The sequence below is a fragment of the Lissotriton helveticus genome, chromosome 12, assembly GCF_964261635.1.
Source record: "Lissotriton helveticus chromosome 12, aLisHel1.1, whole genome shotgun sequence".
Lineage (NCBI taxonomy): Eukaryota > Metazoa > Chordata > Amphibia > Caudata > Salamandridae > Lissotriton > Lissotriton helveticus.
The window spans coordinates 784269008-785422440 of NC_136073.1; the positions used below are offsets into that span (position 1 = coordinate 784269008).

The window sequence follows — 1153433 nt, forward strand, 5'->3', positions numbered from 1 at the left end:
GATACCAAACCGTCTCGAGATGCGTACCTGTTAATAGTAGAGAGTACCAGAAAAGGAGTGGTTGGATAGCCTCCAATAGACTGATAGGAGACCCTGGTGGGGGACGCGAACATTGGCCTCTTAGTGTACACTCCCCTCCTCATCAGTGTATCCCGAGGTGTCTTCCTTGTCTCACCTCACCCAGCCTATCCTGTCTGTCTGATCCCACCGCTGCGTCTCTCCGGATGCTCCCAGGCCTCCAGCCTCCGTCCACAGCCCCGCGATTGGACGTCTCTGCGCTCCCAGAGTCTCTTCCTCTAACAGAGCCCTTTCCTGCGCCCCAGCTCACATGTTGACATCTTTCACTCAGGTCCCCATAACTAGTCCCAATGCGTACTTCAAGACCATTGCTACAGTCTCCTAGCCAGAGCCAAATCCAGGAATATAGATCCCAACTTCCGCAGCAGACTCCTAGGGAGCAACTCTATGAGAATGACCTCCAAGGTGCAAGCAAGGGTGCGACCCAGTGTAGTATTCAGGGTGCATAACGCAATGTTCCAGAACTGTAGATGGGGGCAAGTCCAGGTCACGTAGCAGAAGTCCGCATCCAGAAGCTGATGTCCAGGGCAGCCACGTGGCTCTCCTCCATAGATGACCTGGAGTCTGTGGGTTGTCTTGTAGGTCATGTGTACATAATTGAATATGTTTCAGCCTCATTCCTAGACACTTTTAGAATATGCTGGAACCCTGGGCCCCTCTGGGTCTCTAAGGTCATGCCCCAGTACCCCTCCCCATCTGTGCCGAAGTGCTAACAAAGGTTTCCGATTAATCTCGTTCAGTGCCCTATAGAACCACGTCACCAAATGCTGCGCAGGACCCATGGACATGAAGTACTGCGTGTGTTGCTGGTTCCTCATGGCTCTTGGCCCACAAGTTCCTGACTGTCCGTGTCAATGCCTCATAAGCCAGATACTGGCCTGGGGGCAAGACATACTGGGTCATCAACTCCAGAGGGATCAGGGAGCCCCATTGATAGTCACCAGCCTGGCATCCGTCCAGGCAGACCATTACAAGGCTGTGAAAGTGTCCCCATGCGGGAGTCCCACTCGCACACAGTGCCTCCAGCATTTCAAGTCCACCAGCAACAATACACCAGGGCGGGGAATCATCACACACGGGTGAAGCAACTTCGCCGACAGCACTCCCTGGTATTGTGCCATCCCAACTGGGCCCAGTTCCTCCTGGCGAGCCTAGTCAAGCCATTGAGTGACCCACTGGGGTTGTGTGGCCAGGAAATACAATTGTAAGTCTGGGACACCCAGGCACAACTCGTCAGGTGTTTGTCAGCGGCCTCAAGGACCACTATGGCAGCCCTATCCCAAATCCGTCCTCTAAGCAGAGAGCCCACCTGTCGGAACTAAGGGGTTGGCACCTCAATCGAGAGATTATGAAGTATAGGAACCTCGGGAGCATAACCATTTTGGATACAGAGATCCAGGCCATAATTGACAGTTTAAAAGTTCTCCAAAAGGGGACAATGAATTTAAGAGATCTAAAGGCCTTCCCTAGATTATCCTCTTGCAGGTCCTCTAATAAATGGAACACCTGGGTACCCATGTACCAAAAGGTTGTGGAGAACCAAATCCAGTTCAGAGGAAAATCAAGACTGCTGCTGGATCCCCGTTGACACAGGGAACAAGCAGGTCTTGGTTTTATTCACCCACAGGCCAGAGAGGGTCCCGAACTCCTTCAGAAGGTGCACTGTAGCCGTGGCACCTGTTCATCCGCCAAGTAGAACAGGAAATTGTCCGCACAATGTGGTCCCAGGCTTCCATCACTATGCTGGTGCCCACGCCCTCCCGGCAAAAATGTTTGACCAGCGGCTTCCTGGCCAATGTGAAGAGAAAGAGGGGGATAAGCGGCAAACCTGCCTCTGTATATATTTTATTGTTGTGAGATAGTGATGCCAGTTTTGACCTACGCAGTCAGAGTACAGCACTTTAACCCAGTTTTATTCAATGCTTCCCCAGTCCCATCCGTCACATGATCTCAAACAAGAAGTCCCAGCACACTGTGTCGAAAACCTTTTCAAGGTCCACTGACATGCGTGTGGCTCTGGGTCAAGCCTGCAACTCCAGGTGGTAAAGGACATGATATAACCACCTACAGTTGAATAAAGTACTACAAGCTGGAATGAAACAGTTTTGGTCACTGCATCAGTGCGCCTATATGGGTAGTAGTTAGAGGGCTGGGACCTTGCTAATGATTTTGAAGTCCATGTTGGGCATGGACAGGTAACTGAACACAGAGCTATGATCTCTCTGAACCTTGGTCTTTGGAAGTGGGACCACAATTGCGTCTCATGTGAACGCAGGCAGCGCACCCAGTTTCTGAATTCTGAATCTGCATAGAGTGCTTCCAACTTCAGGGCCTGGGTCCTCACAAACTCAGACTAAAACTCCACAGGTAGGCCATCCGTGGCTGGGATTTTACCTATAGCCATTTCCTTGATGGCAAACCGAAGCTCTTGGACAGGCACCGGGTCCCTCGGATCATCCCTAGCTTCTTGAGCAAGCTCCCGAAGCGGTAGTTGTTACAAGAAGGTGCTTGGGATCCCTGACTGGAGGGGCACCGGACTCTGTACAGTGTTTTGTAGTATTTCCTAAAGGAGGTGTTGATTGTTCCTGGGAAATAGTGGTGTCATCCCCTTTTGGATTTGAGTGATGGGGGCCCCTTGGTATTTAGGCCTAATGAACCAAGCCAGGATCCTACCTGGCTTCCCCTCTTCCTCGTTTGCTCTAGCAATAGTTTTTTGTAATGTTGGTATTGTAGGCATTCCATGGTGGAATTATAATGTTCCCAGGCCTCCTTAAGTCCTGGTAACGCAGCCCCGTCAGTGCCCAGGTCATATCTAACCTGTATAATGTGTCATCCAGGGACCGTAAAACCCTGTCCAACACCCTCCGGACTCTGAGTGACCCAAACAATGACCATGAACCACCACTTTAAATGCTTCCCATATGATCAGGCCAGAGGACGCTGAACCCTGATTAAGGTTGAAGCACCTCATGACAGTCTCCACCAGGGAGCTTCTAAAGTAGGCCTCTCCAAGGGATGCTGGTTTGAGCTGCCACATATGGATCCCCAGGCACTCCTCCACAGATCAAAAGCCCAGCAACTGTGGACCGAGATTGTGCGACCCAAATACGTACTGGCTGAGCCTGTTTACGCATACAAATGTGATTAATCTAGTGTGTAACTGGTAAATGTGAGAATAATAGGAGTAATCCTGCATCACCCCATGCTGGGTTCTTCAGGTATCGGACAGCTCCCAATGTTCCGGAGACCCTTGCAGTCCTGTGTGGTAGTGCTCCGGGAAAAAGGGTGAATGGAGCAGTCTATTGTGACATCGGCCACACAAAGTCCCCACCCAATAGATCGTCCATCCGTCAAACTCTCACAGCAGCATGTATCGCAACCCATGACAGTCACCTCAACCTTGAACTCCACATCCCAAGAGCAGCCCTGGTCCCTTTTCGTGCTTGCAGCTCTCTTGCCCCCTCAACAATGTGCGCCGGGTGCCGATGTCCGCCACAATCCCTAGGATTAGGACCTCCAGTTTGGCCGCTACTCTTGATTTTGCTTGTAGTGCTTGATTAATTAGCAACCTATGTACATAATGTGAATATTTATATGTACTGCTTTCTGATTTCTAAATACGTTTGAGTATTATGCCTAAAGCTCTCTACAACCACCATGACAAAATATTGGACTGAGACAATATTAAATTGGATAAGATAAATACTCAATTTTTTGATGTTCTCTTCTCTCTTTGTTTGACATTTATAATGTTCCCCAATTGATGAAGCAATCTTCGTTGTAGGATATTTAGTACTGGCCATTTAGCTAAATCCAAATTGCATACTTTTGAAGTTTAATTTTTAGAGTGTCGGGGTACAACCAATCTCTAGACGTTCAATAACAGGTATTCCATACCTGTTGACCTGGCATCCTTGGTAGTGGGATGCCTCTAACCTTGAATGGCACCGTAATCTATATATATTGAAATACTGGAAACGGATAATGCTTAGTTACTTATAGAATTTGATGTGCGACTGTTTAAACCATTACTACCGTCCTATGATATTGTTCCCCCGCAAAACAGTTGATAAATTCCCCACGCGGGCCCTTTTCCCGCCACACCACTCTACTGTTCCAAGATGGACTGTTTGTGGACGAAATTGGGTGAGCCCACAGGGGGAGGCCAGCAACCCGGCAGGCACAAGGCTGCAATAGTGTTCTCTATGCAGGCCCCCAACAACTGCTCATCACCGCAGGTCACTGCTTAAGGGGGGGAGGCAGGGAGCCATCCACACATCAGGGTACGGTGTTGCAGCAGCGGAGGTGAGTGTCCCTGTGGGCCCCCATGCTTTTTGTAGGACCTGTGCCAGCCTGACCAACCAGGAGGAACCCCCAGACCCGCTGTCCACTCCGCAAGCGGTGCATCACCTCTGGGGCAGCCAGGCAGGCACAGTCCTCTGTGTGGGACGATCCAGTTTTCGGTCTCCGCCAGCCCTGCATCGACGGCTCCTAGTCATGCCCCATGGCTGCCACCAATCAAGATAAAGTAGTCTATCAGCCTCTGGGACACTGCCATGACTAGATATCTGATGGTGTGGCCAGCAGTGTCCCTAGACGGTGGATGGCGCAGGATATTATGAGGGCCGGCTTGGAGCGATGAACTCATGCGACCGCCATCTTAGGCTTGCAAGCCACACCCGAAGGGACCGGTTTGTTTTTACTACTTTGACTCATTGAATCTGTACAGGCTGCAGACACACAAGTGAGTGTCCTCGTAGTGTTGCATGGTGGTCTTGTGAACCAGTTACTCTATCCAAATGCTGCTAAAATAGCGGTATGGGAGATCAACGTGGCTTTGAAGTAACATCACTGACTATTCTTCAAATCATTGCTGATGTATGGGCCTCGTGTTTCTGTAGTAGGGGATCTCTGTGTATAGCCATAATCTAGTGAATAGTCCCGCCCATGTGCGTGGACCCCGGAGCAATCAAAAATAATCTCTTACAGTGTCAAAAAATGCAGAAAAGCATAGACACTTAAGAGAGAATTTAAAGACCGATAATGCAGCCTAAAAGGCTACACTGTCCAGTACTTCAACTAGAAATTCCACCATAAAATCCACAAAACAGCAAAAGCCTGTACAGATTTCCATTGCTTTAACAGCAAACTCCCTCAGGAATGATAGAGAGAAGAACCTGGACAGACAAGCCCCATAGGCTGCCATTATGTGGCTCAGAACAGGATACTGTGCCTTTAAGAGAATCTTCCAGAACCTTCTCCCAGTATCCCAGAATGCATAGCAGGTCCAACTTACTTTCAGTTCTTTTTTCCGGCTCCTGCAAGCAGGACCCTGGAGCATTGAGCTCTCCCTTTCAAGGGTTTTGTTGGTGTTTTTTCACTAAATTCGATTTTGTGTACTTTTAAAGTACTCTGGTGACTTTCTTCTTGGTTTTCTGCACCCTTTTGTTGTCCATAATGCCTGCATTATTTGACAAATGCCCGGAGGGCTCCAGGAAGAAGGCCAAGTCAGATCCCCATGAGTTGTGTATCCTCTGCCTTCCCTCTTCACACATCCCAGAGGAGTGTGAGGTCTGTAAAGGCTTCTCTGGCAGGACCCTGAAGGACAGGAGGAAGATCAGGCTTCAGGGCCTTGAAGAGAGAAGACTGAAGGCTCAAGGTGGGTCTGGAGGGGCTTCTACTGCCCATGCTGAGGCCTCTGGGGGGCTCCCCAGGGGCAGGATGTCCAGCAAACGCCCACTGTCTCCGTCTGGGTCGGTTGCACTGACCACGACGTCGAGAGGAAGGTCCACAGCCAGTTTCCGGTCTCCCCAGGGCTCTGGGTCGAGAAAACGTCGCCCGTCGACGTAGAGGGACTTACACAGGCCGCCGTCGAACCCAGTGTCTATCTCTTCGTCGTCGGCGTCGAGTGGACGGCATCGAAGGACCCGGCGTCGGCGCTCGCCGTCGAGGCGACTTCGCCGTCAAGGGCGAGGACATAGTCGTCGTCGAGGGGATCCTCGTCGTCGAGGCCGCCGTCGAGGCGGAAGAGGTCTCCGGCGCAGAAGAAGTCGACGTCGAGGCGATCGAGGTTGACGTCGAGGCGATCGAAGAGGTTGCCGTCGAGGTCGCCGTCGAGGCGTAAGCGCTCGCCGTCGAGGTATAGAGGATCGTCCATCTGGTCAGGATCGACGTCGAGGCATAGAAGCCGGTCGACGCCGAGGCGTGTGAAACGGTCGACGCCGAAGGGCCGCTCGACGTCGAGGGGACCATGTTCGACGTCTGGACACCGGTCTTCGACGTCGGGGGGTCGTAAGGACAGGCCAAGGACTGTGGGGGGCTCCCCTCAGTCAGGAAAGGATGGTGGGTCGCCGGGAACGGTGTACTCAGAGGTGTATACCCCGAAGAAGACTATTACACCTCCCCCTCCTCCTCCTTTGCCTAGAGGTCCTCCTCCGAGGGCTCCAACCCCTCCTCCATTGCCTCCTCTACCTGCTCTTCCGTCAGGACCACAGGCCCCTGTGCCTGGTGCTCCTCCTCCGGTTCCACCGAGATCGGTGTCGATGCCCAGACTTCCGACACCTCCGAAGAAGACTCCTAAGTCGAAGGTTCCTCCTAAGCCCAAGACGTCCGTCCCGGGGAGGCCGGCGGAGCGTCCCAGACCCAGGAGATCGAGGTCGCGCTCAGGGAAGAGAGACAGATCTAGGAGTAGACACGGATCCTCCTCTAGATCCAGACATCGCCATAGGAGGCATAGGTCCAGGTCCCGTTCGACCTCTAGGACCCGTTCCTATTCACCTACATTGTCGGATTCACCGGAGACGAGGGTGTCTCCGATAGATGACATTGGCACATTCCAGGAGGTTCTCCTGAGGGGGGTGGCGAAGTTGGGGATCAAGGTGACGGCCCCTACGCCGACGACTTCTGTGATCTTCGAGACTTTGCACACGAAGCACCTGTCTCGCCCCCTACTGCCTTTGGTGCCAGGACTGGTTGAGCCTGCTGAACAGCTCTTCCTTACGCCGGCCGTGGTGAAAGCCGCTCCCTCCAGGCTTGTCAAGAAGTACAGGGCGCCAGAGTCGGACCCGGCCTTCTTACGGATGGACCCAGTGCCTGATTCGGTTATTGTGACGGCGGCTAGGAAACTACATGCTACCTCCCCGTCCTCCACTGTGCCTCCGGATAAGGAGAGCCGCTGGATTGACTCAGCTGGAAGGAAGGCGCGTGGGACGTCTTCCACGACGATGAAGGCCTCCAGCGACTCGGCGTTGCTGGGGCGGTACGACCGTGCGCTGTGGGATTCCATGGAACAGTTTGCGGACCTTGTCCCGCGGGACAGGAAAGAGGACTTCATGGAGATCGTCCAGGAAGGGATGCTGGTTTTGAACCAAGCCATCAGCGCCGCGGCGGATATCTCCCTGTTGGCCGCACATGGATACTGCCACGGTATCAATCAGAGACGCCATGCTTGGCTCCGGCTGACGTCGCTCAAGCCTGAAGCGCAACAGCGAGTGGCAAATCTGCAGTTTTCCGGCGACACCCTCTTCGGGAAACATGCAGATGACGAGATGGCCAGGATGAAGGCCGAGGCTGAAACCCTGACGGCCGTGGGTTTGGAGAAGCCCAAAGACAAGAAACCCTACCGCCAGTTCCAACGACGGTTCGGGTCGCAGGGTAGAGGAAGGGGACAGTCTTCTGGGCAACAGCAGCAGCAGCAACAACAGCAGCAATACAGAAGACCCTTCCAGAAACGTCAGAGGGGTAGAGGTGGACAGCAGTCCTCTACCGCGAACAAGGGCCCGGCTGGGTCTCGACCCTGAGCGGTTACTTCCCCTTTGTCCGTTACCCGCTCCGGTGGGGGGAAGCGTTCAATTTTTTCTGGCAGAGTGGAGAAAATTACTCAGGACAAGTGGGTGCTGAATATTGTTTGCAATGGATACAGTCTTCGGTTCATCAGCCCTCCTCCATCGATTCCTCCGGTCAGCTCGCAGTATCAACTGCGCGAGCTCCAGGCAGAGGCCGACATCCTTCTAAGGAAAAGGGCGATAGAAGATGTACCTCTGTCTCAAAGAAGAAGAGGTCTGTACTCCCGGTTCTTTCTGGTCCGCAAGAAGGACAAGAACGAGTTCAGGCCCATTCTGGACTTGCGACAGGCAAACAAATGGATTCGCAGAGAAAAGTTTCGCATGCTGTCGTTGCATCAGATTTATCCTCAGCTGCAGCGAGGAGACTGGCTTTGCGCCATAGACCTACAGGATGCGTACTTCCATGTGCCCATTGCACACAAACACAGGAAGTTCCTGCGATTTCAAGTCGGCACCAATCACTATCAGTACACGGTACTTCCGTTTGGGCTGAAGTCTGCGCCCCGGACGTTCTCGAAGTGCATGGCAGTGGTAGCGGCACACCTGAGGAAGAACAAGGTGTTTGTCTACCCGTACCTGGACGATTGGTTGATCAAGGCCTCCTTCTCGGAAGCTCAAGCACACTTCCAGAAGACGTGCGTTCTCTTGAACAAGCTGGGGTTGCACATCAACATGTCCAAGTCTGTCCCGACTCCGGTCCAGTGCATCCAGTACTTGGGAGCCTCCATCGATACGCTGTCAGCAAGCGTGTCTCCTTCGGAAGAGCGACGTTTATCACTCCTTCGGAAGGCTCAGGCTCTCATGTCCACTCCATCCACGACAGTGAGGACGGTGTCTTCTCTGCTGGGATCGATGGCCTCTTGCATCTTCCTGACACCTCATGCGCGGCTGCACATGAGACCGCTGCAGAAGTGCTTGGAAGATCAGTGGGACCAGAGGAGAGGATCTTGGGACGACAAGATACGATTGTCTCTACATGCTCTTCAGTCTCTGAAGTGGTGGTGTTCAGCGGAGAATCTCCTCAGAGGGGTTCCCTTCCACAAGGACATTCCCACTCAGACTATCGTGACGGATGCTTCTCTCCTGGGATGGGGAGCGCACTCCGGAGACCTGCAGATTCAAGGGACGTGGTCCCCGTCGGAGTCCACGTACCACATCAATTTCCTGGAACTCAGGGCTGTTCACTTGGCGCTGAAGGCTTTTCAACCGTCCTTCCGGACCAACTCTCTGCTTGTACAGACGGACAATACGACCACGATGTATTACCTCAACAAGCAGGGGGGCTCGAGATCACGCACTCTGTCTCAGGAGGCGCAGGCGATCTGGCATTGGCTTCTGGCTCGAGGACTCTCGATAACGGCCACTCATCTGCCAGGTGTGCAGAATGTTCAGGCAGACGAGCTGAGCAGACTGATTCAGGAAAACCACGAATGGGTCATAAACGACGACGTATTAGGAGAAGTCTTCGCAAGGTGGGGCACTCCAGACATAGATCTGTTCGCCACCGCCGAAAACAGCAAATGCCGAGACTTCGCCTCCAGGTACTACCAGCCGGGGACGCTGGGGAACGCGTTATGGATCAACTGGTCGAACAGCTTTCTGTACGCTTTTCCACCCATTCCCCTGATTCCAACGGTTCTCATCAAGCTCTCCCAATCCAGGGCGAAGAGGATTCTGATTGCCCCGGAATGGCTCAGACAGTGGTGGTTCACGGACCTGCTTCACCGGTCTCTCCTTCCTCACATGAAGCTGCCGTGCAGGCCGGACCTTCTCACGAAGTTCGGGGGGCGGATGGTGCACCCCAACCTCTCGTCTTTGAGTTTGGCGCCATGGCTCCTGAAATAGTGCAATATGGCCATTTGAATCTCCCAGAGGATTGTATGGACATACTGAAGGAGGCTAAGCGCCCTTCCACTCGGACTTCTTATGCTTACAAGTGGAAGAGGTTTTGCATCTGGTGCAAGTCTAAGAACTATGACCCTACGACATGCAAGGAAGACGTCATCCTTACATATCTGCTACATCTGGCGCAGTCTGGCCTTAATGTCCATTCCATTAAGGTTCATCTGGCTGCTTTGACTGCCTACAGGAAATGCCCTTCACAGACTTCCTTCTTCCAGATCCCTGTGATCAAGGATTTTCTAGAAGGCTTGAAGAAAGTATTCCCTCCTGTCAGGCTTCCTTCGCCTTCATGGGACTTGAATGTGGTGCTGTCCAGATTGATGAAGGAGCCTTTTGAACCTATTCATAAGGCTTCGTTGCAGCACCTGTCCTGGAAGGCGGCGTTCCTCGTGGCCATTACATCGGCCCGCAGGGTGAGTGAAATTCAGGCGTTGTGTTCCAAGAACCTTATACTGTATTTCATGCTGCTAAGGTTGTTATGCGTACTCACCCTAAGTTTCTTCCCAAGGTTGTTTCTGATTTTCATATCAACCAGACTATATCTTTGCCTACGTTCTTTCAGAATCCTTCATCTCCAGCGGAAAGGTCTTTGCATTCCCTGGATGTTAGGAGGGTGCTGAACTTTTATCTGGATAAAACCAAGGATATTCGTAGGTCAGACCAATTGTTCATCAATTATGGATCAGTCAGGATGGGTCTTGCTACCTCTAAACAGTCCATCTCGCGGTGGATTGTGTCCTGCATACAATTGTGTTACCAAAAAGCTAATAAGACCTTAGGAGGTAAGCCTAAGGCTCATTCCACCAGGGGCAAGGCTGCCACGACAGCATTGCTTCGTAATGTTCCGATTGCAGAAATCTGCAAGGCGGCCACTTGGAAGTCGGTTCATATCTTTGCTAAGCATTACTGCCTGGACACTGATGCTAGGGCAGATGCTCAGGTTGGACAGGCTTCACTGCGAAATCTGTTTGCAAAATAGTGGTGTTGATTCTCTTTTCTCCACCGCCGCTTTGGTGTGGGGATGGGCTTGCCATTCTATTCACTAGATTATGACTATACACAGAGATCCCCTACTACAGAAGGAGTAGTTTCTGTCCTGTAACTCCTGTTCTGTAGTAGGGGTATCTCTGTTATAGTCATAAGCGCCGCCCTCCTCCCCGGTGGAGAGAGATATTCATGTACGGAATGCTACAGGTCTGGCGTGTTACGCCTTCAAAAAGAACTGAAAGTAAGTTGGACCTGCTATGCATTCTGGGAGAAGGTTCTGGAAGATTCTCTTAAAGGCACAGTATCCTGTTCTGAGCCACATAATGGCAGCCTATGGGGCTTGTCTGTCCAGGTTCTTCTCTCTATCATTCCTGAGGGAGTTTGCTGTTAAAGCAATGGAAATCTGTACAGGCTTTTGCTGTTTTGTGGATTTTATGGTGGAATTTCTAGTTGAAGTACTGGACAGTGTAGCCTTTTAGGCTGCATTATCTGTCTTTAAATTCTCTCTTAAGTGTCTATGCTTTTCTGCATTTTTTGACACTGTAAGAGCTTATTTTTGATTGCTCCGGGGTCCACGCACATGGGCGGGACTATTCACTAGATTATGACTATAACAGAGATACCCCTACTACAGAACTGAAGTTACAGGACAGAAACTACTCCATCCTTGTTTAATGAGCTGGTGGGACTGTGGGCATTGGTATTGTGGCAGGGATCAAACCTGTGCTTCTCGCCGCCTTCCCAGTAATTGCCAGGGCTTTGGGGTTGGCTGCAATCTCAGTAATGGGGCAGCCGGATATGGCCCTCCCTTGGGATTTTCCTTCCTGTGAACTGTTCTAATGAAAGTGACTCGTAGTCTGAACACAGCTGCAGTTATTAAGACTATCAATCTAAATGCATCTTAATGCTTTGGGATTTTTCCAGCACAATATTGACTGGCATGCTTTTCAGTTTTGAGGTTCTGACCACACATTTCTCAGATTAACAGCCACCTCTATTTAAATGCCTGTCCTTTTAGGTCTCTGTGTAGCGAATAAACCTACTTTGCAGGCACACAGATTTTTAAAGCGTGGCATTACAAGGGCGATATGTAGCTTATTCAAATATTTGATCTTTAAGCATTGGAACATGTTAATCACGGTTACTATACTCGAACCTGAGTCGTCCCTTTTATTGAACTTGTGGAATCCTGTCCTGGCAGGGGGGCTGGTGCACCCTTGAAACTCCTAGATGGTCTCTAACAAATTTGAAGCCTAAGGGGCCGGTTCTGATACGGCCTGTAAATGTGGCCGCGTTGTAATGGGCCGGTAGGTTTCCTTTCAGACTGCCTCATTACGATGGAGATCCCATCTGAGAGTCCGAATCTGGCTTGTAATCTCAATGGAGGGTCTTCCTGCCCTTGACATTAAGATCACAGTTTCCAACATGGTTTTCATGCCAGTCTGTCCGACATGGAAACTATGTTGTAAAGCATGTTAGGGGGTCGTCAGCTGGGCCTCCTTTGGTGCACGGCCTCCGGTTGGAGGCCGATGGCGATGAGGCACCTATGGTGCCCTCCTGTTGATCCCTACATGTGTGCCACGGGATGCAGGGATGTACCGCACCTCCCATTTTACTATGGGAGCATGCATAACGGCAGGTTTATGGTGAAGAGTAGCGGGTTGTGATCCATGGAAGCAGAGCATCAATTTAACCACCCAAGCCCAGAAGCACCCCAGACCACCCACCACACTCAAGAGACTTATGTTATGTTATCCGTTTTGTAAAGCGCACAGCTGCCCCAGCAAAGGGGCCTCCCGGCGCTGCCACGGGAGGACACGACAACTATGAAGACCAACCTAACAGAAAAACAGAAAAAGCAACCTGGAGATAAGCTAGGGTGAAGGAAACAAAAGAGTCTTGATGGCCTTCCTAAAAGAAGACAGACAATCGATGGCACGGATATGTACGGGGAGGGAGTTCCAGAGCTTGGGCGCAAGGTACCGGAAAGCCCGACCGCTGGTCCTAGAGAGCCTAATTCTGGGCACCGTCGCCAGACGTAGTTCTGCCGAACGGAGAGGGCGAGATGGAACATAATGGGAGATCAGATTGCTCAACGGGGCAGGACTTGAGCATTTCAGAATTTTAAAAGAAAGACAAAGTGTCTTGAAGTGGATGCGTCTATCAATGGGAAGCCAATGCAGCGTACGAATGGTGCTGGAGGCCGAGCAAAAATTCGGCAAGCCCACCAAAGCTCTAGCAGCAGCATTTTGAATGCACTGCATTCTCATTATTTCTGCCTTATTCGCCCCCAGAAGGAGGGAGCTCGAAGAGTCAAGGCGTGAGAGGATGGTGGCTTGCACGATGAGTTGGCGCACCGAGGGGGCAAAGTATTTTAGGATGGGTCTCAGGCCTCGCAAGGTGCCAAAACATGAGGCGGCTAACTGCTTGGTATGGGCCTGAAAGGAACGGGAAGAGTCCATCATAACCCCAAGATTTTTTTACTACATTTTTGGGGGAAGGATTTGCTCCTAAGGCTGACGTCCACCACTGCTCATTCCACAGGTTGGCGTTCTTACCCACCAACAGAACCTCCATTTTCCCGGCGTTTAACTGTAGACAATTGGCTGCCATCCAATCGGCCACTGCCGTCATGCCGTCCTTGAATTTGGAGGCTGAGGGGGAAGAACCGTCCGCCAAGGTGACCACTAGCTGCGTGTCGTCAGCATAAGAGACTATCGTAAGGTCCCACAGCTTGGCGACCGCAGCTAGAGGCTGGACGTATAAGTTGAAGAGCAGTGGGCTCAATGCCGAGCCCTGAGGCACCCCCTGATCAATGGCATGGATCTGAGAGGAATAGGGGGGTACCGAGACTCGAAAGGATCTATTAGTCAGGAATGAGCGAAGCCAATCTAAGGCTAAGCCCTCTATCCCTGCTTCCTCGAGCCTCCGAAGTAGAATCTCATGGGACACCGTATCAAAGGCGGCGCTGAGGTCTAACAAAATCAGCGCCGCACTTTGACCTTTGTCCATGAGAGATCGCAATTGCTCGGTAGTGGCCAGGAGGGTGGTTTCCGTGCTATGGCCCGGTCTGAACCCATTCTGGGAGGGATCTTAAATGTTGTTATTCACGAAATGAGTTAGTACGTTGTTAACGTGAGCTTCAGCGATTTTTGCCACCCAAGGCAGGAGGGATATTGGTTGGAAATTCTCTGGTTTATTGGGGTCTGCGTTGGGTTTTTTCAGAATGGGAGACACCCAGGCATGCTTCCAGGGGGCCGGGACAGTCCTGGATAAGAAGGAGCTGTTCATTATATTGCAAAGGGGCTCCCAAAAGATGGAAAGGGAATCCTTAAATTGTGATGGCTGCAGGGGGTCCAGAGGGGAACCCAACCTAATTTTGCCACTAAGTCGAGTAAATTCAGCCTCCGAAAGGGGTGGGATACACATCAAGGAGACCATAGGTTCTGCACTAGGTCTGACATGGGCCGGAGGGGTGTAGGAATCGGGAAAGGATAAATAGATGGTACGCACTTTGTCGACGAAGAAGGTTGCTAATTCGTCACATAAAAGCGTGGATGGTACAACCGGAGTATTCACTTTCCTGGTCCTGAGGTCTTTAAGGATTTTAAAAATACATTTAGTGGGGTTGTGGCTGGAGCTAATCTCCATGGCATAGAAAGATGCGCGTGTTTTACAGATCGCCCTGTGATAGAGTTTAATCTTCGCCAGGTAGTACCTTTATTGCATGATCGGAGGAGTATCATGGACGCCGGTCTCCTCCAAACTCTGCTCACCACTGTGCTGCAGACGCGCGCCCTGGCCAGCCAAAGCGCAGCTCCAGAGAGAGTGGATTAGACTGATTGCCGGGTCACTGAGCCTCAGGGGGGAGCTGTACCTAAAAGCGGTATTTCGCTGGGATGATTTGTCATTTTAAGAAGCCACCGTGGAACTTCTGCTAGCATGGCCTTACCTGATGTTGCCTCATATGAATGGGGAATAACTACCATCTTTAGAGAAGGGAGTTTAACTAGGGGACTTATCCTGACAACACTAGAGTGCTAACCTTGTGAAAACCTTGTGTATTATATCGTGTGTCATATTTCACTTTGTGTTCGAATGTAAATGCTCCTTTTTTCATAAAAGCAAGTATATGGCTGGACTTTCATTTATTGGGGTCACTGAGCGTGTTTTTTTTTTTTTAACAAAAACCTTTATTGTATCTTCAATTTACACAGCGTAATGCCTACATCCCAGTGGGCTGGCCGCTATATCAGTTTGTAGTACACAGTAAATCCGTGCCCAAGTAATGGAGCATTTTGACTATTCACATACTATGTTCGTTGGCAAGAGGCAGAAAATAGCCCCGTGAGTATTGGTTTTTGGTTTTATAATCCCCCCCCCCTCCCCCCTCCGTAAACAACAAAGAACTTAAAAGAACAGTCAGGAATATGAACGTGGCCATGAAAATAAAATTGCCGTTACATCACGCCCCCCTCATCTAAATGTGTCTATCCGGATTTCCCTCTCATGTCCGCCCGTTGCCCCCGGCTACGAAGCTTGTGTTCGAGTATGTATCCTTACTAGGCTATGAGTTAGTGATTCCCCTTGCCTACTCCCTACGATTTAGTGTGGTGGTGTGCCCTTTCTCCATTCCTCCCTCCCTCACCAGGCCCCTAGGCTTTCAACTCTCCTCTTCCTCTTCATCTGATTCTGCTAGATCGTCTTCTGGCAAAGGGTCACAGATCTCCCCCCTGTATACATTCCATTTGGTCCAAATTTTATTCCATTTCCCCGGGCAGGCTCGGTTGGAGTACACCGCCCTTTCAGTGATCATTACTTTATCCATGTTTAGACACCAGGCCGCCTTGGTTGGTACTTCTGCTACCCCCCACCGTTGTGCAATATCACGTTTCGCTATACTTATACCCACTGTGGCCCAAAGTTGCCCCTGTCTATTAATATCTGTGGGAGCCCATACGTTCAGTAGGCACCTCCTCGGTTCCGGTAACAGGGATACTTCTAGTGTTTGCGAGATAGTTCTCATTATTTGCCTCCAATATTCCTGGATCCGGGGGCAGTCCCATATGGTGTGGAAGAACGTTCCCTCCTCCCCACATCCCCGAAGGCAGTAGGGGTGCTGTGCCCGTGAAATGCGGTGCAGCATTTTCCTCGTATAGTATACCCTATGCAGTATTTTTAATTGTATTAATCTCAGCCTCGCCGAGATGCCTACTTCTTTAGGTGAGGCTAGTGCTTCATTCCACTCATGTTCATCCATCTCCTCAGTGTCCCCCTCCCACTTCTCCTTCAGGGAAAGCATTGGGTCAGGCAGATTGTTAAGCAATTTGCGATATATGAAAGATGTTGCTCGTTCCACCATAAAGTCAGTAAGGAGGCGGTCCTCGAGCGGGGAAGACTCTGGCAGGTCTGTGTCTGTGGGTATGGCTGTTTGCAGTGCGTGTTGGATCTGAATGTATCTGTAGTGTTCCCTGCCACTGAGTTCGTATAGCTCCTGCAATCTATTGAAGGGTATCACTCCTCCTTTCTCCCAAAGATCTCCCACGGTGGACAACCCTATTATGTCCCAGTGCGAGAAGCCTTTGCTATTTCTCAAGTTACCAAGGACTCTTGAGTCCCACAACGGGGTTAGTTTGGTGATCCTCCCCTTCCAGCCCAGGGCCGCCGTCGCTGCATGCCATACTGTTACCGTCAGTCTAGTGGGGCCCACTAATGTGCGGGTTTTACGTTGGTCATATAGCGGGGCCAATAGGGTATCAGCGCCCAGTTGCGTCCTGTCTGCCTGGAGAGCTGGCTCAGTCTGCGGAGCGTGGATCCATTGGTTAATGGGCTTAAGTTGTGCCGCCCAGTAGTACAGTTTTAGATTTGGTAGGGCAATACCGCCGTCGAACCATCCCCAATGCTGTTTGGATTGGGCAATGTGGGCCGGGAGGGCTCCCCACAGTAGGGTAGATATCAACGCTGCAACCTTTTGGAAGAACCTTGGGGCCACCGGGAAGGGTGTGTTTTCAAGAACATATAAGAATCTCGGCAGAGCCATCATTTTATTAAGCGCGGCCCTCCACAAGAGTCTCAACGGGAGTCCCGACCAGAACTGAACGTCACGTTTGAGCCTGTCTAAGTGGGGCCTCAGATTTTTGTCCATAAATTCCACTGGGTCAGCGGTTACTTGAATGCCCAGGTATCTAAACGAGGTATCCGCTATCCGCAAGGGACAGTCTGCTGCAAGAACTGGGGTCTGTCCCTTCAGGACGTACATTTCTGATTTGCCCCAATTCAGCGCGTATCCTGATATCTTTCCATAGTCATCGCAAAGGCGTAAGAGTGCAGGGATCCCGCTGTCAGGGTCGGTTAGGTAGATCAGCATGTCATCTGCATATAGAGACAGCCGGTCCTCCCACCCCTCCTTCCAGCATATACCCCGGAGTTGGGGCGACGTTCTAATTAACGTGGCCTGGGGTTCCAGCGAGATTGCGAACAGCAATGGCGACAGGGGGCAGCCCTGTCTCGTGCCCCTGCCCAGAGGGAATTCTCGTGATATATGCCCATTAGCCACCACCCTAGCTACCGGGTCAGTATACAGCAGTCGCACCCATGCAATAAAGCGGGGACCGAATCCCAGGCGTGACAGCGTCTCAAACAGATAGGCCCACTCCACAAGATCAAAGGCCATCCTAGCATCTAGTGCCAAGATGACTGCCCGAGAAGGGATCGAGTCTGCCCGGGCCAGCACCCCATACAATCTACGTAGGTTTAGTGCAGTGTTGCGACGAGGCATGAAACCGGACTGATCCGGATGTATAAGCGTCGGCAAGTGGGGCAGCAGTCTTGTCGCCAGGAGCTTGGCCAGGATTTTGGCCTCTGCATTAAGCAGTGATATGGGACGGTAGGAAGAGCACTCTTCGGGAGGTTTACCCTGCTTGGAGATGGCAACTATTGTCGCCGCCCTTTGATCTGGTGGAAGTGTACCCTTCCCCAGGCATTCGCTATACATTCCCAATAGATGAGTACTGAGGGTCTCTAGCATCGCCTGGTACCATTCCACTGGTATTCCATTGGGTCCCGTCGCCTTTCCCGGATTCAAGGCGTTGATCGCCTGTTGTATTTCTTCAGCGGTGATGTCCGCTTCCAACTCTGTTGACATTTCCGGGGTTAGCGTTGTTACCTCGATTGGGGCTAGCAACTCTCTGGCCATCTCAGGTGTCACTGTGTGCTCAGGGGTGTATACCCTTTCGAAGTGGTCTGCGAGCAGTTCCACGATGTGTCCCGGGTTGGTGTGAACCTTTCCCAAGTCATCCTTCAGTCTTTGGATTCCCCTTGAATTCCCTTCTCGTTTGTCGAGCCACGCCAACATTCTCCCCGCCTTGTCTCCCACCTCATATATTCTGTTCTGGGTATCTGTGATGCTGGTCTTGACGTGTACTCTTAGGTGGTCTGTATACAGTTGTTGTTGTAAGGTAAGTGCGTGTAGTGTGAACGGAGTGGGATGCTGTTCATGAGAGTTAGTCAAGTCCTGCAGTGTTAGCTCCAGGTCAGCCAGTTCCCGAGACCGTTCTCTTCTGTACCCCGTGATGGTGTTTATGGCTTGCCCTCGGAGAACGGTTTTATGCGCCTCCCAAAGGACCCCTGCAGAGCCCACCGAGTGGATATTCTCAGTGTAGTATTGTGTCGTCGTTTTTTTAAGAGCCTTACGAATCTGAGGCAGTTTAAGGTATGCAGCTCGTATGGGGTATATACGTTTACGTGTCGGTGCTTGGGAGGAAAGTGTGAGAGTCAGCGGAGAGTGATCTGAAATCCCCCGGGGGTGAATCGCCACCGTATCCACATATTGGAGTCCCTCCCCTAGGGTCAGGAAGTGATCGATTCTGGACAGACTTCCATGCACCGCTGAGTGGAAAGTGTATTTCTGATCTGTGGGGTGGAGGTGCCTCCAAATATCTACCAGACCCATGGCTGTCAGGAATTGTTGAAGACGGGGGTTCCCTCCCCGGGGAACCTGTGTCGGGAACCTGTCGAGTTGTGCATCAAGGATTGCATTAAAATCCCCCCCGAGGATGACCTCCCCTTCCGGGAGAGATAGGATAAAGTCCCCCAGTTTAGGGAGTTGTATCGCGTGAAGTGCCGGTGGGATGTATACCGAAACCAGACTAATGGATCTCCCCTCCCACTGCCCCTGTAATGCTGCGAAGCAGCCTTGATCATCAGTTTTGGTGTGTAGGGGGATGAACCGTGCGTTCTTTTGTATCAGGATTCCGGTCCCCCTGGAGCCGGATGTGAATGCAGAGTGGATCATCATTTTGTAGCCTCTCCTATCCAAGGCTTTGATAGCCCCCCCCCTGTTAAGTGAGTTTCTTGCAAGAGTACTATGGTGGGTTTTTGCCTCTTAATCGCGGTTAGGACTAGTCCCCGTTTCACCTTGTCTCCCAGCCCTCTCATGTTCCACGTCATTAGAGTCAGGGAGGGACGTTGTCTCTCAGTGTCAGTCATCCCCCCGCCAATTATTGTGAAGTTAGCCATTCGGGATTATGGGTATTATGGGATGATAGGACGATTGTCCTCAATTCAACCTGGGCAATGGGTACCAAGGCATGTCGGAAGCCAAGTATGACATGAGTGCTGCATGTATAGTCATGTAGGAAGTTGCAAAGGGACCGCATGTAGGCTGCCAATCCTCGCGCCCCTATCCCTCTCGGGATTGACTCATGTGGAGGCCTAGGTTTTGCAATTGACCATCTAAGTGTATTCCTAACTACAAAAAAACATCCCCAACCCCAATCCCCCCTCCCTGCACCCCTGCCTAACGGACCTTCAACTGCCCGCCCCCCCAACTGAGCAGAGTGCTTAATCCCTCCCACAACCAATGTACTTGCGTGTAGAGGGGAGAGCGTCTCCCCGAGCAGGCGGCATCCCTGCGTGGTCCCGGAGCAGTCACGCCAGAGTCCATCCGTAGCATCTGAAAATGTGCGTCAATGGTCGGCGACTGCCACTAATACAAGTCCCGGAATGCGGGTCATTCCTCTCCACCGGCTCCTGCGAATCCATGGGAGGGAGAGCCCTCCGCTCCTTCTCGTCCAGACGTTTGTGAGCCGTTTCTGCTCTCTCTTCCGCGGTCGTGGTTTGATCTGTGGGGTCTGCGCTGGCGATCAACAGTGCGCCATCCCTCAAGCCAGTCCCGGGCGGCGTCCGGGGAATCGAAGAACCACACCTTCTTATCTGCTACCACTCTCAGTCGGGCCGGAAACAGCATTGAATATGGCAGTCCCTTCTCCCTCAGTGTTTTTTTAACCTCCAGAAACGTCCTCCTCCTCTTGGAAACCTCAGCCGTATAGTCCGGGAAAAAGCCAATCCTTTAGTTCTGGACCTGAAGGGGCGGCGCAACTCTTGCGGCTTGTAGGATGGCGTCGCGGTCCCTGAAGTTGAACAGCCTTGCCAGTATTGGCCGAGGTGGACCCCCAGATTTAGGCTTCCCCCCCCCCGGTACTCTATGGGCTCTTTCTACTGAAAAAAAGTTCGAGAGTCCCTTAGGCTGGAGTCTGGTTTTGATCATGTCCTCCACGTAGAGGTCCATTGCCCCGTGTCTTCCGATTCTGGCACACCTAAAATTCGGACGTTGTTACGCCGGGAGCGTCCTTCTTGGTCGTCCAGTTTGTCTCTGAGCAATTTATTGTCAGTTTGGAGACGCTCCATCGCCGTTTGGAGTTCGGACACGTCTTCGACTAAGGATTTGGTGACCACCTCAACCTGCTTGACCCGTTCGTTCATTTTCTGGAGGTCCGCTCGTATCAAGGTGACCTCCGTGGCCGTCGCTCCCACCGTCGCTTGCACCTGAGCCAATGCTGCCAGCACATCTTTGATTGTGGCCTTTTTCGCGCCCTCGGCCTCCGCCGTGTTCCCCGTGTTTTTTCGCTGTTCCTGGGGAGGAGTCTGCTTCTCATAGGCGAATTTTTCCAGCCGGACCCGAGCAGTGTTGTGTTTAGGGCCTCTGTTAGACATGGCGTAGCGTTTGCTGGTGTCGCAACTCGCCGCTGAGCGTTGGTATTCGGGTCAAGGAGTGCCCGCCTCCCAGTATACGTCCGTGTGGCGGTAGCGCCGTAACAGCTATCGTAGGGGAGTGCCTCGTCCCCTTGTAGGCCTCCCGTCAGCCGAGTGTCACACCAACGTGAAGCCGGGTGAAATTCAATGTGGCACCCCTCTCACGAATGCCACAACACCATCGATTCGTCGAGCCAGCACGTGTGTAGTGTGGACGTTAGTAGGGCTGGCGAGGTGTAGTGGGGTCGTTGCCAGCACTAGGACGCGACTCTGTGTTCCACTGATCCTTATTGCCCCCCAGTAGGCTTGCCGGCAGCGCCGCAGCAGCTCTTTCCAGTATTGTGCCAGGAGGGGGGGGGGTCCAACCCACCGGCCCCACAGCTGTCGAGTGTCCTGCCGCCGATGGTCATAAAAGCGGGCCCGCAATTTCAGCGGACCTCCGTGCTCACACCCGGGAGGCCGCGCGAGGTGCCGCTCAGCTGCGAGTGAGACGCGCAGCAAGCGCGAAAGGTGGTAGCTTCGAGTCGTTTGTCCGAGGCGCTTCCCTCACCTCGGGGCCGGACCCCGCGGCTGCGGCTGCAGCTGTTGGAGTTATCGGGGCTCTGCTTGCGTTGTTAGGTCGCCGGAGGGCGCTCCGTGGATTTTTAGGCGATACGTCCAGGGGGCCGGCACTTCCTGCCGCTCACCGCCGGTATGGCGCTACTTCCGGCTGGACTTAATCTGTACGCCACTCCGCTGCTACCAGGCAGACAACAGGCCACTTTCCTCCCCGTACACTGTTAGGCTTCTCGGAGTGCAGGCATGTCGCCGTCGCCTCCAACGTCGCTGCGCTCGATGCCACAAGGACTCCGGGTCCGGTCCACCCCTCGGACCACCAATAGAAAAGGATAACTGTCACAGATTGCAGTGGGAAGCCGCCTCGTCCCGGGAGCCTCCCTAAGCTGCGGCCGCCATCGTTGGCTGCTAGCCACGCCCCCGAGCGTGTTTTTTTTGTTTGTGAGCCTGGGTACACCTTGCAAAGGGCCTGCTTGTCCAGTGGCACTGGGGTTCTGACACCTTGTTTGGCATGCTGTGAAAAATGGGGTATTAATAGAGAAGGATGTGATTACTGCACAAGTAATAAGTCTGCAGTTACCTTGGGAACTATGTACTTCATTGTAACACATGACTCTCTGTGTAGCGAAGCAAAACCATTCAAAACCTACCCGGGGGCTTGGTGTGGGCAAGTAATCTCAATTCGCTGGCACTCGCCAACAGAACACACATTACTAAATATTATGCATTAAATTACAAATATATACATCCGCAAGATGGAAAATTACTTTGGTGACACCCTCATATCACATTTCATACCTTGTGGATCCCGAACCCCGTAATCTCAATGCTTTCCCATATACATATAATATATAACCATTAGGAACCAAATTGAATCTGGAACAGAAGCTGAATCTTTTAGTGGAAGAAGGGCTTCGAACACTGAGACCGAGGCAAGAAAACAACAAACGAAGAAGGGAAAGGAGAAAAAGATGCAACCGAAGGACAAAAGAAAAAGAAGAAAACCATGTGGCAACGTAAGAAGTAGATTTGGATAAATCTATCATTAATCTTTCATCTGTAGAACTATCGTTGGCCGAAAAACCACTTTTGTCCTTGGGGTTGAACTTCTGTCCAGGCCAGCCTTTCAATTATGCCTCAACCAAAATTGACATTTTTCGCTTTGTCAGGAAACTGAAGTAAAAAAAGTATTTTGTTCCCAAAAAAAGATAAGGAAAAGAACAGCAGCGAACACAATGGAGATAGTGGTGAGCAAGACCCGAGGTTAACAGCTGCAGATAGATATTCCCACATTGTTAACAATGCATGATCTAAATGCAACTGAATCTCAAAATACAGATTCTGACATCGACGAACCCACACAGTCCAGATTAAGGAGAATAAAGCTACGACAGAAGGGGGCTGGGGTAGCCCCTTTAAGAGTAAATCAAGCTTCATTCCTATGATGCCCAAGGATGCAGTGGACATTTTTCACGATTGTGTCATTGAAGACATCAAAAAATTACACTTACAAGTAAAATCTATAAACACCAAAAAAAAGAAACATATACAGCAAAAAAAGCGTGAATATGCCAACCTTATGAAAAAGTTGGGAGATAACGAGATTATAATTAAAAAATCTGATAAGGGAGGTAACCTAGTTATCTGGCCTAAAGAGGACTACATCAGAGAAGCCAAAAGACAATTGAACGACGCTGTTTGTTATGAAAAAACAACTCATAAAGATTATATGAAGGCAATCGAGATCTTGAAAAAACAGTTAGTGCAATGGCGTAGGGAAGGACTCATCTCTCAAGATGAATTTAAGTTTATGAACAATGAGAGTCCAGTTCTACCAGTATTGTATTTAATACCTAAAGTGCCCAAAGCTGTTTCTCCCATACCTGGAAGACCTATCATTTCTGCCATTAAAAGCGTGGTAGAAAAAGTTGGCCAATATATAGATTTTTTTTTGCAAGAGCTGGTCAAAACTTTACCAAGGTACATTAAAGACACAGGGGATTTCTTGTCCAAAACTAAGAATCTTCCATGGTCAGAAGATATGCTATTAATAGCATTAGATAAGAGTCGCTTTACACGAGTATTGATCATAGTGCAGGCCTAGCGGCAGTCAAATATTTTTTAGATCAAAGACCTAACGAATTCTACCAACACAATAAGGCAATTGTTAGCCTAATTGAGTGGTGTCTGAACAACAATTTCTTCCATTTCGGTAAGGATTTGTTCATACAACTTAGAGGCGTGGCAATGGTAGCCTGTTTCTCCCCCAGCTACGCGTGCTTGCACGTGGGCTGGTGGGAGGAACAGGTACTGAAAAAAGAACACAAAGCACATTTTGACAAAAACATAATGTGTTTCCTTCGGTACATTGACAACATTTTTAGTTTGTGGAAGGGAAGTGAGATAGAAGCACTCAATTTTATTGAAGCTATTAATAACAATCATCTCAACTTCCATTTTACATCCCACATTGACAATAACAGCATAGAATTTTTAGATGTCAGAATGTATGTCAGACAGAACAAAGTGGAAACAACTCTTTTCAGGAAGCCTACGGCTGGTAATATGACACTCCATGCCTTCAGCACTCATCCTAAACATCTTATCGCGAGCATCCCTTATGGGGAGTTGCTGCGAGTGAAAAGAATTTGCAGTGTAGAAGCAGACTTTGAAAGATGTGCAACAGAATTAATGTTAAGACTCAAAGTGCGTGGATATTCTGATAAAATGCTCAAAGATGCTTTATCCAAAGCCAAATTGATATCTAGAAATAGTTTGTTGCCGAACATCTCTTTGGACAGTGCAGAACGCCCAGTCAGAGTGCCCCAGAAGTAGAGCCAGTAGAAAATCAGGGCCCTAGACGTATAACTGCCTATAGTGAGAATGAACGGAAGATCAGATCTATAGTGAAAAAGAATTGGGCAATTGTACTCAATGATCCAGTACTGCGTATTAGCTTACCATTAACTCCTACCATTACATTCAGTAGAGAAAGAAACATGGGTTCAATTTTAGATCAAGCCAGTCCTGAAACCAGACAAAATTCTACTTGGCTGAAACCTACCCCAGGCTTCCATAATGCTCGTCATGTAGAGCGTGTAAATTCGGCGTTAACAAGAACGAATACTATACGCCTTTCAGCTCTAGGGGAACCAAGATAGTGGGAAGTTTCAATTGCAGGACTGAATTTGCAGTATATGTCCTCACGTGCTCCTGCGGTCTGAATTATATCGGCAGAACGAAGCTGCAGGTGCACGTGAGGATTTTGCAGCATCTTCGCCCGATTTTGCACAGTGACCCTACATACCCAGTAGCTCAACACTTCAAACAAGTACACAATAACGATGTGAATTGTTTGCAATATTTTGTAGTTGCATCCGTACCAAAACAGCGCAGAGGAGGAAACGGAGAATTGCTGCTAAGACAACTAGAAACCAGGCTAATACTTGAATTTGACAGCAAGTGCCCGAATGGGCTTAACAACTCCGAAGATATGTATACCTTTCTCTAGCCATCCCCTCTAAATATTGAAAAGTCTGTGCTGAGGTGCTCTTGTAGGGTTATAAATTGTGTTCAAGTTTGGACACATATAGGCAACTGCATATTAGTGTATAGTGAGAAAAAAACTGGATATGCTATGAATATCTCTGCACTAATGCAATTACGATATCACACTAACTATTTTAATGCATTTGTCTAAACATTTGGACACAAACAAACATTCGCACTATGATACAATGTAATTCCTCGTCAGTTTTATAACAAAACTTTGCTATGGTTTTATAACACTATTGCACTATGTCTTTAGTATGGATGAATTGTTTTATATAAGATTTTAACAAATATGAAATTTTATATTTCCATTGTTTTATCTATTTTTATACATTCATATTGACACATACTAAAGCACTTTATTCTCTAATTTAGAGATTATATTAGCACTGTTTTGCACAAATTATCTTTCGCTGCTATGCACTGTTTTGCACATTCCTAAAAAGCCAGTTTTTTTAAAATTCTTCTATGTTTACAGTCAAATATAATGCAACTGAGTACACTGAAACCACATGAGTAGATAGAGAAGGACTTGCATAATACTTGGATTTAACCTGGAATAAAATGCTTATACACTATAAGCTATTACAAGCTATAATATTGGGATTCTGGATTTTATATGCCGTAGTTGTTAGTTCATGAATTTGTTTTTCCTTTCATTAATCTCAATCGAATTACAATGAACTGTTGATATATTGTGTATTTAAATGCAATTAAGCAGCAAGTTTGGTATATTGCAATATACAACTAATTACAGTGGTTTTTCATTTGCCTTATAATAGTGTCATATATAACAAATTATATATGCATATGATGATTTTATCTGAATGCAGCAGCCACACAAAAAAACTCTTAACTAAGATTATGTCTAAAGTTTGTTTTCATGCTTCATTATCATGTGACTGTATCATGTGATCTGGGCGGGTATGTAGCAGCTTTTAAAATAACCAGTAAACATATCAACTATGTGATCATTCTGAGCCCGAAACGCGTCATCAGATGTAGCTGAAGCTGGATGTGAAGGTTTAAATAAAACATCTTGCCTGGATAAAGTGGTCCGTTTCTCCTTCTTCGCCGCTGCAGTGGAAGTAGCAGGAGTTGCTGTTTGTGATGTATATATATATATATACTCATACCAGATGACACATCACGTATGGCGAGCCTCCTGGGTTTCTCAAGGAGTTACCAAATGTGTAAAAAAAAATATATATATATATCAGGCCTAGTGGCGTTGCCAGGAGGGTCACCACATAAAAAACAATAACCACATTTATACTTTAGAAATATACCGCCATGATATCACTGTTAAGACCATTGGCAGCAATAATCCTAATAACATTAAAATGCAGTTATTTTAGAAATATATGCATTGCAGTGTTTGTCCGTATACGTATAAAGCATTAGTACTCAAAACAATCAAATATCTGTTCCCATATTTATGTTAAAAGTGGTGCATTGTATACTATTAACATGTGCTAATCGCAGTTGTACTTTGTCTGAATGCTGTGTGACTGAACATTTTTCAATAAAATGTTTAATGAGAAAAAAAACAATCACAAGCATATGTGTCCTAGTCTTTACTCGTTTCAAGCCACATAATGCAACCATAGGACCAACCACTAATGTGCCTTGCACTCCTAGCCCAGGTGCAAAAGGTCTAGCTCTAGGAGTAATTTGAAAATAATAAACACCTTCTCCCAAGGGGAAACGACTGTAACGCCGGCTGAACCACACATGCCATTTCCCCGCAAGCCGAACCACGCTTGCCTTAAGCACGCATGTAGGAAGCTGGCTTTGTATATCCTATACCAAAGTAAGGTTTAGTGTGCACATGGTCCAGTGGATCCCCAAAGGCTTACAGAGGTAAAAAGATAATACCATACTCTCTATTTGTGGTAGTGTGGGCGAGCAGTAAGGCTTTATCAGATGGTAGTGTTAAGCATTTATTGTGCACACTCAAAGACAGAACTCGGGCCAATTTGTGTCAAAAATATTTCTTTGTTTTTTATTTTAAGAAACCAAGCAGGACTTGGTACAGGTAAATAGAAATGTACTTTTCCAGACAGATTGATCAACAAGCAAGCTCCATGAGAATGACTTTTGGTACAGGTTTGTGCAAAGAAAATTCAATTTCGTTGAAATTACTTTTGGAGTACTTTTGATTACTTTTCAGAGGTTTTTTTTTAAGATAACTTTTTCTACTCTGATATGCCTCGATATTACACTGGGAGATTTCCTTGATAAAAGGTAAGTAAAACAGTTTTTCATTAAAACACAGTTGCTTAGGTTTCCTTACAAACACAGCTTAACACTTTTTCAGAGGAAAACATTGCTATCCTATGAAGAAAAAAGAGGTTATTTGTTTGCAGGTAAGCAATCGGTCTTTGGGGTTGAGTTTCTGGGGTTAGAACAGGGGTCCCCCAGGGTCAAGGATGCACTCAAAAAGCACCCTCAGCGGCACTAGGGCGGTCGGTTAAAAAGTGCTGAGGCCCAATGCTAGCCCATTGGGCTAGGGGGGAGTGGGTTGGTGGCTGCTCTTGGGCAGGCCACAAAGTTGAGGGAGCAAAGCTCCTAGGGTTAAGCTCAGGGCAAAGAGGGGTCAGAGTTAGCACACAAGGTGCATCCGCAGCGGCACAGGGGCGGCCGGGTGCAAAGTGCTGATCTGGTGCCCAGTTCTATGGGATTTGCAGGTTTTGGATTTTGGCTGCAGGCTCGGTCTAGGAAGTATTCCAGGATGAACCAACAGCTGGGCAGTTAAGTTGGAGGACTCAGAGATGTAAGTGCACCTCCGGTCCTCCTCTCTGGGTGCATGGCGGCTGGATGCAGGGGTGTCTTATGAGGTCAGATTTCACCTTACTGGGCCACTCTTGGTGGGTGGGGGTGTCTCCATGCAGAGGCTGCAGGCGACATCGCGGAGTCCTGGAGGGGTCAACCCATGGTAGACTTGGACTCTGGATCGCTGGGGGACCTCGCTGCGACTGGTAGGCCACTCGGGCCGCAGGCGACTAGTGCAGTGGTGGTTCTAGGCGTCTGGTTTCTTTGTCTGCAGCAGGCTCTGAGTCATCCCCCGCCAATTATTGTGAAGTTAGCCATTCGGGATTATGGGTATTATGGGATGATAGGACGATTGTCCTCAATTCAACCTGGGCAATGGGTACCAAGGCATGTCGGAAGCCAAGTATGACATGAGTGCTGCATGTATAGTCATGTAGGAAGTTGCAAAGGGACCGCATGTAGGCTGCCAATCCTCGCGCCCCTATCCTTCTCGGGATTGACTCATGTGGAGGCCTAGGTTTTGCAATTGACCATCTAAGTGTATTCCTAACTACAAAAAAACATCCTCAACCCCAATCCCCCCTCCCTGCACCCCTGCCTAACGGACCTTCAACTGCCCGCCCCCCCAACTGAGCAGAGTGCTTAATCCCTCCCACAACCAATGTACTTGCGTGTAGAGGGGAGAGCGTCTCCCCGAGCAGGCGGCATCCCTGCGTGGTCCCGGAGCAGTCACGCCAGAGTCCATCCGTAGCATCTGAAAATGTGCGTCAATGGTCGGCGACTGCCACTAATACAAGTCCCGGAATGCGGGTCATTCCTCTCCACCGGCTCCTGCGAATCCATGGGAGGGAGAGCCCTCCGCTCCTTCTTCTCGTCCAGACGTTTGTGAGCCGTTTCTGCTGTCTCTTCCGCGGTCGTGGTTTGATCTGTGGGGTCTGCGCTGGCGATCAACAGTGCGCCATCCCTCAAGCCAGTCCCGGGCGGCGTCCGGGGAATCGAAGAACCACACCTTCTTATCTGCTACCACTCTCAGTCGGGCCGGAAACAGCATTGAATATGGCAGTCCCTTCTCCCTCAGTGTTTTTTTAACCTCCAGAAACGTCCTCCTCCTCTTGGAAAACCTCAGCCGTATAGTTCGGGAAAAAGCCAATCCTTGAGTTCTGGACCTGAAGGGGCGGCGCAACTCTTGCGGCTTGTAGGATGGCGTCGCGGTCCCTGAAGTTGAACAGCCTTGCCAGTATTGGCCGAGGTGGACCCCCAGATTTAGGCTTCCCCCCCCGGTACTCTATGGGCTCTTTCTACTGAAAAAAAATTCGAGAGTCCCTTAGGCTGGAGTCTGGTTTTGATCATGTCCTCCACGTAGAGGTCCATTGCCCCGTGTCTTCCGATTCTGGCACACCTAAAATTCGGACGTTGTTACGCCGGGAGCGTCCTTCTTGGTCGTCCAGTTTGTCTCTGAGCAATTTATTGTCAGTTTGGAGACGCTCCATCGCCGTTTGGAGTTCGGACACGTCTTCGACTAAGGATTTGGTGACCACCTCAACCTGCTTGACCCGTTCGTTCATTTTCTGGAGGTCCGCTCGTATCAAGGTGACCTCCGTGGCCGTCGCTCCCACCGTCGCTTGCACCTGAGCCAATGCTGCCAGCACATCTTTGATTGTGGCCTTTTTCGCGCCCTCGGCCTCCGCCGTGTTCCCCGTGTTTTTTCGCTGTTCCTGGGGAGGAGTCTGCTTCTCATAGGCGAATTTTTCCAGCCGGACCCGAGCAGTGTTGTGTTTAGGGCCTCTGTTAGACATGGCGTAGCGTTTGCTGGTGTCGCAACTCGCCGCTGAGCGTTGGTATTCGGGTCAAGGAGTGCCCGCCTCCCAGTATACGTCCGTGTGGCGGTAGCGCCGTAACAGCTATCGTAGGGGAGTGCCTCGTCCCCTTGTAGGCCTCCCGTCAGCCGAGTGTCACCCCAACACCAACGTGAAGCCGGGTGAAATTCAATGTGGCACCCCTCTCACGAATGTGGAATAGTGAGACTAGACAGAGTCTGGAATCATCCCCTGTGGGCACACATTAAATTGTCTTCTAAGTAAGGAAGACTTCCTTAGCAGTTTTTCTCAAGTGTTCATTTTATTTAAAGTTATCTTTCAAATCATATTGGTAGTTTTTTATTTTTTTCCAGACAATTTGATAACATCAGGCAATGTCCATTTCAAAATCACCAATGCATTTCGGGCATTAGATTCATGCCCTTCATCAGGGAGACGACACTATAAAAAATATATGGTGAATGACCGTTAGTGAGCGTTAAAAAACGGATGAACAAACAATTAAAGCAACATGAATGAACTCATTAACGTTAGGAATAACATGATGTACTGGTCGGTTAATGATTTGATTATATCAAGAACAAATTATCACAACCATAATGACACTCATATGCAAAACAGTATACATGATGGACAAAATCGGTGTCACTTACATGCCTTTCCAAGTATAGGGTTCAAAATCTGTAACAAAGGAGAGTGCAGAAACTGGTTTACTATTTGTTCGGTGTGTAGGGTCTGAAAGCGTGGTGGTGTGCGAGAAAAAACGCGGGAGTGAAACTAACCTGAGATTGTTGAATTCAAGGTGTAAATAATCCAATGTTCGTTTCAGTAAATGCGGCACGAAGGAGTCGGTCGCGCTACTAAATTCAAAGGGAAAGATCTCCGATCATGTGGGCGATCACATGACTAAGAGGGTAGAAAAAAGACTCAACAAGAATGTTTGACTCCACTCGCAAGAGCGAGGATAAAATTCAGAATTGGGTGCCTTCACCTAAACGGTTAAAGCAGATGATCGCAGGATCTTAAATTGCCGGCTAGAATTGTAATGTGCAATGTACGGGGAAAAAATAAAAATAGAATACAAAAGGAAGGTAAAAATGGGAGGTCAGGGTAACGTGGCAGTGTGGGGACTCGATCCACAGTCTGTTGCTTGGAAAGAATGTGAGACTAAGGGATTAATGTGTTGCGCCACCGCGATGGTGGGTGACATCAACGAGTTTGTGACCCTAAGACTAGTGATAGTGTGGGATGTGTATGGTGATAAGTGTCAAATGTATAATATACAAACGCTGTAGGCACAATAAATGATCATAAGAGCAATTGGTTACAGGTAACATGCAAGTTCAATTCTTTCATTCAAGCCCGTTGGCTTCTGGGTTGAAAGTTTCTGAATCCACTGGTTTTCTCTGCGGAGAAGGTAGCTGGAGTTGTCACGACCTTCAATTTTAGGAACGATTTCCAAAACAATGAATTTGATCTGTGAAACATTGTGTTTCTCTTCCGTGAAGTGAGATGATAAAGCTGATTTGATGTTTTTTAGTCTGATGTTTGACTTGTGTTCTGTTAGGCGCACTTTTATACGCCGCTCTGTCTTGCCCACGTACATCTTGCCGCACGGGCAACGTATCCCATATCTCTTCATCGTTTGGACCAACACGGAGGAAAATCTCATCAAGGCCTTGATGAAGTTCAATGATATCGACCAACGGATCCAACTGACATGGGTTACATCCAACACTGAAGTCAACTTTCTGGATGTGAAAGTGATAAGAACCCCCACAGGATTCACAACGGATCTGTACGTGAAACCCACGGATAGAAACAACATGCTGCTACACTCAAGTTTCCATGAACCAAACCTAATTAAGAACTTACCATTTTCGCAAATGGCTAGAGTAAAGAGAATTGCATCGGATGAAACAACTCTGGAGGTACGACTAGAAGAAATGACCAGTAAGTTTCTAGTAAGAGGATACCCGCCAATAGTAGTGAATCAAGCTAGACAGAGAATCGACAATATCGATAGAACTACCTTGCTTACGTACAAACCAAAAAAGGATCAGTCACGCATAGTGGCAGTATCTAAATTTTCTACTGCTAGTAAAAGATACAAACAAATCATCCGTAAGCACTGGTCAATTCTAAATCTTGAACCTGATTTCAATCAATCGTTTAGCCAACCACCTCTTTTTGCTTTCAACAGAGCTAAAAACTTGGGAGAAATTCTACAAAATCCTATGACAGATGAGACCACTTACTCAGGCACGAGACCATGCCTCAACTGCGGCCACTGTAATAGTATTATCAGAGGTAGTAGCATAAACCATCCATCTAAAGGTCACCGAATCAAACTCAAGGTGAATGCAACCTGTGAATCAAGCAACCTAATATATGGGATACGTTGCCCGTGCGGCAAGATGTACGTGGGCAAGACAGAGCGGCGTATAAAAGTGCGCCTAACAGAACACAAGTCAAACATCAGACTAAAAAACATCAAATCAGCTTTATCATCTCACTTCACGGAAGAGAAACACAATGTTTCACAGATCAAATTCATTGTTTTGGAAATCGTTCCTAAAATTGAAGGTCGTGACAACTCCAGCTACCTTCTCCGCAGAGAAAACCAGTGGATTCAGAAACTTTCAACCCAGAAGCCAACGGGCTTGAATGAAAGAATTGAACTTGCATGTTACCTGTAACCAATTGCTCTTATGATCATTTATTGTGCCTACAGCGTTTGTATATTATACATTTGACACTTATCACCATACACATCCCACACTATCACTAGTCTTAGGGTCACAAACTCGTTGATGTCACCCACCATCGCGGTGGCGCAACACATTAATCCCTTAGTCTCACATTCTTTCCAAGCAACAGACTGTGGATCGAGTCCCCACACTGCCACGTTACCCTGACCTCCCATTTTTACCTTCCTTTTGTATTCTATTTTTATTTTTTCCCCGTACATTGCACATTACAATTCTAGCCGGCAATTTAAGATCCTGCGATCATCTGCTTTAACCGTTTAGGTGAAGGCACCCAATTCTGAATTTTATCCTCGCTCTTGCGAGTGGAGTCAAACATTCTTGTTGAGTCTTTTTTCTACCCTCTTAGTCATGTGATCGCCCACATGATCGGAGATCTTTCCCTTTGAATTTAGTAGCGCGACCGACTCCTTCGTGCCGCATTTACTGAAACGAACATTGGATTATTTACACCTTGAATTCAACAATCTCAGGTTAGTTTCACTCCCGCGTTTTTTCTCGCACACCACCACGCTTTCAGACCCTACACACCGAACAAATAGTAAACCAGTTTCTGCACTCTCCTTTGTTACAGATTTTGAACCCTATACTTGGAAAGGCATGTAAGTGACACCGATTTTGTCCATCATGTATACTGTTTTGCATATGAGTGTCATTATGGTTGTGATAATTTGTTCTTGATATAATCAAATCATTAACCGACCAGTACATCATGTTATTCCTAACGTTAATGAGTTCATTCATGTTGCTTTAATTGTTTGTTCATCCGTTTTTTAACGCTCACTAACGGTCATTCACCATATATTTTTTATAGTGTCGTCTCCCTGATGAAGGGCATGAATCTAATGCCCGAAATGCATTGGTGATTTTGAAATGGACATTGCCTGATGTTATCAAATTGTCTGGAAAAAGATAAAAAACTACCAATATGATTTGAAAGATAACTTTAAATAAAATGAACACTTGAGAAAAACTGCTAAGGAAGTCTTCCTTACTTAGAAGACAATTTAATGTGTGCCCACAGGGGATGATTCCAGACTCTGTCTAGTCTCACTATTCCACTATTGTATTGACGTCGTGGGACCCTCGACGTCACCATTCTGGTGCACCAGAACCCCTTTTAAAATTTGTTGAGACATTGAACCAACCCTTGAGCTGTGCATCCATCCAATACCAATTGATTATTACCCCTCTCACGAATGCCACAACACCATCGATTCGTCGAGCCAGCACGTGTGTAGTGTGGACGTTAGTAGGGCTGGCGAGGTGTAGTGGGGTCGTTGCCAGCACTAGGACGCGACTCTGTGTTCCACTGATCCTTATTGCCCCCCAGTAGGCTTGCCGGCAGCGCCGCAGCAGCTCTTTCCAGTATTGTGCCAGGAGGGGGGGGGGGTCCAACCCACCGGCCCCACAGCTGTCGAGTGTCCTGCCACCACCCGCCGATGGTCATAAAAGCGGGCCCGCAATTTCAGCGGACCTCCGTGCTCACACCCGGGAGGCCGCGCGAGGTGCCGCTCAGCTGCGAGTGAGACGCGCAGCAAGCGCGAAAGGTGGTAGCTTCGAGTCGTTTGTCCGAGGCGCTTCCCTCACCTCAGGGCCGGACCCCGCGGCTGCGGCTGCAGCTGTTGGAGTTATCGGGGCTCTGCTTGCGTTGTTAGGTCGCCGGAGGGCGCTCCGTGGATTTTTAGGCGATACGTCCAGGGGGCCGGCACTTCCTGCCGCTCACCGCCGGTATGGCGCTACTTCCGGCTGGACTTAATCTGTACGCCACTCCGCTGCTACCAGGCAGACAACAGGCCACTTTCCTCCCCGTACACTGTTAGGCTTCTCGGAGTGCAGGCATGTCGCCGTCGCCTCCAACGTCGCTGCGCTCGATGCCACAAGGACTCCGGGTCCGGTCCACCCCTCGGACCACCAATAGAAAAGGATAACTGTCACAGATTGCAGTGGGAAGCCGCCTCGTCCCGGGAGCCTCCCTAAGCTGCGGCCGCCATCGTTGGCTGCTAGCCACGCCCCCGAGCGTGTTTTTTTTGTTTGTGAGCCTGGGTACACCTTGCAAAGGGCCTGCTTGTCGAGTGGCACTGGGGTTCTGACACCTTGTTTGGCATGCTGTGAAAAATGGGGTATTAATAGAGAAGGATGTGATTACTGCACAAGTAATAAGTCTGCAGTTACCTTGGGAACTATGTACTTCATTGTAACACATGACTCTCTGTGTAGCGAAGCAAAACCATTCAAAACCTACCCGGGGGCTTGGTGTGGGCAAGTAATCTCAATTCGCTGGCACTCGCCAACAGAACACACATTACTAAATATTATGCATTAAATTACAAATATATACATCCGCAAGATGGAAAATTACTTTGGTGACACCCTCATATCACATTTCATACCTTGTGGATCCCGAACCCCGTAATCTCAATGCTTTCCCATATACATATAATATATAACCATTAGGAACCAAATTGAATCTGGAACAGAAGCTGAATCTTTTAGTGGAAGAAGGGCTTCGAACACTGAGACCGAGGCAAGAAAACAACAAACGAAGAAGGGAAAGGAGAAAAAGATGCAACCGAAGGACAAAAGAAAAAGAAGAAAACCATGTGGCAACGTAAGAAGTAGATTTGGATAAATCTATCATTAATCTTTCATCTGTAGAACTATCGTTGGCCGAAAAACCACTTTTGTCCTTGGGGTTGAACTTCTGTCCAGGCCAGCCTTTCAATTATGCCTCAACCAAAATTGACATTTTTCGCTTTGTCAGGAAACTGAAGTAAAAAAAGTATTTTGTTCCCAAAAAAAGATAAGGAAAAGAACAGCAGCGAACACAATGGAGATAGTGGTGAGCAAGACCCGAGGTTAACAGCTGCAGATAGATATTCCCACATTGTTAACAATGCATGATCTAAATGCAACTGAATCTCAAAATACAGATTCTGACATCGACGAACCCACACAGTCCAGATTAAGGAGAATAAATCTACGACAGAAGGGGGCTGGGGTAGCCCCTTTAAGAGTAAATCAAGCTTCATTCCTATGATGCCCAAGGATGCAGTGGACATTTTTCACGATTGTGTCATTGAAGACATCAAAAAATTACACTTACAAGTAAAATCTATAAACACCAAAAAAAGAAACATATACAGCAAAAAAAGCGTGAATATGCCAACCTTATGAAAAAGTTGGGAGATAACGAGATTATAATTAAAAAAATCTGATAAGGGAGGTAACCTAGTTATCTGGCCTAAAGAGGACTACATCAGAGAAGCCAAAAGACAATTGAACGACGCTGTTTGTTATGAAAAAACAACTCATAAAGATTATATGAAGGCAATCGAGATCTTGAAAAAACAGTTAGTGCAATGGCGTAGGGAAGGACTCATCTCTCAAGATGAATTTAAGTTTATGAACAATGAGAGTCCAGTTCTACCAGTATTGTATTTAATACCTAAAGTGCCCAAAGCTGTTTCTCCCATACCTGGAAGACCTATCATTTCTGCCATTAAAAGCGTGGTAGAACAAGTTGGCCAATATATAGATTTTTTCTTGCAAGAGCTGGTCAAAACTTTACCAAGGTACATTAAAGACACAGGGGATTTCTTGTCCAAAACTAAGAATCTTCAATGGTCAGAAGATATGCTATTAATAGCATTAGATAAGAGTCGCTTTACACGAGTATTGATCATAGTGCAGGCCTAGCGGCAGTCAAATATTTTTTAGATCAAAGACCTAACGAATTCTACCAACACAATAAGGCAATTGTTAGCCTAATTGAGTGGTGTCTGAACAACAATTTCTTCCATTTCGGTAAGGATTTGTTCATACAACTTAGAGGCGTGGCAATGGTAGCCTGTTTCTCCCCCAGCTACGCGTGCTTGCACGTGGGCTGGTGGGAGGAACAGGTACTGAAAAAAGAACACAAAGCACATTTTGACAAAAACATAATGTGTTTCCTTCGGTACATTGACAACATTTTTAGTTTGTGGAAGGGAAGTGAGATAGAAGCACTCAATTTTATTGAAGCTATTAATAACAATCATCTCAACTTCCATTTTACATCCCACATTGACAATAACAGCATAGAATTTTTAGATGTCAGAATGTATGTCAGACAGAACAAAGTGGAAACAACTCTTTTCAGGAAGCCTACGGCTGGTAATATGACACTCCATGCCTTCAGCACTCATCCTAAACATCTTATCGCGAGCATCCCTTATGGGGAGTTGCTGCGAGTGAAAAGAATTTGCAGTGTAGAAGCAGACTTTGAAAGATGTGCAACAGAATTAATGTTAAGACTCAAAGTGCGTGGATATTCTGATAAAATGCTCAAAGATGCTTTATCCAAAGCCAAATTGATATCTAGAAATAGTTTGTTGCCGAACATCTCTTTGGACAGTGCAGAACGCCCAGTCAGAGTGCCCCAGAAGTAGAGCCAGTAGAAAATCAGGGCCCTAGACGTATAACTGCCTATAGTGAGAATGAACAGAAGATCAGATCTATAGTGAAAAAGAATTGGGCAATTGTACTCAATGATCCAGTACTGCGTATTAGCTTACCATTAACTCCTACCATTACATTCAGTAGAGAAAGAAACATGGGTTCAATTTTAGATCAAGCCAGTCCTGAAACCAGACAAAATTCTACTTGGCTGAAACCTACCCCAGGCTTCCATAATGCTCGTCATGTAGAGCGTGTAAATTCGGCGTTAACAAGAACGAATACTATACGCCTTTCAGCTCTAGGGGAACCAAGATAGTGGGAAGTTTCAATTGCAGGACTGAATTTGCAGTATATGTCCTCACGTGCTCCTGCGGTCTGAATTATATCGGCTGAACGAAGCTGCAGGTGCACGTGAGGATTTTGCAGCATCTTCGCCCGATTTTGCACAGTGACCCTACATACCCAGTAGCTCAACACTTCAAACAAGTACACAATAACGATGTGAATTGTTTGCAATATTTTGTAGTTGCATCCGTACCAAAACAGCGCAGAGGAGGAAACGGAGAATTGCTGCTAAGACAACTAGAAACCAGGCTAATACTTGAATTTGACAGCAAGTGCCCGAATGGGCTTAACAACTCCGAAGATATGTATACCTTTCTCTAGCCATCCCCTCTAAATATTGAAAAGTCTGTGCTGAGGTGCTCTTGTAGGGTTATAAATTGTGTTCAAGTTTGGACACATATAGGCAACTGCATATTAGTGTATAGTGAGAAAAAAACTGGATATGCTATGAATATCTCTGCACTAATGCAATTACGATATCACACTAACTATTTCAATGCATTTGTCTAAACATTTGGACACAAACAAACATTCGCACTATGATACAATGTAATTCCTCGTCAGTTTTATAACAAAACTTTGCTATGGTTTTATAACACTATTGCACTATGTCTTTAGTATGGATGAATTGTTTTATATAAGATTTTAACAAATATGAAATTTTATATTTCCATTGTTTTATCTATTTTTATACATTCATATTGACACATACTAAAGCACTTTATTCTCTAATTTAGAGATTATATTAGCACTGTTTTGCACAAATTATCTTTCGCTGCTATGCACTGTTTTGCACATTCCTAAAAAGCCAGTTTTTTTAAAATTCTTCTATGTTTACAGTCAAATATAATGCAACTGAGTACACTGAAACCACATGAGTAGATAGAGAAGGACTTGCATAATACTTGGATTTAACCTGGAATAAAATGCTTATACACTATAAGCTATTACAAGCTATAATATTGGGATTCTGGATTTTATATGCCGTAGTTGTTAGTTCATGAATTTGTTTTTCCTTTCATTAATCTCAATCGAATTACAATGAACTGTTGATATATTGTGTATTTAAATGCAATTAAGCAGCAAGTTTGGTATATTGCAATATACAACTAATTACAGTGGTTTTTCATTTGCCTTATAATAGTGTCATATATAACAAATTATATATGCATATGATGATTTTATCTGAATGCAGCAGACACACAAAAAAACTCTTAACTAAGATTATGTCTAAAGTTTGTTTTCATGCTTCATTATCATGTGACTGTATCATGTGATCTGGGCGGGTATGTAGCAGCTTTTAAAATAACCAGTAAACATATCAACTATGTGATCGTTTCTGAGCCCGAAACGCGTCATCAGATGTAGCTGAAGCTGGATGTGAAGGTTTAAATAAAACATCTTGCCTGGATAAAGTGGTCCGTTTCTCCTTCTTCGCCGCTGCAGTGGAAGTAGCAGGAGTTGCTGTTTGTGATGTATATATATATATACTCATACCAGATGACACATCACGTATGGCGAGCCTCCTGGGTTTCTCAAGGAGTTACCAAATGTGTAAAAAAAAATATATATATATATCAGGCCTAGTGGCGTTGCCAGGAGGGTCACCACATAAAAAACAATAACCACATTTATACTTTAGAAATATACCGCCATGATATCACTGTTAAGACCATTGGCAGCAATAATCCTAATAACATTAAAATGCAGTTATTTTAGAAATATATGCATTGCAGTGTTTGTCCGTATACGTATAAAGCATTAGTACTCAAAACAATCAAATATCTGTTCCCATATTTATGTTAAAAGTGGTGCATTGTATACTATTAACATGTGCTAATCGCAGTTGTACTTTGTCTGAATGCTGTGTGACTGAACATTTTTCAATAAAATGTTTAATGAGAAAAAAAACAATCACAAGCATATGTGTCCTAGTCTTTACTCGTTTCAAGCCACATAATGCAACCATAGGACCAACCACTAATGTGCCTTGCACTCCTAGCCCAGGTGCAAAAGGTCTAGCTCTAGGAGTAATTTGAAAATAATAAACACCTTCTCCCAAGGGGAAACGACCGTAACGCCGGCTGAACCACACATGCCATTTCCCCGCAAGCCGAACCACGCTTGCCTTAAGCACGCATGTAGGAAGCTGGCTTTGTATATCCTATACCAAAGTAAGGTTTAGTGTGCACAGGGTCCAGTGGATCCCCAAAGGCTTACAGAGGTAAAAAGATAATACCATACTCTCTATTTGTGGTAGTGTGGGCGAGCAGTAAGGCTTTATCAGATGGTAGTGTTAAGCATTTATTGTGCACACTCAAAGACAGAACTCGGGCCAATTTGTGTCAAAAATATTTCTTTGTTTTTTATTTTAAGAAACCAAGCAGGACTTGGTACAGGTAAATAGAAATGTACTTTTCCAGACAGATTGATCAACAAGCAAGCTCCATGAGAATGACTTTTGGTACAGGTTTGTGCAAAGAAAATTCAATTACAGTTGAAATTACTTTTGGAGTACTTTTGATTACTTTTCAGAGGTTTTTTTTTAAGATAACTTTTTCTACTCTGATATGCCTCGATATTACACTGGGAGATTTCCTTGATAAAAGGTAAGTAAAACAGTTTTTCATTAAAACACAGTTGCTTAGGTTTCCTTACAAACACAGCTTAACACTTTTTCAGAGGAAAACATTGCTATCCTATGAAGAAAAAAGAGGTTATTTGTTTGCAGGTAAGCAATCGGTCTTTGGGGTTGAGTTTCTGGGGTTAGAACAGGGGTCCCCCAGGGTCAAGGATGCACTCAAAAAGCACCCTCAGCGGCACTAGGGCGGTCGGTTAAAAAGTGCTGAGGCCCAATGCTAGCCCATTGGGCTAGGGGGGAGTGGGTTGGTGGCTGCTCTTGGGCAGGCCACAAAGTTGAGGGAGCAAAGCTCCTAGGGTTAAGCTCAGGGCAAAGAGGGGTCAGAGTTAGCACACAAGGTGCATCCGCAGCGGCACAGGGGCGGCCGGGTGCAAAGTGCTGATCTGGTGCCCAGTTCTATGGGATTTGCAGGTTTTGGATTTTGGCTGCAGGCTCGGTCTAGGAAGTATTCCAGGATGAACCAACAGCTGGGCAGTTAAGTTGGAGGACTCAGAGATGTAAGTGCACCTCCGGTCCTCCTCTCTGGGTGCATGGCGGCTGGATGCAGGGGTGTCTTATGAGGTCAGATTTCACCTTACTGGGCCACTCTTGGTGGGTGGGGGTGTCTCCATGCAGAGGCTGCAGGCGACATCGCGGAGTCCTGGAGGGGTCAACCCATGGTAGACTTGGACTCTGGATCGCTGGGGGACCTCGCTGCGACTGGTAGGCCACTCGGGCCGCAGGCGACTGGTGCAGTGGTGGTTCTAGGCGTCTGGTTTCTTTGTCTGCAGCAGGCTCTGAGTCTTTCTTTGGAGATTTATTTGAACAGAGATGCTGTTCACAAGAGAGCCGGTCTTTGTTGAAGGCAGTCAGTCCTCCCAGGCGTTCTGGAGGTCGCTGGCGGCAGGACAAGGTGACTTTTGGCGCAGGATCTCTGGGAACTGCAGACAGGCCAGAAGGGCTGGGGCCAATCCAGGTCTTCTCTGCAGTCTCCTCTGCTGTGCATCTTTCATACCTCTTCATAGGTTGCGGGAACCTGCCTTTCCCGGTTGAGGGCTGCCCCTTAAATACTGGATTCATGGGAGTTTTAGGGGTCTCGAGGACAGTAGCCAATGGGCTACTGATCTTAGGGTGACTACACCCTTGGTGTGCTCACCCCACGTGGGGAAGTTGATTGGAGAGTGCCTGCCATCTGCAAGATGGCCGGCACTGAAGAGTGGGCTTCACCTTGGTTCCCCCACCTGAGGGGTGGGGTTGGCAAAGGTGGGAACACCTTCTGGGCTGTTCTAAGTTTTTTCTATCTGTCTTCCCGAAAAAAAGGAGGTGAGACAGGAAGGGGGGCAGCTCATGATAGCATGAGAGGCTGGGGGTCGCATTTCAACAGTGGCAAGGCCTTTGAAGCTCCCCTGCCATCTCTTCCTGACATGGGGGAGGTGTGAACACCTCTGCCCAGGAAAGGCTTTGTTTTTGGACCCAGGTAGCGAAGGCTCCCACGCCAGGGGTCCAGAAACATGTCTTGTGGTGCCAGGCTGGTCTTTACCTGTCAGGGATCCCACCAGAGGCTGGTCGTTTTTCAGTGTGCATTGTATAATAAATCCCGCACTGGCATCAGTGTGGGTGTATTATGCTGAGATGCTTGCTACCAAACTTCCCGGAACTCAGTAAAGCCATTGTGGTGCTGTGGAGTTCGTAATGACAAAGTCTCAGACCATTTATTCTTGTATGGCTTTATTGCACCTACAATGTCTCAGAATGAACTATGACACTGTAGGGGTACAGTTCTCGGGCAACTGTACCCTCACCAGTGTTAAAGTGAACCCAGCTAGAGGGGTGTCTTACCTATACCCTAGTAAATGGGTTGCAGACATGGCACATAGGTATGTGTGCCATGTGTCGACTCACTTTTCTCTGCACCAAAACACGCAGCCTGCAATGGCAGTGTGCGTGTGGGTGTGTTAAGGTACAGGACCTCTAAGGTTGGCACAATAGGTTCTGCAACCCTTAGAGGCCTTTCCTGGTCACAGTGCCCTTGGTACCCATTTTCTCTTTTTAAACCGATTTTATAAAAAAAATTCATAACATGCTCATATGCCTCATACATGTAATCGTACAGTATACAGTAAACTTGCAAGACCCAGCCGACAATTGTGATCACAGCATGATGTTGCCTTGCCTAGCATTAGCTTGTCTAGCCCGCCGGCCTTATCAGCGGGAGGAGTGCGGCCTGTCCTGGATCAAGAGTCATATCTCAGCTGTCACGTGGCACAGCCCTGCGGGGCTCAATCGAATTGCTCCTCGCTTAAGCAAGCACTGTCGGCATCTATTCATCAGATCAGATAACCAAGAACACAACCCCCCCCCCCCCAAACTCGATCCGTGCCCTTGGTACCCATAGTACCTTTTACAAGGGACTTACGTGTGGCTAGAGGTGCCAATTGGGGGTACAAGGGTACAGTTTTGGGTAAGAACACAGGCCCTGGTAAACTGATTGGGGGAGGGCTCCTGCACTCCATGCAACCCCTTCTTCACAACATTTGAATCACTTGGTGGTGCCCTTGCCCCTCCTTGGGACACCACAAGAAAGACCAGAAGCAATTCCTGGCATTACAGTTGCACAATGAGCCGCCAAGTCGCTCCATGTGGTTTACTTTAGCTGATTTGCCCTACAACCTTTTGTTTTTGATTTTGTTTTTATTGAGGCTGTTCCAGATCCACCCAGCTGGATTATTTTGTCTTCGTAGCCATGAGAAGGGCAAGGACCCGCCACCCAGACAGTTCCCTTCACGCTTTCATCTGTAGCAATGGGAGTAGGCATCCTACTTTTTAGAGCCCTTTTTGTCAGGAGCCACTCTTTCCTTGCTCTACCATCCATGTTGTGTGGCTGGGGTGGTGTACAAGGGTGCCTCCTGGCCTCTCGTCTCCGTCCTTTTGTCTGACCCAGGGAGGAATAGGGTCTCCCGGTACTCCTACGATGCTCTGGTCCTCGGGATGAAGTCCTCTGGGCCAAAAGAGTCTCTGGGAAGGAGGCCCCACACGTCTTTTCACGAAGGGCTCTGCCATTTCCAGGGTACTTTCAGAAGATCTGATGCTTGATTTTCTTTTTTTTTTTTAACCAAGCTCAATTTTGAAGTGGCATAGCTCTGGCTTTGTTGGTCCTGTTGTCTTCAATTTTGGCTCGTTTTGCTCCTGGTGGCCAGGCCTAGCAACCAGGAGCAATTTAAGAGGCCTTCATGCCTCAAGATGGCACTTTGTTCTGGGAGTTGGATTTTCTGGATCCCTGTGACAGCAGTCTCTTCCTATTCTCCTTGTACAACCGCTCTGCCACCAGCCAGCACACCACCCTCCTGCCCGCACTCCACAGGTCCTGAGCCTCCTGACTATCTAGCAAAGCAACTGTGAGGGCCACTGGCCCTGGAGAGAAACATCCTAGTCCTGGTGGTCAGCTTATCTTTACAGGGTATAAAGTGTCTTCTCTTGCCAGCAGTGTTGGGAAATGAGGGTCTTTAATTAGCAGATTGGTACCCTGCCAAGTAGGGACCCTTCTTCCAAGTCAGGATAATGGAGTTACGCTTCTGAAATAACCCCTGCTCACCCCCTTGGTAGCTTGGCCTGAGCAGACCGGCTTATCTCAGAGACAATGTTTAAAGCATTTGCACATAACACACAGTAATGCAGTAAAAACAGTACAAAAGGACACCGCACCAGTTGTAGAAAAGTAGCCAATATTAATCTGTGTAAAACAAGACGAAAACAATAAAAATCCAACATACAGTTATCAAGATAAGACTAATGCAAAAATAGACTTTAAATACAGTTCTTGAAGTCGATAGCTCCGCCCAGGGCTATTACGGCATTGCGAACAACCAAATCCAATGGTTCAGGCCGGCGTTGGCGTTGCGGACCAGCTATGGTGTCGGGAAGACACGGAAAACAATACCTTTAGAAATGCAGGGCATCTGGGACCTCGCGATAAGCTCCGGAGAGCCGGCATCGGCATGTGTCTGTTCTGGAGGTCAAAGCGGGAGTCGTCATGGCCCTTGAAGTCACACACGTGCCGGTCAAACTCCGCGAAGTTGAAGTCAGGAGCGCCGGCAGGCTTAGAGACTGCAGTGTGAAGTGAAACAGTTTGGCAAGCGGTGACCTCAGGTCATGGTGCAGTTAGCGGATCAGTGACTGTTGTCTAGTGGCGTCAGTGAGATCAGAGCTGAGGTGTGAATTGGGACGATGCTGGCAGGTAATGGTGCAAGCAGCGCCATCGTCGTTGCTGAAGCGCTTTCGTTGGTAGACCCATGGCTGTGGTGCGAGATGGATTAATGCAGTATGCATGCCCCACAGGTCACGGTGCAAGCAGGATTAGATGGTACTGGTGTTGATGGGCCCAGACTGCAGTGCGGGGCGGTGCAGTGCGTTGTGAAACTTAAGAGCGGTGCCCCCGCACCATAGTGCAGGAAGTGGCATCAATGTCATCTTGCAGCGGCCCTGTCGGTGAGACCACAGAGGCAGTGCGGAGTGCGTTGCCTGTGGGTTGTGGTGCAAGCAGCAGCTCTGTTGCGGCGTTGGACGGCTTCATCAATGAGACCAGGGTTGCGATGCGAAGTGGGCAGTGCCTTCAGGTCACGGAGCTTGCAGCAGTGTTGTTGACTGCGTCAGTTTGCTTTTTCCAGCTGTGGCAGTTGAAACACACAGTTCCAGATGCAGGTACACAGGAAAGTGAAGTCTTTTCTGTTTCTGAGACTTCTTGAACAGATGCAAGCTCTACCTCAAGTCCTTGGAGATACTCAAAAAAAGAAGGCCAACACAGCATAGCAAACAGCAAAGTGGTAGTCTCTCCTCACAGCTTTTCCATCTCTTCTACTTGGCAGGTTCCTTCATTCCAAAGAGTACTAAATTGCTGGGGTCAGGACCCCAATATTTATACCACATTTCACTTTGAAGTTGACACAAAGTTCCACCGGCATACATAATCAAGTTCTGCCTGACTTAGGCTAGGTTCACTCCAGGAGCTTTGTGAGACGCAACCCCAGTCCATTCAGGTGCAAGCAACAACTTCTCCCACTACTCTAAATGCAGCCAGGTCTATTCAGCCTTTCGTGGCCACGGAAGGGGATTCCAGTCGCATTTATACCCTCCCAGCCGCCACGGCACGCATGCTTCCCCGCCTCTGTGTGGCTGAGGAGGCGGTATCCACAGACCTCGTTGGTCGGGTAACCAGAGGTCTAGTCAGTACACCACTTACCCCAGCAGCCTCCAAGCCCTTATAGTGTGCCCTCTTACCATCATAGGCACTCAGTGGTAGGCAGTATATGCCATCACCTGCCCCACTGGAGATCTACAAGAGCTGACCAATGGGTTCTTCAAATTGTCTGAAGGGGCTACTCCCTCCCCTTTGTGACTGCCCCCTCCCCTTCGTGATAAACCCTCCACCCATGCCACCTGCTTGCGACAGGCTGATGGAGGATCATCTTACCTTGCTCCACCAGGAAGTGATAGCTCTCTTGGCCAAGGGAGCCATAGAGAGGGTGCCAACGGCAGAAGTTGGTCATGGGTGCTATTTCAGCTACTTTCTGGTGGCCAAGAAGGAGGAAGGCCTTCGTCCTATCCTAGACCTGCTCCATCTCGATTTCTTCCTCAAAAAGGAGAAGTTCAAAATGATCAAGCTTTCTCAAGTCCTGCCTGCCCTGGACCCTGGAGACTGGATGCAGCGCTGTACTTGCAGGACGCATAGTTCCACATTCCTGCCCTGCCTGCCCACAGGTGTTAACTGTGGTTCACGTTGGGCCATGAGCACTTTCAGTTTGCCCTGCTACCTTTTAGCCTTACTAGCACCCCTTGGGTGTTTACCAAGGGATGCGGGTGGTCGCAGCTCATCTGTAGAGATCAGAGGTGCCAGTCTTTCCCTATCTTGATGACTGGCTGTTGATGGCGGGCTCACCCCAGTCTGTTGTCTCCCTCGAGACTACGGGGGCCCTCCTGCATTTGCTGGGGTTCACTATCAACTTGCCGAAGTCACACCTGCCACCCTCTCAGACGCTCCCTTCCATCAGAGCTGTTCTAGACGTGGCGCAGATTCGGGCCTATCCTCCCGAACAGCAAGTACAGAATATTCAAGCTACGATACCTAGGTTTCAGCCTCTATCCTGGATTTCAGTATGACTGTTTGCTGGAACTCATGGCCTCGTGCATCCTACTGGTGACACATTCCCGCTGGCATATGCTGGCTCTGCAGTGGTACCTGAAGTTTCAGTGGGCGCAGCATCCAGTAAATCTCTCTGACATGGTCCAGATCTCGGAGATAATTGTAAAAGCTCTGTAGTGGTGGTTAACGAATAGTGATTGGATCTGCGCCAGACCAATTTCCCTTTCCCAACCAGATCTCACAGTGGTGATAGATGCATAATTTTTGGGATAGAACGGCCATTTGGAAAAAGTGGAGATCAGAGACTTTGTTCTCTGGCAGAATCCAGACACCACATCAACCTTCTGGAGCTCCATTTGATCTGGCTAATATTAAAAGCCTTTCTCCTCTGTTAAGAGGAGGCTAGTATTGTGTTCATGGACAATTCCACTGCCATGTGGTACTGCAACAAGCAGGCTGGGGTGGGGTCTTGAACACTTTGCCAAGAGGCCATGCGTCTCTGGACATGACTGGACCAGCTAGGTATATCGCTGGTGGTTAAACATCTGGTGGGCTTTGGCTGGATAAACTCAGCCAGAGATGCCTAGCGGATCATGAATGGTGTCTCCATTTGGAGGTGGTGCAAGGTCTCTTTCTGCAGTGGGGAGAGCCATGGTTAAATCTGGTCGCCACTGCAAAGAACTCGTAATGTCAGCAGTTCTGTGTACTGGCATATCCAAGGCAGATCTCGTTCAGAGACTCTACATCGCGAGTGAAGGTCAGGCCTAGTGTACACCTCCTGTACACCGTTCCGCCCACACCACTCCCAGGTTTGTGGGATTTGATAAAATAACTACTTGTGCATGGGGCAGGTTGCTTCATAAATCTACTTGTCCTATAAAAAAAAACGTGTCCCTTTAGTGCCAAGTAGTGCAGCGACAAATAATGGCAGCAGTCTTCTTTTATAGTAGCTCTGGTATTAGCCTTTCTGATTATGCTAGGGCTCATACTAAACCAGGATTTGAATTCTAGCAATTTACCACCTTTCCACAGATCTACATACTGGAGTTGAAGGTAGCGTTAAACAATAGTTCCAGGGTTGGAATGCCTTTTTGAGTCCGTCCAAACCTAATAAACTGGATGTTTTATTTGTTTTCACCAGCTCTTTTTTTAAACTATTTACTACACTGAAAAAGGTTGGAAATATACTCCTGCCAATAGAAGAAGTAAAACTTCTTCTAGTGTTGGGAAAAAAGTGGTTGGAGGGAAAGCGAACTTTTAAACACAACAGATGTTTGCATAAACAAATCTACAACTGGATATTTGCGTGTGCTAAAAAACAGTTCACAGAAATGTTCTTGTGAATACGATTTCTTGGGCTACTTCTGTAAAATTGTTGTGAATTCATGCAAGTCATAATCTGCTCTAATGCGAGGACATATACCTTGGGTGCAATTTTGTGACTTTCTTCACGAATTGGTCCCCTGATTAGGTCTGGAGTTAACTAAGACGTTTTGTTTTTATTAAAATTCTAACTCAATTGACTGGTTTCAACTCTTTCACAAGGATCATATCTGCACACAAAGTAGTTTTTTGCAGTGTGGCAATGTGTGCTTTTTGAAACCAACATTTTTAAGAAATCACTATTTGGTAATCGCAAAATGCAATGCACCAATAAAGGGCGCAAATAGCGATTCTCTAATTGTGAGTCCATAAGAATCGCAATCACAATTAGGGAATTGCTATTGCGACTCCATTCTTTCCTATGGTCATGCATTGCCTAAATTGCAGGTAGCAATACTGCCTGGAGGACCAAGAATGAGGAATTACCATTGGGACCAGAGAAGCAGCTGCAGCACTGTCTAGAGGACTTCTAATGAGGAATAGTCACAGGGGCCAGAGAAGTAGTTGCAGCACTGTCTAGAGGACTAAGAATGTGGATTTACCACTGGGACCAGAGAAGCAGCTAGCAGCCCTGACTAGAGGAATAAGAATGAGGAATTGGTGGAGGAGTGTGGCTCACTGATTAGAGCGGCAGACCCTGATGCAGAGGTCTGGCCCGGGACCAGGGTTCAATTCCCGACGCGGCAGGGTCCTGAGCCCAAAAATGTCCACGGACTTGATAATTCTTGCCTCGGTGCCTATTCTAATCATGGGGTCCCACGCTGCAACTTTGGGCAATAGTTGCTTAATCTCCACTACGGCGGCCCACCCCGCTGCGGGATGCCTGGCTTTCACCCTGGGGATACCCAGTAGGGGTTATCTCACAGGGAAAAGCCAGGACGGGTTCCCAAGGCAAGCCCCTTGATGCCTTCGGGTGATACGTGCGCTATATAAGTCGCAATACATACATACATACCACTGGAAACAGACACAGCTGCAGCACTGCCTAGAATACTTAGAATGAGTAATTACTACCGGGACCAGAGAAGCAGCTAAAGTACTGTCTAGCGGACTAAAGGGGCATTACCACTTGTACCAGAGAAGCAGCTAGCAGCACTGGTAACAATAACAATGAGAAATTACCACTGATTTGATTTGATTTATGGATTTGTAAAGCGCAACGAATGCCCATGGGTGTCTTGGCGCTAAAGGAACAGACACGCAGCTGCAGCACTTCGTAGAGGATTTAGAATGAGGAATTTCTAATGGGGCCAGAGTAACATTTAGCAGTGCTGCCTAGAGGACTTAGAATGAGGAATTACCAACAGGACAAGAGAAGCAGCTAGCAACACTGCCTAGAGGACTGAGAATGTGGAACTACCACTGGGACAAGAGAAGCAGCTGCAGTGCTGCCTAGAGGACTTAGAATGAGGAATTACCACCAGCACCAGAGAAGCAGCTGACGATTTTCTAGAAGACTAACAATGAGAAATTACCACTGGGAACGGAGACGCAGCGGCAGAACTTCCTAGAGGATTTAGAATGAGGAATTACCGACTGGACCAGAGAAGCAGCTAACAAGACTGCCTAGAGGACTAGGAATGTGGAATTACCACTGGGCAAGACAAGTAGCTGCAGCACGGTCTAGAGGACTTAGAATGAGGAATTAACTCTGGGACTAGAGAAGCAGATAGCAGCACTGACTGGAGACCTAAGATTGAAGATTTACCATTGGGAAAATAGATGGAGCTGCAGCACTGCCTAGGGGGTTTAGAATGAGGAATGTCTAATGGGGCCAGAGTAACATTTAGCAGCGCTGCCTAGAGGACTTAGAATGAGGAATTACAGGACAAGAGAAGCAGCTAGCAACACTGCCTAGAGAACTGAGAATGTGGAATTACAATTGGGGCCAGATAAGCAGCTGCAGCACTATCTAGAGGACTTAGAATGAGGAATAGTCACCGGGGCCAGAAAAGCAGCTGCAGCACTGTCTAGAGGACTGAGAATGGGGATTTACCACTGGGACCAGAGCAACAGCTAGCAGCACTGGCTAGTTGAATAATTATGAGGAATTACCACTGGAAACAGCTGCAGCACTGCCTAGAATACTTAGAATGAGGAATTACCAACAGGATCAGAGTAGCAGCTAGCAGCACTGCCTAGAGGACTTGGAATGCAGAATTACCAATGGGACAGAAAAAATCAGCTAGCAGCATTGTCTTGAGGACTTGGATAAAGGAAGTAATGACTGAACCATAGAAGTAGCTAGCAGCACTGCTTAGAATATTAAGAATGAGGAATTACTACTGGGACCAGAGCAACACCTAAAGCACTGTCTAGAGGACGAAGAAAGAGGAATTAACACTGGTACCAGAGAAGCACCTAACAGCACTGGTAGGAAGACTATCAATGAGAAAGTATCACTGTGACCAGAGGCACCGCTGCACCACTGCCTAGGGGATTTAGAATGAGGAATTTCTAATGGGACCAGGGTAACTTTTTGCAGCTCTGCTTAGAGGATTTAGAATGAGGAATTACCAACAGGACAAGAGAAGCAGCTAGCAAAACTGCCTAGAGGGCTGAGAATGTGGAACTACCACTGGGACAAGAGAAGCGGCTGTATCGCTGTCTACAGAACTTAGAATGAGGATTTACTACCAGTACCAGAGAAGCAGCCGCCGATTTCTAGAGGAGTAAGAATAAGGAATTACCACTGGGACCATAGAAGCAACTGGCAGCACTGACAAGAAGACTAACAATGAGAAATTACCACTGGGACAGAGACGCAGTGGCAGAACTTCCTAGAGGACGTAGAATGAGGAATTTCCACTGGACAAGACGAGCAGCTACAGCACTGCCTAGAGGACTTAGAATGAGGAATTGCCAATAGGACCAAAAAGCAGCTGCAGCACTTTCTAGAGGAGTAAGAATGTGGAATAACCACTGGGAGCAGAGAAGGTGCTTCAGAACGGTTTAGAGGACTAAGAATGAGGAATCACAAGCGGGACCACAGAAGCAGCTTGTTTCACTGGCAATAGGACCAAGAATTAGGTATTAACACAGGGAACAGAGAAGCAGCTGCAACATCGCCTAGAGGACTAAGAATCTGGCATTATCACTGGCAATTGAGACACACCTGCAGCACTGTCTAGACTCTAGAGGATGTAGAATAAAGAAATTACTGACCGGACCAGAAAAGCAGCTTCAGCACTGTCTAGAGGACTCAGAATGAGGAATTACCACAGGGACCAGAGGAACAGCTAGTAGCACTGCCTAGAGGGTGTGGAATGAAGAAAGTACTTACAGGACCAAAGAAGCAGCTGCAGCACTGTGTAGAGGATTAAGAATGAGTAATTACGGATGAAACCAGAGAAGCAGCTAGCAGCGCTGTCTAGAGGACCTGGGATGAGGAATTGCCACTGGGAACAGACACAGCTGCAGCACTGCCTAGAGAACTTAGAATCAAGAATTTCCGATTTAGCCAGAGAAGCAGCTAGCAGCACTGCCTAGAGTTCTAAGAGTAGGGAATTGCCACTTGGACCAGAGAAGCAGCTTTAGGATTGTCTATAGGACTAAGAATGAGGAATTACCACTGGGAACAGACACAGCTGCAGCATTGCCTGGAGGACTTAGAAGGAGAACTTAAAGATGGTACCAGAGTAGCAGCACTGACTGGAGGACTTAGAATGAGGAATTACCAACAGGACCAGAGAAGCAGCTAGCAGCACTGTCTAGAAGCCTTAGAATGTGGAGGTACTGACGGGACCAGAGAAGCAGCTAGCAATACTGCCTGGAGGACCAGAATGAGGAACTATCATGGGGAGCAGAGAAGAAGCTGCAGCACTGCCTAGAGGACTAAGAATGAGGATTTGCCACTGGGACCAGAGAAGCAGCTGCAGCATTGCCTAGAAGACTTAGAATGAGGAATTACTGATGGGGCCGGAGTAGCAACTAGCAGCACTGCCAATAGGACTTAGAATGAGGAATTGCCGCTGGGAACAAAGAGACAGCTGCAGCATTGCCTAGAGGACTTAGAATGAGGAATTACCACTGGGAATAGAGACGCAGCTGCAGCACTGCCTAGAGGACTAAGAATGAGGAATTACCACTGGGAACAGAGATGCAGCACTGCATAGATGACTTAGAATGAGGAATTATCACTGTGACCAGAGACAGAGCTGCAACACTGCCTAGAAGACTTAGAATGAGGAATTGCCAATGGCATCAGAGTATCAGCTAACCACACTGCATAAAGGACTTAGAATGAGGAATTGCTGACAGGATCAGAAGAGTAGCTAACAGCACTGCCTAGAGGACCAAAAAGGAGCAATTACCACTTGGACGAGAGAAGGAGCTGCAGCACTATCTAGAGGGTGTAGAATGAGGAATTACCACTGGGACCACAGAAGCAGCTGCAACACTGTGTAGAGGACTTAGAGTGAGGAACTACAGATGAGACCAGAGACACTGCTAGCAACACTGTCTAGAGGACTTAGAATGAGGAATTGTCGCTCGCAACAGAGGCAGAGCTGCAGCACTGCCTAGAGGACTTGGAATGAGGAATTACCGACAGGACCAGAGAAGCAGCTAGTAGCATTGTCTAGAGGACGCAGAATGAGGATTTACTGATGGGACCAGAGAAACAGATAGCATTCTAACTATGTGACTGCTCAAATTCATCTTCACTGACCCACACTCTGTAGATCATGCGTGAAAGCTAAGGTGCGACGAGGGGGAGGAACACACGGTGAAACGGTGGGTGGAAAGGGAAAGCAGTCACACTTGTTAGCTGCTCATATTTGCAACGCCAGAACACGAGGCAGGCAATCGAAAAAAATAGCGCTTGAAACAAACTGAAATGGACAAAAGTGAAATGAGCCCTGTAACGGGGCCAGTCTCTGTGGGAGGGAACGACAAACCGAAAGGAGGGACAAATGGGCACGATTTACAATTCAAAAGTAAGAAATTTAGAATGGCATCCGGAACAACCAATGACAAGTGATGGGCCGGCTTGAAGCTGATGTACTGAATTCACCATGCATCGCAGAGCAGTGCACATGCACTGCTAGGTTCGACCTAAAAAATGTCTGGTCAGATTGCTACACATTGCAAAGAATGTAATAAACATATAATCCTGAGCCGGGATCGGGCTCCTGCTTAATTGGTCAAGAGTCCAATGACACAGGCTACGTGCTACCCGAAGCCTTGTTAAACAGACATAAACACGCGTATAGCAGGATCTTATGCTCCTACCTGTGCTTTTCAGTAGAAAGCTTTCAAAACTTGCTTGGTTAAAAGGGTAGCAAGAGTCTTGAATCTTCTTGTGGCGCTTAGTTGCGTCCTAATACAGTATGGATAACTGTAAAAATCCATATTGGTGCTTCATTACCATGAATGAACAGAATTACGCGCAAAGACCTGAAACTATCGAGCGAAACTGATCACTTTCATCTTACCCAGTGCTGCCCATGCAGGTAAAAGCGGTGGGGCAGGGTGGGGGGGAGGATTTCAACATACGACCGCGAGGGAAAATTCAATAAATAATGAATTTTCCCTTGTGGTCGTCTGTCGAAATCCACCTTACCTATTGTGTTCCAGAGGTAAAGTGGTAATAGGATGATGGCTCTTTCATTGGTAAATACCTTGGGTGTATCTAGCTGTGCAACTGTAGCAGTAAGTAAAGTAAAAAATTTTATTGCACAATTATTTAAAATCATTGCAATATACACATACAGAAAATGACATTTTAAGTAAAAAAGAAGTATTCAAGTCTCTTAAAAAAGTCAATGAAGTTAATGGATTGGGTAGAAGGAAGGTAAAGCAGAAAAAGCCAAGGAAATGTCACTTAGGGGGGTTAAAATTCAAGCTTGCTCAGATGATAGAGTCGAGGAATTAATTTCTGTGATGAATTTTACAAAACGAGTCACCAATTGTGGCGAGTCCTCCCTCATACATGCCTCGAGCGCATCTTGACAAGTCTTGAAACCTAGAGAAAGCCAAATTGGTCTCAGCCAAAATATTCTTTGCGCCCGGAGGTGATGACAAATGCAAAGAATGTGGATTAGGCCTTCCTCTCCCTGGTTACAGAAACGGCACTGAGAGGAGGCTTCTTTCTTGTATCCTTGGCCAAACTTGTATGCCTTCAATGGAATTAAGCTGAAATGAAATCTCATTAATTGATGTTTAATATACAGTGAAACTGTAGCGATAACAAGAATAAGTGCTTCGTTGTGGTTACATGAGCAATAAAAACACCAAACCAAAGGGGCATATTAGCAAGAACCTCTAAAATTATTGGTGTTTTAGCGGCAGGAAACTGTCGCTAAAACAGCGATAATGTGCTTGCTAATATGCGTAATAGAATTCCAATAGAAGCTCAGGTTAGATGTGCAGGACATCTAACCTGGGCTTCTATTGGAATTCTGTAACGCATATTAGCAAACACATTATCACCGTTTTAGCATCAGTTTCCTGCCGCTCAAACTGCGATAATTTTTACGAGGTTCTTGCTAATATGCCCCACAGTTCCATATAGTTCACTATCTTCCCTCGTAATAGGAGAAAACATTTAAACCAGAGATACCGTTCTCATTACCTAGTCATGCTCACACACTATTGCAGTTTCCAACTGCAAAGGTCAAGAAAGATAAACAAGCATTTACAATGCAATGGTTTCGCCTTTGGAAAAGTTACAGCTATTGGCATTGTAAATGACAAAATTTGTATTTATGAGTTAGTTTAGAAAACAGATAAATAAATGTCATTTACATTGCCATTAGCTACATCTCTCGCAAATGTGAGACCTATTGCATTTGTAGAGCGAGTTAGCAATAGAATGGAGCCAACAAAAGAAGACAACAAAAAAAAAAGAATAAATGGGTAAAGGAGAGCTGGAGAGAGAAGAGGGACCAGAGAGATAAATTATGGGAAATCAAATAATCTGGAGTGAGATAATGAGGATCATGAAGAGAAAGAAGCATGTGGCGTATCAGGGAGATAGAGTTGCAGGTGCCCACGGGAGGAACCAATAAAGGAGGACCGTGAATTTGAAGAGGATACTAGTTAAGGAGAGTAGATAAGTTGGAGAGAAAAGTATGAAAGGGAACTAAGATGGAGTTAGGAAAAAGAAAACAATGCAAGAAGGAAAAAGAAAACAATACAAGAGGGAAAAAGAAAACAATGTAAGAGGGCAAAAGAAACTTGAGGCACAAAGTGAACAAGTTGGAAACTGAAGAATGGTACCTGGAGCAGCGAAATGTAAATTAAATGAGTGTGATAGAGAGTAAGAACTATAACTCGAACGGGGCAAGATGACCCATGAAATGGCCTGTTGTCCCTGGCACTGCAGTGGTACGGGGATAGTCCGATTTACGGTTGGGTGGATCGGTGGAAGTTACGCAATCCATGGGATGCAGGGTGGTTTAGTAGGAGTTGGGGTAATTGGCGAAGAGGCAGGCACTCGCCTCTTATGTCCCTTGTGGTCTGGATCTAGGTGCGGGTACTTCTGAAGGGGCCTTCGCCTCAACCAGTCTATGTTCGATGTTGGGGTCTTATAACGCGGAAGAAGGGCATTGGGAAAGAGGGTGGTTCCTTCCAACTGTGGCCCATGTAGGCTCAGTACGGCTTGGCGTAAGCAAGGTCCAGTCTCTGGTTATTGTTGTGGGGGTCCGCGGAGGAGGCTGTAGCATTCCCAATGCCTGAGCCTCTTCCGCTCTGTGATCGCAGTGTGGGGGCGGTCTTGTCTTAGCCGGAGCCACATTTAGGCTCTGAACTTAGCAGGGGAGGATTAGTAGGGCTCCATGGTGTGGTTGGGGCGGGTCATGGGGGTAATAAGCATGCCAATGGACATGCTGCTTACCCATGTTCAGGTTGATGTTGGGATGTAGTATGAGTGGGGGAGCCAGCACTCCGCAGGCCTGCGATCTCGCTACGCTTTAAACTGTTGAGGACAGTAGTACGGTAGAGGACTTGCACAGAGGAATAAGCACTTATTTGACATGCCGGTCACCCAAGATTTAGGGGGTGTTCGGCAGGGGGGTTCTGTAGGCAAAGTGCAAGTGGGGCGTCGGAGGAAGAAGGGCGAGGTTGGATGACTCAGTATGGGTCTGGGATTGGAGCGTGCCCCTGCGAGAGGGGTGCACAATGGAGTAAGGACCAGGGTGATAGTTGGGAATGAGTATTAGAGGGTGAAGTTGGTGGTGACGGTTGGAGGGTACAGTTGAGGGAACCAAATGAGGACTAGAGAGTACAGTAAGGAGAGTCTACTGAGGACAGGAAGGTGCAGTAAGGGACTTGAGGGTGGGAGGGGGATCGGGGTTGAAGAGGGCACCAGGGAGTCACCCCGGGGTAATCACTCACTTGGCTTGCGCCTCGTCCAGGCTCTGGTCCGTGATAGTCATGATTTGCTGCAGAATGTCCCCGATGTCTTGCTTCCGTGGAGGCTCCCCGTTATCCTGGTGGGGGTTCATTCCTTGCAGGCCCGGGGGCCCCTGGTGCGGGGGGTGCCCTGGCAGGCCCACCCCCCGGCCCTGCATCAGCCGGCCCTGCTCGTCCATGCTGCTTCCCGGCGGTGGGGGGCGCCCTTCCCCCCCGCCCGGCACAAATAAAGACTCTCCTTCGCTTCTCCGGTGGCGGAAGCTGAAAGGGGCTGAAAACCTTCCGAGTGAATCCACGGGCCTCGCTCGGTCCCCTACCTCCCACGGCGCGGGCCCTGGGCCTTCTCCCCCTCCGCAGCACCGGGGTCTAGTCTCGGGCCTGGCGCCGCTCCCCCTCGGCTCTAATTCCGAGCCTGCTCCCCCGCGGGCGGCCCTCGGGCAGGCGCTGGCTGAAGTAAGATGGGGGACGAGGAGGTAGTGGTGTGCTGTGTGCGGGAGGAGGGCGTATGGTGGGGGAGGGCTTGGAAACTCATGGCTTCCCCCTCCGCTCCATGCTGATCCTGGAGGAGGCGAGGCCTGGGAGGGCCCTGCGCCCTCCTCCGCCGCCTCCCCCTCCCGCTGAGGCGAAGGAGAACAACAAGCACCTACGAGGACACAGGGGGCGGGAGGGGGGCGGGAGAGGACACGAACGGCGGGAGGGGGCGGGAGAGGACACGGACGGCGGGAGGGGGGCGGGAGAGGAAGGAGGGGGGCGGGAGAGGACACGGACGGCGGGAGGGGGGCGGGAGAGGACACGGACGGCGGGAGGGGGGCGGGAGAGGAAGGAGGGGGGCGGGAGAGGACACGGACGGCGGGAGGGGGGCAGGAGAGGAAGGAGGGGGGCGGGAGAGGACACGGACGGCGGGAGGGGGGCGGGAGAGGACACGAGAAACTCCGCCCAGGGAAAAAATCTCGGGAACGCCCCCGAATCTGGTCCGGCCTTGACGGACAGATCCGGCACCCAATGGCTAGCCTCCATTTATGGAGCTAGACAATGAGAGCTGGGGGACGTTCCCGAAGTCCTTATGGTCAACATAGGATTTCACCTGCGCCGAAAAGCTGCGCAGAGCGCAGCCTTCGGCAGGCGAAACCCAAAAAGGAGCACCTTGGTCTATAAGTAAACAACTCCCATTCTCTTGATCTGTTTTTCGTAAACAGTTTGTCACTGGATACCCTTTTTGCTAGCTATTCATGCTGTCACACTATAATCAAATGTAAATGTAATAAATACATAGACACACACACAGCCCTGGGGATGGGGTTCTCAGGGCCTAATGAGGCTCGGGAGGGGGCCACATGGCCTCCCTCATCTTTAAAATATATACTGCCTGGGGCATGGGGTACACAGGGCTTAATAAGGCTCAAGGTGGCGGGGCCATGTGGCTCCTCTCCCCATTTATTTAAATTTCTGCCCCTGGGGTTGGGCATCCCGGTGCTTTAATAGGCTTGGAGAGGGGGAGCCTCATGGCACCCCCTATTATGTACATTTTGGCCCCTGGGGATGAGTTCCTTGAGGTCATAATAGGTTCAGTGAAGGTGGGGCTCCATCCCCTTTAAATTAAAAAAAGTGTTTCTGCCATTTTCCATTCTGATGGACAGCTCAACTTACCAAAGGGACCCAAGGGTGTTTCCTGCCGATTTTGATGGCGAGTTCTTGAAGCAGAGGAATATGAGGACATCTCCACCAAACAAAGAAGCACTTACCTAATATAATTCAGAGGAAGTATCCTTGTTTGGTGGAGATTCAACTCTGTCTGTAGTCTCATTGTCTTCTCTATTTGTGGATTGATTTTGATAGGAAGACGTTTGAGGAAGAATAACATTGCCAAAATTACATGTACACAAGTTCAATGGAGACATTACCTCATGGTCCTTTATGCATTTATAGTGTAGAGAATGCACTAAACAAAACCAAATGTTAAAGTAACGTTATAGTTAGGTGTGATAAAAAGATATGTTTCTTTTTAAAAGAAGCCTTAAAAATAGACTGGGAAAACAAAAGTTAAAGTCAGCGACCAGTTCCTCCGCTAAGGCGGAGGAGCGCCACCCCACTTCTCTTTGAGCAGTGCAGAAAGGACAAATAAAATAATAACAACACAATGTTATTATCATTTATTTTTCTGTATTGAGGCAGTTTTGTTTACCTTATGGGGCAGGGATGGGCTGTTGTCACAGCCAATATGGGGAGGAGGGGTGGGTGCACTTAAGTGCACATGATCATTTGGCCAGCTGTCGTGGGCCAGCCAAACAAACATGAGCACTTACCATAGCTCCACCCGGTTGTATTGCACAGCCGAGTTGAGAACATGCACAGGCTCCCACTCCCTGTATGAGTGCCGAACCAGGCTGCTCAGACCAATCACACCACTGCTGGCAAGCTGGTGACAGCAGCGTTGGGATTGGCTTAGAAGAGTCTGGAAGGAGCCTGTGTGCGTTCATGCATCAACAGAAGAGGATGGAGGAAAGGTGGTGGCTGCATTCAGATAGGTGACATTTTTATTTTTTGCCCCCAGCCGTACTATTCCGTGGCCGCCTCCACTGGTTAACGTGATGTTATAGTCAGGGCCACTGGGATTATGCAATTGTGCAGTTGCAGCATTTTTCGCACAATTATAAATTTGCTACATTATCCACCGTCTGCTGCATAATCTCTGCAGATTTTAACAAAGACATTTTTTGTTTCTCGCTCAACTGTTCAAAAGTTACCAAAAACGAAGCTGCACATGTTGCTGTGCAGAGGAAGGCTTTTTGCATTGCTGGACTGGTCACTTTTCTGTTGCTTATTGCTATATTTGGGTGTTAAACTAGTACTAATTTTGTACAACCAGTACCCAGACAATGTTAACAAGTGTAAAAATGACAAAATAATGAAATAATTCTATCACAAAATGTGGTACATATTGCCACATAATTTGGCTTTTCTTGCCACATAATTTAGCCCTCCACTGCCACATAATTTCATTGACCCCGGTGATAGTTAGATGAATATGTCAGTGATAACATTAACATTTTGGTCTAAAACAAAACACAGATATTCACCATTTAAAATTAGCCGAGTTAACTATAACTTGAGCCCCCGCCATGCACTGCTTATGACCTCGCACATTGCATCACTCGACATGTTCTATAACATCATTTATGACATCACTGATGACATAATCGATGACATCATCCAAACTTTTTTTTTGTACACATTACTCTATACAATAATATGCTGTTGGAGGCTTGAAAGTAAGTACAACATATCTCAGAATAATATGAAGCATCATTAATGCCATCACAGACACAACTCTCTTGGGTGTAGCAAGTGTGTGTTATGTGCAACATCGAGCCTATACCACACACTAATTTCAGCTGCCTAGAGCCAACGCAGGCTTCCTTGCACCATTGTGCACGGGTGCCCGCCCTGTGGGGAATGATTGTTCATGTGCAAGAAGGTGTCCCTTCCTGCACACAAACCAGCTTAAATGGGGATTTGTAACTTCTATGTGTGATGCTTTGTGCAGCACACATAGAAGTTGCAACTTGTCAGTTTTAAAATGATTGTCTATGTGCAGAAAGGGACAACTTCCTGCACATAAACAATCATGCGTGGCGTTTTGCTGTTTTTGTGTGTGCTGCACAATGCAGCGCACATAAAAACAGCAAAAACAAGAAGAAATAAAGCATTTCTCCTTGTTGCGCCCTTTTAATATCAGATTTTCCCTGGTCTTAATTTTGCGCTGCCCCATATTTACGCCACCCTTTTAAATATGGGACAGCATCAAAATGAATGGGTGTTGCGGCGAAGTGCCCACCGCAACACCCACTGCCCACTCCTTTCAAGCTAAGTATAGCGTTAATGGGTGCATTATTTACAAGGCAGCGTTAAACCATGTTAAGTGGCTTAACACTCTCATCAAATAAGGTGAAGCCCGCATCACCACAGGAACATCGAAAGAATTACGGTCCTGTGGCGATAGGGGCTTATAAATAAGCCCCTCATGCCTGTTCCAAAATTAATGCCCTACTACAGACAGCTTTTACCTGAATCAAACCCCTCACACTGCCCAAACCTACATTGGGAAATGAAGTTCATATGAGCAGAAAAGTGGGTACTTTATGGAGAGAGTTTACTCGTTACAACACTGTTTATGGACAGTGAAACACATGAAATATACACCACAGAGTAGTGAGTTGTTTAGGGTACCATGGAACCATCATCCTTTGAAAATGCTGACCTGTTTCTACCCTCTTTTGGAGGCCAAATAACTGATATGGGGCATTCCTCAGGGGAAAAAGAACCCTCACTCTAATTCTTTGAGGGTCTGTTAGTATATATATATATATATATATATATATATATATATATATATATATATATATATATAAAAAACTGCAATTTCCTATCTCTCCTTACTTAAATGTCAATACCTAGGTTACAAAAGGTCATAAGTTTAGACAGTACGATGCCATCCATGCTGCAATGGTGATTTGTGGAAAAACCCTTCAATGGCACAGCACGTGCTAGGGTGGTACTGTAAATCACACGCACCCCTGCCACACCACAAGTAAAGAGTAATGCTAAATAAGGTAATCAAAGACACACTCGCATGCATTTTGACTGTCACAGAGCTGCACGTACGATAAGCATATTGTGTTTGTGCATGATTTACAGTCCCACCCCATCAAGCGAGGTCTCATTCACATTACACGGGTGAGACCAACTCATCCAAGGGTCCAAAACCTGGGGACAAGGAGATAGGACTTATGCATTCGGTCAATAGATGTACTGCACTCATTGTGATTTATAATGTGTCTCAGGAGGAGGTGCAGTGTCTACATCCAGCCTTTCTCTCAATGTGATATGATGTCTTGTATTTTTACCATAAATATATTAGATCATTGGATACTTCGAACATGGAAACTTTTAATTGTTTCTTTCAGTGCTGCCCTTTCCTGTTGTTTCTAACCTACAATCAGGGCCGCTGGCATTATACAGCAGAGGAAGACTAAATTGTACTGCAAGGAAAGGCAAATTATGCGGCATAATGCAGCACATTCTGTGATGGTATTACTTCATTATTTTGCCATTTTTAAAACTGTTAGCAGTGTCTGAGAAAGAGCTCATTACCCAAATACCCAAATACAACAATTATTGGCAACTAAAAGACTACCTGTCATCCTTTTTAAAAAAACTTCTGCTGCATGGGAACCCGAGTAGCCATATTATTTGTAACTTTTGATCCGTTAGGGCTAGAAACAAAAAATGCTTTGTTAAAATCTTCAGATTATACGGCAGATTGTGGTATATGTGGTAAATGTGAAAAAATCTCTAATGATGCGAAAATCGCCTCGGCCGCAGAACCGCATAATTCCAGTAGCCCTGCCTACAAAATTGAACGATTTTATGGCGCTTTGCTGCCAGCCACCCATACTGCAGTACACAGTATGTAGCTGCAGGTGGCAGCGTTGCACTATCTTAGTACGACAGACCGGGCGAACTTGACAGCTGCGGAATGTGTTTAAAGATTTAGTGGGCAAATATTGACTTGTTGTAATGATGTGTCATCCTCAGCCTTCGAAATGCCAAAAATCACACAGTGACATGGGCTGTGTTGTGGCGCAGGTGGGGGAGTGCAGGGTGAGGAAAGTTCACTCCGCGCGCGAGCTTCCATTGCAGCTGTCTCTGAGAATGTCAGACAGCGGCCACCCTTGACCCATCTGTGAAAAAAGCTTCACTTCGGCGGGGTTTTATTGCAGCAATGCTTAGTGAAGGCATAAAGCCATCCCAAGGCAGAAGTGACGGAGGAAACAGTAAATGAGTATAAAAATGACAGGACAGGTATCGACAAGAGCCTCTGACGTAAGGCGGCAAATCACTTAGTACCAACAACGCAGGGCCCTCAAGTGAACCAGTTGCGTGGTAAATGCCACATCCAGTCAAGTTTTTTTAGGCCTGGGCGGTAAATTCTGTTCCGCTCGCGGACTTTGGGTAATTTCGCGTTCCACAGAGAACGCTGAATTGCCCAAAATTCCTTGATCCACTGCTTCGCTGAATTTTTTCCTTGTTTACGCTTTCAAAATGCGTGTTTGCAAGATATTTCTCCCCAACACGCAAGCACCGTTCACGAACAGGAAAAAAGCATCGCGAACGGGTGGAACAAGCAATTCCGCGTGTTCGGGGAACTTTTGCGTGCTTGCAGAGATTTTTTACCGTTTCATGGAGTTTTGAATAGCGCGACTATGCAAATTCCGCCCAGGTTGCATTCTGGTGAGATTGTAGTAATGTTTAGTGCATCAAAAAATTCAGAACTACAAATACCAGAATGCAAAGTAATGACTGGGACCAGATTAGCCACTCGCTCATCAAATCAATGGACTGACAACTCTGTCAGTGGGTGTAATATGGGAATTATTATTTTTTGGCCAGTTTTATGTAGCGCGAACTCGACCCGAAGGGGTCGGGCGCTTTACATGAGCACCAGTTGCATGGCAGGACGCACACATTCATTTTAGGCATGGGGAGATTAAGTGACTTGCCCAAAATCACATACTTGAGCCTCCGGCCGGACTAGAACCTGGTTCCCCAACGCCAAAGTGGGCTGCTCTCGCTGTTAAGCCACATCCGCTCCTTTCACGTTCTAGATTAATTTTGACTTGAAGGTCATGTATGTTCTCAAATGTGGGTTTCCGCCCAGCTGAGCGATTACTGAGACCTCTCCCAGGTCATGTCTCGAGTGCAGCAGCTTATGCGGTTGTATTGCTTTCTTTGCTTTCAAGCACTGGTAGTTTATCGTTTGTCATTACAAACACTGTTTTAAATGCGGTAGAACACATGCCAGAATGCAATACAAACACGTCTCCATGGGACAACATGATCGCTTGTGATCTACTCTCCACACTAACACATTTTCACACTTTGAGATAAATGTCAATTGTGTTTACATTCCCACAAGTAGCATGGGGTTTCTGGTTTGACTTACCTTCACAACGGTCATAGATTTTGTGATATAATTTTGTATTGACATTTTGAGAAAATTGCATCATAAGTACAATAAAGTTAATAATAACTCACAAATTGAATGATATGAATAAATATACGGAATATATGGGCAAAAAAATGCATATATGATAATTACTATGCACCAATAATTTACACTTACAACTATAAAGATAAATAGTAAGGTATACAGTTGAAAAAATATGGTGTGAAAGACATTAAATATTTAAATAATGCAAGCAGCATACATAAGAAATATAAAAGTCTTAAAAAATGAATCATATGTTAACTCAACAGATATATCAATTGAGTATATAAATTAAACATTATATATAACTACAAATATAGAAAATAGTAAAAAATAGGGGCATAGATTGTGCACGTCGCCTACTTGCCAAGTGAGAAACGCTCAACATGGCTGCCACCTGAGGTCCGACACTAGAACGGTGGAGCACCACTCATCCTCCTGGGATTGTCCCTATGCCCACCTATCTGCTATTGGTCAGTTTCCTGTATTGGCCCCAAGTCCGAGGCAGCAGGGCGCCGGATGAACAAGACAGAGGTCAAGATGGCTGCCTCATGGACTTCACGTGCCTGCTCCAGGAGCTGAGGTTTCTCCAGTGTACCATGCTGCTACTTCCACATTTTGGTTATGCATTTGATAGGAACATATACGCCTTTAGTTCTAGATAACCTCAAGGAGACACAAAGAGCCACACAACAGGACAAACTTAGATATACACGAATTACCACTTTCAACAGAGTAATACACAGCAAATTTTTAGACATGAATAACCACTCTCAACAGGATAACACACGGCAAAATTAAAAACATGAATGACCATTCTCAACAGGATAACACCCGGCAAAATTAGAGGCATGAATAACCACTCTCAACAGGATGATAGACGGCAAAACTAGGGGCATGAATAACCACTCTCAAAAGGATAACACACAGCAAAATTATAGGCATGAAGAACCACTCTCAGCAGGATGACACACGGCAAAACTAGAGGCATGAATAACCACTCTCAACAGGAAAATACACGGCAATATTAGAGGCATGAATAACCACTCTCAACAGGATGACACACGGCAACATTAGAGGCATGAATAACCACTCTCAACAGGATGACACACGGCAACATTAGAGGCATGAATAACCACTCTCAACAGGATGACACACGGCAACATTAGAGGCATGAATAACCACTCTCAACAGGATGACACACGGCAAAACTAGAGGCATGAATAAACACTCTCAACAGGATAATACAAGGCAACATTAGAGGCATGAATAACCACTCTCAACAGGATAATACACGGCAACATTAGAGGCATGAATAACCACTCTCAACAGGATAATACACGGCAACATTAGAGGCATGAAGAACCACTCTCAACAGGATAACACACGGCAACATTAGAGGCATGAAGAACCACTCTCAACAGGATAACACACGGCAAAATTAGAGGCATGAATAACTAATCTCAACAGGATAATACACGGCAACATTAGAGGCATGAATAACCACTCTCAACAGGATAATACACGGCAACATTAGAGGCATGAATAACCACTCTCAACAGGATAATACACGGCAACATTAGAGGCATGAAGAACCACTCTCAACAGGATAACACACGGCAAAATTAGAGGCATGAATAACCACTCTCAACAGGATAATACACGGCAACATTAGAGGCATGAATAACCACTCTCAACAGGATAATACACGGCAACATTAGAGGCATGAAGAACCACTCTCAACAGATAACACACGGCAAAATTAGAGGCATGAATAACTAATCTCAACAGGATAATACACGGCAACATTAGAGGCATGAATAACCACTCTCAACAGGATAATACAGGGCAACATTAGAGGCATGAAGAACCACTCTCAACAGGATAACACACGGCAAAATTAGAGGCATGAATAACCACTCTCAACAGGATAATACACGGCAACATTAGAGGCATGAATAACCACTCTCAACAGGATAATACACGGCAACATTAGAGGCATGAATAACCACTCTCAACAGGATAACACACGGCAAAATTATAGGCATGAAGAACCACTCTCGAACGGATTAGACACGGGGCAAAATTAGCATGAATAACCTTTCTTATCATGTTACACATAACACAGTTGAAGAGGCATACATAGCCCCTCTCTACAGGGTAACTTTAATCATTAACCATAAAAAGACACAAGGACCCACACCCAACATGGCAGACACTTAACACAACATGAATTGAATATTTATTCTCAACCGGGTACAGACATTAAGTGTCACACAATAGTGACATTAATCAAGCATTGAGTACCATAGGCAACATGGTGATCGTAAAGACCAATGAAAAGTAACACTCAACATGGCCATTTTAATCAGTCATGAAGAACCACATTCATCAAAGGGACCTTTAAGAAACTTGAAGGTTCCAAACATGTGGACTAGCGATACTCAAAGTATTGCGCAGGGCCCGCATGCAGCCGTCCTGAACTTTATGTGCGGTCTCTTAGTCAACAGCTGTTTACTCGACACAGCACTAACATTAAAAACATGTTAAATACATGGGTATACATTCATTTGAATGTTAATTGCAGTTAAGGAGAGGAAGTCACTAGGGTGTGCTGCACTGCTTAACTTTAGGAACGCCATTTATAAAGATGTCGTGCAGCAGTTTCTTCAAAAGTGTATTTCATTAAAATGCAGAAACCTTTCACCTTAGTGAATCAGATTATATCAGTGCATTGAGAAGTATTTTTTTTAAAGTGATAGTTTTCAAACATGAATTGCGAAACTTCCCCCCCCACCCCCAATCCTGGCTACAGTGCCTATATTGTACTAAGACGCAAGTCAATTGTTTGGGTGCAAGTACACCTGTACAACATTATAGTCCAATCAAACACAGGAGAAGGTTTTGTACAGCGCACATCCTGAAATCATGTCTTTTGATATGATTATGAAGGAATAGAAGTATAGATACATTTAACCAATTGTGAAGGATCACACAATTTGGTAAAGCAGGGAAGCTGGGATTGAGCCCATGTTTTCTGGCTCCACATTGGGCAATTCAGTTCAGCCAGTGCTGTACATGGGGAAACATCCTTTACAACGGAGCCGCTACAACGCGGTACCGTTACGACGCAGTTTTAACAACGAAAGTCGTTACAACGACTTTCGCTGGAGGGCGCTCTAGGATAGGGGATAGTTTAATTTACTATCCAACACCTTCCCTACTATCCAAGGGGACTGGTGTTGGAATAGTAAATTAAACTATTCACTATCAGCGCCCCCCCAACGCAAGTCGTTGTAACGACTTGCGTTGTTAAAACTGCATCGTAAAGGGACGCGTTGTAACAGTACGCGTTGTACCGTCATACATCCCTGTACATGTGTCTCTTCCTCTACACCCACCTTACCCACCCCCTGACTACCCTCTACTGGTATCCGTGTGGCCCTAGGTCACACCACTGAGCAAACTTTTGGTCCCCTGGGAAAATGTTCACGAGTACCCATGATATAGACCTAGACCATCCATACCCAACATAGCATCGACCCTATATAGTAACGGAGAAGCCCGCTGCTCTTTGAACATCCTGAGTTAAAGCTCCCACCATAGCAACCCTAACCAGTCATAAAGAAATACACTTCATTGATAGCCTCTGATAAAGAAAGACAGGAGCTCCAATACAGTGACTGCATGAAGCTGTGGAAAGGGGTGATAGGTGATTTCTTCTCACGGTGGTACCACAGTGCCTTTCTCATTTTAACTTTTGCCTTTCTCTGTTCTTACCACTGGCTTGTTGCTAAAAAAAACCAATGGCACCCAGGCAAGGATGTACGTTGTTACAACAAATGCTTTTACTACGCATGCCTTTACAACGCAGGATTTACAACGCAAGTCGTTACAACGACTTGCGTTGGGGGATGCTGGATAGTGAATAGTTTAATTTACTATTCCAACTCCAGTCCCCGTGGATAGTAGGGAAGGTGTTGGATAGTAAATTAAACTATTACCTATCCTAGAGCACCCCCCAGCGCAATTTGTTGTAATGACTTGCGTTGTAAATCCTGCGTTGTTAAGGCACTGCGTGGTAAAAGTTGCGTCGTAAAGGATGTTTCCCCCCAGGCAATGGTCCTTTCTTGCCTTGACTGTACCCTATGACCATTCTCCATCCATTATCCCACCACTTCTGCTTCCATTGGTTCTACCTGGCCCCATCCCGACCAAATGACGAACTCTAATAGCACAATGAAGGATTCCTTCCTCTGCGTTTTCATTGGCCGGTCTACAGGTGTGACAGGGCCGCCTTTACTTTCAGCACCCCTAGCCGCTCTTGCATCCACGCTGCTTTGCATGCATGCATCTTTTGCAACTGGAACTACACGACAATTGGATCGCTGTTCCGCTTGTGTTTGACGAGGGTTTCCAAAATACGGAATATATTGATGAACGTCCCGAGTGACTTTGGAGAAGAGTAGACATTTGGCATATTGACGATGTATTTGTGGATTTGAAACTCCTCGCCAAATATTGGATTACTCTCCAATAGAGACGAAATGCTAAGAACCATTTAGAATATTGAATACATGGAGACAGATTACTCGTTCACAGGATTTTGCAACAAAGTATTGTTTATTTAGCCCTGAGGAAGCCCTTTGTGGGTGAAACGCGTTGGCTGTGTGTATCAAGATACAAGATTAAAGAAGATTTCTCCACACTCAAGTCTCCCAAAAAATCGTCATCATTTGATTGCATATTTTATGCTGTCTAATGTGTGCCTCTCTTTGCTACACAGCCCCAGCCCCCTCTTCACCGCTTCCTCCCACCTAAGACTCCCTCCTCTCACTGTGGACAGTGCTAACTAATGAGCGTATCTGTCTTTTCCTTCCCAGACTAGCCATTAATGTTTTAATTTCATTCTAGGAAATCGAACGTATAATTTCCATGGTGATCCAGTTCTTTTCCCTGGAGCCCTGGTATAATTGGGGTCCAGGCTAGAAGGGAAGCTGAGAGCCTAGCACATTCTTTCAAGTTACCCCAGCCCAAAATACACACAGCATTCCCAAAAGGGCCCGACCGCTGGAATTATGCGGGGAGGGAAGACCCAAAACTAACGCCGGATAAAGTACGCTGCAGGGAAAGGCAAATTACGCTGCATAATATGGCACAGTCTGAGGCATTCTTTTTTCATTTTAAGACATTAATAACGTCTTAACACTTGAATACAGAAACCATTAACTGAAAGGTGGTCAGCTGGCCTTTCCAGAGGATAAAGGGGTCTACCGCTGAGCATATCCGAATGCGGCCCTACAAATAGGGGGGGCAGATTTACAAGCCCCTTGTGCCTCTTTTACGCTTCTGTTGCATCACTTTTGTGATGCAGCGGCGGCGCAAAGCCATCGCCATGCTGGGAGTATTTACAACGTGACGCATCTGACGCGTCACGTTGTAAAGCCCTGCGGCACATGTAGGCGTTCCAGCACAGGGCGGGGGGGCGTTCCGGCGCAGGAACGCCTCCTAAAAGTGGCAGAGTGAAATCTACAAGATTTCACTCCGTCACTTTTAACCCCTCCAATGCGCCCGCGATTTTGCGGAAGTGCGGCACTTCCGCAAAACGGGCGGGGCCGCGTCGGCCATTGGCCGACGGCAGCACCAGCGAGGTAGCGTTGCCGGCGGACGATGGCCGACGGCAGCATGGAAGGGGTTAAGGCCATGCTGCGTCAAAACCGTACCCCTGCTTGAAGCAGGCGTAAGGATTGACGCAGCATGTTAGGGATAGGGCACCCCGAGCCTTGCTGGAGCTGCGTAGCACTTGCGACGCAGCTCCAGCAATGCGCCGCCTTTCCGACGGAGGATGCGACATGCATCTGCCCATCCGTGCGTCACGGTGCGCTGCATTGTAAATCCGGCGCATCAGTGGTGGCGCATGGGTGGGTAGATGCATCGCAACTCTTCTGGCGCATCCCTGCTGATTAGCAGCGATGTGCCAGAAGTAGTACATCTGCCCTGTAGTATTAATGTATCTGTTTGAGCCACAAACCATTTTTTTTAAATGTGCCCATCATGCAGCATGTGGGGCATTATGTGGTATATTTAATTTTACTATTTTAAAATAAGGAGATGTCTGATGTATGTGTATTTATGTTTTTTGGGGCTGGTGTGTATATACAGGGCACTGGCAATTTTCAAAAGACTTTTAAAGATGTGTGCACGTTTGCAATTAAAGTTTTATAACGCAGATTTAATTTGTGCGAAGCTGAGGATGTGGCCTGACGGCTAGAGCGGCTGACCTCGATGCTAGGGACTCCTAACATCCTGTGATTCTGAGCAGATCACTTAATCTCCCGGTGCCTAACAAAAATTCATCTGTAATGCAACTGGTGCTCATGTAAAGCGCTCTGATACCTTCAGATCGAGTTGGCGCTATATTAAACAAAAAAAAAACAGTAAATCAATCATCATGCCAAAAACAGAGCAGCTGCAGAATCATAATTTCAGGGGCTTTGGAATCTGCCTATCCTCCCCACCTCTTTCGGTCCCAAGTGAAGAACATAACTGGCTGAACATAGGATCCCACAAAGGCATGAAATGACGTCACTAAATCAGCATGTCTATTGGTGGCGATGGGCGGCGCTGTCTCCCTTCTTCAGCCTTACTTTTATATCATATTAGGCTTGAAGTGTAGTGCAAGAATGAACATTCTATCCTGATTTTGAAAAATAGGCCCCAGACACTTAGAATAGGGAGATAATTTCTTATGCTTCTTTTAAAGTGTATTATGCTGTCTCTAGCTTCAAAGCTCAGCTTTTCTCCTGCTGGAAAACCCTGTTTTGAAAAAAAAGTATCTTGATTTACCCCTATGTGCTCCAGAGCTGGAATAGTCAGCCACCCAACTCGTCCTCACATCTCTACCCACTTTTGAACCAGAACCTACAGGATTTCCCCTTCATCAGAACTTCCCTCCACGCTCTTTAAAATCTCTGGATTTTGACCTGTCTAGTTTTGTCAATATCTTGTGGAATCTGAACTACAAATAAAGTTATATTTGATTTTTTTCTGTGAATTGTACGTAATTGTTTGACTGGGTTTTTTAATCCACTTTTGCTTTGTAAATGCTCCTGGAGTATGCCTGTTTTACCACTGTATACATTATCCTGCATGGTACAGGGTCGCTACACCACAGTGAAGCATTCTACTGCTCTAGGGTCTTGTATGCGCTATATATAAAAACACTCTAATAAATAAAAATGTCAGCAACATCTGTCAATTCTCAGAGTCTATTTATTTAGGAATTTGGTTAAGTGCACACCAGGTCCATTGGGAGCCAGAAGAGTGGAAAATACTCTAAAGGTACAGAATAAAACGCATTTACAGCCTTGATAGTACTGGAATATGCAATGACTGGGGAGCTAGCATCATTGTATGTATGGGATGTATATACATCTATTCGAGGTTGTATCATATTAGAAGTACAAAATCACAGTTAAAAAGATGCCTTTAAACAGCCGAAAGGATGGGTGACCAAACATTCAGAGGTTCCACGAAGGACTGAACTCCATTGGGTTGGGTGAGAAATGTGTCAAAGATCACACAGGCCGACTGGAGTGACTTGTACTGTTAAGTATGGTCTCTGAGGTGTCTAGAGAATGGAGGAGTGTGCTCCCAGCACACAGCAAGAGGTGACATCTCCATTCGTCTGGAGCCCAGTGCATTGTGTGTCTATGTGGGTACACATGAGTGCATGCATGTTTCTGCCTGCCTGCCTGTCAGTCCCGGTCCTTCCCGGTACTTGTAGTGCTGGGAGTACAGTCTACATCAGGATGAATGAGATGGGACAGCAATGGCCACACTGATTCAGTGGAATGGCTCCCACACTGAAGAATATGGCTTTTTCGCGCCAATTGCAGGTTGCAGGGGACAACATCAATTTGTGTCGATGCAATACAGCTGTATCTCAATGACTGGAAATTGTGATTTTCCATAAGAATGTGGCGCATAGCCATGTGTTTTAGGGATGGCCGATGCAAGAGTCGTTCATAGTTGGCAAAGCTCGGGGCTGCAGATCCATTTGACCCATGGCATCCGCCATACCCGTAGTAGCTTTCTCCTTATTTATCCAGACTGGTGATGGGCACTGGCGCTCATTTTTGGGACTGGTACTTGCTTTTCACCATCATACTTGGACCCAGAGCAAGAGAGAGAAAATGCAAAACAGGGGGAAAGGAGAAAGAGATTGTTAAAAAAATAGAGAGAAAGAAAGAAACCAGGGTTAAAAAAAAAGAAACCCACAAAAGTGATATAAAGGGTCAAGAAGGGGTAATATGGTGGGGGAAAGTGGAATGAGGTGGAATCAAGGCTTCGCAACATAGGCATTTGTTAACTCTAGCATTTGGCAGTGTTGGGAGGAGGCGTCTATGGAAAACGTTGGGCCAGTGCACTTTTGTTATTATTATAACCAGTGGCGGCTCGCACATGCAAGAGTGGGGGGCTGGGGAGCCGGGCGGGATCGGGGTGGTGGTGAAAGTCGACAGACGATGGGATAAGTAATATTTAATAAATAAATAAATAAATAAATAAATAAATAAATAAATAAATAAAATACACTTACTTTGCGCTCGCTCTGAAATTCAACCTTTGATCACCCTCAGGAGATAAAAAACTATCTGGGATTCTCTGTTGCCCTTTGCAGGGACAGAGCACCAAATAAATCACTGTCTCTGGGTGCTAGCAGCAGCCGAAACCACCAAAGATGAAAATGATTCTTACCCTGGCCTGAGGCGTCCATGACTTTTAAAGGAACACTAGAACCTAGACTGGCTTCAAAGAAATGGTCATCTCCACGGGTCCTTCTTCTAGTTCTTTTTTTGTGCTGGTCTGCATTCTTTGCAGGACTTCTCACAGTCCTCTCCATTATTAAATAAAATCCGCTACTCAAAATGTCAAAAGTGTTTTGTGTTACGCAGGTGTCCATAAAAAGGGAGGTCTTGAGTTATGGTCAGTCGTGGGAAGGTTCATTCACATGGGCGAAAATAGTCATTCCTTAGAAAATCTTCTGTAATTTGTCTATGACTGATCATTAAAGCTCATTTCAAGTCTGGTAAAAATGAGTCTTCCTCCAGGCATTCACTGTTTGAAACCATTGGCCCAGTACTATCCTTCTAAATAGGCCAGTGTGAAATTTAAATTGCACTGGCCTAGTTTGTGTAATATCGTGAATTACACATTGATTCTTGCTCCTGTGAAAGTCCCTAAATTACTCTGCAGTTCAAAGCAACATTATAGCTGAGGAGTGTTGGAACAACGCAAACAACAAGAACGCGAGCGGTTGTCGTTTGAAGAAAATGTTTCTTATTCAATTTTTTATAGAGCGATATATCTACTTGCTTAAAGAATTGATGCAAGAATGCATTTTCTTATTAAATATGGCGCCAAGTGACGGATTGAATTTCATATAATTGCGCATAATTTTGCATAATTTCCCCACAATTTTACTTAATAATGCCAAGCTAATTTCACACACCTCTACTTTTAAAGTCCCTTTCCTTAAGTATATTCATGGCATGCTGAGGAACCATTCCACCGTAATGTCGGCACCAGTATATCATGGACATAATATTGAGGACCAGGATGATTCTGTTGTCGATATCTCGACACAACCACTGACGGCTTCTCAGAAGCTGCCTTCACAGTGGAAGGCTGATGGAGTTTATTTTCAACTTGGCTCCTGGTAACCACAAACCTTCAGGTTGGTAAAATATAATTGCCAAGAACACAGGTATAATAGGCGTGCCATGGTTCAGATGCTCCCTTTTTGAGTGTTAAAGCATGTGAGGTCTCCTTCTTATAAAGATATTTCCCCTCGTTATGCCTCCCTTACGCCTCCCCTGAGGAGGCGTACGTTTTGGGCCCTGCCTCAGATTTACGATTTCTCGTAAATCTGGGGCAGTGTCAGAAAGAAATGGATGTTGCTGGGAACGCCCCCAGCGACACCCATTGCACGCCCCTTTAACGCAGAAAACTGCGTTAAATGGAACAATATTTACGAGGTAGCATTAAGCCCAAAAAAGAGGCTTAGTGCTGCCTGCTAAATGTGGAGCAGGCTCCTGTGCCACAGAACGTCACACAAAATACGCACCAGTGGTGCAACGGGCCTCATAAATGAGGCCCTGAGAGCTTTTTTGTGAAGCAGGGGAAGCCTGAAGGAGTACCCATACGATCTCAGGAATTGCTCTGATGTTCTTGGCACCCAATCCAAGCTTCATGCCCTCTTTTGACGGTTGATCAAGCATGATGGCGGCTGCACTCCCCCGACACGGTATAGAGCGGTGAAGGGAGTCTAAAATGGCCGCCGTGTAATCTGAGTGGCTAAAAGGAATAGAATGGCTAAGTCGGCGCCTCAATCAAGAGCGCCATTTTGAGACTGGAATGTCCACACTGAAGCCTCCTTCAAATGATAGCAAACCCCCTGTGATCAGTCAAGCCCGCCCGTCATCAGTAGTGAAAACACTGACTTGGTTTGAGATGCTGGTGGGCAAATGACTGTCGTGGATTGAGAACAGCACCGGAGAATGGCAAGCGGTGTATACTGACCTCAACAAGGTAAGTATGAAAACTTTTTTACTGACAATAAGCAGTATAGATTCGACAGAGCAGCATCTCTTGAATCAGAACATCTGGACCCGTAACCTGACATATAGAATTCTGGAATCGGTGCATTCCAAAGTGGGATGATCCATTGTAGAAACTGCACCTAGCTAGCCTGTCACTGTAATCCACACAACAAAAGTTATCAAACTAAAGTTTCAAAAACAGAAAGTAAATTGCAAAAATTCTAGCAATGGGTTAATAAAATATCAGTGTTTTTGGAACAATGACTTAAGGCCCGATTACGAAGTGGGCAGGAGGGCTCCGACCATCGGTCGGAGCCCTCCTGCCCGCATCGTAATCATCGAATCGGATTCCCTTCTGACCGAGCCATTTCGATGGGCTAAAGCAGACGGGAATCTGAATCAGTCTTCCGACTGGCTTACGACGGGCCCAGAGAGCAGGTCTGCCATTCAGAAGGCCCACAGTAATCCCCCGGCCGGCTCTTTCCGGCCGAGGGATTACAATGACAGGTTTCCACTGCCTTTTTGTGCCGGCCTTTCTGGGACATAAAGGGATTGGGAAACAGCTTTGGGGGCCTCCTAGCAGGGCCCCATGGGTGCAAGGCCGCCAAATGGTGGCCTAAGGGTTACCTATGGTGCCCCTCAGTTGATACCTGCACCTGGAATGCATGCTCTCATAGCAAAGTATAGGATTGCGACCGAACCCTGGGCTGGAACTGATGACTGGTGGTCGTTCGGTTCGAGTTCCAGAACGATGCCAGACGGACTCTAGCCCACCAAGCATCGTAATCGTCCCCTAAGTCTTGAAAGTGGAACATTTGGGAGGATCTGGGAAACAACACACACAGTAAGAGTTGTTAAATTGGCTGCAAAAACAAAAATGAAGGACTTCAGAAATGTCCCACTGCTTATAGGGATCGGAGGAGGAATCTTCAAGGCAAGCCGGTTCACAGCTGTTGTTTTTCTTCCTGGTCTTGAACTCTGCTGGATTGCAGAAGAGTTTGTGGTTTGATGAGCACTTTTCAACTTGGAGTATATGCCAACTTCTCTCTGCCTTTATATGCTGACTTGTGGTTTTTTGGAAAGACTCAAAAAGACAAATATCTTGGCGCGGTGTCATCAAGGGAAAGAACAAGATTTATTGGCTAATGGAAAGAAAGCACCGCCTCTCTTCTCATCAAGAGAAATGTTGATTATTGGACTTGCAAAATCTCTCCTTCCTACTCCTTTTATGTCAGCCCAATGCCAGCCTTTCACCACAGTTATCCTTTTTCCCCTTTGGCGTGTCACCAGTTTCACCATAAGATTATTACCGCATAAATGAACACAATTGTATATTTGTATCTTGTTCGATAGCAGATTAGTTACAGGGACTTTTCTCTGGTTAACCATTCCTGAAAAATAATCTCTCCTGAGTAGCTGTATTTTCTCGTGCCCCTCCATTACACAAGGAAGCCATTTTCCAGAGAAGCAGTCTTGCCTAGATGAATTTTATTAGGCGTCGAAGCCATTTTCCATCACTGTAGAGAGATGCTAGGTCTCCAATAGATATAGAGTTAATCGTATAGATTTGAGCGGTGTATAGAACCATCAGGAGGGCGATGGCTGGTTAATGAACTCGACAAGTATACCACTAATAGTAGAATGACGAAGAATATTCATAGTCCTTGGCACAGAGGTGCAGGTTGCTTAATAAAAGATTTGGGCTCTGTGGTGCCCAGTGAGGGACACAAGGGTTGTACGCATCCCGAGGTATGAAGATACTGGGGCTTATTTGTGAGCCCCTCGCGACAGTTTTGCACCGCCGTTGCGTCACTTATAGTGGCACAGCGGTAGAGTAAATAATGAGCCATGTTGCGCCATATTTACGAAATGACGCATCTAGGCATATGCATCACTTCGTAAGCTCCTGCGCTACATTATACCTGTGTCAGGTATAATGTATGCAGTGTGGGCGTTCCCCCGCAAGAAAAGTTCGTAGGAGTGGGGAAGCGAAATCTATGAGATTTCGCTGCGCTACTTCTAGGACGCCAATGCGTCACAAACTAACGCCTGCCTCATGCAGGCGTAAGGGTGATGCAGGCCCTTTCACATGAGGCTTGCCCCATGTGAAAGAACATTGCTGGAGTTGCATCGGACTTCCAACATAACTCCAGCAATGCGCCACTTTTTGCGCTGACAGATATGTCAGTTATACTGACGTATCTGTCCTCCCTTGTGACATGATGCGTCATATTGTAAATATGACGCATCATTGGTGTTGCACTGAGAAGTGGCGCATCGCGGATTTCACGCAGCGATCCGCCACTTCTCGTAAATGAGGCCCTGGCTATATACGTTATGTATACATCCCAAGGTATGCCAATACTGGTTGCATGCGTTTGGTTGCTTTGAGGATTCTATATAGGTTTTTGGAGATGCATTAGTGTTCTATGAAGGCCATACTGAAAGGTTGACACTGTAGACAGCCAACAGTATAGGGATGTAGGGTGTATAAAGCCTGAGTTAAAGGGGCAATGGCGTATAGAGCCAGATACAAAGGTAAGGGTGTAAGGGTTCTTCGAAGAGTTGTAGGGGGAAGCATTCTATGAGGTCCAGGGTAGAGGAAGGACATTGATGCCTTTGAGGATGGCTATGGGTCGTACACAGCCCAAGGTTAGCCAGAAGGCTCACATATTAGTTGTTGAGATGGATGTATGACATTACAACGCATGCTTTTACATCGCATGCTTTTACAACGCTGTTTTTACAACGCATACCATTACAACGCATAGTGCTTTTAGCCGCTGGATAGTGAATTGTTTAATTTACTATTCCAACTCCAGTCCCCGTGGATAGTAGGGAAGGTGTTGGATAGTACATTAAACACATTCCCTATCCTAGAGCGCCCCCCAGCGCAATTCGTTGTAATGGTTTGCGTTGTAAAAGTTGCGTCGTAAAGGCACTGCGTGGTAAAAGTTGCGTTGTAAAGGATGTTTCCCGTTGAGATAAGTGTTATCTTTTGGAATAGGTATGGGAATTTCAGACAGCTTGTGACCCCGATTCAAGCACTCCGCGAAACGAGTAATTGGCCGTACGTACTCGGCGTCCATCGAGTCGGGTAATTCCTGGTGGATTTCTGCACTCTAACAACATGCCTTTGCACTTCAACGTTGCTGAACCCAAGCTTCCCCCTCCTGGTTACATTTGCAGCTTTACAAAATCATGATTCATTTATCCCAGTCCCTGTAGGATATGAACCCACTGAAAGGGCGGCTATTTCATCTGCTATTAGGTCGGCCTCAGACCGCCTGCGAAATCCCTTTTAAATGCATTATAGAGCACCTGACCTCGAATCAAACCCTGAGATATTCCACTTTTCAGTTCCATTTCCCAGAATCCACCGGGAATTAACCGACCAGACTTGAAACACTGGGGCGTATTTACAACGCCCCTGCGGTACTTTTATGCTGCCTGTGGCGCTCCAGAGGCGCAGTGTGCCGGCCCATATTCACAAGGCCACTTAAAGCCACTACAGCATGCCTTTTCATGACCTTGTAAATATCTGTGTGGAAGGGGCGTTCCATGGGTGTTGCGATGGGTGTTCCCACGCAACACCCAATTCATTTTGACACTGCCCCAGATTTACAGCGTAGCGTAAATCTGGAGCAGTGCCAAAACTAACACCAGGGTTTTCCGTGGGATGAAAAAATTGGAGGGTCTCAAAGGGGCATGTCCGATGTAATCAAGGGCACGGCTTAATAACACATAAACTAAAAATCTGTGCTTAGCATAGTGTACCACCCAACTGGTATATTGCTTTTTTCTGTCATTGCATCCAGATATATAATATAATCCAACAAGTAATATTACACCTACAACAAGCCAGGAAAATTGGCTTTGTCAAAGGGTGTTAGTTGCATAAGATACATAAGCAACAACTATGGCTTCGTTGCGGGGAACATCCTTTACAACGCAACTTTTACTCCGCACTACCATTACGACCCAGCTATTACAACGCAAGTCGTTACAACGACTTGCGCTGGAGGGCGCTGTAGGAAAGGGAATAGTTTAATTTTCTATCCAACACCTTCCCTACTGTCCACGGGGACTGGAGTTGGAATAGGAAATTAAACTATTCCACTATCCAGCGCCCCCCAATGCAAGTCGTTGTAACGACTTGCGTTGTAAAAACTGCTTTGTAAAGGCATGCGGAGTACAAGCATGCGTTGGGATGTCATACATCCCTTTGTTGCATAGAATAATGAAAATGCTTCAGTTCTGAAATGATGAGACTGTAAAGAACTATCAGCCTGATTCATGTACGGGCCGTTTTGCGTGGCCCTAATAGCGAATCATAGCGACTCGCTATTGAGGACACGCAAAACGGTATTCATGTAGGAATTGCTAAATAAATAGCGATTCCTACATGTTCTCTATTTGCGAGTAGAAATTTCCTACTCGCAAAAAAAGGAATAACTCCCCATTCATTCCTATGGGCCAAAAGGCCCATAGGAATGAATGGGGAGTATCCCTTATTTGCGAGTAGCAATTTACTACTCGCAAATAAGATAGCGATTTTAAGGGTGCCAGGGGTGTCCAAAGGACACCCTGTAGCACCCCTAAAATGCACATTTGAACAGGTGTTGCGCACACACATGTCCAAAGGACATGTGTGTGTGCAACATGCAACTTAGAAAAATGCTTTTAAAAGCATTTTTCTAAGTTTTTGCTATTTACCGAGAGGTCTGACCTCTCGGTAAATAGCGGCCCAAATTTTCAAAATCGCATTGTTGAAAGTGTCATGAATAGCATTTAAGGAATCTCTAATAGAGATTCCTTAAATGCTAATCCTCGCATATTAGCTAATTCTTCATTAGCGATTTTTGCATTTGGGATTGTGAATCCCAAATGCCAAAATTGCACTCGCAAAAGGCAAGATTCTGAGAATCTTGCCCTTTGCGAGTGCAATTTAGCTTCATGAATCAGGCTGTATATATAGTGAGGCTCTTTGAGGTTACATCAAAGGCAGTCAAGGGTGGCACTGCTGCTGAGTAAAGATTTTTTTTCCACCAAGGATGAGGGCAAAAATGGGGAGCCTGATAGGGACCCGTCTCAGCACCTGATTTTTAAAACTGCCAGTGCTGAGCACCGCCAGGATCCGGCCCACCTAAAGCCCTAACGCCTTCCAAAAGCACACGCAATAAGGAGAAATGTTTACATTTCTCGTTGTTTTTCCTCTTTCCACATGTGCTGCATTCTGCAGCATAGAACGAGGAAAACGCCGCCTTGGATTGTTTTTGTGCAGGAGGGTGTCCCTTCCTGCACAAAAAAAATAATGCTAACAACACAGACACCCTTGCACCATGGGGCAAAGTGGCCTGGGTTCGCTGCAGTTTGTGCGCCAACAGAAACTACAGGAACGCGCCACATCTTGTAGATACGGCGCATTCCTGCCCCTTTTTGTTTGACGTAGGGCAGCACAGCCGGAAGGCTTGCGGCACAGCCCTACTCCAAAATATTGTAAATATGCTCCACTGTGTGCAGCCTGTTACTCTGCTAGTCTAACCCATTTTTCCAACATAGCGCTTTGTAATGATATGCATAGTTTTCATTCCGCAAGCATAGTCTTGCAGAATTCCTGATTATTCCCGTACTTTGTATTATTTTACATTTTCCTATGTCTGGGGTCTTTGATCGTTTTTTTTTTCTTTCAGTTGTGTTAGTTGAGGCCAGCAATTCTTTAGCATTTAGTAAACAAATGTATACCTTCTGTAGCTTTTTCTCGCAATTGACTCAACACACGTTTTGCTTTTTGAAAAGACTTGAAAAGTTCCGATTTCTAGGCTAAAGCTATTTTTTCACGGAAATTCGCGACTTTCACCGATTTTTCGTAGACTTCTGTAAGAAATGCTCAACGTTCGAGGGAAAAAAGTGCAAATTCTCAAACACCCCTGCTGACGTTGCACTCCCAGGCCAACGCGCTCTACACCCTAGGACCAAGATGGCAGTAGTGTGGCCAGTATGTCATGGGCCCCCTTGGCTTCTGTTTGAATTATAAAATACAGCAATAATCAGGGTTCAGTATGCACCGGCTGCACCTTTAGAAGCTACGCCCCTGTACGTTGAGTAGAGTGGTTGCACTCACTGGGTGCGCCTTATGCCAGTCTACAAAGGGCGCAGCGCGTCAAGAGGGTGCTAAGGTATATTCTTGCCAGCTACCCTCTAACACCTCGATGGCACTGCCACTCCTGCCTGCCTATTATGAAGCTCGCTTCCATCTTCATCTCGTCTTAAAGAATCATATTCCACTTTCCTAACCCACTTTGTCAAGGTAAAAGAAATATATTGAGTATTTATGGTAGTGCTTATTAATTAGGTGAGAGGAGTTGGCCTAACGGCTAGGGTGGTCGACCTCGAATCTGGGGAACCGGGTTCGAATCTCGGCAATGATGCTGAACATCCTGTGATTCTGGGCATATCACTTAATCTCCCTGTGCCTAACAAAAATGAATGTGTCCTTGTGTAACGCAACTGGTGCTCATGTAAAGCGCTCTGATACCTGATACCTTCCGGTCAAGTTCGTGCTATATAAAACTCCATAAGAAAAAAAAGAAAGGCCATAGTTTACCCCTTACCTATCTCTGTAACCCCCAAAACAGCAATTATTAACCTGGGGTCTGGGGACCCAACTGGTCCACAAAGTCCATGGCTGAGTACATAATTAAATCATATTAGCAGAATAATAATTAAATGTACACAAAAAGTAAAATTTGTGAAGCGCAATACAGCAAATGAAATCTGGTACGGATGGTTTGTGGCTTCAACTGAAGCACTTACACCACACAAAGAGATATGTGTTAGTAGGAAAAAAGAGAAAGTGATATGCTTTTAAAAAAACTATCCAGCATCAGTCCACAAGAACGAGATCTGTGTCTTATGCTCAGGATGACCACAGATTGCTTCCGTTTGTATGAATATCTTATTTTGAAACCGCAAACCTAGCCTACATGCACCAGAGCACTGTCCCAGGTCTACAACAAGCATAATCTTAATGACTCATTCAAGAGGGTTTAGAGGGTGTTTGGTGTGACACTACTAAGTAAGTTGAGTCTGTTGAATCCACCTGGGTGGTTTTGTTGGTTTGGTTGTCTTTCTGTGTGAAGCAATATTGATACCCTTTTATGCAGGGATTATTAGGTGTAAGTTTGTTCTTTTACATTAGATGTATAAATGTGCAACTACATCGTCCTGATGATGGTCCTGTGGATCTTGTAGACCAACGGGGGACCGAAACGCCGACGCCCAGCACCGTTTTGCTTATTTGTTTATTTCTGACTATGCATCTGATAAAATGCTATGTTTGATTTTGATTTTCATCTAATATGGTATTTCAATTGTCCATAAATTCAGCAAAAGGTGTTTTTTACACTACTGTAAACAAGTTTATATTTTTCAGTATTGTGTCCGTTGCCAAATATCAAAAGATACATTTAAAAAGAATGTATATGGAAATAATAAATACCATGTTTTGATATACTTGGGTATATGTATATGTTTATATACTTCTTTCCTGCAGGTGTTGAATTTTTGATCACGAATGTGGCATACATTTGAATAATAAGGGGATTGAAATGGTTCCTCGAGGGGCAACTATATCTTGTCATTCAAGAAGTAGCTGGGTTGTGGGCAGTTAATGCGTTGTGATGTAGTGTTTTTTTAAAGAGGTGAGTCTTCAAGTCTTTCTGCATATGGGCAGACCAGTACTGGGTCTGGTGGCTTAGTGGACTAATGTGTCCACTGCAGGGGCCTGTGTTCAACCTCATGGTCACGGGTTTAAATTCGGTGGGTCCACTCAGTCTTTCATCCTTCTGAGGTCAATACAAAGAGTACCATTGAGTTGGGTAAGAATAAACATCTGTTATTTAGTGCCTAGAGGCCCATGGGTGAAGGTGCGCTTTACACGTACACATCTTATGTTATGAAGGCTTTGGGGGTGTTGTTGCGTTTCCTGGATGCATAGATGACAGAAAGGCCTGCTCTCTTGTGTTCTTTTTTACGCAGCTCAGTTTTCAGTCTGACAGTATCCTTGCGGTGGTTGTGTCGAGAGCCACCAGGGATGGTGAGCTTGCCTGCAAGGTACGCAGGGATGCTGGTCCTGATGGTGTTGTAAATAATGCAGCAGGTTTGTGCAGACTGTGCATTTAGTTTAACTGTATGTAGATTTATTACCGAAGAGATTTATGCTCTCCGGGTTCCATTTAGAGTAATTGTATGTAGATTTATTGTAGCTGACCATGCACCATTTAGGTTAATTAGATGTAAATATATCCTAAGTGGCTACCTGGCATGGATCAGGGCCTTGTGGACTAATACTGGGCACCTCCCCTTGAGGGTATCACAGTAAATGAGGGAACTGTGGGACACGAAGAGAAGGGTGGGAATGCTGGCTTATCCCAATAATTCTGACAAAACCCTCTTTTTGTTACAGTTTTATATAGCACAAACTCAACCCGAAGGTACTGGAGCGCTTTACATGAGCACCACTTACGTTACACAAGGACACATTAATTTTTGGTAGGCACGGGGAGATTACGTGATTTGCCCAGAATCAAAGGATGCTGAGCCGACACCGAGACTCGAACCTGGTTCCCCAGCTCCAAGGTCAGCAGCTCTGGCCGTTAGGCCACATGCGCTCCCTTCTTGAGCAAAGGAGGAGCCCAGTGCCCGACGCCGCATAGAGCCACCACAGAGGGCTGCTTGCAACACTTGCGCACTTAACCAGGCACTATCTCGGGTCATCTGTGCTAAGACCCATCAGATCGAAGCTTGCCCGCATCTGCATGTGCCCCTAGCCCCATGCACAGCACCTACTTGTAGAGAACCTGCCGGGATTTGAACCTGTGACCATAAGATCGAACACAGGCCCCTGCAGTGGGCGTATTAGTCCACTGAGCCACCAGACCCGGTAAGAAACAGCTCCAAGAATTTCCTCTTCCCAGCATGCCTGCACAAGATACATGGCAGCAAATTAGACTGCTATTTATTTAAAAATCACATTGCAATTCTAACTACCTCAAGGGCTAAAACATGTTGACGCTTCATAGCTATTTTCAGCTGAACTTCTCACTGCAGCCACTTCTGTGCCAGTGGGCATACCTGTCTGGCAGAAATGGAACAGGAATATAATGATGAGATTGCTTCAAGGAGCTTTGCACTTTTAATGGTGCTATCCCTAATATTTCCAACTCATCGCCTGATCTTAGAAGTACATCAAAAAGAATGTGGGGCATATGATGTTTGCGATCATTTTATTTTTGTTAGTAGTCTGAAGCAGTCTCCAGACTCCTTGCCTGATATATGGAAGCTAGTAATGTAAAAATAATATTAAACACATTAACATTCAAAGGCTATTTTCATGTAATTTTTTACCAGTTATAGCTAACATGCAATTAATGAAAGAAATAGGTTGGCTTTTCAAGACAAAGTGCAAGTTATGTTTTAAACTTGTGCGTTTCACTGTCGCTGAGCAATTAAAATGCGCTGCATGTACTTTTAACAAGCATTTGCAATGCAATAAGTCTCGCATTTGCGAGAGTTTAAGCTATTGGCATTGCAAATGACAATGCCTTTTATGTGTGTATTTTTAAAAGCAACACGCATATAAAATGCATTGTTATTTATAATGCCAATAACTCAAACTCTCGCAAATGCAAGACCACTTTAATGGTGGCTGCGCCCCATTCTTTAGACGCAGCTCACCATATTCATGTTGCCGTGAGCTGCGTCTAAAGAAAGGGGCGCGGAAAACATTAAAGTGAAAGAGTGTTATGAGGAGCTTTCCCCCAAAAAGAAAAAAGAAAGAATGAAAAGTTCTGTAGGGCGGCCACTAAACTGAAAGCGTACCGCGCTGAAAATTAAAAAAATATTTGCGGGCGCTATAGTGAATGCGTACCGCGCTGTAAATTAAATAAATAAATAGGCGCGGCAACTATAGTTAAAGCGGACTGTGCTGTAAATTAAATAAATAAATAAGTGCGGCCGCTATAGTGAAAGCAGACCCCGTTGTAAATTAAATAAATAAATAGGCGCGGCCGCTATAGTTAAAGTGGACTGTTCTGTAAATTAAGTAAATAAATAAGCGGCAAGCATGGCCGCTATAGTTAAAGCGGACCGCTCTGTAAATTAAAGAAAAACCTTACTGTTGAAAATATAAAAGAGGGCAGTGTGCTGCCTTGTAGGAAAGCATGTCGTGGGTGGATTAGGGTTAGATCCTTAAAGAAAATAGTGTTCACGGCTTCGATAAAGCAGACAAGTAAAAAGTCGAGTCCTCATGGGAGGTTACAAATGCAGACAAGGCGGTACCAAGGAGGGACTACTAAGCCTATTTATCGATCAAAAGCAACGATATCGAAAGGACAGCAACAGGAGCCAATTGAAAAGATGGGCGGGAAATGGGCGGTGGTTGTATTCCATATCTGAATACAGCATGCCTCGCAGAGTTGTGCACGCGCTGCCCAGGCTCAGCTTAAAAATAAAGTGATGGTCTTGTGTGTTAAGAGTGTGGGGTGGCTACGGGTTTCACACTTTTACATACTCTATGAGAAACTGACATCCTGGCTTTAAAGCGGGGATAGAATTATCTCTTTCGAGAAAGAATTTTGCAGCCTCTTGTCTCGTGACGCCCCAGGAAAAGTTCTGGGTGTGATTGGTGACTAGAGCAGCAGATTAATGATGGGAAAGGCACTCCTTGATGTAAATAACAATACTCAATATTAGCTTATTCTAAATGAACAAAATCTATCATGCGTGCTACAGAAGGAGATGCTCTGTCCAAGCTGCATCAAAGAAATAAACAAACACTGAAATCAAGCGTGACCGCTTGCCCTCTGTGCACTGTTGCAAGTCCACAATGGGAACTTCTTCACTGCGGTTCTCAAATGTTAACTCAAATTATATCAAAAAAACACTACGAATTTTTCTTCTGTTTTCATCTTCATATTTTTACTGACAAGTCATAATAATCATCATGGCACACACTTCATATGCAAAAACCATTAATGCATAAATTAAATCAATCCAAGCAGCAATATTTCAACATGAACGTTTGTGTTACAACAAAAAACTGGTCATTTTTCTTGCCCAATGCATTTCGGGCCACCCGGCCCTTCGTCAGGGGCGGTACCTAAAAAACAAGAGAATGATTTCTGTCACTGAACTGAATGTGGTTCTTCAAGATGCATAGTTCATAGCAAGTCACTGTGTGCATTGTGGGTGCTGTAAGATGTTTCTAACCAATCTGTAAGTAATTCAACTCCCTGTTCTGTTGAATCATACTCACTTTAAGCCCAGCAAATAATGTGAATGAATGGACGTGTTCAAATGTGCCAGTGTAGGAAACTTCATCCACCGCTCTGTGAGAAGAAAGGATACGCCTAAGTCATGTTTCTAGCAAAGTCCTTGCAGAGACAAAAAAACGCGTCATTTTTCCCTCGCTACTTACTCACGAAATATGTGCACCAATGGGGATACGGATTCTATCAAGGACTACTGGTCTAGCTGTACAATAACGTGAAGCCCGAGAACTGCTTGATGTTTCACTCTGACCGGAGTGTGGAATCGGGGAAACCCATCTAGAAAGCAAGAACAAGATAATCGTATGCTGTAAACTCCGTGTTCCCTCAAGCAGGGACCTTTCCAATAAAGCGCTCGTTCTTGAGTATCCAGGAGGGAACCCAAGTCTGTTACACTATTTACATAAAACAACGAAACGCACCTCTTAAATTGCTGCTGCGGGCAACAACGATTCACAAAATTGCGGCGTAACTCTGCTAAACCAGGTGGCGAGGTCAACTGCAAAATACAAGCAATACGTAAGCAAAGCTAAACGTCGCGGGTCAAAGCACTATCTGGGTTATCCCGGTTCAGGCAATATCTACCTTTCTCTGCCCTGCCGCAGGCTTCAAAATTCGCGGGTCGACCCTCTCGTCTTCCTCGTGATCCCCGGTGCTCGGTGAACAACAATGTCAGAACGCCGCCTCTAATACTGCTGGTCGAGGTGGTGACGTAGTTACTGCGCGCAACGACACTGAAAATAACCGACGGACTTTGGGGCAAGACATGTCATGCATGTGTACGTCCTGAATACGCCATATTGGTGTGGTGCAAAATGCAAGCATAGACATTACAGAAGTGATTAAGAAATGACCACAATGCTATAAAGAGCTGAAATAATTCAAAATAACCTTCATCAAAAAACTTTGACAAATGTAAAATGCGCCTCGAGCGTTCTCATTTGTGCTAATATCAAAGAAAACAAATAAGATCTACTCGATCATTGATCCCTTTGGGATCTTGTGTCTGTAACTTCCTGATCCAAAAAATTTCTCTCTGCAATAATGTCTTAGTAAGACTTTTTCCGGGTGTTGGGGTAACCATTTCGAGTATCTGGAATTTTAGCTGGGCAATAGTGTGTCTGTTTTTGTCCCAATGTACTGCCAGGCTGCTGTTTGCATTCTTATTGCGAATAGTGCTCTTGTGTTCTGAGATCCGTATTTTTACCTTTCTCTCCGTTTTTCCCACATATAATAGTCCGCAGGGACATTTGATGGCATATATTACATTCGTAGAGTTACAATCCGCATTAATCCTAATGGGGATGGTTTCGCCAGTGTGTGGGTGTTTTACAGAATCAGTAACAATCACATTATTACAATGAATGCAATTTTGGCATTTTCTCATTCCTCTCAAGTTTCCTGCATTTTTCCCAGTTTTAGCCTTCAATAATTCCTTGATGTTGCGTGACCTTTTGTAGGCAAAAATGGGTTTTTGTGTGAACAGCCCTTTAAAATCAGTCTCATTACTTAGCAGTTCCCAATGAGAATTGATACTTCTCTTAATTTCTTGTGAACTGGTTGAAAACTTGGAAACAAAAACCTGGCGGTGTAATTGATCTCTGGTTTTTTTGAGCAACAGTGTCTCCCTTGGTAATTTATCAACCTTTTCCTTGGCTGTCTGCAATACAGTAACCGGGTACTTTTTGGAAACATATTTACTGTGGATGGTATTTATATTCGTCTGCAAGGTCTCCTCTTGGGAACAAATTCTTTTTGCTCTTAACATCAAAGAAAATGGCAAGTTGTCTATCAAATTCTTGGAGTGGAAGCTGTTATATGCAAGAGCAGTATTTTTGTCTGTGGCCATGTGGTATACCTCAGTTTCCAAAGTGTCATCACCCAATTTCACTAACACATCCAAATATGGAATGGCCTTTTTGTCAATATTGTACGTGAATTGGATGTTCTCGTCATATGAATTCAACTCAGTTATTTTCTGTTCCAACAATGTTGTGGAGTTCTGCCAAATCAAAAATATATCGTCTATGTAACGACAGTACAGGACTGTGTTGTCAGTCCAGTCTCTGTCGGTCATTAGAAATTGGTCCTCAAATCTTGCCATGTAGGTATTCGCGTAGGCTGGGGCCCCCGAAAATGTTAAGAGTGTGGGGTGGCTACGGGTTTCACACTTTTACATACTCTATGAGAAACTGACATCCTGGCTTTAAAGCGGGGATAGAATTATCTCTTTTGAGAAAGAATTTTGCAGCCTCTTGTCTCGTGACGCCCCAGGAAAAGTTCTGGGTGTGATTGGTGACTAGAGCAGACCTGGCTGCTTCTCTGTACAGCTTTAGGCTTTTTCCTTCTCCAATTTCCGAACACCCGTCAAAACCTATACAGTACCTTCCTGTAGATTTAAAGGTGCTCCCTGTGTCAGACCTCATTTGGGTGCCTCTGGGCCACTGAGCCTCGACTGTGGTGTTTACGTTGTGTGTCCCTGATGTCCTTGGTCCATCCTACAATGGCTCTGAAATCTGTGCCAAGTAAAGCGCCCCCTGCATTTGACATCAGGGAGTTACTGTGGCGGTGTGCAGGGGCGCGGAACTCAACAATCAGCTGATATAATAACTTCAGCATCCAGCCCAGGGCTTACCTTTAAATAAAATAAAATACTTTTAACCACACACCTCACTAAATGCTCCACTTTTCAATTTAAATAACTAATTTCGCTGCTGTGCTTTCTGATTCTCCCTTCTGTGCTAAACCCATCGCGGATGACCATCTAATGGTTGATCCCACCTAGTAGTGAAGGCAATGGCGTGGACCATGCATAGGTGCAGTCTATAATGTCTCCCACAACTCAGTCCACTGTGTTCCATCTTCTCACCCCGGGTGGTCTGGTGGGTCTACAGCGGTTCATGGTGCTCCTCTAGAGCGTATCCAGCAGTTTGGAGCTTGTTCTGAATGTGAGCTGCCGTGAGCGAGTGCAACCTTGGAGGACACCACGTGAGAAGCCTCTCTAAAACACTGTGGCCTGGCGCAGTCCTGGCTTGCTATCAGCAGTCCGCTTCCCTTGGATGGGCCAGAGCCCCCGGGATATATTATTATTATTATTATTTTGAGTTTTATATAGCGCTAGCAAGACCCGAAGATATCAGAGCACTTTACATGTTATGTGATAACATTTACAAGAGGTACATGATGGGATTCATAAGTCACAGTTGAACAATACAGCATTAACCGAGAAGAGTACTCCAGCAACATCAATGATTACCAAGTGATTCTTGCACTACTAGTTATTGCCACTCATTCCTCTAGATTCTCTGGGTGCCTGATCTAGTAAGGACCAAGGTCGAGAGCGTATTTTAGCAGAGCACAAAGAGTTAATTTAAAAGTCTAGGTCTGTGGACCACACACCTCCAAATCGAACTAGGTGGTTAGAGAGCGAATTGTTGAAAGGAAAGAAAAAGTTTCTTATCTGGGCTTCTTCTCCAACACAGCATCTCCTCCTACAGGGCCAGCGAGACTTTCCAGTCTCTCAGCAGACAGGCTGTCTTCTACAGATGCAGACCACACTCAGCTCCTCTGGTAGAAATAGCAGACTTCAGATGATGTCCTCTCACCCCTGGGAGACTGACTGTCTGGCACACACCACCCCTGTTCACACATCAGTCCATCAAATACTCATGGAAGGGATCCCTTCCTTGGTCCTGAAGGTCTTGGAGCTGAACCGGAGAAGGGTGGTTTGGGCCCCACATAAATACACATATTCTAGAAATAGGTGTGGATCCAGGGTCTCAAACTTCGGAGTTTACTTCTCAAGGTGCTCTCCAAATACAACCTTTGTGTAGAATGATGGTTCTCGCAGCAGGGAGCCCTGCGGGTGTCTCCAAACTGGAACACAGGCACAACGAAGAGTGAGGTTTCGGCACCTTGCAGTCATGAGCCCAACAGACGCAGTAATCGGAGATACGCAAAGGGGGGAAGGCCTGATCTAGAAAGCACCTACCATTGTACCTCAGAAACTGAACCCACCCCTAACATCAACCAATTGGGAGTGGTCAGGAAGAACTAATCAGCATCCTTTGGCTAACAAAACTCTTCTGGTATTTAATGGTTGCCCTGGCTCCAGCCTCCTCACGTCAATGTCTGGGTCTCCACCCTCCAGTCAAGGAACTGCCGACAATTTACTCTCACTGCCTAGGGAAGCTGTCCATATCCTCCATCTTGTGCTGTGTCATGCCAAGGGTATCCAAAATGGATGCCGCTGGCTTCATCACGAAACCTCACTCACACACATAGCCCTACCACTGCACATGTGCTAGACGCACTTCACAAGTGCACGTACTCAACATATACACAGAACACCAGCACAATGTTCTGGGCATACGCATAACAGCTGAACTTTACACAAGAGGGGCCGACAGGCCTCACTCATAGCGACACGGGTGAAAAAAGGTCTAGTCACACTACTAGTGTTCCAAAACACAGCATGCTTCCACTATTGCTTTATTCGCTTTACTCGCTATATCCAGGATCTGACAGTAGTCCCCTGTCGCAAAGACGGCATGCTTGGTGCACCCCTCCAGGTCATAGCTCAGTTCCCTGATCTCGCATAGTCAGGGAGAGGCCTAGGCTTGGATTATCAGGACGCCATAGCCAAATTAATAGTCATGCTCCTATATGTGAATGCAGTCAGGTGCTCACGAAGGGGGAACATGCCCTTATAACAAGCGGGGATATTCCTGTCCAACGCCCTGTGTATTTTTTCACACAAATTTCCCACCTCACCGTCTGTGGCTGTCTAGTGGGCCCATGTAGTATAGTTTCTCCTCATTGTCCATGGATCTGTAGGACGAAGTAGGCAAGGTGGTAATGGTAAGGACTGTCAGGGAAGCTACATATCCCAATATCTAGTCGTAGTTGGAATAATGATTTCACCAGCACACCGCTAGATTTGAAGTTTCACCACTTGGGGATCCTTTGTGGAAGAAATAACTGACTAACATATCCACCACTCAAATTACTTTCATATTTCACTATACTAATTCGCCACAAACACTGTGTGGGTTCCAGAGTAGCGTGCTACTCACCGAAAAAGCACTTCAACACCCCATCAGGGGTAGCCAGCGCTATATAAATGCAAGCCTTTCTCCCTTATTTATCCTTTCACTATCCTTCTCAATCCAAATAATCTGACTAACATGTCCACCACTCAAATTACTTTCATACTTTCACTATACTAATTCACCACTAATCCTTTTATAGGTTCCGAAGTAGCGTGCAACTCACCGAAAAAGCGCTTCAATACTCCATCAAGGGTAGCAAGCGCTATATAAATGCAAACCTTTTTCCCTTCTCTATTCTTCCACTATCCTTCTCAATCCAAATAACTGACTAACATATCCACCACTCAAATTACTTTCATACTGTCACTATACTAATTCACCACTAATCCTTTATGGGTTCCAAAGTAGCGTACTACCTACAGAAAAAGCACTTCAACAACCCCATCAGGGGTAGCAAGCGCTATATAAATGCAAACCTTTTTCCCTTCTCTATCGCTCCTCTATCCTTCTCAATCCAAATAACTGACTAACATATCCACCACTCAAATTACTTTCATATTTTCACTATACTAATTCACCACTAATCCATTATGCGTTCTAGAGTAGCGTGCTACTCGCCGAAAAAGCGCTTCGAAACCTTGTCAGGGGTAGTAAGCGCTATATAAATGCAATTACAATACAATACAATACAATATTAGGGGTCACAGGGTAAAGGAACCTGGAGCAAGTAAAAGAGCCAACATGTCTGCCTGGCTCGTGCTGCCTCTCATATGGCGCGATAAGCTCAGCACAGAATATTATTATCACCTTCCATGCTCAGGACGGCTCCTGGCCGTCATGAGTCACAGTAGGCGTGTGCTCATGACGGCCGGGAGCCGTCCAAACGTTGCCGCTCCGCCCACGCGCGATTAATTCCCCGCCTGTGCGGGAGAATTAATCAGTGGGCGGAGTTCGGACAGCTCCCGGCCGTCATGAGCTCACACCTATTTTGACTCATGACGGCCGGGAGCCGTCCTGGGTACCCGAGCGCCATGCCCAGCTCCGCCCCCCCCTCGCACCGCAGTGGAATTTTCCGCACAGCGAAGGGGTTATTATAACTATCATTGCTGTTATTGTAAATTAAATTAAACTACTACCAGCACCACCAATAACATTATAAGTAGTAATAATAATTTTCCTAATAATTATTCATATAGAGAACTTCAGGTGTTCTCCACCACAGCTGCACCTCAGCTCCAGGGCCAAAAGAAGGTAGCAGAGGAGGCCAGCGGGGGAGCTGGGGTAGAGGATGTGCGTCTCCCTTCGGGATAAGTAGGTTTGGTCAGTATTGGGAGTTAGCCTGCTAGGCAAGGTCCTTACCCCAGGGATGTCCACTTGCACTTTAGTTGTACTTGCTGGTAATTTTTCCTAGACCGCTGGGTCTGCTTTTTTCACAGTGCTTGGCCCTTGTCAAACAGCACCCTTGATTTCTGGATTATGGGCAGGCAGCCCTGCACTGCCGCTGGACTCCTGAGTTGTGGCGGCTTCTTTCACCATCCACGGCTCTTCATCAGGACGTCAGGCAAACTGTTTTCGGTGGGGGAAAGTCTTCCTTATTTGTCTCCAGCAGGTATCAGATGGGCAACACAGAGCTCCAAGTGCTGAGGTCGCACGGACCCCCCATGGCTTAAGTTAGCTCCTTGTCCCGCTTCTTTGTCAAAGAGGGGCAGCACGTGTTCAGGTTTCTGTGGGGAGCTAGACAGGCTGCAGCTCCAATCTGTGAGTGTCTTCCGGGCAGGGCTTTAAATGGGCCGACTCCTGCCAGTGCTCAGCAACGGCAGTTCTTAAAAGCAGGTGCTGAGACGGGTCCCTATCAGTCTCTCCATATTTGCCATCCCCATCAGGATGGAAAAGAAAATCTTACCTCTGCAGCAGTGCCACCCTTCACACACTTTGAGGTAACTTCAAAGAGACTCGTTATCGTTCTTTCACAGTCACATCATTTCAGAACTGAAGCATTTTCCATATTATATACAACAAAACCATAGTCGTTGCTTATTTATTTTATGCAACTAACAACCATTGGTAAAGCCAATTGCACTGACTGGTTGCATTTGTAATGTTACTTGTTGTATTATATATCTGGATGCAATCATGGCCGGACTGGGAACTGAAACCAGCCCTGGCAATCAGCTCGACCGGCCCCCAAGGGGCGGGGGAGGATGGTGCGAGTGGGAAGCACCACTCCCGCTGCTGCTTTTGTTATAGGTGGGCGATAGTTCAGTACTGCTGCAAAACCGTCCACCTGTAATAAAACTGGCCCCCAGGGGTCCAAAATCGTCCCCCACCCTTCCGGCTCACCGGGGAAACACCCGGTGCCTGCCACCGCCAGTCCGGCCCTGGATGCAATGACAGAAGCAGAAGAATACCAGTCGGCGGCACACTGTGCTAAGCACAGATTTTTAGATTATGTGTTTTTAAGCCACACCCTAAATTACATCGGCCATGCCCCTTTGAGAGACCCCAGCCCCAGTTTTTTCATCCCACTTAAAGCCTTGCTTCCGGATGAAAGTTCAAGTGTCAGCCTATCAGGCTGCGTTCATTAGCTTTCTCTCCGCATTTCCACACAACAGAACTTCCATCTAAAGATGGAGACTGGTTCCAAGCAGGGGCCACGGAGGTGCACAACAGCCTCTTCTTGTGACGGGATGGACAGGAAGCACTTAGGGGAACCAGGAAGAACAGCAGCCCTTCCGGTAATGTTAGGATCCTTCCTGGAGAAACAGCCCAACACAGGAAGACACACAGAGTAGAGAGAAGGCGGCCTGGTCTCACGAAAGAATAGGGGGGCATATTATCAAGTCAGGCGATAAAATTATCGCCGCTAAAATGGCGATAATGGGCTTGATAATATGCTCTATGCCATAGAGTCTATGGTATTCCAATTGAAGCTCAGGTTAAATGTCCTTCACATCTAACATGCGCTTCAATTGGAATTCCATAGAACATATTATCAAGCCCATTATCGCTGTTTTAGCGGAAGTTTTCTACCACTAAAGCGGCGATAATTGTATCGCCTGTCTTGATAATATGCCCCAGGGTTTTAAGACATGAGTTGACACGGCTTTACGTACACAAATATTGCTATAGGGGCAAAGGTTGTAATCAAGCTGTCCAGATCGCACCGTCACCAACCAGTCAGCCACCCTTCATTTCTGAAGGATATTACGCCCTGCTGGATGAAAGGAGGAGCACTTTGGTTGCTCCCCGATCAGTCTAATAATGCTGTCAACATTTCTGGCATACAGCCAGTGGTGTCTGAAAATAGACCACCAAGTGAACAAGCATTACCAAAGCCAATAGGTCTGGCATTGGCAGCCAGCCTTTTTGCTTTGCCAATTTTTGTCATGGCTTTTTTTAAAGCTTTATTGTTGGGGAAGCTGCTTATCAATTTATTTTTTAAAACCTTGGCTAAAAGCAAAAAAATGATTCGTCTTAAAAGCACCCAATGGCCAGAAAAAAGATCTCTGCTAAAATGCCTCATCATGGGTGCCGATCGGGTATTGCAGTACCGATCCGACGAGGAGCAGACCCAATGATGAAGCAAGACACCTAGCTAATTGGGTGTGTGAGGGTCTTTTTCCGAAAGGAGGATATCTTTCTCCTGCCTGAGTGAGCACACCACAAGTGCTCTCCTCATATACACTCACCTGTACCATACAGTAGGAAGGGCATACCACTTTGTATTCTGTCGTCTTAAAAGCACACATTTCCACAGAATGGGACTATTTTGTATGTGGATGTGCTGCTTGTGAAAGGGAAGAGTGCTGTCACTCAAAGTGAAGTTAGCCAATGGTTGAAGTGGGCTGACCCATTACCCCATGGTGTATGCTGCAGTGGGTGGGAGAAATGTGTGAATGGCTCAACAACAGGCCAATGGATGACATGGGCTGGCTGAAAGCCCCTATCGGTGAGTGTATTGTACATATCAGTTTCGGTAAAAGCAGGGCACAAGTCGGGTTACACACGGGTACACGGCGTACACCCATTATTTTCACAGGGTGCGCCGTCCACCGTGCAGAAGTGGGCCCACTGAAATATGCTGAACTTGTCCCAGTGTAATTTTCAGGCACCGGAATACTTTCAGAGCAGCAACCTGCAGGCGGTACAGGGGCTATCGTATTTCAGACTCCAGCCGGGCTCATATTAAAGGCCGAATATAAGGGCCATCAGGCCTCCGTTTGGTCCCCTATCCTAGGTGGGAGCAATCTGAGAATCACACCTAGATGCAAGGGAGAGGAAACAAAGGCAAACAGCATATTACCTTTTCACAAATACTTATGAGAGACATGCGTTTCACTTTGTTTAATCCCTGTATTTAAGAGCTATGCATGCACTGCAAGAACTTCAAATGTGCTGGTCTGTCCTAGTGTTTACACAAATAACATTTGTGTAAATACCATTATTTTATTTTTTATAGGTTATAGGCACTAACCATCCCATGCAGGGTGTCACAGAGCTTACATCACAGATTATACATTGACAATAAATTGCATACATTTGTAAATCAATGTACATGATTTGTTACATAAGACAGTTAGGGTTACGAGGCGTAGGAGTCACATGTCCTTTATAGCTCGCTGTGCTATATTAGAAGTATTACAATCTATGAAGTGCAAGGAACAAAATGATCTCTGTGTTAAAAACAGTAATCCACTTACCTAGCTACATAAAATAACAGTCTGTCATCTGCAAGTTAAATGATGTGCTTCGCAGGAGACGCATTAACCCGCAATGCTACTTTGATTCAAAACTGGGACTAGAGAAAACACATATCTGTCCAGCAAATGCATTACCCTCCAAAATTGCCCTACTGTTATTATTGTTCCTTGGGATTTCCTGGGTACACAAAGATCCCTGCAGCAGGTGCCTTAACCCCATAAGGTATTTAATAATTCAGACTTTGCAGCCAATTAAACAGAATATATTTACTGCCACATGTCTCCTTGTTGTCAATTTCTTTGTGGCAGAGTTTGTACAAAATAAATGTGTAAATTGAGGCCCACATTTTGCATCGGGGGATGCTTCACTTTTTTGGCACAACCCCGACACAAACTCTCATTTGTTAAATCTCGTAATGCACTCAAATGTACTCATGAGAGACCTGTGAAACATATGTGTGATGTGTTAAGATCTGATGTCACTCCTGGGGATGCCACATCCTGTGAGGTTATGGGTTGTGATGCCACTTCCTGTGATGCAGCTCTGTGATGTCATGCGCCATGATGTCACTTGCATACTGCCTAACTTGGTTAGACCCCCCACTTCTTTTTTTTAGGTCTTGTGCCCTGAGTAAAAGCCAAGTCTTAACTAATGTCAGACCTAAAAAAATGTGGGGAAGGTAACTTTTGGTAGGGCTTTAAGTGGGCCGGGTTTCACCGGTGTTGAGCACCGGCAGTTCTATAAAGCAGGTGCTGAGACGGGTTTGTATCGGGCTCTCCATTTTTCCCTCACTCTCCGGGTGGAAAAAAAATCTTAACTCTGCATCAGTGCCACCCTTCACTGCCTTTGGGGTAACTTCAAAGAGACTGTTATCGTTCTCTCACAGTCTCATCATTTTAGAACTAAAGGATTGTCATATAATATTTAACAAAGCCATAGTTGTTGCTTATACAACTAACAACCATTTACAAAGCCAATACTGCCGGCTTGTTGTAGGTGTAATGTTACTTGTTGTATCATATATCTGGAAGCAATGACAGAAGCAGCAAAATACTAGTTGGGCGGCTTACTATGCTAAGCACAGATTTTTCGCATATGGGTTTTAAGCCCCGCCCTTAATTACATTGGCCCTGCCCCTTTGAGAGACCCCTTCCCCCCAGTTTTTGCATCCCTCTTAAAGCCCTGGCCTGGGCGTAGGGGACCCAACGCAGAAAGACAGAGCTGTTAAAAGGAGCTCTGGTCTCCCGCCCTGACATTGGCCATAGAGCTAATAGGGAAATACAAGGTGAACTGAGAACCAATAACAACGTGGCAGGGTGTGCAATAACACACTCAGGGGTATATGTACAAGCCCCTATCGCCACCACAACGTCACTTTTATCGACGTTGTGGTGGCGATAGGAGCTTAGCCTTATTTACTAGACAGTGATAAGTCACTTAATGGGGCTTAACGCTGCCTTGTAAATAAGGCCCCCTTTCACACTATGGTTAGCGTGAAAAGGGTGGGCAGTGGGTGTTCAACCGCAACACCCATTGATTTTGACGCTGCCCCCTATGTACAAGGGCATTGTACATAGGAGGCAGCGCCAAAATGAAGACCAGGGAAAACCTGGTCTTAAGCTGGCGAAACGAGGAGAAATGCTTTATTTCTCCTCGTTTTTGCTAAATGCCATGGATTTTTCATGTTCAGGAAGGTCCCCCTCCCTGTACATAAACAATTTTTTTTTTAAATGCCATATTGTGACTTTCATGTGTGTTGCATGAAGCAGCACACATGAAAGTGACAGAATGGCATTTTAGGTTTGTTTATGTCCAGGAAGGTGTCCCTTCCTGGACATAAACAATCATTCCCCGCAAGGCTGGCTTTCTTGCACTCTGGTGCAAGGGTGCCGCTGTGGCGTCAGCGCATGGGGAAACACAAGGCTGCACCATATCCTTGTAAATATGGTGCAGCCTTGCGTTTCAGAAGTGACGGCTAACGCCTGACTCCGCCACTTCCTTGTACATATCCCCCTCAGAGCGTCTTCTACTGGCAAAAATCTCAGCGTCTGTGCTCCAGTTAAAAGATTTAACAGAAACCTAAGGTGTTTTCACGCAAACCCGAAGGATCTGAAATACATTGAAGTGTTTTTCGTAAAAACTCCTACAAAACGACAACCCCACCCGGAAGCAGCATGCGCAGACCAAGGTGCGAAAGTGTCGGACGCCGATAGCGCTACGAGACCTTACAAACGACAACACAGCGCCATTGCCCTGTAACGTGTAGCATTACAACCTTTTTCGAACGGAAAACGCAAAAAAATATTAACAGGAGCCCGCCCACCCACAAAAATATCTCCATGTATGTGACGGCGCCAACCTTTGGATTCTAGAAACTGGACGAGACAGCTGAGCAGGTTTAGGCGCCTGCTGCTGAAATCTGGTGCGTTCACATTAAACTGGTTATAACCAAGACCTGGGTGACTTAACCTTTCAGCTATTCGGGTCAGTAAAAATGTATCCGTGAGTTATACGCTTCGAAGCTGCTGGAGGCGAAAGCAAACATATAGAAATGTAAATGGTGATTAGCGCAGAACGGCTTTTCCGGTGGGAGCGCAAACATCGCCCAGAGTCAGACCCCTTCCAAGAACAAAACAGGGCACAAATCTCAGGGGACCTGGGGTGAGGAAAGGGGCAGCGACGCCGCAGCTTTTAGAAACTTCAACTTGATAAAGCATCTAAACACAAGAATGCAACGTGATGTGGGGGGTGATTAATCACCAGCCGCAATCTGCCAGGGAACTTTTTCCCCTCTCCAATAAATACATTTATTTTGGGCTATTCTGCTGATCTAACATCGTATTGCCAGGGCGCCGGGAAAATCTTAGAGCCCAAACGCGTAATTCGCATTTTTTTCGCCTTGTTTCCGTTATTTTTGTCTTTGTTTACAGCAGGTGTTTTTTTTTCCTCAAGCGGAGGCGAGCGCGTTTTTTTCTCCCCTTCTCTTTCCCGATCGAGGGAGGGGAAAGGGTTAAGCAGCCGCGTCTATGATAGCAGCTCTGGTTTGTCACTGAATCGGGGAAGGAAACGGCTTCGCCTGCCTGCTCAGATAATCGCAATCTGCCTCTCCCAGTCACTTCCAGCGCTGGGAAGCGGACGGAGCGCTCTCGGAGCCCGGCGTGCGAGCCCTCCCCCGGGCGACTTCACACCCCGTTACCGGCAGGAGGTGGCGACTCCGGCAGGTCCTGGTCGGAGACGACATTGGATACCCCGAGGGGCTTGAGACACAACTTGCCAGGGGAGTCAACCTTCCAAGGCTTGTTGGCTCGGGTGGTCCCTAATTTTAGGAGGACACAAACCATCAAAAGTTAGTTGTGTCTTCAGGAAGCGTCAAGAACCCATAAGGGACGATGGAGTGGAAAAGCTCGCACTAGGAGGATTTAGAAGACACAGGAGCGTTGGATTTGGATTTTTTGGTGTTCAGGGGTGAACGTTGGACAACTGGTACCCTCTGGAAATTGGCACACTTTTGGAAAAGCTGGCTTGGTAATTGTTGAAGGCTGCGAAAGGGCGGCTTTGGGATCCTATAAGGAAGTCGTCGAAGTGTGGTCGACTGCCAACGATGAAAGTTGCCCAACTGGATGGTTGACTTGGGTAGGACGCGATGAGGCTGCTGCGAGTCGTCTGGGTTGTCGTTGGCTTGGTGGCTTGCTCCTTGGTCGGTTGCGAGGTTAGAGTGGAGAACCTCACTTTGGCCGTAGTGTTGCCGAAGCAAAATCTTGTCTACCCATGGGCATGGCCGCGGGTGGGGCCGGCTATCTTGCTGGCCATCGACAAGATTAACCAGGATCCTGAGCTACTGGCCGGTCTTCACGTCCAGTCCGTGTTTGGCAACAGCGAGGACAAGAATGGCAACTGCTCCGACTCGGCAGCGCCCTTCACAGCCGTTGACCTGAAGTTCGCCTACAAGCCCAACGCCTTCATCGGGCCAGGATGTGTCTACACCTCGGCGCCCGTGGCTCGCTTCACCGGCCACTGGAAAATGCCACTCATTACTGCTGGGGCAGCGGCCTTCGGCATCGACGACAAGAGTATGTACCCGCTGACCACCAGGACGGGGCCAAGCCACACCAAGCTGGGCGAGTTTGTGAGCCTAATCCACCAGCAGTTCAACTGGACCACCCGCGCTATGATCATCTACATGGACGGGAAGATGGACGACCGGCCGTGTTATTTTACCGTTGAGGGGCTCTACGTGGAGCTGCCAAAATTTAAAAACTTAACCGTGGTGGACATGCAGTTCAAGGAGAAGGATATGGCCAACTACACGTCGGTCATCCAAGACATCAAGCAGAAAGGCAGAAGTGAGTATGCCGGTGGCAGTGCCATCACACCCATTGGGGTATATTGTATTGTATTGTAATTGCATTAAAATAGCGCTTACTGCCCCTGACGAGGCATCAAAGTGCTTTTTCTGCGAGTTGCATGCTACTCTGGAACCCATAAAGGATTAGTGGTGAATTAGTATAGTGAAATATGAAAGTGATTTGAGTGCCAGAGAGGGCGTCGAAGCCGCATATGACATGAGCCATGTCGGGTTCTGCACACCACTCTAGATTTATTTCTGTCAGTTTCATTCGAGAGTGTTAAATCACTTTTGGCCATTCTGGTGGCTCAAAAGCACTCCCACAAGGTGTGGCACCAGAATGTTGGTATCAGAAGAGCATAGAAATATTGTGTCGCAATTATCTTTTACAAAAACATGACCATATGTGAGTTAATAATAGAAAATCTACACCCAATGGGAAGCTCATTTTGCTAACGATGTTTAGGACAACCTATTTATGTCAACCAATATTGGTATTTACAATAATTTTTACATATAGCTCTTTCAAACCTGTTCATACAGCAGTTGTTTGCTGAGTGCAGGGAGTTCCTTTATTGCAAAAGATGACAGTGTTTGTGAGCAATAAATTAGGACTGTAAACCCATAATCTCAAACTTCCTCACCAGCTCGCACCCACCATTCTCACGTGTTGTATAGTGGGGATTATATTGTGTTGTTTCTATTTGCATTCCTGATTTCCTTGTGCACTCCACACCCTTGCACACTTTTTCACCACCTTCCCCTTACAAATCCCTAAATGGGGAAAGGCTATAATAGGGTGTCCCAGGTGCCCGAGGCATGCATTATTCACCTCTGTGTATCTTAATGAAAGCTAGAATTTTGCCGCCATGCTAGGGAAATTTCAATTTCCATCTGTTTGAGACCCAGCCTTTGCAAACTGGAGATTCTACTGTTTGTAGGGAGACACATTACTTGGATGGGGGGGTTACGAGAAGTGGCCCCTCTACTGTCGTCAATCTTCCACTAAGACACACAACTTCTGTGGTCGTTCTCCCGGGGATGCCGGGGACTGTGCTGCTGTGATCAAGCCTCCAAGAGGGATCTTACTCCTAAATAAATGTAAATCCGTATTTGTAAAGCGCGAACTACTCACCCTTGCGGGTCTCAAGGCACTGGGGGCCGTCGTGGAAATTAAGTGAGCTATTGCCCAGAGTCACATGGTGCTGAGCTGAGCTGCCGCCGGAGCCGGAGATCGAACCATGAACCCTGTGCTCTGAAGTCAGCTGCCCTGGCCGCTGCACCATACCATTCCTATGGTCAGTCGTCCAAGTGCTCTGCTATACATTGGTCAGTTCATCAAATAGAGGCCACGCACCTGGGGCCAATCATTGAATAGGGGCAGCTGTTGCCAGTTATTGACCGGGAGGTGGTCAGTTTCTGAAAAGGGTCTTACCTTGGTGTTTGGGGATCCAAGAAGAGGCTGTTTCTGGGATTGATCAACTAAGGAGATGAGGGGTTTGAATTTCATAGTGAACCTTCAAGGGTGATCTGTGATCCTGTAATCAAACACCGAAGAGAGATCTCAACTTCTATGGCCAATCTCTGAGAGGTGCCCCTGACTTCTGCGATGGACTGTCGATGGTTCCAGATGTATCCCTCACTCTCATGGTCAGTCATTCACAAGGGTTCCATTTCTCCTGTGGTCAGACGGCAAAAAACTGCCCCAAACAACTGCAAGAGATAAATCTATGTCCCAGCTGGGTCCTGAATCCTACGGTCAGTGGTTCAAGCGGTGCTCCTTCCACCTCTGGCCAACAGCCCCAGTGGTGTCCCTTACTCCTATGGTCACTGCCCAAGAGGGGTCCCTTCCTTCTGGCGATGATCATTCAGGCTGTGCCTCTTGCTTCTGTAGCCAATAATCCAACGAATGGTCACCGAAAGAGCGCGCCCTTACTAGGGATCCAGGAAGAGGTCCATCTACAGTGCATGTTCACCCAAGAGAAGACCGTCTCCTACGGTCCAACACCCTAGAGGGATTCCTTATTTCTGTCGTCAATCATCCGAGATGGGGCACTAATCCTGTAGTCCGCTGCCCATCAGGGTTCTCTTACGTCTGTGTTCTATCGTCCAGGAGCTCCTGTTATGAGTTGTCCAGGGCTGGTCCCTTGTCCTGTGGTCAGTCATCCAAGAAGGGTCATTTACTTCTATGGTTGATCAACCTAGTGGGGGCTTTACTCCAATGGCCTGTCCTCCAAGAGGTGCCCCTTACACTTATATTTGCTCATCCAGGAGGTGTCCTTTACTCCTCGAGGGTTCCTTTACTGCTATGGTTTATCCTCTTAAAGGGGTTCTTCATTCCTATGCTTGATCATGCTGCAGGGGTCCTTTAATTCTGTGGTTACCATCAAAGAGGGTTCCTTTACTCCTGGCGGGCTCCTTTATTGCTATGGTTGATCGTCCTAAAGGGGTCATTTACTCCTATGGTCAACCATCAAATAGGGGTCCTTTACTCCTGGAGGGCTCCTTTACTCCTGGAGGGGACCTTTACTCCTGGCGGGCTCCTATACTGCTGTGGGTGACCGTCCTAAAGGAGTAATTTACTCCTATGGTCAACCATCAAATAGGGGTCCTTTACTCCTGGAGGGCTCCTTTACTCCTGGTGGGGACCTTTACTCCTGGCGGGCTCCTATACTGCTGTGGGTGACCGTCCTAAAGGAGTAATTTACTCCTATGGTCAACCATCAAATAGTGGTCCTTCACTCCTGTGGGGCTCCTTTACTCCTGGAGGGGCCCTTTACTCCTGGCAGACTCCTTTACTGCTATGGTTGATCGTCCTAAATGGGTCATTTACTCCTATGGTCAACCATCAAAGAGGGTTCCTTTACTCCTAGAGGGCACCTTTACTGCTGTGGTTTATCATCCACAAGGGGTTCTTTACTCCTATGCTTGATCATGCTACAGGGGTCCTTTACTTATGTGGTTACCATCAAAGGGGCCTTTACTCCTAGAGGGCTCCTTTACTGCTATGGTTGATCGTCCTAAAGGGGTCATTTACTCCTATGGTCAACCATCAAATAGGGGTCCTTTACTCGTGTGGGGCTCCTTTACTCCCGGAGGGGCCATTCACTCCTGGTGGGTTCCTTTACTGCTGTGTTTGATCATCCTAAAAGGGTCCTTTACTCCTGGAGGGGTCATTTATTCGTGGACGGACCCTTTACTCCTGGTGGGCTCCTTTACTGCTATGGTTGGTCGTCCTAAAGGGGTCCTTTACTCCGGTGGTCAACCATCAAAGAGGGTTCCTTTACTCCGATGCCTGCCCATTTAAGAAGGGTCATTGACCTCTGTAACGGCTCATCCACAAGGGGCCCTTTACTCCTATGGTTGCTCATGCTACAGGGGTCCTTTATTCCAATGGCCAATCATCCAGGAGGGGCCCTTTCTTCATGTGCTTTATCATCCAAGACGGGTCATTTACTCCTATGATTGATCATCCAAGAGGGGTCATTTACTCCTATGATTGATCATCCAAGAGGGGTCATTTACTCCTATGATTGATCATCCAAGAGGGGTCATTTACTCCTATGATTGATCATCCAAGAGGGGTCCTTTACTCCTGTAATTGATCATTGAATTGGACCCTGATTCCTGTGATGAATGTTGAAGGAGAGACCCTTGCTTCTGTGTTTGATCCTCCATGGCGGTGTCTATCTCCTGTGGTTGATCGTCACTCATCTAAGCAGCTCCCTCATTCTTGTGGTCAGTCACCCAAAAGGAGTTCCTTCTTCCTGCAGTTGCCTGTCCCTTTCATCTGCAGTTGCTCATCCAAGCAGATTCCATCTCTCCTCTGATGTGTCTTCCAGAGGGGTCATTCTCTTGTGATCAGTTCTCTCAGCCAGTGCCACGTCTGCGGCTGGTCACATCACAGAGAATTCTTCTCCTATAGTCATTCTTGTGTAAGTGGTCCCTTACTTCTGTGGTTTGTCATCCATGAGGGGTCCTAAACTTCTGTGGTCATTCTTCCAGCAGAAGTCCCTTCCCCTGTGGTCATTCATACAATATGTAATATATGTAATATATATTACTCCTGTGTTTATCATCCATGTGTGGTCAGTTACACCGGTGGTCATTCATTCAGACGTGGCCTTTACTCCTGTGGTCATGAATCCTGAAGTGGTCACTTCCTTCTGCGTTTATCATCCAGGGGTGGCCACTTACTTCTGTAGTCGTTCATCAAGAAATGCTACCGTACTCCTTTGGGCATTCTTCTAGGAGTGGTCCCTTACTCCTGTGTCTAACAACGTTGATGGGTCCCTTGCACCTATGGTCTATCATCCATGAGGGGTTCCTTACCGCTGTGGTCATTTTTCCCTGGAGAGGTCCTTTACTCCTGGGAACATTCGCCCAGGATTGGTTTGTTTACTTCTGTGTTTATACCAATGAGGGGTCCTTTACTCCTGTAGTTGATCATTTAAGAGGTGCCCCTCAGCCTATGATTGGTCTTCTGAGAGAACAGCCTACCCGTGTGTGATCACCTAAGAGTTGACCCTACGTGTAAGCACCAAAAGTGGACTCTACTTCAACAGGTGACACAGTCAATAGATCTGGGTTTAATCCATCACCGTTCTTCAGCCCACTCCGCCACCCCAGTTCAGACATGGCCATATGCAAATCAGTCTGACCCTGTGCCTCATGGGAACAGTCCAGCCCGAACTGCCAAGCCATGCCTTCCCTGGACCGGAAACAAACTTCCTAGGACCGGTTTCTGACATTACAGCTGTCTTCAGCCCGGCTTGCTTGAATCCAGTGGCAAAGTGAGCAAGGGACTCACGTCTGAGCATACCCTGCCAACTTATGGCGAACACAGTGGTACAAAAGGGGGTGGTGATGGACGGAGCATCTGAACCAATAAAACACAGGGTCAGACTGATTTGCATATGGCTATGTCTGAACTTGGGTGGCAGAGTAGGCTAAAGAACGGTGATGGATTAAACCCAGACCTGTTGACTGGGTGTGAGTGTTTGATTGGTTCAGATGCTCCGTCCATCACCACCCCCTTTTGTACCGCTTTGTTCGCCATAAGTTGGCAGGGTATGCTCAGACGTGAGTCCCTTGCTCATTTTTCCACTGTGTTCAAGCAAAAAGGGCTGGAGACGGCTGAAATGCCAGAAACCGGTCCTAGAAAGTTTGTTTCCGGTCCAGGGAAGGCATGGCTTGGCAGTTCGGGCTGGACTGTTCCCATGAGGCACAGGGTCAGACTGATTTGCATATGGCCATGTCTGAACTGGGGTGGCAGAGTGAGCTAAAGAACGGTGATGGATTAAACCCAGATCTGTTGACTGGGTGTGAGTGTTTGATTGGTTCAGATGCTCCGTCTATCACCACCCCCTTTTGTACCGCCTACTGCTAAGATCAGTTCTTCAAGAGGTGACCCTAGTCCTGTGGTTTGTTGTCTGAAAGGACGACCACACTACTTACTGTACTCATTGCCTAAGTGAAGCACTACTTAACTTCTGTCAGAAAGGAGTTGGCCTATCGGCTAGGGCAGTGGACGTTGAAACTGGGGAACCGGGTTCGAGTCTCGGCAACGACGCTGAACACCTTGTGATTCTGGACAAATCAATTCATCTCCCCGTGCCTAACAAAGAATGAATGTCTTATGTAATGCAACTGGTGCGATGTGTAGCGCTCTGATACCCGATTCGGGTCGGGTCAAGTTCGCACTATAAAAAACTCTGTATTAAAAAAAAAAGAGGACCTCCGAAGTGAGGACCCGCTGCAGTAGGGTTGTGGCCGGGGCGGGCATCCGAGAGGAGACCTAAGTCCCAGGTAGAGCCCCCCCCCCCCCCACCATACATCACCTGAGGGCGACCGCGCAATGGGAGAAGGCGCCTTCTTTGCCCGCCAGGCGGCGCTAGACTCGCCCGAGACCAGGCGCTGAAGCGGGAATCGTTCGCCTTCCGCCGGCCCAAGAGATATTACTCTACGCGGAACCAAAAGCAAACGGTGCCCAGGGACTATTTTTATATCCTATAGAAACGAAAAAGGTTTCACTCTCAAAACCCGCGTCCTCGAAGGACCGCGCCTTTTAGCGGATACGCGACTTGTGTTTTACACAGCAGCTTTTATTTGGGTTTTTCGGAGCTCCTAAAGCAGCACTAAGTCATTGCCTGACTGACCCATGGCACTGTTCAGACGAAAAGGGGCCGCCTGAATAAAAGCCGAGCCCGCCTGGAGAAACCACCCAGAGAAACACACAGGTCACAACAGGTGTGTGAGGGGGGGGGGGGGCAGGAGGGTTCACAGTTAAGCAAGGCGTCTAGGCACTCGTGCAAGGAGTGGGCATCTCGGGCAATGTGGTTCAAGTTGTCAAGACCACGCGGGTACTCCCGTGGGCACCCGAGTACCACAACACCCTGGCATCTTTCTGTGCTCGCCCGGGAGACAACGGCTCGAATATTGACAGAAAGCACCTTAAACAAATATATATGAAGAAAAATGGATGGATGGATGGACGGGCGGGCGGGCGAACGGACGGACGTACGTACGTTAGTGTACAAGGAGGACCTGGAAAGACCGATGTTTAAAGCAAACAAGTGTCAACCCGTCTAGCGCCTAGAAGGCTCCGTGAATTATCGGTTGCCTCTGACACCTGGTGGTGATGCGCAGCCCACGAATTCGGACTAAATTCGGACTCAAGCCGGTCAGTGCCGGCTTCCATCCTTTCTTGGTCGATGGCCTGAAGGCTATTGCATTACGTGAGAGTAACACCTGTTGTGTTTAGCGCCTCGAAATGACAGACCACTCTATAAAATACACGCCATTGTTTTCCTTGAGAAGAAAATGTGGTGCAATGGCTAAAACACGTTATGAAGCTTAAATTGTCAACATTCGCGGATCCTTCGCCAGAACAAATGTGGCGTTGGTACAAACCGCGAAGCGTTCAGGCAGTACGCGTGCTGATGAAAAATGCTGCGATCTTTAGGCCACGTCTTTAAATCAGTGTAAGGCAGACTGGACTCTTCATCCTCCCCGGGTCGGTAATCTAGCGCTACACACTGGGTGACAGCTGCACCTGCACAGAACTTAGACAGATGTGAAGTATGAGGCGATGTAGAAAATTAATGCTATTTCTGTGCGTAAGGCTCTTATGCAACTGCGTGTTTTATGGTGTGATCTTGGGCAAATCACTTGTTGCCTCTTTCTCATAGTCCTTATTTCCAAAAAATGACAGATCTTAGACACAGCGATAACACCACTTTTACGCGCGACACAAAATCGTCGTTGACAGCCCGCCAGTGGCGTAAGTACAAGGAACCCCAGCCAGATTTACAAGCCCCTTGCGCCACTTTTGCGTCATTTTTAACATGGGAAAAATGACGGAAGGGTGGCGCAAGGGGCTTGTGAATAAGCCCCCAGCTTGAAATGAGAGGCGCCCCTTAGGGGCCACGGGGGACCCCAGACACGATCTGGAAATTCATATTGTTGGAATCTTTTCATCACCTCATTTTCGGGTCAGTGGTTGCGCGCTCATTCGCAGTGTTGTGACTTTTGGGAGTGACGCTGTGAATCAGCATCGGGAAACAACAGCTACACAGAGACCCCCTCCCCCCGCCACAAAAAAAGAAGGCCCCTCCTGCTGCAAGGGATAACAGTTTGGGGGCCTGGGCGTCTATTCTCTCGAGCACAGGTGATGCCGGGGTGATTTTAAGAGCCCCACTGTGGGTAATTCCAGTAATTGTCTTCTGCCCAGAAAGGGCCCCAGGGCACCGGAAGCCCCGGTAATGAGGCGCTTATAGGAAGCCACGGGGAGGAAGTGACGAGGGAGCTGAAAGAAACATAGCGTTTCGGCGTCTCTGGAGCCACTCAGCAAGCTTCCGTTTTACACTAAAAACATATCGGCCCTACTGCGATAGTATATATGGACAGTGTATATAGTATGTATAGACAGTATATGTATATGTATTTATATATATAAGTATTAATGTGTGTGTGTGTATATATATATATATATATATATATATATATATATATATATATATATATATATATATATATATATGTATAAGTATATGTATAGACATTGTATAGTATGTATAGACAGTATATGTATATGTATATATGTATATATAAGTATATATATATATGTATATGTATATGTATAGACAGTGTATAGTATGTATAGACAGTGGTGGAGGCCAGAACTCGTTTTTTAAACCACCCCTGTATTTAAAATATAACGTGTTTGCATTTGATGAATTTATATCATTGGTAAAGACTCCTTCAAAGGAGTTTGCGTTCTATAACCTTTTTTAATTCTTTCCTTTTTTTCAAATGTAATACTTGTTGATGATGTGTTTTGTAAATTGTTGGTGCCTTACCTCTTTGTTAATATTGTTGGTCTCAGTGAGATCTAAATCAATAGAGTATTATTAAGTAATCTTAACCGCCTCTAGGCGCTTTGAGCGAAGGAGGGGTTTGGCGTGAATTGGTGGGAATCAACATTGCCAGACGTATTATACTTAAGTGCCAACTTCACAAAGTTCCTTTCTGGGTCTGATTATTGTTGACTGCTTTTAAAACTGCCCCCGGCGCCAGTTTCTCATCCTGACAACAGCTCTGTGTCTGCACCTCACACTGCCACCCAGTGCCAGCTTCTCGAACAGCCCGCCAATGCCAGGGACTGTTCCTCAAACTGATCACCAGTGCCAGCTTCTCACACTGGCTTCTGATGCCAGGGCCTCAGACTGCCCACCAGTGCCAGCTTCTCACACTGGCTTCTGATGCCAGGGCCTCAGACTGCCCACCAGTGCCAGCTTCTCACACTGGCTTCTGATGCCAGGGCCTCAGACTGCCCACCAGTGCCAGCTTCTGACACTGGCTTCTGTTGCCAGTTCCCCACGCTGCTCACCAGTGCCAGCTTCTCACACTGGCTTCTGTTGCCAGTGCCCCACGCTGCTCACCAGTGCCAGCTTCTCACACTGGCTTCTGTCGCAAGTGCCTCACACGCTGCTCACCAGTGCCAGCACCTCACACTCCATCAGTGGCAGTTCCTCACACTGACCGCCAGCTGTCACACTGCCCATCAATGTCCTTACCTCACCCTGCGCACCAGTGCCAGATGTTCACACTGCCCAACCCCAGTTTTTCACGTTACCCAACAGTGTCACATTCTAACACTGTCCACCCGTGTGACTTTACCATTCCGAACCCCACAGCCTGTTTTTCACATTGTTCATTGTGGTACCTTCTTAAACTGCCCATCATTTGCAACTACACCCCCCCACCCCCCCAACTACCCGTTCTTCATACTGCCCACTTGGGGAGATCCTCAAATGCCCCAAATTGGCAGTCCCTACTTTCTATCAGGGGCATCATCCCGCACTGCCCGACAGCGCCCAACTGCCCGCCAGTTCCATCTTCCAGGAACCCTTTCAGTGGTGGCATCGGTCTCACACTACCCGACAGGGTCAGTTCGTCGTCACATTGTTTTTGTATGCCAGTGGCTGACAATGCCCATCAGTGTGCATTGAAGCAGATGATATCAGACTCCATGCCCATTCAGTGCTAGGACTCTTTGCTGTGACTAGTAACGGCTGCACCATGTTAGTGCCAGCTGCGCACGAGTGAAGTGGGCCGCCTCACCGAGTCCCTCATGCGCCATTGGCACGGGTTCTCCGCCCCTCACCCCTCCCCGGGCTCCGCGTCCTCAGCGTGTCCTGGCCTCTCACAGCGCACACAGTACTGAGCAGGTAGGGCGAGGCGCAGTAGAGGGCGCAGCGCCCCTGGATGCTGCTGGCGGTGCCCGCTCCACTGCCCCTGCTGGAAGCAACGACTCCTCTGTACTCTCTACCCTTCCCGTACCCCGCCTCTCGCCCCTTCCCCGTACTCTCTCTCTACCCTCAACCGTACCCAGCCTCACTTCTTTCTCCGTACCCTGTAACCCTGCTCTCTCTCACTTCCGTCATCGGTCTCTCGTCCATCTCATGGTCTTTGCTCTCTGATCTCACCTGTACCTTGTTCTGAGCCTGCACTCTCTTTTCTACTCGCTGCTCATGCCTGCGCTGCGCTCTCTCCCGGTGTCATGTGTCCTCCGGGCTCTCTCCGCTGCTGTCACTCGTCCTCTCCGCGCCTGTCTAACCCCTCCCGGTGCATGTTCTCACCTCTCCTCCTTGGACTCGTTTCTTGCCTCTGAGCTCACACTCCCGCCCGCACCCGTCTCATTTCTACCCTCTGGGGTCACTCGTTCCATATTCCATGGATCCCTCGGCCCCGCACTGTGTCCCCTCTCTTCTCTCTCCTCGCGTCTCTATCGTGTTTTGCCACAGTCCACTCTCCTCTTCCCTGCACTCTCTTCTCTTCTCTTCTCTCTTCTCTCTCCTTCTCTTCTCTTCTCTTCTCTTCTCTCTCTCTCCTTCTCTTCTTTTCTCTTCTCTTCCCTCTCTCTCCTTCTCTTCTCTTCTCTCTCTCCTTCTCTTCTCTTCTCTTCTCTTCTCTCTCTCCTTCTCTTCTCTTCTCTTCTCTTCTCTTCTCTTCTCTTCTCTTCTCTTCTCTTCTCTCTCTCCTTCTCTTCTCTTCTCTTCTCTTCTCGTCTCTCTCTCCTTCTCTTCTCTTCTCTTCTCTTCTCTTCTCTTCTCTTCTCTCTCTCCTTCTCTTCTCTTCTCTTCTCTTCTCTTCTCTCCTTCTCTTCTCTTCTCTTCTCTTCTCTTCTCTTCTCTTCTCTTCTCTTCTCTTCTCTTCTCTTCTCTTCTCTTCTCTTCTCTTCTCTTCTCTTCTCTTCCCTTCCCTTCTCTTCTCTTCCACTCTGGTCTCCTATCTCTCATTCCTTCCTCTTGTCTCTACTGTCTACTGGTCCCCGTCCACTCTCCTCTTCCCTGCACTCTCTTCTCTTCTCTTCTCTTCTCTTCTCTTCTCTTCTCTTCTCTTCTCTTCTCTTCTCTCTTCTCTCTTCTCTCTCCTTCTCTTCTCTTCTCTTCTCTTCTCTTCTCTCTCTCCTTCTCTTCTCTTCTCTTCTCTTCTCTTCTCTTCTCTTCTCTTCTCTTCTCTTCTTTTCTCTTCCCTTCCCTTCTCTTCCACTCTGGTCTCCTATCTCTCATTCCTTCTTCTTGTCTCTACTGTCAATTGGTGCCCGTCCACTCTCCTCTACCCTGCACTCTCTTCTCTTCTCTTCTCTTCTCTTCTCTTCTCTTCTCTTCTCTTCTCTTCTCTTCTCTTCTCTCTTCTCTCTCCTTCTCTTCTCTTCTCTTCTCTTCTCTTCTCTTCTCTTCTCTCTCCTTCTCTTCTCTTCTCTTCTCTTCTCTTCTCTTCTCTCTCCTTCTCTTCTCTCCTCTCTCTCCTTCTCTTCTCTTCTCTTCTCTTCTCTTCTCTTCTCTTCTCTTCTCTTCCTCCTTCTCTTCTCTTCTCTTCTCTTCTCTTCTCTTCTCTTCTCTTCTCGTCTCTACTCTTCTCTTCTCTTCTCTTCTCTTCTCTTCTCTTCTCTTCTCGTCTCTACTCTTCTCTTCTCTCTCTCTTCTCTTCTCTTCTCTTCTCTTCTCTTCTCTTCTCTTCTCTTCTCGTCTCTACTCTTCTCTTCTCTTCCCTTCTCTTCTCTTCTCTTCTCTTCTCTTCTCTTCTCTTCTCTCTCACTCTGGTCTCTTATCTCTCATTCCTTCCTCTTGTCTCTCTGTCAATTGGTGCCCGTCCACTCTCCTCTTACCTGCACTCTCTCCTCTTGTCTATCCCGTCTCTCCTGTCTGCTGGCACCCGTTGTACACTGTTCTCCCCTTGGTACTCTTTTCTCTTTTCTCTAGCGGCTGCTGTTACTGCCTTTCTGTTCTCTCCCCGCTCCTGTCTCTCCCCAGGATGTTATCCGTTCACTCTTCTCCCCCTGTACTCGCTTGTCTCTCCCCTCTTCTCTTTCTGTTGTCTCTCCTCTGTTCTCCTCGCCTCTCCTCCCCTGTACTCTGTATTCTGCGGCCTCCCCCGCCCCCCTTCACGTGCTGCCCCCACTCTTGTGTTTCCCACCCCCCCTTGCATCCTCAGTACAAAGTGCCTTTGTCGTTGGGCAGTTTTTGTTGCCATTTCACTGATTTTCTCCTAAGTGCCGAGGAGGAGAAAGAAACCTTTTGTTTTATTAGTTATATTTGGCTCTTGTTTGAGGGAAAAGAAGATAGTCGGTGCCAGGGATTGGGAAACAAACTCCGGGAGCTTCCTCTCTTTACTGTGCTTGTAAGATCTGCCTGGACGCGCCTGTCCTACTCCGCTTGACTGCTCCGGCCTGATGGACCTGCTGTGCCAGTGTCTGTGCTTCACCTTGTTCATTGTGTCAGTGCCTGTCTCTATGGAGCGTGTGTTCTTCTCCTGGTTTACTGTGCCTGTCTCCATGGAAGTGCCTGCGCTTCTCCCTCTTACCTCTGCCTGTCTCCTTGGAAGTGCCTGTACTTCCCCCTCTTACTATGCCTGTTTCTATGGAAGTGCCTGTGCTTCCCCCTCTAACTGTGTCGGTCTCTATGGAAGTGCCTGTACTTCCGCCTCTTACTGTGCCGCTCTCTATGAAAGTGCATGTACTTCACCCTCTTACTGTACTGGTCTCTATGAAGTGCCTGTACTTCCCCCTCTAACTGTGCCGCTCTCTATGAAAGTGCATGTACTTCACCCTCTTACTGTGTGGGTCTCTATGGAAGTGCATGTACTTCACCCTCTTACTGTACTGGTCTCTATGAAGTGCCTGTACTTCCCCCTCTAACTGTGCCGGTCTCTATGGAAGTGCCTGTACTTCCCCCTCTTACTGTGCCGCTCTCTATGAAAGTACATGTACTTCACCCTCTTACTGTGTGGGTCTCTATGGAAGTGCACGTACTTCACCCTCTTACTGTACTGGTCTCTATGAAGTGCCTGTACTTCCCCCTCTAACTGTGCCGCTCTCTATGAAAGTGCATGTACTTCACCCTCTTACTGTGTGGGTCTCTATGGAAGTGCATGTACTTCACCCTCTTACTGTACTGGTCTCTATGAAGTGCCTGTACTTCCCCCTCTAACTGTGCCGGTCTCTATGGAAGTGCCTGTACTTCCCCCTCTTACTGTGCCGCTCTCTATGAAAGTGCATGTACTTCACCCTCTTACTGTACTGGTCTCTATGAAGTGCCTGTACTTCCCCCTCTAACTGTGCCGGTCTCTATGGAAGTGCATGTACTTCACCCTCTTACTGTACTGGTCTCTATGAAGTGCCTGTACTTCCCCCTCTAACTGTGCCAGTCTCTATGGAAGTGCCTGTACTTCCCCCTCTTACTGTGCCGCTCTCTATGAAAGTGCATGTACTTCACCCTCTTACTGTGTGGGTCTCTATGGAAGTGCATGTACTTCACCCTCTTACTGTGTGGGTCTCTATGGAAGTGCATGTACTTCCCCCTCTTACTGTACCGGTCTCTATCGAAGGGCCTGTACTTCACCCTCTTACAGTACTGGTCTCTATGAAGTGCCTGTACTTCACCCTCTTACTACGCCTGTCTCTATGAAGTGCCTGTACTTCCCCCTCTAACTGTGCCGGTCTCTATGAAAGTGCATGTACTTCACCCTCTTACTGTGTGGGTCTCTATGGAAGTGCATGTACTTCACCCTCTTACTGTACTGGTCTCTATGAAGTGCCTGTACTTCCCCCTCTAACTGTGCCGGTCTCTATGGAAGTGCCTGTACTCCCCCCTCTTACTGTGCCGCTCTCTATGAAAGTGCATGTACTTCACCCTCTTACTGTACTGGTCTCTATGAAGTGCCTGTACTTCCCCCTCTAACTGTGCCGGTCTCTATGAAAGTGCATGTACTTCATCCTCTTACTGTGTGGGTCTCTATGGAAGTTCATGTACTTCACCCTCTTACTGTACTGGTCTCTATGAAGTGCCTGTACTTCCCCCTCTAACTGTGCCGGTCTCTATGGAAGTGCCTGTACTTCCCCCTCTTACTGTGCCGCTCTCTATGAAAGTGCATGTACTTCACCCTCTTACTGTGTGGGTCTCTATGGAAGTGCATGTACTTCACCCTCTTACTGTGTGGGTCTCTATGGAAGTGCATGTACTTCACCCTCTTACTGTACTGGTCTCTATGAAGTGCCTGTACTTCCCCCTCTAACTGTGCCAGTCTCTATGGAAGTGCCTGTACTTCCCCCTCTTACTGTGCCGCTCTCTATGAAAGTGCATGTACTTCACCCTCTTACTGTGTGGGTCTCTATGGAAGTGCATGTACTTCACCCTCTTACTGTGTGGGTCTCTATGGAAGTGCATGTACTTCCCCCTCTTACTGTACCGGTCTCTATCGAAGGGCCTGTACTTCACCCTCTTACAGTACTGGTCTCTATGAAGTGCCTGTACTTCACCCTCTTACTACGCCTGTCTCTATGGAAGTGCCTGTACTTCCCCCTCTTACTGTGCCGCTCTCTATGAAAGTGCATGTACGTCACCCTCTTACTGTGTGGGTCTCTATGGAAGTGCATGCACTTCACCCTCTTACTGTGTGGGTCTCTATGGAAGTGCATGTACTTCACCCTCTTACTGTACTGGTCTCTATGAAGTGCCTGTACTTCCCCCTCTAACTGTGCCGGTCTCTATGGAAGTGCCTGTACTTCCCCCTCTTACTGTGCCGCTCTCTATGAAAGTGCATGTACTTCACCCTCTTACTGTGTGGGTCTCTATGGAAGTGCATGTACTTCACCCTCTTACTGTACTGGTCTCTATGAAGTGCCTGTACTTCCCCCTCTTACTGTGCCGCTCTCTATGAAACTGCATGTACTTCACCCTCTTACTGTGTGGGTCTCTATGGAAGTGCCTGTACTTCCCCCTCTTACTGTACCGGTCTCTATCGAAGGGCCTGTGCCTTCACCCTCTTACAGTACTGGTCTCTATGAAGTGCCTGTACTTCACCCTCTTACTACGCCTGTCTCTATGGAAGTGCCTGTACTTCCCCCTCTTACTACGCCTGTCTCTATGGAAGTGCCTGTGCTTCCCCCTCTTACTGAGCCTGTCACTATGGAAGTGTCTGTGCTTCCCCCTCTTACTGTGTCAGTCTCTAAGGAAGTGCCTGTACGTCCCCCTCTCACTATGCCTGTCTCTATGGAAGTGCCCGTGCTTCCCCCTCATACTGTGCTGGTCTCTATGGAAGTGCCTGTATGTCCCCCTCTCACTATGCCTGTTTCCATGGAAGTGCCTGCGCTTCTCCCTTTTTTACTAGGCCTGTCTCCATGGAAGTGCCTGTGCTTCCCCCTCATACTGTGCGGGTTTCCATGGAAGTGCCTGTACGTCCCCCTCTCACTATGCCTGTCTCCATGGAAGTGCATGTACTTCACCCTCTTACTGTACTGGTCTCTATGGAAGTGCCTGTACTTCACCCTCTCACTATGCCTGTCTCCATGGAAGTGCCTGCGCTTCTCCCTTTTTACTAGGCCTGTCTCCATGGAAGTGCCTGTACTTCACCCTCTTACTATGCCTGTCTCTATGGAAGTGCCGGTGCTTCCCCCTCATACGGTGCTGGTCTCCATGGAAGTGCCTGTACTTCCCCCTCTTACTCTGCCTGCCTCTATGGAAGTGCCTGTGCTTCCCCCTCATACTGTGCTGGTCTCCATGGAAGTGCCTGTACTTCCCCCTCTTACTCTGCCTGCCTCTATGGAAGTGCCTGTGCTTCCCCCTCATACTGTGCTGGTCTCCATGTAAGTGCCTGTACTTCCCCCTCTTACTCTGCCTGCCTCTATGGAAGTGCCTGTGCTTCCCCCTCATACTCTGCCTGCCTCTATGGAAGTGCCTGTGCTTCCCCCTCATACTGTGCCGGTCTCCATGGAAGTGCCTGTACTTCCCCCTCTTACTCTGCCTGCCTCTATGGAAGTGCCCGTGCTTCCCCCTCATACTGTGCTGGTCTCTATGGAAGTGCCTGTATGTCCCCCTCTCACTATGCCTGTTTCCATGGAAGTGCCTGCGCTTCTCCCTTTTTTACTAGGCCTGTCTCCATGGAAGTGCCTGTGCTTCCCCCTCATACTGTGCGGGTTTCCATGGAAGTGCCTGTACGTCCCCCTCTCACTATGCCTGTCTCCATGGAAGTGCCTGTACTTCACCCTCTCACTATGCCTGTCTCCATGGAAGTGCCTGCGCTTCTCCCTTTTTACTAGGCCTGTCTCCATGGAAGTGCCTGTACTTCACCCTCTCACTATGCCTGTCTCTATGGAAGTGCCGGTGCTTCCCCCTCATACTGTGCTGGTCTCCATGGAAGTGCCTGTACTTCCCCCTCTTACTCTGCCTGCCTCTATGGAAGTGCCTGTGCTTCCCCCTCATACTGTGCTGGTCTCCATGGAAGTGCCTGTACTTCCCCCTCTTACTCTGCCTGCCTCTATGGAAGTGCCCGTGCTTCCCCCTCATACTGTGCTGGTCTCTATGGAAGTGCCTGTATGTCCCCCTCTCACTATGCCTGTTTCCATGGAAGTGCCTGCGCTTCTCCCTTTTTTACTAGGCCTGTCTCCATGGAAGTGCCTGTGCTTCCCCCTCATACTGTGCGGGTTTCCATGGAAGTGCTTGTACGTCCCCCTCTCACTATGCCTGTCTCCATGGAAGTGCCTGTACTTCACCCTCTCACTATGCCTGTCTCCATGGAAGTGCCTGCGCTTCTCCCTTTTTACTAGGCCTGTCTCCATGGAAGTGCCTGTACTTCACCCTCTCACTATGCCTGTCTCTATGGAAGTGCCGGTGCTTCCCCCTCATACTGTGCTGGTCTCCATGGAAGTGCCTGTACTTCCCCCTCTTACTCTGCCTGCCTCTATGGAAGTGCCTGTGCTTCCCCCTCATACTGTGCTGGTCTCCATGGAAGTGCCTGTACTTCCCCCTCTTACTCTGCCTGCCTCTATGGAAGTGCCTGTGCTTACCCCTCATACTGTGCTGGTCTCCATGTAAGTGCCTGTACTTCCCCCTCTTACTCTGCCTGCCTCTATGGAAGTGCCTGTGCTTCCCCCTCATACTCTGCCTGCCTCTATGGAAGTGCCTGTGCTTCCCCCTCTTACTCTGCCTGCCTCTATGGAAGTGCCTGTGCTTCCCCCTCATACTCTGCCTGCCTCTATGGAAGTGCCTGTGCTTCCCCCTCATACTGTGCTGGTCTCCATGGAAGTGCCTGTACTTCCCCCTCTTACTCTGCCTGCCTCTATGGAAGTGCCTGTGCTTCCCCCTCATACTGTGCTGGTCTCCATGGAAGTGCCTGTACTTCCCCCTCTTACTCTGCCTGCCTCTATGGAAGTGCCTGTGCTTCCCCCTCATACTGTGCTGGTCTCCATGTAAGTGCCTGTACTTCCCCCTCTTACTCTGCCTGCCTCTATGGAAGTGCCTGTGCTTCCCCCTCATACTCTGCCTGCCTCTATGGAAGTGCCTGTGCTTCCCCCTCTTACTCTGCCTGCCTCTATGGAAGTGCCTGTGCTTCCCCCTCATACTCTGCCTGCCTCTATGGAAGTGCCTGTGCTTCCCCCTCTTACTCTGCTTGCCTCTATGGAAGTGCCTGTGCTTCCCCCTCATACTGTGCTGGTCTCCATGGAAGTGCCTGTACTTCCCCCTCTTACTCTGCCTGCCTCTATGGAAGTGCCTGTGCTTCCCCCTCATACTGTGCTGGTCTCCATGTAAGTGCCTGTACTTCCCCCTCTTACTCTGCCTGCCTCTATGGAAGTGCCTGTGCTTCCCCCTCATACTCTGCCTGCCTCTATGGAAGTGCCTGTGCTTCCCCCTCTTACTCTGCCTGCCTCTATGGAAGTGCCTGTGCTTCCCCCTCTTACTCTGCTTGCCTCTATGGAAGTGCCTGTGCTTCTCCTTTTTTACTAGGCCTGTCACTTTTTCCCCATGCAAAAAGGTGACGCAACGGCGGGGCAAGGGGCTTGTAAATAAGCCCCTTTGTTGTCTCACTGTGCCGTCAGCCCTATAACAAATGATGTGTACTTACCATGTGTGCCGTGAAGTTTGTACAAATTACTATGAGGCATATTATCAAGAACGGCATTAAAATGATCGCCGGTTTAGTGGCAGGAAACTGCCGCTAAAGCGGCGATAATCGGCTTGATAATATGCCCTTGAGAATTCCAATAGAAGCCCATGTTCACCCCAGAACATGGACTTCAATTGGAATTCTCCAGGGCATATTATCAAGCCCATTATCGGCGCTTTAGCTATAGTTTTCTGCCGCTAAACCAGCGATAATGTTTAACGCCGTTCTTGATAATATGCCCCCAGATGCGCTAAAACACTGGCAGAGTGCGTCATTGTGGTGGGGACTGCCGATTTATTTTGGTGACCACCTTTCTTTTGCTTGTTCCCGTGGATTTATTTACTAGATAGCGAAACACTTACGGGCTTATTTACAAGCCCCTTGTGCCGCCGGTGCATCTCTTTTAAAATGTGAAAAAGTGACGTACCGGCGGCGCAAGTGGCTTGTAAATAAGCCCCTTGACACCTTGCTCCTTGAATGAACCACATGCATCCTAGGGTAGATTTACAAGCCCCCTGCGCCACCAGTACGTATCTTATTGCTCCATATTTACAAGGACAGGAAAAGCCATCCTTTCCTTGTAAATACGGCCCCTTTACACGCAGCACTTTGAGTGACAGGGGCGTTCCATGGGTGTGGCTGTGGTTGTTTCCACGCAACACCCATGGAACTAGACACATTTCCAGATTGACGAGAAATCGTAATCTGAAATGCGTGTGAATGCTACGCCTCCCCAGGGGAGGCGTAGGGAGGCGCAACAAGGAGAAATTGGCTTTATTTCTCCTTGTTTTTTCCTCTTTCAATGCGTGCTGCATTCTACAGCACGCATTAAAAGAGGAAAATGCCTGTAGTGATTGTTTTTGTGCCAGAAGGTTTCATTGCAGTTTGGTATTTGGGTTTAATTAATATTTTATGGATTAGCTTGGACTGCTCTGTATGTTAAATACAGGATAATGTAGAAATTGTGAATGTTTTATTTATTTTTCCAGTTACCCCTGAAGAAGGGCTTGTTTAAGCCGAAATGCATTGGGTTCAAAATAAAGGATACTGCTTTCAGATGAATCATGCGTTTATCGTGTTCTTGATGGAGGTCTGGATGGGCACATCTTGGGCATTAGAAGCTTTGAAACAGCCTGACAACCTACATGTGGATTAAATAAGTGGACCAGTAAAAATTGGAATTAATAAATGGAGTACAATGGGCTTTACAATTGGAGTATGAGAATATTTACTCTTGCGGCTGTGCGACTGGGTTGGAGGTGAAGTGTCGCCCCACACCTATTTGTTGATTATCTTAGTGCCATTTGGGCAAGGCACTTACCCAGTAAGCATGGGTTGTGGTTGCTGGTTGGCTGGGTTTGGTTGGGGGTGGTTAGTGGAGCTATATACGTTGAGTGTCGTTTAGTCATGTTTCATTAATTGGTTGACTTTATCGAGCCAGGCATATTTTTTCCTAGACATCTCCTGTAAATAGAAAGCTGTGCCTGTGGGTGTACTATGTTTACGCTAAGGCGTATATTTGTGTGGCGGGGGGGGGGATTGCTGCTGAGTTGGTAGCACTTTGTCAACTGAATGGCTGTGGTGCCATGTGCATTGGGTGTCAGATGGTTTGGCTGCTGAGTTCTGTTTCATAAAGGTGCATTGTAAGTGTAATGGGGAAGTTGGGGTAGTTACTGTTGTTGGCAGGATGGGCTTTTGGGTGTTTGTTTCTGGCACATTGTAAGTGTAATAGAGAAGTTTTAGTACTGTTGTTGGCTGGATTTTGAGTGTTCGTTTCTGGCACTTTGTAAGTGTAATAGAGAAGTTGGGAGTGACTGTTATTGGCTGAGTGGGCTTCTGGGTATATGTTTCTGGCACATTGTAAGTGTAATAGAGAAGTTGGTAGTGACTGTTGTTGGCTGAGTGGGCTTCTGGGAGTTTGTTTCTGGTGCATTGTAAGTGTAATAGAGAAGTTGGTAGTGACTGTTGTTGGCTGAGTGGGCTTCTGGGTGTTTGTTTCTGGTGCATTGTAAGTGTAATAGAGAAGTTGGCAGTGACTGTGGTTGGCTGGATGGGCTTTTGGTTGTTTGTTTCTGGCACATTGGGAGTGTAATGGGGGAGTTGTGGTAGTGACTATTGTTGGCTGGATGGGCTTTTGGGTGTTTGCTTCTGGCACATTGTAAGTGTAATGGGCAAGTTTGGGCAGTGACTGTTGGCTGTATGGGTTTTTGGGTGTTTGTTTCTGGCACATTGTAAGTGTAATGGGAAGTTGGTAGTGACTGTTGTTGGCTGGATGGGTTTTTGGGTGTTTGTTTCTGGCGCATTGTAAGTGTAATAGCGAAGTCGTAGTGACTGTTGGCTGGATGGGCTTTTGGGTGTATGTTTGTGGCACACTGTAAGTGTAATAGAGAAGTTGGTAGTGACTGTTGTTGGCTGGATGGGCTTTTGAGTGTATGTTTGTGGCACATTGTAAGTGTAATGGGGAAGCTGGGGTAGTAACTACATTTGGATGGGTGGGCTTTTGGGTGTTTGTTTCTGGCACATTGTAAGTGTAATGGGGAAGTTGGGGTAGTGACTACAGTTGGCTGGATGGGTTTTTGGGTTTTTGTTTCTGGCACATTGGAAGTGTAATAGGCAGGTGGGGTAGTGACTACTGTTGGTTGTGAAGACATATAAACCTCCTAAGGGGTTCACTGATACACCTGGTCCTTTTAACCAACAGAGAAGAAATTGGCACCGAAACTGTAATTTAAAAATACAATTTTTAATAACATCACATGAGGGAGACTGCATCATACGGTACCCCCAGGCCACTGTAGGAGCCAGTCTAAGGCGTACAGAAAACAGGGGCCTTATATAGGCATAGGTTACATTAGTCAGCATAAGACCAAGGGGAGGTCCTGGCACATACCAGCATGCAAATTGACTAATATGGGTATATAAAATTTGCTTGCTCAATAAAGTGGGAAGAGATATATTTCTCCTTACATCAGCAAGAATAGCCTGACAGTTCTACACTAGGAGCAGGTGCATTCTATCAGCTAGGCCTTTCTGAGCATGTGCAAGGCTCTGGAAGAGGGACAAAGCACATGGCAAGCACATGGCTAACTAAGATGGCTGCCAAGTACAAAATGGCTTTTAGTTCATGCTAACAGCGATTCTTGTAGTCTTTAACAGCTGGATGGGCTTTTGGGTGTTTGTTTCTGGCACATTGTAAGTGTAATGTAGAAGTTGGGGTTTTGACTACAGTTGGCTGGATGGGCTTTTGGGTGTTTGTTTCTGGTATATTGGAAGTGTAATGGAGAAGTTGGTAGGGACTGTTGTTGGCTGGATGGGCTTTTGGGTGTTTGTTTCTGGCACATTGTAAGTGTAATGTAGAAGTTGGGGTTTTGACTACAGTTGGCTGGATGGGCTTTTGGGTGTTTGTTTCTGGCACATGTAAGTGTAATGGGGAAGTTGGGGTAGTGACTACTGTTGGCTGGATGGGTGTTTTGGTGTTTGTTTATGGCAGATTGGAAGTCTGTTGGCTAAGTGCGCTTAGGTTTTTCTACAGTTCAGTGATGCCTGTGTGGTGTGTGGTGTCCATTCCATTTGGGTGGTGCTTGTAGCATACTGATAGCAGGCTGTACTCTAGATTCTAGGCACTGGTTGGCTGGACTAGGTGGGTACTGTAAAAACATAAGGTAGGTGTAGGTTGGGCGGTAGAATAAAAAAGAGAGAAAGAGCAGGAAATGTTATCAGGATGTGCCTGAGTGCCTCAGTGAGGATGTGTCTGTTGACAGAAACGGCCTCTCAGGATTAAACATTAAAGGTAGCTTTCATGAGATACTGGGCCCAGGAGGATCCCACGAGAGTAGGAAAAGCAAACACCTCCCGCCCCTACTAGTGTCATAACTCACAGACAAGCCAGCTGGTTCACCCTGATTCAAGCAATCAAGATTTTTAAAGCGTGGCTAATCACTCGATAGGGTATCCAGTCGCTTGCAGGCCCTGGAGGCTTATTTGATCAGCCAGGTCTTGAGGGCCATGCGGAATTCGGAAAGTGAGGTGATGGTCCGGAGGTGCGTGGGGAGGCTGTTCCAGGTCTTTGCTAAGATGTGGGAGAAGGTTTAATACATTTACCTGATGACCCAGAGGCTGAAAAGGAAACTGGCTTCAGCTTGGGCTGATAGTAACACCATCCTCCATTACATCCTTGCTCTGGTTTCTTGCTGGACAGAGGGGTCGGGGTTTGAAGAGGAGACCCCCCCACCCCACTGGCTGCTGAGGGTCTTGCTGCGGTACTCACAGAGCTTAGGAGGCCTATGCTAGGCTACTAGCGTGTGGGACCTCACCCTGGGTTGACTAGATGGATGCTCCAGTGAAACCCTTATGCTCTTTGTCCTAGAACGACCCAGACTTGTAGTTGGGATGCACGGAAGAGGACAGGGTAAAATGTAAATGTAGTGCTTATATAGCACACGAATCACCCCCGAAGGGGTCTCAAGGCACTGTACACATACCGCTGTGGAACCCTTCCTGGCCTTTCCCTGTGAAGTGCCCACTCCTGGGCACCCCCAAGGAGAAGCCAGGCATCCTAGCGCTGTTGGGGCCGTTGTGGAGATTAAGCAAGCTATTGCCCAGAGTTGCAGAGTGGGGCCCATGATTAGAATAGGCACCGAGGCGAGAATTATCAGGTCCGAGGAAATTGAGCCCAAGACCCGCTGAGGCAGGAATTGAACCCTGGTCCCGGGTCAGACCTCTGCATCAGGGTCTGCCGCTCTAACCATTGAGCCACACTTCTCCACAGACAGGGTACAGACCCCTGCACAATTAGCTCTGGGATTTTAACATCTTTGACTACAAGGAAAGAGAGTAAGCAAAGTGCAGTGCGTATATGGGGTGTGCAGCACAGTAGGGGAACATTTGAAAGTTTGAATGAGTGAGTGAATGAATGCACACAGGGCCAGGATGTATAGACAGGAGTGCCTAGACGAGGGATCAGCAAGGAGCATTTCAAGTTAAAAAACATCACCCTAGCTCTATTCCCCATCTCCCCAATTCCAAATAAGGGTAAGCTATCCTAAAGGCACCTCTGAAGCCACAGAAATTGGTTGATCAGTTCAAAATGGGAATCATATACAGATAATTCTTTTCTGTAGATGGCATTTTATGCTTGCATGCAAAAGGTACCCTTTTCTACCAAAGGGACTTCTTTTTGCAGAAAGTATCCAGCTCTGTAGAAGGTGCTGCATCAGGGTCGGGTTGACCTATAGGGTAATCCAGCAGTGCCTGATCGGCTGGTCAGTCAGGTCTGCCTGTTTGTTGGCCTGTTTTATGATCTGCTGGGCCGGTTTTTGCTGTTGATTTCCCTGATATTAAAATGAATATTGCATGTAACAACTGCATATCCATGTATGACCCGCAAAACACTTATACAGCGTGTCTTTACAAGTTCAAAACTGCTCCAGGTTACAAACATGGCCACTTTTTAGGCTATATAATTCGCTAAAGGTGGCCACTTTTATTTTGGTGGTCGGGCTTGTTTCCTGTCCCAGTCCGACCCTGTATTCTATTCTCCAGTGTTTTTTTTAGATCCAGAAAGTGCTTCCTTCTGCAAATAGTACTTGTTTCTGAAGAAGGTGCTCTTTTCTATAGATGGACCTCGACACGTCTTGTTGGATGTGCTATCAGGGGGATGTGATAACCAGCTATAGCCATAAATGCCTGCATTGAGTGCATATGGAGTGTTCTGTCTAATGCATTCTGTTGAGTGTTTATGTGTGACGTTAACTCACATACATATTGAGAGACATCATAGATAGCTTTTAGCACTTATGTGAAATGGTCTGCCTAATGTATTCTGTTATAAATTGGTTCGCTATATGGTAACAATCAGACCAAGCAGACTTTGTCAGGGTGATGCATTAAGATGAAGCATCCAATTAGTGCTTCAAAATACAGAACGTCTGTGAAAGAAAACCAATTTGCAGGAGATATATATTTATTTAAACATTTATTTTTATTTCCATCGCATGAAATGTGCATGTGTATACAGTGGCGTAGCTAGTCCTTCAGCGTCATGTAAGAGTGGGGAGGGGCGATTCCCACACGTCGGCCTCCCCACGACGGCCGCAAGTACGAGTGGAGGGGTGGGGGGAGGCCACCACCCCAAATCTAGTCACCCGGAGCGGTCCGCTCCCCGCCCTTGAAACGCCACTATGTGTATGCATGTACACATATATCTGTGTTTGTGTATGTGTCTATTGTGGCTTTGTTCTTATCTGTGGATATTCACGGGGTGAACATTTCATGTGATGGCTGGATTGTTGGAGTGCAGAGAGGGGCAACTACCAGAGGTCATGTTTTTCTTCAGACTGACAGTGTGTTTCAAGATTGAATTGATGGTCCGGCAGCCTGTTTCAAGATTGAATTGATGGTCCGGCAGCCTGTTTCAAGATTGAATTGATGGTCCGACAGCCTGTTTCAAGACTGAATTGATGGTCCGACAGCCTGTTTCAAGATTGAATTGATGGTCCGACAGCCTGTTTCAAGATTGAATTAATGGTCCGGCAGCCTATTTCAAGATTGAATTGATGGTCCGGCAGCCTGTTTCAAGACTGAATTGATGGTCCGACAGCCTGTTTCAAGTTTGAATTGATGGGCCGGCAGCCTTTCTCAAGATTGATTTAATGGTGTGGCAGCCTGTTTCAAGACTGAATTGATGGTCCGACAGCCTGTTTCAAGATTGAATTGATGGTCCGACAGCCTGTTTCAAGATTGAATTGATGGTCCGACAGCCTGTTTCAAGATTGAATTGATGGTCCGACAGCCTGTTTCAAGATTGAATTGATGGTCCGACAGCCTGTTTCAAGATTGAATTGATGATCCGACAGTCTGTTTCAAGTTTGAATTGATGGTCCGGCAGCTTGTTTCAAGATTGATTTAATGGTCCGGCAGCCTGTTTCAAGATTGAATTGATGGTCCAGCAGCATGTTTCAAGATTGAATTGATGGTCCGACAGCCTGTTTCAAGATTGAATTGATGGTCCAACAGCCTGTTTCAAGATTGAATTGATGGTCCGGCAGCCTGTTTCAAGATTGAATTAATGGTCCGGCAGCCTATTTCAAGATTGAATTGATGGTCCGGCAGCCTGTTTCAAGACTGAATTGATGGTCCGACAGCCTGTTTCAAGTTTGAATTGATGGGCCGGCAGCCTTTTTCAAGATTGATTTAATGGTGTGGCAGCCTGTTTCAAGACTGAATTGATGGTCCGACAGCCTGTTTCAAGATTGAATTGATGGTCCGACAGCCTGCTTCAAGATTGAATTGATGGTCCGACAGCCTGTTTCAAGATTGAATTGAATTGATGGTCCGACAGCCTGTTTCAAGATTGAATTGATGATCCGACAGCCTGTTTCAAGTTTGAATTGATGGTCCGGCAGCTTGTTTCAAGATTGATTTAATGGTCCGGCAGCCTGTTTCAAGATTGAATTGATGGTCCGGCAGCCTGTTTCAAGATTGAATTAATGGTCTGGCAGCCTGTTTCAAGATTGAATTGATGGTCCGGCAGCCTGTTTCAAGATTGAATTGATGGTCCGACAGCCTGTTTCAAGATTGAATTGATGGTCCAACAGCCTGTTTCAAGATTGAATTGATGGTCCGGCAGCCTGTTTCAAGATTGAATAATGGTCCGGCAGCCTATTTCAAGATTGAATTGATGGTCCGGCAGCCTGTTTCAAGACTGAATTGATGGTCCGACAGCCTGTTTCAAGTTTGAATTGATGGGCCGGCAGCCTTTTTCAAGATTGATTTAATGGTGTGGCAGCCTGTTTCAAGACTGCATTGATGGTCCGACAGCCTGTTTCAAGATTGAATTGATGGTCCGACAGCCTGTTTCAAGATTGAATTGAATTGAATTGATGGTCCGACAGCCTGTTTCAAGATTGAATTGATGATCCGACAGCCTGTTTCAAGTTTGAATTGATGGTCCGGCAGCTTGTTTCAAGATTGATTTAATGGTCCGGCAGCCTGTTTCAAGATTGAATTGATGGTCCGGCAGCCTGTTTCAAGATTGAATTAATGGTCTGGCAGCCTGTTTCAAGATTGAATTGATGGTCCGGCAGCCTGTTTCAAGATTGAATTGATGATCCGACAGCCTGTTTCAAGTTTGAATTGATGGTCCGGCAGCTTGTTTCAAGATTGATTTAATGGTCCGGCAGCCTGTTTCAAGATTGAATTGATGGTCCGGCAGCCTGTTTCAAGATTGAATTAATGGTCCGGCAGCCTGTTTCAAGATTGAATTGATGGTCCGACAGCCTGTTTCAAGATTGAATTGATGGTCTGGCAGCCTGTTTCAAGATTGAATTGAAGGTCCGGCCGCTTGTTTCAAGATTGAATTGATGGTCTGGCAGCCTGTTTCAAGATTGAATTGACGGTCCGGCAGCCTGTTTCAAGATTGAGATGATAGTCCAGCATGGTGTAAAAGGGGTTAAAGAAGAAAAAGATATAGCCTGCTTTTCAGGATCATAGTTATCCTTAGTGCATCAGCTGCAGCTGCACTGGGGCCCAGGAGTGCAAGGAGCTCACAGCACCCCAATTATGCGGAGTAGTGTTTTTGGTCAGTTCTGGTTTTGATTGATGCGTTTGGTTTTTTATAACTCTTACATTAAGTGTGGATTATGAGCTAAAGAAAATACCGCTCTGAAATGATCAGCTATGTCTCTCCCACTTCCACAGTCTTTAGCCATAAAGTTTTGGAGGGGAGGAGGTCTCTGACTTCAAAACATTTTGCATAGAGGGTGCCCAGTGCAAAGAAGTTTGAAGACCTCTTTTCTAGGTCATTAGGACTGATACTTCTAGTGTCATCCCCTTTGAGAAATTGTTGTGAAATTTGTAATAAACCCGTAAACATTTCTGTGTGTGTGATGTGTTCTAAAATGGTTAATTAGAACAATTTGGCAACAAGGGCCAAAGGCAGGACAGGCAAAACAGCTACCAACTCCTCAAAATGACTTCTTCTGATCCAGAGAAGTCCTCAGAATTATTCAGCCTGGATTGAAGATCTGTTGACCAATCTTGTGATTTTACACTGTCACCTTAGTTGCTGTTACAATTTCTGATATTAACAATGCTTGCGCCTCTCCCTGCCAGGTCCTCTAGCCCATGCAGTGTGACATGAATCGCAAATGGTTAGAATCAGGCCATGATTGTGGCGTGGCTTTCTCGAGCTTTGTACAGGTACACATCATCATATCATGGAATGCATCACTGAGTCTTCATGTCTGATGTGTCAGCTAGCAGCAACACGTACCCTTATGGGAAGTTTTCTACAGAGCAACAGAAGACTGAAATTAAGGGTCAGGTCTTTTTTAGTCCTGGTGGAATATTATCCAAATCCATCTGTGATTTTGCCAGTTTTCACCTACTCATAGGGTTTTGATCAAGGAAGGAGCTACATTCTCTTACTTTGCAGAATTAAAAATGAGATTGGTTAAATTCCTACATTGGGGCACTTTGATGTCACAAGGAAGACCGCCTTAACCACAGATGCCAGCCCGAAAATGCATGGGTGAGGTATTATCTGAATGCGTTGATGGTGGCGAACGATTTAGGCTTTTGCCACACATTTCCTAAGGGTGCAGAGGAATGTTACTCTTTGACTGACCACAAGGCACTTTCATGTTCACAATAAGTTCTTTTTTGGGGCCTTTCCATTTGTGGCGAGGACAGACCATAGGCCTCTCATCCACGTGTTCACCTTCAAGGGTGCTGAGATGGCCACCCCAATATTTAGAAGGTATGTTGAGGAGTTAGAGGAGTTCAACTTCCATCTGGAATATCTGCAGCTGATTATATTGCCTTCCAAGGGAGAATGTGTGATGATGGAGGAAGAACCATTGGTCATGTGGGTGACAACATCTATTTTACACGAGGAGGAGGGAGTCTGGGCTGCATCTAGTGGGCCACCAGGTCAAGAAGTATGTGAGTGAAGGCTGGCCTAACTTTGCTATGTTGACCATGACTTTTAAGGATTTTTCGAATGTACGAAGCAAATTGTGCGTCACTGGAGAAGAACTGTATGGTGGTGAGGGGCTTAAACCCCCACGTGGGTTGGAAAGCAAGATCATGAACTTGGCACATGAGGGGTATCTTGGGTGGACTCTCATGAACGCAAAAGTCAGGGAGAGATATTGGTAACCTAGGGTTGAGATTGCATTCTCTATGCTGAGATTGATAAATGCAGAGTGGTCAGAACACCCACTCTTTCGCCTGCTGAGATCCTAGTGGAGTCTAGCACATAATATGGCCTGGACTTTATGGGTCCATTTGACTTGTTGTCATCTGCAGGGAGATTTGCGTTGGTCCTATGGACTAGACTGCCAAATGGGTTACAGAAAGTTGTGTGAGTTCTACCACCACAAAGAGTGTTTTGGAATACCTGAGGGATGTGTTCGCCTGTGAAGGCATACCCCAGACTATAATTATGGACAGTTACACCCAGCCTGATTTCCACTAGATGAAAGGATTTATGAGTGATCTGTCCATTGCTCATCACTGGACAGAGCTCTGTGATCCCACCCGTAAGGAAACAAATACAATTAGAAATGTGGTGAATCAATTTACAGATGAGGTTACATATCACCTTACCCTAACTACTTTGACAGATTACCTTGAATGTAGTGTAATTTGCTAGTTTGAGGATTGGGCATTGTTTAATTACTTTTGGCTGTTGCTATACATTGCTTTATGTACTGTGACGTCATTAGCATTGCATTGGAAGTGCAAGTTAATGTTTGCATAGCTGTTGTGCGAGTTATAGATTGTGGTCCTAACCAGAACTTGCAAATTTCAGAGGTTTTTCCGTTTTAATTTGTACTCATGAAATGCATAAGGGAACTTCTAAGGTTTTTAAAAAAAAAAAAGTCATACAACCAAATATATCCTTAACTTCAATTTAACCTTTGTTTTTTCAGTGATTTTTGGGGGTTTATGGTCATATATCTCATGCAAGACTACCATCAACCAACCAACTACCAGAAACCAGCCCCTCCTGTGCATGGTTTGAGCGTGCACTGTGGGCGTTGGCTACAGGGACTGCTGCCATACCCTGCGCCCAACACTCTATGGGTGGTAAACCCCAACTGCCCACAGCCTTTGTACTTTGGCCAACACTCTGAAGGAGGCCAACACCCCCTGCATGTGACCATTGGATGTTGGCTACAGGTGGCAAGGCCCGGCATCTACCTTGTGGTGTGTGGCCAGCACCCACCGCACAATGCCTTTGGATGTCTCCAGCAAGGGTTGGCAACTAGGTCTATTGTGCTCGTGGCAGCTATCTCCTGCCATGGCTGGTAGCAAGAACTGGACTGCGGCGAGGGCCCGCTCCCAACCCTCTGTATGGCCAATGCCCTCATATGCCTAGTGGCCAAGTGGAACAGCAGTATACTAAATACTTTTATACAGGATTCATGAATCTTATGCTGGATTTGTGAATCCTAGACCTGCCTGGGTACTGCAAACCTGCAGAGAGTTTAGGGTTTGTGAATCCAGCATAGGATTTGGGAATCTCATGATAGAATTTATTTTATATATCATTTATTGCTGTAGTGGGTCCCTGTTGGCCCTCTCATATGATAGTTTCGCCCTGCACCCTTATGCCATTTTTCTTTTTCTCAACACAGTGCTCGGTTCATGTGCTGGGTAATGACAGCAGCAACAGATCTTTTTCTGTGATGGCCAGCTAGTAACAGCACAGCGGATTTGTGAATCGATAGCAGATTCACAAATCCACAGCAGAGTCAGAAATCTGCCTTGCATGTTGGGAGAAAAAAATCAACAAATTGTTCAGTGGGGTTGCATTCTCCCATTCACAGAAACCCCACTGCCATGCCACCATGCTCAGACTGGATGATGGAGGACCACCTCTCCCTGCTGTGTCAGGAAGTGCCCAAAGGAGCCATCGAGAGGATGCCGACATCAAAAGTTGATAATCTTTGCTATTCTAGCTACTTTTTGATGCCGAAAAAAAGACAGAGGCCTCTACCCTCTACTAGACCTGTGCCCTCTCAATTGTTTCCTTAAAATAGAGAAATTCAAAATGCTCATGTTGACTCAGGTCGTATCTTCCCAGGAAGCTGGAGACTGGATGGTAGCATTGGACCTGCAGGGCACCTATATGCACATTCCCATCCTGCTGGCCCACAGGCATTAACCACTGTTCATGATGGCCACAAGCACTTTCAGGTTGCTGTGCTCCATTTTGTCCTCACCAGTGCCGCTCGGTGTTACCAAAGATGATGGTGGTCGTTGCAGCCCATCTGCAGAGGTCAGGGGTCCCAGTCTTCCCCTATTTCGACGACTGGCTGTTGAAGGCGGGCTCCCCCAGACAGTGATCGCCCACCTCCAGACTACGGTGGACCTTCTGCACTTGCTGGGGATAACTATCAATTTGCCAAATTCACGCCTGGCTCCTTCTCAGATGCTTCCTTTCACCTGAGCTATTCTGGGCACAGTGGGCATGTCCTCTGGAGCGACGAGTTCAAGGATATTCGGGCTATGATTCCGATGTTTCAGCCCTATCCTGGATTTCAGTGAGATTGACTCTGATGCTGCTGGGCCTACTGGCATTGTGCATCTTGGTGGTGCAACATGTCCGCTGGCATATGCCGGCTCTGCAGTGGGACCTGAAGTCCTAGTGGGAGCAGCACCAGGTGAATCTCTCCGACATGGTCCAAATATCGGAGGAAACTGCAAAGATCTGCAGAGGTAGTTGACAAACTGCAATTGGGTCAGTAGCAGACCACTCTCCCTTCCCTATCCACAGCTGACTATGGTGACAGCTGCGTCACTTCTTCTTGTTGGTAGGGGCATCTGGGAGAGGTGGAGATCAGAGGCCTCTGGTCTACGGCAGATCCTCATCTCCTCATAAACCTGTTAGAGTTGAGAGCGATTCACCTTGCATTGGAAGGTTTTCTTCCTTCCATCAAGGGAAGGCTGATTCAGTTATTCACAGAAAACACCACTGCCATGTATGATTGCAACAAGCAGGAATAGGTGGAGTCACAGACCCTATATCAAGAGGCCATACGTCTCTGGACATGACTGGAATGTCAGGAAATAATTCTGACGTCCATCAATTGGCAGGCTCACTGAACACCAGAGCGGACAAACTCAGCTGTTGATGTCTCGTGGTCATGTGTGCATCTAGAAGTGGTGCAAAGTCTCTTTCACAAATGGAGAGAATCTTGCTTGGATCTAATCATCCCTGCTGAGAACACACAATGTCAGCACTTCTGCATCCTGGAGTTATCAAGGCGACTCTCGCTCGGAGATGCATTTTGTCTCAAGTGCACTTCAGGCCTCCTGTTCGCCTTAGCGCTGATACCACTCCTTCCCAGAGTTCTCAAGAAGATCAGGAATGACCGGGCTCAGGTCACTCTTGTGGCTCTGATTGAGCCATGAGCATTGCTATAGGGGGCTACATAGACACCCGATGATGCTCTTTCCCCTGTAAAATACAGAAAATGTCAGAACATAATGATGTCACATTTGGCCAGTGTATCGTGTTTGGGTTGTATTTGGTGCCCTTTAGATCTGTTTTCATTTTTGTTCTGCAGTCGGTCAAAAAAGGAGGGAAATGTCACTCTTAAATACACTGTTGTGGGTTACAGATGTGTCCCTTACTCAGTCCTTGAAGATGAGGTAAATCACAAGGAAATGAAACAAGCCTTTGATTATCAGACTTTTTCTAATACTCGCACAAAGATAAAAAATGATTTGCTTTCAAAAAAGTCACTTAATTGGCTAGAAAAATAATTTCTGAGGGAAGCCATCATTTTCCCTTGCATTTGATCTTAAACATGAAAGTGTCCGCATTCAATGGTGGGAGGCAGGCAAAACTCAGGGGCATATTTACAAGGCTCTATCGCCACCACAACGTCACTCTTAGTGGCGCTAGGGGTTTCACCTTATTTACAAGGAAGTGTTAAGGCACTTAACGTGACTTAACGCTGCCTTGTAAATAAAGCACCCTTTCACACTATACTTTGCGTGAAAGGGGAGGGCAATGGGTGATGTGGTGGGCGTTCCACCGCAACACACATTGATTTTGACGCTGACCCCTATGTACAAGGGTGGCGTAAATAGTTGGCAGCGCCAAAATTAAGACCAGGAAAAACCTGGTCTTAAACAGGTGAAACGAGGAGAAATGCTTTATTTCTCCTCATTTTTGTTTTTTCTATGTGTGCAGCATTGAGCGCAGCACACATAGAAACAGCAAAACGTCATTGGTTGTTTAAGTGCAGGAAGGTCTCCCTTCCTGCCCATCATTTATTTTTTTAAATGACGCTTTGCAACTTCTATGTGTGCTGCATTAAGCAGCACACATTAAAGTTACAAAACACCATTTAAAGATTGTTTATGTGCAGGAAGAGAGGCCTTCCTGCACATAAACAATCTTCCCACCAACGTAGGCACCCTTGCACTATGGTGCAAGCGTGCCTACGTTGGCACTAGGCTGCTAAATTTAGCACTAGCGCAGGGGGGAACACAGGGATGCACCATATTGTAGTAAATATGGTGCAGACCTGCGTTTCTGATTTGGTGGAGTGTGGCGTTAAGCCAAGGAGGCTAACGCTGTGCTCCGCCACTTCATTGTAAATATGCCCCTCAGTTTTTTCCTCGAACGGTCCGCTTGACACAGAAAGCTTCTCTTGTGTTTGCAAAGGTCGAGAGAAGTGAAAAATAAACATTCCGCACAGTGGTTTCGGCTGCTGCATAATGTAAAAGTAGACGTTCTATTTGGCCTGGCCACCTTGGCTTATCCTATCCTTTGACATGCGGTGGCCGGCAGGTAGAGCTGTACCCAAACAAGCATTGGTAAAGCTAATTAGTCTGGTGTCACCTGCCAGCCTTTTGCCTTTATTAATGCTTCAGGGTGTTTTTTTTTTTTGCTCTTTCATAGAGCGGGAACTCCACCTGAAGGTATTGGAGCACTTTACATGAGCACCAGTTGCGTTATAGACTAACACATTCATTTTTGTTTGGCGCGGGGAGATTAAGGGATTTGCCCAGAATCACAGAATGGTGAGCCGAGGCCTGAACCTGGTTCCCCAGCTCCAAAGTCAGCAGCTCTGGCTGTTACACCAATATAATTTTTTTTTGTGGCTATAGCAAAAATATTTTTTTAGACTCAAAGCATAAATTGCCAAATTAGTCCCTAGTCAAGTCAAGTCAGAAGATTTATATAGCGCGCTACATACCCGGAGGGTCTCAAGGCGCTTGAAGAAGGGTGGGGAGTTACTTGTCGAATATCCAAGTTTTAAGTTGCTTTCTGAATGCAAGATGGTTGTGAGTGAGACGAAGGTGAGTGGGGAGTGAGTTCCAGGTTTTAGCTGCGAGGTAGGAGAAGGATCTGCCTCCCATGGTGGTTTTATTGATGCGAGGTACGGTAGCAAGGGCTTGGTTGGACGATCGTAGCTGGCGGGAGGGGGTGTAGAAGGAAAGTCGTGTGTTGAGGCATTCGGGTCCAAGTTCGTAAAGTGCTTTGTGTGCGTGGGTTAGGAGGCGGAAAGTAATCCTCTTATTGACGGGGAGCCAGTGGAGGTTTTTCAGGTGACTAGAGATGTGGTCTTTACGCGGGATGTCTAGTATGAGTCTGGCTGATGCGTTCTGGATGCGTTGTAGTTTTTTCTGGAGTTTTGTGGTGATACCGGCGTATAGGGTGTTTCCGTAGTCCAGTCGGCTTGTGACCAGTGCATGGGTGACCGTTTTTCTGGTTTCGGTGGGGATCCAGCTAAATGTTTTTTGAGCATGCGAAGAATGTTGAAGCAAGATGATGAAACGGCGTTGACTTGTCTGTTCATAGAGAGTGAGGAGTCCAGGATGACGCCCAGGTTCCGTGCGTGGTCCGTCGGGATGGGTGCTTTTCCAAGGGCCTCTGGCCACCAAGAGTCATCCCATGCGGAGGGGGAGGTACCTAAGATAAGGACTTCTGTTTTGTCTGAATTCAGTTTCAGACGGCTGTGCTTCATCCACTCGGCTACTTCTTTCATTCCTTCATGTAGGTTGGTTTTGGCGGTGTTAGGGTCTTTGGTGAGTGATAGGATCAGTTGAGTGTCATCCGCGTAGGAGATGATGTTGAGGTTGTGTTGGCGTGCGATGGCCGCGAGGGGGCTCATGTATACGTTGAAGAGGGTGGGACTGAGTGAGGACCCTTGGGGTACGCCGCAGATGACTTCAGTGGGCTCTGAGTTGAATGGTGGGAGGCGGACTCTCTGGGTTCTTCCGGTGAGGAACGAGGTGATCCATTCCAGTGCTTTTCCTTGGATTCCGATGTTTCTGAGGCGCTGTAGAAGGGTGCTATGGCAGACTGTGTCGAAGGCTGCGGAGAGGTCGAGGAGGATGAGGGCGACTGTGTCTCCATTGTCCAGTAGGGTTCGAATGTCGTCTGTTGCTGCGATGAGTGCGGTCTCAGTGCTGTGTTTGGCTCGGAAGCCGGACTGTGAGGAGTCGAGGGATTTGTTGGTTTCGAGGAAGGCGGCGAGCTGGTTGTTGACGGCCTTTTCGATGACTTTGGCCGGGAATGGAAGGAGCGAGATGGGGCGGTAGTTTTTGAGTTCGGTGGGGTCCGCTGTGGGTTTTTTCAGAAGGGCGCTAAGTTCTGCGTGTTTCCAGCTTTCCGGGAGGGTGGCGGAGTTGAGGGAGCAGTTGATGACGTCTCGGAGGTGTGGTGCTATGATGGAGTCTGCTTTGTTGAAGATGTGGTGAGGGTAGGGGTCTGTGGGGGATCCTGAGTGGATGGAGTTCATCAGGCGGATGGTGTCCTCAGTGGAGATTGGGTTCCAGTCATTAAGGATGTTCAAGGGGGGTGAAGGTCCTGCAGAAGGTTGGGTGGGTTGGTCTCCGGGTCGGTTGTCGAAGCTGTTGTGGATGTCTGCGATCTTGTTGTGGAAGAACGAAGCTAGGGAGTCGCAGAGGGCTTGAGAGGGGGTAATGTCGTTGGAGTTGGCTGAGGGGTTGGTAAATTCTTTGACGATGTTGAATAATTCCTTGCTGTTCTGGGCGTTGTTGTCTAGTCGGTCTTTGAATGCGGCTTTCTTGGCAGATCGGATTAGTTGGTGGTGTATGCGGGTGGCGTTTTTGAAGGCGTCCCTGGTGCTGGTGTTTGGGTCTTTTTTCCAGGCTTTCTCGAGGGAGCGACAGAGTTTCTTCGATTTCTTAAGATCATCGTTGAACCAGGAGGCGTTTTTGCTGCCTAGTTTGATTTGACGTTTTTTCAGCGGTGCTAGGATGTCGGCGCTGTTGGATAGCCATTGGGTGAGGTTAATGGCTGCTTGGTCGGGGTTTGAGGAGTTGGCAGGGGGGTTTTGAAGAAGCGATGAGGAGATCTGGTCGATGGTGATTTTGTTCCAGTTTCTTCGCAGAGTAGGTTGAGGATGGTTGTGAGTTGTGGTCTTATTGTAGATAAAGTGTACGCAGCTGTGGTCCGTCCAGTGGAGAGTAGTGGTGTGACTGAAGGAGACATGTTTGCTGGAGGTGAAGATAGGGTCGAGTGTGTGACCTGCGATGTGGGTGGGCGTAGTGACAAGTTGTTTGAGTTCGAGGTTGGCGAGATTGTCCAGAAGGGAGGTGGCGTTGCTGTCATTGCTCTTTTCCAGGTGAAAGTTGAGGTCTCCCAGCAGAATGTATTCCTCGGAGGGGAGGGCGTGTGGTGTGATAAAGTCAGTGATAACGTCGCTGAATTGTGCACGGGGTCCTGGAGGTCGGTAGAGGAGTGTGCCTCTGAGTGTGGTCTTGGGGTCGGTGTGGATCTGGAAGTGAAGGTGTTCGGCGCTGGTAAGGTTGACGTCTAAGCTGGTTGAGATGCGGATGGAATTCTTATGGACGATAGCGATGCCTCCTCCTGTTTGGTCGGTGCGATCCTTACGGATGATCTTGTATCCTTCCGGGATGGCAATGGTGATGTCTGGGGCAGATGAGGCGTTCATCCATGTTTCTGTTAGGAAGGCGACGTCGGGAGAAATGGTGTCTAGTAGGTTCCAGAGGTCGATGGCGTGTCTGTGGACTGAGCGGGTGTTGAGCAGGATGCATTTAAGGTGGTTGGAGTCAGATATCTGTTGTGTGATCGTGGATGAGGAGTTTTTCTTGGTGCCGTCGAACTTGCAGGAGATGCATGTGAAGGGTCCATGGGTGTGTCCAGGAGCGGCTTGGGCGCAGTTGGAGAGTTGGCCGGCGTTAAGGGCTAGGAGGGTGGAGGCGTCGTATGTAATGCGGCAGGGCTGGGCATTGCCTGGACCAGGGGGTCTGGCGCTAGGCGCGGTCCTGGCGCGGACGGGCGTAGACGGGCTTACCTTTGGCGCACCTTTGGCGCGACTGGGGCGCGACCGCTGCGCGTGAACGCTGCGCGTTGGGTCATCTGTCATAAATGGGTAGTGGAGGGGGCGGAGCGTGGGAGGGGCAGCAGCTGGGAGGCGGTAGCGGGGAGGAGGGGCGGGCCAGGAAACTGCAACAAACAAAATGGAGGGTCAAAGGGAAAGTGAGGCAGGGGCAGCAAATGGACCAAAGCGCCTACTGTCCAGTCAAAGCGCCAGCAAGCACAGAGAGCCACAGCAACTGTCGCGCTGCAATGCAGAGCGGAGCGAGCGGCGCCAAAGGCAATTCCAGGTCAGTTTCAGAGCTCTCGAAAAACGAGCTGCGATGCAGGCAAACACAGCGCAATACAGGAGACACGCAGCGCTAGTAACGATACCCAAGTGCGACCAGCAGCACCCACAGTGCGTGAGACCAGGGGGTGAGGGAGGGAGCGACCGTTCAGGAACAAGTCCGGGCGGTCACAGTGGGTCAGAGGAGGTGGAGAGCCCTCTATTCGTGGGTGGGAGGGGCAGCAGCTGGGAGGCGGTAGCGGGGAGGAGGGGCGGGCCAGGGAACTGCAACAAACAAAATGGAGGGTCAAAGGGAAAGTGAGGCAGGGGCAGCAAATGGACCAAAGCGCCTACTGTCCAGTCAAAGCGCCAGCAAGCACAGAGAGCCACAGCAACTGTCGCGCTGCAATGCAGAGCGGAGCGAGCGGCGCCAAAGGCAATTCCAGGTCAGTTTCAGAGCTCTCGAAAAACGAGCTGCGATGCAGGCAAACACAGCGCAATACAGGAGACACGCAGCGCTAGTAACGATACCCAAGTGCGACCAGCAGCACCCACAGTGCGTGAGACCAGGGGGTGAGGGAGGGAGCGACCGTTCAGGAACAAGTCCGGGCGGTCCCTCACACTAAAGTAAACTACTCTTTGCGTAGATGTGCTTCTTGTGAAAGAGCAGAATACTGTTACTCACAGTGAGGGTGGAGTGGCTGATCCATTGTCCACAATATATGCTGTTGGGGGCAGAAGGAAGATGTGACTGACACAGCAACTGACCAATAGATGAAGAAGATTGGCTGACGTAATTTATGAATAAGTATGTTGCAAATATATAATGTTAGTAAAACCAAAAGGTCTTGACTATCACCAGGTCAACAAAAAAGTCCCACTGGCTTGCCCAGGATGAAGGGGAGTTAAAAAGACACCTTGGCCCAAGGTCTTGGATGCAGTACCATGAAACCACTGGCCCTGCACAAGGACTGTGGAAGAGTATTATGCAGTCTTGTCCTTAGCCCTCCAAATGTTGTCTGTGCGTTGTTAGCCCTTCTTTCCTGTTGTTTGCTTATGCCTTCGGTAGGGTGACCAGGCGTCCCAGATTTGCCCGGACGGTCCCGGTTTTTCAACAGTTGCCCCGGTATATTTCGGTAAAAGTGGCTCATGTCTCAGATTTTTGAGAGGTTAAACTGAAAACAGTGAGAGACACTTTTTTAGGTGTTCCACAGCAGGGCTAGTAAGCAGCTGTTATGAGTTAACAATTTAATTAACAGGTATGATGCTGGGTTTAAAAATTACATTTTCTTTATTTTCTTAGTGCCTCTTCTGTGCTTCTATGGGGATGAGGGCTGTCATTCTTTGCCACTTTATTGACGTAAATTTGTAGTCCTTCCTCTATTTTTGTGAAATGTCCCAGTTTTTGGGTCCCACGATCTGGTCACTCTAGCCTTCGGTAATGATGTAATATGTGATGTCACCACTGATGTCATTGATGATGTAATCGATTACCTACCAGCTAGAGGTCAGTGCAAGCACAAACTAGGAGCAGGGGCGGGTATGCAAGTGCTGAATGAGTACAAATACCAGTCATTCCTGCTTTAGTGTCTCCTCGTGGCCAAGGGTTGCTTTCTATTTTTTGAAAATATTACAGCCTCAGGCAGTTATCGTCCGAAATATTGCCTTACTTTTAGGAGTTATGAGAAGTTGGGTGACATGACAGGCCCGGACTAGTACAACAAATCTCAATAGTTCAGACAAGTTTCTGATGAGTATTAATGACAGGACATTAGAAGGAGCCACCTGAAATAGACACAGGAAACTGTTAAGGGAGGGGTGAGATTATTATATCAGGCTTACTTAGATAGTTGGGCATTAGCTCAGCTGTTTATGCCGAGGCTCAGATAGTTACATCACATCTCAGCTGGTTTAGCTAGGGCTCAGATGTTAGTTCAGGTCTTAGCTAGATACCTCAGGGCTCTGATGAGTCAGGAAGAGCTCAGAGAGTCAAGCCAGAGCTCAAACGGTTATAGCCGTGCTCAGATAATTACGCCAGGGCTCGGATAGTTACATCACATCTCAGCTGGTTACGCCAGGACTTAGATGCTACTGCAGGTCTTAGATAGATACTTCGGGACCCTGATGAGTTGGGAAGAGCTCAGAGAGTCAAGCCAGAGCTCAAACGGATACTACACGGCTCAGATGATTATACCAGGGCTCGGATAGTTACATTGTAGTAAATTACTTCTCTACTGTTCTCCACTAAATAGAATGTACCATGACATCATAGAATGCCTGGGTGTCTCTCTGGCTCACAGTGTCAGTTGGTGAACTCAGGCTGAGCTGCTTGGTGGGGTTACATCTGTACTTCCTATCGTCTCCTACTCATCTATCCTAGAAGAGAGCTACAATAAAGGATTATCTAACTATACAGCTGGACTCTGTATCTTCCTTTACCACATACATCATAGATCAGATAGTTATAATAGGGCTCAGATGTTACATTATGTCTTAGATAGTTACCCCAGGGCTCTGATGGGTAGATTTCGGATAGTTATGCCAGTGCCCAGGTATATAAATGGTTACTGCAGTGCTCCAGGGCTCGGATAGTTACACCATAGCTCAGATAGGTATAGTAGGGCTCAGATGTTACATTACGTCTTAGATAGTTACCCCAGGGCTCTGATGGGCAGAGCTCGGATAGTTACGCCAGAGCTCAGAGATGTAAGCCACAGCTCAAACGGTTACTCCAGCGCTCAGATGGTTACACCAAGGCGCAGAGGTTTACATGGGGGTTCAGGCACTTGAGCCTGAGCTCAAAAACTTGCCTCATGGCTCAAATGATGACATAAGAAATCTTATAGTACTTCAAGTCTAAGATAGCTGCATTAGACCTCAGGAAAATAAGTCGGAGCCCTGATAGTTTCATCAAGGCACCAATAGTAGTGTCAAGGCTCAGACACTTACGGCAGCGCCCTGCGGGTTCCAACAAGCGGAGAGGGTTATGCCAGGGCATGGTGGGCAATAACTGGACTCAGATATAGCATGGCAGCGCATGGCAGGGTTCACCATTTTCAAATACACTGAAGCAAAACTGGATCCAGGGCCAGTTTTAGGGTAGTGCGACTGGTGTAGCCGCACTGGGCGCTGACCTGGGGAGGGCGCGCTGACCTCAGCGGTCTGTGGCTAAAAAGGGTTAGTTTGGGTAGATGTACATTCTTATTAGTAAATCCAGCCTTTACCAGCGCTTTAAAACAAATTAAATATATGTGGGAGGGGGGTGATGGATAGATAAGGGGCACTCTTGCCAAGAGGTAGTCATTGGGGGGGCACCAAAACTGATTGTCACACAGGGTGCAACCAGCGCTAAAGCCGGCCTTGACTGGATCCTTAGAAAGAATCAAATAAGGAGTGTTTCCAAAGAGTTCCTAAATCTTTTAGCCTCTCTATTGGCCAAATGCACAAGGCTTCTAGGAGAAACCAGCATGGGATGCTAAAGATTGGCGGCCAGCTTGTGCTCGGTAGGACCAGGGTATCGCATAGACCACCAAGGCCTGGCTAGATTTTAGATTTGAAACTTGAGATGGGTTAGAGCGCTTGTAAACACTGCCTTATGAGCCAGGCACAACCCTTGATGTCATTCTGGCATGGATGTGCAACCAGTGCAGTCTACTGAGAATGGAAGTGGAGGAGATGGCTTCTTGCAGGAAGATTAGACGTGCCCTAGAAACATCATTCTGAAGAACCCGAGGCTTATGAAAGGGATTCCTTGGCACGGCAATAAGGAGACACTTCCAGCAGCAACTATTCATAGCAGTAATATCTGTTGCAAGGGTTTCTGTCTGCTTTTCGGCTAGAAACTAAGGGCACGATGTAGGTAATCTCAATTTACCGATTCTTAAATAGCAAATTTTACCGATTCGGTATTTAGGAATCAGTAAATATGATTAAGGGAAAAACTCTGTAAAATTTACCGATTCTGTAATATTCCTTATTACCGATTCGGTAATAAGGAATACCTTCGCATTCATTCCTATGGGCCTGGTGGCCCATAGGAATGAATGGGAAGCCATTCACTTTTACTGGAGCATATTGAAGGGTGGCAGGGTGTCACATTGACATCCTGTTGTACCCCTGAATCGTGCATTTGTGCACATGTGGCACACATACATGCCCTAAGGGCATGTATGTCTGCCACATGGCACTTTGAAAAAATGCAAATAATTGCTCTTTTAAAGGTATTCGGTATCTACCACCAACTTGTAGTTGGTGGTAAATAACGGATCCTTAAAGCAAAAATGCACTCACTTAAGTGCTACCTACATAGGTTTTAAGGATTCGGAAATGTACCGATTCCTTAAAATATGGAATCGGTAAATTACCGAAACCTTATTTACAGCCTCCTACATTAGGAAGGGCTAAATACCGGTCGGTAACAGGAAATTCACCGATTTTCGGCCGTTACCGACCAGTATTTAGCTACCTACATCTGGCCCTAAGATGCTTAAGATAAGGATTTGAGGAGGCTACCACTGAGTGTGGCTCTCAATGGACACATTTGTAACAAGGCAAGGGGTGAAGAGGTCTGACCCAAACCCCCTTTCTTTGTGCTGTGTTGTGCATGTTTTATTTGAGTACTGTGTTGACACGAGGTTTGCTAATAGATGATGCTGTCTGTGGCTAGATCAGAGAGGCATTACTCCCTCCTGGGGTGCGATTAAAGTGTCAGTCAGTCTAATTTGCTGATAGATAGTATTGAATTTTATAAATGTTATCGGAACAGCTCAGGCACGACGCTTATCCTCAGCTAGATGTGAGAAAGTACAGTCATTAATAGGGTACAGATCGTATATGTGTGGTAGGGGTCACACAGCTGTCTCAGAGGTGAAACGTGTAAGGCAGGGATCTGAAATACTAGGGTAGTAAGGGTGGTATGGGTTCTTGTACAAAAAAGGTAAAATCGGCCCGGGGTGGGTAGTTAGAGATGGTTAAAATGTGGTTTCAATGGGCATCTTGGTTGGAAGCCACTGTGCCTGCTGCAGTGGTGACCCCTTCTGCTCTGCTCAGATTGTCACCCCAGGGCTCACATCAGGACTCAGATAGTTAAGACAGGGCTCATAAGCTACCACAGGACCCAACTTGTGACAGGGATAAGATGGCGCTCAGATGAACAGAACACGGCTCCGACAGGGCTGAGATGGATTTGATAGGGCTCAAATGGGTTCAACAGAACTCAGATGGAGGTGCATGAGCTCAGATGGTCCCAAGGACTCATGATAGGGCATTATGGTTACAAAAGGCCTCACAACAGAACCCCGCCTTGATTAAGATGAGACTCGGCAGGTTACAGCAGGCCTAGGAACAGCCCAACGGATTGTTGCAGGGCTCAGATGGTCAGAAAAGGGTTCAGGTCATAATAGGGCTCACCCCATGACTCTGATGGTGACAAGACTGGGTTGGCCGCCTCAGTCCTCGGAAACCCAGGAAGAGGCTCAGTCGGTTACAGCAGGGCTCTTATGGTTACAAAAGGTCCAGGTGGCTATATTAGGGTTCACATGGTAACGACAGGGTTCGTAGTTACCGCAGAGCCTAGATGGTTACAGCAGGGCATAGAAGCCTTCAAGCTTGTTAATGGTTCCAACAGCGTTCACACAGGGCTCAGATGGTTGCAACAGGGCTCACAAATTTACGACAGGGGCTTGGATAGTTAAAGCAGTGTTCGTATGTTTAAGACAGAGCCCCGATGGATACGACAGGGCTCAGATGAGGTGGTTACTACAGGGCTCGGATAGTTATGGCGGGGGCTAGCAGGGTTCTGATACATAAGACCGATTTATTTTAACAAATCCTATGCACACACAATAGAGTACAAAAAATAGTAAAACACTGTTCTTGAAGTTCACAAATGAAGAAGACGTAGTCCTTAACCAGGTGTGGTTAATTTTTAATGCAGTGTTCCTGCGCAAAACCAGCCAACACGTGTTTCGTCCGTGGGTGGTAAGACCCTTGACTTCTTCAGGGCTGGAGGACAACATGGAAAGTGAATCATGTTATCAAATTGTCTGTTACGACAGTGATTGTACAGACAAAAAAACACACAACACACCCTTATAAAGAGTTATAGTACCAGGTGTGCTCAAACATAAGACCGAGCACGGATGGTTACAACACAGCTCTGATGGTTGACTATGCTATGGTTACAGCAAGATTGAGATGGTTGCGACCGGGTACAGTAGTTACAACGGTCCTTACAACCAGGTTTAGATGGTTACAACAGAGCGCAGCTATGACAATGGCGCGGAAAGGCAAAAAAGTGTTTGAATATTTAAGAGAGAGCTGAGATGGTTACAACAAGATTCAACTGGTTAGTTGGACCAGCGCTCAGATGGTTAGAGCATGGCTTAGATAGTTACAACCTGGTTATTGGTTAAAACAGGGCTCTCAGCGGGGTTCAGAGGTGGGCACCCAGTGGCTTGGCCCAGGTGCTGCCCAGTGGGCATCCTGTAAGACAGTGCAGCTGCTTAGAACATGTATACATCCTAGAGAGAGTCAAGAGATTGTGGCCAAGCACCATTGATCCCACCCCATAAAACAGATCCTTGCACTGAAGACCGCTTGTAATTATGTAATTAAAGACTGTATTTAAAATAACACAGTGTTCCAAAATACTTTGACTCTTGCTCAACGATTTCCTGCTGCTTCAGTGTTCACAAATAGCAAAATTAGTCCTTGGTTAAGATTTATGAGCTGGGCCTTGGTATGTGATGTGGGCTGCAAGCAGTCAGAAAGGCTCCCAGCACACAAATACCAAACTTCTGCTAATCTGGGCAAGTTTTGTAGGGTTATTTTTAGAAGCCTTGCCAACAGAATGATATGATGGGCTGTGGTCCAAGCTAAAATGCGAACCCTCAACCCACCAGAAGGTTCTGACCACTCCATGTTTTTGGAAAAAGTTTTGAGTTGTGTTTTTTATACAAACATATTAATCAGATACAGATATCAACCTATGGCATTAACATGACTTGAACATATGTCCAGAAATCTACAGATTTTTATAGAAGATTAAGCTTCGAACATTTCCAAATAAATCATACAAAACTGTCAAGAAATATTGAAAATCAACTGCGTCAAAAACTAACTTGTGCCTGATTGCCCATACTGCCCATAGACAAGTGGCGGCCAGCGTGACTCGAGGGTGGCAGGGCGGGTGTGGGTGTGGGAGGGCGTTGCCGTGAGGTAGCACAATAAAAAACAAAGACTTTTTTTTATTTACACACTTACCTTGCCGCCGGTTCCGCCGCCACGTCTCTACTCCTTGCTCCTGCTCTCCTCGTGGGACAGGAAGCCAAACACCCCTGACCAATCACAACGCTGCAATGCAGTGTTGTGATTGGTTCTAATCATCCTGGTTCAACACTCAACCAGGGAATGGGGGCCTGGGCTTGTTCTCCACGCAGGCTGTAATGCAGCCTGAATGGAAAATGGGGAAAGTGCGCATGACTGGTTTGTGCAGTCCGAGAGAACCGACCAAAGTGTCACTGCGCACTTAGGAGTGGGCAAACAACTCCTCTCCAGCCCTGCTCCGAGAACAGAACAGCCCCGCCCACCTGCCCCGCAAAGGAAGGACACATAAAATGATAATAACTAAATGTTATTATAATTTTATATTTCCCTTCCTTTAAACTGCTCCAAGCAGTGTGGCGGCGCTCCTCTGCCATAGTGGAGGAGCCGCCACTGCCATAAACGCCATTTGTGAGACAATCTTGGGCAACCATGACTTGTAGATGCACTCGCCCAGGCCAATTTCTACTTAACCTTGTGCACAGTAGGAGTTGCAGCCAGGTCTAATATTTTCAAGGGAGGTGTGTCGTGGTCATACAGGCAAGGTGTGGCTGTATCACTTACAGGGACACCATCTCTAGAAAGATGTGATTGGCGGGCACGATGGAGACCCGTTAGAACTAAAACTTTAGGTCCAAATTTATTTAAAAGTCACGCAATGCAGCAAAACAACTTGCCTCATTGCGTGACAGGGCGAGAGCAGGAATGCGCCATAATGCAGCACACACAGAAGGAGGAAGTAACGAGGAGAGATAACAATATTTCTCCTTTGTATGCCTCAACTAGGAAGGCATAGTGTTTTGATGCATTCTCATGTTTACTAGTGCTAGTAAATCTGAGAATGCGCCAAAAAGCCATGGATGAATGCATGAGAACAACCAATCACTCTCCACCCATAACCTTCCCAGTGCAGAGTGACGCAAGGCACCGACTTGCATTGCCCTGAGTTGCTCCAGATTTACTACGCTATGCAATGTGGCTCTGAATTGCTCAGTAAATCTGACTTAAGCCCTTGCAGGATACAATGGCAATGCAAAGGCTTAGTAAACCTGGCCCTTAGTATACAAAGTTCCACCCTTTATGGCCTTTCATAGGGATCAGTGTACTAAGAAGTCAACCTGTTTCCTGTAAGGCAAATTTATTTTGGCCTCACCAAAGAAGGTGGGTACCCAGTCCCTTTGGGCGAGAAAGCGAAAGACACACAAATGATGGACGAAATGCAGAACAAATCAAAACATTCACCTGCAGTCAAGAGATCTGGGTTAAATCCATTCATTGTTCTTTTGCTCACCACGCCACCCCAGTTTAGACCTGGGCCTATGCAAAATAGTCTTGACCCTGTGCCTCATGGGAACAGTCCAGCCCGAACTGCCAAGCCAGGTCCTCCTTAAACCAGAAACAAGCATCCTCTGACCGGTTTTGGGGTTTCACCCCTCATCAGCCAGGCTAGCTTGAATCCAGAGGCACAGTGAGCCTGGGGCCCACGTCTGAGCATACCCAGTGCACTTAGGGCGAGAAAGCAAAAGACACACAAATGATGGACGGCTTAGCCTTCTGTCTCCTAGAAAGTGCTGCCGTTAGAGTGCACGAGAGACTATTTTACATCTGAAAAGTACACTCAATCATAACACTTTTTTATTACCGTCAATTCCTTGCCTCATACATGCACTGTATCTAATAAGCAAGCTTTTTGTTATTTTGTTTAATTGCAGGGTACATTGGCTCACTTTACAACAGAACTAATACATTGGTAGACACCCCTAAGACTCATCCTTCTAATGGGTGCCAAGGGCCCTTTGGCACCTCTGCATCCATATTCAGCAGATGGGCTACTGGTAGCATATGGCATGTCCTGAAATACAAATTCAGTGCTGCCAGCTACTCTGGCAAGACAATAGCTTATATGTGAAAATGCAAGCAATATCTACAGACCTTGCCAGTGCTGCTCCCTCCTTGCAGGCTGTTCCATGTGGCCCCCTTTGAGTCCTGCCAGTTCTCTACCATTTTTTATGTCCACCTTGAGTTGGTGCAAAGGAATAAGGGCAGCCAAATAACCCCTTGAGAGCTTGGGTATATATTATATAGAATAAAGAGACATCATGGGCAACATTTAGACAAAAACTTCAATCTATCCTGATCTTATAACAACTGTATATGAATGTTATTATCACCATGTAAACATATCGCCCGAAAACAGCTCACTGAGTCTTAAAATTAGTTCTCATACGTTTAAGTGATATTTACATTGCATTTAAGAGAATTTCCGAAGGTTACAAATTACACAACTTGGGATGTGTGTGTATATATATATATATATATATATATATATATATATATATATATCACAGCACCAAAGTTCCGGTTCGAACCAGTCACGTTCGCGGGTGGGTCGGCGTAGGGTTACCGGTCACCCAATATATCCAAACAGCAACTTCATTCGTCAGAATAAAACGTCACCGACACTCAGGAAAATGCTGTGCACGAAAATTTAATGGCAGGAAAACAACGTGTTTCGCTTTGCAGCTTGATCACGTTTACACCCAGATGCCAAACAATTGTCCTTTTACTCTTTTCAGTGATATCGAAAACGGACAACAAACACCTAATATTGTGATGGAATAACAAACCACTGTGGCGGCCATCTTTTAAGGAGCAATAATTGAGATGTGCATTATTATTATTTGTGTCAAAACCCACAGACAATGCATCAACATCAAGACAATACTCCATTTTTAAATTAATAATGTTCAAAATACATTTCATAAATCGTATTTGAAGTTTGATGGTAAAATAATTTGTGGGATTTTGATATAACAGTTGGTCGAAATTGCGTCATGTGGCTTATACATTTCAAATGAAAGGTGTAGCGGAATAACCTATCAGTCTTTGAATTACAATCCAAAGGAACACATGTTATATACAATTGGAGTTTCAGGTGTTCTAGGATAGAGTCAAAATGAATATATCGATTCAACTTGGCTGATGGTCTTGCCCCAGTGGGCGTACGATGTACAATAATTTATCCAAAAAGGTCAACGGAAAGTCCATGCCCAAGTGGGCAGAATTGTCTTGTTTAGCCACATATAGGTATGTATTCCCAAACTGCTACAAGTAATATGCTATGCTCCTTGTTCTTAATCACACCAATTCCACAGGTACCTAAATAAAATAAAAGTAAAAATTATAAAATAAACCTATAAGGAAATACTACAGATAACATTTCAGATACATTTCTTTCATTTTATCAATTATTGTTCAACAAGGTGTATAGCCAATTCTTCATGTAAATTTAGTCCGTTTGGAGTCATGCTTTCAAAATCAATAATATAACGTGACTCCAGTTGGCGTAATGCCAGTTTCTTATTACCTCCACGTGCACTCAGCACAACCTTATCAATGACAACCATCCTCAGCAGATTTTCATTTTGAAAATGGTGACTGGAAAAATGACGAGCTACCGGGTATTGCAAATTGAGGTTTTTGATAGCTCTCAAGTGTTGCAAGATCCTTTCTTTAGCTTTCAAAATTGTACTGCCGACATACCATCTGTTGCAGGGACAGATGAGAACGTAGACGCAGTACATAGTGTTACACGATAAATATTTATTAATCGTGAACACTTTTCCTGAAGTGGGGACTATCAGTTCTTTACAATTTGTACTATTCCTGCACGCTTTGTAGGACCCACAGCATTTGTAGCCAGGATTGTCTTTTACTTCAGCTTTGCTCATGACCATATTTTTACTCAAGTCATCTTTGAGCGATCTACATTTTCTGAAGGTAATTTGGGGGTTGCTGTTAAGGTAAGGTTTCAGATGATGATCAGTCAAGAGAACATTCCAGTGTTTATTGAATGTTTTTCTGATGTCCTGTGCCTGTCCAGAGTATGTGGTGACAAATCTAACTTTGTCATCCACTTCTTTGATTTTGTTGGGATTCAATAGTTCATTCCTGATTGTAGCATCCGCCCTATTGCAAGCTTGTACAATAGTTTTATTTTTGTACCCTCGTTCACGGAAACGGTCACACATAAGTTCTTTCTCCAATTGGTATGCTGTTTCAGTACTACAGTTCCTTTTGGCCCGTAGTAGTTCCCCATAAGGGATGCTATCTACCAGGCTTTGAGGATGAGCACTTCTGGCATTTAACAGACTGTTGCCTGACGTGGGCTTGCGAAATAGACTAGTCGTGATGGTATCTCCTTGAATCACAACACGAACATCCAGAAAGTCAATGGTGTCTTTTTGGATGTTTGCCGTGAATGTAAGATTCAAAGTGTTGTTGTTCAGTACATTAACAAAATCTCTAGCTGTCTCAATACTCCCATTCCAAATCATAAAAATATCATCGATGTACCTAAGCCACAGGACAACCTCGGTGTTAAATTCTGCTAGATGGTTGGACACCTGCTCCTCCCACCAGCCCATGAAGAGGTTGGCATAGCTGGGGGCGAAGCAGGTGCCCATCGCAGTGCCCTGTGACTGTCGGTACATCAAATCATCAAAAATAAAGAAATTGTTTGTTAAACAAAATTCAATAAGTTTGATGAGCATTGCGGAATGGCCTGAATATGAGATTGATCTGGACTTTAAGAAATGCTTTATCGCTGTCAATCCTAGATCGTGTCTGATACAAGTATACAGGCTACTTACATCTAAAGTTACCAAGATGAAAGAGGATTCCCAATGTATACCTTCAATGATTTTTAAGAAATGTGTAGTATCTTTGAGATATGCAGGTAGAGATATAACAAAAGGCCGTAAGTAGTGGTCAATGTATTGGGAGGTGTTTTCCAACAGAGAACCCATTGAAGACACAATGGGCCTTCCAGGGGGATCGGTAGCATCTTTATGCAGTTTTGGGAGAAGGTACAAAATGGGAATTTTAGGGTATTCACATTCCAAAAAATTGTATTCATCCCATTCCAATAATCCTCTGTCTTTAAAATCAGATAAAAGTTCATCAAAGAGTTTCTTCGATGTTCTGATATCCGATTGGGTACAAGATTGGTAGCACGTTGTGTCTCCCAATTGTCTGAGACCTTCCGCCAAATATTTGGTTTTATCAAGAACTACAACGTTTCCTCCTTTATCCGCATTACGGATCACTATTCGATTGTCTGCCTTCAAATTTTCAATGGCCTGTTTGTATTCAAAAGAAAGATTCTTTCTATTGTTAGGTATTCTGGTTGTTCTTAACTTTTTGATATCATTTAAAACACATTTTTCAAAAACTTCTACTGCTTCACAAGAAATTTGAGGAAGGAATCTAGATTTCACCTTAAAATGACTCCCCGGATTTACATTAGTATTAGTGTCAGCATCAGCTAGAAACTCATCTGCCACAACATTTACAGAAGAAATAACTTCCAACAATTCCACATCAATAGAGTCAATATCAATCGGAATAACAGTCTCATTCTCAGAAGGTGGTCTAGTAGGATGCATTTCAAACCATTTCTTGAGTTTTAGCTTTCTCGAGAAGAAAAATAAGTCTATCCTAGTTTGTGCATAATTGAAGTTCATGGTGGGGCAAAAGGAAAGTCCTAATGACAGTACATCATTTTCATGCATGGTTAAAGGTCTTTGAGAAAGGTTAATTGCCGTCATACTTTTGCTTTGCTGCCCCTTGTCATTACTCCCATGGGCGATCTTTCTGCGTTTTTGTCGGATTTTGGCTGGTTTGTTCCTCTCGGTCTTCCTCTATTTCCTCTGCCTCTTCCCCGTTGATTTCCTTGGTCCTGTTGTGAATCTGTCCGTCCCTGATTTAGGACTTGGAACTGTAATAAAAAATTGTTCTTCTTCTTTTGTTGGTCCTCAGAAATTCTTTGGTTCAACGCTGACGGGGAGATGTCTGGGAGACTTCCATCAGATGCATCACTTTCCACCACCGATTGTGATGGTGTCACAGGGACTCCGGGTTTAGATGAATTAGTTTTTTCAAAAAGATGGTAATATTTACGATGAAATGTTAAAGTGCGACCCGATTGGTAGTCTTTATAATCACGCAAACATTTTTGTTGTTTCTTCATGGTAATTTCTTCTTCCAGTTTAAGCATTTTAGTTTCCAGCTGTTTTAAATGAGTGTCCAATGCTTCCTTAGATAACAGAGTACTTATTACACTTATCACTTGATCAATTTCTTGTAATAATTTACTTCTGTCCTTTAAGGCATATTTGACTAGGATCCGCATCATTGTGTTAGAGCAAGATGAGGAATTATTCGACCACTCTTCCAGCATCTCAGGATCCAGATCTTCGAAGGTGGGATAGTGAAAATCATTAGGCCACAGGGTACCCTACCAACTTCAATATAACGTTGGAGAGACTCCGCCTCCCACCACTTGGAGAGCTCCTTTTTCTGTAGTTTTTCTAATTTACTGAGTAGGGTTTGTAACTGGACTTCATCGCTTATATTGTTCGATGCTTGGACATTAGGATTAGATAGGCTGCCACCCTGCATAAAGAACAGTTTATCTGCAGTTGCCTTTCGTTTAGCATCTAAGGCTGCCATTGTTTCGTGCTTGGTATTCTAAACAGCAAATTCCGCCGATCTTGGAGGACGTCTCCTTCCGGGTAAAAATCGGCACCCCAACCCTTAGCAGGTACGAACCTCAAGCCTTCTTACGCGTCGTCCTCTCCACCAAAAACCTTCGAGTCGAAGCGCACTTCTGCGCTGCTCCTCTCAGCTATGTCGGTCGGGACGGCGACTCAAGTACACTACGAGGTCCACAATTCTTTGCGCCTTGTCGCTGGTGCAGTAAATCAAGCTGTACACAAAATAAATCCAAACGGTATAGCGAGTTCGTTCATCAACTCGCTCTTCAGGGCTGACAGGCTAAACTGCATAAAGGGGAGCGGACTGGCATATCAAATCTCACAGCACCAAAGTTCCGGTTCGAACCAGTCACATTCGCGGGTGGGTCGGCGTAGGGTTACCGGTCACCCAATATATCCAAACAGCAACTTCATTCGTCAGAATAAAACGTCACCGACACTCAGGAAAATGCTGTGCACGAAAATTTAATGGCAGGAAAACAACGCGTTTCGCTTTGCAGCTTGATCAAGTTTACACCCAGATGCCAAACAATTGTCCTTTTACTCTTTTCAGTGATATCGAAAACGGACAACAAACACCTAATAGTGTGACGGAATAACAAACCACTGTGGCGGCCATCTTTTAAGGAGCAATAATTGAGATGTGCATTATTATTATTTGTGTCAATACCCACAGACAATGCATCAACATCAAGACAATAATCCATTTTTAAATTAATAATGTTCAAAATACATTTCATAAATCGTATTTGAAGTTTGATGGTAAAATAATTTGTGGGATTTTGATATAACAGTTGGTCGAAATTGCGTCATGTGGCTTATGCATTTCAAATGAAAGGTGTAGCGGAATAACCTATCAGTCTTTGAATTACAATCCAAAGGAACACATGTTATATACAATTAGGGTTTCAGGTGTTCTAGGATAGAGTCAAAATGAATATATCGATTCAACTTGGCTGATGGTCTTGCCCCAGTGGGCGTACGATGTACAATAATTTATCCAAAAAGGTCAAAAGAAAGTCCATGCCCAAGTGGGCAGAATTGTCTTGTTTAGCCACATATAGGTATGTATTCCCAAACTGCTACAAGTAATATGCTATGCTCCTTGTTCTTAATCACACCAATTCCACAGGTACCTAAATAAAATAAAAGTTTAAATTATAAAATAAACCTATAAGGAAATACTACAGATAACATTTCAGATACATTTCTTTCATTTTTATCAATTATTGTTCAACAAGGTGTATAGCCAATTCTTCATGTAAATTTAGTCCGTTTGGAGTCATGCTTTCAAAATCAATAATATAACGTGACTCCAGTTGGCGTAATGCCAGTTTCTTATTACCTCCACGTGCACTCAGCACAACCTTATCAATGACAACCATCCTCAGCAGATTTTCATTTTGAAAATGGTGACTGGAAAAATGACGAGCTACTGGGTATTGCAAATTGAGGTTTTTGATAGCTCTCAAGTGTTGCAAGACCCTTTCTTTAGCTTTCAAAATTGTACTGCCGACATACCATCTGTTGCAGGGACAGATGAGTACGTAGACGCAGTACATAGTGTTACACGATAAAGATTTATTAATCGTGAACACTTTTCCTGAAGTGGGGACTATCAGTTCTTTACAATTTGTACTATTCCTGCACGCTTTGCAGGACCCACAGCAATACATATATGTATATATATATATCGAATCAGTCCAAATCTTTAACATTAAAGAAGGCGCTGACTCCGTGGATAAGTAACCAAAGAAAGATTTCTTTATTCCTCAAGACCTTGACGCGTTTCGGCGGCGGACCGCCTTGCTCACTACATCAGGCATCTCACAGTGTTGTATTATATACTAAAGTAAATGACAGGTATTGACTGGCTGGTTGTCACAGCAACCATCTGCAAGCAATGGACATAGAAGAAATTAGCTGTATTGGCATGACTGTGCAAAACATACAGGTAGAAAGGTTTAAGATGTTACACAATTGTTAAAAAATGTACAATTGCAAAATTAGAAACTTGCGATTGCTTGAGGAAATAACAGTGAACATTATAAAACAAGCTGTGACATATGAAATATATATATATATACATATACCTACATACATACATACATACATACATACATACATAGTCTGGCATACAGCACCACATATTCGATGTAAGAAAGAATTTCAATATTCTTCATCAAGAACAGAAATGCAAGTGCTGGTCCACTATTGCACATACAGTTTGTTTGGTCACTATTCCAATTCAGAGTATGTGAGATTGTAAATCAGAAGACGTGTGTTTGTGAAGTAACAGAGTCATGTCGAATTTTCTGTCTCGCCGTTACTTCGTGTACTTTTTCCTCCGGCTTCCTGTACCAAGTACGTAGGATGCCTCATTGAGACTAAGTCCAACATTGAAAACTCTAATTACTGCACAACCAATGAAGTTATTTCCTTGGCAGCATATTCGTCTTTAGTAGACATTGTCTGTCATCAGGTAATCACTGCAGACTATTCCTAATGAAACGGGGTCATTAATAACTGCTCTGAGCATTTCTGTCCTGAAGAAGATCTCATTTGTTAATGAACTAATAGACTAAAACGTTTCTTTGAGGTCTGAAGCTTTTCGTTAAATGATTCCGTTGGTGGCTTTTCTTCTAAACACCTTGAGTAGGTGGATGCCTTTTCTGATTCCTTGGCTTTCAGCTTCTTTTATATGTATGTCTAAGATGCCAAACTTCTAATTCATCTTCCTGGTGACCTGGATGCTGCCGACAACAGATCCCGACATTGAGAGAAGTCCTATCACGACATTAAGAGAGGTCAAGAACTGGGTAGGCAACCACAGCCTTAACTTACTTCAGACAAAAAGCATCCAGAAATTGTGCTACTTTGGTAGAGCACAGACCTCTAGACCTCCATGCTCATGGCCTTGTAAAAGGAGTCTTTGACCCTCTCAGGTCAGAGATGTTCATAGGCTAGCCTTCAGAACCCATAGCAACCACAACCACCCAGTCCAGATAAATGTTGTGACTAGCCCTTGCTTTTAACCATAGCAAATACCTCTTCAGTGTCTAGAAAGACATTTTGTTAGAACAGGTGTCGGGGAAAAGTCATGGGTTTGACACTTGAGAATTGGCGAAAGGAGTAAAAATGTCTGCAGGCGCGAAAACATTAAAAAAAACAGTTTTGCATACTCAGTGCAGGATGAGAGAAAGAAATAGAGAATTGATGATAACCTTTACTCTTCAGATGTAAAATAGTCTCCTATGCATTCTAGTTCAAGTTCAGGAATTTGTATAGCGCACTACTCACCCAGAGGGTCTCAAGGCGAAATGTGGTTCTGTGTAAGGCGGAGGTGAGTGGGGAGAGAATTCCAGGTCTTGGCCGCCAAGTAGGAGAAGGATCTTCCTCCCATGGTGGATCTGTGGATGCGCGGGACTGCGGCGAGGGCTTGATTGGAGGATCTTAGTTGGCGGGTGGGTGTGTAGAAGGACAGTCGTGTGTTGAGGCATTCGGGTCCTAGTTTGTAAAGTGCCTTGTGTGCGTGGGTGAGGAGACGGAACGTTATTCTCTTGTTGATGGGAAGCCAGTGCAGGTCTTTCAGGTGACCGGTAATGTGGGCTTGGCGAGGGAGGTCCAATATGAGTCTGGCTGATGCGTTTTGGATGCGTTGGAGTTTTATCTGTAATTTGGCTGTGGTTCCGGCGTAGAGGGTGTTTCCATAGTCCAGTCGGCTAGTGATCAGTGCGTGGGTGACAGTCTTTCTTGTTTCGGTGGGGATCCAACGAAAGATTTTCTTGAGCATACGAAGTACGTTGAAGCAAGAGGATGAGACTGCGTTGACTTGTCTGGTCATCGAGAGGGAGGAATCTAGGATGAAGCCTAGGTTACGTGCGTGGTCTGTGGGTATGGGTGCCATGCCCAGGGCCGAAGGCCACCATGAGTCGTCCCAGGCAGAGGGGGATGATCCTAGGATGAGGACTTCCGTTTTGTCTGAGTTAAGATTTAGGTGGCTGATTTTCATCCATTCGGCTACTTCTTTCATGCCTTCGTGAAGATTCGTTTTGGCGGTGTTAGGGTCTTTGGTGAGGGAAAGGATCAGCTGGGTGTCGTCAGCGTAAGAGATGATGTTAAGGTTATGTTGTCGTGCGATGGATGCGAGGGGGCTCATGTAAACGTTGAAGAGGGTGGGACTGAGTGATGATCCTTGTGGTACTCCGCAGATGACTTCGGTGGCCTCTGATTTGAATGGGGGGAGTCGGACTTTCTGGGTTCTCCCGGCGAGGAATGAGATGATCCAGTCCAAGGCTTTTCCTTGTATGCCGATGTTGCTGAGGCGTTGTATGAGGGTGCTATGGCAGACTGTGTCGAAGGCGGCGGAGAGGTCAAGTAGGATGAGGGCAACTGTTTCTCCGTTGTCCAGAAGCGTTCGGATGTCGTCTGACGCTGCAATGAGGGCGGTTTCGGTGCTGTGTTTGGCTCGGAAGCCGGACTGTGAGGTGTCGAGGGAGTTGTTGGATTCAAGGAAGGCGGCGAGCTGGCTATTGACGGCTTTCTCAATGACTTTGGCAGGGAATGGGAGGAGGGAGATGGGGCGGTAGTTCTTAAGTTCAGAGGGGTCTGCTGTGGGTTTCTTCAGGAGGGCGCTGAGTTCGGCGTGTTTCCAGCTTTCTGGGAAGGTAGCGGAGTCGAAGGAGCAGTTGATGACATCACGGAGATGGGGTGCAATGATGGAGTCTGCTTTGTTGAAGATGTGGTGGGGACAGGGGTCGGTTGGCGAACCTGAATGGATGGAGTTCATTAGGCGGATGGTGTCTTCAGTGGTGATTGGGTTCCAGGCGCTAAGGTTGTTAGATGGCGGTTTAGGTTCGGAGGTGGGTGGAGTGGACTGTTCATTGGAAATGTTCTCAAAGCTGTTATGTATGTCGGCTATTTTGTTGTAGAAGAAAGAGGATAACGAATTGCAGAGGTCTTGGGAGGGAGTAATGTCGTTTGAGGCTGCGGTGGGGTTGGTAAATTCTTTGACGATGTTGAATAGTTCCTTGCTGTTATGGGCGTTGTTGTCGAGTCGATCCTTGAATGCTGATTTCTTGGTGGATCGGATCAATTGGTGGTGTTTGCGGGTGGCTGTCTTGAAGGTGGTCAGATTGCCAGTGGTTGGGTTTTATCTCCATGTTTTCTCGAGAGTACGGCATAGTTTCTTGGATTTCTTAAGGTCATCGTTGAACCAGGGGGCCTTTTTGCTACCCTGTTTGGTTTGGTGGTTTTTCAAGGGTGCTAATTCGTCAATGCTGTGAGTGATCCATTGTTTGAGTTTGGTGGCAGCTTGGTTTGGGTCCAATGAGAGGGCGGGAGGGTTTTGTTTGAGCGATGTGAGCAGTTGGTCGGTGGTGATTTTGTTCCAGTTTCTTCGCGGAATAGGTTGTGGGGGGTTGTGGGTCGAGGTAGTTTTGTAGCTGAAGTGAACACAGCTGTGGTCCGTCCAATGGAGAGCTGTGGTGTGATCGAAGGAGATGTGCTTGCTGGAGGTGAAGATTGGGTCGAGCGTATGTCCAGCTACATGGGTGGGGGTGTCAACAAGTTGTTTGAGTCCGAGATTGGCCAGGTTGTCCAGAAGGGTGGTGGTGTTGCTGTCGTTTTTCTTTTCCAGGTGGAAGTTGAGGTCTCCCAGTAGAATGTAGTTCTCGGAGGTGATGGCGTGTGGGCTGATGAAGTCAGTGATGTCTTCGCTGAATTGTGTGCGGGTTCCTGGTGGTCTGTAGATGAGGGTGCCTCTAAGTGTGGTCCTGGGGTCGGTGTGGATCTGGAAGTGGAGGTGTTCGGCGGTTGCAAGGTTATCGTCGAAGCTGGTCGTGATTCTGATGGTGTTCTTATGGACGATGGCGATGCCTCCTCCTGTTTGGTTGGTGCGGTCTTTTCGGATGATCTTGTAAGCGTCTGGGATGGCTATGGCGATGTCGGGTGCTGATGATGCGTTCATCCAGGTTTCTGTAAAGAAGGCGATGTCCGGTGAAGCAGTGTCGAGTAGGTCCCAGAGATCAGTGGCGTGTCTGTGGACCGAGCAGGTGTTCAGCAGGATGCACTTCAGGTGGTTAGAGTCAGAGCTGTATTTGGAGATAGTGGATTTGGTGTGGGTCTTCATGCAGGCGAACTTGCAGGAGTGGCAGGTGAAGAGACCGTGGGTATGTCCTGGGGCAGCTTCGTAGCATTGTGGTGTGCGTCCGGGGTTAAGGGCTAGGAGGGTGGCGGCGTCATACGTTATGCGGGAGGAGGTCGGTTTGCGGGGGCCAGGGGGTCTGGCGCTCGGCGCGGTCCAGGCGCGGACGGGCGTAGACGGGCTTACCTTTGGCGCACCTTCGGCGCGACCGCTGCGCGTGGACGCTGCACGTTGGTTCATCTGTCTTAAATGGAGAGTGGAGGGGGGCGGAGCATGGGAGGGTCAGCTGGGAGGCGGGAGCGGGGAGGAGACACGGGCCACAAGTAAACACCACAACAAAATGGCTGCCCGGGACCGAAAACAAAACAGGGGCACAGCCGGAGTGCGAGCAGAGGTACAGTTACAAAGAAATCACAAAAACACTTTACAGGCTGTTTTAAAATGGCCGCAAATGCAAGGCCAATGCGCCTAAATAAAATGAAATGCTAACGATACCAGGCGCTATGTGCAATTCAATGCGTTCTGAGTTGCAGGTGATGTGGATAGCCAGGCGCTGTATCAGGGCAGGCAGCGCTGTATCAGGGCAGGCAGGTGAAGTGGTCAGCAAGGAGCAGAGCGTTGGTGGGTCAGGCAGTGAGCGAGGGGAGCGACCGCTATGGAGCAAGTCCAGACGGTCACCACGGTCTAGCACAAATGGAAGGATCCACCAAAGTAGCCAACAGAAAAAGATTACACAAATACTGCAGTGGATCCAAGGTGTCATTTACAGTGTCTCATGCCAATGGCTGAAGGTTCCATAGGCAAAGAAGCCAATGGCTGAAGGCGGCTGAACCAAAGCCCTTAGAGATTCTAAAGACCACAATTTATTCGCCATGAATGGTGAAAGCGCCAGTGCACATCAAACTTAAAAATGAGTACCTACCAGTGGCAGCGTCGGCAAGGGAAGGGGGCCACCAAATGTGACCTCTGAATCTGAGCAAGTAAAGGATGTTATTAAGGGCTCCCAAAGTTCCTTCATATGTGCAGTAAGAGGATTCATTCTTCTGGAAAATCAGAAGCTATGGAAAGAAATGTATGGACTTTCTTCATGTTTGACAATCCCTGCCACGCTGCCCATTTTTCCATCCCCAATAATTTTTTGTCGCATGGAAAGTGTCAGTGAGAAGCGGGCTGGTTTAAGATGGAGTCAAGGTCAGTACCTCTTAGAACTTAATAGGGACTTCCTGTGTAGAAAGGAAGGGTGTTAGCAAAGAGGGACTATGGAGGGAGGAGAGAACACAACTGATAGCATGAGAAAAGAGCCTTGTGAGTGGAGGGATCTGGCCTAAAATACAGGTATCTGACTGAGCCGAGCACCTAAGAAATGTAAGCCAGACCTATTTGCTTTGTCTATGGTTGTTTGTTATATATATAAAAAATGCACACCATCCTCCCTCAGAGTTACAGTGACATTTACAGAAATAAACCTCTCTTCAATCACCCTGACTCTCAAACCCAATGAATAATAATTTTGCAGAGAGAGAAAAAAATCACAGCTCTTGTCACTGTTGGCGAAGTTGCCTGAAGTGGCTTCTTAAAGGTCTTCCCAATGCCTGAAAAAGCAAAATCAGTGTCTCTGAGGTTCTTCCCAAACAAATCCAAACCTGTCATTCCTGTGTGTCTTACCTAGATATTGAGCCAGAAAAATATATTAGGAGTTTCGCCCTCCTCTGTGATGTGTGTGTATACACAAGCATGTGCTATTTGTTTGGCACAGGTCTGGGTGAAAGGTAATGGAATCATGGACTAGGTCACAGGCAAAGATGCTGTCTAAGAGTGTTTGGAGGGGAAGCTGAGTCCTGCGAGAGGAAGTGGACTGTCCAGTGCTTAATTTGAGCCAGTGGTTTCTGGTGCTCGGCACCGGCACTTAATTGTCAACACTGCAATTATGACAGTCTGCCACATGGTGGCGCTACTCATCTAATTTAGAGATGAGCAGAACAACGGGTGTTTATGATTACAATATACATTAAAAATAAATGCCCTGGCACACATTATTTTACAAATTAAGCATTGGGACTGTCACTTTGTGGGCTTCTCACGGTTTGAAGTTCATGGGTTCGAAACTCACATGCAAAGTCTGAGGAGCTTATTTATGAGCCCCTGTGTCTCTTTTGCGTCACCGGTGCATCACTTTTTTTGATGCACTACTGGCGTACAAAATGAGCCATGATGCACCATATTTATGAAGTGACGCATCTAGGTAGATGCGTCACTTCGTAAACCCCTGCGCTGCATCATACCTGCGCCAGGTATAATGTATGCAGGGTGGGCATTCCCCTGCAAGAAAGGGTCGTAGGAGTGGTGCAATGAAATCTATGAGATTTCACTGCGACACTTCTAGGACGCCAATGCGTCAAAACCTTACGTCTGCCTCATGGCAGGTGTGAGTGAGGGCAGGGTGACCAACCGTCCGTAAATTTCACGGACAGTCCGTAATTTTGGCCGTCTGTCCGTTGTCCGCGAAGGATTCTTTAACGGACGCCATTTGTCCGTCATTTTAGCCGGGCCCTGGTCGCCCCACCATAAAGCCGGCACAGCTTGCACCCACCTCCCTTCTTGACTCCGATGCAGTAGCAAAGCTCCTCAGATACCCCGCAGCACTGGAGAGGCACAGCGGGATGGCAGCTCTGACACCTCCAGCCCTTGATGACCTGTTAAGAGGTGCTCAAAGGTGACTGACAGGGAGGGGCTGCAGCTTCAGGAGCAGGGGCATCTATTCGGATGCAAACAGCCCTGAATGACTCATGTCTCGGCAATATAGAGGGGGGCTCACACATTCCATTTCTACCCAGGGCCCTAAACTTCCTAGACTCCACTCAGCCAGATTACACGGAGGCAGCACGTGGTTCTCTTCACAGAGCTTAATTACTGTGACTAAATTGTAAGCAAACCTCGGTTCTTTGAACATGCAGTCTATAATGTAATACAATAAAGAAAAGGCACAATCTCACCCACACTGATTAACAAAGTTGGGAGGACAATCAGTGCAATCAGTTCTCTTAGAGTATCTCCTGTAAGTACTGTACACCACAGTGGGGGATGGCATTTTGGACAGAGAGCCTCTTGTGCAGGAGGGGGCGAGGAGCCCACGATAATACTAGAATACTGCATGCCACCCCTGTGCCCACCCTGGTGGATCCTGTTCCCCCTCCTGTGATGGCTCTTGTCCCCCCTGTGGTGGATCATGTCTCTGCCCTGGGTGGCTTCTGTCCCAGTCGTGAAGTTCTTGATGGGCCTCTTCTCAAAAGGGATCAGCTCAAAATTAATATGGAAAGGTGGGCGAGTAAGTAAGTGAAGGGATGGGTGGGTGGCTGGATGATGAGGGGAAGGATGGATGATGAGGGGAAGGAAGGATGGATGATGAGGGGAAGGAAGGATGGATGATGAGGGGAAGGATGGAGGGGAAGGAAGGATGGATGGATGGATGGATGGGTGGGTGGGTGAAAGGATGGATGGATGATGAGGGGAAGGATGGATGGATGGATGGAGGGGAAGGATGAATGGATGAGGGGATGGATAGAGGGGAAGGATGGATGGATGGATGGAGGGGATGGATGAATGATGAGGGGATGGATGGATGATGAGGGGAAGGAAGGATGGATGGTGAGGGGAAGGATGGATGGATGAGTGGGTGGGTGGGTAAAAGGATGGATGGATGGATGAGTGGAAGGATGGATGGATGAGGGGAAGGATAAATAGATGGGGAAAATGGATGGATGGATGAGGGGAAGGATGGATGATGGATGAAAGGAAGGATGGATGAGGGGAAGGATGGATGGATGGATGAGGGGAAGGAAGGATGGATGAGGGGAAGGATGGATGGATGAGGGGAAGGATGGATGGATGAGTGGGTGGGTGGGTAAAAGGATGGATGGATGAGTGGAAGGATGGATGGATGAGGGGAAGGATAAATAGATGGGGAAAGTGGATGGATGGATGAGGGGAAGGATGGATGATGGATGAAAGGAAGGATGGATGAGGGGAAGGATGGATGGATGGATGAGGGGAAGGAAGGATGGATGAGGGGAAGGATGGATGGATGAGGGGAAGGATGGATGGATGAGGGGAAGGATGGATGGATGAGGGGAAGGAAGGATGAATGAGGGGAAGGAAGGAAGGATGGATAGATGGATGATGGGTGGGTGAAAGGATAGATGGGTGGATGATGAGTGGGTGGGTGAAAGGATGGTGGATGGATGAGTGGGTGGGTGGATGGTGGGTGGGTGAAAGGATGGATGAGTGGGTGGGTGGATGGTTGGGTGGATGATGGGTGGATGAGTGAAAGGATGGATGGATTGATAAGTGCAAGGGTGAATGAATGGACGTATGAGTGAAAGGGTGGATGTAAGGATGGATGAGTGAGTGAAAGGGAGGGTAGATGGACAAAAGGATGAATAGATGTGTGAAGGAATGAAATGATAGATGGATGAGTGATAGGGTCAATGGATGGATTCATGAGTGGATGAGTGGATGGTTGGGTGGATGGATGGATGGAAGGAAGGAAGGTAGGCTAAGTGAAAAGGTCGATGGAGAGAGAAAGGGAGGATGGATGGATGACTAAAAGAGTGGATGGGTGGAAGGATTAGTAAGTGAAAGGATGGCTGGATTGGTGAAAGGGTAAATGGCTGGATGGATGAGTGAATGGATGGATGGGATGAAGAGTGGATGGATAAGTGTACAGATGGATAGGGTGAAAGGGTGGATGGATGGATAATGGATGGATGAGTGAAAGGATGGATGAAGGGATGGATGAGTGAAATGATAGATGGAAGGATACATGATGGATAGGTTTGCAAATGGTTGAATATGTTTGGAAATGGCTGGGCTTACTTATATAGTATTGCGCGACCTCTGAGGTGTCTGTAAAACTTAACTATTGTCCTGAAGTTTTGTCCTGAATTTTGACCTCCTGTCCTGAATTTGTGTCCTGAATTTTGACCCTTTGTCCTGAATTTTTACACTCACTGTCCTGAATTTGCACCAATGCCAGTTGGTCACCCTAAGTGAGGGTGACGCAGGCCCTTTCACAAGGGGCTTGCCCCATGTGAAAGGAACATTGCTCGAGTTGCGTCAGGCTTCTGACACATCTCCAGCAATGCGCCACTGTTTATGCTGACAGATACGTCAGTATCTGTCCTTCCTTGCGACATGATGCGTCATATTGTAAATATGACGCATCATTGGTGTCGCAAGGAGGGCACACTGAAAATGAGGCCCTAAATCCTTTGGTAAATTGTATTGTGTTAAATACTAAGCTATTTTTTACACCATGGTGTCTCGGAGTAAAAAGCGCAGTGCTTTTTGGGAGATTCTTGCATTGGAGAAGCTGAAATATTGCCCCATCGCCATCTTTTGATCAGGGATCCAACCCGGCATGGGACAACAAGCAGTGCCGTGGTGTGCGCATGCGCAAACGGGTCCAGGACGCGCGGCCAGCCTTCAGGCATGCGCGTGAAGCAAGGCGGTGTCCCGGGTGCTTCTGGGATACCGAATACTAAAAGAGCGATCAGAGGCGGCTGCCGTTCGATATCCCGGCAGCCTCTGCGCTTCTCACTGCTCCCGCTGGTGTTGGGCAGGCGGAGGGAGCCTTTGCTGGAGGGGGATCCGGCAGAATGACAGAGAGCAGGCTCGGCCGGGCCGCTCTCTCACTTTTAACAGAGAGATCACCCGGCGGCTCCCTGCTGCTGCCAAACGTGTGCGAGTCTTCTTAGGAGCCTGGACACCGAGCCAAGCACAACAGCAATGTGGAAAACAGCACAACCGACGTCTGCGCACGCGCGCGCCTGAGGGCCTGTCGAGCAGGCTTTACCCCTCTGAAACAATGGATAGAGGCTCGTAAGCAGGGATGGGACCGGCCCAGATATTGCTGGTGTTCCTGACAGCAAAAGTGCATAGTGAGCGATGTTGGGGGGAGGGGGTGGGTATTGTGTGATAGGACTTTTTTTTTCTTCAGTTTTATATAGTGTGAACTCAACTCGAAGGTATCAAAGCGCTTTACATGAGCACCAGTTGCATTACAGACAGACACATTCATTTTTAGGCACAGGGAGATGAAGTGTTTTGCCCAGAATCACAGGATGTTTGAGTCTCCACCAGACGCGGACCTGGTTCCCCAGCTTTAAGGTCGACTGCTCTAGTCATTAAGCCACATTCTTTCCCTTGCCTGGGGCATGTGCTGGGTTAGTGTTAGATACCACTTTCTGGACTCCAGGATGGGAGGGGGGTGGGGGCAGGTACCCAAATGCTACGTCATGCTGGCAAGAGTCCTGCTGAAGTGGGGAGAGAGGGCACTCACAGCTGCGATGTCTTGCTGTGCCTCACTCAACAGAGCAGGGGGTGACTGTGACCTGCCGAAAGTCCCCAGTGTATTGGCAGAAAGTGTCAATGTCCACAAAATGCCGTCGGCAGATAGCAGTGTGATGGACACGTGTCGGGCTATTGACTGAAAGGGATTCATCCAAACAAGCCAGCTATTGAAGGATGCTCAGCTAAAGCCCTTTACTGGGTGCAGGGGCGGATTGGCAACGTGGGCATTCGGGCATCGGCCGAAGGGCCGGTGTCTCAGTGCCCTCTGTGGGCCGTTTTTTTCCCCCCTTTCCCAGTCCACTGAGAGTGGACTGGAAAAGGGGAGTAAAAAACCTGCCCACAGAGGGCACGGAGACAGAGACAGAGAAATGAAAGCAGCCTCTCTGTGCGGCCGTACAGCGATTATCAGCTGTGGCCTCTCCTTCATCCCTGCCCTGCCAAGCAATCACGCTGAGGGTGGGGTGGGGAGGGGTGATTGTTTGCAAGAATCGGCCTCCCTGTGGCCAGGTGTTACTCTGGCCTTAGAGCCATTTTCACCTCGGCCCCCCTGCGGCCCACGCAGCCCAGACACAGTGTTAGTCTTAACACCTCGCCCACAACCCTTCACATTCAGGGCATAGTGGGTGAGGAAGAATGGGTCTCCCTGTGGGGCCAGGTGATGTTTGGAACTCGCATCATCTTCACCTCAGCCTCCCCCTGGCTACCTGGCTACCATGGATGACCCAGCAGCTGTGTTTTGTGCTCCCCTGCCACGACATTGCCCTGAGGCCTGGAGGGCTGGGGAGGGCTGATTAATTTACTAATTGCAGGGGCCTTACCTCTGTTCATGTGCTCCTCAGCTGAAGGTCTGGGGAGGGCTAAGTAGGTTAGTAATAGCAGAGGCTTCGCTGCTTTTCAGGTGCTCCTGCGCTGGAGGGCTCGAATAATTTTGCGACAGAAAGGGGTCTTGCTGTTTTTTTTAGTTGCTCAGCATGTAGGCCATTGTCACCTTGGCCCTGTGTCCTGCACAAGAACAGTATCCTCTTACTTTCAATCCTTGTCTGTGCAAATAGTGTTTGATTTTTCTTATGCAACTAACAACCATTGACAAAGCCAATAGTCCTGGCTGCTTGTAGGTGTAATGTTACTTATTTTATATATCTGGATGCAATGACAGAAGCACCGTAATACCAGTCGGGAGCAGGGGCTCCCTACTGGTATTACGAAAGGGCACGCCCTTTAAACGTGGGCCACGCCCTTTAAACGTGGGCCACGCCCCTTAAATGTGAGCCAAGCCCCTTAAATGTGGGCCACTTTTTTCGTCAGTGCCCGGGCCAAGTTGTGATCCCAGTCTGACTCTGACTGGGTGTATGTTTTGTTGTGTGCTGTACTGACATGAGGTCACTGATTAAAGCTTCCTGTGCCATATCTAATAAGAGAGCAGTAGTTGGAAGAAGATGGAGAAAGAAAGCATGAGTAGGAGTTGGGTGTGGCTGTAGTTGACAATACGGCCCCGGAGCATGACTGAGAGAACTCATGGTCAGACTGCATGTTAAAATTATTTGGCGGAGTATCTCGCCATGTTAGAGGTTGCTTACCAAGGCATGATCAAAGACAAACATACAGTTGGCCCTTGGAGGTGAAGCTCAGTACTGAGCGTGGAGGTGGACCATTACTTCCTCATGATGTAGTATTCTTTAAAGAGGTGAGTAGCTCTTTCCTAAATTTGAGCAGGATGATGGATACACAGATGTTGTTCCAGATCCATGGTGCATAGCAGGAAAAGGCCTGTTGCCTTGTTTTTCTTGTTTTTTAGACTTCCGTGTCTGGTCATAACAGCTTAGTAGATGACATGCTGGAGGGCTGGGGAAGAGTCCTGCATAGCTCAGACACATGCCTCTGACATGGTGAAGGCCTGGGGTGCACTGCTTCCTGTGTCGGACTAGTGCTTTTGATGTAGTGGAGGGTTGGAGAAGAGCCCATCCTAAGTAAGTCTGATGCCTCTGATGTGGGAAACATCCATTACATTGCAGTCATTACATCGCATTGCTTTTACAACGCAACTGTTACAACACAACTGCCTTTACATTGCATGCCATTACAATGCATGGCATTTCAATGCATTTCACTACAAAGCATGCCATTACAACGCATACTATTACAACGCATGCCATTAAAAACCAATTATAAAGTAAGTAAGGGAGATTTTTTAGTTTTAGGGTGGGTATGGGTTTTGGGGTAGATGGGAATATTAATTTTTACCCCTACACTATCCAACACTTACCCTACTGTTACCCTAAAAGTAGTAAGCGTTGTAATGGTATTCATTGTAATGGTATGCGTTGTAATGGAATATGTTGTAATGGCAGTTTTTAAAAATGCGTTGTAATGGCATGCATTGTAAAATCATATGATGTAATGGTAGTTGCGATGTGAAAACCACGTTGTAAAAGCATGCATTGTAATTGTTTGCGTTGTAACGTCATATATTACTCTGATGTACTCTTAACTTGGAGAAGAGTCTTTTCTGTATCTGACTAGTTCCTCCAGTAAGCTGGAGTGTAGGGGAAGAGTCGATCCTAATTCAGGCTGGTGCCTCTGATGACCTAGTAGCCTAGCAAGAGTCCTTTCTAGTTCAGACTGATGCCTCTGACCTGTGGAGGGGTGAGGCAGAGTCTCTCACAGGCTAGTTTGTTTGTCTTAATACTTAATACTTTTAGAGTCTTGTGTGAGACAAAAAGTGGATTCCTTTACTCCAACACTGTTTGCAGTGATAACATCAGCAGTATTTATGCATGTCCAGCGATCCAAGACATTAGGGGGAGAGTGGAGTGCAAGGGGATGGTAGAGCCTCCTCGATCCTGTTCAGAATAGTTATTGTGCCAGGTTTTAGAGGTCACTGCTGGAAAGAAGGGCATTTATAATACAAGGAGCAAAGATATAGGTGACTCAAAAGAAAAGTTAATAGGGAGTTTTTGTTACTTTCTAGCCCTAAAATCCCTTTAGAAAATGAGGAGCAAGAATGTTTTTTTTTAAAATGTTCGGTGAGCGGTAAAATGTGAATAAGCACGATAACCAATGTCCAAGCAATCTAATTAAAAAACATGAAAGATTAGTTCAAATCATTTGTGTTTAATGTTAGTGTTAGGGATTATGGTGAGGAAACTTAAAAACAATGAAATTCAAACAATCTGTACATTTCTTATGTGAACTGTGTGCAAGGAGAACTTTTGATCAGAACAAAATTCATTTTGTAGGAAATTAAAAAAATGTACATGGTGTATCCACTAATTTTTATCTTTACTGTTTTACTTGCTGTAGACCTCTGTGTACTTTACCTATACTAATCAGTGGTAAAGTGCCTCTGCTCCCCCTTTCAACATGATGAAATTGGCCTTCAATTTAAATGCCACCAGTGGACTGCAATATCTATTGTACCATCCCCTCAGTATCAGTGCAAACATGGCTTCAGCCCTACCAGCATAGCCTCACTGTAGCAGTGTAAAAACTGCAATTCAACCTATCAAAATTAACCACCTTGAAAGGCCAAACCACCCTTTTCAATATTATTAAGTTACCCTATATAGGCCTTGCCACCCACAAGGAAGGGTGCATGGTAATTTAAAAGTAGGCCATGTAGAAGTTGAATGTTAACATGTTCTTATGGTGATTAGTATCCAAAATCCTGTGGCAGGCCTAGCTGTGGCAGGCCTAGCTATCCTCTGTAGAACACCACAGTACATATTAAAAATCCTTATACTGTAGGTTCGGGAATGAGAATAGCTAGAAAAATAATTAAGCAGCTATTTTTAATAGTTATTTAATATCCAACTCTATGGTGGAGTCGGATTTTTAATAAATATTAAGGAAAAGTAACTTTTAAAAAGTTACCTTTTCCTGCCTGAAGTTGCTGGAGGCTAATTTTGCATGTTTACTTATTTCTGCCAGCTAGTAATCAGCTTCTGAAGAGGTGTGAAAACTGCTGCCAGCTCAGAGAACAAAGACATGCGTGTTGGGAGGTTCTCGTGACAGGATGACCAGTGGGTTTGGGCACTGGAACTGGGTTAACTTCAAAGAGGCCTGCCCTGTCAAAGGCCAATGCTAGCTGACACTTGGGCTGGGTCCTTCCTTTGTCTCGCCACAGGATATTCCTAAAACTCCTCACTAAATAGTGGACAATGTTAAAGTCTGGCACTTGCAGGGAAAACTTGCAGCTGGACTATAGAAGTGCTGCTTTTCAGGTGGATATGGTGTACAACACAATGAGAAAATGACGATGTGGGTTCAGTCAGGAGGGAAATATTAATTGAACTACAATACCAAAAGCACAGTTGGGTGGAAATGTGCAGGCTACAGCATTGTACACTATTGAGAGGGAAATTTGAAGAATACTCTTATGATTTGTTTTATGCATCTGAAGAGTTAAGAAGCCCTGTGGAAGTCCTAGTGGAGGATGAAACGCATTGGCTTGGCTGATGCACTGATTTTAAAAGAAGTAATGCATTCTTAAGAAAGAACGTTTTGAATTAATTTTGGAGTGCCAATGGTTCCCCTAAAATGTTTTTAGGATTTAAAATCTGTCTATATTGTTTTAAAAAAATATGCAACTCAGTTTCGATGGGATCAGATACAAACTTTGAAAATTATTAAAATATTAGCTATTGATGATTGATTCAACTGCTGTTTCTGGTATTTCAATATTATCAGTTTAATATAGTGTGTGTCTCCTTTAAGATTTTTTCATATACGTTGAAAATTGGGTGTTTTTGAGTACCTTGACTTATATTTCATCATTAGAATTTAACCCAGTGCAAGAGATACAAAAACAGAAAACTGAGATGAAAGAAATATGATAAAGATGTCAAAACAATGACAAAATTAGCAGAAATATTTTCTGAGTATAAACTGTTTGAATAAGGAGATTAAAATGTTGGGATTAGGGTGACCACCTGTCTCAGAGGCAAATTGGGGGCAGTGAGTGTAAAAATTGTGGACAAAAGTTTTAAAAAATTGGTACACAAATTCAGGACAAACATTTGGTACCTGATAAAGACTTTGAGCCTCAGATTCTTACCTTTTGAATTAGCTACAGATCTGGATTTTTTTCTCGAGCAGTACCTCTGCACACCAGTAGGTGATGTAGTTCAGCGCCGCATGGCGTCGTCTGCGCCAGAAGTGACATTCACTATGCCTATATAGGTGCCACCCCAGCGCGCTGACGTCAGTTCTTTTCTTTCCGCGCCAGTCAGTTCTGATCTGGAGTAAAATACCCCTTAATCGAATTTTGACTAACTTTTTGTTGACTTTTTGGCAAGTGTTTTTGAGGTTATCCTCCAGGTGTTGCAGTGATGTCCTCTTGGAAGCCGGCTTCAAACACTCCGGTGCCTGTCACCGCTCAATGTCGATGTCGTACCCACATAGTGTATACCTTTGGGACTACTCTCCTCAATGCCACTCCATTTCACTCTACATCACTATACTCCACTCTATTCTATGCCACTCTACTCTACGCCACTTCACGCTGTACCACTCCATTCTACAGCACCCTACGCTACTCCACTCTACTCCATACCACTCTACTCTACGCCACTCCACTCTATGCCACTCCATTCTACACTACCCTGCGCTACTCCACTCTACTCCATACCACTCTACTCCACCAGACTATATACCACTCTACTCTGTGCCACTCCACTCTACACCACTCTACTCTGCACCACTCCACACAATATCACTTTTACACCACTCTACTCCTTGGCACTCTGCTCTCTGCCAGTCCACGCCACTCAATTCTACTCTGTGCCACAACACGTTATGCCACTCTACTCCACATTGCCGAATGCCACTCTGTGCCATCCCACTATATGCCACTCTACACCACCCTATTCTATGCCATTCTTTGTTACTCTACACCACTCATCTCTATGCAACTCCACGGTACTTTACGCCTCTCCGCTCCACACAATGCTGCTTTACTCTAAGCCACTCTATGGCAGCTCTACGCCACTCAACATCACTCCACTCTACTCCACTCAACATCTCTCTGTGCCCTCTCTTCTACTCCCACATTGCGCCACTCTACTCTATACCACTCTACTCTATGCCACTCTACGCCACTCCACGCTACGCCAATCCTATCTACTCGCCACTCTGCACTACTCCACTCTGATCCACTCTCCTCTACGCCATACCACAAACTTTCAGCCATGCTGAACAACATGGCTAAAATACACTGTCAAAGCAATAGCTCTCATAGGTCTCTATAGGTGAGACCTTTTGGCGTTGCCAATGCTTTTACCCATTGCCTGTGCCACCCACGAGGCCAGGGGTCGCAAAGTCAGGGCCAGGGGTCACCAGAAACAAGCCTGGGATCTCAGCTGCGGCCTCTAAATGATTTTGGTAGGCACTGGGAGTTTAAGCGATTTGCCCAGAATCACAGGATGTTGAGCCGACGCCGAGACTCGAACCTGGGAGCATATTATCAAAAACGTCGATAAAATTATCGCCGCTTTAATGACGTAGCGGCGATAATTTTAATGACGTTCATGATAATATACCCCCTGATTTCCCAGCTCCGAAATAGGCAGCTCTGGCCGTTACGCCATATCCATGTATTATTTCACTCTAAACAGTCTCGTCCCCTTGCAAGTATTTCTTTCACAAGCAGAGTCCCCTCTGAGGAGCGCCTCCCCCTGGTTTTCCCGCCCTTGCATTCCTGTCATTGCCAAGCTGTGGGGTGAAGCGGCTTCTTCCCCGGGAGTGACGCTCCTTCCAGATGGGCCACCTGTCCCTGTGACGGCCATCTCCTACAAAAGGCTCTTAATGGCGCTCGGCAGCAGGGCCTGTCTCTGAGCAACCTGCATGTCATTATGCATCGACATGCCTGTCATTAGGCACTGCTTTTACCGAGTCACCTCGACACGCTGGAGTGTCAAGTGTGTCAGGAGTCTGGCAGGCGCATCCGCACTGCCGCCCCTCCCCCAGGCTGCTTGTGCTGTCATGCTATGTACAGACAATGCACATGCGTTATGAGTAGGGTGACCAGAATTTTAAAGCCAAACACCGGTTCATGTCACAAAAATAGAAAAGGGACTACAATTTTTACCTCAAGTGAGCGCACAGATTGACAGCGCTCCTCAGCAGAGAATTACAGAAGAGGCAGTAAGAACATACATAAAATGCCATTTTTAAAGCCAGTAGCTTGCCTGTTAATTACATTGTTTTCTTGAAACAACTGCTAACTATCCCCGCTTTATAAAACATTAAAAAGCAATTTACGCCGTTTTCAGTCGACCCTTTTTAAAAACCAGGACATGAACTACATTTCTTGAAATCTGCTGGGACAGTTGGTGAAAACACAGGACTGTCCTGGCAACTCCGGGATGCCTGGTCACCCTAGTTATGAGGCAGAAATTACCAGAGAGAGAGTCAATAAATGCGCTGTTGGGGAACCCGATTCCAATCATGGCAGCTGGCTCAACATCCTATGATTCTGGGCAAATCAGTTGATCTCCCAATGCCTAAAAAATGAATATGTCCATTTGTAATGCAACTAGTGCTCACGTAAAGCGCTCTAATACCTTCGGGTCGAATTCGCGGTATATAAAATCACCCCCCAAAAAAAAAATGAACTCGGCCATTTACGGTCTGACGAGAAGTTCCGGAGAAGCTTTTGATAACATAACAGCTGGTATCCCCAGTCCCCTGGATGGTAATTTGTGGTAAATTAAACCTGCGCTCAGAACCCCTTCTTGCAATATTATGCCCAAACTTGTAGGTAAAGGATACACACAGGGCTTTAAGTGGGATGAAAAAACTGGGGGGTCTCTCAAAGGGGCGTGACCAATATAATTAAGGGTGTGGCTTAAAAACAATATTCTAAAAATCTGTGCTTAGTATAGTTTGCTGCCCGACTTGTATTTTGCTGTTTCTGTCATTGCATCCAGATATATGATACAACAAGTAACAACATACCTACAACAAGTCAGGACTATTGGCTTTGTCAGTGGTTGTTAGTTGCATAAGATAAATAAGCAGCAACAACGGCTTGTTGTATATAATATTGAAAAAGCTTCCACTTAAAGCCCTGGTGACACCACGCAATGTCGCTGCTCCTGGTCTCACGGCTAGACTGCCGACCTTGGAGCTGGGAAACCAGGGTTCGAGCCTCGGGCCGTCTCCAAATCCTGTGACTCTGGGCAATTCACTAAATCTTCCCGTGCCTACCAAAACAAAATATGAATTTGTCCTTGTGTAACGTAACTGGCGCTCATGTAAAGCACTCCAATACCTTTGGGTCGAGTTCGCGCTATTTAAATCCGCAATCAAAAAAAAAAGGGGAATCCAGAGTGAAAATGACTCTCTTTAAAGGATTTCCCTTCCCCTACAACCAGGGCTGGACTGGGAAAGCAAACTGGCCCTGGCAATTAAGTCTGACTGGGGAGGGGTAGGCGGGAGCTGGTGGGAAACACTGCTGCCGCTTTTGGTACAGGGGTACGATATTGCGTCCCCCTGTACCAAAAATAGCCCCCACTCTTCCGGTTCACCGGAAAACGTCCGGTGCCCGCTACGGCCAGTCCAGCCCTGCCTACAACGCTCACCTGGCATGACGTCATACCGTAACTTCTCCACTAGTGAGAAGTGAGCAGTGTGAGCAGCGTACATCGATGTGACTGTGGTCACGGCAGTCCAGAAAGAACAGACCGCCTATGCCAGGGCACAAAACAGAGCCCGATAGAGACCCGTTTCGAGGCCTCCTTAAAAAACTGCTGGTGCTCAGCACCGGTGAGACCCGGCCCACTTAAAGCCCTGGATACACAGAACCCCCAGGATACTATTCCTATCCCATCTGTAGGCTTGTCTGGGTTACCTGCTGGGACTGACCTTTGACCTTAAACCTTTGAACTTTAACATTGTCAGTCATACCTGGGGCACCACCTCCAAAAACTGCGTTTTAATTAGGTCTTGCCTACAGGTCACATTGCTTTCACCCTCCCCTGCTCCACACTGCTTTCTTACCCTTTGACTCTCCCCCTCTCCATGTTGGCCTCACCCATGCCCTGTTCTTACTTCCTTCCCACACGCCCTCTGTTGCTTCCTCCTGCCCACACACCCATGTTGTTTGGGCCGAGCCAGCCTTTGCTTTGATAGCGCCGTGGGAGTGAGCAGAGAGAAATTTGGCGCCCTTGGTGATGGTAGTGGATTAAATGGGGCAGCAGGGGTATCTTTTGTGGCCACTGGTCAGCACCTGGACGAGCAGGGACTGGACCCTGAACACAACCACCCTCGGTCCCCACCCAGCTCACCTACATCACTGACAGCTGAGCTGCCTCAGGCAGATGGTGGTTTTGTTGATGTGTGTTAGCAGGGGTCAGAGGGCGAAGGAAGGGCAAGGAAGGGGGCTATATGATAATGAAGGACTAAAACCACTTCAAACTGGCAAATCAGACAGAAAACAACAGGCAGGGACAAGGGCAAGGCTGGAGCAAGATGAGAAGGGCACTGCTGGTGGCATAACCTTAATGCACACAACTCAGAAACTAGGCGCCCTGGGCCAAGCCTGTCCAGGCTAAAGGCAGTTAGAGCTAGAATACAGAATGATGCAGGACCTCTCAGCTGGGATAGCTAGAATACTGCTGGGCTAGCTAGAATACTGGATGATGCAGGGCCTCTCAGCTGGGATAGCTAGAATACTGGATGATGCAGGGCCTCTCTCAGCTGGGCTAGCTAGAATACTGGATGATGCAGGGCCTCTCTCAGCTGGGCTAGCTAGAATACTGGATGATGCAGGGCCTCTCGGCTGGGCTAGCTAGAATACTGGATGATGCAGGGCCTCTCTCAGCTGGGCTAGCTAGAATACTGGATGATGCAGGGCCTCTCTCAGCTGGGCTAGCTAGAATACTGGATGATGCAGGGCCTCTCTCAGCTGGGCTAGCTAGAATACTGGATGATGCAGGGCCTCTCTCAGCTGGGCTAGCTAGAATACTGGATGATGCAGGGCCTCTCTCAGCTGGGCTAGCTAGAATACTGGATGATGCAGGGCCTCTCTCAGCTGGGCTAGCTAGAATACTGGATGATGCAGGGCCTCTCTCAGCTGGGCTAGCTAGAATACTGGATGATGCAGGGCCTCTCGGCTGGGCTAGCTAGAATACTGGATGATGCAGGGCCTCTCGGCTGGGCTAGCTAGAATACTGGATGATGCAGGGCCTCTCGGCTGGGCTAGCTAGAATACTGGATGATGCAGGGCCTCTCTCAGCTGGGCTAGCTAGAATACTGGATGATGCAGGGCCTCTCAGCTGGGATAGCTAGAATACTGGATGATGCAGGGCCTCTCTCAGCTGGGCTAGCTAGAATACTGGATGATGCAGGGCCTCTCTCAGCTGGGCTAGCTAGAATACTGGATGATGCAGGGCCTCTCGGCTGGGCTAGCTAGAATACTGGATGATGCAGGGCCTCTCTCAGCTGGGCTAGCTAGAATACTGGATGATGCAGGGCCTCTCGGCTGGGCTAGCTAGAATACTGGATGATGCAGGGCCTCTCTCAGCTGGGCTAGCTAGAATACTGGATGATGCAGGGCCTCTCGGCTGGGCTAGCTAGAATACTGGATGATGCAGGGCCTCTCGGCTGGGCTAGCTAGAATACTGGATGATGCAGGGCCTCTCGGCTGGGCTAGCTAGAATACTGGATGATGCAGGGCCTCTCTCAGCTGGGCTAGCTAGAATACTGGATGATGCAGGGCCTCTCGGCTGGGCTAGCTAGAATACTGGATGATGCAGGGCCTCTCGGCTGGGCTAGCTAGAATACTGGATGATGCAGGGCCTCTCTCAGCTGGGATAGCTAGAATACTGGATGATGCAGGGCCTCTCTCAGCTGGGCTAGCTAGAATACTGGATGATGCAGGGTCTCAGCTGGGATAGCTAGAATACTGGATGATGCAGGGCCTCTCTCAGCTGGGATAGCTAGAATACTGAATGATGCAGGGCCTCTCGGCTGGGATAGCTAGAATACTGAATGATGCAGGGCCTCTCGGCTGGGATAGCTAGAATACTGGATGATGCAGGGCCTCTCTCAGCTGGGCTAGCTAGAATACTGGATGATGCAGGGCCTCTCTGAGCTGGGCTAGCTAGAATACTGGATGATGCAGGGTCTCAGCTGGGATAGCTAGAATACTGGATGATGCAGGGCCTCTCTCAGCTGGGCTAGCTAGAATACAGGATGATGCAGGGTCTCAGCTGGGATAGCTAGAATACTGGATGATGCAGGGCCTCTCGGCTGGGATAGCTAGAATACTGGATGATGCAGGGCCTCTCTCAGCTAGCTGGGCTAGCTAGAATACTGGATGATGCAGGGCCTCTCTCAGCTGGGATAGCTAGAATACAGGATGATGCAGGGTCTCAGCTGGGATAGCTAGAATACTGGATGATGCAGGGCCTCTCTCAGCTGGGATAGCTAGAATACTGGATGATGCAGGGCCTCTCTGAGCTAGCTGGGCTAGCTAGAATACTGGATGATGCAGGGCCTCTCTCAGCTGGGATAGCTAGAATACAGGATGATGCAGGGCCTCTCTGAGCTAGCTGGGCTAGCTAGAATACTGGATGATGCAGGGCCTCTCTCAGCTGGGATAGCTAGAATACAGGATGATGCAGGGTCTCAGCTGGGATAGCTAGAATACTGAATGATGCAGGGCCTCCTGGCTGGGATAGCTAGAATACTGAATGATGCAGGGCCCCTCGGCTGGGATAGCTAGAATACTGGATGATGCAGGGTCTCTCTCAGCTGGGCTAGCTAGAATACTGAATGATGCAGGGTCTCAGCTGGGATAGCTAGAATACTGAATGATGCAGAGCCTCTCGGCTGGGATAGCTAGAATACTGAATGATGCAGGGCCCCTCGGCTGGGATAGCTAGAATACTGAATGATGCAGGGCCTCTCGGCTGGGATAGCTAGAATACTGAATGATGCAGGGCCTCTCAGCTGGGATAGCTAGAATACTGGATGATGCAGGGCCTCTCTCAGCTAGCTGGGCTAGCTAGAATACTGGATGATGCAGGGTCTCAGCTGGGCTAGCTAGAATACTGGATGATGCAGGGCCTCTCTCAGCTGGGATAGCTAGAATACTGAATGATGCAGGGCCCCTCGGCTGGGCTAGCTAGCATACTGAATGATGCAGGGCCTCTCGGCTGGGATAGCTAGAATACTGAATGATGCAGGGCCCCTCGGCTGGGATAGCTAGAATACTGGATGATGCAGGGTCTCAGCTGGGATAGCTAGAATACTGGATGATGCAGGGTCTCTCAGCTGGGATAGCTAGAATACTGAATGATGCAGGGCCCCTCGGCTGGGCTAGCTAGAATACTGGATGATGCAGGGCCTCTCGGCTGGGATAGCTAGAATACCGAATGATGCAGGGCCCCTCGGCTGGGATAGCTAGAATACTGAATGATGCAGGGTCTCAGCTGGGCTAGCTAGAATACTGAATGATGCAGGGCCTCTCGGCTGGGATAGCTAGAATACTGAATGATGCAGGGCCTCTCTCAGCTGGGATAGCTAGAATACTGGATGATGCAGGGTCTCAGCTGGGATAGCTAGCATACTGAATGATGCAGGGCCTCTCGGCTGGGATAGCTAGAATACTGAATGATGCAGGGCCCCTCGGCTGGGATAGCTAGAATACTGGATGATGCAGGGTCTCAGCTGGGCTAGCTAGAATACTGGATGATGCAGGGTCTCTCAGCTGGGATAGCTAAAATACTGGATGATGCAGGGTCTCTCGGCTGGGATAGCTAGAATACTGAATGATGCAGGTCCTCTCGGCTGGGATAGCTAGAATACTGAATGATGCAGGGCCCCTCGGCTGGGATAGCTAGAATACTGGATGATGCAGGGTCTCTCAGCTGGGATAGCTAGAATACTGGATGATGCAGGGTCTCAGCTGGGCTAGCTAGAATACTGAATGATGCAGGGCCCCTCTGCTGGGATAGCTAGAATACTGGATGATGCAGGGCCTCTCAGCTGGGATAGATAGAATACTGAATGATGCAGGGCCTCTCTCAGCTGGGATAGCCAGAATACTGAATGATGCAGGGTGTAGGAGGATGGATATTTGACTATGGTTACCCCAGATTTTTTGCCTTGTGTTTAGCTGGTTTTCGACTTAGTTGGCCTGGGATCCTGCTAATCAGGGCCCCAGGCTATCTGCTCTCTCTTTAAATGGACTTCATGTACTATAGGTACATCACCAATCTGATACTGGACACCTTGTCAGCCCCTGTACAGTGCACTATAGGTGCCCAGGGCATAGGTGCATCCAAGGCCTACCAGGGGCTGCAGCATATCTTTTGCCACCCCTGGCTGGTCCTTAAATTGACACAACTGGCTGATCACTCAGCTGGGGCAAGGTGGTGTAATCACCCCTGGCTTAGATATAGTATACCTATATCTAAACCTATATCTGGACACATATATACCTATAAGTCACTCCTATGACAGGCCTTAACAATCCTGGAGGCAGAGTGCTTGGTTTTATGTGAGATGGTGCTCTAGCATGAGCTGAGCCTGTCTGCAGAGGTCGGAACCATTTCCGTGCAGCTGTTCTAGTGATACTGCCATACCATATACTCTTAAGTGCATTATAATCCTCGCGGTTAATGCTAACTTTGGTTTGGCTTTATCAAAACATGTCGTTTTTGGTGTCATAAACTTTGGAATACTACCCCCTCGCCAGTTCTGGCGACGGGGGTAGCATTCCACCCTTCTAGAGGGGGAAGACATGTTACTTTACTGAAAACGCGGTTAATCCTAACCAGAGCCCCAGCATCTCAAAATGGATGCTGCTGCCACAGACACATGTCTGGCCTCCTGCTGCTGACCGAAACTCGGCAGAGGACGCTGGACCAAAGGATCTCCTGTCACAGGGAGGTGTCACACCACCCCAGACAGGAGATAGTGGATTGTAGCAGGGAGGGTTGAAAGAAACTAGACACTGCCTGGGGCACACAAGGTGTCCCTGGGCAGATTCCAGTCAAACCGGTTCTGGGGCCATCCTGCCCCAGTCCTGGCGGCAAACTGGACAAAGGAAAGGGGTGTAACCACCCCCTTCGCAGGTCCCACCCATAGGAGGGACCTAGCAGGTAATCCAGCCCCCAGATTTGGAATATAGGTGGGAGCAGTGCCAATGCACATCAGATTATCCTGACTGAAACTTATGAAACGAAACTCTGGACCCTTCGACATCCTACTCGACGTAGAAGACTGAAGAATCTCCCTTGTGGTCAAGGAGTGACCACCCTGTGCAAACAGGCACCATCCAGCACCTCAACGTTTGCTTTGTTGCAGTTCCCGCCAGAACTCGAGCGACAGAGATCAATAAGACTCAGCGTGCCTGCCTTCTAACAGCCCGATCCACAGTCCCTGCAAAGCTGAGACTCGTGGAGGCGACCTGAAGCGTGGGAGCGGCCATCTTGGAGGAACAACGAAGCGCTGACCGTGCAGCTCCCGAGGCTCCCTCGAAGCTGTGCATTGGAGTTTGAGAAGCTCCAGCCCCGAGCAGCTTTTGCACTGAAGCTCACCCCTCCACACTCGACGAGTGCTGAGTGGGGCCCTTTTGCATTTTCCTGCTTGACGCGTTGGTCCGGTCGCTTGCCCGTTGGCTAGTGGCCCCAGAACCAACGAACCTAAGAATTTACACAGCTGGTCTGGTTGCTCCAGACTGGCCCTCGCTCCCCTGAAAAGGAGCACCCGCTCTGATCTTGCTGGTCCGAGTGTTAAGCCTTCTTCGAATCCTGCGTGGGTTGCCTTTGCCAAGGTTTGTTGACTCCGATCCGGAAGCCGACACTGCCGACAGCGGGAGCCTTTGTGGGACAGCTCGTGATTCACTCCAGGACATCCTCGGTGCCCCAGAGTCCACATGGCAGGGGAGACAAGGCTCCCAACATCAACCTGGTTGCGCCCGACATCGCCTGGTTCCTTCCTGGTTCCTTCCTGGTCACTGGCTAGTGACCCAGACTCTGTCCCCTCTGCTTTCAGGTACCCATCAACTTCGATCCACCCTTGGATCGCACCGGACACTTCTCTTCTGGACGCCTGCAGCATCTTCATCTCCAGGCACCCTAGATCTTCGTGACGAAACCCGACACATCTTCGCACCTGTGCACCCGCTTCCTGTGGGTGAGGTAACTCTTGAACACCAGTGCTCCTGTAGTGGTTAACACCTCTAGTGTCAAAGTCTAAAGTTTTGTCCTTCTAGTCCAGTCGGAAGACTCTTAAAACTGTAACTCGATAACTTTTACGCACTATTGACTTTGCATTGGTGCATGCGTGGGCTTCCTGCACTGCACCCGAATCCCGCGGGCTACTCCCGTCCTAACTGCTGTTAGTCCTGTTTAGTCCAAGCGATTCCCAAGGCCCTAGGCCTTACCACTGATCGATTAGTGATTGTTATACCACTTTATTGATATATGGTTTGAGTGGCCACCGGCCTCATCCATAAACGTGCAACTTGTATATTTTATATTGTGCTTTTGTTTAAACGCTTGTGCTTCATTGCTCATAAAGAGTAGTGGGGATTATTCTGAGAATAAATACATATATTTTTATAAATATATAACTTGTGTGGTGTCCTTTCATTTGATATTACAGGATTGCATATGGTAAAACAGCTGGCTTCACATGTCCTCTTGAGTTAAGCCTTTAGGCTGCTTAGTCCATGCTACCTCTAGGATAGCTTGTCTTTAAGGTTGACTTACAACCACCACCATAAGGGATTGTATACAGGGTGCCCACAGAACTGTGGACATCATACATCAGGCCAACTTCTCATACAGGGCCTCTCGGCTGGGCTAGCTAGAATACTGAATGATGCAGGGCCTCTCAGCTGGGGTAGCTAGAATACTGGTTGATGCAGGGCCTCTCAGCTGAGTGTGAGAGCTAGAATATTGAATGATGCAGGGCCTCTCAGCTGGGATAGCCAGAATACTGAATGATGCAGGGCCTCTCTCAGCTGGGCTAGCTAGAATACTGGATGATGCAGGGCCTCTCGGCTGGGATAGCCAGAATACTGAATGATGCAGGGCCTCTCGGCTGGGATAGCTAGAATACTGAATGATGCAGGGCCTCTCAGCTGGAATAGCTAGAATACTGAATGATGCAGGGCCTCTCGGCTGGGATAGCTAGAATACTGAATGATGCAGGGCCTCTCGGCTGGGATAGCTAGAATACTGAATGATGCAGGGCCTCTCGGCTGGGATAGCTAGAATACTGAATGATGCAGGGCCTCTCAGCTGGAATAGCTAGAATACTGAATGATGCAGGGCCTCTCGGCTGGGATAGCTAGAATACTGAATGATGCAGGGCCTCTCGGCTGGGATAGCTAGAATACTGGACGATGCAGGGCCTCTTGGCTGAGTGTTAAGAGCTAGAATACTGAATGATGCAGGGCCCCTCGGCTGCGCGTTAGAACTAGAATACTAAATGATGCAGGGACTCTCAGCTGAGCGTTAGAGCTAGAATACTGAATGATGCAGGGCCTCTCAGCTGGGATAGCCAGAATACTGAATGATGTAGGGCCCCTCGGCTGGGATAGCTAGAATACTAAATGATGCAGGGCCCCTCGGCTGAGCGTTAGAACTAGAATACTGAATGATGCAGGGACTCTCAGCTGGGATAGCTAGAATATTGAATTATGCAAGGCCTCTCGGCTGGGATAGCTAGAATATTGAATTATGCAGGGCCTCTCGGCTGGGATAGCTAGAATATTGAATTATGCAGGGCCTCTCGGCTGGGATAGCTAGAATATTGAATTATGCAAGGCCTCTCGGCTGGGATAGCTAGAATTCAAAATGATGCAGGGCCTCTGGGCTGACTGTTAGAACTAGAATATTGAGAGATGCGTGGCCTCTCAGCTGAGGGTTAGAGCTAGAATATTGCAGCAGGGTCTCACAGCTGAGAGACCTAGAATATTGCCACAGGGCCTCTCAGCTGAGAGTTAAGCAAGAATATTGAGTGATGTGGGGCCTCTCAGCTGAGGGTTAGAGCTAGAATATTGCAGCAGGGCCTCTCAGATGGGAGACCTAGAATATTGCTGCAGGGCCTCTCAGCTGAGAGTTAAGCAAGAATATTGAGTGATGTGGGGCCTCTCAGCTGAGGGTTAGAGCTAGAATATTGCAGCAGGGCCTCTCAGATGGGAGACCTAGAATATTGCTGCAGGGCCTCTCAGCTGAGAGTTAAGCAAGAATATTGAGTGATGTGGGGCCTCTCAGCTGAGGGTTAGAGCTAGAATATTGCAGCAGGGCCTCTCAGATGGGAGACCTAGAATATTGCTGCAGGGCCTCTCAGCTGGGAGTTAGAGCTAGAATATAGAGTGAAGCAGGGGCCTCTCCGCTGAGGGTTAGAATATTGAGTGATGCGGGACCTCTCAGCTGACGGTTAGAGCTAGAAAATTGCCGCAGGGCCTCTCAGCTGAGAGAGCTAGAATATTGCTGCAGGGCCTCTCAGCTGAGAGTTAGAGCTAGAATATTGAGAGATGCGTGGCCTCTCAGCTGAGGTTTAGAGCTATAATATTGCCGCAGGGCCTCTCAGCTGAGAGAGCTAGAATAATGCGGCAGGGCCTCTCAGTTCAGAGTTAGAATACTGAGTGCTGCAGGGCCTCTCCGCTGAGAGTTAGAATACTGAGTGCTGCAGGGCCTCTCAGCTGAGAGTTAGACTACTGGGTGCTGCAGGGCCTCTCAGCTGAGAGTTAGAGTTAGAATACTGAGTGCTGCAGGGCCTCTCAGCTTGGAGATGCACTTAGCACTTCACGAGTAATGCTGACACTAATAGAAAGCCGCCTTCTCCCAGTAAGTGTCGCGGTGCACTTGAGTAATGAAATGAGGGTGCCGCCAGAGGAGAGCGGGGCCTGGGCTGAGCCTGCCCGGCCTCCCGCCAGGCCTCTCCCCGCTGCTCCCGAAGCAGGCACAGGCAGGAGCGGTTTGAGGGCCCTGGAGTGCCCCAATCACTTAATGTGTTAGCACAAGACATACATTATTTATGCGCACAGTTTAGCCGCCTTCATTTCAACCTCCGTGAATTTGCATTGTTCGCCCGGGCGTGCGGGAAAGGGTGCTCGGCTGATGGGCCTATAATGTGTGCTCCGGCGGGGGGGCCCGGGGGGAGAGCACGGGCTGCGCGGGGAAAGCACAGAGGCGCGCTGTCAGAGCTGCGTGCACTGGCGGAGCTGGGTGCAGCCCGTGGTTCTATGCACTGGCGGAGCAGTGTGCAGCCTATGATCCTATGCACTGGCGGAGCTCTGACAAGACCATTGTCGTATGCACTGGTAGAGCTGCGTGCAGTGCAGTCAAGGGTCCTATGCACTGGCGTATCTGCGTGCAGTCCATCGTCTGATCTATGCACTGGCTGAGCTGTAAGCAGCCCATGGTCCTTTGCACTGGCGGAGCTGTGTGCAGCCTGTCCTCCTATGCATTGGCAGGGCTGTGTGCAGTGCAGCCCATGAGCCTATACACTGGTGGAGCTGTGTGCAGCCCATGGTCCTATGCACTGGCCGAGCTGTGTGCAGTGCAGCCCATGGTCCTTTGCACTGGTGGAGCTGTGTGCAGTCCATGGTCCTATCTATGCACTGGCGGAGCTGAGTGCAGCCCGTGGTCCAAGGCACTGGCGGAGCTGTGTGCAGTTAATGGTCCTATGCACTGGCGGAGCTGCATGCAGCCCATGGTCCTATGCACTGGCGGAGCTGTGTGCAGCCTGTCCTCCTATGCATTGGCAGAGCTGTGTGCAGTGCAGCCCATGAGCCTATACACTGGTGGAGCTGTGTGCAGCCCATGGTCCTATGCACTGGCCGAGCTGTGTGCAGTGCAGCCCATGGTCCTTTGCACTGGTGGAGCTGTGTGCAGTCCATGGTCCTATCTATGCACCGGCGGAGCTGAGTGCAGCCCGTGGTCCAAGGCACTGGCGGAGCTGTGTGCAGTTCATGGTCCTATGCACTGGCGGAGCTGCATGCAGCCCATGGTCCTATGCACGGGCGGAGCTGTGTGCAGCCTGTGCTCCTATGCACAGGCGGAGGTGCGTGCAGCCCATGGTACTATGCACTAGCAGATCTGCGTGCAGTCCGTGCTCCTATGCACTGGTAGAGCTGCTTGCCGCCCATTATCCTATGCACAGGCAGCCATGTGTGCAGTCCATGGTCCTATGCACTGTCGGAGCTACGTGCAGCCTATGGTTTTGTGCACTGTTGGAGCTGCATGCAGCAGTTTTCGTCTTATGCACTGGCAGAGCTGTGTGAGGGAGGAGCTGAGGCTAGAACTATGCGTTAGCAGAGCTGTGTGCACGCACTGCAGGGCTGTAGTACCAGAGAGAGGTGCTTTGACAGCGCTGTGTGCGCTGTGCAAGGCCTGCTGCAGGCCAGGATATGAGGGTGCGTGCATTGCGATGCAGCAGAAGAGAAAGGCGCATTAATGGCGCAGTGTGCGCCAGCCAGGATCCGGCGCAGTGACAGAGCCGCGCGTAGAAAGCGCGGAGCCTGCTGCTTTACTCGATAGAGCTGCATTTTCAGAGCTGTGTGTCAGGGGGAAAGCTTCCTTTACGTCATGATAGAGGTGCGTTGGTGGTTCACTCAGTGACGTCTTAACGCATGGGCACGCTGGGCACTTGCCCGGAGGCCCCACGAGCATAGGGACCCCATGCAGACCAGAAATTGACACTAATTTCCCATTAATCATTTTTATCTCTGTGAGTGGTTGTTTAGGCAGGGCCCAGTGCGCTGCTTTGCCCGGCGGCCTATAATGCTGTTAAGACGGCCCTGTGTACACTATGTACCAAAATACGTACAAGAGCACTGATGGATCTGTGTGTGCCAGCCAGCATTTAGGTGCACTGGCGGAGCTGTGCGTGGCGGTCAGGGTCACCCGCTAGAGTGATGCTAAAGGGGCATTGGCAGCAGTGGCCGAAGTGGGGGGAAAAAGTAGTGGGCTGTGGGCCGAGAATCAGAGGGTAGGAAATAACCTGAGGATTGGGTCGGTGGGCGGAGTCAGAGGTGTGGCCAGAAAGAACAAAGCATCCCAATTTTTAGTATTTTTTTGGCACATCACTGACCTGTTAAAGCTAATTACATAATTTAACTCCTTCACTGCGCTGCGAATTCTGCCGCGGCGCGTGGTGGGCTAGGGGGTGGGCGTGGTGCCCCGGTACTTATGACGGCTCCGCGCTGTAATGAGTCACTGGCGGCGTGTGCTCATGACGGCGTGGAGACGTCATGACCCCGCCCACTCACTGATTCGCCCGTACAGGCGGGGAATTAGTGCTGCGTGGGCGGAGTGGCAGCGGCATGACGGCGCCACGCCGTCATGAGCACATGCCGCCTTTGACTCACGACGGCGTTGAGCTGACTTGAGCACCGAAAGGGTTAATTCAACCAATGGATACACTGTTTTTAAGGTTTAATGTGAGTTATTGCCATTTAAATACATTCACAATGTGGGTTGACCTTTCAAATCACGAGAATGTCCCAAATACTCTTAAAAGTGGAATCAAAAAGCCATTTGTCTCCGAGCCATGCCGTTTCTGTCATCCGCACTCTTCTTTTTCCACAAGAGCAGTTCAATCATCAATGGCAAAATATCCTAGTTTGTAAATGATTTCCACATAATTATGGCTGTGCCATATTTGCCACATAATACATCATCCTCCGCATAATCTTACGATTTTAACGAAACAATTGTTTGTAGCTCAAAAGGATCAAACGTTACTAAAAATGTGAATTGTGTTGCTGCGAAGTGGAGGGCCCTTAGCAAAGGTTAACTTGTCCCCTTTCTCACTGCTGCATTTGTATATTACACTGAAATTAAAACTGTCAAAATAATAAAGTATCAGAAAATATACCGCATTACGCTGCAGCCTTTTTTTTGCTTCATATTTTAGTCAATACTGCCACATAATTTTGTCCTCCATTGCTGCATATTTCCAGTGGCTCCAAAGCAGGCAGCACCTGTTAAAAGTGCTTGTGCATGAAGCAGGGAGACCGTGAAGTTTGTGACCTTAGTATGGAGTGCACGCAAATCCTGCATAGCCGATCCCTGGTGGGTTGCATTTACTACTGCTGAAACAAGGCCAATGGAGGCAACAATGGGTGAGGTGGACTGGCCTCAAGGGGCCTGTGACCTCAGTGACAGGGTCCCTGTCACTCTAGGGTGTGCCGCATCGTAGGAGTGCCCTCAAGACAGGAGGTGAACTTCAGTCTGGATTGTGGTGAACAAGGTTAACCCGCACCTGCCAACGGTAGGGTTCACCTGCTGCTGCTAAGACACCAGGGCTTCAAAGGTCTTGCAGGGCCTTCTAAAGTCTAGCATGGGAATGTGCTCCCTCAGGAGAGTGGTCTGGTGGACTGGTCATGAAGGCTGAACCTGGTTCCCCAGTTCCAAATTCAACAGCTCTGGCCTTAGTGCCACATCCTCTTCCCCAATGAACACCATACTGCCCCACTGAGAGAAACTTACACTACCTTCAGCTACAACCCAATTGTGCTCCGCTATAAACACCTGGGGGCTTATTTTCAAGCCCCTTGCGCCGCCTGTGCGTCACTTTTAAAATGGGAAAAGTGAGGTGCTGGCAGCGCCAGGGGCTTGTAAGCACGCCCCCTGGATGTGACTTAATTCAAATTCTGCATTAGACAAGAGTAATATGCTGCCTAAAAAAAATTAACAACATCCTGGAAAAAGCAAACACTCATAGAAAATGCAAGATTAAGTAAAGCATGTGAAATGTATGCAGAAACTACATGGTTACCTTAATGCTTTTACACTCACTATTCAGAAATCAGTCAGTGCTTTTGCCTGAACAGTTAAGGCCATGACTACAGGGCCCGAAAGGGACCATTTCAATGTCCATTGCTTAAATCCTTACAAAATGTAAGTAGTATGGTTTATCTGCGGCTGCGGTACACATTTAATAAACTAAAATAAGGAAAACAGCTGACAAGGACCACAATAAACGTTTTCCACTCCACGCATCAACCAGGTATTGCAATACCTCCAGGAATGGTGGACTTTTCCACCCGGGGAAAACAATGCTGTTCAAAGAAAGGCGAGAAAACGAAAGTAGCGTTTCACTGGCAAGGCGCCAATGGCGACCACTCTGTCTTGCTGTATTTGGTTATTTATTTATTTTTTATTTATTTTTTGTATTTTTAACCTTTTTCTTCCCTCCATCTCGAGGCTGCACTCTGGAATCGAAAAATGTCCGTAAAAGATGAAATTTCCAGCAAAAGTGTTTCTACTTTTTTGTATCCATTTCACAGGGGAACGAATGAAGGAAAGGAGAGGAAAGAGAGGGTAAGAGCCGTTTCTTGAAGGCACAAGGAGGCGTAAGATAGAGACAGAAAGAGAGGGAATAAGAGGAAGAACGAAAGAGGGGGGCAGCTGATAGTGGCAGAATAGAAGTGGACACTGCGTTCTCTGGGCAAGAAGGAAGAGACAAAATCCGCTTCCTTCCCAGCCCCCCCCGCCCTTCGGCCACAAACTGCAGAGCCTTATCTATAGGCCTTGGCTATTTCTGCCGTCCTGGGACGCATTTTTAAAACAAAAAAGGGAACGGATTCTATTAAATTAAAAAAAGTAGGGGCACACCGTGCCCTGTAGATCCCGCCCACTTCAACCACTGATTGGCAGAAATGGATGTGGAAGTTGCAGGGGTTTCTGCGGTACACAATAGAGGAGCATTTGCAGAGCTGTGTGTCTGGTCGAAAGCTTCCTGTACGTCAAGATAGAGGTTGGTGCGTGGGTCGTTCACTATGTACCAACCAAGATATAGGTGCGACAGTAGAGCTGTGTGTGTCGGCCAGGATGTAGGTGCACTGGCGGAGTTGTGTGTGGCTGTCAGTGTCTCCTGCTAGAGTGATGTCAAGGGTGCATTGGCAGAGCTAGATGTGGAAGTTGTAGGGGTTTCTGCGGTACACAATAGAGATGCATTGCACCCCCTGAGACCAGCCCTCTGGTGGCAGGAAAAACATCCCCTTTAAAAAAGATTTTTACAGATAAATACAGACAGAAAACTATTTATTTTCCTGTCTGTATTTATTTTTAAATGCAGAAAAATACAGAAAATAGGCCTTCTTTGGATGATTTTTTATACTGTTAACCATGAGTGCCAGGTCAGTAGGGGAGATTTAAAAAGACAAAAGATTTCCTTAATTAAGCTTAATTAAGTGCAGATCTACAGTTATATATGCTATTCTACAATGCAAGTGTGGAAAACACAATAGCACTGTTTACTGCTTGAAACCTTTTGGACATTCAAATGCGAGTATACATTTATCAGTTAAATAAATGTTGAACAAACCCCATTGCAGTTTCGTTTATACAGAAAACACAAAATAAAAATGAATAAATACAGAAAAAATTATAAAAAACTAAATATTGTTAAATACGAACGGAAATGGCAAAAAAAGAAATCCCATAAAACCGGGAGCCCTAATCATAATATGGCGCACTTTCCTTCATTGCGCTGGGCGCACATTTTAAAAGGTACTCCCAGCGCAATGAAGGAAAATGTGCCGCAAATGTATAATGCGGCCCCAGGGGTGCAGTTACAACAATTGGAGTCATCTGCCTCTGGCGTCCGCGGGCTTCCTTACTACTGGACTGACACCAAATACCAATCCACGCTTTAGCACTTGACTCCCACTGTAGCAAGACAGGGCAGACTAAGGGCCTAATTACGAGTAAGACGATAATTATTGCATTCAGTAAAAATCCAACACCAAAGCATTCGGAATTCAAAGGATCCTATAATTACAGCCTATTTCGACGTCTTGGAGAATAACATGCAGATTCCGGTGCTTATGTAATTAGACAAAATGCTGTCACTCAAAGTGTAATACATCCACTGACTGAAGGGGGCGGTCCCGCGCGCCCATGCGGCAAGCCGTTATAGGCGGAAGCAAACTGTGAATGACACTAGAAGAGACCAATGGATGAAGAGGCCTCCATTGATGTTTGTGAATATATTGCTTTATATGCAATGGTTACTCTGTCTTATGCACGTGTAGGTCATGTTTGTGAATGAATTTGGCCCATTGAATACTCAAGAAAGGCACACCTTCCAGCTTCATAGAAAGGGCCTGTGCTGTGTGCCGCGCATGATGACACTCCATGGGGAGCAGAGAGGACAGCGAGTGGTCAAAGGCTACTGTATGCAGGAATAGGAAACGTTACAATGCAACCCTTTGCAACGCATGCCTTTACAACGCGGTTTTTACATCATAACAGCCATTACAATGCACGATTCTACAACACATGCCATCACAACGTATTTTAGAAACTACACTTATGCATACCATTACAACGCATACCACTACAACACATACCATTACGACGCATAATACTTTTAGGGCAACAGTAGTGTAAGTGTTGGATAGTGTAGGGGTAAAAATTACTATTCCCACTCCAGTGAGTGCAACAGTAGGGTAAGTGTTGCATAGTGTAGGGGTAAAAATTACTATTCCCACTCCAGTGAGTGCAACAGTAGGGTAAGTGTTGCATAGTGTAGGGGTAAAAATTACTATTCCCACTCCAGTGAGTGCAACAGTAGGGTACGTGTTGGATAGTATAGAGGTAAAAATTACTATTCCCACTCCAGTGAGTGCAACAGTAGGGAAGGAATTGGATAGTGTAGGGGTAAAAATTACTATTCCCACTCCAGTGAGTGCAACAGTAGGGTAAGTGTTGGATTGTGTAGGGGTAAAAATTACTATTTCCCATTACTTAACTTGTGATGGCATGCGTTGTAGTGGCATGCGTTGTAATGGCATGAGTTGTAGTGACATGCGTTGTAATGACTGCGTTGTAAAGGTAGTGTGTTGTATAATGACTGCGTTATAATGGTTGTTTCCTGTATGCAGAGGGGAAGTCGAAAATATTTGACAATTAAATTAACATTATCCAGTTTTAAAAATCTATCAAATTGCATCCATATTATAGGTGGATAAGCCCATTGCATTAGAACCGCATCCCCATATCCATCAGGACCACCGCCACGCTGCTCCAATTTAAGAAGGTGTTAAGACTCATCTCTTTAAAGAACTCTACATCACTATGCATTAACCATCCACAACCCACCTTCCTCTCCCGTTACTCATTGTATGTATGCGTCTACCGCACTCCGCTGCCTTTTGGCTGTGTTTGAGCTACTGAATCACAATATACATATATACATACAAACTACCTGCAGATGTTTTTTCTATGTCCACATTTAAGCAGAACTTTATCAGAAATCCAACATTTTCTCTCTTTGATACTTGGAATTCCTGTAACACTCACATCAGAGCTTGTATTGATTGGAGTCTCTTCTACATCCATGATAGACGATCACAAAAAGATGTTATTTATCTCTGTTGGGATCTTTCGTTCATGTGTGACTCAAGACTGGATCAGTCCAGACCCACCCTCTTTCTCTGCTTGGAGAGGGCGTCTGTTGGCAAGGTATATTTTAGAACGTGCCATCTATAGAACGAAAGGGAGTAAAAGAAGGGCAATAGGAATACAAATTTGGGAACCGGTAGAGCGATGGATGGAGGGGGAAGTGGGGCAGTAGCTTATTTATTTATCTTTTTTGAGTCATTATTTGTTGCCCATTCAGTGTATAATTCTGATTGGAAAACTGTTATTTCTCTTTGTCGTGCAATACTTGTTTTATATTTGAAACTTCCTCTGCTGTTTTTCTTTTCTTTTATGTTGTTTTTCTTCAGTACTAAACTTGTTTGTAACCTGATCAACTTGCAATGAAATACAATAAATTTAAAAAAAAAGAAAAAGAAAAAAAAGGGAAAAACAAACTACCTGCAGAGCCTTCTAATCTATATTACAATTTGGGGCATGTGATCTCGGGTCCGACCAATAATTTTGTGAAAATGGCTGCCATGCAGAGACCACTCAAATAATCCTACCTATGGGGCTTCTCACTAAGGTAAAAATAAACACACCAACATGAAACATTCAGGGACCAACCAGATGCAAATCAGCCTCAAACCAACCTAAATTGGGTCCCTCAAGATCAAACTGCTGGACACATGCATAACTCAAATAAGCCTACAAATGGGGCTCCTAACTGAAGTAAAAATAAAACACCGAAATTAAACATCCTCTTTAATCATAACTTGGAGTGCACTTAAGACATCTCACTCAATTGCACTTAAATCTCAGCATTTTCCTGAATGTATATGGAATTAGGAGAAACAAGGAGCAGCTAATGCTATAAGCCAGAGGGCCCTACCTTTCGCTCATCCTTGTGGACACAGATGTAGTGGTGCTTAAAAATAAATCCACAAATGTTGACGCTAGAACCTTTAGGACTCTCCAGATCGAACTGCTGGACACATGCCCACTATGCAAGCAAGCACATGTTAGCCTACAATGAGACTCATTAGTGTGGTGCAGCTTGAGTTCTGTTGCACAGATAGAATGGGACCCACATCTGAGCCTGTGTGTTGCACCAATCACATCATCAAGAAACACACAAGATAATGGAATGCTTGAGGTATTCTAAATCACTGTTAATTACTCTAGGCTGCATTCCATTCCATTGTTTTTTGTTTATTAACCTCTTCCGTGCTCATGACGAACTGAGCTCGTCTTGAGGCACGGTGGCGCTGTTCTCATGACGAGCTGAGCTCATCATGACCCGCGCGGTGCTCACACGCGGAGCTAATTCCCCTGCTGTGCTGAGCGTTCTAAGAAACGGTCCTGGTCGTGACGAGCTCTGCTCGTCCTGAGCACAGTGCCACCGTGACGAGCTGAGTTCATCACGAGCACCGCGGCGCTGCGCACGCCCCCCCTCCCCCCAACACAGCGGGGAATTAGCCCAGCGGAGAAGGGGTTATACCACTACAAATAGGGACTAACTACACATAAATCAGGCTGTCTTGCATTACCCATTAGGGATAATACAGCCAAAACTAACAGAGAAGCACCCCTCTGTCTTCCTGCGCTACATCCTATTTTCCAGGCTCTTCTGAAAGCCCGCCCGTGCACATTGAGCGGTCTGCACGTGCTGGAGCATGCGCAGTGCTTCCAGGCAGACCCGGGGCAGCTCTGCACCTCTGCCGCACGTCCAAAACCTCGTTCACTAATGGCCTTTTTATTCCAGATAAAATGAATTATTCAGGGAAGCCGTAACTTTCAGTTTATTCCAATGTCTGAAATTCTGTATTTAGAAATGAATCTCTGGCAAACCGTCCCAGCGAACATTTCTGGCAGACATGGGCCTTGGAAGTCTTTGCTTGGCTCAGGAATTTCCAATATTTTGTCAATAAAACTGGTTCTCTTTATCCCACCTTGCCTTTCATGGACTCTGAGCTGCATCTCAGCAATGCCTCCTCCAAGCATCAGCTAAAAATATACTGGAAGACAAGGGAGCACCAGCGTTACTGACCTTTATTTCAGTTCGTGGATAGTTTGCCAGGTAGACAAGTTATGTTATGTTATGTTAAAAGAATTTCTACCGCGCACGGTCACCAGTCGGTTTCATGGCGCTCATAGACAAAAGCAGAGAGGGTGAACAGAGCGGATTATTCATAAGCTAGCTGGAAAAGATGCATTTTGAGAAGTTTACGGAAACTAGTGTAACTGGGACAGAGTCGGATAGTAGTGGGAAGGGAGTTCCAAGTTGTGGGGGCAAGAAAGGAGAAGCACGAGCCTCCGTGCTTTTTGCGTTTGAACCTGGGGACGATTAGGAGGTTATGAGTGGAAGACCGGAGATTCTTTGAGGGGACGTAACGCTTAAGACTTAGGGAGGTGAAAGCTGGCGCAAGGGCAAGGAGTGACTTGAAAACAGTGCAGGCCAGTTTGAAAACGCATCGGGAGGCTACTGGGAGCCAATGCAATCTCCTCAACAGGGGCGAGACATGTTGGTGCTTAGGCTGTTGAAAGACCAGTCTGGCCGCCTGGTTTTGCACCAGCTGAAGCCGATGAAGGTGGTAAGCAGGGATCTCCACGTACAAGGAGTTGGCATAGTCAATACGGGAGGTGACAAGGGCCATAATGACAAGTATGAGGGCCTCGGTGGTAAAAAACCTGCGAATTTTGCAGATCCTGCGCAGATGGTAAAAAGCAGGAAGAAGTGATGGCATTGATTTGAGGCCTCATAGATAGGTCACTAGAGATGATAACGCCAAGGCTCTTCACCGTATTGACAGGACAGGGTGGGGGGCCAAGAGAAGGAGGCCAGAAGCTGGAGCTCCAGGGGTTGGAAGACCCTCCTGTCAGTACCAATTCTGTCTTGCTGGGATTGAGCTTCAGCAAGAGCAAAACAAGTTTATTATCAACATGTGATAGCTCTGAGCAGTAGAAATGGTGCCAACATTATCTTTCAGAGTGTCCACAGAAAGGGATCTCTCACACTTCACCTGATTGCTGGAAGGCAGCAGGTCTGTCCGCAAACTTGGTCAGCGGTCAATATATATATATATCTCTCTCTCTCTCTCTCTCTCTCTCTCTCTCAACGGTCACTGCAAAGAGGAACCCATGAACTGGAACAGATTGAAGTCAGGGGGTTGTATATTTACAGTGGCCTTAGTACCCGACACACTATATTCAGACTATGCTGGGTGGGTTGTATATTTTCGTCAGAGTCTGAGGCTCGCGACACCCAATAGGCTGTATTGAGAACTGTCTGATGGGGAGTAGTGTACTTTCATCTGGCCTTCAACACCCAGCGCAATATTCAGTTTGGGTCCGAAGGATCATATTTTCATTTGCATCCAACTCTGAAAACCCAACTTCATAGATTCACCCTGAGTCCGATCCGATCATCAACACCCAACACATACGATTCACTTTGGGATAGAAGGGTCACACTGCATACCCTGACCCCCAAGGGATAACAAAAGATTCACTTTGGGATAGATGGGTCACGCTGCATAGCCTGACCCTCAAGGCATAACACTTTAGATTCACTTTGGGATAGATGGGTCACGCTGCATAGCCTGACCCCCGAGGCATAACGCGCTAGATTCACTTTGGGATAGATGGGTCACACTGCATACCCTGACCCCCAAGGGATAACAAAAGATTCACTTTGGGATAGATGGGTCACGCTGCATAGCCTGACCCCCGAGGCATAACGCGCTAGATTCACTTTGGGATAGATGGGTCACACTGCATACCCTGACCCCCAAGCCATGACGTGCTAGATTCACTTTGGGATACATGGGTCACACTGCATACCCTGACCCCCAAGCCATGACGTGCTAGATTCACTTTGGGATAGATGGGTCACACTGCATACCCTGACCCCCAAGCCATGACGCGCTAGATTCACTTTGGGATAGATGGGTCAGTCTGCATACCCTGACCCCCAAGCCATGACGTGCTAGATTCACTTTGGGATAGATGGGTCACACTGCATACCCTGACCCCCAAGCCATGACGTGCTAGATTCACTTTGGGATAGATGGGTCACACTGCATAGCCTGACCCTCAAGGCATAACACGTTAGATTCAATTTGGGATAGATGGGTCACGCTGCATAGCCTGACCTCCGAGGCATAACGTGCTAGATTCACTTTGGGATACATGGGTCACACTGCATAGCCTGACCCCCGAGGCATAACGCGCTAGATTCACTTTGGGATAGATGGGTCACGCTGCATAGGCTGACCCCCAAGGCATAGCACGTTAGATTAACTTTGGCATAAATGGGGTACACAGCATAGCCTGGCTCCCACGGCATAACACCCTAGATTCACTTTGGGATAGATGGGTCACACTGCATAGCCTGACCCCCAAGGCATAACACGTTAGATTCACTTTGGCATAAATGGGTCACACTGCATAGCCTGGACCCCAAGGCATAACACGCTAGATTCACTTTGGGTTAGATGGGTCACGCTGCATAGCCTGACCCCCGAGGCATATGCGATAGATTTACTTTGGGATAGATGGGTCACACTGCATAGCCTGACCCCCAGACATAACCCACTAGATTTACTTTGGGATAGATGGGTCACACTGCATACCCTGACCCCCAAGGGATAACAAAAGATTCACTTTGGGATAGATGGGTCACACTGCATAGCCTGACCCCCAAGGCATAACACGCTAGATTCAATTTGAGATAGATGGGTCACACTGCATACCCTGACCCCCAAGGCATAACACCCTAGATTCAGTCTGATCCTGAGGGAGTGTCATCGTATTCACATTGAACCTTCAACACCCAGCACCTTCGATTTAGTTTGAGAACTAGGGGTTGTATTTTATTTACATCTGACCATCAACACCCAACAAACTTGATTCAGTCTGAGCCCAAAAAGTTGTATTGTATTTACTTCTATCCCTCCACTATCCTTTTCAATTCAAATAACAGACTAACATGTCCACAGCTCAAATTGATTTCATATTTCCATACCATTTACCCACTACAAAAGCTGACCCCAGTGGTTTGTGTTTACATCTGCCCCTCAACCCCAAACTCACTGAATTCAATCAGAGCTGAATGTTTTGGGGTTACATCTGACCCTCCAACACCTGAAACACTAGACCCAGAATTTTACGGCCTAGTTACATCTGATTCTCACCTCCAACACCGAATTAAGTAGATTCCGTCTGAGCCGATTGCGTTGTGTTTAAATCTGACTCCCAGCACATGAAACACCAGGCTCAGAATCCAACAAGAGTTAACATCAGATGCGCCCCACAACACCCAGCACACTACATTCAAACTGAGCCCAATTGTTTGTGTTTCTGAGCTGAAACACCCCATTCAAAATCCAAGAGCATGTTTACATCAGAGGCCTTCCCGCCAAAACAACCAACACTCAACACTCTGGATTCAATTGGCGTCTAATTGTTTGTGTTCCCCTGTAAAGACTTAACATCAAACGCAATGAAGCCAATATGAGCCCAGTGGGTTGTGATCCTCACCATTCATAGCATTGGATCCCATCTAACTTCAAAGGGTAGGTTGCTTTTTCGTATACTTCAATACAGAGGGGGACCCCACATCGATCTAAGGCAGGTAGACGGGGAAAGAAACATCCAAAGCAGAACGGGTACCTGCCCTATGGATTTGAACAAAAAGGCCTAGGAGAGGTCCAAATATATTACTACAAAGACACCTAAGCCCAGGCAAATTACACCACACAAACAGGTTTATTCATTTAGTATCAAAATTTATTTTTCAGGAATGAATTTATTTAAGGGATTGCTTTTTTTGCTAATACATAAATATGTTTCGAGAATTAACCTACACCGAAATAAATAGACAATATAATAAAAATAAGTAAATGGTGGTTCAGATTCCGCTCTAGCATATCAACAACATTCATACAGCATTCATTCTCCGATCAAACAGCACCAAGCGATGATGGTTGTAGATAACGTGGGGACCGATGGTTCGAGGTCCGGGTAGGTTCTGAGGGTTCCTAAATAGGAAAGAGCGCCTACGCGCGTTTCGGTGTATGGTCCCGTCCGGGACTACACCTTCATCAGGGCACAGTGGAAGGGCGGAAGGGGAACCACAAACGGGTAAGATTTCTGACTCGGGTATGATGAGGCAGAAGGCGTTCTGGTGCAGGTCGAAGGCGTGGAGACCCAGCGATGGCAGGAGGTTCTCTCCTCAGTCGATTCTCAGGAGGTGTGCCCCCGGGAAAGTGCTCAAGCGGGGCGAAGCAGATGGAATCCTGGGGCGAGTGGGATGCGCAGAGACCCTGGGGTGGCAGGGAATACTCTCCTCGGTGGTTTCTCAGGGAGGAGGGAGCGCGCCGCCGACCGGTACAGGGATGAGTAGAAACCCGAAGTGGGATTCAAGGATGGAAATGAGGACCCTCTGTTGAGTTTTGGACAGATGAGGTCCGTCCTGGCATGTTCTTGGCTGCGGGGATCAGCGGAGACATTAAGGTCGCTTCATGACGGGTGTCCCCTGGTCACCGAGACCAGCCGTTTCTTCTTCTGTGGAGTCCGCCGACCGGGACACCCGTCATGAAGCGACCTTAATGTCTCCGCTGATCCCCGCAGCCAAGAACATGCCAGGACGGACCTCATCTGTCCAAAACTCAACAGAGGGTCCTCATTTCCATCCTTGAATCCCACTTCGGGTTTCTACTCATCCCTGTACCGGTCGGCGGCGCGCTCCCTCCTCCCTGAGAAACCACCGAGGAGAGTATTCCCTGCCACCCCAGGGTCTCTGCGCATCCCACTCGCCCCAGGATTCCATCTGCTTCGCCCCGCTTGAGCACTTTCCCGGGGGCACACCTCCTGAGAATCGACTGAGGAGAGAACCTCCTGCCATCGCTGGGTCTCCACGCCTTCGACCTGCACCAGAACGCCTTCTGCCTCATCATACCCGAGTCAGAAATCTTACCCGTTTGTGGTTCCCCTTCCGCCCTTCCACTGTGCCCTGATGAAGGTGTAGTCCCGGACGGGACCATACACCGAAACGCGCGTAGGCGCTCTTTCCTATTTAGGAACCCTCAGAACCTACCCGGACCTCGAACCATCGGTCCCCACGTTATCTACAACCATCATCGCTTGGTGCTGTTTGATCGGAGAATGAATGCTGTATGAATGTTGTTGATATGCTAGAGCGGAATCTGAACCACCATTTACTTATTTTTATTATATTGTCTATTTATTTCGGTGTAGGTTAATTCTCGAAACATATTTATGTATTAGCAAAAAAAGCAATCCCTTAAATAAATTCATTCCTGAAAAATAAATTTTGATACTAAATGAATAAACCTGTTTGTGTGGTGTAATTTGCCTGGGCTTAGGTGTCTTTGTAGTAATATATTTGGACCTCTCCTAGGCCTTTTTGTTCAAATCCATAGGGCAGGTACCCGTTCTGCTTTGGATGCTTTTTCGTATACGCCAATAGCTAATGCACATTAAATTCTTGTGCGCTCCATTCTTGAAGCGGAGTAGGCTTCTAAGGGGAGCTCCTGGTGGATAGGTGCAACACTTTAGGTGTTGGGGGGGGGGGGTGCGGCAAGGCCACTGGAAATGCGTTGAGATATTTTTTAATTTTGCGGGAGCTTGGGAGCTGCAAAAGCCCGTAAAATTTGACACCTACACCGATTGGTTAGAGGGGCAATAACAGGGTGACGTTGACAGCTGGAGGTGAGAGGTCCGCCAGATTTACGGCTGGGTCACCATTGGAGTTGCCCTTTTTACACTCTTTGGCTGCCCTGCAGCTGCCTGCTGGAATCGTGCACTAGCCATCTATTTCACCCGCCGGCCCACAACTGATGTACCACAATGGTGGTTTGTCGTATTTGTCAGGTTGGACTCATAATTGGTCACGATGGATTCTGGATTTAGCTCATTTTCTACCCCAAGCATGGTCAGTGGACTACAGTGATCATGGATGGTTTAGGGGTGGGTGCTTCTGTGACTGTCTTTAGCCCTTCAATGGCACTCCATAGTACTGCCCTGGTGTGGCGGAGTAGATGGTGCTTGCTCCAGAGGAACAAGTTATGACCCGGTTGCCCAGGCCTATCTCACAAAGGCTGCTCGGGGATGATCTGTCGTTAGGGTTGGATTTTGCATGGTGGTTTTGGGTTCAACTTTCTAGTTGGTCTGGGCTCCTTGTTGTTGGGTAGGAAGGGAAATCTTTTCTGAGTTAAATTCAGTCAGGGGCCCCGGAAATTGGGAAACGGGGCGCCGGAAATTATCAGAAGGTGCCTCATTCAGTTCCCTGGTGCTGGAAGGACCTTCTGGGCGGTCAATTCATGACTCTAGAAGGAGAAGAGGTTAGGAGCTTGATGCCAGGGGATCTGTGCAGGTTTTGAATTACTGCTATCAATTATTGTGTTGTTGATAATTTTATATGCAATGTTTATATTTAGTCTGCCATTTGTAATAAATAGGGCCTGAGAAGTGTTTGTTTGTTTAAATCAGTAAGTTGCCTCCCAGGCTAATTTTGTATGACTTTTGGACTGGGAGTTTTTCCTTGATGGGTCTTGTCCTTGTCTCTCCTCAGCCTCCTCAGCGGGTCCCTCGCCTATTTAATCCTGGTTTGATGATATTGTCAGGATGCCGACCGCAAGGCAAATACTCAACAAAATCTCCCTCCTCAGCAATCTCTGCGCTGCTCTTTCCTCTCTGATAAAATACGAGGCTTAAATGTTGGCGTTTATGAGGGCATTGCTCAGAAAATTATCATAATCGGCAGTGAGTAATAACGTCCTAGGGCTGCAGAACAAATTCACATGTCGTTTGCATCGCAGGCATTTTTGTCTCATGAACATGTCATTTCAGCTGCCTGGGGTTTCAGGGAGGTGTGAATTGATGCTGACTGTGGACAGATGCCCCACCCGGTCAGCCCGAGTCTCTGCATTTCTTGCATTCCCCTAGGTTTACTGTTCTGACAGGTGCCTATGCAGAAAAGCAGCCGGCAGTGACGCTTTGTACTACACCCAGCGTTTACTAGGGGGGGGGAGTAGATGAGCAGCTACGTTGGCAACTGTGCAAGCAGTAAACTTGAATTCCAGTGGCAACAGCTATCAAATTGTGAGATCTTTGGCAAAATGTGTTGTCTCTCTGTGCCTTGGAATCTTTTTCTGCTGAGATGGGTAGTATATTGAACATAGACTGTGCTAATATTAATCACAAAGTAAGCATTTACAAAGCCAACAGACCTGGTGGGACCTACTAGCCCTTGACTATGCCAATGCTTTATTTGAATTTTGTAAAACTGTATTGTTGGGGGGGTTATGTGTGTGTGTGTGAGTGTGTGTGTTCGTGCGCGTGCGTGTCCCATTGCCAAAGTAGTCCCCTGCAATAAAGGGAACAACTTTGTGTCTCTTGATAAAGAGCAGCAGCCATCACCTGCAGTAAAGTTAGCCAGTGGCTGAAGTGGGCTGATCCACCCCGTGCTCCATGGTGCACACTGTCTTGGATGAAAGAAATATGTGACTGACACAACAATCGACCAATCGATGAATAGGGCTGGCTGCAAGCCCCTAAAAGTAAGTGTATATGTGTAGAAAGTTGGCATTCTGTTATCAAAAGAAGGGGATGCCGCCCCTTTCTCCCTTGTTATTGGTAGCTAGCTGCCTTCTCCCGCTCATGTCCTATACCCCTTGTCTGATCATATATTGTTTCTCCTTTTCAACCAACGTTTTCTCTCTAACATCTGCCTCTATTTTCAGCGACTAGAGTGGTTCAAAGTGGGCTTTTTCATTTTAATTTTTATATTGACTTTAAATACCAACTATTTAGCCTGTAAATTGGTTGTACAGTGAGATAGTGACATTTTTTCTGTCTCTTTTTAGGGCTCGCTGCCGGTAGCAGCGCGAAGCGCTGCCGCAGCGAGTATTACAGTCACCGTGCTCACAGCCAAGGGAGTACAGAGCTGTGCACGAGCGGCTATTGGCCTGTGCCCGAGCCGATTGTGCTCTGTGAACGTGCATGTCTCCGGAAGACGTGCTGCGCCCGAGCTGGCTCCAGCTTGGTTTTTTTGGATCCATTTCGCGGCCGACGCAACTAAACGCTGACGTCTTGTTAATCGTTCTCATTGCCCCAACCTGCCACTTAACATCCCCGTGCAGTCCCCTACCCCCACCACCACCTCGTAATGTAGAGCACTGGGATTTATTAAGGCAGTCGCACTGCAGGCCCAATAAGTTCTCACCACCTTCTCCGCATCGGAGAGGACGTGGCACCAGCTAAAGAAACAATAGCATAAACTGGAACGGATTTGGTGGTAGATTTCCACATTGCCTTGTGTGCACCGATCGTAAACATGCAGTAAAAATGCTGTGGTTCATTTTCAGGTCTGTAGCCCTTAAATCTTCTTTAGAGAAATTATCCTGCGCCCCACCCTCCATCACTGCTTGTTATTTTTAATCCTTTGGCGCCCTTTGCCGTCACTTTTAATGAGCATTTTCCTGTCTCAGCTCAATGACCAATTCATCAACAGCGCGCTTTATCTTTCACAAACGCTTGCTCGGTAGCCCTCTCTTACCCCACTTCTCCTCTCTCCTTCCAGGCACCTTGTCCCTCCCTCATTGCCCCCCTCTCCTTTCAGGCTTCTCGTTCCACCCTCGCTGCTCCACTCTCTCTCCAGGTTTCTTGTCCTCTCATGCTGCTCTCTTCCTCCTCTAGGCCTCACGTCCCTTCTCTGCTCCTCTCTCTTCCTCCAGGCCTCTCGTCCCTCCCCCTCTCCCTGAAAGTCTCTCGTCCCTCCCTCGTTGCTCTCCTCTCGATCCAGGCTTCTTGTCGCTCACTCGTTGCTCCCTTCTCCCTCCAGGCTTCTCATCCTCCCCTGCTGCTCTCTTCTCACTCCAGGCCTCTTGTCCCCCCTCTGCAGCTCTCCACTCCCTCCAGGCCTCTCGTCCCTCCCGTCTCCCTCCAAGCCGCTGGTCCCTCTCTTGTTGCTTGTCTCTCCCTCCAGGCTTCTCATCCCTCTCTTGTTGCTCCCCTCTCCCTCCAGGCTTCTTGTCCTCCCATGCTGCTTGTCCTCCCATGCTACTCTCTTCTCCCTCCAGGCCTCTCGTCATTTCCTTCTCCCTCCAGGCTTCTCATCCCTCCCTTGTTGCTCCCCTCCCCCTCTGCTTAATTTGAGCCGGTGGTTGCCGCACCCAGGATAATGTGCAGCATGGATAAATACTAATAAGGTCCCAAAGGCGAGACTGATTGCATTGCAAATGCTTGTGTTTGGGCTGTTCCCATTGTTTGAGTTGCTGCTTTTAAGCTTCTCCCACTGTTGATTAATTGTGGTAGACTGTTGCCTTATTTGTTGTTTTTAGGTCTCGCCTGTCAATGCAGCGAGACTATAGGGCTTTAAACAAAGTTTACCTAACTGCGGCGATTTGGTGCTGTGCCCGTGGCTTTTAGGTCAATGCGCTTGCGCATTGACCTAAAATGCGCGTGCACATCACCAAATCGCCGTCTGTTCCCTCAGCCGCATTCCTCCCACACCTTTTGAAGTGAAGCTTAGCTTCACTTCAAAGGCCCCGGCTGCTTCACACCCACATGCCGCTCTACCCGCTCCGCCCCCTCCCCTGCCCGCCGTGTCGCATTTCTCCTCCCCCCTCCCCTTCTCTGCCTTCTCTCCGTCTTGTTTTTTTTTTTACCCGCTCCGCCCCCTCCCCTGCCCGCCGTGTCGCATTTCTCCTCCCCCTCCCCCCTCCCCACAGCAATGCCCTCCGCCGTCTCTCGTGTTTCTTTTGACTCGTTTTCGTTAGGGTTGGTGCTGTCTTTTCATGCTGCTTCACACCACCTTTTGCAACAATACTTGTGTCTTGATTTGGGATTTTATCTTTTTACACCGAGTTGCAATAGGTTCGTGGTGAATTCACATGTTATATTGTTCAGCAAAGTGGATTATTATTATTCCAATCTGTAAAGTTGCAAAACAACCCCCAGTAAGAAACGTGCAACTGTAACTCGGGTCAAGAACTGCATCTCCGTCATTACCGCATGCGTTCATGCTTCACCGTGTCACTGATTAAGGTAAATCAGCAGTTAGCTGTATCTTTGAATTTGGAGCAAAATGTCATTGGCAAACCTCTATTTTTTTTATTAGACTGCATCATCTAAAGAGCTCCTATGCAGAGCGAATAATCATGTTATGCCGCCTCTCCCGATACTAATTTACTGGAAGTTTCTACTAGACAGCTTTGACTATCTATCCCAGCTGATACAATGTCAATCAGAAAACTGAGCGAGTCACGGATTTTAATCATAACTATTTTTATAACCCTTTTAACAAGACACGGTTTTATGGGCAACTCAACATTTCATATAAAAAAATAGGAGAATTAATTCCTGCTGCTTCACACCCTCATCGTCTACACACACACCTACAAGCATTCCTCCAAGTTGTCTCTCTCTTCAATCATGTGTGTTGTATCCTGCACGAGCGCCGCGTCAGCTGTGACCCCGCTCTGTGCATGTGGACGCTGTGAATGTCCCTGCGTGTGCGCTCCACTCGTGTCTTTCTATGCAGGCTGCCTTCTGCTGTGTGCATGCGTCTGCTGTACTCGCAGACTGTATGGGTGCCTATTTGTGACTATGCCCGCAGGTGTGCGCCATGTTTTGTATACTCTAAGTGTGTGTTCTCTAAAGGAATGCATTTACTGTTGTAGGCACAGTTTGTGTGTACATTCACTTCATCATCTGCTATGTAGGTATACCTTATGCACGCTGTGTGCGTGAGCCTTCTGCGATTGCCGTACGTGCAGCCTCCTGTGTGTGTTTGCGCCGTCTGCTCTGTCTGTCTCACCCTCAACCCCTCACCCTCACTCACCCTCAACCCCTCACCCTCACCCTCACTCACCCTCAACCCCTCACCCTCACTCACCCTCAACCCCTCACCCTCACCCTCACTCACCCTCACCCTCACCCTCCCTCAACCCCTCACCCTCACTCACCCTCACCCTCAACCCCTCACCCTCACTCACCCTCACTCACCCTCACCCTCACTCACCCTCAACCCCTCACCCTCAACCCCTCACCCTCACTCACCCTCAACCCCTCACCCTCACTCACCCTCACCCTCACTCACCCTCACCCTCACTCACCCTCAACCCCTCACCCTCACTCACCCTCACCCTCACTCACCCTCAACCCCTCACCCTCACTCACCCTCACCCTCACTCACCCTCAACCCCTCACCCTCACTCACCCTCACCCTCACTCACCCTCACTCACCCTCACCCTCACTCACCCTCACTCACCCTCAACCCCTCACCCTCACTCACCCTCAACCCCTCACCCTCACTCACCCTCACCCTCACTCACCCTCAACCCCAACCCCTCACCCTCACTCACCCTCACTCACCCTCAACCCCTCACCCTCACTCACCCTCACTCACCCTCACCCTCACTCACCCTCACCCTCACTCACCCTCACTCACCCTCACTCACCCTCACTCACCCTCACTCACTCACCCTCACTCACCCTCACCCACCCTCACTCACCCTCACCCACCCTCACCCACCCTCACTCACCCTCACCCACCCTCACTCACCCTCACTCACCCTCACCCTCACTCACCCTCACCCTCACCCTCACTCACCCTCACCCTCACTCACCCTCACCCTCACTCACCCTCACTCACCCTCAACCCCTCACCCTCACTCACCCTCAACCCCTCACCCTCACTCACCCTCAACCCCTCACCCTCACTCACCCTCACCCTCACTCACCCTCAACCCCAACCCCTCACCCTCACTCACCCTCACTCACCCTCAACCCCTCACCCTCAACCCCTCACCCTCACTCACCCTCACTCACCCTCACTCACCCTCACTCACCCTCACTCACTCACCCTCACTCACCCTCACCCACCCTCACTCACCCTCACCCACCCTCACTCACCCTCACTCACCCTCACCCTCACTCACCCTCAACCCCTCACCCTCACTCACCCTCACTCACCCTCAACCCCTCACCCTCAACCCCTCACCCTCACTCACCCTCACTCACCCTCACCCTCACTCACCCTCACTCACCCTCACTCACCCTCACTCACCCACCCTCACCCACCCTCACTCACCCTCACTCACCCTCACTCACCCTCACTCACCCTCACTCACCCTCAACCCCTCACCCTCACTCACCCTCACCCACCCTCACTCACCCTCACCCTCACTCACCCTCACTCACCCTCAACCCCTCACCCTCACCCTCACTCACCCTCAACCCCTCACCCTCAACCCCTCACCCTCAACCCCTCACCCTCAACCCCTCACCCTCACCCTCACTCACCCTCAACCCCTCACCCTCAACCCCTCACTCACCCTCACTCACCCTCACCCACCCTCACTCACCCTCAACCCCTCACCCTCACTCACCCTCACTCACCCTCACTCACCCTCAACCCCTCACCCTCACTCACCCTCACTCACCCTCAACCCCTCACCCTCACTCACCCTCAACCCCTCACCCTCACTCACCCTCACCCTCACTCACCCTCAACCCCTCACCCTCAACCCCTCACCCTCACTCACCCTCAACCCCTCACCCTCAACCCCTCACCCTCACCCACCCTCACCCTCACTCACCCTCAACCCCTCACCCCCACTCACCCTCAACCCCTCACCCTCACTCACCCTCACTCACCCTCACTCACCCTCACCCTCACTCACCCTCACTCACCCTCACCCTCACTCACCCTCACTCACCCTCACCCACCCTCACCCACCCTCACCCTCACTCACCCTCACCCTCACTCACCCTCACCCTCACTCACCCTCACCCTCACCCTCACCCACCCTCACTCACCCTCACCCTCACTCACCCTCACTCACCCTCACCCACCCTCACCCTCACTCACCCTCACTCACCCTCAACCCCTCACCCTCACCCTCACTCACCCTCACCCTCAACCTCACCCTCACCCTCACCCTCACTCACCCTCAACCCCTCACCCTCACTCACCCTCAACCCCTCACCCTCACTCACCCTCAACCCCCACTCACCCTCAACCCCCACTCACCCTCAACCCCCACTCACCCTCAACCCCTCACTCACCCTCAACCCCTCACTCACCCTCACTCTCACTCACCCTCACTCACCCTCAACCCCTCACCCTCACTCACCCTCACCCTCACTCACCCTCAACCCCTCACCCTCACTCACCCTCAACCCCTCACCCTCACTCACCCTCAACCCCTCGCCCTCACTCACCCTCAACCCCTCGCCCTCACTCACCCTCAACCCCTCACCCTCACCCTCACTCACCCTCAACCCCTCACCCTCACCCTCACTCACCCTCACCCTCACTCACCCTCAACCCCTCACCCTCAACCCCTCACCCTCACTCACCCTCACCCTCACTCACCCTCAACCCCTCACCCTCACTCACCCTCAACCCCTCACCCTCACTCACCCTCACAACACATATTGTGTTACAATAGGTGTCACATTTGCGAAAGATAAAACTATTGCCATTGTAAATAACAAAGCTATTAATTTCGCTATTTTCAAAACAAGCACATAAATAAAAAATGTGTCCTTTACAATACCAATAGCTCAAACTTTCCTAATGCGAGACCTATTGCATTGCTGTGCTTCTCTCCCCTGCTGCACTCTCCTGCTCTCTAGAGATGTGGCCTAACGACCAGAGCTGCCATCTAAGTGACGTAAATACAAAACATGTTGCATTCCAAATGCTATAGGTGTCACATTCGCGAAAGTTATAACTATTGGCATTGTAAATGACAAAGCCATCAATTTAGCAATTTTAAAAACCAACAAATAAATAAAATGTCATTTACAAGACCAATAACTACAACTTTTCTAATGCGAGACCTATTGCATTTCCAATGCTTGTTTTAATATAGTTATTATAAAGTCTTTAAGTGACATCGTAACGTTGTAGCTGCCTGATAGTAAAATCGTCAGTTAGGTGGTGGTGTTTTTCAAGTCTTCTTCACAATTAATAATTATAAAATTCATGACACAGCTGTAAGGCTTGCTATTGTAAAAAAAATAATACTTTTATAACAGCTTTTTCAGTGATTAAAAATATAAAATAATTATTGCAAGCATATAGCAGCCACACTTAGACGCAGGTGTGCTTTCTTTTTTTAATTCTTATTGTAGTGCATGCTTACAATAAAAATAACCATTGCGCAAACTAGCCAAGGGCAGAGCTATTGTCTTTGCCAATGCTTGATTGCAAAGATTTACTTTTCCTTGAAAGGTGGAGGAGAGAATGTGTCTTGAGTCATCCTAGGCAGGGTAGTGTTGGAGTGAGTATCTCTCAATCTCTACTTCCCCCAAGTCACATTATTTGGGTAATTGAGCAGTGGGACATTGTCTTTAAAGGCAGTCAGCTCGAGTTAGGCCCCTCTATACTTTCCATGGGCAAACCTGAGCTTGTGGGTGGGTAGGAGTGTTGGGGGAGGGGGTGTTGCAGAGGCTCAAGCCCCCCAGTCTCTCTCATCCACACTGTGTTCCTTCCATCCTTGCCAGTGCTGTCAGATGGGAAGATTAAATGATATAACTGAATGCAGAGCTTGTCTGCAAGAAGCAATTGTTGACTCACTTGGCCTAACTCACTGCTTTCATCCTCAACCAGCATTTCTTAACTCTGATGAATTCTAGTTTGCTGCCTGGATGACCCCAGGTTGTTTTCCATTGACTGTCAATCTTGTGCCCAGTGGGGCCTTCTTCCAGATGGAGCTAGAGTTAGCCAGGAGGGCACCTGCTGCACAGATGGTGGCTCTGGGCTCCTTCCTCCATGTCTGCTTGTTCATGAGAGGTAAGGGAAGGAAAGTCAATGGAGCAGTACCAGGTACTACTTGTGGCTTTGCCCCTTCACATGGAAAAGCTCAGTTGTGAAGAGTAAGGCTAGTTTAAGCCCAGTGGAGCCTCCTTATAAAGGGGCCGTTCATGCAATGAGAAGTTGTCAGGGGCGGCTACTCCTCAGGAGCAGAGGAGTGTCGCCCCACCTGCTGTGAGCACAGCAGGCAAACACAAATAAAGAAAATGGCATGTCAATGGCATTTTATTTATTTGCCACCACACCGGCTCACGCTGTGTACAGCGCGAAGGTGAGGCTGAATCCTGCAAATGCAGTAATACAGATTTATTCTACAGAGCGCCTGACGGATTGGACGGCTGTCTTTTGACGGCCAACCCAACATGCGCACTGTAGACCAAGCAATCGAAAGGCTGTGCAACAACCTGGGGATTGTTGGCACAGTCCCCCAGCCTCAAAATGATTCTCTGGGTGAGCCTGCTCCCACCAATCAAGTTTGCGCTATATGAAACTTTATAAATAAATAAATAAATCCTAGAGCTGCTTTCACAGCATGAAAGCAGCTCCAGGACTGGTTGGAATTGCGTCCCACTAGCAGGAAGGAAGTCCTTACTTTTCCTGCTCGTGGGCAGTGCTGCACCGGTTGAGCTCCCTAGTGAATGGTGATTTGTGAGCCTTCGCACCTCACCATTTTATTTTTAAGCTAGCCGCCACTGGAAGTTGTAACAGTTAGTTATTAAAGAGTAGATCCCAACTAAGACCAGCTGGCTGTCCACCACAAGAGCAACTATCTCAGATCAGAGCCACCAGAACACTTCATATCGTCTTTGGAAAACACTAGACTGCACATACTGATCCAGCTGCAGAGACAATGGAGGACAAACACCCAAACCTCCTCCGAGGCCTACACCTTTTCAGCTTTCCCCTTAGTTACCTGACCCACAAGGGAATGTAGATCTCTGATTGGGATGTTTGAACAACTCCCAGTTTCTAGGCCAAGTTTATTGTTCAAAAAGGTTCAACAATGTAGGTTGTGTGAAAACACTACAACCTGGTTATTTAATAATCTAACAAAGATCGATAGATTGATGCCGACTGAGATGGCTGGCGGTTTCGAGGGGCCTTCGGACTAAGGAAGGGGCCATTTTAACTTGGATATATACGTGGTGTTATTCAGCAACTCACTTTGAAACGGTTTCCGCGGCGACATTGGGCCTTCGGATTGTCCAATAAGCACACCTGTGAGGTCAGGCTTGGCTTCAGGTTAAGGTTGCAAACATACAGTCCTGATGAAGACTCGCAGCTAAGGTCTGAATCCCTCGAAGCACAGTCGAGTCGAAACGTCGACGCCCTCCTACTAACCAAGACCTGTACCTGCAGTCTTATGGTCATATTATTGGAAAGTGCATTAAGTACACATTTGAAATTTACAGATTACTTGTAAATCCAATTTGGTCAGGCTTGTACTGGCTGGTTTTTGTTACCTGTAATTGTAAAATATCGAACATATTACCTTCATTCTTTGATTCAATCTTTCACCTCCCACCACTACTACCCTCCCTTTTCACCTTTTTTCGCTCGCAACCTTTGCTCATTGAAAAAGTTTCATATTTTTTGATTCATGCAAATAAATACTTGTTATTTAACTATAGAATTCGGCGCTTTTTGCTTGTGTGGTCTATGAACTTTTTGTATATGCATAAATAGGTATGAATTACATGCATAGGATCTTTGTTAGATTATTAAATAACCAGGTTGTAGTGTTTACACACAGCCTACATTGTTAAACCTTTTTGAATTGTGGTCACGGACCATTGTTTTCATTCCCGTATTGCGCCCAGGTCCGCATTGACTTTAAGGGCTACCCCATTGTCTATAATGGCAAGCCTATTGTTGTTTGACTGTAGGGTACCTCGTTGTACCCCATCCCTTGTACAGAATTGACAGTTTTGCTTCTGGGGTTCCAGAAGGTTGTCGCTGCAGGACTTCATCCATGCCAGTTTTGCATGAGTTTATTATTACAAGAAGCACTTCCGGGCCAGTCTGGAAATCCAAAGGATCACAAGGAATGCAGAAGCCAGTGTTCTTTCTCTGCATATGGACTGAGACATCAACGTTTCCATTCTTTTGAGCAATTTTGGAAACGCTCCCAAACCCACCTCTTCCACAGCTTTCCTATCATCTTAGACTGTATCATTTCCATATTTCAGCCGCGGCCTGTGCGGGTAAGGGCAGAGGGGCTGGGTTATGGCAGAGATGGGATATTGACAGATGACAATGAGGGAAAATTATTTATTTATTTAATTTCCCCTCGTGGACGTCTGTCGTATCCCCCCCAACCCGGCCCCACCTCCCCACCGCTCTTACCTGCACGGGCCACGGCTACCATATTCGGCCTCCCGCAACCCACAGTTATGCTTCCTCTCTGGACCCCTTCTGTTATTGTTTTGCTCTTGTCCTCAGTTCACATTGTAAACATACCTGCATCTGCCCACATTGGCTTTGTATGGTGTTGCTATGTACAGGACTCTGCTACCCTTTGGAGCTAGATTTGTGTTCCATAAATAACCCAAATAAAATAACAGTAACAAATAAATACCTCCAGCGGCTATTTGACTTCCCTGGACTATGAACCTGCCTACAGGCAGAGCACACCTGGAGTGGAGTCAGACTCAGGGCAGCTGGCCAGGTGTTCCCGGGTGAGAAGGCATTGTGCCTGTTCTGAGTCATGATACGGAGAGGCGTCACCTGCCAACTGACATTGAGAAGCCATTTACACCACCCAGGGTTGGATTGGTAAGGGGGCAATTGGGCAATGGGCCGGTTTCTGAGTTTCAGCTGTGGGCCGCGTTTTTGGGGCAGCGTGGTGGCCGATTTGGGCTGTGTCTCTGCTGTTCAGATGCCGCCAGCGTCCCAGTGGGGGCCTGAGCGGCCTTTGCGGAGGCAGATGGGCCTCTATTACCTCCCTTTTACCAACGGGCGGAGATGTCATTCCCCTCTCGCTGGACCGGTCCATTAATGTATGCAGATTGAGTAGGGGCAAGGGCTTGAGTAGAACTGACCTCACTTATATTCAGTTATGGTTCAGTAAAGTAAAGTTAAGAAAATATGCCTCTTTTAGAGAACCCCCCCTTCTTCATTTTATACTACTTAAAACACTGAAGCAGTGTTTTGTGAAAATGAGCAATCCGCAAATGTGGGCCATTTTTTTGGGGGGTGCCCAGGCCTAATTTTGATCCACATTCAACCCTGGCACCACCCAAACTCGGCATACAGAGAACCTTAATTTGCCAACTATTGCCCTTTGGGCCTGGAAGGCACAGATTTCTAGAAAAGCCCGTCAATAAGTTGCAGGCATAGAAAAGCTCATGCAATCACTCCTGTGCAATCAATTTAACATCACACAGAAGGAGAGCAAAAAGACATTTCACCATCTCCCCATAAAAGGTTACTTCTGAGGAGCAAAACAATCGGAGACCCCAATGGGGAAATCTTTATCCATAGAGTTTAAGTGCAAAAGTAAGCTTCTTTCTTTTAGAGATTGCCAGAAAGCTAGACTGACTCCAGTAGTGTGCAACCAATCAACCCTTGAGATATGCCCACCTCCACTCAAATATCATGTTCAAGTATTTTGATATATTGTAAGAAAACGGTATACAGTCATGGTAAACTGAGATACATATGTGCCAAAATCGCTAAGTATATGTAAGGAGTTAAATATAGTCACATGACAACCTCCACTCAAATATGTCTTCTATATATACACTTAAGGAACCTCATCCGCCATCTTGACCTTCATGATTGGACCAGTCATCTCTCTCTATGTTTAGATGTAAGACCTGAATTATCATTCAGTGGTAACAGGACTTAAAAACCCTGTGGATGCCTCAGCTGTGCCTTTCTGCACACTATTACAAGGACAGTAGGAGGTGGTACATCCAATGGCTGTGGCAGCTGCAACTCTTTCATTGGGGAAGCTATTAAGTGTTGATGACATTACTGCTATGATGCTGGATTGGTAACTCAAAAATAGACATGCTGGTGTGCCACAATTTTTGGTGGTAGTTGCTGGTCATCATACAGATTACCTTCAGATTGAAACCTTTGTAGGCATGATATATGCATCACTGGAAAAGGAACACACTGAAAACACTTTGCAGCACAAGACAGACAGGGAATAAGACAAAGTGCCATAGAGAGGAGGTGAGCAGAAGTGAGACTTTGAAGCAGGTGACATTTTTCTTCCGTCTAGTTTTAGATATCTGAAATCATAGGGGAAGTATTGTGTGTAGAGCACCCCATACTTCAGGGGCATTGCCTGAGAAGGATAGCCGAGGGTGGCCTTTTTCTTAACCGCATGCGTGCGGGCGGAATTCCGCCCGTACGCTGGGTTTTTTTAAATCGCACTTTACGTGACGAGCTGGGCTCGTCATGAGCGTGCGAGGAGGCTACGCCATGACGAGCCCAGCTCGTCATGAGCGTCGAAGGGGTTAAATCCAGGGTCTTGAGAAGCAATGAGAATTGATTTCAGGATACTGTGATATTTGACTGAAATATTGAGTTTCTGTGGGAGGTGTGTCCTAGTCCTCCTTCACGTCTAGTCCTGATCCTCCAAGTCCTTTAATAAGAAGTCTAATAGGTTGACAATGCAGCTAGGGGTAGTCAGTTGAGTTAGTCAAGAACCCTAGAGATTCTATAGTCTATAGTATAGAGGTTTACAGTACAAATATATGATCATGAATCACCCCTAAGCTGGTATCCATTGTTAAATCTCTTTGGCTCGCAATTGATATTTCCTCACCTTCAAGGCTCATATAAGCAATTTATTGAAAGCTGTAAAATACCACATATACCTTCTAAAGAAAATTAAAAACTGCATCCACTCCGAGGCCTTCAGAGCATTGGTGCGTATTCTTGCACTCTTGCATATAGAAAGCAGTGTTGCTATCTGGGCATGCCTATCTAATTCCAGAAACTCTTCCCTCAAAGCCATCATGCAGATTGTTGCTTGACTGGGGGCAAATATGATGAAATCAAACTACATAATGTTAATCCTTAAAAAACTCTACTATCTGTCCTATAGAAGGTCAATCAATCAATCAATCAATCAGGATTTATAAAGTGCGGCTAATCAACCAATAGGGTATCCAGGCGCTTGCATGCCCCGGAGGCTTATTCGAACAGCCTGGTCTTGAGGGCCATTTGGAATTCCGTAAGTGAGGTGATGGTCCGGAGGTGTGTGGGGAGGCTGTTCCAGGTCTTTGATTTAATGTGGGAGAAGGAGCATCCTCCACTTCTGCTTCGGTAGATGCGGGAGTATAAGCAGGTTAAAGGGAGGCAGAGCATCTTTTCGTTGGTAGATGGAAGTTCAGGCGGTGGTTAATGTAGGCGAGTCCTTGGTTGTATAGAGCCATGTGTGTCTGGGTCTGCACCTTGAGTTGGCGTCTCTTCTGTACGGGGAGCCAGTGGAGTGTCCTTAGGAGGGGTGTGATGTGGGTTCGTCAAGGAAGGCCGGTGTTTGAATCATCTTCAAGACTGTTTACATAACATTCAAAATGTTAAACGCAGGACTTCCAAGATACCTGCAGGTCAAAATACACACTTTTGGGAGCTAACCAGTTACAAGAGGGAAAGAAAGACTAACCTTAGAAATCTCCTCATCAAAAATGAGGAAAACTGTCCCTATGCCTTCTCCTGCCTTGCACCCAAATTCTGAATTCAAATCCCAGAAAGCATAAAAACCATTCATAATCTTTGGACCTTCTGTAACAAAATATCTAAAAACTCACCCGTTCAAATTATATCTTCCATAGTTTGACCCATTGCGCTGAGCCGAGCTGGTTCAGTATAGAGATTTTGTTATATGACCTGATATCTGATGTTTTAACGTATCTGAACCTGTTCGATGTAAAGCACCCTGCAGCCTCTGTGGCTAGCTAGTTGTGCTCTAGAAATGTTACAAGTAAAAAATGTAATACTTAAATACATTACTTGCAAAGAAAACTACTTTCGCGAGGAAGGGAACGTAAAAGAGAAAAATATAAGATACCTTCAATTTTCCTCAAAACTTAATTTATGGGAATTATATGAAGCAATACACACTTTGGGCCTAATTATGAGAATTACTGGACTCCTGCATTGGCATTCCCTCAACGAAAGGGCAACAGATACTAGCAGTATAGAAATTCAAGGATGTTGTATACTAGTCAATTCGAATTATCACCTGGGAAATGATGAATAATACCTAGTGTCTTTGTTTCTACAGAGATTACCAAATGTTATTCCTCAGGCCCGAATCGTTTGTCACTATCACATTTCAAATTTGTTGATCGTGAGGACAGAAAAATTTCTGGAGATCAAATATAAGAGGAGGAAATTCTTATAATATTGGCTCCTTTTCGCATTTAAATTTGAAATGTAAAGATCAAATTTGTAGTGAAAAGGAACCAGGATCCAGAGATCTCCTCGATACGGTCAAAGTGTATAACAAAATACATATGTCTTGCACTAAATGTCATTTCTCGGTCAAAAAGTGAAATAACTTTGAGTTATTCATTTCAGGGAGCTGTGTTAACATTTAGACATCATGGAGAAATTTCCAAAAGCCTTTTCCCGAATTCCAATTTACAGGCAATAGCCAATTTTCTATGACACACATTTTTTAGATCAGACTTAGAATGTGATTCTCATTGCCTCCAATGAAATAATGACTCTCTGCTTGAATCATCTTCCGATTGGCTTTTCTGGAGTTAAGAGGCTACCCCCTTCTTCAGTGATGGTGCGTTCCAAATTTCATACATCTGTGGATAGGGATACCTTTTATAGATCTTGGTTTTAACAACAGAGCTGTCAAACATACCTGTTGCCAACAATATGCATAGAGTGGACTTTGTGTCCGCCCCTTTCAACCATTGGTTTTCTTCAACCACCCCTAGTTACGCCATTTGCTTGAGACCTTGTCAATCATGCCTCAGCTTCCTCTCTCACCCAATGCTACTGGCTGTTTGCGTGTATCCTTCTGCCTCCTCTCCACTACTTGCATTGAACGGTACAAGGGACTTACTTACAACCATTGCCCTCCCTGTCCACTCCTACTGACTCCTTCTCGTGTATCTCACTCTAACATGCCAATGCTGCATATGTATAAGGTTTACTTGTTACCTTTTAGATTTTAGCTTTGTAGTCTATTTTTGGATTTGTAAAATTTATTTTTTAGTTTGAATTTAATGCAGAAGACATTGATTATTATTTCCTCGCTGTATTTGACTGTCATGCTTTTTGAGGGGAAACTTTCCTACAGACCACTGTTTACTTTCTCGGGTCAGGGGCGCGCTCTCACCTTCAGTTGCCTGAAAGGTTGGCGTAGTGCTTCCTGCACCTAGACTGGATTGTTCGACGTTGATCCATTAGGGAGAGTCCCAGGCAATATTTTTTAAATATCCATATGAAATACTTTCATACGTAATTATCCTAAATTGGATTATTATACAAAGTGAGCAGGTACCTTGTAAATCTGACATTGGTCCAGCCCTTGTGATCCAATGTTTGGCACCCACTGGCCTAAACCACCTTCAACCCCTTGGCTGCGTCGAACGTTCAGCTCCAGTGCTGAACATTCAAAAACCGGGTGGGGCAGCGGCGGCCAACGGACGTGCGCAGGACTACCAAGGTAGTGCACGTGACAACCGTTGGCCGACAGCAGCAGGCAACGGGTTAATAATAATAATAGGAAATGATAATAATAATAATGATAATAAGAATGATAATAATGATGATGATAATAATAATAATCGTAATAATAACAACAATAACAACAATAATAATGATGATCATAATAGTAATAGTAATAATAATAACAACAATAATAATAATAATAATAATAATAATAATAATGATAATGATAATTATAGTAATAATACTATTAATATTAATAATGATAATAATGATAATATTATATTGATAATGATATTGAAAATAATAATGATGATTATAATGATAATAATAATGATAACAATGATGATAATAATAATAATCATGATAATAGTAATAATAATAACAACAATAATAATTGTAATGATCATAATAGTAATAATAACATTAATATTAATAGTGATAATGATAATAATGATAGTAATGATAGTAATGATAATAATAATAATAATAGTAATAATAACAATAGTCACAATAATAATAATAATGTTAATAATATTAATAATAATAATAATGATAATAATAACAATAATGCTAATAATAATGATAATCATAATAATAATAATAATGATAATAATAATTATAATAATAGCAATCATATTAATAATAACAATATTAATAATAATAATAACAATAATAATAATAATTATTATTATTATTATTATTATTATTATTATTATTATTATTATTATTAAACCAGCTTTCCACTTAGTGAGTATTGACAAAGAATCTAACATTGCCCCAGTGGCAAGTATCAAGAAAATCTTAGTGTTACTGATGTAGAAGATCATTATGAAGAACTTTGTTGGTAGAACAGATTTTGCCAAAAACACAATACAGAATTTACAGTTGAGTGCAGTGTTATATTTAAGGCTCCCAGTGTTCCGTTTTTATTGATTTTTAGAGATAAATTCAGACAGAAAAACTAAGTGTTTCCTGTCTTTATTTATTCTTAAAAGTTGGAAAAATACAGAAAATTGTGCTTCTTCCGAGTGACTCCCCATGCTGTCTTTCATGAATTCCAGATCAAGAGCTGAATAGATGGACTTCATTTGGAGTAAAAAAACAGGATGAGATTTTTTTAAAATAATGGCATATGCCAATATGTAGTTGTAGTATAAAGCTAATATTTATCTCTTGGTGTAGTGTTTTGTTATATTTGGCTGCTTGTTTTGCTAAAATGTGACAGGCATTAAAGTATGAATGTGTGTTTATCAATTAAATAAATGTGGAAACATACAATATTGCGTCTTCTTTTAATCTCATAATGCAAACTAAATATGGATCAATGCCAATGAGATGGCCCAAAAATAAATATGGATAAATACAGACGGAAATGTTCAAAAAAATAAATACCATAAAACCGGGAGCCCTAGTTATGTCATAGCCTGCTCCAGGTGAGGCTTTCTAGCCCTTATGAAGTCTGGGAGACTTACTTAAAGGTTCTTACGCGCCCTCCATCAATAGAGCGCCATCAATATGTGAGTGGTAGTGAAAGGGATGCCTTGCCGTCTTTGATGGCAGAGTCGGCCTCCATGTCACACTATTAGCTGCTCATCATCAACCGCCTGTTTTGCACACTTTGAGAAGAAAGGCAAAGAGTTTGAACAACAGATGATAAAGAGGACTTATGCAGCCATTGATAATCGCATAAATTGCATTTATATCGCTTACTATCCCTGAGGGGGCACTGCAACGCTTTCATTTTCTTTGGTGCTAATCTTTGCAGGCAGAGAGTTCCATAATTTGGCAGCTGTTCCCTTACTGCTCCCGCCTTCACAACCTCTGAAGTCAGGGGTAGCAAGGACAGAGTAGGCATCAGGTATGAAAACCCCAATAAAATATCTGTGTGTGTGCGGTGAGCCTTAAGGGTGTCTCTGAGTAGGCAGTGGGTTCCCAAGGGCGGTCTCCACTGGTGTGCTGTGTTATCTATGGGTGTCTCTCAGATGTGCTGTGTTACCTCAGGATATCTCTGAGTGTGTGCTGTGAGTTCTCCGGGTGTCTCTGAGTAGGAGATGTGTTCACATTTATCCCTAGGGGTGTCTCTGATTGTTGCTGTGTTACATCAAGGTGGCTTCGACTAAGAGCTATGAATGGGATGAATTAACAAAAGCGAGTAAAAAAAGCGATTCGCAATCGGCCGCAATTGCCGATAGTGAATTCCGCTAAATCGCTGAAAAATCGCAGATTCGCCCGTTGACCATGTAGAAATTGCGAACTCGCAATTACCGAAATCGCGGGAAGTCGCATTTCGAGCCCAATGATGACATCACAACCAGGAAGTAGGCTGTTCCCTCCCTCATTCTGATCACTGAGCCTGAAAGTGGAAGCAGTACTGGCCAGAGCTCCACTACAGACTACCTGCAGCACCACACCAGGACACTAACAACTGTCAAAATGTCCCAGGAAGCAGCAGGGAGCAGTGCCCCAGGAAGAAAGAGGAAGATAAAGTTTTCTGAACAGGAACTGGAGTTCCTCATTGACGGAGTCTCTAAGGACCATGCTCGCCTTTTTGGAAAGGACTCCCGGAGGGTGCCTGAGGCGGACAAGCGCCGCATCTGGCTGCGCATCCGCGCAAAGGTCAATTCAGTCGGGGTGACCCAGCGCTCCATCGAGGATTTAAAAAAGAGCTGGTACGACCTCAGAGGGTGTGCCAAAGAGCGTATCGCTGAGAGGCTCGGGGAGCGACTTGCCACCGGTGGAGGAGAGCCCACGGTTGCACCCAACACTCCACTGGAAGACCTTGTGGAGGACACCCTAAATCCTGAAGCCTGAGTGGGGGTCACCCAGCTGGACTCCTCCTGACCCGCCCAACAATCCCAAGGTAAGTGCCATGCGACTGCGACCCCGTCCCCTAACAATGCCCATGACTCTTGAGCTAGCAATTTGATTACCCCAGTAATGCAGGCCATGCACACCTGAAATGCCCTATTGCATTGTGGGACTTGTAGTGTGACCAAAATTCCCGGATAGCCCCACACAGCCAGACCTGTTAATTGAAAGTAATTCCTAAAGCCAGTCAGGGAATGCAAGCCTGCATGCATGTAGCAACATCTCATGTGCAAGATACATATCATTAATCATGCACCCATTTACATCACAGGTGCGAATGAACAACCCTGCACCGACAGTGAGGCCCTACACATAGAGGAGAACCCAGAGGACACCGAGGGTGAGGGCCATCCTGCACCATGAGCCGGACCATCTCAGCCACCAGCAGCAGTACCACCACCTCCCCATGTGGACAGGGCCACACCTGCAGCCACAGGTGCCCAGCAACCATCCCAAGTGACACCCATGGCAGTGGTACAGGCCACACCACCAGCATCCAGGAGGCAGACAAGGCGCACAGCCACAGTGCGATCCCAGGCCAGCGGACTGACGCGCCCGCAGCGTGACACCTCAACACACGCTGGCAGTGGGGTACATGTACGGGATCCTGGCCTGGCCATAGAACGCCGCATGCTCGCAGTACACCAGAAGCAGGCACGTCACTTGGCAGCCATCCACCTGCAGCTGAATAAGATGGCACGAAATGTGGGCCAGCTCACAGAATGCATGCAGGGCATGACCGCAGCTGTTCGTGAGAACAGCCAGATCCTGGTATCGCAGCAGGATATCACCCGCCGCCGCCACCGCCAGCTGCTGACCCGCCTGTCAGCCTACACCAGGTCCAATCACGTCATTGGAAATGCCACCTCACAGCCTTCGCGCCGCTCCCTTGCGATGCAGGTGCAGATGGTCCAATGTTGCCAGGACGTCGCCAGGGCCCTTGAACAGGTGACAACAGCCGTGCAGAGTCTGCAGGCGTCTGGCCATGGTCAAGCAGGTGGGGGGATGATGCCAGCGAGGGCACTTCCAGTCACAGCAGCATGTCCTTGCCGCTGGTAACGGAACGCCGCCGCAACAGCAGGCCCACAGCAGCATCACGGGCAAACACTGTTGTGGAGGACACGGAGAGGCGACTGGGTGCGTCCGGCCGGAGACGCCAGTGACACAATGAACTCTGCCTGCAGGGCCATGCTGATTCCACAAGCAAGCCCTCTACCCCTTCATGGGGCTGTATGACGGAATACAGTTTGCATGTCATATCAAGGAACATAAAGTACACATTATTGTGAATAAACAATAAGACTTTATGGTCTGACGTAAATCTGACTCATGTCATTATTACATTCGTCATGCATGACGGCAGTGTTGTGTGAGAGGAATGGGTACACCAGAAACAGTTCATTGTGATTTGGTTGCGGCGCCTGTGTCCTTCAGCAGGATTCTCCCCGTGTGCATGATGCACATGTGCAGGTTGGCGGTTGTCCCCTTCCGACTCACTACCAGAGATATCCACAGGTATCCTCCGCTTGGTAGCAATGTTGTGGAGTATTGTACACACGGCCACGATGCGGCAGCAGACCTCAGGCTGGTATTTGAGGGCCCCACCAGTCTTGTGTAGAATGCGGAATCGGCTCTTTAAAAGCCCAAATGTCCGCTCAATGCAATTTCGAGTGCGAATGTGTGCAGCATTGTAACGCCGTTGCTGTGGTGTGGCAGGGTTGAGGTATGGGGTGAGGAGGTACTCACGGAGGCCATATGCACTGTCACCTGAATGAATGGAGCAGAGGGTGAGTGCCTGTCATGCGCAGCTACATGGTCTCGATGTACTGTTTGTTGGCATGTGTACTTACCTAGAAGGTGTCCTTGGCCATAGTCTCCCCTGGCCAGTCGTGTGTGCATGCCGCTGTGCCAGAATATGAAGGAGTCATGCGTGCTCCCTGGGTATTGTGCCACTATGTCGGTGATGATTGTCTTAGCGTCGCACACCATCTGGATGTTCAGTGAGTGGTAGGACTTGCGGTTCCGGTACATGTATTCAGTCTCTGCGGGTGGGCAGATGTGGATGTGGGTACAGTCAATGCATCCAATTACATGGGGGAATTGCGCTATGTTGTAAAATTGTAGCTTGGTTTGATTCAAGTCCTGTTGGGTGGTTGGAATTTTGATGTAATTGTGTAGCCGGGTCAGCATGGCCTCCAGGAAACTCCTTAGGCAGCGGGACATGGTACTCGGGGAGATCCCCCCTGCAACAGCAACTATCCCCTGGAAGCTTCCGGAGGCCAGGAGGTGCAGGCTGCACAAGACCTGGACATGGGTGGGCATGGCATTGGTCCTCCTCGTTGGGTGCTGCATCAGGGGGTCAAGGTCCCGGATGAGCTTTGTAATCATTGCCCCATTCAGCCGGTACTTTGAGTAGAGTTCCACCTCAGTTTGTCCCAGTAGTGTGATCCGCTGGCGGAAAATTCGCTCCTGGATCCTGCGTCTGTTCCTTGCTGCAGCCTGGATCCTGCGCCGCCTTACCACCATGTAGAGTCCTGGCATTTTGAATGTCCTCATGCTCCTACTGTGTCTCCTTAAGTGTGTTTGAACAGCCCCGCACCTGTGGCTAGTTAGGATTTTTTTGTTGGAATTTTTTTTTTAACTTCATGGTTACCACCTGGTTTGACTTCTCCTTAATTTGCGCCTCGCAAAAAGCGATTTTGGGTTTTTTCGCTATTTGCAAATTTTCATGCATTGGGTTTGCGAATAATTTGCAATTTCGCACAGAAAATCGCAGAATCTTGGGGAACTTGCTATTTCCGATTCGCAAAGGGGGTTCCACCTTGATTCTGCGACTTTCTTTGCGAAGTCGCAAATTATGTTTTGCAATTTCACAATTTGGTCTTGTTTTGTTTCATGAATTGCGATTAATGAAATTGTGATCGCAATAGCTATTTCGCAGCTATTGCGATCGCAATTTGGGTTCATGAATCTGGCTGTTAGTTCCCTTGCCAAGGCTCTGTAGGGTTTATGCCCCCTCTCAGTGTGTCTGAGTAGGCGTTATGAGCCCTCGGTTGTCTACGAGTAGGCGTTATGTTCCCTAGGGAAGACTCTGAGTAGGTGCCAAGTTCTATACGATCATCTCTGAGTAGGCACTGTGGGCTACATGTATCAAAAATCCATTTTGCATTCCTTAACCCCTTCCACGCAGGGCTAATTCCCCTGCGGTGCGGGGGGGGGCGCGCGTGGCACCGCGGTGCGCGTGACGAGCCCAGTTCGTCATGCTGTACAGTGAAGCTGTGCTCTTGACGAGCTGAGCTCATCACTACTCCGCCCACTCCCGTGGAACGTCCGCACAGGAGGGGAATTAGCCCCGTGTGGGCGTTCCGCGGCAGTTATGACGAGCTCAGCTCGTCATGGGCACAGTTCCACTATGCCTCATGACGAGCTGAGCTCGTCATAAGCGCCGAAGGGGTTAAATAGCGAATTTTAGGTAATTTGGATTTAAGGATTGTAAAATGGTATATTAGAAAAAAGCGACCACCTAATAGCAATTCCTAAAGATTCTCAATCGCTATTCGGTAATACTATTCCATTTATTCCTATAGGTGCGAATGGTTTTGCATTCGCTAATTTACTAAGACCTAATTTGTAATCGGTAACGCAAAACCAAGGTTGACATTGGGCCTAAGGCCCGTCCCCAAAAATATATGCACAGCTAAAGCGCACACATGGGGACACGTGTGGCATATTTTTGTTAATTTTTCAAAAATTGCACATGGTTTCCATCAACTTAGAGTTGATGGTGATAGTATTTCCTAAATGCATAGTTTGCATGTAGAACATGTTTGGTACATGGGCTTACAGAATTGCAAATTGTGATTCCCTGTTTGCATTTGCAATTTTAAGTAATTGCAAAAAAAATGTGATTACCTAAATTTGCCACTACAAAGCCTTTCATATATCTCGAAAGGCAATTTTGCATTCGCAAACTGTCGAATTTAGCCATTCGCACAGTTTGCAAATGCAAAATGGTTTCACACATGCAGCCCTGTGTTCCCTCATGGGGTGAACGCTTTTCAGTTCTACCTGTCAGAAGCACATTTTGCTTTAATTGTATACAGTTCCGAAGTGACCGAGGAAGGTTCAGACCTTTGGTTTAGCAGCCCCCTAGTGTCCCTCTGTGCACCCCCTCCACCCTACAGGAAAGCAGGGTTGAAGCATATTAGATTGTAGGAAGGTGGGAACTTGAAATATGGCCATCTGACAACAAGCAGTCAGGTGACAACTCTATTAGGGGAAAGGGGGGTTAACCTCCGATCCCCTCCTTCATACTGGAAACGTGTAATGAATGTTACTGGAGGGCTGCCAATGAACGGAGGCAAGGCCAGTTCGGGGCGTTCCTTTAACAGCGTTCTAATGCATTCTGGGAATCGTAGTTTTTGTTAATTTCAGCTGAACAGACGTGACAAGCAGGGCTCGAGTCGGGGTACCACGTGGGTGGAGGGCGTCCCCCAACTTATTTTACCAGGAGCTCGATTACTGGAGCAAATGGAGCCACACATTCACTCTTTGGCCTCTCTGGGGCGAGATCGGAGCTCATTCAGAACGCTGCTCACGCGCTGGCTTCTCTGATGCATTCGCATCTAAAGGGTGAGCGAGGGGAGGCAATGAGTCTGATGGTGCAAGCCACCTTTCGTGACGCACTTCCTTTCGTGACGTCAGCGTCCCCCCACTTCATTTTTTTTAGGACCTGTGCCCTGATGACAAGCACGGCTGAAAACAACGATTTGTAAAAGGAAAGCCCATGACATGAATTTCCTACACCTGTAAGTGACACCCAGGTCTCTGCAGCAGACATTCAACACACTGAGCTATCTTAGCAGCTATTTGAAAGGCTGCACTCGAACCACCCCCTCCATCAAGCACGCCTGTGCAATGAAGGATGCTTTAACTGCGATGAATCCCATTAAGCCGGGACTCTCGAGATGAGACTTGCTGAACACCTGACCTCACTCTGAACTTTAACCTCCTGTCTCTGGGAGATCTATGGGCTTGACATTTTTCCAATAGCTGCAGCTCCTGCTTGCGGGCTTCATTAGCCACTTCTTGTTATTAAAAGGCCGAGGTGTTTACACTGGGATGAATGTCATTGGCTTGGGGGGCGGTGGCCCCTCCCGGCGGCAGGAGGCGCTGTCACGCGGGCACAGTGGCCTTTACTGCTAAGTGGCCCCCAAGTCTCGTCTTCCCTCGTCTCTTCGAGCACTGTATCCCCCCAGGGAACAAGTCCTAAAAAAAGAAGTGGGGGACGCTGACGTCACGATATGAAGTGATGTCATGAAAGGTGGCTTGCCCCATCAGACTCATTGCCTCCCCTCGCTCACCCCTTAGATGCGATTGCATCAGGGAAGCCAGCGCGTGAGCAGCGTTCTGAATGAGCTCCGATCTCGCCCCAGAGAGGCCAAAGAATGAATGTGCGGCTCCATTTGCTCCAGTTATCGAACTCCCGGTAAAAGAAGTCGGGGGACTCGTTCACATTTCTCCTGCACCCCCCACCACCGTCACTTCCGGCACCTGACCCACACAGCACTTCGTCCACATCGGGTGGGGCCCTTCCAAATCTCCCTCAGGATGTCTCCCACATCTCTCCCAGCAGCACCTCATGCATTGCTATGGCGGGCCCCTGGCACCTCGCATGCCGTCCCATGGCTGGTGCATTCCCAGTGCGCACAGGGTCAGCGGAGCTGTTAATTGTTAACCTCCCCCTGAGGGTGGGAATGTGAGGGGGAGACGCGGCTCCTGACGCACCACCTGCCCTTGGGCGCAGCCGAGCATGGCGGGCAATTAAGTCATCAGGGTCCGGCCGCAGCCCTAATGCTCGACCCACATACCAGACTGGTGAGACACCTGTTACCCAGCAGCAGCATCTGTAGCTACCCGAAAACCAATGTGGTGAGACACCTGTTACCCAGCAGCATCAGTAGCTACCAGAAAACCAGGCTGGTGAGACACCTGTTACCCAGCAGCATCAGTAGCTACCCACATACCAGACTGGTGAGACACCTGTTACCCAGCAGCAGCATCTGTAGCTACCTGAAAACCAGGTTGGTGAGACACCTGTTACCCAGCAGCATCAGTAGCTACCAGAAAACCAGGCTGGTGAGACACCTGTTACCCAGCAGCATCAGTAGCTACCCACATACCAGACTGGTGAGACACCTGTTACCCAGCAGCAGCATCTGTAGCTACCTGAAAACCAGGTTGGTGAGACACCTGTTACCCAGCAGCATCAGTAGCTACCAGAAAACCAGGCTGGTGAGACACCTGTTACCCAGCAGCATCAGTAGCTACCAGAAAACCAGGCTGGTGAGACATCTGTTACACAGCAGAATCAGTAGCTACCCAGATACCAGGATGGTGAGACACCTGTTACACAGCAGCATCAGTAGCAACCAGAAAACCAGGCTAGTGTGACACCTGTTAAATAGCAGCATCAGTAGCTACCCAGATACCAGGATGGTGAGACACCTGTTACACAACAGCATCAATAGCAACCAGAAAAACAGGCTGGTGAGACACCTGTTAAACAGCAGCATCAGTAGCTACCCAGATACCAGGTTGGTGAGACACCTGTTACACAGCAGCATCAGTAGCAACCAGAAAACCAGGCTGATGAGACACCTGTTACGCAGCAGCACCAGTAGCTACCAGAAAACCAGGCTGGTGAGACATCTGTTACACAGCAGCATCAGTAGCTACCCAGATACCAGTCCGGTGAGACACCTGTTACACAGCAGCATCAGTAGCAACCAGAAAACCAGGCTGGTGAGACACCTGTTACACAGCAGCATCAGTAGCTACCCAGATACCAGGCTGGTTAGACACCTGTTACACAGCAGCATCAGTAGCTTCCCAGATACCAGGCTGGTGAGACACCTGTTACCCAGCAGCAGCATCTGTAGCTACCCGAAAACCAGGCTGGGGAGACACCTGTTACACAGCAGCATCAGTAGCTACCCACATACCAGGCTGGTGAGACACCTGTTACCCATCAGCATAAGTAGCTACCAGAAAACCAGGCTAGTGAGACACCTGTTACACAGCAGCACCCGCAGCAGAAGTGCTACCCACATACCAGATAGCTCACTCGCCTCTTACACAGCAGAACCCATTCCTGGTGCTACCCACATACCAGGCCGGTGAGACACCTGTTACCCAGCAGCATTAGTAGCTACCCGCATACCAGGCTGGTGAGACACCTGTTACACAGCAGCATCAGTATCTACCCACATACCAGGCTGATAAGACACCTGTTACACAGCAGCATCAGTAGCTTCCCACATACCAGGCTGGTGAGACACTTGTTACACAGCTCCACCTGCAGCAGAAGTGTTACCGACATACCAGGCAGATCATTCGCCTCTTACACAGTAGAACCCCTTCCTGGTACTACCCACATACCAGGCTGGTAAGACACCTGTTACCCAGCAGCATCAGTAGCTACCCGCATATTAGGTTGATGAGACACCTGTTACCCAGCAGCATCAGTAGCTATCCGCATGCCAGGCAGGTGAGACACCTGTTACCCAGCAGCATCAGTAGCTACCCGCATGCCAGGCTGGTGAGACACTTGTTACACAGCAGCATCAGTAGCTACCCACATACCAGGCTGGTGAGGCACCTGTTACCCAGCAGCATAAGTAACTACCCACATACCAGGCTGGCGAGACACCTGTTACACAGCTGCACCTGCAGCAGAAGTGTTACCAACATACCAGGCAGATCATTCGCCTCTTACACAGCATTACTCATTCCTGGTACTACCCACATACCAGGCTGGTGAGACACCTGTTACCCAGCAGCATCAATAGCTACCCACATATCAGGTTGGTGAGACACCTGTTACTCAGCAGAATCAGTAGCTACCAGAAAACCAGGCTGGTGAGACACCTGTTACCCAGCAGCAATAGTAGCAACCAGAAAACCAGGCTGGTGAGACACCTGTTAAACAGCAGCATCAGTAGCTACCTAGATACCAGGTTGGTGAGACACCTGTTACACAGCAGCATCAGTAGCAACCAGAACACCAGGCTGATGAGACACCTGTTACACAGCAGCACCAATAGCTACCAGAAAACCAGGCTGGTGAGACATCTGTTACACAGCAGCATCAGTAGCTACCCAGATACAAGTCCAGTGAGACACCTGTTACACAGCAGCACCAGTAGCTGTCAGAAAACCAGGCTGGTGAGACACCTGTTACCCAGCAGCATCAGTAGCTACCCGCATATCAGGTTGGTGAGACACCTGTTACCCAGCAGCGTCAGTAGCTACCAGAAAACCAGGCTGTTGAGACACCTGTTACCCAGCAGCATCAGTAGCAACCAGAAAACCAGCTGGTGAGACACCTGTTACACAGCAGCATCAGTAGCTACCCAGATACCAGGCTGGTGAGACACCTGTTACACAGCAGCATCAGTAGCTACCCAGATACCAGTCTGGTGAGACACCTGTTACACAGCAGCATCAGTAGCAACCAGAAAACCAGGCTAGTGAGACACCTGTTAAACAGCAGCATCAGTAACTACCCAGATACCAGGTTGGTGAGACACCTGTTACACAGCAGCATCAATAGCAACCAGAAAACCAGGCTGGTGAGAAACCTGTTAAACAGCAGCATCAGTAGCTACCCAGATACCAGGTTGGTGAGACACCTGTTACACAGCAGCATCAGTAGCAACCAGGCTGATGAGACACCTGTTACGCAGCAGCACCAGTAGCTACCAGAAAACCAGGCTGGTGAGACATCTGTTACACAGCAGCATCAGTAGCTACCCAGATACCAGTCCGGTGAGACACCTGTTACACAGCAGCATCAGTAGCAACCAGAAAACCAGGCTGGTGAGACACCTGTTACACAGCAGCATCAGTAGCTACCCAGATACCAGGCTGGTGAGACACCTGTTACACAGCAGCATCAGTAGCTACCCAGATACCAGGCTGGTGAGACACCTGTTACCCAGCAGCAGCCTCTGTAGCTACCCGAAAACCAGGCTGGGGAGACACCTGTTACACAGCAGCATCAGTAGCTACCCACATATCAGGTTGGTGAGACACCTGTTACCCAGCAAAATCAGTAGCTACCAGAAAACCAGGCTGGTGAGACACCTGTTACCCAGCAGCAATAGTAGCAACCAGAAAACCAGGCTGGTGAGACACCTGTTAAACAGCAGCATCAGTAGCTACCTAGATACCAGGTTGGTGAGACACCTGTTACACAGCAGCATCAGTAGCAACCAGAACACCAGGCTGATGAGACACCTGTTACACAGCAGCACCAATAGCTACCAGAAAACCAGGCTGGTGAGACATCTGTTACACAGCAGCATCAGTAGCTACCCAGATACCAGTCCAGTGAGACACCTGTTACACAGCAGCACCAGTAGCTGTCAGAAAACCAGGCTGGTGAGACACCTGTTACCCAGCAGCATCAGTAGCTACCCGCATATCAGGTTGGTGAGACACCTGTTACCCAGCAGCATCAGTAGCTACCAGAAAACCAGGCTGTTGAGACACCTGTTACCCAGCAGCATCAGTAGCAACCAGAAAACCAGCTGGTGAGACACCTGTTACACAGCAGCATCAGTAGCTACCCAGATACCAGGCTGGTGAGACACCTGTTACACAGCAGCATCAGTAGCTACCCAGATACCAGGATGGTGAGACACCTGTTACACAGCAGCATCAGTAGCAACCAGAAAACCAGGCTAGTGAGACACCTGTTAAACAGCAGCATCAGTAACTACCCAGATACCAGGTTGGCGAGACACCTGTTACACAGCAGCATCAATAGCAACCAGAAAACCAGGCTGGTGAGAAACCTGTTAAACAGCAGCATCAGTAGCTACCCAGATACCAGGTTGGTGAGACACCTGTTACACAGCAGCATCAGTAGCAACCATGCTGATGAGACACCTGTTACGCAGCAGCACCAGTAGCTACCAGAAAACCAGGCTGGTGAGACATCTGTTACACAGCAGCATCAGTAGCTACCCAGATACCAGTCCGGTGAGACACCTGTTACACAGCAGCATCAGTAGCAACCAGAAAACCAGGCTGGTGAGACACCTGTTACACAGCAGCATCAGTAGCTACCCAGATACCAGGCTGGTGAGACACCTGTTACACAGCAGCATCAGTAGCTACCCAGATACCAGGCTGGTGAGACACCTGTTACCCAGCGGCAGCATCTGTAGCTACCCGAAAACCAGGCTGGGGAGACACCTGTTACACAGCAGCATCAGTAGCTACCCACATACCAGGCTGGTGAGACACCTGTTACCCAGCAGCATAAGTAGCTACCAGAAAACCAGGCTAGTGAGACACCTGTTACACAGCAGCACCCGCAGCAGAAGTGCTACCCACATACCAGATAGATCACTCGCCTCTTACACAGCAGAACCTATTCCTGGTGCTACCCACATACCAGGCCGGTGAGACACCTGTTACCCAGCAGCATTAGTAGCTACCTGCATACCAGGCTGGTGAGACACCTGTTACACAGCAGCATCAGTAGCTACCCACATACCAGGCTGGTGAGACACCTGTTACACAGCAGCATTAGTAGCTTCCCACATACCAGGCTGGTGAGACACCTGTTACACAGCTGCACCTGCAGCAGAAGTGTTACCGACATACCAGGCAGATCATTCGCCTCTTACACAGTAGAACCCCTTCCTGGTACTACCCACATACCAGGCTGGTAAGACACCTGTTACCCAGCAGCATCAGTAGCTACCCGCATATTAGGTTGATGAGACACCTGTTAACCCAGCAGCATCAGTAGCTATCCGCATGCTAGGCAGGTGAGACACCTGTTACCCAGCAGCATCAGTAGCTACCCGCATGCCAGGCTGGTGAGACACTTGTTACACAGCAGCATCAGTAGCTACCCACATACCAGGCTGGTGAGGCACCTGTTACCCAGCAGCATAAGTAACTACCCACATATCAGGCTGGCGAGACACCTGTTACACAGCTGCACCTGCAGCAGAAGTGTTACCAACATACCAGGCAGATCATTCGCCTCTTACACAGCATTACCCATTCCTGGTACTACCCACATACCAGGCTGGTGAGACACCTGTTACCCAGCAGCATCAATAGCTACCCACATATCAGGTTGGTGAGACACCTGTTACCCAGCAGAATCAGTAGCTACCAGAAAACCAGGCTGGTGAGACACCTGTTACCCACAGCAATAGTAGCAACCAGAAAACCAGGCTGGTGAGACACCTGTTAAACAGCAGCATCAGTAGCTACCTAGATACCAGGTTGGTGAGACACCTGTTACACAGCAGCATCAGTAGCAACCAGAACACCAGGCTGATGAGACACCTGTTACACAGCAACACCAGTAGCTACCAGAAAACCAGGCTGGTTAGACATCTGTTACACAGCAGCATCAGTTGCTACCCAGATACCAGTCCGGTGAGACACCTGTTACACAGCAGCACCTGTAGCTGTCAGAAAACCAGGCTGGTGAGACACCTGTTACACAGCAGCATCAGTAGCAACCAGAAAACCAGGCTGGTGAGACACCTGTTACACAGCAGCATCAGTAGCTACCCAGATACCAGTCTGGTGAGACACCTGTTACACAGCAGCATCCGTAGCAACCAGAAAACCAGCTGGTGAGACACCTGTTACACAGCAGCATCAGTAGCTACCCAGATACCAGGCTGGTGAGACACCTGTTACACAGCAACATCAGTAGCTACCCAGATACCAGGCTGGTGAGACACCTATTACCCAGCAGCAGCATCTGTAGGTACGCGAAAACCAGGCTGGGGAGACACCTGTTACACAGCAGCATCAGTAGCTACCCACATACCAGGCTGGTGAGACACCTGTTATCCAGCAGCATAAGTAGCTATCAGAAAACCAGGCCAGTGAGACACCTGTTACACAGCAGCACCCGCAGCAGAAGTGTTACCCACATACCAGATAGATCACTCGCCTCTTACACAGCAGAACCTATTCCTGGTGCTACCCACATACCAGGCCGGTGAGAAACCTCTTACCCAGCAGTATTAGTAGCTACCCGCATACCAGGCTGGTGAGACACCTGTCACACAGCAGCATCAGTAGCTACCCACATACCAGGCTGGTGAGACACCTGTTACACAGCTGCACCTGCAGCAGAAGTGTTACCGACATACCAGGCAGATCATTCGCCTCTTACACAGTAGAACCCCTTCCTGGTACTACCCACATACCAGGCTGGTAAGACACCTGTTACCCAGCAGCATCAGTAGGTACCCGCATATCAGGTTGGTGAGTCACCTGTTACCCAGCAGCATCAGTAGCTACCCGAATGTCAGGCTTGTGAGACACCTGTTACACAGCAGCATCAGTAGCTACCCGCATGCCAGGCTGGTGAGACACCTGTTACACAGCAGCATCAGAAGCTACCCACATACCAGGCTGGTGAGACACCTGTTACCCAGCAGCGTAAGTAACTACTCACATACCAGGCTGATGAGACACCTGTTACACAGCAGCATCAGTAGCTTCCCACATACCAGGCTGGTGAGACACCTGTTACACAGCTGCACCTGCAGCAGAAGTGTTACCAACATACCAGGCAGATCATTCGCCTCTCACACAGTAGAACCCCTTCCTGGTACTACCCACATACCAGGCTGGTAAGACACCTGTTACCCAGCAGCATCAGTAGGTACCCGCATATCAGGTTGGTGAGTCACCTGTTACCCAGCAGCATCAGTAGCTACCCGAATGTCAGGCTGGTGAGACACCTGTTACACAGCAGCATCAGTAGCTACCCGCATGCCAGGCTGGTGAGACACCTGTTACACAGCAGCATCAGTAGCTACCCACATACCAGGCTGGTGAGACACCTGTTACCCAGCAGCGTAAGTAACTACCCACATACCAGGCTGATGAGACACCTGTTACACAGCAGCATCAGTAGCTTCCCACATACCAGGCTGGTGAGACACCTGTTACACAGCTGCACCTGCAGCAGAAGTGTTACCAACATACCAGGCAGATTATTCGCCTCTTACACAGCAGAACCCATTCCTGGTACTACCCACATACCAGGCTGGTGAGACACCTGTTACCCAGCAGCATCAGTAGGTACCTGCATATCAGGTTGGTGAGTCACCTGTTACCCAGCAGCATCAGTAGCTACCCGCATGCCAGGCTGGTGAGACACCTGTTACACAGCAGCATCAGTGCTACCCGCATGCCAGGCTGGTGAGACACCTGTTACCCAGCAGCATTAGTAGCTACCCAGAAAACCAGGCTGGTGAGACATCTGTTACACAGCAGCATCATTAGCTATCCACATGCCAGGCTGGTGAGACACCTGTTACCCAGCAGCATCAGTAGCTATCCACATGCCAGGCTGGTGAGACACCTGTTACCCGGTAGCATCAATACTACCCGCATACCAGCCTAGTTAGACACCTGTTACCCAGCAGCATCAGAAGCTATCTGCATGCCAGGCTGGTGAGACACCTGCTACCCAGCAGCATCAGAAGCTACCCGCATGCCAGGCTATTACACTGCAGCACCCGCAGCTGAAGTGCTTCCCACATACCAGACTGATCACTCGCCTCTAACAAAGCAGTAACCATTCTTGGTGTTACCCACATACCAGGCTGGTGAGACACCTGTTACACAGCAGAATGAGTTACAGCCGTAATGCTACCCACATGCCTACAGATCACGCACCTCTTCCACTGCAGCGTCTGCTGACAAAGTGCTACCCACATACCAAGCAGATCAGACACCTGTCACAGCAGCTTCCATAGCCCTTAAGGGCTACCCACATACCAGGCAGATCAGACACCTGTTACAGCAGCATTCATAGCCCTTAAGGGCTACCCACATACCAAGCAGATCAGACACCTGTCACAGCAGCACCAATAGCCCTTAAGGGCTACCCACATACCAAGCAGATCAGACACCTGTCACAGCAGCACCCATAGCCCTTAAGGGCTACCCACATACCAAGCAGATCAGACACCTGTCACAGCAGCTTCCATAGCCCTTAAGGGCTACCCACATACCAAGCAGATCACACACGTCTCACAGCAGCACCCATAGCCCTTAAGAGCTACCCACATACCAGGCAGATCACACACGTCTCACAGCAGCACCCATAGCCCTTAAGGGCTACCCACATACCAAGCAGATCAGACACCTGTCACAGCAGCACCCATAGCCCTTAAGGGCTACCCACATACCAAGCAGATCACACACGTCTCACAGCAGCACCCATAGCCCTTAAGGGCTACCCACATACCAAGCAGATCAGACACCTGTCACAGCAGCACCCATAGCCCTTAAGGGCTACCCACATACCAGGCAGATCCCACACCCGTCACAGCAGCATCAGCAGACTTGTGCTAACCACATACAAGCGAGGAAGACAGCTCATCTTCTACACAGCAGCATACATTGCCATATAATGCGCTTCCCATATGCTGCCCCATGACATCACTTCCTCCACTGCCCTTGTGCATCACCCCCAGCATTGACAGGGATCCTTCTTGTACAGCTCTGCCCACAGCTCTACTGCAGCGTAATGCACACCCCATTAGCATAGTTCTACCCACAGCTCTAGTGCCACATAGCTGCATCCACTACCCGCATCTGTTGCACAGCTCCAGGGCAGCCACGATGCCCTGCCCTCGTTGCTACACAGCTCCAACCGTAGTGCTAATGCACCATTCAAGTACCCCACAGAGCGCGAGCCTTGTTACACGGCATTCCCCACAGCCATGGTGCAGCATCCACATGAGCTATCTTCCATAGAATCCCACCCACAGTCCTAGTACACAGCCACGCCCCCAACACGACCTTTGTTCCACGGCTGCACCCACAGCCCCAAGGCACAGCTCACACCCCACCTGTACACAGCTCCATTCACAACTCTAATGCGCCATACACAGCCTCAATAGCGATGCTTGTTAGTAGGGTGATCATCTGGCATGAGTGCAAATTCAGGACGGTGAGTGTTAAAATTCAGGACAAAGGGTCAAAATTCAGGACAAAAATTCAGTACAGGAGATCAAAATTCAGGACCCAAATTCGGGACATAAGGTACGTTTTACAGACACATCAGAGGAGGTCGCGCAATAGTATGTAAGTAAGCCCATCCATATTCAAACATATTTAACCATTAGCAAACCTATCCATCATGTATCCCTCCATCAATCATCTATCCTTCCAACCATCATGTATCCTTCCATCCATCATTTCACTCATCTACCCTTTCACTTATCCATTCATTATCCATCCATTTACCCTTTCACCCATCCATCCATTCACTCATCCATCCAGCCAATTACCCTTTCACCCATACAGCTATCCTTTCACTTACTCATTCATCCACCCAGTCACTCATCCTTCCACCCATTCAGTCATCCATTCATCCTCCCTTCCTCTCTCCATCGACCCTTTCACTTAGCCATACTTCCACCCATCCACCCACCCATCCATCTACTCATCCACTCATGAATCCATCCATTGACCCTATCACTCATCCATCCTTTCACTCATCCATCCATCCTTTCTCTCATCCATCATTTCACTCCATCACTCATCTAGCCATCCTTTTGTCCATCTACCCTCCCTTTCACTCACTCTTCCATCCTTACATCCACCCTTTCACTCGTCTGTTCATCCATTCCCCATTTCACTTATCAATTCATCAATCCATCCATCATGTCACTCATTCACCCACCCATTCACTCGCCCACCATCCACCCTTTCACTCATCCATCTACCCATCCACACATACATACATCTGTCTACCTTATCTCTCTTCCATCCTTCCACTCATTATCCATCCTTTTACCCTTTCATTCATCCACCCTTTCACTAATCCATCGACCCATCCCTTCACTTACTCCCTCGCCCACCTTTTCATATTAATTATGAGATGAGCCTTTGTCTGCAGAGTTGCAGACAGAAGAGGCCCATCAAGAATTTCACCCCTGCAGTAGTTCCTAAAGCCAGGGGTGGGGTGGGGGGAGGATTCACTCTGCTCCTGCACATAGGCAATCTGAAAAAGTGGAAGTCCTGAGTCATGCATAATGCACAGTGCCAGGTCATGAGGTGACTGTGAAATGGTGTTTCCAGGGCTTTAAGTGGGATGAAAAAACTGGAGAGTATCTCCAAAGGGTGTGTTCGATGTAATTAAGGGTGAGGCTTAAAACACCTAAGCTAAAAATCTGTGCTTAGTATAGTGTACAGCCCGACTGGTATTTTGCCTCTTCTGTCATTGTATCCAGATATATAACACAAAAAGTAACGTTACACCTACAACAAGCCAGAACTATTGGCTTTGTCAATGGTTGTTAGTTGCATAAATTAAAAAGGCAGCAACCATGGCTTCGTTGAATATAATATTGAAAATGCATCCGTTCTAAAATGATGAGACTGTGAAAGAACTCTAGCCCTTTCTTTTTAACACCTTCGGTGCTCATGACGGCTCCCGGCCGTCATGAGTCACAGTAGACGTGTGCTCATGACTGCCGGGAGCCGTCAGAACATTGCCGCTCCGCCCACGCGCGGTTAATTCCCTGCCTGTGCGGGAGAATTAATCAGTGGCCGGAGTTATGACGGCTCTCAGCCATCCTGAGCAAACGCCCACCGTGATTTATGACGGCCGGGAGCCGTCAGAAGTACCTGAGCGCCACGCCCAACCCCGCTCCCCCTCGCACCGTGGCGAAATTAGCGCCGCGGCGAAGGGGTTAACTTCTTTCACAACCTTCTGTTTATGAACTGGATTCCGTAGCAGCATTGGCGTGTTTGCACATTTTGTGCATCTGACAGAATGTCCTGCCCTAGACCGAGGATGGAGGAGGCCACTGCAAGCAGTAACAGCCCAGACTGGCCCATTGTCATTCTGTGTGTGGAAATCATCAGCCCCATACAGAATGACAGAGGGCGGGTGGGGCTGCTCTTGTGCTCTAGGAGGAGTGTGAAGCGGCCCCATCAGAGGGCTGAGGCTTCATGCAGGGAACACAGTGCAGTTCTCTGCAAAGCCCAAAATTACGGACAAAAGGCGCCTGTAAACGGGATCATCATGGACAACGGACGTGAGATCCAAATTACGGACGGTCCGTGAAATTTACGGACTGTTGGTCACCCTACTTGTTACACAGCTCTCTCCACAACCCTACCAAACCATCCACGTCCAAATCCCGAGTCCATCTACAGACCTAACAACCAACCACGTCACTGACATCGCCCCTATCGTATTTGAAGCAGGCAATAGGACCCGGATCCCCCAGCATGCTCCCCGCTCCCACCCGATACCTGAGACCCCCATTAAATCATCAACAGAGATTTGCCTGGGTGTAAAACGGCCATGTTTATTCTTTGACACTTCATAAACATGACGATGCATTTCAAATTCATTATTCACAGTTATATCAACATAATTTTATTATTTATCAACATAATTTTATTCTTGTATTTTTCTCTCTTCTTCAGCAAGATTCTCATCCTCCAGCACTAAGGGGCCATCCAGCTCGCATCTTCCCTGCCGAGCATCCACGCAGGTGCATCCACGCACCTGCGCCCATGAGGATTGGGCCCCAAACCTCTGATCCTTGTCCGTTCTCACCAGGGGCCCGCCCTCCGACCACCAGGCTGCCCAGGGACCCAGGAGGCTCGTAACCTGTCGCCCTAGCCTCCCCAGCCGGGGTCATATTTTCCACCGGGGAGCTTACCGTCTCCCCCCCTCAGTGCTGACCTAGGGAGTACGCAAGGCGGACTTCCGTCCATTCCGTCGGTCAATTTTACTGTTACAAGGTCTTTCTACCGTAACACGCCCTCTAACTACTGAGCTGAAGGGACGGGTGGGTGGGAGTTAAATTAGAAAAGGCGGGAAGTGGGAGAGGACGCTTCCGCGACCAGCAACCGGTCCGGTGGAACAGAGGGCTAAGAGACGGAGGACACTGCCCCCGGGCCCTAAATAGGTCCCCTGTCCCCGCCCTCTGTCCCACCGGAAACGCGTCACAGGATGCACCGGAAGGGCTTACGCGGCCGGCCACCCCATTGGGTGGACCAGCCGCCAGGAACTCTAGCCGAGGTAGGAGCGGGGGCCGGGGGGCCGGGTCCTAAGTGCGCGCTCGTTTAGGCTTGCGCTTGTCATAGGACCCGGATCCCCCAGCATGCTCCCCGCTCCCACCCGATACCTGAGACCCCCATTAAATCATCAACAGAGATTTGCCTGGGTGTAAAACGGCCATGTTTATTCTTTGACACTTCATAAACATGACGATGCATTTCAAATTCATTATTCACAGTTATATCAACATAATTTTATTATTTATCAACATAATTTTATTCTTGTATTTTTCTCTCTTCTTCAGCAAGATTCTCATCCTCCAGCACTAAGGGGCCATCCAGCTCGCATCTTCCCTGCCGAGCATCCACGCAGGTGCATCCACGCACCTGCGCCCATGAGGATTGGGCCCCAAACCTCTGATCCTTGTCCGTTCTCACCAGGGGCCCGCCCTCCGACCACCAGGCTGCCCAGGGACCCAGGAGGCTCGTAACCTGTCGCCCTAGCCTCCCCAGCCGGGGTCATATTTTCCACCGGGGAGCTTACCGTCTCCCCCCCTCAGTGCTGACCTAGGGAGTACGCAAGGCGGACTTCCGTCCATTCCGTCGGTCAATTTTACTGTTACAAGGTCTTTCTACCGCCACAAAGGTGACCAGGGCCCACAGGTCCGTCACCTTCCCCACCAGCGCTCCATGAAAGACCTACAGTCTCTAATCCCAGTATCCGTAGCAGTGTGTGCTAACTGTACTCCCTCTTTATGATACATCACCTCACCGTAAACCATTAGGTGTGGAATGTGCCGCGGGCGGCCCTTCACTGAGCACAACCCGGCCCATTCCCCCATTGAGCCGCCTCCCTCGAGACATTCCAGGCTCTTGGCCGCGCTCCGTGCCCTTCCTTGAGATCTCTCAACTCACCAAATTTCATCAATGTGACGCAAGTGGCCCTTCACTGAGCTCGACTTGGCCCATTGCAAGTCGGTCGGTTCACCGAAACCCTCCCGGCTCCTGGCTGCACCTGGGGCCCTCTGCCCTGCGTGGTGTCGCCCGACAGGCATACTCATTCAGCAGCGCCTCATTGGCCGCCAGGCTCTCCAGTGACTCTCCCCTCTCGACAGGGCACACTAATGCACAGGAGAAAAACAGCAAATTCAGACATAGTCATGACGAAATCGTAACCCTTGTGCACCCGTCACTCATGCTCGATATGTGGCAAAACAAACTGACCACCCGCATGCCTAGTAACAACATTGGGGCACCGTATTATCATCCAGCCTCAGGATCCCGCCAGGTACGGTGTGAGAAATACCACCCCCGCGTTCAGCCGGACACAGTATTGTGTTGGACTTATTACCATTATGAGTCATGACCCCCCATGTCCCAACTAAAATTACAGCGGGGTCCGTCAGGTAGTAATGAGATACATGTCTTTAACATGGTAACTATGACCTCACGGGTTCGGGCTGGCCCCGCCCAATCGTCACTACCTGCCAGTAGCATACAAAATGCGACCAGATAGTTCCGGTCAACCCACCAACATTGCACAGGGGCCTACCGACATACGAAATGGCATGCAGTCCTGCGTACATCTTGCTTGCATGGAGCACTGCCGAGCAAAGCCACGCGGTGCACGCACATCTCAGGGGATCTATTTGTAACGCTTTTATTGTGAGACAGGGGCTGTATTATTAAACACGACTCTCCTAACACTGGAATTCCCGGCCGTGCCATTTGTCGTCCCTAGAACCGCGAGTTTTGTTCCCCTATTCAGTTACTAAATACGAATAAGTATTATATTATGTTTGCGCGAAAAAATTCCTCGCGCATACCCAGGAGCTCAGAGAGCTGCTGCCCACTGTATTTAACACCAGTTCGATTTATAATGCCAACCCGGCGCTCTTCGAAGACTGAACACGATTTTATTTTCGAAGTTGTGTTTGTACTAAGGGTATACATGGGCCTATCACGCTACGGGAGTCTTGTTAAGGACTGTACACTGCGGCATTTATCCGTTATTAGTTTTAGGCCTAAAGTGGTGTTCGTACTAAGGATAACGCAAGGGCCTATGACGACTATTCACTGGGTATTTATCCGGTTATCAATCTGGGAGGTGGACGACCATGTCCATGTTACACTTACCCCCCTGAATGTCACTCCCCTAGTTATAATTCTGTCTGAAGATTAAACCGGCCTTTTTCGGTCTGATAAGGATGGGGACTAGGGCCAGTATTGTTCGATTAAGTGGTCTCTGGTATGCCCTTTTGTTTACCATTAAACTTGCACCGGGCACTTTCTAACCGGCAAAAGGCTGTGTAATGGTGTCGTACCCTACCCCTTTTCATTTTTCAAAACAGCTAAGCCTCGCGCCACAGTTCCGGCCTGTTGGCAGAGGCATAAGTTGCCAGCTTTCAAACCTTGCAAGTTCGCAAGTAAGTGAGTAGGGTAAGAGTGCCGAGCCGCCTTCGCCATTGTGCCTGAGTGTAACAGGCACTTCATTATCATTGCATACCAATATCTCATAACATTGGTGCATCGCATCACCAACACTACCTGTATGTACCACGGCCCCCCAACCCCCGAGTAGGCCACCAGTCCATGCTGGTTTAAGGTGCGCCATCAGCAACATCGATTCTGCATCAGCCTCGTGACTGTGCGCTGATGAGAGATTACATTTATTTAAGCCCCCAGAGCTTCAAGGGGCATAAAATGTGTGTATATTTAACTGTGGTTTTTAACACGTTTTAACTGTCTCAGATCACTCGGTTCATATCATAGTGGTGAGAAACGACCTCCTGAACTACATCACTAATGTAAACGCAAAGCCCTTGAGGACGGTCGTGATGTATTAGCTTACAGGTCCACTGTGTGTACGTTTTTTTTTTTTTTCAAACAAGACCGCTGCTTTGAAGGCTGTTGCCTAAGGGGTCCATCATATTCATTCGCATCTACCTAGCTAATGCCTTAAAGTCATTTAGTGAGCTAGGAGCAAGAACAAGTCGTTTGTGATTTGTGGAAGGTACTGCAACCCTACCGGGCTGGGCCCCCAATTAGAAATGTGAGGCTCGTTGTTGTCAGAGATATCTGTCTGAAAAAGGAAAACACTACTGAAGCATGTTTCCTTTAGCACAAGTTTTGTACAACGGGACAAAATCATAAATGCAGACACTTTTCTCTTAACCCAAAACAAATACAGCACCCTGAAAATTGTGTAGTTTGCTCTCCATGCAGGTAAGAGCCTCAGTCTCCCCCAGGGGTAGTTAGCGCTATTGAAATATCTTCATAAAATACAAAAACAACCACAGTACCATACTCTGTAATGAAAGTGCTTAAAACCAATTATTATGAGTGGCAACCAAAGTACGTGTCCCCCTTATTACCAGGTTTGTGCTGTGCTCATCCAACCTTGAAAATACAACCAGTGCCTGACCAGGTGATGCCGAGAAACGTGATTGATTAGGGAATTTCTCCTTAGCATGGATCTAGAAAGTCTATGAACCAATGGTGCCAGGCAGTGACTAGACCGCATCAAGTTGCACTATTGCAGTGTACTTCCCCTTGTGCGCCTCATTTAGACATGTTCTCCGCACTTCCCTCTTCAGATAAAGGAATTCATCCCCGCCCTACTTCTCCTTGTTTGGTAAGAGCCGCCACAGAATGTACACTCAACACACAGGCAGACACGGGGGAAATCGGGACACACAGAGCTTTAACACATTTGTTTTAAAACGCTACAATGGCTTTTTATTCCTGCTCAATGTTAGACTAGCCGACCCTAAAGGTCAACTGACAGCTGGTACCAGGCCCCTACAGATAACGTAAGCATGCGTATACCCCAGCGTACCTTCGGGCTGAACAACAGATGTCTAATCAAATGTAATGTTAAACGGTAAAGGCATGGGACGAAGAGGTAATAATTTTCCAGTGTACACAAGTAGCATTTGCACCGCCTAAATCTCGTCAACAGGCAATGCAAAGCTGTGCAGGGTTAACAGGTTATCTTTCCCTCCATGCATGAAGATAGAGGGAAGTGGCTCAACCAATATCCGGACTAAAAATTACGTACTCATTATTCCATATGAAATAGGACGCATTTTCCGTGTCATAAATTCTAGAGCAGAGGTTAGGTAGCTGCTTTCGGTCGCCTATGACCAACAGTTCACCAAGTGTACACTCGTCACCCAGATGGGCATGTGGGTGTCTTGCCTGTAACACCAGTCTTAATGTATGTGCCCCAAGACACCCTGCGTACACACCACTAACCAGCAACATTCCTCACACATTAAATCAATGTTTAAAAACGTCACGCATAGCAATCTGAAACCCTGGCAGCTATGGTTTTAAATAGCGTGAAGCATGAATCCGAGCGCCTTACCTAGCATAAATTACATTACATAGGGACACCATCATTTGTTGGGAGATTAAATGTTTTGCCCAGACTCACAGGATGGTTAGCGTGGATTCCGAGGCTCGAACCCACATCCCCAGTTCGTATAGCGTGAACATGAATAATGAATCAGAGCGCCTTACATAGCACCAGTTACATTATATAGTAAACGGACCGGATTATCGAAAGTCTGGCTGATATTGACTTTCTTTACTCTGGCCTCAATTAAAAACTTTATACAAACAAAGGGAAGGGGATCCCCGCACCCGGTCCCCACCCCCGACCGTCCACGTCGCCCAGAAAGGAGCCCGTGAGCCCAGGGCCCTGCCGGCAGCCGCAGACCACCGAAGCAACCTAGTCCCCGCACTACCTACAGAAACTCCGCGGCTGCACCCAGGCCCCCGAGCACACCCGACTCCTCACCTGGCGAGATGAACGGCCTCCGACCTCGACGCTCTTTCCCTCATCGTCCCCCGCCATGGAACTGCTGTGCTGACTCGCTGCCACCCGAGGATCTGCCGACCTCCGCCTCGATTCGAATGGGGATTTAAATTAAGTTAAATTAGAAAAGGCGGGAAGTGGGAGAGGACGCTTCCGCGACCAGCAACCGGTCCGGTGGAACAGAGGGCTAAGAGACGGAGGACACTGCCCCCGGGCCCTAAATAGGTCCCCTGTCCCCGCCCTCTGTCCCACCGGAAACGCGTCACAGGATGCACCGGAAGGGCTTACGCGGCCGGCCACCCCATTGGGTGGACCAGCCGCCAGGAACTCTAGCCGAGGTAGGAGCGGGGGCCGGGGGGCCGGGTCCTAAGTGCGCGCTCGTTTAGGCTTGCGCTTGTCAGACTGCGCTGCTCTGTTGAATAGCTCCACGCCTTCCTTAGCAGCATCCTTTGTTACTGTCCTCAGCAGGACAGCACAGCAGCACCCCATTCTCCTATGCAGCTCCACACCACCTTCAGCAGGTTCTCACCCATCAACTGAGCAAAACAGCGCCCTTCTCCTCAGGAACACTGCGCCTCTCTCCTCAGCAGCGCCACACCTGACCCCTCCCAGCAGCACCCCCTCCCCACCCCCGCAGCACTGAGCCCCTCTCCTCAGCAGCGCCCCACCTGACCCCTCCCAGCAGCACCCCTCCCCACCCCGCAGCACTGAGCCCCTCTCCTCAGCAGCGCCCCACCTGACCCCTCCCAGCAGCACCCCCTCCCCACCCCGCAGCACTGAGCCCCTCTCCTAAGCAGCACCACACCTGACCCCCTCCTAGCAGCACCCCCTAAACCCACCCCCGCAGCACTGAGCCCCTCTCCTAAGCAGCGCCCCACCTGACCCCTCCCAGCAGCACCCCCTAAACCCACCCACGCAGCACTGAGCCCCTCTCCTAAGCAGCGCCACACCTGACCCCTCCCAGCAGCACCCCCCAAACCCACCCCCGCAGCACTGCGCCCCTCTCCTCAGCAGCGCCACACCTGACCCCTCCCAGCAGCACTGAGCCCCTCTCCTCAGCAGCGCCACACCTGACCCCTCCCAGCAGCACCCCGTCTCCACCCCGCAGCACAGAGCCCCTCTCCTAAGCAGCGCCACACCTGACCCCTCCCAGCAGCACCCCCAACCCACCGCCGCAGCACTGAGCCCCTCTCCTAAGCAGCGCCACACCTGACCCCTCCCAGCAGCACCCCCCAAACCCACCCCCGCAGCACTGAGCCCCTCTCCTCAGCAGCGCCCCACCTGACCCCTCCCAGCAGCACCCCTCCCCACCCCGCAGCACTGAGCCCCTCTCCTCAGCAGCGCCCCACCTGACCCCTCCCAGCAGCACCCCCTCCCCACCCCGCAGCACTGAGCCCCTCTCCTAAGCAGCACCACACCTGACCCCCTCCTAGCAGCACCCCCTAAACCCACCCCCGCAGCACTGAGCCCCTCTCCTAAGTAGCGCCACACCTGACCCCTCCCAGCAGCACCCCGTCCCCTCCCAGCAGCACTGAGCCCCTCTCCTCAGCAGCGCCACACCTGACCCCTCCCAGCAGCACCGAGCCCCTCTCCTCAGCTGCACCACACCAGACCCCTCCCAGCAGCACCCCCTACCCACCGCCGCAGCACTGCACCCCTCTCCTCAGCTGCACCACACCTGACCCCTCCCAGCAGCACCCCGTCCCCACCCCGCAGCACTGCACCCCTCTCCTAAGCAGCGCCACACCTGACCCCTCCCAGCAGCACTGAGCCCCTCTCCTCAGCTGCACCACACCAGACTCCTCCCAGCAGCGCCTCACCCCCCAGCAGCACTGCTCCCCCTCCTCAGCAAGCACCACACCTGACCCCTCCCAGCGGTGCCACACCTCTCCCAGCAGCACTGTGCCCCTCTCCTAAGCAGCACTACACCTGACCCCTCCAAGCAGCGCCACACCCTTCACAGCAGCACTGCGCCCCCTCCTCAGCAGCACCACACCTGATCCTCCCAGCAGTGCCGCAGACCTTCCAGCAGCACTCCGCCCCTCTCCTTAACAGCACCAACACCTGACCACTCGCAGCAGCAATGTGCCCCTTTCCTCGGCAGCGCCACTCACCCCCAGCAGCACTGCGCCCCCTCCTCAGCAGCGTCACACCTGACCCCTCTCAGCAGCGCCACAACCCCCAGCAGCACTGCGTCCGACCCTCAGCTGTACCACACCTGATCCCTGCAAGAAGAGCACTCCAGCAGCACTGTACCCCTCTCCTTGGCAGTGCCACACACCCCCAGCAGCACAGCACCTCTCTCTGCAGCATCACCACACCTGACCCCTCCGAGCAGCACCACCCTAAGCAGCACTGCGCCCCCTCCGCAGCAGCGCCTTGCCTGACTCCTCCCAGCAGTGCCACACCCCTCCCAGCAGCACTGCACCCCCTCCTCAGCAGCAACACACCTGACCCTCCCAGCAGCAACACCCCCCAGCAGCACTGCGCCCCCTCCTCAGCAGCACCATGCCTGACCCTCCCAGCAGCGCCACACACCCCCAGAAGCACAGCGTCCCTCTGCGCCCCCTCCTCAGCAGCACCAGGCCTGACTCCTCCCAGCAGTGCCACGCCCCTCTCAGCAGCACTGCGCCTCTCTCCTCAGCAGCACCACACCTGACCCCTCCCAGCAGTACCACCCTCCCAGCAGCTCTGCACCCCGTCCTCAGCAGCACCACACCTGACCCCTCCCAGCATTGCTGCACTCCTCCCAGCAGCACTGTGTCCCCTCCTCAGCAGCCTCACACCTGACCTCTCCAAGCAGGGCCACCCTACCCCAGCAGCACAGCGCCACACACACCCAGCAGCACAGCGTCCCTCTCCTCAGCAGAACTGCACCTGAACCCTCTCTGCAGCACCACCCCCAGCAGCACTGCACCCCCTCCGCAGCAGCACCAAGCTTGACGCCTCCCATTAGAGCTGCACGCCTCCCAGCAGCACTGCGCCCCTCTTCTCGGCAGCTCTACACCTGCCCCTCCCAGCAGCACCACACCCCCCAGCAGCACTGCGCCCCCTCCTCAGCAACCACACCTGCCCCTCCCAGCAGCGCCACACCCCCCAGCAGCACCACACCTGCCCCGTCCCAGCAGCGCTACACCCGCAGCAGCACTGCGTCCCCTCAGCAGAGCCACACCTGACCCCTCCCAGCAGCGTCACCCCCCCAGCAGCACTGCGTCCCCTCAGCAGCGCCACACCTGACCCCTCCCAGCAGCGTCACCCCCCCAGCAGCACTGCGTACCCTCAGCAGCCCCACACCTGACCCCTCCCAGCAGCGACACACACCCCCCCAGCAGCATTGCGCCCCTCTCCTCAGCATCGCCGCACCTGACCCCTCCGAGCAGCGCCACACACCCCACCAGCAGCACTGCTTTCCCTCCTTAGCAGCACCACACCTGACCCCTCCCAGCAGCATTGCGCCCCTCCTCAGCAGCACACCTGACCCCTCCCAGCAGTAGTGTGCCCCTCTCCTCAGCAAACTCGCGGGCCCACCCGCAGCGCTGCACTGCACTCAGCAGCAGAGACGTTTCAAGGCACGGGCAAAGAGGGCTCTGGCCCAGGGCCCCCACCCCCCCAGAGCCAGCTCTGTTCTGCAGAGAGCCTCGCCCTCATTACCTTGAATAATTCTCAAACAGATCGTTTTATTTTTAATGTGGTTGAAGTATGAGAGTCTATTACAGACATGTTGCAGAGAAATGTAATTATATTTCATGGAACATGCATAAAAAAAAGTGTATTTTAGATCAAAACAGGTCCTCACATATGAGAAACGGGAGGGCCTTTCGCAGAGAATATTTGCAGTAATATGAGCGCGCTGCTGCTGTGTTATAATATTGTAAACTGGACGCCATCCCTGAATATTAGACGTAAACGCGTGAATTTGGAGGAGTGTGTCTGTGCCAGGTCAGTGACCTGAACAAAGAGGGCACGAAAGAGCTGAAACTGGATCATAAATGTAAAGCTGTTCCGCACAGGGCCCCCCTAAAATACGTGTGGGCCAGGGCCCCTTCAAATGTCCCTGCTCAGCAGCACCGCGTGCCTTCCCCAGCAGCACCGCACGCACACCCGCCCCCTCCCCCGCTGTCCCCGGAGCAGGGCGCGCAGACACCCGCCCCCTCCCCCGTGACATGTCTCTCACTGTCTCTGTTTGTGTTGGTGCAGCGAGAAATGTCTGTCACAATCCCGGGAAATATATCACCACCTCCAGGGATTATTTATAAACAATCGGGCTCCTGCCCCGCCTCTCTCTCCCCTCTCATTCGATCCCTCTCCTTCTCCTTCTTCTACTGCTCTCCCCTCCTCTCCTTTCCCACGCTCTCCTCCTGAAAGTCGTCTTCGTTTTGTCTCACCGCTCTCCCTTTACTTTCCTGCCTCTTTCACCTCTTTCCATTTTTTTCCCTCCAGTTTCCCCCTTTTTAGTTTTATTTATTCCAGTTCGCGTGTCGCCTCTTTCTTCCTTTGCCCATCAAACCTCCGTTTTTGTTCTTCCTTTTTTGTTATATCTCCTGCCCCCTTTCCAGCTCGTGTTCTTCCTTCCCCTCCCTTGTTCCTCCCCTCCTTCCCGCGTGGGCCATGCAGTCCTTCCGCGTCTCACCTCTTCCCCCACATTTCTACCTGCTAATCTTATAACCATCCTCTCCACTTTGCCGTCTCTTTCTCCACGTGGTCTGTCCAATTTCCCTCGTTCTCTGACTGCCTTTGTCCCAGTACCTCCCGAGGCACACCACCACACATGGATGTCACTCTCTTGACCTCTCTGCGCAGTCTCTCGTGCTCCTCCTCTCCTTCCGCTACGCCACACCCCCTCACCATGCCATGCCACTGCACCTACTCCGCTACCCCCCATCTCAGCCTACGTCTCACTTCTGCCACATCATTATTTCCCCAGCCCTCCCTTTGCTCCCTCTCGCCGCCTTTGCGCATCTTCAGGTGCACTCTCTGAAGTGTCCACGCGCCCTTTTCATGCCCTCTCCTCCCTCTCCTCGTGTCCCCTCTAGAGCAGCACTCTCTTTGAATGTTCTCTCATCCACTTTCTTGCCATCACTTCTCTTTGCCCCACATTTCTTACAATATATCCCACCCTGAGCCTCTATCCCTCACTTTCTTTTCTTCCCTTCTTACGCTTCCACATTTCATTCTTTTCTCTCTTCCCTCTGCTTCTCCCAGCCTTCCTCTTCTCCCCTCCACTATTCATTCCCTCGGATGTCTTTTCTCCCCCTTCGCCCCCACCCCACCCTTCATTTCTCCAGCCTCCGTCTCATCCTCTCCTCCTTATCTCATTGTTTTCGTCCCCACCGCCGTCGTCTCATCTGTATCTCGTTATCTTCTCCACTCTCGCCTCCTTTTCTTTATTTTCTCTCCCTCTGCTTATCCGTCCTCCTCTCTCCTGTTATTCTCCCCATCCCTCTATCTCATCTTCCGATGTTCTTTCCTCACCTTGCAGCCTCCTTCATCTCCTCTTCCCGCGTAAAACCTTTCTCTTCTCAACATCTTTTATTCTCTCCCTGCTCGCGTGTTCTTCCAGCTCGTTTTCCGTCCCAACTGCCATATACTCATCTCCTCTCCCCGCTCCATCCTCCCTTCTCAACTCTTTCTGGCCTCACCCGACCTCTCACCTTATTTCCTTCAGGACGGTCTGGGTGCTTCACAGCTCCTCTGGCCTCGCCCCCGCCCCCCTCATCTCTTTCTTACTCCCTCTCCAGCCTCCCTCCCCTCTGGCCTCGCTTCCTTCCCTGCCCTCCACATCTCTTTCTTGCCCCTCTCCTCTAGTCTCATTCCACTCCCATCTCTTTTTAGTTTTTTTCTTCCACCTACATCCTCACCCTTATCTCAGCCACTCTCCCTCTTCTCTCCACCTTACATCCTTTTCTTCTGGTCCTTCTCTCACGCTCTTTATTCTCTCACCTCCCCATCTCTTTCCTGCCCCCCTCCCCATGCTTCTCCATTTCTTCTATTTTCTTTTCTCTCTCCTTCCCCAACTTCTGCTCTTTCTGTACTCTCCCCTCGCGACCCTGCCTCATCTTATCACCTTTTAGGTCTCAACCCTCCATCTTCCACTTTTTCCATCGATGTTCACTCGTCTCCGGCACCCTTCTCTCATCTTTAGATCCAATTTCATCTCCTCTAGTATGCCCCCACTCTCCTTCCCCTTATCTATCCCCCCTCCTAAAAACGACACCTTCCTGCTGCTGTCCTCACTTCACTTACCCCTCACTTTCTCTTCTCTCACATTCTATCCCCACTGAACCTCCTCTTCTCTTCATCTCTCTTTGCCTTCCTGGCACACTTCTCACAAATTTTACATCCCCTTTCCTCTTCTTTCCTCCTTCCCTAACTCTGCCCTCTCCAATCTCCACCTGTGTCTTCTTCTGTTTTATGTTCTCTTTCTCCCTAATCCCTTTCTACAGGCTCTTCCCTCCCCTCCTCCAACTCTCCTTTACTCATCCCAGACCCCAACTTACAACTATGATCTCCCAATTAACATTTCTGGTTTTCTTCCCCTTTCTATCCCTCCATTACTCTATTCAATCCAACGAACAGACTCACATGTCCTCTGCTCAAATGAACTTGTACCTCCATATTCTAATACTATACTCATTCTTCCCTATACTAACCTACCACTAATTCTTTTTGGTTCCAGAGTAGCGTGCTACTCGCCGAAAATCACTTCAATGCCTCGTCAGGGGTAGTAAGCGCTATATAAATACAATTACAAGAGAGGATGTGGTCTAACAGCTACCTCGGTCGACCTGAAGAACCGGGTTCAATCTTAGCAATGACACTCAACATCCTTTGATTCTGGGCAAATCACTTAATATCCCAGTGCCTATCACAAATGAATGTGTCCGTCTGTACCGCAACCGGTGTTCATGTAAAGCGCTCTGATACCTTCAGGTCAAGTTTACCCTATATAAAACTAAGAAAAAACTAACAGACTATATCTAGAGCTCCTATCTCCATTTCTGTTCCCCTGGAGTCTCATCTCTTCTCCCTGCTCCCTATCCCTTAAATGTACCGCCCACGTCCATACACTCCGCTCTCCCTTTCATAGCCCTGCTTTTTTCACCCAATCATGCTATTGGCTTGAGACTTCTTCAAACACGTTTCGGCTCTGCCCAGTGGTGAATTAATCTCTTACTCAATCTTATCAGCTGTTTAGGTGTATCCTTCCACTACCACTTTGCTTTTAACTGCCATGAGGTACTATTTCACATTTATGATCCTTTATTTGAAATAGAAGCAAAAATAGGTAATCATCGAAGACATAGGAGCCTCAATAAAGTGTGCCTTTTATTTCATATTTGTCTTCAATACTCTTAAACTGCATGCATTGGCACATTAAACCCAGAATTCATGTTCTCACCAATAAATCTTATTTACTATAATATAAAGAAGGCCGCCACGTGCCTTATCGGGAAACAACCTTTACAACGCAACTTTTACAACGCATTACCATTACAACGAAACTTTTACAACACAACATCCATTACATTGCATGCCATTACAACACAACCATTACAACGCATGACACTACAACGCATACCACTACAACGCATGTCATTACAACGCAGTCATTACAACGCATACCATTACCATCCAACACTTCCCCTACTGTTGCACCCCCTGGAGTTAGAATAGTAATTTTTACCCCTACACTATCCAACACTTACCCTACTGTTGCACCCCCTGGAGTTAGAATAGTAATTTTTACCCCTACACTATCCAACACTTACCCTACTGTTGCACCCCCTGGAGTTAGAATAGTAATTTTTACCCCTACACTATCCAATACTTACCATACATGCATTGTAATGTTATGCGTTGTAATGGTATGCGTTGTAAAGGTAGTATGCGTTGTAATGGAATGCGTTGTAAAGGTAATTTAAAAAAAATTGTTGTAATGGCATGGGTTGTAATGGAATGCGTTGTAATGGATGTTGCGTTGTAAAAATGCGCTGTAAAGGTATGCGTTGTAAAAGTATGCATCGTAACGTCATACATCCGCCTTATCTGTATCTCTATATCTATATGGGGTGATTGCCAGACTTTTTTCCCTCTAAATGTTTTTGACAAGGTGGCCCTCATATCTATTATTGTCATTAGTCTGCTCCAGATGAATCTCACTTGATGTTTGTCAGGCAGGTTTGCAAGACAACCTCTGGCCTTCTGGCTGGTATTTTTTGTTTATAGATTTGCTTCAACGATTATGACTGCCAAGGGTGTAATCAAACGACAATCTGGAAACTCTTTTCTAGATTTTTCAATCACTGTGATACATGCATCCACAAGGGGGCACATCCCTGTTGTAAGGTTGGATGCCAACTTACTTGCAAAATATTTACAAAAAAGGATTTCATCCTTCTCTGAACAGCATTTGTTTTTAATGTGTTGTACTTCTCTTCCAAGAAAGTTATGTTGTCATATTTCGACTTCTGTGGAGTGAGCTCAGGGAGAAGCAAGCCTGGCATGTACCCCAACCACATTCTGGAAAGATTGTGTCCCACCACGTATATCATTTTGTACCTACCCTGTAACTCTGTAGTTTGCAGATATTCCTTTGCACTATTTTCCATTGGCTTTTTAATCTCCTTATATAGCTGGATACATTTTGTGCAGTGCCTCAGTGCTCACTGCCCACTTGGTCACTTTATCATTGATGGTCCGCTTAACCCTCAGGATGAAGATCTCAAATTCTTGAGATCGAAACGCCGTCGACCCTAATACAACCGGACTCCTTGTTTATTATATAAAAAGGTGCCTATAAGAAGTTTCTTCTTGTTGTCAATTCAGTGCATGATCTGAATGTCTTCTCACTCACCACAGCACGCTTTTTCACTTACCTGTGAGCACTAGATCTATAAACCTCTTAGCAAATTGAAATGAAATATTGTGCAATGAATACATTAATTGCCTGACAATGTTTACATGTGTCCCGTCCCATACATGACTATGATATACTGTCTAAAGTTGTGTCCTATGAGTATATATGACTTACTGTCCCTTTAAAAAAAAAATATCGCTATTGTGATCTATTGGCCTTAAATGAACCACTGTTTCCCGACATGACCTTCTGCAAGGTCATCTCTGCTCCACTGGTGGCTAATAATCAATGGTGCCCTCTTGCTGCTGAGAAGAGAGCAACTTTAGTAATAAATATCTATGCAAGATCACCCTAATTCCTTTTCTTCAGTGGTGAGCCGCGTCCAAAGGATCCACTCAATGGATCTGTTTGCCCCACTATGCCAGGTTTGAACCCTGCCAGGTCAACTCAGCCTCTCATGGTCTAGAGATCAATAAAATGAGTACCATTGAATTGGGTGACAATAAACATTTGTTGTTCTGCAGCCAGATGCCCTCAGTAGAATATACTCTTCCCAAATCTACGTGATGTAAGATTGGGAGGAGGAGTGGATTATTTTTCTGCCGTCAGTGTGACTGACTTTTCTCAAATCACTGACTTGAATGTGCCCCAGTCATTAGCATTACAGTGTGCACTGGTTTAATGGTCTCAGAAAATGCATCTTTTTTTGCTTTCCCAGCTTCATTTTCTGATAGGATCTCTGAGAATATGTTAACCGATTCACAAGGGTAAATACGGTAAACAGCCATTTCAACAATTTTTTGACTTTGCGATACCAATAACCGTTTAACCGCGGTGGCAATTCCACCGCGGTGCGGCGGTTTTATTGAGTGGGCAGGGCTGCGTTGGCCCATGGACGTGCGCAGCACTACGGAGGTTGTGCTCGCGATGGTAGTTGGCCGAACGGCGCATCGAAGGGGTTAACGAGTGCTATTCGGTAAATACATTTGTGTATATTTACTCACATGTAGATCTACACCTAGGTGTACCTCTCCACTTTCTTGCTATTTCACATTTCCGAGTGGCAATTTACTCCTTGTATTTCTCCACCCTCTCTTTTGAGTGGACGAAGCCTCCTACAATCAAATTTACTTGTGCAAAGCTACTACCATTAACTTTTTACCTGCTTGTGATTACCCTATGGGAAAGTACTGGATAATTTAATAAAGTTTATTTAAAAAAAAGATATACTTTTATATGTATAATATAAATAAAAAATAATGTAAAATATTTTTAATTAACCTGAAACTAAAAAAATAAAATGTTGTAGCACATTAACGCGTAAATTGAAATGTATATTAAACAATAAAATCATTTAAATATATTATTTTAACATATAAATATTAACTTTAGGCAATCCTTTTATACAATTACTAGGGCCACTGGAATTATGGGATTGTAGCTGTAGTGTTTTTCTCCTAATTATGGATCTGCTGCATTTGCTATATAATCCACCATCTGAGCATAATCTGCAGATTTGTTTAAAAAAAATTGCTTCTAGCTCTAATAGTTCAAAAGTCACTAAAAATGCATCAACACCTGTTGCAGCACAGTAGAAGTCCCTTTGTAAAGGATAACTAGTCACTTTTCTGTTGCCTATTGATATGTTTGTGTGCCAAACTGTTACTAATGAGGTGCAAACTCTGCCCAGTGTAAATATGTCAAAATAATGAACTAATCCTACAAGAAAATATGCTGCATTATGCCACATAATTTGCCCTTTTTTGCAGCGTAAATTAGTCAGCCCTGCCGCATAATTTGGCCCTCCCCTGCCTCATAATTGCAGTGGCACTGAAAATGACCCACCCATACTGACATCTTATTCTGATTTAATGTTTAGTAAACTTTGTTTAAAAGTTATATTTTCAATTCATTTACATACCTGTTTAACTTTTTTTTTAAAGTAAACATTTATTTCTTAAATTGAATTAAGTTTATTATCACATTTATATAGATTATTCATATATTCCACACAAAGTCGCCAACTTTGACTAGAAGCGGACAAAGCACATTGGGTGCCTGGAAAAGCAGGTGTGCCATGCAGCGTTTTTACAAATCATAGAAATCTACTTGATATATATATATATGGATATCAGTCTCGGCCAATGTAAGAGATATCCACTGGGCAGGTGGACATCTGTACATTCAGAGTATGAGTACTGCATCTAGTTGTCAGAGTATTTTACTCTGTCACTTTGATGGAGTAAAAATCTTCCCCCATAGTCATAATCGGCTCCTACATCTCAAAATTGCAGCTTCTCACAGCTGATTATTACTGCACTTATTTTAGATAATGGCAACAAGTATGGGAGTATTAGAAAGCATATATGTATATCTCTCTATATATATACACACACACACACATATATATTCACTGAAAAAACAACGGCTACAGGATTGTTATAGTTAGGATATAGAATTAAAAAAAACATTAGAAATTCACTTAAAAAACAAAGTTACAGGGACGTTAAAGTTAGGTTCAGACAGATTTTACACACACAAAACCATAGAAATTCAGCAGTTATAGTTATCTCAAGTAACTATAACTCGTGCCCTAAGGTAACTATAACTTGAGCCCCCGCCATGCACAGTTTTCTCATTAATAATTTTCCAGCAAATGTTGCAGTAATAATATCAGTGATGTCATAGAAGATATCATGAGTGATGTAATATGTTGGGTAATAAGCAGTGCAAGGCGGTTGCACAAGTTAGGGAACAAGTTATAGTTACTTGAGATAACTAGAACTGCTGAATTTCAATGGTTTTATCTGTGTAAAATCTGAACCTAAGTATAACGTCCCTATAACCTTTGGTATTTTAGTGAATTTCAAAGTTTTTTATTTCCTAACTATAATGTCCCTGTAACCGTTTGTTATTACAGTGAATTTCTAGTTTTTTTAACATAAACTAATATTTAATCACCATACATTAATCCAACCGCCGCTGCGCACCCGGGGTGTTGGCCCAGGGCTTGGCCGACCCTGCGTCCGTGGCCTGTGACAGACCCTGCCTCCAACCCCCCACAAGCAGCCAATCCCACCTACAGCCTTTAGCCGTGTGCAGGGAGGGTGGTCACAGTGCAATTGGCCCAGGGAGGGGAAGACGTACCCACCTCCCCCACAAAATGTGCCAGGGCCAGTGGCCACCCCCCAAAGGAAGGTAACCCACCTTTGGCTCAGGGGACCCTATCTCCGTGGGCCTGGTGTATTTTTTAGGGGTACCGGGTCCCCTCCCCTGGCCACTTTTGGCCCTAGGGTTCCAATCCCCTGGGGCCCGGCAACACATTGTAGGGGAAGGGGAAACAAAGCTCCCCTTCCCAGCCTGATTTCAGCCATGGGGACCCTGGGGCATATTATCAAGCACTGCGTTAAAATTATCGCCGCTTTAGCGGCAGAAGACTGCCGCTAAAGCGGCGATAATGGGCTTGATAATATGCCCTTGAGAATTCCCATAGAAGCCCATGTTGACACCAGAACACGGGCTTCTACGGGAATTCTCAACGGGATATTATCAAGCCCATTATCGCTGCTTTAGCGGCAGTTTTCTGCCGCTAATGCGGCGATAATTTTAACGCCGTTTCTTGATAATATGCCCCCCTATCCCTTGAGGCCTGGCACTAAGTTTAAGGGGGAGGGGGACACGCAGCCCCTATTCCAGCCCGATTTGGACCATGGGGACCCCATTCCCCTGGCGCTGGCACATTTTGTGGGGGAGGTGGGCACGTCTTCCTCTCCCTGGGCCAATTGTTGCCCCAGGGACCCAATCCCCTGGGGCCCAGTGCCTTTTTTTAGGGAAGGGGTATGTGGCTCTACTCCAAGGGCCCTTTGGGCCCTCGGAAGCCCATCCCCTAAGACCAACACCTATATTTATGGGGGAGGAGGCGTGCAGCCCCCTCTCCTGGACAATTTTGGCACCAGGGACCCCATCTCCCGTGGCCCGGCCATATGGTAAAGGGGAGGGGGGGCGCTCAGCCCCCCCTCTCCTTTCTACTCTTGAGTGTGGAAGGACGTCCCTCAGTGCGTGTTCTCCATCACATGAAGAATGAGGGTGTGGACTATGAGGAGAGGGAGAAAAACAATTGTGCATATATTATGAACATTCCCAGACAGATATGGGCAACAAATCAGATGGGCGCAAATACCATCGTTTCAGTCAAATTGTGTTACAGGGGAATGCCTAATGGTAACATTAGCATATTGGTTAAATGTATACGTTTAGCATATCAAGCAGTTTGAAAAAATATTTTAGGAGGTTATTAAGTATCTCTGTTGACAGTGGATGCTTGATATTCAATTAAACAGCTCACAGCTGTGACTAACACGCTTGACATTTTGTATTTTGGTTGGGATGACATTCTGCTTCACATTCTGCTAATTTGGCTAACAAGGACAGAGTAGTCAGAAGTTTTTTTTTACTTGATATTATAAGACATTTTAAAAACGGTTACAGTATGTAATTGTACTAATTCAATGACGCGGAAATGATGTGGTTCTTCGAGGTTCTATAGTAAGGATTAATGCTCTTTGGAATTTCTTTGGTGACGCAGCCGGCTTTTTCACCTCAGTATAGGAACTTAAGTAGTTTTTTTAGAGAATGTATTTTAATGTCTATTTTTTTTATTAATAGCACGTAGAGTTATTACTACTACCGTTAGTTGGTCAAGTGATGTCACAATAAAACGTGTACAACATTATTTTGATACTGTGCCCCCACACTTCTTGTTTAGGTTAATTCCTGCCAGACAGAGCATCTATCTGGTTGTGAAAGGCTTACTTGTCTTGAGACTTGCGGTAGCTGACCTGGAACGCAACTCCATCCATTGCTCTTTCCAGTGGCTTTTTGTTTTGTCTCTGTTTTTTGCTTGCATTTCATTTGGTGGCTTTACTTCTTTTAGCCCTTCCTTCTTGCCTTTGTTCCTCCCGTGGGGAACAGCTTGCTTGATACCTCTCTGCTTGGCTGCCTTCTATGCTTCCATGCTGTTCATTCCCCGAAAGTATTTTTTTTCCATGAAGCACTCCATGACAATGTATGTATTTTCCAGCTGTCTCCCCTGCATGCTTCTGCACCCACTCCCAGCACTCCACGTTGTTCTATTGCGTGTGTAATGCTTCCCCTAAATAGCCCCAAAGATGTTTTAAGGCATGAGCAAAGTGGACTCTGGCCCAGGGCCTCAGCCCTTCTGGGTGGGCCCCCCTTAGAGATCCTGCTCTGTTCTCCACACAGCCGTGCCCTGATAATCTTGAATGGTTCTTAAAAATAGATTGTTTTGAATACCATTTTCTGTTAATTTATTTTTATTTTTGCAGAGAACTGTTTGTCTTTCAACACCATGCAGCATCTGCAAAAAAAGTTCCTTTTAGATCAAAACAGAACTTCACATACGAGAAATGGGAGTCTGCCTTAGAGATTATGTGCAATAATGTTACTGAGCTACTGTTGTATTACAATATTGAAAACACACGTCACTAACCCTGAAGATTATATGGCAACACATTTAGAATTTGCAGCAGTCTGCCTGTGAAGTATCTGTGACTTGGCCAAAGAGGGCATGAAAGCTGAAGTTGGATCATACATTCAAAGCTTTTCCGAACAGGGGCCTCAAAAAAACGTTTGGCCCAGGGCCACCAAAATCCTTTTTTTTGGTAGAGTTTTTATATAGAGTAAACTAGACCCGAAGATATCGGATATCAGAGCGCTTTACATGAGCACCAGTTTCGTTACAGATGGACACATTCATTTTTGTTAGGCACGGGGAGATTAAGTGATTTGCCCAGAATCACAGGATGTTGAGTGTCGTTGCTGAGACTCGAACCCGGTCTCCCTACTTCGAGGTCGACCGCCACTTTATCCTCCTTAGCTTTGTCCTCTCTCCCCCAACCAAGTGCTCCATCTAGATCTTTCGTGCCCTTCTCTCCCCCATCCAACGCCTACGTTGTCATCTCGTCATGACCTTCTCATCTTCACTCAGCACTATAACTTGTCCTGCTCTCCACTCACCAAGCACTTCACCCTGTCCTCTCTTGCAGACCCAGACTGAGAACACAAATCAGCCCAGCAATTTCAGAACGGTGGGGATTGGTGGTTTAGGGGTTGGCCGTGCAGGCGAGTGAGAGAAAGGGAGTGGGCGAGGGTGCAAGTGTGAAGCACTGCTGCTTCACTAAACCGCCCCCCCCACACTGCCGCTTTTGTTGCTGGGGGAGGCTAGTGCAGCGGAAATGCAAAACCGACCCCCAGTAACAAAACCGGCTCCCACCCTTCCAGTCTCCCAGGGAAATGCCCGGTGCTCGCTACGGCCAGTCCGGCCCTGCTCTCTGCATGATCCATTCTCCCCCGCCCCCCCTCGATGCTTCTTCATCCTGTGCACGCTTCCCGTCCCCAGCCTGCTCCCGAATCATTTTTTTTAAGTACTTCTCTGCAGCCATTTAAACAAAAGAAAATGCTTTTGGCTCTACTTTTTGTTTACCAAGTCCTCTCGGACTGGTAAATAAATGAAAAAATGTTTGAAAATTTGGCGGTGGCAGCATCGTAGGAATTTTTTATTGCTTTTTAGCCATGTTGCACAGCAGTCGTGTTGCTTTGCAGCATTCCTTAATATCATTGATAAAGCCAGTCGTCTCAATGGCAAGACCACGTGGCTTCGCCAGTGCTTGTTATCAGGTCTCTACCTACATTTTCTTTATCACTGAATTCCAATGGAGCATTTCTATGGAAAGCAATTAGCACCCCACGAGTTTTCATTTTTCTCATGTCTGAAATATTTATGAAATTGCGAAGCATTTTGTTTAAACTTTGCTTAATCGCTTTTTCGGGCGAGGGATCTCTCGGTGGTAAACCACATCTGGTGATACAGTGCTGTGTGGTAATGTGCTTAGATTGTTCATCAAGGCCCTAAATGTTTAATAACAATGGGGCACATACATCAAGCATTTTACACGTCGCAAACGGGCCGATTCGCAGAATCGGCCTGTTTGCAACTGGAAAAATGCCTTTTCCGATGCATGTACCTTTTTGCAATCGCAATATAGGTAATTGCAATTTCTTGCGATTTCCTAAAGTGCGATTCCAACCAGGGAATCGCAATTAGCGATTCCCTATTTGCAATGCATGTAGCGTTTCCTAAATGCGACTGTGCGTTTAGGAAATGGTAATTACCATCAACTTCCAGTTGATGGTAATTTGTGCATGCATTGAAAAATGCACAAAAAATAAATATTTCAGTGCGCTATATGCTACACATGTGCATACTTACCTTTTTTGGGGGGGTGCTTCAAGGGGGCCTTAGGCCACTAGGCACCCTTGGATTTGTATTCGCAAATTGCGATTACCAATTTGGCAATCGCAAATTGCTAATGCATTCCCATATATTCCTATGGGCCTGTAGGCCCATAGGAATGGTTGGGAATGAATTCCCTAATAGCGATTCGCAATTTGCAATTCGCTATTAGGGAATGTTAAGGATTCGCAAGATTATATGCAAATTCTTCATACATAGGCATTTCCGATTACCACATAGCGATTCCTTATAATTCGCTATTTGGTAATCGCAAAATGATTACCTTGATGCATGTGCCCCCATATTCTATTTAAGTGTTAGATACAGTAGGCCCTTCTGTATCCTCCATTTATAAATGTGTTTTCCCCATGTGCATTTCTGTGCAGGCATGTGTCGTTTGTCTGTATGCTGTGTTATGGCACGTATTCCAGAATCATAGGGAAATCTGAGACTACTAGACCAAAATTGTGACACCTTGGCCCAGATTCTCAAAGGTTTACTGTCAGGAAGGCTTTACTTATGTAACGCTAAACCAAAGATTATCCCTTTTTGAGATTCACAAACCAACGCAAATTGGTATTTGTGTTGGTTTGTATGGAAAAGTCACACAAAGCAGCGCGAAATGCTGCTTTGCACTACTTTGCATCACGTTGCATCAAGGTGGCTTTACATGGGTGGTACATGGGCATAATGGTGTTACCACCAATGCTTTTTCACGCTAAACCCTATTCTCCAACATAAGTAGAAAGGGTTTAGCGGAAAAAATTAATGCTGCTAAAACGCAGGCATTAAACGGAGAAATGTTTTCCTTTCTGTGCTTTTCCAACTTTGCATGCGTGCTGCATTGTGTAGCACACATACAAAGTAGCAAAAGCTTTTTGACTTGTCTAAGCATAGTATTTTGTGTAGGAAGGACACCCTTCCTGCAGAAAACCTATGCTAGACTCACGTACACACCCTAGCGCTACAGCAGTAAGTTGTGTGCAAGGCACACGACAGCTGAAATCACCGCCTGCATTAAAGAGGGGGAAAAGAGAGCCATTTCTAGGTGAATATGGCGCTCTCCTTCTCTGTTGTATGGCGTTTTAGGATCCGAGCGAAATTTCCAGATTCATGCCCTTATATAGGTACAATTCACATTGCCTTCATATAGGCATAGAAATCATACCCATATTTAGACATAGCCCATGCAGTCCAAATACAGGCATGGCTACTTCCACTCGTATCACAAAGCCACAACGATTTCTTGGAAAATTGGCTTAAGCAGTCAAGGACATCCCCTTGCTTGAATATTGATTTGTCCAAGAACTCATGGAGTTTTCAAAGAACTACCATTCCCTTGGGGTTCTTTGATGATGTTATTATGATCGCCTTTACGTCAAACTCGGCAACTTCAAGGTATAAATATGCCTTCACTTGGTCTAGCAAAGACACAGTGGTTCGGAGCAGCTCGACTATCTACTTGCCCGACGCAGCTCACTACAGCAAGTGACGAAGGAAGCCGACCCTCCAGCTTATGCACTGATCAAGAAGCTGTCCTTTCTCTCGCTGAGAATCCAGCTCCAGTGTTTCTAAGCTTCCCTCGCGGGGTGTTGGGAAATCGAGTCCCACGACAGAGATACCAGACCTCGTTCATTCTAAACTAAGGTATGGAGCTGATTAGACCCTAAAGAGAAATCTTGGATAGATTCTTGCCAAAGAAACTAAACCTATGCTACACCACACTTACTTCTTCCCTCGTACTAGACTTAGGTTAGGTACATTGGGGTAGGCGTATTTTAGAAGCACCAGTTGAGTACTTTTAACCTTTGTTATTTATGTACGTATCTATCTATGGTTTAGAAACCATACAATGCTTTTACAGTATTATTTTATAATACTCTTCACACTGTACGCGTTATACTTTGTACCCTGTATTACGATTGTAGCAGGTCACTTTACTTACATGAGAAAGAAGACTGTTCAATAAATCCTTTTATTGAAAACGCCCGTCTCTCTACTTCTCTGCACCTCTGATGAAACGAAGCATGCACTATTGACTGGGGTAAAATATCTATCTATTGTTTCCACGACTCTGAAGATACGTTTATTCTTGGGGAAACAAAGTTGTCATGTTTATGCGGTTGGCAGAAACTAATCCCTTCTTGTTTATTCAGGAAAGTTTCTGGTGACCTCTGAGCTAGCTGGCACTCACAATTAAGTCTAATATATTCGATAGAGACCTAGTAGACCTCAGTCCTACGTCAAATCTATAGGATAGATTATTCCAATGCACAGAGCCTATTGGGAATATAGGAACTACACTACAGCTCCCTCCCTGTCATGCAGCGCAGCAGCTTAGGAAGCTGCGCTGCATTGTCTGTCAACTGTCAGAATCTGGGCCCTGGAGCCTTATACCTGTTGGGTTCTGGGCTTCCCCGACTGCTGAACCTCAAACTGAACTCCAAATACAACCCTTTAGCACTTGCCCCTCAACGTAGCTAGACAGGGAGGTTCAAGGTTTACACCCAGGAAAGGGGATGTGGGCAGAGGGGTACACTACTACACACACACTCTGGTGCTGCCTTGGGATTCAGCCATTCTGGAAGGGGGTAAGTCACAGGACTTTGGAGGTGCTGGAAATAACACTCAATCTCACGCAGCCGCTGGTGACCTTGGGTATCTGGGGGAGCAATCTCTGAACAGATACACTTTTGTCTGCAATGTCACGCTGATGGTAGTTCGCTGATATTTGATCCACATGTGGAATGGTCCTACACTCCCGACAGGGCAGGAATGTAAATCCATCATGGATTGGTGCATGAGGGCCGAATGACTAGCGCAGGGGTCTCCAACATTTTCTATAATGAAAGCTACTTCTGATCAGTCAAAATCACTGTGAGCTACTGAAGCCTGAGTAACTTGCGCATTGCTACCAGACACCCCCTCACCCAGCTTCATTGACTTTAAACCTAAAGTCATGGAGCCCGGTACTATGGTTTGAACAAAATACTGTGACTAGGGGTACTATGATAGGGCTGCCATGTACGTCAGTGAGTGCATGGTCTGTGGCGATGTATGAACATGTGTGTGAATTAATGGGATATATGTGTATGGCTGACTGAGAGCTTGTGTTGTATGTACTTGTGGCATAGGACATACCTTTCGCCATATGTGACTCCATTACATGTACAACACAAGCATGCAACCATTTTTTTTAAATGGGAGAAATTTAAAGTGCAGAAAATGTTCTGCAAAAATGTTCATAGTAAAGAGAATTTTTCTGCACTTGATGGAACATTTTTCTGTACTTTACATTTCTACCATTTTTAAAAAATGGCTGTATTTTTCAGTTATAAATATGGTCACGTGTCTACCAGCCACTGGGAGCAAGACACCTGCTGTTGGTAAATGCAACACTTTGAAATGGGAGAAAATTCAACTGTAGAGTTAACTTTATGTTAACATGCAGTACATAAAACTCATCATTTTAGCTTTCTCCCATGTCAATGTGTCTTTACAAACAGCAGGCATACTCTAAGTGGCCTGTAAACATGGTGTCATATTTATAACAAGAAAATACAGACATTTGTTTAATTGTTAGGAATTTAAAGTGAAGAAACATGCTTCATAATAAATTAGGATTTACCTGGCGTAATTTAAAGTAGAGAAAAACATTAAGACAGTGTTTAATTGAAAAAAAATTCTTCACTTTAAATTTCTCCCATTTAAATGAAAATGACAGTATTTTTCTGGTTATAAAAATGGCACTGTGTCTAGCAGCCACTGGGAGCAAGATGCCTGCTATTTCTAAACGTGGCACTTTGAAAGGAGAAAATGTAAATGAAGAGTTAACTTAATCATTAAGTTAACCATTCATTTTAATTTTGTCTCATTTAAAAGCATTCAGAAATATAATTTTGTTCACAGACTCCAATATTGAATTGACAGGGACTTTTATTTAAGAGTTAAATACCTCAGTGCTTCAATTCTGAACCTCTGTGACACACATGGGTCATACATCTAAGTGGAGCACTACTCATTAGCAGGCTCTGCTATCTGCAACCTGATAATAATGTAAAATAAACATAGCCTGTCCCTAACTTTATAAGGAAAACATAACACTCATTTCTTGCGGTTCTTAGTTAAAGATTAACTCAAAGCTGGAAGCTACTCTGAAGGCTTCTGCGAGCTACCGGTAGCTCACGATCAGCTGGTTGGAGACACTAGTGTATCTGTCTAGGGGTTCTCCCAGAAAATTTGAGAAAGTTGGGGGGTCCTTGGAGATCAGCTATGGATGGCCAAGGACTGATGAGGCTTACCAGGGACAACAGGCAGAGAGCGGGAGGGATATTGTGAGGGGGAGACGACGGGGGAGGGGGAGCAGAAGTTTTCGTTTGAGATTTCCAGGTATGTGGGATATATGGTATCAAAATCTTCAATAAAATTTCTTTGAAAAAAAAAGGTTTACACTCAGGGTGGCAGCATAGGGTAAAAACTCAGAGCTCAATCAAGCAACTATTAACCATTAATAAATCCTTATCCAGCCCATTCTTTCGCTTAAAAAGAAAAAAATACTTTGATCAATGTACAAAGCTAAATACTACACATGAAATGCAGAAGGCTAAATAATACATATGCTCATAAAGGGTGAAGGGTTGTTGCTGGGGGACAAAGTCAACAGTATAAATCACAACCTTCAACACACATGCAGGTAAAGGCATGGTGTTGGAAAAACTGCCTGAAATACAATAAGCAGCCCTGGGGGCTGGTGGGTCATGGTCTGCTTTCACTTTGTTCTAGCTGGGGATTCAACAGCAATGCCGGTGAAGTAAGGCTGGCTTCTGGATGACTCATAGCTGCCCTGGTGCCAGTTAATGCTAGTGTGGTCCCTGCCAAGTCTTAGTTATGCACTGTACCTTTAAATAGAGGATCACAGGTTTTTTGATTCGGCCCGCCTGTCAGTGATCGTGGTGTGAGGCTTCTGCAAGCGTGCCCTCCTGCAAGTACCATGGAAGTGCGGCAGCCCTGACTCTGCCCTGGCCTAGCCGACTTCAAAGACGGCATGCAGACTCTCTGCTGTGCAGACTCTCACGAGAGGATGCCGTACGAGCAGAAGGAGGGAGGCGAAACTCCTCCATCTTCTGCCAGGGAAAGGAATGCAAGCCTCCCCCGCTCAGGGGAAATCATAAGTACAGATTGTAGGAGTAAATAACCTCTCACACAATGGCGCTCTGCTGTAGGGCCAGAGTTTTAAAGCTTCAATACACAGTCTGGCAGTTCCAGATCAATCCTTTGGCTGCAGTGAGGCAACTTTCAGTTCCACGAGCACAGCTCCTTAAGGCCCTCCACTTCTAGGCAACCTTTCCTTCATGTGGGCATACCTCTAGTACCCCATCTCAGAAGTAGGAGGCTTTCTCCCTTCAAGTTGATTTAAGACAGCTTCTCCCAGCAGGATCAGGACTTCCAAGTTCGAGTTCCCAATCCTGGAATGTTGGCATCCCACTCCCCCATTCATATGAGCTTCGATCAATTCAAAGAACCCAGAAATGTTCCCTAGTTTTCTACAAATTCACATCTTTGTCTGGGAGGCTCATCCTCAACCTCCATCTTGTCAGCTGTACACATGCAGGAGATCTAAAGTGGATTTACACCTGCACACCGTAAAGCATCACATCCAAACTCCTGCCCTCTCTGCTTCATTCACACAGAGCAAATATACCTGCACACTATGGGGCATGTGTATCAAGCACTTTTCTCGTTCGCAAACGGGCCGATTCTCAGAATCGGTCCGTTTGCGAATGGGAAAAGGCCTTTTGGGATGTTTCATCCCAAAAGGGCATAGCAAATTAGAGAATCGCAAAATTTGTGATTCTTTATTTTGCAATTGCATTTAAGGAATCGCTAATGGCGATTCCTTAAATGCAATGTATGAAGCACAGAAAAAGTGTAATTTGGCCTTAAGAAATCGCAAATTACCACCAACTTCAAGTTGGTGGTAATTTGCGATTTCTTTGAAAAATGCACTTTTTTGCAGTTTTCAAAGTGCCATGTGGCGCACATGCATGCCCTTAGGGCATTATGTGCACCACATGTGTACACATACATATTTCAGGGGTGGAACAGGGTGTCCTTTTGACACCGTGGCACCCTTGAAATTGCATTCTCAATTTGCGATTCTCTAATTGCAAATCGTAAATTGAGAATGTCTTCCCATTCATTCCTATAGGCCTCCTAGCCCATAGGAAGGGATTGGAAGGTATTCATTAATTGCGAATCGCGATTCGTAATTAAGGAATATTAAGAAATCACAATTATTATTGCGATTCCTACATACATAGCATTTTGCGATTCCTTAATAGCAATTCACTAAAAATCGCTATTAAGGAATCACAAAAGGGCTTATTCATACATGTGCCCCTATATCCCTTAGGTATGCACACAATATTGATGGTACTAAATATCGAGCACAAAATATTGCAAAATAATAGACAGGTAATTAAGTCTAGATGTTCCATACCTACATAACATATATTTACCTATGCGGAACCTACATCTACAAGGTACATAGATGTGGAGTTAGGAATAGTAAATCTGTACTTCCCTATACGCACATACCTTTCGATATTTTTTCCCTCCATATTCTGTCCTCAGTATTGTACCACAACATTTGTTCACGTCGATGTTCGGTAGTAAAATCATCCCAGATAAATGGAGCGAAGGACCTGGTCCAAAGGGATTGACAGAACTTTGTAAACAGGAGAGGCTGGTAGGCAACTCTCAAACTGAAGGTAACAGGAAAAATACCTAATCCTTCTATTACAATCAGTGGCTGCCACCGCTGCCAGTTCTTCTCAACCAGTAAATATTGAGAGTTGCCAGTCGCAGGAGAAAGGAGTACACTTGGTGTGTGCCTCTAGGACACAGAGCCTTGCTCTGGATCTAATGCCATTTGACAGACATACTCAGTAAACATGCATGATTTTGTGTGCAGAGGCAAATAATCAAAACCTACAGAGATCTGCTTCAAGTGGAACTCTGGGCATGGATGCATTTTTGTCCCATTACTGTGCAATCTGGTTTAGCCTTTGTCTACAATATTGTGAAATTAAATATGTTTTGATAGCAAATGTACAACAAAATCATGCACCAATGCCATGGTGGTTGTTTTTTGGTAACAAGTGGAATGGCATAATGCACAGTTGCCATGTTGGTTGTATCTCATACATTGAGAGAACCTAGAGGCACAAATATCTGTCAGTGGTAATCAGCCTTTCTGCTCCCTGTGTAGAATCTTGATATTTAGCATACTCACATTTACTATTAGCCAGCCTCAGCCCCTCAGGTAAGAGCGGTGGGGCCGGGATGGGGAGAGATTCGACAGACGACCATGAGGGGAAATGAAATAAATAATTTTCTCTCGTCGTCTGTTGAAATCTACCCCCCACCTGCCCAGCGCTACCGCTCTTACCTGCACGGGCCACGGCTGCTATTAGCTATGATGTCCCATTAACATGCCGTCTTCAGCTGTTGTTGAATGAACATTAATAAGGCTTCAATTGAAACGTAACAAAATGCTTGGGCAATGCCTCTGTTGCCTTTTTTGGTAGTAGAAGGCATACAGATAAGACTATATTCCATCTGAGATATGGGTCTGCCTTATTCTTGCCTGCACCCACACTTCCAGCTTTCTAGACACTTTCTTAGCCTGACTTTGCCACTTGATCTTGAATGTCATACATCCGGTTTTTCCCCATCGGAATTTGTAGTCTGAGGGGAAGTGTCCATTGAAATTGGATTTTCTTATCACTGAGCTCCCTGTGATTGCTCCTAAATGCTTTCTCTTTTGAAGTGTGCTTTAAATCAATTCCTAAAATAAATGAATTAATGTAGCATATTGGAGCTTGTTGGTTTTGTACCATGTTTAGTTCTGTTTGATTTGAAAGGGGATATTTTTCAGGGGTATCTCCGGGTCTACCACTCTTACCCACTCTGAGTTCCCTTCCTATTCCCAAGTTTCACACCAGGATTCTCTTAACAATTCCTTGAGCAAAGCCAAGGTAGCCAATTAGATCTTCTTTTCCTACTCCCAATTTCAAGTTCTATATGTGCATGTTCTCTTCTTATCTTTAGACGAAGCTTATTACATGTCTATGGACCAAGAAGTAGAAGTGACTTACTTAGTAGGTCTTATTATACATTGCATTGTTTAGCAGATGATACTTGCACATTAATGAGGATTGTGAGAATAACAGATTATTAAGAGCCTAATTATGACTTAGATGTGGTCTGGCGGACGGAGTGGCTGTGCCTTTGAAAAAAGGCACCACAATGGGAACGTCACACAAGGTTCCTGTATGCATGGACTGTTAAGTCCATGTCTGCATGAACTGGTGTGCATGCACACAGGGGGGCACATGTTGTGCCCTCCTATGTATTGTATTTTAATTGCATTTATATAGCGCTTACTACCACTGACGAGGCGTCAAACCCAAGGATTAGTGTTGAATTAGTATAGTGAAATATGAAAGTAATTTGAGGGGTGGATAGGTTAGTCAGTTTTTCGAATTCAGAAGGATAGCGGAGGGATAGAAGAGGGGAAAGGGTTTGCATTTATATAACGCTTGTTACCTCTGATGGGGTGTTGAAGCGCTTTTTTTGGTGAGTAGCATGCTACTCCGGAACCCATAAAGGATCAGTGGTGAATTAGTATAGTGAAATACGAAAGCAATTTGAGTGGTGATATTAGTCAGTTATTTGGATTGAGAAGGATAGCGGAGGGATAGAAGAGGGGGATGTATGACGTTACAACGCCTGCCTTTACAACGCGGTTTTTACATCGCATACCATTACAACGCATAGCGCTTTTGGGTGTTGGATAGTGAATAGTTTAATTTACTATTCCAACTCCAGTCCCCGTGGACACTAGGGAAGGTTATTGGATAGTAAATTAACCTATTCCCTATCCTAGAGCGCCTCCCAGCGCAATGCGTTGTAATAGTTTGCGTTGTAATGACCGCGTTGTAATGGTAGTGCGTTGTAAAAGTTTCGTTGTAAGTGATGTTTACCGAAGAGGGGGAAAAAGGTTTGCATTTATATGGCGCGTGTTACCCTTAATGGGGTGTTGAAGCACTTTCTTAGTGAGTAGCACGTTACTCCAGAACCCATAAGGATTAGTGGTGAATTAGTTTAGTGAAATATGAAAGTAATTTGAGTGGTGGATATTAATCAGTTATTTGGATTGAGGATAGCGGAGGGATAGAGGGAAAAAGGTTTGCATTGATGTAGCACTTGGCATCCACATGGCGTGAGGCACCAAGGAGCCTTGTAGGGCCCCCTTTGTCTCCTCTCCAGCTTGCTTTTCATTGCGATAGAACTACCATGAAACCGCTGCAGAGAGGAAACTTGTTATATGCTTGGTGGGACTATGGCGGCCCAGCCAACCATATAGCAACCTTAGGACTGCTGCGCCAACTCCAGGTAAGCGGCGGTCCCATGGCAGTCCCACCGCTGGTGTGGAGGTTGCTGGCCCGCCACGCCACCACAAGGCTGGCGGTCCACAGACCGGCAGACTCGTAATTGGGCCCTAAGTTCTCTTCTCGTGTTTTGGGCAATTTTGTGCCATGCCGAAGGACCACCCGATAAGGTGTTTCTGTCCTTCTCATGTTCAGGGAAAGTTTGCTCAATATTTCTGGACACGTGTTGAGAATCCTCTACCACCTCAGGTGTTTTGTCTTTCTTCCAACACTCACTAAAGCTTGTCCACTCTCCACCTATATATGTCATTGGCTTGTGTCATTGTCCTTCATAAATGCTGGCTTCTGATTCATTAATAGGCTTTTTAGTCCCTCCTTAGTACCATCTTGTCTTCATTCGTAACCTCCCATGAGGACTGGCCCTTTTACTTCGGTTGTTACACAGTGAGTGTTTTTCAGTCTGTAAGAACTATTTTCTTTAAATAGTTTCTCCTACTGCAAGCACAACATGCTTTCTTGCAACATTCAGCGCGCCATGTACGTTTTCACTTTCTAAGCAGCCCAGGACAATGGCGGCTGATTCTTTGAATAGGTCTCGCATTTACAAGAGTTGGAGCTATTGGCATTCTACATGACAATTCCTTTTATTTATGTGTTAATTTTCAAAACATATACATGAAAGGCACTGGCATTTACAATGCCAATAGCTTAAACTCTAGCAAATGCGAGACCTATTACATTGCAAATGCTTGTTTATTCAGCTCCTGATTTTCGGGGGAGCTTGTTTTTTGTCTGTAGCTGGGTTGGAGACTGACTGATCCAAGATGTTTGCATTCCTTTTTCAGGCTTAGGTGAAGCTGTCCATGCCTGAAAGCTGGGGTATGTGATTCACTACCCCCTTAATCTGTTTACGTTCTTTTCTCATGCTCATAAAAGCGTGCTCCATGTTTACTGGCAAGAAGTGCCAGCAACTGATCTCCTGAGTTCTTTTGATCCCTTCCCTTGTTCAAGCAAGGCTTGTTGTATAGCTGTGGGCCAAAGGGTCAGTTTGATTGATGTCTAGAAGCAGTATTTTTCTCATTGCCTTTTTAGGTGGACGTGGGTCCTGAATATCGAGTAGGGAATATTGTTATATTATATAGGTAGGTAGAGGTGGGCAAGCCAACAAATTAACTGGGAGAGCTGAGCCCAGGGATAGCTGGGCTCTAACAGCCTGTGCCTTAGAAACAGATGGCATCTAAATCATGCAACAAACATCAAATGAAAAGATGATACTCTCTTTAAAATAAAAAGGAAGGTTTTAACATGAAGAAGCTTTTCGCCTTAATACATCAGAAAATTGTTTTACAGTGTACACCCTGAAAGCACTATTGGAAGGTGCATTCATATGTGACAACGAAGAAAATGGAGTCTCTTAAAAACAAAATATTTGCCTAGGATCACATATTTTGGTCAATTTGAGAAGCCAGATGTAGTCCCAAGACTTCTGATTTCACATTATGCAATTCTCTCACTAGATGGCTACTTCTTTATTTTACTTTTAACTCCAAAGGTGTATGCTTTTTAAAATTCTTGGGGCATGATGGTAATGTTTGTGGCTAGCAGAAACCACATTGCAGTTCGGCTCGTTTTGGGCTCGAGGGTGAAAGAGGACCTTGAGCTGAGCCAGGCCTTTGGCTCGACTCTTAAGTAGCTTACCCACCACTAATCATAGCTATGGTAATGAAATACCAACAGGTAAAAATGTATAGACTTTTTTATACCAAACTGTGTACCTAGGCATTATTTATGTATATATTAATAAATCCTCAAGATACGTAGAATAGGAGTTAATAGTAAATCTATACTTCCCTATGCACACCTCTTTCGATAGTTTTGCCCTTGATATTTTGGCTGTGATATGAAGGTATACCAATATCCTCTACTTGATGTTTTAGACTCTAGCCTTCAGGTAAAGCTTACTGTGGAGCTGTAGAAATGAGAAAGGTTTTGTTATCTGTGAGCCAAGGAGGGGGAAGTGCTGACCTATTAAGAGTGGCCCTTGTCTTCTTCTATTTAGGGGAGTCCTGCTCCATGTCTGTGATTAAGGGTGTGGGAATGGCTAATCTTTTAAGTGTGACTTTTGCTTTCTTCTTCTGTTTGGGGAGGCTTGTTCCATGAGACAGGGAATGTGAATGGATAAATTCCTACATGTTTTCTATTTTCTTTTCATATAAATGGTTTGCTTGTTCCATGCTAGAAGGCTGAGGTGTAAATGTTTGGGTAAGATTCATATTTTGTCATCTTGTTTTGAGATAATGTGCAATGTGATAGGCTGAATGACTACTCTACTGCCAGCAGTTTTCTGCGTTTTTGTAGTCTACTGAGTAGGTCAGTTTGAGACTGTCTGCATACCGAATGCCGTATATGGTTTATACTAAATGCCTATAAACACATGCCTTCCTACCACACAAAGCAGGTGTGGACAAGGACTTGGGTCCCTTCATAAGGCAGGCGGCACTGAATATAAGCTAAAATACTCCTTAGGGATATCCTGTCGTACTAGCAAGCCTCCCATCTGTTGATCCTGAATTAATGGTGGTATGGAGATAGGGGGGACCCGGCTTATGCTCTTGAGCGCTATCTTATGGGAACCGACACTCTGCACACTATTTTATATTCCGTGCGGTTGAGGAGGCGGTTGCCGCAGGCTACCCAGATAGTCTTTCAGGTCTGGAGGCAGGCGTTGCGTCGCATGGGATGGTGGGGTACATTAACGGAGGAGACCCCCCCTATGGCGTAATGGTCGTCTGCCTGCCCTGGCGTCCCTGCAGGGCTTTGGGGGCTGGGACAGCATAGGAATTTCAACACTGGGTAATGTTATGTCTGGCACGGCCCTTAAATCATTTCAAGACCTTAGCGAGGAATATGGCATGCCTCGAACCCAATTCTTCAAATATCTACAGTTCCGCCATGCCATTGCACCTAGTCTGGAGGGACTTGACTCCCTACCTGAATTTAGCCCACTAGAGGCAAAGGTATTTATGGGGGATTTGGAGGATAAGAAAATATCCCGCATATACCAGACTCTAGTTACACATTGTTTCTCCTCCCTACACAAATTGAGGGAATCCTGGGAAAGGGATGTCGGAACGTTGGAAGAGGAAGATTGGCGGGAAGCCCTTGAAGCTCCCCGAGGTGCAGCCATTGCAATACGCTTACGATTCATCTAATTCAAATATCTTCATAGAGCTTATTACACTAGGGAGAGGCTGTGGCGGGCGGGTCTGATTGCGTCTCCAGAATGTTTGAGGTGCGGTCGAGAAGTGGACACTCTACTCCACACGGTATGGAGCTGTAGTGTCTTGGGTGGGTTCTGGAAAGGGTTGTGGGACTGTTTGTCTGTGTTGGGATGGGAACTTCCGCGTACCCCACGATTAGGTCTTTTGCATGTTCTAGAGGGGGTGGGGGGGAACATATATAAAAGGCATCTGCTGCTGTTGGGCCTCACATTCGCCAAAAGGGATGTGGCCCAAGCATGGAAAGATAAACGGGCTCCTCCAGTAGTGGTGTGGAAAAAGGGACTAGATTTTTATATGGGGTGGGAGCGTCCTATTTTTTAGGCCCGGGGCTGCCCTAGGAATCACTACAAAATATGTAAGAGGTGGGCGGAATATAGGGGTCTATGGTTAGAACCACCAACAGAACGTGATGATTGCTCGGGGATAGTAGAAGGGGGCCGAAATTGAGGAACTGTATACACTGTTTTACATGTGAAACTGTTTGAGAATGAGACGGTATCGTGCAGTGGGCTAGGGAGGGATCCGGGTGGGGGGGAGTTGGCAGTGGGGGGGGGGGTGGAGGCAGGGAGGGGGGAGGGGGGAGAGGAAAGCCAAAAGATGTATAGATTGCCCATCATTTGCTGCTGTTGATATGTTTGCAATATTCTCCTGAGTGTGGAGAGCTGCACCTTGTGTGCAATTGATCAATAAAATTTGTTTTGAAAAAAAAAAAAAACTACTCATTAGGAATGCATGTACCACATGTAAACAGATGCACATGCTCCTTACTTTTGTCCCAAGAACCCTAGTGAAGTTAACACAGCCTCTCTTTGTTGATCGGGTACCGGTTTGCTTGATCCACTGAACACACATCCTGGGGGGGGGGGGGAACACAAATGAAAAAAGAAGAGAATGAGTTGTGATATTGAAGATTACTACAATAGATTATGATAGTGTGGTTGTTTTTGCAACGTGAAGCTTGCATTGTAAGCCTTTCTCGGATGAGCTTCTTGAGCTCCTGATTGTAAGGCACCTTGAAGATCGCTTTGGATTGTTCACTGTTATGTTTGGCCTCACCTTGTCTCCTACTTTCTTTTCCTAGTTGTCTATATCTGCTGCACCCCGGACATTTTCCGACAGCTCATGCTGCAAGCCTGGAGAGAGGGGTTGAGCAACGGCGACTATGCCTTCTTCTACATTGACGTCTTTGGTACCAGCCTCCAAGGCTCGCAGTTCCCAGACCCCGAAAGACCCTGGAAACGAAACGATGCAGATGATGCCATCGCCAAGGAGGCTTTTAAGGTAAAACTTGAAGTGCTACTTTACTTGCTTTGGGGTTTGCCTGGTACATTCAGATGTTTCACTGGACTGGTGCCTCTAAATGTGAAAGTGATCTACTTTGCCATAGTCTATTAAAGGTGGGCACACGCAGACAAAGGTTAAGCAAGTTTGTTGGAAAAATAAGTTGACGACAATGGCACTCATTGAGTGTCCGTGTGTCCCAGCTTCCCTGAATACAACACACACATACTCAAAGACCTCACAGGCACCCTCACCAATCCCACATCCACCTATGTCAGCCGCTTTTGGCCTCAATTTACTGGAAACCACATGCCTCTACAAAAAAATGACAAAACCTCTTAGACTATATAGTGTTCAGGATAAGACACATCAATTATTCAAGGTCTTTAAGATAGAACTATGGCTCCCACCTCTTTGGACTATCTGCTGCACCGGCCGATCATGAAATTAATTGTCTGGAACCTTGCTAGTAACTGAATAGTCATTTTTTTTCTCCTCTCCACTTTACCCTCTCCCATAGACTCTAAAAACTTAAACTTAACTAAAAACTAGGCTTTTTACTCTTTATCGGATGTTCACAGGACCTAGGAATTCTTCAGTTTTCTCCTCCATCCTAAGACTTTGGACATTTGCTTACACTCTATGTGTTTTTTTTTCATTTTCTTCATTTCCCTTACAAAGAGAGATCCTCGTTATATTCCATATGCAACCAGCACCAGACCAGACACACAAATTGTAAATCAGCTCAACAGCTTTAAGAAGCTTCAAAGATTTATTTACATTGTTCTCAGTTGCAGCCTAGCATCTCAGTCTTGATCAAGCCACCCACGATAACTGAAATCATCTAACTTGGAGGCTGGTTCGCCAGACAAATCAATCAATCAATCAATCAATCAAAGGCATTTATAGAGCGCACTACTTACCCGTAGGGTCTCAAGGCGCTTGGGGGGGGGGGTGCCGTTACTGCTCGAATTAAATCTACAATCTACAAATTAAATCCACTGCCTCCCTCTAGAGTCTTCTTGAATTTAATCCTGGTACGACTCCTCATTTGCAGCCACTCTCATCACTCTACCCAACCATCTCAGGCACAACGTCATTTATTTTCAAACATTAACACTGAGTGCCTTAAATGAAACGAGACTTGTTACCATAATAAGAAAGCGAGAACTGTCAAACTACTCATTCATTTTTCACAACTTGTTTTTGTGAAAATAATGTGGGTACATGGCGTCTTTCAACTAAGGAGCCGAGCCCAAAGTAGCCAGGTGATCTACATTACTTTTTTAGATCAGAAGTCCTTTAACATGCCTTAATGTATATTGATGGAAGCATGGTGCATTGATCCTTTTTTAATTCAAATCAATTCTCAAAAAACATATTAAGTGTTTTGCTCTGCTATTCCTACAACATAAATATTCTTTTTAGAAACATGGCTCCCTTCATATGCAAATAATTATTAGGCCTGGGCATGAAATTCCGCTCCGCTCGCGGAGTTTGAGCTTTTCCCACATCACGCTCCGCGTAGTGCATGGTGTTCCGAAAAACTCCGCTCCGCGTAGCTGAATTATTTCATTGCTCGCCAACGTTAAGTTGCTGAGCACAAGTGAGGCCATTTGCGCTGATTTTCCAGCATGGGAGAAACACCTGGTGGTAAAAATCAGCGTGAACAGCACGACCTAACGTATTCCGCCACTTGCGGAACTACGCGTAGAGCGAATGAATGTTTGGGTCACAAAGAGGAACTCCGCCCAGGCCTAATAATTATTCTCAAATATGTGCAGCGAAGTGAATTTGTGAAAGTAAAACGCATGTACACAAAACTATGATCAAATTCCCTGCCATATAAATGTGGCTGTTGTTTCGCTTATCTTTTTGCAGTATGTGGATGCTTTTTCATGGAGAGTAGTTTACTGTTTATGGAACTCACAAATGTGTTCCCTCCCTGCCTTTGGTTTTCTGTTCTTTTAGGCCTATGCTTTTATTCTCACGAAAATGTAAAAGTACTGATGATGCAAAATCCATTAAATGCCATGAGGTATTTTTTGCGTACAGGCAGACTGGTAGAAACAAGTGGTTAGTAAGCACTGGTCCAATATCAGTAAAAAAAAAAATAAAAGCGTTAAAATATAAATGTTTATTTCCAATGCAAAAAAAACAGTTTTCATTAATTGCACAGAAGGCCTTTGAAATAATACTAACCCTGGGCAAAGCACTATGCTACGCTCGCGTAGTTTGCGCAACTTCGCACTACGCGAATTGTACGTAGCACAGTGCAAACACGCGTAGCGTAGCGGTCATTTTTTGCTTGCTCGCGGTCCTCAACGTCAAGTTGGCAGCCGCAAGCAAGCAAAATTACATCCCGGCGGGACTTTTTCCTCGTTTGCGATCAGCAACATCAAGTTGCCGATCGCGAGCTTGGAAAATAAACTTCCCGGCGAGATTCTCAACGCAGGGAGGTCAGGATTCTCATTGCGAGTGGTCGCAAATGCTCGCAACGAGAAACTAGCAGTCCGTGTTGAGAAAGCTGCCGCTCGAGTAGAAATCTACTCGAGCAGCAGAAAACGACCGCTTGCACTGTGCACGATGGAGTTTGCAATGACTGCACAGTGCGGACAAGCATCCGGCACTGTACAATCAGTGCGGACAGCATTTTGCACAGTGCACTACGCAGTTCGCGTAGCTATGTTTAGCTCGCGTAGTGCACTTCGAGTAGCTACGCGTAGCGCTACTTCGCAAACTACGCCCAGGCTTAAATAAAACCATATGTAACACATGCACTCGGGAGAAGCACTTAACTCCCCAAATTAGCATTTATAGTTGGGAGCATCAAAATACAGAAACTCAAAAACCCAGCCGCGGCCCATGCAGGTAAGAGCAGTGGGGCCAGGGGGGGCGAGGGGTTCGACAGACGACCACATCGGAAAACTTTGGGAAAATAAAATAAATCATTAATTTTCCCTTGTGGTCGTCTGTCAAAATCCCCAGCCACACCGCTCTTACCTGCACGGACTGCAGCATCAAAAACCAATGCCAAGATAATGCTCTGCCTGCAAAAGAAATGCTGAAGCTTATAGTACAGTTGCTCATGGTGAGGAAGTCTATTCTATTTATTTGTTATCAGTGTGCGCACCAGAGGGCAACACAATATCCCTGATGTTTAAACACAAATTAGGGGAATAGGCCCTAGTGGGGTATGACGTCCTCCGCTAAGCTGATGCCACTGTCCCAGCTACGTTCCTTTCAAACCTTCGACAGGTTCAGTTCAAACATCTGTCTTCGAGCTAGTCTCACTCTACACAGATAAATGGTCTGTCACTGATTAGTAAGCTTTGCTTGTCTCACTTTTGGTTTGAGTTTCTGGATTGACATCTATGTGCCCACTGGGGGCTCCCCATGTATTTTTATGACACCAAATTGGACCGTGGGATCGCCCAAAGTGACCCCACCCATTCATGACAGAAGGTGGCTGTTGTTCTATCACAAATACTAAAGACAGAATGGAGCTGGCAGCAGATGAAATTCTGAGGGGTGGGGATGAGGCCTTTTTGGATGTTTCAGGCGGCCATGGAAACCGAGCTGTATAATCTGAAGAGATATTGCATGCAATGTAAGGTTGGTGATACCTGCAGAAGCCGGTAAGGACTTTCAGGCTTCCCTGACTTTGGAGAAAACATGGAGCTGAATACAAAAACCTGATCTACACCGATCTGGCTGCGGTTGGGATAAAGCTACCTTGTGATGCTCAGGGGGTACTACCTTTCGTACTCAATGAAGGCAATCTGGAACTCACATACTCCAACTCAAGGACTCTACATTGTCTTGTAGGAAAACCCCATCTCTGCGATCAGTTAGTTGGTGCTTGGCTGTACGTGTCCCAGAAACAAATGCTGTAAATATTCTCTCCATCTTGTCTGGATGGTATTAGAATTTTTCAACCTTGCACCCAGTTTGACTTATTGCTGTTGCAGTCTCATGGGATAACCATCATAAAAAGAGGAGGCCCTAAGGCATTTAGCAGATCAGCCTCTTCATCACTTATGTGATCAGTCGGTCAACACTGTCACTGTGGCTCATCATTTTACTATGCTTATGTACAATTACGTTTATGGGAAGCAATGCTCATCGAAGCGGAATCCAAGCACATTGTGCCTTTTGAGTCACCGTGTAAGGCCGAAGCTCAAGTTGCCCCAATCTAAACTGCTGTTTAAGTTTTAGGTTTTTGTACTATTTATATTGTGCGTCATACATTACAAAGTGCTCAGATTATTATTTAATTGCTGGTTCTCTTTCAGATTATATGGTTAGAATGGGGCGTTATGACGTTTTTCCTATGAAAATATAGTCCAGGGTGACTTAGCACATACCCAGTAAGTTACCGAAGGTCATTATTGGGTCTGTGGTCACACAGCTGGCAGGCTGGATAAAAGTATATGATGGGTTTTTTTCAAATCCTTAAGTATGGACTACATAACCTGATTGGGGAAATAAAGAAGAGATAAGCAGAAAGGCAGCGTATAGCGAGAAGGAGCAATTCCATAGAAGTGGGATTTGGTATTTCAGTGGGAGAGCTGAAAGATGGGAGTTAAATGGCTTTGACGGTGCATCCCTGAAGTCCTCCCCTGAAAGTCGGGTGGACTTTATCCCAGCCACCAGCGCCACACTGCCGGTGACACACCACCGCCCGTGGTATGTCGCTCCTTCCATAGCTAAGTTCTCATATTACAGTCCTTCCTCTTGGAGGGTCCCTCCCGGGCAGGACCAGGAAGGACACCGACTCCTCCCGCCTCGGCGTCGCCACACGCGCGAGCCCCCAAGGTGCATCCTAGCGGGCACGGCACGTTCCACCCCCAGCTAGGCCCACTCTTGGCACAAAGGACAGGAAATGCGTCAGCACCGTCGCGCGCCTTCCGGCAGCCTGGCTGGGGCCAGCTGACGCCGCGCGCGACGACGAGCCGCGGCCTACGCACGCACGCAGCCCTTCCGCTCACACCTCTGCGCCTCAGAGATGTCTGCCCAGATAAGGCCCCGAGCGCCCGTTAAACGTGAGTGACTTCACTGTCCAGCACATAGCTGGAGCAGCACCTCACGCATGGGCCGGTTAAAGTTAACTGGGCTGCCAGCCAGGGCCTAACAAACTCCACTCAACTCGAGGCTCTCAAAAGGCGCAAGTTTTCCATAACGACTCTTTTCTTTGCTCCCTGGAGCTACATAGCTGCCAAGGTTTCAGATTGCTTATGTGTGACATGTTCATAATTTTAGTGAAATTATGAGTGACATTTCAATCACTATGAGTGACACTTTCTCACGAGCAAAATCAAGCAGAAAAGCATATAAATATCATAAATCGCACCCACTTGAGCAATGAAAAACTTTAAGATCTTAAAACTGCTGCAATTGACCTATGTCTTTGTTGTTACTCAATATTTGTGACTGCTGTAATTTCTACTTTATTGCTCTTATTCTATCGTAAATGGCCCAAAACCATTTGTAGTATTATTTATATGCCTTATATCATCTATTTAATTTCTAAAGTACTCTAACATCTTTCAATCCCTCTCTCACAAACCGTTCATGTGTTTTACAGGGCTGCCCATGCCAGTGCAGGGTGTCAGAGCTCTTTACATCACACACACAATATACAGACAGAATGACTCATTTGTAGGTAATCCAGACTAGAAATTATATTTGTAGCACATCCCCCCTGACAACAGCTGAAGTGTTGTTATAGGTATTTCATCCATCCAGCAATAGTCTAGGATGAAACTGAAGTGATTTGCAGTGGGCCCAAGCATTCTGCCTGGTGCACTAAGAACTCCAGCAGAAATATGGAATAAGTAACTGGGGGCCAAAGCCATCTAGATATTTGATATTAAAAACATCCTGTAGTGTCACCTTAGAGTACTAACACCTGCAGGCATCGGCTGCAGCTGCCTGGTACAGCACAGGTGCCTCTGAGACGTTATGTTTATGAAGGACAAGGATGGAGTCACTGTGGCTTTCGGTAACTATCCTGTTTTTTTTTAACATTTTTTGTATAAATCGTTCCTATCACATGTTAATGGAAAATGAAAAAAATAGATATTTTAAAAAACATCAAGCAGCACGGGACATAAAAGCCAGACTCATAGTCAACCCTCAAAAAGTGTGCCACTGATGCAAATCTGTAACAAAGATGATGAGCATACATAGCACAATCAATATCAGAACATTATGGACGTTTGTACATAATGCCATGTGCCTTGGTGCACTTTTCTAGATGAAACAAAGGTAGCAACGTCCACAGGCAAGTAGCAAGCTGAGCTCTTGTAGTGAGTAAAATCACTAACCATATCGCAACATTTAGGGGTAAAGGATAAGGTTGAACTGAAATTAACTCTAGGTAAATTCATTTATGCAAAGAAGGTGGCTACGGACAAAATCTCCGTTGTGTAGCATCCAAACTTGTGTGGTCTCCAGGGCATAGATTTTCAGCGTGGGTACAAGAGTAAAGGAGGTATCAAATTGCGATGAAAATTGAGACAGAAAAAGGTTTTAAGTAAACAACACTTTAACACAGGTAAATACACAACGCTCTGTGGATACTTAAGAAGGGATTCGATCATAATTTACATTTTATAAATCCATGATGAATAATCGTTTTCCAAATTGCGGGTACCTGAGATTAATACATAACCCTCTTAGTTGGCATTACGTTCAGGTTAAAGCAGCTGCCTAACCAAAGTACTTACTTCTCTCTTCTGTAGTCTGACTGCCAGGCTGGTAGTCGCGACCTTGCAGCCCACAGAGTCCTATGGCATGACTCTGTCTACTCTGAGTGTTTCCCTGCGCCTGATCCCTGGTGGTCCAGTGGACCTCTGTCTCCTTTCTTTCTTTCTGCTCCTTCACTCGTTTTTCTCCCCTTTCTATCTTTCACCTTTCTGCACCTCTGTTCTTTTGCGCCTTATTTCTGCCCATTTCCCTTTCTCTCCCTCTGCTCCTTCACTCGTTTTCACTCATTTTTTCCCCCTTTCTATCTTTCACCTTTCTGCACCTCTGCTCTTTTGTGCCTTATTTTTGCCCATTTTCCCTTTCTCTCCCTCTGCTCCTTCTCTCGTTTTCACTCGTTTTTTTACCCTTTCTATCTTTCACCTTTCTGCTCTTTTCTGCATCTCTGCTCTTTTGTGCCTTATTTCTGCCTATTTTCCCTTTTTTCTTTATCCCTTCTTTCCTCCCTTTACCTTTCCCCGCCGCTGCTGCCCCCGCGGCCCCTCCCCCCCCAGCACGACCGGCCCAATCCAGCTCCCCTCCCCGCTCCCGCCTCCCAGCTGTCCGTCCAGCCCTCCCCGACCCCTACTTAATGGCGGCCACTACGCGGCCGCTGCGCGGCCGCGGGCTGCGGGCGCGCCGCTGGTGCACCGAAGGCGCATCAAAGGCAAGCACGTCTGCGCCCGTCTGCGACCCGTCCGCGACCAGCACCAGGAACCCTGGACCTCCGCCCCGCCAACGCTACGACCCAGCAGCACTCCACGCACTCAACCCAGGCTGCAACAACAACTGCAAGCTAGCATCACCAGCCGACACCCATGGACCCTTCAGCTGGCACCGCTGCCGGCACACCTGCAGCACCGCCAAGAACACGGATCCAGCACAACCCGCCCACAAGAACACAACCGAACTGAAGACCCTGCAATGCATCCTCCTCAACGTCCGATCCCTCCACAAACACGCCACAGAAATCTGGGACCTCCTCGACAGCACAACCCCAGACGTAGCATTCTTCGCCGAAACCTGGACCAACACCACCTCGGGACCGGACATCGCCATCGCCATCCCCCAAGGATACAAGATCTCCAGGAAGGACCGCCCCATCCACCCAGGAGGAGGAATCGCCATCGTCCACAAATCCAGCCTCCGCCTGAGCACACTCCCTGACGAGTCCACAGAACTGATGGAACACCTTCACTTCAAGATACTGGCCAGCCCCACCGCCGCCCTTCGAGGAACCCTCATCTACCGACCCCCTGGACCCCGCGGACCCTTCGCCAACTCCATCACGGACATTATCTCCCCGCAGGCCATCGCATCCACCAACTACACCCTGCTGGGAGACCTCAACTTCCACCTCGACAATCAACTGGACCCCAACACCACATCCCTCCTGGACAACCTCCACAACATTGGACTCCGCCAGATCGTGACCGAGCCCACGCACTCAGCAGGACACACCCTCGACCCCCTCTTCACTACAGGAAACTCCATCACCTTCAGCCACACCACCGAACTCCCATGGACCGACCATCGTTGCGTCCACTTCACCTTCAGAACACCCACCATCCACAGACACCAGCACCTGCTTCCACAAAGAAACTGGACCAAAATCACCGATGACCAGCTCACCTCCTCACTCAACAACTCCACCCCAACCATTGCGGAAAACGACGACCCCAACACCGCAGCCCGAACCCTGCATAGATGGATCTCGGACAGCACCAACACCATAGCCCCCCTCAAGAAAAACAACAATACACGTGCCAAGAAAGCCAGATGGTTTACCACCGAACTTCGAGAGTCCAGGCGCACATGCCGCCGCCTCGAAAAGGCCTGGAGAAACACCAAATCCACAGAAGCCCACAACAACTTCAGAGCCGCCACCAACGCCCACCATCAACTCATCAGAGAAACGAGGAAAAAAGCGATTGAAGACAGAATCTCCACCCATGCACACAACAGCAAGGAACTCTTCAGCATCATCAAGGAGTTCGCCCAACCCACCAGCGAGTCTACCGACATCCCTCCCTCACAAGACCTCTGCGACAAACTCAGCATCTTTTTCCACCACAAAATCAAGAGCATCTACGACAACTTCGACGAAGACAACCAACACACTGAACCCTCACCAACCACCCCCGACACCCGGAAACCAGCGATTGATGACTGGACAGCCCTCACCACCGAAGACACACTGAAGACAATGAAGTCAATCCACTCAGGGGCCCCCACGGACCCCTGCCCCCACCACATCTTCAACAGAGCCGCCAACACCATCGCACCCATGCTCTGCCAAACCATCAACCGCTCCCTGGCGACCGCCTCATTCCCCGATGACTGGAAACACGCCAAGGTCAACCCCCTCCTAAAGAAACCCTCAGCGGACCCCACCGACCTCAAAAACTACAGACCCATCTCCCTGCTCCCGTTCCCAGCGAAAGTCATTGAGAAAGCCATCAACAGCCAACTCGCCACATTCATTGAAGAACATAACATCCTCGACTCCTCCCAATCCGGCTTCAGAAAAAAACACAGTACGGAAACCGCCCTCCTCGCCGCAACAGACGACATCCGCACCTTACTGGACAAAGGAGAAACAGTAGCCCTCGTCCTCCTCGACCTATCAGCGGCGTTCGACACAGTCTCCCACCGCACCCTAATACGCAGACTCTACGATGCAGGAATCCAGGACAAGGCCCTCGACTGGATCTGCTCCTTCCTCTCCAGCAGGACGCAGCGGGTCAGACTCCCCCCTTTCCTCTCGGACCCCACACCTATCACCTGCGGAGTCCCCCAGGGCTCCTCCCTCAGCCCGACGCTCTTCAACGTCTACATGGCTCCACTTGCCCCCATCGTCAGAACCTACGGACTCAACATCGTGTCATATGCAGACGACACCCAGCTCATCCTCTCCCTATCCAACGAGCCCAACACCGCCAGACGCAACTTTCGAGAAGGCATGGAAGACGTCGCCAAATGGATGAAAAACAGCTGCCTACAACTAAACACCAACAAAACAGAAGTACTCATCATGGGCCCAAACCCCGACGCCTGGAGTGACACCTGGTGGCCCACCGCCCTCGGAAACCCGCCAACCCCCACAGACCACGCACGCAACCTGGGAATCATCCTGGACTCCGAGCTCAAAATGGACCGCCAGATCAACTCTGTCTCATCTTCCTGCTTCCACACCCTCCGCCTCCTTCGTAAGACCTTCAAATGGATCCCCCTCGAACACCGAAAGACAGTCACTCACGCCCTGGTCACCAGCAGACTCGACTACGGCAACGCACTCTACGCCGGAATAAACAAAAACCTCATTCGCAAGCTACAGAACATCCAGAACGCCGCCGCAAGACTGGTCCTCAACCTGCCAAAACACTGCCACATCTCCCAGCACCTGCGCACACTCCACTGGCTCCCCGTCGAGGCGAGAATCACCTTTAAGATGCTCACCCACGCACACAAGGCCCTCCACGGCACCGGACCAGCATACCTGAACAGCCGACTCAAATTCCACGCACCCCAAAGGACCCTACGTTCAGCCCAGCTTTCCTACGCTGTGGTCCCCCGCACCAGAAAGACCAGATCGGGAGGCCGCTCCTTCTCCTTCCTCGCGGCCAAAGCATGGAACGCCCTTCCGCTCCACCTCAGACAGACAACATCGCTCCCCATCTTCGCAAGAAACCTCAAAACCTGGCTCTTCGACAGACCCCCTCCTTGATGGAATGGAACCTGCACCCCCCAACCCCGACCCCACCCCTAGCGCCTTGAGACCCTTACGGGTGAGTAGTCGCGCTTTAACAAACTCCTGATTGATTGATTGTACAGCAAAGTGACACAGTGGCATTTAAATGCGTGACAACGTATTTCAGTGCGGTGATGCGGAACACCACACTGAAATGCGTTAGTGTCACACGTGGAGCGTGACACTTGACAGGCATGGAGCTATCCCGTGCCAAATCTTTGTGTCCTCTATTCCAAGTACCAATCTCTTCTCATCACTTCACTCCTTTTGTCTTCCCTTCCCTCTTGACACAATAAATCCCCAAACAACTGTGCTCTGTTCAACCCACTGAGACACAATCTTTGCGTTTTGGCTTTTTGCTATGTTCTGCATTGTTATTTAACAGTGGGCCAGATATTCCAATCTTACTTCGACAAGTAAGACCAGAGGCGGCCGCCATGCAGGGAACTCATGGATGAAAAGTGCCTCAGAATGGCTGATATTCTTGACAAACCTGTAGGGTTGAAATAGAACTCAATCACTTCCATTCCAAAGGGGTTTGCCTTCGAAAGGCTGGTTGGGCCACCACCTACAATGCTTAATTTGAACTGCTGGTTGCAGGTAGTGCACACGGCACACCAGCACTTATTTTTAGGGACCGACACTTATCTTTTTCATCACTTTAAGCAAGAGGGAAAAAAGAACACAACGATGAAAGCAGGAGGAAGAGAAAGATAGAAATACAATGACAAGGGGAGAAAGCTGGAATGAAAAAGAGCTTGCAAGAGTGAGATACGGCGGTAGCGAGTGTTTGGCGGTAGATAAAAGAGGCATGAGGTTAAGCCAACACTACGCAGCCTTAGTATTCAGCAAATCGTCACTGCAAGCCGTGGACTTCAGAGCAAACCTGTGGGTTCCAGCACTTATTTTTTTACAAATTAAGCACTGGCCCAACGTGTGACTGACCTTGCACCAACTCCACTGTCCATTCAGGGACACGCGTAAATACAGAAATCCCCTCACATTTGTACATTCTCAGTATTCCAATCTATGGAGCAGATTTATCAAGGATTTTCCCCTGTGCAAAGTCAAGTAAAGTAACACAATGCAGCAAAAAGTCCTGGAAGGTATTCTTTCCAGCGCAAAATGCTCCTGTCTCGGAACACATTGAGCTTTGCTCTGCTTTGTGCCACTTTACATAAAGGAGGTATTACTTGGGTGTAACTTGGGCAGATCAGTACAAGCGTCCATAGTTTATGACACAAAGCCCGATATATATTGAGACAGGCACACATAATTTGGAAGAAGATGCTAACTTGGGGAAATGTTTCTACAGACATTCCACACATTGCACTGTACAGCACACTTCAATCTGTCAAATGTTTTACTGTTTGCCTATTCAGAGGATTTTTTTCTGGAAAGCTGTGCTTCCAGTACAAATACTATGCTAGACATCACACACTTACCTCTGCACCATAGTGCAAAGGTGGTTGATGGTGCTGGGCACCCTGTTTGTGCACTGGTGCCAGGAATGAGAGTAGGAGCAGCCCATTACTAATAAAATGGCGTTCTCCCTTTTGTGCAATGCCGCACAGCAACTTTGGTTGCTGCACGACACAAGCACATAATAAATATGCCTTGTGTGTCGCCTAACCAGAAGAACAGTATCCACGGGTTCAGAGAGTTCAGAAAGAGGGTAGCTTCGGAGCTCAGACACTTGAAATTGTTTATGGAGAAGCAGCTGCCATACTCTGATGTACAAGCTATGAGCACAAGAGCCTAGACATCTCGTGCATATCTGATCAAGTGGTTGAGTCACACAGCCGAATACTGAATGTTCCTTGCTGTCCCGACATCTCAAGGGCTCCAGCAAAAAAACATTAACTAGGAGAACCCATCTAAAATGGGCCACCTTTTCTCTCAAGCAATTTCGATCCCCACACCTGAGCAGGAGACCGGTCAACTTGAAACAAATGTCTGTAAATGGAGTGGTTAATTGTAATACAAGTCCGCAACTCCTAAGGGTTATCAGGTTAATTCTTTTAATCTGAGTAATAATGTATTTTTTTTAAAGAACACAGTGGGAAAGAAACTCAGCCACAAATCGGTTGTTTTCACCACAGTCACAACCTTGGCAGAAGCTCTGGGTCTGTACATTTACTTTGAGGAAAGCCCTTTTTTATCTTTAGTTATTCCAGGGAAAGCCCAGAATATTTTCATAAACTCCATCCCACTACAAGATCAGAACAATATGAATAGCCTTATGCCAGCACCAGGCCGGCTACCTGTTCAGTACTGGTCCTTTAATGGTTCCTCTTCCACCACCCACAACAACTCCAAGTGGTTCAAATTGGAAGCACAAGATTCAAGAAACTACTTGTCTCCTGCTCAGTACTCCAGGGCTCCATAAAGTCACCCAGGCCTCTGGGGGGTGGATCCATTGGGCATCTCCGGGCATCCTTTACTGATTTGTGGCAAGTGCATATGGGCATATTCCAGCGTGTGTTCTTTAGGATTAGCAAACACCAAGTCACAGCAGCTTAAAAACACTGGGCTGTTGATTTTGGTCTTTAATGATTGTTTGAAGTAACTTTGCGAAACTCATTCAAAGAACTGAATTAATTTTTTTAACCACTGAAATGCAATGAGGCCCCTCTGGCAATACTCTTAGCTCCTCCCTAGAGTAACATTAGTCATAGGACTCATTGTTAAACCTGACTAGTGCTTAGGTTCTACAGACACTTTTGAGGACAAGGGGCCAGATGTATGACCTTATCAATTTGCGAGTTGCAAATTGCGTTGCACAACAGTGTCTGAGACACTGTTTGCAATTCCCAATGGGGTAGCAAATTGCATACCTCATGCATATTAATGAGGCTGTCGCAGTTTGAGCCCCCATTGGGAATGGCTGGCACTACCAGGGATGGGGACCTGCTGTGGTCAGCAGACCACCATGTCTGGGACTGCTTTTGTATAAAGCAGTTTTTGTAAAATGCAGCCCAATTTCCCTAAAGGAAAACGGGATGTATTAAAAAAATAAAAATGAAACTTTTCAGTTTCATTTTTAAAGGGCAGGCAGTAGTCCCTGGGACCACTACCTGCCATTAAAAAATATTTTGAGAGTCACTCACAAAGGGGAAGGGGTGCCCTGGGGACTCCTTCCTGTTTTTCAGTGGTTTACCACCCTTCATAGAAGGGTGATAAACTGCAACTGTTTTGCGACCGCAATTACGATTGCAAAACAGTCATACATAGCTTCAGTAGTCACTATTAGGAAGGGACGCCCATGGAACGCCCCTTCCTAATAGCGAGTCGCTAATCCTATTTTGCCAGTCGCAAATTGATTTGCGACTCGCAACATAGGATTAGTAAATGGGCCACAGATTTTTTGCGGTCCCAAATGGGCTTAAAATCCATTTGTGCCCACATAAAACGTTAGTACATCTGGCATATAATTCTGTCCCAGAGAATACTAGACACCTCTAATAAACGTTAAGGGCATTATTCCAATGTCGGTGGCGGGCCCACCGACATCCACAGAAGCGGTCCAACTGCTGGATTATGATCCAGTGGTCGCATTGGGCGGAGGGACCTACCAATGCTTTTCTGACGGGCTCAAGGAGCCCATCGGGGCAGCGGTGGGACAGTAATCCCTACAATAGGGGTGGTGCCTGCTCAGGACCCGCCGTAGGGATTATGATGTCCGGTTCTCTCGACCTGTACATAGTGGTACAGGCAGATGGAAAGGGACTTTGGGGGACCTTAGCAGGGCCTCCGCTATGTGACGGGGGGGACACATGTGATGCCCCCAAACATCCATGCACCTAGTGCCTGCCACACTGCATGGGTGTTTCAAAAAATGCCTTTTTCAATCGCAGCTTGTGCTGCGGCCCTTTTTAGGGCCGTAGTACAAGCTGCAATTGGAAAAGGCATATTTCCGACTGCTGTGCTGGCAGTTACACATAATAAAGTCCTTTTTTGCTAACAAGTGGAGAACGTTTTGGACTTCAAAAAGTATGTGTAAACTGTTTCTGAGAGTCGAACCTAGCCCTAATTCCTTGAGTAAGTCTTTGCTGCTTGACCCTTCTATCCTGTGAGAGTTACTTGCTAAAGATGGTTATCCAGATGGCACGCAGAAGTATAGTGGACCCAACATAGCAGATGTATACCGTATTAATTGTTACCTTTACCATCCAGTAGCTTTTTATTGCCCTGAGATTCCAAGAAAAGGCCTCATAAGCACCAAGTTAAACATTGCCAATGGCAACAGAAAGATAAATGGGAGAAATTTCAAGAATTCTTTCAAACAAAATCTTATTAATAAGAGAATAAAGTACAGCTTTAATTCCACTGACACTGTTAGAAGCCCAACTCACTAACGCCAACCAACTCATTAAGAAAGTTTGCATTCATCTCTGAAAATCATTTATATAACACACAAAAAATATGACGCCCATATTCTACTATGATGACTGATGGTAGTCCAGGTAGTAAGTAATGCATTCTGTTTACTCTGCATATCGTAGTGTAGGGTAATCAACCACTCATTGAATGAAGACATATTTTCAGATGCTCCAAAAGTTGGGCAAATCACACCACGACTAACAAAGCCTGAAGCAGACACTAACCGGCTACCATTCTCTACCTTATCTCCCATGCCTGGGGGAAAGCCACTGAACAGTGTATAGTCAACCAGTTGGGGACATTTATTGAAATAGACAATCTCATAAGACTTACCAATTAGGATTCTGAAAAGGTTGCATCATAATAAAGATCTTGCATAACTTTCACCATCTGCTGGAGAATGGCGATGCCGATCTCTTGAGATTTTACCCGCAAGAAGTTGGTTTACCTCCTCGAGACACCATTTCTCTTTATACCCCAGTGCTTCTGTTGCAGGGTTTGGAGCCAGATTATCTCAATCTTGTACAACAAGAAACAGCTTCTCAGTCCTGGGAACATAAGCTCTGACCTTGAATTCATCACATGTTTGATTGTCCAGGAATCTATTATGGTCCCCACTTTATTCAATTTATACTTAGAGCTTCCACAAGCCTTAGCGGAGGAGTCAAGCACCTCAATGCACCAGCATGCTGATGACATCCATGAGGTGCTTAATTTGTGCCAGTGTTTTCTGGTGCTCAGCACTGGCACTTATTTCATAACACTGGCACATATTTAATATAGTTCATCACATGGTGGCGCTGTCAGTCTATTTCTTTGGGGAAAAAAACAGACGAGCAAAGTGTGTATCAATTAAATATACAACTAAAAGTATTAATAGTAGGGTACTTAGTCCATTCTTAACCCCTTGCATGCTGATGACGGCCCCCAGCCGTCATGCACTACAGTGCTCGTGTGCTGATGACGGCCGGGGGCCGTCATGACTGCACCCGCGCTGAAATCTGCAGCACAGGAGCAGAATCGACCCAGCATGGAAGGGGTTAAAGCTTTGGGTTACCTAGTAAAGTTAAAATTATAACTTTTGTAGGACTGTAAAGGCAAGTAGGTGTCGCTGGTGCTGGTATTTGGCAGCGCTGGGTGGAGTCTTAAGTGGGCCAAGAAGCAGTGCCTTCCTGAGAAATATCTCGGGCCCTGGCACTTATTATTTTAAAAATTAAGACCTGCATCCATGTTACATGACAGCAGCTTCTTTAGATAACATTGACACTCGGCCTACCTGCCTGATAAATCTACAAACCTGGTTGATAATAAACTCCATCATGTTAAATCTGCAAACCAGAATTCACCCTACTGTTCTAACATACCAACTGCAAATTATACCGAGCCCGGCTAAATGAATTTCAGAATAGTTTAGTGATTAACATTTGCTGCAGACATATGAAGCATTTTGGATGTCATTCGTTTGAATCCCGGCAAGGCAGACACACTCTTCTATCCACCTGAAACAGGTACCTTGACAAGTGCATGCAGCATTTTGCCATCTGGCTTACATTGAAGACACCATGAGATCACCCAGAGTCTTCCTTCACTTACTAAAAAAGTTTAACTTCTTTATCAACAACCAAACTTTCAGAAAATGCTTAAAGCCCTTATGATCTCTGCAACTAACTACAACGACGCTGCTCTGAGAGGCTTAATAAAGCAGCAATGACACTATTAAACTGAAAGACTCGTCTCTGGGCAAAGAATTTGAAAATATTACCCCCCTGATCATAGAACTAAACTGGTTGCCCATCGAGTCTCAAATTCAATTCAAGCTCGTCTATGACTTTCAAGAATCTGCACCTACAGGTACCCATCTATTGCTGTTGCTTCTTAAATGTCGTAGCTGGCGTGAAAATCAGATGCGCGGTTAGAAATCAAGATACACAAAATGAAAAGGAGCATATGATTGTATTGAATCAGCTTGTAAAGTACAATAAATCTCATCAATCCATCAAAATCCAAATATATTGATCAGGGAGTCTTTGTTCATCTGTTTCAAATTCCACTTTATTGCAGTTTAGATAACATGCATACATCAGCCCAGCCATCGCGTTTCGTCCATCAGGACTTCCTCAGGTTTGGCAATATTCCTCAAAGGAACAGGCACATTTTCCTTTAATCCAAATTTCTATAGGGTGCAAAGTATCCCCATGATGTCCTCATTCCAAGAAGCAAGAGATAAAATACCTTTTGTCGTAATCTGTCGTGTTCCGCGTCGGGTTTAAAATGCTGAGTAGTCTATCTTTGACAGATACGAAACTCTCTGTCAGGCTAACCATGATGTAATAAGTATATATATACCCCAGGGCAGGCAAAACCTTATAACTTTACATTTCAACCAACACCTAATTTGAGTTTTGCTTCAACACCGATGACTTACACTCAAGTTTTCGTGATTTCTCATTGGGGCATTTATGATGGCCTACGCTTGCTTCTGCTTTCAGTTGTCTTCCTTGAGGCAGTATTGATAGCCTGCACTCACTTCTGTTAATGGTTTGACTCTTGGAGGTAGTACTGATTGCCTGGGTTTACTCCTGTTAGAGATTTCTCCCCTTGAAATAGTATTAATACAGTCGTTTCTGTTAGTGGTTTCTTTCACTGTTTCCAGTTTCTTGTTTATGGTTTACTTTGAGATAGTATTAAAAATGTTACTGGTGCTATGTAAAGCGCTTGATACCCAATTCGGGTCAAGTTCACGTTATATAAAACTATAAAAAAAAATCTACACTTATGTCTAGTTCACATTTCTTTCTAGGGGCCTTATCAAATGTCCGTAGTCATCTCTGTGATTTGTCTGTTTCGGGTCTTATTGATGGCCTTGTGGTTACTTTCCTGTTGCCTTTATTTACACTTTTAACCATTTTTTTCATGATTCGTTTCCTTTAAGGCCTTATTGAATAAGTTCATTCACTTCTATTTGAGTTTTTTTTCTTTACTGCCTTATTGATGACCTACATCTGCTTGTGTTTGTGGCATCTTTTGTCTTGGCCTTATTGCTACGCTCATGCCTTATTATGGTTTCTCTTTTCGCTGCCTTATAAATGTTTACACTCACTCTGTATGTGGTTGCTGTCTTCGGGGGCTTATTGATGGGCTGCAAAATCTCTTTTTTGAGGTTTCTATAATTGAGGATGTCTTAATGATGACACTCGCTTCTGTTTGGGATTTCTTTTCCAGGGATGGTATTGGTGGTGACACTTGTTTTAGACTGAGATTTATTTGCTCAAGTTTTACTGCTTGTCTAATTTCTGTTGGCATACACTTGGTTTATTTTTTTCCTCTGGGCCTAACTTCCATTTGTGGTTATATCTTCTAAACCATTCTGTTGCTCTACACTTGTTCTTGTCTGTGTTTTTCCCCTATGGGCCTTATATTACATCTGCATTTACTACTAGGTCTGTTTTCTCTTGCGTGGGTCTTATTGATGTTAACCCTCTCTGCTTCTAGTATTTTCTAACTGGTACCTTACGTGATTTACATCCTTGAGGGACTACTACTATTAACACTTAATTCTGTCTGTTGTTTTTCTGCTTGAGGTGAAGATGATGCCTCATTTTGCAGTCTATCGTAAGATGATAAAAACAGCTTTCACTAATTTTAGTTTGCAATTGTTTTCCCAGAACCTTTGTGAACTACTCCAATCACTTTTATTTGTGGTTCTTGTCCTTTTCAGCCTTATTGTTAGCCTGCCTTTGTTTGTGTTTCTGGTTTGTTTCCTGTGGGCTTTATTGAATGTCTGCACGCTTCTATTTGCAGTTTGTGTTCTAGGGGTTTTTATCGATGGCCTGCATTTGCTTATATTTGCGGTTTCTTTCTTTGAAGCCTTATTAAAGTTAATACTCACCGTGTACAGTTTTTTTTTACTTGTGCTTGTTGGCAATCACATTTGTTTGTGGTTTCAATCCTTGAGGCCCTGTTCAGGGTGACCCTTGCATTTGTTTGTGGTTTCTCTCCTGGAGGGCCTGTTAATGGTGATCCTTGTTTCTGTTTGTGGTTTCTCTCCTTGAGAGTCTGTGCTTTTGTCTGTGGTTTCTCTCCTCGGGGGTCTGTTAATGGTGACCCTTGCTTCCGATTTTGGTTTCTCTCCTTGAGGCATGTTATTGGTGACATTTGCTTCTGTTTGTGGTTTCTCTCCTTGAAGGCCTGTTAATGGTGACCCTTGCTTCTGTTTGTGGTTTCCCTCCTTGAGGGTCTGTAAATGTAAAAAAAATGTAAATTGATACTTGTATAGCACACTACTCACCCGCAAGGGTCTCAAGGCGCTTGTACGAATACCGCTGTGGAACCCATCCTGGCTTTCCCTGTGAGGTGTCCACTCGTGGGCACCCCCAAGGTGGAGGCCAGGCATCCTTAGCGTTGTGGGGGCCGTTGTAGAGATTAAGCAAGCTATTGCCCAGAGTTGCACTCCATGTTTGGAATAGGCACCGAGGCAAGAATTATCAGGTCCGTGAAATTTTTGAGCCCAAGACCCGCCAAGGTGGGAATTGAACCCTGGTCCCGGGCTAGACCTCTGCATCAGGGTCTGCCGCTCTAACCATTGAGCCACACTTCTCCACACTCCACTTCTCTGTGAATGATGACCCTTGTTTCTATTTGCCGTTTCTCTCCTTGATACCTGTTAATAGTGACCCTTGCTTCTGTCTGTGGTTTCCTTTCTTGAAGACATATTAATAGTAGCCCACTCTTCTGTTTGTGCTTTATTTCCTTTGAGTAGAATTAATATCTTGGTTTGGATTTTCTGTTTGGGTTGAATTGACCGCCTGGTGTCCCTTCTATGTATGCTTCTCTCTGGGGCCTCATTGGTGTCCTACTTTTGCTTCTGTATGTGTGTGTTTCTCTCTTGGAGGAGCATCCAAGACTGACAATGAAGGCAGCTTGCTCATGACGGGCACTGCAGCGGCTGATGATGTCTCAGGCCCAGCAATTAGCCAGGTTTGCTGGGGATGGCCAGGAGTCCCCGCGAGACATGTGTGTGCAACCAGGCTCCATTAAGTGTCTAATTTGCCGGCCTGCTGTTTGCAGGCTGTGCTGAATCACTGGGTAATATCGCAGGTGTCGTGTCTTCTCTGGCACTTATGTTCCAGGAGAAGACACGACAGGCTGCATTGATGTATCCTCGCTAATCCCAAATAACGGGCGGTAAGTAATTGGTTCCTTATCTAGCGCTGATTACCAGGGGTGAGAAAGTCTGTCTGTAAGCGTCTGAATCCTTTAAGTCAATCATGGTGTGCATCGGAGAAAGGAAGTCCCTAAGCAAACACTGTCTGGGTTAGACAAGATTTCAGCATCCTCCTGATATTTCTAGATGTTTGTTTCTTCAACAAAACTCAGATCCCTTTCCGTTGTCTGCCAGACTGTTTTCATACACAGACCTCTTCCACCCCAAGAACTGAACTACCCATCTAGGGCTCTCAAACGTGCTAAATTCCGACGAATATATGACGTTACAACACAAACAATTACAACGCATGCCTTTACAACAGGGTTTTAACACTGCAGCATCCATTACAATCAGGGCTCCCGGTTTTATGGTATTTATTTTTTGAACATTTCCATCTGCATTTATCCATATTTTTTTTTTGCCCATCTTATTAGTATTTATCCATATTTATTTTGTGGTTTGTGAAAAAATGCCGTAAAAAATGGTACATTTCCACATTTATTTAACTGATAAACACGAACTCATACTGGGATGCCTGTCACGTTTTAGCAAATTCAGCAGGCCAATATAGCAAAACACTGCAACCACAGGTAAATATTCACAATTTACTACAAATATATTTTAACATATCCAGGTATTTAAAGATATCTTAGCTCGTTTTTAACTCCCCAGGCTGTCTCCCTGCTCATCTATTGTATTGGAATTCACAGCAGACAGCATGGAAAGTCAGTTATTAGAAGCACAATTTTCAAAAAATTTCCGCTTTAAAAAATAAATACTGACAGGAAACATATTGTTTTCTGTCTGTACCTATCTCTAAAAATAAGTGAAAACTGGGAGCCTTAAGTACAATGCATGATTTTACAACGCATGCCATCACAACGTATTTTTAGAAACTACATTTACAACGCATTCCATTACAACGCCTACCATTACAACGCATAATACTTTTAGGGCAAGAGTAGGGGTAAGTGTTGGATAGTGTAGGGGTAATAATTACTATTCCCACTCCAGTGAGTGTAACAGTAGGGTAAGTGTTGGATAGTGTAGGGGTTAAAACTACTATTCCCACTCCAGTGAGTTCAATAGTAGTGTAAGAATTGGATAGTGTAGGGGTAAAATACTATCCCCATATACCCCAAAACCCATTCCCACCCTAAAACTAAAACGTCCCCATTACTTACCTTATAATGCATTGTACTGGCATGCGTTGTAATGGCATGCGATGTAGTGGCATGCGTTGTAATGGCATGCTTTGTAATTGCACGCGATGTAAAGGAAGCTGCGTTGTAATGACTGCGTTGTAAAGGTAATGCGTTGTAATGACTGTGTTGCAATGGTTGTTTCCCAATTCAGACCCCTGTGCAAACGTGGAAGTTGCACAGGGCTCAGAAAAAAAGAGTTGTATGATTATTATTGCAGTTCCCCCCGGATAGATTGTGGCAGGTCAAACCCATGCCTGCCAACTCACACAGGGCCACTGTGCGGCACACCATATCGGATCCCTTTACAAGGTCTCCCGGTGACGATATCACACGATGTAAATAGTGGTTTTCCAGCTCATTTTCGGAGGCTTTGAATTGCTGACATCCATTAAGAGATGTTTAACACCCCCAGGACATCAGCACCAGCCTCAGCAAGCTTTTTTGGTTTTTTGGAAGGAGGGGGATTGGGGGCGAGGTGGGGTTCTAAAGTGCCTCATAGGTACTTCTCGGCATGAGGCCCAGCCCCCTCCTCACACGGTGAGATTGTTCTTCAAGTTGGCAGGTATGCTAACCTCCTGAAACTCTTCAAAGGGTAGGGGAAGAGGTCCATTAAAAAAAGGCAATACATCTGAAAATTGGTTAGTTAAATACTGTTTCTACATGTTAAGTCTTATCTTCAACTCTAAAACTATAAATAAGAGGTATTTAACACAGGTAGCAAAGATCTCACTCTGGGGTAATAGTATCTACCTTGTGAATTAACGTACCTGATACTAATTCAACACTGAGGTGTTTGAAATTGATCAGATGCATTAATTATTCCATATTCTGAGTTTTTTTGTTAATAACTTGTAGATTTCTGTGCTTACTGCACCAAACATCACATGTCTTGGTTACCTACCTCTTTCCCTTGTTAATGCGCAGCACGTTTGGCCTGCTAACATTTACCAAAGGATGCCACATTTAGCGCACCGGGCAATTACTGGGTGCAGTAAACATTGTACCACTTTTGATTGTGATTCCTGCACAAATAATGTCATGGCCACTTGCAGTCAGGCTCCCTGTCCTTCAAGGATATTCTCATCGCCTAGAGTTTATAGGTTGTTGTTTTGAGATATTATGTTAAAAACAGACCTTCATGGTCCAGTCACCACTGTATGGACTAAAAAGAGAATATTTTAGACTGTGATATGCTGGCAGCCAGGTCAGAACCTTTTGGAAAGTGGGGGGCGTATGAGAGAGGGGCTGCTGTGTTCTGCAAGGGTTGGAATATGTGGAAGTATCTGTGGGGAGCAGAGGTGGAGTCAAATGGAGACATTGAAGGAAGGCAGGATAATGACCTGCATCAGAGATGGACGGGCCAATGGGGAGATGGAATGGCTAGAGTGGCTGGCGGCTCGGATATGTAATTTACTCTTTCTCAGCCCCACTCACTCTTCAAAGTCAAGCTTTCCTGAAATCTGACTGGCTGTGCCACACCGATAGTGGCTGGTCAGAGAATCTGGCAAAAACAACAGGTGATGGACAGAATGCAGAACAATGTCATACATTCACCCCAGTACAGAGTTCTGGGCCTAAACCCATCGTTTTTTTGCACTCCACACCACCCAGTTCAGACTTGGCCATATGCAAATCAGCTCTGACCCTGTGCCTCATGGGAACAGTCCAGCCCGAACTGCCGAGCCATGTCTTTCCTGGACCGGAATCAAGCATCCTAGGACCGGTTTCTGGCTATCAGCCGTCTTCAGCCAGGATAGCTTGACTCCAGTGGTGTGGAGAGCATGGGACTCACGTCTGAGCATACCTATCCCAGCCTGTTGTGCACCTATACAATTTGAGATTGGGTTAATGGTCTAACCCCCTGGTGCTTTTCTTTTGGGACCTCCACTTTGTTGTGCACTCCTTTGTAAATCAGGAGGAGGCATTTACTTAAATCAGTGTATATATATTTGTATATATCTGTTGAATTTAGGGTACAGATAAATGGTTTCTTTGAGATTGTATATGTCTTCCATATTTGTACATAATGTATATGTGATAATTTGTATATAGATTGTTGATTGTCGTGCTTCCCTAGATGTACGCTCATATGTGTGTATATGAATTTTCTTACATATGTGTATAATGCTTTATTTGTGTTTTACAAGATAATTAGATGTTTCTTGTTGAAAAATTAAAAAAGGATTAATCCCTTCAGTACCCCCCTTCGTCTACTTTTTCATCCTTGGATGTCTCCTGCTCAGGTACGGGAGGGTTAAGTGGGCAGAACCCCTTACCATTTCTTACTTCATATGCAAATCAGCCTTGACCCTGTGCCTCATGGGAACAGTCCAGCCCGAACTGCCAAGCCATGTCTTCCCTGGACCGGAATCAAGCATCCTAGGACCGGTTTCTGGCTATCAGCCATCTTCAGCCAGGATAGCTTGACTCCAGTGGTGTGGAGAGCATGGGACTCACGTCTGAGCATACCCATCCCACTCTGGGTGACGAAGGCAAAAACAACAGGTGATGGACATAATGCAGAACAATGTCATACATTCACCCCAGTACAGAGATCTGGGCCTAAATCCATCGTTTTTTTGCACTCCACACCACCCCAGTTCAGACTTGGCCATATGCAAATCAGCCTTGACCCTGTGCCTCATGGGAACAGTCCAGCCCGAACTGCCAAGCCATGTCTTCCCTGGACCGGAATCAAGCATCCTAGGACCGGTTTCTGGCTATCAGCCGTCTTCAGCCAGGATAGCTTGACTCCAGTGGTGTGGAGAGCATGGGACTCACGTCTGAGCATACCCATCCCACTCGGGGTGACTAAGGCAAAAACAACAGGTGATGGACAGAATGCAGAACAATGTCATACATTCCCCCCAGTACAGAGATCTGGGCCTAAATCCATCATTGTTTTGCACTCCACACCACCCCAGTTAAGACTTGGCTATATGCAAATCAGCCTTGACCCTGTGCCTTATGGGAACAGTCCAGCCCGAACTGCCAAGCCATGTCTTCCCTGGACCGGAATCAAGCATCCTAGGACCGGTTTCTGGCTATCAGCCGTCTTCAGCCAGGATAGCTTGACTCCAGTGGTGTGGAGAGGATGGGACTCACGTCTGAGCATACCCATCCCACTCGGGGTGACAAAGGCAAATACAACAGGTGATGGACAGAATGCAAAACAATGTCATACATTCACCCCAGTACAGAGATCTGGGCCTAAATCCATTGGTTTTTGCACTCCACACCACCCCAGTTCAGACTTGGCCATATGCAAATCAGCCTTGACCCTGTGCCTCATGGGAACAGTCCAGCCCGAACTGCCAAGCCAAGTCTTCCCTGGACCGGAATCAAGCATCCTAGGACCGGTTTCTGGCTATCAGCCGTCTTCAGCCAGGATAGCTTCTCCAGTGGTGTGGAGAGCATGGGACTCACGTCTGAGCATACCCATCCCACTCGGGGTGATGAAGGCAAAAGCAACAGGTGATGGACATAATGCAGAACAATGTCATACATTCACCCCAGTACAGAGATCTGGGGCTAAATACATAGTTTTTTGCACTCCACACCACCCCAGTTCAGACTTGGCCATATGCAAATCAGCCTTGACCCTGTGCCTCATGGGAACAGTCCAGCCCGAACTGCCAAGCCATGTCTTTCCTGGACCGGAATCAAGCATCCTAGGACCGGTTTCTGGCTATCAGCCGTCTTCAGCCAGGATAGCTTGACTCGAGTGGTGGGGAGAGCATGGGACTCACTCACGTCTGAGCATACCCATCCCACTCGGGGTGACAAAGGCAAAAACAACAGGTGATGGACAGAATGCAGAACAATGTCATACATTCACCCCAGTACAGAGATCTGGGCCTAAATCCATCATTTTTTTGCACTCCACACCACCCCAGTTCAGACTTGGCTATATGCAAATCAGCCTTGACCCTGTGCCTCATGGGAACAGTCCAGCCCGAACTGCCAAGCCATGTCTTCCCTGGACCGGAATCAAGCATCCTAGGACCGGTTTCTGGCTATCAGCCGTCTTCAGCCAGGATAGCTTGACTCCAGTGGTGTGGAGAGCATGGGACTCACGTCTGAGCATACCCATCCCACTTGGGGTAACAAAGGCAAAAACAACAGGTGATGGACAGAATGCTGAACAATGTCATACATTCACCCCAGTACAGAGATCTGGGCCTAAATCCATCGTTTTTTTGCACTCCACACCCCCCCAGTTCAGACTTGGCCATATGCAAATCAGCCTTGGCCCTGTGCCTCATGGGAACAGTCCAGCCCGAACTGCCAAGCCATGTCTTCCCTGGACCGGAATCAAGCATCCTAGGACCGGTTTCTGGCTATCAACCGTCTTCAGCCAGGATAGCCTGACTCCAGTGGTGTGGAGAGCATTGGACTCACGTCGGAGCATACCCATCCCACTCGGGGTGACAAAGGCAAAAACAACAGGTGATGGACAGAATGCAGAGCAATGTCTTACATGCACCCCAGTACAGAGATCTGGGCCTAAATCCATCGTTTTTTTGCACTCCACACCACACCAGTTCAGACTTGGCCATATCTAAATCAGCCTTGACCCTGTGCCTCATGGGAACAGTCCAGCCCGAACTGCCAAGCCATGTCTTCCCTGGACCGGAATCAAGCATCCTAGGACCGGTTTCTGGCTATCAGCCGTCTTCAGCCAGGATAGCTTGAATCCAGTGGTGTGGAGAGCATGGGACTCACGTCTGAGCATACCCATCCCACTCGGGGTGACAAAGGCAAAAACAACAGGTGATGGACAGAATGCAGAACAATGTCATACATTCACCTCAGTACAGAGATCTGGGCCTAAATCCATCATTTTTTTGCACACCACACCACCCCAGTTCAGACTTGGCCATATGCAAATCAGCCTTGACCCTGTGCCTCATGGGAACAGTCCAGCCCGAACTGCCAAGCCATGTCTTCCCTGGACCGGAATCAATTATCCTAGGACCGGTTTCTGGCTATCAGTCGTCTTCAGCCAGGATAGCTTGACTCCAGTGGTGTGGAGAGTATATCTTAACACCCAATTCAACTATATCACCTTGATTTGAGGCAGTAATATGTATTGTTGGTAAGCCTAAAATGTACACGATTTGAAAATATTATATAAACACGTGGGCTCAGGCCACAATGGTGTGTTGCTTCCGCAGAGATGTGTGTCTGTGGCAGATGGATGTATGACGGAACAACACAAGGACATACTCTGCATGCCTTTACCACACATTTTGTACCCCACATTTTTTTAGATTGCATATTCTTTCACAACCTATGTCTGTACCACGCATTGTTTATATACATATTTATATATATGCAACCAAATCCTGCAGCAAAAGTCTGTTGTCCCCTCAGGGCTAGAAGGGCAAAACAGGTACAGACCACAACCAGCTCGTGAAAAATCAAGTGCTGTTTATTTTCACCACGACCTCCACAGCATGACGCGTCTCGACCGGGTCACCCCGGTCTTGTTCATATTTATATATATATAAACAATGTATTTGTGGGGGAGACCCCCTCACCCCTGAACTTACCATAAATACGTGGTAAAGGCATACATAGTAAAAGCATATGTGTTCTAAAAACATGCGTGGTAAAAAATGCGCGGTAAAGGTACAATGTGGTAAAAACCTCCTTGTAAAGGCTGTTTCCCCAGACGGATCCCTCCATCACAAACGTGACAGATGTTCTGCCTGCCATATTTCAAGTGCAGTATAGTCAGTATTAGTAACACAACGAATACAGCAGATGGGGCGTCCACCACGTTTTGGGAGAGTGCCATGGCCCAAATTCTACATGAAGCCAATAGCCCGAAAACCTAAACCCACCACTCACCGTGTGACTTACACTTTGTCGGGGAGCATTAGAAGACAGAGTTCCGCTGAACACAGGTTCAATTCTGGTGCCACACAACCTTCATCTCTAGACACTGTGATGCATGCCATAAAGGTACTTATGGTTTCATGGTATTTCATTACTTTTCCATCTGTATATCGCCATATTTTTTTCTCATCTTATTGCTATATACTCAAATTTATTCTTTTGTGCTTGGAAAAAGATGCATCGAGTTAAGTTCCACATTTATTTATGTGAATGATAAAAGTCCAGTCACACCTTGAAATCTGTGGGGTTTTGGCGCGCTAATTTGTCATGTGCAACTGCATAATACACTTGCCTGAAACCAACAGAACTCTATTTTCGTTTAAAAAAAAATAAAAACACAGGCATTTGTAAAGATGGAAAACCAGGAGGCTACATTTCTAAACATAAAATATTACCAATGCCAAGCCAGTTGTTTCTGGCGTGCTGCTTATGAGCGGTTAGCGTTTATATTAGGGTAGGCAGGTGTGGCTCTGGACTTGGCCACACTCCGCTTCTGCTTGCTGTCCCAGCCCAGCTCCCTGTTCTGGCCTCTTCCTCCTTCCCAGAAGGCCCGGCGTCCGGCTCTGCCCCGGTCGGATGCAGCTGCTTGGAGCTATGGATGAAGGGGAAGCCGGAGGGGCTTCACGTCCCTTCCTCTGTCACAAACATCATTTCCGCAGGCCTCAGTCACAAAAATCCCTCACATCTTCAAGGCACGGAGAATGACGCCCCAGCAGCAGGCATCAAAAGCGAATTGTTAAAACCTTACAAAGCCGACCCTTGTGCCTGTAGACTGCCGCCTTGTCGGGTCCTCACCCCCGGAGGCCCTGCGTCAGGCCAGGCCTGTACTTGCAAACCCTCCCTACTGGTATGTAACGTCCTTACGTCACAGTCGTGACTATCGGGACTCACGCCCAGAGGGGAAGATACATCAACACCCCCCAGGCGATTGAACACATGAGTGTGCCCCGGGGGACCACAGCACACCTACAAACCTGTGAGATGGCCACTGATGTCATTAAAATGGAGTTGCCACAATCAGAGGAATTATGTTGTCCAATGTCAATTTATGTAGTCAGTCCTGTTTTTAGGTCTGTCATAAGCTAAGACATGTTGATGTTATTGAATTTATAAGTATCAAGGTGTAAGGGCTTTCAGCCACCTTTCATCATCCTTTCCTCAGTTACTGTGTCATTCACACTTTTCTTCCTCCCAATACAGTATACCTTATAATGAGTCAGCCCACTTTAGCCATTGGCTAACATCACTTTTGATTGACAGCATAGGAGCACACCCACACACGGTGGTTCGCTTGAGTGCTAGGGACTACTATGGAAATGTGTGCTTTTTGCACCAAAAGTATTTTGACATTTAGCCATTTTTTTATTTTTTAGATTGATGAGGGCCCAATAGCTGCCCCAATGAGAAAGCTTTCCCAGAAAAATGCAAAACAAGCTAAGCATTGACAAAACCAAAAGGCTTGTGGCCAGTAAAAGACCTATTGGCTTTGCCAATGCTTGTTTTCTGGTACTTGTAGTTTTCCTTTTTCCATACAAAGTGAAAGACTGCCTCTCTGAGAAATCTCGACAGGGCGAGGGAGTCTAGATCAGGTGCTTTTGTCTAGCTGAGTCCAACTGAGGATACTTTGCCTTTTTTTTAGTCTGACTGAATATACATGTCTCAGTGTGACTGAGGGCATTATTTTTCATTTGGGCCCCATAAGGATACTGCTGAGGTTACTTGGCTTTCTGAGTGCAGCTGGTGGAGCGTGGCCCTGTGGCCATCTTTATCCTGGCTGCAGAGGGTGCATGTGTAAGATGAGGGAGGGCTCTTGCAATTCACGACTGTGGGTCACTGATCAATGACTGATAATGGTCATAGGGTTTTGCGCAGGGTGTGTAATGCCGCACGACAACTATACTTTATACAAAGAGAAATGCTGGCCCTGCGATTTTTGATAGCTATATTTTGAGCAACAAACCAAATCCTTGTTATGATTTGTATGGTCGAATTTATTTAAACCATTTACTTTTTCATATAAATCTCATTAAGTTAAAGCATTGATTGCATGAGAAAAACACTACGTACATACAATTTATACAAAAACATTTGACAAAGAATTTTAACAAAAATACATAAATACATATGACAAAATGACATCCAATCATTAAGTGTACATAAATATACAAATACGGTCATACGAGAAGCATCAGTCGTTATGTAGTATTAAGCAATGAAGCTATTTGCAGTAAGGAAAAGAAAACAAAATGAATTGTAACAAATACAAATTTTCAATTGTCTGATAAATAAACTTGAATTCTTTCTGCTATTGCCAATTCCTTTCTGCTATTGCCGACGCGTTTCGAACTCGCTCTGGCATTTGGCAAGTTCTCATCAGGGCTTTCTCGTATTATTCTTCTGAAAATTATGTACAAAGAAAATGAGTGAGATTTTGCAATCCTCATTTTCGTCCCCTATATACATTGCCCCCTACCAAGACTTTCTAGAAAACGTGTACCTTTATTTTCAAGTTGGCAGCGGGTTTTCAATTTTCAAGAGATCCTATTCAATCAATGTGGATTCGGTTCTAGAAAATTACAACGAACCAAATTACAATATAGTAATGGTCAGGACAGCCTGCGCCTAGATGGCCAGAGGACAATCTTGGAAAATTACCTTCAAACCAGTAGTCTGCACTTCTGTTTGGTAAATATTTGAAACAGCCGTGCGTGGGACAAAAATCAGCTCCCACCCGCCAGCCGGCGGTGGACACGTCTTATTGCACCTACAAGGAGAGTTTAAAGTCACTCAACTATTCCAATCGGTTTTACAAACAGCGGTTTAGAACGAGTAGAACGGGTAACAGAACCGGGTGCCTACCTTATTGTTGGCGCTTGGGCTGTTTAAATGCAGTTCCCCTGTTTTTCTAACTTCTAGCCGGTTTCAGTTCGTTTTTATGTTCGTTTTTATGTTCTAAAATGACAAACACGAACAGTGTGAGCCCGCTCCTGTGTCATGCGCGGTATCACTAAGCGTTACCTATCTTTGTGCTTACCTAAATGTTGGTGATCTTGAAGAAACACACGCTCCCAAGTGCACTCCAAACCAATCCAGGGAGTCACTCGTTTGACTAAGTCGCCATCTTAAAAAGCAGACATGTGATCGTCAATGCGTGTCACATGACTGTCACATGACTGTCTGGGCTATCCGGGCTTTATGGGAGTTGGAGTCCCATTTTGCATTCTGATATTTTCCTAAGTAAAAGTCTACATAAAAGGTTCCACTTGAGCACTGTATTATATCAAAGCGGATTACAATCGTGAAATCTCAGACATCGAATTTAGTCCAGTTTGTAAACTATTGAAGCGCAGGATTAAATACGCTTCTTTCCTCAATAAGACATCGTCCACATCCTTAATACATTGGGCTCGAGTCACTGTGTACAAAACCGTCCACGTGAAATCTGTTTCAGTGTGTCCAGTGTCAACAAAATGTTGTACCATTGGAGCGGTTAGCACTTTTGTTTTTATTCGTGACCTATGCTGTGTTATTCGGGTATTAACCTGTTGGTTAGTCTTTCCTATATACAATTTTCCGCATCCGCAGACAATTGCATACACGACATTCCGTGTTTTGCAGTTTGAAAACCCTTGGTTCTTCCACCTGACATTTTTGTGTGTGAATTCACTTCCCTCGATTGTTGTGTCACAAGAGACACAGTTGCCGCATCTATGGTGTCCCTCGACCGGCTTGAATCCCCACATTGACAATAAGTCATGTTTAGGTTTTTCAATGGTGACGTCCGCACGCACCAGTTGCTGTCCAATGCTGCGGTTTTTTTTAAAAGCAAAAATCGGTTTGGGAAAGGGGCATTCTAAGCCCTCCAGCAGATGCCAATTTTTAAGTATGGTCTGTCGAATTTTATGGGTATGTGGACCAAATGTTGTTACACAAACCAATTTGTCCATTTCGGGTTTCACTTTACTTTGTAATAGACATTCTCTCGGGGTATAGCGTGCTCGTTTGAAAGCATGTTTCAGCAGCTTCCTAGGGTAGCCCCTGCTTTTCATATCCTCACAAAATCTTCCTCCGTGTAAGTCATAGTCTGTGACATCAGAGCAGTTCCTTCTGATGCGGAGTAGCTGCCCGTAGGGTAAATTTGTTTTTAAATTGCGTGGATGCGCACTCCTATGGTGGAGAATAGTGTTTTTGTCCGTCTTTTTTCTAAAAAGAGATGACTTTAAACGACCGTCAATGCAGCTAACTTCCACATCAAGGAATGTCATTTTCAAATTGCTTTGTTCCATAGAGAATTTAATGTCGCCGTGTTTGTTGTTTAGCCATTGATGACTTACACGGAGGAAGATTTTGTGAGGATATGAAAAGCAGGGGCTACCCTAGGAAGCTGCTGAAACATGCTTTCAAACGAGCACGCTATACCCCGAGAGAATGTCTATTACAAAGTAAAGTGAAACCCGAAATGGACAAATTGGTTTGTGTAACAACATTTGGTCCACATACCCATAAAATTCGACAGACCATACTTAAAAATTGGCATCTGCTGGAGGACTTAGAATGCCCCTTTCCCAAACCGATTTTTGCTTTTAAAAAAACCGCAGCATTGGACAGCAACTGGTGCGTGCGGACGTCACCATTGAAAAACCTAAACATGACTTATTGTCAATGTGGGGATTCAAGCCGGTCGAGGGACACCATAGATGCGGCAACTGTGTCTCTTGTGACACAACAATCGAGGGAAGTGAATTCACACACAAAAATGTCAGGTGGAAGAACCAAGGGTTTTCAAACTGCAAAACACGGAATGTCGTGTATGCAATTGTCTGCGGATGCGGAAAATTGTATATAGGAAAGACTAACCAACAGGTTAATACCCGAATAACACAGCATAGGTCACGAATAAAAACAAAAGTGCTAACCGCTCCAATGGTACAACATTTTGTTGACACTGGACACACTGAAACAGATTTCACGTGGACAGTTTTGTACACAGTGACTCGAGCCCAATGTATTAAGGATGTGGACGATGTCTTATTGAGGAAAGAAGCGTATTTAATCCTGCGCTTCAATAGTTTACAAACTGGACTAAATTCGATGTCTGAGATTTCACGATTGTAATCCGCTTTGATATAATACAGTGCTCAAGTGGAACCTTTTATGTAGACTTTTACTTAGGAAAATATCAGAATGCAAAATGGGACTCCAACTCCCATAAAGCCCGGATAGCCCTGACAGTCATGTGACAGTCATGTGACACGCATTGACGATCACATGTCTGCTTTTTAAGATGGCGACTTAGTCAAACGAGTGACTCCCTGGATTGGTTTGGAGTGCACTTGGGAGCGTGTGTTTCTTCAAGATCACCAACATTTAGGTAAGCACAAAGATAGGTAACGCTTAGTGATACCGCGCATGACACAGGAGCGGGCTCACACTGTCCGTGTTTGTCATTTTAGAACATAAAAACGAACATAAAAACGAACTGAAACCGGCTAGAAGTTAGAAAAACAGGGGAACTGCATTTAAACAGCCCAAGCGCCAACAATAAGGTAGGCACCCGGTTCTGTTACCCGTTCTACTCGTTCTAAACCGCTGTTTGTAAAACCGATTGGAATAGTTGAGTGACTTTAAACTCTCCTTGTAGGTGCAATAAGACGTGTCCACCGCCGGCTGGCGGGTGGGAGCTGATTTTTGTCCCACGCACGGCTGTTTCAAATATTTACCAAACAGAAGTGCAGACTACTGGTTTGAAGGTAATTTTCCAAGATTGTCCTCTGGCCATCTAGGCGCAGGCTGTCCTGACCATTACTATATTGTAATTTGGTTTGTTGTAATTTTCTAGAACCGAATCCACATTGATTGAATAGGATCTCTTGAAAATTGAAAACCCGCTGCCAACTTGAAAATAAAGGTACACGTTTTCTAGAAAGTCTTGGTAGGGGGCAATGTATATAGGGGACGAAAATGAGGATTGCAAAATCTCACTCATTTTCTTTGTACATAATTTTCAGAAGAATAATACGAGAAAGCCCTGATGAGAACTTGCCAAATGCCAGAGCGAGTTCGAAACGCGTCGGCAATAGCAGAAAGGAATTGGCAATAGCAGAAAGAATTCAAGTTTATTTATCAGACAATTGAAAATTTGTATTTGTTACAATTCATTTTGTTTTCTTTTCCTTACTGCAAATAGCTTCATTGCTTAATACTACATAACGACTGATGCTTCTCGTATGACCGTATTTGTATATTTATGTACACTTAATGATTGGATGTCATTTTGTCATATGTATTTATGTATTTTTGTTAAAATTCTTTGTCAAATGTTTTTGTATAAATTGTATGTACGTAGTGTTTTTCTCATGCAATCAATGCTTTAACTTAATGAGATTTATATGAAAAAGTAAATGGTTTAAATAAATTCGACCATACAAATCATAACAAGGATTTGGTTTGTTGCTCAAAATATAGCTATCAAAAATCGCAGGGCCAGCATTTCTCTTTGTATAAATTATTCTATGGTCCAGCTGACCCTGTGTCCCGGGACCTAACTCCTTATTTTCTGACAACTATACAACATAGTCAGTGGCAGCATAAGTTTTCCTCGCACACAAAGAAAAGGGACACCACAGGGCAGGATAACCTTCTATATGGGTCATACAGATCAGAAGACATGGATACGCACAGGAAACAGAGTTCCACTTCCTGTCCAGTGGCGGCTCTTCCGCTAAGGCGGAGGATCACCGCCCACCCAGCTTTAGCTGCAAGCCATAGACAAAAATAAAATAATAATAACTGTAGTTATTATCATTTTGTTTTTTGTATTCAGTTTGCAACTGAAGCCAGGTGGGCGAGCTGGGCTTCCGCGTCACAGGGGGAGGAGTGTTGGCAGCACCTAAAGTGCGCATGACGCTTTGGCCGGCCGTCTTGGGCCGGCCAAAGTGTCATGCGCACTGTGCATGTTCTCCATGCAGGCTGCATAACAGCCTGGGTGGAGAACATGCCCAGCCTGCCAGCCCCTGTCTGAGCGCCGAACCATAGCACTAAGGCAGCGTTGTGATAGGTCAGGGGATTCGGAGAGGCTGTGTGCTTCCTGCCAGGAGGACAACGAAAGAAGAGGTGGTGGCCGGCAGTAAAAAGGTAAGTTCTATTTTTTTATTTTATTATTTCCCACCACCGCCCTCCATCCCTCCTTGCCCGCGCCGCACCACCCCTATCCGGTAGCAGCCGCTACTGTTCCTGTCCTTTACTTCCTTCGATTAAGGCAAGTCTCATTATTCCCTGGTCTGTCTGAAACTAACAGCCTAGGATAAGCCGCAGGGACAGGCTTCCTCGGTGATGGCGCGTGGATGTGTGACACATTGACGCAGGAAGCTCTCGCACTGCCACGAGATAACTGCCGCGTTTTGACGCAAGCAACGTGCGCAGGGGCGGATGTTGTTGTGCCATCATAGTACATAACTTGCACATTTCATGCAGGAAGGGGCGAGACCATTCGGCCTGCCAAAGAACTGGAATAACATGTTTACCCAGGTTTCCCATTTGGACAGAACCCATGAAGGGGGACTGTACATAGAAAGCCAAACGCGGCTTTCAGCACCAGCAGTAGGGCCAGTAGTTGCCTGGTGTCCATCAAAATTCAGAAAAGCTCCTCCATACACGGCAGTAATGTACGCTTCCTGATCCATAACACAACCATGGCAGCGTTAAGTTGTGCGCTTTTTCATTAGACGCACACTTATATACAGACCTGCCAAGTCACCCGGCACCGTCAGGTGTCACACAATATCGGTTCCTTTCACACAGTCATCCGGTGAGGAGCTGATATCACACGGTGCCAGACAATGTGAGTTGAAAACCCCTGCAGAGAGTTTTCCACTTAACATTGTGTGGAGGCTGAGCACAGCTGCTGGCCATGGGGGCTTTTCAACCTCCCCAGGACATCAACAGCAGTTTTGAAGCCTCAGTTTTTGTTTTTTAGGGGTGTTAGGGTGGCTCACAAGCAGAGTACTGCATTAAGCCTCCCCCAATGTCTTTTTAAACCCCTTAGAAGCACTTTCATGGCCAAGGAGGTAATGTGGTCAGGTCCAGACACACTGGGTTCACCTCCTCCGAGGTGTTTAGTTCAAACCTTCTAGACAGTTCACGTACTATCTGTTGCGAGGCACATTGTGGCTTACAAAGTATGCAGAGGGGCTTGGAGCCTGCCCATTGCTTACCATTGTTTGACTTTCCTGTCACTTTCATTTGCCTGCTTCTTAGTATCTCAATATTAGGCATTTATATATGTAGGAGCAGCAACTTGTACATAGAATGGTAGGTATAGAGTCATTTAGAGAAGATAAAAAGATCTGGGAAAGGCAGAGTAGTAATCGGGTAAGAGCAGAGATAAAGTTATCGGCTTGATTTAGGGGACAGTGGTAATATAAATCCCTCCGATTCCCATCAGATTTAGCAAAAAGTTCACTTTGCGGGGTTACTGCTAGTAAAATTGCTGCTGCCACATTACTACATGGCAGTTTTCAATCGACCAACAGTATTGCTATTGATTGGTAAATTTACCACATCCTGACAAAATCATCAGTTTTTATATTACTGCAGATCTCTAAATTAGGCCCTAAACAGAATATAGGGTGTTGCAACAGGCAGAGAAATTGCCAGGACTGGGTGGTTCTGGGGTCTTGACCTGAAGCAATATGGATCCATTGGATGGGTCCAGTGCTTGAAATGGAAAAATAGAAGTGCAGGTACTCTGTACCAGAGATCCTCCTTGTTTCTGAGAAGTGCTGGTACTCTCCAATTAAGAGTATTACATTTCTCTTGAGAAGTGCCGGTACTCTCCCTTTCAAAATAAAAAATTGCTGGACAATACCAGCCCATTTAAAGCACTGGATGGGAATTATAATCTCCACCTGCAAATCGATGATCAGACTGGCAGGACCTGTGAGTTCTGTGTTAGCAGGTGCAATACAGATAAATATATTCCAGATCGGAGTCGCAGGCCAGGGTTAAAGCCATTTAAGGTTTATTCTACTGGGAAGTCCGCTTGCCATAGACGAGAGCCTCGTCAGTCAATGGCGATAACTAGGCAATCAGTATTTCTGTCTTCTTCCCGGAATGGCTGTCGCCTTTTTAATATGTGGCAGGAGATTTGTCTCCATGCAATTTGGATTGTTGAATTTAAGTGACAAATTGACGTGTCATGTCACTCGACACAGCGGCGCAGAGGCAGATGGGATATACGCCACCAGCACAGTGTGCTAGCATCAGTCGTGTCGGCCTTAGGCGACAATGGTACCTGGTAGGAATCCTCAAACAACCCTCTGTCCCTCACCCTTGGCACAAAGAAAGCACCTGATTTGAGAGTACTGCTAGGGTGTGAGTAGAAAGCATATCACCCAGCACTGGTGGAGTGGAGTTCAACACGTTTGCTGTGGGAAATCCCTATAAGAAAAAGGAAGTTATACCTGACAGGTCGGAGTTGAGGTATACCAGTCAATGACATAACAAGGCCCCAAGAACTGCACTGTAAGAAGGTTAAATGTTGTCACTGTCCCGGTGTTGTGTTTATCCATACGTGGCCCGTGCAGGTAAGAGCGGTGGGGCAGGGTGGAGGGGAGTCGACGACAAGGTAAACTTAAATAAAAAAAAATAAAAAAACACTTACCTTGCACTTGCCGCATCACCGATTCGGCGAGCGCAATGGAATTGGTTTTTGTTTTTTTCTTTTAAGTTTCCTGTGTCATCGTCTGTAGACTCCCCCCGCCCCAACACACTTACCTGCCTGTGTTCATCACAATATTATTGGAGTCACACCCGGTAGATCCCCTAAGCACCCGGAAGGACATGCCCCCCTTTCGGAGAAAAGGAGAACTGGCAGGTGTCTCTCACTCTCCTAGCAAATTATGCTCTTGTAGACAGGGAGTGTTGAGTCAAACAAACCTTTTAGAGAACCGTATGTCTACTGGTGATGGTCAAATGGAGACCCACCCTTGTATCCTCAAAACGGTGAATGCACATGCTGTGTGGTATTTCAGTCATATTATTATTTATTGTGCGGTATTGAACTTCAAATCATCTGCATGGGAATGGGCATAATTGTGATAAAGAAACTTACGTACATTAGGGCAAATACTAGATAGGTGCTAATATGGGCCATATTACAGACGTTGCCCCAGGGGCGCAATGGGCGTTTGTACCCCCCAGGGCACTTTGGTAATACAGAAGGGGCTACAGACACTTCTGCAATACTGAAAGTGCTGGAGCACATACAGGCCAACGCTTTCTCAAGAGGGTGTTCCCTCATTTGCATGAGTGTGTGGTCCCATAGAAATGAGGGAATCCCTTTGCCTCTGCGCTGGTGTCATATTACAGATGCAAAGAAGCTTTCAGGAGGCGCTCTGACAGTGCACCACATCAAAGGCGGTGCACTGCCAGCGTGCCCCCTGATTGTAGCCCTCTGGTCACTCACTGCACCAGCCTGCAAGGGGATCCCTAATCCCGTTTAAAAGTGCAGGCGGGTTGCCGCTTGCACTGTGAAACATGGAGCGACTGCTTTAAAGCCGCTTTGTATTTCACTTGAATGCACCGCTCCCAGAGCAGCATGAGTTTGCGACTGCCCTGGGTGCAGCACATTCTATCTAGGGCGCACTTTCCCTGTTTGTGCCTGGCGCACCTGTTTTAAGGTGCGCCGGGCGCAAACAGGGAATGTGCGCCCTATACATAATAGGGCCCATGATTTCCTCAAACATCCTTAACTTATTCTATTCCCTACCTAAAGTGTCAAAAATGTTGACAGATATCCTAGTTATATGCATGTATTAGTTTACAAAGTTCATATTATGCTAAGCCATGTATAATTTCCCCTCATACCTTATCTTAATGTTGGGCACAAGTTGGAGCTCAGTCGTTCAGCACCCCCCCTGAGCAACTGGTCTGTGTGTCTAATCTCCCCCTGCACCAGTACTTTATATACCTTCTTCATTAATGATGTCTTATGGTGTGAGGAGGGGTCATCCATGCCCAGCTCCTGCTGGGCCACAACAATGTGCAGATAGTGCTCCTTTGCAGAAGCATACAGAAGCTAATGCTACTGTTTCCTCCTTCCTTTCAAGATGGTTCTCTGCAAGGTCATCTTTGCCTTGCAGTCGTTTACTCACAGCATGTGCATCGACAATCTAGCACGTTTGTTACCATTACTATTCAAACTGGGTGCTTTTCCAGGCACTCTGCCTATTAATCACAATATTAAATGCATTCTTATTTACCTAAAGTCAAGCCTGTTTTGTATGTGACATGCATCGTTATTATACAAAAGCCCTACCACATATCAATCAATCAACAAAATTTGTAAAGCGCGCTATTCACCCACTAGGGTCTCAAGGCGCTGGGAGGAGGAGGAGACGCTACTGCTTGAACAGCCAGGTCTTGAGTTGCTTCCTGAAGGAGAGATGGTCCTGAGTCAGCCGAAGGTGGGTGGGGAGGGAGTTCCATGTCTTGGCCGCCAGGTAGTAGAAGGATCTTCCTCCGGCGGTGGTTCTGCAGATTCGTGGGATGGAGGCGAGGGCGAGGCTGGCGGATCGAAGCTGGCGGGTGGGTGTGTAGAATGTGAGGCGGCTGTTGAGGTATTTGGGGACCGTGTCGTGGAGAGCCTTGTGTGCGTGGGTAAGGAGCTTTAACGTGATCCTCTTGCTGATGGGGAGCCAGTGCAGGTCTCTCAGATGGGCAGAGATGTGGTCGTGGCGGGGGATGTCCAGGATGAGTCGTGCAGAAGCATTCTGTATGTGCTGGAGTCTTTTCTGGAGTTTGGCTGTGGTTCCCGCATAGAGGGTGTTCCCGTAGTCCAGTCGGCTGGTGACGAGGGCCTGGGTGACCATCTTCCTGGTTTTGGTGGGGATCCACCGGAAGATCTTACGGAGCATGTGCAGGGTGTTGAAACAGGATGATGAGACGGCGTTGACTTGTTTGGTCATTGTGAGCGAGGAGTCCAGGATGAAGCCCAGGTTGCGTGCATGGTCCGTTGGCTTGGGGGCAAAGCCCAGGGCAGGGGGCCACCAGGAGTCGTCCCAGGCAGAGGGGGAAGGTCCCAGGATGAGGACTTCCGTCTTGTCTGAGTTCAGTTTCAGACGGATGAGCTTCATCCATTCCGCGACATCTTTCATTCCTTCCTGGAGGCTGGTTCAGGCGGAGGTGGGGTCGCTGGTGAGGGAGAGTATCAGCTGGGTGTCGTGAGCGTGGGAGATGATGTTGAGGTTGTGTTGGCGTGCGATGGCTGCAAGGGGGCTCATGTAGACGTTGAAGAGGGTGGGGCTGAGCGAGGATCCTTGCGGAACGTCGCAGATGACTTTGGTGGCCGCAGAACGGAACGGGGGGAGGCGGACGCCCTGGGTTCTTCCGGCGAGGAACGAGATGATCCACTCCAAGGCCGTTCCTTGGATTCCGGTGTTGCTGAGGCGCTGTACTAGGGTGCGGTGGCATACAGTGTCGAAGGCTGCAGAGAGGTCTAGGAGGATGAGGGCGGCTGTTTCCCCTTTGTCGAGCAGGGACCTGATGTCGTCGGTGGCTGCGATGAGGGCGGTCTCGGTGCTGTGGTTTGCTCGGAAGCCAGACTGCGAGGGGTCGAGGGATCCGTTTGTCTCGAGGAAGGCGGAGAGTTGTTTGTTGACGGTCTTCTCAATGACTTTGGCAGGAAAAGGGAGGAGCGAGATGGGGTGGAAGTTCTTGAGGTCCGTGGGGTCCGCGGTGGGTATCTTCAGGAGGGCGCTGAGCTCGGCATGTTTCCAGCTCTTCGGGTAGGTGGCGGATGCGAAGGAGCAGTTAATGATGTCCCGGAGATCGGGTGCGATGATGGTGTCTGCTTTGTTGAAGATGTGGTGTGGACAGGGGTCGGTTGGGGAGCCGGTAAAAGACAGCTATAAGGGTGGTGACCATTGAAGACCAATGCCACAGCACCTAGTGATTCCTGAGGTGGAAGCCGGGAGTCAACATAATCATTTGCACTCGCACTCGCGTTGTGTTTTTAAATATCACTTGCATTACTTTTTTAACTGTGTTCTGCCATCATACGCACTCACCAAACAGCCGAGTAGGCGCTTACCGGGGGGGGGGGTAATTTGGCTGCATCGGAAGACTGCTGGTTGAAGTGGTCGCCATCTTGTGGGTAGCAACAGGTAGCGGGCTAGTTCTTTTGCCCTGACTGCAGAAATGTCCGCGACAGCACACACGCACAGCACCTAGTGATTCCTGAGGCGCAAGCCGGGAGTCAACATAATCATTTGCACTCTCACTCGCGTCGTGTTTTTAAATATCACTTGCATTACTTTTTTAAACTGTGTTCTGCCATTTTACGCACTCACCAAACAGCCGAGTAGGCGCTGACCGGGGGGGTAATTTGGCTGCATCGGAAGACTGCCGGTTGAAGTGGCCGCCATCTTGGGGGTAGCAACAGGTAGCGGGCTAGTTCTTTTGCCCTGACTGCATAAATGTCTGCGATAGCGCGCACGCGCAGCATATGCGCGCAGTGGGCACGCGACCGGCGTGCCAAAGGCAAGCCCGTCTGCGCCCGTCCACTCCCGAATGAGCCCAGAGGCAGGAAATGCTGCACAAATCAGGGAATGCGCCTTAGCCACAAATTAATTTATTCAGCCAAAACCCTGCTTAATATTAGAACTAGGGAATCAACCAAACACTCTGCCAACATATGTTGCCCTAGAAAGTTCCCAACTGTCCTGGAAGGGCCGGTAGCATGCAGGACCTGCTTCTTTCAAAGAGATCTGATTTTGACTAGCACATTGCATCATAAAAATGAAATTGATCAAGACATTACTAGTCCCAAGAACATTCTATGTAATGTTAGATCTCTAGCAAAACATCCCATTGAAATATGGGATATGATTACTACACACTCCCCAGAGCACTGTTTTTTTCACTGAAACTTGATTAAATCCCACAAACTACCCATTGATCAACCTAGCCATCCCGGATGGCTATACATTTATTCATCTAGATAGGGATGGGAAAATGGGGGGTGGCATTGCTATAGCCTTCAAAACCCATCTCAAGGTGCAATGGACTTCCACCTTAAGCAATGACAGCTTGGAACTGGGTATCTTTAAAATAACCATGTCTCCCACAGATGGTTGGAATGGAGCGCTGATTTATCGGTCTCCAGGACCTAGAGCTAATTTTTCCAATTATTTGATTGAGCAAATAGCCATGCCAGTCTTTGCATCCAGCAAATTTATTCTGCTGGGGGATTTTAACTTTCATGGCTAAGATTTTTCTAACAACTAATCAGAGAGGAGAATGATCACTTGTCCTGCATAACCAGGGCATGCAGTTTGCGTTCTTACCAGTCCCAATTTTACCCTCATGCACGTGTGTTTGATGGTCGTTCTAGCGGTTTATCGTGATTCTCCGCTGTCCCTCACACGTGTGTGCATAATCATCGGGTTTTTCTTGTTTTATGCACCCTCCACCAGGAGGTTGTACCCTTGGTTAGGATCAGTAGTGATCAGTGATAGGTGTGTGAAATAGTAAAGTGAATAATTCAAATTTAAAAATCTCTCTATTCCAGATTTAAGTATTTATTGGTTCTGGTTAGGAGATGATAAAATTATTTACAAGTGACAGAGAGTGATTATGACTCTCTCACATTAGCAATAGTGGGGTAGGTCGACATGTTTCAGCCCTTAGTTGCCAGGTGGTCAATGGGCTTTCTTCAGGACCGGTGTAAAAAGAGTGAAGAGACCATTGGGCGTCTCTGTGTGTGTGAAGCAATACTGGATTATCCTAGTTTGCTATTGTCTGCTTACGAAGTGTTATTCATAATGACTTCATGAAGGTCTTTATGTACCTGTAATTAAAAAAAAAACATAGAGACTAGACAAGGGTGAGGGGTATGGGTATACATATGACTGGCAACACTGGTTCAATAACCAGGAACGATTAACGCCATTTGGCGTAACAACTAAAAAATAGCAATACTTTATCCGACTGTCGCCACCTCTAGAACAGGTCTAGTCTCTGTTTTATTTTTAAATTACAGGTACATAAAGACCTTCATGAAGTCATTATGAATAACACTTCGTAAGCAGACAATAGCAAACTAGGATAATCCAGTATTCCTTCACACACACAGAGACGCCTAATGGTCTCTTCACTCTTTTTACACCGGTCCTGAAGAAAGCCCATTGACCACCTGGCAACTAAGGGCTGAAACATGTCGACCTACCCCACTATTGCTAATGTGAGAGAGACATAATCACTCTCTGTCACTTGTAAATAATTTTATCATCTCCTAACCCGAACCAATAAATACCTAAATCTGGAATAGAGAGATTTTTAAATTTGAATTATTCACTTCACTATTTCACACACCTATCACTGATCACTACTGATCCTAACCAAGGGTACAACCTCCTGGTGGAGGGTGCATAAAACAAGTAAAACCCGATGATTATGCACACACGTGTGACGGACAGCGGAGAATCAAGATAAACCGCTAGAACGACCATCAAACACACGTGCATGAGGGTAAAATTGGGACTGGTAAGAACGCAAACTGCCTACCCTGGTTATGCAGGACAAGTGATCATTCTCCTCTCTGATTAGTTGATATAAACCTTAGGAAACTGAATGATCACTTATTCTTTCTCCCTACACATTGATTTCTGATAAGATTTTTCTAATCCAGAAGTTAACAAGCTTATAACTAGTCTTAATTTAATTAGATTTTCCCAAAGGGTCACTGGCTCTACACATCGGGCTGGCCACGCTCTGGATTTAATCTTTACTAATATTAATCACCTGACTCTCCTTATCCCCTAATGTGGACTGACTACTCCATAGTCATGTTTTCCATCCAATCTCAGTCCACTACGATCCTAGCAGGGAATGTAAGACAGAAGAAGGAGTTGCGTAGACCTTGGCATAACCTATCCCTGGAAACTTTTAAGGAGGTATTCCGTCCATATACATCGGAGAGTGGCTCAGATGACTCTGACGTCTCTGGGATGTTGGAAGGTTTTAACTCCGCCTTAGTGACAGCACTAGACTCCATAATCCCTCAAAAAAAATACAGCCCAGCTCAGTGGCGGCGATCAGCCCACTGGTACACATCAGAGCTAAAAATTGATAAATCCAAGTGCAAGACATTGGAGAGATGATGGAGAATTAGTTAAGATTCGTTGGACAGACAGGCATATCAACTATCTCTGTCCAGTTATCATCAGAATGTAAAAACTGCTAGGCGAACCTTTAATATGAATCAAATTGACCAGGCCAGTAACTCATCCAAAGTCCTGTTCAACATGGTTAAGGACTTTGTGTCACCCCAAGCTTGTAGACAATCCCCGACGGAATCTCAAGAACTATGCGACTCATTAACAGCCTATGTTCATGAAAAAAATTGCGCACATTTATGCTAACTTTTCAACTACTAAGTCCCATAATCCTGAACCCCCTACTGGACCAGGAGAACTGGGAATACCGACAGCTAGCATCCTCGATCAGTTGGAATCGACTACGTTAGATGAGGTCGCCAATTCATTATCCTCTACTAAATCTGGCTCACTGTGCGACCCCTGCCCCCCCCAAAATAATAGCCCTTCTTTCTACTAGTTGTGCTCCTGAAATGATTTTTTTTTTGAACTGCTCAATTCAATCAGGTATTATCCCCACCCCATGGAAAGAAGCATATGTACGACCTATATTAAAAAAAGACAACCGCAGACCCTCAGGTACTTAGAAATTATCGACCAATATCCTTGTTACCCCTGCTGGGTAAACAATTGGAACCTTCAATAAATAGGCAGTTAAGCTCATATCTCGAGTCTAACAATATTCTGGACTCATCACAATCAGGGTTCCGTCCAGGCTTTAGCACTGAGACCGCTATCCTGGCAGTGACTGACTCCCTTAGGCAGGTAATGGATGCTGGAGGATCGGCAGTCCTGATCCTCCTAGATCTCTCCGTGGCATTTGATACCATTTCAAACTCAAAGCTCCTGGAGAGACTACATTCCTGTGGTATTCAAGGCACAGCCCTAAAATGGCTGCAGAATTTTTTGTCTGATAGACGTCAAACGATTATGCTAGGGCCCTACCTTTCAGAGAAAACCCGCTTAGACAAGAGCGTACCCCAGGGCTCTTGCCTAAGTCCAACATTATTTAATGTTTACATCTGGGCGGATGATTGGTGGCCGTCTCAGCTAGGAGTTGCCCCCACCCCCAAACAATCTGTGGAAAATCTTGGACTAAAACTTGATCAGACATTATATATGAAAGATCACATTGCGGCCATTACTAGCTCCTGTTATTATAGCCTATGTCTCCGACGCAATCATTTTTGCCCTATCTGCTCACCAACCACCGCAGAACCCTGGTCCAGGCTATGGTGATTAGTTGCCTGGACTATGGAAACGCATTGTTGGCTGAAGTAGGCGAGACGTTGCGTGCTAAATTGCAAATGATTCAAAACACCGCAGCAAGAATGATTCTGAATCGCCCAGCAGGTTCCCCCTCAGGCCCCTTGCTGAGAGAGCTTCACTGGTTACCAGTAAGGAAGCGATCCAACTTTAAGATATGCTGCCACACCTACAATGCCTTAAACGACAAAGGCCTCTATTATCTGCAAAATAAATTTACCAAACAGGTATCTGGTCGTAACCTCAGATCTAATTCCTTAGCTCTCCTAAAGGTCCCCCGAATACGTCTCAGTCACACTGGAGGCAAAGCTTTCTCGTACCTTGCCCAACGGTACTGGAACCAATTGCTTATTGCCCTGCGCGAATGTACCTCTTACAGCACCTTCAAACAACAATTAAAAGCCTTTCTGTTTTGAATTCATATATCAATTCGTTTCATCTATCAGCCTCCTATCACTATGTTAGCACCGAGATGCCCCCGGGTGAGTCGTGCACTATAAAAATGCATTTAACATAACATATCATATCATAACAGCACTCGCTGCACTTACGTTAGACAACCCCCTGACAGCAGCAGTTCTTTATGAAGCTGCTGCTTTTAAAAAAACATTTGGCGATCTATGTTGAGTGAAGAGGAGGCAGATTTCAGGAGCTTGGCGTTGAAAATGTCTGCTGATAATGTGCAGGGAGAGTTTTATGTCTTAAACCTCAGGATGTTACAGGATGTTTCTCTATACAGTGATCATGAGGAGTGGATAAAACTATAACAGGAGACATGGCCTAGGGAGCTGGTTGCGTCTTAAAGATGATCTGGAGTAAATCAGGGAGAAGGTGATCTGTGCCGTGTGATAAAGGTTGACTAGCAAAGTCAAAAGAGAAACTACCAGATGAGATTTAAGAAGAAAAGAACCTGGTGAGACTAGAGTAAGAATAGAATAGTGTCTGGTGTCAATCAGCCAGAGGAGTCACCTAGCCAAAGTCTGTGAACTAGTGAGTGTCAGAAAGGAGAGAACCAGAAAGAGGCATAAATATGACCAGACAAGGGTCAGCTAAATGACAGACACGATGAGAGTCAGAAAGGAAGAAACCTTACAAGTCAGGAAGGGATCTAGAGAGTCACAGAAGGGACCTTGTGAGTATCCAAAAAGAAAGGACCTGAGAGAGCCAGAAAAATAATCTGGTCAGAGTTATAGAGCTGACATACCTCAGGAAGAAAGAGACCTAGGAAGTGGCTCACTGAGTCACTATACAAGTGACCAAGTGGGATCCATACATTTGACCTGGTCTGATCCCAAAAGGAAAGGGTGTGGTGAGAGTGAGAAGGGAAAGGACTTGAAAAGGTGACTTGACATGAGTCAGAAAGAACCTGGCAAGAATGATGGCATTGATCTGGCGGATATTGTACAGCAAAGGTCAGAACGGAGGGGTCATATCGAAGGCAAGACATGATACTGGAAGAGTTATGAATGGAATTTAGCAAGAGTCAGAAAGGTCACCTGGTTGTTGCATTTTTAAATTGGTTCCATGTAGGGAAAGAGGTGACTCCGCTGAGGTGGACCTCAAACCCAACTTCTGCTAATACCTATTTCCTACAAACATGCTGGTGATGCAGTATTTCTGAATTTTAATTCCAAAATCACTGGTGTACCGTGTTGGTGTAGAACATGCCAAAGTAGCTGTAAATCTACTGAAATTAAATTGAAGCCCAACTTCAACTAGCACCTGTTTTCTGTGGGTGCTTTGCTTAGACAGAGTTCCTCAATTTTGCTGCTGAAATTTGTTAAGTGCTGTAGAAGTGTTCTGATGTAAAGTAAACACCAAGGATGTCTATGTTATGTATTTATTTATTAAATAAATATTTCCACAGAAATCTTTAACATCCACGCAACAAGATAAAAACCAAGTAATAAAATACAACTGCAATTTGAGAAAAGATTTAGAACTTTTGTATTTATTTATTTATTTATAAAGTTTTATATAGCGCAAACACAACTTACGAGGGTATCGGAGTGCTTTACAATATCCAGTTATTAAACCGTAGATGGTTAAGGTAGTATACATACATTCGGTATTCACCATTCAGTACAATAGAGATAGATAGTAATATATGGATAGCATAGGTGACTGGTAATCAATAGCGAATGATCCACACACCGCTTTAAACATTAGGAGGTTGAGGTAGTATATCTACATTCGGTAATTGTCAATCAATACAAAAGAGGTAGGCAGGATTTTGTACAATCGATTGAAGATATAACAGACTTGTGGTAATATAAAAGTGGCAGTGCTTCAGAAAAAGGATTGACATTATACTTTATAAAAACTGGTTGAAAAAAACATTTTGGGTTAACCTGTAAACTAGGTCAAAAAGAGTACATGGTTTAGGTCTTGTACGCAGAATTGCAATAATTACATGCTGGGTGGCTAGGACCGTTGCTATCAGAAAGTCGGATGTTGTTTCCTAGCAGGAGGTTCCCTAATTTAAAATTCACAAGCATTCTTCTTACTTCAGGTTCTCTCTTAAGTAAAAGTGAGGTTTACCCATTTTCACAAAGGAGAAATTAAAGTATAGTTTATTTTTTTAGCAGTGAGCAGGATCCGCATCAGAACTTTTATTCCTATATATTGTTTCTCCCCAAAAAGTCATGCTAGCCCTGAATGGCTGAGATAAAACCTCCTTTTTAGGCCGAGCATTCGAGACCTCTTGTATATACTTTAGTATATACTTTAGTATATTTACTTTAGTATATACTTATAGGGGAGAGGAGTTTGCCTAACGGCCAGGGCGGTCGTTCTCGAATCTGGGGAACTGGGTTTGAGTCTCGACAACAACGCTGAACATCCTGTGATTCTGGGCAAATCACTTAATCTCCTCGTGCCTAACAAAAAGGAAATGAATGGGCCCTCATGTAATGCAACTGGTGCTATGTAAAGCGCTCTGATACCCGATTTTACTCTGTTAAAAAAAATACGTGTATGTACTTTGTGGGCTCTGGAGATCAGCCCTAGGACTTGTCTGCTTCCGCTTAGGGACTTTTTTTTCTGTTCAACTGCCTCAATTTAACTGTCTTGATAGAAAACAACCAGCAGAGGTCAGTAAAATACCAGAATTGATTCCTGCTGCGGTACTTTCTTTTTTTCATTTTTCTGGAACCTGCACCTGTTTAACTTTCTTGATAGAAAACGTTCAGCAGCGGTCAGAAAAATACCAGAATCACTTTTGCATTCTCTACATTCCAGTCCATAGTAATTGTCTTCCACAAGCACCCGTAGACAATAATATGTTTTTCAAATCTTGTATTTTCAGTGATATGACCACCAAAGGCCCTGTTTTTATATTAAAACAGAGCTTTGGACTATATCATTTCCCGCTGAAAGGCAATATTTCTCTCTGTGTTCCCATACCTGGAGTGTCACGCAGTTTAGTGTTTACTTTCCCTCCATGTTAAAGAACAGTAGATGTTTCAGCACCCAGGCTAATGTGCTGCATAGCTTAATACATATAAGGTCCCAAAGGCGAGACCGATTGCATTGCAAATGCTTGTTTGTTATCCCCAAGGCTTTCAATGAGCAAGAGAATAATTTATAAAAAATATTTAAGTCCTACATCACTTAATAGCTCATTCCAAAGAAGCCTTTTTAACACTGAAGGTAGGTCTTTGGTGAAATTAAAAAAAATAATTGTCCTCCTGGTAATATGCCCAATTGTTTAGCTAAATTAGACCAAGCTCTAATCTAAGGTTGCAAACCTATTGGACCGTCTGAAACCAAAATATGTCATCCAAAGTTGATCGTAGCATTTTAATGATGCAAGTTAGAACTTGTGTCTCAATTGCATATTAAGTGATGGCAGAAATTTTTGAGATTTACCCCCAGATTCATCATACTCAAATTCTGCGATTTCTAAATTGCGAGAAATAGCGAATCGCAATTTAGAAATCGCAGAATGGGATTCAAGAAAAATTGCGAGAAAAAAAGGCGAATCGCAATCAGCCGCAGTCACCGATTGCAATTTTCCGAAAATCGCGTAAAATTCACAGAATCGGCCGATACCCTTGTTGAAATTGCGATCTCGCAATTACCGAAATCGCAAATAGCGATCTCGCTAATTGCGAGATCGCAAAAACGGGAAGTCGCATTTTGAGCACAGTGATGACATCACAACCAGGAAGTAGGCAGGTTCCACCCTCATTCTGCATTGTGAGCCTGAAGTGGAAGCAGCATTGCTCAGAGCTCCACTCCAGAGTACCTCCAGCTGAAACCCAGGAGACACCCCACTGCAGAACATGTCACAGGAAGCTGCAGGGGAAACTTCCTCAGGAAGGAAAAGGAAAATAAAGTTCTCAGAACAAGAACTTGAATATCTAATAGAGGGAGTGTGCAAGGACCACGACCGCCTCTTTGATAAGGACTCCAGAAGGGTGCCTGAGGCCGACAAAAGGAGGATTTGGGTGCGCATCCGCGCGAAAGTGAATTCTGTGGGAGTGACCCAGCGCTCTGTGAACGATTTGAAAAAACGGTGGTACGATCTCAGAGGGCGGGCCAAGGAGAGGATCGCAGAGAGGCTGGGGGAGCACGTCGCAACAGGAGGAGGAGAGCCCCCTGTCCCACCCAACACCCCACTTGAGGACCGAGTAAAGGACACCCTGCATCCCCAGGCATGCGTGGGGGTAACCCAGCTGGACTCCTCCCGACCCACCCAAGATTCACAAGGTAAGTGCCATGCGACTGCGACCCTGTCCCCTAACAATGGCCATGACCCCAGATCATCCCAATAGAAACCCCAGTCATGCAGCCAACGCACACCACAAAAGCCCTATTGCATTGTGGGACATATAGTCTGACCACAATTACCATCTAGCCCCATACACCCAGACCTGTTCAGTGCGAGTCAATCCTGCAGTGAGTCAGGGAATGGTAGCCTGCATGCATGTAGCAACCTTCAATGTGTAAGATACATGTCATTAATCAACGTCCACTTTACATAACAGGTGGGGCTGAAGTACCCAGTACAGATAGTGATGCCCTACAAATTGAAGACATTACTGAGGACACAGAGGGAGATGGCCATCCATCCACAGAACCAGGACCATCAGGGCAAGCTTCCGCACCAGCTGTAGTACCACCACCTGCCCCTGTGGCCAGTACCACCTCAACGCCAACAGCCGCATCACAACCAGAGCGTTTGACTCACACGCCAGTGGGGCCGACAACAACGGCTGCAGCGCGAAAACAAACCCACCGCACTGCCGCTGTGAGGAGCCAGTCCAGCGGACTGGTGAGAGATCCGCGCAATACCACACCACGCGCTGGCACATGGGACATATGACTCAATATGGCTCTCATGTCACTGTGTGAGAAATTCAACATTTATTGTGCAAAAAACAATAACAAAAATACTGTTCAAGTTAATCTGACTCATGTCATTATTTCTATTGTCGTGCATGAGTGAAGTGTTGGGTGAGGGGTGTGGGTGGACTAGAAACAGTTATTTGTGATTTGGTTGCGGCGTCTGTGTCCTTCAGCTGGATTTTCCTCACGTGCATGACGCGCATGTGCAGGTGGGCGGTTGTCCCTTTCCGACTCACTGCCAGATATCTCAACAGGTATCCTGCACTTGGTAGCAATGTTGTGGAGTATTGCACACACGGCAACAATGCGGCAGCAGACCTCAGGCTCGTATTTGAGGGCCCCACCATTCTTATGCAGTATGCGGAAGTGCTCTTCAAAAGCCCAAATATCCTCTCAATGCAATTCCTAGTGCGGATGTGTGCTGCATTGTAACGCCGTTGCTGTGGTGTTGCAGGGTTGAGGTAAGGGGTGAGGAGGTACTCACGGAGACCGTAGGCGCTGTCACCTGAATGAAAGGAGCAGAGGGTGAGTGCATGTTCTGCGCAGCTACATGATCACAGTGTACTATATGGGGGCATGTGTACTTACCTAGTAGGTGTCCTTCGCCAAAGTCTCCCCTGGCCAGTCGTGTGTGAATGCCGCTGTGCCGGAATATGAAGGAGTCATGTGTGCTCCCCGGGTATTGTCCCACTATGTCCGTGATGTAAGTCCTAGCGTTGCACACCATCTGGATATTGAGGGAGTGGTAGGACTTGCGGTTGTGGTACATGTATTCCGTTTGTGCTGGTGGGCAGATGTGGATGTGGGTACAGTCAATGCATCCGATTACATGTGGGAATTGCGCAACGTTGTAGAAATGTAGCTTGGTCTCAGTCAAGTCCTGTTGGGTGGCGGGGAATGAGATGTAGTGGTGTAGCCGGGTCAGCATTGCCTCCAGGAAACTCCTTAGGGAGCGGGACATGGTGCTCTGGGATATCCCCCCTGCAACAGCGACTATCCCCTGGAAGCTTCTGGAAGCCAGTAGGTGCAGGCAGCACAAGACCTGGACATGGGTGGGCACGGCATTGGTCCTCCTTGTTGGGTGCTGCATCAGGGGGTCTAGGTCCCGGATCAGCTTGATGATCATTGGCCCATTCAGGCGGTACTTAGAGTAAATTTGCTCCGCTGTTTGGCCCAGCAGGGTGGCCCGCAGGCGGAATATTCGCTCCTGGATTCTGCGTCTGTTCCGTGCTGCAGCCTGGAGCCTTCGCCGCCTGACCACCATGTAGAGTCCTGGCATTGTGAGAGTCCTCATGCTACTACTGTGTTTCCTTAAGTGTGTTTGTTCAGGACTGCACCTGTGGCATGTTAGGTTTTTTTTTCCTTTTTTTTTCCTTAATGGTTACCACCTGCTTTTGGTTCTCCTTAAATTGCACCTCGCAAATAGCGATTTTGAGCTTTTTCACTATTTTGCGAGTTGTCATGAATTGCGTTTGCGATTATTTAGCAAATTCGCAAAACAAATCGCAGAATCCATGGATTCTCGCTATTTCCGATTCGCTATAGGGGTTCCTCCTAAATTCTGTGATTTATTTTGCGATTTCGCAATTTTATTTTTGCGAATTCGCAATGTCTGTGTTTTTGACATGATGAATTGCTTTTCTGTTAATTGCGATTGCAATAGCTAATTCGCAGTTATTGCAATCGCAATTTTGCTTCATAAATCTGGCTGTCAAACATTTAATAATGAAATGACATCTTTCTTGACTAATGCTTTGAAAAAATGTAATAATCTCAGGCCAACAGAATTAGCATTAATTGATTGCATTTTAATCTGAGTTAAGCATGATAAAATATTTGAAGCAGTAACTCCCAAATAGTTGTGATATTTAATAACTTAAAGTTCACTGCAGTTAATTGACCACTGTCGTGGGGTGGCTATCCCTCGAGCACCCATTTTTATAACTTTTCGTTTTTTTTCATTTACAACAAAATGATCAGTGTTTGAAGGAAATGGCATTGCATCAAGTTGTCCCTGCAGGCCTGTTAGAATGTGGTCAGTTCATATCAGGTTATCAGTGTACATACAAATAGCTCTGTCAACCCAAATTTGGGAGAGAAGGGAATAAATATTTTTGCGTAGTTTTTGGAAATTGGCAAAGAAATAGAAAATATTAAGGGGGCTAACACAACCCCATTTCAAGCCATTCACTGCTGGGATTTTAGCAGTAAGTTCAGAGTAGGTTCCACATATGACCCATAGTCAAGTATCATCTTTGAAATTTATTATAGCGTATAATAGCAATATTCAGAGCTTTTAACATTTGCCATGATTTAGTGTGGTCAACCCTATCAAATACACATATGAAGTCAACAAATGCATTCTATAATTTCATATACTAATTGCACACACCTCTCACTCAAAAGTTGTAGACATAAAATATTTTCGATTGTAGAGAAAGAGACATGAAAGTCTACCTGTTAAATTGGCAACAAGTTGTTTTCTAGAACATAAGACTCTGGATGGTTTAAAATACCTATTTCAAATATTTCCCCTGTTGCATCTAAAAGGGCAGAGTGCCGATAATTTAAAAGGTTTGGCCTCTCTCCCTTTTATATATCATAATAAGGTTACTATCTTGCCACGAGTCAGGAGTCCGATTATTAATAATAGAATGTTTAAAAAGAAGTTGTAGCAAATCAGGTCACAGTAATGGTGCTGATTTAAGAACTGTAGTAGGGACACCAACTGTTACCTGGGTATGAGCATTATCATACCTTGAATGATTGAGGCAATTGGTTATAGATTAAGAACTGTAAGAGAAATTCTGGAGGAGTCCAAATTTAGAAAAGAAGAAAGACTACGTGCCTCCCCATAAAAATTGATAAAATGAGAGTGGCACCATCTCTAGAAATAGGATCTTTGAGAATTTCTCTGCCCAAAGATCTAGCTACAATAGACCAATAGTTGTGTCTGCAACATTTTGTTAAAGTAATTCAAATTGAAAGCCACCACCTACGTTTTATTTTTTCCTTCTCCAATTTTGAGCTTTCTTTGTGGTAGTACTTTTTGGTAAGATTTTAGGTTGTAAATAACTTTTGATGATTTACTTTTTGGAGAAGAGGAAAGAGAAATAAATTCACTCTCTAGCCCATAAACACTGAAAAGTTTCAGTATTTTTCAATAATTCACTCAAAAATATGGAGGTCATTATATCCTGCTCATAGCTCAGACACCGGAGTGCTCAATAGTCTATGACAATTGCATCAATTGTGTTGGGGTAACTAGGGCTTGTTAGGAAATGAATTGGTTGATTTTATTTAGAGTATTAAGACAATTGGCTTCAAGAACAATGTACTAGTCAAACACTGCCTTTTGAGTGACATGTATAGTGTATTTTAAAAATGCACTTAAAACTAGAGGTATCCCAAAGCCAGATATGTTAAAATATGTCATAGAAACAATGTATACTAATAGAAGATCGGACTTGTTGTAAGGAGTGGTTAGCAATCCATCTTACTGGGACGGATTACGGCATTGGGAAAAGGTTTTCAGTGGTAGTTGCAAATGTTAACCCCCCCCTGAAGAGCAAGCCTAAGATTGTAATTGAACCTATTGAGAGAAGATTAAATTGCTTTAATGGTAAATCAAATATGATGTGAGTTCATAGAGAGATGTGGTACTGTAGACATGAGGGAAACCTGGGCTTTACAGCCTTTGGTGTCAAGCTTTTCATGTACAAGCAGGGCAGGTGGGTCATGGTACAAACACCAGGGTTAACGATTTGGATATCATTCAACCTGAATTGTACTATCTTAGGTATGGATCATAACAATACAAAGGTAAAGCAGATACCTGTGGATAAGGGGATAGTATCAGAGTGATATATTATTAACCGCTTACTTTGGTTCTGGATTTTGTAAATGTCAAATTCTCTGGAGAATATATAGACACCTGGTTATTGCCCCATGCTTGAGTTTGTATCAAGTGTAAAGAGAATAGATGAAACTGATGGATGATAAATCTCAGAATGAGAATTGTCAGAGACAGATTTCTGTGAGCGATCGGCTGGGAGATACTCGCTATACACATTAAGGATTTCGAAGTTAAGAAGTGAGAATGATTATGAGCCATTGGCCTTCACCTTTTCTGATTTTGCAGAACTCTTATTCTAGTACTCATATGGTTGAACGTAGTTCAATTTATTTATACCTTAGATGTCAACAAGTTGATCCTGCATCTGTTCTCACAACTTAGATAAAGGCCACATTTTCTGCTGTCAGGGAATGTTGAACTGCTGATACACAATCCAACTTGTCTCTAAATCGGTTGAGGATTTTGTTGCACAAATCAGGAAGGAACGCCAATCCCATTAGGATTTTCAGAAAATGGAACATGGCTGGTGGTACTCATTGTCTAGAAACAGTGTCACTCGCTGTCTGAAAAAGGAATTAAAGAGCTCAATAAAATTCTGTAGCCCAAAGATTGCAACACATGAATGTGAATATAACAAGAGCAAAGTACAAGAGGATTGTATAAGCCAGGAAACAAGATTTCCTGCAGAATACAGTGCAAGAGGTTCAGTCCACCAATAGTGCAGCAGATCTATCTTTTTTTCAAAACTGGCTTATTGTACAGGTAGTATTTCAAAGGGAGGTCGAGAGGCCAATTTCCTTAGTCATGTTTGGGTCAGACATCTTTTACTTTATGCAGATAATTAGAGGTTGGCTCTGAGTTCACTCCTTCCCAATTATTTATTTCTACAATAATATGTTAACATAGTTAGAGTCTAGGACTAAATGGAGTTCCAATTAACATATATTATTGTAAATCAGACCTTCGAGACCCACTGGTGACCAGTGTAGTTAAGCGTGTAATTCTGCAAGTCGGTGATCATTCCTATTTCCCAAAGAGGACATAGAAGTGATCCGCCTGTTACTGCCGTACATCCATCCATGAAACACACACTTGGAACTAATGGGCTAGATTATCCTCTTCCAGTTAAGGAAGATGCTGGTGTCCTCTTGGATATTCAATGTAGCTTTACCCTCAGCTTGAGAATGGTAGAACAATGTCTGAATTTTTGTTTTTAAGTAGCTAAAGTATGTCATAACAAAAAAAGGGAATGCTTATTTGTCTTTCATGGATTTACAGTCTGCATTTGATAGTATAGATTGTGATAAATTGTGGTATAATGTGGCTCAAAATGATCTTGACATTCACCTTATAATATTGTAGGAAAGTACAACCAGATAAACAAAAGCTACTGTTAGATATGGAGGCAGAGGGAATTCACGTAGTTCCTCCAAGTCTCCAAAGGTGTCCGACGGGTATATGCTTGCCCCTCTTCTATTTCACCTGTACCTCAAATCATTTGGAGTCACATCTCATTTGGGCATGCTTTGCGCTATTGACTTCACAGACTCTTAGGTGTCTTCAGAAACGAGTTAAGGCGTATATATATCAAAAGTTATACGCATTCAGACGGAGTATGTTCTTTGACATTAGAGATATAAATGGAGAGCCCTATTCATTAGAGCAAGTTACATCGTCATTCTCATACTATAAAATGGCAAACCTGAGAGGCAGCAAGGCGGAAACACATGGATGAGTCTGAAGGTACTCGGACGGCCTTTGCCCACACATGGATATAGACAAATCAATAAATAAATGAATGTGCAAAACTTCCTAGGCAATCAAAAAATATATATGGGAACTAATGCAAGGGAGGACAAAAAACTAAGTAAATGCACGTACATTCATATATTATTTATTTACCAAACATATTTTTGTATACATATAATAAAAGGCTGTAATTAATACAACACAATAATACGCACAATTAGAAAAAAAGTTAAAATGATGATACAATCACCAACATTCAAAGGGAAAAACAACAATTAATAATTAAAAGCAAAAAACGTGGCAGTTTATTATTTTTCGACGCGCGTTTCGGCGTTAAGAACAACGCCTTCTTCAGGAGCCACAAAGATTTCTGCAATATAACAGAAAAGTATACAGTTATATCAACACCTAGTTAATTATTTTTAAAAAAACAACAATTCGTGCATTTACAATATTATAAAAAGGCAAATATGTCCTCCATATGATAGCTATTAGACCCTAATGATACAAGCACAGATTCATATACGAAAAAGACAAGGATAATAGCGACATATGTGAATTTTTGGAAAAACATGATCGATCCAACACTAGAAATATAAACAATTTCCATAGCTTATAAAGCATTATACGCCATTATTATAAAATAGACACTGTCAACAATTCAACATATTTACTAAGGCATTATATTAGAATTTCTATGTCCATTTATGTCAGGCTCAAACATCACATGAGTTTCAAAAAAACAGTTATATATGACATTCTACTTAAATTCCTATGTCCATTTTATGTCAACAAGACAGTCCCCAAGAGTAGAAAAGGAACAGATAAGGAACGGATATATGGTAGATGAAGGGATTGACTTACTAAAAGACAGAATTAAGATATATCTGTAAGCCTTCACTGGATATGGCTACACTTTTTATGGTAAACTGCAGGATTCTTGAGCGGACCACGGCAGCCCTGACATCAATAATATATTCACCTAATTAATAGAAGGTAGAAAATGTCAATAAGAATATGATTTGACAACCTGATTTTCCTTATGGTTGATACTACACTAACTAAACGAAAATAGGAATTCTCACCTTTTCGTTAAAAGAATAATTTTCTTATTTCAACAATCTCACGTTTAAGGCGTCTTAACCAGTACGGTACGGCACAGGAGGACACAATCAGTTCGTGTCACAACATGTATTGCGTTGGTACCTCTATATAGAAAGAACAAAAGGAAACTGCTTTTAGAGTTTAACCGACTAAAATCCTTAATTTTAAGGCACATGTTACGCTTTACGGGGGCACTGTCTTCCTAACGCTCCCACTTACCAATAAAGCAGAGACGACACTGTTATCAAAGAGTTATTTGATGCTTAGAAAGCCGGGGCCGCGTTTCCCAATGCCCTTTCTATTTAGGCATATAACAGAGTCGGCTTCCTGGCGTTTCTTCACGTTTATGTACTGCTCCGACCAGGATATTGTCGAGCGTCTACAAAACAGAAATAAGAAGCCGAACAACCCATGAGTTAAAAGAACGTGGGGGAAAGAAAACGGCTTATCTTGGTATAATTCCACCAAGTGTTGCCGTCAGTTACGAGGCGGTAAACGGTCATTAGAGCGTAAATCATCGCAGCACTTACCGCCAACGAGTGAAGAGTCTGCTACCGTCTAGCGTACGGTCAGGTGATAGCTAACCCTCACTTCACCGGGAAGCAGTTAAAATAGCTTCCGGCATTCATCACGTGCACATAGGGTTCAGGAGTTTTAAAGGTGTAGTGTCTACTTTTATGTCAATTTGGTAGTGCAAAGTACAGCCGTGTTTAGAAACTAATCACCAGCTCGATGTACGTTATTCATTCAGAAAGCTACATACCATGTATATATTCCTCTGTCATATTGTATATATCAACTTAGCAATGCGAAGTTCGGCTGTATTAAATTAATAATAAACAGCTAAACATACGTTTTTTAATTCAAAACAAAACACATACCACATATGCATTTTTATTTCATATGACAACAAGGACATCTAGGTAGGCCATCTAGGTAGGCAGTTAAAGCACTACCTCGAACGTCCAAAAGGCCATATACTGCCACTAATCACAGTAAAATTAAGTCGTATATCAAAGATACCGGCCATATGATTTCTAGAATTGAACACCTAGACTTCATACATGACAGAGATTTCCTAGTCACCATGGACATTGAGTCCTTGTATAGTAACATCCCTCTTAAAGAGGCCATTATGGCAACAGATTGGTTTATTGACAAACACAATATAAACTGCCCAAAAAAATTTCTCATTGATTGTCTGTACATTGTACTCACTGAGAATATTTTTGAGTTTGGAGATTCGCTCTATCGTCAAATTCGAGGAGTAAGTATGGGGGCATCGGTAGCCCCATCGATCGCTAACATTTATATGTCAGCATTTGAGGACAGATTTATTGATAACGAAATCGCACCATTCTTTGAGTCTATTTCCCATTGGTCCAGATATATTGACGACATCTTTTTTATCTGGACCAATGGGAAAGACTCATTGTTGGAATTCCTTGAATGGATCAATATGGCAGATGCCAACCTCAAATTTACTGCCAAGTACGATAATGACCAGGTGGAATTTTTAGATCTTTTGATTAAAAATGAAAATAATAAACTAATAGTAGATTTGTTTGTAAAGCCCACTGCTCGAAATACATTGCTTGACTTTACTAGTTTTCACCCTAAGAGTCAACGCGATAGTATTCCGTTTTCTCAATTCCTGCGAGTCCGCAGGAATTGTACTAATCTTCGTGATTTCGATATTCAGGCATCTGAGATGAGAAAAAATTTTTTAGAAAGAGGCTATCCTCACAGACTAGTAAGAAGCTCCTATAAACGAGCTAGGTTTTACGACCGTGATGCCCTGTTAGCGACCAGGAAGGTGAAGAAAACAGACCAACTTGTCTGTGTCATTAAACACTCCACCATGAATGACCGTGTCAAACAAATCATCAACAGTAATTGGCACATTTTAAACTGTAATCCGACATCTAAAAATACCTTAGCCAAACCCCTATTTGCGCATAAAAGAAACAAGAACATTAAAGATCTAATTGTTCATTCAAGATTTGGCAATAGTCCAAACAACGGTGGGCCTGTGCAACGGTCTTTGTTAAATAATTTACCTGTTCGAGGCACGGTACCCTGTTCTTCCTGTAAATCTTGCACCAATATTCTGAGAGGTGAAGACTATGTGCATAATGGTTTTGCAACAAAAGCATGTGACATATGGAACTGTAAGACCACCAATGTCATATACTTTATTTTATGCCCATGTGGGTTGGGCTACGTCGGCGAAACCTCGAGATCAGCTCAGGTCCGATTGACGGAACACAGATCTGCCATTAAAACTGGTAAGGTCTTGGCTCCGTTGGTAAAACATTACCTGGAGCATAAACATAAACCTGATGAGTTCCATTGGCGGATCCTGGAAAAAATTAGAGTCTCTGACAACAAAGGTGGTTGTGCCATTCGCAAAAAGCGTGAAGTATACTGGATTTTCGTTTTTAATACTTTCTCTAAGGGATTAAACTCTGAAATCCCTTGGGAAAATGCGATCTTTTAAGGAATATTATTTCTGAGGTTATGCTGTTTTAAATATTGCGACCTAGTGGTTGTCTATTTCCCTCAGTATAACCGCTCTGCAATGCCTGTGATTAGTGGCAGTATATGGCCTTTTGGACGTTCGAGGTAGTGCTTTAACTGCCTACCTAGATGGCCTACCTAGATGTCCTTGTTGTCATATGAAATAAAAATGCATATGTGGTATGTGTTTTGTTTTGAATTAAAAAACGTATGTTTAGCTGTTTATTATTAATTTAATACAGCCGAACTTCGCATTGCTAAGTTGATATATACAATATGACAGAGGAATATATACATGGTATGTAGCTTTCTGAATGAATAACGTACATCGAGCTGGTGATTAGTTTCTAAACACGGCTGTACTTTGCACTACCAAATTGACATAAAAGTAGACACTACACCTTTAAAACTCCTGAACCCTATGTGCACGTGATGAATGCCGGAAGCTATTTTAACTGCTTCCCGGTGAAGTGAGGGTTAGCTATCACCTGACCGTACGCTAGACGGTAGCAGACTCTTCACTCGTTGGCGGTAAGTGCTGCGATGATTTACGCTCTAATGACCGTTTACCGCCTCGTAACTGACGGCAACACTTGGTGGAATTATACCAAGATAAGCCGTTTTCTTTCCCCCACGTTCTTTTAACTCATGGGTTGTTCGGCTTCTTATTTCTGTTTTGTAGACGCTCGACAATATCCTGGTCGGAGCAGTACATAAACGTGAAGAAACGCCAGGAAGCCGACTCTGTTATATGCCTAAATAGAAAGGGCATTGGGAAACGCGGCCCCGGCTTTCTAAGCATCAAATAACTCTTTGATAACAGTGTCGTCTCTGCTTTATTGGTAAGTGGGAGCGTTAGGAAGACAGTGCCCCCGTAAAGCGTAACATGTGCCTTAAAATTAAGGATTTTAGTCGGTTAAACTCTAAAAGCAGTTTCCTTTTGTTCTTTCTATATAGAGGTACCAACGCAATACATGTTGTGACACGAACTGATTGTGTCCTCCTGTGCCGTACCGTACTGGTTAAGACGCCTTAAACGTGAGATTGTTGAAATAAGAAAATTATTCTTTTAACGAAAAGGTGAGAATTCCTATTTTCGTTTAGTTAGTGTAGTATCAACCATAAGGAAAATCAGGTTGTCAAATCATATTCTTATTGACATTTTCTACCTTCTATTAATTAGGTGAATATATTATTGATGTCAGGGCTGCCGTGGTCCGCTCAAGAATCCTGCAGTTTACCATAAAAAGTGTAGCCATATCCAGTGAAGGCTTACAGATATATCTTAATTCTGTCTTTTAGTAAGTCAATCCCTTCATCTACCATATATCCGTTCCTTATCTGTTCCTTTTCTACTCTTGGGGACTGTCTTGTTGACATAAAATGGACATAGGAATTTAAGTAGAATGTCATATATAACTGTTTTTTTGAAACTCATGTGATGTTTGAGCCTGACATAAATGGACATAGAAATTCTAATATAATGCCTTAGTAAATATGTTGAATTGTTGACAGTGTCTATTTTATAATAATGGCGTATAATGCTTTATAAGCTATGGAAATTGTTTATATTTCTAGTGTTGGATCGATCATGTTTTTCCAAAAATTCACATATGTCGCTATTATCCTTGTCTTTTTCGTATATGAATCTGTGCTTGTATCATTAGGGTCTAATAGCTATCATATGGAGGACATATTTGCCTTTTTATAATATTGTAAATGCACGAATTGTTGTTTTTTTAAAAATAATTAACTAGGTGTTGATATAACTGTATACTTTTCTGTTATATTGCAGAAATCTTTGTGGCTCCTGAAGAAGGCGTTGTTCTTAACGCCGAAACGCGCGTCGAAAAATAATAAACTGCCACGTTTTTTGCTTTTAATTATTAATTGTTGTTTTTCCCTTTGAATGTTGGTGATTGTATCATCATTTTAACTTTTTTTCTAATTGTGCGTATTATTGTGTTGTATTAATTACAGCCTTTTATTATATGTATACAAAAATATGTTTGGTAAATAAATAATATATGAATGTACGTGCATTTACTTAGTTTTTTGTCCTCCCTTGCATTAGTTCCCATATATATTTTTTGATTGCCTAGGAAGTTTTGCACATTTGTTTATTTCCCTGTCCTAGGAATTTTGACCTTTATTCAGGGGGCCCTTGTTTTTCACATATATAGACAAATCAATTTCATGCTTATAAAGATGAATATGTTCCCACTAACGTACATGAAGTGGAGTATTAAACACTGACCTTAAGGCATATGATGTAACTGAATAAAGTCTGTTTGCAAAAAAACAAGCATTGGAAATGCAATAGGTCTCGGATTTATTTGAGTTAGAGCTAATGGCATTGTAAATGGCAATGTCTTTTAGCCATGTGTTATGGAGTGTATGCATGTGGTGTGTAATAGAATTATGTGGTTTGGATTGGAATTGTTGACCCTGCACACTCGCAAACTGTTCACCTTGCACGCTCACACACTGTTCACCCTGCACGCTCGCACACTGTTCACCCTGCACACTCGCACACTGTTCACCCTACACGCTCACACACTGTTCACCTTGCACGCTCACACACTGTTCACCCTGCACGCTCGCACACTGTTCACCCTGCACACTCGCACACTGTTCACCCTGCAAGCTCGCACACTGTTCACCCTGCACGCTCACACACTGTTCACCCTGCACGCTCACACGCTGTTCACCCTGCACGCTCACACACTGTTCACCCTGCACGCTCACACACTGTTCACCCTGCACGCTCACACACTGTTCACCCTGCACGCTCACTACTCTGCACTCACTACTCTGCACTCACTACTCTGCACACTCACTCTGCACTCACTACTCTGCACTCACCACTCTGCACTCACTACTCTGCACTCACTACTCTGCACTCACTACTCTGCACTCACTAGTCACTACTCTGCACACTCACTCTGCACTCACTACTCACTACTCTGCACTCACTACTCACTACTCTGCACTCACTACTCTGCACTCACTACTCTGCACTCACTACTCACTACTCTGCACTCACTACTCTGCACTCACTACTCACTACTCTGCACACTCACTCTGTACTCACTACTCACTACTCTGCACTCACTACTCACTACTCTGCACTCACTACTCACTACTCTGCACTCACTACTCTGCACTCACTACTCACTACTCTGCACACTCACTCTGCACTCACTACTCACTACTCTGCACTCACTACTTACTACTCTGCACACTCACTCTGCACTCACTACTCACTACTCTGCACTCACTACTCTGCACTCACTACTCTGCACTCACTACTCTGCACTCACTACTCTGCACTCACTACTCTGCACACTCACTCTGCACTCAGTACTCACTACTCTGCACTCACTACTCTGCACTCACTACTCTGCACACTCACTCTGCACTCACTACTCTGCACTCACCACTCTGCACTCACTACTCTGCACTCACTACTCTGCACTCACTACTCTGCACTCACTACTCACTACTCTACACACTCACTCTGCACTCACTACTCACTACTCTGCACTCACTACTCACTACTCTGCACTCACTACTCTGCACTCACTACTCTGCACTCACTACTCACTACTCTGCACTCACTACTCTGCACTCACTACTCACTACTCTGCACACTCACTCTGCACTCACTACTCACTACTCTGCACTCACTACTCAGTACTCTGCACTCACTACTCTGCACTCACTACTCTGCACTCACTACTCACTACTCTGCACTCACTACTCTGCACTCACTACTCACTACTCTGCACACTCACTCTGCACTCACTACTCACTACTCTGCACTCACTACTTACTACTCTGCACACTCACTACTCACTACTCTGCACTCACTACTCTGCACTCACTACTCTGCACTCACTACTCTGCACTCACTACTCTGCACACTCACTCTGCACTCACTACTCACTACTCTGCACTCACTACTTTGCACTCACTACTCTGCACTAACTACTCACTACTCTGCACTCACTACTCTGCACTCACTACTCTGCACTCACTACTCACTACTCTGCACTCACTACTCAGCACTCACTAATCTGCACTCACTACTCTGCACTCACTACTCTGCACTCACTACTCTGCACTCACTACTCACTACTCTGCACTCACTACTCACTACTCTGCACTCACTATTCTGCACTCACTACTCCCTACTCTGCACTCAATACTCTGCACTCACTACTCACTACTCTGCACTCACTACTCACTACTCTGCACTCACTATTCTGCACTCACTACTCACTACTCTGCACTCACTACTCACTACTCTGCACTCACTAGTCTGCACTCACTACTCTGCACTCACTACTCTGCACACTCACTCTGCACTCACTACTCACTACTCTGCACACTCACTCTGCACTCACTACTCACTACTCTGCACTCACTACTCTGCACTCACTACTCTGCACTCACTACTCTGCACTACTCACTACTCTGCACTACTCACTACTCTGCACTCACTACTCACTACTCTGCACTCACTACTCACTACTCTGCACACTCACTCTGCACTCACTACTCTGCACTCACTACTCTGCACTCACTACTCACTACTCTGCACTCACTACTCTGCACTCACTACTCTGCACTCACTACTCAATACTCTGCACTCACTACTCTGCACTCACTACTCTGCACTCACTACTCACTACTCTGCACACTCACTCTGCACTCACTACTCACTACTCTGCACACTCACTCTGCACTCACTACTCACTACTCTGCACACTCACTTTGCACTCAATACTCACTACTCTGCACTAACTACTCACTACTCTGCACACTCACTCTGCACTCACTACTCACTACTCTGCACTCACTACTCTGCACTCACTACTCTGCACTCACTACTCTGCACTCACCACTCTGCACTCACCACTCTGCACTCACCACTCTGCACTCACTACTCTGCACTCACTACTCTGCACTCACTACTCACTACTCTGCACTCACTACTCTGCACTCTGCACTCACTACTCTGCACTCACTACTCTGCACTCACTACTCACTACTCTGCACTCACTACTCTGCACTCACTACTCACTACTCTGCACACTCACTCTGCACTCACTACTCTGCACCCACCACTCTGCACTCACTACTCTGCACTCACTACTCTGCACTCACTACTCTGCACTCACTGCTCACTACTCTGCACACTCACTCTGCACTCACTACTCACTACTCTGCACTCACTACTCACTACTCTGCACTCACTACTCTGCACTCACTACTCTGCACTCACTACTCACTACTCTGCACTCACTACTCACTACTCTGCACACTCACTCTGCACTCACTACTCTGCACTCACTACTCACTACTCTGCACTCACTACTCTGCACTCACTACTCTGCACTCACTACTCTGCACTCACTACTCTGCACTCACTACTCACTACTCGGCACACTCACTCTGCACTCACTACTCACTACTCTGCACTCACTACTTACTACTCTGCACACTCACTCTGCACTCACTACTCACTACTCTGCACTCACTACTCTGCACACTCACTCTGCACTCACTACTCACTACTCTGCACTCACTACTCTGCACTCACTACTCTGCACTCACTACTCTGCACTCACTACTCACTACTCTGCACTCACTACTCACTACTCTGCACTCACTACTCAGCACTCACTACTCTGCACTCACTACTCTGCACTCACTACTCTGCACTCACTACTCACTACTCTGCACTCACTACTCTGCACTCACTACTCACTACTCTGCACTCACTACTCACTACTCTGCACTCAATACTCTGCACTCACTACTCACTACTCTGCACTCACTACTCTGCACTCACTACTCACTACTCTGCACTCAGTACTCTGCACTCACTATTCTGCACTCACTACTCACTACTCTGCACTCACTCTGCACTCACTACTCTGCACTCACTACTCTGCACTCACTACTCTGCACACTCACTCTGTACTCCCTACTCACTACTCTGCACACTTACTCTGCACTCACTACTCACTACTCTGCACTCACTACTCTGCACTCACTACTCTGCATTCACTACTCTGCACTCACTACTCTGCACTACTCACTACTCTGCACTACTCACTACTCTGCACTCACTACTCACTACTCTGCACTCACTACTCTGCACTCACTACTCACTACTCTGCACACTCACTCTGCACTCACTACTCTGCACTCACTACTCTGCACTCACTACTCTGCACTCACTACTCTGCACTCACTACGCTGCACTCACTACTCTGCACTCAATACTCTGCACTCACTACTCTGCACTCACTACTCACTACTCTGCACACTCACTCTGCACTCACTACTCACTACTTTGCACACTCACTCTGCACTCACTACTCACTACTCTGCACACTCGCTTTGCACTCAATACTCACTACTCTGCACTAACTACTCACTACTCTGCACACTCACTCTGCACTCACTACTCACTACTCTGCACTCACTACTCTGCACTCACTACTCTGCACTCACCACTCTGCACTCACCACTCTGCACTCACCACTCTGCACTCACTACTCTGCACTCACTACTCACTACTCTGCACTCACTACTCACTACTCTGCACTCACTACTCTGCACTCTGCACTCACTACTCTGCACTCACTACTCTGCACTCACTACTCTGCACTCACTACTCACTACTCTGCACTCACTACTCACTACTCTGCACACTCATTCTGCACTCACTACTCTGCACTCACTACTCTGCACTCACTACTCTGCACTCACTACTCTGCATTCACTACTCACTACTCTGCACTCACTACTCTGCACTCACTACTCACTACTCTGCACTCACTACTCTGCACTCACTACTCTGCACTCACTACTCTGCACTCACTACTTACTACTCTGCACTCACTACTCTGCGCTCACTACTCACTACTCTGCACTCACTACTCTGCACTCACCACTCTGCACTCACTACTCACTACTCTGCACTCACTACTCTGCACTCACTACTCTGCATTCTGCACTCACTACTCTGCACTCACTACTCTGCGCTCACTACTCACTACTCTGCACTCACTATTCTGCACTCACCACTCTGCACTCACTACTCACTACTCTGCACTCACTACTCTGCACTCTGCACTCACTACTCTGCACTCACTACTCTGCACTCTGCACTCACTACTCTGCACTCACTACTCTGCATTCTGCACTCACTACTCTGCACTCACTACTCTTCACACTCACTCTGCACGCACTACTCTGCACTCACTACTCTGCACTTACTACTCACTACTCTGCACTCACTACTCTGCACTCACTACTCACTACTCTGCACTCACTACTCTGCACTCACTACTCACTACTCTGCACTCACTACTCTGCACTCACTACTCACTACTCTGCACTCACTACTCTGCACTCTGCACTCACTACTCTGTACTCACTACTCTGCACTCACTACTCTGCACTCACTACCCACTACTCTGCACTCACTACTCTGCACTCACTACTCACTACTCTGCACTCACTACTCTGCACTCTGCACTCACTACTCTGCACTCACTACTCTGCATTCTGCACTCACTACTCTGCACTCACTACTCTGCACTCACTACTCTTCACACTCACTCTGCACGCACTACTCTGCACTCACTACTCTGCACTTACTACTCACTACTCTGCACTCACTACTCTGCACTCACTACTCACTACTCTGCACTCACTACTCTGCACTCACTACTCACTACTCTGCACTCACTACTCTGCACTCACTACTCACTACTCTGCACTCACTACTCACTACTCTGCACTCACTACTCTGCACTCACTACTCACTACTCTGCACTCACTACTCACTACCCTGCACTCACTACTCACTACTCTGCACTCACTACTCTGCACTCACTACTCACTACTCTGCACACTCACTCTGCACTCACTACTCACTACTCTGCACACTCACTCTGCACTCACTACTCACTTCTCCGCACACTCACTCTGCACTCACTACTCACTTCTCTGCACTCACTACTCTGCACTCACTACTCTGCACTCACTACTCTGCACTCTGCACTCACTACTCTGCACTCTGGAAACTCACTCTGCACTCACTACTCTGCACTCTGCACTCACTACTCTGCACTCTGCACTCACTACTCTGCACTCTGGAAACTCACTCTGCACTCTGCACTCACTACTCTGCACTCTTACCATTATTGAAATAGTTCACTGCAATAACCTACTTTTCTTAGCCTTTGACATGTACTTTACTAAGAACCGGCATGTTAATAAATATATAAATTCGTGCGACGGCAATAAAGCAGCATTGAAAAACAAGGATTTGCCATTATTGATATAGTTCACTGCAATAACCTACTTTTCTTAGCCTTTGACATGTACTTTACTAAGAACCGGCATGTTAATAAATATATAAATACGTGCGACGGCAATAAAGCAGCATTGAAAATCAAGCATCTGCCTTTAATTACCGGCACCTCTGACAGCTGGTAATTGAGAATTTATGGCATTCTCCTGGACGGGGAGACAGCATGCGCGCACACACAGCTCAAGAAAACTACAGAGTCGTGAATGCGCGAACGGACCCTGACATCTGGTAATTTGGAATTTACGACATTCTCATGCGCGTGTAAGTACGGAAAATGCAGGAAGTCGATAGAGAAAAATTCCTAGGGCCTATTACGTGAACACTTACAAAAACACAGCCGTCAGAGGACCAATGACCATGCAGATGGCACACAACACCACGAAAAATTCCCGCGCACTGAGGAATTTTTCCTTCACGATTCTGAGCCCCTTAACAATACGGCTCGGCGCTCCGCCCCACTTCTGACGAAGTGGTGACGTAGGCCGAGCCCTAAAAATGAAGTGGAGTATTAAAGATATTCAGAAGGAGCAAAATAGATTCCTTCAATGCGTACAGTGTCCACGCTCTAAACTTGAGGATTCAATGCTTCAGTGAGCTCCTGTTCTTGGTTAACTCATGGGAATACAGATTTGTACTACTTTCTAAGAACATGTACAACAAATCTGGAAATGTTTTTTTATTGTATAGTATGAAATGGGGAAATGAGGAGAAGGGATATGAGGAGAGATAGGAAGGAAAGGACTTGAAAAATGGCAACTTGCTTTCTGACATCTGCGAGGGTCCGTCTGTTCTAACTCTCTCTCTCGAGATCAGCTTTCTGACCGGTGGTAGGTTCCTTCATTTCTGTTTCCTGCAAGGTCTTCTTCTTTCTTAGAGCAGGGCAGCTTTCTAGGTCTTATCATTTGCTTCCTTTCAAATGGCTCCAAATCCTTTAAAGTCCAACACTTCATCAGGTCTCCTCCGGTCTTCTGTGTGACCCTCCCCCCCTTTATAACTCCTACCAAATCCTTTAATTCTGAGTGTTGCAAGGGAACTTCCTTTCTAATTTTGCAAAATCCCTTTTTCGGTTGTATGTCTTAAAGAGACGTGCATTTACAACTCATGCCTTTACTACGCATTGCCTTTACAACGCAGGGTAGGTATATATAAGTGAGTGAAATCCCTATATATTTAAAAAAATATATATATATTAATTGAGGAAACTTCCATATTTTTTAATTACCTTTACCACCCTATACCCCTACCCACACCTAAACACCATATATCCATGCTCACCATAAATCCTATAAGCACCTTTACCACTCATTAACCCCACCCATCCCTAAACCCTAAAAACACAATTACCACCCACTACTGTTACCTACCCCAACCCTAAAAGACCCTTACCACCCTATACCCCTACCCACTACTAAATCCTAAAAACAACTTTACCACCCAATACTCGTGCCCACCCCTAAAACACCCTTACCACCCAATAGCTTTACCCACCATCAAATCCTAAAAACACCTGTACCAACCTATATCCCTAACCACCCATAAACCCTAAAGAAAACCCTACCCACCCAATACTGCTATGCACCCCTAAATCCTAAAAGTACCCATACCACCCCATACTCTTACCCATCCCTAACCTCTAAATATACTCAAATGCATATATAATTTGTTGTGACTTAACTGTTGCCATTCCTTTTCCTCAGCTACATCTTCCCTACTGCTCAGCCAGGTTGAGTCCTGGAGTGCTTGGTGATGAATGAAATGCTGAATGATTTGTGATGTCATAGAAAGCATGGGTGCCTGACGATGTGCTGAGTGTCAGTTCGAGTGTGCAGGCAGAGCAGCAGGGAGGCTGCTCCTGGTGGGGCTATCTACTGTCTTCTACGTACTTACCTACTTAACTGGAACTTACCTTGTAACTAAGCTTAAATAACCCATCTATAGAATACATACACCTCGGCTAATGGACTTTGTATTACAACATAATTATATATATCTTTAGTTGGATTGGGGAAACCCCCAAAACTCCCATTTTTTAAATTACCTTTACCACCCCATACTCACCCCTCAACCCTAAAAAGACCCTAACAACCCTATACCCCTAATCACCACTAAACACTAAAACACCCTTACCACCCAATACCCTTACCCGCCCCAAACCCTAAAAGCACCTTTACCACTCTATACCCCTACCCACCACTAAACACTAAAAACACCTTTACCACCCAACACCCCTACCCACACCAGCCCCTAAATAAAGTATATATTACCTACTGGCGGTCGCCAGTAGGTATATATAGTTAGGATTTTTTCTCTATGGGTTTTTTGAAAATTCTATGTCTAATAACTTTGGCGTTTGTGGACGGAATTGGCTGAAATTTTCAGGAAAATGGCACATTTTGTTTCTGAGCAGCCCCTGAAAATTTTGGGGGGGTTCGTCAAGGGGGGGCCGAGAAAAAAGGGGGGTCCCAAAACGCGTTTTTCCCATGTTAATTTCCATAGGGCGGTTGGCCTCACTTTTAGCCCGAACGGCTGAATGGATTTGCACGAAACTTGGCAAAATTGTAGGGACTGGTAGCCCGATGTGCCTTTTGTAGGTCTCAATATATGTGCTGCAGTGGATTTTGAGAAATTAACGTTTAAAAAAAGATATATATCTGTAACAGCGGACTGGGCAGCGGCCCAGGACGCGGACTTTTCGCGCAACGGAGCTTTGTGAAGCGAAGCTGATTGGTTCTCCGGCGTCTGTCAACATTCCAAATAGTCCGTAGCGGCCGCCATCTTGTCTCTTGGTAGGATCGAGAGACAAGAGGAGGCGAAAGCGAAGGGGCAAATGACCATAAGGGGGAATAGTAGATCCTCGCTGACCCCCTAGGTTTGATGTGGAGGTTTTAAAAGGGCCCCGCGGGGCAAAAAAAAAAATAATAATAATAATCGAACGGCTGAATGGATTTGCACGAAACTTGGTAAAATATTAGGGACTGGTAGCCCGATGTGCCTTTGCTAGGTCTCAATATATGTGCTCCAGTGGATTTTGAGAAATTAACGTTCAAAAAAAGATATATATCTGTAACAGCGCTCCGCTTCGCGTACTTTTCGCGTTACGGAGCTTTGCGAAGCTGATTGGTTCTCCGGCGTCTGTCAACATTCCAAACAGTCCGTAGCGGCCGCCATCTTGTCTCTCGGTAGGATTGAGAGACAAGAGGAGGCCAAAGCGAAGGGGGAAATGACCATAAGGGGGCATAGTAGATCCTTCCTGACCTCTTAGGTTTGATGTACCATTTTGCCAAGTTTGGTGTAATTCCGTTCAGCCATTCAGGCTGTAGACGTATGTAAATGTCCTATGGAAAATTGCATGGGGAAAACACATTTGAAAGTGTTGAAATTTAGAACCAATTAAAATGTTACTTTGGTTTTGTATTTGTGTGTGATGAAAGTTAATTGGTTATGTATATATGTCAAATGAGAGGAAACCACAGCCATTTTGTGATACTACTGTCTGAGGTACATTTGTGAGGAATTTTTGGTGGTGAATTTCTGGTGTTTGATTTACACAGTACTAACACTTTTCCTACTTTTGAAAAGGTGAGTTGTTAATTTGTAAGGGGAACTATGTTGTACACTTGAAGATAATTTGAAAAATGTTTTCTGTTATTTATTTGCAGTCCTTCTGTTATACTAAATACTTGATAAAGTTAGTTTTATATTATGTATTACTAAAAACGATAAATGAAAGTGATTATTTTTTTCTGCAATTTACAGCAAGCAATTTCAAAATAAAATGGCTCACAATGAAGAGACCGTGGCAATTTCTTTTGAATTGTCCACTACATTGATTGAAATTGAGAGCACCAATAATGAAACATTGTCACAAGGAGGACATGACTTGTATGATTCCATTAGATTGATTGAAATGGACAGCACCAAGAATGAAATATTGTCACAAGGAGATGACTTGAATGATTCCACTACGTTGATTGAAATTGAGAGCAGCAATAATGAAATATTGTCACAAGGAGGAGATGACTTGTATGATTCCATTAGATTGATTGAAATGGACAGCACCAATAATGAAATATTGTCACAAGGAGGAGATGACTTGAATGATTCCACTACATTGATTGAAATTGAGAGCACCAATAATGAAATATTGTCACGAGGAGATGACTTGAATGATTCCACTACATTGATTGAAATTGACAGCACCAATAATGAAATATTGTCAGAAGGAGGAGATGACTTGAATGATTTTTTTGATCAATCTCTTGATGGCGAATTTATCGAGTGTTTGGAGACGATAGAGTTACAAGAATCATTATTGCAGACTTTTCATGAGGACATTGCTGATGAGGACATGTTACTAGTTCTTTCAAATTTAGAAAATTCTGAAGAATAAATTTATATTTAGAAATCAAAAATTGTTTGAGACATTATTCATTTTTATTTTTAATTTATGAGGTTGTAGCGAAGTGATTGTAGTATAAAATGAGACTTATAGTATAGAGTACAACATTTTTATGTTACATGGTAAGTTTACTCATATTTACTTCCCTTCTGCCACTATATTATCTCCAATGTGTATTTGACATCTCTTCTTCATCTCCGGCCTCCTTTCTCTCACTGTGTGTCTCCGATGCATCTTATCGGTGCTATTTTGTGTAATTACAGAAGAGAGTAAAATAAAATAGTTCGGAACGTGAAAAGGGGGAAAAGTAGAGTACTCCTCACCCCCTAGGCCTTTTTAGGCGGTCCCAAAAGGATCAGTTTCTGCTTTCCTGAGAGATTATGGTATGAGTTCCATATACCACAATAACTTGCATTACAACATGCAAGATATCTATCTCCTATTACCAACTTTTGGAGATATTCGCGCTAAGCGCGAATATCTCCAAAAAGTAACACCTGCCCTGAGCAGTTCTTAGCCATGTTATCCAATGGGAGGTGGATAACATGGCTAAGAGCATTAGCTCGGTAATGTATGAATATCGCTGAGTTTTTAGCGATATTCATGCATTGCGGCCGTTTATTATCGCATTTGTGATAAACCTTGATAATAGCAAGGTTTATCTTTGATAATTTCTGACGATGCTTAGCGGTAAAAAATTCGTTGGTAAGCATCGTTAGCGATAAATATCGCTTAACTTTGGTAATATGCCCCAACGTCTGTTAACGTTCGATTCGAAGGAAATGAGGAAGTGTTGAAAAACATTGTCTGCGCCATCTTGCCTTTTTTGAAATGCCACACTTTTGTCGTGCACGGCAGCCATTTTAGATGTCTTGACCAGACCCACTCTCTGCACGCTGTCGATTCGTAGCATGGCTCCTCACCCTCGCAAGCATCTTCCCCAGGCACTGGTCACCCCCGCTCTCTGTCTTATGCATGGGCAATAAACCTCCCCCCATCTGCGCTGCTCTTCCCTGAGAATCACACTCTGTGCCCGCCCGACACCTCCCTTTCGCCCTATTCACTACCGCACCCTCTGACACTCCTCTTCCTCTGTGTCCGATTGTCCAGGCTATCAGCTAGCCCTGCAGATGTAGTTTATGGCCTCAGCTGTAAAGAATCACCCCTCTTCAAAGGAGTTATAGTAGATCAAGGCCCACACCCGATGAGATCCGTCACACCACACGTGTTCCTACTATCTGAAAACTATCCTGTATTGTGATTGGGGAGGGGATCGAGCCTGAAGCGGAAGATTCCAGGAATGACTCTTTGTACATCAAAGTTTTTACAATTATGTCTCACATTAAAAATATATAGCACTCCAACAAAGTAGTAGGAATATAAAACTTTAATAACATATAAATATATACAACAAAACAAAAACAGTAAAAACATTTAAACAACGAAGAGACCGTGGCAATTTCTTTTGAATTATCCAATAGATTTATTGAAATTGACAGCACCAATAATGAAATATTCTTGTCAGTAGCGGTCTGTTGTGCGAATAGTTCCAAGGCAGCAGAACGCGCTGAAATCTAGATGGCACTAAAGTGATGTCTAGCAAGTTGCCGCCCAGCACATAACGGCGTGGGGCGCCGCAGGGGTGAGTGAGTCCAGTAGGCACCACAGCTATTCTTACCGGCATTGCAGAATTACTGCTGGGGACAATGCCTGTGCTGTAGCAGGGTCACAGCAGAAACAACAAGCATTTGCAATGCAATAGGTCTCGCATTTGCGAGAGTTTAAGCTATTGGCATTGTAAATGACAATGCCCTTTAGTTATGTTTTAAAAACCAACACGCAAATAAAAGGCATTGCCATTTACAATGCCAATAGCTCAAACTCTCACAACTGCGAGACCTATTGCATTGCAAATGATTGTTTTTTTTTAAAATCTCAAACGGATCAAAGGTTACTAAAAATGCAGCAACACCCGTTACCATGCAGTGGAAGGCTCTTTGCATAAGTCAACTGACTATTCCTGCATTTGGCTCTTAAACTGTTTATGATGAAGAAGCTATTTTGCCCAGACAGCTTTCACATGTGAAAGAGACAAAATAAGGCAGTAATACTATAGTCAGATGTGCCGCACGATTGGTCTTTTCTCGCCATGTAATTTAATCAATCCTGCCGCATAATTATCCCAGTCAATCACGTGGGAGGCTTGAGTCCATAAGTGCAGTGAGCTCCTAGGCAGTAAGAGGTTATGTTTGGAAATAGTGATGTTCTGGGGTCAAGCATACATACATAAGTCTTAGACAGATGAACACTCATGTTGTGGGATATACTGGTCGGCGCCAATGGCGCATGATGGACACTGCAATACAGAGGCTGCTAGGCGTGGGAAACCAGAGGTTATACCTGGAAGCAATCTTAAATAGTGCCTGATTAGAATAGTCTTCCAGAGGGACAACGACTACCACAATAAATGAACTGTTCCATAACAGTCAACTGGCTATTTAGAATTGTTCCGAGCAACGAGTGGTTGCAGCACTGTAAAAACAAGCACCCGCCAAAGCCAGAAACGACGACTCGCCACTGTCAACACGGCCCATCCTGTGGCTAGGATTAAAACAGCAAGGTGCTGAGGCCTCCCGGTCCCCTCCACGCCACACAGGGCATCCTAGTCTGGCATTAACCGGGTACCAGGTGGAAAGTCGGTGCCCCGATCTCTGGTGCTCCCCTGCTGGAACTCACCGAGGTGGGCCATGGATGCTGTGCAGGAGGGTGGCTATGTGGGGGAGAGCCTGGGTCTAAGAGCTGGACTGCAAGGGGTTCTTTCCTGGAGTAGACGTTAACCCATCGTGCGCCCATTGTCCCTTACAACTGTGTAAAAATAGAATGCAATGATGCTCATCCTGGTGCATAAAGTGTCCTTAGCAAGGACAGTAAAATGAATCACTTAAACTCCGGCATAAACTGAGCTGGATTAAAAAAGTGTGTGTAATGCCGTGCACAGCACAAAGCACGCAACTGGGCTATACAGGGTAAGCATTGCTAGTAGTAATAAAGACAGCAGCAATAGACCCTTAATAGACTATAATATGCTTCATTCAATAAAGTATAAAAAACTACAGTTACCAATACCCAATTACTTTATTTGATCAATGTAAAACAAATTGCGCTTTCAGTCATAGGTTTTCTAAACTACACTTTTCTGCAAGTGCCAGCGTTGCTTCATTTAGCTCCCCACGTCATGGACCAAAATACCTGTGCTTGGAAGGATAAATCTAACACACCGGGAAGGGGGCTTTGGTTATGATGAAACACAAGCCTTTGCACCAATATATTAGGTGAAGGAAACCTAACCAGGAGTATAAACCAACGAGCGAGGTCTGCTCAGGAACGGCGGCACTCGCACATCTGCTACCGGTGCCCGTTTTGAGGGGGAAGGGCAGAGCAGGTGGTCTCTCTGCTTGTGCAGAGGAGCACACCGCTAGTTCTAGTGAACAAGGGGTGAAGCAAAGCTCGACAAGACGTACCAATCCCCTTGTGTATAAAAACCAACGTTAACATTTGGATTGTAACTAGTGCTCATTTAAAGCGGTTAATTTCGAAGTAAAGAAACCAGCACACAAAAAAGTAAATCCATGACGTCGGGTGTATTTGTTTGTTACTTGCTGAATTGTGCCGTACAGTTGGTTATCAGATTATGAAATCGCCATCCCCAATCCATCAACGAAAACTTCCACCTGGGTGTCACCTAGAGCAGAAGCAAAGACTGAAAACAAACAATTGCAGGAGATGGTGACTGGTCATGCCTTTAAGGAGCAGCAGGACAGTCTAACAGCCGCACGGTTCTCAGAAGAAATGTTTTCAAATGAGTGCCCTTCGTTAGGCCGCATCTGAGATACACAAAAAAACAATATGTTTATTTCTGATGCAAATGAAGCATTGGCCTACCCGTTACATGCCAGCAGGACAAAAAACACCCTGCAACTCCAGCAAACAACTCGCTCAACTTTCACACGCCCATGTGCGAAGAGCTCAGCAGCCCTGATTCGTTTACTTATATTCGGGAATTCAGTGTTTGCTGTAAGACATTAAAAAATACGTCATAAGAAAGCAAGTAAAACAAAAAGGTCTCCATCCGGAACTGTAATTATTGTCATGTTTTGGTTAATCACTCTGCTGTAGCTAACATTCTTTAGCGTTATTTAAAGAACTGCTTTAATGGACACATATCTATAAGACAGTTAAAAGGCATTAAGGCCGAGAAATAAAGAATGCTAAAAAGGACACGTGACATCGTGTAAGCCCATGGGGCCGCTCTAAAGTCAGTGACTCCAATACATTTGAGATAATCCGAGGCATTAAATGACACCAGGACCCCAACGCCTCGGGCCATATAGATAAGGATGGCATGAAGCAACGCTTTGGTGGGTGACAGCCTGGAGGCGGAGTTCGTAGCAAAGCCCGCTCAGCAGGATGTCTGTCTGCAGCACGAGCTTTGCATATCATAAAGGCAATATCTGAACTAGACAAACGGCTGCACGCCTACAAAATAAACAAGCATTACCCTGCTGCCGTTGTCCTCGTGGTAGGCGCCCACGTGGGACGTGCTCGTGGTGCCTTGGCGGGGCTTGCTGGGCTTGCTTGTGTGCTTCCCAGAGAGACAGGAGATTGGGAACGCGAGCGCGCGACCGGCTCCGATCGCCTTCCTGAGCGTGCGCGTGCCATCTCCTGTCTCCTGGGAAGCAGACTCCGCAACTATAGTATCGCGCCTGCGCGATGCATATGGCTACGCCATATGCATCGCAGGCGCGAGACCTAAAAAGGATTCTGTTGAAGATGTTGTTGGTTTTCAATTTGAAAACAGTTCTGGTGTCAACTGCTATGCTAATGTAGTGGTTAATGTTTTGTTTTCTCTAGAAAATGTAAAAGAGGGGGAGGCAGTCCAAAGTTCCGTTAAAAGGGCAAAGGAAAGGAACGGTGGTTTGAACTATCAGTCAAAAAGGGGAGGGGGTGCAACAATTTTTCCTATCGGGTCACACTGTGCTTTTACCGGAAGTGAGGTCTGCAGGATTCTAGTAATTCAAAGTGAGGCTGGCGCCGACGTCCCGCGAATACAGTTTCGTCACTCCACGGGTGATCATGGCAGTCATTCCCCATCGGGGGTCGGAGACTCCCGCGGCTCCTCTAGAATCTTCAAGGTCGTGGAGGACTACGGTGGTGGAGTCAACCAGTGACCGGGCCATTTCTTTATGCTGGGCCCGCTCTTGCCAGGTCGACCGCCATTTTGAGAGTTCGGTAGCTACTGGCGATCGCGGGGTCAAATGAGCGGACGGGCTCCACCCTGCCGGGCGAGACGTTGCAGCATGGCCACAGTGGAAGAACTCTTTTCCGGGCGCCTGGAGCGCTGAGGGTGCAGCTGGGAAGCCTCCACTGGGGAGGCGGGAGAGGCCTGTTCGCACCGTCTCTCCCTCCCAGTGCACCACATGGCGTCTCGCTTGATATTTGTTATGGCCGGACCAGGCGATGAGGACGAGGGGGGGGGGGTCGGAGGCATGTGCAAGACATCCCCCCCCAGGGTTGTTGCAGCAATTATACAAGAAAGAAGAAGTGTCCCGTCCGTCTTCGGGCCGGGCTTCCGGTAGATGTCGGCCGGACGCCCCTGGCTCTGGCCCCATGAACGGGTTTCTTGGTTTATCGGCTGCAGCCGGATCCCGTCGGCCTCGGCCCCCGGACCGTTGGTGGCCGGACCGGAAGAGCATGTGGCGGGACTACCTGCAACTCTCAAGGGCCACCGCGGCCGGACTGGGAGAGAGAGGGGAGGGTCGAGGAGACATTCCCCCCCCCTGCAACTGTTCAGCGTTGTAAAGGCAATCCCCTGGCCGGGTCCCGCTGGTCTCGGCCTCTCCTCCGGCTACACCCTACGTTAGGATCTCCTGGCCGAGGCGTGGCAGCAGGACCTGCCTTATATGGGCTGCTCCCGGCTGGGCGTAGCCGGAACCCTGCTCCACCTTGGAAGTTTCCAGAGTGGGGGCGGATGTTCTACTGACTTGCATTTTCCCATGTCTATCGATTTTTTGGGCGTGGCAGGCGGTGGGACAGCGAGGGGTGATTTGGTTTCTCTTACTGTTTTTCTGGTCTCTCACCAATGGCATATTTTAACGTTTTCTTGTTTCTAGGACATTAACAGGTTTTATCATTACGTTATGTTATCGTTTCTTTGTTCGTTGTTTAATAAAAGTTCATGTTCATCAGTGGCCTACTGATTTTCGTTTTCCTATTCTTTTCTTTCCAGGTTGTTTCATGCTAAAGTTTCTGTTAACAGGATACAGTGATCACTTCGTTATTATTGCATATGTCCTTTTCACTAGGGGTGCTCTCTGGTCGGGCCAGATGACGTATGTCTAGTAAATGGTCCGGGTGAAACAGGTGCATCAATCAGTGGGGAGTAGATAGGCATGACAGATTACAACGGGGGAGAAAGGTCCGCATTACGTACCCTTTCACTACTTGCAAAGATTTTCCTACGTTTATTTGCAAACAGGGAATACCTCCAAAAAGAACTAATTCCCAAACAGTCAAAGTTCGGACAATCAATCAATCAATGAGGAATGAAATAGGTACGACGTGTTAAAGGCTTGCGTTACCTACCCTTCACTATCTGCAAAGGGAGAGAGAATATTCCTATTCTTCCTCGTTTGCAGGCAGAGAAGATCCTTAAGAGAACCAACTTCGAACAATTCAATGCTCGATTCAAACAATCAACAAGGGGTACTGTGAACACAAATGAACGCCGCTTATGTACATACGCATTGCTATTTTCAACAGGTTGTTCCTAATGTTTCTATTTTAGCGAGGTCAAAAAGAGATCCCATTAGTGGCCTACTGATTTTGCTCGATTCCTTTTGTTTTTTTACACGGTTTTTCGCTATCTGCAAAGACTAAACAGAGTATTGCGACTCTGTGCTTGTTTGTAAATAGAGAATGAACCAAAGAGAACAATCAATCAAATGGAGAGAGAAGCAGGCACGACGGATTACAAAGGGGGCAAAGGGCTGCGTTAACTACCCTTCACTATCTGCAAAGAGAGAGTACTCCTAATAGAAATGAGGGGTGGGGGGCAGCATTCAAAGCAGATCAGTGTGCATAAACACGAAAATGTTTTTACTTACCACGTACATGACATTCGACAGCTTATGATATTTGCTATTAAAAAACCATTGAAATTCACTGAAAAAACCATAGGTTATAGACCATATATAGTTAGGAATTAGCATTTACAAAACCTTGAAAATTCACTGAAAAAACCATAGGTTATAGACCATATATAGTTAGGAATTAGCATTTACAAAACCTTGAAAATTCACTGAAAAAACCATAGGTTAGAGACCATATATAGTTAGCTGGACATTTTATTGACATAAAACCAATGAAATTCCATATATAGTTAGTTGCACTAACTATATATCGCGCAACCGCAATCCACTGCTGATGATGTCACATATTACATCATTCATGACATGGTCAGTGACATCACTGATGACATCACTGATGACATCTCAAATGACATCACTGATGACATCACTGATGACATCTCATTTGACATCAATGACCACATCACTGATGATATCATTCATGTGACAATACAATGCATCTCCTCACATTTTAATATAACCTCTGTTTCACCCAGTGTTAAAAAGAGTATAATTTTTGAAACCATTGACACACCAATACTAGTTACTACATACGCACTCACTGATTGCTACGTCTACACACACCTTCACTCATTCACCCATACAATCATTCATACATACAATCACTCATCTTTACAACACTATCATATGCACTCATACACCTATACAGACACTCACAGTCTGCCACTCATCCATGGAGTTACTTACACACCTAGTCAGTCCTGTAAAGAATCAATGAGACTTCCATTTTCTTGTCTATACAGTTAAACATAGAGCACCTTACATTTTCAAACATGTACTAACACATACTTAGTTTCTTATACAATCATTGATACAAGTACAGATTGATCTGCACAGAGTCACACACCTCCCAGCTAGCCACACACACACTCAGTCTCCCATACAAATACTTGGGCAATCAATCAATAACCCATATAGTTACTCATATAGCTACTGATCAACACATGCAGCAGTTTACAGAACAACAGACATAATGATGCACAAATTAAGACAGTTTAGTCACTAACCCATGCACTCAGTGAGACACATTTAATCACTCACTCATACATTCAGTCATGCACCTACTAAATCCTTCGTCCAGACACTTATACATCCACTAATTCTTCAATATGTAAGACATATTTTAACTTTACAGACTTATACAGTCACTGGATGTAGTCATCAGTGATGTCATTTGAGATGTCATCAGTGATGTCATCAGTGATGTCATTTGAGATGTCATCAGTGATGTCATCAGTGATGTCACTGACCATGTCATGAATGATGTAATATGTGACATCATCAGCAGTGGATTGCGGGTGCGCGATATATAGTTAGTGCAACTAACTATATATGGAATTTCATTGGTTTTATGTCAATAAAATGTCCAGCTAACTATATATGGTCTCTAACCTATGGTTTTTTCAGTGAATTTTCAAGGTTTTGTAAATGCTAATTCCTAACTATATATGGCAAAATAGCGTTGGTACATACCACCACTGTTTTTTGTGGCCGCATAAGGGTTGAATACCCTTTTGCGACGGCAAAAACAGTCATACATCTGGCCCTTTGTCCCTTACACTGAAGTTGTTGATGATATATGATTCCATATATCTAGTTTAACACTTACCTTTTTATGTTTTTCCAAGGCTGTGATGATAATAACCTACCGGGAGCCGGAAAATCCTGAATACCGCGAGTTTCTGGAGGAGACGAAAGACTACGCTGAGAGATATTTTAACTACACCATCGAAGACAGCTTGGTGAGTGGAGTATTTATAAGTGTCGGGGAGAGATAATGAATGCATGTTTTTGAATAGGATGAGTCAATTATGCCTTACAAATACCGAATAGGACCCAATCTGGCCAGGCCTTCAAGGGATGAGTTGCCTGGCATGTTACTGACTTGTCCTCCTGGCCGTTCAGAGCCTTCTTAACTGATATGTGAATAGCTAGTGGGTTGACCTAGATACCCGGCCATATTTCCCAAGGGATTGTTTTGACCATGAGACTGTGTTAACACGCTCTCCTGTGGTGATCTGTCCAGCATGTGTGTCCTGTTCTTCTATGCCACCTTTGCTAGCCCAGCTCATTTCCATGACTGTGGCCCATTGATTGTACTTGTTGCATCCTGCTTGTTGCTGAAAGCAGTGGAAATGTATCGAGGGTTCAATCATTAGGTTCAATCTTGTGAACTTTCCATGTTCTAAGCTGACTTTTGAAATCTTGCCGTTTACCGGGAAAAGTTGCGGCTAAGGTGCCTAATAAACAAGCAGCTGACCCTTAGATCCGCATTCTGTGGTTTTTATTGAACTATCAACTGGCGACGAGAAAAGGAAGAATTGTGAAGCTGATTTGGTAGGATATCGGATGGTGAAGGAGGAGTTGGCCATCGATAGTGATGTAGTTGTGCGAGATACGAGACAGATTGAGATCTCTTTGGTGTAAACTTTTGGACCTCACACAAAGGACACCAGTGAATCATTAAGACCAAGTATAGAGTGCAGTGGGATGATTGGTGGCCAGGCATGGATTCCCAGATAGAGTCTTCATAGAATGTGTAGACTCATGTATGAGTGACAAATGAGAACTATCAGGTCACTTCCCTTGATAAACAGGAAACTACCCATCAGTCCATGGGAGCCCTTGGGCCTTGATATAAATTAACCTAAAGATAGCAAGCGTTCATCAATATGTATGTTGGTTTTAGTAGATATTCGTTCTAGCTGGTCTGAGGTGATGGAATATATCTCTTTACAATGCATGCTTTAGATCGAATGCCATTACAACGCGGTCGTTACAACGACTGCGTTGTTACAACGCGAACCATTACATCGCAAGTCGTTAAAACGACTTACTGTAGGGGGCACAATGGACTTATGAATAGTATAATTTACTATTCCTACTCCAGTTTGTGCAACAGCAGGGAAGGCCAACACCTTCTGCCCCCTACAGTAAGTCGTTGTAACGACTTGCGATGTAATGGTTTGCGTTGTAATGGCATGCGATCCTAAGTATATGATGGAAACGCTCTTTCCTGAGGTGAAGATACTGCCCAACATTAAAACCAGCCCTGTCACTGATATTGTGGATAAAGTATTTAGCAGGGAAGGCTTGCCTCCAGTTTTCTAACTGACAGTGGTCTACAATTGATTTCACGAAACATAGTAAGTAGAGTATTTAAAAGCGTTGAACACTTCACAGCAAATGTGCTGTGTACCATCCAGAGGGAAATGGCCTGGTCGAATGGCTAACCGGACAGTAAAAGAAACAATATAACTGTCCAAATCCACACGCAAGATGTGGAGGGAGGACGTATGCAAGTGGTTGGTGGCGGAGAGTATGGCGCCTCATGCCACTACAGGCAAAATCTCTGGTGAAAAGTTGAGAGGGAAAAAAGCGAATTCTTTATTGTCTCCAGATTGTGTGAAGGCTGAAATAGAAAAGTGTGTTTGGTGTGACACCAGCAAGATGACATGTAATGAGAAGTTGAAAAATGTCTTGAAGTGGGAAACATTCTGGTAGTGAAATGGCCTGCTCCAAAAGGAGGTTTAAAATATTTTATGCCCTTGCGGGTAGTCTAGATGTTTAGAAATGCTGTCAAAATTGTGGATGGGTGTATCTAGAGCATGAACCAGGTATCGCTGGTTAAGTGAAACATACCTCTATGCTTAATTCATATGTATCTTTATCTACACATGCATGTTTTCGGGTAGAATCCTGTCAAAGATTCCATCACTAGGCGTTCTTGTGTGTGTTCCATGTTCCAGGCAGTGGCGGCATGCACAGGTAAACGCTGTGGGGTGGTGAAGCGAAGTGGGGACGCGGAAGGGTGTGGTGGGAGTGGAGTTCGACATAAGATGGGAATGTGGAAAGTAAATAAATAAAAACACTTACCTTGCGCTCGCTGCATCGCCGACTCGTTACCTGTGCAAGCCGCCACTGGTTCTATGCTGACTTTTAGATTCACCTAGTTTAACTAGAAAGGCAGTGGATGGGGTGCCTAATCAGGGCTTTAAGTGGGATGAAAAAACTGGGGGTCTCTCAAAAGGGCGTGGCCAATGTAATTAGGGCATGGCTTAAAATCACGTAAACTAAAAATCTGTACTTAGCATAGTGTACCGCCAGTGTTGTATTTTGCTGTTTCTGTCTTTGCATCCAGATATATGATACAAGAAGTAATATCATACCTACAAGAAGTCAGGCCTATTGGCTTTGCCAATGGTTGTTAGTTGAATTAGATAAATAAGCAGTAACTATGGCTTGTATATAATATTGAAGAAGCTTCCACTTAGCCCCTTCCCTGCGGGGGTAATTCCCCCATGGTGCGGGGGGGTGAACGCAGCGGCGATGTGCTCGTGATGAGACTAGCTCGTCATGAGACACAGTAGAGCTGTGCTCATGACGAGCTGGTCTTGTCACGACTCCGCCCACTGATTAATTAGCCCATACAGGCGGGGAATCAATTGCGCGTGGGCGGCGCAGAGCCGTTATGACGAGACCAGCTCGTCATGAGCACAGCTCCACTGTGATTCATGATGAGCTGGTCTCGTCATGAGTACGAAAAGGAATTAAAGCGCTGGTGACACCACAGCGATGTTGCTGCTCCTGAGTTTCAAAAAGAGAAGGGAACTCCAGAGAGAAAATTGCTCTCTGTAAAGGATTTCCCATCCCCTACAACGCTCACTGGCATGACGTCATACCGTAACTTCTCCACTAGTAAGAAGTAGGCAGTGTTAGCACACGAAAAAAACACTACGGTAGGGGGGGACCTAAGGGGAGTTTAAAGACCAAGCTCTGAGTACAATCCCCAAGAACCTATAAACAACAAAAGTATCAGAGGGTCTCAAAAAAAGTGCCCAAAAATAACAACAGGTCAACCACAACCATGAAACCACAGTGATACGCCACAGAAGTTCTCAGCAGAGTGCGAGAAATACCCATCAGTCACCATACGGATCCGCCCTTCATCATTTGGGATTTTATCCGTACCACCCGTCTGAGAAAATCGGTGCCACACACAAAGGTCAACCCGGTGGTAAGGGGGTTCCTAAGTGGATGGTGGCAATGACAGTGAGGTATGCCACTCGATGTTAATGAGCAGCCAAAAACATGGGACTGGGGTGTGCAGTGTTGAAAAAGGTGAAAGGGTGAAAAAACCAAAGAAGGAGTGCGTTAAAATTGGTTTGAAAAGAGGGCACTTAACAAAAGTTTATTCGGTGTGTGCCTGACATACCAACGTTAAAAATCAATGTGACCCAAGGCTGTCTAATTATGTAGACGACCTGAGGTGAAAAATGGTCAACTAGTTTCTGCAAATAAGGGACTCTTGTGTCTTTGCATTCATCAGGACCAACAATGAAATTAAACTACTGCACCAAGTGAAATACATAAAGTGAAGGGAAGCACCGGGAAAACAGAAAAGTGAACATTGTCACCTGAAAGCTCCGGGTGCCCTTACAGTCTGGGTTAATCCCTCGATCTGTAAGGTGGACTGGCCTCACCCCACCTGGCAGCGGCTCAGGGGAAGATGAAGCACCGCTCTATCCGTCGGTACTCCGGGGCCGGCGTCCTGGCCGTCTGGAGGCCACCTCTCCAGACGGCCAGGACGCCGGCCCCGGAGTACCGACGGATAGAGCGGTGCTTCAGGGGTTAACCCAGACTGTAAGGGCACCCGGAGCTTTCAGGTGACAATGTTCACTTTTCTGTTTTCCCGGTGCTTCCCTTCACTTTATGTATTTCACTTGGTGCAGTAGTTTAATTTCATTGTTGGTCCTGATGAATGCAAAGACACAAGAGTCCCTTATTTGCAGAAACTAGTTGACCATTTTTCACCTCAGGTCGTCTACATAATTAGACAGCCTTGGGTCACATTGATTTTTAACGTTGGTATGTCAGGCACACACCGAATAAACTTTTGTTAAGTGCCTTTTTTCAAACCAATTTTAACGCACTCCTTCTTTGGTTTTTTCACCCTTTCACCTTTTTCAACACTGCACACCCCAGTCCCATGTTTTTGGCCGCTCATTAACATCGAATGGCATACCTCACTGTCATTGCCACCATCCACTTAGGAACCCCCTTACCACCGGGTTGACCTTTGTGTGTGGCACCGATTTTCTCAGACGGGTGGTACGGATAAAATCCCAAATGATGAAGGGCGGATCCGTATGGTGACTGATGGGTATTTCTCGCACTCTGCTGAGAACTTCTGTGGCGTATCACTGTGGTTTCATGGTTGTGGTTGACCTGTTGTTATTTTTGGGCACTTTTTTTGAGACCCTCTGATACTTTTGTTGTTTATAGTGTTAGCACACGCACATCGATGTGCCTGCGGTCTGAAAAAAATGGACACAAAACAGAGCCCGATAGAGACCCGTTTTGAGGCCTAAAAAACAGCCGTTGCTCAGCACCGGTGAGACCCGGCTCACTTAAAGCCCTGTGCCTAATACAGAAGTAGCTAAACCTTACGTCTGCAAGCTGTGGATTTCCTCAGCCTTTCAAAGTATCTGATAGCTGGTGAAGCAGTGGCGTAGCTAGGGGATGGGGGGTGTCCGAACTGTTTTGGGGTTGCTGGAGGTGAGAAAGTTCTGTCTGTCGACTACCACCGCCCCCCCATTGCCCGAGAACATGTGGTCCATCGGCTGCCAGAATAATAAGTCGTCTGTCTGACGTCCCCCACGCTGTGGAGCACACATAGGGTTCGCCCCGGGTGGCAGTAGGTGGCATTAGGTCCAGCTACGCCAATGTGGTGAAGTCTGTTTAAACTTCTCTCCGGCTCGGGCCCTGCAAATTGCCTTGACTGGTAGAATAAGTGGCTACCTCTGTTGGCATGAGGGTGGCTGCCCTGCATAAGAGCCGGCAATAATGCCACTAGACCTGGAAGTACACAATCATCTCTGTGAAAACAGGAGCCCAGGCCTGCTTAACATAGTTGATGAGTTAATATGTCTGCCAAATAATCTCTCAGTTTTGCTAATAATAACTTTGGTTGGCGACAGCAGTTGCGATCAGTGCTTAATTTGTTAGGCCATCACTCACTACCTCCAGGCCATCACTCACTACCTCTGAAGTGCGGGAGGGGGCTTGCAAGTCGTCACCAACAACAATTAGGGAGGCAGTAACCAAGGAAATTTCTAAGGGCCAATCTGACCACGGCGGCGCACCGCTGGGTCGGGAAATGCCTACTGCTACTGTTATCCATAGGGGAAATCCTAAAGTACCCAATGAGATACCATTGGTCGAAGGCCAGCAGACAACCAATGTCTCTGTACGTGTGGTACAGACGGGAATTAATGGGATTATTTCGGGGGTGGCACCAGAGGCCCTTTTACCATCTACATTGCAGTTAGTTACCCCAGCAACTTCTGGTAATAATCGATCGTGTGACGACACAGACCCCCCTACTCCCTGGTTGTCTCAGGTAATTGGTTCTAGCCACCCTGACGATGCATCTAGGCATTGTGGGAACCTCAAGATTCTATCCTGGAACCTGGCAGGCATCAAGGCTAAATTATCTTTCCCCGAATGGGGTGTGTTTGTCGATCAATATGATGTCTGCCTGTTCCAGGAGACATGGGCGAGAGAGGATTTTGCATGGGTGGGCTTTGCCATCTTTAATGTTCCCGCCAGTACAGGGGGGAGAGGAACGCCGTCGGGTGGATTATCACTGTGGGTGGCAACTCATGTGGGCTGTAACGCCACCCTCTTGAATACCTGCTCTCCAGATATCCAAGCTGTAGTCCTTACCTTTCCTTCTAATTTGATGAAGCTTGCTATTATCAATATCTACTCCCGCCCTGTATCATTCGCCCAGGAATCTAAAACTCTGGAGGAACTTAACCTCCTCATCCCAAGGGTGCCACCGAGCTCGGTCCTGATAGTTGGTGGAGACTTAAACTGCCACTTTGAGCCACTGATTAGTTCAGTAGAACCTACAACTAACGAGGAGGACTTACAGTGGGCCATACTCGACCCCCAAACGTACCCCCCCAAAGCTTTGTCGCCACTGGTCCTACAAATCAACGCCATTACACTAACCCACTCGTTGAGGGCTTGCAATGGGCGCACTCCTTCAGATAGACCGAGCAGGCCGACATTTAATAGAACTGGCCAGGCCTCCCTTATAGATTATATTCTGGTTGAGTGCAGGTCCGGGTGAAGGACTTTGCGGTCATTGTACGAACGGACAGTGATCATAACGCCCTGTCCTTATTCTTTGGGGTTCCAGACTCAGGAATAGCATCCCCTATTGGGACCTCAGTAGACAAAAGACTTACTCTGTCTAACAACAGAAGGAGGATAAAATGGGGGGGCAGTGAAACAGTCCCCGGAGAAATTATCAGAACTTTATCGAATGATTATTCCCACCCTTCAGGAATTATCCTCGCTTGATGTTGATGGGAATAATTCTTCCCACCAACACTCTGCTGTATCACTTCATAATCAGCTTGTCGTTGCCCTAGCTAATATATTAAATCCGATCAGCCGAACCAGGAGAACTAATGGTCGACTTTACTTGGTATGATGATAAATGTCGCAAAGCAAAAACGGCATTGCTGGAGGCTATTAAAGGGGAAGAAAAATCATTGGTAAAAAGTAGACGGGCTGACTATAAGGAAGCTGTCCTAAGCTCAAAATTAGCCTGGGAGGAAAATAAATGGCAAAATATCACATCTGCCCTATTGACTAGAGATATGAAAACATTTTGGCCATTAATTAGGACAGGGTCCAAGGAAGGCACCACCGCTTGTGAACCTAATCTTCCCGCTGAAGTATGGATTGCGCATTTTTCGACCCTGTACGCAAAGGATTCTGAAAGGGACCCTAGGGGTACGCACCCCCTGGACAACGCAAGTGCAGGAGTCCAATTGTCTGCGTTGAGAACAGAGACAAATGTTAGTCTCAATAGGATCACCATTCGAGAGGTCATCTCTGTGATAGAAAGACTCCCTGCTGGAAAAGCACCGGGGTGGGACAAACGTCCCGGCGACATGTTCCGGGACGAACCCTCAATCTGGGGCCCTGTTAGACCTGACACCTTTTGGCGTGGTTCTTCCCCCATCTTTTTGCCTCTGACTCATGTGTTTTGATGCTGTGCTGGTTTTCGTTTTTGCTGATTTAGATGCTTTGGACACTCTGCCACTGCTGATCAGTGCCAGAGTGTAAGTGCTCCCTCTGTAAATTGTGATATTGATTGGCATATTTGTATCACCACGAAGTCCCTAGTAAAGTGCACTATGTGTGCCAGGGCTGGTGATGACAAATGCTACTAGTGGGCCTGCAGCGCAGATTGCGCCACCCACATGAATAGCTTTAAAATGGACTCAGGCCTGCCAGCGCAGGGCCTGTGTGCAGTCAGTGGACTGCCCTCTTGCTCCATAGAGTAACATGGAGGAGACTGGCCCCATGTGATGCCAGCCTATCTTCCCATAGGAACAAGATGGGACATAAGTGAAGGATATCCCTGAACTCAGAATTTAATGACACATCTTTTAGTGAAGGGTGTTTTTAAATCCTGTGTTGGAGAATAGCACTTTTAGAAAGTGGCTGTTCTCTTGTCTAAACCTATCTGTGTGCCTGGGTTTGTGGAATGCCTGCCTGGTCTGGATGTGACAGGGGGGGCTGCAGAGCCCCGGAGGAGAGGGTCGGAGCCAGCCCGGGGATGAAAGGGCATATCTGCCTGCCTGGGAGGTGGGAGGAAGGAATGCCTGATAAGTACTGGGCTGTGCCGGCCTACCTCCCCCATGCTAGCTCCCTCCTGGTGGTCAACTGACACCTCTGGCCCTGAAGCTGACAGGAAGAAGAAAACCAGAGACATCTCAGTGCTCCGCAACCCCCAGAACTGGTTTAGACTGGACCCAGGGCCTCCATGCACAAAGACTTCAAAGGACTTCAAAGACATTGAGGGGTATAAGGAAAGGACCCCTGACTACAGAAGATTAGATTCTGAAATTCTACAAGCAAGAAGGAACCTCGGCTGGAAGGAGGACGGCTAGAGAACCAAAGGAAGATTGCCTTGCTGTGTGCTCCAAGGGCTGACCTGTTCTACTGTCTACCTGGAAGCTGAGGAGGAGAAAGGGACTTTGCTGTGTGCTGTGACCCTGCCTGCTTGCAACTGCCAAGACTTTGCTGTGTGCTGTGTCTACAATACTGAATCTCCAAGGGCCTGAGAAGAGCTGGCCTCCTGTTGGGAACCCAGGGTTAAAGGTTCCTAAAACTTTGCCAAGGACTGCTGAGAGATCGTGCTGTGGTCCGCTCCAACGTGTGATTATTACTTGCCAGCCGGGAGGATTAATCGCTGTGCTCTTCGGCACAGATTCAGGGGGTGAGGAGGGACCCGGAGTGGTTTTCGGCGTCCTAAGCTCCCCCGGTTGATCCACAGGTGGAGAATCCGGCTGACCGTGATCAGCGGCCCCGAAAACCCCTTTGCCGCCAAATCACCACCGCGGCCCGGGGCCAGCAAACCCCCCGTAACCTGCTTCGAGGTCTGGGAGTTGCCGCGGCGAAGAACGAAGCCGCCGTGCTCCCATTGGTGGAGGGAGCCGAGCCCCCTCACTAACGCCGTGACGGGATTGGCCCGTGCGGCGCAGCGTCATCAGTGGTGGTGGGCCGTGATTGGTTGACGGCCCCGCATCGTCAGAGCCGAGTCCCGGGAGCCGCTCTGCCAGTGGCTGACTCCCGGGTACTGCAGGGGCTCATCTGAAGGGCCGCGACCTGATTGGTCCGCAGCGTGGAGCAGCCTTCAAGCCGCCGAAGAAGCCGTGATCTGGTGACCCCCCAGCGAGGAGCCGACCGCCAGAGCAGCGGCCTGACATGTCCTCGCCGAGGGAGTGAGTCCGCGTGTGTTCCCCACCCCGGGCCGGTCGTCCCCCGAGGTGTGCTGCATCCCCCGCCGCTAGTTGGATTGTCGAGAGCGGGCGGGAGAGCACGAGGGGACCGGCCGGGGCAAGGAGCGAGTGTGCTCTATGGGGCGCGAGGCGCCTGAGACCATCCGGCGCACGTAGCAGCCCCGAACACCAGGAAAGGAGCCCCCCTTCCCCCAGCATCCGGGTGAGACGCGCAGGAAGCGCTTAGAGTCCCTGACACCAGGGGCTCGTTATAGGGGCTTATTTTTCTTTGACGCTGGCATTGTTTACCCTGCTCTTGGGGAGAGCGCTTGATTAGGAATCAGTGGCCATATTTTTAACTACTGATTTAAGGGACTTGAGACTATACATGTTTTTTTTTGCATAAGAACTTCCTATTTACAAGCACCATTATTAAGATTAAGTGCAACCCGTAAAGATAAAATGCAACAGCTTTCTAAAGAAGTGTTTATCATGCAACTGCTTTAATTACTTGCTGAAACTAGATAAAGTTATATATTTTTATAAAATATACTTACCTGTGTGGTCTCAGTTTGTGGTGGATTGGGGATTATTGTTGTGTTAAGTGCAAATGTTATCCACATTGCCTCTGTTTAGCCTAGACTGCTCGCGCCATGCTACCTAGAGGGTGAGCAGGGGTTATCTCAGAGGGTTATTCCTTCGCCCTGACTAGAAGCAAGGGTCCCTACTTGGTCTAAGGTACTTACCTCTGCCAACCAGAGACCCCGGGTTCTAACAGGCCCCATCTCTTAGTTTTGTTCAAGGCCATCATGAACGGAATGACCATCAAACTACTGACCGATCAGTTTGATCGATGTCACCCAAAAACTGTTTGCTCAAGTGTTACTGGATCGAATCCAGTGTTGGTTGGAAGAAAATGACATCATCAGCCCCTATCAAGCAGGATTCAGGAAGAATACCTCCACTCTGGACAAAGTGCTTAGATTTCAGTTAATCACTTGGAAGACAGTATCAATGGAGGGCGCCAGCCTCTATTTGATATTCGTGGACCTGAAAACTGCCTTTGACCTTGTTCCCCGATCCAAACTGTGGGAGGTTTTAAGGGATTTGGGGATACCTCCATACCTGCTTGATATATTGATCAAATTGCATGAGAACAACTATGCCAAAGTTAGGTGTGGAAGGGGGGGAGAATTGACTAACAGGTTCCCCGTTGACAAAAGCGTGAGACAGGGCTGTGTGCTCGCACCGACCCTGTTCTGCCTCTTTGTCAACGCACTGATTCCACTTCTGGCAGAGCTACCAAACAACGATGCCCCAAAGTTAGCGAACTCAAAGGTGGCAGCATTGATGTTTGCTGACGATACACTTCTTTTATCAAAAACATCGATGGGCATCCAGAGGTTGTTGGATAGCTTTGCCTTATTCTGTAACACCAGCGGCCTGACGATTAACACCACAAAAACTAAATTTATGATTGTCAACCCCCCAAAGACAACACGCCCTAACCCACGGTTGAATGGCTCATGCCTGGAAAGGGTGTCTGTTTTTGAATATCTGGGTGTAACCCTGTCCGAAGATATGCAATGGGAGCCCCAAATAGCTAAGGCTAAACTCAAGCTAACACAGATTGCCAGGAGTATAGCCAAATTAGCCAGGGAATCTCCCTTCAAACCAATTGGCCCCGCGCTAGAAATGTATAGGGCTCAAGCGCGCGGTGCCTCTCTCTACGGGGCGGAACTATGGGGGCACTGTTCGTCCTCCACCATCGCCGTAGTCGAGAACAGATCACTAAGACAATTAACGGGCTTACCAATAGGCACCCCGCTAATCCCCTTAAGATTAGATTTGGGGATCTCGCCAATAGAAGACGAGATTGCCCTAAAACCATTAACCTTCTGGCGAAGACTATGGGCAACCCCCGAACTAGCAGCATATCAGGTAGAGACCAAAGACCTTTTATCGCACCCAGGTTTGCTGAAAAGGGTACCCTGGTTTGCTCACGTAAAACACGAGTGCAAAAAGCTCGGCCTACCTTCCTTGTGGAGTACCCCAGACATTACCAGCACTTTAGTCCCCCGAGTCTTTCTACCTAAGACCTACCGCACCCTAAAGGTTGAAGGCATACAGACTAATTCGAAACTTGGTCCTCTAACGACACAGTTTCTCACAGTTAAGGACAACTACAACCTGGAAACCTTTCTGGATGATATCCTCCCTATGGTAGCAAAAAAACTATATTTACAGTTTAGATATAGTACTCTGCCGGTACGTGTGGTGACCAACAAATGGGCTGGGCAGAAAGTGCTAGGCTGCCCAGTTTGCAATACTCAAGACGAAACTGAAATGCATATCCTATTCTTTTGCCCGGGCTACCAACAAGCGAGGCGGTACTGGCTCGTACCGCTCTGCCGTAATTTGGGTTTTGTTAACTGTAGGGAGGTTATTCGGGCTTTAAAATACGATACATCAAACCCTATTGTGTTTGCCGTTTCTAGATACTTAAACACGATATGGCGAAGGAGATGGGCTTTTATCCAAAAGGAAAAATAAGCACAAAAAGTTTTGCAGAAGAAAATTGTATATTTGAATTCTAGAGAATTGCCATACAATTGGTCTTTTACTTTTGTACTACCTTGCACATATTTTTATCTTGATGAATTGGATTTTATTGTAAATATTGCAAATAGTGTACATTTATTTTTTATCTCTTGTACATACAGATTTGGCTTCTATTTCTCTAGATAGCTGCAGGATACTCATGCTTTTTATACATTTTTGTGCTGTGCTCAAACCACCGCCTCTCTGTTATCCCCCCAAATGCCTTTGTCCTAACTGTGGATGGCTCTTTTCTGCATTTATTGTTCTAAGATGTATGTTGTTTTTATTATCTTGTCACTTTTTATGGTCATTGTGACCGAAATAAAAGTTTTCGAAACGAAACGTTAAAAAAAATAAGTGCCAGGGCCCTGTCAGGAGGCCACTGCAGCTTGCACCATCCATTGCCTCCACCAGTGCAGCCAGTACCAGTAACAGCACAACTATTGACCATCACACTCCTACAGGTGTGACTATTCCAGGCTCTAACTGCTATAAGATTGGCTTGGGAGGCATGTATTAGTATTTTTAATGTATATTCAACCACTAAATAACAGTTGTTATGCTCATCTCCAAATTACACAGACAGCACCACCATTTGGCAGGCTGTTATAAGTGCCGGTGCTGACAATTAATTGCAGGTGCTGAGCACTGGAAACCACCGGCTCAAATTTAGCACTAGTTGTGATGGAAGTGGCCTGTGCATGGCTCTGCAGAGCGTGCCTCCCTGCCATATGTTAACCCTTAACCTTTTCACGACCCACTGCACTGTCACTTGGGTGTTTTGTCACCTCAACGAGAGACGCGGCATCCCCCCATTTTGATAAATTCTCAAAATGGCGAAATCAGACTGACGAAACTAAACTTCCTTTGGTGTAAATGTCGAATTGATGAAATACCTTTAGAACAAAAATAGTATGTTTTTAGTGTAAAAAGGTATGATGGGGGTTTAAAATGTCACAGCTTGTGGTAGTATTACTTTTACGTCCACCGCGACCCGGGAATAAAAATAAAAAAAGGAAAAAGAAAACGGACAAGAAGTCTGAGACAAGGGTAAGAAACGAAAAGGTGTGAGGCTAGTGGATGGGGAGCCATAGATAGGTGGGGGTATTGTTTTGAGGATGTGAGGAGGGAAGTAGAGCAGCATACAAGGGAGTTTAAAGGCAGACGGACAGGATTGAGGGGAGGGGTCAAAAGAGTAAGTATTCCTTAAAATAAATAAATATACAGAGTAACTGGGGATTTAAAGGGGAGTCCTTTAAAGGAACAAAAAACACTAAAACAAATTGAAGAAAATAATTTTCGTCAAGAAGAGATTTTACCGGGTTTATTTAATCGACCTGGTGAAACCCATTCTGGCAGGAAGATTTGTCAAGTGAGGTTCTACAAAAAACATGAACTCAAAAACAAGTTGCATGCTTTAGGTATTTATAAAAAATTTATAAAAAGTCTATAGGGATAGTCTATGGGGAGAGGAGTTGGCCTAACAGCTAACTGGGTACAAGTCTCGGCAATGACGCTGAACATCCTGTGAATCTGGGCAAATCACTTAATCTCTCTATGCCTAACAAAAATGAATGTATCCTCATGTAATGCAACTGGTGCTATATAAAGCGCTCTGATACCCAATTCGGGTCAAATTCGCGCTATATAAAACTCTGTAAAAATAAAAAGGTTTTACATGGAAAAGATAAATACATTTTTTCATCTCAATTTCTTCAAGTGAAATCATTTGTTTAATTTGTTTTACGTACAATGCATATCAGAGTTCCTCTCTTCATCAGGGACATTCTCACATAGACCCTCCATGTTCGAAATTCTAAGATATCATTTACGTAGTTCAACAAAACACATTATAGCAAGTTAATACCATTCAGCTGTATCTTTCAATTGTCGAAAACTATATGCAATTGAATACAGAAAAGTGAAAATGCAATCAAAATAAAATGATCACTTTCAATTCTATGTCTTGGTATAGTATTTTCTTACAGTTCTTTCACCTCCTGCCTCATTTGGTTTGGTGCAGCATGAAAGCTACAGTGGTTTCTCTTAGTGTGTATGGCAGTACAAAATAGTGGATCACCTTAGATAAGCCACCAATGTCCTTCAAGCTGCATGCACTCGTCGGCTTAAATGTTACAGAAATTTGGCAATTTACTGCCACGATCCTGCAGGACTTGGGGAACCCAGTGTGAGGGCACTGGAAGCACCTTCAGTTCTCTACCAGCAGTAGACTCCCAAAATCCTGCGCCTCCTTACCCTTCCTCCCATTGTTGGGGACCATCCCTCCAGCTTTGGTGAGATCTTCCACTCCATCTTGAATGGCAACATCTGTTGGACCTGGAAAGAGTCCTTCATGGTCAGCAGGAGTCACGTGAACATTACAAAGGCTTGTTGGTAGTGCGCGACCCGACCCCCAATCTAAGGGCTACAACCGAATGCAGTCTCCCTTGAACTGACTGCAACTGCATAATGTGGCCCCTGACCAACAAGATAATGTGGCCACTGAGCAACAAGGCAACTGTGCACGTGTATGCGCTTTAAAGTTTCAGGGACCAGATTCCCTAAGGCTGTGGCGTTCGCAAGAACCATTTAACAGCCTTCTCTATTTAAAAAAAAAATTGTATTAAAAGCCTGGAATTGACTAACATTGACTCTTAACAGCAGTAAAGAGATTCTAATGTAAACCTCTGGTTAGGAAAGAGCGAGAATGTTATAGTTTTTATTTTGCAACTGAACTTCATGTATAGTATAGCATTTTATGTACTTTACAATGCTTTTCTTTTTAATACATTGATTCAAGAGATAATGATTGTTGAGTGATATTACCTTGTCTTACTGAGCTCTAAGTTTTTAACAGACATCACTTTGTTGATACTTTTTTACCAGAATATTTTTTTCTTTAATGTTTTTGATTTTTCATCAGGTGTAAAAACATTACACATTTACATAACCATAACAACAAATTGCACTTAGACCGTACATATTTGCATAATTTGCTCATACCCGGTAGCCAGCTGATCAACATAGTGTATCGCCAGAGCAGAGTTGCTTTCACCACCCCAATACACCTTAAAAATAACTGCGACCCCATCACATTTCCCTCTCAAAGCTCCCGGGTTCGAGAGACGTCTTTTATTCAGACGTCCCCGTTCCAACATGTTGTGAGTCCCCGGACTCCGGGGTTAGACCATAGTATCTCATCCAACTGCCTCATATTTTTGTGAATTTTCTGAGGCACCCTCCGCTTGTAAATGTCATCCTTTCTGCGGCCATATAAAGATCCATACCCCGCTGCCATTCTGATAGCGAAGGAGTTTCCTGTGCACCCCAATGTCGTGCGATGTCCGGCTTGGCCACCACGAAACCAAGTGTACTAAAAAGTAGTTGAGGTCGGGGGATATCAATGTCGCAGGGGATACCCAGAAGGATGAATTTAGGGTCTAGTGGAAAAGAGGTTCTCAGGATTAGATTTAATTCACCAATTATCGACTGCCATTATGTCACTATATGTGGACAGGCCCATACCATGTGAAGGAAATTGCCTGGAGCAGCCTGGCAGCGCAAACACCGAGGATTTTTTACCAGAATATTGAGGTTTTAATATTGACCTGCTAAAATATTGTAGCCAAAATATTGACGACCGCAGCATATGTAACTTGATGATGTATATCTCTTGCGGTACGTCGATGTGAAGTTAAGAATAGTAAATCTATCATGACTTATATGTACTTACCACCACAATATAGAGTTAGCCGATATTTTGGACGCATTATTTTGGAAGGTCAATACTTTTGTCGTCAATTTTCTGGCCTACAATCCACTTTGTATAAGACCTAGACTGCTCTGCTTAACTATTCCGATAGTCGAGTCTTAAAAGGATGTATTTGATAAATTCTTCCCTGGTTTCATGTCTCAGGGGTGTATTGCAAAATCTCCTGGACAGAAATATCAACATTTTCAAACACTTTTAACTACCATCATTTCATCAAGGTAAGCATCTACAGGAAAGTACAGATTTACTATTCTAACCTCACATCTACTTTACTTGATGATATATTGAAAATTTATATTGTGGAGCCAATATGTGTGTGTGCTGAAATTAAAAACTCAGTGTTGTGACACATCTCCTTCCACTGCAGGCCTGTTTAAATTAAAATCCTAATTGACCATGAAACCAAGGCCATATTTGAAGGACGGGCTGCCTTTGTGTGAATGTGGGTGGTTTGGCAGAGTCTACTTTAAAAAAGAGTGACCCCTTTCAGTATCTCACAACGCTTTTGTGTGTGTCGCAGTGGTGTAAATTGAGCTTTTGCCACTCATGGCGGTCCCTGAGTTTACTGCCTAGCAGGTAAGAGCGGGGTGTGAGTCGACAGACGACAAGAAGAGAAAACGTACCTTGCGACCGCCACTGCCGCCACCCATAAACCGTGCCGCCCAGGGCGAACCACCCGCCGCAGTACAACACTAGGGGTGGGCGGAATTTGCGTAATCGCGTTACGCAAATCTCCGCGAAACTGTAAAAAATCTCTGCGAGCGCGCAGAATTGCTTGTTCGCGATGCTTTTTTCCTGTTTGCAATTGCTGTTTGCGTGCTCGGGGGGTAATATCTCGTGAACACGCATTTTGAGAACGCGAACAAGCAAAGAATTTCGTGAAGTCGCGGAACGCAGAATTTTGGGAAATTTCGGGTTCTCCGCAGAACGAAAAAGTACCCAAATTCCACAAATTTCACGAGCAGAACGGAATTTACCGCCCAGGCCTTTACAACACCCCCTAGCTACGGAACTGGTGTGTGGTGATCAGTGTTATACTTAGGACAAAACAGAGAAGCAATTGGGTGTTGGGGTTAGAGTGAAAAAGACTCATCGTGGTCTATAGTACGCTGGCAAGTACTTGGAAATTACTTAGTAGCAAGCAGAATGCATGTTACAATAACGTTCTGCATGTAAACAACATGTTAGAGTAAAGAGCCCTCTTCAATGTGAATTTACACCACTGCACAAATGTAATCCCTTGAATCCTGATCTAGGTTAAGTATTTGTTTTTAAACGTCTGGTTTTACAGCATAGCTGTCGTAAGTCATTATGTGATCAACCTAAAAAAATTAATTTTCAGGTGTACTATATGGGGCGGTTTTGGAACCACCCACATGTTTGTAACCAGGAGTACCTTTTGATAGGATAGAAACTGTATGCTTCCACAGAAAAAAAAAGTGCTTCCACTCCATGCAGAGGTGATTATTTTGTTTATTTATCCACCTGCCTGTGCCAGCAGCAGTTTGGCTGACTGAGCTAGAAACGTCCATGGGCACACACATGGCATTATATTGCTGTTAAAGTATCTTACATAACTTGATAGTTTACAGTGTTTGTTTTGTTTGGCAGCAGCACAGATGAGAGGAGTGCAGTCATGAGGAATGTATTGTCCCAGCTCCCTCTCATTCCTAACTTTTGACTTCAGAATTAAGTTTTGTGTTTGAGAGTGGCTCAGCATTCCCAGGGATTTAGGTCTGGCCTGACAGTGCACCTGTAAAGAGAGAGGCAGACTTAGGCTCCACTTACATGTTGGTTTCCCAGAGTATAGGATTTGATTGGGCAGAATCTGTGTGCTTCTACGGAAAAGACAACTTTTTTGGATTGCTGCACAGCTTATACTCGATACAGCAGACCTGGGTTTGTTTTGGTGGCAAACCAATGATCAGGGCACTAAGCCTGATCTGTTGACTATAACATGTTTATGCTAGAGGCCCTAGGTATGACACATTTATTGTAGAAAGCATATGTTAATGTTAGTCGGCATTTAAGTGTGGATTGTTTTAACTCTATATTAAAGTATACAGATAGGTATTTTGTTACAGGGAATCTAACAGATTACCATGGAAGCCAATCGTTTTAGTGTTGTTTACCCCACGTGACAACCCAGGGACATAGAGTTTATCTCTAGGAGAATCCTTGTTAGGCCCTTTAAGGAGAGATAGTATTTTGCTTATCCAACTGTAAATTTGTATACTTTTCTGATTTTATGACTGGGTTGCTAATGAGTGCCTTGTAGATAAGCTTACTGTGGTGTCCTCTGCATGAAAGAAAGCTCAGGAACCAGTAAAGTAAGCCAGGAGGTATTTATTAAACCTCATCCACAGGAGACAGTATAGTAACTGCCCAAGAGGGAACACAACCAAGGCAAGGTTCCAGAACCACTACAGTAAAGGTTCTTGGTACATTAAAGATACAGTAACAATAAATAAGCACCTTCACATATCTCCCCCCAACAGAAAAAGAAGAACATTAAGTAAAACAGATAAACAAAATTCAAACGATAATGAAAATGAAAAGGTCATAACTCATAGTCTCTCAAATAGGAGGGTGGTCTACGTATTCTTTGACATCTAGAGGAAAACATGGGTAAGTTAGGATCATTGACAGAATTTGAAAACATATGAAATAAACCTTGTCTATCATAAGAGGAATCAGGTATAGGTATTCTTGACCTAACAACAACAACTCTGCTTTTGTTCCAAATTCTACCATCCTCTGTTTTAATGGCATTCCTGAATATTTTCACAACAGCTTTTACATCAGAGAATTTGGACCAATTTCTACAACCAACAGGAGCTTTGATGCGAACTAGGTCACCAACAAGAACTTTTTGAGCATTTACACACTTTCTCTTATCAAAATAAATCTTTCTCTCATCTTGCTTCCTCTCCTCCCTCCTTCGCCATTCACCTATTCCATTATCAACCAGGCCTTTATTAAGATTCATCCAACCAGGACACAGATAGGTGTTGGGAGCCCTTCCTTTAAACAAAACAAAGGGGGATCTACCAGTAGTTGTGTGGGGAGCATAGCGATAAGCATTTATTCTGTCTTGCAGGACAGATTTCCAATTTAATCCAGATGATCTTGCTAACTGTATAGCCTCCTTCAGGGTTTTATTAACCCTCTCAACAGCACCGTTGGTTTCAGGATGGTATAAAGAACATTTTTTATGTAAAATACCTGATTTTCCCATAAACTCTTCAAAAACCCTTGAACAGAATTGTGGTCCATTATCTGACAGGAGACTATTAGGGAAACTTTCTTTTTTAAAGATGGTATCTAGAAACTTTATTACTTCTTCAGATGTGATCTCCCTTACAGCGCTCACCTCAATCCATCTGGAATAGAGATCCATAAGGACTAAAAGATAAGGTGTATCACTTACACCTGACAACGGACCAACTATATCTATGGCTAGTTCATCCCAAGGATGTCTTGGAAGGGATCGCTTAACCATTGGCATCTGTCTAGTTTTAAGTATTTTATCACTTGCAGAACATTCTGGACAATCCCTCACTAATCTTTCTATCTCCAAATCCATCCCTGGCCACCAAAATTGCATGCGTAGAATTTCTTTGGTTTTTACAATACCAAGATGTCCAGAATGAGCATGAGATAAAAGTTTTTTTCTTATTCCCAGTGGAGGAACCATTTTTGTTCCCCTAGTTAAAAAACCAGAGTGAATAGAAAGCTCATTAGAAACCAAGGTCCACGGTTTCTCTAAGCGAGAGTTATTGCTCAAGGACAGCATAACTCTTTTTATTTCTTCGTCTTTTTCAAGTTCATCTCTCCACTCCTTTTCCTCAATCGCTCCCTCTGTAATCTCACATACATTTATAGATTCATCACAACAACCTACAGCATCATCTTCATCAAAATTCTCTTTACCAACCATTCTCGAGAGACAATCAGCAGACTTGTTTGATACACCTGGGATATAATCAACAGAGAAATCAAACTCTTGTAACGAAACAATCCATTTTCTAATTCTTGAAGAGATTGAATCCAATCCCTTCTTATCAAAAATTTCTTTTAAAGGTTTATGATCTGAAAAGACTAAAATCTTAGTACCCCAAATTAGGTTTTTTAATTTTCTCAGAGCCCAATAGATGGCAAGGGATTCTTTTTCTATGACAGAATAATTTAATTCCGAGCCCTTTAGACATCTTGAGGAGCAGCAAATCAAGTTGTCCTTCCCGTTTCTTTTTTGTATTAGGACAGCACCAAGTCCTTTTTCACTTGCATCAGTGAATAAAATTGTAGGAAGACCTGGTACAAATGCCTGAAGAGAGGGAGCCTTGTTCAATTCAGATTTAATCCCTACAAATTCAGCTTTGCATACATCAGACCACACATACTCCACATTCCTCGATGTCAACCTTCTCATAAACTGTGTTTTGTCTGCAAAATTAGGAATAAACTTCCCATAGAACTCCACCATACCAAGGAAGGAAATTAATTCTTCCTTATTCTCTGGATCTTTTATTTTGTTGATGGTGTCAACTAATTCTTTTTTTGGAAAGATGCCCATGTCAGTTATTCTATGCCCTAAGTAATTTACTTCCTTCACACCAAATTTACATTTGCTTTTTTTAAGTGTCATACCTGCATCTTCCAAACGTTTGAGCACAGAACATACGCGACCAAAATGTTCTTTTGAACTATTTCCATAAATAAGTAAGTCATCTTGGTAACATCTTACACCAGATATTCCCTTTAAAATTCTTGCCATAATCCTTTGAAAAACGGAAGCCGCTGACACAAGGCCAAAGGGCATCCTTTTATACCTATAAGTACCCATGGGGGTGATAAAGGCAGTTAGGTCTTGAGAATATTCATCTAATATAACCTGATGATAGGCTGAGGCAAGATCAAGTGTGGTGAAATATCTGGCACCTTCAAGTGTGCTAACCATTTCATCAATATTCGGAAGGGGAAATTTGTCCACAACTACTTCTTTATTTAATGCTCTTAAATCAACACAGAGCCTAATCTCACCTGTAGGCTTCTTAACTATGACAACGGGAGCCAACCACTCAGTAGCCTCCACTTGTTCAATGACATCATTCTTTAACAATTTGTCTATTTCTTCTTTTACCTTATCCTGTTCCATCAATGGTATTCTTCTAACTTTCGCTATGACAGGGACAGCATTCTCTCTTAATCTAATGTGATGCTTATAACCTTGTAAGCAACCTAAGTTTTCTCTAAATACTTTTGGGAATCTACTAGCTAAACCCTCTCCCAGCTCCTTATCTGACTCATTCCTCTCCACTATCTCTACCTGATGAATTTGTACCTGCGGATCTGCATTGGGATCTAAAGTTACACCAAGTTGACCTTGATGTACCCAGCCTAACAAGATATCACCCTTCTTTGCCACATATATTTTCCCTACAATAATTCTACTCCCAAGTTCAATCTCCGCCATGAAACATCCAACCATTTTAATTGGGTTATCTGAGTATCCAAGAGGCCTAACATCTGATCTCATTAGTTTTACTTTTCCTGCGAAATGCTTATTAAATAATTCTTCATCAATTAAGGTTATACGAGAACATGAGTCGAATTTAAAATCTATCATTACATTTCCTATTTTTACAGGATGAATTGGATGATCTCCTTCCTCACATTTTATCTCAAATGTAACAGTTCTAACTTGTGGTTGGGACTGATTCCAACGTTTTCTATACATGTCAGGTCTAAACATTTTTGATCTGCAACATTTACCATAATGTCCCTTCTTGCCACATACATTGCATATAATTCTTAAAGCAGGAAACAGTGGAGAATTAGCTAGATGGCCTATTTGGCCACATCTAAAACATGTAAATTTATTACTTTGTCCCGGAAAATTGCTTTGAAACCCAGGATTTGTAGAAAAATCATCTTTTCTTGAGGCAGACTGAGTTTCATTCTTGTCTTGTTTCTTGATTTGACATATTACTTCTTCAACTTTTGTGTCTTCTTTCTTTTCAACAATAGATGTTTTATCTTTTTCTTTGTTTAATTCCCCAACGCACTTTGTCATGTGTTCTACTTGTTTAGCTATTGCTAGAACTTCTTCAAGGGGCGGTTCATCTTTTAACCAGAGTTCTTTTCTTATTTCATCATGGACACATCTGAGGACAAATTGATCCCTAATCCTTTCGTCGAGTGTTAAGCCAAAATTGCAAGAGGAAGCTAGTTTCCTCAATGAAGAAACATAGTCCTCTACAGTTTCATCTCTCTTTTGTTCCCTTAAGCCGAAGTGATAGCGTTCCATAATGGTACTAATCCTTGGAAGATAATGTTTATCCAGTTGTGCAATCGCAATTTCGTATTCATTTAAATTACGTTGTTCCCCAGCAGATAGATCAGGGAGATGTTCTAGGACATCTTGTCCTTCTCCTCCTAAACAATGTAAAAGGAGAGCTAGCTTCCTTTCTGCACTCAGGTTAGTTCCACAAACTCTTGCGTAATTGGTAAAAATCTTTTTCCATTTTTTCCACTTTACATTAGGTTCTCCTGGAGTATTTTAAAAAAATGCAGGTTGAGTTACATTTTGCATTTCAAAAGCCCTCTTTTAAAGTTTTAATTATGTTAAATTCTTGTTTTTTTTGTTTGTTTTTTTTTATGAAGAATGTTCACAACAAGAAGGGTTTGTTTTTAGAATCTTCCTTTCTCTTGCTGTGTTCTTTTCCTCTAGGCTAAACAATTGTTGAGTTAACGAAGATCATGGAATCCTTCAACAATGGTTAGATTAGAATGATCTGTCTTTCTTTCTTGCACACGATAAGATTCTTTTGATGACAATACAATGTGAGATGATTGTGCAAGAAAAGAGAAACGTTCTTTTATTTCAGTGCTTTGCGTTTTTTTTTTTTTTAAACGGGACAGCAGAGGGCGCTGTTACATCATAATAGAATGAGCAGAGTAGCGCGAGCAAAAGAATCCATGCGCGTGTAACACTCGTGATGTCTATTTCATATGCGCGAGCAAGGCAATTTAAGCACGAGCGTTGTTCAGCGCGAGCATCGTTCGTTTTATCTCTTTCAGCTAAAGACAGTCTTTTTCTTTTAACAAAAAATATTCTCCTCGAGAAACCTCCCACCTTACTCCTCACCGCTTTTAATTATACCAGCCGCTGGGAAGACTCCGCTTCCTTTTCTTTATATTTAACTGCCGCTGGAGGAGAAGGGGAAATTTTCTTCTTTTCTCAGTCTCTGTGTTGAGGTGGAAAGTGATGTGGATTCACCCGATCGTCGCCATAAAAATGTGGTGTCCTCTGCATGAAAGAAAGCTCAGGAACCAGTAAAGTAAGCCAGGAGGTATTTATTAAACCTCATCCACAGGAGACAGCATAGTAACTGCCCAAGAGGGAACACAACCAAGGCAAGGTTCCAGAACCACTACAGTAAAGGTTCTTGGTACATTAAAGATACAGTAACAATAAATAAGCACCTTCACACTTACAGTCAAAACTGCAGGCCAGAGTTTGGTTATCCTGACAATCTATAGGCTTGATTGCTGCACAGAGAAATGTTATGTCTGATGCCATGGGAATTATCTGCTTATTATCAGTCATTATGGCAAAGGTGCTTGCTTACCTTATTAATTGTGAAAAGCATTTGTTAAAGCCTAAGTATAGTGTTTTGCAAACTGCATTTTTCTACATAATTACAACTTTATAACAATATGCATAATGGTTGCCAGTTTATGTGCACTTGAATAGGCCGGTTTTGGTAAGGTGTAGAGCCAATGGTAAAGGGTGAAGGTTTCTTCGGTTTATTGTTAAAAGCCATCTCAGACGTCATAGGTTTGTTCTGTTTATTATGAAACGTTATGACAAAGTCAACAGTCTTGAGGATGGATTTTTATTACTCTTCAATTTTGTTTAATGGGATTTCACAGATTACCGTAGTAGACAAGGGTTTTGGTGTTGGTGATCGACCCTAACAAACCATAGGGATATGCTCTACAATACTCCTGTTAGGAACAATAGCATTTTGCGTTGGCAACTGCAATTTTGTATTCATTTGACGTTCATGAGTGTATGGCATGTGGCTGCCTTGTAAAAAGCTAACACTCAGCACAGTAGTCTTGAGTTGGTTGTGGTGTCAAACCAAAGATAACGGCTATGGGCCTGATTGCCTATTACGAAAAGGTACGATAAAGGCAGTAGGCCTGGTATTTTGATTTTGAAAAGCATATTTCAAAGTCAACAGGCATTTAAGGGTGGATTGCCATTACTCCAAATTAAGGCCGACAGATACATTGTTTGCTACACGGAATCTCACTGATTACCTTAGACGACAAGGGGCTTGGTGGTAGTTACTTACCCCCACTAACAAGCCATTGATGTTGAAGATATGCACCATGGGAATTCTCGTTAAGCCCTATTAGGAGAGATAATATTTTGCTTTGCCGACTGTAAGACTATAATTCTTTATACATTTCACCAACTGTCATTTTCTACACATATGCACTTTAATGATGGTATGCTGATGGTTGCATTAGGGGAAGCTTACACGCAGGTGAGTCCTCAGCTTTAAGCTTGATTGGGATGCATGGAAATGTTATGTTATGTCCAATGCCACAGGTTTGACCTATTTATTATAAAAAATGATTACAAAGGCAGTTGAGGCCTGGCTAATTTACTGTGAAAAGCATATGGCAAATAAGCTAACCCTGGACGGGTACCTCTGCTCCACCAGCGGAGTTTGCAGAGATTTGCCTACTCCACGCTCCGTGGCAAACCCGGAGATAGGCAAAACTCTGCCTCTGTGGCGGAGCGGAGTTAGCTGCTCCCTCCCCTCTTCCAAATACTTTAAAAATAATAAAAAGAAGGCATTTACCTGTGTTTCTGCCGCCTCCCCTGCCTGACAACTCTCCTTCCTGCTCCTCTCGCGACCTTTTTCATTAATAAACACTACGTTGTACATCTTGCCAGTGAGCATGCGCATGCACAAAACGTACAACGTAGTGTTCTTTTCAACGAAGAAGGACGCGAGGCGGCGAGGAGCAGGAAGGAGAGCGGCCAGGCAGAGGAGGCCTTACAAAAACTGACACCCTTCATATTGTTACACATAGCACTGCGGCCAGGCCCTGCTTTCCTTGCGGAAGGTTGGGTACAGGGTCTAGCTGCAGGGCTGGCCCTGTGTTCAACCCCATGCCACACACAGTGGTGGACATCTGAAGTGATGATAAAATCAGGGTCTCTGGAATTATATGATTTTGTGGCCGCAGTGTTTTTTCCCATAATTATAAATTTACCGCATTTGCCACATAATCTATCATTTAGATCAAAGAGTTCAAAAGTTACTAAGAACCCAGCAACACATGTTGCTGCACATCTTTGCAAAGGTTGACTAGTCACATTTCTGTTTGCTTATTGCAATATTTGGGTGTTAAACTGCTACTAATAATATCTTACAATGAATTTTAAAAATGTCACTGAAAAAAACAAAGGTTAAACAGGCGGTATAGTTAGGTGAAAATGTTAGCAAAAGCATACTGTTTTAAAACAACTGAAATTAACCAGTTATAGTTATCTCAAGTAACTATAACTCGTGCTCTAAAGTACCAATAACTAGTGCCCTCGCTATGTACTTCTAATTACTTTCCATATTACATCACTTGTGACATGTTCTGTGACATCATAGATAACATCACTGCAACATCTGAAATAATGTCAGTGATGAAACTGTGCATGACGAGGGCGCAAGTTATCGTTACTTTAGAATAGGAGTTCTAGTTACTCAAATTTACTATAACTGGTCAATTTCAGTGGTTTTCTTTGTTTAAAACCATATGTTGTAACGGATCACTGAAATAATATCGACTGCCAAAATATCGACTACCCAAAATATCGAGGAAAAAATATCTACAGCCAAAATATCGAGTTTGTATGTACAAACAGGTAAGTACAAAAATATTGAGTACAAAATATCGTTTACAAATATATAGATGTAAAAAATATCGAGTTAATTAAGAACAGTGTTAAATTAAATTAAAATGTAAAATTAATTACTAAAATATACTTACAAAGACTTAAATTAAAATATAATAATTAAATATTTAATTAAAGTTATAAAAAAATTAACAATCATATTTATTAAAACATATATATATATAACATAATATAATTAAATAATATCCAATTTTATTTACGTACAATAGCAAAATGTAAAAAATACTATTCCCGCTCCAGTGGGTGCAACAGTAGGGAAAGCGTTGGATAGCGTAGGGGTAAAAATTACTATTCCCACTCCAGTGGGTGCAACAGTAGGGAAAGCGTTGGATAGCATAGGGGTTAAAATTACTATTCCCACTCCAAAGAGTGCAACAGTAGGGAAAGCGTTGGATAGCGTAGGGGTGAAAATTACTATTCCCACTCCAGTGGGTGCAACAGTAGGGAAAGCGTTTGATAGCGTAGGGGTTTAAATTACTATTCCCACTCCAAAGAGTGCAACAGTAGGGAAAGCGTTGGATAGCGTAGGGGTTTAAATTACTATTCCCACTCCAAAGAGTGCAACAGTAGGGAAAGCATTGGATAGCGTAGAGGTAAAAATTACTATTCCCACTCCAGTGGGTGCAACAGTAGGGAAAGCGTTGGATAGCGTAGGGGTAAAAATTACTATTCCCACTCCAGTGGGTGCAACAGTAGGGAAAGCGTTGGATAGCCTAGGGGTAAAAATTACTATTCCCACTCCAGTGGGTGCAACAATAGGGAAAGCGTTGGATAGCGTAGGGGTAAAAATTACTATTCCCACTCCAGTGAGTGCAACAGTAGGGAAAGTGTTGGATAGCGTAGGGATAAAAATTACTATTCCCCCTCCAAAGAGTGCAACAGTAGGGAAAGCGTTGGATAGCGTAGGGGTTTAAATTACTATTCCCACTCCAAAGAGTGCAGCAGTATGGAAAGCATTGGATAGCGTAGAGGTAAAAATTACTATTCCCACTCCAGTGGGTGCAACAGTAGGGAAAGTGTTGGATAGCGTAGGGGTAAAAATTACTATTCCCACTCCATTGGGTGCAACAGTAGGGAAAGCGATGGATAGCGTAGGGGTTAAAATTACTATTCCCACTCCAGTGAGTGCAACAGTAGGGAAAGTGTTGGATAGCGTAGGGGTAAAAATTACTATTCCCACTCCAAAGAGTGCAACAGTAGGGACAGCGTTGGATAGCGTACGGGTTTAAATTACTATTCCCACTCCAAAGAGTGCAGCAGTAGGGAAAGCATTGGATAGCGTAGAGGTAAAAATTACTATTCCCACTCCAGTGGGTGCAACAGTAGGGAAAGCATTGGATAGCGTAAGGGTAAAAATTACTATTCCCACTCCAGTGGGTGCAACAGTAGGGAAAGCGTTGGATAGCGTAGGGGTAAAAAAATACTATTCCCACTCCAGTGGGTGCAACAGTAGGGAAAGCGTTGGATAGCGTAGGGTAAAAAATTAATTTAAAGTAATTACGAATTTAATATAATATAATAATTAATCAATTAAAATTACATTTAATTAGCTATTCTAATTTAATTAATTATCCATAAAATAAATAATTAACAAATAATTCTACAACAATACCAATAAATATGTTGACATATTTAATTATTTATAAATACATTACTTCCCACCCAATTCCCCTATAAACCCACAACCCACTACAGAAAATAAATTAGAAAAATTAACATAATTAACAATTAATCAATTCAATTCAATTCAAATCTCTTTATTCGGATTTACAAGAAAAATCCATAAAAGTGCAATCTACAAAAACAATTCAGCATATTCAAAATTACAATTATCCAAGTGCAAAGATGTTTATACAATGCATATAAGTACAGATAACAAATCATATATTTCCATTATCTGCGGTACAAAGGGAGAACAATAATCATAAAAAAGTGCAAATAAATCAAGGGTCTACAGACATTTAAAATACTTTTAAAAAAATGCTTGTGCGGAGTAACAGTTTCTAATTTTAGGCGGATGAGATAGGACTGATTCAAAAAGAGTGTTCTGAGCAATTTAGTAATTACAAGACATTAAACTATTGTACGATAGTTTGGGAAAATTGAAAGCCACTGGAGCACTACTACCATTACTTAAATGGGATCCTCTACCCACTTGGTTGTTGACAATGCCCCAGGAACTAGAGGAATGCATGTAGGACATATTAGGGTAAAAATCATGTAGATTCCAGGTAGAGATAGGTCCATCACCATTATGAGATGGCCATGTCTGTATGTATGGTACAATGTGTCTGCTTCTAAATCGAATCAGGATCAAGTCGCCCAAGATGTCTTTTCTTTGGGGTCCAAGCCATCCAACCCTCCGAACACTTATTATATGGCCATCAAGGTGTTTGGGCAGGGGTCTGTTTTTAGTTAACCAAAACTTGACCTTGTTCATAAGTTCGCATTGTCTCTCAACTTTGCCTTTTGTTAGCTCAGGGACACCCGAGAGAACAATTACGAAAGGCGCTGCCTCTGGAGGTAAGTGTATATGGGTGGTGCGCACCTGGTTAGACGGAATGTTACGTGCTGTTGTCAATTTCGGGGGGGGCTTTGGGATTGATAAGGAACGAGGAGGTGGAGGTTGGCAATCGGGTGGGCACCGCTTCATAAGGAATAACCAGAGTAGGTAAATGTGAGAGAGCAGGTGTCGGCGGGCATTGAGTTGTTACGACATGGGTTGAGGATTTCATGAGAGATTCAATGGAGTGCTCCAACCCCGTCAGCTTCTCCTCCAACGTGTTGATTTTGACCATCAGGGGGTGTATTAAAGTTTCGATCAGATTCTCGATCCTAGTCAGAAGGGCCTGATGAAAAGATGGTAATAAATCGTCCAAGATAGCAGCAGGTGGTGAAAGGAAGGACAAATTAATTAGAGATGGTGTAGAAGGTTTATCAGATTTTTGTCTTTTGAGAAGACTCCCGTTTTCTTTGTCTTTGTCCCCATCAATCTTCCTTTGGGCAGGTATGACCGTGGGGGATATTTTATGGGTATCAGGGAGGGATTTCAGCTCCCTTGGGCATGGTAACGTGGGAGAAGGTGCTGTTGGGGCGTACTTAACCCTACACAAGCTATTTAAGTCATTCAGCCACGCATAACTAGGTGAAGAATATGCAAAAATATCATCAGGGATTTTGTCGGACATAACCCCTGTATTGGGTTTAGGCATAGTTAGAGTAAGTACTGATCGGAACTTTACCTCTCGACGTACAAAGGGGGTGGCCCGTCCCCGTCCTCCTCGGTCCGATGAGGGCCGTAGAGGGCCCGCCCTTTGCCCGGGCTTAGCCCGGCGTCCCGCTCGCGTCCCGCGGAGCTGGGGTGATGCCTGCTTTATGCGCCGCCCGGCGCGATGGTGTGGCGTCTGGCCACAGCAGAGGGAGCCTGGGAAGTGTAGTTTGCAGCACCCCCCTCCGCACTGCTGCCGCGCTAGATGACCACTGCGGCGGCTGAAGGGAGGCGAAGAGAGGCGAAGAGTGGTCGTCAGGGGCCGGAAATCCCAGGGTCCAAGGTCCGCCGATAAGGTGAGCTGGAGAAAATGCTCACGCTCCCCTGCAGGCACCCCAATTTAAATTAATTGCCAATTAAATTTCAATTAATTACCAAATAAAATTAATTTACAAATAATTAACAATTTATAACAATAAATAAATGTACATATTTAATTAATTATTATTAAATTACTTCCCACCCAATTCCCCTATAAACCCACAACCCGCTACAGAAAATAAATTAGAAAAATTTACATAATTAACAATTAATCAATTAATTTAAATTAATTGCCAATTAAATTTTTATTAATTACCAAATAAAAATTAATTAACAAATAATTAAAATGTATAACAATAAATAAAGTTACATATTTAATTAATTATTATTAAATTACTTCCTACCCAATTCCCCTATAAACCCACAACCCGCTACAGAAAATAAATTAGAAAAATTAACATAATTAACAATTAATCAATTAATTTAAATTAATTGCCAATTAAATTTTAATTAATTACCAAATAAAATTAATTAACAAATAATTACAAAATTATAACTATAAATTAATTTACATATTTAATTAATTATTATTAAATTACTTCCCACCCTATTCCCCTATAAACCCACAACCCGCTACAGAATTAAATAACGCAAAAATTTAAAAATACAAATGTCATTAATTATTATTATTTATAACATAAATACACACTTTTCACACATATAATAACATAAAACACACTATAAAAAATTCAATATTATTAAAAATTTGATAATTTTAATAACCTATATTATATACTTTAATATTTTAACTGTCTATATTTTTAACAGTCGATATTACTTTACTTACCTTAAAAACAATATTATTGCTGTCTACATTCTGTCCAATCGATATTTTGTCCAGTCGATATTTAAAACTCGATATTATGTCCAGTCGATATTTTGGAGTCGATATTTTGACTGTGCACCGTTGTAACTGACATTTTCACCTAACTATAACATCCCCTTAAACCTGAAAATGAGAATGCTTCAGTATGGCGTTCGGTGGCCAGTCCTTTAGTTGTCATTTTTCCTCATTATATAGTTCCCTTTTCATTTTTTTGCCAGTGCACTGCAGCTCTGCAGGCAGTGCTAAAAGGTTGCCTGCTCGCCACTTATTTAATCTGCAGTACGTCATGTCCAATGTGGCCACTTACTGTAAACCAGGGGACAATTATGGAATCCATTGTGTATCATTGTTTTGCCATTCCAAGATGGCCAACACATTGGTTCTAAATGTTGGGAGTCATGCTGAAACTTAAATACAATGATAAACTATTTACAATGCATCTGCAAGACAGACACCCGCTGCTATGTGTAGTGTTGTTATTGCAAGCATATGCGCACCATGTTTAGACACCAGCATATTTTCTTTTTTCTACATGCATTCAAATTCATCTTGCACATGTTGTTGGCTTTGTGTGTGTGCGTAATTGCAGTTGTGTCAGAGGATGAATGCAAGAATGAATCAGTGTTGAATGAATGAAAGGATGAGTGACAGAGTACATGTACGATGACGTATCGAGTTCCTAAAGTCATCAGTGACACAGAAGGCACTTTCATAAGCAAGACCTATTGGCATTTGCCAATGCTTGTTTTTATTTTTTTGACATAAACAAAGTGACCCTCAGCAATTACTATACAAGCAGCTCGAGATCAAATGTTATGATCCATAGGCCATCACCACTTCTTTAAACTCTTAAACAAGGAATAGGCTGAAAATGGCCCACAATCGCACCCCCCCCCCCCCCCCACAACCTCTGATAAAACTCACATATCTCTCTCCTTGGACCTTTAAGTCCTTGATTATAGTGTAGTATTAGGGCAGCCACAGCTATCCTATAATGTTGAAAATTCAATACATCTTCCATTATACCACCGCTGCCCCACTTGCTTCTCTAATCAGAAAATTGATTTAGAGCTCTGAGTCTGGAACAAGATACATGCAGGGGATCAGTCGAGAGGCAGCAGAAAAGACACCCAAGGTTTTCTTTTTCTGTGTTCTCGTTGGCTAGCGTCCATGGTCGGAACATTTTAAAGCCTTAGGAACGACTGTGCCCTCGATAGTGGATCTTTGCATTTCTAGTTGAAGGCCAGCACCAATTTATCAGCTCTTGTAAGGGTCATATTTGATTTTGATTGTTGCTTAAACATGGGGGAGTGTAGACTTACTACACTTAAGACCATATCAGCTCATGAAAGATGAACACAACACATAAGGGTTTTAACAGCACACCTGTGTGCTGTTAAAACCCTTATTTGTTGTGTTCATTTGGTCACACTCTGTGTGCAGTGAACGCCACTGGGTAGTTGGTGTATGAAGGGTAAATTGAGCACCCAAATTCTGACTTCTTGATAACTATCATTGATACTACACGTATACAAATTTGCTTGTTGAATGTGCGGACGTTTCTCTTGTTTTAGGGAACACTACTACCCAAAGTTTTCTGATATACAGCTCTTGAAAGATATCTGAGGATTTTTTTCATTGCTGCCTAGACTTCAGCCCAGTAGGTCCCTAATAGTCAAGCAGTCCCACCAGACATATAACATAATCATGTTAATACAAAAATACAGTTGAAAAGTAAGAATTGTAATCCCCACCTTGGTTTCCAACGAACTCACCAATGGGACATTAGAGTTACATGCTTTCTCGGCGTCCTACAACGGAGCTTATTATGGACTCCATCAAGTCTCGTGCCTAATTCGGGCTTTTTCTTCGCTTCAGTGACAAGGTTGCGCATTATATTGCCTGCATTAACTACTTTCAACCATTTGAGATACTTGAGGCACTCCTAGACTCTTACGAAGAACAGTTTATCTGGATTGTAAAGCACATCACCATTTGTGGATTACAATCCTTACTTTTCGACTGTATTTTTGTATTAACATGATTATGTTACAAATCAACTGAAACTGTGTTCAACTAATTAAAGTCCACACTGTCTGGACACTGTAAATTCTTTTGGATAGTGCTTTGGTTTTTCCTAATGTGTATATTTCATACGTTATCTTTCAGTAATACATGAATGCACTTTTGGTATTAGGGTGCTTGAACCGGAGTAGCACCTCCACCTGACAACATGCTTGCTTCGCTATGGACTAACTTTCCAAGCAAACGCTTTTTTGGATGTCACATTGTAATACGAGGTGCGCCAATTTTGACCACAACTACCATTATTTGTTTGAGTCCCTCCAGATATGTTGAATTTTCCGCAGTAGAATGCACCCAACGACTCCATTACAAGAAGTCGCTCTCTGGATAGAAGGTTGGTCAGGTACAAGTGCAAGTCAATCATAACTTTGTCGGTGTGCTTCCCTGCCCTGTATGCTAGGGTTATTCTGAACTAGATCTCGCCAAAGAAGACCGCATGAATCATCAGTGATCGCCTGCTCTAACATGCACTACCAGTGTTCCATGTAGGGTGAGCATGGAGCTGACCCGCCTCTATGTATATGTTTGATATGCCACCTTTGAAACCTTCTTCGCCACATTGCACTTTACAAAGGACTTGTTTCCTCTGGTAGATGCTGCCTTGATCACCGGCTGGAAGGCCCATTGCCTCACCTGAGTGCAGTGATATCTTTCTACCTTGCTAAGTGACAATTCCAATTTACAGGTTTTAAATTACTTAATTTGCCTGTTACTAGGCAGACCAATGGCCATGACACCGCCTCCCTTTCGCCATGCCTCATAAGGCTGCATTTGCTCTGGTGAAAATGTTCGAGTAAGGTAATTAGATTGTGCTGCATCCCAGCTGGGGCCTATAATTTAAGGGCTCTGCACATTAGGGGAATAGAAAATCCATTAGGGAACTGATCAGTTCTAGGCTTTCAAGGCAGGTCCTATTATGTGCGTCCTGCCGGTGGCCGCCCCCTGTGTGGCCAAATTTGATCAATTTCCCGGAGGGACTTGTCCACCAGGTCCTTAGATGAGATGCATTGTAGTACATATGTGGAGAAGCGTGGCTCAATGGTTAGAGCGGCAGACCCTGATGCAGAGGTCTGGCCCGGGACCAGGGTTCAATTCCTGCCTCGGCGGTTCTTGGACTCAATTTCCCCGGACCTGATAATTCTAGCCTCGGTGCCTTGTCTAATCATGGGTCCCACTCTGTGTCTCTGGGCAATAGCTTGCTTAATTTCCACAACGGCCCCAGCAGCGCTTGGATGCCTGGCTTCACTTTGGGGGTGCCCAGGAGTGGACATTTCACAGGAAAGCCAGGATGGGTTTCACAGTGGTATGAATACAGCGCTACGAGACCTCTGGGTAGAAGTGTGCTATATAAATTTAAAACACATTTACATTTACACACATATATGTAATTCTGAATCCCATAATCAGTGTCCTAGTGCTAGCATACAGACAGTGGGGCTTGACTTGTGGTCGAAGCAGCCGTGGCCTGTGCCGGTAAGAGCAGTGGGCCAGCTGGGAGGGATTTGGACAGACGATGACGAGGGAAAATTAAATAAATAATTATTTTTTCCTCATCATCATTTGTGGAAATACATCCACACCCCCCCACTCCACACCGGCCCTACCTCTCCTACCTGCACAGGCCGCTACTGGGTTGAAGGCAGATGCACCATTTATTCGGGGCAACATATCCCAGTGTTGTAAAAGGAAATAGGAAAAGGAATGTCTCCCCAACCCGGCATTCTGAGCGGGTGGGCTGATTGTCATCTTGTTATACGCCGTGCATATATCACGACCAGGGCGGTACGGGTACTAACATTTTGTATGCATACAGGGCCTTTATTGGAAAGCGCCTTCAAAACCATGCAGAGGGCTTCTAAGATGGAACTTTGGTAATTGTAGCCAATGAAGACCTCCAAGATGTGCCGAAATGGGGCGATAAGTAACGGGGAATGTTGAGAATAAGCCTTGCAGCTGCGTTTTGGACTACTTGAAGGCGATGAAGTAAAAAGTGCAGGAAGCCAGGATAAGAAAATTTGCAGAAGCCAAGGAAAGCACAGGACAGATTATTATCGAACCTGATGCCCAGATTTTCTATAGAGCTGGCTGGGGTGGGAAGTTGGCAAACTTCAGATAGCCACTAACTTCGAGACAAGAAGACGGGTTGATTACCAAACGGAACAATTTTTGTTATGTCGCTGCTTGATTTGAGACAATTGGCGTTCTTCCATTTGGCCACTGAGGCCATGCAATCGCAGAACTTATTTTGGATGGATGACAAGTTATCTGATACAGGCACAGTAAAATGTGTGTCGTCGGTGTACCATGTCATCTTGAAACCGAAGGAGCAAACTAAAGCAGCTAATAGAAACAAGCATTGGAAATGCAATAGGTCTCAGATTTATTTGAGTTAGAGCTAATGGCATTGTAAATGGCAATGTATTTTACCCATGTGTTATGGAGTGTATGTATGTGGTGTGTAATGGAATTATGTGGTTTGGATTGGAATTGTTCACCCTGCACACTCACAAACTGTTCACCTTGCACACTCACAAACTGTTCACCCTGCACGCTCACACACTGTTCACCCTGCACGCTCACACACTGTTCACCCTACACGCTCACACACTGTTCACCTTGCACGCTCACACACTGTTCACCCTGCACGCTCACACACTGTTCACCCTGCACGCTCACACACTGTTCACCTTGCACGCTCACACACTGTTCACCCTGCACGCTCACACACTGTTCACCCTGCACGCTCACACACTGTTCACCTTGCACGCTCACACACTGTTCACCCTGCACGCTCACACACTGTTCACCCTGCACGCTCACACACTGTTCACCCTGCACACTCACACACTGCTCACCCTACACGCTCACACACTGTTCACCCTGCACGCTCACACACTGTTCACCCTGCACGCTCACACACTGTTCACCCTGCACGCTCACAAACTGCTCACCCTACACGCTCACACACTGTTCACCCTGCACGCTCACACACTGTTCACCCTGCACGCTCACACACTGTTCACCCTGCACGCTCACAAACTGCTCACCCTACACGCTCACACTGTTCACCCTGCACGCTCACACACTGTTCACCCTGCACGCTCACACACTGCTCACCCTACACGCTCACACAATGTTCACCCTGCACGCTCACACACTGCTCACCCTACACGCTCACACAATGTTCACCCTGCACGCTCACACACTGCTCACCCTACACACTCACACACTTCACACTCTGCACTCACACTGTGCACTCACAACTCTGCACTCGCACTCTGCACACTCACTCTGCACACTCACTCTGCACACTCACTCTGCACACTCACTCTGCACACTCACTGCACTCACTACTCTGCCCTCACTACTCTGCCCTCACTACTCACTACTCTGCACTCACTACTCACTACTCTGCACTCACTACTCTGCACTCACTACTCTGCACTCACTACTCACTACTCTGCACTCACCACTCTGCACTCACCACTCTGCACTCACCACTCTGCACTCACCACTCTGCACTCTCCACTCTGCACTCTCCACTCTGCACTCACCACTCAATACTCACCACTCAATACTCACTACTCTGCAGTCACTACTCTGCACTCACTACTCACTACTCACTACTCTGCACTCACCACTCTGCACTCACCACTCTGCACTCACCACTCTGCACTCGCCACTCTGCACTCTCCACTCTCCACTCTGCACTCTCCACTCTGCACTCACTACTCTGCACTCACTACTCTGCACTCACTACTCTGCACTCACTACTCTGCACTCACTACTCTGCACTCACTACTCACTACTCTGCACTCACCACTCTGCACTCTCCACTCTGCACTCTCCACTCTGCACTCTCCACTCTGCACTCACCACTCAATACTCACCACTCAATACTCACTACTCTGCACTCACTACTCTGCACTCACTACTCTGCACTCACTACTCACTACTCACTACTCTGCACTCACCACTCTGCACTCACCACTCTGCACTCACCACTCTGCACTCGCCACTCTGCACTCTCCACTCTGCACTCTCCACTCTGCACTCACTACTCTGCACTCACTACTCTGCACTCACTACTCTGCACTCACTACTCACCACTCTGCACTCACCACTCTGCACTCGCCACTCTGCACTCTCCACTCTGCACTCTCCACTCACTACTCACTACTCTGCACTCACTACTCTGCACTCACTACTCTACACTCACCACTCTGCACTCACCACTCTGCACTCACCACTCTGCACTCACTACTCACTACTCTGCACTCACTACTCACTACCCTGCACTCACTACTCACTACTCTGCACTCACTACTCACTACTCTGCACTCACTACTCACTACTCTGCACTCACTACTCTGCACTCACTACTCTGCACTCACTACTCATTACTCACTACTCATTACTCACTACTCTGCACTCACTACTCACTACTCTGCACTCACTACTCTGCACTCACTACTCACCACTCTGCACTCACTACTCACCACTCTGCACTCACCACCACTCTGCACTCATGACTCTGCACTCACCACTCTGCACTCACCACTCTGCACTCACTACTCACCACTCTGCACTCACCACCACTCTGCACTCATGACTCTGCACTCACCACTCTGCACTCACCACTCTGTACTCACTACTCACTACTCTGCACTCACTACTCACTACTCACTACTCTGCACTCACTACTCACTACTCTGCACTCACTACTCACTACTCACCACTCTGCACTCACTACTCACCACTCTGCACTCACCACTCTGCACTCACCACTCTACACTCACTACTCTGCACTCACTACTCACTACCCTGCACTCACTACTCACTACTCTGCACTCACTACTCACTACTCACTACTCGGCACTCACTACTCCCTACTCTGCACTCACTACTCACTACTCTGCACTCACTACTCACCACTCTGCACTCACTACTCACCACTCTGCACTCACCACTCTGCACTCACCACTCTGCACTCACTACTCACTACTCTGCACTCACTACTCACTACTCTGCACTCACTACTCTGCACTCACTACTCACCACTCTGCACTCACTACTCACCACTCTGCACTCACCACTCTGCACTCACTACTCACTACTCTGCACTCACCACTCTGCACTCACTACTCACTACTCTGCACTCACTACTCACTACTCTGCACTCACTACTCACTACTCACTACTCTGCACTCACTACTCTGCACTCACTACTCTGCACTCACTACTCTGCACTCACTACTCACTACTCTGCACTCACTACTCACCACTCTGCACTCACTACTCACCACTCTGCACTCACCACTCTGCACTCACGACTCTGCACTCACCACTCTGCACTCACTACTCACTACTCTGCACTCACTACTCACTACTCACTACTCACCACTCTGCACTCACCACTCTGCACTCACTACTCACTACTCTGCACTCACTACTCACTACCCTGCACTCACTACTCACTACTCTGCACTCACTACTCACTACTCACTACTCGGCACTCACTACTCCCTACTCTGCACTCACTACTCACTACTCACTACTCTGCACTCACTACTCACCACTCTGCACTCACTACTCACCACTCTGCACTCACCACTCTGCACTCACCACTCTGCACTCACTACTCACTACTCTGCACTCACTACTCACTACTCTGCACTCACTACTCACCACTCTGCACTCACTACTCACCACTCTGCACTCACCACTCTGCACTCACCACTCTGCACTCACCACTCTGCACTCAATACTCACTACTCTGCACTCACTACTCACTACTCACTACTCTGCACTCACTACTCACTACTCTGCACTCACTACTCTGCACTCACTACTCTGCACTCACTACTCACTACTCTGCACTCACTACTCTGCACTCACTACTCTGCACTCACTAGTCACTACTCTGCACTCACTACTCACTACTCTGCACTCACTACTCACCACTCTGCACTCACTACTCACCACTCTGCACTCACCACTCTGCACTCACCACTCTGCACTCACTACTCACTACTCTGCACTCACTACTCACTACTCTGCACTCACTACTCACTACTCTGCACTCACTACTCACTACTCACTACTCACTACTCTGCACTCACTATTCACTACTCACTACTCTGCACTCACTACTCTGCACTCACTACTCCGCACTCACTACTCACTACTCTGCACTCACTACTCTGCACTCACTACTCATTACTCACTACCCTGCACTCACTACTCACTACTCTGCACTCACTACTCACTACTTTGCACTCACTATTCACTACTTTGCACTCACTACTCACTACTCTGCACTCACTACTCACTACTCTGCACTCACTACTCACTACTCTGCACTCACTACTCTGCACTTACTACTCACTACTCTGCACTCACTACTCACTACTCTGCACTCACTACTCACTACTCTGCACTCACTATTCTGCACTCACTACTCACTACTCTGCACTCACTACTCACTACTCACTACTCTGCACTCACTACTCTGCACTCACTACTCTGCACTCACTACTCACTACTCTGCACTCACTACTCACTACTCTGCACTCACTACTCACTACTCACTACTCTGCACTCACTACTCACTACTCTGCACTCACTACTCTGCACTCACTACTCTGCACTCACTACTCACTACTCTGCACTCTCTACTCTGCACTCACTACTCTGCACTCACTACTCACTACTCTGCACTCACTACTCACTACTCACTACTCTGCACTCACTACTCTGCACTCACTACTCACTACTCTGCACTCACTACTCTGCACTCTGCACTCACTACTCTGCACTCACTACTCTGCACTCTGCACTCACTACTCTGCACTCACTACTCTGCACTCACTACTCACTACTCTGCACTCACTACTCTGCACTCACTACTCACTACTCTGCACTCACTACTCTGCACTCACTACTCTGCACTCACTACTCACTACTCTGCACTCACTACTCACTACTCTGCACTCACTACTCACTATGCTGCACTCACTACTCACTACTCTACACTCACTACTCACTACTCTGCACTCACTACTCTGCACTCACTACGCTGCACTCACTACTCTGCACTCACTACTCTGCACTCACTACTCTGCACTCACTACTCATTACTCTGCACTCACTACTCTGCACTCACTACTCTGCACTCACTACTCTGCACTCACTACTCTGCACTTACTACTCACTAGTCTGCACTCACTACTCTGCACTCACTACTCACTACTCACTACTCTGCACTCACTACTCTGCACTCACTACTCTGCACTCACTACTCACTACTCTGCACTCACTACTCACTACTCTGCACTCACTACTCTGCACTCACTACTCTGCACTCACTACTCACTACTCTGCACTCACTACTCTGCACTCACTACTCTGCACTCACTACTCACTACTCACTACTCTGCACTCACTACTCTGCACTCACTACTCTGCACTCACTACTCATTACTCTGCACTCACTACTCTGCACTCACTACTCTGCACTCACTACTCTGCACTCACTACTCACTAGTCTGCACTCACTACTCTGCACTCACTACTCACTACTCACTACTCTGCACTCACTACTCACTACTCTGCACTCACTACTCACTACTCTGCACTCACTACTCTGCACTCACTACTCTGCACTCACTACTCACTACTCTGCACTCACTACTCTGCACTCACTACTCTGCACTCACTACTCTGCACTCACTACTCACTACTCACTACTCTGCACTCACTACTCTGCACTCACTACTCTGCACTCACTACTCTGCACTCACTACTCATTACTCTGCACTCACTACTCTGCACTCACTACTCTGCACTCACTACTCTGCACTCACTACTCACTAGTCTGCACTCACTACTCTGCACTCACTACTCACTACTCACTACTCTGCACTCACTACTCTGCACTCACTACTCACTACTCTGCACTCACTACTCTGCACTCACTACTCTGCACTCACTACTCACTACTCTGCACTCACTACTCTGCACTCACTACTCTGCACTCACTACTCTGCACTCACTACTCACTACTCACTACTCTGCACTCACTACTCTGCACTCACTACTCTGCACTCACTACTCACTACTCTGCACTCACTACTCTGCACTCACTACTCACTACTCTGCACTCACTGCTCTGCACTCACTACTCTGCACTCACTACTCTGCACTCACTACTCTGCACTCACTACTCTGCACTCACTACTCACTACTCTGCACTCACCACTCTGCACTCACCACTCTGCACTCACCACTCTGCATTCACCTCTCTGCACTCACCACTCACTACTCACTACTCTGCACTCACTACTCTGCACTCACTACTCTGCACTCACTACTCACTACTCTGCACTCACTACTCACTACTCTGCTCTCACTACTCACTACTCTGCACTCACTACTCTGCACTCACTACTCAGCACTCACTACTCACTACTCACTACTCACTACTCTGCACTCACTACTCACTACTCACTACTCTGCACTCACTACTCTGCACTCACTACTCTGCACCCACTACTCACTGCTCTGCACTCACTACTTTGCGCTCACTACTCTGCACTCACTACTCTGCACTCACTACTCTGCACTCACTACTCACTACTCTGCACTCACTACTCTGCACTCACTACTCTGCACTCACCACTCACTACTCTGCACTCACCACTCTGCACTCACTACTCACCACTCTGCACTCACCACTCTGCACTCACTACTCTGCACTCACTACTCTGCACTCACTACTCACTAGTCTGCACTCACTACTCTGCACTCACTACTCACTACTCTGCACTCACTACTCACTACTCTGCACTCACTACTCACTACTCTGCACTCACTACTCTGTACTCACTACTCTGCACTCACTACTCACTACTCTGCACTCACTACTCTGCACTCACTACTCTGCACTCACTACTCTGCACTCACTACTCACTACTCACTACTCTGCACTCACTACTCTGCACTCACTACTCTGCACTCACTACTCTGCACTCACTACTCATTACTCTGCACTCACTACTCTGCACTCACTACTCTGCACTCACTACTCTGCACTCACTACTCACTAGTCTGCACTCACTACTCTGCACTCACTACTCACTACTCACTACTCTGCACTCACTACTCTGCACTCACTACTCACTACTCTGCACTCACTACTCTGCACTCACTACTCTGCACTCACTACTCACTACTCTGCACTCACTACTCTGCACTCACTACTCTGCACTCACTACTCTGCACTCACTACTCACTACTCACTACTCTGCACTCACTACTCTGCACTCACTACTCTGCACTCGCTACTCACTACTCTGCACTCACTACTCTGCACTCACTACTCTGCACTCACTACTCACTACTCTGCACTCACTGCTCTGCACTCACTACTCTGCACTCACTACTCTGCACTCACTACTCTGCACTCACTACTCACTACTCTGCACTCACCACTCTGCACTCACCACTCTGCACTCACCACTCTGCATTCACCTCTCTGCACTCACCACTCACTACTCACTACTCTGCACTCACTACTCTGCACTCACTACTCTGCACTCACTACTCACTACTCTGCACTCACTACTCACTACTCTGCTCTCACTACTCACTACTCTGCACTCACTACTCTGCACTCACTACTCAGCACTCACTACTCACTACTCACTACTCACTACTCTGCACTCACTACTCACTACTCACTACTCTGCACTCACTACTCTGCACTCACTACTCTGCACCCACTACTCACTGCTCTGCACTCACTACTTTGCGCTCACTACTCTGCACTCACTACTCTGCACTCACTACTCTGCACTCACTACTCTGCACTCACTACTCACTACTCTGCACTCACTACTCTGCACTCACTACTCTGCACTCACCACTCACTACTCTGCACTCACCACTCTGCACTCACTACTCACTACTCTGCACTCACTACTCTGCACTCACTACTCTGCACTCACTACTCACCACTCTGCACTCACCACTCTGCACTCACTACTCTGCACTCACTACTCACTCTTCTGCACTCACTACTCTCTACTCACTACTCACTACTCTGCACTCACTACTCACCACTCTGCACTCACCACTCTGCACTCACTACTCACTACTCACTACTCTGCACTCACTGCTCACTACTCTGCACTCACTACTCTGCACTCACTACTCTGCACTCACTACTCTGCACTCACTACTCACTACTCTGCACTCACTACTCACTACTCTGCACTCACTACTCTGCACTCACTACTCACTACTCTGCACTCACTACTCTGCACTCACTACTCACCACTCTGCACTCACTACTCACTACTCACTACTCTGCACTCACTACTCACTACTCACTACTCTGCACTCACTACTCTGCACTCACTACTCTGCACTCACTACTCTGCACTCACTACTCACCACTCTGCACTCACCACTCTGCACTCACTACTCACTACTCTGCACTCACTACTCACTACTCACTACTCTGCACTCACTACTCTGCACTCACTACTCTGCACTCACTACTCTCTACTCACCACTCTGCACTCACCACTCTGCACTCACCACTCTACACTCACCACTCACTCAAGTCCATGCAATTAGAGGACATAACATTCTAAACAAGCACCTACCTCTCAGTGCCCTCACTGCCTTGCGAAACTTCTCGATGCCGGCCAGGAGGAGAGCAGTGATCGGCGCGCAGCGGGGACGCTGGCGCCGTGAGCGTGCGCGCGACTGAATCCGCGCGTGGCCAGCACTTGTGGCTCCCTCTCCCATTAGGATTGCTGGGCGCGTGCCCAGCTCTTGTCTCCTTTTGTCGGCTTTGGCGGCTGACATGATCTCAATAGTTCTCTGCCGAGAACGCGCTTCGCGCGTCTCTAGGCCAAGACCTAAAAAGGTATATATTACATAAAGTAGGGCTCGGAAAAAACCTCTCAGGGACATCCCCAGATAGAGGAGCTAGAGAAGAACTGAAAGGAGCCAGGGATACTGATTGTGACCTGTTAGACAAAAAATAACAACCATTTGAGGGCAGATTTACAGACATCCCAGACTGAGGAGACGATTGATAACGATTGCATGAGAAAATGTGTCCAAAAACATTGATAGATTTAATACTATCACAGTGTTCGAGTCGGTCCGATCTAACATGGTACGGAGATTTTGTGTGATGGCTAACAAACCTGTTTCAGTACTGTGTTGGGATCTGCATCCACATTAAGAACCGTCCTGTAACGAGTTAGATTGAATAAACTGAGATAGATGGACATTAAATTTGTTTCTCTAAGATTTTGGTACCGAAAGACAAGAGAAATATTGGCCTATACTTGGATCTAATGTCGTTTTTAGGTTGAGCATTCGAGACCTCGTGTATATACTTTAGTATATACGTTAGTATGCATACTTTAGTATATACTTCAGTATATACTTATTTGTTAATGTACTTTGTGGGCTCTGGAGATCAGCCCTAGGACTTGTCTTCTTTCGCCTCTATTTAACTGTCTTGATAGAAAATGACCAGCAGAGGTCAGTAAAATACCAGAATTGCTTTCTGCCGAGGGACTTTCTTTTAAAAAATTTCTGGCAACTGCCTCTATTTATAACTTTCTTGATAGAAAACGACCAGCAGAGGTCAGTAAAATACCAGAATCACTTTAGCATTCTCTAGATTCCAGTCCATAGAAATTGTCTTCCACAAGCACCAGTAGACAATAATATTTTTTTCAAATCTTGTATTTTCTGTGATATGACCACCGAAGGCCCTGCTTTTATATTAAAAACAGAGCTTTGGACTATACCATTTCCAGCTGAGAGGCAATATATCTTTCCATGTGTTCCTATACATGGCGTGTCACGCAGTTTGGTGCTTACTTTCCCTCCATGTTAAATAACAGTAGATGTTTCAGCACCCAGACTAATGTGCTGCATAGCTAAATACATATAAGGTCCCAAAGGCGAGAACGATTGCATTGCAAATGCTTGTTCACAACAGGGACCACTGTGATGAGTTTCCACAGAGAGAGGACTGTGACTAAATTCATCGAATGATTAATGAGCTTGGTAAGGGCAGAAGAAATGCTTCCAGAAATTAACAATAAGGTAAGAGGTGGTCAGGGGTACAAAGGTGAGTCTGACTTATTCGATGTAAAGGCAAGTTGGATCTCAGTGGCGAAGATGGGCATAAACTCAAAGTAGCAAGCTTGTGAGTCCATTGAAGTAGATCAGGGAAATTGGTGTAGATGTTTGCGATTTTATTGTGGAAGATCAACAGTTGATCACATAGAGTTCGTGCCAGGGAGCAATGCAAGGAAGTATCCAGAAAACTCTAGATATAACACACTTGAACCATACCTTTAATCACCGTGAGGACGGGAAGCGAGCAACCTGGCCTTTCTTAGGAGCGCGCCCTTGGGTCTTTCATCCTCCTACCCCTTCCATCCTTTTATCTGTCCATTCTTTCCACCTTCTCTGTGGTCATATATTCACCTGTCCATCGGTTCACCTTTCCACCGCTATATTTTAGCACAAAATGCATCCTTGTATCCATTTTTGAGCTGACGATGCCTGTTGCAGTGAAAAGATGCCATGAAAAGCATGAGTGGCACGAACAACAGTCGCTCACATTCTGGCAGTTCACATTATTCCCACCACCTAAGTGGCAATAATGTTGCCATGAATGGCACATAGTATATGACGTGTCTTGTGACATCATTTTGGCAATTTCACATAAGTGGCTTAACGTGAATTTCCCAAAACTATTAAAATTACGCCAGCGTAATATACATTTTATCAGAGCCTAATGTGCTTCCATTCTATCAATCATCCACCCATCGGTATATACAAATATCCATCCATCTATACTTTCATTGCTTCCCATATACATCCATCCTTTCATAAATTCACCCATCAAATCTATCCATGTCCTCTTTTTTACACTGGTGTTTTTGGATCTTTTCACAAGTTATCTGTTTTCTAAGGACTTTGAGTTCATAACACACTCTTTTGGCCATTGTGGGGCCATTTCACAATATGGTCTTATGGATTGCGATTCTCACCAACTTTGTTTTTAAATAATCTGTATAAGTGGAAATTCTATTGTAACAAACAAATACAAATATTGGGTATTTATTTTTCCAGCCTTGAGAAAGTCTATGAGTAGACGAAACACGTGTTGGCAAAGGTCAAATTCTATGCTGGAGAAACATAAAGAATAAAACCAAAAAGTGGAACATCAAAACTTTTGACTCTTCTTTTTTACGCGTCTTTCTTTTTTGTAACTTTTTTAAATTTTGGACCAAGCTATCATTGCCCCTTGCTGAAACATTGTTTAAATAATGAATGTGTATTACAACAATAACTTATAATGGTTGAACTTATCCGGTACATTTTGGATGAATAGAATTGTCTAAGGGGAGTGCTGAATGAAGCTCTATGTTTATATAAATCTATCCATGTGTCCATCTATGCTTCCGATCACTCTTCCCCATCTGTCCACTCTTCATCCTTCCATTAATTCACCCTGTCACCTATCAAACCTCGCACTCTGCCATCCATCCTTCCATTCACCCTTCCACCCATTCATTCTTTCACCCATCCATCCTACCTTTCACCTTTTCTTCCTTGTTGTCTTTCATATTTTCTTCTTTTCTTTCACCCTTGCTTTCTGCTGCTGCTTTCCTCTTTTTATCTACCAATATTTTGCTCCTCATTCTTACTTTTTCTTTCTTCCTTTCTATCCCAAGCTCACTTATCTCTTCATCCCTCCCTGCGTACTATTGACTTTTTTCGTTGTTTCATCAGTTCTCTTTCTCTGTTTTCTTTGCATTTTCCACCCCTTGTGTCATAGTATTCCCTAACAGTATTATTTATGAGCATTTTGTCTGCAGTCCTGCTGACATCAGAGACCCATAGCCAGCTGAGGGCCAGTTTACCACCCCATCAAGCCGCATGGCAAAGCCCCGCTTAAGCTCTTTAAGGTTTAGGTTTGCGGTGTAATCGGAGCAATGGTTTGAGTCAAAGCTGGGGAGCAAATTATGGTTTTAAAGATCAAGAGAATTTCTACTGAGCAGTTGGCAGACTTTCACAGCTAATTATGCGGCGCAAACTGAATTGATTTGATGCTGGTAATTTTTATGTGGCTTTGGAGAGCACTTTTGCTTCTGGGTGGTAAGGCGGCCAACATTTGTGCCCTAAAGGCTTACAGTGGCACTTAGCGGCTTCAAGGTTTATCACTGTACCAGAGTGGAGGGGTAATTAGCTGTTAGTAAGTTGAGATTTCAAATGGACCAGAGTGTTAAGTGAGCACATAATCCGGTTGATAAAGGTTTTCAACAGGTGGGGACTCATCATCTGGTGGTGATAAGGGATTTCCTGCAGTGCTTTCGAAAAGGTAGAGGAGGCATCTAGCTTAGGCCAGGCCCGCGAAGGTTGCACTACCGGGAAGATGGTCGATAGAAAAAGGACCAGCAAAGTGGTATGTCCAGACCAAAGGGAGGTGTGATGAGACAGACAAGTTAATTAGGTTGGAAAAATAGGGTGCCGGGTTTGTCCCTCCATATAGGTTGGGAGTGACACCTTTTGAGTTAGTCCAAACGCACGTACAGCCTCAAGAAGGGCTACAGAGTCTGGCAGGGAGTTGTTCTCTGGGTGGTAATTTAGATCTTCAAGGATAGCCTAGTTAGCGAATTTCAGCATATAGAGCACTACCAGGATGACCATCAACTGCTAAAACTAGCTTTCGGGCCGAGGGGTCGCTATACTGAGCCACCTAAGAAAGAGAAAGTGGGTTGCAGTCTGAGGTAGAAAAGTAGGCATTTGCCCTCCGTAAAAGCTCCCTTGTTGATGATGGAGCAAGTAAAAGTAGAGCAATAAATGATAGCAAGGTCTATGCCTAGACGGTAGGGGCAGTCGTCGTTCATCGCACATAGAAATCAGGCAGGCCAAGACCACCATTCCCTGATGGCCTCCAAAAGGTCTTATGTGCAGGTCAGGGCCTGTGCACTGCCATTGCAAATGCAGGGCAACCTCTTGGAGATCTGCAAATAAAGTGAGCTGCATGTCAATTGGAAGGGCCTAGTAGAGGTATAAGTGGTGTGGCATTACATTCATTTTAATGGCATTGATCTGGCCCAATCATGAAATAGAAAGTTGGGACCATTTCTTCAAGTCATTTCATAGAACTCACGTGAGCTTCGGATAATTTGCAATGAAATAATTGGCTACCCCAGGAGATATTTGAATGCCCAAGTAGGTAATCGTATTGGGAGCCTGCATGGAAGGTGTCAGCCGTGTAAGGCTGAATATTTCATATTTATTGAGATTAAGTTTAAAACCTGCCACTCTCTCAAAGGGCTGTAAGTTTGACATCAGATTTGAGAGTGAGACCATAGGGGAGGTCCAGGTTAGAAAGATATCATCCTTAAATAACATGATTTTATAGATGTCTGGGGCTAACGTGACCTCTACGAACGCAGGCTTTTCCCATGTTTGGAGATCCACAAGAAAGCTAGGTTGGTCCAGATGGACCAAGCCAGGCAGAAGTCATCGCCAATATTTTTGTGAAAACGTTTGCATTGGTGTTCCTAAGACGTTTATAAGGGCAATTGGCCTTTATGATGTACAATGTTTACGGTCTTGCCCTGACTTAAATTTGAAGGGTATGTATGGTTCTCCCATGAAGTAAATGATCTAACTACTGAGGCTGGTTCATTGAATAAGATAGCCAACCTCAATGCAAATATGTGAGGGGAGCTCTTATAGAATTGATCCGAGAGGTCGTCCAGCCCAGGTTTCGGCCACCCTTTAAGAGTGTTAATGGCTGCAATCACCTGTCCAACTGTTATGGGGCATTCAGAACCCATCTTTGGGCTCCAGGGATGCAGAACATAGAGGTTATCTTAAGGTAATTATTGTGTATCTCATCAAGGGGAGCCGCTACAGTACACAGAAAGTATAGAAAACCTGACACTATCGTTTTATGTCAACAGGGAACACCTGTCAGATAGAAGAACCTGACCAACGTAGTCATTTAAAAAAATAATTCTGTGCAACCATGCCAATTGCTGACCCACCTTGTTGCCTTGATCAAAGGTTTTATTTATCAAGTGGAGTAGCGACATCTTGGCCTTGTTGATCGCTAGGTCATTGAGTTTACTCCACAGCTTTGTGACCCTATAGAGCAAGAGGGAATGCGCTCTTTGTGATTTGGGGTCCTGAACTCTAAAAATAAGGGATTCCATTGTAACTATACATTTTTCTGATGTCAGTGCCCTGAGGGCTATCCATAAAAGGTTGACCTCCACCTCACCTGTGTTATTAGTGATAAGTAATGCATTATTTGAATGAGCAAGTGAGATCGAAGTGCTTGATCGACCCATCCTGCCTGGGTCTGCCCCCCTCTTCCTATAGTTAGATTCATCGAAAGTGAAATCTGGAGGTGAAGCCACCACAACGTGATCTGTAAATGTCATTGAGTGTATTTTTATCTCCTAAGTGTCCAAATCTAGTCTATTATTCACCATAATGTAATCAATCTCAGATACATAGTTGATCTTCCACCTATGTTGGGCGTCACAGACTTTAAAGGCAGATATGTTGCCGGCCCTAACGGGCTGTCGCTCCTTCCTCCGCTGGTGGACGTCCCTAAGCATTTTGAAGCTCATTCCATAAGACAGAGTCCTGTCAAAAGCAATGGCTTCTCCCATTTGAATCCCTCAAGTTGGTCTACTGCTCTGGGTGCTGCACCTGAAAATGACACTACAGCGTCAAAGGTCACCATCATGATCGATTCCGATCTTCAACTGGCTGCCCAGGTAGCCAAGGTCCCTGGGACCTGCTTTTTGCAAATACAAATTATTAAGAGTGTTACCTTTTATGCAATTGCAACAACAGATTCCCACAGTCAATGCCTTAGTCCAGTCTAGTGTGTATCATGGCCATACTGTTTATCTGGCTGCTGCCATCAAAATGTTGGCACGCTACAAACAGCATATGATGCAGCTGCAGACCTACTTATCGGGGTGCCCAGGCAGATCACATCAATCAAGTGCTTTGCTGATTGCATTACCTGTTGGTGCAAAGTCTGAGCTGTCAAATGCAGTGCCATTAATCTGCCCACTTGCCTTTGGAGTGATAACAGTAGCGGCTGGTATCTGTGCTGAGTGGCGGGGGCGGGTGGACGACAAGGGGGGGGCTAACGACTACAACACAAAAAACAAATTAAAAAAACACTTTCCTGCCTGTCCTACCGCAGTGCCGCTCTTCTCCTCATCAGCACAACCTCCCAGAATCCCCTGCAGCCAATCCTCATGCTTTTCTCATTCGTTGGAGAGAGCGTCCGTGCACATGATGCTTTTGCTGGCCGGAGACAGCCGGCCAAACCATCATGCGTACAGATCACAGTGCCCACCAGTCTCCCTCCATGACTGCCCCCCTTTGCGATGGCCCCGCCCCCAAGACTCGCCCGGGAGAGAAAAATAAAATGATAATAAACCTGGTTTACAGCATTTTATTTTCATTTTTTGTCACTGCTGGTGGGGGGTGATGCTCCTTCGCCATAGCTGAGGAGCCGCCACTGAGCGCTAAGGGGTCGCCAGTTAATCTCTTGCAGCCTAACCCTGACTGTCGGGTCACTGAACATCAGCCTTCCTTCTGCCCCCACAAACCAGGTTGCGGTTCACTCACCAGCACAGTTGGTCCCTCTGCTATGCCACGGTGTCAGGCATCGCTGGCACTCATTTCGAGCCACACCCTCTCTGTCACTAGCCGTGCTCCAACCCATGGACACCACATTTGTGATTCATCCCACTTCTGACACCAACCATGACCAATCCCACTCCCAACGCCAGACATGATATATATCATTGCAGACACCATGCGTGATCCTTCACGTTGCTGACACATGCATGTTCTGTCCAGTTACTGACACTAGCCGTGATAATCCCACTCTAGACACTCTTCAAGATCCACCCCATTGCTGAAACAAAAATAATTAATTCTACTTCTGAGCCTGGCCCATGGCACTGCAGACACCAGCCATGAGGCATCCCACTTCAGGCACCACTCATGAGTCATTTCACTCCTGAGGCCAGTATGTATCATCATACAACTGACACCAGCCATCATCCATCGCACACCAGACACCATTCATGGATTATCCCACTGCTGACATAACCCATAATCTATCTCACTGCAGACACCAGCCATGGTCCGTCCCACTGCTGACATATGCATGGTACGTAATCCATATACTTGTAAAGTGCAAACATGTCACCTCTTGAGGTTTCAAGGCGCTGGGGGCACTCAGGGAGATTAAGTGAGCTATTGCCCAGAGTCACATAAGGCGGAGCTGAGGTGCCCCCCGGCGAGCGAATCACGAGCCCGCGTTTCGGAGTCAGACGCTTTGGCTGCTGCACCATGCCTCTCACCCCTACATCCGAGTGCTGACACCAGCAATGACCCATTCCACTCCAGACACCATTTAAGATCCATCCAGCTGTGACCGTCAGCTATAATCCATTGCATTCACTGACAGTACACAAACGCGTCTCATTAAAAGCTATGAAAAACATATCAATCAATCAATCAACCAATGTAGTTGTAAAGTGCGTACTTACACGTGAGGGTCCCAAGGCGCTGAAGGGAGGGGGGAGTGTGCTGCTACAGCTCGAAGAGCCATGTCTTGAGGAGTCTTCTGAAGGTGAGTAGGTCTTGGGTCTGTCGTATGGGGGTGGGGCGGGTGTTTCAGATCTTGGCGGCGAGGTAGGAGAAGGATCTGCCGCCAGAGGTCGTTCGTTGGATGCGGGAGACAGCGGCGAGGCTGGCGGAGCAGAGCTGGCGGGTGGGGTTGTGGAAGCTGAGTCTGCTGTTCAGGTAGGCTGTTCCGGTGTTGTGGAGTGCTTTGTGTGCGTGGGAGAGGAGCTTGAAGGTGATCCTCTTGTCGACGGGGAGCCAGTGTAGATTTCTCAGGTGGGGGGTGATGTGGCTGCCGCGGGGGATGTTGACGATCAGTCGGGCGGAGGCGTTTTGGATGCGTTGTAGTCGTTGTAGGTGTTTGGCTGGGATTCCTGCGTAAAGTGCGTTTCCGTAGTCCAGTCTGCTGCTGACGAGGGCCTGTGTATCATAGTAACCAAGTTAGAATGGCATCACCATGACGCTCCATTGACTCTCTTGATAAAGCCTTCTTGCAACAGCCCAAAACAAGGTCAGTCTCCTTTGAGACTTAGCTTCTCGGTGGCTGCACTTAGGCAATTGAGCTCTCTCTCCTGTATTCCTCTCAACAGAAACAATTCACCTGAAATTATGTAAAGGTTTGACAACATGGTTTGATAGTGAGCTTTTAGCCCCAGGTTGGGGGAGTCTAGGATTTCTATTTTAGAAAATATAGTTCTTTTATGTCTAATAATGTAACTGTTGTATCACCTCCTAGCTCCAATGTCATGAGTGCTGTAGGAATGAAGCATAACCTAAAATACAACGTGTAAAAGACTGCAGTGAGCTTTTGGTGCCCACCGCCCACCTTAAACTAAATCCCAACAAAACTAAATTCTACTCATCAAAGGTTTTAAACTGCAGCCAGTTATTATAGGTTGGTTAAATGCAATTAACTTAGATGGATTCATCCTATCCCTGTGTGGCGATGATGCATCCCTTGCCACCTACATTGCCGTAACCTTCCACTCTAAGGCAACATTAATAAGAAAAACCATAGAGAGTAACACCTTAAGGGGAATTTATGCAAGATAAAACGTGTTCTCCTGCAGCTGACCTCACAATCGCGCAAGCACATGTCCTGTCATGCCCTCTACCCCCATCGGCAGAGACAAAGACCTCCTCACTGACATCCCAGACTCCTTACTCAGGCCACTGAAAACCAACTTCGATCCATCTGCCTAACTAATCTCTGCAGACAAAGCTTTTACCATATCACGCGCCGAACAGCTGTCCGCTCCTATCTGGCTAGGTTTGTGCTATAGAAATACCACATACATACATACATATATACACACATACATCACCTTGAAACCTCCAGATCCACTGGCAGTCAATACCAGCATCAATCATTTAAAATCATTGTGAATCATCTACAAGACTGTAGACACCAAAAGGCCTATATACCTAGCAGAAAGACTTCCTTTAACGGTCCGTACCATCACGAGCACCCACCACGAACCAGGAAGCACCCAGAACATTTCCTCCTTTGTTCCCTTCCTCTGGAATCTGTAGATTACCACCATATCTCCTGACCAACAAAGAACTTCAGCCATACTCTTCTCAGTGCATTTCGTCCCATCTGATCCTTCTTCACCACACATCCTGTAATGTAAATACTGTAAAATGCGCGATTATTGTGATCTTTATAACTCACGACTTCTTCTCTGTCCTGCATGGAGAGACATGTAATGCTCAGCTCTCAGTAGACTGCTCTTCCATCCCAAAGCCAGGGTTAGGTCTACAATATGGGAATCCACTAGATCGTGGTCAAACAAGTAACACTACAATACAGAAAATACTCCCTCACGACCTAAATAACATCACTGTGGGTTTGTTCTCCACCTGGGAGTGAATAGATTATGACTGTAGAAAACTTGCCTGTACCGGAGAATTTTTGTAAATCATATGAATATGTATTTTTTTATACAAATATTGCAAATGAATTAAGATACATGAACTAAGACATAGTAAAAATAAATACAAAAAGATTAAATTAATATGTTGCAATATGTTATTGTTCTTCTGGTTCAATAGCCCATAGTGAAATGTATTGTGAAATTGGAAGTAATGTTATTTAGGTCGTGAGGGAGGATTTTCTGTATTGCTTGTTATTTCCCCTCTTCTCCCTGGCCTTGGTAAATTAACCTGTGTAGAGGTGGGCCCAAACTTGCTTTGCATTGCAAACAAGTAACACTAACCATGAGGCCTTAGTAAGTGGTGTTCCAGACCCAGGTCTTCGACTCATCTGTTTCGCTGCTCAAACAGTGGTAATAGTCACCATGTCCCTGGCTCCTCTACGCAGTGGGTGGTCCTTGTCCCATCATATCCCCCGCTCAGTCAGTAAGTGAAAGTCCTCACCACGGGACAGATGTAAGATATTTCCTCTCTCAAAAAGTGGTTGCAAATTGTGCACTGACATTTTGGAAATTGAAAATAATTTTGTGAACCGACCTATGTACTAATAGATTGATTGGTTGATTCACAAACTTCCAAATTGTAGTGTGTCGCAGTCCGACCTACCTCATTAGTGTTCATGAGGTTGGGCATAAGTTGTGACTCACTCTGATTGGATGCCGTCATGGGGGTGGTGGCCTGCTGATGTCAGCAGACCAACATATGTGTGTATGGGCATTTAAATAAAGTGACCTTTTTTTAAATGCCACCTGTTTTTCTTAAAGGAAAAAGGGCTGCATTTAAACACTTTTTTTATTGTTTTTGAGGTTTCTTTAGAGTTGGCAGTGGTCCCCAGGAACACTGCCTACTCTCCAATAAACCTTTTTTACATTCACAGTGAGGGTGAGGACCAGGGGGATTCCTTCTCTTTTGCGAATGTGTCCTCACCCCAACTCAGAAGTAAGCGACTCTTCAATGTTTTGGGGCCAGATTTCAGTTGCAAAACATTGATACATACTATAACGAAAAGCTATGCTCTCCTAAAAACTCTCCTTTCCAAAGAGCAATTTGTTATGCCCAGTGCCATTGCTGTATCGCTCAACGTGTTTATGGGCAGAGGGTGTGGCCTAGCGGCTAGAGCGGTCGACCTCGAAGCTGGGGAACAGGGTTCGAGCCTCAGCAGGGGCGCTCAACATTCACTGATTCTCGGCAAATCAATCAATCGCCCCGTGCCCTCCAAAATTAATGTGTCCGGTTGTAACGCAACTGGTGCTCATGTAAAGTGTTCTGATACCTTCGGGTCGAGTTTGCGCTATATAAAACTACCCCCCAAAAAGTACATCTGCGCCTCCACTCACTAAATGTTTGTCCTTTCCACAAGATGAAGTCACCTCCATTCCTTGTCCCAATGATCCTGACCAAAACCGTGGCCCCTCTGCTGAATAAATGTTGATCTATCCTATGCGAGATCATCCTAACCAGGTGCTTCCCGAGCACTTCGAGGCCTTGTCAAGGGTTCGAAGCGCTGTACAAATGCACCAGGCCGCACAATACTCAAAAAGAGTTGATCCCAACTCGAGGGCCTTGGATTCTGCACCCATTAGAGGACCGGCCTGCTGCTAGCGATCAAACTGGATGCCTCTTGTAGCCCTGAGCATTGTCCACCTCGAAGCCCAGCTTACCTGTGAGATCTGAGATGGAGCTGTGTCGAGGGCCTTCTACCACAATATTCAAGTCTTAATATCAGCAGGCACCTATATCAACTTCACAATGTTGAATACTGCACAGTCAAGGTGGGTAGATGTGGAGTTTTTGATCTCATTATGGTGAGTTGCAACCACGCGGAGCAGCCTGGGAGGGAACATGCTTGTCGATGCAGAAAATGGGAGGGAGGAGCTGTGTTGAGGAAGGTGTCCGGCACACCTTGGCTTTCGAACATGTTTACCTTTAGAGGTGCTAAGAAGCAGGAAGGTGAGGTCATGCAGTAGTACCTAAACCACCGATGGGACTTAAAGCCCTCAATGCAGTTGGCTGATGTGGCTTTAGCCATATTGAGTTAATAACCATTCCTCCACCCAGTGCAAAGTCATCAGCAACTAAGGTATGCCCTGAGGATACAACTGCACTCACCTGCCCATGCGCCTGGTCCCTGAGTCTAGTAAATGGAGCTGTATATACCGACATCACCTGTGCCAAGCCTACCTGGGAGAGGCAGGTGTGAAGATACAAGTGTGAGGCTGCAGGCGGGAAGATACAAGCGTGGGAATTTAGGTGCACGAATAAAAGTGTGGAAATACAAGTGTGAGGATGCAGGGATGAAGGTATAGTTGTAAAGATGCAGATGAGACGTTGCAAGCGTGGGGATTCGGCGTGAAGATACAGGCATGGAGATTTAGGCGTAAGAATACAATTGTGAAAATGCAGGTGTGAGGACGCGGGCCTGGCGCTGCAGGTGTGAAGATACAGGTGTTGGAACACAGGTGAAGATGCGGGGTAAAAGCACAGCTGTGAAGATGGATACATGTGTGAGGGCACAGGCGTGAGGCTAGGGGGCTTAAGATACATTTGTGAAGAGCCTGTGATGAAGAAAAGACGCGTGAATATACCGGGGACCCCATGCCATGGCCTGGTCGTGGAGGGCAGCTGCGCCCGCCCCGTATGCAGGGGGTGCGGGTGCACTGCTCGAGCCTGTGCCCGAGAAGGTGCACAGCGCACAGCATCCCTGGAACAGGAGTAAGGTCACCATGGAAACACCAGCCATTAAAAACGGAGAAAAGAAAGTAACCTTCCGGCGCGCGCCCTGGAGACATAAGGCTTTGTTTGCCCTGGCAACGGGAGCGCTGCTCCGTGAGGGCCATTTACTGAGAAGGACCAGTGTGGGGCATATCGGGGGGCTCAGTGGGAACTCGGGGAGCTGTGAACGGGTGTATGGCGTTAGAAACGGGCTCACTGCGCCGCCCAGTGGGCTACGGCGTTACGGGATGTATGATCCCAGAGGCCTCCAAGTGCAGTATTTTGAGGCCTTTACACGTGCACTGTAGGTGCACGTCTATGAGTGCTTCCCAAGCTGCACTGCACCAATGCACCTTAGATGCAGGAAACTAGTGCTTCCGCAGGTTCACTACTATTGTGCTGTACAGTAGTGTGCTCTAGGTTCATTACATTGATGCTCCCTAGATATACTACTGTAGTAGTGCTCATTCAAGTGCAGTATAGTGAGGCCTTTACACATGCACTTCATGTGCACGTCTATGAGTGCTTCCCAAGCTGCACGGCATCAATGCTCCTTAGATGCAGGAAACTAGTGCTTTCAGAGGTTCACTACTATTGTGCTGTACACTAGTGCACTCTACGTTCATTACATTGATGCTCCTTAGATATACTTCTGTAGTAGTGCTTACTCAAGTGCAGTATAGAGAGGCCTTTACACGTGCACTGTATGTGCACTTCTATGAGTGCTTCCCAAGCTGCACTGTACCAATGCACCTTAGATGCAGGAAACTAGTGCTTCCGCAGGTTCACTACTATTGTGCTGTACACTAGTGCAGTCTACATTAATTACACTGATGCTCCCTAGATATACTACTGTAGTAGTGCTTACTCAAGTGCAGTATAGTGAGGCCTTTACAAGTGCACTGTAGGTGCACGTCTATGAGTGCTTCCCAAGCTGCACTGCACCAATGCTCCTTAGATGCAGGAAACTAGTGCTTCCGCAGGTTCACTACTATTGTGCTGTACAGTAGTGCGCTCTAGGTTCATTACATTGATGCTCCCTAGATATACTACTACTGTAGTGCTTACTCAAGTGGAGTATAGTGAGGCCTTTACACGTGAACTGTATGTGCACTTCTATGAGTGCTTCCCAAGCTGCACTGCACCAATGCTCCTTAGATGCAGGAAACTAGTGCTTCCGCAGGTTCACTACTATTGTGCTGTACAGTAGTGCGCTCTAGGTTCATTACATTGATGCTCCCTAGATATACTACTACTGTAGTGCTTACTCAAGTGGAGTATAGTGAGGCCTTTACACGTGAACTGTATGTGCACTTCTATGAGTGCTTCCCAAGCTGCACTGCACCAATGCTCCTTAGATGCAGGAAACTAGTGCTTCCGCAGGTTCACTACTATTGTGCTGTACAGTAGTGCGCTCTAGGTTCATTACATTGATGCTCCCTAGATATACTACTGTAGTAGTGCTCATTCAAGTGCAGTATAGTGAGGCCTTTACACATGCACTTCATGTGCACGTCTATGAGTGCTTCCCAAGCTGCACGGCATCAATGCTCCTTAGATGCAAGACACTAGTGCTTTCAGAGGTTCACTACTATTGTGCTGTACACTAGTGCACTCTACGTTCATTACATTTATGCTCTTTAGATATACTACTGTAGTAGTGCTTACTCAAGTGCAATATAGTGAGGCCTTTACACATGCACTGTATGTGCACGTCTATAAGGGCTTCCCAAGCTGCACTGTACCAATGCTCCTTAGATGCAGGAAACTAGTGCTTCCGCAGGTTCACTACCATTGTGCTGTACACTACTGCACTCTACGTTCATTGCATTGATGCTCCCGAGATATACTACTGGAGTAGGCCTTACTCAAGTGCAGTATAGTGAGGCCTTTACAAGTGCACTGTATGTGCAGTCTATAAGGGCTTCTCAAGCTGCACTGCACCAATGCACCTTAGATGCAGGAAACTAGTGCTTCCGCAGGTTCACTACTATTGTGCTGTACACTAGTGCAGTCTACATTAATTACACTGATGCTCCCTAGATATACTACTGTAGTAGTGCTTACTCAAGTGCAGTATAGTGAGGCCTTTACAAGTGCACTGTAGGTGCACGTCTATGAGTGCTTCCCAAGCTGCACTGCACCAATGCTCCTTAGATGCAGGAAACTAGTGCTTCCGCAGGTTCACTACTATTGTGCTGTACAGTAGTGCGCTCTAGGTTCATTACATTGATGCTCCCTAGATATACTACTGTAGTAGTGCTCATTCAAGTGCAGTATAGTGAGGCCTTTACACATGCACTTCATGTGCACGTCTATGAGTGCTTCCCAAGCTGCACGGCATCAATGCTCCTTAGATGCAGGAAACTAGTGCTTTCAGAGGTTCACTACTATTGTGCTGTACACTAGTGCACTCTACGTTCATTACATTTATGCTCTTTAGATATACTACTGTAATAGTGCTTACTCAAGTGCAATATAGTGAGGCCTTTACACATGCACTGTATGTGCACGTCTATAAGGGCTTCCCAAGCTGCACTGTACCAATGCTCCTTAGATGCAGGAAACTAGTGCTTCCGCAGGTTCACTACCATTGTGCTGTACACTACTGCACTCTACGTTCATTGCATTGATGCTCCCGAGATATACTACTGGAGTAGGCCTTACTCAAGTGCAGTATAGTGAGGCCTTTACAAGTGCACTGTATGTGCAGTCTATAAGGGCTTCTCAAGCTGCACTGCACCAATGCACCTTAGATGCAGGAAACTAGTGCTTCCGCAGGTTCACTACTATTGTGCTGTACACTAGTGCAGTCTACATTAATTACACTGATGCTCCCTAGATATACTACTGTAGTAGTGCTTACTCAAGTGCAGTATAGTGAGGCCTTTACAAGTGCACTGTAGGTGCACGTCTATGAGTGCTTCCCAAGCTGCACTGCACCAATGCTCCTTAGATGCAGGAAACTAGTGCTTCCGCAGGTTCACTACTATTGTGCTGTACAGTAGTGCGCTCTAGGTTCATTACATTGATGCTCCCTAGATATACTACTGTAGTAGTGCTCATTCAAGTGCAGTATAGTGAGGCCTTTACACATGCACTTCATGTGCACGTCTATGAGTGCTTCCCAAGCTGCACGGCATCAATGCTCCTTAGATGCAGGAAACTAGTGCTTTCAGAGGTTCACTACTATTGTGCTGTACACTAGTGCACTCTACGTTCATTACATTTATGCTCTTTAGATATACTACTGTAGTAGTGCTTACTCAAGTGCAATATAGTGAGGCCTTTACACATGCACTGTATGTGCACGTCTATAAGGGCTTCCCAAGCTGCACTGTACCAATGCTCCTTAGATGCAGGAAACTAGTGCTTCCGCAGGTTCACTACCATTGTGCTGTACACTACTGCACTCTACGTTCATTGCATTGATGCTCCCGAGATATACTACTGGAGTAGGCCTTACTCAAGTGCAGTATAGTGAGGCCTTTACAAGTGCACTGTATGTGCAGTCTATAAGGGCTTCTCAAGCTGCACTGCACCAATGCACCTTAGATGCAGGAAACTAGTGCTTCCGCAGGTTCACTACTATTGTGCTGTACACTAGTGCAGTCTACATTAATTACACTGATGCTCCCTAGATATACTACTGTAGTAGTGCTTACTCAAGTGCAGTATAGTGAGGCCTTTACAAGTGCACTGTAGGTGCACGTCTATGAGTGCTTCCCAAGCTGCACTGCACCAATGCACCTTAGATGCAGGAAACTAGTGCTTCCGCAGGTTCACTACTATTGTGCTGTACAGTAGTGCGCTCTAGGTTCATTACATTGATGCTCCCTAGATATACTACTGTAGTAGTGCTCATTCAAGTGCAGTATAGTGAGGCCTTTACACATGCACTTCATGTGCACGTCTATGAGTGCTTCCCAAGCTGCACGGCATCAATGCTCCTTAGATGCAGGAAACTAGTGCTTTCAGAGGTTCACTACTATTGTGCTGTACACTAGTGCACTCTACGTTCATTACATTTATGCTCTTTAGATATACTACTGTAGTAGTGCTTACTCAAGTGCAATATAGTGAGGCCTTTACACATGCACTGTATGTGCACGTCTATAAGGGCTTCCCAAGCTGCACTGTACCAATGCTCCTTAGATGCAGGAAACTAGTGCTTCCGCAGGTTCACTACCATTGTGCTGTACACTACTGCACTCTACGTTCATTGCATTGATGCTCCCGAGATATACTACTGGAGTAGGCCTTACTCAAGTGCAGTATAGTGAGGCCTTTACAAGTGCACTGTATGTGCAGTCTATAAGGGCTTCTCAAGCTGCACTGCACCAATGCACCTTAGATGCAGGAAACTAGTGCTTCCGCAGGTTCACTCCTATTGTGCTGTACACTAGTGCGCTCTACGTTCATTACACTGATGCTCACTAGATATACTACTATAGTAGTGCTTACTCAAGTGCAGTATAGTGAGGCCTTTACACATGCACTGTATGTGCACGTCTATAAGGGCTTCCCAAGCTGCACTGCACCAATGCTTCTTAGATGCAGGAAACTAGTGCTTTAGCAGGTTCACTACTATTGTGCTGTATGCTCTACGTTCATTGCACTGATGCTCACTAGATATACTACTGTAGTAGTGCTTACTCAAGTGCAGCATAGTGAGGCCTTTACACGTGCTCTGTATTTGCACGTCTATAAGGGCTTCCCAAGCTGCACTACACCAGTGTTCCTTAGATGCAGGAAACTCGGGCGTTTGCAGGTTCACTATTATCGTGTTGTACACTAGTGCGTTTTGTTGTTTGTTTTTGTTTTTTGTACTTGTATAGCGCACAGCTACCCGTAGTGGGTTTCCCGGCGCTTGTACGAATACCGCAAGGGAACCCTTCCTGGCTTTCCCTGTGAAGTGTCCACTCCTGGGCACCCCCATGGTGCAGACCAGGCATCCCTCGCGTTGTGGGGGCCGTTGCGGAGACTAAGCAAGCTATTGCCCAGAGTTGCAGCGCGGGACCCATGATCAGAATAGGCACTGAGGCGAGAATATCCGGTCAGGGAAATTAATGAGCCCGAGACCCGCCGAGGTGGGAATCGAACCCTGGTCCCTGGCCAGAGCTCTGCATCGAGGTCTGCCTGCTCTAACCATTGAGCTACACTTCTTCACTGAGCCACACTTCTCCACTACGTTCATTACACTGATGCTCCCTAGATATACTACTGTAGTAGTGCTTACTCAAGTGGAGTATAGTGAGGCCTTTACACGTGAACTGTATGTGCACTTCTATGAGTGCTTCCCAAGATGCACTGTACCAATGCTCCTTAGATGCAGGAAACTAGTGCTTCCGCAGGTTCACTACTATTGTGATTTACACTAGTGCACTCTACATTAATTAGACTGATGCTACCTAGATATACTACTGTAGTAGTGTTTACTCAAGTGCCGTATAGGAAGGCCTTTACACGTGCACTGTAGGTGCACGTCTATGAGTGCTTCCGAAGCTGCATAGCACCAATGCTCCTTAGATGCAGGAAGCTAGTGCTTTTGCAGGTTCACTATTATCGTGTTGTACACTAGTGTGCTCTTCGTTCATTACACTGATGCTCCCTAGATATACTACTACTGTAGTGCTTACTCAAGTGGAGTATAGTGAGGCCTTTACACGTGAACTGTATGTGCACTTCTATGAGTGCTTCCCAAGATGCACTGTACCAATGCTCCTTAGATGCAGGAAACTAGTGCTTCGGCAGGTTCACTACTATTGTGCTTTACACTAGTGCACTCTACATTAATTAGACTGATGCTACCTAGATATACAACTGTAGTAGTGTTTACTCAAGTGCCATATAGGAAGGCTTTACACGTGCACTGTAGGTGCACGTCTATGAGTGCTTCCAAGGCTGCATAGCACCAATGCTCCTTAGATGCAGGAAGCTAGTGCTTTTGCAGGTTCACTATTATCGTGTTGTACACTAGTGTGCTCTTCGTTCATTACACTGATGCTCCCTAGATATACTACTACTGTAGTGCTTACTCAAGTGGAGTATAGTGAGGCCTTTACACGTGAACTGTATTTGCACATCTATGAGTGCTTCCGAAGCTGCATAGCACCAATGCTCCTTAGTTGCAGGAAGCTAGTGCTTTTGCAGGTTCACTATTATCGTGTTGTACACTAGTGTGCTCTTCGTTCATTACACTGATGCTCCCTAGATATACTACTGTAGTAGTGCTTACTCAAGTGGAGTATAGTGAGGCCTTTACACGTGAGCTGTATGTGCACTTCTATGAGTGCTTCCCAAGTTGCACAGCACCAATGCTCCTTAGATGCAGGAAACTAGTGCTTCCGCAGGTTCACTACTATTGTGCTGTACACTAGTGCAGTCTACATTAATTACACTGATGCTCTCTAGATATTCTACTGTAGTAGTGCTTACTTAAGTGCAGTATAGTGAGGCCTTTACATGTGCACTGTATGTGCACTTCTATGAGTGCTTCCCAATCTGCACTGTACCAATGCTCCTTAGATGCAGGATACTAGTGCTTCCGCAGGTTCACTACTATTTTGCTGTACACTAGTGCAGTCTACATTAATTACACTGATGCTCCCTAGATATACTACTGTAGTAGTGCTTACTCAAGTGCAGTATAGTGAGGCCTTTACACGTGCACTGTAGGTGCACGTCTATGAGTGCTTCCCAAGCTGCACTGCACCAATGCTCCTTAGATGCAGGAAACTAGTGCTTCCGCAGGTTCACTACTATTGTGCTGTACAGTAGTGCGCTCTAGGTTCATTACATTGATGCTCCCTAGATATACTACTGTAGTAGTGCTCATTCAAGTGGAGTATAGTGAGACCTTTACACATGCACTGTATGTGCACATCTATGAGTGCTTCCCAAGCTGCACTGTACCAATGCACCTTAGATGCAGGATACTAGTGCTTCCGCAGGTTCACTACTATTGTGCTGTACACTAGTGCAGTCTACATTAATTACACTGATGCTCCCTAGATATACTACTGTAGTAGTGCTTATTTAAGTGCAGTATAGTGAGGCCTTTACATGTGCACTGTATGTGCACTTCTATGAGTGCTTCCCAATCTGCACTGTACCAATGCTCCTTAGATGCAGGATACTAGTACTTCCGCAGGTTCACTACTATTGTGCTGTACACTAGTGCAGTCTACATTAATTACACTGATGCTCCCTAGATATACTACTGTAGTAGTGCTTACTCAAGTGCAGTATAGTGAGGCCTTTACACGTGCACTGTAGGTGCACGTCTATGAGTGCTTCCCAAGCTGCACTGCACCAATGCTCCTTAGATGCAGGAAACTAGTGCTTCCGCAGGTTCACTACTATTGTGCTGTACAGTAGTGCGCTCTAGGTTCATTACATTGATGCTCCCTAGATATACTACTGTAGTAGTGCTTACTCAAGTGCAGTATAGTGAGGCCTTTACACGTGCACTGTAGGTGCACGTCTATGAGTGCTTCCCAAGCTGCACTGTACCAATGCTCCTTAGATGCAGGAAACTAGTGCTTCCGCAGGTTCACTACTATTGTGCTGTACACTAGTGCACTCTACGTTCATTACATTGATGCTCCTTAGATATACTACTGTAGTAGTGCTTACTCAAGTGCAATATAGTGAGGCCTTTACACATGCACTGTATGTGCACGTCTATAAGGGCTTCCCAAGCTGCACTGCACCAATGCTCCTTAGATGCAGGAAACTAGTGCTTCCGCAGGTTCACTACTATTGTGCTGTACAGTAGTGCGCTCTAGGTTCATTACATTGATGCTCCCTAGATATACTACTGTAGTAGTGCTTACTCAAGTGCAGTATAGTGAGGCCTTTACACTTGCACTGTAGGTGCACGTCTATGAGTGCTTCCCAAGCTGCACGGCATCAATGCTCCTTAGATGCAGGAAACTAGTGCTTTCAGAGGTTCACTACTATTGTGCTCTACACTAGCGCACTCTACGTTCATTACATTGATGCTCCTTAGATATACTACTGTAGTAGTGCTTACTCAAGTGCAATATAGTGAGGCCTTTACACATGCACTGTATGTGCACGTCTATAAGGGCTTCCCAAGCTGCACTGCACCAATGCTCCTTGGATGCAGGAAACTAGTGCTTCCGCAGGTTCACTACTATTGTGCTGTACAGTAGTGCGCTCTAGGTTCATTACATTGATGCTCCCGAGTTATACTACTGTAGTAGTGCTCTTTCAAGTGGAGTATAGTGAGGCCTTTACACGTGCACTGTATGTGCCCTTCTATGAGTGCTTCCCAAGATGCACTGTACCAATGCTCCTTAGATGCAGGATACTAGTGCTTCCGCAGGTTCACTACTATTGTGCTGTACACTAGTGCAGTCTACATTAATTACACTGATGCTCCCTAGATATTCTACTGTAGTAGTGCTTACTTAAGTGCAGTATAGTGAGGCCTTTACATGTGCACTGTATGTGCACTTCTATGAGTGCTTCCCAATCTTCACTGTACCAATGCTCCTTAGATGCAGGATACTAGTTCTTCCGCAGGTTCACTACTATTGTGCTGTACACTAGTGCAGTCTACATTAATTACACTGATGCTCCCTAGATATACTACTGTAGTAGTGCTTACTCAAGTGCAGTATAGTGAGGCCTTTACACGTGCACTGTAGGTGCACGTCTATGAGTGCTTCCCAAGCTGCACTGCACCAATGCTCCTTAGATGCAGGAAACTAGTGCTTCCGCAGGTTCACTACTAATGTGCTGTACACTAGTGCGTTCTACGTTCATTACATTGATGCTCCCTAGATATACTACTGTAGTATTTGTTACTCAAGTGCAGTATAGTGAGGCCTTTACACGTGCACTGTATGTGCACGTCTATGAGTGCTTCCCAAGCTGCACAGCATCAATGCTCCTTAGATGCAGGAAACGAGTGCTTTTGCAGGCTCACTACTATGGTGCTGTACAGTAGTGCGATCTGCGTTCATTACACTGGCACTCCCTAGATATACTACTGTAGTAGTGCTTACTCAAGTGCAGTATAGTGAGGCCTTTACACGTGCACTGTATATGCACTTCTATGAGTGCTTTCCAAGCTGCACTGCACCAATGCACTTAGATGCACAAACTAGTGCTTACTCAGGTTCACTACTATTGCGCCTTAGGCACTGTACACTAGTGTGTTCTGCGTTAATTACACTGGTTCTCCCTAGATACACTACTGGAGTAGTATTTACTCAAGTGAACTCCACTAGTACTTCGTAAGTACAGTATGGTAATAGTTCTGCAGATGCACTATGATAGTGCTTACCGAAGTGCAATAGACTAGTGCATCCTTGGTGCAGTACACTATCACTCCCTATGTGCAGTATACTAGTTGTTCAAAGAAGATGGCCCTCTCCGCTCCTTCCCTGAAAGTTTTGGGGGGATTCGTCAAGTGGGAGCTGAGAAAAAAGGGGGGTCCCAAAACGTGTTTTCCCCATGTTATTTTCCATAGGACGATTAGACACGGCTACAGCCCGAACGGCTGAACGGAATTACAAGAAATTTGGCAAAATGGTAGAGTCCGAATCGCAGATCACGCTTTTGCTCAAATGGTGTAAATCCCTCCAGTAGTTCCTGAGAAAATCTAAAATGTAAAAAAAAATATATATCTAGGCACGCGTACTGTACTCTTACCGTACGCGTACGGTAAGAGTACGATAAGAGTACGGTAAGCGTACCTTCCCGTGCACGAGCTGCATGCTGATTGGCTGTCATTTGTCTGTCAACACTCCTAACCAGAAATTGTTGGCAGCCATCTTGTGCCTCGGTAGACTGAGGCACAAGAAAGCAGAAAAATAAACGTTTAGAACTCAAAAAGGGGGCAGGGTAGAAGCACCCTGACCCCCTAGGCCTGCTCAGGTGATCCCACACAGACCCCCAAGGCCCCCAAATTTTTTTCAAAAAACCCGGTCTGCTTTTTTCTAATTACCCCCGGTGGGACCAAATCCCGGGGGCATAGTGAAAAAGAACCCCCCCCCCCACTGCCCCTGGGACCGCGACCCCCCGGGGAAAAGCGACGCAGCGAGGTGTAAAAAGGGGAGTGGCCTCATTACACCTCTCTGCAATGCAGTCCCCTGGCGCATACTGGAAGTTCCTGGTGGGCTAGTTGGCCCCCATGGACCCCCAGTATGCAAGGGAAATTAGTTCCCCCTCTGCAAACACGCCCGGGGGCTTCGTTGCAGAGAGGTGTAAAAAGGGGCGTGGCCTCATTACACCTCTCCGCAACGTAGCCTCCTGGCGTATACTGGAGGCTCCCGGTGGGCTAGTTGGCCCCCAGGGAACCCCAGTATGTAAGGGGACTTAATCCCCCAACTTAGAACACTCTACAGGGCGCGTTAGCACAGTGGTGAAGGTAGGGGGCCGGGCTTGAGGTGATGGTAGTGCAAACATGCCCTGAGGCGCGTTTTAAGTTGGGGAATTAATTCCTGTTCAATCCAGAGGTCCCCTAGGGGGCAACTAGTCCAACAGGTATCTCCAGTAAGCACCACGGAGCTGTGTTGCAGAGTGTTGTAAAAAGGAGGCGTGCCCTTTGAACACCTCTCTGCAACACAGCTGCCTGGCGCATACTGGAGGTACCTGGTGGGCTAGTTGGCTCACAGGGGACCTCAGGATTGAAGAGGAATTAATTCCCCAATCTAGCTCAGTACTATTCCTCAAAAGTAAATTTAACTGTACTTACCAGTAACTTGAATTTCCTTCCATAGAATATCATTGCCTGCTATATAAAATATATATAAATTGAAAAAAGTATTAAATTAAAAAAATATATATTACAATTTAAATATTTTTAAACATTTTTTTTCAATTTATATTAAAAATATGTAATGTAATTTAAAAAATAAAATATCTAAAAATAAATAGTTTAAAATATTGTAGTAAATCGGTATGAAAAATATAACAATTAATACATTTAATAATTATCATTTACAAAACCTTTGAAATTCACTGAAAAAACCATAGGTTTCACACACGTTATAGTTAGGAATTAGCTTTTAAAAAACCTTGCAAATTCACTGAAAAAACCATAGGTTTCAAACACGTTATAGTTAGGAATTAGCATTTAAAAAACCTTGCAAATTCATTGAAAAAACCATAGGTTTCACACATATTATAGTTAGCTGGACATTTCACTCATACAAAACCTTTGAAATTCCCCCGTTATAGTTAGTTCAGCTAACTATAACTCGCGCACCCGCAATGCACTGCTGATGACGTCACATATTACATCACTCATGACATAGTCAGTGACATCACTCATGACATCACTGATGACATCTCAAATGACATCCCTGATGACCTCACTGATGACATCATCCTTGTGAAAGAGTGGCAGACCTCCTATCAGCGTAATATAACCTTTGATACACACATTCAAAAATAGAAACTAAAATTTTCAACAAAATGGAGATACCAATACCAGTTACAACAGCCTATTCAGTAATTCCACCATCTATATACACATCCACTCACTCACTAACAGTTCTATATAGTCACTCATACATGTACTCACTCATCATATGTACTGATACACCTATACATCCTGTTACACACCGACAGTCATCCATAGAGTTACTCACACACATACTCACACATGCAAATAAACTATTACACATCCATTTATTTGCATATACAGCTATACACACACTACCACACTTACTTCTACGGAAACTTACACATACTTACTCTCTTAAACAATCACTTATAGAAACACACACTTATTTAAACAGGAACTCTTCCAATCTCTCACTCTCACATATACTCACTTAAATACATCAATACTCACATATACTAGATTAAAATATATGCAGTTACTCATAAAGATACTATTGAGACAGTCATTCACCCAGTAACACACCCATACACTCACACATCCACCCATACAGTCCTGCACACATGCTGTCTTCAAAACACATACAAACAGTGAGTCAGTCATTCATGTATCTATGTGCTAAGTAATACCCCCACCAAACCATACAGACACTCATACTGATACTCAAAAAAAACAACTAATAACCCATAGACACACTCATGTAGCTACTCACCAACCCATGCAGCCACTTATACACAAAGTGAGACACTGGTACGTATATTTAAATATTTAAACATTACTCGCTAATATATGTATTCACTAAGATACACTTAATGAGTCAGTTAACCAATCAATTTTACAAAAAAAACATCCATTTAGACACTTATTTACCCATTTATTCTTCCATCGACCTTTAGATATACATATATAAAAACTATTTATTTTTCAGAAAGACACACATTCACTGGATGATGTCATCAGTGATGTCATCAGGGATGTCATTTGAGATGTCATCAGTGATGTCATGAGTGATGTCACTGACTATGTCATGAGAGATGCAATATGTGACGTCATCAGCAGTGCATTGCGGGCGCGCAAGTTATAGTTAGCTGAACTAACTATAACGGGGGAATTTCAAAGGTTTTGTATGAGTGAAATGTCCAGCTAACTATAACATGTGTGAAACCTATGGTTTTTTCTATGAATTTGCAAGGTTTTTTAAATGCTAATTCCCAACTATAAGGTGGGTGAAACCTATATTTTTTTCAGTGCATTTGCAAGGTTTTTTAAATGCCAATTCCTAACTATAACGTGGGTAAAACCTATGGTTTTTTCAGTGAATATATATATATATATATATATATATATATATAACCTACTGGCGGTCGCCAGTAGGTAGTTATAGTTAGGATTGTTTTCCATAGGAAATCCGCAACATTCTATTGGGAGTAACTTTGGCGCCGAATGAGGGATCTGCCTGTAATTTTCCTTAACTTTGCCTCGCTGCGCTCCGCTCCTTCCCTGAAAGTTTCGGGGGGATCCTTCAAGCGGGGGCCGAGACAAAAGGGGGGTCCCAAAATGTGTTTTCCCCATGTTAATTTCCATAGGGCGGTTGGACTCACTTTTAGCCCGAACGGCTGAATGGATTTCCACCAAACTTGGCAAAATTGTAGGGACTGGTACCCCGATGTGCCTTTGCGATGTCTCAAGATATATGCTCCAGTGGTTTTTATGAAAATTACCTTTGAAAAATATATATTGGGCTACATTGGGCTATATATATGTTAGAGCCCAAATGTAGCCCAATGTAGCCCAATGTAGCCCAAAGATGGCCACCAGAGACAAAAAAAAACAAATGTAGCCCAAATATCAGCCAGATGTAGCCCAACTATAGCCCAATGACAGAATGTCCCAGAGTGTTCTAAAGAACAACTAGAGCGCTAACAGTCTTACTTATGACAAAAGTATGGTACACCTGAAGTCATCTTGATTGGAATAAAGTGTTAACACTTACAACATTTAATTTGCAAAGGAACAAAATGAGGGGGTTCATTTTGCCATAGAAATTATGATTCGTGCTGAAGAAAGAAAAATTAGGGCACATTTTGAGTGACTTCTCAAATCCTCTTATATTTCATTAAAAAAATTCTGATATGCAGTCTCCCAAGATGGCCAATAGAGACAAAAGAGCCCAAATGTAGCCCAAATATCAGCCAGATGTAGCCCAACTATAGCCCAATGAGAGAATGTCCCAGAGTGTTCTAAAGAACAACTAGAACGCTAACAGTCTTACTTATGACAAAAGTATGGCACACCTGGAGTCATCTTGATTGGAATAAAGTGGTAACACTTACTACATTTAATTTGAAAAGGAACAAAATGAGGGGTTTCATTTTGCCATAGAAATTTTTTATATATATATTCACTGAAAAAACCATAGGTTTCACACCAGTTATAGTTAGGAATTAGCATTTAAAAAACCTATTAAATTCACTGAAAAAAACCATAGGTTTCACACCAGTTATAGTTAGGTGGAAATTTTACTCGCATAAAACCATTGAAATTCCCACGTTATAGTTAGTTGGACTCACTATAACTTGCGCGTGCTATGCACTGCTGATGACGTCACATATTACATCACTCAGGACATGGTCAGTGACATCACTCATGACATCACTGATGACATCTCAAATGACATCACTGATGACATCATCCAGTGAATGTGTATCTTTCTGAAAAATAAATATTTTTTATATATGTATATCTAAAGGTTGATGGAAGAATAAATGGGTAAATAAATGTCTAAATGGATGTTTTTTTGTGTAAAATTGATTGGTTAACTGACTTATTAAATGTATCTTAGTGAATACATATATTAGCGATTAATGTTTAAATATTTAAATATCTGTGTCTCACTTTGTGTATAAGTGGCTGCATGGGTTGGTGAGTAGCTACATGAGTGTGTATATGGGTTATTAGTTGTTTTTTTGAGTATCAGTATTAGTGTCTGTATGGTTCGGTGGGGGATATTACTTAGAGCACAGATGCATGAATGAGTGACTCACTATTTGTATGTATTTTGAAGACAGCATGTGTGCAAGACTGTATGGGTGGATGATTGTGTGTATGGGTGGGTTAGTGAGTATGTGTTTTTATAATTGATTGTTTAAGAGAGTAAATATGTTTCCGTTTCTGTAGAAGTATGTGTAGTGGTGTGTATATAGCAGTATAATCAAGTAAATGTTTTTTGATAGTTTATTTGCATGTGTGAATTTGTGTGTGAGTAACTATATGGATGAGTATTAGTGTGTAACAGGATGTATAGGTGTATGAGTACATATGATGAGTAAGTACATGCATGAGTGACTATATAGAACTGTTGGTGAATGAGTGGATGTGTATGTAGATGTTGGAATTACCTAATAAGTTGTTGTAATTGGTATTGGTTTCTCCTTTTTTAAGAAAATGTTAGTTTCTATTTTTGAATGTGTGTGTCAAAGGTTATTTTATGCTGATAGGAGGTCTGCCACTTTGTCACAAGGATGTTGTCATCAGTGATGTCATTTGAGATGTCATCAGTGATGGCATGAGTGATGTCACTGACCATGTCATGAGTGATGTAATATGTGACGTCATCAGCAGTGCATTGCACGCGCAAGTTATAGTGAGTCCAACTAACTATAACGTGGGAATTTCAATGGTTTTATGCGAGTAAAATTTCCACCTAACTATAACTGGTGTGAATATACAGAATGGGTCGCACTCCGACTCCACCCACCAGCAGGTGTGCCCCAGGAGCATCATGGTAGATGCAGTCTTTGATAGCGTGTGCGCTATATCGAACAGTGTATTGTAGCAAGGTTGCAGCACCAACTCTGGACACCGGTGTTTCGGAATCGTTGTTCCTCGTCAGCAGAGTGTAGGTTATTCGGGGTTAGCTGTGCAGGCTGCCAAGTGTTATCAGGTTGATACCTCTCACGGCGCGGGTGCGGGATCCGAGCTCGTCAGCTCTAGCTCGAGGGAGCCAATTAAATATACAGAATGGGTCGCACTCCGACTCCACCCACCAGCAGGTGTGCCCCAGGAGCATCATGGTAGATGCAGTCTTTGATAGCGTGTGCGCTATATCGAACAGTGTATTGTAGCAAGGTTGCAGCACCAACTCTGGACACCGGTGTTTCGGAATCGTTGTTCCTCGTCAGCAGAGTGTAGGTTATTCGGGGTTAGCTGTGCAGGCTGCCAAGTGTTATCAGGTTGATACCTCTCACGGCGCGGGTGCGGGATCCGAGCTCGTCAGCTCTAGCTCGAGGGAGCCAATTAAATATACAGAATGGGTCGCACTCCGACTCCACCCACCAGCAGGTGTGCCCCAGGAGCATCATGGTAGATGCAGTCTTTGATAGCGTGTGCGCTATATCGAACAGTGTATTGTAGCAAGGTTGCAGCACCAACTCTGGACACCGGTGTTTCGGAATCGTTGTTCCTCGTCAGCAGAGTGTAGGTTATTCGGGGTTAGCTGTGCAGGCTGCCAAGTGTTATCAGGTTGATACCTCTCACGGCGCGGGTGCGGGATCCGAGCTCGTCAGCTCTAGCTCGAGGGAGCCAATTAAATATACAGAATGGGTCGCACTCCGACTCCACCCACCAGCAGGTGTGCCCCAGGAGCATCATGGTAGATGCAGTCTTTGATAGCGTGTGCGCTATATCGAACAGTGTATTGTAGCAAGGTTGCAGCACCAACTCTGGACACCGGTGTTTCGGAATCGTTGTTCCTCGTCAGCAGAGTGTAGGTTATTCGGGGTTAGCTGTGCAGGCTGCCAAGTGTTATCAGGTTGATACCTCTCACGGCGCGGGTGCGGGATCCGAGCTCGTCAGCTCTAGCTCGAGGGAGCCAATTAAATATACAGAATGGGTCGCACTCCGACTCCACCCACCAGCAGGTGTGCCCCAGGAGCATCATGGTAGATGCAGTCTTTGATAGCGTGTGCGCTATATCGAACAGTGTATTGTAGCAAGGTTGCAGCACCAACTCTGGACACCGGTGTTTCGGAATCGTTGTTCCTCGTCAGCAGAGTGTAGGTTATTCGGGGTTAGCTGTGCAGGCTGCCAAGTGTTATCAGGTTGATACCTCTCACGGCGCGGGTGCGGGATCCGAGCTCGTCAGCTCTAGCTCGAGGGAGCCAATTAAATATACAGAATGGGTCGCACTCCGACTCCACCCACCAGCAGGTGTGCCCCAGGAGCATCATGGTAGATGCAGTCTTTGATAGCGTGTGCGCTATATCGAACAGTGTATTGTAGCAAGGTTGCAGCACCAACTCTGGACACCGGTGTTTCGGAATCGTTGTTCCTCGTCAGCAGAGTGTAGGTTATTCGGGGTTAGCTGTGCAGGCTGCCAAGTGTTATCAGGTTGATACCTCTCACGGCGCGGGTGCGGGATCCGAGCTCGTCAGCTCTAGCTCGAGGGAGCCAATTAAATATACAGAATGGGTCGCACTCCGACTCCACCCACCAGCAGGTGTGCCCCAGGAGCATCATGGTAGATGCAGTCTTTGATAGCGTGTGCGCTATATCGAACAGTGTATTGTAGCAAGGTTGCAGCACCAACTCTGGACACCGGTGTTTCGGAATCGTTGTTCCTCGTCAGCAGAGTGTAGGTTATTCGGGGTTAGCTGTGCAGGCTGCCAAGTGTTATCAGGTTGATACCTCTCACGGCGCGGGTGCGGGATCCGAGCTCGTCAGCTCTAGCTCGAGGGAGCCAATTAAATATACAGAATGGGTCGCACTCCGACTCCACCCACCAGCAGGTGTGCCCCAGGAGCATCATGGTAGATGCAGTCTTTGATAGCGTGTGCGCTATATCGAACAGTGTATTGTAGCAAGGTTGCAGCACCAACTCTGGACACCGGTGTTTCGGAATCGTTGTTCCTCGTCAGCAGAGTGTAGGTTATTCGGGGTTAGCTGTGCAGGCTGCCAAGTGTTATCAGGTTGATACCTCTCACGGCGCGGGTGCGGGATCCGAGCTCGTCAGCTCTAGCTCGAGGGAGCCAATTAAATATACAGAATGGGTCGCACTCCGACTCCACCCACCAGCAGGTGTGCCCCAGGAGCATCATGGTAGATGCAGTCTTTGATAGCGTGTGCGCTATATCGAACAGTGTATTGTAGCAAGGTTGCAGCACCAACTCTGGACACCGGTGTTTCGGAATCGTTGTTCCTCGTCAGCAGAGTGTAGGTTATTCGGGGTTAGCTGTGCAGGCTGCCAAGTGTTATCAGGTTGATACCTCTCACGGCGCGGGTGCGGGATCCGAGCTCGTCAGCTCTAGCTCGAGGGAGCCAATTAAATATACAGAATGGGTCGCACTCCGACTCCACCCACCAGCAGGTGTGCCCCAGGAGCATCATGGTAGATGCAGTCTTTGATAGCGTGTGCGCTATATCGAACAGTGTATTGTAGCAAGGTTGCAGCACCAACTCTGGACACCGGTGTTTCGGAATCGTTGTTCCTCGTCAGCAGAGTGTAGGTTATTCGGGGTTAGCTGTGCAGGCTGCCAAGTGTTATCAGGTTGATACCTCTCACGGCGCGGGTGCGGGATCCGAGCTCGTCAGCTCTAGCTCGAGGGAGCCAATTAAATATACAGAATGGGTCGCACTCCGACTCCACCCACCAGCAGGTGTGCCCCAGGAGCATCATGGTAGATGCAGTCTTTGATAGCGTGTGCGCTATATCGAACAGTGTATTGTAGCAAGGTTGCAGCACCAACTCTGGACACCGGTGTTTCGGAATCGTTGTTCCTCGTCAGCAGAGTGTAGGTTATTCGGGGTTAGCTGTGCAGGCTGCCAAGTGTTATCAGGTTGATACCTCTCACGGCGCGGGTGCGGGATCCGAGCTCGTCAGCTCTAGCTCGAGGGAGCCAATTAAATATACAGAATGGGTCGCACTCCGACTCCACCCACCAGCAGGTGTGCCCCAGGAGCATCATGGTAGATGCAGTCTTTGATAGCGTGTGCGCTATATCGAACAGTGTATTGTAGCAAGGTTGCAGCACCAACTCTGGACACCGGTGTTTCGGAATCGTTGTTCCTCGTCAGCAGAGTGTAGGTTATTCGGGGTTAGCTGTGCAGGCTGCCAAGAGAGGCAACAACCTCGAAACACCGGTGTCCAGGGATGGCCAACGCGACTGATTTTTCCTCAAGACCCAGGCAGAGGCGCACCCGCTGATGCTGACTGCAAGGACCACAACGCATCGGGGCTACACGCTGGTAGGATAAGTAGTGAGCGACCCACTGGACTTACTTGTACATTCAGGCTCCCTTGAGCCGGTGGGGCTGACGAGCCCGGGTTGCGCTCCTACGTGCCACGAGCGGTACCAAACCTGAAAATATTTTTGGCAGCCTACGCAGCACCCCTTCACACTTTCCTACTTCCTGCTGACGAGAGGCAACAACCTCGAAACACCGGTGTCCAGGGATGGCCAACGCGACTGATTTTTCCTCAAGACCCAGGCAGAGGCGCACCCGCTGATGCTGACTGCAAGGACCACAACGCATCGGGGCTACACGCTGGTAGGATAAGTAGTGAGCGACCCACTGGACTTACTTGTACATTCAGGCTCCCTTGAGCCGGTGGGGCTGACGAGCCCGGGTTGCGCTCCTACGTGCCACGAGCGGTACCAAACCTGAAAATATTTTTGGCAGCCTACGCAGCACCCCTTCACACTTTCCTACTTCCTGCTGACGAGAGGCAACAACCTCGAAACACCGGTGTCCAGGGATGGCCAACGCGACTGATTTTTCCTCAAGACCCAGGCAGAGGCGCACCCGCTGATGCTGACTGCAAGGACCACAACGCATCGGGGCTACACGCTGGTAGGATAAGTAGTGAGCGACCCACTGGACTTACTTGTACATTCAGGCTCCCTTGAGCCGGTGGGGCTGACGAGCCCGGGTTGCGCTCCTACGTGCCACGAGCGGTACCAAACCTGAAAATATTTTTGGCAGCCTACGCAGCACCCCTTCACACTTTCCTACTTCCTGCTGACGAGAGGCAACAACCTCGAAACACCGGTGTCCAGGGATGGCCAACGCGACTGATTTTTCCTCAAGACCCAGGCAGAGGCGCACCCGCTGATGCTGACTGCAAGGACCACAACGCATCGGGGCTACACGCTGGTAGGATAAGTAGTGAGCGACCCACTGGACTTACTTGTACATTCAGGCTCCCTTGAGCCGGTGGGGCTGACGAGCCCGGGTTGCGCTCCTACGTGCCACGAGCGGTACCAAACCTGAAAATATTTTTGGCAGCCTACGCAGCACCCCTTCACACTTTCCTACTTCCTGCTGACGAGAGGCAACAACCTCGAAACACCGGTGTCCAGGGATGGCCAACGCGACTGATTTTTCCTCAAGACCCAGGCAGAGGCGCACCCGCTGATGCTGACTGCAAGGACCACAACGCATCGGGGCTACACGCTGGTAGGATAAGTAGTGAGCGACCCACTGGACTTACTTGTACATTCAGGCTCCCTTGAGCCGGTGGGGCTGACGAGCCCGGGTTGCGCTCCTACGTGCCACGAGCGGTACCAAACCTGAAAATATTTTTGGCAGCCTACGCAGCACCCCTTCACACTTTCCTACTTCCTGCTGACGAGAGGCAACAACCTCGAAACACCGGTGTCCAGGGATGGCCAACGCGACTGATTTTTCCTCAAGACCCAGGCAGAGGCGCACCCGCTGATGCTGACTGCAAGGACCACAACGCATCGGGGCTACACGCTGGTAGGATAAGTAGTGAGCGACCCACTGGACTTACTTGTACATTCAGGCTCCCTTGAGCCGGTGGGGCTGACGAGCCCGGGTTGCGCTCCTACGTGCCACGAGCGGTACCAAACCTGAAAATATTTTTGGCAGCCTACGCAGCACCCCTTCACACTTTCCTACTTCCTGCTGACGAGAGGCAACAACCTCGAAACACCGGTGTCCAGGGATGGCCAACGCGACTGATTTTTCCTCAAGACCCAGGCAGAGGCGCACCCGCTGATGCTGACTGCAAGGACCACAACGCATCGGGGCTACACGCTGGTAGGATAAGTAGTGAGCGACCCACTGGACTTACTTGTACATTCAGGCTCCCTTGAGCCGGTGGGGCTGACGAGCCCGGGTTGCGCTCCTACGTGCCACGAGCGGTACCAAACCTGAAAATATTTTTGGCAGCCTACGCAGCACCCCTTCACACTTTCCTACTTCCTGCTGACGAGAGGCAACAACCTCGAAACACCGGTGTCCAGGGATGGCCAACGCGACTGATTTTTCCTCAAGACCCAGGCAGAGGCGCACCCGCTGATGCTGACTGCAAGGACCACAACGCATCGGGGCTACACGCTGGTAGGATAAGTAGTGAGCGACCCACTGGACTTACTTGTACATTCAGGCTCCCTTGAGCCGGTGGGGCTGACGAGCCCGGGTTGCGCTCCTACGTGCCACGAGCGGTACCAAACCTGAAAATATTTTTGGCAGCCTACGCAGCACCCCTTCACACTTTCCTACTTCCTGCTGACGAGAGGCAACAACCTCGAAACACCGGTGTCCAGGGATGGCCAACGCGACTGATTTTTCCTCAAGACCCAGGCAGAGGCGCACCCGCTGATGCTGACTGCAAGGACCACAACGCATCGGGGCTACACGCTGGTAGGATAAGTAGTGAGCGACCCACTGGACTTACTTGTACATTCAGGCTCCCTTGAGCCGGTGGGGCTGACGAGCCCGGGTTGCGCTCCTACGTGCCACGAGCGGTACCAAACCTGAAAATATTTTTGGCAGCCTACGCAGCACCCCTTCACACTTTCCTACTTCCTGCTGACGAGAGGCAACAACCTCGAAACACCGGTGTCCAGGGATGGCCAACGCGACTGATTTTTCCTCAAGACCCAGGCAGAGGCGCACCCGCTGATGCTGACTGCAAGGACCACAACGCATCGGGGCTACACGCTGGTAGGATAAGTAGTGAGCGACCCACTGGACTTACTTGTACATTCAGGCTCCCTTGAGCCGGTGGGGCTGACGAGCCCGGGTTGCGCTCCTACGTGCCACGAGCGGTACCAAACCTGAAAATATTTTTGGCAGCCTACGCAGCACCCCTTCACACTTTCCTACTTCCTGCTGACGAGAGGCAACAACCTCGAAACACCGGTGTCCAGGGATGGCCAACGCGACTGATTTTTCCTCAAGACCCAGGCAGAGGCGCACCCGCTGATGCTGACTGCAAGGACCACAACGCATCGGGGCTACATGCTGGTAGGATAAGTAGTGAGCGACCCACTGGACTTACTTATAACTGGTGTGAAACCTATGTTTTTTTCAGTGAATATATATATATATATATATATTTCAACCATATGGCTCCCTTTCCTCTCCCGGTAGGCGCTACTATCGTGGCCGTGTTACTCCTGCGGTTGAGCCCAACCGCTATTGATCCAAACAACAATCCTCTGGCAGAGAAAGCTGGAGTCGCAAAAACAAATGGTCGCAATCCACACAGGAAACTGTTCTTGTTAATTTATTCTTTAATCGATTGGGGTATTATAACAAAGCAGTAAACCAACGCGTTTCGACAGCCTCTGCTGTCTTGATCACGGTTAGTTTGTGACAAGCATGCTCACAACTTATAAAGAATAATAAAGTTTCGTACAAAAGGTCACTCCCCCAAAGGGTGTATCCTGACCTGCAGGTCTTTTCTATTAGCCACACCCACTCATTTGTAAGGATTCTGGGCAATGTAGTCATTACTAGGTATTGTAACATTATCTAAACAAAGTACAATCTTTATAAATTTCTTAAACATTATTTCGAAATTATCAATCCTTTGGAGTCATTTGAAAATGATATCAATTGCTCCTCATTGTATGTATGCTGTTTCGGTGTTTTAAGTTATATGTGTGTGTGTTGTCGCCCTGCAGTGGGCAAACCCATGACAGGCCCAGTGAAGACTATCATGTCTTGTGTATTTCATGTTGTAGTGGGTGGGTGGATGTTGGGGGTGTTCCCAATGTGAGGTGCACAATTGTTACAAAAAGGTGTGGGTTATAAGTGATGGGAAAAATTGAAATCAAAATTGGTAATTAAAATGCATGACATTATATGCAAAACGGATTGTCTATGGGAAGTTCATAGTTTTAGGAATCTCCTCTTATCGTTATAAATGTATGTATAGTTCTTCAGATTGGTTCAGGCCATGGGGGGTCATTGTCCTGAAGTTGAGGATATGCCTGGACTCTTTCTGCCGCAGGAGTTTCTCTTTGGGACCTCCCCTATCTGAGAGGGACATTGTCTCTAATCCCCAATATCGCAGTTGTTTCCAGTCTCCATTGTGGTGGGCCTCCATATGTTTTGCAACAGCGTTGCTTCTGTCTTTTTGTACTGTCGCACGAATGTGTTCTAAAATCCGTTTCTTAAGTTCGCAGATGGTGCTCCCAATGTATCTTAATTTGCAGGGGCATTCGATCATGTACACTGTGTATTGGCTGTTGCATGTTATACATTCTCTAATTTGCCACATTTTTTTGTTTGGCATTATTATTTCTGTAGTTGGTTTCGCAATTTTACATGCTTTACAATTATAACATTTGACGAAGCCCTTCGTTTTTAACCACAATTTTTTCTTTGTTATTTTTTTGAAATGGCTATGGACCAGTTGGTCTTGTAGGTTATTTGCCCTTCTATAGGTAATTACTGGGTGATTGCCCATTTTTTTTGCCAATGACTGGATCCAGTTGTAAGATTTTCCAATTTTTTCTTAGGATTTGATTTATCTTTCTGGATTCCTGACTGTAACTCAGAATTAGTCTGATTGGTTCTTCCTCTGTTGATACTTGATCTTTTTTCTTTTTCATGCAATCTGATCTTGGTGTTTGGTTTGCTCTTTCCCAACATCTTTGTACAACTTTTTGGTTGTATTTTCTCTCTCTCGGGCAAACGTTTATTAACCGGCAAAGAAATTCTTGCGCGTTTATTTAAAATGTTTTTAGACCACCTTACACAATCTGTGACCCACTCATACCCCCTACCGCCACCTGCTAGCATCAGTGCGGCCCTCGGTCACACCACAAACCGTACTTTGTGGCCCCTGGGCAAATGTTTGTGAGTAGCCATGGTCTAAAGAGACACAGAGTAGGGCAGAGCGTTCCCAAGCTTGGCAGGTGCATAACAGAGATTTACCGCCCCATCAGGCACGACAAATTCTAGACACCACAAGTGGCTTTCTGAAAGAAGAGCACATTTCCGTCCTAGGACAATACCAGTGGTAGATGTCTCTAAAACATTTGGGGCCGCAATTATGTAGTGCCTTTTGTGTGAGATAGAGAGTCTTAAACATGATGCATTTCCTAACCGTGAGCCAGTGACGTTTCTTAAGCTCATGAGATTGGGGCGTAAATTTAGGGATGTCCAAAACCATCCTGGCTGCGGCATTCTTCGCTTTTTGTAGCCTGTTCAGCGAGCATTGCTTAGCATTATGATAAAGTGCGTTGCAGTAGTCCAAATGCAAGATCCCAGCAAAAACCACCTCTTTACGGAAGGCGATAGGGATGTTAGTAGAGATCTTCTGTAAAGAGTGGGTAATGTTGAAGCAGGATTGTTTATTTGAGAGTCGAAAGAAAATTACTTTTTTTGTGTTTTATATAGCACGTACTAGACCTGAGACATCAGGTATCAGAGCGCTTTGCATGAGCACCAGTTTTGTTACAGATGGGCACATTCATTTTTTTGTTAGGCACAGGGAGATTAAATGATTTGCCCAGAATCACAGGATGTTGACTGTAGTTGCCGAGACTCGAACCCAGTTCCCCCGCTCTAGCCGTAAGGCTACATCCTCTCCCTAAGGGACACCTTCCTGCACAAAAACAATCCTTAGAGAAATGTTCCTCTTTCTATGTGTGCTATAGAAAGAGGAAACAACGAGGAGAAATAAAGATATTTCTTCTTGTTACGCCTCACCTGGGGAGGCGTAGCATTTTGATGCATTTCCAGGTCTACCACTAATGCTAAATCAAGGAATGCGCCAAAATCCATGGGTGGATGCGTGGGAACACGCATGGAACGCCTCGCTGGAGCAGAGTAACACAAGGCAGCGATTTGCACTGCCTTGCATGACTCCAGATTTATCACGCCATGCAAGGCCCCTCAAGTATTACAACTAAGAGCCTCCACTTGAGAGATGAAAAAAAGGAGGACAAAATGTAACTGTTATGCAAACAGGTACTGTGCACACGTCAAATATACAATTTGGTACAATGGTATTCAGGGACAAACAAAGATGACACTGGGGGTTTCGTGAGTCCAAGAATTTATGCTTTATGTGGTTCTTTTTTGGATATACAAACGCCAGCCGACACGTGTTTCATCAAACAGGACGAAGCATGTGAATCATCAGGGCTGTCAATGGCGTGGTAGGTGTTCGGGATAAGGTGATGTTATCGATAGTGAATCAGGAGGGTGAGCGTCTTAGGAACGAGTGGTGGATAAGGTTTCTGTTAGACAGTAGGGTAGGACTGTAGACGGTAACCTGTAGTAGCGGGTTATAGTGGGGCTCTGTTCGGGATGTGTCTCCGAGCTAAAATGTAACTGTTAGATGTCTCCTCGTTTCTATTAACCAGAGTGGGGAGGTCATGTGGGAAATTAACACCAAACTCAGTATAGATGTCCCCAATTTTTATTTTTTGGAAGAAGATAGCCATCTCATCGCAGGCCGACTGAGACCACTCCATGTTGACTTGGGAGCCTGGACCTGAAAAAGAGTTGACGGGTTTGAAAAGCTCTTTTGACGGGTTCGGCCGTTATTGATGCTCTGGATACAGTACTTAGATTTGGCTTTAAAGATTGCGCTTTTGTACTCAAGAAAAAGAGATGTATATCTTTTTCGGAGGGATTGTAATCTATAAGCGCCATGTCCGCTCTTGCCTGCAACATTTTTGCTTCCACTCTCTAAGGATTCTGAGAACAAGGGAGCAGTGGGCATATATCCAGCAGCGGCCCATGCAAGTGAGAGGGGTGAGGCCGGGCTGGGGGGGGGGGGGGGGGGGGGAGAATTGAACAGAGAAATAAATAATTAATTTCCCCTCATGGTCGTCTTTCGAAATGTCCCCCCCCTCCCGGCCCACCGCTCTTACCCGGACAGGCTGCTGCTGCATATCTCTAACAGAGATTACAGATTTAAAAGGAGCGATGGTGTCAAGAGCATTACTAACCAAAGATTCAAAACTAGACGCTGCCCTATTAGTGTTCTCATAGGGCATGAAAGCGGCTGCTCCTCTGCAATAGTGGAGGAGCATCGCTCCACTGGCTCAGAGCCAGCAGCTGAAAGATAAAGCAATATTTTATAATTGTTTTATTTTTTAGCTGCTGGCTGAACTAGTGTGTGTACGGAGGGGCGGGCCGGGCCATGGGAGGGAGGAGAAACAAGCGGTGTCTGCAGTTTTAAGTGTGCATGTCTGTTTGGCCAGCCGTCTTAATCCGTCCACGAGACATGCGCAGTTAGGTTTCTCCAACCCAGCTGTATTGCACAGCTGGCTTGGAGAAGCAGCACAGACTCCCTGTGCCAGAGCAAGCGTTTAACCAGCCTGCTCAGCTCAATCCCTGCGCTGATCTCATGCTATTGGTCATAGCATGAGAGCAGTGCGGGGATTGCACAGGGAGTCTCTGATGCTGTCCCAGGGTCTACTGGGACCAGGAACCGCAGAACACCAAGACCTTTTTATTTATGTCGTCTGCCATTGGGCATGAGCGAATTAACAAGTGTGCCTTGCTAAACTTACTAGAAGAGTCGTTTTTCTTCGCTGTTTCAGGTTGGAATGGATGATTTTAGGCTGGGTCCTGAGGCCAGCGAGAAGCGTGCTACACCATGATTAGACCAGCTAAGAGGGGGTACATTCTTAACGCAGAGTTGAAAGCTAGTGGATAATATACCATCCAGAGTGTGACCAGACAAATAGGTTGGGGTGCATGCCAATTGCATGGACCCAAAGCTGGCAAAGGTTTTGATAAGCAAAGTGGTGTCCCTACACAAAGATGATTTGAGAGGGTAATTACTATCTCCAAGGATGCTTAAATTAGATTTGGACAAAATAGGTTTTAAATAGGTACCTCAGAGGTAACAAAAGCATCTCTAGGTCCCGGAGTGCAGATCACTAAGAGACCAAAGAAGATGTCGGACTCGTGAAATTTTGGGTTCCTTGAAATGATCACTAGTCCACCTCCCATTTCTCTACAGAGTACGCAGAGTCAATTCATCGGCGCAAAAGCCATCGGACAAGAGGCGCTGTTTGTAAGCTCAAACGCTGGTAGTTTATTTAAACAATGTTGAGAACACTTATCCTTTATATTGAGCCTCAGAAGAAGATTACGAGAATAGCAATTGCTGCAGATTGGATCTGAGACAGAAGAATCAAACCAGGGGTTCTGGCACAAGGCGCAGTTCGGGTGCAGGCGGACTTGCCTTTGGCGCACCAGCGGCGCAGACACAGAGGCCAGTGGATTTAAAAAAACAGCATAGAAGTAGGGCGTGGCTGGGCCGAGACGCAACTCAACAGCTAAATAAACCAGGGGGGGAATAAAATAAAAAATCCAACTGGAATCCGGTAACCAGGGAAGGCTCCTCCATGAGAGCGGAGGAGCGTCGCCCCACTTAAATGCCCCCAGAGAAGCCAGAGACAAAAAATAAAATGGTATTGAAGTTAATTTATTACCAATTTATTTTTGGGGGCGGGTCCAGTGGTGGGCTGGCTGTGCACTGTTCAAAGTGCGCATGTCCCTTTGTCGGCCATCTTGCGACGGCCAACCAAACATGCACATTTTAAACCTCTCTAACCTAGCTGACTTAGACAGTCGGGTTAGACAAAGCGCATGCCTCCAATGCTCTTGAGAGCGCTGAGAGAGGCCGCTCCCTCAAATCCTAGTAAGTAGCTATTTCTTTATTTTTTCAGTCCACACTCATCTTGCAAGAAGGCACCCACCCACCACCCATTTGCCCCCCCCCCGCCCACTCTTTCTAGTTGCCAGTTATCCGCTGCCAGCAACTCCGACTAAGGCTCACAGGCTACCCTATGAGGCCAGACTACTAGGAATAGAAAACAAACTAAATAAAGCGTGTAAAAAGCAAAATACGAACTGATGGATTGAGAAATGTCTTTTATGAGTGTGTGTAATTGTTTCAAAATAGCCAAATATTCCTGCAAAATGTGCTTCATAATTTGCTTTTACTCCCAAAAGATGTATACATAATTAGTTTTTTTTACAGCATACCCAGTCAACATGATTTAATCAATGACACCCGAACCCGCAGCCCCATCTGACTCTACAGATTCTTTCTTGGGTGCACTATACCAGTGCTCCCTTAGTGTAATATGCCAGAGTATTGAATTTCTAAAATAATAAGTGCCAGGGCCCAAGATATTTTTCAGGAAGGTGCTGCTGCTTGTCCCTCTTCAAATTCCAGCCAGCGCTACCAAGTACCAGCGACACCTACTTGCCATTACAGTCCTAAAAATGTTGCAATTTGAACTTTATTAGGTAACCGAAAGCTTTAAGAATTGTCTAAGCACCCTAGCATTATTACTTTTAGTTGTACATTTAATTGCTAAACACTTTGCTCATCTGCTTTTTATAAAAAATAAAAAATAAAAAATAGTCTGAGAGCGCCACCATGTGATGGACTGAATTAGATATGTGACGGTGTTATGAAATAAGTGCCGTGCTGAGCACCGGAAAACAGTGGCACAAGTTAAGCACTGATGCCATCTGTTCTTCGGGTGCAGTAAAAAGGGCACACATTCATAGTACCCCGTTTTCCCCTCAGGAATTGAAATGAAAACAAGTTGATTAAATAAATGTACGTAAACATCAAAATGTTCTGAGTTGGTACTTTTCTGTTTCAGATGAATTACATTGCTGCTGGCTTTCATGATGGGGTCCTTCTGTATGCCCAGGCCATCAATGATACCTTAACCGAGGGGGGGAGCCATCAAGATGGACCCGCCGTCACCCGCCATATGTGGAATCGGACCTTTTACGGTGAGTACAGAGCTACATTTTTACTGGTGCTTGCAGGTGGCGGGTAACTGAACTCATTTTTGTGAAATAAGAGGAAAAGATAACAAAATGAGACAGAAGGAGGACGCTTAAACCATGAAGACTATGGAAAGGGGACAAGAGTAAGATAAAGAGACAGAAAATGTAGGGTGGTGGAGTCACTGGTGTAGCATGGACGTCATGGGCCCTAATGGAAGCATGGAAAATGAGCCTCCTCATCTGCTAGTTTCATAGCAAAACAAAGATCGGCAAAGCCAATAGGTCTCATCTATATAGAGCTATTGGCTTTGCCAATGTGTTTTAGCAATGTTCTACACCAGCGTGGCTGCTGTTCAGCATGGCTAAAGGTTAGTGGCATAGAGTTTGTACGACTTTGTCTAACCTCTATGTTACTCCACTGGGCACTCTAATTAAATCCTATGGCTTTACGCTTGTGTCCTATGCAGATGACACCAACATTGTGGTGTAGGTCGGCAGCAATTCAGAGGCTACTGCCACAAGCTTCTACAATGTTATCTTGCATATAGGGGAATGGATGAGAGCCTAATATTAAATTCCTCCAAAACCAAAGTTTGTTCTTTGGTAGGAATTCTTCCTTTTGGTCTCCAAGATAGTGGCTTCAGGAGCTTGTAACCTTACCAGTTGCAGAGGCTAAGTTAAGTTCAACAGTAAATTTTCTTTCGAGGGCCAGATTAAGTACATCAATTCTGCCTCTTTTTTCTCATTGAAACTGCTCAGGAAAGTACTCCCTTTTATTCCAGTAGAATTGCGGAAAACAGCAGTATCTGCCTTTATAGTAACAAAACTAGATTATTGCAATGTTCTCTTTATGAAGAAGTTACAGATTATTCAAAATGCAGCCGTCTGCACCTTCCCGAAAATTATAGGTGGCGGCTGGCTTGTAATTTACTGATTGAATCGTCTCGATGTATCCAGATGTAGGAGTCCGACCGCAGTGCATGGAGGGCAAATCGACTTGTAGCACTTAATCTCACCGGACAGACTCTGCCGCTTGCTGCCTCTACACTTGTGATTCGTTCTCCTTGCACCGCGGTTGGACTACTACATCTGGATACATTGAGACGACTCGATCAGTACATCACAAGCCAGCCACTACCTATAATTTATGGGAAGGTGCCAATGGCCACTAATTTTTGTACCTGTAATACTAGATAATCACGTAATCCGGGTTTGGCTCCAGCTATTTAGTTTGGCTATTCACCATGTATACTTATGTTTAACAGGCATTCTCTCAGGCATAATTTGTTGTGTCCTAATGATGATCCCTCTATCTTGACAGGGTTTGAAACGACATCTACTTCAGTATCTTGACTTCATTTGTTTGTTCGTTAATTTCGATATAAGCAAAGGTGCTATGTCATTGTGGCTTTTCCATTGTGTATAATGTAGCCACATGCTGCGCCATGCCTGAGTGCTGACAGTCTAATTGACTTCTTCTTTTGTTATATATTTCCCCACTTTTATGTTTCTTTCAATATTTTCCTTCAATTCAAACAAATATGATATTTTAATGTGAATGTAAAACATAGAGATCATTGTATTTCTGTGGTGTACTACTTGATATCTTCTCCTGTAAGGGACCGTTGTTCCTGTAGAACTTACTAGTACGCTGGGTCCCTTCTGACTTCCATGGTTAGGCTGCATAGAGAAAGGACTGAGTTTTTAGGTTGAACAACTTCAGTTTGCTTGGAGAGACATCTCTCGCTTTGGTGAAATGCAAATTAATTTTATGCATGATATCACAACAGAATCAAGTCTGTGCTCGCTTTTGTTGCATTAATTTGCAGTGTTCACAGATGACTTTCCAAGGCTGTAACTCATTGTCTCACTTCTTTCCCCCTCCTGCCTCTGATCAACACCCTCCCCATCATTTTCTTTCTCACCCCATCCAGAGGTCAAAGTAGGCGGGGTCGGGGGGCATGACGTGCCATACTTTTTTGATTTATGATGAACCATTTTCCTACTTTTTGCAAAAAGACACTGTCCTGGTACGGTTAATTCCGATAGTTTAAATGCTTCAGCTGAAGTGTCATTCAGTGAGTCTCCTGTGCTGTGGAACCGAAGCAGGGCAGGCAGCTAAACAAGCCTTCCTGCCAGGGGGCCTGCTTGCCTGGAAGAAATGCAAATGTGTGTAATGAGTTAATCTGCAAATGTAAAGGTTAATCTGCAAATGTAAAGTATGCTTGGAAGCCGATACTGGCTTTAATTGATCGAATCACTCGAAGCTTTGTGATGACAAAGATTTACTCTTTTTGAGTGGTAGTGGAAGAGTCAACAACTGAGCTTTGATGTGCTTTTAATTGTAATTTTATTTATACAGCGCTTACTACCCCAGAGGTGTTGTAGTTAAAGGACAGTAATGTAAAACTGTTGCATTACATTCAGTCTGGGAATTACTAAAATCTACATTTTGGAAACACCATCTAACTTAAAACTTTTTGGACACTTTGTAGCAGTCTATCTTATACTTTGTGTAATGCAAGTTTAAAATAATGTCTCACATATTCACTTTGCTTTCTGTAACAGGCTGTGATCTCGTAGCACTAAAAATACATAAGTCACTATTCTGCAATGCATCAACTAAGATTTAATTCTGTGGTTCTCTGGTTACACACAGGCCTCTGCAGTGCATTAAGTAATAGACGCTTCACAATGTACTATGGTGCATTTCCCACTGAGTCACAACTTTTACATATATTTTACATTTAAGTTGAGTGCTATTTTCTTTGTAGCTACCTGACAGTGAAAGACCAAAAAACGTACAGAATATTGTATTTTTTTAGCCAAACCTTTGATACCGCCCCCATGCTCACTGACCCCGCCCCCTACTGCATGCAGCTTCACAGTTCACATACTTTTTATATGCACTGCGACCGCTGGCCCCATCTACTCCCTCACTCCATCCACTCTCTCACTCCATCCACACTCTCACACCGCTTATCATCATCATTGTCCATAGCATACGTCCTCGCCCCAATCTCCTCTCGCTCAATGTATACTCACTTTCTCACTGTATATAGACGCTCTCAATCAGTTCTTAATTTGATCCAGTGGTTGCAGGTGAGGCCCACTGCACTCTGTTTTTGGGAACCGGAGATTATTTTGAATGATCAGACTTGGACCCAGAAGCAACAGAAAAGTAGCAAAGGGGAAAAGAAAGTGGAAATGAAATTTGGAAAACAGAGGCCAGGGCAGAAAGCAGGGATCAAAGGAACATACTAGAGTGCGAGATAGAAACAGGGACAATATATTGGAGGATGAAAGAGGCAAGACTTGAATTAAAGACTAGGAAACCTTGGTATGTGGTAATCTCGACATTTATCAGCTACGAAGGCAGGCTTCTTAGACAACATAGGCAGACCCTCCAGGATTTCGCAATTTCGCGATCTCGCGGTTTGCCGCAAAATCGGCACTTTTGTAAAAATGCTGCGATTTTTACAAAAGTGCACGCGAAAATCGGCACTTTTGTAAAAATCGCTGCATTTTTACAAAAGTGCCAGCGAAATCCAGATAGTATATAGTTTATTTAAGGGCACATGTCTCTGAATCTTAGTGTAAGAAAGGGAGACGCGGTTGATTCAACACGAATGCTGCTGCCATTATGCCTCGCAGTTCTTGTTCTCTCCCATGACCTTCAAAATTATCAACAGTGCAGTGATAGTATTGTGCGCTGGCTGGCTCAGCATGCTGTACTACATATGAATCAATAAATTATTTTTAATCCACAAAAATGAAAGAGAAGTTCCATGTGGGGCTGTATGTAGATATGACGCAAAGGATTGTGGGGAGTGTGGGTGTTGCTCATGGCCGGGGATGCTGCTGAGCTGCCTTCAGACTGGACTCCGGGTCTCAGGCAAGGCCACGTGATTGGACCCCGGGTGCTGCTGCTGGCTTTTACTGCAGGCCTGGTCATGCATGAGAGGGGAGACTTCCCTGGGTACCAGGCGCGTGGGTTCCTCTCTCCTGGAGCCGCTGCAGAGCAGTGCTTGTCCCGGTTGCCTCCTATGCTTCCCTCCCCAGTTAAATAGTGAGGAAGCAATTTGTTTAAGGTTTTTACCCTCTTCTTTGCAGGGCTGTCACCTCTGCCCGCAGGTTGCGCTGGCTGGGCCACGGTCTGTCTTTTTAGGTTCGAGCCTCGATGCGGCTCCTGTGATCCTGGGCAGATCACGTGCTTGTGGTGAAGGATAAGAATTTCTGAGCATAGCTGCCAAGGTTTCAGATAGCTCTCTGTGACATATTCATATTTTCAATGTAATTATAAGTGACAATTTAACGACTAGGAGTGACAGTTTCTTGCGATGAAAAAAATCAAGCAATGAAGATCAGGGAAACAAAAATATCAGAAACAAGGCCCATTTGAGTAACGAAAAAACTCTAAAAGACTGATGCAAACGAATGTGGTGACATTACAAAACTGTCACATATATCAATCTGAAAAACCTTGGCAGCTATTACAGACCGTGTTTCAATAAGTAGCAGGTTAAAATACAGCTCACAGTAAAGTTCAGAAATGAAAACAAAAGTGGGGCACGCAGCGAATGAATGCAAGAACCAACAATAAATCAGGGCGGGTACACAGAGGAGAAAGGGCAGACGTGGCCTGCACAAAACAGTACATCCAGCAGCCGAAGTCCATGCTCCGTACACTCAAGAAAACGTCAAAAATAAGCATCCATTCCTGATTTTAGACTATTTCATTTCAATATTAAATTGCATCCATTCCTGATTTTGGTGCGTGTTTTTGCTGTGCTAAGTTGTGAGATCTTGATGTCGGTTTTAGAACAAGAGAGGGCGGCGACAATCATTTTGACAGACTAGTGAGTATAAAATCGACTTAATAAACAAAAGTGATGTTGCAATGTTGTTCTCTATTTGTTGATATGCACACAACATTTTTTGTTATTGGCCACCTCTTATCCGTCAGGACCTATTTTAGGTCCTCCTTTAGTAAACTGCATAAACCCACTTTGGTGGATCGGATCACCTGCCAACCAGGTCTCCTGGAAGCAAATTATCTAATTTTCCTAAATCTTTTGCGTGGCAAGCCGCGCCTGAATCTGGTTGGGCCGCATCTGCAACCAGGGACTTTCTCAAATGCTGTGGGGCCTAAGTCATCCGCGCCCAGAACTGCAGCCTCGGCAAACCGCCGCCGGACACCCGGCCTTACTGGAACCACTGTCCGCAGGTGTGAGGGCGATGGCAGAATAGGCCTGATATGGCGGGCTCCATTGTCGGCTAGACACCTGCTGCATGTCATCTCACGACTCAATGGAGCCTGGGAGGGGTGAGCGGTGAACGGCGATGGATAGGCAGCAAGGCACGGGGGCAGGGCGGAGTGAGGTTGGCGTTTTCAGTAGCTTCGGCAGCTCCTGCAGCTCACGTGCATGTAGATCCTCCTCCTAAGCCGTGTGTCTTTCCATCCAGCTGGTAAGGCTTCGGTTTGCAAATCACATAAGTTACTCATTCCATTCCAATTATTATCAACAGGAGCTAGTTCCTCCTTCTGCAGCACAAAGATAATCCCTGATGCATACTCTCAATTCGATGTATGTTTCTCTTTCTTTACAGTGTGCAATGTTTTAGTTGTTTACTTTCACATTCAGAAGTTGCTTTAATATATGAAAGTATGGGTTGTCTCAACGCATCAAGATATATTTTAAATACAGGCACATTGGGCATGGAAGGTGAGGGGGTAACATGGCCAACTAGAGCATGGGCGTTATTTCACTAAAATGCTAGGAGTAGTGGAAGGGACATCACATGAAATGACATCACATCAGGGCCTATTTCAAGGTGGAACACTCTGCTAAAACAGTTTCCATTGTTTTAAAGCTGAAAATGAATGAGTATGAGTAAAATATGGTGCCGCAAAAATGCCGCTAAATTTCCATATTTGTGCCGCTAAATTTCCATATTTGTTCCGCTAAATTTGCTAATCCATGCCGCTATATCCTGGGGGGTCTGCATAGGGCCCTTTTGTTGTATTGCAGAATGTCCTACCTTTCTTTTCATTATAGAATGTGTTCTGCAGCTAACATTCCCTGTAGATGTTCAACCTCTGAGGAATATTCTGCAATAGGCAGTTGTGTAGGACACTCTGCTGTGTTAGAAGTATCTTGTAACTTAAGAAATAAAATATTCTAAAATTCACCCTATGAGTCTGGAACTTTATACTGGTGTAGCAAGGAAGGCTTGGGCCCTAATGCAACCCAGGATAATGGGACATCTCATCTGCCAGTTTCATGATAAAGCTATTGTAAGCTGTTGCCAGTAGAAGGAGACAGATTTCATCTGCAGCTGCTTAAGGAAGAAGAAGAGCTGTAAAATGGACTACAACATTTTAGCGGCGTTCAAGCTGAAGCTGTCATTCATATCGGACAAGGACCACGCGCCAATTAACTTTGCCTGGACATTAGATGACGGAGCGACAGCTCTGGAAGTGTGTCACCACTCCTCACAGGTGATGGATATGGCGAACGCCTGTCAGTATGTCCAACCATTTTTAGGATATTAGATAGGATATCAGCACTGAGTTAACTTTTCCTTGAATTCCGAGAAGATTACGGCCCCAACAGTCAATAAGGGCTACTCAAACGTTTTCAGGAGGAATGGGATCGGTATATCTGTTCACGCGCCTCGGTAGCTACTGGAGAGCTTCCTGTTGTCCCAGCACGCGCCGGTGTTTGAGTGTACGCGGATGCTGCCTGAGGAAGCTGTTGTTTCAGTACTCATCCTAGTGACTTGTGGAGTCTGACGACTTGAAGCTGATGCCGCTGACTCAGCGGTTAATGAAGGAACACAAGACTGCAACTAATCCTACAACATCACACATCAACGCTTCTTCTGGTGTGCGCGTCACCATCTTGGGTGCTGCATCACAAAAAACGAAAGCTCATGCAAATCTGCATTTCAAATTGATAGTCACCGGAACTATTGGAAGATCAGCCGATCTTCAGTTGTAAACAACTGCTGTCCCAGTCCTGCCAAGTTTCACGCATGGGGTGTGACACTAACGCATTTCAGTGTGGTACTCCGCATTACCGCACTGAAATGCATTGTCACGCATATGCTGTGTGGTGGCTGTCATCAAAAGCACGGTATAAAACAGACTTAATAAAACAGTGTCTTGCCCGTGACTTTCGCGCGCTGCTAGAGCAGGCTTGAGGTTCCGAGCTGAGCTAACGCTGCTGGCAGCCTCACTCAAGTGTCCACCTGTGTTTTGCTGTGTGTCTATATTATTTCATAACTTTTCTGCACCCAGTCTGTTCCTCCTTTGCTCATCAAGTTAATCACATATTATTGTTGATCTTAATTCTAGTGTAAATTAATACTTAACACGTATATCAAGGAAGGTACATGTGCCCACACAACAGTTTTAGACACCATGAGAAACTGCGGTAGAGTGGGACCAATGGAAGGAGGGATTAGAGGCATCGAATTGAGGGTGGAGACATTTTATAACCACATGCAAATTAATTTTCCACAAGCACTGTTTGGGAGAAGAAGGGGGGAGAGTATTCAAGCATTTGCAAACTCCAACACAAGAAGACGAAGACCAGGGAGAAAACAACTTAGATGGATTTAAAGTAACCCTGAAAAGATTGGATGACAATTCCAGCAAGAAACTGAATGAGATGGTGGTCAGAATCTCATCCAGAGATGTGGACAACTACCAGGGCAGACCAGTAGGCAAACGTGTAGCAGATTTACAAGTGTTTGCTTCCAGTCTCAGACCTATTGGCTTTGGCAAAAGTTTCTTCATTTGTAGAAACTTGAATTCATAGTTCAAGTTCATGCCAAATAAGACTTTATAAATACATAAATAGCATTATTGCATAATGTATTCTAATTCCACAAAGTATGATAGCTCACAACATGTTTAAGTCAATGAGGAACACAACTTTCTTTGTTATTTAAGGCTTAAAGTTTTACTTCTTAAGGTAACTTAAATACCCCTCCTTCCTGTTCTTCACATCCCAAACCTGAACTGAGAAACATGAAAAAACAGCTTTGTACTAGAAGGGTCTAATTATATTAATACTTCAAATAAGGTATTAGCTAACTATATTGAATGCTCTTTTGTCCGGCAATTACACTTTATCTGCTCAGAACTTGTCCATGAATCAGGTTTTTTAGCACTTTTCAGTTTTTCTTGAGTTGGGCATAAGTCTCAACCCAAACTTGCGGATGTGAGCAAGGATTTCACAGAGCCCCACTGACAGCCCCTGTACTAACAGATTTGCGCAGGTTTATAGTGGAGAAGTGTGGCTCAATGGTTAGAGCGGCAGACCCTGATGCAGAGGTCTGGCCCGGGACCAGGGTTCAATCCCCGTCGCAGCGGGTCTTGGGCTCAATTTCCTCGGACCTGATAATTCTCGTCTCAGTGCCTATTCGAATCATGGGTCCCACTCTGCAACTCTGGGCAATAGCTTGCTTAATCTCCACAATGACCCCAACAGCGCTGGGATGCCTGGCTTCACCTTGGGGGTGCCCAGGAGTGGACATTTCATAGCGAAAAGCCAGGAAGGGTTCCACAGCGGTATGCGTTACAGCGCCAGGACACCACAGTTGGGATATAAGTGCGCTTTACAAGTACAAATTTCATTCATTCACAGGTTTGAAGGTGCCTTGGATTCCAAACCATTGGCAGTCAAGAGCCACACTGCAAGTGTGCATGTGCAGTGGACATATGGGTGAGGTCTGGCAAGGGTGTTGTTAACCTGGGGTCCCTGTTTGCAGGAAGGGATTCATTTTGCAGCAGGGAATTTTTAGATCTTAAATTTGTTTTTTTGTTTTTTTTCTCTTGGTGCCCAAGTAGCACAAAAGTAGTCCATACGAAGTGCTGAAGCACTTTACAGACAACTTTTTGATCAAAACAAAAGCATTTCATTATTGAGATGCTATAAAAACTTTATTTGGCAAGAGGGAGGCTGTTGAGAATGGATTACAAATTCCAGGGTTTGATGACAATGCGGGTGGGAGCATACAATCAGGATAGGACCCTGCAATTTATTTTTACATATTAGAAATAATATAATATACATATTTATAGTTTATATTTATACAGCTGATTGAGCGGAAACATGTACATTATTTAGGGGTCGCAGTTGCGACTCCTCGCTTGCTCCTTGCTACCCCTGGCGCTGCCTTTGCGACCTCTGGCCTCAGAGGTGGTAAAATCAGTGCCAGGAACTCAGGGGTGTCTTCGATTATCAGAGTCAGGGCCTAACTTCATTTTCTGCAAATTTTTATTACATTAATAATGAATAATAGTTTATTAATCACTAATAAAAAGTGGAGCTGCAAGATCTGGACCTTCATAGACAACTTACAGCTAGATGCATCAAGCGAAATACAGTTCGCAAAGGGACAGATTCTCAGAATCTGCCCCTCTGCGACCGGTATTTATGCATTTGGGATGCATCATCAATGCCAAGAGATTAATGACCACTCTTTCTTGAAAATCATATCGTGTTGAAAAATCAGTGGTTCGTTCTTTACAATCAGGCCTGGAGGTGCCATTTTGTTACGCAGGTATTGGGTCATGAATAGCCCATGCAGTGCTGCTTTTATTTGGTTGCGCCTGAGGTTTAGCAGTTCATTCCAATCGTTGGTTTGTGGGCCTGTATCCTGGTTGCACAAGCCCTCAAAAAGGTTGCTGTCCGCTAGAATCCTATCAATCTCGTCCTCAGCAAAGGTGAGGCCATGTTCATCTTCCATTGTGGGTGGACCGCTGGCTTCTTTTCTATACCTGAGTGTGTGTCTTTTTATGTGTGTGTTACAAAGTATGTCAATGGGAAAAAGCTCCCGCAGCTGCGCGCTGCCTATAGACTATACTTAACAACGAAGGGAGGTAGAGTATAAAGTAGGATTCCTACTCCACGGGCACTAATAATTAAACAAGAAGAATCCTACTACCTGTGTAAAAGGGGAAGGGGAGGGGGGGAACACTCAGTGTTGTGTAAAATACCCCTCACACACCAACAGGCCCCTTGGTGTCATGCTTCATCATCGGGGTCTTCGCACCCCGCTGAAGGGATGCGGCACGCTTCGACCTGTGACTACACGGGAGCGTTGACAAATCAGACTATGTGTGGTGTGTGTTGAGTGCAAGTGAAGGGTTTGGATGTGAGTGGGAGGTGTAGTGATGAGTTAAAAAGTACCTGGCTAGTGGGTGAAGTAAATTTTTTTTTATTAAATACCCCTAGCTGGTGCTGTTAAAAGATGTGCAAAGGAACGAGGTTGTTTGTCTTAATTAGGGACAGAACCTCTGGTGTGCGTCGACATGTTTCGGTACGGGTGTACCTTCTTCAGGACGGGGCACAACTCCCAACCCTACTCACGTTTTTCTAAAGAAAATGGGTTTCAATTTATTTTTAAATTTATTTTTAAAAAAAATGATTACACTCATTAAAGGTGGCTATAATGTGCCTACAGCGGTTATCTGGTACATGTATTTACATGTCCTGAAAAAAGAAAAAACCATTAGGTTTGGTTACCATCTAGGGTTGGCTCAGACAGGTGCAGTCACCTGGAGCCCCAAACAGTTCATTAAACCTGTAAAGGAAAAAATGACATACAACACATAACACATACAGACATATAAGACACACTTGGGGTTTTTGTTTTTTTGTTTTGTGAACATACTTGTGGTCTTGGTTGGCTATTACCTCATGAGCAAAACTCTGGCATCAAGGTAGGTAGGTGGATCCACAATCTATAAGAATAGAGGAGTGGATTCAGTGTTGTCGTTTTTACTCACTTTTCAACTCCTACAGAGGCCCGATATTGTTTTAGAGAAATACTCACGAAATCCGCCTATATTGGCCTCCTTCTACCACCTTGTGCTGCTCCGCCGTGAATGGATTGCGGATGAGCTAGGCGGTATAAATAAGGGGTTAAGGCGTGTTATTATTGGTTAATAGGCGGAAACGGTAAATGACCGTGTATGGGCGATACCTGTGCGGCCCTCCCCCTCCACGTATGTGGTCGGGTCACATGTAGCGTGTACACCTCTGTTATTCGTTTATTACCGGGTTCTGGTAAGTCCAAATAAGGACTTTCCGTTCATTATCCACTTACTGGCTGCCCCGTGGCTCGCGCTGATCAGTAGCCCATGTGATGCCTCTGCCGCGTAGTTGTCTTCCCTTCGCGCATGCGCACTGGCCGGTTCTCCGGTGCTCTCTCGCGCATGCACACGAACCGAATGTCGACTGAGTGTGCGCGGTGGAGTTAGGAAATCGGCGCTAGTCACTGAGGAAGATTTGTGTTCATTCAGCCGAAGTATATCCTTACTCCTGGTGCACCTGGTCACTGATTATGGCAAATAATTAAAACATTCGTTTCAGTTAGCAGAAACCGTGTCTGTAAGTGGATAATGAACGGAAAGTCCTTATTTGGACTTACCAGATCTATTCTTATAGATTGTGGATCCACCTACCTACCTTGATGCCAGAGTTTTGCTCATGAGGTAATAGCCAACCAAGACCACAAGTATGTTCACAAAACAAAAAAACAAAAACCCCAAGTGTGTCTTATATGTCTGTATGTGTTATGTGTTGTATGTCATTTTTTCCTTTACAGGTTTAATGAACTGTTTGGGGCTCCAGGTGACTGCACCTGTCTGAGCCAACCCTAGATGGTAACCAAACCTAATGGTTTTTTCTTTTTTCAGGACATGTAAATACATGTACCAGATAACCGCTGTAGGCACATTATAGCCACCTTTAATGAGTGTAATCATTTTTTTTAAAAATAAATTTAAAAATAAATTGAAACCCATTTTCTTTAGAAAAACGTGAGTAGGGTTGGGAGTTGTGCCCCGTCCTGAAGAAGGTACACCCGTACCGAAACATGTCGACGCACACCAGAGGTTCTGTCCCTAATTAAGACAAACAACCTCGTTCCTTTGCACATCTTTTAACAGCACCAGCTAGGGGTATTTAATAAAAAAATTTTTACTTCACCCACTAGCCAGGTACTTTTTAACTCATCACTACACCTCCCACTCACATCCAAACCCTTCACTTGCACTCAACACACACCACACATAGTCTGATTTGTCAACGCTCCCGTGTAGTCACAGGTCGAAGCGTGCCGCATCCCTTCAGCGGGGTGCGAAGACCCCGATGATGAAGCATGACACCAAGGGGCCTGTTGGTGTGTGAGGGGTATTTTACACAACACTGAGTGTTCCCCCCTCCCCTTCCCCTTTTACACAGGTAGTAGGATTCTTCTTGTTTAATTATTAGTGCCCGTGGAGTAGGAATCCTACTTTATACTCTACCTCCCTTCGTTGTTAAGTATAGTCTATAGGCAGCGCGCAGCTGCGGGAGCTTTTTCCCATTGACATACTTTGTAACACACACATAAAAAGACACACACTCAGGTATAGAAAAGAAGCCAGCGGTCCACCCACAATGGAAGATGAACATGGCCTCACCTTTGCTGAGGACGAGATTGATAGGATTCTAGCGGACAGCAACCTTTTTGAGGGCTTGTGCAACCAGGATACAGGCCCACAAACCAACGATTGGAATGAACTGCTAAACCTCAGGCGCAACCAAATAAAAGCAGCACTGCATGGGCTATTCATGACCCAATACCTGCGTAACAAAATGGCACCTCCAGGCCTGATTGTAAAGAACGAACCACTGATTTTTCAACACGATATGATTTTCAAGAAAGAGTGGTCATTAATCTCTTGGCATTGTTCAAGAGATTGGTTAGTCCTTATAATCAAAACAGCTGCCAGGATTACACAGGAACTCAAAATCGAAATAAATAAAATTGAGGTCCAATTGAAAACATATATGTCAACCGAAGACCTAAAAACCAGACTCGAGGAACTTAATCAACAAATGACCGACTTCGAGTTTAACCTAAAACAGAGCAAAACCAACAAATTGACAAAAGATGTGGCGAAGTTCACTCCTGAGAGTGCATATCCTTACACTAAAGCGGATTATGTTCCAAAAAACAACTACAGCGACGCTGACGGCGATACTTCAGACACAGGCTCGTCAGGTTCCAATTCAAGTGGAAACAAAGGCAACAGACAACGTAGAGGAGGATGGCGACAGAGACGCCAACAGTTCCCCAGACAAAGAGGATGGCGGGGATATCAACCACCAAATCATTTCCAACAATTCATGGGTCCACCACAATTCAACCCCTTCCAGTTTGGACCAGTGTGGAACCAGGAATACAATGATGGCTACTATGGGCAACAACAACAGCAACCCTATGGAGGGCAACAGCAGCCTTTTTTAGGGGCACGCCAGAACACACGGGGGAGGAACCGGAAAGGGAACAATGTGATGTGGGAAGACCAGGAGCAGCCCGATGCCCGAACAACTCGGAGCATGACGGGATCACTACCCAATCAACCATCAACCAGCAAGAGGGGGACCTAGTAGTAAACCTCACACCCATCACGTTAACAGTGATGCAGAAGAAAATCCTGAACAAGGGATTGGGGTATGTACCCACTCAGAAACCGGATGTTTTCAGACTCAACGTGGAACTCCAAGACTTTTTTAGGAAACTAAAACTGCAGGCTTTTTTCAAGGACAAACCTTTACCAGAAGAAAAGACAGACACGGGTCTGAGGCTGAAATCTACCTTCACCCCACCAGACTCAGGCATCCCCGTAGAAATACTAACCTTTGAAAAGGCAGTGATCACAGAGGTCAACAAATTGGACACGCAAGGGAGAAAGATCTTCCATAATACCAGTGGAGAAGAACAACAAGCCCTCCGAGATCTAACTGCCAACCGGGAGCTTGTCATCAAACCTGCTGATAAAGGGGGAGCAATAGTATTGCAAACCCTTGAGAAATATGACGAAGAATGCCAACGTCTTCTGTCCGACGAACGGAACTATAAAATTTTGGAAAGTGATCCAACAGAACGACTTCGAGCAAGGATTGGAGGTATGGTGGAGGAAGGACTAGCCCATGACTGGATCAGTAAGAAGGAAGCTGACTTCCTGCAACAACCCACCCCTAGGATACCATACTTTTATTGTATCCCTAAGATACATAAGGACATCGACAACCCACCCGGAAGACCAATAGTGTCTGGGATTGGGTCTATCCTGGAGCCTCTATCGAAATTCTCAGACGCCTTTCTTAGACCGATGGTACAAGCAACAAAAACGTACCTGAAGGACACCAAATCGGTCCTACAACTACTGGAAGCCACAACTTTTGATCCAACCACACAGCTCTTGGTAAGCCTCGACGTGGAGAGCCTATATACAAGCCTGCCCCATGAAGAGACACTAGAGATCATTGAAGAGGTACTCTTCAGCCACACTTGGAAATACCAGACACCAAGAAACCTGGTCCTAGAGTGTATCACCATGGCCCTGAAAGACAATTTTTTTCAGTACAAGGAGACACTATATCTACAATCCCATGGAACAAGTATGGGAAGCACTTTTGCCCCAAGCTTAGCAGGACTATACGTCTACCACTTAGAGGAACAAAAGATCCTACATGAAAGCAACCCTTACCGTTTACAGATTGGCACCTGGAGACGGTACATTGATGACATTTTTATCATCTGGAACGGCGATGTCAACAGCGCCTTGAATTTTGTAACCTGGCTAAATAACCAGAACGAATATCTAAAGTTCACCAGTACCGTCTCAAACACATCGATGGTCTTCCTAGATCTGAACATTTACAGCGAGGACGGGAGGCTGAAAAGCACCACCCACTTCAAACCGACGTCCAGGAATTGCCTGCTACGCTACGATAGTTTCCATCCCAGACACCTAAGGGAGAATCTGCCCTATGGGCAATTCCTGAGACTGCGGAGGAACTGCACAGAACTGAGTGAATTCAACCGACAAGCGAAAGACTTGAGATCTAAACTCATCCAGAGGCAGTATCCCACCAGAACCATCGAGAAAGCGATGAAGCGTGCAAAAAACAATCACAGGGAGGCACTTATACAAGAAAACCCCCATGAAAAAGAAACAAATAAAAGACCAATCTGTGTGACAACCTACTCCACCATATCAAACCAAGTGTCAAAGGTCATCGATAAACATTGGGGTATTTTGAACTGTGGAGGTCTGAGCTTTGAGAAACCGATGCATGCTCATCGGAGGGGCAAAAACATAAAGGACATAGTGGTCCACACTAGACCACAGGAAAACAAGACGGCGAGACACAATGTTACTGGCATACAGGGTCACTTCCCATGTGGCGATTGCAGCTGTTGCCACCAAACCCAGAAGAGTAAAAATCTAACCTTCAGAAATGGCACGAGATGGGAACAACGCCAATTCTCAAACTGCAATACAAAGAACGTGATCTACTTAATAAACTGCCCATGTGGACTAGAGTATGTGGGCATGACCACTCGACCCGTCAAGATAAGGATAGGGGAACACAAAAGTAACATACGCTGTAAGAAAACAACAACCAAGATGGCAGCACATTTCCTGTCGTACCAGCACTGCATCAACGATCTACGGTGGACCGTCATCGAAAGACTACCGTCCGAGACAGGCCTGTTCCAAAAGGAACAACGCTGGGTGTTCCGTCTGGCAACTCATATCACGGGACTCAATGACGACATACCGTGGAGCCAAGTCTCCAAATAACCCCCACAACAAAAGAGGACCAATTAGTGGACGCCTAAGAACCCTCCCCACTGACCGATCAACGTTAAACCGTTGGGCCACCACATGTAGCACTCTCTGTACCGTTATCATATCGTTTAAGTTTGGAATATATATACACAGAATGCTTATAAATTACAAGCAGACACGGTTTCTGCTAACTGAAACGAATGTTTTAATTATTTGCCATAATCAGTGACCAGGTGCACCAGGAGTAAGGATATACTTCGGCTGAATGAACACAAATCTTCCTCAGTGACTAGCGCCGATTTCCTAACTCCACCGCGCACACTCAGTCGACATTCGGTTCGTGCGCATGCGCGAGAGAGCACCGGAGAACCGGCCAGTGCGCATGCGCGAAGGGAAGACAACTACGCGGCAGAGGCATCACATGGGCTACTGATCAGCGCGAGCCACGGGGCAGCCAGTAAGTGGATAATGAACGGAAAGTCCTTATTTGGACTTACCAGAACCCGGTAATAAACGAATAACAGAGGTGTACACGCTACATGTGACCCGACCACATACGTGGAGGGGGAGGGCCGCACAGGTATCGCCCATACACGGTCATTTACCGTTTCCGCCTATTAACCAATAATAACACGCCTTAACCCCTTATTTATACCGCCTAGCTCATCCGCAATCCATTCACGGCGGAGCAGCACAAGGTGGTAGAAGGAGGCCAATATAGGCGGATTTCGTGAGTATTTCTCTAAAACAATATCGGGCCTCTGTAGGAGTTGAAAAGTGAGTAAAAACGACAACACTGAATCCACTCCTCTATTCTTATAGATTGTGGATCCACCTACCTACCTTGATGCCAGAGTTTTGCTCATGAGGTAATAGCCAACCAAGACCACAAGTATGTTCACAAAACAAAAAAACAAAAACCCCAAGTGTGTCTTATATGTCTGTATGTGTTATGTGTTGTATGTCATTTTTTCCTTTACAGGTTTAATGAACTGTTTGGGGCTCCAGGTGACTGCACCTGTCTGAGCCAACCCTAGATGGTAACCAAACCTAATGGTTTTTTCTTTTTTCAGGACATGTAAATACATGTACCAGATAACCGCTGTAGGCACATTATAGCCACCTTTAATGAGTGTAATCATTTTTTTTAAAAATAAATTTAAAAATAAATTGAAACCCATTTTCTTTAGAAAAACGTGAGTAGGGTTGGGAGTTGTGCCCCGTCCTGAAGAAGGTACACCCGTACCGAAACATGTCGACGCACACCAGAGGTTCTGTCCCTAATTAAGACAAACAACCTCGTTCCTTTGCACATCTTTTAACAGCACCAGCTAGGGGTATTTAATAAAAAAAATTTTACTTCACCCACTAGCCAGGTACTTTTTAACTCATCACTACACCTCCCACTCACATCCAAACCCTTCACTTGCACTCAACACACACCACACATAGTCTGATTTGTCAACGCTCCCGTGTAGTCACAGGTCGAAGCGTGCCGCATCCCTTCAGCGGGGTGCGAAGACCCCGATGATGAAGCATGACACCAAGGGGCCTGTTGGTGTGTGAGGGGTATTTTACACAACACTGAGTGTTCCCCCCCCTCCCCTTCCCCTTTTACACAGGTAGTAGGATTCTTCTTGTTTAATTATTAGTGCCCGTGGAGTAGGAATCCTACTTTATACTCTACCTCCCTTCGTTGTTAAGTATAGTCTATAGGCAGCGCGCAGCTGCGGGAGCTTTTTCCCATTGACATACTTTGTAACACACACATAAAAAGACACACACTCAGGTATAGAAAAGAAGCCAGCGGTCCACCCACAATGGAAGATGAACATGGCCTCACCTTTGCTGAGGACGAGATTGATAGGATTCTAGCGGACAGCAACCTTTTTGAGGGCTTGTGCAACCAGGATACAGGCCCACAAACCAACGATTGGAATGAACTGCTAAACCTCAGGCGCAACCAAATAAAAGCAGCACTGCATGGGCTATTCATGACCCAATACCTGCGTAACAAAATGGCACCTCCAGGCCTGATTGTAAAGAACGAACCACTGATTTTTCAACACGATATGATTTTCAAGAAAGAGTGGTCATTAATCTCTTGGCATTGTTCAAGAGATTGGTTAGTCCTTATAATCAAAACAGCTGCCAGGATTACACAGGAACTCAAAATCGAAATAAATAAAATTGAGGTCCAATTGAAAACATATATGTCAACCGAAGACCTAAAAACCAGACTCGAGGAACTTAATCAACAAATGACCGACTTTGAGTTTAACCTAAAACAGAGCAAAACCAACAAATTGACAAAAGATGTGGCGAAGTTCACTCCTGAGAGTGCATATCCTTACACTAAAGCGGATTATGTTCCAAAAAACAACTACAGCGACGCTGACGGCGATACTTCAGACACAGGCTCGTCAGGTTCCAATTCAAGTGGAAACAAAGGCAACAGACAACGTAGAGGAGGATGGCGACAGAGACGCCAACAGTTCCCCAGACAAAGAGGATGGCGGGGATATCAACCACCAAATCATTTCCAACAATTCATGGGTCCACCACAATTCAACCCCTTCCAGTTTGGACCAGTGTGGAACCAGGAATACAATGATGGCTACTATGGGCAACAACAACAGCAACCCTATGGAGGGCAACAGCAGCCGTTTTTAGGGGCACGCCAGAACACACGGGGGAGGAACCGGAAAGGGAACAATGTGATGTGGGAAGACCAGGAGCAGCCCGATGCCCGAACAACTCGGAGCATGACGGGATCACTACCCAATCAACCATCAACCAGCAAGAGGGGGACCTAGTAGTAAACCTCACACCCATCACGTTAACAGTGATGCAGAAGAAAATCCTGAACAAGGGATTGGGGTATGTACCCACTCAGAAACCGGATGTTTTCAGACTCAACGTGGAACTCCAAGACTTTTTTAGGAAACTAAAACTGCAGGCTTTTTTCAAGGACAAACCTTTACCAGAAGAAAAGACAGACACGGGTCTGAGGCTGAAATCTACCTTCACCCCACCAGACTCAGGCATCCCCGTAGAAATACTAACCTTTGAAAAGGCAGTGATCACAGAGGTCAACAAATTGGACACGCAAGGGAGAAAGATCTTCCATAATACCAGTGGAGAAGAACAACAAGCCCTCCGAGATCTAACTGCCAACCGGGAGCTTGTCATCAAACCTGCTGATAAAGGGGGAGCAATAGTATTGCAAACCCTTGAGAAATATGACGAAGAATGCCAACGTCTTCTGTCCGACGAACGGAACTATAAAATTTTGGAAAGTGATCCAACAGAACGACTTCGAGCAAGGATTGGAGGTATGGTGGAGGAAGGACTAGCCCATGACTGGATCAGTAAGAAGGAAGCTGACTTCCTGCAACAACCCACCCCTAGGATACCATACTTTTATTGTATTCCTAAGATACATAAGGACATCGACAATCCACCCGGAAGACCAATAGTGTCTGGGATTGGGTCTATCCTGGAGCCTCTATCGAAATTCTCAGACGCCTTTCTTAGACCGATGGTACAAGCAACAAAAACGTACCTGAAGGACACCAAATCGGTCCTACAACTACTGGAAGCCACAACTTTTGATCCAACCACACAGCTCTTGGTAAGCCTCGACGTGGAGAGCCTATATACAAGCCTGCCCCATGAAGAGACACTAGAGATCATTGAAGAGGTACTCTTCAGCCACACTTGGAAATACCAGACACCAAGAAACCTGGTCCTAGAGTGTATCACCATGGCCCTGAAAGACAATTTTTTTCAGTACAAGGAGACACTATATCTACAATCCCATGGAATAAGTATGGGAAGCACTTTTGCCCCAAGCTTAGCAGGACTATACGTCTACCACTTAGAGGAACAAAAGATCCTACATGAAAGCAACCCTTACCGTTTACAGATTGGCACCTGGAGACGGTACATTGATGACATTTTTATCATCTGGAACGGCGATGTCAACAGCGCCTTGAATTTTGTAACCTGGCTAAATAACCAGAACGAATATCTAAAGTTCACCAGTACCGTCTCAAACACATCGATGGTCTTCCTAGATCTGAACATTTACAGCGAGGACGGGAGGCTGAAAAGCACCACCCACTTCAAACCGACGTCCAGGAATTGCCTGCTACGCTACGATAGTTTCCATCCCAGACACCTAAGGGAGAATCTGCCCTATGGGCAATTCCTGAGACTGCGGCGGAACTGCACAGAACTGAGTGAATTCAACCGACAAGCGAAAGACTTGAGATCTAAACTCATCCAGAGGCAGTATCCCACCAGAACCATCGAGAAAGCGATGAAGCGTGCAAAAAACAATCACAGGGAGGCACTTATACAAGAAAACCCCCATGAAAAAGAAACAAATAAAAGACCAATCTGTGTGACAACCTACTCCACCATATCAAACAAAGTGTCAAAGGTCATCGATAAACATTGGGGTATTTTGAACTGTGGAGGTCTGAGCTTTGAGAAACCGATGCATGCTCATCGGAGGGGCAAAAACATAAAGGACATAGTGGTCCACACTAGACCACAGGAAAACAAGACGGCGAGACACAATGTTACTGGCATACAGGGTCACTTCCCATGTGGCGATTGCAGCTGTTGCCACCAAACCCAGAAGAGTAAAAATCTAACCTTCAGAAATGGCACGAGATGGGAACAACGCCAATTCTCAAACTGCAATACAAAGAACGTGATCTACTTAATAAACTGCCCATGTGGACTAGAGTATGTGGGCATGACCACTCGACCCGTCAAGATAAGGATAGGGGAACACAAAAGTAACATACGCTGTAAGAAAACAACAACCAAGATAGCAGCACATTTCCTGTCGTACCAGCACTGCATCAACGATCTACGGTGGACCGTCATCGAAAGACTACCGTCAGAGACAGGCCTGTTCCAAAAGGAACAACGCTGGGTGTTCCGTCTGGCAACTCATATCACGGGACTCAATGACGACATACCGTGGAGCCAAGTCTCCAAATAACCCCCACAACAAAAGAGGACCAATTAGTGGACGCCTAAGAACCCTCCCCACTGACCGATCAACGTTAAACCGTTGGGCCACCACATGTAGCACTCTCTGTACCGTTATCATATCGTTTAAGTTTGGAATATATATACACAGAATGCTTATAAATTACAAGCAGACACGGTTTCTGCTAACTGAAACGAATGTTTTAATTATTTGCCATAATCAGTGACCAGGTGCACCAGGAGTAAGGATATACTTCGGCTGAATGAACACAAATCTTCCTCAGTGACTAGCGCCGATTTCCTAACTCCACCGCGCACACTCAGTCGACATTCGGTTCGTGCGCATGCGCGAGAGAGCACCGGAGAACCGGCCAGTGCGCATGCGCGAAGGGAAGACAACTACGCGGCAGAGGCATCACATGGGCTACTGATCAGCGCGAGCCACGGGGCAGCCAGTAAGTGGATAATGAACGGAAAGTCCTTATTTGGACTTACCAGAACCCGGTAATAAACGAATAACAGAGGTGTACACGCTACATGTGACCCGACCACATACGTGGAGGGGGAGGGCCGCACAGGTATCGCCCATACACAGTCATTTACCGTTTCCGCCTATTAACCAATAATAACACGCCTTAACCCCTTATTTATACCGCCTAGCTCATCCGCAATCCATTCACGGCGGAGCAGCACAAGGTGGTAGAAGGAGGCCAATATAGGCGGATTTCGTGAGTATTTCTCTAAAACAATATCGGGCCTCTGTAGGAGTTGAAAAGTGAGTAAAAACGACAACACTGAATCCACTCCTCTATTCTTATAGATTGTGGATCCACCTACCTACCTTGATGCCAGAGTTTTGCTCATGAGGTAATAGCCAACCAAGACCACAAGTATGTTCACAAAACAAAAAAACAAAAACCCCAAGTGTGTCTTATATGTCTGTATGTGTTATGTGTTGTATGTCATTTTTTCCTTTACAGGTTTAATGAACTGTTTGGGGCTCCAGGTGACTGCACCTGTCTGAGCCAACCCTAGATGGTAACCAAACCTAATGGTTTTTTCTTTTTTCAGGACATGTAAATACATGTACCAGATAACCGCTGTAGGCACATTATAGCCACCTTTAATGAGTGTAATCATTTTTTTTAAAAATAAATTTAAAAATAAATTGAAACCCATTTTCTTTAGAAAAACGTGAGTAGGGTTGGGAGTTGTGCCCCGTCCTGAAGAAGGTACACCCGTACCGAAACATGTCGACGCACACCAGAGGTTCTGTTCCTAATTAAGACAAACAACCTCGTTCCTTTGCACATCTTTTAACAGCACCAGCTAGGGGTATTTAATAAAAAAATTTTTACTTCACCCACTAGCCAGGTACTTTTTAACTCATCACTACACCTCCCACTCACATCCAAACCCTTCACTTGCACTCAACACACACCACACATAGTCTGATTTGTCAACGCTCCCGTGTAGTCACAGGTCGAAGCGTGCCGCATCCCTTCAGCGGGGTGCGAAGACCCCGATGATGAAGCATGACACCAAGGGGCCTGTTGGTGTGTGAGGGGTATTTTACACAACACTGAGTGTTCCCCCCCCTCCCCTTCCCCTTTTACACAGGTAGTAGGATTCTTCTTGTTTAATTATTAATGAATAAGCCAGCACAGACGTGCAGCAGGTAAAAGTGCTCCGTATGCTGCCCGCTTTTCAATTTCTTTTAAAATAATCAGATTTTAGCATTTTGCTCTGCCTTTTTTGTTTTGAAGGGAGCGGTACAATTCTAACTGTGTGCCACTTGTTTTGTGTGCTGACTTCACCCTCCATTTTGTCTGCAGCAGCTGAGCTGATTGATCTGAAAGGGAGAGGTACTGTGCGAGTCTGCCCCATTTCCTGGTTGAACCACCATTTTGGTAGTTAGCGTTCTAGGGCCTCCTCCGTAGCTGGGTATTTAAAGAACAGGCCAGCACGGACGCGGAGCAGGCAGCAGCGATCCACATCCTGCCTGCTTTTTAATTTCTTTTAAAATACACTGATTTTAGCATTTTGCTCTGGTTTTTGATTGTCTGTTTTGAGGGGAACTGCGCAATTCTAACTGGGTGTAGCTTGTTTTGTGTGCCCCCTTTACCCTCCATTTGATCCACCGCAACTCAGCTTACTGAGCGGAAAGGAAGTGGTACTGTGTGAGTCTGCCTCACTTCCTGGTTGAACCACCATTTTGTAGGTTAGCGTTCTAACACTTTCACCCCAGCTGGTTAATTAATGAACAAGCCAGCATAGACGCGCAGCAGACGTGTGCAGCAGGTGCCGCTGGAGAGCCGAAGGCGTGCCAAAGGCAAGCCTGTCAGTGCCCATCTGCACCTGGGGGACGGCAGGGACCAGGACCCTTGCTGGCTTGGAGTTAATCCCTAGGCACCATTCAAAAAGGGAACTTGTGGATTTTGAGAAGGAACTGCCTAGCACCTGTCAACATGTACTAAACTTAGCCAGGGGCAGAAACACGCTGTCAGAATTGCAGGTTTTTTACTTGGTGACTGGCTTAGCACTGCCAATAAAGTTAAAATATCTCAAACCTCCCAGTACAAGGCCAAACTTTTTGTGATCAGCTGTAAGTCATTAATTAAACAAAAATATCAGATGCATGCCTTTCTGGAGGAGCAGATGCAAGATGCAGTTTTCCCCTGCTACTAGCCATTCCAGGGGGTTTTGCCACTTTGCGAGTCGATAGACGAGTACAAAATGGAGGAGCAATTGCTATAATTTTCAAACAATCTTTGCATTGTGTCTTCTCTGAGCTTGAGACTGAGGGATGCGAAGCAGCAATCTTCTCTCTGGCAATGACCAGTAAGTGTTCAATAAAGGGATGCTTGATCTATTGCCTTCCTGGGCCAGCATCCAGATTTGTGTCAGCATGTGCTTATGGCCTGTCTCCACTGGTACTGGGTTATTCTAATTTCACGGTGGTCGGGGATTTGATTTCACACTTCGAGGAAGTGTGATGTGTGGTAGTCACGCACTGTAACTGCTGACGTATAGGGTAGGCAGCTTTTGCAACATGTTATCGCTTCGACACATAGATTGGGGCATTTGCTGGACCCTATCTTCTCAAATTTAGCTGGTCTAGTGACCGAGTGGCCTATTCCACTTACCTGGTCTCATCCTTTTGCAATCTTGTGTGAGAAGGAGTCTAACAGTCATGCACCTATACAGGTGGCGCAAGCGTGGGGATGGGTCAAAATTACACCAGCAAAATTGTGTGATGCTTTAACGACCAGCCGGCCTATTTTGGACAGTTGTATTGAGCTGCAGATGCACAAGTAAACAAGTGGATCATGGGAGCACTAGATCATATAGCTCCATTAGAGACTCAAACCAACCCCCAGACAAAAAACGTAGGCCGAATGGTTTATCATAAAGGTGTTGATGTTGAAAAAAACGTGCAACCGCCTTGAGAACAGCTGGAGGACATGTGATCCTATTTGTAAAAAAATCTACTTGGTAGCCAAAAAAATCTACCATTGTAGAATTAAGAAACTTGGGCACGATTTTAACACCAATAAATTGCAGACAGCTCAAAACTCCACTTGTGAGCTATTTGCGGCGGTGATGTCACTCTCATCCTTATGGCCAGTCTCAGTCTCGATCACACCTTCAGAGGTGGGATGTAATGTCTTAGCCCAGTTCTTCTTTGACAAAGTGAATAAGCTGTATGATACTTTCCTGGCAAAAGCCAGAGATATTGAATGTATAAGAGCCTGGTTTGATTATTCATCGAATGGTGAACTCTTCTGTAAAGTCAAGATTCACCGCTGGACTCAGCGTCCCCGTCCATTGTGGAGAAAGGCAGGGAAGTGGTTAACCCACTTCTGGTCGAACTGTTAAATTGCTCCCTGTAATCAGGTCAGGTTTCTGGGCGCTAGAAGCATGCAGTGGTAGTTCTACTGTTGAAAAAATCATTATTGGATCCCACCAAACCAGAAAACTACCAGCCTGTTTCGCTATTGCAGGCCTTCTCCAAGATAACAGAGAAATTTGTTAATAATCAGCTCTTGAGTTTCTTGTAGAGCCATAATATGCTGCCTAGGACTCAGTCTGGCTTTTGCCCCTCATATAGTACTGAATCAGCCTTGTTGTTGGTGACAGAGGCTGTCCATCAGGTTCTGGACATGGGCGATTCTACGGTGCTGCTGTTATTGGATCCTAGTGCTACGTTCGATACTGTGTCCCATAAAATCCTGATTGAGAGGCTCTGGGGTTGTGGTGTGGGTCATAAAGCATTGAGTTGGGTCGCTTCGTTTCTGCAAGAACAGACCTTTCAAGTGACACAAAAACCCCATCAGTCAGAAGGGTTTCCTGTGAAACAAGGTGTCAGCAGGAAGAGGTGTGGCGCCGTGGCTAGGGCGACTGACTCCGGAATCTGGGGATCACGGTTCGATCCCCGGCACCGGCGGCAGATTATCCCAGCACCATGTGACTCTGGGCAATAGCTTGCTTAATCTTCCCGATGGCCCCCAGCGCCTAGAGACCCTTGCGGGTGATTGTGCGCTTTACGATTTGCAGGGATCCTCTCTGAGCCCAACTTTTTTAATGTGTACATGCAACCGCTGGAAGATATCATCGAATGCTAGGGATTTACCATAATTTCATATGCAGATGATACGCAGCTCATCATCACACTGTGACAGATTTCGGCTCAGATGGCCTCCCCTCTGTGCTAATGCCTTGCAGAAGTCGCTAGGTGAACTAACTTCAGTTGTCTCAAGCTCAACGCTGAGAAGCAGATTTTTTTTAAAATGCAGCCCGTTTCCCTTAAAGGAAAACGGGATGTATTTAAAAAAGAATAAATGAAATGTTTTCGTTTCACTTTTTAAGGACAGGTAGTGGTCCCTTGGACCACTGCCTGCCCTTAAAAAATATTTCAGAGCCAGCCATCTGCGATTGCATTACTACCCTTTTGAACAGGGTGGTAATTTGCAAGTGTTTTTCGACCGCAATTGGGTCGCAAAACATTGGTACATGGCTTGTGACTCGTTATTAGGATGGGAACAACCCATTCCTTACAGCAAATTACAAAACACTATTTTGCGAGTCGCAAATTATTTGCGAGTCACAAAATAGTGTTTCTACATGGCACTATGAGAATTAGCATGCGCAAACGGGCCAGAAACCCGTTTGCACATGCTAATTCTCGTCGTACATCTGGCCCCTATGATCTGCAGGGGAACTGCTGGCGGCTGTTCGAAAAGTAAAGAAAGTGCGCTCGTGGGAGCTCTTTCAGCTACCTGCCTCCAAAGTTGTGGACACCTTGCCCTTATCAGTTCGTCAGGTGCAATCGGAAGATCTTTTTAGGAAACAACTTTAAACAATTTTTTTAGATCAGGATGTTCGAGTATTTAAAAGAGATAGGCAGGGTGCTGAGTAGGGTGACCAACCGTCCGTAAATTTCACGGACAGTCCGTAATTTCAGTCGTCTGTCCGTTGTCCGTGAAGAATCTTTTAACGGACGCCATTTGTCCGTCATTTTAACCGGTGGCATGATCGGTAGCAACTCCCTGAAGCCGGCGCAGCTTCCACCCACCTCCCTTCTGGACTCCGATGCTGAGGTCGGGTGTAAGACTCTGAGGCAGAACAAAAGCTCACATACCCAGCAGCATTGGAGAGGCACAGCGGGGTTGCAACCCTCACACCTTCAGCCCTTGATGAGGTGTTAAGAGGTGCTCGAAGGTGACTGAGGGGGGGGGGTGGTAGCTTCAGGAGCAGGGGCATGCATTCAGATGCAAACAGCCCTGAATGCGCCATGTCTCCGCAATTTAGAGGGGGGCTCACACATTCCATTTCTGCCCAGGGCCCCAAACATCCTAGAACCGGCCCTGATTACACAGAGGCAGTACGTGGTTCTCTTCACAGAGCGTAATTACTGTCACTAGATTGTAAGCAAACATGGGTTCTTCAAACAAGCAGTCTATAATGTAAGAAAATAAAGAAATGGCACAATCGCACCCACACTGATTAACAAACTATGGAGGACAATCCGTTCTCTTGGAGTATCTCCTTTAAGTACTGTACATCAGTGTGTGGGTGTGGGGGGGGAGGGGGGCAGCAAAACTAACATTTTGGATAGAGAGCCTGTCTTCTCGTTGTCTTGTCCAGGAGGGGGTGAGGAGCCCTACCCACCCTGGAAGAGACCAACATGATACTAGAATAATGCATGCCCACCCCTGTGCCCACCCTGGTGGATCCTGTTCCCCCTCCTGTGATGCTCCTCCCCCCCCAGTGGTGGCTCCTATCCTCCCCCACCCCCACCTGTGATGGCTCTTGTCCCCTCCCTGTGGTGGATCCTGTCTCCGCCCTGGGTGGCTTCTGTGCCAGTCCTGGAATGGCTCCTGCAGCGAGGGTGAAGTTCTCGATGAGCCTCTTCTCAAAAAGGCTCAGCTCAAAATTAATATGAAAAGGTGCCGAGTGAGCAAGTGAAGGGATGGCTGGATGTATTAGTGAAAGGGTGAATGGATGAATGAAAGATTGAATGCATGGATAATGAGAGGATGGGTGGATAGATGAGTGAGTGGAAGAAAGGAAGAGAGAAAAGGTAAATAGCTGGATGTATGGGTGGAAGGGTAGCTGTATGGGTAAAAGGGTGGATGGATGAGTGAAAAGATGGGTGAGTGAAAAGGTGGATGATGAATGAGTGAGTGGGTGGATGCATGAGTGAAATGATGGATGGATTGATGAACTGATAAGTGCAAGGGTGAATGGATGGACAGATGAGCGAAAGGGTGGATGTAAGGATGGATGAGTGAGTGAAAAAGAAGGTAGATGGCCAAAAGGATGAATAGATGAGTGAAGGAGTGAAAGGATAAATGGATGAGAGAAAGGATGGATGAGTGATAGGGTCAATGGATGGATTCATGAGTGGATGAGTAGATGGGTGGGTGGGTGGATGGATGGAAGGAAGGATTGCTAAGTGAAAGGGTCGATGGAGAGAAAGGGAGGATGGATGACTGAAAGGGTGGAAGGATGAGTGACTGGGTGGATGGATAGTAAGTGAAAGGATGGCTGGATGGGTGAAAGGGTAAATAGCTGAATGGATGAGTGAATGAATGAATGGATGGGTAGAAGAGTGGATGCATGAGTGTACAGATGGACAGGCGCGGTGCGTCCATTGGGGCGTAGGGGCGTAGCCCCACTAAGCCCCATGGACCCACCGCGTCGTCACGAAAATACAAATACAACAAATACTGAAATAATCTTGCTCGCTACCTGCCGCCCGGGAATCCGGGAGACACCCGACTTTTCCGTGCGGGGGGCGGATGGGCCTGCTGCATCTGCGCAAGTTGATTTATGGGCAGAATCATGTTCGCAGGCCCGGACTGGCAATTTCGGGCACCGGGCAATCCCCCGGTCGGCTGGATGGGGTGGGGGCCGGTTTTCATGACAGGGGGCCGGTTTTGTTGCTGGGGCCGATTTGGCAGTGTCCGACCGACCGTGAGAACAACCAGCCCTGAGCACAACGATTCTCTCTGCATATATTAATGCTGGTGCTCCGTCCGTGTCCAGGACGTGAGCAGTGACCCTGCAGCTCCCTCCAATTTCAATGTCATTTAGACAGGCTACTATGATCAGGCCTGACTACGATCATTGTAATTTATTTTTTAAAAAAAACACCTGAGCATGACGTAAACACGTGCAGCACGCAAATGTCTTCGCGTCTGCACGCCGAAGTTTTACTGCTAGTTCAGCCTTAGGGGGTGGGGGCGGGCCGCGGGGCCGGGGTCTGCCGCCTGGTGATGCTCATGCGCCAGAGACGAGTAGGAAAGAGAGGCACCTCATGGTTTAATACCTCCTGTCTGCCGCCCGCAAGTGAGTTTATTTACAGTCATTTAAATTGCATGCAATCCTGTTCCGAGGTTCTGATTCATGGGTGGCACAGTCTGGGGGCATTGCGACCGGGCCAGAATTAAAAGCAAATGGGGCCTAAGGACCCAGGCCCTTAGGCCCCTTCTGCTTTTAATTCTGGCCCTTCCACAATGCCCCCAGACAATGCCACCCATGAATCAGATCATCGTGATGATAAAAATCGCCTTTGCAACAAATATGAATGCCACACAAGCGGGCCGCTCTGTTACCCAGCTGGCCTCCGCGCGGCAGAAAGTAGCACTCTACGGTCACAAGTCAAACTACAGAGACAAGACAATCCGTTATTACAGTTGTAAGAACAGGTATGATGGGAGGCGATTAACTCATCTGGTAGCGCCTCGCCACTCTCGTGTTCCCTAGTCATCCTTGCTATGTGCATTTCAGATGTTAGAAGTGGCGCAGAGCAGAGGTCAGGCGATCGCAGTGTCAGTGTACAGTCGCAAACAGGTGGAGGTGACCCCTGTGACCGTGGGCGCTCATTAAGCCACACATATGCTCATCGGTGTCACGTGAGGCCACGGAGTGTGTTCCCAGGGCTCTCTTTTATTTCCCTACAAACAAGCTTTGAGTTTGTTGTTTGACAGACGTGGGTTTAACACAACATTCCGAGAGTTGACCAGTGCTATTTGCAAACGTTTGAGTGTAGCACATGCTTTATTAGACAATACAGCCTACATTAAAAAATAAACCGAAGGCCTGAAAGACATGATTTTATAATACAACATTTTAAAGTAAACATGATTGTTGTTTTGCCAGCTCGTTTCATAATCCTGTTTTCAGTCTTTTGAGATGAGATAAAATTATTTTTGTTTTAATCCTGGCTGAGGCAAATCTACCCAAAATACGTACATCACAAGGGATGGTCCCCTGAGGCAGGCATCTCGTGAACGGACTATCAAGTAGACAGCCTTTCATATCCAAAAACATATCAATGTATTGCACTATCCTAAAAAAAATCGAATGACATGGTTGCTAGGATTATATGACTAGGTGTATTTTTTGGCACGTCCGCCCTTTGTCGAAATGTCCCAATGCCTTAATTAATTATGTACATTGTATATGACGCCATGATTAGTCAATCAGTGTACTGTTGTTTACTCTATACATTTGCTCAATAAAATTTAAAAAAAGGACGCCTTTCAACCTACCCCAGCACAGGCCTTACAAACGGCAAGGTGCTTGGCAACAAGCCATAGTGACAAACAAGGGGGCCCTAGAGCAAACAAGCAAAATGGGCCTCTGACCACTTGTTGGGTAGTAAATTCCAACAATAATCCAGGTTAAGAAGGCCCGCACCTCTCTATCCTCTACACCACTGATAGCTGCGCCTCTGGGTGGCACCAATTCATGCACTGAAAAGCCACCTTTGGGTGTCTGCGCTGCCTTTCTTCGTGATGCCCCTGAATGCAGCTTTGGTATAGATTAGATTTAATGTATATTTTTAAACCGCGGATTATACCCTAAAGTGTCATGGTGCTAGCTCTGCACTTCTTGCCTACTGGAGAAGCGATGATAGGACAATACAAGTGTAGATTACAGGGTTGATGAAAACAGCCAGGTTTTTAGCTGCTTTCTAAAATTGTGAGGTTTGTCTGTGATCTCCGATGGGAAGGCATTTGGTTCCAAATAATGTCAATAGCATAACTAGATCGTTTGTGCATTGCTTTGTAAAACTGAGCCTTCTTCTTAAATTTGCAAGTTTGTATTTCTTCTGACCCAGGAAAGCGCTGCTTTCTAGTACAACTGTCAAACATAGAACCTCTCAGCAGATGTTTAGGAATTGCCAGTTTTATGAATGTTTGTATCCATACAACAGCTGTAAACATAGAGTTTCCAGCACCAGTTTATTATTAGCAATTGCATTTCACAAGGATGCGTACGAATTTTCAAGACTTTGGGCGGTATTTTACAATACGTTTTTCAAATATGAGATTTAAAATGGTTTTTGTTTGTGCTAAATAGAAATGAAAACGGACAGATCAGCAGCTCTTTTCTAAAGACAACTGCGTAATAAGGCAGAGTGATGGGGGGCATAAATGTTTCAATATAGAAGATCACAAGTCAATAAATGCCACATTTCAGATAATTATGCTAACATGTCCTTGTAAAATGGCCTTGCTTAAATGAGAAGATCATAATAATATCTGTCTTATATTACACTCACGGATGACGTCCTCCTGTTTATAGGTGCTGAATACCAGGTGATAATGTTACATTATAAAATGTTACCCATCCTATCAACCTGAGAATAGTGTACGACGAAGGTAGCCCAGCTGGCATTTGCCTCCTTGACTGACAGCTAGACATCGAACTCTGTAGGTGCCGTTTGACCCACTGAGGCATCTTGGCACAAATGAACCCATCAATAATGTAATTTTTTTCAACTCATAAAATGTCACTAATTACATAATAGATGACATCACTGATGACATAATCGGCCACTGACCGGTTCCGCAGCGCAGTGGTATTTGTTGTGAGCAGGGGCGGAGCGAGTTTGTGTCTGGCCTCAGGCTCAGCCTGGCACTAGTCTAGGCCTGGCTATGACTCAAGGTGGGTGGGTACTGCTGGTCAGCTCTGCTGGTCCTCTGAGTGCATCCTTGGGGGCAAACTAAATGAAATTCCATCTGTGACATAGTTCGATGACCTGCTTGCAAAACAGATTATCAGAAATCCATGTCTTAAGGAATGGGTTAACTGATAGACATGACGGGTATCAAAAAAAGAAATACAATGGCATCTGCCTACGCTTTACAAGCAGCTTCGACATGTGGGCTGCGATCAGTACATTTTCACAGCTTTGCGGCTGGTCTTTGTGGTATGGAGAAAGCTGCCTCCCTTTCAAATACATTTGCTGTTAACTAAGTTTTAGCTAGACTGTGTTTTTAATTATGTCTGCAGTCTAACAATAAAAAAAAATAGTTTATAGAACTACATTTACTTAGTAATGTTGGGGAGACGTGTAACTGCAGATATGTTTGCCATTGAATAATAGTGACTGTCCTTGGTGTGAGGTTGTGGTAATGTGCATCAGATACGCTCAAAATATAACGTGACATGAATGCCCCTTCACACATTGAACTTAAAGGCATTTGTTATCTTTTATTCTCAGCTATAAATATTTCTAAATGGTATAGGCTGCAGAACTGGTTCAGGATGGTTCTCCGTTCAAATGTCTTTGCCAGGTTGCAGTTGAGACACCGTCTTTGTGTAAAGGCGACACTCTCAGCAGGTAGCCTCTGGCCTTGAGCACCCACTACAGAGGCACAGAGAGGTGTCAGGTTCAGTGCCCATCTTCTCTGCATAGCTACCCTCACATGCATTTCATTTGTTTTATAGCGCTACTCAAAACAAGTGTAGGTTGTGTGAACACTTTACAATACACATACATTATATATGGAAACAATTAATTATATGTGTGTAAATCAGTCTATAGGAAATAATACATAAGACAATGTGAATTACAGGGTGTAGGAATCACATATTATTCATACTGGTAGGCAGTACATTTTAGGAATGTGTGTTCTGGAGAAGCACAAACTCGGGATTTAAAATGTACCTCAGTAGTTGGGGTTGGCTTTACTATTAAGAATATATTTCTACCCAAACAAACTTTTTTAGCAGCATTTGGATAATGAAAAACTGGGGAAAAAATAATGTTCTAACCTATAGCATGCAGTTTGCCTGCAGCTCTTTTATGGCAGATTATTGGTCATTGCCCTATATTATGATTGTAATTTAGGAACTGCTGGTTACAAATACATCTCTGTAGCAAAAGCAGTAACCCATTGAGCTAATCACATTAAATACAGTTATGTGATTTGCATGGTGCATGTTCCTTGCAGCAGACATATTAACCCTTTGTGCTTCTTTATGATGAGTCAAAACTGTCACTAGGCCAAACTCTGATCTCTCTCCAGCAGGAACATTGACCACCAGAGTTAACGTGGCATTTTTATTGTTGCCTGAAAACTGCTGGACACACAAGGTACTTTGGAGCAGGTGCTATTAAATCCATAAGTTACTTCTTTACACAGTGCACCCCCAGGTCTGCATTAGGTGCGGTTGCACTAGTCAATCTGCCCCTTAATTCCTTAGCGAGAAGAACAAGACCATGTTTCAGCACACACCTGTGTATGTTGTGTTTGTATAGCACAAACCAAGTAGCGCAGCCCTGTACAAGGCCAAGGTCACAGGAAAATCCATGGAGTGCTTGGGGGGGTATCTGGGCTCTGATATGTGCTGTAAAATGCACCATTTTTGTCTGTCTTTTTACAAAATTTTCTTGGGGGAGAAATCCCCCAAACCCCCCTATTAGTGGTCAGACTAACTCGCTGCACTCGCTCGCAACGCGCCAGATGGGGGCTGGTCTGCCAAAGTTTGCCAGGGCTGCTTTCAGTTCCCAGTCCGGCCCTGCATGTTCGCGCATGCGCAGATTGATTCCCTGTGCATTTCCCCTTAGAGAGAGGACCTGGGGGCGGGCCGCAGCCCCCGGGGTTACACAAGGGGACTGGGCGAGGAGTCATGGTGCCCCCCCAGCCAATCCTGACGGTTAGCGCGGCCGACTTTGGTGCTGGGAAACCAGGTTCGAGCCTCTTATTGTAAATAATCGTGAAATGGGAGGAGAATGTATAGATTTGTGTCAGAAGAATTGGCACATATTTAAACTCGAAGTCTTATTGTTTCATCGTGAAAAGTAGCATTCAATGGGATTAAAAATGTGGTCGGCAGTGAACTGCTTCAGAGAGCAAAGCAAGAAAAGAAGTTCAGGTGGAAATCAGACGTATGAATTGAGGCCGGTTATCACTGTCACGCTGTAGTCGGAAGGATGTTCACACTCTTGTCAAAGCCATTTTATTCATTCACCTTGTTACTCGTATTGGACTTTATAAGCAGGAGTCTGCCCGATTTACCAAGACAAATAGGGCTCAGTTTGAGCAAAGATTTACGCTTCAATAAATCACGGAACTTAAAATAAAACAGAAAAAGAATGTGGGTTTCTGAGGAAATAGTAGCATTTACGTCACCCATCTGTATGCATGTAACTACACGCATACAGATGGGTGGATGCATGAATGAATGATGGATGCAGGATGGATGGATGGATGAATGGATGGGTGAATGGATGCAGGAAAGGATGCAGGATGGATGGGTGGATGGATGGATGATGGATGCAGGATGGGTGGATGGGTGGATGCATGAATGAATGGTGGATGATGGATGGGTGGATGGATGCATGAATGAATGATGGATGCAGGATGGATGGATGGGTGAATGGATGCAGGAAAGGATGCAGGATAGATGGATGATGGATGCAGGATGGGTGGATGGGTGGATGCACGAATGAATGGTGGATGATGGATGGGTGGATGCATGAATGAATGATGGATGCAGGATGGATGGATGAATGGATGCAGGAAAGGATGCAGGATGGGTGGATGGGTGGATGCATGAATGAATGGTGGATGATGGATGGGTGGATGGATGGGTGGATGCATGAATGAATGATGGATGCAGGATGGATGGATGGATGGGTGAATGGATGAATGGATGCAGGATGGATGATGGATGGGTGGATGGATGAATGGATGCAGGAATGGATGCAGGATGGATGATGGATGGGTGGATGGATGGATGGATGGGTGGATGAATGAATGATGGATGGGTGGATGGATGGGTGGATGCATGAATGAATGATGGATGCAGGATGGATGGATGGATGAATGGATGGATGCAGGAATGGATGCAGGATGGATGGTGGATGGATGCATGAATGAATGATGGATGCAGGATGGATGGATGGATGAATGGATGGGTGAATGGATGAATGGATGCAGGATGGATGGATGGGTGGATGCATGAATGAATGATGGATGCAGGATGGATGCAGGATGGATGGATGGGTGGATGCATGAATGAATGATGGATGCAGAATTGATGGATGGATGGATGGGTGGATGCATGAATGAATGATGTATGGATGCAGGATGGGTGGGTGGATGGATGGATGGGTGGATGCATGAATGATGTATGGATGGATGGATGCAAGGTGGTTCGGGCTCGATCGCTGCGCTCGCTCGCTGTGCTCGCTCGCTGTGCTCGCTGCGGTGCAATATGCAAATTAGTTTACGCCCCACCACTTTCAAATATCACCAGCCGCCCCTGCAGATGGATAGGGTGGATGGATGGATAATGGATGGATGAGTGAAAGGATGAATGAAGGGATGGATGAGTGAAATGATAGATGGAAGGATACATGATGGATAGGTTTGCAAATGGTTGAATATGTTTGGAAATGGCTGGGCTTACTTATATACTATTGCGCAACCTCTGATGTGGCTGTAAAACTTATCCAATTGTCATGAAGTTTTGTCCTGAATTTTGACCTCCTGTCCTGAATTTGTGTCCTGAATTTTGACCCTTTGTCCTGAATTTTTACACTCACCGTCCTGAATTTGCACCAATGCCAGTTGGTCACCCTAGTGCTGAGATCTGCATTCAGTGCTGGGACACCTCACTTGAGGTAGCCATGCCCTTTATAAATTGTATTATTATTATTATTATTATTATTATTTAGTTGCAGGGAGATTACGTGGCTTGAATCAGATAAGCCCCAGTTCTAAAGGTTAGTACCTGGTTGAAGCTGGCCGGACCCGGTTCCAGTACCAGCAACATAACCATTAGGCACCATCTTCCAAAATAATGGATGAAGTTGCTGGAGGCGAGGAGTTATTTTTCACCAAACAAATAGATGTCCTGCTACAAAGCACCGCCTGCTATTGGGGATATATGAGCTTTACTGCAATGAAGGATTTAACTTGCTGCAGGAAAACAGAGGTTAGCCTGCTACGGAAGAGTTGCACCAGATGAAAGAGTTTAAGATTCTGAGATAACAGGTTTAACCTGCAGCTGGGTTGTAATTTATCTGAAGCAGGGAAGAAGAATCCATTAAAAAAATAAATATCTTTATTGCATTTTTATCATTTTCTTGAGACAAACAAATCAAGCATGGGTACATATTGCACTTTCTCACATGTTATGGGACACAGCATCGCTGCGTCATTGCGTACATAGGTCCAGATGCAGGGAAGAAGAATCCATGCAGCGATAAAGAGATGAACATACAAACGTATTAACCTGCAGTGGGAAGGAGGCTACCATGCAGTTGTAGAGGGGGCACCACCATAGGGCGAGTGGTCACTATATGTCAATTGCCTTCAGCCCTCTCCAGGAGCAGGCCTACAACAGTTGAAAGGGATGAAAACATGGACAGCATTTCATGAGCAGCAGGTAGTCACTACTTGGGCATCGGACAGTCATTACCTGCGCGGCAGTGACCACTGGGTGGGCTGCGGGGCATTAGTTCGTGGGTAGCAGGTGGTGCCACGTGTTCCCTAAGGAACGGGTTATAAATACAGCGATCGTAGACCCCCTTACTAGCTCCAGACATCAGAGGCATGCCTAGCACTAAAGCCCCTTCCTGCTGAGTCTTGTTCTATCTCCAGAGGGCTCACTCCCTCCAACCCTGCTTAAATTTCCATTCACAGTGTGTTCTCTGTGTCTGAGCAAACAGTCTCCTGCTTCTTCTGATCTCTGACAAAGCTGCAGGTTAGCCTGAGTCGTGAAACACAGACCGTTAATCCGCCCGCTTGCCTTTGGAGTGCCATGGAGTCTCCAGCAAATCTCTGGCGGCCCGAGCCCGGATCCTACCCGCGTTTGCTGACATGTCGGCTTCGGATAAGAAGATTATCTGACTCTGAGACTCAGTTCGCTATCAGTGGTGCTTAGGAGGAGGAATTTATGTGGGATTTACAGTCCCTGCTTCTCACAGCACGGAGATGGTGATTGGTGTGACTGCCTGTTCCCTGCATATCAAACCGTGCACTGCTTACCTATAAATCGGAATCCAGGCGGCTGCGATTCACCAACACAGCCTTCACCGCTGCTGTGCCATCGTGTCAGCCATCCCTTGCTTAATCGTGAGCCGCGGCTTCTGTTCCACTTATCACAGTTCATCTCTCCGATGACACGTGTGACCATTCCCAATCACAGTTCCTCTCACCGATGACACGTGTGACCCTTCCCATTTCTCACTCCAGCCAGGATCCATCGAAACGCTGGCATGAGCCATGTTCCATGCCACTGTTGCCACCAGGAGTGGCCATCTTCCTGCTGACTCCAGCCATTACTCCTTCCACCGCTGACACCAGCGATGATTCCTCCCATCGCTAACCCCAGCCAAGATCCATTGATCTGCTGAGACCGGCCATGGTCCATTTTCTACCTCAGCATTTATTTATTCCACATGCGACACCAGCCAAGATAATTCCCTCTCCTGATATATGTACGGTCCATCCCCCTGCGGACACCAGCCAAGAGCCATCCCTCATCTGAAACTCGCGATCCATCTTAGTGCTGACGTGCATATCCAACCCACTGTGGTCATCACTAGTTACCCTTCCCACTGCAGACACCATTCAAGACCAGACCCACTTCTGACACCAAACATGATCCAGTCTACTGCTTCCACCAGCCATGACCCATCCCGCTGCAGACAGCAGTCATAATCCATCCCTTTCCTGACACCGCTTACAATCCATCCCACTGCCGACAGTCGGCATGACCCTTCGCCTTGCTGACAACAGCTATGATATATTCTACTGCAGACACAATCCTTGAGCCGTCCCTTGTCTGAAAAGAACCATTATGCATCCCACTGCTGACACGGTTTATAATCCATCCCACTGCCGACAGTCGGCATGACCCTTCGCCTTGCTAACAACGATGATATATTCTACTGCAGACACAATCCTTGAGCTGTCCCTCGTCTGAAAAGAACCATAATGCATCCCACTGCAGAAACCAGCTATGATGCTTGCCACTTTGAGTACAAGCTGTGATCCATCCCTCCGCCAGTATCACCCATGTTCTATTCCACATCTCCCCCAGCCATGACCCATCCCACCATTGGCAAAAGTCATGGTATATCCTGCTGCAGACAGCAGCCATGATCCATACCCGCCGAAACATTCGCCATCCATTTCAGGCTGACTGAAGCATAATTCATCCCACTACTCACACTAACAATGATGCATCCCTCTGCTCACACCAGCCATCATCTGCTCCACAGGTGACACCAATCCACTCCCACACGTACACCAGCTCTCTTTACTTTCTCTTCTTCTTTCTGTCTAAGTTGTGTCCATTTATAGCTTCTTTTCTCTCAATGTCAATTCTTCTTGCATGAATACCCTTCTCTAATTGCTATGTGCCTTCCCCCCATTGTCATCTGCTCTCTTTCTCCACACATTGAATGTATTTACCTTTCCCTCTCTTTTGTTATCCTTAACTCTTTCTCCATGCCCTGTGGATGTATCGTCTCGCTCTTTGTTTCTCTCCCTAGGATATAGCCCCTTGTTCACTTCCTCTTATCTCACAGTTCACAATGCCTTTCCTCCTGCCTTTCCCATTCTCACCCATTAAAAAAAAAAAATACAACATCACCTCCTAATTTTCCAAATATGTTGCAGACATTTGTGAGTCTGGTAAGAACACTAGTTCTGGGCAAGAGTTATGGCTGGTTGTCGTTTCTTAGGAGCTGTGGTTGAGGGCTGTCTGTTGCCCTCACAGGTGGCTGTTAATCAACTGCACTTTTACCCAGTACTTAGGGTTGAATGTTCAGTACCTAGGACTCCTTTCACCGTGACGTCATAGCTGCCCACCTCATCTCATCCTTCCAAGGATTTTTTTTTAAAACAGATTTTATTGGCATTTAGTATATTAACACTTTACATACAGTTCAGTCCAAGCATTGCTTACATATATCTTAGCGAATGGCTGGTACACTATATTCAAACTTCCCAACTGGTGCCCCCTTCCCTCCCTCCACCCTCCCTCCCTCTTGAGTTGCGTCCGCTAGTTACTCTCTTTCCTCAGATACTTGGCGACTGGTACCTCCCTGAAGTAGGATCTATTGAACATGTGTTTCACATGTCTTTATTAAACCCAGATCTGTGACTGGGGGTGAATGTTTTGCCATTGTGAAACATTCCGTCCATCACCTTGTGTGTTTTGCTGTTCACCCTATGTGGGAAGGGTATGCCCAGACGTGGGTCCCTTGCTCACTAAGCCACTGGAGTCAAGCTATCCTGGCTGAAGACGGCTGATAGCCAGAAACCGGTCCTAGGATGCTTGATTCCGGTCCAGGGAAGACATGGCTTGGCAGTTCGGGCTGGACTGTTCCCATGCGGCACAGGGTCAAGACTGATTTGCATATGGCCATGTCTGAACTGGGGTGGCTTGGTGAGCAAAATAACGATGGATTAAACCCAGATATGTGACTGGGGGTGAATGTTTTGCCATTGTGAAACATTCCGTCCATCATCTTGTGTGTTTTGATGTGGGGGGAGGGGGCCTTCCCAGGGGGGCCCTGTCTCCTCTCTATATGCCCTGTACCTCATCTGCCGCTTGGGTTCGCGGAGGGGCGCCGTCCAGTGTTGGTTGTTCCTACTCCTGTTCAGGTGCTGTCAGGTCATCTACTAACTGTCCCCATGCTCTGGCTGTGCCAATGGTGCCTATGCCTCTTTCTGCCTCTGCCAGTAGTAGTCGCCCTACAGCACTTGCCCATTGTCTAGTTTGTGTCTCCATGCCCCCACTCTCTGTCCCCCTGCTGATTTCCAGTTTCTGGTGATCTCCTGTTTGGCTAGTACTAGGGCCAGGTCTTGGAATTTTGCAGTTGTTTTAGTCTTGGCTGTGTGTGGGAACCATCCCAGAATGCAGTGCCCTGGGATGTGTGGGATTTCCTTGGCCACTATCGTCCCTAATATATGGAGGACCTCGTCTCAGAATGGGTTCAGGGCGGGGCCGTCTTAGAACATGTGCAGAATGTGTGCCTCTCTAAGCCCACATCTAGGGCCAGCCGCCTCCTCGACATGGAAATGCTGCCTGATACGAGCCGGCGTGAGATAAGCCCTTTGTAGGACATAGTAGTTGATTAGTTTAGATCTTGCGTTCCTGGTTCCCTTTAGTGTTCCCTCAACTATACCCTCCCAGGCCTGCTCTGAAAGAGGGATTCCAAAGTTGTTCTCCCACAGCGCTCTCAATCGCTCCAATGGTTGCTGGATATCCTGGCTCATGGCTCTGTAAGGACAAGAGACTGTTTTTATTCTCCCCGCCAACAAGGAGACATATCAGCAACCGTCCAGCGCTTGGGGCTCCACAGTTCCGGTCCCCCAATGCGTTCTCATGCCCATGGTAAGTGCCCGATGTAGTGGGAAGTAGCCCTGGGGCAGATCATATGCAGCCCAAAAGTCCTCAAAGGGGAGCATTTCTGAGTCACAGGATAGGTCTCCAGTTCTCTGCACACCAGTGTCCACCCAGTCATCAACCCCCCCCTCAGTTCCCCATGTGCAGGAGGCCCCTAGGTATCATCAATGGCAGCTCAGGCAAGTATGGAATTTTATGATTTGCGCGGGCACCCTGTGAAGCCTCTGGCACCCTTTGAAGGCTTTTGTCTCCCTCGGGGACCATATCTCTCGTCTCCTACAGGCATCCTGTGAAAGATCTTGCCTCCCTCAGGCACCCTGTGAAGTCTCTTGTCTCCCTCGGGAACCCTGTGAATTCTCTTGTCTCCCTCAGAAACCCTGTGAGGGCTCTCATCGCCCTCAGGCACCCTGTGAAGTCTCTCGCCTCCCTCAGGCACCCTGTGAAGTCTCTCGCCTCCCTCAGGCCCCCTGTGAGGGCTCTCATCTCCCTCAGGAACCCTGTGAAGTCTCTTGTCTCCCTCAGAAACCCTGTGAAGTCTCTTGCATCCCTCAGGCACCCTCTGTAGTCTCTCGCCTCCCACAGACACCCTGTGAAGGCTCTCATCTCCCTCAGTCATCCAGTGAAGTCTCTTGTGTCCCCCAGGAACACTGTGAAGGCTCGCGCCTTCCTCAGGCATCCTGTGAAGGCTCTTGTCTCCCTCAGGAACCCTGTGAAGGCTCTCGCCTCACTCTGGCACCCTGTGAAGGCTCTTGTCTCCCTCAGGCACCCTGTAAAGTCTCTTGTGTCCCCCAGGAACACTGTGAAGGCTCTCGCCTTCCTCAGGCATCCTGTGAAGGCTCTTGTCTCCCTCAGGAACCCTGTGAGGTCTCTTGTCTCCCTCAGGAGCCCTGTGAAGTCTCTTGCCTCCCTCAGGCACCCTGTGAAGTCTATTGCCTCCCTCAGGCACCCTGTGAAGTCTCTCGTCTCCCTGTCACCCTGTGAAGTCTCTTGTCTCCCCCAGGAACTCTGTGAAGTCTCTTTTCTCCCTCAGGTACCATGTGAAGTCACTTGTCTCACTCAGACACTCTGTCTCCCTCATGCACCCTGTGAAGACTCTTGTCCCCCTCAGGCACCCTGTGAAGTCTCTCGTCTCCCTCAGGAACCCTTTAAAGGCTCTCGCCTCCCTCAGGCACCCTTTGAAGTCTCTCGTCTCCCTCAGGAATCCTGTGAAGACTCTCCCCTCCCTCAGTCACCCTGTGAAGACTCTTGTCTCCCTCAGGCACCCTGTAAAGTCTCTTGTGTCCCCCAGGAACACTGTGAAGGCTCTCGCCTTCCTCAGGCATCCTGTGAAGGCTCTCGCCTCCCTCAGTCACCCTGTTAAGACTCTTGTCTCCCTCAGGCACCCTGTAAAGTCTCTTGTGTCCCCCAGGAACACTGTGAAGGCTCTCGCCTTCCTCAGGCATCCTGTGAAGTCTCTGGTCTCCCTCAGGAACCCTTTAAAGGCTCTTGCCTCCCTCAGTCACCCTGTGAAGACTCTTGTCTCCCTCAGGCACCCTGTAAAGTCTCTTGTCTCCCTCAGGAACCCTGTGAAGGCTCTCGCCTCCCTCTGGCACCCTGTGAAGTCTCTTGTCTCCCTCAGGAACCCTTTAAAGGCTCTTGCCTCCCTCAGGAACCCTTTAAAGGCTCTTGCCTACCTCAGTCACCCTGTGAAATCTCTCATCTCCTCCGGGAACCCTGTGAAGTCTCTTTTCTGCCTCAGGTACCATGTGGAGTCACTTGTCTCACTCAGACACTCTGTCTCCCTAATGCACCCTGTGAAGACTCTTGTCTCCCTCGGGCAACCTGTAAAGTCTATTGTCTCCCTCAGGAACCCTGTGAAGGCTCTTGCCTCCCTCAGGTACCCTGTGAAGTCTCTCGCCTCCCTCTGGCACCCTGTGAAGTCTCTTGTCTCCCTCAGGAACCCTTTAAAGGTTCTCGCCTCCCTCAGTCACCCTGTGAAGTCTCTGGTCTCCCTCAGGAACCCTTTAAAGGCTCTTGCCTCCCTCAGTCACCCTGTGAAGTCTCTCACCTCCCTTAGTCACCCTGTGAAGTCTCTTGTCTCCCTCAGGAACCCTTTAAAGGCTCTTGCCGCCCTCAGTCACCCTGTGAAGTCTCTCACCTCCCTCGATCACCCTGTGAAGTCTCTTGTCTCCCTCAGGAACCCTTTAAAGGCTCTTGCCTCCCTCAGTCACCCTGTGAAGTCTCTCACCTCCCTCGATCACCCTGTGAAGTCTCTCACCTCCCTCAGTCACCCTGTGAAGTCTCTCGTCTCCCTCAGGAACCCTTTAAAGGCTCTCGCCTCCCTCAGTCACCCTGTGAAGTCTCTTGTTTCCCTCAGGAACCCTTTAAAGGCTCTTGCCTCCCTCAGTCACCCTGTGAAGTCTCTCACCTCCCTCAGTCACCCTGTGAAGTCTCTCGCCTCCCTCAGTCACCCTGTGAAGTCTCTTGTCTCCCTCAGGAACCCTTTAAAGGCTCTTGCCTCCCTCAGTCACCCTGTGAAGTCTCTCACCTCCCTCAGTCACCCTGTGAAGTCTCTTGTCTCCCTCAGGAACCCTTTAAAGGCTCTTGCCTTCCTCAGTCACCCTGTGAAGTCTCTCACCTCCCTCAGTCACCCTGTGAAGTCTCTCACCTCCCTCAGTCACCCTGTGAAGACTCTTGTCTCCCTCGGGCAACCTGTAAAGTCTACTGTCTCCCTCAGGAACCCTTTAAAGGCTCTTGCCTCCCTCAGTCACCCTGTGAAGTCTCTCACCTCCCTCAGTCACCCTGTGAAGTCTCTTGTTTCCCTCAGGAACCCTTTAAAGGCTCTTGCCTCCCTCAGTCACCCTGTGAAGTCTCTCACCTCCCTCGGTCACCCTGTGAAGTCTCTCACCTCCCTCAGTCACCCTGTGAAGTCTCTTGCCTCCCTCAGTCACCCTGTGAAGTCACTCGTCTCCCTCAGGAACCCTTTAAAGGCTCTTGCCTCCCTCAGTCACCCTGTGAAGTCTCTCACCTCCCTCGATCACCCTGTGAAGTCTCTTGCCTCCCTCAGTCACCCTGTGAAATCTCTTGCCTCCCTCAGTCACCCTGTGAAGTCACTCGTCTCCCTCAGGAACCCTTTAAAGGCTCTTGCCTCCCTCAGTCACCCTGTGAAGTCTCTTGCCTCCCTCGGTCACCCTGTGAAGTCTCTTGCCTCCCTCAGTCACCCTGTGAAGTCACTCGTCTCCCTCAGGAACCCTTTAAAGGCTCTTGCCTCCTTCAGTCACCCTGTGAAGGCTCTCGCCTCCCTCAGGCACCCTTTGAAGACTCTTGTCTCCCTCAGGCACCCTGTGAAGCCACTCGTCTCCCTCTGTCACCCTGTGAAGTCTCTCGTCTCCCCCAGGAACCCTGTGAAGTCTCTTTTTTCCCTCAGGTACCATGTGAAGTCACTTGTCTCACTCAGACTCTCTGTCTCCCTCATGCACCCTGTATAGTCTCTTGTCTCCCTCAGGAACCCTTTAAAGGCTCTCGCCTCCCTCAGGCACCCTGTGAAGTCTCTTGTCTCCCTCAGGAACATTTTGAAGGCTCTCGCCTCCCTCAGGCACCCTGTGAAGTCTCTCGTCTCCCTCAAGAACCCTTTAAAGGCTCTCGCCTCCCTCAGGCACCCTGTGAAGTCTCTTGTCTCCCTCAGGAACATTTTGAAGGCTCTCGCCTCCCTCAGGCACCCTGTGAAGTCTCTTGTCTCCCTCAGGAACCCTTTGAAGGCTCTCGCCTCCCTCAGGCACCCTGTAAAGTCTCTCGCCTTCAATTCTGCAGTTTATTTTTTCACTTTGCAGTTTCATCTTGCCCTGTGCACTGACGACCGGCAGATGAAGAACCATACTACTTTATGAATTATTTATTTTAGCCATGGGCAGTGGGGTATTTGCCCAGAATCACAGGATGTTAAGCCGTGGCTGGGACTCGAACCTGATTCCCCAGTTCTAAGGTGGGCAGTGATAACCGATAAGTCACTTCTTACTTTCGGAAGTTTTGGGCTGCCTCTAAGTTATATGGTTCTTCTTTACTCGCCAATAGCTCTCTCAGCACCACACAACACCCCCCCCCCAATATTTATTTAACACTCATGTATAGCCCAAATCTGACAGATTCCGTTTTTTGTTTCCAGAGCACTCTTTTTTTGTAACTCTGAAGTGTGATGTAATAAATGTTTTAATAGGATGAGAACAAATCAAGACACTTTACTTGGTGATACAGAAATAATGCATATTGACTGAAACCCGTTAACCACGCATTATCAATTCAATTCAAAAAGTCTTTATTGCGATTGTTCATCTTAAAAGACAGGACAGTCAATTAATTACAAATGGTTACAACCGTATATGCACCTTGGTATAACATAAAGTGCCTTTACATAATTCGTTAATAAAATGTATTTAAAAATAAATAAATACCTATGGTTACAATTTAAAACAGTTCTTAAGAGAAGATTAAAAATATCCCACGCACAAGACTTTAAACATATCATTATAAAACCAATACAAAAAATCCAATTCCACGCAGTGTTTACAGTAGCCCAACAAAACTATAACATAACTGTTACAACCCCCCTTTTTTTCTCCCGTAGTACCCATGCCCAACTCAGGAACTTAGCTACTGCTATTACTGTGATATCATTGAAACCAGATTTCAATATCCTCTTGGCGACCATCGCAGAGCTAGTTCCCAATGTCCGGCATACTGGTTTCAGCCACATACTTCTAGGTTGTTGGTAAACCGGACAAACATATAAAAGATGATCAATATTTTCTATATGATCATGGCAAAATGGGCACTTATCACTAGTTCCTGGGTGCCAATTACATGTTAACCTGCTAAGGGGTAGTGTCCCAACTCTAAACTGATGGTAAAGCTTGCGATCTAAGGGCTTCGTTATGAGGTCCCAATAGCTTTCCAGGCGGGGTTCATCTTTTATCTCGAGGAAATCCCTAGACAAAGTAGAGCTAGTAAGGGAGGAGAACCTCCTGATTTTGATTAGCTCCCAATATGCAGCTCTATAAGATTCTTTTGAGGGACATTCCGCCGTCTCTGGGCTGTCCCAGAGATCCCTCATCCCCATATCAGTAAGTAGAGTTTTGATGCCGGTCAACCATGGGATCCTGTGCGAGCAATCTAATCCCCTTACTTCGGACAGTGCCCTGGCAAAAAGGTGGAGCTCGGGAGTAATCCAGAGACGCCTCCAAAAAGTCAGCGGCCTATAACGAGCAGTATCCTCTATTGTATGGCAACCTAGGTCAAGGAGCTGTGGAATACGGGGGGATGATTGTGGCAAACCCACAACCAATCTCATAAATTTATTCTGAGCAGTAGACAGTTGGGTCGGGTTACAAAAACCCCAAATTTCAGCACCATATAGGATAGCAGGAATGCTTTTCGTTGAGTAGATTTTGACAACAGGAGCTATGGGCTTGGTTAGTGATAACCTGTGTTCCTTAATCAATGCTCCAGCTAATTGGGCATGTTTTAGCGCGAGGATCTTAACTTGGGGTTTTCAGCTCAGCTTGACGCATTATCATTTGTGTGCCATATCGTTTTATTAGTAAATCTGTAAGTCCGTGTAATGTAGTGACTATTTCAATGAAAAATATTCTGTCTTTAAATGGCAGTGCGCTCCCACACAGTGATTTAGTTACATTAAAAACGTGCCCGCCGCATGTCCATTGAAGTAGAAGGTAGGTGGGACGCGAAAGTTAGTGGTTGTAATTTGCTTAGAAAGCACTGTTCTAGAGATGCCCTGTCAGTTCCCTGGCCCTTTCCCTGGGGTCTAGGCTAGTTTCTCATCCCCTCTCCCAGCCCTGTGGGATGCTTCTTGGTTCCACAACTGGTCTTTCAGTCCCTCGCCCGCCCTCCAGTTCTCGGTTCTAGAGCTGCTCTCATTGACCTCACTCAGCGAGGCCTAGTTACTGCTGGCTCTAGAGGTTCTTTCAGTTCCCTCACCCTGCCCTTGGGTGAGGATCTGGTTCATAGTTCGAATGTATGACGTTACAACGCATACATTTACAATACATGCCTTTACAACGCAGTTTTTACATCGCAACATCCTTTACATTGCGTTCTTTTACATAGCATGCCATTACATCGCATTTTCAGAAACTACCTTTACAACGCATTCCAGTACATTGCATTATACCTTTACAACACATACCATTATAATGAATACGATTACATTACATTTAAGGTAAGTGTTGGATAGCGTAGGGGTAACAATTACTATTCTAACTCCAGTGAGTGAAACAGTAGGGTAAGTGTTGGATAGTGTAGGGGTAAAAATGACTATTCTAACTCCAGTGATTGCAACAGTAGGGTAAGTGTTGGATAGTGTAGGGGTAAAAATGACTATTCTAACTCCAGTGAGTGAAACAGTAGGGTAAGTGTTGGATAGTGTAGGGGTAATAATTACTAATCTAACTCCAGGGAGTGCAACAGTAGGGTAAGTGTTGGATAGTGTAGGGGTAAAAATGACTATTCTAACTCCAGTGAGTGAAACAGTAGGGTAAGTGTTGGATAGTATAGGGGTAATAATTACTATTCTAACTCCAGTGAGTGAAACAGTAGGGTAAGTGTTGGATAGTGTAGGGGTAATAATTACTATTCTAACTCCAGGGAGTGCAACAGTAGGGTAAGTGTTGGATAGCGTAGGGGTAAAAATGACTATTCTAACTCCAGTGAGTGCAACAGTAGGGTAAGTGTTGGATAGTATAGGGGTAATAATTACTATTCTAACTCCAGTGAGTGCAACAGTAGGGTAAGTGTTGGATAGTATAGGGGTAATAATTACTATTCTAACTCCATGGGGTGCAACAGTAGGGTAAGTGTTGGATAGTGTAGGGATAAAAATGACTATTCTAACTCCAGTGAGTGAAACAGTAGGGTAAGTGTTGGATAGTATAGGGGTAATAATTACTATTCTAACTCCAGTGAGTGCAACAGTAGGGTAAGTGTTGGATAGTGTAGGGGTAATAATTACTATTCTAACTCCATGGGGTGCAACAGTAGGGTAAGTGTTGGATAGTGTAAGGGTACTATGCGTTGTAATGGTATGCGTTGTAATGACTTGCGATGTAATGCCTGCGTTGTAGTGACATGCATTGTAATGTCCACCCCCAAGGGCTTGGACTCCCCTAGCCCTGCAGATAAACGCCCTCACTCTTAATTTTGGTCTTAGGGCATGCAATGGCCGTTGCAAATCGGATATACCTAGTAATCCTACTTACAATAAAGCTGGTAGTGAGTCCAGATTGGATTACATTATGGTTAAAACGTTCATGTGGCCAGCAATAGTTGATTTTAAAGTTTGCCCAAGAACGGATAGTGACCACAACTCTTTGGAATTGATGTATTCACTTCCTGGGAGGGAGGATACATCGCAGGGCAGGGGCAAAGAAAAGACGGGTCTCCTACTTGAAAACAATCGCAGGAAAGTCAAGTGGGAGAAGTTGGCGAATAGCACGGATAGAATACCCCGACTATATGAAAGGTTAATCCCTTTGTTGGAGAATGCCTTTTATCTAGGAACTAAAGATCAAGATGAAGATACTAGAGGAGAGTTAGCACAAACGCATAAAAGCATTATTGCCTCTCTAGAACAGGATCTGTTCATAACCATAGGGAAAAGGAATGCCCATAAGCCTAAAACCTCTTGGTATAATGCCACGTGTAGGGAGGCAAAGGCCCATTTGCTATCTGCTATCAAGGGACACCTTAGTAAGGAAGAAATCCGTGCTAGGAGGAAAAAGTATAAATCGCTTCTGGTGAATGCGAGGGCGGAATGGGACTCCGAGTACTGGGAGAACCTTGTCAAAGCACTGGCATCCAGAGATTCCCGAAAATGTTGGCGCATAGTGGCGAATGGTACGGAGGACCTACCCTCCGCAATAGAGCCAAATATTGCCCCCTCAGTATGGCAGGCCCACTTTGAAGCATTATACGCGGAGGGTGGTTGGGAACTAATCAGCGACGGAGTTCCAACTATACCCAGCCCCTCAGATGTCCCCATCACTGAAAAGGAGGTGAGGGAGGCCATTAAAGGGCTGGCTGCCGGAAAAGCACCGGGGTTGGACGGGGTCCCGGGGGACCTGTTCAAACAAGAACCAGGGATATGGGCACCGTACCTCACATTAATATTCAATGCCATTTGGGGGGGAATGACGGTGCCCGATACTTGGAGGGGAGCAGAGGTAGTCCCAATTTACAAAAAGGGATCCCCCCTGCTCCCTTCCAACTATCGGCCCATTAGTCTGATCGACATATCGCAGAAGCTCTTTGGCAGACTGATCTTGAATCGTTTGCAAGCGTGGATTGAAGAAATGGACATCCTATCTCAGTACCAGGCAGGATTTAGGGAGGGAGTATCCACCACAGATCAAATCTTTAGGTTACACCTTCTCTATTGGAGAACAGCGGTAATCGAGGGCGGCAGTCTATATACCATCTTTGTAGACTTACGTGCCGCCTTCGATTTAGTCCCTAGAGCAAGGTTGTGGAAAGTGATGGGAGAACTGAAAGTCCCTGCGGATATTTTGGCAATCCTGATGAGACTCCATTCCAACAATTATGCCCGCGTGAGGTGTGGCAAAGGTGGCAACCTAACCGAAAGGTTCCCCGTTCGCAGAGGTGTGAGACAGGGGTGTGTGCTTGCACCCACCCTGTTTTGCATCTTTGTGAACGGGGTTGTTGCTCACCTAAACAGGATTGTCAACTCCGATGCCCCAAAGTTGACGGGCAACAGGGTGCCTGCAATTATGTTTGCAGATGACACCCTGTTGCTGTCTAAATCCCCGATGGGGATCCAACGCATCTTGGATGGCTTTTTAGATTTCTGCTCTGATCGGGGATTGGAAATAAACCCTCAAAAAACAAAATTTATGATTTTAAATCCCAAATCTCGAAATCGAACCCCTCCCACGCTAGGCACCGTCCAATTAGAACGAGTGCATAACATTGAATACTTGGGGATCACCATAAATGAACATTTAACATGGACGTCGCATCAGGCCAAAGTAACCATCAAACTGGCTCAGTAGTCGGGTGGAACTTTGCGCCTGGCTAATAAAACACGCTATCGACCATTTACCCCAATTATCCATATATACAAAACACAAGCCCGGGCGGGGGTTACATACGGGGGTGAGTTGTGGGGCCACATCCAACATTCAAAGCTACAGTCCACTGAAAACAAATTCCTGAGACAAGTAGCCGCCCTTCCCCAGAGCACTCCATTACTACCACTTAGATTAGATCTAGGAATTAAACCCATAACAGAGGAGCTAGGACTTAAACCCTTAACATTCTGGAGGCGTTTGTGGAGTAGCCCAGACCTCGTACACTATAGAGAGGAATTACAGGAATTCCTGGAACTACGGAATACAACGAAAATTCCGTGGTTAACATATGTAAAGGGGACGTTCGAGGAATTGGGCTACCCGGAACTATGGACGGACCCTGTGAACACATGTACCAGGATTCCAAAAAAGGAAATTGCGAGTGCTTACTATGCTTTGATGCTCACAAGAGCAACTAATGACACTCGAGAGGGGTCTTTGACAAACATATTTTTGAAAGTGAAAGACTTCTATTCCCTCGAAAATACTCTAGATGAGATCGCTCCTCCACTAACGAGGAAGTTGTTTTTACAGTGGCGCTATGGATGCCTCCCACTAGCTTCATTTACAGCGTCCTGGAAATCCTGCTTCACCGCATCATCCTGCCCAATGTGTGCGTACCCGAAGGAGGATGACGTGCACGCGGTCTTCTTCTGCAAGGGCTACGAGCGGAGCAGGAAATACTGGTTAGTTCCGTTATTGAGGAACCTGGGATTCAGATCTCACCGTACTGCTTACAGAGTTTTAAAATCAGACCTTTCTCCCACTGTGGTTTTTGCAATCTGAAAATTTTTAACGTCACTTTGGTTCATCCGCACCCGAGCTATGAAAAGACTGGTATAATGGGCCCCCACTAAATTGTTTTGTATCTAATGTTTTCATGTACTCAAATTTTATTATCTTAACTACTGGATCACACTGTTTAATAACTTTTTAATTGTACATATTGTAATGTATCTTTTATGATCAGTGATCGAAATAAAGATTTTTGAAATGAAATGTAATGACATGCGTTGTAGTGACATGCAATGTAATGGCTGTGTTGTAATGACATGCGATGTAAAGGTAGTGCGATGTAATGACTGCGTTGTAAAGGTTGTTTCCCCTCTCAGTCCATCGCCCCGCCCTCCAGTTCTCGGTTCTAGAGCAGCTCTCATAGACCCTGGCTCAGTGAGGCCTAGTTACTGCTGGTTCTAGGGGGACTGTCCGCTCCCACGCCCTGTCCATGGGTGTGCATTGCATCTTGATCTCAGTCCCCAATTCCGCCCTGCTCTCTCCCGCCCCGCCCCCACGCTGTCCACGCTCGTGCATAGGCGCGTGCCGGCAGCGTGCTCCCCGGAGCCTGTAATCCCCTTTGTCCCCTTTGGGCGGCTCCAGCCACGCAGGGCCGACCTCATAGACCCGGCCGCACTCTGTACACGACTCCGCCTCGAACAAAGCGCGCTCTTTGCACGGAGGTCCGGGCACAATGGCCTCTGCCTCAGCAAACCTCCTCATTTCAGCCCAGAGCAGCAGGCTCCCCCTGATGAATAATGTAAATGCACATTCACTAGAGGGAAACGTGTCTTTCAGTCATCACCAGGGGTAGGAAGCGCTATACAAAGGCAATTAGTACACAGTATAAGCGCGGGCGTTTGGTGTAAGGGGAACACGTCGCCTCAGGCGGTCTTTAATGTGCTGTGTGTTTCCCGTGCATGCATCATAGCGCTGTAGTGCAAGGTGCGCATACGTCCTTGTGTAATGTAACTGTGCTGGGGCAAAGCGCCCCAATACCTTCGGTTCTAATTCGAGACGGATAAAAAGTGCAACAAAAAATGTCACTTCTAGGATTTGAGTGAGGTGCATTGGTAGAGCTGTATGCGGGGCTTCTCTAAGAGGGCACGGCTGAGGTAACTCGGCGGAGGTTTAATGTGGGTTCACTTCTGGATTCATGATGGCTGAAAGAGGGCTCAGCCGAGGCACCTCGCTGCAGGTAGGGTGACCAACTGGCATTGGTGAAAATTCAGGACAGTGAGTGTAAAAATTCAGGACAAAGGGTCAAAATTCAGGACACAAATTCAGGACAGGAGGTCAAAATTCAGGACACAAATTCAGGGCAATAGGTAAGTTTTACAGACACATCAGAGGTCGCGCAATAGTATATAAGTAAGCCCAGCCATTTCCAAACATATTCAACCATTTGCAAACCTATCCATCATGTATCCTTCCATCTATCATTTCACTCATCCATCCTTTCACTCATCCTCCATTATCCATCCATCCATCCACCCTTTCACCCTATCCATCTGTACACTTATCCATCCACTCTTCATCCCATACATCCATTCACTCATCCATCCAGCCATTTACCCTTTCACCAATCCAGCCATCCTTTCACTTACTAATCCTTCCACCCATCCACTCTTTTAGTCATCCACCCATCCTCCCTTTCGCTCTCCATCGACACTTTCACTTAGCCATCCTTCCTTCCATCCATCCATCCACCCACCCATCCATCCATCTATTCATCCACTCATGAATCCATCCATTGACCCTATCACTCATCCATCTATCATTTCACTCCTTCACACATCTATTCATCCTTTTGTCCATCTACCCTCCCTTTCACTCACTCATCCATCCTTACATCCACCCTTTCACTCATACGTCCATTCATTCACCCTTGCAATTATCAATCCATCCATCATTTCACTCATCCATCATCCACCCATCCATCCACCCACCCATCCATCCATTCTTTCACCCACCTATCCATCCCCTCATCCATCCATCCTTCCCCTCATCCATCCTTCCCCTCATCCATCCTTCCCCTTATCCATCCTTCCCTTCATCCATCCATCCTTCCCCTCATCCATCCTTCCCCTCATCCATTCATCCTTCCATCCATCCTTCCCCTCATCATCCATCCATCCTTCCTCTCATCATCCATCCTTCCCCTCATCCATCCATCCTTCCCCTCATCCATCATTCCCCTCATCCATTCATCCTTCCATCCATCCTTCCCCTCATCATCCATCCATCCTTCCCCTCATCATCCATCCATCCTTTTCCCTCATCATCCATCCATCCATCCTTCTACCCACCCACTCATCATCCATCCTTCTCCTCATCATCCATCCATCCTTACCCTCACCATCCATCCATCCTTTCACCCACCCATCCATCCATTCATTCATCCATCCATCCTTCCCCCTCATCCATCCATCCTTCCCCTCATACATCCATTCTTCCCCTCATCCATCCACCCTTCCCCTCATCCATCCATCCTTCCCCTCATCCATCCTTCCCCTCATCCATCCATCCTTCCCCTCATCCATCCATCCTTCCCCTCATCCAGCCTTCCCCTCATCCATCCTTCCCCTCATCCATCCATCCTTCCCCCTCATCCATCCATCCTTCCCCTCATCCATCCATACTTCCCCTCATCCATCCATCCTTCCCCTCATCCATCCTTCCCCTCATCCATCCATCCTTCCCCTCATCCATCCATCCTTCCCCTCATCCATCCTTCCTTTCATCCATCAATCCTTCCTTTCATCCATCAATCCTTCCCCTCATCCATCTTCCCCTCATCATCCATCCTTTCACCCACCCCCTCATCATCCATCCATCCTTCCCCTCATCATCCATCCATCCTTCCCTCATCATCCATCCATCCATCCTTCCCCTCATCATCCATCCATCCTTTCACCCACCCATCCATCCCCTCATCCATCCATCCATCCCCTCATCCATCCAGCCTTTCCCTCATCCATCCATCATTCCCCTCATCCATCCTTCCTTCCTTCCCCTCATCCATCCTTCCCCTCATGCATCCATCCTTCCCCTCATCCATCCATCCTTCCTCTCATCCATCCATCCTTCCACTCATCCATCCATCCTTCCACTCATCCATCCTTCCTTTCATCCATCCATCCTTTCATTCATCATCCATCCTTCCTTTCATCCATCATCCATCCTTCCCCTCATCCATCCATCCTTCCCCTCATCCATCCATCCTTCCCCTCATCCATCCTTCCTTTCATTCATCATCCATCCTTCCCCTCACCCATCCATCCTTCCCCTCATCCATCTACCCTTCCCCTCATCCATCCTTCCTTTCATCCATCAATCCTTCCCCTCATCATCCATCCTTTCACCCACCCCCTCATCATCCATCCATCCATCCATCCATCCCCTCATCATCCATCCATCCTTCCCCTCATCATCCATCCTTCCCCTCATCATCGATCCATCCATCCTTTCACCCACCCATCCATCCCCTCATCCATCCATCCTTCCCCTCATCCATCCTTCCTCTCATCCATCCATCCTTCCCCTCATCCATCCATCCTTCCCCTGATCCATCCTTCCCCTCATCCATCCTTCCTTTCATCCATCAATCCTTCCCCTCATCCATCTTCCCCTCATCATCCATCCTTTCACCCACCCCCTCATCATCCATCCATCCTTCCCCTCATCATCCATCCATACTTCCCCTCATCATCCATCCATCCATCCTTCCCCTCATCATCCATCCATCCTTTCACCCACCCATCCTTCCCCTCATCCATCCATCCATCCCCTCATCCATCCTTCCTTCCCCTCATCCATCCTTCCCCTCATGCATCCATCCTTCCCCTCATCCATCCATCCTTCCCCTCATCCATCCATCCTTCCTCTCATCCATCCATCCTTCCTCTCATCCATCCATCCTTCCTCTCATCCATCCATCCTTCCTTTCATCCATCCTTCCTTTCATCCATCATCCATCCTTCCTTTCATCCATCATCCATCCTTCCCCTCATCCATCCATCCTTCCCCTCATCCATCCTTCCCCTCATCCATCCATCCTTCCCCTCATCCATCCATCCTTTCATTCATCATCCATCCTTCCCCTCACCTATCCATCCTTCCCCTCATCAATCCACCCTTCCCCTCATCCATCCTTCCTTTCATCCATCAATCCTTCCCCTCATCATCCATCCTTTCACCCACCCCCTCATCATCCATCCATCCATCCATCCCCTCATCATCCATCCATCCTTCCCCTCATCATCCATCCTTCCCCTCATCATCCATCCATCCATCCTTTCACCCTCCCATCCATCCCCTCATCCATCCATCCATCCCCTCATCCATCCAGCCTTCCCCTCATCCATCTATCCTTCCTTCTCCTCATCCATCCATCCTTCCCCTCATCTATCCATCCTTCCTTCCCCTCATCCATCCATCCTTCCTTCCCCTCCATCCATCCTTCCTTCCCCTCATCCATCCATCCTTCCTTCCCCTCATCCATCCACCCATCCCCTCATCCATCCATCCTTCCTTCCCCTCATCCATCCATCCTTCCTTCCCCTCCATCCATCCTTCCTTCCCCTCATCCTTCCATCCTTCCTTCCCCTCATCCATCCACCCATCCCCTCATCCATCCATCCTTCCTTCCCCTCATCCATCCATCCTTCCTTCCCCTCATCCATCCATCCATCCCCTCATCCATCCATCCTTCCCCTCATCCATCCATCCTTCCACTCATCCATCCTTCCTTTCATCCATCATCCATCCTTCCTTTCATCCATCATCCATCCTTCCCCTCATCCATCCATCCTTCCCCTCATCCATCCTTCCTTTCATCCATCATCCATCCTTCCCCTCATCCATCCATCCTTCCCCTCATCCATCCTTCCCCTCACCCATCCATCCATCCTTCCCCTCCATCCATCCATCCTTCTCCTCATCCATCATCCTTCCCCTCATCCATCTTTCCCCTCATCCATCATCCAGCTACCCTTCCACCCATACATCCAGCTATTTACATTTTCTCTCATCCATCCTTCCCCCTCACTCATCAATCCATCCATCCTCTCTCATTATCCATGTATTCAATCTTTCATTCATCCATTCAACCTTTCACTAATTCATCAAGCCCTTCACCCATCCCTTCCTCACTCACCCACCTTTTCATATTAATTTTGAGCTGAGCCCTTTGGAGAAGAGGCCCATCAAGAACTTCACCCTCGCTGCAGGAGCCGTTCCAGGACTGTGACAGAAGCCACCAGGTCGGAGACAGGATCCACCACAGGGGGGGACAAGAGTCATCACAGGCGGGGGGAGGGGGGGGGGGTTGGACTGGAGCCAACACATGGGGGGACAGGAGCCATCACTGAGGGGAGGGCAGGAGAGTGAACAGGATCCACCAGGGTGGGCACAGGGGTGGGCATGCAGTATTCTAGTATCATCTTGGGCTCATCGCCCCCTCCTGCACAAGACAACGAGAAGACAGGCTCTCTGTCCAAAATGCCACCCCCCACTGTGATGTACAGTACTTACAGGAGATACTCCAGGAGAACTGATTTAGGTGATTGTCCTCCACACTTTGTTAATCAGTGTGGGTGCGATTGTGCCATTTCTTTATTTTATAACTTTATAGACTGCTTGAAGAACCAAGGTTTGCTTACAATTTAGTGACAGTAATTAAGCTCTGTGACCGGTGTAATCAGGGCCGGTTCTAGGATGTTTGTGGCCCTGGGTAGAAATGGAATGTGTGAGGCCCCTCTAAATTGCAGAGACCGACGCATTCAGGGCTGTCTGCATCTGAATAGATGCCCCTGCTCCTGAACCTGCTGCCCCTCCCTCTCACAGTCACCTTCGAGCACCTCTTAACAGCTCATCAAGGGCTGGAGGTGTGAGGGTTGCCATCCCGCTGTGACGCTCCAATGCTGCGGGGTATCTGAGGAGCTTTGGTGCAGCATCGGAGTCAAGAAGGGAGGTGGGGGCAAGCTGTGCCGGCGTTAGGGTGGTGGGACCTGTGCCCGGTTAAAATTACGGACAAATGGCGTCCGTTAAAGAATCCTTCACGGACAACGGACAGACGGCCGAAATTACGGACTGTCCGTGAAATTTACGGACGGTTGGTCACCCTAGCTGCAGGTATGTCCTGGGCTCACTCATGAAGTATTGACAGGGATTTAAACTGACAGGTAAGGGAGTAGCCATCAAATTACAATATCCCCCAAATGAAGCACACCGTAATCACACGAGCACATGAAGAGAGCAGACCCAACCTTCATTAGAAGCGTTCCTTTCGTCCCCCTTCCATCAGTCCATACATCCATCCTCTCCGCCTTACATCCACACATCCATCCTCTCAGCCACACCCATCTGTCCATGCCGTCACCTTTCCATCATCCACCTATCCTTCCACCTAACCATCCTTTCAGACTCCCTTCCCCTATCATTTCACCCATCTGCCCATTCTTCCACCCTCCCATTTATTAAACCTTCCACCCGCTGATTCTTTCACCCTTCCATTCATCCTTTCACCCATCCATCTATTCTCCCTCTCGCCATGCCATCCTTCAGTGCACACTTCCTTTCACGCTTCCAACCTCCCGCGTTTTCACCCTTTCCTATCACCCATCCTTTCTCCTCCTGTGATTTCTTTCCTCTTTCTTTCTACCCCTCTTTTTCCTAATGCTCACTTTTTCTCTTTGATATTCTCTGTTTTCTTCATAACTCTTTTTTTAAATTTCCTTAAAAATGCATACCAGCCCACAGCCCTCCGTGGTGATATGTCCCAACATTGTTATTCATGACCGTGTTGCGCACACCTGCAGACAGAAAGAAGAGCAAACACACACAAGATGATGGACGGAATGTTGCACATTGGCAAAACAGTCACCCCCAGTCACAGATCTGGGTTTAATCCATCGTTATTTTGCTCACCAAGCCACCCCAGTTCAGACAAGGAAATATGCAAATCAGTCTTAACCCTGTGCCGCATGGGAACAGTCCAGCCTGAATTGCCAAGCCGGAACCGGACCCAGGATGCTTGTTTCCGGTCCAGGGAAGACATGGCTTGGCAGTTCATTCTGGACTGTTCCCATGAGGCACAGGGTCAGACTGATTTGCATATGGCCATGTCTGAACTGGGGTGGTGGAGGGGGGTAAAGAACGGTGATGGATTAAACCCAGATCTGTTGACTGGGTGTGAGTGTTTGATTTGCTCAAACGCTCCGTCCATCATCCCCTTTGGTACCGACAGAAAGAAGAGGTCCATAAATACTTTGTTTTTAAGTGGGTCCCAGTTCCCCAAGTTAGTGGTCGCCCCTGCAGCGTTTGGGGGTGGTGTTCACGACACCACTGAAGGTGCCACTCTCAGGTGTGCAGTACCTGTACTTCAATTTGCAATGAGAGTACCAAGATTTCTCAGCAGGGTTGCAATACTGTTAATAAGAGAGTACAGGCACTTCTCAGTGGTTAACAATAGTACAGTAGATAGTGAGAACCTACACTTTATCATTTAAATTTTAAAGCACTTGTAAAGGCTGCCACAGGAAATGGCTGAGGTACATTGGCAGATGTGTGTTTCGGGCTCACTCCTGGACAAGCTAGCAGGTGCTGCTATAGGAAACGGCGGAGGTACACTGGCAGATGTGTGTGCCGTGCTCACCTCTGGAATAGCTAGCAGGTGCTGCATAGAGGTACCTTGGCAGCAGTGCTTAATTTGAGCCGGTGCTTTCAGGTGCTCAGCCCCGGCACCTAATTCTCAGACACACTTATCTTGAAGTCACATGATTGCACATAATTTTACCCACATGTTGAACCACGCCGAGACTCGAACCGGGTTCTCCTGCTCCGAAATCGGCGGTTCTACCCATTAGGCCAAGTCCTTTCCAGGTTAATTAGTGGGGGCTCTAGCCAGGAGGCAGTTTGCAGCAGCACATTTCTCCTGTTAGTGCTGCTTCCAGAGGAGAGCCCCGGCACTTTTTATTTTACAAATTAACCTGTGTCAGGCTCCAGTGGTGTAACGCATGGTGATTGGGGCATCCTGCAGAATGGGATGAGGGGCTGCAGAGCCTCCCATATGTTGGGACCCTCAGAGAGACGCAGGGAAAGCATTACCACCCTGCTGGGCTCACCTCTGAATTAGTAAGGGATGCTACAAGGTACAGCTGTGGTAAATTAGCAGAGCTATGCGTTGAGCTCCCTTCTGCAGCAGTAAGGACCGGTACAAGGCCTTTTTGAGGTAAAATAGTGGAGGTTTCTGCTGCTGTCACCTTTAGAATAGCAAGGTCGGTACTGGGTACTACTGCTAAGGTACATCGGCAGGGTGCTGTGCTGGGCTTCCTTCCGGGTTGGTGGGGTATGCTACAAGAAACAGCTGAGGTACATTGGGGGAGGCATGTCACGGGCTCGCTTCTGGACTAGCAAGCAGGGGCTGCTTGTCAGGCTATCACTGGGCTGTAGCCACAAAAGAGAGATAAGTGGTCCCACAGGGGTACCCCAGATTCCTTCAAACCTTGCGGTCCAGTGACTGCATCGTCAGGCCATGTCAAGCCTGTCGGTGTCACCTTTAGCAGCGGAGAAGGGGAGTGGAGCAAGATACAGTTCAAACACAAAGTTTTTATTAAGATTTGTGTACAGGCAGCCATAATCCAGATAGTAGAGCATGGTAGAGGTTGCACACAATAACACATTTACTGTTTACATTGGAACAGTGATCCATAACAAATAAGTAGATGGGTGGGGCGAAAATAAGAACATGGAATGTTCTTTTGGCTGTACGGAAATAGGCGATGATAGAAAACAATGTCGTTTATTGCCCACATTTGTACTAAATACCCAAGCTTCAAGGCAATAGGTGACTTTTCAAGGTACATGAAGCCATGAAGGGGAGCTGTGAATCCTTTCAACAGAAAATACAAGGGTCCACCAGGCTGTGGACAGCATCTTTAGGACTGGGTGATCTTTTCAGGTTTTCGTTTTAGAAGATGCTAAAGAAGGGTAATGTACCATCATTTTTTGGATTCGGTTCCAGATTTGGTGCTCAAACTCCTAGAAGGAGTTGGATTGAGTGGAAATGTTGTTTCTTTAAATTGCTTGCAGTATGATGTTGCAGCTACTCCATATGCGTCTCTGCACGAGGGTATTAACATATATTTCAGACAATTTGAGGTGTTTGGTGTTAGACCTTTGAATATGATGCATGAACTGAAATTATCGGTGTACAACCTTTGCAACGCAACTTTTATCACGCAGTGCCTTCACGACGCAACTTTTACAACGCAAACCATTACAACGCATTGCGCTGGGGGGCGCTCTAGGATGGGGAATATATTTAATTTACTATCCAACACTTTCCCTACTATCCACGGGGACTGGAGTTGGAATAGTAAATTAAATAAATCACTATCCAGCGCCTAAAAGCACTATGCGTTGTAATGGTATTCGTTGTAAATACCGCGTTGTAAAGGCATGCGATGTAAAAGTATGCGTTGTAACGTCATACATCCGAAATTATCTATACCCATTACGATCACATGTGCCAGCTCCCCACTCTGTTCTGCTACAAAGGCCCCTGGGCGCCCAGTGGTTGACCAGTACAAAAAAATTTACTCTCTTTGTGACATTAATGGGAAAACAATGGCCGCCATTCACCAAATCAAGAGAGGTAGGAAACAGAAACCCAACTGAGGGGAAAATAAGTTGTCTGAATTTACACTTTGAATGGAGAAGAGCTGGATTACTGATCACAAACCACATTACTTTCTATACTCTTATCTAATATAGCCTTATAGCCCGCTGCCAAGGACTATATCAGTTGTTATATGCCCTGAGTTATAGGCTTCTGCAATGCAGCTCTCAACATTACATTGTTGTAATAATGTCTAAGCCCCTTTGGATATTAGGGTTCAGAGGTCAACAAGATGCTCATACAAAATCTTATTTTGAGTTTACAGCTTATGGTAAAACATCAAGACCCACATAGCGAAAATGTGATAAACATGGGCTGTTGAGGGTACCAAAGCAAATATTATTGAGACATGTGGCTTTTTAAAAAAATGCTTTTCTTCTAATTTTGATGTTAATATTGTCAATTCTGACTGGATATTTTCCATACAAATATGGACTAAGAAGTGTTTTATAAACATTGACAAATTGGGCTTGTAGAATACATTAGAGAAAATACCCATAAGTAATGGTTCTGGCATGAAAACTACCAAAGTGGTGCAGTTCATCTTCCAGGTAATATGCATCGGATAAACTGAGGTTTGCAGAAGCTTTTAAATGTTAAACGTCAGAAAAGCATGAATCAGGTTTAGTGTCTATCAATATTAATGGCGCGCAGGTATGATGGAAGAGACAGGACATGAACTTGGTTGTGAGTTTGTAGCTGTGATTCCTGAATTCTGTCTGATAAAGTATTGTGAAGTATCATGGCCTTCAAATAATTTGAAAACGACGAATTAATACTTCAACTGTTCATAAGGTATGTTTTTTGACTGTGGTTGGTTCATTTAAAGGTATTACAGATTTCTTTGGCAAGGAGGTACCCCTAATGTTCTTATCATTTTTCCCTAAACAGTGTAGAAGAATAGAATACATTGAGATGCCATAAAAAGTCGACTATCTCGTTTATTTATCTATATCGGTGCGTACCTAAAATGAAGAGAATATATATATATATATATTACCTACTGGCGGTCGCCAGTAGGTATATATAGTTAGGATTGATTTCCATAGGGAAATAGCAACATTCTATTGGGAATAACTTTGGCGCCGGTTGAGGAATCTGCCTGAATTTTTCAGCAACTTTGCCTCGCGGCGCTCCGGTCCTTCCCTGAAAGTTTGGGGGGGATTCGTCAAGCGGGGGCCGAGATAAAAGGGGGGTCCCAAAACGTGTTTTCCCCTTGTTAATTTCCATAGGGCGGTCGGTCGCACTTTTAGCTCGAGCGGCTGAATGGATTTTCACCAAACTTGGCAAAATTGTAGGGACTGGTAGCCCGATGTGCCTTTGCTATGTCTCAAGATATGTGCTCCAGTGGATTTTGAGTAATTTAGGTTCACAAAAATATATATATCTATGGCAGCGCCCCGGGACGCGCACCGAGGAGCGCTCCGGGCACGCCGCGCGACTTGCGCACGAAAAGCTGATTGGCTTTCGGGTGTCTGTAAACATTCGAAACAGTCTGCAGCGGCCGCCATCTTGTGTCTCGGTAGGATCGAGACACAAGATGTGGCAAAAAACAAAGGGGGAAATGACCAAAAGGGGGCAGGGTACACCCCCCTAGGTTTGATGTGGGAGCCATAAAAGGGTCCTGCGGGACAAACATTTTTTTTAATTTTTTTTCGATTTTCGCTGGGGGTGCGCCTGGTACGCACACCGGGGAGCGTACCGGGGAGCGTACGTTGGTGAAAAATAGTGAAAATAATAGTGTAAAATAATCATTTTGAGTGATTACAGGTAGGGTAGCTCTGAAAAGAGCTTTTGGTTCTGTGGCTGTTTTAGGTACCTACAAGTACGTCCCACACACACCCACATGCACACAACCCCACACCTCCACACCCACACACTCCCCACACACACCTCACACACGCACACCTCCACCCACACCCAAACACCCCACACCCCCACACCGACACCTTACACATCCACACCCACACCCACACATCCCACACACACACACTCACACACACACCTCACCCCCCCAACACACACACACGCACACACAGATACCTCACAGACACACCTCACACATCCCACACACACACCTCCCCCCACACACCCACACACACACACACACACACACCTCACAGACACACCCACACATCCCACACATACACACACATCCTACACACATACCCCCCACACCCACACACACCCCACACACACCTCACACCCCCACACCCCCACCTACACCCAAATACCCCACACACCCACACACACACCTTACACACCCACATCCCCACCCACACCCACATACCCCACACACCTACACACACCTATACACCTCATACCCCCTCAGACACACACAAACACCTCACAGACACACCCCACACATCCCCCACACACACCTCACCCCTTCCCCACACACACACACCTCTGACACACACCTCACACACACACACACACACAAACCACACACACCTCACACACACACACCCACACCCACACACACACTCCTCTCACACACACAGCCACACCCCCCCACACACACCCACACACACACCCCACACACACACCCACACATCCTACACACACACCCCACACACATACCCCCCCACACACACACACCCCACACCCACCCCCCCACACACACACACCACACACACACTCATTATTTTTTTTATTTTTTTGAGGGGGTGCCCCACACACATACCCCAACACACACACACACACACACACCCACACACCCCCACCATACCTCATACACCCACACCTCCACCCACACCCAAACACCCCACACACCCACACACACACCATACACCCCCACACCCCCACCTACACCCACACACCCCACACACCCCCACCCACACACAACTCACTCACACTACTCAACTTATCAGGAAATGGAAAAAGCTTGACATGGAAAAGCTTAACTCCTTTCTAGAAGGTCGTCTTCCCTGCACAAAGTTAACTGTACAAGATTTTTCGACAACTGTCCAAAATTGGCTCATGGAAGCCATCGACTCCTCCTTGCCGAAAACAAAATTAAAACAAAATACTCACCGACCTCCCGCCCCTTGGTTTACCGAGGTTCTAAAGCAGGAAAAAAGCAACTGCAAAAATGCGGAACGACAATGGAGGAAGAACTATTCTCCTGATGCCAAATTAGCCTACAAAACTAAATTAACCAATTATCAAAAGCTATGTGGTAGAGCTAAAGCTGAACATGCCTGCACCAAAATTACTGAAGCCCTAGACCAATCCAAAACACTCTTCAAAATAGTGAGAGAATTGGCTGGATCTCTCACAACACAACCTCCGCCTGACCTTAATAAGTCACAATGTGACTCACTAGCGGCCTTCTTCGTTGATAAAGTGGACAAAATACATCAGGACATAGTTCAAGCCACTAATAACTTTGACAAAACCCACCAGACCTTGTCCATTATTCCATATCCTAGCCAAAAAACTAACTCTTCAGATTCCGTTACCTCGGCTGAGGCAGTTTCTCCTTTTGGCCCGGTCCATCTTGATAAAGCACCTTGCGCTATACTCAACAACTGGCCAGAGCTTAGCCTCGATATGGTCCGCAAACTACTAGATACTATTAAATCAGGCTCACCCAAAGACCCACTACCTTGTTCAGTTCTAAAAAAACTCAGTAATGAGGCCTTAGACATAATCGCCAATCTCCTCAATACTTCCTTGCAGGAAGAAACTGTTCCGAGTGAGTGGAAGCACGCAATGATTCATCCGCTGCTAAAAAAAATGGGAGCAGATCCTAATCTGCCCTCTAACTTTAGACCTATCTCTCTGCTGCCCACCTTTGCGAAAATATTAGAAAAACATATTCATAGGTCTCTCACTGACTTCATAGCCACCCATGATTTACTCCCCTCCCATCAATCAGGATTCCGTACGGGTTTTTCCACGGAAACGACCTTGCTAGGCGTAACTGAGAACATCCGTCTAATGCTGGACCGGGGAGAAACCGTAGCTTTGGTGCTGCTTGACCTCAGTGCAGCATTTGACACTGTGTCCCACTCCGTCCTTGCACAAACACTCTATGCCATAGGCATCCGTGGCGCAGCCCGTAACTGGATTAAATCCCTGTTGGAACAGCGTACATTCCAAGTCTTCTCCCGATCCGCCTGCTCTGATATTATGACTTTCAGTCATGGAGTACCGCAGGGCTCTATCCTGAGCCCGCTGCTTTTTAATATTTACATGAGCCCACTGGCCAAAATAGTTGAAGAGACTGGTCTACTCATGTTCTCCTACGCTGATGATTCTCAGCTCATCTTCTCTTTATCATCTTCGCAGTCTGACAACCCCTCGCTATTAAAACTCGGACTAAGCAAGATTGCTGAATGGATGAGAAAAATGTTTCTCAAACTTAACGGTGAGAAGACCGAGCTACTTGTCCTAGGTAAAAACAAAGAGCTTTGGGGACCCCAACATTGGCCAGCGGAAATGGGTACCCCTCCGGCACCAGTTAAATCGGCCCGTAACCTAGGTGTCATCATCGACGAGTCGCTCAATCTTAACCAGCAAGCTGTGAAGACCTCAGCCACTTGCTTTGCAACATTAAAGTGGTTAAAAAAGATTTGCTGGATGCTGCCCAAACACACTCAGAAAACAGTCATTAATGCCCTAATAACTTCTAGATTAGATTATGGCAATGTGTTATACCTGGGGGCAAACAAGGCTACAACCCGCCGATTACAGACAGTGCAAAACTCAGCCGTGAGATTACTGTGTAAAATTCCCATCTCTACACCGACTTCCAAATACATCCGGGAATTACACTGGCTGAAAATCGAGAATCGGGTTAAATTTAAATCTCTATGCTTTATGCATAAGATCTTCACAAACAACGCCCCAAAGTATTTACAAAATCTTGTCCATCCATACCGTCCTTCTCGAATTCTTCGATCAGCCACGGCTAACCACTTTGTGATTCCAAGAATCAGGCTAGCACGAATGGGAGGCAAATCGTTTTCATATCTCGGACCTTCACTCTGGAATAATCTCCCGTCGACATTACGGAATGAAATAAATTACATGAAATTCAGGAAGGCCTTGAAAACCTGGCTATTCAACATCTAAAGACCTGACTCATTCAAATCATTGGATCATTAGCGCCGGGAAACCCTTTGTTGGGTAGCTGTTGCGCTATACAAATGAACTAAATAAATAAATTAAATAAAACTCACTCCCCCCCCACACACACACACACCTCACAGACACACCCCACACATCCCCCACACACACCTCACCCCCCCCACACACACACCTCTGACACCCCCCCCACACACACACACCCCACACACACACCTCACACACACACACCCATACCCACACACACATTCCTCACCCCCACACACACCCACACACACCCCCACACACACACACGCACCCACACACACACCCCACACACACACCCACACATCCTACACACACACACCCCACACACATACCCCCCACACACACACACCACACCCACCCCCCCACACACACACCACTCACACACACCCACACATCCTACACACACACCCCACTCACATACCCCCCACACACACACCCCACACCCACATACCCCACACACCTACACACACCTATACACCTCATACCCCCTCAGACACAAACAAACACCTCACAGACACACCCCACACATCCCCCACACACACCTCACCCCTTCCCCACACACACACACACCTCTAACACACACCTCACACACACACACACACACACACCACACACACCTCACACACACACACACACCCACACACACACTCCTCTCACACACACAGCCACACACCCCACCCACACACACCCACACACACACCCACACATCCTACAAACACACCCCACACACATACCCCCCCACACACACACACCCCACCCCCCCTCACACACACACACACACACCACACACACACACTCATTCTTTCTTTTCTTTTTTTGAGGGGGTGCCCCACACACATACCCCAACACACACCCCCACACCCCCACACACACCCCCACCATACCTCATACACCCACACCTCCACCCACACCCAAACACCCCACACACCCACACACACACCATACACCCCCACACCCCCACCTACACCCACACACCCCACACACCCCCACCCACCCACACCTCACTCCCCCCACACACACACACACACCTCACAGACACACCCCACACATCCCCCACACACACCTCACCCCCCCCCACACACACACACCTCTGACACCCCCCCACACACACACACCCCACACACACACCTCACACACACACACCCATACCCACACACACATTCCTCACCCCCACACACACCCACACACACACCCACACACACACACACACACCCACACACACCCCACACACACACCCACACATCCTACACACACACACCCCACACACATACCCCCCACACACACACCCCACACCCACCTCCCCCCACACACACACCACTCACACACACACTCATTATTTTTTTTTTCTTTTTTTGAGGGGGTGCGCGCCCCGGTACACGTACCGGTACGTACCGGTACGTGTACCCTGGAGAAAAAAAGAAAGACAGAGTTTTTAAAAAATGTAGCATTTTTATATAAATTGGAGGTAGTTCTGAAAAGAACTTTTTTTAATTCTTATTGTTGTTTTATATTTTTTTTATAGTTTTTTTGTACCCCGCGACTTTAAAAAAAAAAATATATTTTTTTTGCCTTGGGGGTCCTTGTGGGACCCCCTGAGCAGGTCTAGGGGGTCAGGGTGTTTCTACTCTGGCCCCTTTGCGAGTTTCACACCTTTGTTTCACTGCTTTCTTGTGCCTTGGTTCGAACAAGGCACAAGATGGCTGCCAGGGACACCCAGTATGCAAGGGGAATTAGTTCCCCCTCTTCAAACATGCACGGGGGCTGCGTTGCAGAGAGGTGTAAAAAAGGGTGTGGCCTCATTACACCTCTATGCAATGCAGCCATCTGGCGCATACTGGAGGCTCCTGGTGGGCTAGTTGGCCCCCAGGGACCCCCATTATGCAAGGGGAATTAGTTCCCCCTCTGCAAACGCGCCAGGCGGGTGCGTTGCAGAGAGGTGTAACAAGGGGCATAGCCTCATTACACCCCTGCAATGCAGCCCCCTGGCGCATACTGGAGGTTCCAGGTGGGCTAGTTGGCCCCCAGGGGCCCCCAGTATGCAGGGGGAATGAGTTCCCCCTCTTCAAACATGCACGGGGGCTGCGTTGCAGAGAGGTGTAAAAAGGGCCGTGGCTTAATTACACCTCTCTGCAATGCAGTCCCCTGGTGCATACTGGAGATTCCTGGTGGGCTTTCAGGTCTTATATAGTTAGGAATTAGCATTAAAAAAAAGTTTGAAATTCACTGAAAAAAACATAGGTTTAAGGCCTTATTTAGTTAGGAATTAGCATTTAAAAAGCCTTTGAAATTCACTGAAAAAACCATAGGTTTCAGGCCTTATATAGTTAGGAACTAGCATTTAAAAAACCTTGCAAATTCAATGAAAAAACCATAGGTTTCAGGCCTTATATAGTTAGGAATTAGCATTTAAAAAACCTTGCACATTCACTGAAAAAAACATAGGTTTCAGGCCTTATATAGTTAGGAATTAGGCACAAGAAAGCAGAAAAACAAACGTGTAGAACACAAAAAGGGGGCAGGGTAGAAACACCCTGACCCCCTAGGGCTGCTCAGGTGGTCCCACTAGGATATTAATATATTTATATTCAACGTCTGTTTTTATTTCACCCCCAAGAGGGAGTACGCATAAAGAAAAGGTGACATGTACACAGCGATAAGCCTACAACCCCCAAGGGGCCGGCCGCGTCAGGAAAAAATGCAATAACATACTGTGTCTATATGGCCTGTGGTCTCATCAATCTTATACACAGTGTTCTGCCTACAACCCAATCGGGCCGGCCCCGTCAAAGAATAGAGATAGCTGTCCACCACGCCTAATGGTCACCACGCATGGTGTCGGGCCCTTAGGGCCGGGCGCCAACCAGAGGCCAGAACCAAGAAAACTATCAGACCATAGCGGTCCAACTTACAACCGGGAGCCTAGAGGAGGGCAACAGAACAACAAGGATAGCGGAAAGAGAGAGTGAAGAAAAGGTCAGAGAAGAGAGAGTCGGGAAAGGGGGAGAGAGAGGACCCAGAGAGGAGCAACGGCAGGGGTACGCGTCACTAAGCACAGCTTGGGTTGTAATATATTTAAACGTTATCCGCTAATAGAATTATCATTTAAAAAACCTTTGAAATTCACTGAAAAAACCATAGGTTTCAGGCCTTATATAGTTAGGAATTAGCATTTAAAAAACCTTTGAAATTCACTGAAAAAACCATAGGTTTCAGACCTTATATAGTTAGGAATTAGCATTTAAAAAAACCTTTGAAATTCACTGAAAAAACCATAGGTTTCAGGCCTTATATAGTTAGGAATTAGCATTTAAAAAAACCTTTGAAATTCACTGAAAAACCATAGGTTTCAGGAGTTATATAGTTAGGAATTAGCTTTTACAAACCCTTTGAAATTCACTCAAAAAACTATAAGTTTTAGTGGTTTTATAGTTAGCTGGACATTTTACTCATACAAAACCATTGAAATTGCTCCTATATAGTTAGTTGTACTAAGTATATATCGCGCACCTGCAATCCACTGCTGATGATGTCACATATTAGATCATTCATGACATGGTCAGTGACATCACTGATGACATCTCAAATTACATCACTGATGACATCATCCACGTGACAATCACATACACCTTTTCATACACTATTACAATTTTTCATCACTGTTTGTAAAATACAGAGTATCATATTTAAATCCATTGTCACAGCAATACAAGTATCTAAAAATCCACTCAGTGATTCATACATGTATACACACATCTAATCCCTTACCTATGGATTCACTCATACATGCTGTCAATGAACAATAGAACACTATCAAAAATACTTATACATCTATATCGACATTAAACAACAGCACGCATCCTATTCACATATGAAGTAATCCTACTCACTTATGCAAACAATAGATCATACTTACATATTTACTTAGCAAAACACTTATACAAACACCACTTCTTCTATTCATTTAGATAGTAAGTCATACTTAGTGAATTATAAAATCATTATTACAAGTATACAGTTATCCATACAGTCACTCACACAATCATTGTGTCTTATGTATACTTATTTATATACAACAACTGACACATACACTGCCTTTTATTTTTCTAGTTTGTTGGACCTGTACCTTTGAGAAATATATTTGCTCATCACCACACCCATAAAGAGATTCCCTCACCCAAACTGTTAGAACATGTAGTTTTAACTTCATATATCTACTGAATAAACTATTCACACATCTTTGGACAGTCACACACCCTCCACCGAACCACACACACTTTCACACTCCCATCAAATACACAGTTAACTAATCAATAACTAATATAGACTTTCACATAGCTAGTAACCAACTGTAGAATCAGTTTACACAACAACTGACAAAGTGATACAGATATTCACACAGTTTAGTCACTATCTACTATATTTAGTGAGACATTATAAATTGGTCAAGTAAACAGTCAATTACACTGCTACTAAATCCTCCATCCAAATATTTATTTATATATCCACTCATTCTTCAATGCAAATTGCTATATATATATAATGCGTATTTAAATAACGAAGCAAACCACATTCACTGGATGATGTCATCAGTGATGTCATTTGAGATGTCATCAGTGATGTCACTGACCATGTCATGAATGATCTAATATGTGACATCATCAGCAGTGGATTGCGGGTGCGCGATATATACTTAGTACAACTAACTATATAGGAGAAATTTCAATGGTTTTGTATGAGTAAAATGTCCAGCTAACTATAACACCACTAAAACTTATAGTTTTTTGAGTGAATTTCAAAGGTTTTGTAAAAGCTAATTCCTAACTATATAACTCCTGAAACCTATGGTTTTTTCAGTGAATTTCAAAGGTTTTTTTAAATGCTAATTCCTAACTATATAAGGCCTGAAACCTATGGTTTTTTCAGTGAATATATATATATATATATATATATATATATATATATATATATATATATATATATATATATAGGGGGGGTAAGGGCAAGATTTTCTTTATTCCGCCGCTTTCAGCAAAAACAAACGCGTTTCGAACGTAAGTACACTGACGAAGGACTTACGTCCGAAACACGTTTGTTTTTGCTGAAAGCGGCGAAATAAAGAAAATCTTGCCCTTACCCCCCTGAGTGCTGCACTTTGTTCATGGATGAAACGGAGTTTCGAGCTTGATATTGAATGCGAGTACCATCGCGTAGGAAGCACCCGCTGATGAGTGACCCGGGATTTATGGTACAGTGGAGCGCGCATATATATATATATATATACACAAAACAGTCTTGCTCCACCAAAGAAGAAGGCATGCACTCAGGGCTGTAGGTATACAGCTTTTTATTTTCTCGGGTCTCCCTCGACCCCGCAGCTGAAGAGACACGTTTCGGCCTTTCTCAATCTGACGAGTGCCATGTCTAAGCACACCTATATAGCCCATCCCCCTAATAGGTATGGAAAACAATCATAAACATAAAAGACAGCTTTGCCGTTCTATAATGTACCTAATTACATATCTCATCCTGCTTGAAGACATGATTCAGCATTAAATTGCAAGGCCGGTATAACATGACGTGGTACAATACTATCGCTGCTCGGATGTTACCCGTCCGGTGAGAAGCATTCAGGTGGCAGTGATAAGGCTACAAGCTTTCAATAGGTATGGCCACAGTTCAACTTCCTATCCATGTAGACAGCTGCTCCATCTTCGCCCGACACGTTTCGTGATTACTTCCTCAAAGGCTGGCGGAAATAGCCACGTGCGTGATCCGGCACTACCTCCCCTTAATATTTGAGATTGCCCGCCCTGAATGGGTGGCTCCAATGAGACAAGGCATTATGGGAGTCGTAGTGTCGGGGCTTATACTCCACAAATGGATGCACTGATTACTGTCAAAAAGTCCGTAAATGAGCCTCAACAAGTGGGCTGTGTCCTCAATCCTTCACTGCTGTCCCACAACTAAGGCTCGGCAAATGCCTGACCTCGTTGTCCCCTCAATACCTACCAGGGCTTTCAGTCTTCATCCAGCAGTCTGCTAATGGTTTGTTAAATTTTATCAAGGGCCCAGCATTGTTTTACAAAAACCATACTAAAATAAAGTAAGCTTTAAGGAAGTCAAAAGGCTGGCAGCTAATACTAGAACTACTGATTTTACCAAGGTCTGTTTTTTTTCTCAAAGTGGTGAGGGCCTGGCAGCTCCCCCAAAAATAAAGTTTCACTAAAACCATTTCAAGACAAAGCAAGCGTCGACTAATCCAAAAGACTGGCAGTCCACGCCAGACTTTGTGGATTTGCCACTGCTTATTTTATTATGAAAGACGTGTGACTAATATTGTGGGCATCACGTACAAGGAGGAAGAATTGATAACTTTATATTAAGGTAGATCTTGTGGACAGATACAATAGTTTTTAAAATTTGATTCCAATCTGACTTTATTTACTTTTACAATATGATGGATATTTTTTCTAAAAAACTGGAGATGATGTATCAAATCCTGTAAATATGATAGTAGTGGCAATGAAAAAAATGTTATGCCAGGTTATCGCACTGGACTAATAATACTCCTACACATCCTCCAGCATTTTTTAATGCTAACAGAGGCCTAGTTATTACAGCTTAAATTACCCTCGGGTACTGGGACCACTGTATAGCTTTTAACTTTCACTTTCACGCCACTACACTGCACACTCAGTAATATACCTGCTCCGCTGTATTCAGGCGTCGAAGCACACCCGGGACACATTCGGTGTCACCGGGTGGGCCCGATGATGAAGCATGCCACCAACCAGGTTGGTGGGTGAGGGCTTCATGAACAAACAAAATAGTTTGCACCATAACATACAGCTTTGAGTCACTCCACAAATAGGCTAGTCCTTATTGATTGAACAAACACAGCGAGCACCCACGGGGCACAGAACGCTCTGCTGGCTCGCGCCACACCTGGGGGTTAATGTCAACACTCACATGTGACCCATTAGCTGCCTGCTTCGTTTACAGGCCACTTACTCGCGCATGTATTGGTGCTTTTTGTCTGCTGGTCCAATTAGAAAAACTGTCTTTGGATTTATGTGGCTACTCCCAACTATACCTCATGTTTTCCTAAATATCATCTGTGTACTGCTCTTTGTCCCCCCTTCACCTCCCCCAGCTCCCCTAAGTTCCACCTGCTCTTTACAGTTGTATGATTCTTTGAAATGCTAATAAAAAAACCGATACCTCATGTTCACACAGTACAGCATGTTGGTGTGTTTTGTGTGCAGAAGCTCCGCCTTGTGCCCAGATCGTCAAACACACAGTTTTCCTGGGGGCTTGTTATTATTTAAACAAGGGAACGGCGAGTATTATCATGTGTTAGGATTTTTCTAATTGGACGGCTAATATTGCACTCTAGTGAGGAAAACAAAACGAATTCCTCGGGAGCTACCGATATGATCTGGAGCTGACGGGGGGAGGGAGGAAGGGAAAATGAAAGCGCCCCATGGGCACGCTGTGTTGAAACGCCAGCCCTCCATGGGGACAGGAGATGTGCACGCTTACGGAGTGCACATCTGCTGTCCATACGCGTGCACATCTCCTGTCCTCCTTCGGCCAAGAAACCGACGACAATAGGTGTCGCCAAGGCGGGCAGCACATGCGCTGCGTCGCTAGGCGAGACATAAAAAGGAATTGACTTCGATTAACCTAGCTAAAAACTACAGCAGGTGGACTTACACAGTTGACACAGGCTAGACAGTGGCGTAACACAGGCCTCTCCAGGCCAGCAGTACAGAGGGGTCCACCACTCTTCAGGGGGCACCAATCATCCTCAGGATTGAGAATGTCTGTGACATATGGGAGTCTCAGGGGCACCTCAACATATTCTGCAGGCGAGCACCATTTTACATTATGCCACTGGGGTTAGCATATAAAAGCATACATGTCAATATACAGAGGCAGCCAAAACAAAGCCATTTCTGGCTTCGAAAATCATGAGTCTTCTGTCTAAATTGGGTCTACTGGCACATATGTACATAGGAAACACTTGTAAATGTGTTGTAAAGCTGTGTCCACTATCCATGACTTATAATTAAAATAAACACAGACAGAAAATTCAAGTGGCAAATGAATACATTTGATTTAATTTAAGGTCCTATTTAGTTCATGTCCGGGTCTTAGCTGACTCTGAAAACAACAACAAATGGCCGTTATTTTTCTCGTGGAAAGGTGGCAACACTACCCACACCCCGGAGAGACAACCCTAAAGACACCTACTCTGTCCAGCAGGTCTCACTGAAATTTATTTTCTGAACGCAAATACAGAGTAAACCAATCACCATTGCAACGCACAACACTCCTCACTATCTTAGGCGTTGTTTGTGCAGCAAATGTCCTAAAAATGACCGTGATGTAGTGAGCCACTAGTTAGGGACCTGTGCCCCGCATGTAGATGCTCACGTCACCCACCAGCCACGAATGGTCAGAGTGTATAAATAAAATGGTCTGAGACTGCACAGGGTCTTCCGACTGCACTAGGAACACTGTGTGCATGCGACACCATTCTCCCGATATTTCCCGCCCAGTCACCTTGCTTACGGTCCAAGGGTCCCTGGCACAATTGGTGTCGAGAGCGGGATCTACCAAGAGCAGCCAATCAGTGCAGCATCGACCGCTGTGGCCCAGACGCCCTACCCCGCAGCTCTGCACAGACAAGAACGAGCACTCACTGCAGCCCGTACTAATCATCAGCGCTTCTGGCCTGCAGGGGCATGTGAGTGCAGGCCGCTGACACCAGGCCCCATCCAACCATCCTGCAGCACCTAGGGCCCAGTGGGCCCTACGACCACACCTGGCCCAAGGAAGGCGAAGGCAGGGAGCTGATACAGGCATTTGGTCCACATAGGGGCCATTTGGAATGGAAACATGAATAAATACATATATAAATAAAAGACCACCAGTAAAAATGAAGAGAGATCAGACAGTCGACCCCACAGCCACAGTCCAGCCACATTAAAAAGGCATGGGTGATGAGGGTACTCCCTGTTAACTAAACTGTATAGAGGCCTCTACACGTTCGGAGGGAGAAAGCCATGGCGGACGATGCCAATGCTGCACGCGGACAAGGCCCACCTCTGTGACCTGCGCCTTAACAACATACACTGTTGGGCGTCCTGCAGCCATTTAGCAAACCTAGACATAGGTGGGACAGCTGAACAACTATTTAATCGCCACCTATGAAACTGATAGTGCCGTTAAGTGCTCCCTGTTACTCCACAATGCGGGGGACGAGATCTATAAAATGTTTTATATGGGTGCCGAGAATGACAATAAAGCGGCGATGAGGACATTCAATGCTTATTTTGACCCGCAAATAAATCCTGATTTTCAGCGCTTTAAACTTTGCCAGCCTCTCAAGTGCGAGGAAGTCTTTTGACACTGTATATGCCCTCCTCCGTGAGCTAGCCAGCATGTGTGTGACAGACATTTCAGCCAAAATAAATATGGGTGCAAATTATCCAAGGGTGCAGGAACAAAAACCCTGAGCGCCTGATACTGCGGCAACCGAATATCAGCCTGGATGACATCTCCAACATGACACGGTCACATGACCTATCTGCTGCAAGAGCTACGGAAGTAGACACAGCGATGTCACAACCGCCTAGTAAGGCACACAATTTGAAAGTGGAACATGCTAACGCCATATCCACCAAGACCAAAGATGACCAGGCACAAGCTGGGCATGCTGATACCATCGGGGTCACATTGAAGGATTTGTGGGTGAGAGGAACACCCTCTGGAGAACTGCCCAGCTCAAGGGAGAACATCCTAAATTGTGGCAAACCAAACCACATTGCCAAGCTGTGCAGGAATGTGAACCAAGGGGCTGCGGAGCCCAGGGACAGAGAACCCTCACAAAAGCCATCCGCCAGATCTTGCTGGAAGAACAACACCACCAGGGAGCAGGGAATCATCACCCGTGGGCAGGTGGCCACCAGGAGGAGTCACCCTCTGAGGAGAAGGAAGTGTTCCTCTTCTCGTTTACAGAACACTGAAAAAGGCACAGGAGGCCACAACCTACCTGCATGGTAAAAATAGCCGGACAGCAGTTAAGGTCCTAATAGACACAAGGGCATCTGTGAATGTAATGGGGGTGCAGCAGTACCAACGTCTCTGCCCAAAGCCTGGCACTATCACACACCAAGATATATACATATGGAGGGGACACGGCGCTGCCGCTTAAGGGGCTCATGAAAGTGCACTTCAGGTTAAACGACCAGGAGGTCACTGTAGCTTTCCATGTCATCGACAAAGTGGCTTACTGGGGTGTCACACGGCAGAGGACTTGTGCCTAGTGTCATTCACCCACAACGTGCAAGCGTGTCAAGTATAGGAGATGGTTGATCAATTCCCTGGACTGTTCAAAGGATTAGGCTGCCTGCCAGCCCTTACAATTCACCTGCACATTGACAAGAATGTCACTCCAATGGCCCTACATCATCGCTGTGTACCATTCCACCTGTGGCCACTGGTGGAACAAGAGATGGACAAACTGGAAAGTTTAGGGGTGATCAAAAAAGTGTACAGCTCAACATCCTGGGTGTCCCCAATGGTGATCAATGAGAAGTCGAAACAGCCTGGCAAGGTGCTCCTGTGCATTGACATGCTCCTCCTGAACAAAGCCATCAAGTGGGATAGGCACATCACTCTGACAATGGATGACATTATAGCGAACCTCAATTGGGCCAAGTGGTTTTCCAAGCTGGATCTCAATACGGGATACAACCAACTACAGCTGGATGAAGGAAGCAGATACATCACCACCTTCTCCACGCACCTGAGGTTGAGGCATTATAAGCAACTCAGTTATGAGATATTGTCGGCCGTAGAAGCCTTTTAAAATGCCATCAGGGAAGTGCTATCAGGCTTGCAAGACATAATGAATATCAGTGATGACATTTTGATATACTGTGAGACAGAGTTAGAACATCATCAGCGCATGAGGTCTACCCTGAAGCAGCTGTGCAAGTATGGGATTACTCTTCACTGGGAGAAATGTTAATTCTTCAAGATGAACATCGAGTTCTTTGGTTATGTGTACACCCAAGACAAGGTACAAGGTGACCCAAGAAAAACACATGCCATCAAACACACTCCAGCGCCATGAAATGCCTCAAAGGTACGCAGGTTCTTGGGAATGGCCACATATGGTGGAAGGTTCATCCCCAGCCCGGCAACCATTTCAGAGCCCATGAGGGCACTGAGAAAAGCATACGCTCGGTGCGTCTGGTGCCCCATAGAAATTGAGGCATTCCAGAGAGTCAAGGCGGCTCCTGAGCAAGGCATCCATAGCATACTTCGACCCCACGGAAAGGCTGGTGGTGTATGCGGGTCTGGTAGGTCTTGGGCGGTGCTCAAGCAGAAATTGAGCCTGGATGATGGCGCCTCTGGTTTTGCAAGCAGAGCACTGACACCAACGGATGCCAGGTACGCACAAATCGAAAGCAAGGCCCTTGCAATAAAGTGGGCCTGAGGACCTTTCCACCTGCACTTGTGTTGGGGCTCATTCTGCTTGATTATGAATCATCAACTACTTGTGCTATTGATCAGCGGCACGGGGGCCTCATCCTCCACCCTAGATTGAGCGATGGGCAATACAATTGAGTAACTACCAATTTAATGTCAGGTACAGACAGGGCTCCAAGAATCTGGCATATTTCTTATTGTGCCACCCACCGCAAGGGGACAGTGAGGTGGCACAGTAAGCTGGAGACATGGAAGGGTACATCCGTCTGGTTGGTCAAGGAGTCTTAAGAAAATCAGTGAGTCGACTGCTGGGGATGAGGTTGTCTTAAAGTTCCTGTAGGCACTACAACAAGGGTTATGGGGTTCATTTCTACATGATGCGAATGACTGGAGGGGTCCGGGCAAGATGTGACTCACACAGTTCTGGAGGATCTGCCACAAACTCAATGGCACACAAGATGACATTGTCCTCCTATGCCACAATTTGGTTATTCTGTACAGCCTGACAAAACAAGTGGCCATGCTTGCCCTAGGAGGGTACCAGAGGACAGCCAAAACTAAATCCCATCTGCGGGAGAAGGTACGGTTCCCATGGCTGGAGGCAGTGGTGGATGAACTGGTAAGGCAGCGTGCAGCATGTGAAATTACCAGCAGACCAGAAGTGCCTGCACCGATCATCACAAAAGAGCCTTTTGATACTGCACGGACGAAAGTTAGCATGGATTTTGGTAGTTTTCTAGATGGACGGATGATGATGGTGCTAGTGGACAGCCACTCAAAGTACCCCATTGTGGAACTTGTAGAGTTGACAGGATTTGCAAAAGTGGCCTCTGTGCTGGAGAAGATATTGGCACTGTTTGGTCTCCCAACAGAAACCAAAACCAACAATGGACCTCCATATCAGGGCAATGAGTTCCAGGACTTGCTGCTCAGACTGGGGAGGTGACATCGCCATATCACACCACAGTGGCCACAACCGAATGGGGAGGTTCAGTGATTCATGCGGATGCTAAATAAGGCCAAGAGGATCACCACATATGAGGGAGTTAACCCAGAGCTCAGCCTGCACAGTTTGCTGAGGGAGTACAAAACCACACCACATTGCACCACAGATTGCCTCCATGGACATTCATGCTGAAAGGTCTCAAGTGCGACGTGATCCCAGTGCACCCCGACAGGCTTCAACTGGAGTATGCTCCAGAAGGCACACACAAAGGAGGGAACACAACAACGTGAGGCAGGCGTGCAACGCCCATAGGGCTCAAAGGGCTTCAGCCCCCCTTCCAAATCCCCCCTCCCTGTTACTTGTGTGTCAGCCCGGGCAGAGACAGCTTTCTGGGCACACACACATACAGTTTTTGAGCTGCTGTAGGCGGGCTGTTCTGGCGTCTGTCTTGTTGCAGCCGCACCCTAGTACTTCACACGTCTTTAAAAGACCATTTACTTGTTAACGAGGCTTTGTTGTTTTTTCACCCCTTCGTAGAGCCCCTTCATCTCCACTCTGCCTATTGCTGGGAGAATTAGCACCCCCCCTCCCCCGAAATGTGACTCTAGTTGTGCCTCTGACGTGAGGTGTCCGGATGAGAGCGGCTGACTGACGATTGAACCGGGAGATCAGGTGCCTTTGAAAGACCGTAGGCCAGGTTGGAAATTCAGAACGCCATTTGAACCTGCTGCATGAGACGTGGTCACAGTATAAGGCACAATAGTGATGATTCAAAAAAGAGAAGAGATAGCAACTCTGAAAATGTCATGGTTCAAGAAAGTCGACACCTCCAACTAAGGGGAGGTGAAGAAGTGGATGCTACGGAGATGGGAGACATCACTGTGACAGTGGGGACCAGAGAAGAACAGAGAGGTGAGGGCCCCTGTGAACGTGACACATCTGACGGACACTGGACAAAGTCATAAAAGGTGAGGTCAAACAGGTCCCATAATCAAAAGGTACAATCTGAGTCCTCATCAGAAGCGGAATGCAACATCCAGGTGAGGGACTCGGAGCAAAGTGGTAAAGGGATGTGGTGAGCCACCTGACCACTATTTGGGGACCTGTGCCCCGGATACAGATGCTCACGTCACCTTCCAACCAGGCGCAGTCGAAAGTTATAAATAAAAGGGTCAAAGACTGCACAGCGCTTTCCGCCCGCACTGGGAACACTGTGTGCGTATCATCATTCTCCCAGTATTGCTAGGCTTGCTCACCTTGCTTAGGGAACCGGCGGCCCTGGCACACGTCCTAGGACAGACATAGTATCATACATGCCAACATTTTAGAAGATGAAAGGGGTAGGTAAAAAAAAAAAAGATAATTAACCGGGAGAGTGCATTTTCGATATTGAAGAAGAGGCGAGTTAAGGCAGCAGACAGCCAAAATAAAACCATTTTTGTTTTACAAGATGGGGACACTCCTGACTGAACCTGGTCTGTCGGCATGTAAGCACAGTGCACAGGAATAGAAATGGAGCGTAATACGTGCGTAGCGCTGCGTAACGTAAGAGAACGTGCGTACGTTCTTCACGTAGCCCACGTGGCTCACTTAGCGCGTGCCAGGTTTTGAGGTGAGGTCTGGTCTTCGTGAGCCGTTTCTCCTCGCTTTCTTCCTCCTCACAGGAAGGGTCTTCGGGTGCCAAGGGAGGCTAATTTTCGGGTGCCAAGGGAGGCTAATTACACCTGCTAATTAGGGGCCTAATTGGATCAGCGATTCCGTTGTGGGAGGCGGCAGGTTGTTTGTGGGCCTCCGCGCTCCAAACCGAGAATGAAGCTCTCTGTGCCCTCACTTCCACGCAGAGCCCCGTGTTTGCCGCTAATGAGGACGAAATGGTCGATTATTTTAATGAGAATTACCTTTCATTTTAGAAGCGCCTTCCTCAAGTGGCTAACAGCCTGATTCATCAAGCTAAATTGCACTTGCAAAGCTGCGAGTGCAATTTTTGCATTTGGGATTCATCATCCCAAATGCAAAATTCGCTATTAAAGAATTCGCACATTTGCGAAGAATTGCATTTAAGGAATCTCTATTTGAGATTCCTTAAATGCAATTCATGAATCATTTTAAAATTGCGAAATTGCAATTTTGGGCCGCTATTTACCGAGAGGTCAGACCTCGTGGTAAATAGCAAAAACGTAGAAAAATGCATTTAAATGCATTTTTCTAAGTTGCATGTTACACACACACATGTCCTTTGGACATGTGTGTGCGCAACACCAATGTAGATTACATTTCAGGGGTGCTACAGGGTGTCCTTTGGACACCCCTGCACCATTGAAATCGCATCCTTATTTGCGATTAGCTAATTGCTAATCGCAAATAAGGAATAACTCCCCATTCATTCCTATGGGCCTGTAGGCCCATAGGAATGCATGGGGAGTTATTCCTTATTTGCGATTAGCAATTTGTTAATCGCAAATAAGGAACATGTAGGAATCGCAATATTTTTTGCAATTCCTACATGAATCCCGTTTTGCAAGTCCTTAATAGCGATTCCTTATGAATCGCTATTAGGGGCTCGCAAAACGGGAGATTGATGAATCAGGCTGATAGACACGTACACAGACACTAACTCCAGATACATACAAACCTCCATGCTCCACGCCTGTCATTTCTGGTCCCCTCCTACGCCTTGTTCCACAGTCGATAGAGCGCCAGAAGCCCAGCAAGGCAGGACCAGTTTGTACTTCTTAGGGATCTTTAATTTATCTTTTTTACTTGGAATAGATTCGGCTGTACACTCTATATGGTGTCGTAAAAACCATATGGTTTTGTTTGAAATATGAATATTTTTATTTAACAGTTCTGATTAAAGTGTCATATTTGTTGCCCTGGAGCAGTGATACTCAAAGTACGGCCTAGGGGGCTGCATGCGACCCTCCTGGCCTTTACATGCGGCCACCTGGGCAGCAGCAGCACTGGGCTGCAGTTTACTTGACTCAGCACTCCCATGAAAAAAAGTTAAATATATAGCAAATACTTAAAGGTTCATTATAGTTAGGGAAAGGAAGTAACTAGGCGGAACACCTTCATTTGTAAAGACAGCCACTAGATACAAATGCTTTGCTTCCCCTACCACCACTTTACACCCCCCGCTGGCATCAGTGCGGTCCCCGGGAAAATGTTTGTGAGTACCCATGCCTGGAGTAAAGCGAAAACAGAATGATGTTTGGTCCTGGACCCGTCCCAGTCCGTGTTCCGCAGCAACCACAGTACCGAAACTGCCCTCATCGCTGCCACCGATGACATCAGGGCCATGCTGGACAACGGCGAAACCGCGGCCCTCATCCCCCTGGACCTATCAGCCACCTTCGATACTGTCTGTCACAGCACCCTACACACATGCCTCCACATTGCAGGTATCCGAGACAAGGCCCTGGAATGGACCACCTCCTTCGTCTCCAGCAGAACCCAGAGCGTCCGCCTCTCCATTTCTGTTCTGAAGCCTCCGAGATCATCTGCGGCGTACCCCAAGGATTATCCCTCAGCCCGACATTGTTCAACGTCTACATGGCACCGCTTGCCCACATCGCCCGACTGGACGACCTCAACATAATATTTTACGCCAATGACATCCAGCTGTTCCTCTCCCTCACCAAGTTCCCCCACACCGCCAAAACCAACCTCCACGAAGGAATGAAGGCCGTTGCCGAGTGGATGAAGAACAGGCGACTGAAGCTGAACTCAGACAAGACGGAGGTCCTCATCCTCGGCTCCACCCCCTCAGCCTGGTATGACTCCTGGTGGCCGACCGCACTGGGAGCAGCACTGACACCCACCGACCACGCACGCAACCTGGGGGTTATCCTTTACTCAACACTCTCCATGACCAAGCAAGTCAACACTGTCTCTTCCTCCTGCTTCAACACCCTCCGCATGCTCCGCAAGATCTACAAGTGGATCCCCACCAAAACAAGAAGAACGGTCACCCAGGCTCTCGTCAGCAGCAGCCTGGACTACGAAAACACCCTCTACGCAGGAGCCTCGGCCAGACTCCTGAAACTACTAAAATGCGCACAGAACGCCTCTACTCACCTGATCCTCAACATCCCTCGCCACAGCCACATCACACCCCACCTGAGAGACCTGCACTGGCTTCCCGTCAACAAGAGGATCACTTTCAAGCTCCTCACCCACACACACAAGGCACTTCACAACACCGGACCGGCATACCTCAACAGACAACTCACTTTCTACACCCGAACCGCCAGCTCCGCTCCGCTGACCTCGCCCTCGCCACCGTCCCCTGCATCCGAAGAGCGACCACCGGCGGCAGATCGTTCTCCCACCTCGTCGCCAAGACCTGGAACACCCTCCCCATCCTCCTACGGCAGACCCAGGACTTACTAACCTTCAGGAGGCTTCTCAAGACCTGGCTATTAGAGCAGTGGCCGCAACCCCCCCCCCCCGCGCGCCTTGAGACCCTCACGGGTGAGTAGGGCACTTTACAAATGCTCTGATTGATTAATTGATTTGTGTGTGTGTATTTTGTGTGCAAGTATAGTATAGTGGTGGTTGGTTGGGTGGTTCTGGTGGTGGCACTTTTTTATTTTAATTTAGAAGTTTCCTGGTTGAGGTAAGATATTTTTTCTGTTGCAGCAGGAATAACTTTTAACCAGTGTTGTAATGAATGCCGAGTTAACAAAAGGAACAACTGATGCTGAACAATGCAAACATTCACCCCCAGTCACAAAGATCTGGGTTGAATCCATCGTTAACAAAAGGAGCTCATTCAATGTTACATTCCCGTATTGAATGATACATTCTGAGATACAAATGTTTTTAAATCAGAATTACGTTAATCCTGTTCTCTAATCTTTTTGCAACAACTTATTACTGTCATATAAACACACAATCCAATAGCAATGCCTCTTAATTAAAAAATGTGCCATGAATAAATACACACATATGTGTATATATTTAACGGTAGCTATAGCCACTATTGAGTTCCATAAAAAAACTCTTTTTTTATATGCCTATATTATTTGACCCTGTGGATGGATGTTCACAGCACTTGGCTATCAAAATAATGAAATAAGTAATCTAAGTTTCAGCATGCCAAGTTTCGTGAAAATCTATCCACTGGAAACAAACTTAAGGGGGGTGTAAAAAAATTGGATATTTCCAATTTAAGTTCCTATGCAAAATTTGGCACATGCTTAATAACCCAAATTGCTGAACATATTTATACCAAATTTTGCATGAAAGTAGAACTTAATTCAACAACATGGTCTTGATGTAAATCAATTAAGCAGTTTTTGACATACTAGCATTTTAAAAAGTGGTAGAGAGGGATTCAGATGGTGTAGCTGGTGATTCTCTTTCTTAATTCAGAAGTCATGATTCACGAATCCTGTCAATAACAGTTTAAATTTTTTAAGAAATGTGATTGGCTGATAATGACTCCTAATTTTGTTTTGGCATTTTGAAACTCATCAGGGGGCATTGACTTGCAAGTTTTGCACTGAGGAAAAACAACTTCCACAGCCCTGGGGGCGGTGCTTAATTTGTATGTGCCAGAGCCCAACATATTTTTTAGGATGCTACAGCAGCTTGCACTACCCACTGCCCCTGCCAGTGTTGCCAAATGTCAGTACCAACACAACTACTAATCAGCACACATCTAACAATTTGGACTATTCCAGCCCACCCAAAGCTGCATGTATTGCCTATATGTGCTAGAGTTATTGATGTTAATTTATATTTAATTCTTAAAAATTCTGGTGAGAAGTTAACCAGAAAAATAGACCAATTGCGCCACTGTGTGATGGACTGCCATAAGTGCTGGTGTTGAGAATTAAGTGTTGGTGCTAAGCCCCAGCAAGCATTGGTACATATTAAGCACTACATGGGGGGCCACCCACAGAGATTGCCTACCCAAGGGCAGCTCAAGGGTACCTGGAAGCATTGATAACTCATGTCCCGCAAGAGAAAAAAAACTGTAAATGCTGCATGACTTGTGAGTGGCCATTTTAGGTGACGGATTAGTCTGACATTTAATGAATGATTCGAGGATAACTTCTGACTCAAGTTTCAGAGAATGTAAAAAAAAGCAGAAGCAAAGGCCCACATGAGTGTCCGAGGTGGTTGAATGCAAGCCTTGCCCTGCCACCAGGCGCTGCGCACAACCCTCACAGTCCACGGCCACAGGCCTCACACAGCAAGGGTTGGATGATGGCATTAGGTAGGGCAGAGCAAACCCCTTCTGCGCCACAAGGCTGATGGCAGGAGATTCAATGCAGGTCCTGTGGACAACCTCCACAATGCATGGCTTTCATCTGCGCGCAGCAGGGGTTGGCCAATGGCAGGAGGTATGGAGCAGGGCCTTGTTACACTCCAGGCCCTGTAGACTATCCCTGCTCAGGGGACAATGGCTGTGGTTAACTCTCTGCACACTGCTGAAGACCCCGCATCACAAGGGTTGCTTGATGTCAGGGCCTGACCTGTGCATTCAACACTCACTGTTGGCAGCAGAACATAGGTTGGCTATTGGCTGGAGATGCAGCCAACCCCTGATGTGCATGATGGGAGAGGGATGAGCAAAGGGCCTTGCTGCAAACCATGCCCTGCACCCAACCACTCTGGACAAAGGCTGTGTGCAGTGGGGGCTGGCTAAGGTTGCATGCAGGGTTGCTCACAAGTCCGCTGTGAATGTTCAAAGGCAGTGCCAAGTGAAGGTTGGCTGCAGCTAGACCTGTGCCTAATTCTTAGAGCACACCACAGAAAACTGTATGCAACAGAGGTTAACTCCCAGTAGTGGGATGAGTGCAGGGCCCTGCTGCAGGCATGGCCATTTGCCCAACTCCAGCCGTGTACAACCTCCATAGCTCACAGCTGGGAGTTGACTGATTGCAGAAGGTTAATCGACTTGCCAGGCCCAGCTCCCAACTCCTGCAGCACATGGGCTTCGGTATGATTGATTGGAGAGTGTTGGGCACAGTTCCTGGTAGCAGGCCAGGCCCTGCACTTAACCCCCCTGTGCATGACCAAAGCTCACGCATAGTTGGGTTGGTAAATTAAGTACATCATAAATGAAACAATAAAATTCACTGAAAAACAGTTTAAAAAACGTAGTTTATAGTTCTGCCTGTAATGTATTGAACCACTGAATTTCGCCTGTTATGTTTTCCACTGCCATGCTCAATACACCAATTCGCAAGCAGCCCAGAAACAAAAGAAGGAACAGAAAAGAGAAAGATGTGGTAGGTGGCACCAGTTAAGGCTTCCGGAGTGTTCATTGGCAATCGTAACTGGCAAATTTCTATGTTTTGTGTGCGAACTAGAACCATAACTCATTTTTAAACTGTATTATTTTCACTGAAGTGTGTCTATGTATATATATATATATATATATATATATTTATAATCCATATACTAATATTATCAAGAGAGAGCCAAAACCTTTGAGGCGGGTAATCTCCGTAACCACAGCACCAATCACAACACCCAATACAGCATTTGAAAGGGCAGTTGCAGCAGAAGGACATAGGCTATGCAGACGGCCACCATTGTTTTGTTTTTTTGCAGAGTTTTATATAGCGCGAACTTGACCCGAACTGAATCAGGTATCAGAGCGCATCACATAGCACCAGTTACGTTACATGAGGACACACATTCATTTTTTTAGGCACGGGGAGATTAAGTGATTTGCCCAGAATCACAGGATGTTTGGCATCTTTACCAAGACTCGAACCCAGATCCCCAGGTCCGAGGTCGAGCGCCTTAGCCGTTAGGCCAACTCCTCTATACATTTAAAAGGTAAAAGAACCATGCCAGCAAAGTAGTCCCTTGTGGGCGTGTCTGCGTTGTGCTGTGAGCGTGGGATGGGGGCGTGACTAACGCTGGGGGTGTGTGGTACGGCCATCACATTGTGGGCGTGTGCTGGGGACGTGGCAAGCGCTGGGGGCGTGTGTCCGCCCTTCATGCCATTTGAGTCGTACATACAAGCGCGAATTACGTTGCTGCGCAGCATCAAGGGGCACGCTGGGGGCATGAGAATCGCTGGGGGCATGTGTCCTGCCTTCATGCCATGTGAACGCAATTGCGATGCATCAAGGGGCACGCTGGGGGCGTGAGAAACGCTGGGGGTGTGTGCTACATTCTGCCCTTCATGCCATGTGGGTCGTACATTAATCAGAAGATCGTCTGCTGTGGCCGTGTGCTGGGGGCGTGACAAATGCGTTCACCTGGAGGCCTGGTAAATAACGTTACTGCAGCCTCTCCTGCGCGCTATTACTGAACTCTCTCATTCAACGAAATTACACGTGCCTGCTACCATCAACCAGGGCTCTAGCCGGGCTCAGGCGGCGGATCAGTACACTAATTACACGTGCCGAATAACATCAACCAGGGCTGCAGCTGGGCCTCAAGCGGGGGAACACGCGCCTGCTAACATCAAACAGGCCTGCATCTGGGCCTCAAGCGGGGGAACACGAAAATGAGCATGTCTGCGGGGACAATTACTGCAGCCTCTCCTACTCGCTGTCACTCAACTCTCTCATTAAACGGATTTTCCCGCGGCTGATAACTCTCTCTTTCAACGACATTACACGCGCCTGCTAACATCAACCAGGGCTGTAGCCGGGCTCAGGTGGCGGACCACAGGACATATGAAATCCGTTATTCAGAGCTCCTGCTTTTCTTATTCAAACTCCCGCCTTGGTGGGCATGTCTGTCCGCCTTCATCAGCGCATGCATGAAATGCATGATGGTCTTAGCAGTCTCTGAATAAAACACAACCCCCAAGTGGGTGGTGTCATAGTCCCGAAATCAAAGTTAATAAAACCACAGTGGGCTGGCAAAAAGTTAAAACACCATCTCTGTTTGCATTTACTTGGCATCTCCAAATAGAACCCACCGCTCCTTATCGGTACCCAGATCTCCAGGCACCAGGATCCGCTGTTACGCGGCGGTTCATCCTCGCGGCTGGGAAAAGCCGCTACAAATCCAACTAACAGGTTACCCCAGTGAGGTTGCCCTCGTGGAAGGCTGACTTCTATTGTGGAGGGCAACAGCAGTTAGGTTCCGGCTTTTCGTCACATCTGAATCACTCAAGGCTCTACGTGTTTCGTATATATATATCACATCTTAAGTTCGTAGTTAAATTTTGCGCTTATTTACCATAGGAAATAGATTTTTTTGATTTGCCAATAACTTTGGTGCTGGTTGATGAAGCTTCTCGAAACTTACAAGAAAAAAAAAGTTCGCCCACCACAGTTTCTTCCTGGAAAGTTTTGTGGTGATCCATCAAGGGGGCGGGCTGGGAAAAAGGGAGGTCACAAAATAATTTTCCAGTGCAATTTCCTGAAAGATGTTTGAACAGCGCTACAGCCAAAATGGTAGAACGAAATGACATTACAATTTGGGGAAAAATAGGCATTTTCCCAGAAAGCATACTTTTTGTGATTTGTTGTTAATCCATTTAGTAGTTTTTCAGAAATTGAATTTCAAAATTTAGATATTTGTATGGTTAGTTATGCAGCACTCCACGGGCACGCAACTTCATATAATAGAGCGATCTGATAGGCTGAGGAGTGTTTTTTCCCGCAAGGGATTCAGTCCCCGTGTCCTGATAATGAAAAAAAATATATAAGGAATGAGGAGGCCAGGAAGGTGTACCCTGAGCCACTGGACCTTATTGATGGGGAAGGGGCTGATGGACCCACCCCCCTTCCCACTGCTCCTAACGGGGCCACATTTAAAAAACAAATTGTGTTGCCACAATCTGGCGGAGCTCTTGCCTCTGCATCAGTGCAGGCAGGGAAACAAAACACAAGTCCACTTCCAGCTGGTGGGAGCACTTTTAAAGCTTTTTTTGTTTTTGCCGTGAGTCTTGCGGGAACTCAGCAAAAACTGCAGATTTTTCTTTTATTTAGACACTCTGCCTCCTTATATTATATTAAAATGTTTTTTAAACTTCAGGACAGGGGATTAAGTCACTGAGTCCTGTATTGGCTATCAGCAACATTTTTTTCATGTTGCTGGCAGCCAATCTGAGCGCTCGCTTCCACCAAAGTCTGACTCCCTCAGGAGCAAGATGACCCAAGGAAAAAAACACTCCCTGGGCCTATCAGAACTCTCTATTTTTAAACTAGTGGCACGTGAGACTATAATGAGCCTCTCGCATACCCAACTGTACAGATTTACAAATAATTTTGTACCTTTATTTTTCAAAAACTACAGAGCGGATATACACCAAATCACAAAAAGTTCAATCTGTTGACCAAGATCTATCTTTCTGCCAAATTTGGTGTAATTCCATTCGGCAGGTTTTGCGGAAGTGCTTCTTAAAAAAGTCCATGGAAAATGCATGGGGGTTTTGCATTTTGGGACACCCCTTTTTTCTTGGGCCCCTCCACTTGAAGGATCACCCCAAAACTTTCTGTGCACAAACTAGGCAAAATAGAGCAAGTTTTGGGAAAGTTTCCTGAAGATTCTTTTGTAGAATTCGCCTTGTAAATCAATGCTCTGATCCTCTGTTGTTGTGTTGCGTTTCTGGGTTTCATTGGTGCCCCATGATAAGGAGATCTCACCTGCTTTAGCTGCCTCCTACTCCCTTCTGGAGTAGGTAAGTTCAACGCTCTTGTAATCAAGCGGCAAAGAAAGGCAAAACTCTCTGTGTGCTCAGGTCCGACGCGTTTCTGGCCAGTAGCCCTTCATCATGGACCAAGAGAAAGGTGACGGCAAGCAAGGCTACTACTTATGAAACCCCGCTTTTATTTTCAATTTCGGCAGTTGAAAATTCAAACAATCATAAATGCATCTTGGGATTAGTAGTTTACAATCAGACCCCAGTGGGTAAACCTGCATGCTGTCACAGTCCTTTAAAATGTTATGAATCGGGAAATAATTGTCCTTCTTTCCGCATGCAATAATCACCAGAGCACCCCTCGTTCCGCCCTCGTCAATGCGCACGAAGACAGACCCGCTATGTGCCAGCACGCACTCTAAGATCTTGCAGCCAAAACCTAATTCAAATCCCCAAAATAAGGAGAGTCCGGTGGGGCGGTAAACCCTTTACCCACCAGGCCCCCAAGCTATGGAACAGTATGCCTATCACAGTGCGATCGGAAAACAACAGAGCCAGTTTCAGAAGGGCATTGAAGACTTGGCTCTTCATGATGCCGTAACAGCCTGATTTTTTATTTTTTTTAAATTATATTTTAAGACCTTTATTGTTTGAAGTGTACAGTGTACAGTACACAGCATTCGGCTTACAACCCGTCCGGGCCAGCCGCGTATGGTCGAAATTATATCTCATGTATTAAATGAACACAGCCACAAGGCCGACAACCCTGGGGTTCGGCGGCGTATAGGAGATTGAATTAGAATTTCACAATCATGCAAACATTCGGCAATGCAATAAAACGAATAAGAAAATAACGAGTGTAGATCCGCAGGTCTTTTTTTTTCCCTTTTGTTAATATGCAAACTCATAAACACAGAGCTATGTTAGCGCTCATCGATGACATTTTGTGAGCCGTGGCCGCTGTAACTCTTGTAGGTCACATGGGAGGATGACAGACTAGCTCACTCTCTAGGAGGGCGGGGGATGAGGCTGTAGAGCTTCTTGAGCGTGTTGGTTATCGGGTGATTATACAGCGTATCTGACCTGATGGGTGTGCCTGGTGTCCGTAGTTGTGTTCGGGTAGGATCACCTCGGCCCTGGCAGTTACCCTCAAAGGCCCCATGATGTAGCGTGTACGCAAAGCAATGTTAAAGGGTTTGGTCCAGAGGAAGGCGGGACCAGTAGGTCAATAACGTTTATAACAGTAACTTGGGAAATATAAATGAAAGGGGAGAGGGGAGGGAAGTAGCCATGTGTTAGGGGGGGTGTTGTGGTGTCAATGTGTCAGTAGCTATTCAGCGGGCGGGGTAGCTCGGGAGGCGCAGCAGGTGGCCCGCCTGTGTGTCAAGCACGTAAGGGAGGGTTTCCAGCGTGAAGGCATGTCAGTTGTAGCAGGATAGTGTTGGTCATAAGGTAGTCGGCGGTAGGACCCCTGGCTATGGTAAAGTGCGTGGGGACGTGGGTGCGGAAGAGGCAATACACCCGTCCCTGCGAGACAATCGGGTACGTAGTATACAGTAGCCAAGACCCGGGAGTCATGGAGGCAGCGAGCAGTGCAGCTTAGGCTATATTGCAAGAGCGCGGCAGGACTGGAGAGGGGGGAAATGGAATAGGGGGAATCCGCCAGGTGCAATCACGTTTCGTGTTGTCAATCACAGTGTGGGGAAGTGGGGGTAGCCTACACCTCATCACGTGATCCCCTGCAATACACATTTCTGTTGAAAGGATTGGAGGATAGTGTCCCAGTGTTGTGCAATCGAAAATTTTCTGAGGCCCGCTGTTTCCTCTCGTCGCAGGGCAGCGCCTTCTGCCCGTGCCCAGTTTACCAACGATAGGCTCCAGTGTCGGATGTGCGGAGGTGTGTCATGCCGTAACAGCCTGATACCTCTTTTATGTCCCACAGCGCCAAGACGCCTCGGCATAAGAGCGCTTTAAAAATAATTCACTCACTCATCATAAGGCAGTGGTGCCGAGCCGTGGCCTGGGTGAGCCACTAATTTGTTTGCACCGTATCCCCGTAACAGTTATACAGGGAAGAAAGCACTCACGGGGGTAAGTTCGTAAGATTTATTATCGAACTACTGCAGAGAACAGACGCGTTTTGACTTTCGCCTTCGTCAGTGTCACCAGGTGTGCCGGAAATGAACATAATATAAAGTGTTACTGGCATGATTACGGACATAAACATAGACAAAGGACTCGCAAATAAGTACATACATACATACAAAAGCAGCACCATCTTGGCCTGGTATCAGATCTGACATTTCCGGGTGGTCCCCATAAAAATGAAATCATTCACATATTCATAAATGCATGTGCCTAATGTACAGTATATTCTTGTGATATCATGTCTATTGTATGACTCTTTGACTATGTAAAGCGCTCTGATACCCTAACGGGTCAAGTTCGCGCTCTATAAAACACCAAAATAAATAAATAAATAAATAAATATATCAGCCGAGTACAATTATATGCATCCCTGCCAGGATATGCAAAGCGAAAACAATCATTTCAATGTATTCCTCAGTATTTCGCCCTGGATGGGCTTAATATCCTTGCATATTGGAAATTGCAACAGGATGGGCAGCATTCTGCCCCCAAATGGGCCTGCCTGAGGTCCAATGTTTTCCCTCATGCTGCACAGACTGGAGTGGGAATAGAAAATATTGCCACTCTGAAGTCCAACGCTTTACCTACTGTTACACAGACTGGAGTGGGAATAGTAAATGTAACCCCTCCGAAGTCCAATGCTTTCCTTACTGTTGCACAGAGTGGAGGGTAACTAGTACATTTTACCCAGACGAAGTCCAATGTTTTGGGAGTGGGAATAGTAAATATAACCCCTCTGAAACCTTACACTTTCACTACTGGTGCTTATAGAGAAGTGGGAATAGTATATCTGTTATTCACAGACTTAAATATATTGTTTAATATTGTTTAAATATAACTATTAGTATTGTTTAATTAAGTTTATATTATTTGTATATATATAGATATAGATATTTTTTTTAATTCTTATTGTATTTTTAGTAAAAGTATTTTTTGGGATTTTGTAGTTTTTTTCTTTTTAATTAATTTTGGAATTTATTCAAGGATTTTAGTTGATTTGTAAATATTTTTTATGTTTTTTATATATATATATAGTCATGACTAAGGTGCATCTGCACTAAAACGCGTCGAGTGTTTTTCTTGCTGTAAGACCATTTGACGAATAAAATCTCCGTCTGCTGCACAGAAGCTTTGAGTGTGTCCGTTACTGCTGTGTGCTTTAAACAAGGTAAAGCACGATTTCTGGTAATATATATATATATATATATATATATATATATATATATATATATATATATATATATATATATATATATATATATATATATATATATAGTACATTTTAAAAAGTGAAAAAATTAATGAAATATAAGATATATATTATTTTTCATAATAGTGTCACATTATATATACGTATGTATGAAGTACACACACATGTGTATTTATGTAAGTATTTATTTATTTTTATTTAATTAATAGTATATATTAAAATATTTAAGATTTACTATTTTAACCTAAATACATTTAAAAAAACTACATTTTTGTATATTTTTTAATAATACTAGCTTGAAACTATATTCTTGTTTATATTTTTGTACTTGCCATTAAAAATATAGGCAAACAATTATTTGTAATCAATATTTTTGACATGATATTTCTGTATCTCGATATTCTGTCAGTGATCTGCAACAAGCACTGGAGTATGCCATGAGATGCTAATTTCTTCCAAAGAGTGAGTTTGTCGACTCGATCGAATACAGTGGAGAGGTCAATGAAAGCTGCGTGTCCAAATTGCCTTTTTGTTCATACGTATTTTTCAGTAATTGCCTGAATAATTGCAATATTGTCAAGCATTCTAAAGTCTGCCTGTTCCCTCTGGAGGATGCTTTTTTGCAATCCCAACTTTGTAATTGGACTAAAATCCTTTTTGCGAATATCTTGCCACCAGCATCCAGCAGTGCTATTTGTCAGTAATTACTCGAAAGAGATCTATCCCCCTTCTTATATAGTGGGAGGATAATGCCCCCTCTCCAATAAGCCGCGACCTCTGAGTGCTCAGAGCAGTGCTTGAAGATGGGAGCTAAGAAATTAGACCAAAGGCAGGGCTCTTCTTTAAAAACTGAAAATTGGGACCTCATCCAGGCCCATTGTACTGGAGCATCTGGCTTACGTGATTTATGATTTAATCATGTGTGCAGTGAGTGCCTATAGACCATGTTGGAAGTATCAGGCTTTTACTCTCCTTGATGAATTACTACGGGGTCTTTGCTGTTTTGTACATACAGGGCATGGATGAATTGGACCCATTCAGTGTTGCTGATTGGGATTGACTTTGCCGCTGTTCTTGCTTCGCGGTATTCTGCGATCAGAGACCAGAACTTCTTACTGTTGTTTGAGACCAAAGCTTCTTAAAGGCAATCCATTTATGTTCTGCTTGATTTAGTTTGATTATAAATCTCTGTATTTGCCTTTCCTTCTTTGGTTTCTTAATTCAGTTTTCCCTTACAGATGAATAACAATGGGCTCTTACAGCGGCGGTTTGTCTATGGGAGTGTTAGGGTGTCGCCCCCCTGTGTTTGGTGTCCCCTATCCCCCATATTAAAAAATTTAAGACATAATATTGAGATATTGATTAAAAGGTTCCTCCCCCCAGCTGTGCTTTTATTTCAGCCGCCGGCAGGTTGTGTGCACACTGCAGGTGGATACCTGGGCTGCCAATAAAGAGTGGATGAGGACAGAGCTTAATTATTAACAGAAGGCAAACTGGATGGGTCTGCACTTAAGAGAAGTCTTAGTGCTCGTGTCTTTCTGCGACCAACCAGACATGCGCACTTGTGGTTTCTCTAACCAGCGCAACGTTAGTGAACCAGGGATGACAGGGTCTCCTAAGGAGCGCTGGTTTTGCCTGCTCCAGAAAATCCTGGTGCTGCTCCTAAGCAAGGGAGCAGTGTCGGGATATGCTCAAGAGAGGTGAGGCGGCCTAATTTAGAAGGCTGCTCGGACTTGGGAGGTTTGAGTTTACAGAAGAACATGACCAAGCACCGTATGACCTAATTATGAAGTCTCTACTGTTCCCTCGTCGTTATGTCCAATACACAGTGCACAAGGCGAGGTAGAGGAAAAGATGATGGTGAGGCTGCCGCCTGACTGAGTAATTTAGGATCGTACCTCAACACTCCACTTCATGCGGTCCTGGTCACAAGAGACCTGTTGCATTTGTCTTCTGCTTTGGTTTGCATTGTCATCTCTCCCACCCCTGTGGTTATGGTCGTCTGTTGTCCGATTCTTCAGCCAGGTTCTGCTCTGTCTGGTATGCTCTTTCAGGCGTATAATATCAGTAGCCTGATTGTGGGCTACTTAGTCAGTTAACATTGTTTCAGATGCTTCAGCAGTCATTATTTTTCTGGGGTGTGTGATGTCCTCCACTCACTCTATCCTCTTATATTAGTACTATGTTACTGGTTACTCAGCTCGGTCCTAATATATATATATATTTATGACTTTGTCGTTGTCACAGCTATTGTCTATGGCCGATATATAAATGCATATGTGTGCATCTATATGCGTATATGTGTCTTTCTTGTGATACATTTCTTAATAGGGCTTATGCATATGCTTACGTAACTGTGTCTTTTATTATGTTCCAGTGAGACTTTAACTTGGTCGTTGCATTTGCATTTGTCCAGCTTTTCCTCCTCTGGGCGTCTACGTTATAAATGGTCCCAGAGGTGTTTCCTTATCTGTAGGAGTTTTTTCTCATGACAAGAGATGGTCTATGTCACCTAAATTCCTAAGACCACCGGGTCTCTCTATATTATTCTTCTGGCTCGTTCTACTCAGGTATTTTTAGTAGAATAGTTCGCAGACCATCCTCTGGAGATGGTATTGCTAAGGCATCTAATTCAAAGGTAAGGAATCTGCGGATAGATGTCTCTATCAGATGAATAAGTTACTTACCTTCGGTAACACCTTATCTGGTAGAGAAAGGACAGTGATCCGGGTGCCAGCCACATCTGTCAGATCCCTTCATCCACTGACTGGCTGTCCATCTTGGTACTGACTGATTAGGTAAGGTTGAAGGAGATTGGATTTTTGGTCCATTATGAGTGCTAGCCCAGACCCCACGGGAATATATATTTCATATGTCGCCTGCATTGATTACAGTCAGCTCTGGTAGAGTCCGGTGGTTAACGGGCCTGTATCAGCCCCACTAAGGTATGTAATTGTTATGTCATCATCATCCTGTACTCAACTCGAGAGAATCCTAGGGTGGCTTTTTGGGACTTACAATCAGTTTTGTAGGTTTGATCTGTTAATAGCTGTCCGGGTTTGAAGAATGCAGGATTGTTTTCGTGAAGAGTAGTCTGATGATGAAGGCCTTCAGATCCAGCAGAAATCATCTTTATTTAAAGAATTGTCGAGAACATTATTTGCCATGGGACTAGCACATTTTCTAAGAAGGATGGTTTTGAAGATTTCTTCTGTAGTGGGTTCTGTCAAATGGTGTGGGTAAATGTAGAGGTGGGTGAGCCACTGAAAGCTTCAGCCACGCTGGAGCCATATGCCCGGCTCTGGCTCAGCTCAGGTTCTTTTTAGACCCACAACCCCAAAACGAGCCGAGCCTCCGTGTGGCTTCTGTCTGCCATGCACACTTTGCGGATGTACGTCGTTACAATGCGATGTTTTACATCGCAGTACTTTACGATGCATGTTTTACAACGCAAGTCATTACCACGACTTGCGTTGTTGGGGGCTGGATAGTGAATAGTTTAATTTACTATTCCTACTCCAGTCCCCATGGATAGTAGGGAAGGAGTTGGATAGTAAATTAAACTATTTACTATCCTGGAGCGCCCCCCAGCGCAATTCGTTGTTACAACTTGCGTTGTAAAAGTTGCGTCGTAAGGGAACTGCGGTGTAACATCCGCGTTGTAAAGGATGTTCCCCCACTTTGCCCTCTTGCACCAAGAATAAAAAACAGTATAAACCTTTTGGTTTCAAAATGAGAGAAAGAAATACCCTTCGAGTGGCTAAATTGCACAATGTGAAACCAGTAAATCTGGGATTAATCCTGGCTTTCTCGCTTGACCAAATTGTGTGATCCTAGATAAATATTGTTTTTCCCTAAGCCTATTTTTCCTTTATTATGGCATATGAGAGAATCTTCAAATACCTGAGCTCGGGGTTTGTGCTGTCCAAAAACCCCTTGCGTTTGATGTAATACATTCGTAATATACCATAACGTTCTACAGCTATAACAAGAATCTCGGCTGCATTTAGAGTATAGATGGCAACTGAATTACCTCTTATTTCACATTGTTGTCAAGTTGGGGGGGGGCACATAATATTTTTTATTTTATGTTTAAAAACTAACCCTTTTAATAATTACCCATCACTGCAGTAATATAATATGATGCACAAAGGCAAACCCTTCCACCTGATAAAAAAATATGCTTTTGAGAATTTTGAAGAGTCTTTGTCATGTTTTCACATCATGTTTGGGCATGATTTACATGCCAACTATTTCTAGGGCTCGTTTGTACACAGGCTCTAAGAGCCACACCAGACCCGTGCCTTGTTTCTCTCTGTTAATTTGCTGGCTAGCCCACCTCTATGTAAATTAGAGCTTCTTACAAAGTGCTGCTTTGACGAGGCTATGTCTTGTTACAAATGTTCAAAGTTGGTTTGGTGCTTTTGCATGCAAATTACAGTGGCTAATTTCCCCACAATTCAAAGATCAGACCATAACAAATGCTCTTAAGGGACTGCGTCTTCATAACAGCAAATCTCTTCGCCAATGAATAATTTCTTGTCCCTTAATTCCTCTGGTCTGGCTTCAGGCTTCACCCTTCCATTAGTTCCCTTTGTTACTTCAACACAGCATAGGAACATTCTTTTCAGAAAGCTCCCTTTGTTCATTTAGCCCAGCATTTCTTTATTCGTGAGTGACTCAAGGAAGAACTAAGGGGCTGATTACAATGGCGAGGAGACCGCCACCGAAAGGGTGTCGGTGGTGGTCTCCCCGTCATTTTAATCATGTTTACCGCCTGTCACATTTTGATGGCGGGCAGCTGTGTGGCGGTCGGAAAGACCGACCAACATGTGTCCATCGGAGGGGCTCGTAGTACCTACAATGCTGGAATTATGATCAGCCGCGGTCCTTGCAGGTAACAGCGGTAGGGCTGCGTGCGGGGTGGATTTCGAGGAACAATGCAGAGGGAAGATTAAATAAATAATTATTAAATAAATAATTAATTTCCCCTCTGCATCGTCCCTCGAAATCCCCCCCCTCCTCCCCCCCCCCCCCCCCCAAAAAAAACCCCAGCCTCTCCGCTGTTACCTGCACGGACCGCGGCTGATTACGATGTCCCTTACCGGCCAGCCTTTCCATGGCGGGTACCTTGCCATGGGAAAGCTGGTAGTAAAGGACAATGGGGCCTGTAGCGGGCCCCCCTTCCCCGCGTGCCCGCAAGCACAGAAGACCTGGGGGACACCTATGGTGCCCCACTACATAGCCCTGCACCATGTGGCAGGCACCGAATGGTCCCTGCCACATAGTGCAAGGATATGCGTGGGGTCTGTGTTTTGTATTGTGGCGGGTCCTGTAGAGCACAGCACCCGCCGCAATACAAAACATGGTCAATGCAACCGATACGGTGGCGGTCTCATTATAATTAACACTGTGGGACTGCTGCCTTGTAGGCGGGTGGTGCCAATCCCCGATACGATTGCGGACAGACTGAAGTCCGTCTACCATCGTAATCAGCCCCTGAGTTCAGAAAGGCAACTCTGAAATGAAGTGTAAATAACATTTGCAGAGTAAAGGATTTTTTGCCTAATGACTATATGTGATATTGAAATCCCAGTGCATTAGAGTTTAAGGCGCTGCATGGGATAGTCCCTGATTTCTTGAGAAAGTGCTTCAAATGGTATTTACCAAGTCGGTCTCGGCGTTCTGCATCAGCCAAATGAGTGACAATTCCCATATTGAGATACTCTAACTGGGGAGAGAGAAGCGTCATGCTCCGAGCCTCAAAGCCTTGAAATACCCTCCCTTTGCATATCAAAGCCCTACCCAATCTCTTGGCTTTCAGAAAGGCACTACAAACTTGGCTCTTTGCAACAAGTTAACTGTTCCCCGACTTTATCCGTTTTTTAGATCTCGTAGAACCAACGCGCATGCGTTGTTCTTCGAGAGTATTGTAGGCAAAACAACTCTTGAAACCAGCGAGGATTGTCCCCAATGCATGTCAGGTAATCAACCGTGACGCTTCGCCAGCGCGTGCCTCACTTCTCAAACTCGATCGCACATCAAAGGCTGCTGCTCCCCTGCCAATGCGCTCCCGCCCCGCCCCCCCACAGCAATGCCAAGAGCTTGTTAGGCTTGCTTCCTTCCATCGGTGCTTTCCTGTCTGAATTCTCCTTCCTCCCAGTGCCTGTTTCCGTATCTTTCTTCTACCCTCCACCACGTTTCCCACTCTTTCTGTTCCTTCTTTGCACTCCCTTTTCTGCCCTTCATTCTTTTGCTCCGGGTTTGATAATGACAAATACGTTTAGGTGCAGCACGTTTTATATTTTACCTTTCTATTTTTGTGGCACATAATCATGCAATAAACAGCCATGCACAACGTTGATAAAGTCAGACGTACTGGCGTTGCCCAGGCTTCACTGGTTAGTAGTGGAGGTTACGGCTGTATTCAACCTTCAAACTACATCAAAGGAAAGGTGCAGATTTGAAGAGCAGTAACCCTCACTGCTGGCCGGGTTTTCGAAGTAAATTAATTTAATGTCATTCGTTTTTATATTTCTTCAGAGATAAAAATCGCTTTGGTGACACGCTGCCCATCAATAACATTTGACGTATGGCTGGGACCGTGCGTGCTACTATTTCTGCATAGTCACACGCACGGTCCTGTGGGCGCTGCTTCTCTTCCACCCTGTGCACTGTCTGTGTGCACGCACTGGTGGTCGCATCCTGCACGTCCCCGCGGCCTTGGTCCCTGCGCTCCAGTGTGGCGCATCAGTGCGCGCATCTTTCTGCTAACCTGCTTTTCTTTGAAATTTGTCATAGTGATTAGATTGGCAAACCCTACATCAGCAGACCTACAAACCTGTGAATGCCAGTACTCTCCACTTGCTGAGAGGACTCCTTTTCCAAAAAAAGTACGAGTACTGTTACTGTGTGCTCGGTCAGACATCTGCTTCTGTATTAAGCATTGTACGAGATTAAATTAGCCTTCTTGCAGACTTGCACCTGATGCATAGAGTGGGGGAAATGAGCACGGGGCCCAGAGCGGAGCTTGGATGTCCTCCACCCTTACATGTGCTTTCCTTCACTACAGATGTCCCCCTCCCAGTGTCCATGTCACTGGGTCTCGCTGAGCCAACCCCACACACACACACAACCCCACAACAACCACACACACACAACCCCACACAACCACACACACATCCCCACACAACCCCACACACACACACAACCCCCCACACACACCACCCCACACACACCACCCCACACACACAACCCCACACACACAACCCCCCCACCCACAACCCCCCACACACAACCCCACACATCCAGACCCCCACACACACACCCACACAACCACACACACACAACCCAACACACACACACAACCCCCCACACACACAACCCCCACACACACCCACACCCACACACCCCACACACCCCCGCCACACACACACACACAACCCCCCACACACAACCCCCACATACAACCCTACACACACATACCCCACACACACAACCCCCTCACACACAACCCTACACACACATCCCACACACACAACCCCACACACCCACCCACACACATCCACCCACACACACAACCACCCACACACATACAACCACCCACACACACAACCACCCACACACACAACCCACACACACCCCACCCTCCCACACATACACACAACCCCCCCACACACAACCCCCCCACACACACATACCCCACACACACCCCCCACACACACAACCCCACACACACACACACACACAAACACACACACACAACCCTACACACACACAACCCCACACACACAACCCCACACACACACCCAGACCCCCCACACACACACGCCCACACACACACAACCCCCACAAACACAACCCCACGCACACACAACCCCACACACACAACCCCACACACACAACCCCACAAACACAATCCCACACACACAACTCCACACACACAACCCCACACACACACAGCCACACACACACACAACCCCATACACACCCCCACACACCCCCATACACACCCCCCACACACACCCACTCACAACCCCCCCACACCCCCACACACAAAACCCCCAAACACACAACCCCACACACACACAAAAACCCCCAGACACACAACCATCTATCTATCTATCGATCTCACTCTATCTATCGCCCCCACTCTATCAATATATCGCCCTCACTCTATCTATCACCCTCACATTATCTATCGCCCTTACTCTAACTATCTATCCGGCTCACTCTATCTATCTATCTATCTATCTATTGCCCCCACTCTATCTATCGTCCTCACTCTATCTATCGTCCTCACTCTATCTATCGCCCTCACTCTATCTTTCGCCCCTCATTCTATCAATCTATCTATCTATCGCCCTCACTCTATCTATCGCCCTCACTCTATCGCCCTCACTCTATTTATCTATCGCCCTCACTATATCTATCTATCGCCCTCACTCTATCTATCACCCTCACTATGTCTGTCATCCTCACTCTATCTATCTGTTGCCCTCACTCTATCTATCTGTCGCCCTCACTCTATCTATCTATCGGCCTCACTCTATCTATCTATTGCCCTCACTCTATTAATCCATCTATCATCGCCCTCACTCTATCGAACGCCCTCACTATATCTATATATCTATCTATCGCCCTCACTATCTATCGCCCCTCCCTCTGTCAATCTATCTATTGTCCTCACTCTATCTATCGCCCTCCTGCTATCTATCGCCCTCCCTCCTGCTATCTATCTTCCTCCATTCTGCTATCTATCGCCCTCCCTCCTGCTATCTATCGCCCTCCCTCTATCTATCTATCTATCGCCCTCACTCTATCGCCCTCACTCTATCGCCCTCACTCTATCGTCCTCACTCTATCTGTCGCCCTCACTCTATCTATCACCCTCACTCTATCTATCACCCTCACTCTATCTATCACCCTCACTCTATCTATCACCCTCACTCTATCGCCCTCACTCTATCGCCCTCACTCTATCTATCGCCCTCACTCTATCTTTCGCTCTCACTCTATCTATCGCCCTCACTCTATCTATCTATCGCCCTCACTCTATCTATCTTTCGCTCTCACTTTATCTATCGCCCTCACTCTATCTATCGCCCTCACTCTATCTATCTATCGCCCTCACTCTATCTATCTATCGCCCTCACTGTATCTATCTATCGCCCTCACTCTATCTATCGCCCTCACTCTATCTATCGCCCTCACTCTATCTATCTATCGCCCTCACTCTATCTTTCGCTCTCACTCTATCTATCGCGCTCACTCTATCTATCTATCGCCCTCACTTTATCTATCGCCCTCACTCTATCTATCTATCGCCCTCACTCTATCTATCTATCGCCCTCACTCTATCTATCGCCCTCACTGTATTTATCTATCGCCCTCACTCTATCTATCTATCGCCCTCACTCTATCTATCGCCCTCACTCTATCTATCGCCCTCACTCTATCTATCTATCGCCCTCACTCTATCTATCTATCGCCCTCACTCTATCTATCTATCGCCCTCACTCTATCTATCGCCCTCACTGTATCTATCTATTGCCCTCACTGTATCTATCTATCGCCCTCACTCTATCTATCGCCCTCACTCTATCTATCTATCGCCCTCACTCTATCTATCTATCGCCCTCACTGTATCTATCTATCGCCCTCACTGTATCTATCTATCGCCCTCACTCTATCTATCGCCCTCACTCTATCTATCTATCGCCCTCACTCTATCTTTCGCTCTCACTCTATCTATCGCGCTCACTCTATCTATCTATCGCCCTAACTCTATCTATCTATCGCCCTCACTCTATCTATCTATCGCCCTCACTCTATCTATCGCCCTCACTGTATTTATCTATCGCCCTCACTGTATCTATCTATCGCCCTCACTCTATCTATCGCCCTCACTCTATCTATCGCCCTCACTCTATCTATCTATCGCCCTCACTCTAACTATCGCCCTCACTATATCTATCTATCGCCCTCACTCTATCTATCTATCGCCCTCACTCTATCTATCGCCCTCACTCTATCTATCTATCGCCCTCACTCTATCTATCTATCGCCCTCACTCTATCTATCGCCCTCACTGTATTTATCTATCGCCCTCACTGTATCTATCTATCGCCCTCACTCTATCTATCGCCCTCACTTTATCTATCGCCCTCACTGTATCTATCTATCGCCCTCACTGTATCTATCGCCCTCACTCTATCTATCTATCGCCCTCACTCTATCTTTCGCTCTCACTCTATCTATCGCGCTCACTCTATCTATCTATCACCCTCACTCTATCTATCGCCCTCACTCTATCTATCTATCGCCCTCACTCTATCTATCTATCGCCCTCACTCTATCTATCGCCCTCACTCTATCTATCTATCGCCCTCACTCTATCTATCTATCGCCCTCACTCTATCTATCGCCCTCACTGTATTTATCTATCGCCCTCACTGTATCTATTTATCGCCCTCACTCTATCTATCACCCTCACTCTATCTATCTATCGCCCTCACTCTATCTATCTATCGCCCTCACTCTATCTATCTATCGCCCTCACTCTATCTATCTATTGCCCTCACTCTATCTATCGCCCTCACTCTATCTCTCTATCGCCCTCACTGTATCTATCTATCGCCCTCACTCTATCTAACGCCCTCAATCTATCTATCGCCCTCACTCTATCTGTCTATCTATCTATCGCCCTCACTCTATCTATCGCCCTCACTCTATCTATCTATCTATCGCCCTCACTCTATCTATCGGCCTTACTCTATCTATCGCTCTCACTCTGTCTATCTATCGCCCTCACTCCATCTATCGCCCTCACTCTATCTATCGCCCTCACTCTATCTATCGCCCTCACTCTATCTATCGCCCTCAATCTATCTATCGCCCTCACTCTATCTGTCTATCTATCTATCGCCCTCACTCTATCTGTCTATCTATTGCACTCACTCTATCTATCTATCGCCCTCACTCTATCTATCGCCCTCCCTCTATCTGTCTATCTATCTATCGCCCTCACTCTATCTGTCTATCTATTGCACTCACTCTATCTATCGCCCTCACTCTATCTGTCTATCTATCTATCTCCCTCCCTCTATCTATCGCCCTCACTCTATCTATCTATCGCCCTCCCTCTATCTGTCGCCCTCACTCTATCTTTCTATCGCACTCACTCTATCTATCTATCGCATCACCACAGCATCACTCAGCACCACCACAGAATCACTCTGGGGCACCACAAAATCACTATGCGCTAACATAGCATCACTGAATGCCACCGCATCACTCGTCGCCACCACAACATTACTCAGCGCCACCACAGCATCAATCTGTGCAACCATTCAATAACTACTGGTTCAAATATGTTCTCTCAATGTTTCAAGCTTTATTACAAATGTCACAAAAAGATGTTAATATTTCACTTCTGTTCTTGGATTTTCGTCACAATAAAATACACTGAACATAATCTTCACATAAGTTATTTACAAAAGTTAAAGCTATTGCACTTATAAATTACAATAACTTTTATTTAAGTATTAATTATTAAAAAAATTAAAAGCCATTGTTATTTGTAATATCAATACATCTAAGTCACGTAAATACAACTCATATTGCATTACAAATGCTATAGGTGTCACATTTGTGAAAGTTAAAACTATTGGCATTGTAAATGACTAAGCTATTAATTTCCCTATTTTCAAAACCAACACATAAATAAAATATTTGTCATTTACAATACCAATAGCTCAAACTTTCCTAATGCGAGACCTATTGCATTGCAAATGCTTGTTTCTTTTCTCTCAGCTAGAGCCATGATGCCCCTTGGGGGAAGCAAGCCCTTTATAAAATCACTTCACATACCATATTCATTAATTTTGTAAACAAACTGCACTTTAAATTGTAGTACCATTTTCTGCATGCATTTTCGTTTGCGGTAACAAAAACGTATCTCTTTTCATGCCATACTAAAATAAAATAAACAATGTAATATACAAAATGGAGTTTATTTGAATTACAAGCCTATACTGTTATCACGGAGTGGCAGTCACATTAATCAATCCCTTGATGGTCTATGCGGTCAACAACATTTCTGGATGGCAGCACCGACTTGTAAATTTACACCTGGCTGACACATATTCTCTCTCGGTGCAAATTCCATGTAGAAACCGTGCCAGTTTCCCCGTACTTCAGAGGACTGATGTCAAGAGAGACCCATGTTGGTTTTATTCATTTTATTCGTTTACATAATTAGTATCCCTCACACTGAACATAAAATGCCCCTAGGCGCGCAATCAGCAAGGCAAAGACATGGAAAAAGATTCAGCTCTGTGTGATTAATTGTCGAGGAGGCCTTGCGGATAACAAGCCGTGATGAAAGAAATCTGATTTCATACCCGACCTAGTCTAGAGTTTTGGCGCCTTAATAGAAAAAAAAGCAAGTCCCTGAGGAGGTGCATAGAGATGGCGGAAAGATGTGGCAGCCAGTGGGGGCGCTTGTTAGCCTGTGGATGGGGAAAGGGTCCTGTCACTGCGCAGGGGTGGCTCCTCTATTAGGGCGGAGGAGCGTCGCCCCACTGCTTTCTCGCAGTGCGCGAAGCAGAAACATAAAATGGTATTTTAAAGACCATTTTATGTTTCTGCTTTTCACACTGCAAGAAAGCAGAATGGTTGGAGGTGGGCGGGGCGGGGAGGAGTGGCTTGCCTGATGCTGTGGGCCCTCACTGTTTTGTCGGCCCTCTTGGGCCGACCAGATCAGTCATGCGCACTCTCCATTTTCAGTATGTACGCTGCATGCAGCCTACATAAAGAAAATGGCTTCCGTACAGGCGCCCGGCTGGGCGCCGTCCACACCAATCACAATGCTGCCATTGCAGCATTGTTGTTGGCTTAAGGGATGGGAGGGGGGATGCCTGCCTCCTGTACCTGCAGGAGAGCAGGAAAGCAGCAGAAGAATGTGGGCGTGGGACCTGGCCAGGAGCAGAGGCGGCGCAGGACCCGGTAAGGTAAGTAAAAAATAAATGTAAATCCCCCCTGAGCGAACCCCTACGCCACCCTCCACCTGTGAGTCATGCGAGCCGCGACTGTCACTGCCTGGTGTTGCCTGTTGGACATTTTGTAGAAGAATGAAAGCATTTTGTAGGTTTTTTCAAAGGCTTAATAATGTCCTCGAAGCCAGGCGAATTCTGGGAACATCTTACTTGAACAAAAGAAGATAGAAACTTCACAGATTCATCTGGCTGGAATTGTTTTATATTTGCCCACCCCTGTAGCTAGATTTCCCACCCAATGTGGACAGGCTGTCAGGCAGCAGGGACTTTTAGTTTGTCTGCCAGCTGTCTTACCGTGGGAAACTTTTGATCTGACTTCTTCATCCATTGGTCTGTTCAAGTGCCATTCACATGCAGAGGCGGATCCTCTGCTAAGGCGGCGGAGCGTCGCCCCACTGCTCAAAAGGAAAAATAAATAATAATGTATCATTATATTCATTTTGTTTTTCCTATCGCAGTCAGTGGCTCTGTTTCATGTGGGCGGGGCTGGCCAAAGCAGGGGGGAGGTGTGGTGGCACCCTCTAGGTGTGCATGACTGTTTGACCGGCTGTCTTGGGTGGGCCAAACAATCATGCGCACTTTGCATGCGCGCCACTAGGCTGTAATGCACAGCCTGGTGGGGAACATGCACAGCCTCCCAGTCCCCCTCTGAGCACCGAACCACGGTGCTCAAACCAATAAAAACACTGCATTGCAGCGTTGTGATTGTCTTAGAGGAGCCTTGGAGCCCGGGTGCTTCCTGCTGCCGGGAATAGAGTCAGGAAGAAGGAAGATGAAGAGGACGGAGGAGAGGAGGCGGCAAGCCGTTCCCAGCTAAGTGCTTTTTTTTCATTGCCCCGTGTTTAAAGTGCCCATTGACCTACAGATCTTCACATTTCCTACTATGTGAATGGCACCCTACGCCATTTTCCATGTAGCCAGGTACATAAGGCATTCATTAATGCCATCCCCATTCCACATTGTTACTTTGTGTGCTTTCTATGCAGGAAAGAATCCCCTACAAGGTGTCTGCACACCATAAGTGGCGGGCCCTGTCAGGAGACCACCGCATTTTGCACCACACATTGCTCTGTACTTCCACAACTAATAAGCATCACATTGCTACAAGTGTGAAAATTCTGAATGTTCTAGTATGCCAAAGCTTTAAGAATGGCTTCGGTGGAAGGTATTAGTTGTTTTTAATGTGTATTGAATTAACATACAACTGTTTTTCTGCTCATCTTTAAATTACCCAAACAGCGCCACCATGTGGCAGCTGTCATAAGTGCAGGTTCTGGCAATTAAGTGCTGGTGCCCAGCACCGGAAACCACCGGCTCAAATTAAGCACTGGTGCATACCCTTTTCCACTACTGTGCATGCAAAGCAGATATTCCGAGGCCCATCTCCCCCAGCTGCTCAAAGGTGCCTGTCAACTCGCAGAAAACTCTAGGTACCATGCATGTGTGCATTTCTATACTGCCGACCTAGCTGGGAAGCAATGGAGAATTGTGCATTCATGAGGGTGCAGGGAGCTCGACTGTTTCATCATTTGGGGATTTACAAATTAATTACATTTCGCTCACTTTTACAACTTTAGTCACAGGCAAACTATCACACGATCTTTAAGTGCTGAAGTGCTGAAGTAGGGGTTAGAAACCAGATCTTAGAGTTCCATAGTCAGCAGACAATATATAGCTTGCGATCACGGGAGCCATAAGAGAGAGACAGCATCCTTCAAAGGTTCACAAGTAGCAACATGTACTCTGTGCTTACTTAGTTAAAAAACATAAAGTTAAGGACCGCAAAATTTTCCTTTGGAGCCCACCACCGGCTCTGCCTCATGCTTCTTTCGTCCACCACCCTACACTTGTTGTTGCTCTATCTCTCTCTTGCGTGTTATTTTTCATCCCAACTTTTATCCTTTTGTCACTGTTTTTCCATCTTTCTCGTCATCCCCCTTTTTACCCTGTTCTGCATTTCTCTCTTCTTTTGGGTTGAAGTCTGATGATGAAAAAAAAAGTGCTGGTTAGTAAAAAATTAGTGCACGTGTCCACCACTGGCAGCCAGTAGCACAACTTAAAGAGTAGCTGGAACACTAGAGAATATATTGAAATGTCGGTGATCCAAGTGGTGATTGAAATGGAACACTCACCAAGCTGTATAAGCTCCTCCCCTCGATTAAGAGGGCTGTGTGGAATTGCGACACCCATTCAAACTCCTGCGTATGGGGTTTTTGCGTGTATGATTGGTTAGGATTTTTCCAATCCCTCAGAGTTTTCTCCATGTAACTATAGGCAGGTCAAGCAAGCTAATACTTACCTGATGAAAAGGCCATATAAATACCGGGAAATGCGGATTTGGGTGGTAGGACCAAAATCGACACGTGACTCACCATTGCAATGGAGAAAACTCATGATAGGTACTGTTTATTGCACCTGTTACATTTTGAACTCCAGGGAATGGGTATTTCACAGGTGAGATAAATAGCACCTGTCCCTCAAGGGGACTCACAATTGAGGTCTAAGATGTAATGTAACCATGAGAGTTTTCTGAGATGTCAGTGGCTATTGAGTGGTTTGGGGGGAGGTTATTTCCTACAGTGCTAAGTGCAGGCAACAGCGTAAAGTCCTCATTATGAGTGGCCCGGTAATTGATGTGATATTAAATGCACCTGATAAAATCTGGCTCCACTGACTCAGAATGTAACAGATATGATACATGCCACCCTATTCTGAAATTTTGAGTTTGACATGGGAATGTTGGTGGTTACCCTACCAAAACGCGCATGTTCCAGTAAATATCGGGCAGTAAATATCTGGTCAATAATGGAATGTCTGATCTGCCGATGTTTATCACAAAATTCTCAATTGGGATGCATGTGGTAACAGCAGATAGATACCGCAAGCCAAGAATCAGAAGTGCTGTTGGAAAATTAACCGATATAAAAGGGGATGATGGACGGAGCGTTTGAGCAAATCAAACACTCACCCCCAGTCAACTGATCTGGGTTTAATCCATCACCATTCTTTAGCTCACTCAGCCACCCCAGTTCAGACATGGCCATATGCAAATCAGCCTGACCCTGTGCCTCATGGGAACAGTCCAGCCCGAACTGCCAAGCCATGTCTTCCCTGGACTGGAGACAAGCATCGCGGGACCGGTACGGATTCATAATCCTCATCAGCCAGGCTAACAGCTCTTGTTGACAATATCACCCGTGGCATAGAAGCCACTTAGCACCGACGTGCTACGTAAAAGAACTCTACATATATGTATAGAAAGCAAGCAGGCCTTGCAGAACTGGCTCCCAGGTTGTGTTGCTGAACCATCAGTGATGTGATGATTTCACAGCCTGCAGTGGTGCCCTCAGGCCCTCAGCCTTACTACGGTCAGCTGATCGATTTTAGCTGGATTGCAGAAATGCAGTCAAACTTCAGAACCTAAGACCTACCACTTGCTTCAAGTATTTTAATTTATAGCAGTCTAGCCACCTGCTAAGAGCTATTACAGTTATTAAAGGCCCTGAACCTGAGTTATCGACCCAAGTTGTAGGTAAGAGACTATACTGAAGATGGGTGGCCTTTAACAACAAATGGTATAGCCTGAGGCAGATGGCCTATAACGTTATTCCCCCTTCTGAGGGTAGAATATGCTAAAATAAATGGAGAAATAAAAAAGCTAGAACTGGAGTACTGCAGCAGACCTTCTATAAACATATGGAAATTGACACCCAATAGGTATGATTTGATATTGCTTCCCAATTATATATCAACAGGAAGTCAGAAGGGAGTATATGGGTAGTAGCCACTTGCGTCTAACCAATTCTAACCTGTGCAGCCAGCCCTCCTAGTAAGGAGGGCTGGCTGCACAGCACTAGATCTGTATATGTAACATCAAACTGAATTGTAGGAATATGTACACTTCTGTTGTTTGTATATGTAATGCCCCATATGAATTGATTATTTGATTTGATCTGATGTGACTTAGCTGCCCTGTATATACTTGTTGTCTATTCAGTTAATTCAAAGATTTATTGTGAGATTATTTAAAATCATATAAGTAGCTTAAATACCACGGAAATTACAATACAATCACTGTGTTTAAAAAGGCCCATTAAAATAATAACATTTCCTAGATCGAGAGATATCTCTCAGACATGTTAAAATTAGTGCAGTCTTAAATATTGTGCGAGCTGATCTATTACTCTGTAGAAAAGTCGGCTCTGGGCGTGCAAAGTTAAGAACACCTGAAATGCTGCTGGGCCCTGAGTTTAATGTCCCTAAGGCTGTAGGGTGCAAAGTGTAGTTTATAAAAAGTTAAATATATATGACTATGTAGAAAAATTGCAAAGTGCTGTGCCTGGAGATGTGTGAGTTGTTTGATGCTAGTTGAGTAATACGGGTTTGTACACCCTAACTTCTGAACCCTGTTACCTACATATCAGCGTGTGATGTGCTTTGACTTAGCCGTGGGCAGTCTGCCTTTTCTTGCTCGATAAACGCTACCCCAAACGTAAGTCCCGCCCCTTATCGTTGATCTGCTGCTAGCCCTGTCCTTTGAACTGCCAGAGTGGATGTCTGCTCACTTGGTAGCAGGCGTGCAAAGCCCATAGGGCTCAAAGGGCTTCAGCCCCTGTTGTGTGTGTCAGCCCGGGGTGAGACAGCTTCCCGGGCACACACACAGACAGTTTTTGTACTTCACAGGTCTTTAACCCCTTGCATGCACAGTGCTCGTGTGCTGATGACGGCTCCCGGCCGTCATAACCGCACCCGCGATCGGAATGTGCCGCACAGGCGCAGAATCGCGGCAGCATGCAAGGGGTTAAAATACCATATACTTGATAACGAGGCTTTGTTGTTTTTGCACCCCTTCTTAGAGCCCCTGCATCTCCCCTCTGCCTATTGCTGCAATATTTAGCCTCCCCACCCCCTGAAATTTGGCTCTAGCTATGCCTCTGCCTGGTAGGTCCTGTTATCTAGGTTGTGGACACTAATGGGGTCATTAGAATGTAGGGCTGCATGGTCCGCCCTACATCGTTCCCTGCTGCGGGAAGACCGTCTGCCTCTTTTCCGCCCGGTCGACAAGTCGACCGGGCGGAAAAGGGTTTAATATGGTGGCAGAGTCTGCTAGACACCGCCAGCCATATTAGTATGGGTGCGGAAACATCCCTTTCCGTGGCGGCAACGAGGCATGTGGAGTTCTCTTACGGGGGGCCCGTTGCGGGCCCCCAGGGAATCTGGGGGTTGGGGGATGCACATGGGGGGTACCTATGGTACCCCACTGTATTGTCATGGACATGGTGGCAGGCACCTCGCGGTGCCAGTCACCTTGTGCATGACAATGCATGCAGTGCAATCCCAGCATTGTGGCGGGCGGTGCTGTGAGCACCTCCCGCCACAATTCTGAGAATGGAGGATGCCACCACCACGGTGGCGGTGGCATCCCAATCATTGGGGCGGGACCGCCGCACCACAGGCGGTCGGTCCCAGCACCGCTAGGGTGTCCCCCTTACTGTTGTAAAGCGCTCTGACTCAGATGCTCTTATAGACTTGTTATATTTGCTGTGAACTTTTACCTTTTGTAAAGCGTTCTGATACCTTCTTGTCTGGCTAGCGCTATATAAAACTAATAAATAAATAAATATCACAGTTAACCAGGCTGCTCGTAGTGAAGGCCACAGAAGTACAGCAGAGAAGATGAACACTTATCTAGAGATATGTGGATATCTTCTCATGCAGCAACCAGCGCTGGTCCAGTCATAAACCACCCGACCTTCAGGGCTGTCGCTGTCGCTTGAGTTAGAAGAGCTGGTTTACGACACTGCAGGCTTGTAATTCATGCAGACTTTCATTATTCGCTCAGGTTCCATATCCGCATTTCAGTTCAGTTCCCTTATCTTCAAATGTCATTCCCATGTTCGTGCATATTTAATGAAAGCGGTGGCCTTACTTTGATGTTTTCAGAGATAGAAAGATAACACTGCTAACACGAGAATGGCATCTTTAATTGCGTGGATCCTCAGTTTAAGTCATGTTTTTGTAGGCCAGCGTCAAATATTCTGTACAGGGAACAAGGACATTGATGGCTTTGCCTTCGGGTTACATGCAGTACAAGGTTCATAGCTCTTTAATGATGAGACAGTGTTCATTTTAAATGATGGATTCTGAATGGAACATATGCTTTGAAGATCTTTGTTCGGGTGATGCACCTGTTTGGATCTCAAGTGTTTGAGTCTCTTTCTCTTCCTATCAAGTCCTTTTCTTTTTTTTCTTCTCCTATCCTGTTGAATGTTCTCAAGTTGCAGCTTGCTTCTCGTTCTGAATAAAGTGTTCCGGAGTTTTTTCTAAGTCTCTGCTTGCTTGTCGTTCTGAATAAAGTGTTCCTGGGTTTTTTCTAAGTCTCGGCTTGCTTGTCGTTCTGAATAAAGTGTTCCTGGGTTTTTTCTAAGTCTCGGCTTGCTTGTCAATCTGAATAAAGTATTCCTGGGTTTTTTCTAAGTCTCGGCTTGCTTGTCGTTCTGAATAAAGTGTTCCTGGGTTTTTTCTAAGTCTCGGCTTGCTTCTCGTACTGAATTAAGTGTTCCTGTTTTTTTTCTAAGTCTCGGCTTGCTTCTCGTTCTGAATAAAGTGTTCCTGGGTTTTTTCTAAGTCCTGACTTGCTTCTCTTTCTGAATAGAGTGTTCCTAGGTTTTTTTTCACATTCGTGGCTTTCCTTTTGTTCTGAATAAAGTGTTCCTGGTTTTATTTCTAAGTCTTGGCTTGCTTCTCGTTCTGAATAAAGTGTTCATGGTTTTTTTTCTAAGTCTCGGCTTGCTTCTCTTACTGAATAAAGTGTTCCTGAGTTTTTTCTAAGTCTCTGCTTTCTTCTCTTTCTGAATGACGTGTTCCTGGGTTTTTTTCTTTCTTCTCTTTCTGAATAAAGTGTTCCTAGGTTTTTTTCACAGTCGTGGCTTGCCTCTCGTTCTGAATAAAGTGTTCCTGGGTTTTTTCGAAGTCTCGGCTTTCTTCTCTTTCTGAATAAAGTGTTCCTAGGTTTTTTTCACAGTTGTGGGTTTCCTCTCGTACTAAATAAAGTGTTTTTGTTTTTTTCTAAGCCTTTGCTTGCTTCTCGTTCTGAATAAAGTGTTCCTGGGTTTTTTCTAAGTCTAGGCTTGCTTCTCGTTCTAAATAAAGTTTTCCTGTGTTTTTTCTAAATCTAGCTTGTTTCTCTTTCTAAATGAAGTGTTCTTGTTTTTTTCCAAGTCTCGGTTTGCTTCCCTTTCTGAATGAAGTGTTCCTGGGTTATTTAAGTCCCAGCTTGCTTCTCTTTCTGCATAAAGTGTTCCTAGGTTTCTTCTATTGCTCTCTCCTTCTACAAATGGATCTGTCTACCTCTTTCTCTATTTCTTTGTGTATCTCTCTAGCTCTTTCTCGGCTATATCACTGTTTCTCTCTCTCATTGTCTTTCAGTTTAGGTGGATCTCTGCCGCTTTTTCTCTTACTGTCTTTTATTCTATCTTTTCATAGAAGTGGATCTCTTTAGCTGTCTCGTCCGGATGTACGACATTACATCGCATGCTTTTACAACGCGAGTTTTACAACGCATACCATTACAACGCATAGTGCTTTGGGGTGCTGGATAGTGAATTATTTAATTTACTATTCCAACTCCAGTCCCCGTGGATAGTAGGGAAGGTGTTGGATAGTAAATTAAATATATTCCCTATCCTAGAGCGCCCCCCAGCGCAATGCGTTGTAATGGTTTGCGTTGTAAAAGCTGCGATGTAAAAGCACTGCGTGGTAAAAGTTGCGTTGTAAGTGATGTTCCCCGTCTCGTCCTTAAGTTTCTTTATTTCTGTTCCTGTAGAGTTGCATTCAGTTTCCTGTGTATATTTTTGTACAGGGAAATCTAAATTTCCTATTTCTTCGAGCATGTGTGCTCAAAAATTCTTGGCTTGTTCAACTTATGAACATGAAGTTCTCAGATTTTTTCTTCATGTGACCTAGTTCCCATCCTCCTATTTTACTATCTTCCTAAAGTGATTGCACCTGGTTTCCTTCCTGTCTCTCCATGGAGACTGATCTCAGTTTCCCATTTCTCTGTCTCTCTTGCTCTCTCGTCTTTAAGGCTAGTTACTCAACTACCTTCTGCCTGTAAGGGGTGCACCTAGCTTCCTATCTGGCTTTCTATAGAGGGAGCCCCCTGCTTCCCACGCTCTCAGCCCTTCCCTCGGTCCAGCTTCTCTTTAAAACATGTTACTGAATGTTCTCATTCCCTGTATGTCTGAGCTGGGATTGGAATGCTGAAAGTGAATGATTTAATAGAATGTTGGTGCATGGTCTGCAGTGGAGGCTAAGAGAGAGACAAATACGAGGGAAATGGGGCTCAAATAAGACCTAATTGCTGTTGCAGTAATCAAAGGGCCTAACATGAAATAAAGCACTCACCTCCTACAACATTGGCTCAAGACTCTTGTTAGAAGCCCCTGCTCTCCAAATGCAACAGGTGCACCCAGTTCACTTGTCTTTCTGTAAGGGTATTCTCAGCTTCAATCTCTCTCTCTCTCTTGCCTTTAGACACTGTTCTCAATTTCCAGTTTTCCTCTTTTTCTGTAGAAGGCGTCATTAGCTCTGTTTCACTCTCTCTCTTCCTCTTTTTTCCTGTTTGTGGTGTTCTCGGATCCCTCAAACTCTCTTTCTTTAAGGATGCTGTACACTCTATCGCCTTCTTACAGCTGTGTTTTCAGCTTACTGTCACATGGTTTCCGGCTGTAGGGTGTCCTTCAGCTGTCTTTGTTCTCCAGTTCCTACTTCTTCCTCATCAACTTTGTGTACTTAAATTCTCCCTCTCTCCTCTCTTTCTTCATACAGACATGTGTTGTTGGGGTTCTCTTTCTTTATCTCTCTCATCATGTAGACTGAATCTACAATCCTGCCATGGTACGCCTGAGATACAGTTCCGTACACACAGACTTACCAACTTCTAAAAAATATTTACAGTGTGATGAGGGAACTTTGCTTTTTTGCCAAGCATTGACTAAAAACCACTTAGACTTTCTATGCCAACTGCCTCCCCCCAAAAAAAACAAATTCTTCTGAGGATGTTCTCGATGTCCTGGACAGGTTTAAACGCCCATAATGGACATTGGCTGTGCAGAGCCTCGAAAGATGGACTGGAAACTCCTAGAAACCTACTCCACGCAAGAGTTTCCAGCACACCAGAAGCTCATCGTGTGATATTGGCTCCTCACCGGATGACTGTGTGAAGAAAGATTATATCCTGTGACACATTGTGTTACCTTGTGACTTGCAAGGTGGGGTTCAGTGCTCAGATCCCTCTTCAATGGTTAACTTTTTAAAAAGAATAAAACGTTGTTCCTAACTTCTTTTCACCGTACTGGGGGTTCAGTCCTGAACTTTGCATTCCCGCACCGAACAGATACGCTTCACACAGAATATTGGGGTTCCTGCACTGAATATTTGCTCCTTAAGACAAAGCACTTGTACTCCTAGACAGTGTATTCTTTCTCACACTCCTACATAGTGTTACCATTTCTTCCACTCGTAGGGAGATTGTTGTAGGAGGTCCTGGTACTATGAGATTGTTGCTCTGCCATTTGCAGGCAAATAACATGAGTGTCATCTTGTGGTTGTTCTCTTTCCCAGAAAGCATTGCTTCCACCATTGCAATATGTCTGCCATGCAATGCTACACTCTCTTATCAAACTTTCATAGATCCTGTCTCTTCCAATCATGTGATGTGCTTCCTATTCACCAGGCAGTTATTTATTTATATTCAGAAGTTTTCAATATAGGCTGATATGGGGCCAGAAAGGTGCATTGGAGTGCTTAACAGGAATGAAAACACATTTTTATACAAACTTAAGAAAACAAACGTCTGTAACCATAACTTAAAAGTTTGAGGTGACTGATAAAGTTTGGGTTGATGCAAGCAAAACAGAGAAGTGTGTAGTATGTACATATAGAGAGAGTCCATGATACTGTAGGAGCAAAAGTAGGGACTTACGTGCTTGAGTTTGGTGATTTTAGGTTAATATCACAAACAAGAAATTCTAGGGTCTGGGAAACAAAAGTAAATGTCACAAGGCGCGACCTACCTGCACATGGGTATCCCTTTAAAAGGACGAAATGCCTCATCCACGATAGGTGGCATACTTCATCATTGGGAATCTCCTTGTGCCCTGATGCCTAGTCACAGCTTGCGCTACAACCCCCTCACTGAGCGGGAGGAGCTCAGGGGTGTTTTGTGTGGAAGAAGGTATACTAAATACCACAATGATGAGCTCAAGGTCAGTGGGGACAGCAGCTCAAAAGAAAGATATGTGAAGGTACAACGAGCACAGGGTATAGAATATCCCCTTCTTTGTGCGTGCCTGGGCTAGCACTAAAAACAGGCCACTTGCGGGAGGAGCATATACCCCCAGTTTGTGACATTAATTGCAGGCATATGCTCCTCCCGCAGGTATTTAGAATGCCTACACACACTCATATATACATTCACACACACTGATGTTCAGTTCATACATATATAACGTGTAGGGAGAGCGGTCCAGATAGCAGGTACAATGCCCAATATAGATCACTTGAGAATATTTTCTCCTGAATAGCTTTATTTGCATTGAATCGATTTCCTCCTCAGTTCTTCATGTAACCTGAGATCTTTCATTTTTGTGTTAGCGAGCTGTGAATTTGCATGTGTGGAGCTTTTTAAATGTGTAAAGTACAATAACAGGATAACAAGTTTTAAATATTGTGTTACAAAAGTATCATAGCAGAATATAGACTTCCAAAATATTAATAAGGTAAGCATATGTTAAGTAAATATAGATTTTCTATATAGCTTAGCTTCATGTTTCTGTGGATTCTGCAAGTGTTTAATTATAAAAATGAATAATTGGTAAATCTGCTGCCAAAGGAGTTCCCCATACATCATTAATGAGGCATGGCTCCCCCATACAAGGCACAGCCACAGTAAATACTTTACTACATGCATTCAGCATTGGTCACATGCAGGGCCGGACTGGGATCGCAAACCAGCCCTGGCAGTTACATCCGACCGGCCTCCGAGGTGGGGGCAAAGGGGGGGCAGCTGGAACGCTGCTGCGCTTTTGTTACAAGGGGCAGATTTTGCAGCACTGCTGCAAAACCGGCCCCCAGCAGCAACAAGCATTGGCATAGCAAATAGGTCTCGCCTTTGGGACCTTATAAGTATTTAATTATGCAGCACAATATCCTTGGTGCAACATCAACAGTTGCATGTCTAAACACATAAGGTCCCAAAGGCGAGACCTATTGGCTATGCCAATGCTTGTTTAGGTAACTAACACTGCCGACAAGCTCGGGCTCACACCGTGCCCAGCCGCAACCAGCCCTCTGTAAATATACAAAACAGGGAGAAAAGGGTATTTCACGGGAACTGTTGTGATTTCCAGCCTCCAGTCGAATTTAGCTCTCTTGTGCCCTGTCTCTCTTCTACAGGTGTTTAAAAGGGGCAGTGAAAGGGGCGAGAAACAGGCGTCTTTGCCAAGTTTGGTATCATCATGTTCGCGAATTACACATGCCACGAATTCCACGCGAGACAGGGAGTCACTGAGCACTCACATTACAACTCGCGGATCTCACATTTAAGACCCCTCATGAGTACAATGTATGTGAGAAGCTTTCGGGAAGACCACTACCGTGGGCATCTTGGTGCATTTCTGTGCACCCCGAGGTCACAAGTGAACACTTCTCACCAGGTGGCGAGCTCGGGCACCAGTATGCCCACTGTTAACACCGTGATGTAAGCACTTGGCGCCCGGAGGTGCCCATCTCCCTCCCCGCTGAGTTGATCACTGTAAGGCGCCTACCTGGTCCCACAAAACGCTCACCTACAGTTATGAGAACCTCACTTGACACCAGATTATGAAGTGCACATTTATCAAAGTAAACTGTACATTTAGCACCATTAGAAAAATACAAAAAACAGACGCAGCAACGGAAACAAGGATGGGGTCGAAGCGGCAGAAGGAGAGAGAGGGCAGAAAGGGAAGATAGACAAAATGCACGCGTGCTTCAATGTCAATGTATGTCTGTCAGCTTTGGGGTGTCAGCCAGATAACATTCTGCAGGGACGCCCCAACTGTTTGTGTTACCCCACCAAGCGCAAGGAGAAAGTGAAAGGAAAGAGAGAAAAATATATGAGACGAGAGAGAGGAACAGGCAGAAGAAGGAGACAGATGCGCAAGAGGAGTGGAAGAGGAAGAAAGAAAGAAAGGCGAGTGAGATATTGAGGAGGAAAAAACAAAACACAAAGAGATGGATGCAAAAGGGACAAGAAAAATACAAAAACCAGACGCGGCAACGGAAACAAGGATGGGGTCGGAGCGGCAAAAGGAGAGAGAGAGGGCAGAAAGGGAAGATAGACATAATGCATACAATGGAATGGAATGGGGGCGAGAGGCAGGAACGGAGCAGGCATGTGTGCGTGTGTGGGCGGTGGTGCGTGCGTGCACGCGTAGTTTCCTCATTTTGGAAGCACATACTCGTGCTTGTGGCGTGCCCCTGCTTGCTCCCGCAAGGTGGATGCCGCCTCAAGCAAGAGTATGTGCTTCCAAAAAGAGCAGAGCGACGGCTAAAGGTCCTCATATGCAGCGCATGCGTGCTGCGTAGACGAGACCTAAAAACTGCCCCCACCGGTACAAAACCTGCCCCCACCATTCCGGCCCACAGGGGAAATTCCCGGTGCTCGCTACAGCCAGTCCAGCCCTGGCCACATGATAAAATTCACACCAACCGAACAAGCAGCTGCCTAGCTGAGATCAAGAGAATTGATTGATAGTCTTCAGTAGTAACAAAAGTAGGTGGAGCATGGCATTAAGGGTGATGCCAAGTGGTTTAACAGTGTATAATGGGTCTCTCCAACCCTCTTTGTAATAAGAGCTGCTCATTAAAATCATCCCAAGCTACTAATATTAATGATGTTCTTTATCTGAGAGCCCCTCAAGACCTGCTTACTCGTCTTCAGCGTATTCAGAACACTGCAGACCTGCTTGTACTCAATATTCCAAAAGGGCATTCCATCAGGTCAAGCTTAAAATCACTACACTGGCTGCCAATCAAGTCGAGAATTAAATGTAAAGCTCTTCTGATCATGCACAGGGCACTTTTTCAGAACAGCCCGTTGCACATCTAGAACAGGTTAAAAAATATCTCTCCTCTAGGGCTTTTCGCTCAGTAAATCAAAATGTATTGTATGTTCCTAAAGGGTGATGAGCCAACTCTGGTGGAAGTAAATGTTCTTTTCTTGTCCCCACCATCTGGAATTCTTTACCATTGTTTCTTGCACTATTCCCAGTGAAGGTTTGTTCAAATCCCAACTGAAGACCTTCTTGTTCAGTGATTCTTAGAATCTACCTTTACTTCCCTGTTTCATTTTAGCGCCAGGACGCTTCTCATGAAGCAGCAGTTGCACTTTAGACATTTCTTTTCATTCATTTACCCAGTGTTGTAATAGTGCCCACATTAGACAAGATTATAATAGTGGCGACCATATGCAGCCTTTCTAGCACTGATCACCTCAGTTCATCAGGCAGGGTTGCCAGCAGTAATGTAAACAAGTGTTGGCAAAGCCACTAGGTCTCACCTATGTAAGCGCTGTTGGCTTTGCCAATGTGTTTTAGTCATGTTGTACTCCAGTGCCCTTGCTGTTCAGCATGGCTAAACATTTGTGGCATAGAGGAGAGTGGCGCAGAGTAGAGACGCATAGAGTGATGTGTTAAAAAGCGGAGTGGCATAGAGTAGAGGGGAGTGTTGCAGTGTCGTAAAATGCAGTGGCATAGATTATAGTGCAGAGTAGACCAGAGTGGCCTGAAGTGCGGTGGCATAGAGTGCAGTGGTGCTGAGTAGAGTTGCATAGAGTGCAATGGTGTAGAGTGGAATGGCATAGAGAGTTCAGTGGAGTAAAGTGGTACAGAGTAGAGTGCCATAGAGTGCAGTGGCATTGAGTAGAGTAGGGTAGAGTGCAGTGGCATATAGTGCTGCAAAGAAGAGTGCAGTGGCATAGAGGGGAGTGATATAGAGTAGTGGCATAGAGTAAAGTGGTACAGAGTAGAATGCAGTGGCGTAGAGTGAAGTAATGCAGAGTAGAGTTGGGTTAAGTGGCGTAGAGTGATGTAGATTGCAGTGGCATACAGTGCAGTGGTGCAAAGTAGAGTAGCACAGAGATCAGTGGCGGAGCGTTGAGTGTGGCACATTAGAGTGCATTTAGAGTAGAGCGGCATAGTGTAGAGTACAGTGGTGCACAACAGAGTGACGTAGGGTGCAATGGTGTAGAGTGCAAGTTAGTGGCATGGAGTGCAGTGGTGCAGGGTAGATGGGTGTAGAGTGCATTGGTTTTGAATAGAGTGGTGTAGCGTGCAGTGGCATACAGTAGAGTGGTGCAGAGTAGAGTAGCGCATTGTAGAGTGGAGTGGCGCAGAATGGATTGTTTCAGAGTAGTTTGAAGTGGTGTAGAATGGAGTGGTGCAGGGTAGAGTGGAGTGCCATGGAGTAGAGTGGGTAAAATGCAGTGGAGCAGAGTCTATTTGAGTGGCATACAGTGGACAGGAGTATAGTACAGTCACGTGGAGTGGAGTGGAGTAGTACAGAGTAGAATGTAGTCGCATGGAGTGCACTGGCATAGAGTGCTGTGTTGCAGAGTAGAGTGGTATCTAGTGGCGTAGATTAGAGTGGTGCAGAGTAGTGTAGAGTGGCGTGGTGTGGCGTACAGTAGACTGGTGTAGAATGCAGTGACGATGAGTGCAACGGTGCAGAGTAGCGTAGAGTGCAGTGGCATAAATTAGAGTGGTGCAGAGTACAGTGGAGTGGTGTAGAGTACAGTGTGCTGACATGGAGTGAGTGGTGCAGAGCAAAATGCTATTGCGTGGAGTGGTGCAGAGGAGAGTGGAGTGGCGTAACGTTGAGTATGCATGATGTGGTAATGCACTGCCATTACAGACAACACACTTTTTTTATTGAAATGACTATTACATTTGCATACACATACAGTTTTACTGATAAAACTATACAGTGCATAAACGAGAATGTGCGGAAATGTCACCACCTAGTGTATTGATTTGTTTTGATTGTATTATATGCTTCCATCACACTTCAGATTCACATGAAAATTGTTTTATTTATGCTAACTTAATTCTGATATATTCTGAAATATCTGCAGAGTTCATTTACAGACATTTAAACTTTGTAGTGTGCTCGAAAAAAACCCTCCTTTCACAGCAAGATTTCCACATAAATCCTCTCACTTTGAAGTCAGAGAAAGAAAAGTAAACACCAAGCTCCCTCGGAAGCGAGTGCCCGACATTTGACCTCTGCCTTTAGATGCACAGCAAATGTGACAAGATTAGAACAAGTTTAAAGACCTGCTTACAGAAATGGAGAACTCAGAAGGATATAGTAAATAGGCAATGTTCCACATGAAGGACAAACTCATGCTGGACAGCCTAAAACAAAAAAAGCCAGCAAATAGAAAGCAAGCAAATGTGAGTTACAAACCACAAAGTCAATGGTAATCAATAGGTTGAATGCTTTCCTAGGGAAGCTTTCAGAATGCTGACAAGAAGTTGTTAGCAAACCAGACATTTCAAACTAAAAAGGCTTTGTCAAGTTGGAATGCCTGTACATGGGTGATAACAGCCATAGCTGCAATGCCGCTGGCACCAAAGTAATAGTGTTATAAGCCTCCCCATTGCCATATGATTTGTCACTCAGATATCAGGGTTAAATATATTTTGGAAATTAAGTTAATTTTTTCCAAACATCAGCTGAAAAAACACACACATTTGTCTCAAAAACACACACTCAATGTTGGTATGCAAATCATTTCGAGCAAGCAAAATTTTCGAATTTAGTAGGCAGCACTTCACACAGGAGAGCTATGTACAAATAGAGAGCTACGAGTAGCGCATGAGCTACTCGTTGGAGAAGCCTGCTCTAGACTGTCCATGTATCTCTACGCCCTATCATTCCCTCCACAACCTTTCAATCTTCTTCATTTTGCAGCTATTTGAAATCTGGTTGCATGCAGAATTGCCCCGGACAGATATTCATCTTGCGTGCCTTGTTTTTTCCATAGGTGTGACAGGCTACATGCGAATTGACCAGAATGGCGACCGAGAAAATGACTACTCGCTGTGGGACATGGCAGATTCAAGTGAAGGAAGCTTTCAGGTAAGTGATGGTCAGAATTGATGTTTGTTGATGGTATGTTTTATTGCTGTATGCTGCATATTCTACTTTTGATAGAACCCCACAGAGCCAAGGGGGTCCAGGATCTTCTCACCCTGTTTTTTTAGGATTTCATCACAGACCAATTTCTTATTTTGTCAGTGAGCTGTAACTTGTAGCTGCCATTGTGAATATAGTTATTGTTTTTGTTGTAAATAACTTGATGTTTTGCAGATTTGCTCAGTCACAAACCAGTGCCATGAGTTTCCGCGCAGTCTCAGACATGATCACCATATGATTGTCACACTCTCAAACAGTCTCTTACCTGGATAATATTTTGAGGTACCTTGTTGCATGTTAGGTCTAAATTAACGAGGCCATCTTGGGAGGAGAAAACAATCTGTTATTTTTACCCAGTATTAAGTTGCTAACAACCATCAACAACAGGCATTCTAGTATGCTCCTTTGTTTGATGAGATCAGCTTGAGTTTTGATTTCTGTTGTGACATCATCGAGTGAATTGCCCCTTTAAATCTCAGTGCCCAGAGGGGCAGCTGTAAACTTGAGTGGAAATGTGGTGCATCGCACAGCAAGACTGAGGATCATAGCCAGGTTTGTTGGGATTGCTTGCTTAAGAGATGCAACAATGCTGGTTTGTGGTGGTTTCCTGGTCTGGCCACTGGAGTTAGACTGTGAGACTTTTGCATTTGGAGGATTAACGACTGTGGACAACTTTTCCTTCAAATTGGTGTTACTCCATTTATTTAGATGACACTACTCTTTTTTTCCTGTTGTGTTTGTGAGTGGGTTATCAGTTGCTTCAAACATTTTAATCTGTGCCATTTTAGCCTATGGCTAGAGGGTATGTTTCAACTTTCAAAATGGCCTGAGGCAAGGCGCAAGGAGTAGCGTGGTCGTGTTTGGTGGAGAGCATATGACTATACATTAGGTCTGTGGTTGCAGTTGCGCCTTTATTGAAGGCAGTCTGTGTGGGTGCTAATGTTGAGTCAACTGCCTGAGGGATCATGCCAGGGGCTTATGACTGTTTAGGTGTTGACCAGACTGGGCTTGAAGCATCATCTTTTCTAGCAGAATATGGAGGTTCAAGTCTCATTTTAATTTTGTGAGACAAAGATGGTTTTGAGGCTCAGCTGGTTCCAGCCTCATGTTCAACTGCAAAAGACTATATATAGTGAGTTCCATCAGCTGGAGTGAAAAGCATCTGGTCCGATATTTGGAAGAGAACTGCATGCACTTTTCACGCGGAGACGCAAAGTATGCCGGCCCCTGGAATGCATGCTGCGTGTTGGGTTGGTAAAAGTTTTTTTCTAGCACCTTCCTGAATTTTGTTTGCTCTGACTGCTGTTCATAATCGACATTGTACTGCCTTTCTGTTTTTGATAGATCTTGTTTGAGTGTCAATGGGGTTGTATATCAGAAAATTGTCTAAAGAAATATTTTCTGACATAATTCTTGTTTCCTAAACATCATATTCTGAAATATTGGATATAGATTTTCTATATTTTTGTAGACAATGTTTACAAAACCTTGACATGACATAACCTTTCCTGTGCTGATCCCTGACACACCTAAGTATGGGTGCCCCCCTGACCTCCATGTTACTTTGAGCAAATCTGAACTATTACCCTTACTCCCAACAAAGCACAGACTAAGTCACAACCTCATCTCTGGTGGTGAACACTGGGTGTCAGGATTTTGGGGATTCTGCTTTGTGGCTCCTCCATTTCTTTTTTGGGGGGGAAACATGTTTTATTTGTAGTTGCTAGGGAGTCTAGAGAGAAGGGTGAACCACACCCGTCTGCCTCCACCAGGGAACGGAGCTTGTGGGGAAGGTCTCTATTAGATTGAAAATGATGGTCCTTCAAGTATTTTTGTATCTCTTCCTAGTAACCCCTCTAGCACTGCCTGCATCCTTTTGCAGTAGGATAAGGTCCTGTCTGATAAGGGAAGGGGTGGGGTGGAGCAGAACTCCTGAACTTAACCACAGCTTACTAACTAGGCCATAGTCCTGAACAGGACTAAATGTGCCATATCTGAAAGTATATTCAGTGGCACCCCTAGCGCCCTGTGCTATGTGCAGGTGATGTCCTACCCCCAATCAATGTGCCTCCCTCAACACGTGCATAAATATTGGAACCCCATCACGCTCAGTATATTCTTTAATATAACCCAGTTTCATTCTCCTCCAGGGCTTGACACACAGTGGCGGCTGATTCAGGGCAGTAGTGGTGAGGCGGGGAGGGGGTTAAAACAAAAAGAAAAGAAAAACGAATGCAATACCGTCATGGGCCCTTAAGTGCACCAACCACTCCTCCCCCTGCTGGCTGTGACGACACAGCCAAGCCCCACCCCAAAACTCGCTTCAGCACAGAAAAATAAAATGATAATAACATTGTGCTATCATCCCTTTATTTTTCCTTTTTTGCACTGCTGAAAAGCAGTGGGGCGACGCTCCTCTGCCTTAGCGGAGAAGCCGCCGCTGTCGACACGGTTGGTATCACACACTGAGCCTAGTGTCAAATACTGTACAGATTGATGCTCGTCTGGCTACTGTTGCCTGGACTCAGCATTTGGTGTGAGTCGGGGATTCATTTCTCCTTTGATTGACAGATACAGTGTACATGCAGCTATTTATAGCTCAAAAGTTGTTTTCATTATTGTCCAATTTATTACCAAACCCAGGAGGCAAAGCAGGATGGGAGCACTGCACATACACTTTTTCAGTATATGAATATCACAGACACTCCAAAGAAAGCCTGGCTGAACATCTCCTATCTCACTGATGTATATTAGGTTGCACATCACTATGGCCCATGTGATCGAACGCATTTTCCTACAGGCACAGAATAGGGAAAACTCTTTGATACATCAGGCCCTATATCAGTGGGTGGTAGATGACAGCGTATCCTTGTACTACAAAATCCAAGCGGAGAAGATAGCAGTAGTTACTTGTGCTCTTCTCTCTCCAGTGAGCCATCGACGTAGGATTGCAAATAAATATGAAGGCCTAAGGGATAATTCTTAGTATAATTTGGATTATAACTAGGGCTCCCGGTTTTACGGTATTTATTTTATTAACACTTCCGTACGAATTTATCCGTATTTATTTTTTGTTAATTTCATCTGTATTTATCCATTTTTATTTCGCGTTTTGTGTAAAAAAATGAATCAAATCTAGTACATTTCCACATGTATGTAAATGATAAATGTAAACTCCTATCTGAATGTATGACAGATTTTAATATTAAAAAGACTCACAGATCATAAATTAATACACGTATATGAAAATATTACATTACAGTATCAATCTTTTGCAAATCTACTGGAGTCTAAGCATCATTACTATAATTTCTTTATTTATTAACCGCTTACCTGTCAATCTTCACATCTGTTGCTCTGACAGTCATGACTGACTATTTAGAATCACTCACAAAAGAGACTCATGTCCTTTTTTTATCCACATTTAAACATAAATGAAGATAGAAAAAGAAATGATTTTCCGTCTGTATTTATCTGTAAAAATCAGTAAAAACAGAAAACATGGAGCCTTAATTATAACCCTGAGGTCTCAACAGCTCATCATACATGATATATATGTATGTGCTGTGTTTGAATTGCTCACCTGCCAGCATTCATAGAACTGATGCTAACTTCTCTGACAAGTGCCACAGGTCCACCATGCCCAAAGCACTTTTCATACACTCGGCATAGCATGACCCTCTGGAACATTGCTGGGTGGTGCTTGTCTGTCGCACTGGGTGATGTTCTTGGGATCCAAGTCCCTGCCCATCGTCCTGCTTTCTCCTGCCCTTCAAAGACACAGCGCTCTTGAAGCATGCCAGGGGTTGGAGGTTTGGGCTGTGGGGTTCTCAATAATAGATGTCACCAAAGGCTTCTTGTTCAGGCAATGGATGGATGATCTAGTTTATTTTCCCAATACAGACAGTGCTTTCAATGAAAGTTTTAATATGAGATTCAGGCTGAAGGATATATTGCCTCATATCTTATGCAATGGAATGAATTTGAGTGGGCTGAATGGGGCTCTCTGTCACCTGTGCCACCGCCGGGTGACTGAAAAGTTGCTGGTTACCAGCTTGATTAAGTGATATTATTAATTCAAATGGTATCTTCTGTTTGCTCCTACCATATGATATGAGTTGATTTGCTTATTGCACCCTTAAGTGTGATTTTCTCATGGATTCTTCTATGTGCAGAATCCTCAGTATTTGAATTTACCCAGGTGCAAGGATGGACACAGAAAAGTTTTCCAGCAGCATGTTTGCTGGTAGGGTGAGATCTCCGACTTCAAGGCAACCTCGCCACACCTCCAGAAGTGCCGGCGCAGAGCCGAAATAGACACCACCCTGTGTGCTGATGTCAGTTCCTTTTTTCCTGTGCCCTTTGACACAGATTAGTTTTACATCATTTGCACTGAGAAGCACTGAGTGGGTGAAAAACGTTTTGCAAGGCTCTTTGATGCTAAAAAGGGAAAGGACGGTCCATAAACTGACCTCATCCAGATTGAACATCCTTGTATAAAGAATTTGTATGCCTTGGCCAAAACATGATCATCCTGGGGGGCTTTGAGTTCACTCCACCAGAGCTAGGGGATGCCCCTACACACTTGGCCAGGCATGTTCTGGAGCATCTGTTAGGTGGCTACACGGGCATCCGTCCACATCCTCACAAGGCAAAACTGCCTTCTCAGATCATCTGGGTAGGCCATTTTGTCCACTCTGTCCTGCAGGATTTCCTGGTGTGAAGTGCCTCCTCATACCTGCTTCCTTTTGAGAGGTCCTGCTTTAGTACATTTCCAAATGGTTAGAACTGTTTGGTTAGAAGTATCCATCAGAAGAACAAGTTACTTACCTTCAATAACGCTCTATCTAATCGCAGATTCCTCACTGACGCTTTCTCCTCCCACTCAGTGAAGTGACCTTTGATCCAGCGCTCAGGAACTGATACATTTTCTAAAGACAAGGCCCAATTTCCATTACCCAACAAGCCCCTTCACGCTGGGTTAGTTGTATTCCTTGTAATTATACCAACCTACCAATATCAATTACATTTCCCTATTTTACCAAATGTGGCGATGCAATCTTTATAATGATTAGGGTAGACAAATGAATACTCATGAATAAAAAATACACTAATAAAGACAGACTCATTTGTATATTTATAGTATTTATCTAAATAATGTGAATGAATGCTCAAAAACATTAAATACAGCACCAATCATAGATCGTCACTAAGTAAACAACATCAGAAGAGAAAAATGACAAATTCACAGTCAACGACTATGCTTTGAGGAGTTGATAGGAGAAGAGATGAAAGTTTCAGAGAGAAAATACATTTGCAAATAATTATGCAAATTAAATATCAGGCTAATACTAACCCAATAAGGAAACACTAACTCCTGGCCAGGAAGTCAGCATGGGCCCCTCAAGTAAATATGAAAAGGCAAGGACTAAGATTCAGGATACACAGGAGAAACGGCAAACCTACGACATGTGACGATCTCACCCAGACAGTCAGCAAAGATGTCTGTCAAACAACAACCACCCCACAGAAGTATCTAACTCAGGCTTTTCTCTACTTTTGATTGGCAAGGAAAGTTGGTGTACGGTCACTCCACTCTCTACACACACAGAAGCTTCCAAGAATTTTTTTTCTTGTAACAGCAATGACATCAGTTTTGTGACCCAGGACATATTCTCCATTCCACTATCACTTTTTTCCTCCACTCCAGCAGAATGTAATACTTAGTACAACAATCTTCCGCTGAGCCCCTCTCTGCAGAGGAAGTTTCTCCTCATTCATAGTAACGTCCTTTTGTTCAGATTTTGGCAGTTCATATTTTGGCAGCTTAGCAAATCTCCGAAGGACAAATTCAGGCTCCTTCTCTTCTGCTCTCACTGCATAATTTTAAATATTTTCCTTCATTTTTAGTGTTTAACCCTCAAACTGACATCTGGAATAAAAACCCATGCTTGTTTCTACAGAGAATGAAACACAAACATGTATTACTTTCATGAAAATGTTTTCTTTAAGCACCAACTCAAATGCTGCATCCATCCCTGTGCAACCCATGTTAATGTTTAATATTCAAAGAAGCAACGGTGAGGGCAAAAAGCACTGTAGCACAGAAAACAACCCAAATTTATAAACAGAATCAGCTCAATTGTCTTTTCTAGTATGCTGTCCGCTCAAACCCCAAAAGGATCCACCGTCCTAAGATCCCAAAAATGTCCAATGCAACTCCAATGATTCGAGGGAGTGGTTCCCACTTCTTGAAAATATCACAGGGTCAAAGATTGTTGATTCCCAAGTTTTTCACTTTATTCAAGTATCAGTCACAAAATGACGACAGCTTCCATAATCACTTTCAATATCTCCGCTTTCGCTTCTATCTCTCGGATAGCTAGTGTGGGATTAGAGGAAACAATTGCCACGTCATCCGTGTAAGCGAATGTTTTGAATTGCCTGTGGTTTATGGTCACTGCCGGTATGTTGATATTGGCTTCTAACCTCCTAAGCAGGAGGTCCATGTACAGGACAAATAGTAGAGGTGAAGAAGGACACCCCTGTCTAGTCCCTCTGTGAATCTGCACCGAGGCTGTGTACCCCCTGTTGACCTTTATCCTGGCCGTTGGCCCTGCGTAAAGTGCCTGAATCGCTTTAACGTATACTGCACCTAGCCCATATCGGATAAGTACTGACCATAGATAGTCCCAGCAAACCCTATCGAACGCCTTCTCGGCATCTAAAAAGAGAGCTGCGATAGGATCCCCTGGGACCCCTGTGGCGTGAAACAGGGTGATTACCTGCCTGACATGCTGCGTGGTTCCCTTCCCAGGTATGACCCATGCTGGGTGTCACTAACCAAGCCCTCGATCGCTTTTGCTAGTCTATTGGCTAATATCTTTGAGTACACTTTTGAGTCGGCGTTCTTCAAGGTGATTGGCCTGTAAGATCCTGGGGCTGTAGCGATCTTCCCTTTTTTTTAAATGACAATGACATCTACCCCTCCCCAAGACATTGGGATCGAGTTCCCCTGTTGGGCCTGCTTCAGCACGTGCAACATCTCACCGATAATCACCCCTTGAAATGTCTTATAAAATTCCACTGGCAGCAGATCCGGGCCTGCTGCTTTCCCAGCTGGAAGATCACCTACTGCCTTAAGTACTTCTTCTAGGCCGATCGGGGCTTCTAACGTTGCCTTATCTTCATCAGAGAGGTGCGCCATCACCTTCTAGGTGTTAATTAGGTTCCAGGTTAGATTTTGCACACTGTCATGCTTCTCAATTTATCACTGACCTAGAGTGTGGAATGCTTAGTTTTAAACCGATGCAAGCGCGCAAGGATGGAGCCTTTATAGGGCTGGCGCCTTTACTTCCTTGTACAAATAAGGTCATTGTAGAGAGTGATGGCGCCACCTACCATCAAGGAAGGGGAAGCAATTGCTGGACAAGGTCCTGGATCCAATTTGGCACTTGGGGTAATTCAAAAGGTGAGGATTCAGTGGTAAGAGGAGTATCCAAGAGAAATTACCAAAGGTAAGTAAATTGTTCTTCACTGCACAGGATTGTTAAAATCATAAATATGTGTTAAACATGTTTTTGCCCTTTACCAAAGGTGTGGGGAACAGTTTTTTGGCACCATTGAGCTCATTGATTGGGTCGGCATGCTGTGTGGGGTCGGTGCAAATTGTGTACTTTTTTCCATTGGTGTGGCCTGCAGGTGGTTCCTCTGCCTGGTGGCCTGGAGGTGAGCGCAGGGTTCAATGTTCTGGTTCTGTGGTGGGTTAGGTTGAGTGTGGCTGTAGTTACTCTGTGTCTTTAGTGAAAAGGGCTAGATAATATGTGTTATTGACCCTGTATTTGTAGTTGGAAAGAGTGGCAAGAACTCTGTGTTTATCCTGGTCTTTACCGGGTGTTGTTTGAGTTGAGTGGGTAGTGTCATTGGTTCAAAGAAGCTGTTCAGTCTGTCCAGTTCTTTCATCGTGTTGGGGTTGTCTGTGTATGAAAGTGGTGTGTAGTGCTGTTGGTGCTTAGATGTGATGATCCAGAGGTTAAGAAGTGTGAGCAGAGGGGCTGTGCTGATGCAGGTGTTCTACGAAACCTACATCACCAGTAGAGAAGATTTCTTATAAAGCCCTCAATGGCCTGCCTGGCTTTGCACTATGGACTTTCATTGGTATTTTGGTAAGTCTGATTAAAAAACAAATTCTGAAAGCTTCTATTGAGGGATGCATGGGGCGGTATGCACGGCTTCATTGGAATGATACTACCCAGTATACCCCATGACCCCTTTGCCTTCTCATCCTGCTAGTTACCATGCAAGCCAGAAATGGCAATATCTAGAAAAGTTATCAACAGGTCATGTTAATACATTGTCTCTTCTCTCTCTTTCTCTTTCTTTACCTGTCTTTCATTCTCCCCAACTATCTCTTTCTTGTGCCTTCCCTCCCTCCAATTCCCATTCCTCATTCCTTTTCTATTTCTGTCTGTTTCTTTTTCTGACTCTTCCTCTCTGTTTTTCCCTCTTTCTTTATTCCTATCTCTTTCTCCCACCCTCTCCACATCTGTCACTCGCTGTTTCTTTCGTCTCCTCTCTCTCTTCTTTTCCCTACTCTCTCGCCTTCTTGCTCTCTTTCACTTTCTTTGCCTTCCCTCTCTTGTCTTTTTCTCCTTTTCTCCCCCCTCTGTCGTTCTCTCTCCCAGATTGTATCAAACTATAACGGATCGATTAAGAAGATCCTTCCAGTTCCGGGACGGGAGATCCACTGGCCTCGGAATCGAATTCCGTCTGATGTTCCTCTATGTGGCTTTGACCACAGCAACCCCATCTGCAGGAAAGGTTCGACTCCCTCTTTGTGGATTTGTACTATTCGCATTGCATTGTAACATTTATATAGTGTTTACTTACCCCTATGTGGGAGATGAAGTGGTTGCGTACATGGGTACCATGCTACACTGTCTACGGTACGTGGTTGGAAGGGTGTTGTCTTTGTTTTGATCCTATGTGGGAAGTGTTTCATCAACTGTAAATGTATAGGATAAATGTACATCAGATGGGGGTGATGGGTGCTGAGGGGGGTTGTGGCAAGCACATATTGAACAATAATTGTCTGGGGCCCTAGACCATACCAGCCTGGTACAGATTATTGCTGGTAACAGTTTCAATACATAAGCAGCCATTAACTGTGAATGCTGTTGAAATGGAGTAGAAGCTTGTGACCTATGTGTCCAAGAGGTTTGACTGATTCAAAGCTTGGTGAGCAACTAATAAAACAGCATTAAGTCCAGAAATTGTGTCCTAAGAGTTTTCTCTCAGGCGCTATCCAAGGGAATACATAAAGTAGTAAATACCCCATGTTGCTTACCCTAATCCCATAGATTATTTAATTTAATTGTACATTTCTTTAGGTTCTTCGTGAATGAAAGCTAGAGGCAAAGGGAACAGTGGTCCCGAGATTTGGTGGTGCTTAAGGTATAGACGTGAGCATGACTGAAGCAGGGTGGAGTTTTAGAGAGGATTTAACCCAAGGGGAGGAGTGAGATCAAGTGGAGCCCAGATTAGCCAAGGAGTGGGACGTGAACCGGGGAGAGGAAGGGAACTAGTGCGGTGGGGGTGAATTGAGATCTGAGGTCAGGAGTAGTACAAAGCCAGGAGAAGGAATGAATGAGGGACAGGAGGAAAGCCCGAAGCGAGGCTAGGACAAAGAGCTGGACTAAACCTGTGCGCTGGTGTGAGACTGAGGAAAGCACTGAAGAGAGGAGTGCTACTTAGCTCTGGAGTGAGGCTGAGATGAAGAGCAGGACTGAACCCAGGAAAAAGGGCTGAACCTAGAAGCGGGACTTAAAATAGAAGCAGAACTGAAAATGGAAGCAGAGCTGAACCTGGAAGCAGGACTGAACATGGAAGCGGGCTCTGAACATGGAAGCGGGACTGAACATGGAAGCGGGCTCTGAACATGGAAGCGGGCTCCGAACATGGAAGCGGGACTGAACATAGAAGCGGAATTGAACATAGTAGCAGGACTGAACATAGAAGCGGGACTGAACATAGAAGCGGGACTGAATATAGACGTGGGACTGAGCATATAAGTGTGACTTTACATAGAACCTGGACTGAACATAGAAGCAGGACTGAACATACACTCTGAACTGAAGATAGCAGCTGGACTGAACATAGAAGTGGGACTGAACATAGAAGCGTGACTGAGCATAGAAGCTGGACTGAACATAGAAGCTGGACTGAGCATAGAAGCTGGACTGAGCATAGAAGCTGGACTGAACATAGAAGCTGGACTGAACATAGAAGTGGGACTGAGCATAGAAGCTGGACTGAACATAGAAGCTGGACTGAACATAGAAGCTGGACTGAGCATAGAAGCTGGACTGAGCATAGAAGCTGGACTGAACATAGAAGTTGGACTGAACATAGAAGTGGGACTGAGCATAGAAGCTGGACTGAACATAGAAGCTGGACTGAACATAGAAGTGGGACTGAGCATAGAAGCTGGACTGAACATAGAAGCTGAACTGAACATAGAAGTGGGACTGAGCATAGAAGCGCGACTGAGCATAGAAGCGGGACGGAGCTTAGAAGCTGGACTGAACATAGAAGTGGGACTGAGCATAGAAGCTGGACTGAACATAGGCGCGGGGACTGAATATGGATGCAGAACTGAACGTGGAAGCATGACTGAATATAAAAGTGGGACTGACAATGGAAGCAGAACTGAACCTGGAGGCAGAACTGAACATAGAAGCAGGACTGAACATAGAAGCAGGACTGCAAATGGGGGCAGAGCTGAACGTGGAAGCGGGACCGAACATAGAAGCGGGATTGAACATGGGAGCAGAACGGAACGTGGAAGCAGGACTGAATATAGAAGCGGGACTGAACATAGAAGCGGAACTGAACATGAAAGCGGAACTGAACATAGAAGAGGGACTGAATATAGATGCGGTACTGAACATCGAAGCAGGACTGAACGTGGAAGCCGGACTGAACATAGAAGCGGGACTGAACAAGGGAGCAGAACTGAACGTGGAAGCGGAACTGAACATAGGAGTGGGACTGACAATGGAAGCAGAACTGAACCTGGAAGCAGAACTGAACATAGAAGCGGGACTCAACATGGGAGCAGAGCTGAACGTGGAAGCGGGACTGAACATAGAAGCGGGACTGAACATGGGAACAGAACTGAACGTTGAAGCAAGACTGAATATAGAAGCGGGACTGAACATGGAAGCGGAACTTAACATGGAAGCGTGACTGAATATTGAAGTGGGACGGTACAAAGAGGTGAGACTGAACATAGAAGCGGGACTGAACATGGAAGCAGGGATGGACATGGAAGTTGGGCCTAGGTATGGGTCAGTGCAAGGATTTTTGGCACCACAGAGAAACTGACAATTTGTTTTCCTGCTCATGGGTCATTGGGTCTGTATCCTCCTCATTTGTGCCTTTCACATCCTTAAACAAAGTGCAGGACAGAACCCAAGAGAAGATCTAGGATGAGGAGCAAGACTTAACCAGTGGAACTGGGACAAAGATTGGGACTGGACACCGGAGCCAGGCTGAGATGAAAAGCTGGTCTGGACCCTGTGTCATGTGTAGGAAAAGGCCTCACCCTGAGACCCAAATGTCTGGTCAAGCTCTGAGGTAGTGAGGTCTGAAGAAGGCATGACCAGTCTATTATTGTGTCATTCACATTTTTCTTAAATCCACTACAACATACGAGGCAATGGATCAACCCGTCTAGCCACTAACTTCGCTGTGAGTGAAGGCACTCTGCTTTTCACAAGAAAAGCATCCGCAGAAAGTGTCTGCCAAGCAGAGCAAATTCTGTACCTGCTGCTCCCACTGAAGGCACAGAGTAATTTATTTTTTAGGTCGAGCTTAGGCAGTACACATGCGCAAGACCTGTTGTAAGAACATAACGACTTTAGTCCCACCTGCTGCTTCTGATGGGTTGAGTCCACTGTAGCTCTTTTTTGCTGGCTCCTTGCTGCTTCCTAACTGGTTGACGCAGCCGACACGTCACTTCCGTTGAAGGCCAAGGAGCTCCGGCCAAGTACAGTTTCCTTACATGTTAACAGTTTATGTGTTGTTGGGGGGAACTCCTTTTCCTCTGCTGCCCTTCAATGCACTAGAAACCCAGTTGGTGTCTTCTGCTGCCCTCCCCCACCACCACCTCTTGATGCTTAAGTCTCACAGCTTACCCATCACTGCTTCATCTTGCTCCCTTACCCTTTCATCTCGCTCCACCGAGCAGGATGCATGCGGTTATTTAAACAATTACTACCACGCTTTGTGGAAAACTTAGCATCTGGGCAGCACCATGGGGAGGTCAAGCACTCTTTTTTTCTACCCACACTACCTGAACTAATACAAAGTCCACCAGGAATGGAGGTAGTTGCACTTGCTTGTTGTTCCATGGAAGCATTTGCATGTTAGGTTACTGCAGACTTCTCACCCCTATTTCTGAACAGTGCTTAATTTGAGCCGGTGCTTTCCGGTGCTTAGCACCGGCACTTAATTGGTTTCCCGTGCTCGACACCGGCACCTAATTATCAACACCATACTTAGAACAGTCTACCACATGGTGGCGCTGCTCGTCTAATTTAGAGATGAGCAGAACAACGGTTGTTTAGGAATAGACTATACATTTAAATTGCTAATACCTGCCTCCCCAGGCATTCCTTTAGCTTTGGAGACCTGTAATAATCTGAACTGTCGCATTTACATGCGAGAGAGATGGTTAGTCGTTGTTTTGGCAGCAATGACAAGGGCAATGGGTGGTGCAAGCTGCAGTGGCATCCTGGTCAGAGCCCTGACACTTAATATTTTACAAACTAAGCACTGTTTCTGAATATATATATATTGTATTGCTTGTGCTAGATTGGCATTATCCCTCCTTCGCTTGAGTACTTGAAATCCTCTCGTCTTTAACTGTGTCCTTTCCTTTATGATTGGGTACTGGCCTATATTGGTGGATTGGACGGCCGCTCGCCGCCTCAGTTACATTACCTTTGGAGGACAAGGAGGTAGGCATTGATGAGGCTGGGACTCTGAGCTGCCATGCCTCCGGTTCGAGTACAGCAGAGCTGATGTATAGTATCCCTTTACTTCTGTGTAAAGGAGTCTAATATCAAACAGTCAAGTACTGGAGCCTGGAAGGGATAGAAAAGACAGTTAAGCGGCTGAAGACCAGAGATGGGGTAAGAAGGGGTAGGATGCTACCCGGTGGGGTGTCTAAACTCACACAGCCAACCAAAGCTAAATTATGGGAAATGAGGCTCTGTCAGTCTTCCAGACAACCCTGGGATCTCCAAAACTGTATTTAGGTCGAGCCTGTTTGCAAGACCTGTTGTAAGAACAAAACAACTTTTGTCCCGCCTGCTATCTTACTTGCTGCTTACGATAGTTTGAGGCTGCAATCTTTCAGAAAACTTTAACAGGCCTTACAAATAACTATCTGCTAATTCATTCCTCCTCTGTTGACTGGCTCTGCTGAATTGCTGCACCCGCTTTTGCAGAGGGTCTCAGCTTTGCATGTCACTCTGGAATCCACGGCTAAGGTTGGTTTGTTTTACTGAGAGGCCTTTTGCAAATTTTATCATTTGTAAGGTAGCGATTATAATCACTCAGTGCCAAAACAGCGTCTCCCAGTAAGTACATCAGTCCAAGATCGTCCCTATCTGGGTGGTAGCCCTATCACTGACCCCTTCTCTGTGCCATCCATCTGGAACCATACCTGGTGGCCTACGTCTGCGGGAGCTTGTCCGGTCCCAGTGGTGAAAGCAAGGAACCTTGGGTTCATTTTTGATAAAGATCTGGCTTGGAAGCCACAGGTGAACCAGGTAGTGTCTGCATGCTTCTTTGTGCTTAAGGGGCTGAGAAAGATCTTGCCGTTTATTCCTTACCACCTCAGGAAAACGGTCATAATTGCCACTATCTTTTCTAGAATAGATTATGGCAATGCCCTTTATTTGGGAGCAGGGTGTGCACAACTGGCCAAACTGCAATCTATCCAGAACGCTTCTGCCAGATTGCTACTCGGTCTTCCCAAATACCATTCCACCTCACAGGCCATCAGGAAGCTGCACTGGCTCCCAGTCCAGAGACGGATTGATTTCAAGGCGCTGTGTCTAGTTCATAAAGCACTGGCGGGAATGGGGGCCTTCGATCTTCAACACCTATTCTCCAGGTACATGCCAACCCGCCCGCTGAGGTCTGCCTCTCGCGGGCTGGCTTTGGTTTCTAAGATCAATAGACAACGTTGGGGAGGGAAGAGCTGCTCCCATTTGGCATCAAGGCTTTTGAACGCATTACCTCAACAGCTCAGGCAAATCCCCAACCACTTGCAGTTCAGGAAGGAAATCAAAACGTGGCTTTTCACTAGATAGGATAGTGGTCAGCACTCTCAGCTTGTTACCCTGCATAGCGCCAAGACGCCTCGGCATTAGTGCGCTTTATAAATACCATCACTCACTCACTCACTCACTCACTCACTCACCTCCTGACTGTCCATCCCTGTGCTGTGTTGTTTGACGGATGCCTACGCCTAAAAAAGATTTCACCCAATAATATCATCTTGGTACCTGATTTGCCATGCATAACAGTCATCGTCTGGAGCACCACAAACATAAGCAACACTGAAGGCAAACGCCAGCAGAGCAGCTTCAGGTTGGCTGTTAATGTCAGCCGTGAACTGGGTCGGACAGGCATATAGGGCGATAAGGCAGTGCTTGATGGGCTGGTCTAACAGTTCATTGTGTATGCTCCTTTTTGGCGGTTTATGGGCCTGTTTTATGATCTGCTGTGCGGTTTACATATCCTGCTCCGGTATCACGCTCTCTCCTATCATGCATTATTGCCAACACTTTCCCTATTTTTTAATTCATTTTTCTATTGGTGTCATTTATTTTCCACCTCCTCTCCCCTGTAACTTATTTCCCATGTTCTGTTTCTCCAGCACCGCAAGGTCATACGAATGGCAACAGCGCTATGCAAATATGATCACTCCACTGCAAACAAAAAAAAGAAAAAGAAAAAACATTGTCATTTACAACGCCAATAGGTCTAACTTTCACAAAAGCAAGACCAATTGCATTACAAATTGCTCGTTATTTTTTTTACCCAGCACCAAAGTAGTCCTTCCCCTCAGGCAGCAGCGGCTGAGAAAAACCCACGCATGTTGACCTTTTAAAAACATTACGCGGATAAAGTGTTTTATTACCGAGCACTGAGCCGCGGGGCAGCCAATTGCAGACCTTCATTAAGAAGGCATCGGTGCCACCTCTACGGCACACAACTCAATATCAAGAGCAGGCACGACAAAGGCCTGGCTGGCTTGGTGTCAGCACAACGACAAAGCTCACATGCCAGTTTTCCTTTTATGCAGAGCTTTCCCATTCCATTTGGAATACTGGCGTGGGATCGCTAGTAAGTTGTGACACGGCAGGCACTGCAGCATTCTACTTTGTGCTTCATGTAGTTAATTGCCCAAAGCCCAGCAATGACCTTTATTTAAAGAATTAGACACCTCTGGGCTTCCATCTCAAGAATTCTAATCCATACAGTATGTTTTCTAGCGCCAAGACACCTCCGGTTATTCGTGCGCTTTTATAAATCCTGTTAACATTAACATTAACATTAGCGGTGCTTGTGTTTCAAATTCAACTTGGTCATTTCAAATTAAGAAAAATACTCAGTGCACTGAAAAAGACACTTAATGTGCTACAGGTCACTACCAATAAAACCGGAAATAAATGGTTAAATGCATATTGTGATATATCTATATATATATATATATATATATATATAATGTGTGTGTAAATGTATAAATATGGTCCAATATTGCTTAAATGGGTTCTGGTGCCACCTTAAACCATGAGGCTGGAGGCGCAGTGATTAGTAAATGTCACCAGAACCTCCAAATGGGAAAATTAGGCCATACTACACTTTAACTGCTATCCATTTTTATATTACATGTCTATTTTGGGGTAATTAACTTGAAAAAAGTTGTTTTCTTCTAAAAGCAGCTACTAGTGGGCACTGATTGCAATTGGAATGTTTAGAGTTTGTTTACCTTTCATGATTAAATAGTTGATTGAAACAAGTATCCTGTAGCACTGATTTCTTCCTCAAAATGAGTGTGGCGCAAATATGACACTGTTTCTACCCTAAAGTCGTATTTCGCGTGTTTAATAGTCAAACCGTTATTCTCAAACCTGCTAAAACCTCTGTAAGCTGACATGTCATCCTAAAAGAACATCACATTTTCACCTCATCCCCCACTCCTTTCATTATGCATTGGAAGTGTGCTAAGGGGACTCACGCAAAAAGCATCCTCACTTTCCAACATCTTTCGATGCCGAAACCAACTGCGGAAGCCACTCCGAGGCCTCAGTCTCCTGTATTACCTGCAGCTTATTCAACCCAACTCTTCTTTAAATGGCTTCAATATCAAATTTGGCACCTCCCTAACCTTAAGGACATTGACTTATCTCTATTATTTAAAATTATCATGTGTTCAAAACAGAGCATTTTTTTCTCAGATACCTTCTGAAATCTGCACACAATGTCTGCATTCTCACCCAATCTGGAAATCAGCATAGCTTGTTCTGAGGCTCTGGGATTCAACAAGATACCAGGATCCTTTGAATGTTCCCATCGAAGCAAATTACCACCCCTTTTTGCAAAGTATACCTTTCCTGTTGTATCTCTTCCTTTGAAAACAATCTCAGTTCATGTGCAGCTAAGAAAAACAATTGTTCTCTTGCCAAAAACCCTGCGAGTTAATGTCTGATTCTAACAACCGTACTCGCCTTGTACTCGCCATACGCTCTTTCCCATGTTGGCCACCAATCAAGGTGTATGGAGACCCACAATCTGTTAACGCTGCAACTACATTAGCCTCAACCTCAGCATCACATTAAGACTGGTTATTTTTTCATCTTCACCTAATTTATTTTCCACCTCACTCACTGGCACACTTTCTACACTTCTTCCATGTGTTGTTTTTTCCCTCTCTTTCATGCTTTTGCATCGACGCGACCTTTTCTGTTTTCTGTCTGATATGAATATTTCCTAGCATGACAGTTTATACTGTTCGACGTGTGCCTACACTGCCACAGCAGTTACACCACATCTTATTCCTCCCATCTACTCTTTTCTTCTCTTGTCATCCATCTGTTAGATTCATTGACCATGCCAATTTCTACCACAGCGTTCCTATACTTTCTCATCTCTTTCACCAAATGTATAATATATTCCACACCGTCTTCTACAATAGCGATGGCCTCTAGAAAATTATAATTTTTGGTAAAGTAGTTTTTCTTGCACTCCAGGATTATGAGTGCAGCGCAAAAGTTGATTACGGATTTGTGTATCTGCTAATTCACAAAATGTACATGTGCAAGCCAAATTCCTAAGACTGGCTACATAGTTACCAACCTCTCTGATTTACCTTATACTCATGCATACAACTTTCATTAACCACGTTGAGATGAATGCCAAAATACCCCTCGAGCACACTGATAGACATTTCATAAATGCCCCATGAATCACTGTTTCAATTACTCAGTGCTGTTTCCTTAATACTTTCACAGAAATTCCTTTCTTTGATGCCTAAGTTGTAGAGGAAAACACCTTGCTTCCTGGCTGGAGAGAATGTGTTTGCATCCAGTGGCAACCAGATATGAATCATTTTTTTTCTACTGCTTCTAGGGCAAAAGTTGTTCCCCTACCTTTGAGAAAAATAGAGGCATTTAGGACATATTGTGTGCCTTGTTTGTTCCATGCACACTGTTCTCAAAAGAAGTTGTCTGCACGCGGTTGATAGAAATCTACATTTTGTAGCTCTGCTTTCAATTGTGAGGTCTGTCTCCACGGTTGACTTTCTTCAAACAACAGTTGTGAGTCACTTTCATGAAGGAAAAAAGAACTCCAGAGGGTGCAGGTTGTCCCAGGCTTAGATGATCACATCTGTGCGACTAGACGCAAATCAACACACAGGTCGCCGCCGCAGCTCGTGTCATATGGTCCTGTATCCAACTGTTTGTTCCCTTTGTAGCTTATTTCTAGTCTTCCATCATGTATGGCCTGTCGACTGCGAATCTAGCTGGACACGTCACTTATGTGAGTGCTGCTACTCGAGGATACCAATTTATCTCCTACCAGGTATCTTTGGCCCGAATCAATTGCTGTGTTTGTGCTCATGCTGGGTTTATTTTAAGATGTTCCAAAAATCGAAAATAAGTCTGACTGATGGTAAAACACAGAAATGTACATTACATGGGTATGTGGGCTATAGTTTCTTCAAGATCCATTGCTTCAATCTCTCTTTGCTGCCTGGTTGACACATCAGGAGTTGTTGGGTCTGGGTTCCCCTGCCTCCTGTTCAGGCTACACTCCACCACGTGCGGTGTTCTTGTGCCATTTCTCCAGCAGAACTGACGGTCCTATGGGGCATATTAGCAAGGACATGCGGTATTTACCGCAAAATGCGCTTAGCGTGTTTTTTTTATCGCCGGATATTATCGCAGAGATAACATGCTATTAGCAACGTTTATCTCTAATGCGATAATATATCCGGCGATAGCGGCATAATGCGTGATTATCGCTGGAAATCCCGCGATATTCAGGCATTAACGCTAATGTGGACTTAACCTGAATATCCACCTCCCAGTGGATCAACAGGTTAAGTAATGGTTTGAGCAGGCGTTAGAATCTTGCGATAATCGCGGTTAGCGTGACCTTTTTAATCGCACAGCCTGCCTTGCTAATAGGCGATAGCTGTGTTAGCGCCTGCTTTCAGTCGCCAACAGTTTGCATGTCATTAGCGGTAAATATCGCTGACATGCAAAGTGGGCCCCAAACCGGTCGCTATCGCCTAAAAGCAGTTGCTAACTGCTGTTAGCGACAGCTTGCTAATATGGCGATAAAAATATTGCTGCTTTAGCAGCAAAAAGTGCCGCTAAAGCGGCGATATGGCCCTTGCTAATATGCCCCTAAGTTCTTGGAAAAGTTTTATTAGACCTGAACAGTTCCGTTTCCACCAGTAGCCTCAGCCACAGCCACCCCCAACCTGTTAATCCCAAGAATGTGCGATTTTCCCAAAGGAAGCCAGGCAGAGGCTAATTTCACTAAGGCTGAGTGAGGACGGCCATTAAGGAGATGGAAACAGATTTTGATCGTTCCCGGCCTAGATGGAATGTGACCCGGAAGCCCTCGAGGCGGAAAGACACATCATCGGCCACGAGGCTCCCGTGTAACTGGGCTGCAGCCTGGACCTCAGGGGTTATCATTTCTATTGTACGCTGGGAACATGCACTGGACGCGCGCGGCCTCCTGGGGCCTCCAGTCACGAGAGCTGCAGCCAGGCGCTCGGCAGTGGCTGATGTCGAGGGCTCCCCCCGCTTCTTTGTTCGCCTTGGTACATTCCTGCCTGGGGAGGCTGCCAGAGCTGACCTCTGGAGATGGATCTGCCGTCGGCCCCTGGCCTGAGGCCAGTGCTAACATGCTCCGGCCAGCACATATTGACCTTCCATCTGGAGGAAGAACTCCCTGCTGACTTGGCGCCTTTTTCCATGTAATTGGCAAATCAAAACATCAGAACAAGTTGTGAAATGCAACGATAGGGGGGGGCCATCTTGGCACGTCACTCCCCGTCTGATGCCCTTAAAGGGGTGGAACGATTTCAATTTTAAATTGTGGAGCTAGAGATGGAGTACACTTACCCAGGGCACAAGTCCTAAAAAAAGAAGTGGGGGGATGCTGACGTCACAACAGGAAGTGACGTCACGAAAGATGGCTTGCACCATCCGACTCATTGCCTCCCCTCACTCAACCCTTAGATGTGATTGCATCAGAGAAGCCAGCTCATGAGCAGCGTTCTGAATGGGCTCCGATCTCGCCCCAGAGAGGCCAAAGAGTGAATGTGTGGCTCCATTTTCTCCAGTTATCGCGGTCCCGTTAAAATAAGTGGGGGGATGCCGTCCACCCTCGTGGTGCCCCCACTCGAGCCCTGCACTTACCTATCTATAGCTGAGACTGAAAGATTTCCTGAACAATCTGTGCCTGGTGATTGGATGGTGTTTCCAGTGGCGGCTGTTTCCAATAGAAGTGGTAGGGAGGGGTAATAATATAACTCCTGAAGCTGCACTCATGCTATTACCCAGCATGATAAAAGCTCCAGGATTGGTCTGATCAGGCTGGTCTGACGCTCGCTCGGGCACAAGGAACCTGGGTCTCTTCTCCACCTGGCTGTGCAACGTTGGGTTGGAGAAATGTAAGTGCGCATGTTGCTTTGGCTGCCCTAAAATGGTCAGCCAAACCGACATGCACACTTATAGTGCCCACCACTCTTCCTCGCAGCTGCTGTCCGTAGAGGATGGCCACGCCTGCCCTCGACTCAGACCACTCGGTGGACTCTGCTTATCCAGGGAAAAATAAAATGATAATAAATTGTTTTATTATCATTTTATTCTACATCTGCTGGCTTGGCTTATAGCAATGGGGTGACACTCCTCCACCATTATGGAGGAGCCCCCGCTGGGTGTTTCATCGGTCCCTGGAAGGCACAAAGAGTGAATGGCAGCTTGCCTGACGACTCAGTCGTGCCTTGGAGCTTCACATTTATCTGACATTTTCAAACCCTATCGACCTTTTAGGATTATCATCTACTCTAGACAGCGCCCAGATTACCTTGCCAGTTTGGATTTGCTACCACATGTGAAAAAGCTTTGCTTGTGCTGTGGCACATTGTTGGTTTGCAGCTTTGTTGCAGGGTCATTATGGAATATAAGTCCTGGATGTTGAGAACGGGGGAACCAGGAACAAGCAATAGAGACAATGCCACACCAGACACTAAGGCTCTCTAGCATAAACCTAGAAAAGCTGCCAATGCAACAACAACCTCTAAAACCAGTCAGCATAATTGACCATAACCCATAAACACAGATCCGTCCCTACTATTTTACAGTTTGGAAGTTAAGGGTCGGTTAGGCACCGTCGGTTTGGGCATCCAAGGTCGCGGTTAGGGGTGCCTTCTGGATTTAGGCTGAAGGCGTCGGCTGGAGGCTGAGGCAGGTCAGGGGTCACCGGATCTTGGGTCAGGATAGCCGGGGTGAATTCCTCGTGGTATATTTCCACTCTAGCTCGGTGCGGGTTCGGTGAGTGGAGAGTGGGCTGGATTCGCAGTCCCTGGCTACTGCCAGAGGTTGCAGTTGAACAACTCCGGTGTTTAGGGGAGAAGCAGTCTTTGGAAGTCTCTAAGATGCCCTCTGTTGTACATTTTACATTAAATCCCACACTGGCTTCAGTGTGGGTTTAATGTGCTGAGAGGTTTGATACCAAACTTCCCAGATTTCAGTGTAGCCATTATGGTGTTATGGTGTGCTCCTCTTGGACCTCTCAGCTGCCTTTGACACGGTTGACCATGACACTCTGAAACAAAGACTTTATGAAGCCGGCATAGAGGGAACTGCTCTAGACTGGATTGCGTCCTACCTTCGAAACAGAACTGATGTCATCCACACCCCACCTTTCTCGTCCAAACCGTACTCCACAAAAGCAGGGGTCCCTCAAGGTTCTATCATCTCGCCCATGCTTTTCAACATCTACATCAAGTCTTTACCAGTACTGATCAATACATTTCACCTCACGTGCTACAACAATGCAGATGACACGCACATACTCCTTCAACTGGAATGCCCCAAAGACATTGGAAAATCACCAATTTTCAGCTGTCTCAGAGCCGTGGATCAGTGGATGACTTGGAGCCATCTCAAATTGAATGCTTCAAAAACTGAAATACTCACGTGTGGAGATTGGAAAAATTACAACCCGCTTGCCGCATGGCCTGATGAACTGGGATCACTGCCTAAAGTATCGAAGGAAGTAAAAAACCTCGGAATGACCATGGACTCCAAGCTGTCGATGAATGTCCACGTGAATAAACTAGCAAGATCAAGCTTTGCGACTATAAAAACGCTGCGACGAATTTTCCCTCATTTGGGATTTCCACACAAGGTTCAAGCTACCATCTCCCTTGTTCTATCCAAACTCGATTACGCCAATGGCCTCTACCACGGATCACCTTTAACGACCATGAAAAGACTACAGCGGATTCAGAACTCTGCTGTCAGACTACTCTTGCATATCAAACCACGAGACCACATCTCCCCTGCCTTGAAAGCCCTGCATTGGTTACCGGTTGCCAGAAGATCCAACTTCAAGCTGCTTTATATTACCCACAAAGCAATACATGGAATAGGACCACTCTTCATCAGGAATAAAATCACCAAACACATTCAACATCCTTGGAGGCAGGGGTGGTTCCAACTAAGTGGAAGCAGGCGGTGGTGTCTCCCATCCTCAAAAAGCCTTCCTTGGACCCATCTAAGCCCGAAAACTATCGTCCCATCTCGCTGCTGCCTTGGCCGGCGAAGAAAACAGAGGCCCATGTCAACTTGGCCCTGTCTGAGTATCTCGCTCGAACCAATGTCCTCGATCCCACACAAAACGGCTTCTGTGCTGGGCACAGCACGGAGACCGCCCTTCTTGTGATGGTGGAACATCTCCGTGCGGTGTTGGATGCTGGACAGACGGCGGCGCTGATACTGTTAGATCTCAGCGCCGCCTTCGACACAGTCTCTCACAGCATCCTCCTGCATTGGCTCGAGGAGATAGGTGTCGGCGGACAGGCTCTGCAGTGGTTCCGCTCCTACCTTGGCAATCGTTCCTTCTGTGTTTCCATCTCTCCCTTCAAGTCCAACTTCCAACCACTGGCCATGGGGGTTCCGCAGGGATCCTCGCTGAGTCCCACGTTGTTTAATCTCTACGTGAGACCGCTAGCTGATGTCACTAGGCAGTGGGGCCTAACTTTGGTCTCATATGCCGACGACACACAGCTGGCGGTTACTCTCAGCGGGGATGCGGAAGTAGATGCCCCCAGGTTTCAGGATGGATTGAAGGCGGTGGCTAGCTGGTTGACAGGGAACTGTCTCCAGCTTAATGCCACTAAAACAGAGGTTATGGTTGTCGGTAGGGGAGCGGAACTCTGGGGTGACCAATGGTGGCCATCTGAGTTGGGACCATCCCCGGCGCCGGTTTTGGAGCTGAAAAATCTGGGAGTTTGGATAGACTCGGGTCTGACCTCCGTAGGACATACTAAAAGAACAGCGGCTTGCTGCTTTGGTCTGTTGAGAGGCTTAAGACCTGTTCTTAAGTACTTTGATGCCCCAACTAGACAGTTAGTAATCCAGGCCACTGTCATCTCTCGCCTGGATTACGCGAGTTCTCTTCTCGCCAGGGCCAATCAGGCTGAGCTTACTCGATTTCAACGGGTACAAAACGCCGCAGCCAGGGCGATTGTCGGCCTCCCTAAATTCTGTTCGGTGGCGAATGTTCTTCGCTCCCTACACTGGCTCCCAATAAGGAAGCGTATTCTTTTCAAGGTACTCTGCCTTGCTTTTAAGATCTTGAGAGGCACAGGCCCTGAAATCTTGTCTGGCTCTCTTTCTTTTTATGTCCCTACTCGCACTCTTCGCTCCCAGGGCCAGGCCCTGGTTGTAGTCCCCAGATACAGGCTTTGCCGCATGGGCGGCCGTTCCTTTGGTGTAAAGGCGGCATCAGCTTGGAACTCTCTCCCGGTGGAATTGCGCCTGTTAGAGGATCTTATGGCTTTTAGAAAAGCCTTGAAAACATTCCTGTTTTAGTCTCTTACCCCCAGCCTGTGTTACGTACTTAGAGTGGTCCTCCCTGGTTCTTTTTTAGCTGTGTTATGTCTTTTATGCATTTCCTGTCAAATGCGCCAGGACGCTCCTTAGCTGGAGTAGCTGTGCGCACAATAAAAACCAATAACATAACATAACATAACATAACATAGGAACCTACGCTCTAAAGGAGCATCTCGCCTCAAAATCCCACCATACAAGAAAAACAAGCATTGGAAATGCAATAGGTCTCGCAGCATTAGAGTTAGTGCTTTTAGAATTGTTTATGGGTTTTTTTGTAAATCTTTAGCATTTTTGTTTCCTGTAGCCAATGCTAAAGAATAAAAAAAAAAAAAGCCATAAACATTTCTAAAAGCTCTAACGGTGGGAGACATTTTGGAACACATGTACGTGTAATGCCAATTACTTCCAATTGGGTACAGGCAGACACGCTAATTCGATACTAGGAGTAAGCCCAAGATGATGTGCCCTCACGTGTATGTGATGGACAACACACTTGTAAATAAGTTATTAAATTAAACACCAAACAAGCCTTTACTTTAAGTGTCAGCCCTGTGTCACGGAAACCGCTGGTGAATCAAGATTGGGCTGTGCAACTAATCTCAGGATAGTCAGGCGCTACACATTTTGCAGGAACCGTAAATAAGGTGTACAGAATTGATGCCAATTACAAGCCATAAATAAACAGATGGGACATGGGGAAGAGTGGCAAAGGAGTTTGCATATAACAAAACGTGCCCTCCTGCGTCTCCCATCGAAACTTCAGATATTAACTGCTACCAACTACAGTAGAGTTCTCTCAGTAGAGTAGCACACACCCAAAACTGTGCAGATCGATCCAGCTTGACTTCAAGAATCAACTGCCTAAAAAGACTGTAGCACACTGACCTGGACTTAACGATACGTTATTAAGCGACTTTTTATAACTAACACTCTCAAATGCAAAGCAACCCCTAAAAAAGAAAGTCTTGGTCGGAAATAAGCTTGATCACGAAAAGAAAACCTTTTTCTCGGCATAACGGAGCAAACAAACTCAGACACTTGCTGAGGCAGCATAAGGAAAAGTAGCAAAACAAGACGGAGGGAAGAGAGGGGAGGGGGGAGGAGAAATGCGACACGGCGGGAAGGGGCAGGCAGGATGACTCAGGGGAGGGGGCGGAGCGGGCTGGACTTAACGATACGTTATTAAGCGACTTTTTATAACTAACACTCTCAAATGCAAAGCAACCCCTAAAAAAGAAAGTCTTGGTCGGAAATAAGCTTGATCACGAAAAGAAAACCTTTTTCTCGGCATAACGGAGCAAACAAACTCAGACACTTGCTGAGGCAGCATAAGGAAAAGTAGCAAAACAAGACGGAGGGAAGAGAGGGGAGGGGGGAGGAGAAATGCGACACGGCGGGAAGGGGCAGGCAGGATGACTCAGGGGAGGGGGCGGAGCGGGGCAGAGCGGCATGTGGGTGTGAACAAGCCGGGCCTTTGAAGTGAAGCTAAGCTTCACTTCAAAGGTGTCGGAGGAATGCGGGCGGCTGTGCACGCGCTTTTAAGCTCAATGCACATGCGCATTGAGCTTAAAAGTCACGGGCACTGCAAGGAATCGCCACGATTCCTTGCAAGTTAGATAAAGTGTGGATGAGCCCCTATAGTCTCGCTTGCTCGATGCGCATGCGCATCGACAGGCGAGACCTAAAAACATGGGTGGCACATCCTTCTCTGTTCAAGCAGCCAAACTATGGAACTCTGTACCCCCCAACATAAGATCCACTGACAACCGACTTATCTTCAGAAAACTACTCAAGATCTGGCTCTTCCCCACATAAGCACCATATGGAAATAGAAATTTACAGCATATCCCTCTGTATATAAGCATTTGTTTTCACTATAGATATGTACCTATCTTTGTGTATTACTTTATAAAACATGTAAAACAATTATGTTGTTAAGAGAAGAAAAAAATAATAATAATAATAATAATATTCATCAATAAATAAAAATCATCTTTGGTCTACATCTACATACTTCCATTGTACATCTATGTACCTTCCATGTACTTGGATCTGTGTGTCTAACTTTTCTCCTGAAAAAGCATATCCAATGCACTACCCTATTTCTCATCCTGTGCCTCTATCAATATATTTAATCTAAATATACTTACTTCCTTTATGTATCTATATACTTTCAATGTACTTATGGATCTATCTATTTATCACTTTCTTCTAATTTAGCATTTCCAATACACTAGCCTATTTCTTTCTACTACTCCTTCTAATGCACTACCGTATCTCTCATCCTATAGATCTATCAATATATCCTCTACATCCACTCTCTCATTTATCCCAAACCCCATACCACTACTATGATCGCCAAAGTAACCTTTTCTAGACTCTCTCCTGCTCTACCCCTCCTTGCATCATATGACACCTCTTTTTACTACACCGATCCCCTAAAACAAACATTTCTAAACTCTCCCCTCTGACTCCTTCCCTCCAAAACTCCTTTTTACTCATCCAAAAGCCTCTTCCTACTGCTAAGACTTAAAAATAAATCCTTCACTCTTTTATCCCTCCACTATCCTTTTTCAATCAAAATTAACAGACTAACATGTTCACTTCTCAAATTCCATATTCCACATTCAACTATACTAATATACTGCCCAAATAACTGAATAACATATCTACTACTCAAATTACTTCATATTTATACTATACTAATTTTTAACACTAATCCTTTATGGGTTCCGGAGTGGCGTGCTACTCGCCAGAAAAGCGCTTCAACACCCATCAGGGATAACAAGTGCTATATGAATGCAAATCTTTCTTCCCCTTTCATCCATCCGCTATCCTTCTCACTCCAAGTAACAGACTAATATCCACCACTGAAATTACCTCATATTTCACCATATTAATTCCCAATAATCCTTTATAGGCTCCCTGAATAGCATGCGTCAACAAGCGAGCGATACATAAATACAAACCTTTGTCCTACTCTATCCTTCTGCTATTATTCCAAATCCAAATAACTGACTAACCTATCCACCACTTAGAATGTACTTGCATGTTTCACTATACTAATTCAACACTAATCCTCTATGGGTCCTGGAGTAGCGTGCTACCCGCTGAAAAAGCGCTTCGACGACTCGTCAGGGGTAGTAAGCGCTATATAAATGCAATTACAATACAATACAATACTTACTGCACCATGCATAGTGATAAGACAAAAAAAATATCCTCAGCCAAAGGTTGATCAGATGCAAACTCTTGTCAGACAAACAATGGAGGATATGGGTAGTCGAAGGATTACAAAACAGAAACCTCACACCGGACTGCCACTCGGACATCCTACTAGCACTTCCCATGCACATGAGTTAGGTAGGATGGTCACAAGACCGCCACTCACTTAAAGGAATACCGTCATAAAAAAACTACTGCTGTCCAAACCATCCGCCCACATAGGGTAACCAGATTTTGAGAAGCAAAAAATGGGACAGACCAGAAAAAAAGTAAGGACTAAAGCCTTTAGTCTTAGTTCTATGTATGGCTGTCCCAATTTTTGCGTATACTTGTAAGTGTGTGTGTGTGTACACAGATCCAGCAGGTCCCGAGATGTCGGGTGCCAAGGCACTCTTTTTGCTCGGTGGTGCAATGCCACTGTATTATCTCCCAGATTTGTGGCTCAGTGTAAATAAAAGACAAGTCAATCTCTCGAGCAGGGATTGGACTCCATTTATTACAAAAGCAGAGTTGGCTGGGCAAACACCCAACACATTTCGGTCCCCCTGGAACTTGTTCTCGGCTCCTCATCTGTCTCCCTCTGCTGGAGCATGCAGCCGACCTGCTCCTGCTGACTGAAAGGAGCAGGTAATTCCCTTAAATGTTTAAGACTTTGGCGGTACCCATGGAAAGGTAAGGATACGTTTCAATTCTGCTTTCCAGGTTGACTTGACCTTTTTCCCAAAAACTGGCACATGTATTAAAAATAATTCTTAAAGGCAGGACTGCGGGACATTCCTCCTAAAACCGCAACTGACCATGGAAATCCGGGACGTCTGGTCACCCTACGTCCACATCAACTGTGATTTGGGAAAGGATCCGAACGCGTGCTGGATGGATAACATAGTTTATAGAAGGGGGGTTTACCCAGATATAGTCACTGGGACCTGGGTTCAATAAGTACTAAGAGGAAGGGATCCCAGTGTATACAGGGAACAGTTAAATACAATTCAAATGAGTTAATCAAAAACAATTATTTTGATCCGCAAAGTTTTTATTCACAGTGGGATCCAGTGTATTGAATATACGTAGCATAACAAACAATCAACTGTATTGAAGGTCATACAGTGCCCCAGGAAGGGAAAAGGGGAAGTGATAGTGAGTAGGTAAGGGAAGTGATGGGATTACGTGACAGTAAAATCAATCCTTCAAAGACCTGTTCATGCTATAATTAGTATAGCAACAGCTGCCATAAAACATGGCGACATTATTTGAAAAGAGGCATACAACACAAGGTACAGTGTATATACAAAATATTGGCGTGAGGTTGCCGCAATTGAAAAAAACAGTCGCCGTTTCGACCCTCTGAAGTTGCAGGACAGTTTAACCTTGCTGTGGGGTCTTCATCAGGACGAGGGGGAGGGGCAGGGGACCTAGTAAAAGTATAATAGATTAAAGTTAGAGGGTTGCTACTCCTGCCTCTAATTATCACATAGGTAGAGTCGGACAATATCCTGGATAAAGTCTGTTAAATAGTTAATTATAAAGAAATGGAATCTACCAAGTTCCGGCAATTCCGAAACATAGAACAGGGTAACACCTTGCTAATAGCGAAAATTAGGGCGCCTGAGTGGGAAAACCAGCATGGTACAAGATGGCCCACCACTCGCATAAGGCATACAATAAAGGGAACTAGTACTACAAGTTAAAGATGAGGTCTAAGATATTGGGCTGACAAATAGCGCGAGTCCAAAAGCTGAAAAAATGAAAAACATACCACAGGGTCAAAAGTCCGCCGTGTGGTCTTAATTAGGGAATTGAAGACAATGGAGCTGCATCTGCAATGATGAGCGTACATTGATTACATGTCTGTATTAGAAGGGGACAATCATTCGAGAAAATTACAACAATGTCCGATTAGGGACAGTGAAATGGTGCTTACCGATGGTAGCGTCCTGCATAGTATCAGGATTCGGTAAGTTCAGGCATCGTGGGGAATGGATCCGTAAGTTTTACTGTCACGTAATCCCATCACTTCCCTTACCTACTCACTATCACTTCCCCTTTTCCCTTCCTGGGGCACTGTATGACCTTCAATACAGTTGATTGTTTGTTATGCTACGTATATTCAATACACTGGATCCCACTGTGAATAAAAACTTTGCGGATCAAAATAATTGTTTTTGATTAACTCATTTGAATTGTATTTAACTGCTCCCTGTATACACTGGGATCCCTTCCTCTTAGTACGGATGGATAACATAAGCGGACAACAGTCTGCACAAAGTGCCAAAAGAGCGAGCATTTGCTGAAATATCTTTAATTCTAATACCCAGAAACATAACCAAACATAACAATTGCAAAGTAATGTATTGCATTTATAATGTGCTTCATATCGTTGATGAGGCTCCGAAATCCATTCGCGGATGGTTACCGTTCTGCACCACTGGGGAGTGAATATTTGGAAGGGATTTGCTTTGTGACGTGGCCTATTTAGGAAATATTTTGGAGTTGTGCATATGTGATCAGATTAGTGCTCTTATCTTTTTTTAGGAGTCGATGTTGAGGCGTGTAATGATGAGAAGTGTAAGATAAAGAGTGCATGCTGTGTACATTAGTTGAATGCCGAGACTCATTGCAAATTCTTCTATAGAATACATTCATGGGGAGCAGACCACAGCTTATTCACTACTGGTAGCCACAGCAGATGGCTCGGTGGACTAATGCATATATTCAAGGGGTCTGTGTTTGAACCAAATGAGTATCTTGCAGTTGGGTATTAATAATCATTTGTTGTTTAGTGCAGAGAGACCCCAATGGATTAACATTTTACAAAAGTGAAAATTAATATAATCATCTATAAGGAGGAGTGAGTGACCCTCAGGCATAGTCTGTACGCAGTCAAATTAACACCCAGATGTACTAACTAATGCATATCCTGGTTTGAAAACCCTACAATATGGTAATTTGAAGGATGTGTGACAAAAAATGCACTAATCCCTTTCAACGATTCAGTAACATGTTACCATAATCTCCAGATGGGTTTAGGATACCGTTGGAAATTGCTATTTGGAAGGGGTCTGTTTAGGGCATCCTTTCCAAATAGCAATTCCTTATGGAACATATTAATGTTTTGTGACCAAAATCCGGTCACAAAACATTATGATTTTACTGGCTACTGAAAAGCAGTGATAATCAGTTTGCAAACAGGAAGGGGTCCCCTAGAGACCCCTCTCCCTTTGTGAATGGTACAAAAACATGTTTTTGGAGAAGGTAGTGGTCCGTAGAACTATTGCATACTCTTAAAAATAGTTTGGAAAACTTTTTTTTTATTTAAACACATCCCGTTTTCTTTTACAGAAATGGTCTGCATTTAAGAAAAATTGAGTGCTTCGTTTAAAATAAATAACTGACATGGTGGTCTGCTGATCTTAGTAGGCCAGCATCCCTGTAATGGCAGTCAATCGTAGTGGGTTGCAATTTGCGACTCATCTCATTAATTTTCATGTTAGTTGGTTGATTGCGACTGACTGGGATTCTGTATTTTCTGAAATGACCTATTAGCACATAATTTGGTTTGCAAAATACCACAGGATTTGCAAAAAGTCGGTGCTCATATTACAACCACGTTTTGGAAAATCCTACCTTAGTACATCTGGCCCTAAATTTGTCAAGAGTTCATCTGGAAGCAATGGAGAGTGACTACTACTACTGGATCTGTATAATATGCAATTTCTTTTTGAGTAGTACCCTTGAGCACCAGTATGTGGCGTTGTTCAGCTTCCTGTGGCATCGTCAGCGTCGTCCGCACTGGGAGTACAGTGGGTGGTGCCTATGCGCGCTGATCTTAGATCTTTTCTTTCCGTGCCAGCCCGTGAAGATCCGGAAAGAGCTACAGCATAGTCAATTTTGACTAACTTTTTTCAACATTTTGTCAAAGTGTTTTAAGGTTTTTTTCCTCCTGATGTGGCAGGGATGTCATCAAGAAGGCAGACTTCAAACCCTGCTTTTCCTGTCACCGGTCGATGTTGATGATGGACCCGCATCTTGTGTGCCACTGGTGCCTCGAGCATAACCACGACCCGAAGGCCTGCTCCAATTGCTGCCCCATACACCTGAAGGCCTTTGGGGAGCGATCCCTCAAGCTCCTGGCTCAACGTGCAACACCATCATGATTCAGATCCTGATCCACAGGAATGTCCCAGGAGCAGTTGTGGAGTTCGCGATCCTCGTCTCACTCAAAGTTGTTGGGTCGCTTGGATAGGTCCCGCCACAAGAAGATGTTGAATCATGCTTCAACTTCACCTTGTCTGTTGGCCGACGAGTTAAGGGAGCATCACTCGAGACCTGGCTCTGTGGTTGAGTCAGCGTCTGGGATGACTCTGCACCTCCGCGAGTTTCATGGAGCTGAAGCAACTCCTGCCCAATTTGAAGAATTTTATGAGGCTATGCACCTCATATTTGGATAGCCCGGTCCTTCTGGCATGCCTTTGGGCCCCGCGGCATCGGGAGGGGCCCCTACTGAATTCACACCTGCAGCTGGATAGGCGCCATTCGTGCAATGTTGACCTCCTCACAGCGTTGGTCCCGAGGCCGATGCTCCAGGCAGGCCCTTCCCTATTTATATCCCTAACTCTTTTTCAGAGCCGGAGGGGCGTTGACCAATGCCCACTCCTGCACCTACTGGAGCCATGCCTTCCAGGCCGTAGCCTGATCCCTACCCTTATAGGCTAGGACTCGGGAGGAATGGAACGGGGGGACTGGACCCTGAAGAGTACTAGCATATGAGACTAACATGGACTGGTGTGAGGATTTGACGGACGCCAGCGGACTGGATACGTCTACATATGCTGGCATGCTTTCTCCCCCTAATGTGGCAGCGGAAGATGGAGGTTTAATTGCAAATGTGGTGAGGAGGGAGGCTAAGGTCATGGACTTTAGCTTGTCCTCAGTAGCTGACAAGACTATTATCTTCACGGAAGTGCTTTAGCCGGGAGTGTCCGGCTGAGAACCCCTTCTCCCATTTAACAAGGCACTGACTGATGTCCTGCTTGCGACCTGGTCTCCTGTGAACAGAACAATTGCCCGCCACCACCTCCTTGCTCCAGGGGACCCCAAATTCCTCACAGAACACCCTACCCCGGAGAACTTGGTAGTCCAAATCTCCACTTCTCATGTAAATCCCGGCGTATTCCCAAACGCACCACCGAATCCAGAATCGAGTTGGCTGGACAATTTAGGCAAGAAAATATTTTCTTTCATGAGCCTGGCATTGTGGTCTGTGAACACCGTACGCTCTTTCAGACACTATTCCCACACTCTGTGGGATATGGTTGCACAAGTGCTGCCAGCAATACTGGAGGAGGCCCAGGCCGTGTTCTCCCAAACAGTTGCCAATGGAATGGATACAACTAAGTTCACCATTCGATGTGGACTGAACACCACCGACTCACTTGGTAGAGCTGTTTTATCGATGTGGCCCTACAGCGCAACACCTGGTTGAGGACTCCTGGCTTTTCTGGGGATATGCAAACATCACTTATGAGCCTTTTGATGGCTTCAATCTCTTCAGAGACAAGGTGGATACAGCGCTGGAGTGCTTCAAAGACAGCAGGGCTATGGCCAGGTCCTTAAGCCTTTCCATGCCCCCTCGTAAAACCCTAATCTGCTTTTCTCTTCTTTTGTGGCCCAGCCACTTCTATAACCCCCCCACCCACCATGACTCACAAGCTTCCCAGCCTCTTTGTATCACTTTCCTACAGACACCGTGGGTCGGGCAGCCAGAGGTCAGGCCAGTCCACCACTTCCCCAGCAGCCCCAGCTTCCAAATCCTTCTAGTCTGCCCTCTTACCATCATGGGCACCCAGTGGCAGGTAGGATCTGCAGTCACTTGCCTCACTGACAGTCTATAACATCAGACTGGTGGGTTTTGCAGATCATCCGAAGGGGCTACTCCCTCCCCTGTGAGACTACCACTCATGCCACCTACTTACGACATGATGACAGAGGACCACCTATCCCTTCTCCACCATCAAGTAACAACTTTCTTGGCTAAGGGAGCCATAGAGAGAGTGCCTGCGCCAGAAGTAGGCTGTGGTTGATATTCCCTCTACTTTCTGATCCCCAGGAAGGATGGAGGTCTTCGTCCTATCCTTAACCTGCACTCTCTCAAATTCTTTCTTGAGAAGAAGTTCAGAATGCCCACTTTCGCTCAGGTCCTGTCTCCCCTGGACCCGAGAGACTGGATGGTAGCGTTGGACCTGCAGGGTGCATAAATCCACATCCCTTCCTGTCTGCCCCCAGATGTTATTTTCAATTCACAGTGGGCCACCAGCACTTTCAGTGTACTGTGTTCCCATTTGGCCTTACCAGCACCCTTCGGGTGTTCACCAAGGTGATGGTGGTGGTTGCAGCTCATCTGTGAATATCAGGAGTGCCAGTCTTCCCCTATCTTGACAATTGGCTATTTAAGGCTGGCTGGCCCCAGGATGTCTCCTTCAACCTCCAGACTACGGTGGAGCTCCTGCATTTGCTGGGGTTCACTATCAACGTGCCAATGTCACACCTGACTCCCTCTCAGACTCTCTTTCCATCTGAGCTCTTCTGGACACAGTGCAGTTTCAGGCCTATCCTGAAGGGCGAGTCCAGGAAAGTCAGGCTATGATACTGATGTTTAAGCCTCTATCCTGGATTTTGGTGAGACTGATTCTGAGGCTGCTGGGTCTCATGGCCTCCTGCATCCTGCGTGTGACGCTTGCAGAGCCCGCTGCAGAGCACGCATATGGCTGGGATGGGGGGGGCAACTGATAGAGGTAGAGATCAGAGGCCATGGGTCTCCAGTGAATCCGGACCCCACATCAATCTGTTGGTGCTCCGAGCGATAAGGCTGGGATTGAAAGCCTTTCTACCTTCCATCAAGGGGAGCCTGGCACAGGTGTTCATAGACAACACCACTAACATGTGGTAGTGTAACAACCAGAGATGGGTGGGGTATTGAACCCTTTGTCAAGAGGCCATAGCTGGAACAGCAGGGCACATACGTGGTGGTCCAACATCTGGCATGCGCTGTGAACGCCAGGGAGCACAAACGTAGCCACAGATTCCTAGCTGATCACAAATGGCATCTCCAACTGGAGGTGGTGCAATGTCTCTTTCAGCAGTGGGGAGAGCCTAGTTAGATCTATTCGCCACCGACGAGAACACACAATGTCAGCAGTTCTACAAGCTGGAGTTTCCAAGGTGGCTCTCGCTTGGAGATGCTTTTCGCCTCGAGTGGAGCTCATGCCTCCTGTACGCCTTTCTGCCCTTACCACTCCTGCCCAGCTTTCTCAAGAAGATCAGGTATGAACGGGTGTAAGCCATCATTGTGGTTCCAGACTGGGCACTGAGAGTCTGGACAAGGCTGGATTGGCCATACTGGCCGTTTCCCAGGGAGGCTGGAAGGCGGTTTTGTAGTAGTGGGGATCGGTTTTGTTATTGGGGGCCTCTTTTGCAGTGGTGTTGCAATATCAACCCCAGTAACAAAAGCAACCCACAAGAATGTCTAGCCTCTGGGGCCAGCCAGTTCTTCAGGGGCTGGTCTGAGAATATTGCCAGGGCTGGTTTGGGTTCCCAATCCGGCATGGAGTCCGGTATTCTGAGCTGTTGAGCATGGACACTGGTCCTCCGATCAGGCAGCGCCTTCGGAAGGATCTTCTGTCACAGCAGCAGGGCAGGGTTCTCTGCCCGAAACGGTCAACACTCCATTTTCATGCATGGAGATTGAGCGGCAAAGTTGACAGCTTTTGACCTTCCACCCAAAGTCTGCAATGTTATTCTGGCAGCCAGACGTCCCTCCACTAAAATGGTATACGCCTTCCGTCGGGGCAATATTGTGGCATGGTGTGCAGAGAAACAAGTTGGCCCTCTTTCTGCTTTCCTTTTATCAGGTTCTATTGTTTGTTCTTACCCTTGCCCAGCAGGGTCCTGCTCTGGGCACTGTTAGGGGGATACCTTTCTGCTCTATCTGCTTTTCTATGGGTGCCTGACCAACTTTCCCTCTTCCAATCCCCTATTGTATATGTTCTGGAAAGTTTTGCAACATATGTTTCCTCCTTCTCCCTTCATTATGCCTCAGTGGGACCTTAATTTGTCCTGATGTCCTCTCATGGTCCTTAAAATCAAGGCGGCCTTCCTGGTGGCAATAACATCTGCCAGGAGGGTCAGTGAGCTTCAGGCTTTGTCATCCAAGCTTCCTTTACTGAACATCTTCCCAGGCAAACTGGTGCTTCATACGATGACTTCCTTCCTTCCGAAAGTGGTCGCTTCCTTTCATGTTGGCCATTTTATCACTCTGCCTACTTTTTACGCGCCGCCTCATCCCTCCAAGGAAGAGGAGCAACTTCACAGTCTGGACCCAAAAAGAGTGTTGTCATTCTACTTTGACCACACATGAGAGACCCAGTTTGACGACTAACTCTTCGTGGGGTACGTAGAAGTGAAAAAAGGGTAGGCCGTGCAGAATCAGACCATCTCTTGATTGATCATGCCTGTATAAAGATCAGCTATGCATTGGCTAAAAGGCAACCCCCTGAGGGTTTGTGTGCTCATTCCACCAGAGCTAACGCTGCAACCACAGCTTTAGTATGCAGAGTTCAGGTCCTTGACATCTGCCAGGTGGCAATATGGGCTTCCTTGCAAACGTTTACCAAGCACTGCAGTCTTGACAGTCAGGTCCATAGGGATGGGAACTTTGCCTGTTCAGCCCTGCAGGACTTTGTTGTGTGAAATTGGTCCGCAGACCCACCTCCGGGGAAGTATTGCTTGGATATCTATTCTAAGGTAAGGAATTTACTGGAAGAAGTTTCTATCAGATGAACAAGTTACTTACCTTCGGTAGCACCTTATCTGGTTGAAACTTTATCTAGCCATAGATTCCTTACCAACCCACCCATCCTCTCCACTACGTCAATGGATTTATAGGGACAGGACTTTCCCATTTCAGGGCCCTAGTATTCCACACTAGTGGTCAGTGTTCTTTGTGGCTCCGCACTTCTGGTGGGTAATGTCGCGCAAAGTAACTGACGCCAGCACGCTCGGGTGGCGCCTATATAGACCCCGCGCACTTTACTTCCTGCGCAGGCAACGCCATGAGGACCAAAACAACGCCACCTACCGGTGCACAGCAGTAGTGCTCAAGAAAAATTTCCAAATCTAGTCTGACGTCTGGCGATAATTCTAAGGTAAGGAATCTGGCGCTAGATAGAGTCTCTACCAGATAGGGCATTCTAGAAGGTAAATAACTTGTTTGTTACAGACTACTTGCCAATGGAAAGGGACTGTGTTGAAGTTGCCTGCTGCTCACTTTTCTCCTGCCTTGTTTTTTGCAGTCAGCCTTACTGTTTTGGAGATCATGTCGATCGTGGTCAGCCTCTTCCTTCTGGGAATCATCATCTCCTCTATCTTTGTATACAGGTAATTACCCCTCCACACATATCTCTGCTAAGTGATCCATGTTAATTTTTTCATACAGTGCTGGTTTTAAACATATTTTGACTGCTTCTTTTTCCCTAAAATGCTGCACTGAACCTCAGTTTGCTGGTAAACGGAGACCCCTGTTGCTAAAACAATTTGCCCAAGTTTACCCAGTGCATTGTGTCGTGTGGCGGCTTTCCGCAGTCCCGGGCGCCGCAGGATGCATGCAGAGAGCGGGATACTCACTTCCGGCCGGAGGTAGAGTCCCGTTCTAGTCCTCACCACAGACATTGGGATACTCACTTCCGGCCGGAGGAGAGTCCCGTTCTAGTCCTCCCCGCAACTAGCACTTCCGGGCCACACGTTTAAAAGTGCGTGTGGCCGCCGGATCGGTGCTTCTGATTCCTCCAGACAGACGCGCTTGAGCCCAGCTGACGACGAGGGTTCTTCAGGTCACGGTAACGCTGCCATTCCTCACGCGTTACGTGACTGCTTGTTCCTGTTCCTGTCAGCCGCGCTGGAGCGCTGCTGATACGTGTCCTGAAGCAGCTGCTTCTGGCACGCTGCTATTTACAAGCATCTGTTCCTTTGTTTGCAGTAGCGCAGGAGCGCTATTGCGGGTTTCTCTTCCTAGTGCAGGCGCACTTCCACGTTTTGTTTTTCTGTTGTTTTGCCCAAGGCGCAGGAGCGCTTTCTTATACTTTGGACCTTGCTTGGCAGTGGCGCAGGTGGGCTCCAGCTTGGCTCCTACACGCAGGTTGCGTGGGAGCATTGTACATTTGGGCCGCGCTACAGCGCTTACCCTGGAGTTCTTGTCAGTACCTGCTGTGCAGCGCAGAAGCGCTTTCCTTTAAGTTCCTTTTGGTTCCTTGGTGGTCCAAGCGCAGAAGCGCCTCCTTCTTCATATCCTTTTCCACGGACGTGGGGCTCCTAGACGACACAGCATTTGCCTGTTCTAGAAGACAACCCGAACGACCCTGGTGGTGAGTGTCAGAAACAGGGGCTCCTGTCTGCATGTATCTTGTGGGGTGGTTGACAGCACGAGCGTAATCCCTAGCTCTAATCTGGTGTTCCTTGTTCCCTCAGCTGTGCCAAGACCCATCCCACGTCCCTACCACCAAAGCCACTTCCTTTGGCCCCCATTCCTGGTTCCACCTCATCCTTGTCGGGCGTTACTCCCCGCGGGGTTTTGTTGGGGCCAGGGGCGGTGGCTACTGTCGTCTCTGCGGGATCACCTCACAAGCCCAGGTGAGTCTTGTGGGGTACTTGACAGAATCAGAAGCCCACGTACTCACATCCTGCCCAGACGACATGGGAGACACGGAGGTCACCCTGCAGGACATAGCAACCATGCTGGCTGCCATGCAAGCAGAGAACCTCAGCTTACGCCAAGACATGACGGCCCTACAGGGCCAAGTGACGGCGGGCTTCACCAACCCTTGGGGAACCACTCCTAGCCCCAGAACCAGAACAGAGGGGTTGCTTAGACCGCCTACGTTCTCCTTTGGAGGGTCCTCCTCTGCCACCGGTCAGGACACGGCTATTCAGGTCATCACGCCCCACCCGGTGCAATTGGCTCCACCCGAACGTTTCTATGGCGACAGCACCAAGTATGGGGTTTTCATCCACCAATGCCATCTGCATTTCATGGCCAGAACAGCCGCCTTCCCTGACGATGCTTCAAAGGTGGCGTTCATACTGTCCTACATGGGCGGGGACGCCGCGCAGTGGTCCATCTCGTTGGTTGAAAACGATGACCCCATGCTTAACCACTTGCCAACGTTTAAGGAGACCATGCGACGGATGTTCGCTCGCCATACGTTCGTACAAGCCGCAGATAACCAGCTGCTTGGGCTAAAGCAAGGAAACAGTGATCTGCTTCACTACATCACGACCTTTAGCCGCCTGGTCATAGAGGCGCAGTGGCCGGAGGACAAAAAGGTGTCGGTGTTTTATCGAGGGTTACATGACGACCTGAAGGACCTTATTGCCCAACACCCCGACCCACCAGACATGATAGGGCCGTTCATCGACATGGTGGTCAAGATGAATTTCCGGTTGCAAGAGAGGAAAACCGAAAAAGGGAAAAACAGCGACAACCGTTTCCTTCCCTTCTCTGAGAAGGCCTCCGAGAAAAGCAGGGTGGACGCTCCCTCGTCAAGCGACACCCAGGAACCCATGCAGATCGGCGGCGTTAGAGGGGCCCTAACCAGCCAAGAGAGAGAAAAAAGGAGGAAGCAGAACCAGTGCCTCTACTGCGGTAAGAGCGGACACTTCGTTAGGGAGTGCCCGGTGAAACCGAGTCGTCCACGGAACAAACGGCCTTTCGCCTTGCCCGTCGAGAAAGGAAACCAGGCGGGAAACGAAGCAACCCAGTAGACAAGGGGGTCCGTCCTCTGGGTTTTTCTTCCTGCACTACAGAGATCCCTGCAGTCTTCGATGGCAACCATCACATAGGCATGGAAGTGACCTTGCGGAACCAAACCGGCGCCTCTTGGAAGGTCATCGCGATGCTTGATTCCGGAGCCACCGGCAACTTCATCGACACAATCTATTCGCATTCTCTGGGAATGAGGACGACACCCAAGAAACAACCAGAAACGGTTAAAGCCGTCGACGGTACTGATCTGACCTCTGGACTTATCAGGAATCAGACTGAAGCCTTGACGATGTGCTTCACAAACAATCATGCCGAATCCATCAGCTTCGACGTCATTGACGCACCACTGTTTAAGGTCATCCTGGGGCTGCCATGGCTGGTACAACACAATCCCCGAGTCGATTGGGTTTCACGGGTAATCATTCTGGATTCCGAACACTGTTGTAGTACCTGCTACGAAGAGGACAACATGCATGGTATCCGGTCCATACAAGCTCGGTCATTATCAGGACAAGGCATGGGGTTGGTGTCTCAAGCCGAAGTACCAGAAGACTATCAGGACCTGGCAGACGTTTTCGACAAAAAAGGAGCCAACACTCTACCACCGCATCGTTCCTTCGATTGTCGGATTGATCTGATACCCGGCTCTACCTTGCCCTGTAGCAGGATCTATTCCCTTACTGACAAGGAGAACGTCCATCTACGTTCCTATCTGGATGAGTACTTGGAAAACGGGTTCATCCGCCATTCCAGGTCCCCGGTGTCATCTCCCCTTTTCTTTGTATCGAAGAAGGAAGGGGACCTGAGGACCTGCATCGACTTTAGGGCGATGAACACCATCACGGTGAAAAACCGATACCCGCTTCCGCTCATCTCCAACCTCCTGGACCAAGTCAAGAACGCCTCGGTTTATACGAAACTGGATCGGCGGGGTGCTTACCATCTAGTCAGGGTCCGGAAGGGAGACGAATGGAAGACCGCCTTTCGGACCAAGTTCGGCCTCTTCGAGTACCAAGTCATGCCTTTCGGACTCTGCAATGCCCCCGCCGCGTTCCAGTACTTCATTGATGAGGTCTTGAGGGAGTTCCTCGACGTCTTCTGTATCGTGTACATTGACGATATTTTGATCTTCTCCCAGACCATCGCCGAGCACGTACAACACGTGCGTTCGGTTCTGCGACAACTAGGAAAAAACAGACTATACGTGAAACTGGAGAAAAGCGTGTTCCACGTTACCTCCGTGGAGTTCCTGGGTCATATCATCACACCCGCCGGCATACAGATGGACAAAAAGAAAGTGGAGGCCATTCTTCTTTGGCCCACGCCGGACTCCGTGAAAGGGGTGCAACGGTTCTTGGGGTTTGCCAACTACTACCGCCGTTTTATTACTGGATTCTCCGGGATGGTGGCACCTATCTCGCGCTTATTGCGCAAAGGACAGCGTTTTTGTTGGGACCGGAAAGCAGACGAAGCGTTCCAGGAACTGAAGAGGCGGTTTACCACAGCACCGGTGCTGATACATCCGGATGCCGAACAGCCTTTCGTGGTTGAAGCAGACGCCTCGAAAGACGCCTTGGGAGGCGTGTTGTCACAAAGGGACGTCAACACCGGACTGCTGCATCCGGTGGCCTTTTATTCCAAAAAATTGCAGCCGGCAGAAAAGAACTACACGGTATCTGACAGGGAGCTCCTGGCCATCAAGACGGCGTTCGAGGAATGGCGTCATTACCTGAAGGATGCTAAGCATACGGTCACCATCTACACGGACCACAGAAACCTGCAGTTCTTACGCTCGGCACGCGCCCTGACCGCCCGACAGCTAAGATGGACCCTGTTCTTTAATGAATACAACTTCACCATCACCTACCGACCCGGAAAGGACAACGCCAAGGCGGATGCCCTCTCAAGATTAGACGAGGCCGAGGACGCCACCGACGACACGGAACCAGTTCCCGTCATCTCGGATGACCACTTTCAGGGAGTAGTGGCCTCCACGGACTTCATGACCCAGTTACGAAAAGACACGGACGGAATTGATCCAGCCGCTCTAGTGCAGGAACACAAAGGCGTGGTACGAGAAAACGGATTCCTAGTCAAAGGAAACAGGCTGTACCTGCCAAGGGAACCCTGTCAACAACAAGCGATCCGGATGTGTCATGACCATGCCATCGCTGGCCATCCGGGATACCACAAAACGCTTGACCTGATACAACGACAGTTCTGGTGGCCGACTGTAGAAAACGACACAAGAAACCATGTCTCCCGTTGTACCATATGCCTGCTAGGCAAGAACAGATCAGAGCCCCCAGTGGGCCAACTCCGTCCCATCCCGGTGCCGCCCTTCCCATGGCACACTATATCTATGGATTTCGTGGTGGAGCTACCGCTGACCAAAACCGGCCATACCACAGTACTGACCGTGGTGGACCACCTCACCAAGATGGCTCATTTCGTACCTCTGCCCAAAATTCCCACGGCGGCGGAACTGGCATTGGTGTTCGTAAACAACGTGGTTCGCCTCCATGGTGTCCCTGAGGTGGTGATAACGGACCGGGGGTCGCAGTTCGTTTCCCGATTCTGGAAGGCAGTGTGCAAACTCATGGAGATGGAAGTCCGTCTATCTTCTGCCTACCATCCCCAGACAGACGGGCAGGCGGAAAGAACCAACCACACCATGGAACAATACCTGCGCTGTTTATTGCTCTCTGTCGAGAGGGAATGGTCTGATGTACTATGGATGGCTGAGTACGCCTACAACAACAGCAAACACTCCGCCATAGGGATGTCCCCCTTTTTCTGTCTTCAAGGGAAACACCCACGCACCTCGGCGTGGGAAGTTCCAGCGGAGAGTCCATTACCCACGGTTCGGGCTTATCACAAGACTCTGTGTCAACTCTGGCAACTGGCCAGATTCGAGCTAGCCAAAGCAAAGGACACCTACAAGTCACACGCTGACGCTCACAGGCAGCCGGAACCAGAGTACCGCACCGGCGACAAGGTGTGGCTCTCCATCCGTCATCTCAACGTGCATGGTCCCAAGAAGCTGCTGCCTCGGTTTGTGGGTCCTTTCGACATTGAGAAGGTGATCAATCCAGTGGCCATGAGACTGTCGCTCCCGGCCCACATGAAGATGCACCCGGTTTTCCATGTCTCTCTTTTGCGTGCGGTCCATCCCGGCTGCTCCGTCCCCTCTCCTCCTTCTCCGGTGGTGGTGGAGGACCATGTGGAATACGAGGTCAGGGCCATTCTGGGTTCCCGTCGTACCAAGGGGCGGTTGTTCTACCTCATAGACTGGAAGGGTTACGGTCCTGAGGAACGGTCCTGGGAACCCCGATCCCATGTACGTCATGCCCCTGTTCTGGTCCGTGCTTTCCATCTGAGCCACCCTCTGAGCCCCCGCCCTGCTTCCCTTCTCTGACTCCCCGGGGGGTTCTGTTTTGAGGGGGGGGTACTGTCGTGTGGCGGCTTTCCGCAGTCCCGGGCGCCGCAGGATGCATGCAGAGAGCGGGATACTCACTTCCGGCCGGAGGTAGAGTCCCGTTCTAGTCCTCACCACAGACATTGGGATACTCACTTCCGGCCGGAGGAGAGTCCCGTTCTAGTCCTCCCCGCAACTAGCACTTCCGGGCCACACGTTTAAAAGTGCGTGTGGCCGCCGGATCGGTGCTTCTGATTCCTCCAGACAGACGCGCTTGAGCCCAGCTGACGACGAGGGTTCTTCAGGTCACGGTAACGCTGCCATTCCTCACGCGTTACGTGACTGCTTGTTCCTGTTCCTGTCAGCCGCGCTGGAGCGCTGCTGATACGTGTCCTGAAGCAGCTGCTTCTGGCACGCTGCTATTTACAAGCATCTGTTCCTTTGTTTGCAGTAGCGCAGGAGCGCTATTGCGGGTTTCTCTTCCTAGTGCAGGCGCACTTCCACGTTTTGTTTTTCTGTTGTTTTGCCCAAGGCGCAGGAGCGCTTTCTTATACTTTGGACCTTGCTTGGCAGTGGCGCAGGTGGGCTCCAGCTTGGCTCCTACACGCAGGTTGCGTGGGAGCATTGTACATTTGGGCCGCGCTACAGCGCTTACCCTGGAGTTCTTGTCAGTACCTGCTGTGCAGCGCAGAAGCGCTTTCCTTTAAGTTCCTTTTGGTTCCTTGGTGGTCCAAGCGCAGAAGCGCCTCCTTCTTCATATCCTTTTCCACGGACGTGGGGCTCCTAGACGACACAGCATTTGCCTGTTCTAGAAGACAACCCGAACGACCCTGGTGGTGAGTGTCAGAAACAGGGGCTCCTGTCTGCATGTATCTTGTGGGGTGGTTGACAGCACGAGCGTAATCCCTAGCTCTAATCTGGTGTTCCTTGTTCCCTCAGCTGTGCCAAGACCCATCCCACGTCCCTACCACCAAAGCCACTTCCTTTGGCCCCCATTCCTGGTTCCACCTCATCCTTGTCGGGCGTTACTCCCCGCGGGGTTTTGTTGGGGCCAGGGGCGGTGGCTACTGTCGTCTCTGCGGGATCACCTCACAAGCCCAGGTGAGTCTTGTGGGGTACTTGACACATTGAAATCGGGAAACTTAGGGCCAGATTCAGATCTTGGTGGTTGGAATACTCTGTCACAAAAATGACGGATATCCCGTCCACCGTATTACAAGTGCCATAGGATATAATGCACTTGTAATACGGCGATAGGATATCTGTCACGTTTGTGACGGAGTATCCCATCCGCCAAGATCTAAATAATCCTTTAGTTGGAATTTGAACTCGACGATCCTCATTCAAAAGCTCACAATTTAACCACAAGACCATATGTACTTTTACTCCAGTGGTTCATGGTTCAGAACATTCATGTGAGAGGTGTGGACCAACGCGAAAGAGAAACCTAGATTAAAAAAAGTTACTCATGCATGGACCTGAGAGAATTGAGCATCTAGATTCTGGGACCTGATTTGCCTTACATTGAAGGCACATGGTTGTCTATGATTCAGAGTACTTATACAAATGCCCTCTACCTTCATGAATTATAACTGAAACTTTCTTCAGGAGACATGGGTTAGTTGTTTTTCTGATTGTAAGACATCTACACAGTTACACTTATTTTAAACATTACTCTGACGCATAGTGTGTTTCATGTCATATATTGAGTATTTCATCACATATTGTTACATAGATGTACATATCACAAGCAACATTTAATGGAATAACAGTGTAATAAACACGAGTTAAAGTGTCCGAACTCCATCGCCGTCATAAGAGAACAGTGTAAATAAAGCACACAGATGTGGAACAATCTTACCTAAACTAAGCTTTTTCATTTAACACTGTGCTTGTAGCTTAATTACTACTGGGATGTAGCGTTGACCCTCAGTGTGAAAACTGAAAGCCCCTACCTGTGGATTCCGTTTATTTCACTGCGTGTCCTTCAGCAATTATTTGGATGCACGCCCTGTATGACTATATATAAAATATGTAATCCATGCCTAGGCACAGTTCATCAAATTGCAGTGTAAAACTCTGTCCTGGAAATAAAGTATGCCCACCAGGGAAACTCCATGTGGCTGCAGGAGAAATTACTGAATGCAATGGCCTGTTGTCAAACACCTAGATCAGACAGATCTTGGACAGAGCAGTGCGTTCTGCCACCGACAGCGGCAAAGTCTTACAGAATGATATTTTCCCATGAAGAAAGGACACCACCCGGCGCATGTTTCCATCCTCTAGCGCCCCTGTGTCATGATAGATCCTGATACCTACGGTAGAGGATTGTGTCCGGTTGCCACTGCACTAATTCCTCCCCAGCCAGAGAGCGCGATCCTCTGCCCCGACTGACAAGGGGAAGAGGCAAGACTTGTCCCAGTTGATGCGTAGACCCAAGACAGCAGCAAAGGAGGTGAGCAGGCGCTCAATTGCAGGCAAGGGCTCAGTTATATCCCGCACATAAAGAAGCATGTCCTCGGCATAAAGCGAGACAGCATGCACACGGTCTCTCAGCGGGATCCCCCAGTTTTGTTCCAGGGTACTCAGTTTATGCACATTGGGCTCCATAGCTCAACCAAAAAGAAGCAGCAAGAGGGGGCAGCCCTGGCAGGTGCCAGAGCCTATGAATATAGGCTTGAAGTTATACCTACCTGTCTTGACTTGGGCCAGCGTTGCAGTATATAGGAGCTGATAAGCCCCAGCAGGCGAGGACACAGGCCAAATGTGAATAGCACCGTGAAAATGTAGCCCCACTCCAAGGAGCTGAAGGCTTTCTCCCGATCCAATACCATGCAGTCGAACAGTGGCCAGCAGGGAAGGGCCTGCTTCAGAACCCGGAAGAGGCGGCAGAGATTCAGTGACGTCCTGCAGCCCTGGACAAAGCCATTCTGGTCTTTTAGGACCAACTGCAGAATCACGGACGCCAGCCTGTCTGCCAGGATTTTATTGTCTGTGTTGAGCATCGCCATGGGTCTGTAGGAACTGAGGTGAGACGGGTCGAGTTATGGGTTAGGAATGTTGACAATCAATGCTTCTCGAAAGAACTGCGGGAGGCAGGAGCAAGAGAGAGCTTCATCATACGGGATTTGAAGGTGGGGGGCCAGCAGCGTAGCATACATTTTTATAAAACTCCTGGGGGAGCCTGCCAGGGCCTGGAGTTTTTCCAGACGCCAGCGACCGGATTGTTTCATGGATCTCAAAGGGAGTGATTGCTGAGTAAAGTTTCAGCGCCAAGTAGGATGGGACCTCTTGCAGGTCCAAACCTAATGAGAAAGCCTAGACAGCAAAGTCACCAGCCCCTGCTGCCAGCGTGTAAAGACCCTCGTAGTATTGAGTGAAAGCTGTGTGGATCTCTTGCTGCGTATGCATTTCTGTGGCTTAGGGCACAGTGAGGGATAAAATAGGGCACTACAGGCTGTCTTGTTTACCATATCTTTTTGCCTCGTAACACGAGCTTTGCTTTCCACCACTCCTGTAAGACCCATTTTCATTCTTGCCATGCTCAACAAGATGCAAGTTCCTCTGTCTGCATTTTCTATTGGATATTTAATGCCTACCTGTTAGAAATTGGATTTCTGGTTGGCTAAGGTTTGCACCAAAGCCAGGCAGACACCACCACTGTAGTCAGGATAAGGGAGTTACACTCCTAAAATAACCCCTGCTCACCCCCTCGGTACCTTGGCACGAGCAGTCAGGCTTATCTTAGAGGCAGTGTGTAAAGCATTTACACATAACCAACAGTAATACAGTGTAAGCACTATAAACGGACACCACACCAGTTTAGAAAAATATCCAATATTTTGATATACTTAAACAAGACCAAATACGATAAAAATCCACAGTACAGTACTTTAAAATTAGTTGCGTTGCAAGATGTCTTTAAATTGCCAAGATACATTGAAAACAGTTCCTTGAAGTCGATAGCTCCGCCCGGGCTATCAGTGCGTATTGAACAAACAAATCCAAACAGTTCTGGCTGGAGGTGGCGTCGTGGGACAGCTGCAGTGTCTGGAAGTCTCGCCAACAGTACCTTTCAGAGATGCAGGTCGTCGTTGACCTCTCGTTGTCACGCCCATTGCAGGTCGACCTCCTCTCTGATGGAATCGGGAGCGCTGGCGTCGGGTGCTGCAGTGCAAAGTGCAGCGGTGCGGCGTGCGGTGCTTTCAGGTCGCAGTGCGAGCAGCGGCTCGGCGGCGGCGTCTGGAGGCGTCATCGGTGAGACCAGGGTCGCGGTGTGAGATTAAGGCGGTGCTCGTCACGTTGCTGGCAGGTCACAGTGCAGCAGCAGCGGCGCTGTCGCTGAGCGATGTCGTTGGCTGACAACTGGAGTCAATGGCACCGGCGTCGGTAGGCCAAGGCTGCGGTACGGAATAAGGGCGGTGCATCATGTAATTTTACGAGCGGTGCCCCCGAACTACAGTGCAAGCAGCGGCGTCGAGTCAGGCGTGGAGCGGTGGCGTCGGGGATACCAAGGCGTGGTCGTGAAGCGAGGCGTTTCGGAGTGCGGTGCCCACAGGTCGTGGTGCGAGCAGTGGCTTGGTGGCGGCATCAGTAGGCCTCGTCAGTGAGACCAGGGTCGCCGTGCGGCATTGCGGCGGTGTTCTTCGCGGTGCCTTCAGGACACAGCGTGGGTAGCGGCGTCGTAGACGGCGTGGGCTTGAAGTCTTTGCTGTTCCTGAGACTTCTTGACCAGGGGGCAAGCTCTACCTCAAGCCCTTGGAGATACTCAGCACACGTAGATAAAGTTCAGTCCAGTCCTTTCTTGGCAGGTTCCTTGATTCAAGTGAGTTCTAAAGTCTTGGGGTCTGGGCCCCAATATTTATACGAGCCATTCAGAGGGGCCTGGACCTAGTTCAAACCAGTTTGGGTGCATTCTGCCAGGGTGCACCTTCTTCCTTTGTCAGTGTGGGCCAGGGTCCTCAGACGCACCACAGGAGGTGGACCCAGAATTGCGGAAGGTGAGCCCAGCCCTATTCAGAACTAGGTGCTACTCCTCCCACCCATCTATGTGTAGATGTGCCTATTCAGCCCGGCTGACTCACCCTGTCTCCTGGAGTCTCCCCCAGCCCCTGTCACTCACAAACCAGACAGCTAATACACATGCTAGAAGAGGCGGGCTGGATGGTTAGGTCAGAAAATACCTACTTTCTGAAAGTGGCATTTTCAAACCCAGAATGTTAAAACCAACTTCAATGTAAGATGTATTTTATCATTCTGAGTTCAGGCATACTAAAAACGAATTTCCACCATGTTCTCTGAGTCAGTTAGGATCATAAGATGTAATGATCCAACTGCCCATTCTGGCCTATGGAGAACAGTTAGCCTTGCAATAGTGAGAAACGACGTAGGCTGTAATTCACTATCAGGACATGCCACACACCAGGGCATGTCCTACCTTACACATACAATGCACCCTGCCCAGGGGGGTACCTTGGGCCTACCAGAGGGGCGACTCACATGTAGCAAAGGGAAGGTTTAGGGACTTGCAAGTGTGTGCACTTGCCAAGTCGACATGGCAGCCCCAGGCTGTGCACAGGCTCTGCAATGGCAGACCAGAGTTACACTTTACGGGCTGTGTGCATTGGTGGCACAATCCAGTGCTGCAGCCCACCAACAGCATTTGATTTATAGGCCCTGGCACTCGCAGTACACCTTACTAGGGACTGATTCATAAATCACATATGCCAATCATGGAAATACCAATCCATAACACATTTTATACAGGAGCACTTGCACTTTACCACTGGACAGCAGTGAGGAAAGTGCGCAGAATCATTACACCAGCAAAAACAGAGTCAAAACTGAGCGGTCAGAAAGCAAAAAGTCAGGGGAAGCACGCCAAAAGATACCAGCCTAAAACTACCCATACCAAGTTGTGAGAAGTTGGCCTGATAGGTGATGTTTCCAATTCTGGAACCACCGATTATCAGACCAAACAATCCCTTATGGTGTCTGGTTGTAAGTCAACCTTATTAGACAAGCTATCCTAGGGGTAGCATGGACTAAGCAGCCTAAAGGCTTAACTTAGGAGGTCGTGTTAAGCGAGCTGTTTTACCACATACAATCCTGTAATATCAAATGAAAGGACACCACACAAGTATATATTATAAAAATATATGTATTTATTACTAAAAACAATCCCCAGTATTCTTTATGAATAAAGGGGCACAAGCGTTAAATCAAAAGTACAGTTTAAACATACAAAGTTGCACAATTATGGATGAGGGCGGGTGGCCACTCAAACCATATACTAAACAAGTGGTATAAGAGATGCCACTCGAACAGTGGTTAGGCCTAGGGCCTAGGGAATCGCTGGGAGCAGTCGGGACAAGCAATGCTGAAGTCGGGAACGGGCCACGGGATTCGGGAGCAGTGCGGAAAGCGCACGCATGCACCAATGTTAACCAATGGTGCGTAAAAGTTGTAAAGTTAGAGTTTAAGGACACTTCCGCTGAACCTAGAGGAACAAAACTTAAGACACAGACCCCAGAGATGTGTACCAGTGTGGGAACACCGGCGGAGCAAAGTTACCTCACCCACAGGAAGCGGGTGCACAGGGTCGAAGTTGAGTCGGGTTTCGTCACGCAGGCTCTTGGTGCTTGAAGCTGAAAGGGCTGCAGGCGGGGTGAAAGTGAAGTGTCCGGTGGAGTCCAAGGGTGGACTCAAGTCGAAGAGTACCTGAAAGCAGAGGGGACAGAGTCTGGGTCACTCAGCAGTGACCAGGGTGGAACCAGGACGGAACCAGGCAATGTCGGGCGCAATCAGGTGGTCGTCGAGGAGCTTCTCTCCGCTGTCACGTGGGCTCTGGGGCATCTGCGACGTCCAGGAGCGGGTCACGATCTGTCCCACGAAGGCTCTCACCGTCGGTGCAGTCGGCTTCAAGTTTGGAGCAAACAACACTTGGCAAGAGCAATCCACGCGGAACCGGGAGATTGCTTCTCACTCGAACCAGGAGGGTCAGAGTGGGGGCTCCTTTTCAGGGGAGCTGGTGCAAGTCTGGGGTCACCAGAAACACAAGTCGTATTCGTAGTTTCGTCGGCACAGGGACCACTAGCCAGCTGGCAAGTGACCGGACCAACGCTTTGAGCCAAATGGAGCAGAAGGGCCCCACGCAGCACTCGTCGAGTGTGGAGGGCTGAACTTCGGTGCAAGAGTGGCTCAGGGTGGGGGCTTCTCAAACCCCGGTGTACAGCTTCGAGGGTCACTCGTGGGCTGCACGGTCAGCGTCTCGTGGTCAATTCAAGATGGCGTGCCCCACGCTTCCGGTCGCCTCCACGGGTCTCAGCTCTGCAGGGACTGTGGATCGGGCTGTTGGAAGGCAGGCAAGCTTGATCTCGTTGATCTCTGTCGCTCGAGTTCTGGCGGGAACTGCAACAAAGTAGACGTCGAGGGCTGGATGGTGCCTGTTTGCACAGGGTGGTCACTCCTTGACCACAAGGGAGATTCTTCGGGCTTCCACGTTGAGTAGGAGGTCCAAGGGTCCAGAGTTTCGTTTCTTATGTTTCGTCAGGAAATCTGAAGTGCATTGGCACTGCTCCCACTCTTATTCGAATCTGGGGGGCGTGATTACCTGCTAGGTCCCCTCCTATGGGTGGGACCCAGGAAGTGGGTGGATACACCCCCTTCCTTTGATCCAGGCTGCCCTGGCACGAGGGCTGGAGTGCCCCAGAACCGGTTTGGCCGGATTATGCAAGGGGCAGCCTTGTGCGCCCCAAGCAGTGTCTGGTTTCTTTCAAACCTCCCTGCTACAATCCACTATCTCCTGTCTGGAGGGTGGTAACACCCTCCTGCGACAGGAAACCCTTTGTCCAGGCCCCATTTGGCTGAGTTTCGGTCAGCTGCAGGGGGCCAGACTCTTGTCTGTGGCAGAGGCATCCATTTTGTGGATCTAAGGTCCTTTTAGAAATTAACCGCATTTAAGTAAAGTAACATGTCTTACCCCTCTAGAGGGGTGGAATGCTATCCCCGTCGCCAGAACTGGCGAGGGGATAGTATTCCAAATCGTATGACACCTTACACGACATGTTTTGATAAAGCCAAACCAGAGTTGCTATATAACCGCGAGGATTATAAGGCACTTAAGAGTATATGGTATGGCATTATCCTGGAACAGCTTAGGGAGTTGTTCCCGACAGCTGCAGACAGGCTCAGCTCATGCTAGAGCTCCATCTCACATTAAACCACGCACTCTGCCTCCAGGATTGATGAGGCCTTCCATAGGAGTGGCTCACAGGTTTATATGTGTCCAGATATAGGTTTAGATATAGGTATACTATATCTAAGTAAGGGGTGATTACACCACCTTACCCCAGCTGAGTGATCAGCCAGTTGTGTCAATTTAAGAACCAGCCAGGGGTGGCAAAAGATATGCTGCAGCCCCTGGTAGGCCTTGGTGGCCCCTATGCCCTGGGCACCTATAGTGCAGTATACAGGGGCTGACAAGGAGTCCATTTCCAATTGCGGTATGTGCCTATAGCACATGTATCAGTAATTTAGTGAGAGAACAGCAGGCTGGGGGTCTGATCAGCAGGCCCACAGCCTCAGTAGTCGCAAACCAGTGAAGCAAAAAGCAAAAATTTGGGGTGACCATAGGATAGCAGACCCTACTCTCCTACACAACCCCCCCCCCCAAACGCAGGTACATTAAACTAACCTTGACCAGATAAGTCTTCATGTTCTAAGTGGAAGTACCTGGAGAGACCATCTGCATTACCATGGTCAGTCCCTGGGCGGTGCTCCACTGTAAAGTCCATCCCCTGTAGGGAAATGGACCACCTGAGCAGTTTGGGATTTTCACCCTTCATCTGATTGAGCCACAAGAGGGGCTTATGGTCTATCTGAACTAGGAAGTGAGTTCCAAACAAGTAGGACCTCAACTTCTTCAGGGCCCAAACCACAGCAAAGGCCTCCCTCTCAATGGCTGACCAACGTTTCTCTCTAGGGGTCAGCTTTCTGCTAATGAAAGCAATGGGCTGGTCTTGACCATCTTGATTAAGTTGTGAGAGCACAGCTCCCACCCCCAACTCAGAAGCATCTGTCTGTACAATGAACTGTTTGGAGTAGTCAGGACTCTTCAGGATAGGTGCAGAGCACATGGCCTTCTTCAGGTCATCAAATGCCTTTTGACAGCTAACTGTCCACTGAACCTTTTTTGGCATCTTCTTGGATGTCAAGTCATTTAATGGTGTCACTATAGACCCATAGTTTTTCACAAACTTTCTGTAATACCCAGTCAGGCCCAAGAAGGCTCTGACTTGTGTCTGGGTAACTGGAGGAGCCCAGTCCTGTATGGTCTGGATTTTGCTCTCCAGTGGCTGAACCTGACCTCCACCTACTAGGTGGCCCAGGTATACAACCTTACTCTGCCCTATCTGGCACTTAGTAGCCTTGATAGTTAGGCCTGCCTTTTGCAGGGCCTCCAAAACTTTCTTCAGGTGGATCAGGTGATCCTCCCAGGTGGAGCTAAAGACAGCAATATCATCTAGATATGCTGCACAAAATTCATCCAACCCAGCAAGGACTTGGTTCACCAACCTTTGGAAAGTGGCAGGTGCATTCTTCAAACCAAAGGGCATTACCACAAACTGATAATGTCCACTATGGGTAGAGAATGCTGTTTTGGCTTTTGACTCTTCAGCTAGTCTGATTTGCCAGTAGCCAGCTGTCAAATCAAATGTGCTCAGAAACTTGGCAGAAGCCAATCTGTCAATGAGCTCATCTGCTCTTGGAATGGGGTGAGCATCTGTCCTAGTGACAGCATTGAGACCCCTGTAGTCCACGCAAAATCTCATTTCTCTCTTTCCATCTTGGGTATGAGGTTTTGGCACAAGGACTACTGGGCTGGCCCATGGGCTCTCTGATGGCTCAATCACTCCAAGCTCCAACATCTTTTGCACCTCAGCCTTGATGCAATCCCTGACATGGTCAGGTTGCCTGTAGATCTTACTCTTCACAGGCAGACTGTCACCAGTGTCCACCACATGGGTACACCAGTCAGTCTGGCTGGGTGTGAGTGAAAACAAATGCCTGTGGGCCTGCAAAACTTGTCTGCAGTCCATCTGTTGCTGGTCAGTGAGGCTGCCCGCCAAGGCTACTCCATCAACTGAACCATCATCAGGGTTCTGAGAAAGCAGGTCTGGGAGAGGGTCACTCTCTTCCTTCTGATCCCCATCTGTGGCCATGAGCAAGCTCATGTCCTCCCTGTCCACAAATGCTTTCAAACGATTCACATGGATTACCCTGTGAGGGCTCCTGGGTGTTCCAAAGTCAACCAAGTAGGTGACCTCTCCCTTTTTCTCAATGATAGGATAGGGTCCACTCCATTTGTCCTGGAGTGCTGCTGGGGCCACTGGCTCCAGTACCCACACCTTCTGTCCTGGTTGGAACTCTACCAGTACAGCCTTTTGGTCATGCCAAGTTTTTTGTAATTCTTGGCTGGCCTCCAGGTTTTTGGATGCTCTCTCCATGTATTCAGCCATCCTGGAGCGGAGACCAAGTACATAGTCCACTATGTCTAGCTTAGGCTTTTTGAGAGGTAACTCCCATCCTTCCTTCACCAACCACAATGGACCCCTCACAGGGTGGCCAAACAAAAGTTCAAAAGGGCTGTAGCCAACCCCCTTCTGTGGGACCTCTCTGTAAGCAAGGAGCAGGCAAGGTAAAAGAATGTCCCATTTCCGCCTGAGCTTCTCTGGTAATCCTTTTATCATGCCTTTTAGGGTCTTGTTAAATCTCTCCACAAGCCCATTGCACTGTGGATGGTAGGGGGTGGTAAACTTGTAGTTCACTCCACACTCCTTCCACATTGCTTTCAGATAGCTAGACATACAATTTGTGCCTCTATCTGATAGTACCTCCTTTGGAAAGCCCACTCTTGAGAAAACTGCAATGAGGGCTTTTGCCACCACAGGTGCTGTGGTGGTCCTCAGGGGAATAGCCTCTGGATACCTGGTGGCATGATCCACTACCACCAGTATAAATCTGTTCCCAGATGCTGTTTGGGGGTCCATTGGACCCACAATATCAATTCCAACTCTTTCAAAGGGACCCCCCACCACAGGTAGTGGTATTAGGGGGGCCTTTGTTGTGCCACCTGACTTACCACTGGCTTGGCAAGTGACACAGGAGCGACAAAACTCCTTGACATTTTCTGACATATGAGGCCAGTGAAAGTGTGAAACAAGCCTGTCCCACGTCTTGTTCTGGCCTAAGTGTCCTGCAAGGGGAATATCATGGGCCAAGGTAAGAAGGAACCCCCTAAACTGCAGAGGTATAACCAACCTCCTGATCATGCCAGGCTTGGGGTCTCTAGCCTCTGAGTAAAGGAGTCCATCATCCCAATACACAGTATGGGTACCTTGGGCATCCCCAGCAGCCTCAGCAGCAGCCTGCTGTCTGAGGGGTTCAAGGGAAGGGCAATCTAATTGAGCCTGCCTCAGGTCTGCCCTTGAGGGTCCCCCTGTCCCCAGAAACTCAACCTGGTCAGGTTCAAGTTCCTCAGAGACAGTCTCCTCTTGGACTGCAGAATCAGTTTCCTCTGAAACTTGATCCTCAACCTGGGGCAAGGTGGAAGGCTCAGCCTTTCCTCTCTTGCTCCTTCTCTTGGGTTGTGGTTGGTCTATTGTTCCAAGATCCACCACTGGTTCAGGAAGGCACTTCTTAGCCTGAGACCTTGTCACTGCAAGGACATGAGCTGAAATCCCTAGCATTTCTGCATGAGTCCTGTACTCCACTTCTGACCAAACTGAGCTTTCAAGATCATTGCCTAACAGACAGTCTACTGGCAGGTCTGCACTCACAACAACTTTCTTTAGGCCATCTACCCCTCCCCAGGAGAAGTTCACAACTGCCACACTATGGGAAGTAGTGGAGTTGCTTGCATTGGTCACTAGGTAACTTTCACCTAGTACAATCTGTCCAGGGTCCACAAAGTCAGGTGTCACCATTGTGACACTGGCACATGTGTCCCTGTAGGCCTGAGCCAGTTTCTCGTTGATTAAAGGCGTCTGCCTATATTTGCCCAGGTTACTGGGACTCACTGTAGTGGACAAATCTAGGTCCACATCATATAGGAGAACTGCCTGAGTAGGGGTTCTGACTAGGCCAGATCCTACTTCAATACCCAGGGTCAACCCTGCTACACCCTTGGACTGTGTTCCACCACTGCTTACTGGACATGGGGTTGCAGTTGCTTTAGGAGCTGGAGTGGTGGGGACTGGATTTGTCTTGGTGTATTCACTGCCCCAGTGTGAAACTGATTTGCAGGTATTACACCAAGGTTTCTTTGGGCCATTATTCTTCTTCTTTTTGTTTCCATTCTGGGAACCACCCTCCTTACTATTAGTTTGGGGGCCTGAAGACTTCTGGTCTTTTTCTTTATCTTTCTGATTTCCACCCTTCTGGTCTGTTTTCTTCTGGTCACCACCTTGGTTCTGGGGTTTCTGCTTAATCCTTGTTCTGACCCATTTGTCTGCCTTCTTTCCCAATTCTTGGGGAGAGGTCAGATCAGAGTCAATAAGGTATTGATGCAACAGCTGGTTTGTACAGTTATTAAGGATCTGTTCTCTCATTATAAGATTGTACAATCCTGTATAGTCTGAAACTTTACTTCCCTGCAACCAACCCTCCAGAGCCTTAGTGGCACAATCCACGAAATCAGTCCAGTCTTGAGTCTGTGCTTTTTGGGTGTCTCTGAACAACAACCTGTATTGCTCAGTGGTTAGGCCAAACCCTTCAATAAGAGCACGCTTCAAGACAGTGTAGTTTTTGGCATCCTCAGGTCTAACTGTGAGGAGCCTGTCCCTCCCTTTCTCAGAAAAGGAGTACCATAAAATTGCAGCCCACTGATCCTGAGGAACCTGCTGTACCATGCAGGCTCTCTCAAGAGCAGTCATCCATTTGTGGATGTCATCCCCTTCCTTGTAGGGGGCCACCATTTTTGTCAGGTTTCTATTATCATAGCCCCTGTCTTTTTCTCTAGGAATATTGCTGCCACCAGTGGCATCTAAGCCACTTAATTTCTGCTCTCTTGCCAAGGCAAGTCTAGCTTGAGCCAAGGCTACCTCCTCCCTCTCTATTTGGAGTTTGACAGCCCTCATTCTGGCCCTATGCTCTAGCTTTTGAGAAGCAGTCATGCCTCTCTGTGATTCTCTTGAGGCACTAGAAATATGAGAGTCCCCAGAGGGAGATCTCACTCTTCTGTTGCCTGGGAGAATGTTATAGGGTCTGGGGAGGTGCTGGCCCTCTCCATTCCCTAGTAGGTCTAAGTTGGCCTGGTTAAGCCTGGCAACTTGGACCTGGCTACCCCTCTGTTCCTGATCTTCTGTGTCCTCAACCTCTGAGTCCTCATCCCCCTCTTCTCCTTCTTCTCCTTCTTCCTCCTGAGGGGTACCAGTTACAGGTGGGTTTACTCCATCTCCTGACTCTAAGGGAATTCCATTCGCCTTCTGTAAGTCATCCTGTTCTAGAATGGCTATCAGGATAGGACAGGTGGGACTTCTGCCCCTTTTTAACCCTCTTGATACGCACAAGGCAATCAAGTCCTTTCGGGTTAGTTTGTCATAGCTGGAAGTTGCCTGGGTAAGGTCAACTGTCACAGGAGCAGACCCTGAGGCTTTTCCTGTGTCAGACATGACTACTAGTGAGGTGTAAGTGGTGCACTTACCTACACTAAGTGTTTTCCTACTGTACCTTGCTAGTGAGTTGTAGTCAGGGTGTGCTAATCCCTTTAATCTACAACTACTAAGTTCAGTAGAACTTAATATGCTAAGCTTTTGATTTATATGTACCTAGAGGTACTTGATGTGATCTTTCAATTTGATAAAAGATTGCAATGGTAAAACAACAGCAAGCTCAAATCCGCACCGCTGCTCACCAATGTGAGAAGTTGGCCTGATAGGTGATGTTTCCAATTCTGGAACCACCGATTATCAGACCAAACAATCCCTTATGGTGTCTGGTTGTAAGTCAACCTTATTAGACAAGCTATCCTAGGGGTAGCATGGACTAAGCAGCCTAAAGGCTTAACTTAAGAGGTCGTGTTAAGCGAGCTGTTTTACGACATACAATCCTGTAATATCAAATGAAAGGACACCACACAAGTATATATTATAAAAATATATGTATTTATTACTAAAAACAATCCCCAGTATTCTTTATGAATAAAGGGGCACAAGCGTTAAATCAAAAGCACAGTTTAAACATACAAAGTTGCACAATTATGGATGAGGGCGGGTGGCCACTCAAACCATATACTAAACAAGTGGTATAAGAGATGCCACTCGAACAGTGGTTAGGCCTAGGGCCTAGGGAATCGCTGGGAGCAGTCGGGACAAGCAATGCTGAAGTCGGGAACGGCCCACGGGATTCGGGAGCAGTGCGGAAAGCGCACGCATGCACCAATGTAAGGGAAGGTTTAGGGACTTGCAAGTGTGTGCACTTGCCAAGTCGACATGGCAGCCCCAGGCTGTGCACAGGCTCTGCAATGGCAGACCAGAGTTACACTTTACGGGCTGTGTGCATTGGTGGCACAATCCAGTGCTGCAGCCCACCAACAGCATTTGATTTATAGGCCCTGGCACTCGCAGTACACCTTACTAGGGACTGATTCATAAATCACATATGCCAATCATGGAAATACCAATCCATAACACATTTTATACAGGAGCACTTGCACTTTACCACTGGACAGCAGTGAGGAAAGTGCGCAGAATCATTACACCAGCAAAAACAGAGTCAAAACTGAGCGGTCAGAAAGCAAAAAGTCAGGGGAAGCACGCCAAAAGATGCCAGCCTAAAACTACCCATACCAAGTTATAAACATTAGGCATTAATCCTAATCCAAACTGATCAGTGGTGCATCAAACTATCAAGTTGACGAAATATTGCAAACTTTTGTATGCAGTTACTGCCTAGACTCTGGCCAGTTATTCTTTTGACTCTGCATTAGTATGTGACGGTTGCATGCTGTTGGATCTACTAGATTGGATGCGGAGTTCAACAAATTGTGAGTGAATTGCCTATAATCTTAGCTATCTGGTAATTTTGACTGGTGATCAGAATATCGACAATTATAAGCCCTCAGGAAAACATCTTGGATGTGCAGGTCTGAAGAGTGAATTGCACAAGATATGAAGCAGTGAGTGTGCACTGCCTTCGAAACAAATGCTTTGACTGCTTTCAGTGAAGGAAGGAGGTTATCCTCAGTATGGATGCTCTCAGGGAGTATGTGTAATAGCAGAACACCTTGAGCTGCAAAGCATCAGCCTCAGTTGGTACTGTAGCATGTTGGATGATTGTGTATTAGATTTTTGGCAGGTTGACACAGGGAACATCCCAGGGCGTGGTGTAGTTACATTTTGTTGCACATGAATCTTGGAGCAATCAATTAGGTGAATGTAACCGGGGCGGGACTGGCGAGGACAGCAGAGAAGGGCAACAGTCGGGTTCTGGTAACAACGGGCTTTATTGTGCTCAACAAATGGTCAGAACAAGTCTTTCTTATAAGGGTGGTGCGTCGGGGAGATCGACTTCGGGACTTCCTATGTCGGCTCTTCTCTCCGTACGGGGTCCTCCGATAGCCGGTCTGGCTTCTTCGGGGCTTGGTTTCGTCCGGATCCGTCTTGACACCTTCTCGCCTCCGGACCGATGGAAACATAAGAAAAGGGCAGCTTGTGAGGCAGGCGTCCTACTCGGACATCGGGAAAAGGGAGTGAGGAAGCAAACTCACACCTGCTCTGAACCTATGTACAAGTGGTAAAGACGCAAGGGGTGGTTGTGCTCAGGTTAGAGGAAACCGGGAACCAGGGAATCCGCTATTTTACAACGGGACCTCCCTTCCGTCCCACCCAGCCTTTGATACGGTCACGCACCTGGTTAAGCCACACACCTCCCCCGGGTGAGTGGCTGGGCGACGCGTTGAATCGGTGGCCTCCAGGCGTTTTCTCCACGACGGGGACTTCTCCTCCAGTCTGCAACTCCTTCGTCCAACTCGCTTCCGTCTCTCTCCGCACTCTCTCCTCGTCTTCTCTCCAGGTGACCAAAAACACGACTCTTCTCTCTCTGCTTCCGCATTTGACGGCGTTCCTCCCTCCTGAAGCTCCGCCCATTCATCCACAGTCTGATAATTAAAGGGCCAGTTCTGTTCTCCGTCTCGGCCAGAGGCGGTCTCGGATCCAGCCCCTCGGTAGTCCATCTGCTGAGGGACACAAGAGGGAGGAGTTGTACAATGTCTCAAAGGCAATGGGGAGTAATCGGGTCCAGTGTCTACAACGGGGCTCACTGCCGGGGACACCCCGTTACAGTGAATTTGTGTGAGGCAGATTTTCCTGAAGGTAATTTGACATTGGCTGAGAACTGGTGTGTTGTCAGGTTTGGTATGGCAGAGTGCACCGTTCAGTCTGACAGCCGTGCTGTAAATTTCTGGAAAACATGGAAATGGTAAATTTGATGTCTCTGCAGTACCTATCCGGTGGACTTTATTTCACTCACAGTTTGTATGCCAGTTACTCTGCGTGCATCCTATTCAAACTGCCCCTAACTTGAAACAACACCTATATGGCCGTAAGAATTCTTGTAGTCCCATCACGGTCACAGAACGCCTCTGACTTCCAATATCCTTAAAATGTACTTTATGCCATGTATTGCACCTATTACTAGGTCTTCTTTGAATTTCCTGTAATCCTTGCCGTCCTTGTATTTTAAGCTTTCCTCCATGTGAGTTCCTGTTTGCAAGCTTTGTGTGTAGTGGCACCTGAAGACGGTCAAAGCTTCAGGTGGTGTGGTGTGTCCAATAAATCCTTTATCTGGCATCACCAGCCTATGACCCGTCTGACTCATGGAGGAATGTCCCGATAGCTTATGAACTGCAAGGGCTTCACAAATCTTCCTTGGACCAGCCCAGCTCCTGCCTTTCAGGGAGTGTGCGGGTTGGACTGGTGGTTGCAGGCGGCGGACACCGGCCTTCATTTTTGAGACCAAGACTTATTCTTCATCATCAAACTTTGACCTAGAACAAGAGTGAGAAAGGGAAAAAGAAAAGGCGGAGGTAAATATCAAAACAGCACCAAGGGAGAAAACAGGGATATAACAGACCTGAAAGCGTGAGATAAAGCGACAGGAAGTGTAAGGTGGGGGTAGGGAGCGGCATATGATAGAATCAAGAGTAGGCAAGTTTGGCATTTGGCAACCAGCATTTGACAGCTCCGAGCGGTTCCTTGCATCCAACCCCCCCACCCCTACTGTCTTAACGCCTGGGCACGCTGGACAGTTGACTGGGGGCCCCACGAGCATAGGGGCCCCATGCTAATGTATGCCACATTTTTATTCCTGTGAGTGGTTGTGTAGGCAGGGCCCAGCGTACTACTTTGCGGGGGGGGGGGGGCTATAATGTTGATAATGAGCCCCTACCCCCCCCCCCTCCCCCTAGTCCCAACGGCCCCTCCCAACAACACGAACCTCCTTCCCCTTCTTCCTTTACAAATGAGGCAAAGCTCGGGTCTGGAGCTCCTGCCTGGTACAACAAGACACCCCTAAGTCCCTTCCTTGGAGGGCGCCGGGACACTTCCTGTCGAGGCGAGAACCCGGGGACATCTGGGAGACCGGTCTTTTAATAGGCGCCGCTGACGGAAGCGGCCCTGGTGACGCGCGGATGAGGAGCGGGCGCCTGGTGTTGGCGGGTGGCGCACGGATGAGGAGCGGGCGTCTCGTGGCCTGTCAGTCCGGGAGGCGTGTGGTGCGCGGATGAGGAGCGGGCGTCTCGTGGCCTGTCAGCGCGGGCGGCTGGCGGCGCGCGCACTAAGTCCTTTTTTTAGGTCAGCTCCTCGCGCTCTGTGATCCCGAGGAGCCGCTCTCTCTTTCTACCACCTCTATTTTTATCTCTCCCCGGCAGCTTTTGTTCCCGGCCGCCTGCGGCCTGGCCTCGGCCGGCCTAATTCAAAGGCGGCCCGCGGAGGAGGTTGGCAGTGACGCTGCGCCCGACATCTGAGCCTTATTAGCGGCGCTGGGGGCCGCTGCTGATGTCTGTAGCCTGGCACCTCACCCGCAATGCTTCCCGCTAAAAGCGCCTCCGTTTTCAAGGGTTCTTTCGTGCAGTATCATTTATTTATGCCGCTTGGCGCTCCTGTCATTTGCTCGCTTGCTTTTGAAGGCCTTGTTCCTTCAAGTTGAGCTCGTTAGCGCGAGCCCCGGTGGGTGCATGGCAGCATTTCCTAGGATATGAGAGTTGCAGGTAATGCATTATTTTGTGAAGAGGTGGCATCAAGGTGCAGAGGCAGGGAATAATAAATGAGATCCCACACTGATAGCGGGGAGATCAGTGGCTGGGCATGAGCTGAGACTCCGCTTACCACGGTTTGAGCAGTACAGTTTTGTTTTAGACTGATGTGTTAGGTCAAGGGGGGGCATTTGGCCCCATTGAAACCCCATGTGGTCTGCCACTATGGATAAATCTATAATCGCGACAAAGCACAATATGCCTCGCGATCTGTAAATCTTCTGTAACAGATCAAAGTGCGCAGTGGAGAAGTGTGGCTCAATGGTTAGAGCTGCAGACCCTGATGCAGAGGTCTGGCCCGGGACCAGGGTTCAATTCCCCGCCTCGGTGGGTCTTGGGCTCAAAAATTCCACGGACCTGATAATTCTCGCCTCGGTGCCTATTCCAATCATGGAGTCCCACTCTGCAACTCTGGGCAATAGCTTGCTTAATCTCCACAACGCTAAGGATGCCTGGCCTCCACCTTGGGGGTGCCCAGGAGTGGACACCTCACCGGGAAAGCCAGGATGGGTTCCACAGCGGTATTCGTACAAGCGCCTTGAGACCCTTGCGGGTGAGTAGTGCGCTATACAAGTATCAATTTAATATTTTTTTTACCGATCGATCCATCCACTATATTGTTTTCAATTCTCTTGACCGTCATACCTTTACTTTCTTATATGGATATAAGAAAGTAAATATGTGATGGTCAAGAGAATTGAAAACAAAATTGAGGATATGTAAATTGAAAAGCATGAATTAATCTATGTTAAAAACAGATACAAAAGATGTACATTTACCAAGTACAAAAGGTTTGAAATTGTTTTCGGTCATTCCACTGTGCACTTTGAGCTGTTACAGAAGATATACAGGTCGCGTGGGATATTGTGCTGTATCTTGTGTTTTTTGCTTTCCCCCTTTTACCAGACAAAAAATCAAAAAAGTATGCTGCGCCTGCTTCTTACTTGTAAACCGATGATCGTGCTTGGGTAAATGTTTCTTCGAGTCAGAGCGACCTCCCGGCCCTAGAGGGACCTTTGACGTGTTCAAGTCTAGATAAATCTTTGTGCACGTCAGATGGGAAACTTGCCCCTTAGGGACGTATGTTGTGTTTGATTTTGGATAAATCTCTCAGGTGTGGTGTATGGGACTTCTGTGGAGGTTGCATCGGCAAAAAGTGTTATTTCATTCGGAGGGAACTCCTATCCAATAGCGACCTGCATTGTCTTCGAATCTGGATACATTTTGATTTAAACCCGGGTAACTCTTTGTTCAGGTTAAGTGGCACACCTGAACTGAAGTCCATCGAAATGAATTGGACCAGTGTTTTGGAACCAGCAGACTTTCACTGATGTAGAATGAGCATATAACTCTATGTAAGTATTAACAGCCATGAGAGTATGGATGAGTCTTGGTTAAAGCGTATGACAGCGTTTATCTAGGAATTAATGACTTTACTGAAGTGTATTAGGGTAGTGAAATGGGAATTAATAACACCCAGTCTGTATAAAGTGAGGGATGGGGAATGAGTTAGGCACCATGGACATGGATGGAGTGATGCTCCATTGAAGTGAATGAGGCCAGTGATTGGGAAATAAGGGAGACTTACTGAAAGTTCCTGAAACAAGCGGTGAAAGAGCGCTGAACAGTGCTGTACTGATCTGGGAATGAGTTACATCCCAGAGTCACATAGGGTGTCAAAGGTAAACATTTTCAGTTTTGATTCAAAAATAAAACACAAAGGCCTTGAGTGCCTCTGACGCCAGGGTTATATTTGCAGTTGTCCTTTGCGCAGAGGAAAAAAATAGGGGAAAATTGTTTTAGACCCATGTTTACAGATGGCAGGGTAGGCGGAGTTTATGGTACGGTGGGCAGAGTTTGGGTATTTGTAGAATTGTTGAACTTCTCAGCCATTCGCTGTCCACATTTCGTCTAGGACCTCTCGCTTCTCTCCATTACATAGCCAAGGTTCAGCTCAGAGGTGAATATCCTCTAACGATGTATTGCACTTGTGAATATGATGCCTCTATCATTCTGAGGGAGCGCAAATCTGACTTCAGAGCTATCAGCTCTGGCATACAATAAAGAAAAGTAAGTGTTACTTTGCTTCTGGCGCTCTGGCTGAAAATCCACATCTTGCATATCAAGATCTTAAGACAATGAAATTCTTTTTCCGACTCTTCTGTGTCAAAACGCTTCAGCTATGGATACACGCTGCACTATGTATAGTGCCTCACTGTAAGCTATATGCCTTTAGTAGCAGTGTGCTCCCACTCCTGCTTGAACTTGACAGGGATGGCCTTGAATGCTTTTGAAGACCCGCTTTACCTTTCTGGTTTCTTATACATTGCTGGAGTACCTTCGGTCAAAAGCAAAGTGGTCTTCAGTCAAATCATGAAATTTCCCTAATAAAGGTGGGTTTAAATACTGATTTGTAGGACAAGTCTTCTGACATTCAATTAACCAAACCTTGCAAGCTGTGAGTAATCTGTACAATAATAGTAATGATAAGTGTGGGGGTCCACATTTCTTCTTAGGAGTCCATTGTTGACGAGGCCAAATAATGAGGCAGACAAACATCGAAGCCGCAGGGCCTTGATTTCCCCCCACACCTCTTCTGCTGCCCTACACTCCCTGTCTCTTTATCACACTCTTGATAGTTCTTTTTCAAACTTGCTTTTTCTCTTTATTACTGTTTTCCTATCTTTCTCTATCTCCTTCTTTCTCCCTCTTCTGCCTTTCTCTGTCATCCAGAAAGTTGGGTGGAATAAGAGTTGGCCTGCTGGGAAATTTCCCCATTTTCCTACTTCCAGCCAATTGGATCTCTGCCCTTTATCCGCCACTCTGCAAGGGCAGCCCTAATTGGGTGAAATACCGAAATTTGAGATATCTTTCACTTCTTTAGGATATGATATATTGCAAGCATTTGTACAGAGCATTTTTATCATTTGAATGGCCGGTCAGTTTTTAGGATCTGGGCAATATGGCTACGAGGTTCATGTTGGCCGGAGTCCGGGTGGTATGTAGCCACTACACTGGGTTGTGTTTAGTATTTTTTTTCAGTACTGAATCCTGCTGAATAGAGAACTGGTGCACCACTAATTCTGGCAGATACGCAAATCTACTCAATCCAGTGTTTTGTACCATGTATTTTGGCTTTATTCAGATGTTTCCATTGGAATGGATGTGTAATGTATAAAACTTTTTTTAATTGTCATCAATGATGGCATAAATACTTATTTTATTGTCACTATTTCTGCTGCTGAAGTCGATCCGCTCTTGTGTTTCTTGTCACCCAGAAAGTTGCGCCTTGAGAAGGAGTTGGCAGCTGAACTGTGGCGGATCCGGTGGGAAGACATTCAGACCAGCCAGATGGAGAAGAACCTGCGCAGTGCTGGAAGCAAGCTGACGCTTTCCTTGGTAAGGGCGCCTGTGGCATAGGATGAGCGACTGCACTTAGGGCAGAGGCCAGTGCTTAGCATGGGCCAGTAAGTGCAGGTTGTTCGCACTAGCACTCATCTTTGGAGACTATGACTTAGTTTTCAATATAGGCTTTTACCCTGGAGCCAGAGAGAGAGAGAGGCAGAAAACAGAGGAAGAGAAAAACAGGAAAATAGAGACTATCGAGAAAGGAGTAATAAAAAATAACCACAAGAGTGGGATAACGAGGAAGGAGGTGTATGCTAAATGAAGAAGAGGCATGAGGTGGAAAAAAGGAATTGTCAGCCTTGGTATTCAGCAACCCGAGCTTTTGGGGGTATTGGCTGCAGCCTTCTAATAAAATGTTGGTGATGTGTTCCACAACTGAATACGTTTTGGATGTGCCATTTAGGGTGCACTGATAAATGATGTATTAAAGGCAAAGGGTCGGTAGGCGAGATTGAGACATGGGTCGTCCGGGCATTGTGTAGAGGCAGAACATAGTGTAGGGCAAGTCTAGAGGTCAGCAGAGCTTCCAATGATCTCTGCTGTGACGATGATGAATTCTAGGGTTCATTTTAAATCAGTTGGTTTTGAAGTTTTCAGTTTATAAGTCTGGCCTAGAGACATATTTTGCTGTCTCACCATCCTCATGCAACTAAATAATACATACTTCCATAGAAGGGCGTTGGGTCAGCCCTCTGCATCCATTGGTTTACTGAACTATCATTGAATTTTGCTTCTGCCCACCATAGTAAGGATCCCTGGTACACAGTACGGACCGTGGTCCGCTTGCGTTCTACCTAATAATTTCATGCCTCCCCGGTAAACAGCAGCACCATCCTCATTCATTCAAATGTGCTGCTATTTTCCAGAGTTGGTTCTGTTGGGTAGTACAATTGCTATGCTCTGAGTAATTAATACACCAGATCAATTCAAATAGTATTTAACAAAGGGAATTTTGAAAGCACAAATGTATGATATGAACACACCATAAAACAATAAAACGTGAGTTTGAGAAAACAAAGTTTTACTCTTTTCTTTTTCAAAAAGGAATTATATATGGCTGTCTCAAGCACAATTTCATATTGGCGAAATAACTCTTGTGAGATTAAGTACAATAAAGTGACATGGTGAAATCAATAGTGAACTATATATATGACATATACAAGTGACATAAATAGATGAATCCTATTTAATGGTTCGGTTCTATATCAAATTTAATTTCATGAATTCAGATGGCCCAAAGTACTCAGTACCAGAGTAGTTTCTCGATCACCGGCATTCAGTGCAGTACAGAGTCACCTTTTCTATTTCGCCCATATGAAATTGTGCTTGTGACAGCCATATATAATTCCTTTTTGATTGGTGTGAATTGGAGTGTGGCAGGTTGGAGTGGAGTGGATTGAGGTGTACTGCACAATTATTTGTTGAAGCATCATTTCCAAAATTGCACAAAGGAATGAAAGAATTAAAATTTGTAATAACATAAACCTCATCTTATGAGAACAGCTCCCACGATCAAAAATAAAAGAAAACATGAGTGCAAAGTGAGAAAAGAAGACTTGGCAAATTAAAGTTTACAATAGAAAATAAATCTTTTCAATTTTGTTTGTCCTGCTGGGCATGTTTTTGCCAATCACACACCTTCAGTTTGCTAGGGCACTAAAAGTTAAAAAGAACAAAATAGTATCTCAATCACGTTGGGAGCAGCGGATGGGCACTGATTAAGTTGAATCAATCAGTTCTTGGTCCCTGCTCCACAGAGAGGAACAGAAATTATGTTAGGCCTGCCTTGCCAAATTACGAGTCTGTAAAGAAGAGTGCAAAGCAGGCCAACAAATGGCAAGCAAATGCAGGGCCGGCTTTAGGCATGTGCAAGCTGTGCACCTGCACAGGGCCACCAAACCCCAGGGGCCACCACGCCAATATATATCCTTAATATATTAATCCTCTGAGGATGGATACATATTTGCGTGGGGGCCCCTGGCAGGGATTTGGTGGCCTCCGGCTCTGTTCCACTTCTAAACACCCTGACCCCCTCCCCTCTTTACTGGCCTGCGCGCTCCGCCCCGCCCAGACCCCCTCTTCCGGGCCCCCTACCTGCGCTCCCTGCCCAGGGCCACCATGAGCCTAGAGCCGGCCCTGGCAAAGGACGGACTCCTCGCCTGTTTCTGTATACAAGAGTGTCTGGCAAACAAGATGCATTGTCTACCCAAACTACTAACTTTAAAACAGCTCCCTGCCAGGCTCTATACGCACATCCTCAACTTTGAAGTCAAAAACACTTTTTTCTCAACAATGGCTGTAAAAACGCTTAAGGTAACTAGCATTCCCTTGGAGTATTGGCTTATTTCATTTTTTGTGTTTCTGTACTTTTAGATTCATGCAACATATGATGAGTTTTGTAGTCACGGCACAAGTCCTAAATAAAAAGTTGGGCGACTGACCAAGCTAGGCAGTATGCAAGTGACACCATGTCAGGGTTGTGCCAAAAAGTGGCACAACCCCTACGCAAAATCTGGGCCTCAACTATTGCATAATCTTTTTTATTTGCCACAAAGAATTTGGCAACAAGGAGAAACATTGCAATAGATCTGTTCCGCTTAGTTGGTTGCAAAATATGCATTTAAAAGTATCTTATGGGGTTAACACACCGGCTGCAGAGATCTTTCTGTGCTCAGTAAATCTCAGGGGATAATAGTAATGGTAAGATCATAGCTCTTGAGGTTAATGCATTTGCTGGTGACATCTTTGTTTTTGCTAGTCCCAGTTTCGAATCAAAGTACCATAGACAGTTAATGTGTCACCTGCTAAGCTCATCATGCAACATGCAGATGACAGATTTTTATTTTATGTAGATTGTTAAGTGGGTTACTACTTTTAACAGAGATTCTTTTGTTACTTGCAGTTCATAAATTGCAATCATTCTAATATAGCACAGTGAGCTGTGAAGGACATGTGACCGTCACTGTCTTATATAACACATCTTGTTCACTGATTTACACACTTACATGATTTATTGTAAATATATAATGTTTACATGTGATGTAAAGCGCTCTGACACCCTGCGTTGGGAAGAGTAGCCCTATAAAACAGTAGTATTTAAATTCTTATTTGTGTAAATACTGGGACAGGCCAGCACATCTAACATGTTTACAGTGCATGTATATGTCTTATATACAGGGACTGAACAAAGTCAAAAGCATGCCTCTCTTAAATACCTGTGAACTGCTATGATGAGCCGGGTTCCTTTGTTTCCACTTTGTTAAAGCTGAATCTATGTGTTTGGTACCCGACCTCGCCCAGCCAGGATACAGGAACAAAAGGAAGCCTGATGGCCCTTTAACTTGGGCCTTTATCTTTGGCCCAGCTAGAGGTGAAACTAATAAAGCCCCCTTGCCCCCTGCAAGTTGCTGCTGGGAATGGAAAGCACACAACGTGCAGACACTGCTGAACGTGTCCCAGTGTCTGAAAATTACAATGGTACAAGTTCAGTATATTTCAGTGGGGCCCAGCTTCTTGGCAGGGCCGATGAATAGTGGGTAGACGCCCACCTATTTCCTGACTTTTGCCCTGCTTGAAGTTCTTACTGTGAATTGAGTCACATCAATGTGTCAGGGTGAGTTCAGGTTTTTCATGGAGTGGCATAATTAAGAGCGCTGTAGTTGATGCTGAAGGCTGTGCGACCTTTCACAGTGCCTGTCAGTGGGTTATAAAGGTGTTCAAACTACACGCTCATCCAGTTCTTGGCCTCTCTGCAAAGCACTCAGAGCAAAGCTCCCATATGCGCCATTTGTAATTACCACTTTATGTAAAACTGTGTGAAGGAAATGCACAACTGCTGAAATACTGACACCGCCAGAGGAGCACACAGGGCTGTATTTGCAGCTGAAGAGAGCGTGGGTGTGTTTGTGTATGTGAGAGAGGGCATGGTGAAGTGATGCATGGAAGTACATGCAGAAGGGCAGAGTTTTATTATTGCAACCAGACATGGACAGAACAACAAACATATGCCTAAAACAATACAGGCTTAGTCGCTTCGCTAATCCACATAAGATTAATGAGATAAATGAGTGTCAACAATGATTTTGTTGCGAATAATTAGAATTGGAAATGTTTCAATTCTGAAGGTAAACATTACTTAGATGGTAGGTTAGTTGTCTCCCCTTAACCTTTCACACCACTGTCTTATGGTACGCACAAATATACAAATCATCCGGCTGTTTGTCTCACTGTCATCTTCTTCCTCTATGTCCCTGTCTTTTGACAATCAAACCCTTCGGTGGGTCACTGCGAAGTAACAGTTATTTATTTTCATTCTTCCAGCCCTCTCTAGCTTTATATGCGAGACTGCAGTGTGTTGGATCTTAAACTGTGCAAGTTCTGTCCTGAAGCCCACTGGAGGGCTGGAAGAATGAAAATAAATAACTGTTACTTCGCAGTTACCCACAGAAGGGTTTGATTGTTCCAAAGTAGCACTACGGATTCCAGAATCCTTTTGATTAAATTAAAATGCACCTGTTTAACCCACCAGAGGGGGGAAATTGTAAATAAAATTGCTCTTTGGAAGTGAACTGCGTTTGTCAGCTGCCTATGATTAAGCGGCCAGGGGGCTCCGAAACGCATAAGGCCAAAAAGAATCTAGATGAAACTTGACAGTTCCCCTGAATCAATAATTCAGTTGAATTACCTGCGGTGGACTGCGTCTTCGTGCAGAGGACACTCTTTGGGATAGATATATATATATATATATATATATATATATATATATATATATATATATATATATATATATATATATATATATATATATATATCATATTGCATTCCTGTGTTGTGAATCTATAAGTGCATATTTTTTCACCCATGAATTCGGAGCCTTTATACTAAACACAAATAACTTAATAGCCACCAATCTTTTGTACCTCATGCAGCAAGTGTCATGAAAACTTTAACAATGGCAAAAGTTTCACGGAGATCAACAAACATACATGATTCTCCAAGTAGCGGTGTGAGTAGTGGTAGTCTATGGCCCAGAATCACCCAGGATTCTGTAGCTCAACCCTGTAAGAGCCCTGGATCTCCAGAGTCCAAATTTTCCAAAATGTTTTTGTTCTAAACTTATTTTCTTTAAGTTACATATAAAAATTGGAAGGCAACTAGATGGAGGTTAATAATTCTGGGAGTTTGTGAGGAGGACCAGTTTGAAGAGAGTCAGAACTGTGAAATGCCATTCTGCGAATTTGCCAAAAGACCAATTAGGAAAATCTCGCTGAAAGGTAACTACGGCACTACAAGAACAATCCAAAGTGTCGTGTTCATTCGAAATCTGGAAGGACAAGCAAGTTATAGAAGGGGAACAGTGGTAAATATTCATTGTAAAACACAATTTTATGGATGGATTTAACAAAAGAAAAAGGAGACTTTTAGTTCTCCATTTTGTAAACTATCTACAGTCTTTGAAACAGGAAGTGATATCACAGGAGGACAAGAAGCGTTGTTTGCAGATCTAAAAATAAAGCTTTCAAAGTAAAATGTTGCATTTTTGGTGCCTTTCCACCAAACAATGACCTTGCTACTTGTTTCTGTAATGAATGGACAGATTGCATTTCCTTTCCTCTGGTGAGACTTCCTGTGTCAGGAGTTAAAAGCAGTTAACAAAAGAGAAGAAATCCCCTATAGGAAAATGATTTTAAAAACTGTAAAAACAGAGAAACAAAAATAGTTATTAATTGGGAAATCTACCAGAAGTTAAAACATAAAAAATCCCCAAAAAATGTTTGCCTCTTTTGAGATATTCTATATGAATAGAAATGAGAGAGATAGAGGAACAATTCAAATGGCATTGACCAGAAGAAAAAGAGGAGGTACCACTATACCTTTTATAACTACGATACACACCCAGATACCATGCCCATCACAGGCCAAAATACAAAAAGTAAAGGTGGCATGTGATTCAAACTTCACATTGGTCTCTAACATTCACTAGGAAGCGAGCTGCAGTGCAAGTTTATGGCCAGCGAAATCTATTGTTGACCGTACAGAATTCAGAATGGAGGGCATTGCAGGGTTTCAGCCCGTTCTGATTAATGTTTGTCGTATAAATGGAGTTATGTTTTGGAAAGTGTTCAGTCATTTTTTGACTACCCTTTCTGACTATGTCGAACCTTTTTTAAGCATTCGCTGCGAGTCTGACATAGGTAGGTCCCCTCACAAACCTGTAGGTTTCCAACCCTGTCGAGCCTGTCACAGGCAGATGTCTGTGGAAGACCCCCACCTGGTTTGCTTGTAGTTCCTGGAGCTGGACCGTGACTCTAAGGCCTGACCTGGCTCCCCTGAACCCCAAATCAGTCCAGGAGTGGGTGTTGAAACTACTGGTCGCTCGAAACCGAACAACTCCACACCGCTCCAGATTACTGTCACGTAGAAGGTCCGAGGCCCGCTCTCGGAGTCATTCTGGATGGTGGACGGGATGGTCAAAATCTTCATCAGGTAAGTTCCACAAACAAGAAGGTGAAGAAGAAGCGTTCTTTGACTTCTGAAGGACTAGACTTTTAACAGTACCAGCGGTGCCAGGGAACAACACCTATAACCTTCATGGGATACCTGTTCCGGCGCACAAACTACAGAGACACGGGACACTTCCTTCGGCGTCAAAGATCAGCGTTTATTACTGCAGGGAAACAGGAGTCAAAAGAAGTACATTGACATGTAGGTTCTGCGAGTCTGCTTCAAATTGTGTTTGTAGGTCGCTCTCTTTTATACAGAATGTTGTCATTGCATAACATGTGGACAAAAGATTACAATCCGGTTCCCACAGTAGACTTCAAAAGGGTCGCTTTCATGTGTTCAGAATCCCGGAACATAATTACAATAGCCATGCCGGTTCCTAACTGTAAAAGTACATCTTCCCACCATTAGGCACACCCATTAGAGTTGTAAATGACAAAGAAGAAGAGACAAGAGCAGCTGCAAGGAAGTCAGACACGTGTAGAGAAAAGAGTGTGGGGGTAATATCGGAAGCATGATCGTAGGATCAAAGAGTTGGATCCCATCTCCTGCACGGCTGTCACAATAGGCCGGCACGACCAGATTACCCTCGAGCTGAGCCATTTGCCTTTGCTGTGTCATTCCTCCGGCCATAAAGACGCATGAAAGGAATATGCGTCTTCCGCAAGGCTTGGGAACTAGAGGGTCAAGGGGCGAACAGTTACCTGCTCACTGACTACGTGAGGGCAAGAAACAAAATGGATGCCGTATCTAAAATGGAACCCAAGGGTTCGGATGAAGAACACGTAATATTAGACGAACCCTGGCAGGTAGCGTAGCGAAAATACACACACCTGCCGAACTCGTCATTTACGGTTCGTAGATACCAAACTCGTCCATATTCGGTAATGCCCAGAACATCGTAATAATTTTTACGGAACCTCAGACGGTCCTTTTGCCCTCATGTAGGCAAACACTAGTCAGAATCATAATCGATTTCGATACTCATCAGATCATTCAGATGTTGCTGATACATTATTCTATCCTTCAATGCCTCTTTGGTGACAACGGGCTGTCTTATACACGTCGTAGCACAAAGGCCACATAAGGCAGGACCACATTGCACACAAAGACAACATGAGAACAGAAATGTCACAACAACCCCTATGATCACCAGAATCTTCCAACCCCAAGTCGATATCAGACCCCAAAACCATCCCAGAAGCGTCCAATTTCCTTCGTCCACGTGTATGGACTCCGAAATTTTGTGCAACTTAGAGATGGCTTGATAAACCGTTGGAGCGTTATCAGGTATAAATATGCAGCAGCTCGAATGGATGACTTTACAAACCCCACCTCTATCTGCTAGAACGATATCTAGAACCATACGGTTCTGCAACGTCATTAGTCTATCCGCCTGGAGTTCGGCTGTCAGATTACCAAGGGCAGTCGCAGTTATGTTGGCAGTTGATTCTACTACACGAGTTAACTGCCTCAGGTTCCTGCTATTAACCATCGGTCCCCAGAACGGTAGGAAACCCTTAAAGAAGTCTCCCGCTTCTTGTCCGGAAGTATCTTCTTTGCTAATCACACCTCTCACAATTCTATTTCTGTGATAATCCGAGGCCACAGTGAAAGTCGGAGGCAAAAGATTTGCAATATAGCAGGTACCCGAGAAGTCATGAGGTAACCACGTATAGGCTCGATCATAACATACAAAGTAAGTACCCTTGGCAGGCAGGAAGACAGGGGAGGAGAGCGTCGGTAAGACATACGTCTCGGTACAAGCACTCTCCCCAAACTGAGCTCTTGGATTTCGACCAAGACCTTTCAAGCAGAAATTACCAAGGTGAGGTACAATCCATATCGGTGGCGAGCTTTTAAGCTGCCTCTCACCCACTGATAAGCTGTACTCAGCCTCACTTAGTTCCTTATATGCTCGCACCTCTTCCTCTGGGATGAGCGATGCGTCAAAAATATCTCTATCTAAGTCTGCAATAGCTCTCGCCAGAGTCTTGTGGTACGGGCCAGGACCAGAGTTTGCTGAGCGTGGTTCTCGATGGGGGTAGGAATCTAGTGCGCTACGGAACATAGTTTGTAATGCTCGAGCTGACCCTTGTGCACTATAAGGCAGAACTAAGTACGGAATACCCTTATCCATGGTATGTGGCATTAACCCACATACCCAACAGTTGGTAGTGTTTACCACTAACTGATGCTGATGCAGGAGTTGGATAAAAGAGTTGTTTCTGAATTCCGCACGTCTGACTTGTTCGTGTTGAGGCAGAGGATAAAAGGAATGTGGAGAGACAGTAGAAACGAAATATAGATCACGAGATGGGAGAGTAGATGTAGCAGAAGACAATAAGAATTGGGACCCGTAATATACTCCCCCCACCAGCAACATAGATATAGTCAGGAATAGTATGACCACCTGTAAGAAAAACCATTTCGTATGAAATATTTTATGCAATGCAGATCTTTGCGCCAAAATTTCCTCTCTTTTCGACAGCTCAGACAATGATGATTCCATCCCCTAACGACCGTCCGCGACGTTCTTGACGCACTTCGTTCTGAATAGCGGTTATCAATTCCCAGGAGTTCCCAGAAATTGATAATAGAAACCGACCTTGTGTCGATAGCTGCTAAACAGAAGGAAGTACCCGCACGGCCTTACGGTCAACCTGGATGGTAGGTTCTAGCTAAATAATGTTCTTGGCTGTACGAAAAAGAAAAAGATACACAATATATAATGTCCACTGTTTTCAGAGCAATGTAGAACCTAGAAACAAAAAAAAATCTTTTTATTTGTGGCTTGTTCGTGGACGAAGAAAATATCGGCTACTTCCAGGGCGAGTCTGATCTTCAAACAGTGGATTGGACGGCAAAGGAGTGTTCAATTGTTCAGGTGATTGTTCAACAGTCAAATTTTCCAAGGATGACGTGGAGGAAATTGTTTGAGGGGAATCAACAACGTTGTCAGATACAAGCCGGGCTTCGCTGAATGGAACGAAACGTTGTGGAGTGTCGGTCTCAGATGAAGAAAGACCTCTTCTCATCCAGGTGTCCGACGGCAAAGGAAACGGGACTCTTTTTGTGTGGGTAGCATGTACCCAGTTCCGACGTCCGTGTAGTCGAACCGCCGTCCTTGTAGCCAGCTGTACCTGAAACGGGCCCACAAATCTTGGTTCAAGGTTTCGTTTTCGTCCGTAGTTCCGGACGAGGATCCAGTCTCCTGGTTGGAGCCGATGACCAGGACCCTCTGTTTGTGACGGCAGAGCCTCAAAGACCTGTTGGTGAATCAAACTCAATTTAGCAGTCAGATCATAGAGATAATCGATCAACATAGGGTATTCAATTCTATCAAATTCTTTAGGTCTTGGGACTCCCCATACATTAGCAGGACGGCCGAACACAATCTCATATGGGCTGAGCCCTACTCGAGAGTTTACAGTTGCCCTGGTCGACAGGAGAGCCAGAGGCAAAGCGTCGGGCCATGATAAACCAGTTGTTGCCTGAATTTTAGCCAATTTCAGTTTTAGAGTGCCATTATATCCTTCCACCAAGCCTGCTGATTGTGGATGATTTGCACTATGAAATTTTTGTACTATCCCTAAACCGCGACACACACTCTTCATCACACTCCCAACAAACTCACTTCCGTTGTCCGACCATACAACCCGAGGCATTCCGTAGCGGGGAAAATACTCTTTGAGCAAAATTTTTGCCGTGGATAAAGCCGTATTATCCTTAAGGGGGTAGGCCTCAATCCACCTAGAGAATGCACACACCACAACCAAAACAAACTTTAAATTATTACATCTCTCCATGTGGATAAAGTCCAACTGAATAACTTCAAAAGGGTACGTAGGAGGGGCAAAATGGCCAGGTGGAGTGGGGGTGCCCTTACCAGGATTGTGCATCAAACACACCATACAATTCTTGACCACTCTCTCGGCACACTTAGTAATCCCATCATTCTTCCATACATGAGACAACAACTTGCATATGCCTTTCGTGTTGATGTGCGCCATACCATGAGCCATTGTAACAACAGCGAGCACATACGCATCCGGTAACATCCATCTCTGCTTCTCTGATAAATCAACCCAACATCCATTCTCATCCAATCTTCCCGTGCTCTCTCTCCATTTAGTCCTCTCTGTCTCAGTGGCTTCATTCTGTATTCCTTTCACACTTTCAAATGTGTCTTCACACATACCAGTCTCTGTTGGCCATCTCACTGAGCTCGTAACATACATTCTGTTCGTCAAATCTTTAGCCGTCTCTTTAGCCGTTTCATCCGCAAACGCATTTCCACGACCCACATCATCTGTTACTTTCTGATGTGCGCTACATTTGACTATGGCCACTTGTTTAGGCAATGTGAGTGCATCCAAAAGATCATTTACGAGCTGACCATCTTGAATCTTCGTGCCATGCGACGTAAGGAATCCTCTCTCTCTCCACAGTCGTCCAAAACTATGTGCCACACCAAACGCATACTGGCTATCTGTAAACACATTCACCCGTTTATCTTTAGACAACACACACGCTCTCGTCAATGCGATTAACTTGGCAGCCTGAGCCGAATTCTGACTTAATCTTGCGCTTTCCACAATCGTTCTCAATGTTACTACAGCATACGCAGTTGTCACATCACCGTTCGGCAACTTAAAACAGGAACCATCCACATACAAAGTACCATCGGGATCTGTCAATGGAGTATCTTTTAGGTCAATACGACCCTTAGTTTCCTCCTCAGTTCTGAGATAGCAGTCATGTACTGCTTCACCACTTGATTCTGTGTCGATCGGCAGCAATGTTGCTGGATTCAATACATTACATCGTTTTATCCGTATGTGACTGGCCAGCAACGTCAACTCATATCCAGACAATCTTGCGCTCGTCAGATGTTGAGTTTTCGTTCGATTCAATAGAGTGTCAACTGCATGCGGAACCATTACCGTAAGCATATTATCCATGACTAGACCTGCGGACTGTCGAATGGACGCCGCAGCTGCCGCTGTAGACCTTAAACAACTCGGCAAGGCCCTTGCTACTGGGTCTAAAGTCGAAGAAAAATAGGCACATGGGCGTTGTTTGCCACCAAAAGGTTGTGTCAGAACACTCAACGCACAACCATCCTTCTCGTGAACGTATAGTGTAAACGGCTTGCTGTAGTCAGGAGTACCCAACACAGGAGCCGAACACAACGCATCACGTAATTCAGAAAAACTTCTCTGACACTCTTCAGTCCAAGGCAATGGGGATGAAACATCCTTGCACGTAAGGGCTATCAATGGTTTCGCCAACAATGAAAAATTTGGAATCCATTGTCTGCAATAGGACGTAATACCTAAAAAGGCGCGAACATCTCTCTGGGTTTTTGGCACAGTCATTCGGGTAATCGCTGCAATTCTCTCTGGGGTCAACCTTCTCCCTTCTTTTGACAATAAGTGACCTAAATAGGTAACTTCTTGACAACAATACTGCAGCTTTGAAGGCGATACCTTGTGGTGTAAGTCATGTAGATAGTGTAACAACGATACCGTAGCTGATTTGCAAATAGCTTCTGTATCAGCTGCCACTAAAAGATCATCAACGTATTGAATCAAAGCTGCACCCGTTGGTAAAACAAAGGCATCAAGCTGACCTTTAAGTGCTTGGCTGTAGATTGACGGACTCTCAGAGTAGCCCTGTGGAGCGCGTTTTAGCCTAAAACTGCGACCACCTAATGAGAATCCGAATAAGTCTCTGCTTTCCTCGGCAATCGGGATACTAAAGAAAGCATTCTTTAGATCGATCACTGTGAACCAGGAGGCAGATGCCGGAATCATTGTTAGTAAGGCCGTAATGTCGGGAACCACAGGAAATTGTGGAACCACTATTTTATTTACCTCTCTCAAATCTATAACGAAACGATACACAGGAGGTTTAGTTGGGTCAGTTCGTTTCAGAATTGGCAATACAGGGCTATTACACACGTTTCCACGAGTTTCTTCAACAACATCTTTTCCAATGAGATCATGAACGATTGCTAACAGCGCTCGTTCGCCCTCAAGAGAAATACGATATTGAGGTAAACGTGGTAATCGCGCATTTGGTTTCAATTGAATCACATAGGGTGGAATGTCTAACAGGCCCACATCGTTGGGACCTGTGACCCATAGGGACGCAGGGAGGGAACTCAATTCCGGTGGGAATTTATCGACCGACAAATACATGGGAGAGATCACTCTCCGTCCCAATGTAAGCTCCACTCCTTCGGGGGAACAATACAATGTTGCATATAATCGTTTCAATAAATCCAGGCCCAAAAGATTTTCACCACAACCTGTAGATAGAATCACTGGAGCCGTTAGCTCACGAGGTCCAATCATAAGAGGCAAAGGATTAGAGACTGGGTTACTAACAGGGGCGCCAGAGAATCCAACGGAAACGTTCGTTAAGCCAGACAAAGGTGCGCCAGGGAGTTTCGAATGCATGATGGAACTTTTTGTCGCACCAGTGTCTAACAGAAAAGGCTCAACTACACCCGATGTAGCCACTGCAACGTAAGGCCCACTCTGATCGACCGGAACTGACACTACTCCCTCTCTTTGTCGTTGGCTGTCCTAGTAATGGTCATTTACAACAGTCTCATGCTCTACGTAATAATCATCCACATTATACTGTGCAGATCGAACTGACCCCGCATTTCGCTGGTCAAAACAATTATTCGCATCCGATTGATTTTGATGGCGATCAATCTGATTTTGGGATGATCCACGACCTCTACCTCGTGATGCCTGTTGGGGACCACCACCACGGTTTCCTCGTGTCGACACACCATTCAGGCGGTCCCGTAACGCAAGACAATCATATTTTAGGTGTCCCTCTTTCCTACAATATGCGCACTGATTATACCCAAGTGAAGATCTATAATCAAAGTTGTCAGAGCGCGGCTGCATCCTATCAGGCTGTGCTCGTGGTCGATACTGCTGTTGTGAATCATTTTGGTTTGATCGTGGAGGGTATGCTTGCTGCAACAAAACCTTCGTTTTGAGCTCCTTCGTTTTCTTTTCTACACGATCACTTTCTTCCTTTTCCCTATTCTCATAATATTGGGCCGTTGCTAGTATTTGCGCAGGGGTTGAAACTGCCCACGCACTCTCCGAATTCTTCAATTTGTTGCTTAGTTCAGGCAACAGATTCGATACGAACTTGTCAACAAATAACCGCTGGCCTCCCTCAGCACCCATGTCCTGGCCGCTGTGGTCAACAAACGCTTCCTCAAACCTTGTAAAGAAATCCGAGACACTCTCGTCTTTCTTTTGCTTACAAGCTGATAACTTATCCCAGTTCACCTTCATCGCTGGCATGAGAGTTTTCATGAGCGTAATTATTTTCGGAGGCAAATCCAAGATCAACTGGTCAGGTTTAGCCCCACCAACTTGTAGTCCATCAGCCGCTATCAATGCAGCCCAATCACCCCCTAATTCAACTGCGTGATTGGCTTGACGAATTTTAGCCCAAACTGGTTGCGGTACAACATTACCGAACAACATGTCGATATCGGCAAGGTTCATAATAGAAGCTTCCACCAGTTGTGATAACTCCTTATAATAACCAGCCGGATTTTTACGCGGGTCGGGCAAGGATTGCTTCACTTGCAAAACTTCTGATCGTTTCCATGGAAGATGTATCCACACTCTTCGAAAATGCGGTAAAACCGCAGGGTTAGCAGCAGGGTCACCAGGCACCCAAAGTGGCGGAACCTCTCTCATAGGATACTGACCAGGAACCGCTTTCCAATTCTCAGTGGTATCATCTAATGACACCCGAGAATTCGCTATGGACCTAACTGCTAACAAGCGTTCCACGGCAAGTCGTACATCTTCACCTACGATCATACCGTTCGAAAAGTGACTCTGGAGTTCAATTATGTCGGGCGGTACATTATCTACATCATCGTTATACCATTCTTCCCTCAAAAAGTTACACATCTCTTCAAACACGAATCTCTGCGTAGGCTCATTAAACTGAGAAAACGTGTCAAAGACCACACGAGGAGTGTAGTTAGCAGGATGTCTTATCCACCTATGTGCCATGGTTACTAACGTCTCTTTCTCCCTACCACTAGGGATCTGACTCCGTCTTTGAGGAGTTTCAGATAAATTAGACAGGAATAACGAACCAGGAAGTGGCGAATAAAGGGTAGCAACAGAGTTAGGAACACGCTTACGAACAGAAGGAGAAAGAAAAACAGGGGCAACAACACTGGAGGTGAAGGAAGGCATAGTAGGAACGGACAAGGTAGTCGGAGTAGCAGAAACAACAGTCTGCGAAGGTACAGGTACAGGGGCAGTAGGAACAAGGACAGGTAGTGGAACAAACGTAGGGTTAACAACGGGCTGACCCGCAGCCGCTGGAGCAACAAGGGGTACAACAGGAGGAACAACAGGAGCAGCTACAGGAGCAGTAGCACCCTGTACATAAGGAGGTGGTGATTTCATCAAATATGACAACAAGGAATCCTCCTTCAAATCTTCTTCTTTCTTTTCTAGATTATTCGGTAAAACCGGGTAACATTTATCTATTTTCATGTGATGCAATCTAGTAGAGATTTCCATTTCCTTTTCTTCTTTATCCTGTTTACATTCTCGTATAGTTTGCATTATCGGAACGAACCCTTGTTTTTGAACCTTTTTAAGTTGTTTGATTTCTTTCTGCTTGGCCTCTTTACGCCATATCCGAAAGGAATCAAACATAGCTGGCCTAGCTTTCTTTAAAAATAATTTAGCCTCAAGATTATCTAAAATCGAAAGTTCAAAAGTCCCATGTGGTGGCCATCTAAGGTCACCGTCTTTCTTTGTATAGCGGACCCAGTAATCATTATATATTATAGGACCCACCCCATGTCGACTATAAAGATCATGTATCGGAGTTCCAACTGGAGGTATCGGACACGAGTCCTCCAACCGGGAATCCATTGCGCAACATTGGAAAATACGAAACAAACCACTATGGCTAGGCATCGTGCACACTAACCTAGTATCAAACTTCAAGGATTACCGAAGCAATAAAACCTTGTGTAAGTCAAAACCCTCGGTTTTTGGCAATTGCAACTGTCAAATAATACTAAGAACCAATACTAAGAACCACAAATGCAATGGAACCATGCAATACAACAAAGCCTTAAGGCTACCACAAAGCTCGGAGAGCTAACAACAAAGCCTGAGGAGGCTATAACAAAGCTCAGTGAGCTATTATAACAAAGCCTTAGAGGCTACAACAAAGCTTTCAAAAAGCTAGAACAACCACTAAGGACTGGGAGCGACCCACAAATACTTAACTCAGAACTTCAATGGCGTCACCAGGAAGGCCCGTTTATCGTCTCGCTTGTACGTAAGGTCTGCGCCGGGCGTCGAAGACAGGTCGACAGTCAGGGCATCGGTCCGTCGCAGCCGTCAGGAGGCGGGAATCTTCGCAGGGAAAAACTTCGGGCCACTTATTTCGACAACAGGATCGATGAAGCGGGGTGCACCTTCCCTCGGAGATTTCACACGAAGTTCCTCACGATCATCAGGCTTTGGACCGGTACCGCTGAAGTCGCCCCACGTTGGGCGCCAACTGAAGGACTGGACTTTTAACAGTACCAGCGGTGCCAGGGAACAACACCTATAACCTTCATGGGATACCTGTTCCGGCGCACAAACTACAGAGACACGGGACACTTCCTTCGGCGTCAAAGATCAGCGTTTATTACTGCAGGGAAACAGGAGTCAAAAGAAGTACATTGACATGTAGGTTCTGCGAGTCTGCTTCAAATTGTGTTTGTAGGTCGCTCTCTTTTATACAGAATGTTGTCATTGCATAACATGTGGACAAAAGATTACAATCCGGTTCCCACAGTAGACTTCAAAAGGGTCGCTTTCATGTGTTCAGAATCCCGGAACATAATTACAATAGCCATGCCGGTTCCTAACTGTAAAAGTACATCTTCCCACCATTAGGCACACCCATTAGAGTTGTAAATGACAAAGAAGAAGAGACAAGAGCAGCTGCAAGGAAGTCAGACACGTGTAGAGAAAAGAGTGTGGGGGTAATATCGGAAGCATGATCGTAGGATCAAAGAGTTGGATCCCATCTCCTGCACGGCTGTCACAATAGGCCGGCACGACCAGATTACCCTCAAGCTGAGCCATTTGCCTTTGCTGTGTCATTCCTCCGGCCATAAAGACGCATGAAAGGAATATGCGTCTTCCGCAAGGCTTGGGAACTAGAGGGTCAAGGGGCGAACAGTTACCTGCTCACTGACTACGTGAGGGCAAGAAACAAAATGGATGCCGTATCTAAAATGGAACCCAAGGGTTCGGATGAAGAACACGTAATATTAGACGAACCCTGGCAGGTAGCGTAGCGAAAATACACACACCTGCCGAACTCGTCATTTACGGTTCGTAGATACCAAACTCGTCCATATTCGGTAATGCCCAGAACATCGTAATAATTTTTACGGAACCTCACTTCACCGCTCCTATCTAACTCATCGGATGAGGCACGGAAACAAGTTCACAAGTCTAGGCCTTGCTCCCACACTTCCTCTGCAGAGTCTGAGTTTGGGTCTGCTCCGAATCTTTCTGAGTTTCCCTGAGCGACCCATGCCCAACTGAAAGAATTCTATGAGGCAATGCACCTCAGGTTTGGGTGAATGGGCCCTCCGGAGCATATTCGGGCCTCATGGGTTCAGACAGTGCCCCAAATGGATTTCTGACGCGCTTTCACCCTCGGCACCAGTTGGGCCCTAGGATCTGTCCCTGGATCCAAACCGACTCTGGTCGTGAACCCACAACCTTCGCCAAATTTCGGTCCAGTGGCATAATTCCTGGGACTGTCAACGGCCTTCTCAGTACCAACCCCATAGACATTCCCTACTCAGACATTGAGACGGACCAATGTCATCTGACTCTGGCACTGACCGGACCAAGACCTCTCGGGTTGGAGGCAGTGCCTTCCTTGTATGACCGGCCTTGTGAGAAATATTCTTGGTTTGGATCTGACCATCCTTATGGTTATCCTGACTCCCTTGAAGAACGTTTGCAGAGGATAATGGATGCCAGTGGTCTGGACTCCTCACCAGACACTGGGCTGGTCCCTCCTCCTTGTGTGTCTATGGAGGAAGGTTCTTCCTATGCCATGGTGGTGCTGAGAGTGGCAGAGGTCCTGGACCTTATGCTGCCCTCAGGGAAGGTCTAGACCGATGCCTTGACAGGTGGTTGAACCCAAGATGTCACACAAGAACCTCTCCTCCACTTTAATGAAGCCTTCACTGATGTCCTGCTCGAGCCTGGGTCAAGCCTGGCACAGGTGCTCCTGTACACATGACGATTGCCCATCGCCGCTCCTGAGGATCCAGCTCTCCTAACCGATTTCTCCACCCCAGAGGGCCTGGTTGTCCTGGCCTCTACGTCCAAGTTTAATCCTGGTGCGCTCCCTACCGCACCACCGGAGGGAATCCAAGATGCTGGTCACCTTTGGCAAGAGGATTTTATCTTTCACCAGTCTTGCACTGCGGTAAATGAACACTGTGTTCCTCCTGGGCTGGTATATCCACACATTATGGGCCTCACCGTGCAAGTGCTGCCCATGGTCTCGGAGAAGGCCTGAACCAATCTGACCCAAGCTGTTGCCAATGGCAGGGACGCTGCACAGTTCACGATATGCCGTGGACTGGGCAGTACAGACTCACGAGGTAGAGTGATTGCTTTGTCGGTATGACTGACAGGTCAACTGGTTTCTTAGGGGATTTCTTATGAACGTGCCCTTCAGCAGCACTCGCCTGTTTGGTGATAATGCAGATTCAGTGCTCCAAAGAATGTAGGGCACCACTAGGTTATTGGGACTAAACATGGCTTCAGGCCAGTGTCACTCTGCCTTCCGTGGCTACAGTAGTGGCTACCAGCTGTTTCCATTTTCACCCAGAGACCGCAGCCAACAGTCTCCCTAGTCGTTTTATGGCCACAGACACAGCTCCCGCAATACTCATGGGACACAAGGCCAGAGGTCTTCCCACTCTTTCACCCCCCACCCGCAGCCTCGAGACCTCTTTAATAAGCCCCCGCAATATCACGGCCAACCGTTTGGCAACAGGAACAGGCACCACCTGCCTCACTGCAAGCCATAACTTCTGACAAGGTGGTGCTCCAAACTGTTCAGTGGGGTTACGCCCATGTCACTGTCATTAGATTGGCTGATGGAGGACCATTGCTCCCTGCTACTTCAGGAAGTGCAGGCTGTTTTGGCTAGAGGAGCCATCAAGAGGGTGCCAAAATCAATAGTAGGCTGTGGTTGCAATTCCAACTACTTCCTGGTGCCAAAGAAGTACAGAGGCCTCTGTTCTATACTCGACCAGTGCCCTCTCAAGGGTCCTGGGCTTTCCTAAAAGTATCTTTCGGGCATCTCATATTTTTTGCAGTTGCCAGATCAGGCCTCCTTGTTCAAGCCACATGTTGTGACTCTTTTCTTGAAGGGCTTCAACATATGTTTCCCCCAAACCATTTGTTATGGCCCAGTGGGACCTTAATTTGATTTTATCCTTCCTAATGTGTTCCCTATTTGAACCCATGCATAGCTGCCTTCTAATACCTCAGATGATCAAGACAGTCTTCTTGGTGGCTACTACATCGGCCAGGAAGGTCAGCGAGCTAGAGGGTCCTTACACCAACTTCTTCCCTGACAAGCTTACTCTCCGAATCCATGCCTCTTTTCTCCCAAAGATGGTTGCACCTCATGTCAGCCAGAGCATCACACTGCCTACCTTCTTTTCTCTATCACACGCTTTCAAAGATTAAGAGAGAATCTATCGCTTGGACCCAAAAAGAGTATTTTGGTTCTACATTGATCATGCCAGAAAACTCCAGGTGAACAATCAGCTCTTTGTTGGGTTAACTTGAGCGAAGAAGGGGAAAGCAGTTCAGAAATGTACCATCTCCAGATATATTGTTCCCTGCATTAAGATCTGCTATGCATGCGCCAAGAAGCAATCTCCTGAAAGCATACCTGCTCATTCTACCAGAGCCAAAACTGCAACCACTGCATTCGCTCACGGGGTCCCCGTTCTGGACATCAGTCAGGCTGCTACGTGGCCCTCCTTGCACACTTTTACTAACACTACTGCCTTGACAGTCAGGTCCGTCACCATGGGCACGTTGCCCGTTCAGTCCTCTGGGACTTTTTGGTCTGAACCAATTCACATACCCACCACCTAGTAGGTATTGCTTTGGTATGTATTCTAAGGTAAGGAATCTATAGCTAGAAGGAATAGCATCTATTACAATGCATAGCAAAACCACACGTGGCTTTAACAACACAGTCAGTACCACGACTGTGTCGTCACCCCCAGTTCCATTACAACGCAAGTCATTACAACGACTTGCTTTAGGGAAGCGCTGGACTTTGGAATAGTTTAAATTACTATTCCAACTCCAGTCGGTGTATCAGTATGGAAGGTGTTGGACTTAAAATCCAACACCAATCCAAAAACGCATTCCCTAAAGCAAGTCGTTGTAATGACTTGCGTTGTAATAGAACTTGTAGTCACACCGCAGTCGTGGTACTGACTGCGTTGTAAAGGCACCACGATGTAAAGTCTGCATCTTAATAGATGTTTCCTGCTAGAAGTCTCTATCAGATGAACAACTTAGTTACGTTCAGTAACACCTTACCTAGTAGAGACTCTATCTAACCGCAGAATCCTTACCTATCCTTCCATGCTCCCCGTTCTGATAACCGGTTCTTATAGACAAAAGGTTTCTTGTAGGCCCTTAGTATCTGCATACTGGTGGATCTGCCTTCTGATGTGCCTCTGCTTCTGGCACAGAAATAGTAACAAAAAGAAACTGATGTCAGCAAGCTGGGGTGGCGCCTATATTCTATGTGTGTTGTCAGTCTGTCCACAGTGTCCTCCCTGTATCACAAGTGTATCGCCACTCGGTCTATAGCCAGTGCATCCCTTGGTGTACCAAATGTTTGCCCACAGTTTCTATTGTAGCCTCCATGTTTCCCTTGTTTGCCCTCAGGATTGTTCCACACTCAATGCTAAGAGGTCATATTGAAGTGTTGTGTACATACACTACAAGACCAGTGCAGTATCAAAATGCTGGAGCCTCTGGGCCCAGACAAGTGCTTTGACTGATAGGTCTAATGATCTTGACCCATCAAAGTCATTAGTGTAGATTCACTTGTGAAGCCAAGGAAACCCCAGTATGACCCGTAACTCTTCAGTCCAAGTAACCTATAAAACACCATTCTGATAGGACGAGACGCTGTAGCAATTACAAGCTGTCCACTTGTTCGCTAGTATTCCACTGAGATCTTCTTGTGAAGCTGAGTTTTAGTCTATGTGTCATGTGTGGGCTATTGTGGGCAGAAACATGGGCCCGATTCACAGAACTAACTTAAGACAAAATCCTAAACTTACTACTATTTTGGTATTCACAGAAGGCACTTACTCATTTTGGTATTCACAGAAGGCACTTACTCATTTCGGTATTCACAGAAGTTAGGAGTCCTAACTTTAGGAATCCTAAATGCCTTCTGTGAATACCGAAAGTCTTAAAGTTAGGATTTTTCTCAATTTAGAAGTGGTAAAGTTAGGACTCCTACCTTTAGGACTCCTAAATACCTTCTGTGAATACCGAAAGTCTTAAAATTTGTATTTTTCTCAATTTAGTAGTAGTAAAGTTAGGACTCCTAACTTTAGGACTCCTAAATGCCTTCTGTGAATACGGAAAGTCTTAAAATTAGGATTTTTCTCAGTTTAGTTGTAGTAAAGTTAGGACTCCTAACTTTAGAACTCCTAAATGCCTGCTGTAAATACCGAAAGTCTTAAAATTAGGATTTTTCTCAATTTAGTAGTAGTAAAGTTAAGACTCCTAACTTTTGGACTCCTAAATGCCTTCTGCGAATAGCAAAAGTCTTAAAATTAGGATGTTTCTCAACTTGACTACTACTAAACTGAGAAAAATCCTAATTTTAAGACTTTCGGTATTCACAGAAGGCATTTAGGAGTCCGAAAGTTAGGAGTCCTAACTTTACTACTACTAATTTGAGAAAATTCCTAATTTTAAGACTTTCGGTATTCACAGAAGGCATTTAGGAGTCCTAAAGTTAGGAGTCCTAACTTTACTACTACTAAACTGAGAAAAATCCTAATTTTAAGACTTTCGGTATTCACAGAAGGCATTTAGGAGTCCTAAAGTTAGGACTCCTAACTTCTGTGAATACCGAAATGAGTAAGTGTCTTCTGTGAATACCAAAATGAGTAAGTGTCTTCTGTGAATACGAAAATGGTAGTAAGTTTAGGATTTTGTCTTAAGTTAGTTCTGTGAATCGGGCCCATGTTGTCTAGTATGAGATGGGTCTGAGACGTTGTCTTCTAGTTACCTGCCTGATTTTGTGTTTTTAGGTACAACTAGAGTCCTCACTAATAAAGGTGATAACTGAGGAACTCTAAGGTATTTTTAGATTTTTGGGATCCTGTGTTTGTCCAGTAGTTTTATTCAAGAACAACCTCCTTCCGCCAAGTCTTTGAGGAGGGTGGGAGTGGATGCCGATGATGAAGCATGACACTATTATGTGTGTGAGGCATCCTGCACGCCCTAGTGTCACTATACGGGGTCCGCAACTTGACAAAATTCAGTAAGCACCTGTGATCTGAAAGTTAATGCTGAGCGGGTATCAGAGCATAGGCAACGACCGGTCTCGGCAACAGCCGGCCTCGACAATGGCAACAATTGGCTCCGTGCTGGTGTCACTATACACGTGAGTGTCTCTATACGGAGGTCCACACTAATGTTGAATCCATCTGTTATGGAGATATTTGATAAGAAAACCCTGAACGAATCTGAATGAATTTGATCGCTGCCCATGTGACACTCTGACAGTGTTGGGAGAAGTAATGGACGTCGCAGCTGAATTCCTGACTTTATTATTAAGCCATGCCCAAACTAAGAAGCTGAATAAGGAGAACACACTCAACCTGTGAAGGCACTCACCGCAAATGAGGCAAGGACTGGGAAGGCTCCCACTACACCACTGGTACTGCGAAGAAGGCTCCCACCGCAGCGGAGGCACTGCAGAACAGAGGGCCCTCCGATATACATGTGGTTCTCTGTGAACACGTGTTGGGACCGACATGCAGCAAAGCAGATACCGGAGTGTCCCCGTGCCGGTCTGAAATGCTGACTCAGCTGGAAGAGAATTAGGAGGAAAGTTGTCTTCTCAAAGTAAAGGGCAAACTGATTCACTTTATTATAATATTTCTTTTAATGCCGCATGTGAACAGCCTGACCAGCCTGTCTTCAAAATGGCTAACGACTAGGCAGTAAGCTCCTCAACCCTTCGCATTGAGCTGCCTGACCTTAAGATGGCGTCCAACCACTGAACACGTATATCCGATCTACCAAGTCTTCCAAATATGATCTAAAAGGAAGCATTAAGTAATCGTGAGGGATCTCATGGGCTAATATAAACAAAAATGTAAACCAATATAAACAGGACAGTTGTAAACAGAATTGTCCCGATCACTACCAAATTAATTACCAAATAACCACTGAATAATCGAACCTAAGCCCTAAAGAAGGAATAGAAAGCGACGATATGAACGGACCGAAATAGCAGGAGGCTATACTACGCACTGACACAGGGATCTAGTGTAGTTATACACTAAGAGAGGTTAGTGACTCTAGAATCCACAACTCTAGAATCAACAACAGAGTACAACAACGGAGTTCATACTTCCAACAAGTCCATCCCAAAGTCTAACACATCACTTTCCAAAGGTCAACCTGAAAGGGCAATTCTACCACTTTGCCATTCTGCCACTCCAACAGCGCAGAACAAACGTTCAAATCATTCAAAACAAGGGCACTACGTTGACTGACCAGTAAGATCGTGAGTCTGGAATAGAAGGCCCGCTTCCTGACCAATATACAGTGGTGGAGTTTATGCATTCCCCTAAACAAGGGAAGATCACTGGTGCTACGATGGCAGAGAAGGACAATAAGTCATCTCTGAAAAGAGTGAAAGCAGACCCCCCAAACACGCACTCACCGGTCAAGAACAAACAAGATATCGACACAACAATGGAAACTATTCTAATGAAGCTCGCAGAAGTTCACAACCTTGCTAAATCAACTAAAGAAAATACAGACTCAATAGAGACAAAAATATCCGCCATCCGCAAATATATTCAAGAAACCAACATTAAACTGGTGGAAGCAGAAAGCATATTAAGCCATCTTGAAGACGGAATGTCCTCTGTGCAAAAATCAGCATCAAAACTTGAAGCATCTGCCTGCACTTTTGCCAAACAATTATCTGAATTGGAGGACAGAACTTAAAGAGGGAACTTATGCATCTTTGGTTTGCCAGAAGGCCTTGAGGATGACGCAGATTCCTGTATTAGTTTCCTGGTAAAGTGGATCCCGCAGGTTCTAACCTAACCTTTGCAAGCCTTTAGCGTTCGACCGAGCACATAGAGTTCCTGCCAAAAGAATGATGAATCAACTTCATCTGAGACCGACTAAGATACCAACATGTCGAAGCTATCCTATCCTATATAAGGAAGTACAACCATATCGCGTGGAAATGCAAAATAATCTTTATCTCGCAAGACTACTCCAAAGAGACTGTAGAAACGAGGAAGTGCTTTCTCTGCCTCCACCCACGACTGAAGGAACTTGGATACCAGTTCTCCTTTGCAGGCTCTGCCAAATACCGAGTTGTGATTCATGGTACTCCTAATTTCTTTACTGAGGATATAGATAAGCATCACTCTGGAACTCTTGCCTACCCATTGATAAATGAAACACTGAAAGTAGGGTCTCATGGGATAAGTTGCACTCCTTTATGCATAGCGTGAAAAGGTTAGCACAGCAATCTCCTATCTCCAGCTCATACCGTCATGCCTTCACCTATGCAGCATATAAAAAAGCCACCATAAACCTTGTGCTGCACGTCTCAACATAACAGCTATTATCCTGTACAAAACATACCTCACCATGCTGCTCTATAGTTGTGAATTCTCGTCACTGCCAAAAGATACGAACGATCACCTGGGGGAAATGCTAGTTTTTAAATCGTCCGATGAACCTCAACATCGAATAAGGACTCGATCCAAACCGCGCGCTAAACATGCCCCCTACTCTAATGTTCCGCCATGTTGGAACGGACTAATACGGAGAAGATTGTCTGTTTCATAAAACCTAATCGGCTAATAAAACGACAGCGTATCACAATCCGGGTATACACGATAGATACATATGTAATGGACTGGTCACAAGAACGTGCTACCCATGCCTAATAATCCTATGGTGACAAATATAAAATGGTCCTGGCGTCCATGAACCTGTTAGTGTGATACCCTAATAATGAAAAGAATGTCTAACTGTTCTAAAAAAAATTATGTAAGACGAGGATTCACTACCAATATATCCATCACCCTTAGTACTTTTATAAGTGCGCTGCACTTGCCTTGTCCAAACTTTCAACGAAGAATCTATTGTGTATAGAGAAAAAATGGCCAAGAAGACCCCACAATAGAACGGTGTGACGGTATGAGCCGGAGATAGAAGATTGCTGTGCTGAACTTTTTCACGCTATCCATAGAGTGTGACTTATCCTGTGAGACCCTGTTTGCAGTGTTTCATTTATTGGCGGGTACGCAAGAGTTCCAGAGTGATGCTTATCTAATTGGATTGGTAGCCTATATGAAGGATGGCATTTAACGGTGATTTGTCCATTTTTATATTGGTTGACGGGGTGTGTGATTCCTAGGAGCCATTCCATTTTCAGTGAAAAGCACTTTATTCATGGAGTAACACTGGGTGATAATCGGGCACGTTAGTTTGGGCTTGAATCTTTTGCACATTTCACACATTCTTGCTTAATGGTTACCTTAGTTCACATTTCATTAAATTCTTCTGGGACATTTATCCTTGATGATTATTCACACGTTGGGTCGTTTTTTATATATATAATCTGCAAAAGAATTCAGCATAATTTTTCAAACATGATTATTCGCACTTTCTATCAACCTCTGATTTACACCTTGGTCTGTTCTTCTTTTTGATACATGAAAACATGAACTTTTCCACATTGAAACAGTTGCGTAGAAAAAGAACCATTTGCCGTTATAAGATTGTTTATGTTTGTTTTTATTTTTTTAGTTACAATCTCCAGCCCCTGAAGAAGGGAGTGCATCTCGAAATGCATTGGGCTATTGGATCCTGTAATGATTGTCATTGTTATGTTTGTGATTACAGCAATGTAACATTATATGAAGGAATATGATAGCATGTTGCCACTCTGAATTATTTAATTGCTGAACTGTCAATTGTAGGTGCGGTCTTTGTATTAGATCATTGAAAATATTTGTTTTTTGAACATTTACGTATTAGTTAAAAAATGTATAACTGTGATATAAAAGCAGTTTTCGTTCAAGCTATTTTTGAGAGTGTTTCATATCAGTGATAAAGTCATTCAGCCGTGCTCGCGGGATCCAAAGAATCTTTGACTTTGGCCGCATTGTTACTATATGAGCCTGCCGTCTCTTCTCAATGCTGCTCCACATCCATTCTACAGTGTGTTGGAAATCGACCATGAGGTCTCCTTGGGTCTTCACATGCTTGTTCCCGTTCCCCACGTGCAATTTAGGGGCCTTGGCGGTTGTGTATCTTGGTGGCCTTCATCCTGCTGGTTTTAATACTACCTGTTTGGCTCCATTCTCCAGACCTCCTACATTACTACTGTTCCTTTGTGTGGAGTTACCAGTTCCAAGTGGACTTTATTTGCAGTCCTGGCTCCATCCATGCCTGTTAATGATGAGAATCCAGGCTGTTCCTTGTGTCAGATCGCCTTTGGCCTCTGCCTCCTTGTTCCTGTGCCTATTACGCGGGTTCTGTACCTGTAACCAGCTCATCTTTCCCTGTTACTCCCTGACTTCATCCAATGCTTTGACTTCTGTTGTGCTTATAAAGACATTCCTCCGCCTTGCCATTTTCTTTAACTCACTTAATTTCAAACCCATCTCAATGCCCCATGTCCATCTCCAGTCCAGTACTGTCTATTTTCTCGCACCCCATAGATCTGAGGTTGCTTCCTGGTTCTCAACACAGCTCAATTCACTTTAGTTTCTTTCTGAGCTCCTTTGTGTGTTGCATCCATGTGTATCTTCCTCTTTGCCTGCCTCTCCAAGTCTCCATTGAAGTGTAGCCCTCCTTTTGCTCTCCATCTCATACTCCCATACTCCTACTCATATTTCTCCATCATACGTCCCACGAAATCCCCCCTAAAGAGAGTTACAAGACCCTTGGAATGCTAATAGACTACAACCCCTTGAATCATCACGCCCAACCAGCCGCTGTGGTGCAGGGACCATTGCGGTACTAGTTTAGGGCCCAGTGGTCCTTGCTGTGGAACGGGAACCATAGCACGCTAATGTTCTATGATCTCGAGTTATGATATGAGTGCAGGAGACCTCACAATACTGATGTGCTAGGACTCTTGTGATCAGTGTGTTCCACCCCCTGCTCTGGTGCAGCCCCCTTGCTGCACATACATGCAAGGACTGTCTGGATCTCTAGGCCCAGCCACTGCTGCCCTGCTGTACTGATGCACTATGACCCCCAGAGTGTTCATGACCAGCCCGCTGCTGCCATGCAGGAACCATGCCGTGCTCATGCGCCAATGCCTTGGCTCATTGTGTACAGCCTCCTGCTTTTATGCAGGAATGTGAGCTGTCCTTGCAGTGCAGCAGAAGTGAAGCATCAGCAGACCTCAAAGGCTCATTTTCAGGCCGACGTGCTATTCGGAGTGGGAGAAGCTAGTTTGGGGGCACAGAAATCAGTCATCACAATTGCAACTCAGAGAACATACCGAAGTGCCAAATACTACTGTCTGTAAGAAGAACATCGTTTTTTAGCTAAAATATTAATAGAAAAATGGATTATCATGTCAAAATATGCATTAATCTTTTTGCCATTTTACACTCGAGGCAATAGGAGCCAAGGGTAATACGGAGGCCTAGATTGGACATGTTACATCTACTAGAAAGGAACATGGTTGACAAACATGACTGAGGGGGGTCTTTTATGGTTTGGTGGAATCCTGCTCTTCCATTGGCGAGATCCCAGTCGGCCAAACCGGAGTTTCTTTGACCCTATTAAGAGGTAATGGAGCTGCCGGGTGTTGAACCATAGGGCCACAGCCAGCTTCACTGTAGGAAACCCTTGACCTGGAGGCGTGCCCGCACCAGGCCTGCCAACATTGATTCTTGGTGCCTGGGACCGACATGCGAAGGAAATTACGAAAATGGCCCTGATGCATTAGGAAAACCCTCTTATGAAACAGACCACCATTTTGGGGTTTACTTCTGAAAACAATGCTAAACAGATGGGAACAAAATGGCTGCCCACCCAGCATTTATATTTGATATTTGACGAATGTGCTTCTGCAGCCAGCATTAGTGTACTTTCAGCAAAAATAATCCCACCAGGAAGGTGTGGATCTGTGTATATGACAGCTGGCTTCGGCTGGGAGTGGTAAGTGAGAGCCTCCACTCGCCTAGTGGGCCAACTTCCAGCATCTAATTTAAACCTGAAGTCCCAGTGTGGGACTTTTAGATCAATCAGGACTACAGGGATTACCATGAGTGGAAAAGATCCGCCTCAGACCAGAAGCTGGGCTTAGCATGTTACCTTGTGTCTTTTTTGATGGTAGAGAAGAAAACACCTTCAAGTGGGTGCTAGTCTGCAGGCAGAGATCAAACGAGACTCAGGCGGCTCCAGTGAAATTCATTTGAAAAAGGTGAAACACTCCTGCTGCCTTTTGAGGTCGGTGATCAAGCTAGACATGGTGGATCATGATGTGGCATTTTTAATAGATTTTTTCTTCAACAGTGGAGTGCAAACAGGTCCAGTTGTCCAAAGAGTGAAGCCGAGTGGCAGTCCCTGTACCCACATTGCTCGTGATTTCCAATTACACGTGGCCTGCGGGTACTGTCGAAGAGATGGATGATGCTGCTTCGCCTGGTTCTTCAGATGGTGCTCAAGAAACGTGTGGTCTTCGTGGCCTGTTTTCTTCACTTCATACTGAAGTTTTCAGTCATCAGTTTTGCAACCTCGGTTCTCAAGAGAAATATTCAAGTTTCTCAAGGTTAGCTCCAGCTGGCTGGGGCCCAGAAATGTCGCCCTTTAGGCTCAGTGAAGTGCAAGTGTCATATGCTGGGCTTTGCTGAGCAGTACTCTGCTTTAACTCCCAAATACCAAACCTATCCAGGCCGAGCAACTAGCCTCGACTCTGGGTACTCACAGCAGTAGTGGATGCTGTCTATCTCAGCCCTGGCACACAGGCTTCTGGTGAGCAGGAAATCAGGCAGGCAAAGTGGCTCCAAGATCAAGGCCTCTAATGTGTGTGGAAAGTATTTGTGGGATAAGATGTTATCTCATGCTGGGATGTAACCTATTGTGCTCTTCTTCTGCAAGATAGTGATCACTCAAAGGTACATCATTTAGTACCCTGTGCAAAATGTAATCATCTCTTGGCACTTTATGGGAAATCCTGACTAAACTTGGTGCCCATTTCATACCCTATTAGTGACACGCTGCATGCAATCAGTTTACTTCCAAGTTTTTCCACTTGAATGGAGAACAACAGGAATACTTTGGCGCTAACCACACCAAAATACCCTTATCCCAGTGTTTACCAAGCATGTTTTTCCAAATAAACATTGACACGTGTGACCTACTGATATTTATCACAAAACTCATAATTTCAGCATGTGGGGTTGCAGTTTATTGGTCAACTCATAACGCAAGGGCATTAGTAGATTCTAAATATTCATGATGGCTTCCAAGTGTCTCCCCTGAAAAGATGTTCCTTTTGGCCTAAATGTAGAGTTTGAGGTGTTAAAGGTCTGTTGTCATATGGGGGGGGGGGGGGTTCTGGGGGCATCAGACCTCTGTGGAGGATCTTTGCCTTACCTAGTGAAGTTTCATCAGCTGACCCTCTCTTCATGAGATGTTCAACTTATTTTAGTTATCTCCACCCACGAGAAGTAACTGTCTTTGGAATGGACCCAAAGGGTCTTGGCTAGTGGGAGACTCTACCCAGAAATAGCCAAACCAGTTGTATCTGTATATTCTTTAGCCAGGCTGTCAAATACAAAAAGAGAAATTAAATGATACAAATTTTCATTTTATAAATTAATTCATGACAAGGGATTTTTCGAGAAAGAAATTTGAAAACCTCTAAACAAAATTATTCATCTTACATACAAATCTACATTTGGGAGGGGATGAGGCCTTGCAGATAATTCTGCTGACTCTGGAATATGGGAAATCAGGCTGAATTCCCGCCATTGACTCATCTTCTTCTGGAAATCACGTAATCTCCCTGTTTCTACAAAAAGTGTAACTAGTCTGTTTTTTTGTAAGGTGCTCTAATGTGGTTGGGCCAAGTTTGCGTGTAAGTTTCTGGTTATTTAACTTAGACAGTGAGGTTGGCTGACCCCTTCACTCCAGGCCATTACTGACTCTGTCTCCTGTCATTAACTTTCCATTTGCAAATCATTGGTTTCAGGAGTGTTAGTGTAATTAGCTCAGTGAGAGCAAAACCAGACTAAAATTCTCTGGTTGCATTGGGCTATAACATAACAGTCCTGACCCGGAAGCAATGTTCGCAGTAACCTGGAGGGTAGGCGGGCACCCGACTGTAAGGTCAAGGGCTCTCGTTGAATGAATGCTTTGCAAGCTGTTCTTCAAGACTATACCAAGTTTAGGACCAAGCAAAACCAAATTCTAGTACCTATCCAGGGTCCATTAAAACTACCAGAGTAGGATCACTACCACGACTAAGGGATCAAAGGCAATTTAAAAATAATTTAGAAACCCTTAATCCCATTGACGGGTATTATTTTTTTGTGCAAGCCTTTATCTTATAGGGCCAGCATCTGCAGAAGAATAAAGAGAGCCTGTTCCTGCGAATATATGTTGTTACAACGCATGCAATTATAACACATGCTTTTATAACGATCGAAGTCTTTACATCGCAACTACCATTACATGGCATGATTGTCCAACGCATGCCATTACAAAGCATTTTTAAAACTACCTGCCCCACTACTTGCACTATAATCGGTCCTGCACCACTGTTGAGCGGGTCCGGGTCCTTGGGGTGGGGTGTGTTTTCAGCCGCCATCTTGGAGCGGACTGTTTGTGGCATCAGGCGCCTTCACCTGCGAGCGCTCTAGTGCACAGGACCTCGTGAGGGACACCTATTTAAGGCGAGTCGCCTCGGAGTTCGCCCTGACAAGGTAGCGCTTCGCTGCTTTAGCGCTTCGCGCTTTATTTGCTGAACTGCTTTTAAAACCCTATTTTGTATTTGCTTTGCTTTTTGGTTCGTATCCCCTGATTTTACCTGCCCCACTACTTGCACTATAATCGGTCCTGCACCACTGTTGAGCGGGTCCGGGTCCTTGGGGTGGGGTGTGTTTTCAGCCGCCATCTTGGAGCGGACTGTTTGTGGCATCAGGCGCCTTCACCTGCGAGCGCTCTAGTGCGCAGGAGCTCGTGAGGGACACCTATTTAAGGCGAGTCGCCTCGGAGTTCGCCCTGACAAGGTAGCGCTTCGCTGCTTTAGCGCTTCGCGCTTTATTTGCTGAACTGCTTTTAAAACCCTATTTAGTATTTGCTTTGCTTTTTGGTTCGTATCCCCTGATTTTACCTGCCCCACTACTTGCACTATAATCGGTCCTGCACCGCTGTTGAGCGGGTCCGGGTCCTTGGGGTGGGGTGTGTTTTCAGCCGCCATCTTGGAGCGGACTGTTTGTGGCATCAGGCGCCTTCACCTGCGAGCGCTCTAGTGCGCAGGAGCTCGTGAGGGACACCTATTTAAAGCTCCCCGCCTAGCGCAGCGGTATCGCGCAGCGGGCGCGCCTTCGCTCAGCCTGAGTCGTGCCAGAGTCCTGCCCGTCTGCGCTCGTCCGCGCTTGGACGCGTTGGGCAGGGCAGGACTCCTGTTCTTGTGTCTGGCTCTGCGGTGACTGCGATGTTACGCTACTCTAGGGACACTTTAGTAGCCATTAGACAGCGTATCTCGAGATGTGATGCACCTCGGGTAAGCCCGTTATGTGGCCCTCACCTGTGTGCTTGCGGTTGGTGGACGCTGGACGTCCCCACCCTTACTGCTTGCACGAGCGAGGATTCTGTCACTGGACCTAAAAGCCCCCGGCACCATCTTAGTATATGGAACTTGAACGTTAGGTCCCTGGTAAAACATTACCAAGACATCTCTGACCTGATTGGAAAGGAGTCGCCCGAGGTCTTTTGTTTGACTGAGACCTGGCTACAGGAGACTGACACGGCTATTATTAACCTGGCCTTCCCCTCTGAGTATTCGGTTTACACTCTTAATCGCTCTTCTAGAGGTGGGGGAATAGCGCTTGCTGGCAAATCCTGCTACCCTTGTGACTGGAGAGGGCTAAAAATCGCTGGCTGCGAAAGTGCCTCGTTTAAGATCTCCATCACTCCCCATTTTGCTTTCTCTGGCATATTGATTTATCGCCCCCCTGGCAGCGATGTGGCATTTAGGGAGGCCCTCCCAGACGCTATTAGCACGCTGGCTGTAGGGTGCGCTAACTTTTCTATTCTCGGGGATCTAAATCTTCATTATGACAACCTGACCATGTCTGGTGTGAGCAGCTCCGTGGCTGATCTTGAGGCCTTCCAGCTGGCTCAATTGGTCACGTATCCCACCCATGTAGGTGGTCATACCTTAGACCCCTTTTTTACGAATTTGGCAGAGGCAAGCGTCTCTACCCCATCCCCCTTGGCCTGGACGGATCATTTCTTGGTGCGAATCCAGTGTCCAATGGGAAACATCCTTTACAACGAAACTTTTACAACGCACTACCATTACGACGCAACTTTTACAACGCAAACCATTACAACGTATAGCGCTGGGGGGCGCTCTAGGATAGGGAATGTATTTAATATACTATCCAACACCTTCCCTACTATCCACGGGGACTGGAGTTGGAATAGTAAATTAAATAAATCACTATCCAGCGCCTAAAAGCACTATGCGTTGTAATGGTATGCGATGTAAAAACCGCGTTGTAAAGGCATGCGATGTAAAAGTATGCGTTGTAATGTCATACATCCGTGTCCAATGTATGAGCCCCCTCTTAAATCTACGGTCCGAGCTATTCCTAGACGGCGCTGGAATAAACTCAAACTTGAGGACTTCCATCGTCTTCTATCGTCTGACCCGTTGGGTCCCTCAGATACCGTGGAAATGGGCTATGACCGGTTCTGTGAATGGGTTACCAGGGCTCTTGACTCCCTTATCCCGATAGCTTTGAGCAAACGTGGACCAAGGGACCCCAGTCCTTGGTATGATGAATCTCTGCGGGCGCTTAAAAGCACTTGTAGACGTGCTGAGCGAGAATGGCGGAAAACTTATGATAGTAATAAAAAAGTCCTGTATCTGGCCATTGTCAAATCTTATCATCGCGCTGTCTGCAGAGCTCGTGCGGCATTCTACCCCCTTGAATTCCGCAACAGCACCAATCCTTCTAAAACTATTTTAAGGCTCTTAAAGACCTGGTGGCAAAAAAGGTTTCAGCGAACGAATACTGTTCCATTTCACACTGTGAAATCTTGGCGGCCTTTTTCCTGGAAAAAGTCCACGCCATTTACAGAGCCTTTCCTATGGTTTTGCCTTCTGTCGGAGGACCTTGCAACCTTCCAGTGCAGGATGTCCTACATTCTTTTCCCAGCCTAACACCGGAAAGCTTTGAGAAATTGGCTCAGCAGGTCAAGACTGGGTCCCCGGCTGACCCTCTAAGGCCAGCTTTGTTCAAAGACTTGGCATCCTACGGTCTTTCGCCGGTCTGTTCCTTGATCAATACCTCATTGGCATCTGGTTTGGTCCGCGCAAAGTGGAAACAGGCAGTGGTCATGCCCATCCTAAAGAAGCCGACTTTGGACGCCAGCAAACCTGAGAACTACCGCCCGATTTCACTCCTCCCTTGGCCGGCCAAGGTAGCGGAGGCGCACATTAATACAGCCCTTTCAGACCATCTTCTACGGGCTAACATCCTAGACAGTACGCAGAATGGATTTCGAGCTGGACACAGCACGGAGACAGCCCTCCTCTTCATGGTGGAACACCTGCGCTCCGTGCTCGATGCCGGTCAAACGGCGGCGCTGGTGTTATTAGATCTGAGCGCCGCCTTTGACACCGTCTCACACAAGATCCTTCTGCAGCGCCTGGAGGAAGCAGGCTTCGTCGGCCCTGCGCTCCAGTGGTTCCGCTCCTTTCTTGCTGACCGATCTTTTTGCGTGGCCGTTCCGCCCCATCAGTCCAAATTCTATCCTCTGGATGTTGGGGTCCCTCAGGGTTCCTCGCTGAGCCCCACGTTATTCAATCTTTACGTGAGACCGCTGGCAGAGGTCGTCAAGCGTTGGGGTATGACTATGGTGTCATATGCTGACGACACTCAGTTAGCGGTCACGCTCAGTGGGGACTCTGATGTGGATGCCCCTAGATTCCAGAACGGACTTCGGGCGGTCGCCAGCTGGATGACTTCCAACTGTCTCCAGTTGAACGCAAAAAAGACGGAAATTATGATCTTCGGCAAGCAAACGGAACTCTGGGGTGATAGGTGGTGGCCTTCGGATTTGGGTCCCACGCCAACTCCGGTTTCGGAGATAAAAAATCTTGGGGTGTGGCTAGACCCTACTCTCAGTTTCGTTTGCCACACAAAGCGCACGGCGGCCTGCTGCTTTGGCATTCTGCGCGGCCTAAGACTTGTGTTAAAATTCTTTGATGCGACGACCAGGCAACTTGTGGTGCAGGCGACGGTGATTTCTCTGCTCGATTATGCCAGCTCCCTTTTGGTAGGGCTGAATCAGGCCGAAGTCACCCGCCTTCAGCGCGTGCAGAATGCAGCTGCCAGAGCAGTTGTGGGGCTACCCAGGTTTTGTTCTGCTGTTAACACTGCGTTCTCTTCATTGGCTGCCGATTAAGCAGAGGATCCGATTTAAAGTACTCTGTGTGTCTTACAAGATCCTCAAGGGCTCTCCTGCCTTGATTCTCTTGAATCTCTTGTCTCCCTACGCTCCGGTCCGTTCTTTAAGATCATCGGACCTTGAACTTGCAGTAGTCCCCCGTTTTAAGCGTAGCCGTGCTGGCGGCCGTTCATTTCAAGTACGTGCCGCGGCCCTGTGGAACTCCCTTCCTCCAGAGATACGTGCCCTTGGTGATCTGCTCTCTTTCCGTAGAGCCGTCAAGACTTTTCTGTTCTCTTAAATCCGCTTCTTTTTTATACCTTCTTTAAGTTGTGTTGTGTTGGTACCTTGTCGGGCGCCAGGACGCTCCTTTGCTGGAGCATCTGTGCGCATAATAAATGACCTTAACATAACATTTCAACGCATTCCATTTCAATGCATAATACTTTTAGGGCAACAGTAGGGTAAGTGTTTGATAGTGTAGGGGTAAAAATTAGTATTCACACTGCAGTGAGTGCAACAGTAGGGTAAGTGTTGGATGGTGGAGGGATAAAACTTACTATTCCCACTTCAGTGAGTGCAACAGTAGGGAATGTGTTGGATAGTGTAGGGCTAAAAATTATTATTCCCATGTACCCAACCCATACACACACTAATACTAAAGAAATCTCCATTACTTACCTTATAATGCGTTGCAATGGCATGCATTGTAATTGTATGCGTTGTAATGGCATGCGTTGTAGTGACATGCATTGTAATGGCATGCATTGTAATCGCATGCAATGTAAAGGCAGTTGCGTTGTAACAGTTGCGTTGTAAAGGTAGGTCGTTCTAATGACTGCATTGAAATGGATGTTTCCCGTTCCTGCATTTGGAGCAGCAAAGCATTTGAAACAGTTGGGATTGGCAAACATCCATTTGTGCATGTTCGAAATAGCAAAATGTCTACGATGGGCTTGGGAGCTCAGGTGAGATAAAGAAGTGGATGAAGTAAGGAAGTCTTTCTTGAATCTTTACAAACCACCATCTCTGTAGTTATAGCTGGGAGCTCTGGCTCATTGTGTTTCATCCAGAGGTGGATGAAATTCTCGTGTGGTAAGCAAAACGTTTTTTTCTGCCCGCCAATCGGAATTGGTGGTGATCTGCTCCATGGGTGGATAAAAGAATGTAAAAAGTACAGTTGCTTTTAGATTCACTGGATTTACCTTAATTCTGCCGCATTGCAGCAAACACATACAGAAGGCCCTGAAAGTGCTGATTAAACCGGCTTCTCCACTAAGGGAACATGTTGGCCCTGCTTGCCTTAAGGGTCGTTCTGGCAGGCAGGCACCGCACTCAAGCTTCCCTGCTTGGAAAGTTGCAGTGCAGCATACTGTCAGGCAGTGGCGGCTCCTCCACAACGGCGGAGGAGCATCGCCTCACTGCCTGGCTCAGAGCCAGCAAATGTAAAATAAAACTATGCTCTTGCATCCTTTTATTTTGCATTTGCCGGCTCTTAGCCAGCAGTGTTGGGAGGGGCGGGGCTTAGGCATGGGAGGGGCGAGGAGGAGTGCTATGTGCACTCCACTCCCAAAGTGCTCATGTGTGTTTTACCGACCGTTTCAGGCCGACCAAAACACAGGGCCGGACTAGCCATAGCGGACACAGGGCGTTTCCCCGGTAGGCCGCTAGGGTGGGGGCCAGTTTTGGGACCTTGGGGGGCGGTTTTTGTTACTGGGGGTCGGCAATATCGGGCCCCTGTAACAAAATTGGCCAAAACCGGCCCACAAACTGCTTGGCTGCAATCTCCCTCACCCCAAGGGGGGGCGCTGAGCAGTTTGCCAGGGCCGGTTTCTGTTCCCAGTCCGGCCCTGCCAAATCACACATGGGCACCTAGGTTTTCTGCTCTGCAGCGTGGGGATTGGAGAGGCAGTCTGTCCCAGGGGCTGCTGGGTCCAGGCAGGAGGAGGAGAGGCGGCGTGACGAGACGTGGCGCTGGAGACAGCTGGCAGCAAAAGGTAAGTTTCTTTTGTTAACATTGTATTTCTAAACCCTCTCAACCTCCCACGCGAGCGGTCATCTCCAGTGTCCTGTTCTGCAGTACCCTTCACTGTAATAATTACTAGTACCCTGGGGCATGGTGTCCAGCCTCCTGACTTGTTACCATACCTTTCACTGTACTAGTGTGCTTAGCACCAGTGGGCTGTTGTGCAAATCTTCCGGCATTTGTGTAATCGGGACCACTGGATTATTGGGTCCAGCTTCCTCCTAGGTGACAACTCCAGGAGATATACCAATGTTGTGAGCTCGAGTGAATTCCAAATCCCTAACTTATTACATCCAGCCCCCTGCCCTGCTGCCGGATCTGTCACTGCACCAGTGTACTCAGGACCACTGTGTTATTGTTGCCAGGATCCTGCAGTGGATCATTGTGTCTGGCTCCCTGCTCTGCTGCCTGACCGCTATACTAGTGCACACACAATTTCTGGATCATTGTGTTCAACTTCCTGCTGTGTGACACCCCCTTTACTGGTGTACTAGGAGCCCCAGGGTCATTGTGTCCAGCCCCATGGTCAGCTGCCACACCTACTGGGGTACTAGTGTCTCGGGATCACTTGGTTATTGTGTATAGATTCTTGCACTAATGTACTCGGAACCACAGGGTTATTGTGCACAGCTCCCTGCACTAGTGTACTTGGGACAGCTGGGTTATTATGTCCAGCCCCCTGCTTTGCTCCTGGACCTAATGATGTAATACTGTGGTCTGGGCCACAGGATTATTGTGCCCAGCTTCCTGCACTAGTCTTCTCGGGACCCCCATTTATTGGGCACAGCTTCCTGCACTAGTCTTCTCGGGACCCCCGGTTATTGGGCCCAACTTCCTGCACTAGTCTTCTCGGGACCCCGGGTTATTGGGCCCAACTTCCTGCACTAGTCTTCTCGGGCTCCCTGTTTATTGGGCACAGCTTCCTGCACTAGTCATTTCATTTTCAAAGCTTTATTCGACGTTTGTCATAAAAGCATCAATCCCTACCCTATACAATAAATACTATAGCTAAAAACTTTCTTTTTTTTTAAAAAAAACCATATTAAACAATGACAGTCGAATACTTTACACACATAAAAATTGTGCTCAATTCATAAAAAGCAGTTAAAATAATGTGTACATATTTCAGATATAAGAGCAATTGGAACAAGGCGGCCATGCTTCATTATGTTACATTTAACAATAGTGAGCGGGAACGGATTACCCAGGCCCAAGCAAGGAATTTTGCTACCGCAATCGCTAATAGTGTAGAGCAGTCAGATTTTAATATTCTAAGTGCGGTCAATTGACTACGAGTACCCATATTTAAACAAACTGGCTTTAGCCATTTGCGCCTTGGACTGGCATATAAAGGGCAACAAAACAATAAATGGGAGGTGTGCTCTATTTGGTCCTTACAGTGATGACAGTGTACATCCCGTGAAGGGTTCCAGTGTTTCTTAAAAGCATTCACTGGGAGTGTTCCAACACGAAATTGAAAGTATAGTTTCCTGTCGTGCGGACGTTCGATTATGTCCCAGTAATCTTCACACGATGGGAACATCTTAATGTCCAAGAAGCGAGATGACAAATTGGGTAAGGAACCTTTTTGATACATTGTTGAGTACACCATCTCCCAATACATTTCTTTCAGTTTTGTTTTCGATGGGAAACAAGCCACATCCCTGTTACCCCACAGATGTTCCAACTTTAACTTTACAAGAGTGTCCCGCAGTTCCTTTATCCATACAATACAGTGGAATCGGTCACACTTAACCACATCTAATAATGCTGTTACATAGTGGGTTAGCTCTGGGGTCACCATCAGGCGCCTCCAATATAACAGAGGCCGTAGCCGAGCTATGTCCTCTACGTTTTTCCTGCCAAGGTCCAGTTTCAAGGGGATTGTGGGCGTGCTTTGTGGGGCCATTACAAGCCCTCGAAGAAATCTATTTTCTGCTCTCCCCAAGTCACACAAATTTGAGAAACCCCAAAGCTCGGAGCCATATAGACAGGCGCTCAGTACTTTCATATTGTAAATTTCAAGAGCGCAGTTTACTGGTTTTGTCAGTGAGGCCCTGTGTTTAAGGGCTACCACCCCTGCCAGTTGGCTAAACTTTAGTACTGCCGTATTAATGTGCGATTTCCATTTCATGTCTCCCTGCAGGATACATGATAGGATAGGAAAAAGCATCTACTTTCTCAAGTGGGGTGCCCTTGTATGTTATCACACCCCTAGACGTAGAGTGATAATTAAGGCACATGAATTTGGTCTTAGATGTATTCAATTCAAGGCCCCTACTATCACAAAATTCACCAAAGGCATCAACCACTTTTTGGAGACCACTCGGTGTACGCGAAAGTAGAAGCGTATCATCCGCAAACATTAATACGGGTACATATGAACCTGCTATAATTGGCGCGTCACTTGGGAATTTCTTCAGGTGATCAACAATACCATTTATATAGATTGAAAACAATGTTGGGGCCAGGACACACCCTTGCCTCACCCCTCGCTCCACCGGAAAGGGCTCAGTCACTTCTCCCTGCTTGCCCCATCTGATTTTAGCGAAGTTATTTTCATGGAGGCGTACTAGAAGAGTGAGCAGTTCTTGACTTATGCCTGCAGCAGCCAGGGTCTGCCACAGTTTTTCTCTTGGGACCAAGTCAAAGGCTGCTTTTAAATCTACAAAGACAGCATATAATGTGCCCTTTTTTAAAATAACATTTCGCCAATAAATTGTTATAAAGTAAAAGACTTGGTCGACACTACTGGTCAAGGGGCGAAACCCTGCTTGGTATGGTGACAGTATGTTTTTTTCATCAATCCATTGTTGCAGCTTATTCTGGACTAGTCGCCCCATAAGTTTTTGCGCTGTATCAATGAGACTGATGGGTCTATAGTTTTTCGCCTGTGTTTTGTCACCTTTTTTAAATATGGGGATGATTTCCGCTCCCTTCCAAGAAGCGGGCACTTCCCCTCCCATCGCCACTGCATTTGCCAACCATGTAAAGCTAATTGACTGCCTGGTGTTGTTCCCCTGTCCGAAGATTCAGCGCGACTGGAGTCGCTGACCACCTTGCCCTGCACAGCGGAACCGGCTGGGAGTTAGCCAAGACCTCGTGGCCGCAGAGGAGGGTGAGGCGCCGGCCCCGGGACTGCGAGGACCAGCATTCACCAACCCCAGCTGGTCCTCTTCCCGTGTGTAGCCGCGCCCCCTCCCAGTGCCACGCCTCCAGCCGAGCCCCTTAACTTCTCGCGGCACCCGCTTCGCGGGTGCCACTCGCTAATTGACTGCCTGGTGTTGTTCCCCTGTCCGAAGATTCAGCGCGACTGGAGTCGCTGACCACCTTGCCCTGCACAGCGGAACCGGCTGGGAGTTAGCCAAGACCTCGTGGCCGCAGAGGAGGGTGAGGCGCCGGCCCCGGGACTGCGAGGACCAGCATTCACCAACCCCAGCTGGTCCTCTTCCCGTGTGTAGCCGCGCCCCCTCCCAGTGCCACGCCTCCAATCACAGCCGCACCTCATAAACCGACCCAGGGCACGCGCCTCGCGGGACGCGCGCGGGTCGGAGTCCGGGCAAAGAGCGGGCCGTTTGAGGCCGTTCGAGAACGTGAGAGTCCGGTCCGGGCCACCCCCCTAACTTCAACCCTTTGGTCGTCTCAATACAGGTATTACCTATTTTCTGTTAACTTTCCTGCTATTGATAGTTAACACAAAAAGAGCTGCCAACGCTTACCTATTGGATAATGACCACAAAAATGAATACAAGATCTACTAAGCTGAAAAAACCCAATAAGAAAGATATAGGAGAAACATTACTGGGCCCTATGGATGACTTCTTAGCCAAAGCGAACACATTCATCGACCAAAGCATAAGCTTAATCGAGAGGAGGGTCTCAACGGAACTTGAAATCGCACGTCGATCCTCACTGGGACTATTGGCAACTGCAAAAACCCCAGAAATTCAGCCAGCACCTAGTCAAATTGTGGTAAATGCAAATAGACTTAGCCTTCCAAATAATGTTGATCTTTCAGCATCACAAATTTCAGTGACTTTTTCAGAAAGTGATCTGGAAAAAACTCCTGATATCTTTCCAGACCCCACGCCGGAAGAAACAGAACAAATGAAAGGGAGGCGGGAGGGAGCTATAAGGAAAAGGAATGTAAGAAAATCCCCTGAGCACATCGTAAATACCAAAGTAGTCAATCACCCAATTTTGGTCGATGACACAAACTTTCCAACACTATCCCATCACTCTACTCCCCCAACAATTAATCCTGTTATAGTACATCATCTACCACACGACTTACAAGATTCTCTAATTTCAGAATCCGGAACCCCACAGAAACCAGGTAGGGAGCGGGAACTAGCGAGACTAATGAAGGAGATAGCTTCTCTCCTAAATTCTTACATTCGCCCGCTAGAATCCAGACTCATTAATATTGAGAGTCAAGTAACGAAAATCCTAGGCTCTCTAAAATTTACTCCCCCACAATCTCACCCAAAACCACCTCAAAGTGCCTCGATTACTCTTCCCGTAACAAAAAAATCAGTCACCCTACCTGCCGCACAGACTAAAACGCAATCTATAACAACCTCTTCAAAAGTAGCTACCCTCCCGGATGTACAAAAACCAACTCCCAAGTCATTGATTAGTTCTCTACAAACTAATTCCCAATTAACCCCAACAGCAACTACCCCAACCACAATTCCACCTGTCCCTAGTACCCCTGCTGTAACAAACACAAACACAAACCCCCCAAATAGTGCCCCAGGAAGGCCGATAGATCAAAGACCTACCTTAAATATGCCACCTGAGGCATCTCCATACGTGGTAGTCATGACAGGGGTACCAGAACTTACAGGTGAGGGAATAGAGCCCAACTGGTCTCTACAGAATAAGGTTCAGCATTGGTTGAATACAAATCGCCCTGCGCCGCCCCACTGGAACAGCAAAATAGCCTCAGTTTGTCGGACCCCGTGGGTAGGCTATAGGAAAAAAACCCTTCGAGGTGATTGCGTTGTAATTACGTTCGAGGATCCCAGCATGGTTGAATACCTCTGCTCCCGGGAATTTAATATCACCCCGGGAGGGATTGCAACTAGATCACTGTCCTACTTCTACCCAAAAAGGTACAACAATCATAACCATACCCGCCACACTGATAACTTTTGGCGTAACCCGATCCCGCAACCGTGGGAGCTAGAGGCTGTAGGACCAAGGATACCATCGCATCACGGATATAACGATGATTCTTGGTGGTTAGCAAATCGAAATCCCCACCAGAGAGAAGCCCCTTGGCAGGTTGTGGGCCCACATAACAGATCCAGAATTTGGGAGCAGTGGGAGAGACCACACCTTCAACCATTTGGGTCTACCTATAGAGATAACATCAACGGACAAAATTGGCGAGGTATTTCGACCACAAACAGGTTCAGTGGACTAGAAATGGTCGATTGACTAAAAATTAAAAGTCCGGAGGCCCCTCGAATAACCCCGGATTTGTGTACTTCCCCTCCCGCCCCCCCACAAACGGAAAAAATTGCCTCAGATAATACATCTACTCAGATCTCGATAGTTTTCTGGAATGTGGCGGGGCTTAGAAAGAAAATTGAGGATGGTTCTGTTGCCGGCTTCCTGAAGTACACACAAATCATATGCCTCCAGGAGACTTGGGCAAGGACCCCCCTTCATCTCGTAGGGTATAGGACATTTACATCTCCTGCCCTCCCTAGTACTTCAGGTAGACCCAAAGGGGGATTGGTAATCTACCTGGCAAATACAATTGCTGACTTAAAGATCTACAAGGCTGAGCTATTACCGAATTTCCAGATTATCACTATCACAATTGGCAAAAATTCTCCCATTACGCTAATTAATATATATAATAATCTAGAGGAAGATGCATTTTTAGCTGTTCTTTCACGAATCAAAGAAAAAATAGTCGAACACTGTTATCCCAAACAGAACAAAGTAAATTCCCATTTAATCTGGGGAGGAGATTATAACCTGCATCCCTGCGAAAACAATGCCAACTGTGGATTGGTAGACGAACACGATAATCCTTTGGTCCACTTCACACACTCAGTAGTGGGGCTCGCCATGAATAGAACACTCTCTGACCTGGACCTGCAAATTATAAACCCCACAGAAGAGTTTAACAACAGGCTGGAACCCACCTACAGAGGAAGGGGTCACGAAACTACTGTGGACTATGTAATTGTGTCAGAAGGATTGAAAGATCAAATCAATAGTATGTTAATCCTGGAAAACAATCTCAGCGATCATTCCGCACTAAGTTTAAAAATCCAAATAATTCGACAAAGGTCACCGATGGCAACTATAGCAAATATGCTAAACCAGAACAGGCTCCAACTGAGTAAAACGAACGGATTTACGATAAAATGGGAAAAAGTGGACCCTAACATTCTTACAAAGCGGCTAGTAACAACTACTTATAGCAATATCTTGATCTGTCTTGATCCAAACACAGAGCCTAAGCAAATCTTGGAAAACTTCAACCAAATAATAGAACAAGTTAAAAATCTGCTAACCAACACACCCATACAAAATAAGAATACCTCTACAGGCTGGTTCAATCGAGATTGCACCAAAGCACAGACCAACTTGAGGAAAGCACTCAGAAATCCAACCAGAGATAAAATCACTATCCAAGCTCTTCGACGTGAGTACAACTCAGCTAGAAGCTTAAGGAAAAAAGATCTAAAACAATCCTTATGGAAAGCTCTGCATTTGAGTGCACTCCAGAAAGACAGTCAGGCTTTCTGGAAAATAGTTAAAACTCCTCTGCTAGCAGATTCTAACGCGCCAAAAATTGATGTAGCTATTGATGAGGATACGTGGGTGAACCATTTCTCTAAAATCTTCAAACAACATTCTAACACCGAAGATCTTGAGTCCATTTTTAATCCAGTTATTTATCCCATTCAATTGGAGGTAGACCTGCAGGACTTTGAAATGGCGCTTTCCTCAAGTAAATCCGGAAAAGCACCCGGCCCCGATGGGGTTCCAGTTGATTTATTTAAGTATCTTCCTGAACTCTGGATACCGATAATTACAAGAGTTTGTATAGCAACATCGAAACTCAGCCTGCTAGATTCGTGGTCCTCTTCCATCATGGTCCCAATCTATAAGAAGGGAGATCGACAAGACCCGAAGTGCTATCGCCCAATCTCCCTTCTTGACTCTTTGGGCAAACTAGTCGGCAGAGTTCTTCTCGGAAAGCTACAACAGTGGGTAGAAGACAAAAACATCCTTTCGCACCTACAGTTTGGCTTTAGGGAGGGCTTTGGAACCATCGAGCAGGCCCTAAACCTAAGCCTGCTAACATCTAAGTACACCCATGCTAAACCTGGCGCCATTTACATGGTATATGTGGACTTGTCTTCCGCTTTCGATTGCGTCTCACACGCAAAGCTTTGGTCACTGCTGAGCACCATGGGGGTTGATCCCCCCCTTTTGGATTTTTTAAGGGAGCTCTACAGCAAAGCTACCGCGAGAGTGAGGTATGGGACAAGAGGAGAACTGACGGCACAATTCAGCGTAGAGCGAGGAGTGAGGCAAGGTTGTGTCCTTGCCCCCTTCCTCTTCTCACTTTATACCAACGGACTAGAAGAGGCTATGATGAGAGGGGGGAAGGACCTTCCAAGAGCAAAAGATCGCTTGATCCCAGCGCTACTCTACGCTGACGATGCAGTCATCTTAGCACGAACACCCATCGAACTGCAGAAATCTCTGTCTAAATATGCAGATTTCATGGGTGCCTTGGATTTGCACGTTAACATCAAAAAAACTTTTGTTATGGTAGTTGGTGGACCAAAAAAAGTATCCAAGTTCATCTTTCTGAATAAACAAAAAATCGGAAAAACCTCACAATACCCCTACCTAGGTGTAATGATAGATGACGCCCTGAATTGGAAAGCCGCAGTTGAGGCCAGGAGACACCTATTCAAACGTGCAATTATGGCACTGATTAAATTCTCTAACAAGCTTGGAAAAAGACCGCCAGCAGAACTATTACAGATATATGCTGCCAAATGTCAATCCATAGCACTATATGGTGCAGGGATCTGGGGCCACACTTCCATCGGCTCCATACAAAAAGAAGAAAACACTTTCTTAAGATTCCTTTTATCAACACCACGGGGCACTTCCATCTATGCCTCACATATGGAACTGGGAATCTCATATATCGAAGATCTAATTAAAATTCAACCATTAATGTTGTGGAGGCGAGTATGGCTGTCGGAAAAAAATAGTTTGACCAAAAGCATCTTACAGGACACCATGGGTTTGGACCATGCCAATAAAATAGTTTGGCTGTCCTATGTAAGACATTTTTTTACCGACTTAGGGTTACCACAATACTACCATGATCCAGAAAACCTAAAAAACATCTCCAAAAAAGATCTGAAGCAAACTGCGTTGAGCCACCTGGAATCCCTGAGACTGTCTGCATCAATTGCAAAAAAATCTGTGATGCACGCAATTATGACACAGCAGGCCCCAAAAATGCAGCTATATTTGACTCTAGAGATCACAACATACGAAAAGATGCTCCTCACCAGGTTCAGAATGAACCTTTTTTTCAGGCTAGTGACATTTCCGGAAAAAAACAACTGGAATGCACAGATGGACTTGTGCCCATGTGATGGTCTTTCCTCACAGTCCACCATCCACACAATACTGTTCTGTAAGTTTTTCCATCCCCATCGAAAAATATGGCTTATCCCCCTATTAAAAAAATGGGGTTACAGACAATGCCGCCCAGCAATGTTGGCATTACAACATTTGGACTCTGAATCCACTGTGTATCACGTACTAAATTTTCTTAAATGTATTATAAGACACAGAAATAACCTTTAAAAATGTAGTGCCTATTCAAATTTTATGTAAATCACTGATATTTTTTATCTTACATTTTTTTAAGAAACTGTATAAATATATTGTGTTTTTTCTTCTTCATGATTGTTTGTATTGCTATGTCATCTTTTATGGTTTTTGCAAATGCTAAAAAAAACCGAATAAAGATTATATTATTATTAAAAAAAAAAAAAAAAAAAAAACATGTAAAGTAGGTACACCATGAGTTCCTATCAGATAGAAACACATCTGCCGGGATTCCATCCATACCCAGTGCTTTTCCCCCTGATACACAATCCAAGGCCAAGCTGACGTCTTTATCACTGAATATTTGGTGTTTAAAAAAGATACTAGGAGGGGGGGAATTTACAGTGTGCATTGGGTTGCGTGCATACTGTGGTTTGAAAAACTCAATCCAATCATTTTTTGCAACATGGTTATGTGGTTGTGCAGCTATCCCACCCCTGTCCCATTTTACTGTGGCCCAAAATAGCTTGGAATCCTTGGCTGCGCAAGCCTGTTTCAGCTCGCACCAGCGTTCTTCGTCCCAGCGTTTCCTCGCATGTTTTTGAGTCAATCTATAAGTGTATCTCGCCTTCCTAACTGTTATGGAGTTACCCGTTCTCAATTCAATACTTAAGTTATGACGTGCCAGTCTACAGCTCGTGTCGTACCAGCCCTGCCTAGGCTGTTCCTTTTTAACTCTTCTTGGATCTACAGATTTGGTAAAAAAGCTTTGAAGTTTGGAGAAGAAGGTTTTATGTGCCTCCATCATATAGACCTGGAAGTTGGGATTCTCGCAATGGGACTTGATGTTATTTACTTCCTCTATCATTACTTTTTTGAGGTCCTCTAATCTCGTTGTATCTTCAATCAACATTCTCCATTTCAAATGGCGCTGGTTGTTTGAACACACAACATCTTGAGTGACTCGCTCAATTTTGTTGACACAATCTGTAGACTTGTGGTAAGTGTGGAGGGTCAAGCACAAAGGATTGTGGTCACTTTCCATTCTCACTTCCAGAGACATGTCTACCAGTTTGCTCCATGCCCTTACATCTATCAAAAAATAATCGATTCTGCTTGTGGCGCGTCCATTATCAAATGTATTGTTCCCTTTTGAGTCAGAGGGCGTACGCCCATTTGCCGCTCTCAATCCTCTTGCTAAGCAAAGACTCTTTAGCTGGATTGCCACAGCACTCCATCTTTTAATGGCTGGCCCCTCCAACTGAGGTATTCCCCACTTAATGTCCTCCTCCTCGGACAGAATCCTATCCTCTTCACCCATGGGTTCAAAAGTAGAGTTAAAATCCCCACCCACAATTACGTGGAATTGTGGTTCCAGCAATTCTAGATCATGTTCTAGTGCAGTTACTACTTCTGAGGATTTGCCTCCGCCAACACCCCTGGCATAGACATTGAACAAAGCCAGTTCTTGGCCGCTGTCCCATCTTATGATTAATGATAAAATGTCATTTGATGGGGATGATCTTTGTGTTATTGAGCAGTTGAGCGACTGGTCAATCCAAATTAGTAGACCTCCAGAAGGACGTCCTGTTTGATTTCTAATTGCTGGTATATGATAGTTTAGATACCCATGACGAAAAACTGGATTTAGTGACCAAGTTTCTTGTAACATGATAATGTCATATTGGTCAATAAAATCAGCCCATTCAGGAGAAGATATCTTATTTGTTATGCCTGCTATATTCCACGAAATGAGGGTCAAGGAAGATTTTCCTGAGTTTGGCACTGGATAACCCATGACCTCAACATTTTCCACATGGTCAATACTCATTATTCTTCCACCCTCCATTACTACCTCACTTTCTGCTCTTGCCCTATTTTTGCCCTGCTGGTCTTTATCTAGCTCCCCAGTTTTTTGATCTTGGATTTCCTTGGGCTCTATTGGCTGTTTGCAGAGTTGTGTGCGTGCCAGGATGACTACCTTTCCCTTAGTTAGCCTTCTCTGAGATGTAGCTGGCGGATATTTGTGCCTTGCGAGTCAGTCGCACTCATTTAGGTTGGATATGGCTGAAAATCTATTTTCCAAGTGCAACCCCCAATCACATCTTGTGCTGTCCCTAGCACTTCTGCTACCCACGACAGACCACTTGGTCCTTAAGACACTAGGCTTTGTCTCTAGTCCTCTTCTACTATAGAAGAAGTCTAGCGTAAGTGGTATTAGTTCTGCCGTTCTTCGTTGTGGTGGGAATAGATTAAGCAGGATTTCCGGTAGCACTTCTGGGCCCTTCAAGTTCAGTACCACACAGTCCCCTGCAAATTTCTTAGGTTTGTTCCCTATCCACTTCACTCGTCTTGCTGTAATCAGGTCATCTGTCAGCTTTTCTTTTCCCCAAGGAGAAATATGCATGTTGTTACTCAACCAGTTTAGTGCTTTGTTTAACAGTGATTCTGGTAACTCAATCTGTCCTACATTCAGAGGTGGCACGTTTGCGAGAACAAGAATCAAGGGTGACGCTTCTATAACTAGCTCTACAGGACCTGCCTCTAGATTTGGGCCTGGATCTATGGTTTTCCCTTGGGTAACTAATAGATCAGCAGCAGTAGGGTTAGATGGTTGTATATCAGGATTTAATCTTGTTGTCTGGATGGGGGCTACGACATCTACTACTCTCCCAGATATAATTTCTATAGATTGTTTTTCGTTGATTTTATCCAATAGCAGATTCGGTATCTCCCCCACATTATCATTGGTAGTTTTTAAAAGAATCTCCAATGTGTTAACTTTATCGGTGAGGTGATAAATTTTAGATAGCAACGGTTTGATTAACCTGTTTAGTTTGTTATCCAACATGCCCATGAGTTCCTTTATAACTGCATCATCCCAGCCTATACTCCCTTTTTCTTCTCCCGCTTTACCTTTTATGACGTTCTTGCTAGGGGGAGTTGCTGGTCTTTTCCTATTTGACCTCAACCCTTCTCTTCTGGGGAGGGTCTTAGTGCCCCCTCTGACTACTCTTGGAGCGGGGACAGGAGCCAATGGAGAAGAATAACACTCAACTGGCTCTAGATCATGTTGGAGGGCATCTATATCACCCTCCTCTATTATGTCAGAGTTGGTTTTTGAATTTGAAACCACAGAAACATTCAGCCCTAAATCATCGGCAAAATGCTGGGTGAGTGGATCTATGACATTTCCTGCATCCATATCTATCAAATTCATACATAGATTTTCCCCTTGCGACGATGTTGGTGAGGCGCTAAGACCCAAGGAGGACCTACGCTCATTATTTATTTTTGCCACCACCTGCACAAAATAGTTATCCATGGTGTTAGTTGGAGCAATGGGGGTCTTCTGTTTAGACATATATGGGTCTAATGACGACAAATATAAAGATTGTATTGAAGACCCTTACCAATATGGATATACAACACTTCAGCCCACTTCCCCCAAGTACAGTCACTAAACAAAAGAGAGGAGGCAGAATTATCTAAGTACCTCACCACGAAAATAGATTTTCACTCAGGAGGTATGGCCCAGTCCAGTCGTGGCCAGTCTTGGACTGTCTTAGACTGCCCGCCCTTAGTCCGGCGCGTCCCGCGCGCGTCCTCGCGGGACGAGGGACCTGCAGGCTTCTTATGATGCGCCGCCTGGCGCGCTGTTTGCTGGCGTCGCAGCCCCTCTAGGGATGCTGGGGGCTGTAGTCCGGCCGGCGGAGCCAAGCCCGGCCGGTCGGTTTTCCTCACGAGTTCTGGCGGAGCCAAGCCCGGCCGCTGCACTTCAGGGTGGGAAGCTTTCAGGTAGGGCAGCAAGAGTAAACAGGAGAAAGACGGGGAACTCGGCCCCTGCAGGCTTCTTATGATGCGCCGCCTGGCGCGCTGTTTGCTGGCGTCGCAGCCCCCCTAGGGATGCTGGGGGCTGTAGTCCGGCCGGCGGAGCCAAGCCCGGCCGGTCGGTTTTCCTCACGAGTTCTGGCGGAGCCAAGCCCGGCCGCTGCACTTCAGGGTGGGAAGCTTTCAGGTAGGGCAGCAAGAGTAAACAGGAGAAAGACCTGCACTAGTCTTCTCGGGACCCCCGGTTATTGGGCACAGTTTCCTGCACTAGTCTTCTCGGGACCCCCGGTTATTGGGCACAGCTTCCTGCACTAGTCTTCTCGGTACCCCGGTTATTGGGCACAGCTTCCTGCACTAGTCTTCTCGGGACCCCCGTTTATTTGGCCCAGAGAGTCCGCCTCCCCCTCTTCAGATCAGAGGCCACCGAAGTTATCTGCGGCGTACCACAAGGATCATCGCCTGTGACACCACAAGCAATCCATTTCTGTGACACCACAAGTAGTCCCTGGCTGTGACACCACAAGCAAGCCCTGCCTGTGACACCGCAAGCAATCCTTACCTCCAGTTCACTTTGGGCCATGAGTATTTTCAGTTTGCCGTTCTCCCCTTTGGCCATACCAGCACCCCTCGGGTATTCATCAAGGTGATGGGGGTGATTGCAGCTCATCTGCGGATATCAGGGGTGTCAGTCTTCCCTTATCTTGATGACTGTTTTTTTAATGCGGGCTCACCCCAGGTGCTCGTCTCCCACCTTCAGACTATGGCGGACCTCCTACAGTTGCTGGGTTTCACTATCAATGCTCAAAAGGCACACCTGATCCCTTCTCAGGTGCTTTCTTTCATCAGAGTTGTTCTGGACACAGTGCAGTTTTGGGCTTATCCTCCAGAGTGGTGAGTCCAGGATATTCAGGCTTTGATACAGCTGTTTCAGCCTCTGTCCAGGGTTTCAGTGAGACTGACTCGGAGGATGCTGGGCCTCATGGCCTCCTGCATCCTGCTTGTGACACATGTCCGCTGGCATATGAGGGCTCTGCAGTGGGGCCTGAAGTTCCAGTGGGTACAGCATCAGAAGAATCTCTCTGACATGGTCCAGATCTCAGAAGGCACTGCAAAACATCTAAAGTGGTGGTTAATGAACCGCGACTAGGTCAGCAGCAGATGCCTCTCCCTTCCACAATCAGATATGGTAGTGACGGAAGCGTCACTTCTGGGGTGGGGCGGCCATCTAGGAAAGGTGGAGATCAGACGTGTCTGATCTCTGGCGAATCCAAACTCCAGATCAACTTGCTGGAACTCTGAGCACTGCGACTGGCATTGAAAGCCTTTCTCCCCTCCATCAAGAGAAGGCTGGTGCAGGTGTTCACGAACTACACTACCACCATGTGGTACTGCAACACATAGGGTAGAGTGGGGACCCTTAGTCAAGAGGCCCTTCTTCTTTGGACATGGCTGGAATGTCAGGGCATTTTCCTGGCTGTTTAATACCTATTGGGCTCTCTGATCGCCAGAGCGAACTATCTCAGCCAAAGATGCCTAGCAAATCATGAATGCCGTCTCCACCGGAGGTGGTGCAAGGTCTCTTTCATTAGTGGGGAGAGCCTTGGTTAAGTCTGTTTGCCACCCCTGAGAACACTCAATGTCAGCAGTTCTGCATGCTAGTTTCCAACGCGGTTCTCACTCGGAGATCCTTTCCGTCTTGAGTGCAGCTTTGGACTCTTGTATGCCTTTCCACCCATATCACTCCTGCCCAGGGTTCAAAAGAAAATCGGAAACAACAGGCCAAGTCATCCTTGTGGCTCCGACTGGGCCCGGAGCGTTTGGTATCCTGGGCTGTTTAGCTAGTCCATTGGTCCTCTGATCAGGCTTCCCCTTTGGGAAATTCTTCTGTTGCAGCAGCAGGGGAGGGTTCCCCACCTGAATCTGTCACCGCTCCGCCTTCGTGCCCAGAGGTTGAATGGCGACAGTTGACAGCTTTTGACCTTCCGCCTGAAGTCCATAATGTTATCTTAGCAGCTCGACGTCCCTCCAAGACGGTATAAGTTAGCCATTGGAGCAGGTTTGTGGCGTGGTGTACTGCCAAACAGGCTGACGCTTTATCTGCACCTCTTTCCCAAGTTCTGTTGTTTATCCTTACCCTGGCCCAGCAGGACTCTGCATTGGGTACAAGAAAGGGTTACTTATCTGCCACTTGTGCTTTCCTGCGGCTGCCATATCAGCCTTCCCTTCTCAAGCCTCCTACTGTAAATAGGTTCCTTAAAGAGCTTCAGCACATGTTTCTTTCAGCTCCATTTGTTATGCCTCAATGAGACCTTAATTTGGTTCTTACTTTTCTAATGTGTGCTACACTTGAGCTGCTTCATACCTGCCCTCTAGGGCTTCTCACCATCAAGATGACCTTTTTGGTAGCAATTACATCTGCCTGGAGGGTCAATGAGCTGCAGGCGCTGTCATCTCAGCCTCTATATGTGTCTTTCTTCCCTGACAAACTGGTCTTTCGGACACGAGCATCCCTCTTGCCGAAGGTAGTCACCCCATTCCACGTAGGCCAGACCATCATTTTGCTTACCTTTTACACTCCACCTTATCCCTCTATTCCCTCTAAGGAAGAGGAGAGACTCCACCGGCTGGACCCGTAAAGAACTTTGTCATTCTACCTTGACCACACCAAACCATTCTGGTTGGATGATCAACTCTTCATGGAATATATCGGAGCCAAGAAAGGAAAAGCTGTGCAGAAACCAACCATTTCCCGATGGATCATACTCTGCATCAATATCTGCTACGTGTTGGCCAAGAACCAACCAAAAGAGGGTTTGTGTGCACATTCCACCAGAGTAAATGCTGCAACCACTGCATTAGTAAGCAGAATTCTGGTTCTGGACATCTGCCAGGCAGCAATGTGGGCCGTGCTGCACATGTTCACGAAGCACTACAGCCCGGACAGTCAGATCCGTCTGGATGGTCACTTTGCCTATTCGGTCCTTCAGGACTTTCTGGTCAAAATAGTGTTCACAGACGCTCCTCCTGGGAGGTATTGTTTTGGTATATATTCTAACGTAAGGAATCTGTGTCTAGAAGTCTATTGGGTGAACAAGTTTCTTACCTGGGTAAAGCCTTATCTGGTAGAGACTCTATCTAGCTGCAGATTCCTTACTGGTCCTCCCCGCTCTGTGAACAAATTTCTATGTACAGGGCTATTACCTTTTCTGGGCCCTAATTCCACACACCAGTGGTCAGTGTTCTTTGTGGCTCTGCGCTTCTGATGTAGAAAGTCGTAAAAAGCAACGTTAGTGCTGGTGCTGTGCCTATATAGGCGCTGGGCACACCACTTGTGGGGCAGATGACAACACCACGTGGAGCTGAACAACGCCACCTACAGGCACGCAGAGGTACTGCTCACACAAAAAAACAGGATACCCGGGGATAATTCTTTGGTAAGAAATCTGCGTCTACGTAGACTCTCTGCCAGATAAGGTGTTACCAAAGGTAAGTAACTTGTTCGTTTGCTCTCCAACCCCATCCGACCCTCCACCCCTCTCGCCTCTCCTTCACTCTCGTCATATCCGACCCTCCACCCCTCTCGGCTCTCCATCACTCTCGTCATATCCTTGCTCAGTACCACTGCCCATCCATCCCTTTCACCCCATCCGCCCCTCCATCCCTCTCGCCCCCTCCATCCCTCTCGTCCCATCCGCACCTCCATCCCTCTTGCCCCATCTGCCCCTCCATTCCTTCCCCCATCCACCCCTCTATCCCTCTCGCCCCACCTGCCCCTCTATCCCTCTCGCCCCACCCGCCCCTCTATCCCTCTCGCCCCACCCGCCCCTCTATCCCTCTCGCCCCACCCGCCCCTCTATCCCTCTCGCTTCTCCATCCCTCTACCACCACCGCCCTCCGTCATTTATTTATCACTATCCCTCCTTCTCTCTGTCTTGACCCACCACCTCCCCTCCATCTTGACTCGCTTCCCTCTCAGCTTCACTCACTCCTCTCTTGTTCTGTCTTTCCCTCACTCACCTGCTCGAATTCTCCCTCCACCCTTCTCAGTCCCTCTCTTTGCCTCTGCCGCTCCTCCTTCCCTCTCTTCCACCCATCTCTCCCTCTTGGTATCTATCCAGGCACGTTTCTCTTCGTCTCTCCTGTCGCATCCCTCCCTGCTGCGCCTTCTCCCCGCACACCTTGCTCCACACGTCCAACCTCAACCTGTACCATTTTTCTCCCTATCTCCTGTTTTCATTTCTCTCTTCCGTCCTTGCACTTATCTCTCCTCCAATCCTTTTTAATCCATAAATCTCTTTTTCCGCCTCCACCTGTTTCTCCTCACCTCCTCTCAAGCCTCGTTCTCCGTGCTCCCGCCGTCCACAGCCCCCCTCGAGCTGTACTTACTCCCCAGACACGAGGCCTGAGGCCCCCAGAGACCCAGCGTCCGAGGCTCATAATTAAAGGAGATTAGTGCTAATGGGCGGGCGGGAAGCGCGGGGGCCCGGCGTCCTGTGATCACCGGAGGGGCCCGGCTGCTCTCTCTGGCCAAACGCCACTTTCTGCGAGTTGACCATTGGCGCAGTGCCGCGGCCTGGCACCCTCCTGTGCGCGGGAAGACGCCGTGCCACAGCCTGGCACCCTCCATTGCGCGGACAGACACCGTGCCAGGGCCTGGCACCCTCCATTGCGCGGACAGACACCGTGCCACAGCCTGGCACCCTCCATTGCGCGGACAGACACCGTGGCAGGGCCTGGCACCCTCCATTGCGCGGGCAGACACCGGGCCGCGGCCTGGCACCCTTCTGTGCGCGGGAAGACGCCGTGCCAGGGCCTGGCACCCTCCTGTGCGCGGGAAGACGCCGTGCCAGGGCTTGGCACCCTCCTGTGCGCGGGAAGGCGCCGTGCCAGCGCCTGGCACACTCCAGTGCGCGGGAAGGCGCCGTGACATGGCCTTGCACACTCTTGTGCGCGGGAAGACGTCGTGCCAGGGCCTTGCACACTCCTGTGCACGGGAAGACGCCGTGCCAGGGCCTTGCACACTCCTGTGCGGGGGAAGACGCCGTACCAGGGCCTTGCACACTCCTGTGCGCGGGAAGACGCCGTGCCATGGCCTGGCACCCTCCTTTGCGCGGGCAGACACCGTGCCGCGGCCTGGCACCCTCCTGTGCGCGGGAAGACGCCCTGCCACGGCCTGGCACCCTCCTGTGCGCGGGAAGACGCCGTGCCAGGGCCTGGCACCCTCCTGTGCGCGGGAAGGTGCCTTGACAGGGCCTGGCACACTCCAGTGCGCGGGAAGATGCCGTGCCAGGGCCTGGCACCCTCCTGTGCGCGGGAAGGCGCCGTGACAGGGCCTGGCACACTCCAGTGTGCGGGAAGGCGCCGTGACAGGGCCTTGCCCACTCCTGTGCGCGGGAAGACGTCGTGCCAGGGCCTTGCACACTCCTGTGCGCGGGAAGGTGCCTTGACAGGGCCTGGCACACTCCAGTGCGCGGGAAGATGCCGTGCCAGGGCCTGGCACCCTCCTGTGCGCGGGAAGGCGCCGTGACAGGGCCTGGCACACTCCAGTGTGCGGGAAGGCGCCGTGACAGGGCCTTGCCCACTCCTGTGCGCGGGAAGACGTCGTGCCAGGGCCTTGCACACTCCTGTGCGCGGGAAGACGCCGTGCCAGGGCCTTGCACACTCCTGTGCGGGGGAAGACGCCGTGCCAGGGCCTTGCACACTTCTGTGCACGGGAAGACGCCGTGCCAGGGCCTGGCACCCTCCTGTGCGCGGGAAGACGCCGTGCCAGGGCCTTGCACACTCCAGTGCGCGGGAAGACGTCGTGCCAGGGCCTTGCACACTCCTGTGCGCGGGAAGACGCCGTGCCAGGGCCTTGCACACTCCTGTGCGCGGGAAGGCGCCGTGCCAGTGCCCTCCTGTGCGTGGGAAGACGCCGTGCAAGGGCCTTGCACCCTCCTGTGCGCGGGCAGACGCCGTGCCAGGGCCTTGCACACTCCTGTGCGCGGGGAGACGCCGTGCCAGTGCCCTCCTGTGCGTGGGAAGACGCCGTGCCAGGGCCTTGCACCCTCCTGTGCGCGGGCAGACGCCGTGAGCGCTGGCAGACGCCGTGCTAGGGCCTTGCACACTCCTGTGCGCGGGCAGACGCCGTGCCAGGGCCTTGCACACTCCTTTGCGCGGGCAGAGCACGGGCCAGACGAGGCTCCTTTCACTGACTGTTTTGTGAGCTTTCAGTATTGTATTGTATTGTCCTGTAATTGCATTTATATAGCGCGTACTACCCCTGACGAGGCGTCGAAGCGCTTTTTCGGCGGGTAGCACGCTACTCCGTACCCCCCTGTCGTCAAATAGCCTCGGGCCGCTATAATCCGAGTAACTATCAGTTGCAGACTGACCAGAAGGGAAATTGGTTGATTTCTTGACAGACAGGTGCCTCTGAATAACTAATTGTGCGCTCCTGACACGTGACTCGCTCATTCGCGTCACGCGGGGCATTCCAAGAACACCAGGGAGATGAGCGGTCTCCCTACAGGCCATGGTGTTGAAAAGGTGCCATGGGCCCTAATGCAAGCAAGAAAATGGGCCCTTCATACCCGGTGAGTGAACTGAGGTACAGCCAGGATTGAGGTGCAGAGGGCCCCAAAGACCTCTGGCTCCGGTGCTACTGCACCTGCTGCACCTTGGCTGGTTGCGCCCCTGAATACAGACTCAAAATGCAGATTTATAATCAAGAAACACTAGTATAACGCTGGCCACCGATTGAGACCTCTTAGCCCTTAAAATGACAGGCACTGCTACTTTGATAAGCTGAGTTGGTCCACAGCCAGATCACCTGGAATTAATGTGATGTCACTTCCTGTGAGAGTACAATGCAGTCAACAGAGAGCAGAACTAGGCAGTAGTAGTGTGAGTGTAAAGACCAGACGACCGAACCAGAGACCAAGTGCGTCTTGCGGTGTTTTAATAAGCTGGGACATGGGATGGACCTGGATACCTTCCTTGAATACTTTTAGGGTACATTGGCATACATTTGATACTTAGAATTGAATATGGTTGGAACATTTGTCCCCAATTCTGGTTTCTGTTAGGTTTTTAGAAAGCTTCAGTTTTGCCCGTTATAGTGTCAGCATGGGTCTGGGTTTTCGAGATGTCTCCTCATAAGTTGCTTTCCTTATTGAAGAAAAGCCCAGACTTCCAGTATACTGTTAATTAAACAGTCCTCTGTGGGCTAGGCTTACGGTCCGTGAACGACCCGGCTTATAGAATGCGATGACCAGAAAAGGTTCCTCAACAAGATATTCAGGTCCACGCACATGATGGCTATGGTTGGATTTCTTTCTCGTACGCCCTCACCGACAGGTTGTGAGGTGAATAGGCCAAGATATTCCTGAAGAAAAATCATGATCACCATTTTTAAAACTAAAGAGGTTACATGTAACACCATGGGTGCCAACAACCCATTTTCATGCTTTTGGATTGATGTCAAACTGGAGAAAAACATGAGGTCGTTTTAGCTCAGATTGGTCCCTTTGAGCACTCAAAATCCAATAAGTAGATAACCAGCATTGATTATAGAGAGACTAGTCTGTGGCTCTTCAGGGCGGTGTATCAGGCTGGGATGCCCCTGCCTTAACTCTCTAATTGGGCGACGGAATACGGCATGCAGATCCTGCTGGACATTAGAGGCGCTCTTGTTCTGGACACTGAGCTGTTCCCAACATGGTCAAGCTATAGTTACTTGAAATCCGGTGAGCCTGGACAGTGGTGCCAGATTTCCAAGAGGTGAGGCGGGGAGGAGAATACAGCTAAACCCAAATCTTAGTCTCAAGAGGAGCACCGCAGGTGAACTGTCCAGCATCAAGGAACCTAGTTGGAGGCAGTTTCTACCCAAATGATAGTGGCTGAAGCTGAAGATATCTTCTAAGATCCAAGACACATATGTTTAAATGTTCTTGAAGATCCAAGGAGAAGAAATCCTCAAAGACAAGCTTGTCTAATGTCCGTCAGATGGAGAAGGGCGATGATCCAGAGAAGACGCAACCCTGCCTGCTTCGAGTCCTGCTTCAGAGCTTGTGCTGCTTTGCAGAAACACTTGAGTGTGAGCTTGTATGCACCGCATTAGACCCAGCGGAGAGGTCATTTTATGATGCTCTGAAACATCCACCACTGGGATCCCTTGGGGTGACATTGTGCGAAAGCAACATTTTCCATCACCCAAAACTCCTCAAAATATTCCAAGTCCAGTTTCTTAGGGTCCCTTTGAAGTGACTTATAAAGAGACTTTCCCCAGCATCATCACCGTGGGCTTTGACGGACTCTTGCTGGCTTTCATGTTATCAGTTACTTTTATTGACGTTTATCACAACCCATATTCTTCTCACAAAGCCCCCTTTTCAGTAGGGTCTCCTAACAAATGCATACTGTTTATAAATCATGTTGCCAGAACTTTTTTTGTAAATTACCCTTTAACTTGTTAGTGATTTTGCTTGTTGATATCAGCACCACCACCCACTCATAACCCTAATCTTCTCCCTTCATTACCTCTGAGGAGTGAAACCTCTGAATACGAGCTTTGTGTGTCTATGTCAAACCTCAGCCATTCTCTCTGCTGCCATGCTGGTGTACTTTTTCCATTCACATCAGCTAATTCCTGATTCTACATAAGAATTGATTATCTTTGTCATAAAGGGAGGGCCTTTAAAGTCACAGACAGATTAGACTTGCGTGTAATAGGCATGGATTGCTCACGTCATAGACAAGAGTTGTTTCTGGTGCCTTAGATTGGAGTGGCGTTGGTATCATGGTTGGGGATTGCTTGTGGTTAAAAGCTGGGGATTTCTTGTGAAATCATAGAACGAGTATTCGTTCATCAGTAAGGGTTGTGTGGGATAGCAAAGATGTTTTAATTGTGATGTCATCAACCCAGATTGCGTGCGAAGTCTTATTGGGGGAATACCTGCTCATTTAAACAATACTAATAGCTTGTATTGTAGACAGTGACTGCCTGAGTCGTAGACAAGGATGGCTCCTGTCAGGAACTGCCATAAATTCTTGGGGTGCTGCTAGAAACTAGGTGTGTCTACTTGTCGTGTCTTAAATAGAGATTGCTTGTGTCACAGGCAGGGATTGCTTGTGCTTTCACAGGTAAGGATTGCTTGCGGTGTCCCAGCTAGGGATTGCTTGTGGTGTCACAGGTAAGGATTGCTTGTGGTGTCACAAGTAAGGATTGCTTGTGGTGTCACAGCTAGGGATTGCTTGTGGTGTCACAGGTAAGGATTGCCTGTGGTGTCACAGCTGGTGATTGATTGTGGTGTCACAGGTAAGGACTGCTTGTGGTGTCACAGGCAAGGATTGCTTGTGGTGTCACAGGTAAGGATTGCTTGTGGTGTCACAGCTAGGGATTGCTTGTGGTGTCACAGGTAAGGATTGTTTGTGGTGTCACAGGCAGGGATTGCCTGTGGTGTCACAGCTAGTGATTGCTTGTGGTGTCACAGCTGGTGATTGATTGTGGTGTCACAGGTAAGGACTGCTTGTGGTGTCACAGGCAAGGATTGCTTGTGGTGTCACAGGTAAGGATTGCTTGTGGTGTCACAGCTAGGGATTGCTTGTGGTGTCACAGGTAAGGATTGTTTGTGGTGTCACAGGCAGGGATTGCCTGTGGTGTCACAGCCAGGGATTGCTTGTGGTGTCACAGGTAAGGATTGCTTGTGGTGTCACAGGTAAGGATTGCTTGTGGTGTCACAGCTAGGGATTGCTTGTGGTGTCACAGGTAAGGATTGTTTGTGGTGTCACAGGCAGGGATTGCCTGTGGTGTCACAGCTAGTGATTGCTTGTGGTGTCACAGGTAAGGATTGCTTGTGGTGTCACAGGTAAGGATTGCTTGTGGTGTCATAGGCAGGGATTGCTTGTGGTGTCACAGGTAAGGATTGCTTGTGGTGTCACAGGTAAGGATTGCTTGTGGTGTCACAGCTAGGGATTGCCTGTGGTGTCACAGCTAGTGATTGCTTGTGGTGTCACAGGTAAGGATTGCTTGTGGTGTCACAGGTAAGGATTGCTTGTGGTGTCATAGGCAGGGATTGCTTGTGGTGTCACAGGTAAGGATTGCTTGTGGTGTCACAGGTAAGGATTGCTTGTGGTGTCACAGCTAGGGATTGCTTGTGGTGTCACAGGTAAGGATTGCTTGTGGTGTCACAGGTAAGGATTGCTTGTGGTGTCACAGCTAGGGATTGCTTGTGGTGTCACAGGTAAGGATTGCCTGTGGTGTCACAGCTAGTGATTGATTGTGGTGTCACAGGTAAGGACTGCTTGTGGTGTCACAGGCAAGGATTGCTTGTGGTGTCACAGGCAAGGATTGCTTGTGGTGTCACAGGCAGGGATTGCCTGTGGTGTCACAGCTAGTGATTGCTTGTGGTGTCACAGGTAAGGATTGCTCGTGGTGTCACAGGTAAGGATTGCTTGTGGTGTCATAGGCAGGGATTGCTTGTGGTGTCACAGGCAGGGATTGCTTGTGCTGTCACAGGTAAGGATTGCTTGTGGTGTCACAGCCAGGGATTGCTTGTGGTGTCACAGGCAGGGATTGCTTGTGGTGTCACAGGCAGGGATAGCTTGTGGTGTCACAGCCAGGGATTGATTGTGGTGTCACAGGTAAGGATCGCTTGTGGTGTCACAGGTAAGGATTGCTTGTGGTGTCACAGGCAGGGATTGCTTTTGGTGTCACAGACAGGGATTGCTTGTGGTGTCACAGGTAAGGACTGCTTGTGGTGTCACAGGCAAGGATTGCTGGTGGTGTCACAGGCAAGGATTGCTTGTGGTGTCACAGGCAGGGATTGCTTGTGGTGTCACAGAAAGGGATTGCTTGTGGTGTCACAGGTAAGGATTGCTTGTGGTGTCATAGGCAGGGATTGCTTGTGCTGTCACAGGTAAGGATTGCTTGTGGTGTCACTGAAAGGGATTGCTTGTGCTGTCACAGGTAAGGATTGCTTGTGGTGTCATAGGCAGGGATTGCTTGTGGTGTCACAGGCAGGGATTGCTTGTGGTGTCACAGAAAGGGATTGCTCGTGGTGTCATAGGCAGGGATTGCTTGTGGTGTCACAGGCAGGGATTGCTTGTGGTGTCACAGAAAGGGATTGCTTGTGGTGTCACAGGTAAGGATTGCTTGTGGTGTCACAGCTAGGGATTGCTTGTGCTGTCACAGCCAGGGATTTCTTGTGGTGTCACAGGAAGGGATTGCTTGTGGTGTCACAGCCAGGGATTGCTTGTGGTGTCACAGGAAGGGATTGCTTGTGCTGTCACAGCCAGGGATTGCTTGTGGTGTCACAGGAAGGGATTGCTTGTGGTGTCACAGCCAGGGATTGCTTGTGGTGTCACAGGAAGGGATTGCTTATGGTGTCACAGAAAAGGATTGTTTGTGGTGTCACAGCCAGGGATTGCTTGTGCTGTCACAGCCAGGGATTGCTTGTGGTGTCACAGGAAGGGATTGCTTGTGGTGTCACAGCCAGGGATTGCTTGTGGTGTCACAGGAAGGGATTGCTTATGGTGTCACAGAAAAGGATTGCTTGTGGTGTCACAGCTAGGGATTGCTTGTGCTGTCACAGCCAGGGATTGCGTGTGGTGTCACAGGAAGGGATTGCTTGTGGTGTCACATCCAGGGATTGCTTGTGGTGTCACAGGAAGGGATTGTTTGTGCTATCACAGCCAGGGATTGCTTGTGGTGTCACAGGAAGGGATTGCTTGTGGTGTCACAGCCAGGGATTGCTTGTGGTGTCACAGCCAGGGATTGCTTGTGGTGTCACAGGTAAGGACTGCTTGTGGTGTCACAGGTAAGGACTGCTTGTGGTGTCACAGCCAGGGATTGCTTGTGGTGTCATAGGAAGGGATTGCTTATGGTGTCACAGAAAGGGATTGCTTGTGGTGTCACAGGCAGGGATTGCTTGTGGTGTCACAGCCAGGGATTGCTTGAAGCATCATAGCCAGGTATTGCTTGTGGTGTCACAGCCAGGGATTGCTTGTGGTGTCACAGCCAGGGATTGCTTGTGGTGTCACTGCCAGGGATTGCTTGTGGTGTCACAGCCAGGGATTGCTTGTGGTGTCACAGCCAGGGATTGCTTGTGGTGTCACAGAAAGGGATTGCTTGTGGTGTCACAGCCAGGGATTGCTTGTGCTGTCACAGGTAAGGATTGCTTGTGGTGTCACAGGTAAGGATTGCTTGTGGTGTCATAGGTAGGGATTGCTTGTGGTGTCACAGCCAGGGATTGCTTGTGGTGTCACAGAAAGAGATTGCTTGTGGTGTCACAGCCAGAGATTGCTTGTGGTGTCACAGGAAGGGATTGCTTGTGGCGTCGCAGGCAGGGATTGCTTGTGATGTCACAGCCAGGGATTGCTTGTGGTGTCACAGAAAGGGATTGCTTGTGGTGTCACAGGCAGGGATTGCTTGTGGTGTCACAGCCAGGGACTGCTTGTGGTGTCACAGAAAGGGATTGCTTGAAGCATCATAGCCAGGTATTGCTTGTGGTGTCACAGCCAGGGATTGCTTGTGGCGTCACAGGCAGGGATTGCTTGTGGTGTCACAGGCAGGGATTGTTTGTGGTGTCACAGAAAGGGATTGCTTGTGGTGTCACAGCCAGGGATTGCTTGTGGTGTCACAGCCAGGGATTGCTTGAAGCATCATAGCCAGGTATTGCTTGTGGTGTCACAGGTAAGGATTGCTTGAAGCATCATAGTCAGGTATTGCTTGTGGCGTCGCAGGCAGGGATTGCTTGAATCATCATAGCCAAGTATTGCTTGTGGTGTCACAGCCAGGGATTGCTTGAAGCATCATAGCCAGGTATTGCTTGTGGTGTCACAGCCAGGGATTGCTTGAAGCATCATAGCCAGGTATTGCTTGTGGCGTCGCAGGCAGGGATTGCTTGAATCATCATAGCCAGGTATTGCTTGTGGCGTCGCAGGCAGGGATTGCTTGTGGTGTCACAGCCAGGGATTGCTTGTGGTGTCACAGAAAGGGATTGCTTGTGGTGTCACAGGCAGGGATTGCTTGTGGTGTCACAGCTAGGGATTGCTTGTGGTGTCACAGCCAGGGATTACTTGTGGTGTCACAGGAAGGGATTGCTTGTGGTGTCACAGCCAGGGATTGCTTGTGGTGTCACAGGAAGGGATTGCTTATGGTGTCACAGAAAAGGATTGCTTGTGGTGTCGCAGCTAGGGATTGCTTGTGCTGTCACAGCCAGGGATTGCGTGTGGTGTCACATGAAGGGATTGCTTGTGGTGTCACAGCCAGGGATTGCTTGTGGTGTCACAGGAAGGGATTGTTTGCGGTGTCACAGGAAGGGATTGCTTGTGGTGTCACAGCCAGGGATTGCTTGTGGTGTCACAGGAAGGGATTGCTTATGGTGTCAAAGAAAAGGATTGCTTGTGGTGTCACAGCTAGGGATTGCTTGTGCTGTCACAGCCAGGGATTGCGTGTGGTGTCACAGGAAGGGATTGCTTGTGGTGTCACAGCCAGGGATTGCTTGTGGTGTCACAGGAAGGGATTGTTTGTGCTATCACAGCCAGGGATTGCTTGTGGTGTCACAGGAAGGGATTGCTTGTGGTGTCACAGCCAGGGATTGCTTGTGGTGTCACAGCCAGGGATTGCTTGTGGTGTCACAGGTAAGGACTGCTTGTGGTGTCACAGGTAAGGACTGCTTGTGGTGTCACAGCCAGGGATTGCTTGTGGTGTCATAGGAAGGGATTGCTTATGGTGTCACAGAAAGGGATTGCTTGTGGTGTCACAGGCAGGGATTGCTTGTGGTGTCACAGCCAGGGATTGCTTGAAGCATCATAGCCAGGTATTGCTTGTGGTGTCACAGCCAGGGATTGCTTGTGGTGTCACAGGCAGGGATTGCTTGTGGTGTCACTGCCAGGGATTGCTTGTGGTGTCACAGCCAGGGATTGCTTGTGGTGTCACAGCCAGGGATTGCTTGTGGTGTCACAGAAAGGGATTGCTTGTGGTGTCACAGCCAGGGATTGCTTGTGCTGTCACAGGTAAGGATTGCTTGTGGTGTCACAGGTAAGGATTGCTTGTGGTGTCATAGGTAGGGATTGCTTGTGGTGTCACAGCCAGGGATTGCTTGTGGTGTCACAGAAAGAGATTGCTTGTGGTGTCACAGCCAGAGATTGCTTGTGGTGTCACAGGAAGGGATTGCTTGTGGCGTCGCAGGCAGGGATTGCTTGTGATGTCACAGCCAGGGATTGCTTGTGGTGTCACAGAAAGGGATTGCTTGTGGTGTCACAGGCAGGGATTGCTTGTGGTGTCACAGCCAGGGACTGCTTGTGGTGTCACAGAAAGGGATTGCTTGAAGCATCATAGCCAGGTATTGCTTGTGGTGTCACAGCCAGGGATTGCTTGTGGCGTCACAGGCAGGGATTGCTTGTGGTGTCACAGGCAGGGATTGTTTGTGGTGTCACAGAAAGGGATTGCTTGTGGTGTCACAGCCAGGGATTGCTTGTGGTGTCACAGCCAGGGATTGCTTGAAGCATCATAGCCAGGTATTGCTTGTGGTGTCACAGGTAAGGATTGCTTGAAGCATCATAGTCAGGTATTGCTTGTGGCGTCGCAGGCAGGGATTGCTTGAATCATCATAGCCAAGTATTGCTTGTGGTGTCACAGCCAGGGATTGCGTGAAGCATCATAGCCAGGTATTGCTTGTGGTGTCACAGCCAGGGATTGCTTGAAGCATCATAGCCAGGTATTGCTTGTGGCGTCGCAGGCAGGGATTGCTTGAATCATCATAGCCAGGTATTGCTTGTGGCGTCGCAGGCAGGGATTGCTTGTGGTGTCACAGCCAGGGATTGCTTGTGGTGTCACAGAAAGGGATTGCTTGTGGTGTCACAGGCAGGGATTGCTTGTGGTGTCACAGCTAGGGATTGCTTGTGGTGTCACAGCCAGGGATTGCTTGTGGTGTCACAGCTAGGGATTGCGTGTGGTGTCACAGCCAGGGACTGCTTGTGGTGTCACAGGTAAGGATTGCTTGTGGTGTCACAGGCAGGGATTGCTTGTGCTGTCACATGTAAGGATTGCTTGTGGTGTCACAGGCAGGGATTGCTTGTGGTGTCACAGCCAGGGACTGCTTGTGGTGTCACAGGCAGGGATTGCTTGTGCTGTCACAGGTAAGGATTGCTTGTGGTGTCACAGCCAGGGATTGCTTGTGGTGTCACAGGCAGGGATTGCTTGTGGTGTCACAGGCAGGGATTGCTTGTGGTGTCACAGCCAGGGATTGATTGTGGTGTCACAGAAAGGGATTGCTTGTGGTGTCACAGGTAAGGATTGCTTGTGGTGTCATAGGCAGGGATTGCTTGTGCTGTCACAGGTAAGGATTGCTTGTGGTGTCACTGAAAGGGATCGCTTGTGGTGTCACAGGTAAGGATTGCTTGTGGTGTCACAGGCAGGGATTGCTTGTGGTGTCACAGGCAGGGATTGCTTGTGGTGTCACAGGTAAGGACTGCTTGTGGTGTCACAGGCAAGGATTGCTTGTGGTGTCACAGGCAAGGATTGCTTGTGGTGTCACAGGCAGGGATTGCTTGTGGTGTCACAGAAAGGGATTGCTTGTGGTGTCACAGGTAAGGATTGCTTGTGGTGTCATAGGCAGGGATTGCTTGTGCTGTCACAGGTAAGGATTGCTTGTGGTGTCACTGAAAGGGATTGCTTGTGCTGTCACAGGTAAGGATTGCTTGTGGTGTCATAGGCAGGGATTGCTCGTGGTGTCACAGGCAGGGATTGCTTGTGGTGTCACAGAAAGGGATTACTTGTGGTGTCATAGGCAGGGATTGCTTGTGCTGTCACAGGTAAGGATTGCTTGTGGTGTCACAGGCAGGCCTTGCTTGTGGTGTCACAGCTAGGGATTGTTGTGCTGTCACAGCCAGTGATTGCTTGTGGTGTCACAGGAAGGGATTGCTTGTGGTGTCACAGCCAGGGAATGTCACAGAAAAGGATTGTTTGTGGTGTCACAGCCAGGGATTGCTTATGGTGTCACAGAAAGGGATTGCTTGTGGTGTCACAGGCAGGGATTGCTTGTGGTGTCACAGCTCGGGACTGCTTGTGGTGTCACAGAAAGGGATTGCTTGAAGCATCATAGCCAGGTATTGCTTGTGGTGTCACAGCCAGGGATTGCTTGTGGTGTCACAGGCAGGGATTGCTTGTGGTGTCACTGCCAGGGATTGCTTGTGGTGTCACAGCCAGGGATTGCTTGTGGTGTCACAGCCAGGGATTGCTTGTGGTGTCACAGAAAGGGATTGCTTGTGGTGTCACAGCCAGGGATTGCTTGTGCTGTCACAGGTAAGGATTGCTTGTGGTGTCACAGATAAGGATTGCTTGTGGTGTCATAGGTAGGGATTGCTTGTGGTGTCACAGCCAGGGATTGCTTGTGGTGTCACAGATAAGGATTGCTTGTGGTGTCACAGCCAGAGATTGCTTGTGGTGTCACAGGAATGGATTGCTTGTGGCGTCGCAGGCAGGGATTGCTTGTGGTGTCACAGCCAGGGATTGCTTGTGGTGTCACAGAAAGGGATTGCTTGTGGTGTCACAGGCAGGGATTGCTTGTGGTGTCACAGTCAGGGACTGCTTGTGGTGTCACAGAAAGGGATTGCTTGAAGCATCATAGCCAGGTATTGCTTGTGGTGTCACAGCCAGGGATTGCTTGTGGTGTCACAGGCAGGGATTGCTTGTGGTGTCACAGGCAGGGATTGCTTGTGGTGTCACAGCCAGGGATTGTTTGTGGTATCACAGAAAGGGATTGCTTGTGGTGTCACAGCCAGGGATTGCTTGTGGTGTCACAGCCAGGGATTGCTTGAAGCATCATAGCCAGGTATTGCTTGTGGTGTCACAGGTAAGGATTGCTTGAAGCATCATAGTCAGGAATTGCTTGTGGCGTCGCAGGCAGGGATTGCTTGAATCATCACAGCCAGGTATTGCTTGTGGTGTCACAGCCAGGGATTGCTTGAAGCATCATAGCCAGGTATTGCTTGTGGTGTCACAGCCAGGGATTGCTTGAAGCATCATAGCCAGGTATTGCTTGTGGTGTCACAGCCAGGGATTGCTTGAAGCATCATAGCCAGGTATTCCTTGTGGCGTCGCAGGCAGGGATTGCTTGAATCATCATAGCCAGGTATTGCTTGTGGCGTCGCAGGCAGTGTTTGCTTGTGGTGTCACAGCCAGGGATTGCATGTGGTGTCACAGAAAGGGATTGCTTGTGGTGTCACAGGCAGGGATTGCTTGTGGTGTCACAGCTAGGGATTGCTTGTGGTGTCACAGCCAGGGATTGCTTGTGGTGTCACAGCTAGGGATTGCGTGTGGTGTCACAGCCAGGGACTGCTTGTGGTGTCACAGGTAAGGATTGCTTGTGCTGTCACAGGTAAGGATTGCTTGTGATGTCACAGGCAGGGATTGCTTGTGGTGTCAAAGCCAGGGACTGCTTGTGGTGTCACAGAAAGGGATTGCTTGAAGCATCATAGCCAGGTATTGCTTGTGATGTCACAGGTAAGGATTGCTTGTGGTGTCACAGGCAGGGACTGCTTGTGGTGTCACAGGCAGGGATTGCTTGTGGTGTCACAGGCAGGGAGTGATTGTGGTGTCACAGCCAGGGATTGCTTGTGGTGTCACAGAAAGGGATTGCTTGTGGTGTCACAGCCAGGGATTGCTTGTGGTGTCACAGCCAGGGATTGCTTGTGGTGTCACAGCCAGGGATTGCTTGTGGTGTCACAGGTAAGGATTGCTTGTGGTGTCACAGCCAGGGATTGCTTGTGATATCACAGCTAGGGATTGCTTGTGGCGTCGCAGGCAGGGATTGCTTGTGGTGTCACAGCCAGGGATTGCTTGTGATGTCACAGATAAGGATTGCTTGTGGTGTCACAGGCAGGGATTGCTTGTGTTGTCACAGCTAGGGATTGCTTGTGGTGTCACAGGCAGGGATTGCTTGTGGTGTCACAGCCAGGGATTGCTTGTGGTGTCACAGCCAGGGATTGCTTGTGGTGTCACAGGTAAGGATTGCTTGTGGTGTCACAGCCAGGGATTGCTTGTGGTGTCACAGCCAGGGATTGCTTGTGGTGTCACAGCCAGGGATTGCTTGAAGCATCATAGCCAGGGATTGCTTGTGGCGTCGCAGGCAGGGATTGCTTGTGGTGTCACAGCCAGGGATTGCTTGTGATGTCACAGGTAAGGATTGCTTGTGGTGTCACAGCCAGGGATTGCTTGTGTTGTCACAGCTAGGGATTGCTTGTGGTGTCACAGGCAGGTATTGCTTGTGGTGTCACAGCCAGGGATTGCTTGTGGTGTCACAGCCAGGGATTGCTTGTGGTGTCTCAGGTAAGGATTGCTTGTGGTGTCACAGCCAGGGATTGCTTGAAGCATCATAGCTAGGTATTGCTTGTGGTGTCACAGGTAAGGATTGCTTGAAGCATCATAGTCAGGTATTGCTTGTGGCGTCGCAGGCAGGGATTGCTTGAATCATCATAGCCAGGTATTGCTTGTGGTGTCACAGCCAGGGAATGCTTGAAGCATCATAGCCAGGTATTGCTTGTGGTGTCACAGCCAGGGATTGCTTGAAGCAGCATAGCCAGGTATTGCTTGTGGCGTCGCAGGCAGGGATTGCTTGAATCATCATAGCTAGGTATTGCTTGTGGCGTCGCAGGCAGGGATTGCTTGTGGTGTCACAGCCAGGGATTGCTTGTGGTGTCACAGAAAGGGATTGCTTGTGGTGTCACAGGCAGGGATTGCTTGTGGTGTCACAGCTAGGGATTGCTTGTGGTGTCACAGCCAGGGATTGCTTGTGGTGTCACAGCTAGGGATTGCGTGTGGTGTCACAGCCAGGGACTGCTTGCGGTGTCACAGGTAAGGATTGCTTGTCGTGTCACAGGCAGGGATTGCTTGTGCTATCACAGGTAAGGATTGCTTGTGGTGTCACAGGCAGGGATTGCTTGTGGTGTCACAGCCAGGGACTGCGTGTGGTGTCACAGAAAGGGATTGCTTGAAGCATCATAGCCAGGTATTGCTTGTGATGTCACAGGTAAGGATTGCTTGTGGTGTCACAGGCAGGGATTGCTTGTGGTGTCACAGCCAGGGACTGCTTGTGGTGTCACAGGCGGGGATTGCTTGTGCTGTCACAGGTAAGGATTGCTTGTGGTGTCACAGCCAGGGATTGCTTGTGGTGTCACAGGCAGGGATTGCTTGTGGTGTCACAGCCAGGGATTGCTTGTGGTGTCACAGGCAGGGATTGCTTGTGGTGTCACAGGCAGGGATTGCTTGTGGTGTCACAGGCAGGGATCGCTTGTGGTGTCACAGAAAAGGGATTGCTTGTGTGGTGTCACAGCCAGGGATTGCTTGTGGTGTCACAGCCAGGGATTGCTTGTGGTGTCACAGCCAGGGATTGCTTGTGGTGTCACAGGTAAGGATTGCTTGTGGTGTCACAGCCAGGGATTGCTTGTGGTGTCACAGCCAGGGATTGCTTGTGGTGTCACAGGTAAGGATTGCTTGTGGTGTCACAGCCAGGGATTGCTTGTGATGTCACAGCTAGGGATTGCTTGTGGCGTCGCAGGCAGGGATTGCTTGTGGTGTCACAGCCAGGGATTGCTTGTGATGTCACAGGTAAGGATTGCTTGTGGTGTCACAGCCAGGGATTGCTTGTGTTGTCACAGCTAGGGATTGCTTGTGGTGTCACAGGCAGGGATTGCTTGTGGTGTCACAGCCAGGGATTGCTTGTGGTGTCACAGCCAGGGATTGCTTGTGGTGTCACAGGTAAGGATTGCTTGTGGTGTCACAGCCAGGGATTGCTTGTGGTGTCACAGCCAGGGATTGCTTGTGGTGTCACAGCCAGGGATTGCTTGAAGCATCATAGCCAGGGATTGCTTGTGGCGTCGCAGGCAGGGATTGCTTGTGGTGTCACAGCCAGGGATTGCTTGTGATGTCACAGGTAAGGATTGCTTGTTGTGTCACAGCCAGGGATTGCTTGTGTTGTCACAGCTAGGGATTGCTTGTGGTGTCACAGCCAGGGATTGCTTGTGGGTCACAGCCAGGGATTGCTTGAAGCATCATAGCCAGAGATTGCTTGTGGCGTCGCAGGCAGGGATTGCTTGTGGTGTCACAGCCAGGGATTGCTTGTGGTGTCACAGCTAGGGATTGCTTGTGGTGTCACAGCCAGGGATTGCTTGTGGTGTCACAGGCAGGGATTGCTTGTGGTGCTGTGATGTCAGATCTAGGATCCCCTAGCTGGCGTAGTCCGGGGTTGATTTTATCATAGAGCAGGGCAGATTGGGCTGTCTTGGACAGATATTGCTTGGGCCATAGACTAGGACTGCTTGTGGTGCTCTGATCTAGGATTGCCTGCGCTAGCACAGACCGGGATTGATTTTGTCACAGACTTGGATGGAGTGTGCTGTTATATGCTAATATTGCTTCTGCGACAGGCAGAGATTACTAGTGGTGTCACAGACCATAATCGTTTGTGGTGTTGCATATTGGTTTTGCTGTTGGGGTCACAAACAGGATCTCATATGGTGTCATTGACTAGGTTTGCTTGTGGTGCAATAGACAGAAATTGATTTTATTTTAGACACAGACTGCTTGTTCTGGGCTAGGCAAATACTGCTTATGGCAGGGGCTGCTTGTATGGCAAGAGGGGGATTGCCTGTCATTTCACAGACACAGAATCTCTATGGTGTCATAGACAGGGGATGGAGTTTGGTGTCACAGAAAGGAATTGCTTGTGGTGCTATGGTCTAGGATCGCTTGGTGTATGATGGACAGAGATTGCCTGATTCATGGACAGTGATGGTGTCACAGACCAGGATTGCTTGTGGTGTCTGTAGGCAGGTAGTGTTTTTGTCATAGCCCAGGATTAATAGTGCTGTCACAGACAGATATTGCTTGCATAATGGACAGTCATTGTTTGCAGTGTCACAGACAGTGATTGCTTGTGCTGTAGACCGGGATTGATTTTGCCACGTGATTGAGCCTGCTGTTATGGACAGATGTTGCCTGTGTGAGAGGCGGGGATTGCTTGTAGTGGCACAGATAGAGATTGCGTGTGGTGCTACAGACATATATTGATTTTGATGTAGGAGAAAATTGCTTGTGGTGGCAGAGTCAGAGATTGTCAATGGGTCATAGACAAGCATAAAAGCATTGTTGGTGGTGCCGTAGAGGGAAATTGATGTGATCATAGACACAGACCGCTTGTGCTGTGCTAAACAGATACTGTGTATGAGAGGGACTGCTTGTACGTCAACACAGGCATTGCTTGTGGTGTCACAGACTCCGACTGTGTGTTGTGGATAGACACTGCTTTCTTGTGATGCTGTGGAAAGGGTTGATTGTGCTGCTAAATGCGGGATTTGCTTTGGTCATAGTCAGAGATGCTTGTGCTGTCATAGGCATATAACGTTTGTGTCCGTGTCTTGAATCTCCAGTGATGTCACAGATTTGGATAGTTTGTGGTGCACAGACTGGGTTGATTGTGGTGTCACAGACAAAGATTGTTTTTGATGTGAATTACAGGGATTGTTTTTGGTGTCACAGACAGTGATTGTTTGCGGTGTCTGATAGGGATCGCTTGTGAGATCACAGACAGAGAATGATTGCAGCAGATATATGGATTGTTTTTGGTGTCACAGACAGTGATTGTTTGCGGTGTCTGATAGGGATCGCTTGTGAGATCACAGACAGAGAATGATTGCAGCAGATATATGGATTGTTTTTGGTGTCACAGACAGTGATTGCTTGTTGGATCTGACAGGGATCGCTTGTGAGATCACAGACAGAGAATGATTGCAGCAGATATATGGATTGTTTTTGGTGTCACAGACAGTGATTGTTTGCGGTGTCTGACAGGGATCGCTTGTGAGATAACAGACAGAGAATGATTGCAGCAGATATATGGATTGTTTTTGGTGTCACAGACAGTGATTGTTTGCGGTGTCTGACAGGGATCGCTTGTGAGATAACAGACAGAGAATGATTGCAACAGATATATGGATTGTTTTTGGTGTCACAGACAGTGATTGCTTGTTGGATCTGACAGGGATCGCTTGTGAGATCACAGACAGAGAATGATTGCAGCAGATATATGGAATGTTTTTGGTGTCCCTACCGAAACCAGGAAGACGGTCACCCAGGCTCTCGTCACCAGCCGACTGGACTAAGGGAACACCCTCTACGCGGGAACCACTGCCAAACTACAGAAAAGACTCCAGCGCATACAATACGCCTCCGCACGACTCGTCCTGGACATCCCCCACCACAACCACATCTCCGCCCACCTGAGAGACCTGCACTGGCTCCCCATCAGCAAGAGGATCACATTCAGACTCCTCACCCACGCACACAAGGCTCTCCACGACCTGGGCCGCCTCACTTTCTACACGCCCACCCACCAGCTGCGATCGTCCAGCCTTGCCCTCGCCACAGTACCACGCATTCGCAGAGCCACCGCCGGAGGAAGATCCTTCTCCTACCTGGCGGCCAAGACATGGAACTCCCTCCCCATCCACCTACGGCTGACCCACTACCATCTCTCCTTCAGGAAGCAACTCAAGACCTGGCTTTTCAAGCAGTAGCAGACCCCCCCCCCCTCCCAGCGCGTTGAGACCCTTCCGGGTGAGTAATGCGCTATACAAATTGTTTGATTGATTGATTGATAGTTGCTTGTTGGGTCTGACAGGGATCACTTGTGAGATCACAGACAGAGAATGATTGCAGAAGATATATGGATTGTTTTTGGTGTCACAGACAGTGATTGCTTGCGGTGTCTGACAGGGATCGCTTGTGAGATCACAGACATAGAATGATTGCAGCAGATATATGGATTGTTTTTGGTGTTACAGACAGTGATTGCTTGTTGGATCTGACAGGGATCGCTTTCGAGCCTAAAACTTAACTGCTGCCATAATCCTGCCTGAATGCTACTGTGGGGCATTTTACCGGACCTGACAGCACGGACATAGGAGAGAGGTCCCAACGCCGACTGAGGGCAGTTCACCGGACCTAAGAGCGGGACTGCGAGGACCAGGTTGCTTTGCGGCGTGAGACCTGCCGCACCTGGGTCCTCTTCCCGCCCCGCCTTCCTGCAGTACTTAGCTCCTCACGGCCCCCGCTCCGCGGGAGCCGTTCGAGCCTAAAACTTAACTGCTGCCATAATCCTGCCTGATTGCTACTGTGGGGCATTTTACCGGACCTGACAGCACGGACATAGGAGAGAGGTCCCAACGCCGACTGAGGGCAGTTCACCGGACCTAAGAGCGGGACTGCGAGGACCAGGTTGCTTTGCGGCGTGAGACCTGCCGCACCTGGGTCCTCTTCCCGCCCCACCTCCCTATTTTAGCCACACCCACTTACGCGCACGCGGGACGTGCGCCGGGCGAAGCCCGGGCAAAGGGCGGGACGTCTGAGGCCATCCGAGGACGATCGAGGCAGGGCAGGGCCTCCCCCCTTTAATGTTTGGTACCATTACTCTGTGCTTTTGGGGTTGATCCTGTACATTATTGTATTTATCGTGTATCTACCCTTTGGTTTTGCATAAGTGTCTTCTGTTAAAGAAGTATCGTATAGTATTATCATGGCCTTACGCTCAGGACGTGAAAGAAATGTTACTTTGAATACTGCTAGTGGGACAGTGACGGGACCCCTGGACTTTTTTATAACATGGGCCACTGGATTTCTAGAAAAAGAAATAGCCCTTACAGAAACAAGCATTGGCATTGCCAATAGGTCTCGCTTGTGGGACCTTATATGTATTTAGTTTTGCAGCACAACATGATGAGTGGTGTTGCGTGTGTGAGTGGCGTTGCGTGTGTGAGTGGCGTTGCGTGTGTGAGTGGCGTTGCGTGTGTGAGTGGCGGTGCGTGTGTGAGTGGCGTTGCGTGGGTGAGTGGGGTTGCGTGGGTGAGTGGGGTTGCGTGGGTGAGTGGGGTTGCGTGGGTGAGTGGGGTTGCGTGGGTGAGTTGCGTTGCGTGGGTGAGTGGCGTTGCGTGTGTGAGTGGCGTTGCGTGTGTGAGTCGTGTTGCGTGTGTGAGTGGCGTTGCGTGTGTGAGTGGCGTTGCGTGTGTGAGTGGCGTTGCGTGTGTGAGTGGCGTTGCGTGTGTGAGTGGCGTTGCGTGTGAGTGGCGTTGTGTGTGAGTGGCGTTGCGTGTGAGTGGCGTTGCGTGTGTGAGTGGCGTTGCGTGTGTGAGTGGCATTGCGTGTGTGAGTGGTGTTGCGTGTGTGAGTGGCGTTGCGTGTGTGAGTGGCGTTGCGTGTGTGAGTGGTGTTGCATGTGTGAGTGGCGTTGCGTGTGTGAGTGGCGTTGCGTGTGTGAGTGGTGTTGCGTCGATGAGTGGGGTTGCGTGGATGAGTGGGGTTGCGTGGATGAGTTGCGTGTGTGAGTGGGGTTGCGTGTGTGAGTGGCGTTGCGTGTGTGAGTGGCGTTGCGTGTGTGAGTGGCGTTGCGTGTGTGAGTGGCGTTGCGTGTGTGAGTGGCGTTGCGTGTGTGAGTGGCGTTGCGTGTGTGAGTGGGGTTGCGTGGATGAGTGGGGTTGCGTGGATGAGTTGCGTGTGTGAGTGGCGTTGCGTAAGTGAGTGGCGTTGCGTGTGTGAGTGGCGTTGCGTGTGTGAGTGGCGTTGCGTGTGTGAGTGGCGTTGCGTGTGTGAGTGGCGTTGCGTGTGTGAGTGGCGTTGCGTGTGTGAGTGGCGTTGCATGTGTGAGTGGCGTTGCGTGTGTGAGTGGCGTTGCGTGTGTGAGTGGCATTGCGTGTGTGAGTGGCGTTGCGTGTGTGAGTGGCGTTGCGTGTGTGAGTGGCGTTGCGTGTGAGTGGCGTTGCGTGTGTGAGTGGCGTTGCGTGTGTGAGTGGCGTTGCGTGTGTGAGTGGCATTGCGTGTGTGAGTGGGGTTGCGTGTGTGAGTGGCGTTGCGTGTGTGAGTGGCGTTGCATGTGTGAGTGGCGTTACGTCGATGAGTGGGGTTGCGTCGATGAGTGGGGTTGCGTGGATGAGTTGGGTTGCGTGTGTGAGTGGCGTTGCTGTGTGTGAATTGCTGGTTGGGGGAGTGGGGGGGGTGGGCGGGGGAGCAGCAGGCAGATGCGAGTGGAGCGCGCGCCGGAGAGGGAGGGGGTGGGAGGACTAGGCAGCGGGAGAGAGGGAGAAAGGAGCGCGAGGGAGGCGTTTTTAGGTACATGAAGCCAAAATTACAAGTGAGCATGTTACAAAAGCAAACGTTACGTTACATGAGACAATAGTGACAGTTGTGCAAGTATCAAGAGCAACAAAATACAAGAGGTAGCAAACGATATGCAATAGCATATCTGAGGGAACACGGCCTGGAGGTAGCAAACGATATGTTCTTAGAGGAAACAAGCTTCTCGGCATTGCTGGTTGGAGGAGTGGGGGGGGTGGGCGGGGGAGCAGCAGGCAGATGCGAATGGAGCGCGCGCTGGAGAGGGAGGGGGTGGGAGGACTAGGCAGCGGGAGAGAGGGAGAAGGAGCGCGAGGGAGGCGTTTTTAGATACATGAAGCCAAAATTACAAGTGAGCATGTTACCAAAAGCAAACGTTACGTTACATGAGACAATAGTGACAGTTGTGCAAGTATCAAGAGCAACAAAATACAAGAGGTAGCAAACCATATGCAATAGCATATCTGAGGGAACACGGCCTGGGGGAAGCTGGCTGGGGAGGGGGAGGAGAAATGAAAGGAAGGCTGTGTTTGCGGGGAGAGAGAGGGGAGGTGCTGGTGTGGGAGGGGGGAGGTGCTGGTGTGGGAGGAGTGCTGCTACGGCAAGGCTGTGTTTGCGGGGAGAGAGAGGGGAGGTGCTGGTGTAGGAGGGGGGAGTTGCTGGTGTGGGAGGAGTGCTGCTAGGGGAGGAGAAGCCCTGGCCGTGAATGCTCGTGCATGTTCACGTGAACTGCAAGAAAACGCCGGGCTGAAACCCCTTAGTTTGAAGAGGATTTTGCCGACATGAATTCGATCCTATCCATTCCTGCGGAATGGGACAGGCTCGACCTAAAAAACGATTATCCCTTGATTTATTAATGGGCAAACGTTCTTCTTTAGGCCCCATTGCCTCAGTGGCAACGCCGGTGCAATGCAGCGGGCCTGATCCTCTGGTTGTTGCTAGCTCAATCCCCTGTTCTCTGCTGGTGGAGTCAGATGATCTAGTGGCTTGTTCTATCACGAGCTTAACCTAATCTAGTATTGACTCTAGCGGCTTTAGTTTCAGAACGCCCAAAACAACAACGCAACACCCTCCCCCCCCCCCCCCCCCCCCCCCCGGAAGAACAAGATCAAGTGATGGGGATAGGTAAGAGTCCTATTGCGACCTCTAGGACATCTAAAAGGAAGAGAGGTGGGGGACATAGGAAAGGGGGCTGTGCGAAATTGACAAAAACACAAAATATGAGGGTAGGGACGCAAGTTGTAACGCAGACCCCTGCCCCGAGTGGTGTTTCCCCCGCTACTGTGCAATCTTTGCCACAGGACAATATAAAGGAGGAACTTCTTGCGGAAATGGAAATATTAGTAAAGTCACTATTATTGCCTTTGGTGGAACGAACGAAGCAAATCAATAAAAAATTAGATCACTTAGAGTTGCTGGTAAAAGGGAATACTTCCACACTCGAGGCCTGGGTGCAGGGGATAAAAAGTAATGTTACCACAGTGCCGGAAAATATTAACTCTATTAAAGTTGTACAATCTGCGCCAAGTATAGCCCCTATAGCACAGAAAACGAAAACAGTAACATGTAAAAATCTTGCACAAACTACAAAGGCCCAGAGTACCGAGGCAGGGATACCGGCTGCACCAGAAATGTTGTTTGATTCAATACAAGTGGCCAACCCTCACCCTGTAAATGTAAATAAGGAAAAAGTACTTCTCGAAAAAAGGCTTCCATGTATTAATTTACCCCCGGCCTCAGAACCCTTTACTGTTATATTAACGGGGGTACCAGGTATTAGGCCAGAATCCTTTGAAAGCGAAAGAGAATCGAGGAATAAAGTAATTTTTTGGCTTAATAAAAACAGGAGACTACCCCCTGGCTCAAACACTGAGATTTTAAATGTAAGAAGAGTGGCCTGGGGTGGGTGGGTAGCTGCCCCAAGGATCTTGAAGGCGATTGTATTATTATTAATTTTAAGGATCCATGGGCTGTGGACTTTATCCGACGGGCAGCAAGCTTCGGCAGATCGGGCGACATTCAGTCTCTAGGCTTAGACTATTTCTATCCCTACACGACTCCAGGCCTGCCCCGCCCTTTATATAATCATGGAAGAGGCAGACCTTTTGGGGAGTACAGATGGAACTGGGAGACACAGTTTATACCGTTGAGAAATAGATTGGAACCGTTGATGGGGCTGGACAGGGTGGATTAACTCCCGAGAGCACCTACTTGTATTGGTATGTCTGACAAGACGGGAGGGGTAAGGGTGGACAGCCATATAAGGTTAAGGGCATCGACCGGACAGCACGTTGACGATGGAGTTGGCTTGGATCAGGAAGGGGACTATGGGGCGGGTCTAGCTTTGGCAGATAAAGAACTTGTAACTACCTTGGAGGTTTGTGGTCCCAGGGATATTAATATCACTAGGCTGCTGGAAAAGGTAGATCAGGGCGAGATAAACCACCAATGTAATTTTTCCTCTAACCCAGGAAACGTTAGTCTGACCCACAATTCAGAATGTCTAGCGACTTTAGACGACACACCCAGGAACTCGGATATTACCCTCGTGGTAGGGGTAGAAAGTGGCAGGAGGGGTTACAATTTAGCTAGTTGGAATATTGCTGGCTGGAAACGTAATGTCGAATCGTTGGGCTGGAGGGACTTTGTAGATAAATATGATATACTAATCCTCCAAGAGACATGGAGTGTGAATGATATTAGTTATGAGGGATTCGTTTCCTTTAACCTACCAGCACAAGGTTCGACCATGGGTAGAGCTAAAGGAGGCCTCCTCATTTTGCTTTCTGTTAATTTTCCTGCTCAAGTTATTGCTTATGAAAAAGTGGGATGTCATTCCCAATTGTTATGGCTACAACATAAGAACGGCCATAACGTATTGTTAATTAACCATTACAATAACACACCCGACTCCTCACGTTCGTATGTAGTTTACGAACTAGAAAAGGCCCTTGAGAAGATCTGTCGGGTTAATCGAGTTAACTTTGCATTCATTTGGGGGGGGATTTTAACATCCCAATGTGTTCTTTATCATTAACTAAGGTGTGTGGGTCCAATGACGATAGAGGTGAAGGCTGTATTCATTTTCATCATAGTCCCTACGGTGAGTCTTTGAACTCCGCTATGGCAAAGTATGATCTAGTAGCATTACAACCCACAAAAGACCCAGAGGGTAACCCCGTCCCCACTTTTACGGGGCAGAATGCTGCCACAGTTATTGACCACCTGCTGCTCTCAAACGATATTAGCGCGTACTGCGATACCCCGGTCGTACTGGATCTTGCGATCAGCTACCATAATTGCGTCACGCTAACTTTGTTTATTTGGGGAAATAAAGTTTTAGCAGTAAAAACAGTTGTTACTGATATAGTCCCCTATAGACCAAATGGCCACAGGATAAAGTGGAGGGGAGATAATTCAGAAGAACTTTTGGTTAAAATTGTGGCGGCTTGTCTACCCGATCTGCACTATTGTTTGGGTGTCAATGCGGACTTTCGGGGGATCTTGACCAGCTTTAACAAGATTAACGCTCTAATTGGTAAAATTATGACCCCCTGCAGACATAGTAACAGGAAGATGAGGACAGGATGGTTTGACTCCGCTTGCACGGAGTCACTACAAAAGCTTAAAAAAGCCTTAACTGATAAGCCTAGGGTGAGGTCGATTATTACAAATCTTAGAGCCGCTTATAAAGGGCAGTTAAAGCGCAGGAAGCATGAACTACAGGAGGAAGCCTGGGACAATTTGACCAAGGCTGTTGATTTATCAGACAGTAAACTATTTTGGGATACGGTTAATTGTCCCTTTCTTAAGAGTGATAATATCCCCGTCCTCACTGCTCAGGTAAGTGAGGAACGTTGGGTTTCGCACTTTAAGAGTATTTTTGACCCGGAAGGGATGACTGACCTTCGGATTGTGGAGTCTGATTTATGGCCAGTAATCCCCTTAAGTATTACGGTGAGGGAGGTAGAAAATGCCATCAGGCTTAGTAAGGGAGGGAAAGCCCCCGGCCCCGATGGGGTGCCTATCGACCTGTATAAGGCCGATATGAAATTGTGGGGACCTGTCCTGAGCAAAGTTTTTAATGCGGCGGTTATGGATAGTACCCCGCATACGTGGAGTGAATCCGTAATTATCCCAATATATAAAAAGGGAGACAGGTCGGATGCTAAAAACTACCGACCTATCTCCCTTTTAGATTCATCACTGAAGACAATGAGCATGGTGTTGTTGGTTAGGCTTGAGGAATGGGTTGATGAGAGTGGTACCCTCGCGCGGTCCCAATTTGGTTTCCGTAAGGGACTGGGAACCATTGAACAATGCATCAACCTAGACCTTATCTTAGGAAAGTATACACGCACAAAGCAGGGTTCGCTTTTTCTCTGTTTCGCTGATTTAAGTAGCGCTTTTGACCTTGTTCATCATGCCCTGCTGTGGTCAACCCTACTAGATCAAGGTGCTCCTCCAGGGATTGTTTACTTTCTGGCCAGACTTTATTCCAAATTATCTGCCCGTATAAGATATGGCCAAGGGGGTGAATGTACGGATAGTATTAGAGTTAATTTAGGCATAAGACAAGGGTGTGTCCTTGCGCCACTTTTATTCTCCCTCTTTATTAACGCAATTGACACTGAGCTTAAAGAGGTTAACTCTGACGCCCCACAAGTAGACGGTCAGGCTGTTCCAGTTTTACTTTATGCAGACGATTCTGTGCTTTTATCGAGAACCCCACCTGGTCTGCAGAGATTAATGGACAAATTTGCTGGGTTTATTAAGGGAAGGAATCATGTGGATTTGCAACTGGAAGAAAACAGTTTTATTAAAAAAGTGTTATGTTTACCAAAGTCGGCTTCTACAGAGATAACACACCAGGAGTTGGGCCTGGACTGTCTGTTAGATCTAATTAGTCTAAGACCATTAATGGTGTGGAGAGCAATTTGGTCAAAGGAAGAAACCAGTTTTACTAGGAGCATCATTAGTGACTGTCTTCACCTTGATAGCAGTACATCGATCCCTTGGATAAATTATGTTGTGACAACTGCCAGGGATCTGTTTAACTTAAATATCCGGGCTGGTCCTGACGGTCTATCTGCTATTTCTAAGAAAGAGCTCAAGAATCTCTACCTGAGTAAAAAAGCCCATGCCCGTTAACTAACCCACAGTACTATTACTATTACTATTACTCTAATAAGGTCACTGGGGGCTTTCAAAACTATCTAAAGGTAGTCACCAGACCCTCTCATCGTTTCGTCCTCACCAGACTAAGATTGGGAATCGTTCACCATCTGGTGGCGTTTCCCTCCATGAAAAGTTACCCAACTGTACCCTGCCCTTGTGGCGGGGAAACTAAACAGAGTACCACACACTTTTTTATTTACTTGTGGTCTCTACTTGCACTTCCGTATTGTTTATCTAAAACCCCTATTCAAAAAAAAGGTAGTAAGAACGGTTGAATCTGCAATGAGGTTGTTGTTTTCCCTTGAGGATCCGGATATTTGTTTCTTCACAGCCACGTATATTTTGAAATCAATGGCAGCCAGAAAAAGTATGGTATTTTAACTAATGTTGATGAATTTAGTTATCTCGAGCTACACCACGGTTGTATTTATTTCATGTTTTAATCTATTATTTGTTTAGAGCTATCCGTTTTGGAGCTAGTACACTTGCTGTATACTGTATACTGTATATTTTATGTATGCTTTTATGATTGTTTTAAAATGATCGAATATAGCTTTGAAACTGAACTGAGATCACAGACAGAGAATGATTGCAGCAGATATATGGATTGTTTTTGGTGTCACAGACAGTGATTGCTTATTGTGTCTGACAGGGATTGTTTTTGGTGTCACAGACAGTAATTGCTTGTTGTATCTAACAGGGATTGCTTCCGAGATCACAGACAGAGAATGATTGCAGCAGATATATGGATTGTTTTTGGTGTCACAGACAGTGATTGCTTGTTGGATCTGACAGGGATCGCTTGTGAGATCACAGACAGAGAATGATTGCAGCAGATATATGGATTGTTTTTGGTGTCACAGACAGTGAATGCTTGTTGGATCTGACAGGAATTGCTTCCGAGATCACAGACAGAGAATGATTGCAGCAGATATATGGATTGTTTTTGGTGTCACAGACAGTGATTGCTTATTGTGTCTGACAGGGATTGTTTTTGGTGTCACAGACAGTAATTGCTTGTTGTATCTAACAGGGATTGCTTCCGAGATCACAGACAGAGAATGATTGCAGCAGATATATGGATTGTTTTTGGTGTCACAGACAGTGATTGCTTGTTGGATCTGACAGGGATCGCTTGTGAGATCACAGACAGAGAATGATTGCAGCAGATATATGGATTGTTTTTGGTGTCACAGACAGTGATTGCTTGTTGGATCTGACAGGAATTGCTTCCGAGATCACAGACAGAGAATGATTGCAGCAGATATATGGATTGTTTTTGGTGTCACAGACAGTGATTGCTTGTTGGATCTGACAGGGATCGCTTGTGAGATCACAGACAGAGAATGATTGCAGCAGATATATGGATTGTTTTTGGTGTCACAGACAGTAATTGCTTGTTGTATCTAACAGGAATTGCTTCCGAGATCACAGACAGAGAATGATTGCAGCAGATATATGGATTGTTTTTAGTGTCAAAGACAGTTTTGCTTGTTGTGTCTAACAGGGATTGCTTCTGAGATCACAGACAGAGAATGGTTGCGGCAGATACATGGACGGCTTGTGTTGCCAAGGGGATTTCTCGAACTATCATAGAGGAAATGCTTGTGATGCCATCAGCACAGTTTGTGAGTGATGTTGTAGAAAGGTATTGCTTGTGATGTTATAGATACCGTTTGTTTGTCATAGACACAGTTTTCTTCTGGTGCTATTGACAGGGATTGCTTGTGATGTTATAGACAGTTTGCCTGTGGTATCAGACTTCTTGCTGTGCTGCTATAAACAGGAATTACATGTAATGTTACAAGCAGGGATTGGTTGCGGTGTGATAGATGCAGTTCACTTAAGGTGTCGAAGCCATAATTTAACTGGTGTCATAGTTTCTGTGTGGTGTCACAGACAGGGATTGCTTATGGCATCATAAACATTGGTTGCTTGTTGTGTCAGGCACAGTTTGTTTGTGGTGTCATAACAAGGGATTGCTGGTGTTGACATAGTGTGCTATTGCTATCGATGTTGTAGGCAGGAATTGCTTGTTATGTCACAGGCAGTGATTGCTTTTGTTGGCAATGATACCGTTTACCTTTGATTTCAGATTTTCTGCGTGTAGTGTCTTAGGCTGGGATTGCTGTGTTGACCTAGGCAGGTATTGATGGCGATGTTATAGTAAAAATTTGTTGTGTGGTCACAGGCAGGGGATTCTTAGGATGTCAACCCGTAGACCAAGATTGATGATGGTGTAATAAACAAGCATTGGTAGAGGTATTAAGTCTCACCGTTTGGCTTTGGCAATGCAACCCTATTGGTTTTGCCAGTGCTTTTCTGACAACACAGCATCCGTAAAAGAAAAAAAATGTTTATTGCACAAACCAAACAGCATCTGCAAGAAAAAAAAGGCTCATTTGTTTATACTCTGGCATCCTTCCTCATACACCGGAACCCAGCCAGCATTATGAGGTATATGTTCATACGGGGAAACATCCTTTACAACGCAACTTTTACCACGCAGTGCCTTTACGACACAACTTTTACAACGCAAACTATTACAACGCATTGCGCTGGGGGGCGCTCTAGGATAGGGAATACGTTTAATTTACTATCCAACACCTTCCCTAGTGTCCACGGGGACTGGAGTTGGAATAGTAAATTAAACTATTCACTATCCAGCACCCCAAAGCGCTATGCGTTGTAAAGGTTTGCGTTGTAAAAACCACGTTGTAAAGGCATGCGTGGTTAAAGCATGCGTTGTAATGTCATACATCCATCCGTTCATATGTCTCTTTGCAGGCACTCACATATTTCATGACCTAGGAGCTATGTTTTTTAATCTACTGCTACTAAGATGGCGAACGCCCTAGCAGCATTACATTAAAATAATAAATAAAAGATGCGTAAACGCAAATTTTCAGAAAGGAGTGGTCCAGTCGCAAAATACAGCTACCAGGCTCTCCTATAAAAATGTTTTTAAACAACAAGCCGGAGAGCAAGGCAGGAGCGAATGCCATGGAGACAGCAAGTAACATGGAGGCCATTGAGTAGTTGCGTGTGAAGGTGGAAGAAGCACACGGGGAGAGCACAAGAAAACACATGCATTGCAAAAGCAAAATAAACAAGCATTGAAAATGCAATAGGTCTCGCAATAGAAGAGTTTGACATTTTTCGTTTTTCAAATGGATGAGTGGCGTTGCGTGGATGAGTGGCGTTGCGTGGATGAGTGGCGTTGCGTGGATGAGTGACGTTGCGTGGATGAGTGGCGTTGCGTGGATGAGTGGCGTTGCGTGGATGAGTGGCGTGTGTGAGTGGCGTTGCGTGTGTGAGTGGCGTTGCGTGTGTGAGTGGCGTTGCGTGTGTGAGTGGCGTTGCGTGTGTGAGTGGCGTTGCGTGTGTGAGTGGCGTTGCGTGTGTGAGTGGCGTTGCGTGTGTGAGATGTGTGTGCGACAGATGTGTGTGTTTGTGTGTGCGGTTGTGTGTGTAGTTGTTTGAGTGGTTGTATGTGTGAGTGGTTGTTGTGTGGGTGGTTGTGTGGGTGGTTGTATGTGTGGGTGGTTGTATGTGTGGGTGGTTGTATGTGTGAGTGGTTGTATGTGTGAGTGGTTGTATGTGTGAGTGGTTGTATGTGTGAGTGGTTGTATGTGTGAGTGGTTGTATGTGTGAGTGGTTGTATGCGTGTATGGTGGTGGGGTAGGAAATTAAACAGCAATCGAGTTTTGCATGCGGTGACTGTTGCCATGTTTTCGCCGTGCCCTTGTTTATCCCCTTACCACATTTGCCCTGGAGTTTCGTTGGCTGTGCAATTTAAGGATATCCCTGCATGTCTTGGCCCCCGGTAGCAGGGAGGAGAGCGCGCCGGACCGGTCGCATGGCACTGCTATGGACCCCCGTGTTATTCTTCGAGAGCAGCGCTGCTGATTGCCTCAGCAGACGTCCGGGTAATTATCTGCAGGTGGCGTTGCCTAAAGCGCTGCCATTATTATAAAAATATAGACCCATGACAACATATGAAAAAGCCAACACACAGCACGGTACTAATAAAACATAGTTGAAACGCACTCACATGTGTGCGAGAGGCAGGCGATCATGTGGAGAAGCGTCCTCGGTTACAAACACCTCGTGTAACTAACAGCGGCAGCATTTTAAAACATTGTTTGCACTTTAAAACAAAGAGATTACGACAAACATATGTTTAGTTTAGAAGAAAGTGCCTGTATTTTAGCCCACCTTAACAGTACTACAACAGTGCGTTATAGAAGCCAAAGGAGGGTAGGGCTGGGGGAGAGTCAATGGCTGCAGCGCTACCCAGCATGAACCCAAACATCCCATGTACATTATAAACGCACCAAAGAAGACGCAGCCTTGGTTACAAACACCTCGTTTGACTAAGGCGAGAGGGGGAGGTGGGGGTGCAACTCTGTGTGGCTTGTGCTCTCCTGGCGCCTCTGGTCTGTTTACTGTTAACACATGGAATTCCAAAGCAATCATTAAGCCGGATGGCTCCGTCTATGTTGTGCACCACTGGCGCCTTTTGTCTGTTTCCAGCAGAGAGGAAGGAGCTGGAGAAGCAGGAAACTGAAAGTACGGCCGGCCACCGGCCAGCCATGAATGAACCCCTCGGTTGCCTGCACAAAAATACGGGCATCAGAAGCAAAAAAAAGACGCTGCGAGGCAAAGAGAGAAAGGGACGCGGGCTCATGTTTGTTTGAGGAAATCAGAGTTTAAAAACGAAAGGCACTAATCTCTTGCTCTTTAAGTTCTAGACATGGTCGTTTTTTATGTTTAAATCAAAAGAACTTTTGGCATGCTTGAGATACTGTAAAGAAACATACGGGCATCAGAAGCAAAAAAAAAGACGCTGCGAGGCAAAGAGAGAAAGGGACGCGGGACAGATAGAGAAAAGAAGAAACGGGTAAAACAAGACGGAGGGCATTGCTGTGGGGAGGGGGGAGGAGAAATGCGACACGGCGGGCAGGGGAGGGGGCGGAGCGGGGAGAGCGGCATGAGGGTGTGAAAGCAGCAGGGGCCTGGAGTGCGGCTAAGGGAACTGAAGAAACGCGACACGGCAGGCAGGGGAGGGGGCGGAGCGGGGGTGTGGGAGGAGTGCGGCTGAGGGAAAATACATGCAAGCAGGCGGCTGGGGGCATGTGCACGCGCTTTTAAGCTCAATGCACATGCGCATTAAGCTTGAATTTCACGGGCACTGCAAGGAATCGCCACGATTCCTTGCAAGTTGGTTAAAGACTGTTTAAGCCCCAATAGTCTCGCAAGCTCGATGCGCATGCGCATCGACAGGCGAGACCTAAAAAGATGTTCCATGAATGTGAACAGTGGAAAGATACAAGTCATCCAGCCAGAAGGATGGAAAAATAATTTCTCGAGTGGAAGGACAAAATCAAGAAGAGGGAAGAAAGCCATGGAATAAGATCAAGCAAATGAGATTGTCAAGAAATACAATCAATAATAAGCAATGCGCTGACCCAAAGCCCATTAGAACATTGGAATGTTGGGAGCTCCATTGATAACAATGGAGTGCTCGGGGCTTATAATGGCTGGTATAAGCCTGGAGCTCCAACATTCCAATGTTTCTTTGTTCACAGCTCTGGCTGTGAACAAAGGGTTCAGGGAACCTGAGGAGATTCCAATCCCCTCACGCTCCCATAAGGCTTTGTTTTTTTTGTTAGAATATTCTGTCCTCTAGTGACAGAATGTTCTAATAGCCTTATAGCCCTTCGTAGATGGGCTATACCACTATTAAAGTCCCTCTCCCTTGTTAAAGGCCCTCGCCTTCGGCTCGGGGCCTTTTACGCTGGAGAGGGCCTTTAATAGCCGGTATAGCCCTCTACGGCGGGCTATAAGGCTATACTAAATGTGTTGGGATCTGAAGCTATCTCTAGGGGAGATCTAAAAAAGGTCAGAGCAGTATAGCTAGATAGCGCTCATTTTCTGCAGCTGGGCCACCATAAGGCTATTCAATGAAATACCGTTCACTGCAAACTGCAGGCCTGTTTCATTCTATATAGTGCACGGTAAACCAACATTTACTCCGCAAACACTCTTAAGGTCAAACAGATCCCACAATTTCTCGTTGACCTGATTGGCTCTGCTCCAGTAGTACAGTTTATGCCTCTAACTTGCCAGATTTTCATCTCGCCTTTCATAGAATTATGGGGCGTTTGCTCTATTCTCGCCTGTTACGCTTGTTTTCAATAATTTACAAGGGATTGGCACTAAGCGATGCAATGGCATTAAGTGCTGCGCTAGCTTCAGCTTTTGGCGCAAAACACATTTGCATGCAAAAGTAATTTGGCCCCTGAGGCCTTGCTTCCCTATATTGCAGCAGATGCAGCGGCCCTGGGACCAAGGGCCTGGACCCTGATCAGTTTTGCATATTTCACAAATCAAGTAGGCGAGAAGGACCATTTCCTCCTTCCACCAGGGCCCATGACACTGGCTACCCCGCTGTTCGGTACTGCCTTTTTCACCTAAAGGTCTAGTGAATCTGCGCTCCAGCCCGAATCTTCCAGGGAGTCGCCCTTTAACGATGTTTGATGATGTCTAACCCTTGGGAATTATACTTTTGTATTGAAATATGAATCCAAGCTCTCACACTTCGCTCGAAATCTCACCAAGCTTTGTCTGCTCAGCCAGTCAGGCCCCACATTTATGTTTCTCTTCCTCCTTCCTTCCCTTATGTCGTTTGTATCCTCTCACCTTGCCCACACCTCTAGCTTATCCCCTGCCTATAATGTGACTGCGTCCATCTAATACTTGTGATAACTGGACAAGTGCTGAAGTGCAAGTGCCTAGATGCGGTTCGGTTCACAGTGGTCGCCTCTAGGATTGTATACTCCTGTACTACTTGTATCTGCGCCATTAACCCTGTACATCCAGAAAACTGGTAATTAAACAACTACATCCCTGCCTTGTGAGATGTGATATCTGCTGTCTACTGTGCCTACTTGCATCAAAAAGGGGCCACTAAGCAACATTTGCAGAATATCATCTGACACTGGGGTATATTTACGAAAATATCCCACAAGGCAGCGCAGCAACCACAGCTGCCGCGTTGCGTAACTGGGAGATAGTAGGACAGCACCATATCTACAGAGATGAGGCACTGTCCCACTTTGTCCCCAGCGCTGCTGCACCATCAGGCTGCCTGCACCAACCACACACCTTTGCGTCATAGTGCCAAAGTGCCTGCGTCAGGTCTAGCATTGGTTTTGTATTGGTAGGGTGTCCTCGCAGTACAAAATACTGTGCTAAGACTAACTTTTAAAGTTTTTCTACTGTGCTTGTGTGTTGCACTGTGCAGCACACCTGCAAAGTTGGAAAAGTCTGTAGAAGTAAAACCATTTTTCCTTTATCAGGGGAGTGTCAAAATTGCATTCTTTTTTTATGCAGAACCATGTCTACCTTTTTAGTAGATCGATTTTTGTGTCACAAACCATAGGTGGTTGCACCACTCATGGAATGCCTGCTTGACGTAAAAGGATACAAAGCAACATTAGGCGCAGCTTTGCATTACTTTCAAGCAACTTTGCAGCGCAAGACAATTTTTGCATTGGAACGTCATTTTCAAATAAGCATTTGCTCCGATTTGTGGCACTTTTGAAAAGGTGCAAAATGTTAGTAAATATACCCCTCCGTTAGCAAACCACCGCACTCACACAATTTTTGGAGTTAAAATGTGGGCTCCAAATTTCCCAACCCACAGCGTTTCATTTATTTATTTGTTTGCTTATTTATTTGTGCAGTTTTTAATAGTGAGAAATGACCCAAGGGCATTATAGCACTTTACCATGACAAGAGCATAGGGTTACAAGATAAATAATATAGCCACACCATAACCAAGAAAAGCATTTACACAATAAGCAGTTGCACATCGAAGGAAGTCATAAAGGGGTATGTACAAAATTTAATATAAAAAAAGACAAGGCATAAGCCAAATGGGAGCTTGAGAGGGAGTCTTGTGGGATTAACTAACAGAGGCTATCGACAAGGAAGGGAATTTGGAAATATAGTTACTCCAGTATTGGAACTTTCATAAATTCACATGCAAGATGGGAGTACCACAGTGCCGTATAAAATTATTGCAATATTAAACATAGACTAGACAGGCCCTTCAGTTTTGTAACATATCTTAGTAATTTTAAAAAAGAGCCCAATTTTAAGTTTGAACCAATCAGAATGCACTGCCCTCTAGAACATCCTGTGAGAAGCTTTAGTCTCTCAGATTTTCTACCGCATGTCCAGTGAGTCACCTCTAAGCTCTGCTCAAGTTATACTTGTTCTGAACTATTTCAAGGAATTTCAAATCTTATTGCCTCAGAGATACCCAGATCTGTCCTTACTACCAGTTTCTCCGCATCTCTTGACTTCAAGTATGGCTTGAGCATGCCAGATATCGAAAAGAAGAGTCTTTTCAGAGCCTGTTCTGCCTGCAGTAAGAAAAGGCTTCATTCAGATGATCCTCACTAGGACTGTATATTTTCCCTTTATCCAGCACATAAGGCCAAAGAATGTAAAATTATTCATACCTTTTCTACTTAAACTCTGAAGGACCATGAAAGGCAGCTGATATGGCTCCAAAAGCTTAAAACCAGGAAGGACCTTGTTTCTACTGATGACAGTGAGGACTCTTCATCCTCCGCAAGAAAGTCGCAAAAGAGGAAGGGATCATCTCATTTACACTCTTCTCTGGAGCCGTCTAAAAAAGTCCCAAAAAAGACAGCTCATGGGTCTTACAGTACGCACAGTCCTTCAAAATCTACTCTGGAAGGTGAGGTTTCTTCTAGGCGAAAGGAGAAAAAGGAACAACCTGTCTCCTCAAAAAGGCCTGAAAAACCTTGGTCTGATACTTCTGCACCGCCTCCTACAGTCTCTCACTCTTTCAAGAAGCCACATATGCACCATCTACAGAAAGATCATCGACGAGCACCTATCCTTCAACAAAAATCTCGTAGTAAGCACCATCTAGGACAAAGACATACATTGCGGCATCTACGACAGCAACCACAAACACTATCTCCACACTGTCTACGACCTCGTCTTCCTCAATGACGACAACCTCATCGACGGCTCATACACCTAAACCGTCAGTGCTGAAGATTACTCTGACCTCATGATCGATGATAGTGAAGGCAGTTCCTACGACAACAGTTCCCCCTTAGACAAAGCGGTGTTTCCCCTGTCGATAGAAGACACTGCTCTCTCGGCATCGTTCCTGCCATCCTTGTCGACGAAAGGAAAAGCTAAAAAAACAAACACAAAATAGGACATTTACCTCCTGCCCATACCTCTACAAACAAGGTATCACCATTGATACCAACACACCTGTTGGATGAATAAGATTTGGATGAGGAGGGGCACTTTGGGGTTGTGCACAGCCCATCCAAGCTGAATGTCAAGTACCAGGAGGACGAGTACGATTAGGGGGAAATGAGGAGCAACGATATTACGCACCTCAAGACCAATACCACCAACAATACCAAGAGAACATGGTGTGTCTGCCTTTCTCATTAGTTACAGACCTGCAATTCATGCTCTCAGATTACAGAAAATGTTTTCCATCAACTTCATCTACTGCTACACAAATTTCCTCACCTATGAGTTCTCCATCCGGGCAGTCATCTACTGCACAGCATAGAATATTGTTACTGCCTTAGTCGGAAAGACATACTCCACAAACAGCTCTCCTATAGGACACAACAACTTCTGATGACGACAGAGAAGAGGGGGAACTTTGCGACCCCCACGCGGAATTGGATGATTATCTATTGCATACAATATATATCAAGCGAGAGAGAGAGGAAAGGTGTGCGAGTTCATTTCCCCTGGTACTGTAAGTAAATATCAATGAGAACTAGCTATTTGTGTAGAAGCTAGGTGTTTATGTCTGGGAGAAAAATACTCATTTGTTTTTTATGAAGATCCTCACCCACCAACCTAGTTGGTGGCATGCTTCATCATCGGTTCCCACCCAAGGCGCAGAGTGCACCTCAGGTGTGCTTCAACGCCTGATTACAGAGGAGCGGGTTTTGTGCAGTGAGTGTACAGTGAGGTGAAGAGAGTGTGGTTTAAAAACTGTCCAAAGAGTCCCAAGGTTGGAGAAATTTAATGAAGGGACCTTGGGAGTATTAAAAACATAGCGGCGGATATATGTGGAGGTAAATTATTTCTCGGGTATCCTGTGTGGTCTACATGTTTCAGCCAGATATCAAAAGAGTTGGCTTTCTTCTGGACCTGTGTGAGTGAAGGATTAGTGATGGTCAAATAAATTGTGTATTTTGACCAATATGTGTCGGACGCGCTAAGGTGCGTTAATTGGAAGAGGAGGTATTCCTCCAGTTGCTCAGACAACTTGCAGGAGCTGCTGTGTTAAGGATGCATCGCTGGCTCAAAGCTACCTCTTTTAGGCCGGAGGTCCAAAACAAGATCTGGGATTTGCCCTTCAATGGCAAAGCCCTTTTCGGCAAGCATATTGATGAAGTCCTACAATCCATAAAAACTGACACAGACACAGCTAAAACATTGGGCACACTTCAGCATCGAATATTGCACTTTCGGGGCACTGGGTGATGAGGACTTCCATCCTACAGAGGAGGTTACCAACAATATTGTTACCCCTCATATTCATCTGCCTCTCAGCAGTTTCACCCCTAGTACTCACAACGGCAACCACTACACGCGGCCTATTATAGGCCCGCACCAAAAGGCAGAGAACGATGCCAGGGAAAACACATTGGTCGATGTCAATGACTGGTTACAGGATCTGGCCACTCCCCTTTTCTCCCCTTTCAGTTTAGAAGGAAGAATATCCAACTGTGTTCAACGCTGGCAAGACATAAAACAGACCAATGGGTCTTAAACCTTGTTCAGTTAGGCCATACATTGGAATTCACCACAGCACCAACCCCAGCTCAAACCTTCATTCTGCAACATTTACATCTTATCAAGTGGAAAGTCAAAGACATGCTCAAGGTCGGGGCGATAGGAAAAGTTACTACATCACAACAAGGTAAGGGGTTTAATTGCTGTTACTTTTTGGTCCACGAATAGTTGAAGGAGTTGTGCCCTCTAGACCTGAGAAGTCTCAACACCTATCTCAAATAACAGTCAATCTGCATGGTAACATTACACAATATTCTGCTACTCGTAAACAAAGGAGATTATATGTCAACCCTCGACCTCCAGGATGCATATTTTCACATTCCCATCCACGCATCGCACAGGAAATTCCTATGATTCAAAGTAGCCGGCGGTCATTTCCAGTTCAGGGTTATCCTTTTGGCCTGAAGTCTGCCCCTCGAATAGTCACAAAGTGGCTGGCACCTGTGGCAGCCTTCTTGAGGAAACACATGCACCAGGTTTTCCTGTATTTAGATGACTGGTTAGATAAGGCACATTTCGCCAGACTGCAGGGACATACTGTCTAGAGCCCTCGCAGAAAGTACAATCAAAACCTATCGCCTTAAGTGGCAACGATTTTGCATATGATACCAACAGGCCAAAGTACATCCACTTTCTTCTTTGCCAGAAGAGATACTTCTATATCTTCTGCAGTTAGCGCACTCAGGATTGGCTCTTGCATCTATCAAGGTCCATTTGGCGGTCATCTCCTGCTTCAGGAGATCACCCACGTCACCGTCATTATGGTCTACCAGAATAGTGAAACTATTCCTCAAAGGATTATTTAGAGTTTTTCCACCAGTTAGGCCTTCTCCTCCACTCTGGCAACTAAACGTTCTGCCTCCGTTTGAACCCATTCACAGAGCGGATATTAAATTCCTTTCCTAGAAGGTGGCTCTCCTTGTAGTTTTGACCTTTGCCAGACCTGTCAGCAAGATCCAAGCCCTCACCATACTACAGCCTTTCTTGCAATTTAGGTATGATAAGGTGATCGTTCGCACAAACCCTTAGTTTATTCCTAATGTCCCTTCAGATTTTCATCTCAATGAACCCTAAAAACATTTTTTCCCGACCTTTCAAAACCAGTCGAAAGGGCACTGCATTCTTTAGACATTAAACGGTGCTTGAAGTTCTATTTAGAACAAAACAAATAACGTTTTTGTAAGTCCAATCAACTGTATGTGGCTTGCAGCTTGCCACGAAAGGTGTATCCTCGTTCAAAACAGAGCATCGCTAGGTGGATATCAAGCCCAATCCACTTCTGCCATCAAGCGCCGGGCAAGATGTTACAGACATCAGTGCATGCCCACTCTACAAGAACTATGTCTACTTCAACTGCGCGGTTTGCCGGTGTGCCACTTCAAGAGGTTTGCTGGGCAGCGACCTGGAAAAATAGGCACACCTTTACAAAGCTCTCTAAGCTTCTTATTCCAGGTGTCATCAGCGCGGAGATACTCCTTCGGGAGTCTATTCATAGCGCTATACAAACACGCAAATAAAGCATTACTGCTTGGAATCTGCAGTTCACAGCAACGCAGCAGTGGGTCAGGCAGTGCTAAGTCATCTTTTTCAGTGAAGGTGAGCTATCTCCTTTTCCCCACCATCCCCTACTTGTTAAGCACATTTTCTCTATGTACTTGTAGATATGAGTAAATGTATTTACGTGTGATTATGTACATCTCTGATCACGTATGTATACATATGTATTTATATCAGCCACCAAGAATGTGAAGAAACGCCGCAATCTAGGAGAGTCTTAGTAAATTAGGTTTGGTGATGCAAATCCCCCGCATATACCAGCACCAATGCTTTTCGACTATCGAGTCTTGCTCACTGTCATTGTGTAAATATGGCCTTCTGACCAATATAAGTACTATTTGGATCATGTCTTTTAAATGTTTTGTTACCATTTTAACTACAAATCCCACAATTCCTCATAATGGGCCAGGCGGGATGCCTTTATATGTAGGCAAAATCAAAGATAGACTCACTTAACCGTGAGCAAATCGGGGATGGTTTATGTGGCAGATGTGTATCCACAATCAAATCTAATCTACTAAGACTCTCCTGGAGTGTAGCACTTCTTCATATTCTTGGTGACTGATTGTTCTCGGGCATGGTCCGTCCCCGACACCAGCTGTTCAATAGAGTGCACTACGTCGGAGTTAATTGGTGGGGAGTATATGTTTTTTTCCAACGGGTGTCGAATTTGTGTGGAGAATATATATATTCCCCACGTGTGTGTGTGTGCTTGGTATTCATGTTAAAATGTGCTTCATGACTGCTCTGTAATCTGGTTCAAGCATGGGAATCTATGAAAGTTCCAATACTGGAGTAAGAAAATAACTTACTTACCTGTAACTGTAATTGTCCAGTATTGGAATCTTTCATAGATTCCCATGCGACTCACCCTCCTCTCCTGGGAAGGAAGCTCACCTTCTCTCTCTCCTTCTGTCTTTGGGGTGCATCTCCTACACTTGTGCATTGAAACTCTGAGAGACTGGAGCTTCTCACAGAAGTGTTCTAGAGGGCAGGAGATTCTGATTGGTTCAAACCTACGCTTGGGCTCTTTATTTTAAATAATTAGGATACGTTACAAAACTGAAGGGCCTTTCTAGTCTATGTTTAACATTGCATTGCTATTATAAGGTAACGTGGGACTCCCATCTCGACAACTGGGAATGATTCAAGCATGTGAATCTATGAAAGATTCCAATACTGGAGTACAGTTACATTAAGTAACTTATTTTCATAGTGAGGGAGGTTGAAGAATCAAAAGGAAGAGAAGCAGAACAAAGTATTGATGAGGGTGGGGAATTAAAGTATTCTTTCCAAGTACTTGAAAAGTAAGAAATGGGGCTAAAGGTTAACGATGGCTGCGGATTAAAGATGAGAATCATCGGCATATGAGGATCATGCCTCTGAGCAAGAAATGTAGCTGAAGCCAGACATCCAGTGTCTTTGGACAAGACGTTTCAGCTCCTTCTTGAAGGTCGCCAATACAGATGGGATTGGTGTCACTACAACGCATGCTTTTACCACGCATGCCTTTACAACGCGGTTTTTACCACGCAGTCCATTACAACGCATAATGCTTTTAGGCGCTGGATAGTGAATTATTTAATTTACTATTCCAACTCCAGTCCCCGTGGATAGCAGGGAAGGTGTTGGATAGTATATTAAATACATTCCCTATCCTAGATCGCCCCCCAGCGCATTGCGTTGTAATGGTTTGCGTGGTAAAAGTTGCGATGTAATGGTAGTGCGTTGTAAAAAATTTGTTGTAACCGTGCTACACCATACAGATGTGGTGCAAAGATTATGTAACAGAGCTTTGCAGCATCTTTTTTCAATCACAGAGAATTACTGTGCCGTGGTATGTTCCTTCTTGAAACTGGGAGGTTCTAAGAAAAAATGTATTTGATGCAGATCTCCCTTACCTTATTCCCCAGGGGTGAGACTGGATCTGGAAAATCTTAAGCAGTACCTCTGCGTGCTGGTAGGTGGCATTGAGCGGCTCCGCTCGGTCATGGCAGAAGTGATGTGCCCGGTGCCTATATAGGCACCACCCCAATGCACTGACAACAGTTCTTTTCTTTCCGTGCCATTAGAGCAGATCTGTTAGAGCTACCTTGGTCCTTTATTTGACTAGCTTTTTCAGCATTTTGGCAAAATCATTTTTGAACTTCACTCCGCTTGCGCTCTGGGTATGTCCCTAAAACCCAGTGGGGTTTAAACTCTGTGGATTCTGTCACAGGAATTTACTTGCGGTGCCTGGAGCTGGGCCATGATTTCAAGGCTTGCCCGGACTGTCGGGTGATGACCCCCAGTGTGGTCCGGGAGCATGTTTTGAAGCTCCTGGTCGCCTGACACCTGACAAGTTTGCAACTTCTGGTCGTGAGGAAGCTCCAAGACCCTCTCTCTGAGTCGTTTCCACCAGTCGCCATTGCATTCAAAATCCTTGTAGGGTGACTCCCACAAAAAAAAGGAATCCAAGAAGTTGAACCGTTCTTCTACTGGTTTAATTAATCTGACGAGGCATTAGAACGATGCCACAAACCTAGGCCCCGCTCCCACACAATGCCCTCTGAACTACTTCTTGAAAAAGGAGAAATTCAAAATGCTAATATTGTCTCTGGTCCTGTCTGCCCTGGACCCTGGAGTTTGGATCGTACATGCAGGATGCATGTTTCGATATACCCGCTCTGCCAGTCCACAGACATTACCTGCAGTTAAGAGAAATTTCAGTTCGCTGTGCACCCTTTTCGCCTTACCAGCTTCCCTCGGGTGTTCACGGAGGTAGGCATCGGTGGTGGTTGTAGCCCACCTGCCGGTCTCTGGCGTTCTAGTCTTTCACCTACCTCAGCATCTGGCTGTTAAAAGCGGCTCACCCCAGGCAGTCGTTTCCCATCTCCATACAATAGTGGACCTCCTGCATATGCTGGGGTTCACTATAAATGTGCCAAAGACTTCTTCTGGGAAACTTTTGATCTGAGCCATTATGGACACAGTCCAGCTCTGCACCTACCCTCCAGTGCTGGGAGTCCAGGATATTCATGCTATGATTCCGATATTTCAGCCTTCATCCTGGATTTTGATGAGACTTACTCTGAGGCTGCTGGGTCTAATGGCCTCCTGCATCCTGCTGGTAAAAACATTCCGGCTGGCATATGCGGGCTCTGCAATGGGACCTGATATCCCTGTGGGCACAGCATAAGGGGAATCTCTTTGAGATGGTCCAGATATTGGAGAGAACTGAAAAAGACTTGCAGTGGTGGCTGACGAACTGTGATTGGGTTAGGAGCAGACCTCTCTCCCTTCCCCACCCGGACCTCACAGATGCGTCAATGTGGGTTGGGGGGGAATTCGGGAGAAGTGGAGATCAGAGAACTCTAGTCACCGGCGTAGTCTCAGCTCCACATCAACTTGTTGGAGTTGAGAGGGATTGGCTTGGCATTGAAGGCCTTCTTACCTTTCATCAGGGAGCGATTGGTTTAGGTATTCACAGACAACACCACTGCAATGTGGTACCACAACAAGCAGGACAGGGTGGGGTAATGGACCCTGTGCCAAGAGGTCCTGCATCTCTGGACATGCCCGAAATGTCAGGACATATTACTGGACATACAACACCTGGCGTCCTCTCTGAATGCCAGAACGGACAAACTCAACCATCAATGCCTTGCAGGTCACAAATTACGTCTCCATCCTGAGATGGTGCTAGGCCTCCTGCACAACTGGGGAGAACCTTCATTGGATCTATTCACCACTGCAGAGAATGTGCAATGACAACATTTCTGCACATTGAACTTTCCAAGGCAGTACTCGCTCACAGGCGTTTCCTCTTGAATGGGGCTCAGGACTCCTGTACGCCTTCCCGCTGATACCACTCTTGCCTTGAGTACTAAGGAAAATCAGGACGGACCGGACACAAGTCATTCTTGTGACTCTGGATCGGGAACGGAGAGTATTGTATCCCCAGCTCCTGAGCATGAGTGAGCATTGATCTTGCGGTCAAACTTCCACTTTGTAAGAATCTCCTCCTGCAACAACAGGGGAGAGTTCTACACCTAAGCCTGTGCAAACTCCGTCTTTCTGCGCGGAGATTAAACTGCCGTAGTTGATCATTTTTGATCTCTCCTCTGAAGTTTGTGAACTCATACTGGCAGCCAGGCATCCACCAACAAAGACAGTATAGGACTGCCATTGGGACAGGTTTGTGGCTTGGTGCGCTGAAAAGCACGTTGATCCTCTTTCTGCACCTTTGTCTGATGTATTGTTGTTTGTTTTATCATTAGCCTGGCAAGGCTTTGTTTTGGGCACGGTTAAAGAATATCCTTCAGCCGTTTCAGCTTTCTTACAGTTGCCCGATCAACCTAAAGCGCATGACTACTTCTGACAAAGTGTCCCAGCGCTAGAATGCTAGTTGCAGCTACCAGAATTGCACATAAAAAAGGTTCTAACTCGATCTAAACAACAAGGTTTTCAGTTTATTCCTAAAGATCCCTTCGGAGGGTACAAGCGGAGTTTTAACAGTAGTGATTTCCAGCTTTTAGGGGCCAGATAACTGAAAGCACAACCACCAATTCTTGCTTTTTTAAATTATAGAGCCATAGCCAATTTAGCTGCGACCGGCCTAAAATTTCGCGTAGAAGGTAGTCATAATCTGCAAATAGGCTGGGCCTTGGCTAGACAATGCCTTGTAGCAATAACAGAGATCCTTGAAAGTGATTCTTTGTTTCATCGACAAACAGTGAAGCTTCTTTTGTGCAGTGCTAATAATAGCTCATCCCGGAAGGCCAAGCAGTGTCTGAGCGTCCGTAATCTGCACTCGTTGAAGCCTATCCAATTGCATTTTGGTGACACCCAAGTAAAGAACACTCCAGTAGTCCAAACAGGATATAACCAGAGCTTGGACTATTGTTTTCTGGGCAACCTCTGGGGGAAGATGGAGAACTTTTTGCAAGGATCTCAACGAAGCACTTTCCTGCAAGGGCAATGCTGTGGGTATCGAAAGACAGGTTCTCATCAAACCAGATCCCCAGGTTCTTCACCTTGGGCTTGGGAGATGGACAAAATTATCTGGCCACCAGAACTTCAACACTTGTTTCCCCCCAACCTTTTATTATGCCACACTGGAACTTCCTTTGGTTTTAACCTTCTTGATGTGCTAGCCCTTTGAGCCAATGCATAGCTGCCCTCTACATCTCTTGGTGATAAAAGCAGTCGACTTGATGGTCATTCCGTCAGTCAGGAGGGTTAGCGAGCTACAGGCACGCCCCATACACCCTCCCAACACCAACTTCTGCCCAGACAAACTTGTTCTCCGCACCTGTGCCTCTTTTGCGCCAAATGTGGTGACAGCTTTCCACGACGGCCAAGGCATCATGCTGCCGACTGACATCACTCCACCTCACCCTTCAAAGGAGGAGAGGCTCCATCTCCCGGACCCAAAAAGAGTGTTGTCATTCTACATTGATCACACTGGAGAACACCTGGTGGATGATCAACTCTTTGTTGGGTTTGCCGGAGCTAAAAAAGGGTAACCATTACAGAAACCATCCATCTCCAGATGGATTGTGTTCTGCATTAAGATCTGCTATGCACTGTTCAAGAAGCAACTGCCTGAGAGCTTCCAAAGTCGTTCTGCCTGAGCCAAGGCTGTGACCAATGCGTCACGAAGTCCCCATCCTGGACATCTGTCAGGCTGCTACGTGGGCATCTAAGCACACATTTACTTAACACTTCTGGCTTGACAGTCCAGTCTCTTATGACAGGCACTTTGCCCATTCGGTCCTCCAGGACTTTTTTGTTCTGAACCAGTTTGCGGGCCCTCCTCTGATGAGATATTGTTTTGGTATCTATTCTAAGGTAAGGAATCTGCGACTAGAAGTCTCTATTAGATGAACGTTCTCTAATGCCTCATCTTGTAGAAACTCTTATCTAGCTGCAGATTTCTTACTGGCCCTCCCAACCTCCCCACTTCTACGAACCAGTTGTTCTGCCTAGAAAGGTCCCAGTAGGGCCTTGGTAACCGCACACTGGTCCATCAGCCTTCTGATGTGGCTCTGTGCTTCTGGCGCAGAAATGTCACCAGAAGAAACATATGCCAGCTTGCAGGGGTGACGCCTATATAGGCACTGCGCACGTTACTTCCAGCTCCAATCAACGTCACCTACCGGCATGCCGTGGCACTGCTCAAGATTTTATGGATTCAGTCAGAGACCTGAGTAATATCCTACGGTAAGGAACCTTTGGCTAGGCTGAGTCTCTACCAGAAAATGTTTTACCGAAGGTAAGTAGCTTGTTCTTCACAGCTACAGAGAAATTTAAGACCATTTGACACTATCAGCTTCAAGGTTAGGTAGCGAGCCCATAAGTGTGTATGACCTTCTACATAGTGCAGGCTGTCTTGCATAATGCTATTGTTGGTAGGAAAAGCCACGTTTGTATTATTTATATAGGTGCAATATGGTCTAACGTTTTAGTGCCAGTGAAAAAAACATGCCACAACATGTTGTGCTGCTTTTAAAGGAGGAAGAAGCACTTTAGGAAGTTATTTCAGAATTGAGTTACCTTGGTCAAAAAATTAAATAGTACCAAAAATTATACTCTCGGCTTGAGGTCGTGTTCTGGGATAAGATGGCAAATCCTCCGAAGAAGGTCAGTTGGAAGCATGCACTCTTGGCCATTTCATTAATTTGTGTTGGAAGGTTGAACCTCTTCTCAGTGGTGGAAGGGAATTTGCGTGAGCAGGGGAGCAGCCAAGCCACACGTGCACAAACATACTCACACTCATCTATAAACTCACTCACCTCCATCCAGTCACAAGCGCACACATACACCTACCTTTAACAAGCACATAGGTGAGATAACTAAAAGTGAACTGTTGGACATCAAAGTTAAGGATGCGGATACATGTTATGACAGCTTCCTTGAAGGTCAATCATTGTAATGTGGCTCCTCCACTAGCCTACTCAAAGAATTGAATGAGTTGACACAGTTCGCCTCAAGAGCAAGTGATCTTCAGTATTTGCACCTTAAGCCTTCTACTCTAGATTTTTGTGAATCTTGGAAATGTAATGTTCCCTTTTCATATTTACATAAGATTATTGATCCCCAGATGAGCCAGATGAGCAGAGCTATTACATTTAAAATAGGGCTTCACCCACTTTATGCACACCCGTTAGGGATTTTATCATTTAAGTATTTATAGTTTTAGATTAGGTTTTTAGCAGCGGATACCATGTATTATTGATTTATTATTTACGAGCTTGTCACTCAAATAAACATAATAATCACTGACACACCCTTTCACAGCACACAGAAATCCATATACATTCAAACATAAACACACACACACACAATGTAAAAATAAAAACTTACTGGGCAGCAGCCAGTGATATTGGGTGGTGAGAGGGAAGCCTCAGTGGTTCTTTGAAGAGTGGGGAAGGGACTGCGGCCTCCTCTCACTGGCTGACCTTGTCATGGATTAGCCAATAAGAGGATGAATCCCCTTACTCGTCACAAAATTGAAACTTGCTGACCTCACCCAACTCTGTAACGAGGCGTCATAGATGAATAGTCAGCCCTGTGCCCTACAGGGCTTAAATCTGAACAGCCCAGGTCCGATTGTATCGGTAACGTGAGCCCTTCTCATGAGGCGGAGACCTCGCAGCGCTTTGACAAGCCGAGGAGGTTATGCCCACAGAGTTGTGAAATCTTCAGCCCGGCAAAGTTCAGCTCAGGCAGCCAGACACCTGGCATTTAGAGCTTGTGTAGGGCCTGGCTGCCTGACTTGAATATGAAGTGTCTGTCATACTGACCTTTGCTCAGCCCAACAGACACTCTTCATGTATGAAAGGAGATGAGGGGCAGAATAAATGAATCTCACACCTGTGCTCCAAGCACCTCATTCACTGAATGAATGAGGCTGAACCTCGGGATCCAAAGACCCCACTTGCAGAATGAATGAAGCAGACATCTAAGCGCTACGCACCTCACTCACAGATTGAATGAATCAAGCTGACGCTGCCTCCAAGCCCCCCACTCACGGACAGAATGAACCTGACACTGTCTCCGGACACCTGCTCACAGAGCGAATCAAGCTGACACTTGGGCTCGCAACTAAAACACTCATGAATATTTGATGCAAATTGTTTTTGACCAGTCCCTGAAACCCAGAGCCCAATCAGCTCAGGGAGTGCACTGTGGGAAGTGTATTCTGTACTTGTCGTTCCTGGATTATGTCGCGCTGCACCGCGGGTACGATACGCGCGGCTGGTAAAAGAGCATATGAAACATGAATGACACTGGTGTAATCTGCACCACATTGCGAGGCTCCTTTCCTAAATAATAAATGTTAGTACATGAAGCTGCCTAATCCTCTTTAGTTGCCCATGGTGTCGGCAGGAAGGGATGTGTCACCCGATCATTCTCGGGTAGTTTGGGATGGTTCTGCCTGAGGCGTTACTGGGGTTCAGATACCACCCCGAGGGCTGCCACGGGCTGATGTTGCTAGAAGAGCCTTAATTTACCCTACAATTTCAGCTACACGGGTTGCACACACCCCACTAATAGCTCAGCAATTCGACGTTCAGATGTCCCTAATATTATAGATCCTGAAGAGACCCTATATCCACAATAGGGTTGAGACGCCGTCGACAGTGAAGAAGAAAGCAAACCACTGAAATTGCACTCTATGATTGTATAGGGGCTATATATCTGTAAAAAACTGTGAATTGATCGCTTTCTACAACAAATGTTTTGAAACCTTGTAAATATTATTACACAACATCACATATATTTTTTAGGTTCATATTTCACTTGGGACACCTTACACAATTGTGAAATTCTTTTTCATGTATATATATTTAAGTAATTGTCTATAATAATTGATTACCTAATACAACTATTGAACTAAATAACCAGTGTTTGTGGTTCTTTCTTTCTGACATCACCTATAACCCCTGTCTATTGCGACATCTTTTGGGACAGGCCACCAGTCTGCCCTGCGGCCAATCCTTAAACTGCTCTCATGTCCTGAAGCTGCTCTCACGTGAGAGCAGCTTCGGGATTGGTATGAGCGCCCTTGATTAGCTCTCCAGGACAGACTGGGAGTCTGCCTGAACCCCAGCCATGCAGCGGTGGTTGGAGAGAGCGTCACTGAGCATGAGGGTTTGGCCGGCCGGAGAGGGCTGGCCACAGGGTCATGCGCAGTGAATGCAGTGCACGGCCACCCCCTCTGTGCTGTCACCCCCTAGGCCCCGCCTCCAAGCCTCGGCAGGAAAGGAGAAATAAAACCAGTATTGTTTAATTTTTTCTTTCCTGCCACTTTTTTTGTGGAGAAGTGTGGCTCAATGGTTAGATCGGCAGAACCTGATGCAGAGGTCTAGCCCTGGACCAGGGTTCAATTCCCGCCTCGGCGGGTCTTGAGCTCAATTTCCTCTGACCTGATAATTCTCGCCTCAGTGCATATTCTAAGCATGGGTCCCACTCTGCAACTCTGGGCAATAGCTTGCTTAATCTCCACAACAGCCCCAACAACGCTAGGATGCCTGGCTTCACTTGGGGGTGCCCAGGAGTGGACAAGTGCAGAGATACCCTCATGGGGTCGGTTCGTGCGCTATACAAGTACTACTACATTTTTGGGGGCGACGCTCCTCCGCCATTGCGAGGAGCCGCCACTGTAAGTAAAGTCGCACTCGGCGCTACATTGACTCACTACATACTACAGCTGCCTTAAACTTTTGCCGTAAATGGGGCAATACGGCTCCACAATGCAGCAAATTTTGTCAAAGAATGCGTTGGTGCTATCAGTAAGGGAGCGCCCCGTTGACGAAATTTATTTTTTCGCTGGGACTCCACGCGCCAGTGGGAGCGGTATGGAGGTAGCGCACGCGGCCCGCTCGGTCTGTGGTGCACGCGCTGCAGTCCGTCAGCCTCATTGGGCGCTTCATTTGAAGGGTTTGTTTTGCGCGCGCGCGCCGTCGCCTCACAGCTGAGTCTTTGCAGGCTGCGCGCGCCGTGGACCCGTCTCGAGGCTCCGGGGGCTCGTGCTAACGGGGGCCCTGGACGCCGGCCCTGGCGCTGCGAGCACGCCTATGCTTCTCTCATTATCTTGTTGTGCCTTAAATATGTTTATAATTTGATTTGGCCTCCTCGGAGCATTTCTTCATTCCTCTTTCTGGGGGTCACGGCGTGCACACAAACACATTTCACTCGGGCTCCCCCGAGGGGGCTCGGCGCGGCTGCCGCTCTGTACCCTGCAAAGCAGGCGGAGCGGGGAGGTTGGGGCCTCTGAGAGAGAGGGGGGGGGGGGGCACGGAGAGAGGGTGGGGGGCACTGAGAGAGTGTGGGGAGCTCAGAAAGGGTGGGGGCGCGGGGAGAGGGCTCTGCGAGAGGGCGGGGGCGCACTTGCGTCCCTCAGGTGGCGGGAGCAGCTTCGTGATTCAGAGCGGTACTGTTACCATGGTGGAATGACTGGAGGTCTTGGGGTCACAGCCAGGCATTTCCATTGCTATGATGAAGCCAGGGCCGGTCCTAGGCCTTCTGAGGCCCCGGGCGAAAGGGAAGATGCGAGGCCCCCCTTGTTGCATATTGCGTCACAAGAAGTGACATCACAGAAAGCGACATCGCAGTACTATTGATCTTATTTGGCATCACTGAAGCTAACTAATGTGGATATCAGTAACATGGACAAAAAGTAGAGGGGATTGAAAACACGTGAGCAAATATCAATTTATTATAAAAAGTAGATAAAATTAAATATTGCAATGAAACAAGGTTGAGAGAATGAACACAATGCTTGTTGCAAAATGCAGTGAGGTTACAAACTCCAAACCAGATCGCTTGTAACCACAAAAATGTTTGAACATCTGGCCCATGGCTCTTCTAGCTGACAAGTTAAAACTTTTTGATTCTGCTGGTTTTAGTTTGAAAGTGAAAATTACATAGATTGGTCCAAAGATCGCCGACCTTGCACCAGGAAGCTTAGCACCTACAACAGTGATTACTCAGGATCAGGCACGTTGCCCATTGGGCTCAAAGGGCTTCAGCATCTTTTTAATTGAGATTTTTCAAACAAAGAGTACAGGCACAGTATAGAAGAAAGAGGAGCAATCGCATAGTGGGGTATGAGGACTGTGAGACGGAACAGCATGCTTTGCTATCAAGTTGTAGAGTCAAGGTACCATCATGACGTAACATAACATAGTAACATTTAATCTTAGTATCCTAGGTCATAGGTGCTTGAGATGAGTAAGGAGCTATAAGAGGACTGGCGAGTGTTGAAGCGCAGAGAATTCTAGAGGAGGCCACCTCACCTACCGGTAGTGAACAGCAATGTAGAGCAGACTTTTTGTGCAGTGGCGAGCGTTACTATTACGTAATCTTTAAGGGTGTGTAATATACCGACCTTGGAAGGTTAAAAGTGTTAGCTTGCCTAGGCACGATTTACGTGTAGGAACCGCAGGTCAGGAGTGAGCATCTGATTTACTGACACATCTTGCCAGTAACGCATAAAGAGCATCTTCTGGTCCATGCCGTACTTCAGGACTAGAGGATAAAATGCATTTTGAAGCAATATGGTTGAGAAGTTGATAGCATGGCCATCGAAATGATCACTGCAAGAAGTCACTCAGCACCACCACAGCACCACTCAGCACCACCACAGCATCACTCAGCGCCACCTCAGCATCACTCAGCACCACCACAGCACCACTCAGCACCACCACAGCACCACTCAGCACCACCACAGCATCACTCAGCACCACCACGGCACCACTCAGCACCACCACGGCACCACTCAGCACCACCACAGCACCACTCAGCACCACCACAGCACCACTCAGCACCACCACAGCATCACTCAGCACCACCACAGCATCACTCAGCACTACCACAGCACCACTCAGCACCACCACACCACCACAGCATCACTCAGCATCACCACAGCATCACTCAGCACCACTCAGCACCACCACAGCATCACTCAGCACCACCACAGCCTCACTCAGCACCACCACAGCATCACTCAGCACCACCACAGCATCACTCAGCACCACCACAGCACCACTCAGCACCACCACACCACCACTCAGCACCACCACAGCATCCCTCAGCACCACCACAGCATCACTCAGCACCACCACAGCATCACCACTCAGCACCACCACAGCACCACCACAGCATCACTCAGTGCCACCCCAGCATCCCTCAGCACCACCACAGCATCACTCAGCGCCACCCCAGCATCACTCAGCGCCATCACATTATCACTCAGCACCACCACAGCACCACTCAGCACCACCACAGCACCACTCAGCACCACCACAGCACCACTCAGCACCACCACAGCATCACTCACGGCCTCCACAGCATCACTCACGGCCACCACAGCATCACTCAGGGGCACCACAACATCACTATGCGCTACCATAGCATCACTGAAAGCCACAGCATCACTCGTCGCCGCCACAGCATCACTCGTCGCCACCACATCACTCCGCGCCATCACAGCATCAATATGTGCAACCATTCAACAACAACTGGTTCAAATACATTCTCTCAATGTTTCAAGCTTTATTACAAATGTCACAAAACGATGTTAATATTTCACTTCTGTTCTTGGATTTTCTTCACAATAAAATACACTGAACATAATCTTCACAAAAGTTATTTACAAAAGTTTAAGCTGTTGCCATTATAAATTACAATCACTTTTATTTAAGTATTAATTAATTAAAAAATTAAAAGCCATTGTTATTTGTAATATCAATACATCTAAGTCACGTAAATACAAAACATGTTGCTTTACAAATGCTAAAGGTGTCACATTTGCGAAAGTTATAACTATTGGCATTGTAAATGACAAAGCTATTAATTTAGCTATTTTCAAAACCAAGACATAAATAATAAAATTGTCATTTACAAGACCAATAGCTCAAACTTTCCTAATGCGAGACCTATTGCATTGCAAATGCTTGTTTAAAAGGTCCACTATACTTAAACGGCAAGGTGCTGTTCTACTAGTAATTTATGAACGTGGTTTCCACTGCAACTGATTTTGCTTCACTTACTTTTTCACGTCTCTGCTTCCTGCCCAATAGCCACCGATGGCTACAATGCCCACATTACAAAGATGATAATTTTGTAGTCCAGGACAGGCTCATTGGAGGCATACATTGCCACCTTCACTAACTTGCCAAATGTATCACCAATATATAAATGAGTCCTGCTTAAAACCTACACTCTTTCTGCGCTTTCTGAAACAGACACCGAAGGCTACAAGGCCCAGGGAAGGGGGCCCCCACACCATGACCTTCCAGCTCGACACAGTGCTATGAGGCCCTGGGAGGGGGCCCCCCTCCCCTGGGCCTTCAAACCGTAACAAGGCACTTCCCAAGACACTGCAGAGAGCTCATCAGAGAGCAAAAAAAAAAAAAAAAAAAAAGTCAGCTGAAGGGGTGTGCTTCAATTGTAGCTGTACCTAGCTTAGATGGCAACAGTAAATATATTTTCGATGTGTATGTAATATTGCCCCCCCTGTCAGATCAGTACAAGTCAAATATTGCTTATGCATACATTTTAAGATACAAGACACTGCCCTACCAAGATTCGAAGTATAACAAAAGCCAGTTGATCTGGCTGCTCCCTCCTCCCCTCACCCACCTTCTCTTACCTGTGTCCGGCTGGTGCTCGAAAGAAACAAAGGGGCCTCTGTTGCTTGGATACAAAATGCCCAAACAGAGCCGAGAATGGCCGGTACTTAACCAAGGCGCCCGAGGCGCTGCCGGGGGCCCTGAAGTGAGCTGTGAAAGTGTGACCTTTCACAGGGGCGCGAGGCCCCCTGTGTTTTGCTGAGCGCGAGGCCCTGGGCGGCTGCCCACACTGCCCATGCCTAGCGCCGGCCCTGGATGAAGCAAATGTGTTTACAGACACTTTTTATGTAGCATTGCAAGCTTTTGTTTTAAAGAACCTCTCCACTCTGTGGCCGACTACTTCCCAAGGCAACCAGACCCTTCACCCCCTTGAGTGATACAAACCTTCACCCTCTGTGGCCGGATGTCTGAGGTATACACACCCTTCGCCGTCTGTTGCCAGATATCTGTGGGGTACACACCCTTCACCGCCTGTGGCCAGATATCTATGGGGTACAAACCCTTCACCCTCTGTGGCCAGATATCTGAGGGATACAAACCCTTCACCCTCTGTGGCCAGATAGATTTCTGAGGGATACAAACCTTTCACCCTCTGTGGCCAGATATCTGAGGGATACAAACACTTCACCCTCTGTGGCCAGATATCTGAGGAATACAAACCTTTCACCCTCTGTGGCCAGATAGATATCTGTGGGGTACAAACCCTTCACCCTCTGTGGCCAGATAGATATCTGAGGAATACAAACCTTTCACCCTCTGTGGCCAGATATCTGAGGGATACAAACCCTTCACCCTCTGTGGCCAGATATCTGAGGGATACAAACCCTTCACCCTCTGTGGCCAGATAGATTTCTGAGGGATACAAACCTTTCACCCTCTGTGGCCAGATATCTGAGGGATACAAACACTTCACCCTCTGTGGCCAGATATCTGAGGAATACAAACCTTTCACCCTCTGTGGCCAGATAGATATCTGTGGGGTACAAACCCTTCACCCTCTGTGGCCAGATATCTGAGGGATACAAACCCTTCACCTTCTGTGGCCAGATATCTGAGGAATACAAACCTTTCGCCCTCTGTGGCCAGATAGATATCTGAGGGATACAAACCTTTCACCCTCTGTGGCCAGATATGTTATGTTATGTTATGTTTTTTTTTTAGCGCGACAGCTGCCCCAGCAACGGGGCGTCCCGGCGCTAAGAACCATAGCACAACCTACTGGGGTGAAGGAGGGGAGAAGGGACCTACCAACATGAAAAAAGGTGGGTTTTAATGACTTTGCAGAAAGTGAGCAGGTTGTCGATACAACGGATGTGGAGGGGTAGGGAGTTCCATAGTTTTGCCGCCCGGAGTCTGAAGGAGCGACCTCCGATGCGGCTGAACTTTGTGCGGGGGACCACTGCTAAATGTTGACCTATGGAGCGCAAGTTGCGCTGGGGGGTGTAAGGAGTAAGTAGTGATTGTAGGAGTTCAGGGCCCTTCGCATTCAAGATTTTAAAAGCAGTCGTGAGGGCCTTAAATTGTTTGCGAGCTACCACCGGAGGCCAGTGTAGTCTCTGGATGGTGCTTCTAGCGGAGCACCTTCTGGGGAGGCCAACAATTGCCCTAGCCGCAGAGTTCTGTATTCGCTGGAACCTAGTTGTTTCGGCTTTGTTAGCGCCTAATAGTAGAACGCTCGCATAGTCCAGACGGGACAGGATGGTGGCTTGGACAACGAGCTGCCGTGTTTTGGGGTCAAAGAAGCCTAGGATGGGGTGCAGGCTTCTCAGTAACCCAATGCATGTCGCTGCTACCTTTTTGGTGTGGGTTTGGTAATTAAGTGCGGAATCCAGCCATACTCCTAAGTTTTTGACAAGGGCTTTGGGAGGGGGGGTAGGTCCTAACAGAGGGGGCCACCAGTGGTCACTCCAGTGGTTGGGGTTCTTACCTAGCAGTAGCAGCTCGGTTTTTCCTGCATTCAGCTGTAGGCAACTTTCAGTCATCCAGGTGGCAACGGCGGCCAGCCCGTCCCTAAATTTTGTGGCCGCGGTAGAGGGCATTTCAGTGAGGGTGATAACTAGCTGTGTGTCGTCGGCATACAACACCAGCGTGAGGTCCCATTCTTTGGCCGGTGCCGCCAGGGGCTGCATGTATAGATTAAACAGGGACGGACTGAGGGCAGAGCCCTGTGGTACTCCTTGGTTAATCTCATGAGAGTGGGAGATGAAAGGAGGGGCCGACACACGAAAGGATCTGCTCGAGAGGAACGATCGATACCATTCTAGTGCCCTGTCCCTGATCCCAATACCCTCCAAGCGGCTCAACAGGATTTCATGGGACACCGTGTCAAAGGCCGCGCTGAGATCCAGTAATATCAGCGCAGCACTCTGACCGGGATACAAACCCTTCACCGTCTGTGGCCGGATTTCTGAGGTATACAAACCCTTCACCGCCTGTGGCCAGATATCTGAGGGATACAAACCTTTCACCCTCTGTGGCCAGATATCTGAGGGATACAAACCCTTCACCGTCTGTGGCCGGATGTCTGAGGTATACAAACCCTTCACCGTCTGTGGCCAGATATCTGAGGTATACAAACCCTACACCGTCTGTGGCCAGATATCTGAGGTATACAAACCCTTCACCGTCTGTTGCCAGATATCTGAGGCATACAAACCCTTCACCGTCTGTGGCCAGATATCTGAGGGATACAAACCTTTCACCCTCTGTTGTCAGATATCTGAGGGATACAAACCCTTCACCCTCTGTGGCCAGATATCTGAGGGATACAAACCTTTCACCCTCTGTGGCCAGATATCTGAGGCATACAAACCTTTCACCCTCTGTTGCTAGATATCTGAGGCATACAAACCCATCACTGTCTGTGGCCAGTGATTTGAGGGATACAAATCGGTCACCCTCTGTGGCTGGATTGCTGTGGGATACAAACCCTTCACCGCCTGTGGCTGGATATTGGAGGGATACAACCCGTACACACTCTGTGACTGGATAGCTTACGGATACCAAGCCTTCGCCTTCTCGGGATGCTTATCTAAAGGATCTATAGCCTTTACCATCCGGGGCTGGATATCGTGAGCAGACAAACCCTTCACCTTCAAGGTCTGGATATTGTCAGGATACTGACCCATCACCTCTGTGGCTAGATATCTAAGGGAAATAGCATTTACTACCTATGGCTGGATATTCTAGGGATACAGGCCTTACACCCACTAGAGCTGGAGAGCTGAGAGATACAGTCTTCATTGTCTAATCTTATAAATAAAGAACTTTCGCCCTTTGTGGCTGGATATCTTAAACTTGTCTGTCTAGGGCTGGATATTTTAAAGATACATACCCTTTACCCTTTATGGCTGGATATCTGAGGCATACTGAACCTTTCACCCTCTAGGGCTGGATATCTGAGGGATACTGAACCTTTGACTCTCTAGGGCTGGATATCTGAGGGGCACAGAACCTTCACTGAAGGTACATACACCTTCACCCTCTGGGGCTGCATATCTGAGGGGTACTGAGCCTTTCACCCTCTAGGGCTGCATATCTGAGGGGCACAGAGCCTTCACTGAAGGTACATACCCTTCACCCTTTAGGGCTGGATATCTGAGGGCACAGAGCCTTCACTGAAGGTACATACCCTTCACCCTCTAGGGCTGGATATCTGATGGGTACTGAACCTTTCACCTTCTAAGGCTGAATATCTGTGGGGCACAGAGGCTTAACTGACGAGGGCTGAATATTATAAAGGTACAGGTTTGTCACCCTCCATGGATGGATATCTTAAGGAAAGAGCCACTTTACCCTTTAATGGCTGGATATCTGAGGGGTACAGAGGCTTCACTGTGAAGAGCTGGACATTCTAAAGATACGGATTTTTGACCCTCCATAGCTGGATATCCACGGGTACAGCGCCTTCATCCTCTATGGCTGGACATCTGAAGGGTTCAGAGCTTGCTCCACTTAGGACTGGATATTAAAGGGCCACAGAGCCTTGACGATCAGTCACTGGGTGCATTAAAGATGGAGGCCCTGGCAGAGACCTCTCTCCTTACAGGAATGAGTAACTTAGCACAGAAACCCCCTTCCTCAGGGACCAAGTGCCTTAGTGATAGAGGCCTTTCCCCCTCTAGTGCAGTGTCTCAGAATTACTGACCATGCACCTTCAGGCACTGAGGGCCTTGGAAATGTAGATGCTCCCACTTCAAGGTCAGGGCATCTTAGAAACACTTGCCATAATCTAGTGCAAGGGGCCTCAATCGTGCAGACCGTTCACTTATAAGACTGGATGACTTAGAGAAACTAAATATGTTCCTTCTGGACATGGATGTCTTAGAGACAGCACTTTTACATCTAGTAATGGGTGTCTGATTGACGGAGCCCCTTCTTCGTCAAGTGAAGCGTGCCTTCTGTGCTTGATATCTTGTTGGAGGAGACCCTTCCGTGTCTAGTGAAGGCTGTCTTATCAATGGAGAACCTTGTATCTCCACCGCTGGATGTTTTCTTGATGATAACCTCTCTATGTTTAAGAATCAAGAGATCTCTACCTGTGAGGCTGTATGGCCTTTTGTTCAGGGGCTCAATATGTAGCCAGCCCTTCCTTCTTTTGGGTAGACACTACACCCTCTGTGGCTGGGTACTGTAGCCTTTTGTCTCTAGGGCTTTTCTTATGGTTAGAACCTCTTATGCTGCCAGAGCAGTGTGCATTTAGTATACAAGTAATTGCTATTTTAAGCCTAGAGGTCTTGCATGTTGTGAGAGTGAGAGTCGGGTGCCCCTCTCACAACTGTCTCATCCTACAGCGCGTTTTCCTTTTTTCTTTGTGGGTTAGCAATATCTGTACCCCTGGCTGTTGGACTTTGGCCCTTAGGGCAGGTTCACCCCTAGACTTTTTGCTTGAAATGGTGACCTGGAGATGGTGATTTTTGGATTCTGGGCACTTTCACTGTGTCCCAGTGGAAAGTGCGTGCGCACTCTGAGTGCATGTGCTGAGCTAGGCCTGCCCGCCCATAGGAATGCATGGGGAATGTATGTGTCCCTGGTAGTTCCTGATGCGTGGGGTGTACAGGCTTGAGTCTGGTATGTGTGAACTCGTGAGAGTGAATGCTGCGAGATGGTGTATGCAGCATGTATGTGTCTAGTAGCGAAGCGCCATTTCTAGACATGGCTGTACGTGTGCTGTGAGGGTGCTGGCGTGTGATTGGCTGGAGCTGGCTGGCATGCCAGGCTCCAGGAAGTCTGGATGGGTCTGCCCGGTGGTGAGTGGGAGATTAGCATGAGTGATGTGTGGGAGGAGTGTACCTGTGTCCTGGATGGGCTGGGTTTTCCCCACACAATGCTGGCTCCGCCCCCCTGTGGTGTGTCTAATGACCCAAGCCCTGCCAGTGAATAGAGAGGGTGGTTGAGGTAAACAGAGTACTCAAGAACCAGCTGCGACTGGTTCCGCCCCCACTCTGCACCCTTGAACAAAGGAATGCACTGTATAAAAATGGGGCTGTGTCCCCACTGAAGTTGTTCTCTTCCAGGATCCTGAGGGGGCTGTTGCTGCTGCTGGGCCAGAGGACCGCCACTTGGGGTGTCTCCCTGCCTGGAGACCCAGTGTGCTGGCTCTGGGCCCAGCCTTGTCCCCCCTGCCTGCCCAAGGACTGCTGGGAATCTGCCCTGCTTGCTGAGGGCACCTGGGAGCGCTTTATTTTACTTATAGCGCTTAAGAGCGCTTTATTTGGCTTGTAGCGCTTGGGAGCGCTGTGCCTTCACCCCAGCGCTGAGAGCGCTTTATTTTGAATTATAGCGCTTGGAGCGCTGTGATTATCTGCCTAGCGCTTGGGAGCGCGCCAATTGCTGTGCAGGTGCCCACCCTGCTCGTGGTGGCCAGATCGAGTGCCCACCTCGATTGGAGTGTTTATTTAAGAAAGCCGGTGCCCACCCGGCATTGCCCCGGTGATTTGCCGCTGTTTCTGGAATTTAACTCGAGGGAGCCCGGTAAACTCACCCCCCGCCTGGAAGTGCCGAAAACGGGCCGCCGCGCTGCCCGCGACGACCCGGAAGTGGTTGGCCGGCCGGCCAATCAGGGAGCTCGCCGACGGAAGTCCCGCCCCCGCAGCCGCGACCCGGAAGTCAGGCAGGCCGGGGGCAGGACAGAGTGAAGCCAGAAGCCGGCGTCTTTCCGTGTCCCCCCAGGCTCCCAAAGCGAGGGAGAGCCCAGGAGAGAGCAGGGAGGAGTGCTGCAGGGAGCGAGGCTCCCGTGTGTAGAGGAGAGCCCCGCCCGTCCGGAGGAGAGCCCCGGGACCAGAGGGAGAGACCCGCCTTCGCTGGAACCCAGCGCGAAGCCGGTGAGTGTGGCAGTGCTGGAGGGAGGGGCGCCGGGACACATTGTCGGTGTCCCCCCCCCCCCTCTTTCTCGTAGCGCGAAATAGCGCTACAGTGCGGAGTGAAGCCACGAGGGCTTCAAGAGAGCATCTCTTTGTCTTGAGCCTGAGGGCTCAGGGGGCACCTTAGTGTTGGAGCAACGAGAGGCTCCAAAGCGCCGCAGTGGTTTGGCGAGCCAGAGAGGCTCAGAGCGCCCGAAGTGTTCCTGGGTCCCCAGAGAAGGACCCCACAGCCCAGCGAGGCTGCACCTTTGTTGCTGGAGCCCTGAGAGGCTCAGCAGTACCCTTATTTGTTTAAGAGCCCAGAGAGGCTCTGAGGGTGCCATTCCCTCGTGGTGGAGCCCAGAGAGGCTCCAGCCCTTCTGCATTGCGAGCCCCAGAGAGGCTCGAGTGCCCATTCTGTGGAAGAGCCTGAGAGAGGCTCAGGAGGGCCAGTTCGTGTCCAGGAGCCCAGAGAGGCTCCGCAGTGCCACAGTGGTGGTTCTTGAGCCCAGAGAGGCTCCAACGTTGCCCTAACTTTCCCTACACCAGTTGCCCAGCACTTTGTGGGCAACTGCTACGTTTAGGCCCTGACATTGGGACACAGGGACAGTCACAGGTGGTGACTTACGTGAGTTTGGCGCAATTGTACTTTCTATGCACCTCTGAATGTATTGTTTATGCGTCATGTGCCTTTACACCTCTGAATGAATGTTATGCATTGCATCATGTGTTTTCCTCTTACACCCCTACAGGTATTGTAATACATAGGTGGTTGTTTTCTCCCTAGTACAGGTGGTGCTAGTGAGATCCTGGTTACCAGTAATTACTGGTTGTGCGCTCTATTGTTATATTGTGTGCTATTTTGTGCTAAAGTAATTTTACTTTCTGAAAGTGCTACTTCTGATTCCTGACAGTGGTCCAGGTGGCCCTGTCTTGTAAATATCCCCTTGTAAATTCTGCCCGTGCCTCTGGCACATTGTAAAGTGTGTGTTTTATCTAATGTGTTTTGGTGTAATACAAAGGCTATTTTTATATAACCTTGTGTGGAGTTTCCTTTGTGGTGGGCCTTTGGTTGTTGTTGCTGGGGTGCGTGCGCAAATACTTAACTTACATTGCCTCCAAGTTTAGCCTTGCTGCTCGCGCCACGTTACCTAGAGGGTGAGTAGGGGTTATCTTGGCGTGTAACTCCCTTGCCCTGACTTGGGAGTGGTGGTCTCTGACTGACTTTGGCGAAAGCCCTGGCCAGCCCGGGATCCCATTTCCAACACTGGCCTTTATAAAATATCACCCATGTGCTAGTTCTCTGGGGCCACTAGACAGATGGAAACACTGCCTAACAGAGGACATCTAAAGGGCTCCTTCTTTCATCATCGCATTGTGTATATTTCTACCCTCTGCATTGTCATCCTCTTTGGTTCCTCCTACACTCATGGAAAGCTCATTTGGCACAAATGCCCATGCTGCTATATTCTTCTTTCTAAACTTTGATTGGGCGGTTGGAGGTTTTGGCTGCATCTTGACCACCGGAGGACTCGTTAATGGGTTCTCTGGATGTGGAACTTCATTAGCCCCTTCGTCCACCAGTACCGATCAAGTAGGGTAGAGCTCTCCCTGACAGATTTCAGTTATTAAATAATGTGTAACGCTTGTAAAGGAAGAGCTGAACATAGCATCAATTGGTTTGTAAAACACTTACATTTGTGGGGGATTGCCTACCAAATTCAAGAAAAAGCATATGACCTGGTGCGGTGTAGGAAGGTCTGCACATGCACCAGCCCTGGAAGACCATGATGAGGTCCTCAGTGGCAGAGAAAACAGAAGGGGAGGGGTGTGGCGCAGTGGCCAGAGCAGCTGACTCCAGAGCGCGGGAGCTCAGAGTTCGACCCCCGGCGACAGTTCAGCTCAGCATCATGTGACTCTGGGCAATAGCTCACTTAATCTCCCTGACGGCCCCCATTGCCTTGAAACCTTAAGGGGTGATGTGTTCGCGCTTTGCAAGTATGGACTATTATTTATTATAAGGTACATGAGAGCTTGGTGAGTGCTGCCAGAAGAGACAAACACTTACCAAGGACACACTGTGTGGCAGAAAGCGATTGAGCCTTGCTGCAGGTGCTTATAGGGACAGACAACAATGGGTGGCTACTGCAGAAGATGGAAGGGATAATACCTGCAAGCCTATGAAACGCGAGGAGGGGGAAGGGCACACAGAAACAGTGGCGGAGAAGCGTCCAGTGTAGAAGCTTCAAGTGTGAGAGAAATAAGGCACGGGTGAACCCCACCCCCATTTCCATAAAGGAAGTTAAATGGAAAAAAATGAACAAAAGTGCAGTACGAATCCTGTTTTTCAAACAGTTCAGTTCGAGAAGTTGATTTACTGGAGTAAAAAAAAAAGAACTCCTCTAGATTCACATGAACTTGATGTCCTGGGAGGAGACACGAAGGAATAACTGACGCCATTCATTATAGTAGTCACTGCTCACACAGTCATACACCAGTGACCTACATAATATCAGTGTGTGTTCTGGGACTGAGAGAAAAGCCAATTCTGTGATAGGTCATGCAGTAATACTTGTTCTTTTGATTGGGTCGGAGGAACTACAGATGCTCCACTGCTAGAGACAAGTTCCTATGTCTGAATCCAAGGACATGAGGCATAATAGGCAACCCCTGGTCTCCTGTCTGTTCCTCCCAGCAAGCTTAAACTGAGCGATAAAGGTTCCCACTGCCTCCCCTTGGTCATGGTGAAGGCCTTTAAATATTCCTTTGATGGTTTTATTAAAACACTCTGCCAGTCCATTACTCTGCAGATGAATTATATGTGGTTCTTGATCAGTGTATATCTCTATGTGAATAGGACACGTTACAACGCAAACTTTTACAACACGGTTTTTACATCACAACATCCATTACACCGCATGATTTTACAACGCATGCTGTCACAACACATTTTTAGAAACTACACTTACAACGCATATCATTAAAACGCATACCATGACAACGCATATTACTTTTAGGGCAACAATAGTGTAAGTGTTGGCTAGTGTTGGGGTAAAAATCACTATTCCCACTCCAGTGAGTGCAACAGTAGGGTACGTGTTGGAAAGTGTAGGGGGAAACTTACTATTTCCCATTACTTACCTTATAATGCGTTGTAATGGCATGCGTTGTAGTGGTATGCATTGTAATGGCATGCGTTGTAGTGACATGCGTTGTAATGGCATGCGATGTAAAAGATGTTGCGTTGTAATGACTGCATTGTAAAGGTAATGCGTTGTAATGACTGTGTTGTTTCCCCTCTATGTGAATCAAAGATGGATGCAGACACATAAACTATCACATAAAGGAAATTTACCTCTGCAGGTAAACCGACACACATAAAAATGCTCAAACATCCACTACCCACCTCACTTTATGTATTGCAAATGTTTAGTGGCAGTGCTTTCCACTAATATAGCATTTTACTACTGGTGTTCTTACAAGGGCAGCGATTAGCCAAATATCACAGCGTAGAAAATGCCAGCTGTGCACTAGTGATGCCTTGATGTGATTTCTGATTTTGTCTTGGAGTTGGCTCACGGTGTGCAAGTATTAAATAATTCACAGTTTGGTAGACCTGTGGTCTGTACAATTATACAGAATTCACTATGTGTCGTGGTTAACACTCATGGCCAACAGATGGGCTTCCCTCTGTCACACACATAAATTGCATCTGATATTGATTCAGTCCAGCTTCAGTCAGTACACATGGGTTACCCTTGTGAAGAGGTTAAGTGGACAGTAAACAAAGCAGTTTATTTTCACACTACACTTGCCATTTGGAAACCACATTTCAACTGCTGCTCAGCCGTTGTTCTGTGCATTCCATTAGCCACACAAACCCTGTAAAGTGGCTTGAATACATTTTTTCCATGTAATCAATAGTTAAGTAAGGTTAATGGTGTTTTTAGTTATGCATTATTTCATAGCATTCAGTCTTTTCAGCTATCTGCATCAGCCATTGCTCTAGTGTCAACCTCACTCTTCCCTCCAGTGTCTGTCCAGATACTGAGTGCATGGACTGAGTTATTTCTGAGTAACAAGTACCTAAGAGTAAGGTGATACTGGGCATGACAAGGGAAGAATACTGGGGCCTGTGGTCTTTAAAAGCTGGCCCTATCTCGCGCCTGCACATCACTGGAGACTGGGGCCTCCTTCCAGCCATGAACCCACTCATCAATGCCTTTTCTAGTGATATCGGTTTGATAAGTGGCCCGTGAAGCCGCAATGCTCCCATCATTTTATGTTGGTACTCTGCCTTCACCAGTTTTCCACCCAGGTTATCCCATCGATGTACCTCTGCTGCCGCTGTCTGTCTTTTCCACCTTATTCTTTGCATCTATGGTCATCAAAAGAATCTTTGTAGGGCTTTGGCATGACCACCGACACTAGGATAACAGTTCGTACACTCCTTAAAGGTTTCCGCCACTCTCCAGCTTCTCACATCTCCAGGTCACAGTATTGCTACACATCCGCCTACATTGTATTTGCAGATGTTTTTTGTCCCTGCCACATTACACTCATCAAGCTTCTGAGCTTTACTTGATCTGAGTAACAATGAATAACACTGACACATCATCTGGTCCAAACAAAACAGAGTAACAAAGGTCTCACCAGAGAGCAGATAGACCAGGGAAGCAACCCAGCAGTCTGATGGGGCTCCTGAGTTGTAATAGTCCCAAAACATTTAAAAGGGAGGGAATGTTCTCCCCTCCCCATTACTGGTGAAGTACAGCCTCTATAAAGAGTGTGTGTGTGAGTGATGAGGTATTAACTGAAATGATGGCCAAAGTGCTTCAGGTCCTGTAGTTCTGTGGTTCTCTGTTTCCAGCTCCATTGGGGTGGTCATCCCAGATCCCACCTCTGGGGTTTGTTTTGTGCAGGGAAGATCAAGTTAGCCAGGCTATGTCTAGTTTCCACCTTTGATATGTTCTCTCATCTTCAAAATAATTGTATTAATTTATTAACTTTCAGACATTGAATACAAACCCAGACCCAACCGGCAGTGGGGCACTGAATGTAGCTTTAAGAATACTTTTATGAAAGATAACCCAGAGCTGGTTAGTATACACAGTGTTATGTGCATTGAAAGCAGCAGTTTACAGTAGATGAACAAGCACTGTAAGTGAAAGCACCAGTTAGTTACAGCTTAGATAGGTGAGTCATTAGTGCTGGGCTGAGAGGGTACACAGGTTACTGCTTTAATCTTGAAAGGGGGGGTGCCATCATCGCTAAGCTTGGATGCAGTAATTTAAACGGGAGAGTAGCGGGTGTTCTATTGGGTCAATCCATACGCAGTTCCTAAAGAAGGTGAGTGTTGGAACACAAGGACTGCCGGAGGAAAAGCAGACCTGGTAACCCTCATACATACCACAACCACCTAACCGATCCCAGAACTGTTCCAATATGAGGGTGGGCAAAGCAAAACCAAAGGGGATAATGGACGGAGTGTTGAACAATGCAAGCACTCACCCCCAGTCAAATGATCTGGGATTTATTCCATCATCATTCTTTATCTCACTCCGCCACCCCAGTTCAGACATGGCCATATGCAAATCAGTCTGACCCTGTGCATCATGGGAACAGTCCAGCCCGAACTGCCAAGCCATGTCTTCCATGGACCGGAAACAAGCATTCTGGGACCGGTTTCTGGCTAATCAGCCGTCATCAGCCAGGCTAGCTGGAATCCAGTGGCAAAGTGAGCAAGGGACCCACGTCTGAGCATACCCTGCCAACTTAGGGCAAACAAAGCAAAACCAAAGGGGATGATGGACGGAGTGTTGAACATTGCAAGCACTCACCCCCAGTCAACTGATCTGAGGGCGGCCCAGCGTTATCCACAAGCCCCTTGCGACACCCGGATCAGCTTCTCCTGTAATAAATGTGTTTTTCATTTCTTCTTTCCCAACAGAGAGGATCCAACTACGGCTCCCTGCTGACCACGGAAGGGCAGTTTCAAGTCTACGCCAAGACTGCATATTACAGGGTAGGTGATTGTACGCATAGGGCAGGTCTGCCCGTCTTCCTCCCTTCTATCGCTGTCGAGCCACTTGCTCAGTACTCATGATACCCAAGTGCCATATCCCACCGCTCTGAGGGATGATGTCTTGGTTAACCCCAAATCTTTGTCACCTGTCTCATTTCAGAGAAGTGTCCGAATTCTGCCCCCAAGACTTGTTTCATTGAAATGTTCTAACCCAGCTCCCTTTGCCTGCAAATACCTCTGCTTAACCTCTGGAATCTCTCTGGGAGCATTTACTTTCTTTGTTTTTAGCTCATCTAGGCTTTGACAGAATTAGACCAACATATGCAAAAACACCAGCTGCATTTCAAAGCAAGAACCCTGTGTTTTCCATGTATTGCTACATGTGCCTAAGTCTTCCCTTTCAAATACATTTTGAGAAAATGGAATAGGGTTGGGGTAAGCCACTTGTTTCTTCATGCACTGTATAGTACCAGGTTAAGGGATTTGTAAAGTGCACCAGTTTCTGCAAGGTTTGTTGGCACTAACAAAACAGTTATGTTATGTTATGTTATGTTATTGTTATTTGTTATGCGCACAGCTACTCCAGCTAAGGAGCGTCCTGGCGCAATTTGACAGGTAAGGCATAACATAACAGGTGCTAACAGAAGACTAAAAAAGGGGAAACTAAAACAGAAAGGTTTTTATGGCTTTCCGGAAAGCCGCGAGATCCTCCAGCAGGCGGATTTCAACCGGGAGAGAGTTCCAAGTTGTTGCAGCTTTAACGCTGAAGGAACGTCCCCCCACGCGGCAAAGCCTGTATCTAGGAACTACGGCAAAGGCCTGGCCTTGGGAACGGAGAGTGCGTGCTGGGACATAGATAGAAAGAAAGCTGGACATAATTTCAGGGCCTATACCTCTCAGAATCTTAAAGGACAAACAAAGGACCTTAAAAAGGATACGCTTCCTCACTGGAAGCCAGTGTAGGGAGCGAAGGACACTCGACACCGAACAGAATCTGGGCAGGCCAATAATCGCTCTGGCCGCAGCGTTTTGTACCCGTTGCAGGCGAGTAAGCTCAGCCTGATCAGAGTTCAGATAGTAATGTTATTTAAAATATGTCGAGAATTGTTTATAGGGCTTGCATAAAGGTGTAATAATCTGCAGGGACAGACATTTCACCCATTCAGTCCTGCAGGACTTCCTAGTTTAAATTTGTCCCACAGACCCACTACCGGGGATGGTATTGCTTGGGTATCTATTAAAAGGTAAGGAATTTGCAGCTAGAAGTCTCTATCAGATGAACAAGTAACTTACCTTTGGTAGCAACGCCTTATCTGGTAGGGACTATACCTAGCCCCAGTTTCTTACTGACCCACCCATCTTCCCACTCTGTGGACAGATCTCTAGGGTCAGGGCTGATCATCCCTTTTAGGGCCTTAATTTGGACACACCAGTGTCAGTGCAGTTCATGGCTCCACGCTTCTGGCGTGGAAAGTCATGAAAAGTAACTGACATCAATGCGCCGAGGTGGCGCCTATATATGTGAGGCGGACGTCACATACGGCGCGGATGACGCTGCACAGAGCCAACCGACGCCACCTACTGGCGCTCAGAGGTACTGCTCATGAAAAATCTTCCGGGTCCAGTCGGACGCCTGGGGAAATTCAAAGATAAGGAAGCTGTGGCTAGGTATAGTCTCTACCAGATAAGATCTTACTGAAGGTAAGTAACTTGTTCTTTAAGTATGCTAAGCCAGTCTTTCTCCATTAATAGCTTTTAGCCCTACAACACAGCACACCTGTAAAGGCAAGACTTGAGGTAAATCCAATTTGACGGGGGAAGGGCTCTAAAGAAAACCAAAAAAACTGGAAAGTAGAACCTGTGATGATAATCAGTGTGTTGGAATGGTCAGAGTTGGGAAGGACTTTCCAAAGAGAAATTGAGGAAGGAAAGGCTGCAAGCATTCAGACTGTGCCACTGACCGCAGCCTCCTCGATAACATCACTACAGGTTATATAATACCTGCTATTCCTGTGGAGAAATGGCCATCCCCATTGAGACCACAGCACATGGAACTAAGGCAAAGCTCCAGCTCCAAAGTTCAAACATACTGTTTTTAATTATGTAGATTAAAAATGAATATGGGAAGGACAAAATTAAGCATAACCGTGCTACATGGAGGTCTTGGGGACTGCATGAGTCAATTTGACACTCATGGATCCCTCACCTTTTGTCGCAAAGAGATTGGTGGATGTGGAAGATCTGGCGCCGACAGTATCACTAGGATATGGGTGGTGTGTAGGACCCTCCCCAACTAAAATTCAGGTTTTGGTATTAAGAGCCTTGCCAGGTATCAGGTGAGCCAAATGTCTCAGGGACCCCAGGGACTGGATGCCATGGCCTCCCCCAAGCCCTCCAACGTCTCCTATCCTTTCTCTGCCACATCCTGCACTTCCCCGGAAGTGTGTGATGCTCCAGCCAAACCTGATGTCTATGGCAGATCCGGTCTGCTCGTGAGGCGATGGCCCGAGGCTAGCAGATCTCTGCTGTCAGCGAAACGTGGCTTGTCAATGCAATTCAAGTTCTGCATGCTGTGCCTAACACAATTAGTGTGAACCAACAGTGTGCTCACTCTGACTGTCATTTCCCGGAAGTGCGGACAAGCCCAAGCCGCCATGCTCAGCAGCCGAGTCCAAGCTGCTATCCCTCTCAGGTGTGACGTTTATCAAAGGGGCAGTCTCTTTGTCTTCTCTATGATGCTGACAGTGGCCTTGTTGGGTGGATCCGCGACAGTGACTGCCCTCGTCCTCATGTCATCTTTTACATTTAGTGGCTTTGCTGAGCTGATGTTTTGGAGATTACTTTTTACTTTTCTGTGGTGTATGTAGTTGACTGTAGTGATTCTCTAACTGGGGCCATTTAGGTGAAGGTAACAGTTCTCATTTGCAAGTGGTCCATGTCCACCTAAATACAATGAGTCTGCGTGATTTCTGCAAGTTGACCTGGTTCTCCTGGGGCTCTATTCTTCTCATTCGTTCTTTTTATACCGGGGTGCTGTTTGGTACCTCAGTCCTGCTTGTTCTCTTCTTTTGTTGATATTTTCATAAATCACCTCAACATGTTGTGACGGTTAGTGAGTATTTACTGCGCTTCCGTAGAAGATATTTATTGTACATATTTTTAGTTGCAAGGGCTTGAATCCGGCTCTGTCTTCTTCTGATCTCCTGGGGCTTGTTTATTTCATGTTGGAAATCAGTTATGAACTTGACTTCAAGGAGCAGTCCAGTTGCGTCTCATACGAAGGAGCGACAAGCAACCTCAGATCCATTTTAGGCATACGTCAGCCTCATCCAAGAACTTGGTGCAGCCTTTGTCCATAAACCAGAAAACTAGGAGGTTAATGCAGCCCACCGCTTCTCCTAACGAGTGACCCAACGGACTCCTGGAACAGAAGACTCTGATGTGCCCCACCTCCTAGCCTTCTCGTGGATGATCCGCCCACGCCACAAATACTTTGCATCCACATACTACAGATGGGTTGTAAATAATGTCATTGAATGTTTCTGCCAGGACTCCCTTTGGGTAAAGAAGCAACCTTTTGGGTATCTCTGTCATGGTCTTACCAGTCTTTTGGGATGTCTCCAGGCTAGTCCAAGTCCGCAGTCTCTTTCTCCTCCACATCATTTACCAGTAAGCCCCTCTTCTGCCCACCATTGTTTCTTCCGGTGGCTGTTTCCTACTCTGCTCAGTTCCCCATCTTGGTCTCTCTTAACCTACCTCTGGTACTTCACTCATCCAGCTTTGCCTTCTCTTGTCCATCAGTTATTCACCTTTTTCCTGTTTCACTTATTACTCATATCCCTTGTCCTGCTAGTTTCCGTCATTCTTCCGTCCCACCATCTCCTGTCGCTCTTTGCACTTCTCTCCTAGCCACCAGCTACTTCTCATTTACTCTCCAGCCTCCTCCTCCCCTCATCTGCTCCTCTTTCTATTTCCAGGGTTACCACCCCCCATTTGAATCAGTGACTCTCTCACCTGTTGGTTACTGTCTTTTCCACCTCTTTTTGTCATCAGTTTCTGTCGTCGCCTCTTTCCTCAGCTACCCTCTGCATTGTTGCTTCGTTACTCTGCCCCCTACTGTCTCTCCTCTGCTGTCACTCCTCCCCTTTCTCACTTTCCATTTACCCCTTCACCCTACTGTCTTCACCTGTCTCCGTGGTTATTGTCTCCCAACTTTCCTCACTCACTTTTCCTCCCTCTCTGCGGATATTCTCTTCGCCTATTTCCTTATGTGTCCTTTCCTCTATCACACATGTCCACTCTCTCCTCAGCCACGCCTTTAACGCGTCTCCTGTCAGACCCCTTACCCTTCTCACTTACTCTTTCCTCCCTCCTGCTGTCAGTGGCTGTTCCCCCATTATTCACCCCTTCCCTCATCTGTGCCTTCTCTCCTTTCCTTTCGTCCACTTCTGTTCTTACTTCCCCACCCTCTGCTCTCCTCAGTTTTTGTCCCTTCCCGCGTCCTTTCCTTCCATCCCTTCTTTTCTTACTCCCTCACCCTTGGTGTGTGGCTCACTGGTTAGAGGAGGTGGTAGACCTGGAAGCAGAGGTCAGCCCAGGACCAGGGTTCAATTCCCGGCTCGGAGGGGTCTTGAGCCCTAAAATGTCCATGGACTTGACAATTCTCGCTCCGGTGCCTACTCGATTCACGGGTTCACACTCTGCGACTCTGGGCAATAGCTTGCTTAATCTCCACAACGGCCCCTCGTGGCGGGATGCCTGGCTTTCACCTTGCGGATACCCTGCCGGGGTATCTCACAGGGGAATACCAGGACGGGTTCCCTAAGCAAGCGCTTAGAAACCGCTTGGTGATTTGCGCTATATAAATTCCTGTACATTTACATTTACCCTATGCTCTCCTCAGTTTTTGTCCCTTCCCGCGTCCTTTCCTACCATCCCTTCTTACTTCCTCACCCTATGCTCTCCTCAGTTACTATCTCTCCCTCTCTCTTCAGTTACTGTTCCTTCCCTCTATCCTTGGCCACTATCTTCAACATCATCTTAGTTACTCTTTTCCCCTATCTCTCTCCTCAGTAATCATTCCCCTTTTAGTCTTCCCTTTACACTCTGCCTCCCCTTGTCCTTAGTTAGTCTTTCTGCCCTCTCTGCTCCTTTATTGTTTCCCTCCTCTTCCCTTAGCTCCTCTCTTTCAACTCTCTCCTCGGTTATCTTCTCCCCTCTACCCTAGAGCCTCTCCCGCTCTCCCCTTACGGTGTCATCGCTTGGAAGGGGGGTCATCTGGATCCAGTTCTGTATTCTCAGTAATTCATCCTGTCCATGCTGGTCTCCAGGGCGGTATATTATATGTCATATTCTGTATGTGTGAGCAGCTCACATAAATATTCTGAGTCCTGGGATGGGTCCAGGCCAACATCTGAAACCGGTTAACGGGGACATTGTGGGAGAAAAGAGGAGCGGTGGTTTTACTCCAAGTATATTATTAAGGACATTTTGGAAGAGAAAAGCGATGAGGTAGTCTCCAAGCCTGTTCAGGGGACCATTTTGGGAGAGGGGTGAGTTTGGGCTCTCAAATCTCCTCGGCAGGGACACCAGAAGGCAGTAGGTGTTGAATGCAGGACCAGGCTGAAAGGAAACTCTGGGTGCAGAACTCAGGATGTGCACAACGGGTTGCTCTGACAGATTTGCTCCTGATGAGGAGGGAACAGGGGGCGTCTTGTCAATCAAGGGGAATCAGGCAGTCACCTACAGTGCCTTAACTGGGGCTCCAAGTCGAAACAATTAAAAGAAAAATTCCAAAAAACAAAATAAAAGAAACCAGTGTCTGTGCAGATTGCACCGTTCAAGGCCAGTATTCAATGGTAGTTCATCGTTCAAAGTCACTCCTTCACTGGAGCAGCATCTGAATTTTCTTGGCCAATCAATCAATCAATTAATCAATCATATAATTTGTAAAGCGCACTACTTACCCGTGTGGGTCTCAAGTCGCTGGGGGAGGGAGGGGGGTGCGGCTACTGTTCGAAGAGCCACAGAAGCATGCCTCTAGTGCCTTCTTGGGTTCTTGGGAGAGGAGGAAGCTATCACCTGAGAGGTACGTAAAATTAACTTATCGGCCCAACTGGCTTCATTAAGTTATATTACGTCTAAGTTCTCCAGATCATGAAGGATTGAGAATTTGCATTGGAGTCTACAGTGCAGCTCCAGGCCGATCAATATCACCGCTGTTACTTGCAGTCTTATCTCCATAGGACACCAGGCTTCAGAGCTCTTCTAGAGCTGCCCCCCTCTTCACGAGGGGGTACTCCATGGAAAACAATCCTAACACTTCATATGGATACTACTATCTGCAGATTCCCGTAGCGCCAGACTGGATACAGATGTCTCCACAGCCGTGCTCTCCAGCTCCGCTAGGGGGATCGTGTTGGGAAACAACCGTTACAACGCATGCATTACAACGCATGCTTTTACCCCGCAAGCCATTACAACAAAAAAATAGCTTGCTATAGGGGGTATAAGGTGTTGGATTTAACTCCAAGACCTTCCCTACTGTTGCACAGACTGGAGTTGGAATAGTAAATTATACTATTCCGAATTCCAACGCACCCCCGACAGCAAGTCGGGTTGAAAAATTGCATTGTAACGGCATGCGGGGTAAAAGCTTGCTCTCTGTTGGCTTTGTTCCACCCCCGAAGTGACAGAGCGGAGCTGCATATAAACGCTACCCCGCACACCGCAAACACTTCCTTTCTTTCTGCACCTCTGAACATGGATACCGAGCTCCGCTCCCTTTTCATCAGTTGACGAAGTCCTTCCAAAATGTATTCCAGTATGCGAGGAAACAATGTCCCTCACCAGAGTCTATAGGATTACACCTTGCCATGACTGTTGGAAACAGGTGATGGACCCACCTGAGCTGGACCGCTGGTATGTGAGCTCGGGGTAGGACTCCAAGGTGTGGGAAGAATGTGCCCTCATGCATCCAAAGGCAATCTGGGACCGTGAAGAGGTGCTGTATGTCACCAAACGAAAGAAGTCACTGACCTAGTTTAAGTCCCACTTCCACTTTAAGTCAAAGAAGGGGGCTGGCTCCTGCTCCTGAGGCCACTGCAGCGACAGGTCCTCTTCGCGGTCGTCTGGTATTTTGAGGTCTAATTTTAAGAAGAAGTCGAAGTGAACTTGTCCCGAGCCCGCCACTCTCAGTCCAAATAGAAGTTGGGAAAGTGTCAAGAAGCCAATCCATTTCGCTTCCAATCCTTGATAGGGTAGCCGATGCCACAATTGGTCCCACTCTGCCCCAAATTTCCCAGGCTGTCAGCGATACCACAGCAGGACAAGTTCATTAAGGAGGCCACGCTTGGTATTTTTGGCACTCTTCTGGTTCCCTATATGCTCCTTTGGGCCCCTAGAATCCACACGAGCCTCCAGTCAGGTTATCACTGTCGGCTCCATCCTTGGCTCCGTCGGTGCCACTAGAACCCGTCTTGGGTACTGCACCAACTCCAGTGGTGACTTATATTCCAGCTCCAAGATCTGCCCCAGTCTAGAATTTACTACAGTCCCAGCAGACTAGAAAATTGGGATGGCCTGCAACTCAGAGTGCATGCCCCAGAATGATCACTATATCATACATCTGGTCCTCCCAACTATAGAACGATACTGGCGGAAGGTCTGCGCCTCCCTTGCTGGTGTTTTACAGTTTCACACGGTCATGAATCCCAAGGTAGCCATATTGGTACCAATGGAGGGCTGGTTGGAGACAAGGGATCATTGAACTTTGGCCGGCATGGGCTTTGTAATAGCTAATCTGGACATTGCCAGATATTTTACCACAGGCGGAACCTCCATCTCTGTAGGAATGGGCGATAGGCATGAACATTTGTATAAGGTCTGAGAGGTTGGTACAAGCGGAGAGGCTGCAAACGCTAATTTGATATGTGGGGCTGCAGATCTCATGACTAGAGGACATGAGATAGAGATTCTGACTACATTCCTTCATGTATGTTCATTTACACAATCTCTATGTTCTACATATTCTTTATGCTTGCAAATCTATAAAATCTGCTGTGTTTGGTGCCATATTTGAGTTTTTTTTATTGCGCTTATATCATGTTCTAAGACTAATAAAAAGAGTTATCCAAAAAAATCTGCGCCAATCCCTTCTCCATCGATGCCGGTCCGACGTCGTCGGAGGTCGAGCCTCTGCCAACTGCGGTGTAGCTTCGATCCTGCCCTAATTTATGCCTAAACTCCCCTGCAGCGCTCCCAGTCCCCATACACTCTGATTCAGACAAAACTCTTCCTCTTCAAAGTGGGCTTCCTCAGAGGCGTAATCACCTTTTTGCCTCACGTTCTGGTCAACCTGATACTGATGATGGGAATGAAGTACCCCAACACTATGATTATGATATCTTCATGGACTTGCAGGAGGTTGGTAGGTGGGATACTTCTCTGACACAGTGTTGGTTTCAATCCTTGAACCCCCGGAAAAGGAGAGTGCTTCATTGGCTGTACTGATTAGGCATGGCACTGAGGTCCTGGACCACCAGCTGCCTTCATCTGAAGTCAAGACAAATGTCCTTACTGTGGTTTTCTACTCTGGCCCATCCTCATCTGAGCCTTACTTCCCTTTAATCAAACCCTTACTGATGCCCTTATGGGTACTATCTTACGCGACACCCAGCTCCTAAAAGTTTGGTGGTCCAAGCAAAGTTAATCCCAATGCGTTCCCCTCGACCCCTTTAGACAGCAAGTCAAAATGCATTGAGGGTTCGGGAAGTGGATTTTCTCTTTTACCAGCTTGGCATAGAGGCCAGTCAAAGTTGCCTGGCTATTATAAGCACGCCCTCTAGAACATTGCCAGCGAGCTATTGCTTCACAATGCAAATATTATCTTGGTAATGAGGAATGGTAATGTTCTTAAAATTCCCCAGACATCTCCATCAAGGCCAGCAAATTCCCACTGTAAATCTGGTAACTTCTGTAGGAGGTCAAAATGCCCCTAATTTTAGGTGCTGCCCTACAAAAGCGAGATGAACTATTATTATTATTATTATTATTATATTTAAGCTTGTAAAGCGCGCAGCTACCCAGAGGTTTCCCGGCGCTAGAACCAAATTAAGGGGGAGAACGAACTGAAGGAAGAAGAGATAGATTATTGGTTAAATAACCAAGTTTTGACTTCTCTGCGGAACTTAAGGTAACAAGATTCAGTGCGCAGGGGAGGAGGAAGGGAGTTCCAGAGGACGGGAGCCAGAGCGGAAAAAGAGCGACCACCCATTCTGGCTCTCCTAACTCTGGGAACTTGAAACCTATACTGATAAGATGAACGGAGAGTGCGAGTAGGGCAATACCGGTGAACCAAGGTCCTAAGATAGGGAGGGGCAAAACCTGCATTGATTCTGTGCATGAAGCAAAGAGCCTTAAATTTTGCGCGGCTTTCAATGCGAAGCCAATGTAATTTACGAAGGGAATTAGAAGTGGAGGAAAAGTTGGGAAGTTTACAGAGCAGCCAAGCTGCCATGTTTTGGACTGTCTGTAGCTTATGGGTCACCTCTTTGCACGCCCCCAGGAGAAGAATATTGCCGTAGTCCAGTCTAGAGGTGATTAAGGCCTGGACTACGGTTTTCTGTGTCTCCTGAGGGAGCATCCAAATGATCTTACGGAGCCACTTAATGATGGTAATACAGGTGGAAGAGGTTTTGACCACGTGATGCTTCATGGAGAGTTGGTCATCAAAAATGATGCCAAGATTTCGTGCTGTTTTTGAGGGAGCGGGGAGGGTACCCATCTGAGAGGGCCAATGTTGGGGCCCCCACAGATTAGTGTTCTTACCAAACAGAAGAAGCTCAGTTTTCCCCCCGTTCAACTTGAGTTTGTTTTCGTGCATCCATGTGGCGATGTTACTGAGCCCTACACTGAGGGAGGAGGGAGTGGAGTGAGAACCAGTAGAAAGAGAATAGATGATCTGTGTATCATCGGCGTATGAGTAGATGATTAACCCAGCTTGTTCCGCAATTGTAGCCAAAGATCTGACGTACACATTGAAAAGTAAAGGGCTCAAAATAGAGCCCTGGGGGACACCATACGCCGATTTGTAAGTTTGAGAGACAGAAGAAGAGGAGAAGACCTTGAAGGTATCGTCAGAAAGAAAACTAACGAACCATTGGAGGGCTGGGCCGGTAATGCCAGATGATTTAAGGGCTTTGATAAGGATCGGGTGGGAAACCGTGTCAAATGCGGCACTCAGATCAAGCAAAATGAGTGCCACGGTTTCCCCCCCATCCACTCGGCGTCGAATAGTTTCTGAGACCCCCAGCAGAGTGGATTCTGTCAAAAAACCGGATCTAAAACCTGATTGAGATGGATGAAGAATATTATTGGACTCAACATGCTGGGTAAGTTGTGTATTGATATGTTTTTCCAATATTTTTGAGAAAACAGGGAGGAGGGAGATGGGGCGGAAATTGAATGGATTATTAGGGTCGCATTACTCTTTTTTGATAAAGGAACAATCATGGCATGTTTCCATGTGGAAGGTACCGTGGCTTCTCTAAGAGAAGAATTGAGTAAGTCCAAAATAAGATTAAGGGAGGAGGTGTCCAGAATTTTTAGAATTTGAGGGGGAAGTGGATCCAGTGGAGAACCAGACTTAATGCTACTAATAATATTGAGAAGTGTAGAGCTATTAAGAAGATCCCAGTTACAAATATGTTGAACAGGTGAAAGGGGGGTTTCCTCTAAGGCTTCAGATTCGAGAAAGATCACAGGATCAGATCTGTTAGGGGGCTATTCTGTTGTGAGGGTGTGGGGTGTATGCCCACAGGAGCCTCAGGATCACAAGAAGTGACTGTATCAGGTAATTTAGGGGAGGAAAAAGGGGAAACTATTTATTACTCCCTTCGATGTTAGGAAAAACAGCAGAGATCTCCCCCCCATTGTAGCTCTTTAGGGTCTCAACCAATACCTCTGCATAAGTTAAAAGTCCCAGTTTAAGCTTAGGTCCTGCAAAACTCCTTCCAATCCAAACCATTTGCTGTTTTCAGTAGACCTTCTAAACTCTTACTTCCGTGTACCTGCTCTACTGTACATAATATGTTGGCTCTTTTCCAGTAGAAAACCAACACTGTCAGAGCAAGATGGTGTCCTTTGGCCTAATCTTGACTCCCAGTGTCCCCATCAAGATACTGGCCTCTATGAAACCCTTTCTGCAGATGCTGGAGCTACATGGATTGATTGCGTCAGGAGAAGTTCACCAAGGGAGCCAAAAAAGTCAGGTCTTGCCATGACCCTTAGAACAATGTTTGATCTTGATATCTCAATGTACAAAACCAAATCCTTGCTAACACCAATGAAGATGATTCTGGTAATCTAGAATATTCTAGACACAAACTTGGAAAGACCTTCCCTCGAACCATAGAGAGTACTGGCACAGAAACAAACCCTGACCACTTTTTAGAAAACAAGGCCATTTAACCCTGGTGATTCCAGGGTCATCTCATATGACTGGCACCATGCATAGCGGTGGTACTCCAAACCAAGCCTCACTTGCTCTCCCTGAGCTCCATAAGCCAGAGCACATGAATCAGTTGCTTGGCCACAAGTCCGGGCCTATCCTGGTCAACCCACGTTTGTTGTCCTTCCTGATATGGTATACGTATGTTCCTAAATTCCCGGTGGGTTCCCCTTAATGCTTCGCAGTTACCAAATGGCAGCAATGAGCGCCTCAACAGTTTGGATGGTTGGCCTCACTGATGTCTCTGTCAATACATGATGGGACAGATTAGATATGCATCTCCACAAAACTTTCTGGTGCTGAAAACTTTCTGGCCCCTTAAGTCTTTATCATAGCAGTAGTGAGGAGATACGTGTGACCACCTCAGCCGTTCTTGCGAGAACGTAGATGTCCTGCTGGTTGCCAGAAAGGCTTACAAAACAATATAGTACAGAAGAAAGTGACTAGGGTTCTACTTTTGGCCTTGTCAAAGGACATCAATGTGCTCAGAGGAGAATGTCTGATCCATTTTCAAGCATCTAGCCGAATCAGGATTTCATTAACACGTGCCAGACCTACCATTTCAACTTAACTAAAGAGTTGGGTGGAATCCAACATGGCTGGGTGAGCCTGTTTTATCCAAGAATACCTACAGTGGTCTCTTGAGATCGAAAATTCCTGGTCCGATTGATGGACAAATCCTTTGAGCTCATGGGCTCCCGCAGAATATATGACGATACAACGCAAACAATTACAATGCATGCTTTTACAACGCGGTTTTTACGTTGCAACTACCATTACATCGCATAATTTTACAACACATGCCATTACCATGCATTTTTAAAAACTACCATTACAACGCATTCCATTACAACGCTCACCATTACAGCGCATAATACTATTAGGGCAACAGTAGGGTAAGTGTTGGATAGTGTGGGGGTAAAACATACTATTCCCACTCCAGTGAGTGCAACAGTAGGGAAGGTAATGGATAGCGTAGAGGTAAAATTACTATTCCCACCTACCCCAAAACCCATACCCACCCTAGAAATAAAAAATCTCCATTACTTACCTTATAATGCGTTGTAATGGCATGCGTTATAATGGTATGCGTTATAATGGCATGCGTTGTAGTGACATGTGTTATAATGGCATGCATTGTAATGGAATGCGATGTAAAGGCAGTTGCATTGTAAAAGCAGTGCGATGTAATGACTGCGTTGTAATGGATGTTTCCTGCTCCCGCAGTTTGAAACTTCTCTCATGGGAAACTTCCTTCTTGTTGCCTTACTTTTAGCCTGACAGTTTAAGCAGAGCTAGTGTCCTATGCGCCTCTGAACATTTCAACATGTCCTGCCTGGACAGGGGGGTACCGAAGATTCACCCCTCTTTGTCCCCAAGGTGTTGACTGAGCTCCAATTGAATGAGATTTTTCCCTATTTTTTTCCCTTTCCTACATGTCTTTTCCATGAGCAGAAGCCTCACAGCTCTGACTTCAAGAGCCATATCCTTTTCCTTACATAAAATCATGGCGCTGTGTTCCACAGAGGACCTTCATGGGACAGTAATGTTGGCAGAGCTGAGGGTAGAGACAACTTTGCCATATGGATCATGTCTTGCATCACCCACTTCTATTCGCTGCATGGGACAGTCCCTCCACTGTATGTCTGAACATCCTCCACCCAAGCAGCGAGAGCTTCAGTGGCATCCCCCAGGCAGTTCGGGCTGGACTGTTCCCCTGAGGCACAGGGTCAGACTGATTTGCATATGGCCATGTCTGAACTGGGGTGGCAGAGTGGGCTAAAGAACGGTGATGGATTAAACCCAGATCAGTTGACTGGGGGTGAGTGCTTGCAATGTTCAACACTCCGTCCATCATCCCCTTTGGTTTTGCTTTGATCCCCCAGGCCTTACCAGTCAGAAATTCACATTGTCTGCTAGTTGGGCAATAGCAAGCGCTTTGTTTGGACACTTTGTTCTTGAGGCCTCCTCCTGAGGCGATGCTGGAGTTGATCAGAAGACTCTTCTGAGTGCATTCACCCAGGCCTTGTCTGCTCTTTGTTTCCTTCTCCTCTGTACGCCATGGAATCACACTGCAAGTTGTGAATTAGAGGATCATAATGTATGAGTAGAATGGAAGTTGCCATTATGGTGAGTCAATATTCCTTGTCCAAAGGCTTCCTCCTATTATCAACGGCCTCCCTCCGTCCATCAGCGTTTGGCGAAAAACTAGCACTGAATGGTTCTTTTTTAAAGAAGCAAAATAACAACTGCACGAATATGTGTGGGATAAGGTCTGGTGTCTACATATGACTTGTGCATGGTACCTTGCAAAGAGAACTCCATTTAACAGCTGTTGAAGCTCTTTCCAGTCACACCTCCAGGTGGTGCTGTGTTCACAGATTAGCAGTGAGAGAGTGTTTGCAGACTAGGAGTAAAGAAATTACCATATGGGTAACAATATCCTTTTGTGCTACTGAACTTTATTTCTACTCCTACCTTAGCGCTGACCCAGCTCTGCCCTCTGACCCCACCAATGACCTTTCTCTAATCCAGCAGTGATCCCTCCTTTGCCCTCTGCCTACTGAAGTAGTCTTTATCTAGGTGGCACTGACCTCTCTTTATCTCTCTCGGTGCACGCTGCCTCTAGTGATCACCCATATGTCTTCTGCCTTATTGTCGTGTATTCTAAAATGTGCACATCACAGGAGTTGGGGAGAGAGGCTGCCTTTCTCTGCAGACCTCCAACCTTTCAATGTGCAGGCTGATGCTAATGGAGCCCTCTTGTGCTATGAAATATTGAATGGCCTCTCTCTGGTTCCAACATGTCTGAATTCTGGCCAGACCAGTGGCATTTCTCTGACACCAGCACTGACCTCCCGGCATTATCATCAGTAACTCGTTTGACCTTTTATAAATTCTGATCTCTGCCCTTGTTGTTGTCATGTCCCCCTGATTCTCTGTCTTCTTTTCACAGGGGAATATTGTGGCCGTGAAGCACATCAACAGGAAGAGAATCGAGCTCACCCGGGAGGTGCTCTTCGAGCTGAAGCATGTAAGGGGGCTTTTCATCCTCTCTGTGGTAGAGGGAGGGGCGGGGGGGGGCATCTCTAGAGGGGGTCTCGAGCTTCATGGGTGGGGTGGGTTGAGATTCTGGGGAGGGCCCGGGGCTTCCAGGGAGGGCTTAAAGTCCAAGGGAGTTGTCTGGGATTCTGGGGAGGGATCTGGGTTTACCAGTGTGTAGGTTTATGGGGGAAGGACAGATTTATTGCACAGTATTTGTGGTTTTTGATGATGCCCAGTGATGGTGGGAAGAATCTAGGGTTTGTGGGAGAGACAAGCCTCCTCTGTGGAAGTGGCCTAGTGTTATTTAGCGGATTTTATGGGGTGGGGGGCTGAGCGCATAGGTCGAGCTTCCGAGAAGAGGCTTGCTTTTCTTGAGAGTTTCTTTGGCTTATGAGCCAAGGACTTAGAATTCTGAGGAGGACATTCACTTCCGGGGAGGGGCTTGCTCATCTGTGTCAGTCGTGAGCAGTATGGCAAGTGAGACCGGGCTTCAGGGGGTGCAGCTGCAGCTTCTGAGGGAGGTGCCTGTGCTGGTGGGAGATGGTCAGCTGCTTCTGGGGGTAGACTTGTGGCTCTGGGCTGCAACTTGGCTTCTCAAGGTGGGATTCGGGCCACTGGTTCGGGAAAAAATGCCAAATTTGCTAGTGGTTCGGGAAGAGCTTTTCATGGCTAATTGAGTTGTATTTTTAGGGACTGGACCAACAGGATTAGTTAGACCTCGATTGGCGGTCAGCGGTTCCACCAGGGTGGCAGAGGACCGTCTGTCCAATTTTGAGATCCAGGCTGGCCTGGTGGGTTCTAAGTACTGCGAAGGGAGCCACAACATCGGCTCTCTCCCCAGTATGGAAGGTTTGTCAAGCTGGGGACATGTATGTTACACATACAACAAGCCAGGATTATTGGCTTTGGTAATGGTTGTTAGTTGCATAAAGTAAATAAGCTATAGCTATGGCTTTGTTGTATATAATATTGAAAATGCTTCAGTTCTGAAATGATGAGACTATGAAAGAACTAAAATGAGTATCTTTGAAGTTACATCAGAGGCAGTGAAGGGTGGTACTGCTGCAGTTAAGATTTTTTTTCCACCCTGAGGGTGAGGGAAAAAATTGAGAGCCCGATAGGGACCCGTCTCAGTACCTGCTTTTTAGAACTACCGGTGCAGGACCCGGCCCACTTAAAGCCCCAAATTAATGTCATTTAATGTGGTGTGCAGTCCCTCTGCGGGGTGCACCTCTGAGTGTTATGACGTGGTCGTCCACCCCTTCAGAATGCTAAGGACGCTTGGAAGCAGCCCCCTTGATGGACCTTCACACTGCTGGCTGCCTGCACCCAGCATTGAACAACAGAACAAGATGGCGGCGTGCACCTGTTTATATTCCTCCACGAAGTTTGGAAAGGGAGCGCACCCGCTATATCGCAGCTTGCTCGGCATTCGTCCAGTATACTCGGAACGAGAGATGACTTTTTGTCGTTTTTGAACATCTAATATGCTTAGACAAATTGAGCAGGCCTGCTATGTCACAGCCGGCCAAACTATGTGTCGCACTGCTATGAAACGCAGTACTCCTGGAGCATCGCGCCCGTCGCCGTACTGTCAAAATTCTCTTGGTGAGCATTCCACAGGTGTGCTCAGGAAGGGCCTGCAGTGTTCCACTATTCTTATACACTCTTCAAAAAGAGAGACAATATAACAATGCAGATAGCTAAGCATTCTGCAACATTGCTCTGAAAAAAGTTACTGCAATACTGCAGCTTGAAGGGGGACCTTCTTCGAAACTTCAGAAAAGCAACAAGTCTGCTGTGCTGAGCACAGTGTTCGTGCTGCCGTGTCACAGCTCGCAAAGCATTCTGCCACGTCACAGCTCGCCAAGCATTCTGGCGCGTCACAACTCGCTAAGCATTCTGCAACTATGCTTAGAAGACAGAGTGACTGCTATACTGCAGCTTGGGAACTTTTTCCGAAACTCCAGAAAAGCAACAAGACTGTTGTGCTGACGCCAGCATAAACAAGTCCCTACTCCACAAACTCCAGACGATACAGAATACTGCCGCTAGACTCGTCCTCGGCACCACAACACCTACGAAGGCTCCACTGGCTCACCGAGGAGAAAAGAGTCATCTTCAAAATCCTCACCCACGCCTACAAATGCCTACACAATACCGGACCCGAATACCTCAATGACAGAATCAACTTCCACGTACCCAAAAGGATCCTCCGATCTTCTAACCTCGCACTAGCCGAAACCCCGGCATCAACAGAGCCAGAGCAGGCGGAAGATCCTTCTCCCACATCGCGGCCAAATCATGGAACGAGCTCCTGGCAGACACGTGCCCGCCATGAACTCCTCAGCTGAACGGATCTGCCTACCCGCCCCCCCTCAGCACATTGAGACCCTCACAGGTGAGTAGCACGCTCACAATACCCTGATTGATTGATTGATATTTACCACAGTGCTCGCGCCTGCCACGTCACAGCTCGCCAAGCATTCGGCCACGTCACAACTCTTCAAGCATTCTGCCACGTCACAGCTAACCAAGCATTCTGATGCATCACAACTCGCCAAACATTCTGTCACGTCACTGCCACGCCGCAGCCCACCAATCATTCTGCCACATCACAGCTCGCCAAGCATTCAGCCATGTCACAACTAGCCAAGCATTCTGCCACGTCACAGCTCACCCAGCATTCTGCACTTCACAACTCGCCAAGCATTCTGCACGTCACAGCTCGCCAAGCATTCTGCCACGTCACAGCTCACCCAGCATTCTGCAAGTCATAGCTCGCCAAGCATTCTGCACGTCACAGCTCACCAAGCATTCTGCCACTCCTCAGCTCGCTAAGCCTGGTCTGAGGAACACTCCTGAGCATTCGTCAAGCATTCTGCCACATCACAGCTCACCCAGCATTCTGCATGTCACAGCTGGCCAAGCATTCTGCACGTCACAGCTCGCCAAGCATTCTGCCACGCCACAGCTCGCTAAGCCTGGTCTGAGGAACACTCCTGAGCATTCGTCAAGCATTCTGCCACATCACAGCTCACCCAGCATTCTGCACGTCACAGCTCACCAAGCATTCTGCACGTCACAGCTCGCCTAGCATTCTGCCACGCCACAGCTCGCCAAGCCTGGTCTGAGGAACACTCCTGAGCATTCGTCACGCATTATACCACATCACAGCTAACTAAGCATTCTGCCACGTCACAACTCGTCAAGCATTCTGCACGCCACAGCTCGCCAAGCATTCTGCCACGCCACAGCTCGCTAAGCCTGGTTTGAGGAACACTCCTGAGCATTCGTCACGCATTCTACCACATCACAGCTAACTAAGCATTCTGCCATGTCACAGCTCGTCAAGCATTCTGCCACGTCACAGCTCGCCAAGCATTCTGCCACATCACAACTCGCCAAGCATTCTGCGCGTCACAGCTCGCCAAGCATCTGCCACATCACTGCCACGTCACAGCTCACCAAGCATTCTGTACATCACAGCTCACCAAGCATTCTGCCACGTCACAGCTCGCTAAGCATTCTGCCACATCACAACTTGTCAAGCATTCTGCCACGTCACAGCTAACTAAGCATTATGGTACGTCACAACTCGCCAAGCATTTTGCCACGTCACAGCTCACCAAGCATTCTACCACGTCACAGCTCGCCAAGCATTCTGCCATGTCACAACTCGCCAAGCATTCTAAACGCCACAGCTCGCCAAGCATTCTGCCACGTCACAGCTCACCCAGCATTGTGCACTTCACAGCTCGCCAAGCATTCTGCACGTCACAGCTCGCCAAGCATTCTGCCACGTCACAGCTCACCCAGCATTCTGCACGTCACAGCTCGCCAAGCATTCTGCATGTCACAGCTCGCCAATCATTCTGCCACTTCACAGCTCGCTAAGCCTGGTCTGAGGAACACTCCTGAGCATTCGTCAAGCATTCTGCCACATCACAGCTCACCCAGCATTCTGCACGTCACAGCTCACCAAGCATTCTGCACGTCAAAGCTCGCCTAGCATTCTGCCACGCCACAGCTCGCCAAGCCTGGTCTGAGGAACACTCCTGAGCATTCGTCACGCATTATACCACATCACAGCTAACTAAGCATTCTGCCACGTCACAACTCGCCAAGCATTTTGCCACGTCACAACTCACCAAGCATTCTGCACGCCACAGCTCGCCAAGCATTCTGCCACGCACAGCTCGCTAAGCCTGGTCTGAGGAACACTCCTGAGCATTCGTCACGCATTCTACCACATCACAGCTAACTAAGCATTCTGCCACATCACAGCTCGTCAAGCATTCTGCCACGTCACAGCTTGCCAAGCATTCTGCCACGTCACAGCTCGCCAAGCATTCTGCACGTCACAGCTCGCCAAGCATTCTGCACGTCACAGCTCGCCAAGCATTCTGCACGTCACAGCTCGCCAAGCATTCTACCACATCACTGCCACGTCACAGCTCGCCAAGCATTCTGCCACGTCACAGCTCGCCATGCATTCTGCCACGTCACAGCTCGCCAAGCATTCTGCCACGTCACAGCTCACCAAGCATTCTGCACGTCACAGCTCGCCAAGCATTCTGCCACATCACAGCTCATCCAGCATTCTGCACATCACAGCTCACCAAGCATTCTGCACGTCACAGCTCGCCTAGCATTCTGCCACGCCACAGCTCGCCTAGCATTCTGCCACGCCACAGCTCGCCAAGCCTGGTCTGAGGAACACTCCTGAGCATTCGTCACGCATTATACCACATCACAGCTAACTAAGCATTCTGCCACGTCACAGCTCGTCAAGCATTCTGCCACGTCACAGCTTGCCAAGCATTCTGCCACGTCACAGCTCGCCAAGCATTCTGCACGTCACAGCTCGCCAAGCATTCTGCACGTCACAGCTCGCCAAGCATTCTGCACGTCACAGCTCGCCAAGCATTCTACCACATCACTGACACATCACAGCTCGCCAAGCATTCTGCCACGTCACAGCTCGCCAAGCATTCTGCCACGTCACAGCTCGCCAAGCATTCTGCCACGTCACAGCTCACCAAGCATTCTGCACGTCACAGCTCGCCAAGCATTCTGCCACATCACAGCTCACCCAGCATTCTGCACGTCACAGCTCACCAAGCATTTTGCACGTCACAGCTCGCCTAGCATTCTGCCACGCCACAGCTCGCCAAGCCTGGTCTGAGGAACACTCCTGAGCATTCGTCACGCATTATACCACATCACAGCTAACTAAGCATTCTGCCACGTCACAACTTGCCAAGCATTTTGCCACGTCACAACTCACCAAGCATTCTGCACGCCACAGCTCGCCAAGCATTCTGCCACACCACAGCTCGCTAAGCCTGGTCTGAGGAACACTCCTGAGCATTCGTCACGCATTCTACCACATCACAGCTAACTAAGCATTCTGCCACATCACAGCTCGTCAAGCATTCTGCCACGTCACAGCTCGCCAAGCATTCTTCTACGTCACAGCTCAGCAAGCATTCTGCACGTCACAGCTCGCCAAGCATTCTGCACGTCACAGCTTGCCAAGCATTCTGCACGTCACAGCTCGCCAAGCACTCTACCACATCACAGCTAACTAAGCATTCTGCCACGTCACAGCTCGTCAAGCATTCTGCCACGTCACAGCTCGCCAAGCATTCTTCTACGTCACAGCTCGCCAAGCATTCTGCACGTCACAGCTCGCCAAGCATTCTGCACGTCACAGCTTGCCAAGCATTCTGCACGTCACAGCTCGCCAAGCATTCTACCACATCACTGCCACGTCACAGCTCGCCAAGCATTCTGCCATGTCACAGCTCGCCAAGCATTCTGCCATGTCACAGCTCATCAAGCATTCTGCACGTCACAGCTCGCCAAGCATTCTGCCACGTCACAGCTCACCCAGCATTCTGCACGTCACAGCTCGCCAAGCATTCTGCACGTCACAGCTCGCCAAGCATTCTGCCACGTCACAGCTCACCCAGCATTCTGCACGTCACAGCTCGCCAAGCATTCTGCACGTCACAGCTCGCCAATCATTCTGCCACTTCACAGCTCGCTAAGCCTGGTCTGAGGAACGCTCCTGAGCATTCGTCAAGCATTCTGCCACATCACAGCTCACCCAGCATTCTGCACGTCACAGCTCACCAAGCATTCTGCACGTCACAGCTCGCCTAGCATTCTGCCATGCCACAGCTCGCCAAGCCTGGTCTGAGGAACACTCCAGAGCATTCGTCACGCATTATACCACATCACAGCTAACTAAGCATTCTGCCACGTTACAACTCGCCAAGCATTTTGCCACGTCACAACTCACCAAGCATTCTGCACGCCACAGCTCGCCAAGCATTCTGCCACGCACAGCTCGCTAAGCCTGGTCTGAGGAACACTCCTGAGCATTCGTCACGCATTCTACCACATCACAGCTAACTAAGCATTCTGCCACGTCACAGCTCGTCAAGCATTCTGCCACGTCTCAGCTTGCCAAGCATTCTGCCACGTCACAGCTCGCCAAGCATTCTGCACGTCACAGCTCGCCAAGCATTCTGCACGTCACAGCTCGCCAAGCATTCTGCACGTCACAGCTCGCCAAGCATTCTACCACATCACTGCCACGTCACAGCTCGCCAAGCATTCTGCCACGTCACAGCTCGCCAAGCATTCTGCCACGTCACAGCTCGCCAAGCATTCTGCCACGTCACAGCTCGCCAAGCATTCTGCCACGTCACAGCTCACCAAGCATTCTGCACGTCACAGCTCGCCAAGCATTCTGCCACATCACAGCTCACCCAGCATTCTGCACGTCACAGCTCACCAAGCATTTTGCACGTCACAGCTCGCCTAGCATTCTGCCACGCCACAGCTCGCCAAGCCTGGTCTGAGGAACACTCCTGAGCATTCGTCACGCATTATACCACATCACAGCTAACTAAGCATTCTGCCACGTCACAACTCGCCAAGCATTTTGCCACGTCACAACTCACCAAGCATTCTGCACGCCACAGCTCGCCAAGCATTCTGCCACGCCACAGCTCGCTAAGCCTGGTCTGAGGAACACTCCTGAGCATTCGTCACGCATTCTACCACATCACAGCTAACTAAGCATTCTGCCACATCACAGCTCGTCAAGCATTCTGCCACGTCACAGCTCGCCAAGCATTCTTCTACGTCACAGCTCGCCAAGCATTCTGCACGTCACAGCTCGCCAAGCATTCTGCACGTCACAGCTTGCCAAGCATTCTGCACGTCACAGCTCGCCAAGCATTCTACCACATCACAGCTAACTAAGCATTCTGCCACGTCACAGCTCGTCAAGCATTCTGCCACGTCACAGCTCGCCAAGCATTCTTCTACGTCACAGCTCGCCAAGCATTCTGCACGTCACAGCTCGCCAAGCATTCTGCACGTCACAGATTGCCAAGCATTCTGCACGTCACAGCTCGCCAAGCATTCTACCACATCACTGCCACGTCACAGCTCGCCAAGCATTCTGCCATGTCACAGCTCGCCAAGCATTCTGCCATGTCACAGCTCATCAAGCATTCTGCACGTCACAGCTCGCCAAGCATTCTGCCACGTCACAGCTCACCCAGCATTCTGCACGTCACAGCTCACCAAGCATTCTGCACGTCACAGCTCGCCAAGCATTCTGCCACGTCACAGCTCACCCAGCATTCTGCACGTCACAGCTCGCCAAGCATTCTGCACGTCACAGCTCGCCAATCATTCTGCCACTTCACAGCTCGCTAAGCCTGGTCTGAGGAACACTCCTGAGCATTCGTCAAGCATTCTGCCACATCACAGCTCACCCAGCATTTTGCACGTCACAGGTCACCAAGCATTCTGCACGTCACAGCTCGCCTAGCATTCTGGCATGCCACAGCTCGCCAAGCCTGGTCTGAGGAACACTCCAGAGCATTCGTCACGCATTATACCACATCACAGCTAACTAAGCATTCTGCCACGTTACAACTCGCCAAGCATTTTGCCACGTCACAACTCACCAAGCATTCTGCACACCACAGCTCGCCAAGCATTCTGCCACGCACAGCTCGCTAAGCATTCTGCCACGCACAGCTCGCTAAGCCTGGTCTGAGGAACACTCCTGAGCATTCGTCACGCATTCTACCACATCACAGCTAACTAAGCATTCTGCCACGTCACAGCTCGTCAAGCATTCTGCCACGTCACAGCTTGCCAAGCATTCTGCCACGTCACAGCTCGCCAAGCATTCTGCACGTCACAGCTCGCCAAGCATTCTGCACGTCACAGCTCGCCAAGCATTCTGCACGTCACAGCTCGCCAAGCATTCTACCACATCACTGCCACGTCACAGCTCGCCAAGCATTCTGCCACGTCACAGCTCGCCAAGCATTCTGCCACGTCACAGCTCGCCAAGCATTCTGCCACGTCACAGCTCACCAAGCATTCTGCACGTCACAGCTCGCCAAGCATTCTACCACATCACTGCCACGTCACAGCTCGCCAAGCATTTTGCCACGTCACAGCTCGCCAAGCATTCTACCATGTCACAGCTCGCCAAGCATTCTGCACTTCACAGCTCGCCAAGCATTCTGCCACGTCACAGCTCGCCAAGCATTCTGCCACATCACTGCCACGTCACAGCTCACTAAGCATTCTGCACGTCACAGCTCGCCAAGCATTCTGCCACGTCACAGCTAACCAAGCATTCAGGCACGTCAAAGCTCACCCAGCATTCTGCACGTCACAGCTCGCCAAGCATTCTGCACGTCACAGCTCGCCAAGCATTCTGCCACATCACAGCTCACCCAGCATTCTGCACGTCACAGCTCACCAAGCATTTTGCACGTCACAGCTCGCCTAGCATTCTGCCACGCCACAGCTCGCCAAGCCTGGTCTGAGGAACACTCCTGAGCATTCGTCACGCATTATACCACATCACAGCTAACTAAGCATTCTGCCACGTCACAACTCGCCATGCATTTTGCCACGTCACAACTCACCAAGCATTCTGCACGCCACAGCTCGCCAAGCATTCTGCCACGCCACAGCTCGCTAAGCCTGGTCTGAGGAACACTCCTGAGCATTTGTCACGCATTCTACCACATCACAGCTAACTAAGCATTCTGCCACATCACAGCTCGTCAAGCATTCTGCCACGTTACAGCTCGCCAAGCATTCTTCTACGTCACAGCTCGCCAAGCATTCTGCACGTCACAGCTCGCCAAGCATTCTGCACGTCACAGCTTGCCAAGCATTCTGCACGTCACAGCTCGCCAAGCACTCTACCACATCACAGCTAACTAAGCATTCTGCCACGTCACAGCTCGTCAAGCATTCTGCCACGTCACAGCTCGCCAAGCATTCTTCTACGTCACAGCTCGCCAAGCATTCTGCACGTCACAGCTCGCCAAGCATTCTGCACGTCACAGCTTGCCAAGCATTCTGCACGTCACAGCTCGCCAAGCATTCTACCACATCACTGCCACGTCACAGCTCGCCAAGCATTCTGCCATGTCACAGCTCGCCAAGCATTCTGCCATGTCACAGCTCATCAAGCATTCTGCACGTCACAGCTCGCCAAGCATTCTGCCACGTCACAGCTCACCCAGCATTCTGCACGTCACAGCTCGCCAAGCATTCTGCACGTCACAGCTCGCCAAGCATTCTGCCACGTCACAGCTCACCCAGCATTCTGCACGTCACAGCTCGCCAAGCATTCTGCACGTGACAGCTCGCCAATCATTCTGCCACTTCACAGCTCGCTAAGCCTGGTCTGAGGAACACTCCTGAGCATTCGTCAAGCATTCTGCCACATCACAGCTCACCCAGCATTCTGCACGTCACAGCTCACCAAGCATTCTGCACGTCACAGCTCGCCTAGCATTCTGCCATGCCACAGCTCGCCAAGCCTGGTCTGAGGAACACTCCAGAGCATTCGTCACGCATTATACCACATCACAGCTAACTAAGCATTCTGCCACGTTACAACTCGCCAAGCATTTTGCCACGTCACAACTCACCAAGCATTCTGCACGCCACAGCTCGCCAAGCATTCTGCCACGCACAGCTCGCTAAGCCTGGTCTGAGGAACACTCCTGAGCATTCGTCACGCATTCTACCACATCACAGCTAACTAAGCATTCTGCCACGTCACAGCTCGTCAAGCATTCTGCCACGTCACAGCTTGCCAAGCATTCTGCCACGTCACAGCTCGCCAAGCATTCTGCACGTCACAGCTCGCCAAGCATTCTGCACGTCACAGCTCGCCAAGCATTCTGCACGTCACAGCTCGCCAAGCATTCTACCACATCACTGCCACGTCACAGCTCGCCAAGCATTCTGCCACGTCACAGCTCGCCAAGCATTCTGCCACGTCACAGCTCGCCAAGCATTCTGCCACGTCACAGCTCGCCAAGCATTCTGCCACGTCACAGCTCACCAAGCATTCTGCACGTCACAGCTCGCCAAGCATTCTGCCACATCACAGCTCACCCAGCATTCTGCACGTCACAGCTCACCAAGCATTTTGCACGTCACAGCTCGCCTAGCATTCTGCCACGCCACAGCTCGCCAAGCCTGGTCTGAGGAACACTCCTGAGCATTCGTCACGCATTATACCACATCACAGCTAACTAAGCATTCTGCCACGTCACAACTCGCCAAGCATTTTGCCACGTCACAACTCACCAAGCATTCTGCACGCCACAGCTCGCCAAGCATTCTGCCACGCCACAGCTCGCTAAGCCTGGTCTGAGGAACACTCCTGAGCATTCGTCACGCATTCTACCACATCACAGCTAACTAAGCATTCTGCCACATCACAGCTCGTCAAGCATTCTGCCACGTCACAGCTCGCCAAGCATTCTTCTACGTCACAGCTCGCCAAGCATTCTGCACGTCACAGCTCGCCAAGCATTCTGCACGTCACAGCTTGCCAAGCATTCTGCACGTCACAGCTCGCCAAGCATTCTACCACATCACAGCTAACTAAGCATTCTGCCACGTCACAGCTCGTCAAGCATTCTGCCACGTCACAGCTCGCCAAGCATTCTTCTACGTCACAGCTCGCCAAGCATTCTGCACGTCACAGCTCGCCAAGCATTCTGCACGTCACAGCTTGCCAAGCATTCTGCACGTCACAGCTCGCCAAGCATTCTACCACATCACTGCCACGTCACAGCTCGCCAAGCATTCTGCCATGTCACAGCTCGCCAAGCATTCTGCCATGTCACAGCTCATCAAGCATTCTGCACGTCACAGCTCGCCAAGCATTCTGCCACGTCACAGCTCACCCAGCATTCTGCACGTCACAGCTCGCCAAGCATTCTGCACGTCACAGCTCGCCAAGCATTCTGCCACGTCACAGCTCACCCAGCATTCTGCACGTCACAGCTCGCCAAGCATTCTGCACGTCACAGCTCGCCAATCATTCTGCCACTTCACAGCTCGCTAAGCCTGGTCTGAGGAACACTCCTGAGCATTCGTCAAGCATTCTGCCACATCACAGCTCACCCAGCATTTTGCACGTCACAGCTCACCAAGCATTCTGCACGTCACAGCTCGCCTAGCATTCTGCCATACCACAGCTCGCCAAGCCTGGTCTGAGGAACACTCCAGAGCATTCGTCACGCATTATACCACATCACAGCTAACTAAGCATTCTGCCACGTTACAACTCGCCAAGCATTTTGCCACGTCACAACTCACCAAGCATTCTGCACGCCACAGCTCGCCAAGCATTCTGCCACGCACAGCTCGCTAAGCCTGGTCTGAGGAACACTCCTGAGCATTCGTCACGCATTCTACCACATCACAGCTAACTAAGCATTCTGCCACGTCACAGCTCGTCAAGCATTCTGCCACGTCTCAGCTTGCCAAGCATTCTGCCACGTCACAGCTCGCCAAGCATTCTGCACGTCACAGCTCGCCAAGCATTCTGCACGTCACAGCTCGCCAAGCATTCTGCACGTCACAGCTCGCCAAGCATTCTACCACATCACTGCCACGTCACAGCTCGCCAAGCATTTTGCCACGTCACAGCTCGCCAAGCATTCTGCCACGTCACAGCTCGCCAAGCATTCTGCCACGTCACAGCTCGCCAAGCATTCTGCCACGTCACAGCTCACCAAGCATTCTGCACGTCACAGCTCGCCAAGCATTCTGCCACATCACAGCTCACCCAGCATTCTGCACGTCACAGCTCACCAAGCATTTTGCACGTCACAGCTCGCCTAGCATTCTGCCACGCCACAGCTCGCCAAGCCTGGTCTGAGGAACACTCCTGAGCATTCGTCACGCATTATACCACATCACAGCTAACTAAGCATTCTGCCACGTCACAACTCGCCAAGCATTTTGCCACGTCACAACTCACCAAGCATTCTGCACGCCACAGCTCGCCAAGCATTCTGCCACGCCACAGCTCGCTAAGCCTGGTCTGAGGAACACTCCTGAGCATTCGTCACGCATTCTACCACATCACAGCTAACTAAGCATTCTGCCACATCACAGCTCGTCAAGCATTCTGCCACGTCACAGCTCGCCAAGCATTCTTCTACGTCACAGCTCGCCAAGCATTCTGCACGTCACAGCTCGCCAAGCATTCTGCACGTCACAGCTTGCCAAGCATTCTGCACGTCACAGCTCGCCAAGCATTCTACCACATCACAGCTAACTAAGCATTCTGCCACGTCACAGCTCGTCAAGCATTCTGCCACGTCACAGCTCGCCAAGCATTCTTCTACGTCACAGCTCGCCAAGCATTCTGCACGTCACAGCTCGCCAAGCATTCTGCACGTCACAGATTGCCAAGCATTCTGCACGTCACAGCTCGCCAAGCATTCTACCACATCACTGCCACGTCACAGCTCGCCAAGCATTCTGCCATGTCACAGCTCGCCAAGCATTCTGCCATGTCACAGCTCATCAAGCATTCTGCACGTCACAGCTCGCCAAGCATTCTGCCACGTCACAGCTCACCCAGCATTCTGCACGTCACAGCTCACCAAGCATTCTGCACGTCACAGCTCGCCAAGCATTCTGCCACGTCACAGCTCACCCAGCATTCTGCACGTCACAGCTCGCCAAGCATTCTGCACGTCACAGCTCGCCAATCATTCTGCCACTTCACAGCTCGCTAAGCCTGGTCTGAGGAACACTCCTGAGCATTCGTCAAGCATTCTGCCACATCACAGCTCACCCAGCATTTTGCACGTCACAGCTCACCAAGCATTCTGCACGTCACAGCTCGCCTAGCATTCTGCCATGCCACAGCTCGCCAAGCCTGGTCTGAGGAACACTCCAGAGCATTCGTCACGCATTATACCACATCACAGCTAACTAAGCATTCTGCCACGTTACAACTCGCCAAGCATTTTGCCACGTCACAACTCACCAAGCATTCTGCACACCACAGCTCGCCAAGCATTCTGCCACGCACAGCTCGCTAAGCATTCTGCCACGCACAGCTCGCTAAGCCTGGTCTGAGGAACACTCCTGAGCATTCGTCACGCATTCTACCACATCACAGCTAACTAAGCATTCTGCCACGTCACAGCTCGTCAAGCATTCTGCCACGTCACAGCTTGCCAAGCATTCTGCCACGTCACAGCTCGCCAAGCATTCTGCACGTCACAGCTCGCCAAGCATTCTGCACGTCACAGCTCGCCAAGCATTCTGCACGTCACAGCTCGCCAAGCATTCTACCACATCACTGCCACGTCACAGCTCGCCAAGCATTCTGCCACGTCACAGCTCGCCAAGCATTCTGCCACGTCACAGCTCGCCAAGCATTCTGCCACGTCACAGCTCACCAAGCATTCTGCACGTCACAGCTCGCCAAGCATTCTACCACATCACTGCCACGTCACAGCTCGCCAAGCATTTTGCCACGTCACAGCTCGCCAAGCATTCTACCATGTCACAGCTCGCCAAGCATTCTGCACTTCACAGCTCGCCAAGCATTCTGCCACGTCACAGCTCGCCAAGCATTCTGCCACATCACTGCCACGTCACAGCTCACTAAGCATTCTGCACGTCACAGCTCGCCAAGCATTCTGCCACGTCACAGCTAACCAAGCATTCAGGCACGTCAAAGCTCACCCAGCATTCTGCACGTCACAGCTCGCCAAGCATTCTGCACGTCACAGCTCGCCAAGCATTCTGCCACATCACAGCTCACCCAGCATTCTGCACGTCACAGCTCACCAAGCATTTTGCACGTCACAGCTCGCCTAGCATTCTGCCACGCCACAGCTCGCCAAGCCTGGTCTGAGGAACACTCCTGAGCATTCGTCACGCATTATACCACATCACAGCTAACTAAGCATTCTGCCACGTCACAACTCGCCAAGCATTTTGCCACGTCACAACTCACCAAGCATTCTGCACGCCACAGCTCGCCAAGCATTCTGCCACGCCACAGCTCGCTAAGCCTGGTCTGAGGAACACTCCTGAGCATTTGTCACGCATTCTACCACATCACAGCTAACTAAGCATTCTGCCACATCACAGCTCGTCAAGCATTCTGCCACGTTACAGCTCGCCAAGCATTCTTCTACGTCACAGCTCGCCAAGCATTCTGCACGTCACAGCTCGCCAAGCATTCTGCACGTCACAGCTTGCCAAGCATTCTGCACGTCACAGCTCGCCAAGCACTCTACCACATCACAGCTAACTAAGCATTCTGCCACGTCACAGCTCGTCAAGCATTCTGCCACGTCACAGCTCGCCAAGCATTCTTCTACGTCACAGCTCGCCAAGCATTCTGCACGTCACAGCTCGCCAAGCATTCTGCACGTCACAGCTTGCCAAGCATTCTGCACGTCACAGCTCGCCAAGCATTCTACCACATCACTGCCACGTCACAGCTCGCCAAGCATTCTGCCATGTCACAGCTCGCCAAGCATTCTGCCATGTCACAGCTCATCAAGCATTCTGCACGTCACAGCTCGCCAAGCATTCTGCCACGTCACAGCTCACCCAGCATTCTGCACGTCACAGCTCGCCAAGCATTCTGCACGTCACAGCTCGCCAAGCATTCTGCCACGTCACAGCTCACCCAGCATTCTGCACGTCACAGCTCGCCAAGCATTCTGCACGTCACAGCTCGCCAAGCATTCTGCACGTCACAGCTCGCCAATCATTCTGCCACTTCACAGCTCGCTAAGCCTGGTCTGAGGAACACTCCTGAGCATTCGTCAAGCATTCTGCCACATCACAGCTCACCCAGCATTCTGCACGTCACAGCTCACCAAGCATTCTGCACGTCACAGCTCGCCTAGCATTCTGCCATGCCACAGCTCGCCAAGCCTGGTCTGAGGAACACTCCAGAGCATTCGTCACGCATTATACCACATCACAGCTAACTAAGCATTCTGCCACGTTACAACTCGCCAAGCATTTTGCCACGTCACAACTCACCAAGCATTCTGCACGCCACAGCTCGCCAAGCATTCTGCCACGCACAGCTCGCTAAGCCTGGTCTGAGGAACACTCCTGAGCATTCGTCACGCATTCTACCACATCACAGCTAACTAAGCATTCTGCCACGTCACAGCTCGTCAAGCATTCTGCCACGTCACAGCTTGCCAAGCATTCTGCCACGTCACAGCTCGCCAAGCATTCTGCACGTCACAGCTCGCCAAGCATTCTGCACGTCACAGCTCGCCAAGCATTCTGCACGTCACAGCTCGCCAAGCATTCTACCACATCACTGCCACGTCACAGCTCGCCAAGCATTCTGCCACGTCACAGCTCGCCAAGCATTCTGCCACGTCACAGCTCGCCAAGCATTCTGCCACGTCACAGCTCGCCAAGCATTCTGCCACGTCACAGCTCACCAAGCATTCTGCACGTCACAGCTCGCCAAGCATTCTGCCACATCACAGCTCACCCAGCATTCTGCACGTCACAGCTCACCAAGCATTTTGCACGTCACAGCTCGCCTAGCATTCTGCCACGCCACAGCTCGCCAAGCCTGGTCTGAGGAACACTCCTGAGCATTCGTCACGCATTATACCACATCACAGCTAACTAAGCATTCTGCCACGTCACAACTCGCCAAGCATTTTGCCATGTCACAACTCACCAAGCATTCTGCACGCCACAGCTCGCCAAGCATTCTGCCACGCCACAGCTCGCTAAGCCTGGTCTGAGGAACACTCCTGAGCATTCGTCACGCATTCTACCACATCACAGCTAACTAAGCATTCTGCCACATCACAGCTCGTCAAGCATTCTGCCACGTCACAGCTCGCCAAGCATTCTTCTACGTCACAGCTCACCAAGCATTCTGCACGTCACAGCTCGCCAAGCATTCTGCACGTCACAGCTTGCCAAGCATTCTGCACGTCACAGCTCGCCAAGCATTCTACCACATCACAGCTAACTAAGCATTCTGCCACGTCACAGCTCGTCAAGCATTCTGCCACGTCACAGCTCGCCAAGCATTCTTCTACGTCACAGCTCGCCAAGCATTCTGCACGTCACAGCTCGCCAAGCATTCTGCACGTCACAGCTTGCCAAGCATTCTGCACGTCACAGCTCGCCAAGCATTCTACCACATCACTGCCACGTCACAGCTCGCCAAGCATTCTGCCATGTCACAGCTCGCCAAGCATTCTGCCATGTCACAGCTCATCAAGCATTCTGCACGTCACAGCTCGCCAAGCATTCTGCCACGTCACAGCTCACCCAGCATTCTGCACGTCACAGCTCGCCAAGCATTCTGCACGTCACAGCTCGCCAAGCATTCTGCCACGTCACAGCTCACCCAGCATTCTGCACGTCACAGCTCGCCAAGCATTCTGCACGTCACAGCTCGCCAATCATTCTGCCACTTCACAGCTCGCTAAGCCTGGTCTGAGGAACACTCCTGAGCATTCGTCAAGCATTCTGCCACATCACAGCTCACCCAGCATTTTGCACGTCACAGCTCACCAAGCATTCTGCACGTCACAGCTCGCCTAGCATTCTGCCATACCACAGCTCGCCAAGCCTGGTCTGAGGAACACTCCAGAGCATTCGTCACGCATTATACCACATCACAGCTAACTAAGCATTCTGCCACGTTACAACTCGCCAAGCATTTTGCCACGTCACAACTCACCAAGCATTCTGCACACCACAGCTCGCCAAGCATTCTGCCACGCACAGCTCGCTAAGCATTCTGCCACGCACAGCTCGCTAAGCCTGGTCTGAGGAACACTCCTGAGCATTCGTCACGCATTCTACCACATCACAGCTAACTAAGCATTCTGCCACGTCACAGCTCGTCAAGCATTCTGCCACGTCACAGCTTGCCAAGCATTCTGCCACGTCACAGCTCGCCAAGCATTCTGCACGTCACAGCTCGCCAAGCATTCTGCACGTCACAGCTCGCCAAGCATTCTGCACGTCACAGCTCGCCAAGCATTCTACCACATCACTGCCACGTCACAGCTCGCCAAGCATTCTGCCACGTCACAGCTCGCCAAGCATTCTGCCACGTCACAGCTCGCCAAGCATTCTGCCACGTCACAGCTCACCAAGCATTCTGCACGTCACAGCTCGCCAAGCATTCTACCACATCACTGCCACGTCACAGCTCGCAAAGCATTCTGCCACGTCACAGCTCGCCAAGCATTCTACCATGTCACAGCTCGCCAAGCATTCTGCACTTCACAGCTCGCCAAGCATTCTGCCACGTCACAGCTCGCCAAGCATTCTGCCACATCACTGCCACGTCACAGCTCACTAAGCATTCTGCACGTCACAGCTCGCCAAGCATTCTGCCACGTCACAGCTAACCAAGCATTCAGGCACGTCACAGCTCACCCAGCATTCTGCACGTCACAGCTCGCCAAGCATTCTGCACGTCACAGCTCGCCAAGCATTCTGCCACATCACTGCCACGTCACAGCTCACTAAGTATTCTGCCACGTCACAGCTCACCAAGCATTCTGCCACGTCACAGCTCGCCAAGCATTCTGCCACATCACTGCCACGTCACAGCTCACAAAGCATTCTGCACGTCACAGCTCGCCAAGCATTCTGCCACGTCACAGCTAACCAAGCATTCAGGCACGTCACTGCTCACCCAGTAACTGCACGTCACAGCTCGCCAAGCATTCTGCACGTCACAGCTCGCCAAGCATTCTGCCACATCACTGCCACGTCACAGCTCACTAAGCATTCTGCCACGTCACAGCTCACCAAGCATTCTGCCACGTCACAGCTCGCCAAGCATTCTGCACATCACAGCTCACCCAGCATTCTGCCACGTCACAGCTCGCCAAGCATTCTGCCACATCACTGCCACGTCACAGCTCACCCAGCATTCTGCTCGCCAAGCATTCTGCCACATCAATGCCAAGTCACTGCTCACTAAGCATTTTGCCACGTCACTGCTCACCAAGCATTCTGCCACGTCACAGCTCACAAAGCATTCTACATGTCACAGCTCGCCAAGCATTCTGCCACGTCACAGCTAATTAAGCATTCAGGCACGTCACAGCTCACCCAGTATCTGCACGTCACAGCCCGCCAAGCATTCTGCACGTCACAGCTCGCCAAGCATTCTGCCACATCACTGCCACGTCACAGCTCACTAAGCATTCTGCCACGTCACAGCTCACCAAGCATTCTGCCACGTCACAGCTCGCCAAGCATTCTGCACGTCACATCTCACCCAGCATTCTGCCACGTCACAGCTCGCCAAGCATTCTGCACTTCACAGCTCACCCAGCATTCTGCCACGTCACAGCTCGCCAAGCATTCTGCCACATCACTGCCACGTCACAGCTCACTAAGCATTCTGCCACGTCACAGCTCGCCAAGCATTCTGCACGTCACAGTTCGCCAAGCATTCTGCCACATCACTGCCACGTCACAGCTCACTAAGCATTCTGCCACGTCACAGCTCGCCAAGCATTCTGCCACATCACTGCCACGTCACAGCTCACTAAGCATTCTGTCACGTCACAGCTCGCCAAGCATTCTGCCACATCACTGCCACGTCACAGCTCCCTACGCATTCTGCCACGTCACAGCTCGCCAAGCATTCTGCACGTCACAGCTCACCAAGCATTCTGCACGTCACAGCTCGCCAAGCATTCTGCCACATCACTGCCACGTCACAGTTCACTAAGCATTCTGCCACGTCACAGCTCACCAAGCATTCTGCCGCGTCACAGCTCACCAAGCATTCTGCCACGTCACAGCTCGCCAAGCATTCTGCACGTCACAGCTCACCCAGCATTCTGCCACGTCACAGCTCGCCAAGCATTCTGACACATCACTGCCACGTCACAGCTCACTAAGCATTCTGCCATGTCACAGCTCGCCAAGCATTCTGCACGTCACAGCTCGCCAAGCATTCTGCACGTCAAAGCTCGCCAAGCATTCTGCCACATCACTGCCACGTCACAGCTCACAAAGCATTCTGCACGTCACAGCTCGCCAAGCATTCTGCCACGTCACAGCTAACCAAGCATTCAGGCACGTCACTGCTCACCCAGTAACTGCACGTCACAGCTCGCCAAGCATTCTGCACGTCACAGCTCGCCAAGCATTCTGCCACATCACTGCCACGTCACAGCTCACTAAGCATTCTGCCACGTCACAGCTCACCAAGCATTCTGCCACGTCACAGCTCGCCAAGCATTCTGCACATCACAGCTCACCCAGCATTCTGCCACGTCACAGCTCGCCAAGCATTCTGCCACATCACTGCCACGTCACAGCTCACCCAGCATTCTGCTCGCCAAGCATTCTGCCACATCAATGCCAAGTCACTGCTCACTAAGCATTTTGCCACGTCACTGCTCACCAAGCATTCTGCCACATCACAGCTCACAAAGCATTCTACATGTCACAGCTCGCCAAGCATTCTGCCACGTCACAGCTAATTAAGCATTCAGGCACGTCACAGCTCACCCAGTATCTGCACGTCACAGCCCGCCAAGCATTCTGCACGTCACAGCTCGCCAAGCATTCTGCCACATCACTGCCACGTCACAGCTCACTAAGCATTCTGCCACGTCACAGCTCACCAAGCATTCTGCCACGTCACAGCTCGCCAAGCATTCTGCACGTCACATCTCACCCAGCATTCTGCCACGTCACAGCTCGCCAAGCATTCTGCACTTCACAGCTCACCCAGCATTCTGCCACGTCACAGCTCGCCAAGCATTCTGCCACATCACTGCCACGTCACAGCTCACTAAGCATTCTGCCACGTCACAGCTCGCCAAGCATTCTGCACGTCACAGTTCGCCAAGCATTCTGCCACATCACTGCCACGTCACAGCTCACTAAGCATTCTGCCACATCACAGCTCGCCAAGCATTCTGCCACATCACTGCCACGTCACAGCTCACTAAGCATTCTGTCACGTCACAGCTCGCCAAGCATTCTGCCACATCACTGCCACGTCACAGCTCCCTACGCATTCTGCCACGTCACAGCTCGCCAAGCATTCTGCACGTCACAGCTCACCAAGCATTCTGCACGTCACAGCTCGCCAAGCATTCTGCCACATCACTGCCACGTCACAGTTCACTAAGCATTCTGCCACGTCACAGCTCACCAAGCATTCTGCCGCGTCACAGCTCACCAAGCATTCTGCCACGTCACAGCTCGCCAAGCATTCTGCACGTCACAGCTCACCCAGCATTCTGCCACGTCACAGCTCGCCAAGCATTCTGACACATCACTGCCACGTCACAGCTCACTAAGCATTCTGCCATGTCACAGCTCGCCAAGCATTCTGCACGTCACAGCTCGCCAAGCATTCTGCACGTCAAAGCTCGCCAAGCATTCTGCCACATCACTGCCACGTCACAGCTCACTAAGCATTCTGCACGTCACAGCTCGCCAAGCATTCTGCACGTCACAGCTCGCCAAGCATTCTGCACGTCACAGCACGCCAAGCATTCTGCCACATCACTGCCACGTCACAGCTCACTAAGCCTGGTCTGAGGAACACTCCTGAGCATTCTGCAACAGGGTCAGATAAAGAGTGAGACTGGTTTGCCACATATGTGCACAAATTATTGTTAATAATAATAATAATAATGATGGATGGAAGAGAGGCCTTTGGGCACCCCTAGGATAAAATGGCCTTAATTTCAGACACCAAGAGGGAAGCAGCTCTCTTATCCTCCCTCCCCGTTTTCATCTGTTGCTTAATCGCCACGGTTTCTAATCATTGCTTAGGAATCGAGGATGGAGTTGTGTTGTTTTTTTTCGCTCCAGGGACGCCCATGAAGCAGGGCTCTGCCAATGATGCTCAAGGCTTGTAGCGGTGAATCACACACGGGGGACAAACATGTTTGTGGACTAAAGGGGGCTGCGGGTTCTCTCTTCATAGATGACTGCGGAGGGGAAGCGCACGTCTCCGCTCAGAGAGTTTCGGCATCCGGGGGCCACTCAGGGCGAGTCAGAGAGCGCCGCCATGGCCCAGGGCCAAGTGTGAGCCGCGGAGTGAGAGAGCTGGGAGTCTCGCTGCGTGTCCGGCCTCTGTCTCATGCTCACCGATGAAACTCATCTGAAGGAACATCTTTCTGTAGCCCCGTGCGGTGGATCTCTGTGACACCTGTCGCTGGTGCCCCTTTCTTGAGTGTCTCACAATCTATGAAGCCTGTCCCAGCTCCCTCGAGGATGCCATTCACTCAGGCAGTCTTCAGAAACGCGCACTGAGTCAAGCCTGTCCTGATGCCCACAACAGTTGGACACCACAGCCAGGATCTTCCCTGGAGTGCTGCGGCGGTGGCTCTCACAGCTTTGGAATCCTTCCTCTGGTAACTTCTTCTCAGGGGGTGTCACATCCTGGGAGTCCTTCCTCTGGTAACTTCTTCTCAGGGGGTGTCACATCCTGGGAGTCCTTCCTCTGGTACCATCTTCCCAGGGGGTGTCACATCCTGGGAGTCCTTCCTCTGGTACCTTCTTTTCAGGGGGTGTCACATCCTGGGAGTCCTTTATCTGGTACCTTCTTCTCAGGGGGTGTCACATCCTGGGAGTCCTTCCTCTGGTACCTTCTTCTCAGGGGGTGTCACATCCTGGGAGTCCTTCCTCTGGTACCTTCTTCTCAGGGGGTGTCACATCCTGGGAGTCCTTCCTCTGGTACCTTCTTCTCAGGGGGTGTCACATCCTGGGAGTCCTTCCTCTGGTACCTTCTTCTCAGGGGGTGTCACATCCTGGGAGTCCTTCCTCTGGTACCTTCTTCTCAGGGGGTGTCACATCCTGGGAGTCCTTCCTCTGGTACCTTCTTCCCAGGGGGTGTCACATCCTGGGAGTCCTTTCTCTGGTACCTTCTTCTCAGGGGGTGTCACATCCTGGGAGTCCTTTCTCTGGTACCTTCTTCTCAGGGGGTGTCACATCCTGGGAGTCCTTCCTCTGGTACCTTCTTCTCAGGGGGTGTCACATCCTGGGAGTCCTTCCTCTGGTACCTTCTTCCCAGGGGGTGTCACATCCTGGGAGTCCTTCATCTGGTACCTTCTTTTCAGGGGGTGTCACATTCTGGGAGTCCTTTATCTGGTACCTTCTTCCCAGGGGGTGTCACATCCTGGGAGTCCTTCCTCTGGTACCTTCTTCTCAGGGGGCGTCACATCCTGGGAGTCCTTCCTCTGGTACCTTCTTCTCAGGGGGTGTCACATCCTGGGAGTCCTTTCTCTGGTACCTTCTTCCCAGGAGGTGTCACATTCTGGGAGTCCTTCCTCTGGTACCTTCTTCTCAGGGGGTGTCACATCCTGGGAGTCCTTCCTCTGGTACCTTCTTCCCAGGGGGTGTCACATCCTGGGAGTCCTTTCTCTGGTACCTTCTTCCCAGGGGTGTCACATTCTGGGAGTCCTTTATCTGGTACCTTCTTTTCAGGGGGTGTCACATCCTGGGAGTCCTTCCTCTGGTACCTTCTTCTCAGGGGGTGTCACATCCTGGGAGTCCTTCCTCTGGTACCTTCTTCTCAGGGGGTGTCACATCCTGGGAGTCCTTCCTCTGGTACCTTCTTCTCAGGGGGTGTCACATCCTGGGAGTCCTTCCTCTGGTACCTTCTTCCCAGGGGGTGTCACATCCTGAGAGTCCTTCCTCTGGTACCTTCTTCCCAGGGGGTGTCACATCCTGGGTGTCCTTCCTCTGGTACCTTCTTCCCAGGGGGTGTCACATCCTGGGAGTCCTTCCTCTGGTACCTTCTTCCCAGGGGGTGTCACATCCTGGGAGTATTTCCTCTGGTACCTTCTTCCCAGGGGGTGTCACATCCTGGGAGTCCTTCCTCTGGTACCTTCTTCCCAGCGAGTGTCACATCCTGGGAGTCCTTCCTCTGGTACCTTCTTCCCAGGGGGTGTCACATCCTGGGAGTCCTTCCTCTGGTACCTTCTTCCCAGGGGGTGTCACATCCTGGGAGTCCTTCCTCTGTTACCTACTTCCCAGGGGGTGTCACATCCTGGGAGTCCTTCCTCTGGTACCTTCTTCTCAGGGGGTGTCACATCCTGGGAGTCCTTCCTCTGGTACCTTCTTCTCAGGGGGTGTCACATCCTGGGAGTCCTTCCTCTGGTACCTTCTTCTCAGGGGGTGTCACATCCTGGGAGTCCTTTCTCTGGTACCTTCTTCCCAGGGGGTGTCACATCCAGGGAGTCCTTTATCTGGTACCTTCTTTTCAGGGGGTGTCACATTCTGGGAGTCCTTTATCTGGTACCTTCTTCTCAGGGGGTGTCACATCCTGGGAGTCCTTTATCTGGTACCTTCTTCTCAGGGGGTGTCACATCCTGGGAGTCCTTCCTCTGGTACCTACTTCCCAGGGGGTGTCACATCCTGGGAGTCCTTCCTCTGGTACCTTCTTCTCAGGGGGTGTCACATCCTGGGAGTCCTTCCTCTGGTACCTTCTTCCCAGGGGGTGTCACATCCTGGGAGTCCTTTCTCTGGTACCTTCTCCTCAGGGGGTGTCACATCCTGGGAGTCCTTCCTCTGGTACCTACTTCCCAGGGGGTGTCACATCCTGGGAGTCCTTCCTCTGGTACCTTCTTCTCAGGGGGTGTCACATCCTGGGAGTCCTTCCTCTGGTACCTTCTTCTCAGGGGGTGTCACATCCTGGGAGTCCTTCCTCTGGTACCTTCTTCTCAGGGGGTGTCACATCCTGGGAGTCCTTTCTCTGGTACCTTCTTCCCAGGGGGTGTCACATCCTGGGAGTCCTTTATCTGGTACTTCTTTTCAGGGGGTGTCACATTCTGGGAGTCTTTTATCTGGTACCTTCTTCTCAGGGGGTGTCACATCCTGGGAGTCCTTTATCTGGTACCTTCTTCTCAGGGGGTGTCACATCCTGGGAGTCCTTCCTCTGGTACCTACTTCCCAGGGGGTGTCACATCCTGGGAGTCCTTCCTCTGGTACCTTCTTCTCAGGGGGTGTCACATCCTGGGAGTCCTTCCTCTGGTACCTTCTTCCCAGGGGGTGTCACATCCTGGGAGTCCTTTCTCTGGTACCTTCTCCTCAGGGGGTGTCACATCCTGGGAGTCCTTCCTCTGGTACCTTCTTCCCAGGGGGTGTCACATCCTGGGAGTCCTTTCTCTGGTACCTTCTTCTCAGGGGGTGTCACATCCTGGGAGTCCTTCCTCTGGTACCTTCTTCCCAGGGGGTGTCACATCCTGGGAGTCCTTTCTCTGGTACCTTCTTCTCAGGGGGTGTCACATCCTGGGAGTCCTTCCTCTGGTACCTTCTTCTCAGGGGGTGTCACATCCTGGGAGTCCTTCCTCTGGTACCTTCTTCTCAGGGGGTGTCACATCCTGGGAGTCCTTCCTCTGGTACCTTCTTCTCAGGGGGTGTCACATCCTGGGAGTCCTTCCTCTGGTACCTTCTTCTCAGGGGGTGTCACATCCTGGGAGTCCTTCCTCTGGTACCTTCTTCTCAGGGGGTGTCACATCCTGGGAGTTCTTTCTCTGGTACCTTCTTCTCAGGGGGTGTCACATCCTTGGAGTCCTTTATCTGGTACCTTCTTTTCAGGGGGTGTCACATTCTGGGAGTCCTTTATCTGGTACCTTCTTCTCAGGGGGTGTCACATCCTGGGAGTCCTTCCTCTGGTACCTTCTTCTCAGGGGGTGTCACATCCTGAGAGTCCTTTATCTGGTACCTTCTTCTCAGGGGGTGTCACATCCTGGGAGTCCTTCCTCTGGTACCTTCTTCCCAGGGGGTGTCACATCCTGGGAGTCCTTTCTCTGGTACCTTCTTCCCAGGGGGTGTCACATCCTGGGAGTCCTTCCTCTGGTACCTTCTTCCCAGGGGCTGTCACATTCTGGGAGTTCTTTCTCTGGTACCTTCTTCCCAGGGGGTGTCACATTCTGGGAGTCCTTCCTCTGGTACCTTCTTCTCAGGGGGTGTCACATCCTGGGAGTCCTTCCTCTGGTACATTCTTCCCAGGGGGTGTCACATCCTGGGAGTCCTATATCTGGTACCTTCTTTTCAGGGGGTGTCACATCCTGGGAGTCCTTTATCTGGTACCTTCTTTTCAGGGGGTGTCACATCCTGGGAGTCCTTCCTCTGGTACCTTCTTCCCAGCGGGTGTCACATCCTGGGAGTCCTTCCTCTGGTACCTTCTTCCCAGGGGGTGTCACATCCTGGGAGTCCTTCCTCTGGTACCTTCTTCCCAGGGGGTGTCACATCCTGGGAGTCCTTCCTCTGGTACCTTCTTCCCAGGGGGTGTCACATCCTGGGAGTCCTTCCTCTGGTACCTTCTTCGCAGGGGGTGTCACATCCTGGGAGTCCTTTCTCTGGTACCTTCTTCCCAGGGGGTGTCACATCCTGGGAGTCCTTTATCTGGTACCTTCTTTTCAGGGGGTGTCACATCCTGAGAGTCCTTTATCTGGTACCTTCTTCTCAGGGGGTGTCACATCCTGGGAGTCCTTCCTCTGGTACCTTCTTCCCAGGGGGTGTCACATCCTGGGAGTCCTTTCTCTGGTACCTTCTTCCCAGGGGGTGTCACATCCTGGGAGTCCTTCCTCTGGTACCTTCTTCCCAGGGGCTGTCACATTCTGGGAGTTCTTTCTCTGGTACCTTCTTCTCAGGGGGTGTCACATCCTTGGAGTCCTTTATCTGGTTCCTTCTTCCCATGGGGTGTCACAGCTTGTGAGTCCTTCCCCTGGTTCCTTCTTCCCATGGGGTGTCATAGCCTGGAATCCTTCCTCTGGTTCCTTCTTCCCAGGGGGTGTCATAGCCTGGAATCCTTCCTCTGGTTCCTTCTTCCCAGGGGGTGTCATAGCCTGGAATCCTTCCTCTGGTTCCTTCTTCCCGGGCGGTCTCGTAGTCTGTTTCGTCTCAGGATCTCACAGCTTTTCACACCAGCCTGCGTCCATAGCCCCTCACCAAGTATCTAAACACCTGTAAATCCTGCCTGAGGATCCTACAGCCCGTAGAGCCTGGCTGCCTTTCTTATCCGCTGCCTGAGGATCTCATAGGTTGTGAATTGTGTATGCGTATCTCACAACCTATGTAGCCTTTCTGCCTACAGCACTCACTTCCTGAAGATTTTACAACCTGTGAATCCTGTCTACACAAAGAAGCTCACAACCTCTGAAATTTGTCTCATGTGAGCCCTTTTTTAGGATCTCACATACGGTGAACCCTGGTGCCCTCTTTCTTACTGATCTTACAGCGTATGGAACCTTTCTGTCTCTATCACCTTCTCTGTGAGTATCTCACAACCTGTGAAACTTGTAGTGACCACTTATATTCTTCCTGTGAACTCTTTGCTATCTGCTTCCCACAACCTGGAAAATCTTTCTCCAATACTTTCGTTACAGGGGATCTTACGGCCTGGTAGCCCCACTCTCTTTGTCACTTTCTTCCATGAGGATCTCATAGCCTTCGGAGCCTGCCAGACCGGTTTTGCTCTCTGCAAGAGGATCCCAAAGTCTTTGAAGTCTGAGGACCTCACAGCCATTTCAAGTCTCCTGAGTCCATTGCTTTTCCCGGAGGATCTCAGAGGTTGTGACTCCTATGTGTGTTTCCATTGTCCTGGGGAGCCTTTCTGCCTCTATTCCCCATGTCAACGCTGTCTCCCACTAGGAACCACGCTGCAGGAGCGGAGATAATCCCCTCTCTCTACCCCCGCACAGACTGCAGGCCACGCAGAAAATACCAAATGCACTCTACAGCCTGGGCCAGGAGAGAGGGAAGGGTAAAAAATAACAGGGGGGGATGGAGAAGGCTTGTAACCCCAGGAATTCTCCCGACAGCTCTCCTAAGCTTCCAGAGCATACAATGAACCTCCCAACCTGCATAGGAAATATAAACAAACAAGAGCACCTATGAATTTCACTTCGTGAGTCTATCTCTCCATGCACATACGAATACCAGCATTAGACCACAACCACAACCTCTTCCCTTCTTCTTACCCAAGTAATGCGTCCACCGGGCAGCATAGGAGATCCCGTTCCTCGGTTGCAGGGCGGAAGACTTCAATGCCAATTACTCCTCCGGGTTAGTCTTTCCTCGCTGAGGATTAGTACAAAAGGGGAAAAAGTCCGTGGACTGAAAAAACCCCGTTTTACGTTTCTTCTTGTAAAAATCTGAATCACCGCAAACCCCCGTTCCCGAAAACCCGTGGCCACAAAGGTAACAAAAAAGAAAAGAAAAACGTTAACGAACAGCCGGTTCGTAACTGAACCTAAACGTCACACACAAGGACGCCGAGTGTTATTCAACACCCGGAAATAGATGCACGAAAAACTAATGCAATGTTCAAGCGCAGCCGCGCTTCAGAAGTTAACTTCCCAGTTCTTCGAGCAAGTTCAAAAAGGCACTTGCAACTTCACAATCCAAAAGCCCAAAGAAGTCTTTAGGTCAGAACGAAGCCTCGCTCTAACTCACAACAAATCCATCCATGGGGGAAAAGACACGAACTCAGCCAAACAATTCACAGGTACACGAACCCAGATGACGACGTGACCGGAAATAAAACCAAGCACTGTTTGCCCGGTTCCACTGCCTTAAATACGATCACATGAGCAGAATGTGGGAGGGGTGTACCTTACCATATGTGCATAGAGAGAGGACTGGGCGCAGCCCGTGCTAAATCCCAACAGTACCTCCCCGCAAAGGCCTCCCTACAGAACGGGGCTTAGAAGGGTGACGCACATGAAAAAGTCTCACCAATCTAGGGGCATGGACTCCACTAGCTGCCTCCCAGGTGCGATCCTCAGGGGGATATCCCTTCCAGTCTATCAGATACATTAGTTTCCCATTCCTTCTCCTGGAGTCCAAGATAGCATTAACCTCAAACTCCTCTTCCTCTCCCACCATCACAGGGGGAGGAGGGGGCAACACCTGAGTGGTATCGACATAGGGTTTCAATAGGGAGGTGTGAAAGACAGGATGTATCCCATACTCATCAGGTAACCCCAATTTCATAGCTACAGGATTGACTATCTTGAGTACAGGAAAAGGGCCCACAAACCTTGGCTGCAATTTACGTGACCCCCCTATCCGCAAGTTCTTGGTGGAAAGCCACACCTTATCCCCCACCCTATAGGAAGGAGCAGGGGCCCTATGTTTGTCTGCCTGCTTCTTCATGTCGACCTTTGCCTTCTCTAGATGTTCCAACGCTGTGTTCCAAATCTGAACCAAAGAGAGACCTAAGGCAGTTACAGCCGGTACCTGACCTGAAGGCTGAATGGGGATCGCTCGAGGGTGAAACCCCATGGAACAAAAAAAAAGGGGTCATTCCTACTGCTGAATGCACACTGTTGTTATAGGCAAATTCAGCCAGCGGGAGAGCCCTAACCCAACTACAGGTTAACGATGTACCCAAACACCTCAAGTACTGCTCCATGGTCTGATTGGTGCGTTCTGTCTGACCATCCGACTGAGGATGGTAAGCGGAGGACAGACATAGATTCATCTTTAATGCAGCACACAATTCCTTCCAGAAATGGGAGATAAATTGAGCCCCCCTATCGGAAACAATGGCCAGAGGCAATCCATGCAGGCGTACCACTGAAGACAAAAAGATCGTGGCCAATTCCCCTGCAGTAGGTAACTTAGCCAAGGGTATGAAATGTGCCATTTTAGTGAAAGAATCGACCACAACTAAAATAGCTGTAAAACCAGACTCCAAAGGCAAGTCCGTTACAAAATCCATACTTATTGTTTGCCAGGGAGCCCTTGGAACCGGAAGAGGATGCAACAATCCTGATGGCTTAGCATGTGTGGGCTTATTCACTGCACACACAGGACAGGCCTTTACATACGACTGCACGTCTCTTACAACTGACTCCCACCAGAACCACCGCAAACAGAATTCCACGGTCTTGGTGGAACCTGGATGCCCAGCCAGAGAAGAAGAATGACACCATTCCAATACCATATCTCGGAGAGCAGGGGGAATAAACAATTTGTCCTCATGATACAACAACCCAGCTCTTAAGGATATCAAAGGTTGTGCCATCCAAGATGAAAGATCAATCTTTGCCAGTTCTACCCGAACCAAATCATTAAAGTCATCAATGGAAATACTACCCACTATCCTCTCAGGAGCTATGAAGGAACACCTCGCTTTCTCGACTGACAGGTCAGTGTGTTTCACATGGATACGGGACAATGCATCCGATTTTAACTGCTGCACCGCGGGCCGATAGGTAATGACAAAATCATACTCATTGAAGAATGAGACCCACCTCATCTGACGAGGGGTCAAGGCACGCGCTGACCGAAAGAACTCCAAGTTCTTATGGTCAGTGAAGATGGTTATCGGATGCCGAGCACCCCACAAATGATGGCGCCACTCCTCAAAAGACAATTTAATTGCCAGCAATTCCCGCTCTGCTACGGTATAGTTCCTCCCAGCAGGCAGCAGGGTCTTGGAAAAGAAAGCAATCGGATGCATATATCCGTTCTCCACGTCTCTCTGAGACAACACCCCCCCCACAGCGCACAAAGAAGCATCTGCTTCCACAAAAAAGGGCAAAGTAGGGTCAGGATGGACCAGAACAGGTGCCGTTGTGAACCGTTCGATTAACAGATCCAAAGACGATTGAGCATGATCGGACCACACAAATGGTACCCCTTTTCTTAATAACACTGTCATGGGGGCTATGATCTCTGAAAAGTGCGAAATAAACCGCCGATAGAAATTGGCGAATCCAAGTAGAACTTGGATATCTCTCACACAAGTCGGCGATGGCCAAGAAGTAATAGCTTCTATTTTCTTGGGATCCATCATGATCCCCTGTTCAGAAATCACAAATCCCAAGAACTCCACCTTAGGCGTGTGAAAGCTACACTTTTCCAGCCGGACGTATAACTGATGTTCCTTCAAGCGTTGCAAAACCTGCCCTACATGGACTACGTGTTCCTCAACAGTGGAGGAGAACACAAGGATATCATCGATGTAGACTATGACGCTCAAATCCAAATATTCCCTCAATACCTCGTTGATAAAAAACTGAAAAGCAGCCGGAGCGTTACAGAGCCCAAAGGGCATAACGCAATACTCATAAAGGCCGAATTTGGTCCGGAAGGCAGTTTTCCATTCATCGCCTTCACGGACACGAATGAGATGGTAGGCACCCCTGAGATCTAATTTGGTGAAAACCGTCGCATGCTTCAGTTGATCTAGCAACACAGGTATCAAGGGAAGAGGGTACTTGTTCTTAATCGTACCCTTGTTGAGCGCTCTATAGTCTACACACGCCCGAAGTCCACCCTCCTTCTTCGGAATAAAGAAGATAGCCGATGACACCGGCGAGGAAGAGGGACGAATGAATCCCATCCCCTGCATCTCCTCTAAGTATTCCTTCAAATGCTGTTCCTCAGGGCCCGACAAGGCATAGACACGGCTACAAGGCAACGTAGCCCCAGGCATCAGATCTATCCGGCAATCAAAAGAGCGGTGTGGAGGAAGTTCCCTAGCCTTCCCTTTATCAAACACATCGCTATAGGCCAAATAAGGATCAGGGACTCCCGAAGCTTCCCCCATTCCGCCGGAACTCGCCGCACACGTCAAGGGGGCTATCCAATCCGTAGCGACCTTGTAGCAATTCTGCAAACAATGAACAGAGTCAAGGGTCACTGTTCTCCTTATCCAATCTATCTTGGGGTTATGAGTTTGCAACCAGGGTACACCCAAAACTACACCAAAGGAAGGGGCATCAATCAAGTCAAAACCTATCTCTTCTGAATGACCATTATCTCCTATCATGCATAGAGGTTCGGTCTGACGTGTAATTGTACCGGATGACAATTCAGTACCATCGATGGCCCTTACGGGTTCTGGTTGTTCCTTGTAAATCCATGGAACCCCAATTCTCTCAGCCAACTTGATGTCCATAAAGTTCCCCGTAGCACCGGAGTCCAATAGAGCCGACACCGGAGCCCTATGATTGTTTGATATCACCAAACAGACCGTGATAGTAAAATGTCTGGGGACCCTCTTTTCCTGCCCATTATCCTCATTGCTCTCCACATCCATCCTCGCTCGGGCAGCGCAACTATTCGTGGGCTTGGTTTTTTGTCAACGCTGTCTCCCACTAGGAACCACGCTGCAGGAGCGAAGATAATCCCCTCTCTCTACCCCCGCACAGACTGCAGGCCACGCAGAAAATACCAAATGCACTCTACAGCCTGGGCCAGGAGAGAGGGAAGGGTAAAAAATAACAGGGGGGGATGGAGAAGGCTTGTAACCCCAGGAATTCTCCCGACAGCTCTCCTAAGCTTCCAGAGCATACAATGAACCTCCCAACCTGCATAGGAAATATAAACAAACAAGAGCACCTATGAATTTCACTTCGTGAGTCTATCTCTCCATGCACATACGAATACCAGCATTAGACCACAACCACAACCTCTTCCCTTCTTCTTACCCAAGTAATGTGTCCACCGGGCAGCATAGGAGATCCCGTTCCTCGGTTGCAGGGCGGAAGACTTCAATGCCAATTACTCCTCCGGGTTAGTCTTTCCTCGCTGAGGATTAGTACAAAAGGGGAAAAAGTCCGTGGACTGAAAAAACCCCGTTTTACGTTTCTTCTTGTAAAAATCTGAATCACCGCAAACCCCCGTTCCCGAAAACCCGTGGCCACAAAGGTAACAAAAAAGAAAAGAAAAACGTTAACGAACAGCCGGTTCGTAACTGAACCTAAACGTCACACACAAGGACGCCGAGTGTTATTCAACACCCGGAAATAGATGCACGAAAAACTAATGCAATGTTCAAGCGCAGCCGCGCTTCAGAAGTTAACTTCCCAGTTCTTCGAGCAAGTTCAAAAAGGCACTTGCAACTTCACAATCCAAAAGCCCAAAGAAGTCTTTAGGTCAGAACGAAGCCTCGCTCTAACTCACAACAAATCCATCCATGGGGGAAAAGACACGAACTCAGCCAAACAATTCACAGGTACACGAACCCAGATGACGACGTGACCGGAAATAAAACCAAGCACTGTTTGCCCGGTTCCACTGCCTTAAATACGATCACATGAGCAGAATGTGGGAGGGGTGTACCTTACCATATGTGCATAGAGAGAGGACTGGGCGCAGCCCGTGCTAAATCCCAACACCCCACTCCCTGAGGATCTTATTGCCTGTGAATCCTTTCTCTGATACCTTCTCGTAGGATTTTGCATCTTGTTCATCTCTGTCTCCGATAGTTAATTCTTGTAATCCCCTATTTTAGAATCTCACACCCTGCTAATCCTGTCTGTGGTTTCGTCTTCCTTGGTGATCTCACACCCTGTGAATCCTGACTCTGGTATCTTCTTCCTTATGGATCTCATGCCCTTCAATCCTGTCTTTGGTACCTTCTTCTCTGAGGACCTTACATCATGTGAAGCCTGTCACCGATAGCTTCTTCACAAAAAAGCTCAGGTTCTGCCAAACCCTCTCTTAGGATTCCATTCCCTGTGAATCCTGTCTTTGGTACCGTCATCCTTGGTGATCCCATATCCTGTGAATCCGTTCTCTGGTACTGTCATCCTTGGTGATCCCTTATCCTTTGAATCCGTTCTCTGGTACCGTCATCCTTGGTGATCCCATATCCTGTGAATCCGTTCTCTGGTACTGTCATCCTTGGTGATCCCATACCCTGTGAATCCTGTCTCTGGTCCGTCATCCTTGGTGATCCCATATCCTATGAATCCTGTCTTTGGTACCGTCGTCCTTGGTGATCCCATATCCTGTGAATCCTGTCTTTGGTACCGTCATCCTTGGTGATCCCATATCCTGTGAATCCTGTCTTTGGTCCGTCGTCCTTGGTGATCCCATACCCTGTGAATCCTGTCTTTGGTACCGTCATCCTTGGTGATCCCATACCCTGTGACTCTGGTCTTTGGTACCGTCGTCCTTGGTGATCCCATATACTGTGAATCCTGTCTTTGGTACCGTCATCCTTGGTGATCCCATATCCTGTGAATCCTGTCTCTGGTCCGTCATCCTTGGTGATCCCATATCCTGTGAATCCTGTCTTTGGTACCGTCGTCCTTGGTGATCCCATATCCTGTGAATCCTGTCTTTGGTACCGTCATCCTTGGTGATCCCATATCCTGTGAATCCTGTCTTTGGTCCGTCGTCCTTGGTGATCCCATACCCTGTGAATCCTGACTTTGGTACCGTCATCCTTGGTGATCCCATACCCTGTGACTCTGGTCTTTGGTACCGTCGTCCTTGGTGATCCCATATCCTGTGAATCCTGTCTTTAGTACCATCGTCCTTGGTGATCCCATATCCTGTGAATCCTGTCTTTGGTCCGTCGTCCTTGGTGATCCCATACCCTGTGAATCCTGTCTTTGGTACCGTCATCCTTGGTGATCCCATACCCTGTGACTCCGGTCTTTGGTACCGTCGTCCTTGGTGATCCCATATACTGTGAATCCTGTCTTTGGTACCGTCATCCTTGGTGATCCCATATCCTGTGAATCCGTTCTCTGGTACCGTCATCCTTGGTGATCCCATATCCTGTGAATACGTTCTCTGGTACTGTCATCCTTGGTGATCCCATATCCTGTGAATCCGTTCTCTGGTACTGTCATCCTTGGTGATCCCATACCCTGTGAATCCTGTCTTTGGTACCATCATCCTCGGTGATCTCATATCCTGTGAATCCTGTCTTTGGTACCGTCATCCTTGGTGATCCCATTCCCTGTGAATCCTGTCTTTGGTACCGTCATCCTTGGTGATCTCATATCCTGTGAATCCTGTCTTTGGTACCGTCATCCTTGGTGATCCCATTCCCTGTGAATCCTGTCTTTGGTACCGTCATCCTTGGTGATCTCATATCCTGTGAATCCTGTCTTTGGTACCGTCATCCTTGGTGATCCCATACCCTGTGAATCCTGTCTTTGGTACCGTCATCCTTGGTGATCCCATACCCTGTGAATCCTGTCTTTGGTACCGTCATCCTCGGTGATCCCATACCCTGTGAATCCTGTCTTTGGTACCGTCATCCTTGGTGATCCCATACCCTGTGAATCCTGTCTTTGGTACTGTCATCCTCGGTGATCCCATACCCTGTGAATCCTGTCTTTGATACCGTCATCCTTGGTGATCCCATACCCTGTGAATCCTGTCTTTGGTACCATCATCCTCGGTGATCTCATATCCTGTGAATCCTGTTTTTGGTACCGTCATCCTTGGTGATCCCATTCCCTGTGAATCCTGTCTTTGGTACCGTCATCCTTGGTGATCCCATACCCTGTGAATCCTGTCATTGGTACTGTCATCCTTGGTGATCCCATACCCTGTGAATCCTGTCTCTAGTACTGTCATCCTTGGTGATCCCATACCCTGTGAATCCTGTCTTTGGTACCGTCGTCCTTGGTGATCCCATACCCTGTGAATCCTGTCTTTGGTACCGTCATCCTTGGTGATCCCATATCCTGTGAATCCTGTCTTTGGTACCGTCATCCTTGGTGATCCCATATCCTGTGAATCCTGTCTTTGGTACCGTCGTCCTTGGTGATATCATACCCTGTGAATCCTGTCTCTGGTACCATCGTCCTTGGTGATCCCATACCCTGTGAATCCTGTCTTTGATACCGTCATCCTTGGTGATCCCATATCCTGTGAATCCGGTCTGTGGTACATTCTTCCATGATTATATCAAAGCCTGTGATTTTTGTCTCTGGTACTGTCACCCTTGGTGATATCACACTTGGGGAAATGTGTCTCTGCCACCTTGTTCCCTGTAACCTCTCTCTACTGATCTCAGCCTATGTGGCCTGTCCCTGAAGCTCCTTCTCTGAGGATTTCTTAGTCTGTGAATTTTGTCTGTGGTGCTCATTCCCAGAGGATGTTACAGTTCTGAGCAGTTTGTTTCTAGCACCTCTACCCTGAGGATCTAAGAAGGTCTGAAACATGTGCCTGGTACACCTTCTCAGTAGAGCTCACTGCCACTGGAGCACCTCTTTGGGGCCCCATTGATGAGTGTCTTGTGGGTCTAGACCGAATGGCCAGAAAGCCCCCTCCTGTTGGACCTGGCTGGCAAGGCAATAGTGCTTTGTGAATTTGTGCACTGGCTCTCACATTGCGGCCTGATAATTATCCAGGACAGGCATTCTGCATGCTAATGCAATGGTAGTAGCCCAGGGTCTGGTTGAATGGGCCCTCAACCCTTCGGGAGACTGCTTTTTGGCCATCACATAGCAGACTTTATTGCAGAGCACTCTGCATCTAGACAAAGTCCATTGCTGCACCATCTTGTCTTTCTTTGTTCTGGTGAACCCCACAAGATCTGATTGCCTACACAATACTCTTTGGTACAATCAATGTAAAAACTGGATGCTGTCTGCCAGGCACCTACCCCGGCAGGAATGGGGGGGCTGTTAAAGGGGTGGTCGGCCTTGATGTTGCCTGAAAGCGAAACCCTTCGCGATATCCTGAAAAAGGGACAATTGTTGTGCATACTACATAGCAGGGTATGTAAAGAGCGATGGAGCACCCAGTAGCTCAGCTGTCTTTAAAGTGCTAGAGCGTGGGACAGCCTTGGCTAGACCCGTCAAAAGGCATAATCGTGAGGAGTCCCTGAACGTTACCCGAGAAGCCTGTGGATCTGGAGCACCACACTAGTGCTGACCACTCTGCCTAAGCAGTCTGTCTTGTCCAGGCCTCACTGGATGGCAATCGTGGCTGAAGCCTGGCCATCTTTAATGGTCTGGGCCAAAATGTCATGTAGTTCCTCTGGAGGTGCTGCTAGATTCGCAGGCAATGAGTCCCATAATCCATGCGACTACCTCCCAGCAAACAGCTGGCGTTGATTGACCTCAGGGCGAAGCTAGTGGAATGAAACAGCCTCTTCCTAAACACCTCAATTCTTTTCAACTCTCTGTCCAGGGTGTAGTGGGAAAATATTTGGGATTAACCTTTTTAGTGGAGATCTCTTCTATCAGGCTTTCAGTAGTATGTTGCTGCTTTAGGGAGGCAGGGTCGCCCAGGGTGGATCTATGACAATGTGCCACCTGTCTATTCTCAGATAAGTAAGAGCAGGGCTAGGCCTGAGTGCCCATGAGAGTGTTGGTCAAGGGTTCTCTAAATGGCATTAGGTGTTGAGGTGAAAATAATCCAGGTTGCAACACTTCCTTGAGAACGTTGGTTTTTACCTCTACGGAAGACAGTTGTAGCTCTAAGACTTCAGCCACCCTTCTAATGACTACAGCGAATTAATCAGACTCTTCCATGAAAGGAACAAGAGGTGGGGCAGGCCAGGCCAGTGTCAGGGGAATTGTCCAGACCAGTGTCCTCTTGCAGGTTCAATTTAATATTGCCATCATCATACTGTGGGGATAATTCGTTCCCATCATCACCAAAAGCTGGTTGTCTCTGGTTGTAATCCTCAAGACTTTTTGGTCTGAGTCAGTCTACAGCCCCGTCACGAGAGCGGGTACTGCTTTGGTAATTGTTTTAAAGGTGAGGGATCTGAAGTTAGAAGTATCCATCAGAAGAACAAGTGGAAACTCTATCCAATCTCAGATTTCTCTCTGCCCTTCCACCTCCCCGTTTTGCGGAATGGACTCTTCCATCCAAAAAAGATTTCCAATTAAAGGCCTGCACTATCAGTTTTTGGGCAAAATGTCAGAGGGCACGGCGAATATCCAGAAAGAAACTGATACCAGTGCCTATATACGGGTTCAGTTGTCGGTTCAAGTGGGAGTGGTGTCGACGCAGAGCAGCACAACGCCACCTATTGGCACACAAGGGCTATGTTGAAAAATGTTTCAGTTCCAGTCTGGCACCCGGGGATTCTTAAAAATATGAAGAGCATGGTTAGATGGAGTATTCACCAGAAAGAGTGTTACAGAAGGTAACTTGTTGTTTAGAACCTCCGACTTTTAAAGTGGAACACACAGTGGCCCAATCCTTCACTTGATGTGCGACAAATATTTGCAACCCCCCCCAAACTACAAATCACAACAACCTCTCAAGACACATTTCATTTGAAGTTGAACCTTCTCTCCTTTCACAAATAGTGCTTGTGAGTACCTGGTAAACTGCTGTTGTATGAAAATTCCCCCACACCCATTTGTTGCATACATATTTTAGATTTCGTTCTGACCTTGCTTCCACCGATTTACCTCTTAATGTATTACTTTCTTTTTTCTTCTGTGAATCATAAATAAAGACGTAGACCACATGATATGCCCCTTTATTCGATAGCTTTAATGCAATACCTGACAGATGGCTCTGTGCGTCATGTTGCGTGACTCACCTGCGGCGCAACCTGCTGCGTGATATTTACCACATACTTGTAAAGTCACCCTGTGTGCTTTAAGGGTGCTTGTAAATATCGCCCCTTTTCACGCAATACACTGCATGTTAGGGGCATGACGTGTGTTTCTGTGGGTGTTTCGACGCAACACCCATGTCCACTGATGCATTTGCTGATTTACGAGCAATCGTAAACCTGGAAATGCGTCAGAATGCTACGCCACCCCAGGGGTGGCGTAGCGAGGTGCAACGAGGAGAAATGTTTTCAATGCGTGCTGCATTCTATAGCATGCATTAGAAGAGGAAATCACCTCAATTGATTGTTTTTGTGCAGGAACGTGCCCCTTACTGCACATAAACAATCTCCTCACAACGCAAGCATTCTTGCACCATGGTGCAAGGGTGCCTCTGTAGGCGCATGTCAGCATTTTGTGCGCCAGTGCAAGAAAAAGCACACTGATACAATATGTTGTTGTAAATATGTTGCCTCCCTGTGCTTCAAAACTAACGCTTGACCGCGCAGCGAAACGACTTGCAGCACCGCGCTGCTTTAGTTTCTCGTTAATAGGGCCCTGTGACTGTTGTTCAGATACACCCTGCCTGTCTCCTTGCATTAAAGGAGGACATGTACATAGAGTGAGGTGATGTCTCACGCCCACTCTGCCACAAGCACCGTACGTCCACCCCTGCACCGGGTCACAGGAGGGGGTGCCACCATTGGGAGACGCGCGTGGGGAGGCGCATTTCTGGTGGAAGGGGGACGGGGGCAGGCAGAGGCGGTGGAGCCTGCTGCAGGCTGCAGTAATCTGTTTAGGGGTCGGAGCTCTGGAGGTCGCTGCCCTGCCTCGCGGAGGTGATGCACAGAAGTGGCAGTAAGTGGGAGCTGCTCAGGGAAAGTGAATGTGCTGTCTGCTCAGATCCGGGGGCAGCAGAGAGAGCCGCGGCGGGGTGTGCACGGGGTGGGGGGGCACTGACACATCGTGCCAGTGTACTGGAGTGTGGGCAGTGCAGCCAGTGGGCACCATGAGCGGAGTCTGTGGTGTCTGACGTGCAGGATGGGCATGGGTGCATCTCGGGGGAGGTTGGCAGGAGAGATCAGAGGAGGAGGGAGGCTTGTAAAGGGGGGGGGGGGGTGCCCTCTAGTATATCAGACAATGGAGGGGTGGGAGCAGAGACCGGGGAGAGATTACAATGGGGGTCAGAGCGCCCTCCAGTGTCTGGGTGACCTGAGAGAACTTCAACACATCCCTATGTTCGCAGGACAGGTGTGTGTGCAGGGTTGAAGCGGGTACACAGCGTCAACCCACTATTTTCACAGGATGGACGCCGTCCCCCTTGCCAAGAAGTTGGGCCCCACAGAAATATGTTGAACTTGCCCCAGTGTCATTTTCAGACACTTGGACACGTTCAGCAGCTCCTGCACGTGGTCTGCTTTTCATTCTCAGCAGCAACGTGCAGGTAGTTAAGGGACCTTTTTTTACACCTTCAGCTGTGCCAAAAATAAAAGCAGAAGTTAAGGGGCCATCAGGCATCTTTTTGATCGAATATCGGAGGGGAGGCGGCCTGGAACCTCTCACTTAAATGCGAATGCACAGGAGAGTAAACTAAAGCACACAGCTTGTTATCTCTTCATAGATACTTAAGAGCTGCATCCTTTTTAGGTCGAAGCACGACCTGCATTCAATGCGTAAGCATTGATTGCAGTCAACTTCGACAACTATTGTCACCCGTTTTTGGGAATGTGGACGCGAGAGGGTGCACGAGCGCAGATTTGCTCAGTTTTGACCTCGTGAGCGCGCACGGCACCGTGCCCCTCTCGTGCCTCATTCCCATGCGCAAACACACTCCACACTCACGCATGCGCACATACACAGCCATACACAGGCACACACACACTGCATACACACACGCAGACCCACGCGCACACACACAGACACACGCACAGACACATTCGAACACACACAGACACACGCGCGTACACCCCCCCCCCCCCACCACCTACCGGGCTCTTTCGGCGTGTTCCGTGTCTCCTCTGCAGCGCTGGTCGGGCACTCACCGAGCTGTTGCTGGGGATCGGGCTCCTCTCTGCGGCAGTCTCGTCTCGTCGCGGCACCAGGGGGCAGGACTTCACTTCCGGGGCTCCCTCCAGCACCTGGGAGCCCCGGGCTGCGGAGAGGCCATCAGTCGGCCGGCTTCACTTCTTCCTCGGTGGCGGCGGGCGGGACTTCCTGCCGGATTGCAGGCCCCGCCCCCGTCTCAGCCAAAAGTGCCTGACTTCCGGTTTTCACGGAGCAGGGCTGCAGCGGTGATTTCTTTTTTTTTCTATTAATTTACTTTTGAAGCAATCGCGGGACACCCCGCTGTAGCTTGAACCATCTTAAAGGTAAAACAATCCCCGCTGTAGCTTGAACCATCTTAAAGGTAAAACAATCCCCGCTGTAGCTTGAACCATCTTAAAGCTAAAACGCGGGTGCTGGGATTGCTTCATAAAACAAACTAAAACAAAGCAGGCAGAAGCCACGTCCCCCCCCCCATGTATTTACCTTTGTATGAAACAGGGCGTTCGCTACTACAAAGATAAAAAATTTAAAAAAATGCGGCCGCACTTTCGTTTTGTTCTAGGCGCTCGCCCACGCTGCGGCTTCCCCCTCATTAGCGAAGCTCCGTTCCCATCTTCCCCATCCACGCCGAATCCCCGCGTGCTCTTAATGCATATGCGCCGTGTGCTCTGCGCCCTAAAAGTAAATAAATAATAAAGAGCAATTAGCATTCAATGCCTCCTAAGCCTAGGCTTTTATGTGATATTGGCGGCACGTCATCTGTTGTCTTTCTTTTACTTCGGGTGGGCGTCCGTCCGCCTTGCCTGGGCTCTGTCCGTTTGACCTGCATGTAGCGTGAGTTTCCCGCCTCTTCTCGGCCACCGCTCGTTAATGTAATCTGGCCGTGTGTTTAAAATGTGACTGGCGTCCCGTGTGCGTCCTTTCTGGCCGGCTACATGATAGCCCGCATCAGTTTGAAAGATATATCCGTCAATTACATAAGCTGCACTTGCCACAGAAGACGATGTGGTTTCCAGACCAGTTGCAGTTGAGGTCCGCTGTCACTGGGATTAAACGTGTCAAGCCAATGTCAAGCCCAAAAATGTACCTGTGTTCCAGTATACACACAGGTCTGCGTCGTTCTAAAGGGATGCTATGCAAAACCAAATCGAAGCTTTACATTTATATCACAGTCCACCTTCCTCTCATCCACTTTGTTATTAATTCTTCAAATGCAAGTGTGCCTTGCAGTCTGGTGCCAGAAGCTTCTCTTTAATTTTACCACTGCTTAATTTGCCCCGGTGTCCGTTGCCGGTAGTCGGTGTTTCTTTTAGTGAGATCACAGCTTCTCCCCCGCCCCTACTACCGAAGTCTACAAAACTCCTAACTGCGTACACTAACCTACTAGAGTGACACCAAATTCTCCCACGAGTTCACTACAGTTCTATCAACTTATGTTTTTATTCCAGCTAATGAAACCAGAGAGGCAGTTACGTCACTGCCTTAGGTTTCATAAGAAGTCTTTCCTTTTATTATTTTTGAAAGTGTACCAGTTACCTAGACACCGCATTGTTTTGTGTTTTTTTTCCAACATATCTGTGTATAGATCTATGCCAACGCGCAGTTTCCTTAACAGTATATGTTGTTACAGAGATTTGCATAACGCTGTATTGCCATTAGTATGGCCTCGCAGCAATCCCAGAGTTCTAGACTAACAACTGCTTGATAAGATGCACTTTATATCTGGATTGTGCTGACCAAAACATAATTCTGCACGACTTCACATGTCTCTGCCAATATCCACTACATGGTGAGTGAATTGTTCATGTCTGTTGAGTGGCTCATTCCTTCCCCCCCTGCAAGCCCGATTTCTTTGCCCCTCCCACCCCCCACCTGCGCGGCCGATTTACAAAACCACAGGAACGATAGCTACACACAAGCTCAAAACACATACAGGTAAGCATTTATATGTTTGTGGGGACGTGTTCCACTTTCTTTTAAATATTTTTCATTTCACCATCGAAGCTCCTCTGTCACTGTCCCCAACTGATCCCGTTGTTCATTACAACCATTCCACTGTTGCTCATCCTTCGCTGTCTCATTTTTTAAAAACTTTTTTGGGACCCAGCAGTTTTTGGGTGGGCTGCACCGTTCTAGCAAAAAAAATGTTTCATGTTTTACCCACACTGCCCCAAACCAATGTCCTTCACTGCCCCGTGCCTTCTCCTCTCAGTGCTCCGTGCTTGTGTCCCTCAATGTCCAATGCCTCTCCCTCACACACACCCTCACCCTCACCCTCACACACCCTCTCACCCTCACACACCCTCTCACCCTCACACCCTCTCACCCACCCTCACACCCCCTCACCCCCACCCTCACACACCCTCACCCTCACACACCCTCACCCACCCCCTCACCCTCACACACCCTCTCACCTTCACACACCCTCTCACCTTCACACACCCTCTCAACCACCCTCAAACCCCCTCACCCTCACACACCTTCACACCCTCACACCCTCACACACACTCACCCTCTCACACCCTCACACACCCCCTCACCCACCCCTCACACCCTCACCCTCTCACACCCTCACCCTCTCACACCCTCACCCTCACCACCGTCACCCTCACCCCGTCACCCTCATCCTCACACCCCCTCACCCTCACCCTCACACCTCCACACTCCCACACCCCCACACCCTCACACCCCCTCATCCTCACACACCTTCACACCCTCACCCTCACACCCCCTCACCCTCACACCCTCACCCCTACACCCTCACACTCCCTCACAACCCCACCCTCACACACCCTCACCCTCACACACCCTCACCCTCACACACCCTCACTCTCACACCGCCTCACTCCCCCTCACATCCTCACAACCCTTTCTCCCTCACACACCCTCACTCACCCTCACACCCCTTTACCCTCACTCACCCTCACCCTCCCATACCCAACCTCGCCCACCCTCACTCGCCCTCGCTCACCCTCACTCACCGTCACCCACCGTCACCCACCCTCACACACCATCACTCACTCACCCTCACTCACCCTCACACACCCTCACTCACCCTCACTCACCCACCCTGACTCACCCTCACTCACCCTCACTCACCCTCACACACCCTCACACACCCTCGCTCACCCTCACTCACCCTCACACATCCTCACACATCCTCACACACCCTCATCCTCACACACCCTCACCCCCCTCACCCTCACCCCTACACCCTCACACTCCCTCACCTCACAACCCCACCCTCACACACCCTCACCCTCACACACCCTCACCCTCACGCACCCTCACCCTCACACCCCCTCACTCTCACACCGCCTCACTCCCCCTTTCACCCTCACAACCCCTCATCCTCACAACCCTTTCTCCCTCACACCCCCTCACTCACCCTCACACCCCCTCACACCCCCTCACACCCCTTCACCCTCACTCACCCTCCCTCACCCAACCTCGCCCGCCCTCACTCTCCCTCACTCACCGTCACCCACCCTCACACACCGTCACTCTCCCTCACTCACTCACCCTCACTCACTCACCCTCACACACCCTCACTCACCCTCACACACCCTCACACACCCTCACTCACCCTCACTCACCCTCACACACCCTCACACACCCTCACACCCTCACCAGCATAGCATAACAAAACATAGCATAACATAACAAAACAAAGCATAGCATAACAAAACATAGCATATCATTACAAAACATAGCATATCATTACAAAACATAGCATAGCATCACAAAGCATAGCATAGCAAAACATAGCATAGTATAACAAAACATAGCATAACAAAACACAGAATAGCATAGCATACCAAATCAAAGTATAGGATAGCAAAACATAGCATAGCATAACAAAACAAAACATAGGATAGCAAAACAAAACATAGCATAGCATACAGCATCACTCAGCACCAACACAACATCACTCAGGGGCACCATAACATCACAATGCGCTACCACAGCATCACTGAATGCCACAGCATCACTCGTTCGCCATCACAGCATCACTCCGCGCCACCTCAGCATCAATCTGTGCAACCATTCAACAACAACTGGTTAAAATATGTTCTCTCAATGTGTCAAGCTTTATTACAAATGTAACAAAAAGATGTTAATATTTCACTTCTGTTCTTGGATTTTCGTCACAATAAATACACTGAACATAATCTTCACAAAATGTATTTACAAAAGTTTAAGCGATTGCCATTATAAATTACAAGAACTTTTATTTAGGTATTCATTATTAAAAAAAATTAAAAGCCATTGTTATTTGTAATATCGATACATGTAAGTCACGTAAATACAACACAAATTGGATTACAAATGCTATGGGTGTCACATTTGCAAAAGTTATAACTATTGGCATTGTAAATGACGAAGCTATTAATTTCGCAATTTTCAAAAACAAAACATAAATTAAAAAAAATTCATTTACAATACCAATAGCTCAAACTTTCCTAATGCAAGACCTATTGCATTGCAAATGCTTGTTACTTTTTCCAGTCCCTGTATAGAAGTGCACGCACTGTAAGAATGTCACATGGAATGGTCTGTTCCAGTATTTACACAAATAAAAATATAAATAGCGCTATTTTATTTATTTATGCGCTACTCATCCTGATGTAGAGTCTTCCAGTGAGGTCACTTCCGGTGATGCCATGTGAGATGTCAGGTGTCATGACGTCATGTGCTGTGTTGGCACGCGTCATGATGTCACTTGCATACTGCCTGCAACTTGGACAGTCCCCCCACTTTTTTATAGGACTTGTGCCCTGCACAAGAGGATCATCAGTAGATTCCAGTAGAGGGGAGTTTTGGAGAATATGGGGAGATAACTGCACATGGACTAAAGGGAGGGCATGGACAGAATACTGTAAAGTTGGATTGGGATGCAAGAGGGGCGTGAGAAGCCTCTATGATACTAAAAACATGGGTGATGATAAATGTCTTGTATAGTGGGGTTTGTGTAGTGGAGGGAAGAGGGAAGGATATATTCCAGTAATACTGAGGGGTTCGGGTAGCTGAGAATGTGTTCCTTTGAGTTTGTGAGGCGAAACAGAGCTTTATAAGAGGTGATCGGGAAGAGAGTCAAGGGCAACTAAGAGAAAGGAGACAGAAAGGACAGAGGCGCGGAAGTGTGAAGAATTCCAACAAAGACCTGGTAGTGTAGTAAAGCATCATTGCTTTATTAGGTCTCGCATAGACCGCGCATGCGCTGAGTGTTGTGAGATGTTATGTTAGTTTACAGTGGGCTTAGAGCCACCCTATTGCTTACCAATGGTTGGCTTCATTGTCACTCTCATTTCTTTGCCTCTTATTTGTTTGCATGTGTAGGGTTTTCTCCCTCTTCTTGTGTTTGTATCTCCCTTGGAGCATGGATGTGTTATTATGTTCTTACACTGTTCACTTTTCTAGGCACTACTTTTTTTTCAAGGAGAGTGCTTGTGTTTTCAAGCTGATCTGATAGAGACTTCCAGCTGCAGATTCCTTACTTTCGAATTATCCCTAGGCATCAGACTGGATCCAGAAACTTTTTTGTGAGCAATACCCCTGCGTGCCGGTATGTGAAGCTGCCACCATCACCGGAAGTGATGTGCGCAGTGCCTATATAGGCACCACCCCATCTTGCTAACATCACTACTTTTTTTCCACGCCAGTCAGCTAAGATCTGGAGAGAACTGCCCCAGTCAATTTTTGACTGAACTTTTTTCGAAGTATGTCGAAGTCTTTTTTGAGAGATCTTTTCCTGTTGTGGGAGGGATATCGACTAGGAAGACTGACTTCAAGGTCTGTGGCACTTTTCATCGATAGGTGTCGGTGATGGACCCAAACCTTGTTTGCCTCTGGTGCCTGGAGCGCAACCACGACACGAAAACCTGTGCCGACTGCAGCGACAGGCACCTTAAGGCCTTGAGGAAGTGGTCCTTCAGGCTCCTTGCCGCTCAACGTGTGATAGTGCAATGGTCTCGGTCTTGGTCGAGAGGAAGGTCCCGGGTTCGGACATGGAGCCTAAGAGCCTCGTCGCACTCAAAGGTGCCAGGCCAATTGGGTAAGTCCCACGAGAAAAAGAAGACTTTACCTCTTCTATTGTGAGTTTCAGACAAGATTAGGGTGTATCGTCATTCGAGGCCGGGCTCTTCACCGCCCTGAGTTTCATGGAGTCAGAGCGACCACCGCTGCTCAACTTCAAGAGTTTTGTGAGGCCATACGCCTCTTATTGGAGCATCCCGTTCCGGCCGCCCACCTGCTTTCAGGCCCCGTGGGTTTGAGCGGCGCCCCTTCTGGTTCCATGCTGGCTGGTCTACCCCCAGTGCCAATCGGACCCGTAGGAGACTCGTGGATCTGGACCAGTGCCATTCATACCATCTTAACCTTCCCACGGCGGCAGCCCCCCCCATCCCCCCCCCCAGCTATTACATGGAACCGTAGGGACACTGTCCAACACTGGCTCCGGTGCCAACTTGGGCCAAGCTTTCCAGGCCAGAGCCTGAGCCCTATTCCTATGGGCTAAGACTCGGTAGGATGGGAGGGGTCCCTTGACCCTGAAGAATACCAGCCCTTAGATTCCAAAATGGACTGGTGTAAGGACTTGGAAGAGGCCAATGGATTGGACAGTTACCTAGATACTGCCATGCTTTCTCCCCCTACTGTGGCTAAGGAAGAGAGTGTGTAATTTGCTATGGTAGTGCAAAGGGCGGATGAGGTCCTGGACATTTACCTGCCCTCAGTGGCAGTCAAGGGAAACGTCTTGATAGAGGTGCTTCAGCCAGGAGTGACCCCCCTCAGAACTGCTTCTCCCATTTAATGAAACCCTTAAAGACATCCTGCTTGGAACTTTGTCCAAACCCTGCATAGGGGCTCCTGTGAACAGGACAATTGTCTGCTGCCAACGCCCTGCCCCAGGGGGCCCCAATTTCCTAAGACAACACCCTACCCTGGTATGGTTGGTGGTCCAAGCCTCTACTGCCCGTGTAAATCCTGGCGCATTACCTACCGCCCCACTGGATAGGGAATCCAAGAGGCTGGACACCTTAGGCAAGATAATGTTTTCTTCCATCGACCAGGCACTGCGCTTCCTGAACACTGCGTGCCTTTTGGGCCATTACTCCCATTCTCTATAGGATTTGGTTGTGCAGGTGCTGCCATTGGCTCTGGATGAGGGCTGAACCATACTTTCCCAGGCGGTTGCTGATGGGAGAGATGCAGCTAAGTTCACGATCAGATGTTGACTGGATACCACAGACTCGCTGGGCAGAACAGTTTCATTGACGGTGGCCCTATGGCACCACGATTGACTGAGAACAACCGGCTTTTCAGGAGATGTCCAAGCATCACTTATGGACATGCACTTTAATGGCTCCTGTCTCTTCAGAGACAAGGTGGATTCATCGCTGGATCGCTTCAAGGAAAACAGAGCTACAGCCAGGCCCTTGGGCCTTTCCATGGCCCCTTACAAATCCCAGTTAGCTTTTCATGTCCTTGAAAAGAGCTTCCAGATGTGCCTTTACATGCCCAGCCCCCACTGCACTTAAACTTCCCAGACCCTGCGTGGTCGAGGATGCAGTACCCTCAAACTCTGTGGGTTGGGCATCCAAAAATCTGGCTAGTCCAACCCCTACACCCCACACCCCGGCAGCCTTAGCCTCCAAACCCCTTCAGTTTGCCCTCTTTACATCATGGGCACCCATTGGGAGGTAATATACACCATCACCTGCCCCACTGGAGGCTTATTACATGACACCGTTGAGTTCTTCAAATTGTCCAAAGGGGCTACTCCATCCCTTCATGAGACCCTTCCACCCAAGCCACCTGGTTGCGACAGGCTGACGGAGGACTATCTTACCTTGTTCCACCAGGAAGGGATGGCTTTCTTGCCCAGGAGAGCCGTACAGTGGGTGCTGAAGCCAGAAATTGGTTGTGGTTGCTCTTCCCACTTTCTGGTGCCCGTTCAATTTCTTCAAGAAGAAGTTCAAAATGCTCACGCTTGCTGAAGTCCTGTCTGCCCTAGACCCGAGAATCTTCAACGTAGCATCAGACATGAAGGACGCATATTTCCGAATTCTCGTCCTGCCTGCCCACAGGTGTTACTTGCGTTTTACAGTGTGCGACAAGCATTTTACAGTTTACCATACTTCCTTTTGGCCTTACTATTGCCCCTCAGGTATTCACCAAGGGGATAGCGGTGGTTGCAGCTAATCTGCGGAGATCAGGGGTGCCAGTCTTCCCTTTTCTTGACAACTGGCTGTTTAAGGTGGGCTCGTCCCATGCTGCTGTCTCCCACCCCCAGACTATGGCGTACCACCTGCATTCACTGGAGTTCACTATTAACGTGCCGAAGTCAACCTTACTCCTTCTCAAAAGCTCCCTTCATTAGAGCTGTTCTGGACATGGTGAAGTTTCAGGCCTATTATACCAAAAGGCGAGTCCAGGATATTCAGTCTACAATACCAATGTTTCAGCTTCCATCCTTGATTTCGGTGAGACTAACTCTGAGGCTGCTGGGACTCATGGCCTCATGCATCCTGCTTGTGACAAATGCCCATTGGCATATGCGGGCTCTGCATTGGGACTTGAAGTTCCAGTGGGTGCAGCATCAAGGGAATTTCTTCGACACGGTCCAGATCTCGGAGAGAACTGCAAAAAACCTGCAGTGGTGGTTAACGAACTGCGATTGGGTCAGTGGCAGACCCCTCTCCCTTCCCCAACCAGATCTCACAGTGTTGACAGGTACATCACTCCAGGGATGGGATGGCCATCTGGGAGAAGTAAAGATAAGAAGCCTCTGGTCTCCAGTGAAATCTGGACTTCACATCAACTTTCTGGAGCTCCAGGCTATCCAGCTTGTATGGAAAGCGTTTCTACACTCCATGAAGTGAAGGCTAGTACAGGTGTTCACAGACAGCACCGCTGCCATGTGGTACTTCAACAAACCGGACGGGGTGGGGTTGTGGACCCTTTGTCAAGAGGCTCTTTGTCTCTGGACATGGCTGAATGTTAGGGCATTTCCCTGGTGGTTCAAACTCAGTCAAAAATGCCTAGCAGATCACCACCTCCGAGGTGGTGAAAGGTCTTTTTCAGCAGTGGAGAGAGGCTTAGTTAGATGTTTGCCACTGCCGAGAAGGCACAATGTCAGCAGTTCTGCGCACAGGTGTTTCCAAGGTGGCTCTCGCTCAGAGAATCTTTTCATCTTGATTGGAGCTCAGGCCTCCTGTACGCCTTTCCGCCCATACCATTCCTGCCCAGAGTTCTTAAGACAATCAGTGTAGGAAACCAAACTCTGTATAGTGCATCCCAATGGACTTTTTGCAGAGAATTGCAGACAGGTCAGGGAGACCCTTATTGGTTTACAGATGCAAAAGTAGATAATACTAGCACTCTATTTTGTGATAGTATGGGCGAGCAGTTATGCTTATCAGAGGGTAGTGCTAAGCATTTGTTGGAGTCACAGAGGCAATAATTGATACACCCGCTCAATGAATGAAGTTGAGACCGAATTAGAAAAATAGTACTTCTTTTTATATAACTTTTAAGACCAAGAACTTCGGGTACAAGAGGATCAGGACCGACCAGGCCAAAGTCATCCTTGTGGCTTCGGACTGAGCTCGGAGAGTTCGGTATCTCGAGCTGTTGAGCATGGTAATCGGTCCTTATAAGGCAACATTCAAGCTCAAAAAGTTTTGCACTGTGAAAGCACTTTGGGCCCGATGTAGGTAATTTCGATTTACCTACTCTTAAATACCGAATCATACCGATTCGGTATTTAAGAGTAGGTAAATTGGAAGTAGGCAGATGTAGGTAATTTTTCTTTTTAAATTACCGAATCTGTATGATTCGGTATTTACCGATTCGGTAAATACCGAATCAGTATTTGCTATTGATTCCTATGGGCCTTGAAGCCCATAGGAATCAATGGCAAATACCGATTCGGTATTTACCGAATTGGTAAATACCGAATCCTGCCAGGGGGAACAGGGTGTCACTTTGACACCCTGTAGCACCCCAATGTCAGGCTTGCGTGCCATGTGGCACACATACATGCCCTAAGGGCATGTCTGTGTGTCACATGGCATAGGTGTACATGCACAGATGTGCATGTACACCTGAATTCGTTATTTACCATGCAATAGTATTACATGGTAAATAACGAATTCTGAGGGGCCTGTGGCACTGTTTAAAGCGCCACCTACATCTGCATTTACAGATTCGGTATTTTTACCGAGTCTGTATTTACCAATTCGGTAATTTTACCAATTCGGTAAATACAGATTCGGTAGAAATACAGAATCTGTAAATACATGCCCCCTACATTGGAAAAGGCATTTACCGGTCGGTAACGGCCGAATTCGGCCGTTACCGACCGGTAAATGCCTACCTACATTGGGCCCTTTATCATCTCTGGTTTGCGTCACACTTTGTGAATTTGCACCGGCGCAAGTGTCGATAAATCTGGGGCCGTATTACACATTATCATTGTTTGCGTCCAGCGCACCTTTCAAAAGGTGCGCTGGGTGCAAACAATGATAATGCGCCCCAATATGGTGTATGCGTTGCCTCGAAGGTAGCCGCGACCTTGCGCTGCCCTGGGGACAGCGCATTCATAGGAAGACACAGAGCAGCTGCTCTGTGTTTTCACTGTGCAGGCGGCACCCGCCTGCACTTTCAACGGGGATTAGAGATCCCCTTGCAGGCGGGTGCCGTCAGTGACGGCATCCGCCTGCAAGGGGATGTCTGGGGGGGTCCATGGGACCCCCTTTACCTCCTGCAGAGGGTTGCTCTCAGGGGGCGCATTGACAGTGCGCCACCTTTTAAATGGCACTCTGCGCCAACGTCCGTAATATGGCGCGGGCGCAGAGTCAAAGGAATTTCCTCATTTGCATAGAGCACGCCCCTATGCACAGAAGGGAACTCCCTCTGTTGATAGTGCTCACGCTTTAAGTGCGCCAACGCTATTGGTATTATAGAAGGGGGCGCACACGTGCTTGTGGCCCCTTCTTTGATACCAAAGTGCCCCGGGGGCGCGCAAAGCAGGCGCAAATGTCCGTTGTGCCCCAGGGCACCTTCTGTAATACGGCCCCTGGTATCTTTACAGTATTGTGGGAGGCCGCAACCCTACTCTTACTCTTTGGAAAGATGGTTGCCACTGTTGGGCTGGGCTTTCAGAAAGTCTGGCCCTGCCAAACGAATCTGTTTGCAAGGGCAGTGCCCTTGGAAGGGCAGTGCCCGACTGCCCCGAAGCTCAGTCCAACACTGATGTCCTACCAGGACCTAAAGGCGCGGGGGAACTGAACCCTGGCGTGGATCAGTCACTGCCCCTGGCTGATCTGATTAGAGCGACGGCCGGTTGATAATTAATAGTTAATAAACCTAATTAGTAGAGCCCCCGGGTGGGAGAAAGTGGGATTTAAGAGAATAATTTGAGGTTTCTTTCTGGTGTGAAGGTCAGGCCGGTAATCCTTGCTACGGGAAGCGGCGAGAGCGTCAGATCAGCGCTGATTACCCTGACGCGACGGGACAGGCTGAGACTGACTGCGCTTAATTAGCAGCTTGTTGGGTATTTTCTAATTAGCAAGGAAAGGAGCCATGAGCAGAGAGGAAAGTGTAGCGAGACCGAAAACAGGCCGTGAGGCGGGGGTAGCTGAAGGACTGGAGGGGCAGGAAGGAATGGATGGAGAAGGAAAAGGGAACGAGTGGTGGGGTGGGAAAGAGGTGGAGGGGGAGAGAGAGGTAAGAGTAAGACAGGTGGGTAAGGAGAAACAAGACAGAGGGGATACAAACTAGTGAGGCGAGAGGGACCAAAGGAGCTTGGAGAAGAAGTGGCGGGGAGAGGAGGCAGGCTGATGAGTGAAGTGGGACAGAGGAGCACGGTGAAGAAGGGGAAAAGCAAGGCGGTGGAGAAAAGAGGGCCCGGTGAAGAGGGCCCGGTGAAGAAGGGGAAAGCAAGGCGGTGAAGAAGGGGAAAGCGAGGTGGTGAAGGAAGGAGGGCCCGGTGAAGAAGGGTAAAGCGAGGTGGTGAAGGAAGGAGGGCCCGGTGAAGAAGGGTAAAGCGAGGTGGCAATGGAAGGAGGGCCCGGTGAAGAAGGGTAAAGCGAGGTGGCGGAGGAAGGAGGGCCCGGTGAAGAAGGGTAAAGCGAGGTGGCGGAGGAAGGAGGGCCGGTGAAGAAGGGTAAAGCGAGGTGGTGAAGGAAGGAGGGCCCGGTGAAGAAGGGTAAAGCGAGGTGGCGGAGGAAGGAGGGCCCGGTGAAGAAGGGTAAAGCAAGGTGGTGGAGAAAAGAGGGCCCGGTGAAGAAGGGTAAAGCAAGGTGGCGGAGGAAGGAGGGCCGGTGAAGAAGGGTAAAGCGAGGTGGTGAAGGAAGGAGGGCCCGGTGAAGAAGGGTAAAGCGAGGTGGCGGAGGAAGGAGGGCCCGGTGAAGAAGGGTAAAGCGAGGTGGCGGAGGAAGGAGGGCCCGGTGAAGAAGGGTAAAGCGAGGTGGCGGAGGAAGGAGGGCCGGTGAAGAAGGGTAAAGCGAGGTGGCGGAGGAAGGAGGGCCGGTGAAGAAGGGTAAAGCGAGGTGGTGAAGGAAGGAGGGCCCGGTGAAGAAGGGTAAAGCGAGGTGGCGGAGGAAGGAGGGCCCGGTGAAGAAGGGTAAAGCGAGGTGGCGGAGGCAGGATGGCCCGGTGAAGAAGGGTAAAGCAAGGTGGTGGAGAAAAGAGGGCCCGGTGAAGAAGGGTAAAGCAAGGTGGCGGAGGAAGGAGGGCCCGGTGAAGAAGGGTAAAGCAAGGTGGTGAAGAAGGGTAAAGCGAGGTGGTGAAGGAAGGAGGGCCCGGTGAAGAAGGGTAAAGCGAGGTGGCGGAGGAAGAAGGGTAAAGCAAGGTGGCAATGGAAGGAGGGCCCGGTGAAGAAGGGTAAAGCGAGGTGGCAGAGGAAAGAGGGCCCAGTGAAGAAGGGTAAAGCGAGATGGCAATGGAAGGAGGACCCGGTGAAGAAGGGTAAAGCGAGGGGGCAATGGAAGGAGGGCCCGGTGAAGAAGGGTGAAGCGAGGTGGTGAAGGTTGGAGGGCCCGGTGAAGAAGGGTAAAGCGAGGTGGCAATGGAAGGAGGGCCCGGTGAAGAAGGGTAAAGCGAGGTGGCAGAGGAAAGAGGGCCCAGTGAAGAAGGGTAAAGCGAGGTGGCAATGGAAGGAGGGCCCGGTGAAGAAGGGTAAAGCGAGGTGGCAATGGAAGGAGGGCCCGGTGAAGAAGGGTAAAGCAAGGTGGCAGAGGAAAGAGGGCCCAGTGAAGAAGGGTAAAGCGAGGTGGCAATGGAAGGAGGGCCCGGTGAAGAAGGGTAAAGGGAGGTGGCAATGGAAGGAGGGCCCGGTGAAGAAGGGTAAAGCGAGGTGGCAGAGGAAAGAGGGCCCAGTGAAGAAGGGTAAAGCGAGGTGGTGAAGGTTGGAGGGCCCAGTGAAGAAGGGTAAAGCAAGGTGGCAATGGAAGGAGGGCCCGGTGAAGAAGGGTAAAGCGAGGTGGCAGAGGAAAGAGGGCCCAGTGAAGAAGGGTAAAGCAAGGTGGCAATGGAAGGAGGGCCCGGTGAAGAAGGGTAAAGCGAGGTGGCGGAGGAAAGAGGGCCCAGTGAAGAAGGGTAAAGCGAGATGGCAATGGAAGGAGGACCCGGTGAAGAAGGGTAAAGCGAGGTGGTGAAGGTTGGAGGGCCCAGTGAAGAAGGGTAAAGCAAGGTGGCAATGGAAGGAGGGCCCGGTGAAGAAGGGTAAAGCGAGGTGGCAGAGGAAAGAGGGCCCAGTGAAGAAGGGTAAAGCGAGATGGCAATGGAAGGAGGACCCGGTGAAGAAGGGTAAAGCGAGGGGGCAATGGAAGGAGGGCCCAGTGAAGAAGGGTAAAGCGAGGCGGTGGAGAAAAGAGGGCCCGGTGAAGAGGGCCCGGTGAAGAAGGGGAAAGCAAGGCGGTGAAGAAGCTGAAAGCGAGGTGGTGAAGGAAGGAGGGCCCGGTGAAGAAGGGTAAAGCGAGGTGGTGAAGGAAGGAGGGCCCGGTGAAGAAGGGTAAAGCGAGGTGGCGGAGGAAGGAGGGCCCGGTGAAGAAGGGTAAAGCGAGGTGGCGGAGGAAGGAGGGCCGGTGAAGAAGGGTAAAGCGAGGTGGTGAAGGAAGGAGGGCCCGGTGAAGAAGGGTAAAGCGAGGTGGCGGAGGAAGGAGGGCCCGGTGAAGAAGGGTAAAGCAAGGTGGTGGAGAAAAGAGGGCCCGGTGAAGAAGGGTAAAGCAAGGTGGCGGAGGAAGGAGGGCCGGTGAAGAAGGGTAAAGCGAGGTGGTGAAGGAAGGAGGGCCCGGTGAAGAAGGGTAAAGCGAGGTGGCGGAGGAAGGAGGGCCCGGTGAAGAAGGGTAAAGCGAGGTGGCGGAGGCAGGATGGCCCGGTGAAGAAGGGTAAAGCAAGGTGGTGGAGAAAAGAGGGCCCGGTGAAGAAGGGTAAAGCAAGGTGGCGGAGGAAGGAGGGCCCGGTGAAGAAGGGTAAAGCAAGGTGGTGAAGAAGGGTAAAGCGAGGTGGTGAAGGAAGGAGGGCCCGGTGAAGAAGGGTAAAGCGAGGTGGCGGAGGAAGAAGGGTAAAGCAAGGTGGCAATGGAAGGAGGGCCCGGTGAAGAAGGGTAAAGCGAGGTGGCAGAGGAAAGAGGGCCCAGTGAAGAAGGGTAAAGCGAGATGGCAATGGAAGGAGGACCCGGTGAAGAAGGGTAAAGCGAGGGGGCAATGGAAGGAGGGCCCGGTGAAGAAGGGTGAAGCGAGGTGGTGAAGGTTGGAGGGCCCGGTGAAGAAGGGTAAAGCGAGGTGGCAATGGAAGGAGGGCCCGGTGAAGAAGGGTAAAGCGAGGTGGCGGAGGAAGGAGGGCCCGGTGAAGAAGGGTAAAGCGAGGTGGCAATGGAAGGAGGGCCCGGTGAAGAAGGGTAAAGCGAGGTGGCAATGGAAGGAGGGCCCGGTGAAGAAGGGTAAAGCAAGGTGGCAGAGGAAAGAGGGCCCAGTGAAGAAGGGTAAAGCGAGGTGGCAATGGAAGGAGGGCCCGGTGAAGAAGGGTAAAGGGAGGTGGCAATGGAAGGAGGGCCTGGTGAAGAAGGGTAAAGCGAGGTGGCAGAGGAAAGAGGGCCCAGTGAAGAAGGGTAAAGCGAGGTGGCAATGGAAGGAGGGCCCAGTGAAGAAGGGTAAAGCGAGGTGGTGAAGGTTGGAGGGCCCAGTGAAGAAGGGTAAAGCAAGGTGGCAATGGAAGGAGGGCCCGGTGAAGAAGGGTAAAGCGAGGTGGCAGAGGAAAGAGGGCCCAGTGAAGAAGGGTAAAGCAAGGTGGCAATGGAAGGAGGGCCCGGTGAAGAAGGGTAAAGCGAGGTGGCGGAGGAAAGAGGGCCCAGTGAAGAAGGGTAAAGCGAGATGGCAATGGAAGGAGGACCCGGTGAAGAAGGGTAAAGCGAGGTGGTGAAGGTTGGAGGGCCCAGTGAAGAAGGGTAAAGCAAGGTGGCAATGGAAGGAGGGCCCGGTGAAGAAGGGTAAAGCGAGGTGGCAGAGGAAAGAGGGCCCAGTGAAGAAGGGTAAAGCGAGATGGCAATGGAAGGAGGACCCGGTGAAGAAGGGTAAAGCGAGGGGGCAATGGAAGGAGGGCCCAGTGAAGAAGGGTAAAGCGAGGTGGTGAAGGTTGGAGGGCCCGGTGAAGAAGGGTAAAGCGAGGTGGCAATGGAAGGAGGGCCCGGTGAAGAAGGGTAAAGCGAGGTGGCGGATGAAGGAGGGCCCGGTGAAGAAGGGTAAAGCAAGGTGGCGGAGGAAGGAGGGCCCAGTGAAGAAGGGTAAAGCAAGGTGGCAATGGAAGGAGGGCCCGGTGAAGAAGGGTAAAGCGAGGTGGCGGAGGAAGGAGGGCCAGGTGAAGAAGGGTAAAGCAAGGTGGCGGAGGAAGGAGGGCCCAGTGAAGAAGGGTAAAGCGAGTGGGGGAGGAAGGAGGGCCCGGTGAAGAAGGGTAAAGCAAGGTGGCGGAGGAAGGAGGGCCCAGTGAAGAAGGGTAAAGCAAGGTGGCAATGGAAGGAGGGCCCGGTGAAGAAGGGTAAAGCGAGGCGGCGGAGGAAGGAGGGCCCGGTGAAGAAGGGTAAAGCAAGGTGGCGGAGGAAGGAGGGCCCAGTGAAGTAGGGTAAAGCGAGGTGGTGAAGGTTGGAGGGCCCGGTGAAGAAGGGGAAAGCAAGGTGGCAATGGAAGGAGGGCCCGGTGAAGAAGGGTAAAGCAAGGTGGCAATGGAAGGAGGGCCCGGTGAAGAAGGGTAAAGCACGGTGGTGAAGGTTGGAGGGCCCGTGAAGAAGGGTAAAGCGAGGTGGCGGAGGAAGGAGGGCCCAGTGAAGAAGGGTAAAGCGAAGTGGCAATGGAAGGAGGGCCCGGTGAAGAAGGGTAAAGCAAGGTGGCAATGGAAGGAGGGCCCGGTGAAGAAGGGTAAAGCAAGGTGGTGAAGGTTGGAGGGCCCGGTGAAGAAGGGTAAAGCGAGGTGGCGGAGGAAGGAGGACCCGGTGAAGAATGGTAAAGCGAGGTGGTGAAGGTTGGAGGGCCCAGTGAAGAAGGGTAAAGCGAGGTGGCAATGGAAGGAGGGCCCGGTGAAGAAGGGTAAAGCAAGGTGGCAATGGAAGGAGGGCCCGGTGAAGAAGGGTAAAGCAAGGTGGTGAAGGTTGGAGGGCCCAGTGAAGAAGGGTAAAGGGAGGTGGCAATGGAAGGAGGGCCCGGTGAAGAAGGGTAAAGCAAGGTGGCAATGGAAGGAGGGCCCGGTGAAGTAGGGTAAAGCGAGGTTGTAGAGGAAAGAGGGCCCAGTGAAGAAGGGTAAAGCGAGGTGGGAATGGAAGGAGGGCCCGGTGAAGAAGGGTAAAGCAAGATGGCAATGGAAGGAGGGCCCGGTGAAGAAGGGTAAAGCGAGGTGGTGAAGGTTGGAGGGCCCAGTGAAGAAGGGTAAAGCAAGGTGGTGGAGGAAGGAGGGCCCGGTGAAGAAGGGTAAAGCGAGGTGGCGGAGGAAGGAGGGCCCAGTGAAGAAGGGTAAAGCGAGGTGGCAATGGAAGGAGGGCCCGGTGAAGAAGGGTAAAGCAAGGTGGCAATGGAAGGAGGGCCCGGTGAAGAAGGGTAAAGCAAGGTGGTGAAGGTTGGAGGGCCCGGTGAAGAAGGGTAAAGCGAGGTGGCGGAGGAAGGAGGGCCCGGTGAAGAAGGGTAAAGCGAGGTGGTGAAGGTTGGAGGGCCCAGTGAAGAAGGGTAAAGCGAGGTGGCAATGGAAGGAGGGCCCGGTGAAGAAGGGTAAAGCAAGGTGGCAATGGAAGGAGGGCCCGTGAAGAAGGGTAAAGCAAGGTGGTGAAGGTTGGAGGGCCCAGTGAAGAAGGGTAAAGGGAGGTGGCAATGGAAGGAGGGCCCGGTGAAGAAGGGTAAAGCAAGGTGGCAATGGAAGGAGGGCCCGGTGAAGAAGGGTAAAGCGAGGTTGTAGAGGAAAGAGGGCCCAGTGAAGAAGGGTAAAGCGAGGTGGGAATGGAAGGAGGGCCCGGTGAAGAAGGGTAAAGCGAGGTGGTGAAGGTTGGAGGGCCCAGTGAAGAAGGGTAAAGCAAGGTGGTGGAGGAAGGAGGGCCCGGTGAAGAAGGGTAAAGCGAGGTGGCGGAGGAAGGAGGGCCCGGTGAAGAAGGGTAAAGCAAGGTGGCGGAGGAAGGAGGGCCCAGTGAAGAAGGGTAAAGCAAGGTGGCAATGGAAGGAGGGCCCGGTGAAGAAGGGTAAAGCGAGGTGGCGGAGGAAGGAGGGCCCGGTGAAGAAGGGTAAAGCAAGGTGGCGGAGGAAGGAGGGCCCAGTGAAGAAGGGTAAAGCGAGGTGGTGGAGGAAGGAGGGCCCAGTGAAGAAGGGTAAAGCGAGGTGGCAATGGAAGGAGGGCCCGGTGAAGAAGGGTAAAGCAAGGTGGCAATGGAAGGAGGGCCCGGTGAAGAAGGGTAAAGCAAGGTGGTGAATGTTGGAGGGCCCGGTGAAGAAGGGTAAAGCGAGGTGGCGGAGGAAGGAGGGCCCGGTGAAGAAGGGTAAAGCGAGGTGGCAATGGAAGGAGGGCCCGGTGAAGAAGGGTAAAGCGAGGTGGCGGAGGAAGGAGGGCCCGATGAAGAAGGGTAAAGCAAGGTGGTGAAGGTTGGAGGGCCCAGTGAAGAAGGGTAAAGTGAGGTGACAGAGGAAAGAGGGCCCAGTGAAGAAGGGTAAAGCGAAGTGGCGGAGGAAGGAGGGCCCGGTGAAGAAGGGTAAAACAAGGTGGTGAAGGTTGGAGGGCCCAGTGAAGAAGGGTAAAACAAGGTGGCAGAGGAAGGAGGGCCCGGTGAAGAAGGGTAAAGCGAGGTGGTGGAGGAAGGAGGGCCCGGTGAAGAAGGGTAAAGCAAGGTGGCAATGGAAGGAGGGCCCGGTGAAGAAGGGTAAAGCGAGGTGGCAATGGAACGAGGGCCCGGTAAAGACGGCAAGGTGGCAATGGAAGGAGGGCCCGGTAAAGAAGGGTAAAGCAAGGTGGCAATGGAAGGAGGACCCGGTGAAGAAGGGTAAAGCAAGGTGGTGAAGGTTGGAGGGCCCAGTGAAGAAGTAAAGCGAGGTGGCAGAGAAAGGAGGGCCCAGTGAAGAAGGGTAAAGCGAGGTGGCGGAGGAAGGAGGGCCCGGTGAAGAAGGGTAAAGCAAGGTGGCGATTGAAGGAGGGCCCGGTGAAGAAGGGGAAAGCGAGGTGGTGAAGGAAGGAGGGCCTGGTGAAGGAGAAAGCAAGGTGGCAATGGAAGGAGAGCCCGGTGAAGAAGGGTAAAGCGAGGTGGCAGAGGAAAGAGGGCCCAGTGAAGAAGGGTAAAGCGAGGTGGTGAAGGAAGGAGGGCCTGGTGAAGAAGGAAAAACCAAGGTGGCAATGGAAGGAGAGCCCGGTGAAGAAGGGTAAAGCAAGGTGGTGAAGGTTGGAGGGCCCAGTGAAGAAGGGTAAAGCGAGGTGGTGGAGGAAGGAGGGCCCGGTGAAGAAGGGTAAAGCGAGGTGGCGGAGGAAGGAGGGCCCGGTGAAGAAGGGGAAAGCGAGGTGGCAATGGAAGGAGGGCCCGGTGAAGAAGGGTAAAGCAAGGTGGCAATGGAAGGAGGGCCCGGTGAAGAAGGGGAAAGCGAGGTGGTGAAGGAAGGAGGGCCCGGTGAAGAAGGGGAAAGCGAGGTGGTGAAGGTTGGAGGGCCCAGTGATGAAGGGTAAAGCGAGGTGGTGAAGGAAGGAGGGCCTCGTGAAGAAGGAGAAAGCAAGGTGGCAATGGAAGGAGAGCCCGGTGAAGAAGGGTAAAGCGAGGTGGCAGAGGAAAGAGGGCCCAGTGAAGAAGGGTAAAGCGAGGTGGTGAAGGAAGGAGGGCCTGGTGAAGAAGGAAAAAGCAAGGTGGCAATGGAAGGAGAGCCCGGTGAAGAAGGGTAAAGCAAGGTGGTGAAGGTTGGAGGGCCCAGTGAAGAAGGGTAAAGCGAGGTGGCGGAGGAAGGAGGGCCCGGTAAAGAAGGGGAAAGCAAGGTGGTGAAGGTTGGAGGGCCCAGTGAAGAAGGGTAAAGCGAGGTGGCGGAGGAAGGAGGACCCGGTGAAGAAGGGTAAAGCGAGGTGGCAATGGAAGGAGGGCCCGGTGAAGAACGGTAAAGCAAGGTGGCAATGGAAAGAGGGCCCGATGAAGAAGGGTAAAGCGAGGTGGTGGAGGAAGGAGGGCCCGGTGAAGAAGGGTAAAGCGAGGTGGCGGAGGAAGGAGGGCCCAGTGAAGAAGGGGAAAGCGAGGTGGCAATGGAAGGAGGGCCTGGTGAAGAAGGGTAAAGCAAGGTGGCAATGGAAGGAGGGCCCGGTGAAGAAAGGGAAAGCGAGGTGGTGAAGGAAGGAGGGCCCGGTGAAGAAGGGGAAAGCAAGGTGGCAATGGAAGGAGGGCCCGGTGAAGAAGGGGAAAGCAAGGTGGCAATGGAAGGAGGGCCCGGTGAAGAAGGGTAAAGCAAGGTGGCAATGGAAGGAGGGTCCGGTGAACAAGGGTAAAGCAAGGTGGCAATGGAAGGAGGGCCCGGTGAAGAAGGGTAAAGCGAGGTGGCAATGGAAGGAGGGCCCGGTGAAGAAGGGTAATGCAAGGTGGCAATGGAAGGAGGGCCTGGTGAAGAAGGGTAAAGCAAGGTAGCAACGGAAGGAGGGCCCGGTGAAGAAGGGTAAAGCGAGGTGGCAATGGAAGGAGGGCCCGGTGAAGAAGGGTAAAGCAAGGTAGCAACGGAAGGAGGGCCCGGTGAAGAAGGGTAAAGCAAGGTGGCAATGGAAGGAGGGCCCGGTGAAGAAGGGTAAAGCAAGGTAGCAACGGAAGGAGGGCCCGGTGAAGAAGGGTAAAGCGAGGTGGCAATGGAAGGAGGGCCCGGTGAAGAAGGGTAAAGCAAGGTGGCGGAGGAAAGCGAGGTGGCGGAGAAAGGAGAGCCCCGTGAAGGAGGGGATAGGGAGGTTGTGAAGGAAGGAGGGCCCAGTGAAGCAGGGTAATGCGAGGTGGGGAATGAAGGAGGGCCCGGTGAAGAAGGGTAGAGTGAGGTGGTGAAGGTAGGAGGGCCCGGTGAAGAAGGGGAAGCGAGGTGGTGAAGCAAGAGAGGGAGAGGCAGAAAGGAAAAGAGAAGATGTGAAATATAGGCGAGCAGGGGTAGGAAACGAGGTTAAAGAAGGAATACGGTGAGCGGAGGACGGAGAGTCAGAGACCCAGGAGAGGACAAAGAAGGGACGGTGACAGAAAGAGAGGGAGCAGACGGAAGCCAGGAGAAGAGGGGAGAGAGGAGGCGGGGAGAGGGTGGACTAAGCACACAGCAATTGGAGTGAGGGACAAGGAGAAAGAGGGCGGAGTGGGAATGAAGGTGTGAGACGTAGGGTGACCAACTGTCCGTAAATTTCACGGACAGTTCGTAAATTGGACCTCACGTCCGTCCGTGAGGATCCTTTTTACGGACGCCTTTTGTCCGTAATTTTAGACTTTGCAGGGAATATAGCTGTTCCCCTGTGACAGGCCTCAGCTCCCTAATGGGGCCGCCTCACACTCCTCTGAGCACAAGAGCAGCCCCACCCACCCATTGTCATTCTGTCTGCGCTGATTGGCACATACAGAATGACAATGGGGCAGTCTGGGCTGGCACAGCATGTGGTGGCCTCCTCCAGCCTCAGTCAAGGGCAGGGCATTCTGTCACATGGACGTGGAAAAACGCCCATGCTGCTGCTAGGTGAGAATCCAGTTAACCAAAGGAAGGCGGTGAAAGAAGTTCAAAGAAAGGGATTATAGTTATAGTATAGCAGCCATGGTGGCTGCTTTTTTATTTTATTCAACTAACAACTATTGACAAAGCCAATAGTTCTGGCTTGTTGTAGGTGTAATGTTACTTGTTCTAAGGGTAACGTTACTTGTTGTATTATATATCTGGATGCAATGACAGAAGCAACACAAATACCAGTTGGGCGGCACATTATAATAAGCACAGATTTTTAGCTTATGTGTTTTAAGCCACGCATTTTATTACATTAAACACCCTTTTGGATAGACCCCCCTAGTTTTTACATCCCACTAAAAGCTCTGGAAACAACACCATGTCACAGTCGTGCCACGTCCAGGCACTGTGCATCATGCATGACACATGCCTTCCACTTTTTTAGATTGCCTATGTGCAGGGGCATAGTGAACCCTGCCCCACCCCACCCCTTGCTTTAGAAACTACAGCAAGGGTGGAGTTCTTGATGGGTCTCATAATTAATGTGAAAAGGTGAGTGAGTAAGTAAGTGAAGGGATGGGTGGATGGATGGCTGGATAGATGAGTGAAATGATGGCTGGATGGATGAGTGAAAGGGTGGATGACAGGCGGGTGGATGGATGAGTGAAATGATGGATTGATTGATTAATTGATAAGTGAAAGGGTGAATGGATGGACGGATGAGTGAAAGGGTGGATGTAAGGCTGGATGAGTGAATGAAAGGGCAGATAGATGGACAAAAGGATGGATAGATGAGTGAAGGAGTGAAAGGATGGATGGATTAAAGAAAGGATGGATGGATGAGTGAAAGGATGGATGCATGATAGGTCCAATGGATGGATTAATGAGTGGATGAGCAGATCGATGGGTGGGTGGCTAAGTGAAGTGGGAAATTGAAAGAGAAAGGGGATGGGTAAATGGATGACAGAACGGGTGAATGGGTGGAAGGATGAGTAACTGGATGGATGAATGAGTAAGTGAAAGGATGGCTGGATAGGTAAATGGCTGGATGGATGAGTGAATGGATGGATGGGTGGAAGAGTGGACAGATGAGTGTACAGATGGATAGGGTGAAAGGGTGGCTGGATGGATGGATGATGGATGAGTAAAAGGGTGGATTGAGGGATGGATGAGTGAAATGATGGATGGAAGGATACGTTATGGATAGGTTTGTAAATGGATGAATATGGACATGGATGGGAACACAGACGGAAGGACAGAATGAATGGTGAAAGACTGAATGATAGATTAAAGTATGATTACACCTCGTAACCCCTATTATCTAAAGCAACATTTCCTATACATTGACTTTCATATTTATATGAGTGATTGTCTCTATATAATATGTGTGTGTGTTGTAATGCACTCCAACACTCTGCCTCACATACTTGGGATGAGTAGCACTATACAAGAAATTAAATACACATGAGAGAGGGTCTATATGAAGATGAGGGGCGCCATTGGAGGGTTGTAGCAAGGCCGGACTGGCCGGACCGGACATTGGGCGTTTTCTCTGGGAGCTGGAAAGGTGGGATGGGGGCAGCGGTTTTGCCACCACAAAAATACCTGCACATTTGCTTAAAGCTGTGCGCAGTCTGGCAAACCATGAAGTGCACAATTATCTCAACCTAATATAAACTTATTTTCACTTGTACTTTAGTAGTTGTCTATTTACTTACTTATATACTATTGCCAACCTTCTCTGACGTGTCTGTAAAATGTACCTTTTGTCCTGAATTTTGACCTCCTGTCCTGAATGTTTGTCCTGAATTTTGACCATTTGTCCTGAATTTTTACACTCACTGTCCTGAATTTGCACCCATGCCAGTTGGTCACCCTAGTGAGACGGGATGGAAGAGAGAAGGGGAAAGAAGACATAAACAAGGGACACTAACGGAGTGAGGGAGAGGAAGAAGAGATACAAAGGAAAGGAGGGCGTAGAGAGGGCTGTGGAGATACGAGGATGAACGCTCGAAAAAGAGGGCAAAGAGAAGTGAACAAGAAGAAGTATAGATCTATATAGCGCTTACTACCCCTGACGAGGCGCTGCACGGGGAGATGGATGGAGCCCGAGGCTTACAGAGAAGAGGAGAAAGCGGGCAAGCGGAAGGGCTAGTGGAGGGAGGTGAACGGAGGCGGAAGTGACTGGGAGAAGGGCAAGAGGGCAAACATGAACATTCCCTGAGGCATGGCGGGGGAAGTAACGAGGTGCGGGGAAGGAACTGGCAGAGCTGCGGCGAGACAGACCTGGGGGAGCTGGAAGGGAAAAGATAACGAACCCAGAAAGCAGCCCATGTTTGGAGTTTCCAGATAAAATGTATTGCAACATTTTACATTCTTCCGTTTCAAAGAATCCAACATTTTCGAGGCCTGGAAGGGACCCGTGGTGTACGGAGGAGGCGGGGCGCGAGGGCAGAAATCCAACTACAGAAATAGACCTAGAAATCAGCGCGCTGTGAAGGACAGCTTTGCTGGTCTATAGCACCACCTGCAAGATCAGAATAAATTGAGAGATTGCTCTGCTGTGTTACATATCAAAGCGGTACAAAAGGGGGTGGTGATGGACGGAGCATCTGAACCAATCAAACACTCACACCCAGTCAACAGATCTTGGTTTAATCCATCACCGTTCTTTAGCCCACCGCTTTGTTCGCCATAAGTGTGGCAGGGTATGCTCAGATGTGAGTCCCTTGCTCCCTTTGCCACTGGATTCAAGCAAGCCTGGCTGAAGACGGCTGAAATGCCAGAAACCGGTCATAGGAAGCTTGTTTCCGGTCCAGGGAAGACATGGCTTGGCAGTTCGAGCTGGACTGTTCCCATGAGGCACAGGGTCAGACTGATTTGCATATGGCCATGTCTGAACTGGGGTGGCAGAGTGGGCTAAAGAACGGTGATGTTTGATTGTTTCAGATGCTCCGTCCATCACCACCCCCTTTTGTACCGCTTTGTTCGCCATAAGTTGGCAGGGTATGCTCAGACGTGAGGCCCTTGCTCACTTTGCTACCTGATTCAAGCAAGCCTGGCTGAAGATGGCTGAAATGCCAGAAACCGGTCCTAGGAAGCTTGTTTCAGGTCCTGGGAAGGCATGGCTTGGCAGTTCGGGCTGGACTCTTCCCATGAGGCACAAGGTCAGACTGATTTGCATAAGGCCATGTCTGAACTGGGGTGGCAGAGTGGGCTAAAGAACTGTGATGGATTAAACCCAGATCTGTTGACTGGGTGTGAGTATTTGATTGGTTCAGATGATCCGTCCATCACCACCCCCTTTTGTACCGCTGTGTTACATATCAGCCCGAATAACACATACTGTAGTTCATTTTAAAAAAAAGAAAAACTGTAAAACCAGTCCCGTCTGAGGAACAGATGGGTTATCTAAAGCACCAATCTGAGAGCTAGCTTTGCTTTCTAAAGAACTGACCGGTAAGGTCAGCATAACTTGAGGGATAGCTCTGTGGTCTAACATAACTTGTAAGAGCAGAATAACCTGAGGGTAATCTCTCCTGTCTAAAGCATCAGCCTGTAAAATCTGTATATCCAGAAGGATAGCTCTGCTGTCTAAAGTACCAACCTGAATGACGAGGATAGCTTGAGGAATATCCCTGCTGTTTTACACAACTGAAAGTGACTTCTAGCCACAGATTGCTTACATTAGAATTATCCCCAGGCGTCAGGCTAGATCCGGAAATATTTCTTGAGCAGTACCCCTGCGTGCCAATAAGTAGCGTTGTTCGGATTTGCACGACAATGTCTGCACCGTAAGGGACGTGCGCAGTGCCTATATAGGTCCCACCCCAGCATGCTGACATCAGGTCTTTGCTTTCCTTGACAGTCAGCGCAGATTCTGAGAGAGATACCCACAGTCATTTTTAAAATGACTCTCTTTCGACTCCTTGTCGAAGTTTTTTCGAGATTTTTCTCCTGGGCATGTATGTCAATTAGGAAAGCTGACTTCAAACTCTGCAGCCCCTGTCTGTGACAGATGCCGGTGACAAATCTGCATCTTGTTTGCCTCGAGCGCGACCACCACGCAAAGACCTGCATTGACTGTTGCGCCTTGCATCCCAAGACCTGAGGGAGGTGTCCTTTAATCTTCATGCCGCTAGACATGTAACACTGTGAACAGTCTTGATCCCAATCGAGAGGAAGGTTCCGGAACAGATGCTGAGTCCAAGATCCTCGTCGCACTCGAAGTTGTCTTCCGGTAAGTGCCACAAACAGAAGAAGAGGAAGAAGTCGAAGAGGTCTTTGACTTCGCCCCATTCATCAAAGTCTTCTGACGAGACGAGGGAGTGTTGCCATTCAAGGCCTGGGTCAGCGGTAGGGCTGGCTTCTGGGCAGCTCCTTGCGTGCCTGAATTTCCAGGAACCGGTGCGACCCCCGCCCAACTTCGCATTTTGATAAGGCTATGCACCTCAAATTTGGCGCAGTACATCCCCACTGACGCAACCTTGTGTCAGTGGGTTCGCTTCCAGCAGAACCGCCCTTGTGCCATTCAGGCCCCTTGGAAACACAGATGCATTCGGACCAATGACAGTCATACTATCTTGACCTTCCCAGACGCTGGTCCCGATGTCGATGCTCCCTGCTCCCTCTGGCGGTGCCATCCCCATTCTCATCCTCCGACTCCAACATGGAGATTTGTCGTCTAAGGCCAACTCCAGCACCAACTGGAGCCATACCCTCCAAGGCCGGAGCCTAAACCCTATTCCTATGGGCTAAGATTTGGGAAAGATTGGTAGGGGCGACTGGGCCCTGAAGAATACCAGCCTGTCGGACCCTAACATGGACTGGTGTAAGGATTTGGTGGATGCCAGTGGACTGGACACCTCCCTCTAAACTGGCATGGTCTCATCTCCTGTCATGGCTACAGAGGAGGGAGACTTTAGCAAAGGTGATGAGAAGGGTGGACAAGGTCCTGGACCTTAGCCTGTCCTCAGTGGCAGTCAAGACTAACATCTTGACACAGGTGCTTCAGCAAGGAGTGAACCCCTCAGAACTGTTTCTTCCTTTTAATGAAGCCCTTACAGACGACCCAAAAAGAGCGTTTTCACTCTATCTTGACTGTACAAACCAGATCCAAGTGGACGACCAACTCTTCATGTGGTAGGTTGGAGCGAAGACGGGGTAGGTCGCACAAAAATGGACCATCGGCAGATGGATCGTGCTCTGCATTAACATCTGCTATGCATTTTCCAAGAAGCAACTCCCTGAACACTTGCGTGCTTATTCCACTAGAGATACGGCTGTGATCACTGTGTTAGCACACAGAGTTCCGATTCTGTACATCTGCCAGGCAGCAGCATGGGCTTCTCTACACATGTTCATGAAGCATTACAGCCTGGACAGTGAAGTCCGTTGAGACGGGCACCAAGCTTTTTTGGTACTCCAGGACTTTTTTTAGTGTGAAACACTTCACAGACCCACCTGCGGGGAAGTATTGCTTAAGTATCTATTCTAAGGTAAGGAATCTGTGGCTAGAAGTTTCTATCAGGTGAACAAGTTACTCACCTTTGGTAATGCCTTATCTGGTAGAGAGTGTATCAAGCTTCAGATTCCTTACCGACCCACTCATCCTCTCTGCTCTGTTAACGGATTTCTAGGGACAGGGCTGTCCCCTTTCAGGGCCCTAGTTTGCCACACCAGCGGACAGTGGTCTTCGTGGTTACACGCTCCTAGCTTGGAAAGTCACAAAAAGAAGCCGGCATCAGCGGGCTTGGGTGGTGCCTACACAGGCAACAATGGCACGTGGAATCAAAAACGGCGCAATCTACCGGTCTACAGAGGTATTGCTCAAGAAAATTTTACGGATCCACTCTAACACCTAGGGATAATTCTAAGGTAATGAATCTGCAGCTAGATAGAGTCTCTACCTGATAAGGCATTACCAAAGTTAAAGTAACTTGTTCATCAGCCTGTAGCATCGGTGTAACCCATTGGATAACTCTGCAATCTAAAGAATGAATTCTTAAGATCATTATAACTTGAGTGAAAATCTGTACACACCAGAACTGACTGCCGATTGTAACGAGAAAGGGACTCTGTAGATCTAAGTACGTCACCGTTTCAGTACTAGGGCCCTCCCCCACCTTATAGTTGCATGCTCCATCCCCTGGCCTCTCCTTGTACCTGATCAAAAATGATCAAGGTGTAAGCTGCTACCCACTGGCCTGTTGGGGAGCTTACAGGGTTATCTTGTTTGGCAGAGGTGTGTATTTAATCAGATATGGTCCTCTATCTTGAACTTTTAACAGTGTCACTTGCCAAGGCTCTTAAATTGACTCACACTGGTTCTTGGTGTAATTAGCATGTTCATTACTATACCTATGTATCACAGCCCTTTATGAGTGCTCTCAGTATTTATCACTTTCTAAACAAAATAGTTATTACAGAATCATTTGCAGAGCCCACTTTCATTAACCCCCTGGCTGCGGCCGGAATTCTGCACCTGTGCGGCACATTCCGATCACGGGCGTGGTCATGACGGCTCCCGGCCGTCATCAGCACACGCCCACCGTAACTGATGACGACCGGGAGCCGTCATCAGCACCGAAGGGTTAACCCACATGGGGCGGAGTCTGCTTTATTCGTCCATACGGGGCTCTATGCAATATTGAAACTTTCTTGTTATGAGTCCAAGACGAGCCCATTAACAATCATTAAAAAAGTAATTCACAGTTCCTTTAATTTGAGCAAATGTAGGTGGACGGTCATGTAATGAAGACTTCATGCCATGTTTTGTTACCAATGGCTTCCAACCAGGAAGGGGGCTACCCACAATACACCAAGCTTGGTTACATCATTGCTTTAGAAAAGAGGTAGCCATGTTGTAGGGGAATGCTTGATTCCAGGCAATGTTTAGTCCTTCCAACTTTGAGAACTGTCTAAAAGGATACAAGACACTTTTCTCCATTTTATTACCTACTTATCCATATTTAAATAGAGCTTCGATCCATTTCTCCAACTTCGAGATGGTATCCTACCTTGATCTGAATTATGGTAACACACAATGTTTACTATGATGTAACACAAATGCGTGGTTTGCAGTGTTCACAAATAAATCACTTCACTGATGTGTGAATCACGTGTTTTCCTCACATAATGTGATGATTGTGTAAACTACTTTAAACAACACAAGCTCTAACGATTGTTAGAATTTACTTTTCTTTTACAGACCAATCACCTATATTCATTGAGGCCGACACCTGATATCCCCTTTCTGTTTCTTCAGATGCAACTCGTAATTACACATTTTTGTTTGTTATACACTTCAGCAGAGAAGCCAACATGTCCTGATGAATGCCACTGACACCTCATTGCAGGGATATTACAGGCAGAAACATTTCAACGTTCGCTAGTGGGTTAAATGTCATTTTTAATTCTATCATTGAGGGGAAATAATAAAACTTGACCTGTCCACCCAGGAGAGTGTTTTAATATACACACATGTCTCATCTGCACTATACCCTTATTCCTAACCATTGGATGGCATAAAACCTCTGCATAACAAGATTGCCCTATAAGCTCCCTAACGACCCAGATTGTAGTAGCTAGTAGCTTATTTGATTATTTTTGATCAGGTGCCGGGGGGAGGTGTGTGGGGGGTGGCCAAAGTATGCACTTATTAGGTGGGTGAGGGTCTTCATCCTGAAACAGTGAAGTTCTTCTATACCCTGAGTCCCTTTTCCTTATAACTACCAGTCCGTTTTGATGTGTGTATTAATGACAATAGAAGGTTGCACTGACTGTTCCCATAAATCCTCTGGACTCTAATGTATGTGTTTGAGGAAAATCTGTAACATTTTACACTTCAGCCTATGCATTCAGTGTAACCCAAGGGGCAGCTCTGCAGTTTTAAGAATCCAAACCATGAAATCAGTATAATTTGAGAGATAGAGCTGCTGTCAAATGCGCTACCCTGATCCCACATGTAACTGTCCGATATAAACTGAGGGACATCGCTGCTTTGTAAACCCGGTGTAGCTAGCAGAAGAGGTCTGCTGTCCAGCACTGGCTTATGACTTGTCAGAGAGATATGTCTGCTGTCAGTCTACTACAGAAAATGGTAAGATCCAAGTAGCAGTAACCTGGCGGTAGTTGTGCTAAGGTACCAGCTGCGTCATCTGGGTGATTGTAAGGACTACTCTTGTATCATGTACCCTTAGCAGTTTTTACTTAAGGGATACCAATGCTGTCTAAAGCACCAACATGTAACCAGTGTACCTGTATAAATTCAAGTTTCAGGTCCCAACCGGTAACTTCTCCTTAAACCGAGGGACAGATAGCTCGCCACCTTAGCTACCAACTCGTCACATCGGTGTAGTCAGCAGAAAAGCCCTGCTGCCGTAATGTTATGTACTGTTTCGTGTACTCTGAGTGATAGCCATGCTGTCTCAGAACACCATGAGCATCTGTGTAACAATAACCGGACAGATAATTTTACTGTCTAAAAGTCCAATTGTACTACCTCTGTGACCATTAAGTTTATACCAGGTACCACCAGGTGCCTACATGGAACCTCTGGACAGGATAGTCCATCCCTTTGGTGTGCGTATAGTCACCTACGCGGATGACACGCAGCTTGTGGTCTCGTTAGACCACGCAGATGGATCATCCGACACCTTAGGCCCCTGTCTAGAGGCTGTTGCCAGATGGATGCAAGCCTCCTGTTTGAAGCTTAACGGGGAGAAGACAGACATCATTCTACTCGGAAATCCCTCCCCGTCTGCTCTTGCACCCGTCTGGCCACCATGTCTTGGCGCTCCTCCTGCCCCCAAGTCCCAGATAAAGAGCCTCGGGATCTGGCTTGACACCGCCCTTGATTTCTCGGTCCAGGCTACTAAGACTGCCGCCACTTGCTTTGGACTAATGAGGATGCTCCGGCGGGTGCTCCCTTTGCTCCCTTTCCAGGCGAGGAGGACCATGGTCCAGGCCCTGATTCTCTCTCGCCTGGATTATGGGAATGCTCTCTACCTAGGAGCACCGGCTTCGGTACTGCAGAGGCTTCAGGTCACACAAAACAGTGCGGCCCGCCTACTGTTCAATCTCTCCCGTCGGCAGTCGGCGAGGAAGGCTCTGAAAGACCTCCACTGGCTCCCAATGGCTGCCAGAGTGCAGTTTAAAGCTTTGTGCATTATGCACAAATCCTTTCACCGTGTAGGCCCAGCGATTCTGCACCCTTTGGTCACGCCTTATGTCCCAGCACGCCCCCTTCGGTCTGGTACCTTGCAGCTGGCCACCTCCTCTAAAATTAACAAAGCCCGTTGGGGTGGCCGCTCTTTTTCCCATTCGGCGACCAGACTTTGGAATGCCCTCCCCTTTGCCATCCGAGGAAATAGCAACCTCCTCTCATTCAGAAAGGCCTTGAAAACGCATTTGTTTGCTAAATCCTGCTGATCTGCCCCGAGCCTGCGCTAAACCATTTTATCTTCAAGCGCTGCGAGGCCCTAGGGCAGTTATGCGCTATACAAATGCAATTTTTCATTTCATTTCATTTCATTTCATTTCATTTCATTTCATTTCTCGTTACCTAAGGGATAGCTCTGCTGTCTACAGCCACTCAGTCCATATTATCTATGCACTCTGGGACTTTTTGTTCACACTAGTGTATTTCCCTCGGTGGTAGCTTTTTAGGGTGTCCCAGGCCAATCAGGGATTACTGGGTCCCAACTGTAGCACAAAACCGAGCAGCAAGCACACCCTGTAGCACTTGACTCTAAGGGCCAGATTATGAGTTTAGCGCTGTGATGGCGGGACAGCCCAGTCGCCGCATAACCAAACCCGCGTGAATACCGCCTGCCGTATTATGACTTTTTTAGCCATTGGAGGGCAGTTTTTTTGGCATAATGGTAACGTCAAAGGAAGGTGCTGCACAACATGCACTGAGCAGTCCATGCCATGTTGGAACTGGGGGTGCATGCAAACAGGGGGGGTGGGCATCCACATGGAGTGAGACACAAGGGCCCCCTTCTTTCCTCGCCGCCACTGTTTTCAATGAGGAAAGACCTCCATGAGATCAGTGGGGTGAGGAATTTCGTAATATGCTTGGCTGGACCGCAGAGGTCCTGCCCTCATATTACTGCCTGAAGCCTGCCACGCCACCAACAGAGAATGGCAGTTCCCTGGTGGAGTCGCCGGTCCTAGGGCAGTACGACCTCCAAGGTCATAATGTGACGGTCGGAAGACCACCACCTCCGCCCCACCATGATCCGAGGACCGACAGAATCGTAACCAGACCCTAAGGGTACCGAAGACAGGCAGTCCAAGGCCTGCTCAGGGAAGTGGTGTACTCGGAGCGTCTCAGATCTCAGTGAAGCACAAACATTAAAAATTCATTGCTCAGCCCGTGCTGCAGCTCAGAAGAAACAATACCTTGCTTCACGCACATAAGGCATTACTGTACATACATGCCAAAGGGCCTTAATGTAACATAATCAGGGGGGAGTCGGTACTGGCTTAGGCTGCCCCCTCTATCAGATGCTGATATACAAGTAAAACACCTCACCCTGGCGAGAGGAGAGTGGTGGGTGATGCTCTTGTCCCCCTCCCCCTGCCCCCCCCACATGTGATTGCTGTTCGGTGAGGCCTGCTTTTTCCCTGCACTTTGCCTGTTTCTCCTCCCAGTCCTCTGCAGGCTGTCTCTGTCGTTGCCTGCTCAAGAACCATGAAGAGTGCCTTTTCCACCCCAACACACTGACAGGCAAACTTATTAGCATGACTAGCCCTGTGTACAGGACTGTAACAAGCAAATATGCGTGCGAGGGCCCCCCCCCCCCCCGAAACAGGGTGATCTTCACTCGGTTGAGGGCCACAACAACTACAGTGATGGAGTCGGCGACACGTGTCTCACAGACGGTCACGCGATTAAACACATCAGGCCTCATTTATGAGGTTTGGACGTAAGGCATCTTGCTGCGCTGCCCTACGTCAAAACAAAAGGGCAGGAATGCGCCATATCTATCAGATACAGCGCATTCCTGTCGTTTTTCCCCTGTGCCAGCGCACAATGTGCTTCCATGTGCCAATGCAGGCACCCTTGCGCCATGGTGCAAGGATACCTGCGTTGAAAAGCTGATTGATTTTGTGCAAGAAGGGAAAACCTTCCTGCACAAAATCAATCACAAGAGGTGATTTCCTCTTTCTGTATGTGCTGCAGAATGCACACATAGAAAAAGGAAAAACAAGGAGAAATTAAAACATCTCTCATTGTAGCGCCTCCCTAACGTCACCCCTGGTGTGGCATTAGGTTCTGACGTATTATCAGGTTCACGATTTCTTGTAAATCTGGGAATGTGTCAGGCCCCATGGGTGTTTCGTGGGAACACCCACAGCAACACCCATGGAACACCCTTTTCACACAGTTTTCTGCGTGAAAGTGGCATATATTTTTAAGGCCATGAAAAGCCATGTAAAGTGGCTTTATGGGGCCTTATTAATATGCTGTGCCACATTACGCCACCGGAACTTAATAAAAGTGATGTTCCGGCGGCGTAAAAGTGCCGGTAGGGCCTCATAAATAAGGCCCATTGTGCATCCGCGATTGCACCCCAGCTCTGTCACGTGCACGCATGCTGCCTCGAAGGTTGCCAAAAGGACTGCATCGTGAGTGGAAAAGCTGGCAGCTGGCCTGGTCCTCTCCCAAGACACTTCCCATCCACTGAAGGAGGGAGAAACAATCCTCAGGCACACAGTCAAGGAAGTGAACATTCCATGAAAGGGGTCAGTGTGTGAAGGCCAGGCCCCCAGCCAAGATGTGCATCATGCAGGGTGAGGCCCACGCTGACTGTGTATGAAATATCAGGAGTAGGACTGCTCTCTCTGGCTGTGTCTGCGGTACCCTCGGTAGCCTGCTCTCTCTGGCTGTGTCTGCGGTACCCTCGGTAGCCTGCTCTCTCTGGCTGTGTCTGCAGACCCTCCATAGCCTGCTCTCTCCATGGCTATTTGTCGGCCCTCGGTAGCCTGCTCTCCCTGGCTGTGTCTGCGGTACCCTCGGTAGCTGCTGTCTCTGGCTGTCTGTAGACCCTCGGTAGCCTGCTCTCTCTGGCTGTGTCTGCGGTACCCTCTGTAGCCTGCTCTCCCTGGCCCTGCTTCCCTGGGAGTCTCTGTAGACCCTCGGTAGCCTGCTATCTCTGGCTGTGTGTGAGGGACCCTCTGTAGCCTGCTCTCCGTGGCTGTGGCTGTGGCTGCGGTACCCCCGGTAGCCTGCTGTCTCTGACTGTGTCTGTGGTACTCTCGGTAGCCTGCTTTCTGTGGCTGTGTTTGTAGACTCTCGGTAGACTTTTTCCTTGCCTGTGTCTCCAGGATCCTCGGTAGCCTGCTCTCCAAGGCTGTCTGCTGTACCCTGTGTAGCCTGCTCTCCGTGGCTGTGTCTGTGGTACCCCCGGTAGCCTGCACACCATGGCTGTGTCTGCAGTAGCTTCGGTACCCTGCTCTCCCTGCCTGTATTTGCGGTACAATTGGTAGCCTGTTCTCCCTGCCTGTGTCTGCGGTACAATTGGTAGCCTGCTCTCCCTGGCTGTGTCTGCGGTACTCTCGGTAGCCTGCTCTCTCTGGCTGTGTCTGCAGTCGCTTCGGTAGCCTGCTCTCCATGGCTGTGTCTGCAGTAGCTTCGGTAGCCTGTTCTCCCTGCGGTACAATTGGTAGCCTGCTCTCCCTGGCTGTGTCTGCGGTACCCTCGGTAGTCTGCTGTCTCTGGCTGTCTGTAGACCCTCGGTAGCCTGCTCTCTCTGGCTGTGTCTGCGGTACCCTCTGTAGCCTGCTCTCCCTGGCCCTGCTTCCCTGGGAGTCTCTGTAGACCCTCGGTAGCCTGCTATCTCTGGCTGTGTGTGAGGGACCCTCTGTAGCCTGCTCTCCGTGGCTGTGGCTGTGGCTGCGGTACCCCCGGTAGCCTGCTGTCTCTGACTGTGTCTGTGGTACTCTCGGTAGCCTGCTTTCTGTGGCTGTGTTTGTAGACTCTCGGTAGACTTTTTCCTTGCCTGTGTCTCCAGGATCCTCGGTAGCCTGCTCTCCAAGGCTGTCTGCTGTACCCTGTGTAGCCTGCTCTCCGTGGCTGTGTCTGTGGTACCCCCGGTAGCCTGCCCTCCATGGCTGTGTCTGCAGTAGCTTCGGTACCCTGCTCTCCCTGCCTGTATTTGCGGTACAATTGGTAGCCTGTTCTCCCTGCCTGTGTCTGCGGTACAATTGGTAGCCTGCTCTCCCTGGCTGTGTCTGCGGTACTCTCGGTAGCCTGCTCTCTCTGGCTGTGTCTGCAGTCGCTTCGGTAGCCTGCTCTCCATGGCTGTGTCTGCAGTAGCTTCGGTAGCCTGTTCTCCCTGCGGTACAATTGGTAGCCTGCTCTCCCTGGCTGTGTCTGCGGTACCCTCAGTAGCCTGCTCTCCCTGGCTGTGTCTGCGGTACCCTCAGTAGCCTGTTGTCCCTGGCTGTGCCTGCAGTACCTTCGGTAGCCTGCTCTCCCTGCCTGTGTCTGCGGTACAATTGGTAGCCTGCTCTCCCTGGCTGTGTCTGCAGGATCCTCAGTAGCCTGCTCCCTCTGGCTGTGTCTGCGGTACCCTCAGTAGCCTGCTCTCCCTGGCTGTGTCTGCGGTACCCTCAGTAGCCTGCTCTCCCTGGCTGTGTCTGCAGGATCCTCAGTAGCCTGCTCCCTCTGGCTGTGTCTGCGGTACCCTCAGTAGCCTGCTCCCTCTGGCTGTGTCTGCGGTACCCTCAGTAGCCTGCTCTCCCTGGCTGTGTCTGCGGTACCCTCAGTAGCCTGCTCCCTCTGGCTGTGTCTGCGGTACCCTCAGTAGCCTGCTCCCTCTGGCTGTGTCTGCGGTACCCTCAGTAGCCTGTTGTCCCTGGCTGTGCCTGCAGTACCCTCGGTAGCTTGCTCTCCATGGCTGTGTCTGCAGTACCTTCGGTAGCCTGCTCTCCCTGCCTGTGTCTGCGGTACAATTGGTAGCCTGCTCTCCCTGCCTGTGTCTGCGGTACAATTGGTAGCCTGCTCTCCCTGGCTGTGTCTGCAGGATCCTCAGTAGCCTGCTCTCCCTGGCTGTGTCTGCAGGATCCTCAGTAGCCTGATCTCCCTGACTGGCCCGCAGGACCCTTCAGCAGGCTGCCTCACCACACCTTCTCTCCCCGGCGGAGTCAGAGGAAAGCTCACTCACAATGCTGTCCCTGAGTGTGTTAGCGGGACCCGCATTGAGCCTGTCTCCATGTCTGTGTCAGAGGGATCTGCAATAGACCTTTACTCCCTAAGCAGGGGATCCTCCTGTGCCTGCTTTCCCTAGAGACCCATGCTAGATATGCTTTCCCTTCTGTATCTGCCTGCTCTCCGAAATTAGAAATGTACACACAAAAAACTTACCTCAAGGCCGGATCCCGCGTCTTCTGTGCTCCTGCTCTCCTGAGTCCGCTTCCAGGAACAGGAAGCAGGCAGTCAGGCTCCCTCCCCTTAGCCAATCAGAATGCTGCAGTGCAGCGTTGCGATTGGTCTGAGCGCCTTGACACAGCGCTCAGCCAGGGGCTGTAGGGGTGGGCATTTTCTCCATGCAGGCTGTAATGCAGCCTGCATGGAGAACAGGGAAGTGCGCATAACTGCTTTGGGTGGCCAGAGAGGGCCGACCAAACAGTCATTGCACACTTGCAGAGCAGCCCGGCCCACCCTCCCGCCCTCAAAGGAAACATAACATGATAATAACAGAAAGTTGTTATCATGTTATGTTTCCTCTTCTCGCATTGCTTCAAAGTAGTGGGGCGACGCTCCTCCACCTTAGCTGAGGAGCCGCCACTGCACTTATCAGGGTCTAGAGGTCTAAGGTTCCTTGCCATGAGCTTCTGCCAAATTCGGTCACGCCATCACCATATCACTGTTTTGGTCAGGGTGAAAACCTACAGCAGATATGGTGAGCTACAGGCATTGCCTATGCCAGAGGAAACAAGCTTGGCAAAGTCAATGTGTCTGGCTTGGGCTGAAAGCATTTTAGCTTTGCCAGTGCTGGTTTTGTATTATTATTATTGTTCTGTCATGCTATTTGCAAAACGTTATTTTTGAGAAAGCTGCTCGGCCCTTGTCAAACTAAAAAATAAATTGGCTAAAAGCAAAAATATATTTTTTGCGTTGAAAAGTGTACAGTGCCTTTGTAGTCCCTTGCACCTAAGGGAACTACTTTGTTTGTAACTGTGGTCATAGTGAAAGGGCAGACTGCTGTCACTCACAGTGAAGGTAGCCAATGGCTGAAGTGGGCCGACTCGTTGATCCATGCCCTATGCAGAGGTGTGTGAAAAAATTGTGACTGCTACAATAGCAAGCAAATGATGAAGAGGGCTGGCTGAAAGACCATATAAGTAAGTATATTATACATATAATGTTAGTGAAAGCTAATAGCCACTGGACCTAAAAAGGTGTCCAGGTCTGACAGGATCATTTCATGAACTAACCACAATATCCCACAATCGTACCCAAGTCCACTGTCTTACACTCTAAAAAAAAACCTCAAAGCTGCATTAGGAATGTGATCCTGCAGTTCACACATCCCTTAATCTGTCCAAATTTTGGGTAGCTCATTTTAATAATGAAATAAAATGTAGTTTATCAAAATAGTGTAAATGGCTGATAAAATAAGAATAGCACCTGAAAGTGAAGTTGAAGGACAGAAGCTAAACAGACCAGTTCTCCCTCTGAAATGTCTGTAGAGCAGGGCCAAGGTATGTTACAAGGCAGCAAAAAGCCATGGGTCTGGGGCAGAATTAGTTATACCCTGGCCTCTGTCTCTGAAAGGCCACTCAAGAAATAACCATGTTATTCAAGTCAAATCTTTGGCTCAAGGCTGCCTGGACTCCTGGTCCAGCCTCAACACACGCCTACTCTCACCTACTCAGTGCCTAGATACCCTCGCGGGTGACAAGCAGCTTTCCACACATCCACCTTACATTACATTAGATGGGCGGATATATGACTGTCTCTGTCTCAGTCCTTCCACCGTTCCAGAGGCATTAGCCTGCCTCTCATTCTACAGTTTTTGAAAGAGCCGCCCATTGCTTTCATTGGGCATTGTGAAAGCCTTCCTCACTCTAGATTCTGTCTCTTTCCAGATGCGTGATGTACAGAATGAGCACCTGACGCGCTTTGTCGGGGCCTGCACCGATCCGCCAAACATCTGTATCCTGACCGAGTATTGTCCAAGAGGCAGCCTGCAGGTAAGAAGTGAATGATGAAGAACTTTGGTGGTGGAACACTGGGTAACTTATACCTAATGTCCTAAAATGTTTTCTTAAATATGTCCCTGTAGCACTCAAGGTGAATCTATCTGATATTAGTTGTGTGGCAGTGCCTTAATGGAACAAGGTTGCAGATAGTTATGAACTTCAAAGCGCTCAGTGGGGGCTCGTAGAAGCCCCAGGAAAAATGTGGTAGATCCTGTAGAAGGGACTCAACAAGAATGGGTCCCTTCCCAGTCATCCCCTACGTAGCCTCAAGAGCAACTATCCACAGATCCAGAAAATGCCACCACCACTGCCTTAAGTGAAGTCGGGCACCTGAAGATCCCAGCAAGAAGTGATTTGGGTAGAGGGAAAGTGGTCTGACATTCTTGATTTCCAGCGTAGTCTTCTTTAACGATCATGTCCTTTCCTCCAGGAAGGGAGAGCAAATTTTGGTTAGAATTGACATGGAAGCATGGCTACTGAGAGTGGAACTCAGTCCATCCTTTGCAAGAGGCAGGTGGTAAGCCAATTTGAGACGTGCATTAATTTATTTATTTCACGCTTTCATATAGCACGGCTCTACCTAACAAGGGCGTCTGAGCGGCTTACATAACGAACAATAGGTAGGATCCAGATCTGAGACATGTGGGTGAACGGGATCTGTTTACAATGTTATGAGACACAAAACAATGAGCAAGAACGTATATCAGATTTAGCATTGTAGAGACAGTAGTAGCATCAGAGAAGAGAGGGGTGTGGAGTTGGTGGGAAGAAAGAGGATTGCAGAGGAGGTAGAGTGTGATGGTTAGTACAAGAGGAGAAACATGGGCATCAGGCAAAAAGGGACTTGTGGATTAACAACTGGTAATTGTCTAGTTTTTATGTGAAATAGAAGGTAGTCTATTGCTTGAACAGGTGACTAAGGCAACAGACTATCAAGGTGGCCATAGTATGGCTAGCAGCCTTTCACTGAGGCACTTCTGGTATATCCCAAATAAGCAGAGGTCTGTAGTACTCTTGTCTAGGCTGTGTATAGACAAGGATGGAGTTACATGAAATTGATGAAAGACCTGGTGAAACCAGTCCTCATGGCCCATTATCATTGAACTGAGCCTACTCATTTTCCACCTTGAACGTTATTCACCAGGTGACAAAACAAGTCCAGTGGATGCTCCTTTTGTTCCTTCTTGAGGGAAATGTGGCAACTGGAAGGGTAAATGCTTATGTTGCCCTCTGGTTGAGGGTGGATTGTATTTTACTGAATCAAGTCGTAAAAACCTAATACTAAAGAAGCATTTATAGATATCAAATAGTGTGTCATTGGTGGATTGAAACACTTGTTTGAGCCTTAAATAGGAACGTATTCATAGTTTACTTATGGTTCTGCGTGATTCAATCAATCGGGATTTGTATCGCGCGTCTGCTACACCCGTGGGGGGCTCGGGCCACCGTTGGGTCCTGCTGCGGGATTCCGCTGCACGTTTCTATTGGTTGAACATCCAGGTCTTGAGGTCCTTCCTGAACTGTTGGAGCAACGGAGCTTGCTCCGTGGTGTAGGGGGAGGGTGTTAGCGATTTAATCAGACATTGAAGTCTTTGTAGTAACTCATGCTACTGGATGGTAAGAAGTCTGAAAGATACTAGGCCCCCATCAAGTATGGCTCCTCTGGTGACTAAAGGGTTGTGTTTTCCCACCATGGCACCCTAGACAGGAACCAGCCATATGCAAATCAGTTTTGTTCCTGCTCCAATAGAAACAGTCCAGCCCCAACTGCTGGAGCAGGAACGTAGGCAACCCCAGAGCAGGTTTGGCCTATTTGGGCTTCCTCAGTAAGGTGCAGCTTGACTTCTGTGGTACAGTGTGCACGGAACCCCAATCTGGCCATTCCCGCCTCTCTTAAGGCATTGTACTGAAGACAGCAAAAAGTGATGGGTGGAAAGATTGAATTAATCTGAGCCAGTTGACACAGGCAGATTTATCAACAGTCTTGTGCTACTGCTACACCGAGATACACTTTGAGTCAACATGAGCACTTGGGGCTGTATTACTGGAGTGCCCGAGGGTGCAACAGACCTTTGCGCCTGTTTTCGTCGTGCCCGCGGGGCATTTTGGTACTATAGAAGGGCCGCAGACGCTTGTGCGTTCCCTTCTGTAATACCGATAGCACTGGCACACAGGGAAGAGGTGTGGCGCCGCGGCCAGGGTGACTGACTCCGGAATCTGGGGATCACGGTTCGATCCCCGGCACCGGCAGCAGATTAGCCCAGCACCATGTGACTCTGGGCAATAGCTTGCTTAATCTTCCCGACGGCCCCCAGCGCCTAGAGACCCTTACGGGTGATTGTGCGCTTTACAAATGTGGATTATTATTATTATTATTATAAAGCACCAGCGATATAATCAGAGGCTGTTCCCTCATTGTGAATCCCTTGGCCTCGGCTCCAGTACCATATTACAGACACGGGTGCAGAGGCAAAGAAGCTGTCCGGAGGTGCATTGACAGTGCACCCCCTGATCCTGTGGAGGGGGGGAAAGGAGGTTGCATGGACCCCCAAGACATCCCCTTGCAGGTGTGTTCAGTCACGTACTGCACCCGCCTGCAAGGGGATCTCTAATTCCCCTTAAAAGTGCAGGCCGGTAGCCATCTGCACTGTGAAACACGGAGCGGCTTTAAAGCAGCCACAAAGTTTTTCACCTGAATGAGCTGCCCCCAGTTCTCTATAATTGAAGGTGCGCCGAGCGCTAACCAGGAAAATGCACCCATTCCGTACGGCCCCTGGCTGGTACTGAAAAATGGTAAGCCGCTGCTCATCCTTTGTTGATCCAGAACGTTGATTACATTCTCGGTAACCCATCCTACTTAAAACCAGCCAGACCCAGGGCTGTAAGAGCAAATGGCATCTTTTAATGCACAATACCAAGAGAAAACAGCAAACCGGTTTCTTCTTCCTACCAGAAGTGCCTCAGTGAAAGGCTTCTAGCCATACTATTGCCACCTTGATAGTCTGTTGCCTTAGTCACCTGTTCAAGCAATAGACTGCCTTCTAATTCACATAAGAAATAGAAAATTACCAGTTGTTAATCCACAAGTCTCTTTTTGCCTGATGCCCATTTTTCTCCTCCTGTACTAGCCATCACACTCTACCTCCTCTGCAATCCTTTCTTCCCACCAAATACACACCCCTCTCTTCTCTGATGCTACTACTGTCTCTACAATGCTAAATCTGATACACGTTCTTGCTCATTGTTTTGTGTCTCATAACATTATCATAATAATTAACTCACACCCGTGATCTTTCTAAGGGGCTAGGTGAACTGAAAGTTCCCGATCACCAATTTAAAAGATGGCATACTTCATATAAAATACATAAGTGTACAGTGTGACATGACAAATGTCACATAATCATGGTGATTCATTATAAGCCATGAATAAGATAAACCTAAAGCAACCCCGTCCCCAGTTCAGTGGGGCATGGCAGAAACAGCGATGCACAAATGATGGAACTAGGCAAAGTATACATACTATATGTTTTGCATATAAACAGACTTGACAAATCATTCTTATCTGGCATAGAGACCCTGTGAGACAATGAGCCTGGGTTTGGAATCAGAGAGCCTGTGACATTTGGTCAAGCATTCATCTTTGGGAAAAAAATGATTAAAATCCAGAAGCATTAGGGCACATCACAGTCAATTATTTAGAAATATCTTCCTCAGTTTCTCCCCTGGGACAGAGCAGCGGTTTACGATGGGCTTCAATATTCCTAATACTTAGTGATTGTTCAAGGAAGAGCTGTGGATGAATATGACCAATAAAAGAAACCAAATCAAAGGTGTCGAACAACTCATAAACCTAAATGCATTACAGCCTCACTCTTGGGTCCCTCAGGTGTTTCTATGCCCAGAGGGATGATCAGTTTACATTCATGCTGACAGGGATTTACCTCTTTTCTCTTTCTCTTTTCATTTCACACTGCCCCAGGTACATTAATAAGTCAGAACTGCTTATAAAGTATTCTTTGAACAGTTAGGCGCAATTCATCCTCCGCGTGTCAATGTCACACCGATGTTCAGAATTTAATGGGCGAAGAGAAGCACCAGCAGCTATAGGTACTATAGTATACGTCTCTATATCGAGGGGCAGCATTATCTGGGGCGCTTCAGCAGGACACCGCAAACCCCCCACCCCATTTTTTATTTTATTTCATTATCTATAATAATAATAAACTCACACCCATAAGTAAATAAAAATAGGTGCACACACCCATAAGTGAATAAATATGTGTGTGCACACCTATTTATTAACTTATGGGTGTGGTAACAATCAAATCAAATTAAAAATTGGGTGGTCGGGGTGTCCTGCTGAGGCGCCCCAGAAATAGGTGCCACTCTATGTAGAGACGTACACTATAGCATAACGTGTATTTGTAAAGCGCACGTTCACCTGTAGGCATCTTGGTGCTGATCACAGATGTTTATTGGTACCCAACTCAATGGTACTCATTTTATCAACCTAAGATGGATGAAAGGCTGAGTGGACACGCCAGGATTTGAACCCTTGCCCATGAGGTTGAACGCAGGCCCCTGCAGGGGGTGCATTGGTCCACTGAGACACCCAACCCGACTATGTCAGCTACAATAGTACCTATAGCTGCTGATGTTTCTTAGCCCATTCAATATCTATCTATCTTAACATACATATATATGCGTGTGAGTGTTTTATTAGTACGGTTGCAGCAAATCCTAGAATAATGAAACACCATCACGTTTTGTGGATACCCACAAGGGATATGCATGATACAAAATTACATAGAATGCATTTTATTTTGGATTAGTTGCATATGTGTTGGTCATTCTGAAAACCCAACTGGATTTTACCATTGAGTAGGCGATAACCGCAGCCCTGGTATAACCGTGTTTACCACTCGCTGCACCATTGTAACCACTCAGATCTTCTTTGCTTCTGCCATGTGCCAATGCCCTTCATGTCTCATGCTGCTCCTCTCTCACTCTGCAACCTTTAGGACATCCTGGAGAACGAAAGCATCACCTTGGACTGGATGTTCAGATACTCGCTGATCAACGACATTGTCAAGGTGGGTGTCTGATCCACCGGGTCGTAAATGGAAGGTGGAAACACAGGCGGCCCTAACCCCCTCATTCAATGTATATGCTGTTCATATCTTGTAGATGTTGCTGTATCTCCCATGCACCATAGATTAAACTCAGTAAATTATGTAATAAGTTATTTTATTACATAGCACCTTTTTACCAAAGTAGTCCCATTTTGTAGCTTTGTAACAGTTGTTGCTGTTCCCCTGCACACAAAAGAGGAGTAGGAGTACAGAGAAACAAATGATTAATGTTGTTTGTGACACATGCTTTGTGTTTTTTTAAACTACCCTCACCCACAACTTGTGGCATGCTTCATCATAGGGCTTGCTATTGACACCCCTGCGCAGACCAATGCCTGGGGTGGAGCAAAAGGAAGGGGAAGACAATACAAACAAAATGTTTTCAGAATCAAAACAAGCATTTACAATGCAACGGTTTCGCCTTTGGAAAAGTTTGAGCTATTGGCATTGTAAATGACAAAATTTGTATTTATGTGTTGGTTTTGAAAACAGATAAATAAATGGCATTGTCATTTACATTGCCAATAGCTCGAACTTTTCCAAAGGCGAAACCGTTGCATTGTAAATGCTTGTTTCAAAGGGGGCCTCGAAACGGGTTCCTATCGGGCTCTGTTTTGTGCCCTGGCACAGGCGGTCCTCTTTATCCCGAACTGCAGTGACAACAGGCACATCCTGTGCTCACACTGCTCACTTATCACTCCTGGAGAAGTTAGGGCATGACGTCATGCCAGGTGAGCATTGTAGGGGAATGGAAATCCTTTAAAGAGAGTCATTTTCTCTCTGGATTTCCCTTCTCTTTTTGAAACTCAGGAGCAGCAACATTATCACCAGTGCTTTAAGTCAAAGCTTTTTCAATGATATATACAAGCCATAGTTGCTGCTTATTTATCTTAGCCAACTAACAACCATTGACAAAGTCAATAGCCCTGGCTTTTTGTAGGGATGATGTTAATTGTTCTATCATATACCTGGATGCATATGAATGAAACATCAAAATACAAGTCGGGCAGCACACTATGCTAAGCACAGGTTTTTAATTTACCTGTTTTTAAGCCACGCCCTAATTACAACAGCCACGCCCCTTTGAGAGACCACCCCCAGTTTTTTCATCCCACTTAAAGCCCTGGCTATGATGGATAGTTTCCATGTTGGTCGCGCGCTGCACACTGCAGGGTCCCAGCAGCACTGCACTATTAGCGCCCCGTGCTCCACCCGCTGGCCTGAGGTCACTCTCCCCTGCGCCCGGCCCGGAGCCCGCCCATCCTCCAAACCCTCCTTCCAAAGGAAGCGGGCAGGGCTGGATCCCCCGCCATTGACGTCAGCAGCGAGGCCACGTGACCCCAAAGGAGCACCAGCGGCGCAGGGGAGGGGAGGCGCGCGCTCACCGCACGCGCACACACTGACAGGCGCAGACACGCAGCCACAGAGGGGCGCACTGATTCAGTGACACATGCAGACGCACCGAAGCAGGCATGTAGAGACGTGCGTTGACATACAGGCGCCAACACGGTGACAGGCCCATGCAGCGACCGAGACACACACACAAAGTGACAGTGAGCAATCTACTCCTCCATGTTGAGGAACGCACCGTGGCATACATGCACAACGACAGGGAAAAGGAAAAACAGAAAACCTCGGAGATATAGGGCACATACGGGGATAGGTACACAGTGAAGGAGGAAAACCAAAGAGACGAATGCATTGAGAGACACACAGGAGACCTTGATGCACACACGGCAAGTAAAAAAAACAAAACACATACACGTCCAATCAAGCATAGAGGCCGTGACAAAGGCACACGTTGTAGCAGGCACAGCAAGGGACAAACAAAAGCAACAATAAACACTATGACACACGCACAGTGACATACAGGTTCAGCTCCGAGCAAAAATGCACACATTAACAAAAATAACACGATGACAAGCTCGGTGACAGGTAAAGCAAAGTGACAGAAACAGACAGAGGCAAATTGATTGACACAAACCAGCCTGACAGTGACAGGAAAACATGCACGAGGCAAAATCCCCTCGCTAGGGGGGCATGGTGAGAACAAGTCAGGTCCCGGGCCGGCCAGCCAATCATAGCGCGGCCCGGGGATGACGTCACGGGGGTGTCCCGGGCCGGCAGCCAATCGCAGCGTCGCCCGGGACAAAGGGGCGGGGCTTAAAAAAAGCCCGAGAAACGCCCCCAAATCGCGTTTTCCCCGAGAAAGCGCGATTGACAGCCTCTGTCTCCCAATGGCTAGCCTCCATTTATGGAGCTAGCCAATGAAAGACAGAGGCGGGTCATCGATCAGATATAGAACTCAAGAGGTTTTGCTAGCGCATGCGCACTACGTGCGCACTTGCAGGCAAAACCTAAAAAACAAGCAGAGAAACTGGCAACAGAAAATAGAAGGCCCTCTAGCCAGGGACAGGTCATCACACCATCTTTTAACTATCTCGGACAGGAATTAGAAGCAAAACCCTGGACGTAAGGCATTGGCCGGGCCCTTCAACAAGTATAACACAAGCAAGCAGATGTAGGGTCGTCTCCAACCGGACTTCCCGATAGAGAATAGATCAACCATGGCTGCGCAGAAATTTCCCTACCGGGGCAAGCGGATTGGTGAACACCCTAGGGCAGATTTCATACCAAAGGACTGAAAATGCAAGGACAAATTAGCAAACCTCCTGAATCGCCAATCAGAGAAACCAGACTGGAATGTGGAGATAGGCATTCCTCAAATCATGTGCCATCATAAAAGTCTGCAGGCATGACAAAGGAAATGATGCCCCTAGAGATGTGATACTCAAAGTACGGCCCGGGGCAGCATGCGGCCCTCCTGACCGTTCGTTACACACGGCCCCCTGAGCAGCAGCAGCAGCACTGGGCTGCTGTTTGCGCGACTCAACACTAACATTATAAAAAAATAATTTACAGCAAGCACTTATTTTAAGGTTATTTGCAGTTAAACAAAAGGAAGTAACTAGGCCCTTAACTTTAGGAACACCTTCATTAATAAAGACAGCAAACATGTAAAAATACGATAGTCTTTTGAAAATGTCAAAAAGTGTATTTCATTGACCTGTAGAACCATTTCACCGTAGTAAATCAAATTATAGCAGTGCATTCAGCAATAGATTTTTTTTTTAAGTGATGGTTTTCAATCATGAATTTAGGAACATTCATGCTTTCCACGGCCCCCTTCCTCCTATAATGCCATTAGTGATTACATCCAAGCACAGGAGATGGTTTTGTGCTGCACGTATCCTGAAATCATATATTTCGAGGCCCTCTTATATGTGATAATAAAGAAAAAGGAGGGAATTGAAATAAAGCAATTGCCCATGGTCACACAATTTGGTCAAGTAGAGAAGCAGAGATTTATCCCAGGTTTTCTGGTTGCACATTTCGCAACTGAGTACAGCCAGTATATATACACATGCTTTGCTTCCCCTACACTCACTTTACAACCCCCTCCCCCGCTGGCATCAGTGTGGCCTCGGTCACACCAAAGACCAAACATTGCGGCCCCCGGTAAAATGTTTGTAAATACCCATGCAGTACACCATATTTAGTGTTGTTGGTTATCCACCCAATGACTTGTCTATCCAGTAGTAACTGGTCTCTGCAAGGGGTTTTTTTTTTTTAATAGCACTCGCAACCCATAACGAGTCGGTGTCTAAGCTCCTTCCAATATTTTCATATAATGGGAAAAAGACAAGAGTAGATTGTGAGGCCTTTTCTTTGTGTGTTGTGGCAATAGGTGGTGATTGGGCAGCATCCATGGTGGATACTGTTATTTATCATTGCTTTTTGAAGGCTTAAGACTATTTTGCTCCATTTGAATAACAGGGTTGTTCATTTTGTAAATTTGTTTCTCAAAAGTGACAATAACGAGCAGTCAATTTTTGATCAAGGTAGTTTTAAAGTGACTTGAATTATATCATAATGCGAACTGATTTCGATGTTGTAGGGAAATAAAATAAAACCGCAAAATACACTTCACAACTTAATATATAGTTCCCACGCATCCTCATATGTTCTGCAAGCGCAAAGCGTCACACCAGGAGAACAAGGTGTCCTGAAAAATTATAATGGTAAGTCGGCCACAATAATCTAGACCCACATCCATGTAGATATAATACATATACTCACATCTTCCCTATGAACCAACCTACTCCGGTTCTCTAATACTTTAGCTACATATTGCCATCACGTCTTGACTCCCTTACAATTCGCGCCAACTGTTGTGACCTCACATAAACGAGGTTTGAGACAATAGGAAAGAAACTCTATTTACCCAATAACTTGCTTTAACTTGAAAAGGACACGGGAGACAGAAAACAAATAAAAATAACAGTTTGCATACGCGACAAAGTAAACAAAGAAAAATCAACATGTTGACCCTCTGTTGAGTACAGACAGCTGCCATGCAAGGAACCACAATGCATACAGACCCTACCCATTACATCACCTTAGGCTCACTGGCTCAGATGCCCACCGACTCTATCATCCCAATAGCATAGCCTCTTTCTCCCCGTTTACTTTCATCACCCCTTTCACTCATGGTAAAGTGCTCTAAGCACTGCCGCTCTTTCAACACCCCTAGCTCGTTCCCACACCCCCCTAGTACAGCAGCAAATCCACGCCAGGGGCAGTTACAGGTACAATCTTGCCCCGCCCTCACTTGGTGGTCTGGTGGTACAGCGCCTCCATGCTGCTCTCCCGGTGCTGAACTTCCCCGCTCCACCTCCTCCTTTCCACTTCGTGGCGGCAGCTTAGACTGCAACTCTGACAGCACACGTCACCACAAGCCAGGGCATTTCCGGGCCGGCGTCAGAGCCAGTTCCGGTGCAAAGGGCGTTGCTGCCAAGCCAGCCGGAGCGTCACAGATCAGCGGGAGCCCACGGGTGAACATTGATCTTGTTTTTTTTATGGCCAGCGTTTGCCGGACTAGGGGTAACTAACAGGTCATAACTTCATTAGTTACATATGAAAATGCGCAGTCTTCTTACTGCGACGGGTGCAGCAAACCAGTAAAAGCACGTCCGTTTTCTGTTTTCATGACATTTTTATTAAAGGTATTGTGAAACAGGAATTTCGCTGCTTTGCCAAACTATTAACCAGTTTATATTTTGAGTGTGTGGATAGGTGTGCAGTATGCCTGTAGAATCCTCTGTTTGGCGAGTGCACGCAAACAGTGCAGTACTTCTGCAACAATCCGAGCAGTATTTTTCGAGTTCCACGTTGCACGAACGGGAGGGGGGCGGGAGAGAACACGGACGACGGGAGGGGGGCGGGAGAGAACACGGACGACGGGAGGGGACACGGACGACGGGAGGGGGGCGGGAGAGGACACGGACGGCGGGAGGGGGGCGGGAGAGGACACGGACGGCGGGAGAGGACACGGACGACGGGAGGGGGGCGGGAGAGGACACGGACGGCGGGAAAGGGGAGGGAACAGGAAAAAACGTAACTCCGCCCTGGGAAAAAATCTCGGGAACGCCCCCGAATCTGGTCCGGCCTTGACGGACAGATCCGGCACTCAATGGCTAGCCTCCATTTATGGAGCTAGCCAATGAGAGCCGGGGGACGTTCCCGAAGTGCTTATTGGGGACATAGGATTTCACCTGCGCTGAAAGGCTGCGCAGCAGCCTTCGGCAGGCGAAACCCAAAAAGAATAGTGGTGCAGAAATAAGAGTTTAAAACTGGCTCAGGAATATCCGCTGTCAATTTTATTCCTGAACTTCCTGCTCAGGATTAAAATGTATATAGGATAGTGGTGTCGGGGAGAGATAGTAGCCACACACCCCTCCTATCTGCATGCCTGTCAACATGTTTCAGCCATAAAAGGGTCTTACAGCTTTCATCAGGCCCTAAGATCCCCTTGATACCCCTACTATCCTACCTTCCTTTGTTGGTAGGTTGGGATTTCACCCAATCTGTTCTGGAGGCTGCTATTCACGCTGCGGTAATAGCGAGTTTCACCGTAGTAGTTGCTCGAAAAGGTGTGGGAGCGAGAGCGGCTTCCTGTAGTATAACATTTGTCAAGGTGTGACCACCGCTGCTTCAATTCTGTCCTTATGCCTTCGTGACCTGCCGAGAATCGTAAGACCCTTTTAGGGCTAGAAAAAATCCACCACGGTGAGCAGAGTGGCGAGCAAGAAAATTTTTTCAGCCTCCCCCTCGCACTGCCTTCCCACCCCTCGCTGCTCCCCCACATTTCCCGTACACCAGCTGCTACTGCAATTTGCACCCACTTTTTAGAAACATAGACTTAATACATCTTACATCTGGCCTTTGAACACAAGATATAGCATTGCACTTGAGGGTTCTGATTGAATAGTAGGTATTAGAAGCTTTTTTTGTATCTCTCACAAGAGGGATTAATGGATTGTCTTGGAAATTGAGTTCTCAGTCCTAAGTGCCCTCACTGAAAATTTTTGTTTAAAAGGGGCTGTTTTTCTTGAAAGCAAGTAGTTCCAGGTGAAGTGTGTTGAACTCCAGAGTGAGTGGCTTCCCTGTGAGATACTATGCTTTTGATCAGTTATTTCAGCATACTGGAGTCAATGACTTTTGTGATTAATAGAAGCCATTTTCAAAAGGCTCCTGGCTTCCATAGGAGTTCAGATTGATGAGAAGAAGAGATGTGTTTGAAATGTTTGACTCCTGAGACAAATATGACTGCAGCGGATAGGGTCGCGTAAACGAGGAGAGGCGAATCTCCGGCTTGTGTAGCACTATAGCATTACATATAGACTTGACATCAACAATTCAAGTTTCCCTCGCTGAACATGAGGAGAAGCAGTGCAAGCTTCCTGAACGCACACAATGCAAACAGCATTGGTAGCATATTGCAAGTTTTTCTCCCGTCAAGCGTACTGCAAAGGCAGTAGCAGTGCAACTTTCTACCAAGGTACACACAGAACGCAACATCAGCCAAAAATCCAGGGCTATCCCATCCAGCCCACTCCTGCTTCCCCTACCTCATTTAAAAGCCTGGGAACTGATTGGTTTATGTCGGCGAAGCCTCAGCTGGCTCTGCCATTGTAGCCTTTTGTCGCGGTCCATCCACCACAGGGCTACTGACCTAACAGCCTCAGAAGACCCACTCTATTCAAGGTGAATCGTCTAAAGCTGTTTTTCTCCCGGAATGCAACCGCCATGACAGGCAAGGCAGTTGCGAATTAGAACAATTACCAGTGACCCCCACTAGCCCAGATAAGACCCCTCACTTTTCAGGGCAATATCTATGTCATTTTATAGACAGCAATCCTTCTCCCCCAAACAGCTTTGGGAATTTGTTTCTGTGAAACAAAAAGCATGCCAGCTAGAGATGGTATGGCAGCCTGGCTGGCGGTACATTTTCACCAAACGATCCTCTTTCCCATTGTATTGGGATGGCTCCCTGACACTTCCTCACCAACATGGCTGAAAACTTTAAATGCTGCAGTCCCGCCTTCGCTAGACCCAACAGAGGCGGGGCCTCATCTGCGCATCACCTAGGCAGGCAAAGGATATATGAACCCTTATGTCTGTCACCATAGCCTCAAACAAGGCGTGCAAAATCACAATTTGCTTGTGGCTGAGGCCTACTCTGATCTTCCTTATTTCAGGAGGTACTTACAACTCCATTGGAAGGAAAGCGTATCGCAACTGCTCTCGCTGTACTCTATTAATGAATTGATGCTCTTGGTGAAGGAGGTTTGCAAGGACTCTACTGCATCTGCCCAAGTGGCCGTCAAAAGATGAACTCATCCTGCTGTAGTACAGCTCAGTAGCACAGATTGTTAGGAGTGCAGGCTCCATGAGTGAGGGTGGACTGCTGTACGAGGTAACGTATGTACAGGCAAGGGATCTACCAGTCACTGCCCTGCTGTATACTAACACACAGGCCAAGCCTCTTTAGGTTTACTCATCACATGTGAGGTCTCTCAGGTGGGGGTTGAGGAGGATACTCCCAACATTTTACTGAGGTGTCTCTTCTGTCTGCCAAGATATACATCTCCCTCACATCATACTCTTCCCGCTCAGATGAGGGTCGCACTGAGAAGACTTCTTAAATAATTCTTTATTATAGAGATCTAATACTTTCCTTCATATACATGTATTAAAACGGAAGACAGCATCCCTGTCCTTATAGCCCTTCTTTCTGTTGGAAACGTCCAGAGAGATATTGGCGCTCGCCTACAAAAGAGCGGCTGTCCCGGGGCACTCTTTCCCCTCCACTCTGATGACAGGTAAGGGAACTGTGCGAATGAGGCCTTTCCTAGCACCGCTTTCTCCTGGTTCCCCCAGGCTGTTGAAGCTGAGGGCAGATCAGGGCCTTGAGGTGTGGTCTGATGATGATGGATGTGGGTAGAAGCCTCATCTCTCCCAGCAATCTCTCAGCTTGGATGTGTGATTCAGTGAGAACTAGTCTTTGCACATTGAGGCCATTCCTCCAACAGCCTGCAGGTTGTAGCAGCCGAATGGATACACGAAAATGGCTGGGACGCTTCCTCTGCGCTTGGCTCAAGAAGAAAGATCCCAGGCTCCTTTGTCATGCCAATCTCCAGATCTTTGGTAGAGTGACGGTAACAGGAGACACTCACAAAACCTTCTTGATAGCCATGGGATCAGGAACTGGCTGTGAGAATCCTTTTCTGTCCGAACAAGAGCATCAGGTGGCACCCGACCGGCCTATTGTGTCCATTCCCTGGGATCAGAGGGACTGCAGTCCTACAGGAGTTCAGCTGGTCCATTGTAACATAACCATTTGAACCACAGGCATTGTGTAGTCTGAATTGCCTTTTTGGAAGGCAGTTTTCTTGTTTGCTATAACTTTACCTAAATGAAAGAGGTTTATTGCCTGTTCTTCTTTCTGTACCTTAGTGTTGCCTTGGTTAAGAAAGTTCTGCATTATATGTATTCTTGACACATGCTTCATTTTCTATCCGGGCATGACCAGATCACTAAGGATAATCTCCTGTATCAAACATTGTTCCGCCTTGCAGGGAACATATGGGGAGAGGTGTTGGCCTAATGGCTAGGGCCGTCAACTTAGAATCTGGGGACCTGGGTTCAAGTCTTGGCAAAGACACCGAACATCCTGTGATTCTGGGCAAATCACTTCATCTCCCCGTGCCTAACCATAATGAATGTGTGTCCTCGTGTAACGTAACTGGTGATATGTAAAGCGCCCTAATACCCGATTCGGGTCAAACTTGTGCTATATAAAACTCTGCAAAAAAATAAATATATGTGTCAGTAAAAGTAATTGCACATTCTGTTGTCTCCAAGACTGCTCCACTTACACCAGCACTTAATTTGTCAATATAAGTGCCAGGGCCCTCGTCAGGAGACCACTACAGCTTGCATCACACATTGCCCCTGCCAGTGTTGCCAATGGCACTACCAACACAACTACTAACCATCACACTCCTATAAGTATGACATTTCAGACTATCACAGGCTACGCGAGCTATAAGTCTGGCTTGGGCAGCAGGTATCAGCCATTTTTACTGTCTATTTATTAAACAACTGTTGTGCTCATCTTCAAATCAGCTAAACAGCGCTATCATGTGGCAGACGTTAATAAGCGCCAGTATTGACAATAAAGTGCTGGTGCCGAGCACTGGGAACCACGGCTCAAATTAAGCACTGATTTACACTCTCTAGGCATGATCTGTCGGGTGTTCCAGGGGCTTAGTCCACCCACAGAAATTCTGCAGACGCTAATGTCATAATAAGAATTACAATTTAGGCAAGAGGTCCTAAAAAATCTAGCCCCGGATGCTGCTTTCCCTCTTTTCTTCTTTTGTCTCACCGTGAAGTCTACGCAGGTTGAGAGTTGTAGACAATCAGAATACATGAGTAGGATAAAGTTACCTTTAGGTGACTATTACTTTAAGTCCATACTATCCCTTTTGTTCCTAGTATCCCCAGGTCTACTCTTGTGCTATCAATGCCCCCACCCTGATGGTCCTGCTTATTGATGAGGGAAATAAGGATTGTGCATCTTCACAAGTGGAAGGGTATGTACTTAGATCTTCCATATGCACACATGCCATGCGTAGCTTTGGTTTTTCCAACACAGCCTATCTTCTTATACCAAGCAGTGTTCCCCATCAGCATGCCATTCTTTCACATTAGTTGGAAGTTCCTTTTCCCAGGAGGTAGAACCCTTCTTCAGGAGCATCTGTCAGATCCCATGCATTTGCTGCCATCTCACCTCTTCTCTTTCTTGCAGGGGATGCTGTTTTTGCACAACAGTGTCATTGTTTCCCATGGAAACCTGAAATCCTCCAATTGTGTGGTAGACAGCCGCTTTGTCTTGAAGATCACCGACTATGGCCTGGCGAGTTTCCGAAGCATTGTGGACTTAGAAGACACCCATGCATTCTACGCCAGTGAGAACCTCATCTTGTCGGTGGTTTGGGAAGGATTTGGAGGCTTGTGTGCTTGCTATGGTTTGAATTGTACCTCTATATGTTGTGTTTGAGGGATAGGGATACTACCTGGTATTTATGAAGTTTAGGTGGGAGAGTGACAAGTGCATAATTGTGTGCGCACTGGTGAATTTGACTCTTAGTGGGGTGTGTTAACTGATGTGTATGTTGTGTAAGGGGTGTGGTGTTCCTGGTTTGTGTTAAGTAGTGGGCAGGTGATAAATGGTCTGCATGCTGTGCAGGGGCAGTGTGGGCACCATGAGTGATAAGGCCTTCCCCATTGTTTCCTGCGTAGAAAATTTGTGGACGGCTCCGGAGCTGCTTAGGATGGAGGTCCCACCACCGCCAGGCACCCAGAAGGGCGATGTCTACAGCTTCGGCATTATTCTGCAGGAGATTGCCCTCCGCAATGGAGTCTTCTACGTAGATGGAATGGATTATAGCCCTAAAGGTAAGTCTGTTGGAATACAATAGCAAAACATTTGTGGAAGCAAACAACAACGAATGTAAAGATAAAATCACCAGTTAAGCTGCGAAAACTTCTTTAACTGTACAGTACCACTCTGGAGTATTGATGTAAAACATATGGAAAGTACACATCGGAACCATTTGGATAGTAACACTGTTACACCTTTTGTTCACTAAACAGATCCTAAAATTGATATTGTTGAAACTGTTAAGAAAGACATATACCTGAATCATGTATTTATTAATGCTGCTATACCCGTTGTACTCTAAACTGTACCTCATGTAACTGTGAAGCGCTCTGATACCCTTGGGTCACGTTCGCGCTATAAAAAAAACTATAAATAAATAAACAATGTGAGGAGTAGGGGAGGTAATGGAAGTGGTCAGGCAGAAGGGCTCAATTCTTGGTGGCTATTGACAAATCTGGAGATTCCTGTCCCATGGTACCCTCACGAACACTCTGATCACTCTCTGACAAGCATTAGGTTCTGACCCACCACTTTGGCTCTCTGCTCTTGTTCACTTAAACTATGTCTATTTGCACTCCCAGGGAATCTCCTTACTTTTACCCTTGTTATCCTTGTGGAGGATAATAAGCTGGGACAAGATGGGCAAGAACATTCCCCTTATTCCTCCTTGGTTTCCTTTAATTCTTCGTGTTTATGTTTGTTAATTAGGGGAATGTTGCATCTCTGCACTGTAGGAGGGTAATTATGTACACAATGTACATCTGGCTCCTCTGTGTTCTAATCTGTCTATTCAAGTATGTAAAATCCTGACCAGCATTACCCATGCACATCTAAGTTGGCAGATGATACCACTTGCGACACTCTTGTACCCTTTGGAAAATTTTAATAAACAGATTTGAGGGAAACAAATATTCCTATTTAGTTTGGTAGCATTTTAGCTAGGGTATGCATTCCCTCTCACAGACTGCAAATATATGATATAGTCTTTCGGCTGGGCATAACTAAACGGTATGCACAATTTTTGGGAGTTGGACATGCCGACAGCAGTTCAAGAGAGCCAACTAAATGTTCAATGCAAAACTCTATATATTTTTAAGCCTGCACAAGAAATATTCTAGTTAAACATGATGGATCAGCAAACAAACCATCCTAAGAAGAACACTTCCTAATGAGTGCTAGCAGGTCTAGCCGTTTTTTGAAGAAACCAATTGTAGACCATACGGAACCCAACAGTATCCCATTGCCAACTTGGCTTATCTCTGCAAAAATATTGAAGCTGAGGATACTCATCAGCTCCAAGAGAATGCATGATATAATAATATTCTAAAGGATTACCGGTAGGGTTATAGACCGGTACAAGGCACAGAATAAGAACTAGCCAAAATGATAGCTCCTTGGACTCAGGCTATGTAGCAACACACATCTTCCTGGAATTCTCCACCGGGAACATTAGTTGACCATGACGTACTGTGAGTCTAGATGGGATGTCCTACACCACTATAGAATGGATCTAATAATTTCTCTCTAATCGGATGCAGGGGTTTAAATTCATCCAGTACACCTCAATAATGATCCTTGTCTGGATCCTCAAAATGTTATTTTTGTCGCCAATCTTGTTTAACATCTACATGTATCCCAAAGTCCATGTAGTCGACCAGTTACAGATGTGGCCATATCCTCTGAAGGACTGTTCTGACTCTCACAGTGTCTGAAGCACAATTCAGTTAGGAGGATAAAGAGCTGTCGATGGTTGAAAAGTGTCATCAGCAAACTCTAAGTGACAGATAGGCCAGGTTATTTAATTATGCTGTTTACCAGGCTCAGCCTTTCATCATCAAACCAGGCCCATGTAATAAAACATCTAGACGTCAGGACTCTTAGAGCTCCCATTACCTGCTCAGGTAACCAAAGCAGAAAAGAACCTAAATCACCTATTATGCATCCTCCTCCAATGCCGCCTCCTCCTCCAGAGCTTGAAAGATCACTGTTCACGGTCCCCTGCATTGTAATATTATCAGTGTATTTCTATTTTTTTTAAACTGCAAAGAATACAAAACCAGGCTCTAAGGCATTATCTTTAAACTTAAGAAACTATGCCTTTTACACCCAACCTGGAAGGGATTCATTGGCTTCCGGTAGAATTCAGGGTCAAGGTACTAGGCACTGTTCTTAAGGCCTACTTAGGTGGCTGTCTTTCCTCCCTCCACAATCTGCACCTCCATTACCTCTGCCAGCAATCTGACTGCCAGACATAGCTGTTGTTCCTGCTAAATCAGTGTCAACTGATAAACACAGAGTGCAAGATCCCCAAGGTACTGACACCGCCTTAGAGGAAGCTGCCGATCAATCACTGAAGGTTTGGCTGAACCACCTGAGTTCTGGAAGGCCCAGATGCTGGCCTGGCAGCTCTTTCAGCATGGCTTCAGAAGCTGAACTTTCACTGCAAGGACCACCTCCCTCTTACTCTACTTCCTCCCTTAACCTTCACCCCCCTGAAGGTTGGATCCTAGAAGGACAAAAACAACCACGACCGGTTCCCAGGCAACAAACATTACCCCTGGGTGATTCATGTTCCAGTGTACTGCATTATGAAAGTAAACACTGGACAACATCAGCTGTCAGAACAGCTAAAAAATAATTAGATTGCTGAGCTCAGTCTGAGGTTTGGAAGAGTTACAGAGTCTCCTGCCAAAGTCTGTATTTGTATTCAGCCTTATATCCCTTTGTAAAAGACACTGACAAAGCAAAAGAGGTTTGTCTTAAGCAAAGAGAGTGTGGTGGTCACATCTCTTTTTTTAATTTTTCATTATGGTCATAGGCCACAGAAATTAAAACAGGGGTGTAGCTTAGTGAGTAAGATTTGTGGGGGGTGGGGGGGTGAGGTTCAGATTTTCCAACATTCACACTGGCATGTAATGTTAAAATACATAATAGACATGCAGGGTGCATGAAAGGGTCTAAAGGGGGAGTGAAATTGAATACGAATGAGGATTGGTACGGGTACAAAGTGAGAGAAAACAATATTTTGCAAAATAACCAACATTTTTGAAGACTTTTAGAAGAGAGAGGGTGAGTGTGTGTGCGTTTTCATTTGTGTGTATTGAACATTTTCTGGTGAAATCCGACAGACATCTCACCATACCCGACTGAAAGCACCTGGACCCAACTATTTACCAAGAAATACATTGACTAGGGGGGTGTAACTTCCCCCCCAAAGCTACGCCCCTGAATAAAAGTGGAAACAAAAGAAAATATGCGGCATAAACGTGGCTGTCGCATGCATGCAAGAATCTTTTTTTAATTCATCATTTTAATGGAAATTATATTCATTCAGGGCTGAACAGGATTCTTGTTCACCTAAGATTCTTGTTTACCTAAAGGTGCTATTGGTTTTTAACCACTGTATCATGAAGACAAAGTTTAAATAGTCTAGCATAAATTAAGGAAATAAAAAAGGAGACATAATTGTTAGATAAAGGCATTTGCAAATTACAAATGATCACTTCTGACTCTTCTTTTAAGGCTGATGTGCAAATATGATGAGGCACAATGCTGCCACTTACAGTGCCAGAGAGCCAGTGGCTAAAGTGTGCTGACGACTGCTTCAGGCTGTCCAGTATAGTGGGTGGAAGCAAAATGTGAATGACAGTTGCTCAGAACAGTAAATGAGGAGAACTGACCTAAAGTCCCCTCCCATGTTTTATTATATGTATGTGTTTCCTGTTTATGAACTTTTTGATTATATGAGGCTGGCAAAGTAGCTAACGCTCTCACTAGGCGAGACCTAAAATGAATATGTATGACAGATACCGAACACAATAATACTGTGGTGCAAAAGTTTTGTTGTCAAAATATCTACAGCCAAAATATGGACTTTACATGCATGTAATGTAAAGTACAAGAATATTACAATTATCTACATGCACCTACATTACATTGGTTCATATGTAATTTAAATGTAATTAACTAGATTGTAATTTAAAAAAGTTTTTTTTTTAAAAGTCATTCATCTAAAAACTACTTAACAATAACTTGTTAATGTGCAACCACAAAACGCGGGGAACAGGTGTCGTTCTAATTCAATCTTAAGTGCTATCATGACACTGCACTAACGGCAGAGCTTCGCCGTCCTTGACAGCACCATGTTGTGGAACTATGAGGACATCTTAACATACTTGAGGGGGAGCTACCCGTTTGCGCAATAATATTTGCAGTAAAAAAGATTATCTTTGTACAAGTAATGCTAAATGCCATTTTCGCCATTGCATCTAATTTCGCACTATGTGAATTTACAATATATGCACAACTGTCCTTGGAGATGGTGGCCACAGTTGTATGACATATGCCTGACCTGACACTGTGAAGCATGAGCAATTGAATAGAAGGGGGCTCCCAGTAGGGATTCAATAATGTAGGGCAGGCTATGAGGGATAAAACAGCAGAAAAGAAACAAAAAACCCTACCCCAAATATGTGTATATGTCCCACAGGGGGATCCTACTTTTTCAAAACGACTAACAAATGGGAATTGGAGCCACACATACACAAGACCAGTGTATATTTTCAAAAAACCATCATTTTATTTTATTCGATATTTAGTAAGTTTTGTATAGAGCTCTGATTTCATTGGGATAAAACACATAACATATACATATCAAGACTATTAAATAGGTCAAAATTATGGTCCCGCACACATCATACCAGTCCGCAATCGAAACCCAATCGTTAATTTCATACTGCACCACTCACACGCTTTAAAAAAAAAAAGAGAACAAACATACATTCAATTCAAAGGTACGTCGATGCCAGTTGGTATAACTAAGGTGGATCGAGTTGTTATGACACAAAGTAGTAGGGGGCAGAATCAATAAGATCCAGATGGAGATTCATCCCTCTCTAGAATCACGCCGACGCGCGTTTCGGTGTAGAGCCCACAGGGGCCGCACCTTCGTCAGGGCAAGAGGGTACCAATGTGTGGGGGACACGCCACTTGTTTCAGGTTCCAGGATTTAAATATTCAGATGAGTCCACTCTAAGGTCTAAACCACCGAGACGTCATTAGATAATGCACCCGGGCGACCAGAGGGCCTTAACATTGGATTCAAAGGCTTGTTATGCTTTCACGATGCCGGACTTCGATCAGTTGACCTTTGGGCAATCTGTCAGGGCTTCAATCTGTCGTCTGCACCCGGTTTCGTCCAATAATCGGAGGGATATCGCTCAATTAGATCAGTTAGTCACACGGGGGGTTCTTCGGCTAAATATTCACCGGGCACAGATCTCATGGACGGCTCGTTCTTGATTAAAATTCGAAGAAGTTCGCTCAATTAGATCAGTTGACCACACGGAGGGTTCTTCGGCTAAATATTTACCGGACAAAGATCGTATGGACGGCTCATTCTTGATTTAAAACTCGAGGAAGTTTCTTCTCCTCACTCGATTAGCCGTTCCAAGCGGAGGTGTTCGACTGAGTGTCCGGGGTTCGCCCAACGCTTGCTTTTTCTCCTCCCTCGATTAGCCGTTCCAAACGGAGGTGTTCGACTGAGTGTCCGGCGTTCGCCCAGCACCTCTTGCCCTGACGAAGGTGCGGCCCCTGTGGGCCCTACACCGAAACGCACGTCGGCGTGATTCTAGAAAGGGATAAATCTCCATCTGATTAAGATGTCTGGATCTTATTGATTCTGCCCCCTACTACTTTGTGTCATAACAACTCGATCCACCTTAGTTATACCAACTGGCATCGACGTACCTTTGAATTGTCTGTATGTCTGTTCTCTTTTTTTTTTAAAAGCGTGTGAGTGGTGCAGTATGAAAGTAACGATTGGGTTTTGATTGCGGACTGGTATGATGTGTGCGGGACCATAATTTTGCCATATTTAATAGTCTTGATATGTATATGTTATGTGTTTTATCCCAATGAAATCAGAGCTCTATACAAAACGTACTAAATATCGAATAAAATAAAATGATGATTCTTTGAAAATATACACTGGTCTTGTGTATGTGTGGCTCCAATTCCCATTTGTTAGTCGTTTTGAAAAAGTAGGATCCCCCTGTGGGACATATACACAAATTTGGGGCAGGGTTTTTTGTTTCTTTTCTACTGTGAAGCATGAGCGACACTCTACTGCACATTATGCTAACAAGTTGGTCACATGATTACAACAGAGTTTCCCTTCAAAAGCATTAACAAGTAATAATTGTACATTCAGGCACTCCATGGGTATTATCTCTTATCTGCATTAAGCAGTTTCAAGATGGCTGCCACAGACATCTGTAAAACAACATGCCCTGTTTGTAGTCCATTTTTTACGTCCGGAAATTTTCTATATATACGTGTTGCCTGCATCAATTCATTTTGTGATCAAGACTGTTTGCAGTCGAAACCCGTAACTGAAAATACATTTCCATCTACCATGCATATTCCCCCTCAGTGTGCGCTTTACTTTGCCTGGAAGAAGAATTAATCAGTCCGGCGTGCTCCACCGGCACAGCGCACCACCTACCAACAGGCCCGGAGATTCGAAGGAACTCTTTCATGGTGGAATAACAATAGCATATAAACAATAACTTATTAACTTTTCCTGTTAACAAAAGTATGTAATTCTTAAATATACATGTAACTTTAAAATAACTAATAATGAATATAAACAATAGTAATACTAAATGATATATTAATATAAATATGGTATACAAATAAATATCATTTCTAACTAAAATATAATATTAATTTAGATTAAATGATAAAACACAAAATAAACATATAATTATTAACATTTGTAAAAACACATACAATAATAATGTATTTAAGAATTTGTGATACATGTACTAATATGTAGCAAAAAACTATTATTTGTCAATTACTAAATCACTTATCAAGCAATTAAATAATTAAAAAACATACTTTTTAATGAAATAGCTTTAACATATTTCAATTAAAATAAAAAGTGAAGTAGAAAAAAAGTACCCTAAATCCAATCCGAAAACATAAAAACATGAATACACTACTGCCAATACAATTCTATTATCATTGGGGAAAGTAAATGCTTTGTGGGGGTTGGGAGGGCATATCAACTATTCTAACTTCAATCTAATAAAAGTTGGGGAAAATGCATTCACCGTGGGGTTAGATTTAATATTTTAACTCCAGTTTAACAAATATTGGGGAAAGTTCATCCACTGGGGGTGTTCATATTTACCTTTCTGACTCTAGTTAAATAAACGTGAAGAAAGTGCAGACAATGAGGCATATTTACTATTCTAATTACAGTTAAAAAAAATATATTAGGGATAGTGCATGTGTTGGGGCTGCCGATGTACTATTCTAACTACTGTCCAACAAATGTTGGGGAAAGTGATTAAGTTGGGGTAGGAGTCTGGTTTACTATTTTACCTCCAGTCCATCAAACATCAGGGAACGTGCACATCAGGTAACATGCTTACATTGTTAAATTGACTATTCCAACTCTAGCTTAACAAACATTGGGGAAAATCCATGTATTGACGGTAGGTCATATATAATATTATAACTTCAGTCTATCAAACATTGAGAAAAGTGCATACTTTAGGTGTGGTGGTCAAATATACTATTCTAACTCCAATCTAAAAAGCATTGTGGAAAGTGCATACATTGTTGGGAGGTCAAATTTACTATTCTTACTTCAGTCTAACAAACATTGAGGAAATTGCACTTATTGGGGGGTCATAGTCACTACACCTAAATATTAAATATATCCATTTAAATTTATCTAAGAACTGACAATACAAAAAATAAAAACCATTAACTATTTTACAATGGGGAAAGAAGTAAACTATTGTTTTAGAAATGTAAAACCACAATTATTTTTAAAAAGTAAACTATTAAAACATTCTTTACATAACAATAACCTCTCAAACTCACAAATAAAAAGTATTTAATAATGCACATTTACATTTTAGTTGTTATAAACTACTATGTGAAACCATACTAACCACCCAGTCCCCCAATCTCCACTACAACTTATTAAAATACTAACATTTCTATAAAATGTATAAGAGGATATTGTTAAATCTTAATATTAATGAAACTTACAGTTAACTAATTTGTAGTTTACATATTTGCATATTTGATACATAAATCAATTCATATCAATTTAATATTATATAACTTAAGACTGAACTCCCTATCCCCTAATAAGCCCCAAACATAAAATGTATCACATGATTAAACAGTTATTAAACATTTAACAAATAAATAACGAAAGTTACATAGTAATTTACTGTGAGGAAATGGGGTGTATTATATGGCGTGGTTGTGTGACCTCACAGTGTAACACACTTCCAACCTTTCATAGGTCCAGTCAGTATTTCTTTGTTTGTCAAACCTGGGTAGCTGGGGCTTTGAGCTGTATGCTTTAACAAAGGAACAAGTCTAAAACATTTAAACAGCTATAAATACATTGCAGAAAAAAGAAACAACTCTGAAGAAATCAGACATCAATTAGTAAAAATAGGTTGTTTTTTTATGAATTTGTAGACAACAAAACAAAAAAGGTCCACCAGAGGGTTCTGGAGATACAGATTTTTAAAGAAACAATAAATCAAGGCTTTTCACTTAACTGTGAACAAGCATTGGCAAGTTTGACACTTAGAACCTTTTCAGCAAAAAGTTACATCAAGTGTGAATGCAGTTACTTATGATTACTTTGGGTGATCAACTCTTGCAGAGAGCCAATCAGTGGGACTACCAAGGTAGAGTGTAACAGTTAACTTCACAAGAAAAGAAAAGGTCGAGTGTAACAGTTAACTTCACAAGAAAATCAGTCTACAGTCCTGCTTAAGCGTTGGTGGCAGTTACCGTTAACTTCTATGGAGTGGTCCTGATTCAAGGGATACAGAATGCTGCAGAGGCTCAAGGATGCTGAAGATGCATTGTTGGCGACGTGGGACTTCCTGGGGCTACTCCTCGGTCCACAGTCCTATTGGGTCGACGTTGGCCTCAGGGGTCTATGGGCCAGATGTAGGTCGCCATTTACTGGTCGGTAACGGCCGATTTCAGCCGTTACCGACCGGTATTTGGGATTTGGCATGTAGGGGGCATCTCATTTACAGAATCGGTATATTTACAGATTCGGTAAATATACAGAATCGGTAAAATACCGAATCAGTAAATTTACAGATTCTGTAAATCAAGATGTAGGTGGCACATCATAGAGTGGCACAGGCCCTTTAGGAGTCGGTATTTACCACCCAATCCTATTGGGTGGTAAAATACCGATTTCCAGTGTACATGCACATCTGTGCATGTACACCTGTGCCGTGTGACACACAGACATGCCCTTAGGGCATGTATGTGTGCCACATGGCACACAAGCCTGCAATTGGGGTGCTACAGGGTGTTAAAGTGAGACCCCGTTCCCCCTGCCAGGATTCGGTATTTACCGATTCGGTAAATACCGAAACGGTATTTACCATTGATTTCTATGGGCTTCCAAGCCCATAGGAATCAATGGGAAATACCGATTCGGTATTTACCGAATCAGTAAATACCGAATCTTACAGATTCGGTAATTGTAAATTAAAAAATTACCTACATATGCCTCCTTCCAAATTACCGATTCATAAATACCGAATCGGTAAAATTCGGTATTTATGAGTCGGTAAATTAGATTTACCTACATCTGGCCCTATGTCCCTTAAAGTCCTCTTTGTTCCTGCAAATCCAGTCGCCACTGGACTACTGGTCTCCAGTCATAGCCAAACCAGCGGTTCCCTGTTTCTGGTGCTAACTCTCCTTCTGGGTGATCAAACTGCACTCTGATGACTCTCCTGGGTCCAGCAGACTCGGTGCAACTTTTGAGCATCGGGTCTCGGGTTTCAAAGCTGCATTGCGGCGAGGAGTGGTGATCCGGTGATCTGTGTACTATCTCCTCCAAGCAAGCTTCCTCAGCTTTTGTGTCCCTGTGCGGTGACTAGAAAGTCAGCCAACTGACACTTGGAGTCTCTGCTTCTGGCTGGGCTCAGCAGATTACTTCTCCATGAGAAGGACACCACAGTCACAGTCCTCTCTTCACTAGCCCAAGGAGCAGCAGGTTCAGTCCAGCTTCAGTGCTGATTGTCTTTGCTAGGTCCTCAGTCAGCAGGGCAGTTATTCTTCGGTCCTTCTTTGCTAGGTCCTCAGTCAGCAGGGCAGTCGTTCTTCGGTCCTTATCTTCAATGCTGGCAAGATCTGAGTGTTGGGGCCAGGCATGCCACTTTTGTGTCCAGAAGGTGCCCTTAGAGGAGGTTGCGGTCGCTAGCTAGTGGGCTACTCGGTTCCCTCCCACCTGATGGCAACTTCCTGTGAAGTATGGAATCTAGCTATCTCAGAGTGCTCTATTCTGCCCACTTCCGAGATGTTGGAAGCCATCGCATGGTGTGTGGAGCTTGGTAGCCCGCCCTAGAGTTGCAGCTACCTGGGGGCTACACGCCCATGTAGAAAATGGTTTGGCCAGTGTATTGCCCTTTCCGTACCCGATGTCAGTATGCCTACTGGCAGTTCGGTCTGGACTGTTCCCCTGAGGCACAGGGTCAAGACTGAATTGCATATGGCCATGTCTGAACTGGAGTGGCTTGGTGAGCAAAATAACGATGGATTAAACCCAGATCTGTGACTGCGGGTGAATGTTTTGCCATTGTGCAACATTCCGTCCATCATCTTGTGTGTTTTGCTGTTCACCCTATGTGGGAAGGGTATGCCCAGACGTGGGTCCCGTGCTCACTACGCCACTGGAGTCAAGCTATCTTGGCTGATAGCCAGAAACCGGTCCTAGGTGCTTGATTCCGGTCCAGGGACGACATGGCTTGGCAGTTCGGTCTGGACTGTTCCGATGAGGCACAGGGTCAAGACTGATTTGCATATGGCCATGTCTGAACTGGGGTGGCTTGGTGAGCAAAATAACGATGGATTAAACCCAGATCTGTGACTTGGGGTGAATGTTTTCCCATTGTGCAACATTCCGTCCATCATCTTGTGTGTTTTGCTGTTCACACTATGTGGGAAGGGTATGCCCAGATGTGGGTCCCGTGCTCACTACGCCACTGCAGTCAAGCTATCTTGGCTGATGAAGGCTGATAGCCAGAAACCGGTCCTAGGATGCTTGATTCCGGTCCAGGGAAGACATGGCTTGGCAGTTCGGTCTGGACTGTTCCCATGAGGCACAGGGTCAAGACTGATTTGCAAACGGCCATGTCTGAACTGGGGTGGCTTGGTGAGCAAAATAACAATGGATTAAACCCAGATCTGTGACTGGGGGTGAATGTTTTGCCATTGTGCAACATTCCGTCCATCATCTTGTGTGTTTTGCTGTTTCCCCTATGTGGGAAGGGTATGCCCAGACGTGGGTCCCGTGCTCACAACGCCACTGGAGTCAAGCTATCTTGGCTGATGAAGGCTGATAGCCAGAAACCGGTCCTAAGATGCATGATTCCGGTCCAGGGAAGACATGGCTTGGCATTTCGGTCTGGACTGTTCCCATGAGGCACAGGGTCAAGACTGATTTGCATATGGCCATGTTGTTGTTATTGTTATTGTTAATGTCAGTTTATATAGCGCCAAATCACCTGCAGGTCTCAGGGTGCTTTTGACCGCAAAACATAACAACCTGGTCAGCAACAGGGGAACGAGTAGAAGCTAAACTGGGCTCAGTGCTGCTCTGAATAAGATAGTCTTTAGGGCTTTCCTGAAGCGGAGCAGGTTTCCGTCTTTGCGGAGGGCCTCAGGCAGTTAATTCCAAATCCTAGGCAGCAAGACCGAAAAAGATCTTCCACCTTTTGTAGCCAGTCTGAACCGGGGGCACACGAGCAATTGAGCCTCAGAGGACCTTAGACTTCTTTCAGGCCAATAGATCTCTAACCTTTCTTTGATGTAGGCAGGGGCTTGCCCATAGATGGACTTGTGGGCTATGCAGAGACTTTTAAAAACCGACCTTTGCGTCACTGGCAGCCAATGAAGGCTCAGCAGCAGCGGGGAGGCATGTGATTTCCTTGGGAGTTTAAAAATGAGTCTTGCCGCGTCATTCAAGACCACCTGCAGTCTGTTTGTTAATACCTTTGGTAAGCCCAAATAAAGCGCATTTCCATAGTCCAGCCTCGACAGTATGGTGGCAGAAACTACAGTGCGAAGCATGGACTGGGAAAGGAGCGGAACTAGTTTGCGCAATTGTCTTATGAGACCGTTACAAGTTCCCACTACGGTAGAGATCTGGCCGACCATTGAGAGGGCACTAGCTATCTTAATGCCGAGGCTTTTGACCGAGTCATCTGGCTTAGGAGTGGGGCCTAGTTCCTGGGGCCAATACAGGTCACTCCAGGGGAACAGGCAGATGAAACTATTAGCACCTCAGTTTTTTCGGGGTTTATCTTCAGGAGGTTCCTGGACATCCAGTTAACTGTGTATCTGAGTACCTCCTGTGCCTGTGACTGGGCCCGTGCAGTGTCATCTATGCTCAACAACAGCTGAGTGTCGTCAGCATAGTTGAACACGCGGCAGCCCATCTCAGCCAGGGCATTTATTAGTGGTTGTAGATACAAGTTAAACAGGAGGGGGGACAAGGCAGAGCCTTGGGGAACCCCACATGTGAGTTCTCCCACTCCTGATACCACATCTCCCAACTGAATCCTCTGGGTTATCCCGGACAAAAAGGACTCCAGCCATTGATAGGCTGAGTCCCGAAACCCAAACCCAGCCAACCTGTCCAAAAGTAAGGTATGGCTGACAGTATCAAACGCCGCTGACAGGTCTAAAAGTATCAGGGCGTTTGGTTTTTTACTGTCAGCCATCCCTCTGAGATCATCCAGCACCGAGAGCATAACCAACTCGGTGCTGTGATGTGCTCGAAACCCTGCCTGCATCTCATGGAGAAGATGGTTGAACTCCAGGAACGATGCCAAAGATATCAATACATGTTGCTCGAGGACTTTGTTTACAACAGTATTAAGCGATATGCACTCCTATTTTTATCAGTATTAACTTAAATGTCAACAATTTATATCTGGTGCTGACCCATATCTCGACTAGCCCCTAGTCAAGTTGGTAAAAATGCAAAAAATTCACAGAAACCTGTGTTTATGGGGAGCACTATTCACTCATTCACAGTAACGTGATTTGTTTTTTCTTATTTTTCATCCATATATTCAGTCCAACATAAACATCATTAATTTAACAGCCTTATGATTCATTGAAAGTTCAAACTTAATGTATCCACAGTCTTATTGATCAAACTGAGAACCTCAATAAACAAAAAAGTAAATGCTCATCAAACGGTGATCGTATTTCCTTTCTTCAAAGTTGATTTTATTCTTCTTTTTCATCAATAAATGCGACAATCTGAGTTCTTCAAACAACTCTCCATAATTCAACAAATGATGACATATCCCAATGCATTTCGGTATGCACCTTCGTCAGGGGAATGCACTATAAGTAACAAAAATTCTATCATGTATATATCCAGTAGATACAATGTTTACAATCACAAATACAACAGTTTCATTGTTCGGTAAATAGAACAGCAACCAGAAGATCTCCTAGTGTAATCCATGCATCTAATGTGTGATTAAAAATCATGCTCACAAAAGTTCACCTGCCACCTTATAAACCAAACCGAAAAATGTGGTGAACAGCCCAGTGCTACCACCACCTCCTCCTTACTACGTTCCAAAAATGAACCAAAACCATGTGAGTCAACTAAATATTCTAAAATACTGGCGGTGCCGTGTCTAGGCATTCTTACCTTCATTCAACTAATGAAGCAAAAAAGTCGACCGCGGTCAAAGTCCGTGCTATTCTTTTTCTAAAAAACAAGGCGATGCTCTTAGTGAACTAAATCAATTACCTCATGACTCGCTATTACATTGTAAATAAAGCCGGTACTTACTTGGTCTCCAAGACCCCAAATGTAAATCTTTGTAGCGCTATTTCAATCAAGTCGTGCCCTTAATCTATAACACAATAAAGGAGAGAACTCCTTAGTGTTTAAATCGTTTGTGTTACCATGTATCATAATGCTTAATTTTATAGCATCATCTTACCTTTGTATATTTAATCAAACGCTCCGCGTTAATCTGAGGTTCGCTCTTTCTGTCGCTTTCTCGCTAGGTCGAGCCCTGTTCAAAACGCCAGTATATGGCGTCTGACGTCATACTGCTAAAGAAATCGAAAACGGACTCCCGGCTTACACGTCCTCATCCAAAATGGCACCCGTTAAACTCCTAATCGCGAAGATACGAGTAAACTAGTCCCATTCCAAGTTATTGGAAATAAGACTATGCTCGTAATTCCAATATACAAAATAAACCTAATGGAACTGATTATCACAAAACAAAAAAAGTGTATGAATCAATACACGTATCAAAAAATTTGAGATTTTATGAGCATGAATGTCAATGACACCTAAATGTAATATAAAAAAACATTAAAATACAGGTACCAAGCATATATTTTACAGCACAATGTTACAGGAAGCAACTCATCTCAATCTTGTCATTGAGTCCATAGGGTGTCAGCGTCCTAAGGGACTTTATCCAGTATGTTTCTCTTTGTGCCAACAATCTAGTTGTGTCAACATGTGGTTTTTCCACCAATCTTTCTAGTACAGTGAATTTCAATTGAGGTATTGAGTGTCCCCTCTCATGCCAATGTACAGCCAAACACGATTTCATATTCTTTGTACGTATCATACTCTTGTGTTCGGTCATCCGAACCTTCACCTTCCTTGTAGTGCGTCCAACATAGACAAGTCCACATGGACATTTGATTGCATATATCAGAACACTAGAGTTACAATCAGACGTGTGTCTCAGGGTTATGTTTTTGCCTGTTTGGGGGTGAGCAAATGAATTGCCTACCAATACATTGCCGCAATGGCCGCAGTTTAAACATTTCCTCATACCTTTCTGGCCTAGGTCTGTGCTCTCATGCCTGCGATCCTTTAGGAGTTCCTTAATGTTCCTCGACCTTGAATGTGCAAATAGAGGTTTGTCTAGAAATACCTGCTTAAAATCAGGTTCTTGCTCAATTATTTCCCAACGTTTCCTTACACATTTTTTTATAGCCGCTGCGGCTGTAGAAAATTTAAGTACATAGACTTCCCTCCTGTTTTTGCTTCTTTCTCTTTTTTCCAACATAGTTGATCTGGGCATGGTTTTTACTCTATTCTCGGCTTGATCAAGAATTATGTCCGGATACCCCCTTGTTTTATATTCTGAGCGCATTCTGGTAATGGTCTCAAACCCTTGTTTCTCATCTGAACAAATCCTTCTTGCCCTGATAAATTGTGACAATGGTAGGTGTCTTTTTAATGATTCTGAATGAAAGCTATCGAAGTGTAAAGCGTTATTTCTGTCCGTTGACTTCTTAAATACGCTTGTCACCAGTGTATTCCCTTTTTTTGTGATCATAATGTCAAGATAGCTTATTTGTTCCGAACTGATGGTGTAAGTGAATTTGATGAAGGCATGACAGTTGTTTAACTCATGGAGTTGTGCTCGTAGCTTTTCTTCTGATCCTTTCCACACAACCAGTATATCATCGATATACCTAAGGTATAATGCTAGATGTTGTTGCCAATTTTCGTTCTGCAATATGTGCTCGTCCTCAAATTTGGACATAAACATATTAGCATATGTAGGTGCCCCGGTAAACCCCATAGAGGTACCCGTCTTTTGTAGAAAAAAACAGTTCTGCCATTGAAAATAACCATGGTATAAACAAAATTGTAGTAGTTCAAGAAGAAACATGTTATGACCCTCCTCATACTCATGTCTCAACAGCATCCACTCTGCTGCCTCTAAACCTTCCATATGTGGGATTGAGGTGTACAGGGCTGAGACATCAACCGTGCACAACCACACTTCCTCATTATCAGAAATAGGCACACTCTGTAATTTCCGTAGACAATCCGTGGTGTCTTGTACAAAAGTAGACCATTGTTGCACCAAAGGTTGCATAAAATGATCTAGATATCTCCCTACTGGTTCATGTAGTGACCCACATCCCGCCACAATGGGTCGAAATGGTGGGTCTACCGGGTCTTTGTGCATCTTAGGCAACATATATATATATGGCCTATTTGGATATTCTGTGGTCAGATACCTTCTTGTTTGTTCATCAATCCTACCTAACTCGATGGCTCTTTTTAGGATTTCAGATAGAATTCTCTGGAACTCCATTGTGGGGTCTGTCTCTAACTGTGTATAGGTGTTGGTGTCCTTCACATGTTGATCTACTTTCTGATGGTAATAGGCAGTATTGACTTTGGACAGGAATGGTAGCTGGGAGATCGGCCTATAATTCTTCAGCACTTTAGGGTCTGCCCCTGCTTTCTTTATTAGTGGTTTTACTCGGGCTTCTTTGAAGCTAACTGGTAGCCGTCCTGTGTCTAATGACTTATTCAGCATGGACAAGATATGGTCCTCTAGGCTAAGGCGAGCTAAGCGAAATACACTTGGGGGGCATGGGTCCGCTGGGGAGCCTGACTTTGTTTTCCTCATCAATGTTTCAAGACCTAGTGAGTCAATCAGGGGGAAAGTAGACATCTAAGTTCCCACCGGAAGTTTGGCGACTTGTGGTTCCGTAGGGCCAGTGGCAGTGTTTTTTATCTCCTTTAGAATAGTATCAACCTTATCCAGGAAGTATTCCAGGAAGGTGTCACAACTAATTGTGGTGTCCGTATCTTGAGCTCTCTTACTTAGTTCTGCAAGTATTTTAAAAGTTTCTTTCTGGACATTGTCCGCCTTATTAATACGGTTCTCATAGAATGTAGCTTTAGAGTCCTGTATGTATTTTTTATAGGTACGAAGCGACTTCCTGTATTGTTCACAGGATTCTTCATCTTTTTTTCTCCTCCAGTTTCTCTCCACATTGCGTAGTTCTTTCCGATGCTCTCTCAGAGCAAGGGTAAACCAGGGAGCCCCTTTACCGTCACTAATCATTTTTTGGGACTTCTCGGGTGCGATCAGATTAATTGCTCTAGTCAGGCTGTCCATTATATCGATGCACTCCTGATCTACATCTGCGTCAGGAGCCGTAGGTTGGACAAATTCCATGAGTTTAGTGGTCAGCGTTTGTAAGTCAACGTTTTCCCACTTACGGGTCTTTTTAATTTTAAATGGTGGTTGCGAAGGTTTCGTGCCAATAGGAACGTCACAGTAGATCAGGTGGTGATATGACCAAATGCAGAGGAGGACTTTCACTAAAGTAACCCTGGGATCTAAAGCCCAAATCAAGTCGAGGGTGTGACCCTTTATGTGCGTGGGGGAGTCTACCAACTGCCTAAAACCCAGAGAGAACATAGTTGTCTCCAAAGAGCTGGCCGCTGAGTCTTTTTTTATCCCTATCCCAATGCAGATTGAAGTCTCCCGTGACTACTATGTTTTTATACTGTGAGCATATGTCCGATATGCTAGCCATAAATAAGTCATTGAAGGCCGGGGTGGAGTTAGGTGGACGATAGACAGTATAAATAATTAGACACAGATTGTGCAACACAATTTTTACTGCAAGCATATCTGCCAAGTCCACAGTTTCTGCCAGAATTTTAGTTGCAGCTAAGTATTTCTTAAATAATATTGCCACTCCTCCCCCACGGGCATTCCCAGCACGGTTATGCCAGTGTATATCATATCCTGACGGAACCGTGGCTATTATGTCGGGTAAAGAGTTTTCCCCAAGCCAAGTCTCTGTCAGAGTCAAGATGTCTATGTCTTCATCTTGAAGCAAGGTGAAGATCTCGAGGTTATGACATTGCAGGGACCTCGTATTTAAGCTGGTCAATTTCAGGATGTAGGAGTCAGAGGTAGACCTACCTGTGTGTGGGCTTCGAATGGAGAGCTCGTCCAATATAGCTAACGTGGCTGGGTCTAGGGGATGACTACCCTTGTTTAATCGGTGTATTTCATCCCGTGAGTAAGTGGGCCAACAGCCAGAGGGCGCAGACGGGCTGGACTCTGGCGTGACTCCGGCGTGCTCACGCTGCGCGTCAGCATGGCCGCCTTAAATAGCGATCAGCCAACCACTAGTGCGGCAACAAAGATGGCGCCGCCTGGCGTCACGACCTTCCCCTAGGATGGCCGTCAAGGGGTGAGAAGGACCCGCGAAATGCGGTGCGTTTCACAATTAAAATGCGGGTGAGTGGGACTAAAAACAGGGTGAAATTACAAGCATAAACAACATAAATACAAACCAGGATTTTTTAAAATTCGCTTTTAATCAGCGCTATTAAGTTGGTAAGGTGCGCTGTCTGTCTAGCGCTCCAAATCTCCTAAACGCGATGTCCCTGGCGCTGTGAGCTGAGGCAGCACGCCTTGTCGAGCAAGGCAGAGCCTCGGGTTTGCCCGCCCTAAGTAGCGATCAGCCAACCACTAGTGCGGCAACAAAGATAGCGCCGCCTGGCGTCACGACCTTCCCCTAGGATGGCTGTCAAGGGGTGAGAAGGACCCGCGAAATGCGGTGCGTTTCACAATTAAAATGCGGGTGAGTGGGACTAAAAACAGGGTGAAATTACAAGCATAAACAACATAAATACAAACCAGGATTTTTTAAAATTCGCTTTTAATCAGCGCTATTAAGTTGGTAAGGTGCGCTGTCTGTCTAGCGCTCCAAATCTCCTAAACGCGATCTCCCTGGCGCTGTGAGCTGAGGCAGCACGCCTTGTCGATCAAGGCAGAGCCTCGGGTTTGCCCGCCCTAAGTAGCGATCAGCCAACCACTAGTGCGGCAACAAAGATGGCGCCGCCTGGCCTCACGACCTTCCCCTAGGATGGCCGTCAAGGGGTGAGAAGGACCCGCGAAATGCGGTGCGTTTTACAATTAAAATGCCGGTGAGTGGGACTAAAAACAGGGTGAAATTACAAGCATAAACAACATAAATACAAACCAGGATTTTTTTAAATTCGCTTTTAATCAGCGCTATTAAGTTGGTAAGGTGCGCTGTCTGTCTAGCGCTCCAAATCTCCTAAACGCGATCTCCCTGGCGCTGTGAGCTGAGGCAGCACGCCTTGCCGATCAAGGCAGAGCCTCGGGTTTGCCCGCCCTAAGTAGCGATCAGCCAACCACTAGTCCGGCAACAAAGATGGCGCCGCCTGGCGTCACGACCTCCCCCTAGGATGGCCGTCTGAACTGGGGTGGCTTGCTGAGCAAAATAACGATGGATTAAACCCAGATCTGTGACGGGGGGTGAATGTTTTGCCATTGTGCAAAATTCCGTCCATCATCTTGTGTGTTTTGCTGTTCACCCTATGTGGGAAGGGTATGCCCAGACGTGGGTCCCGTGCTCACTATGCCACTGGAGTCAAGCTATCTTGGCTGATGAAGGCTGATAGCCTGAAACCGGTCCTAGGATGCTTGATTCCGGTCCAGGGAAGACATGGCTTGGCAGTTTGGTCTGGACTGTTCCCATGAGGCACAGGGTCAAGACTGATTTGCAAACGGCCATGTCTGATCTGGGGTGACTTGGTGAGCAAAATAACGATGGATTAAACCCAGATCCGTGACTGGGGGTGAATGGTTTGCCATTGTGCAACATTCCGTCCATCATCTTGTGTGTTTTGCTACTGAGATAAAAGAGCAGTCCTTCATCTGGGTGTTCATCATTTGCCTTTCAAAGAGAACGTCCCCTTTGAAGCTTGCCATTTGGGCTAACACACCTGCCATGAGGAGGTAACAGGCCTCTATTGTTAAGTGTCCTGGGAGTCGTTTACACATCTCCCCAGGCAGGCAGAAGGCTGTCTCATGCCAGCATCTGCAAATGGCCACAGGGAAACTTGGGCAACAGAGTGGGTACTTTCTAAAAGTTGCATGTAGCAAAAAGTTAAATTACATTTGACTTTTGGCTACAAGTCGGGTTTAAAGTAACAAGTTGTTACCTTGAAGTTTCAACTTTTGTAGTCCCATTCAGAAGTTAGCACAGCTTTGTTGTCAGCGTGCAGCCCTGCACATGCCAATGGGGCTACCAGCCTCTCTCACAGAAAAAACAACAATTGTGAGTTTTTACTTTTAGAACATGTAACATAGGTTCTTTTTTAAAATATTCTGCACCCAACCTTAGAGCTCAATAGGCATGCTGTAGTGGTGACTTATACTTACTAAAGAAGGAGGTTTGGGCTTTGTCATTGTTTTATATAGCGAAGTCGATTCAGCTGTTTTAACTGCTCTTCCGGGCTGCTGTGGCAGGCTGGGAGACACGTTTTTTCTTGTCAACTTCAGGGAGGTGGCACAACAAGTGCTGCAGTCCCTAGGGTGGAAGAAGGGTGGGAGTACACTTTTACTTACAGGCCCTAGGACCATATACTAGGGACTTATAGTAAGTTAGCTTATGCCTGTTGGGTATAGGCCAATCAGACACACGTGTTTGAGGGTCAGGGCACTGGAGTCTGATTAGCAGCCCTCAGTGCACTTTCAGACTCGAAAAACCAGCACCAGCAGTCTAAACCTTTGGGGGTGATCATGCAAAAAAGAGACACTTCCTCACATTTACACTTTAGTTAATCAACACTATCTAATACATAATTAAACATACCGTCAACCTAATCCCCCAATAAACTGAAATTAAAATATAATACATAATTGATTTTTTTTAATGTAAAACAAATAATATACATTACTATAATACTTTTAAAATCTTACTATAAAATGTACAATAACAAATATAATAAAATACAAATAAAAGACATTAAGACAGACAGTATAATAAAACAGCAGAACAAAAAACAATATTTTACATTTCAATGATACATCAAGACGTTTAAAATGTATACTAATCTTTAATATTTTGTTCCCCTATATTTTTGTAGTCAAGATATTTTGACCATAATATTATGGTCATTTGATATTTTTGAGTGAATTTTTAGAGTAATTCTGTTCTCTTGTGTAAGGAAAACTTTCTTTTATCATTTCTTTCCTTAACATAAACAGGCCTCCTTTCATCCTTCCTTACCTTTAGTGCAAGAGGTCTCTATTGATCCTTCAGTCTCTTGAATTTAACATTGCTTAGTTTCATTCCTACTTCCACTGAATATACCAAGGACCCCATTGCATTTATAAACGAGAAGCATGTTTCCTTTTCTTTAGAGATCATTGAAAGAGTAAGGGGTCGCGAGAAGCCCAATTTCCGGCCCTCCACCAATGTGTACTGTCACATCGAAGAGCTTGGGCTGTTGATGCAGCGCTGCTGGGCAGAAGACGTCATGGAGAGACCTGACTTCAACCAGATCAAAATCCTTCTGCGCAAATTCAACAGGTCAGAGCCCACGACTCACCCCGTATGGCAAATCCACCACCAGACAAACTTATTTCCCATTTAAAAAGTCTGAACTCCCTTAATAATATCAGTAATCTCTACAACAGGTCAGAAGCCCCCAGTGAAACCCACCTTCCTTTAAACATACCATAAGCTGTACAGTAGAACTCACCATACCTTCAAGTAGTCAGAGGCCCTTCACTAAACCCTTAATCTCACTCAAAAAAACTCAGGCCTCCCTGATAAAGCCAATGATCTCTTCAACAGATCAGAACCCCTCCAATAAAGCCCACCTTCCCTTGAACAAGTCACACGCCCTCTAGTAAAGCATACTATCTCTTCAAGAGGGCAGAAGTCCTCCAATAAACCCACTATCACTTCAGCCGCTCATAAACGTTCCAACTAAATGCAGAATCCCATCAAAAGGCAGAAGCTTTCCAATGCAACCCATGTCTTCAGTGAGTCTGAAGCGTTCCAATGCAATTCAACATGTCTTGGTAAGGTCAGAAGTCCTCCAGATAAACCCACATTCCTTTCAACAGGTCAGAAGCTTTCCAATAAAACCTACAATTTCTTCAACAGGTGAAAGACCTCTTATTAAAAATACACCTGTATACAGAGCCTGTGATTCATTCAACAACTCCTGCAATGAAACTTCTGCATTAAAACCTCGTACACGTTCACACATGTTCAACACGCTGTTAAACGCCCTCTGATAAAGCCTATACCCATTCAACAATTATTACCTCGCGAATACAATCCAATGGCTATTCATTGGGTAGTGGAACACTTCTGGAAAAAAAATACACAATCCAGTCAACAAATTGTTAAACTCCCCATTTTAAACCCAATTCAAGAGGTCAAAACCATTCGGATAAAAGCAAAAAAGCATTCGACCTGTTCCTTAACAGCTCCCATAATCCCCACTGTTCATTCAATAAGTTGTTAATCCCCTTACACATAGCATATTCAATGGACTCCTACATAACAACCAATGCTCAATTTAATAAGATGAAATACTCCTCCAATGAAACATACAACTCGTTCAACAAGAAAGTACATTGATGACAAACACAATGTATTAAAAAGCTCTTGGACCTCTCTGATGAAATCCTGAATACTGTCAACAAGCTGTTGATCGCATTCCTCAGATAAAACTCCCCAACATATACGTTTAGGGCTTGAGTAAGAGTTTGGCGGATGGGATATTCTGTTGCAAACGTGACGGATATCCCGTCCGCCATATTACAAGTTTCATAGGATATAATGGAATTGTAATACGGCGGACGGGATATCCTGTACGTTTGTGACGGTGTATTCCTGGCCGGCAAACTCGTAATCGGGCCCTAAGTGGTGTATGCCTCCACCTCCCCAATAAAACTTACTGCACATCAGTACATCATTAAAACTTTAATTAAACCCTTGGCTGTTTCAATAAAATGTTGGGTTACTATTGTAAAACCCACAACCCATTTAATAAGAATGAACCGCTCTGATTAAACATTCAGCAAGCTTTTGCACTCCTCCAAGAAAATCCACAGCACCTTCAACTAGTTGATCTGATCCAGTAAACAACATGACACATTCAACAAGTTGTTAATCCCCTCCCATGAAATGTTCAGCCTATTAAACTGAGCAGAATCCTTTTAATAAAACAACAACCAAATCAACTATGTAATGATCCCCTTTTGTCAAACCAACAACCTCTTTAAAGCAGTTGTTGACCCTTTGTATAAAAACGAAGAACACATTGTGCAGTTTATCAAACATCTCATTGTGTTGTTTTCCATGCTTTATTTCAGAGAGAACAGCTCCAATATCCTGGATAACCTTCTGTCGCGCATGGAGCAGTACGCCAACAACCTAGAGGAGCTGGTGGAGGACCGGACGCAAGCCTACCTGGAAGAGAAGCGCAAGGCTGAGGCCCTGCTGTACCAAATCCTTCCCCAGTAAGTGTCCATCAGAGCTGTCAACTATGACCATGTCATGAGAGTGGTTTTCACCTAATATTATTTTTCAGCAACAGCAGTAATCACGAACCAGTGTGTAAGCTGATGTTAGAGACAGGGAAGTGAAACCACGTGTCACAGTAAGCTTAGAGCTCTTGGCTGAAAAAAGAGGACTAACTTAAATTCAGAGTAGAGGAACCATATTGGGAGAAGACACTATCATACCACTGGAGGGGTGCGAAGAATACTTATGAAGTGCCTACCAACCACCAAGTCAGTGCAGGCAACAGCCTCTGTTCCCAAGGTGGAGGACTGCCCAGGATAGGTAGGGATCACTATTCATTCAGTGGAGCAATCTAAGGCAGTGATGCTTCACTGTTTGGGTGTCATATTTGATGCACCTACTCAGAAAAGCTTTTTTGTTTTCAAGAAAGAAACATAAGTGCAAGTGAGTTCCTTGAAAGAAGAATAATGGTCCCGAAGCGCAGGAAGCTTTCTCCTGCACTTGGGGGCCAATGTAGATTTTTACAGATCAGGAGTGCAGCCTCTGTCAGGATTCTTGAGGAGGAAAATTAGTGACAGTTTTCCAACCAAAATTAAATGGGCAACCATCACTTTGGCCTGATGGCCCTGTGGGTGATGCTTTGCCAGGTCATAAGTTTATTCCAGTGGAGTCCCCCTCGTCTTAATCACAGCACTTCCTTTGACTGAAGAAAAGCATGAAAACTGCAAGCCTGGTTCAGTGGGAACACCACCTTTTTAGGCAGCTGTCTGGTTTGCTAAAGACATCCTGGGGACATTCAGAGAGTTGACCTAGGAATGCATTCTGCTTACCAATGGCTTTGGGGTTTGTAACTCACATTTTCTGGCTTTCTATTTGGTGGCTTTATTTCCTTTAAACTCTAGCTCAAGTTCATCCCTCCCATTGCCAAACTGTGTTTACTGTATTTTCCTCAAACTCGTTTTCTGTAAAGAGGCCTTTAAATCTTGTTCTTATCTTGTCACATTTGCTGTGCGTTCAAAGACAGAAGTCAAATGTGAGGCTGTCTTCCAGGGAGCTTGGTGTTTATTTTTGTTTCTCTGGCTTCAAAGTGAGAGGATTTATGTGACAATCATGCTGGCTAGTTGGGGCCTGCTTGAGTAAGGCTGTACAGATGTTATTTTTTTTTCTAGCATGCAATAAAATTTAAGGGGCTTATTTATTAGCCTGTGCGTCACTTTTGTGCCGCCGGTGCGTCATTTTTTGTGACGCACCCAAAGGGTTAAAAATGCACCATGTTGTGTCATATTCACAAAGTGAAGCATCTAGGTAGATGCATCACTTCGTAAACCCCTGTGCCATATTATACCTGCGCCAGGTATAATGTGTGCAGTGTGGGTGTTCTGACACAAGTATGCCTCATAGAAGTGACACAGTGAAATCTATGAGAATTCACTGCGGCACTTCTAGGATGCAAATGCGTCAATATCTTACGCCTGCCTCACAGCAGACGTAAGACTGGCGCAGGCACATTTGAAATGGGATTTGCCCACTTGAAATGACCCATTAATGGAGTTGTGTCACTTTCGTGACACACATTACAGCAATGCTTCATTTTTGCGCCTACAGATACGTCAGAAATACTGACATATCTGTAACTCCTTGCGACATGATGCGTCATACTGTAAATATGATGCATCCAGCATGTCGCAAGGAGGGCGTAATGACAAGTGATGCATAGCTGTGAGCCCCCCTATGTCTGAAAATGAACTGCGCTGACAATCAAATCAATACATTGGGTGATGACATTTCCATACGTTCTCGTTTGTGTGCTGTATACTTTTATAAATAACACTGTATGTGATTGCAAATGTAATGGTAATTTCAATTGAAGATGTGCTGTCTGTAATGGCAGTACTCTACCATCCAATCCATTCTACATGTTACTCCACAATGCACCAGTTCTCACCACTGCACTCTACTCTGCACCACTCCACACTATCCCAATCCACACTGTGTCACTACACTCTTCTCCTTTATACGCCTCTTTACTCTACACCACTCCACTCTTCGCCACTGCACTCTACACCACTCCACACCACTACTCTATGCCACCCCACTCTACAACACTGCACTCTATACCACTTTGCTCAAACCTAATGCACTCTACGCCAATCTACTCTGCACCAAATCCCTCTATGCCACTGTACTCTACACCGCTCTATTCTACTTTGCGTCACTGCACTCTACGGCACTCTATTCTGCTCTGCACCACTGTACTCTACGTCGCTGCTCTCTATGCCACTGTACTCTGCACCACTACACTCTATGCCCACTCTACTCTGCGCCACTGCACTCTACGCCAATGCACTCCAAAGCACTCTACTGCACTCTATCACAGTATACTCTGCACACTGCACTCTCTGCCACTCTACTTTATTCCAATCTGTGCCCCTGAATTCTATGCCAATCCACTCTAATCTACTCTGCATCATTGCACTCTACGACACTCTACTCTATACCACTGCACTCTATGCCACTTCACTCTACTCTGAAACAGACTACTCTGCCAGTGCAGTCTACGCCACTCTATTGCACACTGCGCCACTTCACGCCACGCCACTGCACTACATGCCAAATTAATCTGCTCCACTGCACTGTACGCCACTGTACTCTACTCTGCCACTGCATTTTCCGTCACTCTACACCATTGCACTCTACGTCACTTTACTTTGCACCACTGCACTCTACAACAATGCATTCTACGCCTCTCTACACCACTGCACTCTACGACACTCTACTCTGCAGCACTGCAGTTTCTGTCCCTGAACTCTATGCCCCTCTACTTTGCACCACTCTCCTCTATGTCACTGCACTCTACTCTGCACCACTCTACTTCACTCTGCACTCTTCGCCAATGCACTCTACGCCACTCTAATCTACTGTGCTCCACTGTACTCTGACACTGCACTCTATGCCTCTCTACTCTACTCTGCACAACTCTACTCTATGCCGGTTGTCCCTATCTCACTTTACTATGCGCCACTACACTCTATACCAATGCTCTCTATCCCCTACTCTATACCACTCTCCTATACCCTGCACCACTCCACTCCACTTCACTCTACTCTGCAACACTCTACTCTATGACACTGCACTCTATCCTCGGCACCTTATGCCACTGTACTCCACTCTGCGTCACTCCACTCTATTCCACTGCAATCAATGTGGCACCACTGCACTCTAGGCCACTCTACTCTACTCCACTCTGGTCTCCATCACTACTCTATGCCACTGCACTCTACCCTGCACCACTGTACTGTACCCTGCACTACTCTGCTTCGCTCTACTCTGAAACCGTGTACTCTATGCCACTGCACTCTTCCCACTCCGCTCTGCGGCACTCCACTCTACACCATTGCACTCTACACTGCACCACTGCACTCTACACCACTTTACTCAAAACAAATGCACCCTACGCCACTGTACCTATGCCAACTCCTTTGCATCACTGCACTTCACAAGACTATACTCTACAACATTCTACTCTATGCCACTGCCCTCTACACCACTGCACGCTATGTCACTCTAAACCATTGCGCTCTACGTAACTTCACTCTACGCCACTGTATTCTACTCTGCACCCCTATTTTCTACGTCACAGCTCTCTGCACGACTTTACAACACTGCACTGTGACATTGCACTCTAAGACAGTCTACTCTGCATGACTGCACTTTATAGCACTACACTCTATGCACTCTCCTGCACTCTATGCCACTCTACTGCACTCTATGTCACTCTACTGCACTCTACGCCACTGCAACACTCTACTCTATGCCAAGGCACACTACACTACTCTACTCTGTATCACTCCACTCTTATGCCACTGCACTCTAACCTGCACCACTCCACTCTGCACCACTCCATGCCACCTCACTCTATGTCACTCCACTCTGCAACACTGTTCTCTTGGCCGCTGAACTCTACACCACTCCTCTGTGCATGGCTTTACTCTACTCCACTGTACTCTACGACAATCCACTCTAAGCGACTCTAATCTACTCTGCACCACAGAACCCTATGGCACTCTACTCTATAGCACTGCACTCTACGCCACTTCATCTGCTCTTCAACAATCTTCTCTATGCCGCTGAATTCTATCCCTCTCTATTTCACTCTGCACCAATCCCCTCTCCGCCACTCCACAGTACGCCACTAAATTTTATATCACTGCACTCTCTGCCATTGCACTCTACTCCAATGCTCTTTACTCAAAACCAATACATTCTACGCCACTGCACTCTATACCAATTTCCTCTGCACCACTGCATTGTATGCCACTCTACTCTACACACTGCACTGTACGCTACTCTACTCTATGCCACTACACTGTACACCTTTCTACTCTATGCCATTGCACTCTGTCACTTTATTCTTCACCATTCTACGCACTGCACTCAACACCAATGCACTCTACACCACTCTACTATACACCACTGCACTCTACGACACTCTGCTCTGCAGCACTGCACTCTCTGCCACTGGACTGTATGCCACTCTACTCTGTGCCACTTTACTCTATGCCACTGAACTGTATGTCACTCTACTCTGCGCCACTTTACTCTTTGCCACTGCACTCTACTCATCACCACTCTACACCTGTGCACTCCAAGCCACTCTAATCTACTGTGCACTGCTGCACTCTACACCACTCCAGTCTAGGCCACTCCACTCTGCAACACTCCACCCACTCAACACTGCACTCTATGCCAATGCACTCTACACCACTACTCTATACCACTCCACTTTACACTGCATCACTGTACTCTGAAACAAACTTCTATACTTCACTATACGCTACTGCAATCAATGATGTAACACTGTACTCTACACCCCTCTACTCTATGTCTCTGCGCTCTACCATGCACCAATATACTCTACTCTGTATCACTCCACTCTACTCTGAAACACTCTATCTTACGTCACTGCATTCTATGCCACTGCACTCTACACCACTCCATTCTACGCCACTGCAGTCTACGCTATGCCACTGTACTCTGAACCACTGCACTCTACACCAATGCACTCTACACCACTTTACTGAAAACCAGTGCACCCTACCCCACTGCATCTAGCTCCAAGAAACCAACCAGTGAACAAGCGCTCTGCAAGTCCCTTATAACATAACATAACATCTACGCCAACTACTTTTCACCACTGCACTTTATGCCGCTATATTCTGATACTGCACTCTATGACACTCTACACCATTGCACTCTGTCACTTTACTCTGCACTAGTCTACACCACAGCACTGTACACCAGTGCACTCTATGCTACTCTACTCTACACCACTGCACTCTACGACACTCCACTCTGCAGCACTGCACTCTGTGCCACTGAACTCTGTGCAACTCTACCCTATGACACTCTACTCTGCGGCACTTTACTCTATGTCACTGCACTCTGCGCTGCACACTCTAGGCCACTCTACACTCTACGGCAATGCACTCCAAGCCACTCTATTCTACTGTGCACCACTGCACTCTACACCAATCCAGTCTAGGCCACTCCACTCTGCACCACTCCACTTCACTCCACTCCACTTCACTCCACTCCACTCTGCAAAAGTGCGCTCTACGCCAATGCACTCTACTCCACTATTCTACTACTCCACTCTACACCACTTCACTCTACTTGGAAACAATCTACTCGACAACACTGCACTCTACACCACTCTACTCCACTATGCACCACTCCACTCTGCGCCACTGCTATCAATCATGTGTCACTCCACTCTACACCACTGCGTTCTACCCTTTACCACTATACTATACCCTGCACCACTCTGCTCTTCTATGAAACAATCTGCTCTACGCCACTGCACTCGACACCACTCTACCATCTGCGGCCCGTGCAGGTAAGAGCGGTGGGGGGTGGGGTTCGACAGGCGATGACGTGGGAAAATTAAATAATTAATATCCACTTGTCATCGCCTTCGAAATCCCCCCCACCCGGCCCACTGCTCTTACCAGCACGGCCGCGGCTGCACTCTCCTCCACTCGCATACCTATTGGCTTTGCCAATACTTGTTTCAGTGGCGCTCCCACTCCACGAAATCTGAATGAGGCGATTGGTTGAGTTGTTGGTGTGCTGCCAAGGCTCCCCTTTCCTGAGTCAGTCTTGCCTGGCACCCAAGCTGTTCCACCCCTGGGCCCACGTTGACCCATCCTCTCTGCCTTACAGCTCCGTGGCCGAGCAGCTGAAGAGGGGGGAGACGGTGCAAGCCGAGGCCTTCGATGGAGTGACCATATACTTCAGCGACATTGTGGGCTTCACGGCGCTCTCTGCTGAGAGCACTCCTATGCAGGTAAGTCAATCCCTCTTTGGTAGGAAGAAGAGACAGAACTGAACCTTGGAGGGGGTGGAGGGGGAAGGGTCTCTGTTTTTCAGAACCCTAGAGGTCAGAGTTCAGTAGGGCAGTGGTCTCAAGCCAGGAATCAGTCCATCTGTTTGTCGAATGAACCGTCTCGCCTTTCAACTTGGAAGTTACTTCGGGTAACTAGCTAGCGCTATATAAAACTCGTAAATAAATAAATAAATACTTGTCCTGGTCATCTTCCTTCAGCCATGTCTTTATGGATAGTCTTGTGCCCGAGGAGCAGAGAGCTTCTTTATAACTAACAAGCCTCCCCTGCCCCCGAGCCTCGAGGTGTGACTGCTTGTGCAACAGGAACACACCTGCACATGGAGCACCATCCAATGAGCAGTGTGTATATTCAAACTATGCTTCTGGGGCCTGGATGTGGATTCTAGAGAGGCCGGGGAGGCAGGATGCAAGTATTCGTCACAGTCTACAACACTGCCATAGACACAAATAACCCTGACTGGATCTTACCATGTCCTAAGCAAGGGGCAGCCAAGCAGCTACAGCAGCACCATTGTCGTGGAGCAGCAGAGGACCAAATGGCGAGAGCAATTTCTAAGGGAATGTCCTACAGAACAGCACACATCACCGAATATATGACGTTACAACGCAAACAATTACAACGCATGCTTTTACAACGCAGTTTTTACATCGCAACTACCATGACATCGCATGATTTTACAACACATGCCATTACAACGCATTCCATTACAACGCATACCATTACACTGCATAATACTTTCAGGGTAAGTGTTGGACAGGGTAGGGGTAAAATTACTATACCCACTCCAATGAGTACAACATTAGGGTAAGACAGTAAGTGTTGCATAGTGTAGGGGTAAAAATGACTATTCCCATTCCAGTGAGTGCAACAGTAGGGAAAGTGTTGGATAGTGTAGGGATAAACATTACTATTCCCATGTACCCCAAAACCCATACCCACCCAAAAACTAAAAAATCTCCATTACTTACCTTACAATGCGTTCTAATGGCATGCGTTGTAATAGTATGCGTTGTAAGCATGCGTTGTAGTGATATGCGTTGTAATCGCATGCGATGTATAGGCAGTTGCGCTGTGATTATTGCGTTGTAATGGTAGTGCGTTGTAAAGGTAGTGCGTTGTAATGGATGTTTCCCAGTAAGGCACACTCAAAGGTAAACGCTTCTTCCAAGACCTCCAGAGGTAAAAGGGTTGATCCTTGTGCCTGATTATGGGGGAGTAGGAGATGTAAAGCATACATCCTGACTGCCACACCCACCTGTCACTGCCCCCGCAGCCACCCCTTCGCCCTGCAGACCAGAGAAGCAGAGGTGTGTGAACACCGTCTCTTTAAGGAAGATGGGCCACAGGCAGGGTAGAGAGGGCAACTGCTGAGGAAAGCAGTAGCTACTGTGCTCGTTAACTCTCTATAGTCCATTTATATCATGCAGAAATCACAATAAAAGAAGCTGAAAAAGAAATATAGCACAAAATAGGAGCTATGGAGTGAGAACTGGTGAACAGGGGGCAGCACCAGAGAGATGGGAGGGCACACACTGCCTCTAAAGCAGGGAGTGTCGAGGAGAGAGGGACAGAGGCAGAGAAAATCTAAAATGGAAGGACATTCCGAGCAGACTGCAGGTGACGCTGAGGAGGGAAGGCGAGAGGGAAAAGAGTAATGATTGTAATTATTTTCTAATACTTGAATTCTGAGTGGATACCCATTGGCGAAAGAACTTCGATGAGCATTTTTGTCTCCTGGCTCACTTTTTTAAAGCTGTTGCTTTTTCTTGCCACAATATTTATGAGCCTTTTAGGGGACAGTGGCTGCTAGTGTGCTTCCGATGGCTCTTCCGGGCACACCGTTTTCTATTAGTTTTCTATTAGTCACATAAATGTGCTTGCAGCCGCCGAGTGGTAATAAGGCATGCCCTGGAGTGCCGCGTTAATTCATGGCTCCCTTCAGAGCACTCTATACAACCGTAGGTTTTTGGCCAATTGGGAAAATGTGCTGTAAAATGCAGCGTTATTCCATGTTGGGAAAACATTTTTTGGGGGTAGGTTGTTGTCCCTTATGAGCAGGGCTCAAGTTGGGGTACCACGCGGGTGTACGGCGTCCCCCCACTTATTTTACCAGGAGGTCGATAACTGGAGCAAATGGAGCCACACATTCACTCTTTGGCCTCTCTGGGGCAAGATCGGAGCCCATTCAGAACGCTGCTCACGCGCTGGCTTCTCGGATGCAATCGCATCTAAGGGGTGAGCGAGGGGAGGCAATGAGTCTGATGGGGCAAGCCACCTTTCGTGACGTCACTTTCTGTCGTAACGTTAGCGCCCCCCACTTCTTTTTCTAGGACTTGTGCCCTACCTATGAGTCCCTTGCAAAAAAGATGGCCTTACTCAGTGACTTGTGGTTCCTTTATATACGTTGTATCCATCCAGGGCTTTAAGTGGGCCGGGTCTCACTGGTGCTGGGCACCTGCAGTTTTTTAAAGGGGGCCTCGAAACGGGTCTCTATCGGGCTGTTTTGTGCCCTGGCACAGGCGGTCTGTGTTTTTCTGGACTGCAGTGACCACGAGCACGTGGATGTGCGTGTGCTCACACTGCTCACTTCTCACTAATGGAGAAGTTACGGCATGACGTCATGCCAGGTGAGCGTTGTAGGGGAAGGAAAATCCTTTAAAGAGAGTCATTTTCTATCTGGATTTCCCTTCTGTTTTTGAAACTCAGGAACAGCAACATTGTCGTGGTGTCAACAGGGCTTTAAGGGAAGCTTTTTTAATATTATATACGAGCCTTTGTTGCCTATTTATCGTATGCAACTAACAACTATTGACAAAGCCAATTGTCCGGACTTGCTGTAGGTATGATGCTACTTAGGGGTCGATTCCGATTCGGGAAAAACCGCTCCGAATAGCCGTTCGGAACGTTTTTCCCGTACGAATCGTACCCTGCAACGTCCCCCTTACGTGCGACGAAGTACGATTTGTACCAGGAGCCGTACTCCGTACGAGTCGTACAAGACACCGTACGACTCTAATCTCCGTACGATTCTCCCTCGGAACCCGCTGTACGCGACATCTGTACGGTTCGCGGCTGGTTTTTACGACCCAGCAAGTACGATACGTGTCGGGTACGCACCGTACGACCCTGTTTCTACGGGAGCTGAAAACAGCCGTAAAAGCAGAGTTTGCGCCGAAACAGGTACGGAACGGCCCCCCCCCGGGTACGGTGCGTACCCCCCATGATCGCAGGGGTAGGCACTGTACCCCTGCGATCATGGGGTGTATGAGCCGTACCCCCATTGTGCGATCGGTGTACGAGCCGTACCCCCATTGTACGATCGGTGTACGAGCTGTACCCCATGTACGATGGGTGTACGAGCCATACCCCATGTACGATGGGTGTACCTGCCGTACCCCCATTGTACGATGGGGGTACGGCTCGTACACCCATCGTAAAATGGGGGTACGGCTCGTACACCCATCGTACATGGGGTACGGCGCGTACACCCATCGTACAATGGGGGGACGGCTCGTACACCCATCGTTCAATGGGGGTACGCTCGTACACCCATCGTACAATGGGGGTACGGCTCATACACCCATCGTACAATGGGGGTACGGCTCGTACACCCCATGATCGCAGGGGTACGGTGCGCACCCCTGCGATCATGGGGGGTACGGACCGTACGGTGTGTATGTGTTTGTTTGCTTTTCCGTACGACTCGCCCTTACCTGACGTGGACCGTACGAATCGCGTCCTCATACCCCGGTCCAGATCGTACTCGTCGGGTCGTACGGCATGTGTACGAGTCGTACGGTTCACGGTTACAGCCTTGCAATACGTACGGATCGCGACGATTCGGACGGATTCACGGAATACGGATCGTACTTCGCGACTCGGACGGACGGGTACGATTCGTACGGAGAGGGCTCCGGATACAAATCGTACAGACGTTTTTTTTCCCGAATCGGAATCGACCCCAACGTGTATCATATATCTGGATGCAATGACAGAAACAGCAAAATACAAGTCGGGCGGCACACTGTGCTAAGAACAGGTTTTTAGCTTACGTATTTTTAAGCTACGCCCTTAATTACAATGGCCACGCCCTTTTGATAAGCCCCCAAGTTTTTTCATCCCACTTAAAGCCCTGGTTGTATCATAGGATGGGCAGAATGCGCATAATTTGCTTTTGTATAATTTGGCGAAATATAACGAAAATTACCCAAAATGCGAAAATGACTGTTGACAATATGTTTTTGCGCGAAATACATCCGTGTGGCCATTGGGGACTCAAGGATTAAATACATCGATTTGTTTAGAGATACAATCATATCTCTCAATTAATTGATCTAGTCCTAGCTGTACAGGGATGTGTAGGAATTTCCGGAGGGCAGAGTCCTATTGGAGAAACTGCCTCTGATTGATGCATTTCGTCCTTAAAAGAAATTCCACAAAAAACGTCAGTGCAACAAATAACTGCTGCTCGCGTTCTTGTTGGTTGAGTTGTTTATGTGACACTGCACTAAGCTTTTGCAATAAAATTATGCTATCTGACATAATGATGTAATTTCAGGAATTTCGCGTAAGATGCGTAACGTGAACTTCGCAAAACGATGTAATATTACGCTGGCATAAGAAAAAATACGCTCTGGGATAGAAAGAACTCCTTTGGGTAGAAGGGTGCAACTGGGTTGATTTGTTCCTGTCATTCGGTCACTAAGAGATCACCCTCAGTCCCAGAATCTACCACAGTTACATGTTCAGAATTGTTTTGTTCAGCACCTTTCTACCATTCCTACAGACTCCAAGCACTTTCAGGATCTTGTCGCCTTTTCAGTTTTTTGCGAGTTAACATTGCTTGTAGTCCCGCTGTTCTGCTGTGTCGTGTTTTTCAGTCCAGTGTAGATTGAACTATTCCATGTGTTAATTGGCGTTAATTGTTGTTGCTTATAAATACAAGGCACACAATATAAAAACAATAAAATCCCCAGTTTAATACATTAAAACATCAAAAATAAATGTACTGCGGCAAATTCATTTGATGATCTGGTAAAAAGCAAGTGACAACCAAATAACTTGAAGGCATGTAACAAAGTAGGTACCAGGGACAATTATGAGACATGCAAAATTATGTAGTCTTGTCCTTGACGTCTAATGGACGCCATACGACCCTGCTTAAATGTTACCTACATTGGGCCCAAATCACAAAAGTAAACTGAGATGAAAATCTAACTTTACGACTTTCGGTATTCACATCACAAAGGGCATTTACAAGTAGTAAAGTTAGACTTTTGTCTCAGTTAAACTTAAGTTTTGGCCTTAAGTTTCACAGAGACCAAAACTGAGCAAAAAGTCTAACTTTACTACTCGTAAATGCCCTTGTGAATACCGAAAGTCGTAAAGTTAGATTTTCATCTCAGTTTACCTTTGTGAATCAGGCAATTGGATGTTGATTAGTTAGCACAATTTTATGTCTCCAGATCAAATCAATGAAAGGGCATATTTAAAATCCCATAATATACACCTTCTGCTAAGCAACTGTTCTCGGTCCCTGTTCCCTTGAGCGAACAAGGCTGTCTAAACGGTACATTAAGCAACCAGATCTTTCATTTGTACAGTTTTATTAATATTTCGGAGCAGAAGCCAGGAACAATCAAATAGCGACAAACATTGCTGTCTTCGCTGCATCAACTGGAGGTCCCCGTAAGTCCCTACCAAAGACTTCGGGAGAGATTTACTAAGATTTTGCGCCATGTTTGCGTCACAAAAGTGACGCAAATCAGCGCTAAATCTTTTTTTCCCTATTTACTTTCCAGCGCTAAATGTGTTTAGCGCTGGAAATAAAGGAAAAGTAATGCGAAGCAGCGCTATACTTTGCGCCATGAGGGCATACCAAGGGTGGAGCATGGGCGTTTCCATGCAACCACTGATAGTTTCTCACGCTAAACCCAATTTACTAAACCAAGTAGATTAGGTTTAGCCTGAAAAAATTGCAACGTTTTCAAGTAGTCGCAAGAAGGGAGAGATGCTTTCATTTCTTCTTCCTTTTCCGAGTTTGCATGCGTACTGCACTGTGCAGCACGCACGCAAAGTGGGAAAGCTTTGCATTGTGTCTGGGCATCGTATTTTGTACAGGAAGGGTACCCTTCCTGCACAAAACCTATGCTAGGCTAACGCACACACGCTAGCGCTAAGGTGTGTGCATGGCGCATGGCAGCTGGGGATGAGAGAGCCATATCTTTGAAGATATGGTGCTCTTCTGCTCCCTCCCTGTCGCGCAATCTCCCCCTTCATGCATTGAGATGGTCATTAATGAATACTCTTCTGTGACTACACCTCAGGACAAATAAGAATTACATACTTGAGGGTTTATAATAAAGGGCAACAACTCGAGGATCATACATGACCCTCTGCTCTTCTTCCCTAATATGCATGTGAAGCAGTACACAAAGCATTTGACGCAAGAATTAAGTAAACTTTAAAGGCAGAACTTTGAGCTTTTTACTACTTGGGTAAGGCCCGCGTGATATTCCATGCTGCGTAGATATAAGAGGCCACTGAGTTAAAAATGAAGGTGATGTCCACTCTAAAGCACAAGTTCAGAGCAACATTACAGTGTTTTATGTTGCATTTTTTGAAAAGTGGACGAAGATGTAACCTCCTTGCTGGCAGAGGAAAGGAACATAAAATCTAAATAAAATAAATTCAAATCCCATATTTGTAAAGCGCGACTTATCACCCCTAAGGGTACCCAGGCGCTGGGAGCCGTCCGGGACATCAAGTGAACTATTGCCCAGAGTCACATGATGCTGAGCTGAGCTGCCGGCGATCGAACTGCAAGCCACGTGCTCTGGAGTCACCTGCTCTGGCCACTGCGCCACACCTCTTCCCTTAGCAGCATGAAATGCATGAGCGCTTCAACTCCGCTTTGCGAGCAAGGGCAAATGGTCCTGCTATTTGTGTTCAACCAATACCTTGTAAAGGCTTTAACGGGGAGACGCTGTAATCTAAATGTTATGGTCCAAGAAGTTCTCAAAGCCATCTATAGGTTCAATTTGCCGCAATACAATTAACAGCTTTCCTTCATGTTTTGCAGAGAGCCACGTCCAATAATTTCCTTTTATTGCATCCAGAATTGATGCAAACACAAGGAGATGATGGACGGAGCGCTGAAACTTTTCAGACACTCACCCCTTGTCACAGATCTGGGTTGAATCCATCATCGTTCTTTAGCTCACTTCGCCACCCCATCCAGAATTGATGAAACCATGACTTCTAAGTTGAACCAATACTAATGGCATTCTATACTGGAAAGAGTGCTTGCAATATATTTCAGCCATGGAAAATTATGCAAATTTCTGCCCCTCCAGAGTTCGCGAATGGATTTGAGCTAAGTCGCCAGGCTTGGTTTGGACCACATTCGATCTCAGAACTAGAGTGGTTTGAGTGCTGCAGCATCTTCGTTAGTATTATTCATGCCCAGCTCACTGTCTCAAGTGCTGCCATTGGGGTTCCTGCGCCAAGCATCAGCAAGCAACGCAGGAATTGATTTTCAATTTTCTGGAGCACCAATGCCTTATTGCAGTCAAATATCAACCCCATCCAAACCAGTGGCTTGTGCTTTGGCCAGATAGGCCTGTAATGCTACCTTAATCAATTTCCTGCCAAATTTGCTGCTACGACGCAGCACTGCATTAGATTGCTCGGACATACTTATTTCACTCTTTCTTATCTGTTTGCTCCAAGATAGGTGTGCATCAAGCATTATGTCGGAGCTCGGTGTGTTCGATCCCTTGGGGCCAAATCACATCATGGCTGTATAGCCCGGGTGGAGTTGCTTTACCGCGCATAGCTTAGTATTAATGTCCAGTTTCACCAGGACCTGCCAGAGTGCCTGCCTGTCTGCAGAATCAAATTTGTTTTAAGGTCGATAAATATTAAGAAGAACTTTTAGTGTTTAACGAATGTGTCCTTAAGGCAGGTAGTGTGCAATCTAGCCGCTTGATCAATCATGTCTTGAGATGTGAGAAAACCTGCTTGTAATGGAGACAAAATCTTATGTTCCTCGACCCATGACTCCAGATGGGTTTGCAATAATTTGGCATTCGGTTTGCCTTCTCTGTCCAATAATGAAATTGGTTGGGCGGTAGTTACCTGGGAAATTCCAGGGACCTTCTTTGTGCAGAGGTATGACTGCATCTCTCCAGGAGACTCGAACATCTCCATTCTCCCAAATTGCATCGGATGCCGCAATTAAAATGGGCACCCAGATGGTCAGGTTGTTACAATAGGTGTTGGGTGGAATTCTTTCCGGACCTGGAACTTTCATACGTTTCTGGCTTAAGATAAGAATTTAAACTTTGCTTTCCGTAAATTCTGTGCATGTGGCTCCTGATCTTCTTTTAGGGAGGCTCAGAGACCGTGCCCCGTGTTCAGGCTGATCACTATACATAGCTGGATCAAACACCGTAGTGTAATGGTCAACCAAGGCCTTGGCCGCAATGCCTGCTTCAAGATTTTTGGGCTATTGAAATACAGTGGTCTTCAACTATTATTTTGCTCAACTGAATTAATCAATCCATAGTCAATTATTAACACACAGTTGTGGGGTATGTCTCTCAGATCAACCCTAAACAATCAATGTACTAAATCTTGAAAGTGAACAAAATGCAACAGCAGTGATTACAAAATCAGGGGCAAATTATTATTTTTTTAAACTATCTATCTAAAAAATTAGCATTTAGGTTGCCCAAAGAGAGCGTGCAAGAAATCAAGAAATCTCAGGTGCTTAGGAAAGAAAGAAGCAGATCAAGACACAGAGATATTCACAATATTATTTACACAATGGATCAGTTGTACAATTCACCGTCCTACCACAACCTGGCCTTCAATATAAATTTTTACACATTCTTCATTAAATGGAAACATAACTTCCAAAAGCTTTTTTGCACTAGAAAATGTGTCTCACGGTCCAGGTATTAAAAAGGGAAAGAGCGTCGACGTTTCGCCTCGTCTTCCTTCGTCTTCCTGTTCCTAATGCTTCAGCATTAGGAACAGGAAGACTTTGAGTCCGCGGAATTCAGAATTGAACACTGTTATTTCCAAGTAATTGCCCACGAACCAATGGTCAGGGCTATACACGAAGTTGATCTGGATATATGAAAGTCACTCAGGGACCTTGTTTAGATATAATCCTTGAGACCTGAATATGCAGAGTTTGAGGCCTGCTATCGGATGAATATGAATTGTTCTATCTACTGATTGAGGAGGTAAAAAAAATCTGGGACAACGAGTGAAGATATTCCACTTGGTCCATCCCCACTGTAGGGGCCTACACTACTTTTCGGGTTGCCCAGAACGCCTCCGCCCGACTCATCCTGGACATGCCCCGACGCAGCAACATCTCCGGCCACCTGAGAGAACCTGCACTTGCTCCCCGTCAACAAGAGGATCACGTTCCGGCTCCTCACCCACGCACACAAGTCTCTCAACGACCTGGGCCCCAAGTACCTCAACGACCGCCTGACCTTTTACACGCCCACCCGCCAGCTACGGTCTACTAACCTCGCCCTCGCCGCCGTACCACGCATCCGAAGAGTCACCGCCGGAGGCAGATCCTTCTCCTACCTGGCGGCCAAGACATGGAACTCCCTCCCCATCCACCTTCGGCTGACCCAGGACCATCTCGCCTTCAGGAGACAACTCAAGACCTGGCTGTTCGAGCAGTAGCGGACCCTTCCCCCAAGCGCCTTGAGACCCTTCCGGGTGAGTGGTGCGCTATACAAGTGTTATGATTGATTGATTGATTGATTGTATTAGTCCTGATGAAGACTCGCATGGCCACGGTCCAACACACCTTTAGGCCTTAAGACGAGTCGAAACGTCGACGCTCTTTCCCTTTTTAATACCTGGACCGTGAGACACATTTTCTAGTGCAAAAAAGCTTTTGGAAGTTATGTTTCCATTTAATGAAGAATGTGTAAAAACTTATATTGAAGGCCAGGTTGTGGTAGGACGGTGAATTGTACAACCGATCCATTGTGTAAATAATATTGTGAATATCTCTGTGTCTTGATCTGCTTCTTTCTTTCCTAAGCACCTGAAATTTCTTGATTTCTTGCACGCTCTCTTTGGGCAACCTAAATGCTAATTTTTTACATAGATAGTTAAAAAAAAAAAAAAATTGCCCCTGATTTTGTAATCACTGCTGTTGCATTTTGTTCACTTTCAAGATTTAGTACATTGATTGTTTAGGGTTGATCTGAGAGACATACCCCACAACTGTGTGTCAATAATTGACTATGGATTGATTAATTCAGTTGAGCAAAATAATAGTTAAAGACCACTGTATTTCAATAGTGTATTATACCCAGGTCTTTGACTTTTTGGGTTACCCCATTTTTGTTAATGGTCAAGATTGTTGGGGGCACCTTCACAACCCCTTCTAAATAAATTCCAGAAGCGTCTTGTGTTTCTATCTTGGATAGGCACAGGGTCAGACTGATATGCATATAGCCATGTCTGAACTGGGGTGGCTGAGTGAACTGAAGAATGGTGATGGATTAAACCCAGATCAGTTGACTGGGGGTGAGTGTTTGTATTGTCAACGCTCCGTCCATCATCCCCTTTGGTTTTTCTTTGTTCGCCCTAAGTGTGGCAGGGTATGCTCAGACGTGAGTCCCTTGTTCACTTGGCCACTGGATTCAAGATAGCCTGGCTGATGAGGATTATGAATCCGAAACCGGTCCCAGGATGCTTGTTTCCGGTCCAGGGAAGACATGGCTTGGCAGTTCGGGCTGGACTGTTCCCACAAGGCACAGGGTCAGACTGATTTGCATATAGCCATGTCTGAACTGGGGTGGCTGAGTGAACTAAAGAATGGTGATGGATTAAACCCAGATCAGTTGACTGGGGGTGAGTGTTTGTATTGTCAACGCTCCGTCTATCATCCCCTTTGGTTTTTCTTTGTTCGCCCTAAGTGTGGCAGGGTATGCTCAGACGTGAGTCCCTTGTTCACTTGGCCACTGGATTCAAGATAGCCTGGCTGATGAGGATTATGAATCCGAAACCGGTCCCAGGATGCTTGTTTCCGGTCCAGGGAAGACATGGCTTGGCAGTTCGGGCTGGAATGTTCCCACAAGGCACAGGGTCAGACTGATTTGCATATAGCCATGTCTGAACTGGGGTGGCTGAGTGAACTAAAGAATGGTGATGGATTAAACCCAGATCAGTTGACTGGGGGTGAGTGTTTGTATTGTCAATGCTCCGTCCATCATCCCCTTTGGTTTTTCTTTGTTCGCCCTAAGTGTGGCAGGGTATGCTCAGACGTGAGTCCCTTGTTCACTTGGCCACTGGATTCAAGATAGCCTGGCTGATGAGGATTATGAATCCGAAACCGGTCCCAGGATGCTTGTTTCCGGTCCAGGGAAGACATGGCTTGGCAGTTCGGGCTGGACTGTTCCCACAAGGCACAGGGTCAGACTGATTTGCATATAGCCATGTCTGAACTGGGGTGGCTGAGTGAACTAAAGAATGGTGATGGATTAAACCCAGATCAGTTGACTGGGGGTGAGTGTTTGTATTGTCAACGCTCCGTCCATCATCCCCTTTGTTTTTTCTTTATCTTGGATTGCTACCATGAGTTGTGACCAGGCTTTAACATGCAGATGTCGATTTTTAAATCTGATCAGCTGCTTGTATTCTTACCTTAGCATCAAAAGACGTTCTCCACTCTATGTGAATTTCCTTCTAGATTGTAAGGCCACTGCCAGGGCGTACTTTAGTTTGAGACACTCATCGTCAAACCATGTAATGCTAGTGTTGTCCTTGCAACCTAGCTGTCCAAGCCCAGCAGGTCTACGTCAACTGTCTAACACTAACTTGGAGGTTGTTTAAAAGAAAATTTCCAGCTTCGGTAAGACAACTTGGTCAACTTGGTCTCTCAACAATAACAGGTTATCACACTCTTGTATCCAGTACTACAAACGTAATGGACTTTGCCAAATGACAGCCAGCCTGCCACATAATGTTTTTCCTGTTCATCTTCAAGTTGAGATTGGCTGCATCGTAGACGCTGGCGACTTCTGGATCTTGCTTGTGTTCCAGTCGCAAATTTAGGGTTGCTACTAGAGGAGTATGGTCACTGTCTGTCCGCCTGACTTTGTTCATATCGACAATGACATGTCAAGATTCCATGTCCAGGAATATGTAGTCAATCAGGTTAGTGCATTTGCCAGCTCCAAACTTACATTGTGCTCAACAATCTGGTGCAGTTGTGTTCATTCAAAGATCGTAATTCAGTCCTGTACAATAGATCGCTTAGGGAGCTGCAGCGCTTGGAAGATCTTAGTTTGGGGACATTCAATTGTGGGAGCCCCCAAGCAGTCTCTTGCCCCCACATCTCTGTATCCACAATTCTTGTGTCTGGGCCAGTGTTGAAATTACAGAAGAAAAGTATAGTGTGAGGTCTAACATTTTTCCTATGTGAGTACTCCAGCTCCAGAACCTCATTTCGCAGAGTAGTGATATTCACGTCTCCATTTCATTTGCAATGAATAAATATTTCTTCCCGATGCCTGGTGGAAATTAAACATTGAAGATGTCAATTGACCTTGTATCATTCATGATTATTACTTGTTATGTTACGTCTATTTATATTGCACACTAATCACCCATGAGGGTATCCAGGCACTTGAGCTTGTCTGTAGGTGAGTATCCGCTCAGAGTAATTCGAAGAGACAGGTCTTCAGCTACTTCTGGAACTCAAGAACTGAGTAGGTGGCTCTGATGTGTTGTGGAAGGCTGTTCCATGTTTTGGTGCGATGTATGGGAACTAACAACCTCTTGTTCTGCTCTTGTGAATGCAGGGGAATTGTGCGAGTGAGAGTGAGACTAAGTGTAGGTGTCTTGTCAGGCTGATTAAAGGGGAACACTTGGGAGAGGTTTGTCTATGTAGACAGGCTAGCACTAGGGACAAGAGAGGGGAAACCAATTGCTAAATCTGTTTTCCAGGGGGAGTTTAGCCCCCTTGGTAGCCACACGTCCGAGTTCGGCTAGGTAGCTATGAACGTCAAAAGAGGGGCCCTGCTATGTTGGGAGTGGGCAGAATGGTGCATTCTAGGACTGCCAGATGTCACGTTGTGCAGGAAGGAATCATCAGTTAGGAGAGAACCTGGCAGCCCATTTGCTACCAACCGCATCCTACCTTGACGGCATTTTCTGGCACAGGATGTCTGCATTGATGTCATATTTTACTAACTTATTTGCACAAATGTTGGATGAAATCTAAATTGCCAAGCTGCTTCTTGCCCTGCCTTTCCAGCATTAGTGCAAAATGTTACAATCCCGTCAATATCCACATCACCCACGGGCCAGGTTTCCCGAAGCAGCAAATGTTGTTAGTTTTAATAAATGCTGGGTTGTATCTTTTGAAGTTATATATCTAAAGCTCTGGACTGCACGAGTGTATGTGAATCAGCTGGCACCTTCTGAGTCTCCTGTCAGATGAGGTTGTAATATGTGGGGTGTGTTGTAGGGGTGGCATTGATTAGCCACTGTCTAGCTGTGATGTATCTGCCACACACTGCAAGTGCAAGGAACTTTTCAAATAGCATCCACTCTCAACACCAGAGCCTAGAGTAGTGTGTCTGCACAACACAGAGGCAGGGAGAGTCGCTCGTAATAAATCATCTCTAAGTAGATATAAGTCACTTCAGCAGGCTTCGGCTGGTTTGAAATGAAATCAGTAGATTTGTTGGCTGGTGCAAGAACATGGCGTGTGTGTGCCCCAGCCCCACAGTTTTTTTTTAGAGAAACGTTCCTATTGATAAATGTCCGACTTTCCTTCACATAAATTGTCAGGCTTCGATACTGCTCTCCACCCAATTAGCATTACACGCCATGTTTTAAATGGGGAGGTGATGTCCAGTGGTTACTTTGTAAAAAAAAAAATGCTGGGGCTCTCGTCAGGAGGCAGTTTACACCAGCCCATTTCTCCTGTTAGCGCCGCCTAAAACACAACCAACTACTAACCATGAAAGTGGGGAGAGAATGTGGCAAAATGTCCAGAGGTGCCGTCTTCGGGGCTGGGGAACCAGGCTTAAATCTTGGCGTCAGCTCACTGTTGTGACTACATTTACAGCAGCTTAGCTAGTTTGCATGTTTCAGTGTGTATGGAACCTTGGAGTGCATGATGACAGCATGGAATGTTGGTATGCCTAGTGGACTGGAGGAGTGACAGTTGGAATGAGTGGGTGAGCTATGAAGATCAGCTCCTGGTGGGGCCATGTACTAGCTTGGATTTACTTTATACCATCTTGAATTGATCCTGTAACCAACATGAATTGATCTTGTAACAACTTAATAAATCCCTACTTGGCTCTACCGCATGACTACCATTATACTTCATTTCACTCACCATCCTATGATTCTGGGAAAATCACTTAATCTCCCTGTGCCTGCTATAAATGAATGTGTCCGTACGGCGCCCTTGTTGATGAATAAGTGTTGGTGCTGAGCACCGGAAACCTCCGGCTCAAATTAAGCACTGTCACTGTTCGGTATTGAGTATCTGCACTTCTTTAATTTGAAAGGAAAAGTACTTGCCCTTCTGAGCACCTTTGCAATACATTTAATGGGGGAGTGCCTGCACTTCTCAGGAGAAAATAGGTCATCTTAAGAAAGAGTATCACCACTTCTGCAGTTCCATTCAAAACACTGCTTCTACGTACAGGTGGCGCAGGGTCCAATACCTTGCAAGGTCCAGCACCCGCTCCTCCAGGCTGAGTGCCATGCACATAATAACACTCCCCCCCCCCCTTTGACCCAGTTAGACGGTATCAATTATTCAATTATCGTTCATCAACGATGAAAAGTGCAAGAGATATGCCATGGATCAGTGCAGTATTTCAGGATAACCACTTATAATTCAAATTTGATCTATTTAGATTCCTTATTTGAAAATCTCTCTAACTGGTTATCTTGATAATTTGACATGCTTCTGTATATTCTGAATATTCAGTGGACACCAGGGCACTATAGCAACAGGTCACTGAGCGCAGAACGTGGCGCACGTCACTGCGTCCCTCGGGCTCCCTGGAAAGAGACGAAGGACTCCAGGGCTTCTGGAAGTTTCTGGGCGGCGCCTGCGAGCAATCGGTGGCTCTCCAATTCCGCGTTCATGTAGGTCAAGGCTGCAAACTGTTCGTAGAATTCATTACCTCCATTTAGCTGTTCAGCAGCAACAAAATGGAAAACAATTACCAGGCAAATAAGGTGACAGATAATGGAAAGTGGAGGCGGGTGTGAGGGAAAACAGGCAGATGGAAACAGGCTGGTCTCTATTGTGGAGGCGGCAAATGTGAGGCTGGGAGAGTAGAAATAGAAATATGAAAGGCCAGGATTGTGTATGGAAAAAAATATATTTGTCAAAAGAATAACCAGGCGGGTTTGAACCAGTGCTAGGCATTTAGCTTAAACCTCAATTCACGCTGAAAGGGGAGGCCTGGGCGAATTTTGCATTTTAACTAGGTTAACTCCTAGAGCTGTAATGTATGGCAGGGAGTCTCCTCTTTTGTGAAACCAAGGGATGGGCACACGGCTAAACAAGCCTTCTTGCCAGGTGTAGCGTGGAGGGTCACGGCCCAACACGTGGCTATTATGTGGGTAAATAACGGACACCAGACCTGGCTTGACTGCTAGCCGGAAAGACCTCGAGCGGTCTTCCGCCTTGTTTATTTATACCCCGGTGCGAGCCCGCCCCGGGGTATGCGTGTGTGTGTGTTGATACAATGTATGAGAGAGCCCGAGTGGCTCTCTACATCCCTCCTTCAATTTAGTTCTGTCCTTACAGCAAACACGCGTTTCTTGACTCACGGGGATGTCCAGGCAAAGTCTCTTAGATTCTGTCTGGGTCTCGGGTTGGGGCGCAGATTGTAGCGTTGGCTCCGGGCACACGGTGATCCGGCAACCCCAGCCGGGGTTGTCCCTGCATTCTCACCGCCGCTGGCTGCCCAGGGTCGGTTGTTCCCGACAGTGAGGTTTTGCGGTGTCATTCTGGGCGGACTCTCTCCTCTTTGCCTCGCTACGGGTGACTCTGGCACTGGCCCTCCAAGATCCAGACCTCCATCATCTTCTGCCTCAAGTCCTTCCGCAGTGCGTTGGTCTCCAGTTACTTCGCCTGCTTTCTTGAAGCACGACACGTTGCGTGTCACCACTTGTCCATTGCGCTTTGCGGTCACCATTGTTCCTTGGACCTTGTCCACGATCCACACTTCCGACTCATAAGGCGTGCGGAATTTCCACCCCGGGTGGCGATCTCGCACTACAACCGTGTCCCCTTCCTTTAGAGTGGGCTCCTTGGCGTGGCGACGCTCGCTCGCCTTCTGATTGGTGGTTTGTCTCCGGGCTTGAATGACCGCAGCATCTCTCTCTTCAGGCACCCAGGTGCTGTCCGTCGGTATGCTGTCGCGGGGCGCTCTCTTGAATAGCACGTGGGCGGGAGCACATTTTGTGGTGCTGTGGGGCGTCTGCCGATAGGCCCCTAGAAATTGATCAAGGGCCAATTCTGGATCTTCTCCACTGTCCACGGCGATGCGCAGGGCTCTGTTGAGGGTCCGCATCAGTCTTTCAACTTCCCCATTTGCCTGGGGCCACAGCGGGGTGATTTTCCTGTGCTTGATCCGGAGGCTATCAAGATAGTTCTGATATTCTCTCCCTTGAAAAGGGGGTCCATTGTCAGACTTGATTTCTTCCGGGAGTCCCATGGTGGCAAAGATGCGGTTCAACACCTTTTTGACTTGGGGAAAGGCTGTCGAAGATATAACCTCCACAATCGGGAATTTGGAGAAAGAGTCTACAAGGACCAACGTGTGTCGGCCATCGGGGATGCTCCCAAAGTCTATGTTGAGGTGTGTCCAGGGCGTCTGAGGTGCGTCCTCTGTGATCACCGGCGCTGGGGTCGGGTCACCGCCCGTGATTGTGCAGGCATGGCAGGAGCGTATCATCGCGTCCACTTGACTATCCATGGCGGGGAACCATATCTTGCTCCTTAGACGGGCTTTTGTCTTGGCCATTCCCTGATGGCCTACGTGTGCCAGGGCTAACGCTCTTTGTTGGAGACTCTCGGGCATTACGATGAGATGTCCTCTGAGGATGACTCCTTCATCGCCCACGCTCAGCTCACTCCGGATTTGCCACAGCTGGTGTCGCGCATGGCTCACTTCCAGTCGAAGGTTCGGTGCTCCATCAAGGAAATGGGCCCAGCGGTTCCCTTCTAGAGCCTGGCGAACTCTCACTAGCGTCCCGTCCGTGGCGGTCGCTTCCCCTATTTCCTTCAATGTCATGTTTTCAGGGCATGCAGCCTGCGAGACCATGTGGACAAACTCCTCAGCTTCCACGCCTTCTTCTTGTGGTGGAAATTGGCTGACGACATCGGGGTGGCGAGATAGGTAGTCAGCCGGATTGTGGGCCCCAGGTCGGAACACCATTCTGAAGTTATAGCCTTGTAGCTGAACGGCCCAGCGTCAATGCGTGGGGGTGCCAGCCTGGATGACCCTGCGAATAGCGGCAGCAGCGGCTTATGTTCCGTCACCACGGTGAACTCCTGCCCGCACAGGTAGAGATGGAAATGCTGACATGCCCATTTTATGGCCAGGGCTTCCCGTTCGATCTGGGCATACCTGGTCTCGGTGTCCGACAGCGCCTTGCTGGCATATGCGACTGGTTTCCACTCCTCTGGCCCGTATTCTTGCAGGAGCACCGCCCCTAGGCCCACCGGGCTGGCATCGACGATCAGTTCCGTCCTGCGGCGGGGCTGGAAATATGCCATTACAGTATTGTCTAGGAGGCTGGCTTTAATGTTTTGAAATGCATTGTTGGCGGCTACTGACCATTCCCACTTGTGATCTGCTCGCGTGAGGGCTCTGAGGGGTTCTGCAAGCGCGGCCAGGTTGGGTATAAACCGGCCACAGTAGGTGGCCATGCCTAAGAAACTGCGCACTTCAGTGGGGTTTCTTGGGGTGCTCGCTGCCTTGATCGCCTCTGCCTTTTTAGGATCCACCTTCAGACCTTCCCGCGTGAACGTGTAGCCAAAAAAGTCTATCGATTCTTGATAAAAGGACATTTCGACCGGTGTGGGGTCAGCCCGCTGTCCGCGAGCCTTTGGAGGGTGGCCCTCAGGTGTGCATGGTGCTCCTCGATGGTTGCCGAGTAGACCAATATGTCGTCACTGAGGTTGATGACTCCACTCAGTCCAGATAGTACTTCCCGTATGGCATTTTGGAATACCTCCGCCGCGGAGGAAACACCAAAGCTTAACCGTTTGTAGCGTCGAAGTCCTACATGGGTCGAGAAGGTAGTGATATACCTGCTTGCTGGTTCCAGCTCGAGCTGATGGTATCCCGAGTTAAGGTCCAGTTTCGAGAACCATTTCGCCCCATTCAGGTCAGCTACTATATCATCCATGGTAGGGGTGATGTGTCGTTCTCGTTTGACTGCTGCATTCGGCAGCCTCATGTCCACACATAGTCTGATTGCTCCGGGTTGTTTCGGCTTTGGTGCTACTACCAGCGGGGAAACCCAGGGTGTCGGGCCCGACACCTTTTCTATGACGCCAAGGTCTTCCAGTTTCCGTAGTTCCTCTTCGACTTGCGGTCTCAAGTTGAATGGTACCCTCCTGTGTCGGAGGGCTAACGGCCGTACCGACGTATCTATGTGCAGCTTGAACTTCCGTCCTTTGAGTTTTCCAAGGCCTTGAAACAGTTCTGGGAAGTCCTTCAGCATGAAATCCGCATGTGCCTGATGCACCTGGTTGGCGAAGAACACGAGGCCAAGGTCCTCCGCCGTGTGGCAGCTCAGAAGGGTGCCTTTCTTCCCTTCTGTGATATGGAACCGTGTTTCCGTGGAGTATTCGCCGTTGACGACGGTCATTTGGATCACTCCCCTTAGCGGTAATGGCTCTGTGCCACCATAGGTGTAGATCCTTGCAGTGGAAGGCACCATCGGGGGCTTAGGAGACATTTTTTCATACTGATCGGAATCCATGACATTCACGGAAGCCCCTGTGTCTATCAGGGCTTTTATCTCGGTGCCTTCTACGGCAATGGAGCACATGGGTGTGGGCCTCCTCCTGGTGGACGCTCTGCTGACGTAGGAGACGACATACACGTCATCGTCTTCATCGTCTTCGTATCTTGGTCGCCTCTCCTGAGCCTGGTGGTCAGGCGGGGGTGGGTCGTGGTCCAGCGATAGCTGCCGGATGCGTTGTGTTACTGCCCTGGCTCTCGGGCCAGCTGTCTTGAACTTTCCTCCCCTACATACTGCAGCGAAATGGTTCAGCCGCCCACATTTTAGGCATGTCTTTCCTTTCGCGCCACACGTGGCTGTCGTAGGATGGTCTTCACCACAGTAGCCGCACTGATTTCCTCGTGAGGGGTTGTTTCGTGGGCGGGTGGCCGGGAATCTCCTATGGATTGCATCTACTCTCTCCTCCTTGATTGGTGTCGTCCTGGCGGAGACTGGGGCGACTATCGGTGTGCGTAGCGCAGCCTCCATCTCCTCCGCCCTCGCGTCGGAAAGCTCGTGTGACCTGGCTAGGACCAGTATTTCATCAAGCGATATGCCTGGCGGGCGGAGGATGAGCTTCCTCAGGAGTTTAGACTTGCAGCCCACTATGATTTGGTCTCGAATTTCCTCCCGTGGGTTGGTGAATGGGCAGGTGCTCGCAAGCCGGCGTAGCCTCGTGTAGTACATGTCGACGGACTCTGACTCCGTTTGCCACGCTCGTTTGAATTTGAATTTTTCAAAATCATGGTTGATCTGGGGGTCAAAGTGCGCGTTGAGGGCCGCGACCGCGGCGTCATAGTCGTGCTCGGGTCCAGTGTTGGGGAGCGACTCGAACAGTTCGTAGATTTCAGGCCCACCATACAGGATGAGGAGCGACCTTTTCACCGTACCATCCGTCTCTCTGGTGCCTTTGAAGTATAGGTTGAGCCTCCCAACCCATGCCTTCCACCTTATCGCCGCCGTTGCAGGGTCTGTCGTCTCGCTGAACGGGGGAAGGGGTGCTGCGCCGGAATGTAGGTGGGGGACAGCCATTAGTGTGGGGGCTCCGGCTTGGTTCTGGGCCTGTGGTTGCGGTGCGGCTATTGTTGGTGGTGGGTTTTGGCCTGTTCCATCTTGATCCGCTGCTGGCGCTGTTACCGACATGGTTCAGTCCTTTATTTTCACTACTGACGCTTCCTTGTGAGTGTCTAACTCCTGTGTGCCTTCGGGGTGATTTGGCAGCACTGTCCCTTGGATTAGCTAGTGGTTGATTGTTCCCTGTTGCGCCTTGGTAGGTAGGGAGTGCGTTGTCTTCCCCTTTCTGGCTGTGGCTGCAGAGTATGGGGCTTGGCACGTCCCAGCCGTGGGAATTTTCGGGTGCTGGAGCAGTGTCTTTGCCAGTGCTTGTTGTGTGTCCTCCTTCCCTTCTCATCCACCGGGCCGCGTGCTCTAGGGGCGGGGCACGGGCGTCCGTGTGTCCTCGTTGACGAGGTGCGGCAGCGGCGAGGCTGGAGACGGTACTAGGCCCCTCCGAGGCCACTTGGTGCCGCCGCGCGAGTTGCGCGTGACTTCGCCTTTAGGGAGGCGATGAGGCGGAGCGGGGAGGACACGCGGGAGTTGCGCGCAAACGGGACAGCAGCACACTCACCGGCACCTTGACGCTGGACGTCGCGCACTCTGGCTCTCCGGCGAGCCCCGCCAGCTGAAGGCGCTCCCACCAGGGAGGCGCGTGGGCGGGCCTCGGAAGCCGGGGTAGGTGCGGCAGGATGCGCGGGTGGACTCCGCAGCAGGATGCAGGCACTCCACGGCGCTCTCGACAGAGGCAGCTCGGCACGCGTGAAGGTGAGCCGGCCTCGTCGCCAGTGTAGCGTGGAGGGTCACGGCCCGACACGTGGCTATTATGTGGGTAAATAACGGACACCAGACCTGGCTTGACTGCTAGCCGGAAAGACCCCGAGTGGTCTTCCGCCTTGTTTATTTATACCCCGTGCGAGCCCGCCCCGGGGTATGCGTGTATGCGTGTGTGTGTGTGTTGATACAATGTATGAGAGAGCCCGAGTGGCTCTCTACACCAGGGTGCCTGATTGTTTAAAAGAAATGTAAATGCGCGCACTGGTCAATCTGCAAATGTAAAGGGTGCTTGGAAGCCGTTATTGGGTGCAATGTCGATTTTCCTAGTAAATTATGTCAGAAAATCCTAATTTTATTAAAGACATGGAGGCGAGTATTATGCTTTACAATCTTGCTTTATAATGAATAGCAGCCAAGATTACAAAACAAAACTACAGTTCCCAGAAGGCCAAACGCCAGGTTGACCAATGGGAGACCATGAAATCAGAACGTGAACAGCCAATGAACACACAGTCCTAGATATAACAATAGTTCTGACTGCGAACAACCCTCTTTTCTGTAGCGAGCAGTTAAACAGAATCCAAAACTAGAGGAAAAATGGCAAACACAATACATAAGGCCAAAGTCCAAGTAAAAAGGTCTTGACTGAAGTCCAGGAAGGTCGTCTTGGAAGCAGGAGCGAGAGATGAGCGATCCACGAAGTCGGGAGAAGCGGTGTATGGCCAAGCCGACTCCTTTGGAGGAAGCAGGGTCCCATCAGGAAGATGCGGGAGGTTGTTTGGAGAAAACATCAAATCTTCTAAGCTGGTAAAGAATTTGTCTACTACAGTAGATGCCTGGGGATGTTCTGGGGTAAGGAATCTAACACTAACTACTGTTCCTTACAGATATATCGTTACCGAAGGTGAATAATTTGTGCGTTTGTACTAGTTGATTCAATGCCCATTAGATTCCCCATGTTAGACTAATGTTCTGATTTGTTACCTTTGCCTCAAATTGTAAAGCGCTCTGATATCCTTCGGGATCAAGTTCGTGCTATATAAAACTTTATAAATAAATAAAGCTGGAGCCGCTGTAGGGCGGGAGAAAAACACATATTAAGATGTGTTGTGGCTGGATAATACTCGTCTCTGTGTCTTTAATAAGAGTATGCCCCAAACGCAGAAACATCAATACCAGCCAGGGACATCACCCAACGGGCTTAAGTGGCAGCAGAAACAGCGTTATAAGGTTTACGGAAAGAAATGAGAGGCTGGGAATTGGAGGACGTTCTGAGATCAAAAGTTCTTTGTTCATATAACTTAAGACACTGACCTACACATAATTTAGGGTGATCAGGAAAATAAGGGTAAAAAACAGTATTCAAATTTGTTTTTGTACGTCTATTAACATGGAACAATACACCAGAAGGAGTGGACTGACGAGAAGAAACATCCAGAGCCTTGACATCAGAAACAAGTTTGATTGAAACCAGGCACAAAAGCATAGTAAGTTTAGCTGAAAGCATTTTTAAAGAAAGAACAGCATTATCAGGCCAGTTAGAAAACAGTTGGAGTGCCAAATTTACGTAACTGAGAATATTTAGATAAAGGCGGTTTAGAAAATGTAACGCCTCGCAGGAGACGACAAATCAGGGGGTGCTCGGCCACTGGTTTACCACCAATAGGACAGTGGTTGAGAGAAATTGCTGAATGATACAAGTTAACTGTTCTGTAAGACTTACCTGAACTGGCTTCAGAAGCCAGAAAATTGACAATGTAATTTAAAGGAGCTGAAAAGGGATCGATACGTATTCCCAAAGCCCAGCTTGCCCATAAAGACCATGCTGACTTATAGGCGATAGTTGTTCCTGGGGCCCAAGCCCTGCTAATAAAGAGAGAAGCCTCTTGCGAAATGAGGAGGTCAGAAAAGGTTGACCCAAGGCCTTCCACCCGGACAAGACCAAGGAATTGTCCAGAATTAGAGAATGAGGCTGACCCGAGGGATTTAAGAGAAGATTGTTAGAGAAAAGAAAAAGGACCGGAAAGTCCACTGTCATCGCCAGAAAGGAGGGAAGCCAGATCTGGGACTGCCAGAAGGGGACCACTAGAATCAGGGAGGCAAGTTGACGTCTGGTCTGTGCGAGAACTCTGTTGATCATGACAAAAGGGGGAACGCATAATTGAGATGAAGGACCAAATTTGGAAGAAGGCGTCTGTGGCGAGAGCCAAAGGGTCCGGCCGCCAACTGAAGAAACGAGGAAGCTGGGAATTGAGGCAGGAAGCAAAGAGATCGATGTGTAAAGGGGCCCCATTTTTGAAAAAGAGATTGAAAAACGGATGGAAGAAGCCTCCAATCGTTGGAATCTCGTAGATAACGAGAGTGCCAGTCCGCTTTGGAATTGAGATTGCTTGGGAGATACTCATCTGTGACCGAGATCCTGTGGAGGAGACAGAATTCCCAGAGGCACTTTGCAAACTCCCCAAGGGGTTTGGACTTGGTGCCACCTAGATGGTTGATGTAACGTACCGCAAAACATTGTCCGTGCGAAGGAGGATAGAGCAACATACCTTCTTCTTTGCAAGGCTTCTGATAGCCAAGGAACCTGCAAGCATCTCTAAACAATTTATGTGCAATTTGGACACCTCTTGAGACCATGTACCTCCAGTCGAGATCGTGCCACAATGGGTGCCCCAACATGTCAGGCTTGCATCGGATTCTAATACAAGATCTGGGGCTGAGGCAAAGATGGTCCTGCCTTTCCAGGCATTTAAATGGTCTATCCACCATTGAAGTTCTAGGCGTGACTCCTGATCCAAGGAGAGAAGATCAGAATAAGCTAGGCCTAGACGCAGGTGATAAATCTTTAGGCGCATGAGGACCCGGATAATGAAGAGGGCCGGGAAAGATTGCTTGAATAGAAGCGGACAAAAGACCCACGATCCTTGCAAGAGATCTGAGGGAAATCGAGTCTCTGCAAAGCACTTGGGAGATTTCTGATTTTATATTGAATACCTTTGATTGAGGGAGATGAAGAGAAGCGGTGGAAGAATCTACGAGAAAACCTAGAAACTCTATTAGTTGAGAAGGAGTGACAATCGACTTTTCGTGGTTTAGAAGAAAACCCAGGTCTGAGAGAAGAGATTGAGTGATGTGTAAATGAGATAACAGAGTCTATTTGCAAAGACTCATCAGGAGGATGTTGTCGAGATAAATAATCAATCTGATCCCGAGCGAACGAAGATAGGTCACCACGGGTTTCATAATTTTGGTAAAGCACCATGGTGTGGACGACAGACCGAAAGGGAGAGAACAGAATTGGAAAGTCCCTCCTAGCCATTGAAATTGGAGACATTTTCTGTAGGAATGATGAATCGGAATAGTGAGGTAGGCGCCCTGAAGATCTATTCTGACCATCCAATCATTCAAACGAAGGGAATCTCTGAGATGGATGATGGTCTCCATCTTGAAGTGGCGATAAACCACAAACTAGTCGAACCATTTCAGGTTTATGACCGCACGCATCTTCTTGTTTTTCTTTTGAACCAGGAAGATAGAACTGAGGAAACCTGAAGGATCTAGAGGGGCGATCTGAATTGCCTGTTTTTGGAGAAGAGATAGAACCTCTGATGAGATAAGGTTTGTCATGTTGTCTGCAAAGACGAGAGGAGGAGAAAAACTGTTTGGAAAGGTGGAGCGTAGAATTCTATAAGATAGCCTTGGATGGAGTTTAGGACCCAAGGGTCTGCAGTCAGAGATTGCCATTTTGGGAGAAACAATTTTAGACGGCCCCCAACAGGAGGAGGAACTGAATAGCTTACATTGCTGGTTATTGGTCCTGAAGTTCTTCTGGCCACGGCCCTTGAAACCCTGTCCTCTTTAGGGGTAGAACTGGGGTTTGAAATTGTGGTAATTGGTGTTTGCATTGAACGAACCTCTTGAGCCTTGGTTGTGGAAAGAACAGCCGGTAGAGCGACTCTTGCCTCTGCCGGCCCGTCCAAAAACACGTGGGGTGAAAACCTTCTTGATAGATTGCTGGGCCTTTTCCAGGGAAGCAAAAGTCGTAACAAACTTGCAAAGGTCTTTTACCAAAGTGTCACCAAACAGGAGACCATCTGCCTTGATACCGGGATCTAACATAGCTAAGTTAGCCAATTTAGGATCCAACTTAATTAGGAGGGCCTTGCGACGTTCGTGGGTAATAGCCGAATTGGCATTGCCAAGAAAGCAGAACGCTCTTTGGACTCATAGAGAAATATCATGGGGGTCCAGATCTGTACTGTCTAGCTGGGCAGATTCTGCCAAGTCAAAAATACGTGCCAGGGGACCAACCATGTCCAACAACTTGTCCTGGCAAATGGACCAAGCCCTTGCGTGGATCTTTCCCAAATTTGGAAAAGAAGGTCAATAAAGGCTAATCAATAGTCGGGGTACTAGTAATATGAGAAGGCGTGTTTAGTTTTCATTTTATGTTTGCCGTCAGAAGCAGTAATCCCCTCTTTAGCAGAAGGCCTGGGAGGTACCAAGACCTCAACCTTGTGAGGAGAAACCTCATTAAATCTATGTGACGCAACAGATAAATCACCTTTATTGCTGGAGGGTACCAATTTCCTTTTTCTGCTATCCCCCGCAGACTGGGCCAAAGCTTTGGACATAAGTGATAACATAGAGTGTTCCATATCCTTGGAAAAAACGTTTCATAGATGCCTCAACAGCGTGTCCAACTGACATTCAAATCATTCTTAAATGCCTCCCCTTCCTCATTGTGCAAGTGAGAGCCTGGTGAACTATCCAGTTCCATAGGAAAGACAGAAAGGCAAAACCAGACAAAAAAGGGTTAAGGAAACAAATATTGAGCACCACCCAGTGGGCGTGAATTAAAGCCAGGAACCGGCAGGGAGACAGGAAACCACTCCCCAAAGGGGCCGGACAAAGCGGGGTGAACTCGAGCCAACAAAAAGCTGAGAAGGCTGGAGACGCTCGGGGGAACAGGCTGGAGGCACGCTGGGAAGCGTAACTTCACAGAGCAGAAAAGCAAGGAAATGGCCGCCCTGCGTCGAGCTAATGGCCGACGCGCGCGAGACCGGGAGTGCCGAACTTGGGGGGAACCACAGAAAACAAACGAAACGGGCAGAAACAGGAGGCACGCAGCGCAACAAGTCAAGTAAGGGCATTCAACAACGAAATATACAAATTAAAAATCCTGCACAAGTACGAACCACAGTATTAAGGAAAATAACGATAGCATGTACTTATCTTGACTATGAGCAGCAAGAAAAGAGGGCTGTTCACAGTCAGGACTATCGTTATACCTTAGACTGTGTGTTCATTGGCTGTTCACGTTCTGATTTTATTGTCTCCCATTGGTCAACCTGGCGTTTGGCCTTCTGGGCACTGTAGTTATGTTTTGTTATCTTGACTGCCATTCATTATAAAGCAAGATTGGAAAGCATAATAGGAGCCTCCAGTCTTGCCATAAAATTGATGGAATCACTAGATTCTCCATGATACAGATTTATTCTTTTTGAGAGGTATTACAAAGGAGTTACCAGCTAAGCTGTTAAGTGTGTTGTTTTAAAAGACAGTTATACCAAAAAATGCACTATGTACAGTATGGGTATTATAAAAACCTATATTTTGGAAGCATTTTTTTTAAAATCTTAAACCTTTTTGAACATTTAATAACAGTCTATCTTATAAATCAGAGGCCTTTCTTCGGAAATAAAAAAAATCAGTGTAAAAACCAGATTGAAAAGAATCTAGTGGGGTCGGAAACCCCACTCCCTAAACGTAACAGACCCTCTACCGCCTTGTCTGCCGGCAATGTATTTAAATGAGGTGATTAAATGTGGAAGGAGGAGACACCGGACAGATGCCAGTTTATGGTGGTTGCCCTGTTACTTCCCACATATAAATATGGTGCTCTGTTTGTGGAGGCGGTAGATGAAGAATCTACTTATAGAATCTACTTATAGGTATAGCCTAATGCTACCAAGAAGCTTGCAGAGTTTGACCCTTGGGGCCCTAGGACGATTGCTTTGTGCAGGGGTCGTGAAATTACCTGGACCGGAATCACAGACAACCACAGCCATGTATAAGTACCACCGCTTTGTGCACTGACATCAGTTCCTTTATTTCTGCATCTTCAGACGAGAGGGTCCGGACTTGGAAATAGGAGAGGGCTGCTAATCTCAATATTTTTTTTTGCTGAAAAAGGACGAAGACCCCTGGCCTATAGTGGACCTTCGGCATCTGAATGCCTTCCTCAGGAAGGAAAAATTCACAATGCTTGTACTGATCCAAATTCAAACCACAATTGACCCAGGAGACTGGATAGTGTCCTTAGACCTACATGATATGTGTTTTCATATACTTGGCTTGTGGCCCACAGCATTACCTGGGGATCAGCTTTGGTCAGGAGCATTTTCAATGTGCAGTTCTTCCCTGGGGCCCCACCAGTTTTCATGGGGTAATCAGGGAAGTGATAGTAGTGGTCGTGGCATACCATCGGAAGTTGGGAGTGCCTGTTTTCCCCTACCATGACTGGCTATTGAAGACAGGGTTACCGCAGTCAGTTGTAGGCCACAACCATAAAATCTCTTGACATTGTTTGGGTTTGCTTTCAACAAGCCAAAGTCACATCTGATTTTATCGCAGAGGCTTTCTTTCATTGGCGCTATCCTGAATAGGATACAGTTTAGGGCCTTCCATTCATTTCAACAAGTCCAGGATATTTGGGCCTTGAACCGGATGTTTCAACCGGTATTCGTACAAAATATCGAAAAAAAATATTGCCATGCCAAAATATCATGTCCAAAATATCTTTATATGGAAATATCGTCAGCAAGAATATTTTTGTCAAGAATATCGATTATAAGGTAAGTAATATGGATTTTTTTAAATTGAAGTCATTAATATCATTTGCAAAAATATAGTTCTTTAAAATATCGTTTTTTAATTATTGTAATGGATTTTAGTATATATTTTAAATGAAAACATTTGTTAAATTTTTATTAGTTATTACATTTAATTAAATTAATTTCAGTGATTTTTAGTTCGGTAGCAGATTGTGGGTTTATAGGGGTATAGTGTGGGAAGTAATTTAAATATAATACAATAATGAATTATTTTTATTTAATATTATTTAGTTATGGTAATTGTGCTATACATTTTTTTTAATGTAAATTTCATGTGCGGGTTGTGGGGTTTATAGGGGTATACCCTGGGGGCCCACAACGGGCCCCCAAAAGCAGAATCCGAATGCCTTTCCGTCACGACAACGCCACAATGGCATGTTTCCGCCCCATACAAATATGGATGGCAGTGTCTAGCAGGCACTGCCACCATATTAAACTCTTTTAGTCGACCGGGCGGAAAAGCGGCAGACGGTCTTCCCATCCGCCGGGGTACCCCCTGCCATACTAATATGGCGGGGGTAAATGGGTGGCGGGCGGGGAAGGATGTAGGGCAGATGGCCACCGCCATGCGGCCGGTGGCGATCTGTCCTACATCCTAATGACCCCCTTGGTTTGTTTTTAATGTTGCACTGACTGGAGTAGGAACAGTACATTTTACCTATCTCAATCCAACACTTTCCCTACTGCTGCTTTTACTGGAGGACGATTTGTAAATTTTACGCAGTTTTATTCTTTTTGTGTTGTGTGAATGGGAGTAGTACATTTGTTATACATTTACTGTAATAGTTTGCGTAGTTTTGTATAAATGGAAGTGGGAATAGTATATGTATTAAATGTTATATCTTATAATTTATTTTATATTGTTATAATTGATATTATTATGTTTTCATTTATTGAAAATTAAAATATGTATAATTAATAATGTTTTTAATGTGTAAAATATTTTTACTAAATTTTAAGTTGTTTACTTTTTAAATGTAATTACAATTGTTTGTTTTTAAAGATATTATGTTTTTGGTATTTATTTATTTTTATTGATAAAGTTTTATATAGCGCGAACGTGACCCCGAAGGATATCAGAGCGCTTTACAATTTGAGGCAAAGGTAACAAATCAGAACATTAGTCTAACATGGGGAATCTAACCTGATATTGGTCAATTTTGCCTTTTTATATGCATCATTTCTTACTCTGCTAATATTTTATTTTCTATATATAATATCATTCAAAAAGTCCCGGAATCTGTGACTTCGACTGTGCGGTGGTCCTGGATTGGCTCCAGCAGCACACAATATTGTATCACCAAAACTCCCAGCGTTCAGAAATTACCAGGACACTCTGGGATGCTTGAAATATTTATTTGCAAAAATAGGTGTGGAGGCGTTTTTTGCAAATATATATTTTAAGCATCCCGGAGTGTCCTGGTAATTTCTGAACGCTGGGACATTTAGTGATACAATAAATATATATTCATGGAGTAAATGCCCGGGGCGCTCCGCCGGCCACAGCGATCCTCTGCCTAGGGCGAGGGGAGACGGAAGGAGCAATGTAGCTGCAATATATATATATATATATATATATATATATATATATATATATATATATATATATATATATATATATATATATATTTCCTTTAGAAACGAAGTCCCATTCGCGCTCTCAGATCACTACTGACACAGGACTTTACAAGAGTTTGTTCAGCAAAACAGCCGTGATGCGTTTCGCCACCGAAGTGAACAAGCCACGGCGGGTTTATGACTGGAATAAACCCCCAACTATACTGAACAAACTCTTGTAAATTCCTGTGTCAGAGGTGATCTGAGAGCGTGAATGGGACTTTGTTTCTAAAGGATAATAATTACCGGGTTCTCTCTGCCGGTTTCGCGCCACCCCTTCAAAGATTGAGAGCACTAAAAGGAGTATCTTAGACATATATATATATATATAACGCGTCGGATTACACCTCATGCTGTTATCAATACAGAATGCTGGCAATGGAAAAAGCTTCGAGTGCGGCTCACTGCTTTCTTACCTAGGGAGCGAAACTCAATATATATATATATATATATATATCGCATTTGGCAGCCCCTACCTGAATGGATTCCGGTGAGAAACGGCTGGGCAGAATGGAGGGGGCCATGGGGTACGCTCGTGGACTTTGGGGAGCTGTAATGGTGTTGTTTCCACTCACCTGAATGTCCGCACAGACCCACAGTCTTTGATCTGCTCTCCCACGCCACCGACCCGGTTTTGCCGACACAGTGCATGCTGGTAGAGGTAGTTCTCTGGACTGCAAATGAACTGCCCAGGTGTGTTGATTACACAAGGGGGAGGAGTATGTAGTTGCAGACGAACACTTTTAACAGGATGGAGTAACAGTTGGAAAGAACCAGTGAAAGGTACTGCCGAAATGCACATTATAGCTAGAAATTAGCATTTAAAAAACCTTAGAAATTAACTGAAAAAACCATAGGTTTCAGGCACGTTATAGTTAAAAATTAGCATTTAAAAAACCTTAGAAATTCACTGAAAAAACCATAGGTTTCAGGGGTGTTATAGTTAGTTGGACATTTCACTCGAACAAAACCATAGAAATTCCCCCGTTATAGTTAGTTCAGCTAACTATAACTTGCGCGCCCGCAATGCACTGCTGATGACGTCACATATTACATCACTCATGACATGGTCAGTGACATCACTCATGACATCACTCATGACATCTCAAATTACATCACTGATGAGATCACTGATGACATCATCTTTGTGATAGAGTGGCAGACCTCCTCTCATCCTAATATAACCTTTGATACTGCCCCCAGGACCTGGCCCACCCGGGGGCTTAAATTAAACGAAGCGCGGGAACCCGCGCTTCTTTTTTTTTAATTTTCCGGCCGGATCCGCTGATCCAGTGCACACCTCGCGATTTTTGAAAGAAAAAAATGCTTTTTTGGGCCCTGGGGGGTTCTTGTGGGACCCCTTGAGCAGGCCTAGGGGGTCAGAGTGTTTCTACCCTGCCCCATTTTCTTGTTTTGTGCCTTCGTTTTTCTCTTTTCTTGTGCCTCGGTTCTACTGAGTATTATATATGTGTTTTTAACTTTTTCTAATTGAGTTTATTTGTTATAATTGTTAAAATATATATTAAATCTATTTTTTTTAAATAGTTACTATTTAATATGTATTATTTTAAATTATATAAATTTAAAAAACAATACTTAATACAACGTTATTTATTACAACAATATTCTTTTTCTCTATATTTTTATACTTACCATTATAAGTATAGGATGCCGATATTTTTGACATCAATATTTTGGTCACAATATTTTGGTATGGGGATATTTTAAGGGTCGATATTTTGTCATTGAACCGTTTCAACCTTAGTCCTGGCTCTCGGTGAGAGCAGCTGTGAGGCTTCTTGGCCTTTTGACCTCTTGCACCCCCTTGTTGACTATGTCAGGTGGCGTATGCGAGCTTTGCAATGCAATCTGAAGTTCAAATGGTACCAGTACCAAGAAAACTTGTCAGATGCAATTCAGATTTCAGAAGAAACGGCAAATGATCTGCAGTGGTCATTGCTTGATCACAATTGGACTTGTGTCAGAGGTCTCTTCCTTCAACACCCAGAGTTGACAGTGATGACATGAGCAACTGTTGTGCTGGGGAGATCATCTGGGGGAGGTGAAGATCAAAGGACTCATGTCAGCGGAAACCAGGCTCCCAGTCAATCTGCTGGAGTTGCGGGCCAATTGTCTGGCATTGAAGTCCATCCTGCCATCCATCAAGGGTAAGCAAGAGTAAGTTCTCATGGACAACACTATTGCCATGTGGCACTGCAACAAGCAGGGCGGATGGGGTTAAAAATCGTGTACCAAGAGATTCTTCTCCTTTGAAGTTGGCAGGAGCGTCAGGGAATTTCCGTGACCTTGAACCACCTAGCAGTTTCTTTGAAAGCCAAGGCAGGCAAGCTCATCTAGTGGCATCTGGCGTATCAAAAATGACACACCTACACTCCATGGCTGCACAGGGCATCTTACAACAGTGAGGAGAACTTCAGCTGGACCTCTTTTGCCACAGGCAAGAATGCGCAGTGTCGGATGTTTTGTGTGTTAGAGTTTCTGTGGAATGTAAACAAAAAGAATCCACTAAGAAAGGGTTTCCCTACTCAGGTTGGGAGCACCCTGTGTCTGTAAAATACCCCTCACACACCAAAAGGACCCTTGGTGTCATGCTTCATCATTGGGGTCTTCGCACCCCTCTACGGGATGCGGCGTGCTTCAACCAGCGAATACGCGGGAGCACTTTCAGCTGATGACTATGTGTGGTGTGTGTGAGGGTTTTTTATGTGCGTGAGTGGTGAGGTTATATGGCGAGTGATGTTTAAAAAGGGCCTGGCTCGTGGGGTAAAGAAACAATTTTAATCTGCCCCCGGGCTGGCGCTATTAAAAACGTGCAGCGTATGGAGGTATATTATGCAGGACAATGTGTACTACCTCCCATGTGTGTGTGTCAACATGTTTCGGAGACTAAGCTCCTTCTTCAGGACAGGGCACACAAATCCCCACCTTACTTACGGTTCTCTAGTTAAAAGATGAAGTTTTTTACAAAAGTGAAATCTAGTGGAGGTTGTGATATGTACCTACAAGATATGTCAATAGTCGCAAATTTGTCGACTGTTATGAATCAATTCCAATGCCTCATGAGCCTCTGGAACGTTGGGGTACACGTGCAGATTCGCTACGAAAGTCTAGGAGACACTGCTGCCTGACTGCCCCATACGCGGCTCGGAGCTGCCACGGAAAGGCATGTTTACGCCCCCATAGTAATATGACTCAGACACCGCCACCATATTAAGCTCTTTTACGCCGGTCAACTTGAAAACCGGGTGGAAAAGCGGCTGACGGTCTTTCCATCCACTGTGGTCCCCCCCGCCATAGTAATATGGCGGGGAAAATGGGTGGCCATGCGGGCGGTGGCGATCCGCCCGAGATCCTAATGGGCCCCTAAATGTCTTTGTCTAAATTACCTGTTCTGGCAGGACAGCTGACTGAGGGTTCTGTGACACAGTGTCTTAGGAGGGCCATGATGCCACCATCCCTATGGCCCTTGAGACCTTCCATGTAAGGGTGACATGACCTTTAAGCCAGCCCCCAGATTCCTTCTCACAGTGGATTGCCTCATTGGCTGCAACTGTGTCCATACATTGGCTACCCACAGCCCGACACACATAATAGGGAAAGGCTGCCTGGTTACGAGTAAACTCTAATTCTCTTTCCCAGTAATGGTGAAGGTAGGACTCCAAACCAATTTGTGGTATTCATGATGCCAGTCTGGTGTGCCAGTCCAGCTTTACATCCCCCAACAACACTTGCGGGATTTGAGAACCCTACCAAAGTTGTGAATGAAAACACCCAGGGCCCGATTCCGATCTCATTAGGAAAGCACTCCGTACGACTCGGATCCGGAGTGCTTTCCTAGCAAATCACGCTCTGGGAGTCCGAGCGACCGATTCCGATGGACCCGTATGGTAACGGACTCGGTTCGCTCAGACTCCTATTGAACCCTATGAAGCAGCCTGTATACTGAACGCGTACACAGGCTCCCATAGAAAAAAGGGATCGGTGGGGAAAAGCGTACACCCTGTGGCAGGCATCCCATGGTGCCCACGAAACAAACTGTGCATGCATGGAATGGGGGGGTCCATAGGTACCCCCACGGGACAGATTCGGAGGGCCCCTGGTGAAGGGGGGCCTGCTACAGCCCCGCGAAGACCAATTCCCACAGTCGTTTACTGAGTCGATATGGCTGTCCGAATCGTGCATCATACTCACTCGTTCGAAATCTGGCTCCATTGTGCGGCACGATTCGGCTGGGAATGAATCAGACTGACAGGATCGGATTCGGAAACGATTCAGTCGACGCGGACAAGATCTTCACATCGTACTTGGTCATTTGGAACGGGGGCGATTCGGTCGGCAACAGGCTCCGAATCGGATTTGCTCGTTCCGAAACCTTCCTGGAGGCCTTCCTAGCAAGATCGGAATTGGGCCCCCAGTATTAGCGGGATAATTGAGTCTTCCCTTTCAAACAAGAGGTGAAATAAAAAGGATGGACTCACCACAGTTGGAACCTCATTCAGGTTTGCACCCTGGACATATTACATCAGTACCTCAATTTGTAAGGCCTTTCAGCACACTGTGGTCTGGTATTATGTGTGCAGACACAGCCTCTTCCTAGACCAGTACATTTGGGATGATTCAATATTATATTCAGAGGTTACTAGCCCTACAATTTGATCTAAGGCAAGCATTGTTGCCACCAAAGGCTATAAAGAGCTGAGCTATTGCAGGCAGCCAGTGACATTCCTAGAGATCACACAGTACATTCTGTAGGTTCCCAAGTTTTACTGACTTTCCATCTGCATGCATGTCTGCCTCCTGTCCTCCCACTGTCCACTTTGACCACGAAAGGAGGGAAGACAGTGGTAGGTGCTCTAGTCTTCAAACACCAATTACAAACAACTCCAACCAGATGCAATTAAGCACCCCGTTGCAGTCTATCACTTGATGCAGCGAAGGGACCAACGTGGTGGAGGTGTTTGCCTTTAGGCATACTTCTACAGCGGTCGTCTTGGACTGAGTTCTGCAACCATCCAAAACACAATTACTACCACACTTTTTGCGAGATTATTTACTAGGGTACTCGTTTCCGCCCAGCGACCAAGAATCTTATGTAGTACTTAAGCAAGACCGTGAGACTCCTTCTGCGTCTTCATGTAGCAAGAAGGAAGATAATAAGAGAAACCCCTTACCATTGACACTTCACTTACCATGCCATACCCACTTGAGGTTTCAGGAAGTTTGAGTGCATCTATGGCAGATTAGTCATTGGGCCTCTCAGTTTGATCAAAGTTGGTGTGGTTCATCATCGGCATGACCGGCCTATCACAGCCTAAGTCAGCGAATTCCAGACAAGGATGTAACAATGAATGAATGAATGAAAGGAGTCTTGTCCTGCGCGAACTTAGCCCAATGGGCGTCAAGGCGCCTACTTCATATATACCAGCTCATAGCAACACCGAAGCGATCTATCATTAGTAGGCTCTGGAAAAGCACCAAGTTTTTAAGGCCTTTTTAAACAAATCAATTGAGGGTAGGGTTTTAATCTCAATTGGAATTACGTTCCAGAGCTGAGGGGCAACAACGGAAAAAGCCCTAGCTCCCCATCTGGTCAGCCTAAATCGGGGAACAACAAGTTGGAATAGTCCCGCGGATCGGAGACATCTTGTTGGAGAGTAGCGGGTGAGTAAAGAGCTGATAGCACCCGCTGAGCCATCCGCGAGTGCTCTATATGTCAGACACAGAATTTTAAAAGAAATTCTGTGCTGAACAGGGAGCCAGTGAAGATCCCTCCTCGCAATGGTGGCAGATGATGTCTTAGGAAGAGCCAAAACAAAGCGTGCTGCAGCATTCTGCACGATTTGCAGTCGATGTATAAGGCCCTTGTTGGACTCCATGTACAGAGAATTGCAATAATCTAACCTGGAGCCAACAAGAGCGACTGCAATCTGTTTGCGTGCCTGGAGGGAGGGATAGCTACGGATTCTATTGAGTATCCTGATCACACCCCAGCAAGTGGCCAAGGTTTGGTTCACTTGTAGAGGCATCGAGAGTGAGGTATCAAATACCACGCCGAGATTTCTGGCTGATTGGGAGGGGGTGGGGCAGGTGCCAAGAGAAGAGGGCCACCACTCACTCGACCAGATATCTTGGTCCTTCCCAAAGACCAGTACCTCTGTCTTGTCGCCGTTCAGCTTAAGGGAGTTGATGATCATCCAATCTGCCACATGCTGCATGCATGACCTGAAGCTGGAGGCGGATGTCCTGACAGAGGAATGAGCAGGTGACACCATGATCTGGGTGTCGTCGGCGTAAGATACCACCTCCATCCCCTGCGATCTTACTAGTCTAGCAAGGGGGGCCACGTAGATGTTAAACAGGGTCGGACTTAATGCCGACCCCTGTGGCACCCCGCATTGCAATGACTTGGCAGGGGAGAGGTAGTTTCCGAGCATCACTCTCTGTTCCCTATCAAGGAGAAAGGAATTAAGGAGACTCAGGGCCGGCCCAGTAACACCTGCCTCCCTAAGCCGAGATGTTAAGATGGCGGGAGACAGGGTATCGAACGCGGCTGTGAGGTCCAACAGGACCAGAACTGTAGTTTGGCCAGAGTCCACTTTGCGTCGGACGTTATCGACCACAAGAGTGAGAGCGGACTCCGTGCTGTGGTGTTTTCTGAATCCGTGCTGGGTGTTATCAAGGTATCCAGAAGCATCCAAAAAGGAAGACAGATGGAGATTAAGATGTGCTTCCAATATTTTTGCTGGGGCAGGAAGTAGGGAGATAGGCCTAAAATTTTTAAGAAAGCCAGGGTCAAGTGATGGTTTTTTAAGGAGAGGCTTCACAATAGCCTTCTTCCATACCGATGGAAAAGAACCCTGGACAATAGCCTTATTCATAACCTCCAGCATAGGAGGAAGGAGACTACTTCTACACTCTTTGAGTTTTTTGAGAGGTAGAGGATCCATTGGGGAAGAGGATTTAGTCCTGTCAAGTAGAAGGTTCAGTCCCTCCAGTACTCTGGAAGGAGCTACATCCCGAGAATCCAAATTAATTACGGCAGGAGGGATATTCACGTCCAGGGAATGGCGTTGGACTTCTAAAGAAACATGAATGTCCAGAATTTTGTTGTGAAAGAAGTCTGAGATATCATTGCAAAGATCCTGAGAGCTAACTACGGGATCTGGGAGTTGAAGGGAGCATAGCGAGTCAGCGATTTTGAAGAGCTCCCTAGATGAAGTGAGAGAGCTAGTAAGGTTGGAAAAGTACTCCTGCTTTTCCGATACCACTTTCTGTTTATACTCCCGCAGTGCGAACTTGTGGACCTCCCGATCCTTAGGGTCCCAGGATTTCCTCCATCTTCTCTCACTACTCCTACAACCCTGCCTTAGGGATCTCAACTGGTCGGAGAACCACGGTGCCGTAGGCTTCCGCCGGGCTACATAACGCAGAGATGCGGGGGCAAGCTTTTCCACTGCATTAATGATGGAATCCATCAGATCCTGAGCTGCCTCATCCGCGTCTTTCAGGGAGAGGAACTCGGGAGCTAAAACAAGAGGGGCAAAAGCCTCATCCGTGATGTTTCTGAAATTTCTCCTAAGAGTAAGTGAGGTAGTAGCCTGTTTAGTAGGGCAAGAGGCAGGAAGAGCAAGTTCCAACGGTACTGCAAAATGGTCAGTCCAGACCAACGGCAAAGGAGGACCAGTGGAGAGTCTCGAATCACTAGAAAATACACCATCGAGGATATGACCCGCCTTGTGGGTGGGACTGTTCACAAGCTGGACAAGGTCACAGGCTCCGAGTGATTCAACCAATGACAGGGTGTCCTTTGAGTTATCCTCGTCAAGATGGAAATTGAGATCACCCAATATGGTAAGACAGGGCTTTCCAAAATAGGGTTCGAGAATTCTCAATAAATCGGCAGAAAAACTGCCTCTAGAGCCAGGCGGCCTATAGATCAGTATCCCCGTGAAAGAGACCGATGGAGCACACATAATACAAAAGTATAGTGCTTCAAAACAATCTTGAGGCATAGATAGCGGTTTAACAGTGCAAGGAAGAGAAGATTTAAAAAGAATGGCAATTCCTCCTCCTCTGCGCAATGGTCTATCCTGCCTGTGAAGAGAGTAGCCCTCAGGGATGGCCAGCAGTAGATCGTGGCCGGAAGAGTCAGAAGCCCAGGTCTCCGTAATAAAAACCCAGTCCGGCTGTCTCTCCTCCACAAATTCGTGGAAGGCCAAGTTGTGTTTAATGAGCGAACGCACATTACTAAGGAAGCCAGTTCTAGGGGAGTTGGTAGGCTGTCTAGCAGAAGGATGGGGTCTATTAAGACCAGCGACGGGGAATTGAAAGGAAACGGTGCACGTCATACAACGATGGGATAGCAATATCTCTTCAGGAGAGAAGCGGTGTAAACAAGGCCGCGCTGATGGTCTAAATGACAGAAGTTCTAATGAGGAGTATTGCCTGGTTACATCAACAAGTGGAGGTAGAGTAGGAGCCAGGTCCATCCCGTCATGCAGCCCGTCCTCAGCGCGGACGGGCGCAGACGGGCTGAACTCTGGCGTAACTCCGGCGTCAGTCTGGCGTCCCCGCAGCGCGTCACCGCTGCGCGTAAGCATGGCTGGAATTTATGCTCGCCTCGCCTCCTAGAAAGAGGACTAGAATGCGCAGACTATCCCGACACCTAAGATGGCCGCCAACGAGACGGGGGCGCAGGACCCGCAAAGTGCGGTGATTTACCTTCTATTAGAGTGCGGGTGAGAGGACAGCAGTGGGAGTATGCGTGGCCGGCGAATTAAAAGCAAGGGAAAATGTCAAAAACAAAAAACAAAGTAAATGACAAAAACGGGAATTTTTAAAAGTCCAGGAGCTGCAAATTAAGTAGCGCTGCAGGTAGGGCGCCAAAGCTGGTAAGAGCGAGCTGCCTGATTTGCCTGAATTTATACTCTCCTCGCCTCCTAGAAAGAGGACTAGAACGCGCAGACTATCCCCACACCTAAGATGGCCGCCAACGAGACGGGGGCGCAGGACCCGCAAAGTGCGGTGATTTACCTTCTATTAGAGTGCGGGTGAGAGGACAGCAGTGGGAGTATGCGTGGCCGGCGAATTAAAAGCAAGGGGAAATGTCAAAAACAAAAAACAAAGTAAATGACAAAAACGGGAATTTTAAAAAGTCCTGGAGCTGCAAATGAAGTAGCGCTGCAGGTAGGGCGCCAAAGCTGGTAACAATGCATATTCTTTGTCATGAAGAACAGTGATTGGTGCAAATGATAATACCAGATACGATAAATATTTCTTATAATGCAAAACTGGAAGTTCCCTTTTTGGATCCAGGCAAGAAAAACAGGAAGGGTAATGCTCATTCTGGCTCAACCGATGGTCATCTCGCACCTTGGCATAGCCAACTACAGCATGGGTGACCAGACGTCTCGAGTTAATGTACCTAGGCGTCAAAGGAATTTAATGCTGAATGACGAAACCAGCCGTATCTCATTCCAGACACTGTTACTCCTAGTCTTAATTATATGACTTTTCAATTATTCCTATATTATGTCTTATTTATCATATATCAAGTATTATTCATCCAGGTTATCAGGCTCAAGCTAAAGTTGGCATTGGTCCTGCCTTGATGGTATGAAATATACTACAAGCACTAATACCCAAACGGTGGTCCCCTTTTCATATATGTGTAATGCCTGTGTCCTTCACCCCTTCATGTACACTGCCCCCAATGCCTTTCTCTTCCCCCGCCTTCTCATCACACATCCAGCAGTCTGTTCTCCCTCTCATCCTTCTGTTATCGCTTATATAACTCTGTCTGTCTCCTTCACAAACCTGACACCCTCTCTGTTTCTCTCTCAACTACTCTTTCTCTGCCCTCCACCAACCATTTCTCTGTTCAACTGCCCCTGCTTCTTACCACCCCTCTCCTCTTGCTTGTGTTTTGCAGGTTGTTACCTTGTTAAATGATCTTTACACTTGCTTCGATGCCATCATAGACAACTTTGATGTCTACAAGGTACTGTGCCCTTACAGCATGCGCTTAACTGGGAAACGTGTACCACACACACACACACACAGAAAACATCGACACACACATTCAGAGTCCACTAAACACTGGGAAATAAACACAGACACATTACACACAGGGTCTGATTCAAAAACGACATCTTTTAGGAAGTCAAGTAGTACTGCAAAATGCAACTAACAACCTTACAGGTGGAGATTTCTAGCCTCTCCTATCTCTCCTGTGGGGAGTGCTCCACAAACGTGTGTCCTATTCCCAAAACTAAATTGACGTGTGATTCCTCTACTGGTTGATTGGCACTCTGTCAGAGATACCTTCAAAAGACTTGGCCACCATAGAGGTGTGTCTGTCTTTCACATCGGTACCTAAGGCTAGTAGGACTGGATTTTACACAGAACTCCAAAGATATCCTTGCAAGGAATATGTTCCAGTATTTAAAAGTTTCTTTCAGAACGAGGGCTGATTAGCTGGTCTTAGGAATTCGGACTATATTTCTCCAGAAAATTGTCTATTGTGGGGCAAGGGATTTTTTTTTCGTTTGAAGGACTACAGACTTCGAACCAGAAAGTCGACTCGCCATACCCTCTAGCAATTTTCAGAATGTGCTGGGTGATCTGTGGTCCTTATTTAGGTTATTATAACATGAGATGCTGCACTCCTTTATTGGTATTCCCACACCAGGAAATATTGATCCAGCTTTAATTTGGATCTCTGGGATTTGGACACAGTGTTTTGCACCAATTCCAACACCTTAGTCCCCATTCCAGCCCTGTTTTCACCTGTGCTTTTCATTGGTTGTAAGGAGGGAAAATGTCTGGGTAAAAATAACACAAGTCATGATTTTCCTGTGGAGTTAGTAATCCCAGGGTCGGCGAATAATTTATTTTACCAACCAAATTAGAAATTACTGGCAAATTTGAATGAAGGTGTTTTCCACCTGCAACAGAAGTTTCAAGGCTGAGGAGACATGTCATTGCTATTTGGAGTCAACTGTGCCTTTTGTGGCGGACCCAGACTGAGTTCATATGGGCTGACCTGTAAAGGCACATTGAGCAAAAAATCAAGCTAACGATTACTTCAACCACAGCATCCATCACCTAAATTCTCCTCTATGAGCCAGTCCACCCATTGTGGGTTTCTTAGATCATTCTGCCCACAGATGATACCCAATAAAGCCAAAACGCGTCCAGGGCTGCCTTTCTTCTGATTAGGGTCACCTCGCCCAGCAGCTTAGGCTGGACTGTTCAAGATGGAGCGTGGAACAAATAATGTTTCCATGGTTGGCCCGCTCTGCAGTGGCAGAGTGACACAACAATTGATTGATAAATGTGGCCCAGACTCATTGTCAGTGGTAAGGGTTAGTTCAAGCATTCCACCTATCTCCTAATTTTCTCATCATGGGAATCAACTTCCACTATTTTTATTTGAAACCCTTTTAGGGTGCTTCACTGGCTTTTAATGTATGCGCACATCACAATACAAAGCTTACACGGCCTAGCAGAGATGTGCAGTCACGTGAACACACACACATCAGTAGGGTCACTTTCGTGACTTCACATACATAGACAGGTGATGACCCTGATGGGCATGCACATCACAGTGGACATATATACTCACAAATTTGAGGACACTTCACAAAGGATCCTCAAACATGCATGTATGGGTACACTTCATAATGGACAAAGACTCATGAAGCAGCACACACCTGATTAGACACATACACCAATATATTTTTGATCACACAACACACAAGTATGAGCACACTACAAAATGGATGCACATGTAACAGCACAAAGACAGCATGGGTCGCATCAGCCCCTGCTGTACCTCCATCACGATGGGGTTTGGGTGATCTTTGTTAGTCCTTCTCATTCCATCTGGGTTGTCTTTGTATTGTGGTCTCTTATCCCAGGTGGAGACTATCGGAGATGCCTACATGGTGGTATCCGGTTTGCCAGTGCGAAATGGGAAGCTGCACTCCAGGGAGATCGCACGGATGTCCCTGGCTTTGCTGGAGGCTGTGAAAACCTTCAAGATCCGACATCGACCGGACCAGCAGCTGAAGCTTCGCATTGGCATACACAGCGGTGAGTAACACTAACCCAACCAAGGCACAGCAGTGAGCAACACTAACCCAATGCTGAGACAGTCGTGAGCAGTGCTAGCCCCCTGCCATGACACAGAAGTGAGCAACACTTACCGAACCATGATGCAGCAGTGAGTAACACTAACCCAACCATGGCACAGCAATGACCACCACAAACCCAATAATGAGACAGTGGTGAGCAGTGATAACCCCCTGCCATGACACAGCAGTGAACAACACTAACCAACCATTCCAAAGCACTAAGCAACACTAAACTTGCTATGATACAGAAGTGAGCAACTCTAAACCTCTGCCATAACACAGGGTGAGCAACACTAACTCAACCATGACACAGTAGTCAGATAGGCTAACACCTAGCCATAACCCAGTGGCAAGCAAGTCTAACCCAACCATGACTCAGTGACGAGTAATGCTAACCTTCTCCCATGACACAGCAGTGAGCAACACTAAACCTACCATGATACAGAGGCCAGAAATGCTAGTTCTCCAGTATTGGATCTTTCATAGATTCACATGCTTGAATCATCAAAGTTGAAGGCGATAAAGGTGATACTAATGCTGGATTTTGCAAAAATTGCCTCGTTGACGGTGTCGTCGATGAGAACGTCGTCGACGGGTACATAGGCGTAAGGTGGATGGACGTTTACGTCCAAGCGTAGGATAAAGCGTCAGCTTCGTCGATGGTAGCGGTAGCGGAGTCTGTGTCGTCGATGAGGACAAGACAGGAACGGATGAAGTCCTCATCAGCATCGAATACGAGATTGTCGTAGACGAGGTCGGCGGCGAAACCACGTCCGCGACGAGGACGCCGCCAAAAATGTTGTAGTCGTCGTCAGAGTTGCCGTCGACGATGAGGTCGTCGGTGGTATAACAATCATTGTCACTGGAAGTGTCGTCGGCGGGACTGTCGTCGAGTCCGTCATCGACAATGTCGATTTTTTCGATGACGAGATAGGAGAAATTTATCTGGAAGGTCATTTTTGCATCGACCGTGATCCAGGAGTGAACGCCGTCAGTGAGACAAGCTTTTTAGAGACAGAAATTTTCATAGAGTGAATAGAAGAATATTTTTTCTTCTTATGGCTTTTTTCCTCAGTAGGAAATGGAAGCTTTCCTTTTTGTGAGGTGCCTGAATCTTCTTGACAAAACATTTTTGAAGTCTTTTTCTTGGAAACTTCAGGAGATTCAAGAGGTCCTTCTCTTTTCTTTTGGGTGTTTCCTTAGAAGCCTGTGAGGTAGAGCTCTCCTCATCCTCAGAGACAATGTCAGATTAAAAGTTTTGTTTCTGTAGCCAAATCAATAATCTACCCTCTCTATGTCTGAGGGTTTTTGTAGAGAAGGTTCTACAGATTTTGCAGTCTTTTACCTTATGTCGAGGATAAAGGCAGTAGATGCAGTGGATCCTCAGCATGCAGTCTCTTTTTACTACATGATCCACACGACCTGCAGAGTCCTTTCTTTGAAGATTCCGACATACTGGTTAGAAAACTGGATAACTAGAGAAAACTGAGCAGACGTGCAGTAGAAAATCTGAGGAACCTAGCCTCTCTTTCGATTGTTCTAGAGGGTGCCGTCGCCTGATTGGCTGTTACTTAAGTTTGGTTCTTTTTTACAAAAGAAAGTGGATAGGCTATTGCAGTGACTATTCATTGCATGGTAGCCTGTAGTAGTTTTATCTACTGCTTTTATATGTATACCGTGGGACTCCCACTACAACGACGGGGATGATTCAAGCATGTGAATCTATGAACGATACCAATACTGGAGAAACGTAGTTACAGGTAAGTAACTCATTTTCCTCTCTGCCATGAGACAGCAGGGAGCAAGACTAACTGAACCATGAAATCGAGATGAGCATTACTACTCCCTATCATGCCACAGAAGTGAGCAACGCTAGCCAAACCATGACACAGTTGTGAGCAACACTAACCAAACCATGACACAGCAGTGAGCAGCAATAACCCTATGCCCAGTCACAGTGATGAGCGTGGAGGGCTAAGGATTGTGTTGCAGGAATATTATTTTAGTTAAAGGGGCATCCAGTGAAAGGAAAAGCAGCTCCCTTTACCCTGGATCTTCAGCAGACACCACCAATAAGGATTCCAGAATAGTCCTTTGGTGATGGCTGGTAGGTTTTAAGAACTATTGTGCAACTATTCATTAGGCCCCTCAAAGGAGAATGGAGATAAAGGGCCGATTTCGTTGGCGGTCGGACGTTTGTTGCAGGAATGGGACCTACCGACAGGTCGGGGTCCGCCCGCCAAATTTGGATCCAACCGCCGTGGAGGCGGTCGGAAACATGCCTCTTTGTATTGAGGCTTGTGCTGCAGCCCGGAAAAGGGCCGCAGCACAAGCCCCAATGCAAAGAGGCATGTTTTCAAACATCCATGCAGGGATGTTTTTGGGCCCATAGCGGCAACAGCCTTTCCCTCAGCTTTTTCACGTCATAAGAACTGACGTGAAATGGCTGGCGGATAGGTGGATCGTATTTCCCACGGCACTGCCTCTGTTGTGGGGGATGCGATCGGACCGACCGCCCGACGGGTTCCCTGAGCCCATCGGAAGCTGTTGGTCGGTCCCTGGGCCAAAGTAGTCCGACCGACCGCATCCTAATGCAGCGGTCTGACCGTGGTTAGAGATGTCGGTGGGACAGACACCGATGGCACGTCGGTGTCGTTCCCACCGACACTCTAATGCGCCCCAAAGTATCTTGCCTTTAGCCTTCATCTGAATTATAGCACTGAAAGAATGAGTAGTAAGCCACGGTCAGTTCTTTGTGTAGCGCATAGTGCTGCTGTTTAACCTGTTGGACTATTCCATAAAATTCTCTAATGAGACAAAAAAAGAAAAGATGTGCCCTATATCTCAACATTTTATCAATATGGGATGCCACAATTGGTGTTCACACTTCTTGTTCTACCGTTAATCGCTTGACCGCTCGGACTCTTGCTCTGGAGCACCGATTTCAACTCTTGAAAAATTTGCGCTGTGTGGTTCAGATATGTTAATACAGTCACCCAAAAGTCTGTTGCAGTTAGGCTTAAGAGATTATGTCTAACCTGCCACACTCATTGCCCCTTTTCATTGCTCTTTGTCCTCTCCAGGCCCAGTCTGCGCCGGTGTGGTTGGCTTGAAGATGCCACGGTACTGCCTATTCGGAGACACGGTGAACACAGCATCACGGATGGAGTCTAATGGAGAAGGTAGGCTGGCATCAAATGAACTGGATGCTGTTCTTTCGAAGAATTTTGCATGAAAAGCACACTGGCAGGAGATCATGGCTTGTGTACCAATGCGAACTGGAAGTATGCCAGGGGCAGAGGTGTCAAGGCCTCTGTGAGAAGAACCCAGAAGTGTAGATAACCATTGCATGTAGGTATCCAGTGTCGGACTGAGAAGTCTGGAGTAGGCCAGTGTAGTTGTCCCTCTTATGGCTTAGGCTGCATGTTCCTTGAAAGGCGCTTCATGCTGTGAACCTGGGTTGTCAAAGTGGGCCTGCGAGGTGGCAGGGAGATAGTAGCAGCAGTACAAAATATGCCATCCCAAACGTATTAGTTGTGTTAAGTTTATGTTCTTGAGTGGGAATATAATGAAGGGAATGGATTACAAAAGGGGAAGTAGTAAGTTGTTATTGGAAGTAGTGGACATGTGTACCTGTTATTGAGTGAAGTGGCTAAAAGGAGGAGATAAGTTTGAAAAGGGTGTATGTGAGTAGTAGACATGTGCACCCGTTAGTTAGGTGAATTGGCTAAATAGGAGTTGGAAAGTTCACAGTATTCACAAAGGTTTGGGAGGAGTCAAAAACGGGAGGAATGGGACAAGTGTGTAGATTTTTTTAACTAACTTGAAATTGAATAATACGTACATACATATATACACATGACAGTTAAGTTTTAGCGGTTGGAGTAAAGCTATATATATATGTGTGTGTGTGTGTATGTATATATGTATATATACACACACACATAGATCTACTTTTTTTTGATAATCAAGTTTATTGTTTTTTAAAGAACAAATCACAAAATACATTGGCAGCGAAATCAAGCACATTATTTGGAGAAAGTACATTTGAAAGAGAGACGACTGATACTTACAAAGCACTCTGTGGGATGAATAAAAACAATTGCATATGGTTATTTTTGTAACAGGCACACTTGCGCTCCTTAGGGCTGTAGATTGAACCATTTGCCCCATATCTTGCCAAAAAGCTCTGGGCAGCCCTGGGCCTCGAAGAGGGGCTCCTCTTGAGTTCCATACCAATCCACTCCCTGTCTCCATTTCCGCATAGTAGGGGGTTTGGCCAGAGACGAGAGTGCCGCTATATCGCGCTTTGCCACCGCTCTTCCTAGGAAGCGCTTATCGGCTCAAGAGCCATCAAGGCCATCAAACACACCCAGGACCAGGCGCAGCGGGTCATGAGGAACCGTCCAGCCCAGGTTCTGTGTGAGTTCCAGCTCCACCCCCGCCCAGAAAAAAGCCGCATGGGCAGGGTATTGCCAAATCATGTGGTAGAAGTCCCCGGGGGCGTGGTTGCATCGCGTGCAGGTTGGGGAGGGACGCAGACGGGCGCCGGAGAGGCGCGCAGGAGTGAGTTAAGCCATATGGAGGTAATAGAGTTGGACATGACGCAACTTGGAGGAGGTCGTCAAGTACTTGGGGGCCATGATGGCGTCTCTCCAGTCCGCGTCCTCCATGGGACTCACTAACCCTCCCAGCGGGCACGTAACAAGTCTAGGGATGCGGGCCATCGTTCACTAGGGAGCGGTAAATCCGTGACACCCCCCCTCCACCCAGGTTCCCCATCATCACTTCGGCCTCAAGGGGGCTGGATTCCGGAAAGGAGGTGGGAGACGAAATATGTACTCGGAGGGCATGCCTAAGCTGCAGATATTCATAACATTGGGAGGCATGGAGGGAATAGCCCTGCTGAAAATCTGCAAAGAATCTGATGTGGTCCCCTACCCAGATATCTCCTAGTAGCGAGATCCCGATGTGGTCCCATCGACGGAAGTCCCGGAGAGACGTGTCTCCATTTCCTGAGGTCCTCCTTGGCCTTAGTAACCAGGGGCGTAATGTTCATGGCCCGTTCAAGTTCTGGAAGGAAAGCGACCCACACCCCCAAGTACTTGAATGACTGCCTGCGCAGGGGAAGGGTCATTTGCCAGTCGAAACAGGCCCGGGACGGGTGGAGGAGGACCAGTGTGGATTTCGCTGGGTTTAGCCGGAGGCCAGAGACCTGTTCAAAGGCAGAGAGGGTGTCCACGCACCTCGGGCAGGAGCTCTCGGGGTCCACCAGGAAGAGGAGGACGTCGTCGGCGTATAGGGCGATCTGATCGACTTGATATGGGTCCCAAGCCCAAACTCGGATGTGGGGGTCCTGACGTATGAGGGAAGCCAGGGGTTCCATCGTTTTTTTTTTTATAAATCTTTTTATTAATTTAAAACAAGAAAAAAGAAAGAGACATATCTGGTACCATACAGTGCAACATAATAATAGGGCGGACAGGTACAAAGACAGGATAAACTTAGAGTAACAGAGAATTGCTGAGAGGCCCGCGCTAATGAATATGAAGCAGGATTAATATTCGTATAATCAAAAAAACAATTTGAGCGCAGGCCCACAGAACCCTCCCACCCATAAAATCAGAATAGTAGTCAAAGCATGGCAACCAGACACTGGAAGGTAAAACAAAAGCAGGATAATTCGCCAATATTGCTGATAAGGCAGACCTAAAGAGAAGACTGAAAAAAAGGGAAAACCATATAGAACAAACAGAAAGAAAATAATAAACCCATCCCCCCACCCTGTACCCCTGCATATGGCAATCGCCTAACCCCAACTAGCAGTGTGCCTGTCGCCCCAACTAACTAATACTAATCTAGTAAAACATGGAGGAGGAGAGTTGCATACAGGCTCCCGGTCTCCCTTCCCCCCCCGCCAGAACGACCAACCCCTATAATAACCAAAAAGCAATTCGAAGTTATCGGTGGAACAGTACAGGGGAGACGTTAAAACACCGCCCAACCTCCCGCAAGCATTACAGTAGCAAATCCCGAGTCCTCTAAAGCTCCGGAACCAGACCCAGGCAGACAGTCTCATCCTTGACCCTTCCGATCTTTCATGCGAACTCTATCCGATAACACCATCGCAGTCTCAGGAGATTCAAAGTTCGAAGGTAGTTCCAGAAAACACAGTCCGGGACAAGTCAACAACATTGAGTCTTTGCAAACTTCCGCCACACAAAGGATCATCCTCCCCGACATTAAGTCCAGATGTTGTTTCTGCCATAATTGTAATAAAACCACCAGGGAGGGAAAAGAGACTGATGTCTTCCAATAGGCAGTAATGGAAGTCCCCAGAAGTGAAATACCAAACAGATCTACCTCAATCTGTAGCGATGGTGGGTGCTGCGACCCTGTCAGAGAACCAAGTCCGCCATTACTCCTTTGCCCACTGACCAAGGGGATCAATACTTCTTCCTGCACGGGGCCCTCATCTTCAGTAACAATGTGCATTGTGGGGAACTCAATACACTGTAAATCTTGCGATGAATCAGAGCCCGGACTCGGACGCCCAGTTTCGATGTTACCAGCAAGCATTTTGTGGACAATGGCGTTCAGATGTAATTGAAGAGCTCCGATGGCGGCCAGTACGGTCTTCAATGACGGCTCACAATTCGTCCGAACCATTTCCGCTCGTTCGATATCAAACACAGGCGTGTTCCCCGGGGAGCCGGGTCTCTCCGGGGTGATAGGCAAGAGCGGGGCGGACGGGAACGGAGGGTGCATTGCCGGTTAAACGGCCTCGGTCTGTATCCCGCTGCCGCGAGCGAGGGCCCCAACCCAGCGGACCCCGGGGGAGGGCAGGCCGGGTCGCCGGGACGGGGACTCCTCCCCACAGCCACAGACGAATCTTGTCACCACTCCATTCAGTACCAATAGGACCGGTTGACCGCCATCAGAGTCGGCCAGGATAATCTCCACTACAAGAGACCGGACCCTGTCTGAGTCCTACGGCCGATGTTGATCAACTGAAACCCGGCTGGGCCAGTACTCGAGGCCCCGGCTCACAGGCTGGGTTAGGCCGAAATCTAAAACTCGACACAACTCCGTCAATCCGGGCGATAAAATTCTCAGGATTGCACCATCAGGCACAGCAACGATTCATCTACACGGAGGTCGGGCGTACGATCAGGATATATGACAGGATCATCTGGCAGAGGACGGGGGTCAGCGGAGCCGGGAGCTTACTTGGCCATCTTGGTTGCTAGTGTAGCTCCTCCCGGGGCTCCATCCGCGAATAAAAGTCGCGAGAGCGGGCAACCTTGGCGAGTGCCCCTCTGAATGGGGAACGTCTCCGAAAGCACGACATTAATTAGGACCCTTGCCTAAAGACTGGAGTATAGGACGGCGCCGAAACAGGGGGCCGAAACCCATCACCTCTAGCACGTCTCCCAGGTAGCTCCAATCCACCGTATCAAATGCTTTTTCGAAGTCAATAAAAAGCAGGGCCAGATACGGGGTAAGAAGGTGACGGTGTGCAAGGGCGAGATGGAGGCGGCGTATGCAGTGTCCGGTACACCGGGCAGGCATGAAACCGCAGTGGTCTGGATTAACCAAATCTTGTAAATGGGGGCGGAGTTGTTGAGCCACTGCAGTGGCAAACATTTATACCTTGGTATTTATGAGGGAAATGGGTCGGTAATCCGCACATGCAAGGGAGCGTGGCTGTGTCTTTGGGAGGACCACAATAGTGGCCACATCTGTCTCCGGGGGAAAGAACCCCGTGTCCACCAAATGCGCGAACAAGTCCACTAAGTGTGGGACCAGCATTTTGCGATAGGTCGCATAATATTCTTGGGGGTAGCCATCAGGCCCTGGCGTCTTAGCGGAGTGCAGGAGTGAAATGGCCCCGCAGATCTCCTCCGGGATGAAGGGAAGATCTAGAGTCTCCGAGACTGTCTGGGAGAGGCGGGGCAGCTGGGTCCCGGTCTTGGACAGCAAATCAGCCAGGGAGGTTCCGGGAGGTCGGGGCGCGTAACGGGCAGCATAATAGCCTGCGAAGGTTTGGGCAATAGCCCGAGAGGTAACGTGGTGAACGCCGATCTCATCACGGATCTCTGGAATAATGTGGTTGGCTTTGGGGTAGGAAACTAGATTGTGAAGTAAGTTTTGGATGTTCTGTAGCTTGCGGGTGAGGTTTTTGTTTATTCCAGCATAGAGTGTGTTGCCGTAGTCGAGCCAGCTGGTGAACTGGGCGCGAGTGACGGTCTTTCTGTGTTCGAGGGGGATCCATTTGAAGGTCTTACTTAGGAGGCGGAGGGTGTGGAAACAGGAGGACGAGATGGGGTTGATCTGGCGGTCCATTTTGAGTTCTGAGTCCAGGATGATTGCCAGGGTATACAGTAAAAATATCGAGTAAAAAATATAGAATTACATTAATATCGAGTTAAAAATATAGAATGGACCGAATATCGAATGGACAGAATATAGACAACAAAAATATCGAATGTAATGGACAAAATATCAAATGGACAGAATATAGACAGCAAAAATATCGAATTCGAGGTAAGTAAGTTAATATCGATTTACATAAATATAGAAAGTCAAAATATCGAAGTATATAATATAGATGTTAAATATATCGATTTTTTAATAATATCGAATTTTTTAAAGTGTTTTTTATGTTAGTATATGTGTGAAACTGGAGTGGGAATAGTAATTTTTACCCTCCCACTATCCAACGCCTTCCCTACTGTTGCACTCTCTGGAGTGGGAATAGTAATTTTTACCCCTACGCTATCCAACGATTTCCCTACTGTTGCACTCTCTGGAGTGGGAATAGTAATTTTTACCCCTACGCTATCCAATGCTTTCCCTACTGTTGCATTCTCTTGAGTGGGAATAGTAATTTTGACCCCTACACTATCCAACACTTTCCCTACTGTTCCACTCTCTGGAGTGGGAATAGTAATGTTTACCCCTACGCTATCCAACGGTTTCCCTACTGTTGCACTCTCTGGAGTAGGAATAGTAATTTTTACCCTCCCGCTATCCAACACTTTCCCTACTGTTGCACTCTCTGGAGTGGGAATAGTAATTTTGACCCCTATGCTATCCAACGTTTTCCCTACTGTTGCACTCTCTGGAGTGGGAATAGTAATTTTTACCCTCCCGCTATCCAATGCTTTCCCTACTGTTGCACTCTCTGGAGTGGGAATAGTAATTTGTATCCCTACGCTATCCAACGCTTTTCCTACTGTTGCACTCTCTGGAGTGGGAATAGTAATTTTTACCCCTACGCTATACAACGTTTTCCCTACTGTTGCACTCATTGGAGTGGGAATAGTAATTTTTACCCCTACGCTATCCAACGCTTTCCCTACTGTTGCACTCTCTGGAGTGGGAATAGTAATTTTTACCCCTACGCTATCCAACGCTTTCCCCACTGTTGCACTCTCTGGAGTGGGAATAGTAATTTGTACCCTCCCGCTATCCAATGCTTTCCCTACTGTTGCACTCTCGGGAGTGGGAATAGTAATTTTTACTCCTACGCTATCCAACGCTTTCCCTGCTGTTGCACTCTCTGGAGTGGGAATAGTAATTATTACCCCTACGCTATCCAACGCTTTCCCTACTGTTGCACTCACTGGAGTGGGAATAGTAATTTTTACCCTCCCGCTATCCAACGCTTTCCTTACTGTTGCACTCTCTGGAGTGGGAATAGTAATTTTTACCCCTACGCTATCCAACGCTTTCCCTACTGTTGCACTCTTTGGAGTGGGAATAGTAATTTTTACCCTCCAGCTATCCAACGCTTTCGCTACTGTTGCACTCTCTGGAGTGGGAATAGTAATTTTTACCCCTACGCTATCCAACGCTTTCCCTACTGGTGCACTCTCTGGAGTGGGAATAGTAATTTTTACCCCTACGCTATACAACGCTTTCCCTCCTGTTGCACTCTCTGGAGTGGGAATAGTAATTTTTACCCTCCCGCTATCCAACGCTTTCCCTACTGTTGCACTCACTGGAGTTGGAATAATAATTTTTACCCCTACGCTATCCAACGCGAGTGGTAATAGTAAATTTTACCCTTTCCGCTATCCTACGGTAAAAATATTTTATATTTATTATTAACATATACATATATATATGTATTAATAAATCAATTTATATGTTTTTTTACTTACATTAATTATTTATTAATTTTAAGGTTATTTAAGTATTTTAAGTATGTTTAAGTTAATTATATTAATTATTTCATTAATTTTTAATTACTTTAAAGCATTTAAAAAAATCGATATTTTGACTATCTATATTTTTTACAACAACACTTTTGATTCGATATTTTTGTACTTACCTGTTTGGAGATAGGAAGTCGATATTTTTGCATTCTATATTTTTTACTCAATATTTTGGTAGTTCTATATTTGTGTCATAGATATTGTTTTAGTGATCCGATTCCCAGGTTGCGTGCGTGGTCCTTGGGGGTTGGCATGCTTCCTAGGGCGGGGGCCACCTGGTGTCTTTCCAGGCGTCGGGCCCATGATGAGTACTTTCGTTTTGTTGGTGTTTAGTTGTAGGCAGCTGTTTTTCATCCATTTGGTGACAGCTTCCATGCCTTTTCGAAAGTTGTGTCGGGCGGTGTTGGGTTCATTGGATAGGGAGAGGATGATTTGGGTGTCGTCTGCGTATGACAGAATGTTGAGTCCTTAGGTTCTGACGATGGGGGCGAGCGGAGCCATCTAGACGTTGAAGAGTGTAGGGCAGAGAGAGGACCCCTGTGGGACTCCACAGGTGGTAGGTGTAGGGTCCGAGAGGAAAGGGGGAGTCTGACCCGCTGCGTTCTGCCGGAGAGGAAGGAGCGGATCCAGTCGAGGGCCTTGTCTTCGATCCCTGCGTCGGGGAGTCTGCGTAGAAGGGTACGGTGAGAGACTGTGTCGAAGAGGTCGAGGAGGATGAGGGCTGCTGTTTCTCCTTTGTTCAGTAAGGTACGGATTTCGTCTGTTGCGGCGAGGAGGGCGGTTTCCGTACTGTGGTTTTTTCTGAAGCCGGATTGGGAGGAGTCGAGGATGTTGTGCTCTTCGATGAATGTGCAGAGTTGGCTGTTGATGGCTTTCTCGATTACTTTCGGTGGGAACGGGAGCAGAGAGATGGATTTGTAGTTTTTGAGGTCGGTGGGGTCTGCCGAGGGTTTCTTCAGGAGGGGGTTGATCTCAGCTTGTTTCCAGTTGTCAGGGAACGAGGCGGTTGCCAGGGAGTGATTGATGGTGTGGCAGAGCATTGGTGCGATGGTGTCGGAGGCTCTGTTGAAAATGTGGTGTGGGCAGGTGTCCGTGGGAGCCCCGGAGTGGATTGACTTCATCGTCTTCAGTGTGTCTTCTGTGGTGAGGGCTGTCCAGTTGTCGATCGCTGGCTTCAGGGTGTCGGGGTGGTTGGTGAGGGTTCAATGTGTTGGTTGTCTTCGTCGAAGTTGTCATAGATGCTCTTGATTTTGTCGTGGAAAAAGGTGCTACGTTTGTCACAGAGGTCTTGTGAGGGGGATGTCGGTGGACTCGCTGGTGGGTTGGGCGAAGTCCTTGTCTCAAAGTATGAGCTATTAGCGTTGCAATATTATTTGCATCGCCAATACCTCAAACTATCAGTAATGTAAGAGCTATTGCATTGCAAATGCTTATTTTAATATCTGAATATATATTTTAAACTTTCTAATAGTCATATTTACATAGTGTGACTTGCCGTAATGGGGCCCTGAACATGCATGTCAGTGGTCCCAAAGCCTTTACGAGACCTGTTGCATTCAATCTTTTTCATTTTTCCCCTGAAGAGGAATGAGGAATAACAGTGAGGAAGGAGCAAAGAAAGACTGGGCGGCAAAAACCACGAGGGTGACAATCTCTTTGAAAGGATTGAGTGAGATAACCTCACTACAAGGAGAAGGTGGGAGGGATAGACATTTAGAAAAGAAGGGAAAAGCTGTGGTGTGAGAGATAACTATCAATCAATCAGGAGATTATATAGCACGGCTACTCGCCCGTAATGGTCTCAAGGCGCTGAAACTATGAGGAAAGAGATTAGAACCTAATGGAGAGGAATCAAAGCCATGGCCATGGGAAACACAAAAAATAGGGTAGAGAGATGTATGTGGAACTATCACCGGAAAAAGGGGAAGGTGGAGAGATAGACATCTGGGAAGATAGGAGATTGGTGAGGTGTGAGGAATAACCACAAGGCAGGGAAGGAGAACGGTGGAGATGCATGAGGGGCATAGCTGTGAGAAATGATAAGAAGAAGGCTAAGAAAGGTGTGAGCAGGACAACCGAAGGTGGGAGGAAGTGGGGGAATGGGCATCTAGAAAGAGAGGAGAATGGTGAGGTGTGAGGGATACTCATGAGGCTGGATGGAGAACGGTGGAGAGCAGTAAGAGATGGTCATGAGGAACTAGTTGAAGCCTCTGGAAAGGGGTGAGTGGAATGGGCATTCAGAAGCAAAGGTGAGAAGGGGAAGGGACAGCCACAAGGAAATAAGGGAGAATGTTGCAGAACCTTCAGAGAGATGACGCATTTAAGTAGAAAAGAAGATGGAAGGGGAGGCAATGAGAAAGGAATGGAGGCTGGTGGAGCATGAATGAATGAGAGGGAGAGGTATGCTAAAATATAGACAGGTTAGAGAGAGATGTAAAAAGAGAGGTAAAAGGTGAAGGAGGATCAGTGAAAGGGTTAGCCATGCAAAAGACCAAGATTCACTGCACTGAACTAAAAACAAAACACTTTAATAGCCTTTCACTGAACTATGCATAGAAAAAAATACACCATTACTCAAATGTTTTATAAATGTCAGTGTGTCTCGCAGGATGTCTGTAAAGGTTTGCAGATGAAAATATCAAGTTTCTAAAAGGAAAAAACATAACCCTTCAGCCTTGAATGTAAAACTGTTATTGGCAACTCTTAAATGTCACCAGCCCCTTCCTATCAGAGAAACCTCGTTCTGTATTCTTTAAAAGCCTCTCCTGCTGTGAGGTTGTCAGAAAACGATATTCTTCGTCTTACAAAACTACCACGTCGGTAACAAAAAAAGCACTGTATTGCCCAGAAAGTTCTCTCCATATTTAAAAAAACACACTTTCCTGGCCCGGACCACAATACCTGTTTTCAGACAATGCCATTCCTGGGAGTTACATTTACTTTTTTCATTCAGAAAACTAGGAAGTAGCTGAAATGTATACAGGGCCCAAATATTTGGGAAACGCCAGACGCACAGTGGGTAACCTGGGTAGATTTCAGAGGCAAAGAAAGATATGGCATATAGTGCCTGGAGGTGGCAGTACCATTAGCCTGAACGGAGAGAGGTGTGGGTGGAGGGTATTCCTGATGCTCCGCTGCTGAACCCACTGGCACTTCAGATCAATATACCCATCAGACCCCAATGTAGGTGCACTAGGCCCCTTTGGTTAGGAATTGGGAGTGTGGTGCTCTACCTTATAGTAGCTTGTGGTGGCCTGGTCCTTTAGTAGTTTCTTTGCTCTTTGTGTCAATTTAGTTGGAATGGTATTACCGTCATCAGTGGCTCTGCTCCTGCTTCTTGAGTGTGAACCCACCCCTGGTCTCAAGAGTAGCCCCATTCATCAATGACACATTCCACTTTTTACTTCATAACAGTCAGACCCTGCCCATAATGATAAATTCAGAAAATCTATTAATATTCATCATCATAGAGTACTCCGTTATCATCATTTAAACACTTAGGGGTCTATTATGATGGCGGGCGGAGCGCCCCCACCGGGCCGGCGGTACCCACCGCTGGCCCGGCGGGGGCAATCCGCCCGCCATCAATGTCTGATTGACCCCCCGCCATATTAGTATGGCTGGGGGGGGTCCGCCGCGGACGGAAAGACCGTCCACCGCATTTCCGCCGGTCGACTCATCGACCGGGCAGAAAACGTGTTTAATATCACCGCCATCCATAATATGATCATGGCGGAGAGCAGCCTTTCCATGACGGCAACGCGGGTTCTGCTTTTGGGGGTCCGTTGCGGGCCCCCAGGGTGTTGGGGGGGGGTTCACATGCATTTGCATGCACAAGGTGGCAGGCACCGCGCGGTGCCTGTCACGTTGTGCATGCAAATGCACAACATGCATTTTTGTACATTGCGGAGGGTGCTGCTTACAGCAACGCCCGCCGCAATGTAAGAAATGCAGGATGTGCATCCTAATTAGAATGGCGGGACCACCGCACCTATGGCGGACGGTCCCTTTTGCCGTTGCGGTGGCAGGTGGATAATTTGTGTTTCGTTTTTCTCAATCTTCCTTATTGGGGTGAGCTAGCAGAAATAATCCAGTCACACATTCACTATTAACACTACAGCAGTAATATTGCAAATGTAGATGTTGGCATCAAGAATGGAACACTTATTCTCTTCAAATTCATCTGGTAGATGGTAACATGTAACCCTTCTAACCCTGAGAGTTCTTTACTACTCCGTCTTATTGGTACAATCGGGGTATTTCACCTAAATAACACCTCAGTAGTATTGTGTGCCAACAATTTTGCGGGCAAATGATTGTGACAAAAATATCAAAGGTGATTTAATAGTTTTATTTTGCCATTTAGCAATAATATCGGCGTTTAAAATATACTATCAATTTTATCATGTTTTATTGTATTACATTTGTATTTCTTTATTTATGGTATTGTTCATTTTATTTGTAATTGTTTTAATGTTTAATGTAATACTATAATAATTTGCAGTGTTTTATTGGTTATTGGTTTAGTGGGGGTTTGAGAGAGAAGTGTTTTTTTAAATTATATATACATTTGAATGTATTCATTTGTTATTAATGTATTTACTTGTTTAAGAACATTTAATATAGTTTAATAAATTTCAATTTCAGATTGTGGGATTTATTGGTAGATTGGTGGATAGTGTTACTTTAAAATATATACTAGTTCATGTTAATCGATTAGTTATTTTATGTAATTGTTATTTATTTGTTTACATGTTAAGTTATTTTTTAAATTATTTCATTCACTTAGAATTTCGGGTTGTGGGGTTATTATAGGGATTAGGTGGGTAGTGTTTTTTCATGAATATATTAATGTTTGTAGTGTTTACATAGACTATAAAACAATGTTAATAGATTAATGTTCTAATTATGTACATTTTTGGGGGAAATTATATGTTGTATGTTTATTTTAATAAATAAAAATGTTTGTTTATATACTTTATGAGATTTATTTTAGTGTTTATGGATTGTGGGTCTATTGTGGCTTGGGTAGGTATTGTTAGTTTTAAAGTTTATATTATTTTTTGTTAATTGTTTAAATACTAACGTTTAAACATTCTAAAAATGATTTAAAATGTATTTAATTATGGTATTTTTTTCGATCTATTCATAGTTTATATTTTCTTATTTAATGCAAATTAATAATATATTTTTTATTAAAACGTATTTTTGTGTAATGAATGTATTCTAATTTAAATTATTTGTATTTTGAACATTACATTTTAAAGTTATTAAATTCATGTTTGTTATTTTGTGGTGATATATTTTTTAAATATATTCACTTATTGATATAAAAAGATTGTACATGTTTTTATTATGTTAACTATAATTAAATATACTTACTAGTTTATTGTCGATATTTGGATGACAATTTGGTAGTCAATATTTTTGTATCTTACATTATAGTACATAAAGATGGTATTTTGATTGTTGATATTTTGACAACTATATTTTTGCTCCACAGTGTTTTTGTGATGATATTCTGTCATACATCTGCATTCTGTTCATTCAGTAGCTTATGGCTACAGTGCAGGCTGGTGCAAAATTGTAATTATGCCAGCGAAATTTGCATAAAGCATATGTGAACAAGACCTGACTGGTCAAAACATGTCCTTCACCACACTCAAATAAACACGCGCATCAACACAAGTACTTTCCAGTGGCACATTTTGTTGTTAACACACAAGCCCACAAGTATATAGTGACTGTGTATATATATTCCCTGTTAAATATTATGTAGATATATTAATCATTTAAACTTTAAAACTTGTCTTAAAAAATTGAAAACGCGAATTAATTGAACACATAAATATTAACTAAATGTACTACATATTAAATACAAATGTTAGTGAGGGTGTAATTTTTTAACTTATTCTTTAAAAATGTTATAGGTTAAATTATTACATTCAAATTAATTATTTAATACACAAGTAATTTGATGAGTTAATGTGCTGTTCCATTTATATTAGTTCTAGGTTAATAATAAATATTATAAAATTCATTTACTTTAATATTATATATTAAAATATTTTTTTTTTTCAGTTTAAAGTATAATACACTGTAATGATTTAACCTATACTTTCCCATTGGGATATCTCCACCATGAGTAGAGATCTCCATTTATGTTTGAAAAAATACCTGCAGTAACTTTACACTCATAAATCCTATTGTAGGAGGCTCCAACCGCTGATTTGAGGGGGTGGAGATTCATAAGTCTACACCTAGGTGTAAACCTACACTCGGAAATCGTGGATAGCAAAAAAGTAAACAGTTACACCTAGGTCTATCAGCAAATATATATCTGAGTAAATAAGTGCATGTATATTTACTATTGTGATTTGGTCCCAAAGAGACCAACCTTCCATTTCACTGTACATTGAACTTTTGTTATATAAATGCTATCTATCTATATATCTATCTGTCTCTCTGTCAGTCTGTCTATCTATATGTCACTCTCTCCACCTTTTGTTCAGATTGATTTAACAAGGTATCTGTGTATGGTGTACTAATGTATTTCAATAAAGAACTGAACACTGCTTTGTTGAATGGGAGCTTGAAGGAGAAACCAACCCAGAGGCAGAAGTGCCCAATGTATAACAGGAAACTTGGGCTCACATCCTAGCTTTCTTACATGGCCAATTTGTGGAATCCTAAGCAAAAGGTTTTACTTCACAATGTCTCATTTTCCTCAGAGACCAGTCTTAGAGCACTTAGAGTAATACAGCTCAGGATGTCTACTTGCATACAACTACAACATTGGCACTCTGTATGGTGTACATGATAAGATAGACATAACATAAAAACATATCATAATGAGGTAAAATAGGCATGACATAAAAACATATCATACTTCATCTAATATCAAAACATAAATAAAAATAATCCCATTGGATCCTGAGAATGTATTAATCTTATTAAAAAAAATATAAAACGTACAAGTTCTTATCCTAGTTCATACTTCTTGTGGCCACACTCTTGAGTGTATCCCTGAGATTAATACTATGTCACGTCAATTTTAATCCTCCCATGTGAACTATAACATGTTAAACTCTATTTATAATATCATTACTAGGAGCACTCAAAATAAGTCTGTGCTGCTTAATGGTGGCTAGGGTATTGATCCAAGCACGCCAGGCATAAAGCAAATATCTTGTTAGAGTAAACACTAGCCATTTTGTGGTATCAGATCTTGGCAATAGGAGAGCTTCTGCTGGTCGTGTGAAGGATAATAGACAACATGCTGGAATTATCCACCTTTTTCTAATCTGAGCATATGCAGGGTAAAAGAACATAAAATGATCTATAGATTGAGAGCAGAGGCTACACACGGGGCACAATGGCGTTACAGTAGTATACTTCCATTTGCTTTTACTCAGCTTCAAAGGCAGAGACCCATACATGAATTGTAGATAAAGTGCATGTGCATTTGGTGGTTCAATCTCATCCATAAATATCTCAAACAAGAAGGAATATTTAAAATCTAAGAACCTTTCAGTTAAAGTGCCAAGTGCAACAGCGTTAGAACAGGAATCCTGAATATAATTCCAAAACCTTGCTTTTTAAAAGGGTACTGCTTCTTTCGACAAGGACTTGGGATCCTCCCACAGGTCCCTCAGTCCTTAAACAGCTAATAACAAAGCCAATAAGTGTGTTTGATGCATAACACGTAGTGACAAAGCCAGTAGATGTGTTTTAGCCCCCCCCCACCCCATGCAGGGGTAGCTCCTCCTTTATGACGGAGTAGCACCGTCCCACTGAAAAATAAAATGATAAAACCATTTTATTATAATTTTATGTTTCTTTTCTGATCCTACTATTGACAGCTGACGTTAGGGCGGGACGGGGTCATTGTGACGGAGCTTCAAAGTAGGGAGGGGTGGTGGGCACTTAAAAGTGCGTATGTAAGTTTGGTAGGCCGTCTTAGGCTGCCCAAACAGACTTGCGTACTTTGGTTTCTCCAGTGCAGCTGTGTCGTACAGCCGGGTTGGAGAAAAGCTGCAGACTCCCTGTGTCTAAGCGAGCATCAAGTTAGCCTGCTCAGGCCAATCACAGCGCTGCTTACATGCTGGTGAATATTATTACCAGCATGAGAGCAGCGCTGTGATTGCCCCTTGGAGCCTGTGCTGCGTGACCAGTGGCTGGAGAGGAGCACCGAGGCAGCTGCCGCAGGTAAAGGTAAGTTGTTTATTTTTCCCTCATACACCCCGTTTGCGTTGCCCCTCCGCTTCCAGTTTACAGCAGCTGCCATTGCCCCCATGCCAAGTTAAATGCATCATATCACCTATTACAGCCAGCCTTTATTAGTTGAGGCATCTTATGACCAGATACATAATTCACCTAGTCTCAGTCATCATATCCTAAACAAGTACAGACTACTATACCCAGGGACAGGCCTCATATGTCCTTCAGGCGACTCTAACACTGATGTACTTCCTCATACACCCATGTACAGTCTTAAACATCAAAATAGAGCCTTTTGTATTCAATTACAGCCTTTCCTATCCATTTACAGCCTTTCATATCCATTTACAGCCTTTAGTATCAATTTACAGCCTTTTCTATCCATTTACAGCCTTTTCTATCCATTTACAGCCTTTCGTATCCATTTACAGCGATCCTATATCTGCTGCAGCATCCCATTCATGGTACAAAGATCCATTGAAATCAGCAGCATCTCATGGCCTGATGCACCAATATCCACAGCAGTCATATTCTGGTCAGCTACAGACTCATATGTCCTTGCGCAGGGCTTAGATGACCAGATCCAGGCTTACATGTCCATTTACACGCATAAGCCTGTTGCGGCCTGCAGCCTCACAGCCCTCGCACAGCCATTCTTTGAAATTTGTAGTATTTTATAACATGCAGCATCAATTCTGTATCTGCATCAATCCCGCCCTGGTCAGCTACAGACTCCTGTGCCCTTGTTAGTCTTAGATGCCCAAATACAGCTTACAGATCCTTGTCCAGTCACCATATAGCTGCTTTAGCATCATGTTCCCTGGTGAAGCCATCTTTTCAACCTTGCAGCACTGTATGGCCTGATGCATAATTTGCCTAACCTCAGCCATCCCATCCTGTTTAGGTTTTGACTCATATTCCCATGTACAGAGCTTAGATGCCCAGATACATTATTGCATTGCCATTTATAGGCATGGTATGCCTGTTGCAGCCTCACATGCCCTAGTACAGCCATCTTTTGAAAGTTGCAGCATTTTATAACAAGTCGCATCAATTACATATCCACGGTAGTCCCATCAATCAAATAATCAAATCACAGGGCTTATAAAGCACACAACTTTTCAGTGAGTGTCCCGCTGCTCTCAGCTTCGCTGAGCACCATGCTGAACCAATTATGGAAACGCTCATTCAAAAAGCCAAGTCTTGAGGTTCTGTTAGAATGAGAGTATTTTCTTCATAGCCCTAAGTGAAAAGGGGGGGCAACCAGTCCCTGGTGGCACGAAAGGAGAAGGATGTGCAACCCCACTTCCTCCTTTTTAATTGCTGGACCACTGCCATCATAGCGTCAGAGGAGCAGAGGGTTCTTGCCAGCTGGTAAGGGGTAGTCCGGTTGGCCAGGTACCGCGGACCCGTTCGATAGAAGGCCCTATGGGCCAGCATGAGGCCCATAAACCACACTCTCTCCTTGATTGGTTGCCAGTGCAGCTCCTTAAGATGAGGATGGGCGTGCTCTCCTCTCAGGAGTTTCAACAGAAGCCGCAAAGCGGCATTCTGTATCACCTGGAGTCTCCAGAGTTGATAAGCTGGTAGGCCCTAGCAAAGAGAGTTGACATAGTCAAGCCAAGGGGCGATAAGGGCATGTATTACCATTTTCTGATGTTGCACTGAAAGCAAATAGAGACAATTTCTTCAGGGAATTCAGAAGTCCAAAACAGGAGCCGACAACACCAGTTGCCTGCAGACCAAAGGCGGCTTGACTGTCAAACTTCAACCCTAAATTACGGGCGATGGTGGCTGGAGCAGGCAAGGGCGGAACGAAACTAGGCCAGCATTTACCATCCTAGGTGAGGGAGGGTAAGCCGAATAAAAAAAAAATGACTTTTGCCCGCATTACACTGTAAATTGCTAAAGCACATCCACCGAAATACAGCCGTTGGGCATGCCTTAAATCTGCTGAAAGTATTAGGTACGTTTCTGTCTTGAGTGGGGAGAATCTGAGTGTCACTGGCTTAGGACACAATTTGCACACTAAAGGATTCTACCAATACAGCCAGGGGTGTCATGTATATAGAGACCAATGTTGGACTCAGGGCAGAGCCCTGAGGGACACCAAACGTTAGGGTTTAGGAACCGAGGTATAAGGGGCCATCCACACCAACTGGCTTTTATCAGACAGAAACAAATGGAACAAGGTAAACGCAGTTCCACTAACACCAATGGTTCCTAGTCTCTGCCAGATAATAGGGTGAGAAACTGTATCAAAAGCCTCGGATAGATCTAAGTGTAGCAACACCACCTGTTTACCCTGATCCATCACAAGATTAATGGTGTCTGTGACCTCCACCTAGGTGGAATTGGTGCTAAAGCCATAAGGAAACCTGATTGAGAAGGATGCAGCTGCTGAAATTGTTCAAAATAAATAGGTTGCGAATGGTCAGCTTCTCCAGTATCTTAGTGAAAGCTTGTAGGGGGAATAGGTCTGAAGTTTGCTAAAATCGATTTGTCTACAGATGGCATTTTCAACAAGAGAATCAGTTTAGCCTGTTTCTAGCAACTAGGTACCATAGCAGATTGGATGGAGCTATTTAGAAGAGAATTTAAGATGGGATTCATGGCAGCGCAGTTAGAAGCAAGGATATGCAGCGGGCAGGGATCATAAGGCGAGCCCAACTTGCTAGCTCCTCAAGCTTGTTCAGACTCCTCCTGCGAAATGGGAGCAAACTCCTGCAGAGAGCAGTGCAAAGTCTTTAATGGGGTCCCATTCGAGTCCGCCGACCCACTAACATCACGGGGGACTGTGTTAAGTATGTCCACAATGCCTTTAATTTTGTTATCAAAAAAATCAGATAGCTGTCATCACAACTTAAGGGATGCATCCAGCAACTGTGGGAGAGGATCAGGGTAGATGAATTTTCTGACAATATTTATTATTATTATTCATAATCATATTATTATTATCATTATTATTATTATTACAGCAGATTTATACACTACTTGGCTACCCAACGGGGTTTCCTTGCGCTAATCTTGAGGATGTCACTCGATTTGATGCCAGATTCAACAATTTGGATGGCAAAAATGTTCGCTTGTGCCCTCTTGAGCGATTGATTGTAACTATTTAACGCTTTTTTATTTAGTTCCTTAACTTAAGGCAGGTCGTTTTTTTTCCAGCCTCTTTCCCATTTTGTACACTGCTTTTGCAGCTTCTTGAACTCTTCATTAAACCAAGGAGTAGAATACTACCTGCTCTTAGAAAAAACAGATCTCTCCTTGATAGGGGCAACAATATTTGCCGACTGCAACAACCAAGCATTTACCAAGAGAGAATCAGACTCAATATTACCACTCAATGGCGGGGTATACGCCCCAAGAGTGGAACTGCATTCCAAACTAGAGACTTTGGCCCAATTCTTGTAGGGTAGAGGAGGACTAATCCTTCGGCCTTGACGGGCGTGTTCAATCCTCCATTCAAAAGGAATGATAGCATGATCTGTCCACTCACTCTATTTAATATCCCATACAACAACCTGGCAATTTGAAAAGATAGGATCAACCAGCCACATGGGTGGGCTGGTTGACAAATTGCCTCATATTCCATGATGCCATATTTTCAAGTAATATTAGTTCATGTTGGTCTGAGACCTGATCCAGATGTAGATTCAAGTCCCCTAGGACTATAACATTTGAATATGTCAACATATATTTTCATGGGCACCCATCCAGAGAAGATATAAACTCTCCTGCATAACCAGGAGGATCAATACACTAATCCCCGGCCAAGGATTTATTGGCTGATAGTATTAGGCAAAAAAACAGAGGTATTCTGCCCTCGAGCTCCGTTAGATCAAATGAGACCCAGTTAATAGATTGTTTAAAAACAACTATTACGCCCACATATTTTTCCTATTTTGTCATTGTGTAGCATAAAGTATTCCCCAGGGATTGCTGATGCTACATCAGAGGCAGAGCTATCAAACATCCAAGTTTCAGTAAGAAAAAGAATATGTAGTTGGTCATCACTGGGTAAGTCCTAGACGAGCAAGGCATTTTTTGTGAAGGAAGCACATATTACCAAGCGCTGCCCGATTCCCTAAACTATTCCCAGGTTTCATAGTCATCCTGATCAGCTACAGCTTCGTATGGCCTTGTACAGGTGCCCAAATACAGCCTTACAGATATGTTTACAGCCATCATAGGCTGCTGCAGCCTCCCATACCCTGTAACAGCCACCCTTTGAGATTTGCAGCATGAGAGTGCCTGCCGCATCAGTCGCATATGGCCAGTCAACACATGCTGATCCGGTATGGTTAGATCATGATCCCCCTGGAGCCAGGAGAGAGGCTCTGGGGAGGAAGAGGTCTCCACAAGAATGCAAACAAAGGCTAGGGGGCACCCATCGCAATAGGGCTGCTCACACTGTGCGCACCCTGGTTTTTGGATCCTGCTGACAGCTACAGAGAGTAGATGACCGCTGTCTAAAGGCTTCAACAGGACTGCATCCGAATGAGACATTGCAATAGAATAGCAAAAAGCACCAATAACATTAGTGCAGCATTCTATTACCGCTACAATTTGAGGGCCACATGTATCAAACAATTGTGCATCCGCAAATGGTGCAAATCAGTAATTTCGCCCATTTGCAAAGGCAAAATAGCCTTTCAAGATGTATGAATTGCCTTTACCTAACATTGCGACTACAAATAGGGAATCGTAATTTACAATTCCCTCAGCACATGTACCAAGCATTTTCTAAATGCAAACTATGCAGATTTTGAAAAATGCAAAAAAAAGATTTTATTCATTACTTTTGGGGTGTTTCACGTGGGCCTTTGGTATTGCATTATCTAATTTGAGATCTTTATCTAATTTCAGATCTATGGGCCTTCAGGCCCACAGGGACGAATAGAGTACTTTTACCTAATAGTGAATACCTAATGGCGATTGCGAATCTTTAGGAATCGCTATTTGGAAATCGCTATTTTCTTACATACCGTTTTGCATTCCTTAAATAGCGATTACCTAAAATTTGCTATTTAAGGAATGGAAAGTGGATTTTTGATACATGGGCACAGAACCTTTTTCCTGTGATCGCTATACAGTACTCTCCTTCGGCAATCATGTGCACCTGATCTTAGCAAGAATACTGCTCTCTTTGAGCCTGACATAATTACTAAAAGCATGGATTTCTGGCAGAACGTCTTATCGGGTTAATAGGCTTGCTCCTGAGATTTTTCTCCAACAGGCAGCCTACCGGTTTGCATAACAGCAGAACCGATGCAGACTTTCATCAATCCTTGATTGATATAATCACTTTTTAATCTATCCTATAATGGTAGTTCCATCCGCCTAAAGGAAATGGCAGGAAATATATTGTGCTGGCATTATTGCTGTTTGCTCACATTTTGTGCTTTGAATGACCGTGCATTTGTCTTCTACTTCCAGCGCTGCGGATTCACGTGTCACCAACAACCAAAGGCATCTTAGAGGAGTTTGGCAGCTTCGAGCTCCAGCTTCGAGGAGATGTTGAAATGAAGGTAAGTAAGCAGATCATCCCTTTTTTCTGACTCCTAAATCCGTGAAAAGTGCCTGGATGCCGTTTATGGGTTAGAAGCACTATATAAGCATAGTATTATTACATTTTTCCGCAGCTAGATCGACAGTACTAGTTTTAAAATCTATTCTCCCATATGTTATTTGAGCTGTTGTACTATTGAATATCGACCCCCAGAATATAGTGGTGCATAAATATAGAGGACAGAATATCGAGGGCCAAAATACCGAAAGGTAAGTGCATATAGTGAAGTATAAATGTACTATTCCATATATATATATATATATATATATATATATATATATATATATATATATATATACTCCACGTTTTCCTAAGAAAAACCACCGCCGCCTGAACAGAGGGCGCCTGGGCGCGTCGACGATAATGGACCTCTTAGGCACGGTCCGAATAATTTGCCACACTTCCCACAACAAGAGAGTCGACACCGTGTCCTTACGCCAAAGTATTGTTTAATGTCAGCCGATATTGTTAGACGCGTTTCGCCTGCCCAGCAGGGCAAGTCTGCTGGGCAGGCGAAATGTGTCTAACATTATCGGCTGACATTAAACAATACTCTGGCGTAAGGACACGGTGTCGACTCTCTTGTTGTGGGAAGTGTGGCAAATTGTTCGGACCGTGAGAACACGGCGTCAACTCTCTTGTTGTGGGAAGTGTGACTATATATATATATATATATATATATATATATATATATATATATATATATATATATATATATATGAAAAGAAGGTTCCTCCTCAGCTTGCTCTGCGCTCGCAGACACCGCCTCCACGCCAGCAAAGAATAAGGACCGGACCAGCAGAGTCAGCAAGATGGTATTTATTTAAAACAAAAACAGAACCAGCGACGCGTTTCGGGCCAAAAGCCCTTGGTCACGCTGCAACATGTTTAGGATCATTATGCTATTTTATAAGTTTATGCAGTGATGTTGACGCCGCCCCCTGGTGGCGTCCACCATAATCACGTGACATATAATAAACAGTGAAAACACACTATCGCTAATATACTTGTCCATTTGCTGGCATGTGTACAGAAAGTTGTTACTGGTTAAATCCAGGAATTAATCCAATTCAGTCAGATAATAAAAATTGTAGATCAAAAGCATTAAGAAGCAATTTCTATTGTCAAATTAAAATTCAAATGACATATATACCAATTCTGTGCAAATATGCAAATTCTTATATGTAGCAGCGAAAGTTATAAAGTGCATAGATAAAAAAGTGCATAAGTGATAAAGATGTAATAAAGTGCAAGAAAGTTGCGGGAACATACTAGACTACATATATACATACATACATACATACATACATATATATATAGTTATAATATTTATATTCGTGGATTTTCAATTTATTTCAGACACCATGATGCGTTTTGTATATATAGCACCATGGTACATATATGTGACACTAGGGTTTGAAAATCTAGACTTATTACCTGTCAATATTTTATTTTCAATATTTTGTCCTTGATATTGTGTACCATCAATATTCTGGTGTCGATATTATTCAGGATGCACACCCATTCGGGCGGTTCACCAGTCAGTTGCAAATGTTATCAGTGTTTGAGCTGTACATCAGTTAGGCGCATTCACACTGCAGGTCCTATTCACGAAAGCATTTTGAGTATGTAAAGTAGCACTCGGCTAGTACTTTTTTCTGTACTCGTACATTCCTTTGTGAATTGGCAGCAAAACTTCTAAAACGGGAGTATTTTATATGCAATTAGTAAAAGGACTGTATCCCATTTACACTTTAATCGATAAGGATTTGGATGTTTCAGAGTTGACTTACAAAGTCATTTAAAAGTTTGTAAAAGAGTACTCTTTTAGTACTACTTCTATTACTCAGATGTGTTTTTGAATTGGCCCCAAGGTGTTTATGCAAAGAGAGGGGATCAAGCAAAACTTGTTGTATTTGAGAGGAGGTATCTTTCATCCATGGGAAATTTGTAAAATAAATACCACTCAATTGGGTAACAACAAACATTTGTTGTATAGCACTGGTGCAAAGCAACCTCTCACAGTGGATCCACGCTCTACAAATACACCTGGTGTGTCATGGCACCTCATGGCATGATCGTGTTGCATAATGATGCACAATGGTCAAACGTGGATGGCTTAACCATGCACCATTAATGCACTAGTGAGGAGAGGCCTGGATGAATCTGATTACAGTGACTCCATTTCACTGGGTAACGAAAAGTGAGGGGGCCTCCCTGCACGGTACTTAGAGGGCCTGATGGCGTAGCCATGTGCCTTTTTCTTTCTTTTGTGGACCTTCCCCTTGGGTATATAGTCATGTGCCTTGGACACACTGTGCATGTGGTCTTAGCCATAGCCCTTCACAGTGACGTTTTGTTTTAGCAGTCGTTGCAGTGTGCATTATCTTTACTCTTGGGGAGCAGTTGACGTAAGAGGTATAGCCATGTGCAGTGACTCCACTTGCAATGGAACTTGTGGTGCATACCCATGTCCAGTGATCACACACAGGATGGAACCTGTGTTGCACAGCCATTTCTTTGTGATCACACATGGAATGTGACCTATAGTGCATCACCATGTGTTGTGATTGCACGCAGGATTAGACCTGTGGTGCATAGCAACATGTTGAGCTTGAGCTTGCGCTTGGTATGGGACCTTTGGGATATTGCCATGTGTTGTGCATGCAGTTGGGATGGGCCTGTGGTCAGTAGCCATGTCCAATGGTCGCACATAGTAAGGAACCTGTGGTCCGTAGCCATATGTTGGAATCACACTTGGAATAAGACTTGTGGTAAATAGTCATGTTCTGTGATGCATTTAGGAAAAGCCCTGTGGTGCACAGCCTTGTGTTGTGATCGCTCTTTGGTTGGGCTTTTTTATGCGTAGCCATGTGTTGTCTTTGGCTGGCGCGTGTGGTGCATGGCCACCTCCTGCAACTGCACTTGGAATCGAACCTGTGATCCATAGCCATGTGTTGTGCTTGAACGGGAACAGAACCTGTGGTGAATAGCCATGCTCTGTGATTGCATTTGGGATTGAACCTATAGAGCGTAGCAGTATGTCGTTTTAGCAGCTGGAATGAGACCTGTGGTGCATAGCCATGTGTTGTGACCGTACCTGGGACAGGACCTGTGATGTGTAGCCATGTGTTGCCCCTGCACTTGGGATGGGACCTTTGGTGTGTATCCATGTGTTATGATCACTATTGGGATGGAATCTATGGTTGCATTCCCATGTTTTGTGATCGCACTTCATATGAAACCGATGGTGCTTAGCCATGTGTTGTTGTTTGTATGTGTCTTCTCATGGGTGTAGCCTTAAGTATTGATTGTACTGGGAGGTCTCTGAGCATTGCCAAGTGTGGTGACTGCACTTAAGGACATGGCTTGGGGCATAGTGATGGACAGTGATTTTACTTGTATCTTGGCTGACCTTGTTTGACTTGTGTAGAAATATGCATGGTTGCCCTTAGGGCATAAACACACATGGTGTTTACTAGTGTGAAGTGTTGCCCTTGGGTGTTGTCATGCAGGTTAATTGAACCTGAGAGGCATGGTCTTGCGGCGTAGACATGTAAAGGGATTGAACTTAATAGAATGGCATCGGGTGTAGCCTTGCACAGTGAGTATACTTGGCGAACCACCATTCATAAATGTGTGCAGAGATTACAGTTGCAGAGAGGTAGATGGCACTAGGGGGTATATCAAGACTTCATTATTGAACTGGGCTCATATCAGGGTGACAGGTGGGAATTAGCCAAATGCAATGATTACAACTGCTGGGGCTGTGATTTTGTGATCAGAACCATCTCTAGTGATTGCCTTTACAGTCATATCTGGGTAAAACGTGGGGGTATCCATTGCAAGTGATTGCACATGTGGATTTCACTTGGGCAGCATAGTGAAATCGTTTCTTCCGCCCTAATGGTGTGGTCATTCACAGTATTTGAGCTATAGAGGCAAGAGACACGCATGTGCCAACACATTTCCTAATCTTCTGGTGTACAGCAAGGGTTTAGGCAGGCAATGGTGTATGCAAGCAAGAATTGTTAGACACATCCTCCTTGTGCCTGCCAGCTGAGCCAGTGTAGGATCACTCAAGAGTCTTCCTGCAATAAGAACCTTGCATTTGATCTTCCTTTTGGAAGAGTGCTGTCGATTCCCCCCATACCCTTCTCTTAATGAGAGTGTTTCCCTGCTCTTTTTGTGATTCCTGCATTCCATTAGCCGTACCTAACAGAAGAGCCATATTCCATTAATTGTGGACTTCCTATTAGAGAATGTTTCTTCTGTTATTCATGGAGCCCACATAGTCCATGCTCCAGAAGGACGTGGTGTCTGCTGTCTCCTGTTTACCGGACATGTTATTGTCATTTACCTGCAATGTGTTTTCTTTTCAAAGTCATGCTCTACTCTCTGAAATCTACAGGGTCCAACTTCTATTTTTTTTTCTCCTCACACAGGGAAAGGGAAAAGTGAGGACGTATTGGCTTCTTGGTGAACGGGCCAGCAGTACCCGAGGCTGATCATATTCCCTGGAAAAGTGCATGCCTTCCTCGCTGCAGTTTGGGTTCAACAGAGAGCTACTTGGGCATCTTCTTGACACCTCTACAGTCTGGCTCACCCACCAAAGAGTTGATGGGGACACTGCAGAAGAAACTGCACAGGTGGAAAATGTGGGGTGCCAAGCCAACCTGCTATAGAAGATACTGTCATTTCCCTTACTCACCCTCACTTTTGTGCAAAAGCTTCCGACACACCTGAAATCTGTGTCAGCTGCCAAGAATACACCTATGTGTTTACGTTTATGTTCAGGAGGCAGAGATACCTCAACTTCACACCTTAAGATCAGCATCATTTAGTGCCATGGGTAAATGCCAGGTTGGGAGATGGTGCAAGGAGTACAGTCCCTCCCGACCACCATCAGCTTTCTTACCGGTTGACCCAACATGTTTCTATTGTCGAAGCTCTTTTCTGGAAGACACCCTTGAACATCAATAGACCAAGAGCCAGTGTTGCCTTGCTGTCATGATGGCACCACAGAAGCGCAAAAGAAAAATGCAAGACGTTGGGTGACGGGGGCATGGGGTGGGCAGTGATGACTGAATGATGGTTACCAAAGTGGGAGTAACCACAGTCTCACCTGATTCACCTCAAACGATAGACATAATAGCCTTCCATGTCCAACGTCTACAAAGCACGCCTTAAACTTTAACAGAAGGGGCAGGCTCACTCTTTTTGCAGAAGTAGAACAAAGTCTCTCCAAGACCGGATTAAAACCATAATATAAACAAACAGGGAATTACATTGATCAATAGGAACAATAAAGTTTTATCTCCTTGACAGAAAACCCTGGACCTTAAAACATTGTATATCCTGTGACACAATGTATACCGCTCTATTTGTGACCAGCATAAACTTACCTGTCGACGAAGATTTCAGATGAGTTGTCCAGGGAAAGGCCCTTTAGGACATTTTGTACAAAGTGCAACGCACATTGTGAAAAGATGTATAAATTCTTTACGACGACTGTAGAGAAGTATATGCTTCTCCTATTCAGAAGCCAATAGTGATTCATAGTTTCTTCAAGCACTCCCTAGAGAAGTATCGGATTTTAGAGATTCAAGAATGTGTGTGAAATTCTGTATTAAGACTCTTAAATATATGGGATTAAATAAAGCTAGTCTTATATCACTACGTGTGGAATCCTTAAAAACGTTTACAGCGGTCTAGAGAACACCTGCTGGGTTGTTCCCAGGAGAGTGTATGGAGATGTTCAAAAAGCTATGGGTAATGAATGGAGAAATTTGGCACATTATTCACAGAAGAGTCTTCAGCAATGTATATCATCTATAGATAAGGAATTGAGAAATTGGGGTTGTCACTGCTCACAGACAGGTTTGTAGAAATGTTCAGATGTTGATAGATGAGAATTGGGAAATTCTGTCTAATCGCAGATGAGCCTGTTGAAATGTAAAAAAAATAATCTATAGTTGATGATCATTTTTGTCATGAAGGTTCATTAAAGAGTGTATGGAAATGTACAAAAATCCACAAGTAATGAATGGAGAAATGTGTCATCAGTGTTCATGGGGGAGTCTTTAGCAATGTACTATAATCTATAGGTAATGAATAAAGAGTTTAGTTGTCACTATTCATAGGCAGAGCTGTAGAAATTTACAGAAATCTATAGATGACATATGGAAAAAGTTTTTGATCTCAGAGGAGCTCACAAAAATATAAAGATGAACAGAAGGTTCTACCAATGCGCACATCAATATCTATTGAAATGTAAGGAAATTGATAAATGGTGAATGGAGTACTCAGTTGTTAGTGTACACGCACAGATCTATGGAAATGTTTGAGACCCTACAGGTAATGAATGTATAATTTTGTATTAGCTGTTACAGAACAGTCAATTGAAATGTTTTGAAATGTATAAAGAGACTACAGAAAGTATTTGTATACTCCGAGTGTTTGGTGTTTTGTCCTACAGAATTTCATAAGATGATGGCTATTTATGCTAGACGTACTACAGGTGTAGAGCTCAGTAATTTTCTACAAGTTTATAGAAAAAAATATTTTTAATAGACATGTACCTCTTCCCACCACCACTTTATGTTTTGAACTATGCTAGTCAAAATATGTATTGCTTTGGCCATGAGTGTCCTTTTGTGATGTTTCAGCACATTTGTCTGTTCGATACTTCCCGGTTAAGAATGTCTCCCTCGAAAACGGTGACATGATTTGATTCAACCAGTCCCCGCAAGAGTGCTGTATGACTCGTGCTAAACCCACAGGATTACTGGGGTCTGTATCTTCTCTTCAAATGTGCTTATGTTTGAATGCCAAAAGGATAAAGTTATCTTTTTTTTACTGCTCGTTTGTAGGAAGCTGGCTCTCTATATAGTGCACTAAAATGAAGTGCACTGTGTAGAGAGTCCAAGGAGACCCAGATTGGTATACAGAGACAAAAGTAGATAATACTAACGCTCTATTTGTGGCAGTGTGGGTGAGCAGTTAGGTTTATCAGAGGGTAATGCTAAGCATCTGTTGTACTCACAGAGGCAATAAATGAGACACACACTCAAGAATAAATCCAAGGTCTATTTGCAAAAATAACATTCATTTTTATATAATTTTTGAGACTAAGAACTTTGTTCTACAGTAAGTACTTTTTAAAGATGGCAATTTTCAAGTTTGCTAAATGAATTAGTTTTGTTCGCATTTGTACACCATTGAAGTCAATGGGAGAAGAATGCATATAAAATCACACAGTTGGACCTCAACGTTCACTTTCTGTATTTTGGTAAAGTAGCAAGGCCAGGCCCTATGTTCCACCAGCCGATCCTCGGGAGAGCCTCGGATTCGGCCTGGAGTAGGGTGCTGAGGTCGTTGGTAACTGGTGCGCTACAAAGAAGGGGGCCACTTGAAAACACACTGCACAAGGGGACTTAAAGGTAAATCCTGGGGGTCTCACTCGAGGAAGCGGGTTGTAAGGGCCAGAGGACCACAGGAGCACAGTTGGTTAGTCGATACCCAGTCAGGGCAGACTGGGTGCAGAGCAGATAGGTCAACCGGGTGGCACCATTCAAGATGTCTTCACATTCAGGAGCAGGCAGCTTGGACAGGCCATTCTGGGATAGCTGGGCCACTCACAAAGTGGGTCTCAGGGTTCTCGACATAACTCGATGGGTGTATTCTTTTTAGGCAGTTGGAATCCGGATTAGACTCTTCGTCTTGGTGAATGTTGCAGATTGTCCGGTATCCCGGGTATTGTTGCAGCACGGTTCCGGTATATCCTGATGTCTCCACACTTGGTGGGGAGATAGATTTGATCCTCCAGTGCTGGTGTACCACTTTTATTTGGGTGCTGCGTCGAAGTCGCCGGGGAGCAGCAAGTCAGTAAAATCGGATTTTGCTTTTTGTTGCCTGCAAGGGAATATTACCTCCACTCCAAAGGAGTTCTTTGTCGATTTGTCGAAGGCTGGAGCTGCTCCTGCGTTCTTGGAAGCCTCACAGTTGCAGGACCAAACAGCACACAAAAAATGCTATATAAAGGGGGTCAAGGGGAAAGTTCACCGACCTAGTATCACATTCCCCTACTTGACATCACAAATCACAAAATAGGGATACCCGGTCAAACAGTGTGTGTTGTTGTACAGAAAACTATGGAAAGAAGAGACAACATACTATACAAGACCAGTCATATCTGGCTGAGAAATTCCCATCAGACCACCCTTATTGGCGGAGTATCGTCATGTGGGAGTTGGTACTTAATCCAAATACCGCCCAAACCATCAAACGACGGTGCGGGTATGGATCGTTTACAGATACTCTAGCCAAGATGATGCTCGAAGAGTAGAAAAGATGGGGTGCAGTGCTCTAGTGAAAGTGAAGATAAAATTGACTACTCGAACAAAAAATATGTTTAATGGAGATTGTTAAAGTGTCAAAATTAAAACCACGCCCTGTAGTGGAAATTAATAACTACAAAGTGGCGCTGTGCAGGACGGTTGACATGTTTCAGCCATATGGAACAGTTGTCCGGCTTTCTTCAGGACCCAAAGGTGGAACAGCTACTGCAATTTGTACATAGTGTAGTGAAAGAAAAGAAAAAGGGAATGTTTGATACTTTACAATACAGGAATCTCAATGGACCTTGGAGCCCCAATGTATCCAGGAGAGCTAAATTTTCTTTTCCTGTTATAACATAAAAGGAAGAACTTACAATTTATATATATATATATATATACATATATATATATATACATAGCCACTTAAAACACACAGAAACTGTAGAATCAACACACATGCATAAGTACTTTATACTTAGCAACAACTCTAGAGTATTATATCTCTCACACAGAGAGGCATTACCCTCTACTGAGATACTCGCCCAGCTTTATGTGGGAGAAGACCTCACCTCACCCGGCAACCTACTCGGGAAATTGAGGCCCGCTCTGTTTTGCAAAAAAGAAGACACACATTGGAAACGTACAGTGTGTCTAGCTCACTGGCTTTGCATAAAGACCTAATTTACAAAGTAATGGACAACACACCATCAGAACATGAACCGATTGTTTACAGGATCAGCTACTGTCACATCTATTTACTAAATGAAAGGGGCTCCAAGGTCCATTGAGATTCCTGTATTGTAAAGTATCAAACATTCCCTTTTTATTTTCTTTCACTACTCTATGTACAAATTGCAGTAGCTGTTCCACCTTTGGGTCCTGAAGAAAGCCGGAAAACTGTTCCGTATGGCTGAAACATGTCGACCGTCCTGCACAGCGCCACTTTGTAGTTATTAATTTCCACTACAGGGCGTGGTTTTAATTTTGACACTTTAACAATCTCCATTAAACATATTTTTTGTTCGAGTAGTCAATTTTATCTTCACTTTCACTAGAGCACTGCGCCCCATCTATTCTACTCTTCGAGCATCATCTTGGCTAGAGTATCTGTAAACGATCCATACCCGCACCGTCGTTTGATGGTTTGGGCGGTATTTGGATTAAGTACCAACTCCCACATGACGATACTCCGCCAATAAGGGTGGTCTGATGGGAATTTCTCAGCCAGATATGACTCGTCTTGTATAGTATGTTGTCTCTTCTTTCCATAGTTTTCTGTACAACAACACACACTGTTTGACCGGGTATCCCTATTTTGTGATTTGTGATGTCAAGTAGGGGAATGGGATACTAGGTCGGTAAACTTTCCCCTTGACCCCCTTTATATGGCATTTTTTGTGTGTTGGAGCAACCTTGGTTGCGGGTCAGTAACATGTGGTTGTAAACAGAATTGGTTTGCTCCACCATTCTGCTCACCTACTTTGTTCTGTATAGGACGCACACACCCTCTCAGTCATGGCCGATTTTCCAGGATTAGAGTTTGACGATGAAGCACTGAATTTCACCCTAGAAAATAATCCAAGCATTCTAGACTCTATGCCAGAAAGTACTACCACTACACAAGATGACTGGGCAACCTTACTGAACATTAAGAAAAGCCATTCCAGGACATCGATACATGGTATAATCATGGCAGAGTATCTACGGGGAAAATGTTCACCAACAGGTCTAATTGTCACGAACACCCCTAGACTCTTTCTTACGTACAAACTATTCCTTCGCGATTGGTCACTTATCGCGTGGCGATGTACGCGCGATTGGCTTATTCTCATTGTTAACACCGCCAAACGGGTAGCAGATGCCATCTTAGTAGAAATCCAACTACTAGAAGGTAAAATTAAAACTACTTTGACCAACAGTATCTTTAAGAAACATCTAGACGAGACTAATAAGATCAATAAAGACTACGGTGATAACATTCTTGTCACCAAAGTAGAAAAGTTTAAAAAGGACCTAGCATCCTTCGCAATGACCAAAATCTTCCCTTACACAAGTGACACTTGGGTTGCACCTGAATTTAATAACAAAGGGAGGCGTTATGGCTCTAATTACTCCTCCTCAGGATCAGACCCAGGTACTGACTCAGATGGGTCTGATACAGCCACCTCACAATTGAGAGGAAGGGGACAACAGCGCAGGTTTAACAAGAGAAGAGGAGCTTGTGGTCCTTATCAAAATCAAGGCCAATGGTGGCCACCGGGACCATGGGGCTACCAACCACCACCATTTGCACAACAGATGCAAGGTTTCCCACAATATCCTCAATTCTTTCAAGATCCGTCTTTTTTATTTCAGGGCCGAGGACGCAGTTATGGCAGGAGGAGAGGGCAGCAAAACGTCCATTGGGAACCAGAACAGCCCTTTCAGAACACCAGGAGCAGGAGGGTAGCACAGCAAACATCGACAACAGAGACGACAGGAACCTAATAGTCAATCTCAGTTCCAAAATACTAACTGCTTATGAACAAGGCGTTTTGAGAAAAGGATTGGGCTTTGTCCCAACCAATAAAGGTGATCCTTTTCAAACTAGATGTGAGCTAGAAAAGTTCTTTAGGAAGGTTCGCCTTCACTTCTTTTTCAAGACTAGAGACAGTGATATGCCATCAAAAGATGATAGCTCCATCAACACTGGGCTACGCCCTAAATCTACGTTCACACCGCTAACACATCAAGTACCCTCGAAAGTGAGCACTTTTGAACAAGCTGTAACACATGATGTCATGGCTCTTTTTGCAAACAACCAACAAACTTTTCAAAATCTTTCAACTAGAGAAAGACATGCCCTCACTAAACTGTCCTTTGATCCATCAATTATAATCAAGCCGGCAGACAAAGGTGGCGCTACGGTTGTCATGGACATGACAACCTACCGCCAGGAATGTCTGAGACAATTGAACGATCACAACTCCTACCGGCGCTTACCTAGTGACCCCACTCCAAGGTTACTAACAGAGATCAAGACTTTGGTTGATGAAGGCAATGCGGAAGGATGGATCACACCCCAGGAGGCATAGTTTCTGGTAACCTCTAATCCCGTCATGCCGGGGTTCTATAGCCTGCCAAAAATACACAAGGCAACTAGGCCTCCCCCTGGATGACCAATCATCTCAGGGATTGGCTCCCTCTTGGAACCACTATCCACTTTTGTGGATTTTTTTCTCAGGCCATTAGTTAAAGAAATGCCCACATACCTGCAAGATACGGCTGACGTAGTCAGGTTGCTACCAGAGGTGGACTTCGACGTCGGGACGGACCTTTTGGTCAGTTTCGACGTTGAGTCACTATACACCTGCATTCCGCAGGAGGAGACCTTAGAGGCCATTAGATCACTTTTGGATGCCCGAGATTTGAATAGTATCACCCCCGTCAACTTCATTATGGAGTGTGCCAGATTGGCAATGATGGAGAACTATTTTAAATTTGAGGATGAGATCTACCTCCAAACCTCAGGGACGTCCATGGGGAGCATTTTTGCCCCCAGCCTCGCCAACCTCTACGTTCACCTGTTTGAACAGGCTCATGTACTTAACCATAGCAACCCTTACTTCCGTCAGGTGTTGCTATGGAAAAGATACATTGATGATATCTTGGTGATATGGCGAGGCACACCATCTGAAATTGTAGCCTTTCATGGATGGCTTAACCAACAGAACCGTTACCTCAAGTTCACTGTGGAGTATAGCCAACAACAGTTGCCATTCCTGGATATCTTAATCTTCGCCAGTGGTGGTAAACTTGAGAGTGAACTGTATAAAAAACCTATGTCGAGGAACTCACTGCTTGTGTTTAATAGCCACCACCCACGAGCCCTACGTGAAAACCTTCCGGTAGGACAGTTTCTGCGAGTTCGCAGAAACTGTTCATCACGACCGCTTTATGAAAAACATGCTGCACAACTGTCCAGACAACTCCAAGAGAGAGAATACCCTCGCCATCTCGTTAAACGAGCATGGAAACGGGCTTCCAACAATAGTCGGGAAGCACTTCTGGAGAAGAAAATTGAAAAACCATCATTAGAGAGACTAACTTTTGTCAGCACTTTCAGCGTCCTCTCGAATCAAATTCAGAAAACCGTCAGACGACATTGGAATATTCTGAATGTGGCACAGACTGCAGTTCCACTACCTCTCTTTTCCTTTAAAAGAGCCCCCAATCTACGTGACACCCTGGTTCACACTAGGCCGAGAGTGCAGACAACAGATGTCAGTAACACACTGTGGAATCTTCCGCCTGTGCGAGGTCATTATCCCTGCGGATCATGTACCGCATGTCAACAGACTTACAAGACAGACCAAGTGGACATAGGCACAGGAAGACCGTGGTTGCTAAAAAAACACACTAATTGCAACACGGAGGGCGTCATATATATGATAACCTGCCCTTGTTCACTTAGATATGTTGGTCATACTACTCGGAAAATGAAAGTTCGAATAAGTGAACACAAGAGCACTATCAGACGTCAAAAACAGTCCACTTGCCTGACTAGCCACTTTCTTTCTACTAAACATCAGGCAGAGGACTTGCGGTGGGTGATATTAGAGCACCCGTATATTCCACCGCACATCAGTGATATCTCGAGGTTCCTATTCGTGAAAGAACAGAAGTGGATTTTCAAGCTTCAGTGCGACACTAAAGGCCTGAATGACGCCATTCCCTGGGTCTCCCTGTAGCCCTAACCATAATAATTTCTGTTACTATGATATATGGTTTTCTGTCAATATCAGTTTTTCGACTCTGACCTCTTGTCTGTTGATAATACACAACAGTACCATTACACTATGGATATTTGTTATTACAAGTGCCATCTTACCTACATTTATAACTCTACACTAACACCGTTAGGTATGCCTAGTTACACTTGTAGTGCTTAGCAATTCTGCCTACTCAGCGATCCTCCAAGGGAGTATACGCATGTGCGCAACGGTAGTGCAAACATTGCTATTAACCACTGTGTACATTAGAAGAAGAAGAAACAATTCATTAGAGCAGGTATTAGCCTCTGCTCGTTACTTCTCTAATTCTTATTTATATGCCTTTCAAGGCTATACACGGCTTGTGCACTGTGATCCATAATAATCTAGTATTGCGCATGCGCGGAGAACTAACAACTATCCCCTTAGTGCGCGCGTTGATCAGCATATGGGCGCGCATGCGCGTAGAAACACATCCACCCTTTTAGTATGCGCGTTGATCAACATATGGGCGCTCATGAGCAAAAACAACAGCTTAGTGTTGCCCATGCGCGAATAAGTAACACTGTCCTTGTGGCATGCGCGTGGACTAATGTAGGCGCGCGCAGCCAAGGCATGGGTGAATGCATTTCAGCACATGCGCACTGAAGACTATGAGGAGAGTAGCGCATCCAACCTAAAATCTAATGAGCGTGCGCGAAAAAGCAAAAAAGAAAAAACGGCGATTTATGCTCTTAATTGGCCGTTTTCAAGAGTTAATTTGACCAATCAGCACTAGTATAAAAACGGAACAGGCTGTCCTGTCGGTACCTCCACTTCCTCCCGGATGATCGAGAGAGGTACCGACGGACAGGTGAGTCCTTGGGGTCTAGGGAGTTTGCTCTTATGCTCCTTTTTGATGAAAAGTACAGGCTTTTCCATTAAGTTGTAGTAGCCTTAGGTTCTATGCTTGACTTTTCTAAAAAACATCGGTTTATCTCCCCCTTGCATATCCACCAATTGTCACCTTGTGGTGAGTTAAAGTAGGACAAGAGGGGCTGTCACATTTTGCCAGTTCTAACTAAACATTGGCAAAATCACTTGGAAATTCTCATTTAGTAAATAGATGTGACAGTAGCTAATCCTGTAAACAATCGGTTCATGTTCTGATGGTGTGTTGTCCATTACTTTGTAAATTAGGTCTTTATGCAAAGCCAGTGAGCTAGACACACTGTACGTTTCCAATGTGTGTCTTCTTTTTTGCAAAACAGAGCGGGGCCTCAATTTCCCGAGTAGGTTGCCGGGTGAGGTGAGGTCTTCTCCCACATGAAGCTGGGTGAGTATCTCAGTAGAGGGTAATGCCTCTCTGTGTGAGAGATATAATACTCTAGAGTTGTTGTTAAGTATAAAGTACTTATGCATGTGTGTTGTTTCTACAGTTTCTGTGTGTTTTAAGTGGCTATGTATATATATATATATATGTAAATTGTAAGTTCTTCCTTTTATGTTATAACAGGAAAAGAAAATTTAGCTCTCCTGGATACATTGGGGCTCCAAGGTCCATTGAGATTCCTGTATTGTAAAGTATCAAACATTCCCTTTTTCTTTTCTTTCACTACACTATGTACAAATTGCAGTAGCTGTTCCACCTTTGGGTCCTGAAGAAAGCCCGACAACTGTTCCATATGGCTGAAACATGTCGACCGTCCTGCACAGCGCCACTTTGTAGTTATTAATTTCCACTACAGGGCGTGGTTTTAATTTTGACACTTTAACAATCTCCATTAAACATATTTTTTGTTCGAGTAGTCAATTTTATCTTGACTTTCACTAGAGCACTGCACCCCATCTTTTCTACTCTTCGAGCATCATCTTGGCTAGAGTATCTGTAAACGATCCATACCCGCACCGTCGTTTGATGGTTTGGGCGGTATTTGGATTAAGTACCAACTCCCACATGACGATACTCCGCCAATAAGGGTGGTCTGATGGGAATTTCTCAGCCAGATATGACTCGTCTTGTATAGTATGTTGTCTCTTCTTTCCATAGTTTTCTGTACAACAACACACACTGTTTGACCAGGTATCCCTATTTTGTGATTTGGGACCAAACAGCACACCACAAATGTCAGGTCCTAATGGCAGCAAGCAGGGTTTGGTGCCAATTTTCTGCAGCAGGGCTTCAGTCCTCGGGTCAGGAGCTCTTCTTTGTTCTTTTCTTCTCTGTGACCCTTGAATCTAAGTTGCAAAGTCCAGGGATGCCACCTTAATAATAAATATATGGGCTTTAAAGGGCGGCGACAGATAGTAACCAATGGGCTACCTACTTTTAGGGTATCTAGACCCTCTAAGTGACCACTTCCTGTGGGAAGGGGCATTACGCTTGCCTTGATACATTGATTCCTCCCATCCCAAGATGGAGGGATTGGAAAAGTCATGTTCACATCACCTGCCCTAACTCAGTGGTAGCACTGGCTAAATCTGGGCACACCTCCCCATCTAACAAATTTTCCTGCCTATCCTCCCACCAGATGTGGAGCAGAAAAGGGGGTTAGCATCCTCCACTATCTGGAGATGCCTGGGTTCTGGGTTGCATTTCAAAAGCGGCAGCATCTTTGAAGCTTCTCACTCCTCCAGGCCATTATGGCCTGGGGGAGATGTGAAGAACCTCTGCCCAGAGCAGGCTTTGTTTCTTGCCTCTCAGAGTGCTAGCTCTCACCGCCATAAAGTCAGTAACATGTCTGGTGGTGATAGACTGGCTAAGACTAGACAGGGACCACACCAGTGCTTGGTAGGTTTTCATGGGACCCTGTAAGGTGTCTCCTGCATGCATTCCTTAATAAATCCAATACTTGAATCAGTGAGTATTTTTTTAGGGTACAGTGAAGCCATCATGGAGCTAGGAAACTTTTAATGACAAGAATCCAACCCATGCACTCTCTATGGCTCCCTGTACACTTACAATATCCAAGAATGGACTTGATATTGTAGGGTCATATGTGCTCATGCAAATAGGTCTACACATGGGATATAGTGAACCCTTCCTTAGGTCTATAACGCCTGCAGTAGTGGTGACTTACCTATACCTCATGCTTTGTATGTGGGCATGGCACAATGCTATTGCAATGTTGACTCTTCTCGGCACTAAGACATGCAGCCTGCAATGGCAGTTTGCATGGTCTTCGTAAGGGGTCTCTGGGATGGTACAATCTGTGCTGCAGCCCTAGAAGACCCTCTTCAGTACCAATGCCCTAGGTACCAAGGGTACCATTTACTAGGGACTTACGGGGTTACTGAAATTGGGCCAATTGTGGTACAGTGTTATGTAAGAGATCTGCAACTAGGAACCTGGACCCAGCGTACTTTCAATTTGAAATCACATACACCAAGCAAAACGTGGGGGCTAAATGTGTCAACTGAGGAATTTTTCTACCTGACCCCCCACCGCCCTCCAAAGGAAAGAGGATGAGACTAAACTTTTCCTACAGCGTCCTCTTCTTCTAAGTGGAAGAACGTGAAAACGCCGTCTGCATTTTCATGGTCAGTCCCAGGTCTGTGTTTTACTGTGAAGTCCATTCCCTGTAGAGATATGGACCACCTTAACAATTTGTGGTTTTCACCTTTCATTTACATCAGCCATCTGAGAAGTATGTAGTCAGTTTGGACAGGAAAGTGAGAACTAAACAGATATGGTCCCAGCTTCTTCAGGAACCAAACCACAGCAAAGGCTTCCCTCTCAATGGCACTCCAACGCTGTTCTCTGGGGAGAATTCTCCTGCTAATGAAAGCAACAGTCAATGGCACTCCAACGCTGTTCTCTGGGGAGAATTCTCCTGCTAATGAAAGCAACAGTTTGGTCCTAGCCATCATAATTGGTCTGGTATAGGACCGCTCATGACCTATGTTCAGAGGCATCTGTCTGCACTATGATCTCCTTGGTATAATCCGGAGCTTTTAGAATGGGTGCTGAGCACATTTCTTCCTTCAGGGCGTTAAAAGCCTTTTGACAGCTCACTGTCCAGTTAATCTTTTTTGGGCATTTTCTTGCAGGTCAATTCTGTAAAGGGGCCACAATAGACCCATATCCCCTCACAACTCTCCTGTAGTACCCAGTCAATCCAAGGGGTGCCCTGACTTGAGTCTGGGTGGTTGGTGCTACCCAGTCCAGAACAGTCTGGATCTTGGGTTGTAGGGCTTGAACTTGGCCTACCCCTACAAGGTGGCGCAAGTATACAACTGTGCCCTGCCCTATCAGGCACTTGCTTGCCTTGATAGTGAAGCCTGCACACTGCAGAGTCTTTAGGACCTTTCCAATGTGGACCAGGTGATCCTGCCAGGTGCAGCTAAAGATAGCAATGCCATCAAGATATGCTGCACTAAAGATTCCAACCCAGCAAGGACTTTGTTTACCAGTTTTTGGAAGGTGGGAGGGCATGCTTTAATCCAAAGGGAATGATAGTAAGCTGTTAGCGACCATCATGGGTTGAGAATGCTCGTTTTTCTTTGGCTCCAGTGGTCAGACCTATCTGCCAGTACCCTGATGTGTTATCAAAAGTACTGAGATATTTAGATGTCCCTAACCTGTCAATTACTTCATCAGCCTTATAAATTGGATGTGTGTCAGTTTTTGTCACAGTATTGATGCCCCGGTAGTCCACACATAACCTTATTTCTTTCTCCCCACCCTGGGAGTGACATTTGCGGACTAACACAACTAGACTGGCCCAAGGACTCTCTGGGGGTTCAATGACACGTAGTTCCAGCATCTTGCTTACTTCAGCCTTGATGCTCTCTTTGACATGATCATACTGCCTGTAGATTTTATTTTTTACAGGTAAGTTGTCACCAGTGTCCACACGGTGTACACCAGTTAGTCTGACAAGGTATCAAAAAGAAGACCTCAGCAAACTGATTTAGGACTTGCCTGCGATCAGGTTGTTGTTGGGCAGTAAGGATGTCTGACAAGACTACTCTTTCAACTGACCCATCTTTACGGTTAATTGAGAGGCTATCAGGGAGAGGTTCACTCTCTGCTTCCTGATTCTCTTCTGTGACCATGAGCCCTGTCATTAAAGGGTTTAAGGTGCTTCACATGGATGACCCTCTTGGGGTTCCTGCAAGTGCCATGGTCCACTAAGTAAGTGACCTCCCCTTTTCTCTCAAGGATAGGGTAGGGCCCAGGCCATTTGTCCTGGAGGGCCCTAGAACTCTCAGACTCAAAAGCCCGTACCTTCTGCCCTGGTTTGAACTCCACCATGGCAGCCTTCTGGTCATATCAGGGTTTCTGGAGTTCTTAGGTGGCCTCAAGGTTTGTATTTGTTTTTTTCATGTACTCCGCTATCCTGGAACGAGGCTAAGCACATAATCCACAATATCATGCTTAAGTTCTTTGAGAGGTCTCTCCCATGTCTCCCACAAGACACAGGCTTCCCTTTTCAGGGTTTCCAAACAAAAGTTCAAAGAGAGAAAACCCTACTTCTTTATGTGGCACCTCTATGTAAGCAAAAATCAGGCATGGTAGTAAGACATCCCATCTGTTTTGAGCTTTGCATGGAGTCTACCAATCATACCCTTTGGGGTCATGTTAAATCTTTCAACAAGCCCATTAGACTGTTGATACTATGGTGTATTGAACTTACAAGTCATCCCACACTCGGTCCCCATGTGTTTCAAGTTTGCAGACATGAAGTTTATACCTCTGTCTAATACTACCCCCTTTGGAAAGCCAACCCTGGTAAAATTACAAAGGAGGGACCTAGCCACTGAAAGGGCAGTGGTAGTCCTCAGGGGAATTGTTTCAGGATACCTAGTGGCATGATCCACTACCACTAGTGTAATTTGGTTTCCTAATGCTGCCTGAGGGTCAAGGGGACAAACAATACCAATCCCAACCCTCTCTAAGGGTACCCCAACCACTGGGAGTGGCATTAAGGGGGCCTTCCAAGGGGATACCTGCCTTGCAACTGGCTTGACAAGTGGTACATGAGTTGGAAAACTTCTTCACCTTCTGAGACATTTCTAGCCAGTAGACGTGGTTCACCAACCTACTTACTCCAAGTTTTGGTCTGGTCAGGGTGCCCAGCTAGGGGAATGTCATGGGCCAATGTTAGGAGAAACTCTATAAACTGTTGAGGCACTACGACTCTCCAGGTGGCACCAGGTTTGGAGTCTCTGGCCTCGTTGTAAAGGAGTTCCTCCTCCCAATAGGTCCTGTAGGAACTACTGACACTTCCCTTTTCCTGATCAGCAGCTTGCTGCCTCAGGCTTTCAAGAGTGGGTCAAGTTTACTGCCCCTGGCACATATCTTCCCTAGAGGGTCCCCTAGGCCCAAAAGCTCTGTCCTGTAAGGACCAGGCTCCTGGGACTCAGTTCCCCCTGGGGCTGACAAGTCTTCTCCCTGAGGAGAGGGGACCTGATCTGGTGTCTGAATAGAAGTTGGTTTCTCAGACTGCTTGCCCTTTCTCTGGGAAGGTTGATCCATAATTTCAGGCTCCAACACTTCTTTTTCACCCTGTATTTTACATTTTGCTCTTGTTTTTACACTCACCCATTCAGGTATTCCCAGCATTGCTGCATGGGTTTTCTTTTCTACCTCAGCCCATGCTGAGGACTCCAAATCTTTGCCAAGCAGACACTGTACAGGGATAGCGGAAGACACCCCTACCGTTTTGAGGCCATTAATCCCTCCCCATTCTAAGGACACCAATGCCATTGGATGCACTTTAGCCTGATTGTCAGCAATGAGGACTGTATAGATCTCTTCAAGCAGATATTGGTCTGACGACATCAACTGCTCAGTCACCATGGTGGCGCTGGCTTCCACTCTAGCACCATCAATAGTTGGCTCTTGTCTGTATCTTTCCAGATTACTGGTCTAGATAGCTAGGGTAGCTACATCCACCCTTGCCTCTGAGACTAGAGTTGCCTCAGTGAGCACCTGTGATCCCATTTTGACAATCACTATTGCAGTTACTGCAGGTGTGCTAGAGGCATTCTTTTTGTTTTTATAGCTAGGGTCTCTAGTTCGGTGTCCAAGGGCCTTACAGTCATGACCCCAAGCCTTTTTGGGGTCCCAGTTCTTACCCTGGTACCCACCCTTGGGCTCAGAAGGGTTTCTGAGCCAACCCTCCTATCTAAGTTTTTGGGGGCTTTTAAAAGCTTTCTCTTGGGGGCTTCTTTCTGGCCTCTGTCTTTTGGTCACCCCCACCAGTGGTAGTTTTGGTTACCCTTGTTTTGACCCAGTGGACTGTCTTCTTCCTCAACTCCTGAGAAAAAGGTAGACCTGGGTATACCAGGTGCTGCTGTTACTTTTCTTATTGTAACAATTATTTAGCAGATAGTCTTTCATGATTACATTGTAAAGCCTAATGTAGTCATGCACATTGTTACCTTTTAACCAACCACCTAGTGTTTTTTACTGAAAAGTCCACGAAATCAACACAGGACTGATTGTTTTTTTTCCAGTCTCCTTGTACTAGATACTGTATTCCTCAGTGGCGAGTCCAAATCCCTCAGCCAGGGTACCCTTCATGAGGTCATAAGACTCAACGTCTGTCTCGTTCAATTTCAGGGGTCGATCCCTGCATTTACCTTAGAACAGTTCCCACAAGAGAGAGACCCAATTCTTATTGGCCACCTTTCTACTGATGAAAGCTCTCTCAAAAGCAGTTAACCACTTGGTGATATCATCACCATCTGTATATCTGGGAACAATCCCTTAGGGCATTTTAGGGTCAAAAGTTTCCTCTCTCCTAGTTATGATATTGCTGCCACCAGTGATGGGGCCTTGCCACCAAAGATGGGTCCTAGGCCCATCTCCTTTCTGTTTTTCTATGTGCAGGAGTTGAGCTTCTAAAGCCAACCTCCTGGCCGATCTTCATAGGGCAAGCTCTTCGTCTGAGGGAGCTTCTTCTGCGGCAGGGGCCTCTACCATCTACTCAGCATCCTTTTCTCCTGTTTGACGATCCTCCTCGGATTTGTCTTCATATACTTGAAGATCTCTCCCATATTCTGCTAAAAGCCTTCTAAGCTTATCTTTGGTAGCATGAGAGGCAGTTTTAATACCATAACCTTTACAGAAGGCCCATAACTGGGAGTATGACAACTCCGTGTAAGGTTGAGCTCCTGAGCTTGCCCCTGTGAATTATCCATTTTTGCACTAAAGTTGCAAACTTTATGTTAAGTAAAAAAACCTTAACACTTTTCTTTTGTCCCAACTTACGTAAGATTTTTTAATTCTAACAGCTGGTTTCAGGGACTTAAACAAGGCCCTAACAATTCATTTTTTTTTTTTTTTAAATAGACTAGTCGAAAAATGCAACTGGACAAAGGCAATTTTTGGATTAATTTGTGTTGTCACTTATTGACAGAGTGGTGTCAGCAAACGCACAGTCATAGAACCCATCGCTGATCCACCAATCTGGGACCCACTGTGACCATCTTTACCGTGTACTTCGTTTTAGCACATTATATAGAGAACCAGTGTCATACATTAGGTGATCACATCCCTTCCAAGAGCAGAAATCCTTCCTCACCAGGAAGCCATCTTGGGGCTACAGACTGTCTGCAGCTCTAAGAGACTAATGTATAGTGTGGTATATAACCCAACCCTGTCTCCATCCACAACCATTGCTACAATTACTTATTTAGTGAGTCTGGATTCAGTGAGATTTTTAGAGACAGTAGACACATATAATATAGCAGGGATCATGGCGAATAATTTGAAAAGCAACACAAACTTATTTTTGTATCAAAAATTATAAATGTTGCCCTTGTTTCAATTGCCATTGAGGCGTTCGAGAAAACATCCCATTCCAAATAATTACTTTAGTTTCCAACGCCCCAGCTAGACTAGTCTTTCATCTATTTCAATGGTCATTCGCTGCATGACTAACTTAAAGCTTGTAGCACATGACGTGTAATAAATAACACTAGTTAGTTCATCATTCTCTGGACTCCTGGCTGTTCTTTAACAGATGGTGATATCTAAATGTATAAGTGTAGTGTCGACCTTACCGTAGAATATTCCCCAAACAGCGGATTGGATCCGGACATTTTTTAGCAAACTCCTTGCTCGCTGGTAGGTGGTGTCGTTCAGCTCAATATGGCATCCTCTGCCTTGTCTGCACCGGAAGTAACTTGCGTGGTGCCTATGTAAGCACCACCCCAGCAAGCTGACCTCAGTTCCTTATTTTCGGTGCCCCTCATCATGGGTCTGGACGAGCTCCTAAAGGGAATTTTTTGACTGGGTTTTTCTATATTTTGTAGAAGTCTAGTTGTTACTTTTTTCAAGTCTTTTTTTTTCCAGAAATGTCCCCGAAGAAACAGTCCGGGTTCAAGCCTTGTGGTGCCACCCACAAACCGATATTTGTGATGGACCCCCACTTGATGTGTCTGTGGTGCCTGGAGCATGACCACGACTCTGCGTCCTGTGCAGACTGCAAGAATGAACTCCAAGGTATCTGCAAGCAGGCCTTGAAGCTTTTGGCTGTTTGCTACGCGACTCTGCGCCGCTCCAGGTCTCTGGATCTATCCTGAGTCACTCATGTCAATCTTCGTTGTGATCCCGGACTTCTTCACGTAAGCAAGAAGTCAAAACACTCTCCGACTTCCCAGCACCACTACCATTCTTCAGATAACGTGTAGGAACAACGCCACAGATACAGGCCCACTCCCAGTGGAGCTGGCGTCTTACACCTGGTCCGCTCCTGGCCTCCCTGAGTTTCCCAGAGCTGGAATCACCCCTGCTGAGCTACAAGCATTTTATGAGGCCATGAGCCTAATTTTTGGGCGGTTGAAACCCTCTGCAGCGCATTTGGGCCCAATGGGTTTGGAAGAGTCTCTTACTGGACTTCACCAACAGATCTGCCCTCTGCACCAGTTAGGCCCTCAGGATCCGTTGGTGGATCCGGACTGGCCCCTGCCATGACATAGCAACTTCTTCCGGAGACCGATAAAGTGACCCCACTCCCGTTGTGATTCCTACCAGGGTCACTTGAATCCAGCTCCGGCACCAACCAGGCCCACACAGCCTGAATTAGAGATGGAACCCTATAGTCCTGGTGGCCCCCTGAAGAACACAAATAGAGCGCTTCTGAGGATACCTATGGCCACTCCGACCCCCCTAGCAGAGACCATGGCCAATAACACTTGGTACGAGGATTTAGCTGATGCCAGTTGTCTGGACACCGTACCAGACACTGGCCTCCACTCTCCTCTCTCAGTGACCACAGAGCAGGGGGCTTACTCCCCTTTAATAAAGCCCCGTCACAGATGTCCTTCTCGGGACCTAGGCCAAGACCTACACAGGCACACCTGTACACAGGACAATCACCTTCCGCCATTGCCGCACTGCCAGGGACCCTGCCTTTCTCTCCTGCACCTCACCCTTAAGAGCTTGGTAGCCTAGGCCTCAACCACCAAGATCCCAGAGAATTTGCTACCACACCACTGGATAGGGAATCCAAGAGCCTGGATACCTTTGGCAAGATAATTTTTTCTTCCACCAGTCTGGCACCAGGACACTGTGTGGGATACTGTTGTCAAGTGCTGCCTGTGGTCCAGGATGAAGCCCAGGCATAATCTCTCAATCTATTGCTGACGTAAGGAATGAGGCAAAGTTCACAATCAGATGTGGGTTGGATACGACAGACTCGCAAGGCAGAGCCATTGCTTCCACAATGGTGCTTTGACATTACGCCTGGCTGAGAGCAACTGGCTTTTCAGGGAATTTACAGGCATGCCCTTCAAAAGGACTCATCATTTTGGTAACAAGGCAGATTTAGCTCTAAAATGATTTAAGGACAGTAGGGCCACCATTGGGTTATTAGGGCTTGTCATGGCCCGCAGCAGCCTGAATCCACCTCTGCCCACTGGCTAGGGTAGGGGCTATCAGCCACATCCATTTCCTCCTAGCCACCATGGCCAGCAGGCATCACAGTCCGTTCATTGCCCAGATGCGGCTCCTACAGGCCTTGTGGGACCAGAGCCAGAGGTCGGCCCAATCCACCCCTTTCCCACAGCCACAATTCAAAAGCCACTTTAGTTTACCCTTCTATCACCATGGGCACCTGGTTGGTGTGAGTATTCGGCACCACCTGCCCCAATGGTGGAAAATAACTTCAGACAAGTGAGTGTTTCAGATTGTCCAGTTTGACGATGCCCTCCCATTTCAGTAGGCCAGCCACCCTTGCCACCATCCACTGATCGCCTGATGGAGGACCACCTCGCACTATCGCAACAGCAAGTACTGGCTCTTCCAGCCAAATGAGCCATCGAGAGGGTGCCAGCATCAGAAGTAGGTCATGGTTGCTATTCCCACTACTTTCTGGTGCTGAAAAAGGATAGAGGCCTGCATTCTATCCTAGATCTATGCCCCCCTCAACTACTTCCTAAAAAAAGGAAAAGGTCAAGATGGTCACTTTGGCTTAGGTTCTGCCTGCCCTTGACCTTGGAGACTCGATAGCGCTGGACTTGCAGGTCACCTACTTCCACATCCCCATCCTGCCTGCCCACAGGTGTTACCTGCTGTTCAAAGCTGGCTGAGAGCATTACCAGGTTGTTGTGCTCCTTTGATCTTACCACTGCTCCACAGGTGTTCACAAAAGTGATGGTGGTGGTTGCAGCTCATCTACGGAGGTCAGTAGTCTCAGTCTTCCCCTACCTCGTAAATTTTGCGTTTTAGTATCAGAGCAGGTCGTAGGTTTACAGGGGAATAGGGTGGGAAGTAATTTAATTATACTTAATTAATTATTATGTTTTTATTTATTGTTATTGATTATTAATTTGTTGTTAATTAATTATTGGTAATGAATGTTTATTCATTGATTAATTTATCATTATATTAATTATAATGTTTTATTTTTTTATTTGTTATTGTTAAATAATGTACTGTTAATTAATTAATTGGTAATACATTTTTATTAATTGATTAATTGACAATGACATTAATTATGTTAATTTTTATGTGTAGCGGGTTGTGGGTTTATAGGGGAATAGGGTGGGAAGTAATTTAGTTATCATGAATTAATTCATATTTTTTATTTATTGTTATTGACAATTATTTATTAATTGGTAATAAATGTTTAATAATTGATTAATGTATAATAATTGATTAATGTATAATTATATTAAATATAATTAATGTATTAATACTTTTTATTTGTTGTTATTGTTAATTAATTTATTGTTAATTTAGTATTAATTGGTAATTAATTTTTATTAATTGATAACTAAATTACTGATGTTAATGTTTAGGTGTAGCGGGTTGTGTGTTTATGGGGGAATAGGGTGGGAAGTTATTCAAGTAAATATTAATTTTATTTTATTGTTATTTATTATTAATTTGTTAGATAATTAATTTGTAATGTTATATATTTTTCAAAATGTATTTAATTAATAAGTATGTAAATGTAATCCCTACGCTATCCTATATTTTCAACACTGTTATATTCACTGGAGATGGAGTATTAATTTTAACCCCTACGCTATCTAACACTTTCCCTACTGTTGCACTCACTGGAGTGGGAATAGTAATTTTTACCCCTCAGCTATCCAACAATTTCTCTACTGTTGCACTCCCTGGAGTGGGAATAGTAATTTTAACCCCTACGCTATCCTACATTTTCAACACTGTTACATTCACTGGAGTTGGAGTATTGATTTTTACCCCTACGCTATCCAACAATTTCTTCTACTGTTGCACTCCCTGGAGTGGGAATAGTAATTTTAACCCCTACGCTATCCAACACTTTCCCTACTGTTGCACTCACTGGAGTGGGAATAGTAATTTTTACCCCTACGCTATCCAACACTTTCCCTACTGTTGCACTCTCTGGAGTGCGGATATTTATTTTTACCCCTACTCTATCCTACACTTTCACTACTGTTGCACTCTCTGGAGTGCGAATAGTAATTTTTACCCCTACGCTATCCAACATTTTCACAACTGTTGCACTCCCTGGAGTGGGAATAGTAATTTTAACCCCTACTCTATCCAACACTTTCCCTACTGTTGCACTCACTGGAGTGGGAATAGTAATTTTTACCCCTATGCTATCCAACACTTTACCTACTGTTGCACTCACGGGAGTGGGAATAGTAATTTTTACCCCTACACTATCCAACACTTTCCCTACTGTTGCACTCTCTGGGGTGGAAATAGTAATTTTAACCTGTACGCTATCCAACATTTTCCCTACTGTTGCACTGTTTGGAGTTGGAATAGTAATTTTATTACCTCCGCTATCTAATAACTTTTGTACTATTTTAGTTAATGTAGTATATAATTAAAATGAAAGAGTAAAAAATGTTTTTCCTTTTTTTAATTTGGTATATATATTTATTTATTTATTATTTATATTATTGTTTTATGTGTATAGATGTATCTATAATGTATATGGTATTTAAAAAAATATATATAAGGTATTAAAGTAATTATTACAAATTATTAGTAAGTATATATATTATATGTCTATGTTTCATTTATTTATGTGGGCATCGCCTCACAAGTTTGCCAAACACTTCTGCCTCGACAGTCAGGTCCGGCGTGATGGGCGCTTAGCCCGTTCAATCCTCCAGGGCTATTTAGTGCAACACAGCCCACAGACCCACCTCCGGAAGAGATTGTTTTGGTATCTATTCTAAGGTAAGGAATCTGTGGCTAGATATTTTTGTCAGCTAAGCAAGTTATTTACCTTCAGTAACGCCTTATCTGGTAGAGACTTTATCTAGGTGCTGATTCCTTATTGGCTCTCCTCGTTCAAACTGTATGCTGAAGAGATCCTTCAGGACCTGACTTTTGCACAGCAGTTATTTCTTCTCAGCTTGGCTCCTTGCTTCTGGTGCAGAAAAATTGAGGTCAGCGCGCTGTGGTGGTGCCTATATGGAAACCGCACATGTCACTTCCAACACGGGCATCGCCATGCAGAGCTGAACAACGCAACCTTTGGGTGCGCAAGGGAATTGCTCCGAAATTTCCAGATCCAGTCTGACGCCTGGGGGATATTATGAAGTAAGGAATCACAGCTATATAGAGTCTCTACCAGATAAGATGACCAATGGCAAGTACCTTGGGGCTTATTAGCAAAAGCCTTGTTAAAATTATCGCCGCTTTAGCGGCAGGAAATTGCTGCTAAAACGGCAATAATGGGCTTGCTAATATGCATTATAGAATTCCAATAGAAGCTCAGGTTAGATGTGCAGTTTTCTGCCGCTAAAACGACGATCATTTTAACGAGGTTCTTGCTAATATGCCCCCTTGTTCTTCACACAGACCAGTGATCCTTTAACGTACCAACTTTCCTCATCTGATTTCGGATCTCACATCCATGTCCTGGGATGGTAATCTAGTTATGGAATAAAATCTGTGCATTTCTTTTAATTTTCAGTTCTTTTATTAAAATGTAAAGCATCAGTGAGCACCTTAGCATTGAAACCTTTATTCAAGTATGCAACTAGAATGAATCACAAGAAGAAGCCTACAGGAGCGGACAGAGAGCACCATCATTGTATGGTAGTCCACAGTCAATGCATGCACTGCAATGAATGCAGAACAACCAACAGCATTAGAACAGAGATGAATATTCCACTGGACTGAGTCAAGACTTGATTGAGAGTCTCCAGCCAATGGCTAAAAGAGGCTGGTTGAAGAAAGCCAATGGTTAGAAGGGGGGGCCCTAAGCTCAATTTAAATGTCTTGTTAGCAATAGGTCTGATTGGCAGCTGCGATGTCAAAACCCAGACCCAAATAGGACCCTGCAAGTTCGACTTGTGTGAACATGTGAGACCCTCAGTTTGGAAAATGCATTGGGGTTTGTTGTGTTTTAAAAAGCCATGCTTTGGGTTTTAGGCCAAATGGCATCCATGCCTCCTGTGAGCCTGTGGAACGAGACTGATGTTTTCACTCCACCGCATACCCCAATGGACATCGCAACACATATTTAGACGAGACAAACACACAAAGCAAAACAACTTAAACACATGCCAACTCACCCTATTTAGTAACAAAAACCTGTCTTACTACTTCGATCAAACACACTAGTCACACGTATTTGGTAATACAAATACAGATTCGCTAACTTACATATTAACCCACAAACTCTTTTCCCACCTTCTTAGACAAACACAGAGAGCTTCTCACAGTATCATGCAGAGAGATGCACAAAACATGCAGTGGAGTCACATGCATAAAGTCACACAAAGGACATAAAGTAGATGCTGCCAATACACCCTGGGGCAGATTTACAAGAACTGGCGCTTCCACGCATTTTAGGAGAGATGCATCAGTTCAATTGCTTCACGCAAAAAAAACCTTGCACCACCTTGGGTGCCGCGCATTACAATGCTAAATAAACAACAAAAAAGCCAAATTCTGGAATATTAGTTATACAACCAAAAAGTTACAAAGAGTGCTGCTTTGATTGAAACAAAAACAACTTGTTTGTAATTAAGACCATGAAGGTTTATTCCTAGTTATAACATGATCATTTTTCTTATTAGCACACTATTTGTCGTGCTTGGAAAATACAACATACAAAATGCACAACTGTGTTTATGTACAATATATACAAGAATATACAATTTCAAACATACTCAATCATTCATTCATACACACTCCTTACAAAACAGTGAAAACAATAATGAGAAATACAAAAACAATGCGTGCAAACATCGGTTAGTAAATCAGTCCTAAATATTTCTTTTCATATTTTGACGATTTGTTGCAGTTTGTGATTGTCACAAACACTCTCGTGAAGCCAAATCAATACAAAACAAGATTAGGGGTAACCAGACGTTGGACTGAAAGGTGGTCGACGCGTTTCAAACCCCTATCATTAGGGTGGGGTTCTCCTCAGGACCGATAGGTTCTTAATCCAAGAGTCACAGCGCAATCGATAACAGGCAGCGAAGTATCCCAAAGGTATGGTATTTCCCAACAAACGTGATTACAGCCGCCGCTGTAGTGCAGCTGGCTGCTCGCAGATGATTGTCTTGAGCGTCTGCTCCTTTCCAGTGTGAGCAGTAAGGCTTGAGTCCTTCTCCTTAGCCGGTTTGACAGATTGTAACCGCTAGAATCCTCAAGTGGAACATTACAATGCGGCGCACCGTGGCGCAAGGATTGACAGATGTGTCACGCATCTGTTGGCGTAAAGGTAAGGCATTGTTGGAGTCGTGTCGCAAGCACGACGCAACTCCAGCAATGCTTAGGGATGCCTATTCCTAGTCTGCTACATCACTCCTTACACCTGCTTCAAGCAGGCATAACGTTTTGACGTAGTGGCATCGTAGAAGTGACGCAGTGAAATTTTGTAGATTTCACTGCATCACTTTTACGAGGCTTTCTTGCGTCGGAACGCCCACCCTGCGTACATTATAACTGACGCAGGTATAATGTGACGCAGGGCTTTACAATGTGACACATCTCCCTAGATGCGTCACGTTGTAAACGTGTCGCAACGTGGCACATTGTTTACGACGACGCCGCTGCGTCACAAAAGTGACCCAACGGCGGCGTAAAAGTGTCACAAGGGGCTTGTAAATCTGCCCGCCAGTGTTCACACACCGTTGTACAAGAAAATCAGCTTCATGTACAGACAAAAAACCCATACTTTCACATATGCTTACTAACACGTGTATAATGTTGTACACATTAAGAAGCACACCCCTGCCCTCAGATATAAAAAAAAACCACAGATTTAACAAAAAATCATTAGGTCAGCTTAAATCTTGCTGCCCTGCCCACAGCGTAACTGCATCCGAGCACACACATACCATGGGGGTTGGTTGCGGCTGTCACACACAAGTAGTATGTGTTCACACACGCTCAACTATACCATTGTACTCTTAAAAGAAGGCGTAAAATGATGGGTGAAATATCGAAACAGAGGGAACCACAGAGCAACACACAGAATCAATCACAGGCGAGTTGCACAGCCGGGGCTACCGGAACTATGCCATTATGCAGCCTCATAGTTTTTTATTGATTCGCCATGCATGTCATGGAGTCCGCATCTGCTGCCTAATTCGCATAAATCAGCAAGAAAATCCAAATCATATGAAGCAAAAGTTGCTCAACAAAATAAGTGTCACGAGATGCCACCACACAGCTGCAAACCTTTTGTAAAGATTAACTGGTCTCCTTTAATGATGGATTTATTCAGGTGTTAACCTTGTACTGATGAGGTGAAACATTTGCCCGGACAGTATCCATCTGTGGTCAAATAGAGCAATAACAAAATAATACCTCCATTGAATGTTCTGTATCGTGCAGCATATTTCCCCTCTTTTGCCGCATAATTTAGGCAAGGCTACCACATTATAAGGGCTTTCACTGCCGCGTAAATGCGGTGCCCCGGTGCTTAGCACGCAGGAGGACGGATGCACAGCTGCACACTCGTGCAAGTGTCTACCCAACAATGCTGCCGCCTCTGCCTCTGTCTCTCCCAAATGTTAATAATAAAAAAAGAGATTTTCGGCTATGATCATTAAGGGGCATTTTGTGTGGTTAGACCAACTCTGGGACGGGGAATTGGCCAATTTTCTCCCAAAACATGCGATTGTTTAGGAGAAATGAGGGAGCCGGGCTGCATCCACGCGCGCAGGCGGTAATCACACCTCATTCGCTCTTAAATTGCAGCTGTTTTGTTGGCTCTGAACAAAATAAGCAGACTTGATGAAGAAAAGTGAGCCGGGCCCCCATCCAGCAGCCCCACCCTCCCTCCTCCGGTCTCGGGTAAGCCAAGGCTTGTTCTTGAACCTGGAGGCGTGAGTGTGGAAGAGCATAGACATCGAGTCATGCAAATATGAAAGACAAAAGGGGCGGACTGACCATTAACTCCATAGGGAGAATGGCACACGGCCTGGACTACGTGAAAGACTTTTGGGTCACTCTCCTGTCCTTTCATTGTATTGTAATTGCATTGATATAGCGCTTACTACCCCTGACGAGGCGTCGAAGCGCTTTTTCGGCGAGTAGCACGCTACTCCAGGACCCATAGAGGATTAGTGTTGAATTAGTATAGTGAAACATGCAAGTACATCTTAAGTGGTGGATAGGTTAGTCAGTTATTTGGATTTGGAATGATAGCAGAAGGATAGAGGAGGAAAAAAGGTTTGTATTTATATAACGCTTGTTACCCCTGATGGGGTGTTGAAGCACGCTACTCCAGAAGCCCATAAAGGATTAGTGGTGAATTAGTATGGTGAAATATGAAAGTAATCTCAGTGGTGGATATTAGTCAGTTATTTGGAGTGAGAAAGATAGCGGAAGGAAAAAAGGGGAAGAAAGGTTTGCATTCATATAGCACTTGTTACCCCTGATGGGGTGCTGAAGCACGCCACTCCGGAACCCATAAAGGATTAGTGGTGAATTAGTATAGTTGAATATGGAATTTGAGAAGTGAGCATGTTAGTCTGTTAATTTTTTATTCAAAAGGATAGTGGAGGAATAAAAGAGTGAAGGATTTTTTAACATTTTTTTTTTAGGTCTTAGCAGTAGGAGAAGGCTTTTGGATGAGTAAAAAGGAGGGGAGGAGTCAGTGGGAAGAGTTTAGAAAGGTTTGTTTTGGGGGATAGGTATAGTAGAAAGAGGTGTCAGATGATACAAGGAGGGGTAGAGTAGGAGAGTCAAGACGGGTTATTTTGGGATCATATGAGTGGCATGGGGTTTGGGATAAATGAGAGTGGATCTAGAGGATATATTGATAGATCTATAGGCTGAGAAATGCTAAATTAGAAGAAAGTGATAAATATATAGATCCATAAGTATCTTAAGTTTGTGGATGTGGATGGTGTGGGCTGGGTATTGCTAAATGGGAAAATGGGCAGCATTTCTGGCCCTGGACCCGACCAGTCTAGAACAGGCTCAAACAGGCAACTATCCTTGTCCTCTCTGCCCTTGTCCTCTCTGCCCTTGTCCTCTCTGCCCATGTCCTCTCTGCCCTTAGCCTCAACGCCCAGGCTGAGACGCCCTAACCCTGGCCTTTTTTATAGCCCTAGTAATCAGGTGACCCCATCAGCCAATGGGAACCCTAGCCCTAACACTATCCAATCACAACACTATCCCTAAACTCTAGAACCAATAGGACAGCAGGATCTTACAGCCAATCTTAGCCCTAGTCCAAGCACCCAATCAGTTCAAAAACCCTGATCTCTACGTCCAATAAAGGCCCTAGCCCTACCAGTAGTCCCTAAACAAGTCCATGCAACCAATGGCACAGGTAGCCCTAGTTCCTACTTCTAATAGAAAGCCTAACCCTATTCTAAGTCCCACACCTAGTCCAGCAACCAATCACACCAGATCCCTAATCCCTACTTCCAATTAAAGGTCTAACCCTAGCCCTAGTCCCACCCTACTCCCAATAACCAATAACATAGAAAGCCCTAGTCCCTACTTCCAATAGAAATCCTAACCCTAGCCCTAGTCCCAACCCTACAATGATTGAATCACAGACCCAGAAACCAATCAGAACCCTCAATACCCAACCAATGAGGACATTAACCCTAATCCAATAGAAACATCAGATACAACCACCAATCAGTGTAGACATGTACCAACCACTAGCAGATCATATTAGGTCCCAGCGACCTAAGTTCAAGTTCAAGTTTGAAATTTGTATAGCGCACTACTCACCCAGAGGGTCTCAAGGCGCTTGAGGGAAGTGGATACTTTACTTATCGAATATCCAAGTTTGTAGTTGTTTCCTGAAGGAGAGGTGGTTCTGAGTAAGGCGGAGGTGGGTGGGGAGGGAGTTCCAGGTTTTGGCCGCTAAGTATGAGAAGGATCTTCCTCCCATGGTGGATCTATGGATGCGTGGGATTGTAGCGAGGGCTTGATTGGACGATCGTAGTTGGCGGGGGGGGTGTAAAAGGACAGGCGTGTGTTGAGGCATTCGGGTCCTAAGTTGTAGAGGGCTTTGTGGGCGTGGGTGAGGAGACGGAACGTTATTCTCTTGTTGACGGGGAGCCAGTGGAGGTCTTTTAGGTGGCCGGAAATGCGAGCTTGGCGGGGGATGTCTAGTATGAGTCTGGCTGAAGCGTTTTGGATGCGTTGGAGTTTTTTCTGTAGTTTGGCTGTGGTTCCGGCGTAAAGGGTGTTTCCATAGTCCAGTCTGCTAGTGACCGTGCATGCGTGACCGTCTTTCTAGTTTCGGTGGGGATCCAGCGGAAGATTTTTTTGAGCATGCGTAGGATGTTGAAGCAGGATGATGTGACGGCGTTGACTTGTCTGGTCATCGAGAGGGAGGAGTCCAGAATGAAACCCAGGTTCTGTGCGTGGTCCGTGGGGATGGGTGCTGTTCCCAAGGCCGGAGGCCACCATGAGTTGTCCCAGGCGGAGGGGGATGAACCTAAGATGAGGACTTCAGTTTTGTCCGAGTTCAGTTTTAAACGGCTTTTCTTTATCCATTCAGCTACTTCTTTCATTCCTTCGTGTAAGTTGGTTTTGGCGGTGTTTGGGTCTTTGGTGAGGGAGAGGATTAGTTGGGTGTCGTCTGCGTAGGAGATGATGTTGAGGTTGTGTTGGCGCACGATGGCTGCGAGGGGACTCATGTATACGTTGAAGAGGGTGGGGCTGAGAGATGATCCTTGTGGTACGCCGCAGATGACTGGGGTGGCCTCTGATCTAAAAGGGGGGAGGCGGACTCTCTGGGTTCTTCCGGTGAGGAACGAGGTGATCCAGTCCAGTGCTTTTCCTTGTATTCCGACGTTGCTGAGGCGTTGTATGAGGGTGCTATGACATACTGTGTCGAAGGCTGCAGATAGGTCGAGTAGTATGAGGGCAGCTGTTTCTCCGTTGTCCAGTAGGGTTCGAATGTCGTCTGTTGCTGCGATGAGGGCGGTCTCAGTGCTGTGTTTGGCTCTGAAGCCGGATTGTCAAGGGTCGAGGGATTTGTTGGATTCGAGGAAGGCGGCGAGCTGACTGTTGACTGCTTTCTCAATGACTTTGGCAGGGAATGGGAGGAGCGAGATGGGGCGGTAGTTCTTAAGTTCAGTGGGGTCTGCTGTGGGTTTCTTCAGAAGGGCGCTGAGTTCGGCATGTTTCCAGCTTTCCGGGAAGGTAGCGGAATCGAGGGAGCAGTTGATGATGTCTTTGAGGTGGGGTGCGATGGTGGAGTCTGCTTTGTTGAAGATGTGGTGGGGGCATGGGTCGGTTGGCGATCCTGAGTGGATGGAGTTCATCAAGCAGATGGTGTCTTCAGTGGTGATTGGGTTCCAGGCGTAAAGGTTGTTGGAAGGGGGTTTTATTTCGGAGGGGGGGGTGTTGACTGGTTTTCAAAGCTGTTATGTATGTCAGCGATTTTGTTGTGGAAGAATGAGGCTAGAGAGTCGCAGAGGTCTTGAGAGGGGGAGATGTCGTTGGTGCCGGCGGTGGGGTTGGTAAACTCTTTGACGATGTTGAAAAGTTCCTTGCTGTTGTGGGCGTTGTTGTCGAGTCGATCCTTGAATGCTGATTTCTTTGTGGATCGGATCAGTTGGTGGTGTTTGCGGGTAGCGTTCTTGAAGGTGGACAGGTTGTCAGTGGTTGGGTTTTTTCGCCAGGCTTTCTCTAGGGTGCGACAGGTCTTCTTGGATTTCTTAAGGTCTTCGTTGAACCATGGGGCTTTTTTGCTACCTTGCTTGATATGAGTGTTTTTCAAGGGTGCTAATTCGTCAACGCTGAGGGTGATCCATTGTGTGAGGTCGGCGGCTGCTTTGTTTGGGTCCATTGATTTGTCAGGAGGGTTTTGGTGAAGCGATGTGAAGAGCTGGTCGGTGGTAATTTTGTTCCAGTTTCTGCGGGGTAATGGTTGTGGGTGGTTGTGGGTTGTGGTCTTTTTGTAGTTGAAGTGAACGCAGCTGTGGTCCGTCCAGTGGAGAGTTGTGGTGTGATTGAAGGTGATATGTTTGCTGGAGGTGAAGATTGGGTCGAGCGTGTGCCCGGCCAAGTGGGTGGGGGTGTGAACAAGTTGTTTGAGTCCGAGGTTGGCGAGGTTGTCCAGTAGGGTGGTGGTGTGGCTGTCGTTGTTCTTTTCCAGGTGGAAGTTGAGGTCTCCCAGTAGAATGTAGTCCTCGGAGGGGAGGGCGTGAGGGCTGATGAAGTCAGTGATGTCTTCGATGAATTGTGTGCGAGCTCCTGGTGGTCTGTAGATGAGGGTGCCTCTGAGTGTGGTCTTGGGGTCGATGTGGATCTGGAAGTGAAGGTGTTCGGCGGCTGTGAGGGTGTCATCAGAGTTGGTTGTGATGCGGATGGTGTTTTTATGGACGATGGCGATGCCTCCTCCTGTTTGGTTGATGCGGTCCTTTCGGATGATCTTGTAGCCGTCCGGGATGGCTATGGCGATGTCGGGAGCTGATGAAGCGTTCATCCAGGTTTCTGTAAGGAAGGCGACGTCAGGTGATGTGGTGTCGAGTAGGTTCCAAAGGTCAATGGCGTGGCTGTGGACCGAGCGGGTGTTGAGCAGGATGCACTTCAGATGGTTAGTGTCGGATCTTTGTTTGGAGTTTGTGGATTTGGTGTGGGTCTTGATGCAGTCGAATTTGCAGGATTGGCAGGTGAAGGGTCCATGGGTGTGTCCTGGTGCGGCTTGGTAGCAGTTTGGTGGGCGGCCGGGGTTGAGGGCGGAGAGGGTAGCGGCGTCGTACGTGATGCGGGTGGGGGGGATATTGCGGTAGCCAGGGGGTCTGGCGCTGGGCGCGGTCCAGGCGCGGACGGGCGTAGACGGGCTTACCTTTGGCGCGCCTTCGGCGCGCATGGGGCGCGTCCGCTGCGCGCAAAAGCATCTGTCATATGTGGGTGGTGGAGGGGGGCGGAGCGAGGGAGGAGCAGCTGGGAGGCGGGGGCGGGCTGGAGATGCTGGTTACAAGGCACAACAAACAAAATGGCGGTGAAAGCAAAACAGAGACTGGGCGAGATTGGGGCACAGAGAAGAAAGACGCTATGGGCAGTGGCACCGGCACAAACAGGTAACGATTTTTAAATTACACGCAAAACAACCTGAGCGCTTCAATGGTCAGCGTTCCCAGCTTTAAATGCAATCAGAGAAAGAATGAGATAATGTGCTAAACTCAAATGCGGCAAAAGTCAGCGATAGCAGGCAAACAATGCAATAGAGCGCTACAATGCAATAGAGCGCTACGATACCCAGACACCAAGACCAAGATTATTGCAGGCAAGCAGTGCGAGGCGCAGTGACAATCAGGCAGGGAGCGACCGCTTCTCACGAAGTAAGAGAGGTCACAGTGCAACTACAGACAGGGCAGCCTTATCAGTCCGTGGGAGGGAGGAGCAGCTGGGAGGCGGGGGCGGGCTGGAGATGCTGGTTACAAGGCACAACAAACAAAATGGCGGTGAAAGCAAAACAGAGACTGGGCGAGATTGGGGCACAGAGAAGAAAGACGCTATGGGCAGTGGCACCGGCACAAACAGGTAACAATTTTTAAATTACACGCAAAACAACCTGAGCGCTTCGATGGTCAGCGTTCCCAGCTTTAAATGCAATCAGAGAAACAATGAGATAATGTGCTAAACTCAAATGCGGCAAAAGTCAGCGATAGACAAGATAGACCTCAGACAAGGTTTGCTGGCCAAGGAGTTGGAAGCTGCTTCTCCTGTTCAGAATCTCCTAGGAGACAGACAGGCTCAATCCACACTTTGGACTTCAGCAGGTAAGGGCTTCACTACTTGAAATCTAACAATACTGTTTGAATAAAACTTTACTCCCCCTGATGGCCAAAAAGCGAAGTACTGGTACTTCGAGACTTAGGAAAGCTTAAAGAAAACTATAAGTTCACCCCTTAAAATATCAGCATAGAGGAGAAAAACAGCCTGGCTAGGCTAAAACAAAATACTGATATTGTCATAAAACCCTGTGACAAAGGAGGCGGGATCGCCATCCAAGATCGCACTATCTATGAAAAAGAAATTATGCGTCAAATTAGCAACAAGGAACACTATGAACAACTAAGGGGTAATCCTGCTAAAGGGATACGTGAAACCATCCTCCTGATTACCCAAGAAGCACTTGACCAGGGCTTTATTAGCAGAAACGAATCCCTGTTTCTGAACAATAAAGACCCCCGCACCCCAGTGCTATACACACTCCCTAAGGTGCATAAAGAAGCAGCACAACCACCCGGTAGACCAATTCTTTCAGGGTGTGGATCAATTGTGGAACCCTTGGGGAAATACATTGATTTTTTCATGAAAGACTTAGTTCATGACACTGCCACCTACATTAAAGACACTATGCATCTCATTAACCTTATTGAGTCACAACCATTCCATCCCGACAGTGAAATTCTTGTCACTCTCGACATAGAGTCACTTTACACGAACATCCCGCAACAAAAAGGGATAGCTGTGATCAAAAAACATCTAGACAACCGTCCAGCACCCCATCAAGTGCCCACCGAGTTTATAATCAACCTTCTTGAAATTGCCTTAACCAAAAATTATTTTTTATTCAAAGACACGTACTACAGACAGTGCAAGGGAACTTCCATGGGGGCAATTTTTGCCCTCAATTTTGCCATTCTTTTTGTGGATGACCTGGAGTCTAACATCATCCTTACCGAAAACAACCTCTATTATGACCAAATTAAATGATGGCGCAGGTACATCGATGATGTCCTTATGATCTGGGGTGGCGATGAGGAGACATTACATAGCTTCTGTGACTGGCTAAATACGAATCAGCCTGATCTTAGATTCACCTTCTCGTATGATAGACAACAAGTTGACTACCTAGATGTAACTATTAAATGCGAGGATGAACAATTGTATACCACCTTTTTCCGTAAGCCCACAGAACGCAATACTCTCCTAGAATACCGTAGCGCACACCCAAGGGCACTGAGGGATGGTCTCCCTTACGGCCAATTTCTGAGGATCAGAAGAAACTGTAAATACAAAAATGATTTCTTCACAGAGGCCGAAATCCTATGCAAGAAATTAACATCCAGGGGCTACCCTAGAAAACTAGTAAGGAGGGCAATGAAAAGAGCGTGGTATACACATAGAGAACACCTGCTTGAACCACACCCCAAAAAAGCGCGGTCTAAAATCACCTGTGTTACAACATTCAATACAGTCAGTAATAAGTTAACCAAGCTAATTAAAAAACATTGGACTGTACTGGACCCCCTAGAACTAAATACAGGTCTCCCCCTCTTTTCCTTTAAAAGAGGTCGAAACCTTAAAGATTACCTTGTTAGAGCAGCAGTTGCGCCAAGTAGGAACAATACAATCGAAACAAGTCTTAACCTACCACCTGTTTTAGGACATTTTAAATGTAATAACTGCATGGCATGCGAATTCACAAAGAACACAAAAGTATTTGAGTATGAAAGTTGTAAGCACACTCTCAATTTTTTCACTAATTGCAACTCAAAAAATGTCATTTATTGCATTGAATGTCCCTGCAAACTGCTCTATATTGGCCAAACGACCCAGCAAGTCAAGACACGGATTTCCCAGCACAGGAGCAGGATCCGGTGCAAGGTAATCACTGCACCTCTTGTTGAACATTTTCTTGAATTTGGACACTCGGAAAACGATCTCAAGTGGCAGGTTATTGATAAACTTGCACCAAATGCAAGGGGCGGAAATCAACAAACTATCTTGAACCGCCTGGAATGTAAATGGATTTACTATTGCAAGACTATTGAGAAAGGACTCAATTCCCTTGATGAATGGAATATGTGCATCTGATTGCAATCCACTAAATGTCATCAGGTTACCCACTACATGAATGTACTGATTAATGTAATTGTTTAACGTTGCTATATTGCAAATTTTAAGGTTTTTTTCTAAGATATCCCTATGGATGTAAAACTGTGTAAACATAATGATGGATGCCCTCTTGTAACTCTGTTCTGGCATTGATCTTTTCACATCACCATACTTCCAATAATCTAATTTATTTGTAGTAGCTCCTCCATCTCGGGTGTTACAAATCTAAGAAATCGTTTCAATATAATAGTGCCTTCTTTCTGATTAAGTGAATAAGTCTCTGCTCATGCGCGCTGTAGTACACTATACTCCCTCTCCACGCATGGACTACAAGTCCCTAACGCGCATGCGCGTAAACTGGACATTTCTGCGCTTGCGCGCACAACCCGGAAGCTTTGAAATCACGTTCGCCGCTCGAAACTAACTGTGAGAGCAGCTAAGCAACGAGGCATTCGGACCCCCCTCTGCAGCCACCAAATCGCCGAGATTAAGTAAGCCCGCCGCCAGTCACGCCCCGAGTCCGCTGCCAGTCACGCCCTGTTACCGATCGCATTTTTGTTGCTGTATCTAAATTACTGCATTCTTGCTCCCCAGCTCCAGGCGAATCGATTTTAATAGGACAAGTCACTCTCTTTCATAGCGAGTAAGCCGCTATTCGGACCCTCAACTACGGACCACGTTTTTAATAAAACTCAGTAAGTCTTTTCGACCTTTACTCCACATAGCCCAGGTCCTGCTAATTCCTAGTTTTAATCTGCACGTCTAATTGTTGTCCCTCCAGCTCCAGAAGGACCCACATACAACCCATTATGTTTAATTGTCCAGAATCGTAGAACCCTGAATTTATTCGGATCCAGTAAGTCAAATATCTTTTGAGTGGGTTTCTACTTGAAGTTATTGTCTCCATGAGCGATGTAACTAGTATACCTGGTCATGGTGTATGAGTTGATTTGGATGTTATTTAACTTCCATTAGAAATTGCTACACTAGGTATGGAATATTAACTGCTCCCCCTTATAGGTTTACAGCAGAATATCCTATTGCTACTGCATAATAGTTACCACCATGACCACTGGACTGTCACTGTAATTGTTACAATTAAGTCTACACGCCTCGTAGTACGTCCGTATACACGGCGCCCTAGAAACTATGATAAGGCATTAATTTCCCTCTGTGCCTTTCAGAATAAGAAACCAATCCGACCATATCGGTTCGATATCCCGGCTATACCGATCCAAGCTCCTACTATTCTGTCCAGTTGGATTGTTCGACCCTCATACACAATTATAGAGTAAGTCACACTCCAAATGTTTATGTCATTGCATGCAACTGAATGCCGCTCACCCTTATGATTAATACCAAGCGCAGCACACATCTGGTTTGGATGCTAAGCGCCCCCTCTTCTATTATAAGTTAAATGTGCATGAAAATGAAACATGCCACTGGGAGCATAAGAATCACAACGCTAAGAAATTGATCATGTAGGTCCCCTTGCTAACCCTACTTACCTCTTCACAGTTTCAGGAAGCTCATCAGTCCTGAAGATGATCTAAAATCATTATAGATCGAAACGTCGTCGACCCACTCAAGGAAATACCCCCACTCCATTGTATATATTTCTGTGGTTTATACCTTGTTGTTGTGTGACATTTTGTTTCGTTTTCACTATGTTCACTTGTGTCATGTTATGCACTCTGTCACCCATATGAGCACCTGAAACGTTTTGATATATGCTAAAAAATGAAAATAAATTAATGAGTTTATGTTTACCTACATCTTTAGCTCCCTAGCGTGAATTAATCGTACGCTATATTCTCTCAAGGATCTCATTAGGCCACCCCTGAACCATTGTTCTTCTAAAAATACGTTTCCACCCCAGGTTCGCTTTATGGGGTACCCTTGTTCTCAAAATATACTTCATGCGCAGTGGCTACACTGCAAGGGTATCACTCACTGAGTGGTTTTTAAACAAAAAACTAGGGACTATCAGTATCCTCCTCCTGTTCCAAGACTCAAGCAGATAATGTCTATAACTATAGGCACAACATATACGGAAGAATACATTGCCAGCAAACTTACAGGCCCATCCCTGTTTCAGGGCCCCTTAATCAACCCTAGGGCCCCCCTAGATACAGCGAGCGAGAAACTAGCTGAGCTTGACCGTCTAAAGAAAAAACATATACGTACAGAGTTGCATGCCCGCATGCTTACAGACTATCTAAGAGCCGAAGTCATTCCCATAGGCCTTCAGGTACGCAACGTTCCAGCAATCTTCATCCAAGACCCTAAATTTAAGTTAGGATTCTCACACATAGGAACGACTTGCTCACGCCATTGGATGGTGCTTGGCATCGATACCGCTTTAGAACATAGTAAGAGAGAACTAGAAGAGATACAAGCACTAGAACAAGCAATCCGCGAATTGGACAGCCTAGCAGACGCTAAGTCTGCTCTAGAAAAAATAGACCGCACAATAAAAGATTTTGAAGGTTTTGAACTCCACAAAAAAACTACAAAAGTCACTAAAGATATTAAACAATATAACAAAGAAAAGACATACCCATACCTGCGGGAAGATTTTTTTACTGTAGGCCCACAGGAACAACAGAGTTTTCCCACAGGCACCTGGGGCCGTTTCAAAAACAGAGCGCCTGTTACTTTTTCCGACTCATCAGCTGAATCTGACGGGTCTGAGGGAACAGAAGGCCCAAGTACCTCCTCCAACACGAACCCCCATTTTTTAGACAGGGGCCAGTCCAGGAATACAGACCCCCCCACAGGGGAGAGGGAGAGGACGCTCCAGACCCAGATACAACTTCCCTCCGGGAGAACGCCAGACCAGGAACAGGCACTACCAATGGGGTTACCAATACTAGACATTGAGACAGGACAACATATCAATATGGAAATAATACCCATATTCAACCTATCTCAACATCAATTAAATTCTACAGATATAGCTCTTCTCAGTAGAGGCCTATCGTTCGTGATTGCTGAAAAACCAAATTGGTTTAATATACAGTCAGAAGTCATGCAACTCTTCAGAAAACTGAGGCTACAAACCTTTTTCAAAAACCGCAATGGCTCTAGAAAAAATGACACCACAGGTCTTCGCCCTCCCTCTACGTTTAATCCATCAAGCGGAAATATGCCCCCGGAAGTGCTTACTTTTGAACATCTGGTACTTCGAGACTTAGGAAAGCTTAAAGAAAGCCGCGGCCAGGGCGACTGACGCTGGAATCTGGGGATCAGGGTTCGATCCCCGGCTCCGGCGGCAGGTTAGTCCAGCACCATGTGACTCTGGGCAATAGCTCGCTTAATCTTCCCGACGGCCCCCAGCGCCTAGAGACCCTTACGGGTGATTGTGCGCTTTACAAATGTGGATTATTTATTTACAATATCAGCATAGAGGAGAAAAACAGCCTGGCTAGGCTAAAACAAAATACTGATATTGTCATAAAACCCTGTGACAAAGGAGGCGGGATCGCCATCCAAGATCGCACTATCTATGAAAAAGAAATCATGCGTCAAATTAGCAACAAGGAACACTATGAACAACTAAGGGGTAATCCTGCTAAAGGGATAAGTGAAACCATCCTCCTGATTACCCAAGAAGCACTTGACCAGGGCTTTACTAGCAGAAACGAATTCCTGTTTCTGAACAATAAAGACCCCCGCACCCCAGTGCTCTACACACTCCCTAAGGTGCATAAAGATGCAGCACAACCACCCGGTAGACCAATTCTTTCAGGGTGTGGATCAATTGTGTAACCCTTGGGGAAATACATTGATTTTTTCATTAAAGACTTAGTTCATGACACTGCCACCTACATGAAAGACACTATGCATCTCATTAACCTTATTGAGTCACAACCATTCCATCCCGACAGTGAAATTCTTGTCACTCTCGACATAGAGTCACTTTACACGAACATCCCGCAACAAAAAGGGATAGCTGTGATCAAAAAACATCTAGACAACCGTCCAGCACCCCATCAAGTGCCCACCGAGTTTATAATCAACCTTCTTGAAATTGCCTTAACCAAAAATTATTTTTTATTCAAAGACACGTACTACAGACAGTGCAAGGGAACTTCCATGGGGGCAACTTTTGCCCACAATTTTGCCATTCTTTTTGTGGATGACCTGGAGTCTAACATCATCCTTACCGAAAACAACCCCTATTATGACCAAATTAAATTATGGCGCAGGTACATCGATGATGTCCTTATGATCTGGGGTGGCGATGAGGAGCCATTACATAGCTTCTGTGACTGGCTAAATACGAATCAGCCTGATCTTAGATTCACCTTCTCGTATGATAGACAACAAGTTGACTACCTAGATGTAACTATTAAATGCGAGGATGAACAATTGTATATCACCTTGTTCCGTAAGCTCACAGAACGCAATACTCTCCTAGAATACCGTAGCGCACACCCAAGGGCACTGAGGGATGGTCTCTCTTGCGGCCAATTTCTGAGGATCAGAAGAAACTGTAAATACAAAAATGATTTCTTCACAGAGGCCGAAATCCTATGCAAGAAATTAACATCCAGGGGCTACCCTAGAAAACTAGTAAGGAGGGCAATGAAAAGAGCGTGGTATACACATAGAGAACACCTGCTTGAACCACACCCCAAAAAAGCACTGTCTAAAATCACCTGTGTTACAACATTCAATACAGTCAGTAATAAGTTAACCAAGCTAATTAAAAAACATTGGACTGTACTGGACCCCCTAGAACTAAATACAGGTCTCCCCCTCTTTTCCTTTAAAAGAGGTCGAAACCTTAAAGATCACCTTGTTAGAGCAGCAGTTGCGCCAAGTAGGAACAATACAATCGAAACAAGTCTTAACCTACCACCCGTTTTAGGACATTTTAAATGTAATAACTGCATGGCATGCGAATTCACAAAGAACACAAAAGTATTTGAGTATGAAAGTTGTAAGCACACTCTCAATTTTTTCACTAATTGCAACTCAAAAAATGTCATTTATTGCATTGAATGTCCCTGCAAACTGCTCTATATTGGCCAAACGACCCAGCAAGTCAAGACCGGATTTCCCAGCACAGGAGCAGGATCCGGTGCAAGGTAATCACTGCACCTCTTGTTGAACATTTTCTTGAATTTGGACACTTAGAAAACGATCTCAAGTGGCAGGTTATTGATAAACTTGCACCAAATGCAAGGGGCGGAAATCAACAGACTATCTTGAACCGCCTGGAATGTAAATGGATTTACTATTGCAAGACTATTGAGAAAGGACTCAATTCCCTTGATGAATGAAATATGTGCATCTGATTGCAATCCACTAAATGTCATCAGGTTACCCACTACATGAATGTACTGATTAATGTCATTGTTTAACGTTACTATATTGCAAATTTTAAGGTTTTTTTCTAAGATATCCCTATGGATGTAAAACTGTGTACAAATAATGATGGATGCCCTCTTGTAACTCTGTTCTGGCATTGATCTTTTCACATCACCATACTTCCAATAATCTAATTTATTTGTAGTAGCTCCTCCATCTCGGGGTGTTACAAATTTAAGAAATCCTTTCAATATAATAGTGCCTTCTTTCTGATTAAGTGAATAAGTCTCTGCTCATGCGCGCTGTAGTACACTATACTCCCTCTCCACGCATGGACTACAAGTCCCTAACGCGCATGCGCGTAAACTGGACATTTCTGCGCTTGCGCGCACAACCCGGAAGCTTTGAAATCGCGCTCGCCGCTCGAAACTAACTGTGAGAGCAGCTAAGCAACGAGGCATTCGGACCCCCCTCTGCAGCCACCAAATCGCCGAGATTAAGTAAGCCCGCCGCCAGTCACGCCCCGAGTCCGCTGCCAGTCACGCCCTGTTACAGATCGCATTTTTGTTGCTGTATCTAAATTACTGCATTCTTGCTCCCCAGCTCCAGGCGAATCGATTTTAATAGGACAAGTCACTCTCTTTCATAGCAAGTAAGCCGCTATTCGGACCCCCAACTACGGACCACATTTTTAATAAAACTCAGTAAGTCCTTTCGACCTTTACTCCACATAGCCCAGGTCCTGCTAATTCCTAGTTTTAATCTGCACGTCTAATTGTTGTCCGTCCAGCTCCAGAAGGACCCACATACAACCCATTATGTTTAATTGTCCAGAATCGTAGAACCCTGAATTTATTCGGATCCAGTAAGTCAAATATCTTTTGAGTGGGTTTCTACTTGAAGTTATTGTCTCCATGAGCGATGTAACTAGTATACCTGGTCATGGTTGTATGAGTTGAGTTGGATACGTTATTTAACTTCCATTAGAAATTGCTACACTAGGTATGGAATATTAACTGCTCCCCCTTATAGGTTTACAGCAGAATATCCTATTGCTACTGCATAATAGTTACCACCATGACCACTGGACTGTCACTGTAATTGTTACAATTAAGTCTACACGCCTCGTAGTACGTCCGTATACACGGCGCCCTAGAAACTATGATAAGGCATTCATTTCCCTCTGTCCCTTTCAGACTAAGAAACCAATCCGACCATATCGGTTCGATATCCCGGCTATACCGATTCAAGCTCCTACTATTCTGTCCAGTTGGATTGTTCGACCCTCATACACAATTATAGAGTAAGTCACACTCCAAATGTTTATGTCATTGCATGCAACTGAATGCCCCTCACCCTTATGATTAATACCAAGCGCAGCACACATCTGGTTTGGATGCTAAGGGCCAGATGTAGGTAATTCCGATTTACCGACTCTTAAATACCGACTCATACCGAATCGGTATTTAAGAGTCGGTAAATTGGAAGGAGGCAGATGTAGGTAATAAATTACCGAATCTGTAAGAGTCGGTATTTACCGATTCTGTAAATACCGATTCTGTATTTCCCATTGATTCCTATGGGCCTTGAAGCCCATAGGAATCAATGGGAAATACAGAATCGGTATTTACAGAATCGGTAAATACCGAATTCTGCAAGGGTGCAGGGGGTGTCACTTTGACACCCTCTAGCACCCCAAGTACAGGCTAGTGTGACATGTGGCACACATACATGCCCTAAGGGCATGTCTGTGTGTCACATTGCACAGGTGTGCATGCACAGATGTGCATACACACCTGAATTCAGTATTTTACCACCCAATAGGATTGGGTGGTAAAATACCGACTCTTAAGGGCCTGTGGCACTCTTAGGAGTGTCACCTACATATGGATTTACAGAATCGGTATGTTTACCGATTCGGTAAAATACCGAAGTGGTAAATTTACCGAATCGGTAAATATACAGATTCTGTAAATAACTGCCCACCTACATCTCAAAAGCCAAATACCGGTCGGTAACGGCCGAATTCGGCCATTACCGACCGGTATTTGGCTACCTACATCCGGCCCTAAGTGCCCCCTCTTCTATTATAAGCTAAATGTGCATGAAAATGAAACATGCCACTGGGAGCATAAGAATCACAACGCTAAGAAATTGATCATGTAGGTCCCCTTGCTAACCCTACTTACCTCTTCACAGTTTCAGGAAGCTCATCAGTCCTGAAGATGATCTAAAATCATTATAGATCGAAACGTCGTCGACCCACTCAAGGAAATACCCCCACTCCATTGTATATATTTCTGTGGTTTATACCTTGTTGTTGTGTGACATTTTGTTTCGTTTTCACTATGTTCACTTGTGTCACGTTATGCACTCTGTCACCCATATGAGCACCTGAAACGTTTTGATATATGCTAAACAATGAAAATAAATTAATGAGTTTATGTTTACCTACATCTTTAGCTCCCTAGCGTGAATTAATCATACGCTATATTCTCTCAAGGACCTCATTAGGCCACCCCTGAACCATTGTTCTTCTAAAAATAAGTTTCCACCCCAGGTTCGCTTTATGGGGTACCCTTGTTCTCAAAATACAATCCACACTTTGGACTTCAGCAGGTAAGGGCTTCACTAACTTGAAATCTAACAATACTGTTTGAATAAAACTTTACTCCCCCTGATGGCCAAAAAGCGAAGTGCACAGGCCCTAGTAAAACAGTTTAAACAGCTCACAGAAGCACTCTCTGATGTAGAAAATCCCTGTTGCTGGGGGGGGGGCATGGGGGCTGGTTTCACTGGCTTGTGAACACAAAATGGTGGCTGGGAGTGCACTGTTTTAACAAACAGGTCTTAGCACAGAGCAAAGGAGAAATTTGGAGGGAAAACAGAATTGTCACCAAGGAATGAGAAAGACAAACTACAGAGGTTGGACTGCAAATCCCACAATTCAACACGCTAAATTGAGGCAATCATGGGCAGGGAAAACCACAAGTTTAAAACACAACACAGGTGATAAAATATGAAATTACTGGCAGGCTAAAACTACAATTTTTAACTGTAACAACCACAGGCAAAGACAGTAAACACAGAAAGTGAAAATCGTTTTTTAAACAACTTTTTGTCTTGGGAAGAGACAGCACTAGTCTGTCTCCTTACCACTTCCTGGACTGTGCTCACTGCAATCTGGGGCACAGGTAGGCTGCAACTCACAAGATGGAGGAGAATGATTTGGGGTGCACCCAGCAAGGCCTTAAGGGGCATGGGTAGGTGTGAGAGGAGGGCTCAGACTTGCCTGATGGCTGAATAGCCAATGGTCTGCTGGCCTGGGGGTGGGGGCTGGGCAGCTGCTTCTCCTGTTCAGAATCTCCTAGGTGACAGACAGGCTCAATCCACACTTTGGACTTCAGCAGGTAAGGGCCTCACTAACTTGAAATTTAACAATACTGTTTGAATACAACTTTACTCCCCCTGCTGGCCAAAAAACAAAGTGCACAGGCCCTAGTAAAACAGTTTAAACAGCTCACAGAAGCACCCTCTGATGTAGAAAATCCCTGTTGCGGGGGGGGGGCAGGAGGGCTGGTTTCACTGGCTTGTGAACACAAAATGGTGGCTGGGAGTGCACTGTTTTAACATACAGGTCTTAGCACAGAGCAAAGGAGAAATTTGGAGAGAAAACAGAATTGTCACCAAGGAATGAGAAAGACAAACTTATTTCTGTTTGCGTCTTACATTTGTACTAATGATATTAAATCGTTGCCCGAAACAGTGTTATTATGCATAGAAATGTAAAAATAATCAAACAATACTATCACAAAATATGCTGTTACACCACATAATTTGTCTTTTCTTGCCACATAATTTAGTCAACACTGCCACATGATTTGGTGCTCGCCTGTCACATAATCTCAGTGGCCCTTATCTTTAGTAGCTTTTATTCAGGTGAAAATGTGTTCCTAAAGTTGCTTTGAGCAGGTACATTTTGTGCAGCACACCCTCCCTGTTAGGTTTTTATGAAAGGCTGGTTCATATACACCTTCTTACACCTCATGTTCACAGCATATATGGTCGCACAAGAGACATCGAAGGGCATATTAGCAACAAATAGCGATATTTATCGCTAAATGAGCTTAGCGCATTTTTTTTTATCGCCGCGCCGGATATTATCGCTGAGATGACGTGCTATTCGCAACGGTTATCTCAAAAGCGATAAAATACCCGGCGATAGCGGCTCAATGCGTGAATATCGCTGGAAATCCAGCGATATTCGGGCATTAACGCCAATAGGGTCTTAACCTGAATATCCACCTCCCACTGGATATACAGGTTAAGAAGTGGTCTGAGCAGGCGTTAGGTTTTAGCGATATTCGCGCTTAGAGGAAATTTTTCTATTGCTTCGCCTGCCTTGCTAATAGGTGATAGCTGTTAGCGACTGCTTTCAGTCGCTAACAGATTGGGTACGCCCACTTGGCATGTCATTAGTAATAAATATCGCTGACACGCAAAGCGGGCCCCAAACCGGTCGCTATTGCCTACAAGCTGTCGCTAACTGTTGTTAGCGACAGCTTGCTAATAGGGCGATAAAATTATCGCCGCTTTAGCGGGAAAAAGTCCCGCTAAAGCGGCGATAGTGCCCTTGCTAATATGCCCCTTAGTTCGATCTCCCAAGGGACATACAGCCGAGGCCACTCAAGGCTTCTCAGTCCACCCTTGAATGACGGATTACTGAGTTTTTAATTTTTTTAATCTTAACTAAGTTTCATATAGCGCAAACTTGACCCGGAGGTATCGGGTAACAGAGCGCTTTACACGAGCACCAGTTGCGTTACATGAGGACACATTCATTTTTGTTAGGCACGGGGAGATTAAGTGATTTGACCGCCCTAGCCGTTAGGCCAACTCCTCCCCCAACAGATTATCGCAGCTAAATATAGGCAAGTATACATTTACTATTCTTAACTCCAAATTTACATCTTTTGAAGATATATAAATATATCGTTAAGGTACATATATGTGGAATTACCTTTGTAGAATTGTGGTATACGGTAGTATGTATTATGGTAATTATGATAATATCTGGAACTACCTGTATATACTTACCTGTTTATATTTTGGTCCTCAATATTTTGGCTATGATATTCTGATAACTCGATATTCCAAACCTCCACCATCATGCACTATTTGACCCAGAGCCTCATTTGAGCCGGTGGTTTCCGGTGCTCAGCTCCGGCACTTAATTGTCAACACTGGTGCTTTTGACAGTGAACCACAAGGTGGGGCTGTTTAGAGATGACCACAACAACAGTTAATTATTAATTCAATATACATTAAAATTACTCTTACCTACCACCGAAGCCATTCTTATAGCTTCGAAGCCTGAATTGTCACAGTTGTAGGAGTTTAATGGTTAATAGTTAGTAGTTGTGTTGTTACTATCATTGGCAGCACTTGCAGGGGTGATGTGTGGTGGAAGCTGCAGTGACCTTCCGACGAGAGCCCTGGTATTTATTATTTTTGGGAAACAGCCTTCACAACAGGTAAATACACTGCATGCCTTTGCTTCGCATTTTTTAGCACTCATATTTTTACAGCGAATATGCATTTACAACGCATGCCAATACCACGTATTTAAGGTAAGTTGGGGGGCCTCCCCCCACAAATACATTGGGGGTCATTAGGATGGCGGGCGGACTTTGCCCGCCCGCCATCCTCACGGGGATTGGGACCGCCCGCCATAAGGGCGGGGGTCCCGTGGGGGGTATTAGGCTGTGCCCGCCACAGTGGCGGGAACATCCTACATTGTTAGCATTGTGGCGGGCGGTGCTCTCAGCACCGCCCGCCACAATGCTAACAATGCATTCATGCATTTGCATAGACAAAGCGGCAGGCACTGCGTGGTGCCTGCCGCTTTGTCTATGCAAATGCAGGGGGGTACCACAGGTACCCCCCGTGTGCACCCCCCACCTCTTCTTCACTCTGGGGGCCCGCATGGGGCCCCCAGAGTGAAGACCGCATGCCTTTCCGTGGCGGCATCGCCGCCGCGGAAAGGCATCTAAAGCAGCCCATCATAATATGGCTGGCGGTGTCTATTAGACACCGCCACCATATTAAACCTTTTCCGCCCCGGTCGCCTTGCGACTGGGGTGGAAAAGCGGCAGACGGACTTTCCGTCCGCCGCGGTCCCCCCGTCATACTAATATGGCGGGGGTAATATAGGTGCGGATGGCGGGCGGAATGCCCCCGCCAGGCTGGCGGTGGCAATCCGCCCGCCATCCTAATGGGCCCCATTGTTTTTAAATCTAAAAACAATGTGTGGTATTGGCATGAGATGTAAATGCATAATCGCTGTAAAAACATGCGTGCTAAAAAATGTGAGGCAAAGGCATGCGATGTATTTACCAGCGTTGTACAACCATTCTTTTTACAAATTAAGCACTGATTTGACCCATGATGACATCACAGTGTTGATTGGCTGTTCCACCGTAATCTCCTTTCTGCTATGGGGAAGGACAGGGACTGCAAATTACAGAACGTAAAGAGAACTTCAACCCCAAAACTTGTTTACGTCTCTGTTCATTTTGCTGTCTTAAAAGAGCGCTAAGGCGAGGGACAGCAAGGTTAGCGCCAAGAATACCGAAAAAGAACAGTGGGTATAGGCTGCTTCCCTGGCCACCCGTTGTGTGGGTATATCTTCGAGAGGGACGCAGGAACCTTGCAGACACAGGACTCAGAGAGACAGCAAGGGGACAGGCAATTCTGTCTCAAGAGATCGCTGGGTAGTTTTTGGTCTTCTGCGGATTATGGAGTTAACCTCCACCTATTCAATCCAGGCACTTCCCTCCCCTATTGTGTGTGTCCTTTTAAGTTTGCCTCTCCCTGTCCCCTTTTCTGGAAGGAAGTGGTCGTTCTCCTTGAAGGAGGCTGTCTCTGAACCTGCTTTAGGTTCATAGCCCCTCTCTCTAATCTTTAATGTAATACCGTACTGTAGGGGTATGCGGTGGAAAGATGGCTGATCAGTTAGTGTCCACCCTCCCGGCCCACATCCATGATGCTGTTACTGGACCATCCCCACACAGCTCCCTACAACTTCAAGGAGCAGGAAAGATAGCAATGACCTTCTTAGATGTCAAGTCAGGATACTTGAGATAAGTGGCAACATTAAAACATGTTGCATAAACGGACAGGGCATTTGTAGAATCAGGAAATTTTCTGTCAGGCTCAGCCTCTACATAGCCTGTGAGGTTGGTTGGGACAGAGCCAGGTACATGCCATTAATGTGCCTGACATTATATGGACTGGCTTTCCTCCAGTTCTCTCCGCTGTTCTCAAAATTCTCCAATTTCCCAAAAGGCCATCTGTGATTCATAGATGAAAATTTGTGACTATTAAAAAGTACTCTTGGCGTGCATTGCAGCTTCTTTCTATTTTGAATGAGGTTCCATTAGGAATTCTCCCCTTCACAGCTGGCCAAGTGTTCCTGGAAGTGAGGGGGGGCCAGTGCAAAAGAGTGTGCGCGTGGATTATTGGTGGACGCGTATGAAGAAGGTATGTTTTCTAATACCAGCATCCTCCATTTCTTTCTTGACCAAATTATGTGAAATTTGGGTAAATTACTTATATCCTATGGAACTTGTAGTACGGCGGACGGGATATCGGTCACGTTTGTGATGAGTATCCCATCCACCAACATCCTAATCAGGCACTTACTACAGCTGTGCTTCAGTTCTCTGTGGTGTCGGATAAATCCAGGCGGGCCAGATGATGAAATCCAGATTTTCGGGACAACCACTGATTGTGGAAACTACTTTAATTTAGGTTCATTGTATGCAAATATATCTTATTAGGTTGTCCCATAATCCTGGCCTGCAGGATCTCTGGTAGACGCCTTAGCCTTCCATGCTGAAAAGGTGGTGTCAAACTTTTATTGACAACTTGGACATGTGCATAACCTCGTTGTTTCCACGAAATTGCCTTTTTATGGTGTGCTCTGGCCTGTTGGGGAAAATGGCAAAAGGCCAGTGCCTTTGAAAGGCGGGTAAGGCTGGACCCAAGGCACCACAGTCCTATTAGGTAACAAAGGCGATTATTCAAATGGGATCTTTTTGTGGTACCCGCAATGTAATGTGGGACTGTGATTCGAACAAAGAAACTTTGTCTACAGAATTGTTGATTTTCTCTTTTTTACTCAGGAAGAACAAAACCTTAAGGTTTTATATGGATTAAAATGTCTTCAGCCTTGGAAAGGAGTGATGATTTACAAGCTGGAGTGCCTGGGAGACCAAATTTGGAATGCAAAAACAAACTGGATGAAAGCTCCCAGAGATGCCCCCTCCCCCCTTTGAAGTGCTTTTTAATATTTGTGAGACACTGCCAGTGGTCTGCAAGTATGACAACTCACAGTGTACATCCTGAGAGGCCAGAGATCGTAAAATCCAGTCCCTACAGCAGTGCAGGGATACTCGTGGTGTAGGCTGCCTGGGGAGGCTATGTGAAGATTGGCCAATGCAGCCTGAGTTATTTCTTCCAAACATTAAATTAACAAAATTACCAAATAAGAATGCATGGAAAGTGCTTGCGTTTTTTGGCTAAAAATAAACAGTGAATGTTCCAAAGAGTTGTTGCAAAATGTCTTCAGCAAATGTCTAGACTGTGCCTCCCAAGAAGAGGCAGATTCCTGGGTCCTCCTTATCTTATAGTGGCATTTCATGTTTTGTTAGTGACACACTTTTATTCGTCCGGATGGAGACCTGGCACCTGTCACACTCACCTGCTAACTGAAACTGTCAGTCAAATAATCACAAAGGGCCTCATTTATGAAAAGTGACGCATCCCTGCGTGAAAACAGCGATGCGTCACTTTTCATTGCGCCCACCAATGATGCGTCATATTTACAGTATGACGCATCATGTCGCAAGGAGTTACAGATACGTCAGCATTTCTGACGTATCTGTAGGCGCAAAAGTGACACATTGTTGGAGTGTGTTACAAAAGTGACGCAACTCCAGCAATGTGTCCTTTGACAGGGGGCAAACCTCACGTGAAAGGGCTTGCGTCAGTCTTACGCCTGCTGTGAGGCAGGCGTAAGATTTTGACGCATTTGACTCCTAGAAGTGGAGCAGTGAAATCTATGAGATTTCACTGCGCCACTTCCATGACCCTTTCTTGCGTCAATACGCCCCCCCTGCATACATTATACCTGGCGCAGGTATAATGTGGCGTAGGGGTTTACAAAGTGACGCATCTACCTAGATGCGTCACTTTGTAAATATGGCGCAACAAGGTGCATTTTTTACGCCACTGGTGCGTCACAAAAAGTGACGCACCGGCGGCGTAAACGTGACGTACAGCCTCATAAATGAGGCCCAAAGTGTTTAATGTGCAAAGTCTTGGAGTGGCTATCACAACAGATGACTGGAGGAGCTCTGAACAATGCCACATTCTATCACCATCCATTAAGATTTGCACAAGAGGGTCGTAGCCAACACCTTCAGAATTTCAGCTGAACCCAGACTTTGGTTTATTTTCTTCGGTTTGCACTGTGTGTTTTGGCTCGCAATCTCAGAACATCAGCCGTACCCTGGATGAAGATCTTATTCACGAATCATTGTCTGCCATTTTAGAAGGTGCTCCAGATCAACAGTTACATGAGACTCTGAAAGAATTCACTGAATCTGTGCCAGTTCAGGAGAAGCCTAGAGAACCTTGGAGGAATCTCAGAGTTTGACCGTACCTTCTAAGACTTTTTACTGCTGTCAAGCCGTAATCACTAGCTTTTCCTCTGAGCATCTGGGGAAGTGCCTGGAAACCTCAGAGTTACCCCAGACTCTTAGCTTATTGCCTAAACCCTCAGACACCTGGCTGGAGCACCTGAGAATTTGTCCAGACACTGGCCTAAATCACCTAGGGGCATATTAGCAAGAACCTCTTTAAAATTATTGCTGTTTTAGCGGCAGTTTCCTGGGATGTGTAGTACATCTAAACTGGTCTTCTATTGGAATTCTATAACGCATATTAGCAAGCCCATTATCGCCGTTTTAGCTGCAGTTTGCTGGCGCTAAAACTGAGATAATTTTAACGAGGTTCTTGCTAATATGCCCCTTAGTTTGATTGGAGCAGACATCTGCAGAACATTGATCTTGCCACAGACTCTATGACCTTATTCATCAAAATGTACCCCTGATCTCTATAACAGAAGCATATATAACCTCAGGGTTGTCGAGACTGCCCTAATAACTAAGATTTCCTCTGGAGTATATTTGGAGATGCATCAGATTAACCATCAGGCCCTCTCATCTTAGTTGTCAAAATGTTCTCTCGACCACCGTAGATGACGCCTACAGAACCCGAGGGATATCACAGGCTGCAGTTGTAATCACTAAGGTTTGTTCTGGGAGATGGCTGGGGAAACTTGTAATTACCTCAGACCTTATGACCTTGTTCGCCAAGGTATACCCTGGACCACAAAAGGTAGCAGATGTAGATCCTCAAAGAAATTCTGACTTTCATCTGTGTGAATTCTCTGGAGTGGCTTAGTAATTTCAAGGTGAAACGCAGCTACCCTAGACTCTGACCTTATTTCATAACATTGATTTTGGACTGTCTTGCATAGTGTCTGGAGAAACTCAAAGTTACTCCATACCCTGGCCTTACAGCCTTTAGGGCTGTATAAGGAGGTCCCAGGGCACACAAGAGTTACCCAGTTACCCCAGACTTTGACCATTATCAGTAATATTGGCTCAGCGCCGCCCATGACTCTGTCAAGCAAAATGTCTATTTGCAGAAAATGTCTTTAGCATGCACTCAAAAAGGTCTCGAGTGTTCTCCTGAACATACATTATTTATGTTCTATGAACACTTTGGGGGCAATTCCATTGTTAATTTTTAGTAGCAGGAAATGGTGAGAAGGTAATAATTTCTGGCCTCTATCAGCCACTAGGTAGCAGATTCTGTCCCAACGGATTGCTCAATCCATGCCTAGGAGACAAATCTCTAAATTTCAGGGCCTCAGTTGGCACATAAGATGCTGAACGTAGATCTCAATGGGCATCAGGCCTGGGGTATCACAAATTGTGTAACATTCTGTGAAAGGCCTTTTAAAAATATTCCTCGTTAAACAGTTCACCGGCTACAGTTGTTTGGGAAAATATTTGAAAATAAGGATATAGTCGTATCCGATAAGGTCGAAACGTCGACAAATGAACTAAGGGACTGATATGATTTATTATGATATATACATTATACTATTATTTTTAATCATGCTGAGAATTTATAATTTTATCAGCCCCTAGTAATACATGCATTTATGTTGTATATATATTTTAAGTACTACACCACGACACAAGGTTTCACAAATGTCACTTTTCAACTTCACTGCGTCGTTATGTTATAGCACCTGTAATGTGATATGATATGCAAAAAAGTGTATTTTTTACTCATCAATGAACTTTATACAGTGAATAAAACTAACTGATTAACCACCATCAATGGCTTTAAAAACACAGGACTTTGCTTGGGAGGTTTAGGCTTGAAACTTCCCCTGAAGGGAACCATTGTTTTTCTTCTACATGTCTCCTAGAGAGCAGCACAGAGACCCTATGTCACACAAACGTTGCACTAGTGCAAAAACAGGGCAAAACTATTTTGCACCATACAGAATGGAGCAAACAAAAATTATCCCAATCTGATTTACAGAATGATTATTGTACCAGGCTAGAAATTAAGAATATTGATTGTGGAACGACATAAAAAACATATTTGCGTTTACATTATTTTATATGTGCTATAGAGAGTTTGTCATGTAAATTCTAGTCCATGAACAAACCCTTTTTTAAGAGGATAGGGCAATTTCATTTTGGAGCATGTTTGCTATCTATGTAATAAAACACAGACGACCGATTTGGCTTTAATCAAGACCCATCTTTCGTACTTGAAAAGTGGATAAAATGTATCTTTTACACTTCTTATAAGATGAAAACAGCAGAAAATGTAAGACCAGTGTTTGCCCTGTGGCAGATACCATTTGTGCCATTCCCTGTTACACTGGTAGTAAAAAGGGGGCCAATGGCTATGTTCTGTTTTTATCCGTGCACATTTTCTACAATCTCCCAAAGGTCTTTGGTCCTTTGCTGCTTTCACTTGCGGCTCGTAGTGTCAAATACTTTTTGCTTGATTTATTAATCCTATTAGAAAAGGCCCCTCTTTTTTGCAAAGATACACCCCATTATCGACCCCCAAGATCACTGCCCCAAGGGATGGCCTTTCCCTATGGACACACTTGGTGGTTACCTAGGATACCAATTTAAGTGGTGTGCAAAATTTGAAGGAAACAATCAAATAACAGAAATAAAAAATAAATAAAATGGTCTAAGGCTGCCTCTGCCCACTCTTCGGTTGCCTTATGATTGCATATTCCACCATGAGGGTTCAATTAGCTGCCATTCCATCTGTTTGGGTATCTATTATTGGACTCACCATCTCTCATGCCAGGAGCACTGATAGAGGAAACACCTCCATTTGCAAAAAGTCACAAATCCTGCTTTTCCCGATAAAGTCCCAAAACACATCTGCATTTTTTTGCATCTCTGAGCTAGCTGGGTCAGGGCCATTAAGCCACATTTTGGAAAATTGTGTGCTTTTTATGTAAAATAAAATAAAACATTATTTGTGCCTGTAAACTTGGCCTGTCTGTAAACACCGAAAGTGTGCAATCATTTTAGTTGAAAAAATGATGGCCATGTCAAAATTCTAGAACCATGTTTACAAATGTCTTCTGTTGGGAACTTTTGAGAACACACGGAGCAGGTCAAGAGGAGTGGTGAAAAGAAGAGACGGTGAAGACGTATGAGAGTGTCAGAGAAGGTGAACGCAGAGACGTTTTAACTCTTTCCGTGCTGATGACGGAACCGCTCCGTCATGAGCCACGGTGGCCCTGTGCTGATGACGGAGCGGTTCCGTCATGGTCCGCCCGACGCGCCTGCGCGGCGCGTTCTATTAAGCGGGCGGGGCCATGACGGAACCGCTCCGTCATGAGCACAGCTCAACCGTGGCTGGTGACGGAGCGGTTCCATCACCAGCATGGGCCCGCCGCGCGGCCACCCCGCCCCTTAGCGCTGCGGCGGAATAGCCGCCGCAGTGATGTGGTTAAGGCATAGGCAAAGTTGGCTCCAGTCGAGGGCCCCCATCTTTCTAGGGGCCCCATTATTAAGCTTTCAGGATAGTCCCAGACAGTGGGAGAACAAAAAGATGATGGGCCCCCTGCATAATATGAAATGGGGCTCCCGGGTCTCAGTATCTCATAAATATTCAAAGGGGTTGCCCCCTGAAGGACTGGAGTCCATAAATGTTTGGGGTCCAACAAAGAAGGTTGTCAATGATCAGACCATACTTGCTAAGGACTTGAATGAGCTGAAATGGATAATAAATTCAGAGTTCTTCCGAGCAGGGGGGCCTAAATGATTTTTGGCCCGGGCCCCCAAAATCCATAAAATGTCCCTGGGTGAACACTGTTTCACACTCGCTCACCTTTGGCACACACTGCCTGTCAAAACTGTACTTAGTGAACTGTTAAGGGTGTTGAGCATGTTGATTCTGCCAAACGGTTTCTAGGGCCTAGCGCCTCATTTCTGCAGTGGGCCCTTCTTAGCTCATCTGGATCTTAGCAGAACAACGTTTGCTTATCTGAGTGCCCCGAGCAATCAGAAATATGGAATTACAGCTCTATGTGAACTTACTACAACTTTTCACCTAAAACCTCCTACCCACTATCTGCCTGTTGACCATTTTGAGCTGATTATCTTCACTTTTCACGTTTTAGTGAAAGGAGGTCCAAACAATAGACCGCTTCCGAAAGCACCTCTCTATTGCCACCCTTTTGACGAATGAGAGGTTTGCATGTTCTCGATTCTTTCCACAAGTTGTGTTTTATTTTTTTTACTTTATGTAAAAGTCAAGTGACGTGTAAGTGGATCCAGTGGTCAAGAGCTTTATGTGACAATGTGGAAAGATCAGGGGAGCTAGCCAAGAGTAGTGACCTTGCCTAGTGGCTCTTACCTGTACCACCACAAAATCCTAAATTCTTAACATAGAAGTACCTCATCCTTCACGCAGCCACCTCCTGGAGGCCCGTCCCCCCATGACCAAGGTCATGGGAGCCATTCCTGTGATAGTGTCTGGAGACGCACAGGGCCTCCTGATTCCAAAACAGTGACCCTTTTGATTTCCCTAAGTTCCTTCAGCTCTGGAGCTCTGTCAACCATCCCAAAAGGAGTCCCAGATTCTAGGAACCCACCACAAAATACTTTTCCCAGCACAACCAGTGGTTTCTGGGATATCAGGCTTTGAAGTTTCTTCTGTAGGCATGAGCAGTGCCACCTGCCCTAATGTGCAAGAGAACCCACGGGCGCAGCATAAACTAGACTGCAACATGCCTGCGTTTAGAAATGGGCCCTTGAAGACACAGGGGCCTCGGGGGTCACCTAAACATTCAAACTGGGCAGTTTGAGGATACCCGAGCCTTACATTTCTCCATATCCCCAGCCATCCCCGGGAACTAAAGAAGGGTCCGACTCACCATAACATGCTGAGGTCAAGCTGCTTAAGGATGTAGGGGCCTATTTACAAGCCCGTACGCCACTTTTACGCAGCTGTTACGTCACTTCTGTGACGCATCGGCGGAGCAAAGCCACGCCATGCTGTGGGGTATTTACAACGTGACGCATCTAGGGAGATGCGTCATGTTGTAAAGCCCTGCGTCCATTGTGGGCATTCCGGCGCGGGGGGGTGGGGGGGGTTCCAGCGCAGGAACGCCTCGGAAAAGTGGCAGAGTGAAATCTACAAGATTCCACTCAGTCACTTTTTCGACCCCGCTGCATCAAATCCTTACGCCTGCTTGAAGCAGGCGTAAGGAGTGACGCAGCACAGCTAGTATAGGGCGCCCCGAGCAGTGCTGGTGTTGGGTCACGCTTGAGACATGACTCCAGCACTGCGTCACCTTTACAGCATCAGATGCATCACGCTTCTGTCTATTCTTGCGCTATGGTGCGCTGCATTGTAAATGCGGCGCATCCATGGTGGCGCAAGAGGTGTCTGCTGTGACGCAAGATAACTGGTGCATCCCTGCTGATATGCAGGGATGCGCCAGTTATTGTAAATATGCCCACATGTGAGCCCCTCGGCCATCCTTTGCTTTTGCTTTTCCCAGCTAGAAACTTAACTGCAGTTTTCCTGATAAGCACTAGCAGGGTGCTAAGCCCACTGAGCTCTCTTGATCAAAAGAGACACCACAACTGCAGTCCTTGCAACTTCAGCCATGTGTTACAGGACACAAAAGTAAGCAGTATATGACTAAAATTAAACGCCAAGCCCATTGAAAAGGATTCAGAGCATCACTGTTCATGAGATCACATTAATCTATAGTTTATGACCCATAGAAAAGCATTAAAGGATCAAATCTCTTCATCCATGGATAGGCTTTTCGGTAGGTTTTCACTTTTGTGAATGGTGTTCATTACTCCTCTAAACGTCCTTTAAAATATTCTTGTTTTAAGAGATACGGATGGTACTGAAAAATATTAATATCTGCGATCATATATCTGTGGTATATTGTATCTGAGCTCAAACTTCTAACCCCTGTCTTGAGCAGAGCTGTCCAGGGCGGCCCCTAATGTATTCACAGCGCTAGGCGAAAATGCCCAAGTACGTGCTGTCACACTACCCCATTCCTGGCACATATGCACAAATCTATGCACACACAACACGCACAAGTAAATCAACAAGTTATTGTTTTATCCTATACGTTGCATTACAAACAATAGCCTTTTCAAGGTACATGCAGACTTCATAGTTATTTACTCTCTGCAGTCACCCCAAACCCAAAGGTATACCTTGCAGGCACCCAACAAACTGAAATGAATGAATGACGAACTTGCTTTAAGAAGGTATGCACACTTAATGGCGCTGTCAGCTCTAATTTAAACTCATCAATTTGATGTCAGTGATATATAAAATAACAAGTCTCATGGTACATGAGAAACAACATGGTTTTGTTTTATTAGGGATCTGAAGCAGCCCCTGACTATTTGAGAGCAATATGAAAGCAATAAATATATCAAATAGTTTTACACATATAAATGTCTTAAAGAACATTTGCATGTGATTTTCAGCTACTTCAAGCTATGTGCATCTGTTTCACACTTATGCTTCAATAAACGTTGGATGCAATATATATTGCATTGGTAAATAATTTATAGGATGCAATAATTATTCCCTAGTTCCGGAGCTTGCTTACCGCCATAAAATGTGCATTTTATGGTAAATACTGATCAGTGGCAGCTGTTGGCAGTCTAAAGTGGTAGGGCGGCACGGATGGGGGGGGGGTGTAAAAATAAAATAAAGGGACTTACCGGTCACTCCTACTCCTGCTGATGCTGCCGGCCGCCTCGTTCCTCCTCTCACAATGGGGAACAAAGCATAGACTCCCCACCCAATTCAGATGCTGCTCTCATGTTATATCTAGCATGAGAGAAGCGCTGGGATTGGCCTGAAGGGGCTGGAATAACGTTTGTTCAGGCACAGGGAGTCTGTGCCGTTTCTCCACCCAGCTGTAGAATACAGTTGGATTGGAAAAACCTAAGTGCGCATGTCTGTGAGGGCAGCCTAAAACAGCCGGCCAAACCGACAAGAACACTTACAGCGCCCCCCATCACTCCCCTTCTCTGCCATGGCCCGGCCTGCCCGACTCATTGGCTTTCAAGCCAGAGTACAGTGCTAAATAAAACGATAATAATATTGTATTATTATCAATTTCTTTATCTGCTGTCTCTAAGCAGTGGGGCGACGCTCCTCTGCCAATACGGAGGAGACGCCCGGAGCATTTTTCTCACTTTAAATACCAGCAGGTTTGACTGAAAGGCCTGATAAGCAGCTTCATGAGGCTAAGGCAAGAAAACAACAAGGTGTTTATTTAGTGCTTAATTTGCAAACAAATAAGCGCTGTGGCTCTCGTTGGTACGCCTCAGCAGTTTGCACCACACAATATCCCTGCGAGCTGCCAAGGACAGTGCCAACACAACTACTACCACACTCTTACAAGAGTGACAATTCATACTAATCCATGCCCCCAAAGTTATAAGAATGGTGTGGGAGGCAGTTATTAGTCATTGTAAATATAAATTCAACTAATAAACAGCTGTTGTGGTCATACCTAAATTAGCCAAACAGTGCCACCATTTGGTAGACAGCAATAAGAGCCGGTGCTGGCAATTAGGTGCCGGTACCAAGCACCGGTTAAAATTAAGCACTGGGTTTATTGCAGCTGCAGGAGGTCACGCATGGCTTTACAAATGTATGGAAGCTTCAAGTGGTTGCAACATGGCCGTATGTAGGAATTTATAGAAGCCTCAGGAGGTCACGCATAGCATTTAAAGGAATTTATAGAAGTCTCAGAAGGTCGGACCTGGAAATATGAAGGAATTCATAGAAGGCTCAGGTGTTCAGAATGAATGAATCCATAGAAGGCTGAGGACGTTTGACCATAACTAACATGCAGTGGGGATGTCAGAGCATAAATGAGCTGGAAGAAGCCTCAGGATGTGAGATTATTAATCTAGGTACGAGCAAGAAGAATCTTCAAGAAGTAAGAGCATGGCTATCAAGGGACGCTTGGGTAGGCCCAAGAGATCTAAGCATGAACCAGGATGGGGCTTACTGAAGCCTTAAAGATCAATGCATCACTCTCCAGGGAGCGGAGAGAAGTCTTATGTGACCCAAGCAAGATATGTGAAGAAGCCTCAGGTTGTTGAAGCAAAAACATCTAGTGGAGCAAGAAGAATGTCTAGGAGGCTGAGGCATCACTATCAGTAAGGACCAGAAGAAGCCACAGGGCATAGAATGGCAGATAAATAGGACCTATAATTAAAAACCCATTAGGTATGGAGTTTTTTAGAAGAGTAGAAGGGTTGACACTACAGTGCCTGAAAATGTCTTTCCAGGTGCACCACAGGTCAGAAACGGGAAACAGCCTTTACAACGTGGTTTTTACTAGTTGTAACTTTAACACACATTTTTTACCATGCATGTTTTTGGATTGCACATGCTTTTATAACCTATGCATTTACCACTCATTTAAGGTTAAGTTCAGGGGTGTGGGGGGTCTCCCCCCACAAATACATTGTTTATATATATAAATATATGTATAATCAATGCATGGTAAGTGCAAACGTAAGAGCATATGCGCTCTAAAAAAATGCGAGGTAAAAATTAATTTCGTGGTAAAGACATGCTGACTATTTCACAGCGTTGTTCCATAATACAACCGTCAGGAACTGACCTGGTATATGATTGATCTTTCCCCCATGTTATTGGCCTCCTAGAGGAAATTATGTGTTGGCAAATGCCTTAACTTACTTATGAGCAAGATCAATAGAATTTGTCATATAATGCATGATCTTTTCACTATTTGCATAAATGTGAGTTTACAGGGATCACATTTTACTAAATGGGCTCCTTGCACAAAAGTATACAACTTCTAATGTTTTGAAGAAGTTAACTAATTGCCTGTCATCTGTTTTATGCAGTGTCGCGATACTACGCCCCTGACTTGGTCGTGATTGGGAACTGAGGTCAGTAAAACCGATGCAGGAAGCAGGAGGGAATAGTAACAACTTGTTAGTTAATGATGTCAAGGATCTCTAGGGGTTGTTGCTGTCAAATACTGATCCAAGTAGCAAGGATCTTAGCTGCAGGAAAGATATAAACCAGGCACAGGAACTTTAAGTTAATCCTCTCATTAGCAGCACTGGTGGATGTTGCCTCTCAGCTGCTCCACTTAGAACTGTCCAGAATTGGCAGTACACTTTGGAAAGTTGTTTTGTATTACAAAGTCTGAAATGTACTTGGCTACAGTCAGTCCTGAATCAAAATGACACCTGCAGATATATATGACGTGAAGAGGCTTGGAGCAGCATTGCCAAATGCATCTGGCGGTCAAATAAACAAGCAAAGAGACTGAGGTTCGCGACCAAAGAACAGCCACCTCTGAGCTAATCAAGGCAAGCTCACTTCATCTCATGAACTCCACTACATACTAGGCCAGGAGCCAGCCCATCCACTTCATCCTACCTGAACTATACTTCCAACTGGGGTCATCTTCATATAATCTAAAAGTGGCGGTCCCTTGTTAGCAAGAAAGCATTGACACCAAGCCTTTAAAGAGGCGAAGAATTGGAGTAACTCACAAAGAATATTTGCGTACAAAGACTTCCCATTTTGAGCTTATGACCTCCCCTTAAGAAATGATCTTAAACAGATTGTTGTCTGTTTGTGTTTTGCTCAGCTTGAAGACTGAATTGTGCTACAATCTTCTCTGGAATACCTAATGTGTCAAATTGCATTCTTAACTACGCCACTTTTCATATGGAATGCCTTAATGGCATACCCCTGTGTCCCTAATGTAGAAAGGAAAATATTTTTTCTGAAACCCATCCATCAGTTGAAGAATAGAAGAAACAGAATATTCCCCTGAAGAAAACCCTTGTGCAGAACACCAAGAATCAAAGATGTTCCAGTGTATAGAATAGGTAGCAAGAGTTAAAAATCTTCTAGATTTTTGTACTACTTCAATAATATAAGGAGGTAAACCCTAAACCTCTAAACTCTTCCTCTCAACCTTCAAACCGAGAGGAAAAGACTAAGAGGTTGTAGAGAGCTGCAAAATATCAGTGGAGCGGGAGGAAGAGGGAGGACCCACAAAGGGAAGCATGCCATGTGTTTCAGAATCTGGAACCAGGTTCTTCTGAGCAGTATGGAACCACCACAACTACTTGAGCCTTCTCCAGAAAAATCTTGCATAAAGAGTCTCTGAATCAAAGGAATTGGAGGGTAGACAAAAAAGGGGTCTCTGAGGCCACTCCAAGGTCGATGCATCCACACCCAAAGATTACGTTCTTAAAACCTGGAGAAATATCTCAGAAGAAGAGCACTGTTCTTCGAGGTAAACAGGTCCAGGAAGGGAGTGCCAAACCTTCTGCTGATGGCTTGAAGATGGACCTGGTCAGTCTCAAGTACTGAGAAGGGGGCAACTCCAGATGCAAGCAGTCTGCCACCACATTGTCCAGACCCTTGATGTGCCCTGTTGATAAGAAAAGAAGTTGAGTCTCTGCCCACAGATGCAGACTGCAGGCCAACTCGTTCAGGGTTCAGCAACGGATTCTTCCTTGATGGTTTACGTAAGCCACTGTTGATGGAACTGCTGGAAGGCCCCGTAGACTGCCATCAATACTCTCCAACTCGATGATCTCTGACCCTCTGTCTCAGACGACTTTGCAGGAGAATGGTAAATAGGCCTTGCTTCACGGTGGGTGCCATGCCATCTGTATGTCATCACATCTCAGAGCACCAATGGGTGAGTCATTTTGAGGGTGTGTATAATCAGGGATATGTGGGAGCAACATAACTTCCGCTAGCACAGTTTGTGACCCAGTGGTTTGGACCTCAGAGGAAGTCACACAAGGTATTCGGGCCCGATAGTATCCCACAAGACTTGTTTAAACCTAATTTTGAGGTCTGGGCTTCACTATTAACACAGGTGTTGAATTCGGCCACCCAAGTGGGGACATTGTCCTCTTGGTCTACTGCTGTCATTGTTCCTATATTTAACAAGGGGGACAAAGACAACCCACAATGTTATAGACCAATATCGTTACAGAACTAAACGGCCAAGGTCCTGGGGAGGGTGATTCTAAATAGGCTAAGTGACTGGGCAGAGAAGAATAATATCCTCTGTGATGTTTAATATGGCTTAAGAATAGGAGGTCCACATCAGAACAATGTCTGAATCTCCATTTGATAATTAAAAAATATACATGGAGGCTCGGTCTGAATCTATACATTATGCTTTATGGGCCTGACCTCTGCCTTCGACAGGGTGAATCGAGCGAAACTATGGACCCTGCTTTGCAGGATAGAGATAAACCCAAGCATTGTGGCCCTCCTAGCCAGTCTACACTCAGAGACCTGCCTTGGTCTGTTTTTCTCAGGTTGCCATCTGTACTCGCCCTTTCCGGATCAATTTGGGTGTGCCTCAAGGATGTATTCTTGCCCCGTTTTATTTACCTTGTATGTAAATGGGCTTGCGTCCGCGCATCTTTCATGGGGAACCTTGATCTGGCGGTTAATTTCTCAAAGTCATATGCAATGGTATTGGGCCCCAAGTCAACAAAGAGCACGACGTTTAAAGTCGCAAATTTTACCTTGGGCAAAGTTAAGGTGTTCCCTTACCCGGGGGTCCAATTTGATGCTAACATTTGTTAGAAACCTCTGGTGGAGGCAAAAAGAGCTGAGTTTCTCAGATCCACAGGAAATTTTTAATTTGCCGAGGTACATGTAAAAAATGTATCTGGCCAAGTGCATCTCCCAGCTACGTTACAGCAGTGAGGTATGCCAAACTGATCGTATCCAATCGGCCAAAAATAATTTTCTTCGCAGATTGGTACAGGTGCCACACTCCACTCCTGCTTTCTCTGTACAGGCGGAGCATGGGCTTGCCCACGTGCCAGATTTGATATCCTTTAGTACGCTCCTGTGTTTGATTACGATCTGGAGCAGGGTGAAACTGTCTCTGAATAGAATGATTCGACTGTGTGGCTCTAGTTCGGTCACACAGAATATCTTGGATAGCCAATGTTAAAGCAGCCTTTAACCACATTGGTAGGTCAGATACTTGTGATGATCCCTCCTCTTTCTCGGAGCGGGAGCTAGGGGGTGTCAAAAGGCTATTCTTGGAACATTCGCCTAGAGAGAGAGTACCTAGAGCTTCAGAAAACTTCAGTTCGGGGTCACATGCTGCTAAAAGCTGTGTAGGGGTTGTAGCCGTATCTTGCCATGGTCCGCTCACAGCACAATAGGCTTCTACTGGCCAGATTCAGGTTCAACCAATTACACAATTTTATTGGCATCCCCTTCAGGGTGGATGCGGCCTGAGGCATGGGAAGCCTGTGGCTGGGACAATATGTCTCTGCAGTATTTGTTGCATTTTCCCCTGTTCTGTTCTTAACCCCTTCCATGCTCATGACGAGCTCAGCTCGTCATGCAGTACACTGCTTGTGTGCTCATGACGAGCTGAGCTCGTCATGAACAATGGGAATCTAGGATCTGCAGCACAGCAGAGAAATATTTAAAGTATCCATGTGGTTAATATAGCTGGACGAGGAAGCACTTTTTAATCCCTTTGTTGAAATCCCTGAATTTTAATCAAATTAGACCAGCCTTGATGTATCTACAGATACTTCCAATAGATCATGTAATCCTTACAGTCCTATCCTTTTTACGAGCAGCTTGGGTGTCTAGAAGATCGAGATTTGATTAATTGCCCCATTACTCACTATTTTTTATACAATTTTATCTGTGTTTTTATTGTCACTGAATTCTGACAGTGAAGTTTTGGTTTTTCACTTTTGTTTTCCTTTATGATGATTGCATCACTCAAATCGAGATTTAATGATATCCTTTATGCCTCAACATTAGGTGCTCTATTGACCTGAATTTATCATTGAGACATTGAAATCTTTGTTTACATAGAGTGGTCTTGTAGTGTATCTGCACTTTATGGAAGATAGCTAATGTAACAGGGCACAGTTTCTCAATGGTTTTAATGGATTTTACTTGTATTTTTATTATCTTGTATTTATAGAGGATATGATTGTATCATACTACAATGTAATGGATTATGTATTTTATGTAATGTTTATGTGTGATGTTTTATGTCAAAATCGACCGAATACACATATTTATTCAGTGACTATTTTGCTTAGACTGTCAAGTCTCCAAGTGAAGCTCCCCAGCCCAAAGTACTTGCATCAGTTGTCAAAATAATCGGAGAGTCTGGACGCATCACTACTCCCTTGCAGACGTTGGTCAGTTCTCTACCACTGCAGAGCGTGCTTGATGACGGGGTAGACAGGAATCACAAAATGAATTAGCCTGGCTTACAGGGCTCCATGGTTTGCAGACGACACAGCAGTGGTCTCAGATGTAGCCTTGCCCATGGTACTGTGAATACTAATGCATATGGCCCAGTACCTCCATTCATTTGAACAGGGTTGAACTCTAGAGACGAAACATCCTCTCCATGGGGAGAAATACCTTGCTTAATCGAGGACTAAATTGTGCTCCAATGAACTGAAGATCACAGGAAGGAAGAAGTAGACACTTCGGGAGATTTAACAGAAACACATGGCGAGTTAGAGTAGCAATCTCCAAGGAGAGATGCTGCTCCAAAATCTGTATTGACAGAGCCAGTTGTTGCGGTATGGGAATAGTGACACACCCTTGAGATGAAGGTGGGCCACCAGCGGAGCCCCCACCTTTATGAATACCCTCGGGGAAGACTGGAGCCCAAATGGGAGAACTCTGCATTGCTAATGTTTGCCCCAAAAAAAAAAGCAGAAACTGCTGATGTGGCTTGTACATTGGAATATGAAGGTATGAATCCACTAAGTAAAGAGTGGCAGAAAGGCATTCGGTTCTATTAGAGGTATGATCTTCTGAAGTGTTTCCATCTTCAAGGGTATCTTTTCCTCAAATTTGTTTAAGGCCTTCAAGTCTATGCCAATTCAAAATGTCCATTGAACCTTGGAAAGAAGAACCACAATTGAGTATTTCCCTTTTCCCTTCTTTTCCTTTAGAGATGCATCTACATTCTTGTCTGCTGGATCCTTCAAAATGCTGTCTTTTGCCACAGAGGATCTACCGACAAGGCTAGCCACCATAGAATCCATGTGTACAGGGTCCGCCAATTTTTCCTCCATCCTCTCTAATGGACTGGACATGAAGCAAGGAACATTAAATCTTTCGTCAGATCTTATAACTCATTTAGAACCACTTCTGGAACATACTAATGTATACGCACCCTCATATTAAAAGGCCTTCTAAAATAACGCAGAATTTCATCTTTTGAGGATTCAGCTACCTCCTCATTGGGAAACCCCGTGTTGTTCTTAATATAGGATAGCAAATCTAGTAGCATTTCCTAAGCAATATATTCCCTTTGTGCTTAGATGGAAGAGAAGAAGAACCACCAGATAATTAAGAGTCAGATAGGTCAGAGTAAATGCTTTACTGATCCACAGTCACCAACCCCCTTCTTGCATTTCTTCAGAACAACCAAAGTCACCATGACTAGCCTTATGATCATGTCCTCATCTGGAGAAGCTCTACCCTTTTTCCTTGGTAGAGAAGGAGACACTGATCTGCTAGAGGAAGATCTCAAAGAAGGAGGTAAGTGCCTCTTTTTAAGTATGTGTTTTTCCATGGGAATATGACAATGGCAATCACAATAGAATACGAAGAATCAGACCTCCAAAAACAACCCTCCCCTCCAGGACAGATCAGGAATAAACAATAAGATCCCTGTGCAAGGAGATGCAACTACACCGCTTCCACATCCATAAGGCGAATGACCAAGGGACTAGCTGTCCATTAAGGTGCATGTGACGGTCAGTTCCCAAGGAGGCATACCGCAACATCACTGCAAGATAGACCGGGAGGCAATACTACTAAATAGCACGTTTTCAGACACACGGCCTAATAAAATGCGTGTTTGAGCTACAACGGTTCAATAGACATAATCTGTCTGCTAAAATCTTACTCGTGTACCGATCATCATGCTGCCTGGGGATCCCTTCCAGCACTCCCCTTCAGGATTGGTCCCACCTAGATAGCGAAGAAGCTACCAAGCCCAGCAGAGAAACTAATAGTCCTCCAAAATGATGGAAGTCAATGCCCGGTAAAGACTTCAGCATTCATTGTCTTGTGTCCGAAGACAGGAAACAAAACAGGAAGTGCTGGGGGAATGCTACACTCTTGTAGTAACAGAGTGGGTGGGGTTAGATAGCATTTCTTGTTTTGTTTCCTGCCCTGGGATTGGGCAACTAACCTCATAGGTAAGGACTTGGTCAAGGACGAGAGGTAATGGTGGTGTCAGACGTCCATAAAACTAAGCTGACTGTCACTGAGTAGGCCTCATCATTAGCCATGCATTCCCGCTGAGTCACTTGCTCCATCCATCACAGCTGCTCCATCCTGCTGAAAACCTTTGGGTAATAGAGTTCCCTAAGGAATTCATACATGGTAACCAGGCTGGCCAATCCATGCTTGGAAATGAGCTCCAAGCTGAGCATATGGTAGAAGACACCAACAGCCGCCATATGTTTGCATCAACTACAGCTCTCCTCACATCTGGTGACGAGCCTCAGGCATTCTTCAAGTCCACTGATGCCCCCTAAGGGATGATGCCACATCAGTGGGTGAGGGCTCTCGATTTCAGACCCTACTCCCACCATCAGAGAACAGCCCAAAGGATGGAACTGTGCCAGAGCTACAAAAATGACCATCCAGCCTGGAGCTCAGCAGGTCCTGGCCCTCTGTTGGATGGATTTAAACAAGAGCACTTTTACCTTGAAACAAGTGCAGGCTTTTATGGAATGCCAATGTGACGGACGTCTACTGTGTGAGACGTGATCTCTTCTCCAACGGAAACATTTAGTGATGATAGGACACACCAGTGGCACAATGTGTGCTATTCAAATTCCCTAACAGTACTGATCATCTACCATATGGAAGGCAACCAGTAAAAGCAACACCATGAGGACTGTTGGGTACATGTGATCCCTGCCCCGCAGGTCGTCATCAAACAGCGCCACTTCGGCCTCATGTAACAAAGTCTGTCCCACCAGATTTCCTGACCACTTCTCCCTTTAATCTATGCCTGCTCAGGGCCATTAACCCAAACAAAACTCTCAGATGGACAACCCTGTGCGGTAACCAGCTTAGTTGACTGCGATGAGAAAAAATACCTTAACCCGTTCAGTGCTGAGGAAGGCCACCCTCCATCCCACGTGACGCTGGGCGTGTGCAGAGGACGGCCGCGAGCCGTCCGAAGCCCGCCCACTGATTAAAACCCCCGGACTGCGGCGGAATTCGCGCCACAGTCAACGGGTTAAAGTGACATGCAGAGCTGATCACAGCGGCCAGTTCACCAAAAGCCACAAACTAGACGCCTGTTTCTCACACTTCTTCATCCATCCCACTACTAAGCTCAGCATCCCATACCAAGATATCCACACCTCGGTGGTCATCGCTCACAACATGGAAGCACTTACCACCTAGAATCCAAACAAAGACAACATCCTCCCAACCACAGATCCTACATGGTGCAGCATGCTAATCACATAGGCTTGGGCGCAGTGCTCAACAGACCGATAGTTAGCCCTATCTAAAGGTCAGAATATAATACAGTACTTATCAGAACCTTATGGGCGTGCGATCATAGTTTAAGAGTTCTAGGCTAGGACGGATTTAGAGAGGTGTGACCAGTCCAGTCGCACTGGGTGTGACCTGAAGGTGGGGAGGCACTGACTGCAGGGCTGGCGCTGCGTTTAGTAATAACAGTGCGATTTAAAAGCACCTGTTGCAGAGCTCCTTGTGTGGCCAGCTTTCAGGCAGCAATAAAAATGTCAAGGTAACTCTTGTGATTAATGTTCCAGCTAGAGAGAGAGTGATCTGAATTTTGTCTAGTGGCAGTCTCGCTATAAAGTAGCACAGAGGGTTAATGCACCTGCTGCAAAGAAGAGACCTGTATTTTACATAGATAGCTGAGTAGATTAAAAAAACAGCCTTTACCAGCGCTTTAAAACAAATGAAATGTATGTGAGAGAGGGGCTATGGAGAAATATGGGGAACATTTGCCGGATGGTTGTGGGGCGTCCAAGGAGGAGGTCGTGGGGGGTGCCGAAAAAGATTGTCGCACCAGGCACCTCCAGCGCTAAAGCCGACCCTAGTTCTAGGTGTGCCTCTAGTTGTTCTTGCACCGCGCTTTGTATCATCTTTAATAGCATTTGTATAGACATTGATATCGCCCTCAGATGTGAGTAGCCCTAGACTTGGCAAGGTCATAAGGATAAAAGGGAGAAAGTATTGCGTGTTTATGTGCTGCGCCAAGAGGTCCTCAGGTCTAGGAGTTTATATGAAGATTCATGGTCTTCTGGATGCAATTATTTTTCTCCCAGAGGTAGAAAGAACAGAGTTATTACAATGGTGCTCTGGTGCCTCCATGCAAGACAAAGCCATTAATTTTTGGTGAATAACATTTAGAATAGTGGCTGCTGAATACCTGAAGGTTTATTTATATGGAAACATCTGAATGTCCTAAAATATTGGGACTGATTTTCTATCCATGCCACCTCTTACAATGTTACAATAGAGTTGATATTGATAACGAATGTGCCACATAATTTACCATCAGTTGTGCCGTTTGTCACATAATTTAGACAACGTTGGCGCATCATTTTGTCTATTTTATTAATAGTGGTACTTCGCCACCACCAGCGACTTTCAAGGCTGAGTCTGTGTAGTTAAGTCTAGTCACAATGCAAAGCAAATGATAACACAGAGTGGCACAAGCCTTCCCATGCCTACATGGTCCCAGCTCCACTATAGGCCCTCTACGCCCTCCATTTTGTGACACTTTGAGCAGATGTGCATGCGTGAGGACAACACGAGGGACCTGTCAGGTGGGCTTTCTGTTCACAAACAGAGAGGTAATGAAAAGCGATACATGCCCAGTGTGAGCTCCAGAGGTTAATGCAAAGCCTTACCCAGGCCAGTACCTGAGCGGTGGCGCCGCCCGCCACGCTGCACTGGAGACGGCAGAAAGGCCTTGTTCCCCGTGATTACGTTTTTTTCTGTTAAGTACAAAATCAATAGAAAGCTCATAATCCCTCGCCTAGCCGAACACGAAGTGGCGGGAACTGTATTAAGGTATTAAGAGCCCTGCGTGTGGGGAGGTGTGGGCTGTGAGGAGGGGCGCGCGCGCGAGCGGACTGACAGGGCGGAAGTGGGACGGAGCCGCGTGACAGCAACGACACAGCTACATCCGGCCCGCGGCTCGAGGACATTCGCCGCGCGCGCACCTTCACCATCCCGCTGTGAGACTGAATGAAGAATGTCCATTAACTACACAAGCTTCTGTCCAACTAAATGCCATTCACTGGTTGTCCAAACAATGATTTATACTATATCTCTAAACGGTTTTCTTTAATAAAGAACTCTGGAGAGCAGTTTGTCCTGTACATGTTTTGTTTTGTCATGCCTTAAAAAAAAGTTTATTGTGTGCTGGGCGGCTACGAGCTCGCCAATATATTTCCGAAAGTTTGCATAAAAGCAAAAATCGTTTCTGGCCTCAAAAAGCACACATTGGTATAGTAGCCACAGGCACTGACTTTGTGTGCAAATTGTTATGTCTGCGAGAGTAGCAGACTCAGGCTCCATGCGAATAGCATCATCGGCAGTTATGAGAGGCCGGGTGGCACAGTACAGAAAAAGACGCAGACACCAACAGCTAACTTCGTTAGCCCAGGTCAGGATCTCCTCTGACCTCATATCCCGCCTGGGGCATATTTATTGTAAATGCTCCACGCGTTACAGCACCAACCATTCAGACATGGCATAGTAGGGGTTTACAAGGACGCCCCTCTCCTCAGGGCGTACATGGATCATTCCATGATGCTTCTGTTACATCACAGGAGCGACACTACATTCCTCCCCAAAATACAAAGCAAGCAACAAACAAATTAAACAATTCTATAAATGCCACAGTATCATGCCCCATATGAATCATTATTAGGCAAGTCTATCAATAACATTGTCACAGCAAAAACACCATGGAAGAGCCACCAAGTCACAGGCCTGACAAGCGAAACAACACAAAATATCAAATATAATGGAAACGTCTTACACTAGGTGATCCCTCAGTCTGGTAGACTGCATCGGGTTACTTCTCAGCTCATATCGGGTGCAACACACTGGAAAGTGAAAGTCTCTATAGGGATGTGGGGTGGGCCTGGAACCTCGGGGACATCACTAAGCTGCTGCTGCAGTTCACCTTCAGAATAGTCCCAATCATCAGTGTTCTCAGACTCCTCCTCCCCTTCACTGGGAGACGGTTTCAGTTGAGGATGGAACCTCTTAAAAGCTGAAATATTCCGGGTGATGATCTCTAGGTTCCATCGCACAGTGACCCGTGTACCCTTCTGATGGACAATGGTCCATGGTTCTCGCTCAAAAGGCAATCGAAATTTGCTGCTTGTGTATAGATTCTGTACCAGCAGCAAATCGCCCACCTTTAAGTCAGACATCTTGGCTCATTGTCAACGAATAGCATGGTCATTTAACTTCGGTCGCCTCCCATGGGCTCTTTTTTCATTAATAGGATCAAGCTGCCATCTGGGATGATGCAGAGTAGAATCCACCACAACCCGACCCATGGAGAGGTGCCCAGGAGCTCTCCCAGTGGTGGAGGGGGTGTCTGGCAATACTCATGAAGGAAAGCATATATTGCAAGTTTAAGAGGTTGTTGGCTCGCATAGGCAATCCGAATGACCTTGTTTAACATTCACATTAATCTTTCTGCCTCCCCATTGGCCTGGTGCCACGGTCAGGTGATCTTCTTGTGAGTAATGCCAAGGGAAGACAGATAGGTGAAAATCTTCTGTCCCCCAAAGGGAGGGCCATTGTCAGTTTGTAATTCCTTTATCAGACCATGAGTGGCCATTACCATCTCCAATTTGGGGATCACCACACTGGCACTCAAAGAAGACACCACTTCTACCTTCGGATACTTGGAGTAGTTGTCAATCATTACAAATGTATGTCTCCCATCTGGCAGGCTCCGAAAATCAAGACTTGCACACATCGAGGGACATTGTGGTCCAGTTTTGGTTAATAAAGAGGATGGCATACTGGCTTCTCCAGCAGCCGGGAACCATGGACAAAACAGGACCACTTCCTCAACCTTTTCATCCATAAGAGGGACTCACACCTTGTTTCGCAATCCATTTTTGGTTTTCATCATGCTTTGATGTCCTGCATGGGCTAGTTGAATAACTAGATCTGTGAGGGCAGTAGGTATGACAAAGCGATGCCCTTTCAAAAGGCACCCTGTGGAGTCTCCACTTAGTTCTTCATGAATATAATACAAGCATCCATAATCCATTGCATTCTTAATTCTCTGCCACTGGTTGTTCATTACAGTCTCCAATGCTTTCTGAAGGCATTCATCTTGTCGGGTAGCTTCACATAGAACTTTCATCGAAAGTGGGATGGGACAAAATCAGGCCATCACATACTCCTCCGTCTCATCCGCGTCAGCTTCTTCTTCATGGGTAGCTACTTGAGGATGCCAGGACAGATAGTCTGCGGGGTTGTGAGATCCTAGACGGTACTCCACCTGACAATTGTAATCCTGAAGTTGAAGCATCCATTTTTCAATTTGCGAAGGGGAATTAACAGCCGTGCCCTTGAAACAAAGGAAGGAGCAGCTTGTAATCGGTGAGCACTGTGATAAAATGACCGTAGACATACAGGTGGAAATGCTGGCACTCCCAGTGAATGGATATTGCTTCCTTTTCAATCTGAGAATATCTCTGCTCATTGTTTGTTAGTGAGCAACTTGCAAACAACACTAGGGCCCAATCACCATCTTCAGTGCAGCGCTGCATCAGTCCAGCCCCTAATCATTTTGGGCCAGCGTCCACTACAATCAGGGTATTCTTGAGGGGGTCAAAGTATACTAATGTAATTTGAATGAAAGGACATCTATAGTGGCCTGGAAAGCAGCTTCCTGTTCAGCGCCCCAGGACTAGGAAACAGACATGTTTTTGAACTCGGGCAAAGGTTGCATCAGAGTGGTGAGGTCCAGAATGAAACAACCACAACCGTTTACCATGCCTAAAATATGTGTATCTCCATCACAGTGGCAGGAGCAAAAACTTCCTTGCTGTCTCAGACTTTATCCGGATCCGGGGTTACCCCAGTGATGAGAATATGTATCCAAAGAAGTTCGATTTCTGTTGTAAAAATTTGCATTTGTTGCAGTGAAGCGTCAGACCAGCCTCTTGATCCTCATGAGTACTTTCCTCAATCTCACATTGTGTTCCAGAATTGTCTTCGCATAGATCAAAGTGTCATCACTGACATTAACAACACTGGGCAGGTCTGCCAGGAGTCCCAAAATGTTGTCCTGAAACACCTCGGCCGTGCTAGATATCCCAAAGGTTAACCGCTGGTATTGCCTTAGGCCTACATGGGTATAGAAGGTTGTTATGTATCTCGACTCATCATTCAAGACCAACTGGTGATATCCTGATTGCAGATCAAGTTTTGAAAACCAGCTAGCTCCACTCAGTTCTCCAACCAGGTCATCAATTGTTGGTGTGAGATGCTGTTCCCTTTTTATCCCCACATTGGGCATGCGCATGTCCACACATATTACCACCTACCCCGACGGGGACCCATGGGGTGGGCCTCGTTACCATTTCGATGATGCCAGTGGCCTCTAGCTTGGCCAATTCTTTTCCCACCAAGGGTTATAGATGGAATGGAATGGAATGCAATGCGCCTGTGATGTATTGGTCCATGTGTTACAAAGGTCAGAGCATCTCTCCAAGATTTTTAAAGACAGGGGAGGAAAAACATTTGTCTTTTGTTGAACCTCGATCTGTGTATCCTTTTGTTTGGGATCAAATTCAAAGGTGGGACTACAGGTGCTCCTGGCCATAGTGGAGGGGGTAGTGGGGGTGCCGACGCGTTTCGACCTTTGTGCGTGGACCGTGAGGTTTCAAGGAAGGTCTTCCTCAGGGCTGGGGTTTGTAAAATTGTAGGACACTGCTGGTGGGCAGTCGCTTTTGTGGACTCTTAGGGTGGTTTCATTTTAACATCAACGGCAGGAAACATTCATGTCAATTTTGGTCCACCGGTATATTGATAGTAGTTCCTTATTTTTGAAGTGCTCTCTTTTTAATTTCCGGACTCGGCAGCTTCGTGTTTTCACTGCGCGGAGCGTCTCGGGCACGTTTTCTGTGGCTTACGAACAAAGGCAGATCCGTAATTTCTTTAAGATGGCAGCATCTCGGGCAGGGTTTACTCACTGATTCAGATATGGCATTACCAACTCTGACCCCAGACGACCTAGAGGCTCTGGATATTGAACTCACAGTTACGGAAGTTGAGAGAGCCATTGGAGACCTGCAAGCTGGAAAGGCGATGGGCCCCAATGGCTTGCCCATTGAAATGTATAAAATTATGCCTGTAAAATAGTGCCACACCTCACCAAGATGTACTTATAAAGTCGAGAACAAGGGAAACTTCCCGCTGATCAGAGACTTGCCACAATTGTGGTCGTCCATAAGAGTGGTAGACCCAAATATAAATGCGTGTCCTATAGACCGATATCGTTGCTCAACGCCAAGGTTAAAATATTGACGAAACTGATGGCCACCCGCCTACTTCAAGTCATAACAAAACTCGTATACCCGGACCAATCTGGTTTCATGCCAGCTAGAAATACCTCACTGAACCTCCGGCGGCTACATGGTGTGCTGTGCAGAGCCAATACCCTGCATTAAGATGCAGTAGTGGTTTCCTTAGACGCCGCTATGGGATTCGACACTATAGAATGCCCACACATGTATGAGGTCCTCAAAAAATTAGGTTTTGGCTCAGAATTCCTAAGCTGGATAAAACTTCTATACACGGAGCCCCTAGCATAGGTCGTAGTCAATAACCGAAAATCATCCAAATTTACTCTTGAGAGGGGAACTAGAAAGGGTTGTCTCCTATCCCCCTTGCTTTTAGCTCTCAAGCTGGCACCATTGGCATTATGGATACCGAAAGATCCTGTTATAAGGGGCCTACGATGGTCAGACAGTTGGGAAGACCGCATTTCATTGTATGCCGACTACATATTACTATACTTGGCCTCACCAAGAGCCTCAATGAATAGAGTGCTCCATATTTTTTACAAATTTCGGGATATATTCCGGATACACAATAAATTGGAATAAATCGGTCCTCTATGTACTGAGTGGGAAATGTCCCCGCTTGCCCCAAAACTATGTGATAGAAGGGCTCAAGAAGGTTTTAAGTACCTAGGAATATACGTCACAAAAGATCATACAGCATATTATGACCGCAACCTTTTGCACCCGCTGCAGTGACTTAGAAGTGATGTGAGGCACTGGAGGTCTCTCCCTATGTCCTTGCTCGCCACGCTGCATTATTTAAAATTATGTTGTTGCCTGTTTTCTTATATATATTACAAAACTCGCAGAACCTGGTTCCCACTGACTACTTCAGGGCAATTGAGAGGGAGCAGAGAGATCTCCTTTGGGAGGGAAAACCACTCCAAATAGCAACCCAAAAGTTAAATAGAGGATGGTATGACGGGGGCATTGGATTGCCGGATATTACGAGGTACTACTGGGCATCACACCTAGCAGCAACAAATCACGGCATATACAGGCCCGGGATGGCCCCCCTGGCTATAATATGGACCGCTGGCTTTTTCCAGGCAGGCACTATATCAGAGCATCATTTACCAACCTGACTAAATTGCATCTGACGGGACCCACTGAGCATGCGGTTCGAATATGGCATATTGCAAACAAAAGCTTGGGGGAACAGGGCAAATCACATGTATGAACCCACTGTGGGACACAGACAGATTCGGTACACTAAGAAACACTTAGGGCTTTGACCGGTGGGACATGATTGGTATCTCAAGGGTTATGGACCTCTGGAAAAAGTGGGAGTGACTCCCTTTGCGCAACTGAAGACGGAATTTGAAGTATTTCAGATACGTGCAGGTTAGGCATGCGTCACAAGCAGTCATACCAAAGTCAGAATTTCTGGTAGAATCCACCCTGCTCAAGGACCGGATTTTCGATGGGCATGCCCCAGAAAGCCATCTCGTTGACGTACCAAAAATTAATCAACAACATGGCTGATCCCCTATGGAGATTGCGTGAGCAGTGGGAGCGAGATGAGGTGGGTATGGAAGAAGAGGACTGGCAGGTACCTCTGGCGTCCTCTCGAGATTCGGCGATCTCCTCACAACTACGACTCGTACAACTCAAGGTCCTACATAGGGCGTACCTGTTGTGTCCAGCTTTGGTAAAAATGGGCTACAGAGAAGATTCTGATTGTGGCAGAGGGTATGGCAAGGAGGGCACATTCATACACATAATCTGGGAGTGCACACACATTCAACAATACTGGTCAGAAGTTACTCGATGTTTAGGGGGTATTCTACAAATTCCAATAGAGCTGAAACCGGGAGTGTGCCTCCTAAATATCTGGGAGCAGACCGACCTTGGTAGTAAGGCAAAGACCTGGGTGATGCTGGGACTGATGATAGCGAACCGTAACATCGCTAAGCTATGGGGAGTACGAGAGGCACAGACGATCCCAGCATGGAAAAAGGAACTAGATTGGTGTATGTTGATGGAGCTAACCGTATGTAAATCTAGGGGATGTCCTAAATAGTGGTCACAAATATGGGGACACTGGAATGAATATAGAGGGAATATTTACGAGGCCCCGCAGACAAGTCCCCATTCCTCCTCAGTTACAGAATGAATAGGTATACCTCAAATATAGGCACATTTGCGGATTAGCAATAGACAGTGTTGAGCGTAGGAGAGCAAGATACAGATCAATGTAATGCTCTGTACAATACTGTGTCATTGTATTTGTATTTTATGTATAATGTCATCAATAAAAAGATTTATAAAAAAAAAAAAAAAATCTGCAAATTATTCAGCAGTTGGTGGATTATGTGGCAACTGCGGCAAATCCATTATTATGTGGAAATCACTGCGACCACAGAATCACAAAATTCCAATGGCCCTGCCTGGAGGTAACTATATTATCTATACTACTATTATAAAGAGAGAGCTGAAACCTTTAAGGCGGGTAAACTCAAGAAGTACAGCACCAATCACAACACCCAATACAGCATTGTAAAGGGGAGATGCAGCAGATGAACATAGGCTATACAGCTGGCCACCATATACATTACAAAGGTCAAACAACCTTCGGGGTAAAGTAGTCCCTTGTGGGCGTTGGTGTGGGCATGTCAAAGTACACTTGGGCGTTGTCGTGGGTGTGTCAAACGACACTACATTATTCCTTTGTGGGAGTGCAGCATTGACAGAGGGCGTGGCACAACAGCGTTGTCAGAGGGGCGTGCCACAAATAAAACAACAAATGGCCGCGTACTTCAGTAGCGCGCCTTTCAGAAACAATGTGCGCGTCCATTCACGATCCACCTTCGCGTCTCACACGTCCGTCTACAAACACCAAGCTGCGTTGCATTTGCCATTCAGGCGCCATTAATCACATATAGTGCGGCGCAACCTTTGTGGGCGTCAGTGTTGTCAGAGGGGGCTGCACCAAAATTAAAATAAAAAGGGGCGCGCCTTTCGCCAGCAATGTGCGCGCACATTCACGCTCCACCATGCCGTTCTGATGACACGACATTAATTTAATATAGTGCAGCGCAAACTTTGTGGGCGTCAGCGTTGTCAGAGGGGGCTGCACTAAAATTAACAAAAAAAAGGGGCGCGGCTTTCGCCACCAATGTGCGCGCACATTCACGCTCCGCCTTGGCGTTCTGATCACTTCTCACACGGCCGTATCAAAACACCAACGGGCGCCGCATTCACGGACCTTGCCATACTGTCTGCAAAACTAAACGAACAAAACAAAACTTTACTCCGTTAGGAACGTAAGATTTCTCTAAAGTGGCTGCAGGAAAGAAAAAAAAAGGGGCGCACAAGCGCGCCATTCACTCACCGCGAGTGAACGGCTCCAGCGGACACTGAAGGCAGGCAGCGTACCACACGATCTAAGCCACTTCACAATTAAAATTTTGTCCGGGGCTCAGGCGGGGCCTCAAACCAGCCCTCGCAAACACGGGATCACGCCGGGCACTGTCAGCCTACACACATTAACGTCAAAGACAACCCGCTTGGGAATTATATAACCAACACACTCCACAACACACAAAAGCTGCAAAACTCAATTTATTCTACGGCCACATTCAAATGAGACCAAAAATGTGGTATACCGTGAAATCTTACGGTGAAATCTACTAGTACATTTATAAAGTACTTAAATTAAAGGGTCTTGGCTACTCCCACGCATAAAAATTGTAGAAATAATACATGTAAATACATTTTCGAACGTTTGTCATCAATTTGTTTTAGCATCTATGTAAATTATATACAAAGAGCTCAGAAAACAAAACATCTGTCACATTGATTTGTCTAAAATGTTGGACTATAAACTGCAGGGTGCGCAGCTCGAAAGGCACACTACATTAAAGAGCTATCCCGCAGCTATCTCCTTTTTTCAATTAATAAAAAAAAAAAATTTGATGTAAAAGTGCAGTGCAGACAAAGCCCAGGCTTACTTATCTGAATGAAAAGCAGCAAAAGAACAGGCGGAATTCAGAACGCATAAGCTCTTCATTTGTTCTGAAAAATTGTTTCTGTTTATTGCAAATAATAATTTCCCTGGCTGCTGCCTGCAGAGCAGAATAAAGGCAAATTCAAACCAAAGTGTCCCCTTTGTCAAGACTTAAAATCCAAAGCAGGAAGTGGTTTGACTGTACCTGTCACCAGTCTTGGGAAGACACAGGAGGTGGCCACTGCTGCTGGAAGGTTCTCTCAATTTATTGAGAAGTCATGAATAACAAGCACTGGCAAACGCAATAGGATTCCATTTGGCTTACTTTTAAAGTTCAAACTTAAGTAAAAGGAATGAACATGGAGGGAATGGACAGAAACAATAAAAGCTGTTGTCATACACAGAAGATACAAAGCACTGACTTGCATGCTGTTAGAAGTCTTACCTCCAGGCTTTCGCAGGAGCAGAACAAAGACAGTCTCCAATGCCTCTCCCAGAACCTCTCCCATAACCAAATTTGACTGTTAGCGACAGGAAAGTTCAGAGGGGGAAAGGGGATGGGAATAAAATAATAAAAGAACAAAAAGAGAGTCTGTCTTAATTTCTCTGGTTCCTGCTTTCACTCAGTTAACACCTTGTCTGCCTTATCCTGGGGTGTGTGTACTGTCTTTTCACCTTAGAGGAAATCCAACAGGGAATTCTCGCCTTGACCAGTAACCAGGCACCGGGCCCAGATAACATATCGCCACCCTCCTGGTCTACGCTATGATCGTCCCCAAATTCAAGAAGGGGGACAGAGAGAACCCACAATGCTTTCGAACAATCTCACTTTTGGATGCCTCAGTTAAGATTCTAGGAAGGGCTGTTTAAACAGGTTGTCTGAATGGGCAGAAGAAAATAACATCTTAAGTGACATCCAATATGGATTTAGGGTGGGTAGGTCTGTGGTAAATAAATAAATAATACCCTATTTTTGACTAGACTTATAGCATAACAGATAGCTCAATAAAATAAGAGTCAAGATTCGAGGTAGTAGGAGTTTCTGCAGGTTTATTACAGCATAAGGACAGAATCAGGACAACCTGCATGGGAATAGGACAATAAGGCCCGGCAGCTGCCGGGGCTGGGTCTGGGATGAGCGCGCTAACATTCAATAACAAAACACAGGCATATATACATAGCGCAAACACATAGCATTACATTGCAGTAGGCGTAGCAGTGGGTGGAGCAGAAGACGTGACGCGTAGCAGTCGCGAGAGATAACAGTAAAAAGAGGTGTAACTGGGAGTATACATAGACATGTGATGCAAACGTAACAGAATATGTCATGAATGGGCGGAAACTTTGGAGGGGGCTACCTAAGGAGCCGGGACCTCTAACCTAATGGTGCGCGAAAACTGGCAATGACGTGTTACTAGGAGAAGCTGGGGGCTATGAACTCTGTGCTAGGAGCAGAGACTAGAGTCTGAAGGGTCGGAGCGACATGTACCTAAACCCTATCTGGTATCTGATGTTTAGGGAACATGTTGATATAAACTAGAAGTCATGAGGGGAAAAGCTAACTTGATTCTAAGACTGGACCATGCATTATTCTACATGTAGTGCGTGATGAAGAATATTAAATGACCATTAAATACAGTATTTCTCTAACGTGGAGACGAGAAGGCTAGACAATGACGGAAACTATTGATGCAGTTCAGTAGCTTAGGAATGCAGAGGAGGAGGACTGAACTGATAACTGGAACTATAACATACTTTTGGCAGACTCAGAGGCAGGGCCAAGCTGCACCGGGCACTGCGAGGCAGGAAGTAAGTGAAGGGTCGAGGATACAGGTGGGGGCTGTATCGCTCCTCAGCGAGGCTTTCAGGAGACAGGAGCTGAATCTGTGGTCCGGGCCCTTTTGAGGCCTGGAAACGGGGATTTTATAATGGAATAACGTGCACACTAAGAAACGTGGCAACATTACTTTACATAGGCCTAATATTCGTAGTATTCACGAGGACTGGAAACTAACATACTAGAGGTGGACACAACTGGAATTGCGTCATTAATCAGGCATGGGGAATAACATATGCATATTGGTCATGCACACATAACATATGATGGATGAAGCGTAGGGACACAGAACATGGCAAAATTTACTTTTCCACATTCCCTCCTTGTCACTACGTTTCCATCAGGAAACATCAATTTTCATGATACCATCTATCATTTCATACAGTATCATTTGCTCGTCTCGAATTGTCTTGGAACGGGATTTAGAACGGGGCTTGGGACTAGGAATACAAGAGGTAGCACACATGCTGCAAATCGCAGGGCCACATTGTATACAGAGGCAGCAGCTAAATATGATCGCTACTGCAATACCTAAAAAGGACAGGACTTTCCATCCCCATGCGGAAATTACATTCCAGAACCAACCGGACCATGTCCAGGTGCCTGGATCTTGGTGTAACAGATGGGCAATTTTATGGAGTCTGGTTATAGCTGAATAAACAGACGGCGCGTTATTTGGAATAAAAATGCAACAACTGGATCCGAGGACTCTACAGGCCCCGCCCCTATCGGCCAGTATGACGTCAAGGACGAGACGATTTTGCAAAACGACAAATCTCATAGCAGATTGCTCTTCGGTTAAGTTACCTAGAGCGGAGGCAGTCTCATCTACTACTGCTTCAAGGGTTCTTGTTAACCTACGGATTAGCTTACTGTTTACAACTGTGCCTAAATAAGGGAACACACCTTTATCAATATCAATGAATTGCTCTGCAGCAGTTTCAGTATAATCGACAATCGGGAGATTTCTCTTGTGTCTGGTATGTACTAGGAAGGAATTCCTATGATAGTCAGGTGGGGCTAGGAAAACAGGTGGCAGTAGGAAGGCAATGTAACAGGTTCCCTCCCAATCGAGGGGCAGACGGACATATGCAGTTTGACCACAAATAAAATAAGAATGACGTGAAGCTTTGAAAATAGATTTCCCACTGTCACTATACTTGATAACAGTAGTACATTCACTATGACCTATGTGTACAGAACCATAACTACGGACACATAATTCGCCTTTGACTGGTAGTACTGAAATAGCAGGTAAGTCTGGAGTAGTATCAGACTGAACATTCAGGACCATGAAATTCGACGAATAATTACCTAAATTATAAACTTCATTTTCTAGATCTAAACCTGTTCTGTGGGGGAGACCTTGCTTGTCTGGAAAACATGTACTGTTAAGAAAAGACATATCTGTTGAGGATGACGTTAACGTGGACCATGCTCCACACGAACCATTGTGTGAGAATGGATAAGGAAAAAGTGGCAGAACTCCCTTCGGTGTCTGGAAAGGGGGGAGTCGACCACACACCCAACAATTAGTGGCATTGCTGGTCTGGTGTGAATAATGTAACATACGGATAAATGTGTTGTTGCGCATAGCGAGGCGGTAAGAATATTCGTGAGGAGGCAGATCACTAAACGTGTGCTCTACTGTAACATTAGTAGACATATTTACATGAGGGACTGGAAAACACAGGAAAAGTGCGTAGCTGGTGCAGGAAATCATTATGCTGAGAAATAATACGAAACTCAGAAAAACGATACATTTGATTGAACTTTGACTGACTCTCTCACTATGGGGGTCTATTTTATACATGTCAGAAACAATTTAACCGTTTCACCTAGGGGAGGACTTATACAATCAAACTGACTGACTTATTTTACTAGACCTGAGCTTCAACTTATACTCCTGTTGCGGAGTTTTCTCTAACAAGGGAGGGGTTGTAATAATGTCTTGTGCGGGACAGTCCTTTAAAACAATGTTCTGGCAGTCCTTTGAATCCTGGAAATCCTTGGAAATGTTTTTGGAGACTGATTTCAATGGATTGAAAAGTTTTACATGAGAAAGGTGGACCCACCCCTTCCTGCCTTCCAACTTGACGGCAGTACGGGTGGTCAAGAGGACCTGACGTGGCTCCTTCCAACGTGGTTCCAGCGGACTTGATCTGTCGAAATTTCTGATCATCACAAGGGAGCCTGGAACGATCTCGTGCGGTGCCACCTCGGTATTGTCTGGAAATGCGGCGGCAACCTGTGAACGACATGAGTTGAGGGCAGACATCAAGGAAGCTAGGTAATCTGTCAGCATATTACATGAAACATCGGTAATACTTCGGGGTCTAGGAGTACCCCACATGTTAGGGGGGCGGCCGAATACGACCTCATACGGGGACAGACCTGATCTGGAATGTGCGACCATACGCATATAAAATAAAGCGACTGGCAGAGCTATTAACCAGTCCACACCTTTGTCCTTACAGACTTTTGCAATGCGGATTTTCAGAGTCTGATTATGCCTTTCGACTAGTCCAGCTGCTTCTGGATGGCGTACACAATGAAACTTCCACTGGTACCCTAACAACAGGGAAACGTGCTTCATTAACTCTGAGGAGAATGGCTGACCGTTATCAGAATATACGACTCTAGGGAGTCCGTATCTAGGGAAAAATTCACGAACCAACTGCTTGGCAGTGGTCGCGGCTGTGTAATCTGGGACTGGATATGCTTCTGTCCACCTGGACAAAGCGCATACTACTACAAGGACATACTTGAAACCTCGACATCGCTCCATCTGAATATAATCCATCTGGAGGACCTCAAAAGGGTGGTCAGGGGGCTGGAAACCACCTTGTTCCACCGGGACACTTTTACCTGGATTAAACTGACAACATATCATACAGGTACGGACTTTCTGCTTGGCTGCAGCTCGTAAATGCTTGTTGAACCAAATGTTCTGGATACTGTCTAACATAGCTTTTTCTCCTAAATGTGCTGGACTATGTGCGGTATTGATAATGACTTGAACCATAGAATCGGGGAGAAACCATGTGACTCTACCCTTCGTTAACCATCCTTGATCTGTCAGAACCCCTCCTTGTTCGGACCATTTCTTGATTTCATCAGGAGTAGCATGTAACTGTATATCTATGACATCTTGTGTAGGGTCCTTAACTGTCATGCATGTAATCGGATCTGGAGTATGTGTCAGATTAACTGGAATGTCTGGAGTCTGTGCTGTAAGCTTGGCTGTGCGGTCTGCTAGATCATTACCTTGGGAAATAATGTCAGTGACTTTCGTATGTGCTTTGCATTTCATGATAGCAATAGATGTCGGTAAATGTATGGCATCTAACAGGGCTTGAATAAGGAGACCATGCTGAATCTTGGTTCCGTGAGAAGTCATGAAACCTCTCTCCTGCCAGAGCACTCCGAAGTCGTGTACAACTCCGAATGCGTAACGTGAATCTGTGTAAACATTAACTTTCTGGTTCTTGGCGTGTATACAGGCTTGTGTCAGAGCGACTAGCTCTGCTGCTTGAGCGGACAGGGTGTCAATACGGTGTGTCTTGATAACTTCAGTGTCGGTAGTCACTGCATACGCGGCGACTAGTTCTCCTGTACTAGTTCTCATACATGAACCATCTACATAAAGTGTCAGGTCAGGATCTGGTAACGGAATGTCTGTCAGGTCTTGTCTTGGCTTCGTCGTAATGTTAACTACTTCCACACAATCATGTGGGTCTAGATTTGAATTAACTGATGGTAACAGTGTAGCAGGATTCAGAACGTTGCAGCGTCTGATTTCTATGTGTGGCTGGAACAGTGTCAATTCATAACCTGTTAAACGTGCAATTGTCAAGTGCTGAGTTTGTGTTCGGTTTAAAAGAACTTCTACTGAATGTGGGACTTGTACTGTCAGGGAATGTCCTAAAACTATGGAATCACTTTGTCTGATAGCTAGTGCTGTGGCTGCAACTGACTTGAGGCACGCAGGCAACGCCTGGGCGACTGGATCTAATGTGCTCGAAAAATAAGCACAGGGCTTGTATTGACCTGCTTGATCTTGTGTGAGAACAGATAATGCTGTACCTTCCCGTTCAGTAACGAAAAGTGTAAAAGGCTTACTGTAGTTCGGTGTAGCTAGAACTGGAGCTTGGCATAAAGCTTTCTTTAACTCGTTAAAACTAAGTGTATGTCCAGATGTCCAAGGGAGGACAGTCGATACGGCTGTCTCCTGTGTCGTTAACTGTATCAGTGGCTTGGCTAGAAATGCATACTGGGGAATCCATTGTCTACAATAAGAAGTAAGGCCGATAAAAGCACGTACCTCCTTCTGGGTTCTGGGCTGGGGAAGACTCGCTATTAACTGGATACGGTCGGGTGTCAACTGCCTACCCCTCTTGGACAGCAAGTGTCCTAAGTATACCACTTGCTGGACACAGAATTGAAGCTTCGAAGGTGACACCTTGTGCCCCATCTCAGCTAGAAAATACAGAACTGTAAGGGATGCTCGCTCGCAAGCACGTTCAGAACGGGCTGTGATCAGTAGATCATCGACATACTGGAGCAGGGCAGTGTCAGTTGGCATGTGAATATTGTCTAGTTGTCTCTTGAGTGCCTGACTGTAAATACTGGGACTTTCTGTGAAACCTTGAGGAGCGCGTGTGAACATATAGCTCCTTCCATTTAAACAAAATCCAAAAAGAAACTGGCTGTCTGGATGAATTGGAACACTAAAAAATGCATTCTTGAGGTCTATGACAGTGAAAAACATGGCTTCGGAATCAATGGCTGTTAACAGGGAAGAAATGTCTGGAACAACTGGGTACTGAGGAATAATACATTTATTAAGCTCTCGTAAATCAATCACTAATCGATATACTGGGGGTGCATTCGGATCAGTACGTTTCATGACTGGAATGATCGGAGAATTACATACATTGGAGTCAGTTTCTACAACTACTCCTTGAGCCATGAGCTCGTCAATAATTTTGGATAAGGCTGCTACAGCCTCAGGTGGCAATCTGTACTGTCTGATTCGGGGTAACACTACACCTGGTTTGAGAGTCACACGATGGGGTGTGATTTGCATGTAACCTACATCAGTTGGACCTTGCGCCCATAAATGCTGTGGAACATTAGACAATCTTGAATCAAAATCTCGTAACACATAGTGACCCTTAAAGTCACGTAGGAACAGACGTATTCCCTCTGGGGAACAGCAAATAACTGCACCTAACTCTTTCAGTGTCTTAATACCTAATAGATTTTCTGGACATGACTTAGTAAGTAACAGATCAGTAGTACGGGACAATGGACCTACTTCTAGAGTAACTGGCTTAGATATTTCATTAACTATTGGCTTTCCTAAAAATCCAAGGGAAACATTTCTTGAGCCTGAGAGTGGAGCCCCTGGAACTTCGGCATGACTAATTGTGGTCCTACTTGCCCCTGTATCGATCAAAAACTTTCTGTCTTTCCCCAATACTTGACTGTGAACATAGGGACCTTCTTGATCTACAGGTATCTCGATGAGAGGCAAGCCTACCTCCCTCTCTAGGCTGTTTCATGAATATGACTGGTACTCTGGATACTCAGACTGTGCATACTGGTACATCTGCGATGTAACATGCTGTGTTGCAGCAATGGGCTGCGGTACTGTAACTGTCTGTTGTGCATTCTGTGACTGCGGAGTCTGTGAAACTTGTTCTTGTCTAGGCGGACGTGGTCTTTCTTTAGTCTTACCAGTAGCTATGTTGTGTTTCAGAACTGCACACTCGTTTATAAAATGACCTGGCTGTTTACAATAATTGCAGTTCCCTTTAACGGGAGCTGCAGGATGACTGGCTTGATTCGGACCCCTCTTCTGACTGTCTTGAGGAACAGATTGTGCAACTAGCACTTTCATTTTCGTGTCTTTCATACGTTTTCTCTCGTGTTCTTGCTCTTCCCTGATTCTATTCTGGTGGTACTGGAGCATCTGGAGCATCTGGGACGGAGTATTTGCTTGCCAGGTGCTTTCGACTTTCAAAACTCGATTTTTAATTTGTGGACTTGAATTCTCAACTAATTTGGTGACGAAAAGATGAGGGTATGACTCACTACTTGTCTTGAGACCACTGTTGATACTGAAACATTTTTCAAATCTAGAATAAAAATCACTAATATCCTCGTCTTGCTTCTGTTTACAGGCTGAGATTGCATCCCAGTCTTCTTTCCTTGTTGTCAATAATCTGGGTAAAACTTGAATCAATAATTCTGGTAATTCTTTACATTTATCTCCAAGACCGGTACCTGGTACTCGTGCCTTGTCTTCAGCTTCTAGAGCTGTCCAATCGATCTTTTTCTCTCCCACCTCCCATTCTTTTTCCTTTAACTTTTCATACACCCCTGCGGGTAACAGGACCTTTAACATTTTAATGATATCTGGGTAAGTGTATTCTCCCATACGGAGCATGTCTTTTAATTCTCTATGGAACCCTGCTGGATCTTTGTCATGACAGGGAATTAATTTCTTCATTTCAAGAAGTTCCATCTTTGAAATCGGAGTGTATACAAACACTCGTTGCATTACGCCACCCGCCCCTTGGACTGGGTGGACTTCTCGTAACGGATTCTGTCTGTCTATGTAGAATGATTTACTTTCTGGGGGTGAGACATGAACAAAATGCGGGTTCAAAAACGTTCTATACTTGTGACGCTGTTCTAGAATGACACTAACTAAATCGGTACCTAGACCTCTCCATCTATACTGGAGTAACTCGTTCAGGATATCGTGCAACGGGCCTGGATCAGAATGTTGACCCTCATACTGAGTAATGAGGTGCTGGATCATATACATACCCACCAGTCGTTGCTCGGCTGGGGGCAATTTCAGAAACATTTGTGCCACTATTTCGTCTGGAAAAGTGGTAGAATCAGTAATCCATCGGACTGCTGATCGGGCTAGTTCTTGTTCATGCATAGTACTTAGTTCACTGTAACCGACTCGTGATTTCAGAATGTGATCGGTAGCTTGAAATACTTGTTCTAGGGAACCTTGTTCTGGTGCTAGATGTTGAAAAATAGACTTGGGTTCTAGACGTAAATGGCGATCTGGAAATCTAGATTTTCCTACATACGCTATTCTGGCGGGATTCTCGTTCTCTTCCTCTTCAGGATCAGAGATACTTTCTTTCTCGCTTACTTGTGCTGCTTTACGTTGTTCGTGTAACCTTATTATTTCTTTACGAATTTTCTTGTACATACTCTCCATGGCACTGACGGTCTTGTGCTTACCCTCGGCTATATTATCACTCCACCTTGTCAGGATTCTCATTTCGGCGGGATCTTTAGACGGGTAATCTTGTTCTCTTATTAAACAATTGATCAGGAACTTTAATATCATGAGCTGAATCTCGGCTTTCCTTTGAGACATAATCTCGCCAATACTTTCTGGATCATCCCCTGTACGGATGAAACGATATATTCTGTCTAGATCTTCTTTCATATTCGGCAAGGTGACTAGATACTCGGTCACTCTCCTTACACGTAAGGAATATAAAACCATAGTATATTCGCCTGGGACTGGATCATAGACACATTCGTTAAGGGCTTGTCTGATTTCTGTAACAGACTTATTACTTTTAGGAGTACGCTGTGATGCTTGAGCATGTAATTCGAGTGCTGATAAACGCTTGTGTGGCGGCGGGGTTTGAGGAGTAGCTCCTCCTGCGGCCCCTAGACTGGAGTCGTCTACTGAGGCTCTACGTCCTGGCAGAGTGGGAAATGGAACTATAGGCTGGACCGGGGGTACCGTAACAGGTACTCCGGTGTCTGGAGGAACATGAATTACCTGGTTTACAGGGACTGGCGGAGCGCGAACAGGATTGGCATATTCGGGGACTGTGTCGTCCAAATAGGACGAAATAAAAATATCAGCTGCGGTCGGTTTGTGACGTGGCTTGGTCGGAACTAATGGTGGCGGGAAATTACTAGATGCCTCTGGGGTCGCTTTTGGCACTCCTTCGGCAAGAAGAGGATACATACCCTTAATAAGGGCATGCCTCTGTCTGTCTGACTGTTCGGCTTTGACTTGTTCACCTATCTCGATTAATTCTCTTTCTTGAGCTCGTTCTTGGGATTCTCTACTTAACTCTGACTTTCTGACTTCCTTTTCCGTTCTTCTATGAGCTTCCTTGTGCCATAACTCGATGGCATCTTTCTGTGACTGTCTGGCTTTCTTTTTCCATAATGCTTCTTCTACTCGCATGATACATTCGGCATCCCACGTACCCGATACGGGCCATCTATACTTTTCTTCTAACTGTTTGGTATACTCTACCCATAAATCTAGATACATTATGGCGCTTATGCCATGTTTCTGATACATAAAATGACCTGGACTGTCCCTAGGCGGGACAGGAACTGCTTCCTCTAACAGACCCTTTCTAGTTTTTAACTGACGTAACTTGGAAAAGAGCGGCATTCTAAACTTGAATCGGAACACAATACAATACACAAAAAACAATAACAATTGGGAAAACAATTCAGGCATACCACGACATTGGAAATACACTAAACAATATCATAACATAACAGTTCGAACAGAATACTACCTGAAAATACTGAAAACAGAAACAGAACAGAATTCTCGAGAACGGAACAGACTAGAGTTACTGGATGCACTGGTGTAACAGTACGGAACATACCGGTCCCATAAAGGAACGCATCAAGACCCGTATCCACCTAGGTGAACACTTCGTTTGTGGGCTTGGATACCACCAACCCACGGACCAGGAGTCAATTTAGATTGGTCCTGTCTAGATACTACCCCAGCAATGGTACTCACCGGGCAGCACGGAACGGAAAGCCTCGGACGGGACTGGACTACGACGGACTTCGGACTTCGGACTTCAGTTATGGGTGGGCCTCCGGATACCTCGGACCTTGGACTCTCGGCTTGGGCTCTGGTCGGGACTCGCCGCGTTCCTCCACCGTCTCGTTTGGATGCTGGACCGCCTCCTCCGTCTCCTCCGTGGGCCTGAGGGATACTTGGAGCAGAAATATCTGCCAGTGCACGGTATGGTTCCGTCACGACTGCAGAGGGTCAGGGGGTCGGCGTGGCTTCACCGACGCGTGGGGAAAGGGCAAGTCCCTATTCGGGCGCCATTATGTGGTAAATAAATAAATAATACCCTATTTTTGACTAGACTTATAGCATAACAGATAGCTCAATAAAATAAGAGTCAAGATTCGAGGTAGTAGGAGTTTCTGCAGGTTTATTACAGCATAAGGACAGAATCAGGACAACCTGCATGGGAATAGGACAATAAGGCCCGGCAGCTGCCGGGGCTGGGTCTGGGATGAGCGCGCTAACATTCAATAACAAAACACAGGCATATATACATAGCGCAAACACATAGCATTACATTGCAGTAGGCGTAGCAGTGGGTGGAGCAGAAGACGTGACGCGTAGCAGTCGCGAGAGATAACAGTAAAAAGAGGTGTAACTGGGAGTATACATAGACATGTGATGCAAACGTAACAGAATATGTCATGAATGGGCGGAAACTTTGGAGGGGGCTACCTAAGGAGCCGGGACCTCTAACCTAATGGTGCGCGAAAACTGGCAATGACGTGTTACTAGGAGAAGCTGGGGGCTATGAACTCTGTGCTAGGAGCAGAGACTAGAGTCTGAAGGGTCGGAGCGACATGTACCTAAACCCTATCTGGTATCTGATGTTTAGGGAACATGTTGATATAAACTAGAAGTCATGAGGGGAAAAGCTAACTTGATTCTAAGACTGGACCATGCATTATTCTACATGTAGTGCGTGATGAAGAATATTAAATGACCATTAAATACAGTATTTCTCTAACGTGGAGACGAGAAGGCTAGACAATGACGGAAACTATTGATGCAGTTCAGTAGCTTAGGAATGCAGAGGAGGAGGACTGAACTGATAACTGGAACTATAACATACTTTTGGCAGACTCAGAGGCAGGGCCAAGCTGCACCGGGCACTGCGAGGCAGGAAGTAAGTGAAGGGTCGAGGATACAGGTGGGGGCTGTATCGCTCCTCAGCGAGGCTTTCAGGAGACAGGAGCTGAATCTGTGGTCCGGGCCCTTTTGAGGCCTGGAAACGGGGATTTTATAATGGAATAACGTGCACACTAAGAAACGTGGCAACATTACTTTACATAGGCCTAATATTCGTAGTATTCACGAGGACTGGAAACTAACATACTAGAGGTGGACACAACTGGAATTGCGTCATTAATCAGGCATGGGGAATAACATATGCATATTGGTCATGCACACATAACATATGATGGATGAAGCGTAGGGACACAGAACATGGCAAAATTTACTTTTCCACAGGTCGACAGCCGACCAATGCCTCAATCGACATCTGATTATCAACAAATACACAGTGGCTCGGGTAGAATCGCTACATCTTGCGTTTATGGACTTGACATCTGCTTTTGACAAGGTGAATTGAGGTACACTGTGGGCTCTGTGTATTGATCTGGTGGTCGATTCTAGTATTGTGGCACTACTATCTGATCTGCACTCAACAACCTCAGCTGTGGTTCACTTCTCTTCAAGAGGAGCATGCACCCGACCATTCTCAACAAGCTGTGGGGTTCGTCAGGGATCCCTACTGGAACTGTTTCTTGTGTATGTGAAAGGGCTTGAATCTGCTCTTCTATCGGTGCCGGCCAACTTCCCTAAGATCAAGAACAGATTGCTCCCTATCTTACTATATGAGGACGATGAGGTCTTGATGGCTCGGACTTCACAGGGGTTGGACTTACTACTAGCTAAGTATGTGTCTTTTATGGGACTACTGGTCCTCTCAGTCAATTTCTCAAAATCTTACGTTATGGTAGTGGGCCCTAAATCCACTAGGAGCAAGACCTTCAAAGTATAAAATTTTACCCTGTCCAACGTTAATGCCGTCCTCTATTTGGGAGTTTTATTTGATGCCAAAAACTGCTGGAAACCCCTGATGGAGGCTTAAAGATCAGAGTCTTTTAAAACCATGGGGGCTGTTTTTAATCTTGCACAGAGGCTTGGCTCTAGGGCACCAAGGGATCTTTTAAAAATGTATCAATCTAAGTGTATTGCACAGCTGCAATATGGTAGTGAGGTCTGGGGATACACCAAGGTGGACTGGATCCAGACTATGGAGAACAACTTTTTGCGCACGTTGGTCCAGGTCCCCTAATCACCGAGCTTTTTCTGTGCACGCGGAACTGGAGCTTGATTACGTCTTAGACCTAATCACTCTAAGCCTGCTTTTGTGCTGGATAAAGGTCTGGAGCAAGGAGCAGCTGAAATTTAGTTGGCTGATTCTTGAGGACGGCTTGTCTTTGGATCGGGCATTGAGTATTCTACAGCTAGCCCATTTTAAGGCATTTTTTTTTCTTTAGGTAGGCCTGACATTTTTTTTAATCCAACTGATCTCTCCGCTCTTGAGTCGGGGAATGTGTCTCCACAGGATTTGCTTCACTTTACAATGTTTTGCTCTTATTACAGTTGGCCGAGGAAGAGTTTTTTAATCCCTTTGCTTAAACCGTTGTATTTTAAACAAGTTAGCCCTGCCTTGTTGTATTTACAGATGCTACCCACGGTCCAGGTCATTTTGACTGTTTTATCCTTTTTACCCGCTGTCTGGGCATCGAGGGAATCGAGACCTGATTTATTGTTTTATGCGTTCCATGTTTTTATATGCGACCACATTGTTTGTTTTTATTGTCTTTTTATGAATTCGATTTTATTATATGGATGTGTACTCTTTTATGGTGATTTTACTTACCGAATAAAGAAATATTGAAGATGTAGGGTATTCTGCCTTTCCTTGTCTTATGTTTATGTAGGAGAGTAGGATCTGCTTACTTATCAATCCTTAAGGCAGAGTGCTTGGTTTTGTGTGAGAGGGTACCCATGCATGAGCTGGGCCCCTCTGCAGCTTTCGGAGCCTATTCTGTGATGCAGCCAGACCATATACTCTTAAGTGCATTATAACCTTGCGGTAAATGCTAACTTTGGAATGGCTGCACTGAAACATGTCGTGTTTGGTGTCAAACACTTTGGAATCCTACCCCTTCCCCCCCCCCAACCCCCCCCCCCAGGTGGGGGTAGAATTCCACCTTTGTAGAGGGAGAGACATGTACACACTGGTCTAACCGGTAATAGTTTAAAAGAGCCCTGGCATCACAAAATGGATGCTGCAGCCACAGACACGAGTCTGGCCTCCTGCTGCTGACTGAAACTCCGGCAGGAGAGGCCAAATAGGTTTACTGTCACAGGGAGGTTAACCACCTCCCAGACAGGCTTTAGTGTATTGGGGCTGGGTGGGTGCACTCCATGAGTGCTTTGAAAGTCTGCTCTGGGGGCACATTTGGTGTCTCTGTGCAAAGCCCAGTTCAAATCGGTTGCAGGGGCTACCAACCCCTGCTCTGGCACAAAACTGGACAAAGGAAATGGGTGTAGCCACCCCTCTTTCCAGACCCTCCTATAGGTGGGTCCTCCAGAGTGTGTCCAACCACTTTCTTAGGTATAAGTAAGGAACCCCTGGCAACAGGACTTTAGATTACACCTGGATAAAACTCTGAGACTGAATCCTGGAACGTTCACGCTCTACTAAAGACTAGAGGACGGAAGAATCTCCCTTGGGGTTAAGAAGTGACTCCCCTACTTGGCAGGCACCAACGAAGCATCTTGCAGGTCTGCATTTCCGAAGCTCCCGCCGGACTCCAAAGTATTTACAACACAGGAAGAGGATTTCCAGACTTCTCAGAGGCCAACCCGAGTCTCAGCAAAGCTGAGACCCGCAGCACTCACGAGTGATGTGGAACCGGAATCCCTGGACACCGTGCACATTTGCTAGTGCATTGAAGTTGTGCTTTGTGGTACTTGTAGCCCAAGCCCCGAGCACCATCTGCATCGAATATTGTGGGCCTTCACTCCAGGAGTGTTCCATGAGCCCGCTTCTTGCATTTCAGCTTGAGGCTCCTTTGCGATCCCTCGTTTGTCGACTGGTGGGTCCCCATGAATGCAAATCTGATTTTCCTTGGGCTTCCCTGGTTGCTCCAGATGTGCCCTGATTTTCCACCGTGTGGGGAGTCTCTCGGACCTTGCTGGTCCACACCGATGCATTTCTTTGATTCCTGCGTGGGTTGCTGTTGCCAAGGCATGTTGGGTCTAATCCAGGCACCGACACCGCAGCACTCGACATTCTTTGTGGGACAGCTCGATTCCAGATCTTGGTTGTCGTCGACGACTCCTGGTCCTCATGGCTGATGAGTCAAGCTTCACCTCTTTCACCTGAAATCACCCGACATCGGTGGGTATTCGACTATCATGCCCCTGATCACGGACAAGTGACGCAGACTCCGTCCCCTCTGCTTTCAGGTTCTTCTCATCTTTGATCCAGGCTTGGATCACACCGGACACTTTCCACTTGGACGGCAGCAGCACTTTGCAGCAGATCGGCATTGAAAACGACGACGAAACCCGACACCAAAAGACACCTATGCACCCAGCTTCCCTGGGTAAGGTAACTTGAGTACTCCAGTGCTCCTGTGGGTGTTGGATCTAGAACCCCTTAAGTCTAAAGGGGTTTGCTCAAAGTCCATTCCTAAGTGTCCTTAATCTTTAAATTTCCAACCTCGACTTTCCCCATAGAAGCTGACGGCGTCTCTCGGCTGTGTTCTCAGACTGCACGCGTCTCCCGTGGGTCCCATGTGTCACTACCTTGGGTGGTTCCTTGTGGCCCCAGCGATTCTACAGACTCTAGGCCTTGTGTCTGGTCAAGTCGTGGTTGTTATACCACTTTCTTATTATATGGTTTGGTACGCCCCTAGGGCTCAACGTATATTGTGCTAAATTACTGTGTGATATTAACTTTACCGTTTGTACTTTTGCCTCTAGCCTCATAAAGAGACTAGAGGGATGTGTTTAGAATAAATACATATATTTTATATATATACCTGGTGTGGTTCTCCTTTCATTTGGTCATTCCCAAGATTATCGACAGGTAAAACAAGCTGCTTTACATTCCCCCAAGACCTAGCCTAAAGGCTGCTCTCCACAGCCACCACTAGGATAGCTTTCTATAAAGGTTGTCTTTATCCCACCATCAAAAAGGGTCGTTTGGACTGGTGCAAGGTGCCCACTAGAATAGTAGACAGCATATGCCAGGCCAACTTCTCACAGTTTATTCTTGCCTTTATTTGTAGGTTTATTAATTTTGCTGCACTCTAATAATTCTTGTTGATGCTTTCTCTTGTAGGTACTGAAAAATCTCAATGGAGTTCTGGTAAGTATTTCTCCTTTAGTATCTCTATTTTCACATTATATGTTGCTTTATATTTACTTCAATTGTAACCTTTTTTTGTATAGCAAAAAAGACTTATCGCCTTTAAGTAAATTGATACTTAGCTGAACCAGAGCTTCCGACGAAGGGCGAAGCTTGGAGGATCTTTAAAGAGGCTAGCGTTGAAGAATTCTCAATACGCTTTTCCTTGGGGTAGTGTAACGAAACACCACCTCCAGCTCGGTGGAGCTGAGACATTCTCTTGGGCTCTCCTAATATTGACGGTCATGTTGGGCTCTCAAATGCACATAGTCCGGAGACAGACACTGCCTTCTAACAGGAACTCGAACTGGGAGCTGTGCGCGAAAACAATTACAGAGTTTTTCGCACTGCACAGGCTCCAAACAGGGAAAACTCTATCCCCCCCAGCCCAAAAAATCAAGATTGGTCTTATATTCATGGCATCCAGAACTGCTAAATGGTCCAATGCCTTGTACGACACACCCATTGAGTTTTGGCACTTTCATCAATAACAGGTTGCATTCTGGGACTTGTATTTCCATATAAAAGCCAGTAGTATGACCGTAAAGAATCTGTATGCAAAGTGTTGTCTGTTGTAAAGTCAAGTTGGCTGGTGGTGTCACACATGACAAAGGTCCAATTGGTGGATGTTAACATGGCAATTCAAGTCAAAATCTTAGAGTGCAGGGTGTTAGGAGATTTGAGGTTAAGGGAGGTAATCAGGAGCTTCTTGGAATTTACGGTTAGCAAAAGCCTCTGGCAACTAAGGTTGAGGCTGGAGCATTCAAGACTTTAGTATTAGTTGGAGCCTCAAAGACCTTAAATTGAGAAGGGCTTTTTCAGGGAACATTAGTGTGAGAAGGAGCCTGTGGGGCTTAGGTATAAGCAGGAACTTCGGAGATCCAGTAGTGAGTGGGAACCTTGGGGCCAGACAGTGTGCAGAGCACAAGGAGAGCTGACAGTAAACAAGAAGCCCCAGTGAATCTCATGGTGAACATGGTTCCCACTGACTTGAGGGTGAGCAGAAGATTCTAGGTAAAAGTGAGCAAGAGATACAGGGCCTAAGGTTGAACAGGGATCCAAGCAGACCTGCAGGTGAGCAGGATTCCAAGACACATAGGACAGAGCATGATTGCAAGGGCACCTGAAAGTGAAGAGGAGCCACGTGGGTACTCAATGTGAGTTGGAGACTCAGGGATGTGAGTTTGAGCAGGACCAGAGAGTAGAATTGAGTTTAAGGCCCCTGAGGAAGAGTGGGTAGTTTTAGGACCAACTGATGATAAGCAAGAACCTAAAAGTGTCTTAGGATGAGCAGGGCACCCAGGTCCTTGAAAATAAGCGAAGAGAGAATGAGGGGAGAGGATGTAGCCTTGCGGTTAGAGCTGTCGGCCTCGAAGCTGGGGAACCGGGTTCGAGTCTCGGCAACGACCCTCAACATCCTGTGATTCTGGGTAAATCACTTAATCTTCCTGTGCCTACCAAAAATGAATGTGTCCGTCTGTAACAAAATTGGAGCTCGTGTAAAGCGCTCTGATACCCGATGTCTCGGGTCTAGTTTGCTTTATATAAAACTCTTTAAAAAAACAGGAGTCAGACTTCAGGGTAAACATGATCTTTCTGGGACCTGTAAGTCAGTGGACAATGAGGATCCCCATGAATGAGTAGGAGCTTTAAGGCCTAAGAGTAGAGTGGTGCCTCGGGGATCCAAGGGTGAGCACAGGCGAAGGGAGAGTCATGAACCTGAAAATGAACATGAGCTGCGGTAAATAATTACGTTTTCCGGGTGTATTTTTTTTAATGGGCAGCGATAATTATCGCTGGCCATGCTTAGCGACAATTTTATTATTGCAGGCTATCTCTGGAATGTATCGCCCTGGTAGCGCATTATTAACAACGCGTTTCTCCAGGGCGATAAAAATTCCAGAGATAGCGAGGTTTTTGCCGTTTTGCAGGGAACATGGCTGGTTTTCCAACGATGTTCCCTGCAAAACGACGATAACCTTGCTGATACGAAACACAGGGTCGTATCAGCATAATCCACCCCAATGTTAGGGCTAGGTAAGTCTGAATTTTAGCAGACGTTAGTTTTTGAAGAAAGCAGCAGCCTTGTAAATATCGCGATGTGATCATTAGAGATATTTGCAAGGTTGTCCATCCGGGGTACGCCCAGTGGCGCCCACTTTGCACCTCATTATTTATTTATTTATTTACTTATTGAATTTATTAAGCGCAAACAGCTACCCCTGAGGGTTTCCCGGCGCTAAGAGACAGATCAACAATATAAGGCAGAAGATTTAGAGATTGAAGAGCCAGGTCTTCACCGCTCTGCGAAATCGCATGTGACAGTGTTCCATCCGTAGGGCCAGCGGAAGGGAATTCCATAGTCTGGGTCCTAAGTTCGCAAAGGAGCTACAGCCCATTCTGGTAAGTTTGAGCTTAGGTACGTTAAAGAGATGGAGGGATGAAGAACGGAGAACACGAGTAGGAAGGTAGGGGCTGACAAGGGCCTGAAGGTAGAGGGGTGCTGATCCGATTTTGATCTTGTGCATAAAGCATAGAGCTTTAAATTTTATCCGGTTTCCAACCAGAAGCCAATGCAGCTCTCTCAGGCGTTCTGTAATGTGGTCCCGTTTATGACAGCCACAAAGAAGCCGAGCTGCAGCATTTTGTACCAGCTGAAGGCGCCGTGTGACGGCCTTAGAGGACCCCAGATAGAGCACGTTGCCGTAATCCAATCTGGAGGTCACCAAGGCACTCACAACAGATCTCTGGGTGTTTTTGGGGAGCATCCAGCAGATTTTGCGCAGCGTAGAATGGTAAATGGTAAAACAGGTAGCTGTGACTCTGTTGACCTGATCTTTCATGGATAGTCCCCTGTCAAGAATTACACCCAGATTACGTACTTGTTCAGATGGAGTTGGAATGGGACCCATGGTAGTGGGCCAGTGACTCAGGTTCCAGAGATCAGGTTTGTTGCCAAGAATCTTTCCGCTATTTAATTTGAGTAAGTTGTCGTTCATCCATTCGGATATTTTGCAGAGTCCTGTTTGCAGAGGGAAGAGAGCCGTGGGATCAGTTTGAGACAGTGAAAAAACAATTTGTGAGTCATCCGCATAAGAAAAAAGATTTAATCCAGAACATTGTGCAACATAGGCTAAAGGTGTGACATATAAATTAAAAAGAAGAGGACTAAGGATAGACCCTTGGGGTACCCCATGAGGGGATGGATGACACTTAGAGGACGATGACTTGGAGAAAATCTGAAAAGTGCGGTCAGACAGGAAGGATGCGAGCCAGTCCAAAGCTTTGTTTCCAATGCCAATGGCAGCGAGGGATTTAAGAAGGATACTGTGTAACACAGTATCAAAAGCTGCGCTGAGATCGAGTAAGATCAGCGCAACTGTTTCTCCTCGATCCAGAAGCAGACGCAGGTTATCCGTAACGCCCAGCAGGGTCGTCTCCGTGGAGAAACCGGGGCGAAACCCCGATTGAGAAGGATGTAGCAGGTTGTTGTCCGTTACAAATTTTGAAAGATGAGCATGGATGTGACGTTCCAGGGCTTTCGAAAAGGCCGGTAGTAACGAAATGGGACGGTAATTGGCGGATATTTTAGGATCAGCTGTAGGCTTTTTTAAGAGCGGGGTGACCATGCATGTTTCCAACAGCTGGGAACGGTAGCAGTATCAAGTGAGTTATTTAACATTTTGCAGATGGTGGCTAAATGCGAAGAGTTCAGGGAGCGTAGAATCGGGGCGGGCAAAGGGTCTAGCGGGAAACCTGACTTGATTTTGTTCAATATTTCTAAAAGAGTTATCGGGCAGAGGTCAGGCCAAGCCAGCAGTAGAGGCGGAGGTGACCCAGGAGTGTTTATAGCCATGTTATTAGTCTGAGGGAAGGTGGAGGAAACATGGGTTTTGCTTAGAGCGAGGATGTCCTGATGTATATTTGTAATTTTGGAAATAAAGTACTGGGCAAGCTCATCACATTTCGTATTGGACAGCTGGGGAGGCGTTGCTGTGGTCTGTGAACCAGCGAGCTCCTTCACCACGTTGAACAGGGTTTTTGATTTGTTTATTGCTTCTTTTATGGATTTGTTGACATGGATGGCTCTGGATGTAGCACACGCCTTATGATAGCATTTCAATTCAGTTTTATATGCGGTACCTGATGAAAGTGAGTAGTCTTTCATCCATAAGCGTTCTAATTTCTTGCATTTTGATTTATGTAAGCGGAGCGTCTCATTGTACCAGGGCGCGGGGGCTTTATGGATAATACCTTTCCTGTGGGTAATGGGAAGACAGGTATTTAGGGCTTCTAAGAGCCAGTCGTTAGCAGCACTGGCCATCACATCCATATCGATGGACGCAAATATGTTATCTGGCTTAAGATCAGATTAAATGTTGTTAAAAGCAGTAGGGTCGAATTTTTTCCAATCCCTTTTCTCTGGGTTGGTGTCAGGTTTAAAAGTGGGTGTGTTCACATAGTTTGTGATAGTAAATTTAATTAAGAAATGATCGGACCAGATAGTAGGCACCGCTGCGGAACACTTTACGTGGATACTGTTGGAGAAAATTGGGTCTAAAAGGTGACCACCTTTATGAGTGGAGCCCTTGTTAGATAAGCTGAGGTTCATGGAAGCCAGGTCAGCAATAAGGTTGCAGGCCAGATTGTCATTTTGATCGTCCAAATGAACATTCAGGTCGCCAATGACAAAAAAGTTGTTAGAAGTAGATAAGGTCGAAGCTATGAGTTCGGAGAACTGTGACTGCCAGGCGTTGCCAAGACCTGGGGGGGCGATATACTAGTAGACCTGAAAGAGTGATTTTAGATTGGAGAGCCAGCTTAAAAAACGCAGCCTCACAGCCGTTTAAAGGAACAGGATCCAGATGGCATTGGTAGGTATTTTTAAAAATTATTGCTATGCCGCCACTAATTTTCTTGGGGCGATCATGCCTTACAATCGCATACTGAGCAGGAAGAGCTTCTGCAATATCTGGTCCAGAACTATCACGGAGCCACGTCTCTGTGATAAAAAGTGCGTCAGGAGATTCATCCGTGAGGAGATCGAAAATCTCACGTTTGTGCTTGGGTAGTGAACGGCAGTTCAGGCTTAGGAAGGTGTAGCTTGAAGGAGAGTAGTTTACTGCTCGGGAAGCTAGACTACGGCAACGTTGTGGGGGGTCCAGATGGAAGGAGCAGTGGGGACAGCATAGCGGAAAACGATCTAACATATTGAGAGTAACGGTCCAGTTTAGAGTTAAGAGCGAGGATCTGATCAGCATCATAGCACAAGCGAGGGCATATCGTTTGACCAGGGGGTGTGGCCCCTGGACCCGAAAGGCCGCGGACGGGCGCAGACAGGCTTGCCTTAGGCGCGCCCGCTGCGCCTGTCCGCTGCACGTACGGGGAAAACTCATTATTAATGAAGTGAGAGATAAGGGAGGGGCGTGGCCTGTTGGAGGGGGGCGTGGCCAGCGGCCTCTGGTGAATGGCCGCGATGATATTGTGGCCGCGCTGCAGCTATACAATCAGCTGCGCGGGACTGCCAGAACCTTAAAAGTTTAAAAAGCAAGTGCACAGGAGGGGGAGGTAGGTGAATAAAGTGCTATCAAATTATCACAGTTTTTTTTAAAATACCAATTTCGCTATCTCCCGGCTTCCGCCTCAGGAGTAATTATGCATGTTAGCACCCTCTTGTTAATAGGGTGATAGTTTAATCTCCGCTTTTTTGGCTTTTTAAGCCAAAAAAGCAGAGATAAAGCCCTCATAAATATGCCCCTCAGTTCCTTCTGGTGTTACTTGCCCTAAAGGCAAACAAATAGGCTATTCCCACAAAGTTCTCCTGAAAAATAGCCCCTGACACTAACCAAGGAATAGTCCATGGAAGCTAACAAACAGAAAATGAGGGGCACTTTTTTTGTGGAGTGCCCGGCCCTATTTGTGTTCCCAACCCAACACTGTAGATGGTATATTAAGCGACAAAAAAGAGAACTGAAATTAAAATGCACATGGGGCCAAAGAATCACACCCACAAAGTTTACATTTATAAAAGTTTACAAAATAGTTAACAAGTCTATAGGAGAGATGCTTATGCTTGATTGGGGTGAAAACTGTCATGTTGTTTTCTAAAGTAATCCATGCTTACTGGCTGTAGTATGGTTAGATATGAAACCGTTTGATCTATGGTTATAGTGTAGGGTTAGACTGGGATAAAAAGTAGGCTCCGCCCCCAAAATAAAAAATGGCCCCATTATTGAACCAGATTGCTGAAAAAGTGGCCTACATTTGCAAATCAAGCCATTTTTGAACTTGTAGAGACATGCTGTATGGATATTTTGAAAAGTATGGGAGACTGCATGCATTTGTGTTTGTTGCAGGGACTGCTTGTGGTAATATCAGTGAAATCAACAGAAAAACGAGTCCACCTGGCCATAAAACAGGCCCATAAACTGCTGAAAAACCGGCCCACACACTGATCTATGAGACCAGCCCATGGGACAACGCCTGATTGCCCTAGAGGCCAGTCCTAACCTGTGGAAGCTTCTAAATTGCGACCAATGTGGACATAGATCCTATGTGCTACTATAAAGGTCTTAGATTAACCAATAACTATAGACCCATAAATATCCTTGGGAATGCAAGAAGCTAACCTTATCAAAATGACTAAGTAAGACCGAAGCATAGTTACACATAGGACAGAGGTGCCAGGGATTGTGATGAGTTCCTCCCTGGAGTCACCAACACATCTACCTTGACTACCAAATGTGTGAATTAGTTCAGCGAGGAAGCAGATTTGTCCTACCGTTAATTCCCAACACTCTGATGATGCCTTCAAGACAGTATTTAAAAACACGGCCTGAAAAAAGGTAGACTACAAATGTATCTGATTAAAAATATAGACTGACAACATCAAGACTGTATACAAAGGTCTACCTACAAAAGTTTCCATATCAACCTAAACCCCCTTTCAAGCCATTGCCTCTGAATTTGCAAGGACTGGAGGCTGGGCGATAAATTAACTAATGTCCACAATCAGAGGGTAGGGAGTTTGGAAACAAATAGGAACAGGTCTTGAATTATAGTAGGGAGCTATTTATGTAAGGCTGTAATCTTTCAGTCTATTTTTGTTTTTATAGGAAAAGCATTTTTTGTTTTGGTAATAACTTTGGCGCCATTTGACGAATCTTTATGAAATTTTCAAAACTAGTTTGGCACTCACTTCAGCGGCTGTCTGGAAGTTTTTGGGGTGATTCATCAAGCGGGGCTGAGAAAAAAGGAGGAGGTCCCAAAACGCTTTTCCCCCATGTAGTTTTCCATAGGGTTTTTAGACACTACTACACTCCGAACCACTTAGCAGAATAACACCAAAATTGGCTTAAAGCTAGATCTTGGTCCAGAAAGGTCTCTTTTTGTAATCTGGTGTAAATCTGTTCAGTAGTTTTGCAGTTATTAAAAAGAAAAAGCTTTATGAATCTATTTAGGGACAGGGAGGGTCAGCTGATCCGACAGATCTCATGCTGAGATCTGATTGGCTGCCACCACTTTAACCAGGAAGTGTTGGCAGCCATCTTCAGACTCAGGACTCATCCCGAGTACACAAGAAAAACATTTAAAAAAATACAAGGGGGCAAGGGAGGAAGCACCTGAACACCCTAGGCCTGCTGGCGGGGCCTCACAGGGACATCAATGGGCAGGCCCGGACTGGCCGTTGTGGGCACCGGGCAATCCCCCGGTCGGCCGCAAGGGTGGGGGCCGGTTTTTGGGCCCTGGGTGCCGTTTTTGTTGCAGAGCTGTTTTTGCAGCATAGCTGCAAAATCGGCCCTGTAACAAAATCGGCTGAAAAGCGGCCCTGGCAAAGCGCTCGCCCCCTCCCGCCCGGGGGGCGGGGGGGCCGGCCGAGCACTTTGCCAGGGCCGGTTTTGGTTCCCAGTCCGGCCCTGTCAATGGGGGCCTAAAACGTTTTTATTTTTTTACATTTTGCTGTGAATTCATGGAGGAACTGCAGCAAAATTGAAAAATAACCAAGCATGGTTTCCTGTGATTTTTGTTTTGCCCCCCAGTTGGGCCAAGTCCTGAGTAGAATCATTTGCAAACGAGGCCTCCCCAACCAGACCAATTTAGGCCCAGGGGACCCCATTCCCGGGGGCCTGCCCAATATTAACAGTAGGGGAGGAGGGCCACATGGCTCTCCTCCCCCAGCCATGTTCGGCCCTGGGGACCCCATCCATTGGGGCCCAGACTTATTAAAACTGGGTGGGGGACACGCAGCACCCCCTCCCGGGCTAATTTCAGCCTCAGGGAACCCTGTCTCCCTGGGCCCGGACAAACTTAAAAAGGGGAACGGAACAAGCAGGGCGCCCTTCCCAGGATGATTTCAGCCCCAGGAACCCCAGGGCCCAGCGGTAGAATGGGAGAGGGATCCTTTAATGGCCCTGGGGAACCCATTCCCAGGGCTAGCTCCTGCTATGTCCTGGGGCGGCCTCCCCTAGGACATAGTGGTTTCCCTGCCCAAAGGGGGACCCAGAGCTGAAATCACCCCTGGTAGGGGGTCAGCATGTTCCCCCTGGGTTGGCTGCATTTGGGGCTTTGACCACAGGGCCTGGCCTTGTAGCCAAGCCCCAGTTGAAGGCCTTGCGTGACGTGGGTTGGCTACATGCGGGGTCATGGCCACAAGGTTATCCCAAGTAACTATAACTTGTACCCTCAGGTAACTATAACTCACGCCCTCGTCATGCACTGCTAATTACCACACATATATATCACTCATGACATCTTCTATGACATCATTGCAACATTTGCTTTAAAATTATTGATGAGAAAACTGTGCAAACGGATAGTGTGTTATAGATACCTTAGGGCACGAGTTCCAGTTACTTGAGATAACTCTAATCATAACTGCTGAATTTCTATGGTTTTGTGTGTGTAAAATCTGAACCTAACCACCTGCCTGTAACCTTCATTTTAAGTGAATTTCTAAGGCTTCTTCAAAATTCTATTTCCTAAATATAACGTCCCTGTACCTTTGTTTTTTTCAGTGAATATATATATATATATATATCAAAAGCACTCCACTGCCACTAGCCACGCCGTTGACGCAAAATGATGGAGCACGGACCATATGTATCAATATATATATCAGTATAGCAAGTAAGGGGTTAACTGTTCTCAGTCTGTTCACACAAGCTTGAAAGCCTCTCTTGGGCAACCTGGCAGTAGAAAACAAAAATAGAATCAGAATGCTTAATTTATTCTCACGAGGGCCAGAGCTGTCCAGTGCTTTTCAGCAATGCAGAGTTGTGTTTGCAGGACTCTTTGATCAGGAAATGTAGTACTCCCGGCCTTATGGCATTTTTTTTAAACATTTCTACCTGTTCTGATTCATATTTATTTTTTCTCATCATATCAGTATTTGTCCATATTTTTTTTGTTATGTGAGAAAATGAATTGGCAATAATTACATTTTCACTTTTAATACCAGATAAATATACACTTAAACTCGGATGCACTGCAAGGGACAATATATAAAACAACAATGCACTCAAATGAAAAAAAATAACAATGCAGGCCAAATGTGTGCACTTCTGAAGCTCTTTAAGGCAATTTGATCCCTTTATTTAACACCTCTCCCCTGCTAATCTGCACAGCTATTAGCCTACCAGTCAAGATGGACAGGATGGTGGATAACTGAAAGAATGACCTGTTCTCTGTATTTTCTGTACACGCGCAAGTGTCTGTATTTATTTTTTCACATAAATATTGACCGTATTTTACACATACAACTGTCAGTTTTCTATCAGTATTTATGTGTAAAACAGTAAAAATTGAAAATGGGGGTGTTATTTACATCAAAGTAGTAGGGTACTCCTTTGACCCCACTTCAGTGGCGACAGCCTCATTTTTCAAAGTGCATTTGCTTCCTTTGTGTTCCCCGTAGGAGTTATTTACATACCATACTTCTACTACGAGCATATAGCCTTGTTTTAGAATAAAATCCAGTGATACAAATAGATGAGGTAGGTGAACGAGGGACGGGAAGTAAGAGAGATGAAGGACATGTTTTTCACTTGTTATAAAATACAAACACACCGTTTTTTTAAATACATTTCAGCAAAAAAGCAGGCACATTTTGAAATCTTTTGTTTTCTTTGAATATTGATTATTTTGTGCTACCTAATCAGTGCTTAATTTGAGCCAGTGTTTTCCAATGCTCGGCACCGGCGCTTAATTGGTTTCTGGTGCTCGGCACCAGTACTTGTCATCACCACACTTATGACACTCTGCCACATGGTGGCGCTGCTCCTCTAATTTAGAGATAAGACGAACAACGGTTGTTTATGAATACAATATGCATTCAAAATCACTAATACCTGCCTCCCCAGCCATTCCTTTAGATTTGGGGATCTGGAATAATCTGAACTGTCGCACTTGCAGCGGAGAGAGATAGTTAGTAGTTGTTTTGGTACTGTCATTGCTGAGATCTGATTGGCTGCCACCACTTCCACCAGGTACCGTCATTGACAGTGATGACGGGGCAACGGGTGGTGCAAGCTGCAGTGGCCTCCGGGTCAGGGCCCTGGCACTTATAATTTTACAAATTAAGTACTAGCCATCTCGATGTTGAAATGGGCTTCATCAAATGCATAACAAATGTGGCGGACTCTGAACCAGCCCTACTGACCTTTAAGACTCCCGGACAGCTAAGAAATGTTCTCTTTTCCTAAAAGGCGAGTCCTCCTATGAAATTAAGCTTACACGTCTGAGACCTGACAGATTTTTTTAACCATTCTGTTGGTTACACAGATTTATGTGGAGACCTCTCACTTATGCAGCGCCCTACCCACTACTCGCCTCACCTCCTGCATTTTTCACCCAGGGCAATTCTCAGCCCTTTACTCACCCACACACACTGGCTTTCTCCCATACCCGTGAGCACCCCATACATTCACAGAAGCAGTCCACCATCACCTTGCGTTCTCCTGACAGGGTGGTTTCTATGGCCATCTCCATCTCAAGCCCATCCCTTCCTTCATCTCTCATCTTGTCCTCACTTGCTCTACATCTCTTTCTGATGTTCTGGCTACCTCTGTTACCTTGACAACGAAACAGGCTTCCATTCAAAAACGCCATCTTCTAGCCTCTGTCTCCCTGACCTGGTTACCCATTTGCTTTATGAATTACTCTTATTCCAGTTTATATTCCCCAAGGTCCTTCTTCTCTCTGCTACTTTTTATCATTTATTTATCAACTGATTAATTGTTTATTCCTATAGCGCAGAATCTTCTTCTGATAGGTCAGTGGGCACCGCATATTTGAAAGAGCCTAAGGGATATTTACAGAGGAGAGGTTACAATGCATCAAATTAATAATAGGAAGTGCAGTAAGCATGTAAACAATTCCATTTATATTGAGTTCATTTGTTTTGCAGGCTTAGGAACGTAAAAGCAACCAGACAACCTTAAATTCCTTTAAAGTGCACCCAGCAGCATCTAAGAAATGGAGAGAGTGTCACATTATCCTGTCATCACCATTACACATTTCCAGAAAAAATGTAATTATTTGACACACCATAGTTAGCAAGGGTTTGTAAACAACTCAGCACTTGTCTTCTCATTTACTCCAGGCCTGCAGAACCCAACAATTGGTGTGACACTTGTTCCTGCTCTTTGATGCAAAATGTACATCTCTTTAGGTACCCCTAGCCAAGCTCCCTTAACGTCCAACGGCGTTAATTTGCCCTAACTGAGAACTGACCAAAGGCGTCGACTTTCAATACAGATTATTTTTTTAATGCAGATTTATTTAGCGTGAACTCGACCCGAAGGTATTGGAGCACTTTACATCAGGCACGGGGAGATTACGTAATTTGCCCAGAATGACAGGATGTGGACGCGACCCCGAGGCTCGAACCCTGGTTTCCAGCACCAAAGTCGGCAATCTAGCCACCGGACCACATCCTCTCCCCTCGACCCCCTCCCCCCCCCCGAGGCTCGAACCCTGATTTCCAGCACCAAAGACGGCAATCTAGCCACCGGACCACATACTCTCCCCTGGTTGCAAGCCCTTTTCAGATGGCGTGGTATATTCGAACAACAAATTGTGCGTAGCTCATAATATAAGGCTCCCAGACTTTCAATTTCAATACAGATTTTTTTTAATGCAGACTTATATAGCACAAACTTGACCCGAAGGTATTGGAGCACTTTACATGAGCACCGGTTACATTACACATTAAGGCACAGGGAGCTTAAATGATTTGCCCAGAATCACAGGATGTGGACGCAACCCCGAGGCTCAAACCCTGGTTTACAGCACCAAAGTCGGAAATGTAGCCGCCGTACCACATCCTCTCCAGGGCCGGACTGGCCATAGTGGGCACTGGGCAATACCCCAGTGGGCCGCACGGGTGGGGGCCGGTTTAGGGCCCCTGGAGGCCGTTTTTGTTACAGGGCCGTTTGTTATAGCTGCAAAATCGGCCCTGTACCAAAATAGGCCAAAAACAGGCCCCGGCAAAGAGCTCGGCGGCACCTCCAACCCCCCGAGTGGGGAGGGGGGGGCTGGCCGAGCACTTTGTGGTTCCCAATCCGGCCCTGATCCTCTCCCCTGGTTGCAAGCCCTTTGCAGATGGCGTGGTATATTGGAACAACAAATTGTGCGTAGCTCATAGTATACGGCTCCCAGTTTTCTGTTTTTACTGATTTCTTTCAGATAAATACAGACAGTAAACAATGTGTTTCCTGTCTGTATTTATGTTTAAAAGCGGAAAAATACTGAAAAAGGTGTATCTTGTGAGAGACTCTCCATGCTGTCTTTCATGAATGCCAGGCAGCAGCTGAGCAGACAGACAGCAATGGAGAGTTAAACAACAGGATGTAATTTCCTTAACTATCAGCATATGTTAACATATATTTGTTGTTTAACACTAATATGTACCTGTGAGTGTAGTGTTTTGTTATATGTAGCTGCTTAATTTGCTAAAATGTGACAGGCATCATGTATGGGTGCACGACCAAGAGTTAAATAAACGTGGAAATATACTATTTTGCAGATCCATTATTATTCTCAAAACACAAAATAAATATGGATAAATACCAATAAGATGGCCAAAGAATAAATATGGATAAATACAGCGGGAAATGTAAAAAACAAATACCATAAAACCGGGAGCCCTACTCATAATTGACTCATCTTGATTCTAATTTTGACGCTGCATCCATTCTCCTAACATTTGATATAGACATTTTATAGTCATATACATCTCATATTGCATCTAATAACACTTGGTTTAGGCAGTGTGCAAATAGGTATATTATCTCTGATGGCTAACCGACTGGATAAATTATGGATTAGATATGCTTTTGTTAGAGGGCATTCTGTTTTGGGTGGGTGTGGAATGAGACTTTTGTATTATACTACCTCTAGGTTTTAGTGACTGTTCTCTAGTTGTTTGTGATAGGGACCTGTTACTTATTGGATGATTTTGGCATGGTAGCACTTGTTCATATTTATTTTATTTTGAAGGTGTGGATAGTTTGATTTCTGATGTGCCTTCAAGTCTGTCGAACCTGGGGTTTCTTGTGTGAGGGTTTGTTTGTTTCTGAAGTCAATCTGCCCCCAGGATCAAAAGTTGCTATTTCAGGTATTAGTGGCGGTTCGCCAATATGGGCGCCAGGGTTCTGCCCCACTTGTTTTCTGCTCCTTTCTAATTATACCAATAGTACATTATAGCTTATTATTTACCAGGGGTCTAGTAATAAAGATTGCGGACCTTCACTGCAAGTGAAGGAAAAGCTGAAGCCTGACGCATTGAATCTGTCAGAGTCGACGCGGCTGCATAGAGGTGCCTGTACCAGCCCTTAGCCGGATTGTCCAGGGCTGGTGAAATTCCACCTCTGGTATTAGGAACCTGACAGACTAGCGTACATCCCCATTTGTAATGCACTGCAGCATCACCTTTAAAGGTTACGCCAGGTGCTTTAGTGCCCGGGTACACTTCAATCAGCCCATTCCATCCTCTCCAGTCTCGACAAAGTGTGCGGTGGGGTCAGGAGCCTCACTGACATGAATCCACCCTGTGACGAGTTGGCAGAGGGTGAGGTGAAAGACAAGAGGTGGCAAGCCTGAGTCTGCATAGGGGATCAGCATGGTGTATGCACAGGCTTCAGCTTTCACTTTGCTGTCTCAGTGCTCCACACTAACTGGAGCTATGCACCTGCCCTGAGGGTCTGTCCAGGACCTTCTGCTGAGGAGCTGAGGCAGACTGACACCATCGCAATAGGTGCCCCCTAAACCCCCAACTAGAGTGCCATGGGGCTATAGGGACCTGCTAGGGGCCCCCAAAGACACTTCCCAAAATAAACTCTATGTCGGAAAGGCCAAGATGAATTTGCTCTCGGAAAGAGCCACCATAATCCCGTAGGCGGAAACACCTTCCTCACAGATTATGCAGCCCTTCCGACTGGTCGAGTGGCTCCTCGAGCCCGACGGAAGTCATCCTGATGGACCAGTCGGTTTGAATTCTGTCCGCAGTCTTTGTAATACGGCATTCAGAAGTCAAACTAGGGATGTCGGTCGGAAATCCTCCATATTAGCCCCTTAGTTGATTCCATTACACATATGTGTAGTCTTTTCTCTGTGGTCATCTTGTGATATAAATGTAAATTGCATTAATGGCAAAATTCTTTCAAAGCTCCTCATTGTGACATGATGGCCAAATGTTCAATTCAGATCTGCTATAGCTTTCACAATTGTCACAAACCAACATTAACTTATACAGACGTGTAATGCCCATGTGCATTCAATATATCCCTTCTCCTTTTCGGTACTCATCTTGCCAATGGCATTCACTGATTTTTAATTCTCCTTGACCCCGTCTCCGGAATCAAACAGGAAAGAAAATCAATGTCTCCACATGTATATGTCAAAGTACTCCTGCAGCAGCACAAATAAGGTCTGCACTCCAGAGAGGTGGTTTAAGTGAATTTATTGCGGCTGACGCATTTCGACCGAAGCGGTCTTTCTCAAACAATACAGTGCCCTATTTCCAATAAAGACAATACACCCACGTCAGTGAATACAAATAAACATAATAGAAAGACTGACGGGACGAGTGTTGTATTGAAGAAACCCCCACGGGGGGAAAAAGACTTATTAAGTCAATGCTTTAAAATGGATGCGGGCAGGATGATATGAAATACAAACAAACCTACAGGTGTATAATCCCAATGTCATAATCGTGTGCACACTCTGCATCTAATGTTTTCAATACAAAATAAAAGTAAATTACATTAAAGAACAGCATAAGGCTCTTTTTGTAATCTATTGAAGTCATGCAACTGTCAATTCATCAGATGTTTAAAGCAAATTCGGTGGTCTAGTGACCAACATAAATTAAAGCATCACATACATCCAAACATCAGGGAGGTAATTTCCTTCAAGAGGTCCCATATTTTCATACTAAGCAAATACATTAAACTTACTCTATAAAACGTGAAAGTGAGATGTGGTGTGTGAAACAAAAGGTTTAATTACTGGTGAATACTGAGTTGTCTGAATGTTCTTAGTGGGGAGACAGCTTGTCTAGTTAATTACATAATCATGCAAGTGCTTAGCAGAAAGGTATGTTGCCTGTCTTCATACTTTTAACTAAAGGACAATCTTGGCACAAAGATGAAATCAACCCAAAAGAGGTGGATCTAGCCATAATGGGCATGTAGTTTTTCATCTTGGTTGAGATCACCGGGAAATTTCCTGTTGAGGCAAATTATGTACTCTGACTCCAATTTCTTTAGAGCCCGTTCTCTGTCACCTCCTCTGAAGTTCACTGGGATCCTGTGAACACCAAAAAATGAGATGTCAATGCAATTGGGTCTGTGTATCTGGTTACAATGCCTTGCCACTGGGTAACTGGTGGTATGGTTTCTGATAGCACGCAGGTGCTCCAAGATCCTTTTATTAACTGGGAAAATTGTACTGCCTACATATCAAAGGTCACATGTGCACACCAACACATACACAACATGGTCACTGTTACAATTCAGAAATGTTTTTATCTTTACCTTCCTCCCTGTGGGTAAGGGATATGTCTTCAAAGTGGGACTATGGCCACAAGCTTTGCATTCCCCACATCTATAGAAACCTGGTAGTTCTGTAAGCCAGGACCATGCTGGGTTACATTGCTGTCTCAGATAGCTGTGCACCAGTATGTCTCTAAGGGAGCCACTTTTACGATGGGTGATGTGTTGGGAGGGGCTGACCAATTTGTCTCTAACAAGGTCTGATCTAACCAGGTACCAGTGTTTAATAACAATCTTGTTAACAGCAGTGGACTCGTGGTTGAATGTAGTTATATTTCTGACCTCCTTGCTGTTACATTCCTTCTCTTTGGGGCTGAGAAGACTATCCCTGTTAGCACTGTCAACTTTATCATTAGCTGACCTGATGACTCTCTCGGGGTACCCTCTCTGCCTGAATCTCCCCACCATCTTACTTCCCTCATTTTTAAAGGAATTGTTGGTACTGCAATTCCTTTTTGCTTTTAAGAGTTTTCGGCCACGACACTCAACTGAGACAGCCCTCCTGGGGGTAACAGAGAGTCTTAGGCACGGTGTCGACCAGGGTAACACCATGGCGCTCATCCAGCTGGATTTGAGCGCAGCCTTCGACACCGTGTCGCACTCCATCCTTATTGACTCTCTGAAATCCCTAGGTGTGGCAGGCCAGGCTCTGGCCTGGGTAGTGTCGTTCCTTAGCGACCGAACTTTTCAAGTGTTCTTCCCGAAAGCAGCTTCTACCATTTGTCCATCTACCCGAGGCGTTCCCCAAGGTTCAATCCTTAGCCCTTTATTATTTAATATTTATGTTAAACCCTTGGCATCCATAGTCGAACAGGCTGGGCTAACCCTGTTCTCCTATGCAGATGACACCCAGATTGTCTTCTCCCTATCAGGGAGAGACGAGAATAACACCTCCGCACTCAAGTCTGGCCTCATTCTTGTGGCCGACTGGATGCGGAGAAATTGTCTCAAGCTGAATGGGGAGAAGACCGAGGTGGTCATTCTGGGTCGGAACAAACATCTTTGGGGCCCCCATCATTGGCCCACTGAACTAGGCAATGCGCCTACGCCATCCACTGCAGTTCGTAACCTGGGCGTCATCATTGACGACAGGCTAACCGTGAAGCAACAGGCTACTAAGGTTGCAGCCATCTGCTTCTCAACGCTGCGGTGGCTTCATAAGATTCTTTGGATGCTCCCCCTTTCCTCTCGCAGAACCGTAGTCCAGGCACTTGTAACATCACGCCTGGACTATGGTAATATTCTCTACCTGGGCGCAGATAAAGCCACCATACATGTGCTTCAGGTCGTACAAAATGCGGCTGCGCGCCTGTTGAAGAACGTCCCTAGACGCACTTCAGCTGCTGGCGCGTTGCATGACCTTCATTGGCTGAGCGTTCCCGAACGTGTCAAATTCAAGGCACTCTGTTATATGTTCATGGCCATGCAGGGTAGCGCTCCAACTTATATCCAAGGGTTGGTAACACCTTACATACCCTCGCGCTCACTAAGGTCATCGGACACTGGCAATTTCACAGTGCCAAGATTTAAGTTGGCAAGAATGGGAGGTCGCTCCTTTTCTGTTTTAGGCCCGAAGTACTGGAACTCCCTCCCACTAGCACTAAAGTCAGAGACCAACCTACTCCATTTCCGTAAGGCTTTGAAGACCCTTCTGTTTAAGCGCAGTTAATTGTTGGTCGCGGCCTCAAGACAGGTGTTGCTTAGTCCTTTCTTCTACAGTCTGTCCCTGGCGCCGGGAAACCCACTGTGGGTAGCTGTGCGCGGTAAAAGCTTAAATAAATAAAATAAATAAATAAGAGTTCTCCACAGGGTATATATACTCTGCCCTATATTCGTTCATGTCCCACAGTACAACATTGCCACCCTTGTCAGATGGTTTCACTAAAAACAACTTGAATTCTTTTAAGGACGTCAGAGCTTCCCGTTTTCCTTTCTTTAGCAAAAACAGCGTTATGCTATTCTTTAATATAATTTTATTTTGTATTGAAAACAGTACAGGCAGAGTGTGCATGTCATTATGACATTGAGAATATACACCTGTATGTTTATTTGTATTTTATTTCATCCTGCCAGCATACATTGTACTGCATTGACTTAAGTCATTTTTTCCTGTGGGGGTTTCTTTAGAACAACACGAGTCCCGTCAGTCTTTCTATTATAAGTTCAAGTTCAAGTTCCAAAATTTGTATAGCGCACTACTCACCCAGAGGGTCTCGAAGCGCTTGAGGGAGGGGGGTGCTTTACTTATCGAATATCCAAGTTTTTAGTTGCTTTCTGAAGGAGAGGTGGTTCTGTGTAAGGCGGAGGTGGGTGGGGAGAGAGTTCCAGGTTTTGGCCGCTAAGTAGGAGAAGGATCTTCCTCCCATGGTGGATCTGTGTATGCGCGGAATTGCGGCGAGGGCTTGATTGGACGATCGTAGTTGGCGGGAGGGGGTGTGGAAGGATAGTCGCGTGTTGAGGCATTCGGGTCCTAGGTCGTAGAGGGCTTTGTGTGCGTGGGTGAGGAGACGGAACGTTATTCTCTTGTTGACAGGGAGCCAATGGAGGTCTTTCAGGTGGCCGGAAATGTGAGCTTGCCGAGGGATGTCCAGTATGAGTCTGGCTGAAGCATTTTGGATGCGTTGGAGTTTTTTCTGTAGTTTGGCTGTGGTTCCGGCGTAAAGGGTGTTTCCGTAATCCAGTCGGCTGGTGACCAATGCGTGAGTGACCGTCTTTCTTGTTTCGGTGGGGATCCAACTGAAGATTTTTTTGAGCATGCGTAGGATGTTGAAGCATGATGATGAGACGGCGTTGGCTTGTCTGGTCATCGAGAGGGAGGAGTCCAGGATGAAGCCCAGGTTACGTGCGTGATCCGTAGGTATGGGTGCGGTTCCCAGGGCCGGTGGCCACCATGAGTTGTCCCAGGCAGAGGGGGATGACCCTAGGATGAGGACTTCCGTTTTGTCCGAGTTTAGTTTTAAACGGCTGTTCTTCATCCACTCGGCTACTTCTTTCATTCCTTCGTGTAAGTTGGTTTTGGCGGTGTTTGGGTCTTTGGTGAGGGAGAGGATCAGCTGGGTGTCGTCTGCGTAGGAGATGATGTTGAGGTTGTGTTGGCGCGCGATGGATGTGAGGGGACTCATGTATACGTTGAAGAGGGTGGGACTGAGTGAAGATCCTTGTGGTACGCCGCAGATGACTTCGGTGGCCTCTGATCTAAAAGGGGGAAGGCGGACTCTCTGTGTTCTTCCGGCGAGGAACGAGATGATCCAGTCCAATGCTTTTCCTTGTATTCCGACGTTGCTGAGGCGTTGTATGAGGGTGTTATGACAGACTGTGTCGAAGGCTGCGGAGAGGTCAAGTAGGATGAGGGCAACTGTTTCTCCGTTGTCCAGTAGTGTTCGAATGTCGTCTGTTGCTGCGATAAGGGCGGTTTCGGTGCTGTGTTTGGCTCGGAAGCCGGACTGAGATGGGTCGAGGGATTTGTTGGATTCAAGGAAGGCGGCGAGCTGACTATTGACGGCTTTCTCAATGACTTTGGCAGGGAATGGGAGGAGCGAGATGGGGCAGTAGTTCTTAAGTTCGGTGGGGTCTGCTGTGGGTTTCTTCAGAAGGGCGCTGAGTTCGGCATGTTTCCAGTTTTCCGGGAAGGTAGCGGAGTTGAAGGAACAGTTGATGACATCACGGAGATGGGGTGCGATGATGGAGTCTGCTTTGTTGAAAATGTGGTGGGGACATGGGTCGGTTGGCGATCCTGAGTGGATGGAGTTCATCAGGCTGATGGTGTCTTCGGTGGTGATTGGGTTCCAGGCGTAAAGGTTGTTAGAGTGCGGTTTTGGTTCGGAGGTGGGTGGAGTGGACTGTTCTTCGGACTGGTTTTCAAAGCTGTTATGTATTTCGGCAATTTTGTTGTGGAAGAATGAGGATAGAGAGTCGCAGAGGTCTTGGGAGGGGGTGATGTCGTTGGAGCCGGCGGTGGGGTTGGTAAATTCTTTGACGATGTTGAATAGTTCCTTGCTGTTTTGGGCATTGTTGTCAAGTCGATCGTTGAATGCTGATTTCTTGGTGGATCTGATCAGTTGGTGGTGTTTGCGGGTGGCGTTCTTGAAGGTGGCTAGGTTGTCAGTGGTAGGGTTTTTTCTCCAGGTTTTCTCAAGAGTACGACAGAACTTCTTGGATTTCTTAAGGTCATCGTTGAACCAGGGGGCTTTTTTGCTACCTTGCTTGATTAGATGGTTTTTCAAGGGTGCTAGTTCGTTGGCGCTGTGGGTGATCCATTGTGTGAGGTTGGAGGCTGCGTGATTTGGGTCCGATGATTTGGCAGGGGGGTTTTGGTGAAGCGATGTGAGGAGTTGGTCGGTGGTGATTTTGTTCCAATTTCTTCGAGGAATAGGTTGCGGGGGGTTGCGGGTCGTGGTCTTTTTGTAGTTGAAGTGAACGCATCTGTGGTCCGTCCAATGGAGAGTTGTGGTGTGATCGAAGGAGATGTGCTTGCTGGAGGTGAAGATAGGGTCGAGCGTGTGACCGGCAAAGTGGGTGGGGGTGTCGACAAGTTGTTTGAGTCCGAGATTGGTGAGGTTGTCCAGAAGGGTGGTGGTGTTGCTGTCGTTTTTCTTTTCCAGGTGGAAGTTGAGGTCTCCCAGTAGAATGTAGTTATCGGAGGGGAGGGCGTGTGGGCTGATGAAGTCAGTGATGTCTTCGCTGAATTGTGTGCGGGGTCCTGGTGGTCTGTAGATGAGGGTGCCTCTGAGTGTGGTTTTGGGGTCGGTGTGGATCTGGAAATGAAGGTGTTCGGCGGTAGCGAGGTTAACGTCGGAACTGGTCGTGATGCGGATGGTGTTTTTATGGACGATGGCGATGCCTCCTCCTGTTTGGTTGGTGCGATCTTTTTGGATGATCTTGTAGGCGTCCGGGATGGCTATGGCGATGTCGGGCGCTGATGAGGCGTTCATCCATGTTTCTGTAAGGAAGGCGACGTCCGGCGATATAGTGTCGAGTAGGTTCCAGAGTTCAATGGAGTGTCTGTGGACTGAGCGGGTGTTGAGCAGGATGCACTTTAGGCGGTTAGTGTCGGAGCTCTGTTTGGAGTTTGTGGATTTGGTGTGGGTCTGGATGCAGTCGAACTTGCAGGAGTGGCAGGTGAAGGGTCCATGGATGTGTCCTGGGGCAGCTTGGTAGCATTGTGGGGTGCGGCCGGGGTTAAGGGCTGAGAGGGTTGCGGCATCGTATGTTATGCGGGTGGAATGGGTATTGCGGGGGGCAGGGGGTCTGGCAATGGGCGCGGTCCAGGCGCGGACGGGCGAAGACGGGCTTACCTTTGGCGCACCTTTGGCGCACATAGGGCGCGACCGCTGCGCGTGAACGCTGCGCGCAAAGTCAACTGTCATATGTGGATAATGGAGGGGGAGGGGCGAGGGAGGAGCAGCTGGGAGGCGGGAGCGGGGTGGAGAGACGGGCTGGGACGGCACAACAACAAAATGGTAGCAATAACAACAAAGCCAAGCTGGGTGAGATTGGGTCACGACGTGTAGCATCGCAATGGGCAGTGGCACCGACACAATCAGGCACTTATTCCAATGCGCGCAATTATGTCTATTTGTATACACTGACGTGTGTGGCTGCACGAGTACTTTGAAATATTACGCGGGGTCCTGTGCCCTGCACATGCACAGACCTCGCCTGGTGGACGAGACCGGAAGAAATACAGGACTGCAGTGATATATATATATATATATATGTCCAAACACCCCCTTCTGAAGAAAAGGCAGAGGCCACGGTAGGGGAACAACTCGAAGGCTCTTTATTGCAAAAATAGGCAACAACGGGCGTATGCATTTCGGCTATGTAGCCTCTTCAGCGCCCAGTATAGTCCAGGAGGAGAGTCATTTGCCACAAAGTTGTTGAACCTGCAACAACTGAAATAGCTGCAATTCGCTCCGCCCCCTCCGGTGAAACAATTTCACCTTTTGCAGTTCCTGGATTGTATGGTGAACCGCAAATCACAGCATGCAGCAATCAGCCGGGATCGGATGGCCAAGTATATATATATATATATATATATGTATATATAATGCCTACATGACACATATATATAACAATATATCTGCACTCACACATAAATACATATATGAACAACCCCTATGCGATGAGCCTGGTTGATAAATACTGAATAAGGCCGAGTTGTACAGATATCAATAAGAAAATGCTACTGTTGTATAGCGACAATGAAAAGTCAAGGCTCTATATACGGCCTTGATATTGTCTCTACACAACATGATGTCGGGCTTTCTTATTGATAACTGTACAGCTCTGCTTGGATGCCTTATATATTTTTAGTGGTTAACACATAAGTCAAAATTGCTATGGGTCCTGTCCCTGGCCTTGTAGTTTACCAGTCCACAGTATTAACCCACCCATCACCAACTGACCAGGCATGGAATAACTGAAGAGATTTGCCAGATGCTTCCGGCCAATGGAGGATTTTCATTTAGTGCACCACTGCTGGTCCCAACAAGCCACATACTATGACCTCATCTTGACATATCACAAATGACAGTCAGATGTGGGTGATATTAACAAAGTCAATCCCAGCAGATCTCTCTGCCATTTCTCCCTTTCATCTGTGCATGCTCAGGTCCATAAACTTTAAACAAAATATCTCAGAATTGACAATTCATTACAGTAACCAGCTAAGTAAACTATGAACATAAGAAGTACCATAAACAGACCTAAAAAGCTGCTCAAAGCGATCAACCTAATGAAAACTGAGCGCCTGTCTCCCACACTTCTTCATCCATCCCACTGCTAAGTGCTGCGTTCCATAATACGGTACCCGCACCTCGTAGTCATCACGCACAATGTGGAAGCACTTCCTACAAAGGATCAAAACAATGATAAAATCCTTCCACCCACACATGTTACACGGTAAGGGCTCTATAAATGTTCCAGTGCAATAAATAAAAGGCTTGTCACCTCAGTTGTGTCATACACTAAGAGGCTGATTACAAGTGGGTCCTTATTCTCTGACCCCTGCATAAACCCTGGTTTGCACAGGGGTCAGAATTATGAGTTGAGTGTTATTTAATGCATCTGATAATTATTGGATATTTAAATACTCAACCTTTGTTACATTTCGGCATGTCAAACCGGCTGAAATTTAAATGAGGAAAAGCATATGGGGGCAGATTTATGAAGGCCTTGCGCCTCCTTGCGCCGCAATTGCGTCACTAAATGTGACGCAACGGCGGCGCAAACAATGCGCCCTATTTACAACGTGACGCATCTAAGAGATGCGTCACGTTGGAAAGCCCTGCGCCATAAGGAGGCGTTCCTGCGCAGGGGGGGGGCGTTCCTGCGCAGGAACGCCCCCCCCCTGCGCAGGAACGCCTCCTAAAAGTGGCTGAGTGATATCTATGAGATTTCACTCAGTCACTTTCTACGTCACTTCCTTACGCCTGCTTGAAGCAGGCGTAAGGGTGACGCACAATGCATAGAATAGGTGGCTACCGTGCATTGCAGGAGTCATGTCGCACTTGCGACATGACTCCTGCAATGCGCCGCCCGTACGTCGAGAGATGCGTCACGCATCCTCACTTCCTTGCACCATTGTGCGCCGCATCATAAATGCGGCGCACCATGGGTGGCGTAGCAGTGGCGCACCGTGGCGCATGTTAACTGACGCATCCCTGGGGATGCGTCAGTTAACATAAATCTGCCCCATGGTATTTAGCATATGCATATTTTGGTGCATTAAACACCAAAATCCACATGTTATTCCCTTGAAACTGTAAACACCCCTTATAACCAATCCGTCACCCCGCATGCAATTACAACGCTGTTGTTACCAGCGATGGCGTTGTACCAACGCATACCGTTATCCCGCAAGTCGTAACAACGACTTGCGGAGAGGGGAGAAGGTGTTGGATTTAAAATCTAACACCTTCCCTACTGTCCATACAGACTGGAGTTTGAACAGTAAATTATACTATTCCAACATCCAGCCCCCCCTCCGCAATTTGTTGTTACAACCTACGGGGTAATGGTATGCGTTCCTACAACGCAGTCGTTGTAACAACCGCGTTGTAATTGCATGCAGAGTGAAGGCATGCAGATTAAGGAGGCATATTCCTTGAAACTCATAATAGGGGCTACGTATTGCACCCGATAAATAACATACAGCGTGGTATTGTTATTTATCAGGTGTGATAAATAGGACATATACTTGTAATCAGGCCCTAAGCATTCCTACATCTATCTGCAGTGGAAAGATTTCCACCTTCAGGAAAGATTTAAATATGTACATTTTAATTTCGTAAGAAACAATTTATTTATTTATTTATAAAGTTAGTGCTTCTCCCATTTTTGCTCACAGGCGCCTGGTATTTTGACTTTTTCCCACCGCTGATAAGCTATCGTGTGAATGCCATACTTGTGAGGTAATATTTCAGTTTTCAAGGGTAGCTTGTTATTTCTGTCAAATAGTTATAGCCATGGGATTGCAGCGTTCCGCCCACCTAGGCATGAGCGATATAAAAATATATTTCAAAATAAAATAAATGAGCCTCAAATTCTGGGAAGTTCGGCACTGCCAAGCACCAATCTAGCGAGAGACGTGGTCTGTAATGTGATAGCGAGAAATTAATGTTGAAGCATTTGGGAATGTTTATTTTTTAAATGTATTTCAAATAGTGCTGTATGACCTAGGCCAGGAGCACCACTGCCAGGCGCCTAGATTAGTTAGTCAATTTTTTTTTGGGGGGGGGAGGGGGCATCAGATTTTCCGACCATCACGCTGGCATATAAGGTTAAAATATATTATATGACAAGCAGGGCGCATGAGGCATTGGAAAGGGGGAAGAGTATGGATTAATAGCAGTACCACATGAGATAAACACCATGGGCCTCATTTATGAGGCCGTGCGTCACTTTTACGCCGCCGGTGCGTCACTTTTTGTGACGCACCAGTGGCGTAAAAATTGCGCCTTGTTGCGCCATATTTACAAAGTGACGTATCTAGGTAGATGCGTCACTTTGTAAACCCCTGCGCCACATTATACCTGCGCCAGGTATAATGTATGCAAGGGGGGCGTTTTGACGCAAGAAAGGGTCATGGAAGTGACGCAGTGAAATCTATAAGATTTCACTGCGCCATTTCTTGGCCACTAAAGCGTCAAAATCTTACGCCTGCTTCATGGCAGGCGTAAGACTGACGCTGGCACTAACAACATGGGACTTGCCCATGTGAAAGTACACATTGCTGGAGTTGCGTCACTTTTGTGACACACTACAGCAATGCGTCACTTTTGCGCCTACAGATACGTCAGAAATACTGACGTATCTGTAACTCCTTGCGACATGATGCGTCATATTATAAATATAACGTATCAATCATGATGCAAGGAGTGTGCACAGAGAAGTGACGCATCGCTGCTTTCACGCAGCGATGCGTCATTTCTCATAAATGAGGCCCCATATTTTGTAAAATAAACATTTTTTAGAGCTTTCAAAACAGAGATGAGTGAGAATGTGTGCGTGTGTGTGTTTGTCAGTGTGTGTATGCAAAAATCCCAGGTGAAATCCGGCAGACACCTCACCATACCTGACTGAGAGCACCTGTACCCAACTATACATCTGAAAATATATTTATTAGTGGGGGGTGTAACACCCCAAACACCCCCCCTGAAGCTACGCCCTCGGGCGGAGCCTCCACAGGCTCAGACCTTCCAAGCTTTGACCTGGCAGCCTATCCACAATAGGGACATGAGGTCAAAGTGGCTGTCGACCTGCTTATTTTAGGGTGGGGTGACTGTCGTTTTCAGTGTTGGAATTGAAAAATCTTTGTTCTGGAACGCATAAATTGGGGATCAAGGTGTAGCGACAAAAAGATGGTGGAGTCAAGCAGGGCGGAGCCATGAAAAGCAGTCTGAAGTTCAGATTATACATTTCATTTTTTAAAAGTCTGCCACAAAGAAATCAACAACAAGGACAAATGTGACAGTAAATCTGTTCTTGCAGGATGTATGACGTTACAACGCATGCTTTTACCACGCATGCTGTTACAACGCAAGTATTACAACGCAAACCTGTACAGCGCATAGCGCTTTGGGGTGCTGGGTAGTGAATAGTTTAATTTACTATTCCAACTCCAGTCCCCGTGGACACTAGGGAAGGTGTTGGATAGTAAATTAAATCTATTCCCTATCCTAGAGCGCCCCCCAGCGCAATGCGTTGTAATGGTTTTCGTTGTAAAACCTGCGTTGTAAAAGCACTGCGTTGTAAAAGTTTCGTTGTAAAGGATGTTTCCCGTTCTGGCATAGTTGATTACAACGGCTGCAATTTAAATTATCTTATGGGGTTGCGGCACCTGTAGCTGAGATCTTTGAGTGCATGGTAAATCTCAGGGATTAGTAATATTAGAAGCATAATTCTAGTAGTTAATACACTTGCTGGAGAGATCTGAATCTGTCTAGTCACAGTTTTGACATCTAAAATAGCATAGAGGGTTTATGTGCCTCCTGCGTAGACCATCTGTAACATACAAATGAAGGATTTTTATGCTATGTAGATAGGTAAGTGGGTTACTGCTTTTGACACAGGAATCATTTTATTACTTGCATAAATTGCAATCCCTCTAATATAGCACAGTGCGCTATGAACCAGCGTCAAGGGCCTGCATGCAAACGTCATGGGATGGGTTTAAATCCCTATTGTTTTTTCTTAATATGTTTTATAATAAGGCTGCTAAACATGGTTTCTTTGGATAGTAATAAAGTCATATTAGTTCAGACATCCCTAAACACTGTGTTTCGTTTTACATTCTGAGATGATGTTTCTCCCGGCCATGTACTCTTAACATATACTCCCTACTAGTAAAGACGATGTGTGACTCGTACACCTTGAAACTCTCATTGTCTTATGTAATATCCTGTGCATTGAGGTACACACTTTGATGATTTATTGTCAATGTATAATGTGTGTGTGATAAAAAGCACTCTGATACCCTAGATTGGGATGAGAAGCGCCATAAAATAATGTAATCTTTTTAAAAAGTAAGTGCTGTTTAAATTGTTATTCATATAAATACTTGTACAGACCGATACATCTGACATTCTTACAGTGCATGCATAAGTCTTGTTTAGAGGGATTGAACAAATTCAAAAGCATACCTAAAATTGAAGTGTCTCTGAAGTACTTGTGAAGTGATAACAAGCGGTGCACCTTTGTTACCCCTCCATTGCATTGGTGTATAGGTGTTAGGCTCTAGGAAGGTTCCCAGCCAGGATTATACTCAAACAAAAGGAGGGCTGATGGCCCTTTACATTCGCAAAAACAACAGTTGATGGACAGCATGCAGAACAATGTCATACATTCACCCCAGTACAGAGATCTGGACCTAAATCCATCGTTTTTTTGCACTCCACACCACCCCAGTTCAGACATGGCCATATGCAAATCAGCCTTGACCCTGTGCCTCATGGGCACAGTCCAGCCCGAACTGCCAAGCCATGTCTTTACTGGACCGGAATCAAGCATCCTAGGACCGGTTTCTGGCTATCAGCCGTCTTCAGCCAGGATAGCTTGACTCCAGTGGTGTGGATAGCATGGGACTCACGTCTGAGCATATCCATCGCACTCGGGGTGACAAATGCAAAAACAACAGTTGATGGACAGAATGCAGAACAATGTCATACATTCACCCCAGTACAGAGATCTGGGCCTAAATCCATCGTTTTTTTGCACTCCACACCACCCCAGTTCAGACATGGCCATATGCAAATCAGCCTTGACCCTGTGCCTCATGGGAACAGTCCAGCCCGAACTGCCAAGCCATGTCTTCCCTGGCCCGAAATCAAGCATCCTAGGACCGGTTTCTGGCTATCAGCCGTCATCAGCCAGGATAGCTTGATTCCAGTGGCATGGAGAGCACCGGACTCATGTTTGAGCATACCCGTCCCACCTGGCTTGGCAGTTCGGGCTGGACTATTCCCATGGGGCACAGGGTCAAGACTGATTTGCATATGGCTGGGTTCAAACTGGAATGGCATGGTGAGCAAAAAAACGATGGATTTAGGCCCAGATCTCTGTACTGGGGTGAATGTATGACATTGTTCATCATTCTGTCCATCAACTGTTGTTTTTGCGTCTGCCAAATGGTGGCACTGTCTGGCTAATTTAGGTATTACCACAACAGATGTTTATTAGTTGAATTTATATTTACAATGACTAATACCTGCCTCCCAAGCCATTCTTATAACTTTGGGGGCATGGAATAGTGTGAATTGTCACTCTTGTAAGAGTGAGATAGTAGTTGTGTTGGCACTGTCCATGGCAGCAGTCAGTGATATTGTGTGGTGCAAACTGCTAAGGTGTACCAACGAGAGCCCCAGCACTTATTTGTTTGCAAATTAAGCACTAAACAAACCCCTTGTTGTTTTCTTGACTTAGTCTCATGAAGCTGCTTATCAGGCCTTCCAGTCAAACTTGCCGGTATTTAGAGTGAGAAAAATGCCCAGGGGCATCTCCTCCGTAATGACGGAGGAGCGTCGCCCCACTGCTCAGAGACAGCAGATAAAGAAATTGATAATAATACATTATTATCATTTTATTTAGCACTGTACTCTGGCTTTAAAGCGAATGAGTCTGAGGCGGGGCCGGGCCATGGCAGCGAGGAGTGGTGGGGGGACGCTGTGTTCAGGTCGGTTTGGCCGGCTGTTTTAGGGTGCCCTCACAGACATGCGCACTTAGGTTTCTCCAGCTCAGCTGTATTCTACAGCTGGGTGGAGAAACGGCTCAGACTCCCTGTGCCTGAGCAGGCGTCATACAAGCCCCCTCAGGCCAATCCCGGTGCTTCTGCTAGTTATAGCATGAGAGCAGTATCTGAATTGGGTGGGGAGTCTATTCTTTGTTCCCCATCGCGAGAGGAGCAATGAGGCAGCAGGTTGCATCAGCAGGAGCGGGAGTGACCGGTAAGTCATTTAGTTTTATTTTTATTCCCCCCCATCTGTGCTGCCCTACAACTTTAAACTGCCGGCAGCTGCCACTGATCAGTATTTACCATAAAATGCAGATTTTGTGGCGGTAAGCAAGCTCTGGAACTAGAGAATAATGATTGCATCCTATAAATTATGTAGCAATGTAATATATATTGCATCAATTGCCGGTCCAACTTCTAATGAAGCCTTTACATTCGGCCTTTGTTTTGGGCCCAGCTGAGGTCTAAAATAGAAAGCCTCCTCACCCCCTGTCCATTGCTATTCCGAACTGAAAGCAGACAACATGCAGCACTGCTGAATTGTGTCCCTGTGTTGGCAAACTACATGATCCCAAGCAAAGTTAATTACCCTTAATGGTGCAGCTGCACCAGTGTGCCCACTGAAGGCACAAGGTCCCCTCCCTGCCTGGTGAGGATCTCTAAATATGGTGGGGGATCCTCCTCCAGAGAAGCCTCTTCTGACCTACAGGCCTCCCACCAGGATCTAAATGACCCCATTCTTCAGGTTTACCATAGTGATAGTAATTTATTTTTACATTATGCTTCATACACATTTCTCCCGTTTCTATGTCCTATAAATAAAAGTTCTTCCCATTGCCTGGTTCAATTATCTGCCTTTGTGAGGAGGAAATACAGATACAGCCTTACCACACATTTGACGGGTAACCTGCAGATCACAAATAACACTATTCATCTATATAACAATTACAAAATAAAAAAGAACCAATTTTCTTTGACTTGACCCTGATAACAATCAAAGTAATGGGTAGACCAGAGAATACATCATGAGGGCAGAGCAAAATCAAGCCAGTGGCAAATCCATAGCCAGATCTGAGCTATTGACGAGAAACATCTGGTGAATATTCAATAAAATATTTTGTAAATCACAAACGTCACATAATCTAAGGTGTGCTGACTATATAGAGGTCTGATGTTCAATATAAATGCATGAAGCGGGTTGTAAAAATACCTTAGGGGAAAATATACGATTTTTCTCAGTGTCCCTTTTATGGATGTTCTAAATTTAAGTGACAGTGAAATAAGGCTAAGTCATTACATAGGCCTCCAGTCTCACATGGTTCCGGATCCCAAGCTCATCCAAGACTTGACAGATATCCTTTCAATGTTTAAAAGAGATAATATTTGAAACTTATATTTCAGATGCATAATCAATGGAAGGTCCATAATTTCTTTTTTACCACTATTAAAGTCAATAAACAGTTATTCATTCATATTAGGCCTTAATTACAGATCCACCGTAGTTCAATTTTCTCCGTACAACATCTTTATTAAGCAGTTTCATGGTTTATATAATACATTATTTTTAATATGCCTTATTTGTATTCCACAACAAGGGGTGGTGATGGACAGAGTTTCTGAATGAAGCAGAATACTCTCACCCAGTCAAGAGATCAGGGCTAGATCCAACACCATTTTTTAGCTCACTGCACCATCCCAGTTCAGAACCTGGCTATATGCAAATTAGTCTGTTCATGTCCCAGTGCATGATGGGAACAGGGCAAACCAAACTACCAAGCCAATTCTTACACTGGGAAGGAAACAAGCTTCCGGGGACCGGTTTCTGGCATTTCAGCCGTCGTCGGCCCGGCTTGCTTGAATCCTGATGGTGCAATGAGCAAGGGACTCACATCTGAGTGTACCCTTCCACGCTTAGGGTGGACAAAATATTTAACAACAAGGGGTGGTGATGGACAGAGTTTCTGAATGAAGCAGAATACTCTCACCCAGTCATGAGATCAGGGCTAGATCCAACACCGTTTTTTAGCTCACTGCACCATCCCAGTTCAGAACCTGGCTATATGCAAATTAGTCTGTTCATGTCCCAGTGCATGATGGGAACAGGGCAAACCAAACTACCAAGCCAATTCTTACACTGGGAAGGAAACAAGCTTCCGGGGACCGGTTTCTGGCATTTCAGCCGTCGTCGGCCCGGCTTGCTTGAATCCTGATGGTGCAATGAGCAAGGGGCTCACATCTGAGTATACCCTTCCACGCTTAGGGTGGACAAAATATTTAACAACAAGGGGTGGTGATGGACAGAGTTTCTGAATGAAGCAGAATACTCTCACCCAGTCAAGAGATCAGGGCTAGATCCAACACCGTATTTTAGCTCACTGCACCATCCCATTTCAGAACCTGGCTATATGCAAATTAGTCTGTTCATGTCCCAGTGCATGATGGGAACAGGGCAAACCAAACTACCAAGCCAATTCTTACACTGGGAAGGAAACAAGCTTCCGGGGACCGGTTTCTGGCATTTCAGCCGTCGTCGGCCCGGCTTGCTTGAATCCTGATGGTGCAATGATCAAGGGACTCACATCTGAGTATACCCTTCCACGCTTAGGGTGGACAAAATATTTAACAACAAGGGGTGGTGATGGACAGAGTTTCTGAATGAAGCAGAATACTCTCACCCAGTCAAGAGATCAGGGCTAGATCCAACACCGTTTTTTAGCTCACTGCACCATCCCAGTTCAGAACCTGGCTATATGCAAATTAGTCTGTTCATGTCCCAGTGCATGATGGGAACAGGGCAAACCAAACTACCAAGCCAATTCTTACACTGGGAAGGAAACAAGCTTCCGGGGACCGGTTTCTGGCATTTCAGCCGTCGTCGGCCCGGCTTGCTTGAATCCTGATGGTGCAATGAGCAAGGAACTCACATCTGAGTATGCCCTTCCACGCTTAGGGTGGACAAAATATTTAACAACAAGGGGTGGTGATGGACAGAGTTTCTGAATGAAGCAGAATACTCTCACCCAGTCAAGAGATCAGGGCTAGATCCAACACCGTATTTTAGCTCACTGCACCATCCCAGTTCAGAACCTGGCTATATGCAAATTAGTCTGTTCATGTCCCAGTGCATGATGGGAACAGGGCAAACCAAACTACCAAGCCAATTCTTACACTGGGAAGGAAACAAGCTTCCGGGGACCGGTTTCTGGCATTTCAGCCGTCGTCGGCCCGGCTTGCTTGAATCCTGATGGTGCAATGAGCAAGGGGCTCACATCTGAGTATACCCTTCCACGCTTAGGGTGGACAAAATATTTAACAACAAGGGGTGGTGATGGACAGAGTTTCTGAATGAAGCAGAATACTCTCACCCAGTCAAGAGATCAGGGCTAGATCCAACACCGTATTTTAGCTCACTGCACCATCCCAGTTCAGAACCTGGCTATATGCAAATTAGTCTGTTCATGTCCCAGTGCATGATGGGAACAGGGCAAACCAAACTACCAAGCCAATTCTTACACTGGGAAGGAAACAAGCTTCCGGGGACCGGTTTCTGGCATTTCAGCCGTCGTCGGCCCGGCTTGCTTGAATCCTGATGGTGCAATGATCAAGGGACTCACATCTGAGTATACCCTTCCACGCTTAGGGTGGACAAAATATTTAACAACAAGGGGTGGTGATGGACAGAGTTTCTGAATGAAGCAGAATACTCTCACCCAGTCAAGAGATCAGGGCTAGATCCAACACCGTATTTTAGCTCACTGCACCATCCCAGTTCAGAACCTGGCTATATGCAAATTAGTCTGTTCATGTCCCAGTGCATGATGGGAACAGGGCAAACCAAACTACCAAGCCAATTCTTACACTGGGAAGGAAACAAGCTTCCGGGGACCGGTTTCTGGCATTTCAGCCGTCGTCGGCCCGGCTTGCTTGAATCCTGATGGTGCAATGATCAAGGGACTCACATCTGAGTATACCCTTCCACGCTTAGGGTGGACAAAATATTTAACAACAAGGGGTGGTGATGGACAGAGTTTCTGAATGAAGCAGAATACTCTCACCCAGTCAAGAGATCAGGGCTAGATCCAACACCGTTTTTTAGCTCACTGCACCATCCCAGTTCAGAACCTGGCTATATGCAAATTAGTCTGTTCATGTCCCAGTGCATGATGGGAACAGGGCAAACCAAACTACCAAGCCAATTCTTACACTGGGAAGGAAACAAGCTTCCGGGGACCGGTTTCTGGCATTTCAGCCGTCGTCGGCCCGGCTTGCTTGAATCCTGATGGTGCAATGAGCAAGGAACTCACATCTGAGTATGCCCTTCCACGCTTAGGGTGGACAAAATATTTAACAACAAGGGGTGGTGATGGACAGAGTTTCTGAATGAAGCAGAATACTCTCACCCAGTCAAGAGATCAGGGCTAGATCCAACACCGTATTTGGCCAGGGACAGACTAATTTGCATATAGCCAGGTTCTGAGCTGGGATGGGGCAGTGAGCTAAATAACGGTGATGGATCAAGCCCTGATATTTGGACTGGGTAAGAGTGGTCTGCTTAATTCAGACACTCTGTTCATCACCACCCCCTTTTCTGAATCGTTTTTGGCCACTATAGGTGTGGCAGGGTATACTCAGACATGAGTCCCTTGCTCACTGCTCCATCAGGATTCAAGCAAGCCGGGCCGACGATGGCTGAAATGCCAGAAACCGGTCCCCGGAAGCTTGTCTCCTTTCTGGTGAAGAATTGGCTTGGTAGTTTGGTCTGCCCTGTTCCCATGATGCACTGGGCCAGGGACAGACTAATTTGCATATAGCCAGGTTCTGAGCTAGGATGGGGCAGTGAGCTAAATAACGGTGATGGATCAAGCCCTGATCTTTGGACTGGGTAAGAGTGGTCTGCTTAATTCAGACACTCTGTTCATCACCACCCCCTTTTCTGAATCGTTTTTGGCCACTATAGGTGTGGCAGGGTATACTCAGACATGAGTCCCTTGCTCACTGCTCCATCAGGATTCAAGCAAGCCGGGCCGACGACGGCTGAAATGCCAGAAACCGGTCCCCGGAAGCTTGTCTCCTTTCTGGTGAAGAATTGGCTTGGTAGTTTGGTCTGCCCTGTTCCCATGATGCACTGGGCCAGGGACAGACTAATTTGCATATAGCCAGGTTCTGAGCTGGGATGGGGCAGTGAGCTAAATAACGGTGATGGATCAAGCCCTGATCTTTGGACTGGGTAAGAGTGGTCTGCTTAATTCAGACACTCTGTTCATCACCACCCCCTTTTCTGAATCTTATTTGTATTCCAGCAGCTAAAACGTGTTTCGAAAAAAGCCTCTTTGTCAAGCATTAAAAAAATATTTCTTATCTGTATGTCATACTTAAAAAAATATTTGTTTCAATTGTTGTTCAAAAGTTTTGAACCGACAATTCATCGGGAAGACATGCTCCTATTCAGTTCAGATTGCTGATACCGTGTTCGGGGCAACCAGCTGTATTGGGATATATAACTCCAAATAACTTCCAAGATCAGCAGAGGCACATATTGGAATATTGGACTGAAGCGACAACAACTGAAATAAAACATTTTTTTCAAGGATGACATACAGATAAGTAAACTTCTTAAGTGAGAGTATACTCAAAACTCGTGTCGGCTGTTGGAATTCAAATACGGCATCTTTAAAATGGATACACTATATAAGCAATGAACTTTTTCAATAAAGAACTTTGTATGAAAAAGTTTGGACTACGATGGATCTGTTAAAATGGACTGATATGAATGAATAACTGTTAATACCTTTAACAGGGTTAAAAAAAAATATATCATGGACCTCCCATTTAGTATATGTATGTTCCAAAATGTACCAGTGGGGACTGGTTTCGGAGGAATAGGAGCCAGACTTTATATCCCTACATCCCAATTATTTGCGTATTACCATTTCTGATGACTGACTCTAAGTGCGGTTTTATACATTTTCAATGTAATCCAATGGAGGAGTCTACCTGACAAATAATCTGGCTACTACACCACCAGTGATAAAATGTACTTATAGTTGGAATAGCAGCTAACTCAAGTAGAAGGGAAATTGTTCGGCTGACTGAATAACAATTTTATTTTGAAACTAAGCTATGTCTTTAGACGTGCAAGTCGGGTGCTAAGAAACACTGATGCCACTTTGGGAAATATGATGCCACTTTGAGGGAACATACCCTACTCTCCATAATGAGTTACGTTTATTTTCTCTTCCTAAACCCCCTGTACCCCAACTAAAATATTTTAGATCAGAGTTTGGGAGTTTAGACCCAGCCATGGGTTCCATAGCGAAGCAACAGCCAAGAAGAGAATACAATTCCATGTATGAATTGCTTAAATTGCTTAATCATTTTTCACCCAATCAATATTCTTTGCCTCTGCTTTACACTATGATTTGTTCAGGCAAATTCAGATCACCAGTTTGGTGGCTTGCCATCCTAAAAGACGAGAATACCACCTCAAAGCTCATATTGACCGTCCAGTCTCAAGATTTGCTCTTGAAGGTCCCATCTCAACGTCAATGATCACTTATAGCCATGAATTTCATGCAATCGACCAAATCCCAGGCGCCAAGAAGTTCAAGGAGCAAGTAAATAAACCAGAAATGTTCAGCTCATCTTGTGCAGTCTACACCTCGTCCTGAAAAGGTGATGCCCTGGCTTACTCTTCTCCTAGAATGTCTGTTTCCCCACAACAGGGCCGGCCTTAGGCATGTGCAAGCTGTGCACCTGCACAGGGCCACCAAACCCCAGGGGCCACCACGCCAATATATATTCTTAATATAATAATCCTCTGAGGATGGTACATATTTGCGTGGCTGCCCCTGGCAGGGATTTGGCGGCCTCCTGCTCTGTTCCACTTCCAAACACCCCGCCCCCCCCTCTACACTGGCCTCCGCGCCTCTTCCGGGGCCTCCTCTTCCGGGGCCCCCTACCTATGCTCCCTGCCCAGGGCCGCCATGAACCTAGAGCCGGCCCTGCCCACAATGTTGCGCTCAGTGAGAATTGTGAACTACATTGGCGGTCTAGCACTACTGAAGACCAATGTGATTTATCCTTGGAGCCAACAGAAACTTTTGAGCAGTGTTCAGAATATTAATCCATAAGTGGAACAAGGCGGAGAGTGTGATGTTCTCCTATCCGGAAGCTCTGATAGTGCTCTACCGCTCCTACGAGGTGTACTTGAATCATTAATGCATACTTCTTTGGAGCAAGCCAGGCAAACTCAAATGTTACTTTGGGTTGTTTAGCATGTTAAACTCTACCAGTTCCCCCAGAAATTAATTTAATGGCTTCTAAATCTGGTGCAGTAGCTGCTTCTCAGAACATACAGAATATGTAACACTGATTCCCATTGGATATTCAAAGCCGGAAGATATTTTTTCCTCAACATGAATGCCAAAAAGAAGAACAACGTCCACTGAAATCATCCCCTTCTTTGCTTGGCTCTATTACCATTAAGACAAACTGCATAAAAATAAATAATAATTTGACGAATATTACAACCAAATGCCCTTGCCGCATTCCAGTAGTACAATACATCCAACTCAAAAGAAAATACCAGACCCGGAGGATCAGTATGTTCGCTTACAAGGACATCATTGATATGTACTGCTTGGACTTCTGCCTTCACTGCAAACCTCTCAGTAATGTCCTGTTATAAACACCAACCAACAGCCTGAGCTCACAGAGACACCCATGGGACCAAGGCCACAGTACGCGCTCTGCAAGATTAATATACAGTGTAAAACAAAAACTGGAGGAAAACAATGCACTGGAAAAAAAGAAAGACTCATACTGGCACAGCTTTTGGGATTCCTGATTATTAAGGAATCGCAATTAAGGAATCGCAAAAGCCTATGCATGTAGGAATCGCTATAAAAATAGCAATTCCTAAATATTCCTTAATTGCGAGTCGCAAATTGCGATTCACAATTAAGGAATGCCTTCCCATTCATTCTTATGGCCTACAGGCCCATAGGAATGAATGGGAGATTGCATGCCCAATTTGTGAGTACCGATAGCTTTTTGCAAATTTCTCATGCAATGTCAAGGGTGTAAGGGTGTCAAAATAACACCCTGTTGCACCCCTGAAATTGTGATGTGCACCCATGTTGCACATACACATGCCCCAAGGGCATGTGTGTATGTAACCTAAAACTTTAAAAATTGCATTTTAGTGCTTTTTCAAAGTTTTTGCAAATTGCAGACAAATTTGATTTGTCTGTAATTTGGGGTCCCAAATAGCGAAATGGCTATTTGAAAGTGCTTCTAGCATTCCATTTAACGAATCGCAAATTGGGGATTCCTTAAATGCAATCGCAATTTAGGAATTAAGCAAATAATTGCAAATTCTTAAATTGCACATAGGAAACACTTTCATGCATTTACAAAGGAGAATTTGCGATTGCAAACGGACGATTTTTTCAAATCGCACCGTTTGCGATCGCAAAAACCATTGATGTATGTGCCCCATAGTGGAGTAAAGTAAGTCATACATGAGAAATGTAAACATGAGCTTTCTAACTAACATCGATTACCTCATTTTGATTCAGTATCATTGCTGGCCTTAGGCCCAAGCTTCTCCAGAAAGCTTGGGTTAGCTAGGCACTCTAGACTGCGGACTGCCTGAGAATTGCGGACCCTTGGAGTCCATGGCGCAAGATTAATAATTGCTGATCTAGCATAAAGAAGTTATATGTATGCGAGAATATACCTATAAATGGGAAGGAACCTATCACAATTAACCTGTAGTTGATGCCAAGAACCAGATAGGAGAACGTTAGCTTGGATCAAAGTTATTTACAGACAGAATAACAAAAGGTCCATCCTCTGGCCTCTATGAGCGAGACTCTCATAGAGGAAACTTATTTTGTTAACTCCATCACCAGGGGATTTATCTTTATGCCTACTTTAAGAGTACTGTTGGGCAACACTGAGGAAGTAACATTTAGCGAATTGGGCCTTGAGCTGTTGCTGTACTTTGGCCAGCCGTCAGTCCCTGATGGGAATATTGATTTTTGACAAAATATAATGTACTGGTAGGAAACTAAATTTTCATGGTTCTGGTTTGGATAAATGGAAGATCAACTCAACCACAAATGAATGAGAACTTCAAAGATATTGTTTATTAAATGATCTATAAGATGTTGTATATAAAATACTTATCCATGAAACTCACAATATGGCCTGATAATTAATCCTTTAGCCTTCTGAGAAGGTGTGGTGATTATTGTATGAAGGGTTTTACAGATTTTTTTTAAACAGAAGGTTGGTGGTCCATTATTGTTGCATTGTCTCCTGAAAGGTTCATGTGATTTTCTCGCTCGACACAGCCTAGTAGAATAGACAATTACCGAAAAGTATTATTGTTCTGGGATACATTGGTAATGGATTCCCTCTGGAGCAAAGAGAATTCGGGCTGAGAATGAGTGACCCACAACTTCTTCACTTTATAGCTTTTGACAATTAAGTCCAATTTACAAAGGGCTTTATATGCTTCCTTTATAGACTTCAAGTCGATGGTTAGTAAGGTGGTTCATGCTGACCTTTGGAAGAAAGTTAAGGTCTTCTAGACCAACCCTAATGACCTGCTGCATTTGATAAGGCCTTCCGCTGGACCAACTGAGTGTGGGTACAATTAGAAGTCCAGGGTGCACTGCCTTAAAAAATCTCAAACCCTCAATGCCTAAGTCAGGGTAGTCAATGTTCAGTTGGATGCTAAAAGTCAGGAGTTTCCCTCAAGCAGGTCTCTCTCTCTACTGAGATCTTCTAAAAAGGTCTGCAGGGTGTTTGGGCCTCCTACTCTGCATCTCTTGCCTCCTGGTGGATGCCCTTCTCCCTGCTCCTTACTTCTACTCAACAAATCCCAATGCATGGAGTTGGGAATTAAAGTTCTGTTTGCCCCCTGGACCTCTGGACACCTGTTTACATTCTCTCCATATTCACTAATCCAGAGTGTCATTCTAAAACCAGGAAAAGGGTGCTTTTGTTCTACTGGAGGTTTCCATTTACATTAGGAAGCTGCAGTATCCTCACCTCTTCCTTCCGTCTCAGTCCAGCTGGTGGGTTTGCCTTTTCTACCCATCACCATTCCACTGGAGACCTCTGCCGCTTTGTTTTCTGGGCTGCATGCACCTAATTGTTTCGAAATTGAAAAGTTGGGCCTTGCTCGCATGGGTTTGTCTTTTCAGGTGGCATTGGATATCCATATGTGCCCATAACCCCTATACCTGTTAGGCCTCTGGTTTTCTCCTATGTCCCTATTGAATCTGTCCTGTGAGTCAGAAAGAACAATTTGTTTGAGGATGAACTTCTTTTTCATCGCAGGTTCCTTCCATAAGGGCAGCCGGGGTACATGCAGATAAGAGCAGTGAGGCGGTGGGGCCGGGGGGGGGGGGGTGATTTCGACAGACGACCACGAGGTGTTGCATGTTGAAACCCCCTCCCACCCGGCTCCACCACCCCACCGCTCTCGCTCTTACGTGCACGGGCCATGGCTGCCTATGGTTGTGGTTGACCTCCATTTGTGCTGTTCAGGATCATTGAGGTGGTTTGGGCATTGCTCGGTCTCTTGTATTTTGAGGAATTTTTCTCTTTCCTTGTCCATGCCTTTATCCTTCCCTTTGTCCACAGTGCCCTTCAGTCACTTTTCGAATCTCTGTGGGAGGCGACCCTATCCTATTTTTAGCAGTTATCACTTTGACATGGTGGATTAAGAACAGTAGAAGGGTTATTAGTGACTCACTGTTGACTAGTGCACATCTGATAGTGATCACTGGCCACATGAAGAACACATTTGGCTGAGGCTTTATATTCAGAATCATTTGAATCTATATATCATGGTGATGGAGGACAACAATTGGACTGATGCATTATGGAATAAGACTCTTGAATTTATAGTTCATGATGACAAATAGGTTAGTTCATTTTTAAGCTGCAAGACAATTCTTTCCTCTGTTTTAAAAAAAATGCATAACATAATTTAATTGATGTGCATTTATACCTTTAGGAACCAACAAATTAACTTTACACGTAGCGTAACCCATGTTTGCAGTCATGCAGCAGGTTTGTTACTTATGTCCAGGGTAGGACTCTGTTGACACTACTACTTGTGTACAAATAATACTATTGCAGTTCAATAAATTGAAGAAAAAAATTGTCATCAAAGTGCTTCCTAAATTGTAATCTTAACAGTGAGTGGGTACTCTGCTTGGTGAAAATTCATATCCCTTGTTCCTTACTGAGGGTCTAGTGTTGTGCCCCTCCTCCTACATTTCTTCCTACGGTGGTTTCAGAATTTTGTTTGTACCAGGACATTGTCTTCCATCCTTGGTTATGAGTGTTGTATCTCTGGGTGTGAAGTCCCTCTCTTCTTTGGATGTGAAGCATGCATTTGGGTTTTACTTGGGATGTATGCTTCTGATTCACTCATTTCTGGCTTTGGTGGTTCCCTTTGGCCAGTCCAGTAAAGGCTGCAGACCTACAGCTGCCACTCTCAGCATGTGGGTGAGGGTGGACTGTAGGACAAGCTGGCAGGGCAGACTTTAGCACTGGTGGCCCCCATTGGACAATGTTTGCTAGCGCCCCTACGGATTCCCTCATCTCCAACCTTTGACAGTGCCCCTCAAGTCTCCATAGCCATTTTCTCTCTGATACATTTAATTTGTTTTATAGCGCCACTCATACCAGTGTAGGGGGTCAGGGCACTTTACATCACACACACATTACACAAAGACAACCATACGTGTGTAAATCAGTCTTTATGGAATGTTACATAAGACAGAGGACTACTAGGTATATGAGTCACATGTCATCCATACTGGTAGGCAGTATAGTTTAAGAATGCTTGCTCTGGCGAAGCACAAAATCAGAATTTAAAACGTACCACCATTGTTAGGGGTAAGAATAGATTTCTACCCAAATTAACACTTTTTGCAGCATTTGATAATGAAAGTGTAGTGTAGCTCCTATTTTCCCAATAGGCTCTGCGCATTGGAATAGTACCTACAGCAGTAAAGGCCTAGGCCAGACGTTAACTAGGTCTACTACTGTCGATACTAGACTTAATTTTTGGGTTTGCCAGCTAAGCTCAGAGTTCGCTAGAAACTTTCTCGAATGTTCAAGGAAGGAATTAACTCCCCTGATTAGACAAGAAGGGATTTAGTTTCTGACAACCATAGAACATGACAACTTTGCTCTCCCCTAATCAAGAGTCAATCTCAAGAGTCGTGTGAGCACAAGGCAATTATTTTACTCAGTCAGTACGTGCATTCTTAGTCTCATCAGAATGTAGAGAAAAGGAAGAGACGGGCGTGTTCAATAAAAGATGTTATTTATTGATCAGTCTCTTTTCTCGTACAAGAGAAATGGATCGATATTATTGCAATACTTATAGTTAAGTAAAGTGCATACATTAGAAGCAATAGTATAAAATAATACTGTAAAAACATTGATATGGTTTCTGAGCCATATGATGTTTAAAATGATTAAAATATATTTACATACACATATACATTTGACTAAACGCACTCAACTGGTGTTTCTAAATACGCCTACCCCGTGTACCTGACCTAAGTCTAATGCGTGGGCGGGAATAGAAAGTTACAGTTTAAGTTAAGTTTGTTTTTGCCAAGTGAATAACTAAAGAATTCTCTAGGAGGGGTTATTCAGTTCTGTACCTGGAAGTTAGGATGAAATGAGGAATGGTATCTCTTTCTCTGCTCTCGATATTCCAGGCTGCCTGCGGGGTCTGCTTCTGCTCTCGGCTTCGGCAAGTATGGCTGCTCCGTCTTGTCACCACGCGTGTGTTTGCATAGGGCAAGGTCGGCAATATTTATACCTTAAAGGTGCCGGGATTGACGTAAGGATGGACATAGGTACGTCAATAAAGATGTCATACGACTTGCTCGTTAGCACATTCTTTACTAAAGTTCTCTGTGAAATCAAAACAATGGCCGCACGGATTATCCAGGTTGTCATAGGTTTGATTTGTTATGAGAACGTCGTATGCCTTATCAGGGGCTGGAGGAATATCGCTTGTCTAATTAGATCTCAAGCGTTATGACCTAATCAGATAACACGTTCCTGTGCCGTAGTGTGACTGCGTCAGATAACGGTATCTGCATCATGGGGGTTTTCTTGCCTCATGGGCTGACTGTTAGTTAACTTGATAGTTAGTTTAACCAGAATAGGGTCAGGAATAGGGGGACTGATTCAGAACCTATAGAAATACACGACACCCACTCCACGCTAACTATGGTCATATCTACTAATCTATGCATAGTATAACATAGTACAACATACTATAGAGTATAGTGTATACCTTACCACCCCAAAATACATAAATGCATTTCGAAATTTTCAAATATACTGAAAAATTGCAGTCATATATATTGTATGCACTTAAGCTATGAATTAAATGCAAAAGTAAACACGCATTTTATGCATTATTGCTTGTTGGTATATGAGAAATACACATGAAATGGCTCTTAATATGGCTATACAGAAAAAAAGTCGAAACCATTTCATCACATAAAATATATTGTGAACATACCAGCGGGCAGCTAAAGTCTATATAAAGTCTATAAAGTATCTAAAAAAATAGAAATCTTAGTTCTCTAGGAATAGTTTCTTACTTTAAGCAGAAGATCAGTGTCCCGGGAAAAAATATATAGAAAAATATTTTAGGGGCTTGCTGAAAAAAGTTGCTGTCCGTGAACTGGATTGTACTTGTTCATGTGACTTTATTGTTAAAGTTGAAGGCCGAATTCAGGGAACGCCGTGTGCGAGTTTACTCAAAAGTCTCTATTTCTGTTCCGGAGAGAACATCATATCATTCAGGCTTTCGAAAAAACTGTCAACAGCTTCTTGGGAAAGTTCCTCTAAGTCGGAAATAGGGGTAACCATGCATTCATGCGCATGATTGTCTCCGTTGACATTCTGATTTGCATTGCTGACAGAAGGTCGTACCTGTTCGATGCTGCTTTCATCTTGAACTTCACTACTCTTCAATCGCAGTGGTGAAGATTCCAGGAATGCCGTCATCAGAATTGGCAGCCTTTGAGGGCAGCACAGTGCGTGAACCTTGGTAGGAACCAACAGTGTATCTGCATCCACCGGCGCATCCGATTGTAGCGTCAGACAGGTGTCTAACACGCATTCTTCTCCGCATAGCAGACACCTTAGTACAGGTAAAACACACCTTTGCCACATTGGTCGAAATGATAGAAACCAAGTCATGTTCAGGTCTCTAAGCCGGGAGAGTCCCAGGATTTTTGATATCCGGTCCCGGTATCCAATGGCTAGGATCGTTTCTTCCATTGTCGTCAGAGTTTGGTCTGTGACATGGGTTGCCATAACGAAAAATAAGGACTAGGAATAGGATTCCTGCAATTAGTCCCAGGATCAGGGGAAGTCCGCCAAAAATCGAATGGACGAAATCTGGAAAAATACCCAGTATGGCTTTGAATGGTGTTAATGCCATCGAAAATACTGTCTTAAATACCTTTGAGACCCCAGTGGTATCAGAAATATTTAAGATTTCGCTCAGGATTTCCGCGAAATGTACGGGGGAATTGGTTGATAATAATGTATGTATCTCTGCAGTCGTCCTTGCGACTTGTAGATCATACGTTTCTTTTGATGACGTGAGCCTTGTAGGCGTCTGAAGAAGCACTGTTTTCATTCTGCTTAAAGTGTCTATTCGAATAGAAGTAATTTTCAAACTGGGCCATGCCCTCGCCTCCCTGTCTGGAAAGGAGCTGGGGAACAAAGAACGTCCACAGCACTTGACCTTCGCTGTTGTAGTTACTAGATAAGGAGTCCCGGGCATAAGACTGCAACATCTGCGGTCTACAATAAGAATGTAACTCCCATTATAGAGTCTTTGAAAGAATGGTTCTATTTCAGTTGCAGGTGCGCCTTGCTGGTGACATGAAAGGTTGTATGAATTCCCTTCACAGGCTCCGTGCAAACTAATACCGTTACATAGAAGCGTGCCGCTTAGTGACATAGCACAATTGTTGCCACTAAGAAACACTTTCTGTCCTTTATTACTGACACATGCATGTGAATAGGGCAGGTTCCATGTTGTTTTAAGGTACCCCTTTCCCAATTTCTCGTACATGCCAGCCTGTATATATTTTTGGCAGTATTGAAACCTGAAGGTTGAGATTGGAATATTTATGATTCCGTGGATTATCCATTCACTGACAGGTCGTTCTGACATTGTCATTGGTAATCTTTCTAGTTTTTCAATGCTCAAGATTGTATAATCAGCACCCTTCTGCGCCATACCGATTTGTCTATCAGTAAGGTTAAAGATTTGGAATAGTGACGTTGTGTTGATTAAACGCCAAGGCACGTAGCCTGAACGCAGATTTTGTAACGTCCAGCCAAGCTGTACAATAGAACGCAATTGTGACTGACCATGTTGTAATAACAGTAAGTCTTGCGATAATATATCGATTGCTGAAGACACAATGCTGTCCAATGAAAAAATTCTGGAGGACAGAGTCATTAACCCATTGTCCACTACAGAAAGTGATTTTTCCAAATTAATACGGTCAATTTCCCGTATTCTTTCTGCTGTCTCAATTTGAGTAACCTTCCAGGCCTCATTGTATGCTGCATATACAGAGGCTGCTATGAAACGCTTTTGACGCTGTTTGCGTGGTCCCATTATGAAATCACGCAAGTCAGCACCATCAGTAAGTAAAGTTAGGTGTTGCTTAATTTCAGGCAGTGTGGAAGTTTGTAGCCATTGAAGGCATAATTTGCCCACACTGTAGGTTGTTATTATCCCTGGGTGATGCCTTTGGGGATATCTAGGGTCTGGCCTGGTCATTTTGAAACCCTGTGTTTTATTCAGGAATCTATCTTGACAGTTATTTGTATCTGTGGGCCAGATCAACCATTGTTTCCAATCAGGAGGTGTTCTGTTTTGGTTAAGTATATGGTTTATGTCTATTTCTTCATCTGTATCAGAGTTATTGCTAAACATTGTTGGCTTTGGAATAGACAGGTTATTTAAATCTTTGATTTTGGCTAAGCCAAGACAGGTGGTTTGTTGAACAGTGTCATTTAAAAATATCATTTGTTCTGGGATCATGCAGGCTCTAAACAAAGCTTCTATACCCTGTACTTGCCATTCTTTTGTACCCCAAACACTTTTCAAATCAACATTTTTGTCCCAATAATTAAATCCAAAAGTATTCATTTGTTCAAAGAATAAGTCAGAATAAATCAATTTTGTGTTGGTTATCATGGTTTTGGTCCCTGTCTTGTTTGACAATTTAAAATAAAATGTTTCCGCATTACTTGTGTTAAAACCTGAAAAATATGAATATTTGCCATACACGGTTCTTGAGCTCCCTTTTGGAGGTGTAGCACAATGTTCCCATTGATTAAAATTTAAAACATTTCTAGGTTGTGCAGATTTATGCAAGAAATGGTTACCATAATGGTTATAGCAGTACATGCTGTCATAATTTGTAGAACCCTGCAAATAATCATGTTTTGTAAATTTAGCAGACATTACTAAGTCAGACATCATATTGTTTTTTTTTTTTTTTGTTTTTTTTTTTATTGGGCAAGACATTTATTGCACACTGTCATAGAAAGATAATACAATCAATATCGCCTACAACCTGAAAAGGCCGGCTATGTATAGTACGCAGGATCAACTCAGAGATTTAGTCATACACAGCCCATCAGCCGACAACCATAGGTCCGGCGGCGCTTGTTCGGTATCGATGTAGTCTCGGTTTCCATAGACAATGCATCCGCATAGTATATACGCCAGATCAGTCTCACAGTTTCAGTATTTTTCAACCAAAGCCTCCATAACCTAGGGAGGATGATGCCAACAACTAAGAAATAACCCCTTACAAAACTCAAAGCACTGTGTCACTACATTCTCCCTCCCTCATCGCTCCGCCAATAGTATCCCAGAGTGGCAAACATCTCGTGGCAGTTGAGCGCTCAGCACGCGTCATTGACAGTGGCCACGGACACCAGGTACTGTTGAAATGGTTCCCAGAAGTCTCTGGGGCGGGACCCCATAGGCAACTCTTCCTCATACGTGACCAAAGTGTCTCTACAATAGGCCAAGTCCTCCAGCCAATTTTTTATTGTAGGTTTCCGCTTACTGTTCCAATGTAAGGATATTCTCCTCTTTGCCATCAGTAGTGCAATCACACAAAGTTTACGTCGTCTCGCCCTCAATTGTGGCACTAACCCCAGGAGACATACCTTAGCTGTACACGGCAATTTTGCCCCCAGTATAGTGTTAAGCGTCCGCACCACCCGATCCCAGTATTGTGCCACCGCATCGCAGTGCCATGCCAAGTGAATGAAATCTGCATGCCCCTGTCCGCACCTAGCGCAGTTAGAGTTGTCTCTCAGACCGTACCTGTGTAGCCTTGCAGGCGTGTGATACATGTGGTGCAAATATTTGTAGTGAATCAGTCTAAGATTCCCGTTAGGTGTCAGCATCCCCGTTAGAATGCAGGTGGCCTCCCATTCCTCCTCCGTGAGGTCATCCCCCAGTGCTGCGTTCCATTTCTGCCTGGCTCTGGTAGTGTTACCCCCATTACTAGCTTGCGCACTGCGGTATAGTCGGGACACCAAGTGTGATGCTGAGGGGGTGTTTATCACAAGTGTCAGTGGTGCGAGCGCCTGTGGTTCCACCGGGAAAGTCACAAAATGCTCCCTCATTGCCCTCTGTAATCGGTAATAGTTGAAACTGAATAACAGTGTCGGGTTCTGAATGTATGTCAGTTGGTCCAGTGGCACAAACATCCCATCTTTATATAAATCCCCTAGGGTGTCTATGCCAGCACGTTTAAGGAGGTCCATCCCCACCTGCTCCTGTGTGACAGATAGTGCCGGATGGTGTGCTAATGGGAGTGTTGGTGCGTAGATTGGTGTGCAGTGCGCCATCCTACTCAGTGTCCTCCATGCTTCTATTGTGGTGTTTACTGGGTTGATGTCATGATCGTGCAACCTGGGACGTTTGTGTGTTAATATACTTGTCAGTGGGATGGGGTCAGCGTCTCCGCGTTCCACTGCCACGTGCGTTAAAAAAGGAATTTCATGGAACCAATAGTGCGCGAATTGCGCCTGGGCGCACTGGTAGTATAGGTAAATATCTGGCACCCTGAAGCCCCCTTTAGCGTATGGGAGAGTCAGAGTTTGCAGGTCCAATCTGGCCTGCTTCCCCGCCCATATTAAGGATAGCATGAGGGATTTGATGTTTCGAAACACCTCGGCCGGTGGCTTAATTGGGATATTATTGAAGAGATATAAGAATTTGGGCAGGAGCACCATTTTCACAATGGCAAGTCTGTCAGCCAGTGAGAGCGGCAGTCCAATCCATCTTTGGACCTTATCTGCTAGCGTGGAGACAGTCCTTCCGTAGTTGGTGCGAATGACCAACTCCGGGTCTCTGTGGAACCAAACGCCTAAATATTTCGTCGGTTCCTCCTGCCATTCCAGGGGGTAGTCCAGCGCAGTGGGCCGGGTTCCGTCCGTCAGCGGGAGTATGAGGGATTTGCCCCAATTGATGTGCAGGCCCGAATATTGGCCGAATTTAATGTATTCCCTGAGCAGTGGGTTTAGATTCGTCTCAGGGTTTTTTACGTACAGGACCATGTCATCGGCATATAAGGCTATGTGTATGGGTCGCGTAGGCAACTGAATAGCAGAATAGTGGTGGTGTTGTCGTATCTTACAAGCCAAGGGTTCCAGTATAAGGGCGAACAGCATTGGCGATAGAGGACACCCTTGTCTAGTGCCTCGCTCGATGGGTATAGGGGACGACAGATGCTTGTTTACCCGTATGCGGGCCGACAGGCCCGAGTATAGCATTGTGATCCATCCGATGAATAACGGGGGGAACCCCATCCGGATCAGGACTGCGTGGAGGAACGGCCAGTCAATCGTGTCGAATGCCTTAGCCGCATCCAACAAGACAGCAACCGCTTTGATGTCCGGGGCCAAATAGTGTGCCAGTGCAAATAGAGTACGAGTGTTGTGCGTGGTCGATCGGTCCGGAATGAAACCAGCCTGGTCAGGTCTAATTAACATCGGCATTAGTGGCTTCAGTCGGTCTGCTAGGATGCCAGCCAATATCTTGGTGTCTATGTTTATCAAGGAGAGGGGGCGGTAAGAGTCGCAGTATTCTTCGTCTTTGCCCGGTTTCAGCAGAGCGATGATCAGCGCCTCTCTCATGGACGGTGGCAGTGTTTGGGCCTCATGTGCGGACTCGTATAGATTCATCAGGTGGGGTGCTAGCGTGTCTGCATATGTTTTGTAGAATTCTATGACGAAGCCGTCTGGGCCCGGCGCTTTGCCATTGGGGAGTCGTTTGATAGTGTCTATGATTTCTCGTGTCGTGAGAGGCCTAGCTAAATATTCCCTGTGGCCGTCAGCCAGCCAGGCGATTTCAACGTCAGCCATGTATTCCAATAGTTCCTCCCGAGATAATTGAGTTCTGGCCTCATACAGTGTCCCGTAGGTGTCTCTGAATTCTCCCAAAATGGTCGGCATGTCATGTGCACGAGTACCCTGTTTGGTGTGTATTGTCGCTATATGCTGTGGCGCCCTCCCCGAGCAGATCTTTTCTGCTAGGGCCCTGCCCGGTCTGCCTCCTTCCCCATATCTCCTAGCCGTCGTTCTCTTGAAAATGTATTTAAGTTCATCATCAGCAAATGTGTTGTATTCCAATAGTAGTGTCTGAATGTCACTTAGCAGTGCCGTGTCTCCAGTGTTTGTGTATCTCTGTTCTAGGTCTTGAAGCATCTCCTCCCTTCTTTTTAGTTGGTGACGAATATCTTTTAATATGCCAGCGGACGTGCTAATGCACACGCCCCGTATAGTCGCCTTAAATGCTTCCCACAGGAGGCACGGGTCCTCCGTGGTGGGGGCATTCAATTCAAAGTAGTCGGTGCTCGCTTTTTGGACTGTGTCAACATACAGCGGGTCGCGCAGGGCCTGTGCGTTAAAGCGCCAGGTGTAGGGAGGTGGGGCATAGTGTGGGATCCGTAACCTCAAAAGCACAGGGCCGTGATCCGATAGTGTTCTCGGGAGATGTGTTATCTGCTCCACCCATGCAAGGACGTCCTGAGTAGCCAGCCAAAAATCTAATCTGGACCAGCTTCTATTTGCAGCGTTTATGTGCGTGGCAACCTGGTCCCCCGGGTGTAGTAGCCGCCACAGGTCGCTTACATGTAAATTAGACATAGCGTCTAGCAGCATTCCCCTCGCCTTGGTATGGTGCTCAGGTGTGTGTGTCGCTCTGTCGAGCCCATCTTTGAGTGTCACGTTAAAGTCCCCCCCCCAAATGACATTGTCCGCTTGTATATCCGCCACAGTGTGCCATAACCGTTCAAAAAAACCCGCATCATCCACATTCGGACCATACACATTTACAAGGGCCAGTTTCTGGTGTCTCGTCTCGCCTGCCACTATAACATATCGCCCTCCTGCGTCAGTGTACGTGTCTGTAATTTTGAAGTGTGTGCCTTTCTTGATCAAGATACTGACGCCTCGGGAGTATGTCGAGTAACATGCGCCTGTGGCGGATTCCGCCCATTTTGAGCCCAGCCTGGATGTGGAATTGGGTGCCATGTGTGTTTCTTGGAGAAAAGCCACATCTACCTGAAGTCTGTCAAAGTATGCAAACATCTGCCTTTTCTTTTTCGGATTTCCCAACCCCCTGACATTCCATGTGATGAAATTTAGTGTGTCAGAGCGTGCCATTAGTACGTGGTCAGGTAAAATTGTGTGTCGTGTGATCTATGCGGCCACCTGTGGAACAGCTCATTTTCATCATACATAATACAGGCAATAAAAGAGGTCGCAATGCTTCTCAGACACAGTGCAAACATATGAACTCTACCCAGCTTCCCCATCCCCCCACCTCCCACTTTAGCGCCCAAACTGTGCCAAAGCCATCCCCCCCCAAATTTCAGAACTAAGAATAAACTTGTTGTGGGGAACACCCTCCTGGGGGTGCCGCCTGAAGCACACATCTCCACCCACATAGTGGATGTGGACGAGCGCGATGTCAAGATAATAGTAGCGTCAATAATCACCCCCTAGGCCCCTCATCCCGCCCCCAATCCCCCGCAAGAGCAACCTGAGCAGCGCCATTCTCTCCATGTCCCTCCGAGGTTTCAATACCCATGCAGGCAGTGTCCCACATCTCCGTAGTTAGTGTCTCAGGGTATCACAGTGATAGAGCGGTCAGTACAGCCGGCCGGCCGCATGTCTTTGATCAGGTGAGACCCATAGTACTTGGCCGGGTTCTGCAACAACACTCCCCAGGTGTACTCACTGCGCTATTGCCGATGGCGTCTTCCTTCCAGAACTCGTCAGCATCGACAACATCAGTCTCGTGGGTCTCAACAAGCGGCTGCACGTAGTCAAAAATGTCCGTCGCCCGCTGCCAGTGTCTAGAAAGTACTCCAATGACGCGGACATGTCAGCCATTTTGTCATCAGTCGTTGTCGCTCATTCTGGCCGCAGTCTCCTGAGTCTTCCGGCGTTTGGTGAGGTTCTTGACATAATCCTGCGCCGCCTGAACCGTCGTGAGAATTACCGGCTTGCCATCCGTTAGGATTTTAAGTTTTGCTGGGTACAGCATCGCGTATCCAATGTCCAGCTCCCGAAGTTTCTTCTTCACTGGAGCAAATTCCTTCCTTGCCTGCTGCACCGCCATGGTGTGGTCTGGGTAGAATTCCAGTGAATTACCCTGGTGGGTAATGGCGCCTTTTTCTCTCGCCATACGTAGTACGGCGTCCCTGTCCCTGTAGTTGAGCATTCGGGCGATGATTATCCGAGGCGTAGCCCCCGGTTTTGGAGTGGGGGCCAGGGAACGATGCGCCCGTTCGACCAGGAAGACGGCAGAGAAGCTTTCAGCCCCGAAGATATCCTTCAGCATGTTCTCAACGTACGTCTCCATTCTGCCCGTGTTGGTGGATTCCGGCAGGCCCGAGATGCGTACGTTATTGCGGCGAGACCTCGCTTCTTGGTCCTCCACCTTCGCCTTCAGGGTGTCCAGGGTCTTTGCAATGGCGCCGTGCGTTTTCGCTATGTCTCTGGAGTGGTCCTCCACCGAGGAGATCCTCTGCTCCGCCTCCACTAGCCTCTCGTCGTGGTTTTCCAGCTTGTTTGATAACGAGTCCACCCTCGCCATGACGCTGTCCATTTTGTTATTCATATCGTGCAAGCTCTGTTGGATAGCCCTCAGTACTGCCTCCATGCCGGCGCCGTCCCCTAGAACCTGGTCTCCGTCAGTGTCCTGGGCAGCTCCCGTTTTCGCCGTTTGCTTTTTCGCCTCGAAAGGCAGTTTCGTCTGCTGTCTATCGGGCTTCCCCATGAAGCCCGCGGGTGCGGCTGGGCTAGCGACTATCGGGCTCGTTGGGGCTGCTGGTTTGGTCGTCGTCCGTGTGCGTCGCACTTTCGCTCCAGCCGTCCCCTGTGCTGGGGATCTATTCATTTGAATGGCCACGTAGTCACATATTGGCCCAGGGTAGCGTCCGGCGTTTCACAGGCGTGTCTCTTGATGGTGGATATGCTTAGGGGACTGCGTTGCTCTTCTTGTAGCACCCTGTCCGAGTGAGGCGGACCCGTGAGTGAGGGCAGGTCCGGTTCGCGCCTTCTGGAGCGGCGCGCAGCAGTGTCGGGAAGCCTCGCGCCACCTCACGTCTGCCAGCGAGCTCCCAGTTGCCTATCTCCCCCGCTCACCTCCTCAGCCGCGCTGTGTAGCCTTCCCGCACCTGTTCACTCGCCGGAGCAGGAGAACAGGGAGCCGGCAATGTCTGGGGCAGAGTCACCAGTCCTGCGCTTCACCGCCGCCGCCATTTTGGCCGCCGTGGAACGCACAGCGCCTGTTCAATGATCCGTTCATTATATAGGCATTTCATATCAGAATGACGCCGGTTCCCGTTTCTTACTGTTTGTGCGCCGGGATGGGGAGAGTCCTGTGGCCATCTGAGGGCGGCAGCGTTCAGTTTCAGCTGCGGTCGGCACATCCGCGCGCCGCCATCTTGTCCAGCCTTCCAGCGCCGGGAGGTTTTTCGCAGTTTCCTTCGGCGTGCTGCATAATTGCTGGCCAGCGTCAACGCATTGCAGAGTCGGATCTTTCAGTCGTCCTTCCCGGTGTTTTGTACGGGAATCAGGGTGGGTTTGGGGCCAAGGGGTCCGTGGAAGCGCGCCCGTCCGGCGGAGCTGACTTAGCAGTCAGCCATTCCGCAGTGCGCCCTCTAGCGCCCCCCCAGACATCATATTGTTAATACTTTCAAAGTCCCAATCATCAGCAAATGAGTTTGGTTTTGCAAAGTCACTCAAAGAGATCTTAATTTGGTGTGGATATTTCAGGATCTCGACCGGACCATACATTTCATAGTCAGTGTTGTCCCAGGCTACCCCACCAGGTATTGGAATTGCTGTAAAATTGGCTGAAGAAAGTTCTGAAGAAAGTTCTCGTTTCTCGACGTGTGAAGATGTGTGTGGTTTGAGGACCAAGTTGATGTTCTGACTTGCTGTGTCCATTTTAGCATATTTTCCCTCAATGAAGCGTCCCAAGGTAAATACCATGATGAGCCAAAGTATGAGGATAAATGCACCAAAACCCACCCAAAATTCAATCCATGGAGAAATCAGATATGTTTCTTTTAGTTGTTTCAAAAGTTCCTTCGCTTTGTCTTTAAAGGATTTTGGTGATGGCTGTGTCTTTTGTTCACTGAAGCCGTCAGAGGAATCATCGAAGTTGATGAAGTAACCAGATGCAGTTCTATCAATTGTTCCAATTGGTTCAGGATTTTTGTTTCTTGCATTTTCACTTGGTACTTCTGTATAGATTGGTGTGTCTCTGCTAAATGTCTTTATTTGGGTTTTCAGAGGTCTTAGTTCTATTGCATTGTTGCATAGTCCTTGTTGTTCTTCTGTTGGCGTTTCGAATGTGATGAGCCTCTTTGATAGGACCTCTGTACTGGTAGCAAACCTTGGTGTTCTGCTACTTATTGGGAGTCCACTTGGCCTACCGTTGGTTATCGGCCACATGTTGTGGTTTTACCAGGTCGATGGATACAACTCGGTTCTCCTTTTTTCCAGCAAGTGGCGGTAGTACAACTGATCTTGTCCCGTTGACAGACAATACAGGAACTGCTTTTCTGTAAGAAGGCCCAAATTCCTTCTTTACCGCGATCTTCTCCCTGACTAGATCCCCGACTTTTGGAATCCAGACAGGTCTTGCTGGGACAGGTGGTGAATCTTCAGTGGTCGTTGGCTGTTGTTTCAACTGTATGTTGCTCAGGTCTTTTCTTGTTTTGTTTAAGTCCTGCAAAATAGCCAAACGGTCTTTGACATCAAAGCTTTTTTCTGTTACCACTGAAGTCTGACTATCAAGGTCAGAGATCAACATCCTAGTTCCGAATAATAATTCGTACGGACTGAATCCCTTCAGAGAATTTCTTGGCAAGTTATTTAGACTACGTTGGACACTTATTAGATGTTTGACCCACCCAGCTCCCGAACCTAATACCTTTGCCGTTATAGATTGCTTTATGTCACGGTTTTTTCTTTCAACAATTCCGTTCCCCTCAGGGTGAAATGGACAAGAGTACCGCAATTGCACGCCCATGCTGACCATGGCCTCCTTATAAGCCCGAGAGCTAAAAGCAGGACCATTGTCCGAATGCAGAATGCCAATTGCGTATGTGCCGATAAAGACCCGCAAATCTTTTATAACAGTTCTGGCGTCAGCCGTTCGCTGGGGCCACATCCATATGAATCTCGTGCATGAGTCCACTGCGACCAAGATATATTTATAGTTACCGTCCCTTTGTAAGGGACCGCAGTGGTCTAGATAAACACAGGCTAATGGTTTATCCGAGATTAGAAGGGGCGTCTGTGCTGGACGTCTCACAGTTGATACTTTCATTTTTTGACATATTTCACATGCTAGAACATAGTTCCTTGTTTGTCTTCTCATTTGCGGCCACCAGTATCTCTGTTTTAATAATGATACTGTGGCTGAGACGCCAGCATGGGTAGAAGCAAGCCCTTCGTGTGCCGCTATTATTAGTCCTAATCTGTGTTCCATGTTTGGAATTGCCCTATCCCCCACTCCAGGGATTTGAGCAAAAGGAACATTGTTTTCATCTGTTATGTATGAGTACTTTAATGGAAAGCCTTTAGGGAGTGGTTCTATCGAATCCTTTTCAGAAGCGCTGACAGCTTGTAATATTTCGCTGTCTATTTTTGTTTTTGACCGGGTGATGGCAGCTACGGAAGCCGTTTGCACAGCTGCCTTCGCGGCCTCATCAGCCAATGAATTCCCTGCAACGTGAACGCCATCACGTTGATGACTCAGTGTATGTATCACGTGAGTCTTTGGTAGTTCTTTTTGTAAAAGAGCTACTTGTTCCCATAGCATTTTATGCTTGATTGTGCCTCCTTTCGCATCCTTGAAACCATTTTGAAGCCAGATCTGCAAGTATTCATTATAAGATTGAACGCAATAATACGAATCGCACACTATGAGTGTGGGGAATTCTCGATCGGTATTTTCAAGCGCCATCTTGAATGCTAGTAATTCAGCTCGCTGAGCTGTGCAATCTCCTAGAGATTGGGTCTTAGTTAGGGTTGGTTTAAATTTCCCTTCGTGCCAACGACCTTTAACAATCGCGCACGCAGCACTGTAAGCTTGTTTACCCCCTACTGCGGGTTGTGCTGATCCGTCTGTATATATTATACAGCCGTATTGGTCTAGAGGCAGAATTTCGGTTGGCAGAGGACATTCGAATTCATATTGTAGAAATTCTTGTGTTTTTAAGTAAGGATCAAATTCGTACACCACGTCTGTTGCAGCAAGAGAGTTAGCCCATTGTATCCATCTCGGATGGAGTGCTTTCGCATTTGGAATGCTTGCCTTTGTTACCGCCTCTAAGGCTGGTATTGGTGTCACGATTATTATTCGTTTACCTTGTGCCAGGGCTCGTTCTTTTGCTATAGCTGTCTGTGTTGCTGTAAGAATTTTTTCCGTTGGGCTAAATTTCATTTCAGCCTTAGTGTACAAGTGCGATTTAAATGCAATTGGTACCTTATCTCCCTCATTAGAGGTTAGGTATGTGAATCCGCATCTCCCTGGGATGACTCGGATCACAAGGTTGCGTGTATTATCACGGGTTTCTAATTTTGTTTTAATTAGCATGTCTGTTTGTAAGGATCTCAAAATTTCTGTGTGTGCTTAAGTCCAACTGGATCTTTTAAAGTCTGGTTTAATTAGATCATAAAGGGGTTTGACCCTTTCTGCGTAATTTGCAATATATGTTCTTCCGAAATTTAGGAAGCCTAGAATTGACTGTAGGTTTTTTAGTGTTTTAGGAGCTTGGATTACGGCACATTTCTCTAGGAAATTGTCTGCCAGGCTTTTGCCTTCACTTGATAACTCATATCCTAAGAATAGGACCGTCAGATGGGCAATTCTGGACTTTTTGAAGTTGAATTTGTAACCCTCTGCAGCGAAACCAAGTATTATGGTGTTCACTCTTTTCAAGTGAGTCTCCAAGTCATCATCTGTTAAGTAAATGTCATCGACATAAGATAATGCTTCATCATCATATAGTTGTAGTAATTCTGTTACTCTTGCTGAGAATACCCCCGGGCTGTTCTTGTACCCCTGGGCTAACCGACAGAATTGTTTTTGAGTGCCATTTACTGAGAATGCAGTTAAATATCTGCTCTCTGGTGCTATGTTTTGACAAAAGAATCCGTTGGAGATGTCCAAGGTTGTTTTGTATTTTTTGCGCACTATGTTATTCATTAGTGCAGCACTGTGTGAGTTTTGCACTGCAAAAGTTTTGCAACATGTGTTAAGGTGTCGGTAATCCAAAACTAGACGGTACGAATTGTCTGGTTTGGAGACCGGAAACAAAGGATTGTTCATTTGTGAGGTGCAAGTTTCAATCACCCCCTGGTATTCTAGCTGATCTAGTATTTCATTTACTTGTTTTTTAGCTTCTTGCTTAATTGGGTACTGCCTTTGTGCAGTAGGTTGTGATTTTAACTAGATTTTGTGAGGAGGAGAATCCTCATCCCATCCTACATGATTTTTATATAAAGCAGGTGCTAAGGCCACTGCCCACTTTCTAGCAAGTGTATATTTTTTATGAATCGGTATTTGATTCGAGAAGGCAGGCATAATTACTTCTTCGCCATGAGGGCACTCCCTGACAAACTCTGGTGGCCAGTCTTTTTCAGCTAGAAGTATGTCATAACCCTTTGAGAGGTTATCCCAAAATAGTCCCCTTATTTTCCTAGTCTTATCTCCCTCTATACGTAATGTTATCTCGTATATTTTGTGGGGCTTGCTAACTCTGGTATCTGCAGTTTCCACTTGAAGATATTCATTCGTGTCCACTGTCTCCAGATGATCCATCAGGACTTTGCGAGCTATGCTCACCTCTGCTGCGCTGTCTAGCATTGTCTGAGCCCATTCTCCGTTTTTCAGTTGTGTCCTCAGTATTCTCGGCATTGTTAACTACCTTGATACTGGCTACCTTCTTTTTTGGAAATTGTGATTTCTTTTTCAGTTGAGCAGGTTCCTTGTCTTTGGACTTGGCGTGCTCTTCTGATCGTCCTCTTCTTTCCGATTTCTGCGAGGAAGTCTGAAAAGATTGAGAGGGACGTGTATCAATGTCTTGATATCTATCAGGTTTTTTAATATTATCCCTATTTCTAAGGTTATATCTATTCCCAGAGGGTTCACTCTGAGGTGACCTTTGTCTCGGGTTTGGAGATTTCTCTCTTCGCCTAGGAGACCTTCCTCTGGACTGGAATTTCTTTTCTTTAGGATTGGATTGTTTGTTTCCATCCCAGTTCTTTTTTGGTGAATTATTATTATTAAAAAATATTTTTTCTGGACTTGTAGTCAGTTGCGGTTTTACTGGTATTCCACCTAGACTATCTCTGCCTAGTTCTTCATAGGATTTTTCTATGATTCTGGCAATTTCAGCTGGTTGGTCTGCTATATCTGTCTCTTTTAACCTCTGGCGGATCGCCACGTTTGCTGCTTCACCCTTTATGTTGGCTAGTAATATAGCCGAGACCTGCTTGAAGTCTTTTAGTAATTTCATACCAAGAGTTAAAGCAGGTTCTGGACCGTATTCATCTTGAATTTGTTTTAGCACATCTGGTATTACCGAAATGGATGGAACACCGTGCGTTTTTGTGTAGATGGAAGCAAAGACTGTACCCCAAGTGTCACAGTCCTCAATGTGTGGTGCGATTCCCATTGGGAGACATATAGTCAGAATTCTGTGTTTTTCTAATGGGGTGGTGTCAGGAAACACCGCCTCTATTTGGGTAATTTTCTGTGCCAACCAGAATGGTATCTGTTCCCGTTTAGCTGGAACTTTACCTAGGCAGGATTGGATGTTCTGTGGTGTAATTTTATTTGTGTTCCCCTGGTGAGGGGTCAGCTGTGGAAGTTTAATCGCTGGCTGAATTGTTGAAGTCCGCATTACATACTGAACTAATTGTCTGTGAATTTTTAGTAGTTGTTTTAGCTGTATTAACAGCTCTGCTGCAGGCATTCTTTCGATGTCTGGATATGGTGTGTATCCGGCTAGGACCGGCCACGTTGCTCCTGGTCTTCCTAAAGGACCGAGCCTTGTAATGTGATTATTATGTTTTAGGGCGCCATCAAATAAGAGCAAATGCTCTTGGAATTTGAGTGGTACTTCCACTTCCTTGAAAGGAGTGTACTCATTAGGAGGTTCCTCTACTTTGTAATAGTGGAAGTACTTTGTTATAGTATTAGCTGCTGGAAAATGTATCCATGTATAGTATACCTCTGTCTGCCGATATTCGTGTGCCTCGATTACGAATATGACTGTGCCACCTCTAGGTGTCAGTCCATTTTCTATAAGTTTTAAGGTTATAGATCTCCTTTTGGCGACCGGAATGAGTATTATATCCGCGTCTGCTGCTTGCATGGTAGCATCAGCATCTGCTATTTCAGTAGCTAATCTAGTAACCTCTCGTTCTTCATCGCTGTCCATTTTGCTGACAGGATGGTATTATGTTTATTTGCAGATCAGGTTTCTTTATGGAAACAGAGATTAGATGCACAATATTTTGGAACTGTTTTATCCTTCAACGTTGACTAGACCAAGAACCATACATAGGAGTTCCCTCCTGCGAGGTTTTGGAGGATATTATAACCTTTCACCCACTCCAGACGTCTTTGGAGTATTTGGGAAAAGGGGTCTGAGTGAGAAAGCACGACTGAGTTACTCTAAATGTCTTACGTTAGTTTTATCGCCCTTTCCAAACACGTTGGGCGCCATGTAGTGTAGCTCCTATTTTCCCAATAGGCTCTGCGCATTGGAATAGTACCTACAGCAGTAAAGGCCTAGGCCAGACGTTAACTAGGTCTACTACTGTCGATACTAGACTTAATTTTTGGGTTTGCCAGCTAAGCTCAGAGTTCGCTAGAAACTTTCTCGAATGTTCAAGGAAGGAATTAACTCCCCTGATTAGACAAGAAGGGATTTAGTTTCTGACAACCATAGAACATGACAACTTTGCTCTCCCCTAATCAAGAGTCAATCTCAAGAGTCGTGTGAGCACAAGGCAATTATTTTACTCAGTCAGTACGTGCATTCTTAGTCTCATCAGAATGTAGAGAAAAGGAAGAGACGGGCGTGTTCAATAAAAGATGTTATTTATTGATCAGTCTCTTTTCTCGTACAAGAGAAATGGATCGATATTATTGCAATACTTATAGTTAAGTAAAGTGCATACATTAGAAGCAATAGTATAAAATAATACTGTAAAAACATTGATATGGTTTCTGAGCCATATGATGTTTAAAATGATTAAAATATATTTACATACACATATACATTTGACTAAACGCACTCAACTGGTGTTTCTAAATACGCCTACCCCGTGTACCTGACCTAAGTCTAATGCGTGGGCGGGAATAGAAAGTTACAGTTTAAGTTAAGTTTGTTTTTGCCAAGTGAATAACTAAAGAATTCTCTAGGAGGGGTTATTCAGTTCTGTACCTGGAAGTTAGGATGAAATGAGGAATGGTATCTCTTTCTCTGCTCTCGATATTCCAGGCTGCCTGCGGGGTCTGCTTCTGCTCTCGGCTTCGGCAAGTATGGCTGCTCCGTCTTGTCACCACGCGTGTGTTTGCATAGGGCAAGGTCGGCAATATTTATACCTTAAAGGTGCCGGGATTGACGTAAGGATGGACATAGGTACGTCAATAAAGATGTCATACGACTTGCTCGTTAGCACATTCTTTACTAAAGTTCTCTGTGAAATCAAAACAATGGCCGCACGGATTATCCAGGTTGTCATAGGTTTGATTTGTTATGAGAACGTCGTATGCCTTATCAGGGGCTGGAGGAATATCGCTTGTCTAATTAGATCTCAAGCGTTATGACCTAATCAGATAACACGTTCCTGTGCCGTAGTGTGACTGCGTCAGATAACGGTATCTGCATCATGGGGGTTTTCTTGCCTCATGGGCTGACTGTTAGTTAACTTGATAGTTAGTTTAACCAGAATAGGGTCAGGAATAGGGGGACTGATTCAGAACCTATAGAAATACACAACAAAAGATGGCAGCTCTTTGATGACAGTTAATAGTCCGCTGTTCTATGTTAAGGTTTGAACTTATAAACTGCAAGTTACAAATGTATCTCTCTGACAAAAGCAGTAACCTACTGATCTATTTACATTATATGCACTCTGTGATCTGCATGGCACACATTCTTTGCAGCAGACATATTAACCCTTTGCGCTACTTTATGATGAGTCAGAAGTTACACTAGACAAAATTGGTGGAGGCAAGGAACGTGGCAGCAGGTGCTTTTAAAACCATAACATTCTTGCAGTGAGGAGCCTCCACCCAAAGTCAGCACGCGGTGCTGGCCCTGCAAGCTGGCATGACTCCAGGGGCGGTTCATTTTTGGGGGAGTTGGGGCCTCGCCCCCCCTATATTTGTGACTCTGCAGTCCCCTCTTTGTGGCCCCCATCACCAGTATGAGATATAAAAAAACACTCAATTAATTATGTTTTTATTTCCTGGCTGCGGTGGTCAGTTTGCTGAGGGCCATTGGTAAGTTCCTGGGAAAGGTGGGAGGGGCTTAAAAATAGACAACCACTGACTCCACAATGGTTCACCTATCTTATGCTGTTACGTCACAGCCACTCACTTACTTTTGAAAGTGGAATTGCGCATGTCACGTTGGATAGCAGCCTTTCTGTTGCCAGCACGACATCCTCACTAGAAGCCTCTCTCACATGCTCAATTAGTGAGCATGTGAGAGAAGTCACAGCTGCAGACGCCCCCCCTACCCCCCTTCCCGGTTTCCTAATGGGCGCTAACTTCGCCTGCCCAAGCCAATCCTGTCACTGCTCTCATGCAGTGTTGATAACATAAAAGCAAGAGAACAGTGTTTGGATTGGCTCGGAGAGGTGCAGTTACCAGGCCTCCGGTGCAGTGAGGCAGCGTGGGGGTGGGAGGTTCCGTTCAGGTCAACAGAGCTATTGACCAATCACTGTGTGACTTTATTATAAAGCCATCCAGAGATTGGTCCTTAGTTTCTGCCGTTGATGCGAGCTGTTAGTCTCTTTGTCTTTTTCGAAGTGACTCTTCGTGCACTGAGCACGTCTGCCAGCACCATCACCACTACGGCATTGCAGTTGCTGCAGTACACACAGGCAGGTCAGGTACAGCACTCACGGCGCACGACAAGGTGGCAAAGGGAAGCAGTGGAGTCGGAGAGGTATTTATTCCTTCTGACCTCGTTGTCCCCTTTTGAGTCTCAGTCTTGCATGTCCGGCCTCGTGATGCTGTGTAAAAAAAAAGCAAATAGAATAAAAAATGTATTACTTTACATGAGACTGAGTGGATTTTGATTGACACTAGTTAAATCGAGTGCACTGTTTTCCGTTGAGATCACTCACTGGTTGATAGCAGTTGGCAAGCGGACACTGAGTGGCTTGGCTAGCTTAATTATAAATACCAAGCCATGAAGTGTGATTGGCACTTGGGCAGTTTTGATTTTTGACCCTTAGTTTCTGTTTCTGGAACTTTCTGCCAACAGCACGCAGACTGCCGTTGGAGCGTGCTCTTTAGTCTCTTTGTTGAAATTTCCAAGAGCGAATCGAGTGACTCTGAGTGAGTGATGTGGTCTGGGCCTGGCCCTAGCCTCAAGGAAGGCATTTCAGAGATCATATACCCATGCGTCACTGGCACAGGCAGTGTGTGTCCTTAATTGCCACAAGAGTGTGAGGAACCTGCCTTCGCCGCAGTGGTGGGCGATACAGATACAGGCTGGTGGGTGGGTGTAGGGGGTGCATGGGGAGCAGGCCCTGCTCCATGAATTTTTAATTGAGTGGGCCAAGGGTGCATTCGGGTGGGCCACTGCGGGCCCAATTTGTCACTTATATGTCTAGCCAGGCCTGCTTCTGGGCCCTCGTTTATCTCTCCTTAGTCTTACAAGGCCCAGTAAAACACATTATTTTCTTTCCATATCTATGTCTAAATGTTATCACTCTCAAAAAGTGTTTTTTTCCATGTAATGTCCCTTTGATGGGAAGAGGAGGTTTCTGAGGTGGGAGTATCAGGCAAGCGACACTTCTCTGGCTCTCCCTCATGACCTCCTCCTCGGATACCCCCACTGCCACCCTCCACCAGCACCCCTCAAATCTCTGTAGCCCTCCCCCTATTGACCTTGTCGTCGGATTCCCCCACTGCCACCCACCACCAGCACTCTTCATCTCTCCATAGCCCCCCAATGGACCTCCTCCTCAAATTCCCTCACTGCCACCCTCCACCAGCATCCCTCATCTCTCCGTAGCCCCCCCCTATGGACCTCCTCCTCAAATTCCCTCACTGCCACTCTCCACCAGCGCTCCTCATCTCTCCGTAGCCCCCCCCATGGACTTCTTCCTCGTATTACCTCACTGCCACCCTCCACCAGCACCCCTCATCTCTACATAGCCACCTTTCATATGTATTTCATTTGTTGTATAGCGCTACTCATAACACTGTAGGGTGTCATAGTACTTTACATCACGTACTCGTTATACAGAACAATGAATCATACAAGTATGTAAATCAGCCTATAGGGAATGTCACATAAGCCAATGAGTGTTACAAGGTGTAGGAATCACATGTCACCCATACTGGTGGGCAGAACATTTTAAGAGGGTTTGGTCTGGAGAAGCACAAACTCTGGATTTAAAGCATACCCAGTGGTTAGGGGTTGGCTTTACTGATACAAAATGTATATCTGTCCAGACAAACTCTTTTTAGCAACATTAGAATAATGAAAGACTGGGGAAGTTCTAACAATATTACAACACAAAACAAAGCTTTGTTCTAACTATATCATTCAGGTTTGCATGCAGCTCTTTGATGACATTTCATAGGTCACTGTCCTATGATAGGATTGTAATTTCTGAACTGCAAGTAACAAGAATCTCAGTGACAGTAATCCACTGAGCTATCCACATAAAATACAGTTTATCTGCATTTCAAAACTACCAACAGACAAAGGATTGGCGGGATCATTAATCAACAGTTATCTGGACATTTCTATTGTCTTACATCTGTTGCAGAGCCCGCCTTGATAATGATAAAAACTGTTTGTATAAAGCATACAGGAAGAATGTGTCTTGCTGGGCCTTCCCTGATGATTTTCAAAAGAAGAACAAATAGCCAAACATTCTCTCACCTGCTCGGTTCCTCGTCACAGCCCGATCTGATAAGCAGCTGCAGGGGCCAGGAAAGGTGAATCCGGAGAGAAACAAACTTTTATTCTCAAGCATGGATTAGAAACGGCAATAATTAATGAGGTAGCCCCCCCTTCAACTAAAGAGAGTTTCCACTAAAGACTCTAAGCCCTGGTACAATGGCCAACTTAACGAGGACAGACGGTATCTCAGAACCTTTGAACGTAACTGGAGATCAGTCCCGTCCACTATTCACCTGAAGCTATTAAGGAAAAAGAGAAATGCCTATTACAAAAAGATCAAGTGCACTAAAGCAGACTTCTTCATCCACCAACTAGACCAAGCTAGAAATCGCCCCAAAAAACTTTTTGAGTTAATCAAAACTCAATCTAAGGACGCACCTCAACGGCTACAAGACGCAGCCCGACCTCAACCCAAATGTGAAGAATTTTCTGCCTTCTTCAATCAGAAGACTGACAACATCGAGAAGGATCTACTAAATGATCTATTATTATTCTCTGTGCCGCATTCACAAACCTCCCCTTCACTACCAACTGCGCCACTCCAAATCCCCTCAAAGCGTGACCTTAAGAACGAAGCAGCCTAGTCATCCTTCGATACCTACACTGAAGAGGCTTTAGGCAAGATTCTCAATGCCCTGAAGACTTCCAGCCATCTCATCGATCTGCTACCTGCAAACGCTGTTAATGACTTAACCCCTTGGCTTCTACCTCTATGGACCAAAATCATGAATAGTTCACTGCAACAAGGCTGCATCCCAGACTTCCTCAAAGTCGATCAGGTTTCAGCCATCCTAAAGAAACCAACAGCTGACCCCACGGATCTTAACAACTACCGTCCTATATCCAATATTCCTACCTTGGCCAAACTACTAGGAAAATGTGTATACCACCAACTGACTAAACATATTGATCACTTTGACCTTCTTAACAATCACCAGTCAGGCTTCAGAGCAGGTCACAGCACTGAATCGGCCATGACACACATTATTGACGATGCGCTACAAATCCTTGACCAGAACGGATCATGCCTACTCATCCTACTAGACCTATCTTCAGCCTTTGATACGGTCAAACACGAGAATCTGCTAGATCTTCTCAAACTCAGAATGGGTCTATCAGGGTCAGTGTTAAACTGGTTTACCTCTTTTCTCCATAACCGAACACAAAAATTGAAGGTCAACCACACTCTTTCCAAACCAGTACCAGTAAGGCTAGGAGTCCCGCAAGGGTCCTCCTTATCCCCGACATTATTTAACCTGTTAATGGAGCCACTCATCAAAATTCTACATGCGTCTAATGTGCAATATCATTTGTACGCTGACGATACACAACTTTATCTTAAGATCAACACCCTAGAAGACATTAAACAGCGTACCACAACACTCATGAACACCTAGACGTGGCTGGCAGAAAACCATCTCAAACTGAACGCTCTAAAATCCTAATTCCTCCTTATTGCTCCACCCGCCAAAATCCCCACTATGCAAGACTTGATCCAACATCTTACTGCACTCAACGTTCAACCAACCATTGTGGACTCAGCGAAATCGTTGGGAATAACTCTGGACAGCAATCTCACTATGCAGAAACACATTAGCAATGCTACAAAGGGAGCAAACTTCCAGATAAACACAGTGAGGAAGCTGGAACCCTTCCTGCCAGTCAACGACTTCAAACTGGCTGTACAAGCTTTAGTTATCCCTCGTGTCGAATATGGAAGTGCCTCTTTATGTGGCCTTCCAAAAGCTACGACAGCTCCCCTTGGAGCCTCAATAAACGCCGCAGCGAGACTCATCACTGGCTCAAAAAGAAGTTCCTTGAATTGGCTCCCGCTTGAAGCAAGAATTCATCTAAAAATAGCGTGCATGACACATAAGGCCTTACATCACAATACACCCAGCTACCTCGCACAGAAACTGACAATCTCTGGTGGGTCAAGGTCCTCAAGGAGTGCAGACAACCTACTACTGAAACATCGAAATTCAACAAGAAAAAAACATATAAATGAAACTTCTCAGGGATGGTGCCCAGGATTTGGAACACTCTTCCCCCAGAAATCAGACTGACTGCTTCTACCGTCTTTTCAAAAATGAAGTAAAAGCGATTCTCATGGCAAAATTCACCTGATTACAGACTAAGTAAATCTTGAGCTCAATAGTACCCTACTAGTATTCCATTCTTTTGTTAAGGATCCAACTAAACGCCCTAGTCACTTTATTCTGCCCTTGACTTGAATCAATCGTGATGTTTTTTGTTATGTACTCTACGGTTTTTCCTCTGTGCACGAACTGTTATGCCATGTGTGATCTTTCATTCACACAATTTTCTGAATAATTTATTATGCTACTCGTGATTTACCCTCTTTTATTGTTATGTATAATCAGCTTTGATCACTGTAAAGCGCTCTGATATCCGCAAGGATCTTGTCCACGCTCTACAAAACCTTCAAAATAAATAAATAAATTCACACTGCGGAACGGTTAAGGTTACCCGGTGCCAAAGAGAGGATTTGTCCCCTTCGCCATGACCCTATTCTACCCGAACGAGTGGGCAGAAACACAGCCCATCTTTCTAAAAGGAGATGCGTGATTGGGGCTACCTGTGAGAGATAGCCCAGGCCCAATCACGCAACTCCCAGGACAGGAAGGAAAAAAACAACGTTCGGAGGAACATTTTAAATGAAAGAAGCCATTTACTACTGGCCTTCGTGCCGTCACTGCCAGGGTCAAGGCTCGTGTTTGGGTGGGCCTGGCCCACCGGGCCCACCCGCTAGAACCTGATAGGGAGAGGGAGCCGGTGGGAAACGCGCGGGGAAGCACATGGCAGGTGGCTTTAAAAATAAATAAAACACTTACCTGGTGCTGCCAGCCCCCTCGCGCTCATCTGCTTCCAGTTCCTGGCATTACAGACTCCCCAGCCAATCCTCACTTTGCTGCCAAGCACGAGAGCAGTGGGGTATTGGCCTAAGCGGCCTGAAGTCACGCTCACTCAAGCACAGGGAGTCTGTGCTGTTTCTCCAACCCGGATGTGCAATACAGTTTGTTTTTGGACCACTTCTGATCTTTTCTTTCTCTTGCCATGTAATGACTGGGTCAATCGACTCATTGGTAATTCCAAGATAACATACTGGAGATCTTCTATTCTTATTTGTCCAATTTCTGCTTCTTAGACTGATGTGGTTGTCTCGTTTCTACTTCCTGGTCACTGATGACTATTGAAGATTATATGTAAGTTATCTGTGCATTCAAACTGCTGATTGCACACCTTCCCAAAGCGACCAAGTACGTACATCTTCACCCGCCCTCCAACACACACATCTTCACCAGCTCTCCAACATCAATATCTTCACCAGCCCTCCAACATAAACATCTTCACCGGCCCTCCAACATAAACATCTTTACTGGTCCTCCAACACACACATCTTCACCAGCCCTCCACATAAGCATCTTCACCGGCCCTCCAACATACACATCTTCACCAGCCCTCCAACGTCAGCATCTTTACCAGCCCTCCAACATAAGCATCTTCACCTTCCCTCCAACATAAACATCTTCACCTGCCCTCCAACATAAACATCTTCACCGGCCCTCCAACATAAGCTTCTTCACCAGCCCTCCAACATACACAACTTCACTAGCCCACCCACATAAACATCTTCACCAACCCTCCAACATAAGCATCTTCACAGGCCCTCCAACATACACATCTTCACCGGCCCTCCAATATAAGCATCTTCACCAGCCCTCAAACATCAGCATCTTCACCAGCCCTCCAACATCAACATCTTCATCAGATCTCCAACATCAACATCTTCACCGGCCCTCCAACATAAACATCTTCACCGGCCCTCCAACATAAGCATCTTCACCGGCCCTCCAACATAAGCATCTTCACCAGCCCTCCAACGCCAGCATCATCACCAGCCCTCACACATCAACATCTTCACCAGCTCTCCAACATCAACATCTTCACCGGCCCTCCAACACACACATCTTCACCAGCCCTCCAACATCAACATCTTCACCAGCTCTCCAACATCAACATCTTCACCGGTCCTCCAACACACACATCTTCACCAGCCCTCCATGATAAGCGTCTTCACTAGCCCTCCAACATAAGCATCTTCACCAGCCCTCCAACATACACATCTTCATCAGCCCTCCCACATAAACATCTTCGCCAACCCTCCATCATAAACATCTTCATCAGCCCTTCAACATAAACATCTTCACCGGCCCTCCAACATACACATCTCCACCAACCTTCCAACATAAACTTCTTCACCAGCCCTCCACACAAGCGTCTTCACCAGCCCTCCAACATAAGCATCTTCACCAGTCCTCGAACATGAGCATCTTCACCAGCCCTCCAACATAAGCATCTTCACCAGCCCTCCAACATACACATCTTCACCAACCCTCCAACATAAACATCTTCACAGGCCCTCCAACATAAACGTCTTCACCAGCCCTCCATCATAAACATCTTCACTGTTCCTCCAACTTCAGCATCTTCACCAGCCCTCCAACATCAGCATCTTCACCGGCCCTCCAACATAAACGTCTTCACCAGCCCTCCATCATAAACATCTTCACTGGTCCTCCAACTTCAGCATCTTCACCAGCCCTCCAACATGAGCATCCTCACCGGCCCTCCAACATAAACATCTTCACCGGCCCTCCAACATACACATCTTCACCGGCCCTTCAGTATAAGCATCTTCACCAGCCCTCCAACATCAGCATCTTCACCAGCCCTCCAACATCAACATCTTCACCAGCCCTCCAACATATACATCTTCACCGGCCCTCCAACATAAGCATCTTCACCGGCCCTCCAACATAAGCATCTTCACCAGCCCTCCAACATCAGCATCTTCACCAGCCCTCCAACATCAACATCTTCACCAGCCCTCCAACATAAGCGTCTTCACCAGCCCTCCAACATCAACATCTTCACCCGCCCTCCAACATACACATCTTCACCAGCCCTCCAACATAAGCGTCTTCACCTGCCCTCCAACATCAACATCTTCACCGGCCCTCCAACATACACATCTTCACCAGCCCTCCAACATCAACATCTTCACCGGCCCTCCAACATCAACATCTTCACCAGCCCTCCAACACACACATCTTCACCAGCGCTCCAACATCAGCATCTTCACCAGCCCTCCAACATCAACATCTTCACCAGCCCTCCAACATAAGCGTCTTCACCAGCCCTCCAACATCAACATCTTCACCCGCCCTCCAACATACACATCTTCACCAGCCCTCCAACATAAGCGTCTTCACCTGCCCTCCAACATCAACATCTTCACCGGCCCTCCAACATACACATCTTCACCAGCCCTCCAACATCAACATCTTCACCGGCCCTCCAACATCAACATCTTCACCAGCCCTCCAACACACACATCTTCACCAGCCCTCCAACATAAGCGTCTTCACCAGCCCTCCCACATAAAGATCTTCACCACCCCTCCAACATAAACATTTTCACCAGCCCTCCATCATAAACATCTTCACCGGCCCTACAACATAAACATCTTCACCGACCCTTCAACATAAACATCTTCACCAACCCTCCATCATAAACATCTTCACCGGCCCTTCAACATAAACATCTTCACCGGCCCTTCAACATAAACATCTTCACCGACCCTTCAACATAAACATCTTCACCAGGCCTCCCACATAAACATCTTCACCACCCCTCCGACACACACATCTTCACCAGCCCTCAGACATAAGCGTTTTCACCAGCCCTCCAACATAAGCGTTTTCACCAGCCCTCCATCATAAACATCTTCACCGGCCCTCCAACATAAACATCTTCACCAACCCTCCATCATAAACATCTTTACCGGCCCTTCAACATAAACATCTTCACCGGCCCTTCAACATAAACATCTTCACCGACCCTTCAACATAAACATCTTCACCAACCCTGCAACATAAACATTTTCACTGGCCCTCAAACATAAACTACTTCACCAGCCCTCCTACACAAGCGTCTTCACCAGCCCTCCAACATAAGCATCTTCACCAGTCCTCCAACATGAGCATCTTCACCAGCCCTCCAACATAAATATCTTCACCAGCCCTCCATCATAAACATCTTCACTGGTCCTCCAACTTCAGCATCTTCACCAGCCCTCCAACATAAACATCTTCACCAGCCCTCCAACATAAACGTCTTCACCAACCCTCCAACATAAATATCTTCACCAGCCCTCCAACTTCTGCATCTTCACCCGCCCTCCAACATACACATCTTCACCAGCCCTCCAACATCAACATCTTCACCGGCCCTCCAACATAAACATCTTCACCAACCCTTCCACATAAACGTCTTCACCAACCCTCAAACATAAATATCTTCACCGGTCCTCCAACTCCTGCATCTTCACCCGCCCTCCATCATACACATCTTCACCAGCCCTCCAACATACACATCTTCACCAGCCCTCCAACATCAACATCTTTACCGGCCCTCCAACATAAACATCTTCACCAACCCTCCGACATAAACATCTTCACCAGCCCTCCAACATATACATCTTCACCAGTCCTCCAACATAAACATCTTCGCCGGCCCTCCAACATTTTTATTTACTTATATATTAATATAGCGCAACTAATACCCTGAGGCGTCAAGGTGCTGACAACCAACCTCCTGCCTGCCATGGGGAACAAAGACTGAAAAAGGGATGGAGAAGAAAACTGAAAAAAGAAGAAAACTAGTCACTGCTTATTATTAGGTCTTAAAAAGCCAGGTCTTCAGACCCTTCCTGAAGGATATCAGGTCTGGTGAATTTTTCAGTGGGAGTGGCAATTGATTCCACAATCTGGTGGTAATGTATAGGAAGCTTTTGCAAACCCAATTTGAAAGACAAGCCCTGGGAACTTTCACCAGCCGCTGGCAAGAGGACCGCAGCATTCTGGGAGGAGTATACCAACAAAAGTGGTCAATCAGATATGCAGGGCCCTGGTTGTGCAGCGCCCTAAAGGTGATGCAGAGAGCCTTGAACGTGATCCTCTTTTCCACCGGGAGCCAGTGAAGAGAATTCAGGGCCGCCTTTGCAGGGGCATGTTTTGGTAGTTTAAATAGCAGGCGGGTGGCTGAATTTTGTAAAACTTGCATTTTGACAAGCAGGGCTTTATTCATTCCGATTAGAAGGATGTTGCAGTAGTCCAGCCTTGACTGAACTAATGCAGAGACCACTGTTGTTTTCTGAGGGTCAGGTGGTATAAAGAAGAAGATTTTCCTCAGAATCTTTAAGGTGTAGCTGATGTGATTGCATTCACATGATGGGGGAATGAGAGTGGTATCAAAGATGACTCCCAGATTTTTTGCCCTGGGGACTGGAATGGGGTGAGGGCCCAGTTCGATAGGCCACCAGTCCGGGGACCATTGGGAGACATCTTTTCCAAAAAGAAGAACCTCCGACTTATTGGAGTTCAGCTTGAGACAGTTCTCAGACATCCATTTACTCACCTGTCCCATACTGGCGTGAAAGTTGTGAATAGTGTTGCAGGAGTCCTCTGAGATGGATACTATAATCTGGGTATCATCAGCGTATGACACCATGGCAAATCCAAGGGATTTGATAGGCCTAGCTAGGGGAACCACATACAGATTAAAAAGAGGCGGGCTGAGGGATGACCCCTGTGGGACCCCACACAGAAGATTAAAACTCTGAGAGCTCAAGCCATCCATCTCCACAAATTGTTCCCGATTAGAGAGGAAAGAGTTAAACAATCTTAGGGCGGTGCCGGCAATGCCTATTTCTTGGAGGCGATGTAGTAAGATGCCATGGTCCACCGTGTTAAACGCTGCCGACAGATCCAAAAGGATCAGTGCTGCCATGCCTCCCTTATCTATTGAGCGCCTAATTTCTTCAGCAGCCGTTATCAATGCAAGCTCCGTGCTATGACCGCCTCAAAAACCATAGTGGGATGGATGCAGAATGTCGTTATTATTAATGTACGCGGTGAGTTTGATGGCAGTGGCAGGCGAGCTATCGGGCGATAGTTGCCTGGGTCTGCTTTATCCAGATTGTTTTTTTTTAATAGAGGTAAAATTGAGGGCTTTTTACATAATTTGGGGAAAGTACCAGATTGGAGAACAAGATGAAATAGCTCTGTGAGATGGCATGCTATTGGTTCGATTGCAGAGATAATGATCGTGGAGGGCACGGGTCCAAGGGTGAGCCAGATTTAGCAGCGGAAAGAAGTTTGACCACCTGCTCGTGTGTTATTGGTGAGAACTCGGAGAGACGCGCGGAATCCTGGCTGCTGGAGTGCTTCAGCACAGGGAGATCCAGACTACTTGCCCCCTGGGTAGGATTCAGTGTAAATTTGTCATAGATGTTGTGAACCTTAATGCAAAAGGTGGAAGCCAAAGTGTCTCAAAAGGCTTGATCCGGGATATTCTCTTTGTGGACCTGCACTTGGCTAAGTTTTTGAACTTTGGCAAACAGTTCTTTGGCATTATTCTTGGCTTTGCCAATTGTCTCTGAAAAATACTTGATTTTTGCAGTGTGGCTCATACCTTTATACTGGGTGAGTATTTCCCTATAGCGCTCTTTTTCCTTGGGCTCATAAGTGAGTCTCCTGCGCCTTTCCTGCCTGCGGCACTGCCTTTTAAAAAGTCTAAGCTCTTCTGAAAACCAGGGTTCGGTGGGGGCTGTCCTCGTGATTTTCCCTGGTTTCAGGGGGACGGTTGCCCATACTGCCGACCCGATCCAGTCATGGTATTTTAGGGCTGCTCTCTCCGGGGCAAAGGAAATTGATGTCTAGTAAGACCAAGTTCTGTAAAAAACTCATTGCGGTTGAAACGGTGCCAGAGAAAGCGACTCTGGCTTTTTTTATGGGCACCTGCTTGTTACCTGCAAAAGAAGGCACGGTAAGAGTGAGCATGACCGCTACGTGGTCAGACCAGAGTAGTTGAAAGGTGCCTTTAAATTTCAAGAGCGGACAATCAGAAAAAAATGCATCCAGTAGGTGACCGGCTCTGTGAGTAGGACCTTCTGTTAGCTGTGTCAGACCAATGCTAGTGAGACGGTCCATCAGGGCCGTCGAGTCATTGTCCTGTGCAATATCTATGTCCCAGAGAATGGTGTAATCCTGGAAGCTAACTTTATGTTCTAGTAGTTGCCCCAAGGATTGTAGAAAATTGGCCCTGGGTCCAGGGGGGCGATAAATCAACACCCCATTAAAAGAATGAGTGTGATTTATAGCTATTTGGAAAGCGAGTGCCTCACGTGATGCTCCCACGTGAATATCACTGAAGGTGGCTTTTAAGTGGTTCCTATAAACAACTGCTAGCCCACCGCCTTTTTTCCCTCTGCGGTCCTTCCTAAAGATGGCGAAACCAGGTGAAGTAGCTACCATCAGGTCAGGCCCTGAAGTTTCATCTGCCAATGTTTCTACAATGAACAGGATGTCAAGCTTTTGCTCTTCAGCGAAATTGGCAAATTCAAACTTGTGTTTGATAAGCGAGCGTGCATAAATGAGCGCACCCTGGAGCCTTGACTGAGCCTTAGGGACAGTCCCCGCAAATGTGCTTTTCATGTTGGAGAGCTCTAAGAGAGCTTAGCACAATTAAGAATGGGCCATGCACAGTGCAGACTGGGGTGGACAAGGCCAGCAGAGTCTCTCGGGAGTACGTGAACATGATGAAGAAAACGGGCTCACCTGAAACCGTCAGCGTGGCTGGCGCCGTGCGTGGGCCGTGCACGGATGGCAACAGATGGGCTTGCCTTCGGCGCGCCAGCGGCGTGCCCGCTGCACACTTCCGTTGCGCGTCCGCATCAGGGCCGAATTAGGTAGGGGGCAGGTTCAGCCTAGTTTCCAATGCTAGACCAACATATACATCTTCACCAGCCCTCCAACATAAGCATCTTCCCACGGCCTATCGGAGGCTGGTCAGAGGTGGCAATCTCAGAATCATTTGGACTGCGGAAAGAGTTGCAATGCTATGTCAGGGGCAGAGTGGGCCTTTTACAAATAACTGTGACATTAACATAAGTCTCTATATTTCCCTGTAATTCAGTCAAGTTGTGATTGCTAGGCAGGAAATCTATATATTATGGCCAAAGTAAGGATGCACAAGAACCTCTCCCAGGTATGGTCAGCATTGGCAGGCAAGCGCAAAAGCGCCTAATACATGGGCATAACACAAGCCCCTGGGGATCCCTTAACCCGTCAGGGGACCCCACACCCTTTATAGGGGTCCCAATCCACCCTAAGTCTATGAATATTTGTGAGATGTAGAATACTCAGGGACCTCTCTTCACATTTTGCAGGGTCCCCTCATTTTAGATTGCCCCACTGCCATGGGCGCAGAGCCGCTCCGCCCCACGCAACCCCGAGTAATTCCAGGCCAGCAGATACAGAAGTTTAGCTTTGACCGTGGATGTGGATGTGGGGCGTATTGTTTCGGCAGTATTTGCCCATATTTACGTGTTTTGCTGACCTCCTTTCTGTCCAGGGCCCCCGTAAAGATGAATGAACCTATGGGATTGAGGCACTAAGCAAAGAAATTTTGATTTCCACTGAGAGCTGCTCAGCTGTGCATTGATTCACTCCACGAGGAAGCAGAGCTTGTGCAAAAAGTGTGGTACAATAAGCAAGGTCAGACTCTGGAACCAACAGCAGCTCTGGCAAAAATGCTCAAACCAGCCCCACTTCCTTCGTCTCCTCGCACAATCTCTCACTTTCCATCCACCCATCTGCTTTCTCCCCTCTCTGTCCTTTCTCCCTCTGGGATCGCTTTCTCTCTACCTTGAGTGTCATGAGTGATGTCACTGACCATGTCATGAGTGATGTAATATGTGACGTCATCAGCAGTGCATTGCACGCGCAAGTTATAGTGAGTCCAACTAACTATAACGTGGGAATTTCAATGGTTTTATGCGAGTAAAACTTTCAGCTAACTATAACTGGTGTGAAACCTATGGTTTTTTCAGTGAATTTAATAGGTTTTTTAATGCTAATTCCTAACTATAACTGGTGTGAAACCTATGGTTTTTTAGTGAATTTCAATGGTTTATTAATAGCAAATCTTTATAGGTATAAAAAGTGAAAAAATGTAAAACTAATTTTATATTGTATAAATATGTAATTTTTTTTTTCCCCACCCCGGGGCGCTCCCGGGGCGCGTACCGGTGAACGCACGGGTAAGCGCAATGTTACGGCGCGTACCGGTGAGCGTCCCGACAGCGCTATTGCCGCGAACGAAAACAACATCGTGACGTATCGCGTAGCCGCCACGCCTTGCGTCATAAGAAACGTATCGCGTAGCCGCGAGATGCGTCTTATGACGCACCGCGTAAGCGCCCCCGGAAGCGTAAACAATCGCGCAACGTAAGCGCCCCGACGCGCTTACACTACGCGCCCCGGGACGCGCCCCAGGGCGCGTAGCGTAAGCGCGTCAAGCCATGTGACTTTAAAATAACACTTTTCATTGGTTCAGAACTTTTTTTTTTCAAAATTTTGAGAAACCCACCCATTTCTCTCACTATTGCTTTGTACTTGGAGAGAGCAAAAGCTGTTCTGTGTATTGTCTTCTTTTCCTAATTTTCCTGATCTACAGCAATGGCTGCAAGGGAGTCATCCAGCAGTGATTCAGAAGGTTTTTTGCCTGAGGACCTTCCTTACCAGAAAAAAAAGAACCACTTCATCTGGAAATTTTATGACATCCCTGAAGGACAAAAAAAAGTTAATGCTGCAAAAGTAACCTGCAAAATATGTGGCAGTATTTTATCGAGAGGCAATCCTCTAAACAAATATAGCTTTGGAAATGCCAATTTAATTAGGCATGTCAAGAGAAGACACCCAAACAACTTTGCCAGGGAGAGTGTCAGGGAGCTGGCACGGAATTTACCAACAGATGGCGGCAGCACCTCCACTGGTGGAGCAACACCTTCGGGACCACCACGTGGAAGAATGGTCCCTAACATACAGCCGGTGTTTGCAGGCATTAAATTTCTGTGCGTGGAGTGTGAGGAACTGCTCTGTTATGGGGAGCAGAGCGTTGAACTCATTACTATAAAGAGACAGGAACACCGCTGCCCTCCCCGTCCCTAAATTTTCAAATTTTTTTGCTCCTGTTGAACAGTTTTGGAATCCCTGTTTTTGTTTTTCCCCTGAAAAAAATCCCCCAAAAATATAAAATCGTTTTAAAAAGTATAAAAAAATATAAAACAACAAAAACAAAAAAAAAAAGTTCTTTTCAGAACTACCTCCAATTTATAAAAAAATGCTATTTTACAAAAAAAAAGTCTGTCATTCATTTATCTCCATGGTACGCTCCCCGGTACGCGTACCCGGCGCTCCCCCCGCGAAAATCTAAAAAAAAAAAAAAAAATTGTCCTACGGGACCCTTTTATGGCCCCCACATCAAACCTAGGGGGTCAGGGGGGGTGTACCCTGCCCCCTTTTGCTCATTTCCCCCTTTGATTTTTGCCACCTCTTGTGTCTCAATCCTACCGAGACACAAGATGGCGGCCGCTGCGGACTGTTTCGAATGTTTACAGACACCCGAGAACCAATCAGCTTGCCGTGCGCAAGTCGCGTGGCGCGCCCGGAGCGCTCCCCGGTACGCGTACCGGGGCGCGGCTCTAGATATATACATTTTTTTGAACCTAAATTACTCAAAATCCTCTGGAGCACATATCTTGAGACATAGCAAAGGCACATCGGGCTACCAGTCCCTAGAATTTTGCCAAGTTTGGTGAAAATCCATTCAGCCGTTCGAGCTAAAAGTGCGACAGACCGCCCTATGGAAATTAACATGGGGAAAACACGTTTTGGGACCCCCCTTTTATCTCGGCCCCCGCTTGACGAATCCCCCCCAAACTTTCAGGGAAGGAGCGGAGCGCCGCGAGGCAAAATTGCTGAAAAATTCAGGCTGATTGCTCAACCGGCGCCAAAGTTATTCCAAATAGAATGTTGCGATTTCCCTATGGAAATCAATCCTAACTATAACTACCTACTGGCGACCGGCAGTAGGTAATATATATATATATATATATATATATATATATATATATATATATATATATATATATATATATATATATATATATATATATATATATATATACATATATATATGTATGTATGTATATATATGTATATATATATATATATATTTTATTTTTTTAAATAATTTTATTGGATTTTTTTACATTGTACAAAAATACACTTTAACATAAAACAGATATCCAGTTACGCTGACATTCACATTGGGGCATGCTTTCTGCTGTGGCGACTTTGTTCGATTTTTTTACCTTATACAAAAAATAGCCTTTGGCATTTATATTGGATACATCATACAGTAAAGAAAATGCAACTAAAGGTATCAATCAGAAGCAAGTACTCAAACATGGCCTATTTTGTAAAGTAGACAGTAGCCTACAAGCATATCATTCAAGGAAAATAGAAACATGTGGCACTTGAGACAATTAAGATAAGCCTCTAGCAACATATTTCATCTAATCCAACAGGGAAGTAATCAAATTGCCTGTTAGAAACTGAAAACAAACCAACAATCATCAAAACCCTTTGGCTAATGCTGCTTAGAGGCAGCAGGACGGGGAGCGATGGTAGACAACCGTTTCAACGCAACTTTTACGACGAACTACTTTTACAACGCAACTTTTACAACGCAGGATCCATTACAACGAATGTCTTTACAACGCATGTTTTTACATCGCAGATGCCTTTACAACGCATGCCATTACAACGTAAGTATTGGTAAGTATATAATTATATTAAAAATTGTATTTAATTATTTTTATAAAAATAAATAAATATTAATTAATTAATATATTTAAAAATAAAATATTATTAATTAAAAAAAATAATTTATGTAATCTATTATTAATTAATATTTTAACCCCTACACTATCCAGTACTTACCCTACTATTACACCCCCCTGGATTTAGAATAATAATTTTTACCCCTACACTATCCAGCACTTACCCTACTATATCACCCCCCTGGAGTTAGAATAGTAATTTTTACCCCTACACTATCCAGCACTTACCCTACTATTACACCCCCCTGGAGTTAGAATAGTAATTTTCACCCCTACACTATCCAGCACTTACCCTACTATTTCACCCCCCTGGAGTTAGAATAGTAATTTTTACCCCTACACTATCCAGCACTTACCCTACTATTACATCCATTATTTTAAAACACATAAATTATTTAATTAAATATATATATATATATATTTATAATAATAATATAAAATTAAAATTAAATTAAATTAAATTATATTAATTTAAATGAATTACATTTAAAAAAAAATTAAATACTTACCAATACTTACGTTGTAATGGCATGCGTTGTAAAGGCATCTGCGATGTAAAAACATGCGTTGTAAAGACATTCGTTGTAATGGATCCTGCGTTGTAAAAATTGCGTTGTAAAGGTAGGCGTTGTAAAAGTATGCGTCGTAACGTCATACATCCGGGAGCGATAGATGTTAATCAGAAGCTCTTTGCTAACTCAGTGTGTCGACACGTGTCTGCGAGTGGGCGAATGGGGGGGCGGAGAAAGGAGGGCGCAAAGGTGTATCTCCACAGGGACCCCTCCAGGGGCCTACTTGGGGCACATCACCATTGGTGGTACTAGATCTTCGAGACCCTGCAATGGAGGCATGTAGGAAGGTGGCTACCTGACTATGGTTTCCCCAGATTTTTTGCCTTGTATTTAGCTGGTTTTCGACTTAGTTGGCCTGGTTCCCTGCTAATCAGGGCCCCAGGCTATCTGCTCTCTCTGTAAAATGGATTCCATGTACCCTAGGTACATACCACAATTGGAAATGGACTCCTTGTAAGCCCCTGTACCATGCACTATAGGTGCTCAGGGCATAGGTGCCACCAAGGCCTACCAGGGGCTGCAGCATATCTTTTGCCACCCCTGGCTGGTTCTTAAATTGACACAACTGGCTGATCACTCAGCTGGGGCAAGATGGTGTAATCACCTCTTGCTTAGATATAGTATACCTATATCTAAACCTATATCTGGACACATATAAACCTGTGAGCCACTCCTATGGAAGGCCTTATCAATCCTGGAGGCAGAGTGCGTGGTTTAATGTGAGATGGAGCTCTAGCATGAGCTGAGCCTGTCTGCAGCTGTCGGGAACAACTCCCTAAGCTGTTCCGGGATAATGCCATACCATATACTATTAAGTGCATTATAATCCTTGCGGTTATATAGCAACTTTGGTTTGGCTTTATCAAAACATGTCGTGTAAGGTGTCATACGATTTGGAATACTATCCCCTCACCAGTTCTGGCGACGGGGATAGCATTCCACCCTTCTAGAGGGAGAAGACATGTTACTTTGCTGTAATGCGGTTGATTTTTAAAAGAGCCTCAGATCCACAAAATGGATGCTTCTGCCACAGACACGAGTCTGACCTCCTGCAGCTGACCGAAACTCAGCCAAGGAGGCCTGGACAAAGAATTTCCTGTCACAGGGAGGTGTCACACCACCCCAGACAGGAGATAGTGGATTGTAGCAGGGAGGTTTGAAAGAAACCAGACACTGCATGGGGAGCACAAGGCTTCCCCTTGCATAATCCGGTCAAACCGGTTCTGGGGCACACCAGCCCCAGTCCCAGCACGGCCTGGATCAAAGGAAAGGGGTGTATCCACCCCCTTCCTGGGTCCCACCCATAGGAGGGGACCTAGCAGGTAATCCAGCCCCCCAGATTCGAATAAGAGTGGGAGCAGTGCCAATGCACTTCAGATTATCCTGATGAAAGATAAGAAACAAAACTCTGGACCCTTCGACATCCTACTCAACGTAGAAGATTGAAGAATCTCCCTTGTGGTCAAGGAGTGACCACCCTGTGCAAACAGGCACCATCCAGCACCTCAACGTCTGCTTTGTTGCAGTTCCCGCCGGAACTCGAGCAACATAGATCGACGAGATTAAGCTTGCCTGCCTTCTTACAGCCCGATCCACAGTCCCTGCAGAGCTGAGACCCGTGGAGGCGACCGGAAGCGTGGGGCACGCCATCTTGAAAAGACCACGAGATGCTGACCGTGCAGCCCACGAGTGACCCTCGAAGCTGTACACTGGGGTTTGAGAAGCCCCAACCCTGAGCCACTCTTGCACCGAAGTTCACCCCTCTACACTTGACGAGTGCTGCGTGTAGCCCTTCTGCTTTCTTTGGCTCAATGCGTTGGCCCGGTCACTTGCCAGCTGGCTTGTGGCCCCTGTGCCGGCGAAAACCTAAATACAACTTGTGATTCTGGTTGCTCCAGATTTGCACCCGCTCCCCTGAAAAGGAGTACCCACTCTGACCCTTCTGGTCCGAGTGAGAAGCAATCTTCCAGTTCCGCATGGATTGCTTTTGCCAAGTGTTGTTTGCTCCAATCTTGAAGCCGACAGCGCCGACGGTGAGAACCTACGTGGGACAGCTCGTGACCCGCTCCTGGACGTCGCAGATGCCCCAGAGCCCACGTGGCAGCGGAGAGAAGCTCCTCGACAATGACCTGATTGCGCCCGACATTGCCTGGTTCCGTCCTGGTTCCACCCTGGTCACTGCTGAGTGACCCAGACTCTGTCCCCTCTGCTTTCAGGTACTTTTCTATCCGGATCCACCCTTGGATTCCATCGGACACTTCTCCTTCACATCGCCTGCAGCATCTTCAGCTTCAAGCACCCAGAACCTGCGTGACGAAACCCGACGCCACTTCGACCCTATGCACCCGCTTCCTTTGGGTGAGGTAACATTGCAACGCCGGTGTTCCCACACTGGTACACACCTCTAGGGTCTGTGTCTAAAGTTTTGTCCTTCTAGGTTCAGCGGAAGTATCCTAAAACTCTATTTGTGTAACTTTTACGCACCATTGACTTAACATTGGTGCATGCGTGTGCTTTAAGCACTGCACCCTGATGAAGCGAGATAGAAAATAAAATTTTGTTTAAACTCGTGAAGTCACACTTCCATAATATAAATTAATAATATTAATGATTTGTGATGTGTTATGCTAACTCAACTTAGATTAAACTTTACACACGGGGATATTAACATGTGTGCTTATAAACGTGCATTATTGTTGCATCTTTTGTTCGTGCAAAAATAATAAATTAATTTTGTCGTTTTCATTTGTGTCATTACTAACTGCAGCAGATTTAAAAGTGGCATGTGCTTATTTTGCTTTCCTTGTCTATGTGATGTTATTTCCACTATTATAGGTGCATATAAGATTTCATGGATTCTTGAAGACTGGTAGATATAAAATGCTGCTTTATTTGTTTGCTTCTTGCTAGGTAACATTAGACTAATTGGGTGGGTTAATCAATTAGTAAACGAAGGGTGGAAACAGAATAAAATAATATTTCTTTCATTAATACTTTCCTTGTGTTTGTTTTATACTAGAAAAATAAGTTGCCTGCTTTTGGGCCTAGTTTGCTCGAGTTTGCTAAAAGATGAATTCAATTTTTGCATGAAGCACGATGTCCATCCTAAAGTTTTCCATGAAAGTTACATTCACTTAACAATGAAGAAGCGCTGTCATTATTTTTGTCGGACGTGGCCAAGGTCAGAAACCGACAGAAAGAACATTTGATAACTTGGCATCCGAGGAAGTGAAATGAAACCAGTGAGAACTCTTGTTCAAATTTGTTGCAAACTAAGGAAACTTTTGAACACGTACAATAAAGACAATGGTCTCAAAGAATATGACGAAATGGAAGTTTTGAAATATGGGGTGACTTGTCACTTGTCACTTCGGACCAAAGAGACATCGACTTTTGCAGAAAATTTTCCTTTACTTAGATTAGCTAGCGTAGAAAGGTATAAAAAACCCATGCCCTATGGATGGGTCTCGCTGCTGCTTTTCAACTTTTGGATGAGGGTGTCGTGCTGACGGACTTTGCTTGGAGCACGTAAGAACCCTTAAAGACTTTACTTATTTTCCATTTATTTAGCTCAGCTAGGGACTTAGGATTTTAGAAATGCTAAGCTTATAATTTCTTGCTTAAATTGTAATTTTCTATGATGTTTTCAAATATGCTTACTATGATTCTAATAAAATTGCATTTATAAAAATTATATTCTCAACAATCTAAAACTAGTTAATAAAAATCTTACTTTTGAAACAAGCTGGTCTTGGTTATTCAGAAGCGCAGGTTACTATTAGCTAGATGCCATCGCCATGGTGGTCATTTAAATAGTTAGGATTTGTTCAAATGATGTCATCTTTTACCGCGGTTGTATATATTTTGTAAATAAGTTGTATATAAGTTTAATTTGGCCACCTGATTCAGTAGGTCAAAATATGTCATATTTGATTAATGGGTCCATGAGTTAGAGTAGTGTTTATGAAATAGGTTATAGAGTTAGGTAGCGTTGCTTATGACATATTTCCTATAGGCCGCTGGATCAATTCTTCTGGTAGCAGAGATTGATGGTTGCTAAAGGTAACCAAGGTGTTATGGTATGGATATAGGATCGATGTTTAACACATGTTGAGTTTGTTTTCGTGCTATATATGAGTTGTACCGGTACAGATTGTGTGATGAGAAGGTAGTCACACAGGGCATTTGATCTGTTTCAGAGTAGTGATATCGCCGTGTATCACAAGTGTTGTGGCCGTGCAACACATTTTAGGGCTAGGTGTGAATGTTGTATAGTGAGGATTTTCTAAGAAATTTGAACAGCATGAGTATAGGGACTGAGAGCCTGTTATAAAACTCACTGTGATAAAAGTATTAGTATATATTCGAGCTTGAGTGAAAGGTAGGGTAACGTCGGTGCATGATTATCTATAAACAGGTGAGAGTCCTGTAGGGGTACATGTTTTATATCTATAGACAGGTGAGAGTCCTGTACGGATAATGTCGTTATTCTACTAACGATGCATGATTTCTATAAACAGGTGAGAGTCCTGTACGGATTTCATGTATGTTTGAATTTAGGGACTTTTCCGTGTGAAAGTGCGAGTTTGATTTGTAAGTTATGTTCAAGTGGAACTTTCGAACAGTCACTTAGTTGTGCGTTCTGAGGGAAATGAGTTCATAATTACTTGTTTGAAGGGTAGAGTAAAAAGATTACTATACTGGCAAATGTATATTCTATGGGAATAGCGCCTTCTATTCTGAGCAAGAGAATACTTGAGTGATTGAAATTCTGTCACTTGTTAGAGAAACAGACAGATGAGTCTTTATTGTCGTTGTTAAAAAAAAAAAAAATTCACTGAAAAAGCGTTTTCAAAATGGCGCTGTGAAAAGATTTTGTGAAGGAGGGGTGAGCGCTAAGAGTGAGAAGTGAGAAACCGCAGCTGCTGTGTACGTCACAGAGCCGCTCTGTGATTGGGTGATATACGTCACAAACTGTGTTCTGATTGGTTCTCAAATTTCTGACGAACTGTAAGTTGATTGGTTTTTCAGAAAATCTCTATTTCTATTGGTTGAGTATAAAAGTGACGTAGCTCAACTCTCATTGGCTTGTTGGTGTGTTTCGCGCACGGATTGGCTGGCTTTGCGGAACATCACGGAAATATTTTACGAACAAATTTGTTAATTGAATTTAACTTTTAAAAATGAGTTATCATTTTAAACACGTTGAGAAAAAGCCAACGTTGCTTCAGAAACTTAAAAATTTTGTTTCACCTGACAAGAAAATCGAGACGCGAGGTGGTAAATTACTTCATAAGTACGAAACACCTGCAGCGTATATGGAAGGTGAATATGGTTATCATACTGTTTTGTGGTTTGATATTTGGAAACACTACACTAAGGATGATGGTGTTTTGACTTGGCCTGATGATGGTTCATTTAATGTAAAGGTTTTGAGAAATTTGAGAGAGAAAATGAATGCTCTTATTCCAAAACCGAGACCTACTCAATTTGAAGCTTTAGTTGAATGGGAGGATGAGATGTTTCAATTACAAAGAGAAGCAAGTGGAATTAAAAGACCTCCTAAAATACCAAGCTATAGAAGGGAGACACATGAAGACAGGATGCGAATGTGGAGACAGGGAAGCATGAGTGAGGGACTCTATTTAATTAGAGAAATGGTTTTAGGTTCTCCTGGTGAAAAAAGAACTGAAAAGAAAAATAATGCCCCTGTAGAGAGTGAAACTGAGGATGCAGTTTTAGAAGAAATTTATACTTCCAATAAAAGAAATGAGCCTTTGAGACCTCCTAGGTCATGGTCTACTCCGATGGTTTCTACAGAAATCACACCAAGTGCACCTCCAGTTAATGAAACTTCTAAAATTTACCCAAATAATTCTGAATCTTATGAAACTCCAAGAAAATCGGAAACTGAGACAAATGCAGATGTCTGTATTGGAGGTAGACATTTTTCATTAATTCCAAGAGAAAGGGAAGCTCCAAAAAATTATACAAGAGAAGTCAGAAATGTGGAAGTTGGAAATTCTTCTGGGTATTTACGATCAAAAGAAGAATTAATTCGCCAGATAACAAAAAGCATGGAAGCTGTGACAGTTCCAGTAACGATTGGTCCTGTTCAGCCTGTTTTTGAGCAAAGAGAAGTTAATAAGCCAGGTTTGACTGTTCCTTTAAATGCAGAAATTCAAAAGGTTGCTGAAAAATTTTACTCAGACATATCTGAAATTAATTCTTCAAAAACGAGAATGCCTGATCTGACTTTTAATGAAGATTCATCTCCAAAATCACCGATGGGTGCAGAATCTGATGCTGAGTGTTCTGAAGTCAGTGTGACAAAACCTAAACTTGATATTGCAAAATTAAAAGCAAATTTGGAGGAATTAATAATTGGTACAATTGGTCCTGACAGTTTAAAATGTTATCGAGATGATGAACTCCTGTTCATTTGCAAGAGTATTCAGTGGAAAACAAAAAACAAATATGATCAGTTGGATGAACTGGCAGCAGAACTTGAAATTGATTTGAGCAGGCAAAAGAATTTTGCAAAACATTACACATTAGACTTTTCAGAGGGTGACATTGAGAATTTGAACTCAATGGGAAGAATAATGCACATAAAAGATTTGATTGTTTACATCAAAAAATTGGGAGAGTTGAGTAAGTGGAGAGTGAAATGGACAAGAAAGAAGGAAGATGAGAAATTGGAAAAATTGTCAAAACAATTTCCAATGAGAGAGATTGCAGGTGGAGGATATGTTCATGTCCCATGGTCAAGACAGGACATATTACTGTTTACAAATGATTTTCCAAGACTGAGAGAGAAGCCTGTTGAGTGGTACAGACAGGTAGATAGGTTCATCAAAATCTCAAAAGTTCTGTGGATTGATCTGGATGGATTTTTTGACATTGTTGTCCCATCAGATCTTTGGACAGAATACAAAATAGCCATAAGTTGGCCAAAAGTGGAACCTGAGCGAATTAAAGAAACAGGTGCTCCTAATCCAATTGTAATGGACTTTTATGAAAAAGTGATTTACTGGTTGAAAAACAAAATTCCACCAAAAGAGGTTGATTGGGTTAAAATTGAAAGAACGAACCAAGAGCCAAAAGAATCAGTTCATTCATTTTATGAAAGGTTACTGTTGATTTTTAAACAATACAGTGGCTATGAAAAACTAGACGAGAAGGATATGAGTCATTTCGTCTACAGATTTGTTTATGGTCTGAAACCAGAAATTGCAGATATGATTAGGAACAGCATTGTCGAATGGCAAGCACTTTCTGTTGATGACATTTTGAGAAAAGCAAAATACTGCAGTGATGAGTTAGAAGTGAGACAGAAGAAGCTCAAGGAGAAAGCAATGTGGGCTCAAGTGAAAGTGGCTGAGCAACAGATTGCTAATCTTGGAAATAAAAACACAAATTTTGTTCAGACTACAAATTCGAATCAAGGTCAGGGAAAATTTAAGGGTAATAATATTATCAGGAAATTTAATCCCAAAGTTGAAGAGTTAAAGCAAAAATTACCCTGTTTTATTTGTGGCGAGATTGGACACTGGCGAGACGAATGTAAGAAACCACCCAGAAATTTAAAAAGTCCATTGTTGAATCCACAGATGCAGAGTGATGTTGATCTGCAGCAACAGCTACAGCTGCAACAGAATTTAAACGAATTAAGTCTTCAGCGACAGCTGCAGCAACAGGTGAATCACCATCAGAATCAATTGCCACAGCCTCCTTTTCCTAATTGTGGGGGAACTCAAAAATATAATTCTGGTGTGGGATTTCAAGGAGATGATCAGGTAATAAAATCCCAAAGGCAAATTGTGCAAAATGCTTCACAACAGTTTTTGTTAACAGAAGGGCAGGGGAGTGACTCTGATGATTACTTCTGACGGTGCCCGAGAGAGGGGGAAGAGTGTGTTGTTGGAGCCACTCTTGAGGTTGACCAGTCTGGTCCATTTGTAAGCGGGAAAGTTAATGATGTAGACATCACTTTTCTAGTGGACACTGGTGCTACCCGTTCTACTGTTAGATCAGTGGAAATTGAAAACCTACCTCTCTCTGGGGAAACAATCCAAGTTGTTGGAGTAAGCAATCAACAGATCAGAACTGATTTAACTGACCCAGTACCAGTCGAAATTGGAAATTTTAAAGACAAGCACAGGTTTGTGGTTTGTAACAGTAGTCCAGTAAATCTTTTGGGCAGAGATATATTGTGCAAAATGAATTGCAGAATATATTGTTCTCCTGAAGGAGTAGAATTGCAAACAATGGAAGAAGATGGGTTGTACAGGATGACAATGATGCTGATGGAATCAGAGGAGACAAAATTGTTTCCTGCATTTGAAAAAGAAAATCTGCCAGAAGAGCTCAAGGAAACAGTGAAATCTGAGATTTGGGATTTGACTGGAAATGAGATGGGTCTGATGAAACATGTCGATCCAGTCAAAATTACACTGAAACAGGGAATAGAATTTCCAAATATTCCTCAGTACAAGATGAAAGCAGAGACAATTGAGGGAGTTATACCTGTGATTGAAAAATTCATTAAACAAGGTGTTTTAAAAGAAATTGAGAGTAGCCCTTGTAATTCACCGATCATGGGAATTAAAAATCGAATGGAACGTACAGGATCGTTCAAGATTTGAGAAAAGTCAATCAGATTGTTGTTCCATGTTGTCCTGTGGTTCCAAACCCAGCAGTCATTTTGTATCAGATTCCACATGATGCAGAATGGTACACTGTCATTGATCTTTGTAATGCATTCTTTACTGTTCCTTTGCATCCAGAGAGTCAGGAAATATTCGCTTTCAGATTCCAGAGTAGGACCCTCGCATGGTGTAGAATTCCTCAAGGGTATACAGAGAGTCCTTCAATCTTTAATGAGCTGTTAAAAAGATCTTTGGAAAATTTAGATTTACCTGGCAGGTCAACGTTGGTGCAGTATATCGACGACTTGTTGATTGCTGCTAAAACAAGAGAAAATTGTGTGACAGACACAATAATACTTTTGAACCATCTTGCAGATGAGGGACATAAAGTGTCTCCAGCAAAAATTCAGTTTTGTAAACAAGAAGTGAAATATCTTGGTCACAGAATTGCTAAAGGAAAAAGACAGGTGACAGTTGAGAGAATAAAAATGATTCAAGCAATGCAACCACCAAGAACACAGAGACAGGTCAGGATGTTTCTGGGAATGGTTGGCTACTGTCGACAATGGATACGTGGATTTTCAGTAATTGCAAAACCACTACAGAGATTGACAAAATCTGATGTAAAAGATCCAATTATTCTTAAGGAAGCTGAGTTGGAGTCTTTTGAAAACCTGAAAAAGAGCTTATGTCAAGCTCCTGCCTTAGGCATGCCAAATTATGAGAAAGGTTTTGAACTGTATTGCAGTGAAAGAGAAGGATGTGCATTGTCTGTGTTAATTCAGAGACATGGGAATCTGAAGAAGCCCATTGCATATTTCTCTGCAGTTCTTGACCCTGTTGCAGCTTTACCAGGTTGTTTGAAAGCAGTTGCAGCTACAAGTGTAAGTCTTGAGCAAAGCGAAGGAATCATAATGGGATTTCCTGTTAAAGTTTTTGTGCCTCATTCAGTTGAAATACTACTGACGAGAGGTAAAACTCAACATTTAACCAGCAGCAGGTTGACGAAGTATGAGAAAATCATACTAGGAGCAGACAATGTTTCCATTTCGAGATGCTTGAATTTGAATCCTTCAACATTATTACCTGATTCTGAAATTGTTGATGAAAATGAGGTGGAACATGAGTGTCTGGATGTCATGGAATTTTGCACCAAACCAAGGCAGGACATTAAAGATGTACCTTTGCCTGAATCAGATGTCGTCTACTTTGTGGATGGCTCCTGTCTGAGGACAGAGGGAGGTGTTTTGAAAGCAGCGTACTCAGTCTGTACAGTTGCAGATGTTGAAGAAGCATCATGTCTTGAAGGAATTCGTTCAGCACAAGTGGCTGAATTGATTGCTTTAATTCGTGCTTGTGAAATATCAAAAGATTTGAGAGTTACCATCACTACTGATAGTCAGTATGGGTACGGAGTTGTGCATGATTATGGACAGCTCTGGTCTCAGAGAGGTTATTTAACTTCAGCAGGGTCACCAATTAAAAATGCAGTTTTTATCAAAAGACTAATTGATGCTATACAATTGCCAAGAGAGATTGCAATTGTTAAATGCGCAGCGCATACAAAAGGAGTGGATTATATTTCAAAAGGCAATGCCTATGCAGATGAAACAGCAAAATACTGTGCGAAAAATTGTCGTGCATACAATCGGGAAAGAAGTAAAGAATGTGATTCAAATTCATTGATGCTAACAACAGCAGTAGAGACATGGCAGGAGATCAGAGACTTGCAAAACGAAGCAGATGATGAGGAAAAAGATTTGTGGTTAAGAGCAGATTGTAGGCCACATGATGAGGATGGAGTGTGGACTTACAAAGATGGCAGAATAGTCTTACCAAATTGTTTGATTGCGGACATGGCCAGATTGTATCATGGTCCAGCTCATCTTGGAAGAGATTCCATGATCAGACTTTTCCGAGAGACTTGGTTTAATACAAAATTTAGAACGATTGCAGAGTCTCTTTGTCAAAGGTGTCTGTCATGCCAACAAATGAACCCCAACAGAAAATCAGTTGTAGGTACAGGGGTAATTGGTCGAGAGGGTGGTCCTTTTACCAGGTTGCAGATGGATTTTATTGAAATGCCTCTACACAATTGTTTGAAGTATGTTCTTGTGATTGTTTGTTTGTTTTCAAGATGGGTGGAAGCTTTTCCTACAAGACATTGTGATTCAGTTACAGTAGCAAAACTGCTGCTCAGAGAAATTATCCCAAGGTACGGTTTTCCAGTCACTATTGAGAGTGATGGAGGAAGGCATTTTGATAACAAACTTATGAAACTGATATGTGAGGCATTGAACATTGAGCAGAAAATACACTGTGCATACAGACCAGAGGCATCTGGGGTGGTTGAACAGATTAATGGGACAATAAAAAACAGGATTGGAAAAATGTGTCTAGAAACAGGTGTAAAGTGGACTGATGCTCTTCCACTTGTCTTAATGTCATTGAGAAGTACACCTGATAAAAAGACAGGATTGAGCCCTCATGAAATTCTTATGGGCAGAGTCATGAGGCAAGCTTTTGTACCTGTGGGCAAATTGTTAAGCATAAATGACAGTGCTATTTTGGATTACTGTAAGAGGTTATCTGATATAGTAACTTCTGTGTCTAATCAGGTGGGAACTGAAGCACAATCAGATGAGAAAGTTCAGACACATGATTTGAGACCTGGTGATTGGGTCAGAACAAAAGTACTTCGAAGAAGAAATTGTCTGGTTCCTAGATGGCAGAAGCATAGACAAATAATTTTGGTCACTACAAATGCAGTGAAATGCAGAGGATTGAAAAGGTGGATCCATCCTAGTCATACTATTCCAGTGCCTACTCCTGAAAATTCTGATGATGAGAGTGATTCTACAGAAGATTCTGATTCTGAAGTAGAAAGTGAGAGGAATCCAGATCCTGAAGATCGACAGAGAAGTCGACATCTGGAACCTGTGCCTGTGAATGGAGAATTGACAAGAAAAGATTTGGAAATTATTGAAATAGATTCTGGATATGAAGAGAATCTGTTAGAAAGAAAAGCAACTGAAGGTTCAGTTAAGAAGAAAAGTGGAGTAAATTCTATTGAAAATTTTGAAGACAGAGAAGCTGAATCAATTGAAATTTCTGACCAGGAGAGTATCGAAAAGCAGAAGTCAAGCTCTGAAATAAGGAACAGAAAATCTGAAACTGGGAAGTTGGAGGTAATTGAAGAAGAGGAGGAAGACGAATTACCGAGTACCAGTGATGGAAGACAAAGTATAGTTCCTGACGGAGTCAAACTGCCGAATAGAAAAATTCCTGAGTCAATCATTTAAGTTTCAGACTGCGATTCTGAAGAAAGTGACGTGGATGGTGAAAGTAGAAGTGCAAAGAAAAGATCCTGGAAGTCAGAAACAAATGTTTCTGAACCAAAAAAAAAATTCTTGAGAAAAACAGATTTTTGGCCAGGTGGAAGATTGAGAGTCAGGTTAATCAAAAAACCAGAGGAGCAGGTGGAAGAAATCAGTAGTCAAAAGGATTCTGGAAAAGAAGTTGGAGTTGGAAGAAAAATTGAAGTAGTGACAAGGAAGACAAGGAGGATTATAAAGCCAAATCAAAAATATAAATCTCCTGAGTGGACTTATCTAGTAATTCCACCTGTTATTGATATTTACGGTAGCAGTCAAGAGGAAGAAGAAAGTGAAGAGATTAGTGACAATGATTGAAGTACAGAAATTTTAATTGGGATTTTTGGTTTTTAATTTTGGCAAGAGGCCGAAGAAATCTTGTTAGGTGACACAAGGTCGAAGAAAATTTGTTTAGCTGAGAAAAATTATTTGTGACATAAGGTCGAAGAAACACTGTTAGGGTTTTGAAAAAAAAAAAAAAATCTTTTAAAAGGGGGGTGTAAGTAAATAATTAATTAAATCATTTTTAAAATAATTTTTGTTTTCTTTTGAGGCAAAGCTAACAAAAGATGCCTTACGTTAAGGAACAGAGTACTTCAAGGTGTTCCATTTTCAAGAGATGCTGTAAGATGACTCTGGTGTGTGTGCTCATTTTGATTCTGCTCTGGTTAGTTTTAGCTGTTATTATTCCATTTGAAATTAACAAAGATTTTCACAAAGTCAACATGACAAGCAAAGCTTCAGTTAGTCAAAACAAACATAGTGCAACAGGCAAAGTTATTGATCATCGACCTAACATTCATCAGGACAAATCTATTAGTGATTTTTCAAGCAATACATGTACAAGGCTTTTGAGTGAATATGTCAAGGTAATGGATGCAAAAGATTGCTACGTCTGCGTTAAATTACCTGCTTCTGTTTCTGAGGGAGTGACATACAATATGCTTCCTCTTACATATGGTGTGACATGCAGTGTGCTAGCTAGCTTGTTCTATCAAACTGGACGCTTAGAATATTATTATTCAGATTTTGATGAAATTTTTGCAAATTTAAAAATTGAGGGTGCTTTGAATAAGCATAAAAAAGCTAAACAGATGAGGGAATTTTTCCTTGTTACTAATGAACTTACTTACGAGTATGCTTACAAGAACAATCTAACCTGCAAATTAAGTGCTGAAGGAAAGAAATTTTTGAACCTAGTAGAGGAGAGGAGAGCAATTTACAAGAGAAATGAATTAGTCAAGCAGACTAAGTCTAGGTTCTGGCAAAAAGAGGATGAAAAGTTAAATGGCAAAACGCTTGATAATGTTGCAATTCACATAGACAAACCAATTAGTGGTAAGCTTTGCATTAGAAGAGACAATACACTTTTTGATAATTATTTTGTGGGTGCAAGCAATTGTGAAGATACATATCAGATCATGGGAGGTTGGGGATTCAAAGGTGGAAAAGATCCAATTTTTCCTGGGATTTATTTTGTTTGTGGTGATAAAGCTTACTACAACCTTCCTGATCACTGGTATGGGACTTGTTATGTTGGGATTGTTTTTCCGAAAATCTTTCATGTCGACAGAAATACAGAGGGATTGTTCAAAATTAATAATTATGTAAATAGGGCTAAAAGAGAAACTTTCACAGAGATTTTGGGAGATATTTTTGAAGCAGTGATACCTTTGGTAGGTATAACCCTGAATGCAGGAAGAATCAGAAAATTATCTACAATTGTTGACAGATTGTCAACAGATACAGCTGATGGTTTCCAATTAGTGAATGTTGAGGTCATTGCAATCAGATCCATGGTGATTCAAGATCGCCTTGCTTTAGACATACTCCTAGCAAAAGAGGGAGGAGTCTGCGGCATTTTACATGTGCAACATTGTTGCACCTATATTCCCGATGAAAGTAAGAACATTGAGATGTACATTAAGAACATCACAGAAATGCATTCAGAGATAATTCCATTAGAAGAAGAAGATTTTTCAGAAAAACTTTCAAAAAGATTCCAAACAATAAAAAATTGGTTCCATGACATTGGAAGTTCAGTTCTTGGCAAGATTTTGGCACCTTTGATTGTGATAATATTCATATTTGTTCTGACAAAAATTGGTTGTTTGTTGCATAAGAGAAAGAAACAAATGAAGGAAAAGAGAAGAATTTATAAAATCAAAAAAGAAGAAAGGGAGATTGAGTTACAAGAATTACACAGAGCACAATATGACAATTGCAAGGATTTTGCAGAAACAAATTTCTAGAAATACTAACTCAAATGAATTTGAATCATTTTCCAAGAAGTCTAAATTTTCCAAATTTTGGGTTGTGGTGTGGTGATTTGTTAATCACCAGATGAGGGAGTTGATGAAGCGAGATAGAAAATAAAATTTTGTTTAAACTCGTGAAGTCACACTTCCATAATATAAATTAATAATATTAATGATTTGTGATGTGTTATGCTAACTCAACTTAGATTAAACTTTACACACAGGGATATTAACATGTGTGCTTATAAATGTGCATTATTGTTGCATCTTTTGTTCGTGCAAAAATAATAAATTAATTTTGTCGTTTTCATTTGTGTCATTACTAACTGCAGCAGATTTAAAAGTGGCATGTGCTTATTTTGCTTTCCTTGTCTATGTGATGTTATTTCCACTATTATAGGTGCATATAAGATTTCATGGATTCTTGAAGACTGGTAGATATAAAATGCTGCTTTATTTGTTTGCTTCTTGCTAGGTAACATTAGACTAATTGGGTGGGTTAATCAATTAGTAAACGAAGGGTGGAAACAGAATAAAATAATATTTCTTTCATTAATACTTTCCTTGTGTTTGTTTTATACTAGAAAAATAAGTTGCCTGCTTTTGGGCCTAGTTTGCTCGAGTTTGCTAAAAGATGAATTCAATTTTTGCATGAAGCACGATGTCCATCCTAAAGTTTTCCATGAAAGTTACATTCACTTAACAATGAAGAAGCGCTGTCATTATTTTTGTCGGACGTGGCCAAGGTCAGAAACCGACAGAAAGAACATTTGATAACTTGGCATCCGAGGAAGTGAAATGAAACCAGTGAGAACTCTTGTTCAAATTTGTTGCAAACTAAGGAAACTTTTGAACACGTACAATAAAGACAATGGTCTCAAAGAATATGACGAAATGGAAGTTTTGAAATATGGGGTGACTTGTCACTTGTCACTTCGGACCAATGAGACATCGACTTTTGCAGAAAATTTTCCTTTACTTAGATTAGCTAGCGTAGAAAGGTATAAAAAACCCATGCCCTATGGATGGGTCTCGCTGCTGCTTTTCAACTTTTGGATGAGGGTGTCGTGCTGACGGACTTTGCTTGGAGCACGTAAGAACCCTTAAAGACTTTACTTATTTTCCATTTATTTAGCTCAGCTAGGGACTTAGGATTTTAGAAATGCTAAGCTTATAATTTCTTGCTTAAACTGTAATTTTCTATGATGTTTTCAAATATGCTTACTATGATTCTAATAAAATTGCATTTATAAAAATTATATTCTCAACAATCTAAAACTAGTTAATAAAAATCTTACTTTTGAAACAAGCTGGTCTTGGTTATTCAGAAGCGCAGGTTACTATTAGCTAGATGCCATCGCCATGGTGGTCATTTAAATAGTTAGGATTTGTTCAAATGATGTCATCTTTTACCGCGGTTGTATATATTTTGTAAATAAGTTGTATATAAGTTTAATTTGGCCACCTGATTCAGTAGGTCAAAATATGTCATATTTGATTAATGGGTCCATGAGTTAGAGTAGTGTTTATGAAATAGGTTATAGAGTTAGGTAGCGTTGCTTATGACATATTTCCTATAGGCCGCTGGATCAACCCGAATCCCGTGGGCTTTTCCCGACTTCAGCATTGCTTGTCCCGACTGCTCCCAGCGATTCCCTAGGCCCTAGGCCTAACCACTGTTCGATTGGTATCTCTTATACCACTTTCTTAATATATGGTCTGAGTGGCCACCCGCCCTCATCCATAATTGTGCAACTGTGTATGTTATACTGTGCTTTTGATTTAACGCTTGTGCCCCTTTGTTCATAAAGAGTACTGGGGATTATGTTTAGAAATAAACACATATATTTTTATAATATATACTTGTGTGGTGTCCTTTCATTTGATATTACAGGACTGTGATTGGTAAAACAGCTCGCTTAACACGACCTCTTGAGTTTAAGCCTTTAAGGCTGCTTAGTCTATGCTACCATTAAGATAGCTTGTCTACAAGGTTGACTTACAACCAGACACCATAAGGGATAGTTTATACTGATACAAGGTGGTTCCAGAATTGGAAACATCATATATCAGGCCAACTTCTCACAAGGCAGCTGCCCTTCACCCGGCCGCAGTCCAGGAACCCAAAACTCCTCGTGTTAGCAGGTTTTTTTGTTGCACCATATAGTCCAAACGACTTGTATAACTGGCATGTGCTCTTGAATGCCTAGAGGGATGTATCAGAGTCTTGTCACATGCAACAAAGTTTTTTATGCAACTGACTCCTCCCCAACCTTACCAGCCAATCAGCAGCACCAGCTTTTAGGAACATCATATTTGACATTACAGTATAGGCCTGATTACAAGTAGGCCGTGTTGGTTGTGATAATTATCACATCTGAAAAAACCTGACACTGACGTGTTCGGAATTTATTAGAATGCGATAATGATTGAATATTCTGAGCTTTAGGGAATAACATGCAGATTTTAGTGTTTATCGCACAAAAATTCCGGTAAATACTGACCTCTGCCCCCCGCATTAATATCTGGCAGGTTTGGTCAGCTGAAATTTACCGAAAGGTGCGACCCTTATAAGACCTCGTAATTAACAGGTGCGATCCTTATCACTCCTCGTAATTAACAGGTGTAATAAAACCCCCTCCACCTGTAATTGTAATCCCGTCATAAACAGATGTTTTCACACTGATCGTAATATACACTTGAAATCAGGCCCTATATATCTACATGTCAGGGTGCCTACCCACTGGGACATATATGTGGCTGCAGCTTACAGTGTTGAAGGTATATTTATAGTTGTCACACCGCCTCACGTCAGGAGTACTCAGTTCTGGATTTTCATTGAACAAAATCGCTGCATTCTGGGACTTGTGTTCTTTGCTTCAATATAACCAACTGGACTAGCACACCTGAGATCAATTTATTTATGGCTGGTAAAAGAATGCCTAGGGTTTGACACGGAGAGTGTGGCCTAGCATTGCCAAGGGTTGCACTGGCAATTGTATGTTGCTGTGTTGTATTATCATGATCTCACAGGTTTTTATTATACTCCGCAAATCGATGCAATGCTTTGCATCACACATGTTCCCCAACAAAAACTTAGTAAGTAACCCCCGGCTCCCTTGTATGGGGGTCTTTTCGTAAACCTATGCTTTTTAGGTCGAGCTAGACGTAAGCAATGCGAAGCATTGCTTAGTCAGCGAAGACATCTATTGTCACCCGTTTCTGGGAATGTGGACACAAGAGGGTGCACGAGCGCAGATTTACTCAGATTTTACCTCGTGAGCGCGCACGGCGCCGTGCCCCTCTTGTGCCACATTCCCTTGAGCAAACACACTCCACACTCACGCATGCGCACATACACAGCCATACACAGGCACACACACACTGCATACACACACGCAGATCCACGCGCACACACACACACACACACACTGCATACACACACGCAGACCCACACGCACACACACTGCATACACACACGCCCCCCCCCCCCTTACCTCACCAAGCTCTTTTCTTGCGGGCTCCTTCTACCTGGCTCCCAGTGGATGGGCGGGTGCGATGCGGCCAGGGGCTCCAGTGCTGCTACGGCGGGCGGGGGCGACGCGGCAAGGAACGGCCAGAGACTCCAGTGCCGTCCATCACCTCTTGTACGCCATTAGCAGGCGGAGCCGGAGACGCGGCCAAGAACACTCTGTGCCTGCGCAAAAGTGCGTGCGCCCGCCTGACACCACTTGTCGGAGCCGGAGACGCGGCCAAGAACACTCTGCGCTTGCGCAGAAGTGCGTGCGCCCGCCTGACGTCACTTGTTTTTAGTACTTGTTTAGGAAGTTGCAAAACTTTAAGCGATCACTGGTCCATGGCTGTGTAGACCTACACAGGAACTGTAAACGGTCACAGAGCGGGATAAAAGTGGACGACCGTTGTGAGTGACATTGGAGTCGATCCCACCCACCCGCTCAGTTCTGCTGGAGATGCTCTAGCCGTTGCGGTGACTCTCTCTATTTCACCTCTCTCTAGTCTGGTAGACGCTCTATCTCCTGTTTGTGCACGCCTCCCCTCTATTGTTTCCGCGGCCAGTCTACCCTCCTTGACTTGCTCTTCCGGTGCGGTGCACTGTGGGAGCAGTCATGGCGTCGCGTGCCCTCTGGTGCTGTGTCCGTAGTGTGGGCGCCCTTCGCGTGCCACCGGCCGCCGCTTTTATCAGAGGCTCAGAGCTCCTCAGGCTCACCGAGACCCGCAGGGAGGTCTCCTCTGTCACCCTGTGCCGGGTCCGAACGCCTCTGACAGTCCAGGTGAGGCCCGGGGAGGGGGGTCACCCACTGTGGAAGGAGAGGTCAATGACAGGAGAGGTGCTCACTGGTGCGTATGAAGCACGGGAGGGAGAAGGAGATGGTGGGTCTTCAGCATGGGATGCAGAAAGAGGATTGTTGAGGTCATAGCTTAACCGTAGGAGGCTACAGCACTATCGGCCTGGGGTACTAGTGTAGTTGGGTGAAAGAAGCTGCACGCCAAGTGGTCACAGCAGCGTGATGCAGTAATTCAACCACTCCTGACAATTTGGAGTACAACATGTTGATGTATGGGACTTGTAGTTTTTGCTTTTAAAATTTGAAAGTGTGGCTTGAAGAATACCACGTTGCGAAGTACTGTCTTTTGTCCAAAAAGGAACAACATGTAAGAAGTATCACACGTGCCGTGGTGCCACTTGGCAGCTTCTAGTCAAGTGGAGGTTACTAGGTAGTAGTAGGGGCACTAAGAGACACGCTGCAGTGGGTAGGGAGGCCTGGCTTCCTAAATCGGTGAAGTCTTACACGGGTAGCATTCTTAAGATGATTCTGAAGGTTCGCGGACGTGGTCAGTGTCATCTAGGGCAGGCAGTGGGAATACTGCAAGTTGTCCTTTGAAACCTGGTATTCCAGAAAAGGCAGACTGCATGAGATGGGTGTGTCGCTTTGGTTTAAGAGCAGTTCTTATTGCATGTTTTTTTTCGGTACTGCAACTGCCGATATTTTCCGGATTTCTTGGTGTATTCAATTCTTGTCAGGCTGCTGTCCTGTATTGTGGGTTTACATAAAAGACGATGGCCCATTGGAGCCAAAATACGCAGGTAGAAGCAGGGGAAAAGCAAAAAGCAACAAAACCAAAATCCCTGCCTACTAGATAGACAATAAGGGTATAACTCCTGTATATTTTGAAGCGCTATTAATTCGCAACTGAGCATTGTGATTCAAACATTGCTCGAACCACTATGATACTTATCTGAAAAGACATACAATTTATTAAAAAAATTGTTTTAACATACTAAATGTAAGAAGCACAATGATTTGAGACACAAATCTCAGTATTCATTCTAATATGCATCATCTCTGTACACCTACTCTCAACCCACTCGCCAACACATCTTCAATTCGTGCCAGTTAGGAAGTGAATGGAAAAAAACCAAAGTTAAAAAAGTGTTAAACATTTGAGTGCAGTTCATAATAAAATCGAAACAATTGGAAATGGCCAGTAAACATTTATCATGTACTGGGAGAAGTTAAAAACTTGCGACGCCTATGCCACATAGTTAAGGAACCGTGACACTGCAAAGACTATCGGAGGATGGGTGTCTGTTCTCAAGACTCTAAAAGCCTCCTGTGACTATCTGAACCCCAAGTTCCTGCAAATTGGCAATAGCCAGTGCCTCGTGGATATGGCGTATTCTGGACAGAAGAAGAAAACATGGATAGGAGTCTCTTCTTGGCTATTATAGGCAGGGCATCTAGTAGGGGAAGCTTGTGACCAGTACTTTGGGAATGCGTGAACCGGCAAGCAACCCAATCTAAATTGAACATAAAGTTTCCTTGCAAAAAACGGTTGAACCTTATCCAGGAAAAGCTCAAATAAATACTGATCTTTAAACTGGAAGAAATCGGAAGTTAAGCGGCCTACATTTGTACTCCTTTGTGCTTCAGTCAGTCTCAACTACCTATAAGTTTTGACCAATCCGAGCCGTGATGTTGTGGGGGCCACCACCTCGGGTTTGCTCCATAGGTTCGGACAACCTAGTCTACAAGACAGATCTTTTATATGTGTGAACCAGGGAAGCCTACCCACCCCTGGAAGCCCCATGAGCGCTTTCAATTCCGACTGGTAGGCTATTAGCTCAGGAGTCGCCCATACCCTTCGCCGGAAGGTCAGGGGTCGCAGTCCAAGCTCCTCATCTATGGGTCTTAACCTGAGGTCTATGCATAGAGGGATGAGGGGGGTGCTTTGCGGTAGGCCCAAAAGCTGCCTCAAAATTTTTTTCTCAATTTTGGCCATTCTACCTACAGGGAGGTGGCCCCAAAGTTCTGCCCCGTACATTACAGCACTCCTGATTTGGACTTTATATATCTCAATCATTGGGCCAGGTTGTCTAGACGTAGAGTTCCTGTAAAGGTTTGCTAATCCCCCTGCCATCTGAGCTAGCCTTAGGCCTGCCTTTTCTTGCTGAGGGCCAATTCCAAAGGTTTCCGTTAACGTCACATCCAAGTAATCGAAGACCGTTACCCTCTCTAGGTGGATGCCATTTAACGTGGGATTAGGGCGAGATGTTTTACTAGGATTAAATACCATAGACTTGTTTTTTTGTGTATTCATCTCTAGTCCCCTTTGCTTATAAACTAGAGCGAAGCTGTTGAGCGTCCTTTGAATGCCCATAGGTGATTTGGATAATAACAAGGTGTCGTCAGCAAACATCATTGCTGGCCCCTTGCCATGGACTAGCTTGGGGTCGTCAGTATTGTCTATCATGTTCAGTTGGTCCACTAGGGCATTAATGAAAAGACAAATAGGGTGGGGGCCAAAACACAACACTGTTCACTGGGAAACGTGATGTCAGTTCTCCGTGTTTCCCAAATCTCACCTAGGCAAAATTTCCGGTGTGAACTCTCTTGATCAAAGAGAGTAAGTATGGCGGAATGCCCAGTTGCTCTAGAACCACCCACAGTTTGGCACGGGTGACCAAATAAGATCAAATAGAGGCTCCCACTCTCTATGGTCACCGTCTTCCAATATAGTAGTTGGAGCCTAAAGATGTGGTTGATGATAGACATGTTTTTAGGCAAACCGGCCTGGTATGGGGTCAGGATCTCACTCATCCACCCAGGACTGGAGACGCTCCAAAACGATCCTGGCAAACAGCTTCTGTGTTATGTCAATCAAGCTGATTGGCCTATAGTTGGTGGGCAGGAGGGGGGGATCCCTTCTTATATACTGGAAACATTTCTGCTCCTAACCAGGTGTCCGGTATTTCCATGCCATTTAAAATGCCATTAAATATTACACATAAGTAAGGGGCCCATATATTAGGCTGGTCCCGGAATAAATCCCCGGGGATCTTATTGAGTCCTGGGGCCTTTCCCTAGGGAAGTTTCCCAATTGCACTAAGCACTTCGTACAGGGTAAATCCGCCCTCATCTTCGGGGGAGTTCCCCTCAATGTCTTGCGTGGATTCTCCTGCAGGCTATGCAGTATCCTGGGTGGAATACAACGATTGGAATTGAAGTTTCCAGGCGTCGGCTGCAATGTTCGGCTCAATAGGTGAACTCCCTACGGTGCTACCTGTGTGAACCAAGGTCCAAAACCCTCTCAGATCCTAATTGGTGAGGACCTGCTTTATTGCACCCCATCTTTCAGACTCCCCACTCCAATTTGGCTGACTTTAAAGTGTCGCCATATAGGGCCCTCCCTGTTTTTATCAAAGATCTATCTTTTAATTTTATGGCATCAATGATGGCACCCTTTGCCATTCGGCAAGATTTATTGAACCAAGTGGTTTTGGGGGCCTCTTTTGGCTTTAGTGTGTGTCAGGGGGTTAAAGATGTTAGTTAGACTGATGGTCAAGTCTGTATGTACAGCCGATAATTGAGTGATGGTGCCCTTGGGGTAAGGGGTCTGTGCGAGCTTCTCTATTGCCAATAGAGGTGGAATTGTTAGGGAGTACAGGGTGGCCATCTTGTCTGGTGACTGCTTCAGAGTTTCCCACCTAATTCGTCTCCTGTTATCTAAAGTTAAGTTTGTACCGCTGGGGTTGTCAAAGGTTGAAAGGCTATAAGATTCCGGGAGCTTGAGGTCTAGTACCAGAGCATTGTGGTCGCTGTCGTGTCTTGGCCAGAGGGCAAAGTCGACAACCCAATGCCATATGCTAGTTTCTACCAAGATATAGTCCAATAAGAATGTTTGCCCCGGTCTGTTGAAGGTGGATTTTCCGGGTTGGTCTGACTTGGTGCGACCGTTGCGTGGTCTCAAAGCGTAGGTTAGTGTGACTGCGTTGATCTGTAGGACCAGGGGGGGGTCCAGGCTCTCACCGAAGGGATCAATGGTTCAAGAATCAACCAAAGGGAATCCTCGGCAGTGAGCAAAGGATCGGTGGGGAGAGCAAGGGGTTCAAACTGATAATTGAAATCACTACCCAACACCAGCCTGGTATTCGCGGGAACTAGCTCAAGGAATGTAGCGAGCATATCTATCGCCTGGGATTCCTGGGCAAAGGACACCGGGCGAGAGTAAATGTTGATGAATGCAATTTTAGTCCCAGCATTAAAAGTAAGGAGTGTACACAGGATATCATCCGATGAGGTGATCAACTGTTAGACAGTGCAGGCTAGATGTGTGGCCACCCATGTGGCTAACCCACACGATGGTCTACCTCTGCCCCCCATAGTTGCTGGCACATTAAAAATTGCAAAACCCCTCATAACAGTGTCTTCTCTTTCCCAAGTCTCCTGGAACATGCACATATCGTGGTTCTGGACAAACTGTAGCCAATCAGGATTTTGAAGTTTGTTTTTGATACCAGCAATGTTCCATGACAGCACCCTCAACTGTAGGCCCGGATTCGAGGTGGCATCACTTTCACTAATGTCAGTGGGAGTTGTTGTTTGTGTGGTGTTTGACTCAGGCACGGGGTCGGGTACTCTCATTTGCGCTGAGGATCGACCCCCTCCTGCATTGCCGCTGTCAATTCTGTAGTAAAGGAAGACTGGTTGTTTGGTACCTCTAGGTTAACACCTGCGGAAACCCAAAGGGGTTTGTGAGGAGGTTCGCGGAGGGCGACTGGAGTCTCTCTAGTGACATTAGGGGGGTGCAGCCCTATACTTTTAGGTCTCGTGACCTTAAATGCACGCAAGCGCATTGAGGAGCGAGAATTCAAGTGCTCGAAATCCTCTTCAAACCAAGGGCTTCGTTCCTTGGCGTTTTCTTGAAGTTCACGTGGCCACAGGCACGCGCTTTTGGGCCATAAACTCTGTTCCCCACAGCCTTACATTCATTTCTCCTCCCCCTCCCCAGCCAGCTTCCCCCAGGCCGTAGCAGCACTCCTCCCACACCAGCACCTCCCCTCTCTCTCCCTGCAAACACAGTCTTTACATACTTCAAAGGCTTATCACTTCACACGGCCGCAGGCCGTGCAACCAGAGCACTTCAGTTGGTGCGCAGCCCCCCTCCCAGCACTGCCTTGTTACTCTCGGCCAGGCTCCGCATTTCACCCATTGAAATAACTTTAGAGCAGCATAAAAGGGTATATAAACAAAGTAATGTAACTAAACAGAACATATATTCTTACTCTCCCCGCAAACATAGCCTTTACATACTTCAAAGGCTTATCACTTCACACGGCCGCAGGCCGTGCAACCAGAGCACTTCAGTTGGTGCGCAGCCCCCCTCCCAGCACTGCCTTGTTACTCTCGGCCAGGCTCCGCATTTCACCCATTGAAATAACTTTAGAGCAGCATAAAAGGGTTTACAAACAAAGTAATGTAACTAAACAGAACATATATTCTTAACTAAATGTGGCATATACATGGATAATATATGGAACGTATGTAAGCATAACATACCATATGTAGAGTGCAGAGTGCAGATTCAGAGTGCAGTGTGCAGAGTGCAGATTCAGAGTGCAGTGTGCTGAGTGCAGATTGTGAGTGCAGATTGTGAGTGCAGATTGTGAGTGCAGATTCAGAGTGCAGATTCAGAGTGCAGATTCAGAGTGCAGATTCAGAGTGCAGATTCAGAGTGAACTCAGCAGCACCACCACAGCATCACTCAGCACCACCACAGCACCACTCAGCACCACCACAGCACCACCACAGCACCACTCAGCACCACCACAGCACCACTCAGCACCACCACAGCACCACCACAGCACCACTCAGCACCACTCAGCACCACCACAGCACCACTCAGCGCAATCCCAGCACCACTCAGTGCAATCCCAGCACCACTCAGCGCAATCCCAGCATCACTCAGCGACATCACAGCATCAATCTGTGCAACCATTCAACAACAACTGGTTCAATTATGTTCTCTCAATGTTTCAAGCTTTATTACAAATGTCACAAAAAGATGTTATTTCACTTCTGTTCTTGGATTTTCATCACAATAAAATACACTGAACATAATCTCCACAAACGTTATTTACAAAAGTTTAAGCTATTGCCAATATAAATTACAATCACTTTTATTTAAGTATTAATTATTTAAAAAAATTAAAAGCCGTTGCTATTTGTAATATCAATAAATCTAAGTCACGTAAATACAAAACATGTTGCATTACAAATGCTATAGTCGTCACATGTGCGAAAGTTATAACTATTGGCATTGAAAATGACAAAGCTACGAATTTAGCTATTTTCAAAATCAACACATAAATAAAAAAATTGTCATTTACAAGACCAATAGCTCAAACTTTCATAATGCGAGACCTATTGCATTGCAAATGCTTGTTGAATTAGTTTTCAAATGATTGCATTTCGTATGCACCTTATGATTGTCTCTGACTTTCGAATAAAGATAATGAACTTAACTGAACTGTGCACCTGAGCCAATGTTTGGGACTCTGATGCTGCCTGCAAAGGCTCATGAGAACATGGAGGCCACCCCTCTCCCTAACACAGACCACCACCAGCAAAAAAGCTAAAGGATGGATTTAAATTACAAAAAAATAGCAATTTTTCTGTAACCTGAGTTTGAAAACCTGCTCTTTTGAAATCGCTCTCCTTGCCATCGAGGGGTTTAGTAAAGCTGTGAACAACCTCACGATTGCTTTGTTGTCGATCTGATGATTGTCCGTAGAAGAAATAAAAAATAGGACTAGTGCAGTCTCGTTCCGCCTGCTGGCTCGAGATAACACTCTTTTTTGTTGGATTAGCCCACCTACTCATTTATTCTTTTCATATATATATAAGAATTAACATGTTTCTCCGCTCACTCTTGCAAGTTTCATAACACTGCTCCAAAAAAGTAATTAGCATACTATTAAAATAGAAACAGAACTCACAGCCGGAAGTGGAGTGCTGTGAGGTGCAGGGAAATCAACCAGAATTGACAAACAGATCTCGCGCTAGGTATAATTAAAGAAAAAGTGCACGTGCAGCTGCTTGGCCATTGTATCCCATGATTCCGAGGTTGTGGATGCTGTGGTCCAGTGCTTAGGTTCTAATAAAAAAATAAAAAAAAGAGTGCAGAGGCCCAAATTTTATGTTAGGACCAACTTTTATGGTAGGGCACCGCTACCAGCGCTGTTCCCCTGTAGCAAGGGTGCCTGGGCTTGATTCCATTGAATGCCTTTCTTCCACCACCCTACTATTACGTCTCCTTGTCTTCCACCGGTAGGTACTTTTCCACCCCTGTTTTCTCCCTGTGTCACTGCTTTTGTGTATTTCCCATCCTTATTTTTATCTTTTAAGTTTCTTGCTCTGGGTCAAAGTCCTGGTCCACAAACATGGCAGCCAGTGCCCACCACCTGCAGGTACCTGCACAAATTAAGCACTGGGTGGTCTCTAGAAGTAAGGGGTTGCTCTTCAGAACCGAGCAGGTCTTTACAAGGTGCTACGGGTACGTCTTTGGCAGCCGCGGCCCTGCCGGTAATAGCCGTGGGGCCGGGTTGGGGGTGGGATTTCGACAGACGACAAGGAGGGAAATTTAATTATTTATTTAATTTTCCCTCGTGGTCGTCTGTCAAATCCCACCCAACCCGGTCCCACCGCTCTTATCTGCACGGGCCGCGGCTGGTCTTTGGCTATCAGGGGCTTGGGATGGTGACTGGTTGAGCTGGGCCACAAGTCGTCCTCCTCCACCAAATGCAGGAGAGTTAAGGGTGCCTTGGAGTGAATGACGTCGCAATAGGTCTCAAAGTTCCACTGACATTGTCAAAGGAAGGAACATTCTGGAATGCCTTGTTAATGATCCAGAACTGGGTAAAGAGAATTCTTTTTTATTTTCCTGCACTTGATCTCCCATTTAAATGGGGATGAAAATAGAGCTTGACTACAGCTTATGCAATAGGATACCGCTTGTTGCTTACATAGTATCTACCCTTTAACTTAAGGAAGGCCCTAAAAGCTGTCGTGTTGATCTAACTTTGCGAAGGCAAGTCTTTAAGTTTGAGGACTGTTTCTATAGCTCCAAGAGACCCCTTCCTAGGGGTGCATGTTTGTGCTTTTCAAATTCACTTACCTAGGACAGAGCGGAGGAGCTCTGAAAATAATTTTTTGGGCGGGGCAGGTAATTATGGACAACAACACCACCACTTTCTTTCTGAAGTGACCATTGCCCAAGCAGCAGGATTTTCCCCGTGGGGATTAAAGCTCCTTTATATATCTTGGGAAATATACATTTGGTTGCAACTTATTTTGGATCCAATATAATTCCTGCTTGCTTTTTAGCTCTTTGTACAAATATTTCTTACGCCAAATTATTTTGTGAGCCTTCATTTATCTGGCAAATTCCAAAGGAGGGATAATGGAAGACATGCTTGTGGTTGTGTCTTCTCTCCCATCGCACTTACCGTAAAGGCGAACCCACAACATCCTGGAACTACACAGGGATCCGGATCAACACAACTACTGGAAAATCAAAGAGTAACAACTGCAAAATAAGTGATCTTTTCTACAACCTTACCTGTGCTAATCCATTCCCTGTCAGCATGTATTTAATAAGTGTTACAACAACTATGTATATGTGTATGTAGATGTTATATGATTTGTGTATTCCTGAGCTATACAATAGGGTGTAACAACCGTGTAATTCTGCCATTAATGAACATAATAGACTGCAAGAATTGTATGCATTCGACATTGTTTACGTGACACAAGGTACTACCTTAATTCCTCCTGGTTTCAATTTTCTTTGTTTCACATTCTCTTTTTTCGCTTTCTACTTGTGTAATGACTCATGTCTTCATGGTTTTGTAATCATTATGCACTCCTCTATAGTTTTGCTCGGCTTTGCTCTGTAAGTTTGCCCATAGATGGAGTCTCACAGTTCATATGAATAATTGAAACACTCTGTTCTTGGTCCCGGACCAAAAGAAGTTAAGTAGTTGCCACAGCTATTCTTAATCTCAATTTATAAAAAGCACTCCTTTTACAAAACAAATATATAAAGTGATGTATGTCGCAACTTCGAATGAAATTTCATTCCCAAGCTAATTTGTTCCTTTCATTTTGTTTTTTTCTGTCAAGACAGATTTTCTATATTAACAATTATCCCAGCTACAGCCGACAGATGTTTCGCCCCAGTGAGATTACATCTCTAGTGGGCTTTCTCAGAGCTTGTACTTGGCAATGCATTCACCCACAATATTACATTCAGAAAAATCATCAGTCAAAACGTTCTTGAATCAGATTCCAGTGAGGATACTTTCTCTGGAAATACAACATATAATTCAATGACCTTGTCTCCGTTACTTTTGATGTATTTTATTGTCAGATGGTACTGTTTGATTTGTCATTAGCCCAAGCTCCTAATTGAGGCAATGGCTGAACTGCATTTTGTTCTGTGTGGTGTCGGGCACTTCAAAGCTGACATCTGGTGTCCCATACCACAAGTAGACATTGAAGTTTTTTTTACAAAGTCATCATCAGTAAGAGTAGTCTGCTAATAGCAATTGCCTCCTTAGATGTTAATTCTATTCATTTAGTTCTGATAAACTTGTTTCATTCAATACAAGTCTCTTACAGGCATATGCATCAAAGTAAATACCGGGAGAAAAGGGGCAGATTCTCAGAATCTACCCCTTTGCTCCCTGTATTTTTGCATTTGGGATGCATCATCCCAAATGCAAAAATCGTAATTTAAGGAATCTCTAAATTGAGATTCCTTAAATTGCGATTGCATTTAAGGAATCCCAAATTGAGATTCCTTAAATGCAATGCATGAAAGTCAAAAAAATAGCGAATTCGCAAATAGGAGTAGCAAATTACCATGAAGTTGAACTTCATGGTAATTTGCTAAAACTTTGAAAAAAAGCACTTTTGTGCATTTTTCAAAGTTTCATGTTGCGCATACATATGCCCTTAGGGCATGTGTGTGTGCAACATATGTGCAGAGATCAATTTCAGGGGTGCAACAGGGTGTCATTTTGACACCCTTGCACCCTTGAAATTGCATGAGCAATTTGCGAGTACCTACTGGTACTCGCAAATTGCTCATGCAATCTCCAATTCATTCCTATGGGCTTGTAGGCCCATAGGAATGAATGGGACAGCATTCCTTAATTGCGACTAGCAATTTGCGAGTAGCAATTAAGGAATGTTTAGGAATCGCTATTTTAATAGCGATTCCTACATGCATAGGCTTTTGCTATTCCTAAATAGCGATTCCTTCAAAATCGCTATTTAGGAATAGCAAAAGGCTACGTTGATGCATCTGCCAGATAGATGTCATCTAGAGTCTGTGGAGTGGGAACACCACCATAAAAAGGATGCACTCCTGCCCTGTCAGCTCCTGGTTCCTCACCTGATGCAGAGGTGGGGGAGGTGTGGTGCAGCGGCCAGGACAGCTGACTTCAGGGCACAGGGTTCATGGTTCGATCCCCGGCTCCGGCGGCAGCTCAGCTCAGCACCATGTGACTCTGGGCAATAGCTCACTTCATTTCCATGACGGCCCCCAGCGCCTTGAGACCCGTAAGGGTGAGTAGTTTGCGCTTTACAAATACGGATTTTTACATTTACATCCACAGAGTTTTCAATGGCGAAGTCTCAGATGTCTTTGCCAAGGAAAATCTATTCCCTGACTGCCTAGAGGCAGTCACCCCGGGCATTCATTCTGGATTTCCCTGACGAGGACTTTCTTGCACAGTAGAGTGGTCCCCAGGAGGGAATTCAGATAGTGACTCCAACGAGTAGGGATAAGAATCGGGGAGAGGTGTGGCCTATTGCAGCGCACAAGTCCTAAAAAAAGAAGTGGGGGGACTAACCTAGTTAGGCAGTGTGCATATGACATCTGGCGCACAACATCACGGTACACGACATCACGGCGCATGACATCACACATGGCATCACAGGATTTGACATCCTAGAAACTGGCATCACAAGCCACTACTTTACAGGAAGTGGCATCACAAGAAGTGACATCAGATCTAAAGCCCTCACATATATGTTTAGCAGGTCTATCATGTGTACGTTTGAGCACACTGAGCTATGGAATATGATATGTAACATCTACACCTTGCAATCTCCCAGTTTTATGTAACACATCCTGTACATTCATTTACAAACTTATAAAATGTATTGTACATATAATATGCACGTGTTGATGTAAAGCGCTCTGACACTCTGCATTGAGATGAGTAGGGCTATAGGTGAAAAAATAGTGGTACTTAAATTATTTCAACGTCTCCTCAGGTGTAGTAAACTATATAAATGCAATTTGCTTGGTGTAAATACTGGGAAAGACACACACATCTGATATTCTTACAGCGCATCCAGATCTCCTCAACAGGAACTGAACAAAGTGAAAAGCTGCCTCTCTTAAGTATGTGTGAAGTGCTAACAAGGTGTGCGTCTTTGTTTCCCCTCCACTTCATTTGCATCAGGAGTGAGGCTCCTGACTGCTCCCAGCCAAGAGAAGAGGCCTATTGACCCCTTAAATTAGGCCTTTGGTATGTGCCCAGCAGGAGTCTTAAATAAGAAAGCCCTATTCCTGCCTGCTCTTTGTTGTATGTTGCAGATTGAAAGCAGACAACGTGCAGGCGCTGCTGAAAGTATCCTGGTGTGTGGAAGTTACACCGGGACAAGTTCGGCACATTATTCAGTGGGGCCCAAATTCATGGCAGAGTGGATGGCGCTTACCCTGTGAAAATAGTGGGTGGACGCCGTCCACCTGTGTGTACCCAGACTCGTGCCCTGGCCTATCGGCTAGGGCGGTAGACCTAAAATCTGGGGAACCGGGTTCAAGTCTCGGCAACGATGCTCAACATCCTGTGATTCTGGGCAAATCACTTAATCTCCGCGTGCCTAACAAAAATGACTGTGTCCTTATGTAACGCAACTAGTGCTCATGTGAAGCGCTCTGATACCTTTGGGTCAAGTTTGCGCTATATAAAACTGTAAAAAAGCCATTGCTTCTTTTGTTTTCAAGAAACAAACTCCCACTTTGGAATCTTCTTCTGTATTTTGGAGACACATTCCCAAAACAGGATGTTTTGGGAAAATGCTAACTGGTTGCTGCTGTTGTTCGGGAGTTTTCTCTCACTGCATCAGAGCACTGATTGCATTTTCCCTGCCTGGACTGCAAGAGTGGACCCAAGTAGAGAGAGCATTCTGATGGCATGTCTGCCGGTGAATGTCATACCGTGAGGATTCTTCCAGGTTAAAAGCTGGCAGTAGCTCAGTGGCCTGTAGAACTGCCGTCTCCTAACCTCTAAATGGGGAAAGCCATGTGAGAGGTTATCAGCTGTGGCATCCATCAATTTTTCTCATACATTCTTACTATCAATCTCTTAATGATGCCCTAAATGACTATTGGGAAATAAAACAAATTTGAGGAAAACCTAATGGAACTACCAGATTTGTGATCATTAATGGTCAACTAGTATTAACAAGCATTTACAATGCAATGGTCTCGGCAGCATTAAAGGTAGAGCTATTGGCATTGCTCATGATTTTTCTTTTTTTTTAAATCATAAATAAATGGCATTGTCATTTACATTGCCAATAGCTTCATCGCTTGCATATGCGAGACCTATTGCATTAGCACCCACACACAGAGTAAGTAGTATAGTGAGAAGTTGATAGTGAGTAGGAGAGTTATTAGTAAAGAGTATTAGAGAGCGCATCAGTGCTGTGTGAATAATAACAGCTGTGAGCCCGTGCCTGAGGTGCATCATCAGAGCTGTGTGAATAATAACAGCTGTGAGCCCGTACCTGAGGTGCATCATCAGAGCTGTGTAAATAATAACAGCTGTGAGCACCTGCCTGAGGTGCATCATCAGAGCTGTGTGAATAATAACTGCGTCAGCCCGTGCCTGAGGTGCAACATCAGAGCTATGTGAATAATAACTGCGTCAGCCCCATGCCTGAGGTGCATCATCAGAGCTGTGTGAATAATAACTGCATCAGCCCGTGCCTGAGGTGCATCATCAGAGCTGTGTGAATAATAACTGCGTCAGCCCCGTGCCTGAGGTGCATCATCAGAGCTGTGTGAATAATAACAGCTGTGACCCCCTGCCTGAGGTGCATCATCAGAGCTGTGTGAATAATAACTGTGTCAGCCCGTGCCTGGGGTGCATCATCAGAGCTGTGTGAATAATAACAGCTGTGAGCCCCTGCCTGAGGTGCATCATCAGAGCTGTGTGAATAATAACTGCGTCAGCCCGTGCCTGAGGTGCATCATCAGAGCTGTGTGAATAATAACTGCGTCAGCCCTGTGCCTGAGGTGCATCATCAGAGCTGTGTAAATAATAACTGCGTCAGCCCGTGCCTGAGGTGCATCATCAGAGCTGGGTGAATAATAACTGCGTCAGCCCCGTGCCTGAGGTGCATCATCAGAGCTGTGTGAATAATAACAGCTGTGAGCCCCTGCCTGAGGTGCATCATCAGAGCTGTGTGAATAATAACTGCCTCAGCCCGTGCCTGAGATGCATCATCAGAGCTGTGTGAATAATAACTGCGTCAGCCCCGTGCCTGAGGTGCATCATCAGAGTTGTGTGAATAATAACAGCTGTGAGCACCTGCCTGAGGTGCATCATCAGAGCTGTGTGAATAATAACAGCTGTGACCCCCCTGCCTGAGGTGCATCATCAGAGCTGTGTGAATAATAACTGCGCCAGCCCGTGCCTGAGGTGAATCATCAGAGCTGTGTGAATAATAACTGCGTCAGCCCCGTGCTTGAGGTGCATCATCAGAGCTGTGTGAATAACTGCATCAACCCGTGCCTGAGGTGATGACCTCGAAGACTAATCGTTTTTTAAGTATTTTACTCACCAACAATTTCACTCAAATAGGGCTTTTTCCAATAACCTATTGTTTTTACCCCACCGCACCTCACGTCATCCACACGTTTTTCGTGCTAAATTGTGAGCCTGTGCCTGAGGCGCGCGCGCAGGTCAAGGCACGCACACAAGGCCAGATGAGAAACACTTCGTGCCACTTTTATTAAAACCATACGAAGTTTTCCCAAATACTTCACCAAGCACGTCAGTATTCTCAAGTCACTCGCAGGGGTGATTAATGTCGCAGACCGCCGTGAATAAGAAAGAGCTGGGGGAAGATAACGAGTCTGCCGGGACAAACAAAAGAAAACCCACACACACCATGCTCAAGTCGAGCAGCACCGCAACAGAGCCTGCACCGTCAGGAGCGCCACTACTCAGCAAGAGCACTCAGAGGTCAGCGACCCTGTGTATAACAGTATGACATCAGGAGTACAGCGCCACACATACTACTGGTATTAACATAATCTATAAAACATTACTGGAGTGGATGCTTAGAGCACATGACTAATCGCAACAACCAACATTAACTACTAGATTAACCAATAACCTTGTGTTCTGGAGTAGCGTTCTATTCGCCGTAAAGCGTTTCAACGCCTCCTCAGGGGTAGTAAGCACTGTATACTATTATAGATGAAACACTTTGGGAGCAGTGTGTATACCCGCTGTATTACTTTCCTCGCATATTCCATTTACTGCACTTTGCCGACTCCCTCGCTAAAGCAGCTAACACCCTCCTGCTCCTCAAAGTGGTTTGTCGTCTTTCTGGTGCCTTACTGAGGGCGGTCATGGCCGCAAATGGAGCAAAGCATTCAGGCCAGAGAGGGTGACTGGCGGGACTCAGCCACACTGCCACGAGAGAATAGCAGGAGGGGCCCGGGTTAAAGCCCCCTGATAAGCAACTGAGTGCTGCAGCTTTTAATTTCCTTGTAAGTAAAAGGGATACAATTATTTACCAGTCTGTTAATCTGATCCCTGGCCTTTTACTAGGCGAGTTATTGTATTTGTATTTGTATTTGGTAAATTTATAGAGCGCGAATTGTTGCCCGGGGGCATCCAAGCGCTGAGGAACCGGCAGAGGTGGCCTGAAGGGATGGCTAATCAGAAAAGGAAATTACTGAGGGGGGTGAAATAAGAATGTTTTTAACTGCTTGCGGAATGAGGAGAGGTTGGGGTTAGCTCTGAGATGAAGGGGTTCCAGGTCTTGGATGCATTGTAGGTGAACGTCCTGCCGCCAAGTTATTCCTGGGCGACCTGCCTCCCTCCTTGGAGAGCTGTGCTGACGTCTGAGCAGCTATATCTGAAGGCCCTCTGTCCTCCCCGTGAACCCCTGCGCCCTACGCCTGTGAGCTCCGTGCCTACCCGACATTCCGACGCGCGCCTTGGGATTGGGTCACGGGCGTGAGCTGTCTATGTTACAAGCTCACGCGCGCGACCCAATCCCAAGGCGCGCATCTGAATCCGCCTCCGCCATAGACAATGCTGCGCGCGTGGCCAGCTCTTGACTCCACTCCTTGTCGGGTCTTGTCGGCTGAGCCGACGACTATGGTTCTCTGGCGGGAACGCGCTTCTATCCGAGACCCAAAAAGCAGCACAGCTCCTCTAGGCAGTGGGGTGAGGATACACTGTGTCAATTTCCTCCAAGGTGCTTTCTTTGCTTCGCAGGTGTCTGTTGTAGGAGGAAAGGTGAGTACTGCATTTGACATGGACTCAATAGCTCTGTGTGCCCCACGATTCACAGAACTCCGCCGCCTCTGAGATGGACATTCCGGCCTTGCTGGTCCAAGAAGCCAGAAATTGAAGAACAGGGAGGAAAATAAAGTGGCGGCCTGTTTGACACAAGTCAGCCAATCATATTGGTAGAAACACAATTTCCTTACTGGTGTCCCAGTGCTTTCCAGAATGAGAACCATTTCTTGGGAAGAAACCTGGGGGGGGGGTCTGTTTGAACTAGGGAGAGCCTCATTCTATCAATGCTGTCTCTAAAAAGGTGGTAGGGAGTACTTTCTCGCCAGCCCGAGGGACGCTCTCATTCAGCTTCAAGCAAAAGTAGTCCCCTTTATATATTTGTTCTCTGTTCTTGACTTCAGCTTCCTCACTCAAATCTAGATTCATTGTGGATTCTTAGAGAACCTATTTTGGGTTCCTCTAGCAGTCTGCAGATTCCTGGTGTCAATATTCTTTCAGCAGCTGCATTCTAACTCCCGCAGACAACAATTGTCACCTCAAACTGCCAACTTCTAAGGGCCACCAAGTTTCTGAAGAATCATGAGTCAAGGCCTGAGGATTTACGGAGTTATCTCAGACACCTGATGCAACAATAGGTTTACCAGCAAGTAATCAAAGAATCTCTCTCGTGGTCTTGGACACAAGCTAGTGGTTCATGAAAACCCTCAGACAGGCAGGATCAATTCTAGGACAGGGAAATACTAAGGGCCTAATTATGAGTCTGGCGACCCGAGACTTGTGGGAGTGCGGCGGTGGAGATCCAGCCACCGCCGCACTGGCGCTCCAATCGCCCTATTACAACTAGGACAATCAGACAGCCATTGCACTGCCACAGCCGCCAGGGAACTGTCGTTCCCTAGCAGTGGTGCAGCAGTCTTGAGGCAGCAATATACCTGTCAGGACCCCTGTGAGCCTGCCAATCATATTACGAGTTTCCTCTCTGCCATGGTTTTCATGGAGGTTCTTCCAGATGCTGTGGCTTGTCAGTGCCCTTCCTGCAAGACACAAAACAGGTAGTTATTCATTTGGTCATTAGTCGATTGGTCCTAACCAGCAGATACACAGCACAAATTATGTACAATGAACAAAAACGTAGGCATGTCAGAATCTCATCAGGAACTGCCATGAAACAATTCTGTTTCGAGTTAAGACTGTAAGTCAATTAAATCCTAAAGCAGTTCTAACAAGATTAGCCATCTTTAAGAGATTGAACGCCTACAAAATTTTCTTTGACCTTTAATTTTGGATAACTCAGTAGATGTGAATCAAGTTGGGTTGTGCTGTGATGAGAGATGAGCTGACAACAGGGTGCTTTTATTGCAAAACAATGCGCACCCGTCTCCCACCTCTTTTATTTCGGACTGGACGTCTACCAATCACCTCTCCAACCACCTTTTACTTGCAAACTATCTTTCTGACTCAATATCTATTCCACCTGCCAAAGACCACTTTCCTAGACAGCCCAAAAGAATAAAAATGTTATTAAATAGAAGGAGACAGATAGTATACACAACTCACCATTGATTACAGATATCCAGCAGAAATTCATCACAATGGCCGACAGCGGTATCAGATCTTGAAAACTCTTGTTTCCCTGGACACCGCCTATTTTGATAGCCTTGAAGTTAGAGAAGTTAAAAAGCTCAGCAACCAAAACCTAATCAGAAGAAGAAGAAATCCTTAAGGATGGGAGGAATTAAAATGCATCATAGTCAACACATCCAGGGACATCACTTGGGATACAGGAACATACAGCCTGATTCATGAAGCGAAATAGCGCCCGCAATGGCTGCGAAAACGCAATTGCGGGTGCAAAACACGGAATCGGCATTCAAGTACGAAATAGCGAAATCGCTAAAAAATAATAGCGACCGGAATAGCGATTACGCTGTAAAAGTCGCAGACTCCGGGAAGCCGAGCATTAGCGATAATGAAATAGCGACCAACCACGGAATCTGCGAATTGAATAGCGAAACGCAATATTGTCTCAATCGGCATTCATGAAAGAAATACATTAGCGAAAAAGCGCTAAATCGCACATTTGCGCGGCGCAATTTAAGGACAACTCAAAGCAGGTGGTAACCATAAAAGCCATGATTAACCAAATTTTGAAAAACTGTTAGCCAATCACCAACAGGTCCAGGCCTGACCAATCACACATAAGGACATTCAGCAGCAGCAATAGGCGTTCCACAATGCCTGGGATGTACATGGTGGTGAGGCGGCGAAGGCTACAGCGAGCAGCACGGAGGAGACGCATGAGGCAGGCAAGGATTTACCGGCAGCGGGTCACCTTGCTGGGGCAAACCAGAGAACAGATTTATGCTAAATACAGGCTGAATGGGGAAATGATCACCTGGCTGATACAAGAACTCGACCCCATCATGCAGCACCCAACAAGGCGAAACCATTCTGTGCCCACACATGTGCAGGTATTGTGCAGCCTGCACCTCCTGGCATCCGGCAGTTTCCAGGGCATAGTAGCCGCTGCTGGGGGGATATCCCAGCCCACCATGTCACGCTGCCTCCACACTTTTGTTGACGCCATGCTCACCCAGCTCCACCGGCACATCACATTTCCCACGAGCCAACAGGATTTGGACCTCACAAAACTACAATTTTATAATGTTGCCCATTTTCCCCATGTCCTTGGCTGCATAGACTGTACCCACGTAGCCATCTGCCCACCAGCTGGCACGGAGTATATGTACCGCAACAGGAAGTCGTACCACTCCCTCAACATACAGATGGTCTGCAATGCCAAGACCATCATCACTGACATTGTGGCCCAGTACCCAGGGAGTACCCATGACTCCTTCATCTTCAGGCACAGCGGACTCCACACACGACTGATCAGGGGAGAGTTTGGGGAAGGACACCTACTCGGTAAGTACACTTTGTCGACAATGTCACATTGCTATGAAGTAACTGCGCTGCACAGGCAATCAACATCTGCTCCTCTCATACAGGTGACAGTGGCTACGCCCTACGGGAATACCTCCTGACCCCTTACCACAACCCTGCCACACCTCAGCAACGCCGCTACAATGTTGCGCACATCCGGACAAGGAACTGTATTGAAAGGACATTTGGCCTGCTCAAGAGCAGGTTCCGTATACTGCACAAGACAGGTGGGGCCATGTATTACAGTCCTGCAGCGTGCTGCCGCATTGTGGCTGTCTGTGCAATGCTTCATAACATTGCAACCAAGCGCCGGATACCAGTTGACATCTCAGGCAGTGAATCTGAGGGGGACGACCGGCCACCAGCACATGCGCACCATGCACGCGGGGAGAACCCAGCTGAAGGCCACAGACGTCGCAACCACATCACAGCTAACAATTTCTAGCCCACCCCCTTCCCCCACCCCACATATCACAATTGCATGCAAACTGTAATGATTACACAAGGCGTATGTGTGCACCAAAATAAATGTATTTGTTATTATCACAAAAAATAATGGGTCTTGGAAACAACTATTTACAAAATGCAGTATTCATGCATACTGCATGACACGGTCCATGGCAGGCTTAAGTTCAGCCTGCGCCTGTGTCCCTGACACAATGTCATTGGCGCCTCCGGCGCACAATTTGCAAGCGCCTGGGAGGCTCCTCCTCCTCCTGGGCAGCTGGAGCAGGCGTAGCCCTTGTGCTGCGCCTAGGTGGGGGGGCCTGCGTGGCAGAGTGGCTGCTGACACTGGAGGCACCCTCACTAGCATCATCACCCCCCACAATTGCCGGTAGCACAGGTGCGTGCAGTGCGGTGACGGCGGTGGTCAAATGCTCCAGCACCCGGGTAATATCTTCGCAGCACTGGACCAGTTGGTGCTGCTGGGTCAGGGAGCGCCGCGCAAGCAGGGTGGTGGCATTTGCCGAGACATAATTGGAGCGGCTGTAGGTGGACAGCCGGCTCAGCAACTGGTGGTGGCGCCTGCTTGCAACACTGCGGTGCTTCACCAGCGCTGCAGTGTTGTCTTCCATAGCCGCCGTCATGCGGTCCATGGCCGCCGTCATGCGGTCCATCCTCTCCCCGACTCCAGCCACATTGCGGCCTATCTTATGGAGCTGGAGCTGGATTGCTCCCTGCTGCTGGGACTGCCGCTGGTGTATGCGGAGCATGCGCCGCTCCACGCTCAGGCAGGCATGGAGATGCCCATTGCCCCGCCTGCTGTTGGGCCGCTGTGTAGCGGATGTGGCTGGGCCAGATCTTATTGGCCGTGCTGCAGGTGTTGTTGCAGCTGGTGTTGCAGGTGCCGCAGCCACTGGAGGCACATTGGTGGGGTGCCTGGCTCTGGCAGACAGTGGGCCTGCAGGTGTTGAAGCAGCAGAGGCGGGGGGCCTGGCCTTGGCAGCCGGTGGGCCTGTAGGTGTTGATGCAGCAGAGGCGGGGGGCCTGGCCTTGGCAGCCGGTGGGCCTGTAGGTGTTGATGCAGCAGAGGCGGGGGGCCTGGCCTTGGCAGCCGGTGGGCCTGTAGGTGTTGATGCAGCAGAGGCGGGGGGCCTGGCCTTGGCAGCCGGTGGGCCTGTAGGTGTTGATGCAGCAGAGGCGGGGGGCCTGGCCTTGGCAGCCGGTGGGCCTGTAGGTGTTGATGCAGCAGAGGCGGGGGGCCTGGCTGCTGGTGTTGGCGCTGCTGCAGGGGCTGGTGGCTGTGTCTCAGGTAGGGATTCCTCCTCCTGGGCCTCCTCATCGATCAGCAGCCTCTCACTGTCACTGCTGTCTCCCGCACCTGTGAGGGTAAGTGGATACTCATTAGGTGCATGTGACTGTCAGACGTGCAGATTTTACATGCATGCTGGGTGTCATTCCCTGGGTGGCTGTGTATTTGCGCACTTTGGAACCTTTCTGGCCGCATTGTGGTACTACTACATTGTGGACATACTACGTCTCCCACAATGCTTCAGGGCATTTCCTGATGCACAACATAGGCATGACTAAGGGCCAATGAGTGAGCCTATTTGGTCAGGGGCGGTCATAGGGGACAGGGTCGCAGTCGCATGCCACTTACCTTGGGTGTCTTGGGTGGGGCGGGAGGAGTCCAGAGGGGTCACGCCAACACACGCCTCCCTCTCCAACGTGTCCTCTACCTGGTCCTCCAGGGGGGTGTTGGGTGGGACAGTCGGTCCACCACCTCCGGTGCCTGATGCCTCACCAAGGCGCTCCGCAACCCTCTCCTTGGCACGGCCTCGGAGGTCGTACCACCGCTTTTTGAGTTCCTCCAGAGACCTGTCCGCAACGCCCACAGAGTTCACACTGGAGGCAATCCCAACCCAGATCCTCCTCTTCTCCTGCTCTGGGACCCTCCGGGAGTTGGCACCAAACAGCTGGTCGTGGTTGGCCACCACCCCTTCGATGAGGTTCTCCAGCTCCTGTTCGGAGAATTTCAGTTTGCGCTTGCGGGCAGCGCTGTTGCTGGGGCCTGGCTGGGGTTCCTCCGACATGGCGGTCGCTATTTCGGCGGGGTTGTGAGTCGCTAACGGCAGTTTAGCGGCAGCTTTCGGTCTTCAACACTCGACTGATAGCGTCACTGTGTTGTTTGGGGGTGGGATTTGGCTGCTTCCTGGTTGTGATGTCATCACGGTGCTCGTAATGCGTCTTCCCGTTTTCCAGATCCCGCGAGATAGCGACTCGCATTCCCGATCCCACGGGATTGCGAGTCGCTATCCCGTGCGATCGGGATTGCGAGTCGCTATCCCGATCGCAGGTAGCCGGAAATAGCGATTTTTCTGCGTTTTTTGTCGGTCGCTAACGGCTTTAGCGCCCGCGTGCGAGTCGCTATTTTTTCCCCGAAAAGTACATGAATGCCGTTTTGCGTTTCCTCAATAGCGAGTCGCTATTAATCGCTATTAGGGACACGCAAAACGGCCCGTACATGAATCAGGCTGATAGTACCTTCAGAAGGCCAGGACAAAACACCAAGCTTAAATGAAGCAAGAAATTGTGTTTTTAGGACATAGCAGTCAGATAATGTATACATGATCCTGACAAGGCAACACAATGACAAAAAATAAGCGATGATCTAAGGAAGTAAACAAGCAAACCAACAAGCCGGAAATGTCAAAGGATTAGAAGAAGACTACTTGTAAGCATAAAAACCTGTAACTGTACATAACAAAAAAATACAATTGAATAAAAGCAACTTAAAATCTACCCGTTAAGGAAAACCCACAAAATACTTCCCCTGCAGAGAGAAAAATAGAGTAACTTGAGCAAGCAGTAATGTCTGCCTCTCTGGGTTTAATAAACCTTTATGTTCTCTGTTCTGATCACAGGCACAAATATGTTGACAATCACATAGAGATGCTGCAACATGCACCTCCAGACAACAAATGGCATCAGATTTCAAGCGAAACACACAGATCATTCCAGGGCAAGACAAGGAGGCACATATCTTCTATAAGTTCCAAGCGTCTCTAACACAAGCTTGTTCACATGTTTATTGAATTTGAAGTTAAAGGTTCTGAAAGTTGAATTTCTTCACCAGCAAACTAGACCAAAGCCTGACAATAAAACTTTTGATGCCACTACACTGTGGGTAGAAAGAGCACCAACAGTGTAGCGGCAATGCCCACCTCACCTGTGATTTAAATGGAACCAACAGGCTAAAGTTGATGAAAATATGCTGTGATGAGATTTCCTAGAGCAGTTGCAAAAGTGTGGGAGAGCCAAGAGCAGATGCCATCTTCAACCTTCAATTTGATTTTATGCCTTTTATACTGACAAAATTGAGCAATCCAACAACTCATCTAAATAACTTTTCTCCATTCTTAATTCTCTGTCCTTGCTAGATCGCACCACGGCCCCTCCATCTTCATCGTTTGAGAACGGCAACATAATTGCTGACTTCTTCGCGTCTAAAGTTGCGAAGAATTACATTACATTCCAGTCAGAAGCACGTTTCTATATCAATCTAGACACTTCTCTGGACACATCATTTGAGAGGACTGGTTTTTCTGAATTTAGAATCCCCACGCTGGCTGACCTGAAGAGTCTAGCCATGAGCATCAAATCTGGCTCCCCTCATGATCCAGCTCTGCCCAAAATCCTGATGCAAGGAATGGACTCCATTCTGCCCTATGCACAACAACTCATAGATATATCTTTCCGCTCAGGTGAAGTTCCACTGAAATGGAAGCAAGCTATAGTTCTCCCTTTGAACAAAAAAAACCTCCGCTGACCCTATGCTGCTACAAAACCTATGCCCTATCTCTCTCTTGCCTTCCTTTGCCAAAATCACAGAGAAAGTGGTGAACAACCAGTTTGTTCATCACATTAATCTTAACAATCTTTTCCACTCTTCTCGATCTGGCTTCAGAGCCTCCTACTCTACAGAAACTGCCCTTCTCCTCGCAACAGAAACTTTGCGGAAGAGTGCCGATGAAGGCCATACTGCAGCACTGGTCCTGTTAGAGCTTAGCGCGGCATTCAACACTGTATCACATAATTTGTTCCTTCAAAGTCTAAGGCATTGTGGGGTTGGGGGCTCAGTTCTTCGCTGGATGACCTCCTTCCTCCTTGCCCGCAGCTTCCAAGTCACTCAGCATCCGCACATATCCAATCACACTCCGCTTAGGCAGGGGGTCCCTCAGGGCCCTAAACTGAGCCCAACTCTATTCAATCTCTATATTGGCCCCCTTGCAGAAATTGTGAATAAATACAAAGTAACGATCATGTCATATGCAGATGACACACAACTAATTGTCACCTTATCTCACACGGAGACTGCGGCTATTCAGTTTTCTGCCTGTCTAGTGGAGCTTGCCTCATGGATGTCCAACAATAGCCTTAAACTTAATGGCAACAAAACCGAAGTAATGATAGTTGGGAAAATGCCTTCAATCTGGTCATTGGCATGGTGGCCCCAGGCTCTGGGGTCCACACCTGCCCCAAAAGGGGAAACCAAAAAATAGGAGTCTGGTTTGACCCCAAACTTTCGTTGGAGAATCAAATCAGGAGAGTAGCCGGAAAATGCTTCAGGACTCTTAAAGTCCTAAGAAAACTCCTAGACCTTTTGCAGCCAGACAAACCCTTCTCAGGTTACTTCTCAGATAGACTATGGCAACATTCTTTATCTAGGAGCCTCTAAAAAAACCTCAGCAAACTGCAACGTATTCAAAGTGCTGCCGCTCATCTGGTCCTGAATCTCCCCAGAAGAACATCCTCCTCTAAAGCTCTGGCTACTCTCCACTGGCTGCCAGTGGAAAAAAGGAACCTTTACAAAGCCATGTGCTACTGTCACAGAATTCTGTGGAATAGAAGCCCGAGGTATCTCCACCCAATGATAATCTCCTATACTCCTGTCCGTAATCTTAGATTGATGGGAGACCACCTAGTCAGAGTACCGAAATTCCATTGGGCCAGGATGGGAACCCGATCCTTCGGCTATCTAGCTGCCAAAAAGTGGAACATTTTACCACTGTTTCTGAGAGCCGAACCCACCGAAAGCATCTTAAACACATGGCCATTACCTCCCTAAATTTGGAACCCGCTGTATGCTCTCCTTTCCTTAATTCCTCTTCCCCTTTAAGGTGTTTCCTCTCTCTCTTCTTCTGGGGGTCCTGATCCTAGCGCGGAGACATACTGTGTGGTGTAACCAGGCGCTTTACAAACGGAATTATTATTATTTATTATTATTTTTATTAATATCAGCTGTCTGAT

The 1153433-nt window shown here is 46.5% G+C and overlaps 1 protein-coding gene across 1 annotated transcript; it reads left to right on the forward strand.

Annotated features, from left to right (window-relative positions):
* The first annotated feature begins 97410 nt into the window (after nucleotides 1-97410).
* NPR1 (natriuretic peptide receptor 1) lies at nucleotides 97411-943395 on the forward strand. The gene is made up of 22 exons (XM_078671023.1): nucleotides 97411-98663; nucleotides 267199-267398; nucleotides 348226-348339; nucleotides 431939-432074; nucleotides 552142-552236; nucleotides 560978-561113; nucleotides 588589-588673; nucleotides 616063-616183; nucleotides 734105-734179; nucleotides 748645-748722; nucleotides 825682-825786; nucleotides 830817-830888; nucleotides 841144-841303; nucleotides 841638-841793; nucleotides 862860-863028; nucleotides 864831-864977; nucleotides 871204-871327; nucleotides 910731-910799; nucleotides 912721-912895; nucleotides 916020-916118; nucleotides 936822-936913; nucleotides 941400-943395. The coding sequence occupies exons 1-22, from the start codon at nucleotides 97964-97966 to the stop codon at nucleotides 941460-941462; spliced, it is 3171 nt and encodes a 1056-aa protein (XP_078527149.1). The 5' UTR covers nucleotides 97411-97963; the 3' UTR covers nucleotides 941463-943395.
* The last annotated feature ends 210038 nt before the right edge of the window (nucleotides 943396-1153433 follow it).

Excerpts from the sequence above, each read along its gene's own strand:
- NPR1 (XM_078671023.1), top strand. The coding sequence starts at position 97,964 with ATGAGGCTGCTGCGAGTCGTCTGGGTTGTCGTTGGCTTGGTGGCTTGC. Across the intron at positions 432,075-552,141 it reads GTGGAATCGGACCTTTTACG|GTGTGACAGGCTACATGCGA; the intron begins GTGAGTACAGAG and ends TTTTTTCCATAG. Across the intron at positions 561,114-588,588 it reads CAACCCCATCTGCAGGAAAG|TCAGCCTTACTGTTTTGGAG; the intron begins GTTCGACTCCCT and ends TGTTTTTTGCAG.